Source organism: Ranitomeya imitator, chromosome 1 (genome assembly GCF_032444005.1).
Source record: "Ranitomeya imitator isolate aRanImi1 chromosome 1, aRanImi1.pri, whole genome shotgun sequence".
Lineage (NCBI taxonomy): Eukaryota > Metazoa > Chordata > Amphibia > Anura > Dendrobatidae > Ranitomeya > Ranitomeya imitator.
The window spans coordinates 157701723-158855155 of record NC_091282.1 but is presented as its reverse complement, the minus strand read 5'-3'; the positions used below and the strand labels follow the sequence as shown (position 1 = coordinate 158855155).

The following is a 1153433-nucleotide window of genomic DNA, read 5'->3' as shown; positions in this document are numbered from 1 at the left end:
TATTAGATAGATAAGAATTAATATATGTGTGTTTATGCCTCATTGGGAATCTGTCACCCCTCGAGACATATATAACCTATTAATATAGGCATACAGGTAATAGAAATGTTAAGCTTGTCCTACTTGTATGCCTCATATTAATGGTTTTGTTGTGGATAAATGTTATATTCTGTCTTTATGCTAATGATCAGACCAATAACTCAACATAAAGCACAATTTCATATGCTTTGAAGGTGGAAATGGGTCCCTTTACTTCTTGGCCAATGTGCAGCTGCACAATTCCACCAATAACATGTCTGCCTCTGTCCACCCCTAAATGTAACCATAGGAAAGATGACACTACAGCTACAAAGGTGACCGTCTGATAGCCTAGCTCGACTACCCACCTCTCCTGAAGACCCTTCCAGCTTTTTGAGACTTGGGTGGAGGACATCATCTCTGAAAATAGGGTCCCACAGCTGCACCCTATCAGTTTGAGTAGCACTCTTAGATGAGTAAATAGCCTCAGAGAAGAAGAGGGTGCGCAACCCCTCACTATGTCACTGAGGATTTTAGCATTCTCCCGTGATTACTCCGGAGTGTTTCTTGTGGTGGGATGCAGGTCTGGACAGCTGTCGTCATCCTATTAGATAGATAAGAATTAATATATGTGTGTTTATGCCCCATTGGGAATCTGTCACCCCTCGAGACATATATAACCTATTAATATGGGCATACAGGTAATAGAAATGTTAAGCTTGTCCTACCTGAATGCCTCATATTAATGGTTTTGTTGGGCAGAAATGTTATATTCTGTCTTTATGCTAGTGATCAGACCAATAACTCATCAAAAAGCACAATTTCATATGCTTTGAAGGTGGAAATTGGTCCCTTTACTTCTTGGCCAATGTGCAGCTGCACAATTCCACCAATAACATGTCTGCCTCTGTCCACCCCTGAATGTAACCATAGGAAAGATGACACTACAGCTACAAAGGTGACCGTCTGATAGTCTAGCTCGACTACCCACCTCTCCTGAAGACCCTTCCAGCTTTTTGAGACTTGGGTGGAGGACATCATCTCTGAAAATAGGGTCCCACAGCTGCACCCTATCAGTTTGAGTAGCACTCTTAGATGAGTAAATAGCCTCAGAGAATAAGAGGGTGCGCAACCCCTCACTATGTCACTGAGGATTTTAGCATTCTCCCGTGATTACTCCGGAGTGTTTCTTGTGGTGGGATGCAGGTCTGGACAGCTGTCGTCATCCTATTAGATAGATAAGAATTAATATATGTGTGTTTATGCCTCATTGGGAATCTGTCACCCCTCGAGACATATATAACCTACTAATATAGGCATAAAGGTAATAGAAATGTTAAGCTTGTCCTACTTGTATGCCTCATATTAATGGTTTTGTTGTGGAGAAATGTTATATTCTGTCTTTATGCTAATGATCAGACCAATAACTCAACATAAAGCACAATTTCATATGCTTTGAAGGTGGAAATGGGTCCTTTTACTTCTTGGCCAATGTGCAGCTGCACAATTCCACCAATAACATGTCTGCCTCTGTCCACCCCTGAATGTAACCATAGGAAAGATGACACTACAGCTACAAAGGTGACCGTCTGATAGCCTAGCTCGACTACCCACCTCTCCTGAAGACCATTCCAGCTTTTTGAGACTTGGGTGGAGGACAACATCTCTGAAAATAGGGTCCCACAGCTGCACCCCATCAGTTTGAGTAGCACTCTTAGATGAGTAAATAGCCACAGAGAAGAAGAGGGTGCGCAACCCCTCACTATGTCACTGAGGATTTTAGCATTCTACCGTGATTACTCCGGAGTGTTTCTTGTGGTGGGATGCAGGTCTGTACAGCTGTCGTCATCCTATTAGATAGATAAGAATTAATATATGTGTGTTTATGCCCCATTGGGAATCTGTCACCCCTCGAGACATATATAACCTATTAATATGGGCATACAGGTAATAGAAATGTTAAGCTTGTCCTACCTGAATGCCTCATATTAATGGTTTTGTTGGGCAGAAATGTTATATTCTGTCTTTATGCTAGTGATCAGACCAATCACTCATCAAAAAGCACAATTTCATATGCTTTGAAGGTGGAAATGGGTCCCCTTACTTCTTGGCCTATGTGCAGTTGCACAATTCCACCAATAACATGTCTGCCTCTGTCCACCCCTGAATGTAACCATAGGAAAGATGACACTACAGCTACAAAGGTGACCGTCTGATAGCCTAGCTCGACTACCCACCTCTCCTGAAGACCCTTCCAGCTTTTTGAGACTTGGGTGGAGGACATCATCTCTGAAAAAAGGGTCCCACAGCTGCACCCCATCAGTTTGAGTAGCACTCTTAGATGAGTAAATAGTCTCAGAGAAGAAGAGGGTGCGCAACCCCTCACTATGTCACTGAGGATTTTAGCATTCTCCCGTGATTACTCCGGAGTGTTTCTTGTGGTGGGATGCAGGTCTGGACAGCTGTCGTCATCCTATTAGATAGATAAGAATTAATATATGTGTGTTTATGCCTCATTGGGAATCTGTCACCCCTCGAGACATATATAACCTATTAATATAGGCATACAGGTAATAGAAATGTTAAGCTTGTCCTACTTGTATGCCTCATATTAATGGTTTTGTTGTGGAGAAATGTTATATTCTGTCTTTATGCTAATGATCAGACCAATAACTCAACATAAAGCACAATTTCATATGCTTTGAAGGTGGAAATGGGTCCCTTTACTTCTTGGCCAATGTGCAGCTGCACAATTCCACCAATAACATGTCTGCCTCTGTCCACCCCTGAATGTAACCATAGGAAAGATGACACTACAGCTACAAAGGTGACCGTCTGATAGCCTAGCTCGACTACCCACCTCTCCTGAAGACCCTTCCAGCTTTTTGAGACTTGGGTGGAGGACATCATCTCTGAAAATAGGGTCCCACAGCTGCACCCTATCAGTTTGAGTAGCACTCTTAGATGAGTAAATAGCCTCAGAGAAGAAGAGGGTGCGCAACCCCTCACTATGTCACTGAGGATTTTAGCATTCTCCCGTGATTACTCCGGAGTGTTTCTTGTGGTGGGATGCAGGTCTGGACAGCTGTCGTCATCCTATTAGATAGATAAGAATTAATATATGTGTGTTTATGCCCCATTGGGAATCTGTCACCCCTCGAGACATATATAACCTATTAATATGGGCATACAGGTAATAGAAATGTTAAGCTTGTCCTACCTGAATGCCTCATATTAATGGTTTTGTTGGGCAGAAATGTTATATTCTGTCTTTATGCTAGTGATCAGACCAATAACTCATCAAAAAGCACAATTTCATATGCTTTGAAGGTGGAAATGGGTCCCCTTACTTCTTGGCCAATGTGCAGTTGCACAATTCCACCAATAACATGTCTGCCTCTGTCCACCCCTGAATGTAACCATAGGAAAGATGACACTACAGCTACAAAGGTGACCGTCTGATAGCCTAGCTCGACTACCCACCTCTCCTGAAGACCCTTCCAGCTTTTTGAGACTTGGGTGGAGGACATCATCTCTGAAAATAGGGTCCCACAGCTGCACCCCATCAGTTTGAGTAGCACTCTTAGATGAGTAAATAGCCTCAGAGAAGAAGAGGGTGCGCAACCCTTCACTATGTCACTGAGGATTTTAGCATTCTCCCGTGATTACTCCGGAGTGTTTCTTGTGGTGGGATGCAGGTCTGGACAGCTGTCGTCATCCTATTAAATAGATAAGAATTAATATATGTGTGTTTATGCAACATTGGGAATCTGTCACCCCTCGAGACATATATAACCTATTAATATAGGCATACAGGTAATAGAAATGTTAAGCTTGTCCTACCTGAATGCCTCATATTAATGGTTTTGTTGGGACAGAAATGTTATATTCTGTCTTTATGCTAGTGATCAGACCAATAACTCATCAAAAAGCACAATTTCATATGCTTTGAAGGTGGAAATGGGTCCCCTTACTTCATGGCCAATGTGCAGTTGCACAATTCCACCAATAACATGTCTGCCTCTGTCCACCCCTGAATGTAACCTTAGGAAAGATGACACTACAGCTACAAAGGTGACTGTCTGATAGCCTAGCTCGACTACCCACCTCTCCTGAAGACCCTTCCAGCTTTTTGAGACTTGGGTGGAGGACATTATCTCTGAAAATAGGGTCCCACAGCTGCACCCCATCAGTTTGAGTAGCACTCTTAGATGAGTAAATAGCCTCAGAGAAGAAGAGGGTGCGCAACCCCTCACTATGTCACTGAGGATTTCAGCATTCTCCCGTGATTACCTTGGAGTGTTTCTTGTGGTGGGATGCAGGTCTGGACAGCTGTCGTCATCCTATTAGATAGATAAGAATTAATATATGTGTGTTTATGCCCCATTGGGAATCTGTCACCCCTCGAGACATATATAACCTATTAATATGGGCATACAGGTAATAGAAATGTTAAGCTTGTCCTACCTGAATGCCTCATATTAATGGTTTTGTTGGGCAGAAATGTTATATTCTGTCTTTATGCTAATGATCAGACCAATAACTCATCAAAAAGCACAATTTCATATGCTTTGAAGGTGGAAATGGGTCCCCTTACTTCTTGGCCAATGTGCAGTTGCACAATTCCACCAATAACATGTCTGCCTCTGTCCACCCCTAAATGTAACCATAGGAAAGATGACACTACAGCTACAAAGGTGACCGTCTGATAGCCTAGCTCGACTACCCACCTCTCCTGAAGACCCTTCCAGCTTTTTGAGACTTGGGTGGAGGACATCATCTCTGAAAATAGGGTCCCACAGCTGCACCCTATCAGTTTGAGTAGCACTCTTAGATAAGTAAATAGCCTCAGAGAAGAAGAGGGTGCGCAACCCCTCACTATGTCACTGAGGATTTTAGCATTCTCCCGTGATTACTCCGGAGTGTTTCTTGTGGTGGGATGCAGGTCTGGACAGCTGTCGTCATCCTATTAGATAGATAAGAATTAATATATGTGTGTTTATGCCTCATTGGGAACTGTCACCCCTCGAGATAAATATAACCTACTAATATAGGCATACAGGTAATAGAAATGTTAAGCTTGTCCTACCTGAATGCCTCATATTAATGGTTTTGTTGGGCAGAAATGTTATATTCTGTGTTTTTGCTAGTGATCAGACCAATAACTCATCAAAAAGCACAATTTCATATGCTTTGAAGGTGGAAATGGGTCCCCCTACTTCTTGGCCAATGTGCAGTTGCACAATTCCACCAATAACATGTCTGCCTCTGTCCACCCCTGAATGTAACCATAGGAAAGATGACACTACAGCTACAAAGGTGACCGTCTGATAGCCTAGCTCGACTACCCACCTCTCCTGAAGACCCTTCCAGCTTTTTGAGACTTGGGTGGAGGACATCATCTCTGAAAATAGGGTCCCACAGCTGCACCCCATCAGTTTGAGTAACACTCTTAGATGAGTAAATAGCCTCAGAGAAGAAGAGGGTGCGCAACCCCTCACTATGTCACTGAGGATTTTAGCATTCTCCCGTGATTACTCCGGAGTGTTTCTTGTGGTGGGATGCAGGTCTGGACAGCTGTCGTCATCCTATTAGATAGATAAGAATTAATATATGTGTGTTTATGCCTCATTGGTAATCTGTCACCCCTCGAGACATATATAACCTATTAATATAGGCATACAGGTAATAGAAATGTTAAGCTTGTCCTACTTGTATGCCTCATATTAATGGTTTTGTTGTGGAGAAATGTTATATTCTGTCTTTATGCTAATGATCAGACCAATAACTCAACATAAAGCACAATTTCATATGCTTTGAAGGTGGAAATGGGTCCCTTTACTTCTTTGCCAATGTGCAGTTGCACAATTCCACCAATAACATGTCTGCCTCTGTCCACCCCTGAATGTAACCATAGGAAAGATGACACTACAGCTACAAAGGTGACCGTCTGATAGCCTAGCTCGACTACCCACCTCTCCTGAAGACCCTTCCAGCTTTTTGAGACTTGGGTGGAGGACATCATCTCTGAAAATAGGGTCCCACAGCTGCACCCTATCAGTTTGAGTAGCACTCTTAGATGAGTAAATAGCCTCAGAGAAGAAGAGGGTGCGCAACCCCTCACTATGTCACTGAGGATTTTAGCATTCTCCCGTGATTACTCCGGAGTGTTTCTTGTGGTGGGATGCAGGTCTGGACAGCTGTCGTCATCCTATTAGATAGATAAGAATTAATATATGTGTGTTTATGCCCCATTGGGAATCTGTCACCCCTCGAGACATATATAACCTATTAATATGGGCATACAGGTAATAGAAATGTTAAGCTTGTCCTACCTGAATGCCTCATATTAATGGTTTTGTTGGGCAGAAATGTTATATTAATAATAATAATAATCTTTATTTTTATATAGCGCTAACATATTCCGCAGCGCTTTACAGTTTTGCATACATTATCATCACTGTCCCCAATGGGGCTCACAATCTATAATCCCTAACAGTATGTCTTTGGAATGTGGGAGGAAACCGGAGTACCCGGAGGAAACCCACGCAAACACGGAGAGAACATACAAACTCTTTGCAGATGTTGTCCTGGGTGGGATTAGAACCCAGGACCTCAGCGCTGCATGGCTGCAGTGCTAACCACTGCGCCACCGTGCTGCCCTATATTCTGTCTTTATGCTAGTGATCAGACCAATAACTCATCAAAAAGCACAATTTCATATGCTTTGAAGGTGGAAATGGGTCCCCTTACTTCTTGGCCAATGTGCAGTTGCACAATTCCACCAATAACATGTCTGCCTCTGTCCACCCCTGAATGTAACCATAGGAAAGATGACACTACAGCTACAAAGGTGACCGTCTGATAGCCTAGCTCGACTACCCACCTCTCCTGAAGACCCTTCCAGCTTTTTGAGACTTGGGTGGAGGACATCATCTCTGAAAATAGGGTCCCACAGCTGCACCCCATCAGTTTGAGTAGCACTCTTAGATGAGTAAATAGCCTCAGAGAAGAAGAGGGTGCGCAACCCCTCACTATGTCACTGAGGATTTTAGCATTCTCCCGTGATTACTCCGGAGTGTTTCTTGTGGTGGGATGCAGGTCTGGACAGCTGTCGTCATCCTATTAGATAGATAAGAATTAATATATGTGTGTTTATGCCTCATTGGGAATCTGTCACCCCTCGAGACATATATAACCTATTAATATAGGCATACAGGTAATAGAAATGTTAAGCTTGTCCTACTTGTATGCCTCATATTAATGGTTTTGTTGTGGAGAAATGTTATATTCTGTCTTTATGCTAATGATCAGACCAATAACTCAACATAAAGCACAATTTCATATGCTTTGAAGGTGGAAATGGGTCCCTTTTCTTCTTGGCCAATGTGCAGCTGCACAATTCCACCATTAAAATGTCTGCCTCTGTCTACCCCTGAATGTAACCATAGGAAAGATGACACTACAGCTACAAAGGTGACCGTCTGATAGTCTAGCTCGACTACCCACCTCTCCTGAAGACCCTTCCAGCTTTTTGAGACTTGGGTGGAGGACATCATCTCTGAAAATAGGGTCCCACGGCTGCACCCTATCAGTTTGAGTAGCACTCTTAGATGAGTAAATAGCCTCAGAGAAGAAGAGGGTGCGCAACCCCTCACTATGTCACTGAGGATTTCAGCATTCTCCCGTGATTACTCCGGAGTGTTTCATGTGGTGGGATGCAGGTCTGGACAGCTGTCGTCATCCTATTAGATAGATAAGAATTAATATATGTGTGTTTATGCCCCATTGGGAATCTGTCACCCCTCGAGACATATATAACCTATTAATATGGGCATACAGGTAATAGAAATGTTAAGTTTGTCCTACCTGAATGCCTCATATTAATGGTTTTGTTGGGCAGAAATGTTATATTCTGTCTTTATGCTAGTGATCAGACCAATAACTCATCAAAGAGCACAATTTCATATGCTTTGAAGGTGGAAATGGGTCCCCTTACTTCTTGGCCAATGTGCAGTTGCACAATTCCACCAATAACATGTCTGCCTCTGTCCACCCCTGAATGTAACCATAGGAAAGATGACACTACAGCTACAAAGGTGACCGTCTGATAGCCTAGCTCGACTACCCACCTCTCCTGAAGACCCTTCCAGCTTTTTGAGACTTGGGTGGAGGACATCATCTCTGAAAATAGGGTCCCACAGCTGCACCCCATCAGTTTGAGTAGCACTCTTAGATGAGTAAATAGCCTCAGCGAAGAAGAGGGTGCACAACCCCTCACTATGTCACTGAGAATATTAGCATTCTCCCGTGATTACTCCGGAGTGTTTCTTGTGGTGGGATGCAGGTCTGGACAGCTGTCGTCATCCTATTAGATAGATAAGAATTAATATATGTGTGTTTATGCAACATTGGGAATCTGTCACCCCTCGAGACATATATAACCTATTAATATAGGAATACAGGTAATAGAAATGTTAAGCTTGTCCTACCTGAATGCCTCATATTAATGGTTTTGTTGGGTAGAAATGTTATATTCTGTCTTTATGCTAGTGATCAGACCAATAACTCATCAAAAAGCACAATTTCATATGCTTTGAAGGTGGAAATGGGTCCCCTTACTTCTTGGCCATTGTGCAGTTGCACAATTCCACCAATAACATGTCTGCCTCTGTCCACCCCTGAATGTAACCATAGGAAAGATGACACTACAGCTACAAAGGTGACCGTCTGATAGCCTAGCTCGACTACCCACCTCTCCTGAAGACCCTTCCAGCTTTTTGAGACTTGGGTGGAGGACATCATCTCTGAAAATAGGGTCCCACAGCTGCACCCCATCAGTTTGAGTAGCACTCTTAGATGAGTAAATAGCCTCAGAGAAGAAGAGGGTGCGCAACCCCTCACTATGTCACTGAGGATTTTAGCATTCTCCCGTGATTACTCCGGAGTGTTTCTTGTGGTGGGATGCAGGTCTGGACAGCTGTCGTCATCCTATTAGATAGATAAGAATTAATATATGTGTGTTTATGCCTCATTGGTAATCTGTCACCCCTCGAGACATATATAACCTATTAATATAGGCATACAGGTAATAGAAATGTTAAGCTTGTCCTACTTGTATGCCTCATATTAATGGTTTTGTTGTGGAGAAATGTTATATTCTGTCTTTATGCTAATGACCAGACCAATAACTCAATATAAAGCACAATTTCATATGTTTTGAAGGTGGAAATGGGTCCCCTTACTTCTTGGCCAATGTGCAGCTGCACAATTCCACCAATAACATGTCTGCCTCTGTCCACCCCTGAATGTAACCATAGGAAAGATGATACTACAGCTACAAAGGTGACCATCTGATAGCCTAGCTCGACTACCCACCTCTCCTGAAGACCCTTCCAGCTTTTTGAGACTTGGGTGGAGGATATCATCTCTGAAAATAGGGTCCCACAGCTGCACCCTATCAGTTTGAGTAGCACTCTTAGATGAGTTAATAGCCTCAGAGAAGAAGAGGGTGCGCAACCCCTCACTATGTCACTGAGGATTTTAGCATTCTCCCGTGATTACTCCGGAGTGTTTCTTGTGGTGGGATGCAGGTCTGGACAGCTGTCGTCATCCTATTAGATAGATAAGAATTAATATATGTGTGTTTATGCCCCATTGGGAATCTGTCACCCCTCGAGACATATATAACCTATTAATATGGGCATACAGGTAATAGAAATGTTAAGCTTGTCCTACCTGAATGCCTCATATTAATGGTTTTGTTGGGCAGAAATGTTATATTAATAATAATAATAATCTTTATTTTTATATAGCGCTAACATATTCCGCAGCGCTTTACAGTTTTGCATACATTATCATCACTGTCCCCAATGGGGCTCACAATCTATAATCCCTAACAGTATGTCTTTGGAATGTGGGAGGAAACCGGAGTACCCGGAGGAAACCCACGCAAACACGGAGAGAACATACAAACTCTTTGCAGATGTTGTCCTGGGTGGGATTAGAACCCAGGACCTCAGCGCTGCATGGCTGCAGTGCTAACCACTGCGCCACCGTGCTGCCCTATATTCTGTCTTTATGCTAGTGATCAGACCAATAACTCATCAAAAAGCACAATTTCATATGCTTTGAAGGTGGAAATGGGTCCCCTTACTTCTTGGCCAATGTGCAGTTGCACAATTCCACCAATAACATGTCTGCCTCTGTCCACCCCTGAATGTAACCATAGGAAAGATGACACTACAGCTACAAAGGTGACCGTCTGATAGCCTAGCTCGACTACCCACCTCTCCTGAAGACCCTTCCAGCTTTTTGAGACTTGGGTGGAGGACATCATCTCTGAAAATAGGGTCCCACAGCTGCACCCCATCAGTTTGAGTAGCACTCTTAGATGAGTAAATAGCCTCAGAGAAGAAGAGGGTGCGCAACCCCTCACTATGTCACTGAGGATTTTAGCATTCTCCCGTGATTACTCCGGAGTGTTTCTTGTGGTGGGATGCAGGTCTGGACAGCTGTCGTCATCCTATTAGATAGATAAGAATTAATATATGTGTGTTTATGCCTCATTGGGAATCTGTCACCCCTCGAGACATATATAACCTATTAATATAGGCATACAGGTAATAGAAATGTTAAGCTTGTCCTACTTGTATGCCTCATATTAATGGTTTTGTTGTGGAGAAATGTTATATTCTGTCTTTATGCTAATGATCAGACCAATAACTCAACATAAAGCACAATTTCGTATGCTTTGAAGGTGGAAATGGGTCCCTTTTCTTCTTGGCCAATGTGCAGCTGCACAATTCCACCATTAAAATGTCTGCCTCTGTCTACCCCTGAATGTAACCATAGGAAAGATGACACTACAGCTACAAAGGTGACCGTCTGATAGTCTAGCTCGACTACCCACCTCTCCTGAAGACCCTTCCAGCTTTTTGAGACTTGGGTGGAGGACATCATCTCTGAAAATAGGGTCCCACGGCTGCACCCTATCAGTTTGAGTAGCACTCTTAGATGAGTAAATAGCCTCAGAGAAGAAGAGGGTGCGCAACCCCTCACTATGTCACTGAGGATTTTAGCATTCTCCCGTGATTACTCCGGAGTGTTTCATGTGGTGGGATGCAGGTCTGGACAGCTGTCGTCATCCTATTAGATAGATAAGAATTAATATATGTGTGTTTATGCCCCATTGGGAATCTGTCACCCCTCGAGACATATATAACCTATTAATATGGGCATACAGGTAATAGAAATGTTAAGTTTGTCCTACCTGAATGCCTCATATTAATGGTTTTGTTGGGCAGAAATGTTATATTCTGTCTTTATGCTAGTGATCAGACCAATAACTCATCAAAGAGCACAATTTCATATGCTTTGAAGGTGGAAATGGGTCCCCTTACTTCTTGGCCAATGTGCAGTTGCACAATTCCACCAATAACATGTCTGCCTCTGTCCACCCCTGAATGTAACCATAGGAAAGATGACACTACAGCTACAAAGGTGACCGTCTGATAGCCTAGCTCGACTACCCACCTCTCCTGAAGACCCTTCCAGCTTTTTGAGACTTGGGTGGAGGACATCATCTCTGAAAATAGGGTCCCACAGCTGCACCCCATCAGTTTGAGTAGCACTCTTAGATGAGTAAATAGCCTCAGCGAAGAAGAGGGTGCACAACCCCTCACTATGTCACTGAGAATATTAGCATTCTCCCGTGATTACTCCGGAGTGTTTCTTGTGGTGGGATGCAGGTCTGGACAGCTGTCGTCATCCTATTAGATAGATAAGAATTAATATATGTGTGTTTATGCAACATTGGGAATCTGTCACCCCTCGAGACATATATAACCTATTAATATAGGAATACAGGTAATAGAAATGTTAAGCTTGTCCTACCTGAATGCCTCATATTAATGGTTTTGTTGGGTAGAAATGTTATATTCTGTCTTTATGCTAGTGATCAGACCAATAACTCATCAAAAAGCACAATTTCATATGCTTTGAAGGTGGAAATGGGTCCCCTTACTTCTTGGCCATTGTGCAGTTGCACAATTCCACCAATAACATGTCTGCCTCTGTCCACCCCTGAATGTAACCATAGGAAAGATGACACTACAGCTACAAAGGTGACCGTCTGATAGCCTAGCTCGACTACCCACCTCTCCTGAAGACCCTTCCAGCTTTTTGAGACTTGGGTGGAGGACATCATCTCTGAAAATAGGGTCCCACAGCTGCACCCCATCAGTTTGAGTAGCACTCTTAGATGAGTAAATAGCCTCAGAGAAGAAGAGGGTGCGCAACCCCTCACTATGTCACTGAGGATTTTAGCATTCTCCCGTGATTACTCCGGAGTGTTTCTTGTGGTGGGATGCAGGTCTGGACAGCTGTCGTCATCCTATTAGATAGATAAGAATTAATATATGTGTGTTTATGCCTCATTGGGAATCTGTCACCCCTCGAGACATATATAACCTATTAATATAGGCATACAGGTAATAGAAATGTTAAGCTTGTCCTACTTGTATGCCTCATATTAATGGTTTTGTTGTGGAGAAATGTTATATTCTGTCTTTATGCTAATGACCAGACCAATAACTCAATATAAAGCACAATTTCATATGTTTTGAAGGTGGAAATGGGTCCCCTTACTTCTTGGCCAATGTGCAGCTGCACAATTCCACCAATAACATGTCTGCCTCTGTCCACCCCTGAATGTAACCATAGGAAAGATGATACTACAGCTACAAAGGTGACCATCTGATAGCCTAGCTCGACTACCCACCTCTCCTGAAGACCCTTCCAGCTTTTTGAGACTTGGGTGGAGGATATCATCTCTGAAAATAGGGTCCCACAGCTGCACCCTATCAGTTTGAGTAGCACTCTTAGATGAGTTAATAGCCTCAGAGAAGAAGAGGGTGCGCAACCCCTCACTATGTCACTGAGGATTTTAGCATTCTCCCGTGATTACTCCGGAGTGTTTCTTGTGGTGGGATGCAGGTCTGGACAGCTGTCGTCATCCTATTAGATAGATAAGAATTAATATATGTGTGTTTATGCCCCATTGGGAATCTGTCACCCCTCGAGACATATATAACCTATTAATATGGGCATACAGGTAATAGAAATGTTAAGCTTGTCCTACCTGAATGCCTCATATTAATGGTTTTGTTGGGCAGAAATGTTATATTCTGTCTTTATGCTAATGATCAGACCAATAACTCATCAAAAAGCACAATTTCATATGCTTTGAAGGTGGAAATGGGTCCCCTTACTTCTTGGCCAATGTGCAGTTGCACAATTCCACCAATAACATGTCTGCCTCTGTCCACCCCTAAATGTAACCATAGGAAAGATGACACTACAGCTACAAAGGTGACCGTCTGATAGCCTAGCTCGACTACCCACCTCTCCTGAAGACCCTTCCAGCTTTTTGAGACTTGGGTGGAGGACATCATCTCTGAAAATAGGGTCCCACAGCTGCACCCCATCAGTTTGAGTAGCACTCTTAGATGAGTAAATAGCCTCAGAGAAGAAGAGGGTGCGCAACCCCTCACTATGTCACTGAGGATTTTAGCATTCTACCGTGATTACTCCGGAGTGTTTCTTGTGGTGGGATGCAGGTCTGGACAGCTGTCGTCATCCTATTAGATAGATAAGAATTAATATATGTGTGTTTATGCCCCATTGGGAATCTGTCACCCCTCGAGACATATATAACCTATTAATATGGGCATACAGGTAATAGAAATGTTAAGCTTGTCCTACCTGAATGCCTCATATTAATGGTTTTGTTGGGCAGAAATGTTATATTCTGTCTTTATGCTAATGATCAGACCAATAACTCATCAAAGAGCACAATTTCATATGCTTTGAAGGTGGAAATGGGTCCCCTTACTTCTTGGCCAATGTGCAGTTGCACAATTCCACCAATAACATGTCTGCCTCTGTCCACCCCTGAATGTAACCATAGGAAAGATGACACTACAGCTACAAAGGTGACCGTCTGATAGCCTAGCTCGACTACCCACCTCTCCTGAAGACCCTTCCAGCTTTTTGAGACTTGGGTGGAGGACATCATCTCTGAAAATAGGGTCCCACAGCTGCACCCCATCAGTTTGAGTAGCACTCTTAGATGATTAAATAGCCTCAGAGAAGAAGAGGGTTTGCAACCCCTCACTATGTCACTGAGGATTTTAGCATTCTCCCGTGATTACTCCGGAGTGTTTCTTGTGGTGGGATGCAGGTCTGGACAGCTGTCGTCATCCTATTAGATAGATAAGAATTAATATATGTGTGTTTATGCCTCATTGGGAATCTGTCACCCCTTGAGACATATATAACCTATTAATATACGCATACAGGTAATAGAAATGTTAAGCTTGTCCTACTTGTATGCCTCATATTAATGGTTTTGTTGTGGAGAAATGTTATATTCTGTCTTTATGCTAATGATCAGACCAATAACTCAACATAAAGCACAATTTCATATGCTTTGAAGGTGGAAATGGGTCCCTTTACTTCTTGGCCAATGTGCAGCTGCACAATTCCACCAATAACATGTCTGCCTCTGTCCACCCCTGAATGTAACCATAGGAAAGATGACACTACAGCTACAAAGGTGACCGTCTGATAGCCTAGCTCGACTACCCACCTCTCCTGAAGACCCTTCCAGCTTTTTGAGACTTGGGTGGAGGACATCATCTCTGAAAATAGGGTCCCACAGCTGCACCCTATCAGTTTGAGTAGCACTCTTAGATGAGTAAATAGCCTCAAAGAAGAAGAGGGTGCGCAACCCCTCACTATGTCACTGAGGATTTTAGCATTCTCCCATGATTACTCCGGAGAGTTTCTTGTGGTGGGATGCAGGTCTGGACAGCTGTCGTCATCCTATTAGATAGATAAGAATTAATATATGTGTGTTTATGCCCCATTGGGAATCTGTCACCCCTCGAGACATATATAACCTATTAATATGGGCATACAGGTAATAGAAATGTTAAGTTTGTCCTACCTGAATGCCTCATATTAATGGTTTTGTTGGGCAGAAATGTTATATTCTGTCTTTATGCTAGTGATCAGACCAATAACTCATCAAAGAGCACAATTTCATATGCTTTGAAGGTGGAAATGGGTCCCCTTACTTCTTGGCCAATGTGCAGTTGCACAATTCCACCAATAACATGTCTGCCTCTGTCCACCCCTGAATGTAACCATAGGAAAGATGACACTACAGCTACAAAGGTGACCGTCTGATAGCCTAGCTCGACTACCCACCTCTCCTGAAGACCCTTCCAGCTTTTTGAGACTTGGGTGGAGGACATCATCTCTGAAAATAGGGTCCCACAGCTGCACCCCATCAGTTTGAGTAGCACTCTTAGATGAGTAAATAGCCTCAGCGAAGAAGAGGGTGCACAACCCCTCACTATGTCACTGAGGATATTAGCATTCTCCCGTGATTACACCGGAGTGTTTCTTGTGGTGGGATGCAGGTCTGGACAGCTGTCGTCATCCTATTAGATAGATAAGAATTAATATATGTGTGTTTATGCAACATTGGGAATCTGTCACCCCTCGAGACATATATAACCTATTAATATAGGAATACAGGTAATAGAAATGTTAAGCTTGTCCTACCTGAATGCCTCATATTAATGGTTTTGTTGGGTAGAAATGTTATATTCTGTCTTTATGCTAGTGATCAGACCAATAACTCATCAAAAAGCACAATTTCATATGCTTTGAAGGTGGAAATGGGTCCCCTTACTTCTTGGCCATTGTGCAGTTGCACAATTCCACCAATAACATGTCTGCCTCTGTCAACCCCTGAATGTAACCATAGGAAAGATGACACTACAGCTACAAAGGTGACCGTCTGATAGCCTAGCTCGACTACCCACCTCTCCTGAAGACCCTTCCAGCTTTTTGAGACTTGGGTGGAGGACATCATCTCTGAAAATAGGGTCCCACAGCTGCACCCCATCAGTTTGAGTAGCACTCTTAGATGAGTAAATAGCCTCAGAGAAGAAGAGGGTGCGCAACCCCTCACTATGTCACTGAGGATTTTAGCATTCTCCCGTGATTACTCCGGAGTGTTTCTTGTGGTGGGATGCAGGTCTGGACAGCTGTCGTCATCCTATTAGATAGATAAGAATTAATATATGTGTGTTTATGCCTCATTGGGAATCTGTCACCCCTCGAGACATATATAACCTATTAATATAGGCATACAGGTAATAGAAATGTTAAGCTTGTCCTACTTGTATGCCTCATATTAATGGTTTTGTTGTGGAGAAATGTTATATTCTGTCTTTATGCTAATGATCAGACCAATAACTCAACATAAAGCACAATTTCATATGCTTTGAAGGTGGAAATGGGTCCCTTTTCTTCTTGGCCAATGTGCAGCTGCACAATTCCACCATTAAAATGTCTGCCTCTGTCTACCCCTGAATGTAACCATAGGAAAGATGACACTACAGCTACAAAGGTGACCGTCTGATAGTCTAGCTCGACTACCCACCTCTCCTGAAGACCCTTCCAGCTTTTTGAGACTTGGGTGGAGGACATCATCTCTGAAAATAGGGTCCCACGGCTGCACCCTATCAGTTTGAGTAGCACTCTTAGATGAGTAAATAGCCTCAGAGAAGAAGAGGGTGCGCAACCCCTCACTATGTCACTGAGGATTTTAGCATTCTCCCGTGATTACTCCGGAGTGTTTCATGTGGTGGGATGCAGGTCTGGACAGCTGTCGTCATCCTATTAGATAGATAAGAATTAATATATGTGTGTTTATGCCCCATTGGGAATCTGTCACCCCTCGAGACATATATAACCTATTAATATGGGCATACAGGTAATAGAAATGTTAAGTTTGTCCTACCTGAATGCCTCATATTAATGGTTTTGTTGGGCAGAAATGTTATATTCTGTCTTTATGCTAGTGATCAGACCAATAACTCATCAAAGAGCACAATTTCATATGTTTTGAAGGTGGAAATGGGTCCCCTTACTTCTTGGCCAATGTGCAGTTGCACAATTCCACCAATAACATGTCTGCCTCTGTCCACCCCTGAATGTAACCATAGGAAAGATGACACTACAGCTACAAAGGTGACCGTCTGATAGCCTAGCTCGACTACCCACCTCTCCTGAAGACCCTTCCAGCTTTTTGAGACTTGGGTGGAGGACATCATCTCTGAAAATAGGGTCCCACAGCTGCACCCCATCAGTTTGAGTAGCACTCTTAGATGAGTAAATAGCCTCAGCGAAGAAGAGGGTGCACAACCCCTCACTATGTCACTGAGAATATTAGCATTCTCCCGTGATTACTCCGAAGTGTTTCTTGTGGTGGGATGCAGGTCTGGACAGCTGTCGTCATCCTATTAGATAGATAAGAATTAATATATGTGTGTTTATGCAACATTGGGAATCTGTCACCCCTCGAGACATATATAACCTATTAATATAGGAATACAGGTAATAGAAATGTTAAGCTTGTCCTACCTGAATGCCTCATATTAATGGTTTTGTTGGGTAGAAATGTTATATTCTGTCTTTATGCTAATGACCAGACCAATAACTCAATATAAAGCACAATTTCATATGTTTTGAAGGTGGAAATGGGTCCCCTTACTTCTTGGCCAATGTGCAGCTGCACAATTCCACCAATAACATGTCTGCCTCTGTCCACCCCTGAATGTAACCATAGGAAAGATGATACTACAGCTACAAAGGTGACCATCTGATAGCCTAGCTCGACTACCCACCTCTCCTGAAGACCCTTCCAGCTTTTTGAGACTTGGGTGGAGGATATCATCTCTGAAAATAGGGTCCCACAGCTGCACCCTATCAGTTTGAGTAGCACTCTTAGATGAGTTAATAGCCTCAGAGAAGAAGAGGGTGCGCAACCCCTCACTATGTCACTGAGGATTTTAGCATTCTCCCGTGATTACTCCGGAGTGTTTCTTGTGGTGGGATGCAGGTCTGGACAGCTGTCGTCATCCTATTAGAAAGATAAGAATTAATATATGTGTGTTTATGCCCCATTGGGAATCTGTCACCCCTCGAGACATATATAACCTATTAATATGGGCATACAGGTAATAGAAATGTTAAGCTTGTCCTACCTGAATGCCTCATATTAATGGTTTTGTTGGGCAGAAATGTTATATTCTGTCTTTATGCTAATGATCAGACCAATAACTCATCAAAAAGCACAATTTCATATGCTTTGAAGGTGGAAATGGGTCCCCTTACTTCTTGGCCAATGTGCAGTTGCACAATTCCACCAATAACATGTCTGCCTCTGTCCACCCCTAAATGTAACCATAGGAAAGATGACACTACAGCTACAAAGGTGACCGTCTGATAGCCTAGCTCGACTACCCACCTCTCCTGAAGACCCTTCCAGCTTTTTGAGACTTGGGTGGAGGACATCATCTCTGAAAATAGGGTCCCACAGCTGCACCCCATCAGTTTGAGTAGCACTCTTAGATGAGTAAATAGCCTCAGAGAAGAAGAGGGTGCGCAACCCCTCACTATGTCACTGAGGATTTTAGCATTCTACCGTGATTACTCCGGAGTGTTTCTTGTGGTGGGATGCAGGTCTGGACAGCTGTCGTCATCCTATTAGATAGATAAGAATTAATATATGTGTGTTTATGCCCCATTGGGAATCTGTCACCCCTCGAGACATATATAACCTATTAATATGGGCATACAGGTAATAGAAATGTTAAGCTTGTCCTACCTGAATGCCTCATATTAATGGTTTTGTTGGGCAGAAATGTTATATTCTGTCTTTATGCTAATGATCAGACCAATAACTCATCAAAGAGCACAATTTCATATGCTTTGAAGGTGGAAATGGGTCCCCTTACTTCTTGGCCAATGTGCAGTTGCACAATTCCACCAATAACATGTCTGCCTCTGTCCACCCCTGAATGTAACCATAGGAAAGATGACACTACAGCTACAAAGGTGACCGTCTGATAGCCTAGCTCGACTACCCACCTCTCCTGAAGACCCTTCCAGCTTTTTGAGACTTGGGTGGAGGACATCATCTCTGAAAATAGGGTCCCACAGCTGCACCCCATCAGTTTGAGTAGCACTCTTAGATGATTAAATAGCCTCAGAGAAGAAGAGGGTTTGCAACCCCTCACTATGTCACTGAGGATTTTAGCATTCTCCCGTGATTACTCCGGAGTGTTTCTTGTGGTGGGATGCAGGTCTGGACAGCTGTCGTCATCCTATTAGATAGATAAGAATTAATATATGTGTGTTTATGCCTCATTGGGAATCTGTCACCCCTTGAGACATATATAACCTATTAATATACGCATACAGGTAATAGAAATGTTAAGCTTGTCCTACTTGTATGCCTCATATTAATGGTTTTGTTGTGGAGAAATGTTATATTCTGTCTTTATGCTTATGATCAGACCAATAACTCAACATAAAGCACAATTTCATATGCTTTGAAGGTGGAAATGGGTCCCTTTACTTCTTGGCCAATGTGCAGCTGCACAATTCCACCAATAACATGTCTGCCTCTGTCCACCCCTGAATGTAACCATAGGAAAGATGACACTACAGCTACAAAGGTGACCGTCTGATAGCCTAGCTCGACTACCCACCTCTCCTGAAGACCCTTCCAGCTTTTTGAGACTTGGGTGGAGGACATCATCTCTGAAAATAGGGTCCCACAGCTGCACCCTATCAGTTTGAGTAGCACTCTTAGATGAGTAAATAGCCTCAAAGAAGAAGAGGGTGCGCAACCCCTCACTATGTCACTGAGGATTTTAGCATTCTCCCATGATTACTCCGGAGAGTTTCTTGTGGTGGGATGCAGGTCTGGACAGCTGTCGTCATCCTATTAGATAGATAAGAATTAATATATGTGTGTTTATGCCCCATTGGGAATCTGTCACCCCTCGAGACATATATAACCTATTAATATGGGCATACAGGTAATAGAAATGTTAAGTTTGTCCTACCTGAATGCCTCATATTAATGGTTTTGTTGGGCAGAAATGTTATATTCTGTCTTTATGCTAGTGATCAGACCAATAACTCATCAAAGAGCACAATTTCATATGCTTTGAAGGTGGAAATGGGTCCCCTTACTTCTTGGCCAATGTGCAGTTGCACAATTCCACCAATAACATGTCTGCCTCTGTCCACCCCTGAATGTAACCATAGGAAAGATGACACTACAGCTACAAAGGTGACCGTCTGATAGCCTAGCTCGACTACCCACCTCTCCTGAAGACCCTTCCAGCTTTTTGAGACTTGGGTGGAGGACATCATCTCTGAAAATAGGGTCCCACAGCTGCACCCCATCAGTTTGAGTAGCACTCTTAGATGAGTAAATAGCCTCAGCGAAGAAGAGGGTGCACAACCCCTCACTATGTCACTGAGGATATTAGCATTCTCCCGTGATTACTCCGGAGTGTTTCTTGTGGTGGGATGCAGGTCTGGACAGCTGTCGTCATCCTATTAGATAGATAAGAATTAATATATGTGTGTTTATGCAACATTGGGAATCTGTCACCCCTCGAGACATATATAACCTATTAATATAGGAATACAGGTAATAGAAATGTTAAGCTTGTCCTACCTGAATGCCTCATATTAATGGTTTTGTTGGGTAGAAATGTTATATTCTGTCTTTATGCTAGTGATCAGACCAATAACTCATCAAAAAGCACAATTTCATATGCTTTGAAGGTGGAAATGGGTCCCCTTACTTCTTGGCCATTGTGCAGTTGCACAATTCCACCAATAACATGTCTGCCTCTGTCCACCCCTGAATGTAACCATAGGAAAGATGACACTACAGCTACAAAGGTGACCGTCTGATAGCCTAGCTCGACTACCCACCTCTCCTGAAGACCCTTCCAGCTTTTTGAGACTTGGGTGGAGGACATCATCTCTGAAAATAGGGTCCCACAGCTGCACCCCATCAGTTTGAGTAGCACTCTTAGATGAGTAAATAGCCTCAGAGAAGAAGAGGGTGCGCAACCCCTCACTATGTCACTGAGGATTTTAGCATTCTCCCGTGATTACTCCGGAGTGTTTCTTGTGGTGGGATGCAGGTCTGGACAGCTGTCGTCATCCTATTAGATAGATAAGAATTAATATATGTGTGTTTATGCCTCATTGGGAATCTGTCACCCCTCGAGACATATATAACCTATTAATATAGGCATACAGGTAATAGAAATGTTAAGCTTGTCCTACTTGTATGCCTCATATTAATGGTTTTGTTGTGGAGAAATGTTATATTCTGTCTTTATGCTAATGACCAGACCAATAACTCAATATAAAGCACAATTTCATATGTTTTGAAGGTGGAAATGGGTCCCCTTACTTCTTGGCCAATGTGCAGCTGCACAATTCCACCAATAACATGTCTGCCTCTGTCCACCCCTGAATGTAACCATAGGAAAGATGATACTACAGCTACAAAGGTGACCATCTGATAGCCTAGCTCGACTACCCACCTCTCCTGAAGACCCTTCCAGCTTTTTGAGACTTGGGTGGAGGATATCATCTCTGAAAATAGGGTCCCACAGCTGCACCCTATCAGTTTGAGTAGCACTCTTAGATGAGTAAATAGCCTCAGAGAAGAAGAGGGTGCGCAACACCTCACTATGTCACTGAGGATTTTAGCATTCTCCCGTGATTACTCCGGAGTGTTTCTTGTAGTGGGATGCAGGTCTGGACAGCTGTCGTCATCCTATTAGATAGATAAGAATTAATATATGTGTGTTTATGCCCCATTGGGAATCTGTCACCCCTCGAGACATATATAACCTATTAATATGGGCATACAGGTAATAGAAATGTTAAGCTTGTCCTACCTGAATGCCTCATATTAATGGTTTTGTTGGGCAGAAATGTTATATTCTGTCTTTATGCTAATGATCAGACCAATAACTCATCAAAAAGCACAATTTCATATGCTTTGAAGGTGGAAATGGGTCCCCTTACTTCTTGGCCAATGTGCAGTTGCACAATTCCACCAATAACATGTCTGCCTCTGTCCACCCCTAAATATAACCATAGGAAAGATGACACTACAGCTACAAAGGTGACCGTCTGATAGCCTAGCTCAACTACCCACCTCTCCTGAAGACCCTTCCAGCTTTTTGAGACTTGGGTGGAGGACATCATCTCTGAAAATAGGGTCCCACAGCTGCACCCCATCAGTTTGAGTAGCACTCTTAGATGAGTAAATAGCCTCAGAGAAGAAGAGGGTGCGCAACCCCTCACTATGTCACTGAGGATTTTAGCATTCTACCGTGATTACTCCGGAGTGTTTCTCGTGGTGGGATGCAGGTCTGGACAGCTGTCGTCATCCTATTAGATAGAAAAGAATTAATATATGTGTGTTTATGCCTCATTGGGAATCTGTCACCCCTCGAGACATATATAACCTATTAATATAGGCATACAGGTAATAGAAATGTTAAGCTTGTCCTACTTGAATGCCTCATATTAATGGTTTTGTTGTGGAGAAATGTTATATTCTGTCTTTATGCTAATGATCAGACCAATAACTCAACAAAAAGCACAATTTCATATGCTTTGAAGGTGGAAATGGGTCCCTTTACTTCTTGGCCAATGTGCAGCTGCACAATTCCACCAATAACATGTCTGCCTCTGTCCACCCCTGAATGTAACCATAGGAAAGATGACACTACAGCTACAAAGGTGACCGTCTGATAGCCTAGCTCGACTACCCACCTCTCCTGAAGACCCTTCCAGCTTTTTGAGACTTGGGTGGAGGACATCATCTCTGAAAATAGGGTCCCACAGCTGCACCCCATCAGTTTGAGTAGCACTCTTAGATGATTAAATAGCCTCAGAGAAGAAGAGGGTTTGCAACCCCTCACTATGTCACTGAGGATTTTAGCATTCTCCCGTGATTACTCCGGAGTGTTTCTTGTGGTGGGATGCAGGTCTGGACAGCTGTCGTCATCCTATTAGATAGATAAGAATTAATATATGTGTGTTTATGCCTCATTGGGAATCTGTCACCCCTCGAGACATATATAACCTATTAATATACGCATACAGGTAATAGAAATGTTAAGCTTGTCCTACTTGTATGCCTCATATTAATGGTTTTGTTGTGGAGAAATGTTATATTCTGTCTTTATGCTTATGATCAGACCAATAACTCAACATAAAGCACAATTTCATATGCTTTGAAGGTGGAAATGGGTCCCTTTACTTCTTGGCCAATGTGCAGCTGCACAATTCCACCAATAACATGTCTGCCTCTGTCCACCCCTGAATGTAACCATAGGAAAGATGACACTACAGCTACAAAGGTGACCGTCTGATAGCCTAGCTCGACTACCCACCTCTCCTGAAGACCCTTCCAGCTTTTTGAGACTTGGGTGGAGGACATCATCTCTGAAAATAGGGTCCCACAGCTGCACCCTATCAGTTTGAGTAGCACTCTTAGATGAGTAAATAGCCTCAAAGAAGAAGAGGGTGCGCAACCCCTCACTATGTCACTGAGGATTTTAGCATTCTCCCATGATTACTCCGGAGAGTTTCTTGTGGTGGGATGCAGGTCTGGACAGCTGTCGTCATCCTATTAGATAGATAAGAATTAATATATGTGTGTTTATGCCCCATTGGGAATCTGTCACCCCTCGAGACATATATAACCTATTAATATGGGCATACAGGCAATAGAAATGTTAAGCTTGTCCTACCTGAATGCCTCATATTAATGCTTTTGTTGGGCAGAAATGTTATATTCTGTCTTTATGCTAGTGATCAGACCAATAACTCATTAAAAAGCACAATTTCATATGCTTTGAAGGTGGAAATGGGTCCCCTTACTTCTTGGCCAATGTGCAGTTGCACAATTCCACCAATAACATGTCTGCCTCTGTCCACCCCTGAATGTAACCATAGGAAAGATGACACTACAGCTACAAAGGTGACTGTCTGATAGCCTAGCTCGACTACCCACCTCTCCTGAAGACCCTTCCAGCTTTTTGAGACTTGGGTGGAGGACATCATCTCTGAAAATAGGGTCCCACAGCTGCACCCCATCAGTTTGAGTAGCACTCTTAGATGAGTAAATAGCCTCAGAGAAGAAGAGGGTGCCCAACCCCTCACTATGTCACTGAGGATTTTAGCATTCTCCCGTAATTACTCCGGAGTGTTTCTTGTGGTGGGATGCAGGTCTGGACAGCTGTCGTCATCCTATTAGATAGATAAGAATTAATATATGTGTGTTTATGCCTCATTGGGAATCTGTCACCCCTCGAGACATATATAACCTATTAATATAGGCATACAGGTAATATATATCACCTCCCTTCTAACCAGAATCCCTCAATGTTTGTCTGCTATTTCATCCTTCTTCTCCACTAGATTTCTAAAACTTAACATGGACAAAACAGAATTCATCATCTTTCCCCCATCTCACGCGACCCCCCCAATGAACCTATCCATTACAGTAAATGGCTGCCCACTCTCCCCAGTCCCACAAGCTCGCTGCCTCGGGGTAATCCTTGACGCTGATCTCTCCTTCAAACCACATATCCAAGCCCTTTCCACTTCCTGCCGCTTTCAACTCAAAAATATTTCACGAATCCGTTCATTCCTCAACCATGAATCTGCAAAAACCCTAGTCCATGCCCTCATCATCTCTCGCCTTGACTACTGCAACCTCCTGCTCTGTGGCCTCCCCTCTAACACTCTCGCACCCCTCCAATCTATTCTAAACTCTGCTGCCCGACTAATCCACCTGTCCCCCCGCTATTCCCCGGCCTCTCCCCTCTGTCAATCCCTTCACTGGCTCCCCATTGCCCAGAGACTCCACTACAAAACCCTTACCATGACGTACAAAGCCATCCACAACCTGTGTCCTCCATACATCTGTGACCTCGTCTCCCAGTACTTACCTACCCGCAACCTCCGATCCTCACAAGATCTCCTTCTCTACTCCCCTCTTATCTCCCCTTCTCACAATCGTATACAAGATTTCTCTCGCGTATCACCCCTACTCTGGAACCCTCTACCACAACATATCAGACTCTCACCTACCATCGAAACCTTCAAAAAGAACCTGAAGACCCACCTCTTCAGACAAGCCTACAACCTGCAGTAACCACCGATCGACCAAACCGCTGCATGACCAGCTCTACCCTCACCTACTGTATTCTCACCCATCCCTTGTAGATTGTGAGCCTTCGCGGGCAGGGTCCTCATTCCTCCTGTACCAGTTATGACTTGTATTGTTTAAGATTATTGTACTTGTTTTTATTATGTATACCCCTCCTCACATGTAAAGCGCCATGGAATAAATGGTGCTATAACAATAAATAATAATAATAATAATAATAGAAATGTTAAGCTTGTCCTACCTGAATGCCTCATATTAATGGTTTTGTTGGGCAGAAATGTTATATTCTGTCTTTATGCTAATGATCAGACCAATAACTCATCAAAAAGCACAATTTCATATGCTTTGAAGGTGGAAATGGGTCCCCTTACTTCTTGGCCAATGTGCAGTTGCACAATTCCACCAATAACATGTCTGCCTCTGTCCACCCCTGAATGTAACCATAGGAAAGATGACACTACAGCTACAAAGGTGACCGTCTGATAGCCTAGCTCGACTACCCACCTCTCCTGAAGACCCTTCCAGCTTTTTGAGACTTGGGTGGAGGATATCATCTCTGAAAATAGGGTCCCACAGCTGCACCCTATCAGTTTGAGTAGCACTCTTAGATGAGTAAATAGCCTCAGAGAAGAAGAGGGTGCGCAACCCCTCACTATGTCACTGAGGATTTTGGCATTCTCCCGTGATTACTCCGGAGTGTTTCTTGTGGTGGGATGCAGGTCTGGACAGCTGTCGTCATCCTATTAGATAGATAAGAATTAATATATGTGTGTTTATGCCCCATTGGGAATCTGTCACCCCTTGAGACATATATAACCTATTAATATGGGCATACAGGTAATAGAAATGTTAAGCTTGTCCTACCTGAATGCCTCATATTAATGGTTTTGTTGGGCAGAAATGTTATATTCTGTCTTTATGCTAATGATCAGACCAATAACTCATCAAAAAGCACAATTTCATATGCTTTGAAGGTGGAAATGGGTCCCCTTACTTCTTGGCCAATGTGCAGTTGCACAATTCCACCAATAACATGTCTGCCTCTGTCCACCCCTAAATGTAACCATAGGAAAGATGACACTACAGCTACAAAGGTGACCGTCTGATAGCCTAGCTCGACTACCCACCTCTCCTGAAGACCCTTACAGCTTTTTGAGACTTGGGTGGAGGACATCATCTCTGAAAATAGGGTCCCACAGCTGCACCCCATCAGTTTGAGTAGCACTCTTAGATGAGTAAATAGCCTCAGAGAAGAAGAGGGTGCCCAACCCCTCACTATGTCACTGAGGATTTTAGCATTCTCCCGTAATTACTCCGGAGTGTTTCTTGTGGTGGGATGCAGGTCTGGACAGCTGTCGTCATCCTATTAGATAGATAAGAATTAATATATGTGTGTTTATGCCTCATTGGGAATCTGTCACCCCTCGAGACATATATAACCTATTAATATAGGCATACAGGTAATATATATCACCTCCCTTCTAACCAGAATCCCTCAATGTTTGTCTGCTATTTCATCCTTCTTCTCCACTAGATTTCTAAAACTTAACATGGACAAAACAGAATTCATCATCTTTCCCCCATCTCACGCGACCCCCCCAATGAACCTATCCATTACAGTAAATGGCTGCCCACTCTCCCCAGTCCCACAAGCTCGCTGCCTCGGGGTAATCCTTGACGCTGATCTCTCCTTCAAACCACATATCCAAGCCCTTTCCACTTCCTGCCGCTTTCAACTCAAAAATATTTCACGAATCCGTTCATTCCTCAACCATGAATCTGCAAAAACCCTAGTCCATGCCCTTATCATCTCTCGCCTTGACTACTGCAACCTCCTGCTCTGTGGCCTCCCCTCTAACACTCTCGCACCCCTACAATCTATTCTAAACTCTGCTGCCCGACTAATCCACCTGTCCCCCCGCTATTCCCCGGCCTCTCCCCTCTGTCAATCCCTTCACTGGCTCCCCATTGCCCAGAGACTCCACTACAAAACCCTTACCATGACGTACAAAGCCATCCACAACCTGTGTCCTCCATACATCTGTGACCTCGTCTCCCAGTACTTACCTACCCGCAACCTCCGATCCTCACAAGATCTCCTTCTCTACTCCCCTCTTATCTCCCCTTCTCACAATCGTATACAAGATTTCTCTCGCGTATCACCCCTACTCTGGAACCCTCTACCACAACATATCAGACTCTCACCTACCATCGAAACCTTCAAAAAGAACCTGAAGACCCACCTCTTCAGACAAGCCTACAACCTGCAGTAACCACCGATCGACCAAACCGCTGCATGACCAGCTCTACCCTCACCTACTGTATTCTCACCCATCCCTTGTAGATTGTGAGCCTTCGCGGGCAGGGTCCTCATTCCTCCTGTACCAGTTATGACTTGTATTGTTTAAGATTATTGTACTTGTTTTTATTATGTATACCCCTCCTCACATGTAAAGCGCCATGGAATAAATGGTGCTATAACAATAAATAATAATAATAATAGAAATGTTAAGCTTGTCCTACCTGAATGCCTCATATTAATGGTTTTGTTGGGCAGAAATGTTATATTCTGTCTTTATGCTAATGATCAGACCAATAACTCATCAAAAAGCACAATTTCATATGCTTTGAAGGTGGAAATGGGTCCCCTTACTTCTTGGCCAATGTGCAGTTGCACAATTCCACCAATAACATGTCTGCCTCTGTCCACCCCTGAATGTAACCATAGGAAAGATGACACTACAGCTACAAAGGTGACCGTCTGATAGCCTAGCTCGACTACCCACCTCTCCTGAAGACCCTTCCAGCTTTTTGAGACTTGGGTGGAGGATATCATCTCTGAAAATAGGGTCCCACAGCTGCACCCTATCAGTTTGAGTAGCACTCTTAGATGAGTAAATAGCCTCAGAGAAGAAGAGGGTGCGCAACCCCTCACTATGTCACTGAGGATTTTAGCATTCTCCCGTGATTACTCCGGAGTGTTTCTTGTGGTGGGATGCAGGTCTGGACAGCTGTCGTCATCCTATTAGATAGATAAGAATTAATATATGTGTGTTTATGCCCCATTGGGAATCTGTCACCCCTCGAGACATATATAACCTATTAATATGGGCATACAGGTAATAGAAATGTTAAGCTTGTCCTACCTGAATGCCTCATATTAATGGTTTTGTTGGGCAGAAATGTTATATTCTGTCTTTATGCTAATGATCAGACCAATAACTCATCAAAAAGCACAATTTCATATGCTTTGAAGGTGGAAATGGGTCCCCTTACTTCTTGGCCAATGTGCAGTTGCACAATTCCACCAATAACATGTCTGCCTCTGTCCACCCCTAAATGTAACCATAGGAAAGATGACACTACAGCTACAAAGGTGACCGTCTGATAGCCTAGCTCGACTACCCACCTCTCCTGAAGACCCTTCCAGCTTTTTGAGACTTGGGTGGAGGACATCATCTCTGAAAATAGGGTCCCACAGCTGCACCCCATCAGTTTGAGTAGCACTCTTAGATGAGTAAATAGCCTCAGAGAAGAAGAGGGTGCGCAACCCCTCACTATGTCACTGAGGATTTTAGCATTCTACCGTGATTACTCCGGAGTGTTTCTTGTGGTGGGATGCAGGTCTGGACAGCTGTCGTCATCCTATTAGATAGATAAGAATTAATATATGTGTGTTTATGCCTCATTGGGAATCTGTCACCCCTCGAGACATATATAACCTATTAATATAGGCATACAGGTAATAGAAATGTTAAGCTTGTCCTACCTGAATGCCTCATATTAATGGTTTTGTTGGGCAGAAATGTTATATTCTGTCTTTATGCTAATGATCAGACCAATAACTCATCAAAAAGCACAATTTCATATGCTTTGAAGGTGGAAATGGGTCCCCTTACTTCTTGGCCAATGTGCAGTTGCACAATTCCACCAATAACATGTCTGCCTCTGTCCACCCCTGAATGTAACCATAGGAAAGATGACACTACAGCTACAAAGGTGACCGTCTGATAGCCTAGCTCGACTACCCACATCTCCTGAAGACCCTTCCAGCTTTTTGAGACTTGGGTGGAGGACATCATCTCTGAAAATAGGGTCCCACAGCTGCACCCCATCAGTTTGAGTAGCACTCTTAGATGAGTAAATAGCCCCAGAGAAGAAGAGGGTGCGCAACCCCTCACTATGTCACTGAGGATTTTGGCATTCTCCCGTGATTACTCCGGAGTGTTTCTTGTGGTGGGATGCAGGTCTGGACAGCTGTCGTCATCCTATTAGGTAGATAAGAATTAATATATGTGTGTTTATGCCCCATTGGGAATCTGTCACCCCTCGAGACATATATAGCCTATTAATATGGGCATACAGGTAATAGAAATGTTAAGCTTGTCCTACCTGAATGCCTCATATTAATGGTTTTGTTGGGCAGAAATGTTATATTCTGTCTTTATGCTAATGATCAGACCAATAACTCATCAAAAAGCACAATTTCATATGCTTTGAAGGTGGAAATGGGTCCCCTTACTTCTTGGCCAATGTGCAGTTGCACAATTCCACCAATAACATGTCTGCCTCTGTCCACCCCTGAATGTAACCATAGGAAAGATGACACTACAGCTACAAAGGTGACCGTCTGATAGCCTAGCTCGACTACCCACCTCTCCTGAAGACCCTTCCAGCTTTTTGAGACTTGGGTGAAGGACATCATCTCTGAAAATAGGGTCCCACAGCTGCACCCCATCAGTTTGATTAGCACTCTTAGATGAGTAAATAGCCTCAGAGAAGAAGAGGGTGCGCAACCCCTCACTATGTCACTGAGGATTTTAGCATTCTCCCGTGATTACTCCGGAGTGTTTCTTGTGGTGGGATGCAGGTCTGGACAGCTGTCGTCATCCTATTAGATAGATAAGAATTAATATATGTGTGTTTATGCCCCATTGGGAATCTGTCACCCCTCGAGACATATATAACCTATTAATATAGGCATACAGGTAATAGAAATGTTAAGCTTGTCCTACTTATATGCCTCATATTAATGGTTTTGTTGTGGAGAAATGTTATATTCTGTCTTTATGCTAATGACCAGACCAATAACTCAATATAAAGCACAATTTCATATGTTTTGAAGGTGGAAATGGGTCCCCTTACTTCTTGGCCAATGTGCAGCTGCACAATTCCACCAATAACATGTCTGCCTCTGTCCACCCCTGAATGTAACCATAGGAAAGATGATACTACAGCTACAAAGGTGACCATCTGATAGCCTAGCTCAACTACCCACCTCTCCTGAAGACCCTTCCAGCTTTTTGAGACTTGGGTGGAGGATATCATCTCTGAAAATAGGGTCCCACAGCTGCACCCTATCAGTTTGAGTAGCACTCTTAGATGAGTAAATAGCCTCAGAGAAGAAGAGGGTGCGCAACACCTCACTATGTCACTGAGGATTTTAGCATTCTCCCGTGATTACTCCGGAGTGTTTCTTGTGGTGGGATGCAGGTCTGGACAGCTGTCGTCATCCTATTAGATAGATAAGAATTAATATATGTGTGTTTATGCCTCATTGGGAATCTGTCACCCCTCGAGACATATATAACCTATTAATATACGCATACAGGTAATAGAAATGTTAAGCTTGTCCTACTTGTATGCCTCATATTAATGGTTTTGTTGTGGAGAAATGTTATATTCTGTCTTTATGCTTATGATCAGACCAATAACTCAACATAAAGCACAATTTCATATGCTTTGAAGGTGGAAATGGGTCCCTTTACTTCTTGGCCAATGTGCAGTTGCACAATTCCACCAATAACATGTCTGCCTCTGTCCACCCCTGAATGTAACCATAGGAAAGATGACACTACAGCTACAAAGGTGACTGTCTGATAGCCTAGCTCGACTACCCACCTCTCCTGAAGACCCTTCCAGCTTTTTGAGACTTGGGTGGAGGACATCATCTCTGAAAATAGGGTCCCACAGCTGCACCCCATCAGTTTGAGTAGCACTCTTAGATGAGTAAATAGCCTCAGAGAAGAAGAGGGTGCGCAACCCCTCACTATGTCACTGAGGATTTTAGCATTCTCCCGTGATTACTCCGGAGTGTTTCTTGTGGTGGGATGCAGGTCTGGACAGCTGTCGTCATCCTATTAGATAGATAAGAATTAATATATGTGTGTTTATGCCCCATTGGGAATCTGTCACCCCTCGAGACATATATAACCTATTAATATGGGCATACAGGTAATAGAAATGTTAAGCTTGTCCTACCTGAATGCCTCATATTAATGCTTTTGTTGGGCAGAAATGTTATATTCTGTCTTTATGCTAATGATCAGACCAATAACTCATCAAAAAGCACAATTTCATATGCTTTGAAGGTGGAAATGGGTCCCCTTACTTCTTGGCCAATGTGCAGTTGCACAATTCCACCAATAACATGTCTGCCTCTGTCCACCCCTAAATGTAACCATAGGAAAGATGACACTACAGCTACAAAGGTGACCGTCTGATAGCCTAGCTCGACTACCCACCTCTCCTGAAGACCCTTCCAGCTTTTTGAGACTTGGGTGGAGGACATCATCTCTGAAAATAGGGTCCCACAGCTGCACCCCATCAGTTTGAGTAGCACTCTTAGATGAGTAAATAGCCTCAGAGAAGAAGAGGGTGCCCAACCCCTCACTATGTCACTGAGGATTTTAGCATTCTCCCGTAATTACTCCGGAGTGTTTCTTGTGGTGGGATGCAGGTCTGGACAGCTGTCAGCATCCTATTAGATAGATAAGAATTAATATATGTGTGTTTATGCCTCATTGGGAATCTGTCACCCCTCGAGACATATATAACCTATTAATATAGGCATACAGGTAATATATATCACCTCCCTTCTAACCAGAATCCCTCAATGTTTGTCTGCTATTTCATCCTTCTTCTCCACTAGATTTCTAAAACTTAACATGGACAAAACAGAATTCATCATCTTTCCCCCATCTCACGCGACCCCCCCAATGAACCTATCCATTACAGTAAATGGCTGCCCACTCTCCCCAGTCCCACAAGCTCGCTGCCTCGGGGTAATCCTTGACGCTGATCTCTCCTTCAAACCACATATCCAAGCCCTTTCCACTTCCTGCCGCTTTCAACTCAAAAATATTTCACGAATCCGTTCATTCCTCAACCATGAATCTGCAAAAACCCTAGTCCATGCCCTCATCATCTCTCGCCTTGACTACTGCAACCTCCTGCTCTGTGGCCTCCCCTCTAACACTCTCGCACCCCTCCAATCTATTCTAAACTCTGCTGCCCGACTAATCCACCTGTCCCCCCGCTATTCCCCGGCCTCTCCCCTCTGTCAATCCCTTCACTGGCTCCCCATTGCCCAGAGACTCCACTACAAAACCCTTACCATGACGTACAAAGCCATCCACAACCTGTGTCCTCCATACATCTGTGACCTCGTCTCCCAGTACTTACCTACCCGCAACCTCCGATCCTCACAAGATCTCCTTCTCTACTCCCCTCTTATCTCCCCTTCTCACAATCGTATACAAGATTTCTCTCGCGTATCACCCCTACTCTGGAACCCTCTACCACAACATATCAGACTCTCACCTACCATCGAAACCTTCAAAAAGAACCTGAAGACCCACCTCTTCAGACAAGCCTACAACCTGCAGTAACCACCGATCGACCAAACCGCTGCATGACCAGCTCTACCCTCACCTACTGTATTCTCACCCATCCCTTGTAGATTGTGAGCCTTCGCGGGCAGGGTCCTCATTCCTCCTGTACCAGTTATGACTTGTATTGTTTAAGATTATTGTACTTGTTTTTATTATGTATACCCCTCCTCACATGTAAAGCGCCATAGAATAAATGGTGCTATAACAATAAATAATAATAATAATAATAATAGAAATGTTAAGCTTGTCCTACCTGAATGCCTCATATTAATGGTTTTGTTGGGCAGAAATGTTATATTCTGTCTTTATGCTAATGATCAGACCAATAACTCATCAAAAAGCACAATTTCATATGCTTTGAAGGTGGAAATGGGTCCCCTTACTTCTTGGCCAATGTGCAGTTGCACAATTCCACCAATAACATGTCTGCCTCTGTCCACCCCTGAATGTAACCATAGGAAAGATGACACTACAGCTACAAAGGTGACCGTCTGATAGCCTAGCTCGACTACCCACATCTCCTGAAGACCCTTCCAGCTTTTTGAGACTTGGGTGGAGGACATCATCTCTGAAAATAGGGTCCCACAGCTGCACCCCATCAGTTTGAGTAGCACTCTTAGATGAGTAAATAGCCTCAGAGAAGAAGAGGGTGCGCAAACCCTCACTATGTCACTGAGGATTTTGGCATTCTCCCGTGATTACTCCGGAGTGTTTCTTGTGGTGGGATGCAGGTCTGGACAGCTGTCGTCATCCTATTAGGTAGATAAGAATTAATATATGTGTGTTTATGCCCCATTGGGAATCTGTCACCCCTCGAGACATATATAGCCTATTAATATGGGCATACAGGTAATAGAAATGTTAAGCTTGTCCTACCTGAATGCCTCATATTAATGGTTTTGTTGGGCAGAAATGTTATATTCTGTCTTTATGCTAATGATCAGACCAATAACTCATCAAAAAGCACAATTTCATATGCTTTGAAGGTGGAAATGGGTCCCCTTACTTCTTGGCCAATGTGCAGTTGCACAATTCCACCAATAACATGTCTGCCTCTGTCCACCCCTGAATGTAACCATAGGAAAGATGACACTACAGCTACAAAGGTGACCGTCTGATAGCCTAGCTCGACTACCCACCTCTCCTGAAGACCCTTCCAGCTTTTTGAGACTTGGGTGAAGGACATCATCTCTGAAAATAGGGTCCCACAGCTGCACCCCATCAGTTTGATTAGCACTCTTAGATGAGTAAATAGCCTCAGAGAAGAAGAGGGTGCGCAACCCCTCACTATGTCACTGAGGATTTTAGCATTCTCCCGTGATTACTCCGGAGTGTTTCTTGTGGTGGGATGCAGGTCTGGACAGCTGTCGTCATCCTATTAGATAGATAAGAATTAATATATGTGTGTTTATGCCCCATTGGGAATCTGTCACCCCTCGAGACATATATAACCTATTAATATAGGCATACAGGTAATAGAAATGTTAAGCTTGTCCTACTTATATGCCTCATATTAATGGTTTTGTTGTGGAGAAATGTTATATTCTGTCTTTATGCTAATGATCAGACCAATAACTCAACATAAAGAACAATTTCATATGCTTTGAAAGTGGAAATGGGTCCCTTTACTTCTTGGCCAATGTGCAGCTGCACAATTCCACCAATAACATGTCTGCCTCTGTCCACCTCTGAATGTAACCATAGGAAAGATGACACTACAGCTACAAAGGTGACCGTCTGATAGCCTAGCTCGACTACCCACCTCTCCTGAGGACCCTTCCAGCTTTTTGAGACTTGGGTGGAGGACATCATCTCTGAAAATAGGGTCCCACAGCTGCACCCTATCAGTTTGAGTAGCACTCTTAGATGAGTAAATAGCCTCAGAGAAGAAGAGGGTGCGCAACCCCTCACTATGTCACTGAGGATTTTAGCATTCTCCCGTGATTACTCCGGAGTGTTTCTTGTGGTGGGATGCAGGTCTGGACAGCTGTCGTCATTATATTAGATAGATAATAATTAATATATGTGTGTTTATGCCCCATTGGGAATCTTTCACCCCTCGAGACATATATAATCTATTAATATGGGCATACAGGTAATAGAAATATTAAGCTTGTCCTACCTGAATGCCTCATATTAATGGTTTTGTTGGGCAGAAATGTTATATTCTGTCTTTATGCTAATGATCAGACCAATAACTCATCAAAATGCACAATTTCATATGCTTTGAAGGTGGAAATGGGTCCCCTTACTTCTTGGCCAATGTGCAGTTGCACAATTCCACCAATAACATGTCTGCCTCTGTCCACCCCTGAATGTAACCATAGGAAAGATGACACTACAGCTACAAAGGTGACCGTCTGATGGCCTAGCTCGACTACCCACCTCTCCTGAAGACCCTTCCAGCTTTTTGAGACTTGGGTGGAGGACATCATCTCTGAAAATAGGGTCCCACAGCTGCACCCCATCAGTTTGAGTAGCACTCTTAGATGAGTAAATAGCCTCAGAGAAGAAGAGGGTGCGCAACCCCTCACTATGTCACTGAGGATTTTAGCATTCTCCCGTGATTACTCCGGAGTGTTTCTTGTGGTGGGATGCAGGTCTGGACAGCTGTCGTCATTCTATTAGGTAGATAAGAATTAATATATGTGTGTTTATGCCCCATTGGGAATCTGTCACCCCTCGAGACATATATAGCCTATTAATATGGGCATACAGGTAATAGAAATGTTAAGCTTGTCCTACCTGAATGCCTCATATTAATGGTTTTGTTGGGCAGAAATGTTATATTCTGTCTTTATGCTAATGATCAGACCAATAACTCATCAAAAAGCACAATTTCATATGCTTTGAAGGTGGAAATGGGTCCCCTTACTTCTTGGCCAATGTGCAGTTGCACAATTCCACCAATAACATGTCTGCCTCTGTCCACCCCTGAATGTAACCATAGGAAAGATGACACTACAGCTACAAAGGTGACCGTCTGATAGCCTAGATCGACTACCCATCTCTCCTGAAGACCCTTCCAGCTTTTTGAGACTTGGGTGGAGGACATCATCTCTGAAAATAGGGTCCCACAGCTGCACCCCATCAGTTTGAGTAGCACTCTTAGATGAGTAAATAGCCTCAGAGAAGAAGAGGGTGCGCAACCCCTCACTATGTCACTGAGGATTTTAGCATTCTCCCGTGATTACTCCGGAGTGTTTCTTGTGGTGGGATGCAGGTCTGGACAGCTGTCGTCATCCTATTAGATAGATAAGAATTAATATATGTGTGTTTATGCCTCATTGGGAATCTGTCACCCCTCGAGACATATATAACCTATTAATATAGGCATACAGGGAATAGAAATGTTAAGCTTGTCCTACTTGTATGCCTCATATTAATGGTTTTGTTGTGGAGAAATGTTATATTCTGTCTTTATGCTAATGATCAGACCAATAACTCAACATAAAGCACAATTTCATATGCTTAGAAGGTGGAAATGGGTCCCTTTACTTCTTGGCCAATGTGCAGCTGCACAATTCCACCAATAACATGTCTGCCTCTGTCCACCCCTGAATGTAACCATAGGAAAGATGACACTACAGCTACAAAGGTGACCGTCTGATAGCCTAGCTCGACTACCCACCTCTCCTGAAGACCCTTCCAGCTTTTTGAGACTTGGGTGGAGGACATCATCTCTGAAAATAGGGTCCCACAGCTGCACCCTATCAGTTTGAGTAGCACTCTTAGATGAGTAAATAGCCTCAGAGAAGAAGAGGGTGCGCAACCCCTCACTATGTCACTGAGGATTTTAGCATTCTCCCGTGATTACTCCGGAGTGTTTCTTGTGGTGGGATGCAGGTCTGGACAGCTGTCGTCATCCTATTAGATAGATAAGAATTAATATATGTGTGTTTATGCCCCATTGGGAATCTGTCACCCCTCGAGACATATATAACCTATTAATATGGGCATACAGGTAATAGAAATGTTAAGCTTGTCCTACCTGAATGCCTCATATTAATGGTTTTGTTGGGCAGAAATGTTATATTCTGTCTTTATGCTAATTATCAGACCAATAACTCATCAAAAAGCACAATTTCATATGCTTTGAAGGTGGAAATGGGTCCCCTTACTTCTTGGCCAATGTGCAGTTGCACAATTCCACCAATAACATGTCTGCCTCTGTCCACCCCTGAATGTAACCATAGGAAAGATGACACTACAGCTACAAAGGTGACCGTCTGATAGCCTAGCTCGACTACCAACCTCTCCTGAAGACCCTTCCAGCTTTTTGAGACTTGGGTGGAGGACATCATCTCTGAAAATAGGGTCCCACAGCTGCACCCCATCAGTTTGAGTAGCACTCTTAGATGAGTAAATAGCCTCAGAGAAGAAGAGGGTGTGCAACCCCTCACTATGTCACTGAGGATTTTAGCATTCTCCCATGATTACTCCGGAGTGTTTCTTGTGGTGGGATGCAGGTCTGGACAGCTGTCGTCATCCTAATAGATAGATAAGAATTAATATATGTGTGTTTATGCCTCATTGGGAATCTGTCACCCCTCGAGACATATATAACCTATTAATATAGGCATACAGGTAATAGAAATGTTAAGCTTGTCCTACTTGTATGCCTCATATTAATGGTTTTGTTGGGCAGAAATGTTATATTCTGTCTTTATGCTAATGATCAGACCAATAACTCATCAAAAAGCACAATTTCATATGCTTTGAAGGTGGAAATGGGTCCACTTACTTCTTGGCCAATGTGCAGCTGCACAATTCCACCAATAACATGTGTGCCTCTGTCCACCCCTGAATGTAACCATAGGAAAGATGACACTACAGCTACAAAGGTGACCGTCTGATAGCCTAGCTCGACTACCCACCTCTCCTGAAGACCCTTCCAGCTTTTTGAGCTTTGGGTGGAGGACATCATCTCTGAAAATAGGGTCCCACAGCTGCACCCTATCAGTTTGAGTAGCACTCTTAGATGAGTAAATAGCCTCAGAGAAGAAGAGGGTGCGCAACCCCTCACTATGTCACTGAGGATTTTAGCATTCTCCCGTGATTACTCCGGAGTGTTTCTTGTGGTGGGATGCAGGTCTGGACAGCTGTCGTCATCCTATTAGATAGATAAGAATTAATATATGTGTGTTTATGCCCCATTGGGAATCTGTCACCCCTCGAGACATATATAACCTATTAATATGGGCATACAGGTAATAGAAATGTTAAGCTTGTCCTACCTGAATGCCTCATATTAATGGTTTTGTTGGGCAGAAATGTTATATTCTGTCTTTATGCTAATGATCAGACCAATAACTCATCAAAAAGCACAATTTCATATGCTTTGAAGGTGGAAATGGGTCCCCTTACTTCTTGGCCAATGTGCAGTTGCACAATTTCACCAGTAACATATCTGCCTCTGTCCACCCCTGAATGTAACCATAGGAAAGATGACACTACAGCTACAAAGGTGACCGTCTGATAGCCCAGCTCGACTACTCACCTCTCCTGAAGACCCTTCCAGCTTTTTGAGACTTGGGTGGAGGACATCATCTCTGAAAATAGGGTCCCAAAGCTGCACCCCATCAGTTTAAGTAGCACTCTTAGATGAGTAAATAGCCTCAGAGAAGAAGAGGGTGTGCAACCCCTCACTATGTCACTGAGGATTTTAGCATTCTCCCGTGATTAATCCGGAGTGTTTCTTGTGGTGGGATGCAGGTCTGGACAGCTGTCGTCATCCTATTAGATAGATAAGAATTAATATATGTGTGTTTATGCCTCATTGGGAATCTGTCACCTCTCGAGACATATATAACCTATTAATATGGGCATACAGGTAATAGAAATGTTAAGCTTGTCCTACCTGAATGCCTAATTTTAATGGTTTTGTTGTGGAGAAATGTTATATTCTGTCTTTATGCTAATGATCAGACCAATAACTTATCATAAAGCACAATTTCATATGCTTTGAAGGTGGAAATGGGTCCCCTTACTTCTTGGCCAATGTGCAGTTGCACAATTTCACCAGTAACATATCTGCCTCTGTCCACCCCTGAATGTAACCATAGGAAAGATGACACTACAGCTACAAAGGTGACCGTCTGTTAGCCCAGCTTGACTACTCACCTCTCCTGAAGACCCTTCCAGCTTTTTGAGACTTGGGTGGAGGACATCATCTCTGAAAATAGGGTCCCACAGCTGTACCCCATCAGTTTGAGTAGCACTCTTAGATGAGTGAATAGCCTCAGAGAAGAAGAGAGTGTGCAACCCCTCACTATGTCACTGAGGATTTTAGCATTCTCCCGTGATTACTCCGGAGTGGTTCTTGTGGTGGGATGCAGGTCTGGACAGCTGTCGTCATCCTATTAGATAGAAAAGAATTAATATATGTGTGTTTATGCCCCATTGGGAATCTGTCACCCCTCGAGACATATATAACCTATTAATATAGGCATACAGGTAATAGAAATGTTAAGCTTGTCCTACTTGTATGCCTCATATTAATGGTTTTGTTGTGGAGAAATGTTATATTCTGTCTTTATGCTAATGATCAGACCAATAACTCAACATAAAGCACAATTTCATATGCTTTGAAGGTGGAAATGGGTCCCTTTACTTCTTGGCCAATGTGCAGCTGCACAATTCCACCAATAACATGTCTGCCTCTGTCCACCCCTAAATGTAACCATAAGAAAGATGACACTACAGCTACAAAGGTGACCGTCTGATAGCCTAGCTCGACTACCCACCTCTCCTGAAGACCCTTCCAGCTTTTTGAGACTTGGGTGGAGGACATCATCTCTGAAAATAGGGTCCCACAGCTGCACCCTATCAGTTTGAGTAGCACTCTTAGATGAGTAAATAGCCTCAGAGAAGAAGAGGGTGCACAACCCCTCACTATGTCACTGAGGATTTTAGCATTCTCGCGTGATTACTCCGGAGTGTTTCTTGTGGTGGGATGCAGGTCTGGACAGCTGTCGTCATCCTATTAGATAGATAAGAATTAATATATGTGTGTTTATGCCTCATTGGGAATCTGTCACCCCCTAGACATATATAACCTATTAATATGGGCATACAGGTAATAGAAATGTTAAGCTTGTCCTACCTGAATGCCTCATATTAATGGTTTTGTTGTGCAGAAATGTTATATTCTGTCTTTTTGCTAATGATCAGACCAATAACTCATCATAAAGCACAATTTCATATGGTTTGAAGGTGGAAATGGGTCCCCTTACTTCTTGGCCAATGTGCAGTTGCACAATTCCACCAATAACATGTCTGCCTCTGTCCACCCCTGAATGTAACCATAGGAAAGATGACACTACAGCTACAAAGGTGACCGTCTGATAGCCTAGCTCGACTACCCACCTCTCCTGAAGACCCTTTCAGCTTTTTGAGACTTGGGTGGAGAACATCATCTCTGAAAATAGGGTCCCACAGCTGCACCCCATCAGTTTGAGTAGCACTCTTAGATGAGTAAATAGCCTCAGAGAAGAAGAGGGTGCGCAACCCCTCACTATGTCACTGAGAATTTTAGCATTCTCCTGTGATTACTCCGGAGTGTTTCTTGTGGTGGGATTTAGGTCTGGACAGCTGTCGTCATCCTATTAGATAGATAAGAATTAATATATGTGTGTTTATGCCTCATTGGGAATCTGTCACCCCCGTGACATATATAACCTATTAATATGGGCTTACAGGTAATAGAAATGTTAAGCTTGTCCTACCTGAATGCCTCATATTAATGGTTTTGTTGTGCAGAAATGTTATATTCTGTCTTTTTGCTAATGATCAGACCAATAACTCATCATAAAGCACAATTTCATATGCTTTGAAGGTGGAAATGGGTCCCCTTACTTCTTGGCCAATGTGCTGTTGCACAATTCCACCAGTAACATATCTGCCTCTGTCCACCTCTGAATGTAACCATAGGAAAGATGACACTACAGCTACAAAGGTGACCGTCTGATAGCCTAGCTCGACTACTGACCTCTCCTGAAGACCCTTCCAGCTTTTTGAGACTTGGGTGGAGGACATCATCTCTGAAAATAGGGTCCCACAGCTGCACCCCATCAGTTTGAGTAGCACTCTTAGATGAGTAAATAGCCTCAGAGAAGAAGAGGGTGCGCAACCCCTCACTATGTCACTGAGGATTTTAGCATTCTCGCGTGATTACTCCGGAGTGTTTCTTGTGGTGGGATGCAGGTCTGGACAGCTGCCGTCATCCTAATAGATAGATAAGAATTAATATATGTGTGTTTATGCCTCATTGGGAATCTGTCACCCCCGAGACATATATAAACTATTAATATGGGCATACAGGTAATAGAAATGTTAAGATTGTCCTACCTGAATGCCTCATATTAATGGTTTTGTTGTGCAGAAATGTTATATTCTGTCTTTATGCTAATGATCAGACCAATAACTCATCATAAAGCACAATTTCATATGCTTTGAAGGTGGAAATGGGTCCCCTTACTTCTTGGCCAATGTGCAGTTCCACAATTGCACCAGTAACATATCTGCCTCTGTCCACCCCTGAATGTAACCATAGGAAAGATGACACAACAGCTACATAGGTGACCGTCTGATAGCCCAGCTCGACTGCTCACCTCTCCTGAAGACCCTTCCAGCTTTTTGAGACTTGGGTGGAGGACATCATCTCTGAAAATAGGGTCCCACAGCTGCACCCCATCAGTTTGAGTAGCACTCTTAGATGAGTATATAGCCTCAGAGAAGAAGAGGGTGCGCAACCCCTCACTATGTCACTGAGGATTTTAGCATTCTCCCGTGATTACTCCGGAGTGTTTCTTGTGGTGGGATGCAGGTCTGGACAGCTGTCTTCATCCTATTAGATAGATAAGAATTAGTATATGTGTGTTTATGCCTCATTGGGAATCTGTCACCCCCCGAGACATATATAACCTATTAATATGGGCATACAGGTAATAGAAATGTTAAGCTTGTCCTACCTGAATGCCTCATATTAATGGTTTTGTTGTAGAGAAATGTTATATTCTGTCTTTATGCTAAAGATCAGACCAATAACTCATCACAAAGCACAATTTCTATTGTGAATTCTGTGGCAGAGCTCCCTCCTGTGGTCACAAGTGGTACTTCGGCTGGTTCTCTCTGTGAGCTTCCGTTGGTGGAGGAAAGTGGTACTGCGGCTTCTGAGTTTCCTTCCTCAGGTGATGTGGGGAAGTCGTTAGGTGCTGCTCTATTTAACTCCACCTAGTGCTTTGATCCTGGCCTCCAGTCAATGTTCTAGTATTGGACCTGTTTCCTCCTGGATCGTTCCTGTGGCCTGCTGCTCTGCATAGCTAAGTTCCTCTTTGCTATTTGTTTCCTGTTTTTTTCTGTCCAGATTGTCAATTTGTTTTTTTTCTGCTTGCTGGAAGCTCTGGGACGCAGAGGGTGTACCTCCGTGCCGTTAGTTCGGTACGGAGGGTCTTTTTGCCCCCTTTGCGTGGTTTTTGTAGGGTTTTGTGTTGACCGCAAAGTTACCTTTCCTATCGTCGCTCTGTTCAGAAAGTTGGGCCTCACTTTGCTAAATCTATTTCATCTCTACGTTTGTCTTTTCATCTTAACTCACAGTCATTATATGTGGGGGCTGCCTTTTCCTTTGGGGTATTTCTCTGAGGCAAGGTAGGCTTATTTTCTATCTTCAGGCTAGCTAGTTTCTCAGGCCGTGCCGAGTTGCATAGGGAGCGTTAGGCGCAATCCACGGCTGCCTTTAGTGTGGTTGGAGAGGATTAGGGATTGCGGTCAACAGAGTTCCCACGTCTCAGAGCTCGTTCTTGTTGTTTGGGTTATTGCCAGGTCACTGTATGTGCGCTGACCTCTATGTCCATTGTGGTACTGAATTACCTTTCATAACAGTACTGGAGGCCAAAAGTACTGTTTAGAAAGGATTGTAACTTCGGAGAGTAGGAGGGGTTTGTCTCTATGTAAAGTCTTGTCTAAAGTCCACTTTAAGGGAGGATATTAGCGAAGGAAATGAGGATGTCGAGTCCATATGGGTCGAAATTCATGGAGGGAAAAATGGTAACAAAATTCTCACTGGGGTCTGTTACAAACCCCCAAATATAACAGAAACCATGGAAAGTCTACTTCTAAAGCAGATAGATGAAGCTGCAACCCATAATGAGGTCCTGGTTATGGGGGACTTTAACTACCCGGATATTAACTGGGAAACAGAAACCTGTGAAACCCATAAAGGCAACAGGTTTCTGCTAATAACCAAGAAAAATTATCTTTCACAATTGGTGCAGAATCCAACCAGAGGAGCAGCACTTTTAGACCTAATACTATCTAATAGACCTGACAGAATAACAAATCTGCAGGTGGTCAGGCATCTAGGAAATAGCGACCACAATATTGTACAGTTTCACCTGTCTTTCACTAGGGGGACTTGTCAGGGAGTCACAAAAACACTGAACTTTAGGAAGGCAAAGTTTGACCAGCTTAGAGATGCCCTTAATCTGGTAGACTGGGACAACATCCTCAGAAATAAGAATACAGATAATAAATGGGAAATGTTTAAGAACATCCTAAATAGGCAGTGTAAGCGGTTTATACCTTGTGGGAATAAAAGGACTAGAAATAGGAAAAACCCAATGTGGCTAAACAAAGAAGTAAGACAGGCAATTAACAGTAAAAAGAAAGCATTTGCACTACTAAAGCAGGATGGCACCATTGAAGCTCTAAAAAACTATAGGAAGAAAAATACTTTATCTAAAAAACTAATTAAAGCTGCCAAAAAGGAAACAGAGAAGCACATTGCTAAGGAGAGTAAAACTAATCCCAAACTGTTCTTCAACTATATCAATAGTAAAAGAATATAAACTGAAAATGTAGGCCCCTTAAAAAATAGTGAGGAAAGAATGGTTGTAGATGACGAGGAAAAAGCTAACATATTAAACACCTTCTTCTCCACGGTATTCACGGTCGAAAATGAATTGCTAGGTGAAATCCCAAGAAACAATGAAAACCCTATATTAAGGGTCACCAATCTAACCCAAGAAGAGGTGCGAAACCGGCTAAATAAGATTAAAATAGATAAATCTCCGGGTCCGGATGGCATACACCCACGAGTACTAAGAGAACTAAGTAATGTAATAGATAAACCATTATTTCTTATTTTTAGGGACTCTATAGCGACAGGGTCTGTTCCGCAGGATTGGCGCATAGCAAATGTGGTGCCAATATTCAAAAAGGGCTCTAAAAGTGAACCTGGAAATTATAGGCCAGTAAGTCTAACCTCTATTGTTGGTAAAATATTTGAAGGGTTTCTGAGGGATGTTATTCTGGATTATCTCAATGAGAATAACTGTTTAACTCCATATCAGCATGGGTTTATGAGAAATCGCTCCTGTCAAACCAATCTAATCAGTTTTTATGAAGACGTAAGCTATAAGCTGGACCACGGTGAGTCATTGGACGTGGTATATCTCGATTTTTCCAAAGCATTTGATACCGTGCCGCACAAGAGGTTGGAACACAAAATGAGAATGCTTGGTCTGGGGGAAAATGTGTGTAAATGGGTTAGTAACTGGCTTAGTGATAGAAAGCAGAGGGTGGTTATAAATGGTATAGTCTCTAACTGGGTCGCTGTGACCAGTGGGGTACCGCAGGGGTCAGTATTGGGACCTGTTCTCTTCAACATATTCATTAATGATCTGGTAGAAGGTTTACACAGTAAAATATCGATATTTGCAGATGATACAAAACTATGTAAAGCAGTTAATACAAGAGAAGATAGTATTCTGCTACAGATGGATCTGGATAAGTTGGAAACTTGGGCTGAAAGGTGGCAGATGAGGTTTAACAATGATAAATGTAAGGTTATACACATGGGAAGAAGGAATCAATGTCACCATTACACACTGAATGGGAAACCACTGGGTAAATCTGACAGGGAGAAGGACTTGGGGATCCTAGTTAATGATAAACTTACCTGGAGCAGCCAGTGCCAGGCAGCAGCTGCCAAGGCAAACAGGATCATGGGGTGCATTAAAAGAGGTCTGGATACACATGATGAGAGCATTATACTGCCTCTGTACAAATTCCTAGTTAGACCGCACATGGAGTACTGTGTCCAGTTTTGGGCACCGGTGCTCAGGAAGGATATAATGGAACTAGAGAGAGTACAAAGGAGGGCAACAAAATTAATAAAGGGGATGGGAGAACTACAATACCCAGATAGATTAGCGAAATTAGGATTATTTAGTCTAGAAAAAAGACGACTGAGGGGCGATCTAATAACCATGTATAAGTATATAAGGGGACAATACAAATATCTCGCTGAAGATCTGTTTATACCAAGGAAGGTGACAGGCACAAGGGGGCATTCTTTGCGTCTGGAGGAGAGAAGGTTTTTCCACCAACATAGAAGAGGATTCTTTACTGTTAGGGCAGTGAGAATCTGGAATTGCTTGCCTGAGGAGGTGGTGATGGTGAACTCAGTCGAGGGGTTCAATAGAGGCCTGGATGTCTTCCTGGAACAGAACAATATTGTATCATACAATTAGGTTCTGTAGAAGGACGTAGATCTGGGGATTTATTATAATGGAATATAGGCTGAACTGGATGGACAAATGTCTTTTTTCGGCCTTACTAACTATGTTACTATGTTACTATGTTACTAATGATTCCCAATAGAGGGTAAAAAGAAGTTCTGAGACCATTTTTTTTTCTTTGCACTGTGTTTTGCCTTTTTTTTCCCCTAGACATTTGGGTGGTTCAGGACACAGGTGTAGCAATGGACATTAAAGGTCTGTCTTCATGTGTGGATCAGCTCACGGCAAGAGTACAAAGTATTCAAGACTTTGTGGTTCAGAATTCTATGTTAGAACCGAGAATTCCTATTCCTGATTTGTTTTTTGGAGATAGAACTAAACTTCTGAGTTTCAAAAATAATTGTAAACTATTTCTGGCTTTGAAACCTCGCTCCTCTGGTGACCCAGTTCAACAAGTTAGGATCGTTATTTCTTTTTTGCGTGGCGACCCTCAGGACTGGGCATTTTCTCTTGCGTCAGGAGATCCTGCATTAAGTAATATCGATGCATTTTTCCTGGCGCTCGGATTGCTGTACGATGAGCCTAATTCTGTGGATCAGGCAGAGAAGAATTTGCTGGCTCTGTGTCAGGGTCAGGATGAAATAGAGGTATATTGTCAGAAATTTAGAAAGTGGTCCGTACTCACTCAGTGGAATGAAGGTGCGCTCGCAGCTATTTTCAGAAAAGGTCTCTCTGAAGCACTTAAGGATGTCATGGTGGGATTTCCTATGCCTGCTGGTCTGAATGAGTCTATGTCTTTGGCCATTCAGATCGGTCGACGCTTGCGCGAGCGTAAATCTGTGCACCATTTGGCGGTATTACCTGAGCTTAAACCTGAACCTATGCAGTGCGATAGGACTTTGACCAGAGTTGAACGGCAAGAACACAGACGTCTGAATGGGCTGTGTTTCTACTGTGGTGATTCCACTCATGCTATCTCTGATTGTCCTAAGCGCACTAAGCGGTTCGCTAGGTCTGCCACCATTGGTACGGTACAGTCAAAATTTCTTCTGTCTGTTACCTTGATCTGCTCTTTGTCATCGTATTCTGTCATGGCATTTGTGGACTCAGGCGCTGCTCTGAATTTGATGGACTTGGAGTATGCTAGGCGTTGTGGGTTTTTCTTGGAGCCCTTGCAGTGTCCTATTCCATTGAGAGGAATTGATGCTACGCCTTTGGCCAAGAATAAGCCTCAGTACTGGACCCAGCTGACCATGTGCATGGCTCCTGCACATCAGGAGGTTATTCGCTTTCTGGTGTTGCATAATCTGCATGATGTGGTCGTGTTGGGGTTGCCATGGCTACAAGTCCATAATCCAGTATTAGATTGGAAATCCATGTCTGTGTCCAGCTGGGGTTGTCAGGGGGTACATGGTGATGTCCCATTTCTGACTATTTCGTCATCCACCCCTTCTGAGGTTCCTGAGTTCTTGTCTGATTACCGGGATTTATTTGATGAGCCCAAGTCCGATACCCTACCTCCGCATAGGGATTGTGATTGTGCTATCGATTTGATTCCTGGTAGTAAATTCCCAAAAGGTCGACTGTTTAATTTATCTGTGCCTGAGCACGCCGCTATGCGGAGTTATGTAAAGGAGTCTTTGGATAAGGGGCATATTCGCCCGTCATCGTCGCCATTAGGAGCAGGGTTCTTTTTTGTAGCCAAGAAGGATGGTTCACTGAGACCTTGTATAGATTACCGCCTTCTAAATAAGATCACGGTTAAATTTCAGTACCCCTTGCCATTGTTATCTGATTTGTTTGCTCGGATTAAGGGGGCTAGTTGGTTCACCAAGATAGATCTTCGTGGTGCGTATAATCTTGTGCGTATTAAACGAGGCGATGAGTGGAAAACTGCATTTAATACGCCCGAGGGCCATTTTGAGTATCTAGTAATGCCATTCGGACTTGCCAATGCTCCATCAGTGTTTCAGTCCTTAATGCATGACATCTTCCGAGAGTACCTGGATAAATTCCTGATTGTGTACTTAGATGACATTTTGATCTTCTCGGATGATTGGGAGTCTCATGTGAAGCAGGTCAGAACGGTGTTTCAGGTCCTGCGTGCTAATTCTTTGTTTGTAAAGGGATCAAAGTGTCTCTTTGGTGTTCAGAAGGTTTCATTTTTGGGGTTCATCTTTTCCCCTTCTACTATCGAGATGGACCCTGTTAAGGTCCAAGCCATCCATAATTGGACTCAGCCGACATCTCTGAAAAGTCTGCAAAAGTTCCTGGGCTTTACTAATTTTTATCGTCGCTTCATCTGCAATTTTTCTAGTATTGCTAAACCATTGACCGATTTGACCAAGAAAGGTGCTGATTTGGTCAATTGGTCTTCTGCTGCGTTGCAAGCTTTTCAAGAGTTGAAGCGTCGTTTTTCTTCTGCCCCTGTGTTGTGTCAACCAGATGTTTCGCTTCCGTTCCAGGTCGAGGTTGATGCTTCTGAGATTGGAGCAGGGGCTGTTTTGTCGCAGAGAAGTTCTGATTGCTCGGTGATGAAACCATGCGCCTTCTTTTCCAGGAAGTTTTCGCCTGCTGAGCGAAATTATGATGTGGGCAATCGAGAGTTGCTGGCCATGAAGTGGGCATTCGAGGAGTGGTGTCATTGGCTTGAAGGAGCTAAGCATCGCGTGGTGGTCTTGACTGATCATAAGAACTTGACTTATCTCGAGTCCGCCAAGCGGTTGAATCCTAGACAAGCTCGTTGGTCGTTGTTTTTTGCCCGTTTTGACTTTGTGATTTCATACCTTCCGGGCTCTAAAAATGTGAAGGCGGATGCTCTGTCTAGGAATTTTGTGCCCGACTCTCCGGGTGTATCTGAGCCGGCGGGTATCCTCAAAGAGGGAGTAATTGTGTCTGCCATCTCCCCTGATTTGCGGCGGGTGCTGCAAAAATTTCAGGCTAATAAACCTGATCGTTGCCCAGCGGAGAAACTGTTTGTCCCTGATAGGTGGACGAATAAAGTTATCTCTGAGGTTCATTGTTCGGTGTTGGCTGGTCATCCTGGAATCTTTGGTACCAGAGAGTTAGTGGCTAGATCCTTTTGGTGGCCATCTCTGTCACGGGATGTGCGTACTTTTGTGCAGTCCTGTGGGATTTGTGCTCGGGCTAAGCCATGCTGTTCTCGTGCCAGTGGGTTGCTTTTGCCCTTGCCGGTCCCGAAGAGACCTTGGACACATATCTCTATGGATTTTATTTCAGATCTTCCCGTCTCTCAAAAGATGTCAGTCATTTGGGTGGTCTGTGATCGCTTCTCTAAGATGATCCATTTGGTACCCTTGTCTAAATTGCCTTCCTCCTCTGATTTGGTGCCATTGTTTTTCCAGCATGTGGTTCGTTTACATGGCATTCCAGAGAATATCGTTTCTGACAGAGGTTCCCAGTTTGTTTCGAGGTTTTGGCGAGCCTTTTGTGGTAGGATGGGCATTGACTTGTCTTTTTCCTCGGCTTTCCATCCTCAGACTAATGGCCAGACCGAACGAACCAATCAGACCTTGGAAACATATCTGAGATGCTTTGTTTATGCTGATCAGGATGACTGGTGTTATGAGAGGCAATTCAGTACCACAATGAACATAGCGGTCAGAGCACATACAGTGATCTGTGTTATGTCTGCTAATGAAACGTGTAATGAAGGCAATCCAGAGACACAGTGTGCCTAGCGATCAGAGCGCACACAGTGATCTGACAAATACCCAAAAACAAAAGAACGAGCTCTGAGACGTGGAAACTCTGTAGACTGCACACCTGATCCTATCCTAAACACAACTAAAAGTGGCTGTGGATTGCGCCTAACCACTACCTATGCAACTCGGCACAGCCTAAGAAACTAGCTAGCCTGAAGATAGAAAAATAGGCCTGACTTGCCCCCAGAGAAATACCCCAAAGGAAAAGGCAGCCCCCCACATATAATGACTGTGAGTAAGATGAAAAGACAAAACGTAGGGATGAAATAGATTCAGCAAAGTGGGGCCCGATATTCTTAGACAGAGCGAGGACAGTAAAGCGAACTTTGCAGTCTACAAAAAACCCTAAAGCAAAACCCACGCAAAGGGGCAAAAAAGACCCACCGTGCCGGACTAACGGCACGGCGGTACACCCTTTGCGTCTCAGAGCTTCCAGCAAAACAAAAGACAAGCTGGACAGAAAAAAGGCAACAAAATAGCAAAAAAGCACTTAGCTATAAAGAGCAGCAGGTCACAGGAACAATCAGGAGAAGCTCAGATCCAACACTGGAACATTGACTAGGAGCAAGGATAGCAGCATCAGGTGGAGTTAAGTAACGAAGCAGCTAATGAGCTCACCAGAACACCTGAGGAAGGAAGCTCAGAAGCTGCAGTACCACTTGTGACCACAGGAGTGAATTCAGCCACAGAATTCACAACAGTACTCCCCCCCCCTTGAGGAGGGGTCACCGAACCCTCACCAGAGCCCCCAGGCCTACCAGGATGAGCCGCATGAAAGGCACGAACAAGATCGGGAGCATGAACATCAGAGGCAAAAACCCAGGAATTATCTTCCTGAGCATAACCCTTCCATTTAACCAGATACTGGAGTTTCCGTCTAGAAACACGAGAATCCAAAATCTTCTCCACAATATACTCCAATTCCCCCTCCACCAAAACCGGGGCAGGAGGCTCAACAGATGGAACCATAGGTGCCACGTATCTCCGCAACAATGACCTAAGGAATACATTATGTATGGAAAAGGAGTCTGGGAGGGTCAGACGAAAAGACACAGGATTGAGAACCTCAGAAATCCTATACGGACCAATAAAACGAGGTTTAAATTTAGGAGAGGAAACCTTCATAGGAATATGACGAGAAGATAACCAAACCAGATCCCCAACATGAAGTCGGGGACCCACACGGCGTCTGCGATTAGCGAAAAGTTGAGCCTTCTCCTGGGACAAGGTCAAATTGTCCACTACCTGAGTCCAGATCTGCTGCAACCTGTCCACCACAGAATCCACACCAGGACAGTCCGAAGACTCAACCTGTCCTGAAGAGAAACGAGGATGGAACCCAGAATTGCAGAAAAATGGAGAAACCAAGGTAGCCGAGCTGGCCCGATTATTAAGGGCGAACTCAGCCAACGGCAAAAAGGACACCCAATCATCCTGGTCTGCAGAAACAAAACATCTCAGATATGTTTCCAAGGTCTGATTGGTTCGTTCGGTCTGGCCATTAGTCTGAGGATGGAAAGCCGAGGAAAAGGATAGGTCAATGCCCATCCTACCACAAAAGGCTCGCCAGAACCTTGAAACAAACTGGGAACCTCTGTCAGAAACAATATTCTCAGGAATGCCATGCAACCGAACCACATGCTGAAAGAACAAAGGTACCAAATCAGAGGAGGAAGGCAATTTAGCCAAGGGCACCAGATGGACCATTTTAGAAAAGCGATCACAGACCACCCAAATGACTGACATCTTTTGAGAAACGGGAAGGTCAGAAATGAAATCCATCGAAATATGTGTCCAAGGCCTCTTTGGGACCGGCAAGGGCAAAAGCAACCCACTGGCACGAGAACAGGAGGGCTTAGCCCTAGCATAAATCCCACAGGACTGCACAAAAGTACGTACATCCCGTGACAGAGATGGCCACCAGAAGGATCTAGCCACTAACTCTCTGGTACCAAAGATTCCAGGATGACCAGCCAACACCGAACAATGAAGTTCAGAGATAAGTTTATTAGTCCACCTATCAGGGACGAACAGTTTCTCCGCTGGACAACGATCAGGTTTATTCGCCTGAAATTTTTGCAGCACCCGCCGCAAATCAGGGGAGATGGCAGACACAATGACTCCTTCCTTGAGGATACCCGCTGGCTCAGATAAACCCGGAGAGTCGGGCACAAAACTCCTAGACAGAGCATCCGCCTTCACATTTTTAGAGCCCGGAAGGTACGAAATCACAAAGTCGAAGCGGGCAAAAAATAACGACCAACGGGCCTGTCTAGGATTCAAGCGCTTGGCAGACTCGAGATAAGTCAAGTTCTTATGATCAGTCAATACCACCACGCGATGCTTAGCTCCTTCAAGCCAATGACGCCACTCCTCGAATGCCCACTTCATGGCCAGCAACTCTCGGTTGCCCACATCATAATTACGCTCAGCGGGCGAAAACTTCCTGGAAAAGAAAGCACATGGTTTCATCACTGAGCAATCAGAACCTCTCTGTGACAAAACCGCCCCTGCTCCAATCTCAGAAGCATCAACCTCGACCTGGAACGGAAGAGAAACATCTGGCTGACACAACACAGGGGCAGAACAAAAACGACGCTTCAACTCCTGAAAAGCTTCCACAGCAGCAGAAGACCAATTGACCAAATCAGCACCCTTCTTGGTCAAATCGGTCAATGGTTTGGCAATGCTAGAAAAATTACAGATGAAGCGACGATAAAAATTAGCAAAGCCCAGGAACTTTTGCAGACTTTTCAGAGATGTCGGCTGAATCCAATCCTGGATGGCTTGGACCTTAACTGGATCCATCTCGATAGTAGAAGGGGAAAAGATGAATCCCAAAAATGAAACTTTCTGCACACCGAAGAGACACTTTGATCCCTTCACAAACAAAGAGTTAGCACGCAGGACCTGAAAAACCATTCTGACCTGCTTCACATGAGACTCCCAATCATCTGAGAAGATCAAAATGTCATCCAAGTAAACAATCAGGAATTTATCCAGGTACTCACGGAAGATGTCATGCATAAAGGATTGAAACACTGATGGAGCATTGGCAAGTCCGAACGGCATCACTAGATACTCAAAATGACCCTCGGGCGTATTGAATGCAGTTTTCCATTCATCTCCTTGCCTGATTCTCACCAGATTATACGCACCACGAAGATCTATCTTAGTGAACCAACTAGCCCCCTTAATCCGAGCAAACAAGTCAGATAACAATGGCAAGGGATACTGAAATTTAACAGTGATCTTATTAAGAAGGCGGTAATCAATACACGGTCTCAGCGAACCATCCTTCTTAGCTACAAAGAAGAACCCTGCTCCCAGTGGTGATGACGATGGGCGAATATGTCCCTTCTCTAGGGATTCCTTCACATAACTGCGCGTAGCGGCGTGTTCGGGCACGGATAAATTAAATAATCGACCTTTAGGGAATTTACTACCAGGAATCAAATTGATAGCACAATCACAATCCCTATGCGGAGGTAGGGCATCGGACTTGGGCTCTTCAAATACATCCTGATAATCAGACAAGAACTCTGGGACCTCAGAAGGGGTGGATGACGAAATCGACAAAAATGGAACATCACCATGTACCCCCTGACAACCCCAGCTGGATACCGACATGGAATTCCAATCCAATACTGGATTATGGGTTTGTAGCCATGGCAACCCCAACACGACCACATCATGCAGATTATGCAACACCAGAAAGCGAATAACTTCCTGATGTGCAGGAGCCATGCACATGGTCAGCTGGGCCCAGTACTGAGGTTTATTCTTGGCCAAAGGTGTAGCATCAATTCCTCTCAATGGAATAGGACACCGCAAAGGCTCCAAGAAAAACCCACAACGTTTAGCATAATCCAAATCCATCAGATTTAGGGCAGCGCCTGAATCCACAAACGCCATGACAGAAAACGACGACAAAGAGCATATCAAGGTAATGGACAGAAGGAATTTGGACTGTACAGTACCAATGACGGCAGACCTAGCGGACCGCTTAGTGCGCTTAGGACAATCAGAAATAGCATGAGTGGAATCACCACAGTAGAAACATAGCCCATTCAGACGTCTGTATTCCTGCCGTTCCACTCTGGTCATAGTCCTATCGCACTGCATAGGCTCAGGTTTAACCTCAGGCAGTACCGCCAAATGGTGCACAGATTTACGCTTGCGCAAGCGTCTACCGATCTGAATGGCTAAAGACAAAGACTCATTCAAACCAGCAGGCATAGGAAATCCCACCATGACATCCTTAAGAGCCTCAGAGAGACCCTTTCTGAACAAAGCTGCCAGCGCAGATTCATTCCACTGAGTGAGTACTGACCATTTCCTAAATTTCTGACAATATACTTCTATATCATCCTGACCCTGGCACAAAGCCAGCAAATTTTTCTCAGCCTGATCCACTGAATTAGGCTCATCGTACAGTAATCCGAGTGCCAGGAAAAACGCATCGACACTACTCAATGCAGGGTCTCCTGGCGCAAGAGAAAATGCCCAGTCTTGAGGGTCGCCGCGCAAAAAAGAAATAATAATCAAAACCTGTTGAATAGGATTACCAGAAGAATGAGGTTTCAAGGCCAGAAATAGCTTACAATTATTTTTGAAACTTGGAAACTTAGTTCTATCTCCAAAAAACAAATCAGGAATAGGAATTCTTGGTTCTAACATAGATTTCTGATCAATTGTATCTTGAATCTTTTGTACATTTATAACGAGATTATCCATTGAAGAGCACAGACCCTGAAAATCCATGTCCACACCTGTGTCCAGAAACACCCAAATGTCTAGGGGAAAAAAAAAAAAAAAAAAAAAGTGAACACAGAGCAGAGAAAAAAAAAAAATGATGTCAGAACTTTTTCTTTCCCTCTATTGAGAATCATTAGTGGGCTCCTAGTACTGTTATGTCTGCTAATGAAAGGTGTAATGAAGGCAATCCAGAGACACAGTGTGCCTAGCGATCAGAGCGCACACAGTGATCTGACAAATACCCAAAAACAAAAGAACGAGCTCTGTAGACTGCACACCTGATCCTATCCTAAACACAACTAAAAGTGGCTGTGGATTGCGCCTAACCACTACCTATGCAACTCGGCACAGCCTAAGAAACTAGCTAGCCTGAAGATAGAAAAATAGGCCTGACTTGCCCCCAGAGAAATACCCCAAAGGAAAAGGCAGCCCCCCACATATAATGACTGTGAGTAAGATGAAAAGACAAAACGTAGGGATGAAATAGATTCAGCAAAGTGGGGCCCGATATTCTTAGACAGAGCGAGGACAGTAAAGCGAACTTTGCAGTCTACAAAAAACCCTAAAGCAAAACCCACGCAAAGGGGCAAAAAAGACCCACCGTGCCGGACTAACGGCACGGCGGTACACCCTTTGCGTCTCAGAGCTTCCAGCAAAACAAAAGACAAGCTGGACAGAAAAAAGGCAACAAAATAGCAAAAAAGCACTTAGCTATACAGAGCAGCAGGTCACAGGAACAATCAGGAGAAGCTCAGATCCAACACTGGAACATTGACTAGGAGCAAGGATAGCAGCATCAGGTGGAGTTAAGTAACGAAGCAGCTAATGAGCTCACCAGAACACCTGAGGAAGGAAGCTCAGAAGCTGCAGTACCACTTGTGACCACAGGAGTGAATTCAGCCACAGAATTCACAACAGATCTGACAATAACCCAAAATCATAGAACGAGCTCTGAGACGTGGGAACTCTGCAGACCGCAATCCCTAATCCTCTCCAAACAACACTAGAGGCAGCCGTGGATTGCGCCTAACTCTGCCTATGCAACTCGGCACAGCCTGAGAAACTAACTAGCCTGAAGATAGAAAATAAGCCTACCTTGCCTCAGAGAAATACCCCAAAGGAAAAGGCAGCCCCCCACATATAATGACTGTGAGTTAAGATGAAAAGACAAACGTAGATATGAAATAGATTCAGCAAAGTGAGGCCCGACTTTCTTAACAGAGCGAGGATAGGAAAGATAACTTTGCGGTCTACACAAAACCCTAATGAAAACCACGCTAAGGGGGCAAAAAGACCCTCCGTACCGAACTAACGGCACGGAGGTACACCCTTTGCGTCCCAGAGCTTCCAGCAACAAAATAAACAAGCTGGACAGAAAAAATAGCAAACAAATAGCAAAGAAGAACTTAGCTAAGCAGAGCAGCAGGCCACAGGAATGATCCAGGGATGAACAAGTCCAACACTGGAACATTGACAGGAAGCCAGGATCAAAGCATTAGGTGGAGTTAAGTAGAGAAGCACCTAACGACCTCACCAGATCACCTGAGGGAGGAAACTCAGAAGCCGCAGTACCATTTTCCTCCACAAATGGAAGCTCCCAGAGAGAATCAGCCGAAGTACCACTTGTGACCACAGGAGGGAGCTCTGCCACAGAATTCACAACAGACTGGGTGTCCTTTTTGCCTTTGGCTGAGTTCGCCCTTAATAATCGGGCCAGCTCGGCTACCTTGGTTTCACCGTTTTTCTGCAACTCTGGGTTCCATCCTCATTTCTCTTCAGGGCAGGTTGAGTCTTCGGACTGTCCTGGTGTGGATACTATGGTGGACAGGTTGCAGCAGATTTGGACTCATGTAGTGGACAATTTGACTTTGTCCCAGGAGAAGGCTCAACGTTTCGCTAATCGCAGACGCTGTGTGGGTCCCCGACTTCGGGTTGGGGACTTGGTTTGGTTATCTTCTCGTCATATTCCTATGAAGGTTTCCTCTCCTAAGTTTAAACCTCGTTTTATTGGTCCGTATAGGATTTCTGAGGTTCTTAATCCTGTGTCTTTTCGTCTGACCCTTCCAGATTCTTTTTCCATACATAACGTATTCCATAGGTCATTGTTGCGGAGATACGTGGCACCTATGGTTCCATCTGTTGATCCTCCTGCCCCGGTTTTGGTGGAGGGGGAGTTGGAGTATATTGTGGAGAAGATTTTGGATTCTCGTGTTTCAAGGCGGAAACTCCAGTATCTGGTTAAGTGGAAGGGTTATGCTCAGGAAGATAATTCCTGGGTCTTTGCCTCTGATGTCCATGCTCCCGATCTTGTTCGTGCCTTTCATATGGCTCATCCTGGTCGTCCTGGGAGCTCTGGTGAGGGGTCGGTGACCCCTCCTCAAGGGGGGGTACTGTTGTGAATTCTGTGGCAGAGCTCCCTCCTGTGGTCACAAGTGGTACTTCGGCTGGTTCTCTCTGTGAGCTTCCGTTGGTGGAGGAAAGTGGTACTGCGGCTTCTGAGTTTCCATCCTCAGGTGATGTGGGGAAGTCGTTAGGTGCTGCTCTATTTAACTCCACCTAGTGCTTTGATCCTGGCCTCCAGTCAATGTTCTAGTATTGGACCTGTTTCCTCCTGGATCGTTCCTGTGGCCTGCTGCTCTGCATAGCTAAGTTCCTCTTTGCTATTTGTTTGCTGTTTTTTTCTGTCCAGCTTGTCAATTTGTTTTTTTTCTGCTTGCTGGAAGCTCTGGGATGCAGAGGGTGTACCTCCGTGCCGTTAGTTCGGTACGGAGGGTCTTTTTGCCCCCTTTGCGTTGTTTTTTGTAGGGTTTTGTGTTGACCGCAAAGTTACCTTTCCTATCCTCGCTCTGTTCAGAAAGTTGGGCCTCACTTTGCTAAATCTATTTCATCTCTACGTTTGTCTTTTCATCTTAACTCACAGTCATTATATGTGGGGGCTGCCTTTTCCTTTGGGGTATTTCTCTGAGGCAAGGTAGGCTTATTTTCTATCTTCAGGCTAGCTAGTTTCTCAGGCCGTGCCGAGTTGCATAGGGAGCGTTAGGCGCAATCCACGGCTGCCTTTAGTGTGGTTGGAGAGGATTAGGGATTGCGGTCAACAGAGTTCCCACGTCTCAGAGCTCGTTCTTGTTTTTTGGGTTATTGCCAGGTCACTGTATGTGCGCTGACCTCTATGTCCATTGTGGTACTGAATTACCTTTCATAACAAATTTCATATGCTTTGAAGGTGGAAATGGGTCCCCTTACTTCTTGGCCAATGTGCAGTTGCACAATTTCACCAGTAACATATCTGCCTCTGTCCACCCCTGAATGTAACCATAGGAAAGATGACACTACAGCTACAAAGGTGACCGTCTGATAGCCTAGCTCGACTTCTCACCTCTCCTGAAGACCCTTCCAGCTTTTTGAGACTTGGGTGGAGGACATCATCTCTGAAAATAGGGTCCCACAGCTGCACCCCATCAGTTTGAGTAGCACTCTTAGATGAGTAAATAGCCTCAGAGAAGAAGAGGGTGCGCAACCCCTCACTATGTCACTGAGGATTTTAGCATTCTCGCGTGATTACTCCAGAGTGTTTCTTGTGGTGGGATGCAGGTCTGGACAGCTGTCGTCATCCTATTAGATAGATAAGAATTAATATATGTGTGTTTATGCCTCATTGGGAATCTGTCACCCCCGAGACATATATAACCTATTAATATGGGCATACAGGTAATAGAAATGTTAAGCTTGTCCTACCTGAATGCCTCATATTAATGGTTTTGTTGTGCAGAAATGTTATATTCTGTCTTTATGCTAATGATCAGACCAATAACTCATCAAAAAGCACAATTTCATATGCATTGAAGGTGGAAATGGGTCCCCTTACTTCTTGGCCAATGTGCAGTTGCACAATTCCACCAATAACATGTCTGCCTCTGTCCACCCCTGAATGTAACCATAGGAAAGATGACACTACAGCTACAAAGGTCGTATATCAGCCAGCCACATTCTGCCACTTACATTGTGTAGTGTTATACACTGGGCCTGAGTTTTGGTTCAATAATTAAATAAATAAGGCAGCACACTGCAGCGCTAGAACATACAAACTTGAAATACGAAATTTGAACTGCATTACTGCACTAGAAATATGAAAAATGAGAGCGTTTAGCGCATAAAAATGGCCAATTTTATGTGTACCTGGTAGCCACTTTACGGCATCTCTCTTATACCAGGTCCTACGCTTGCCTTACCTCGCTGAGAATAAACGTCTATATCTGAATGGGTACATGTGAAACCTCTTCCTAGACTAAAATTCTCTCTCTCTCTATGGAGGGGTATTGGACCTGCTGTAATTAAAACACCTGTGGCTAGAAGGCGGAGTGCACGATCAGAAGGCTAGAGAATACATTTCAAAAATCTGACCTGCACATCCAAACATAGACTAAGTGTGAACAGGTGCTGAACCTAGAGTCGCCAACTCGTATATAGTTAAATAAATAAGGCAGCACACTGCAGCGCTAGAACATACAAACTTGAAATACGAAATTTGAACTGCATTACTGCACTAGAAATATGAATAATGAGAGCGTTTAGCGCATAAAAATGGCCAATTTTATGTGTACCTGGTAGCCACTTTACGGCATCTCTCTTATACCAGGTCCAATACCCCTCCATAGAGAGAGAGAATGTTAGTCTAGGAAGAGGTTTCACATGTACCCATTCAGATGTAGACGTTTATTCTCAGCGAGGTAAGGCAAGCGTAGGACCTGGTATAAGAGAGATGCCGTAAAGTGGCTACCAGGTACACAAAATTGGCCATTTTTATGTGCTAAACGCTCTCATTTTTCATATTTCTAGTGCAGTAATGCAGTTCAAATTTCGTATTTCAAGTTTGTATGTTCTAGCGCTGCAGTGTGCTGCCTTATTTATTTAACTATATACGAGTTGGCGACTCTAGGTTCAGCACCTGTTCACACTTAGTCTATGTTTGGAAGTGCAGGTCAGATTTTTGAAATGTATTCTCTAGCCTTCTGATCGTGCACTCCGCCTTCTAGCCACAGGTGTTTTAATTACAGCAGGTCCAATACCCCTCCATAGAGAGAGAGAGAATTTTAGTCTAGGAAGAGGTTTCACATGTACCCATTCAGATGTAGACGTTTATTCTCAGCGAGGTAAGGCAAGCGTAGGACCTGGTATAAGAGAGATGCCGTAAAGTGGCTACCAGATACACATAAAATTGGCCATTTTTATGCGCTAAACGCTCTCATTTTTCATATTTCTAGTGCAGTAATGCAGTTCAAATTTCGTATTTCAAGTTTGTATGTTCTAGCGCTGCAGTGTGCTGCCTTATTTATTTAACTATATACGAGTTGGCGACTCTAGGTTCAGCACCTGTTCACACTTAGTCTATGTTTGGATGTGAAGGTCAGATTTTTGAAATGTATTCTCTAGCCTTCTGATCGTGCACTCCGCCTTCTAGCCACAGGTGTTTTAATTACAGCAGGTCCAATACCCCTCCATAGAGAGAGAGAATTTTAGTCTAGGAAGAGGTTTCACATGTACCCATTCAGATGTAGACGTTTATTCTCAGCGAGGTAAGGCAAGCGTAGGACCTGGTATAAGAGAGATGCCGTAAAGTGGCTACCAGGTACACATAAAATTGGCCATTTTTATGCGCTAAACGCTCTCATTTTTCATATTTCTAGTGCAGTAATGCAGTTCAAATTTCGTATTTCAAGTTTGTATGTTCTAGCACTGCAGTGTGCTGCCTTATTTATTTAACTATATACGAGTTGGCGACTCTAGGTTCAGCACCTGTTCTCACTTAGTCTATGTTTGGATGTGTAGGTCAGATTTTTGAAATGAGTTTTGGTTCAGTCTCCCCAAAAAAAAGGGAGATTTAAATTCTCAACAAGTTTATATACACCTTTTACCTTGTTCTACAGTACCATATAACGGTTGTTATTTTGCTTAGATTTTCCCAAAAATGAGGAAGTCTGGTGGAAGAGGCCGTGGTCGGTCGTTGCCAGCTGGTACTGAATAGTGGTGGTGGTGGAGCATCTCGTGGTAGTGGGAAAACCAAAATAGCACCAAAGGCTCGAGGTGTTGAGCCAGCGTCATCGTCTGGCTACACAAGGCCTCGAAGGCTCCCTTATCTGGGAGTAGGAAAACAGCTTTTAAAGGGACACTGTCACCTGGATTTGGAGGGAACAATCTTCAGCCATGGAGGCGGGGTTTTGGGGTTTTTGATTCACCCTTTCCTTACCCGCTGGCTGCATGCTGGCTGCAATAATGGATTGAAGTTCATTCTCTGTCCTCCGTAGTACATGCCTGCACATGGCAATCTTGCCTTGTGCAGGCGTGTACTATGGAGGACAGAGAATGAACTTCAATTCAATATTGCAGCCAGCATGCAGCCAACGGGTAAGGAAAGGGTGAATCAAAAACCCCCAAACCCCGCCTTCATGGCTGAAGATTGTTCCCTCCAAATCCAGGTGACAGTGTCCCTTTAAAGCCAGAGCAGCAGGAAAAAGTTTTGGCTTTTCTTGCTGACTCAGCCTCTAGCTCTTTCGCCTCCTCTTCAGAAAGTTCAAAATATAAAAGCAGCGAGTCGTCAGTGGATGCTCCCGGTCAGGATCAAGTTGCTTCCTTGTGTCCTTCACACAAACCAAAAGTGAAGGATGCGGCAGGCGACACTACAGTTTACTCCATGGAGCTCTTTACACATACAGTGCCTGGGTTAGAAAGGGAAATTGTTAACAGCCCAATACAAGATGAATCGGACATGGAGTGCACTGATGCACAGCCACAGCTAAATTATTATGCTGTTGCATTGACTCAGATCACTACATTGCCCTCGCAGTGTACTGAGCCAGAATCTGACCCTGATGAGACTATGGTACCCTGTCACGAACGCTATAGCACCTTACATGGTGACACAGAGGAAGGTGCACATGACATTGAAGAGGAGGTGATAGATGACCCAGTTGTTGACCCAGATTGGCAGCCATTGGGGGAAGAGGGTGCCGCTGCCAGTAGCTCAGAAGTGGAGGAGGATGATCCGCAGCAGCCATCTACATCGCAACAGCTTTCATCTGGCAGGCCCATATCTTGCCAAAAACGTTTGTCAAAAACAAAAACAGTTTTAGGACAGCGTGGCCATCCGGTGAAAGTAGCACAGCGTGTAATGCCTGAAAAGGTATTCCATAGTAGGAAGAGTGTAGTGTGGCAATTTTTTAACCAAGATCCGAATGATCAGTGCAAAGTTATCTGTAAGAAATGCTCAAAGACCTTTAACTGAGGGAAGAATCTCCAAAATGTAAATACAACGTGCATGCTTAGACATTTAACCAGCATGCACTTGCAAGCCTGGACTAACTACCAAACGTCCCGTGCCGTTGGTGCACCTGCACAGAATGAAGGTAGTCAGCAACACTACATTGCTTCCCTCACTGTAAGCCCATCAGTTAGGACACCACCAGCAGCAAATGTGGAGGTATCGTCGCAAGGCCAAAGCAGTCAGGGAATCACAATGTTCTTGGTAGGAAACACTGTATGTAGGCCAACATCAAGAATACCATCACCAACCCTCTCTCAATCTGCCATGTCCACCACCACCCCCGCTAGTTCCACCATATGCAGCTCTTCAGTCCAGCTCACCCTACAAGAGAGTCTCGTTAGGAAAAGAAAGTACTCATCCTCTCATCCACGTACACAGGGTTTGACCACCCATATTGCTAGACTAATCTCGTTAGAGATGATGCCCCACCGGTTGGTTGAAAGCGAATCTTTCAAAGCCCAGGATGGCCTACGCAGTACCACGCTATGACCTACCCAGTCGACACTTCTTTGCGAGAAAAGCCATCCCAGCCCTCCACCAGCATGTCAAAGACCGCATTGTCCATGCACTGAGGCAATCAGTCAGTAGAAAGGTGCACCCCACAACAGATGCATGGACGTTACGTGTCCATCTAGGGACGTTACGTGTCCATCACAGCACACTGGGTTAATGTGGTGGATGCAGGGTCCACAGGGGACAGCCATAGTGAGACAATTCTGCCTAGCCCATGGTCTAGGAAACAGTTGGCTGTAGGCGTTCGCCACCCCTCCTCCTCCTCCTCCAGAAGTGAAAGCTCAACCACAGAGCGCAGTCACACGACCACTCCATCCGCAGCTGCCAGTGTTGCACGTGAGGTGTCCCATTATCGAACAGCTAGTGGTAAGTGTCAGCAGGCTGTGTTAGAAATGAAGTGTTTGGGTGACAACAGACACACCGCGGAAGTACTGGCCGAGTACTTGCAGCAAGAAACTCAGTCATGGCTGGGCAGTGTACATCTTGAGGCAGGCAAGGTAGTCAGTGATAACGGAAGGAATTTTATGGCTGCCATTGCCCTTTCAGAACTGAAACACATACCTTGCCTGGCTCACACCTTGAAACTGGTGGTGCAGTGCTTCCTGAAAAATTATCTGGGATTACCAGCCCTGCTCCTGAAGGTGCAAAGACTTTGCTCGCACATCTGCCGGTCGCTCGTACACTCCAGCCGTATGCTGAACCATCAGCGATCGCTGAATCTTCCCCAGCACCACCTAATAATCAACATTGCAACAAGATGGAACTCTACACTGCACATGCTTCAGATGCTGTGCGAACAGAGGCGTGCTGTAATTTATTTGTGGGAGGATACACATACACGGGCAGGCAGTTGGATGGCAGACATGGAGTTGTCAGGTGTGCAGTGGTCGAAGCTACAAGACCTCTGTCAAGTCCTTCAGTGTTTTGAGGAATGCACACAGCTGGTAAGTGCAGATGACTCCATCATAAGCATGAGCATCCCACTAACGCGTCTGCTGATGCAAAGTTTGACGCACATTAAGAAGCAGGCGTCTGCAGCCGAGGAGGAGGGAAGCCTTGATGACAGTCAGCCATTGTCTGCTCAGGGAACTCTCCTGGATGAGGTGGCGGACGGAGAGGAGGAGGATGATGGGGATGAATATTTATGGGAGGAGGATGCTTCTCAGGGGGCAATAGAAACTGGTGGCGTTGCAAGGTCAGGTACAGGGTTTTTGCGGGACACAAGTGATGTTGATTTGCAAGAAAGTGCTCCTCAACCCAGCACAAGCAGTGAATTGACACCTGGAACATTGGCCCACATGGCTGAGTATGCCTTGCGTACCCTAAAAAGGGACCCCCACATTATCAAAATGATGACCAATGACAATTACTGGTTGGCCTGCCTCCTGGATCCACAATATAAAGAAAAATTACAAAATATCATGCCACATGAGAACCTTGAGCAAATAGTGGCTACCAAACAAGCAACTCTTGTAGACTGTTTTTTTCAGGCATTCCCAGCACACAGTGGCGGTGATGGTTCTCACACGATCCATAGGGGGCTACATGGCAGAGGTGTTAGAGGTGCACAAATCCGAAGTGGCGTTGGACAGAGGGGTTTTATGACCAGGTCGTGGAGTGATTCCGCAATGACCGCAGACACGACAGGTACTGCTGCATCGATTCAAAGTGACAGGAGACAGCATTTGTCTAGTATGGTTACGAACTATTTTTCCTCCCTTATCGATGTTCTCCCTCACAGGTCATTCCCCTTTTATTACTGGGCATCTAAAATAGACACCTGGCCTGAATTGGCATTATGCATTACAGGAGCTCGCTTGCCCAGCTGCTAGTGTGCTATCAGAAAGAGTCTTCAGTGCTTCCAAGCTCCTCACTTCTACTCGGCCAACAACCTGCAATAGTGACCCATTTCCTTCACCTCTCCTGCAATCTCTCTCACCAGTGGTCACCACTCACCTGACTAAAATATTTAACCTCAATCTTTCTTCAGGTACAGTATCTTTCCCTCCTCATTTAAACATGCCATTGTAACGAGGTCTACCAAGCTGGGGTACCTCTTTCAGTACCACCCCGTGTTTCAGGAGGTCCACTCTGCTTTTGATGGATTCTGAATGAAGGACGCTGGCTGGAATTCCTTGATTACGTGAGAGCATATAAAAGCTGACTGCTACTCCACGTATTTCCAGTCTAAAAGAACACACTTTATTTTCAGCACACAGAATATACAACACGGATACACAGGGCAGGCCAATAGAAAAACCAGGCCAGACATACATTACAATAGCCGCAGGGGGCCGGAGCCTACTGATATTTACTGTGGGAATTACAAAGGTGGGGGAGGACAAAGGGGAATATCGTGTCCCCTCTGCCCAGGGGCACAGCCTGTGGACTGATGCATTTCACATGGAACCTATTATACATAATATATATACATAATATATACTGCATAACATATTCTTGGTGTTGGGGGTTCTGTAACACGGCTCCCCTTTTCAGCGACGCGATCGGCATACACAGTCTGATTCTTAACGGATCGGTTTGGGGATGACCGAAGTTTATGGGGTTGGTACAAGTTCCGTTTGTCCACTTAGTCCATCGGCATTACCGTTTTGTTTGCCGGGTCCGTAGTGGATAGTGAAGTCCAGAGGTTGTAGGGCTAAACTCCACCGCAGTAATCTGGCGTTGTCTCCAGAGACCCGATTAAGACAGACTAGGGGATTATGGTCCGTTAGGAGGGAAAACTGTCGTCCATTCAAATATGGTTGTAACTTTTCTAGTGCCCATACTATTGCCAGGCACTCCTTCTCGATGGCCGCATAGCTCACTTCACGGGGCAGTAGTTTCCGACTCAGGTAAGCTACCGGGTGTTCTTGGCCATCCGGCTTAGTACTGCCCCCAATCCAAACATAGAAGTGTCTGTGTGAACAAAGAAACGTTTAGTTGGATCGGGTGCGGCCAATACAGGGGTATTGGTGAGGGCGTCCTTTAGCTGGCGGAAGGCTTCCTCACACTCTGGGGTCCAGGTTACCTGGCGGGGTTGGTTCTTACGGGTCAGATCAGTGAGGGGCTTGGCCACGCTGCTGTAATTGGAAACGAATTTCCTATAATACCCTGCTGTCCCTAGAAACGCCATGACCTGGGTTTTAGTGCGTGGGTTGGGCCATTTGGCTATGGCCTCAATCTTGGCTGGTTCTGGTCTCTGTTTCCCACTTCCCACCCAATGCCCTAAATACTGAACCTCTGCTTTGCCCACGTGACACTTGTTTGGGTTCAGGGTGATTCCGGGCTTGTGAATCCTGTCTAATACTGTCTCTAGGTGTCGCGCTGTAGATGGCGGTGTCATCCAGGTAGGCACACGCATAGTCCTGGAGACCATCCAGAAGCCGGTCAGCCAGCCTCTGGAAGGTCGCCGGGGCAGTCTTCATCCCGAATGGCATAACTCGAAACTGGAAGAAGCCAAATGGGGTGACAAATGCCAACTTGGGAATAGCATTAGGACTAAGGAGAATCTGCCAGTAGCCTTTGCATAGATCGATGGTTGTCAAATACTTTGACCCTGCCAGCCGGTCTAACAAGTCATCCACACGCGGCATGGTATACGCATCCGTCACTGTTTTCTCATTGAGCTTATGATAGTCTACGCAAAACCATGTAGTCCCATCCTTCTTGGGCACTAACACTACGGGGGATGCCCAGGGACTATCTGACTCTTCAATGACCCCTAAACGCAACATCTCTTGTCGCATCCCTTCTCATACAGACTCAGGGACGCGGAAGGGGGGTTGTCGCAGGGGGGTCTGATCCTGGGTCTCAACCTTGTGTTGTGCCAGGTGACTGTACCCGGGTTTCCCCGAAAACATCCTCTGTCGCTGCCTCAACAACTCCTCCGCTTGCTGTCTCTACCGGGGACCTAAGTCTTCACCCCAGTGTACCTGGTCCCATGTTTTAGACTGAGTCCTCTCCCCTAAGACATCAGGCAAGGGAAGTCCGGCTAAATCCTCTGCTTCAGGTGCACAGATGGCCACTACCTCTTCAGGGCACTCCCGATAGGGCTTCAGCATATTCACGTGGAACACGCGGATAACCCTGGGTTCGTCACAATCGGTGACATTATAGGTGGTGTCGGCTATTTTCCCCACTACCTGGTAGGGCCCCTGCCATGCAGCTTGGAACTTGTTCTGCCTAGTGGGCTCTAACACCAGGACCTTCTGCCCTATTTCCAAGGTGCGCTCTCTGGCCCTCCGATCGTACCATATGTGCTGGCGCCGCTGGGCCACCTGCATGTTCCCACGTACAGCCTGGGTCAGCTCCTGTAGGCGGTCCCAGAATTCCAGCACATAGGGTACAATAGGTACCCCTTCTATGATGCCCTCCCCTTCCCAGTGTTCTAGCACTAAGTCTAGGGGTCCCCTTACCCGTCTCCCGTATACCAGTTCGAATGGGGAGAACCCTGTGGATTCTTGGGGCACCTCTCGATAGGCAAACAGGAGGTGAGGCAAGAATTTCTCCCAGTCCCTGTACGTCCTGGTAAAAGTCCCAATGAGTTGTTTTAACGTCCCGTTAAAGCGTTCACACAACCCATTGGTTTGCGGGTGGTACGGGGCACTTCTAATGGACTTTACGCCGCACAGCTTCCACAGTTGGTTGGTCACCTCTGCTGTCAACTGGGTACCCTGGTCTGAGATTATCTCCTGGGGAAATCCAACCCGTGAGAAAACCTGGAGCAGGGAAGCCGCCACCGTCTCTGCCAGTATGTTAGGTAACGCAACCGCCTCTGGATATCGTGTGGCATAATCTACCACTGTCAATATATACCTTTTCCCTGACGGACTGGGTTTGGCTAACGGCCCTATCAGATCGACCGCTACTCGGCAAAATGGTTCCTCCACAATGGGGAGGGGGCGTAATTTGGCCGTGCATCGATCTCCCCTCTTGCCAATGCGCTGGCAACTGTCACAGGTCTGGCAGTATTGACAAACATCATAGGTTAACCCCGGCCAAAAGAAGTTTTGTGTCAGACGATGCCTGGTGCAACTGACGCCGAAGTGCCCGGCCAGGGGTATGTCATGAGAGATTCACAGTAACTCCTGCCTATATTTCTTGGGAACTACCAGCTGTCATTTTATAGTGGGGCTCGTCCCTGTGTGGTGCTGCTCTGTGATCCGGTAGAGGAGTCCCTGCTTCCATATAAACTGTTCCCCTTCCAGTACCCCTCTCCCCTCCTGTGCCTTCCCACGATATCCCTCCAATGAAGGATCCTCAAGTAACTCCCTCTTAAATTCATCTGGGGTGACCCAAGAAATGTGTCTGGCTATGGGAATACGTGTAGGGCTGGGATGTCTTACCTGGGCCTCCTCTGAGTGTGATTCCGCCTCCGCAGCTCGAGCTTGTCTCCGGGTGGTCACAGGATATGTCTCAGCCAGAGGGGAACCGAGAAGGCAGACAACATGGGCCCCAAGTCATTTCCCAGCAAAACGTCTGCAGGCAAATCCTCCATCAAGCCGACCTCAACAAGGCCATCCCCAACTCCCCAGTTCAGGTGAATCCTGGCAGTGGGCAGTCGATGTATGGCTCCCCCTGCTACACGGACTGCCACTGTCCGGTCCGTTTTCTCTTGTTCCCGGACGAGATGAGGCTTCACAAGGGTCAAAGTTGCTCCGGAATCTCTTAGTCCCTGCATGCGTTTCCCATTAACCCACACGACCTGTCGATGCTGTTGTCGATTATCTGCCCGGGCTGCCTGCACGGGGTCTACTTCATGCAGCACTTCCTCCATGTCTTCCACCTCTTGGTTAGTTGTAGCCCCCAATGCCGGGTCAGCTTCGCCTTGGTAGCAGTGTACAGCGGCCCGGCGGAAGGTAGCTGTTCCCGCCTTTGGCCACTGGGTATGCTGAGTCCGGTTGGGACATTGTCTTTGCAGGTGGCCCAGCTGACGGCAGGTGTGGCATCGCGCCCCAGGGGAACTGTGGTAGGCTGGGTTTCTAGCTGGTCCCCCTACAATCTTCGGTGGTTTGCGGCCCTCCAGGTCCATGGGCGGACCCCTAGTGACCATCTTTGATCCAGACAACTAAGGCCTCCTAGCGTCATGATGTTCATCGGCCAGATGAGCGGCTTCCTCAAGAGTCATTGGCCGCCTGTCCCGAAGCCATTCCTGTGTCTCGGGGTTTAGTCCATTAAAGAATCGTTCTAACAAGAAGAGCTGGAGGACGTCCTCCTTAGTGGTTGCTTGGCTCCCTTGTACCCACTGTAGCAGTGACCGCCGTAATTTACAGGCCCATTCAGCGTGGGTATCGGTTACTCGTTTTATAAGTCCGCGGAACTTTTGGTGGTATGCCTCTGGTGTCAGCGCATACCGGGCCAAGATCACTTCTTTGATCCGCTCATAGTCCATACAGTCCTCATCAGGTACCGTGCGATAGGCGTCCGCTGCCCGGCCTGTCAGCTTGCTGGTCAGAATCTGAACCCATTCCTCCGGCTTCACTTGATGAAGGGCACACTGCCGCTAAAAGTCCTGCAGAAAGCCATCAATGTCTTCCTCTGCCTCCCCCAACTGTCGGAAGGCATTATACTGGATCTTTTTGTGGCTTACTGTTGAAGGTACCTGGGTGGAGGCCATAGCACCCCCTGCTCGCTGACTCTCCTCTCTCCGCTCTGCCATCTCATCTTGGCCAGCTCCACTTTGGTCCGCTCTGCCATCTCCATCTTGGCTAGCTCTATCCTGGTCCGCTCGGTCATCTTTTCCTTCAGATCAGTACGCACATCAGCCATCACCTCTCGTATGATCTCTACTGCAGGGTTTGGGCCATAGAACGCCAGTCTGTTCTTTACCTCCCTCTGGAATTCAGTCTCCTCCACGTTCACATTGGGGGCGCTGTACTGTCGTGTTCCATGATGGCTGCTATCAAATCCGCTTGTGTTTTGTTGCTGGCGATTAACCCTCGGGCTTCCACCAGATCTTTTAATGTAGTCCTCTTAAACTTCTGGTAGTTGTCTTCCATTCATTCCTTTCCTCCTGTAGAAGGGATATCACATCCCGCTGTCTGCCACCAGTGTAACGGGGTCTACCAAGCTGGGGTACCTCTTTCAGTGCCACCCCGTGTTTCAGGAGGTCCACTCTGCTTTTGCTGGATTCTGAATGAAGGACGCTGGCTGGAATTCCTTGATTACGTGAGAGCATATAAAAGCTGACTGCTACTCCACGTATTTCCAGTCTAAAAGAACACACTTTATTTTCAGCACACAGAATATATAACACAGATACACAGGGCAGGCCAATAGAAAAAGCAGGCCAGACATACATTACAATAGCCGCAGGGGGCCGGAGCCTGCTGATATTTACTGTGGGAATTACAAAGGTGGGGGAGGACAAAGGGGAATATCGTGTTCCCTCTGCCCAGGGGCGCAGCCTGTGGACTGATGCATTTCACATGGAACCTATTATACATAATATACAGTGGGGCAAAAAAGTATTTAGTCAGTCAGCAATAGTGCAAGTTCCACCACTTAAAAAGATGAGAGGCGTCTGTAATTTACATCATAGGTAGACCTCAACTATGGGAGACAAACTGAGAAAAAAAAAATCCAGAAAATCACATTGTCTGTTTTTTTTAACATTTTATTTGCATATTATGGTGGAAAATAAGTATTTGGTCAGAAACAAAATTTCATCTCAATACTTTGTAATATATCCTTTGTTGGCAATGACAGAGGTCAAACGTTTTCTGTAAGTCTTCACAAGCTTGCCACACACTGTTGTTGGTATGTTGGCCCATTCCTCCATGCAGATCTCCTCTAGAGCAGTGATGTTTTTGGCTTTTCGCTTGGCAACACGGACTTTCAACTCCCTCCAAAGGTTTTCTATAGGGTTGAGATCTGGAGACTGGCTAGGCCACTCCAGGATCTTGAAATGCTTCTTACGAAGCCACTCCTTCGTTGCCCTGGCGGTGTGCTTTGGATCATTGTCATGTTGAAAGACCCAGCCACGTTTCATCTTCAATGCCCTTGCTGATGGAAGGAGGTTTGCACTCAAAATCTCACGATACATGGCCCCATTCATTCTTTCATGTACCCGGATCAGTCGTCCTGGCCCCTTTGCAGAGAAACAGCCCCAAAGCATGATGTTTCCACCACCATGCTTTACAGTAGGTATGGTGTTTGATGGATGCAACTCAGTATTCTTTTTCCTCCAAACACGACAAGTTGTGTTTCTACCGAACAGTTCCAGTTTGGTTTCATCAGACCATAGGACATTCTCCCAAAACTCCTCTGGATCATCCAAATGCTCTCTAGCAAACTTCAGACGGGCCCGGACATGTACTGGCTTAAGCAGTGGGACACGTCTGGCACTGCAGGATCTGAGTCCATGGTGGCGTAGTGTGTTACTTATGGTAGGCCTTGTTACATTGGTCCCAGCTCTCTGCAGTTCATTCACTAGGTCCCCCCGCGTGGTTCTGGGATTTTTGCTTACCGTTCTTGTGATCATTCTGACCCCACGGGGTGGGATTTTGCGTGGAGCCCCAGATCGAGGGAGATTATCAGTGGTCTTGTATGTCTTCCATTTTCTAATTATTGCTCCCACTGTTGATTTCTTCACTCCAAGCTGGTTGGCTATTGCAGATTCAGTCTTCCCAGCCTGGTGCAGGGCTACAATTTTGTTTCTGGTGTCCTTTGACAGCTCTTTGGTCTTCACCATAGTGGAGTTTGGAGTCAGACTGTTTGAGGGTGTGCACAGGTGTCTTTTTATACTGATAACAAGTTTAAACAGGTGCCATTACTACAGGTAATGAGTGGAGGAAAAAGGAGACTCTTAAAGAAGAAGTTACAAGTCTGTGAGAGCCAGAAATCTTGATTGTTTGTTTCTGACCAAATACTTATTTTCCACCATAATATGCAAAAAAAATGATAAAAAAACAGACAATGTGATTTTCTGGATTTTTTTTTCTCAGTTTGTCTCCCATAGTTGAGGTCTACCTATGATGTAAATTACAGACGCCTCTCATCTTTTTAAGTAGTGGAACTTGCACTATTGCTGACTGACTAAATACTTTTTTGCCCCACTGTATACTGCATAACATATTCTTGGTGTTGGGGGTTCTGTAACAGCCATCATTACCCTTTTACTTAAAAAGCCATCCCTGGACCAGATCTGCACGGCTAACTACAGACCTGTCTCAAACCTTTCCTTCATCTCTAAACTCCTGGAACGCTTGGTCCACTCCCGTCTAATCCCCTATCTCTCGGATAACTCTCTTCTTGACCCCTTACAATCTGGTTTCCGCTCTTTACACTCCATTGAAACTGCCCTCACTAAAGTCTCTAATGATCTAATAACAGCTAAATCCAAAGGTCATTGCTCTCTGCTGATTCTCCTGGATCTATCTGCTGCATTTGATACTGTGGATCACCAGCTCCTTCTCACTATGCTCCGCTCCATAGGTCTCAAGGACATAGCCCTCTCCTGGTTCTCCTCCTACCTCTCTGACCGCTCCTTCACTGTATCTTTTGCCGGCTCCTCTTCCTCTCCTCGTCCCCTTACTATTGGAGTTCCGCAAGGCTCAGACCTAGGCCCCCTCCTCTTCTCTCTTTACACGGACCCTATTGGACAAACAATCAGCAGATTTGGGTTCCAGTATCATCTCTATGCTGATGACACCCAATTATACATTTTTTCCCCCGACATCACCCCTACCCTAATTCAAAATACCAATGATTGTCTGTCTGCTGTCTCTAACATCATGTCCTCCCTCTATCTGAAACTAAATCTCTCCAAAACTGAACTACTTGTGTTTCTCCCTTCTACTAACCTCACTCTACCCAACATCAAAATTACCCTGGAGGGTTCAACCATAACTCCCAAGCAGCATGCCCGCTGTCTTGGGGTGGGGTCATATTCGACACCGAACTTTCCTTTATTCCCTATATCCGATCCCTCACTCGCTCCTGTCACCTGCATCTTAAAAACATCCTCAGAATCTGACCTTTTCTCATCTTTGAAACTGCTAAGACTCTTACTGTCGCTCTTATTCATTCTCGTCTGGACTACTGCAACTCTCTTCTGATCGGTCTCCCTCTTTCCAAACATTCTCCTCTCCAATCCATCTTGAATGCGGCAGCCAGGGTCATATTTCTGTCCAGCCGCTTCACCGATGCCTCCATCTTGTGCCAGTCATTACACTGGCTACCCATTCGCTACAGGCTCCAGTATAAACTCATCTCTCTCACCCACAAAGCTCTCCACAGTTCTGCACCGCCTTATATCTCCTCTCTCATCTCCGTCTATCGCCTTACACGTGCCCTCCGTTCTACAAATGACCTAAGACTAACATCCCCCGTAATCCGAACCTCGCACCTCCGTCTCCAAGACTTCTCTCGTGCTGCGCCAGCTCTCTGGAATGCACTTCCCCAGACGATCAGACTGATACCTAGCCCCGACCTATTCAAGCGCGCTTTAAAAACCCATCTCTTCAAACAAGCCTACCACATCAACTACTCAGTAAACTAACTTTGCCCTGCTCCCTCCTTCCAAATATTATCTGCATGTGAATCTGCACCCTACTATTCATCTGTCCCCACACCCTCCATGCACACGATAACTGCACTTGATACTTGACTATTGCACTTAAACACACGGGCTGATGACCGGATCATGCAGCTTTATATGAAAATCCCTATTTATTATAATTGCCAGACCTGAAATAACAAGCACTTTTCACCTATTGTGTCCCCCCCATTGCCTTGTAGATTGTAAGCTTGCGAGCAGGGACCTCACCCCTAATGTCACTGTTTAAATTGTCTTAACTTGTACTGAATTTATTGTCTGTACATGTCCCCGCTTAATTGTAAAGTGCCGCGGAATAGGTTGGCGCTATATAAATAAAAATTAGTAGTAGTAGTAGTAGTCGTAATGCTTTTGAGGCACGTTGCAATTTTATTCTAGAGCATTTTGCCTATTATAGTAAATCTCACTTAATATTTGCACAAGTACATTTTGGAGACAACTCGAGGAACAGTGCAAGTTGTGGATATTACTAATGTTTTATATTGTACTATGTCTTCTCTAGCAAATAGTCATCTCAACTTTTTATCCATGATGACTGATAAAGTAGAACAAAACAATTAGTCAAGCTTACTTTACTGGTAAGATAATTAGGCTACATGTTTTATTTATTTATTTTACTTGCTTATATACCGCCATTAATTCTACAGCGCTCTACAGATATTAGCATCCATGTCCCTATTGGGGCTCACAATCTAGATTCCCTATCGTTACGTATTTGAAGGGTGAAAGAAAACTGGAGAACCCAGAGGAATCCCACGCAAACACGGGGAGAAGATACAAACTCCTTGTAGATCCTACAGATAAACTAAGAGCATACTGCCCCAAAATAGATATGACATCACCAAATTAATGTTAAAATATAAACTTTATTAGTACTATCACACAATATATATTTTGTAAAACCAGTAATTGCACAATATCAGTATGATGAGGGTCAATGAATGATCAAATGAACGATTCCAGCAGAAAAGCCCACATTCAGAATATGAAGGTGCACCACAATGCGGCACAGGGATATATGGAATATATGGAATTAGTTCCATATGGACCAAAACTCAATCCTATTGTGGAATATGAACCAATTGTTCAACCCGATAAATTCCCTCCCATATTGCACATAGCCCAGTTTTTTTTCACACAAGTGCATCAATCCAAAGTGCCATCAGTACTGTTTACCCATGTGAGATCTGCTGCTGGATACGTCCACCATAAGCCCTGACGCGCGTTTCGCGTACTGAGCTACTGAGTTTATATTTTTACATTAATTTGGTGACGTCATATCTATTTTGGGGCAGTATGCTCTTAGTTTATCTGTAGGATCATAGTAGTTGGGAGTTTGCCCCTCCCCCTCCCTGTTAGTGCCATAGGCACAGGGCATAAAGAGATTTGGTATAGCAGTGTATGTATCCACAAGGTCGGTTTTTGTCAAAGATTTAAACTCATTGTAGATGTTGTCCTTGGTGGGATTTTAATCCAAGACCCCAGCACAGTACCTTATTAAAGAGAACCTGACATGTAAAAAAAAACTATTTCAGAATCAAAACACATAGCTTTAACCCCTTCACTACAGATGACCTAAATACAGTAAAAAGTAAAAAAAAATATTGAAAAATATAAAAAAGAAAGCAAAAGTTCAAATCACCCTCCCTTTAGCCCCATTGTTTTATTTTTAATCATAAAAAATACACATATTTGGGATATGGTATACTTGACAAATGTCCGATAGATCGAAATATAAAATAAATTATTCCAATTGGTAAACAGCATAACAAGAAAAAAAATCAAATGCAAGAATTTATTTTTTTGGTTGCTACAACATTGCAATAACAGGCAATCAAAACATCGCATATATTCCAAAATTGTATCAGTAAAAAGGTCAGCTCAGAGCGCAAAAAATAAGCCCTCATACAGCCCTAGATCTCGAAAAATGAGAAAGTTACAGGTCTTTTAAAATGGCAATGAAGGCAAATTATTTTTTTTTTTACAAAGATTTTTTTCACCACTTAACAACCACCGATACGCCTTTAAACGGCGGCAGTTAAGGGTACTTATTCCTCAGCGCCGCTGAGAAATAAGGTTATAGCGCCCCCCAGCATTGGAAATTCACATGATTCAGGTCGGTTTTTACCGACCCCAGTGTTGCGATCCCAGTTATTCATGGAATAACAGCGACTGCAAAAAAAAGTTTGATTTTCCATTTAATTTATCTCTCCTCTGATATGATCTAGCACATCAGAGGAGAGAGAAATGGGGTCCCTCTGCCCCCCCGGGTACCTCCGGTGTCCCTGGACCCTCCTGCATCTCCCAGTCCTGTACCCCGGCCGTTGGCATCTTCTTCCGGGAACAAACTGGTGGGCACATGTGCAGTGCAACAATAGGAAATTTTTCCTATTGGTTCATTTTCATCACAGTGATCAGAATTAAAAAAAAAAAAAAAAAAAGTAAATCAAACCCCCCTTAATCACCCAGTTAGGTAAAAATAATAAAATAAAATTAAAAATGTATTTATTTCTATTTTTCCATTAGGGTTGGGGTTGGGGCTAGGTTTGTGTTGGGGTTAGGTTATGGTTGTGGTTAGGGTTATGGTTGGGATTACATTTAGGGATGTGTTAGGGTTAAGGTTGTGGTTTGCTTTATGGTTAGGGTTGGGATTAGGGTTAGGGTTGTGTTGGGGTTAGGGTTGGAGTTAGAATTAGGGGGGTTCCACTGTTTAGGTACATCAGGGAGTCTCCAAATGCGATATGGCGCCCACTATTGATTCCAGTCAATTTTGCGTTCAAAAAGTCAAATGGTGCTCCCTCCGTGAGCCCTGCCATACGCCCAAACAGTGGTTTACCCCCACATGTGGGGTATTGGCATACTCAGGAGAAATTACACAACAAATCTTATGGTCCATTTTCTCCTGATACCCTTGTGAAAATAAAAAAAATTTGGTTCCAAAATAATTTTTTTGTGAAAAAAAGTAAAATGTTCATTTTTTTCCTTCTACATTGCTTTAGTTCTCATGAAACACCTTAAGGATTAATAAACTTGAATATGGTTTTGCTCACCTTGAGAGGTGCAGTTTTTAGAATGGTGTCACTTTTGACCATTTTCTGTTATATTGACCCCCATACTCACTTCAAATGTGAGGTGGTCCCTAAAAACTGGTTTTGTAAATTTTGTTGGAAAAATTAGAAATTTTAACCCTATTTAACATCATAACAAAAAAATGATATTTCCAAAATTGTGCTGATGTAAGTTGACATGTGGGAAATGTTATTTATTAACTATTTTGTGTGACATCACTCTTTGATTTAAGGGTACAAAAATTAAAACTTTGAAAATTGCAAAATCTACATTTTTGCTACAGGAAAGATATACCGTATATATATATCTTTGCACTGTGATAGCCAGTAGATAGAAAAATATTTAGAATTGAGAGTCCTCAGTGGTTGATACCTTTTAATGGCTAAGGCCGGGGTCACACTGGCATTGAATACGAACACGTGCTATGCGAGAAAACATCGCATAGCACTCGGACCATGGGGTAGATCCCATCACCGTTTTCTCTTGGGCGTATTCTACGTGCGACAGAAATCGCAGCATGCTGCGATTGTACGCGTATATCGGCCGAGTCTCACCAAAGCAAGTCTATGGGTGCGAGAAAAAAATCGGACACCACACGGACCATCCGTGTGACTTGCGAGAAATAGGCACACATTTTACTCATTTCAGCCCATTGAGCCATTAAATTCAATGAGGAAAAGCAGTGAGAAAAGTAAAGCCATATGCTAATCATACACATGTCATACGGATGTCATACGGATACATAGGTGCGAGAAAATCGACAATTGTGCGACTCTCGACAGGGAGACTTGGACCGATTTTCCATATGTTTAGTGTGACCCCGGCCTAACTGAAAAGATGGTAACAAACTGCAAGCTTTTGAGACTACTTAGGTCTCTTCATCAGGCAAAGACTAATACAAAATCTGAAGAATCACATACAGCTCTGGCAAAAATTGAGAGACCACCACATCAAAACCCTGTCATGGGCAGCCCATTCTCCATACCTGAACCCCATTGAAAACCTCTGTTTTAGTCACAACCCATCAAACAAAGAAGAACTGCATAGATTTTTGTGCCAGGAGCAGTGTGAAAGACTGGTGGAAAGCATGCCAAGACGCATGAAAGCTGTGATTAAAAATCATGGTTATTCCACAAAATATTGATTTCTGAACTCTTCCTGAGTTAAAACATTAGTACTCATGACTATGAACTTGTTTTCTTTCCATTATTTGAGGTCTGAAAGCAGTTTTTTTTTAATTTTGACCATTTCTCCTTTCCAGAAAAAAAAACAAAATTTATTGCTTTGAAATTATGAGACATGTTGTCGGATGTTTGCAGACTAAAATAACTATTTACATTTTACTCAAAAATATAAACTGAACATTTTGCAGTGGTCTCTTAATTTTTTCCCAGAGCTGTATTTATAGACAACACAACACAGAAATAATGCAATAGATAAGACAAGTGACATGAAGTAGAACTATCATTTTGGGAGAGGGATAAATAGTTGTGGCCATAAATATGGGAATAGTTTACAGATAAGGGATGGTTCACACTGCGTTGTGTGAACCCGTTTAACGGACTACGTTACACCGCGACATAACGCGGTGTAACATAGTCCGTTAACGCCGCCATTACTGGCAATGGCGAACGCATCGCTAGCACACGCCCAAAATGGGCGTGTGCTAGCGATGTGCCGTCACTGAGTGACGGACCCAAGAAGCGGGCTGCAGCGTTTCCTAGTCCATCACTAGTAGCGCACTGCTAGCGCAGATGGAGCTAGCAGATGCTCCATCTGCGCTAGCGCAGTGCCAAAGTTGGCACTTGCGTTAGTGCAGTCCGTTTAACGGATTTGTTGAACGGACTGCACAACGCAAGTGTGAACCTAGCCTAAGGAGTGTGAAAGTTTTATTGTCATTGGATTGAGGTCTGGTTCTGTGTTGTGATGCATCCCACAAGGTCTTAGGAGAAAATTCCTTCATTGACTTAAAAAGACATAAATCCATGCCACACATTCATTCCTGTACTGAGTGTGCCAAAGATTGTCATGAGTTGAGTTTATACTCCCAGACTCTTCTGCCTCTCTGAGATTTGAGGTTACCCCCTTAAGGACCAGGGGTATTTCCATTTTTGCATTTCCATTTTTTGCTCCCCTTCTTCCCACTGCCATAACTTTTTATTTTTCCATCAATATTCCCTTGCGTGGGCTTGTTATTTGCAGAACGAATTGTACTTTTGAATGGCACCATTGTATCATGTACTGGAAAACTGTAATTCCAAATTAAGTGAAATTGTAAAAAAAAAAAAAAGTGCAATTCCACAATTGTTTTTTGTATTTCTTTTTTACATTTTCACTCAATGCGTAAACTGACCTGCCATTATGATTCTCCAGGTCATTACAAGTTCACAGACATCAAACATGTCTAGTTTCTTTTTTAAGTAGTGAAAAAAAATCCAAAGTTTGCAAAAATAAAAAATTGTTGCCATTTTCCGAAACCCGTAGCGTCTTCATTTTTCAGGAACTGGGGTCGGGAGAGGGTTTATTTTTTGCAGGCCGATCTGACATTTTTATTGATACCATTTTGGTGTACATACGATTTTTTGATCGCCCATTATTGCATTTTATTGCAATGTTGAAATGACCCAAAAAAAAGTAATTCTGGCATTTCAATTCTTTTTCGCGCTACGCTGTTTACTGATTGGATTAATTATTTTTATATATTGATAGATCGAGCAATTCTGAACGTATCAATACCAAATATGTGTATATTTGATTTTTTTATGGTTTTATTTTGAATGAGGCAAAAGGGGGGTGATTTGAACTTTTAGAGAGTTAACATTTTTTTTATATTTTAAAAAACTTTTTTTTCTACTTGCTTTAATAGTCCCCATGGGACCCTAGAAGCTGTGATCATCCGATCACTTGTGCTAAAGAAGTGTAGCAGAAGTGCTCACTTGCTATGAACGCCGTCCAATGGGCGGTGCTCATAGCTATCCTGCTATGACAACCACAGGGGTCTCCTGCTGACCCTAGGTTGTCATGCCAACCCAATGGTGACCCGCATTCATGTCACATGGGCGCCAATGGGAGGAGGTAATGACAAGCTTCCTGCTCATGCATGTTAAATGCCACTGTCAGAGTTTGACAGTGGCATTTAACATGTTAACAGCCGCAGGTAGATCACGATTCCACCCATGGCTATTAGGGGCACAGATCAGCTGTCATGAGGGGGAAGTGTCCAATGATGGACACTGCCCATCATTGCACGTTAAGGGATTAATACCAGTAATTTCATGTCTGTGGTGCTGTGTTCAGGGATACAAAAATGTTTGGCCACAGGTGGATCCATTCTTTTTTCTCTTATTGTGTGGAGATGAGAATTCATACTTGTTATACTTGTTCTAAGCTTTTGTTCTGTCTCCCCTACATACAGATCCCCAGTTGGACATTTAATACAAATAATTAAGTACACCACAGACTGTGGAGACTTGGGTGTCGTAACCAATGCCTTCCACCCTCCCATCAATCCCGTAATGAAACACACACAGTCCTAGGTGGGTTGAACAGGTCAGTCACAGTTTATTAATTACATAAGCAGAGAAAGGCAATTACATGTCATAACGGGCAGCTCGCGCCGAGCTCCTGTCCCTGATCGACAGGTGAATAGGCCAAACGAGCGGTTACGACCTTTTCCCTCCTACGCTTCTTCCGCTGTGACTTAATAAAGATAACTATGGTTGGTTATATCTACATACGTATATACAATTTAAAAAAAAAAAAATATTGCAATAAAATTTACAAATTTACATTATTACGCCGATTAGTATCGCCATTAACCCTTAAAAGGGAGGGAGGGTGGGACAAAAGCTTCCAGGTGTCTGCCGGGAGGAAAAGAGGAAGTTCCCGGCCGAACACCTAGATTTAACCCCTGTAGGAGTGGCCGTAGGACCCCTCACTTCTAGTGACCACTGGCCGGCTGGGGGTCTCCTAATTAGTGCATCACTAAAGGGCAGTGATGCTAGGGGGGAACTGGCACTGACATCATTTTAATGTTGCTCTCTCTGTGTGCTCCACAGTCAGAGGCGCGCACCTTATTCAGTACCGCACATGCCAGACTGTGGAGACCTGGGTGTCGTAACCAGTGCCTTCTGTTGTGAATTCCGCTCTTGGGCTCCCTCCGGTGGTTGTAAGTGGCACTTTTGTGAGTTCTGCTCTTGGGCTCCCTCCGGTGGTTTTAAGTGGTATGGCTGCTCCTTGGATTTAGCAGCCTGCAGCTGCTTCCACTGATTGTCTTTCTGCTCGGCAATTTTTGCCTGGCTCTTCCCTTCAGCCAGTGCCACTTGGCAATGGTTCCTGGTTGGATTCACATCTCTTTTGGATTTCCCTGTTATCCTGACCAGTTCAGCAAAGCTAAGTCCTTGCTTGCTTTTTTCTGTCCACAGGTTGTGGACTTATCCGTTCTGTGCTTTCTATGTTTTGTCCAGCTTGTCAGTATGAATTAATTCAGTGAAGCTGGAAGCTCTGGGAAGCAGATTTACCCTCCATACCTTTAGTCAGGTGTGGAGATTTTTGTAAACTCTGTGTGGATTTTTTGTAGTTTTTTTATACTGACCGCACAGTATTCCATCCTGGCTTATCTATCTAGCTAGACTGGCCTCCTGTGCTACATCCTGGTTTCATTCTGTGTATGTCTTTTCCCTCTCCACTCACAGTCATTACTTGTGGGGGGCTATCTATCCTTTGGGGATTTTCTCTGAGGCAAGAGTTTTCCTGTTTCTATCTTTAGGGGTAGTTAATTCTCAGGCTGTGACGAGGTGCCTAGGGAGTGTCAGGAGCATACCGTCACTGCATATTACTATGTCCTCATTAATTAGGCCTCCTGCCGATACGTTTTTTGACCGTGGTAGTAATTCACTAATGCACAGTGCTCTGAAAAAGGCGATCGCAAAAGCTGCCGATATGAGTACCGCCTCATATTGAGATGTGCAGTCTGATGGGGATATAGAAATAATGTCATGCAATAGTCTTAGTGAAATGGGCCGGTGACATTCTTGGCTTGGTTGAAGCCTTTTCCAGCCTTTAATGGTTTGTTTAATGAAGAACTTAGTAACGTCTACCCATCCCAATAGTTGAAAGAAAAATGCTATTCCCAATAATTTCCATTGTGCCGAGGTCCCCGACGCCCCGCCTTCCCTCATCCGTATTAGAAAATCCGTCGTCACCTCACTTCGTGCTCGGTCGCATTTTTCAACTGGCCTACCCTGAATAAATGAGCACCACTCCTCCCAAGCCTTACCATAGACCTACCAGGTAGCTGGCAAAACGGAGGCCCGGATTAAGGGCATCAATGATTGGCCACTGTGTCCCAAAGGGACAGAGGACTCTGAATACCCTGGGGCTGCACGTTGGGATGCTGGATTCTGAAAGCCTGCCAATTGGAAAATAACAGTGAGTTAAAGACATTATCATCTGCTTCCGCCACAACTTTGGCTCTACACCAAATATTATTTACTCAACTGATCGGCCCATATCTCGATCACTGCAACCACTACAAACATTTCCCATAGGGCCGGGTCTCGCCCCCAATTTGCTCTTGTCCATTGCTCCGGCCAATCGGATTTACACCATTGGTTCTTATAAATTGCTGCAAAACCCTCTTTTTTGCTCCACCCTATTGTCAGCCCCAATTCCTTGCTTGCAGTTTCTCTAGCCATGACGCATGTGTGGCCGTTGTACGATTGCAGGAACGTCTACCATACTAGCAGATCTGCTTTTAACGTGCGAGTGAGCCTAATTCTGTGGCTGGGCAGAGAAGCGCTTTTTGTTGCCAAAGATAGTATGCGCGAGAATGTTCTGCCGACCAGCATTACGTGGCAGGCGAACGCCAGTAGACCCAATAGTGCCTGCATTTGCTGGAGGGTTACCTTGTTAACTTCACGAAAGCCTTCCAACATCTGTTGAGTTTTTTGTATTTTTTCCGTCGGTAATCGGAAAACCATAGAATTGGTGTCTATTTCAATGCCTACAAAAGGCAATACATTGCATGGTCCCTCTGTTTTTTTCGGGCGATAATGGTACACCGAATTGTCGTGAGATAGCTTTGAATTTTTCTAGCAGGACGGAGCAGAATTTAGAATTTTTGGGGCCGACAAACAAAAAATCGTCGAGGTAGTAAATTAAGGATTTGTTGCCCGTCTCGTAGCGAACTACCAGATCTAGGAAGGTACTGAATAGCTCAAAATAGTGAAAAGAGATGGAGCATCCCATGGGTAGGCACATATCGAAATAATAATGCTGGTCCACTTTGCAGCCAAGCAGGTGGAAACATTCAGGGTGCACGGGTAGTAAACGGAACGCTGATTCTATGTCAGTTTTTGCTAGCAGGGCGCCGGGTCCGGCTGCCCTGACTAGTTCCACTGCCTTATCAAACGACGCGTATGTGACGGAAGTTTCTTCTGGGGAAATGGCATCATTAACCGAATCGCCCTTGGGGTGAGACAAATGATGGATTAGACGATATTTACCGGGTTCCTTTTTTGGTATAATGTTTTTGAAGGGGAGCGACTGAAAGGGGCCTGCTATTCTACCAAGCTCGACCTCCTTTTCTATTTTTTGTCTAAGTATTTCTGGGAATTCACGAGCGGAATTTAGGTTATCCGATATGGTTGGCGTTCTTGTAAGCTTGAAGGGGATAAAAACCCATTCGTGAAGCCAGCTTGTAGCTGCTGTGCCGATTTCTTATTGGGGTAGAGATTTAGCTAGGGGGACTTCGCGGTTACGCTCACTGTGGTTCTGCCTTGTAGGTGCTTTGTATGGTTGGCGAGTGCACCTTGAAGCAGGGTGCCCCCTCTGCAAGCCGAGCAATCATATCTGAATTTGCATAATGCGTGGAAATGGCAGTTTCCCTCGTTCAATAGCCAGCAGGCCCCGGGTTGTCGCACGACCACTGAGTTTTGACCTGCGGCTGCGGAGTAATTAGTGGTCATAGCTGAAAAGGGGGGATGCTTCTGCGACACCATCAGTCGCAACCACACGTCTGTCACTTTAACTCCCCAGCCTAGATTGGGCTGTAGGGCCAGACGCCTGTGGAACTCCTCATCATACCGCCGCCGGGCTGAACCACCATGAGACTTGTACGAACTATATATCTTGTCTTGATATATAAACAATTCGGAGCAGCGTTCCAGATGTTTCTGGCCCATAATACAGCCCAATACTGCGAAGGCCTGGAGCCAATTATTCATGGTTAATGCTATTTTTGATCTACTCCTATCATAACCCCTCTCGTTAGCTTTATCTACCGTTTGTTGGTCGGCTGATAACTGCGACCATAAGTCAACATAATCGTTGTTCCAGATTTTCTGTCCAGTTTCCTGATCTATATGAGCGCCTAGCGGGCTGATCCCGCAGAAGAAGGCGTCTTTATGTAGGTTCGCAGACTGTGGTGTTGTATTGTTCACTACTTTTCCGTGATAGGTGTAGGATTAGCTCCTTTAGCGCTGAGGTTAGCTCCCTTTCCTTCAAGTTAACCCCGTAATGTAACAATTCCTCACTTCCTTTGGAACACTCACCGCTGTGTGACTCTGGAAGAGTGTACACTGATCCTGGAGGAACCCCGGCTCCCGCTGATGTTGACGGAGTGATGGAGGAACCCCGGCTCCTGCTGATGTTGACGGAGTGATGTGACAGGATGGGGAAACTATGGCTCCCGCTACAGCGATGGACTGGCCGATGCGCTGACTGGAAACCAGGAATGCGTATTCCTGGTTGTTAACCGACGTTGGAGCGCCTGACGGACTGCCGTGCGCTCGAGCCTGAATACAACCAAGTGATGGCGGATTTACGGCTCTGTCCTGTGTGACTGCATGGCAGCTATCATGGCTGGAAGCCGTGGGGGATTGTTCTCCCTAGCTGAAAGCCCTAGAGGGTGCACATGATTTAGAGGATTTGTCACGTACCCGATAACTCCTATCCGGGCTCCGCGATACTTTGGAACCCTCCGATGTGGCTGATGACAACCATCCTGAGGCGCGCGATCTGCGGTGGCTCCTATGCGAGCAGCGTCTGCGTCAGTGATGGGAGGGGCGTTTAGAGGGGTAGCGCAACGGGAGTTATCAGAGGAAGATTGGGAGGACGTGCGGCTTCTACGCCTTCGTCCGCCGCTACGATGCGGTGTAATAGGGGGTATTCTATCAGTCGTCCGAGGGGGATTATTGGCCATAGTCCGTACCGTAGTGCTGCTTAAAAGGGGCGGTGTTCGGAGGTAACTGTATTCAATCCCATTGCTGGGATAAGATGGGGCAGCGGTTAATGGGACAACTTTATTCAGTATTTGTGCTGTGGGGGGAGGTGTAAACGTTTCCGTGTTTGGTGCCATTACTGATATTTCACAGTGATCCGTGTTGTGCAGCTGTTGAGCGCTTTGATCGCTTTGGTTAGACCGAACAATGCGCTCTTCAGCTGCCTGTTACCTCTACCACCTGACCCGATACCCCCGTGCAGGCGTCAGTGCTGTGCCTGCTGAGGGTAGCATGGAGGTCAGGCCTGATGGCAAATCAGCACACTGCTCGGTTTGGTTTGACCGATCAGCGTGCTCTGTGGTCTGTGTGGGGCTACTGCCAGCCTCCAGGTTACCCCCCGCAGGCGGCATATATGGTCCCGCAGGGAAGGTAATGGAGGACAAGCCAGTGCTGGCCTCCGCATTAAAATGCGGTGACCGGAAGTGGCTGGGCAGAGCCTTCCCTGAGCTCCGAGCCCGAAGAAGCAGGAAGCCGCCAGCAGCTGCAAGGCCGCCCCATTCCCAACCTGGACCACCTTTCCCCCTGCACCGTTGGCAGAGTCACCGAAGCGGCCGGGGAATGGGGCGATGCCTCTCGCCACCTGGCGCAGCCCTCCGGCACACCGCCAGCACCTGGAGCAGGAGGGGAAAGGGGCGGCTTCTCCCACGTAATGCCAGTCGGCAGAGGGGAACCGCCGATGTTTCTCCGGTGGGTGCGGCGCTCAGCCCTACCCCGCCGCCTTTGGGAGGTCGTCTGCACGCCCGTAGCTGGGAGGCCCTCAGTCTGCTGTGATGCAGAGAGGGGCTCCAGCGTGGGAATCTGAACAGCTCCAACCTCCGGACCGCAGGGACGCAGCGCAGATCGTCCCACAGCTGGCGTGCTTGTCAGCAGCAAAGGAGAGCCGGACACACGGGGACCCGAGGGAGCAAGGGTGACGGACCTAGCCGGACCAGATAGGGGGATTGTGAGCAGGTGGTCAGGAGAGGGGACGGGGAGGTGAGCTCTGATGCCGGTAAAAAGGGCCTGAAGCCAGTGCTCACCTTCCTGTGCCGCTTTCTGAAGCAGGGCCTCAACCAGGGGATCAGACGTCACCGTAGGGACCAAACAAATAAATATTGCAATAAAATTTACAAATTTACATTATTACGCCGATTAGTATCGCCATTAACCCTTAAAAGGGAGGGAGGGTGGGACAAAAGCTTCCAGGTGTCCGCCGGGAGGAAAAGAGGAAGTTCCCGGCCGGACACCTGGATTTAACCCCTGTAGGAGTGGCCGTAGGACCCCTCCCCTCTAGTGACCACTGGCCGGCTGGGGGTCTCCTAATTAGTGCATCACTAAGGGGGAGTGATTCTAGGGGGGAACTGGCACTGACATCATTTTAATGTTGCTCTCTCTGTGTGCTCCCCAGTCAGAGGCACGCACCTTATTCAGTACCGCGCCTGCCATTAGATGTGATGATGTTGAAAGTACCTGGGATCTTGTAGTCCTGATGTGAATTGGGGATCTTTATCTTGTCCTTGGCCATTATAAATGGACAGGTTTTACATTTTTTCTGGTTGCAAGGAAAGGTTCCTGTAGATGTTGGAGAGGAAAGGGAGCATCTGGCAACGATGTTTCTTAGATATGGGGGCTGCCTAAAACACAGTAGTGGGGGGTCTGGAAAAATGGATTGTAACCGGGCATCTTTTTGTAGTAAGAATTGTAATTTCTGTGCAGCTCCCCTTAGCACCTCCAGATTTGGATTGTAGGTGACTACTAGAGGCACCCTGTATTTTCTTCTTTAGCTATGTAATGTAGGAGATGATTCCTTGATATTCTGGTGGCTCTTGTAATTTGGTTTTGAATTGTTCTTGGATGGTAGCCCTGATTCAAAAAGGTCTTTCTGAGGCGACCAAGGTGTTTGTCTCTATCCATGTGGTTGGAACATGGATACGTCACCTGACAATGCAAAGGTAAAATCAACGCCACAAATATGAACCCCACTTGACACCGCTACAGGACAAGTGGGAAGAGCTGTGCAAAGCACCAGAATTGTCACATCTAATAGATGTGCCCCTTTTCTGTGCAGCTGTGGGCTTCTATTTTTAGGCTGCAGGGGGTCAACATCTATAATTAAAAAATATGGCGTGGAGACCCCTCTATTCTTGATAACCAGCCTTGCTGAAGCTGACAGCTGAGGGTAGCAGTTAGTTTTGCCTGGCTGGTTATAGAAAATACAGGGGAACGCACGCCGGGGTTTTTTACTTTGCATTTATTTATAGGGCAGGCGGCAGGTGAGGAATACTCCCATCAGCCGCTCCTGCTGTCACTATTATTAAGCGGCAGCAGGCGTAGGGTGATGGGAGTAATAGTCCCATCAGCCGCCACCTGCTGTCATTGTTATCACTTGAATTCAACTCTCATCATTCTGCCCTGCTTGTGCTGATTGCCGGCAGAGCAGGGAAGAATGATGAAAGCTGCCTTCAGTACCTGGCGCCGGGGAAAAGCTCTTACTGTAACACTTCTTCCCTGGCACTCGTCCATGTAGTACTGATGCGGTACACGGGCGGCACATGTGTGCCGCAAGTATTATAAACAAGGAGACTGACATCTCAAGTATCGTTTTTTTCCAGTACCGGAAATATTAGGATGTGTGAAACCTGCCTTATTATTACAATACAAGAATGTTTGTTTAACGCTCATTTCTCTTTGTGTGAAATAATTTGTGAGATTCTTAATTGGTTTTGGGAATTGCATTGTTTCAATTTTTTAGCCACCTGTCTATTGCCAGTTCATAGTCCTTGGGTCTCAAGCTCCAATCCAAATGCCACCGCAGGTTAGAAATTACATTTGTGTAATTCCTTTCCACACTTTCCTTCCAGCTGGCAAATGATTGCTTATTGTATTGGTGCACCGCAGCAGAGACTTCCTTATAGTCTAAAATCGAGCGAAGTTTCTTCTCCATAGAACAGACAATCTGTGTATACTGTGCTGCAATGTTGTTCAACTCATCTGGGTCCCTTACGAGATCTGAAAATGCATTGGAATAAGGGAGGTTAATAAAAATAATTACTTTCAACAATCTTTGCATAAATCAATAGAATAGGTGAATATAAAAAGCTTTGTAATATATGTTATCGGAAAATTCTGCTTCTTTCACCACTTATAAGATACTTTTTCCTTTCCCTTGCTTCCTGAGCTCATCAATCACTCTGAAAAAAACAGCCCTACTCACTCATGTTCAACAAGAAACAGACAGCAGCCAGAACAGTGAGTTGTCAGGTTAAAGCTACTATTATATTCTCATAGTGTGAAAACATGCAGAGGGATACATAAAAAGATGGAGGTGAGCTTTCTAACAAGTCTTTCACCTCACACTATAGCTGGATTCACATTTACACTGCTCAATACTGGAGTATAATTTCCTCCATTCTCATGCTAACATAGTAACATAGTAACATAGTAAGGCCGAAAAAAGACATTTGTCCATCCAGTTCAGCCTATATTCCATCATAATAAATCCCCAGGTCTACGTCCTTCTACAGAACCTAATAATTGTATGATACAATATTGTTCTGCTCCAGGAAGACATCCAGGCGACAACTCTTTGTGTGCTAAAACTGTAATGAAAAGCATAAATCTATTTTTATTTGTATGGGAGAGATCTAAGCAGCAAGTCTCTTCCCAACAGTTGAAAAAGACAAACAGCATATTAAAAGATAAAGCCTGCAGAGAGAAACCTAATGAAAATGCAGTGTACAAGTCATAATATGGCCAAAGATATTATTTTTCATGTTCATGCGCAGGAGAATGTATTCTGAAAAGATACTTAAAAGTACATTTACCCAAGCTTTGATAAAATAGATGTGACTTTCCAAGAACTGGGTACAGCTTAATATGCTTTATCACACCCAAATTTTACCACAATTAACTCCTTGAGGCGGCGTTGTGTCATGCTGTGACGGTCTTAGGTAGAGGGACCTCAAACTGTCCCTGGAATCGGGACCCTTACTAGCCCAGTCCTGGAGGTACTCTTGTAGGTAGAGAGGCCCGAGTCTCCGACCTCACTATGCTCTTGTTAATCCCTGGTCTGTCCCCCACCCCATAAAGCCTGGGACAGAAATGTAATGTGAACAAGAAACACAACACAAAACAGGGATAACAGAAACCCTCTATCATAGAAAAGCACCAACCAACAATAGGGAGGAAGATAGCGACAGGGAAGAATAAACTAAATGGGAAACAAGGACCAGGAGATAAACACACATATACAACAGAACACCTCCTCTCCAAAACACTTAGCTTAAGCAAACAGCACAGGAAGATGAATTTCCAATAGCAATAACAAACTCCTATACAGCACAACATCTACAAAAAGCTAGGAAGCAGAGCTTTCACTGTCAGAACAGAGCAGGTCTGGCTAGATTTTATAGGAAGAGTTAACAACCAGATCAAAAGCAGCTGAAATGGAGCTGCATGTCTCTGACCAGCATAGAAAGAGTTGCTAACCTCTTCTGCACCAAAGAAAACCAAATTCTTTTAATATAGGATCCAAATACACAGGCGAAATGGACGCTCTGCAATTCACGATACGTAACAATCTTCTACCTTCAGCTCTCCTAGGTTGGCGTGACACACAGTGGCTTTCCATTTTTTCATTTTTGTTTTTTTCCCCTTCTTCCAGAGCCATAAGTTTTTTATTTTATCATCCACATAACCATATGAGGTCTTGTTTTTTGTGCAACAAGTTGTACTTTGATTGACATCATTCATTTTATCAGGTGATGCACTTCAAAGCAACAGTCTAAGTATGTACCAAATTTATAACCCAGGATGAGCCTGCATGATAAATATGACACGTGCTAAGGCTTCTTTCACACTTCTGTCGGTCGTGGTGCGTCCTAATGCAGTGAAGCGACGTACCGACGGATGTTGTGAAAATAGTGGAAAACGTGTTTAACGCATCCAGTGTTATGACAGATGCGTCGAATGAGTTCCTGCCTGAATTTTGCGGTATAAAATTCTGGAGAGAGAGATGTATTTCCCTAACTGGAAAATCCTTCCGGGCACGCTCAGAGCACAAAAACGTGATACGTCGCTCGATTCCTGCATTTCACAGTCAGCGACGGATCCTGCGCCCATAGGCTTCCATTATAGCCTAAGACAGGCTGCGCACAATGCGTCGCTGGCGATTTTCCGACGTCCAGAAAAAACGTTCCTCGGTACGTTTTCTCCGCCCAACGGACCGTTTTTTGCCGATGGATCCAGTGCACGACGGATGAAACGGATGGCCATCCATCACAATCCGTCGCTAATACAAGTCTATGAGAAAAAACAGGATCCTGCAGAATAATTTGCAGGATCCTGTTTTCTCAAAACTCGACGGATTGTGACGGGAGATGAAAGATGGAAGTGTGAAAGAGGCCTTAAAGGGTTTTTTACGATTTTGGCAAACTAGTTTCCCACCTACAGTTTTTTTTTTGTTAAATCTCTGCTGCAGTTTACAGTGTCTGTTGTTGTCTGCAGTACTGACATCACATCGATAGCGCTGCAACTGCTAACTGAGATCAGCTTCTGTGCCCGAGTTGATGGCACGAGCAGCTCAAAGCCATTAAGCTAACTGAATGACTCCAGCCAGAGACCAGAGGATTTTTGAATGCAAAAAACCTTTTAGAATGCCAGGTCTAAGTTTCCACTGTCTAAAAATTAGACAGTTTTAGGAAACCTGTCAAAGTATTTTTCAAATAAAACCTTACGTTAATTGCCATAAATAAAATATAATTTATGTTATCACTTGTTAAAAATGCCATTGACTATTTATAAGATAAATATGGGTTGGATTCTGGAGCATTCAAATGATATATTAAGTTCAGCTTGTAAGTACAGTACAGACCAAAAATTTGGACACACCTTCTCATTTAAAGATTTTTCTGTATTTTCATGACTATGAAAATTGTAAATTCACACTGAAGGCATCAGAACGATGAATTAACACATGTGGAATTATATACTTAACAAAAAAGTGTGAAACAACTGAAAATGTCTTGTCACCTTTTGCTTTGATGACTGCTTTGCACACTCTTGGCATTCTCTTGATGAGCTTCAAGAGGTAGTCACCGGAAATGGTCTTCCAACAATCTTGAAGGAGTTTTCAGAGATGCTTAGCACTTGTTGGCCCTTTTGCCTTCACTCTACAGTCCAGCTCACCCCAAACCACCTCGATTGGGTTCAGGTCTAGTGACTGTGGAGTCCAGGTCCTCTGGCGTAGCATCCCATCACTCTCCTTCTTGGTCATATAGCCCTTACACAGCCTGGAGGTGTGTTTGGGGTCATTGTCCTCTTGCAAAATAAATGATGGTCTAAACACAAACCGGATGGAATAGCATGCCGCTGCAAGAAGCTGTGGTAGCCATGCTGGTTCAGTATGCCTTTAATTTTGAATAAATCCCCAACAGAGTCACCAGCAAAGCACCCCCACACCATCACACCTCCTCCTCCTTGCTTCACGGTGGGAACCAGGCATGTAGAGTTCATCTGTTCACCTTTTCTGCGTCACACAAAGACACGGTGGTTGGAACCAAAGATCTCAAATTTGGACTCATCAGACCAAAGCACAGATTTCCACTGGTTTAATGTCCATTCCTTGTGTTCTTTAGTCCAAACAAGTCTCTTCTGCTTGTTGCCTGTCCTTAGCAGTGGTTTCCCAGCAGCTATTTTACCATGAAGGCCTGCTGCACAAAGTCTCCTCTTAACAGTTGTTGTAGAGATGTGTCTGCTGCTAGAACTCGGTGTGGCACTCTTAAAGTAATGATGGCCACTCGTTTTTCTTTACTTAGCTGCTTTTTTCTTGCCATAAAACAAATTCTAACAGTCTATTCAGTAGGACGATCAGCTGTGTATCCACCAGACTTCTGCACAACACAACTGATGGTCCCAACCTCATTTATAAGGCAAGAAATTAAACCTGACAGGGCACACCTGTGAATTGAAAACCATTCCCAGTGACTACCTCTTGAAACTCATCAAGGGAATGCCAAAAGTGCGCAAAGCAGTCATCAAAGCAAAAGGTGGCTACTTTGAAGAACCTAGAATATAAGACATAATTTCAGTTGTTTCACACTTTTTTGTTAAGTATATAATTCCACATGTGTTAATTCATAGTATTGATGCCTTCAGTGTGAATGTACAATTTTCATAGTCATGAAAATACAGAAAAATCTTTAAATGAGAAAGTGTATCCAAACTTTTGGTCTGTACTGTATATAACACCAGGAGCCCATATGTTCTGATATCTTCACTAAGACACGCTTACACATTCAATATGTGCTCAGTATTTTACATCAGTATTTGTAATAAAAAAATCAGGAGTAGAACTGTAACACCTCAGGTAACCGGTTGTTACAGTGGTATTGCTTTCCTCACGGGGAGAGTCATACCATGCTTGAAAGCGAGGAAGGATCCCTTTAACAGGTAACCAGCACATACAACACTGTTCTGACTCCAAGCCAGAAGTGGGAGCTCTTCCCTAGATACATATATATTCTGGCTTGGAGGAGGAGTTAAGCAGTCCATGAGAGGAGAGTGGAGAGAGGGGAAGAAGACAGAGAGAGTTCAGGAAGAGAGCTGGGGCTGTGAAGACAAGCAGATCTGCAGCTCCTGGAAAGGAAAGCGAGGAACGGAACTGTTTGTAGAGAGTGTGAAGGAGGAAGGAGCAAAGGCAAAGTAAAGAGCTGGAGGGAGGCTGCGAATGAGCTTCCTCCACGCTGAAGCACAGAATTCCGGTAGCCGGAAACCGAGGTTATGAGGGTAACTTCATGCCCCACAGCAGAAACCGGTGGACAGTAGATTGCAGGTCGCCTGTCCACCATTAACACCCAAAGGCACAATAACAGATAGAGCCCAGAGTCATGCTGAGAGACCCTGTAAAAAGGCTCGAGTTACCTGCCATGGGGGTAGTGTCCTACCAACAAGGGGGACAGAGAGAACATGAGGACCTTGTGTGAGGCCTAAGGCAGCAAGAAACTACAGCACAGCGCTGAAAGGAAGGCTTCTAACCCCACTTGGCTATGGGATCTCAGAATCGCTTCCAAGCGGACCATACTAGTACCTGTGAACCGGTACCCTGGACTGTGGCTGCCTTACACGAGTAAAGAGGTAAAGAGACTGCAACCTTGTGTCCTCTGTTTTCTTGCTACACCAACTTTATCTATTACTCAGGGACTGATGGGTTGGCATGACAACCAGAGGTCTCCTGCAGACCTCTATGGTTGCCACTGCCCGATTGCTATGAGCGCCGCTCAGTGGTCAGCGCTAATAGCAAGTGAGTAGTTCTGCTATGAACAGGCGATCTGATCATCACCTGTATGTAGCAGAGCCGATCGGGTTATGGCAGCCTCTAGTCTCACATGGAAACTATTGAAGCATCTCAAAAGTAAAATAAAAGTTTAAAAAAAAAAATATATATATATATACACCGTGTTCTAAATTATTATGCAAATTGGATTTAAGTGTCATAAGGATTTAATGGTTTTGTTTTTCAAATAAACTCATGGACGGTATTGTGTCTCAGGGCTCAATGGATCACTGAAATCAATCTTAAACACGTGATAGTTTTCCAGGTGATTCTAATTAAAGGAAAACTACTTAAAAATGATCTCCCACATTATTAACCTTCGTCAGGCTGCATAATTTTACAACGTAAAAGGGGGTGGAGCCGCATATTCATCACTGTAATGGGCGGCACCACGTGACCGCTCATACAGGAGAAGCTGCGGCGAGCAGAAGACGCAGCCAGGGAGCCGGGTAAGTATTTTATTAACAGCGAGGGGGGGGGGGGGAAGGGGCGCACAGGTGGTAGGAGGGGGTTGGGGACAGGGATCTTTTTTTTAAACACCAAAAAAAAAAAAAAAAAAGAATTTTCATATCTTCTCTCCAGCGAACGCTGCTGGAGAGAAGAAATGAATGGCGGCTTCAGCACCAGATGCAGGGGACAGCGCTTAACTGTAGCGCTGTCTCCTGCACGGTGCGTGTGGTACCCAGTCAGCACACGGGCGGCACACAGATGCCGCACGTGTGCCACACTGATGTGCCACGTGAGCACACGGACATGGATAATTTCGGTACCGTCTAAGACTGGCCTTAGACTATCATTTGCACCGACCATTTAGGAAAATCCGAGAAAAATGTAATTTGCATAATAATTTGGAACATGGTGTATATATAAAAGTTCAAATCACTTTTCGCCCCATTCAAAATAAAACAATTAAAAAAAATCAAACATACACATATTTGGTATCACCGTGTTCATAATCGCCCGATCTATCAAGATAAAAAAAGGATTAACCTGATCGCTAAACAGCATAGCGAGAAAAAAAATTAAACTCCAGAATTAAATTTTTTGGGTCGCCACGACATTGCATTAAAATGCAATAATGGGCAATCAAAAGATCGTACCTGTACCAAATTGGTTTATTAAAAACGTCAGCTCGGAGCACAAAAAATAGGCTCTCACCCAACTCGAGATCACGAAAAATGGACACGCTATGGGTATCGGAAAATGGCACAATTTTTTTCTTTAACAAAGTTTTTAATTTTTTTTTTCACCACTTAGATAAAAAAGAACCTAGACATGTTTGGTGTCTATGAACTCATAATGGCCTGGAGAATCATAATGGCAGGCCAGTTTTAGCATTTAGTGAACATAGTAAAACAGCAAAACAAAAAACAACTGTTGGATTGCACTTTTTTTTTAATTTTACCGCACTTGGAATTTTTTTCCCATTTTCCAGTACATGGTATGTTAAAACCAGTAGTGTTGTTCAAAAGTACAACTCGCAAAAAACAAGGCCTCACATGGCTATATTGACAGAAAAATTAAAAAGTTATAGCTCTGGGAAGAAGGGGAGCAAAAAACAAAAATGCAAGAACGAAAATACCTCCGGCCATGAAGGGGTTAAACAAGTTTTCCAAGATTTATTTTTGTTTAGCCATAGGAATATAAAAAACAAACCAATAATGACAATCCAGAAGTGCAATGCCACCTTTCCGACAACAAGACAGGAGAAGTGTATATATACAGTGTATATATACAGAATAAAGCCATGTTCACAAGTTCAGTATTTTACATAAGTATTTGTAAGCCAAAACCAGGAGTGGGTGATAAATGCAAAAGTGATTACGTGTTTCTATTATACTTTTGCTGTGATTGTTCCACTCCTGGTTTTGGCTTACAAATACTGATGTAAAATACTGACCAAATACTGAACATGTGAATGTGGCCTTAATACAAATACTGAGAATTACACCCAGTATACAGGACAGGAGAAGTGGTACTGTGCAGAGTAGCTTTTCATGTCACCGATCCTCCCAGTTAAACAACTGGGAGAGGGGTTAGTATTCGCTTCTTTGGCACATGCGACTCCGGTGTGCCAGTCCAACCTTGCCAGGAGCCCATATATTCTAGGCTCCACCACTCACACAGACTAAAACACAGATAGATACAAAGAAATACAGAGACACATATATACATACACAGACAATAGAGGACTTTCCACTAGTGATGAGCGAGTATACTCGTTGCTCCGGTGATCTCCATGTATTTGTGACTGCTCGGAGATTTAGTTTTTCTTCCCGCAGCTGCATGATTTGCAACTACTAGACAACTTGATTGTATGTGGGGATTCCCTAGCAACCAGGCAACCCCCACATGTACTCAGGCTGGCTAGCAGCTGTAAATCATTCAGCTGTGTCAACAAAAACTAAATCTCCGAGCAGTCACAAATACTCGGAGACCACCCAAGCAACGAGTATATTCGCTCATCACTACTTTCCACCAGTCCATCTTCTCTTTAGATCTTCAAACACCCGCAGAGTCCAGGACCCGTGGTAAAGCCATAGTCACTAGTGATGTGTTGTTTGCAAACGATTTGACACAAAGAGATGAGTCCCTGCTGTGAACAATGGGAGCTGAATGGCTCTCACTGGGTGTAAAAGCCCGGACTTCAACAGGTGTAACTCCTCTGACCTGAGCAAAACTCCACCCACTCATCAATTTAATCGGTTCCAATGAAGTGGGCGGAGTTTCTGTGGTTGGCGGGCGGGGTTTCGGACTCCTGAACATGCATTCAATAGGGATCCATTTAGGATCCAAAAAGAGCGGTCTCTTTTTGGTGAGCGGAGCCATGAGAGCTGGATCACCAAAAAGATCCAGACTGCCCATCACTAATGGTCACATGACTGGTCATATGATTGTGATGTCACTAAAGGTCCTGAAGCAGTCTCCACATTACAAGCTACAGTGATAAAGCTGCTACAAGTGTAGTCATTGCTGTAGACGCTGGGGGCCCCTTAGGGAGTGGGTGCCCTGGACCTGCTCCCTCCAATGCTGGCCCAGAGGACACTGTACTTTATATGATGCTACTTGTTATATGACTAATAAATTTACTTAATGAGGGTGGAGATTCCAGGTGAAGGGTGTTCCCACTATAGCAGAGATAATCAAATGTAATCAATTACCAAAAAGTGGAAAAAATGGTAATCTTCCATTTACTCAGCCTAATGTTACACAATTCTGTGAATGGCCTGAAGGTTGAAGATGCTCACTTCACCACTAGATGAATTTCACAAGAGGTGTAATTTCTAAAATGGGGTCAGTTGTGAGGATTTCTGCCGTTTTGGCATGTCAGGGCTTGTCAAATGTGACAAGGCATCCGCAATCTATTCCATCCAAAATTGCGCTTCAGAATTCAATTGGCTCTCCTTCCTTTGCCCTGCCGTGTGCCCATACAGTAGTTTTCCACCACATATGAGGTACCTCTGTACTCAGGATAAATTGCACAACAAATTGTTTGGTCCATTTTCTCCTTTTACTCTTGTGAAAATGAATAATTTGAGGCAAAACCAACATTTTTGTGGGAAAAATTGGATATTTTATTTTCACAGCCCAAGGTTATAAAATTCTGTGAAGCACCTGTGGGTTCAAGATGCTCACCTAACCTCCAGATAAGTTTTTTGAGGGGTGTAGTTTCCATAAAGGGGTCACTTTTGGGGGAGGTTTCAACTGTTTAGGCACATGAGGTGTTCTGCAAACACTACTTGGTATCTGCTATGTATTCCAGCTAATTTTGCACACTAAAAGTTGAAAGGTGCACTTTCCTTTTCAAGCCCTGCCGTGTACCCAAAGAGTAGTTTTCCACCACATATGAGATTTTCGCGCACTCAGGAGAAACTGCACAACAAATTGAATGGTCCATTCTCTCCTGTTACCCTTTTGAAAATGCTAAATTTTTAGCTAAATAAATATTCTGGTGGGAAAAAGTCACATTTTCATTTTTTACACATTGCTTAAATTCTGGTGAGGCCCCTAAAGGGTTAATAAACTTCTGGAATGTGGTTTTGAGCACTGTGGTAGTTCAACTCAGTTGGCGGTGCACAGAGGTAGAAAAACACAGGAACACTGTCTCTTTAAGTCTTCAATTGGTTTATTATAAGGCAGCATAAACCAACTAGAAGTGAAAAGTAAACAAAGCCCTTTGGGCAAAAACAGGAAAGCAACTAAGAAAACAAAATGCTGTATCAAAGTCCATGCGTTGTGGGTAACATCCCACTCTGGAGCAACAGAGGTTCAGTCTTTCCTCCACAAGCCACAAAACCACTGGAGGATCCTCTCTCCAGTCTTCCTGACCAAAGACTGCCTCTGAAGCCAAGCCATTTAAGCCCCAGACCATGTGACTCTTCCCCCATGTGACTGAGCACATGACTGTGGCATCACACAGGTCCTGTCAGCTCTGCAGGTGGAGATAAGGTGGACATTCTCGCTCTATGAATGTTCACATAAAACCAGACCATTATGCAACTTTACTTAACCCCTTAATGACCACCGATACATCTTTTAACTGACCTGAGATACAAGAGAATAGCATCCCCATACAGGTGACAATCCAGCAGTTGTCGGCTGTACACGATAGCTGACAACTTGCTGCCTCAGCCACGGTCAGTGTTGTCACCGTCCATATCTGTTTAACCCCTTAGATGCTGCTGTCAATAATGACTACATCATATAAATGTTTAAAAGAGTGTGGCTTCTCCCTCTTTATCCCCATCAGCAACCTGAGATCATGATTGTGTGGTCCTGGTGCTTGTCATGGCAATTCACGACCAAATAGTGGCCTTAGAGTCTGACGGTACCAGTGGCCTGTTCAAAAGTCAGCAAAATTTAGGTGGTAAAAATACACTTTTTCATTCTTGTCATGTCACTTTGCATTAATGCCTGAAAATCACCTGAAGGGTTAATAAACTAGTTGATGGAAAATTTTAATATGTTGAGGGGTGCCGTTTTTAAAATTATATCACTTTTGGGGTTTTTCCAATATATAGGACCCCTAAAAAAAAAAATTTGTAAATTTCCATGAAAAAAATAAAAAATTACTGCTACATTTTTAAACTTCCTAAAATGCTAACAAAATAAAATAACATTTTACAAATGGTGCTGATGTAAAGCAGACATGAGGGAAATGTTATTTATTAATGTTTTTCTGTGGTATGACTATCTGGATTAAAGGGATAATCATTCAAAGTTTGAAAATTGCAAATTTTTTTTTACATTTTTGTCAAATTTCTGATATTTTTTATAAATAAACACAAAACATAGCAACCTAAATTTACCATTATCATAATGTACAATGCGTCAAGAAAAAACAATCTCAAAATCATTGGAATTTGTCAAAGCGCTCCAGAGTTATTACCACATAAAGTGACGCTGGTCAGTTTTTTAAAATTTGGCTCCGTCACTAATTAAACCTCACAGCACGTAGTTTGCTATAGGAAATTACATTAGGTATTACATCACTGATGCCATTAAGCGTAGTCACACATATCTCCCCTCCAGAACTCTACCAGTGATTTTGTCACAGCACTCTGAGGGGTGTAGTTTTAAAATAGTGTCAATTTTGGGTATTGTCTGTCACATAGGGCCCTCAAAGTCACTTCAAAAGGGATGTGGTCCCTAAAAAATTGGTTTTGTATATTTTTTGCTGGAAAAATCGGAAATTGCGGATAAACTTTACCATTTTAACCTCCTAGCAAAAAAAATGTGTTTAAAAAATGATGATGAATACAAGTGATAAATGTTATTTATTATCTATTTATGTGGTGTAACTATTTGGTTTACGGGCATAAGAATTTAAAGGGACACTGTCACCTGAATTTGGAGGGAACAATCTTCAGCCATGGAGGCGGGGTTTTGGGGTTTTTGATTCACCCTTTCCTTACCCGCTGGCTGCATGCTGGCTGCAATATTGGATTGAAGTTCATTCTCTATCCTCCGTAGTACATGCCTGCACAAGGTATGGACTGTTTGGGCACACGTCGGGGCTCAGAAGGGAAGTAGTGACTTTTGAAATGCAGACTTTGATGGAATGGTCTGCGGACGTCTTGTTGCGTTTGCAGAGCCCCTGGTGTGCCTAAACAGTAGAAACCCCCCACAAGTGACCCCATTTTGGAAACTAGACCCCCCAAGGAACTTATCTAGATATGTGGTGAGCACTTTGAACCCCCAAGTGCTTCACAGACGTTTACAACGCAGAGCCGTGAAAATAAAAAATCATTTTTCTTTCCTCAAAAATGATGTTTTAGCAAGCAATTTTTTATTTTCTCAAGGGTAACAGGAGAAATTGGACCCCAATAATTGTTGCGCAGTTTGTCCTGAGTATGCTGGTACCCCATATGTGGGGGTAAACCACTGTTTGGGCGCACGTCGGGGCTCGGAAGTGAGGGAGCACTATTTGACCTTTTGAATACAAGATTGGCTGGAATCAATGGTGGCGCTATATTGCGTTTGGAGACCCCCTGATGTGCCTAAACAGTGGAAACCCCTCAATTCTTACTCCAACACACCCCTAACCCTTATCCCAACTGTAGTTGTAACCCTAATCACAACCATAACCCCAACACACCCCTAACCACAACCCTAACCCCAACACACCCCTAACCCTAACCACAACCCTAATTCCAACCCTAACCCTAAGGCTATGTGCCAACGTTGCGGATTCGTATGAGATTTTTCAGCACTATTTTTGAAAAATCCGCGGGTAAAAGGCACTGCGTTTTACCTGCGGATTTACCGCCAGTGTTTTTTGTGCGGATTTCACCTGCGGATTCCTATTGAGGAACAGGTGTAAAACGCTGCGGAATCCGCACAAAGAATTGACATGCTGCAGAAAATACAACGCAGCGTTTCCGCATGGTATTTTCCGCACCATGGGCACAGCGGATTTGGTTTTCCATATGTTTACATGGTACTGTAAACCTGATGGAAACTGCTGCGGATCCGCAGCCAAATCCGCACCGTGTGCACGTAGCCTAATTCTAAAGGTATGTGCACACGCTGCGGAAAACGCTGCGGATCCGCAGCAGTTTCCCATGAGTTTACAGTTCAATGTAAACCTATGGGAAACAAAAATCGCTGTACACATGCTGCAGAAAAACTGCACAGAAACGCAGTGGTTTACATTCCGCAGCATGTAACTTCTTTCTGCGGATTCCGCAGCGGTTTTACAACTGCTCCAATAGAAAATCGCAATTGTAAAACCGCAGTGAAATGCGCAGAAAAACCGTGGTAAATCTGCGATAAATCCACAGCGGTTTAGCACTGCGGATTTATCAAATCCTCTGCGGAAAAATCCGCAGAGGACCAGAATACGTGTGCACATTCCTAACCCTAACCCTACCCCTAACCCTACCCCTACCCCTAACCCTACCCCTACCCCTAACCCTACCCCTAACCCTACCCCTAACCCTACCCCTACCCCTAACCCTACTCGTACCCCTAACCCTACCCCTAACCCTAACCCTAGTTCTTACCCCAACATTAGTGGAACAAAAAAAAATTATTCTTTATTTTTTTTTATTGTCCCTACCTATGGGGGTGACAAAGGGGGGGGGGGGTCATTTACTATTTTTTTTATTTTGATCACTGAGATATAACCTATCTCAGTGATCAAAACTCACTTTGGAACGAATCTACCGGCCGGCAGATTCGGCGGGCGCACTGCACATGCGCCCGCCATTTTGGAAGATGGCGGCGCCCAGGAAAGAAGACGGACGGACCCCGGGAGGCTAGGTAAGTATAAGGGGGGGAGATCAGGGAACGGGGGGGGCGTCGGAGCACGGGCGGGTGGATCGGAACACGGGGGGGGGTGGATTGGAGCACGGGGGGGTGGATCGGAACACGGGGTGGGGGATTGGAGCACGGGGTGGGGGATCGCTGTGCGGAGGGGTGGATCGGAGCACGGGGGGGGATCTCAGTGCGGGAGGGTGGATCGGAGTGCGGGGGGTTTGATTGGAGCACGGGGGGTGTGATTGGAGCACGGGGGGAGTGGACAGGAGGACGGGGGAGCGGAGCACAGGATGGAGGGGAGCGGACCACAGATTGGGAGGCTGGGGGGGTGATCGGTGGGGTAGGGTGGGTGCACATAAGTGTTTCCAGCCATGGCCGATGATATTGCAGCATCGGCCATGGCTGGATTGTAATATTTCACCAGTTTTTTAGGTGAAATATTACAAATCGCTCTGATTGGCAGTTTCACTTTCAACAGCCAATCAGAGCGATCGTAGCCACGGGGGGGTGAAGCCACCCCCCCTGGGCTAAACTACCACTCCCCCTGTCCCTGCAGGCCGGGTGAAATGGGAGTTAACCCTTTCACCCGATCTGCAGGGACGCAATCTTTCTGTGACACAGCATATGCGTCACAGGTCGGATTGGCACCGACTTTCATGACGCATACGCTGTGTCACAGGTCGGGAAGGGGTTAAAGTTTGAAAATTGCAAAATATTCTAATTTTCATAAATTAATGCAAACAATATTGAACAAAATTTACCACTTATATGAAGTACATACAAAGTGTCATTAACCCCTTTACACCCAAGGGTGGTTTGCACGTTAATGACCGGGCCAATTTTTACAATTCTGACCACTGTCCCTTTATGAGGTTATAACTCTGGTGGAACGCTTGCATGGATCCTGGTGATTCTGACACTGTTTTCTTGAGACATATTGTACTTCATGTTAGTGGTAAAATTTCCTTGATATTACTTGAGTTTATTTGTGAAAAAAATTGAAGTTTGGCGAAAATTTCGCAATTTTCCAACTTTGAATTTTCATGCCCTTAAATCACAGAGATATGTCACACAAAATACTTAAGTAACATTTCCCACATGTGTACTTTACATCAGCACAATTTTAGAACCAACATTTTTTTTTTTGGTTAGGGAGTTATAAGGGTTAAAAGTTGACCAGCAATTTCTCATTTTTACAACACCATTTTTTTTAGGGACCACATCACATTTGAAGCCACTTTGATGAGTCTATATGATAGAAAATACCCAAGTGTGACACCATTCTAAAAACTGCACCTCTCATGGTGCACAAAACCACATTCAAGAAGTTTATTAACCCTTCCTGTGTTTCACTGAAATTATTGGAATGTTTAAAAAAAATGAACATTTAACTTTTTCTCACAAAAAATGTATTTCAGATCCAATTTGTTTTATTTTTCCAAAGGTAACAGGAGAAATTGAACCCCAAAAGTTGTTGTACAATTTGTCCTGAGTACGCTGATACCCCATATGTGGGGGTAAACCACTGTTTGGGCGCATGGCAGAGCTCAGAAGGGAAGGAGTGCCATTTGACTTTTCAATGCAAAATCGGCTGGAATTGAGATAGGACGCCATGTCTCCTTGGAGAGCCCCTGATGTGCCTAAACAGTGGAAACCCCCAAAAGTTACCCCATTTTGGAAAGTAGGTCCTCTAAGGAACTTATCTAGATGTGTGGTGAGCACTTTGACCCCCAAGTGCTTCACAGAAGTTTATGGTGTAGAGCCATAAAAATAGAAAATCTTATTTTTTTCACAAAAATTATCTTTTAGCCCCCATTTTTGTATTTTCTCAAGGGTATCTGGAGAAATTGGACCCCAAAAGTTGTTGTGCAAGTTGTCCTGAGTATGCTGATACCCCATATGTGGGGGTAAACCACTGTTTGGACGCATGGCAGAGCTTTATTTTTTCAATGCAGAATTGTATGGATTGAGATCGGACATCATGTTGCGTTTGCAGAGCCCCTGGTGTGCGTAAGCAGTGGAAACCTCCCAATTATAACTCCAACTTTAACCCCAACACACCCCTAAAGGTACCGTCACACTAAACGACGCTGCAGCGATACCGACAACGATCCGGATCGCTGCAGCGTCGCTGTTTGGTCGCTGGAGAGCTGTCACAAAGACCGCTCTCCAGCGACCAACGATGCCGGTAACCAGGGTAAACATCGGGTTACTAAGCGCAGGGCCACGCTTAGTAACCCGATGTTTACCCTGGTTACCATCGTTAAAGTAAAAAAAAACAACCACTACATACTTACCTACCGCTGTCTGTCCCCGGCACTGTGCTTTCCTGCACTGACTGTGAGCACAGCGGCCGGAAAGCACAGCGGTGACGTCACCGCTCTGCTTTCCGGCTGCCCGGCGCTCACAGCCAGAGCAGAGAAGCACAGCGCTGGGGACAGACAGCGGTAGGTAAGTATGTAGTGTTTGTTTTTTTTACTTTAACGATGGTAACCATGGTAAACATCGGGTTACTAAGCGCGGCCCTGCGCTTAGTAACCCGATGTTTACCCTGGTTACCAGCGAAGACATCGCTGAATCGGCGTCACACACGCCGATTCAGCGATGTCAGTGGGAGAGCCAGCGACGAAATAAAGTCCTGGCCTTTCTGCCCCGACCAGCGATATCACAGCAGGGGCCTGATCGCTGCTGCCTGTCACACTGGACGATATCGCTAGCCAGGACGCTGCAACGTCACGGATCGCTAGCGATATCGTCCAGTGTGACGGTACCTTAACCCTAATCCCAACCCTAACCACACCCCTAACCCGAACACACCCCTAACCCTAATCCCAACACACCCCTAACCCTAATTCCATCCATACCCCTAACCCTGACACACCCCTAATCCAACCGTAAACATAATCCAAACCCTAACCCCAACTCTAGCTCCAACCCTAACTTTATCCCCAACTCTAACTGTAGCCCCAACCATAACCCTAACTTTAGCCCCAACCCTAACCCTAACTTTAGCCCCAACCCTAACCCTAACTTTAGTCCCAACCATAACCCTAATGGGAAAATGGAAATAAATACATTTTTTAAATTTTATTATTTTTCCTTAACTATGCGGTGATAAAGGGGGGTTTGATTTTATATCGGATTTTTATGTTTGGCATTTGTCACACACTGAAAGACGCTTTTTATTGCAAAAAATATTTTTTGCGTTACCACATTCTGAGAGCTATAATTTTTCCATATTTTGGTCCACAGAGTCATGTGAGGTCTTGTTTTATGCGGGACGATTTGACGTTTTTATTGGTACCATTTTCGGGCACATGACATTTTTTGATCGCTTTTTATTCTGATTTTTGTTAGGCAGAATGAACAAAACCCAGCAATTCGTGAATTTCTTTTGGGGGGTGATTATACTGTTTCGTGTTTGGTAAAATTGATAAAGCAGTTTTATTCTTCAGGTCAGTGCGATTACAGCAATACCTCATTTATATAATTTTTTTATGTTTTGGCACTTTTATACAACAAAAAACAATTTTATAGAAAAAGTAATTATTTTTGCATCACTTTATTCTGAGAGCTATAACTTTTTTTATTTTTCTGCTGATCATGCTCTGTGGCAGCTCATTTGTTGCGGGACAAGATGACGTTTTCGGCGGTACCAAGTTTTTTATATTCGTCTTTTTGATCGCGTGTTATTCCACATTTTGTTCGGGGGTATGATGATAAAGCATTGTTTTTTGCCTCATTTTTTAATTATTTTTTTATGGTGTTCACTGAATTGGTTAACTAGTGAGACAGTTTAATAGGTCGGGTCATTATGGACACGGCGATACTAAAGATGTGTACTTTTATTGTTTTTTTATTTACATAAAAAAATGTATTTATTGGAACAATATTTTTTTATTTATTTAATTATTATTTTATTATTTTTACACATGTAAATATTTTTTTTTCATCTTTTTTACTTTGTCCCAGGGTGGGACATCATGCTATAGTGTCAGATCGCTGATCTGACACTTTGCACAGCACTGTGTCAGATCAGCGATCTGACAGGCAGTGCTGCAGGCTTGTCAGCGCAAGCAGGCGCTTGCAAGCCGCCTCCCTGCAGGACCCGGAATGCCCTCTGCGGCCATCTTGGATCCGGGGCAGGGTGGAGGCCGGAGGAGATGCTCGGAACAATGCAATCACATCGCATTGTTCCGAGGGTCTCAGGGAAGAACGCAGGATGCCCCCTCCCTGCGCGATGCTTCCCTATGCCGCCGGACTCCTGCAATCATTTTTGATAGCAGTGTTTTGGGGGGTTAATGTGCCGGAAGCGGTCCGTGACTGCTCCTAGCACATAGTGCCGGATGTCAGCTGTGATAATCAGCTGACATCCGGCCGCGATCAGCCGCGTTCCCCCCATGAGCGCGGCTGATTGCTGATGACGTACTATCCCGTCAGTGGTCATAGGGGCCCAGACCACCTCGACGGGATAGTATGTCTAATGTCAGAAAGGGGTAGCACGGTGGCGCAGTGGTTAGCACAGCAGCCTTGCAGCGCTGGAGTCCTGGGTTCAAATCCCACCAAGGACAACATCTGCAAAGAGTTTGTATGTTCTCTCCGTGTTTGCGGGGGTTTCTTCTGGGTACTCCGGTTTCCTCCCACATTTCAAAGACATACTGATAGGGAATTTAGATTGTGAGCCCCAACGGGGACAGTGATGATATTGTGTGCAATGTGTAAAGCGCTGCGGAATATGTTAGCATTATATAAAAAGATTATTATTATTTATTAAAGTGGTTAAAAAACAAACAATCTCGGAATCACTGAGATCTGTTGAAGCGTTCCAGAGTTATTGCCTCATAAAGTGACAGTGGTCAGAATTGTTGAAGGGGTTTAACCACATGTTCAGAAAAAGGAAATGTACCTTGCCATTAACAGGGCAATGTCCTTGTCTTGAACTGGTAAACCGGAAGAACAATGTAAACAAGCCATGATAATATATCAAATATTTTTTGGAAAAGATATTTCACATTTTCTTTTTTTCTATATGCACATCATAAAATATCTATTCGCAGCCACATTCTTTATATTATAGTGACTATGAAAACGCATTTTACCTAACATTTCATGGCAAATACAGACACGAGTTTCATTAAAACTAAATCAATGCATTAAAATTTATACCAACATCTGAGACACCAGCTAGGTAATGTAATGCATTACATGGAATATACCATATTCATTACCGATAATGCACGGTTAACAAAATGAAAAAAAATTAAAGAAACCTGAACAAAATTCATCCCATTTATCCATTAATCTCACCATTGCTTGTACTGATCCTTGTTGTTATCTACAATTGCAATAGTCAAATGACACACAGCAGAATGCATAAAATTTGACATTGGAAATGTCTATAACTGGATGTAGTAAAATGTACAGTGGGTACGGAAAGTATTCAGACCCCTTTAAATTTTTCACTCTGTTTCATTGCAGCCATTTGGTAAATTCAAAAAAGTTCATTTTTTCTCATTAATGTACACTCTGCACTCCATCTTGACGGAAAAAAACAGAAATGTAGTAACTTTTGCAAATTTATTAAAAAAGAAAAGCTGAAATATCACATGGTCATAAGTATTTAGACGCTTTGCTCAGTATGGAGTAGAAGCACCCTTTTGAGCTAGTACAGCCATGAGTCTTCTTGGGAATGATGCAACAAGTTTTCCACACCTGGATTTGGGGATCCTCTGCCATTCTTCCTTCCAGATTCTCTCCAGTTCTGTCAGGTTGGATGGTGAACATTAGTGGACATCCAGTTTCAGGTCTCTACAGAGATGCTCAATTGGTTTTAGGTCAGGGCCCTGGCTGGGCCAGTCAAGAAAGGTCACAGAGTTCTCCTGAAGCCATTCCTTTGTTATTTTAGCTGTGAGCTTAGGGTCATTGTCTTGTTGGAAGCTGAACCTTCAGCCAAGCCTGAGATCCAGAGCACTCTGGAAGAGGTTTTCATCCAGGATATCTATGTACTTGGCCGCATTCATGCTTCCATCAATGACAATGAGACATCCTGTCCATGCAGCTGAAAAACACCCCATAGCATGATGCTGCCACCACCATGTTTCACTGTTGGGGTTATATTGGGCAGGTGATGAGCAGTGCCTGGTTTTCTCCACATATACCTCTTAGAATTATCACCAAAAAGTTCTGTCTTCGTCTCATCAGACCAGAGAATCTTATTTCTCATAGTCTGGGAGTCCTTCATGTGTTTTTTAGCAAACTCTATGCGGGCTTTCATATGTCTTGCACTGAGGAGAGGCTTCCGTTGGTCCACTCTGAAATAAAGGTCCAACTGATGGAGGGCTGCAGTGATAGTTGACTTTGTGGAACTTTATCCTGTCTTCCTACTGCATCTCTGGAGCTCAGCCACAGTGATCTTGGGGTTCTTTACCTCTCACCAAGGCTCTTCTCCCACGATTGCTCAGTTTCGCTGGACAGCCAGGTCTAGCAAGACTTCTGGTGGTCCCAAACGTCTTCCTTTTTGTCCAAACATTTTTATTGGGGTTTTTAAGAAATTTTTAAACGGGTAGGAAATGCAAGGGAGGGGAGGGAGGGAAGGGAAGGGATATGATAATAGGAAGAGGAGAAATCCCTATAAAAAATAGGGGTGACAAGCGATCATATAGTATTACCAGTACATGCAAAACGGTTGTAGGTCTAAAACTAAAATGAAGTAAAAAATGAGCTGACATAGAAGATGCATATAAACTTAAAATTACAAAAAAAAATAAGCCCATATTTGACATAAGTGTACGAGTATGATGGCTTGTCGGTCCTGGTAAACCCTTAGGTAACCATGTGACCATGTGGGGCAATGTTCGGTTCTAAACAAAGGCTCTAAAGTGGAGATAAATCAATCTAATGTATATTTCTCAGTCAAGGTTTGGATCTGCTGTTGATGAAGAGGACAAATCCATCGAAGAGTCAGAGGAGGCCCGAGCGCGTTGGATTCCCAGTAAATTCAGAAGTTTGAAACCCTCCTTCTCAGAGGTGATAAAGAGAGATTTTGAGTTATGATGAACCATGAGAGTAGATGACCGGGACCACTGGTAGGGAACGCCGGCTTTCCGTAGACAGTATGTGATTGGAGAGAGTAGCTTCCTTTTCTGTAGGGTGTCTCGTGAAAGGTCTTTAAAAAAAGACAAGTGTCCGTAAGGTGATGAGGAAAATTCAGGATTTTTTGATATGGCAAAGAGAGCATTCCTCATCCAGCTAGGGTAGAAGGTAACTATCACGTCTCTAGATGCTTCCTGTGGAAGAGATGGTGGTCTGCGTATTCTGAAGAACTTCTCTATTAGAAATTTTTCGTTTGTTTTGGGGATTAAGTAAGAAACCATTTTTGACATATAATCTTTAAGCTGGTGGGTCTGGATAGTTTCTGGAATTCCTCTTATTTTGACATTATTCTTCCTTTTATAATCTTCGTAGTTGGCTAGGTCAGCTTTAAGGGTGTCAATTTCCTTTTGAATTTTGTTAAGTGGTTCCTGAGGGAAAGAGTAGCTTAGGGAATTTCCCAGCTCACCTCTCCTAAAAGACCCCGCCGTTTCAGAAGAATATGAGGCATTTGAGGAACTAGGTGTAACAGAGGTAGAAGATTTAGATGATTTAGATGAGTCATAACAAATCTGCAGGTGGTCGGGCATCTAGGAAATAGCGACCACAATATTGTGCAGTTTCACCTGTCTTTCACTAGGGGGACTTGTCAGGGAGTCACAAAAACATTGAACTTTAGGAAGGCAAAGTTTGAACAGCTTAGAGATGCCCTTAATCTGGTAGACTGGGACAATATCCTCAGAAATGAGAATACAGATAATAAATGGGAAATGTTTAAGAACATCCTAAATAGGCAGTGTAAGCGGTTTATACCTTGTGGGAATAAAAGGACTAGAAATAGGAAAAACCCAATGTGGCTAAACAAAGAAGTAAGACAGGCAATTAACAGTAAAAAGAAAGCATTTGCACTACTAAAGCAGGATGGCACCATTGAAGCTCTAAAAAACTATAGGGAGAAAAATACTTTATCTAAAAAACTAATTAAAGCTGCCAAAAAGGAAACAGAGAAGCACATTGCTAAGGAGAGTAAAACTAATCCCAAACTGTTCTTCAACTATATCAATAGTAAAAGAATAAAAACTGAAAATGTAGGCCCCTTAAAAAATAGTGAGGAAAGAATGGTTGTAGATGACGAGGAAAAAGCTAACATATTAAACACCTTCTTCTCCACGGTATTCACGGTGGAAAATGAAATGCTAGGTGAAATCCCAAGAAACAATGAAAACCCTATATTAAGGGTCACCAATCTAACCCAAGAAGAGGTGCGAAACCGGCTAAATAAGATTAAAATAGATAAATCTCCGGGTCCGGATGGCATACACCCACGAGTACTAAGAGAACTAAGTAATGTAATAGATAAACCATTATTTCTTATTTTTAGGGACTCTATAGCGACAGGATCTGTTCCGCAGGACTGGCGCATAGCAAATGTGGTGCCAATATTCAAAAAGGGCTCTAAAAGTGAACCTGGAAATTATAGGCCAGTAAGTCTAACCTCTATTGTTGGTAAAATATTTGAAGGGTTTCTGAGGGATGTTATTCTGGATTATCTCAATGAGAATAACTGTTTAACTCCATATCAGCATGGGTTTATGAGAAATCGCTCCTGTCAAACCAATCTAATCAGTTTTTATGAAGAGGTAAGCTATAGGCTGGACCACGGTGAGTCATTGGACGTGGTATATCTTGATTTTTCCAAAGCGTTTGATACCATGCCGCACAAGAGGTTGGTACACAAAATGAGAATGCTTGGTCTGGGGGAAAATGTGTGTAAATGGGTTAGTAACTGGCTTAGTGATAGAAAGCAGAGGGTGGTTATAAATGGTATAGTCTCTAACTGGGTCGCTGTGACCAGTGGGGTACCGCAGGGGTCAGTATTGGGACCTGTTCTCTTCAACATATTCATTAATGATCTGGTAGAAGGTTTACACAGTAAAATATCGATATTTGCAGATGATACAAAACTATGTAAAGCAGTTAATACAAGAGAAGATAGTATTCTGCTACAGATGGATCTGGATAAGTTGGAAACTTGGGCTGAAAGGTGGCAGATGAGGTTTAACAATGATAAATGTAAGGTTATACACATGGGAAGAGGGAATCAATATCACCATTACACACTGAACGGGAAACCACTGGGTAAATCTGACAGGGAGAAGGACTTGGGGATCCTAGTTAATGATAAACTTACCTGGAGCAGCCAGTGCCAGGCAGCAGCTGCCAAGGCAAACAGGATCATGGGGTGCATTAAAAGAGGTCTGGATACACATGATGAGAGCATTATACTGCCTCTGTACAAATCCCTAGTTAGACCGCACATGGAGTACTGTGTCCAGTTTTGGGCACCGGTGCTCAGGAAGGATATAATGGAACTAGAGAGAGTACAAAGGAGGGCAACAAAATTAATAAAGGGGATGGGAGAACTACAATACCCAGATAGATTAGCGAAATTAGGATTATTTAGTCTAGAAAAAAGACGACTGAGGGGCGATCTAATAACCATGTATAAGTATATAAGGGGACAATACAAATATCTCGCTGAGGATCTGTTTATACCAAGGAAGGTGACAGGCACAAGGGGGCATTCTTTGCGTCTGGAGGAGAGAAGGTTTTTCCACCAACATAGAAGAGGATTCTTTACTGTTAGGGCAGTGAGAATCTGGAATTGCTTGCCTGAGGAGGTGGTGATGGCGAACTCAGTTGAGGGGTTCAAGAGAGGCCTGGATGTCTTCCTGGAGCAGAACAATATTGTATCATACAATTATTAGGTTCTGTAGAAGGACGTAGATCTGGGTATTTATTATGATGGAATATAGGCTGAACTGGATGGACAAATGTCTTTTTTCGGCCTTACTAACTATGTTACTATGTTACTATGTTACTATGAGTCGGCGTCCCTAGTCACAGTGATTAGCATATCTTTAAAAAGGTTTTTAATAAAGATTTCAGATGCTTTGGAACTTCTTGTTTGTTTAAAATCAACAATTTTATCCTTATGGTCAGAAGTTAGGTCTCGGACGCCGTCTCCATTATCCTCGTTCCTCCCAAGGTTTATTGAAACTAGGAAAGTTTTAAGCAGATCAGAGATAAAACCCTCTGTCGGGCAGTTGTCAGAAGCTGGAATCTCTTCAATAAGAAGTAAGCTGGGAGACCCCTCCCTGTTCGGGTTTGCAGTTTGAGAATGGTTATCACTAGAAATGTCGCTTGTTGAGTTTGTAAGCGGTGTACTAGAAAGGGTAGCACTATCAAAGTCCGACTTGACGGTGATTTCAAGACATTCTTCCGAATGTACGCTCTCCAAACTCCCCATGGTACCAGGAGAACCAAGTGTTTGATTATTTATAATTTCTTCACATACGCCACCCTTCAGTGCCTTTAAAGAGAGGTCCAGACTCCTAAATTTGGATTCAATCAGCTCACTCCATGCAGAGTCCCATTTAGAAAAGATTAGTGGGTTATCATATAGGTTCAATCCTCCACTATGCTTGTCTGCAGTGGATTTGTGGGGAGGACACATAGGGTTAAAAGTATGCTGGTTAAATAGCATGGTAACGGGGGGCAGGAGGCTCACCCCCCTCCTTCACCCTACCTACATTTGTCAGCTGAGGATTTGCATCGGCTGCTATTTCCCCCTTCCGCCTGCGATCTCCTGTCTCTGGGGAAGTTCCACATCTGACTCCTGCTTTCTCCTTGGAGTCGGTGAATGTCCGGGGAGACACCTCTATCTGATCTCTCGGCACAAACTCCTGTGCGGCATGGTTAAGGCATTTTCCTTGCCTAATTCTAGTCAGCTGCTCCTTACTAGGAGCCTGTTGCAGCGGTCGCATCGGGTCTCCCTCAGCTATGGTCCACCTCCTGTCATCTTCTGACTGTTCCGTGCCCCACTGCTGCGTTTTAATGTCCCCACTTGTACTCACTGTTGCCGAGGCACGGAGGTCTCTCTTGCTCTCCAGGCTGTTCCTCTGATGCTCCCATCCTTTTCCACAGCTGGCGTCTGCTTTGTTGTCGGCGTGCAGCTGTCTGAGCCGGTCCCGCAGACTTGTCTTGGTGCTCTGCTCCCCCACCTCTATGTCTTGCCGCGGTGGTCCCGCAGCCTCCTGTATCATCGGACCTAGCTCCGGAGTGCCGCTCTTCAGCTGCCGTGGAGCGGGCGCCATCTTGCTTCCGCTCCCGGCTAGCCTAGTAGCCGCTCTGTCCCTCTGTGTTTCCTGCAGCGTCAGCTTGTGCTGGGCGCGAAGAGATCCAGGCTCTGTCTTCTGCTTCTGTGCAGCATTAATCTCCCACGTCGCTGCAACCCGCGGTCGCCGCTCATCAGCTGGGCGCAGCTCCTGTACTTGTCCCGGCGCACTGATCTTCTGGCTCAGCGGCGCGGGCGCCATCTTGGAATTCGGAGCGCTCCGGCCCCGCCGGTTCTCCGCTCCTTGTCTGGTGCTTTCGGCGGTGCTGCAGGGCAAATGCAGGACTGTGTCAGCGGCGGATGACTCGCCGTTTAAGGGCTTTTCAAGCTGCGGTGAGCCCTGAGTCTTTAGGCTGCGCTGGATGAGGGAAGGGGACTTCTTTGTCCCTACATACCCGGCCTGAGTCTTTCTGTAAGCCGTCTCTCCGTCCTTCTCAGCCCCTCTCCGGCTCCAATTTGCATTAGTCTTGCTGGGAAAATATCCCTTCTTTGCTTGGCTGGCTCCTGGCATGTTATAAATGCTACAGGAGCCCGAAAATCCACTTTAGTATGCTGAAAGTAAGCTTAATAAGGGGAATTAGCAGGAGCTGATGTGAGACACGTCTGCTCCCTTCCCCTGGCAAACCAGGCCCCCCAAACGTCTTCCTTTTAATTATGGAGGCCACTGTGCTCTTAGGAACCTTTGACCTCATGTTTGTCATTTGGTCTGACATACACTGTGAGCTGTGAGGTCTTATATACACAGGTCTGTGCCTTTCCAAATCAAGTCCTATCAGTTTAAATACAGCTGGACTCCAAAGAAGCAGTAGAACCATCTCAAGGAGGATCACAAGGAAATGGACAGCATGCGACTTAAATATAAGTGCTTGAGCAAAGGGTCAGAATACTTATGACCATGTTGCATAGTTACATAGTTACATAGTTATTAAAGTTGAAGGAAGACTATAAGTCCATCTACTTCAACCCATAGCCTAACCTAACATGCCCTAACATGTTGATCCAGAGGAAGGCAAAAGAAACCCATGTGGCAAAGAGTAAGCTCCACATTGGGGAAAAAAATTCCTTCCCGACTCCACATACGGCAATCAGACTAGTTCCCTGGATCAACGCCCTATCAAGGAATCTAGTGTATATACCCTGTAACGTTATACTTTTCAAGAAAGGCATCCAGTCCCCTCTTAAATTTAAGTAATGAATCACTCATTCCAACATCATATGGCAGAGAGTTCCATAGTCTCACTGCTCTTACAGTAAAGAATCTGCGTCTGTTATTATGCTTAAACCTTTTTTCCTCCAAACGCAGAGGATGCCCCCTTGTCCCTGTTTCAGGTCTATGATTAAAAAGATCACCTGAAAGGTCTTTGTACTGTCCCCTCAAATATTTATACATTAAAATAAGATAACCCCTTAGTCTTCGTTTTTCCAAACTAAATAGCCCCAAGTGTAATAACCTATCTTGGTATTGCAGACCCCCCAGTCCTCTAATAACCTTGGTCGCTCTTCTCTGCACCCGCTCTAGTTCAGCTATGTCTTTCTTATACACCGGAGACCAGAACTGTGCACAGTATTCTAAGTGTGGTCGAACTAGTGACTTGTATAGAGGTAAAATTATGTTCTCCTCATGAGCATCTATGCCTCTTTTAATGCATCCCATTATTAGATTTGCCTTTGTAGCAGCTGCCAGACACTGGCCACTGAATATGAGTTTGTCATCCACCCATACACCCAGGTCTTTTTCATTGACGGTTTTGCCCAGAGTTTTAGAATTAAGCACATAATTATACATCTTATTACTTCTACCCAAGTGCATGACCTTACATTTATCCCCATTAAAGCTCATTTGCCATTTATCAGCCCAAGCTTCTAGTTTACATAAATCATCCTGTAATATAAAATTGTCCTCCTCTGTATTGATTACCCTGCAGAGTTTAGTGTCATCTGCAAATATTGAAATTCTACTCTTAATGCCCCCTACAAGGTCATTAATAAATGTTAAAAAGAAGAGGGCCCAATACTGACCCCTGTGGTACCCCACTGTTAACCGCTATCCAGTCCGAGTGTGCTCCATTAATAACCACCCTTTGTTTCCTATCCCTGAGCCAGCTCTCAACCCACTTACACATATTTTCCCCTATCCCCATTATTCTCATTTTATGTATAAACCTTTTGTGTGGCACCATATCAAAAGCTTTTGAAAAGTCCATATACACTACATCCACTGTGTTCCCTTGGTCCAGTCCAGAACTTACCTCTTCATAGAAACTGATCAAATTAGTCTGACATGAACGGTCCCTAGTAAACCCGTGCTGATACTGAGTCATGAGGTTATTCCTCTTCAGATACTCCAGTATAGCATCCCTTAGTATGCCCTCCAGGATTTTACCCACAGTAGAGGTTAAGCTTACTGGCTTATAATTTCCGCGTTCAGTTTTTGTCCCCTTTTGCTACACCACACATTTGCTATACGCCAGTCCTGTTGTACAGACCCTGTTATTATGGGGTCTTTAAAGATTAAAAATAATGAACAGGCTATAGCCCTGCAAGTTAACAGCCCAGTCATGGCTCTCGTCCAGCCATGTCTCAGATATCCCCACCATGTCATAATCATGCTCCAACAACATTAGTTCCAATTTGTCCATTTTGTTGGCGAGGCTTCTGGCATTAGTATACATGCACTTGATGTTCCTCTCTGTACCTCTATTTCTTAAATTATTAACTGTTCTAACCCCACCCCCCATGCCACCGCCACCCCCAACTTCCTTATTTGTGCCCAGGTCTCTATGTGCACTATCTTCCCCTCCTATAAAATGAATACCCTCCCTGTTATGGACCTGGTGGTTAGGAGCACCCGGCACGACCTGATAGTTAAACTCACACAGGACAAGCTCTGGGATGTGGGAGCTCTGCTGACCGCAGGCCCTAATCCTATCACAACAACTAGAAATAGCCATGGAGCGCTCCTGACTCTCCCTAGACGCCTCTTCACAGCCTAAGAGCTGGCTAGCCCTAGAGATAGAAAATAAAGCCTACCTTGCCTCAGAGAAATTCCCCAAAGGAAAAGGCAGCCCCCCACATATATTGACTGTGAGTAAAGATGAAAGTCACAAACGCAGAAATGAAACAGGTTTCAGCAAAGGGAGGCTAGACTTACTAAACAGACAGAGGATAGGAAAGGTATCTTTGCGGTCAGCACAAAAAACTACAAAAGACCACGCAGAGTGTGCAAAAAGACCTCCGCACCGACTAACGGTGCGGAGATGCCACTCTGCATCCCAGAGTTTCCAGCTAGCAAGACAAAATCATGATAACCAGCTGGACAAGGAAACAATGAACAAATAATAACTATCAGGAACTTAGCTTCTGCTGGAGAAGACAGGTCACCAGAAAAATCCAAGAGCGAACTGAACCAATGCAGGAACATTGACAGCTGGCATGGAGTAACGATCTGAGTGGAGTTAAATAGAGCAGCCAACCAAAGGATAAACCACGTCACCTGTGTAAGGAACCTGAGAAGCAGCAGCTTCACTCACAGCCACCAGAGGGAGTCCATGGACAGAACACGCCGAAGTACCATTCACGACCACAGGAGGGAGTTCGACAACAGAATTCACAACAGTACCCCCCCTTGAGGAGGGGTCACCGAACCCTCACCAGAGCCCCCAGGCAGATCAGGATGAGCCAAATGAAAGGCACGAACTAGATCGGCAGCATGAACATCAGAGGCAAAAACCCAGGAATTATCTTCCTGACCATAACCCTTCCACTTGACCAGGTACTGGAGTTTCCGTCTCGAAACACGAGAATCCAAAATCTTCTCCACCACATACTCCAACTCCCCCTCGACCAACACCGGGGCAGGAGGATCAACGGAGGGAACCATAGGCGCCACGTATCTCCGCAACAACGACCTATGGAACACATTATAGATGGCAAAAGAAGTTGGAAGGTCCAAACGAAATGACACAGGATTAAGAACGTCCGAAATCTTATATGGCCCAATAAAACGAGGCTTAAACTTAGGAGAGGAAACCTTCATAGGAACATGACGAGATGACAACCAAACCAAATCCCCAACACGAAGTCGGGGACCAACACAGCGCCGGTGGTTAGCGAAACGTTGAGCCTTCTCCTGGGACAATGTCAAATTGTCCACCACATGAGTCCAAATCTGCTGCAACCTGTCCACCACCGTATCCACACCAGGACAGTCTGAAGGCTCAACCTGCCCTGAAGAGAAACGAGGATGGAAACCAGAATTACAGAAAAAAGGAGAAACTAAAGTAGCCGAGCTGGCCCGATTATTAAGAGCGAACTCAGCCAAAGGCAAGAAGGACACCCAATCATCCTGATCAGCAGAAACAAAGCATCTCAGATATGTTTCCAAAGTCTGATTAGTTCGTTCGGTTTGGCCATTAGTCTGAGGATGGAAAGCCGAAGAAAAAGACAAATCAATGCCCATCTTAGCACAAAAGGACCGCCAAAACCTCGAAACAAACTGGGAATCTCTGTCCGAGACGATGTTCTCTGGAATGCCATGCAAACGAACCACATGCTGGAAAAACAATGGCACCAAATCAGAGGAGGAAGGCAATTTAGACAAGGGTACCAAATGGACCATCTTAGAGAAGCGATCACAAACCACCCAAATGACCGACATCCTTTGAGAAACAGGGAGATCAGAAATAAAATCCATGGAAATATGCGTCCAGGGCCTCTTCGGGACCGGCAAGGGCAAAAGCAACCCACTGGCACGAGAACAGCACGGCTTAGCCCGAGCACAAGTCCCACAGGACTGCACAAAAGAGCGCACATCCCGTGACAAAGAAGGCCACCAAAAGGATCTAGCCACCAAATCTCTGGTACCAAAGATTCCAGGATGACCAGCCAACACCGAACAATTAACCTCAGAGATAACTCTACTAGTCCATCTGTCAGAGACAAACAGTTTCTCCGTAGGACAACGGTCAGGTCTATCAGCCTGAAACTTCTGCAGCACGCGCCGCAAATCAGGGGAGATGGCAGACAAAATTACCCCCTCTTTAAGAATACCCGCCGGCTCCGGAACACTCGGAGAGTCAGGCACAAAACTCATTGACAGGGCATCAGCCTTCACATTCTTAGATCCCGGAAGGTATGAAACCACAAAATCAAAACGGGAGAAAAAGAGCGACCATCGAGCCTGTCTAGGATTCAACCGTTTGGCAGACTCGAGATAAGTCAAATTCTTGTGATCCGTCAAGACCACCACGCGATGTTTAGCTCCTTCAAGCCAATGTCGCCACTCCTCGAATGCCCACTTCATGGCCAACAACTCTCGATTGCCAACATCATAATTGCGCTCAGCAGGCGAGAATTTTCTAGAAAAGAAGGCACATGGTTTCATCTCCGAGCCATCAGAACTTCTTTGCGACAAAACAGCCCCTGCTACAATCTCAGAAGCATCAACCTCGACCTGAAACGGGAGCGAAACATCTGGCTGGCACAACACAGGGGCAGAAGAAAAACGACGCTTCAACTCCTGAAAAGCCTCTACAGCCGCAGAGGACCAATTGACCACATCAGCACCTTTCTTGGTCAAATCAGTCAACGGTTTAGCAATACTAGAAAAATTAGCGATGAAGCGACGGTAAAAATTAGCAAAGCCCAGGAACTTCTGCAGGCTCTTCACAGATGTCGGCTGAGTCCAATCATAAATGGCCTGAACTTTAACAGGGTCCATCTCGATAGTAGAAGGGGAAAAAATGAAACCCAAAAATGAAACCTTCTGAACTCCAAAGAGACACTTTGACCCCTTCATAAACAAGGAATTCGCACGAAGGACCTGGAACACCATTCTGACCTGCTTCACATGAGACTCCCAATCATCCGAAAAGACCAAAATGTCATCCAAATATACAATCATGAATCTATCCAGGTACTCTCGGAAGATGTCATGCATAAAGGACTGAAACACAGATGGAGCATTAGAAAGCCCGAATGGCATAACCAGGTACTCAAAATGGCCCTCGGGCATATTAAATGCTGTTTTCCATTCATCGCCCTGTTTAATTCGCACAAGATTATACGCCCCTCGAAGATCTATCTTGGTGAACCAACTAGCCCCCTTAATCCGAGCAAACAAATCAGACAGCAGCGGCAAAGGATACTGAAATTTGACTGTGATCTTATTAAGAAGGCGGCAATCAATACAAGGTCTCAAAGAGCCATCCTTCTTGGCCACAAAAAAGAACCCTGCTCCCAATGGTGACGACGACAGGCGAATATGACCCTTCTCCAAGGATTCCCTTACATAACTCCGCATAGCGGCGTGCTCTGGCACAGATAAATTAAACAGACGGCCCTTAGGAAACTTACTACCAGGAATCAAATTAATAGCACAATCGCAATCCCTATAAGGAGGTAGGGCACCGGATTTGGGCTCTTCAAATAGATCCCGGTAATCTGATAAAAACTCAGGGACTTCAGAAGGAGTGGAAGGCGAAATTGACAACAATGGAACATCATCATGTACCCCCTGACAACCCCAGCCGGACACAGACATAGATTTCCAATCCAACACTGGATTATGGACCTGTAGCCATGGCAACCCCAAAACGACCACATCATGCAGATTATGCAACACCAAAAAGCGAATATCCTCCTGATGTGCAGGAGCCATGCACATGGTCAATTGAGTCCAGTACTGAGGCTTATTTTTGGCCAAAGGCGTAGCATCAATCCCTCTCAATGGAATAGGATACTGCAAGGGCTCCAAGAAAAAACCACAGCGCCTGGCAAACTCCAAGTCCATCAAATTCAGGGCAGCGCCTGAATCCACAAATGCCATAACAGAATAGGATGACAGAGAGCAAATCAGAGTAACGGACAAAAGAAATTTAGACTGTACCGTACCAATGGTGGCAGACCTAGCGAACCACTTAGTGCGCTTAGGACAATCGGAGATAGCATGAGTGGATTCACCACAGTAAAAACACAGCCCATTCCGACGTCTGTGTTCTTGCCGTTCAGCTCTGGTCAAAGTCCTATCACACTGCATAGGCTCAGGCCTATGCTCAGAGAATACCGCCAGATGGTGCACAGGTTTGCGCTCACGCAAGCGCCTATCAATCTGAATGGCCAAGGACATAGACTCATTCAGACCAGCAGGCGTGGGAAATCCCACCATGACATCCTTAAGGGCTTCAGAAAGACCCTTTCTGAAAATTGCCGCCAGGGCACACTCATTCCACTGAGTAAGCACAGACCACTTTCTAAACTTCTGACAGTACACCTTCGCTTCATCCTGACCCTGACACAAAGCCAGCAAGATTTTCTCTGCCTGATCCACTGAATTTGGTTCATCATAAAGCAATCCAAGCGCCAGAAAAAACGCATCAACATCACGCAATGCAGGATCTCCTGGCGCAAGGGAAAATGCCCAGTCTTGAGGGTCACCACGCAACAAAGAAATAATGATTTTTACTTGTTGAATGGGGTCACCAGAGGAGCGAGGTTTCAAAGCTAGAAACAGTTTACAATTATTTTTGAAATTCAAGAACTTAGATCTATCCCCAGAAAATAAATCAGGAATAGGAATTCTAGGCTCTAACATAGGATTCTGAACCACAAAATCTTGAATGTTTTGTACCCTTGCAGTGAGATGATCCACACAAGAGGACAGACCTTGAATGTCCATATCTACACCTGTGTCCTGAACCACCCAAAGGTTTAGGGGAAAAGAAAGACAAAACACAGCGCAAAGAAAAAAAAATGGTCTCAGAACTTCTCTTATCCCTCTATTGAGATGCATTTAATACTTTGGGCCAGCTGTACTGTTATAGACCTGGTGGTTAGGAGCACCCGGCACGACCTGATAGTTAAACTCACACAGGACAAGCTCTGGGATGTGGGAGCTCTGCTGACCGCAGGCCCTAATCCTATCACAACAACTAGAAATAGCCGTGGAGCGTTCCTGACACTCCCTAGACGCCTCTTCACAGCCTAAGAGCTAGCTAGCCCTAGAGATAGAAAATAAAGCCTACCTTGCCTCAGAGAAATTCCCCAAAGGAAAAGGCAGCCCCCCACATATATTGACTGTGAGTAAAGATGAAAGTCACAAACGCAGAAATGAAACAGGTTTCAGCAAAGGGAGGCCAGACTTACTAAACAGACAGAGGATAGGAAAGGTATCTTTGCGGTCAGCACAAAAAACTACAAAAGACCACGCAGAGTGTGCAAAAAGACCTCCGCACCGACTAACGGTGCGGAGATGCCACTCTGCATCCCAGAGCTTCCAGCTAGCAAGACAAAATCATGATAACCAGCTGGACAAGGAAACAATGAACAAATAATAACTATCAGGAACTTAGCTTCTGCTGGAGAAGACAGGTCACCAGAAAGATCCAAGAGTGAACTGAACCAATGCAGGAACATTGACAGCTGGCATGGAGTAACGATCTGAGTGGAGTTAAATAGAGCAGCCAACCAAAGGATAAACCACGTCACCTGTGTAAGGAACCTCAGAAGCAGCAGCTTCACTCACAGCCACCAGAGGGAGTCCAAGGACAGAACTCGCCGAAGTACCATTCACGACCACAGGAGGAAGTTCGACAACAGAATTCACAACACCTCCCCCCCAATTCCTAGTTTAAACACTCCTCCAACCTTCTAGCCATTTTCTCCCCAAGCACAGCTGCACCTTCCCCATTGAGGTGCAGCCCGTCCCTAGCGTAGAGCCTGTAGCCAACTGAGAAGTCGGCCCAGTTCTGCAGGAACCCAAACCCCTCCTTCCTACACCAATTCTTGAGCCACTTATTAACCTCCCTAATCTCCCGTTGCCTCTCTGGCGTGGCACATGGTACAGGCAGTATTTCGGAAAATACCACGTTGGAGGTCCTTGCTTTCAGCTTGCAGCCTAATTCCCTGAAATCATCTTTAAGGACCTTCCACCTACCTCTAACTTTGTCATTTGTGCCAATGTGCACCATGACCGCTGGGTCCTCACCAGCCCCTCCCAGTAATCTGTCCACCCGATCAGCGATGTGTCGGACTCGACCACCAGGTAGGCAGCACACCGTTCGACGATCCCTGTCTTTGTGACAGAGTGCCCTATCTGTTCCCCTAATAATTGAGTCGCCCACTACCAGCACGTGTCTGGCCTGCCCTGCTCTCATATTTCCCTCCTTACTGGAGCAGTCACTCCTCCGGACTCCTACTGGCACCCCCCTCATCTGCCAACTTAGCAAACTTATTGGGGTGTTCCAGATCAGGACTAGCCTCCCTGGCACTCTTCCCTCTACCCCGCTTCCTAACTCTCACCCAGCTTGCTACTTCATCGTCCTGCAGCTCCATCCTACCATCTCCCCCCTCATCTATCCCATTGAGTGTCTGCTCCGTGAGCAGAAGACTCCTCTCCATATTGTCTATGGATCTCAGTGTTGCCAGCTGCACATTTAGATTCAGAATCTGGGTTTCCAAATGCACAACGTGCTCACATCTCGCACAGCAGTATGCACCCTCGATCGGCTGCTCAAGGATTGCATACATGTGGCAAGACGCGCACTGGATGGCATTAACAATAGTGGAGCACATTTCCTAATGGGGATCGCACCAGACAGAAAAGTTAAATAAAAAAAATACAAAGTATTAATAAAAAACAGACAGCAATTCCTCCCTTGGAAACTCCCTGAATCCAAAGTCACTGAATCACAAGTCATACTTACCGTCGTTCACACTTTTGCCCAGCTCACACTCAGCTCGCTCACACTCGCTATGCTGAAGATTTATAGATTTTTTTTCTCTAGTTTCCTTAACAGCAATCCACCTTGCTGTTCAAATGCACTTCCAAAAAGGACTTGAGCCCCAAACAGCTGCCCCTTATAAACCCTTAATTATAAGCCCCCACACTAAGTTAACCCCTTATGAATAAAGCTACTCACAATTCATAAACTCACACCAATTCACACAGGTATTTGTTAAAGGCTTTCCAAATACCTCTTCACTGAATCACAAGTCACACTTACCGCCGTTCACACTTACGCTCAGCTCACACTCGCTATGCTGAAGATTTATAGATTTTTTTTTCTCTAGTTCCCTTAACAGCAATCCACCTTGCTGTTCAAATGCACTTCCAAAATGTGATGTTTCAGTTTTTCTTTTTTTTTTAAGTTTGCAAACATTTCTACATTTCTGTTTTTTTTCAGTCAAGATGGGGTGCAGAGTGTACATTAATGAGAAAAAAATGAACTTTTTTGAATTTACCAAATGGCTGCAATGAAACAAAGAGAGAAAAATGTTAAGGGGTATGAATACTTTCCGTACCCACTGTATAATAAGGTAATGGAGCTCCATTTTTAAAACACAATGCCCCACCTGACTTGTTAATAATCTTCCCTTAGGTGTAAATTACTGGATACAGATTTAAATGGCTCCAATAGAACTCAATAATAAATGTATATGATCACCAATGCAGATTTTGGAGACATTTACTTCTACTTTTGACAAGCAATTTACTTACCCATATGCCATGAGTAGTATTTTTTAGACTCAATCAGTTAATGTGTAATAAATATTTTGTATGTTTGGTAATTAACTCATCGTGATGATGGAGTAAAGGACCTGGGCACGAACAGCTTGGTGTGTTGCCGGATTGTCTTTTTCAAGACAGGAAGAGTGGTGGTATATAATGAGCTACTTTTAACAGAATGATAGGTTAGCGGTTGATGTACCTGGAGACATCTGAATATCGTATGATTCCAGTGGGTTGGTAAACGAGTTGTCTGGCCTTAGGTTGCAAGTCTGCCGTCACTCTATGTGATGTCAGACTTATGAATCCTCACATTGTGTGAGACAATTTACCGTACCAGTACTAGCACCCCATTTGACCCCAGATATGCAATTTGCACACTTCCGGCCACATTCCGACTAGATGTCTCTGGCCTCACTTAATACACTTACATTAAGCATGGCTGCGCACATATAGTCAGCACGTGACACACACCCGGCACCAGAGAATCCTCACAGCGTGCAGTGTTACGATTGTGTAACAACTCACATGGGAAAAAAGGTACCCGACTAAAAACTGAAACTGACCCTGACGGTTCCTGTACAGACTAGAGATGCAAGAAAAAAAGGGACTGGCAGCAATCATTCCAACCAAACTATGGACAAAGTACACCTGCAGCATATTAAATCTTTTTTTCTGTGCGCATTATTACGTAGGCCACCTATGGGTTTTTGATTGAGGTTGGATTCACGATGTTTATCTATCCCTCCTTCTTTTGCTCCTTAATGCCGTACCAGGCCCGGACGGTGCACATGTGCTCTTTTCCACATGCGTTCCATGGAGCGCTTTCCCGAAAGTGGCGCTTCACAGAAGGGGAGTGGCAAGGATTTCATGCGCTGACCAAGTCAGGGGGACAGCCTGATGCCTCATGCGTTCCAGCGTGTGGTCCAATGTCTTTCTAAAGGTAGAACCTTAAAAAAGAATTACACATAGAAAAAACACTAAACCACTAAAACAGTTGACATTTCCATCTAAAATGGCCTTCCTCAGTACTAAAATATAACAGATAAACAAATATATTTACACAAACATATACTGTAAATCATTATACATCAGTCCATAATACAAGAAAAAGGGGGCATTGTAATTCAGATTTGATCCTCCATCTGGTAAAGTTGTCTTTTTGCTCTACTCAATTGTTGCTATCTTTGGGTCTTTCCGCCACTTCAATTGTACTTACCTCTATGATATTTACTTTATGACCTAGAGTCACGCTCATGGTCTATCTCCTTGCTACTTCATTATGATGTATTGAGTATCTATTTTTCATGTCCTTTTATTTTATTACTTAGACTTATATATCCTATATGAGATCCATCTTTTTTTCCCCCTTTTTCTTGTCTTATGGACTGATGTATAATAATGTATACGTTTGTGTAATTATATATGTTTATCTGTTATATTTTAGTTCTGAGGAAGGCCATTTTAAGCCAAAACGTCAACTAGTTTAGTGGATACCCTGTTTTTTCTATATGCAATAAATATATTATTTCAGCATCGAATATTGGAGTGCCAAATTCTTTTTTACTTGTCTATGGGGTGGAACCCTATTTGAGCACCCTATAAGAGTGCCACACAGCCTTTTAATAAAGGTATAATTGTACACAGACCCCACTGTATCTGAGGGACTGATTGGATAAGCAACTTTTACCTCTACTGTCTAAACCCTTTCTATTGGTACTAGGGGATATATAAGAGTTTCCAACCCCTTTCCAGACATGCCTCCGGAAGAAGCTGATTGCGAAATGTGCGTCGCGGTGAGGGGGGATGCCTTGTTCGCCCTGTATGATATACCTCCATATGCTAGCCAAGGTAATACCTCCACTTACTTAGTTGTTTGCAATCTACCTATTTTTATGAAAAATACTGAATCAATGTGATGCTGCTTATGATGAACCCTTTGCGCCTTATATTTGCTTTGGTATATTATCTTACATGAGGTCATTAGATGTGGCTTATATACGCAGTATAAATCATTAGTTTAATTATTAATACTAAAATACATGAGATATACACTTTGTATCTATACCTCAGGACTGATCAGCAAACCCCCCTCCACTACTGGGCACGCTGTTACTAATTGTACATAGTGTTTTCTTAGTTCTTTTACATTGGTTTTATTTAATATCTAATAAAAGATTGTCTTTTAAAATAATGGTTCTCTTCGTTCGGCTCTGATGTCATGCTAGTCCGAAATTGAGTAAATTCCTGAGCAAAGATAGCCCTAACCACAAATTAGAAGGTGGCAGCTCATCAAGCGCTTCTTCACGCTTCTCCTAAAGATCTGGAGGGTAGTGCAGAGTGTAAATTACCTACAAAGGGTAGGTGTGCTGAAAAAAGGAAAGCTCTCAGAGTGAGTAAAGTCAACCACAATATACAAAATAAAGTATAAAGTACGGTTAGATCATATGCTGCCTACTTCCTAAAAAATAAACAGAAGGTAGATGCAAAGCAAAGAACAGAAACTGCAAGGAGATAAACACTAGCTGCAATTTCAGTGACTGGCTTTAAGCTATAGCAGAAAGGATGAACATCCAAAATAAACCATCATGAGCAGGGAATTCCAGCAGGGGAAAGAATATAAAGTCGCACCCAAGGGTGTTATGGCAGACAAATGAAAACACCTGTTTTAGGTGAAACAGACGGCAGCCAGAATAATAGAACCTATACACCCAGAGAAAAGATGAGTCTGCTGTGGCTCGGCAGACAGAGAAGTCTACCACACAACAACACAACAAACACAACCCCCCTGGGCCACGTGGCGCACGTCCTACGCTCCATCCGGTCAGCTCACCACAACTCCCTGGTGCTTGGCTCCTTTCCTCGACCAACCCCTGGGTCATGTGGTTTAGGTCCTGTACGCAGCCTGGTGAGATCACTGTCGTTCTGCGTTCACTTCCCTCGCAGCGGTGTGCAGTCCCCTGCGGCAGTCTGCACCAAGGGTCGTGACACTAAGCCCCACAGTGTGCTTAAACAATATTTAGCGTCCACATGTTTAGCAGGGGTATAATTCCCAAAATGGGGTCATGAGGGAGGTATTATGCTCTTCTAGCACTTAGGAGCTCTGTATATGAAGTCCGCAAACTATTCTAGAAAAATCTGTGCTCCAAGAGGCAAATAGTGCACCATCCCTCCCGAGTCTCACCATGTGGCTAAGCATTACAGCAGAAATTGTGTGTCAAATTTTGATGTCATTTTTCCTCATTTACCCTTTTGAAAATGTAAAATCTGGGGCTAAAGCTGAATTTTTGTGGTAAAAAAGTAATTATTTCTTCTTCATTGCCCAATGGCATAAAATTCTGTGACACACCCGTGGTGTTAATATGCTCACTGCACCCTTAGATAAATTCATTGAGACATGTAGTTTGTGAAATCAGATCACTCATGGGTATTCTGCTCTTCTGGCACCTCAGATGCCCCCCCCAGTTATAACAGTTATATCTGCATTATAATATGGTGCTTTTTCCCTTCTGAGTTTTGCACTGTGCCTCAAAAGTAGTTCCTGATTACATGTAGGGTATTCAGGAGAAATTGCACAACAAACTTAGAGGTCCATTGGGTATTTTTTTAGAGGCTAAAATGTAATTATTCTTTATTCACCGCCCAATGGTATAAATTTCTGTGAGGTACATGTGGTGTCAACATGCACACGGTACCCCTAGATGAATTCATTGAGAGATTTAGTTTCAAAAAATGTTGTCACTTATGGGGGGTTTCTGCTGTTCTGGAACCTTAGGAGCTCTGCAATGTGACATGGCACACTCAAATCATTTCAACAAAATCTGAACTCCAATGTGGCGCTTCTTCCCTTCTACACAGTACACTGTGCCTCAAAAGTAGTTTTCAACCACATATTTCGGTGTATCGAAATAAAAATGAGGGCTAAAAACATTTTAGTGAGAAAAATGTGAATTTTTATTTTCAATGCATTATAAACTTATGTGATGCACCTGGGGGGTTCAAGGTGCTCACCTCGCACCAAGATGCATTCCTTGAGTGGTCTAGTTTCCAAAATGGGGTCATTTGTGGGGGATTTCCACTGTTTAGGCTCATGAGTGGCTTTCCAAACAGGACATAGCATTCGCTCTAGATGCCAGCAATTTTTTAGTTTAAAAATTCAAACAGTGCTCTTCCCCTTCCGAGCCCTGCTATGCACCAAAACAGTAGTTTTTCCCCCACATATGGGGTATCGGTGTACTCAGGAGAATTTGAGCAACAAATTTTGAGGTCCATTTTGTACTGATTTTTTTTTTTTTTAAATAAAAAAAATTGGGGGCTAAAAGAAAATTTGTGTGTGAAAAATTTGATTTTTTTTTATTTTCAAGGGTCTACATTATAAACTTCTGTGAAGCACCTAGGGGTTCAAGGTGCTCACCACACATCTGGACACATTGAATAAGGGGTCTAGCTTCCAAAGTGGGGTCACTTATAGGAGGTTTCCACTGTTTAGATACAACAGGGGCTATCCAAACGTGACATGGCGTCTGCTCTTGATTCCAGCCATTTTTGTCTTCAAAACGTCAAACAGTGATCCCTCCTTTCCGAGCCCTGCCATGCGTCCAAACAGTAGTTTTCTCCACATGTGGCATACTAACGTACTCAAGAGAAATTGCAAAACATATTTTAAGGTCCATTATCTTCTGTTACTTTTGTGAAAATAAAAATTAGGACCAAAATACAATTTTAGTGAAAAAAAAGCAAAATGTTAATTTTTTTCCTTCCACATTGCATTCATTCCTGTGAAGGACCTGAAGGGTTAATACACTTCTTGGAAGCGGTTTTGAGGATTTTGAGGGGTAGTTTTTATAAAGGTGTCACTTTTGGGTATTTTGTCATATAAGACTCCCAAAGTCACTAAAAATGTGACGTGGTCCCTAAAAAATGGTTATGTAAAATTTGTTGGAAAAATAAAAAATTGCTGATCAATTTTTACCCCTTTTAACTTCCTAACAAAAAAAAATGTGTTTAAAAAATTATGCAGATGTAACCAAGACATGTGGTAAATGCTATTTATTAACTATTTTGACTTAACTCTGAGGTTTAATGGCATAATAACAAAATTGAAAATTGTGAAAGTTCTATATTTTCACCAAATTTAACATATTTTGTCAAATAAATGCAAATATCTACCAAATTTTACCACTATCATGAAGTAAAATATGTCACAAAAAACAATCTCAGAATCATTGGGATCCGTTGAAGTGTTTCAGAGCCATTACCTCTTATTATTAACTTGACATTTGTCAGAATTGAAAAAATTACCCTGGTCATTAACGTACCAAGTGGCTTGGTCCTTAAGGGGTTACATTTTTCAAGTAGATAGGGAATATTTGGGGCTCTATTAACCTGTCTGCTAAATTTTCATCAGTATTTGTTTTGTTTTTTTATAGGAAAGAGAAACTGAGTCTGTCTCATTTTTCAAACCTTTTGAGGAACAGTATCCTGACAAAAAGGGCTGTAACTAGGGTGTAGGGGCCAAAGTTACACATGGGCCTTGGTGCTTCGGCAGCGGGCAAATTGTCCCTTTTACCTACATGAGAAGGACAATACTATTAAAGACTTGTCATAATTGGGGACCTTTTAAAAGATTTTGCATTGGAGCCTATAAGCTTCAATTTAATGCAATGCAAGTACTATGGCAACAGGATGCAACAAGTTCATACTGTTTGAGGTAACGAAAAAAAATTGCATTTTAAAGAATCTAGCCTAAAGCATAAAAAATAGAAAACAACTTAGTTTCAGTTCCCCCCTCAGCCCGCATTCACAATTACATGGGATATTATTGGTCTTGAACAGCTGCATCAAAATTTTCATTTATGAATTGACAATTAGCACAGAGAACAGGCATTGAACACATTACAGATATATAACTTGCAGTGTTCAGCATGACAAAATGGGTGTGAATATTTAATGCATTATATATGGTTATGTAATGTTGCATGGGCCTCTGATATCATAAAAGCATAATTTAGCTAATTAGGAAATACAGCTATAGCTCACCAGAAAAAAACCTTTAAAAAAGTAGATAATTACTACTGAAACAGTGAGCTGGCATTGCTTTTTTATTACATTATTGTTCACTAGTGATGAGCGAGTATACTCGTTACTCGAGATTTCCTGAGCACACTCGAGTGTCCTCCGAGTTTTTTAGTGCTCGGAGATTTAGTTTTCATCGCCGCAGCTGAATGATTTACAGCTATTAGCCATCCTGAGTACATGTGGGGGTTGCCTGGTTGCTAGGGAATCCCCACGTGTAATCAAGCAGGCTAGTAGCTGTAAATCATGCAGCTGCGGCAAAAAAACTAAATCTCCGAGCACTAAAAAATACTCGGAGGACACCTGAGCGTGCTCGGGAAATCTCGAGTAACGAGTATATTCGCTCATCACTATTGTTCACTTAACTTTTTCAACAACTTTAGAAAAATGAAACTCATTTTCTCCTCTACTTTCAATGGCCAAGATAATTAAAATTACAGGTTTGAAACCACCAGCTGCAATATAGCAGGGCATATCACATGAAATACAAATGTGGACATGTGCACACTTTTATATGTTATTCCTATCAATGGACGATTAATATCTAAAGGAGGCATTTCCAAAATTGAGTTTGCATAAAAATGTCCAATATTACACCAACTAAATGAAAGGCTGTAATATGCAATTCAGAAATTAAGTTGATTTTAGAGTCTGGTACTGATTTGCTGACCATTCTGGGATTGCTATTGGAACTCATTAAGAACCAATCTAACTCTACTTCTTATTGTGTTTAGAATAATTCAAAACCAAGACCTTGAGGGATGTAACTACCTGGCTAGCAGGCTAATGTGGGTGTGAAGGGTTCTCTGCTTCAGACAATCCATACTTAGTCAATACAAAGAAACAAATAATCTGCACCACTGCACCACAATACTGTCTAATCCAATGATGGAATCACAACCGCTTGACGCTCACAAGCCCAGACGTCAGGGTGCTCAATCCCAAGGAAAATACATCGCCACAGTCCATGTGCAAAGAGTTAAATTGATGGCACTCACCGTATAATAAAAATCCAAGATTTATTGAAACATTAAAATCTTTAACAGGGGAGTAATGTGTGGGATACAAGGACGACGGCCATTTCACGTGGCTGCGCTTCTACGGGTCCCTTGTAATTCATACTTATAAGGGTTCCTTGATCAAAAGCTGATCACAAAGTGTACCTCTGCTAAAAAGCTGCTATCCATGGAGAGTGGAGAGACACAGCCGTAATTTACTCATAGGACCACCACAAGGAAACTTAAAAGGAACCTGTCATTAGATTCATGCTGTCTGATACAGTAAAACATAAATGGCTGCATTGGATCAGACAGTATCTGCTTCATGCTGCCCTTGGCTCTAATGAAAGGTTCCCTTTAAAGATGTAAGCACTAATGATGAAGTTGAAATCTGTAAACTCCCATACTAACAAATTCACATAATGACCTACCCCACTTCTTAAATCAGAACCCCAGGCCCATGGATCCAGTGTATGGACAGCGCACACCACATCAGGCATTTGCAAAGTGCTCACAATGGACACTGGGACTTCGAGGGTAACTAAACTTCTATAACACACACATTATATATATATATATAATGCTCATAAAATAAAGGAAACATTAAAATCCCGCATCCTAGATATCACTGAATGAAATATTCCAGTTGTAAATCTTTATTCATTACATAGTGGAATGTGTTAAGAGCAAGAAAACCTAAAAATGATCAATGTAAATCACAACTAATATCCCACGGAGGTCTGGAGTTGGAATGATGCTCAAAGTGAAAAATCAAATTACAGGCTGATCCAACTTCAGTGGAAATGCCTCAAGACAAGGAAATGATGCTCAGTAGTGTGTGTGGCCTCCACGTGCCTGTATGACCTCCCTACAATGCCTGGGCATGCTCCTGATGAGGCGGCGGATGGTCTCCTGAGAGATCTCCTCCCAGACCTGGACTAAAGCATCCGCCATCTCCTGGACAGTCTGAGGTGCAAAGTGACATTGGTGGATGGTGCGAGACATGATGTCCCAGGTATGTTCAATCGGATTCAGGTCTGGGGAACTGGTGGGCCAGTCCTTAGCTTCAATGCCTTCATCTTGCAGGAACTGCTGACACACTCCAGCCACATGAGGTCTGCCATTGTCCTGCATTAGGAGGAATCCATGGCCAACCTAACCAGCATGTGGTCTCACAAGGGGTCTGAGGATCTCATCTCGGTACCTAATGGCAGTCAGGCTACCTTTGGCGAGCACATGGAGGGCTGTGCGGCCCTCCAAAGAAATGCCACCCCACACAATTACTGACCCACTGCTAAACTGGTCATGCTGAAGAATATTGCAGGCAGCAGATCGCTCTCCATTGCATCTCCAGACTCTGTCACGTCTGTCACATGTGCTCAGTGTGAACCTGCTTTCATCTGTGAAGAGCACAGGACGCCAGTGGCGAATTTGCCAATCCTGGTGTTCTGTAGCAAATGCCAAGCATCCTGCACAGTGTTGGGCTGTGAGCACAACCCCCATCTGTGGGCGTCGGGCACTCAGGCCATCCTCATGGAGTCGGTTTCTACAGTTTGTGCAGACACATGCACATTTGTGGCCTGCTGGAGGTAATTTTGCAGGGCTCTGGCAGTGCTCCTCACGTTCCTCCTTGCACAAAGGCTGAGGTAGCGGTCCTGCTGCTGGGTTGTTGCCCTCCTACGGCCCCCTCCACATTTCATGATGTACTGGCCTGTCTCCAGGTAGCGCCTCCAGCTTCTGGACACTACGCTGACAGACACAGCAAACCTTCTTGCCACAGCTCGCATTAATGTGCCATCCTGGATGAGTTGCACTACCTGAGCCACTTGTGTGGGTTGTAGAGTTTGTCTCATGCTACCACGAGTGTGAAAGCACATCCAACATTCAAAAGTGTCCAAAACATGAGCCAGAAAGCATTGGTACTGAAATGTGGTATGTGGTCTCCACCTGTAGAACCACTCCTTTATTGAGGGTGTCTTGATAATTGCCAATAATTTCCATCTGTTGTCTATTCCATTTGCACAACAGCATGTGAAATTGATTGTCAAACAGTGTTGCTTCCAAAGTGGACAGTTTGATTTCACAGAAGTTTGATTTACTTGGAGTTATATTTGGAGTTATGTTCTGTTGTTTACGTGTTCCCTTTATTTTTTTGAGCAGTGTGTATATATACAGTTAGGTCCATATATACTTGGACAGAGACAACATTTTTCTAATTTTGGTTATAGACATTACCACAATGAGTTTTAAGCAAAACAATTCAGATGCAGTTGAAGTTCAGACTTTCAGCTTTCATTTGAGGGTATCAACATTAAAATTGGATGAAGGGTTTAGGAGTTTCAGCTCCTTAACATGTGCCACCCTGTTTTTAAAGGGACCAAAAGTAATTGGACAATTGACTCCAAGGCTATTTCATGGACAGGTGTGGGCAATCCCTTTGTTATGTTATTCTCAATTAAGCAGATAAAAGGCCTGGAGTTGATTTGAGGTGTGGTGCTTGCATTTGGAAAGTTTTGCTGTGAAGTAAACATGCAGTCAAAGGAGCTCTCCATGTATGTGAAACAAGCCATCATTAAGCTGTGAAAACAGAAAAAAAAAACATCTGAGAAATTGCTACAATATTAGGAGTGGCAAAATCTACAGTTTGGTACATCCTGAGAAAGAAAGAATGCACTGGAGAACTCATCAATGCAAAAAGACCTTGGCGCCCACGGAAGACAACAGTGGTGGATGATCGCAGAATAATCTCCATGGTGAAGAGAAACCCCTTCATAACAGCCAACCAAGTGAACAACACTCTCCAGGAGATAGGCGTATCAATATCCAAATCTACCATAAAGAGAAGACTGCATGAAAGTAAATACAGAGGGTTCACTGCACGATGCAGCCACTCATAAACATCAAGAATAAAAGGGCTAGACTGGACTTTGCTAAAAAAACATCTAAAAAAGCCAGCACAGTTCTGGAAGAACATTCTTTGTACAGATGAAACCAAGATCAACCTCTACCAGAATGATGGAAAGAGAAAAGTATGGTGAAGGCGTGGTACAGCTCATGATCCAAAGCATACCACATCATCTGTAAAACACAGCGGAGGCAGTGTGATGGCTTGGGCATGCATGGCTGCCAGTGGCACTGGGTCACTAGTGTTTATTGATGATGTGACACAAGACAGAAGCAGCCAAATGAATTCTGAGCTATTCAGAGATATACTGTGTGCTCAGATCCAGCCAAATGCAGCAAAACTGATTGGCCTTCGTTTCATACTACAGATGGACAATGACCCAAAACATAAAGCCAAAGCAACCCAGGAGTTTATTAAAGCAAAGAAGTGGAATATTCTTGAATGGCCAAGTCAGTCACCTGATCTCAACCCAATTGAGCACGCATTTCACTTGTTAAAGACTAAACTTCAGACAGAAAGGCCCACAAACAAACAGCAACTGAAAACCACCGCAGTGAAGGCCTGGCAGAGCATCAAAAAGAAGGAAACACAGCGTCTGGTGATGTCTGGTGATGTCCATAAGTTCAAGACTTCAGGCAGTCATTGCCAACAAAGGGTTTTTAACCAAGTGCTAAAAATGAAAATTTTATTTAAAATTATTGAATCTGTCCAATTACTTTTCGTCCTTTTAAAAACAGGATGGCACATGTTAAGGATCTGAAACTCCTAAACCCTTCATCCAATTTTAATGTGGATACCCTCAAATGAAAGCTGAAAGTCTGAACTTCAACTGCATCTGAATTGTTTTGTTTAAAATTCATTGTGGTAATGTCTATAACCAAAATTAGAAAAATGTTGTCTCTGTCCAAATATATATGGACCTAACTGTATATATATATATATATTTATATATATAGTGGGGCAAAAAAGTATTTAGTCAGTCAGCAATAGTGCAAGTTCCACCACTTAAAAAGATGAGAGGCGTCTGTAATTTACATCATAGGTAGACCTCAACTATGGGAGACAAACTGAGAAAAAAAAATCCAGAAAATCACATTGTCTGTTTTTTTAACATTTTTTTTGCATATTATGGTGGAAAATAAGTATTTGGTCAGAAACAAACAATCAAGATTTCTGGCTCTCACAGACCTGTAACTTCTTCTTTAAGAGTCTCCTCTTTCCTCCACTCATTACCTGTAGTAATGGCACCTGTTTAAACTTGTTATCAGTATAAAAAGACACCTGTGCACACCCTCAAACAGTCTGACTCCAAACTCCACTATGGTGAAGACCAAAGAGCTGTCAAAGGACACCAGAAACAAAATTGTAGCCCTGCACCAGGCTGGGAAGACTGAATCTGCAATAGCCAACCAGCTTGGAGTGAAGAAATCAACAGTGGGAGCAATAATTAGAAAATGGAAGACATACAAGACCACTGATAATCTCCCTCGATCTGGGGCTCTACGCAAAATCCCACCCCGTGGGGTCAGAATGATCACAAGAACGGTGAGCAAAAATCCCAGAACCACGTGGGGGGACCTAGTGAATGAACTGCAGAGAGCTGGGACCAATGTAACAAGGCCTACCATAAGTAACACACTACGCCACCATGGACTCAGATCCTGCAGTGCCAGACGTGTCCCACTGCTTAAGCCAGTACATGTCCGGGCCCGTCTGGAGTTTGCTAGAGAGCATTTGGATGATCCAGAGGAGTTTTGGGAGAATGTCCGATGGTCTGATGAAACCAAACTGGAACTGTTTGGTAGAAACACAACTTGTCGTGTTTGGAGGAAAAAGAATACTCAGTTGCATCCATCAAACACCATACCTACTGTAAAGCATGTTGGTGGAAACATCATGCTTTGGGGCTGTTTCTCTGCAAAGGGGCCAGGACGACTGATCCGGGTACATGAAAGAATGAATGGGGCCATTGTTATGTTTGCTAATGACAGGTGTTATGAAGGCAATTCAGAAACACAGTGTGCTTAGCGATCAGAGCGCACACAGTGATCTGACAAATACCCAAAAATACAAGAACGAGCTCTGAGACGTGGAAACTCTGTAGACTGCACACCTGATCCTATCCTAAACACAACTAAAAGCGGCTGTGGATTGCGCCTAACAACTACCTAGGCAACTCGGCACAGCCTAAGAAACTAGCTAGCCTGAAGATAGAAAAATAGGCCTGACTTGCCCCAGAGAAATTCCCCAAAGGAAAAGGCAGCCCCCCACATATAATGACTGTGAGTAAGATGAAAAGACAAAACGTAGGGATGAAATAGATTCAGCAAAGTGGGGCCCGATATTCTAGGACAGAGCGAGGACAGTAAAGCGAACTTTGCAGTCTACAAAAAACCCTAAAGCAAAACCACGCAAAGGGGGCAAAAAAAAACCACCGTGCCGAACTAACGGCACGGCGGTACACCCTTTGCGTCTCAGAGCTTCCAGCAAAACAAAAGACAAGCTGGACCGAAAAAAAGCAACAAAAAAGCAAAAGCACTTAGCTATACAGAGCAGCAGGTCACAGGAACAATCAGGAGAAGCTCAGATCCAACACTGAAACATTGACAAGGAGCAAGGATAGCAGCATCAGGTGGAGTTAAGTAATGAAGCAGTTAACGAGCTCACCAGAACACCTGAGGGAGGAAGCTCAGAAGCTGCAGTACCACTTGTGACCACAGGAGTGAATTCAGCCACAGAATTCACAACAGGCCATGTATCGTGAGATTTTGAGTGCAAACCTCCTTCCATCAGCAAGGGCATTGAAGATGAAACGTGGCTGGGTCTTTCAACATGACAATGATCCAAAGCACACCGCCAAGGCAATGAAGGAGTGGCTTCGTAAGAAGCATTTCAAGGTCCTGGAGTGGCCTAGCCAGTCTCCAGATCTCAACCCTATAGAAAACCTTTGGAGGGAGTTGAAAGTCCGTGTTGCCAAGCGAAAAGCCAAAAACATCACTGCTCTAGAGGAGATCTGCATGGAGGAATGGGCCAACATACCAACAACAGTGTGTGGCAACCTTGTGAAGACTTACAGAAAACGTTTGACCTCTGTCATTGCCAACAAAGGATATATTACAAAGTATTGAGATGAAATTTTGTTTCTGACCAAATACTTATTTTCCACCATAATATGCAAATAAAATGTTAAAAAAACAGACAATGTGATTTTCTGGATTTTTTTTTCTCAGTTTGTCTCCCATAGTTGAGGTCTACCTATGATGTAAATTGCAGACACCTCTCATCTTTTTAAGTGGGGGAACTTGCACTATTGCTGACTGACTAAATACTTTTTTGCCCCACTGTGTATATATATATATATATATATATATATATATATATATATACACAGTTAGGTCCATATATATTTGGACAGAGACAACATTTTTCTAATTTTGGTTATAGACGTTACCACAATGAATTTTAAACAAAACAATTCAGATGCAGATGAAGTTCAGACTCTCAGTTTTCATTTGAGGGTATCCACATTAAAATTGGATGAAGGGTTTAGGAGTTTCAGCTCCTTAACCTGTGCCACCCTGTTTTTAAAGGTCTTGCTTCCTCCTGGATCGTTCCTGTGGCCTGTCTGCTCAGCATAGGCTGAGTTCTGCTTGTGTTACTTTTGTTGCTATGTTTTCTGTCCAGCTTGCTTTTTTGGGTTTCCTTGCTTGCTGGGGGCTCTGGGACGCGGGGGGGGGGGGCACCTCCGTACCGTTGGTCGGTGCGGAGGGTCTTTTTGCCCCTCTGCGTGGTTGTTTGTGGGTTTTTGTGTTGGCCGCGGGGCTATCTTTCCTGTCCTCGGTCTGTTCGGTGGGTCGGGCCTCACTTTGCTGGATCTGTTTCATCTCTGTGTTTGTATTTTCATCTTTGCTCACGGTCATTATATGTGGGGGGCTGCCTTTTCCTTTGGGGAATTTCTCTGAGGCAAGGTAGGCTTATTTTTCTATCTTCAGGACTAGCTAGTTTCTCAGGCTGTGCCGAGTTGCATAGGGAGCGTTAGGCGCAATCCACGGCTACCTCTAGTGTGGTTTGATAGGTTTAGGGATTGCGGTCAGCAGAGTTCCCACGTCTCAGAGCTCGTCCTATGTTTTGTGGTTTTTGTCAGGTCACTTGTGTGCTCTGAACTTCAAGGTCCTTTGTGGTTCTGAATTACCTATTCATAACAGGGTGCATTGGGATTAGGGTTAGGTTTGAGGTTAGGCTTGAGATTAGGATTAGGGTTGTGTTGGATTTAGGGTTTTGATTAGGGTTATGGTTAGGGTTGACATTAGGGTTGTTTTGGGGTAAGGGTTGTGATTATCATTAGGGTTAGTGATTAGGATTAAGGATCGGGTTGGGATTAGGGTTAGGGGTGTGTTGGGGTTAGGGTTGGAGCTAGAATTGGGGGGTTTCCACTGTTTAGGTACATCAGGGGGTCTCCAAACACGACAGCCAATTTTGCGATCAAAAAGTCAAATGGTGCTCCCTCCCTTCTGAGCTCTGCCGTGCGCCCAAACAGTGGGTTACCCCCACATATGGGGCATCAGCGTACTCAGGATAAATTGGACAACAACTTTTGGGGTCCAATTTCTCCTGTTACCCTTGTGAAAATAAAAACTTGGGGGCTACAAAATCTTTTTTGTGGAAAAAAAAATATTTTTTTATTTTCACGACTCTGCATTCTAAACTTCTGTGAAGCACTTGGGCATTCAAAGTTCTCACCACACATCTAGATAAGTTCCTTGGGGGGTCTAGTTTCCAAAATGGGGTCACTTGTGGGGGGTTATTACTATTTAGGTACATCATGGGCTCTGCAATCGCAACATAACGCCCACAGACCATTCTATCAAAGTCTGCATTCCAAAACGGCGCTCCTTCCCTTCCGAGCTCTGCCGTGCGTCCAAACAGTGGTTTACCCCCACATATGGCACATCAGTGTACTCGGGATAAATTGGACAACAACTATTGTGGTCCAATTTCTCCTGTTACCCTTGTGAAAATAAAAACTTGGGGCTACAATATCTTTTTTGTGGAAAAAAAAATATTTTTAATTTTCACGACTCTGCATTCTAAACTTCTGTGAAGCACTTGGGCATTCAAAGTTCTCACCACACATCTAGATAAGTTCTTTGGGGGGTCTAGTTCCAAAATGGGGTCATATGTGGAGGGTTTCTACTGTTTAGGTACAACAGGGGCTCTGCAAACGCAACATAACGCCCGCAGACCATTCTATCAAAGTCTGCGTTCCAAAACGGCGCTCCTTCCTTCCGAGCTCTGCCGTGCGCCCAAACAGTGGTTTACCCCCACATATGGGGTACCAGCATACTCAGGACAAATTGGACAACAACTTTTGGGGTCCGATTTCTCTTGTTACCCTTGTGAAAATAAAAACTTGGGGGCTACAATATCTTTTTGTGGAAAAAAAATATTTTTTATTTTCACGACCCTGCATTCTAAACTTCTGTGAAGCACTTGGGCATTCAAAGTTCTCACCACACATCTAGATAAGTTCCATGGGGGGTCTAGTTTCCAAAATGGTGTCATTGTGGGGGGGTTTCCACTGTTTAGGCACATCAGGGGCTCTCCAAACGCGACATGGCGTCCGATCTCAATTCCAGACAATTCTACATTGAAAAAGTAAAACGGCGCTCCTTCACTTCCAAGCTCTGCGGTGCGCCCAAACAGTGGTTTACCCTCACATATGGGGTATCGACGTATTCAGGAGAAATTGCACAACAAATTTTGTGGTCTAATTTCTCCTGTTACCCTTGTGAAAATAAGAATTTGTGGGCGAAAAGATCATTTTTGTGTAAACAAATGCGATTTTTTATTTTCACGGCTCTACATTATAAACTTCTGTGAAGCTCTTGGGGGTTCAAAGTGCTCACCACACATCTAGATAAGTTCCTTAAGGGGTCTAGTTTCCAAAATGGTGTCACTTGTGGGGGGTTTCCACTGTTTAGGCACATCAGGGGCTCTCTAAACGTGACATGGCGTCCGATCTCAATTCCAGCCAATTCTGCATTGAAAAAGTCAAACGGCGCTCCTTCACTTCCAAGCTATGCGGTGCGCCCAAACAGTGGTTTACCCCCAAATATGGGGTATTGGCGTATTCAGGAGAAATTGCATAACAAAACTTATGGTTACATTTCTGTTTTTACACTTGTGAAAATAAAAAAAATGGTTCTGAATTAAGATGTTTGCAAAAAAAAGTTAAATGTTCATTTTTTCCTTCCACATTGTTTCAGTTCCTGTGAAGCACGTAAAGGGTTAATAAACTTCTTGACTGTGGTTTTGAGAATCTTGAGGGGTGTAGTTTTTAGAATGGTGTCACACTTGGTTATTTTCTACCATATAGACCCCTCAAAATGACTTCAAATGTGATGTGGTCCCTAAAAAAAAAAGGTGTTGTAAAAATGAGAAATTGCTGGTCAACTTTTAACCCTTATAACTCCCTAAGAAAAAAAAAATTTGTTTTCAAAATTGTGCTGATGTAAAGTAGACATGTGGGAAATGTTATTTATTAACTATTTTTTGTGACATATCTCTCTGATTTAAGGGCATAAAAATACAAAGTTTGAAAATTGCAAAATTTTAAAAATTTTCGCCATATTTCCATTTTTTTCATAAATAATCACAAGTAATATCGAAGAAATGTTACCACTAAATATGAAGTACAATATGTCACGAAAAAACAATCTCAGAATCAGCGGGATCCGTTGAAGCGTTCCAGAGTTATAACCTCATAAAGTGACAGTGGTCAGAATTGCAAAAATTGGCTCGGTCATTAAGTACCAAATTGGCTCTGTCACTAAGGGGTTAAACAGTGGGTCTCCTATACTGTTATTGCGTATGCTGTGAGTGGCAGAGCTGCCCAAAAATTGGCTGCACCCCAATACCCCTTTGAAGAGACGTACAGGAGGGCCACCTAAAAACAATATTCCCATTATTAGGAAGTGGGTCTCCCATACTGTTTGCCTATGAAGTGAAGTCAAGGGCTGCCAAAAATTTGCAGGCACTCTAATGCCCTTTTGAACAGACGTAGAGGAGGGCCTCATGAAAAAAATGTTCCCTTTATTAGGAAGTGGGTCTCCCATAGTGTTTTCCTATGCAGTGAAGCAACGGCTGCCAAAAATTTCGAGGAACACCAATGCCCCTTGGAAGACACATAGTGGTCAGAGGGCCTCCTGAAAACAATCTTCCCATTATAAGGAAGTGGGTCTCTCATAGTATTTTCCTACGCAGTGAATGCAAGGGCGGTCAAAAATATAGAGGCACTCCAATGCCCCTTTGAAAAGATGTAGAGGAGGTCTTCATGAAAAAAATGTTCCCATTATTAGGAAGTGAGTCTCCCATAGTGTTTTCCTATGCAGTGAAGCAACGGCTGCCAAAAATTTGGAGGCACTCCAATGCCCCTTGGAAGAGACATGGAGGAGGGCTTCATAAAAAATGTTCCCATTAGAAAGGAGCAGGTCTCCTATACTTGTAATGCCCATGCACTAAGTGTATGGGCTGACAAACATTTACCCCTGGGTGGTATATATGAACATACTGTATAAAGATTATTTTTTACGTGCATCATAAACACCCTTTATAAAAAAAAATATGTGGGTGTTGCATCACAGACCATGGTCACCTTAGTGATATGGTGGTGGAGGATGAGGAGAAGGAGGAGGACAACAGCAAATAGCCAAAATCAGGAAGTAACATAGTAACATAGTTAGTAAGGCCGAAAAAAGACATTTGTCCATCCAGTTCAGCCTATATTCCATCATAATAAATACCCAGATCTACGTCCTTCTACAGAACCTAATAATTGTATGATACAATATTGTTCTGCTCCAGGAAGACATCCAGGCCTCTCTTGAACCCCTCGACTGAGTTCGCCATCACCACCTCCTCAGGCAAGCAATTCCAGATTCTCACTGCCCTAACAGTAAAGAATCCTCTTCTATGTTGGTGGAAAAACCTTCTCTCCTCCAGACGCAAAGAATGCCCCCTTGTGCCCGTCACCTTCCTTGGTATAAACAGATCCTCAGCGAGATATTTGTATTGTCCCCTTATATACTTATACATGGTTATTAGATCGCCCCTCAGTCGTCTTTTTTCTAGACTAAATAATCCTAATTTCGCTAATCTATCTGGGTATTGTAGTTCTCCCATCCCCTTTATTAATTTTGTTGCCCTCCTTTGTACTCTCTCTAGTTCCATTATATCCTTCCTGAGCACCGGTGCCCAAAACTGGACACAGTACTCCATGTGCGGTCTAACTAGGGATTTGTACAGAGGCAGTATAATGCTCTCATCATGTGTATCCAGACCTCTTTTAATGCACCCCATGATCCTGTTTGCCTTGGCAGCTGCTGCCTGGCACTGGCTGCTCCAGGTAAGTTTATCATTAACTAGGATCCCCAAGTCCTTCTCCCTGTCAGATTTACCCAGTGGTTTCCCGTTCAGTGTGTAATGGTGATATTGATTCCCTCTTCCCATGTGTATAACCTTACATTTATCATTGTTAAACCTCATCTGCCACCTTTCAGCCCAAGTTTCCAACTTATCCAGATCCATCTGTAGCAGAATACTATCTTCTCTTGTATTAACTGCTTTACATAGTTTTGTATCATCTGCAAATATCGATATTTTACTGTGTAAACCTTCTACCAGATCATTAATGAATATGTTGAAGAGAACAGGTCCCAATACTGACCCCTGCGGTACCCCACTGGTCACAGCGACCCAGTTAGAGACTATACCATTTATAACCACCCTCTGCTTTCTATCACTAAGCCAGTTACTAACCCATTTACACACATTTTCCCCCAGACCAAGCATTCTCATTTTGTGTACCAACCTCTTGTGCGGTACGGTATCAAACGCTTTGGAAAAATCGAGATATACCACGTCCAATGACTCACCGTGGTCCAGCCTATAGCTTACCTCTTCATAAAAACTGATTAGATTGGTTTGACAGGAGCGATTTCTCATAAACCCATGCTGATATGGAGTTAAACAGTTATTCTCATTGAGATAATCCAGAATAACATCCCTCAGAAACCCTTCAAATATTTTACCAACAATAGAGGTTAGACTTACTGGCCTATAATTTCCAGGTTCACTTTTAGAGCCCTTTTTGAATATTGGCACCACATTTGCTATGCGCCAATCCTGCGGAACAGACCCTGTCGCTATAGAGTCCCTAAAAATAAGAAATAATGGTTTATCTATTACATTACTTAGTTCTCTTAGTACTCGTGGGTGTATGCCATCCGGACCCGGAGATTTATCTATTTTAATCTTATTTAGCCGGTTTCGCACCTCTTCTTGGGTTAGATTGGTGACCCTTAATATAGGGTTTTCATTGTTTCTTGGGATTTCACCTAGCATTTCATTTTCCACCGTGAATACCGTGGAGAAGAAGGTGTTTAATATGTTAGCTTTTTCCTCGTCATCTACAACCATTCTTTCCTCACTATTTTTTAAGGGGCCTACATTTTCAGTTTTTATTCTTTTACTATTGATATAGTTGAAGAACAGTTTGGGATTAGTTTTACTCTCCTTAGCAATGTGCTTCTCTGTTTCCTTTTTGGCAGCTTTAATTAGTTTTTTAGATAAAGTATTTTTCTCCCTATAGTTTTTTAGAGCTTCAATGGTGCCATCCTGCTTTAGTAGTGCAAATGCTTTCTTTTTACTGTTAATTGCCTGTCTTACTTCTTTGTTTAGCCACATTGGGTTTTTCCTATTTCTAGTCCTTTCATTCCCACAAGGTATAAACCGCTTACACTGCCTATTTAGGATGTTCTTAAACATTTCCCATTTATTATCTTTATTCTCATTTCTGAGGATATTGTCCCAGTCTACCAGATTAAGGGCATCTCTAAGCTGTTCAAACTTTGCCTTCCTAAAGTTCAATGTTTTTGTGACTCCCTGACAAGTCCCCCTAGTGAAAGACAGGTGAAACTGCACAATATTGTGGTCGCTATTTCCTAAATGCCCAACCACCTGCAGATTTGTTATTCTGTCAGGTCTATTAGATAGTATTAGGTCTAAAAAAAAGTGAATACCCATGTGTGGGTGTGAAGAGGTGCATGGGAATAGACCTCCCAAAAAAAAGACACTGGATTTGAGTTTATGTTACGCTGCTATCATTCGGTGGTGTTGAGAAGTCTGGCCCAATCCAGCCCTTGTTCATTTTTATAACAGTCAGCCTGTCAGCATTTTCAGTTGACAGGCGGATGCGCTTATCAGTTATAATTCCACCAGGGGCAATAAAAACCCACTCTGACAAAACGCTAGTGGCAGGGCAGTCCAGGAACTCCAAGGCATAGAGAGCCAGTTCATGCCACGTGTCCAGCTTGGATACCCAATAATTATAAGGCACAGAGGAATCATGGAGGACATTGGTACAGTGAGCAAGGTACTCCCTCAGCATCTTCCCAAACTTTGCACTCCATGTGAGAGTACCTTGCGCCTCAGGGGCTATGCGATGGGAGGGACTGAGAAGAGAAGACTTTCCCAGAGCTTTGACAGTGTTCTCCTGCCTCTGCTGGATTTGAGTTGTGTCTCTCTTGCCTGTACTCCTTGGTTGTCCAATGAACTGTGACCTTTTTAATAATTCCACAACAAGGGCATTCTGGTACTGCACCCATTTCAGTAGACCTGTCCACCTTGGGAATAAGAGATAGAAAGTTCTCCGTGTAGCATGGGTCTAGAAGTGTCACCAACCAGTAATGGACTTCCACCCAAAATTTTGGGAACGCGAAGGTCACGGGAAAGGTAGCGTAACATAAACTCACCCATGCGTGCCAGACTGCTAACAGGCAAGACTTCCGTGTCCTCCTCAAGAGGATGACTGACCATTCTTTCCTCCTCCTCCCTGTTCAGGACAGGGTCCTCTCCCCTCTGCACCAGTCTGTCTTTGTAAATTTGTTTACTGTAAACGTTATCTATAACCCTGTACATAACCCCTTTTCTCATGTACAGCACCATGGAATTAATGGCACTATATAAATAACTAAATAATAATCTGCAATGTGTTACAGAAGCTCAACCAGCAACTTTTTTGTCATCTTAATATATTGCAGTCATCATATTATACAGCACCGTGTACTTAGGCTAGGTTCACATTGCGTTAGTGGGTGTCCGCTAACGGACTCCATTACATGGAGCAATTGTCGCAATTAACGCTATTAACGGATCCATTAGCGCACTCATTGACTGCAATGTGCTAACGGATCCCTAATGCATCGCAAACATATGCCATTTTTGGCATGCGTCTGCGATGTGCCGTTAGTTTCAGACGGACCTCGAACGCTGCTTGCAGCGTTCCGGGTCCGTTCCTCGCTAGCGCAGATTGGGCATCTGCGCTAGCGGGATTGCCGAACACAATCCCTTTTTGGACATTGCGTTAGCGCAATCCGTTAGCGTATACGCTAAACGGGTTGCACTAACGCAATGTGAACCTAGCCTTGCAACTGCTCATTTTGCCATTCTACTCAGTTAATTTAATGTAGAAACAGGAAGTCTCTTGTCCCTGCATTTATCATTCCTCTCTTAGGCTATGTGCACACGTTGCGTATTTGGCTACGGATCTGCAGCAGTTTTCCATGCGTTTTACAGTAGCATGTCAACCTATGGAAAACCAAATCCACAGTGCACATGCTGCGGAAAATTCAGTGCGGAAACGCTGCAGTTTAGTTTCCGCTGCATATCAATTCTTTGTGCAGATTCCGCAACGTTTTACACCTGTTCCATAACTGGAATCCGCAGGTGTCAAAATGCATGTGAAATCCACATAAAAACCTTGGTAAATCCGCAGGTAAAAGGGCACTTAACCTGAAGATTTTGCTGAATCCGTGCGGAAACATCTGCAATAGAATCCGCAACATGTGCACATATCCTTAAACTCCTGACCCGGCTGCAAACCTCCCCCCCCCCCCCCCCCCGTCATGGACACTTGCCGTGACTTACAGTTGTGCTAAACAGGTTACATACGCGGCCAAATTTTTGCTTTTTTGCCCTTTTTTCAGAGAATCTGAATGATAACACCAAAACTTTTTCTCCACTCATGGTTAGTGGTTGAGTGAAGCCATTTATTGTCAAACTATTGTGTTTTCTCGTTTTAAATCATAACAACCCAAAACATCCAAATGAACCTGATCAAAAGTTCACATACCCTGGTGAAACATGCACAGAAGTTGCCACAAATGGGTTTGAATGGCTACTAAAGGTAACATCCTCAGCTGTGAACTGTTTGCTTGTAATCCGTGTGTGCTGAGCGAGTTCCTGGGATCCAGACAGTCTCTTGCATCTGTCATCCAGCCACTGACGTTTCTGGATTGTGAGTGATGGGGAAAGCAAAAGAATTGTCAACGGATCTACGGGAAAAGGTAGTTGAACTGTATAAAACCAGAAAGGCATACAAAAAGATATCCAAGGAATTGATAATGCCAGTCAGCAGCGTTCAATCTGTGATTAACAAATGAAAAATCAGGGGCTCTGAAAAAACAAAACCACGGTCAGATAGACCAACAAAAATGTCGTCCACAACTGCCAGTAAAATTGTTCAGGATGCAAAGAAAAACCGACAAATAACAGCCGAAACACTGGACTCTCTGAAAACTAGCGGTGTGACTGTTTCAAGATGCACAATATGGAGGAACTTGAAGAAAAATATGCTGCATGGTCGGGTCACCAGAAGAAATCCATTACTGTGCAAATGCCACAAAGTATCTCACCTACAAAATGCAAAACAGCACAAAGAGAAGCCTCAAAACATCTGGAACAAGGTAATTTGGAGTGATGAGACCAAAATTGAACTTTTTAGCCACAAACATAAATGTTACATTTGGAGAGAGGTCAACAAGGCCTATAATGAAAGGAACACCATTCCTACTGTAAAGCAGAGGTGGATCGCTGATGTTTTGGGATGCGTGAGCTATAAAAGGCACAGGAAACTTGGTCAAAGCTGAAGGAAAGATGAATATAGCATGTTATCGGCAAATACTGGAGGCAAATTTGCTCTCATCAGCCCGGAAGCTGTGCACAGGACGTACTTGGACGTTCCAACATGACAACGATCCAAAACACAAAGCCAAATTTAGTGTCATTGGCTACAGCAGACCAAAGTGAAGGTTCTGGAGTGGTCATCTCAGTCTCCTGACCTCAATATCATTGAGCCACTCTGGGGAGATCTCCAGCGCGCAGTTCATGCTAGACAGACCAAGAATTTACAGGAACTGGAGGCTTTTTGCCAAGAAGAGTGGGCAGCTTTACCATCTGAGAAAATAAAGAACCTCATCCACAACTACCAGAAAAGACTTCAAGCTGTCATTGATGCTAGAGGGGGCAATATAAAGAAGAAATGGGGTATGTGAACTTTTGATCAGGGTCATTTGGATGTTTTGGGTTGTTATTACGATTTAAAAAGAGAAAACACAGTAGTAGGTCGTTAAGGGGTTAAATATATTGTTGATCTCTATGCCAGTTTTCATTCTGTAATGCATCTCCCAAACTACCCTAAGAGACAGGGAGCAAGGAGGGGGTAAAAAGTGAGCAAGAGTGATGGAGGTGGGGGTGAGGGGTCATGCAGAGCAACAATAGGGCTATTCTCACCTGTCCCAAAGAACCAAAATCCAATCTTCTGCTCCATACAACACGTGCGCAATGTGGGAGCAGACGAGCAGGAGCTAGCCGTTTTGAGGACCGTTGTCCCAGCATTGGACCAGACAGTGTTAAGGTACTCTGGTCCGGCTATACTGATGCAAGAGGATACAGATTGCACAGTTACAGCCTGTACCCTCCATCACAGTGTGGGTGAAACAAAGCACAATTACCCCCTAATAACCTGAGCACGATACAGTTGGCAAAAAAAAATTAGAGACGTTTAGTGCCTAACGACCAAGATAGGTCTGAGACAGAACTTGCCTCCAACTGACACTACACAAAACTAAGTGAACCTGAGCCTAACAGGCGAGGTATAGTCTGTTAGGGAAGAGCCAATGTTATTTAGAATGTAATAATAGCATCATGCTCCGGTGGCAGCAGGCTGTCCTCATGGTTAGTAAGTAGGGAGGGCTGGAGCTTGAAGCTGTGAAAACACAGGAATCATGGCAGGCAAATAAAGCTGGTGGGTGCCAAAAATGCTGGCTACTTCAGCCAAAATTCAAGAGATGAAAAGGTGATTCCAGCACATCCACTCGGGTAAAATAAAATCTTTTATTACAACAGTTTAAAAATGTTTAAAATAAGAGGGGATAACCCTCCAAACCGTACACTTTCGTGGTGCACTTCAGCGCCCTTATTCATAGGATGAAGTGCGCCAGAAACGTGTAAGGCTTGGAGGGTTTCCCCTCTTATTTTAAACTGTTCTAATAAAAGATTTTATTTTACCTGAGTGATATGCTGGAATCACCCTTTCATTTCTTCTATTCCCATGATACTCTCCTGTCCCCACAATGAAGCGGTAGAGAAATATTAGTTTTGCATCACCATGATCACACTATGTACTAATCAATTCTGGAACGAGTCCACCTGAATATATAATTCACTTAATATTACTGTATTTAATTGTTCCATTCTATATGGAAATCTAAGACTTCCACAAGGTCTCCATGATATCCCATGAGAAAATTACATGATTTTATATTTATACATCAGTCAACAGAACTTGGTGCATAATAAAACTACATAGAATGGATATAAATTCCCTATACAAATAATACTTTATTAATTAAAACGACCGAGCCAACGTGGAGCGGGGGCGCCAAAACACTTCTCCCCTAGGGTGCCAACCTCCCGCAGCCAGGTAGGTGTGAGCTTAGGCGGTACACCTAGGGACTTTTAGTCTACCCCAACAGGTTTTAATTGGTTTTGAGCACTTTTTCTGTTTGTTATTTTGTCACTTTTTGGTGTAGATCTTATCTCGATCCTTTTAATTAATAAAGTATTATTTGTATAGGGAATTTATATGATATTATCAATAGCATATTGCATCAGATCCCACATGCTAGTGTGACTCCGGCCTTAGGCTACTGTGAGAGGTTTCCACGCTTAGCTGCTTCCTCATGTAGACACAGGAACACTTTGGTGGTGAAACACCTGGTTTACTGAAGTCAGCATACACCAAGGCAGGGTTCAGAAAACAAAAGCAGAGCCTTCCTGGCTTAACGGAAAACAAAACAAATAAAGTATAAAAGTCCTTTTCTCAGAAAGTTTCAACCTGCAGACACCTGGCAATGTCCTCTGCTCCTCCTTGGAGCTCTGTAAGAGTACGTCCTCTCCCAAGACACCACCCAGACTGTCTCAGATGTCCAGGTATTTAACCAGGAGCATGTGATGATCACATGATTGTGATGTCACTGCAGGCCCTGCTAGTACACATGCCGATGTCTGCTCAGCAGCAAGAGATATCATGAGCACTCTCCCACTCTGAGTGTTCACATAAAACCAGCCCATGTATGCAGCTTTCTTTAACCCTCACAACACTTAGTGTGCTGGAGGAAAAATATCCTGGTTTCGTACCACTGATGTCAACATGCGCAGTGACACATATCTCCCCTCGTACACTGTGCCAGTGTCCCTGTCATACTACGCTTCCACAATGAGATTTTGGTGCGTTTTTGATGATGTGTATCTTTGCTGTGTCAAGCGCATAGTCTTATAGTTCCTGCAAAGTGGATGTGATTTATAGAAGTCTCATTTCCACTGAGGTTCTTTTTAACGCAGCGTAAACTGAGCTGTAGTGCATTATTCCAATCCGCAGCATATCAATTTCTCTTGTGGGTACACTGAGTTTTCTGGGCTGATTTTCCCCACAGAACTTACACTGCGGAAGTTCTGCAGGTAAACACCCCACATGTTTTTAGTATGTTTCCGAGGCAGAATCACATAGAAAAAGCCTGTAATCCGCTCCTAAGTATGTCAATAAAGTTTTGTCAAAGCCAAATACCAGGAAGTTTCAAAAACAAAGCAGCTTTATTTAAAGCATGACAAACCAAAAATACTCATACCGCAGCATCAAAAATACAAAAAAAACAACAACGTATGTTCAAAAAATGCTCTCATAACAACTGCCATACATGTATGGCACATGACATAGGGTATACGTGAGTTCCGTGACCTGGAAAAAATTACCCCAACCCCCTTAAACAGATCTCTTAACAATCTAAAGAATAAACTTCTAACGTACTCAAAACAGCAGACGGAGACATATGTTGGATTTAATTGGCCACAGCAGCCATTTTATTAAATAAAAGATAACAGAACTTTTATGACAACCCAGAATAGGAGGGGCGGTCCTCGAAGCCCCAAAGTTATAAAAAACTCAGTATCCCAAAAACTCCACAATGTTCAGCCCAGGATGAGTCTTACCCCCAGCCGTAAAGCACCAGCTCAGGGAGAGATAACAACCAATCCTGGTCCACCGAACCCACCCCCATGCCAGGGGTCCATAAATCCACCTCACGCGGAATAACCGTACCGCGCCTTGTTAAATTCTCTCATGGGGTGTCCAGGACCTCTCAAGATCCCCACCCCATTGAACCACGATTTACCATTTCCACCGACTTCGAGGACCTCCACCCCCGCCAACTGCCGTGACAATACCCTGACAGCATTCACATAACAAAATAAATACATTTAGACGCCTCTTAAAACAATACTCCAAAAGCCCACATATGCCGACTTCACCCCCCCATTACCCTAACCAAAAAAGGGAGGGTGGGCGGGAGATTCCTCACTTGTCACGCAGGCACCTAAAATGGATGCCTGCGTGAGGAGCGTGCCCCTTTTTATGTGCCCCCTCCCCACAGTCCCCTAGTTCCACCCCTTATTTTCAAAAAATGCCCCTAAAGCCACCCCTCAAGTTCCCAGTTAACCCCTTACCACCGTATCCCTTCTAACTGCTCCAGCTCCCCAGGTCCCACGTAACCCCGTCATGGCGGCCTCCCTTTACGTGCCGTGGGCCCCCAGTACGGCCTTTCTTGACATAGGGTATACGTGAGTTCCGTGACCTGGAAAAAATTACCCCAACCCCCTTAAACAGATCTCTTAACAATCTAAAGAATAAACTTCTAACGTACTCAAAACAGCAGACGGAGACATATGTTGGATTTAATTGGCCACAGCAGCCATTTTATTAAATAAAAGATAACAGAACTTTTATGACAACCCAGAATAGGAGGGGCGGTCCTCGAAGCCCCAAAGTTATAAAAAACTCAGTATCCCAAAAACTCCACAATGTTCAGCCCAGGATGAGTCTTACCCCCAGCCGTAAAGCACCAGCTCAGGGATAGATAACAACCAATCCTGGTCCACCGAACCCACCCCCATGCCAGGGGTCCATAAATCCACCTCACGCGGAATAACCGTACCGCGCCTTGTTAAATTCTCTCATGGGGTGACCAGGACCTCTCAAGATCCCCACCCCATTGAACCACGATTTACCATTTCCACCGACTTCGAGGACCTCCACCCCCGCCACGAACACGAATGGCCTGACACCTTAGCCATTCATGTCCCTCCACACCTTCAAGCTTAATTCAATGCCACTACGGATAGCCAAACACCACATATCATTACCCACCGCGTTCAGGTGCACGCCATCAGCTCTCCAGTAAGCTCCTTGACCCGATTCCAAGTCCACATGTCTCACGGCCAACGCGCCATTCCTCACCATAAACCGAGATATGGCCCTGTTTATTTTAATCCGGGCCCTGTTCACCCCCTCGTGTGATCTAGCACCTCTCCATCTTTTACGGGGAATGATGTCGGACCACACCAACAACACTTTTGGAAACATGACCCAGAACCTCAGGATATCGAATTTGATATCCTTAATCAGCTCCCTACAAGACCGTTTAGCCAAATCATTCCCCCCTAAATGTATCACCACGATCTCCGGCACTCTATTCAGTCTAACAAAACGATGAAATTCAGGTAACCATTCCTTCCACACCATCCCCCTTTTACCGATCCATCGTAAAGTCACTGTCTCTCGAGAAAGACCCAACTGACGACCGTCCGGACGAACCGCAGCACGCAACGCAGCCCATACAACATACGAATGCCCCATGATCCAGACGAGCATCGGATCAGGCCCTGCAACACAGAAAGAAAGGCAACAAACAATTAACTTAACACAGCTTCTAACTCACAATAGGTTTGGGCGAACATACGACTGGAATCTTGAAGATTCCCACCTCCCAATTCTCCGAACCACATCCTCACCAAGGCCCCACCTAGCGGCCTCAGTCGCTGCCCCGATCCTGAAGGAGTGACCACTATATTGTGTTGCAGGTAAGCCCGCTGCCGCCAAACATTTCCTAAAAACAGAAATAAACTGAAAACGGGACAAGAAAGACCCATTTTCGTGCACCAAGAATGGCTCGTCTAACACCCCGCCCTTTGCCATGTACTTCTTCACGGATGCCACCGGGCACACCGGGGATCCTTCAACATTGAACAACACCACTTTGCACCCTTTCCCATACACATCCGTTTTGGAAGCCTTAATAAACACTACCACCTTATTCCCTTCGACATCCACGTTTTCTCTTAACAAAATACCTTTTTTACTAACGGACGGGCTAACCAACTCACCTAACCGAAATGCCCCAAAGAAGGCCAAAGAAAAGGCTGCACAGAACAGAACCACTTCCCATTCGGAAAAACACACCTCTTGCAACTTCCGCTCAATGGCTGAGAGCACCTCATAAGATACGGGTCGGCGACCGTCCGAAGCCTTCCAGCCTTTCTTCCAACCCCGAACAACTTGCCGAACCAAGAAGGATTTCGTTATATCCTTACCCCCCCTCCATTTAAGGTTGAAGGCTAGCCCCGCCAGAAACTTATTCAAACGTGTCACAGACCAACCTGCCTCCCAATGATGACCTAAGAACAACAACAAACCATACTCCTCCTCCATATCCTGGTCCATACTTGACATCCAGGATTCCCACAAGCTCCAAGCCTGATTATAATGAGACCAAGATGAATCCGCGAGCGATTTGGTAAATAACTCTGTTACGGCCCTCGCGGCAGGTTCCACAACTCCACTGGACAATCCCGGCCCGCGCTCTCCGCCTGTGGTGCCAAATCCCGGAAAAGCTGCCACTGAAATTCAGAAAGAGCAACAACTATTGGATCAGGCGCTGACAAGCTAACTTCAGATACAATCCATAAGTTAAACTTAAGACCCAGGAAAACCAAGTGCTGCAAGACCTTCACTACTGCAGGCGTAGCCGCTGACAACGAGTTTACCGCCGTCACCATTCCAACATGCTCACAATGAAAAGAAATCTTCAAATTCCTCAATTTGTCACCCCACAGGGCCAACGCAACTACCCTGGGGAACAAATGCAACAGTAGCCGGTTGTTTGTTAACCCCTCCTCCTTCCATTCTTCCGGCCAAGCCGCTGCTGACCAGCTACCATGAAAGAAAAGACCAAAGCCACTCATTTCAACGACATGCACCAAAATGCCCAAGGAGGTAGCATCTGCCACCGGCTGAATCCACAGAGATCTGCCATTGTACTCGTCCAGAAAATCCGCCCACATCTTCAAATCGTCCCGAAACTCTTTCTTTATCCTGATGAAATGCAAAGGGGACTTTACCCCTACTGTTGCCAAGGATAGGCGGCGGCAGAACGCTCGACCCATCGGCATGATCCTACATGCAAAGTTCAGTTTCCCTAACAACGATTGCAAACTGCGCAAATTTATCTTCTTCAAACCAATCGTATTAACCACATCTTGGCGCAACGCGGTAACCTTGTCTGCAGGTAGCCTACATTCCATTGCTACCGTGTCGATTTCAATGCCTAGGAAGCTCAACACTGTCACCGGACCAACTGTTTTATCCTCCGCCAAAGGCACCCCGAAGTTTTTTGTCACACTCTCCATTGTATGCAACAAAATCGAACAATCTGCTGATTCCGCTGGCCCTATAAACAGAAAGTCATCCAGATAGTGCGAACATGAGCGTATCCCAGACACATCTTTCACCACCCATTCTAGGAACCTGCTGAAGGCCTCAAAGTAAGCACATGAAATCGAGCAACCCATGGGAAGACAACGATCAACAAAGAAGCCGCCATCCCAAAAACAACCCAATAAATGCAAACTGTCAGGATGAACTGGCAACAAACGAAAGGCCGCTTCGATGTCGGTCTTAGCCAGCTTGGCCCCCTTTCCACATGCTCTAACCCACTCCATCGCTGAATCGAATGATAAGTACGACACCGAACTCAACTCGGGATCAATACCATCATTAACCGAAGATCCCTTCGGAAATGACAGGTGATGGATTAACCTAAATTTATTAGGTTCTTTCTTAGGGACCACGCCAAGAGGTGACACCCTCGGATTTGCAATCGGAGGGGCGACAAACGGGCCTGCCATTCTTCCCAGAGCAACTTCCTTATTCAACTTCTCCGACACGACCTCCGGGAATTGTAACGCCGATTTCAAATTTTTTCTTTTTAAACTAACATCCTGCTCAACATAAGGGATTTTGAAACCCTCCTTAAAACCGTTGCGCAATAAAACTGCAGCTGACCTATCAGGGTATCTACTTAGAAAGGCCTCCATCACGACCCACTGCACCGGAGTCACCCCTTTTGTCAGCTGAATCTCCAACTTTTTGCCTGTTACCCCTGAAACATTTTGAAGCGCTATGCACCCCCCCCGCAGGTTGAACACTCGTGCCTATATTTACACTTGCTCCCGAATCTGCATATGCCATCATTGAAGGCGAAACACAGTCCCTTCTGCAAAGCCGCCGAGTGTCCTGACTGCCCTGAACTCCCGGCGCCCCCGTGAAAAGGCTGGCTAGTCTGACCTAAACGGGACGGGACCATAACTCTCATCCACAACGCTATGTCCTTGTGATCCCACCTGATACTTGGCCTAAAAGCCTTACGCTGACGAAACTGTTCGTCATATCGTAACCAACCCTGTCCCCCATAGGTCCTGTAAGCCTCCCCTATGGCATCTAAGTAACAAAATAATGCCGAGCAATTTTCCGGGGCATTCTCCCCGATTACGCTAGCCATAATAGCGAAAGCTTGCAGCCAATTTGAAAATGATCTGGGAATCAGCCTATATCTCCGTTTCTCCTCATCTTCTTTTTTAGAGTCCTCCCTTCTAGGTCTATCCAAATTAAATCTCTCTAGGGGTAAAAGAGAAAATATTTCTATGTACTCCCCTTTCCAGATTTTTTCCCTAACCTCTTGTTTTAAATGTGCCCCTAACGGGCCCTCGAAGCAGACATAGACCTCCCCCCTAGCCACATCGTCTAGTTGCGGTACATCCTCCTTTTCCTTATCCTGCAAAGCTCCCTCACCTGGTGCATCAATTCCTGACCCAGGCCCTGGTGCTGTTCCGTCCTTCTCCCTTGATGAGCTCCCCGTGTCTGCCGCAGGACCCGCACTGCTGGATGTACCCGTAACTTCAGACAACTGTCTAGACCCCTCAAACGACCCCGTATTTCCCAACCAAGCAGCTGACGGCAAAGACCCCCTGCTAAGACCGGACCCCCACAAGCCCGCTAGCTCCCCTAAACCTCTAAGGATTAAACCCATACCCCCGCTAGCAACTCCCGAAGTAATGTCACTATTCCTAGCTTCAGGGGAAACTATGCCTGGCAAATTAAAGATAGGGAAAATGTTCTCACCTAGCTGCCTGGGTGCTGTGAGCCCAGCAGCCGAAGATCCAGCTCCCAGCCGAAGGTGTCCTGCATCCCGACCGGCTTGATCCGCGATGTTGCCCGCCGAACTCCTGGCGGCCGTATCCGTGTCCTGGCGACTCGGTGATGCCGTCGACTGCCCTGGTGCTGCGGAAAGGGAAAAGGCCGAGCCAGCATCCTGCCGCCCGATGGAAGATGTGCGGCTCCTTGCCACGGATACGTCCCCGGCACTGCGTACCGAAGCGACGGAATGTCGCCTGCCGGAATCCGGAAAATTTCCGCCACCACCAGCAGAGGACGCAGATCCAGGAAAGTTCCGGCCATCACCAGCAGAGGGCGCAGATCCAGGAAAATCCCGGCCATCACCAGCAGAGGGCGCAGCTGCAGGAAAATCCCGGCCAACACCAGCAGAGGGCGCAGAACTTGCAATATCCAGGCCACCACCAGCAGAGGGCGCTGCTGCGTTGAAGACTCCAGAGCTGTGCACTGCAGAAGGCCGCACGCTGATGCCAGGGCCAGCCGACTGCCGCCCGCATAATCCTCGGCGCTGAGGGGCCACCGCACCTGACCCCCGTCTCCTCGGCTGTCGCTGCCTCCCACGCTGAGCGGCGCCAGCGGGCATGCTGACGGCCGCCGTACCGGCTCCTGCTCCTGCCGCCCCACGTCGCCCGGACACTGAAGGAGGGGAGGAAGGATCCACCCCCCGTTGTAGGCCCGGCCGCACTGGAGGATTCCTCCCTGCGCCGCGCTGTGAGGTGGAGGGAACAGCGCTGCTTACCGGAGGGTCCGCAGAGGGGCTCCTATTTCGGCGCCGGGCCCTGGGGATGATGTCCGGGCTTAGGCGCGCCGGAGGCCTAGTCCTCCGCGGCCGGCGCCCGTCCTGCGGTGCCTGCGATGGTGCTCCCGATGTCCCCTGGAGAAGGCTGTTAACGGATGCATTCAGCCAATCTGTCCCCTGGGAGCTGGCTGCCGTCCGGAGACGCTGGAGGATCGCTTCCACGTCCATTCTGGTAAGTGTGACAGAGATTCCTCACTTGTCACGCAGGCACCTAAAATGGATGCCTGCGTGAGGAGCGTGCCCCTTTTTATGTGCCCCCTCCCCACAGTCCCCTAGTTCCACCCCTTATTTTCAAAAAATGCCCCTAAAGCCACCCCTCAAGTTCCCAGTTAACCCCTTACCACCGTATCCCTTCTAACTGCTCCAGCTCCCCAGGTCCCACGTAACCCCGTCATGGCGGCCTCCCTTTACGTGCCGTGGGCCCCCAGTACGGCCTTTCTAGTCAGAAGCAGGTGTACCCAGCAGATCATGGCTGTGTATTACTGCCAGGACTTGCCTCTAACAATCAAGGAAGGGCAGATCTCCCCCCACGGTTGTTAACCTGTTAAATGCCGCTGTCAAACTGACAGTGATATCGAACACGTGCCAGCCTGTGGGAGCTTCATTCCATGTGCCCATCTGCGCCCCTTGACATGATCGCAGCTCGCCAATGGGTTGCTATGACAGCCAGGAATCTGCTGAAGACCACCGTGCTTGTCATTACGGAGCTCCTTTGAAACACTGCCTCTGGTCGGGCTTCAAAGTAGATTGTGATTTTTACTATATACAGTGATGCTGTGGCATCGTTTTAGGCTACTTTCACACTAGCGTCGGTACAGGGCCGTCGCGTTGCGTCGGCCCGACGTACCGATGCATACTGTGCAAGCACCGCACAACAGGGGCAGCGGATGCAGTTTTTCAATGCATCCGCTGCCCCATTGTAAGGTCCGGGGAGGAGGGGATGGACCATCGACACAAAAAAAGTTACATGTAGCGTTTTTTTGTGCTGACGGTCCGCCAAAGCACGACGGATGCGACGTGTGGCAATCCGTCGCAATGCGTCGCTAATGCAAGTCAATGGAGAAAAAATGCATCCTGCAAGCACTTTTGCAGGATGCGTTTTTTCTCCAAAGCGACGCATTGCGACGGAGGCCAAACGACGCTAGTGTGAAAGTAGCCTCACATAGCACAAGCCATCAGACTATCAAAGCTGCAAGACCCCTAAGGGCACTAACCAATTATGTGAAAAGTAAAAAAACTTAAATTATGAAAAAAATTAAAAAAAACATAAAAGTTCAAATCACCCCCCTTTTGCCACATAAAAAGCAAAGATATTAAAAAAAAAAAAAACATGTGCCATTGTTGTGTTCTGAAAATTCCGATCTATCAAAATCTAAAAATAATTAACCCGATTGGTAAACACACTGAAAAAAAAAATTATATCAAAATAAAATAAAATCAATAAATACATCTGGTCCTACAAAAAATAGGCCCTCACATGGACAGAAAAATAATAGATTTAGTCAGTATTTTGCATTGTTTTTTAAAGCCAAAACTGGACGAGGCCCTAAATACAGAAAATTTCTAATGGAAAATTACATATTTTTTATGCACTTGTAATTTTGTCCTGAAACTATGAGAGCAAAATACTGATAAGATGCTCAAGGGTGAAAGAATTAAAACAGCTGCGGTGTTTGACCCTGTGAATGCTTAATGGCTATCCCAACCATATACACAGGGCTGCCACTAGGAATTTCAGGGCCCCATACTGGCAAAATTTTCAGGGCCCCTTAAGACTCCGCCCAGGCTCCACCCCAGCCCCGCCTCCACCCCTCGAACTGTCAACAGCCCCACCGCTGTCTCTTGCCAAAACTCCACTTCTCACAAATCACACATTAACAGTTCCCATTACCAAATCAAACACATAGCCAGCAGCTTTTGTTTTGGCCAAAAGGTTTTTTTAAATTTGAGACGACAACAAGGTAGACTCTTTTGGCCGAGCCCTACTCTACTCTAATCTATTAAACATTTGTTAAAATATGCAATACAATTTAGGTGTATTTTTATTTATTTTTCAATTGACCAATAATACCACATACAAGGGACAAATACCACAACACCATGACCAGACACCATATTATCACCACATAGTGACCTATAATACTATCTACAAGGAACAAATACCGCCACACCATGTGCAGACCACATATTACCACCACAGTGACTGAACAATATCACATACAAGGGACAAATACCACCGCAGCATGTCCAGACCACATATTACCATCACATGGTGACCAACTACATACAAGGAACAAATACCAACACAACATGAACAGACCACATATTACCACCACACAGTGACCGAATAATAGCACATACAAGGAACAAATACCGCTACACCATGGCCGGACAACATATTACCACCACATTGTGACTGAATAGTACAATACTGATCATTAATAAAAAAAAAAATACTATCACCATAAGTGCCATTATACACAGGAGATCTGTACTTAGTATGCAGTGTGTGTACAGGTAATACAGTGGTCGCCGATGCCATTATACACAGGAGCTCTTCATATAGTGTCAGTGTACATGTAATACAGCGATCACTAGTGACATTATACACAGGAGCTCTGTATATAGTGTATAGTGTACATGTAATACAGCGATCACTAGTGACATTATACACAGGAGCTCTGTATATAGTGTATAGTGTACAGATAATATAGTGATCACTAGTGACATTATACACAGGAGCTCTGTATATAGGGTACAGTGTACATGTAATACAGCAATCACTAGTGACATTATACAAAGGAGCTCTGTATATAGTGTATAGTGTACAGATAGTATAGTGATCACCAGTGACATTATACACAGGAGCACTGTATACAGTATACAGTGTATGGTGTCAGTGTACAGGTAACATACTCACCAGTGACGTCTCTAGCTAAAGTCCTTCATCTTTGCGTTTCTTTTTAATCCAGCGCAGACCGCTATCACTTCTTTCTGCCAGGACTCGTCTCATCTGCATAAAATAACACAGTTATCTAGAGCACCGCTTCCAGAGCACATTCCCCATTTTTTCCCTTTCTTCTACACTACACATCTGACTACAGACGTTCACCCACCATTAATATATAATTGGTTATTATGCAACCCACCATTCCAAATATAAATTATAATCCGCCACTGTGCCCCCACTATCTGTATATAGCCACTTTCCTCATTTAATATATAAATTAATTAGCACCTGTATTCTTCCAATTTATTACCAGTTACTTTATCCTCAACGAACCCACTATGTACCTCCCGCTCTAACCCTTACCCCAATTCATTATAGTTACATGCCCCTTCTGCCTCAATTCATTGCCACGTCTTCTCTCTCTCCCACCCTCTATTCATTATCAATTGATCTTCCCCACCCTCAAAATTCATTATTTGCTCTCCCCACCTTCAATACATCATTTGCTCTTCCCACCCCCAAGTTCAATTCAATTGCTGTCCACGTCCCTCACACTCACTTCATGTGCAGTCCCCATCACCCCCACTTCATCATTTAGTCCCCTATCATCATTTAGTCCCCTATCCCCCCCGTCACTTCATCTGCAGTCCCCCTTACTTCATCATTTGCAGCCCCCTATCATTTCATCATGTGCAGAACCCCCTCAAACACACTTCATCATCTGCAGTCCCTATCACTCCATCATTACCTATCCCCATCCTCCCCACATCATTTGCAATTCCCATCACCCCCACATCATTTGCAGTCCCCATCTCCCACATCATCATTTGCAGTCCCCATCACCCCCACATCATTTGCAGTCCCCATCACCCCCACATCATCATTTGCAGTCCCCCCACATCATTTGCAGTCCCCATCACCCCCCATCATCATCTGCAGTCCCCATCACCCCCACATCGTTTGCAGTCCCCCAACATCATTTGCAGTCCCCATCACCCCCACATCATCATTTGCAGTCTCCATCACCCCCACATCATTTGCAGTTCCCATCACCCCCACATCATTTGCAGTCCCCATCACCCCCACATCATTTGCAGTCCCCATCACCCCCACATCATCATTTGCAGTCCCCCAACATCATTTGCAGTCCCCATCACCCCCACATCATCATTTGCAGTCTCCATCACCCCCACATCATTTGCAGTCTCCATCACCCCCACATCATTTGCAGTTCCCATCACCCCCACATCATTTGCAGTCCCCATCACCCCCACATCATCATTTGCAGTCCCCCCACATCATTTGCAGTTGCCATCACCCCCACATCATCATTTGCAGTCCCCATCACCCCCACATCATCATTTGCAGTCCCCCAACATCATTTGCAGTCCCCATCACCCCCACATCATCATTTGCAGTCCCCCAACATCATTTGCAGTCCCCATCACCCCCACATCATCATTTGCAGTCTCCATCACCCCCACATCATTTGCAGTCCCCATCACCCCCACATCATTTGCAGTCCCCATCACCCCCACATCATCATTTGCAGTCTCCCAACATCATTTGCAGTCCCCATCACCCCCACATCATCATTTGCAGTCCCCCAACATCATTTGCAGTCCCCATCACCCCCACATCATCATTTGCAGTCTCCATCACCCCACATCATTTGCAGTCTCCATCACCCCCACATCATTTGCAGTTCCCATCACCCCCACATCATTTGCAGTCCCCATCACCCCCACATCATTTGCAGTCCCCCTCACCCCCACATCATCATTTGCAGTCCCCCAACATCATTTGCAGTCCCCATCACCCCCACATCATCATTTGCAGTCTCCATCACCCCCACATCATTTGCAGTCCCCATCACCCCCACATCATTTGCAGTCCCCATCACCCCCACATCATCATTTGCAGTCCCCCAACATCATTTGCAGTCCCCATCACCCCCACATCATCATTTGCAGTCTCCATCACCCCCACATCATTTGCAGTTCCCATCACCCCCACATCATTTGCAGTTCCCATCACCCCCACATCATTTGCAGTCCCCATCACCCCACATCATCATTTGCAGTCCCCCAACATCATTTGCAGTCCCCATCCCCCACACATCATCATTTGCAGTCCCCATAACCCCCACATCATTTGCAGTCCCCATCCCCCACACATCATCATTTGCAGTCCCCATAACCCCCACATCATTTGCAGTCCCCATCACCCCCACATCATTTGCAGTCCCCATCACCCCCACATCATTTGCAGTCCCCCAACATCATTTGCAGTCCCCATCACCCCCACATCATTTGCAGTCCCCATCACCCCCACATCATCATTTGCAGTCCCCATCATCCCCACATCATTTGCAGTTCCCATCACCCCCACATCATCATTTGCAGTCCCCCCACATCATTTGCAGTCCCCATCACCCCCACATCATCATTTGCAGTCCCCTATCCCCCCTTCACTTCATCTGCAGTCCCCCTTACTTCATTTGCAGCCCCAATCATTTCATGTGTAGTACCCCCTCAAATACACTTTATCATTTGCAGCCCCCTATTATTTCATCATGTACAGTACTCCCTAAAACACACCCCATCATCTGCAGTCTCACTCCCCCCCACCTCACCTCACCTATTAAAAAAACAAAAATGTTTTTTATACTTACCTCAGTCGTTCCCGGGGCGTCTAGTGTTGTCAGCAGTGAAGCAGCAGCTAGAATGTATGTGCTGCTGAGAGGACCTGACAGGAGCCCCTACATTCTAGCACATTCACTACTGAGACGGCTAGAATGTATGGGCTGTAGTCAGGACCTGCAGGGAGCCCATACATTCTAGCCACAGCCGAGCAGGAGCTGCGCAGCCGACTAGGTGAGACGGCCGTGCACAGCTCCAAGAAGGCTCCCGGGCCCCAGCGCCGCAGTGCACAGTATTTTACTACATGATGGGGCCCGATCAGTAGAAGCACAACAGTGGGGCCCCGGATCTGCGGGCCCCTCTGTGTACTGCTGCTGACCGGGCCCCATACAGCAGTAATGGCTGTAATGCCCTGATGGCGGCCCTGCATATACACAAATGTTTGCTTTAGAAATCTCTTTATGAAAACTACAGCAAAGAAAAAGTGAGGCTGTTACTTAAATTAAAGCACCACTTCTGCTGGTTGTTTTTTTTTTTTTTTTTGCAGCGATGAAGTGGTGCCACTAATCTAAGCTCTGTCTCTAGTACATCAGGGTGCTTGATCAAGTATCGAACAGTGTCAGGCCAGTCTCACACGTCCAGATAATTCCGGCACAGGAGAAAACGGTACCAGAGTTATCCGTGTCCGTGTGCTCACGCAGGCCATCCGTGTGGGATCCGTTTGATATCTGTGAGTACGTTTTTAGGGTCCGTGTGCTGTCTGTGTGCTGTACGTGTGCTGTATGTGTGTTCGCGTCCGTGTATTGCAACAGTTTTAACCCTATGACAGGAAAAACGTACACGGACAGTACACGGACAGCATCCGGGTGCGGTACGTGTTTACAAGGACCCATTGACTTTAATGGGTCCGTGTGATCCGTGCGCTCCCACGAACACTGACATGTCTCCGTGTTTTGCAAACGGACACACGGTCCGTGAAAACACGCTGACATGTGCAGAGACACATTTATTTTAATGTGTCTATGTGAGTCCGTGTCTCCGGTTCATGAGGAAACTGTCACCACACGTACCGGAGCCACTGACGTGTGAAACAGGCCTCAAGTATCGCGTGGGACATCATTACTCGGGTCCACGTAAGAAGCTCATTTGAATCATCTGAGCCACCCACCGCACAGAAGCGGGGTATCCTCCAAGAGCATGAGAGAGGGAGAGAGAGTTTGTCAGAAAAATGCCTGAGTTTCACATTCACATCCAATATACTCGCTACTCTAGTCGAGCATGTACTAGCGTCCGACGTGCTCGTTTCGAGTACCGAGCACTTGAGCATTTCAGTGCTCAATCAACCCTACTTAACAGCTCTTGTCTTCATCTGTTATCAGCGCGGCTCCGGCTTCTGCAGATTTTGGCCTGCCAAATCGATCCAGTGCTTGTTGGTCGTATCGAAGTCCGTGTAAGTCGATGAGAGCCAGAATGAGACCAGAACAAAGATCCATTAGACTTAGGGCTCAAACTCACTTGCGCGAAACTTCGATGTGTCTCACACGGCAATACCCGGCGCGGCTGCCTGCACCCAGATCGGAGCGTGCAGCCGCAGTGCCGGGTATTGCCATGCGAGACTCATCCAAGTTTTGCGCAAGTGAGTATGAGCCCTTACAATGAGACCTTGTGACCGTTACCTGACTACCAGTCAGTCAGAAGTTGCAGTCACAGGATGGTGACGCTCGAATAGCTGAAGATAGCGGCTGCTGACTATAATACTAGGATCAGGAAACTTACATTAGTGGCACTGTAAGACGTGTACACTGGACTTCCACATTCCTACCCCAGAAGACACCAGTTGCATCATGAGAACAATATTGTGCTGCTTTATATACCTACTAGCCGAAGAGCCCAGCATTGCCAGGGCATAGTAACTAACTGTGGTTAGTTATAACAAATTATAATGATTATATATATATATATATACATACTGTATATTTATATAAAGCTGATTGTATAGCCCTGCCCACGCTGCATAGCCACACTCACTCTAAGGGCTCCTTTTCACTTGCGAGAAATACGTGCATGTCTCGCATGTTAAAACCAAGCTCTGGCGCCGGCACTCCAGAGCGGAGCGTGCGGCTGCATAGCAACACATGGAGCTGCCTGCTCCGCCTCTGAGTGCCGGCGCCAGAGCTTGGTATTTCTTGCAAGTGAAAAGGAGCCCTAATATCCCACATCACCCGTCAGCCAGAGCCACCGGACTACTACCCCTAATATCCCACATCATCCCTTCAGCCAGAGCCACCGGACTACTGCCCCTAATATCCCACATCATCCCTTCAGCCAGAGCCACCGGACTACTACCCCTAATATCCCACATCATCCCTTCAGCCAGAGCCACCGGACTACTGCCCCTAATATCCCACATCATCCCTTCAGCCAGAGCCACCGGACTACTACCCCTAATATCCCACATCATCCCTTCAGCCAGAGCCACCGGACTACTGCCCCTAATATCCCACATCATCCCTTCAGCCAGAGCCACCGGACTACTACCCCTAATATCCCACATCATCCCTTCAGCCAGAGCCACCGGACTACTACCCCTAATATCCAATATGATCCCGTCAGAGCCACCGGACTACTACCCCTAATATCCCAAATCATCCCGTCAGAGCCAACATTGTTAGGTTGGCACTGTTACACCGATTGAAATGATACCTGGGTTGGAGAAATCCATTTTGTGTTTCTTTTTTTAATCTGTGTTTTAATTTTTAAGTTAATGAGATGCTTCATGCCAAAGAGAGTTCCTGATTCTGGGCTCCCCCTGCAGTCTGTGGCAGAGGGTGGTCTGTGTCGGCACGGTAATAAATTGTGTTATTTCCCGCTTTACAGAAGGACGATAACACCATAGAAATGATAAGAATAATAGGCCTCCATTACCACAACTGTCTACAAGGAAAACTGTTGCTCATAACAACTAATCACAGCTCAGGTTTCATGTTTTAATCAGCTCTGGTTAAATTAAAGATGCTTAGTGATTGGTTGTGAAGCGACACGGTACCTTCCCATGTCTCGGTTGTCTTTAATATTCATGTGATAAAGGGTGATTCATTTGCACATCCCAGATCCAGTAGACAGTTCCCGGTTAGAGGCTTCTTTACATGTGAATCCTCTTTTGTACAGGAAAGATATATATCTTGGTGCCGTGTTAGCCAGTGGATAGAAAAATATTTAGAATTGAGAGTCCTCAATGGTTGATACCATTTAATGGCTAACTGAAAAGATGGTAACAAATTGCAAGCTTTCGAGACTACTCAGGTCTCTTCATCAGGCACAGACTAAAACAAATTCTGAAGAATCACAAATATATATACACAACACAGAAGAAAGATAATGCAATTGATAAGACACTTGTAATCAAGGGCTTTAATTAGTTCATTAGTTCTAAAATGTATCAAATAGCCAGACTGGCTAGGGGTTTGTTAACTGCAGGGCTAGGCTTTGTTGCTGAGGGGCATTTGCTTAAAGTAAAAGCCATTGTGATTCAATTCATTTGCTACTGAAGATATAGGCCCCAATTCATAAAGACCTGTAGTTTCAGCCCAAATCGTGCTTCGTTGGACGTAAGCCCCCATGGGACCACTGATCATGGGGATGAACCCAATGTGAAAGGGCCCTCAAACTCTGCTTTAGAGCAGGGAGCTATGGTATTCATGACATATTGCTTTCCTTTCTGTAAGCCGCTGGTAGCAGAATGACATGCATTCAAAGTCCCAGCACAGGTAACGCAATTACATCACTGTGTCGCCCTGCTTACGGCGGGATGCTGACTGTGCCAACAGACTATTTTTGCCAAGAAACTCAGGAGCCATTATTACTATATGTATGGGGATCTTATGCCATTTTTACTGCATATGGGGGGTGTCTAAGGGGACATTATTGCTGTATGTGAAGAGGTTCCATTGCATTATTACAATATGGGCGTAACTAGGGAGGCATTATGAATTACTAGTGGAATACTCCGGGGGGGAAGGGGGATTATTGCTTTTAAGGTGCACACTTAAGGTACAATCTAATATATAATTGCCTAGAATACTACTTCCTGCAATTTGTGCCAACTTCCGTGGCTTTGTCCGGAGCTAATGTCCGGAGCTAATGTCCGGAGCTAATGTCCGGAGATTAATTGCCTAGAATACTACTTCCTGCAATTTGTGCCAACTTCCGTGGCTTTGTCCGGAGCTAATGTCCGGAGCTAATGTCCGGAGCTAATGTGCGGAGATAATGTCCAGAGCTAATGTCCGGAGCTAATGTCCGGAGCTAATGTCCGGAGATAAGTGACGTCAACAGTGTCCAGTGTCTGATTGGTTGCCGCCTGCTGCGAGCGACCAATCCGAAATGTGCCGTACTGTGACACACTCCGCCCGCCATTTTGGTGTGATTTTTTAATTTTTAACTCACAGCAAGTTTCTACTGCGTGGAGGCGGGCCCAGTGACGTTGCTCTTCAAGCTCCTGCCGAATTTCGTCAAAAAAATGATAATACCATTTACCAAAACTATATATATTTAGTTGTGAAGTGGTTCAGTGACATTTTCACACCAATTTTGAACTTTTGTTTGGTGTTTTCTCCATATACTGCCTATTATTCACTGACTGTTATACTGAGAGACTGCCGTTTATTAACCTCTTCTTTGCCACATTGGGTATATTGCTCTATTATTTGCCACATAAGGACATTGTCCATTATTGCCCAGCAATTTCTCTGCAATATAAACTGCCTATTTATTAATATCTGCATTCCTGCAAAGAACTATTGCCTATTATTAACTGGCTATTTTCCTACTACCTGACACTGCCTCTTATTAACCTGTTGTTTGCCACCACCACGCTTAAAGCTGTTTAGCTTAGCCAGCATGAGCTCTAATAGTAAGGATATTAATGACACAGAGCCCAAAGCTGCTGATGGCGCACGTAAGATTAGGTCTGATAGAAAGTATACTAATAATGCAGAGCAAAAAGACGCCGATGCCGCACGTAAGCGCAAACAGCGTGCTAACAAGAGTACAGAGGATAGATGCAAGCGCATGGACACTGTTAAGTATACTAATGACACAGAGTCCAAAGCTTATGATGGCGCACGTAAGATCAGGTCTGATATAAAGTATGGTAATGATGCAGAGCGAAAAGCCGCCGATGCCGGACGTAAGCGCAAACAGCGTGTTAACAAGAGTACAGAGGATAGATGCAAGTGCCTGGATACTGTTAAGTATACTAATGACACAGAGCCCAAAGCTGCTGATGGCGCACGTAAGATCAGGTCTGATATAAAGTATGATAATGATGCAGAGCGAAAAGCCGTCGATGCCGCACGTAAGCGCAAACAGCGTGTTAACAAGAGTACAGAGGATAGATGCAAGCGCCTGGATACTGTTAAGTATACTAATGACACAGAGTCCAAAGCTGCTGATGGCGCACGTAAGATCAGGTCTGATATAAAGTATGGTAATGATGCAGAGCGAAAAGCCGCCGATGCCGCACGTAAGCGCAAACAGCGTGCTAACAAGAGTACAGAGGAGAGATGCAAGCGCCTGGACACTGTTAAGTATACTAATGACACAGAGCCCAAAGCTGCTGATGGCGCACGTAACATCAGGTCTGATAATAAGTATACCAATGACGCTGAGCGAAAAGCCGCCGATGCCGCACGTAAGCACAAACAGCGTGCTAACGAGACTACAGAGGACAGACATAAGCGCCTGGACACTGTTAATGCTGCTTGCAATAAACGCATTACTAATGAGTCTTTTGAGGACAAAACTAATCGATTAAGTAATAAAGCTGCTGCTGCACGCTCTCAACGTTGCAAACATAATATTTCCACGTCCTCAGTCATAGATTCTGCCCACAATACAGCTTCTTTGTCTCCATTCATAGAATGTGTGCAGCTTGAAGCTCCTTTGACCGTTGGTAAATCTGCACGTAAGCGCAAACACTGTCCTACTTACACTCCAAATGATAAACGCCGTCGCCTGCACACTGTTAAGTCTGCTTATAAGACATGCTTCACACCTGACTCTTCTAAGGCAACAAACAAACCATTACCAAATGCAGCTGGTGCACGCCGTGAATGGCGCAAAAAAAACGCTTGCACCTCCATATTAATAAACTCTGACCACGATACACCTTCCAACTCCTCAGTGATTGAATCTGTGGACAGTGAAGATCCTCTACCAGGTCCACGCTTTATATATGTTGGCTTACAGAAACATTCCAATGCTCCGTTATCACAACCTGTACCTCAACATCCTACAGGTTTTACTAATGATGACAGTACCATAGTAGAACACTCCTGTGGTCCTATGAACTATTTATGTGAACATTGTCAAGCATTACATTTTAATGCTGAGATACCAGCAGATAAAAATTTTACTCTGTGTTGTCACAAGAGTAAAGTGCATATACCTATACCCCAATATCCCGAGGTCTTTAAACGATTGCTGACAGGGGAGAGTGAGTTCAGTAAGAATCTCATGGAAAATATTCGTAGTATTAACAGCTCATTTGCTTTCGCCTTCATGGGTGCCAATATATCCCCTCCACCTGGACATGGCTGTCATGATTCCAATGGCAGGGAATCACAAAAGGACAAGCACCAACGAGCTCTAGGGTGATGGAACCTGAGCTGACCGCGACCCTAAACCTGATCACACAAATAACAATAGCCGGGGAACGTGCCTACGTTGATCCTAGACGTCTCGCACAAGCCGAAGATCTAACTTCCCCTATTAGAAGAAACACAGACCTCTCTTGCCTCCAGAGAAATACCCCACAGAAATAGCAGCCACCCACATATAATGACGGTGAAATGAGAGGAAGGCACATACACAGTATGAAAACAGATTCAGCAAAATGATGCCCGCTAAAACTAGATAGCAGAGGATACAAAAGTAAACTGCGCGGTCAGCAAAAAACCCTTCAAAAAACCATCCTGTAATTACTTGAACTCATGTTCCAACTCATGGAACATGAGGAGCAATTACAGCCCACTAGAGCAACCAGCAGCAAAGAAAAAATTATATGCAAGCTGGACTAGACAAAAATAAAGCAAAACGTGGAACAAGAAAATCAAAAACTTAGCTTGTCCTGAAGAAAACTGAAGCCAGAAGCTGAGGTAACAAAACACTCTGATAACCTTGATAGCCGGCGGGGAAATGACAAGAAAGCCCGGTTAAATAGGAAACTCCCAAATCCTAATAGAACAGGTGGACACCAGAGACAGCAGAACACAAATCACCCAGTACCATCAGTAACCACCAGAGGGAGCCCAAAAACAGAACTCACAACAGTACCCCCCCCCTTGAGGAGGGGTCACCGAACCCTCACGAGAACCACCAGGGCGACCAGGATGAGCCCTATGAAAAGCGCGGACCAAATCATCAGCATGAACATCAGAGGCAACCACCCAAGAATTATCCTCCTGACCATAACCCTTCCACTTGACCAAATATTGGAGTTTCCGTCTGGAAACACGAGAATCCAAGATCTTCTCCACAACATACTCCAATTCTCCCTCCACCAGCACCGGAGCAGGAGGCTCAAGCGAAGGAACAACAGGTACCTCATACCTCCGCAACAACGACCGATGGAACACATTATGAATAGCAAACGATGCCGCGAGATCCAAACGAAACGACACAGGGTTAAGAATTTCCAAGATCCTATAAGGACCGATGAACCGAGGCTTGAACTTAGGAGAAGAGACCTTCATAGGAACAAAACGAGAAGACAACCACACCAAGTCCCCAACACGAAGTCGAGGACCCACGCGGCGACGGCGATTAGCAAACTGCTGAGCCTTCTCCTGGGACAACTTCAAATTGTCCACCACATGACTCCAAATCCGATGCAACCAATCCACCACCATGTCCACTCCAGGACAATCAGAAGGCTCCACCTGACCAGAGGAAAAACGAGGATGAAACCCCGAATTACAAAAGAAAGGAGAAACCAAGGTAGCAGAACTAGCCCGATTATTAAGGGCAAACTCGGCCAGCGGCAAAAAGGTAACCCAGTCATCCTGATCAGCAGAAACAAAACACCTCAAATAAGTTTCCAAGGTCTGATTAGTTCGCTCCGTCTGGCCATTCGTCTGAGGGTGGAATGCAGACGAAAAGGACAAATCAATGCCCATCTTAGCACAGAACGTCCGCCAAAATCTAGACACAAACTGGGATCCCCTGTCAGAAACGATGTTCTTCGGAATCCCATGCAAACGAACCACGTTCTGGAAAAACAGAGGGACCAACTCAGAGGAGGAAGGCAACTTAGGCAAGGGTACAAGATGAACCATTTTAGAAAAGCGGTCACACACAACCCAGATGACGGACATTTTTTGAGAGACAGGGAGATCCGAAATAAAGTCCATGGAAATGTGCGTCCAAGGCCTCTTCGGGATAGGCAAAGGTGACAACAATCCACTGGCTCGAGAACAGCAAGGCTTAGCCCGAGCACAAACCTCACAAGACTGCACAAAAGAACGAACATCCCTCGACAAGGAAGGCCACCAAAAAGACCTGGCCACCAAGTCTCTAGTACCAAATATTCCAGGATGACCTGCCAACGCAGAAGAATGGACCTCGGAGATGACTCTACTGGTCCAACTATCCGGAACAAACAGTCTCTCAGGCGGACAACGATCAGGTTTACCCGCCTGAAACTCCTGCAAAGCACGTCGCAAGTCTGGGAAGACGGCCGACAAAATCACCCCATCCCTAAGGATACCAGTGGGCTCAGAATTTCCAGGGGAGTCAGGCACAAAACTCCTAGAAAGAGCATCCACCTTCACATTCTTTGAACCTGGCAGGTATGAAACCACAAAATTGAAACGAGAGAAAAACAGTGACCAACGAGCCTGTCTAGGATTCAGACGCCTGGCAGACTCAAGGTAAATCAGATTTTTGTGATCAGTCAAGACCACCACACGATGTCTAGCACCCTCCAGCCAATGACGCCACTCCTCAAATGCCCACTTCATGGCCAAAAGTTCCCGATTACCCACATCATAATTCCGCTCAGCGGGCGAAAATTTTCTAGAAAAGAACGCACATGGCTTCATCACCGAGCAATCGGAGCTTCTCTGTGACAAAACCGCCCCCGCTCCAATCTCGGAAGCATCAACCTCAACTTGGAAAGGAAGCGAAACATCAGGCTGACGCAACACAGGAGCAGAAGAAAACCGGCGTTTAAGTTCCTGAAAGGCCTCCACAGCCGCAGGAGACCAATCAGCAACATCAGCACCCTTCTTAGTCAAATCCGTCAAAGGCTTAACAACACTAGAAAAATTAGTTATAAAACGACGATAGAAATTAGCAAAGCCCAAGAACTTCTGCAGACTCTTAAGAGATGCAGGCTGCGTCCAGTCACAAATAGCCCGAACCTTGACAGGATCCATCTCAATAGTAGAAGGGGAAAAAATATACCCCAAGAAAGAAATCTTCTGGACTCCAAAGAGACACTTTGAGCCCTTTACAAACAAGGAATTAGCCCGCAGGACCTGAAACACCTTCCTGACCTGCTGAACATGAGACTCCCAGTCATCAGAAAAAACCAAAATATCATCCAAATACACAATCATAAATTTATCCAGATATTCACGGAAAATATCGTGCATAAAGGACTGGAAGACTGAAGGAGCATTAGAAAGTCCGAAAGGCATTACCAAATACTCAAAATGGCCCTCAGGCGTATTAAATGCGGTTTTCCACTCATCACCTTGCTTTATTCGTATAAGATTATACGCACCCCGAAGATCAATCTTAGTGAACCATTTAGCCCCCTTAATGCGAGCAAACAAATCAGTCAACAAAGGCAAAGGATACTGATATTTTACGGTAATCTTATTCAAAAGACGATAATCTATACAAGGCCTCAAGGACCCATCTTTTTTGGCCACGAAAAAAAAACCTGCTCCCAAAGGGGACGAAGATGGACGGATATGTCCCTTTTCCAAGGACTCCTTAACATAATCCCGCATAGCAGTATGCTCTGGCACTGACAGATTGAACAAACGACCTTTAGGAAATTTACTACCAGGAATTAAATCTATAGCACAATCGCAATCCCTGTGAGGAGGAAGCGAACTGAGCTTAGGCTCCTCAAAAACATCCCGATAATCCGACAAAAATACAGGAACCTCAGAAGGAGTAGATGAAGCGATAGAGATCGGAGGTGCATCATCATGAACCCCCTGACATCCCCAGCTTAACACAGACATTGTTTTCCAGTCAAGGACTGGATTATGAGTTTGTAACCATGGCAGACCAAGTACTAGAACATCATGTAAATTATACAATACCAGGAAGCGAATCACCTCCTGATGAACGGGAGTCATACGCATGGTCACTTGTGTCCAGTACTGAGGTTTATTCATAGCTAAAGGTGTAGAGTCAATTCCCTTCAAAGGAATAGGGACTTCCAGAGGCTCAAGACTAAACCCACATCGCTTGGCAAATGACCAATCAATAAGACTCAGGGCAGTGCCTGAATCTACATAGGCATCGACGGAAATGGATGATAATGAGCAAATCAGAGTCACAGACAGAATGAACTTAGACTGTAACGTACTAATGGCAACAGACTTATCAACCTTTTTTGTGCGTTTAGAGCATGCTGATATAACATGAGCTGAATCACCACAATAAAAGCACAACCCATTTTTCCGCCTATAGTTTTGCCGTTCACTTCTAGACTGAACTCTATCACATTGCATTGTCTCAAGTGCCTGTTCAGAAGACACCGCCAAATGGTGCACAGGTTTGCGCTCCCGTAAACGCCGATCAATCTGAATAGCCATAGTCATAGACTCATTCAGACCCGTAGGCGCAGGGAACCCCACCATAACATCTTTAATGGCCTCAGAAAGGCCATCTCTGAACTTTGCAGCCAGGGCGCACTCATTCCACTGAGTAAGCACTGACCATTTCCGAAATTTTTGACAATATATTTCTGCTTCATCTTGCCCCTGAGAGAGAGCTAATAAAGCTTTTTCAGCCTGAATCTCCTGGTTAGGTTCCTCATAGAGCAAACCCAATGCCAGAAAAAATGCATCCACATTAAGCAACGCAGGATCCCCTGGTGCCAATGCAAATGCCCAATTTTGAGGGTCACCCCACAGGAAAGATATAATAATCTTAACCTGCTGAGCAGGGTCTCCAGAAGAGCGAGATTTCAAAGAAAGGAACAGCTTGCAATTGTTCCTAAAATTCAGAAAACTAGATCTATCTCCAGCAAAGAACTCTGGAATAGGAATTCTAGGTTCAGACATAGGAGCATGTACAACAAAATCTTGTATATTTTGAACCTTAGCAGCAAGATTATTCAAGCTGGAAGCTAAACTCTGGATGTCCATGATAAACAGCTAAGGTCAGAGCCATTCAAGGATTAAGAGGAGGAAAAAAAAAAAAAAATCAGCCAGGCTGCAATTAAGGCTAGGCAGCAACCTCAGAGGAGAGAAAAAAAAAAAAAAACTTCCTCAGACTACTTTTCCTCCTACTTCAGCCCAAACATTTTTGGCCGGCTATACTGTCATGATTCCAATGGCAGGGAATCACAAAAGGACAAGCACCAACGAGCTCTAGGGTGATGGAACCTGAGCTGACCGCGACCCTAAACCTGATCACACAAATAACAATAGCCGGGGAACGTGCCTACGTTGATCCTAGACGTCTCGCACCAGCCGAAGATCTAACTTCCCCTATTAGAAGAAACACAGACCTCTCTTGCCTCCAGAGAAATACCCCACAGAAATAGCAGCCCCCCACATATAATGACGGTGAAATGAGAGGAAGGCACATACACAGTATGAAAACAGATTCAGCAAAATGAGGCCCGCTAAAACTAGATAGCAGAGGATACAAAAGTAAACTGCGCGGTCAGCAAAAAACCCTTCAAAAAACCATCCTGTAATTACTTGAACTCATGTTCCAACTCATGGAACATGAGGAGCAATTACAGCCCACTAGAGCAACCAGCAGCAAAGAAAAAATTATATGCAAGCTGGACTAGACAAAAATAAAGCAAAACATGGAACAAGAAAATCAAAAACTTAGCTTGTCCTGAAGAAAACTGAAGCCAGAAGCTGAGGTAACAAAACACTCTGATAACCTTGATAGCCGGCGGGGAAATGACAAGAAAGCCCGGTTAAATAGGAAACTCCCAAATCCTAATAGAACAGGTGGACACCAGAGACAGCAGAACACAAATCACCCAGTACCATCAGTAACCACCAGAGGGAGCCCAAAAACAGAACTCACAACACATGGCCCTTACTGTTTCCGTATACATGGACAAATATATCATCGTACTGGAACTCTACATCCCAGTGATGATCAAGTTCCAGCTTATGCCCAACTGTATATTTTGGATACCGCTACCGCGAATGAACAACGTTTAAACTGTGAACAAAATCAAAAATGTCATCCCACTTTGATGAGTATAATTGCTCTTCAGTTAGACAATGTGAATCCCTTTGTTGCTGCCTACAAAATGTTACGAGATGTGGAACATGAAGAACATCTTAAAGCTGAAGCTAATGGCACTCTCATGCCAAATATCATCATGGCCCTTAAACAAGATCGGAATCAAGACCCTCGCCGATATAATAATCCAACTGTCAATGAAGTTGCTGTCGTATTTGAAAATGACAATGGAGAGCCACCATTTAATCGTGATATTTTAATACATTTACAACCGGACCCCAAAAATCCTTTGGCGCCAAGAACACAACAGGTCAGCATTCTACACAGTAATTTAGATGCTTTACTCTATCCTTTATTTTTCCCTTACGGAGACCAGGGCTGGCATGATGGCCTCAAGCAACAAGGGCAAAGTCCACGCAGAGTTACACAACTGCAATATTACTGCTATGTGCTGTCTGTCCGTAATCAGTTTAATCCACTCCTGAATGGTGGCAAACTCACTCAGCAGTACTTAGTGGATGCTTATGTGAAAATCGAGGCAAATCGCCTAAATTATATCCGTCAACACCAAAAGGATTTGAAAGTAGAGGATCATTGTGTACTCCAGGAACATCTCCAGAAAAAATCCATTGAGAAGGGCATCCCCATTGGAAAAACGGTCATTTTACCATCTTCGTTTGAAGGCAGTCCCAGGAATATGCAGCAGCGGTACCAGGATGCCATGGTTATTGTGACTAAATATGGTCGTCCTGATCTATTCATCACCATGACCTGTAATCCGAAATGGAATGAGATTACTGAGAATTTGGAACCTTGGCAGCGTGTGGAACATAGACCTGATTTGGTGGCACGTGTTTTCAAAATAAAACTGGAAGCACTCTTAAAATACATTAACAATGGATTATTTGGGAAAGTTTGCGCTATGGTTCATGTAATTGAATTTCAAAAACGTGGCCTTCCACACGCTCACATTTTGATTATTCTGGACAGCAACTCCAAATTAAGGACTGAGGAGGACATAGACAATACAGTGTGGGCTGAAATTCCCAATCCTACCCACTACCCTCAGCTCCATAAAATTGTTCTCCAACATATGATTCATGGTCCGTGTGGAGAACACAACCCAAATTCTCCCTGTATGGATCTGGGGAAGTGTACAAAAGGTTTCCCTAAAGATTTGCAACCAAGAACCATCATAGCTAAGGACGCCTATCCTACTTACCGCAGACACTTTGGCCCATCTTTTCAACACTATTCTAACATGATTGATAATTCGTGGGTGGTTCCATATAATCCGTTCCTGCTATTAAAATACAAGTGCCATATAAATGTCGAAGTTTGTGGTTCCATTCAGGCTGTGAAATATTTATTTAAATACGTCTACAAAGGACATGATAAAGCCAATCTTGAAATCTGCCAGACTAACATCCAACATGATGAAACACACCAATTCATGGATTCAAGATATGTCAGTGCACCAGAGGCAGCTTGGCGAATATTCTCATATCCAATGCATAAACAATCTCATAGCATCATTCGCCTTGCTGTACATCTACCGCATTCTCAGCCACTCTATTTTCATGAGGATGACTCTATTGGAAACATCAAACAAAAGCTCCATCAAAATTCTACACTTATGGCCTACTTCAAGCTTAATCAGAACGACCATCATGCTCATATTTATTTATACCGTGAAATTCCCGAAAACTATGTTTGGAAAGAAGGTTCTTGGGAAGTTAGAAAGCGAGCAGGTGGTTCTGTGATTGGACGAATGTATACTGTCAGTGTGAAAGACCAAGAACGCTACTATTTAAGATTGTTATTGTTACATGTCAAAGGTACAACCAGTTTTGACAGCATAAAAACTGTACACGGAGTCACACATGAAACCTTCAAAGATGCGGCATTAGCTCTTGGCTTACTATTTGATGATAGTCTGTGGAGAAATACATTACTTGATGCCAGTATTCTCAACATGCCAGCAGAGCTACGTGACATGTTTGCCTACATTTGTATTTTTGGTCCTCCAGCTAAACCTCGGGACTTATGGGATGAATTTAAGGAACACTTTGTAGAAGACTACTGCCATGCATACCACTCCGACACTCTGGAGTGTGTCAATTGTGAAGGCTATGCTATGACAGATGTCCAAAATGTTCTTAAAGCTCATGGCAAAACTTATATTGTTTTTAATTTGCCACGTCCAGTCAAGAAACAACACCTCCTCCCACAGTATGATAAAGATTATGAGTTATCAGCAGCTGCTGAAATGAAAGCTACTCTAAATGAGGACCAACTTTTTGCTTTTGATGCTATCACTCAAGCTTTAGAAGACACTAATTCTACAGCAAAGTGTTTTTTCCTTGATGGTCCTGGTGGCAGCGGAAAAATGTACCTATATCATCTACTCCTACATCAGCTAAGAGGACAAGGAGACATTGTGTCCCCTGCTGCCACTACTGGAATTGCCGCCAACTTGCTACAAAGTGGACGAACCATTCATTCTCTTTATGGGATTCCAATTCCTGTGAATGAAACATCTGTTTCCAGGATTAAGAATGATACCGATGCAGCAAAAGATTTGCACAGCACTAAACTCTTTATTATTGATGAGTGCACAATGCTATCCAAATATGCATTGCATGTCATTGATAGAGTTTTACGTGATGTCATGACAACAAATGTAGCTCACAAAGAAAAAACACCGTTTGGAGGTAAAGTGATTGTTTTTGGAGGCGACTTTAGACAATGTCTTCCTGTCATCCCTCATGTGACAAGAACTGATGTTGTAGAGAGCTGTATAAAATATTCACAACACTGGCAACATTTTACTCGCCTGCCACTTATTAACAACATGCGCTCCATTGATCCTCACTACAGCAGTTGGTTGCTTCAACTGGGAAATGGTGAACTATCTAATGAACATAACCTTGGAGATGATGTAATTGAAATTCCTCCAGACATGGTATGTACTGGCTCTTTAATAATTGAAATTTTTGGAGATAATCTTTGTATTGATGTGAATGACACCGAAAGTATAAATACAGCTGCATCTCATGCAATTTTATGTCCAAAAAATGAGGACGTTGAGAAAGTCAATTCCCAAGTCATGGATTTATTGATAGGTGACTATACTGAATATATCAGTGATGATTCCATCGATCCTGATGAAGCTGATGACCTCGATCAATACCCACTTGAGTTTTTGAATTCACTAACACCAACTAGTATGCCTTCACATCGGCTGAAACTTAAAATTGGCACCATTGTCATGTTATTACGTAATGTGAACACGAACAAAGGTCTCTGCAATGGTACGCGGCTCATTGTCACTGCCTTACATGCCAATATCATACTGGCTAAAGTAATTAGTGGGTCAGCAGCAGGAAATGTGGTATTCATTCCACGAATTGATTTGTGTCCATCAGAGACTGGATTACCTTTTAAATTAAGACGGAGACAATTTCCCATCAAGCCCGCATTTGCAATGACCATAAATAAATCTCAAGGCCAGACCCTCCATCGAGTTGGCATTTATCTACCAGAACCTGCTTTTGCCCATGGTCAATTGTATGTTGCTTTTTCCAGGGTGAAGCAATGTTGCAATGTGAGGGTTAAAGTGGTTAATACACCACTTCAAGGACAATTATTGGCTGATAGTACTAAAGTCTTCACACGTAATATTGTGTACAAAAATATTTTAGTTTAAACTTAATTTTCTTTTTTTTCATTATTCAGTTTTTCTAATAACATAGACAGCAATAGGCAAATTCTATGTGTAGAGATAAGGAAAAAAAAAAAAAAAAAATTAGTATAGACATAGATTTTAAGTACTTATGTAGGAAATACGTATATAACATACGTACTCATTAGCATATAGGGTTAATAACTCTATATCATATCTACATAAATTTAGAAATATGATATATCAATACATATTTTTATAGGTAAGTAGAACACACATTAAGTACAAGATGTAAGATGTGTATCATTCAAATGCCTGTATTTGGTGATAGGAACCTGTACTTGAAGCTCCAGCAGTATAGCTGCTGAGAGATTTCATTTTGTTTTTAAAAAGGGTGAGGTTTTTGTGAACAGGTAAGAGACGGGTGGGATGGCTGTTCACACACATCTCTATCTTCAGGTGTGTTCTGTACATAGAAATAGATATATAGATAGGTACATTTTTAGATAGATCGGGAAAGAATAGAGATTTTGCTTTCACATCAACATTTTTCTGCTATTTGGAGAATTTATGGTGGAAAAAAGGCTATTTCTGCACTTCCTGCCTAAGGGCTGACCCACGCCACTCTTGCTGTAAGTTGCATGCAATGTATACGGAATTTGTACTTCACTTGCGGCAGGTGCAGCACATGTGGTTTCTGCTGTTTTCGCCACAAAATCTCCACTTACCAGTGTTTTTGTTGTGGCTGCATTTAATGCAATTGCCGAAGCCGCGTTTGCTGCATTTACTGCAAGTTAACTCCAAGCTTCATCTACATTGCATGGCACTTGCTGAAAGTGTGTTGTAGGTCAGTTCTTTGGTGCCAAGTGTGGAAGTTGTATTGTTTTTAACATTACTTCTGCAAATATCAGAAACATGCAGATGTGAAAGAGGTCTGAGTATTAAGAAATAGGAATCAGTTAGTTAGGACCCATCAGTTCAAAGGCTACCGTGATGTGGTTGATGGGCATGCTTATATTAGCCCATCGGTGTACTATGAACGTTGATTTCTTAAATTTTACACTTCTGTAAAAATAAACACAAAAAATTTGGGTACACAAAAAGGCTTTTATTTCTGTTGTACCTATTAGAATTATTTAAAATGAAGGCTTAGCTAAGCCCAAGAGATGATTAAAAACGTTTCATACCAACCCATCAGATGTAAAATTACTGTGAAAATACCTGATGGGCACACAAGTATGCGCCAGTATGGGTACTAAGAGCCTTTCCACATAATAATGAAATATTTTAAAATGTCATAGAACATACCAATATACATAGTTATTGATACATATTATTTATTATTTACATTATTGTTCTTAAGCAAAGAACCGTTGTTGTGGCATTTGCCACAACACGCAAAGTTGTCGTCTGATGTCTTTCATCCCTCCCCTCATAAGCATGTTCACGGATCCTGTGTAACTGTACCTTAAATAACAAGAATTGTCAAGAGCTGGTGAGTGCAGCCATTTTTTGTTCTTTCTTACTATTATTTATTAATTGTATTATTCTTACATTTGAATAAATAAAGTATATATGGATTCTAGACTCCCGATTCTTTAGAATCGGGCTGCCATCTAGTATTAAATATTAGCTGAGCACTTCAAAAGGCATTATTACATTAAGGTAGCATTCATAGGTATTGTTACCATCAAAGGGGCACACGCAGCATTATAACTTTCTAGGACACTAATATTTTCTAGGGAGCAATTTTGCCATATAAAAGGGCACACAGGGGGTGTTGCAAGATGTAAGGCAGACAGTGGTAGGCGTTATTACGATTTTGGAGTACTAAGAAGAGTACTGTTTCTGTTCCATTGTAAGGAGATGGACAAGTGAGAAGACTTACACAAGTTAATGCCCAAGTGTCTGCAAGCAAACACTGCCATTTCTTGGTCCACGATAAAAGAAAGCAGAGAGAATTATATTAGTAGGAACTGAAGAGTGAAGTGCATGTTCCCTGAGGAAAGAGATAGGAGGAGACACCAGGTTAGGTGATATCTGTGGCAGTTCCTAATTATAAAAAGCCCAGGAGGGCAGTGAGAGAGATGAGTTGATGCCTAGACTTATAGCAGGATGGACGTGTACTGCAGCAAGGTTGGCTTATAACTGCCATTACAAGTGACCAGACCCAAGTAAAGGACCAGGTACCGAACAGAGTGAGCAAGATTGTGTTAGAGGGATATTTGTGTGATCCAAAATGTGAAGGGCCGAAGTACAGTACACAGGTGACTGGGGCTGCGCTTCATAGAACAGAAGAGGCCAGCCAGCATAACATGTGATAGAAGCGACTCACCAAGATCCAACTTCAGTGTAACATCTCTTTTTTCACCCCGTCAACACAGGACGAATGGTCAAACCACGTGAAGGTGCTCAGAGCATCAGAGCAGGGCCAAACATTTACCTTCCCACATGCTTGTTTTCCCTCAGTCTTCATTGGATTGTGAATGGCCAGTGTGTAAAGCCATATGTGCAGCGATCTGGGGTCCATAGAGTTTCGGCTACGTGAATCCAATTGGTGGTCACAATGCAGCCCGAGGCCGCGACCAATCAGCAACGGGCACAGTCCGGCCGCGAATTGGCCCCTCCCTCCTCCTCTGCAGTCAGTGCCCCCTCCCTACTCCCCCACAGTCAGCGCCCACATAGCGTTAACCAGACTGCCTTACACCGCAGCATAACGCGGCTGTGTAATATACTGCGTCAGCTCTGCAATATACTGCATCGGCTGTGCAATATACTACGTGGGCTGTGCAATATACTACGTGGCTGTGCTATATACAACGTGGCTGTGCTTTATACTATGTGGGCTGTGCAATATACTACGTGGCTGTGCAATATACTACGTTGCCTGTGCAATATACTACGTGGCTGTGCAATATACTATGTGGGCTGTGCAATATACTACGTGGGCTGTTTTTTCTTTTTAAGGGGTCCTTCTACCTACAGCTCCAGGGGACAGCCATGGGCGCGGCCTTCGTGCCGGCCTATGCTAATCTGTTCCTGGGGCTGTGGGAGAGGGACCTCTTCCTGTCGGACAGGCTGTCGTCAATGGACCGTATCCCTTTCTGGATACGATACATTGACGACATCCTTTTTGTCTGGCAGGGGACGGCCATCGACCTCGGAGAGCTAATTCAATGTCTCAACAGCAATGACCTCAATATTATTCTTACGTGTGAGTGGGATTCATCTGAAATCAGTTTCCTTGATGTGATGGTTAGGAAGGATGCATTGGGGAATGTTCATACGGACATTTTCCGTAAGGCGACCTCAACCAACACTCTACTGCACGCTTCTTCGTGCCACCCCCGTCATATGGTTTCCTCTATACCTGTGGGGCAATTCCTTCATTTACGGAGGATCTGCTCCACAGATGCAGACTTTGAGGCAAGGGCTGTTGAGCTCTCAGAGCGTTTTGCTACACGGGGCTATAGTAGACGTGTAGTGAAGAAGGCCTACCACAGGGCTAAGTACTCAACCCGTAACTCCCTACTATACAAACAACGGGAAAAGAAACCTGGGGGGGACCAATTGAGGTTCATTACCACCTATCACCCTCAAGCAGATAGGGTGAGAACAGCATTGACCAAGGCCTGGCCAATCCTACATGTAGACCCCATTATAGGGAAGTTTCTCCCAAGTAGACCACTAATAACATTTAGACGGGCAAAGAACTTAGGAGACCATCTTACTAGGAGCCACTATGTGGGTGAGGGATCGCGGACATTCCTTGATGATTTTCCAGTTGTAGGGGGTTGTACCCCATGCGGCCGTTGTGTGGCATGTCCCATTATGGAGAGGTGCAATACATTCACCAATTCTGATGGTACTAAGATCTATACCATTAAGAAAAGGATCACATGCACCTCGAGATTTATTATTTATTATGCCACTTGCCCTTGTGGCTTTATCTATATTGGGATGACCACCAGGCAGCTCAAGGTTAGAATTAGGAAGCATGTCCTGGGGATCCAGGCCGCTGCAACCCAAAGTGACACAACTACCCTAAAAACATTACCGAGGCATTTTCGGACGTATCATCAATGTGATAGTGCCCTCCTGAGAGTACGAGGTATTGATATGTTAAATATTAATATTCGTGGGGGTAACCTATTTAAACGATTGGGCCAGTTGGAAACACGCTGGATCTGGTCCCTCAACACCATGCACCCAAAGGGGTTAAATGAAAGTGTCAGCTATGCACCATTTCTTTGAGTCACCACACTGTTGTGTTAGGATGTACATCCGCATCGAGTTGTTTTTATTTCATTTTATTTATATATTGTTTTTCCTGTTTTACTTAGGGTATTCTCATGGGTCTGGGATTTTCTGCGGTCTTTATTATCTGAAAATCGTGTTGGCGTCCAATATTGGAGAAGATCACCAAATACTACACCTTGGAAGTTGACCGGGACGGACTTTGGGATTGGTTTCTGCATATTTATACATCTGTCACTTTTGGCAGCTGTATTTTGCAGCTTCATTATTATTGTTGTTGCTTAGTATATTTACTTTATGTTGTCCGTCTATTCTGTTGAATACATACCCTGTTATGTTATAGGTGGGTGTTTGTGGGCATGTATCTTTTATCTTTATCTGCTCTAGTCTCGCAGCCCTTTCATTTGGAAGGTGGCGCTATATACTGGGCTCAGTGACTGTGCCACGATATAGGTATATGCTGTGTGGGGTAGGTTTCTATGATACCACAGTCGTATACCGGCATTTGATAAAACACCTCCCCCTTCCCCTGTGTAATTGATCCATCCCAGTACCTTGTCTGTGCTCTGCCCTTTTTAAATATGGTGGCGCGGCATCTTTTTCTTTATGGAGCATACGCCGGCAGTGCCTCGTCCTGCCCAGTTCCCATTGGCTGTGCGCCGACTTCCGGTCACGTGGGGCCCCACGTACTTCCGGTCTTCGGCTGCCTGTCGTTCTGGGACCAGGCGGATATGAGGTAATGCGGGGCTGCACCGCGGCACTTAGCGCCACTATATATTTTACATGCCCTCTGCCAATATTACGCCCCTTGAGGAAGGTTTCGTACCGAAACGCGCGTCAAGGTTAACGGGCATCCCTGTGGCCAGCACCATCTTTTGAGGTAATGTGCAGCAATGCACTGTCTGTGATACTCTGAGCTGCTGCTGTAATTGTCGTAACCTGTATATGCTGGTATTAACCGGTAATAATTGTTGCAAAATGCATCCTGCTATCTGGGGACTTCTATGACAGGTTATTACCTCTGCCCAGGGCTCTGCCTGTTTTCGGGCTTGTATATATGCTGATGACATCCGGTGCCATCTTTTAGCCCTACTGTGTCTGTCTGCCTGTTTTGTATTTTTTGACGGTTGTCCGTATTTAATAAAATATTTCTATTTGATTGGATTCAGTGATTGCAGTGTGGTTCTTAGGTTTTATACTACGTGGGCTGTGCAATATACTACGTGGGCTGTGCTACATATTATGTGGCTGTGCAATATACTATGTGGGCTGTGTTATACACTACGGGGCTGTATTATACACTATGTGGGCTGTGTTATATACTGTACTACGTGGCTGTGTTATATGCTATGTGGGCTTTAATATACTACGTGAGCTGTGTTATATACTACGTGGCTGTGTTATATGCTATGTGGGCTGCTATATACTACGTGGCTGAGCTATATACTACGTGGCCGGCCGTGAACAATCAGTGACATGCGCACTCTGGCCGCGAATTGGCACGGGATTTGAACCACGCTTCACTAATTGGTCGCGCCCTGCCAGCTGAATTCTGTGTATTCATTGTATTATTCTAAAATCTTCATAAATAAACTACATATATATTCTAGAAAACCCGATGTGTTAGAATCTGGTGTCTGTGGAGGCCAGGTCATCTGGCGTAGCACCCCATCACTTTCCTTCTTGGTCAAATAGCCCTTTCAAATAGCGTTTTTAGCTTGTAGAATGCTTGCGCTTTTCTAAGCGATTTGAAGCATTGCTTGGAAAAGTAATTGACAGGTTGGTCACACTTCTCAAGCATAGTGCTTGACAAGTGTGACCAACTTTTTACTATTGATGCTGCCCGAAGAAAATCAACTCTGATCAAGGTGCCCGTTTTATGGGGCGAGTAATGGAGGAACTGCATCGTCAGTATCAGATCGAAAATTCTCGGAAGACGCCTTGTCACCCTCAGGGAAATGGAGCCTGTGAACAGTTCAATTGGAGTCTAATCCAGATGTTGAGGACACTAGAGGAAGACTGAAAAGCCTGATGACCTGAATTTGTAGCTGAGTTAGTGTTGGTGTATAATAAACGAGTACACCCCATATACCCTGCTGTTTAGCCGGCTAGGAAGGGAGATCACCGAGTTGGAGTTGGATCCAGAAGAGGACTACCCACGGACGAGGGTGTCCACCTGGATCTGAGAACATCATCACCATCTGCAAACACTACATCGCCTGGTGCAGACCAAGTTTCGGGAACTTGAGCATTCAGAGACAGCTCCTCTGTGAGGGACGGCCGGGAAACAAGTGTTGGTCCGAGATAAGCGTCCTAGGGACAAACTGGAGTATTGGTGGGAAAAAACCCAGGAGGATCAGTCAGGAAAGATCCTTCTTTGAAATTCAACCTGAAGGGGAAGAAAATGGTCCCACTCGAGTAGTTCACTGCAATATGCTATGGCCTTGTTTGTCAAAAGAACCTGACCAAATTGAAGAAGGGAAAAGTGCTCCTGAAATGTTCCCTCCGGCCATTGCGGTTTATGAAGAAGAGTTGCCTGATCTCTCGCCTGTAAATCCAAGAGAGGGACAAGTTCTTGAAGCTGAGATTCCTGAAGTTCCTTTAGTGGTTGCTCCGTTGGAAATGGATGCGTCCCCACCCTCATCTGTTTAGCCCGACTCAACTACTCCACCTTATTCGACTACTTCTTCTGATTTAAGGCGGTCTGAACGGGCCACAGCTGGAATACCCTCAACAGATACAAACAAGACCAATTTATTTGGCAAAAAATCGCACCCGCAATACTCGATCGAGTAACGAGTGTAACCAAGCACTGTGATGCTTGATAGAGTTTCGATCAGTGGCAAGCATGCTTGCTCATCACTTCTAGATACACCTCTGGCTCATACTGTATATAGGGGGCTATGTGTGGTCTCATACTAAATACACAAGGCTATATGAGGGCTCCTATTAAATAGAGAGGCTATGTAGGGGCTCTTACTATATATAGAGAGGCTATGTGGGTTCTTACAATGTATGTAGAGGGGTTATGTGAGGACTCATACTGTATTTAGGAAACTAGGTGTGAGCTCTTACAGTATATAGAGATATAGATGGGAGCTGTATATGGGCTCATATGGTTTGTAGGGGTTGTCAACATACTTAATTCTGCTAAATATTAAGTTATACAATTATTATTAATATAAAATAATAATTGTATTTAATATGTAACGTTCTCTCATGTAGCCCCTTGGGAAAATTAATGGCCCAACCCTAGGAATATAGTAACATTGTCTGTAGTGTCCTCTCCTATTTACTGGCCATTTAATGTACAGTAGCATGTCCACCTCCACATCCAACCATCCATATAATATAATCTTTTGTAATACTAGGATATATGGGTTATTACTGTTGATTTAGCACTGTTCAAATTAGTTGAAACTACTCCTTAATTACATTGTATGGTAATAATGACATTGTGGCATTTTATAAAAGTTTTAAGAGGTCAAGGTGGATAACTAGAGTCCATTTCATTTATATGGTAATGAATTGGTTGTATGACCTGCTCTGGTCTCTTTAAATAACAACTGTTGCTCCTGCTGATGATGTCACGGAATGTTGGGGTTTCTGGCTCCGCCCCCTTGCATTATGACATCACACACATTGTGTAAGGAGCTGCAGAGCCAACATTCCATTTGACAGTTGCAGACGGTGGAGAGAGAGGTAAGTCGGCTCTATGTCGTCTCTTGTTGTGTCCTTCATTCTCTTCTATCATCTATTTCACATTTATTTTTTATTCATTAAGAAGTCTTTATTCTATATAATACAAGCAGGCCCAAAACTAATAGTGAACCCCTCATATTAGGAGATGCCCAAATTTTACAGCATGTCTTCCAATAGTAAAGAGATATATAGGATGTGACGGGATTTATCTTCAAGTACAGAAATGACAATGATTTACTGATTATTATCCATCACATTTTATTGGATTCTGACTTTCTTGCTCATCAGGTCCATAGATTAGTTATAATTGAGAGAAACCCCTCAGCCATAACTGGAACATGACGACTTCTCGATTTTTAGGCCATGTATTGCTATAGAATCATCCAAATCTGGGAGACTAAAGTTATATCCTGTAAAGGGAACACATGCAACATGAAGATAACTATGTAATTGTCGGATGTTATTGAGACATATAGTAATATACAGTCCAGATCAAAAATATAAATCCAACCAATATTGCGAAATCCTTGTTCAACACTGATGTATATACATATTAGCAACATATGTAGTAAAACTATTGAAATATTCCCCACATTGGTAGGATTCATATTGTTTGATCTGTAGTATATTATTGGGCAATGCACTTCAACGGAAGTGAGGTTGTTGGATCGCACCCATTAGCTGCTACATGTGATGTCACGGAATGTGGTGGTTGTTTAGCTGTTCCTTATAATGTCTTAGAGTGATGGGATTGTTGATTCCATCCCCATAAGATGCGTCATATGATGTCACGGAATGTTATGATTGTTGGCTCCGCCCTTATTAGCTCTTATTTGTCATTTCACAGAATGTTTTGGTTGTTAGTTTGCTCCATAAGCTACTACTTGTGATGTCACGGAATGTGATGGGATTGCTGATTCCACCCCCATAAGATGCGTCATATGATGTCACGGAATGTTATGATTGTTGGCTCCGCCCTTATTAGCTCTTATTTGTCATTTCAGAGAATGTTTTGGTTGTTAGTTTGCTCCATAAGCTGCTACTTGTGATGTCACCAAATGTTTTGGTTGTTGGTTTCACCCCAATTAGCTTCTACTTGTCATGTCACTGAATGAGGATGGTAGCCCTTCAGAAGAGAATGGCTCTTGACTGCCTGTTAGCAATTGAAGGGGAACTTGTGCTGTTATAGGTGAGGAGTGCTGCTCCTAGATTTAAGATGCACATGATTCAATAAAGAAACATGGATAAAGTAAAGGAGCTGCAGCAAAATGCTAGAGATATATCCAAGGAGGGATGGAATCTCTTTTTCTCCATGGGGTCTATCAGAGTTGGGTTAAACAATTTACCTTCAACTTTTCATTTATAGGGTAATGAATTGGTTGTATGGCCTGCTCTGGTCTCTTTAAATAACAACTGCTGCTCCTGCTGATGATGTCACGGAATGTTGGGGTTTCTGGCTCCGCCCCCTTGCATTATGACATCACACACATTGTGTAAGGAGCTGCAGAGCCAACATTCCATTTGACAGTTGCAGACGGTGGAGAGAGAGGTAAGTCGGCTCTATGTCATCTCTTGTTGTGTCCTTCATTCTCTTCTATCATCTATTTCTCATTTATTTTTTATTCATTAAGGAGTCTTTATTCTATATAATATAAACAGGCCCAAAATAAATAGTGAACCCCTCATATTAGGACATGTCCAAATTTTACAGCATTTCTTCTAATAGTAAAGAGATATATAGCATGTGACGGGATTTATCTTCAAGTACAGAAATGACAATGATTTATCAATTATCCATCACATTTTATTGGATTGTGACTTTCATGCTCATCAGGTCAATAGATTAGTTATAATTGAGAGAATCCCCTCAGCCATAACTGGAACGTGACGACTTCTCGATTTTTAGGCCATGTATTGCTATAGAATCATCCAAATCTGGGAGATTAAAGTTATATTCTGTAAAGGGAACACATGCAACATGAAGATAACTATGTAATTGAACCGTAATAGACAAATTGTAGAACAGCACAGCCCAAGTGTCCAGGGAGAACTAAATGTGTACTCCAATTTTCAGCTGGTTACCCGATGGCTAATCAGAAGTGCTCACGTGATATAGAGAGTTGAATCACATACAAGTCACAGAACAAATGCGGCAGCACTCACCGATCCTGGAGTTAGAAATAGGGTTGAGCGAAACGGGTCGGCCATTTTCAGAAGTCGCCGACTTTTGGCAAAGTCGGGTTTCATGAAACCCGACCCGACCCCTGTGTGGGGTCGGCCATGAGGTCGGCGATCTTCTGAATCTGGTATCGGAATTCCGATACCGAGTTCCGATATGTTTGCAATAACGGAAATCGGTATCGGAATCAATATTTAAGTGTAAAATAAAGAATTAAAATAAAAAGTATTGCTATACTTACCCTCTGACGCGCCCTGGTACTAACCGGCAGCCTTCCTTCCTTAGAATCAGCGCGTGAAGGACCTTAGATGATGTCGCGGCTTGTGATTGGTCGCGCGACCGCCCATGTGACCGCTCACGCGACCAATCACAAGCCGCGACGTCACCGAAGGTCCTTCAAGCGCTGATTCTTAGGAAGGAAGGCTGCCAGAAAGAAGCAGGGCGCGTCCGAGGGTGAGTATATTCCTATTAGGTATATACTCACCCTTGGACACGCCCTGCTTCTTTCCGGCAGCCTTCCTTCCTAAGAATCAGCGCTTGAAGGACCTTCGGTGACGTCGTGGCTTGTGATTGGTCGCGTGAGCGGTCACATGGGTGGTCGCGCGACCAATCAGAAGCCGCGACGTCATCTAAGGTCCTTCACGCGCTGATTCTAAGGAAGGAAGGCTGCCGGTTAGTACCAGGGCGCGTCAGAGGGTAAGTATAGCAATATTTTTTATTTTAATTCTTTATTTTACACTTAAATATGGATCCCAGGGCCTGAAGGAGAGTTTCCTCTCCTTCAGACCCTGGGAACCATAGTATCCCATTGCACTGCATTGGGTTTCGTGTTTCGGCCGACCCCGACCCCGACTTTTCCATAGGATCGGCCGATTTCACTCGACCCGACTTTTGAGAAAGTCGGTTTTCGTGAAACCCCGATCCTATAAAAGTAAAAGTCGCTCAACCCTAGTTAGAAATTCCTTTATTCAGGCATGTAGTAAAACATCTTCGATAACTATGTAATTGTCGGATGCTGTTGAGACATATAGTAATATACAGTCCAGATCAAAAATATAAATCCAACCAATATTGGGAAATCCTTGTACAACATCAATGTATATACATATTAGCTCCATATGTAGTAAAACTTTTCAAATATTCCCCACATTGGTAGGATTCATATAGTTTGATCTCTAGTATATTATTGGGCAATACACTTCAATGGAAGAGAGGTTGTTGGATCGCACCCATTAGCTGCTACTTGTGATGTCACGGAATGTGGTGGTTGTTTAGCTGTTCCTTATAATGTCTTAGAGTGACGGGATTGTTGATTTCGTCCCCATAAGATGCGTCATTAGATGTCACGTAATGTTATGATTGTTGGCTCCGCCCATATTAGCTCTTATTTGTCATTTCACGAAATGTTTTGGTTGTTAGATTTGCCCCCATAAGCTAATACTTGTGTTAGCTCTTATTTGTCATTTCACGGAATGTTTTGGTTGTTAGTTTTGCCCCCATAAGCTACTACTTGTGATGTCACTGAATGAGGATGGTAGCCCTTCAGACGAGAATGGCTCTTGACAGCCTGTTAGCAATTGAAGGGGCACTTGTGCTGTTATAGGAGAGAAATGCTGCTCCTAGATTGAAGATGCACATGATTCAATAGAGAAACATGGATAAAGTAAAGGAGCTGCAGCAAAAGGCTAGAGATATATCCAAGGAAGGATGGAATCTCTTTTTCTGGATGTGGTCTATCAGAGTTGGGTTAAACAATTTACACACAACTTTGAAAATCCCATAGTGGTAGTGACAGGATTGATTGTATTGAGCTTGATTGCATGGAAATTATTAATGTGATGTGATTCTCTTTGCAGGAAATTAATTATACATTGGAGCCACTGGAAGACACAGACAGAAGAGGGGCACTGTGCATGAACAATATATGGACCCTTTGCAGCCCAATTACTCATTATAACGCACAATTTTCTTCTGCTTTGAAGGTGGAAATGGGCCAGCTCTTAGCCAATGTGCAGTTACACAAGTTGCACCAATAACATGTCTGCCCCTGTTCACCCTTGAATGGAACTATAGAATGGATGACACTACAGCTGCAGAGGTGACCGTCTGATAGCCTAGCTCGACTACCCACCTCTCCTGAAGACCCTTCCAGCTTTTTGAGACTTGGGTGGAGGACATCATCTCTGAAAATAGGGTCCCACAGCTGCACCCTATCAGTTTGAGTAGCACTCTTAGGTGAGTAAATAGCCTCAGAGAAGAAGAGGGTGCGCCACCCCTCACTATGTCACTGAGGATTTTAGCATTCTCCCGTGATTACTCCGGAGTGTTTCTTGTGGTGGGATGCAGGTCTGGACAGCTGTCGTCATCCTATTAGATAGATAAGAATTAATATATGTGTGTTTATGCCCCATTGGGAATCTGTCACCCCTCGAGACATATATAACCTATTAATATGGGCATACAGGTAATAGAAATGTTAAGCTTGTCCTACCTGAATGCCTCATATTAATGGTTTTGTTGGGCAGAAATGTTATATTCTGTCTTTATGCTAATTATCAGACCAATAACTCATCAAAAAGCACAATTTCATATGCTTTGAAGGTGGAAATGGGTCCCCTTACTTCTTGGCCAATGTGCAGCTGCACAATTCCACCAATAACATGTCTGCCTCTGTCCACCCCTGAATGTAACCATAGGAAAGATGACACTACAGCTACAAAGGTGACCGTCTGATAGCCTAGCTCGACTACCCACCTCTCCTGAAGACCCTTCCAGCTTTTTGAGACTTGGGTGGAGGACATCATCTCTGAAAATAGGGTCCCACAGCTGCACCCCATCAGTTTGAGTAGCACTCTTAGATGAGTAAATAGCCTCAGAGAAGCAGAGGGTGCGCAACCCCTCACTATGTCACTGAGGATTTTAGCATCCTCCCGTGATTACTCCGGAGTGTTTCTTGTGGTGGGATGCAGGTCTGGACAGCTGTTGTCATCCTACTAGATAGATAAGAATTAATATATGTGTGTTTATGCCTCATTGGGAATCTGTCACCCCTCGAGACATATATAACCTATTAATATAGGCATACAGGTAATAGAAATGTTAAGCTTGTCCTACTTGTATGCCTCATATTAATTTTTTTGTTGTGGAGAAATGTTATATTCTGTCTTTATGCTAATGATCAGACCAATAACTCAACATAAAGCACAATTTCATATGCTTTGAAGGTGGAAATGGGTCTCTTTACTTCTTGGCCAATGTGCAGCTGCACAATTCCACCAATAACATGTCTGCCTCTGTCCACCCCTGAATGTAACCATAGGAAAGATGACACTACAGCTACAAAGGTGACCGTCTGATAGCCTAGCTCGACTACCCACCTCTCCTGAAGACCCTTCCAGCTTTTTGAGACTTGGGTGGAGGACATAACCTCTGAAAATAGGGTCCCACAGCTGCACCCCATCAGTTTGAGTAGCACTCTTAGATGAGTAAATAGCCTCAGAGAAGAAGAGGGTGCGCAACCCCTCACTATGTCACTGAGGATTTTAGCATTCTCCCGTGATTACTCCGGAGTGTTTCTTGTGGTGGGATGCAGGTCTGGACAACTGTAGTCATCCTACTAGATAGATAAGAATTAATATATGTGTGCTTATGCCTTATTGGGAATCAGTCACCCCTCGAGACATATATAACCTATTAATATAGGCATACAGGTAATAGAAATGTTAAACTTGTCCTACTTGTATGCCTCATATTAATGGTTTTGTTGTGGAGAAATGTTATATTCTGTCTTTATGCTAATGATCAGACCAATAACTCAACATAAAGCACAATTTCATATGCTTTGAAGGTAGAAATGGGTCCCTTTACTTCTTGGCCAATGTGCAGCTGCACAATTCCACCAATAACATGTCTGCCTCTGTCCACCCCTGAATGTAACCATAGGAAAGATGACACTACAGCTACAAAGGTGACCGTCTGATAGCCTAGCTCGACTACCCACCTCTCCTGAAGACCCTTCCAGCTTTTTGAGACTTGGGTGGAGGACATCATCTCTGAAAATAGGGTCCCACAGCTGCACCCTATCAGTTTGAGTAGCACTCTTAGATGAGTAAATAGCCTCAGAGAAGAAGAGGGTGCGCAACCCCTCACTATGTCACTGAGGATTTTAGCATTCTCCCGTGATTACTCCGGAGTGTTTCTTGTGGTGGGATGCAGGTCTGGACAGCTGTCGTCATCCTATTAGATAGATAAGAATTAATATATGTGTGCTTATGCCCCATTGGGAATCTGTCACCCCTCGAGACATATATAACCTATTAATATGGGCATACAGGTAATAGAAATGTTAAGCTTGTCCTACCTGAATGCCTCATATTAATGGTTTTGTTGGGCAGAAATGTTATATTCTGTCTTTATGCTAATGATCGGACCAATAACTCATCAAAAAGCACAATTTCATAAGCTTTGAAGGTGGAAATGGGTCCCTTTACTTCTTGGCCAATGTGCAGTTGCACAATTCCACCAATAACATGTCTGCCTCTGTCCACCCCTGAATGTAACCATAGGAAAGATGACACTACAGCTACAAAGGTGACCGTCTGATAGCCTAGCTCAACTACTCACCTCTCCTGAAGACCCTTCCAGCTTTTTGAGACTTGGGTGGAGGACATCATCTCTGAAAATAGGGTCCCACAGCTGCACCCCATCAGTTTGAGTAGCACTTTTAGATGAGAAAATAGCCTCAGAGAAGAAGAGGGTGCGCAACCCCTCACTATGTCACTGAGGATTTTAGCATTCTCCCGTGATTACTCCAGAGTGTTTCTTGTGGTGGGATGCAGGTCTGGACAGCTGTCGTCATCCTATTAGATAGATAAGAATTAATTTATGTGTGTTTATGCCCCATTGGGAATCTGTCACCCCTCGAGACATATATAACCTATTAATATGGGCATACAGGTAATAGAAATGTTAAGCTTGTCCTACCTGAATGCCTCATATTAATGGTTTTGTTGGGCAGAAATGTTATATTCTGTCTTTATGCTAATGATCAGACCAATAACTCATCAAAAAGCACAATTTCATATGCTTTGAAGGTGGAAATGGGTCCCCTTACTTCTTGGCCAATGTGCAGTTGCACAATTCCACCAATAACATGTCTGCCTCTGTCCACCCCTGAATGTAACCATAGGAAAGATGACACTACAGCTACAAAGGTGACCGTCTGATAGCCTAGCTCAACTACCCACCTCTCCTGAAGACCCTTCCAGCTTTTTGAGACTTGGGTGGAGGACATCATCTCTGAAAATAGGGTCCCACAGCTGCACCCCATCAGTTTGAGTAGCACTTTTAGATGAGTAAATAGCCTCAGAGAAGAAGAGGGTGCGCAACCCCTCACTATGTCACTGAGGATTTTAGCATTCTCCCGTGATTACTCCAGAGTGTTTCTTGTGGTGGGATGCAGGTCTGGACAGCTGTCGTCATCCTATTAGATAGATAAGAATTAATTTATGTGTGTTTATGCCCCATTGGGAATCTGTCACCCCTCGAGACATATATAACCTATTAATATGGGCATACAGGTAATAGAAATGTTAAGCTTGTCCTACCTGAATGCCTCATATTAATGGTTTTGTTGGGCAGAAATGTTATATTCTGTCTTTATGCTAATGATCAGACCAATAACTCATCAAAAAGCACAATTTCATATGCTTTGAAGGTGGAAATGGGTCCCCTTACTTCTTGGCCAATGTGCAGTTGCACAATTCCACCAATAACATGTTTGCCTCTGTCCACCCCTGAATGTAACCATAGGAAAGATGACACTACAGCTACAAAGGTGACCGTCTGATAGCGTAGCTCAACTACCCACCTCTCCTGAAGACCCTTCCAGCTTTTTGACACTTGGGTGGAGGACATCATCTCTGAAAATAGGGTCCCACAGCTGCACCCCATCAGTTTGAGTAGCACTCTTAGATGAGTAAATAGCCTCAGAGAAGAAGAGGGTGCGACACCCCTCACTATGTCACTGAGCATTTTAGCATTCTCCCGTGATTACTCCGGAGGGTTTCTTGTGGTGGGATGCAGGTCTGGACAGCTGTAGTCATCCTATTAGATAGATAAGAATTAATATATGTGTGTTCATGCCCCATTGGGAATCTGTCACCCCTCGAGACATATATAACCTATTAATATGGGCGTACAGGTAATAGAAATGTTAAGCTTGTCCTACCTGAATGCCTCATATTAATGGTTTTATTGGGCAGAAGTGTTATATTCTGTCTTTATGCTAATGATCAGACCAATAACTCATCAAAAAGCACAATTTCATATGCTTTGAAGGTGGAAATGGGTCCCCTTACTTTTTGGCCAATGTGCAGTTGCACAATTCCACCAATAACATGTCTGCCTCTGTCCACCCCTGAATGTAACCATAGGAAAGATGACACTACAGCTACAAAGGTGACCGTCTGATAGCCTAGCTCGACTACCCACCTCTCCTGAAGACCCTTCCAGCTTTTTGAGATTTGGGTGGAGGACATCATCTCTGAAAATAGGGTCCCACAGCTGCACCCCATCAGTTTAAGTAGCACTCTTAGATGAGTAAATAGCCTCAGTGAAGAAGAGGGTGTGCAACCCCTCAGTATGTCACTGAGGATTTTAGCATTCTCCCGTGATTACTCCGGAGTGTTTCTTGTGGTGGGATACAGGTCTGGACAGCTGTCATCATCCTATTAGATAGATAAGAATTAATATATGTGTGTTTATGCCTCATTGGGAATCTGTCACCCCTCGAGACATATATAACCTATTAATATAGGCATACAGGTAATAGAAATGTTAAGCTTGTCCTACTTGTATGCCTCATATTAATAGTTTTGTTGTGGAGAAATGTTATATTCTGTCTTTATGCTAATGATCAGACCAATAACTCATCAAAAAGCACAATTTCATATGCTTTGAAGGTGGAAATGGGCCCCTTTACTTCTTGGCCAATGTGCAGCTGCACAATTCCACCAATAACATGTCTGCCTCTGTCCACCCCTGAATGTAACCATAGGAAAGATGACACTACAGCTACAAAGGTGACCGTCTGATAGCCTAGCTCGAATACCCACCTCTCCTGAAGACCCTTCCAGCTTTTTGAGACTTGGGTGGAGGACATCATCTCTGAAAATATGGTCCCACAGCTGCACCCTATCAGTTTGAGTAGCACTTTTAGATGTGTAAATAGCCTCAGAGAAGAAGAGGGTGCGCAACCCCTCACTATGTCACTGAGGATTTTAGCATTCTCCCGTGATTACTCCGGAGTGTTTCTTGTGGTGGGATGCAGGTCTGGACAGCTGTCGTCATCCTATTAGATAGATAAGAATTAATATATGTGTGTTTATGCCCCATTGGGAATCTGTCACCCCTCGAGACATATATAACCTATTAATATGGGCATACAGGTAATAGAAATGTTAAGCTTGTCCTACCTGAATGCCTCATATTAATGGTTTTGTTGGGCAGAAAAGTTATATTCTGTCTTTATGCTAATGATCAGACCAATAACTCATCAAAAAGCACAATTTCATATGCTTTGAAGGTGGAAATGGGTCCCCTTACTTTTTGGCCAATGTGCAGTTGCACAATTCCACCAATAACATGTCTGCTTCTGTCCACCCCTGAATGTAAACATAGGAAAGATGACACTACAGCTACAAAGGTGACCGTCTGATAGCCTAGCTCGACTACCCACCTCTCCTGAAGACCCTTCCAGCTTTTTGAGACTTGGGTGGAGGACATCATCTCTGAAAATAGGGTCCCACAGCTGCACCCCATCAGTTTGAGTAGCATTCTTAGATGAGTAAATAGCCTCAGTGAAGAAGAGGGTGTGCAACCCCTCACTATGTCACTGAGGATTTTAGCATTCTCCCGTGATTACTCCGGAGTGTTTCTTGTGGTGGGATGCAGGTCTGGACAGCTGTCGTCATCCTATTAGATAGATAAGAATTAATATATGTGTGTTTATGCCCCATTGGGAATCTGTCACCCCTCGAGACATATATAACCTATTAATATGGGCGTACAGGTACCGTATATACTCGAGTATAAGCCGAGATTTTCAGCCCATTTTTTTGGGCTGAAAGTCCCCCTCTCGGCTTATACTCGAGTCATATACCCGGGTGTCAGCAGGGGAGGGAGAGCGGGGGCTGTGTAATCATACTTACCTGCTCCCAGCGCTGTCCCTGCAGTCCCTGGCTTCTCCGGCGCTGCAGATTCTTCCTGCACTGAGCGGTCACATGGCACCGCTCATTACAGAAATGAATAGGCAGCTCCACCCCCATAGGGGAGGAGCCGCATATTCATTGCTGTAAATGATCGGTGCCATGTGACCGCTCAATTACAGGAAGAAGCTGCAGCGCCGGAGAAGCCAGGGACTGCAGGGACCGCGCCGCAGCAGGTAAGGGGAGCGCAGCGCTATAATTACCTGCTCCTTGCTCCGGTGTGGCTCCGTCTGCAGCGTCCTCTAGCAATGACGCTCAGGTTAGAGGGCGCTGTGACGTAGTCAGTGCGCGCCCTCTGCTGAGCGTCAGTGCTGGAGACGGAGCCGCAGAGGAGCAGGTAATTATTGAAAGCGCCGGCGTCCTGAGAAGAGAGGTGAGTATGTGATTTTTTTTTTTTTTATGGCAGCACCAGCAGCATTCTAAGGAGCACCTATGGGGCCATAAAGGTGCAGAGCATATAAGGGGCACAGCATTATAAGGAGCACCTATGGGGCCATAAATGTGCAGAGCATATAAGGGGCACAGCATTATAAGGAGCACCTATGGGGCCATAAAGGTGCATAGCATATATGGGGCACAGCATTATAAGGAGCACCTATGGGGCCATAAAGGTGCAGAGCATATATGGGGCACAGCATTATAAGGAGCACCTATGGGGCCATAAAGGTGCAGAGCATATATGGCACAGCATTATAAGGAGCATCTATGGGGCCATAATCAAAGGTGCAGAGCATATATGGCACAGCATTATAAGGAGCATCTATGGGGCCATAATCAAAGGTGCAGAGCATATATGGCACAGCATTATAAGGAGCATCTATGGGGCCATAATCAACGGTGCAGAGCATTCTATATAGCACAGTTGTATATGGAGCATCTATGGGGCAATAATGAACGGTATGGAGCATCTATTTTTATTTTTGAAATTCACCGGTAAATGCTGCATTTTCTACCCTAGGCTTATACTCGAGTCAATAAGTTTTCCCAGTTTTTTGTGGCAAAATTAGGGGGGTCGGCTTATACTCGGGTCGGCTTATACTCGAGTATATACGGTAATAGAAATGTTAAGCTTGTCCTACCTGAATGCCTCATATTAATGGTTTTGTTGGGCAGAAATGTTATATTCTGTCTTTATGCTAATGATCAGACCAATAACTCATCAAAAAGCACAATTTCATATGCTTTGAAGGTGGAAATGGGTCCCCTTACTTCTTGGCCATTGTGCAGTTGAACAATTCCACCAGTAACATGTCTGCCTCTGTCCACCCCTGAATGTAACCATAGGAAAGATGACACTACAGCTACAAAGGTGACCGTCTGATAGCCTAGCTCGACTACCCACCTCTCCTGAAGACCCTTCCAGCTTTTTGAGACTTGGGTGGAGGACATCATCTCTGAAAATAGGGTCCCACAGCTGCACCCCATCAGTTTGAGTAGCACTCTTAGATGAGTAAATAGCCTCAGTGAAGAAGAGGGTGTGCAACCCCTCACTATGTCACTGAGGATTTTAGCATTCTCCCGTGATTACTCCGGAGTGTTTCTTGTGGTGGGATGCAGGTCTGGACAGCTGTCGTCATCCTATTAGATAGATAAGAATTAATATATGTGTGTTTATGCCTCATTGGGAATCTGTCACCCCTCGAGACATATATAACCTATTAATATAGGCATACAGGTAATAGAAATGTTAAGCTTGTCCTACTTGTATGCCTCATATTAATAGTTTTGTTGTGGAATAATGTTATATTCTGTCTTTATGCTAATGATCAGACCAATAACTCAACATAAAGCACAATTTCATATGCTTTGAAGGTGGAAATGGGTCCCTTTACTTCTTGGCCAATGTGCAGCTGCACAATTCCACCAATAACATGTCTGCCTCTGTCCACCCCTGAATGTAACCATAGGAAAGATGACACTACAGCTACAAAGGTGACCGTCTGATAGCCTAGCTCGACTACCCACCTCTCCTGAAGACCCTTCCAGCTTTTTGAGACTTGGGTGGAGGACATCATCTCTGAAAATAGGGTCCCACAGCTGCACCCTATCAGTTTGAGTAGCACTCTTAGATGAGTAAATAGCCTCAGAGAAGAAGAGGGTGCGCAACCCCTCACTATGTCACTGAGGATTTTAGCATTCTCCCGTGATTACTCCGGAGTGTTTCTTGTGGTGGGATGCAGGTCTGGACAGCTGTCGTCATCCTATTAGATAGATAAGAATTAATATATGTGTGTTTATGCCCCATTGGGAATCTGTCACCCCTCGAGACATATATAACCTATTAATATGGGCATACAGGTAATAGAAATGTTAAGCTTGTCCTACCTGAATGCCTCATATTAATGGTTTTGTTGGGCAGAAATGTTATATTCTGTCTTTATGCTAATGATCAGACCACTAACTCATCAAAAAGCACAATTTCATATGCTTTGAAGGTGGAAATGGGTCCCCTTACTTCTTGGCCATTGTGCAGTTGAACAATTCCACCAGTAACATGTCTGCCTCTGTCCACCCCTGAATGTAACCATAGGAAAGATGACACTACAGCTACAAAGGTGACCGTCTGATAGCCTAGCTCGACTACCCACCTCTCCTGAAGACCCTTCCAGCTTTTTGAGACTTGGGTGGAGGACATCATCTCTGAAAATAGGGTCCCACAGCTGCACCCCATCAGTTTGAGTAGCACTCTTAGATGAGTAAATAACCTCAGAGAAGAAGAGGGTGCGCAACCCCTCACTATGTCACTGAGGATTTTAGCATTCTCCCGTAATTACTCCGGAGTGTTTCTTGTGGTGGGATGCAGTTCTGGACAGCTGTCGTCATCCTATTAGATAGATAAGAATTAATATATGTGTGTTTATGCCCCATTGGGAATCTGTCACCCCTCGAGACATATATAATCTATTAATATGGGCATACAGGTAATAGAAATGTTAAGCTTGTCCTACCTGAATGCCTCATATTAATGGTTTTGTTGGGCAGAAATGTTATATTCTGTCTTTATGCTAATGATCAGACCAATAACTCATCAAAAAGCACAATTTCATATGCTTTGAAGGTGGAAATGGGTCCCCTTACTTTTTGGCCAATGTGCAGTTGCACAATTCCACCAATAACATGTCTGCCTCTGTCCACCCCTGAATGTAACCATAGGAAAGATGACACTACAGCTACAAAGGTGACCGTCTGATAGCCTAGCTCGACTACCCACCTCTCCTGAAGACCCTTCCAGATTTTTGAGACTTGGGTGGAGGACATCATCTCTGAAAATAGGGTACCACAGCTGCACCCCATCAGTTTGAGTAGCACTCTTAGATGAGTAAATAGCCTCAGTGAAGAAGAGGGTGTGCAACCCCTCACTATGTCACTGAGGATTTTAGCATTCTCCCGTGATTACTCCGGAGTGTTTCTTGTGGTGGGATGCAGGTCTGGACAGCTGTCGTCATCCTATTAGATAGATAAGAATTAATATATGTGTGTTTATGCCTCATTGGGAATCTGTCACCCCTCGAGACATATATAACCTATTAATATAGGCATACAGGTAATAGAAATGTTAAGCTTGTCCTACTTGTATGCCTCATATTAATAGTTTTGTTGTGGAATAATGTTATATTCTGTCTTTATGCTAATGATCAGACCAATAACTCAACATAAAGCACAATTTCATATGCTTTGAAGGTGGAAATGGGTCCCTTTACTTCTTGGCCAATGTGCAGCTGCACAATTCCACCAATAACATGTCTGCCTCTGTCCACCCCTGAATGTAACCATAGGAAAGATGACACTACAGCTACAAAGGTGACCGTCTGATAGCCTAGCTCGACTACCCACCTCTCCTGAAGACCCTTCCAGCTTTTTGAGACTTGGGTGGAGGACATCATCTCTGAAAATAGGGTCCCACAGCTGCACCCTATCAGTTTGAGTAGCACTCTTAGATGAGTAAATAGCCTCAGAGAAGAAGAGGGTGCGCAACCCCTCACTATGTCACTGAGGATTTTAGCATTCTCCCGTGATTACTCCGGAGTGTTTCTTGTGGTGGGATGCAGGTCTGGACAGCTGTCGTCATCCTATTAGATAGATAAGAATTAATATATGTGTGTTTATGCCCCATTGGGAATCTGTCACCCCTCGAGACATATATAACCTATTAATATGGGCATACAGGTAATAGAAATGTTAAGCTTGTCCTACCTGAATGCCTCATATTAATGGTTTTGTTGGGCAGAAATGTTATATTCTGTCTTTATGCTAATGATCAGACCACTAACTCATCAAAAAGCACAATTTCATATGCTTTGAAGGTGGAAATGGGTCCCCTTACTTCTTGGCCATTGTGCAGTTGCACAATTCCACCAATAACATGTCTGCCTCTGTCCACCCCTGAATGTAACCATAGGAAAGATGACACTACAGCTACAAAGGTGACCGTCTGATAGCCTAGCTCGACTACCCACCTCTCCTGAAGACCCTTCCAGCTTTTTGAGACTTGGGTGGAGGACATCATCTCTGAAAATAGGGTCCCACAGCTGCACCCCATCAGTTTGAGTAGCACTCTTAGATGAGTAAATAGCCTCAGTGAAGAAGAGGGTGTGCAACCCCTCACTATGTCACTGAGGATTTTAGCATTCTCCCGTGATTACTCCGGAGTGTTTCTTGTGGTGGGATGCAGGTCTGGACAGCTGTCGTCATCCTATTAGATAGATAAGAATTAATATATGTGTGTTTATGCCTCATTGGGAATCTGTCACCCCTCGAGACATATATAACCTATTAATATAGGCATACAGGTAATAGAAATGTTAAGCTTGTCCTACTTGTATGCCTCATATTAATAGTTTTGTTGTGGAATAATGTTATATTCTGTCTTTATGCTAATGATCAGACCAATAACTCAACATAAAGCACAATTTCATATGCTTTGAAGGTGGAAATGGGTCCCTTTACTTCTTGGCCAATGTGCAGCTGCACAATTCCACCAATAACATGTCTGCCTCTGTCCACCCCTGAATGTAACCATAGGAAAGATGACACTACAGCTACAAAGGTGACCGTCTGATAGCCTAGCTCGACTACCCACCTCTCCTGAAGACCCTTCCAGCTTTTTGAGACTTGGGTGGAGGACATCATCTCTGAAAATAGGGTCCCACAGCTGCACCCTATCAGTTTGAGTAGCACTCTTAGATGAGTAAATAGCCTCAGAGAAGAAGAGGGTGCGCAACCCCTCACTATGTCACTGAGGATTTTAGCATTCTCCCGTGATTACTCCGGAGTGTTTCTTGTGGTGGGATGCAGGTCTGGACAGCTGTCGTCATCCTATTAGATAGATAAGAATTAATATATGTGTGTTTATGCCCCATTGGGAATCTGTCACCCCTCGAGACATATATAACCTATTAATATGGGCATACAGGTAATAGAAATGTTAAGCTTGTCCTACCTGAATGCCTCATATTAATGGTTTTGTTGGGCAGAAATGTTATATTCTGTCTTTATGCTAATGATCAGACCACTAACTCATCAAAAAGCACAATTTCATATGCTTTGAAGGTGGAAATGGGTCCCCTTACTTCTTGGCCATTGTGCAGTTGAACAATTCCACCAGTAACATGTCTGCCTCTGTCCACCCCTGAATGTAACCATAGGAAAGATGACACTACAGCTACAAAGGTGACCGTCTGATAGCCTAGCTCGACTACCCACCTCTCCTGAAGACCCTTCCAGCTTTTTGAGACTTGGGTGGAGGACATCATCTCTGAAAATAGGGTCCCACAGCTGCACCCCATCAGTTTGAGTAGCACTCTTAGATGAGTAAATAACCTCAGAGAAGAAGAGGGTGCGCAACCCCTCACTATGTCACTGAGGATTTTAGCATTCTCCCGTAATTACTCCGGAGTGTTTCTTGTGGTGGGATGCAGTTCTGGACAGCTGTCGTCATCCTATTAGATAGATAAGAATTAATATATGTGTGTTTATGCCCCATTGGGAATCTGTCACCCCTCGAGACATATATAATCTATTAATATGGGCATACAGGTAATAGAAATGTTAAGCTTGTCCTACCTGAATGCCTCATATTAATGGTTTTGTTGGGCAGAAATGTTATATTCTGTCTTTATGCTAATGATCAGACCAATAACTCATCAAAAAGCACAATTTCATATGCTTTGAAGGTGGAAATGGGTCCCCTTACTTTTTGGCCAATGTGCAGTTGCACAATTCCACCAATAACATGTCTGCCTCTGTCCACCCCTGAATGTAACCATAGGAAAGATGACACTACAGCTACAAAGGTGACCGTCTGATAGCCTAGCTCGACTACCCACCTCTCCTGAAGACCCTTCCAGATTTTTGAGACTTGGGTGGAGGACATCATCTCTGAAAATAGGGTACCACAGCTGCACCCCATCAGTTTGAGTAGCACTCTTAGATGAGTAAATAGCCTCAGTGAAGAAGAGGGTGTGCAACCCCTCACTATGTCACTGAGGATTTTAGCATTCTCCCGTGATTACTCCGGAGTGTTTCTTGTGGTGGGATGCAGGTCTGGACAGCTGTCGTCATCCTATTAGATAGATAAGAATTAATATATGTGTGTTTATGCCTCATTGGGAATCTGTCACCCCTCGAGACATATATAACCTATTAATATAGGCATACAGGTAATAGAAATGTTAAGCTTGTCCTACTTGTATGCCTCATATTAATAGTTTTGTTGTGGAATAATGTTATATTCTGTCTTTATGCTAATGATCAGACCAATAACTCAACATAAAGCACAATTTCATATGCTTTGAAGGTGGAAATGGGTCCCTTTACTTCTTGGCCAATGTGCAGCTGCACAATTCCACCAATAACATGTCTGCCTCTGTCCACCCCTGAATGTAACCATAGGAAAGATGACACTACAGCTACAAAGGTGACCGTCTGATAGCCTAGCTCGACTACCCACCTCTCCTGAAGACCCTTCCAGCTTTTTGAGACTTGGGTGGAGGACATCATCTCTGAAAATAGGGTCCCACAGCTGCACCCTATCAGTTTGAGTAGCACTCTTAGATGAGTAAATAGCCTCAGAGAAGAAGAGGGTGCGCAACCCCTCACTATGTCACTGAGGATTTTAGCATTCTCCCGTGATTACTCCGGAGTGTTTCTTGTGGTGGGATGCAGGTCTGGACAGCTGTCGTCATCCTATTAGATAGATAAGAATTAATATATGTGTGTTTATGCCCCATTGGGAATCTGTCACCCCTCGAGACATATATAACCTATTAATATGGGCATACAGGTAATAGAAATGTTAAGCTTGTCCTACCTGAATGCCTCATATTAATGGTTTTGTTGGGCAGAAATGTTATATTCTGTCTTTATGCTAATGATCAGACCACTAACTCATCAAAAAGCACAATTTCATATGCTTTGAAGGTGGAAATGGGTCCCCTTACTTCTTGGCCATTGTGCAGTTGCACAATTCCACCAATAACATGTCTGCCTCTGTCCACCCCTGAATGTAACCATAGGAAAGATGACACTACAGCTACAAAGGTGACCGTCTGATAGCCTAGCTCGACTACCCACCTCTCCTGAAGACCCTTCCAGCTTTTTGACACTTGGGTGGAGGACATCATCTCTGAAAATAGGGTCCCACAGCTGCACCCCATCAGTTTGAGTAGCACTCTTAGATGAGTAAATAGCCTCAGAGAAGAAGAGGGTGCGCAACCCCTCACTATGTCACTGAGGATTTTAGCATTCTCCCGTGATTACTCCGGAGTGTTTCTTGTGGTGGGATGCAGGTCTGGACAGCTGTCGTCATCCTATTAGATAGATAAGAATTAATATATGTGTGTTTATGCCTCATTGGGAATCTGTCACCCCTTGAGACATATATAACCTATTAATATAGGCATACAGGTAATAGAAATGTTAAGCTTGTCCTACTTGTATGCCTCATATTAATGGTTTTGTTGTGGAGAAATGTTATATTCTGTCTTTATGCTAATGATCAGACCAATAACTCATCAAAAAGCACAATTTCATATGCTTTGAAGGTGGAAATGGGTCCCCTTACTTCTTGGCCAATGTGCAGTTGCACAATTCCACCAATAACATGTCTGCCTCTGTCCACCCCTGAATGTAACCATAGGAAAAATGACACTACAGCTACAAAGGTGACCGTCTGATAGCCTAGCTCGACTACCCACCTCTCCTGAAGACCCCTCCAGCTTTTTGAGACTTGGGTGGAGGACATCATCTCTGAAAATAGGGTCCCACAGCTGCACCCAATCAGTTTGAGTAGCACTCTTAGATGAGTAAATAGCCTCAGAGAAGAAGAGGGTGCGCAACCCATCACTATGTCACTGAGGATTTTACCATTCTCCCGTGATTACTCCGGAGTGTTTCTTGTGGTGGGATGCAGGTCTGGACAGCTGTCGTCATCCTATTAGATAGATAAGAATTAATATATGTGTGTTTATGCCCCATTGGGAATCTGTCACCCCTCGAGACATATATAACCTATTAATATGGGCATACAGGTAATAGAAATGTTAAGCTTGTCCTACCTGAATGCCTCATATTAATGGTTTTGTTGGGCAGAAATGTTATATTCTGTCTTTATGCTAATGATCAGACCAATAACTCATCAAAAAGCACAATTTCATATGCTTTAAAGGTGGAAATGGGTCCCCTTACTTCTTGGCCATTGTGCAGTTGCACAATTCCACCAGTAACATGTCTGCCTCTGTCCACCCCTGAATGTAACCATAGGAAAGATAACACTACAGCTACAAAGGTGACCGTCTGATAGCCTAGCTCGACTACCCACCTCTCCTGAAGACCCTTCCAGCTTTTTGAGACTTGGGTGGAGGACATCATCTCTGAAAATAGGGTCCCACAGCTGCACCCCATCAGTTTGAGTAGCACTCTTAGATGAGTAAATAGCCTCAGAGAAGAAGAGGGTGCGCAACCCCTCACTATGTCACTGAGGATTTTAGCATTCTCCCGTAATTACTCCGGAGTGTTTCTTGTGGTGGGATGCAGTTCTGGACAGCTGTCGTCATCCTATTAGATAGATAAGAATTAATATATGTGTGTTTATGCCCCATTGGGAATCTGTCACCCCTCGAGACATATATAATCTATTAATATGGGCATACAGGTAATAGAAATGTTAAGCTTGTCCTACCTGAATGCCTCATATTAATGGTTTTGTTGGGCAGAAATGTTATATTCTGTCTTTATGCTAATGATCAGACCAATAACTCATCAAAAAGCACAATTTCATATGCTTTGAAGGTGGAAATGGGTCCCCTTATTTCTTGGCCATTGTGCAGTTGCACAATTCCACCAGTAACATGTCTGCCTCTGTCCACCCCTGAATGTAACCATAGGAAAGATGACACTACAGCTACAAAGGTGACCGTCTGATGATAGCCTAGCTCGACTACCCACCTCTCCTGAAGACCCTTCCAGCTTTTTGAGACTTGGGTGGAGGACATCATCTCTGAAAATAGGGTCCCACAGCTGCACCCCATCAGTTTGAGTAGCACTCTTAGATGAGTAAATAGCCTCAGAGAAGAAGAGGGTGCGCAACCCCTCACTATGTCACTGAGGATTTTAGCATTCTCCCGTAATTACTCCGGAGTGTTTCTTGTGGTGGGATGCAGTTCTGGACAGCTGTCGTCATCCTATTAGATAGATAAGAATTAATATATGTGTGTTTATGCCTCATTGGGAATCTGTCACCCCTCGAGACATATATAACCTATTAATATAGGCATACAGGTAATAGAAATGTTAAGCTTGTCCTACTTGTATGCCTCATATTAATAGTTTTGTTGTGGAATAATGTTATATTCTGTCTTTATGCTAATGATCAGACCAATAACTCAACATAAAGCACAATTTCATATGCTTTGAAGGTGGAAATGGGTCCCTTTACTTCTTGGCCAATGTGCAGCTGCACAATTCCACCAATAACATGTCTGCCTCTGTCCACCCCTGAATGTAACCATAGGAAAGATGACACTACAGCTACAAAGGTGACCGTCTGATAGCCTAGCTCGACTACCCACCTCTCCTGAAGACCCTTCCAGCTTTTTGAGACTTGGGTGGAGGACATCATCTCTGAAAATAGGGTCCCACAGCTGCACCCTATCAGTTTGAGTAGCACTCTTAGATGAGTAAATAGCCTCAGAGAAGAAGAGGGTGCGCAACCCCTCACTATGTCACTGAGGATTTTAGCATTCTCCCGTGATTACTCCGGAGTGTTTCTTGTGGTGGGATGCAGGTCTGGACAGCTGTCGTCATCCTATTAGATAGATAAGAATTAATATATGTGTGTTTATGCCCCATTGGGAATCTGTCACCCCTCGAGACATATATAACCTATTAATATGGGCATACAGGTAATAGAAATGTTAAGCTTGTCCTACCTGAATGCCTCATATTAATGGTTTTGTTGGGCAGAAATGTTATATTCTGTCTTTATGCTAATGATCAGACCACTAACTCATCAAAAAGCACAATTTCATATGCTTTGAAGGTGGAAATGGGTCCCCTTACTTCTTGGCCATTGTGCAGTTGCACAATTCCACCAATAACATGTCTGCCTCTGTCCACCCCTGAATGTAACCATAGGAAAGATGACACTACAGCTACAAAGGTGACCGTCTGATAGCCTAGCTCGACTACCCACCTCTCCTGAAGACCCTTCCAGCTTTTTGAGACTTGGGTGGAGGACATCATCTCTGAAAATAGGGTCCCACAGCTGCACCCCATCAGTTTGAGTAGCACTCTTACATGAGTAAATAGCCTCAGAGAAGAAGAGGGTGCGCAACCCCTCACTATGTCACTGAGGATTTTAGCATTCTCCCGTGATTACTCCGGAGTTTTTCTTGTGGTGGGATGCAGGTCTGGACAGCTGTCGTCATCCTATTAGATAGATAAGAATTAATATATGTGTGTTTATGCCTCATTGGGAATCTGTCACCCCTCGAGACATATATAACCTATTAATATAGGCATACAGGTAATAGAAATGTTAAGCTTGTCCTACTTGTATGCCTCATATTAATGGTTTTGTTGTGGAGAAATGTTATATTCTGTCTTTATGCTAATGATCAGACCAATAACTCATCAAAAAGCACAATTTCATATGCTTTGAAGGTGGAAATGGGTCCCCTTACTTCTTGGCCAATGTGCAGTTGCACAATTCCACCAATAACATGTCTGCCTCTGTCCATCCCTGAATGTAACCATAGGAAAAATGACACTACAGCTACAAAGGTGACCGTCTGATAGCCTAGCTCGACTACCCACCTCTCCTGAAGACCCCTCCAGCTTTTTGAGACTTGGGTGGAGGACATCATCTCTGAAAATAGGGTCCCACAGCTGCACCCCGTCAGTTTGAGTAGCACTCTTAGATGAGTAAATAGCCTCAGAGAAGAAGAGGGTGCGCAACCCATCACTATGTCACTGAGGATTTTAGCATTCTCCCGTGATTACTCCGGAGTGTTTCTTGTGGTGGGATGCAGGTCTGGACAGCTGTCGTCATCCTATTAGATAGATAAGAATTAATATATGTGTGTTTATGCCCCATTGGGAATCTGTCACCCCTCGAGACATATATAACCTATTAATATGGGCATACAGGTAATAGAAATGTTAAGCTTGTCCTACCTGAATGCCTCATATTAATGGTTTTGTTGGGCAGAAATGTTATATTCTGTCTTTATGCTAATGATCAGACCAATAACTCATCAAAAAGCACAATTTCATATGCTTTGAAGGTGGAAATGGGTCCCCTTACTTCTTGGCCATTGTGCAGTTGCACAATTCCACCAGTAACATGTCTGCCTCTGTCCACCCCTGAATGTAACCATAGGAAAGATGACACTACAGCTACAAAGGTGACCGTCTGATAGCCTAGCTCGACTACCCACCTCTCCTGAAGACCCTTCCAGCTTTTTGAGACTTGGGTGGAGGACATCATCTCTGAAAATAGGGTCCCACAGCTGCACACCATCAGTTTGAGTAGCACTCTTAGATGAGTAAATAGCCTCAGAGAAGAAGAGGGTGCGCAACCCCTCACTATGTCACTGAGGATTTTAGCATTCTCCCGTAATTACTCCGGAGTGTTTCTTGTGGTGGGATGCAGTTCTGGACAGCTGTCGTCATCCTATTAGATAGATAAGAATTAATATATGTGTGTTTATGCCCCATTGGGAATCTGTCACCCCTCGAGACATATATAATCTATTAATATGGGCATACAGGTAATAGAAATGTTAAGCTTGTCCTACCTGAATGCCTCATATTAATGGTTTTGTTGGGCAGAAATGTTATATTCTGTCTTTATGCTAATGATCAGACCAATAACTCATCAAAAAGCACAATTTCATATGCTTTGAAGGTGGAAATGGGTCCCCTTACTTCTTGGCCATTATGCAGTTGCACAATTCCACCAATAACATGTCTGCCTCTGTCCACCCCTGAATGTAACCATAGGAAAGATGACACTACAGCTACAAAGGTGACCGTCTGATAGCCTAGCTCGACTACCCACCTCTCCTGAAGACCCTTCCAGCTTTTTGAGACTTGGGTGGAGGACATAACCTCTGAAAATAGGGTCCCACAGCTGCACCCCATCAGTTTGAGTAGCACTCTTAGATGAGTAAATAGCCTCAGAGAAGAAGAGGGTGCGCAACCCCTCACTATGTCACTGAGGATTTTAGCATTCTCCCCGTGATTACTCCGGAGTGTTTCTTGTGGTGGGATGCAGGTCTGGACAGCTGTCGTCATCCTATTAGATAGATAAGAATTAATATATGTGTGTTTATGCCTCATTGGGAATCTGTCACCCCTCGAGACATATATAACCTATTAATATAGGCATACAGGTAATAGAAATGTTAAGCTTGTCCTACTTGTATGCCTCATATTAATGGTTTTGTTGTGGAGAAATGTTATATTCTGTCTTTATGCCAATGATCAGACCAATAACTCAACATAAAGCACAATTTCATATGCATTGAAGGTGGAAATGGGTCCCTTTACTTCTTGGCCAATGTGCAGCTGCACAATTCCACCAATAACATGTCTGCCTCTGTCCACCCCTGAATGTAACCATAGGAAAGATGACACTACAGCTACAAAGGTGACCGTCTGATAGCCTAGCTCGACTACCCACCTCTCCTGAAGACCCTTCCAGCTTTTTGAGACTTGGGTGGAGGACATCATCTCTGAAAATAGGGTCCCACAGCTGCACCCTATCAGTTTGAGTAGCACTCTTAGATGAGTAAATAGCCTCAGAGAAGAAGAGGCTGCGCAACCCCTCACTATGTCACTGAGGATTTTAGCATTCTCCCGTGATTACTCCGGAGTGTTTCTTGTGGTGGGATGCAGGTCTGGACAGCTGTCGTCATCCTATTAGATAGATAAGAATTAATATATGTGTGTTTATGCCTCTTTGGGAATCTGTCACCCCTCGAGACATATATAACCTATTAATATAGGCATACAGGTAATGGAAATGTTAAGCTTGTCCTACTTGTATGCCTCATATTAATGGTTTTGTTGTGGCGAAATGTTATATTCTGTCGTTATGCTAATGATCAGACCAATAACTCAACATAAAGCACAATTTCATATGCTTTGAAGGTGGAAATGGGTCCCCTTACTTCTTGGCCATTGTGCAGTTGCACAATTCCACCAATAACATGTCTGCCTCTGTCCACCCCTGAATGTAACCATAGGAAAGATGACACTACCGCTACAAAGGTGACTGTCTGATAGCCTAGCTCGACTACCCACCTCTCCTGAAGACCCTTCCAGCTTTTTGAGACTTGGGTGGAGGACATCATCTCTGAAAATAGGGTCCCACAGCTGCACCCCATCAGTTTGAGTAGCACTCTTAGATGAGTAAATAGCCTCAGAGAAGAAGAGGCTGTGCAACCCCTCACTATGTCACTGAGGATTTTAGCATTCTCCCGTGATTACTCCGGAGTGTTTCTTGTGGTGGGATGCAGGTCTGGACAGCTGTCGTCATCCTATTAGATAGATAAGAATTAATATATGTGTGTTTATGCCCCATTGGGAATCTGTCACCCCTCGAGACATATATAACCTATTAATATGGGCATACAGGTAATAGAAATGTTAAGCTTGTCCTACCTGAATGCCTCATATTAATGGTTTTGTTGGGCAGAAATGTTATATTCTGTCTTTATGCTAATGATCAGACCAATAACTCATCAAAAAGCACAATTTCATATGCTTAGAAGGTGGAAATGGGTCCCCTTACTTCTTGGCCAATGTGCAGTTGCACAATTCCACCAATAACATGTCTGCCTCTGTCCACCCCTGAATGTAACCATAGGAAAGATGACACTACAGCTACAAAGGTGACCGTCTGATAGCCTAGCTCAACAACCCACCTCTCCTTAAGACCCTTCCAGCTTTTTGAGACTTGGGTGGAGGACATCATCTCTGAAAATAGGGTCCCACAGCTGCACCCCATCAGTTTGAGTAGCACTCTTAGACGAGTAAATAGCCTCAGAGAAGAAGAGGGTGCGCAACCCCTCACTATGTCACTGAGGATTTTAGCATTCTCCCGTGATTACTCCGGAGTGTTTCTTGTGGTGGGATGCAGGTCTGGACAGCTGTCGTCATCCTATTAGATAGATAAGAATTAATATATGTGTGTTTATGCCTCATTGGGAATCTGTCACCCCTCGAGACATATATAACCTATTAATATAGGCATACAGGTAATAGAAATGTTAAGCTTGTCCTACTTGTATGCCTCATATTAATGGTTTTGTTGTGGAGAAATGTTATATCTGTCTTTATGCTAATGATCAGACCAATAACTCAACATAAAGCACAATTTCATATGCTTTGAAGGTGGAAATGGGTCCCTTTACTTCTTGGCCAATGTGCAGCTGCACAATTCCGCCAATAACATGTCTGCCTCTGTCCACCCCTGAATATAACCATAGGAAAGATGACACTACAGCTGCAAAGGTGACCGTCTGATAGCCTAGCTCGACTACCCACCTCTCCTGAAGACCCTTCCAGCTTTTTGAGACTTGGGTGGAGGGCATCATCTCTGAAAATAGGGTCCCACAGCTGCACCCTATCAGTTTGAGTAGCAATCTTAGATGAGTAAATAGCCTCAGAGAAGAAGAGGGTGCGCAACCCCTCACTATGTCACTGAGGATTTTAGCATTCTCCCGTGATTACTCCGGAGTGTTTCTTGTGGTGGGATGCAGTTTTGGACAGCTGTCGTCATCCTATTAGATAGATAAGAATTAATATATGTGTGTTTATGCCCCATTGGGAATCTGTCACCCCTCGAGACATATATAACTTATTAATATGGGCATACAGGTAATAGAAATGTTAAGCTTGTCCTACCTGAATGCCTCATATTAATGGTTTTGTTGGGCAGAAATGTTATATTCTGTCTTTATGCTAATGATCAGACCAATAACTCATCAAAAAGCACAATTTCATATGCTTTGAAGGTGGAAATGGGTCCCCTTACTTCTTGGCCATTGTGCAGTTGCACAATTCCACCAATAACATGTCTGCCTCTGTCCACCCCTGAATGTAACCATAGGAAAGATGACACTACAGCTGCAAAGGTGACCGTCTGATAGCCTAGCTCGACTACCCACCTCTCCTGAAGACCCTTCCAGCTGTTTGAGACTTGGGTGGAGGACATCATCTCTGAAAATAGGGTCCCACAGCTGCACCCTATCAGTTTGAGTAGCACTCTTAGATGAGTAAATAGCCTCAGAGAAGAAGAGGGTGCGCAACCCCTCACTATGTCACTGAGGATTTTAGCATTCCCCATAATTACTCCGGAGTGTTTCTTGTGGTGGGATGCAGGTCTGGACAGCTGTCGTCATCCTATTAGATAGATAAGAATTAATATATGTGTGTTTATGCCTCATTGGGAATCTGTCACCCCTCGAGACATATATAACCTATTAATATAGGCATACAGGTAATAGAAATGTTAAGCTTGTCCTACTTGTATGCCTCATATTAATGGTTTTGTTGTGGAGAAATGTTATATCTGTCTTTATGCTAATGATCAGACCAATAACTCAACATAAAGCACAATTTCATATGCTTTGAAGGTGGAAATGGGTCCCTTTACTTCTTGGCCAATGTGCAGCTGCACAATTCCACCAATAACATGTCTGCCTCTGTCCACCCCTGAATATAACCATAGGAAAGATGACACTACAGCTGCAAAGGTGACCGTCTGATAGCCTAGCTCGACTACCCACCTCTCCTGAAGACCCTTCCAGCTTTTTGAGACTTGGGTGGAGGACATCATCTCTGAAAATAGGGTCCCACAGCTGCACCCTATCAGTTTGAGTAGCAATCTTAGATGAGTAAATAGCCTCAGAGAAGAAGAGGGTGCGCAACCCCTCACTATGTCACTGAGGATTTTAGCATTCTACCGTGATTACTCTGGAGTGTTTCTTGTGGTGGGATGCAGTTCTGGACAGCTGTCGTCATCCTATTAGATAGATAAGAATTAATATATGTGTGTTTATGCCGCATTGGGAATCTGTCACCCCTCGAGACATATATAACCTATTAATATGGGCATACAGGTAATAGAAATGTTAAGCTTGTCCTACCTGAATGCCTCATATTAATGGTTTTGTTGGGCAGAAATGTTATATTCTGTCTTTATGCTAATGATCAGACCAATAACTCATCAAAAAGCACAATTTCATATGCTTTGAAGGTGGAAATGGGTCCCCTTACTTCTTGGCCATTGTGCAGTTGCACAATTCCACCAATAACATGTCTGCCTCTGTCCACCCCTGAATGTAGCCATAGGAAAGATGACACTACAGCTACAAAGGTGACCGTCTGATAGCCTAGCTCGACTACCCACCTCTCCTGAAGACCCTTCCAGCTTTTTGAGACTTGGGTGGAGGACATCATCTCTGAAAATAGGGTCCCACAGCTGCACCCTATCAGTTTGAGTAGCACTCTTAGATGAGTAAATAGCCTCAGAGAAGAATAGGGTGCGCAACCCCTCACTATGTCACTGAGGATTTTAGCATTCTCCCGTGATTACTCCGGAGTGTTTCTTGTGGTGGGATGCAGTTTTGGACAGCTGTCGTCATCCTATTAGATAGATAAGAATTAATATATGTGTGTTTATGCCCCATTGGGAATCTGTCACCCCTCGAGACATATATAACTTATTAATATGGGCATACAGGTAATAGAAATGTTAAGCTTGTCCTACCTGAATGCCTCATATTAATGGTTTTGTTGGGCAGAAATGTTATATTCTGTCTTTATGCTAATGATCAGACCAATAACTCATCAAAAAGCACAATTTCATATGCTTTGAAGGTGGAAATGGGTCCCCTTACTTCTTGGCCATTGTGCAGTTGCACAATTCCACCAATAACATGTCTGCCTCTGTCCACCCCTGAATGTAACCATAGGAAAGATGACACTACAGCTGCAAAGGTGACCGTCTGATAGCCTAGCTCGACTACCCACCTCTCCTGAAGACCCTTCCAGCTGTTTGAGACTTGGGTGGAGGACATCATCTCTGAAAATAGGGTCCCACAGCTGCACCCTATCAGTTTGAGTAGCACTCTTAGATGAGTAAATAGCCTCAGAGAAGAAGAGGGTGCGCAACCCCTCACTATGTCACTGAGGATTTTAGCATTCCCCATAATTACTCCGGAGTGTTTCTTGTGGTGGGATGCAGTTTTGGACAGCTGTCGTCATCCTATTAGATAGATAAGAATTAATATATGTGTGTTTATGCCCCATTGGGAATCTGTCACCCCTCGAGACATATATAATCTATTAATATGGGCATACAGGTAATAGAAATGTTAAGCTTGTCCTACCTGAATGCCTCATATTAATGGTTTTGTTGGGCAGAAATGTTATATTCTGTCTTTATGCTAATGATCAGACCAATAACTCATCAAAAAGCACAATTTCATATGCTTTGAAGGTGGAAATGGGTCCCCTTACTTCTTGGCCATTGTGCAGTTGCACAATTCCACCAATAACATGTCTGCCTCTGTCCACCCCTGAATGTAACCATAGGAAAGATGACACTACAGCTACAAAGGTGACCGTCTGATAGCCTAGCTCGACTACCCACCTCTCCTGAAGACCCTTCCAGCTTTTTGAGACTTGGGTGGAGGACATCATCTCTGAAAATAGGGTCCCACAGCTGCACCTCATCAGTTTGAGTAGCACTCTTAGATGAGTAAATAGCCTCAGAGAAGAAGAGGGTGCGCAACCCCTCACTATGTCACTGAGGATTTTAGCATTCTCCCGTGATTACTCCGGAGTGTTTCTTGTGGTGGGATGCAGGTCTGGACAGCTGTCGTCATCCTATTAGATAGATAAGAATTAATATATGTTTGTTTATGCCCCATTGGGAATCTGTCACCCCTCGAGACATATATAACCTATTAATATGGGCATACAGGTAATAGAAATGTTAAGCTTGTCCTACCTGAATGCCTCATATTAATGGTTTTGTTGGGCAGAAATGTTATATTCTGTCTTTATGCTAATGATCAGACCAATAACTCATCAAAAAGCACAATTTCATATGCTTTGAAGGTGGAAATGGGTCCCCTTACTTCTTGGCCAATGTGCAGTTGCACAATTCCACCAATAACATGTCTGCCTCTGTCCACCCCTGAATGTAACCATAGGAAAGATGACACTACAGCTACAAAGGTGACCGTCTGATAGCCTAGCTCGACTACCCACCTCTCCTTAAGACCCTTCCAGCTTTTTGAGACTTGGGTGGAGGACATCATCTCTGAAAATAGGGTCCCACAGCTGCACCCTATCAGTTTGAGTAGCACTCTTAGATGAGTAAATAGCCTCAGAGAAGAAGAGGGTGCGCAACCCCTCACTATGTCACTGAGGATTTTAGCATTCTCCCGTGATTACTCCGGAGTGTTTCTTGTGGTGGGATGCAGGTCTGGACAGCTGTCGTCATCCTATTAGATAGATAAGAATTAATATATGTGTGTTTATGCCCCATTGGGTATCTGTCACCCCTCGAGACATATATAACCTATTAATATAGGCATACAGGTAATAGAAATGTTAAGCTTGTCCTACTTGTATGCCTCATATTAATGGTTTTGTTGTGGAGAAATGTTATATTCTGTCTTTATGCTAATGATCAGACCAATAACTCAACATAAAGCACAATTTCATATGCTTTGAAGGTGGAAATGGGTCCCCTTACTTCTTGGCCAATGTACAGTTGCACAATTCCACCAATAACATGTCTGCCTCTGTCCACCCCTGAATGTAACCATAGGAAAGATGACACTACAGCTACAAAGGTGACCGTCTGATAGCCTAGCTCGACTACCCACCTCTCCTGAAGACCCTTCCAGCTTTTTGAGACTTGGGCGGAGGACATCATCTCTGAAAATAGGGTCCCACAGCTGCACCCCATCAGTTTGAGTAGCACTCTTAGATGAGTAAATAGCCTCAGAGAAGAAGAGGGTGCGCAACCCCTCACTATGTCACTGAGGATTTTAGCATTCTCCCGTGATTACTCCGGAGTGTTTCTTGTGGTGGGATGCAGGTCTGGACAGCTGTCGTCATCCTATTAGATAGATAAGAATTAATATATGTGTGTTTATGACCCATTGGGAATCTGTCACCCCTCGAGACATATATAACCTATTAATATGGGCATACAGGTAATAGAAATGTTAAGCTTGTCCTACCTGAATGCCTCATATTAATGGTTTTGTTGCGCAGAAATGTTATATTCTGTCTTTATGCTAATGATCAGACCAATAACTCATCAAAAAGCACAATTTCATATGCTTTGAAGGTGGAAATGGGTCCCCTTACTTCTTGGCCAATGTGCAGTTGCACAATTCCACCAATAACATGTCTGCCTCTGTCCACCCCTGAATGTAACCATAGGAAAAATGACACTACAGCTACAAAGGTGACCGTCTGATAGCCTAGCTCGACTACCCACCTTTCCTGAAGACCCTTCCAGCTTTTTGAGACTTGGGTGGAGGACATCATCTCTGAAAATAGGGTCCCACTGCTGCACCCCATCAGTTTGAGTAGCACTCTTAGATGAGTAAATAGCCTCAGAGAAGAAGAGGGTGCGCAACCCCTCACTATGTCACTGAGGATTTTAGCATTCTCCCGTGATTACTCCGGAGTGTTTCTTGTGGTGGGATGCAGGTCTGGACAGCTGTCGTCATCCTATTAGATAGATAAGAATTAATATATGTGTGTTTATGCCTCATTGGGAATCTGTCACCCCTCGAGACATATATAACCTCTTAATATAGGCATTCAGGTAATAGAAATGTTAAGCTTGTCCTACTTGTATGCCTCATATTAATGGTTTTGTTGTGGAGAAATGTTATATTCTGTCTTTATGCTAATGATCAGACCAATAACTCAACATAAAGCACAATTACATATGCTTTGAAGGTGGAAATGGGTCCCTTTACTTCTTGGCCAATGTGCAGCTGCACAATTCCACCAATAACATATCTGCCTCTGTCCACCCCTGAATGTAACCATAGGAAAGATGACACTACAGCTACAAAGGTGACCGTCTGATAGCCTAGCTCGACTACCCATCTCTCCTGAAGACCCTTCCAGCTTTTTGAGACTTGGGTGGAGGACATCATCTCTGAAAATAGGGTCCCACAGCTGCACTCCATCAGTTTGAGTAGCACTCTTAGATGAGTAAATAGCCTCAGAGAAGAAGAGGGTGCGCAACCCCTCACTATGTCACTGAGGATTTTAGCATTCTCCCGTGATTACTCCGGAGTGTTTCTTGTGGTGGGATGCAGGTCTGGACAGCTGTTGTCATCCTATTAGATAGATAAGAATTAATATATGTGTGTTTATGCCTCATTGGGAATCTGTCACCCCTCGAGACATATATAACCTATTAATATAGGCATTCAGGTAATAGAAATGTTAAGCTTGTCCTACTTGTATGCCTCATATTAATGGTTTTGTTGTGGAGAAATGTTATATTCTGTCTTTATGCTAATGATCAGACCAATAACTCAACATAAAGCACAATTTCATATGCTTTGAAGGTGGAAATGGGTCCCTTTACTTCTTGGCCAATGTGCAGCTGCACAATTCCACCAATAACATGTCTGCCTCTGTCCACCCCTGAATGTAACCATAGGAAAGATGACACTACAGCTACAAAGGTGACCGTCTGATAGCCTAGCTCGACTACCCACCTCTCCTGAAGACCCTTCCAGCTTTTTGAGACTTGGGTGGAGGACATCATCTCTGAAAATAGGGTCCCACAGCTGCACCCTATCAGTTTGAGTAGCACTCTTAGATGAGTAAATAGCCTCAGAGAAGAAGAGGGTGCGCAACCCCTCACTATGTCACTGAGGATTTTAGCATTCTACCGTGATTACTCTGGAGTGTTTCTTGTGGTGGGATGCAGGTCTGGACAGCTGTCGTCATCCTATTAGATAGATAAGAATTAATATATGTGTGTTTATGCCCCATTGGGAATCTGTCACCCCTCGAGACATATATAACCTATTAATATGGGCATACAGGTAATAGAAATGTTAAGCTTGTCCTACCTGAATGCCTCATATTAATGGTTTTGTTGGGCAGAAATGTTATATTCTGTCTTTATGCTAGTGATCAGACCAATCACTCATCAAAAAGCACAATTTCATATGCTTTGAAGGTGGAAATGGGTCCCCTTACTTCTTGGCCAATGTGCAGTTGCACAATTCCACCAATAACATGTCTGCCTCTGTCCACCCCTGAATGTAACCATAGGAAAGATGACACTACAGCTACAAAGGTGACTGTCTGATAGCCTAGCTCGACTACCCACCTCTCCTGAAGACCCTTCCAGCTTTTTGAGACTTGGGTGGAGGACATCATCTCTGAAAATAGGGTCCCACAGCTGCACCCTATCAGTTTGAGTAGCACTCTTAGATGAGTAAATAGTCTCAGAGAAGAAGAGGGTGCGCAACCCCTCACTATGTCACTGAGGATTTTAGCATTCTCCCGTGATTACTCCGGAGTGTTTCTTGTGGTGGGATGCAGGTCTGGACAGCTGTCGTCATCCTATTAGATAGATAAGAATTAATATATGTGTGTTTATGCCTCATTGGGAATCTGTCACCCCTCGAGACATATATAACCTATTAATATAGGCATACAGGTAATAGAAATGTTAAGCTTGTCCTACTTGTATGCCTCATATTAATGGTTTTGTTGTGGAGAAATGTTATATTCTGTCTTTATGCTAATGATCAGACCAATAACTCAACATAAAGCACAATTACATATGCTTTGAAGGTGGAAATGGGTCCCTTTACTTCTTGGCCAATGTGCAGCTGCACAATTCCACCAATAACATATCTGCCTCTGTCCACCCCTGAATGTAACCATAGGAAAGATGACACTACAGCTACAAAGGTGACCGTCTGATAGCCTAGCTCGACTACCCATCTCTCCTGAAGACCCTTCCAGCTTTTTGAGACTTGGGTGGAGGACATCATCTCTGAAAATAGGGTCCCACAGCTGCACTCCATCAGTTTGAGTAGCACTCTTAGATGAGTAAATAGCCTCAGAGAAGAAGAGGGTGCGCAACCCCTCACTATGTCACTGAGGATTTTAGCATTCTCCCGTGATTACTCCGGAGTGTTTCTTGTGGTGGGATGCAGGTCTGGACAGCTGTCGTCATCCTATTAGATAGATAAGAATTAATATATGTGTGTTTATGCCCCATTGGGAATCTGTCACCCCTCGAGACATATATAACCTATTAATATGGGCATACAGGTAATAGAAATGTTAAGCTTGTCCTACCTGAATGCCTCATATTAATGGTTTTGTTGGGCAGAAATGTTATATTCTGTCTTTATGCTAGTGATCAGACCAATCACTCATCAAAAAGCACAATTTCATATGCTTTGAAGGTGGAAATGGGTCCCCTTACTTCTTGGCCAATGTGCAGTTGCACAATTCCACCAATAACATGTCTGCCTCTGTCCACCCCTGAATGTAACCATAGGAAAGATGACACTACAGCTACAAAGGTGACTGTCTGATAGCCTAGCTCGACTACCCACCTCTCCTGAAGACCCTTCCAGCTTTTTGAGACTTGGGTGGAGGACATCATCTCTGAAAATAGGGTCCCACAGCTGCACCCTATCAGTTTGAGTAGCACTCTTAGATGAGTAAATAGTCTCAGAGAAGAAGAGGGTGCGCAACCCCTCACTATGTCACTGAGGATTTTAGCATTCTCCCGTGATTACTCCGGAGTGTTTCTTGTGGTGGGATGCAGGTCTGGACAGCTGTCGTCATCCTATTAGATAGATAAGAATTAATATATGTGTGTTTATGCCTCATTGGGAATCTGTCACCCCTCGAGACATATATAACCTATTAATATAGGCATACAGGTAATAGAAATGTTAAGCTTGTCCTACTTGTATGCCTCATATTAATGGTTTTGTTGTGGAGAAATGTTATATTCTGTCTTTATGCTAATGATCAGACTAATAACTCAACATAAAGCACAATTACATATGCTTTGAAGGTGGAAATGGGTCCCTTTACTTCTTGGCCAATGTGCAGCTGCACAATTCCACCAATAACATATCTGCCTCTGTCCACCCCTGAATGTAACCATAGGAAAGATGACACTACAGCTACAAAGGTGACTGTCTGATAGCCTAGCTCGACTACCCACCTCTCCTGAAGACCCTTCCAGCTTTTTGAGACTTGGGTGGAGGACATCATCTCTGAAAATACGGTCCCACAGCTGCACCCTATCAGCTTGAGTAGCAATCTTAGATGAGTAAATAGCCTCAGAGAAGAAGAGGGTGCGCAACCCCTCACTATGTCACTGAGGATTTTAGCATTCTACCGTGATTACTCCGGAGTGTTTCTTGTGGTGGGATGCAGGTCTGGACAGCTGTCGTCATCCTATTAGATAGATAAGAATTAATATATGTGTGTTTATGCCCCATTGTGAATCTGTCCCCCCTCGAGACATATATAACCTATTAATATGGGCATACAGGTAATAGAAATGTTAAGCTTGTCCTACCTGAATGCCTCATATTAATGGTTTTGTTGGGCAGAAATGTTATATTCTGTCTTTATGCTAGTGATCAGACCAATCACTCATCAAAAAGCACAATTTCATATGCTTTGAAGGTGGAAATGGGTCCCCTTACTTCTTGGCCAATGTGCAGTTGTACAATTCCACCAATAACATGTCTGCCTCTGTCCACCCCTGAATGTAACCATAGGAAAGATGACACTACAGCTACAAAGGTGACCGTCTGATAGCCTAGCTCGACTACCCACCTCTCCTGAAGACCCTTCCAGCTTTTTGAGACTTGGGTGGAGGACATCATCTCTGAAAATAGGGTCCCACAGCTGCACCCCATCAGTTTGAGTAGCACTCTTAGATGAGTAAATAGTCTCAGAGAAGAAGAGGGTGCGCAACCCCTCACTATGTCACTGAGGATTTTAGCATTCTCCCGTGATTACTCCGGAGTGTTTCTTGTGGTGGGATGCAGGTCTGGACAGCTGTCGTCATCCTATTAGATAGATAAGAATTAATATATGTGTGTTTATGCCTCATTGGGAATCTGTCACCCCTCGAGACATATATAACCTATTAATATGGGCATACAGGTAATAGAAATGTTAAGCTTGTCCTACCTGAATGCCTCATATTAATGGTTTTGTTGGGCAGAAATGTTATATTCTGTCTTTATGCTAGTGATCAGACCAATCACTCATCAAAAAGCACAATTTCATATGCTTTGAAGGTGGAAATGGGTCCCCTTACTTCTTGGCCAATGTGCAGTTGCACAATTCCACCAATAACATGTCTGCCTCTGTCCACCCCTGAATGTAACCATAGGAAAGATGACACTACAGCTACAAAGGTGACCGTCTGATAGCCTAGCTCGACTACCCACCTCTCCTGAAGACCCTTCCAGCTTTTTGAGACTTGGGTGGAGGACATCATCTCTGAAAATAGGGTCCCACAGCTGCACCCCATCAGTTTGAGTAGCACTCTTAGATGAGTAAATAGTCTCAGAGAAGAAGAGGGTGCGCAACCCCTCACTATGTCACTGAGGATTTTAGCATTCTCCCGTGATTACTCCGGAGTGTTTCGTGTGGTGGGATGCAGGTCTGGACAGCTGTCGTCATCCTATTAGATAGATAAGAATTAATATATGTGTGTTTATGCCTCATTGGGAATCTGTCACCCCTCGAGACATATATAACCTATTAATATAGGCATACAGGTAATAGAAATGTTAAGCTTGTCCTACTTGTATGCCTCATATTAATGGTTTTGTTGTGGAGAAATGTTATATTCTGTCTTTATGCTAATGATCAGACCAATAACTCAACATAAAGCACAATTACATATGCTTTGAAGGTGGAAATGGGTCCCTTTACTTCTTGGCCAATGTGCAGCTGCACAATTCCACCAATAACATATCTGCCTCTGTCCACCCCTGAATGTAACCATAGGAAAGATGACACTACAGCTACAAAGGTGACCGTCTGATAGCCTAGCTCGACTACCCATCTCTCCTGAAGACCCTTCCAGCTTTTTGAGATTTGGGTGGAGGACATCATCTCTGAAAATAGGGTCCCACAGCTGCACTCCATCAGTTTGAGTAGCACTCTTAGATGAGTAAATAGCCTCAGAGAAGAAGAGGGTGCGCAACCCCTCACTATGTCACTGAGGATTTTAGCATTCTCCCGTGATTACTCCGGAGTGTTTCTTGTGGTGGGATGCAGGTCTGGACAGCTGTCGTCATCCTATTAGATAGATAAGAATTAATATATGTGTGTTTATGCCTCATTGGGAATCTGTCACCCCTCGAGACATATATAACCTATTAATATAGGCATTCAGGTAATAGAAATGTTAAGCTTGTCCTACTTGTATGCCTCATATTAATGGTTTTGTTGTGAAGAAATGTTATATTCTGTCTTTATGCTAATGATCAGACCAATAACTCAACATAAAGCACAATTTCATATGCTTTGAATGTGGAAATGGGTCCCTTTACTTCTTGGCCAATGTGCAGCTGCACAATTCCACCAATAACATGTCTGCCTCTGTCCACCCCTGAATGTAACCATAGGAAAGATGACACTACAGCTACAAAGGTGACCGTCTGATAGCCTAGCTCGACTACCCACCTCTCCTGAAGACCCTTCCAGCTTTTTGAGACTTGGGTGGAGGACATCATCTCTGAAAATAGGGTCCCACAGCTGCACCCTATCAGTTTGAGTAGCACTCTTAGATGAGTAAATAGCCTCAGAGAAGAAGAGGGTGCGCAACCCCTCACTATGTCACTGAGGATTTTAGCATTCTACCGTGATTACTCTGGAGTGTTTCTTGTGGTGGGATGCAGGTCTGGACAGCTGTCGTCATCCTATTAGATAGATAAGAATTAATATATGTGTGTTTATGCCCCATTGGGAATCTGTCACCCCTCGAGACATATATAACCTATTAATATGGGCATACAGGTAATAGAAATGTTAAGCTTGTCCTACCTGAATGCCTCATATTAATGGTTTTGTTGGGCAGAAATGTTATATTCTGTCTTTATGCTAGTGATCAGACCAATCACTCATCAAAAAGCACAATTTCATATGCTTTGAAGGTGGAAATGGGTCCCCTTACTTCTTGGCCAATGTGCAGTTGCACAATTCCACCAATAACATGTCTGCCTCTGTCCACCCCTGAATGTAACCATAGGAAAGATGACACTACAGCTACAAAGGTGACTGTCTGATAGCCTAGCTCGACTACCCACCTCTCCTGAAGACCCTTCCAGCTTTTTGAGACTTGGGTGGAGGACATCATCTCTGAAAATAGGGTCCCACAGCTGCACCCTATCAGTTTGAGTAGCACTCTTAGATGAGTAAATAGTCTCAGAGAAGAAGAGGGTGCGCAACCCCTCACTATGTCACTGAGGATTTTAGCATTCTCCCGTGATTACTCCGGAGTGTTTCTTGTGGTGGGATGCAGGTCTGGACAGCTGTCGTCATCCTATTAGATAGATAAGAATTAATATATGTGTGTTTATGCCTCATTGGGAATCTGTCACCCCTCGAGACATATATAACCTATTAATATAGGCATACAGGTAATAGAAATGTTAAGCTTGTCCTACTTGTATGCCTCATATTAATGGTTTTGTTGTGGAGAAATGTTATATTCTGTCTTTATGCTAATGATCAGACTAATAACTCAACATAAAGCACAATTACATATGCTTTGAAGGTGGAAATGGGTCCCTTTACTTCTTGGCCAATGTGCAGCTGCACAATTCCACCAATAACATATCTGCCTCTGTCCACCCCTGAATGTAACCATAGGAAAGATGACACTACAGCTACAAAGGTGACCGTCTGATAGCCTAGCTCGACTACCCATCTCTCCTGAAGACCCTTCCAGCTTTTTGAGACTTGGGTGGAGGACATCATCTCTGAAAATAGGGTCCCACAGCTGCACCCCATCAGTTTGAGTAGCACTCTTAGATGAGTAAATAGCCTCAGAGAAGAAGAGGGTGCGCAACCCCTCACTATGTCACTGAGGATTTTAGCATTCTCCCGTGATTACTCCGGAGTGTTTCTTGTGGTGGGATGCAGGTCTGGACAGCTGTCGTCATCCTATTAGATAGATAAGAATTAATATATGTGTGTTTATGCCTCATTGGGAATCTGTCACCCCTCGAGACATATATAACCTATTAATATAGGCATTCAGGTAATAGAAATGTTAAGCTTGTCCTACCTGAATGCCTCATATTAATGGTTTTGTTGGGCAGAAATGTTATATTCTGTCTTTATGCTAGTGATCAGACCAATCACTCATCAAAAAGCACAATTTCATATGCTTTGAAGGTGGAAATGGGTCCCCTTACTTCTTGGCCAATGTGCAGCTGCACAATTCCACCAATAACATGTCTGCCTCTGTCCACCCCTGAATGTAACCATAGGAAAGATGACACTACAGCTACAAAGGTGACTGTCTGATAGCCTAGCTCGACTACCCACCTCTCCTGAAGACCCTTCCAGCTTTTTGAGACTTGGGTGGAGGACATCATCTCTGAAAATAGGGTCCCACAGCTGCACCCTATCAGTTTGAGTAGCACTCTTAGATGAGTAAATAGTCTCAGAGAAGAAGAGGGTGCGCAACCCCTCACTATGTCACTGAGGATTTTAGCATTCTCCCGTGATTACTCCGGAGTGTTTCTTGTGGTGGGATGCAGGTCTGGACAGCTGTCGTCATCCTATTAGATAGATAAGAATTAATATATGTGTGTTTATGCCTCATTGGGAATCTGTCACCCCTCGAGACATATATAACCTATTAATATAGGCATACAGGTAATAGAAATGTTAAGCTTGTCCTACTTGTATGCCTCATATTAATGGTTTTGTTGTGGAGAAATGTTATATTCTGTCTTTATGCTAATGATCAGACCAATAACTCAACATAAAGCACAATTTCATATGCTTTGAAGGTGGAAATGGGTCCCTTTACTTCTTGGCCAATGTGCAGCTGCACAATTCCACCAATAACATATCTGCCTCTGTCCACCCCTGAATGTAACCATAGGAAAGATGACACTACAGCTACAAAGGTGACCGTCTGATAGCCTAGCTCGACTACCCATCTCTCCTGAAGACCCTTCCAGCTTTTTGAGACTTGGGTGGAGGACATCATCTCTGAAAATAGGGTCCCACAGCTGCACCCCATCAGTTTGAGTAGCACTCTTAGATGAGTAAATAGCCTCAGAGAAGAAGAGGGTGCGCAACCCCTCACTATGTCACTGAGGATTTTAGCATTCTCCCTTGATTACTCCGGAGTGTTTCTTGTGGTGGGATGCAGGTCTGGACAGCTGTCGTCATCCTATTAGATAGATAAGAATTAATATATGTGTGTTTATGCCTCATTGGGAATCTGTCACCCCTCGAGACATATATAACCTATTAATATAGGTATACAGGTAAGAGAAATGTTAAGCTTGTCCTACTTGTATGCCTCATATTAATGGTATTGTTGTGGAGAAATGTTATATTCTGTCTTTATGCTAATGATCAGATCAATTACTCAACATAAAGCACAATTTCATATGCTTTGAAGGTGGAAATGGGTCCCTTTACTTCATGGCCAATGTGCAGCTGCACAATTCCACCAATAACATGTCTGCCTCTGTCCACCCCTGAATATAACCATAGGAAAGATGACACTACAGCTACAAAGGTGACCGTCTGATAGCCTAGCTCGACTACCCACCTCTCCTGAAGACCCTTCTAGCTTTTTGAGACTTGGGTGGAGGACATCATCTCTGAAAATAGGGTCCCACAGCTGCACCCTATCAGTTTGAGTAGCACTCTTAGTTGAGTAAAGAGCCTCAGCGAAGAAGAGGGTGCGCAACCCCTCACTATGTCACTGAGGATTTTAGCATTCTCCCGTGATTACTCCGGAGTGTTTCTTGTGGCGGGATGCAGGTCTGGACAGCTGTCGTCATCCTATTAGATAGATAAGAATTAATATATGTGTGTTTATGCCCCATTGGGAATCTGTCACCCCTCGAGACATATATAGCCTATTAATATGGGCATACAGGTAATAGAAATGTTAAGCTTGTCCTACCTGAATGCCTCATATTAATGGTTTTGTTGGGCAGAAATGTTATATTCTGTCTTTATGCTAATGATCAGACCAATAACTCATCAAAAAGCACAATTTCATATGCTTTGAAGGTGGAAATGGGTCCCCTTACTTCTTGGCCAATGTGCAGTTGCACAATTCCACCAATAACATGTCTGCCTCTGTCCACCCCTGAATGTAACTATAGGAAAGATGACACTACAGCTACAAAGGTGACCGCCTGATAGCCTAGCTCGACTACCCACCTCTCCTGAAGACCCTTCCAGCTTCTTGAGACTTGGGTGGAGGACATCATCTCTGAAAATAGGGTCCCACAGCTGCACCCCATCAGTTTGAGTAGCACTCTTAGATGAGTAAATAGCCTCAGAGAAGAAGAGGGTGCGCAACCCCTCACTATGTCACTGAGGATTTTAGCATTCTCCCGTGATTACTCCGGAGTGTTTCTTGTGTTGGGATGCAGGTCTGGACAGCTGTCGTCATCCTATTAGATAGATAAGAATTAATATATGTGTGTTTATGCCTCATTGGGAATCTGTCACCCCTCGAGACATATATAACCTACTAATATAGGCATAAAGGTAATAGAAATGTTAAGCTTGTCCTACTTGTATGCCTCATATTAATGGTTTTGTTGTGGAGAAATGTTATATTCTGTCTTTATGCTAATGATCAGACCAATAACTCAACATAAAGCACAATTTCATATGCTTTGAAGGTGGAAATGGGTCCTTTTACTTCTTGGCCAATGTGCAGCTGCACAATTCCACCAATAACATGTCTGCCTCTGTCCACCCCTGAATGTAACCATAGGAAAGATGACACTACAGCTACAAAGGTGACCGTCTGATAGCCTAGCTCGACTACCCACCTCTCCTGAAGACCCTTCCAGCTTTTTGAGACTTGGGTGGAGGACAACATCTCTGAAAATAGGGTCCCACAGCTGCACCCCATCAGTTTGAGTAGCACTCTTAGATGAGTAAATAGTCTCAGAGAAGAAGAGGGTGTGCAACCCCTCACTATGTCACTGAGGATTTTAGCATTCTCCCGTGATTACTCCGGAGTGTTTCTTGTGGTGGGATGCAGGTCTGGACAGCTGTCATCATCCTATTAGATAGATAAGAATTAATATATGTGTGTTTATGCCCCATTGGGAATCTGTCACCCCTCGAGACATATATAACCTATTAATATGGGCATACAGGTAATAGAAATGTTAAGCTTGTCCTACCTGAATGCCTCTTATTAATGGTTTTGTTGGGCAGAAATGTTATATTCTGTCTTTATGCTAATGATCAGACCAATAACTCATCAAAAAGCACAATTTCATATGCTTTGAAGGTGGAAATGGGTCCCCTTACTTCTTGGCCAATGTGCAGTTGCACAATTCCACCAATAATATGTCTGCCTCTGTCCACCCCTGAATGTAACCATAGGAAAGATGACACTACAGCTACAAAGGTGACCGTCTGATAGCCTAGCTCGACTACCCACCTCTCCTGAAGACCCTTCCAGCTTTTTGACACTTGGGTGGAGGACATCATCTCTGAAAATAGGGTCCCACAGCTGCACCCCATCAGTTTGAGTAGCACTCTTAGATGAGTATATAGCCTCAGAGAAGAAGAGGGTGCGCAACCCCTCACTATGTCACTGAGGATTTTAGCATTCTCCCGTGATTACTCCGGAGTGTTTCTTGTGGTGGGATGCAGGTCTGGACAGCTGTCGTCATCCTATTAGATAGATAAGAATTAATATATGTGTGCTTATGCCTCATTGGGAATCTGTCACCCCTCGAGTCATATATAACCTATTAATATAGGCATACAGGTAATAGAAATGTTAAGCTTGTCCTACTTGTATGCCTCATATTAATGGTTTTGTTGTGGATAAATGTTATATTCTGTCTTTATGCTAATGATCAGACCAATAACTCAACATAAAGCACAATTTCATATGCTTTGAAGGTGGAAATGGGTCCCTTTACTTCTTGGCCAATGTTCATCTGCACAATTCCACCAATAACATGTCTGCCTCTATCCACCCCTGAATGTAAGCATAGGAAAGATGACACTACAGCTACAAAGGTGACCGTCTGATAGCCGAGCTCGACTACCCACCTCTCCTGAAGACCCTTCCAGCTTTTTGAGACTTGGGTGGAGGACATCATCTCTGAAAATAGGGTCCCACAGCTGCACCCTATCAGTTTGAGTAGCACTCTTAGATGAGTAAATAGCCTCAGAGAAGAAGAGGGTGCGCAACCCCTCACTATGTCACTGAGGATTTTAGCATTCTCCCGTGATTACTCCGGAGTATTTCTTGTGGTGGGATGCAGGTCTGGACAGCTGTCGTCATCCTATTAGATAGATAAGAATTAATATATGTGTGTTTATGCCTCATTGGGAATCTGTCACCCCTCGAGACATATATAACCTATTAATATGGGCATACCGGTAATAGAAATGTTAAGCTTGTCCTACCTGAATGCCTCATATTAATAGTTTTGTTGGGCAGAAATGTTATATTCTGTCTTTATGGTAATGATCAGACCAATAACTCATCAAAAAGCACAATTTCATATGCTTTGAAGGTGGAAATGGGTCCCCTTACTTCTTGGCCAATGTGCAGTTGCACAATTCCACCAATAACATGTCTGCCTCTGTCCACCCCTGAATGTAACCATAGGAAAGATGACACTACAGCTACAAAGGTGACCGTCTGATAGCCTAGCTCGACTACCCACCTCTCCTGAAGACCCTTCCAGCTTTTTGAGACTTGGGTGGAGGACATCATCTCTGAAAATAGGGTCCCACAGCTGCACCCCATCAGTTTGAGTAGCACTATTAGATGAGTAAATAGCCTCAGAGAAGAAGAGTGTGCGCAACCCCTCACTACGTCACTGAGGATTTTAGCATTCTCCCGTGATTACTCCGGAGTGTTTCTTGTGGTGGGATGCAGGTCTGGACAGCTGTCGTCATCCTATTAGATAGATAAGAATTAATATATGTGTGTTTATGCCTCATTGGGAATCTGTCACCCCTCAAGACATATATAATCTATTAATATAGGCATACAGGTAATAGAAATGTTAAGCTTGTCCTACTTGTATGCCTCATATTAATGGTTTTGTTGTGGAGAAATGTTATATTCTGTCTTTATGCTAATGATCAGACCAATAACTCAACATAAAGCACAATTTCATATGCTTTGAAGGTGGAAATGGGTCCCTTTACTTCTTGGCCAATGTGCAGCTGCACAATTCCACCAATAACATGTCTGCCTCTATCCACCCCTGAATGTAAGCATAGGAAAGATGACACTACAGCTACAAAGGTGACCGTCTGATAGCCGAGCTCGACTACCCACCTCTCCTGAAGACCCTTCCAGCTTTTTGAGACTTGGGTGGAGGACATCATCTCTGAAAATAGGGTCCCACAGCTGCACCCTATCAGTTTGAGTAGCACTCTTAGATGAGTAAATAGCCTTAGAGAAGAAGAGGGTGCGCAACCCCTCACTATGTCACTGAGGATTTTAGCATTCTCCCGTGATTACTCCGGAGTGTTTCTTGTGGTGGGATGCAGGTCTGGACAGCTGTCGTCATCCTATTAGATAGATAAGAATTAATATATGTGTGTTTATGCCTCATTGGGAATCTGTCACCCCTTGAGACATATATAACCTATTAATATGGGCATACAGGTAATAGAAATGTTAAGCTTGTCCTACCTGAATGCCTCATATTAATAGTTTTGTTGGGCAGAAATGTTATATTCTGTCTTTATGCTAATGATCAGACCAATAACTCATCAAAAAGCACAATTTCATATGCTTTGAAGGTGGAAATGGGTCCCCTTACTTCTTGGCCAATGTGCAGTTGCACAATTCCACCAATAACATGTCTGCCTCTGTCCACCCCTGAATGTAACCATAGGAAAGATGACACTACAGCTACAAAGGTGACCGTCTGATAGCCTACCTCGACTACCCACCTCTCCTGAAGACCCTTCCAGCTTTTTGAGACTTGGGTGGAGGACATCATCTCTGAAAATAGGGTCCCACAGCTGCACCCTATCAGTTTGAGTAGCACTCTTAGAAGAGTAAATAGCCTCAGAGAAGAAGAGGGTGCGCAACCCCTCACTATGTCACTGAGGATTTTAGCATTCTCCCGTGATTACTCCGGAGTGTTTCTTGTGGTGGGATGCAGGTCTGGACAGCTGTCGTCATCCTATTAGATAGATAAGAATTAATATATGTGTGTTTATGCCCCATTGGGAATCTGTCACCCCTCGAGACATATATAACCTATTAATATGGGCATACAGGTAATAGAAATGTTAAGCTTGTCCTACCTGAATGCCTCATATTAATGGTTTTGTTGGGCAGAAATGTTATATTCTGTCTTTATGCTAATGATCAGACCAATAACTCATCAAAAAGCACAATTTCATATGCTTTGAAGGTGGAAATGTGTCCCCTTACTTCTTGGCCAATGTGCAGTTGCACAATTCCACCAATAACATGTCTGCCTCTGTCCACCCCTGAATGTAACCATAAGAAATATGACACTACAGCTACAAAGGTGACCGTCTGATAGCCTAGCTCGACTACCCACCTCTCCTGAAGACCCTTCCAGCTTTTTGAGACTTGGGTGGAGGACATCATCTCTGAAAATAGGGTCCCACAGCTGCACCCCATCAGTTTGAGTAGCACTATTAGATGAGTAAATAGCCTCAGAGAAGAAGAGTGTGCGCAACCCCTCACTACGTCACTGAGGATTTTAGCATTCTCCCGTGATTACTCCGGAGTGTTTCTTGTGGTGGGATGCAGGTCTGGACAGCTGTCGTCATCCTATTAGATAGATAAGAATTAATATATGTGTGTTTATGCCTCATTGGGAATCTGTCACCCCTCAAGACATATATAACCTATTAATATAGGCATACAGGTAATAGAAATGTTAAGCTTGTCCTACTTGTATGCCTCATATTAATGGTTTTGTTGTGGAGAAATGTTATATTCTGTCTTTATGCTAATGATCAGACCAATAACTCAACATAAAGCACAATTTCATATGCTTTGAAGGTGGAAATGGGTCCCTTTACTTCTTGGCCAATGTGCAGCTGCACAATTCCACCAATAACATGTCTGCCTCTATCCACCCCTGAATGTAAGCATAGGAAAGATGACACTACAGCTACAAAGGTGACCGTCTGATAGCCGAGCTCGACTACCCACCTCTCCTGAAGACCCTTCCAGCTTTTTGAGACTTGGGTAGAGGACATCATGTCTGAAAATTGGGTCCCACAGCTGCACCCTATCAGTTTGAGTAGCACTCTTAGATGAGTAAATAGCCTTAGAGAAGAAGAGGGTGCGCAACCCCTCACTATGTCACTGAGGATTTTAGCATTCTCCCGTGATTACTCCGGAGTGTTTCTTGTGGTGGGATGCAGGTCTGGACAGCTGTCGTCATCCTATTAGATAGATAACAATTAATATATGTGTGTTTATGCCTCATTGGGAATCTGTCACCCCTCGAGACATATATAACCTATTAATATGGGCATACAGGTAATAGAAATGTTAAGCTTGTCCTACCTGAATGCCTCATATTAATAGTTTTGTTGGGCAGAAATGTTATATTCTGTCTTTATGCTAATGATCAGACCAATAACTCATCAAAAAGCACAATTTCATATGCTTTGAAGGTGGAAATGGGTCCCCTTTCTTCTTGGCCAATGTGCAGTTGCACAATTCCACCAATAACATGTCTGCCTCTGTCCACCCCTGAATGTAACCATAGGAAAGATGACACTTCAGCTACAAAGGTGACCGTCTGATAGCCTACCTCGACTACCCACCTCTCCTGAAGACCCTTCCAGCTTTTTGAGACTTGGGTGGAGGACATCATCTCTGAAAATAGGGTCCCACAGCTGCACCCTATCAGTTTGAGTAGCACTCTTAGATGAGTAAATAGCCTCAGAGAAGAAGAGGGTGCGCAACCCCTCACTATGTCACTGAGGATTTTAGCATTCTCCCGTGATTACTCCGGAGTGTTTCTTGTGGTGGGATGCAGGTCTGGACAGCTGTCGTCATCCTATTAGATAGATAAGAATTAATATATGTGTGTTTATGCCCCATTGGGAATCTGTCACCCCTCGAGACATATATAACCTATTAATATGGGCATACAGGTAATAGAAATGTTAAGCTTGTCCTACCTGAATGCCTCATATTAATGGTTTTGTTGGGCAGAAATGTTATATTCTGTCTTTATGCTAATGATCAGACCAATAACTCATCAAAAAGCACAATTTCATATGCTTTGAAGGTGGAAATGGGTCCCCTTACTTCTTGGCCAATGTGCAGTTGCATAATTCCACCAATAACATGTCTGCCTCTGTCCACCCCTGAATGTAACCATAAGAAAGATGACACTACAGCAACAAAGGTGACCGTCTGATAGCCTAGCTCGACTACCCACCTCTCCTGAAGACCCTTCCAGCTTTTTGAGACTTGGGTGGAGGACATCATCTCTGAAAATAGGGTCCCACAGCTGCACCCCATCAGTTTGAGTAGCACTATTAGATGAGTAAATAGCCTCAGAGAAGAAGAGGGTGCGCAACCCCTCACTATGTCACTGAGGATTTTAGCATTCTCCCGTGATTACTCCGGAGTGTTTCTTGTGGTGGGATGCAGGTCTGGACAGCTGTCGTCATCCTATTAGATAGATAAGAATTAATATATGTGTGTTTATGCCTCATTGGGAATCTGTCACCCCTCGAGACATATATAACCTATTAATATAGGTATACAGGTAAGAGAAATGTTAAGCTTGTCCTACTTGTATGCCTCATATTAATGGTATTGTTGTGGAGAAATGTTATATTCTGTCTTTATGCTAATCATCAGACCAATAACTCAACATAAAGCACAATTTCATATGCTTTGAAGGTGGAAATGGGTCCCTTTACTTCATGGCCAATGTGCAGCTGCACAATTCCACCAATAACATGTCTGCCTCTGTCCACCCCTGAATGTAACCATAGGAAAGATGACACTACAGCTACAAAGGTGACCGTCTGATAGCCGAGCTCGACTACCCACCTCTCCTGAAGACCCTTCTAGCTTTTTGAGACTTGGGTGGAGGACATCATCTCTGAAAATAGGGTCTCACAGCTGCACCCTATCAGTTTGAGTAGCACTCTTAGTTGAGTAAAGAGCCTCAGCGAAGAAGAGGGTGCGCAACCCCTCACTATGTCACTGAGGATTTTAGCATTCTCCCGTGATTACTCCGGAGTGTTTCTTGTGGCGGGATGCAGGTCTGGACAGCTGTCGTCATCCTATTAGATAGATAAGAATTAATTTATGTGTGTTTATGCCCCATTGGGAATCTGTCACCCCTCGAGACATATATAGCCTATTAATATGGGCATACAGGTAATAGAAATGTTAAGCTTGTCCTACCTGAATGCCTCATATTAATGGTTTTGTTGGGCAGAAATGTTATATTCTGTCTTTATGCTAATGATCAGACCAATAACTCATCAAAAAGCACAATTTCATATGCTTTGAAGGTGCAAATGGGTCCCCTTACTTCTTGGCCAATGTGCAGTTGCACAATTCCACCAATAACATGTCTGCCTCTGTCCACCCCTGAATGTAACCATAGGAAAGATGACACTACAGCTACAAAGGTGACCGTCTGATAGCCTAGCTCGACTACCCACCTCTCCTGAAGACCCTTCCAGCTTCTTGAGACTTGGGTGGAGGACATCATCTCTGAAAATAGGGTCCCACAGCTGCACCCCATCAGTTTGAGTAGCACTCTTAGATGAGTAAATAGCCTCAGAGAAGAAGAGGGTGCGCAACCCCTCACTATGTCACTGAGGATTTTAGCATTCTCCCGTGATTACTCCGGAGTGTTTCTTGTGTTGGGATGCAGGTCTGGACAGCTGTCGTCATCCTATTAGATAGATAAGAATTAATATATGTGTGTTTATGCCTCATTGGGAATCTGTCACCCCTCGAGACATATATAACCTACTAATATAGGCATAAAGGTAATAGAAATGTTAAGCTTGTCCTACTTGTATGCTTCATATTAATGGTTTTGTTGTGGAGAAATGTTATATTCTGTCTTTATGCTAATGATCAGACCAATAACTCAACATAAAGCACAATTTCATATGCTTTGAAGGTGGAAATGGGTCCTTTTACTTCTTGGCCAATGTGCAGCTGCACAATTCCACCAATAACATGTCTGCCTCTGTCCACCCCTGAATGTGACCATAGGAAAGATGACACTACAGCTACAAAGGTGACCGTCTGATAGCCTAGCTCGACTACCCACCTCTCCTGAAGACCCTTCCAGCTTTTTGAGACTTGGGTGGAGGACAACATCTCTGAAAATAGGGTCCCACAGCTGCACCGCATCAGTTTGAGTAGCACTCTTAGATGAGTAAATAGCCTCAGAGAAGAAGAGGGTGCGCAACCCCTCACTATGTCACTGAGGATTTTAGCATTCTACCGTGATTACTCCGGAGTGTTTCTTGTGGTGGGATGCAGGTCTGGACAGCTGTCGTCATCCTATTAGATAGATAAGAATTAATATATGTGTGTTTATGCCCCATTGGGAATCTGTCACCCCTCGAGACATATATAACCTATTAATATGGGCATACAGGTAATAGAAATGTTAAGCTTGTCCTACCTGAATGCCTCATATTAATGGTTTTGTTGTGGAGAAATGTTATATTCTGTCTTTATGCTAGTGATCAGACCAATCACTCATCAAAAAGCACAATTTCATATACTTTGAAGGTGGAAATGGGTCCCCTTACTTCTTGGCCTATGTGCAGTTGCACAATTCCACCAATAACATGTCTGCCTCTGTCCACCCCTGAATGTAACCATAGGAAAGATGACACTACAGCTACAAAGGTGACCGTCTGATAGCCTAGCTCGACTACCCACCTCTCCTGAAGACCCTTCCAGCTTTTTGAGACTTGGGTGGAGGACATCATCTCTGGAAATAGGGTCCCACAGCTGCACCCCATCAGTTTGAGTAGCACTCTTAGATGAGTAAATAGTCTCAGAGAAGAAGAGGGTGTGCAACCCCTCACTATGTCACTGAGAATTTTAGCATTCTCCCGTGATTACTCCGGAGTGTTTCTTGTGGTGGGATGCAGGTCTGGACAGCTGTCATCATCCTATTAGATAGATAAGAATTAATATATGTGTGTTTATGCCCCATTGGGAATCTGTCACCCCTCGAGACATATATAACCTATTAATATGGGCATACAGGTAATAGAAATGTTAAGCTTGTCCTACCTGAATGCCTCATATTAATGGTTTTGTTGGGCAGAAATGTTATATTCTGTCTTTATGCTAATGATCAGACCAATAACTCATCAAAAAGCACAATTTCATATGCTTTGAAGGTGGAAATGGGTCCCCTTACTTCTTGGCCAATGTGCAGTTGCACAATTCCACCAATAATATGTCTGCCTCTGTCCACCCCTGAATGTAACCATAGGAAAGATGACACTACAGCTACAAAGGTGGCCGTCTGATAGCCTAGCTCGACTACCCACCTCTCCTGAAGACCCTTCCAGCTTTTTGACACTTGGGTGGAGGACATCATCTCTGAAAATAGGGTCCCACAGCTGCACCCCATCAGCTTGAGTAGCACTCTTAGATGAGTAAATAGCCTCAGAGAAGAAGAGGGTGCGCAACCCCTCACTATGTCACTGAGGATTTTAGCATTCTCCCGTGATTACTCCGGAGTGTTTCTTGTGGTGGGATGCAGGTCTGGACAGCTGTCGTCATCCTATTAGATAGATAAGAATTAATATATGTGTGCTTATGCCTCATTGGGAATCTGTCACCCCTCGAGTCATATATAACCTATTAATATAGGCATACAGGTAATAGAAATGTTAAGCTTGTCCTACTTGTATGCCTCATATTAATGGTTTTGTTGTGGAGAAATGTTATATTCTGTCTTTATGCTAATGATCAGACCAATAACTCAACATAAAGCACAATTTCATATGCTTTGAAGGTGGAAATGGGTCCCTTTACTTCTTGGCCAATGTGCAGCTGCACAATTCCACCAATAACATGTCTGCCTCTGTCCACCCCTGAATGTAACCATAGGAAAGATGACACTACAGCTACAAAGGTGACCGTCTGATAGCCTAGCTCGACTACCCACCTCTCCAGAAGACCCTTCCAGCTTTTTGAGACTTGGGTGGAGGACATCATCTCTGAAAATAGGGTCCCACAGCTGCACCCTATCAGATTGAGTAGCACTCTTAGATGAGTAAATAGCCTCAGAGAAGAAGAGGGTGCGCAACCCCTCACTATGTCACTGAGGATTTTAGCATTCTCCCGTGATTACTCCGGAGTGTTTCTTGTGGTGGGATGCAGGTCTGGACAGCTGTCGTCATCCTATTAGATAGATAAGAATTAATATATGTGTGTTTATGCCTCATTGGGAATCTGTCACCCCTCGAGACATATATAACCTATTAATATGGGCATACAGGTAATACAGGTAATAGAAATGTTAAGCTTGTCCTACCTAAATGCCTCATATTAATGGTTTTGTTGGGCAGAAATGTTATATTCTGTCTTTATGCTAATGATCAGACCAATAACTCATCAAAAAGCACAATTTCATATGCTTTGAAGGTGGAAATGGGTCCCCTTACTTCTTGGCCAATGTGCAGTTGCACAATTTCACCAATAACATGTCTGCCTCTGTCCACCCCTGAATGTAACCATAAGAAAGATGACACTACAGCTACAAAGGTGACCGTCTGATAGCCTAGCTCGACTACCCACCTCTCCTGAAGACCCTTCCAGATTTTTGAGACTTGGGTGGAGGACATCATCTCTGAAAATAGGGTCCCACAGCTGCACCCCATCAGTTTGAGTAGCACTATTAGATGAGTAAATAGCCTCAGAGAAGAAGAGTGTGCGCAACCCCTCACTACGTCACTGAGGATTTTAGCATTCTCCCGTGATTACTCCGGAGTGTTTCTTGTGGTGGGATGCAGGTCTGGACAGCTGTCGTCATCCTATTAGATAGATAAGAATTAATATATGTGTGTTTATGCCTCATTGGGAATCTGTCACCCCTTGAGACATATATAACCTATTAATATAGGCATACAGGTAATAGAAATGTTAAGCTTGTCCTACTTGTATGCCTCATATTAATGGTTTTGTTGTGGAGAAATGTTATATTCTGTCTTTATGCTAATGATCAGACCAATAACTCAACATAAAGCACAATTTCATATGCTTTGAAGGTGGAAATGGGTCCCTTTACTTCTTGGCCAATGTGCAGCTGCACAATTCCACCAATAACATGTCTGCCTCTATCCACCCCTGAATGTAAGCATAGGAAAGATGACACTACAGCTACAAAGGTGACCGTCTGATAGCCGAGCTCGACTACCCACCTCTCCTGAAGACCCTTCCAGCTTTTTGAGACTTGGGTGGAGGACATCATCTCTGAAAATAGGGTCCCACAGCTGCACCCTATCAGTTTGAGTAGCACTCTTAGATGAGTAAATAGCCTTAGAGAAGAAGAGGGTGCGCAACCCCTCACTATGTCACTGAGGATTTTAGCATTCTCCCGTGATTACTCCGGAGTGTTTCTTGTGGTGGGATGCAGGTCTGGACAGCTGTCGTCATCCTATTAGATAGATAAGAATTAATATATGTGTGTTTATGCCTCATTGGGAATCTGTCACCCCTCGAGACATATATAACCTATTAATATGGGCATACAGGTAATAGAAATGTTAAGCTTGTCCTACCTGAATGCCTCATATTAATAGTTTTGTTGGGCAGAAATGTTATATTCTGTCTTTATGCTAATGATCAGACCAATAACTCATCAAAAAGCACAATTTCATATGCTTTGAAGGTGGAAATGGGTCCCCTTACTTCTTGGCCAATGTGCAGTTGCACAATTCCACCAATAACATGTCTGCCTCTGTCCACCCCTGAATGTAACCATAGGAAAGATGACACTACAGCTACAAAGGTGACCGTCTGATAGCCTAACTCGACTACCCACCTCTCCTGAAGACCCTTCCAGCTTTTTGAGACTTGGGTAGAGGACATCATCTCTGAAAATAGGGTCTCACAGCTGCACCCTATCAGTTTGAGTAGCACTCTTAGAAGAGTAAATAGCCTCAGAGAAGAAGAGGGTGCGCAACCCCTCACTATGTCACTGAGGATTTTAGCATTCTCCCGTGATTACTCCGGAGTGTTTCTTGTGGTGGGATGCAGGTCTGGACAGCTGTCGTCATCCTATTAGATAGATAAGAATTAATATATGTGTGTTTATGCCCCATTGGGAATCTGTCACCCCTCGAGACATATATAACCTATTAATATGGGCATACAGGTAATAGAAATGTTAAGCTTGTCCTACCTGAATGCCTCATATTAATGGTTTTGTTGGGCAGAAATGTTATATTCTGTCTTTTTGCTAGTGATCAGACCAATAACTCATCAAAAAGCACAATTTCATATGCTTTGAAGGTGGAAATGGGTCCCCTTACTTCTTGGCCAATGTGCAGTTGCACAATTCCACCAATAACATGTCTGCCTCTGTCCACCCCTGAATGTAACCATAGGAAAGATGACACTACAGCTACAAAGGTGACCGTCTGATAGCCTAGCTCGACTACCCACCTCTCCTGAAGACCCTTCCAGCTTTTTGAGACTTGGGTGGAGGACATCATCTCTGAAAATAGGGTCCCACAGCTGCACCCCATCAGTTTGAGTAGCACTCTTAGATGAGTAAATAGCCTCAGAGAAGAAGAGGGTGCGCAACCCCTCACTATGTCACTGAGGATTTTAGCATTCTCCCGTGATTACTCCGGAGTGTTTCTTGTGGTGGGATGCAGGTCTGGACAGCTGTCGTCATCCTATTAGATAGATAAGAATTAATATATGTGTGTTTATGCCTCATTGGGAATCTGTCACCCCTCGAGACATATATAACCTATTAATATAGGCATACAGGTAATAGAAATGTTAAGCTTGTCCTACTTGTATGCCTCATATTAATGGTTTTGTTGTGGAGAAATGTTATATTCTGTCTTTATGCTAATGATCAGACCAATAACTCAACATAAAGCACAATTTCATATGCTTTGAAGGTGGAAATGGGTCCCTTTACTTCTTGGCCAATGTGCAGCTGCACAATTCCACCAATAACATGTCTGCCTCTGTCCACCCCTGAATGTAACCATAGGAAAGATGACACTACAGCTACAAAGGTGACTGTCTGATAGCCTAGCTCGAATACCCACCTCTCCTGAAGACCCTTCCAGCTTTTTGAGACTTGGGTGGAGGATATCATCTCTGAAAATTGGGGCCCCACAGCTGCACGCTATCAGTTTGAGTAGCACTCTTAGATGAGTAAATAGCCTCAGAGAAGAAGAGGGTGCGCAACCCCTCACTATGTCACTGAGGATTTTAGCATTCTCCTGTGATTACTCCGGAGTGTTTCTTGTGGTGGGATGCAGGTCTGGACAGCTGTCGTCATCCTATTAGATAGATAAGAATTAATATATGTGTGTTTATGCCTCATTGGGAATCTGTCACCCCTCGAGACATATATAACCTATTAATATAGGTATACAGGTAAGAGAAATGTTAAGCTTGTCCTACTTGTATGCCTCATATTAATGGTATTGTTGTGGAGAAATGTTATATTCTGTCTTTATGCTAATGATCAGACCAATAACTCAACATAAAGCACAATTTCATATGCTTTGAAGGTGGAAATGGGTCCCTTTACTTCATGGCCAATGTGCAGCTGCACAATTCCACCAATAACATGTCTGCCTCTGTCCACCCCTGAATGTAACCATAGGAAAGATGACACTACAGCTACAAAGGTGACCGTCTGATAGCCGAGCTCGACTACCCACCTCTCCTGAAGACCCTTCTAGCTTTTTGAGACTTGGGTGGAGGACATCATCTCTGAAAATAGGGTCCCACAGCTGCACCCTATCAGTTTGAGTAGCACTCTTAGTTGAGTAAAGAGCCTCAGCGAAGAAGAGGGTGCGCAACCCCTCACTATGTCACTGAGGATTTTAGCATTCTCCCGTGATTACTCCGGAGTGTTTCTTGTGGCGGGATGCAGGTCTGGACAGCTGTCGTCATCCTATTAGATAGATAAGAATTAATTTATGTGTGTTTATGCCCCATTGGGAATCTGTCACCCCTCGAGACATATATAGCCTATTAATATGGGCATACAGGTAATAGAAATGTTAAGCTTGTCCTACCTGAATGCCTCATATTAATGGTTTTGTTGGGCAGAAATGTTATATTCTGTCTTTATGCTAATGATCAGACCAATAACTCATCAAAAAGCACAATTTCATATGCTTTGAAGGTGGAAATGGGTCCCCTTACTTCTTGGCCAATGTGCAGTTGCACAATTCCACCAATAACATGTCTGCCTCTGTCCACCCCTGAATGTAACCATAGGAAAGATGACACTACAGCTACAAAGGTGACCGTCTGATAGCCTAGCTCGACTACCCACCTCTCCTGAAGACCCTTCCAGCTTCTTGAGACTTGGGTGGAGGACATCATCTCTGAAAATAGGGTCCCACAGCTGCACCCCATCAGTTTGAGTAGCACTCTTAGATGAGTAAATAGCCTCAGAGAAGAAGAGGGTGCGCAACCCCTCACTATGTCACTGAGGATTTTAGCATTCTCCCGTGATTACTCCGGAGTGTTTCTTGTGTTGGGATGCAGGTCTGGACAGCTGTCGTCATCCTATTAGATAGATAAGAATTAATATATGTGTGTTTATGCCTCATTGGGAATCTGTCACCCCTCGAGACATATATAACCTACTAATATAGGCATAAAGGTAATAGAAATGTTAAGCTTGTCCTACTTGTATGCCTCATATTAATGGTTTTGTTGTGGAGAAATGTTATATTCTGTCTTTATGCTAATGATCAGACCAATAACTCAACATAAAGCACAATTTCATATGCTTTGAAGGTGGAAATGGGTCCTTTTACTTCTTGGTCAATGTGCAGCTGCACAATTCCACCAATAACATGTCTGCCTCTGTCCACCCCTGAATGTAACCATAGGAAAGATGACACTACAGCTACAAAGGTGACCGTCTGATAGCCTAGCTCGACTACCCACCTCTCCTGAAGACCCTTCCAGCTTTTTGAGACTTGGGTGGAGGACAACATCTCTGAAAATAGGGTCCCACAGCTGCACCCCATCAGTTTGAGTAGCACTCTTAGATGAGTAAATAGCCTCAGAGAAGAAGAGGGTGCGCAACCCCTCACTATGTCACTGAGGATTTTAGCATTCTCCCGTGATTACTCCGGAGTGTTTCTTGTGGTGGGATGCAGGTCTGGACAGCTGTCGTCATCCTATTAGATAGATAAGAATTAATATATGTGTGTTTATGCCCCATTGGGAATCTGTCACCCCTCGAGACATATATAACCTATTAATATGGGCATACAGGTAATAGAAATGTTAAGCTTGTCCTACCTGAATGCCTCATATTAATGGTTTTGTTAGGCAGAAATGTTATATTCTGTCTTTATGCTAGTGATCAGACCAATCACTCATCAAAAAGCACAATTTCATATACTTTGAAGGTGGAAATGGGTCCCCTTACTTCTTGGCCTATGTGCAGTTGCACAATTCCACCAATAACATGTCTGCCTCTGTCCACCCCTGAATGTAACCATAGGAAAGATGACACTACAGCTACAAAGGTGACCGTCTGATAGCCTAGCTCGACTACCCACCTCTCCTGAAGACCCTTCCAGCTTTTTGAGACTTGGGTGGAGGACATCATCTCTGAAAATAGGGTCCCACAGCTGCACCCCATCAGTTTGAGTAGCACTCTTAGATGAGTAAATAGTCTCAGAGAAGAAGAGGGTGTGCAACCCCTCACTATGTCACTGAGGATTTTAGCATTCTCCCGTGATTACTCCGGAGTGTTTCTTGTGGTGGGATGCAGGTCTGGACAGCTGTCATCATCCTATTAGATAGATAAGAATTAATATATGTGTGTTTATGCCCCATTGGGAATCTGTCACCCCTCGAGACATATATAACCTATTAATATGGGCATACAGGTAATAGAAATGTTAAGCTTGTCCTACCTGAATGCCTCATATTAATGGTTTTGTTGGGCAGAAATGTTATATTCTGTCTTTATGCTAATGATCAGACCAATAACTCATCAAAAAGCACAATTTCATATGCTTTGAAGGTGGAAATGGGTCCCCTTACTTCTTGGCCAATGTGCAGTTGCACAATTCCACCAATAATATGTCTGCCTCTGTCCACCCCTGAATGTAACCATAGGAAAGATGACACTACAGCTACAAAGGTGACCGTCTGATAGCCTAGCTCGACTACCCACCTCTCCTGAAGACCCTTCCAGCTTTTTGACACTTGGGTGGAGGACATCATCTCTGAAAATAGGGTCCCACAGCTGCACCCCATCAGTTTGAGTAGCACTCTTAGATGAGTAAATAGCCTCAGAGAAGAAGAGGGTGCGCAACCCCTCACTATGTCACTGAGGATTTTAGCATTCTCCCGTGATTACTCCGGAGTGTTTCTTGTGGTGGGATGCAGGTCTGGACAGCTGTCGTCATCCTATTAGATAGATAAGAATTAATATATGTGTGCTTATGCCTCATTGGGAATCTGTCACCCCTCGAGTCATATATAACCTATTAATATAGGCATACAGGTAATAGAAATGTTAAGCTTGTCCTACTTGTATGCCTCATATTAATGGTTTTGTTGTGGAGAAATGTTATATTCTGTCTTTATGCTAATGATCAGACCAATAACTCAACATAAAGCACAATTTCATATGCTTTGAAGGTGGAAATGGGTCCCTTTACTTCTTGGCCAATGTGCAGCTGCACAATTCCACCAATAACATGTCTGCCTCTGTCCACCCCTGAATGTAACCATAGGAAAGATGACACTACAGCTACAAAGGTGACCGTCTGATAGCCTAGCTCGACTACCCACCTCTCCAGAAGACCCTTCCAGCTTTTTGAGACTTGGGTGGAGGACATCATCTCTGAAAATAGGGTCCCACAGCTGCACCCTATCAGATTGAGTAGCACTCTTAGATGAGTAAATAGCCTCAGAGAAGAAGAGGGTGCGCAACCCCTCACTATGTCACTGAGGATTTTAGCATTCTCCCGTGATTACTCCGGAGTGTTTCTTGTGGTGGGATGCAGGTCTGGACAGCTGTCGTCATCCTATTAGATAGATAAGAATTAATATATGTGTGTTTATGCCTCATTGGGAATCTGTCACCCCTCGAGACATATATAACCTATTAATATGGGCATACAGGTAATAGAAATGTTAAGCTTGTCCTACCTAAATGCCTCATATTAATGGTTTTGTTGGGCAGAAATGTTATATTCTGTCTTTATGCTAATGATCAGACCAATAACTCATCAAAAAGCACAATTTCATATGCTTTGAAGGTGGAAATGGGTCCCCTTACTTCTTGGCCAATGTGCAGTTGCACAATTCCACCAATAACATGTCTGCCTCTGTCCACCCCTGAATGTAACCATAGGAAAGATGACACTACAGCTACAAAGGTGACCGTCTGATAGCCTACCTCGACTACCCACCTCTCCTGAAGACCCTTCCAGCTTTTTGAGACTTGGGTAGAGGACATCATCTCTGAAAATAGGGTCTCACAGCTGCACCCTATCAGTTTGAGTAGCACTCTTAGAAGAGTAAATAGCCTCAGAGAAGAAGAGGGTGCGCAACCCCTCACTATGTCACTGAGGATTTTAGCATTCTCCCGTGATTACTCCGGAGTGTTTCTTGTGGTGGGATGCAGGTCTGGACAGCTGTCGTCATCCTATTAGATAGATAAGAATTAATATATGTGTGTTTATGCCCCATTGGGAATCTGTCACCCCTCGAGACATATATAACCTATTAATATGGGCATACAGGTAATAGAAATGTTAAGCTTGTCCTACCTGAATGCCTCATATTAATGGTTTTGTTGGGCAGAAATGTTATATTCTGTCTTTTTGCTAGTGATCAGACCAATAACTCATCAAAAAGCACAATTTCATATGCTTTGAAGGTGGAAATGGGTCCCCTTACTTCTTGGCCAATGTGCAGTTGCACAATTCCACCAATAACATGTCTGCCTCTGTCCACCCCTGAATGTAACCATAGGAAAGATGACACTACAGCTACAAAGGTGACCGTCTGATAGCCTAGCTCGACTACCCACCTCTCCTGAAGACCCTTCCAGCTTTTTGAGACTTGGGTGGAGGACATCATCTCTGAAAATAGGGTCCCACAGCTGCACCCCATCAGTTTGAGTAGCACTCTTAGATGAGTAAATAGCCTCAGAGAAGAAGAGGGTGCGCAACCCCTCACTATGTCACTGAGGATTTTAGCATTCTCCCGTGATTACTCCGGAGTGTTTCTTGTGGTGGGATGCAGGTCTGGACAGCTGTCGTCATCCTATTAGATAGATAAGAATTAATATATGTGTGTTTATGCCTCATTGGGAATCTGTCACCCCTCGAGACATATATAACCTATTAATATAGGCATACAGGTAATAGAAATGTTAAGCTTGTCCTACTTGTATGCCTCATATTAATGGTTTTGTTGTGGAGAAATGTTATATTCTGTCTTTATGCTAATGATCAGACCAATAACTCAACATAAAGCACAATTTCATATGCTTTGAAGGTGGAAATGGGTCCCTTTACTTCTTGGCCAATGTGCAGCTGCACAATTCCACCAATAACATGTCTGCCTCTGTCCACCCCTGAATGTAACCATAGGAAAGATGACACTACAGCTACAAAGGTGACTGTCTGATAGCCTAGCTCGAATACCCACCTCTCCTGAAGACCCTTCCAGCTTTTTGAGACTTGGGTGGAGGACATCATCTCTGAAAATTGGGGCCCCACAGCTGCACGCTATCAGTTTGAGTAGCACTCTTAGATGAGTAAATAGCCTCAGAGAAGAAGAGGGTGCGCAACCCCTCACTATGTCACTGAGGATTTTAGCATTCTCCTGTGATTACTCCGGAGTGTTTCTTGTGGTGGGATGCAGGTCTGGACAGCTGTCGTCATCCTATTAGATAGATAAGAATTAATATATGTGTGTTTATGCCCCATTGGGAATCTGTCACCCCTCGAGACATATATAACCTATTAATATGGGCATACAGGTAATAGAAATGTTAAGCTTGTCCTACCTGAATGCCTCATATTAATGGTTTTGTTGGGCAGAAATGTTATATTCTGTCTTTATGCTAGTGATCAGACCAATAACTCATCAAAAAGCACAATTTCATATGCTTTGAAGGTGGAAATGGGTCCCCTTACTTCTTGGCCAATGTGCAGTTGCATAATTCCACCAATAACATGTCTGCCTCTGTCCACCCCTGAATGTAACCATAAGAAAGATGACACTACAGCTACAAAGGTGACCGTCTGATAGCCTAGCTCGACTACCCACCTCTCCTGAAGACCCTTCCAGCTTTTTGAGACTTGGGTGGAGGACATCATCTCTGAAAATAGGGTCCCACAGCTGCACCCCATCAGTTTGAGTAGCACTATTAGATGAGTAAATAGCCTCAGAGAAGAAGAGGGTGCGCAACCCCTCACTATGTCACTGAGGATTTTAGCATTCTCCCGTGATTACTCCGGAGTGTTTCTTGTGGTGGGATGCAGGTCTGGACAGCTGTCGTCATCCTATTAGATAGATAAGAATTAATATATGTGTGTTTATGCCTCATTGGGAATCTGTCACCCCTCGAGACATATATAACCTATTAATATAGGTATACAGGTAAGAGAAATGTTAAGCTTGTCCTACTTGTATGCCTCATATTAATGGTATTGTTGTGGAGAAATGTTATATTCTGTCTTTATGCTAATGATCAGACCAATAACTCAACATAAAGCACAATTTCATATGCTTTGAAGGTGGAAATGGGTCCCTTTACTTCATGGCCAATGTGCAGCTGCACAATTCCACCAATAACATGTCTGCCTCTGTCCACCCCTGAATGTAACCATAGGAAAGATGACACTACAGCTACAAAGGTGACCGTCTGATAGCCGAGCTCGACTACCCACCTCTCCTGAAGACCCTTCTAGCTTTTTGAGACTTGGGTGGAGGACATCATCTCTGAAAATAGGGTCCCACAGCTGCACCCTATCAGTTTGAGTAGCACTCTTAGTTGAGTAAAGAGCCTCAGCGAAGAAGAGGGTGCGCAACCCCTCACTATGTCACTGAGGATTTTAGCATTCTCCCGTGATTACTCCGGAGTGTTTCTTGTGGCGGGATGCAGGTCTGGACAGCTGTCGTCATCCTATTAGATAGATAAGAATTAATTTATGTGTGTTTATGCCCCATTGGGAATCTGTCACCCCTCGAGACATATATAGCCTATTAATATGGGCATACAGGTAATAGAAATGTTAAGCTTGTCCTACCTGAATGCCTCATATTAATGGTTTTGTTGGGCAGAAATGTTATATTCTGTCTTTATGCTAATGATCAGACCAATAACTCATCAAAAAGCACAATTTCATATGCTTTGAAGGTGGAAATGGGTCCCCTTACTTCTTGGCCAATGTGCAGTTGCACAATTCCACCAATAACATGTCTGCCTCTGTCCACCCCTGAATGTAACCATAGGAAAGATGACACTACAGCTACAAAGGTGACCGTCTGATAGCCTAGCTCGACTACCCACCTCTCCTGAAGACCCTTCCAGCTTCTTGAGACTTGGGTGGAGGACATCATCTCTGAAAATAGGGTCCCACAGCTGCACCCCATCAGTTTGAGTAGCACTCTTAGATGAGTAAATAGCCTCAGAGAAGAAGAGGGTGCGCAACCCCTCACTATGTCACTGAGGATTTTAGCATTCTCCCGTGATTACTCCGGAGTGTTTCTTGTGTTGGGATGCAGGTCTGGACAGCTGTCGTCATCCTATTAGATAGATAAGAATTAATATATGTGTGTTTATGCCTCATTGGGAATCTGTCACCCCTCGAGACATATATAACCTACTAATATAGGCATAAAGGTAATAGAAATGTTAAGCTTGTCCTACTTGTATGCCTCATATTAATGGTTTTGTTGTGGAGAAATGTTATATTCTGTCTTTATGCTAATGATCAGACCAATAACTCAACATAAAGCACAATTTCATATGCTTTGAAGGTGGAAATGGGTCCTTTTACTTCTTGGTCAATGTGCAGCTGCACAATTCCACCAATAACATGTCTGCCTCTGTCCACCCCTGAATGTAACCATAGGAAAGATGACACTACAGCTACAAAGGTGACCGTCTGATAGCCTAGCTCGACTACCCACCTCTCCTGAAGACCCTTCCAGCTTTTTGAGACTTGGGTGGAGGACAACATCTCTGAAAATAGGGTCCCACAGCTGCACCCCATCAGTTTGAGTAGCACTCTTAGATGAGTAAATAGCCTCAGAGAAGAAGAGGGTGCGCAACCCCTCACTATGTCACTGAGGATTTTAGCATTCTCCCGTGATTACTCCGGAGTGTTTTTTGTGGTGGGATGCAGGTCTGGACAGCTGTCGTCATCCTATTAGATAGATAAGAATTAATATATGTGTGTTTATGCCCCATTGGGAATCTGTCACCCCTCGAGACATATATAACCTATTAATATGGGCATACAGGTAATAGAAATGTTAAGCTTGTCCTACCTGAATGCCTCATATTAATGGTTTTGTTAGGCAGAAATGTTATATTCTGTCTTTATGCTAGTGATCAGACCAATCACTCATCAAAAAGCACAATTTCATATACTTTGAAGGTGGAAATGGGTCCCCTTACTTCTTGGCCTATGTGCAGTTGCACAATTCCACCAATAACATGTCTGCCTCTGTCCACCCCTGAATGTAACCATAGGAAAGATGACACTACAGCTACAAAGGTGACCGTCTGATAGCCTAGCTCGACTACCCACCTCTCCTGAAGACCCTTCCAGCTTTTTGAGACTTGGGTGGAGGACATCATCTCTGAAAATAGGGTCCCACAGCTGCACCCCATCAGTTTGAGTAGCACTCTTAGATGAGTAAATAGTCTCAGAGAAGAAGAGGGTGTGCAACCCCTCACTATGTCACTGAGGATTTTAGCATTCTCCCGTGATTACTCCGGAGTGTTTCTTGTGGTGGGATGCAGGTCTGGACAGCTGTCATCATCCTATTAGATAGATAACAATTAATATATGTGTGTTTATGCCCCATTGGGAATCTGTCACCCCTCGAGACATATATAACCTATTAATATGGGCATACAGGTAATAGAAATGTTAAGCTTGTCCTACCTGAATGCCTCATATTAATGGTTTTGTTGGGCAGAAATGTTATATTCTGTCTTTATGCTAATGATCAGACCAATAACTCATCAAACGCACAATTTCATATGCTTTGAAGGTGGAAATGGGTCCCCTTACTTCTTGGCCAATGTGCAGTTGCACAATTCCACCAATAATATGTCTGCCTCTGTCCACCCCTGAATGTAACCATAGGAAAGATGACACTACAGCTACAAAGGTGACCGTCTGATAGCCTAGCTCGACTACCCACGTCTCCAGAAGACCCTTCCAGCTTTTTGAGACTTGGGTGGAGGACATCATCTCTGAAAATAGGGTCCCACACCTGCACCCTATCAGTTTGAGTAGCACTCTTAGATGAGTAAATAGCCTCAGAGAAGAAGAGGGTGCGCAACCCCTCACTATGTCACTGAGGATTTTAGCATTCTCCCGTGATTACTCCGGAGTGTTTCTTGTGGTGGGATGCAGGTCTGGACAGCTGTCGTCATCCTATTAGATAGATAAGAATTAATATATGTGTGCTTATGCCTCATTGGGAATCTGTCACCCCTCGAGTCATATATAACCTATTAATATAGGCATACAGGTAATAGAAATGTTAAGCTTGTCCTACTTGTATGCCTCATATTAATGGTTTTGTTGTGGAGAAATGTTATATTCTGTCTTTATGCTAATGATCAGACCAATAACTCAACATAAAGCACAATTTCATATGCTTTGAAGGTGGAAATGGGTCCCTTTACTTCTTGGCCAATGTGCAGCTGCACAATTCCACCAATAACATGTCTGCCTCTGTCCACCCCTGAATGTAACCATAGGAAAGATGACACTACAGCTACAAAGGTGACCGTCTGATAGCCTAGCTCGACTACCCACCTCTCCAGAAGACCCTTCCAGCTTTTTGAGACTTGGGTGGAGGACATCATCTCTGAAAATAGGGTCCCACAGCTGCACCCTATCAGATTGAGTAGCACTCTTAGATGAGTAAATAGCCTCAGAGAAGAAGAGGGTGCGCAACCCCTCACTATGTCACTGAGGATTTTAGCATTCTCCCGTGATTACTCCGGAGTGTTTCTTGTGGTGGGATGCAGGTCTGGACAGCTGTCGTCATCCTATTAGATAGATAAGAATTAATATATGTGTGTTTATGCCTCATTGGGAATCTGTCACCCCTCGAGACATATATAACCTATTAATATGGGCATACAGGTAATAGAAATGTTAAGCTTGTCCTACCTGAATGCCTCATATTAATGGTTTTGTTGGGCATAAATGTTATATTCTGTCTTTATGCTAATGATCAGACCAATAACTCATCAAAAAGCACAATTTCATATGCTTTGAAGGTGGAAATGGGTCCCCTTACTTCTTGGCCAATGTGCAGTTGCACAATTCCACCAATAACATGTCTGCCTCTGTCCACCCCTGAATGTAACCATAAGAAATATGACACTACAGCTACAAAGGTGACCGTCTGATAGCCTAGCTCGACTACCCACCTCTCCTGAAGACCCTTCCAGCTTTTTGAGACTTGGGTGGAGGACATCATCTCTGAAAATAGGGTCCCACAGCTGCACCCCATCAGTTTGAGTAGCACTATTAGATGAGTAAATAGCCTCAGAGAAGAAGAGTGTGCGCAACCCCTCACTACGTCACTGAGGATTTTAGCATTCTCCCGTGATTACTCCGGAGTGTTTCTTGTGGTGGGATGCAGGTCTGGACAGCTGTCGTCATCCTATTAGATAGATAAGAATTAATATATGTGTGTTTATGCCTCATTGGGAATCTGTCACCCCTCGAGACATATATAACCTATTAATATGGGCATACAGGTAATAGAAATGTTAAACTTGTCCTACCTGAATGCCTCATATTAATAGTTTTGTTGGGCAGAAATGTTATATTCTGTCTTTATGCTAATGATCAGACCAATAACTCATCAAAAAGCACAATTTCATATGCTTTGAAGGTGGAAATGGGTCCCCTTACTTCTTGGCCAATGTGCAGTTGCACAATTCCACCAATAACATGTCTGCCTCTGTCCACCCCTGAATGTAACCATAGGAAAGATGACACTACAGCTACAAAGGTGACCGTCTGATAGCCTAGCTCGACTACCCACCTCTCCTGAAGACCCTTCCAGCTTTTTGAGACTTGGGTAGAGGACATCATCTCTGAAAATAGGGTCCCACAGCTGCACCCTATCAGTTTGAGTAGCACTATTAGATGAGTAAATAGCCTTAGAGAAGAAGAGGGTGCGCAACCCCTCACTATGTCACTGAGGATTTTAGCATTCTCCCGTGATTACTCCGGAGTGTTTCTTGTGGTGGGATGCAGGTCTGGACAGCTGTCGTCATCCTATTAGATAGATAAGAATTAATATATGTGTGTTTATGCCCCATTGGGAATCTGTCACCCCTCGAGACATATATAACCTATTAATATGGGCATACAGGTAATAGAAATGTTCAGCTTGTCCTACCTGAATGCCTCATATTAATGGTTTTGTTGGGCAGAAATGTTATATTCTGTCATTATGCTAGTGATCAGACCAATCACTCATCAAAAAGCACAATTTCATATGCTTTGAAGGTGGAAATGGGTCCCCTTACTTCTTGGCCAATGTGCAGTTGCACAATTCCACCAATAACATGTCTGCCTCTGTCCACCCCTGAATGTAACCATAGGAAAGATGACACTACAGCTACAAAGGTGACCGTCTGATAGCCTAGCTCAACTACCCACCTCTCCTGAAGACCCTTCCAGCTTTTTGAGACTTGGGTGGAGGACATCATCTCTGAAAATAGGGTCCCACAGCTGCACCCCATCAGTTTCAGTAGCACTCTTAGATGAGTAAATAGTCTCAGAGAAGAAGAGGGTGCGCAACCCCTCACTATGTCACTGAGGATTTTAGCATTCTCCCGTGATTACTCCGGAGTGTTTCTTGTGGTGGGATGCAGGTCTGGACAGCTGTCGTCATCCTATTAGATAGATAAGAATTAATATATGTGTGTTTATGCCTCATTGGGAATCTGTCACCCCTCGAGACATATATAACCTATTAATATAGGCATACAGGTAATAGAAATGTTAAGCTTGTCCTACTTGTATGCCTCATATTAATGGTTTTGTTGTGGAGAAATGTTATATTCTGTCTTTATGCTAATGACCAGACCAATAACTCAACATAAAGCACAATTTCATATGCTTTGAAGGTGGAAATGGGTCCATTTACTTCTTGGCCAATGTGCAGCTGCACAATTCCACCAATAACATATCTGCCTCTGTCCACCCCTGAATGTAACCATAGGAAAGATGACACTACAGCTACAAAGGTGACCGTCTGATAGCCTAGCTCGTCTACCCATCTCTCCTGAAGACCCTTCCAGCTTTTTGAGACTTGGGTGGAGGACATCATCTCTGAAAATAGGGTCCCACAGCTGCACGCTATCAGTTTGAGTAGCACTCTTAGATGAGTAAATAGCCTCAGAGAAGAAGAGGGTGCGCAACCCCTCACTATGTCACTGAGGATTTTAGCATTCTCCCGTGATTACTCCGGAGTGTTTCTTGTGGTGGGATGCAGGTCTGGACAGCTGTCGTCATCCTATTAGATAGATAAGAATTAATATATGTGTGTTTATGCCTCATTGGGAATCTGTCACCCCTCGAGACATATATAACCTATTAATATAGGCATTCAGGTAATAGAAATGTTAAGCTTGTCCTACTTGTATGCCTCATATTAATGGTTTTGTTGTGGAGAAATGTTATATTCTGTCTTTATGCTAATGATCAGACCAATAACTCAACATAAAGCACAATTTCATATGCTTTGAAGGTGGAAATGGGTCCCTTTACTTCTTGGCCAATGTGCAGCTGCACAATTCCACCAATAACATGTCTGCCTCTGTCCACCCCTGAATGTAACCATAGGAAAGATGACACTACAGCTACAAAGGTGACCGTCTGATAGCCTAGCTCGACTACCCACCTCTCCTGAAGACCGTTCCAGCTTTTTGAGACTTGGGTGGAGGACATCATCTCTGAAAATAGGGTCCCACAGCTGCACCCCATCAGTGTGAGTAGCACTCTTAGATGAGTAAATAGTCTCAGAGAAGAAGAGGGTGCGCAACCCCTCACTATGTCACTGAGGATTTTAGCATTCTCCCGTGATTACTCCGGAGTGTTTCTTGTGGTGGGATGCAGGTCTGGACAGCTGTCGTCATCCTATTAGATAGATAAGAATTAATATATGTGTGTTTATGCCTCATTGGGAATCTGTCACCCCTCGAGACATATATAACCTATTAATATAGGCATACAGGTAATAGAAATGTTAAGCTTGTCCTACTTGTATGCCTCATATTAATGGTTTTGTTGTGGAGAAATGTTATATTCTGTCTTTATGCTAATGATCAGACCAATAACTCAACATAAAGCACAATTTCATATGCTTTGAAGGTGGAAATGGGTCCCTTTACTTCTTGGCCAATGTGCAGCTGCACAATTCCACTAATAACATATCTGCCTCTGTCCACCCCTGAATGTAACCATAGGAAAGATGACACTACAGCTACAAAGGTGACCGTCTGATAGCCTAGCTCGACTACCCATCTCTCCTGAAGACCCTTCCAGCTTTTTGAGACTTGGGTGGAGGACATCATCTCTGAAAATAGGGTCCCACAGCTGCACCCCATCAGTTTGAGTAGCACTCTTAGATGAGTAAATAGCCTCAGAGAAGAAGAGGGTGCGCAACCCCTCACTATGTCACTGAGGATTTTAGCATTCTCCCGTGATTACTCCGGAGTGTTTCTTGTGGTGGGATGCAGGTCTGGACAGCTGTCATCATCCTATTAGATAGATAAGAATTAATATATGTGTGTTTATGCCTCATTGGGAATCTGTCACCCCTCGAGACATATATAACCTACTAATATAGGCATAAAGGTAATAGAAATGTTAAGCTTGTCCTACTTGTATGCCTCATTTTAATGGTTTTGTTGTGGAGAAATGTTATATTCTGTCTTTATGCTAATGATCAGACCAATAACTCAACATAAAGCACAATTTCATATGCTTTGAAGGTGGAAATGGGTCCTTTTACTTCTTGGCCAATGTGCAGCTGCACAATTCCACCAATAACATGTCTGCCTCTGTCCACCCCTGAATGTAACCATAGGAAAGATGACACTACAGCTACAAAGGTGACCATCTGATAGCCTAGCTCGACTACCCACCTCTCCTGAAGACCCTTCCAGCTTTTTGAGACTTGGGTGGAGGACAACATCTCTGAAAATAGGGTCCCACAGCTGCACCCCATCAGTTTGAGTAGCACTCTTAGATGAGTAAATAGCCTCAGAGAAGAAGAGGGTGCGCAACCCCTCACTATGTCACTGAGGATTTTAGCATTCTCCCGTGATTACTCCGGAGTGTTTCTTGTGGTGGGATGCAGGTCTGGACAGCTGTCGTCATCCTATTAGATAGATAAGAATTAATATATGTGTGTTTATGCCCCATTGGGAATCTGTCACCCCTCGAGACATATATAACCTATTAATATGGGCATACAGGTAATAGAAATGTTATGCTTGTCCTACCTGAATGCCTCATATTAATGGTTTTGTTGGGCAGAAATGTTATATTCTGTCTTTATGCTAATGATCAGACCAATAACTCATCAAAAAGCACAATTTCATATGCTTTGAAGGTGGAAATGGGTCCCCTTACTTCTTGGCCAATGTGCAGTTGCACAATTCCACCAATAACATGTCTGCCTCTGTCCACCCCTGAATGTAACCATAGGAAAGATGACACTACAGCTACAAAGGTGACCGTCTGATAGCCTAGCTCGACCACCCACCTCTCCTGAAGACCCTTCCAGCTTTTTGAGACTTGGGTGGAGGACATCATCTCTGAAAATAGGGTCCCACAGCTGCACCCCATCAGTTTGAGTAGCACTCTTAGATGAGTAAATAGCCTCAGAGAAGAAGAGTGTGCGCAACCCCTCACTACGTCACTGAGGATTTTAGCATTCTCCCGTGATTACTCCGGAGTGTTTCTTGTGGTGGGATGCAGGTCTGGACAGCTGTCGTCATCCTATTAGATAGATAAGAATTAATATATGTGTGTTTATGCCTCATTGGGAATCTGTCACCCCTCGAGACATATATAACCTATTAATATAGGCATACAGGTAATAGAAATGTTAAGCTTGTCCTACTTGTATGCCTCATATTAATGGTTTTGTTGTGGAGAAATGTTATATTCTGTCTTTATGCTAATGATCAGACCAATAACTCAACATAAAGCACAATTTCATATGCTTTGAAGGTGGAAATGGGTCCCTTTACTTCTTGGCCAATGTGCAGCTGCACAATTCCACCAATAACATGTCTGCCTCTATCCACCCCTGAATGTAAGCATAGGAAAGATGACACTACAGCTACAAAGGTGACCGTCTGATAGCCGAGCTCGACTACCCACCTCTCCTGAAGACCCTTCCAGCTTTTTGAGACTTGGGTAGAGGACATCATCTCTGAAAATAGGGTCCCACAGCTGCACCCTATCAGTTTGAGTAGCACTCTTAGATGAGTAAATAGCCTCAGAGAAGAAGAGGGTGCGCAACCCCTCACTATGTCACTGAGGATTTTAGCATTCTCCCGTGATTACTCCGGAGTGTTTCTTGTGGTGGGATGCAGGTCTGGACAGCTGTCGTCATCCTATTAGATAGATAAGAATTAATATATGTGTGTTTATGCCCCATTGGGAATCTGTCACCCCTCGAGACATATATAACCTATTAATATGGGCATACAGGTAATAGAAATGTTATGCTTGTCCTACCTGAATGCCTCATATTAATGGTTTTGTTGGGCAGAAATGTTATATTCTGTCTTTTTGCTAGTGATCAGACCAATAACTCATCAAAAAGCACAATTTCATATGCTTTGAAGGTGGAAATGGGTCCCCTTACTTCTTGGCCAATGTGCAGTTGCACAATTCCACCAATAACATGTCTGCCTCTGTCCACCCCTGAATGTAACCATAGGAAAGATGACACTACAGCTACAAAGGTGACCGTCTGATAGCCTAGCTCGACTACCCACCTCTCCTGAAGACCCTTCCAGCTTTTTGAGACTTGGGTGGAGGACAACATCTCTGAAAATAGGGTCCCACAGCTGCACCCCATCAGTTTGAGTAGCACTCTTAGATGAGTAAATAGCCTCAGAGAAGAAGAGGGTGCGCAACCCCTCACTATGTCACTGAAGATTTTAGCATTCTCCCGTGAATACTCCGGAGTGTTTCTTGTGGTGGGATGCAGGTCTGGACAGCTGTCGTCATCCTATTAGATAGATAAGAATTAATATATGTGTGTTTATGCCCCATTGGGAATCTGTCACCCCTCAAGACATATATAACCTATTAATATGGGCATACAGGTAATAGAAATGTTAAGCTTGTCCTACCTGAATGCCTCATATTAATGGTTTTGTTGGGCAGAAATGTTATATTCTGTCTTTATGCTAATGATCAGACCAATAACTCATCAAAAAGCACAATTTCATATGCTTTGAAGGTGGAAATGGGTCCCCTTACTTCTTGGCCAATGTGCAGTTGCACAATTCCACCAATAATATGTCTGCCTCTGTCCACCCCTGAATGTAACCATAGGAAAGATGACACTACAGCTACAAAGGTGACCGTCTGATAGCCGAGCTCGACCACCCACCTCTCCTGAAGACCCTTCCAGCTTTTTGAGACTTGGGTGGAGGACATCATCTCTGAAAATAGGGTCCCACAGCTGCACCCCATCAGTTTGAGTAGCACTCTTAGATGAGTAAATAGCCTCAGAGAAGAAGAGTGTGCGCAACCCCTCACTACGTCACTGAGGATTTTAGCATTCTCCCGTGATTACTCCGGAGTGTTTCTTGTGGTGGGATGCAGGTCTGGACAGCTGTCGTCATCCTATTAGATAGATAAGAATTAATATATGTGTGTTTATGCCTCATTGGGAATCTGTCACCCCTCGAGACATATATAACCTATTAATATAGGCATACAGGTAATAGAAATGTTAAGCTTGTCCTACTTGTATGCCTCATATTAATGGTTTTGTTGTGGAGAAATGTTATATTCTGTCTTTATGCTAATGATCAGACCAATAACTCAACATAAAGCACAATTTCATATGCTTTGAAGGTGGAAATGGGTCCCTTTACTTCTTGGCCAATGTGCAGCTGCACAATTCCACCAATAACATGTCTGCCTCTATCCACCCCTGAATGTAAGCATAGGAAAGATGACACTACAGCTACAAAGGTGACCGTCTGATAGCCGAGCTCGACTACCCACCTCTCCTGAAGACCCTTCCAGCTTTTTGAGACTTGGGTAGAGGACATCATCTCTGAAAATAGGGTCCCACAGCTGCACCCTATCAGTTTGAGTAGCACTCTTAGATGAGTAAATAGCCTCAGAGAAGAAGAGGGTGCGCAACCCCTCACTATGTCACTGAGGATTTTAGCATTCTCCCGTGATTACTCCGGAGTGTTTCTTGTGGTGGGATGCAGGTCTGGACAGCTGTCGTCATCCTATTAGATAGATAAGATTTAATATATGTGTGTTTATGCCTCATTGGGAATCTGTCACCCCTCGAGACATATATAACCTATTAATATAGGCATACAGGTAATAGAAATGTTAAGCTTGTCCTACTTGTATGCCTCATATTAATGGTTTTGTTGTGGAGAAATGTTATATTCTGTCTTTATGCTAATGATCAGACCAATAACTCAACATAAAGCACAATTTCATATGCTTTGAAGGTGGAAATGGGTCCCTTTACTTCTTGGCCAATGTGCAGCTGCACAATTCCACCAATAACATGTCTGCCTCTGTCCACCCCTGAATGTAACCATAGGAAAGATGACACTACAGCTACAAAGGTGACTGTCTGATAGCCTAGCTCGACTACCCACCTCTCCTGAAGACCCTTCCAGCTTTTTGAGACTTGGGTGGAGGACATCATCTCTGAAAATAGGGTCCCACAGCTGCACCCCATCAGTTTGAGTAGCACTCTTAGATGAGTAAATAGCCTCAGAGAAGAAGAGTGTGCGCAACCCCTCACTACGTCACTGAGGATTTTAGCATTCTCCCGTGATTACTCCGGAGTGTTTCTTGTGGTGGGATGCAGGTCTGGACAGCTGTCGTCATCCTATTAGATAGATAAGAATTAATATATGTGTGTTTATGCCTCATTGGGAATCTGTCACCCCTCGAGACATATATAACCTATTAATATAGGCATACAGGTAATAGAAATGTTAAGCTTGTCCTACTTGTATGCCTCATATTAATGGTTTTGTTGTGGAGAAATGTTATATTCTGTCTTTATGCTAATGATCAGACCAATAACTCAACATAAAGCACAATTTCATATGCTTTGAAGGTGGAAATGGGTCCCTTTACTTCTTGGCCAATGTGCAGCTGCACAATTCCACCAATAACATGTCTGCCTCTATCCACCCCTGAATGTAAGCATAGGAAAGATGACACTACAGCTACAAAGGTGACCGTCTGATAGCCGAGCTCGACTACCCACCTCTCCTGAAGACCCTTCCAGCTTTTTGAGACTTGGGTAGAGGACATCATCTCTGAAAATAGGGTCCCACAGCTGCACCCTATCAGTTTGAGTAGCACTCTTAGATGAGTAAATAGCCTCAGAGAAGAAGAGGGTGCGCAACCCCTCACTATGTCACTGAGGATTTTAGCATTCTCCCGTGATTACTCCGGAGTGTTTCTTGTGGTGGGATGCAGGTCTGGACAGCTGTCGTCATCCTATTAGATAGATAAGATTTAATATATGTGTGTTTATGCCTCATTGGGAATCTGTCACCCCTCGAGACATATATAACCTATTAATATAGGCATACAGGTAATAGAAATGTTAAGCTTGTCCTACTTGTATGCCTCATATTAATGGTTTTGTTGTGGAGAAATGTTATATTCTGTCTTTATGCTAATGATCAGACCAATAACTCAACATAAAGCACAATTTCATATGCTTTGAAGGTGGAAATGGGTCCCTTTACTTCTTGGCCAATGTGCAGCTGCACAATTCCACCAATAACATGTCTGCCTCTGTCCACCCCTGAATGTAACCATAGGAAAGATGACACTACAGCTACAAAGGTGACTGTCTGATAGCCTAGCTCGACTACCCACCTCTCCTGAAGACCCTTCCAGCATTTTGAGACTTGGGTGGAGGACATCATCTCTGAAAATAGGGCCCCACAGCTGCACGCTATCAGTTTGAGTAGCACTCTTAGATGAGTAAATAGCCTCAGAGAAGAAGAGGGTGCGCAACCCCTCACTATGTCACTGAGGATTTTAGCATTCTCCTGTGATTACTCCGGAGTGTTTCTTGTGGTGGGATGCAGGTCTGGACAGCTGTCGTCATCCTATTAGATAGATAAGAATTAATATATGTGTGTTTATGCCCCATTGGGAATCTCTCACCCCTCGAGACATATATAACCTATTAATATGGGCATACAGGTAATAGAAATGTTAAGCTTGTCCTACCTGAATGCCTCATATTAATGGTTTTGTTGGGCAGAAATGTTATATTCTGTCTTTATGCTAATGATCAGACCAATAACTCATCAAAAAGCACAATTTCATATGCTTTGAAGGTGGAAATGGGTCCCCTTACTTCTTGGCCAATGTGCAGTTGCACAATTCCACCAATAATATGTCTGCCTCTGTCCACCCCTGAATGTAACCATAGGAAAGATGACACTACAGCTACAAAGGTGACCGTCTGATAGCCTAGCTCGGCCACCCACCTCTCCTGAAGACCCTTCCAGCTTTTTGAGACTTGGGTGGAGGACATCATCTCTGAAAATAGGGTCCCATAGCTGCACCCCATCAGTTTGAGTAGCACTCTTAGATGAGTAAATAGTCTCAGAGAAGAAGAGGGTGTGCAACCCCTCACTATGTCACTGAGGATTTTAGCATTCTCCCGTGATTACTCCGGAGTGTTTCTTGTGGTGGGATGCAGGTCTGGACAGCTGTCGTCATCCTATTAGATAGATAAGAATTAATATATGTGTGTTTATGCCCCATTGGGAATCTGTCACCCCTCGAGACATATATAACCTATTAATATGGGCATACAGGTAATAGAAATGTTAAGCTTGTCCTACCTGAATGCCTCATATTAATGGTTTTGTTGGGCAGAAATGTTATATTATAATAATAATAATTTTTATTTATATAGCGCCAACATATTCCACAGCGCTTTACAAATTATAGAGGGGACTTGTACATACAATAGACATTACAGCATAACAGAAATACAGTTCAAAACAGATACCAAGAGGAGTGAGGGCCCTGCTCGTAAGCTTACAAACTATGAGGAAAAGGGGAGACACGAGAGGTGGATGGTAACAATTGCTATAGTTATTCGGACCAGCCATAGTGTAAGGCTTGGGTGTTCATGTAAAGCTGCATGAACCAGTTAATTAATTTTTTTTTTTTTTTTAATATAGGCCACACAGGGATCGTTAGGTTAATGCATTGAGGCGGTAGGCCAGTCTGAACAAATGAGTTTTTAGGGCACGCTTAAAACTGTGGGGATTGGGGATTAATCGTATTATCCTAGGTAGTGCATTCCAAAGAATCGGCGCAGCACGTGTAAAGTCTTGGAGACGGGAGTGGGAGGTTCTGATTATTGAGGATGCTAACCTGAGGTCATCAGCGGAGCGGAGGGCACGGGTAGGGTGGTAGACTGAGACCAGAGAGGAGATGTAGGGTGGTGCTGAGCCATGGAGTGCTTTGTGGATGAGGGTAGTAGTTTTGTACTGGATTCTTGAGTGGATGGGTAACCAGTGTAATGACTGGCACAAGGTAGAGGCATCGGTGTAACGGTTGGTGAGGAATATGATCCTGGCAGCAGCATTCAGGACAGATTGGAGCGGGGAGAGTTTGGTAAGAGGGAGGCCGATTAGTAGAGAGTTACAATAGTCCATATTCTGTCTTTATGCAAATGATCAGACCAATAACTCATCAAAAAGCACAATTTCATATGCTTTGAAGGTGGAAATGGGTCCCCTTACTTCTTGGCCAATGTGCAGTTGCACAATTCCACCAATAATATGTCTGCCTCTGTCCACCCCTGAATGTAACCATAGGAAAGATGACACTACAGCTACAAAGGTGACCGTCTGATAGCCTAGCTCGACCACCCACCTCTCCTGAAGACCCTTCCAGCTTTTTGAGACTTGGGTGGAGGACATCATCTCTGAAAATAGGGTCCCACAGCTGCACCCCATCAGTTTGAGTAGCACTCTTAGATGAGTAAATAGCCTCAGAGAAGAAGAGTGTGCACAACCCCTCACTACGTCACTGAGGATTTTAGCATTCTCCCGTGATTACTCCGGAGTGTTTCTTGTGGTGGGATGCAGGTCTGGACAGCTGTCGTCATCCTATTAGATAGATAAGAATTAATATATGTGTGTTTATGCCTCATTGGGAATCTGTCACCCCTCGAGACATATATAACCTATTAATATAGGCATACAGGTAATAGAAATGTTAAGCTTGTCCTACTTGTATGCCTCATATTAATGGTTTTGTTGTGGAGAAATGTTATATTCTGTCTTTATGCTAATGATCAGACCAATAACTCAACATAAAGCACAATTTCATATGCTTTGAAGGTGGAAATGGGTCCCTTTACTTCTTGGCCAATGTGCAGCTGCACAATTCCACCAATAACATGTCTGCCTCTATCCACCCCTGAATGTAACCATAGGAAAGATGACACTACAGCTACAAAGGTGACCGTCTGATAGCCTAGCTCGACTACCCACCTCTCCTGAAGACCCTTCCAGCTTTTTGAGACTTGGGTGGAGGACATCATCTCTGAAAATAGGGTCCCACAGCTGCACCCCATCAGTTTGAGTAGCACTCTTAGATGAGTAAATAGCCTCAGAGAAGAAGAGGGTGCGCAACCCCTCACTATGTCACTGAGGATTTTAGCATTCTCCCGTGATTACTCCGGAGTGTTTCTTGTGGTGGGATGCAGGTCTGGACAGCTGTCGTCATCCTATTAGATAGATAAGAATTAATATATGTGTGTTTATGCCTCATTGGGAATCTGTCACCCCTCGAGACATATATAACCTATTAATATAGGCATACAGGTAATAGAAATGTTAAGCTTGTCCTACTTGTATGCCTCATATTAATGGTTTTGTTGTGGAGAAATGTTATATTCTGTCTTTATGCTAATGATCAGACCAATAACTCAACATAAAGCACAATTTCATATGCTTTGAAGGTGGAAATGGGTCCCTTTACTTCTTGGCCAATGTGCAGCTGCACAATTCCACCAATAACATGTCTGCCTCTGTCCACCCCTGAATGTAACCATAGGAAAGATGACACTACAGCTACAAAGGTGACTGTCTGATAGCCTAGCTCGACTACCCACCTCTCCTGAAGACCCTTCCAGCTTTTTGAGACTTGGGTGGAGGACATCATCTCTGAAAATAGGGCCCCACAGCTGCACGCTATCAGTTTGAGTAGCACTCTTAGATGAGTAAATAGCCTCAGAGAAGAAGAGGGTGCGCAACCCCTCACTATGTCACTGAGTATTTTAGCATTCTCCTGTGATTACTCCGGAGTGTTTCTTGTGGTGGGATGCAGGTCTGGACAGCTGTCGTCATCCTATTAGATAGATAAGAATTAATATATGTGTGTTTATGCCCCATTGGGAATCTGTCACCCCTCGAGACATATATAACCTATTAATATGGGCATACAGGTAATAGAAATGTTAAGCTTGTCCTACCTGAATGCCTCATATTAATGGTTTTGTTGGGCAGAAATGTTATATTCTGTCTTTATGCTAGTGATCAGACCAATAACTCATCAAAAAGCACAATTTCATATGCTTTGAAGGTGGAAATGGGTCCCCTTACTTCTTGGCCAATGTGCAGTTGCACAATTCCACCAATAACATGTCTGCCTCTGTCCACCCCTGAATGTAACCATAGGAAAGATGACACTACAGCTACAAAGGTGACCGTCTGATAGCCTAGCTCGACTACCCACCTCTCCTGAAGACCCTTCCAGCTTTTTGAGACTTGGGTGGAGGACATCATCTCTGAAAATAGGGTCTCACAGCTGCACCCCATCAGTTTGAGTAGCACTCTTAGATGAGTAAATAGCCTCAGAGAAGAAGAGGGTGCGCAACGCCTCACTATGTCACTGAGGATTTTAGCATTCTCCCGTGATTACTCCGGAGTGTTTCTTGTGGTGGGATGCAGGTCTGGACAGCTGTCGTCATCCTATTAGATAGATAAGAATTAATATATGTGTGTTTATGCCTCATTGGGAATCTGTCACCCCTCGAGACATATATAACCTATTAATATAGGCATACAGGTAATAGAAATGTTAAGCTTGTCCTACTTGTATGCCTCATATTAATGGTTTTGTTGTGGAGAAATGTTATATTCTGTCTTTATGCTAATGATCAGACCAATAACTCAACATAAAGCACAATTTCATATGCTTTGAAGGTGGAAATGGGTCCCTTTACTTCATGGCCAATGTGCAGCTGCACAATTCCACCAATAACATGTCTGCCTCTGTCCACCCCTGAATGTAACCATAGGAAAGATGACACTACAGCTACAAAGGTGACCGTCTGATAGCCTAGCTCGACTACCCACCTCTCCTGAAGACCCTTCCAGCTTTTTGAGACTTGGGTGGAGGACATCATCTCTGAAAATAGGGTCCCACAGCTGCACCCCATCAGTTTGAGTAGCACTATTAGATGAGTAAATAGCCTCAGAGAAGTATAGTGTGCGCAACCCCTCACTACGTCACTGAGGATTTTAGCATTCTCCCGTGATTACTCCGGAGTGTTTCTTGTGGTGGGATGCAGGTCTGGACAGCTGTCGTCATCCTATTAGATAGATAAGAATTAATATATTTGTGTTTATGCCTCATTGGGAATCTGTCACCCCTTGAGACATATATAACCTATTAATATAGGCATACAGGTAATAGAAATGTTAAGCTTGTCCTACTTGTATGCCTCATATTAATGGTTTTGTTGTGGAGATATGTTATATTCTGTCTTTATGCTAATGATCAGACCAATAACTCAACATAAAGCACAATTTCATATGCTTTGAAGGTGGAAATGGGTCCCTTTACTTCTTGGCCAATGTGCAGCTGCACAATTCCACCAATAACATGTCTGCCTCTATCCACCCCTGTATGTAAGCATAGGAAAGATGACACTACAGCTACAAAGGTGACCGTCTGATAGCCGAGCTCGACTACCCACCTCTCCTGAAGACCCTTCCAGCTTTTTGAGACTTGGGTGGAGGACATCATCTCTGAAAATAGGGTCCCACAGCTGCACCCTATCAGTTTGAGTAGCACTCTTAGATGAGTAAATAGCCTTAGAGAAGAAGAGGGTGCGCAACCCCTCACTATGTCACTGAGGATTTTAGCATTCTCCCGTGATTACTCCGGAGTGTTTCTTGTGGTGGGATGCAGGTCTGGACAGCTGTCGTTATTCTATTAGATAGATAAGAATTAATATATGTGTGTTTATGCCTCATTGGGAATCTGTCACCCCTCGAGACATATATAACCTATTAATATGGGCATACAGGTAATAGATATGTTAAGCTTGTCCTACCTGAATGCCTCATATTAATAGTTTTGTTGGGCAGAAATGTTATATTCTGTCTTTATGCTAATGATCAGACCAATAACTCATCAAAAAGCACAATTTCATATGCTTTGAAGGTGGAAATGGGTCCCCTTACTTCTTGGCCAATGTGCAGTTGCACAATTCCACCAATAACATGTCTGCCTCTGTCCACCCCTGAATGTAACCATAGGAAAGATGACACTACAGCTACAAAGGTGACCGTCTGATAGCCTACCTCGACTACCCACCTCTCCTGAAGACCCTTCCAGCTTTTTGAGACTTGGGTGGAGGACATCATCTCTGAAAATAGGGTCCCACAGCTGCACCCTATCAGTTTGAGTAGCACTCTTAGATGAGTAAATAGCCTCAGAGAAGAAGAGGGTGCGCAACCCCTCACTATGTCACTGAGGATTTTAGCATTCTCCCGTGATTACTCCGGAGTGTTTCTTGTGGTGGGATGCAGGTCTGGACAGCTGTCGTCATCCTATTAGATAGATAAGAATTAATATATGTGTGTTTATGCCTCATTGGGAATCTGTCACCCCTCGAGACATATATAACCTATTAATATAGGCATACAGGTAATAGAAATGTTAAGCTTGTCCTACTTGTATGCCTCATATTAATGGTTTTGTTGTGGAGAAATGTTATATTCTGTCTTTATGCTAATGATCAGACCAATAACTCAACATAAAGCACAATTTCATATGCTTTGAAGGTGGAAATGGGTCCCTTTACTTCTTGGCCAATGTGCAGCTGCACAATTCCACCAATAACATGTCTGCCTCTATCCACCCCTGAATGTAAGCATAGGAAAGATGACACTACAGCTACAAAGGTGACCGTCTGATAGCCTAGCTCGACTACCCACCTCTCCTGAAGACCCTTCCAGCTTTTTGAGACTTGGGTAGAGGACATCATCTCTGAAAATAGGGTCCCACAGCTGCACCCTATCAGTTTGAGTAGCACTCTTAGATGAGTAAATAGCCTCAGAGAAGAAGAGGGTGCGCAACCCCTCACTATGTCACTGAGGATTTTAGCATTCTCCCGTGATTACTCCGGAGTGTTTCTTGTGGTGGGATGCAGGTCTGGACAGCTGTCGTCATCCTATTAGATAGATAAGAATTAATATATGTGTGTTTATGCCCCATTGGGAATCTGTCACCCCTCGAGACATATATAACCTATTAATATGGGCATACAGGTAATAGAAATGTTAAGCTTGTCCTACCTGAATGCCTCATATTAATGGTTTTGTTGGGCAGAAATGTTATATTCTGTCTTTTTGCTAGTGATCAGACCAGTAACTCATCAAAAAGCACAATTTCATATGCTTTGAAGGTGGAAATGGGTCCCCTTACTTCTTGGCCAATGTGCAGTTGCACAATTCCACCAATAACATGTCTGCCTCTGTCCACCCCTGAATGTAACCATAGGAAAGATGACACTACAGCTACAAAGGTGACCGTCTGATAGCCTAGCTCGACCACCCACCTCTCCTGAAGACCCTTCCAGCTTTTTGAGACTTGGGTGGAGGACATCATCTCTGAAAATAGGGTCCCACAGCTGCACCCCATCAGTTTGAGTAGCACTCTTAGATGAGTAAATAGCCTCAGAGAAGAAGAGTGTGCACAACCCCTCACTACGTCACTGAGGATTTTAGCATTCTCCCGTGATTACTCCGGAGTGTTTCTTGTGGTGGGATGCAGGTCTGGACAGCTGTCGTCATCCTATTAGATAGATAAGAATTAATATATGTGTGTTTATGCCTCATTGGGAATCTGTCACCCCTCGAGACATATATAACCTATTAATATAGGCATACAGGTAATAGAAATGTTAAGCTTGTCCTACTTGTATGCCTCATATTAATGGTTTTGTTGTGGAGAAATGTTATATTCTGTCTTTATGCTAATGATCAGACCAATAACTCAACATAAAGCACAATTTCATATGCTTTGAAGGTGGAAATGGGTCCCTTTACTTCTTGGCCAATGTGCAGCTGCACAATTCCACCAATAACATGTCTGCCTCTATCCACCCCTGAATGTAACCATAGGAAAGATGACACTACAGCTACAAAGGTGACCGTCTGATAGCCTAGCTCGACTACCCACCTCTCCTGAAGACCCTTCCAGCTTTTTGAGACTTGGGTGGAGGACATCATCTCTGAAAATAGGGTCCCACAGCTGCACCCCATCAGTTTGAGTAGCACTCTTAGATGAGTAAATAGCCTCAGAGAAGAAGAGGGTGCGCAACCCCTCACTATGTCACTGAGGATTTTAGCATTCTCCCGTGATTACTCCGGAGTGTTTCTTGTGGTGGGATGCAGGTCTGGACAGCTGTCGTCATCCTATTAGATAGATAAGAATTAATATATGTGTGTTTATGCCTCATTGGGAATCTGTCACCCCTCGAGACATATATAACCTATTAATATAGGCATACAGGTAATAGAAATGTTAAGCTTGTCCTACTTGTATGCCTCATATTAATGGTTTTGTTGTGGAGAAATGTTATATTCTGTCTTTATGCTAATGATCAGACCAATAACTCAACATAAAGCACAATTTCATATGCTTTGAAGGTGGAAATGGGTCCCTTTACTTCTTGGCCAATGTGCAGCTGCACAATTCCACCAATAACATGTCTGCCTCTGTCCACCCCTGAATGTAACCATAGGAAAGATGACACTACAGCTACAAAGGTGACTGTCTGATAGCCTAGCTCGACTACCCACCTCTCCTGAAGACCCTTCCAGCTTTTTGAGACTTGGGTGGAGGACATCATCTCTGAAAATAGGGCCCCACAGCTGCACGCTATCAGTTTGAGTAGCACTCTTAGATGAGTAAATAGCCTCAGAGAAGAAGAGGGTGCGCAACCCCTCACTATGTCACTGAGTATTTTAGCATTCTCCTGTGATTACTCCGGAGTGTTTCTTGTGGTGGGATGCAGGTCTGGACAGCTGTCGTCATCCTATTAGATAGATAAGAATTAATATATGTGTGTTTATGCCCCATTGGGAATCTGTCACCCCTCGAGACATATATAACCTATTAATATGGGCATACAGGTAATAGAAATGTTAAGCTTGTCCTACCTGAATGCCTCATATTAATGGTTTTGTTGGGCAGAAATGTTATATTCTGTCTTTATGCTAGTGATCAGACCAATAACTCATCAAAAAGCACAATTTCATATGCTTTGAAGGTGGAAATGGGTCCCCTTACTTCTTGGCCAATGTGCAGTTGCACAATTCCACCAATAACATGTCTGCCTCTGTCCACCCCTGAATGTAACCATAGGAAAGATGACACTACAGCTACAAAGGTGACCGTCTGATAGCCTAGCTCGACTACCCACCTCTCCTGAAGACCCTTCCAGCTTTTTGAGACTTGGGTGGAGGACATCATCTCTGAAAATAGGGTCTCACAGCTGCACCCCATCAGTTTGAGTAGCACTCTTAGATGAGTAAATAGCCTCAGAGAAGAAGAGGGTGCGCAACGCCTCACTATGTCACTGAGGATTTTAGCATTCTCCCGTGATTACTCCGGAGTGTTTCTTGTGGTGGGATGCAGGTCTGGACAGCTGTCGTCATCCTATTAGATAGATAAGAATTAATATATGTGTGTTTATGCCTCATTGGGAATCTGTCACCCCTCGAGACATATATAACCTATTAATATAGGCATACAGGTAATAGAAATGTTAAGCTTGTCCTACTTGTATGCCTCATATTAATGGTTTTGTTGTGGAGAAATGTTATATTCTGTCTTTATGCTAATGATCAGACCAATAACTCAACATAAAGCACAATTTCATATGCTTTGAAGGTGGAAATGGGTCCCTTTACTTCATGGCCAATGTGCAGCTGCACAATTCCACCAATAACATGTCTGCCTCTGTCCACCCCTGAATGTAACCATAGGAAAGATGACACTACAGCTACAAAGGTGACCGTCTGATAGCCTAGCTCGACTACCCACCTCTCCTGAAGACCCTTCCAGCTTTTTGAGACTTGGGTGGAGGACATCATCTCTGAAAATAGGGTCCCACAGCTGCACCCCATCAGTTTGAGTAGCACTATTAGATGAGTAAATAGCCTCAGAGAAGTATAGTGTGCGCAACCCCTCACTACGTCACTGAGGATTTTAGCATTCTCCCGTGATTACTCCGGAGTGTTTCTTGTGGTGGGATGCAGGTCTGGACAGCTGTCGTCATCCTATTAGATAGATAAGAATTAATATATTTGTGTTTATGCCTCATTGGGAATCTGTCACCCCTTGAGACATATATAACCTATTAATATAGGCATACAGGTAATAGAAATGTTAAGCTTGTCCTACTTGTATGCCTCATATTAATGGTTTTGTTGTGGAGATATGTTATATTCTGTCTTTATGCTAATGATCAGACCAATAACTCAACATAAAGCACAATTTCATATGCTTTGAAGGTGGAAATGGGTCCCTTTACTTCTTGGCCAATGTGCAGCTGCACAATTCCACCAATAACATGTCTGCCTCTATCCACCCCTGTATGTAAGCATAGGAAAGATGACACTACAGCTACAAAGGTGACCGTCTGATAGCCGAGCTCGACTACCCACCTCTCCTGAAGACCCTTCCAGCTTTTTGAGACTTGGGTGGAGGACATCATCTCTGAAAATAGGGTCCCACAGCTGCACCCTATCAGTTTGAGTAGCACTCTTAGATGAGTAAATAGCCTTAGAGAAGAAGAGGGTGCGCAACCCCTCACTATGTCACTGAGGATTTTAGCATTCTCCCGTGATTACTCCGGAGTGTTTCTTGTGGTGGGATGCAGGTCTGGACAGCTGTCGTTATTCTATTAGATAGATAAGAATTAATATATGTGTGTTTATGCCTCATTGGGAATCTGTCACCCCTCGAGACATATATAACCTATTAATATGGGCATACAGGTAATAGATATGTTAAGCTTGTCCTACCTGAATGCCTCATATTAATAGTTTTGTTGGGCAGAAATGTTATATTCTGTCTTTATGCTAATGATCAGACCAATAACTCATCAAAAAGCACAATTTCATATGCTTTGAAGGTGGAAATGGGTCCCCTTACTTCTTGGCCAATGTGCAGTTGCACAATTCCACCAATAACATGTCTGCCTCTGTCCACCCCTGAATGTAACCATAGGAAAGATGACACTACAGCTACAAAGGTGACCGTCTGATAGCCTACCTCGACTACCCACCTCTCCTGAAGACCCTTCCAGCTTTTTGAGACTTGGGTGGAGGACATCATCTCTGAAAATAGGGTCCCACAGCTGCACCCTATCAGTTTGAGTAGCACTCTTAGATGAGTAAATAGCCTCAGAGAAGAAGAGGGTGCGCAACCCCTCACTATGTCACTGAGGATTTTAGCATTCTCCCGTGATTACTCCGGAGTGTTTCTTGTGGTGGGATGCAGGTCTGGACAGCTGTCGTCATCCTATTAGATAGATAAGAATTAATATATGTGTGTTTATGCCTCATTGGGAATCTGTCACCCCTCGAGACATATATAACCTATTAATATAGGCATACAGGTAATAGAAATGTTAAGCTTGTCCTACTTGTATGCCTCATATTAATGGTTTTGTTGTGGAGAAATGTTATATTCTGTCTTTATGCTAATGATCAGACCAATAACTCAACATAAAGCACAATTTCATATGCTTTGAAGGTGGAAATGGGTCCCTTTACTTCTTGGCCAATGTGCAGCTGCACAATTCCACCAATAACATGTCTGCCTCTATCCACCCCTGAATGTAAGCATAGGAAAGATGACACTACAGCTACAAAGGTGACCGTCTGATAGCCTAGCTCGACTACCCACCTCTCCTGAAGACCCTTCCAGCTTTTTGAGACTTGGGTAGAGGACATCATCTCTGAAAATAGGGTCCCACAGCTGCACCCTATCAGTTTGAGTAGCACTCTTAGATGAGTAAATAGCCTCAGAGAAGAAGAGGGTGCGCAACCCCTCACTATGTCACTGAGGATTTTAGCATTCTCCCGTGATTACTCCGGAGTGTTTCTTGTGGTGGGATGCAGGTCTGGACAGCTGTCGTCATCCTATTAGATAGATAAGAATTAATATATGTGTGTTTATGCCCCATTGGGAATCTGTCACCCCTCGAGACATATATAACCTATTAATATGGGCATACAGGTAATAGAAATGTTAAGCTTGTCCTACCTGAATGCCTCATATTAATGGTTTTGTTGGGCAGAAATGTTATATTCTGTCTTTTTGCTAGTGATCAGACCAGTAACTCATCAAAAAGCACAATTTCATATGCTTTGAAGGTGGAAATGGGTCCCCTTACTTCTTGGCCAATGTGCAGTTGCACAATTCCACCAATAACATGTCTGCCTCTGTCCACCCCTGAATGTAACCATAGGAAAGATGACACTACAGCTACAAAGGTGACCGTCTGATAGCCTAGCTCGACTACCCACCTCTCCTGAAGACCCTTCCAGCTTTTTGAGACTTGGGTGGAGGACATCATCTCTGAAAATAGGGTCCCACAGCTGCACCCCATCAGTTTGAGTAGCACTCTTAGATGAGTAAATAGCCTCAGAGAAGAAGAGGGTGCGCAACCCCTCACTATGTCACTGAGGATTTTAGCATTCTCCCGTGATTACTCCGGAGTGTTTCTTGTGGTGGGATGCAGGTCTGGACAGCTGTCGTCATCCTATTAGATAGATAAGAATTAATATATGTGTGTTTATGCCTCATTGGGAATCTGTCACCCCTCGAGACATATATAACCTATTAATATAGGCATACAGGTAATAGAAATGTTAAGCTTGTCCTACTTGTATGCCTCATATTAATGGTTTTGTTGTGGAGAAATGTTATATTCTGTCTTTATGCTAATGATCAGACCAATAACTCAACATAAAGCACAATTTCATATGCTTTGAAGGTGGAAATGGGTCCCTTTACTTCTTGGCCAATGTGCAGCTGCACAATTCCACCAATAACATGTCTGCCTCTGTCCACCCCTGAATGTAACCATAGGAAAGATGACACTACAGCTACAAAGGTGACTGTCTGATAGCCTAGCTCGACTACCCACCTCTCCTGAAGACCCTTCCAGCTTTTTGAGACTTGGGTGGAGGACATCATCTCTGAAAATAGGGCCCCACAGCTGCACGCTATCAGTTTGAGTAGCACTCTTAGATGAGTAAATAGCCTCAGAGAAGAAGAGGGTGCGCAACCCCTCACTATGTCACTGAGGATTTTAGCATTCTCCTGTGATTACTCCGGAGTGTTTCTTGTGGTGGGATGCAGGTCTGGACAGCTGTCGTCATCCTATTAGATAGATAAGAATTAATATATGTGTGTTTATGCCTCATTGGGAATCTGTCACCCCTTGAGACATATATAACCTATTAATATAGGCATACAGGTAATAGAAATGTTAAGCTTGTCCTACTTGTATGCCTCATATTAATGGTTTTGTTGTGGAGAAATGTTATATTCTGTCTTTATGCTAATGATCAGACCAATAACTCAACATAAAGCACAATTTCATATGCTTTGAAGGTGGAAATGGGTCCCTTTACTTCTTGGCCAATGTGCAGCTGCACAATTCCACCAATAACATGTCTGCCTCTATCCACCCCTGTATGTAAGCATAGGAAAGATGACACTACAGCTACAAAGGTGACCGTCTGATAGCCGAGCTCGACTACCCACCTCTCCTGAAGACCCTTCCAGCTTTTTGAGACTTGGGTGGAGGACATCATCTCTGAAAATAGGGTCCCACAGCTGCACCCTATCAGTTTGAGTAGCACTCTTAGATGAGTAAATAGCCTTAGAGAAGAAGAGGGTGCGCAACCCCTCACTATGTCACTGAGGATTTTAGCATTCTCCCGTGATTACTCCGGAGTGTTTCTTGTGGTGGGATGCAGGTCTGGACAGCTGTCGTCATTCTATTAGATAGATAAGAATTAATATATGTGTGTTTATGCCTCATTGGGAATCTGTCACCCCTCGAGACATATATAACCTATTAATATGGGCATACAGGTAATAGATATGTTAAGCTTGTCCTACCTGAATGCCTCATATTAATAGTTTTGTTGGGCAGAAATGTTATATTCTGTCTTTATGCTAATGATCAGACCAATAACTCATCAAAAAGCACAATTTCATATGCTTTGAAGGTGGAAATGGGTCCCCTTACTTCTTGGCCAATGTGCAGTTGCACAATTCCACCAATAACATGTCTGCCTCTGTCCACCCCTGAATGTAACCATAGGAAAGATGACACTACAGCTACAAAGGTGACCGTCTGATAGCCTACCTCGACTACCCACCTCTCCTGAAGACCCTTCCAGCTTTTTGAGACTTGGGTGGAGGACATCATCTCTGAAAATAGGGTCCCACAGCTGCACCCTATCAGGTTGAGTAGCACTCTTAGATGAGTAAATAGCCTCAGAGAAGAAGAGGGTGCGCAACCCCTCACTATGTCACTGAGGATTTTAGCATTCTCCCGTGATTACTCCGGAGTGTTTCTTGTGGTGGGATGCAGGTCTGGACAGCTGTCGTCATCCTATTAGATAGATAAGAATTAATATATGTGTGTTTATGCCTCATTGGGAATCTGTCACCCCTCGAGACATATATAACCTATTAATATAGGCATACAGGTAATAGAAATGTTAAGCTTGTCCTACTTGTATGCCTCATATTAATGGTTTTGTTGTGGAGAAATGTTATATTCTGTCTTTATGCTAATGATCAGACCAATAACTCAACATAAAGCACAATTTCATATGCTTTGAAGGTGGAAATGGGTCCCTTTACTTCTTGGCCAATGTGCAGCTGCACAATTCCACCAATAACATGTCTGCCTCTATCCACCCCTGAATGTAAGCATAGGAAAGATGACACTACAGCTACAAAGGTGACCGTCTGATAGCCTAGCTCGACTACCCACCTCTCCTGAAGACCCTTCCAGCTTTTTGAGACTTGGGTAGAGGACATCATCTCTGAAAATAGGGTCCCACAGCTGCACCCTATCAGTTTGAGTAGCACTCTTAGATGAGTAAATAGCCTCAGAGAAGAAGAGGGTGCGCAACCCCTCACTATGTCACTGAGGATTTTAGCATTCTCCCGTGATTACTCCGGAGTGTTTCTTGTGGTGGGATGCAGGTCTGGACAGCTGTCGTCATCCTATTAGATAGATAAGAATTAATATATGTGTGTTTATGCCCCATTGGGAATCTGTCACCCCTCGAGACATATATAACCTATTAATATGGGCATACAGGTAATAGAAATGTTAAGCTTGTCCTACCTGAATGCCTCATATTAATGGTTTTGTTGGGCAGAAATGTTATATTCTGTCTTTTTGCTAGTGATCAGACCAATAACTCATCAAAAAGCACAATTTCATATGCTTTGAAGGTGGAAATGGGTCCCCTTACTTCTTGGCCAATGTGCAGTTGCACAATTCCACCAATAACATGTCTGCCTCTGTCCACCCCTGAATGTAACCATAGGAAAGATGACACTACAGCTACAAAGGTGACCGTCTGATAGCCTAGCTCGACTACCCACCTCTCCTGAAGACCCTTCCAGCTTTTTGAGACTTGGGTGGAGGACATCATCTCTGAAAATAGGGTCTCACAGCTGCACCCCATCAGTTTGAGTAGCACTCTTAGATGAGTAAATAGCCTCAGAGAAGAAGAGGGTGCGCAACCCCTCACTATGTCACTGAGGATTTTAGCATTCTCCCGTGATTACTCCGGAGTGTTTCTTGTGGTGGGATGCAGGTCTGGACAGCTGTCGTCATCCTATTAGATAGATAAGAATTAATATATGTGTGTTTATGCCTCATTGGGAATCTGTCACCCCTCGAGACATATATAACCTATTAATATAGGCATACAGGTAATAGAAATGTTAAGCTTGTCCTACTTGTATGCCTCATATTAATGGTTTTGTTGTTTTAGAAATGTTATATTCTGTCTTTATGCTAATGATCAGACCAATAACTCAACATAAAGCACAATTTCATATGCTTTGAAGGTGGAAATGGGTCCCTTTACTTCATGGCCAATGTGCAGCTGCACAATTCCACCAATAACATGTCTGCCTCTGTCCACCCCTGAATGTAACCATAGGAAAGATGACACTACAGCTACAAAGGTGACCATCTGATAGCCTAGCTCGACTACCCACCTCTCCTGAAGACCCTTCCAGCTTTTTGAGACTTGGGTGGAGGACATCATCTCTGAAAATAGGGTTCCACAGCTGCACCCTATCAGTTTGAGTAGCACTCTTAGTTGAGTAAATAGCCTCAGAGAAGAAGAGGGTGCGCAACCCCTCACTATGTCACTGAGGATTTTAGCATTCTCCCGTGATTACTCCGGAGTGTTTCTTGTGGTGGGATGCAGGTCTGGACAGCTGTCGTCATCCTATTAGATAGATAAGAATTAATATATGTGTGTTTCTGCCCCATTGGGAATCTGTCACCCCTCGAGACATATATAACCTACTAATATAGGCATAAAGGTAATAGAAATGTTAAGCTTGTCCTACTTGTATGCCTCATAGTAATGGTTTTGTTGTGGAGAAATGTTATATTCTGTCTTTATGCTAATGATCAGACCAATAACTCAACATAAAGCACAATTTCATATGCTTTGAAGGTGGAAATGGGTCCTTTTACTTCTTGGCCAATGTGCAGCTGCACAATTCCACCAATAACATGTCTGCCTCTGTCCACCCCTCAATGTAACCATAGGAAAGATGACACTACAGCTACAAAGGTGACCGTCTGATAGCCTAGCTCGACTACCCACCTCTCCTGAAGACCCTTCCAGCTTTTTGAGACTTGGGTGGAGGACATCATCTCTGAAAATAGGGTCCCACAACTGCACCCCATCAGTTTGAGTAGCACTCTTAGATGAGTAAATAGCCTCAGAGAAGAAGAGGGTGCGCAACCCCTCACTATGTCACTGAGGATTTTAGCATTCTCCCGTGATTACTCCGGAGTGTTTCTTGTGGTGGGATGCAGGTCTGGACAGCTGTCGTCATCCTATTAGATAGATAAGAATTAATATATGTGTGTTTATGCCTCATTGGGAATCTGTCACCCCTCGAGACATATATAACCTATTAATATGGGCATTCAGGTAATAGAAATGTTAAGCTTGTCCTACTTGTATGCCTCATATTAATGGTTTTGTTGTGGAGAAATGTTATATTCTGTCTTTATGCTAATGATCAGACCAATAACTCAACATAAAGCACAATTTCATATGCTTTGAAGGTGGAAATGGGTCCCTTTACTTCTTGGCCAATGTGCAGCTGCACAATTCCACCAATAACATGTCTGCCTCTGTCCACCCCTGAATGTAACCATAGGAAAGATGACACTACAGCTACAAAGGTGACCGTCTGATAGCCTAGCTCGACTACCCACCTCTCCTGAAAACCCTTCCAACTTTTTGAGACTTGGGTGGAGGACATCATCTCTGAAAATAGGGTCCCACAGCTGCACCCTATCAGTTTGAGTAGCACTCTTAGATGAGTAAATAGCCTCAGAGAAGAAGAGGGTGCGCAACCCCTCACTATGTCACTGAGGATTTTAGCATTCTACCGTGATTACTCCGGAGTGTTTCTTGTGGTGGGATGCAGGTCTGGACAGCTGTCGTCATCCTATTAGATAGATAAGAATTAATATATGTGTGTTTATGCCCCATTGGGAATCTGTCACCCCTCGAGACATATATAACCTATTAATATGGGCATACAGGTAATAGAAATGTTAAGCTTGTCCTACCTGAATGCCTCATATTAATGGTTTTGTTGGGCAGAAATGTTATATTCTGTCTTTATGCTAGTGATCAGACCAATCACTCATCAAAAAGCACAATTTCATATGCTTTGAAGGTGGAAATGGGTCCCCTTACTTCTTGGCCAATGTGCAGTTGCACAATTCCACCAATAACATGTCTGCCTCTGTCCACCCCTGAATGTAACCATAGGAAAGATGACACTACAGCTACAAAGGTGACCGTCTGATAGCCTAGCTCGACTACCCACCTCTCCTGAAGACCCTTCCAGCTTTTTGAGACTTGGGTGGAGGACATCATCTCTGAAAATAGGGTCCCACAGCTGCACCCCATCAGTTTGAGTAGCACTCTTAGATGAGTAAATAGTCTCAGAGAAGAAGAGGGTGCGCAACCCCTCACTATGTCACTGAGGATTTTAGCATTCTCCCGTGATTACTCCGGAGTGTTTCTTGTGGTGGGATGCAGGTCTGGACAGCTGTCGTCATCCTATTAGATAGATAAGAATTAATATATGTGTGTTTATGACTCATTGGGAATCTGTCACCCCTCGAGACATATATAACCTATTAATATAGGCATACAGGTAATAGAAATGTTAAGCTTGTCCTACTTGTATCCCTCATATTAATGGTTTTGTTGTGGAGAAATGTTATATTCTGTCTTTATGCTAATGATCAGACCAATAACTCAACATAAAGCACAATTTCATATGCTTTGAAGGTGGAAATGGGTCCCTTTACTTCTTGGCCAATGTGCAGCTGCATAATTCCACCAATAACATATCTACCTCTGTCCACCCCTGAATGTAACCATAGGAAAGATGACACTACAGCTACAAAGGTGACCGTCTGATAGCCTAGCTCGACTACCCACCTCTCCTGAAGACCCTTCCAGCTTTTTGAGACTTGGGTGGAGGACATCATCTCTGAAAATAGGGTCCCACAGCTGCACCCTATCAGTTTGAGTAGCACTCTTAGATGAGTAAATAGCCTCAGAGAAGAAGAGGGTGCGCAACCCCTCACTATGTCACTGAGGATTTTAGCATTCTACCGTGATTACTCCGGAGTGTTTCTTGTGGTGGGATGCAGGTCTGGACAGCTGTCGTCATCCTATTAGATAGATAAGAATTAATATATGTGTGTTTATGCCCCATTGGGAATCTGTCACCCCTCGAGACATATATAACCTATTAATATGGGCATACAGGTAATAGAAATGTTAAGCTTGTCCTACCTGAATGCCTCATATTAATGGTTTTGTTGGGCAGAAATGTTATATTCTGTCTTTATGCTAGTGATCAGACCAATCACTCATCAAAAAGCACAATTTCATATGCTTTGAAGGTGGAAATGGGTCCCCTTACTTCTTGGCCAATGTGCAGTTGCACAATTCCACCAATAACATGTCTGCCTCTGTCCACCCCTGAATGTAACCATAGGAAAGATGACACTACAGCTACAAAGGTGACCGTCTGATAGCCTAGCTCGACTACCCACCTCTCCTGAAGACCCTTCCAGCTTTTTGAGACTTGGGTGGAGGACATCATCTCTGAAAATAGGGTCCCACAGCTGCACCCCATCAGTTTGAGTAGCACTCTTAGATGAGTAAATAGTCTCAGAGAAGAAGAGGGTGCGCAAACCCTCACTATGTCACTGAGGATTTTAGCATTCTCCCGTGATTACTCCGGAGTGTTTCTTGTGGTGGGATGCAGGTCTGGACAGCTGTCGTCATCCTATTAGATAGATAAGAATTAATATATGTGTGTTTATGCCTCATTGGGAATCTGTCACCCCTTGAGACATATATAACCTATTAATATAGGCATACAGGTAATAGAAATGTTAAGCTTGTCCTACTTGTATGCCTCATATTAATGGTTTTGTTGTGGAGAAATGTTATATTCTGTCTTTATGCTAATGATCAGACCAATAACTCAACATAAAGCACAATTTCATATGCTTTGAAGGTGGAAATGGGTCCCTTTACTTCTTGGCCAATGTGCAGCTGCACAATTCCACCAATAACATATCTACCTCTGTCCACCCCTGAATGTAACCATAGGAAAGATGACACTACAGCTACAAAGGTGACCGTCTGATAGCCTAGCTCGACTACCCATCTCTCCTGAAGACCCTTCCAGCTTTTTGAGACTTGAGTGGAGGACATCATCTCTGAAAATAGGGCCCCCACAGCTGCACCCCATCAGTTTGAGTAGCACTCTTAGATGAGTAAATAGCCTCAGAGAAGAAGAGGGTGCGCAACCCCTCACTATGTCACTGAGGATTTTAGCATTCTCCCGTGATTACTCCGGAGTGTTTCTTGTGGTGGGATGCAGGTCTGGACAGCTGTCGTCATCCTATTAGATAGATAAGAATTAATATATGTGTGTTTATGCCTCATTGGGAATCTGTCACCCCTCGAGACATATATAACCTATTATTATAGGTATACAGGTAAGAGAAATGTTAAGCTTGTCCTACTTGTATGCCTCATATTAATGGTATTGTTGTGGAGAAATGTTATATTCTGTCTTTATGCTAATGATCAGACCAATAACTCAACATAAAGCACAATTTCATATGCTTTGAAGGTGGAAATGGGTCCCTTTACTTCATGGCCAATGTGCAGCTGCACAATTCCACCAATAACATGTCTGCCTCTGTCCACCCCTGAATGTAACCATAGGAAAGATGACACTACAGCTACAAAGGTGACCGTCTGATAGCCTAGCTCGACTACCCACCTCTCCTGAAGACCCTTCTAGCTTTTTGAGACTTGGGTGGAGGACATCATCTCTGAAAATAGGGTCCCACAGCTGCACCCTATCAGTTTGAGTAGCACTCTTAGTTGAGTAAAGAGCCTCAGCGAAGAAGAGGGTGCGCAACCCCTCACTATGTCACTGAGGATTTTAGCATTCTCCCGTGATTACTCCGGAGTGTTTCTTGTGTTGGGATGCAGGTCTGGACAGCTGTCGTCATCCTATTAGATAGATAAGAATTAATATATGTGTGTTTATGCCCCATTGGGAATCTGTCACCCCTCGAGACATATATAACCTACTAATATAGGCATAAAGGTAATAGAAATGTTAAGCTTGTCCTACTTGTATGCCTCATATTAATGGTTTTGTTGTGGAGAAATGTTATATTCTGTCTTTATGCTAATGATCAGACCAATAACTCAACATAAAGCACAATTTCATATGCTTTGAAGGTGGAAATGGGTCCTTTTACTTCTTGGCCAATGTGCAGCTGCACAATTCCACCAATAACATGTCTGCCTCTGTCCACCCCTGAATGTAACCATAGGAAAGATGACACTACAGCTACAAAGGTGACCGTCTGATAGCCTAGCTCGACTACCCACCTCTCCTGAAGACCCTTCCAGCTTTTTGAGACTTGGGTGGAGGACAACATCTCTGAAAATAGGGTCCCACAGCTGCACCCCATCAGTTTGAGTAGCACTCTTAGATGAGTAAATAACCTCAGAGAAGAAGAGGGTGCGCAACCCCTCACTATGTCACTGAGGATTTTAGCATTCTACCGTGATTACTCCGGAGTGTTTCTTGTGGTGGGATGCAGGTCTGGACAGCTGTCGTCATCCTATTAGATAGATAAAAATTAATATATGTGTGTTTATGCCCCATTGGGAATCTGTCACCCCTCGAGACATCTATAACCTATTAATATGGGCATACAGGTAATAGAAATGTTAAGCTTGTCCTACCTGAATGCCTCATATTAATGGTTTTGTTGGGCAGAAATGTTATATTCTGTCTTTATGCTAGTGATCAGACCAATCACTCATCAAAAAGCACAATTTCATATGCTTTGAAGGTGGAAATGGGTCCCCTTACTTCTTGGCCTATGTGCAGTTGCACAATTCCACCAATAACATGTCTGCCTCTGTCCACCCCTGAATGTAACCATAGGAAAGATGACACTACAGCTACAAAGGTGACTGTCTGATAGCCTAGCTCGACTACCCACCTCTCCTGAAGACCCTTCCAGCTTTTTGAGACTTGGGTGGAGGACATCATCTCTGAAAATAGGGCCCCACAGCTGCACGCTATCAGTTTGAGTAGCACTCTTAGATGAGTAAATAGCCTCAGAGAAGAAGAGGGTGCGCAACCCCTCACTATGTCACTGAGGATTTTAGCATTCTCCTGTGATTACTCCGGAGTGTTTCTTGTGGTGGGATGCAGGTCTGGACAGCTGTCGTCATCCTATTAGATAGATAAGAATTAATATATGTGTGTTTATGCCCCATTGGGAATCTGTCACCCCTCGAGACATATGTAACCTATTAATATGGGCATACAGGTAATAGAAATGTTAAGCTTGTCCTACCTGAATGCCTCATATTAATGGTTTTGTTGGGCAGAAATGTTATATTCTGTCTTTATGCTAGTGATCAGACCAATAACTCATCAAAAAGCACAATTTCATATGCTTTGAAGGTGGAAATGGGTCCCCTTACTTCTTGGCCAATGTGCAGTTGCACAATTCCACCAATAACATGTCTGCCTCTGTCCACCCCTGAATGTAACCATAGGAAAGATGACACTACAGCTACAAAGGTGACCGTCTGATAGCCTAGCTCGACTACCCACCTCTCCTGAAGACCCTTCCAGCTTTTTGAGACTTGGGTGGAGGACATCATCTCTGAAAATAGGGTCTCACAGCTGCACCCCATCAGTTTGAGTAGCACTCTTAGATGAGTAAATAGCCTCAGAGAAGAAGAGGGTGCGCAACCCCTCACTATGTCACTGAGGATTTTAGCATTCTCCCGTGATTACTCCGGAGTGTTTCTTGTGGTGGGATGCAGGTCTGGACAGCTGTCGTCATCCTATTAGATAGATAAGAATTAATATATGTGTGTTTATGCCTCATTGGGAATCTGTCACCCCTCGAGACATATATAACCTATTAATATAGGCATACAGGTAATAGAAATGTTAAGCTTGTCCTACTTGTATGCCTCATATTAATGGTTTTGTTGTTTTAGAAATGTTATATTCTGTCTTTATGCTAATGATCAGACCAATAACTCAACATAAAGCACAATTTCATATGCTTTGAAGGTGGAAATGGGTCCCTTTACTTCATGGCCAATGTGCAGCTGCACAATTCCACCAATAACATGTCTGCCTCTGTCCACCCCTGAATGTAACCATAGGAAAGATGACACTACAGCTACAAAGGTGACCATCTGATAGCCTAGCTCGACTACCCACCTCTCCTGAAGACCCTTCCAGCTTTTTGAGACTTGGGTGGAGGACATCATCTCTGAAAATAGGGTTCCACAGCTGCACCCTATCAGTTTGAGTAGCACTCTTAGTTGAGTAAATAGCCTCAGAGAAGAAGAGGGTGCGCAACCCCTCACTATGTCACTGAGGATTTTAGCATTCTCCCGTGATTACTCCGGAGTGTTTCTTGTGGTGGGATGCAGGTCTGGACAGCTGTCGTCATCCTATTAGATAGATAAGAATTAATATATGTGTGTTTCTGCCCCATTGGGAATCTGTCACCCCTCGAGACATATATAACCTACTAATATAGGCATAAAGGTAATAGAAATGTTAAGCTTGTCCTACTTGTATGCCTCATAGTAATGGTTTTGTTGTGGAGAAATGTTATATTCTGTCTTTATGCTAATGATCAGACCAATAACTCAACATAAAGCACAATTTCATATGCTTTGAAGGTGGAAATGGGTCCTTTTACTTCTTGGCCAATGTGCAGCTGCACAATTCCACCAATAACATGTCTGCCTCTGTCCACCCCTCAATGTAACCATAGGAAAGATGACACTACAGCTACAAAGGTGACCGTCTGATAGCCTAGCTCGACTACCCACCTCTCCTGAAGACCCTTCCAGCTTTTTGAGACTTGGGTGGAGGACATCATCTCTGAAAATAGGGTCCCACAACTGCACCCCATCAGTTTGAGTAGCACTCTTAGATGAGTAAATAGCCTCAGAGAAGAAGAGGGTGCACAACCCCTCACTATGTCACTGAGGATTTTAGCATTCTCCCGTGATTACTCCGGAGTGTTTCTTGTGGTGGGATGCAGGTCTGGACAGCTGTCGTCATCCTATTAGATAGATAAGAATTAATATATGTGTGTTTATGCCTCATTGGGAATCTGTCACCCCTCGAGACATATATAACCTATTAATATGGGCATTCAGGTAATAGAAATGTTAAGCTTGTCCTACTTGTATGCCTCATATTAATGGTTTTGTTGTGGAGAAATGTTATATTCTGTCTTTATGCTAATGATCAGACCAATAACTCAACATAAAGCACAATTTCATATGCTTTGAAGGTGGAAATGGGTCCCTTTACTTCATGGCCAATGTGCAGCTGCACAATTCCACCAATAACATGTCTGCCTCTGTCCACCCCTGAATGTAACCATAGGAAAGATGACACTACAGCTACAAAGGTGACCGTCTGATAGCCTAGCTCGACTACCCACCTCTCCTGAAAACCCTTCCAACTTTTTGAGACTTGGGTGGAGGACATCATCTCTGAAAATAGGGTCCCACAGCTGCACCCTATCAGTTTGAGTAGCACTCTTAGATGAGTAAATAGCCTCAGAGAAGAAGAGGGTGCGCAACCCCTCACTATGTCACTGAGGATTTTAGCATTCTACCGTGATTACTCCGGAGTGTTTCTTGTGGTGGGATGCAGGTCTGGACAGCTGTCGTCATCCTATTAGATAGATAAGAATTAATATATGTGTGTTTATGCCCCATTGGGAATCTGTCACCCCTCGAGACATATATAACCTATTAATATGGGCATACAGGTAATAGAAATGTTAAGCTTGTCCTACCTGAATGCCTCATATTAATGGTTTTGTTGGGCAGAAATGTTATATTCTGTCTTTATGCTAGTGATCAGACCAATCACTCATCAAAAAGCACAATTTCATATGCTTTGAAGGTGGAAATGGGTCCCCTTACTTCTTGGCCAATGTGCAGTTGCACAATTCCACCAATAACATGTCTGCCTCTGTCCACCCCTGAATGTAACCATAGGAAAGATGACACTACAGCTACAAAGGTGACCGTCTGATAGCCTAGCTCGACTACCCACCTCTCCTGAAGACCCTTCCAGCTTTTTGAGACTTGGGTGGAGGACATCATCTCTGAAAATAGGGTCCCACAGCTGCACCCCATCAGTTTGAGTAGCACTCTTAGATGAGTAAATAGTCTCAGAGAAGAAGAGGGTGCGCAACCCCTCACTATGTCACTGAGGATTTTAGCATTCTCCCGTGATTACTCCGGAGTGTTTCTTGTGGTGGGATGCAGGTCTGGACAGCTGTCGTCATCCTATTAGATAGATAAGAATTAATATATGTGTGTTTATGACTCATTGGGAATCTGTCACCCCTCGAGACATATATAACCTATTAATATAGGCATACAGGTAATAGAAATGTTAAGCTTGTCCTACTTGTATCCCTCATATTAATGGTTTTGTTGTGGAGAAATGTTATATTCTGTCTTTATGCTAATGATCAGACCAATAACTCAACATAAAGCACAATTTCATATGCTTTGAAGGTGGAAATGGGTCCCTTTACTTCTTGGCCAATGTGCAGCTGCACAATTCCACCAATAACATATCTACCTCTGTCCACCCCTGAATGTAACCATAGGAAAGATGACACTACAGCTACAAAGGTGACCGTCTGATAGCCTAGCTCGACTACCCACCTCTCCTGAAGACCCTTCCAGATTTTTGAGACTTGGGTGGAGGACATCATCTCTGAAAATAGGGTCCCACAGCTGCACCCTATCAGTTTGAGTAGCACTCTTAGATGAGTAAATAGCCTCAGAGAAGAAGAGGGTGCGCAACCCCTCACTATGTCACTGAGGATTTTAGCATTCTACCGTGATTACTCCGGAGTGTTTCTTGTGGTGGGATGCAGGTCTGGACAGCTGTCGTCATCCTATTAGATAGATAAGAATTAATATATGTGTGTTTATGCCCCATTGGGAATCTGTCACCCCTCGAGACATATATAACCTATTAATATGGGCATACAGGTAATAGAAATGTTAAGCTTGTCCTACCTGAATGCCTCATATTAATGGTTTTGTTGGGCAGAAATGTTATATTCTGTCTTTATGCTAGTGATCAGACCAATCACTCATCAAAAAGCACAATTTCATATGCTTTGAAGGTGGAAATGGGTCCCCTTACTTCTTGGCCAATGTGCAGTTGCACAATTCCACCAATAACATGTCTGCCTCTGTCCACCCCTGAATGTAACCATAGGAAAGATGACACTACAGCTACAAAGGTGACCGTCTGATAGCCTAGCTCGACTACCCACCTCTCCTGAAGACCCTTCCAGCTTTTTGAGACTTGGGTGGAGGACATATTCTCTGAAAATAGGGTCCCACAGCTGCACCCCATCAGTTTGAGTAGCACTCTTAGATGAGTAAATAGTCTCAGAGAAGAAGAGGGTGCGCAAACCCTCACTATGTCACTGAGGATTTTAGCATTCTCCCGTGATTACTCCGGAGTGTTTCTTGTGGTGGGATGCAGGTCTGGACAGCTGTCGTCATCCTATTAGATAGATAAGAATTAATATATGTGTGTTTATGCCTCATTGGGAATCTGTCACCCCTTGAGACATATATAACCTATTAATATAGGCATACAGGTAATAGAAATGTTAAGCTTGTCCTACTTGTATGCCTCATATTAATGGTTTTGTTGTGGAGAAATGTTATATTCTGTCTTTATGCTAATGATCAGACCAATAACTCAACATAAAGCACAATTTCATATGCTTTGAAGGTGGAAATGGGTCCCTTTACTTCTTGGCCAATGTGCAGCTGCACAATTCCACCAATAACATATCTACCTCTGTCCACCCCTGAATGTAACCATAGGAAAGATGACACTACAGCTACAAAGGTGACCGTCTGATAGCCTAGCTCGACTACCCATCTCTCCTGAAGACCCTTCCAGCTTTTTGAGACTTGAGTGGAGGACATCATCTCTGAAAATAGGGCCCCCACAGCTGCACCCCATCAGTTTGAGTAGCACTCTTAGATGAGTAAATAGCCTCAGAGAAGAAGAGGGTGCGCAACCCCTCACTATGTCACTGAGGATTTTAGCATTCTCCCGTGATTACTCCGGAGTGTTTCTTGTGGTGGGATGCAGGTCTGGACAGCTGTCGTCATCCTATTAGATAGATAAGAATTAATATATGTGTGTTTATGCCTCATTGGGAATCTGTCACCCCTCGAGACATATATAACCTATTATTATAGGTATACAGGTAAGAGAAATGTTAAGCTTGTCCTACTTGTATGCCTCATATTAATGGTATTGTTGTGGAGAAATGTTATATTCTGTCTTTATGCTAATGATCAGACCAATAACTCAACATAAAGCACAATTTCATATGCTTTGAAGGTGGAAATGGGTCCCTTTACTTCATGGCCAATGTGTAGCTGCACAATTCCACCAATAACATGTCTGCCTCTGTCCACCCCTGAATGTAACCATAGGAAAGATGACACTACAGCTACAAAGGTGACCGTCTGATAGCCTAGCTCGACTACCCACCTCTCCTGAAGACCCTTCTAGCTTTTTGAGACTTGGGTGGAGGACATCATCTCTGAAAATAGGGTCCCACAGCTGCACCCTATCAGTTTGAGTAGCACTCTTAGTTGAGTAAAGAGCCTCAGCGAAGAAGAGGGTGCGCAACCCCTCACTATGTCACTGAGGATTTTAGCATTCTCCCGTGATTACTCCGGAGTGTTTCTTGTGTTGGGATGCAGGTCTGGACAGCTGTCGTCATCCTATTAGATAGATAAGAATTAATATATGTGTGTTTATGCCCCATTGGGAATCTGTCACCCCTCGAGACATATATAACCTACTAATATAGGCATAAAGGTAATAGAAATGTTAAGCTTGTCCTACTTGTATGCCTCATATTAATGGTTTTGTTGTGGAGAAATGTTATATTCTGTCTTTATGCTAATGATCAGACCAATAACTCAACATAAAGCACAATTTCATATGCTTTGAAGGTGGAAATGGGTCCTTTTACTTCTTGGCCAATGTGCAGCTGCACAATTCCACCAATAACATGTCTGCCTCTGTCCACCCCTGAATGTAACCATAGGAATGATGACACTACAGCTACAAAGGTGACCGTCTGATAGCCTAGCTCGACTACCCACCTCTCCTGAAGACCCTTCCAGCTTTTTGAGACTTGGGTGGAGGACAACATCTCTGAAAATAGGGTCCCACAGCTGCACCCCATCAGTTTGAGTAGCACTCTTAGATGAGTAAATAACCTCAGAGAAGAAGAGGGTGCGCAACCCCTCACTATGTCACTGAGGATTTTAGCATTCTACCGTGATTACTCCGGAGTGTTTCTTGTGGTGGGATGCAGGTCTGGACAGCTGTCGTCATCCTATTAGATAGATAAAAATTAATATATGTGTGTTTATGCCCCATTGGGAATCTGTCACCCCTCGAGACATCTATAACCTATTAATATGGGCATACAGGTAATAGAAATGTTAAGCTTGTCCTACCTGAATGCCTCATATTAATGGTTTTGTTGGGCAGAAATGTTATATTCTGTCTTTATGCTAGTGATCAGACCAATCACTCATCAAAAAGCACAATTTCATATGCTTTGAAGGTGGAAATGGGTCCCCTTACTTCTTGGCCTATGTGCAGTTGCACAATTCCACCAATAACATGTCTGCCTCTGTCCACCCCTGAATGTAACCATAGGAAAGATGACACTACAGCTACAAAGGTGACCGTCTGATAGCCTAGCTCGACTACCCACGTCTCCAGAAGACCCTTCCAGCTTTTTGAGACTTGGGTGGAGGACATCATCTCTGAAAATAGGGTCCCACACCTGCACCCTATCAGTTTGAGTAGCACTCTTAGATGAGTAAATAGCCTCAGAGAAGAAGAGGGTGCGCAACCCCTCACTATGTCACTGAGGATTTTAGCATTCTCCCGTGATTACTCCGGAGTGTTTCTTGTGGTGGGATGCAGGTCTGGACAGCTGTCGTCATCCTATTAGATAGATAAGAATTAATATATGTGTGTTTATGCCTCATTGGGAATCTGTCACCCCTCGAGACATATATAACCTATTAATATGGGCATACAGGTAATAGAAATGTTAAGCTTGTCCTACCTGAATGCCTCATATTAATGGTTTTGTTGGGCAGAAATGTTATATTCTGTCTTTATGCTAATGATCAGACCAATAACTCATCAAAAAGCACAATTTCATATGCTTTGAAGGTGGAAATGGGTCCCCTTACTTCTTGGCCAATGTGCAGTTGCACAATTCCACCAATAACATGTCTGCCTCTGTCTACCCCTGAATGTAACCATAGGAAAGATGACACTACAGCTACAAAGGTGACCGTCTGATAGCCTACCTCGACTACCCACCTCTCCTGAAGACCCTTCCAGCTTTTTGAGACTTGGGTGGAGGACATCATCTCTGAAAATAGGGTCCCACAGCTGCACCCTATCAGTTTGAGTAGCACTCTTAGATGAGTAAATAGCCTCAGAGAAGAAGAGGGTGCGCAACCCCTCACTATGTCACTGAGGATTTTAGCATTCTCCCGTGATTACTCCGGAGTGTTTCTTGTGGTGGGATGCAGGTCTGGACAGCTGTCGTCATCCTATTTGATAGATAAGAATTAATATATGTGTGTTTATGCCCCATTGGGAATCTGTCACCCCTCGAGACATATATAACCTATTAATATGGGCATACAGGTAATAGAAATGTTAAGCTTGTCCTACCTGAATGCCTCATATTAATGGTTTTGTTGGGCAGAAATGTTATATTTTGTCTTTATGCTAATGATCAGACCAATAACTCATCAAAAAGCACAATTTCATATGCTTTGAAGGTGGAAATGGGTCCCCTTACTTCTTGGCCAATGTGCAGTTGCACAATTCCACCAATAACATGTCTGCCTCTGTCCACCCCTGAATGTAACCATAAGAAAGATGACACTACAGCTACAAAGGTGACCGTCTGATAGCCTAGCTCGACTACCCACCTCTCCTGAAGACCCTTCCAGCTTTTTGAGACTTGGGTGGAGGACATCATCTCTGAAAATAGGGTCCCACAGCTTCACCCTATCAGTTTGAGTAGCACTCTTAGATGAGTAAATAGCCTTAGAGAAGAAGAGGGTGCGCAACCCCTCACTATGTCACTGAGGATTTTAGCATTCTCCCGTGATTACTCCGGAGTGTTTCTTGTGGTGGGATGCAGGTCTGGACAGCTGTCGTCATCCTATTAGATAGATAAGAATTAATATATGTGTGTTTATGCCTCATTGGGAATCTGTCACCCCTCGAGACATATATAACCTATTAATATGGGCATACAGGTAATAGAAATGTTAAGCTTGTCCTACTTGTATGCCTCATATTAATGGTTTTGTTGTTTTAGAAATGTTATATTCTGTCTTTATGCTAATGATCAGACCAATAACTCAACATAAAGCACAATTTCATATGCTTTGAAGGTGGAAATGGGTCCCTTTACTTCATGGCCAATGTGCAGCTGCACAATTCCACCAATAACATGTCTGCCTCTGTCCATCCCTGAATGTAACCATAGGAAAGATGACACTACAGCTACAAAGGTGACCATCTGATAGCCTAGCTCGACTACCCACCTCTCCTGAAGACCCTTCCAGCTTTTTGAGACTTGGGTGGAGGACATCATCTCTGAAAATAGGGTTCCACAGCTGCACCCTATCAGTTTGAGTAGCACTCTTAGTTGAGTAAATAGCCTCAGAGAAGAAGAGGGTGTGCAACCCCTCACTATGTCACTGAGGATTTTAGCATTCTCCCGTGATTACTCCGGAGTGTTTCTTGTGGTGGGATGCAGGTCTGGACAGCTGTCGTCATCCTATTAGATAGATAAGAATTAATATATGTGTGTTTCTGCCCCATTGGGAATCTGTCACCCCTCGAGACATATATAACCTACTAATATAGGCATAAAGGTAATAGAAATGTTAAGCTTGTCCTACTTGTATGCCTCATAGTAATGGTTTTGTTGTGGAGAAATGTTATATTCTGTCTTTATGCTAATGATCAGACCAATAACTCAACATAAAGCACAATTTTATATGCTTTGAAGGTGGAAATGGGTCCTTTTACTTCTTGGCCAATGTGCAGCTGCACAATTCCACCAATAACATGTCTGCCTCTGTCCACCCCTCAATGTAACCATAGGAAAGATGACACTACAGCTACAAAGGTGACCGTCTGATAGCCTAGCTCGACTACCCACCCCTCCTGAAGACCCTTCCAGCTTTTTGAGACTTGGGTGGAGGACATCATCTCTGAAAATAGGGTCCCACAACTGCACCCCATCAGTTTGAGTAGCACTCTTAGATGAGTAAATAGCCTCAGAGAAGAAGAGGGTGCGCAACCCCTCACTATGTCACTGAGGATTTTAGCATTCTCCCGTGATTACTCCGGAGTGTTTCTTGTGGTAGGATGCAGGTCTGGACAGCTGTCGTCATCCTATTAGATAGATAAGAATTAATATATGTGTGTTTATGCCTCATTGGGAATCTGTCACCCCTCGAGACATATATAACCTATTAATATGGGCATTCAGGTAATAGAAATGTTAAGCTTGTCCTACTTGTATGCCTCATATTAATGGTTTTGTTGTGGAGAAATGTTATATTCTGTCTTTATGCTAATGATCAGACCAATAACTCAACATAAAGCACAATTTCATATGCTTTGAAGGTGGAAATGGGTCCCTTTACTTCTTGGCCAATGTGCAGCTGCACAATTCCACCAATAACATGTCTGCCTCTGTCCACCCCTGAATGTAACCATAGGAAAGATGACACTACAGCTACAAAGGTGACCGTCTGATAGCCTAGCTCGACTACCCACCTCTCCTGAAAACCCTTCCAACTTTTTGAGACTTGGGTGGAGGACATCATCTCTGAAAATAGGGTCCCACAGCTGCACCCTATCAGTTTGAGTAGCACTCTTAGATGAGTAAATAGCCTCAGAGAAGAAGAGGGTGCGCAACCCCTCACTATGTCACTGAGGATTTTAGCATTCTACCGTGATTACTCCGGAGTGTTTCTTGTGGTGGGATGCAGGTCTGGACAGCTGTCGTCATCCTATTAGATAGATAAGAATTAATATATGTGTGTTTATGCCCCATTGGGAATCTGTCACCCCTCGAGACATATATAACCTATTAATATGGGCATACAGGTAATAGAAATGTTAAGCTTGTCCTACCTGAATGCCTCATATTAATGGTTTTGTTGGGCAGAAATGTTATATTCTGTCTTTATGCTAGTGATCAGACCAATCACTCATCAAAAAGCACAATTTCATATGCTTTGAAGGTGGAAATGGGTCCCCTTACTTCTTGGCCAATGTGCAGTTGCACAATTCCACCAATAACATGTCTGCCTCTGTCCACCCCTGAATGTAACCATAGGAAAGATGACACTACAGCTACAAAGGTGACCGTCTGATAGCCTAGCTCGACTACCCACCTCTCCTGAAGACCCTTCCAGCTTTTTGAGACTTGGGTGGAGGACATCATCTCTGAAAATAGGGTCCCACAGCTGCACCCCATCAGTTTGAGTAGCACTCTTAGATGAGTAAATAGTCTCAGAGAAGAAGAGGGTGCGCAACCCCTCACTATGTCACTGAGGATTTTAGCATTCTCCCGTGATTACTCCGGAGTGTTTCTTGTGGTGGGATGCAGGTCTGGACAGCTGTCGTCATCCTATTAGATAGATAAGAATTAATATATGTGTGTTTATGACTCATTGGGAATCTGTCACCCCTCGAGACATATATAACCTATTAATATAGGCATACAGGTAATAGAAATGTTAAGCTTGTCCTACTTGTATCCCTCATATTAATGGTTTTGTTGTGGAGAAATGTTATATTCTGTCTTTATGCTAATGATCAGACCAATAACTCAACATAAAGCACAATTTCATATGCTTTGAAGGTGGAAATGGGTCCCTTTACTTCTTGGCCAATGTGCAGCTGCACAATTCCACCAATAACATATCTACCTCTGTCCACCCCTGAATGTAACCATAGGAAAGATGACACTACAGCTACAAAGGTGACCGTCTGATAGCCTAGCTCGACTACCCACCTCTCCTGAAGACCCTTCCAGCTTTTTGAGACTTGGGTGGAGGACATCATCTCTGAAAATAGGGTCCCACAGCTTCACCCTATCAGTTTGAGTAGCACTCTTAGATGAGTAAATAGCCTTAGAGAAGAAGAGGGTGCGCAACCCCTCACTATGTCACTGAGGATTTTAGCATTCTCCCGTGATTACTCCGGAGTGTTTCTTGTGGTGGGATGCAGGTCTGGACAGCTGTCGTCATCCTATTAGATAGATAAGAATTAATATATGTGTGTTTATGCCTCATTGGGAATCTGTCACCCCTCGAGACATATATAACCTATTAATATGGGCATACAGGTAATAGAAATGTTAAGCTTGTCCTACTTGTATGCCTCATATTAATGGTTTTGTTGTTTTAGAAATGTTATATTCTGTCTTTATGCTAATGATCAGACCAATAACTCAACATAAAGCACAATTTCATATGCTTTGAAGGTGGAAATGGGTCCCTTTACTTCATGGCCAATGTGCAGCTGCACAATTCCACCAATAACATGTCTGCCTCTGTCCATCCCTGAATGTAACCATAGGAAAGATGACACTACAGCTACAAAGGTGACCATCTGATAGCCTAGCTCGACTACCCACCTCTCCTGAAGACCCTTCCAGCTTTTTGAGACTTGGGTGGAGGACATCATCTCTGAAAATAGGGTTCCACAGCTGCACCCTATCAGTTTGAGTAGCACTCTTAGTTGAGTAAATAGCCTCAGAGAAGAAGAGGGTGCGCAACCCCTCACTATGTCACTGAGGATTTTAGCATTCTCCCATGATTACTCCGGAGTGTTTCTTGTGGTGGGATGCAGGTCTGGACAGCTGTCGTCATCCTATTAGATAGATAAGAATTAATATATGTGTGTTTCTGCCCCATTGGGAATCTGTCACCCCTCGAGACATATATAACCTACTAATATAGGCATAAAGGTAATAGAAATGTTAAGCTTGTCCTACTTGTATGCCTCATAGTAATGGTTTTGTTGTGGAGAAATGTTATATTCTGTCTTTATGCTAATGATCAGACCAATAACTCAACATAAAGCACAATTTTATATGCTTTGAAGGTGGAAATGGGTCCTTTTACTTCTTGGCCAATGTGCAGCTGCACAATTCCACCAATAACATGTCTGCCTCTGTCCACCCCTCAATGTAACCATAGGAAAGATGACACTACAGCTACAAAGGTGACCGTCTGATAGCCTAGCTCGACTACCCACCCCTCCTGAAGACCCTTCCAGCTTTTTGAGACTTGGGTGGAGGACATCATCTCTGAAAATAGGGTCCCACAACTGCACCCCATCAGTTTGAGTAGCACTCTTAGATGAGTAAATAGCCTCAGAGAAGAAGAGGGTGCGCAACCCCTCACTATGTCACTGAGGATTTTAGCATTCTCCCGTGATTACTCCGGAGTGTTTCTTGTGGTAGGATGCAGGTCTGGACAGCTGTCGTCATCCTATTAGATAGATAAGAATTAATATATGTGTGTTTATGCCTCATTGGGAATCTGTCACCCCTCGAGACATATATAACCTATTAATATGGGCATTCAGGTAATAGAAATGTTAAGCTTGTCCTACTTGTATGCCTCATATTAATGGTTTTGTTGTGGAGAAATGTTATATTCTGTCTTTATGCTAATGATCAGACCAATAACTCAACATAAAGCACAATTTCATATGCTTTGAAGGTGGAAATGGGTCCCTTTACTTCTTGGCCAATGTGCAGCTGCACAATTCCACCAATAACATGTCTGCCTCTGTCCACCCCTGAATGTAACCATAGGAAAGATGACACTACAGCTACAAAGGTGACCGTCTGATAGCCTAGCTCGACTACCCACCTCTCCTGAAAACCCTTCCAACTTTTTGAGACTTGGGTGGAGGACATCATCTCTGAAAATAGGGTCCCACAGCTGCACCCTATCAGTTTGAGTAGCACTCTTAGATGAGTAAATAGCCTCAGAGAAGAAGAGGGTGCGCAACCCCTCACTATGTCACTGAGGATTTTAGCATTCTACCGTGATTACTCCGGAGTGTTTCTTGTGGTGGGATGCAGGTCTGGACAGCTGTCGTCATCCTATTAGATAGATAAGAATTAATATATGTGTGTTTATGCCCCATTGGGAATCTGTCACCCCTCGAGACATATATAACCTATTAATATGGGCATACAGGTAATAGAAATGTTAAGCTTGTCCTACCTGAATGCCTCATATTAATGGTTTTGTTGGGCAGAAATGTTATATTCTGTCTTTATGCTAGTGATCAGACCAATCACTCATCAAAAAGCACAATTTCATATGCTTTGAAGGTGGAAATGGGTCCCCTTACTTCTTGGCCAATGTGCAGTTGCACAATTCCACCAATAACATGTCTGCCTCTGTCCACCCCTGAATGTAACCATAGGAAAGATGACACTACAGCTACAAAGGTGACCGTCTGATAGCCTAGCTCGACTACCCACCTCTCCTGAAGACCCTTCCAGCTTTTTGAGACTTGGGTGGAGGACATCATCTCTGAAAATAGGGTCCCACAGCTGCACCCCATCAGTTTGAGTAGCACTCTTAGATGAGTAAATAGTCTCAGAGAAGAAGAGGGTGCGCAACCCCTCACTATGTCACTGAGGATTTTAGCATTCTCCCGTGATTACTCCGGAGTGTTTCTTGTGGTGGGATGCAGGTCTGGACAGCTGTCGTCATCCTATTAGATAGATAAGAATTAATATATGTGTGTTTATGACTCATTGGGAATCTGTCACCCCTCGAGACATATATAACCTATTAATATAGGCATACAGGTAATAGAAATGTTAAGCTTGTCCTACTTGTATCCCTCATATTAATGGTTTTGTTGTGGAGAAATGTTATATTCTGTCTTTATGCTAATGATCAGACCAATAACTCAACATAAAGCACAATTTCATATGCTTTGAAGGTGGAAATGGGTCCCTTTACTTCTTGGCCAATGTGCAGCTGCACAATTCCACCAATAACATATCTACCTCTGTCCACCCCTGAATGTAACCATAGGAAAGATGACACTACAGCTACAAAGGTGACCGTCTGATAGCCTAGCTCGACTACCCACCTCTCCTGAAGACCCTTCCAGCTTTTTGAGACTTGGGTGGAGGACATCATCTCTGAAAATAGGGTCCCACAGCTGCACCCTATCAGTTTGAGTAGCACTCTTAGATGAGTAAATAGACTCAGAGAAGAAGAGGGTGCGCAACCCCTCACTATGTCACTGAGGATTTTAGCATTCTACCGTGATTACTCCGGAGTGTTTCTTGTGGTGGGATGCAGGTCTGGACAGCTGTCGTCATCCTATTAGATAGATAAGAATTAATATATGTGTGTTTATGCCCCATTGGGAATCTGTCACCCCTCGAGACATATATAACCTATTAATATGGGCATACAGGTAATAGAAATGTTAAGCTTGTCCTACCTGAATGCCTCATATTAATGGTTTTGTTGGGCAGAAATGTTATATTCTGTCTTTATGCTAGTGATCAGACCAATCACTCATCAAAAAGCACAATTTCATATGCTTTGAAGGTGGAAATGGGTCCCCTTACTTCTTGGCCAATGTGCAGTTGCACAATTCCACCAATAACATGTCTGCCTCTGTCCACCCCTGAATGTAACCATAGGAAAGATGACACTACAGCTACAAAGGTGACCGTCTGATAGCCTAGCTCGACTACCCACCTCTCCTGAAGACCCTTCCAGCTTTTTGAGACTTGGGTGGAGGACATCATCTCTGAAAATAGGGTCCCACAGCTGCACCCCATCAGTTTGAGTAGCACTCTTAGATGAGTAAATAGTCTCAGAGAAGAAGAGGGTGCGCAACCCCTCACTATGTCACTGAGGATTTTAGCATTCTCCCGTGATTACTCCGGAGTGTTTCTTGTGGTGGGATGCAGGTCTGGACAGCTGTCGTCATCCTATTAGATAGATAAGAATTAATATATGTGTGTTTATGACTCATTGGGAATCTGTCACCCCTCGAGACATATATAACCTATTAATATAGGCATACAGGTAATAGAAATGTTAAGCTTGTCCTACTTGTATCCCTCATATTAATGGTTTTGTTGTGGAGAAATGTTATATTCTGTCTTTATGCTAATGATCAGACCAATAACTCAACATAAAGCACAATTTCATATGCTTTGAAGGTGGAAATGGGTCCCTTTACTTCTTGGCCAATGTGCAGCTGCACAATTCCACCAATAACATATCTACCTCTGTCCACCCCTGAATGTAACCATAGGAAAGATGACACTACAGCTACAAAGGTGACCGTCTGATAGCCTAGCTCGACTACCCACCTCTCCTGAAGACCCTTCCAGCTTTTTGAGACTTGGGTGGAGGACATCATCTCTGAAAATAGGGTCCCACAGCTGCACCCTATCAGTTTGAGTAGCACTCTTAGATGAGTAAATAGACTCAGAGAAGAAGAGGGTGCGCAACCCCTCACTATGTCACTGAGGATTTTAGCATTCTACCGTGATTACTCCGGAGTGTTTCTTGTGGTGGGATGCAGGTCTGGACAGCTGTCGTCATCCTATTAGATAGATAAGAATTAATATATGTGTGTTTATGCCCCATTGGGAATCTGTCACCCCTCGAGACATATATAACCTATTAATATGGGCATACAGGTAATAGAAATGTTAAGCTTGTCCTACCTGAATGCCTCATATTAATGGTTTTGTTGGGCAGAAATGTTATATTCTGTCTTTATGCTAGTGATCAGACCAATCACTCATCAAAAAGCACAATTTCATATGCTTTGAAGGTGGAAATGGGTCCCCTTACTTCTTGGCCAATGTGCAGTTGCACAATTCCACCAATAACATGTCTGCCTCTGTCCACCCCTGAATGTAACCATAGGAAAGATGACACTACAGCTACAAAGGTGACCGTCTGATAGCCTAGCTCGACTACCCACCTCTCCTGAAGACCCTTCCAGCTTTTTGAGACTTGGGTGGAGGACATCATCTCTGAAAATAGGGTCCCACAGCTGCACCCCATCAGTTTGAGTAGCACTCTTAGATGAGTAAATAGTCTCAGAGAAGAAGAGGGTGCGCAAACCCTCACTATGTCACTGAGGATTTTAGCATTCTCCCGTGATTACTCCGGAGTGTTTCTTGTGGTGGGATGCAGGTCTGGACAGCTGTCGTCATCCTATTAGATAGATAAGAATTAATATATGTGTGTTTATGCCTCATTGGGAATCTGTCACCCCTTGAGACATATATAACCTATTAATATAGGCATACAGGTAATAGAAATGTTAAGCTTGTCCTACTTGTATGCCTCATATTAATGGTTTTGTTGTGGAGAAATGTTATATTCTGTCTTTATGCTAATGATCAGACCAATAACTCAACATAAAGCACAATTTCATATGCTTTGAAGGTGGAAATGGGTCCCTTTACTTCTTGGCCAATGTGCAGCTGCACAATTCCACCAATAACATATCTACCTCTGTCCACCCCTGAATGTAACCATAGGAAAGATGACACTACAGCTACAAAGGTGACCGTCTGATAGCCTAGCTCGACTACCCATCTCTCCTGAAGACCCTTCCAGCTTTTTGAGACTTGAGTGGAGGACATCATCTCTGAAAATAGGGCCCCCACAGCTGCACCCCATCAGTTTGAGTAGCACTCTTAGATGAGTAAATAGCCTCAGAGAAGAAGAGGGTGCGCAACCCCTCACTATGTCACTGAGGATTTTAGCATTCTCCCGTGATTACTCCGGAGTGTTTCTTGTGGTGGGATGCAGGTCTGGACAGCTGTCGTCATCCTATTAGATAGATAAGAATTAATATATGTGTGTTTATGCCTCATTGGGAATCTGTCACCCCTCGAGACATATATAACCTATTATTATAGGTATACAGGTAAGAGAAATGTTAAGCTTGTCCTACTTGTATGCCTCATATTAATGGTATTGTTGTGGAGAAATGTTATATTCTGTCTTTATGCTAATGATCAGACCAATAACTCAACATAAAGCACAATTTCATATGCTTTGAAGGTGGAAATGGGTCCCTTTACTTCATGGCCAATGTGCAGCTGCACAATTCCACCAATAACATGTCTGCCTCTGTCCACCCCTGAATGTAACCATAGGAAAGATGACACTACAGCTACAAAGGTGACCGTCTGATAGCCTAGCTCGACTACCCACCTCTCCTGAAGACCCTTCTAGCTTTTTGAGACTTGGGTGGAGGACATCATCTCTGAAAATAGGGTCCCACAGCTGCACCCTATCAGTTTGAGTAGCACTGTTAGTTGAGTAAAGAGCCTCAGCGAAGAAGAGGGTGCGCAACCCCTCACTATGTCACTGAGGATTTTAGCATTCTCCCGTGATTACTCCGGAGTGTTTCTTGTGTTGGGATGCAGGTCTGGACAGCTGTCGTCATCCTATTAGATAGATAAGAATTAATATATGTGTGTTTATGCCCCATTGGGAATCTGTCACCCCTCGAGACATATATAACCTACTAATATAGGCATAAAGGTAATAGAAATGTTAAGCTTGTCCTACTTGTATGCCTCATATTAATGGTTTTGTTGTGGAGAAATGTTATATTCTGTCTTTATGCTAATGATCAGACCAATAACTCAACATAAAGCACAATTTCATATGCTTTGAAGGTGGAAATGGGTCCTTTTACTTCTTGGCCAATGTGCAGCTGCACAATTCCACCAATAACATGTCTGCCTCTGTCCACCCCTGAATGTAACCATAGGAAAGATGACACTACAGCTACAAAGGTGACCGTCTGATAGCCTAGCTCGACTACCCACCTCTCCTGAAGACCCTTCCAGCTTTTTGAGACTTGGGTGGAGGACAACATCTCTGAAAATAGGGTCCCACAGCTGCACCCCATCAGTTTGAGTAGCACTCTTAGATGAGTAAATAACCTCAGAGAAGAAGAGGGTGCGCAACCCCTCACTATGTCACTGAGGATTTTAGCATTCTACCGTGATTACTCCGGAGTGTTTCTTGTGGTGGGATGCAGGTCTGGACAGCTGTCGTCATCCTATTAGATAGATAAAAATTAATATATGTGTGTTTATGCCCCATTGGGAATCTGTCACCCCTCGAGACATCTATAACCTATTAATATGGGCATACAGGTAATAGAAATGTTAAGCTTGTCCTACCTGAATGCCTCATATTAATGGTTTTGTTGGGCAGAAATGTTATATTCTGTCTTTATGCTAGTGATCAGACCAATCACTCATCAAAAAGCACAATTTCATATGCTTTGAAGGTGGAAATGGGTCCCCTTACTTCTTGGCCTATGTGCAGTTGCACAATTCCACCAATAACATGTCTGCCTCTGTCCACCCCTGAATGTAACCATAGGAAAGATGACACTACAGCTACAAAGGTGACCGTCTGATAGCCTAGCTCGACTACCCACGTCTCCAGAAGACCCTTCCAGCTTTTTGAGACTTGGGTGGAGGACATCATCTCTGAAAATAGGGTCCCACACCTGCACCCTATCAGTTTGAGTAGCACTCTTAGATGAGTAAATAGCCTCAGAGAAGAAGAGGGTGCGCAACCCCTCACTATGTCACTGAGGATTTTAGCATTCTCCCGTGATTACTCCGGAGTGTTTCTTGTGGTGGGATGCAGGTCTGGACAGCTGTCGTCATCCTATTAGATAGATAAGAATTAATATATGTGTGTTTATGCCTCATTGGGAATCTGTCACCCCTCGAGACATATATAACCTATTAATATGGGCATACAGGTAATAGAAATGTTAAGCTTGTCCTACCTGAATGCCTCATATTAATGGTTTTGTTGGGCAGAAATGTTATATTCTGTCTTTATGCTAATGATCAGACCAATAACTCATCAAAAAGCACAATTTCATATGCTTTGAAGGTGGAAATGGGTCCCCTTACTTCTTGGCCAATGTGCAGTTGCACAATTCCACCAATAACATGTCTGCCTCTGTCTACCCCTGAATGTAACCATAGGAAAGATGACACTACAGCTACAAAGGTGACCGTCTGATAGCCTACCTCGACTACCCACCTCTCCTGAAGACCCTTCCAGCTTTTTGAGACTTGGGTGGAGGACATCATCTCTGAAAATAGGGTCCCACAGCTGCACCCTATCAGTTTGAGTAGCACTCTTAGATGAGTAAATAGCCTCAGAGAAGAAGAGGGTGCGCAACCCCTCACTATGTCACTGAGGATTTTAGCATTCTCCCGTGATTACTCCGGAGTGTTTCTTGTGGTGGGATGCAGGTCTGGACAGCTGTCGTCATCCTATTAGATAGATAAGAATTAATATATGTGTGTTTATGCCTCATTGGGAATCTGTCACCCCTCGAGACATATATAACCTATTAATATGGGCATACAGGTAATAGAAATGTTAAGCTTGTCCTACCTGAATGCCTCATATTAATGGTTTTGTTGGGCAGAAATGTTATATTCTGTCTTTATGCTAATGATCAGACCAATAACTCATCAAAAAGCACAATTTCATATGCTTTGAAGGTGGAAATGGGTCCCCTTACTTCTTGGCCAATGTGCAGTTGCACAATTCCACCAATAACATGTCTGCCTCTGTCTACCACTGAATGTAACCATAGGAAAGATGACACTACAGCTACAAAGGTGACCGTCTGATAGCCTACCTCGACTACCCACCTCTCCTGAAGACCCTTCCAGCTTTTTGAGACTTGGGTGGAGGACATCATCTCTGAAAATAGGGTCCCACAGCTGCACCCTATCAGTTTGAGTAGCACTCTTAGATGAGTAAATAGCCTCAGAGAAGAAGAGGGTGCGCAAACCCTCACTATGTCACTGAGGATTTTAGCATTCTCCCGTGATTACTCCGGAGTGTTTCTTGTGGTGGGATGCAGGTCTGGACAGCTGTCGTCATCCTATTAGATAGATAAGAATTAATATATGTGTGTTTATGCCCCATTGGGAATCTGTCACCCCTCGAGACATATATAACCTATTAATATGGGCATACAGGTAATAGAAATGTTAAGCTTGTCCTACCTGAATGCCTCATATTAATGGTTTTGTTGGGCAGAAATGTTATATTTTGTCTTTATGCTAATGATCAGACCAATAACTCATCAAAAAGCACAATTTCATATGCTTTGAAGGTGGAAATGGGTCCCCTTACTTCTTGGCCAATGTGCAGTTGCACAATTCCACCAATAACATGTCTGCCTCTGTCCACCCCTGAATGTAACCATAAGAAAGATGACACTACAGCTACAAAGGTGACCGTCTGATAGCCTAGCTCGACTACCCACCTCTCCTGAAGACCCTTCCAGCTTTTTGAGACTTGGGTGGAGGACATCATCTCTGAAAATAGGGTCCCACAGCTGCACCCCATCAGTTTGAGTAGCACTCTTAGATGAGTAAATAGCCTCAGAGAAGAAGAGGGTGCGCAACCCCTCACTATGTCACTGAGGATTTTAGCATTCTCCCGTGATTACTCCGGAGTGTTTCTTGTGGTGGGATGCAGGTCTGGACAGCTGTCGTCATCCTATTAGATAGATAAGAATTAATATATGTGTGTTTATGCCTCATTGGGAATCTGTCACCCCTTGAGACATATATAACCTATTAATATAGGCATACAGGTAATAGAAATGTTAAGCTTGTCCTACTTGTATGCCTCATATTAATGGTTTTGTTGTGGAGAAATGTTATATTCTGTCTTTATGCTAATGATCAGACCAATAACTCAACATAAAGCACAATTTCATATGCTTTGAAGGTGGAAATGGGTCCCTTTACTTCTTGGCCAATGTGCAGCTGCACAATTCCACCAATAACATGTCTGCCTCTATCCACCCCTGAATGTAAGCATAGGAAAGATGACACTACAGCTACAAAGGTGACCGTCTGATAGCCGAGCTCGACTACCCACCTCTCCTGAAGACCCTTCCAGCTTTTTGAGACTTGGGTGGAGGACATCATCTCTGAAAATAGGGTCCCACAGCTTCACCCTATCAGTTTGAGTAGCACTCTTAGATGAGTAAATAGCCTTAGAGAAGAAGAGGGTGCGCAACCCCTCACTATGTCACTGAGGATTTTAGCATTCTCCCGTGATTACTCCGGAGTGTTTCTTGTGGTGGGATGCAGGTCTGGACAGCTGTCGTCATCCTATTAGATAGATAAGAATTAATATATGTGTGTTTATGCCTCATTGGGAATCTGTCACCCCTCGAGACATATATAACCTATTAATATGGGCATACAGGTAATAGAAATGTTAAGCTTGTCCTACCTGAATGCCTCATATTAATAGTTTTGTTGGGCAGAAATGTTATATTCTGTCTTTATGCTAATGATCAGACCAATAACTCATCAAAAAGCACAATTTCATATGCTTTGAAGGTGGAAATGGGTCCCCTTACTTCTTGGCCAATGTGCAGTTGCACAATTCCACCAATAACATGTCTGCCTCTGTCCACCCCTGAATGTAACCATAGGAAAGATGACACTACAGCTACAAAGGTGACCGTCTGATAGCCTACCTCGACTACCCACCTCTCCTGAAGACCCTTCCAGCTTTTTGAGACTTGGGTGGAGGACATCATCTCTGAAAATAGGGTCCCACAGCTGCACCCTATCAGTTTGAGTAGCACTCTTAGATGAGTAAATATCCTCAGAGAAGAAGAGGGTGCGCAACCCCTCACTATGTCACTGAGGATTTTAGCATTCTCCCGTGATTACTCCGGAGTGTTTCTTGTGGTGGGATGCAGGTCTGGACAGCTGTCGTCATCCTATTAGATAGATAAGAATTAATATATGTGTGTTTATGCCCCATTGGGAATCTGTCACCCCTCGAGACATATATAACCTATTAATATGGGCATACAGGTAATAGAAATGTTAAGCTTGTCCTACCTGAATGCCTCATATTAATGGTTTTGTTGGGCAGAAATGTTATATTCTGTCTTTATGCTAATGATCAGACCAATAACTCATCAAAAAGCACAATTTCATATGCTTTGAAGGTGGAAATGGGTCCCCTTACTTCTTGGCCAATGTGCAGTTGCACAATTCCACCAATAACATGTCTGCCTCTGTCCACCCCTGAATGTAACCATAAGAAAGATGACACTACAGCTACAAAGGTGACCGTCTGATAGCCTAGCTCGACTACCCACCTCTCCTGAAGACCTTTCCAGCTTTTTGAGACTTGGGTGGAGGACATCATCTCTGAAAATAGGGTCCCACAGCTGCACCCTATCAGTTTGAGTAGCACTCTTAGATGAGTAAATAGCCTCAGAGAAGAAGAGGGTGCGCAACCCCTCACTATGTCACTGAGGATTTTAGCATTCTCCCGTGATTACTCCGGAGTGTTTCTTGTGGTGGGATGCAGGTCTGGACAGCTGTCGTCATCCTATTAGATAGATAAGAATTAATATATGTGTGTTTATGCCTCATTGGGAATCTGTCACCCCTCGAGACATATATAACCTATTAATATAGGCATACAGGTAATAGAAATGTTAAGCTTGTCCTACTTGTATGCCTCATATTAATGGTTTTGTTGTGGAGAAATGTTATATTCTGTCTTTATGCTAATGATCAGACCAATAACTCAACATAAAGCACAATTTCATATGCTTTGAAGGTGGAAATGGGTCCCTTTACTTCTTGGCCAATGTGCAGCTGCACAATTCCACCAATAACATGTCTGCCTCTATCCACCCCTGAATGTAAGCATAGGAAAGATGACACTACAGCTACAAAGGTGACCGTCTGATAGCCGAGCTCGACTACCCACCTCTCCTGAAGACCCTTCCAGCTTTTTGAGACTTGGGTGGAGGACATCATCTCTGAAAATAGGGTCCCACAGCTTCACCCTATCAGTTTGAGTAGCACTTTTAGATGAGTAAATAGCCTTAGAGAAGAAGAGGGTGCGCAACCCCTCACTATGTCACTGAGGATTTTAGCATTCTCCCGTGATTACTCCGGAGTGTTTCTTGTGGTGGGATGCAGGTCTGGACAGCTGTCGTCATCCTATTAGATAGATAAGAATTAATATATGTGTGTTTATGCCTCATTGGGAATCTGTCACCCCTCGAGACATATATAACCTATTAATATAGGCATACAGGTAATAGAAATGTTAAGCTTGTCCTACTTGTATGCCTCATATTAATGGTTTTGTTGTGGAGAAATGTTATATTCTGTCTTTATGCTAATGATCAGACCAATAACTCAACATAAAGCACAATTTCATATGCTTTGAAGGTGGAAATGGGTCCCTTTACTTCTTGGCCAATGTGTAGCTGCACAATTCCACCAATAACATGTCTGCCTCTGTCCACCCCTGAATGTAACCATAGGAAAGATGACACTACAGCTACAAAGGTGACTGTCTGATAGCCTAGCTCGACTACCCACCTCTCCTGAAGACCCTTCCAGCTTTTTGAGACTAGGGTGGAGGACATCATCTCTGAAAATAGGGCCCCACAGCTGCACGCTATCAGTTTGAGTAGCACTCTTAGATGAGTAAATAGCCTCAGAGAAGAAGAGGGTGCGCAACCCCTCACTATGTCACTGAGGATTTTAGCATTGTCCCGTGATTACTCCGGAGTGTTTCTTGTGGTGGGATGCAGGTCTGGACAGCTGTCGTCATCCTATTAGATAGATAAGAATTAATATATGTGTGTATATGCCCCTTTGGGAATCTGTCACCCCTCGAGACATATATAGCCTATTAATATGGGCATACAGGTAATAGAAATGTTAAGCTTGTCCTACCTGAATGCCTCATATTAATGGTTTTGTTGGGCAGAAATGTTATATTCTGTCTTTATGCTAGTGATCAGACCAATAACTCATCAAAAAGCACAATTTCATATGCTTTGAAGGTGGAAATGGGTCCCCTTCTTGGCCAATGTGCAGTTGCACAATTCCACCAATAACATGTCTGCCTCTGTCCACCCCTGAATGTAACCATAGGAAAGATGACACTACAGCTACAAAGGTGACCGTCTGTAAGCCTAGCTCGACTACCCACCTCTCCTGAAGACCCTTCCAGCTTCTTGAGACTTGGGTGGAGGACATCATCTCTGAAAATAGGGTCCCACAGCTGCACCCCATCAGTTTGAGTAGCACTCTTAGATGAGTAAATAGCCTCAGAGAAGAAGAGGGTGCGCAACCCCTCACTATGTCACTGAGGATTTTAGCATTCTCCCGTGATTACTCCGGAGTGTTTCTTGTGTTGGGATGCAGGTCTGGACAGCTGTCGTCATCCTATTAGATAGATAAGAATTAATATATGTGTGTTTATGCCTCATTGGGAATCTGTCACCCCTCGAGACATATATAACCTACTAATATAGGCATAAAGGTAATAGAAATGTTAAGCTTGTCCTACTTGTATGCCTCATACTAATGGTTTTGTTGTGGAGAAATGTTATATTCTGTCTTTATGCTAATGATCAGACCAATAACTCAACATAAAGCACAATTTCATATGCTTTGAAGGTGGAAATGGGTCCTTTTACTTCTTGGCCAATGTGCAGCTGAACAATTCCACCAATAACATGTCTGCCTCTGTCCACTCCTCAATGTAACCATAGGAAAGATGACACTACAGCTACAAAGGTGACCGTCTGATAGCCTAGCTCGACTACCCACCTCTCCTGAAGACCCTTGCAGCTTTTTGAGACTTGGGTGGAGGACATCATCTCTGAAAATAGGGTCCCACAGCTGCACCCCATCAGTTTGAGTAGCACTCTTAGATGAGTAAATAGCCTCAGAGAAGAAGAGGGTGCGCAACCCCTCACTATGTCACTGAGGATTTTAGCATTCTCCCGTGATTACTCCGGAGTGTTTCTTGTGGTGGGATGCAGGTCTGGACAGCTGTCGTCATCCTATTAGATAGATAAGAATTAATATATGTGTGTTTATGCCTCATTGGGAATCTGTCACCCCTCGAGACATATATAACCTATTAATATAGGCATTCAGGTAATAGAAATGTTAAGCTTGTCCTACTTGTATGCCTCATATTAATGGTTTTGTTGTGGAGAAATGTTATATTCTGTCTTTATGCTAATGATCAGACCAATAACTCAACATAAAGCACAATTTCATATGCTTTGAAGGTGGAAATGGGTCCCTTTACTTCTTGGCCAATGTGCAGCTGCACAATTCCACCAATAACATGTCTGCCTCTGTCCACCCCTGAATGTAACCATAGGAAAGATGACACTACAGCTACAAAGGTGACCGTCTGATAGCCTAGCTCGACTACCCACCTCTCCTGAAGACCCTTCCAGCTTTTTGAGACTTGGGTGGAGGACATCATCTCTGAAAATAGGGCCCCACAGCTGCACGCTATCAGTTTGAGTAGCGCTCTTAGATGAGTAAATAGCCTCAGAGAAGAAGAGGGTGCGCAACCCCTCACTATGTCACTGAGGATTTTAGCATTCTCCTGTGATTACTCCGGAGTGTTTCTTGTGGTGGGATGCAGGTCTGGACAGCTGTCGTCATCCTATTAGATAGATAAGAATTAATATATGTGTGTTTATGCCCCATTGGGAATCTGTCACCCCTCGAGACATATATAACCTATTAATATGGGCATACAGGTAATAGAAATGTTAAGCTTGTCCTACCTGAATGCCTCATATTAATGGTTTTGTTGTGGAGAAATGTTATATTCTGTCTTTATGCTAGTGATCAGACCAATAACTCATCAAAAAGCACAATTTCATATGCTTTGAAGGTGGAAATGGGTCCCCTTACTTCTTGGCCAATGTGCAGTTGCACAATTCCACCAATAACATGTCTGCCTCTGTCCACCCCTGAATGTAACCATAGGAAAGATGACACTACAGCTACAAAGGTGACCGTCTGATAGCCTAGCTCGACTACCCACCTCTCCTGAAGACCCTTCCAGCTTTTTGAGACTTGGGTGGAGGACATCATCTCTGAAAATAGGGTGTCACAGCTGCACCCCATCAGTTTGAGTAGCACTCTTAGATGAGTAAATAGCCTCAGAGAAGAAGAGGGTGCGCAACCCCTCACTATGTCACTGAGGATTTTAGCATTCTCACGTGATTACTCCGGAGTGTTTCTTGTGGTGGGATGCAGGTCTGGACAGCTGTCGTCATCCAATTAGATAGATAAGAATTAATATATGTGTGTTTATGCCTCATTGGGAATCTGTCACCCCTCGAGACATATATAACCTATTAATATAGGCATACAGGTAATAGAAATGTTAAGCTTGTCCTACTTGTATGCCTCATATTAATGGTTTTGTTGGGCAGAAATGTTATATTCTGTCTTTATGCTAATGATCAGACCAATAACTCAACATAAAGCACAATTTCATATGCTTTGAAGGTGGAAATGGGTCCCTTTACTTCATGGCCAATGTGCAGCTGCACAATTCCACCAATAACATGTCTGCCTCTGTCCACCCCTGAATGTAACCATAGGAAAGATGACACTACAGCTACAAAGGTGACCGTCTGATAGCCTAGCTCGACTACCCACCTCTCCTGAAGACCCTTCCAGCTTTTTGAGACTTGGGTGGAGGACATCATCTCTGAAAATAGGGTCCCACAGCTGCACCCCATCAGTTTGAGAAGCACTATTAGATGAGTAAATAGCCTCAGAGAAGAAGAGTGTGCGCAACCCCTCACTACGTCACTGAGGATTTTAGCATTCTACCGTGATTACTCCGGAGTGTTTCTTGTGGTGGGATGCAGGTCTGGACAGCTGTCGTCATCCTATTAGATAGATAAGAATTAATATATGTGTGTTTATGCCTCATTGGGAATCTGTCACCCCTTGAGACATATATAACCTATTAATATGGGCATACAGGTAATAGAAATGTTAAGCTTGTCCTACTTGTATGCCTCATATTAATGGTTTTGTTGTGGAGAAATGTTATATTCTGTCTTTATGCTAATGATCAGACCAATAACTCAACATAAAGCACAATTTCATATGCTTTGAAGGTGGAAATGGGTCCCTTTACTTCTTGGCCAATGTGCAGCTGCACAATTCCACCAATAACATGTCTGCCTCTATCCACCCCTGTATGTAAGCATAGGAAAGATGACACTACAGCTACAAAGGTGACCGTCTGATAGCCGAGCTCGACTACCCACCTCTCCTGAAGACCCTTCCAGCTTTTTGAGACTTGGGTGGAGGACATCATCTCTGAAAATAGGGTCCCACAGCTGCACCCTATCAGTTTGAGTAGCACTCTTAGATGAGTAAATAGCCTTAGAGAAGAAGAGGGTGCGCAACCGCTCACTATGTCACTGAGGATTTTAGCATTCTCCCGTGATTACTCCGGAGTGTTTCTTGTGGTGGGATGCAGGTCTGGACAGCTGTCGTCATTCTATTAGATAGATAAGAATTAATATATGTGTGTTTATGCCTCATTGGGAATCTGTCACCCCTCGAGACATATATAACCTATTAATATGGGCATACAGGTAATAGAAATGTTAAGCTTGTCCTACCTGAATGCCTCATATTAATAGTTTTGTTGGGCAGAAATGTTATATTCTGTCTTTATGCTAATGATCAGACCAATAACTCATCAAAAAGCACAATTTCATATGCTTTGAAGGTGGAAATGGGTCCCCTTACTTCTTGGCCAATGTGCAGTTGCACAATTCCACCAATAACATGTCTGCCTCTGTCCACCCCTGAATGTAACCATAGGAAAGATGACACTACAGCTACAAAGGTGACCATCTGATAGCCTACCTCGACTACCCACCTCTCCTGAAGACCCTTCCAGCTTTTTGAGACTTGGGTGGAGGACATCATCTCTGAAAATAGGGTCCCACAGCTGCACCCTATCAGTTTGAGTAGCACTCTTAGATGAGTAAATAGCCTCAGAGAAGAAGAGGGTGCGCAACCCCTCACTATGTCACTGAGGATTTTAGCATTCTCCCGTGATTACTCCGGAGTGTTTCTTGTGGTGGGATGCAGGTCTGGACAGCTGTCGTCATCCTATTAGATAGATAAGAATTAATATATGTGTGTTTATGCCTCATTGGGAATCTGTCACCCCTCGAGACATATATAACCTATTAATATAGGCATACAGGTAATAGAAATGTTAAGCTTGTCCTACTTGTATGCCTCATATTAATGGTTTTGTTGTGGAGAAATGTTATATTCTGTCTTTATGCTAATGATCAGACCAATAACTCAACATAAAGCACAATTTCATATGCTTTGAAGGTGGAAATGGGTCCCTTTACTTCTTGGCCAATGTGCAGCTGCACAATTCCACCAATAACATGTCTGCCTCTATCCACCCCTGAATGTAAGCATAGGAAAGATGACACTACAGCTACAAAGGTGACCGTCTGATAGCCTAGCTCGACTACCCACCTCTCCTGAAGACCCTTCCAGCTTTTTGAGACTTGGGTAGAGGACATCATCTCTGAAAATAGCGTCCCACAGCTGCACCCTATCAGTTTGAGTAGCACTCTTAGATGAGTAAATAGCCTCAGAGAAGAAGAGGGTGCGCAACCCCTCACTATGTCACTGAGGATTTTAGCATTCTCCCGTGATTACTCCGGAGTGTTTCTTGTGGTGGGATGCAGGTCTGGACAGCTGTCGTCATCCTATTAGATAGATAAGAATTAATATATGTGTGTTTATGCCCCATTGGGAATCTGTCACCCCTCGAGACATATATAACCTATTAATATGGGCATACAGGTAATAGAAATGTTAAGCTTGTCCTACCTGAATGCCTCATATTAATGGTTTTGTTGGGCAGAAATGTTATATTCTGTCTTTTTGCTAGTGATCAGACCAATAACTCATCAAAAAGCACAATTTCATATGCTTTGAAGGTGGAAATGGGTCCCCTTACTTCTTGGCCAATGTGCAGTTGCACAATTCCACCAATAACATGTCTGCCTCTGTCCACCCCTGAATGTAACCATAGGAAAGATGACACTACAGCTACAAAGGTGACCGTCTGATAGCCTAGCTCGACTACCCACCTCTCCTGAAGACCCTTCCAGCTTTTTGAGACTTGGGTGGAGGACATCATCTCTGAAAATAGGGTCCCACAGCTGCACCCCATCAGTTTGAGTAGCACTCTTAGATGAGTAAATAGCCTCAGAGAAGAAGAGGGTGCGCAACCCCTCACTATGTCACTGAGGATTTTAGCATTCTCCCGTGATTACTCCGGAGTGTTTCTTGTGGTGGGATGCAGGTCTGGACAGCTGTCGTCATCCTATTAGATAGATAAGAATTAATATATGTGTGTTTACGCCTCATTGGGAATCTGTCACCCCTCGAGACATATATTACCTATTAATATAGGCATACAGGTAATAGAAATGTTAAGCTTGTCCTACTTGTATGCCTCATATTAATGGTTTTGTTGTGGAGAAATGTTATATTCTGTCTTTATGCTAATAATCAGACCAATAACTCAACATAAAGCACAATTTCATATGCTTTGAAGGTGGAAATGGGTCGCTTTACTTCTTGGCCAATGTGCAGCTGCACAATTCCACCAATAACATGTCTGCCTCTGTCCACCCCTGAATGTAACCATAGGAAAGATGACACTACAGCTACAAAGGTGACTGTCTGATAGCCTAGCTCGACTACCCACCTCTCCTGAAGACCCTTCCAGCTTTTTGAGACTTGGGTGGAGGACATCATCTCTGAAAATAGGGCCCCACAGCTGCACGCTATCAGTTTGAGTAGCACTCTTAGATGAGTAAATAGCCTCAGAGAAGAAGAGGGTGCGCAACCCCTCACTATGTCACTGAGGATTTTAGCATTCTCCTGTGATTACTCCGGAGTGTTTCTTGTGGTGGGATGCAGGTCTGGACAGCTGTCGTCATCCTATTAGATAGATAAGAATTAATATATGTGTGTTTATGCCCCATTGGGAATCTGTCACCCCTCGAGACATATGTAACCTATAATATGGGCATACAGGTAATAGAAATGTTAAGCTTGTCCTACCTGAATGCCTCATATTAATGGTTTTGTTGGGCAGAAATGTTATATTCTGTCTTTATGCTAGTGATCAGACCAATAACTCATCAAAAAGCACAATTTCATATGCTTTGAAGGTGGAAATGGGTCCCCTTACTTCTTGGCCAATGTGCAGTTGCACAATTCCACCAATAACATGTCTGCCTCTGTCCACCCCTGAATGTAACCATAGGAAAGATGACACTACAGCTACAAAGGTGACCGTCTGATAGCCTAGCTCGACTACCCACCTCTCCTGAAGACCCTTCCAGCTTTTTGAGACTTGGGTGGAGGACATCATCTCTGAAAATAGGGTCCCACAGCTGCACCCCATCAGTTTGAGTAGCACTCTTAGATGAGTAAATAGCCTCAGAGAAGAAGAGGGTGCGCAACCCCTCACTATGTCACTGAGGATTTTAGCATTCTCCCGTGATTACTCCGGAGTGTTTCTTGTGGTGGGATGCAGGTCTGGACAGCTGTCGTCATCCTATTAGATAGATAAGAATTAATATATGTGTGTTTATGCCTCATTGGGAATCTGTCACCCCTCGAGACATATATAACCTATTAATATAGGCATACAGGTAATAGAAATGTTAAGCTTGTCCTACTTGTATGCCTCATATTAATGGTTTTGTTGTGGAGAAATGTTATATTCTGTCTTTATGCTAATGAGCAGACCAATAACTCAACATAAAGCACAATTTCATATGCTTTGAAGGTGGAAATGGGTCCCTTTACTTCATGGCCAATGTGCAGCTGCACAATTCCACCAATAACATGTCTGCCTCTGTCCACCCCTGAATGTAACCATAGGAAAGATGACACTACAGCTACAAAGGTGACCATCTGATAGCCTAGCTCGACTACCCACCTCTCCTGAAGACCCTTCCAGCTTTTTGAGACTTGGGTGGAGGACATCATCTCTGAAAATAGGGTTCCACAGCTGCACCCTATCAGTTTGAGTAGCATTCTTAGTTGAGTAAATAGCCTCAGAGAAGAAGAGGGTGCGCAACCCCTCACTATGTCACTGAGGATTTTAGCATTCTCCCGTGATTACTCCGGAGTGTTTCTTGTGGTGGGATGCAGGTCTGGACAGCTGTCGTCATCCTATTAGATAGATAAGAATTAATATATGTGTGTTTATGCTCCATTGGGAATCTGTCACCCCTCGAGACATATATAGCCTATTAATATGGGCATACAGGTAATAGAAATGTTAAGCTTGTCCTACCTGAATGCCTCATATTAATGGTTTTGTTGGGCAGAAATGTTATATTCTGTCTTTTTGCTAGTGATCAGACCAATAACTCATCAAAAAGCACAATTTCATATGCTTTGAAGGTGGAAATGGGTCCCCTTACTTCTTGGCCAATGTGCAGTTGCACAATTCCACCAATAACATGTCTGCCTCTGTCCACCCCTGAATGTAACCATAGGAAAGATGACACTACAGCTACAAAGGTGACCGTCTGATAGCCTAGCTCGACTACCCACCTCTCCTGAAGACCCTTCCAGCTTTTTGAGACTTGGGTGGAGGACATCATCTCTGAAAATAGGGTCCCACAGCTGCACCCCATCAGTTTGAGTAGCACTCTTAGATGAGTAAATAGCCTCAGAGAAGAAGAGGGTGCGCAACCCCTCACTATGTCACTGAGGATTTTAGCATTCTCCCGTGATTACTCCGGAGTGTTTCTTGTGGTGGAATGCAGGTCTGGACAGCTGTCGTCATCCTATTAGATAGATAAGAATTAATATATGTGTGTTTATGCCTCATTGGGAATCTGTCACCCCTCGAGACATATATTACCTATTAATATAGGCATACAGGTAATAGAAATGTTAAGCTTGTCCTACTTGTATGCCTCATATTAATGGTTTTGTTGTGGAGAAATGTTATATTCTGTCTTTATGCTAATAATCAGACCAATAACTCAACATAAAGCACAATTTCATATGCTTTGAAGGTGGAAATGGGTCCCTTTACTTCTTGGCCAATGTGCAGCTGCACAATTCCACCAATAACATGTCTGCCTCTGTCCACCCCTGAATGTAACCATAGGAAAGATGACACTACAGCTACAAAGGTGACTGTCTGATAGCCTAGCTCGACTACCCACCTCTCCTGAAGACCCTTCCAGCTTTTTGAGACTTGGGTGGAGGACATCATCTCTGAAAATAGGGCCCCACAGCTGCACGCTATCAGTTTGAGTAGCACTCTTAGATGAGTAAATAGCCTCAGAGAAGAAGAGGGTGCGCAACCCCTCACTATGTCACTGAGGATTTTAGCATTCTCCTGTGATTACTCCGGAGTGTTTCTTGTGGTGGGATGCAGGTCTGGACAGCTGTCGTCATCCTATTAGATAGATAAGAATTAATATATGTGTGTTTATGCCCCATTGGGAATCTGTCACCCCTCGAGACATATGTAACCTATAATATGGGCATACAGGTAATAGAAATGTTAAGCTTGTCCTACCTGAATGCCTCATATTAATGGTTTTGTTGGGCAGAAATGTTATATTCTGTCTTTATGCTAGTGATCAGACCAATAACTCATCAAAAAGCACAATTTCATATGCTTTGAAGGTGGAAATGGGTCCCCTTACTTCTTGGCCAATGTGCAGTTGCACAATTCCACCAATAACATGTCTGCCTCTGTCCACCCCTGAATGTAACCATAGGAAAGATGACACTACAGCTACAAAGGTGACCGTCTGATAGCCTAGCTCGACTACCCACCTCTCCTGAAGACCCTTCCAGCTTTTTGAGACTTGGGTGGAGGACATCATCTCTGAAAATAGGGTCCCACAGCTGCACCCCATCAGTTTGAGTAGCACTCTTAGATGAGTAAATAGCCTCAGAGAAGAAGAGGGTGCGCAACCCCTCACTATGTCACTGAGGATTTTAGCATTCTCCCGTGATTACTCCGGAGTGTTTCTTGTGGTGGGATGCAGGTCTGGACAGCTGTCGTCATCCTATTAGATAGATAAGAATTAATATATGTGTGTTTATGCCTCATTGGGAATCTGTCACCCCTCGAGACATATATAACCTATTAATATAGGCATACAGGTAATAGAAATGTTAAGCTTGTCCTACTTGTATGCCTCATATTAATGGTTTTGTTGTGGAGAAATGTTATATTCTGTCTTTATGCTAATGATCAGACCAATAACTCAACATAAAGCACAATTTCATATGCTTTGAAGGTGGAAATGGGTCCCTTTACTTCATGGCCAATGTGCAGCTGCACAATTCCACCAATAACATGTCTGCCTCTGTCCACCCCTGAATGTAACCATAGGAAAGATGACACTACAGCTACAAAGGTGACCATCTGATAGCCTAGCTCGACTACCCACCTCTCCTGAAGACCCTTCCAGCTTTTTGAGACTTGGGTGGAGGACATCATCTCTGAAAATAGGGTTCCACAGCTGCACCCTATCAGTTTGAGTAGCACTCTTAGTTGAGTAAATAGCCTCAGAGAAGAAGAGGGTGCGCAACCCCTCACTATGTCACTGAGGATTTTAGCATTCTCCCGTGATTACTCCGGAGTGTTTCTTGTGGTGGGATGCAGGTCTGGACAGCTGTCGTCATCCTATTAGATAGATAAGAATTAATATATGTGTGTTTATGCTCCATTGGGAATCTGTCACCCCTCGAGACATATATAGCCTATTAATATGGGCATACAGGTAATAGAAATGTTAAGCTTGTCCTACCTGAATGCCTCATATTAATGGTTTTGTTGGGCAGAAATGTTATATTCTGTCTTTTTGCTAATGATCAGACCAATAACTCATCAAAAAGCACAATTTCATATGCTTTGAAGGTGGAAATGGGTCCCCTTACTTCTTGGCCAATGTGCAGTTGCACAATTCCACCAATAATATGTCTGCCTCTGTCCACCCCTGAATGTAACCATAGGAAAGATGACACTACAGCTACAAAGGTGACCGTCTGATAGCCTAGCTCGACTACCCACCTCTCCTGAAGACCCTTCCAGCTTCTTGAGACTTAGGTGGAGGACATCATCTCTGAAAATAGGGTCCCACAGCTGCACCCCATCAGTTTGAGTAGCACTCTTAGATGAGTAAATAGCCTCAGAGAAGAAGAGGGTGCGCAACCCCTCACTATGTCACTGAGGATTTTAGCATTCTCCCGTGATTACTCCGGAGTGTTTCTTGTGTTGGGATGCAGGTCTGGACAGCTGTCGTCATCCTATTAGATAGATAAGAATTAATATATGTGTGTTTCTGCCCCATTGGGAATCTGTCACCCCTCGAGACATATATAACCTACTAATATAGGCATAAAGGTAATAGAAATGTTAAGCTTGTCCTACTTGTATGCCTCATAGTAATGGTTTTGTTGTGGAGAAATGTTATATTCTGTCTTTATGCTAATGATCAGACCAATAACTCAACATAAAGCACAATTTCATATGCTTTGAAGGTGGAAATGGGTCCTTTTACTTCTTGGCCAATGTGCAGCTGCACAATTCCACCAATAACATGTCTGCCTCTGTCCACCCCTCAATGTAACCATAGGAAAGATGACACTACAGCTACAAAGGTGACCGTCTGATAGCCTAGCTCGACTACCCACCTCTCCTGAAGACCCTTCCAGCTTTTTGAGACTTGGGTGGAGGACATCATCTCTGAAAATAAGGTCCCACAACTGCACCCCATCAGTTTGAGTAGCACTCTTAGATGAGTAAATAGCCTCAGAGAAGAAGAGGGTGCGCAACCCCTCACTATGTCACTGAGGATTTTAGCATTCTCCCGTGATTACTCCGGAGTGTTTCTTGTGGTGGGATGCAGGTCTGGACAGCTGTCGTCATCCTATTAGATAGATAAGAATTAATATATGTGTGTTTATGCCTCATTGGGAATCTGTCACCCCTCGAAACATATATAACATATTAATATGGGCATTCAGGTAATAGAAATGTTAAGCTTGTCCTACTTGTATGCCTCATATTAATGGTTTTGTTGTGGAGAAATGTTATATTCTGTCTTTATGCTAATGATCAGACCAATAACTCAACATAAAGCACAATTTCATATGCTTTGAAGGTGGAAATGGGTCCCTTTACTTCTTGGCCAATGTGCAGCTGCACAATTCCACCAATAACATGTCTGCCTCTGTCCACCCCTCAATGTAACCATAGGAAAGATGACACTACAGCTACAAAGGTGACCGTCTGATAGCCTAGCTCGACTACCCACCTCTCCTGAAGACCCTTCCAGCTTTTTGAGACTTGGGTGGAGGACATCATCTCTGAAAATAGGGTCCCACAACTGCACCCCATCAGTTTGAGTAGCACTCTTAGATGAGTAAATAGCCTCAGAGAAGAAGAGGGTGTGCAACCCCTCACTATGTCACTGAGGATTTTAGCATTCTCCCGTGATTACTCCGGAGTGTTTCTTGTGGTGGGATGCAGGTCTGGACAGCTGTCGTCATCCTATTAGATAGATAAGAATTAATATATGTGTGTTTATGCCTCATTGGGAATCTGTCACCCCTCGAGACATATATAACCTATTAATATGGGCATTCAGGTAATAGAAATGTTAAGCTTGTCCTACTTGTATGCCTCATATTAATGGTTTTGTTGTGGAGAAATGTTATATTCTGTCTTTATGCTAATGATCAGACCAATAACTCAACATAAAGCACAATTTCATATGCTTTGAAGGTGGAAATGGGTCCCTTTACTTCTTGGCCAATGTGCAGCTGCACAATTCCACCAATAACATGTCTGCCTCTGTCCACCCCTGAATGTAACCATAGGAAAGATGACACTACAGCTACAAAGGTGAACGTCTGATAGCCTAGCTCGACTACCCACCTCTCCTGAAGACCCTTCCAGCTTTTTGAGACTTGGGTGGAGGACATCATCTCTGAAAATAGGGTCCCACAACTGCACCCCATCAGTTTGAGTAGCACTCTTAGATGAGTAAATAGCCTCAGAGAAGAAGAGGGTGCGCAACCCCTCACTATGTCACTGAGGATTTTAGCATTCTCCCGTGATTACTCCGGAGTGTTTCTTGTGGTGGGATGCAGGTCTGGACAGCTGTCGTCATCCTATTAGATAGATAAGAATTAATATATGTGTGTTTATGCCTCATTGGGAATCTGTCACCCCTCGAGACATATATAACCTATTAATATGGGCATTCAGGTAATAGAAATGTTAAGCTTGTCCTACTTGTATGCCTCATATTAATGGTTTTGTTGTGGAGAAATGTTATATTCTGTCTTTATGCTAATGATCAGACCAATAACTCAACATAAAGCACAATTTCATATGCTTTGAAGGTGGAAATGGGTCCCTTTACTTCTTGGCCAATGTGCAGCTGCACAATTCCACCAATAACATGTCTGCCTCTGTCCACCCCTGAATGTAACCATAGGAAAGATGACACTACAGCTACAAAGGTGACCGTCTGATAGCCTAGCTCGACTACCCACCTCTCCTGAAAACCCTTCCAACTTTTTGAGACTAGGGTGGAGGACATCATCTCTGAAAATAGGGTCCCACAGCTGCACCCTATCAGTTTGAGTAGCACTCTTAGATGAGTAAATAGCCTCAGAGAAGAAGAGGGTGCGCAACCCCTCACTATGTCACTGAGGATTTTAGCATTCTACCGTGATTACTCCGGAGTGTTTCTTGTGGTGGGATGCAGGTCTGGACAGCTGTCGTCATCCTATTAGATAGATAAGAATTAATATATGTGTGTTTATGCCCCATTGGGAATCTGTCACCCCTCGAGACATATATAACCTATTAATATGGGCATACAGGTAATAGAAATGTTAAGCTTGTCCTACCTGAATGCCTCATATTAATGGTTTTGTTGGGCAGAAATGTTATATTCTGTCTTTATGCTAGTGATCAGACCAATCACTCATCAAAAAGCACAATTTCATATGCTTTGAAGGTGGAAATGGGTCCCCTTACTTCTTGGCCAATGTGCAGCTGCACAATTCCACCAATAACATGTCTGCCTCTGTCCACCCCTGAATGTAACCATAGGAAAGATGACACTACAGCTACAAAGGTGACCGTCTGATAGCCTAGCTCGACTACCCACCTCTCCTGAAGACCCTTCCAGCTTTTTGAGACTTGGGTGGAGGACATCATCTCTGAAAATAGGGTCCCACAGCTGCACCCCATCAGTTTGAGTAGCACTCTTAGATGAGTAAATAGCCTCAGAGAAGAAGAGGGTGCGCAACCCCTCACTATGTCACTGAGGATTTTAGCATTCTCCCGTGATTACTCCGGAGTGTTTCTTGTGGTGGGATGCAGGTCTGGACAGCTGTCGTCATCCTATTAGATAGATAAGAATTAATATATGTGTGTTTATGCCTCATTGGGAATCTGTCACCCCTCGAGACATATATAACCTATTAATATAGGTATACAGGTAAGAGAAATGTTAAGCTTGTCCTACTTGTATGCCTCATATTAATGGTATTGTTGTGGAGAAATGTTATATTCTGTCTTTATGCTAATGATCAGACCAATAACTCAACATAAAGCACAATTTCATATGCTTTGAAGGTGGAAATGGGTCCCTTTACTTCTTGGCCAATGTGCAGCTGCACAATTCCACCAATAACATGTCTGCCTCTGTCCACCCCTCAATGTAACCATAGGAAAGATGACACTACAGCTACAAAGGTGACCGTCTGATAGCCTAGCTCGACTACCCACCTCTCCTGAAGACCCTTCCAGCTTTTTGAGACTTGGGTGGAGGACATCATCTCTGAAAATAGGGTCCCACAACTGCACCCCATCAGTTTGAGTAGCACTCTTAGATGAGTAAATAGCCTCAGAGAAGAAGAGGGTGCGCAACCCCTCACTATGTCACTGAGGATTTTAGCATTCTCCCGTGATTACTCCGGAGTGTTTCTTGTGGTGGGATGCAGGTCTGGACAGCTGTCGTCATCCTATTAGATAGATAAGAATTAATATATGTGTGTTTATGCCTCATTGGGAATCTGTCACCCCTCGAGACATATATAACCTATTAATATGGGCATTCAGGTAATAGAAATGTTAAGCTTGTCCTACTTGTATGCCTCATATTAATGGTTTTGTTGTGGAGAAATGTTATATTCTGTCTTTATGCTAATGATCAGACCAATAACTCAACATAAAGCACAATTTCATATGCTTTGAAGGTGGAAATGGGTCCCTTTACTTCTTGGCCAATGTGCAGCTGCACAATTCCACCAATAACATGTCTGCCTCTGTCCACCCCTGAATGTAACCATAGGAAAGATGACACTACAGCTACAAAGGTGAACGTCTGATAGCCTAGCTCGACTACCCACCTCTCCTGAAGACCCTTCCAGCTTTTTGAGACTTGGGTGGAGGACATCATCTCTGAAAATAGGGTCCCACAACTGCACCCCATCAGTTTGAGTAGCACTCTTAGATGAGTAAATAGCCTCAGAGAAGAAGAGGGTGCGCAACCCCTCACTATGTCACTGAGGATTTTAGCATTCTCCCGTGATTACTCCGGAGTGTTTCTTGTGGTGGGATGCAGGTCTGGACAGCTGTCGTCATCCTATTAGATAGATAAGAATTAATATATGTGTGTTTATGCCTCATTGGGAATCTGTCACCCCTCGAGACATATATAACCTATTAATATGGGCATTCAGGTAATAGAAATGTTAAGCTTGTCCTACTTGTATGCCTCATATTAATGGTTTTGTTGTGGAGAAATGTTATATTCTGTCTTTATGCTAATGATCAGACCAATAACTCAACATAAAGCACAATTTCATATGCTTTGAAGGTGGAAATGGGTCCCTTTACTTCTTGGCCAATGTGCAGCTGCACAATTCCACCAATAACATGTCTGCCTCTGTCCACCCCTGAATGTAACCATAGGAAAGATGACACTACAGCTACAAAGGTGACCGTCTGATAGCCTAGCTCGACTACCCACCTCTCCTGAAAACCCTTCCAACTTTTTGAGACTAGGGTGGAGGACATCATCTCTGAAAATAGGGTCCCACAGCTGCACCCTATCAGTTTGAGTAGCACTCTTAGATGAGTAAATAGCCTCAGAGAAGAAGAGGGTGCGCAACCCCTCACTATGTCACTGAGGATTTTAGCATTCTACCGTGATTACTCCGGAGTGTTTCTTGTGGTGGGATGCAGGTCTGGACAGCTGTCGTCATCCTATTAGATAGATAAGAATTAATGTATGTGTGTTTATGCCCCATTGGGAATCTGTCACCCCTCGAGACATATATAACCTATTAATATGGGCATACAGGTAATAGAAATGTTAAGCTTGTCCTACCTGAATGCCTCATATTAATGGTTTTGTTGGGCAGAAATGTTATATTCTGTCTTTATGCTAGTGATCAGACCAATCACTCATCAAAAAGCACAATTTCATATGCTTTGAAGGTGGAAATGGGTCCCCTTACTTCTTGGCCAATGTGCAGTTGCACAATTCCACCAATAACATGTCTGCCTCTGTCCACCCCTGAATGTAACCATAGGAAAGATGACACTACAGCTACAAAGGTGACCGTCTGATAGCCTAGCTCGACTACCCACCTCTCCTGAAGACCCTTCCAGCTTTTTGAGACTTGGGTGGAGGACATCATCTCTGAAAATAGGGTCCCACAGCTGCACCCCATCAGTTTGAGTAGCACTCTTAGATGAGTAAATAGTCTCAGAGAAGAAGAGGGTGCGCAACCCCTCACTATGTCACTGAGGATTTTAGCATTCTCCCGTGATTACTCCGGAGTGTTTCTTGTGGTGGGATGCAGGTCTGGACAGCTGTCGTCATCCTATTAGATAGATAAGAATTAATATATGTGTGTTTATGACTCATTGGGAATCTGTCACCCCTCGAGACATATATAACCTATTAATATAGGCATACAGGTAATAGAAATGTTAAGCTTGTCCTACTTGTATCCCTCATATTAATGGTTTTGTTGTGGAGAAATGTTATATTCTGTCTTTATGCTAATGATCAGACCAATAACTCAACATAAAGCACAATTTCATATGCTTTGAAGGTGGAAATGGGTCCCTTTACTTCTTGGCCAATGTGCAGCTGCACAATTCCACCAATAACATATCTGCCTCTGTCCACCCCTGAATGTAACCATAGGAAAGATGACACTACAGCTACAAAGGTGACCGTCTGATAGCATAGCTCGACTACCCATCTCTCCTGAAGACCCTTCCAGCTTTTTGAGACTTGGGTGGAGGACATCATCTCTGAAAATAGGGTCCCACAGCTGCACCCCATCAGTTTGATTAGCACTCTTAGATGAGTAAATAGCCTCAGAGAAGAAGAGGGTGCGCAACCCCTCACTATGTCACTGAGGATTTTAGCATTCTCCCGTGATTACTCCGGAGTGTTTCTTGTGGTGGGATGCAGGTCTGGACAGCTGTCGTCATCCTATTAGATAGATAAGAATTAATATATGTGTGTTTATGCCTCATTGGGAATCTGTCACCCCTCGAGACATATATAACCTATTAATATAGGCATTCAGGTAATAGAAATGTTAAGCTTGTCCTACTTGTATGCCTCATATTAATGGTTTTGTTGTGGAGAAATGTTATATTCTGTCTTTATGCTAATGATCAGACCAATAACTCAACATAAAGCACAATTTCATATGCTTTGAAGGTGGAAATGGGTCCCTTTACTTCTTGGCCAATGTGCAGCTGCACAATTCCACCAATAACATGTCTGCCTCTGTCCACCCCTGAATGTAACCATAGGAAAGATGACACTACAGCTACAAAGGTGACCGTCTGATAGCCTAGCTCGACTACCCACCTCTCCTGAAGACCCTTCCAGCTTTTTGAGACTTGGGTGGAGGACATCATCTCTGAAAATAGGGTCCCACAGCTGCACCCTATCAGTTTGAGTAGCACTCTTAGATGAGTAAATAGCCTCAGAGAAGAAGAGGGTGCGCAACCCCTCACTATGTCACTGAGGATTTTAGCATTCTACCGTGATTACTCCGGAGTGTTTCTTGTGGTGGGATGCAGGTCTGGACAGCTGTCGTCATCCTATTAGATAGATAAGAATTAATATATGTGTGTTTATGCCCCATTGGGAATCTGTCACCCCTCGAGACATATATAACCTATTAATATGGGCATACAGGTAATAGAAATGTTAAGCTTGTCCTACCTGAATGCCTCATATTAATGGTTTTGTTGGGCAGAAATGTTATATTCTGTCTTTATGCTAGTGATCAGACCAATCACTCATCAAAAAGCACAATTTCATATGCTTTGAAGGTGGAAATGGGTCCCCTTACTTCTTGGCCAATGTACAGTTGCACAATTCCACCAATAACATGTCTGCCTCTGTCCACCCCTGAATGTAACCATAGGAAAGATGACACTACAGCTACAAAGGTGACCGTCTGATAGCCTAGCTCGACTACCCACCTCTCCTGAAGACCCTTCCAGCTTTTTGAGACTTGGGTGGAGGACATCATCTCTGAAAATAGGGTCCCACAGCTGCACCCCATCAGTTTGAGTAGCACTCTTAGATGAGTAAATAGCCTCAGAGAAGAAGAGGGTGCGCAACCCCTCACTATGTCACTGAGGATTTTAGCATTCTCCCGTGATTACTCCGGAGTGTTTCTTGTGGTGGGATGCAGGTCTGGACAGCTGTCGTCATCCTATTAGATAGATAAGAATTAATATATGTGTGTTTATGCCTCATTGGGAATCTGTCACCCCTTGAGACATATATAACCTATTAATATAGGCATACAGGTAATAGAAATGTTAAGCTTGTCCTACTTGTATGCCTCATATTAATGGTTTTGTTGTGGAGAAATGTTATATTCTGTCTTTACGCTAATGATCAGACCAATAACTCAACATAAAGCACAATTTCATATGCTTTGAAGGTGGAAATGGGTCCCTTTACTTCTTGGCCAATGTGCAGCTGCACAATTCCACCAATAACATATCTACCTCTGTCCACCCCTGAATGTAACCATAGGAAAGATGACACTACAGCTACAAAGGTGACCGTCTGATAGCCTAGCTCGACTACCCATCTCTCCTGAAGACCCTTCCAGCTTTTTGAGACTTGGGTGGAGGACATCATCTCTGAAAATAGGGCCCCCACAGCTGCACCCCATCAGTTTGAGTAGCACTCTTAGATGAGTAAATAGCCTCAGAGAAGAAGAGGGTGCGCAACCCCTCACTATGTCACTGAGGATTTTAGCATTCTCCCGTGATTACTCCGGAGTGTTTCTTGTGGTGGGATGCAGGTCTGGACAGCTGTCGTCATCCTATTAGATAGATAAGAATTAATATATGTGTGTTTATGCCTCATTGGGAATCTGTCACCCCTCGAGACATATATAACCTATTAATATAGGTATACAGGTAAGAGAAATGTTAAGCTTGTCCTACTTGTATGCCTCATATTAATGGTATTGTTGTGGAGAAATGTTATATTCTGTCTTTATGCTAATGATCAGACCAATAACTCAACATAAAGCACAATTTCATATGCTTTGAAGGTGGAAATGGGTCCCTTTACTTCATGGCCAATGTGCAGCTGCACAATTCCACCAATAACATGTCTGCCTCTGTCCACCCCTGAATGTAACCATAGGAAAGATGACACTACAGCTACAAAGGTGACCGTCTGATAGCCTAGCTCGACTACCCACCTCTCCTGAAGACCCTTCCAGCTTTTTGAGACTTGGGTGGAGGACATCATCTCTGAAAATAGGGTCCCACAGCTGCACCCCATTAGTTTGAGTAGCACTCTTAGATGAGTAAATAGCCTCAGAGAAGAAGAGGGTGCGCAACCCCTCACTATGTCACTGAGGATTTTAGCATTCTCCCGTGATTACTCCGGAATGTTTCTTGTGGTGGGATGCAGATCTGGACAGCTGTCGTCATCCTATTAGATAGATAAGAATCAATATATGTGTGCTTATGCCTCATTGGGAATCTGTCACCCCTCGAGTCATATATAACCAATTAATATAGGCATACAGGTAATGGAAATGTTAAGCTTGTCCTACTTGTATGCCTCATATTAATGGTTTTGTTGTGGAGAAATGTTATATTCTGTCTTTATGCTAATGATCAGACCAATAACTCAACATAAAGCACAATTTCATATGCTTTGAAGGTGGAAATGGGTCCCTTTACTTCTTGGCCAATGTGCAGCTGCACAATTCCACCAATAACATGTCTGCCTCTGTCCACCCCTGAATGTAACCATAGGAAAGATGACACTACAGCTACAAAGGTGACCGTCTGATAGCCTAGCTCGACTACCCACGTCTCCAGAAGACCCTTCCAGCTTTTTGAGACTTGGGTGGAGGACATCATCTCTGAAAATAGGGTCCCACACCTGCACCCTATCAGTTTGAGTAGCACTCTTAGATGAGTAAATAGCCTCAGAGAAGAAGAGGGTGCGCAACCCCTCACTATGTCACTGAGGATTTTAGCATTCTCCCGTGATTACTCCGGAGTGTTTCTTGTGGTGGGATGCAGGTCTGGACAGCTGTCGTCATCCTATTAGATAGATAAGAATTAATATATGTGTGTTTATGCCTCATTGGGAATCTGCCACCCCTCGAGACATATATAACCTATTAATATGGGCATACAGGTAATAGAAATGTTAAGCTTGTCCTACCTGAATGCCTCATATTAATGGTTTTGTTGGGCAGAAATGTTATGTTCTGTCTTTATGCTAATGATCAGACCAATAACTCATCAAAAAGCACAATTTCATATGCTTTGAAGGTGGAAATGGATCCCCTTACTTCTTGGCCAATGTGCAGTTGCACAATTCCACCAATAACATGTCTGCCTCTGTCCACCCCTGAATGTAACCATAGGAAAGATGACACTACAGCTACAAAGGTGACCGTCTGATAGCCTACCTCGACTACCCACCTCTCCTGAAGACCCTTCCAGCTTTTTGAGACTTGGGTGGAGGACATCATCTCTGAAAATAGGGTCCCACAGCTGCACCCCATCAGTTTGAGTAGCACTCTTAGATGAGTAAATAGCCTCAGAGAAGAAGAGGGTGCGCAACCCCTCACTATGTCACTGAGGATTTTAGCATTCTCCCGTGATTACTCCGGAGTGTTTCTTGTGGTGGGATGCAGGTCTGGACAGCTGTCGTCATCCTATTAGATAGATAAGAATTAATATATGTGTGTTTATGCCCCATTGGGAATCTGTCACCCCTCGAGACATATATAACCTATTAATATGGGCATACAGGTAATAGAAATGTTAAGCTTGTCCTACCTGAATGCCTCATATTAATGGTTTTGTTGGGCAGAAATGTTATATTCTGTCTTTATGCTAATGATCAGACCAATAACTCATCAAAAAGCACAATTTCATATGCTTTGAAGGTGGAAATGGGTCCCCTTACTTCTTGGCCAATGTGCAGTTGCACAATTCCACCAATAACATGTCTGCCTCTGTCCACCCCTGAATGTAACCATAAGAAAGATGACACTACAGCTACAAAGGTGACCGTCTGATAGCCTAGCTCGACTACCCACCTCTCCTGAAGACCCTTCCAGCTTTTTGAGACTTGGGTGGAGGACATCATCTCTGAAAATAGGGTCCCACAGCTGCACCCCATCAGTTTGAGTAGCACTCTTAGATGAGTAAATAGCCTCAGAGAAGAAGAGGGTGTGCAACCCCTCACTATGTCACTGAGGATTTTAGCATTCTCCCGTGATTACTCCGGAGTGTTTCTTGTGGTGGGATGCAGGTCTGGACAGCTGTCGTCATCCTATTAGATAGATAAGAATTAATATATGTGTGTTTATGCCTCATTGGGAATCTGTCACCCCTCGAGACATATATAACCTACTAATATAGGCATAAAGGTAATAGAAATGTTAAGCTTGTCCTACTTGTATGCCTCATATTAATGGTTTTGTTGTGGAGAAATGTTATATTCTGTCTTTATGCTAATGATCAGACCAATAACTCAACATAAAGCACAATTTCATATGCTTTGAAGGTGGAAATGGGTCCTTTTACTTCTTGGCCAATGTGCAGCTGCACAATTCCACCAATAACATGTCTGCCTCTGTCCACTCCTCAATGTAACCATAGGAAAGATGACACTACAGCTACAAAGGTGACCGTCTGATAGCCTAGCTCGACTACCCACCTCTCCTGAAGACCCTTCCAGCTTTTTGAGACTTGGGTGGAGGACATCATCTCTGAAAATAGGGTCCCACAGCTGCACCCCATCAGTTTGAGTAGCACTCTTAGATGAGTAAATAGCCTCAGAGAAGAAGAGGGTGCGCAACCCCTCACTATGTCACTGAGGATTTTAGCATTCTCCCGTGATTACTCCGGAGTGTTTCTTGTGGTGGGGTGCAGGTCTGGACAGCTGTCGTCATCCTATTAGATAGATAAGAATTAATATATGTGTGTTTATGCCTCATTGGGAATCTGTCACCCCTCGAGACATATATAACCTATTAATATAGGCATTCAGGTAATAGAAATGTTAAGCTTGTCCTACTTGTATGCCTCATATTAATGGTTTTGTTGTGGAGAAATGTTATATTCTGTCTTTATGCTAATGATCAGACCAATAACTCAATATAAAGCACAATTTCATATGCTTTGAAGGTGGAAATGGGTCCCTTTACTTCTTGGCCAATGTGCAGCTGCACAATTCCACCAATAACATGTCTGCCTCTGTCCACCCCTGAATGTAACCATAGGAAAGATGACACTACAGCTACAAAGGTGACCGTCTGATAGCCTAGCTCGACTACCCACCTCTCCTGAAGACCCTTCCAGCTTTTTGAGACTTGGGTGGAGGACATCATCTCTGAAAATAGGGTCCCACAGCTGCACCCTATCAGTTTGAGTAGCACTCTTAGATGAGTAAATAGCCTCAGAGAAGAAGAGGGTGCGCAACCCCTCACTATGTCACTGAGGATTTTAGCATTCTACCGTGATTACTCCGGAGTGTTTCTTGTGGTGGAATGCAGGTCTGGACAGCTGTCGTCATCCTATTAGATAGATAAGAATTAATATATGTGTGTTTATGCCCCATTGGGAATCTGTCACCCCTCGAGACATATATAACCTATTAATATGGGCATACAGGTAATAGAAATGTTAAGCTTGTCCTACCTGAATGCCTCATATTAATGGTTTTGTTGGGCAGAAATGTTATATTCTGTCTTTATGCTAGTGATCAGACCAATCACTCATCAAAAAGCACAATTTCATATGCTTTGAAGGTGGAAATGGGTCCCCTTACTTCTTGGCCAATGTGCAGTTGCACAATTCCACCAATAACATGTCTGCCTCTGTCCACCCCTGAATGTAACCATAGGAAAGATGACACTACAGCTACAAAGGTGACGGTCTGATAGCCTAGCTCGACTACCCACCTCTCCTGAAGACCCTTCCAGCTTTTTGAGACTTGGGTGGAGGACATCATCTCTGAAAATAGGGTCCCACAGCTGCACCCCATCAGTTTGAGTAGCACTCTTAGATGAGTAAATAGCCTCAGAGAAGAAGAGGGTGCGCAACCCCTCACTATGTCACTGAGGATTTTAGCATTCTCCCGTGATTACTCCGGAGTGTTTCTTGTGGTGGGATGCAGGTCTGGACAGCTGTCGTCATCCTATTAGATAGATAAGAATTAATATATGTGTGTTTATGCCTCATTGGGAATCTGTCACCCCTTGAGACATATATAACCTATTAATATAGGCATACAGGTAATAGAAATGTTAAGCTTGTCCTACTTGTATGCCTCATATTAATGGTTTTGTTGTGGAGAAATGTTATATTCTGTCTTTATGCTAATGAACAGACCAATAACTCAACATAAAGCACAATTTCATATGCTTTGAAGGTGGAAATGGGTCCCTTTACTTCTTGGCCAATGTGCAGCTGCACAATTCCACCAATAACATGTCTGCCTCTATCCACCCCTGAATGTAAGCATAGGAAAGATGACACTACAGCTACAAAGGTGACCGTCTGATAGCCGAGCTCGACTACCCACCTCTCCTGAAGACCCTTCCAGCTTTTTGAGACTTGGGTAGAGGACATCATCTCTGAAAATAGGGTCCCACAGCTGCACCCTATCAGTTTGAGTAGCACTCTTAGATGAGTAAATAGCCTCAGAGATGAAGAGGGTGCGCAACCCCTCACTATGTCACTGAGGATTTTAGCATTCTCCCGTGATTACTCCGGAGTGTTTCTTGTGGTGGGATGCAGGTCTGGACAGCTGTCGTCATCCTATTAGATAGATAAGAATTAATATATGTGTGTTTATGCCCCATTGGGAATCTGTCACCCCTCGAGACATATATAACCTATTAATATGGGCATACAGGTAATAGAAATGTTAAGCTTGTCCTACCTGAATGCCTCATATTAATGGTTTTGTTGGGCAGAAATGTTATATTCTGTCTTTTTGCTAGTGATCAGACCAATAACTCATCAAAAAGCACAACTTCATATGCTTAGAAGGTGGAAATGGGTCCCCTTACTTTTTGGCCAATGTGCAGTTGCACAATTCCACCAATAACATGTCTGCCTCTGTCCACCCCTGAATGTAACCATAGGAAAGATGACACTACAGCTACAAAGGTGACCGTCTGATAGCCTAGCTCGACTACCCACCTCTCCTGAAGACCCTTCCAGCTTTTTGAGACTTGGGTGGAGGACATCATCTCTGAAAATAGGGTCCCACAGCTGCACCCCATCAGTTTGAGTAGCACTCTTAGATGAGTAAATAGCCTCAGAGAAGAAGAGGGTGCGCAACCCCTCACTATGTCACTGAGGATTTGAGCATTCTCCCGTGATTACTCCGGAGTGTTTCTTGTGTTGGGATGCAGGTCTGGACAGCTGTCGTCATCCTATTAGATAGATAAGAATTAATATATGTGTGTTTATGCCTCATTGGGAATCTGCCACCCCTCGAGACATATATAACCTATTAATATGGGCATACAGGTAATAGAAATGTTAAGCTTGTCCTACCTGAATGCCTCATATTAATGGTTTTGTTGGGCAGAAATGTTATGTTCTGTCTTTATGCTAATGATCAGACCAATAACTCATCAAAAAGCACAATTTCATATGCTTTGAAGGTGGAAATGGATCCCCTTACTTCTTGGCCAATGTGCAGTTGCACAATTCCACCAATAACATGTCTGCCTCTGTCCACCCCTGAATGTAACCATAGGAAAGATGACACTACAGCTACAAACGTGACCGTCTGATAGCCTACCTCGACTACCCACCTCTCCTGAAGACCCTTCCAGCTTTTTGAGACTTGGGTGGAGGACATCATCTCTGAAAATAGGGTCCCACAGCTGCACCCCATCAGTTTGAGTAGCACTCTTAGATGAGTAAATAGCCTCAGAGAAGAAGAGGGTGCGCAACCCCTCACTATGTCACTGAGGATTTTAGCATTCTCCCGTGATTACTCCGGAGTGTTTCTTGTGGTGGGATGCAGGTCTGGACAGCTGTCGTCATCCTATTAGATAGATAAGAATTAATATATGTGTGTTTATGCCCCATTGGGAATCTGTCACCCCTCGAGACATATATAACCTATTAATATGGGCATACAGGTAATAGAAATGTTAAGCTTGTCCTACTTGTATGCCTCATATTAATGGTTTTGTTGTGGAGAAATGTTATATTCTGTCTTTATGCTAATGATCAGACCAATAACTCAATATAAAGCACAATTTCATATGCTTTGAAGGTGGAAATGGGTCCCTTTACTTCTTGGCCAATGTGCAGCTGCACAATTCCACCAATAACATGTCTGCCTCTGTCCACCCCTGAATGTAACCATAGGAAAGATGACACTACAGCTACAAAGGTGACCGTCTGATAGCCTAGCTCGACTACCCACCTCTCCTGAAGACCCTTCCAGCTTTTTGAGACTTGGGTGGAGGACATCATCTCTGAAAATAGGGTCCCACAGCTGCACCCTATCAGTTTGAGTAGCACTCTTAGATGAGTAAATAGCCTCAGAGAAGAAGAGGGTGCGCAACCCCTCACTATGTCACTGAGGATTTTAGCATTCTACCGTGATTACTCCGGAATGTTTCTTGTGGTGGAATGCAGGTCTGGACAGCTGTCGTCATCCTATTAGATAGATAAGAATTAATATATGTGTGTTTATGCCCCATTGGGAATCTGTCACCCCTCGAGACATATATAACCTATTAATATGGGCATACAGGTAATAGAAATGTTAAGCTTGTCCTACCTGAATGCCTCATATTAATGGTTTTGTTGGGCAGAAATGTTATATTCTGTCTTTATGCTAGTGATCAGACCAATCACTCATCAAAAAGCACAATTTCATATGCTTTGAAGGTGGAAATGGGTCCCCTTACTTCTTGGCCAATGTGCAGTTGCACAATTCCACCAATAACATGTCTGCCTCTGTCCACCCCTGAATGTAACCATAGGAAAGATGACACTACAGCTACAAAGGTGACGGTCTGATAGCCTAGCTCGACTACCCACCTCTCCTGAAGACCCTTCCAGCTTTTTGAGACTTGGGTGGAGGACATCATCTCTGAAAATAGGGTCCCACAGCTGCACCCCATCAGTTTGAGTAGCACTCTTAGATGAGTAAATAGCCTCAGAGAAGAAGAGGGTGCGCAACCCCTCACTATGTCACTGAGGATTTTAGCATTCTCCCGTGATTACTCCGGAGTGTTTCTTGTGGTGGGATGCAGGTCTGGACAGCTGTCGTCATCCTATTAGATAGATAAGAATTAATATATGTGTGTTTATGCCTCATTGGGAATCTGTCACCCCTTGAGACATATATAACCTATTAATATAGGCATACAGGTAATAGAAATGTTAAGCTTGTCCTACTTGTATGCCTCATATTAATGGTTTTGTTGTGGAGAAATGTTATATTCTGTCTTTATGCTAATGAACAGACCAATAACTCAACATAAAGCACAATTTCATATGCTTTGAAGGTGGAAATGGGTCCCTTTACTTCTTGGCCAATGTGCAGCTGCACAATTCCACCAATAACATGTCTGCCTCTATCCACCCCTGAATGTAAGCATAGGAAAGATGACACTACAGCTACAAAGGTGACCGTCTGATAGCCGAGCTCGACTACCCACCTCTCCTGAAGACCCTTCCAGCTTTTTGAGACTTGGGTAGAGGACATCATCTCTGAAAATAGGGTCCCACAGCTGCACCCTATCAGTTTGAGTAGCACTCTTAGATGAGTAAATAGCCTCAGAGAAGAAGAGGGTGCGCAACCCCTCACTATGTCACTGAGGATTTTAGCATTCTCCCGTGATTACTCCGGAGTGTTTCTTGTGGTGGGATGCAGGTCTGGACAGCTGTTGTCATCCTATTAGATAGATAAGAATTAATATATGTGTGTTTATGCCCCATTGGGAATCTGTCACCCCTCGAGACATATATAACCTATTAATATGGGCATACAGGTAATAGAAATGTTAAGCTTGTCCTACCTGAATGCCTCATATTAATGGTTTTGTTGGGCAGAAATGTTATATTCTGTCTTTTTGCTAGTGATCAGACCAATAACTCATCAAAAAGCACAATTTCATATGCTTAGAAGGTGGAAATGGGTCCCCTTACTTCTTGGCCAATGTGCAGTTGCACAATTCCACCAATAACATGTCTGCCTCTGTCCACCCCTGAATGTAACCATAGGAAAGATGACACTACAGCTACAAAGGTGACCGTCTGATAGCCTAGCTCGACTACCCACCTCTCCTGAAGACCCTTCCAGCTTTTTGAGACTTGGGTGGAGGACATCATCTCTGAAAATAGGGTCCCACAGCTGCACCCCATCAGTTTGAGTAGCACTCTTAGATGAGTAAATAGCCTCAGAGAAGAAGAGGGTGCGCAACCCCTCACTATGTCACTGAGGATTTTAGCATTCTCCCGTGATTACTCCGGAGTGTTTCTTGTGTTGGGATGCAGGTCTGGACAGCTGTCGTCATCCTATTAGATAGATAAGAATTAATATATGTGTGTTTATGCCTCATTGGGAATCTGTCACCCCTCGAGACATATATAACCTACTAATATAGGCATAAAGGTAATAGAAATGTTAAGCTTGTCCTACTTGTATGCCTCATATTAATGGTTTTGTTGTGGAGAAATGTTATATTCTGTCTTTATGCTAATGATCAGACCAATAACTCAACATAAAGCACAATTTCATATGCTTTGAAGGTGGAAATGGGTCCTTTTACTTCTTGGCCAATGTGCAGCTGCACAATTCCACCAATAACATGTCTGCCTCTGTCCACTCCTCAATGTAACCATAGGAAAGATGACACTACAGCTACAAAGGTGACCGTCTGATAGCCTAGCTCGACTACCCACCTCTCCTGAAGACCCTTCCAGCTTTTTGAGACTTGGGTGGAGGACATCATCTCTGAAAATAGGGTCCCACAGCTGCACCCCATCAGTTTGAGTAGCACTCTTAGATGAGTAAATAGCCTCAGAGAAGAAGAGGGTTGCCAACCCCTCACTATGTCACTGAGGATTTTAGCATTCTCCCGTGATTACTCCGGAGTGTTTCTTGTGGTGGGATGCAGGTCTGGACAGCTGTCGTCATCCTATTAGATAGATAAGAATTAATATATGTGTGTTTATGCCTCATTGGGAATCTGTCACCCCTCGAGACATATATAACCTATTAATATAGGCATTCAGGTAATAGAAATGTTAAGCTTGTCCTACTTGTATGCCTCATATTAATGGTTTTGTTGTGGAGAAATGTTATATTCTGTCTTTATGCTAATGATCAGACCAATAACTCAACATAAAGCACAATTTCATATGCTTTGAAGGTGGAAATGGGTCCCTTTACTTCTTGGCCAATGTGCAGCTGCACAATTCCACCAATAACATGTCTGCCTCTGTCCACCCCTGAATGTAACCATAGGAAAGATGACACTACAGCTACAAAGGTGACCGTCTGATAGCCTAGCTCGACTACCCACCTCTCCTGAAGACCCTTCCAGCTTTTTGAGACTTGGGTGGAGGACATCATCTCTGAAAATAGGGTCCCACAGCTGCACCCTATCAGTTTGAGTAGCACTCTTAGATGAGTAAATAGCCTCAGAGAAGAAGAGGGTGCGCAACCCCTCACTATGTCACTGAGGATTTTAGCATTCTACCGTGATTACTCCGGAGTGTTTCTTGTGGTGGGATGCAGGTCTGGACAGCTGTCGTCATCCTATTAGATAGATAAGAATTAATATATGTGTGTTTATGCCCCATTGGGAATCTGTCACCCCTCGAGACATATATAACCTATTAATATGGGCATACAGGTAATAGAAATGTTAAGCTTGTCCTACCTGAATGCCTCATATTAATGGTTTTGTTGGGCAGAAATGTTATATTCTGTCTTTATGCTAGTGATCAGACCAATCACTCATCAAAAAGCACAATTTCATATGCTTTGAAGGTGGAAATGGGTCCCCTTACTTCTTGGCCAATGTGCAGTTGCACAATTCCACCAATAACATGTCTGCCTCTGTCCACCCCTGAATGTAACCATAGGAAAGATGACACTACAGCTACAAAGGTGACCGTCTGATAGCCTAGCTCGACTACCCACCTCTCCTGAAGACCCTTCCAGCTTTTTGAGACTTGGGTGGAGGACATCATCTCTGAAAATAGGGTCCCACAGCTGCACCCCATCAGTTTGAGTAGCACTCTTAGATGAGTAAATAGTCTCAGAGAAGAAGAGGGTGCGCAACCCCTCACTATGTCACTGAGGATTTTAGCATTCTCCCGTGATTACTCCGGAGTGTTTCTTGTGGTGGGATGCAGGTCTGGACAGCTGTCGTCATCCTATTAGATAGATAAGAATTAATATATGTGTGTTTATGCCTCATTGGGAATCTGTCACCCCTCGAGACATATATAACCTATTAATATAGGCATACAGGTAATAGAAATGTTAAGCTTGTCCTACTTGTATGCCTCATATTAATGGTTTTGTTGTGGAGAAATGTTATATTCTGTCTTTATGCTAATGATCAGACCAATAACTCAACATAAAGCACAATTTCATATGCTTTGAAGGAGGAAATGGGTCCCTTTACTTCTTGGCCAATGTGCAGCTGCACAATTCCACCAATAACATATCTGCCTCTGTCCACCCCTGAATGTAACCATAGGAAAGATGACACTACAGCTACAAAGGTGACCGTCTGATAGCCTAGCTCGACTACCCATCTCTCCTGAAGACCCTTCCAGCTTTTTGAGACTTGGGTGGAGGACATCATCTCTGAAAAAAGGGTCCCACAGCTGCACCCCATCAGTTTGAGTAGCACTCTTAGATGAGTAAATAGCCTCAGAGAAGAAGAGGGTGCGCAACCCCTCACTATGTCACTGAGGATTTTAGCATTCTCCCGTGATTACTCTGGAGTGTTTCTTGTGGTGGGATGCAGGTCTGGACAGCTGTCGTCATCCTATTAGATAGATAAGAATTAATATATGTGTGTTTATGCCCCATTGGGAATCTGTCACCCCTCGAGACAAATATAACCTATTAATATGGGCATACAGGTAATAGAAATGTTAAGCTTGTCCTACCTGAATGCCTCATATTAATGGTTTTGTTGGGCAGAAATGTTATATTCTGTCTTTATGCTAATGATCAGACCAATAACTAATCAAAAAGCACAATTTCATATGCTTTGAAGGTGGAAATGGGTCCCCTTACTTCTTGGCCAATGTGCAGTTGCACAATTCCACCAATAACATGTCTGCCTCTGTCCACCCCTGAATGTAACCATAAGAAAGATGACACTACAGCTACAAAGGTGACCGTCTGATAGCCTAGCTCGACTACCCACCTCTTCTGAAGATCCTTCCAGCTTTTTGAGACTTGGGTGGAGGACATCATCTCTGAAAATAGGGTCTCACAGCTGCACCCCATCAGTTTGAGTAGCACTATTAGATGAGTAAATAGCCTCAGAGAAGAAGAGTGTGCGCAACCCCTCACTACGTCACTGAGGATTTTAGCATTCTCCCGTGATTACTCCGGAGTGTTTCTTGTGGTGGGATGCAGGTCTGGACAGCTGTCGTCATCCTATTAGATAGATAAGAATTAATATATGTGTGTTTATGCCTCATTGGGAATCTGTCACCCCTCGAGACATATATAACCTATTAATATAGGCATACAGGTAATAGAAATGTTAAGCTTGTCCTACTTGTATGCCTCATATTAATGGTTTTGTTGTGGAGAAATGTTATATTCTGTCTTTATGCTAATGATCAGACCAATAACTCAACATAAAGCACAATTTCATATGCTTTGAAGGTGGAAATGGGTCCCTTTACTTCTTGGCCAATGTGCAGCTGCACAATTCCACCAATAACATGTCTGCCTCTATCCACCCATGAATGTAAGCATAGGAAAGATGACACTACAGCTACAAAGGTGACCGTCTGATAGCCGAGCTCGACTACCCACCTCTCCTGAAGACCCTTCCAGCTTTTTGAGACTTGGGTAGAGGACATCATCTCTGAAAATAGGGTCCCACAGCTGCACCCTATCAGTTTGAGTAGCACTCTTAGATGAGTAAATAGCCTCAGAGAAGAAGAGGGTGCGCAACCCCTCACTATGTCACTGAGGATTTTAGCATTCTCCCGTGATTACTCCGGAGTGTTTCTTGTGGTGGGATGCAGGTCTGGACAGCTGTCGTCATCCTATTAGATAGATAAGAATTAATATATGTGTGTTTATGCCCCATTGGGAATCTGTCACCCCTCGAGACATATATAACCTATTAATATGGGCATACAGGTAATAGAAATGTTAAGCTTGTCCTACCTGAATGCCTCATATTAATGGTTTTGTTGGGCAAAAATGTTATATTCTGTCTTTATGCTAGTGATCAGACCAATAACTCATCAAAAAGCACAATTTCATATGCTTTGAAGGTGGAAATGGGTCCCCTTACTTCTTGGCCAATGTGCAGTTGCACAATTCCACCAATAACATGTCTGCCTCTGTCCACCCCTGAATGTAACCATAGGAAAGATGACACTACAGCTACAAAGGTGACCGTCTGATAGCCTAGCTCGACTACCCACCTCTCCTGAAGACCCTTCCAGCTTTTTGAGACTTGGGTGGAGGACATCATCTCTGAAAATAGGGTCCCACAGCTGCACCCCATCAGTTTGAGTAGCACTCTTAGATGAGTAAATAGCCTCAGAGAAGAAGAGGGTGCGCAACCCCTCACTATGTCACTGAGGATTTTAGCATTCTCCCGTGATTACTCCGGAGTGTTTCTTGTGGTGGGATGCAGGTCTGGACAGCTGTCGTCATCCTATTAGATAGATAAGAATTAATATATGTGTGTTTATGCCTCATTGGGAATCTGTCACCTCTCGAGACATATATAACCTATTAATATAGGCATACAGGTAATAGAAATGTTAAGCTTGTCCTACTTGTATGCCTCATATTAATGGTTTTGTTGTGGAGAAATGTTATATTCTGTCTTTATGCTAATGATCAGACCAATAACTCAACATAAAGCACAATTTCATATGCTTTGAAGGTGGAAATGGGTCCCTTTACTTCTTGGCCAATGTGCAGCTGCACAATTCCACCAATAACATGTCTGCCTCTGTCCACCCCTGAATGTAACCATAGGAAAGATGACACTACAGCTACAAAGGTGACCGTCTGATAGCCTAGCTCGACTACCCACCTCTCCTGAAGACCCTTCCAGCTTTTTGAGACTTGGGTGGAGGACATCATCTCTGAAAATAGGGTCCCACAGCTGCACCCTATCAGTTTGAGTAGCACTCTTAGATGAGTAAATAGCCTCAGAGAAGAAGAGGGTGCGCAACCCCTCACTATGTCACTGAGGATTTTAGCATTCTACCGTGATTACTCCGGAGTGTTTCTTGTGGTGGGATGCAGGTCTGGACAGCTGTCGTCATCCTATTAGATAGATAAGAATTAATATATGTGTGTTTATGCCCCATTGGGAATCTGTCACCCCTCGAGACATATATAACCTATTAATATGGGCATACAGGTAATAGAAATGTTAAGCTTGTCCTACCTGAATGCCTCATATTAATGGTTTTGTTGGGCAGAAATGTTATATTCTGTCTTTATGCTAGTGATCAGACCAATCACTCATCAAAAAGCACAATTTCATATGCTTTGAAGGTGGAAATGGGTCCCCTTACTTCTTGGCCAATGTGCAGTTGCACAATTCCACCAATAACATGTCTGCCTCTGTCCACCCCTGAATGTAACCATAGGAAAGATGACACTACAGCTACAAAGGTGACCGTCTGATAGCCTAGCTCGACTACCCACCTCTCCTGAAGACCCTTCCAGCTTTTTGAGACTTGGGTGGAGGACATCATCTCTGAAAATAGGGTCCCACAGCTGCACCCCATCAGTTTGAGTAGCACTCTTAGATGAGTAAATAGTCTCAGAGAAGAAGAGGGTGCGCAACCCCTCACTATGTCACTGAGGATTTTAGCATTCTCCCGTGATTACTCCGGAGTGTTTCTTGTGGTGGGATGCAGGTCTGGACAGCTGTCGTCATCCTATTAGATAGATAAGAATTAATATATGTGTGTTTATGCCTCATTGGGAATCTGTCACCCCTCGAGACATATATAACCTATTAATATAGGTATACAGGTAATAGAAATGTTAAGCTTGTCCTACTTGTATGCCTCATATTAATGGTTTTGTTGTGGAGAAATGTTATATTCTGTCTTTATGCTAATGATCAGACCAATAACTCAACATAAAGCACAATTTCATATGCTTTGAAGGTGGAAATGGGTCCCTTTACTTCATGGCCAATGTGCAGCTGCACAATTCCACCAATAACATGTCTGCCTCTGTCCACTCCTGAATGTAACCATAGGAAAGATGACACTACAGCTACAAAGGTGACCGTCTGATAGCCTAGCTCGACTACCCACCTCTCCTGAAGACCCTTCCAGCTTTTTGAGACTTGGGTGGAGGACATCATCTCTGAAAATAGGGTCCCACAGCTGCACCCTATCAGTTTGAGTAGCACTCTTAGTTGAGTAAAGAGCCTCAGAGAAGAAGAGGGTGCGCAACCCCTCACTATGTCACTGAGGATTTTAGCATTCTCCCGTGATTACTCCGGAGTGTTTCTTGTGGCGGGATGCAGGTCTGGACAGCTGTCGTCATCCTATTAGATAGATGAGAATTAATATATGTGTGTTTATGCCTCATTGGGAATCTGTCACCCCTCGAGACATATATAGCCTATTAATATGGGCATACAGGTAATATAAATGTTAAGCTTGTCCTACCTGAATGCCTCATATTAATAGTTTTGTTGGGCAGAAATGTTATATTCTGTCTTTATGCTAATGATCAGACCAATAACTCATCAAAAAGCACAATTTCATATGCTTTGAATGTGGAAATGGGTCCCCTTACTTCTTGGCCAATGTGCAGTTGCACAATTCCACCAATATCATGTCTGCCTCTGTCCACCCCTGAATGTAACCATAGGAAAGATGACACTACAGCTACAAAGGTGACCGTCTGATAGCCTAGCTCGACTACCCACCTCTCCTGAAGACCCTTCCAGCTTCTTGAGACTTGGGTGGAGGACATCATCTCTGAAAATAGGGTCCCACAGCTGCACCCCATCAGTTTGAGTAGCACTCTTAGATGAGTAAATAGCCTCATAGAAGAAGAGGGTGCGCAACCCCTCACTATGTCACTGAGGATTTTAGCATTCTCCCGTGATTACTCCGGAGTGTTTCTTGTGGTGGGATGCAGGTCTGGACAGCTGTCGTCATCCTATTAGATAGATAAGAATTAATATATGTGTGTTTATGCCTCATTGGGAATCTGTCACCCCTCGAGACATATATAACCTACTAATATAGGCATAAAGGTAATAGAAATGTTAAGCTTGTCCTACTTGTATGCCTCATATTAATGGTTTTGTTGTGGAGAAATGTTATATTCTGTCTTTATGCTAATGATCAGACCAATAACTCAACATAAAGCACAATTTCATATGCTTTGAAGGTGGAAATGGGTCCTTTTACTTCTTGGCCAATGTGCAGCTGCACAATTCCACCAATAACATGTCTGCCTCTGTCCACCCCTGAATGTAACCATAGGAAAGATGACAATACAGCTACAAAGGTGACCGTCTGATAGCCTAGCTCGACTACCCACCTCTCCTGAAGACCCTTCCAGCTTTTTTAGACTTGGGTGGAGGACATCATCTCTGAAAATAGGGTCCCACAGCTGCACCCCATCAGTTTGAGTAGCACTATTAGATGAGTAAATAGCCTCAGAGAAGAAGAGGGTGCGCAACCCCTCACTATGTCACTGAGGATTTTAGCATTCTCCCGTGATTACTCCGGAGTGTTTCTTGTGGTGGGATGCAGGTCTGGACAGCTGTCGTCATCCTATTAGATAGATAAGAATTAATATATGTGTGTTTATGCCCCATTGGGAATCTGTCACCCCTCGAGACATATATAACCTATTAATATGGGCATACAGGTAATAGAAATGTTAAGCTTGTCCTACCTGAATGCCTCATATTAATGGTTTTGTTGGGCAGAAATGTTATATTCTGTCTTTATGCTAATGATCAGACCAATAACTCATCAAAAAGCACAATTTCATATGCTTTGAAGGTGGAAATGGGTCCCCTTACTTCTTGGCCAATGTGCAGTTGCACAATTCCACCAATAACATGTCTGCCTCTGTCCACCCCTGAATGTAACCATAAGAAAGATGACACTACAGCTACAAAGGTGACCGTCTGATAGCCTAGCTCGACTACCCACCTCTCCTGAAGACCCTTCCAGCTTTTTGAGACTTGGGTGGAGGACATCATCTCTGAAAATAGGGTCCCACAGCTGCACCCCATCAGTTTGAGTAGCACTATTAGATGAGTAAATAGCCTCAGAGAAGAAGAGGGTGCGCAACCCCTCACTATGTCACTGAGGATTTTAGCATTCTCCCGTGATTACTCCGGAGTGTTTCTTGTGGTGGGATGCAGGTCTGGACAGCTGTCGTCATCCTATTAGATAGATAAGAATTAATATATGTGTGTTTATGCCTCATTGGGAATCTGTCACCCCTCGAGACATATATAACCTATTAATATAGGTATACAGGTAAGAGAAATGTTAAGCTTGTCCTACTTGTATGCCTCATATTAATGGTTTTGTTGGGCAGAAATGTTATATTCTGTCTTTATGCTAATGATCAGACCAATAACTCATCAAAAAGCACAATTTTATATGCTTTGAAGGTGGAAATGGGTCCCCTTACTTCTTGGCCAATGTGCAGTTGCACAATTCCACCAATAACATGTCTGCCTCTGTCCACCCCTGAATGTAACCATAGGAAAGATGACACTACAGCTACAAAGGTGACCGTCTGATAGCCTAGCTCGACTACCCACCTCTCCTGAAGACCCTTCCAGCTTCTTGAGACTTGGGTGGAGGACATCATCTCTGAAAATAGGGTCCCACAGCTGCACTCTATCAGTTTGAGTAGCACTCTTAGATGAGTAAATAGCCTCAGAGAACAAGAGGGTGCGCAACCCCTCACTATGTCACTGAGGATTTTAGCATTCTCCCGTGATTACTCCGGAGTGTTAATTGTGTTGGGATGCAGGTCTGGACAGCTGTCGTCATCCTATTAGATAGATAAGAATTAATATATGTGTGTTTATGCCTCATTGGGAATCTGTCACCCCTCGAGACATATATAACCTACTAATATAGGCATAAAGGTAATAGAAATGTTAAGCTTGTCCTACTTGTATGCCTCATATTAATGGTTTTGTTGTGGAGAAATGTTATATTCTGTCTTTATGCTAATGATCAGACCAATAACTCAACATAAAGCACAATTTCATATGCTTTGAAGGTGGAAATGGGTCCCTTTACTTCTTGGCCAATGTGCAGCTGCACAATTCCACCAATAACATGTCTGCCTCTATCCACCCATGAATGTAAGCATAGGAAAGATGACACTACAGCTACAAAGGTGACCGTCTGATAGCCGAGCTCGACTACCCACCTCTCCTGAAGACCCTTCCAGCTTTTTGAGACTTGGGTAGAGGACATCATCTCTGAAAATAGGGTCCCACAGCTGCACCCTATCAGTTTGAGTAGCACTCTTAGATGAGTAAATAGCCTCAGAGAAGAAGAGGGTGCGCAACCCCTCACTATGTCACTGAGGATTTTAGCATTCTCCCGTGATTACTCCGGAGTGTTTCTTGTGGTGGGATGCAGGTCTGGACAGCTGTCGTCATCCTATTAGATAGATAAGAATTAATATATGTGTGTTTATGCCCCATTGGGAATCTGTCACCCCTCGAGACATATATAACCTATTAATATGGGCATACAGGTAATAGAAATGTTAAGCTTGTCCTACCTGAATGCCTCATATTAATGGTTTTGTTGGGCAAAAATGTTATATTCTGTCTTTATGCCAGTGATCAGACCAATAACTCATCAAAAAGCACAATTTCATATGCTTTGAAGGTGGAAATGGGTCCCCTTACTTCTTGGCCAATGTGCAGTTGCACAATTCCACCAATAACATGTCTGCCTCTGTCCACCCCTGAATGTAACCATAGGAAAGATGACACTACAGCTACAAAGGTGACCGTCTGATAGCCTAGCTCGACTACCCACCTCTCCTGAAGACCCTTCCAACTTTTTGAGACTTGGGTGGAGGACAACATCTCTGAAAATAGGGTCCCACAGCTGCACCCCATCAGTTTGAGTAGCACTCTTAGATGAGTAAATAGCCTCAGAGAAGAAGAGGGTGCGCAACCCCTCACTATGTCACTGAGGATTTTAGCATTCTACCGTGATTACTCCGGAGTGTTTCTTGTGGTGGGATGCAGGTCTGGACAGCTGTCGTCATCCTATTAGATAGATAAGAATTAATATATGTGTGTTTATGCCCCATTGGGAATCTGTCACCCCTCGAGACATATATAACCTATTAATATGGGCATACAGGTAATAGAAATGTTAAGCTTGTCCTACCTGAATGCCTCATATTAATGGTTTTGTTGGGCAGAAATGTTATATTCTGTCTTTATGCTAGTGATCAGACCAATCACTCATCAAAAAGCACAATTTCATATGCTTTGAAGGTGGAAATGGGTCCCCTTACTTCTTGGCCTATGTGCAGTTGCACAATTCCACCAATAACATGTCTGCCTCTGTCCACCCCTGAATGTAACCATAGGAAAGATGACACTACAGCTACAAAGGTGACCGTCTGATAGCCTAGCTCGACTACCCACCTCTCCTGAAGACCCTTCCACCTTTTTGAGACTTGGGTGGAGGACATCATCTCTGAAAATAGGGTCCCACAGCTGCACCCCATCAGTTTGAGTAGCACTCTTAGATGAGTAAATAGTCTCAGAGAAGAAGAGGGTGTGCAACCCCTCACTATGTCACTGAGGATTTTAGCATTCTCCCGTGATTACTCCGGAGTGTTTCTTGTGGTGGGATGCAGGTCTGGACAGCTGTCATCATCCTATTAGATAGATAAGAATTAATATATGTGTGTTTATGCCCCATTGGGAATCTGTCACCCCTCGAGACATATATAACCTATTAATATGGGCATACAGGTAATAGAAATGTTAAGCTTGTCCTACCTGAATGCCTCATATTAATGGTTTTGTTGGGCAGAAATGTTATATTCTGTCTTTATGCTAATGATCAGACCAATAACTCATCAAAAAGCACAATTTCATATGCTTTGAAGGTGGAAATGGGTCCCCTTACTTTTTGGCCAATGTGCAGTTGCACAATTCCACCAATAATATGTCTGCCTCTGTCCACCCCTGAATGTAACCATAGGAAAGATGACACTACAGCTACAAAGGTGACCGTCTGATAGCCTAGCTCGACTACCCACCTCTCCTGAAGACCCTTCCAGCTTTTTGACACTTGGGTGGAGGACATCATCTCTGAAAATAGGGTCCCACAGCTGCACCCCATCAGTTTGAGTAGCACTCTTAGATGAGTAAATAGCCTCAGAGAAGAAGAGGGTGCGCAACCCCTCACTATGTCACTGAGGGTTTTAGCATTCTCCCGTGATTACTCCGGAGTGTTTCTTGTGGTGGGATGCAGGTCTGGACAGCTGTCGTCATCCTATTAGATAGATAAGAATTAATATATGTGTGCTTATGCCTCATTGGGAATCTGTCACCCCTCGAGTCATATATAACCTATTAATATAGGCATACAGGTAATAGAAATGTTAAGCTTGTCCTACTTGTATGCCTCATATTAATGGTTTTGTTGTGGAGAAATGTTATATTCTGTCTTTATGCTAATGATCAGACCAATAACTCAACATAAAGCACAATTTCATATGCTTTGAAGGTGGAAATGGGTCCCTTTACTTCTTGGCCAATGTGCAGCTGCACAATTCCACCAATAACATGTCTGCCTCTGTCCACCCCTGAATGTAACCATAGGAAAGATGACACTACAGCTACAAAGGTGACCGTCTGATAGCCTAGCTCGACTACCCACCTCTCCAGAAGACCCTTCCAGCTTTTTGAGACTTGGGTGGAGGACATCATCTCTGAAAATAGGGTCCCACAGCTGCACCCCATCAGTTTGAGTAGCACTATTAGATGAGTAAATAGCCTCAGAGAAGAAGAGTGTGCGCAACCCCTCACTACGTCACTGAGGATTTTAGCATTCTCCCGTGATTACTCCGGAGTGTTTCTTGTGGTGGGATGCAGGTCTGGACAGCTGTCGTCATCCTATTAGATAGATAAGAATTAATATATGTGTGTTTATGCCTCATTGGGAATCTGTCACCCCTTGAGACATATATAACCTATTAATATAGGCATACAGGTAATAGAAATGTTAAGCTTGTCCTACTTGTATGCCTCATATTAATGGTTTTGTTGTGGAGAAATGTTATATTCTGTCTTTATGCTAATGATCAGACCAATAACTCAACATAAAGCACAATTTCATATGCTTTGAAGGTGGAAATGGGTCCCTTTACTTCTTGGCCAATGTGCAGCTGCACAATTCCACCAATAACATGTCTGCCTCTATCCACCCCTGAATGTAAGCATAGGAAAGATGACACTACAGCTACAAAGGTGACCGTCTGATAGCCGAGCTCGACTACCCACCTCTCCTGAAGACCCTTCCAGCTTTTTGAGACTTGGGTGGAGGACATCATCTCTGAAAATAGGGTCCCACAGCTGCACCCTATCAGTTTGAGTATCACTCTTAGATGAGTAAATAGCCTTAGAGAAGAAGAGGGTGCGCAACCCCTCACTATGTCACTGAGGATTTTAGCATTCTCCCGTGATTACTCCGGAGTGTTTCTTGTGGTGGGATGCAGGTCTGGACAGCTGTCGTCATCCTATTAGATAGATAAGAATTAATATATGTGTGTTTATGCCTCATTGGGAATCTGTCACCCCTCGAGACATATATAACCTATTAATATGGGCATACAGGTAATAGAAATGTTAAGCTTGTCCTACCTGAATGCCTCATATTAATAGTTTTGTTGGGCAGAAATGTTATATTCTGTCTTTATGCTAATGATCAGACCAATAACTCATCAAAAAGCACAATTTCATATGCTTTGAAGGTGGAAATGGGTCCCCTTACTTCTTGGCCAATGTGCAGTTGCACAATTCCACCAATAACATGTCTGCCTCTGTCCACCCCTGAATGTAACCATAGGAAAGATGACACTACAGCTACAAAGGTGACCGTCTGATAGCCTACCTCGACTACCCACCTCTCCTGAAGACTCTTCCAGCTTTTTGAGACTTGGGTGGAGGACATCATCTCTGAAAATAGGGTCCCACAGCTGCACCCTATCAGTTTGAGTAGCACTCTTAGAAGAGTAAATAGCCTCAGAGAAGAAGAGGGTGCGCAACCCCTCACTATGTCACTGAGGATTTTAGCATTCTCCCGTGATTACTCCGGAGTGTTTCTTGTGGTGGGATGCAGGTCTGGACAGCTGTCGTCATCCTATTAGATAGATAAGAATTAATATATGTGTGTTTATGCCCCATTGGGAATCTGTCACCCCTCGAGACATATATAACCTATTAATATGGGCATACAGGTAATAGAAATGTTAAGCTTGTCCTACCTGAATGCCTCATATTAATGGTTTTGTTGTGGAGAAATGTTATATTCTGTCTTTATGCTAATGATCAGACCAATAACTCATCAAAAAGCACAATTTCATATGCTTTGAAGGTGGAAATGGGTCCCCTTACTTCTTGGCCAATGTGCAGTTGCACAATTCCACCAATAACATGTCTGCCTCTGTCCACCCCTGAATGTAACCATAAGAAATATGACACTACAGCTACAAAGGTGACCGTCTGATAGCCTAGCTCGACTACCCACCTCTCCTGAAGACCCTTCCAGCTTTTTGAGACTTGGGTGGAGGACATCATCTCTGAAAATAGGGTCCCACAGCTGCACCCCATCAGTTTGAGTAGCACTATTAGATGAGTAAATAGCCTCAGAGAAGAAGAGTGTGCGCAACCCCTCACTACGTCACTGAGGATTTTAGCATTCTCCCGTGATTACTCCGGAGTGTTTCTTGTGGTGGGATGCAGGTCTGGACAGCTGTCGTCATCCTATTAGATAGATAAGAATTAATATATGTGTGTTTATGCCTCATTGGGAATCTGTCACCCCTCAAGACATATATAACCTATTAATATAGGCATACAGGTAATAGAAATGTTAAGCTTGTCCTACTTGTATGCCTCATATTAATGGTTTTGTTGTGGAGAAATGTTATATTCTGTCTTTATGCTAATGATCAGACCAATAACTCAACATAAAGCACAATTTCATATGCTTTGAAGGTGGAAATGGGTCCCTTTACTTCTTGGCCAATGTGCAGCTGCACAATTCCACCAATAACATGTCTGCCTCTATCCACCCCTGAATGTAAGCATAGGAAAGATGAAACTACAGCTACAAAGGTGACCGTCTGATAGCCGAGCTCGACTACCCACCTCTCCTGAAGACCCTTCCAGCTTTTTGAGACTTGGGTGGAGGACATCATCTCTGAAAATTGGGTCCCACAGCTGCACCCTATCAGTTTGAGTAGCACTCTTAGATGAGTAAATAGCCTCAGAGAAGAAGAGGGTGCGCAACCCCTCACTATGTCACTGAGGATTTTAGCATTCTCCCGTGATTACTCCGGAGTGTTTCTTGTGGTGGGATGCAGGTCTGGACAGCTGTCGTCATCCTATTACATAGATAAGAATTAATATATGTGTGTTTATGCCCCATTGGGAATCTGTCACCCCTCGAGACATATATAACCTATTAATATGGGCATACAGGTAATAGAAATGTTAAGCTTGTCCTACCTGAATGCCTCATATTAATGGTTTTGTTGGGCAGAAATGTTATATTCTGTCTTTTTGCTAGTGATCAGACCAATAACTCATCAAAAAGCACAATTTCATATGCTTTGAAGGTGGAAATGGGTCCCCTTACTTCTTGGCCAATGTGCAGTTGCACAATTCCACCAATAACATGTCTGCCTCTGTCCACCCCTGAATGTAACCATAGGAAAGATGACACTACAGCTACAAAGGTGACCGTCTGATAGCCTAGCTCGACTACCCACCTCTCCTGAAGACCCTTCCAGCTTTTTGAGACTTGGGTGGAGGACATCATCTCTGAAAATAGGGTCCCACAGCTGCACCCCATCAGTTTGAGTAGCACTCTTAGATGAGTAAATAGCCTCAGAGAAGAAGAGGGTGCGCAACCCCTCACTATGTCACTGAGGATTTTAGCATTCTCCCGTGATTACTCCGGAGTGTTTCTTGTGGTGGGATGCAGGTCTGGACAGCTGTCGTCATCCTATTAGATAGATAAGAATTAATATATGTGTGTTTATGCCTCATTGGGAATCTGTCACCCCTCGAGACATATATAACCTATTAATATAGGCATACAGGTAATAAAAATGTTAAGCTTGTCCTACTTGTATGCCTCATATTAATGGTTTTGTTGTGGAGAAATGTTATATTCTGTCTTTATGCTAATGATCAGACCAATAACTCAACATAAAGCACAATTTCATATGCTTTGAAGGTGGAAATGGGTCCCTTTACTTCTTGGCCAATGTGCAGCTGCACAATTCCACCAATAACATGTCTGCCTCTGTCCACCCCTGAATGTAACCATAGGAAAGATGACACTACAGCTACAAAGGTGACTGTCTGATAGCCTAGCTCGAATACCCACCTCTCCTGAAGACCCTTCCAGCTTTTTGAGACTTGGGTGGAGGACATCATCTCTGAAAATAGGGCCCCACAGCTGCACGCTATCAGTTTGAGTAGCACTCTTAGATGAGTAAATAGCCTCAGAGAAGAAGAGGGTGCGCAACCCCTCACTATGTCACTGAGGATTTTAGCATTCTCCTGTGATTACTCCGGAGTGTTTCTTGTGGTGGGATGCAGGTCTGGACAGCTGTCGTCATCCTATTAGATAGATAAGAATTAATATATGTGTGTTTATGCCCCATTGGGAATCTGTCACCCCTCGAGACATATATAACCTATTAATATGGGCATACAGGTAATAGAAATGTTAAGCTTGTCCTACCTGAATGCCTCATATTAATGGTTTTGTTGGGCAGAAATGTTATATTCTGTCTTTATGCTAGTGATCAGACCAATAACTCATCAAAAAGCACAATTTCATATGCTTTGAAGGTGGAAATGGGTCCCCTTACTTCTTGGCCAATGTGCAGTTGCACAATTCCACCAATAACATGTCTGCCTCTGTCCACCCCTGAATGTAACCATAGGAAAGATGACACTACAGCTACAAAGGTGACCGTCTGATAGCCTAGCTCGACTACCCACCTCTACTGAAGACCCTTCCAGCTTTTTGAGACTTGGGTGGAGGACATCATCTCTGAAAATAGGGTCTCACAGCTGCACCCCATCAGTTTGAGTAGCTCTCTTAGATGAGTAAATAGCCTCAGAGAAGAAGAGGGTGCGCAACCCCTCACTATGTCACTGAGGATTTTAGCATTCTCCCGTGATTACTCCGGAGTGTTTCTTGTGGTGGGATGCAGGTCTGGACAGCTGTCGTCATCCTATTAGATAGATAAGAATTAATATATGTGTGTTTATGCCTCATTGGGAATCTGTCACCCCTCGAGACATATATAACCTATTAATATAGGCATACAGGTAATAGAAATGTTAAGCTTGTCCTACTTGTATGCCTCATATTAATGGTTTTGTTGTGGAGAAATGTTATATTCTGTCTTTATGCTAATGATCAGACCAATAACTCAACATAAAGCACAATTTCATATGCTTTGAAGGTGGAAATGGGTCCCTTTACTTCATGGCCAATGTGCAGCTGCACAATTCCACCAATAACATGTCTGCCTCTGTCCACCCCTGAATGTAACCATAGGAAAGATGACACTACAGCTACAAAGGTGACCGTCTGATAGCCTAGCTCGACTACCCATCTCTCCTGAAGACCCTTCCAGCTTTTTGAGACTTGGGTGGAGGACATCATCTCTGAAAATAGGGTCCCACAGCTGCACCCCATCAGTTTGAGTAGCACTATTAGATGAGTAAATAGCCTCAGAGAAGAAGAGTGTGCGCAACCCCTCACTACATCACTGAGGATTTTAGCATTCTCCCGTGATTACTCCGGAGTGTTTCTTGTGGTGGGATGCAGGTCTGGACAGCTGTCGTCATCCTATTAGATAGATAAGAATTAATATATGTGTGTTTATGCCTCATTGGGAATCTGTCACCCCTTGAGACATATATAACCTATTAATATAGGCATACAGGTAATAGAAATGTTAAGCTTGTCCTACTTGTATGCCTCATATTAATGGTTTTGTTGTGGAGAAATGTTATATTCTGTCTTTATGCTAATGATCAGACCAATAACTCAACATAAAGCACAATTTCATATGCTTTGAAAGTGGAAATGGGTCCCTTTACTTCTTGGCCAATGTGCAGCTGCACAATTCCACCAATAACATGTCTGCCTCTATCCACCCCTGAATGTAAGCATAGGAAAGATGACACTACAGCTACAAAGGTGACCGTCTGATAGCCGAGCTCGACTACCCACCTCTCCTGAAGACCCTTCCAGCTTTTTGAGACTTGGGTGGAGGACATCATCTCTGAAAATAGGGTCCCACAGCTGCACCCTATCAGTTTGAGTAGCACTCTTAGATGAGTAAATAGCCTTAGAGAAGAAGAGGGTGCGCAACCCCTCACTATGTCACTGAGGATTTTAGCATTCTCCCGTGATTACTCCGGAGTGTTTCTTGTGGTGGGATGCAGGTCTGGACAGCTGTCGTCATCCTATTAGATAGATAAGAATTAATATATGTGTGTTTATGCCCCATTGGGAATCTGTCACCCCTCGAGACATATATAACCTATTAATATGGGCATACAGGTAATAGAAATGTTAAGCTTGTCCTACCTGAATGCCTCATATTAATGGTTTTGTTGGGCAGAAATGTTATATTCTGTCTTTATGCTAATGATCAGACCAATAACTCATCAAAAAGCACAATTTCATATGCTTTGAAGGTGGAAATGGGTCCCTTTACTTCTTGGCCAATGTGCAGCTGCACAATTCCACCAATAACATGTCTGCCTCTGTCCACCCCTGAATGTAACCATAAGAAAGATGACACTACAGCTACAAAGGTGACCGTCTGATAGCCTAGCTCGACTACCCACCTCTCCTGAAGACCCTTCCAGCTTTTTGAGACTTGGGTAGAGGACATCATCTCTGAAAATAGGGTCCCACAGCTGCACCCTATCAGTTTGAGTAGCACTATTAGATGAGTAAATAGCCTCAGAGAAGAAGAGGGTGCGCAACCCCTCACTATGTCACTGAGGATTTTAGCATTCTCCCGTGATTACTCCGGAGTGTTTCTTGTGGTGGGATGCAGGTCTGGACAGCTGTCGTCATCCTATTAGATAGATAAGAATTAATATATGTGTGTTTCTGCCCCATTGGGAATCTGTCACCCCTCGAGACATATATAACCTATTAATATGGGCATACAGGTAATAGAAATGTTCAGCTTGTCCTACCTGAATGCCTCATATTAATGGTTTTGTTGGGCAGAAATGTTATATTCTGTCATTATGCTAGTGATCAGACCAATCACTCATCAAAAAGCACAATTTCATATGCTTTGAAGGTGGAAATGGGTCCCCTTACTTCTTGGCCAATGTGCAGTTGCACAATTCCACCAATAACATGTCTGCCTCTGTCCACCCCTGAATGTAACCATAGGAAAGATGACACTACAGCTACAAAGGTGACCGTCTGATAGCCTAGCTCGACTACCCACCTCTCCTGAAGACCCTTCCAGCTTTTTGAGACTTGGGTGGAGGACATCATCTCTGAAAATAGGGTCCCACAGCTGCACCCCATCAGTTTCAGTAGCACTCTTAGATGAGTAAATAGTCTCAGAGAAGAAGAGGGTGCGCAACCCCTCACTATGTCACTGAGGATTTTAGCATTCTCCCGTGATTACTCCGGAGTGTTTCTTGTGGTGGGATGCAGGTCTGGACAGCTGTCGTCATCCTATTAGATAGATAAGAATTAATATATGTGTGTGTTAGGGGTCGAGTTCCCGCTTCTGCACTGGGGGAATCTCGAGCCACTTCCGCTGCGGTCTCCCATTCTTGTCCAGCCGCAGTGGAGCCTGCTCAGCAAGGACGTCGGTCCCAGCGTCTTGCTCATTCTCACTCTGTTCAGAGAGTTAGTGCTGCTTCTCCAGTCTCTGCCATTAAAGTCAGTACTGGTCAGCAGCGAGCGGACTTCTCTGGGACTAAGTCCTTGTCTGCATGTACTGAGCATGCCCAGCGTAAGGTCTCCCGTTGGAGATCGAGGGTCATGTGCTCAGGCTCTGCAGCACATTCCATTGGTCCTCTTGGCAGGTCCTAGAAGGGCAAAAGTGCTGTGGCCACTTCCTGTGCTGCTCCTATATAAACTGCGCATGACCGCACGGCCATGCGCTAGTATTGTCTTGTTATTATGTGTGTGTGTAGATGGATGTATGTCGAAGGATGAAAGCTCCTAAATATCCCTCCCTAGTGTTGTTGACTGTTCGCGGATGATGGTAGCTATCTAGCGCCCGACTTGCCATCTACACGATACACACATCTCAGCGTCCTATAGCTGTGCCTGCCAGTACGGCGCCGTGCGCTTGCCTTGCGCTTTCCATACCCGAGTCTGGGTGGTTAGTGGCGTCCGTTAGTGCGGCATCGCTCGCACTCTTGTGCACATATTTGTCCTAAGGTTCTCTACACACCCAGTTGCGGTGTTACGCCAGCAAGGGTCTAATCGGGCTTCAATCCCTTCTGGGGTTAAGTCCGCTGACCACTTGCTCGCGCTCTAGTGCGGTACTGCGGTCCTGTGAGTTAACAGGATCGCTTTCTTCACGCTGGGTGAGGTTTAACCCACGCGTGTATACTTTAGTGTACCGCCATATTGTCTGCCAATTACTAGCAGCAGGTCTCCACCTGCACGGTGGACCCCGGACTGCGAACGCACCTTTATCATCTGTCTTGGTGCGTTCCGCCAGTCCTAACAGAATACTAGCGTCAGGGTCTGGCTAGTAAAATGGCGGACGACCAGCGTTTACAGCGGTACATCCAGCAGCTGGAGGGAAGGTTGGCGGCTCTTGAGCGTACAACCTCAGCTGTGGATGTCACTGCTGTAGCTGTGCAGGCTGCAAGTGTAGCCGCAGCCAGTTTGTCCACTGCCACCCCTGCTCCGACTTTATCCCGTCTCCCACTACCTGACAAGTTTGCTGGAGAGAGCAAACATTGTCGTGGATTCGTGAGCCAGTGCTCTATCCATCTCGAGCTCCTGGCTGCACGTTTTCCTACAGAGCGGGCTAAGGTGGGATTTATTGTCTCGCTGTTGTCGGGCAGGGCGTTGGAGTGGGCTACGCCGCTGTGGGAGCGTGATGATCATGTGGTGCAGAGTGCTCCGTTGTTTCTGGGCACGCTGAAAAAGGTCTTTCTAGGACCTCAACTCACCCATGATACAGCGCTCCAACTACTGGCATTAACTCAGGGTGAGTCCTTGGTCAGCCATGTTTCCGTCCGATTCCGTACTTTAGCTTCCGAGCTGGAGTGGTCGGATAAAGCCCTTATCCCCATATTCTGGAGGGGCCTGGCTGATCATGTTAAGGACGCTCTGGCCACTAGGGAGATTCCTGCCACACTGGAGGAGTTAATATCTATTTCTACTCGTATAGACCTCCGTTTTAACGAGCGGAGGTTGGAACGAGCCCAGTGTAGGCAGAGGTTTCGGCTGGCTCCTACCTTCGCCAAACCTTTGAAATCTCCAGTCCAGGCATCTGAGTCACATGAGACCTTGGAGGTGACACGAGCGGGATCCAAGTCTCAGTCCGCTCGTGCACATAAGGTTCGTCATGTTTGCCAGCAGTCAGGACGTCTTGCCTCCAAGAGTCCTCAGCGGTCGGGGAAACGTCAGCGTCTAGTGGCAGTTGGAGGAGGTACACTAGACACGGCGACGTTTGCCTCAAAGTTGTCCTTCAAGGGGACAATTACCATAGGCCCATCCACTCTCACGGTCGAGCTATGCTTGGACTCTGGGGCAGAGGGTAACTTTATGTCCTCCGCCTTTGCCCAGCGTCACGCAATACCCTTGGTGATGCTCGCCCAGCCAGTGACCGTTCGAGTGGTAAATGGGTCAACACTACCTTCACAGATTACCCACCAAACCATTCCTTTCACCCTATCTGTGTCTCCATCACATCAGGAGATAATCTCCCTATTAGTCATTCCTGAGGGAATTGATGAGGTCCTGTTGGGGATGCCATGGCTTCGCTACCATTCTCCTCATATTGAGTGGTCCTCTGGGAGAATTTTGGGATGGAGTAAATCCTGTGAGGGTAGATGTCAGAGGGAGTGCGTTCAGGTTGCTACTACACAGGTACCCGCAGATCTTTCCTCTCTCCCCAAGCACTATTGGTCCCATGCAGACGTGTTCTCCAAAAGAGCTGCGGAGACCCTTCCGCCTCACCGCCCCTATGACTGTCCTATTGACCTCTTGCCTGGTGCTGAGCCTCCCCGGGGTCGAGTCTACCCGTTATCTCTCCCGGAGACGGAGGCAATGTCCCAGTATATTCAGGAGAATCTGGCAAGAGGATTCATTAGGAAGTCAGTGTCACCGGCAGGGGCTGGGTTCTTCTTCGTACAGAAGAAGACTGGAGACTTACGTCCATGCATAGACTACAGGGGTCTTAACGCAATTACCGTTAAGAACAAGTACCCATTACCCCTGATATCTGAGCTCTTTGATAGGCTACGGGGAGCAAAGGTATTTACAAAGTTAGATCTGCGGGGTGCTTACAACCTGATTCGCATCCGTGAGGGGGATGAATGGAAGACGGCTTTTAACACCAGGGATGGGCACTATGAATATCTAGTGATGCCCTTTGGGCTCTGTAATGCCCCAGCCGTTTTCCAAGACTTTGTGAACGACATCTTTCGGGATATGCTCACCACCTCGGTCGTAGTCTATCTGGATGACATTCTCATCTACTCTCCAGATATAGACTCCCATCGGAGAGATGTTCGCAAAGTCTTCGACCTCTTACGGGCAAACTCCCTCTACGCTAAGTTGGAGAAGTGTGTGTTTGAGCAGGAGTCCTTGCCTTTCCTTGGATATATCATTTCTGCCCAGGGTTTGGCTATGGATCCTGCCAAGCTACAGGCTGTAATGGACTGGCAGGAACCCCATTCTCTTAAAGCGGTGCAGCGCTTTATGGGGTTCATTAATTATTATCGCCAGTTCATTCCACACTTCTCAACTTTGGTAGCTCCCTTGGTCGCCCTCACCAAGAAGGGAGCAAATCCCAAGTTGTGGTCAGAGGAGGTCTCCAAGGCCTTTCTCTCGATTAAGTCACACTTCGCTAGCGCTCCCATCCTACATCGCCCCGATGTAGATAAACCATTCATCTTGGAGGTGGATGCCTCATCCGTTGGTGCTGGAGCAGTCCTTTTCCAAAAGGATGCTCAAGGTCGGAAGCATCCTTGCTTCTTCTTCTCCAAGACCTTCACACCAGCGGAGAGGAATTATTCCATCGGGGACAGGGAGTTGCTAGCCATGAAGTTGGCTTTTTCAGAGTGGAGACACCTCTTGGAGGGAGCTCGCTTTCCCTTCCAAGTCTTCACTGACCACAAGAACTTGGTGTATATACAGACGGCCCAGCGGCTGAATTCTCGGCAGGCTAGATGGTCCCTGTTCTTCTCCCGGTTCCATTTTACTCTCCATTTTCTCTCCGGGGAGAAGAACGTTCGTGCCGACGCTCTCTCCCGCTCCGTAGTGTCATCTGAGGAGGAGGAGGAGGAGCCTCGGCTTATTGTCCCTTCTGAGAGCCTGAGAACTGTAGCTCCGGTTTCGCTAGAGTCTGTGCCCCCGGGCAAGACTTTCGTGCCAGCTAACTTGCGACCGGAGGTTCTCTCTTGGGCTCACTCCTCCAGAGTGGGGGGGCATTTTGGGACCAAGAGGACATCAGAGCTTTTGGCGAGAACATACTGGTGGCCGCATATGGCCCGAGATGTCAGGGACTACATTCAGGCGTGCGTTTCTTGCGCCCAGAATCGGTCTCCTCGGCAACGGCCTGCTGGGTTGCTTTACCCTCTACCGGTGGCAGACAGGCCCTGGGAGATGGTCGGAATGGACTTTGTGGTGGGTCTACCCAAGTCGCGTGGCTGCTCCATTATTTGGGTTGTCACTGACCATTTCTCTAAGATGGTGCATTTGGTGCCGCTTCCTCGGTTACCCTCAGCACGGGCCTTGGCGGTGTTGTTCGTTAAACACGTTTTCCGTTTGCATGGTATGCCTGATAAAATTGTCAGCGATCGGGGTCCCCAGTTCGCATCTCGGTTTTGGAGAGAGCTCTGCCGTTTACTCAGCATAGAGTTAAACCTCTCCTCTGCTTACCATCCCGAGACGAATGGGTTGGTGGAGAGAACCAACCAGACTCTGGTGACATATTTGCGACATTTCGTCTCTGCTAGGCAGGATGACTGGGCATCTTTGCTACCTTGGGCGGAATTTGCCCTGAACAACGCCGTAGCCGATTCCACTGGTCAAACTCCTTTTCTCCTTAATTACGGCCAGCATCCGCGTGTCCCTGTGCCCATGCCCGTGTCCTCCACCGATTCTAGGGTGGCAGACTGGGCGGTGGAGGCACGTGACATCTGGGACCGCACACAGGATGCTATCCGGGCCTCCAAGGAGAGAATGAGGGTTTCGGCTGATACACACCGGCGCCCCGCTCCGGTCTTTGCTCCCGGCGACTTAGTGTGGCTCTCCGCCCGTAACATCAGGCTGCGAGTTGAGTCCACTAAGTTTGCTCCTCGCTACATTGGCCCGTTTAAAGTTCTGGAACAGGTCAACCCTGTGGTTTACCGTTTGGCCATTCCTCCACGCCTTGGTATCACCGATACCTTTCACGTTTCCCTCTTAAAGCCCGTTCGCTTGTCTCGGTTTTCTGAGTCATCTGCTGGGACATCGGGTTCATCCACGGATGAATTTGAGGTGAATGCTATTGTGGGAAGCAAGGTGGTACGTGGCAAAAAATTTTATTTGGTGGATTGGAAGGGTCATGGTCCAGAGGATAGAACCTGGGAGCCTGTGGAGCACATTCGGGCTCCGCAGCTCATTGCTGCCTTTGAACGTAGCGAGGCCCAAGGAGGGGGGGGCCCTAGGAGGGGGGGTAATGTTAGGGGTCGAGTTCCCGCTTCTGCACTGGGGGAATCTCGAGCCACTTCCGCTGCGGTCTCCCATTCTTGTCCAGCCGCAGTGGAGCCTGCTCAGCAAGGACGTCGGTCCCAGCGTCTTGCTCATTCTCACTCTGTTCAGAGAGTTAGTGCTGCTTCTCCAGTCTCTGCCATTAAAGTCAGTACTGGTCAGCAGCGAGCGGACTTCTCTGGGACTAAGTCCTTGTCTGCATGTACTGAGCATGCCCAGCGTAAGGTCTCCCGTTGGAGATCGAGGGTCATGTGCTCAGGCTCTGCAGCACATTCCATTGGTCCTCTTGGCAGGTCCTAGAAGGGCAAAAGTGCTGTGGCCACTTCCTGTGCTGCTCCTATATAAACTGCGCATGACCGCACGGCCATGCGCTAGTATTGTCTTGTTATTATGTGTGTGTGTAGATGGATGTATGTCGAAGGATGAAAGCTCCTAAATATCCCTCCCTAGTGTTGTTGACTGTTCGCGGATGATGGTAGCTATCTAGCGCCCGACTTGCCATCTACACGATACACACATCTCAGCGTCCTATAGCTGTGCCTGCCAGTACGGCGCCGTGCGCTTGCCTTGCGCTTTCCATACCCGAGTCTGGGTGGTTAGTGGCGTCCGTTAGTGCGGCATCGCTCGCACTCTTGTGCACATATTTGTCCTAAGGTTCTCTACACACCCAGTTGCGGTGTTACGCCAGCAAGGGTCTAATCGGGCTTCAATCCCTTCTGGGGTTAAGTCCGCTGACCACTTGCTCGCGCTCTAGTGCGGTACTGCGGTCCTGTGAGTTAACAGGATCGCTTTCTTCACGCTGGGTGAGGTTTAACCCACGCGTGTATACTTTAGTGTACCGCCATATTGTCTGCCAATTACTAGCAGCAGGTCTCCACCTGCACGGTGGACCCCGGACTGCGAACGCACCTTTATCATCTGTCTTGGTGCGTTCCGCCAGTCCTAACAGTGTGTTTATGCCTCATTGGGAATCTGTCACCCCTCGAGACATATATAACCTATTAATATAGGCATACAGGTAATAGAAATGTTAAGCTTGTCCTACTTGTATGCCTCATATTAATGGTTTTGTTGTGGAGAAATGTTATATTCTGTCTTTATGCTAATGATCAGACCAATAACTCAACATAAAGCACAATTTCATATGCTTTGAAGGTGGAAATGGGTCCCTTTACTTCTTGGCCAATGTGCAGCTGCACAATTCCACCAATAACATATCTGCCTCTGTCCACCCCTGAATGTAACCATAGGAAAGATGACACTACAGCTACAAAGGTGACCGTCTGATAGCCTAGCTCGACTACCCATCTCTCCTGAAGACCCTTCCAGCTTTTTGAGACTTGGGTGGAGGACATCATCTCTGAAAATAGGGTCCCACAGCTGCACCCCATCAGTTTGAGTAGCACTCTTAGATGAGTAAATAGCCTCAGAGAAGAAGAGGGTGCGCAACCCCTCACTATGTCACTGAGGATTTTAGCATTCTCCCGTGATTACTCCGGAGTGTTTCTTGTGGTGGGATGCAGGTCTGGACAGCTGTCGTCATCCTATTAGATAGATAAGAATTAATATATGTGTGTTTATGCCTCATTGGGAATCTGTCACCCCTCGAGACATATATAACCTACTAATATAGGCATAAAGGTAATAGAAATGTTAAGGTTGTCCTACTTGTATGCCTCATTTTAATGGTTTTGTTGTGGAGAAATGTTATATTCTGTCTTTATGCTAATGATCAGACCAATAACTCAACATAAAGCACAATTTCATATGCTTTGAAGGTGGAAATGGGTCCTTTTACTTCTTGGCCAATGTGCAGCTGCACAATTCCACCAATAACATGTCTGCCTCTGTCCACCCCTGAATGTAACCATAGGAAAGATGACACTACAGCTACAAAGGTGACCATCTGATAGCCTAGCTCGACTACCCACCTCTCCTGAAGACCCTTCCAGCTTTTTGAGACTTGGGTGGAGGACAACATCTCTGGAAATAGGGTCCCACAGCTGCACCCCATCAGTTTGAGTAGCACTCTTAGATGAGTAAATAGCCTCAGAGAAGAAGAGGGTGCGCAACCCCTCACTATGTCACTGAGGATTTTAGCATTCTCCCGTGATTACTCCGGAGTGTTTCTTGTGGTGGGATGCAGGTCTGGACAGCTGTCGTCATCCTATTAGATAGATAAGAATTAATATATGTGTGTTTATGCCCCATTGGGAATCTGTCACCCCTCGAGACATATATAACCTATTAATATGGGCATACAGGTAATAGAAATGTTAAGCTTGTCCTACCTGAATGCCTCATATTAATGGTTTTGTTGGGCAGAAATGTTATATTCTGTCTTTATGCTAATGATCAGACCAATAACTCATCAAAAAGCACAATTTCATATGCTTTGAAGGTGGAAATGGGTCCCCTTACTTCTTGGCCAATGTGCAGTTGCACAATTCCACCAATAATATGTCTGCCTCTGTCCACCCCTGAATGTAACCATAGGAAAGATGACACTACAGCTACAAAGGTGACCGTCTGATAGCCTAGCTCGACCACCCACCTCTCCTGAAGACCCTTCCAGCTTTTTGAGACTTGGGTGGAGGACATCATCTCTGAAAATAGGGTCCCACAGCTGCACCCCATCAGTTTGAGTAGCACTCTTAGATGAGTAAATAGCCTCAGAGAAGAAGAGTGTGCGCAACCCCTCACTACGTCACTGAGGATTTTAGCATTCTCCCGTGATTACTCCGGAGTGTTTCTTGTGGTGGGATGCAGGTCTGGACAGCTGTCGTCATCCTATTAGATAGATAAGAATTAATATATGTTTGTTTATGCCTCATTGGGAATCTGTCACCCCTCGAGACATATATAACCTATTAATATAGGCATACAGGTAATAGAAATGTTAAGCTTGTCCTACTTGTATGCCTCATATTAATGGTTTTGTTGTGGAGAAATGTTATATTCTGTCTTTATGCTAATGATCAGACCAATAACTCAACATAAAGCACAATTTCATATGCTTTGAAGGTGGAAATGGGTCCCTTTACTTCTTGGCCAATGTGCAGCTGCACAATTCCACCAATAACATGTCTGCCTCTATCCACCCCTGAATGTAAGCATAGGAAAGATGACACTACAGCTACAAAGGTGACCGTCTGATAGCCGAGCTCGACTACCCACCTCTCCTGAAGACCCTTCCAGCTTTTTGAGACTTGGGTAGAGGACATCATCTCTGAAAATAGGGTCACACAGCTGCACCCTATCAGTTTGAGTAGCACTCTTAGATGAGTAAATAGCCTCAGAGAAGAAGAGGGTGCGCAACCCCTCACTATGTCACTGAGGATTTTAGCATTCTCCCGTGATTACTCCGAAGTGTTTCTTGTGGTGGGATGCAGGTCTGGACAGCTGTCGTCATCCTATTAGATAGATAAGAATTAATATATATGTGTTTATGCCCCATTGGGAATCTGTCACCCCTCGAGACATATATAACCTATTAATATGGGCATACAAGTAATAGAAATGTTAAGCTTGTCCTACCTGAATGCCTCATATTAATGGTTTTGTTGGGCAGAAATGTTATATTCTGTCTTTTTGCTAGTGATCAGACCAATAGCTCATCAAAAAGCACAATTTCATATGCTTTGAAGGTGGAAATGGGTCCCTTTACTTCTTGGCCAATGTGCAGCTGCACAATTCCACCAATAACATGTCTGCCTCTGTCCACCCCTGAATGTAACCATAGGAAAGATGACACTACAGCTACAAAGGTGACTGTCTGATAGCCTAGCTCGACTACCCACCTCTCCTGAAGACCCTTCCAGCTTTTTGAGACTTGGGTGGAGGACATCATCTCTGAAAATAGGGCCCCACAGCTGCACGCTATCAGTTTGAGTAGCACTCTTAGATGAGTAAATAGCCTCAGAGAAGAAGAGGGTGCGCAACCCCTCACTATGTCACTGAGGATTTTAGCATTCTCCTGTGATTACTCCGGAGTGTTTCTTGTGGTGGGATGCAGGTCTGGACAGCTGTCGTCATCCTATTAGATAGATAAGAATTAATATATGTGTGTTTATGCCCCATTGGGAATCTGTCACCCCTCGAGACATATATAACCTATTAATATGGGCATACAGGTAATAGAAATGTTAAGCTTGTCCTACCTGAATGCCTCATATTAATGGTTTTGTTGGGCAGAAATGTTATATTCTGTCTTTATGCTAATGATCAGACCAATAACTCATCAAAAAGCACAATTTTATATGCTTTGAAGGTGGAAATGGGTCGCCTTACTTCTTGGCCAATGTGCAGTTGCACAATTCCACCAATAATATGTCTGCCTCTGTCCACCCCTGAATGTAACCATAGGAAAGATGACACTACAGCTACAAAGGTGACCGTCTGATAGCCTAGCTCGACCACCCACCTCTCCTGAAGACCCTTCCAGCTTTTTGAGACTTGGGTGGAGGACATCATCTCTGAAAATAGGGTCCCATAGCTGCACCCCATCAGTTTGAGTAGCACTCTTAGATGAGTAAATAGCCTCAGAGAAGAAGAGGGTGCGCAACCCCTGACTATGTCACTGAGGATTTTAGCATTCTCCCGTGATTACTCCGGAGTGTTTCTTGTGGTGGGATGCAGGTCTGGACAGCTGTCGTCATCCTATTAGATAGATAAGAATTAATATATGTGTGTTTATGCCTCATTGGGAATCTGTCACCCCTCGAGACATATATAACCTATTAATATAGGCATACAGGTAATAGAAATGTTAAGCTTGTCCTACTTGTATGCCTCATATTAATGGTTTTGTTGTGGAGAAATGTTATATTCTGTCTTTATGCTAATGATCAGACCAATAACTCAACATAAAGCACAATTTCATATGCTTTGAAGGTGGAAATGGGTCCCTTTACTTCTTGGCCAATGTGCAGCTGCACAATTCCACCAATAACATGTCTGCCTCTGTCCACCCCTGAATGTAACCATAGGAAAGATGACACTACAGCTACAAAGGTGACTGTCTGATAGCCTAGCTCGACTACCCACCTCTCCTGAAGACCCTTCCAGCTTTTTGAGACTTGGGTGGAGGACATCATCTCTGAAAATAGGGCCCCACAGCTGCACGCTATCAGTTTGAGTAGCACTCTTAGATGAGTAAATAGCCTCAGAGAAGAAGAGGGTGCGCAACCCCTCACTATGTCACTGAGGATTTTAGCATTCTCCTGTGATTACTCCGGAGTGTTTCTTGTGGTGGGATGCAGGTCTAGACAGCTGTCGTCATCCTATTAGATAGATAAGAATTAATATATGTGTGTTTATGCCCCATTGGGAATCTGTCACCCCTCGAGACATATATAACCTATTAATATGGGCATACAGGTAATAGAAATGTTAAGCTTGTCCTACCTGAATGCCTCATATTAATGGTTTTGTTGGGCAGAAATGTTATATTCTGTCTTTATGCTAGTGATCAGACCAATAACTCATCAAAAAGCACAATTTCATATGCTTTGAAGGTGGAAATGGGTCCCCTTACTTCTTGGCCAATGTGCAGCTGCACAATTCCACCAATAACATGTCTGCCTCTATCCACCCCTGAATGTAAGCATAGGAAAGATGACACTACAGCTACAAAGGTGACCGTCTGATAGCCGAGCTCGACTACCCACCTCTCCTGAAGACCCTTCCAGCTTTTTGAGACTTGGGTGGAGGACATCATCTCTGAAAATAGGGCCCCACAGCTGCACGCTATCAGTTTGAGTAGCACTCTTAGATGAGTAAATAGCCTCAGAGAAGAAGAGGGTGCGCAACCCCTCACTATGTCACTGAGGATTTTAGCATTCTCCCGTGATTACTCCGGAGTGTTTCTTGTGGTGGGATGCAGGTCTGGACAGCTGTCGTCATCCTATTAGATAGATAAGAATTAATATATGTGTGTTTATGCCCCATTGGGAATCTGTCACCCCTCGAGACATATATAACCTATTAATATGGGCATACAGGTAATAGAAATGTTAAGCTTGTCCTACCTGAATGCCTCATATTAATGGTTTTGTTGGGCAGAAATGTTATATTCTGTCTTTTTGCTAGTGATCAGACCAATAACTCATCAAAAAGCACAATTTCATATGCTTAGAAGGTGGAAATGGGTCCCCTTACTTCTTGGCCAATGTGCAGTTGCACAATTCCACCAATAACATGTCTGCCTCTGTCCACCCCTGAATGTAACCATAGGAAAGATGACACTACAGCTACAAAGGTGACCGTCTGATAGCCTAGCTCGACTACCCACCTCTCCTGAAGACCCTTCCAGCTTTTTGAGACTTGGGTGGAGGACATCATCTCTGAAAATAGGGTCCCACAGCTGCACCCCATCAGTTTGAGTAGCACTCTTAGATGAGTAAATAGCCTCAGAGAAGAAGAGGGTGCGCAACCCCTGACTATGTCACTGAGGATTTTAGCATTCTCCCGTGATTACTCCGGAGTGTTTCTTGTGGTGGGATGCAGGTCTGGACAGCTGTCGTCATCCTATTAGATAGATAAGAATTAATATATGTGTGTTTATGCCTCATTGGGAATCTGTCACCCCTCGAGACATATATAACCTATTAATATAGGCATACAGGTAATAGAAATGTTAAGCTTGTCCTACTTGTATGCCTCATATTAATGGTTTTGTTGTGGAGAAATGTTATATTCTGTCTTTATGCTAATGATCAGACCAATAACTCAACATAAAGCACAATTTCATATGCTTTGAAGGTGGAAATGGGTCCCTTTACTTCTTGGCCAATGTGCAGCTGCACAATTCCACCAATAACATGTCTGCCTCTGTCCACCCCTGAATGTAACCATAGGAAAGATGACACTACAGCTACAAAGGTGACTGTTTGATAGCCTAGCTCGACTACCCACCTCTCCTGAAGACCCTTCCAGCTTTTTGAGACTTGGGTGGAGGACATCATCTCTGAAAATAGGGCCCCACAGCTGCACGCTATCAGTTTGAGTAGCACTCTTAGATGAGTAAATAGCCTCAGAGAAGAAGAGGGTGCGCAACCCCTCACTATGTCACTGAGGATTTTAGCATTCTCCTGTGATTACTCCGGAGTGTTTCTTGTGGTGGGATGCAGGTCTGGACAGCTGTCGTCATCCTATTAGATAGATAAGAATTAATATATGTGTGTTTGTGCCCCATTGGGAATCTGTCACCCCTCGAGACATATATAACCTATTAATATGGGCATACAGGTAATAGAAATGTTAAGCTTGTCCTACCTGAATGCCTCATATTAATGGTTTTGTTGGGCAGAAATGTTATATTCTGTCTTTATGCTAGTGATCAGACCAATAACTCATCAAAAAGCACAATTTCATATGCTTTGAAGGTGGAAATGGGTCCCCTTACTTCTTGGCCAATGTGCAGTTGCACAATTCCACCAATAACATGTCTGCCTCTGTCCACCCCTGAATGTAACCATAGGAAAGATGACACTACAGCTACAAAGGTGACCGTCTGATAGCCTAGCTCGACTACCCACCTCTCCTGAAGACCCTTCCAGCTTTTTGAGACTTGGGTGGAGGACATCATCTCTGAAAATAGGGTCTCACAGCTGCACCCCATCAGTTTGAGTAGCACTCTTAGATGAGTAAATAGCCTCAGAGAAGAAGAGGGTGCGCAACCCCTCACTATGTCACTGAGGATTTTAGCATTCTCCCGTGATTACTCCGGAGTGTTTCTTGTGGTGGGATGCAGGTCTGGACAGCTGTCGTCATCCTATTAGATAGATAAGAATTAATATATGTGTGTTTATGCCTCATTGGGAATCTGTCACCCCTCGAGACATATATAACCTATTAATATAGGCATACAGGTAATAGAAATGTTAAGCTTGTCCTACTTGTATGCCTCATATTAATGGTTTTGTTGTGGAGAAATGTTATATTCTGTCTTTATGCTAATGATCAGACCAATAACTCAACATAAAGCACAATTTCATATGCTTTGAAGGTGGAAATGGGTCCCTTTACTTCATGGCCAATGTGCAGCTGCACAATTCCACCAATAACATGTCTGCCTCTGTCCACCCCTGAATGTAACCATAGGAAAGATGACACTACAGCTACAAAGGTGACCGTCTGATAGCCTAGCTCGACTACCCACCTCTCCTGAAGACCCTTCCAGCTTTTTGAGACTTGGGTGGAGGACATCATCTCTGAAAATAGGGTCCCACAGCTGCACCCCATCAGTTTGAGTAGCACTATTAGATGAGTAAATAGCCTCAGAGAAGAAGAGTGTGCGCAACCCCTCACTACGTCACTGAGGATTTTAGCATTCTCCCGTGATTACTCCGGAGTGTTTCTTGTGGTGGGATGCAGGTCTGGACAGCTGTCGTCATCCTATTAGATAGATAAGAATTAATATATGTGTGTTTATGCCTCATTGGGAATCTGTCACCCCTTGAGACATATATAACCTATTAATATAGGCATACAGGTAATAGAAATGTTAAGCTTGTCCTACTTGTATGCCTCATATTAATGGTTTTGTTGTGGAGAAATGTTATATTCTGTCTTTATGCTAATGATCAGACCAATAACTCAACATAAAGCACAATTTCATATGCTTTGAAGGTGGAAATGGGTCCCTTTACTTCTTGGCCAATGTGCAGCTGCACAATTCCACCAATAACATGTCTGCCTCTATCCACCCCTGTATGTAAGCATAGGAAAGATGACACTACAGCTACAAAGGTGACCGTCTGATAGCCGAGCTCGACTACCCACCTCTCCTGAAGACCCTTCCAGCTTTTTGAGACTTGGGTGGAGGACATCATCTCTGAAAATAGGGTCCCACAGCTGCACCCTATCAGTTTGAGTAGCACTCTTAGATGAGTAAATAGCCTTAGAGAAGAAGAGGGTGCGCAACCCCTCACTATGTCACTGAGGATTTTAGCATTCTCCCGTGATTACTCCGGAGTGTTTCTTGTGGTGGGATGCAGGTCTGGACAGCTGTCGTCATTCTATTAGATAGATAAGAATTAATATATGTGTGTTTATGCCTCATTGCGAATCTGTCACCCCTCGAGACATATATAACCTATTAATATGGGCATACAGGTAATAGAAATGTTAAGCTTGTCCTACCTGAATGCCTCATATTAATAGTTTTGTTGGGCAGAAATGTTATATTCTGTCTTTATGCTAATGATCAGACCAATAACTCATCATAAAACACAATTTCATATGCTTTGAAGGTGGAAATGGGTCCCCTTACTTCTTGGCCAATGTGCAGTTGCACAATTCCACCAATAACATGTCTGCCTCTGTCCACCCCTGAATGTAACCATAGGAAAGATGACACTACAGCTACAAAGGTGACCGTCTGATAGCCTACCTCGACTACCCACCTCTCCTGAAGACCCTTCCAGCTTTTTGAGACTTGGGTGGAGGACATCATCTCTGAAAATAGGGTCCCACAGCTGCACCCTATCAGTTTGAGTAGCACTCTTAGATGAGTAAATAGCCTCAGAGAAGGAGAGGGTGCGCAACCCCTCACTATGTCACTGAGGATTTTAGCATTCTCCCGTGATTACTCCGGAGTGTTTCTTGTGGTGGGATGCAGGTCTGGACAGCTGTCGTCATCCTATTAGATAGATAAGAATTAATATATGTGTGTTTATGCCTCATTGGGAATCTGTCACCCCTCGAGACATATATAACCTATTAATATAGGCATACAGGTAATAGAAATGTTAAGCTTGTCCTACTTGTATGCCTCATATTAATGGTTTTGTTGTGGAGAAATGTTATATTCTGTCTTTATGCTAATGATCAGACCAATAACTCAACATAAAGCACAATTTCATATGCTTTGAAGGTGGAAATGGGTCCCTTTACTTCTTGGCCAATGTGCAGCTGCACAATTCCACCAATAACATGTCTGCCGCTATCCACCCCTGAATGTAAGCATAGGAAAGATGACACTACAGCTACAAAGGTGACCGTCTGATAGCCTAGCTCGACTACCCACCTCTCCTGAAGACCCTTCCAGCTTTTTGAGACTTGGGTAGAGGACATCATCTCTGAAAATAGGGTCCCACAGCTGCACCCTATCAGTTTGAGTAGCACTCTTAGATGAGTAAATAGCCTCAGAGAAGAAGAGGGTGCGCAACCCCTCACTATGTCACTGAGGATTTTAGCATTCTCCCGTGATTACTCCGGAGTGTTTCTTGTGGTGGGATGCAGGTCTGGACAGCTGTCGTCATCCTATTAGATAGATAAGAATTAATATATGTGTGTTTATGCCCCATTGGGAATCTGTCACCCCTCGAGACATATATAACCTATTAATATGGGCATACAGGTAATAGAAATGTTAAGCTTGTCCTACCTGAATGCCTCATATTAATGGTTTTGTTGGGCAGAAATCTTATATTCTGTCTTTATGCTAGTGATCAGACCAATAACTCATCAAAAAGCACAATTTCATATGCTTTGAAGGTGGAAATGGGTCCCCTTACTTCTTGGCCAATGTGCAGTTGCACAATTCCACCAATAACATGTCTGCCTCTGTCCACCCCTGAATGTAACCATAGGAAAGATGACACTACAGCTACAAAGGTGACCGTCTGATAGCCTAGCTCGACTACCCACCTCTCCTGAAGACCCTTCCAGCTTCATGAGACTTAGGTGGAGGACATCATCTCTGAAAATAGGGTCCCACAGCTGCACCCCATCAGTTTGAGTAGCACTCTTAGATGAGTAAATAGCCTCAGAGAAGAAGAGGGTGCGCAACCCCTCACTATGTCACTGAGGATTTTAGCATTCTCCCGTGATTACTCCGGAGTGTTTCTTGTGTTGGGATGCAGGTCTGGACAGCTGTCGTCATCCTATTAGATAGATAAGAATTAATATATGTGTGTTTCTGCCCCATTGGGAATCTGTCACCCCTCGAGACATATATAACCTACTAATATAGGCATAAAGGTAATAGAAATGTTAAGCTTGTCCTACTTGTATGCCTCATATTAATGGTTTTGTTGTGGAGAAATGTTATATTCTGTCTTTATGCTAATGATCAGACCAATAACTCAACATAAAGCACAATTTCATATGCTTTGAAGGTGGAAATGGGTCCCTTTACTTCTTGGCCAATGTGCAGCTGCACAATTCCACCAATAACATGTCTGCCTCTGTCCACCCCTGAATGTAACCATAGGAAAGATGACACTACAGCTACAAAGGTGACCGTCTGATAGCCTAGCTCGACTACCCACCTCTTCTGAAGACCCTTCCAACTTTTTGAGACTTGGGTGGAGGACATCATCTCTGAAAATAGGGTCCCACAGCTGCACCCTATCAGTTTGAGTAGCACTCTTAGATGAGTAAATAGCCTCAGAGAAGAAGAGGGTGAGCAACCCATCACTATGTCACTGAGGATTTTAGCATTCTACCGTGATTACTCCGGAGTGTTTCTTGTGGTGGGATGCAGGTCTGGACAGCTGTCGTCATCCTATTAGATAGATAAGAATTAATATATGTGTGTTTATGCCCCATTGGGAATCTGTCACCCCTCGAGACATATATAACCTATTAATATGGGCATACAGGTAATAGAAATGTTAAGCTTGTCCTACCTGAATGCCTCATATTATTGGTTTTGTTGGGCAGAAATGTTATATTCTGTCTTTATGCTAGTGATCAGACCAATCACTCATCAAAAAGCACAATTTCATATGCTTTGAAGGTGGAAATGGGTCCCCTTACTTCTTGGCCAATGTGCAGTTGCACAATTCCACCAATAACATGTCTGCCTCTGTCCACCCCTGAATGTAACCATAGGAAAGATGACACTACAGCTACAAAGGTGACCGTCTGATAGCCTAGCTCGACTACCCACCTCTCCTGAAGACCCTTCCAGCTTTTTGAGACTTGGGTGGAGGACATCATCTCTGAAAATGGGGTCCCACAGCTGCACCCCATCAGTTTGAGTAGCACTCTTAGATGAGTAAATAGTCTCAGAGAAGAAGAGGGTGCGCAACCCCTCACTATGTCACTGAGGATTTTAGCATTCTCCCGTGATTACTCCGGAGTGTTTCTTGTGGTGGGATGCAGGTCTGGACAGCTGTCGTCATCCTATTAGATAGATAAGAATTAATATATGTGTGTTTATGACTCATTGGGAATCTGTCACCCCTCGAGACATATATAACCTATTAATATAGGCATACAGGTAATAGAAATGTTAAGCTTGTCCTACTTGTATCCCTCATATTAATGGTTTTGTTGTGGAGAAATGTTATATTCTGTCTTTATGCTAATGATCAGACCAATAACTCAACATAAAGCACAATTTCATATGCTTTGAAGGTGGAAATGGGTCCCTTTACTTCTTGGCCAATGTGCAGCTGCACAATTCCACCAATAACATATCTGCCTCTGTCCACCCCTGAATGTAACCATAGGAAAGATGACACTACAGCTACAAAGGTGACCGTCTGATAGCCTAGCTCGACTACCCATCTCTCCTGAAGACCCTTCCAGCTTTTTGAGACTTGGGTGGAGGACATTATCTCTGAAAATAGGGTCCCACAGCTGCACCCCATCAGTTTGATTAGCACTCTTAGATGAGTAAATAGCCTCAGAGAAGAAGAGGGTGCGCAACCCCTCACTATGTCACTGAGGATTTTAGCATTCTCCCGTGATTACTCCGGAGTGTTTCTTGTGGTGGGATGCAGGTCTGGACAGCTGTCGTCATCCTATTAGATAGATAAGAATTAATATATGTGTGTTTATGCCTCATTGGGAATCTGTCACCCCTCGAGACATATATAACCTATTAATATAGGCATTCAGGTAATAGAAATGTTAAGCTTGTCCTACTTGTATGCCTCATATTAATGGTTTTGTTGTGGAGAAATGTTATATTCTGTCTTTATGCTAATGATCAGACCAATAACTCAACATAAAGCACAATTTCATATGCTTTGAAGGTGGAAATGGGTCCCTTTACTTCTTGGCCAATGTGCAGCTGCACAATTCCACCAATAACATGTCTGCCTCTGTCCACCCCTGAATGTAACCATAGGAAAGATGACACTACAGCTACAAAGGTGACCGTCTGATAGCCTAGCTCGACTACCCACCTCTCCTGAAGACCCTTCCAGCTTTTTGAGACTTGGGTGGAGGACATCATCTCTGAAAATAGGGTCCCACAGCTGCACCCTATCAGTTTGAGTAGCACTCTTAGATGAGTAAATAGCCTCAGAGAAGAAGAGGGTGCGCAACCCCTCACTATGTCACTGAGGATTTTAGCATTCTACCGTGATTACTCCGGAGTGTTTCTTGTGGTGGGATGCAGGTCTGGACAGCTGTCGTCATCCTATTAGATAGATAAGAATTAATATATGTGTGTTTATGCCCCATTGGGAATCTGTCACCCCTCGAGACATATATAACCTATTAATATGGGCATACAGGTAATAGAAATGTTAAGCTTTTCCTACCTGAATGCCTCATATTAATGGTTTTGTTGGGCAGAAATCTTATATTCTGTCTTTATGCTAGTGATCAGACCAATCACTCATCAAAAAGCACAATTTCATATGCTTTGAAGGTGGAAATGGGTCCCCTTACTTCTTGGCCAATGTGCAGTTGCACAATTCCACCAATAACATGTCTGCCTCTGTCCACCCCTGAATGTAACCATAGGAAAGATGACACTACAGCTACAAAGGTGACCGTCTGATAGCCTAGCTCGACTACCCACCTCTCCTGAAGACCCTTCCAGCTTTTTGAGACTTGGGTGGAGGACATCATCTCTGAAAATAGGGTCCCACAGCTGCACCCCATCAGTTTGAGTAGCACTCTTAGATGAGTAAATAGTCTCAGAGAAGAAGAGGGTGCGCAACCCCTCACTATGTCACTGAGGATTTTAGCATTCTCCCGTGATTACTCCGGAGTGTTTCTTGTGGTGGGATGCAGGTCTGGACAGCTGTCGTCATCCTATTAGATAGATAAGAATTAATATATGTGTGTTTATGCCTCATTGGGAATCTGTCACCCCTTGAGACATATATAACCTATTAATATAGGCATACAGGTAATAGAAATGTTAAGCTTGTCCTACTTGTATGCCTCATATTAATGGTTTTGTTGTGGAGAAATGTTATATTCTGTCTTTATGCTAATGATCAGACCAATAACTCAACATAAAGCACAATTTCATATGCTTTGAAGGTGGAAATGGGTCCCTTTACTTCTTGGCCAATGTGCAGCTGCACAATTCCACCAATAACATATCTACCTCTGTCCACCCCTGAATGTAACCATAGGAAAGATGACACTACAGCTACAAAGGTGACCGTCTGATAGCCTAGCTCGACTACCCATCTCTCCTGAAGACCCTTCCAGCTTTTTGAGACTTGGGTGGAGGACATCATCTCTGAAAATAGGGTCCCACAGCTGCACCCCATCAGTTTGAGTAGCACTCTTAGATGAGTAAATAGCCTCAGAGAAGAAGAGGGTGCGCAACCCCTCACTATGTCACTGAGGATTTTAGCATTCTCCCGTGATTACTCCGGAGTGTTTCTTGTGGTGGGATGCAGGTCTGGACAGCTGTCGTCATCCTATTAGATAGATAAGAATTAACATATGTGTGTTTATGCCTCATTGGGAATCTGTCACCCCTCGAGACATATATAACCTATTAATATAGGTATACAGGTAAGAGAAATGTTAAGCTTGTCCTACTTGTATGCCTCATATTAATGGTATTGTTGGGGAGAAATGTTATATTCTGTCTTTATGCTAATGATCAGACCAATAACTCAACATAAAGCACAATTTCATATGCTTTGAAGGTGGAAATGGGTCCCTTTACTTCATGGCCAATGTGCAGCTGCACAATTCCACCAATAACATGTCTGCCTCTGTCCACCCCTGAATGTAACCATAGGAAAGATGACACTACAGCTACAAAGGTGACCGTCTGATAGCCTAGCTCGACTACCCACCTCTCCTGAAGACCCTTCTAGCTTTTTGAGACTTGGGTGGAGGACATCATCTCTGAAAATAGGGTCCCACAGCTGCACCCTATCAGTTTGAGTAGCACTCTTAGTTGTGTAAAGAGCCTCAGCGAAGAAGAGGGTGCGCAACCCCTCACTATGTCACTGAGGATTTTAGCATTCTCCCGTGATTACTCCGGAGTGTTTCTTGTGTTGGGATGCAGGTCTGGACAGCTGTCGTCATCCTATTAGATAGATAAGAATTAATATATGTGTGTTTATGCCCCATTGGGAATCTGTCACCCCTCGAGACATATATAACCTACTAATATAGGCATAAAGGTAATAGAAATGTTAAGCTTGTCCTACTTGTATGCCTCATATTAATGGTTTTGTTGTGGAGAAATGTTATATTCTGTCTTTAAGCTAATGATCAGACCAATAACTCAACATAAAGCACAATTTCATATGCTTTGAAGGTGGAAATGGGTCCCTTTACTTCTTGGCCAATGTGCAGCTGCACAATTCCACCAATAACATGTCTGCCTCTGTCCACCCCTGAATGTAACCATAGGAAAGATGACACTACAGCTACAAAGGTGACCGTCTGATAGCCTAGCTCGACTACCCACCTCTCCTGAAGACCCTTCCAGCTTTTTGAGACTTGGGTGGAGGACATCATCTCTGAAAATAGGGTCCCACAGCTGCACCCTATCAGTTTGAGTAGCACTCTTAGATGAGTAAATAGCCTCAGAGAAGAAGAGGGTGCGCAACCCCTCACTATGTCACTGAGGATTTTAGCATTCTACCGTGATTACTCCGGAGTGTTTCTTGTGGTGGGATGCAGGTCTGGACAGCTGTCTTCATCCTATTAGATAGATAAGAATTAATATATGTGTGTTTATGCCCCATTGGGAATCTGTCACCCCTCGAGACATATATAACCTATTAATATTGGCATACAGGTAATAGAAATGTTAAGCTTTTCCTACCTGAATGCCTCATATTAATGGTTTTGTTGGGCAGAAATCTTATATTCTGTCTTTATGCTAGTGATCAGACCAATCACTCATCAAAAAGCACAATTTCATATGCTTTGAAGGTGGAAATGGGTCCCCTTACTTCTTGGCCAATGTGCAGTTGCACAATTCCACCAATAACATGTCTGCCTCTGTCCACCCCTGAATGTAACCATAGGAAAGATGACACTACAGCTACAAAGGTGACCGTCTGATAGCCTAGCTCGACTACCCACCTCTCCTGAAGACCCTTCCAGCTTTTTGAGACTTGGGTGGAGGACATCATCTCTGAAAATAGGGTCCCACAGCTGCACCCCATCAGTTTGAGTAGCACTCTTAGATGAGTAAATAGTCTCAGAGAAGAAGAGGGTGCGCAACCCCTCACTATGTCACTGAGGATTTTAGCATTCTCCCGTGATTACTCCGGAGTGTTTCTTGTGGTGGGATGCAGGTCTGGACAGCTGTCGTCATCCTATTAGATAGATAAGAATTAATATATGTGTGTTTATGCCTCATTGGGAATCTGTCACCCCTTGAGACATATATAACCTATTAATATAGGCATACAGGTAATAGAAATGTTAAGCTTGTCCTACTTGTATGCCTCATATTAATGGTTTTGTTGTGGAGAAATGTTATATTCTGTCTTTATGCTAATGATCAGACCAATAACTCAACATAAAGCACAATTTCATATGCTTTGAAGGTGGAAATGGGTCCCTTTACTTCTTGGCCAATGTGCAGCTGCACAATTCCACCAATAACATATCTACCTCTGTCCACCCCTGAATGTAACCATAGGAAAGATGACACTACAGCTACAAAGGTGACCGTCTGATAGCCTAGCTCGACTACCCATCTCTCCTGAAGACCCTTCCAGCTTTTTGAGACTTGGGTGGAGGACATCATCTCTGAAAATAGGGTCCCACAGCTGCACCCCATCAGTTTGAGTAGCACTCTTAGATGAGTAAATAGCCTCAGAGAAGAAGAGGGTGCGCAACCCCTCACTATGTCACTGAGGATTTTAGCATTCTCCCGTGATTACTCCGGAGTGTTTCTTGTGGTGGGATGCAGGTCTGGACAGCTGTCGTCATCCTATTAGATAGATAAGAATTAATATATGTGTGTTTATGCCTCATTGGGAATCTGTCACCCCTCGAGACATATATAACCTATTAATATAGGTATACAGGTAAGAGAAATGTTAAGCTTGTCCTACTTGTATGCCTCATATTAATGGTATTGTTGTGGAGAAATGTTATATTCTGTCTTTATGCTAATGATCAGACCAATAACTCAACATAAAGCACAATTTCATATGCTTTGAAGGTGGAAATGGGTCCCTTTACTTCATGGCCAATGTGCAGCTGCACAATTCCACCAATAACATGTCTGCCTCTGTCCACCCCTGAATGTAACCATAGGAAAGATGACACTACAGCTACAAAGGTGACCGTCTGATAGCCTAGCTCGACTACCCACCTCTCCTGAAGACCCTTCTAGCTTTTTGAGACTTGGGTGGAGGACATCATCTCTGAAAATAGGGTCCCACAGCTGCACCCTATCAGTTTGAGTAGCACTCTTAGTTGTGTAAAGAGCCTCAGCGAAGAAGAGGGTGCGCAACCCCTCACTATGTCACTGAGGATTTTAGCATTCTCCCGTGATTACTCCGGAGTGTTTCTTGTGTTGGGATGCAGGTCTGGACAGCTGTCGTCATCCTATTAGATAGATAAGAATTAATATATGTGTGTTTATGCCCCATTGGGAATCTGTCACCCCTCGAGACATATATAACCTACTAATATAGGCATAAAGGTAATAGAAATGTTAAGCTTGTCCTACTTGTATGCCTCATATTAATGGTTTTGTTGTGGAGAAATGTTATATTCTGTCTTTATGCTAATGATCAGACCAATAACTCAACATAAAGCACAATTTCATATGCTTTGAAGGTGGAAATGGGTCCTTTTACTTCTTGGCCAATGTGCAGCTGCACAATTCCACCAATAACATGTCTGCCTCTGTCCACCCCTGAATGTAACCATAGGAAAGATGACACTACAGCTACAAAGGTGACCGTCTGATAGCCTAGCTCGACTACCCACCTCTCCTGAAGACCCTTCCAGCTTTTTGAGACTTGGGTGGAGGACATCATCTCTGAAAATAGGGTCCCACAGCTGCACCCCATCAGTTTGAGTAGCACTCTTAGATGAGTAAATAACCTCAGAGAAGAAGAGGGTGCGCAACCCCTCACTATGTCACTGAGGATTTTAGCATTCTACCGTGATTACTCCGGAGTGTTTCTTGTGGTGGGATGCAGGTCTGGACAGCTGTCGTCATCCTATTAGATAGATAAAAATTAATATATGTGTGTTTATGCCCCATTGGGAATCTGTCACCCCTCGAGACATATATAACCTATTAATATGGGCATACAGGTAATAGAAATGTTAAGCTTATCCTACCTGAATGCCTCACATTAATGGTTTTGTTGGGCAGAAATGTTATATTCTGTCTTTATGCTAATGATCAGACCAATAACTCAACATAAAGCACAATTTCATATGCTTTGAAGGTGGAAATGGGTCCCTTTACTTCTTGGCCAATGTGCAGCTGCACAATTCCACCAATAACATGTCTGCCTCTGTCCACCCCTGAATGTAACCATAGGAAAGATGACACTACAGCTACAAAGGTGACCGTCTGATAGCCTACCTCGACTACCCACCTCTCCTGAAGACCCTTCCAGCTTTTTGAGACTTGGGTGGAGGACATCATCTCTGAAAATAGGGTCCCACAGCTGCACCCTATCAGTTTGAGTAGCACTCTTAGATGAGTAAATAGCCTCAGAGAAGAAGAGGGTGCGCAACCCCTCACTATGTCACTGAGGATTTTAGCATTCTCCCGTGATTACTCCGGAGTGTTTCTTGTGGTGGGATGCAGGTCTGGACAGCTGTCGTCATCCTATTAGATAGATAAGAATTAATATATGTGTGTTTATGCCCCATTGGGAATCTGTCACCCCTCGAGACATATATAACCTACTAATATAGGCATAAAGGTAATAGAAATGTTAAGCTTGTCCTACCTGAATGCCTCATATTAATGGTTTTGTTGGGCCGAAATGTTATATTCTGTCTTTATGCTAATGATCAGACCAATAACTCATCAAAAAGCACAATTTCATATGCTTTGAAGGTGGAAATGGGTCCCCTTACTTCTTGGCCAATGTGCAGTTGCACAATTCCACCAATAACATGTCTGCCTCTGTCCACCCCTGAATGTAACCATAAGAAAGATGACACTACAGCTACAAAGGTGACCGTCTGATAGCCTAGCTCGACTACCCACCTCTCCTGAAGACCCTTCCAGCTTTTTGAGACTTGGGTGGAGGACATCATCTCTGAAAATAGGGTCCCACAGCTGCACCCCATCAGTTTGAGTAGCACTCTTAGATGAGTAAATAGCCTCAGAGAAGAAGAGGGTGCGCAACCCCTCACTATGTCACTGAGGATTTTAGCATTCTCCCGTGATTACTCCAGAGTGTTTCTTGTGGTGGGATGCAGGTCTGGACAGCTGTCGTCATCCTATTAGATAGATAAGAATTAATATATGTGTGTTTATGCCTCATTGGGAATCTGTCACCCCTTGAGACATATATAACCTATTAATATAGGCATACAGGTAATAGAAATGTTAAGCTTGTCCTACTTGTATGCCTCATATTAATGGTTTTGTTGTGGAGAAATGTTATATTCTGTCTTTATGCTAATGATCAGACCAATAACTCAACATAAAGCACAATTTCATATGCTTTGAAGGTGGAAATGGGTCCCTTTACTTCTTGGCCAATGTGCAGCTGCACAATTCCACCAATAACATGTCTGCCTCTATCCACCCCTGAATGTAAGCATAGGAAAGATGACACTACAGCTACAAAGGTGACCGTCTGATAGCCGAGCTCGACTACCCACCTCTCCTGAAGACCCTTCCAGCTTTTTGAGACTTGGGTGGAGGACATCATCTCTGAAAATAGGGTCCCACAGCTTCACCCTATCAGTTTGAGTAGCACTCTTAGATGAGTAAATAGCCTTAGAGAAGAAGAGGGTGCGCAACCCCTCACTATGTCACTGAGGATTTTAGCATTCTCCCGTGATTACTCCGGAGTGTTTCTTGTGGTGGGATGCAGGTCTGGACAGCTGTCGTCATCCTATTAGATAGATAAGAATTAATATATGTGTGTTTATGCCTCATTGGGAATCTGTCACCCCTCGAGACATATATAACCTATTAATATGGGCATACAGGTAATAGAAATGTTAAGCTTGTCCTACCTGAATGCCTCATATTAATAGTTTTGTTGGGCAGAAATGTTATATTCTGTCTTTATGCTAATGATCAGACCAATAACTCATCAAAAAGCACAATTTCATATGCTTTGAAGGTGGAAATGGGTCCCCTTACTTCTTGGCCAATGTGCAGTTGCACAATTCCACCAATAACATGTCTGCCTCTGTCCACCCCTGAATGTAACCATAGGAAAGATGACACTACAGCTACAAAGGTGACCGTCTGATAGTCTACCTCGACTACCCACCTCTCCTGAAGACCCTTCCAGCTTTTTGAGACTTGGGTGGAGGACATCATCTCTGAAAATAGGGTCCCACAGCTGCACCCCATCAGTTTGAGTAGCACTCTTAGATGAGTAAATAGCCTCAGAGAAGAAAAGGGTGCGCAACCCCTCACTATGTCACTGAGGATTTTAGCATTCTCCCGTGATTACTCCGGAGTGTTTCTTGTGGTGGGATGCAGGTCTGGACAGCTGTCGTCATCCTATTAGATAGATAAGAATTAATATATGTGTGTTTATGCCCCATTGGGAATCTGTCACCCCTCGAGACATATATAACCTATTAATATGGGCATACAGGTAATAGAAATGTTAAGCTTGTCCTACCTGAATGCCTCATATTAATGGTTTTGTTGAGCAGAAATGTTATATTCTGTCTTTATGCTAATGATCAGACCAATAACTCATCAAAAAGCACAATTTCATATGCTTTGAAGGTGGAAATGGGTCCCCTTACTTCTTGGCCAATGTACAGTTGCACAATTCCACCAATAACATGTCTGCCTCTGTCCACCCCTGAATGTAACCATAAGAAAGATGACACTACAGCTACAAAGGTGACCGTCTGATAGCCTAGCTCGACTACCCACCTCTCCTGAAGACCTTTCCAGCTTTTTGAGACTTGGGTGGAGGACATCATCTCTGAAAATAGGGTCCCACAGCTGCACCCCATCAGTTTGAGTAGCACTATTAGATGAGTAAATAGCCTCAGAGAAGAAGAGTGTGCGCAACCCCTCACTACGTCACTGAGGATTTTAGCATTCTCCCGTGATTACTCCGGAGTGTTTCTTGTGGTGGGATGCAGGTCTGGACAGCTGTCGTCATCCTATTAGATAGATAAGAATTAATATATGTGTGTTTATGCCTCATTGGGAATCTGTCACCCCTCGAGACATATATAACCTATTAATATAGGCATACAGGTAATAGAAATGTTAAGCTTGTCCTACTTGTATGCCTCATATTAATGGTTTTGTTGTGGAGAAATGTTATATTCTGTCTTTATGCTAATGATCAGACCAATAACGCAACATAAAGCACAATTTCATATGCTTTGAAGGTGGAAATGGGTCCCTTTACTTCTTGGCCAATGTGCAGCTGCACAATTCCACCAATAACATGTCTGCCTCTATCCACCCCTGAATGTAAGCATAGGAAAGATGACACTACAGCTACAAAGGTGACCGTCTGATAGCCGAGCTCGACTACCCACCTCTCCTGAAGACCCTTCCAGCTTTTTGAGACTTGGGTGGAGGACATCATCTCTGAAAATAGGGTCCCACAGCTGCACCCCATCAGTTTGAGTAGCACTCTTAGATGAGTAAATAGCCTCAGAGAAGAAGAGGGTGCGCAACCCCTCACTATGTCACTGAGGATTTTAGCATTCTCCCGTGATTACTCCGGAGTGTTTCTTGTGGTGGGATGCAGGTCTGGACAGCTGTCGTCATCCTATTAGATAGATAAGAATTAATATATGTGTGTTTATGCCTCATTGGGAATCTGTCACCCCTCGAGACATATATAACCTATTAATATAGGCATACAGGTAATAGAAATGTTAAGCTTGTCCTACTTGTATGCCTCATATTAATGGTTTTGTTGTGGAGAAATGTTATATTCTGTCTTTATGCTAATGATCAGACCAATAACTCAACATAAAGCACAATTTCATATGCTTTGAAGGTGGAAATGGGTCCCTTTACTTCTTGGCCAATGTGCAGCTGCACAATTCCACCAATAACATGTCTGCCTCTGTCCACCCCTGAATGTAACCATAGGAAAGATGACACTACAGCTACAAAGGTGACTGTCTGATAGCCTAGCTCGACTACCCACCTCTCCTGAAGACCCTTCCAGCTTTTTGAGACTTGGGTGGAGGACATCATCTCTGAAAATAGGGCCCCACAGCTGCACGCTATCAGTTTGAGTAGCACTCTTAGATGAGTAAATAGCCTCAGAGAAGAAGAGGGTGCGCAACCCCTCACTATGTCACTGAGGATTTTAGCATTCTCCCGTGATTACTCCGGAGTGTTTCTTGTGGTGGGATGCAGGTCTGGACAGCTGTCGTCATCCTATTAGATAGATAAGAATTAATATATGTGTGTTTATGCCCCTTTGGGAATCTGTCACCCCTCGAGACATATATAGCCTATTAATATGGGCATACAGGTAATAGAAATGTTAAGCTTGTCCTACCTGAATGCCTCATATTAATGGTTTTGTTGGGCAGAAATGTTATATTCTGTCTTTATGCTAGTGATCAGACCAATCACTCATCAAAAAGCACAATTTCATATGCTTTGAAGGTGGAAATGGGTCCCCTTACTTCTTGGCCAATGTGCAGTTGCACAATTCCACCAATAACATGTCTGCCTCTGTCCACCCCTGAATGTAACCATAGGAAAGATGACACTACAGCTACAAAGGTGACCGTCTGATAGCCTAGCTCGACTACCCACCTCTCCTGAAGACCCTTCCAGCTTTTTGAGACTTGGGTGGAGGACATCATCTCTGAAAATAGGGTCCCACAGCTGCACCCCATCAGTTTGAGTAGCACTCTTAGATGAGTAAATAGCCTCAGAGAAGAAGAGGGTGCGCAACCCCTCACTATGTCACTGAGGATTTTAGCATTCTCCCGTGATTACTCCGGAGTGTTTCTTGTGGTGGGATGCAGGTCTGGACAGCTGTCGTCATCCTATTAGATAGATAAGAATTAATATATGTGTGTTTATGCCTCATTGGGAATCTGTCACCCCTCGAGACATATATAACCTATTAATATAGGCATACAGGTAATAGAAATGTTAAGCTTGTCCTACTTGTATGCCTCATATTAATGGTTTTGTTGTGGAGAAATGTTATATTCTGTCTTTATGCTAATGATCAGACCAATAACTCAACATAAAGCACAATTTCATATGCTTTGAAGGTGGAAATGGGTCCCTTTACTTCTTGGCCAATGTGCAGCTGCACAATTCCACCAATAACATGTCTGCCTCTATCCACCCCTGAATGTAAGCATAGGAAAGATGACACTACAGCTACAAAGGTGACCGTCTGATAGCCGAGCTCGACTACCCACCTCTCCTGAAGACCCTTCCAGCTTTTTGAGACTTGGGTAGAGGACATCATCTCTGAAAATAGGGTCCCACAGCTGCACCCTATCAGTTTGAGTAGCACTCTTAGATGAGTAAATAGCCTCAGAGAAGAAGAGGGTGCGCAACCCCTCACTATGTCACTGAGGATTTTAGCATTCTCCCGTGATTACTCCGGAGTGTTTCTTGTGGTGGGATGCAGGTCTGGACAGCTGTCGTCATCCTATTAGATAGATAAGAATTAATATATGTGTGTTTATGCCCCATTGGGAATCTGTCACCCCTCGAGACATATATAACCTATTAATATGGGCATACAGGTAATAGAAATGTTAAGCTTGTCCTACCTGAATGCCTCATATTAATGGTTTTGTTGGGCAGAAATGTTATATTCTGTCTTTTTGCTAGTGATCAGACCAATAACTCATCAAAAAGCACAATTTCATATGCTTTGAAGGTGGAAATGGGTCCCCTTACTTCTTGGCCAATGTGCAGTTGCACAATTCCACCAATAACATGTCTGCCTCTGTCCACCCCTGAATGTAACCATAGGAAAGATGACACTACAGCTACAAAGGTGACCGTCTGATAGCCTAGCTCGACTACCCACCTCTCCTGAAGACCCTTCCAGCTTTTTGAGACTTGGGTGGAGGACATCATCTCTGAAAATAGGGTCCCACAGCTGCACCCCATCAGTTTGAGTAGCACTCTTAGATGAGTAAATAGCCTCAGAGAAGAAGAGGGTGCGCAACCCCTCACTATGTCACTGAGGATTTTAGCATTCTCCCGTGATTACTCCGGAGTGTTTCTTGTGTTGGGATGCAGGTCTGGACAGCTGTCGTCATCCTATTAGATAGATAAGAATTAATATATGTGTGTTTATGCCTCATTGGGAATCTGTCACCCCTCGAGACATATATAACCTACTAATATAGGCATAAAGGTAATAGAAATGTTAAGCTTGTCCTACTTGTATGCCTCATATTAATGGTTTTGTTGTGGAGAAATGTTATATTCTGTCTTTATGCTAATGATCAGACCAATAACTCAACATAAAGCACAATTTCATATGCTTTGAAGGTGGAAATGGGTCCTTTTACTTCTTGGCCAATGTGCAGCTGCACAATTCCACCAATAACATGTCTGCCTCTGTCCACTCCTCAATGTAACCATAGGAAAGATGACACTACAGCTACAAAGGTGACCGTCTGATAGCCTAGCTCGACTACCCACCTCTCCTGAAGACCCTTCCAGCTTTTTGAGACTTGGGTGGAGGACATCATCTCTGAAAATAGGGTCCCACAGCTGCACCCCATCAGTTTGAGTAGCACTCTTAGATGAGTAAATAGCCTCAGAGAAGAAGAGGGTTGCCAACCCCTCACTATGTCACTGAGGATTTTAGCATTCTCCCGTGATTACTCCGGAGTGTTTCTTGTGGTGGGATGCAGGTCAGGACAGCTGTCGTCATCCTATTAGATAGATAAGAATTAATATATGTGTGTTTATGCCTCATTGGGAATCTGTCACCCCTCGAGACATATATAACCTATTAATATAGGCATTCAGGTAATAGAAATGTTAAGCTTGTCCTACTTGTATGCCTCATATTAATGGTTTTGTTGTGGAGAAATGTTATATTCTGTCTTTATGCTAATGATCAGACCAATAACTCAACATAAAGCACAATTTCATATGCTTTGAAGGTGGAAATGGGTCCCTTTACTTCTTGGCCAATGTGCAGCTGCACAATTCCACCAATAACATGTCTGCCTCTGTCCACTCTTCAATGTAACCATAGGAAAGATGACACTACAGCTACAAAGGTGACCGTCTGATAGCCTAGCTCGACTACCCACCTCTCCTGAAGACCCTTCCAGCTTTTTGAGACTTGGGTGGAGGACATCATCTCTGAAAATAGGGTCCCACAGCTGCACCCCATCAGTTTGAGTAGCACTCTTAGATGAGTAAATAGCCTCAGAGAAGAAGAGGGTTGCCAACCCCTCACTATGTCACTGAGGATTTTAGCATTCTCCCGTGATTACTCCGGAGTGTTTCTTGTGGTGGGATGCAGGTCTGGACAGCTGTCGTCATCCTATTAGATAGATAAGAATTAATATATGTGTGTTTATGCCTCATTGGGAATCTGTCACCCCTCGAGACATATATAACCTATTAATATAGGCATTCAGGTAATAGAAATGTTAAGCTTGTCCTACTTGTATGCCTCATATTAATGGTTTTGTTGTGGAGAAATGTTATATTCTGTCTTTATGCTAATGATCAGACCAATAACTTAACATAAAGCACAATTTCATATGCTTTGAAGGTGGAAATGGGTCCCTTTACTTCTTGGCCAATGTGCAGCTGCACAATTCCACCAATAACATGTCTGCCTCTATCCACCCCTGAATGTAAGCATAGGAAAGATGACACTACAGCTACAAAGGTGACCGTCTGATAGCCGAGCTCGACTACCCACCTCTCCTGAAGACCCTTCCAGCTTTTTGAGACTTGGGTAGAGGACATCATCTCTGAAAATAGGGTCCCACAGCTGCACCCTATCAGTTTGAGTAGCACTCTTAGATGAGTAAATAGCCTCAGAGAAGAAGAGGGTGCGCAACCCCTCACTATGTCACTGAGGATTTTAGCATTCTCCCGTGATTACTCCGGAGTGTTTCTTGTGGTGGGATGCAGGTCTGGACAGCTGTCGTCATCCTATTAGATAGATAAGAATTAATATATGTGTGTTTATGCCCCATTGGGAATCTGTCACCCCTCGAGACATATATAACCTATTAATATGGGCATACAGGTAATAGAAATGTTAAGCTTGTCCTACCTGAATGCCTCATATTAATGGTTTTGTTGGGCAGAAATGTTATATTCTGTCTTTTTGCTAGTGATCAGACCAATAACTCATCAAAAAGCACAATTTCATATGCTTTGAAGGTGGAAATGGGTCCCCTTACTTCTTGGCCAATGTGCAGTTGCACAATTCCACCAATAACATGTCTGCCTCTGTCCACCCCTGAATGTAACCATAGGAAAGATGACACTACAGCTACAAAGGTGACCGTCTGATAGCCTAGCTCGACTACCCACCTCTCCTGAAGACCCTTCCAGCTTTTTGAGACTTGGGTGGAGGACATCATCTCTGAAAATAGGGTCCCACAGCTGCACCCCATCAGTTTGAGTAGCACTCTTAGATGAGTAAATAGCCTCAGAGAAGAAGAGGGTGCGCAACCCCTCACTATGTCACTGAGGATTTTAGCATTCTCCCGTGATTACTCCGGAGTGTTTCTTGTGTTGGGATGCAGGTCTGGACAGCTGTCGTCATCCTATTAGATAGATAAGAATTAATATATGTGTGTTTATGCCTCATTGGGAATCTGTCACCCCTCGAGACATATATAACCTACTAATATAGGCATAAAGGTAATAGAAATGTTAAGCTTGTCCTACTTGTATGCCTCATATTAATGGTTTTGTTGTGGAGAAATGTTATATTCTGTCTTTATGCTAATGATCAGACCAATAACTCAACATAAAGCACAATTTCATATGCTTTGAAGGTGGAAATGGGTCCTTTTACTTCTTGGCCAATGTGCAGCTGCACAATTCCACCAATAACATGTCTGCCTCTGTCCACTCCTCAATGTAACCATAGGAAAGATGACACTACAGCTACAAAGGTGACCGTCTGATAGCCTAGCTCGACTACCCACCTCTCCTGAAGACCCTTCCAGCTTTTTGAGACTTGGGTGGAGGACATCATCTCTGAAAATAGGGTCCCACAGCTGCACCCCATCAGTTTGAGTAGCACTCTTAGATGAGTAAATAGCCTCAGAGAAGAAGAGGATTGCCAACCCCTCACTATGTCACTGAGGATTTTAGCATTCTCCCGTGATTACTCCGGAGTGTTTCTTGTGGTGGGATGCAGGTCTGGACAGCTGTCGTCATCCTATTAGATAGATAAGAATTAATATATGTGTGTTTATGCCTCATTGGGAATCTGTCACCCCTCGAGACATATATAACCTATTAATATAGGCATTCAGGTAATAGAAATGTTAAGCTTGTCCTACTTGTATGCCTCATATTAATGGTTTTGTTGTGGAGAAATGTTATATTCTGTCTTTATGCTAATGATCAGACCAATAACTCAACATAAAGCACAATTTCATATGCTTTGAAGGTGGAAATGGGTCCCTTTACTTCTTGGCCAATGTGCAGCTGCACAATTCCACCAATAACATGTCTGCCTCTGTCCACTCCTCAATGTAACCATAGGAAAGATGACACTACAGCTACAAAGGTGACCGTCTGATAGCCTAGCTCGACTACCCACCTCTCCTGAAGACCCTTCCAGCTTTTTGAGACTTGGGTGGAGGACATCATCTCTGAAAATAGGGTCCCACAGCTGCACCCCATCAGTTTGAGTAGCACTCTTAGATGAGTAAATAGCCTCAGAGAAGAAGAGGGTGCGCAACCCCTCACTATGTCACTGAGGATTTTAGCATTCTACCGTGATTACTCCGGAGTGTTTCTTGTGGTGGGATACAGGTCTGGACAGCTGTCGTCATCCTATTAGATAGATAAGAATTAATATATGTGTGTTTATGCCCCATTGGGAATCTGTCACCCCTCGAGACATATATAACCTATTAATATGGGCATACAGGTAATAGAAATGTTAAGCTTGTCCTACCTGAATGCCTCATATTAATGGTTTTGTTGGGCAGAAATGTTATATTCTGTCTTTATGCTAGTGATCAGACCAATCACTCATCAAAAAGCACAATTTCATATGCTTTGAAGGTGGAAATGGGTCCCCTTACTTCTTGGCCAATGTGCAGTTGCACAATTCCACCAATAACATGTCTGCCTCTGTCCACCCCTGAATGTAACCATAGGAAAGATGACACTACAGCTACAAAGGTGACCGTCTGATAGCCTAGCTCGACTACCCACCTCTCCTGAAGACCCTTCCAGCTTTTTGAGACTTGGGTGGAGGACATCATCTCTGAAAATAGGGTCCCACAGCTGCACCCCATCAGTTTGAGTAGCACTCTTAGATGAGTAAATAGTCTCAGAGAAGAAGAGGGTGCGCAACCCCTCACTATGTCACTGAGGATTTTAGCATTCTCCCGTGATTACTCCGGAGTGTTTCTTGTGGTGGGATGCAGGTCTGGACAGCTGTCGTCATCCTATTAGATAGATAAGAATTAATATATGTGTGTTTATGCCTCATTGGGAATCTGTCACCCCTCGAGACATATATAACCTATTAATATAGGCATACAGGTAATAGAAATGTTAAGCTTGTCCTACTTGTATGCCTCATATTAATGGTTTTGTTGTGGAGAAATGTTATATTCTGTCTTTATGCTAATGATCAGACCAATAACTCAACATAAAGCACAATTTCATATGCTTTGAAGGTGGAAATGGGTCCCTTTACTTCTTGGCCAATGTGCAGCTGCACAATTCCACCAATAACATATCTGCCTCTGTCCACCCCTGAATGTAACCATAGGAAAGATGACACTACAGCTACAAAGGTGACCGTCTGATAGCCTAGCTCGACTACCCACCTCTCCTGAAGACCCTTCCAGCTTTTTGAGACTTGGGTGGAGGACATCATCTCTGAAAATAGGGTCCCACAGCTGCACCCCATCAGTTTGAGTAGCACTATTAGATGAGTAAATAGCCTCAGAGAAGAAGAGTGTGCGCAACCCCTCACTACGTCACTGAGGATTTTAGCATTCTCCCGTGATTACTCCGGAGTGTTTCTTGTGGTGGGATGCAGGTCTGGACAGCTGTCGTCATCCTATTAGATAGATAAGAATTAATATATGTGTGTTTATGCCTCATTGGGAATCTGTCACCCCTCGAGACATATATAACCTATTAATATAGGCATACAGGTAATAGAAATGTTAAGCTTGTCCTACTTGTATGCCTCATATTAATGGTTTTGTTGTGGAGAAATGTTATATTCTGTCTTTATGCTAATGATCAGACCAATAACTCAACATAAAGCACAATTTCATATGCTTTGAAGGTGGAAATGGGTCCCTTTACTTCTTGGCCAATGTGCAGCTGCACAATTCCAACAATAACATGTCTGCCTCTATCCACCCCTGAATGTAAGCATAGGAAAGATGACACTACAGCTACAAAGGTGACCGTCTGATAGCCGAGCTCGACTACCCACCTCTCCTGAAGACCCTTCCAGCTTTTTGAGACTTGGGTAGAGGACATCATCTCTGAAAATAGGGTCCCACAGCTGCACCCTATCAGTTTGAGTAGCACTCTTAGATGAGTAAATAGCCTCAGAGAAGAAGAGGGTGCGCAACCCCTCACTATGTCACTGAGGATTTTAGCATTCTCCCGTGATTACTCCGGAGTGTTTCTTGTGGTGGGATGCAGGTCTGGACAGCTGTCGTCATCCTATTAGATAGATAAGAATTAATATATGTGTGTTTATGCCCCATTGGGAATCTGTCACCCCTCGAGACATATATAACCTATTAATATGGGCATACAGGTAATAGAAATGTTAAGCTTGTCCTACCTGAATGCCTCATATTAATGGTTTTGTTGGGCAGAAATGTTATATTCTGTCTTTATGCTAGTGATCAGACCAATAACTCATCAAAAAGCACAATTTCATATGCTTTGAAGGTGGAAATGGGTCCCCTTACTTCTTGGCCAATGTGCAGTTGCACAATTCCACCAATAACATGTCTGCCTCTGTCCACCCCTGAATGTAACCATAGGAAAGATGACACTACAGCTACAAAGGTGACCGTCTGATAGCCTAGCTCGACTACCCACCTCTCCTGAAGACCCTTCCAGCTTTTTGAGACTTGGGTGGAGGACATCATCTCTGAAAATAGGGTCCCACAGCTGCACCCCATCAGTTTGAGTAGCACTCTTAGATGAGTAAATAGCCTCAGAGAAGAAGAGGGTTGCCAACCCCTCACTATGTCACTGAGGATTTTAGCATTCTCCCGTGATTACTCCGGAGTGTTTCTTGTGGTGGGATGCAGGTCTGGACAGCTGTCGTCATCCTATTAGATAGATAAGAATTAATATATGTGTGTTTATGCCTCATTGGGAATCTGTCACCTCTCAAGACATATATAACCTATTAATATAGGCATACAGGTAATAGAAATGTTAAGCTTGTCCTACTTGTATGCCTCATATTAATGGTTTTGTTGTGGAGAAATGTTATATTCTGTCTTTATGCTAATGATCAGACCAATAACTCAACATAAAGCACAATTTCATATGCTTTGAAGGTGGAAATGGGTCCCTTTACTTCTTGGCCAATGTGCAGCTGCACAATTCCACCAATAACATGTCTGCCTCTGTCCACCCCTGAATGTAACCATAGGAAAGATGACACTACAGCTACAAAGGTGACCGTCTGATAGCCTAGCTCGACTACCCACCTCTCCTGAAGACCCTTCCAGCTTTTTGAGACTTGGGTGGAGGACATCATCTCTGAAAATAGGGTCCCACAGCTGCACCCCATCAGTTTGAGTAGCACTCTTAGATGAGTAAATAGCCTCAGAGAAGAAGAGGGTGCGCAACCCCTCACTATGTCACTGAGGATTTTAGCATTCTCCCGTGATTACTCTGGAGTGTTTCTTGTGGTGGGATGCAGGTCTGGACAGCTGTCGTCATCCTATTAGATAGATAAGAATTAATATATGTGTGTTTATGCCCCATTGGGAATCTGTCACCCCTCGAGACAAATATAACCTATTAATATGGGCATACAGGTAATAGAAATGTTAAGCTTGTCCTACCTGAATGCCTCATATTAATGGTTTTGTTGGGCAGAAATGTTATATTCTGTCTTTATGCTAATAATCAGACCAATAACTCATCAAAAAGCACAATTTCATATGCTTTGAAGGTGGAAATGGGTCCCCTTACTTCTTGGCCAATGTGCAGTTGCACAATTCCACCAATAACATGTCTGCCTCTGTCCACCCCTGAATGTAACCATAAGAAAGATGACACTACAGCTACAAAGGTGACCGTCTGATAGCCTAGCTCGACTACCCACCTCTCCTGAAGACCCTTCCAGCTTTTTGAGACTTGGGTGGAGGACATCATCTCTGAAAATAGGGTCCCACAGCTGCACCCCATCAGTTTGAGTAGCACTATTAGATGAGTAAATAGCCTCAGAGAAGAAGAGTGTGCGCAACCCCTCACTACGTCACTGAGGATTTTAGCATTCTCCCGTGATTACTCCGGAGTGTTTCTTGTGGTGGGATGCAGGTCTGGACAGCTGTCGTCATCCTATTAGATAGATAAGAATTAATATATGTGTGTTTATGCCTCATTGGGAATCTGTCACCCCTCGAGACATATATAACCTATTAATATAGGCATACAGGTAATAGAAATGTTAAGCTTGTCCTACTTGTATGCCTCATATTAATGGTTTTGTTGTGGAGAAATGTTATATTCTGTCTTTATGCTAATGATCAGACCAATAACTCAACATAAAGCACAATTTCATATGCTTTGAAGGTGGAAATGGGTCCCTTTACTTCTTGGCCAATGTGCAGCTGCACAATTCCACCAATAACATGTCTGCCTCTATCCACCCATGAATGTAAGCATAGGAAAGATGACACTACAGCTACAAAGGTGACCGTCTGATAGCCGAGCTCGACTACCCACCTCTCCTGAAGACCCTTCCAGCTTTTTGAGACTTGGGTAGAGGACATCATCTCTGAAAATAGGGTCCCACAGCTGCACCCTATCAGTTTGAGTAGCACTCTTAGATGAGTAAATAGCCTCAGAGAAGAAGAGGGTGCGCAACCCCTCACTATGTCACTGAGGATTTTAGCATTCTCCCGTGATTACTCCGGAGTGTTTCTTGTGGTGGGATGCAGGTCTGGACAGCTGTCGTCATCCTATTAGATAGATAAGAATTAATATATGTGTGTTTATGCCCCATTGGGAATCTGTCACCCCTCGAGACATATATAACCTATTAATATGGGCATACAGGTAATAGAAATGTTAAGCTTGTCCTACCTGAATGCCTCATATTAATGGTTTTGTTGGGCAGAAATGTTATATTCTGTCTTTATGCTAGTGATCAGACCAATAACTCATCAAAAAGCACAATTTCATATGCTTTGAAGGTGGAAATGGGTCCCCTTACTTCTTGGCCAATGTGCAGTTGCACAATTCCACCAATAACATGTCTGCCTCTGTCCACCCCTGAATGTAACCATAGGAAAGATGACACTACAGCTACAAAGGTGACCGTCTGATAGCCTAGCTCGACTACCCACCTCTCCTGAAGACCCTTCCAGCTTTTTGAGACTTGGGTGGAGGACATCATCTCTGAAAATAGGGTCCCACAGCTGCACCCCATCAGTTTGAGTAGCACTCTTAGATGAGTAAATAGCCTCAGAGAAGAAGAGGGTGCGCAACCCCTCACTATGTCACTGAGGATTTTAGCATTCTCCCGTGATTACTCCGGAGTGTTTCTTGTGGTGGGATGCAGGTCTGGACAGCTGTCGTCATCCTATTAGATAGATAAGAATTAATATATGTGTGTTTATGCCTCATTGGGAATCTGTCACCTCTCGAGACATATATAACCTATTAATATAGGCATACAGGTAATAGAAATGTTAAGCTTGTCCTACTTGTATGCCTCATATTAATGGTTTTGTTGTGGAGAAATGTTATATTCTGTCTTTATGCTAATGATCAGACCAATAACTCAACATAAAGCACAATTTCATATGCTTTGAAGGTGGAAATGGGTCCCTTTACTTCTTGGCCAATGTGCAGCTGCACAATTCCACCAATAACATGTCTGCCTCTGTCCACCCCTGAATGTAACCATAGGAAAGATGACACTACAGCTACAAAGGTGACTGTCTGATAGCCTAGCTCGACTACCCACCTCTCCTGAAGACCCTTCCAGCTTTTTGAGACTTGGGTGGAGGACATCATCTCTGAAAATAGGGCCCCACAGCTGCACGCTATCAGTTTCAGTAGCACTCTTAGATGAGTAAATAGCCTCAGAGAAGAAGAGGGTGCGCAACCCCTCACTATGTCACTGAGGATTTTAGCATTCTCCCGTGATTACTCCGGAGTGTTTCTTGTGGTGGGATGCAGGTCTGGACAGCTGTCGTCATCCTATTAGATAGATAAGAATTAATATATGTGTGTTTATGCCTCATTGGGAATCTGTCACCTCTCGAGACATATATAACCTATTAATATAGGCATACAGGTAATAGAAATGTTAAGCTTGTCCTACTTGTATGCCTCATATTAATGGTTTTGTTGTGGAGAAATGTTATATTCTGTCTTTATGCTAATGATCAGACCAATAACGCAACATAAAGCACAATTTCATATGCTTTGAAGGTGGAAATGGGTCCCTTTACTTCTTGGCCAATGTGCAGCTGCACAATTCCACCAATAACATGTCTGCCTCTATCCACCCCTGAATGTAAGCATAGGAAAGATGACACTACAACTACAAAGGTGACCGTCTGATAGCCGAGCTCGACTACCCACCTCTCCTGAAGACCCTTCCAGCTTTTTGAGACTTGGGTGGAGGACATCATCTCTGAAAATAGGGTCCCACAGCTGCACCCCATCAGTTTGAGTAGCACTCTTAGATGAGTAAATAGCCTCAGAGAAGAAGAGGGTGCGCAACCCCTCACTATGTCACTGAGGATTTTAGCATTCTCCCGTGATTACTCCGGAGTGTTTCTTGTGGTGGGATGCAGGTCTGGACAGCTGTCGTCATCCTATTAGATAGATAAGAATTAATATATGTGTGTTTATGCCTCATTGGGAATCTGTCACCCCTCGAGACATATATAACCTATTAATATAGGCATACAGGTAATAGAAATGTTAAGCTTGTCCTACTTGTATGCCTCATATTAATGGTTTTGTTGTGGAGAAATGTTATATTCTGTCTTTATGCTAATGATCAGACCAATAACTCAACATAAAGCACAATTTCATATGCTTTGAAGGTGGAAATGGGTCCCTTTACTTCTTGGCCAATGTGCAGCTGCACAATTCCACCAATAACATGTCTGCCTCTGTCCACCCCTGAATGTAACCATAGGAAAGATGACACTACAGCTACAAAGGTGACTGTCTGATAGCCTAGCTCGACTACCCACCTCTCCTGAAGACCCTTCCAGCTTTTTGAGACTTGGGTGGAGGACATCATCTCTGAAAATAGGGCCCCACAGCTGCACGCTATCAGTTTGAGTAGCACTCTTAGATGAGTAAATAGCCTCAGAGAAGAAGAGGGTGCGCAACCCCTCACTATGTCACTGAGGATTTTAGCATTCTCCCGTGATTACTCCGGAGTGTTTCTTGTGGTGGGATGCAGGTCTGGACAGCTGTCGTCATCCTATTAGATAGATAAGAATTAATATATGTGTGTTTATGCCCCTTTGGGAATCTGTCACCCCTCGAGACATATATAGCCTATTAATATGGGCATACAGGTAATAGAAATGTTAAGCTTGTCCTACCTGAATGCCTCATATTAATGGTTTTGTTGGGCAGAAATGTTATATTCTGTCTTTATGCTAGTGATCAGACCAATCACTCATCAAAAAGCACAATTTCATATGCTTTGAAGGTGGAAATGGGTCCCCTTACTTCTTGGCCAATGTGCAGTTGCACAATTCCACCAATAACATGTCTGCCTCTGTCCACCCCTGAATGTAACCATAGGAAAGATGACACTACAGCTACAAAGGTGACCGTCTGATAGCCTAGCTCGACTACCCACCTCTCCTGAAGACCCTTCCAGCTTTTTGAGACTTGGGTGGACGACATCATCTCTGAAAATAGGGTCCCACAGCTGCACCCCATCAGTTTGAGTAGCACTCTTAGATGAGTAAATAGCGTCAGAGAAGAAGAGGGTGCGCAACCCCTCACTATGTCACTGAGGATTTTAGCATTCTCCCGTGATTACTCCGGAGTGTTTCTTGTGGTGGGATGCAGGTCTGGACAGCTGTCGTCATCCTATTAGATAGATAAGAATTAATATATGTGTGTTTATGCCTCATTGGGAATCTGTCACCCCTTGAGACATATATAACCTATTAATATAGGCATACAGGTAATAGAAATGTTAAGCTTGTCCTACCTGAATGCCTCATATTAATGGTTTTGTTGGGCAGAAATGTTATATTCTGTCTTTATGCTAATGATCAGACCAATAACTCATCAAAAAGCACAATTTCATATGCTTTGAAGGTGGAAATGGGTCCCCTTACTTCTTGGCCAATGTGCAGTTGCACAATTCCACCAATAACATGTCTGCCTCTGTCCACCCCTGAATGTAACCATAAGAAAGATGACACTACAGCTACAAAGGTGACCGTCTGATAGCCTAGCTCGACTACCCACCTCTCCTGAAGACCTTTCCAGCTTTTTGAGACTTGGGTGGAGGACATCATCTCTGAAAATAGGGTCCCACAGCTGCACCCCATCAGTTTTAGTAGCACTATTAGATGAGTAAATAGCTTCAGAGAAGAAGAGTGTGCGCAACCCCTCACTACGTCACTGAGGATTTTAGCATTCTCCCGTGATTACTCCGGAGTGTTTCTTGTGGTGGGATGCAGGTCTGGACAGCTGTCGTCATCCTATTAGATAGATAAGAATTAATATATGTGTGTTTATGCCTCATTGGGAATCTGTCACCCCTCGAGACATATATAACCTATTAATATAGGCATACAGGTAATAGAAATGTTAAGCTTGTCCTACTTGTATGCCTCATATTAATGGTTTTGTTGTGGAGAAATGTTATATTCTGTCTTTATGCTAATGATCAGACCAATAACTCAACATAAAGCACAATTTCATATGCTTTGAAGGTGGAAATGGGTCCCTTTACTTCTTGGCCAATGTGCAGCTGCACAATTCCACCAATAACATGTCTGCCTCTATCCACCCCTGAATGTAAGCATAGGAAAGATGACACTACAGCTACAAAGGTGACCGTCTGATAGCCGAGCTCGACTACCCACCTCTCCTGAAGACCCTTCCAGCTTTTTGAGACTTGGGTAGAGGACATCATCTCTGAAAATAGGGTCCCACAGCTGCACCCTATCAGTTTGAGTAGCACTCTTAGATGAGTAAATAGCCTCAGAGAAGAAGAGGGTGCGCAACCCCTCACTATGTCACTGAGGATTTTAGCATTCTCCCGTGATTACTCCGGAGTGTTTCTTGTGGTGGGATGCAGGTCTGGACAGCTGTCGTCATCCTATTAGATAGATAAGAATTAATATATGTGTGTTTATGCCCCATTGGGAATCTGTCACCCCTCGAGACATATATAACCTAATAATATGGGCATACAGGTAATAGAAATGTTAAGCTTGTCCTACCTGAATGCCTCATATTAATGGTTTTGTTGGGCAGAAATGTTATATTCTGTCTTTTTGCTAGTGATCAGACCAATAACTCATCAAAAAGCACAATTTCATATGCTTTGAAGGTGGAAATGGGTCCCCTTACTTCTTGGCCAATGTGCAGTTGCACAATTCCACCAATAACATGTCTGCCTCTGTCCACCCCTGAATGTAACCATAGGAAAGATGACACTACAGCTACAAAGGTGACCGTCTGATAGCCTAGCTCGACTACCCACCTCTCCTGAAGACCCTTCCAGCTTTTTGAGACTTGGGTGGAGGACATCATCTCTGAAAATAGGGTCCCACAGCTGCACCCCATCAGTTTGAGTAGCACTCTTAGATGAGTAAATAGCCTCAGAGAAGAAGAGGGTGCGCAACCCCTCACTATGTCACTGAGGATTTTAGCATTCTCCCGTGATTACTCCGGAGTGTTTCTTGTGTTGGGATGCAGGTCTGGACAGCTGTCGTCATCCTATTAGATAGATAAGAATTAATATATGTGTGTTTATGCCTCATTGGGAATCTGTCACCCCTCGAGACATATATAACCTACTAATATAGGCATAAAGGTAATAGAAATGTTAAGCTTGTCCTACTTGTATGCCTCATATTAATGGTTTTGTTGTGGAGAAATGTTATATTCTGTCTTTATGCTAATGATCAGACCAATAACTCAACATAAAGCACAATTTCATATGCTTTGAAGGTGGAAATGGGTCCTTTTACTTCTTGGCCAATGTGCAGCTGCACAATTCCACCAATAACATGTCTGCCTCTGTCCACTCCTCAATGTAACCATAGGAAAGATGACACTACAGCTACAAAGGTGACCGTCTGATAGCCTAGCTCGACTACCCACCTCTCCTGAAGACCCTTCCAGCTTTTTGAGACTTGGGTGGAGGACATCATCTCTGAAAATAGGGTCCCACAGCTGCACCCCATCAGTTTGAGTAGCACTCTTAGATGAGTAAATAGCCTCAGAGAAGAAGAGGGTTGCCAACCCCTCACTATGTCACTGAGGATTTTAGCATTCTCCCGTGATTACTCCGGAGTGTTTCTTGTGGTGGGATGCAGGTCAGGACAGCTGTCGTCATCCTATTAGATAGATAAGAATTAATATATGTGTGTTTATGCCTCATTGGGAATCTGTCACCCCTCGAGACATATATAACCTATTAATATAGGCATTCAGGTAATAGAAATGTTAAGCTTGTCCTACTTGTATGCCTCATATTAATGGTTTTGTTGTGGAGAAATGTTATATTCTGTCTTTATGCTAATGATCAGACCAATAACTCAACATAAAGCACAATTTCATATGCTTTGAAGGTGGAAATGGGTCCCTTTACTTCTTGGCCAATGTGCAGCTGCACAATTCCACCAATAACATGTCTGCCTCTGTCCACTCCTCAATGTAACCATAGGAAAGATGACACTACAGCTACAAAGGTGACCGTCTGATAGCCTAGCTCGACTACCCACCTCTCCTGAAGACCCTTCCAGCTTTTTGAGACTTGGGTGGAGGACATCATCTCTGAAAATAGGGTCCCACAGCTGCACCCCATCAGTTTGAGTAGCACTCTTAGATGAGTAAATAGCCTCAGAGAAGAAGAGGGTTGCCAACCCCTCACTATGTCACTGAGGATTTTAGCATTCTCCCGTGATTACTCCGGAGTGTTTCTTGTGGTGGGATGCAGGTCTGGACAGCTGTCGTCATCCTATTAGATAGATAAGAATTAATATATGTGTGTTTATGCCTCATTGGGAATCTGTCACCCCTCGAGACATATATAACCTATTAATATAGGCATTCAGGTAATAGAAATGTTAAGCTTGTCCTACTTGTATGCCTCATATTAATGGTTTTGTTGTGGAGAAATGTTATATTCTGTCTTTATGCTAATGATCAGACCAATAACTTAACATAAAGCACAATTTCATATGCTTTGAAGGTGGAAATGGGTCCCTTTACTTCTTGGCCAATGTGCAGCTGCACAATTCCACCAATAACATGTCTGCCTCTATCCACCCCTGAATGTAAGCATAGGAAAGATGACACTACAGCTACAAAGGTGACCGTCTGATAGCCTAGCTCGACTACCCACCTCTCCTGAAGACCCTTCCAGCTTTTTGAGACTTGGGTGGAGGACATCATCTCTGAAAATAGGGTCCCACAGCTGCACCCCATCAGTTTGAGTAGCACTCTTAGATGAGTAAATAGCCTCAGAGAAGAAGAGGGTGCGCAACCCCTCACTATGTCACTGAGGATTTTAGCATTCTCCCGTGATTACTCCGGAGTGTTTCTTGTGTTGGGATGCAGGTCTGGACAGCTGTCGTCATCCTATTAGATAGATAAGAATTAATATATGTGTGTTTATGCCTCATTGGGAATCTGTCACCCCTCGAGACATATATAACCTACTAATATAGGCATAAAGGTAATAGAAATGTTAAGCTTGTCCTACTTGTATGCCTCATATTAATGGTTTTGTTGTGGAGAAATGTTATATTCTGTCTTTATGCTAATGATCAGACCAATAACTCAACATAAAGCACAATTTCATATGCTTTGAAGGTGGAAATGGGTCCTTTTACTTCTTGGCCAATGTGCAGCTGCACAATTCCACCAATAACATGTCTGCCTCTGTCCACTCCTCAATGTAACCATAGGAAAGATGACACTACAGCTACAAAGGTGACCGTCTGATAGCCTAGCTCGACTACCCACCTCTCCTGAAGACCCTTCCAGCTTTTTGAGACTTGGGTGGAGGACATCATCTCTGAAAATAGGGTCCCACAGCTGCACCCCATCAGTTTGAGTAGCACTCTTAGATGAGTAAATAGCCTCAGAGAAGAAGAGGATTGCCAACCCCTCACTATGTCACTGAGGATTTTAGCATTCTCCCGTGATTACTCCGGAGTGTTTCTTGTGGTGGGATGCAGGTCTGGACAGCTGTCGTCATCCTATTAGATAGATAAGAATTAATATATGTGTGTTTATGCCTCATTGGGAATCTGTCACCCCTCGAGACATATATAACCTATTAATATAGGCATTCAGGTAATAGAAATGTTAAGCTTGTCCTACTTGTATGCCTCATATTAATGGTTTTGTTGTGGAGAAATGTTATATTCTGTCTTTATGCTAATGATCAGACCAATAACTCAACATAAAGCATAATTTCATATGCTTTGAAGGTGGAAATGGGTCCCTTTACTTCTTGGCCAATGTGCAGCTGCACAATTCCACCAATAACATGTCTGCCTCTGTCCACTCCTCAATGTAACCATAGGAAAGATGACACTACAGCTACAAAGGTGACCGTCTGATAGCCTAGCTCGACTACCCACCTCTCCTGAAGACCCTTCCAGCTTTTTGAGACTTGGGTGGAGGACATCATCTCTGAAAATAGGGTCCCACAGCTGCACCCCATCAGTTTGAGTAGCACTCTTAGATGAGTAAATAGCCTCAGAGAAGAAGAGGGTGCGCAACCCCTCACTATGTCACTGAGGATTTTAGCATTCTACCGTGATTACTCCGGAGTGTTTCTTGTGGTGGGATACAGGTCTGGACAGCTGTCGTCATCCTATTAGATAGATAAGAATTAATATATGTGTGTTTATGCCCCATTGGGAATCTGTCACCCCTCGAGACATATATAACCTATTAATATGGGCATACAGGTAATAGAAATGTTAAGCTTGTCCTACCTGAATGCCTCATATTAATGGTTTTGTTGGGCAGAAATGTTATATTCTGTCTTTATGCTAGTGATCAGACCAATCACTCATCAAAAAGCACAATTTCATATGCTTTGAAGGTGGAAATGGGTCCCCTTACTTCTTGGCCAATGTGCAGTTGCACAATTCCACCAATAACATGTCTGCCTCTGTCCACCCCTGAATGTAACCATAGGAAAGATGACACTACAGCTACAAAGGTGACCGTCTGATAGCCTAGCTCGACTACCCACCTCTCCTGAAGACCCTTCCAGCTTTTTGAGACTTGGGTGGAGGACATCATCTCTGAAAATAGGGTCCCACAGCTGCACCCCATCAGTTTGAGTAGCACTCTTAGATGAGTAAATAGTCTCAGAGAAGAAGAGGGTGCGCAACCCCTCACTATGTCACTGAGGATTTTAGCATTCTCCCGTGATTACTCCGGAGTGTTTCTTGTGGTGGGATGCAGGTCTGGACAGCTGTCGTCATCCTATTAGATAGATAAGAATTAATATATGTGTGTTTATGCCTCATTGGGAATCTGTCACCCCTCGAGACATATATAACCTATTAATATAGGCATACAGGTAATAGAAATGTTAAGCTTGTCCTACTTGTATGCCTCATATTAATGGTTTTGTTGTGGAGAAATGTTATATTCTGTCTTTATGCTAATGATCAGACCAATAACTCAACATAAAGCACAATTTCATATGCTTTGAAGGTGGAAATGGGTCCCTTTACTTCTTGGCCAATGTGCAGCTGCACAATTCCACCAATAACATATCTGCCTCTGTCCACCCCTGAATGTAACCATAGGAAAGATGACACTACAGCTACAAAGGTGACCGTCTGATAGCCTAGCTCGACTACCCATCTCTCCTGAAGACCCTTCCAGCTTTTTGAGACTTGGGTGGAGGACATCATCTCTGAAAATAGGGTCCCACAGCTGCACCCCATCAGTTTGAGTAGCACTCTTAGATGAGTAAATAGCCTCAGAGAAGAAGAGGGTGCGCAACCCCTCACTATGTCACTGATGATTTTAGCATTCTCCCGTGATTACTCCGGAGTGTTTCTTGTGGTGGGATGCAGGTCTGGACAGCTGTCGTCATCCTATTAGATAGATAAGAATTAATATATGTGTGTTTATGCCTCATTGGGAATCTGTCACCCCTCGAGACATATATAACCTATTAATATAGGCATTCAGGTAATAGAAATGTTAAGCTTGTCCTACTTGTATGCCTCATATTAATGGTTTTGTTGTGGAGAAATGTTATATTCTGTCTTTATGCTAATGATCAGACCAATAACTCAACATAAAGCACAATTTCATATGCTTTGAAGGTGGAAATGGGTCCCTTTACTTCTTGGCCAATGTGCAGCTGCACAATTCCACCAATAACATGTCTGCCTCTGTCCACCCCTGAATGTAACCATAGGAAAGATGACACTACAGCTACAAAGGTGACCGTCTGACAGCCTAGCTCGACTACCCACCTCTCCTGAAGACCCTTCCAGCTTTTTGAGACTTGGGTGGAGGACATCATCTCTGAAAATAGGGTCCCACAGCTGCACCCTATCAGTTTGAGTAGCACTCTTAGATGAGTAAATAGCCTCAGAGAAGAAGAGGGTGCGCAACCCCTCACTATGTCACTGAGGATTTTAGCATTCTACCGTGATTACTCCGGAGTGTTTCTTGTGGTGGGATGCAGGTCTGGACAGCTGTCGTCATCCTATTAGATAGATAAGAATTAATATATGTGTGTTTATGCCCCATTGGGAATCTGTCACCCCTCGAGACATATATAACCTATTAATATGGGCATACAGGTAATAGAAATGTTAAGCTTGTCCTACCTGAATGCCTCATATTAATGGTTTTGTTGGGCAGAAATGTTATATTCTGTCTTTATGCTAGTGATCAGACCAATCACTCATCAAAAAGCACAATTTCATATGCTTTGAAGGTGGAAATGGGTCCCCTTACTTCTTGGCCAATGTGCAGTTGCACAATTCCACCAATAACATGTCTGCCTCTGTCCACCCCTGAATGTAACCATAGGAAAGATGACACTACAGCTACAAAGGTGACCGTCTGATAGCCTAGCTCGACTACCCACCTCTCCTGAAGACCCTTCCAGCTTTTTGAGACTTGGGTGGAGGACATCATCTCTGAAAATAGGGTCCCACAGCTGCACCCCATCAGTTTGAGTAGCACTATTAGATGAGTAAATAGCCTCAGAGAAGAAGAGTGTGCGCAACCCCTCACTACGTCACTGAGGATTTTAGCATTCTCCCGTGATTACTCCGGAGTGTTTCTTGTGGTGGGATGCAGGTCTGGACAGCTGTCGTCATCCTATTAGATAGATAAGAATTAATATATGTGTGTTTATGCCTCATTGGGAATCTGTCACCCCTCGAGACATATATAACCTATTAATATAGGCATACAGGTAATAGAAATGTTAAGCTTGTCCTACTTGTATGCCTCATATTAATGGTTTTGTTGTGGAGAAATGTTATATTCTGTCTTTATGCTAATGATCAGACCAATAACTCAACATAAAGCACAATTTCATATGCTTTGAAGGTGGAAATGGGTCCCTTTACTTCTTGGCCAATGTGCAGCTGCACAATTCCAACAATAACATGTCTGCCTCTATCCACCCCTGAATGTAAGCATAGGAAAGATGACACTACAGCTACAAAGGTGACCGTCTGATAGCCGAGCTCGACTACCCACCTCTCCTGAAGACCCTTCCAGCTTTTTGAGACTTGGGTAGAGGACATCATCTCTGAAAATAGGGTCCCACAGCTGCACCCTATCAGTTTGAGTAGCACTCTTAGATGAGTAAATAGCCTCAGAGAAGAAGAGGGTGCGCAACCCCTCACTATGTCACTGAGGATTTTAGCATTCTCCCGTGATTACTCCGGAGTGTTTCTTGTGGTGGGATGCAGGTCTGGACAGCTGTCGTCATCCTATTAGATAGATAAGAATTAATATATGTGTGTTTATGCCCCATTGGGAATCTGTCACCCCTCGAGACATATATAACCTATTAATATGGGCATACAGGTAATAGAAATGTTAAGCTTGTCCTACCTGAATGCCTCATATTAATGGTTTTGTTGGGCAGAAATGTTATATTCTGTCTTTATGCTAGTGATCAGACCAATAACTCATCAAAAAGCACAATTTCATATGCTTTGAAGGTGGAAATGGGTCCCCTTACTTCTTGGCCAATGTGCAGTTGCACAATTCCACCAATAACATGTCTGCCTCTGTCCACCCCTGAATGTAACCATAGGAAAGATGACACTACAGCTACAAAGGTGACCGTCTGATAGCCTAGCTCGACTACCCACCTCTCCTGAAGACCCTTCCAGCTTTTTGAGACTTGGGTGGAGGACATCATCTCTGAAAATAGGGTCCCACAGCTGCACCCCATCAGTTTGAGTAGCACTCTTAGATGAGTAAATAGCCTCAGAGAAGAAGAGGGTTGCCAACCCCTCACTATGTCACTGAGGATTTTAGCATTCTCCCGTGATTACTCCGGAGTGTTTCTTGTGGTGGGATGCAGGTCTGGACAGCTGTCGTCATCCTATTAGATAGATAAGAATTAATATATGTGTGTTTATGCCTCATTGGGAATCTGTCACCTCTCAAGACATATATAACCTATTAATATAGGCATACAGGTAATAGAAATGTTAAGCTTGTCCTACTTGTATGCCTCATATTAATGGTTTTGTTGTGGAGAAATGTTATATTCTGTCTTTATGCTAATGATCAGACCAATAACTCAACATAAAGCACAATTTCATATGCTTTGAAGGTGGAAATGGGTCCCTTTACTTCTTGGCCAATGTGCAGCTGCACAATTCCACCAATAACATGTCTGCCTCTGTCCACCCCTGAATGTAACCATAGGAAAGATGACACTACAGCTACAAAGGTGACCTTCTGATAGCCTACCTCGACTACCCACCTCTCCTGAAGACCCTTCCAGCTTTTTGAGACTTGGGTGGAGGACATCATCTCTGAAAATAGGGTCCCACAGCTGCACCCCATCAGTTTGAGTAGCACTCTTAGATGAGTAAATAGCCTCAGAGAAGAAGAGGGTGCGCAACCCCTCACTATGTCACTGAGGATTTTAGCATTCTCCCGTGATTACTCTGGAGTGTTTCTTGTGGTGGGATGCAGGTCTGGACAGCTGTCGTCATCCTATTAGATAGATAAGAATTAATATATGTGTGTTTATGCCCCATTGGGAATCTGTCACCCCTCGAGACAAATATAACCTATTAATATGGGCATACAGGTAATAGAAATGTTAAGCTTGTCCTACCTGAATGCCTCATATTAATGGTTTTGTTGGGCAGAAATGTTATATTCTGTCTTTATGCTAATAATCAGACCAATAACTCATCAAAAAGCACAATTTCATATGCTTTGAAGGTGGAAATGGGTCCCCTTACTTCTTGGCCAATGTGCAGTTGCACAATTCCACCAATAACATGTCTGCCTCTGTCCACCCCTGAATGTAACCATAAGAAAGATGACACTACAGCTACAAAGGTGACCGTCTGATAGCCTAGCTCGACTACCCACCTCTCCTGAAGACCCTTCCAGCTTTTTGAGACTTGGGTGGAGGACATCATCTCTGAAAATAGGGTCCCACAGCTGCACCCCATCAGTTTGAGTAGCACTATTAGATGAGTAAATAGCCTCAGAGAAGAAGAGTGTGCGCAACCCCTCACTACGTCACTGAGGATTTTAGCATTCTCCCGTGATTACTCCGGAGTGTTTCTTGTGGTGGGATGCAGGTCTGGACAGCTGTCGTCATCCTATTAGATAGATAAGAATTAATATATGTGTGTTTATGCCTCATTGGGAATCTGTCACCCCTCGAGACATATATAACCTATTAATATAGGCATACAGGTAATAGAAATGTTAAGCTTGTCCTACTTGTATGCCTCATATTAATGGTTTTGTTGTGGAGAAATGTTATATTCTGTCTTTATGCTAATGATCAGACCAATAACTCAACATAAAGCACAATTTCATATGCTTTGAAGGTGGAAATGGGTCCCTTTACTTCTTGGCCAATGTGCAGCTGCACAATTCCACCAATAACATGTCTGCCTCTATCCACCCATGAATGTAAGCATAGGAAAGATGACACTACAGCTACAAAGGTGACCGTCTGATAGCCGAGCTCGACTACCCACCTCTCCTGAAGACCCTTCCAGCTTTTTGAGACTTGGGTAGAGGACATCATCTCTGAAAATAGGGTCCCACAGCTGCACCCTATCAGTTTGAGTAGCACTCTTAGATGAGTAAATAGCCTCAGAGAAGAAGAGGGTGCGCAACCCCTCACTATGTCACTGAGGATTTTAGCATTCTCCCGTGATTACTCCGGAGTGTTTCTTGTGGTGGGATGCAGGTCTGGACAGCTGTCGTCATCCTATTAGATAGATAAGAATTAATATATGTGTGTTTATGCCCCATTGGGAATCTGTCACCCCTCGAGACATATATAACCTATTAATATGGGCATACAGGTAATAGAAATGTTAAGCTTGTCCTACCTGAATGCCTCATATTAATGGTTTTGTTGGGCAGAAATGTTATATTCTGTCTTTATGCTAGTGATCAGACCAATAACTCATCAAAAAGCACAATTTCATATGCTTTGAAGGTGGAAATGGGTCCCCTTACTTCTTGGCCAATGTGCAGTTGCACAATTCCACCAATAACATGTCTGCCTCTGTCCACCCCTGAATGTAACCATAGGAAAGATGACACTACAGCTACAAAGGTGACCGTCTGATAGCCTAGCTCGACTACCCACCTCTCCTGAAGACCCTTCCAGCTTTTTGAGACTTGGGTGGAGGACATCATCTCTGAAAATAGGGTCCCACAGCTGCACCCCATCAGTTTGAGTAGCACTCTTAGATGAGTAAATAGCCTCAGAGAAGAAGAGGGTGCGCAACCCCTCACTATGTCACTGAGGATTTTAGCATTCTCCCGTGATTACTCCGGAGTGTTTCTTGTGGTGGGATGCAGGTCTGGACAGCTGTCGTCATCCTATTAGATAGATAAGAATTAATATATGTGTGTTTATGCCTCATTGGGAATCTGTCACCTCTCGAGACATATATAACCTATTAATATAGGCATACAGGTAATAGAAATGTTAAGCTTGTCCTACTTGTATGCCTCATATTAATGGTTTTGTTGTGGAGAAATGTTATATTCTGTCTTTATGCTAATGATCAGACCAATAACTCAACATAAAGCACAATTTCATATGCTTTGAAGGTGGAAATGGGTCCCTTTACTTCTTGGCCAATGTGCAGCTGCACAATTCCACCAATAACATGTCTGCCTCTGTCCACCCCTGAATGTAACCATAGGAAAGATGACACTACAGCTACAAAGGTGACTGTCTGATAGCCTAGCTCGACTACCCACCTCTCCTGAAGACCCTTCCAGCTTTTTGAGACTTGGGTGGAGGACATCATCTCTGAAAATAGGGCCCCACAGCTGCACGCTATCAGTTTCAGTAGCACTCTTAGATGAGTAAATAGCCTCAGAGAAGAAGAGGGTGCGCAACCCCTCACTATGTCACTGAGGATTTTAGCATTCTCTCGTGATTACTCCGGAGTGTTTCTTGTGGTGGGATGCAGGTCTGGACAGCTGTCGTCATCCTATTAGATAGATAAGAATTAATATATGTGTGTTTATGCCCCTTTGGGAATCTGTCACCCCTCGAGACATATATAGCCTATTAATATGGGCATACAGGTAATAGAAATGTTAAGCTTGTCCTACCTGAATGCCTCATATTAATGGTTTTGTTGGGCAGAAATGTTATATTCTGTCTTTATGCTAATGATCAGACCAATAACTCATCAAAAAGCACAATTTCATATGCTTTGAAGGTGGAAATGGGTCCCCTTACTTCTTGGCCAATGTGCAGTTGCACAATTCCACCAATAACATGTCTGCCTCTGTCCACCCCTGAATGTAACCATAGGAAAGATGACACTACAGCTACAAAGGTGACCGTCTGATAGCCTAGCTCGACTACCCACCTCTCCTGAAGACCCTTCCAGCTTCTTGAGACTTGGGTGGAGGACATCATCTCTGAAAATAGGGTCCCACAGCTGCACCCCATCAGTTTGAGTAGCACTCTTAGATGAGTAAATAGCCTCAGAGAAGAAGAGGGTGCGCAACCCCTCACTATGTCACTGAGGATTTTAGCATTCTCCCGTGATTACTCCGGAGTGTTTCTTGTGTTGGGATGCAGGTCTGGACAGCTGTCGTCATCCTATTAGATAGATAAGAATTAATATATGTGTGTTTATGCCTCATTGGGAATCTGTCACCCCTCGAGACATATATAACCTATTAATATAGGCATACAGGTAATAGAAATGTTAAGCTTGTCCTACTTGTATGCCTCATATTAATGGTTTTGTTGTGGAGAAATGTTATATTCTGTCTTTATGCTAATGATCAGACCAATAACTCAACATAAAGCACAATTTCATATGCTTTGAAGGTGGAAATGGGTCCCTTTACTTCTTGGCCAATGTGCAGCTGCACAATTCCACCAATAACATATCTACCTCTGTCCACCCCTGAATGTAACCATAGGAAAGATGACACTACAGCTACAAAGGTGACCGTCTGATAGCCTAGCTCGACTACCCACCTCTCCTGAAGACCCTTCCAGCTTCTTGAGACTTGGGTGGAGGACATCATCTCTGAAAATAGGGTCCCACAGCTGCACCCTATCAGTTTGAGTAGCACTCTTAGATGAGTAAATAGCCTCAGAGAAGAAGAGGGTGCGCAACCCCTCACTATGTCACTGAGGATTTTAGCATTCTACCGTGATTACTCCGGAGTGTTTCTTGTGGTGGGATGCAGGTCTGGACAGCTGTCGTCATCCTATTAGATAAATAAGAATTAATATATGTGTGTTTATGCCCCATTGGGAATCTGTCACCCCTCGAGACATATATAACCTATTAATATGGGCATACAGGTAATAGAAATGTTAAGCTTGTCCTACATGAATGCCTCATATTAATGGTTTTGTTGGGCAGAAATGTTATATTCTGTCTTTATGCTAGTGATCAGACCAATCACTCATCAAAAAGCACAATTTCATATGCTTTGAAGGTGGAAATGGGTCCCCTTACTTCTTGGCCAATGTGCAGTTGCACAATTCCACCAATAACATGTCTGCCTCTGTCCACCCCTGAATGTAACCATAGGAAAGATGACACTACAGCTACAAAGGTGACCGTCTGATAGCCTAGCTCGACTACCCACCTCTCCTGAAGACCCTTCCAGCTTTTTGAGACTTGGGTGGAGGACATCATCTCTGAAAATAGGGTCCCACAGCTGCACCCCATCAGTTTGAGTAGCACTCTTAGATGAGTAAATAGTCTCAGAGAAGAAGAGGGTGCGCAACCCCTCACTATGTCACTGAGGATTTTAGCATTCTCCCGTGATTACTCCGGAGTGTTTCTTGTGGTGGGATGCAGGTCTGGACAGCTGTCGTCATCCTATTAGATAGATAAGAATTAATATATGTGTGTTTATGCCTCATTGGGAATCTGTCACCCCTCGAGACATATATAACCTATTAATATAGGTATACAGGTAATAGAAATGTTAAGCTTGTCCTACTTGTATGCCTCATATTAATGGTTTTGTTGTGGAGAAATGTTATATTCTGTCTTTATGCTAATGATCAGACCAATAACTCAACATAAAGCACAATTTCATATGCTTTGAAGGTGGAAATGGGTCCCTTTACTTCATGGCCAATGTGCAGCTGCACAATTCCACCAATAACATGTCTGCCTCTGTCCACCCCTGAATGTAACCATAGGAAAGATGACACTACAGCTACAAAGGTGACCGTCTGATAGCCTAGCTCGACTACCCACCTCTCCTGAAGACCCTTCCAGCTTTTTGAGACTTGGGTGGAGGACATCATCTCTGAAAATAGGGTCCCATAGCTGCACCCCATCAGTTTGAGTAGCACTCTTAGATGAGTAAATAGCCTCAGAGAAGAAGAGGGTGCGCAACCCCTCACTATGTCACTGAGGATTTTAGCATTCTCCCGTGATTACTCCGGAGTGTTTCTTGTGTTGGGATGCAGGTCTGGACAGCTGTCGTCATCCTATTAGAAAGATAAGAATTAATATATGTGTGTTTATGCCTCATTGGGAATCTGTCACCCCTCGAGACATATATAACCTATTAATATAGGCATACAGGTAATAGAAATGTTAAGCTTGTCCTACTTGTATGCCTCATATTAATGGTTTTGTTGTGGAGAAATGTTATATTCTGTCTTTATGCTAATGATCAGACCAATAACTCAACATAAAGCACAATTTCATATGCTTTGAAGGTGGAAATGGGTCCCTTTACTTCTTGGCCAATGTGCAGCTGCACAATTCCACCAATAACATATCTACCTCTGTCCACCCCTGAATGTAACCATAGGAAAGATGACACTACAGCTACAAAGGTGACCGTCTGATAGCCTAGCTCGACTACCCACCTCTCCTGAAGACCCTTCCAGCTTCTTGAGACTTGGGTGGAGGACATCATCTCTGAAAATAGGGTCCCACAGCTGCACCCTATCAGTTTGAGTAGCACTCTTAGATGAGTAAATAGCCTCAGAGAAGAAGAGGGTGCGCAACCCCTCACTATGTCACTGAGGATTTTAGCATTCTACCGTGATTACTCCGGAGTGTTTCTTGTGGTGGGATGCAGGTCTGGACAGCTGTCGTCATCCTATTAGATAGATAAGAATTAATATATGTGTGTTTATGCCCCATTGGGAATCTGTCACCCCTCGAGACATATATAACCTATTAATATGGGCATACAGGTAATAGAAATGTTAAGCTTGTCCTACCTGAATGCCTCATATTAATGGTTTTGTTGTGGAGAAATGTTATATTCTGTCTTTATGCTAGTGATCAGACCAATCACTCATCAAAAAGCACAATTTCATATGCTTTGAAGGTGGAAATGGGTCCCCTTACTTCTTGGCCAATGTGCAGTTGCACAATTCCACCAATAACATGTCTGCCTCTGTCCACCCCTGAATGTAACCATAGGAAAGATGACACTACAGCTACAAAGGTGACCGTCTGATAGCCTAGCTCGACTACCCACCTCTCCTGAAGACCCTTCCAGCTTTTTGAGACTTGGGTGGAGGACATCATCTCTGAAAATAGGGTCCCACAGCTGCACCCCATCAGTTTGAGTAGCACTCTTAGATGAGTAAATAGTCTCAGAGAAGAAGAGGGTGCGCAACCCCTCACTATGTCACTGAGGATTTTAGCATTCTCCCGTGATTACTCCGGAGTGTTTCTTGTGGTGGGATGCAGGTCTGGACAGCTGTCGTCATCCTATTAGATAGATAAGAATTAATATATGTGTGTTTATGCCTCATTGGGAATCTGTCACCCCTCGAGACATATATAACCTATTAATATAGGTATACAGGTAATAGAAATGTTAAGCTTGTCCTACTTGTATGCCTCATATTAATGGTTTTGTTGTGGAGAAATGTTATATTCTGTCTTTATGCTAATGATCAGACCAATAACTCAACATAAAGCACAATTTCATATGCTTTGAAGGTGGAAATGGGTCCCTTTCCTTCATGGCCAATGTGCAGCTGCACAATTCCACCAATAACATGTCTGCCTCTGTCCACCCCTGAATGTAACCATAGGAAAGATGACACTACAGCTACAAAGGTGACCGTCTGATAGCCTAGCTCGACTACCCACCTCTCCTGAAGACCCTTCCAGCTTTTTGAGACTTGGGTGGAGGACATCATCTCTGAAAATAGGGTCCCACAGCTGCACCCCATCAGTTTGAGTAGCACTCTTAGTTGAGTAAAGAGCCTCAGAGAAGAAGAGGGTGCGCAACGCCTCACTATGTCACTGAGGATTTTAGCATTCTCCCGTGATTACTCCGGAGTGTTTCTTGTGGCGGGATGCAGGTCTGGACAGCTGTCGTCATCCTATTAGATAGATAAGAATTAATATATGTGTGTTTATGCCCCATTGGGAATCTGTCACCCCTCGAGACATATATAGCCTATTAATATGGGCATACAGGTAATAGAAATGTTAAGCTTGTCCTACCTGAATGCCTCATATTAATGGTTTTGTTGGGCAGAAATGTTATATTCTGTCTTTATGCTAATGATCAGACCAATAACTCATCAAAAAGCACAATTTCATATGCTTTGAATGTGGAAATGGGTCCCCTTACTTCTTGGCCAAAGTGCAGTTGCACAATTCCACCAATAACATGTCTGCCTCTGTCCACCCCTGAATGTAACCATAGGAAAGATGACACTACAGCTACAAAGGTGACCGTCTGATAGCCTAGCTCGACTACCCACCTCTCCTGAAGACCCTTCCAGCTTCTTGAGACTTGGGTGGAGGACATCATCTCTGAAAATAGGGTCCCACAGCTGCACCCCATCAGTTTGAGTAGCACTCTTAGATGAGTAAATAGCCTCAGAGAAGAAGAGGGTGCGCAACCCCTCACTATGTCACTGAGGATTTTAGCATTCTCCCGTGATTACTCCGGAGTGTTTCTTGTGTTGGGATGCAGGTCTGGACAGCTGTCGTCATCCTATTAGAAAGATAAGAATTAATATATGTGTGTTTATGCCTCATTGGGAATCTGTCACCCCTCGAGACATATATAACCTACTAATATAGGCATAAAGGTAATAGAAATGTTAAGCTTGTCCTACTTGTATGCCTCATATTAATGGTTTTGTTGTGGAGAAATGTTATATTCTGTCTTTATGCTAATGATCAGACCAATAACTCAACATAAAGCACAATTTCATATGCTTTGAAGGTGGAAATGGGTCCTTTTACTTCTTGGCCAATGTGCAGCTGCACAATTCCACCAATAACATGTCTGCCTCTGTCCACCCCTGAATGTAACCATAGGAAAGATGACAATACAGCTACAAAGGTGACCGTCTGATAGCCTAGCTCGACTACCCACCTCTCCTGAAGACCCTTCCAGCTTTTTGAGACTTGGGTGGAGGACAACATCTCTGAAAATAGGGTCCCACAGCTGCACCCCATCAGTTTGAGTAGCACTCTTAGATGAGTAAATAGCCTCAGAGAAGAAGAGGGTGCGCAACCCCTCACTATGTCACTGAGGATTTTAGCATTCTATCGTGATTACTCCGGAGTGTTTCTTGTGGTGGGATGCAGGTCTGGACAGCTGTCGTCATCCTATTAGATAGATAAGAATTAATATATGTGTGTTTATGCCTCATTGGGAATCTGTCACCCCTCGAGACATATATAACCTATTAATATAGGCATACAGGTAATAGAAATGTTAAGCTTGTCCTACTTGTATGCCTCATATTAATGGTTTTGTTGTGGAGAAATGTTATATTCTGTCTTTATGCTAATGATCAGACCAATAACTCAACATAAAGCACAATTTCATATGCTTTGAAGGTGGAAATGGGTCCCTTTACTTCTTGGCCAATGTGCAGCTGCACAATTCCACCAATAACATGTCTGCCTCTGTCCACCCCTGAATGTAACCATAGGAAAGATGACACTACAGCTACAAAGGTGACCGTCTGATAGCCTAGCTCGACTACCCACCTCTCCTGAAGACCCTTCCAGCTTTTTGAGACTTGGGTGGAGGACATCATCTCTGAAAATAGGGTCCCACAGCTGCACCCTATCAGTTTGAGTAGCACTCTTAGATGAGTAAATAGCCTCAGAGAAGAAGAGGGTGCGCAACAACTCACTATGTCACTGAGGATTTTAGCATTCTCCCGTGATTACTCCGGAGTGTTTCTTGTGGTGGGATGCAGGTCTGGACAGCTGTCGTCATCCTATTAGATAGATAAGAATTAATATATGTGTGTTTATGCCCCATTGGGAATCTGTCACCCCTCGAGACATATATAACCTATTAATATGGGCATACAGGTAATAGAAATGTTAAGCTTGTCCTACCTGAATGTCTCATATTAATGGTTTTGTTGGGCAGAAATGTTATATTCTGTCTTTATGCTAGTGATCAGACCAATAACTCATCAAAAAGCACAATTTCATATGCTTTGAAGGTGGAAATGGGTCCCCTTACTTCTTGGCCAATGTGCAGTTGCACAATTCCACCAATAACATGTCTGCCTCTGTCCACCCCTGAATGTAACCATAGGAAAGATGACACTACAGCTACAAAGGTGACCGTCTGATAGCCTAGCTCGACTACCCACCTCTCCTGAAGACCCTTCCAGCTTTTTGAGACTTGGGTGGAGGACATCATCTCTGAAAATAGGGTCCCACAGTTGCACCCCATCAGTTTGAGTAGCACTCTTAGATGAGTAAATAGCCTCAGAGAAGAAGAGGGTGCGCAACCCCTCACTATGTCACTGAGGATTTTAGCATTCTCCTGTGATTACTCCGGAGTGTTTCTTGTGGTGGGATGCAGGTCTGGACAGCTGTCGTCATCCTATTAGATAGATAAGAATTAATATATGTGTGTTTATGCCTCATTGGGAATCTGTCACCCCTCGAGACATATATAACCTATTAATATAGGCATACAGGTAATAGAAATGTTAAGCTTGTCCTACTTGTATGCCTCATATTAATGGTTTTGTTGTGGAGAAATGTTATATTCTGTCTTTATGCTAATGATCAGACCAATAACTCAACATAAAGCACAATTTCATATGCTTTGAAGGTGGAAATGGGTCCCTTTACTTCTTGGCCAATGTGCAGCTGCACAATTCCACCATTAAAATGTCTGCCTCTGTCCACCCCTGAATGTAACCATAGGAAAGATGACACTACAGCTACAAAGGTGACCGTCTGATAGCCTAGCTCGACTACCCACCTCTCCTGAAGACCCTTCCAGCTTTTTGAGACTTGGGTGGAGGACATCATCTTTGAAAATAGGGTCCCACGGCTGCACCCTATCAGTTTGAGTAGCACTCTTAGATGAGTAAATAGCCTCAGAGAAGAAGAGGGTGCGCAACCCCTCACTATGTCACTGAGGATTTTAGCATTCTCCCGTGATTACTCCGGAGTGTTTCATGTGGTGGGATGCAGGTCTGGACAGCTGTCATCATCCTATTAGATAGATAAGAATTAATATATGTGTGTTTATGCCCCATTGGGAATCTGTCACCCCTCGAGACATATATAACCTATTAATATGGGCATACAGGTAATAGAAATGTTAAGCTTGTCCTACCTGAATGCCTCATATTAATGGTTTTGTTGGGCAGAAATGTTATATTCTGTCTTTATGCTAGTGATCAGACCAATAACTCATCAAAGAGCACAATTTCATATGCTTTGAAGGTGGAAATGGGTCCCCTTACTTCTTGGCCAATGTGCAGTTGCACAATTCCACCAATAACATGTCTGCCTCTGTCCACCCCTGAATGTAACCATAGGAAAGATGACACTACAGCTACAAAGGTGACCGTCTGATAGTCTAGCTCGACTACCCACCTCTCCTGAAGACCCTTCCAGCTTTTTGAGACTTGGGTGGAGGACATTATCTCTGAAAATAGGGTCCCACAGCTGCACCCCATCAGTTTGAGTAGCACTTTTAGATGAGTATATAGCCTCAGAGAAGAAGAGGGTGCACAACCCCTCACTATGTCACTGAGGATTTTAGCATTCTCCCGTGATTACTCCGGAGTGTTTCTTGTGGTGGGATGCAGGTCTGGACAGCTGTCGTCATCCTATTAGATATATAAGAATTAATATATGTGTGTTTATGCAACATTGGGAATCTGTCACCCCTTGAGACATATATAACCTATTAATATAGGCATACAGGTAATAGAAATGTTAAGCTTGTCCTACCTGAATGCCTCATATTAATGGTTTTGTTGGGCAGAAATGTTATATTCTGTCTTTATGCTAGTGATCAGACCAATAACTCATCAAAAAGCACAATTTCATGTGCTTTGAAGGTGGAAATGGGCCCCCCACTTCTTGGCCATTGTGCAGTTGCACAATTCCACCAATAACATGTCTGCCTCTGTCCACCCCTGAATGTAACCATAGGAAAGATGACACTACAGCTACAAAGGTGACTGTCTGATAGCCTAGCTCGACTACCCACCTCTCCTGAAGACCCTTCCAGCTTTTTGAGACTTGGGTGGAGGACATCATCTCTGAAAATAGGGTCCCACAGCTCCACCCTATCAGTTTGAGTAGCACTCTTAGATGAGTAAATAGCCTCAGAGAAGAAGAGGGTGCGCAACCCCTCACTATGTCACTGAGGATTTTAGCATTCTCCCGTGATTACTCCGGAGTGTTTCTTGTGGTGGGATGCAGGTCTGGACAGCTGTCGTCATCCTATTAGATAGATAAGAATAAATATATGTGTGTTTATGCCCCATTGGGAATCTGTCACCCCTCGAGACATATATAACCTATTAATATGGGCATAAAGGTAATAGAAATGTTAAGCTTGTCCTACCTGAATGCCTCATATTAATGGTTTTGTTGGGCAGAAATGTTATATTCTGTCTTTATGCTAATGATCAGACCAATAACTCATCAAAAAGCACAATTTCATATGCTTTGAAGGTGGAAATGGGTCCCCTTACTTCTTGGCCAATGTGCAGTTGCACAATTCCACCAATAACATGTCTGCCTCTGTCCACCCCTAAATGTAACCATAGGAAAGATGACACTACAGCTACAAAGGTGACCGTCTGATAGCCTAGCTCGACTACCCACCTCTCCTGAAGACCCTTCCAGCTTTTTGAGACTTGGGTGGAGGACATCATCTCTGAAAATAGGGTCCCACAGCTGCACCCTATCAGTTTGAGTAGCACTCTTAGATGAGTAAATAGCCTCAGAGAAGAAGAGGGTGCGCAACCCCTCACTATGTCACTGAGGATTTTAGCATTCTCCCGTGATTACTCCGGAGTGTTTCTTGTGGTGAGATGCAGGTCTGGACAGCTGTCGTCATCCTATTAGATAGATAAGAATTAATATATGTGTGTTTATGCCTCATTGGGAATCTGTCACCCCTCGAGATATATATAACCTACTAATATAGGCATACAGGTAATAGAAATGTTAAGCTTGTCCTACCTGAATGCCTCATATTAATGGTTTTGTTGGGCAGAAATGTTATATTCTGTCTTTATGCTAGTGATCAGACCAATAACTCATCAAAAAGCACAATTTCATATGCTTTGAAGGTGGAAATGGGTCCCCCTACTTCTTGGCCAATGTGCAGTTGCACAATTCCACCAATAACATGTCTGCCTCTGTCCACCCCTGAATGTAACCATAGGAAAGATGACACTACAGCTACAAAGGTGACCGTCTGATAGCCTAGCTCGACTACCCACCTCTCCTGAAGACCCTTCCAGCTTTTTGAGACTTGGGTGGAGGACATCATCTCTGAAAATAGGGTCCCACAGCTGCACCCCATCAGTTTGAGTAACACTCTTAGATGAGTAAATAGCCTCAGAAAAGAAGAGGGTGCGCAACCCCTCACTATGTCACTGAGGATTTTAGCATTCTCCCGTGATTACTCCGGAGTGTTTCTTGTGGTGGGATGCAGGTCTGGACAGCTGTCGTCATCCTATTAGATAGATAAGAATTAATATATGTGTGTTTATGCCTCATTGGGAATCTGTAACCCCTCGAGACATATATAACCTATTAATATAGGCATACAGGTAATAGAAATGTTAAGCTTGTCCTACTTGTATGCCTCATATTAATGGTTTTGTTGTGGAGAAATGTTATATTCTGTCTTTATGCTAATGATCAGACCAATAACTCAACATAAAGCACAATTTCATATGCTTTGAAGGTGGAAATGGGTCCCTTTACTTCTTTGCCAATGTGCAGTTGCACAATTCCACCAATAACATGTCTGCCTCTGTCCACCCCTGAATGTAACCATAGGAAAGATGAAACTACAGCTACAAAGGTGACCGTCTGATAGCCTAGCTCGACTACCCACCTCTCCTGAAGACCCTTCCAGCTTTTTGAGACTTGGGTGGAGGACATCATCTCTGAAAATAGGGTCCCACAGCTGCACCCTATCAGTTTGAGTAGCACTCTTAGATGAGTAAATAGCCTCAGAGAAGAAGAGGGTGCGCAACCCCTCACTATGTCACTGAGGATTTTAGCATTCTCCCGTGATTACTCCGGAGTGTTTCTTGTGGTGGGATGCAGGTCTGGACAGCTGTCGTCATCCTATTAGATAGATAAGAATTAATATATGTGTGTTTATGCCCCATTGGGAATCTGTCACCCCTCGAGACATATATAACCTATTAATATGGGCATACAGGTAATAGAAATGTTAAGCTTGTCCTACCTGAATGCCTCATATTAATGGTTTTGTTGGGCAGAAATGTTATATTAATAATAATAATAATAATAATCTTTATTTTTATATAGCGCTAACATATTCCGCAGCGCTTTACAGTTTTGCACACATTATCATCACTGTCCCCAATGGGGCTCACAATCTATAATCCCTAACAGTATGTCTTTGGAATGTGGGAGGAAACCGGAGTACCCGGAGGAAACCCACGCAAACACGGAGAGAACATACAAACTCTTTGCAGATGTTGTCCTGGGTGGGATTAGAACCCAGGACCCCAGCGCTGCATGTCTGCAGTGCTAACCACTGCGCCACCGTGCTGCCCTATATTCTGTCTTTATGCTAGTGATCAGACCAATAACTCATCAAAAAGCACAATTTCATATGCTTTGAAGGTGGAAATGGGTCCCCTTACTTCTTGGCCAATGTGCAGTTGCACAATTCCACCAATAACATGTCTGCCTCTGTCCACCCCTGAATGTAACCATAGGAAAGATGACACTACAGCTACAAAGGTGACCGTCTGATAGCCTAGCTCGACTACCCACCTCTCCTGAAGACCCTTCCAGCTTTTTGAGACTTGGGTGGAGGACATCATCTCTGAAAATAGGGTCCCACAGCTGCACCCCATCAGTTTGAGTAGCACTCTTAGATGAGTAAATAGCCTCAGCGAAGAAGAGGGTGCACAACCCCTCACTATGTCACTGAGGATTTTAGCATTCTCCCGTGATTACTCCGGAGTGTTTCTTGTGGTGGGATGCAGGTCTGGACAGCTGTCGTCATCCTATTAGATAGATAAGAATTAATATATGTGTGTTTATGCAACATTGGGAATCTGTCACCCCTCGAGACATATATAACCTATTAATATAGGAATACAGGTAATAGAAATGTTAAGCTTGTCCTACCTGAATGCCTCATATTAATGGTTTTGTTGGGTAGAAATGTTATATTCTGTCTTTATGCTAGTGATCAGACCAATAACTCATCAAAAAGCACAATTTCATATGCTTTGAAGGTGGAAATGGGTCCCCTTACTTCTTGGCCATTGTGCAGTTGCACAATTCCACCAATAACATGTCTGCCTCTGTCCACCCCTGAATGTAACCATAGGAAAGATGACACTACAGCTACAAAGGTGACCGTCTGATAGTCTAGCTCGACTACCCACCTCTCCTGAAGACCCTTCTAGCTTTTTGAGACTTGGGTGGAGGACATTATCTCTGAAAATAGGGTCCCACAGCTGCACCCCATCAGTTTGAGTAGCACTCTTAGATGAGTAAATAGCCTCAGAGAAGAAGAGGGTGCACAACCCCTAACTATGTCACTGAGGATTTTAGCATTCTCCCGTGATTACTCCGGAGTGTTTCTTGTGGTGGGATGCAGGTCTGGACAGCTGTCGTCATCCTATTAGATAGATAAGAATTAATATATGTGTGTTTATGCAACATTGGGAATCTGTCACCCCTCGAGACATATATAACCTATTAATATAGGCATACAGGTAATAGAAATGTTAAGCTTGTCCTACCTGAATGCCTCATATTAATGGTTTTGTTGGGCAGAAATGTTATATTCTGTCTTTATGCTAGTGATCAGACCAATAACTCATCAAAAAGCACAATTTCATATGCTTTGAAGGTGGAAATGGGCCCCCCACTTCTTGGCCATTGTGCAGTTGCACAATTCCACCAATAACATGTCTGCCTCTGTCCACCCCTGAATGTAACCATAGGAAAGATGACACTACAGCTACAAAGGTGACTGTCTGATAGCCTAGCTCGACTACCCACCTCTCCTGATGACCCTTCCAGCTTTTTGAGACTTGGGTGGAGGACATCATCTCTGAAAATAGGGTCCCACAGCTGCACCCCATCAGTTTGAGTAGCACTCTTAGATGAGTAAATAGCCTCAGAGAAGAAGAGGGTGCGCAACCCCTCACTATGTCACTGAGGATTTCATCATTCTCCCGTGATTACTCCGGAGTGTTTCTTGTGGTGGGATGCAGGTCTGGACAGCTGTCGTCATCCTATTAGATAGATAAGAATTAATATATGTGTGTTTATGCCTCATTGGGAATCTGTCACCCCTCGAGACATATATAACCTATTAATATAGGCATACAGGTAATAGAAATGTTAAGCTTGTCCTACTTGTATGCCTCATATTAATGGTTTTGTTGTGGAGAAATGTTATATTCTGTCTTTATGCTAATGATCAGACCAATAACTCAACATAAAGCACAATTTCATATGCTTTGAAGGTGGAAATGGGTCCCTTTATTTCTTGGCCAATGTGCAGCTGCACAATTCCACCAATAACATGTCTGCCTCTGTCCACCCCTGAATGTAACCATAGGAAAGATGATACTACAGCTACAAAGGTGACCGTCTGATAGCCTAGCTCGACTACCCACCTCTCCTGAAGACCCTGCTAGCTTTTTGAGACTTGGGTGGAGGATATCATCTCTGAAAATAGGGTCCCACAGCTCCACCCTATCAGTTTGAGTAGCACTCTTAGATGAGTAAATAGCCTCAGAGAAGAAGAGGGTGCGCAACCCCTCACTATGTCACTGAGGATTTTAGCATTCTCCCGTGATTACTCCGGAGTGTTTCTTGTGGTGGGATGCAGGTCTGGACAGCTGTCGTCATCCTATTTGATAGATAAGAATTAATATATGTGTGTTTATGCCCCATTGGGAATCTGTCACCCCTCGAGACATATATAACCTATTAATATGGGCATACAGGTAATAGAAATGTTAAGCTTGTCCTACTTGTATGCCTCATATTAATGGTTTTGTTGGGCAGAAATGTTATATTCTGTCTTTATGCTAATGATCAGACCAATAACTCATCAAAAAGCACAATTTCATATGCTTTGAAGGTGGAAATGGGTCCCCTTACTTCTTGGCCAATGTGCAGTTGCACAATTCTACCAATAACATGTCTGCCTCTGTCCACCCCTAAATGTAACCATAGGAAAGATGACACTACAGCTACAAAGGTGACCGTCTGATAGCCTAGCTCGACTACCCACCTCTCCTGAAGACCCTTCCAGCTTTTTGAAACTTGGGTGGAGGACATCATCTCTGAAAATAGGGTCCCACAGCTGCAACCTATCAGTTTGAGTAGCACTCTTAGATGAGTAAATAGCCTCAGAGAAGAAGAGGGTGCGCAACCCCTCACTATGTCACTGAGGATTTTAGCATTCTCCCGTGATTACTCCGGAGTGTTTCTTGTGGTGGGATGCAGGTCTGGACAGCTGTCGTCATCCTATTAGATAGATAAGAATTAATATATGTGTGTTTATGCCCCATTGGGAATCTGTCACCCCTCGAGACATATATAACCTATTAATATGGGCATACAGGTAATAGAAATGTTAAGCTTGTCCTACCTGAATGCCTCATATTAATGGTTTTGTTGGGCAGAAATGTTATATTAATAATAATAATAATAATATTTATTTTAATATAGCGCTAACATATTCCGCAGCGCTTTACAGTTTTGCACACATTATCATCACTGTCCCCAATGGGGCTCACAATCTATAATCCCTAACAGTATGTCTTTGGAATGTGGGAGGAAACCAGAGTACCCGGAGGAAACCCACGCAAACACGGAGAGAACATACAAACTCTTTGCAGATGTTGTCCTGGGTGGGATTAGAACCCAGGACCCCAGCGCTGCATGGCTGCAGTGCTAACCACTGCGCCACCGTGCTGCCCTATATTCTGTCTTTATGCTAGTGATCAGACCAATAACTCATCAAAAAGCACAATTTCATATGCTTTGAAGGTGGAAATGGGTCCCCTTACTTCCTGGCCAATGTGCAGTTGCACAATTCCACCAATAACATGTCTGCCTCTGTCCACCCCTGAATGTAACCATAGGAAAGATGACACTACAGCTACAAAGGTGACCGTCTGATAGCCTAGCTCGACTACCCACCTCTCCTCAAGACCCTTCCAGCTTTTTGAGACTTGGGTGGAGGACATCATCTCTGAAAATAGGGTCCCACAGCTGCACCCCATCAGTTTGAGTAGCACTCTTAGATGAGTAAATAGCCTCAGCGAAGAAGAGGGTGCACAACCCCTCACTATGTCACTGAGGATTTTAGCATTCTCCCGTGATTACTCCGGAGTGTTTCTTGTGGTGGGATGCAGGTCTGGACAGCTGTCGTCATCCTATTAGATAGATAAGAATTAATATATGTGTGTTTATGCAACATTGGGAATCTGTCACCCCTCGAGACATATATAACCTATTAATATAGGAATACAGGTAATAGAAATGTTAAGCTTGTCCTACCTGAATGCCTCATATCAATGGTTTTGTTGGGTAGAAATGTTATATTCTGTCTTTATGCTAGTGATCAGACCAATAACTCATCAAAAAGCACAATTTCATATGCTTTGAAGGTGGAAATGGGTCCCCTTACTTCTTGGCCATTGTGCAGTTGCACAATTCCACCAATAACATGTCTGCCTCTGTCCACCCCTGAATGTAACCATAGGAAAGATGACACTACAGCTACAAAGGTGACCGTCTGATAGCCTAGCTCGACTACCCACCTCTCCTGAAGACCCTTCCAGCTTTTTGAGAATTGGGTGGAGGACATCATCTCTGAAAATAGGGTCCCACAGCTGCACCCCATCAGTTTGAGTAGCACTCTTAGATAAGTAAATAGCCTCAGAGAAGAAGAGGGTGCGCAACCCCTCACTATGTCACTGAGGATTTTAGCATTCTCCCGTGATTACTCCGGAGTGTTTCTTGTGGTGGGATGCAGGTCTGGACAGCTGTCGTCATCCTATTAGATAGATAAGAATTAATATATGTGTGTTTATGCCTCATTGGGAATCTGTCACCCCTCGAGACATATATAACCTATTAATATAGGCATACAGGTAATAGAAATGTTAAGCTTGTCCTACTTGTATGCCTCATATTAATGGTTTTGTTGTGGAGAAATGATATATTCTGTCTTTATGCTAATGATCAGACCAATAACTCAACAAAAAGCACAATTTCATATGCTTTGAAGGTGGAAATGGGTCCCTTTACTTCTTGGCCAATGTGCAGCTGCACAATTCCACCAATAACATGTCTGCCTCTGTCCACCCCTGAATGTAACCATAGGAAAGATGACACTACAGCTACAAAGGTGACCATCTGATAGCCTAGCTCGACTACCCACCTCTCCTGAAGACCCTTCCAGCTTTTTGAGACTTGGGTGGAGGACATCATCTCTGAAAATAGGGTCCCACAGCTGCACCCTACCAGTTTGAGTAGCACTCTTAGATGAGTAAATAGCCTCAGAGAAGAAGAGGGTGCGCAACCCCTCACTATGTCACTGAGGATTTTAGCATTCTCCCGTGATTACTCCGGAGTGTTTCTTGTGGTGGGATGCAGGTCTGGACAGCTGTCGTCATCCTATTAGATAGATAAGAATTAATATATGTGTGTTTATGCCCCATTGGGAATCTGTCACCCCTCGAGACATATATAACCTATTAATATGGGCATACAGGTAATAGAAATGTTAAGCTTGTCCTACCTGAATGCCTCATATTAATGGTTTTGTTGGGCAGAAATGTTATATTCTGTCTTTATGCTAGTGATCAGACCAATAACTCATCAAAAAGCACAATTTCATATGTTTTGAAGGTGGAAATGGGTCCCCTTACTTCTTGGCCAATGTGCAGTTGCACAATTCCACCAATAACATGTCTGCCTCTGTCCACCCCTGAATGTAACCTTAGGAAATATGACACTACAGCTACAAAGGTGACCGTCTGATAGCCTAGCTCGACTACCCACCTCTCCTGAAGACCCTTCCAGCTTTTTGAGACTTGGGTGGAGGACATCATCTCTGAAAATAGGATCCCACAGCTGCACCTCATCAGTTTGAGTAGCACTCTTACATGAGTAAATAACCTCAGAGAAGAAGAGGGTGCGCAACCCCTCACTATGTCACTGAGGATTTTAGAACTCTCCCGTGATTACTCCGGAGTGTTTCTTGTGGTGGGATGCAGGTCTGGACAGCTATCGTCATCCTATTAGATAGATGAGAATTAATATATGTGTGTTTATGCCCCATTGGGAATCTGTCACCCCTCGAAACATATATAACCTATTAATATGGGCATACAGGTAATAGAAATGTTAAGCTTGTCCTACCTGAATGCCTCATATTAATGGTTTTGTTGGGCAGAAATGTTATATTCTGTCTTTATGCTAATGATCAGACCAATAACTCATCAAAGAGCACAATTTCATATGCTTTGAAGGTGGAAATGGGTCCCCTTACTTCTTGGCCAATGTGCAGTTGCACAATTCCACCAATAACATGTCTGCCTCTGTCCACCCCTGATTGTAACCATAGGAAAGATGACACTACAGCTACAAAGGTGACCGTCTGATAGCCTAGCTCGACTACCCACCTCTCCTGAAGACCTTTCCAGCTTTTTAAAACTTGGGTGGAGGACATCATCTCTGAAAATAGGGTCCCACAGCTGCACCCTATCAGTTTGAGTAGCACTCTTAGATGAGTAAATAGCCTCAGAGAAGAAGAGGATGCGCAACCCCTCACTATGTCACTGAGGATTTTAGCATTCTCCCATGATTACTCCGTAGAGTTTCTTGTGGTGGGATGCAGGTCTGGACAGCTGTCGTCATCCTATTAGATAGATAAGAATTAATATATGTGTGTTTATGCCCCATTGGGAATCTGTCAACCCTCGAGACATATATAACCTATTAATATGGGCATACAGGCAATAGAAATGTTAAGCTTGTCCTACCTGAATGCCTCATATTAATGGTTTTGTTGGGCAGAAATGTTATATTCTGTCTTTATGCTAGTGATCAGACCAATAACTCATTAAAAAGCACAATTTCATATGCTTTGAAGGTGGAAATGGGTCCCCTTACTTCTTGGCCAATGTGCAGTTGCACAATTCCACCAATAACATGTCTGCCTCTGTCCACCGCTGAATGTAACCATAGGAAAGATGACACTACAGCTACAAAGGTGACTGTCTGATAGCCTAGCTCGACTACCCACCTCTCCTGAAGACCCTTCCAGCTTTTTGAGACTTGGGTGGAGGACATCATCTCTGAAAATAGGGTCCCACAGCTGCACCCCATCAGTTTGAGTAGCACTCTTAGATGAGTAAATAGCCTCAGAGAAGAAGAGGGTGCCCAACCCCTCACTATGTCACTGAGGATTTTAGCATTCTCCCGTAATTACTCCGGAGTGTTTCTTGTGGTGGGATGCAGGTCTGGACAGCTGTCGTCATCCTATTAGATAGATAAGAATTAATATATGTGTGTTTATGCCTCATTGGGAATCTATCACCCCTCGAGACATATATAACCTATTAATATAGGCATACAGGTAATAGAAATGTTAAGCTTGTCCTACTTGTATGCCTCATATTAATGGTTTTGTTGTGGAGAAATGTTATATTCTGTCTTTATGCTAATGATCAGACCAATAACTCAACATAAAGCACAATTTCTTATGCTTTGAAGGTGGAAATGGGTCCCTTTACTTCTTGGCCAATGTGCAGCTGCACAATTCCACCAATAACATGTGTGCCTCTGTCCACCCCTGAATGTAACCATAGGAAAGATGACACTACAGCTACAAAGGTGACCGTCTGATAGCCTAGCTCGACTACCCACCTCTCCTGAAGACCCTTCCAGCTTTTTGAGACTTGGGTGGAGGACATCATCTCTGAAAATAGGGTCCCACAGCTGCACCCTATCAGTTTGAGTAGCACTCTTAGATGAGTAAATAGCCTCAGATGAGAAGAGGGTGCGCAAACCCTCACTATGTCACTGAGGATTTTAGCATTCTCCCGTGATTACTCCGGAGTGTTTCTTGTGGTGGGATGCAGGTCTGGACAGCTGTCGTCATCCTATTAGATAGATAAGAATTAATATATGTGTGTTTATGCCCCATTGGGAATCTGTCACCCCTCGAGACATATATAACCTATTAATATGGGCATACAGGTAATAGAAATGTTAAGCTTGTCCTACCTGAATGCCTCATATTAATGGTTTTGTTGGGCAGAAATGTTATATTCTATCTTTATGCTAATGATCAGACCAATAACTCATCAAAAAGCACAATTTCATATGCTTTGAAGGTGGAAATGGGTCTCCTTACTTCTTGGCCAATGTGCAGTTGCACAATTCCACCAATAACATGTCTGCCTCTGTCCACCCCTGAATGTAACCATAGGAAAGATGACACTACAGCTACAAAGGTGACCGTCTGATAGCCTAGCTCGACTACCCACCTCTCCTGAAGACCCTTCCAGCTTTTTGAGACTTGGGTGGAGGACATATTCTCTGAAAATAGGGTCCCACAGCTGCACCCCATCAGTTTGAGTAGCACTCTTAGATGAGTAAATAGCCTCAGAGAAGAAGAGGGTGCGCAACCCCTCACTATGTCACTGAGGATTTTAGCATTCTCCCGTGATTACTCCGGAGTGTTTCTTGTGGTGGGATGCAGGTCTGGACAGCTGTCGTCATCCTATTAGATAGATAAGAATTAATATATGTGTGTTTATGCCCCATTGGGAATCTGTCACCCCTCGAGACATATATAACCTATTAATATAGGCATACAGGTAATAGAAATGTTAAGCTTGTCCTACTTTTATGCCTCACATTAATGGTTTTGTTGTGGAGAAATGTTATATTCTGTCTTTATGCTAATGATCAGACCAATAACTCAACATAAAGCACAATTTCATATGCTTTGAAAGTGGAAATGGGTCCCTTTACTTCTTGGCCAATGTGCAGCTGCACAATTCCACCAATAACATGTCTGCCTCTGTCCACGCCTGAATGTAACCATAGGAAAGATGACATTACAGCTACAAAGGTGACCGTCTGATAGCCTAGCTCGACTACCCACCTCTCCTGAGGACCCTTCCAGCTTTTTGAGACTTGGGTGGAGGACATCATCTCTGAAAATAGGGTCCCACAGCTGCACCCCATCAGTTTGAGTAGCACTCTTAGATGAGTAAATAGCCTCAGAGAAGAAGAGGGTGCGCAACCCCTCACTATGTCACTGAGGATTTTAGCATTCTCCCGTGATTACTCCGGAGTGTTTCTTGTGGTGGGATGCAGGTCTGGACAGCTGTCGTCATCCTATTAGATAGATAAGAATTAATATATGTGTGTTTATGCCTCATTGCGAATCTGTCACCCCTCGAGACATATATAACCTATTAATATGGGCATACAGGTAATAGAAATGTTAAGCTTGTCCTACTTGTATGCCTCATATTAACGGTTTTGTTGCGGAGAAATGTTATATTCTGTCTTTATGCTAATGATCAGACCAATAACTCAACATAAAGCACAATTTCATATGCTTTGAAGGTGGAAATGGGTCCCTTTACTTCTTGGCCAATGTGCAGCTGCACAATTCCACCAATAACATGTGTGCCTCTGTCCACCCCTGAATGTAACCATAGGAAAGATGACACTACAGCTACAAAGGTGACCGTCTGATAGCCTAGCTCGACTACCCACCTCTCCTGAAGACCCTTCCAGCTTTTTGAGACTTGGGTGGAGGACATCATCTCTGAAAATAGGGTCCCACAGCTGCACCCTATCAGTTTGAGTAGCACTCTTAGACGAGTAAATAGCCTCAGATGAGAAGAGGGTGTGCAACCCCTCACTATGTCACTGAGGATTTTAGCATTCTCCCGTGATTACTCCGGAGTGTTTCTTGTGGTGGGATGCAGGTCTGGACAGCTGTCGTCATCCTATTAGATAGATAAGAATTAATATATGTGTGTTTATGCCCCATTGGGAATCTGTCACCCCTCGAGACATATATAACCTATTAATATGGGCATACAGGTAATAGAAATGTTAAGCTTGTCCTACCTGAATGCCTCATATTAATGGTTTTGTTGGGCAGAAATGTTATATTCTGTCTTTATGCTAATGATCAGACCAATAACTCATCAAAAAGCACAATTTCATATGCTTTGAAGGTGGAAATGGGTCTCCTTACTTCTTGGCCAATGTGCAGTTGCACAATTCCACCAATAACATGTCTGCCTCTGTCCACCCCTGAATGTAACCATAGGAAAGATGACACTACAGCTACAAAGGTGACCGTCTGATAGCCTAGCTCGACTACCCACCTCTCCTGAAGACCCTTCCAGCTTTTTGAGACTTGGGTGGAGGACATCATCTCTGAAAATAGGGTCCCACAGCTGCACCCCATCAGTTTGAGTAGCACTCTTAGATGAGTAAATAGCCTCAGAGAAGAAGAGGGTGCGCAACCCCTCACTATGTCACTGAGGATTTTAGCATTCTCCCGTGATTACTCCGGAGTGTTTCTTGTGGTGGGATGCAGGTCTGGACAGCTGTCGTCATCCTATTAGATAGATAAGAATTAATATATGTGTGTTTATGCCCCATTGGGAATCTGTCACCCCTCGAGACATATATAACCTATTAATATAGGCATACAGGTAATAGAAATGTTAAGCTTGTCCTACTTGTATGCCTCACATTAATGGTTTTGTTGTGGAGAAATGTTATATTCTGTCTTTATGCTAATGATCAGACCAATAACTCAACATAAAGCACAATTTCATATGCTTTGAAAGTGGAAATGGGTCCCTTTACTTCTTGGCCAATGTGCAGCTGCACAATTCCACCAATAACATGTCTGCCTCTGTCCACGCCTGAATGTAACCATAGGAAAGATGACACTACAGCTACAAAGGTGACCGTCTGATAGCCTAGCTCGACTACCCACCTCTCCTGAGGACCCTTCCAGCTTTTTGAGACTTGGGTGGAGGACATCATCTCTGAAAATAGGGTCCCACAGCTGCACCCCATCAGTTTGAGTAGCACTCTTAGATGAGTAAATAGCCTCAGAGAAGAAGAGGGTGCGCAACCCCTCACTATGTCACTGAGGATTTTAGCATTCTCCCGTGATTACTCCGGAGTGTTTCTTGTGGTGGGATGCAGGTCTGGACAGCTGTCGTCATCCTATTAGATAGATATGAATTAATATATGTGTGTTTATGCCTCATTGGGAATCTATCACCCCTCGAGACATATATAACCTATTAATATAGGCATACAGGTAATAGAAATGTTAAGCTTGTCCTACTTGTATGCCTCATATTAATGGTTTTGTTGTGGAGAAATGTTATATTCTGTCTTTATGCTAATGATCAGACCAATAACTCAACATAAAGCACAATTTCTTATGCTTTGAAGGTGGAAATGGGTCCCTTTACTTCTTGGCCAATGTGCAGCTGCACAATTCCACCAATAACATGTGTGCCTCTGTCCACCCCTGAATGTAACCATAGGAAAGATGACACTACAGCTACAAAGGTGACCGTCTGATAGCCTAGCTCGACTACCCACCTCTCCTGAAGACCCTTCCAGCTTTTTGAGACTTGGGTGGAGGACATCATCTCTGAAAATAGGGTCCCACAGCTGCACCCTATCAGTTTGAGTAGCACTCTTAGATGAGTAAATAGCCTCAGATGAGAAGAGGGTGCGCAAACCCTCACTATGTCACTGAGGATTTTAGCATTCTCCCGTGATTACTCCGGAGTGTTTCTTGTGGTGGGATGCAGGTCTGGACAGCTGTCGTCATCCTATTAGATAGATAAGAATTAATATATGTGTGTTTATGCCCCATTGGGAATCTGTCACCCCTCGAGACATATATAACCTATTAATATGGGCATACAGGTAATAGAAATGTTAAGCTTGTCCTACCTGAATGCCTCATATTAATGGTTTTGTTGGGCAGAAATGTTATATTCTATCTTTATGCTAATGATCAGACCAATAACTCATCAAAAAGCACAATTTCATATGCTTTGAAGGTGGAAATGGGTCTCCTTACTTCTTGGCCAATGTGCAGTTGCACAATTCCACCAATAACATGTCTGCCTCTGTCCACCCCTGAATGTAACCATAGGAAAGATGACACTACAGCTACAAAGGTGACCGTCTGATAGCCTAGCTCGACTACCCACCTCTCCTGAAGACCCTTCCAGCTTTTTGAGACTTGGGTGGAGGACATATTCTCTGAAAATAGGGTCCCACAGCTGCACCCCATCAGTTTGAGTAGCACTCTTAGATGAGTAAATAGCCTCAGAGAAGAAGAGGGTGCGCAACCCCTCACTATGTCACTGAGGATTTTAGCATTCTCCCGTGATTACTCCGGAGTGTTTCTTGTGGTGGGATGCAGGTCTGGACAGCTGTCGTCATCCTATTAGATAGATAAGAATTAATATATGTGTGTTTATGCCCCATTGGGAATCTGTCACCCCTCGAGACATATATAACCTATTAATATAGGCATACAGCTAATAGAAATGTTAAGCTTGTCCTACTTTTATGCCTCACATTAATGGTTTTGTTGTGGAGAAATGTTATATTCTGTCTTTATGCTAATGATCAGACCAATAACTCAACATAAAGCACAATTTCATATGCTTTGAAAGTGGAAATGGGTCCCTTTACTTCTTGGCCAATGTGCAGCTGCACAATTCCACCAATAACATGTCTGCCTCTGTCCACGCCTGAATGTAACCATAGGAAAGATGACACTACAGCTACAAAGGTGACCGTCTGATAGCCTAGCTCGACTACCCACCTCTCCTGAGGACCCTTCCAGCTTTTTGAGACTTGGGTGGAGGACATCATCTCTGAAAATAGGGTCCCACAGCTGCACCCCATCAGTTTGAGTAGCACTCTTAGATGAGTAAATAGCCTCAGAGAAGAAGAGGGTGCGCAACCCCTCACTATGTCACTGAGGATTTTAGCATTCTCCCGTGATTACTCCGGAGTGTTTCTTGTGGTGGGATGCAGGTCTGGACAGCTGTCGTCATCCTATTAGATAGATAAGAATTAATATATGTGTGTTTATGCCTCATTGCGAATCTGTCACCCCTCGAGACATATATAACCTATTAATATGGGCATACAGGTAATAGAAATGTTAAGCTTGTCCTACTTGTATGCCTCATATTAACGGTTTTGTTGCGGAGAAATGTTATATTCTGTCTTTATGCTAATGATCAGACCAATAACTCAACATAAAGCACAATTTCATATGCTTTGAAGGTGGAAATGGGTCCCTTTACTTCTTGGCCAATGTGCAGCTGCACAATTCCACCAATAACATGTGTGCCTCTGTCCACCCCTGAATGTAACCATAGGAAAGATGACACTACAGCTACAAAGGTGACCGTCTGATAGCCTAGCTCGACTACCCACCTCTCCTGAAGACCCTTCCAGCTTTTTGAGACTTGGGTGGAGGACATCATCTCTGAAAATAGGGTCCCACAGCTGCACCCTATCAGTTTGAGTAGCACTCTTAGACGAGTAAATAGCCTCAGATGAGAAGAGGGTGTGCAACCCCTCACTATGTCACTGAGGATTTTAGCATTCTCCCGTGATTACTCCGGAGTGTTTCTTGTGGTGGGATGCAGGTCTGGACAGCTGTCGTCATCCTATTAGATAGATAAGAATTAATATATGTGTGTTTATGCACCATTGGGAATCTGTCACCCCTCGAGACATATATAACCTATTAATATGGGCATACAGGTAATAGAAATGTTAAGCTTGTCCTACCTGAATGCCTCATATTAATGGTTTTGTTGGGCAGAAATGTTATATTCTGTCTTTATGCTAATGATCAGACCAATAACTCATCAAAAAGCACAATTTCATATGCTTTGAAGGTGGAAATGAGTCTCCTTACTTCTTGGCCAATGTGCAGTTGCACAATTCCACCAATAACATGTCTGCCTCTGTCCACCCCTGAATGTAACCATAGGAAAGATGACACTACAGCTACAAAGGTGACCGTCTGATAGCCTAGCTCGACTACCCACCTCTCCTGAGGACCCTTCCAGCTTTTTGAGACTTGGGTGGAGGACATCATCTCTGAAAATAGGGTCCCACAGCTGCACCCTATCAGTTTGAGTAGCACTCTTAGATGAGTAAATAGCCTCAGAGAAGAAGAGGGTGCGCAACCCCTCACTATGTCACTGAGGATTTTAGCATTCTCCCGTGATTACTCCGGAGTGTTTCTTGTGGTGGGATGCAGGTCTGGACAGCTGTCGTCATTATATTAGATAGATAATAATTAATATATGTGTGTTTATGCCCCATTGGGAATCTTTCACCCCTCGAGACATATATAATCTATTAATGTGGGCATACAGGTAATAGAAATATTAAGCTTGTCCTACCTGAATGCCTCATATTAATGGTTTTGTTGGGCAGAAATGTTATATTCTGTCTTTATGCTAATGATCAGACCAATAACATATCAAAAAGCACAATTTCATATGCTTTGAAGGTGGAAATGGGTCCCCTTACTTCTTGGTCAATGTGCAGCTGCACAATTCCACCAATAACATGTCTGCCTCTGTCCACCCCTAAATGTAACCATAGGAAAGATGACACTACAGCTACAAAGGTGACCGTCTGATAGCCTAGCTCGACTACCCACATCTCCTGAAGACACTTCCAGCTTTTTGAGACTTGGGTGGAGGACATCATCTCTGAAAATAGGGTCCCACAGCTGCACCCCATCAGTTTGAGTAGCACTCTTAGATGAGTAAATAGCCTCAGAGAAGAAGAGGGTGCGCAACCCCTCACTATGTCACTGAGGATTTTAGCATTCTCCCGTGATTACTCCGGAGTGTTTCTTGTGGTGGGATGCAGGTCTGGACAGCTGTCGTCATCCTATTAGATAGATAAGAATTAATATACAGGTCCTTCTCAAAAAATTAGCATATAGTGTTAAATTTCATTATTTACCATAATGTAATGATTACAATTAAACTTTGATATATTATAGATTCATTATCCACCAACTGAAATTTGTCAGGTCTTTTATTGTTTTAATACTGATGATTTTGGCATACAACTCCTGATAACCCAAAAAACCTGTCTCAATAAATTAGCATATTTCACCCATCCAATCAAATAAAAGTGTTTTTTAATAACAAACAAAAAAACCAACAAATAATAATGTTCAGTTATGCACTCAATACTTGGTCGGGAATCCTTTGGCAGAAATGACTGCTTCAATGCGGCGTGGCATGGAGGCAATCAGCCTGTGACACTGCTGAGATGTTATGGAGGCCCAGGATGCTTCAATAGCGGCCTTAAGCTCATCCAGAGTGTTGGGTCTTGCGTCTCTCAACTTTCTCTTCACAATATCCCACAGATTCTCTATGGGGTTCAGGTCAGGAGAGTTGGCAGGCCAATTGAGCACAGTAATACCATGGTCAGTAAACCATTTACCAGTGGTTTTGGAACTGTGAGCAGGTGCCAGGTCGTGCTGAAAAATGAAATCTTCATCTCCATAAAGCATTTCAGCCGATGGAAGCATGAAGTGCTCCAAAATCTCCTGATAGCTAGCTGCATTGACCCTGCCCTTGATGAAACACAGTGGACCAACACCAGCAGCTGACATGGCACCCCACACCATCACTGACTGTGGGTACTTGACACTGGACTTCAGGCATTTTGGCATTTCCTTCTCCCCAGTCTTCCTCCAGACTCTGGCACCTTGATTTCCGAATGACATGCAAAATTTGCTTTCATCAGAAAAAAGTACTTGGGACCACTTAGCAACAGTCCAGTGCTGCTTCTCTGTAGCTCAAAAGTGGCTTTACCTGGGGAATGCGGCACCTGTAGCCCATTTCCTGCACACGCCTGTGCACGGTGGCTCTGGATGTTTCCACACCAGACTCAGTCCACTGCTTCCTCAGGTTCCCCAAGGTCTGGAATCGGTTCTTCTCCACAATCTTCCTCAGGGTCCGGTCTCCTCTTCTCGTTGTACAGCGTTTTCTGCCACATTGTTTCCTTCCAACAGACTTACCATTGAGGTGCCTTGATACAGCACTCTGGGAACAGCCTATTTGTTGAGAAATTTCTTTCTGGGTCTTACCCTCTTGCTTGAGGGTGTCAATGATGGCCTTCTTGACATCTGTCAGGTCGCTAGTCTTACCCATGATGGGGGTTTTGAGTAATGAACCAGGCAGGGAGTTTATAAAAGCCTCAGGTATCTTTTGCATGTGTTTAGAGTTAATTAGTTGATTCAGAAGATTAGGGTAATAGGTCGTTTAGAGAACCTTTTCTTGATATGCTAATTTATTGAGACAGGTTTTTTGGGTTATCAGGAGTTGTATGCCAAAATCATCAGTATTAAAACAATAAAAGACCTGACAAATTTCAGTTGGTGGATAATGAATCTATAATATATGAAAGTTTAATTGTAATCATTACATTATGGTAAATAATCAAATTTAACACTATATGCTAATTTTTTGAGAAGGACCTGTATGTGTGTTTAAGCCTCATTGCGAATCTGTCACCCCTCGAGACATATATAACCTATTAATATAGGCATACAGGTAATAGAAATGTTAAGCTTGTCCTACCTGAATGCCTCATATTAATGGTTTTGTTGCGGAGAAATGTTATATTCTGTCTTTATGCTAATGATCAGACCAATAACTCAACATAAAACACAATTTCATATGCTTTGAAGGTGGAAATGGGTCCCTTTACTTCTTGGCCAATGTGCAGCTGCACAATTCCACCAATAACATGTCTGCCTCTGTCCACCCCTGAATGTAACCATAGGAAAGATGACACTACAGCTACAAAGGTGACCGTCTGATAGCCTAGCTCGACTACCCACCTCTCCTGAAGACCCTTCCAGCTTCTTGAGACTTGGGTGGAGGACATCATCTCTGAAAATAGGGTCCCACAGCTGCACCCTATCAGTTTGAGTGGCACTCTTAGATGAGTAAATAGCCTCAGAGAAGAAGAGGGTGTGCAACCCCTCACTATGTCACTGAGGATTTTAGCATTCTCCCGTGATTACTCCGGAGTGTTTCTTGTGGTGGGATGCAGGTCTGGACAGCTGTCGTCATCCTATTAGGTAGATAAGAATTAATATATGTGTGTTTATGCCTCATTGGGAATCTGTCACCCCACGAGACATATATAGCCTATTAATATGGGCATACAGGTAATATAAATGTTAAGCTTGTCCTACCTGAATGCCTCATATTAATGGTTTTGTTGGGCAGAAATGTTATATTCTGTCTTTATGCTAATGATCAGACCAATAACTCATCAAAAAGCACAATTTCATATGCTTTGAAGGTGGAAATGGGTCCCCTTACTTCTTGGCCAATGTGCAGTTGCACAATTCCACCAATAACATGTCTGCCTCTGTCCACCCCTGAATGTAACCATAGGAAAGATGACACTACAGCTACAAAGGTGACCGTCTGATAGCCTAGCTCGACTACCCACCTCTCCTGAAGACCCTTCCAGCTTTTTGAGACTTGGGTGGAGGACATCATCTCTGAAAATAGGGTCCCACAGCTGCACCCCATCAGTTTGAGTAGCACTCTTAGATGAGTAAATAGCCTCAGAGAAGAAGAGGGTGCGCAACCCCTCACTATGTCACTGAGGATTTTAGCATTCTCCCGTGATTACTCCGGAGTGTTTCTTGTGGTGGGATGCAGGTCTGGACAGCTGTCGTCATCCTATTAGGTAGATAAGAATTAATATATGTGTGTTTATGCCCCATTGGGAATCTGTCACCCCTCGAGACATATATAGCCTATTAATATGGGCATACAGGTAATAGAAATGTTAAGCTTGTCCTACCTGAATGCCTCATATTAATTGTTTTGTTGGGCAGAAATGTTATATTCTGTCTTTATGCTAGTGATCAGACCAATAACTCATCAAAAAGCACAATTTCATATGCTTTGAAGGTGGAAATGGGTCCCCTTACTTCTTGGCCAATGTGCAGTTGCACAATTCCACCAATAACATGTCTGCCTCTGTCCACCGCTGAATGTAACCATAGGAAAGATGACACTACAGCTACAAAGGTGACCGTCTGATAGCCTAGCTCGACTACCCACCTCTCCTGAAGACCCTTCCAGCTTTTTGAGACTTGGGTGGAGGACATCATCTCTGAAAATAGGGTCCCACAGCTGCACCCCATCAGTTTGATTAGCACTCTTAGATGAGTAAATAGCCTCAGAGAAGAAGAGGGTGCGCAACCCCTCACTATGTCACTGAGGATTTTAGCATTCTCCCGTGATTACTCCGGAGTGTTTCTTGTGGTGGGATGCAGGTCTGGACAGCTGTCGTCATCCTATTAGATAGATAAGAATTAATATATGTGTGTTTATGCCTCATTGGGAATCTGTCACCCCTCGAGACATATATAACCTATTAATATAGGCATACAAGTAATAGAAATGTTAAGCTTGTCCTACTTCTATGCCTCATATTAATGGTTTTGTTGTGGAGAAATGTTATATTCTGTCTTTATGCTAATGATCAGACCAATAACTCAACATAAAGCACAATTTCATATGCTTTGAAGGTGGAAATGGGTCCCTTTACTTCTTGGCCAATGTGCAGTTGCACAATTCCACCAATAACATGTCTGCCTCTGTCCATCCCTGAATGTAACCATAAGAAAGATGACACTACAGCTACAAAGGTGACCGTCTGATAGCCTAGCTCGACTACCCACCTCTCCTGAAGACCCTTCCAGCTTTTTGAGACTTGGGTGGAGGACATCATCTCTGAAAATAGGGTCCCACAGCTGCACCCTATCAGTTTGAGTTGCACTCTTAGACGAGTAAATAGCCTCAGAGAAGAAGAGGGTGCGCAACCCCTCACTATGTCACTGAGGATTTTAGCATTCTCCCGTGATTACTCCGGAGTGTTTCTTGTGGTGGGATGCAGGTCTGGACAGCTGTCGTCATCCTATTAGGTAGATAAGAATTAATATATGTGTGTTTATGCCCCATTGGGAATCTGTCACCCCTCGAGACATATATAACCTATTAATATGGGCATACAGGTAATAGAAATGTTAAGCTTGTCCTACCTGAATGCCTCATATTAATGGTTTTGTTGGGCAGAAATGTTATATTCTGTCTTTATGCTAATGATCAGACCAATAACTCATCAAAAAGCACAATTTCATATGCTTTGAAGGTGGAAATGGGTCTCCTTACTTCTTGGCCAATGTGCAGTTGCACATTTGCACCAATAACATGTCTGCCTCTGTCCACCCCTGAATGTAACCATAGGAAAGATAACACTACAGCTACAAAGGTGACCGTCTGATAGCCTAGCTCGACTACCCACCTCTCCTGAAGACCCTTCCAGCTTTTTGAGACTTGGGTGGAGGACATCATCTCTGAAAATAGGGTCCCACAGCTGCACCCCATCAGTTTGAGTAGCACTCTTAGATGAGTAAATAGCCTCAGAGAAGAAGAGGGTGCGCAACCCCTCACTATGTCACTGAGGATTTTAGCATTCTCCCGTGATTACTCCGGAGTGTTTCTTGTGGTGGGATGCAGGTCTGGACAGCTGTCGTCATCCTATTAGATAGATAAGAATTAATATATGTGTGTTTATGCCCCATTGGGAATCTTTCACCCCTCGAGACATATATAATCTATTAATATGGGCATACAGGTAATAGAAATATTAAGCTTGTCCTACCTGAATGCCTCATATTAATGGTTTTGTTGGGCAGAAATGTTATATTCTGTCTTTATGCTAATGATCAGACCAATAACTCATCAAAAAGCACAATTTCATATGCTTTGAAGGTGGAAATGGGTCCCCTTACTTCTTGGCCAATGTGCAGTTGCACAATTCCACCAATAACATGTCTGCCTCTGTCCACCCCTAAATGTAACCATAGGAAAGATGACACTACAGCTACAAAGGTGACCGTCTGATAGCCTAGCTCGACTACCCACATCTCCTGAAGACACTTCCAGCTTTTTGAGACTTGGGTGGAGGACATCATCTCTGAAAATAGGGTCCCACAGCTGCACCCCATCAGTTTGAGTAGCACTCTTAGATGAGTAAATAGCCTCAGAGAAGAAGAGGGTGCGCAACCCCTCACTATGTCACTGAGGATTTTAGCATTCTCCCGTGATTACTCCGGAGTGTTTCTTGTGGTGGGATGCAGGTCTGGACAGCTGTCGTCATTATATTAGAAAGATAATAATTAATATATGTGTGTTTATGCCCCATTGGGAATCTTTCACCCCTCGAGACATATATAATCTATTAATATGGGCATACAGGTAATAGAAATATTAAGCTTGTCCTACCTGAATGCCTCATATTAATGGTTTTGTTGGGCAGAAATGTTATATTCTGTCTTTATGCTAATGATCAGACCAATAACATATCAAAAAGCACAATTTCATATGCTTTGAAGGTGGAAATGGGTCCCCTTACTTCTTGGCCAATGTGCAGCTGCACAATTCCACCAATAACATGTCTGCCTCTGTCCACCCCTGAATGTAACCATAGGAAAGATGACACTACAGCTACAAAGGTGACCGTCTGATAGCCTAGCTCGACTACCCACCTCTCCTGAGGACCCTTCCAGCTTTTTGAGACTTGGGTGGAGGACATCATCTCTGAAAATAGGGTCCCACAGCTGCACCCTATCAGTTTGAGTAGCACTCTTAGATGAGTAAATAGCCTCAGAGAAGAAGAGGGTGCGCAACCCCTCACTATGTCACTGAGGATTTTAGCATTCTCCCGTGATTACTCCGGAGTGTTTCTTGTGGTGGGATGCAGGTCTGGACAGCTGTCGTCATTATATTAGATAGATAATAATTAATATATGTGTGTTTATGCCCCATTGGGAATCTTTCACCCCTCGAGACATATATAATCTATTAATATGGGCAAACAGGTAATAGAAATATTAAGCTTGTCCTACCTGAATGCCTCATATTAATGGTTTTGTTGGGCAGAAATGTTATATTCTGTCTTTATGCTAATGATCAGACCAATAACATATCAAAAAGCACAATTTCATATGCTTTGAAGGTGGAAATGGGTCCCCTTACTTCTTGGCCAATGTGCAGCTGCACAATTCCACCAATAACATGTCTGCCTCTGTCCACCCCTAAATGTAACCATAGGAAAGATGACACTACAGCTACAAAGGTGACCGTCTGATAGCCTAGCTCGACTACCCACATCTCCTGAAGACACTTCCAGCTTTTTGAGACTTGGGTGGAGGACATCATCTCTGAAAATAGGGTCCCACAGCTGCACCCCATCAGTTTGAGTAGCACTCTTAGATGAGTAAATAGCCTCAGAGAAGAAGAGGGTGTGCAACCCCTCACTATGTCACTGAGGATTTTAGCATTCTCCCGTGATTACTCCGGAGTGTTTCTTGTGGTGGGATGCAGGTCTGGACAGCTGTCGTCATCCTATTAGGTAGATAAGAATTAATATATGTGTGTTTATGCCTCATTGGGAATCTGTCACCCCACGAGACATATATAGCCTATTAATATGGGCATACAGGTAATAGAAATGTTAAGCTTGTCCTACCTGAATGCCTCATATTAATGGTTTTGTTGGGCAGAAATGTTATATTCTGTCTTTATGCTAATGATCAGACCAATAACTCATCAAAAAGCACAATTTCATATGCTTTGAAGGTGGAAATGGGTCCCCTTACTTCTTGGCCAATGTGCAGTTGCACTATTCCACCAATAACATGTCTGCCTCTGTCCACCCCTGAATGTAACCATAGGAAAGATGACACTACAGCTACAAAGGTGACCGTCTGATAGCCTAGCTCGACTACCCACCTCTCCTGAAGACCCTTCCAGCTTTTTGAGACTTGGGTGGAGGACATCATCTCTGAAAATAGGGTCCCACAGCTGCACCCCATCAGTTTGAGTAGCACTCTTAGATGAGTAAATAGCCTCAGAGAAGAAGAGGGTGCGCAACCCCTCACTATGTCACTGAGGATTTTAGCATTCTCCCGTGATTACTCCGGAGTGTTTCTTGTGGTGGGATGCAGGTCTGGACAGCTGTCGTCATCCTATTAGGTAGATAAGAATTAATATATGTGTGTTTATGCCCCATTGGGAATCTGTCACCCCTCGAGACATATATAGCCTATTAATATGGGCATACAGGTAATAGAAATGTTAAGCTTGTCCTACTTGTATGCCTCATATTAATGGTTTTGTTGCGGAGAAATGTTATATTCTGTCTTTATGCTAATGATCAGACCAATAACTCAACATAAAGCACAATTTCATATGCTTTGAAGGTGGAAATGGGTCCCTTTACTTCTTGGCCAATGTGCAGCTGCACAATTCCACCAATAACATGTCTGCCTCTGTCCACCCCTGAATGTAACCATAGGAAAGATGACACTACAGCTACAAAGGTGACCGTCTGATAGCCTAGCTCGACTACCCACCTCTCCTGAAGACCCTTCCAGCTTTTTGAGACTTGGGTGGAGGACATCATCTCTGAAAATAGGGTCCCACAGCTGCACCCTATCAGTTTGAGTAGCACTCTTAGATTAGTAAATAGCCTCAGAGAAGAAGAGGGTGCGCAACCCCTCACTATGTCACTGAGGATTTTAGCATTCTCCCGTGATTACTCCGGAGTGTTTCTTGTGGTGGGATGCAGGTCTGGACAGCTGTCGTCATCCTATTAGGTAGATAAGAATTAATATATGTGTGTTTATGCCTCATTGGGAATCTGTCACCCCACGAGACATATATAGCCTATTAATATGGGCATACAGGTAATAGAAATGTTAAGCTTGTCCTACCTGAATGCCTCATATTAATGGTTTTGTTGGGCAGAAATGTTATATTCTGTCTTTATGCTAATGATAAGACCAATAACTCATCAAAAAGCACAATTTCATATGCTTTGAAGGTGGAAATGGGTCCCCTTACTTCATGGCCAATGTGCAGTTGCACAATTCCACCAATAACATGTCTGCCTCTGTCCACCCCTGAATGTAACCATAGGAAAGATGACACTACAGCTACAAAGGTGACCGTCTGATAGCCTAGCTCGACTACCCACCTCTCCTGAAGACCCTTCCAGCTTTTTGAGACTTGGGTGGAGGACATCATCTCTGAAAATAGGGTCCCACAGCTGCACCCCATCAGTTTGAGTAGCACTCTTAGATGAGTAAATAGCCTCAGAGAAGAAGAGGGTGCGCAACCCCTCACTATGTCACTGAGGATTTTAGCATTCTCCCGTGATTACTCCGGAGTGTTTCTTGTGGTGGGATGCAGGTCTGGACAGCTGTCGTCATCCTATTAGGTAGATAAGAATTAATATATGTGTGTTTATGCCCCATTGGGAATCTGTCACCCCTCGAGACATATATAGCCTATTAATATGGGCATACAGGTAATAGAAATGTTAAGCTTGTCTTACCTGAATGCCTCATATTAATGGTTTTGTTGGGCAGAAATGTTATATACTGTCTTTATGCTAATGATCAGACCAATAACTCATCAAAAAGCACAATTTCATATGCTTTGAAGGTGGAAATGGGTCCCCTTACTTCTTGGCCAAAGTGCAGTTGCACAATTCCACCAATAACATGTCTGCCTCTGTCCACCCCTGAATGTAACCATAGGAAAGATGACACTACAGCTACAAAGGTGACCGTCTGATAGCCTAGCTCGACTACCCACCTCTCCTGAAGACCCTTCCAGCTTCTTGAGACTTGGGTGGAGGACATCATCTCTGAAAATAGGGTCCCACAGCTGCACCCCATCAGTTTGATTAGCACTCTTAGATGAGTAAATAGCCTCAGAGAAGAAGAGGGTGCGCAACCCCTCACTATGTCACTGAGGATTTTAGCATTCTCCCGTGATTACTCCGGAGTGTTTCTTGTGGTGGGATGCAGGTCTGGACAGCTGTCGTCATCCTATTAGATAGATAAGAATTAATATATGTGTGTTTATGCCTCATTGGGAATCTGTCACCCCTCGAGACATATATAACCTATTAATATGGGCATACAGGTAATAGAAATGTTAAGCTTGTCCTACCTGAATGCCTCATATTAATGGTTTTGTTGGGCAGAAATGTTATATTCTGTCTTTATGCTAATGATCAGACCAATAACTCATCAAAAAGCACAATTTCATATGCTTTGAAGGTGGAAATGGGTCTCCTTACTTCTTGGCCAATGTGCAGTTGCACAATTCCACCAATAACATGTCTGCCTCTGTCCACCCCTGAATGTAACCATAGGAAAGATGACACTACAGCTACAAAGGTGACCGTCTGATAGCCTAGCTCGACTACCCACCTCTCCTGAAGACCCTTCCAGCTTTTTGAGACTTGGGTGGAGGACATCATCTCTGAAAATAGGGTCCCACAGCTGCACCCCATCAGTTTGAGTAGCACTCTTAGATGAGTAAATAGCCTCAGAGAAGAAGAGGGTGCGCAACCCCTCACTATGTCACTGAGGATTTTAGCATTCTCCCGTGATTACTCCGGAGTGTTTCTTGTGGTGGGATGCAGGTCTGGACAGCTGTCGTCATCCTATTAGATAGATAAGAATTAATATATGTGTGTTTATGCCCCATTGGGAATCTGTCACCCCTCGAGACATATATAACCTATTAATATAGGCATACAGGTAATAGAAATGTTAAGCTTGTCCTACTTGTATGCCTCATATTAATGGTTTTGTTGTGGAGAAATGTTATATTCTGTCTTTATGCTAATGATCAGACCAATAACTCAACATAAAGCACAATTTCATATGCTTTGAAAGTGGAAATGGGTCCCTTTACTTCTTGGCCAATGTGCGGCTGCACAATTCCACCAATAACATGTCTGCCTCTGTCCACCCCTGAATGTAACCATAGGAAAGATGACACTACAGCTACAAAGGTGACCGTCTGATAGCCTAGCTCGACTACCCACCTCTCCTGAGGACCCTTCCAGCTTTTTGAGACTTGGGTGGAGGACATCATCTCTGAAAATAGGGTACCACAGCTGCACCCTATCAGTTTGAGTAGCACTCTTAGATGAGTAAATAGCCTCAGAGAAGAAGAGGGTGCGCAACCCCTCACTATGTCACTGAGGATTTTAGCATTCTCCCGTGATTACTCCGGAGTGTTTCTTGTGGTGGGATGCAGGTCTGGACAGCTGTCGTCATTATATTAGATAGATAATAATTAAAATATGTGTGTTTATGCCCCATTGGGAATCTTTCACCCCTCGAGACATATATAATCTATTAATATGGGCATACAGGTAATAGAAATATTAAGCTTGTCCTACCTGAATGCCTCATATTAATGGTTTTGTTGGGCAGAAATGTTATATTCTGTCTTTATGCTAATGATCAGACCAATAACTCATTAAAAGCACAATTTCATATGCTTTGAAGGTGGAAATGGGTCCCCTTACTTCTTGGCCAATGTGCAGTTGCACAATTCCACCAATAACATGTCTGCCTCTGTCCACCCCTGAATGTAACCATAGGAAAGATGACACTACAGCTACAAAGGTGACCGTCTGATAGCCTAGCTCGACTACCCACCTCTCCTGAAGACCCTTCCAGCTTTTTGAGACTTGGGTGGAGGACATCATCTCTGAAAATAGGGTCCCACAGCTGCACCCCATCAGTTTGAGTAGCACTCTTAGATGAGTAAATAGCCTCAGAGAAGAAGAGGGTGCGCAACCCCTCACTATGTCACTGAGGATTTTAGCATTCTCCCGTGATTACTCCGGAGTGTTTCTTGTGGTGGGATGCAGGTCTGGACAGCTGTCGTCATTCTATTAGGTAGATAAGAATTAATATATGTTTTTATGCCCCATTGGGAATCTGTCACCCCTCGAGACATATATAGCCTATTAATATGGGCATACAGGTAATAGAAATGTTAAGCTTGTCCTACCTGAATGCCTCATATTAATGGTTTTGTTGGGCAGAAATGTTATATTCTGTCTTTATGCTAATGATCAGACCAATAACTCATCAAAAAGCACAATTTCATATGCTTTGAAGGTGGAAATGGGTCCCCTTACTTCTTGGCCAATGTGCAGTTGCACAATTCCACCAATAACATGTCTGCCTCTGTCCACCCCTGAATGTAACCATAGGAAAGATGACACTACAGCTACAAAGGTGACCGTCTGATAGCCTAGCTCGACTACCCACCTCTCCTGAAGACCCTTCCAGCTTTTTGAGACTTGGGTGGAGGACATCATCTCTGAAAATAGGGTCCCACAGCTGCACCCCATCAGTTTGAGTAGCACTCTTAGATGAGTAAATAGCCTCAGAGAAGAAGAGGGTGCGCAACCCCTCACTATGTCACTGAGGATTTTAGCATTCTCCCGTGATTACTCCGGAGTGTTTCTTGTGGTGGGATGCAGGTCTGGACAGCTGTCGTCATCCTATTAGATAGATAAGAATTAATATATGTGTGTTTATGCCTCATTGGGAATCTGTCACCCCTCGAGACATATATAACCTATTAATATAGGCATACAGGTAATAGAAATGTTAAGCTTGTCCTACTTGTATGCCTCATATTAATGGTTTTGTTGTGGAGAAATGTTATATTCTGTCTTTATGCTAATGATCAGACCAATAACTCAACATAAAGCACAATTTCATATGCTTAGAAGGTGGAAATGGGTCCCTTTACTTCTTGGCCAATGTGCAGCTGCACAATTCCACCAATAACATGTCTGCCTCTGTCCACCCCTGAATGTAACCATAGGAAAGATGACACTACAGCTACAAAGGTGACCGTCTGATAGCCTAGCTCGACTACCCACCTCTCCTGAAGACCCTTCCAGCTTTTTGAGACTTGGGTGGAGGACATCATGTCTGAAAATAGGGTCCCACAGCTGCACCCTAGTAGTTTGAGTAGCACTCTTAGATGAGTAAATAGCCTCAGAGAAGAAGAGGGTGCGCAACCCCTCACTATGTCACTGAGGATTTTAGCATTCTCCCGTGATTACTCCGGAGTGTTTCTTGTGGTGGGATGCAGGTCTGGACAGCTGTCGTCATCCTATTAGATAGATAAGAATTAATATATGTGTGTTTATGCCCCATTGGGAATCTGTCACCCCTCGAGACATATATAACCTATTAATATGGGCATACAGGTAATAGAAATGTTAAGCTTGTCCTACCTGAATGCCTCATATTAATGGTTTTGTTGGGCAGAAATGTTATATTCTGTCTTTATGCTAATTATCAGACCAATAACTCATCAAAAAGCACAATTTCATATGCTTTGAAGGTGGAAATGGGTCCCCTTACTTCTTGGCCAATGTGCAGTTGCACAATTCCACCAATAACATGTCTGCCTCTGTCCACCCCTGAATGTAACCATAGGAAAGATGACACTACAGCTACAAAGGTGACCGTCTGATAGCCTAGCTCGACTACCAACCTCTCCTGAAGACCCTTCCAGCTTTTTGAGACTTGGGTGGAGGACATCATCTCTGAAAATAGGGTCCCACAGCTGCACCCCATCAGTTTGAGTAGCACTCTTAGATGAGTAAATAGCCTCAGAGAAGAAGAGGGTGCGCAACCCCTCACTATGTCACTGAGGATTTTAGCATTCTCCCGTGATTACTCCGGAGTGTTTCTTGTGGTGGGATGCAGGTCTGGACAGCTGTCGTCATCCTATTAGATAGATAAGAATTAATATATGTGTGTTTATGCCCCATTGGGAATCTGTCACCCCTCGAGACATATATAACCTATTAATATAGGCATACAGGTAATAGAAATGTTAAGCTTGTCCTACTTGTATGCCTCATATTAATGGTTTTGTTGTGGAGAAATGTTATATTCTTAGATGAGTAAATAGCCTCAGAGAAGAAGAGGGTGTGCAACCCCTCACTATGTCACTGAGGATTTTAGCATTCTCCCATGATTACTCCGGAGTGTTTCTTGTGGTGGGATGCAGGTCTGGACAGCTGTCGTCATCCTATTAGATAGATAAGAATTAATATATGTGTGTTTATGCCTCATTGGGAATCTGTCACCCCTCGAGACATATATAACCTATTAATATAGGCATACAGGTAATAGAAATGTTAAGCTTGTCCTACTTGTATGCCTCATATTAATGGTTTTGTTGGGCAGAAATGTTATATTCTGTCTTTATGCTAATGATCAGACCAATAACTCATCAAAAAGCACAATTTCATATGCTTTGAAGGTGGAAATGGGTCCCCTTACTTCTTGGCCAATGTGCAGTTGCACAATTTCACCAGTAACATATCTGCCTCTGTCCACCCCTGAATGTAACCATAGGAAAGATGACACTACAGCTACAAAGGTGACCGTCTGATAGCCCAGCTCGACTACTCACCTCTCCTGAAGACCCTTCCAGCTTTTTGAGGACATCATCTCTGAAAATAGGGTCCCACAGCTGCACCCCATCAGTTTGAGTAGCACTCTTAGATGAGTGAATAGCCTCAGAGAAGAAGAGGGTGCGCAACCCCTCACTATGTCACTGAGGATTTTAGCATTCTTCCGTGATTACTGCGGAGTGGTTCTTGTGGTGGGATGCAGGTCTGGACAGCTGTCGTCATCCTATTAGATAGAAAAGAATTAGTATATGTGTGTTTATGCCTCATTGGGAATCTGTCACCCCCCGAGACATATATAACCTATAAATATGGGCATACAGGTAATAGAAATGTTAAGCTTGTCCTACCTGAATGCCTCATATTAATGGTTTTGTTGTGGAGAAATGTTATATTCTGTCTTTATGCTAATGATCAGACCAATAACTCATCATAAAGCACAATTTCATATGCTTTGAAGGTGGAAATGGGTCCCCTTACTTCTTGGCCAATGTGCAGTTGCACAATTTCACCAGTAACATATTTGCCTCTGTCCACCCCTGAATGTAACCATAGGAAAGATGAAACTACAGCTACAAAGGTGACCGTCTGATAGCCTAGCTCGACTACCCACCTCTCCTGAAGACCCTTTCAGCTTTTTGAGACTTGGGTGGAGGACATCATCTCTGAAAATAGGGTCCCACAGCTGCACCCCATCAGTTTGAGTAGCACTCTTAGATGAGTAAATAGCCTCAGAGAAGAAAAGGGTGCGCAACCCCTCACTATGTCACTGAGGATTTTAGCATTCTCGCGTGATTACTCCGGAGTGTTTCTTGTGGTGGGATGCAGGTCTGGACAGCTGTCGTCATCCTATTAGATAGATAAGAATTAATATATGTGTGTTTATGCCCCATTGGGAATCTGTCACGCCTCGAGACATATATAACCTATTAATATAGGCATACAGGTAATAGAAATGTTAAGCTTGTCCTACTTGTATGCCTCATATTAATGGTTTTGTTGTGGAGAAATGTTATATTCTGTCTTTATGCTAATGATCAGACCAATAACTCAACATAAAGCACAATTTCATATGCTTTGAAGGTGGAAATGGGACCCTTTACTTCTTGGCCAATGTGCAGCTGCACAATTCAACCAATAACATGTCTGCCTCTGTCCACCCCTGAATGTAACCATAGGAAAGATGACACTACAGCTACAAAGGTGACCATCTGATAGCCTAGCTCGACTACCCACCTCTCCTGAAGACCCTTCCAGCTTTTTGAGACTTGGGTGGAGGACATCATCTCTGAAAATAGGGTCCAACAGCTGCATCCTATCAGTTTGAGTAGCACTCTTAGATGAGTAAATAGCCTCAGAGAAGAAGAGGGTACACAACCCCTCACTATGTCACTGAGGATTGTAGCATTCTCGCGTGATTACTCCGGAGTGTTTCTTGTGGTGGGATGCAGGTCTGGACAGCTGTCGTCATCCTATTAGATAGATAAGAATTAATATATGTGTGTTTATGCCTCATTGGGAATCTGTCACCCCCTAGACATATATAACCTATTAATATGGGCATACAGGTAATAGAAATGTTAAGCTTGTCCTACCTGAATGCCTCATATTAATGGTTTTGTTGGGCAGAAATGTTATATTCTGTCTTTATGCTAATGATCAGACCAATAACTCATCAAAAAGCACAATTTCATATGCTTTGAAGGTGGAAATGGGTCCCCTTACTTCTTGGCCAATGTGCAGTTGCACAATTTCACCAATAACATGTCTGCCTCTGTCCACCCCTGAATGTAACCATAGGAAAGATGACACTACAGCTACAAAGGTGACCGTCTGATAGCCTAGCTCGACTACCCACCTCTCCTGAAGACCCTTCCAGCTTTTTGAGACTTTGGTGGAGGACATCATCTCTGAAAATAGGGTCCCACAGCTGCACCCCATCAGTTTGAGTAGCACTCTTAGATGAGTGAATAGTCTCAGAGAAGAAGAGGGTGCGCAACCCCTCACGATGTCACTGAGGATTTTAGCATTCTCCCGTGATTACTCCGGAGTGGTTCTTGTGGTGGGATGCAGGTCTGGACAGCTGTCGTCATCCTATTAGATAGAAAAGAATTAGTATATGTGTGTTTATGCCTCATTGGGAATCTGTCACCCCACGAGACATATATAACCTATTAATATGGGCATACAGGTAATAGAAATGTTAAGCTTGTCCTACCTGAATGCCTAATATTAATGGTTTTGTTGTGGAGAAATGTTATATTCTGTCTTTATGCTAATGATCAGACCAATAACTCATCAAAAAGCACAATTTCATATGCTTTGAAGGTGGAAATGGGTCCCCTTACTTCTTGGCCAATGTGCAGTTGCACAATTCCACCAATAACATGTCTGCCGCTGTCCACCCCTGAATGTAACCATAGGAAAGATGACACTACAGCTACAAAGGTGACCGTCTGATAGCCTAGCTCGACTACCCACCTCTCCTGAAGACCCTTCCAGCTTTTTGAGACTTGGGTGGAGGACATCATCTCTGAAAATAGGGTCCCACAGCTGCACCCCATCAGTTTGAGTAGCACTCTTAGATGAGTAAATAGCCTCAGAGAAGAAGAGGGTGCGCAACCCCTCACTATGTCACTGAGGATTTTAGCATTCTCCCGTGATTACTCCGGAGTGTTTCTTGTGGTGGGATGCAGGTCTGGACAGCTGTCGTCATCCTATTAGATAGATAAGAATTAATATATGTGTGTTTATGCCTCATTGGGAATCTGTCACCCCTCGAGACATATATAACCTATTAATATAGGCATACAGGTAATAGAAATGTTAAGCTTGTCCTACTTGTATGCCTCATATTAATGGTTTTGTTGTGGAGAAATGTTATATTCTGTCTTTATGCTAATGATCAGACCAATAACTCAACATAAAGCACAATTTCATATGCTTAGAAGGTGGAAATGGGTCCCTTTACTTCTTGGCCAATGTGCAGCTGCACAATTCCACCAATAACATGTCTGCCTCTGTCCACCCCTGAATGTAACCATAGGAAAGATGACACTACAGCTACAAAGGTGACCGTCTGATAGCCTAGCTCGACTACCCACCTCTCCTGAAGACCCTTCCAGCTTTTTGAGACTTGGGTGGAGGACATCATCTCTGAAAATAGGGTCCCACAGCTGCACCCTAGTAGTTTGAGTAGCACTCTTAGATGAGTAAATAGCCTCAGAGAAGAAGAGGGTGCGCAACCCCTCACTATGTCACTGAGGATTTTAGCATTCTCCCGTGATTACTCCGGAGTGTTTCTTGTGGTGGGATGCAGGTCTGGACAGCTGTCGTCATCCTATTAGATAGATAAGAATTAATATATGTGTGTTTATGCCCCATTGGGAATCTGTCACCCCTCGAGACATATATAACCTATTAATATGGGCATACAGGTAATAGAAATGTTAAGCTTGTCCTACCTGAATGCCTCATATTAATGGTTTTGTTGGGCAGAAATGTTATATTCTGTCTTTATGCTAATTATCAGACCAATAACTCATCAAAAAGCACAATTTCATATGCTTTGAAGGTGGAAATGGGTATCCTTACTTCTTGGCCAATGTGCAGTTGCACAATTCCACCAATAACATGTCTGCCTCTGTCCACCCCTGAATGTAACCATAGGAAAGATGACACTACAGCTACAAAGGTGACCGTCTGATAGCCTAGCTCGACTACCAACCTCTCCTGAAGACCCTTCCAGCTTTTTGAGACTTGGGTGGAGGACATCATCTCTGAAAATAGGGTCCCACAGCTGCACCCCATCAGTTTGAGTAGCACTCTTAGATGAGTAAATAGCCTCAGAGAAGAAGAGGGTGTGCAACCCCTCACTATGTCACTGAGGATTTTAGCATTCTCCCATGATTACTCCGGAGTGTTTCTTGTGGTGGGATGCAGGTCTGGACAGCTGTCGTCATCCTATTAGATAGATAAGAATTAATATATGTGTGTTTATGCCTCATTGGGAATCTGTCACCCCTCGAGACATATATAACCTATTAATATAGGCATACAGGTAATAGAAATGTTAAGCTTGTCCTACTTGTATGCCTCATATTAATGGTTTTGTTGGGCAGAAATGTTATATTCTGTCTTTATGCTAATGACCAGACCAATAACTCATCAAAAAGCACAATTTCATATGCTTTGAAGGTGGAAATGGGTCCCCTTACTTCTTGGCCAATGTGCAGTTGCACAATTTCACCAGTAACATATCTGCCTCTGTCCACCCCTGAATGTAACCATAGGAAAGATGACACTACAGCTACAAAGGTGACCGTCTGATAGCCCAGCTCGACTACTCACCTCTCCTGAAGACCCTTCCAGCTTTTTGAGGACATCATCTCTGAAAATAGGGTCCCACAGCTGCACCCCATCAGTTTGAGTAGCACTCTTAGATGAGTGAATAGCCTCAGAGAAGAAGAGGGTGCGCAACCCCTCACTATGTCACTGAGGATTTTAGCATTCTTCCGTGATTACTGCGGAGTGGTTCTTGTGGTGGGATGCAGGTCTGGACAGCTGTCGTCATCCTATTAGATAGAAAAGAATTAGTATATGTGTGTTTATGCCATATTTGGGAATCTGTCACCCCCCGAGACATATATAACCTATTAATATGGGCATACAGGTAATAGAAATGTTAAGCTTGTCCTACCTGAATGCCTCATATTAATGGTTTTGTTGTGGAGAAATGTTATATTCTGTCTTTATGCTAATGATCAGACCAATAACTCATCATAAAGCACAATTTCATATGCTTTGAAGGTGGAAATGGGTCCCCTTACTTCTTGGCCAATGTGCAGTTGCACAATTTCACCAGTAACATATCTGCCTCTGTCCACCCCTGAATGTAACCATAGGAACGATGAAACTACAGCTACAAAGGTGACCGTCTGATAGCCTAGCTCGACTACCCACCTCTCCTGAAGACCCTTTCAGCTTTTTGAGACTTGGGTGGAGGACATCATCTCTGAAAATAGGGTCCCACAGCTGCACCCCATCAGTTTGAGTAGCACTCTTAGATGAGTAAATAGCCTCAGAGAAGAAAAGGGTGCGCAACCCCTCACTATGTCACTGAGGATTTTAGCATTCTCGCGTGATTACTCCGGAGTGTTTCTTGTGGTGGGATGCAGGTCTAGACAGCTGTCGTCATCCTATTAGATAGATAAGAATTAATATATGTGTGTTTATGCCCCATTGGGAATCTGTCACGCCTCGAGACATATATAACCTATTAATATAGGCATACAGGTAATAGAAATGTTAAGCTTGTCCTACTTGTATGCCTCATATTAATGGTTTTGTTGTGGAGAAATGTTATATTCTGTCTTTATGCTAATGATCAGACCAATAACTCAACATAAAGCACAATTTCATATGCTTTGAAGGTGGAAATGGGTCCCTTTACTTCTTGGCCAATGTGCAGCTGCACAATTCCACCAATAACATGTCTGCCTCTGTCCACCCCTGAATGTAACCATAGGAAAGATGACACTACAGCTACAAAGGTGACCGTCTGATAGCCTAGCTCGACTACCCACCTCTCCTGAAGACCCTTCCAGCTTTTTGAGACTTGGGTGGAGGACATCATCTCTGAAAATAGGGTCCCACAGCTGCATCCTATCAGTTTGAGTAGCACTCTTAGATGAGTAAATAGCCTCAGAGAAGAAGAGGGTGCACAACCCCTCACTATGTCACTGAGGATTGTAGCATTCTCGCGTGATTACTCCGGAGTGTTTCTTGTGGTGGGATGCAGGTCTGGACAGCTGTCGTCATCCTATTAGATAGATAAGAATTAATATATGTGTGTTTATGCCTCATTGGGAATCTGTCACCCCCTAGACATATATAACCTATTAATATGGGCATACAGGTAATAGAAATGTTAAGCTTGTCCTACCTGAATGCCTCATATTAATGGTTTTGTTGGGCAGAAATGTTATATTCTGTCTTTATGCTAATGATCAGACCAATAACTCATCAAAAAGCACAATTTCATATGCTTTGAAGGTGGAAATGGGTCCCCTTACTTCTTGGCCAATGTGCAGTTGCACAATTTCACCAATAACATGTCTGCCTCTGTCCACCCCTGAATGTAACCATAGGAAAGATGACACTACAGCTACAAAGGTGACCGTCTGATAGCCTAGCTCGACTACCCACCTCTCCTGAAGACCCTTCCAGCTTTTTGAGACTTTGGTGGAGGACATCATCTCTGAAAATAGGGTCCCACAGCTGCACCCCATCAGTTTGAGTAGCACTCTTAGATGAGTGAATAGTCTCAGAGAAGAAGAGGGTGCGCAACCCCTCACGATGTCACTGAGGATTTTAGCATTCTCCCGTGATTACTCCGGAGTGGTTCTTGTGGTGGGATGCAGGTCTGGACAGCTGTCGTCATCCTATTAGATAGAAAAGAATTAGTATATGTGTGTTTATGCCTCATTGGGAATCTGTCACCCCACGAGACATATATAACCTATTAATATGGGCATACAGGTAATAGAAATGTTAAGCTTGTCCTACCTGAATGCCTAATATTAATGGTTTTGTTGTGGAGAAATGTTATATTCTGTCTTTATGCTAATGATCAGACCAATAACTCATCATAAAGCACAATTTCATATGCTTTGAAGGTGGAAATGGGTCCCCTTACTTCTTGGCCAATGTGCTGTTGTACAATTCCACCAGTAACATATCTGCCTCTGTCCACCCCTGAATATAACCATAGGAAAGATGACACTATAGCTACAAAGGTGACCGTCTGATAGCCTATCTCGACTACTGACCTCTCCTGAAGACCCTTCCAGCTTTTTGAGACTTGGGTGGAGGACATCATCTCTGAAAATAGGGTCCCACAGCTGCACCCCATCAGTTTGAGTAGCACTCTTAGATGAGTAAATAGCCTCAGAGAAGAAGAGGGTGCGCAACCCCTCACTATGTCACTGAGGATTTTAGCATTCTCGCGTGATTACTCCGGAGTGTTTCTTGTGGTGGGATGCAGGTCTGGACAGCTGCCGTCATCCTCATACATAGATAAGAATTAATATATGTGTGTTTATGCCTCATTGGGAATCTGTCACCCCCGAGACATATATAAACTATTAATATGGGCATACAGGTAATAGAAATGTTAAGCTTGCCCTACCTGAATGCCTCATATTAATGGTTTTGTTGTGCAGAAATGTTATATTCTGTCTTTATGCTAAAGATCAGACCAATAACTCATCACAAAGCACAATTTCTGTTGTGAATTCTGTGGCAGAGCTCCCTCCTGTGGTCACAAGTGGTACTTCGGCTGGTTCTCTCTGTGAGCTTCCGTTGGTGGAGGAAAGTGGTACTGCGGCTTCTGAGTTTCCTTCCTCAGGTGATGTGGGGAAGTCGTTATGTGCTGCTCTATTTAACTCCACCTAGTGCTTTGATCCTGGCCTCCAGTCAATGTTCTAGTATTGGACCCTTTTCCTCCTGGATCGTTCCTGTGGCCTGCTGCTCTGCATAGCTAAGTTCCTCTTTGCTATTTGTTTGCTGTTTTTTTCTGTCCAGCTTGTCAATTTGTTTTTTTTCTGCTTGCTGGAAGCTCTGGGACGCAGAGGGTGTACCTCCGTGCCGTTAGTTCGGTACAGAGGGTTTTTTTGCCCCCTTTGCGTGGTTTTTTTAGGGTTTTGTGTTGACCGCAAAGTTACCTTTCCTATCCTCGCTCTGTTCAGAAAGTTGGGCCTCACTTTGCTAAATCTATTTCATCTCTACGTTTGTCTTTTCATCTTAACTCACAGTCATTATATGTGGGGGCTGCCTTTTCCTTTGGGGTATTTCTCTGAGGCAAGGTAGGCTTATTTTCTATCTTCAGGCTAGCTAGTTTCTCAGGCTGTGCCGAGTTGTATAGGGAGCGTTAGGCGCAATCCACGGCTGCCTTTAGTGTGGTTGGAGAGGATTAGGGATTGCGGTCAACAGAGTTCCCACGTCTCAGAGCTCGTTCTTGTTTTTTGGGTTATTGCCAGGTCACTGTATGTGCGCTGACCTCTATGTCCATTGTGGTACTGAATTACCTTTCATAACAGTACTGGAGGCCAAAAGTACTGTTTAGAAAGGATCGTAACTTCGGAGAGGAGGAGGGGTTTGTCTCTATGTAAAGTCTTGTCTAAAGTCCACTTTAAGGGAGGATATTAGCGAAGAAAATGAGGATGTCGAGTCCATATGGGTCGAAATTCATGGAGGGAAAAATGGTAACAAAATTCTCATTGGGGTCTGTTACAAACCCCCAAATATAACAGAAACCATGGAAAGTCTACTTCTAAAGCAGATAGATGAAGCTGCAACCCATAATGAGGTCCTGGTTATGGGGGACTTTAACTACCCGGATATTAACTGGGAAACAGAAACCTGTGAAACCCATAAAGGCAACAGGTTTCTGCTAATAACCAAGAAAAATTATCTTTCACAATTGGTGCAGAATCCAACCAGAGGAGCAGCACTTTTAGACCTAATACTATCTAATAGACCTGACAGAATAACAAATCTGCAGGTGGTCGGGCATCTAGGAAATAGCGACCACAATATTGTACAGTTTCACCTGTCTTTCACTAGGGGGACTTGTCAGGGAGTCACAAAAACACTGAACTTTAGGAAGGCAAAGTTTGACCAGCTTAGAGATGCCCTTAATCTGGTAGACTGGGACAACATCCTCAGAAATAAGAATACAGATAATAAATGGGAAATGTTTAAGAACATCCTAAATAGGCAGTGTAAGCGGTTTATACCTTGTGGGAATAAAAGGACTAGAAATAGGAAAAACCCAATGTGGCTAAACAAAGAAGTAAGACAGGCAATTAACAGTAAAAAGAAAGCATTTGCACTACTAAAGCAGGATGGCACCATTGAAGCTCTAAAAAACTATAGGAAGAAAAATACTTTATCTAAAAAACTAATTAAAGCTGCCAAAAAGGAAACAGAGAAGCACATTGCTAAGGAGAGTAAAACTAATCCCAAACTGTTCTTCAACTATATCAATAGTAAAAGAATATAAACTGAAAATGTAGGCCCCTTAAAAAATAGTGAGGAAAGAATGGTTGTAGATGACGAGGAAAAAGCTAACATATTAAACACCTTCTTCTCCACGGTATTCACGGTGGAAAATGAATTGCTAGGTGAAATCCCAAGAAACAATGAAAACCCTATATTAAGGGTCACCAATCTAACCCAAGAAGAGGTGCGAAACCGGCTAAATAAGATTAAAATAGATAAATCTCCGGGTCCGGATGGCATACACCCACGAGTACTAAGAGAACTAAGTAATGTAATAGATAAACCATTATTTCTTATTTTTAGGGACTCTATAGCGACAGGGTCTGTTCCGCAGGATTGGCGCATAGCAAATGTGGTGCCAATATTCAAAAAGGGCTCTAAAAGTGAACCTGGAAATTATAGGCCAGTAAGTCTAACCTCTATTGTTGGTAAAATATTTGAAGGGTTTCTGAGGGATGTTATTCTGGATTATCTCAATGAGAATAACTGTTTAACTCCATATCAGCATGGGTTTATGAGAAATCGCTCCTGTCAAACCAATCTAATCAGTTTTTATGAAGAGGTAAGCTATAGGCTGGACCACGGTGAGTCATTGGACGTGGTATATCTCGATTTTTCCAAAGCGTTTGATACCGTGCCGCACAAGAGGTTGGTACACAAAATGAGAATGCTTGGTCTGGGGGAAATTGTGTGTAAATGGGTTAGTAACTGGCTTAGTGATAGAAAGCAGAGGGTGGTTATAAATGGTATAGTCTCTAACTGGGTCGCTGTGACCAGTGGGGTACCGCAGGGGTCAGTATTGGGACCTGTTCTCTTCAACATATTCATTAATGATCTGGTAGAAGGTTTACACAGTAAAATATCGATATTTGCAGATGATACAAAACTATGTAAAGCAGTTAATACAAGAGAAGATAGTATTCTGCTACAGATGGATCTGGATAAGTTGGAAACTTGGGCTGAAAGGTGGCAGATGAGGTTTAACAATGATAAATGTAAGGTTATACACATGGGAAGAAGGAATCAATGTCACCATTACACACTGAATGGGAAACCACTGGGTAAATCTGACAGGGAGAAGGACTTGGGGATCCTAGTTAATGATAAACTTACCTGGAGCAGCCAGTGCCAGGCAGCAGCTGCCAAGGCAAACAGGATCATGGGGTGCATTAAAAGAGGTCTGGATACACATGATGAGAGCATTATACTGCCTCTGTACAAATCCCTAGTTAGACCGCACATGGAGTACTGTGTCCAGTTTTGGGCACCGGTGCTCAGGAAGGATATAATGGAACTAGAGAGAGTACAAAGGAGGGCAACAAAATTAATAAAGGGGATGGGAGAACTACAATACCCAGATAGATTAGCGAAATTAGGATTATTTAGTCTAGAAAAAAGACGACTGAGGGGCGATCTAATAACCATGTATAAGTATATAAGGGGACAATACAAATATCTCGCTGAGGATCTGTTTATACCAAGGAAGGTGACGGGCACAAGGGGGCATTCTTTGCGTCTGGAGGAGAGAAGGTTTTTCCACCAACATAGAAGAGGATTCTTTACTGTTAGGGCAGTGAGAATCTGGAATTGCTTGCCTGAGGAGGTGGTGATGGCGAACTCAGTCGAGGGGTTCAAGAGAGGCCTGGATGTCTTCCTGGAGCAGAACAATATTGTATCATACAATTAGGTTCTGTAGAAGGACGTAGATCTGGGGATTTATTATGATGGAATATAGGCTGAACTGGATGGACAAATGTCTTTTTTCGGCCTTACTAACTATGTTACTATGTTACTATGTTACTAATGATCCCCAATAGAGGGAAAAAAGAAGTTCTGAGACCATTTTTTTTTCTTTGCACTGTGTTTTGCCTTTTTTTTCCCCTAGACATTTGGGTGGTTCAGGACACAGGTGTAGCAATGGACATTAAAGGTCTGTCTTCATGTGTGGATCAACTCACGGCAAGAGTACAAAGTATTCAAGACTTTGTGGTTCAGAATTCTATGTTAGAACCGAGAATTCCTATTCCTGATTTGTTTTTTGGAGATAGAACTAAACTTCTGAGTTTCAAAAATAATTGTAAACTATTTCTGGCTTTGAAACCTCGCTCCTCTGGTGACCCAGTTCAACAAGTTAGGATCGTTATTTCTTTTTTGCGTGGCGACCCTCAGGACTGGGCATTTTCTCTTGCGTCAGGAGATCCTGCATTAAGTAATATCGATGCATTTTTCCTGGCGCTCGGATTGCTGTACGATGAGCCTAATTCTGTGGATCAGGCAGAAAAGAATTTGCTGGCTCTGTGTCAGGGTCAGGATGAAATAGAGGTATATTGTCAGAAATTTAGAAAGTGGTCCGTACTCACTCAGTGGAATGAAGGTGCGCTCGCAGCTATTTTCAGAAAAGGTCTCTCTGAAGCCCTTAAGGATGTCATGGTGGGATTTCCTATGCCTGCTGGTCTGAATGAGTCTATGTCTTTGGCCATTCATATCGGTCGACGCTTGCGCGAGCGTAAATCTGTGCACCATTTGGCGGTATTACCTGAGCTTAAACCTGAGCCTATGCAGTGCGATAGGACTTTGACCAGAGTTGAACGGCAAGAACACAGACGTCTGAATGGGCTGTGTTTCTACTGTGGTGATTCCACTCATGCTATCTCTGATTGTCCTAAGCGCACTAAGCAGTTCGCTAGGTCTGCCACCATTGGTACGGTACAGTCAAAATTTCTTCTGTCTGTTACCTTGATCTGCTCTTTGTCATCGTATTCTGTCATGGCATTTGTGGACTCAGGCGCTGCTCTGAATTTGATGGACTTGGAGTATGCTAGGCGTTGTGGGTTTTTCTTGGAGCCCTTGCAGTGTCCTATTCCATTGAGAGGAATTGATGCTACGCCTTTGGCCAAGAATAAGCCTCAGTACTGGACCCAGCTGACCATGTGCATGGCTCCTGCACATCAGGAGGTTATTCGCTTTCTGGTGTTGCATAATCTGCATGATGTGGTCGTGTTGGGGTTGCCATGGCTACAAGTCCATAATCCAGTATTAGATTGGAAATCCATGTCTGTGTCCAGCTGGGGTTGTCAGGGGGTACATGGTGATGTCCCATTTCTGACTATTTCGTCATCCACCCCTTCTGAGGTTCCTGAGTTCTTGTCTGATTACCGGGATTTATTTGATGAGCCCAAGTCCGATACCCTACCTCCGCATAGGGATTGTGATTGTGCTATCGATTTGATTCCTGGTAGTAAATTCCCAAAAGGTCGACTGTTTAATTTATCTGTGCCTGAGCACGCCGCTATGCGGAGTTATGTAAAGGAGTCTTTGGATAAGGGGCATATTCGCCCGTCATCGTCGCCATTAGGAGCAGGGTTCTTTTTTGTAGCCAAGAAGGATGGTTCACTGAGACCTTGTATAGATTACCGCCTTCTAAATAAGATCACGGTTAAATTTCAGTACCCCTTGCCATTGTTATCTGATTTGTTTGCTCGGATTAAGGGGGCTAGTTGGTTCACCAAGATAGATCTTCGTGGTGCGTATAATCTTGTGCGTATTAAACGAGGCGATGAGTGGAAAACTGCATTTAATACGCCCGAGGGCCATTTTGAGTATCTAGTAATGCCATTCGGACTTGCCAATGCTCCATCAGTGTTTCAGTCCTTAATGCATGACATCTTCCGAGAGTACCTGGATAAATTCCTGATTGTGTACTTAGATGACATTTTGATCTTCTCGGATGATTGGGAGTCTCATGTGAAGCAGGTCAGAACGGTGTTTCAGGTCCTGCGTGCTAATTCTTTGTAAAGGGATCAAAGTGTCTCTTTGGTGTTCAGAAGGTTTCATTTTTGGGGTTCATCTTTTCCCCTTCTACTATCGAGATGGACCCTGTTAAGGTCCAAGCCATCCATAATTGGACTCAGCCGACATCTCTGAAAAGTCTGCAAAAGTTCCTGGGCTTTACTAATTTTTATCGTCGCTTCATCTGCAATTTTTCTAGTATTGCTAAACCATTGACCGATGTGACCAAGAAAGGTGCTGATTTGGTCAATTGGTCTTCTGCTGCGTTGCAAGCTTTTCAAGAGTTGAAGCGTCGTTTTTCTTCTGCCCCTGTGTTGTGTCAACCAGATGTTTCGCTTCCGTTCCAGGTCGAGGTTGATGCTTCTGAGATTGGAGCAGGGGCTGTTTTGTCGCAGAGAAGTTCTGATTGCTCGGTGATGAAACCATGTGCCTTCTTTTCCAGGAAGTTTTCGCCTGCTGAGCGAAATTATGATGTGGGCAATCGAGAGTTGCTGGCCATGAAGTGGGCATTCGAGGAGTGGTGTCATTGGCTTGAAGGAGCTAAGCATCGCGTGGTGGTCTTGACTGATCATAAGAACTTGACTTATCTCGAGTCCGCCAAGCGGTTGAATCCTAGACAAGCTCGTTGGTCGTTGTTTTTTGCCCGTTTTGACTTTGTGATTTCATACCTTCCGGGCTCTAAAAATGTGAAGGCGGATGCTCTGTCTAGGAATTTTGTGCCCGACTCTCCGGGTGTATCTGAGCCGGCGGGTATCCTCAAAGAGGGAGTAATTGTGTCTGCCATCTCCCCTGATTTGCGGCGGGTGCTGCAAAAATTTCAGGCTAATAAACCTGATCGTTGCCCAGCGGAGAAACTGTTTGTCCCTGATAGGTGGACGAATAAAGTTATCTCTGAGGTTCATTGTTCGGTGTTGGCTGGTCATCCTGGAATCTTTGGTACCAGAGAGTTAGTGCCTAGATCCTTTTGGTGGCCATCTCTGTCGCGGGATGTGCGTACTTTTGTGCAGTCCTGTGGGATTTGTGCTCGGGCTAAGCCATGCTGTTCTCGTGCCAGTGGGTTGCTTTTGCCCTTGCCGGTCCCGAAGAGGCCTTGGACACATATCTCTATGGATTTTATTTCAGATCTTCCCGTCTCTCAAAAGATGTCAGTCATTTGGGTGGTCTGTGATCGCTTCTCTAAGATGGTCCATTTGGTACCCTTGTCTAAATTGCCTTCCTCCTCTGATTTGGTGCCATTGTTTTTCTAGCATGTGGTTCGTTTACATGGCATTCCAGAGAATATCGTTTCTGACAGAGGTTCCCAGTTTGTTTCGAGGTTTTGGCGAGCCTTTTGTGGTAGGATGGGCATTGACTTGTCTTTTTCCTCGGCTTTCCATCCTCAGACTAATGGCCAGACCGAACGAACCAATCAGACCTTGGAAACATATCTGAGATGCTTTGTTTATGCTGATCAGGATGACTGGTGTTATGAGAGGCAATTCAGTACCACAATGAACATAGCGGTCAGAGCACATACAGTGATCTGTGTTATGTCTGCTAATGAAAGGTGTAATGAAGGCAATCCAGAGACACAGTGTGCCTAGCGATCAGAGCGCACACAGTGATCTGACAAATACCCAAAAACAAAAGAACGAGCTCTGAGACGTGGAAACTCTGTAGACTGCACACCTGATACTATCCTAAACACAACTAAAAGTGGCTGTGGATTGCGCCTAACCACTACCTATGCAACTCGGCACAGCCTAAGAAACTAGCTAGCCTGAAGATAGAAAAATAGGCCTGACTTGCCCCCAGAGAAATACCCCAAAGGAAAAGGCAGCCCCCCACATATAATGACTGTGAGTAAGATGAAAAGACAAAACGTAGGGATGAAATAGATTCAGCAAAGTGGGGCCCGATATTCTTAGACAGAGCGAGGACAGTAAAGCGAACTTTGCAGTCTACAAAAAACCCTAAAGCAAAACCCACGCAAAGGGGCAAAAAAGACCCACCGTGCCGGACTAACGGCACGGCGGTACACCCTTTGCGTCTCAGAGCTTCCAGCAAAACAAAAGACAAGCTGGACAGAAAAAAGGCAACAAAATAGCAAAAAAGCACTTAGCTATAAAGAGCAGCAGGTCACAGGAACAATCAGGAGAAGCTCAGATCCAACACTGGAACATTGACTAGGAGCAAGGATAGCAGCATCAGGTGGAGTTAAGTAACGAAGCAGCTAATGAGCTCACCAGAACACCTGAGGAAGGAAGCTCAGAAGCTGCAGTACCACTTGTGACCACAGGAGTGAATTCAGCCACAGAATTCACAACAGTACCCCCCCCCTTGAGGAGGGGTCACCAAACCCTCACCAGAGCCCCCAGGCCTACCAGGATGAGCCGCATGAAAGGCACGAACAAGATCGGGAGCATGAACATCAGAGGCAAAAACCCAGGAATTATCTTCCTGAGCATAACCCTTCCATTTAACCAGATACTGGAGTTTCCGTCTAGAAACACGAGAATCCAAAATCTTCTCCACAATATACTCCAATTCCCCCTCCACCAAAACCGGGGCAGGAGGCTCAACAGATGGAACCATAGGTGCCACGTATCTCCGCAACAATGACCTAAGGAATACATTATGTATGGAAAAGGAGTCTGGGAGGGTCAGACGAAAAGACACAGGATTGAGAACCTCAGAAATCCTATACGGACCAATAAAACGAGGTTTAAATTTAGGAGAGGAAACCTTCATAGGAATATGACGAGAAGATAACCAAACCAGATCCCCAACACGAAGTCGGGGACCCACACGGCGTCTGCGATTAGCGAAAAGTTGAGCCTTCTCCTGGGACAAGGTCAAATTGTCCACTACCTGAGTCCAGATCTGCTGCAACCTGTCCACCACAGAATCCACACCAGGACAGTCCGAAGACTCAACCTGTCCTGAAGAGAAACGAGGATGGAACCCAGAATTGCAGAAAAATGGAGAAACCAAGGTAGCCGAGCTGGCCCGATTATTAAGGGCGAACTCAGCCAACGGCAAAAAGGACACCCAATCATCCTGGTCTGCAGAAACAAAACATCTCAGATATGTTTCCAAGGTCTGATTGGTTCGTTCGGTCTGGCCATTAGTCTGAGGATGGAAAGCCGAGGAAAAGGATAGGTCAATGCCCATCCTACCACAAAAGGCTCGCCAGAACCTTGAAACAAACTGGGAACCTCTGTCAGAAACAATATTCTCAGGAATGCCATGCAACCGAACCACATGCTGAAAGAACAAAGGTACCAAATCAGAGGAGGAAGGCAATTTAGCCAAGGGCACCAGATGGACCATTTTAGAAAAGCGATCACAGACCACCCAAATGACTGACATCTTTTGAGAAACGGGAAGGTCAGAAATGAAATCCATCGAAATATGTGTCCAAGGCCTCTTTGGGACCGGCAAGGGCAAAAGCAACCCACTGGCACGAGAACAGGAGGGCTTAGCCCTAGCACAAATCCCACAGGACTGCACAAAAGTACGTACATCCCGTGACAGAGATGGCCACCAGAAGGATCTAGCCACTAACTCTCTGGTACCAAAGATTCCAGGATGACCAGCCAACACCGAACAATGAAGTTCAGAGATAAGTTTATTAGTCCACCTATCAGGGACGAACAGTTTCTCCGCTGGACAACGATCAGGTTTATTCGCCTGAAATTTTTGCAGCACCCGCCGCAAATCAGGGGAGATGGCAGACACAATGACTCCTTCCTTGAGGATACCCGCTGGCTCAGATAAACCCGGAGAGTCGGGCACAAAACTCCTAGACAGAGCATCCGCCTTCACATTTTTAGAGCCCGGAAGGTACGAAATCACAAAGTCGAAGCGGGCAAAAAATAACGACCAACGGGCCTGTCTAGGATTCAAGCGCTTGGCAGACTCGAGATAAGTCAAGTTCTTATGATCAGTCAATACCACCACGCGATGCTTAGCTCCTTCAAGCCAATGACGCCACTCCTCGAATGCCCACTTCATGGCCAGCAACTCTCGGTTGCCCACATCATAATTACGCTCAGCGGGCGAAAACTTCCTGGAAAAGAAAGCACATGGTTTCATCACTGAGCAATCAGAACCTCTCTGTGACAAAACCGCCCCTGCTCCAATCTCAGAAGCATCAACCTCGACCTGGAACGGAAGAGAAACATCTGGCTGACACAACACAGGGGCAGAACAAAAACGACGCTTCAACTCCTGAAAAGCTTCCACAGCAGCAGAAGACCAATTGACCAAATCAGCACCCTTCTTGGTCAAATCGGTCAATGGTTTGGCAATGCTAGAAAAATTACAGATGAAGCGACGATAAAAATTAGCAAAGCCCAGGAACTTTTGCAGACTTTTCAGAGATGTCGGCTGAATCCAATCCTGGATGGCTTGGACCTTAACTGGATCCATCTCGATAGTAGAAGGGGAAAAGATGAATCCCAAAAATGAAACTTTCTGCACACCGAAGAGACACTTTGATCCCTTCACAAACAAAGAGTTAGCACGCAGGACCTGAAAAACCATTCTGACCTGCTTCACATGAGACTCCCAATCATCTGAGAAGATCAAAATGTCATCCAAGTAAACAATCAGTAATTTATCCAGGTACTCACGGAAGATGTCATGCATAAAGGATTGAAACACTGATGGAGCATTGGCAAGTCCGAACGGCATCACTAGATACTCAAAATGACCCTCGGGCGTATTGAATGCAGTTTTCCATTCATCTCCTTGCCTGATTCTCACCAGATTATACGCACCACGAAGATCTATCTTAGTGAACCAACTAGCCCCCTTAATCCGAGCAAACAAGTCAGATAACAATGGCAAGGGATACTGAAATTTAACAGTGATCTTATTAAGAAGGCGGTAATCAATACACGGTCTCAGCGAACCATCCTTCTTAGCTACAAAGAAGAACCCTGCTCCCAGTGGTGATGACGATGGGCGAATATGTCCCTTCTCTAGGGATTCCTTCACATAACTGCGCGTAGCGGCGTGTTCGGGCACGGATAAATTAAATAATCGACCTTTAGGGAATTTACTACCAGGAATCAAATTGATAGCACAATCACAATCCCTATGCGGAGGTAGGGCATCGGACTTGGGCTCTTCAAATACATCCTGATAATCAGACAAGAACTCTGGGACCTCAGAAGGGGTGGATGACGAAATCGACAAAAATGGAACATCACCATGTACCCCCTGACAACCCCAGCTGGATACCGACATGGAATTCCAATCCAATACTGGATTATGGGTTTGTAGCCATGGCAACCCCAACACGACCACATCATGCAGATTATGCAACACCAGAAAGCGAATAACTTCCTGATGTGCAGGAGCCATGCACATGGTCAGCTGGGCCCAGTACTGAGGTTTATTCTTGGCCAAAGGTGTAGCATCAATTCCTCTCAATGGAATAGGACACCGCAAAGGCTCCAAGAAAAACCCACAACGTTTAGCATAATCCAAATCCATCAGATTTAGGGCAGCGCCTGAATCCACAAACGCCATGACAGAAAACGACGACAAAGAGCATATCAAGGTAATGGACAGAAGGAATTTGGACTGTACAGTACCAATGACGGCAGACCTAGCGGACCGCTTAGTGCGCTTAGGACAATCAGAAATAGCATGAGTGGAATCACCACAGTAGAAACATAGCCCATTCAGACGTCTGTATTCCTGCCGTTCCACTCTGGTCATAGTCCTATCGCACTGCATAGGCTCAGGTTTAACCTCAGGCAATACCGCCAAATGGTGCACAGATTTACGCTCGCGCAAGCGTCTACCGATCTGAATGGCTAAAGACAAAGACTCATTCAAACCAGCAGGCATAGGAAATCCCACCATGACATCCTTAAGAGCCTCAGAGAGACCCTTTCTGAACAAAGCTGCCAGCGCAGATTCATTCCACTGAGTGAGTACTGACCATTTCCTAAATTTCTGACAATATACTTCTATATCATCCTGACCCTGGCACAAAGCCAGCAAATTTTTCTCAGCCTGATCCACTGAATTAGGCTCATCGTACAGTAATCCGAGTGCCAGGAAAAACGCATCGACACTACTCAATGCAGGGTCTCCTGGCGCAAGAGAAAATGCCCAGTCTTGAGGGTCGCCGCGCAAAAAAGAAATAATAATCAAAACCTGTTGAATAGGATTACCAGAAGAATGAGGTTTCAAGGCCAGAAATAGCTTACAATTATTTTTGAAACTTGGAAACTTAGTTCTATCTCCAAAAAACAAATCAGGAATAGGAATTCTTGGTTCTAACATAGATTTCTGATCAATAGTATCTTGAATCTTTTGTACATTTATAACGAGATTATCCATTGAAGAGCACAGACCCTGAAAATCCATGTCCACACCTGTGTCCAGAAACACCCAAATGTCTAGGGGAAAAAAAAAAAAAAAAAAAAAGTGAACACAGAGCAGAGAAAAAAAAAAAAATGATGTCAGAACTTTTTCTTTCCCTCTATTGAGAATCATTAGTGGGCTCCTAGTACTGTTATGTCTGCTAATGAAAGGTGTAATGAAGGCAATCCAGAGACACAGTGTGCCTAGCGATCAGAGCGCACACAGTGATCTGACAAATACCCAAAAACAAAAGAACGAGCTCTGAGACGTGGAAACTCTGTAGACTGCACACCTGATCCTATCCTAAACACAACTAAAAGTGGCTGTGGATTGCGCCTAACCACTACCTATGCAACTCGGCACAGCCTAAGAAACTAGCTAGCCTGAAGATAGAAAAATAGGCCTGACTTGCCCCCAGAGAAATACCCCAAAGGAAAAGGCAGCCCCCCACATATAATGACTGTGAGTAAGATGAAAAGACAAAACGTAGGGATGAAATAGATTCAGCAAAGTGGGGCCCGATATTCTTAGACAGAGCGAGGACAGTAAAGCGAACTTTGCAGTCTACAAAAAACCCTAAAGCAAAACCCACGCAAAGGGGCAAAAAAGACCCACCGTGCCGGACTAACGGCACGGCGGTACACCCTTTGCGTCTCAGAGCTTCCAGCAAAACAAAAGACAAGCTGGACAGAAAAAAGGCAACAAAATAGCAAAAAAGCACTTAGCTATACAGAGCAGCAGGTCACAGGAACAATCAGGAGAAGCTCAGATCCAACACTGGAACATTGACTAGGAGCAAGGATAGCAGCATCAGGTGGAGTTAAGTAACGAAGCAGCTAATGAGCTCACCAGAACACCTGAGGAAGGAAGCTCAGAAGCTGCAGTACCACTTGTGACCACAGGAGTGAATTCAGCCACAGAATTCACAACAGATCTGACAATAACCCAAAATCATAGAACGAGCTCTGAGACGTGGGAACTCTGCAGACCGCAATCCCTAATCCTCTCCAAACAACACTAGAGGCAGCCGTGGATTGCGCCTAACTCTGCCTATGCAACTCGGCACAGCCTGAGAAACTAACTAGCCTGAAGATAGAAAATAAGCCTACCTTGCCTCAGAGAAATACCCCAAAGGAAAAGGCAGCCCCCCACATATAATGACTGTGAGTTAAGATGAAAAGACAAACGTAGATATGAAATAGATTCAGCAAAGTGAGGCCCGACTTTCTTAACAGAGCGAGGATAGGAAAGATAACTTTGCGGTCTACACAAAACCCTAAAGAAAACCACGCAAAGGGGGCAAAAAGACCCTCCGTACCGAACTAACGGCACGGAGGTACACCCTTTGCGTCCCAGAGCTTCCAGCAACAAAATAAACAAGCTGGACAGAAAAAATAGCAAACAAATAGCAAAGAAGAACTTAGCTAAGCAGAGCAGCAGGCCACAGGAATGATCCAGGGATGAACAAGTCCAACACTGGAACATTGACAGGAAGCCAGGATCAAAGCATTAGGTGGAGTTAAGTAGAGAAGCACCTAACGACCTCACCAGATCATCTGAGGGAGGAAACTCAGAAGCCGCAGTACCATTTTCCTCCACAAACGGAAGCTCCCAGAGAGAATCAGCCGAAGTACCACTTGTGACCACAGGAGGGAGCTCTGCCACAGAATTCACAACAGACTGGGTGTCCTTTTTGCCTTTGGCTGAGTTCGCCCTTAATAATCGGGCCAGCTCGGCTACCTTGGTTTCACCGTTTTTCTGCAACTCTGGGTTCCATCCTCATTTCTCTTCAGGGCAGGTTGAGTCTTCGGACTGTCCTGGTGTGGATACTATGGTGGACAGGTTGCAGCAGATTTGGACTCATGTAGTGGACAATTTGACTTTGTCCCAGGAGAAGGCTCAACGTTTCGCTAATCGCAGACGCTGTGTGGGTCCCCGACTTCGGGTTGGGGACTTGGTTTGGTTATCTTCTCGTCATATTCCTATGAAGGTTTCCTCTCCTAAGTTTAAACCTCGTTTTATTGGTCCGTATAGGATTTCTGAGGTTCTTAATCCTGTGTCTTTTCGTCTGACCCTTCCAGATTCTTTTTCCATACATAACGTATTCCATAGGTCATTGTTGCGGAGATACGTGGCACCTATGGTTCCATCTGTTGATCCTCCTGCCCCGGTTTTGGTGTAGGGGGAGTTGGAGTATATTGTGGAGAAGATTTTGGATTCTCGTGTTTCAAGGCGGAAACTCCAGTATCTGGTTAAGTGGAAGGGTTATGCTCAGGAAGATAATTCCTGGGTCTTTGCCTCTGATGTCCATGCTCCCGATCTTGTTCGTGCCTTTCATATGGCTCATCCTGGTCGTCCTGGGAGCTCTGGTGAGGGGTCGGTGACCCCTCGTCAAGGGGGGGTACTGTTGTGAATTCTGTGGCAGAGCTCCCTCCTGTGGTCACAAGTGGTACTTCGGCTGGTTCTCTCTGTGAGCTTCCGTTGGTGGAGGAAAGTGGTACTGCGGCTTCTGAGTTTCCTTCCTCAGGTGATGTGGGGAAGTCGTTAGGTGCTGCTCTATTTAACTCCACCTAGTGCTTTGATCCTGGCCTCCAGTCAATGTTCTAGTATTGGACCTGTTTCCTCCTGGATCGTTCCTGTGGCCTGCTGCTCTGCATAGCTAAGTTCCTCTTTGCTATTTGTTTGCTGTTTTTTTCTGTCCAGCTTGTCAATTTGTTTTTTTTCTGCTTGCTGAAAGCTCTGGGATGCAGAGGGTGTACCTCCGTGCCGTTAGTTCGGTACGGAGGGTCTTTTTGCCCCCTTTGCGTTGTTTTTTGTAGGGTTTTGTGTTGACCGCAAAGTTACCTTTCCTATCCTCGCTCTGTTCAGAAAGTTGGGCCTCACTTTGCTAAATCTATTTCATCTCTACGTTTGTCTTTTCATCTTAACTCACAGTCATTATATGTGGGGGCTGCCTTTTCCTTTGGGGTATTTCTCTGAGGCAAGGTAGGCTTATTTTCTATCTTCAGGCTAGCTAGTTTCTCAGGCCGTGCCGAGTTGCATAGGGAGCGTTAGGCGCAATCCACGGCTGCCTTTAGTGTGGTTGGAGAGGATTAGGGATTGCGGTCAACAGAGTTCCCACGTCTCAGAGCTCGTTCTTGTTTTTTGGGTTATTGCCAGGTCACTGTATGTGCGCTGACCTCTATGTCCATTGTGGTACTGAATTACCTTTCATAACAAATTTTATATGCTTTGAAGGTGGAAATGGGTCCCCTTACTTCTTGGCCAATGTGCAGTTGCACAATTTCACCAGTAACATATCTGCCTCTGTCCACCCCTGAATGTAACCATAGGAAAGATGACACTAAAGCTACAAAGGTGACCGTCTGATAGCCTAGCTCGACTTCTCACCTCTCCTGAAGACCCTTCCAGCTTTTTGAGACTTGGGTGGAGGACATCATCTCTGAAAATAGGGTCCCACAGCTGCACCCCATCAGTTTGAGTAGCACTCTTAGATGAGTAAATAGCCTCAGAGAAGAAGAGGGTGCGCAACCCCTCACTATGTCACTGAGGATTTTAGCATTCTCGCGTGATTACTCCAGAGTGTTTCTTGTGGTGGGATGCAGGTCTGGACAGCTGTCGTCATCCTATTAGATAGATAAGAATTAATATATGTGTGTTTATGCCTCATTGGGAATCTGTCACCCCCGAGACATATATAACCTATTAATATGGGCATACAGGTAATAGAAATGTTAAGCTTGTCCTACCTGAATGCCTCATATTAATGGTTTTGTTGTGCAGAAATGTTATATTCTGTCTTTTTGCTAATGATCAGACCAATAACTCATCATAAAGCACAATTTCATATGCTTCGAAGGTGGAAATGGGTCCCCTTACTTCTTGGCCAATGCGCAGTTGAACAATTCCCCCAATAACATGTCTGCCTCTGTCCACCCCTGAAAGTAACCATAGGAAAGATGACACTACAGCTACAAAGGTGGCCATGTGATAGCCTAGCTCGACTACCCACCTCTCCTGAAGACCCTTCCAGCTTTTTGAGACTTGGGTGGAGGACATCATCTCGGAAAATAGTATCTTGAGGTGTTTTTTTGGTGGGTAATAAAAAATGTTTCTTGTGTTTTCCAATGATGATGGGAATAGCGGTTGCACTGAGTATGTGGCACGCTGTTTTGGGAGTTGAGTTCCTGATAGTTTTGGTTACCTGACTGTGGAACTTCCCATCTGAGGGAAAAAAACAAAACATCATCTCTAAAAATAGGGGCCCACAGCTGCACCCCATCAGTTTGAGTAGCACTCTTAGATGAGTAAATAGCCTCAGAGAAGAAGAGGGTGCGCAACCCCTCACTATGTCACTGAGGATTTTAGCATTCTCCCGTGATTACTCTGGAGTGTTTCTTGTGGTGGGATGCAGGTCTGGACAGCTGCCGTAATCCTATTAGATAGATAAGAATTAATATATGTGTGTTTATGCCTCATTGGGAATCTGTCACCCCCCGAGACATATATAACCTATTAATATTGGCATACAGGTAATAGAAATGTTAAGCTTGTCACACTTGTATGCATCATATTAATGGTTTTGTTGTGGAGAAATATTATATTCTGTCTTTATGCTAATGATCAGACCAATAACTCATCATAAATGCTTTGAAGGCGGAAATGGGTCCCCTTAAAACTTGGTAAATGTGCAGTTGCACAATTCCACCAATAACATGTCTGCCTCTGTCCACCCCTGAATGTAATCATAGGAAAGATGACACTACAGCTACAAAGGTGACTGTCTGATAGCCCAGCTCGACTACCCACCTCTCCTGAAGACCCTTCCAGCTTTTTGAGACTTGGGTGGCGGACATCATCTCTGAAAATAGACTCCCACAGCTGCACCTCATGAGTTTGAGTAGCACTCTTGGATGAGTAAATAGCCTCAGAGAAGAAGAGGGTGCGCAACCCCTCACTATGTCACTGAGGATTTTAGCATTCTCCCGTGATTACTCCGGAGTGTTTCTTGTGGTGGGATGCAGGTCTGGACAGCTGTCGTCATCCTATTAGATAGATAAGAATTAATATATGTGTGTTTATGCCTCATTGGGAATCTGTCACCCCCGAAACATATATAACCTATTAATATGGGCATACAGGTTATAGAAATGTTAAGCTTGTCCTACCTGAAGGCCTTATATTAATGGTTTTGTTGTGCAGAAATGTTATATTCTGTCTTTTTGCTAATGATCAGACCAATAACTCATCATAAAGCACAATTTTATATGCTTTGAAGGTGGAAATGGGTCCCCTTACTTCTTGGCCAATGTGCAGTTGCACAATTCCTCCAATAACATGTCTGCCTCTGTCCACCCCTGAATGTAACCATAGGAAAGATGACAGTACAGCTACAAACATGACCGTCTGATAGCCTAGCTCGACTACCCACCTCTCCTGAAGACCCTTCCAGCTTTTTGAGACTTGGGTGGAGGACATCATCTCTGAAAATAGGGTCCCACAGCTGCACCCCATCAGTTTGAGTTGCACTCTTAGATGACTAAATAGCCTCAGAGAAGAAGAGGGTGCGCAACCCCTCACTATGTCACTGAGGATTTTAGCATTCTCCCGTGATTACTCCGGAGTGTTTCTTGTGGTGGGATGCAGGTCTGGACAGCTGTCGTCATCCTATTAGATAGATAAGAATTAGTAAATGTGTGTTTATGCCTCATTGGGAATCTGTCACACCCAGAGACATATATAACCTATTAATATGGGCATACAGGTAATAGAAATGTTAAGCTTGTTCTACCTGAATGCCTCATATTAATGGTTTTGTTGTGGAGAAATGTTATATTCTGTCTTTATGCTAATGATCAGACCAATAACTCATCATAAAGCACAATATCATATGCTTTCAAGGTGGAAATGGGTCCCCTTACTTCTTGGCCAATGTGCAGTTGCACAATTCAACCAGTAACATGTCTGCCTCTGGCCACCCCTGAATGTAACCATAGGAAAGATGACACTACAGCTACAAAGGTGACCGTCTGATAGCCTAGCTCGACTACCCACCTCTCCTGAAGTGAACACCCTTCCAGCATTTTGACACTTGGGTGGAGGACATCATCTCTGAAAATAGTATTTTGAGGTGTTTTTTTGGTGGGTATTAAACATTTTTTCTTGTGTTTTACAATGATGATGGAAATAGCGGTTGCACTGAGTATGTGGCATGCTGTTTTGGGAGTTGAGTCCCTTATAGTTTTGTTTACCTAACTGTGGAACTTCCCATCTGAGGGGAAAAAAAAAAAATCATCTCTGAAAATAGGGGCCCACAGCTGCACCCCCATCAGTTTGAGTAGCCCTCTTAGATGAGTAAATAGCCTCAGAGAAGAAGAGGGTGCGCAACCCCTCACTATGTCACTGAGGATTTTAGCATTCTCCCGTGATTACTCCGGAGTGTTTCTTGTAGTGGGATGCAGGTCTGGACAGCTGTCGTCATCCTATTAGATAGATAAGACTTAATATATGTGTGTTTATGCCTCATTGGGAATCTGTCACCCCCCCCCCCAAAACTTATATAACCTATTAATATGGGCATACAGGTAATAGAAATGTTAAGCTTGTCCTACTTGTATGCCTCATATTAATGGTTTTGTTGTGCAGAAATGTTATATTCTGTCCTTATGCTAATGATCAGACCAATAGCTCATCATAAATGATTTGAAAGTGGAAATGGGTCCCCTTACATCTTGGACAATGTGCAGTTGCACAATTCCACCAATAACATGTCTGCCTCTGTCCACCCCTGAATGTAATCATAGGAAAGATGACACTACAGCTACAAAGGTGACCGTCTGATAGCCTAGCTCGACTACCCACCTCTCCTGAAGACCCTTCCAGCTTTTTGAGTCTTGGGTGGAGGACATCATCTCTGAAAATAGGGTCCCACAGCTGCACCCCATCAGTTTGAGTAGCACTCTTAGATGAGTAAATAGCCTCAGAGAAGAAGAGGGTGCGCATCCCCTCACTATGTCACTGAGGATTTTAGCATTCTCCCGTGATTACTCTGGAGTGTTTCTTGTGGTGGGATGCAGGTCTGGACAGCTGCCGTCATCCTATTAGATAGATAAGAATTAATATATATGTGTTTATGCCTCATTGGGAATCTGTCACCCCCCGAGACATATATAACCTATTAATATTGGCATACAGGTAATAGAAATGTTAAGCTTGTCCTACCTGAAGGCCTTATATTAATGGTTTTGTTGTGCAGAAATGTTATATTCTGTCTTTATGCTAATGATCAGACCAATAACTCATCATAAAGCACAATTTTATATGCTTTGAAGGTGGAAATGGGTCCCCTTACTTCTTGGCCAATGTGCAGTTGCACAATTCCCCCAATAACATGTCTGCCTCTGTCCACCCCTGAATGTAACCATAGGAAAGATGACACTACAGCTACAAACATGACCGTCTGATAGCCTAGCTCGACTACCCACCTCTCCTGAAGACCCTTCCAGCTTTTTGAGACTTGGGTGGAGGACACCATCTCTGAAAATAGGGTCCCACAGCTGCACCCCATCAGTTTGAGTAGCACTCTTAGATGACTAAATAGCCTCAGAGAAGAAGAGGGTGCGCAACCCCTCACTATGTCACTGAGGATTTTAGCATTCTCCCGTGATTACTCCGGAGTGTTTCGTGTGGTGGGTACCAGGTCTGGACAGCTGTCGTCATCCTATTAGATAGATAAGAATTAATATATGTGTGTTTATGCCTCATTGGTAATCTGTCACCCCCGAAACATATATAACCTATTAATATGGGCATACAGGTAATAGAAACGTTAAGCTTGTCCTACCTGAATGCCTCATATTAATGGTTTTGTTGTGGAGAAATGTTATATTCTGTCTTTATGCTAATGATCAGACCAATAACTCATCATAAATGCATTGAAGGTGGAAATGGGTCCCCTTAATTCTTGGCCAATGTGCAGTTGCACAATTCCACCAATAACATGTCTGCCTCTGTCCACCCCTGGTTGTAACCATAGGAAAGATGACACTACAGCTACAAAGATGACCGTCTGATAGCCTAGCTCGACTACCCACCTCTCCTGAAGACCCTTCCAGCTTTTTGAGACTTGGGTGGAGGACATCATCTCTGAAAATAGGGTCCCACAGCTGCACCCCATCAGTTTGAGTAACACTCTTAGATGAGTAAATAGCCTCAGAGAAGAAGAGGGTGCGCAACCCCTCATTATGTCACTGAGGATTTTAGCATTCTCCCGTGATTACTCCGGAGTGTTTCTTGTGGTGGGATGCAGGTCTGGACAGCTGTCGTCATTCTATTAGATAGATAAGTATTAATATATGTGTGTTTATGCCCCATTGGGAATCTGTCACCCCTCGAGACATATATAACCTATTAATATGGGCATACAGGTAATAGAAATGTTAAGCTTGTCCTACCTGAATGCCTCATATTAATGGTTTTGTTGGGCAGAAATGTTATATTCTGTCTTTATGCTAATGATCAGACCAATAACTCATCAAACAGCACAATTTCATATGCATTGACGGTGGAAATGGGTCCCCTTACTTCTTGGCCAATGTGCAGTTGCACAATTCCACCAATAACATGTCTGCCTCTGTCCACCCCTGAATGTAACCATAGGAAAGATGACACTACAGCTACAAAGGTCATATATCAGCCAGCCACATTCTGCCACTTACATTGTGTAGTGTTATACACTGGGCCTGAGTTTTGGTTCAATAATTAAATAAATAAGGCAGCACACTGCAGCGCTAGAACATACAAACTTGAAATACGAAATTTGAACTGCATTACTGCACTAGAAATATGAAAAATGAGAGCGTTTAGCGCATAAAAATGGCCAATTTTATGTGTACCTGGTAGCCACTTTACGGCATCTCTCTTATACCAGGTCCTACGCTTGCCTTACCTCGCTGAGAATAAACGTCTACATCTGAATGGGTACATGTGAAACCTCTTCCTAGACTAAAATTCTCTCTCTCTCTATGGAGGGGTATTGGACCTGCTGTAATTAAAACACCTGTGGCTAGAAGGCGGAGTGCACGATCAGAAGGCTAGAGAATACATTTCAAAAATCTGACCTGCACATCCAAACATAGACTAAGTGTGAACAGGTGCTGAACCTAGAGTCGCCAACTCGTATATAGTTAAATAAATAAGGCAGCACACTGCAGCGCTAGAACATACAAACTTGAAATACGAAATTTGAACTGCATTACTGCACTAGAAATATGAATAATGAGAGCGTTTAGCGCATAAAAATGGCCAATTTTATGTGTACCTGGTAGCCACTTTACGGCATCTCTCTTATACCAGGTCCAATACCCCTCCATAGAGAGAGAGAATTTTAGTCTAGGAAGAGGTTTCACATGTACCCATTCAGATGTAGACGTTTATTCTCAGCGAGGTAAGGCAAGCGTAGGACCTGGTATAAGAGAGATGCCGTAAAGTGGCTACCAGGTACACATAAAATTGGCCATTTTTATGCGCTAAACGCTCTCATTTTTCATATTTCTAGTGCAGTAATGCAGTTCAAATTTCGTATTTCAAGTTTGTATGTTCTAGCGCTGCAGTGTGCTGCCTTATTTATTTAACTATATACGAGTTGGCGACTCTAGGTTCAGCACCTGTTCACACTTAGTCTATGTTTGGATGTGAAGGTCAGATTTTTGAAATGTATTCTCTAGCCTTCTGATCGTGCACTCCGCCTTCTAGCCACAGGTGTTTTAATTACAGCAGGTCCAATACCCCTCCATAGAGAGAGAGAATTTTAGTCTAGGAAGAGGTTTCACATGTACCCATTCAGATGTAGACGTTTATTCTCAGCGAGGTAAGGCAAGCGTAGGACCTGGTATAAGAGAGATGCCGTAAAGTGGCTACCAGGTACACATAAAATTGGCCATTTTTATGCGCTAAACGCTCTCATTTTTCATATTTCAAGTGCAGTAATGCAGTTCAAATTTCGTATTTCAAGTTTGTATGTTCTAGCACTGCAGTGTGCTGCCTTATTTATTTAACTATATACGAGTTGGCGACTCTAGGTTCAGCACCTGTTCTCTCTTAGTCTATGTTTGGATGTGCAGGTCAGATTTTTGAAATGAGTTTTGGTTCAGTCTCCCCAAAAAAAAGGAGATTTAAATTCTCAACAAGTTTATATACACCTTTTACCTTGTTCTACAGTACCATATAACGGTTGTTATTTTGGTTAGATTTTCCCAAAAATGAGGAAGTCTGGTGGAAGAGGCCGTGGTCGGTCGTTGCCAGCTGGTACTGAATAGTGGTGGTGGTGGAGCATCTCGTGGTAGTGGGAAAACCAAAATAGCACCAAAGGCTCGAGGTGTTGAGCCAGCGTCATCGTCTGGCTACACAAGGCCTCGAAGGCTCCCTTATCTGGGAGTAGGAAAACAGCTTTTAAAGGGACACTGTCACCTGGATTTGGAGGGAACAATCTTCAGCCATGGAGGCGGGGTTTTGGGGTTTTTGATTCACCCTTTCCTTACCCGCTGGCTGCATGCTGGCTGCAATAATGGATTGAAGTTCATTCTCTGTCCTCCGTAGTACATGCCTGCACATGGCAATCTTGCCTTGTGCAGGCGTGTACTATGGAGGACAGAGAATGAACTTCAATTCAATATTGCAGCCAGCATGCAGCCAACGGGTAAGGAAAGGGTGAATCAAAAAACCCCAAACCCCGCCTCCATGGCTGAAGATTGTTCCCTCCAAATCCAGGTGACAGTGTCCCTTTAAAGCCAGAGCAGCAGGAAAAAGTTTTGGCTTTCCTTGTTGACTCAGCCTCTAGCTCTTTCGCCTCCTCTTCAGAAAGTTCAAAATATAAAAGCAGCGAGTCGTCAGTGGATGCTCCCGGTCAGGATCAAGTTGCTTCCTTGTGTCCTTCACACAAACCAAAAGTGAAGGATGCGGCAGGCGACACTACAGTTTACTCCATGGAGCTCTTTACACATACAGTGCCTGGGTTAGAAAGGGAAATTGTTAACAGCCCAATACAAGATGAATCGGACATGGAGTGCACTGATGCACAGCCACAGCTAGATTATTATGCTGTTGCATTGACTCAGATCACTACATTGCCCTCGCAGTGTACTGAGCCAGAATCTGACCCTGATGAGACTATGGTACCCTGTCACGAACGCTATAGCACCTTACATGGTGACACAGAGGAAGGTGCACATGACATTGAAGAGGAGGTGATAGATGACCCAGTTGTTGACCCAGATTGGCAGCCATTGGGGGAAGAGGGTGCCGCTGCCAGTAGCTCAGAAGTGGAGGAGGATGATCCGCAGCAGCCATCTACATCGTAACAGCTTTCATCTGGCAGGCCCATATCTTGCCAAAAACGTTTGTCAAAAACAAAAACAGTTTTAGGACAGCGTGGCCATCCGGTGAAAGTAGCACAGCGTGTAATGCCTGAAAAGGTATTCCATAGTAGGAAGAGTGTAGTGTGGCAATTTTTTAACCAAGATCCGAATGATCAGTGCAAAGTTATCTGTAAGAAATGCTCAAAGACCTTTAACTGAGGGAAGAATCTCCAAAATGTAAATACAACGTGCATGCTTAGACATTTAACCAGCATGCACTTGCAAGCCTGGACTAACTACCAAACGTCCCGTGCCGTTGGTGCACCTGCACAGAATGAAGGTAGTCAGCAACACTACATTGCTTCCCTCACTGTAAGCCCATCAGTTAGGACACCACCAGCAGCAAATGTGGAGGTATCGTCGCAAGGCCAAAGCAGTCAGGGAATCACAATGTTCTTGGTAGGAAACACTGTATGTAGGCCAACATCAAGAATACCATCACCAACCCTCTCTCAATCTGCCATGTCCACCACCACCCCCGCTAGTTCCACCATATGCAGCTCTTCAGTCCAGCTCACCCTACAAGAGAGTCTCGTTAGGAAAAGAAAGTACTCATCCTCTCATCCACGTACACAGGGTTTGACCACCCATATTGCTAGACTAATCTCGTTAGAGATGATGCCCCACCGGTTGGTTGAAAGCGAATCTTTCAAAGCCCAGGATGGCCTACGCAGTACCACGCTATGACCTACCCAGTCGACACTTCTTTGCGAGAAAAGCCATCCCAGCCCTCCAACAGCATGTCAAAGACCGCATTGTCCATGCACTGAGGCAATCAGTCAGTAGAAAGGTGCACCCCACAACAGATGCATGGACATTACGTGTCCATCTAGGGACGTTACGTGTCCATCACAGCACACTGGGTTAATGTGGTGGATGCAGGGTCCACAGGGGACAGCCATAGTGAGACAATTCTGCCTAGCCCATGGTCTAGGAAACAGTTGGCTGTAGGCGTTCGCCACCCCTCCTCCTCCTCCTCCAGAAGTGAAAGCTCAACCACAGAGCGCAGTCACACGACCACTCCATCCGCAGCTGCCAGTGTTGCACATGAGGTGTCCCATTATCGAACAGCTAGTGGTAAGTGTCAGCAGGCTGTGTTAGAAATGAAGTGTTTGGGCGACAACAGACACACCGCGGAAGTACTGGCCGAGTACTTGCAGCAAGAAACTCAGTCATGGCTGGGCAGTGTACATCTTGAGGCAGGCAAGGTAGTCAGTGATAACGGAAGGAATTTTATGGCTGCCATTGCCCTTTCAGAACTGAAACACATACCTTGCCTGGCTCACACCTTGAAACTGGTGGTGCAGTGCTTCCTGAAAAATTATCTGGGATTACCAGCCCTGCTCCTGAAGGTGCAAAGACTTTGCTCGCACATCTGCCGGTCGCTCGTACACTCCAGCCGTATGCTGAACCATCAGCGATCGCTGAATCTTCCCCAGCACCACCTAATAATCAACGTTGCAACAAGGTGGAACTCTACACTGCACATGCTTCAGATGCTGTGCGAACAGAGGCGTGCTGTAATTTATTTGTGGGAGGATACACATACACGGGCAGGCAGTTGGATGGCAGACATGGAGTTGTCAGGTGTGCAGTGGTCGAAGCTACAAGACCTCTGTCAAGTCCTTCAGTGTTTTGAGGAATGCACACAGCTGGTAAGTGCAGATGACTCCATCATAAGCATGAGCATCCCACTAACGCGTCTGCTGATGCAAAGTTTGACGCACATTAAGGAGCAGGCGTCTGCAGCCGAGGTGGAGGGAAGCCTTGATGACAGTCAGCCATTGTCTGCTCAGGGAACTCTCCTGGATGAGGTGGCGGACGGAGAGGAGGAGGATGATGGGGATGAATATTTATGGGAGGAGGATGCTTCTCAGGGGGCAATAGAAACTGGTGACGTTGCAAGGTCAGGTACAGGGTTTTTGCGGGACACAAGTGATGTTGATTTGCAAGAAAGTGCTCCTCAACCCAGCACAAGCAGTGAATTGACACCTGGAACATTGGCCCACATGGCTGAGTATGCCTTGCGTACCCTAAAAAGGGACCCCCACATTATCAAAATGATGACCAATGACAATTACTGGTTGGCCTGCCTCCTGGATCCACAATATAAAGAAAAATTACAAAATATCATGCCACATGAGAACCTTGAGCAAATATTGGCTACCAAACAAGCAACTCTTGTAGACTGTTTGTTTCAGGCATTCCCAGCACACAGTGGCGGTGATGGTTCTCACACGATCCATAGGGGGCTACATGGCAGAGGTGTTAGAGGTGCACAAATCCGAAGTGGCGTTGGACAGAGGGGTTTTATGACCAGGTCGTGGAGTGATTCCGCAATGACCGCAGACACGACAGGTACTGCTGCATCGATTCAAAGTGACAGGAGACAGCTTTTGTCTAGTATGGTTACGAACTATTTTTCCTCCCTTATCGATGTTCTCCCTCACAGGTCATTCCCCTTTTATTACTGGGCATCTAAAATAGACACCTGGCCTGAATTGGCAGAATATGCATTACAGGAGCTCGCTTGCCCAGCTGCTAGTGTGCTATCAGAAAGAGTCTTCAGTGCTTCCAAGCTCCTCACTTCTACTTGGCCAACAACCTGCAATAGTGACCCATTTCCTTCACCTCTCCTGCAATCTCTCTCACCAGTGGTCACCACTCACCTGACTAAAATATTTAACCTCAATCTTTCTTCAGGTACAGTATCTTTCCCTCCTCATTTAAACATGCCATTGTAACGAGGTCTACCAAGCTGGGGTACCTCTTTCAGTACCACCCCGTGTTTCAGGAGGTCCACTCTGCTTTTGATGGATTCTGAATGAAGGACGCTGGCTGGAATTCCTTGATTACGTGAGAGCATATAAAAGCTGACTGCTACTCCACGTATTTCCAGTCTAAAAGAACACACTTTATTTTCAGCACACAGAATATATAACACGGATACACAGGGCAGGCCAATAGAAAAACCAGGCCAGACATACATTACAATAGCCGCAGGGGGCCGGAGCCTACTGATATTTACTGTGGGAATTACAAAGGTGGGGGAGGACAAAGGGGAATATCGTGTCCCCTCTGCCCAGGGGCACAGCCTGTGGACTGATGCATTTCACATGGAACCTATTATACATAATATATATACATAATATATACTGCATAACATATTCTTGGTGTTGGGGGTTCTGTAACACGGCTCCCCTTTTCAGCGACGCGATCGGCATACACAGTCTGATTCTTAACGGATCGGTTTGGGGATGACCGAAGTTTATGGGGTTGGTACAAGTTCCGTTTGTCGACTTAGTCCATCGGCATTACCGTTTTGTTTGCCGGGTCCATAGTGGATAGTGAAGTCCAGAGGTTGTAGGGCTAAACTCCACCGCAGTAATCTGGCGTTGCCTCCAGAGATCCGATTAAGCCAGACTAGGGGATTATGGTCCGTTAGGAGGGAAAACTGTCGTCCATACAAATATGGTTGTAACTTTTTTAGTGCCCATACTATTGCCAGGCACTCCTTCTCGATGGCCGCATAGCTCACTTCACGGGGCAGTAGTTTCCGACTCAGGTAAGCTACCGGGTGTTCTTGGCCATCCGGCTTAGTACTGCCCCCAATCCAAACATAGAAGTGTCTGTGTGAACAAAGAAACGTTTAGTTGGATCGGGTGCGGCCAATACAGGGGTATTAGTGAGGGCGTCCTTTAGCTGGCGGAAGGCTTCCTCACACTCTGGGGTCCAGGTTACCTGGCGGGGTTGGTTCTTACGGGTCAGATCAGTGAGGGGCTTGGCCACGCTGCTGTAATTGGAAACGAATTTCCTATAATATCCCGCTGTCCCTAGAAACGCCATGACCTGGGTTTTAGTGCGTGGGTTGGGCCATTTGGCTATGGCCTCAATCTTGGCTGGTTCTGGTCTCTGTTTCCCACTTCCCACCCAATGCCCTAAATACTGAACCTCTGCTTTGCCCACGTGACACTTGTTTGGGTTCAGGGTGATTCCGGGCTTGTGAATCCTGTCTAATACTGTCTCTAGGTGTCGCGCTGTAGATGGTGGTGTCATCCAGGTAGGCACACGCATAGTCCTGGAGACCATCCAGAAGCCGGTCAGCCAGCCTCTGGAAGGTCGCCGGGGCAGTCTTCATCCCGAATGGCATAACTCGAAACTGGAATAAGCCAAATGGGGTGACAAATGCCAACTTGGGAATAGCATTAGGACTAAGGGGAATCTGCCAGTAGCCTTTGCATAGATCGATGGTGGTCAAATACTTTGACCCTGCCAGCCGGTCTAACAAGTCATCCACACGCGGCATGGTATACGCATCCGTCACTGTTTTCTCATTGAGCTTATGATAGTCTACGCAAAACCATGTAGTCCCATCCTTCTTGGGCACTAACACTACGGGGGATGCCCAGGGACTATCTGACTCTTCAATGACCCCTAAACGCAACATCTCTTGTCGCATCCCTTCTCATACAGACTCAGGGACGCGGAAGGGGGGTTGTCGCAGGGGGGTCTGATCCTGGGTCTCAACCTTGTGTTGTGCCAGGTGACTGTACCCGGGTTTCCCCGAAAACATCCTCTGTCGCTGCCTCAACAACTCCTCCGCTTGCTGTCTCTACCGGGGACCTAAGTCTTCACCCCAGTGTACCTGGTCCCATGTTTTAGACTGAGTCCTCTCCCCTAAGACATCAGGCAAGGGAAGTCCGGCTAAATCCTCTGCTTCAGGTGCACAGATGGCCACTACCTCTTCAGGGCACTCCCGATAGGGCTTCAGCATATTCACGTGGAACATGCGGATAACCCTGGGTTCGTCACAATCGGTGACATTATAGGTGGTGTCGGCTATTTTCCCCACTACCTGGTAGGGCCCCTGCCATGCAGCTTGGAACTTGTTCTGCCTAGTGGGCTCTAACACCAGGACCTTCTGCCCTATTTCCAAGGTGCGCTCTCTGGCCCTCCGATCGTACCATATGTGCTGGCGCCGCTGGGCCACCTGCATGTTCCCACGTACAGCCTGGGTCAGCTCCTGTAGGCGGTCCCAGAATTCCAGCACATAGGGTACAATAGGTACCCCTTCTATGATGCCCTCCCCTTCCCAGTGTTCTAGCACTAAGTCTAGGGGTCCCCTTACCCGTCTCCCGTATACCAGTTCGAATGGGGAGAACCCTGTGGATTCTTGGGGCACCTCTCGATAGGCAAACAGGAGGTGAGGCAAGAATTTCTCCCAGTCCCTGTACGTCCTGGTAAAAGTCCCAATGAGTTGTTTTAACGTCCCGTTAAAGCGTTCACACAACCCATTGGTTTGCGGGTGGTACGGGGCACTTCTAATGGACTTTACGCCGCACAGCTTCCACAGTTGGTTGGTCACCTCTGCTGTCAACTGGGTACCCTGGTCTGAGATTATCTCCCGGGGAAATCCAACCCGTGAGAAAACCTGGAGCAGGGAAGCCGCCACCGTCTCTGCCAGTATGTTAGGTAACGCAACCGCCTCTGGATATCGTGTGGCATAATCTACCACTGTCAATATATACCTTTTTCCTGACGGACTGGGTTTGGCTAACGGCCCTATTAGATCGACCGCTACTCGGCAAAATGGTTCCTCCACAATGGGGAGGGGGCGTAATTTGGCCGTGCATCGATCTCCCCTCTTGCCAATGCGCTGGCAACTGTCACAGGTCTGGCAGTATTGACAACATCATAGGTTAACCCCGGTCAAAAGAAGTTTTGTGTCAGACGATGTCTGGTGCAACTGACGCCGAAGTGCCCGGCCAGGGGTATGTCATGAGAGATTCACAGTAACTCCTGCCTATATTTCTTGGGAACTACCAGCTGTCATTTTATAGTGGGGCTCGTCCCTGTGTGGTGCTGCTCTGTGATCCGGTAGAGGAGTCCCTGCTTCCATATAAACTGTTCCCCTTCCAGTACACCTCTCCCCTCCTGTGCCTTCCCACGATATCCCTCCAATGAAGGATCCTCAAGTAACTCCCTCTTAAATTCATCTGGGGTGACCCAAGAAATGTGTCTGGCTATGGGAATACGTGTAGGGCTGGGATGTCTTACCTGGGCCTCCTCTGAGTGTGATTCCGCCTCCGCAGCTCGAGCTTGTCTCCGGGTGGTCACAGGATATGTCTCAGCCAGAGGGGCAACCGAGAAGGCAGACAACATGGGCCCCAAGTCATTTCCCAGCAAAACGTCTGCAGGCAAATCCTCCATCAAGCCGACCTCAACAAGGCCATCCCCAACTCCCCAGTTCAGGTGAATCCTGGCAGTGGGCAGTCGATGTATGGCTCCCCCTGCTACACGGACTGCCACTGTCCGGTCCGTTTTCTCTTGTTCCCGGACGAGATGAGGCTTCACAAGGGTCAAAGTTGCTCCGGAATCTCTTAGTCCCTGCATGCGTTTCCCATTAACCCACACGACCTGTCGATGCTGTTGTCGATTATCTGCCCGGGCTGCCTGCACGGGGTCTACTTCATGCAGCACTTCCTCCATGTCTTCCACCTCTTGGTTAGTTGTAGCCCCCAATGCCGGGTCAGCTTCGCCTTGGTAGCAGTGTACAGCGGCCCGGCGGAAGGTAGCTGTTCCCGCCTTTGGCCACTGGGTATGCTGAGTCCGGTTGGGACATTGTCTTTGCAGGTGGCCCAGCTGACGGCAGGTGTGGCATCGCGCCCCAGGGGAACTGTGGTAGGCCGGGTTTCTAACTGGTCCCCCTACAATCTTCGGTGGTTTGGGGCCCTCCAGGTCCATGGGCGGACCCCTAGTGACCATCTTTGATCCAGACAACTAAGGCCTCCTAGCGTCATGATGTTCATCGGCCAGACGAGCGGCTTCCTCAAGAGTCATTGGCCGCCTGTCCCAAAGCCATTCCTGTGTCTCGGGGTTTAGTCCATTAAAGAATCGTTCTAACAAGAAGAGCTGGAGGACGTCCTCCTTAGTGGTTGCTTGGCTCCCTTGTACCCACTGTAGCAGTGACCGCCGTAATTTACAGGCCCATTCAGCGTGGGTATCGGTTACTCGTTTTATAAGTCCGCGGAACTTTTGGTGGTATGCCTCTGGTGTCAGCGCATACCGGGCCAAGATCACTTCTTTGATCCGCTCATAGTCCATACAGTCCTCATCAGGCACCGTGCGATAGGCGTCCGCTGCCCGGCCTGTCAGCTTGCTGGTCAGAATCTGAACCCATTCCTCCGGTTCACTTGATGAAGGGCACACTGCCGCTAAAAGTCCTGCAGAAAGCCATCAATGTCTTCCTCTGCCTCCCCCAACTGTCGGAAGGCATTATACTGGATCTTTTTGTGGCTTACTGTTGAAGGTACCTGGGTGGAGGCCATAGCACCCCCTGCTCGCTGACTCTCCTCTCTCCGCTCTGCCATCTCCATCTTGGCCAGCTCCACTTTGGTCCGCTCTGCCATCTCCATCTTGGCTAGCTCTATCCTGGTCCGCTCGGTCATCTTTTCCTTCAGATCAGTACGCACATCAGCCATCACCTCTCGTATGATCTCTACTGCAGGGTTTGGGCCATAGAACACCAGTCTGTTCTTTACCTCCCTCTGGAATTCAGTCTCCTCCACGTTCACATTGGGGGCGCTGTACTGTCGTGTTCCATGATGGCTGCTATCAAATCCGCTTGTGTTTTGTTGCTGGCGATTAACCCTCGGGCTTCCACCAGATCTTTTAATGTAGTCCTCTTAAACTTCTGGTAGTTGTCTTCCATTCATTCCTTTCCTCCTGTAGAAGGGATATCACATCCCGCTGTCTGCCACCAGTGTAACGGGGTCTACCAAGCTGGGGTACCTCTTTCAGTGCCACCCCGTGTTTCAGGAGGTCCACTCTGCTTTTGCTGGATTCTGAATGAAGGACGCTGGCTGGAATTCCTTGATTACGTGAGAGCATATAAAAGCTGACTGCTACTCCACGTATTTCCAGTCTAAAAGAACACACTTTATTTTCAGCACACAGAATATATAACACAGATACACAGGGCAGGCCAATAGAAAAAACAGGCCAGACATACATTACAATAGCCGCAGGGGGCCGGAGCCTGCTGATATTTACTGTGGGAATTACAAAGGTGGGGGAGGACAAAGGGGAATATCGTGTTCCCTCTGCCCAGGGGCGCAGCCTGTGGACTGATGCATTTCACATGGAACCTATTATACATAATATATACTGCATAACATATTCTTGGTGTTGGGGGTTCTGTAACAGCCATCATTACCCTTTTACTTAAAAAGCCATCCCTGGACCAGATCTGCACGGCTAACTACAGACCTGTCTCAAACCTTTCCTTCATCTCTAAACTCCTGGAACGCTTGGTCCACTCCCGTCTAATCCCCTATCTCTCGGATAACTCTCTTCTTGACCCCTTACAATCTGGTTTCCGCTCTTTACACTCCATTGATACTGCCCTCACTAAAGTCTCTAATGATCTAATAACAGCTAAATCCAAAGGTCATTGCTCTCTGCTGATTCTCCTGGATCTATCTGCTGCATTTGATACTGTGGATCACCAGCTCCTTCTCACTATGCTCCGCTCCATAGGTCTCAAGGACATAGCCCTCTCCTGGTTCTCCTCCTACCTCTCTGACCGCTCCTTCACTGTATCTTTTGCCGGCTCCTCTTCCTCTCCTCGTCCCCTTACTATTGGAGTTCCGCAAGGCTCAGACCTAGGCCCCCTCCTCTTCTCTCTTTACACGGACCCTATTGGACAAACAATCAGCAGATTTGGGTTCCAGTATCATCTCTATGCTGATGACACCCAATTATACATTTTTTCCCCCGACATCACCCCTACCCTAATTCAAAATACCAATGATTGTCTGTCTGCTGTCTCTAACATCATGTCCTCCCTCTATCTGAAACTAAATCTCTCCAAAACTGAACTACTTGTGTTTCTCCCTTCTACTAACCTCACTCTACCCAACATCAAAATTACCCTGGAGGGTTCAACCATAACTCCCAAGCAGCATGCCCGCTGTCTTGGGGTGGGGTCATATTCGACACCGAACTTTCCTTTATTCCCTATATCCGATCCCTCACTCGCTCCTGTCACCTGCATCTTAAAAACATCCTCAGAATCTGACCTTTTCTCATCTTTGAAACTGCTAAGACTCTTACTGTCGCTCTTATTCATTCTCGTCTGGACTACTGCAACTCTCTTCTGATCGGTCTCCCTCTTTCCAAACATTCTCCTCTCCAATCCATCTTGAATGCGGCAGCCAGGGTCATATTTCTGTCCAGCCGCTTCACCGATGCCTCCATCTTGTGCCAGTCATTACACTGGCTACCCATTCGCTACAGGCTCCAGTATAAACTCATCTCTCTCACCCACAAAGCTCTCCACAGTTCTGCACCGCCTTATATCTCCTCTCTCATCTCCGTCTATCGCCTTACACGTGCCCTCCGTTCTACAAATGACCTAAGACTAACATCCCCCATAATCCGAACCTCGCACCTCCGTCTCCAAGACTTCTCTCGTGCTGCGCCAGCTCTCTGGAATGCACTTCCCCAGACGATCAGACTGATACCTAGCCCCGACCTATTCAAGCGCGCTTTAAAAACCCATCTCTTCAAACAAGCCTACCACATCAACTACTCAGTAAACTAACTTTGCCCTGCTCCCTCCTTCCAAATATTATCTGCATGTGAATCTGCACCCTACTATTCATCTGTCCCCACACCCTCCATGCACACGATAACTGCACTTGATACTTGACTATTGCACTTAAACACACGGGCTGATGACCGGATCATGCAGCTTTATATGAAAATCCCTATTTATTATAATTGCCAGACCTGAAATAACAAGCACTTTTCACCTATTGTGTCCCCCCCATTGCCTTGTAGATTGTAAGCTTGCGAGCAGGGACCTCACCCCTAATGTCACTGTTTAAATTGTCTTAACTTGTACTGAATTTATTGTCTGTACATGTCCCCGCTTAATTGTAAAGTGCCGCGGAATAGGTTGGCGCTATATAAATAAAAATTAGTAGTAGTAGTAGTCGTAATGCTTTTGAGGCACGTTGCAATTTTATTCTAGAGCATTTTGCCTATTATAGTAAATCTCACTTAATATTTGCACAAGTACATTTTGGAGACAACTCGAGGAACAGTGCAAGTTGTGGATATTACTAATGTTTTATATTGTACTATGTCTTCTCTAGCAAATAGTCATCTCAACTTTTTATCCATGATGACTGATAAAGTAGAACAAAACAATTAGTCAAGCTTACTTTACTGGTAAGATAATTAGGCTACATGCTTTATTTATTTATTTTACTTGCTTATATACCGCCATTAATTCTACAGCGCTCTACAGATATTAGCATCCATGTCCCTATTGGGGCTCACAATCTAGATTCCCTATCGTTACGTATTTGAAGGGTGAAAGAAAACTGGAGAACCCAGAGGAATCCCACGCAAACACGGGGAGAAGATACAAACTCCTTGTAGATCCTACAGATAAACTAAGAGCATACTGCCCCAAAATAGATATGACATCACCAAATTAATGTTAAAATATAAACTTTATTAGTACTATCACACAATATATATTTTGTAAAACCAGTAATTGCACAATATCAGTATGATGAGGGTCAATGAATGATCAAATGAACGATTCCAGCAGAAAAGCCCACATTCAGAATATGAAGGTGCACCACAATGCGGCACAGGGATATATGGAATATATGGAATTAGTTCCATATGGACCAAAACTCAATCCTATTGTGGAATATGAACCAATTGTTCAACCCGATAAATTCCCTCCCATATTGCACATAGCCCAGTTTTTTTCACACAAGTGCATCAATCCAAAGTGCCATCAGTACTGTTTACCCATGTGAGATCTGCTGCTGGATACGTCCACCATAAGCCCTGACGCGCGTTTCGCGTACTGAGCTACTGAGTTTATATTTTTACATTAATTTGGTGACGTCATATCTATTTTGGGGCAGTATGCTCTTAGTTTATCTGTAGGATCATAGTAGTTGGGAGTTTGCCCCTCCCCCTCCCTGTTAGTGCCATAGGCACAGGGCATAAAGAGATTTGGTATAGCAGTGTATGTATCCACAAGGTCGGTTTTTGTCAAAGATTTAAACTCATTGTAGATGTTGTCCTTGGTGGGATTTTAATCCAAGACCCCAGCACAGAATCAAAACACATAGCTTTAACCCCTTCACTACAGATGACCTAAAAACAGTAAAAAGTAAAAAAAAATATTGAAAAATATAAAAAGGAAACAGCAAAAGTTCAAATCACCCTCCCTTTAGCCCCATTGTTTTATTTTTAATCATAAAAAATACACATATTTGGGATATGGTATACTTGACAAATGTCCGATAGATCGAAATATAAAATAAATTATTCCAATTGGTAAACAGCATAACAAGAAAAAAAATCAAATGCAAGAATTTATTTTTTTGGTTGCTACAACATTGCAATAACAGGCAATCAAAACATCGCATATATTCCAAAATTGTATCAGTAAAAAGGTCAGCTCAGAGCGCAAAAAATAAGCCCTCATACAGCCCTAGATCTCGAAAAATGAGAAAGTTACAGGTCTTTTAAAATGGCAATGAAGGCAAATTATTATTTTTTTTACAAAGATTTTTTTCACCACTTAACAACCACCGATACGCCTTTAAACAGCGGCAGTTAAGGGTACTTATTCCTCAGCGCTGCTGAGAAATAAGGTTATAGCGCCCCCCAGCATTGGAAATTCACATGATTCAGGTCGGTTTTTACCGACCCCAGTGTTGCGATCCCAGTTATTCATGGAATAACAGCGACTGCAAAAAAAAGTTTGATTTTCCATTTAATTTATCTCTCCTCTGATATGATCTAGCACATCAGAGGAGAGAGAAATGGGGTCCCTCTGCCCCCCCGGGTACCTCCGGTGTCCCTGGACCCTCCTGCATCTCCCAGTCCTGTACCCCGGCCGTTGGCATCTTCTTCCGGGAACAAACTGGTGGGCACATGTGCAGTGCAACAATAGGACATTTTTCCTATTGGTTCATTTTCATCACAGTGATCAGAATTAAAAAAAAAAAAAAAAAGTAAATCAAACCCCCCTTAATCACCCAGTTAGGTAAAAATAATAAAATAAAATTAAAAATGTATTTATTTCTATTTTTCCATTAGGGTTGGGGTTGGGGCTAGGTTTGTGTTGGGGTTAGGTTATGGTTGTGGTTAGGGTTATGGTTGGGATTACATTTAGGGATGTGTTAGGGATGTGTTAGAATACGCCGTTTTCTCTTGGGCGTATTCTACGTGCGACAGAAATCGCAGCATGCTGCGATTGTACGCGTATATCGGCCGAGTCTCACCAAAGCAAGTCTATGGGTGCGAGAAAAAAATCGGACACCACACGGACCATCCGTGTGACTTGCGAGAAATAGGCACACATTTTACTCATTTCAGCCCATTGAGCCATTAAATTCAATGAGGAAAAGCAGTGAGAAAAGTAAAGCCATATGCTAATCATACACATGTCATACGGATGTCATACGGATACATAGGTGCGAGAAAATCGACAATTGTGCGACTCTCGACAGGGAGACTTGGACCGATTTTCCATATGTTTAGTGTGACCCCGGCCTAACTGAAAAGATGGTAACAAACTGCAAGCTTTTGAGACTACTTAGGTCTCTTCATCAGGCAAAGACTAATACAAAATCTGAAGAATCACATACAGCTCTGGCAAAAATTGAGAGACCACCACATCAAAACCCTGTCATGGGCAGCCCATTCTCCATACCTGAACCCCATTGAAAACCTCTGTTTTAGTCACAACCCATCAAACAAAGAAGAACTGCATAGATTTTTGTGCCAGGAGCAGTGTGAAAGACTGGTGGAAAGCATGCCAAGACGCATGAAAGCTGTGATTAAAAATCATGGGTATTCCACAAAATATTGATTTCTGAACTCTTCCTGAGTTAAAACATTAGTACTCATGACTATGAACTTGTTTTCTTTCCATTATTTGAGGTCTGAAAGCAGTTTTTTTTTTAATTTTGACCATTTCTCCTTTCCAGAAAAAAAAAAAAATTTATTGCTTTGAAATTATGAGACATGTTGTCAGATGTTTGCAGACTAAAATAACTATTTACATTTTACTCAAAAATATAAACTGAACATTTTGCAGTGGTCTCTTAATTTTTTCCCAGAGCTGTATTTATAGACAACACAACACAGAAATAATGCAATAGATAAGACAAGTGACATGAAGTAGAACTATCATTTTGGGAGAGGGATAAATAGTTGTGGCCATAAATATGGGAATAGTTTACAGATAAGGGATGGTTCACACTGCGTTGTGTGAACCCGTTTAACGGACTACGTTACACCGCGACATAACGCGGTGTAACGTAGTCCGTTAACGCCGCCATTACTGGCAATGGCGAACGCATCGCTAGCACACGCCCACAATGGGCGTGTGCTAGCGATGTGCCGTCACTGAGTGACGGACCCAAGAAGCGGGCTGCAGCGTTTCCTAGTCCATCACTAGTAGCGCACTGCTAGCGCAGATGGAGCTAGCAGATGCTCCATCTGCGCTAGCGCAGTGCCAAAGTTGGCACTTGCGTTAGTGCAGTCCGTTTAACGGATTTGTTGAACGGACTGCACAACGCAAGTGTGAACCTAGCCTAAGGAGTGTGAAAGTTTTATTGTCCTTGGATTGAGGTCTGGTTCTGTGTTGTGATGCATCCCACAAGGTCTTAGGAGAAAATTCCTTCATTGACTTAAAAAGACATAAATCCATGCCACACATTCATTCCTGTACTGAGTGTGCCAAAGATTGTCATGAGTTGAGTTTATACTCCCAGACTCTTCTGCCTCTCTGAGATTTGAGGTTACCCCCTTAAGGACCAGGGGTATTTCCATTTTTGCATTTCCATTTTTTGCTCCCCTTCTTCCCACTGCCATAACTTTTTATTTTTCCATCAATATTCCCTTGCGAGGGCTTGTTATTTGCAGAACGAATTGTACTTTTGAATGGCACCATTGTATCATGTACTGGAAAACTGTAATTCCAAATTAAGTGAAATTGTAAAAAAAAAAAAAATGCAATTCCACAATTGTTTTTTGTATTTCTTTTTTACATTTTCACTCAATGCGTAAACTGACCTGCCATTATGATTCTCCAGGTCATTACAAGTTCACAGACATCAAACATGTCTAGTTTCTTTTTTAAGTAGTGAAAAAAAATCCAAAGTTTGCAAAAATAAAAAATTGTTGCCATTTTCCGAAACCCGTAGCGTCTTCATTTTTCAGGAACTGGGGTCGGGAGAGGGTTTATTTTTTGCAGGCCGATCTGACATTTTTATTGATACCATTTTGGTGTACATACGATTTTTTGATCGCCCATTATTGCATTTTATTGCAATGTTGAAATGACCAAAAAAAAAGTAATTCTGGCATTTCAATTCTTTTTCGCGCTACGCTGTTTACTGATTGGATTAATTATTTTTATATATTGATAGATCGAGCAATTCTGAACGTATCAATACCAAATATGTGTACAAAAGCTTCCAGGTGTCCGCCGGGAGGAAAAGAGGAAGTTCCCGGCCGAACACCTAGATTTAACCCCTGTAGGAGTGGCCGTAGGACCCCTCACTTCTAGTGACCACTGGCCGGCTGGGGGTCTCCTAATTAGTGCATCACTAAAGGGCAGTGATGCTAGGGGGGAACTGGCACTGACATCATTTTAATGTTGCTCTCTCTGTGTGCTCCACAGTCAGAGGCGCGCACCTTATTCAGTACCGCACATGCCAGACTGTGGAGACCTGGGTGTCGTAACCAGTGCCTTCTGTTGTGAATTCCGCTCTTGGGCTCCCTCCGGTGGTTGTAAGTGGCACTTTTGTGAGTTCTGCTCTTGGGCTCCCTCCGGTGGTTTTAAGTGGTATGGCTGCTCCTTGGATTTAGCAGCCTGCAGCTGCTTCCACTGATTGTCTTTCTGCTCGGCTATTTTTGCCTGGCTCTTCCCTTCAGCCAGTGCCACTTGGCAATGGTTCCTGGTTGGATTCACATCTCTTTTGGATTTCCCTGTTATCCTGACCAGTTCAGCAAAGCTAAGTCCTTGCTTGCTCTTTTCTGTCCACAGGTTGTGGACTTATCCGTTCTGTGCTTTCTATGTTTTGTCCAGCTTGTCAGTATGAATTAATTCAGTGAAGCTGGAAGCTCTGGGAAGCAGATTTACCCTCCATACCTTTAGTCAGGTGTGGAGATTTTTGTAAACTCTGTGTGGATTTTTTGTAGTTTTTTTATACTGACCGCACAGTATTCCATCCTGGCCTATCTATCTAGCTAGACTGGCCTCCTGTGCTACATCCTGGTTTCATTCTGTGTATGTCTTTTCCCTCTCCACTCACAGTCATTACTTGTGGGGGGCTATCTATCCTTTGGGGATTTTCTTTGAGGCAAGAGTTTTCCTGTTTCTATCTTTAGGGGTAGTTAATTCTCAGGCTGTGACGAGGTGCCTAGGGAGTGTCAGGAGCATCCCACGGCTACTTCTAGTGTTGTGTTGAGCTTAGGGACTGCGGTCAGTACAGGTACCACTTCCTTCAGAGCTCGTCCCATGTTGCTCCTAAACCACCAGTTCATAACAGCCTTCCCCCCTCCCATCAGTCCCATAATGAAACACACACAGTCCTAGGTGGGTTGAACAGGTCGGTCAGTTTATTAATTACATAAGCAGAGAAAGGCAATTACATGTCATAACAGGCAGCTCGCACCGAGCTCCTGTCCCTGATCGACAGGTGAATAGGCCAAACGAGCGGTTACGACCTTTGCCCTCCTCCGCTTCTTCCGCCACAGAGGATCCCGTGTATTACCTACGCGGGACTCCGACCCCACCCATCAACCTTGGGGCCTGTTCAACCCCATCCTGTATACCAGACAGAAAAATATCGAGGCCAATGTCCGTCAGGTGAACTTCGTCCATTCTTAATAGTGTCGTGTTATCCCTTTGTAGCTGGTGGTGACGAATCACGATACCACCTTTTCCTCTCACAAATTTTCCAATCCGAGCATTGAATTTCCTTCTTGTTCGCTCTATGGCTTTTCTATCTCTTGCTCCACACCAGACGGCGCGTGGTATTATATCCGACCACACTAGTATTATGTTCTTGAATAGACAGCTGAACCGTTCCATATCCGTTGTCATCCATTTGTACAGCTCGAACACTTTTTGTTTGCCTAGGTCATTGCCGCCCGTGTGTAAAACCATTATCACCGGGCGTCCGGCCCTCCTTGCAATGCCAACCATCTCTTTAAACACCTGTTTCCACTGGAGGCCTCTGATACCCCTCCAGTTAATATCTATGCCCGGGAGGCCGAGAATTGTTCCTCCCAGCCGCAGTCTGGCCCTCTTTTCGGCCCAGTAGACCTAGGAATGTCCTACAACCCAAACTTCCACCCAGGTAAGAGACAACACATGTTAATTCAGCAAGTCAGGTCTTATGTATCTGGTAAAGCATGCGGATTTCCAACTACCCATTCTCTGCACTCCGGCCTCTGACACTCCTGCCCTAGCTGCCTCTGTGGCTGCCCCAATCCGGAACGAATGTGTTCCATACGCCTTTGGATTTGCGACATTTTTTCCAAGCATAACTTGAACATTGCCTGAAATTGGTACTTGGTCAGAGGGGACCTGTCTGTATGAGCGAAGAAAAATCTACTTGCGTGTCTTATTACAGTGTATCTTTTAACGATTTTTAGCAGGCAAACTGGGCCATCTGTAGAGTTAACCAGGACCCATGTACCCCTACCGGTGGGATCACATTTGGATTTTCTCACCCGAATGAACAGACCGTCACTGCATATTACTATGTCCTCATTAATTAGGCCTCCTGCCGATACGTTTTTTGACCGTGGTAGTAATTCACTAATGCACAGTGCTCTGGAAAAGGCGATCGCAAAAGCTGCCGATATGAGTACCGCCTCATATTGAGATGTGCAGTCTGATGGGGATATAGAAATAATGTCATGCAATAGTCTTAGTGAAATGAGCCGGTGACATTTTTGGCTTGGTTGAAGCCTTTTCCAGCCTTTAATGGTTTGTTTAATGAAGAACTTAGTAACGTCTACCCATCCCAATAGTTGAAAGAAAAATGCTATTCCCGATAATTTCCATTGTGCCGAGGTCCCCGACGCCCCGCCTTCCCTCATCCGTATTAGAAAATCCGTCGTCACCTCACTTCGTGCTCGGTCGCATTTTTCAACTGGCCTACCCTGAATAAATGAGCACCACTCCTCCCAAGCCTTACCATAGACCTACCAGGTAGCTGGCAAAACGGAGGCCCGGATTAAGGGCATCAATGATTGGCCACTGTGTCCCAAACGGACAGAGGACTCTGAATACCCTGGGGCTGCGCGTTGGGATGCTGGATTCTGAAAGCCTGCCAATTGGAAAATAACAGTGAGTTAAAGACATTATCATCTGCTTCCGCCACAACTTTGGCTCTACACCAAATATTATTTTCTAGGCATAGCAGCGCTAGCCGACGTAAGAGAGCGAGTATGGGCAAGGATGAGGAAGAAATGTGATTTAGACTCCTTGCTGTTTTCGCATTCTTTGCTTGGAAACGAATGTTCATGTTACTCAACTGATCGGCCTATATCTCGATCACTGCAACCACTACAAACATTTCCCATAGGGCCGGGTCTCGCCCCCAATTTGCTCTTGTCCATTGCTCCGGCCAATCGGATTTACACCATTGGTTCTTATAAATTGCTGCAAAACCCTCTTTTTTGCTCCACCCTATTGTCAGCCCTAATTCCTTGCTTGCAGTTTCTCTAGCCATGACGCATGTGTGGCCGTTGTACGATTGCAGGAACGTCTACCATACTAGCAGATCTGCTTTTAACGTGCGAGTGAGCCTAATTCTGTGGCTGGGCAGAGAAGCGCTTTTTGTTGCCAAAGATAGTATGCGCGAGAATGTTCTGCCGACCAGCATTACGTGGCAGGCGAACGCCAGTAGACCCAATAGTGCCTGCATTTGCTGGAGGGTTACCTTGTTAACTTCACGAAAGCCTTCCAACATCTGTTGAGTTTTTTGTATTTTTTCCGTCGGTAATCGGAAAACCATAGAATTGGTGTCTATTTCGATGCCTACAAAAGGCAATACATTGCATGGTCCCTCTGTTTTTTTCGGGCGATAATGGTACACCGAATTGTCGTGAGATAGCTTTGAATTTTTCTAGCAGGACGGAGCAGAATTTTGAATTTTTGGGGCCGACAAACAAAAAATCGTCGAGGTAGTAAATTAAGGATTTGCTGCCCGTCTCGTAGCGAACTACCCGATCTAGGAAGGTACTGAATAGCTCAAAATAGTGAAAAGAGATGGAGCATCCCATGGGTAGGCACATATCGAAATAATAATGCAGGTCCACTTTGCAGCCAAGCAGGTGGAAACATTCAGGGTGCACGGGTAGTAAACGGAACGCTGATTCTATGTCAGTTTTTGCTAGCAGGGCGCCGGGTCCGGCTGCCCTGACTAGTTCCACTGCCTTATCAAACGACGCATATGTGACGGAAGTTTCTTCTGGGGAAATGGCATCATTAACCGAATCGCCCTTGGGGTGAGACAAATGATGGATTAGACGATATTTACCGGGTTCCTTTTTTGGTATAATGTTTTTGAAGGGGAGCGACTGAAAGGGGCCTGCTATTCTACCAAGCTCGACCTCCTTTTCTATTTTTTGTCTAAGTATTTCTGGGAATTCACGAGCGGATTTTAGGTTATCCGATATGGTTGGCGTTCTTGTAAGCTTGAAGGGGATAAAAACCCATCCGTGAAGCCAGCTTGTAGCTGCTGTGCCGATTTCTTATTGGGGTAGAGATTTAGCTAGGGGGACTTCGCGGTTACGCTCACTGTGGTTCTGCCTTGTAGGTGCTTTGTATGGTTGGCGAGTAGTGTTGAGCATTCCGATACCGCAAGTATCGGGTATCGGCCGATACTTGCGGTATCGGAATTCCGATACCGAGATCCGATATTTTTGTGATATCGGGTATCGGTATCGGAAGTGTAAAATAAAGAATTAAAATAAAAAATATTGTTATATTCACCTCTCCGGCGGCCCCTGGACATCAGCGGGAGGATCCGGCGTCCGGCACGGCTTCTTTCTTCAAAATGCGCGCCTTTAGGACCTGTGGTATGACGTCCCGGCTTCTGATTGGTCGCGTGCCGCCCATGTGACCGCCACGCGACCAATCAGAAGCCGCGACGTCATTCCTCAGCTAAAGTCCTAGAATGAGCGCCTTTTAGGACCTGAGGAATGACGTCGCGGCTTCTGATTGGTCGCGTGGCGGTCACATGGGCGGCACGCGACCAATCAGAAGCCGGGACGTCATTCCACAGGTCCTAAAGGCGCGCATTTTGAAGAAAGAAGCCGTGCCGGACGCCGGATCCTCCCGCTGATGTCCAGGGGCCGCCGGAGAGGTGAATATAACAATATTTTTTATTTTAATTCTTTATTTTACACTTTAATATGGATCCCAGGGCCTGAAGGAGAGTTTCCTCTCCTTCAGACCCTGGGATCCATGAGGATACATTCCGATACTTGATGTCCCATTGACTTGTATTGGTATCGGATATCGGTATCGGCGATATCCGATACTTTTCGGGTATCGGCCGATACTATCCGATACCGATACTTTCAAGTATCGGACGGTATCGCTCAACACTATTGGCGAGTGCACCTTGAAGCAGGGTGCCCCCTCTGCAAGCCGAGCAATCATATCTGAATTTGCATAATGCGTGGAAATGGCAGTTTCCCTCGTTCAATAGCCAGCAGGCCCCGGGTTGTCACACGACCACTGAGTTTTGACCTGCGGCTGCGGAGTAATTAGTGGTCATAGCTGAAAAGGGGGGATGCTTCTGCGACACCATCAGTCGCAACCACACGTCTGTCACTTTAACTCCCCAGCCTAGATTGGGCTGTAGGGCCAGACGCCTGTGGAACTCCTCATCATACCGCCGCCGGGCTGAACCACCATGAGACTTGTACGAACTATATATCTTGTCTTGATATATAAACAATTCGGAGCAGCGTTCCAGATGTTTCTGGCCCATAATACAGCCCAATACTGCGAAGGCCTGGAGCCAATTATTCATGGTTAATGCTATTTTTGATCTACTCCTATCATAACCCCTCTCGTTAGCTTTATCTACCGTTTGTTGGTCGGCTGATAACTGCGACCATAAGTCAACATAATCGTTGTTCCAGATTTTCTGTCCAGTTTCCTGATCTATATGAGCGCCTAGCGGGCTGATCCCGCAGAAGAAGGCGTCTTTATGTAGGTTCGCAGACTGTGGTGTTGTATTGTTCACTACTTTTCCGTGATAGGTGTAGGATTAGCTCCTTTAGCACTGAGGTTAGCTCCCTTTCCTTCAAGTTAACCCCGTAATGTAACAATTCCTCACTTCCTTTGGAACACTCACCGCTGTGTGACTCTGGAAGAGTGTACACTGATCCTGGAGGAACCCCGGCTCCCGCTGATGTTGACGGAGTGATGGAGGAACCCCGGCTCCTGCTGATGTTGACGGAGTGATGTGACAGGATGGGGAAACTATGGCTCCCGCTACAGCGATGGACTGGCCGATGCGCTGACTGGAAACCAGGAATGCGTATTCCTGGTTGTTAACCGACGTTGGAGCGCCTGACGGACTGCCGTGCGCTCGAGCCTGAATACAACCAAGTGATGGCGGATTTACGGCTCTGTCCTGTGTGACTGCATGGCAGCTATCATGGCTGGAAGCCGTGGGGGATTGTTCTCCCTAGCTGAAAGCCCTAGAGGGTGCACATGATTTAGAGGATTTGTCACGTACCCGATAACTCCTATCCGGGCTCCGCGATACTTTGGAACCCTCCGATGTGGCTGATGACAACCATCCTGAGGCGCGCGATCTGCGGTGGCTCCTATGCGAGCAGCGTCTGCGTCAGTGATGGGAGGGGCGTTTAGAGGGGTAGCGCAACGGGAGTTATCAGAGGAAGATTGGGAGGACGTGCGGCTTCTACGCCTTCGTCCGCCGCTACGATGCGGTGTAATGGGGGGTATTCTATCAGTCGTCCGAGGGGGATTATTGGCCATAGTCCGTACCGTAGTGCTGCTTAAAAGGGGCGGTGTTCGGAGGTAACTGTATTCAATCCCATTGCTGGGATAAGATGGGGCAGCGGTTAATGGGACAACTTTATTCAGTATTTGGGCTGTGGGGGGAGGTGTAAACGTTTCCGTGTTTGGTGCCATTACTGATATTTCACAGTGATCCGTGTTGTGCAGCTGTTGAGCGCTTTGATCGCTTTGGTTAGACCGAACAATGCGCTCTTCAGCTGCCCTGTTACCTCTACCACCTGACCCGATACCCCCGTGCAGGCGTCAGTGCTGTGCCTGCTGAGGGTAGCATGGAGGTCAGGCCTGATGGCAAACCAGCACACTGCTCGGTCTGGTTTGACCGATCAGCGTGCTCTGTGGTCTGTGTGGGGCTACTGCCAGCCTCCAGGTTACCCCCCGCAGGCGGCATATATGGTCCCGCAGGGAAGGTAATGGAGGACAAGCCAGTGCTGGCCTCCGCATTAAAATGCGGTGACCGGAAGTGGATGGGCAGAGCCTTCCCTGAGCTCCGAGCCCGAAGAAGCAGGAAGCCGCCAGCAGCTGCAAGGCCGTCCCATTCCCAACCTGGACCACCTTTCCCCCTGCACCGTTGGCAGAGTCACCGAAGCGGCCGGGGAATGGGGCGATGCCTCTCGCCACCTGGCGCAGCCCTCCGGCACACCGCCAGCACCTGGAGCAGGAGGGGAAAGGGGCGGCTTCTCCCACGTAATGCCAGTCGGCAGAGGGGAACCGCCGATGTTTCTCCGGTGGGTGCGCCGCCTTTGGGAGGTCGTCTGCACGCCCGTAGCTGGGAGGCCCTCAGTCTGCTGTGATGCAGAGAGGGGCTCCAGCATGGGAATCTGAACAGCTCCAACCTCCGGACCGCAGGGACGCAGCGCAGATCGTCCCACAGCTGGCGTGCTTGTCAGCAGCAATAGAGAGACGGACACACGGGGACCCGAGGGCGCAAGGGTGACGGACCTAGCCGGACCAGATAGGGGGATTGTGAGCAGGTGGTCAGGAGAGGGGACAGGGAGGTGAGCTCTGATGCCGGTAAAAAGGGCCTGAAGCCAGTGCTCACCTTCCTGTGCCGCTTTCTGAAACAGGGCCTCAACCAGGGGATCAGACGTCACCGTAGGGACCAAACAAATAAATATTGCAATAAAATTTACAAATTTACATTATTACGCCGATTAGTATCGCCATTAACCCTTAAAAGGGAGGGAGGGTGGGACAAAAGCTTCCAGGTGTCCGCCGGGAGGAAAAGAGGAAGTTCCCGGCCGGACACCTGGATTTAACCCCTGTAGGAGTGGCCGTAGGACCCCTCCCCTCTAGTGACCACTGGCCGGCTGGGGGTCTCCTAATTAGTGCATCACTAAGGGGGAGTGATTCTAGGGGGGAACTGGCACGGACATCATTTTAATGTTGCTCTCTCTGTGTGCTCCCCAGTCAGAGGCACGCACCTTATTCAGTACCGTGCCTGCCATTAGATGTGATGATGTTGAAAGTACCTGGGATCTTGTAGTCCTGATGTGAATTGGGGATCTTTATCTTGTCCTTGGCCATTATAAATGGACAGGTTTTACATTTTTTCTGGTTGCAAGGAAAGGTTCCTGTAGATGTTGGAGAGGAAAGGGAGCATCTGGCAATGATGTTTCTTAGATATGGGGGCTGCCTAAAACACAGTAGTGGGGGGTCTGGAAAAATGGATTGTAATCGGGCATCTTTTTGTAGTAAAAATTGTAATTTCTGTGCAGCTCCCCTTAGCACCTCCAGATTTGGATTGTAGGTGACTACTAGAGGCACCCTGTATTTTCTTCTTTAGCTATGTAATGTAGGAGATGATTCCTTGATATTCTGGTGGCTCTTGTAATTTGGTTTTGAATTGTTCTTGGATGGTAGCCCTGATTCAAAAAGGTCTTTCTGAGGCGACCAAGGTGTTTGTCTCTATCCATGTGGTTGGAACATGGATACGTCACCTGACAATGCAAAGGTAAAATCAACGCCACAAATATGAACCCCACTTGACACCGCTACAGGACAAGTGGGAAGAGCTGTGCAAAGCACCAGAATTGTCACATCTAATAGATGTGCCCCTTTTCTGTGCAGCTGTGGGCTTCTATTTTTAGGCTGCAGGGGGTCAACATCTATAATTAAAAAATATGGCGTGGAGACCCCTCTATTCTTGATAACCAGCCTTGCTGAAGCTGACAGCTGAGGGTAGCAGTTAGTTTTGCCTGGCTGGTTATAGAAAATACAGGGGAACGCACGCCGGGGTTTTTTACTTTGCATTTATTTATAGGGCAGGCGGCAGGTGAGGAATACTCCCATCAGCCGCTCCTGCTGTCACTATTATTAAGCGGCAGCAGGCGTAGGGTGATGGGAGTAATAGTCCCATCAGCCGCCACCTGCTGTCATTGTTATCACTTGAATTCAACTCTCATCATTCTGCCCTGCTTGTGCTGATTGCCGGCAGAGCAGGGAAGAATGATGAAAGCTGCCTTCAGTACCTGGCGCCGGGGAAAAGCTCTTACTGTAACACTTCTTCCCTGGCACTCGTCCATGTAGTACTGATGCGGTACACGGGCGGCACATGTGTGCCGCAAGTATTATAAACAAGGAGACTGACATCTCAAGTATCGTTTTTTTCCAGTACCGGAAATATTAGGATGTGTGAAACCTGCCTTATTATTACAATACAAGAATGTTTGTTTAACGCTCATTTCTCTTTGTGTGAAATAATTTGTGAGATTCTTAATTGGTTTTGGGAATTGCATTGTTTCAATTTTTTAGCCACCTGTCTATTGCCAGTTCATAGTCCTTGGGTCTCAAGCTCCAATCCAAATGCCACCGCAGGTTAGAAATTACATTTGTGTAATTCCTTTCCACACTTTCCTTCCAGCTGGCAAATGATTGCTTATTGTATTGGTGCACCGCAGCAGAGACTTCCTTATAGTCTAAAATCGAGCGAAGTTTCTTCTCCATAGAACAGACAATCTGTGTATACTGTGCTGCAATGTTGTTCAACTCATCTGGGTCCCTTACGAGATCTGAAAATGCATTGGAATAAGGGAGGTTAATAAAAATAATTACTTTCAACAATCTTTGCATAAATCAATAGAATAGGTGAATATAAAAAGCTTTGTAATATATATTATCGGAAAATTCTGCTTCTTTCACCACTTATAAGATACTTTTTCCTTTCCCTTGCTTCCTGAGCTCATCAATCACTCTGAAAAAAACAGCCCTACTCACTCATGTTCAACAAGAAACAGACAGCAGCCAGAACAGTGAGTTGTCAGGTTACAGCTACTATTATATTCTCATAGTGTGAAAACATGCAGAGGGATACATAAAAAGATGGAGGTGAGCTTTCTAACAAGTCTTTCACCTCACACTATAGCTGGATTCACATTTACACTGCTCAATACTGGAGTATAATTTCCTCCATTCTCATGCTAACATAGTAACATAGTAACATAGTAAGGCCGAAAAAAGACATTTGTCCATCCAGTTCAGCCTATATTCCATCATAATAAATCCCAAGGTCTACGTCCTTCTACAGAACCTAATAATTGTATGATACAATATTGTTCTGCTCCAGGAAGACATCCAGGCGACAACTCTTTGTGTGCTAAAACTGTAATGAAAAGCATAAATCTATTTTTATTTGTATGGGAGAGATCTAAGCAGCAAGTCTCTTCCCAAAAGTTGAAAAAGACAAACAGCATATTAAAAGATAAAGCCTGCAGAGAGAAACCTAATGAAAATTTAGTGTACAAGTCATAAAATGGCCAAAGATATTATTTTTCATGTTCATGCGCAGGAGAATGTATTCTGAAAAGATACTTAAAAGTACATTTACCCAAGCTTTGATAAAATAGATGTGACTTTCCAAGAACTGGGTACAGCTTAATATGCTTTATCACACCCAAATTTTACCACAATTAACTCCTTGAGGCGGCGTTGTGTCATGCTGTGACGGTCTTAGGTAGAGGGACCTCAAACTGTCCCTGGAATCGGGACCCTTACTAGCCCAGTCCTGGAGGTACTCTTGTAGGTAGAGAGGCCCGAGTCTCCGACCTCACTATGCTCTTGTTAATCCCTGGTCTGTCCCCCACCCCATAAAGCCTGGGACAGAAATGTAATGTGAACAAGAAACACAACACAAAACAGGGATAACAGAAACCCTCTATCATAGAAAAGCACCAACCAACAATAGGGAGGAAGATAGCGACAGGGAAGAATAAACTAAATGGGAAACAAGGACCAGGAGATAAACACACACATACAACAGAACACCTCCTCTCCAAAACACTTAGCTTAAGCAAACAGCACAGGAAGATGAATTTCCAATAGCAATAACAAACTCCTATACAGCACAACATCTACAAAAAGCTAGGAAGCAGAGCTTTCACTGTCAGAACAGAGCAGGTCTGGCTAGATTTTATAGGAAGAGTTAACAACCAGATCAAAAGCAGCTGAAATGGAGCTGCATGTCTCTGACCAGCATAGAAAGAGTTGCTAACCTCTTCTGCACCAAAGAAAACCAAATTCTTTTAATATAGGATCCAAATACACAGGCGAAATGGACGCTCTGCAATTCACGATACGTAACAATCTTCTACCTTCAGCTCTCCTAGGTTGGCGTGACACACAGCGGCTTTCCATTTTTCCATTTTTGTTTTTTTCCCCTTCTTCCAGAGCCATAAGTTTTTTATTTTATCATCCACATAACCATATGAGGTCTTGTTTTTTGTGCAACAAGTTGTACTTTGATTGACATCATTCATTTTATCAGGTGATGCACTTCAAAGCAACAGTCTAAGTATGTACCAAATTTATAACCCAGGATGAGCCTGCATGATAAATATGACACGTGCTAAGGCTTCTTTCACACTTCTGTCGGTCGTGGTGCGTCCTAATGCAGTGAAGCGACGTACCGACGGATGTTGTGAAAATAGTGGAAAACGTGTTTAACGCATCCAGTGTTATGACAGATGCGTCGAATGAGTTCCTGCCTGAATTTTCCGGTATAAAATTCTGGAGAGAGAGATGTATTTCCCTGACTGGAAAATCCTTCCGGGCACGCTCAGAGCACAAAAACGTGATACGTCGCTCGATTCCTGCATTTCACAGTCAGCGACGGATCCTGCGCCCATAGGCTTCCATTATAGCCTAAGACAGGCTGCGCACGATGCGTCGCTGGCGATTTTCCGACGTCCAGAAAAAACGTTCCTCGGTACGTTTTCTCCGCCCAACGGACCGTTTTTTGCCGATGGATCCAGTGCACGACGAATGAAACGGATGGCCATCCATCACAATCCGTCGCTAATACAAGTCTATGAGAAAAAACAGGATCCTGCAGAATAATTTGCAGGATCCTGTTTTCTCAAAACTCGACGGATTGTGACGGGAGATGAAAGATGGAAGTGTGAAAGAGGCCTTAAAGGGTTTTTTACGATTTTGGCAAACTAGTTTCCCACCTACAGTTTTTTTTTTGTTAAATCTCTGCTGCAGTTTACAGTGTCTGTTGTTGTCTGCAGTACTGACATCACATCGATAGCGCTGCAACTGCTAACTGAGATCAGCTTCTGTGCCCGAGTTGATGGCACGAGCAGCTCAAAGCCATTAAGCTAACTGAATGACTCCAGCCAGAGACCAGAGGATTTTTGAATGCAAAAAACCTTTTAGAATGCCAGGTCTAAGTTTCCACTGTCTAAAAATTAGACAGTTTTAGGAAACCTGTCAAAGTATTTTTCAAATAAAACCTTACGTTAATTGCCATAAATAAAATATAATTTATGTTATCACTTGTTAAAAATGCCATTGACTATTTATAAACTAAATATGGGTTGGATTCTGGAGCATTCAAATGATATATTAAGTTCAGCTTGTAAGTACAGTACAGACCAAAAATTTGGACACACCTTCTCATTTAAAGATTTTTCTGTATTTTCATGACTATGAAAATTGTAAATTCACACTGAAGGCATCAGAACGATGAATTAACACATGTGGAATTATATACTTAACAAAAAAGTGTGAAACAACTGAAAATGTCTTGTCACCTTTTGCTTTGATGACTGCTTTGCACACTCTTGGCATTCTCTTGATGAGCTTCAAGAGGTAGTCACCGGAAATGGTCTTCCAACAATCTTGAAGGAGTTTTCAGAGATGCTTAGCACTTGTTGGCCCTTTTGCCTTCACTCTACAGTCCAGCTCACCCCAAACCATCTCGATTGGGTTCAGGTCTAGTGACTGTGGAGTCCAGGTCCTCTGGCGTAGCATCCCATCACTCTCCTTCTTGGTCATATAGCCCTTACACAGCCTGGAGGTGTGTTTGGGGTCATTGTCCTCTTGCAAAATAAATGATGGTCTAAACACAAACCGGATGGAATAGCATGCCGCTGCAAGAAGCTGTGGTAGCCATGCTGGTTCAGTATGCCTTTAATTTTGAATAAATCCCCAACAGAGTCACCAGCAAAGCACCCCCACACCATCACACCTCCTCCTCCTTGCTTCACGGTGGGAACCAGGCATGTAGAGTTCATCCGTTCACCTTTTCTGCGTCACACAAAGACACGGTGGTTGGAACCAAAGATCTCAAATTTGGACTCATCAGACCAAAGCACAGATTTCCACTGGTTTAATGTCCATTCCTTCTTTAGTCCAAACAAGTCTCTTCTGCTTGTTGCCTGTCCTTAGCAGTGGTTTCCCAGCAGCTATTTTACCATGAAGGCCTGCTGCACAAAGTCTCCTCTTAACAGTTGTTGTAGAGATGTGTCTGCTGCTAGAACTCGGTGTGGCACTCTTAAAGTAATGATGGCCACTCGTTTTTCTTTACTTAGCTGCTTTTTTCTTGCCATAAAACAAATTCTAACAGTCTATTCAGTAGGACGATCAGCTGTGTATCCACCAGACTTCTGCACAACACAACTGATGGTCCCAACCTCATTTATAAGGCAAGAAATTAAACCTGACAGGGCACACCTGTGAATTGAAAACCATTCCCAGTGACTACCTCTTGAAACTCATCAAGGGAATGCCAAAAGTGCGCAAAGCAGTCATCAAAGCAAAAGGTGGCTACTTTGAAGAACCTAGAATATAAGACATAATTTCAGTTGTTTCACACTTTTTTGTTAAGTATATAATTCCACATGTGTTAATTCATAGTATTGATGCCTTCAGTGTGAATGTACAATTTTCATAGTCATGAAAATACAGAAAAATCTTTAAATGAGAAAGTGTATCCAAACTTTTGGTCTGTACTGTATATAACACCAGGAGCCCATATGTTCTGATATCTTCACTAAGACACGCTTACACATTCAATATATGCTCAGTATTTTACATCAGTATTTGTAATAAAAAAATCAGGAGTAGAACTGTAACACCTCAGGTAACTGGTTGTTACAGTGGTATTGCTTTCCTCACGTGGAGAGTCATACCATGCTTGAAAGTGAGGAAGGATCCCTTTAACAGGTAACCAGCACATACAACACTGTTCTGACTCCAAGCCAGAAGTGGGAGCTCTTCCCTAGATACATATATATTCTGGCTTGGAGGAGGAGTTAAGCAGTCCATGAGAGGAGAGTGGAGAGAGGGGAAGAAGACAGAGAGAGTTCAGGAAGAGAGCTGGGGCTGTGAAGACAAGCAGATCTGCAGCTCCTGGAAAGGAAAGCGAGGAACGGAACTGTTTGTAGAGAGTGTAAAGGAGGAAGGAGCAAAGGCAAAGTAAAGAGCTGGAGGGAGGCTGCGAATGAGCTTCCTCCACGCTGAAGCACAGAATTCCGGTAGCCGGAAACCGAGGTTATGAGGGTAACTTCATGCCCCACAGCAGAAACCGGTGGACAGTAGATTGCAGGTCGCCTGTCCACCATTAACACCCAAAGGCACAATAACAGATAGAGCCCAGAGTCATGCTGAGAGACCCTGTAAAAAGGCTCGAGTTACCTGCCATGGGGGTAGTGTCCTACCAACAAGGGGGACAGAGAGAACATGAGGACCTTGTGTGAGGCCTAAGGCAGCAAGAAACTACAGCACAGCGCTGAAAGGAAGGCTTCTAACCCCACTTGGCTATGGGATCTCAGAATCGCTTCCAAGCGGACCATACTAGTACCTATGAACCGGTACCCTGGACTGTGGCTGCCTTACACGAGTAAAGAGGTAAAGAGACTGCAACCTTGTGTCCTCTGTTTTCTTGCTACACCAACTTTATCTATTACTCAGGGACTGATGGGTTGGCATGACAACCAGAGGTCTCCTGCAGACCTCTATGGTTGCCACTGCCCGATTGCTATGAGCGCCGCTCAGTGGTCAGCGCTAATAGCAAGTGAGTAGTTCTGCTATGAACAGGCAATCTGATCATCACCTGTATGTAGCAGAGCCGATCGGGTTATGGCAGCCTCTAGTCTCACATGGAAACTATTGAAGCATCTCAAAAGTAAAAAAAAAAAGTTTAAAAAAAAATATATATATATATATATACACCGTGTTCTAAATTATTATGCAAATTGGATTTAAGTGTCATAAGGATTTAATGGTATTGTTTTTCAAATAAACTCATGGACGGTATTGTGTCTCAGGGCTCAATGGATCACTGAAATCAATCTTAAACACGTGATAGTTTTCCAGGTGATTCTAATTAAAGGAAAACTACTTAAAAATGATCTCCCACATTATTAACCTCGTCAGGCTGCATAATTTTACAACGTAAAAGGGGGTGGAGCCGCATATTCATCACTGTAATGGGCGGCACCACGTGACCGCTCATACAGGAGAAGCTGCGGCGAGCAGAAGACGCAGCCAGGGAGCCGGGTAAGTATTTTATTAACAGCGAGGGGGGGGGGGGGGAAGGGGCGCACAGGTGGTAGGAGGGGGTTGGGGACAGGGATCTTTTTTTTAAACACCAAAAAAAAAAAAAGAATTTTCATATCTTCTCTCCAGCGAACGCTGCTGGAGAGAAGAAATGAATGGCGGCTTCAGCACCAGATGCAGGGGACAGCGCTTAACTGTAGCGCTGTCTCCTGCACGGTGCGTGTGGTACCCAGTCGGCACACGGGTGGCACACAGATGCCGCACGTGTGCCACACTGATGTGCCACGTGAGCACACGGACATGGATAATTTCGGTACCGTCTAAGACTGGCCTTAGACTGTCATTTGCACCGACCATTTAGGAAAATCCGAGAAAAATGTAATTTGCATAATAATTTGGAACATGGTGTATATATAAAAGTTCAAATCACTTTTCGCCCCATTCAAAATAAAACAATTAAAAAAAATCAAACATACACATATTTGGTATCACCGTGTTCATAATCGCCCGATCTATCAAGATAAAAAAAGGATTAACCTGATCGCTAAACAGCATAGCGAGAAAAAAAATTAAACTCCAGAATTAAATTTTTTGGGTCGCCACGACATTGCATTAAAATGCAATAATGGGCAATCAAAAGATCGTACCTGTACCAAATTGGTTTATTAAAAACGTCAGCTCGGAGCACAAAAAATAGGCTCTCACCCAACTCGAGATCACGAAAAATGGACACGCTATGGGTATCGGAAAATGGCACAATTTTTTTTCTTTAACAAAGTTTTTAATTTTTTTTTTCACCACTTAGATAAAAAAGAACCTAGACATGTTTGGTGTCTATGAACTCATAATGGCCTGGAGAATCATAATGGCAGGCCAGTTTTAGCATTTAGTGAACATAGTAAAACAGCAAAACAAAAAACAACTGTTGGATTGCACTTTTTTTTTAATTTTACCGCACTTGGAATTTTTTTCCCATTTTCCAGTACATGGTATGTTAAAACCAGTAGTGTTGTTCAAAAGTACAACTCGCAAAAAACAAGGCCTCACATGGCTATATTGACAGAAAAATTAAAAAGTTATAACTCTGGGAAGAAGGGGAGCAAAAAACAAAAATGCAAGAACGAAAATACCTCCGGCCATGAAGGGGTTAAACAAGTTTTCCAAGATTTATTTTTGTTTAGCCATAGGAATATAAAAAACAAACCAATAATGACAATCCAGAAGTGCAATGCCACCTTTCCGACAACAAGACAGGAGAAGTGTATATATACAGAATAAAGCCATGTTCACAAGTTCAGTATTTTACATAAGTATTTGTAAGCCAAAACCAGGAGTGGGTGATAAATGCAAAAGTGATTACGTGTTTCTATTATACTTTTGCTCTGATTGTTCCACTCCTGGTTTTGGCTTACAAATACTGATGTAAAATACTGACCAAATACTGAACATGTGAATGTGGCCTTAATACAAATACTGAGAATTACACCCAGTATACAGGACAGGAGAAGTGGTACTGTGCAGAGTAGCTTTTCATGTCACCGATCCTCCCAGTTAAACAACTGGGAGAGGGGTTAGTATTCGCTTCTTTGGCACATGCGACTCCGGTGTGCCAGTCCAACCTTGCCAGGAGCCCATATATTCTAGGCTCCACCACTCACACAGACTAAAACACAGATAGATACAAAGAAATACAGAGACACATATATACATACACAGACAATAGAGGACTTTCCACTAGTGATGAGCGAGTATACTCGTTGCTCCGGTGATCTCCATGTATTTGTGACTGCTCGGAGATTTAGTTTTTCTTCCCGCAGCTGCATGATTTGCAACTACTAGACAACTTGATTGTATGTGGGGATTCCCTAGCAACCAGGCAACCCCCACATGTACTCAGGCTGGCTAGCAGCTGTAAATCATTCAGCTGTGTCAACAAAAACTAAATCTCCGAGCAGTCACAAATACTCGGAGACCACCCAAGCAACGAGTATATTCGCTCATCACTACTTTCCACCAGTCCATCTTCTCTTTAGATCTTCAAACACCCGCAGAGTCCAGGACCCGTGGTAAAGCCATAGTCACTAGTGATGTGTTGTTTGCAAACGATTTGACACAAAGAGATGAGTCCCTGCTGTGAACAATGGGAGCTGAATGGCTCTCACTGGGTGTAAAAGCCCGGACTTCAACAGGTGTAACTCCTCTGACCTGAGCAAAACTCCACCCACTCATCAATTTAATCGGTTCCAATGAAGTGGGCGGAGTTTCTGTGGTTGGCGGGCGGGGTTTCGGACTCCTGAACATGCATTCAATAGGGATCCATTTAGGATCCAAAAAGAGCGGTCTCTTTTTGGTGAGCGGAGCCATGAGAGCTGGATCACCAAAAAGATCCAGACTGCCCATCACTAATGGTCACATGACTGGTCATATGATTGTGATGTCACTAAAGGTCCTGAAGCAGTCTCCACATTACAAGCTACAGTGATAAAGCTGCTACAAGTGTAGTCATTGCTGTAGACGCTGGGGGCCCCTTAGGGAGTGGGTGCCCTGGACCTGCTCCCTCCAATGCTGGCCCAGAGGACACTGTACTTTATATGATGCTACTTGTTATATGACTAATAAATTTACTTAATGAGGGTGGAGATTCCAGGTGAAGGGTGTTCCCACTATAGCAGAGATAATCAAATGTAATCAATTACCAAAAAGTGGAAAAAATGGTAATCTTCAATTTACTCAGCCTAATGTTACACAATTCTGTGAATGGCCTGAAGGTTGAAGATGCTCACTTCACCACTAGATGAATTTCACAAGAGGTGTAATTTCTAAAATGGGGTCAGTTGTGAGGATTTCTGCCGTTTTGGCATGTCAGGGCTTGTCAAATGTGACAAGGCATCCGCAATCTATTCCATCCAAAATTGCGCTTCAGAATTCAATTGGCTCTCCTTCCTTTGCCCTGCCGTGTGCCCATACAGTAGTTTTCCACCACATATGAGGTACCTCTGTACTCAGGATAAATTGCACAACAAATTGTTTGGTCCATTTTCTCCTTTTACTCTTGTGAAAATGAATAATTTGAGGCAAAACCAACATTTTTGTGGGAAAAATTGGATATTTTATTTTCACAGCCCAAGGTTATAAAATTCTGTGAAGCACCTGTGGGTTCAAGATGCTCACCTAACCTCCAGATAAGTTTTTTGAGGGGTGTAGTTTCCATAAAGGGGTCACTTTTGGGGGAGGTTTCAACTGTTTAGGCACATGAGGTGTTCTGCAAACACTACTTGGTATCTGCTATGTATTCCAGCTAATTTTGCACTCTAAAAGTTGAAAGGTGCACTTTCCTTTTCAAGCCCTGCCGTGTACCCAAAGAGTAGTTTTCCACCACATATGAGATTTTCGCGCACTCAGGAGAAACTGCACAACAAATTGAATGGTCCATTCTCTCCTGTTACCCTTTTGAAAATGCTAAATTTTTAGCTAAATAAATATTCTGGTGGGAAAAAGTCACATTTTCATTTTTTACACATTGCTTAAATTCTGGTGAGGCCCCTAAAGGGTTAATAAACTTCTGGAATGTGGTTTTGAGCACTGTGGTAGTTCAACTCAGTTGGCGGTGCACAGAGGTAGAAAAACACAGGAACACTGTCTCTTTAAGTCTTCAATTGGTTTATTATAAGGCAGCATAAACCAACTAGAAGTGAAAAGTAAACAAAGCCCTTTGGGCAAAAACAGGAAAGCAACTAAGAAAACAAAATGCTGTATCAAAGTCCATGCGTTGTGGGTAACATCCCACTCTGGAGCAACAGAGGTTCAGTCTTTCCTCCACAAGCCACAAAACCACTGGAGGATCCTCTCTCCAGTCTTCCTGACCAAAGACTGCCTCTGAAGCCAAGCCATTTAAGCCCCAGACCATGTGACTCTTCCCCCATGTGACTGAGCACATGACTGTGGCATCACACAGGTCCTGTCAGCTCTGCAGGTGGAGATAAGGTGGACATTCTCGCTCTATGAATGTTCACATAAAACCAGACCATTATGCAACTTTACTTAACCCCTTAATGACCACCGATACATCTTTTAACTGACCTGAGATACAAGAGAATAGCATCCCCATACAGGTGACAATCCAGCAGTTGTCGGCTGTACACGATAGCTGACAACTTGCTGCCTCAGCCACGGTCAGTGTTGTCACAGTCCATATCTGTTTAACCCCTTAGATGCTGCTGTCAATAATGACTACATCATATAAATGTTTAAAAGAGTGTGGCTTCTCCCTCTTTATCCCCATCAGCAACCTGAGATCATGATTGTGTGGTCCTGGTGCTTGTCATGGCAATTCACGACCAAATAGTGGCCTTAGAGTCTGACGGTACCAGTGGCCTGTTCAAAAGTCAGCAAAATTTAGGTGGTAAAAATACACTTTTTCATTCTTGTCATGTCACTTTGCATTAATGCCTGAAAATCACCTGAAGGGTTAATAAACTAGTTGATGGAAAATTTTAATATGTTGAGGGGTGCCATTTTTAAAATTATATCACTTTTGGGGTTTTTCCAATATATAGGACCCCTAAAAAAAAAATTTGTAAATTTCCATGAAAAAAATAAAAAATTACTGCTACATTTTTAAACTTCCTAAAATGCTAACAAAATAAAATAACATTTTACAAATGGTGCTGATGTAAAGCAGACATGAGGGAAATGTTATTTATTAATGTTTTTCTGTGGAATGACTATCTGGATTAAAGGGATAATCATTCAAAGTTTGAAAATTGCAAATTTTTTTTTACATTTTTGTCAAATTTCTGATATTTTTTATAAATAAACACAAAACATAGCAACCTAAATTTACCATTATCATAATGTACAATGCGTCAAGAAAAAACAATCTCAAAATCATTGGAATTTGTCAAAGCGCTCCAGAGTTATTACCACATAAAGTGACGCTGGTCAGATTTTTAAAATTTGGCTCCGTCACTAATTAAACCTCACAGCACGTAGTGTGCTATAGGAAATTACATTAGGTATTACATCACTGATGCCATTAAGCGTAGTCACACATATCTCCCCTCCAGAACTCTACCAGTGATTTTGTCACAGCACTCTGAGGGGTGTAGTTTTAAAATAGTGTCAATTTTGGGTATTGTCTGTCACATAGGGCCCTCAAAGTCACTTCAAAAGGGATGTGGTCCCTAAAAAATTGGTTTTGTATATTTTTTGCTGGAAAAATCGGAAATTGCGGATAAACTTTACCATTTTAACCTCCTAGCAAAAAAAATGTGTTTAAAAAATGATGATGAATACAAGTGATAAATGTTATTTATTATCTATTTATGTGGTGTAACTATTTGGTTTACGGGCATAAGAATTTAAAGGGACACTGTCACCTGAATTTGGAGGGAACAATCTTCAGCCATGGAGGCGGGGTTTTGGGGTTTTTGATTCACCCTTTCCTTACCCGCTGGCTGCATGCTGGCTGCAATATTGGATTGAAGTTCATTCTCTGTCCTCCGTAGTACATGCCTGCAAAAGGTAATCTTGCCTTGCGCAGGCGTGTACTATGGAGGACAGAGAATGAACTTCAATCCAATATTGCAGCCAGCATGCAGCCAGCGGGTAAGGAAAGGGTGAATCAAAAACCCCAAAACCCCGCCTCCATGGCTGAAGATTGTTCCCTCCAAATTCAGGTGACAGTGTCCCTTTAACCCCTTCATGACCCAGCCTATTTTGACCTTAAAGACCTTGCCGTTTTTTGCAATTCTGACCAGTGTCCCTTTATGAGGTAATAACTCAGGAACGCTTCAATGGATCCTAGCGGTTCTGAGATTTTTTTTCGTGACATATTGGGCTTCGTGTTAGTGGTAAATTTAGGTCATTAATTCTGTGTTTATTTGTGATAAAAACAGAAATTTGGCAAAAATTTTGAAAATTTCGCAATTTTCACATTTTGAATTTTTATTCTGTTAAACCAGAGAGTTATGTGACACAAAATAGTTAATAAATAACATTTCCAACACATCTACTTTACATCAGCACAATTTTGGAAACAAAATTTTTTTTTGCTAGGAAGTTATAAGGGTTAAAATTTGACCAGCGATTTCTCATTTTTACAACGAAATTTACAAAACCATTTTTTTTAGGGACCACCTCACATTTGAAGTCAGTTTGAGGGGTCTATATGGCTGAAAATACCCAAAAGTGACACCATTCTAAAAACTGCACCCCTCAAGGTGCACAAAACCACATTCAAGAAGTTTATTAACCCTTCAGGTGCTTTACAGCAGCAGAAGCAACATGGAAGGAAAAAATGAACATTTAACTTTTTAGTCACAAAAATGATTTTTCAGCAACAATTTTTTTTTTCCCAATGGTAAAAGGAGAAACTGAACAACGAAAGTTGTTGTCCAATTTGTCCTGAGTACGCTGATACCGCATATGTGGGGGTAAACCACTGTTTGGGCGCACGGCAGGGCTTGAAAGGGAAGGAGCGCCATTTGACTTTTTGAATGAAAAATTGGCTGCACTCTTTAGCGGACACCATGTCACGTTTGGAGAGACCCTGTGTGCCTAAACATTGGAGCTCCCCCACAAGTGACCCCATTTTGGAAACTAGACGCCCCAAGGAACTTATCTAGATACATAGTGAGCCCTTTAAACCCCCAGGTGCTTCACAAATTGATCCGTAAAAATGGAAAAGTACTTTTTTTTCACATAAAAATTATTTTAGCCTCAATTTTTTCATTTTCACATGGACAACAGGATAAAATGGATCCTAAAATTTGTTGGGCAATTTCTCCTGAGTACACCGATACCTCACATGTGGGGGTAAACCACTGTTTGGGCACATGGTTAGGCTCAGAAGGGAAGGAGCGCCATTTGACTTTTTGAATGAAAAATTATCTCCATCGTTAGCGGACACCATGTCGCGTTTGGAGAGACCCTGTGTGCCTAAACATTGGAGCTCCCCCACAAGTGACCCCATTTTGGAAACTGGACCCCCCAAGGAACTTATCTAGATGCCTAGTGAGCCCTTTAAACCCCCAGGTGCTTCACAAATTGATCCATAAAAATGAAAAAGTACTTTTTTTCACAAAAAATTTCTTTTCGCCTCAATTTTTTCATTTTCACATGGGCAATAGGATAAAATGGATCCTAAAATTTGTTGAGCAATTTCTCCCGAGTACGCCGATACCTCATATGTGGGGGTAAACCACTGTTTGGGCACACGGCAGGGCTCGGAAGGGAAGGCGCGCCTTTTGACTTTTTGAATGGAAAATTAGCTCCAATTGTTAGCGGACACCATGTCGCGTTTGGAGAGCCCCTGTGTACCTAAACATTGGAGCTCCCCCACAAGTGACCCCATTTTGGAAACTAGACCCCCAAAGGAACTAATCTAGATGTGTGGTGAGCACTTTGAACCCTCAAGTGCTTCACAGAAGTTTATAACGCAGAGCAATGAAAATAAAAAAAAAAATTATTTTCTCAAAAATGATTTTTAGCCCGCAATTTTTTATTTTCCCAAGGGTAACAGGAGAAATTTGACCCCAAAAGTTGTTGTCCAGTTTCTCCTGAGTACGCTGATACCCCATATGTGGGGGTAAACCACTGTTTAGGCACATGCTGGGGCTCGGAAGTGAAGTAGTGACGTTTTGAAATGCAGACTTTGATGGAATGCTCTGCGGGCGTCACGTTGCGTTTGCAGAGCCCCTGATGTGGCTAAACAGTAGAAACCCCCCACAAGTGACCCCATTTTGGAAACTAGACCCCCCAAGGAACTTATCTAGATATGTGGTGAGCACTTTCAACCCCCAAGTGCTTTACAGAAGTTTATAACGCAGAGCCGTGAAAATAATAAATACGTTTTCTTTCCTCAAAAATAATTTTTTAGCCCAGAATTTTTTATTTTCCCAAGGGTTACAGGAGAAATTGGACCACAAAAGTTGTTGTCCAGTTTCTCCTGAGTACGCTGATACCCCATGTGTGGGGGTAAACCACTGTTTGGGCACACGTCGGGGCTCAGAAGGGAAGTAGTGACTTTTGAAATGCAGACTTTGATGGAATGGTCTGCGGACGTCTTGTTGCGTTTGCAGAGCCCCTGGTGTGCCTAAACAGTAGAAACCCCCCACAAGTGACCCCATTTTGGAAACTAGACCCCCCAAGGAACTTATCTAGATATGTGGTGAGCACTTTGAACCCCCAAGTGCTTCACAGACGTTTACAACGCAGAGCCGTGAAAATAAAAAATCATTTTTCTTTCCTCAAAAATGATGTTTTAGCAAGCAATTTTTTATTTTCTCAAGGGTAACAGGAGAAATTGGACCCCAATAATTGTTGCGCAGTTTGTCCTGAGTATGCTGGTACCCCATATGTGGGGGTAAACCACTGTTTGGGCGCACGTCGGGGCTCGGAAGTGAGGGAGCACCATTTGACCTTTTGAATACAAGATTGGCTGGAATCAATGGTGGCGCCATATTGCGTTTGGAGCCCCTGATGTGCCTAAACAGTGGAAACCCCTCAATTCTTACTCCAACACACCCCTAACCCTTATCCCAACTGTAGTTGTAACCCTAATCACAACCATAACCCCAACACACCCCTAACCACAACCCTAACGCCAACACACCCCTAACCCTAACCACAACCCTAATTCCAACCCTAACCCTAAGGCTATGTGCCAACGTTGCGGATTCGTATGAGATTTTTCAGCACTATTTTTGAAAAATCCGCGGGTAAAAGGCACTGCGTTTTACCTGCGGATTTACCGCGGATTGCCAGTGTTTTTTGTGCGGATTTCACCTGCGGATTCCTATTGAGGAACAGGTGTAAAACGCTGCGGAATCCGCACAAAGAATTGACATGCTGCGGAAAATACAACGCAGCATTTCCGCGTGGTATTTTCCGAACCATGGGCACAGCGGATTTGGTTTTCCATATGTTTACATGGTACTGTAAACCTGATGGAAACTGCTGCGGATCCGCAGCCAAATCCGCACCGTGTGCACATAGCCTAATTCTAAAGGTATGTGCACACGCTGCGGAAAACGCTGCGGATCCGCAGCAGTTTCCCATGAGTTTACAGTTCAATGTAAACCTATGGGAAACAAAAATCGCTGTACACATGCTGCAGAAAAACTGCACAGAAACGCAGTGGTTTACATTCCGCAGCATGTCACTTCTTTCTGCGGATTCCGCAGCGGTTTTACAACTGCTCCAATAGAAAATCGCAATCGTAAAACCGCAGTGAAATGCGCAGAAAAACCGTGGTAAATCTGCGATAAATCCACAGCGGTTTAGCACTGCGGATTTATCAAATCCTCTGCGGAAAAATCCGCAGAGGACCAGAATACGTGTGCACATTCCTAACCCTAACCCTACCCCTAACCCTACCCCTACCCCTAACCCTAACCCTACCCCTAACCCTATCCCTAACCCTACCCCTACCCCTAACCCTACCCCTAACCCTACCCCTAACCCTACCCCTACCCCTACCCCTACCCCTAATCGTACCCCTAACCCTACCCCTAACCCTACCCCTAACCCTAGTTCTTACCCCAACATTAGTGGAAAAAAAAAAAATTATTCTTTATTTTTTTTTATTGTCCCTACCTATGGGGGTGACAAAGGGGGGGGGGTCATTTACTATTTTTTTTATTTTGATCACTGAGATATAACCTATCTCAGTGATCAAAACTCACTTTGGAACGAAGATGGCGGCGCCCAGGAAAGAAGACGGACGGACCCCGAGAGGCTAGGTAAGTATAAGGGGGGGAGATCAGGGAACGGGGGGGGGGCGTCGGAGCACGGGGGGGTGGATCGGAACACGGGGGGGTGGATTGGAGCACGGGGGGGTGGATCGGAACACGGGGTGGGGGATTGGAGCACGGGATGGTGGATCGGAGTGCGGGGGGGTTTGATTGGAGCACGGGGGGTGTGATTGGAGCACGGGGGGAGTGGACAGGAGGACGGGGGAGCGGAGCACAGGATGGAGGGGAGCGGACCACAGATTGGGGGGCTGGGGGGGCGATCGGTGGGGTGGGGTGGGTGCACATAAGTGTTTCCAGCCATGGCCGATGATATTGCAGCATCGGCCATGGCTGGATTGTAATATTTCACCAGTTTTTTAGGTGAAATATTACAAATCGCTCTGATTGGCAGTTTCACTTTCAACAGCCAATCAGAGCGATCGTAGCCACGGGGGGGGTGAAGCCACCCCCCCTGGGCTAAACTACCACTCCCCCTGTCCCTGCAGGCCGGGTGAAATGGGAGTTAACCCTTTCACCCGATCTGCAGGGACGCAATCTTTCTGTGACACAGCATATGCGTCACAGGTCGGATTGGCACCGACTTTCATGACGCATACGCTGTGTCACAGGTCGGGAAGGGGTTAAAGTTTGAAAATTGCAAAATATTCTAATTTTCATAAATTAATGCAAACAATATTGAATAAAATTTACCACTTATATAAAGTACATACAAAGTGTCATTAACCCCTTTACACCCAAGGGTGGTTTGCACGTTAATGACCGGGCCAATTTTTACAATTCTGACCACTGTCCCTTTATGAGGTTATAACTCTGGTGGAACGCTTGCATGGATCCTGGTGATTCTGACACTGTTTTCTTGATACATATTGTACTTCATGTTAGTGGTAAAATTTCCTTGATATTACTTGAGTTTATTTGTGAAAAAAATTGAAGTTTGGCGAAAATTTCGCAATTTTCCAACTTTGAATTTTCATGCCCTTAAATCACAGAGATATGTCACACAAAATACTTATGTAACATTTCCCACATGTGTACTTTACATCAGCACAATTTTAGAACCAACATTTTTTTTTTGGTTAGGGAGTTATAAGGGTTAAAAGTTGACCAGCAATTTCTCATTTTTACAACACCATTTTTTTTAGGGACCACATCACATTTGAAGCCACTTTGATGAGTCTATATGATAGAAAATACCCAAGTGTGACACCATTCTAAAAACTGCACCTCTCATGGTGCACAAAACCACATTCAAGAAGTTTATTAACCCTTCCTGTGTTTCACTGAAATTATTGGAATGTTTAAAAAAAATGAACATTTAACTTTTTCTCACAAAAAATGTATTTCAGATCCAATTTGTTTTATTTTTCCAAAGGTAACAGGAGAAATTGAACCCCAAAAGTTGTTGTACAATTTGTCCTGAGTACGCTGATACCCCATATGTGGGGGTAAACCACTGTTTGGGCGCATGGCAGAGCTCAGAAGGGAAGGAGTGCCATTTGACTTTTCAATGCAAAATCGGCTGGAATTGAGATAGGACGCCATGTCTCCTTGGAGAGCCCCTGATGTGCCTAAACAGTGGAAACCCCCAAAAGTTACCCCATTTTGGAAAGTAGGTCCTCTAAGGAACTTATCTAGATGTGTGGTGAGCACTTTGACCCCCAAGTGCTTCACAGAAGTTTATGGTGTAGAGCCATAAAAATAGAAATTATCTTTTAGCCCCCATTTTTGTATTTTCTCAAGGGTATCTGGAGAAATTGGACCCCAAAAGTTGTTGTGCAAGTTGTCCTGAGTATGCTGATACCCCATATGTGGGGGTAAACCACTGTTTGGACGCATGGCAGAGCTTTATTTTTTCAATGCAGAATTGTATGGATTGAGATCGGACATCATGTTGCGTTTGCAGAGCCCCTGGTGTGCGTAAGCAGTGGAAACCTCCCAATTATAACTCCAACTTTAACCCCAACACACCCCTAAAGGTACCATCACACTAAACGACGCTGCAGCGATACCGACAACGATCCGGATCGCTGCAGCGTCGCTGTTTGGTCGCTGGAGAGCTGTCACAAAGACCGCTCTCCAGCGACCAACGATGCCGGTAACCAGGGTAAACATCGGGTTACTAAGCGCAGGGCCGCGCTTAGTAACCCGATGTTTACCCTGGTTACCATCGTTAAAGTAAAAAAAAACAACCGCTACATACTTACCTACCGCTGTCTGTCCCCGGCACTGTGCTTTCCTGCACTGACTGTGAGCACAGCGGCCGGAAAGCACAGCGGTGACGTCACCGCTCTGCTTTCCGGCTGCCCGGCGCTCACAGCCAGAGCAGAGAAGCACAGCGCTGGGGACAGACAGCGGTAGGTAAGTATGTAGTGTTTGTTTTTTTTACTTTAACGATGGTAACCATGGTAAACATCGGGTTACTAAGCGCGGCCCTGCGCTTAGTAACCCGATGTTTACCCTGGTTACCAGCGAAGACATCGCTGAATCGGCGTCACACACGCCGATTCAGCGATGTCAGTGGGAGAGCCAGCGACGAAATAAAGTCCTGGCCTTTCTGCCCCGACCAGCGATATCACAGCAGGGGCCTGATCGCTGCTGCCTGTCACACTGGACGATATCGCTAGCCAGGACGCTGCAACGTCACGGATCGCTAGCGATATCGTCCAGTGTGACGGTACCTTAACCCTAATCCCAACCCTAACCACACCCCTAACCCGAACACACCCCTAACCCTAATCCCAACACACCCCTAACCCTAATTCCATCCATACCCCTAACCCTGACACACCCCTAATCCAACCGTAAACATAATCCAAACCCTAACCCCAACTCTAGCTCCAACCCTAACTTTATCCCCAACTCTAACTGTAGCCCCAACCATAACCCTAACTTTAGCCCCAACCCTAACCCTAACTTTAGTCCCAACCATAACCCTAATGGGAAAATGGAAATAAATACATTTTTTAAATTTTATTATTTTTCCTTAACTATGCGGTGATAAAGGGGGGTTTGATTTTATATCGGATTTTTATGTTTGGCATTTGTCACACACTGAAAGACGCTTTTTATTGCAAAAAATATTTTTTGCGTTGCCACATTCTGAGAGCTATAATTTTTCCATATTTTGGTCCACAGAGTCATGTGAGGTCTTGTTTTATGCGGGACGATTTGACGTTTTTATTGGTACCATTTTCGGGCACATGACATTTTTGATCGCTTTTTATTCTGATTTTTGTTAGGCAGAATGAACAAAACCCAGCAATTCGTGAATTTCTTTTGGGGGGTGATTATACTGTTTCGTGTTTGGTAAAATTGATAAAGCAGTTTTATTCTTCAGGTCAGTGCGATTACAGCAATACCTCATTTATATAATTTTTTTATGTTTTGGCACTTTTATACAACAAAAAATAATTTTATAGAAAAAGTAATTATTTTTGCATCGCTTTATTCTGAGAGCTATAACTTTTTTTATTTTTCTGCTGATCATGCTCTGTGGCAGCTCATTTGTTGCGGGACAAGATGACGTTTTCGGCGGTACCAAGTTTTTTATATTCGTCTTTTTGATCGCGTGTTATTCCACATTTTGTTCGGGGGTATGATGATAAAGCATTGTTTTTTGCCTCATTTTTTAATTATTTTTTTTATGGTGTTCACTGAATTGGTTAACTAGTGAGACAGTTTAATAGGTCGGGTCATTATGGACACGGCGATACTAAAGATGTGTACTTTTATTGTTTTTTTATTTACATAAAAAAATGTATTTATTGGAACAATATTTTTTTATTTATTTAATTATTATTTTATTATTTTTACACATGTAAATATTTTTTTTTAATCTTTTTTACTTTGTCCCAGTACTATCCCGTCAGTGGTCATAGGGGCCCAGACCACCTCGACGGGATAGTATGTCTAATGTCAGAAAGGGGCAGCACGGTGGCGCAGTGGTTAGCACAGCAGCCTTGCAGCGCTGGAGTCCTGGGTTCAAATCCCACCAAGGACAACATCTGCAAAGAGTTTGTATGTTCTCTCCGTGTTTGCGGGGGTTTCCTCTGGGTACTCCGGTTTCCTCCCACATTTCAAAGACATACTGATAGGGAATTTAGATTGTGAGCCCCAACGGGGACAGTGATGATATTGTGTGCAATGTGTAAAGCGCTGCGGAATATGTTAGCGTTATATAAAAAGATTATTATTATTTATTAAAGGGGTTAAAAAACAATCTCGGAATCACTGGGATCTGTTGAAGCGTTCCAGAGTTATTGCCTCATAAAGTGACAGTGGTCAGAATTGTTGAAGGGGTTTAACCACATGTTCAGAAAAAGGAAATGTACCTTGCCATTAACAGGGCAATGTCCTTGTCTTGAACTGGTAAACCGGAAGAACAATGTAAACAAGCCATGATAATATATCAAATATTTTTTGGAAAAGATATTTCACATTTTCTTTTTTTCTATATGCACATCATAAAATATCTATTCGCAGCCACATTCTTTATATTATAGTGACTATGAAAACGCATTTTACCTAACATTTCATGGCAAATACAGACACGAGTTTCATTAAAACTAAATCAATGCATTAAAATTTATACCAACATCTGAGACACCAGCTAGGTAATGTAATGCATTACATGGAATATACCATATTCATTACCGATAATGCACGGTTAACAAAATGAAAAAAAATTAAAGAAACCTGAACAAAATTCATCCCATTTATCCATTAATCTCACCATTGCTTGTACTGATCCTTGTTGTTATCTACAATTGCAATAGTCAAATGACACACAGCAGAATGCATAAAATTTGACATTGGAAATGTCTATAACTGGATGTAGTAAAATGTACAGTGGGTACGGAAAGTATTCAGACCCCTTTAAATTTTTCACTCTGTTTCATTGCAGCCATTTGGTAAATTCAAAAAAGTTCATTTTTTCTCATTAATGTACACTCTGCACTCCATCTTGACGAAAAAAAACAGAAATGTAGTAACTTTTGCAAATTTATTAAAAAAGAAAAGCTGAAATATCACATGGTCATAAGTATTTAGACGCTTTGCTCAGTATGGAGTAGAAGCACCCTTTTGAGCTAGTACAGCCATGAGTCTTCTTGGGAATGATGCAACAAGTTTTCCACACCTGGATTTGGGGATCCTCTGCCATTCTTCCTTCCAGATCCTCTCCAGTTCCGTCAGGTTGGATGGTGAACATTAGTGGACATCCAGTTTCAGGTCTCTACAGAAATGCTCAATTGGTTTTAGGTCAAGGCCCTGGCTGGGCCAGTCAAGAAAGGTCACAGAGTTCTCCTGAAGCCATTCCTTTGTTATTTTAGCTGTGAGCTTAGGGTCATTGTCTTGTTGGAAGGTGAACCTTCAGCCAAGCCTGAGATCCAGAGCACTCTGGAAGAGGTTTTCATCCAGGATATCTATGTACTTGGCCGCATTCATGCTTCCATCAATGACAATGAGACATCCTGTCCATGCAGCTGAAAAACACCCCATAGCATGATGCTGCCACCACCATGTTTCACTGTTGGGGTTATATTGGGCAGGTGATGAGCAGTGCCTGGTTTTCTCCACATATACCTCTTAGAATTATCACCAAAAAGTTCTGTCTTCGTCTCATCAGACCAGAGAATCTTATTTCTCATAGTCTGGGAGTCCTTCATGTGTTTTTTAGCAAACTCTATGCGGGCTTTCATATGTCTTGCACTGAGGAGAGGCTTCCGTTGGTCCACTCTGAAATAAAGGTCCAACTGATGGAGGGCTGCAGTGATAGTTGACTTTGTGGAACTTTATCCTGTCTTCCTACTGCATCTCTGGAGCTCAGCCACAGTGATCTTGGGGTTCTTTACCTCTCACCAAGGCTCTTCTCCCACGATTGCTCAGTTTCGCTGGACAGCCAGGTCTAGCAAGACTTCTGGTGGTCCCAAACGTCTTCCTTTTTGTCCAAACATTTTTATTGGGGTTTTTAAGAAATTTTTAAACGGGTAGGAAATGCAAGGGAGGGGAGGGAGGGAAGGGATATGATAATAGGAAGAGGAGAAATCCCTATAAAAAATAGGGGTGACAAGCGATCATATAGTATTACCAGTACATGCAAAACGGTTGTAGGTCTAAAACTAAAATGAAGTAAAAAATGAGCTGACATAGAAGATGCATATAAACTTAAAATTACAAAAAAAAATAAGCCCATATTTGACATAAGTGTACGAGTATGATGGCTTGTCGGTCCTGGTAAACCCTTAGGTAACCATGTGACCATGTGGGGCAATGTTCGGTTCTAAACAAAGGCTCTAAAGTGGAGATAAATCAATCTAATGTATATTTCTCAGTCAAGGTTTGGATCTGCTGTTGATGAAGAGGACAAATCCATCGAAGAGTCAGAGGAGGCCCGAGCGCGTTGGATTCCCAGTAAATTCAGAAGTTTGAAACCCTCCTTCTCAGAGGTGATAAAGAGAGATTTTGAGTTATGATGAACCATGAGAGTAGATGACCGGGACCACTGGTAGGGAACGCCGGCTTTCCGTAGACAGTATGTGATTGGAGAGAGTAGCTTCCTTTTCTGTAGGGTGTCTCGTGAAAGGTCTTTAAAAAAAGACAAGTGTCCGTAAGGTGATGAGGAAAATTCAGGATTTTTTGATATGGCAAAGAGAGCATTCCTCATCCAGCTAGGGTAGAAGGTAACTATCACGTCTCTAGATGCTTCCTGTGGAAGAGATGGTGGTCTGCGTATTCTGAAGAACTTCTCTATTAGAAATTTTTCGTTTGTTTTGGGGATTAAGTAAGAAACCATTTTTGATATATAATCTTTAAGCTGGTGGGTCTGGATAGTTTCTGGAATTCCTCTTATTTTGACATTATTCTTCCTTTTATAATCTTCGTAGTTGGCTAGGTCAGCTTTAAGGGTGTCAATTTCCTTTTGAATTTTGTTAAGTGGTTCCTGAGGGAAAGAGTAGCTTAGGGAATTTCCCAGCTCACCTCTCCCAAAAGACCCCGCCGTTTCAGAAGAATATGAGGCATTTGAGGAACTAGGTGTAACAGAGGTAGAAGATTTAGATGAGTCGGCGTCCCTAGTCACAGTGATTAGCGTATCTTTAAAAAGGTTTTTAATAAAGATTTCAGATGCTTTGGAACTTCTTGTTTGTTTAAAATCAACAATTTTATCCTTATGGTCAGAAGTTAGGTCTCGGACGCCGTCTCCATTATCCTCATTCCTCCCAAGGTTTATTGAAACTAGGAAAGTTTTAAGCAGATCAGAGATAAAACCCTCTGTCGGGCAGTTGTCAGAAGCTGGAATCTCTTCAATAATCCTAATACTCCACAGAGAACCACAGTCCATTTATCCCATAAACAATACCTTTATTAAATATACAGAATCTATAAAAAATAAATAAAACAACGGACAAAATACATTGGGACCAGTAGGGGCTAGTGAGAAACCTGTACGGCAGTAAGAAACAGAGCTATAGGGTACTCCCCACCGTGTCAGCACATCATATCACATATTATATACTCCAATGAGTGATGTACATAAATACACAGAGCAGAACACTGGTGGTTAACACTAAGGCCAGAAACAATATATCAATAAAAAAGTGCAAGTGCACATGTAGCAGGAAGATTTCGCTGCATACTGGCCACAAACCAGCATATAATAGAAAGGTATTTACCTGATGTTTGCTGGCCGGGGTTGGCTTAGGTCCCCCACCGGCCAGCAAACATCAGGTAAATACCTTTCTATTATATGCTGGTTTGTGGCCAGTATGCAGCGAAATCTTCCTGCTACATGTGCACTTGCACTTTTTTATTGATATATTGTTTCTGGCCTTAGTGTTAACCACCAGTGTTCTGCTCTGTGTATTTATGTACATCACTCATTGGAGTATATAATATGTGATATGATGTGCTGACACGGTGGGGAGTACCCTATAGCTCTGTTTCTTACTGCCGTACAGGTTTCTCACTAGCCCCTACTGGTCCCAATGTATTTTGTCCGTTGTTTTATTTATTTTTTATAGATTCTGTATATTTAATAAAGGTATTGTTTATGGGATAAATGGACTGTGGTTCTCTGTGGAGTATTAGGATTTCTGTTTACAGTTGTCCCCTTTATTTAGTCCTAAATATGCACACATGAGATATGGTTCTAGTAAATTTGGCATCTGTTTACTGTTAATCTGTGTGTAATATGTATGTCACAACTTTACTATAATCTCTTCAATAAGAAGTAAGCTGGGAGACCCCTCCCTGTTCGGGTTTGCAGTTTGAGAATGGTTATCACTAGAAATGTCGCTTGTTGAGTTTGTAAGCGGTGTACTAGAAAGGGTAGCACTATCAAAGTCCGACTTGACGGTGATTTCAAGACATTCTTCCGAATGTACGCTCTCCAAACTCCCCATGGTACCAGGAGAACCAAGTGTTTGATTATTTATAATTTCTTCACATACGCCACCCTTCAGTGCCTTTAAAGAGAGGTCCAGACTCCTAAATTTGGATTCAATCAGCTCACTCCATGCAGAGTCCCATTTAGAAAAGATTAGTGGGTTATCATATACAGTGGGGCAAAAAAGTATTTAGTCAGTCAGCAATAGTGCAAGTTCCACCACTTAAAAAGATGAGAGGCGTCTGTAATTTACATCATAGGTAGACCTCAACTATGGGAGACAAACTGAGAAAAAAAAAATCCAGAAAATCACATTGTCTGTTTTTTTAACAATTTATTTGCATATTATGGTGGAAAATAAGTATTTGGTCAGAAACAAAATTTCATCTCAATACTTTGTAATATATCCTTTGTTGGCAATGACAGAGGTCAAATGTTTTCTGTAAGTCTTCACAAGGTTGCCACACACTGTTGTTGGTATGTTGGCCCATTCCTCCATGCAGATCTCCTCTAGAGCAGTGATGTTTTTGGCTTTTCGCTTGGCAACACGGACTTTCAACTCCCTCCAAAGGTTTTCTATAGGGTTGAGATCTGGAGACTGGCTAGGCCACTCCAGGACCTTGAAATGCTTCTTACGAAGCCACTCCTTCGTTGCCCTGGTGGTGTGCTTTGGATCATTGTCATGTTGAAAGACCCAGCCACGTTTCATCTTCAATGCCCTTGCTGATGAAAGGAGGTTTGCACTCAAAATCTCACGATACATGGCCCCATTCATTCTTTCATGTACCCGGATCAGTCGTCCTGGCCCCTTTGCAGAGAAACAGCCCCAAAGCATGATGTTTCCACCACCATGCTTTACAGTAGGTATGGTGTTTGATGGATGCAACTCAGTATTCTTTTTCCTCCAAACACGACAAGTTGTGTTTCTACCAAACAGTTCCAGTTTGGTTTCATCAGACCATAGGACATTCTCCCAAAACTCCTCTGGATCATCCAAATGCTCTCTAGCAAACTTCAGACGGGCCCGGACATGTACTGGCTTAAGCAGTGGGACACGTCTGGCACTGCAGGATCTGAGTCCATGGTGGCGTAGTGTGTTAATTATGGTAGGCCTTGTTACATTGGTCCCAGCTCTCTGCAGTTCATTCACTAGGTCCCGCCGCGTGGTTCTGGGATTTTTGCTCACCGTTCTTGTGATCATTCTGACCCGACGGGGTGGGATTTTGCGTGGAGCCCCAGATCGAGGGAGATTATCAGTGGTCTTGTATGTCTTCCATTTTCTAATTATTGCTCCCACTGTTGATTTCTTCACTCCAAGCTGGTTGGCTATTGCAGATTCAGTCTTCCCAGCCTGGTGCAGGGCTACAATTTTGTTTCTGGTGTCCTTTGACAGCTCTTTGGTCTTCACCATAGTGGAGTTTGGAGTCAGACTGTTTGAGGGTGTGCACAGGTGTCTTTTTATACTGATGACAAGTTTAAACAGGTGCCATTACTACAGGTAATGAGTGGAAGAAAGAGGAGACTCTTAAAGAAGAAGTTACAGGTCTGTGAGAGCCAGAAATCTTGATTGTTTGTTTCTGACCAAATACTTATTTTCCACCATAATATGCAAATAAATTGTTAAAAAAAACAGACAATGTGATTTTCTGGAATTTTTTTCTCAGTTTGTCTCCCATAGTTGAGGTCTACCTATGATGTAAATTACAGACACCTCTCATCTTTTTAAGTTGTGGAACTTGCACTATTGCAGACTGACTAAATTCTTTTTTGCCCCACTGTAGGTTCAATCCTCCACTATGCTTGTCTGCAGTGGATTTGTGGGGAGGACACATAGAGTTAAAAGTATGCTGGTTAAATAGCATGGTAACGGGGGGCAGGAGGCTCACCCCCCTCCTTCACCCTACCTACATTTGTCAGCTGAGGATTTGCATCGGCTGCTATTTCCCCCTTCCGCCTGCGATCTCCTGTCTCTGGGGAAGTTCCACATCTGACTCCTGCTTTCTCCTTGGAGTCGGTGAATGTCCGGGGAGACACCTCTATCTGATCTCTCGGCACAAACTCCTGTGCGGCATGGTTAAGGCATTTTCCTTGCCTAATTCTAGTCAGCTGCTCCTTACTAGGAGCCTGTTGCAGCGGTCGCATCAGGTCTCCCTCAGCTATGGTCCACCTCCTGTCATCTTCTGACTGTTCCGTGCCCCACTGCTGCGTTTTAATGTCCCCACTTGTACTCACTGTTGCCGAGGCACGGAGGTCTCTCTTGCTCTCCAGTCTGTTCCTCTGATGCTCCCATCCTTTTCCACAGCTGGCGTCTGCTTTGTTGTCGGCGTGCAGCTGTCTGAGCCGGTCCCGCAGACTTGTCTTGCTGCTCTGCTCCCCCACCTCTATGTCTTGCCGCGGTGGTCCCGCAGCCTCCTGTATCATCGGACCTAGCTCCGGAGTGCCGCTCTTCAGCTGCCGTGGAGCGGGCGCCATCTTGCTTCCGCTCCCGGCTAGCCTAGTAGCCGCTCTGTCCCTCTGTGTTTCCTGCAGCGTCAGCTTGTGCTGGGCGCGAGGAGATCCAGGCTCTGTCTTCTGCTTCTGTGCAGCATTAATCTCCCACGTCGCTGCAACCCGCGGTCGCCGCTCATCAGCTGGGCGCAGCTCCTGTACTTGTCCCGGCGCACTGATCTTCTGGCTCAGCGGCGCGGGCGCCATCTTGGAATTCGGAGCGCTCCGGCTCCGCCGGTTCTCCGCTCCTTGTCTGGTGCTTTCGGCGGTGCTGCAGGGCAAATGCAGGACTGTGTCAGCGGCGGATGACTCGCCGTTTAAGGGCTTTTCAAGCTGCGGTGAGCCCTGAGTCTTTAGGCTGCGCTGGATGAGGGAAGGGGACTTCTTTGTCCCTACATACCCGGCCTGAGTCTTTCTGTAAGCCGTTTCTCCGTCCTTCTCAGCCCCTCTCCGGCTCCAATTTGCATTAGTCTTGCTGGGAAAAAATCCCTTCTTTGCTTGGCTGGCTCCTGGCATGTTATAAATGCTACAGGAGCCCGAAAATCCACTTTAGTATGCTGAAAGTAAGCTTAATAAGGGGAATTAGCAGGAGCTGATGTGAGACACGTCTGCTCCCTTCCCCTGGCAAACCACGCCCCCCAAACGTCTTCCTTTTAATTATGGAGGCCACTGTGCTCTTAGGAACCTTTGACCTCATGTTTGTCATTTGGTCTGACATACACTGTGAGCTGTGAGGTCTTATATACACAGGTCTGTGCCTTTCCAAATCAAGTCCTATCAGTTTAAATACAGCTGGACTCCAAAGAAGCAGTAGAACCATCTCAAGGAGGATCACAAGGAAATGGACAGCATGTGACTTAAATATAAGTGCTTGAGCAAAGGGTCAGAATACTTATGACCATGTTGCATAGTTACATAGTTACATAGTTATTAAGGTTGAAGGAAGACTATAAGTCCATCTAGTTCAACCCATAGCCTAACCTAACATGCCCTAACATGTTGATCCAGAGGAAGGCAAAAAAAAACCATGTGGCAAAGAGTAAGCTCCACATTGGGGAAAAAAATTCCTTCCCGACTCCACATACGGCAATCAGACTAGTTCCCTGGATCAACGCCCTATCAAGGAATCTAGTGTATATACCCTGTAACGTTATACTTTTCAAGAAAGGCATCCAGTCCCCTCTTAAATTTAAGTAATGAATCACTCATTACAACATCATATGGCAGAGAGTTCCATAGTCTCACTGCTCTTACAGTAAAGAATCTGCGTCTGTTATTATGCTTAAACCTTTTTTCCTCCAAACGCAGAGGATGCCCCCTTGTCCCTGTTTCAGATCTATGATTAAAAAGATCACCAGAAAGGTCTTTGTACTGTCCCCTCAAATATTTATACATTAAAATAAGATAACCCCTTAGTCTTCGTTTTTCCAAACTAAATAGCCCCAAGTGTAATAACCTATCTTCGTATTGCAGACCCCCCAGTCCTCTAATAACCTTGGTCGCTCTTCTCTGCACCCGCTCTAGTTCAGCTATGTCTTTCTTATACACCGGAGACCAGAACTGTGCACAGTATTCTAAGTGTGGTCGAACTAGTGACTTGTATAGAGGTAAAATTATGTTCTCCTCATGAGCATCTATGCCTCTTTTAATGCATCCCATTATTAGATTTGCCTTTGTAGCAGCTGCCAGACACTGGCCACTGAATATGAGTTTGTCATCCACCCATACACCCAGGTCTTTTTCATTGACGGTTTTGCCCAGAGTTTTAGAATTAAGCACATAATTATACATCTTATTACTTCTACCCAAGTGCATGACCTTACATTTATCCCCATTAAAGCTCATTTGCCATTTATCAGCCCAAGCTTCTAGTTTACATAAATCATCCTGTAATATAAAATTGTCCTCCTCTGTATTGATTACCCTGCAGAGTTTAGTGTCATCTGCAAATATTGAAATTCTACTCTTAATGCCCCCTACAAGGTCATTAATAAATATGTTAAAAAGAAGAGGGCCCAATACTGACCCCTGTGGTACCCCACTGTTAACCGCTATCCAGTCCGAGTGTGCTCCATTAATAACCACCCTTTGTTTCCTATCCCTGAGCCAGCTCTCAACCCACTTACACATATTTTCCCCTATCCCCATTATTCTCATTTTATGTATAAACCTTTTGTGTGGCACCATATCAAAAGCTTTTGAAAAGTCCAATCCAGAACTTACCTCTTCATAGAAACTGATCAAATTAGTCTGACATGAACGGTCCCTAGTAAACCCGTGCTGATACTGAGTCATGAGGTTATTCCTCTTCAGATACTCCAGTATAGCATCCCTTAGTATGCCCTCCAGGATTTTACCCACAGTAGAGGTTAAGCTTACTGGCTTATAATTTCCGAGTTCAGTTTTTGTCCCCTTTTGCTACACCACACATTTGCTATACGCCAGTCCTGTTGTACAGACCCTGTTATTATGGGGTCTTTAAAGATTAAAAATAATGAACAGGCTATAGCCCTGCAAGTTAACAGCCCAGTCATGGCTCTCGTCCAGCCATGTCTCAGATATCCCCACCATGTCATAATCATGCTCCAACAACATTAGTTCCAATTTGTCCATTTTGTTGGCGAGGCTTCTGGCATTAGTATACATGCACTTGATGTTCCTCTCTGTACCTCTATTTCTTAAATTATTAACTGTTCTAACCCCACCCCCCATGCCACCGCCACCCCCAACTTCCTTATTTGTGCCCAGGTCTCTATGTGCACTATCTTCCCCTCCTATAAAATGAATACCCTCCCTGTTATGGACCTGGTGGTTAGGAGCACCCGGCACGACCTGATAGTTAAACTCACACAGGACAAGCTCTGGGATGTGGGAGCTCTGCTGACCGCAGGCCCTAATCCTATCACAACAACTAGAAATAGCCGTGGAGCGCTCCTGACTCTCCCTAGACGCCTCTTCACAGCCTAAGAGCTGGCTAGCCCTAGAGATAGAAAATAAAGCCTACCTTGCCTCAGAGAAATTCCCCAAAGGAAAAGGCAGCCCCCCACATATATTGACTGTGAGTAAAGATGAAAGTCACAAACGCAGAAATGAAACAGGTTTCAGCAAAGGGAGGCTAGACTTACTAAACAGACAGAGGATAGGAAAGGTATCTTTGCGGTCAGCACAAAAAACTACAAAAGACCACGCAGAGTGTGCAAAAAGACCTCCGCACCGACTAACGGTGCGGAGATGCCACTCTGCATCCCAGAGTTTCCAGCTAGCAAGACAAAATCATGATAACCAGCTGGACAAGGAAACAATGAACAAATAATAACTATCAGGAACTTAGCTTCTGCTGGAGAAGACAGGTCACCAGAAAAATCCAAGAGCGAACTGAACCAATGCAGGAACATTGACAGCTGGCATGGAGTAACGATCTGAGTGGAGTTAAATAGAGCAGCCAACCAAAGGATAAACCACGTCACCTGTGTAAGGAACCTGAGAAGCAGCAGCTTCACTCACAGCCACCAGAGGGAGTCCATGGACAGAACACGCCGAAGTACCATTCACGACCACAGGAGGGAGTTCGACAACAGAATTCACAACAGTACCCCCCCTTGAGGAGGGGTCACCGAACCCTCACCAGAGCCCCCAGGCAGATCAGGATGAGCCAAATGAAAGGCACGAACTAGATCGGCAGCATGAACATCAGAGGCAAAAACCCAGGAATTATCTTCCTGACCATAACCCTTCCACTTGACCAGGTACTGGAGTTTCCGTCTCGAAACACGAGAATCCAAAATCTTCTCCACCACATACTCCAACTCCCCCTCGACCAACACCGGGGCAGGAGGATCAACGGAGGGAACCATAGGCGCCACGTATCTCCGCAACAACGACCTATGGAACACATTATAGATGGCAAAAGAAGTTGGAAGGTCCAAACAAAATGACACAGGATTAAGAACGTCCGAAATCTTATATGGCCCAATGAAACGAGGCTTAAACTTAGGAGAGGAAACCTTCATAGGAACATGACGAGATGACAACCAAACCAAATCCCCAACACGAAGTCGGGGACCAACACAGCGCCGGTGGTTAGCGAAACGTTGAGCCTTCTCCTGGGACAATGTCAAATTGTCCACCACATGAGTCCAAATCTGCTGCAACCTGTCCACCACCGTATCCACACCAGGACAGTCCGAAGGCTCAACCTGCCCTGAAGAGAAACGAGGATGGAAACCAGAATTACAGAAAAAAGGAGAAACTAAAGTAGCCGAGCTGGCCCGATTATTAAGAGCGAACTCAGCCAAAGGCAAGAAGGACACCCAATCATCCTGATCAGCAGAAACAAAGCATCTCAGATATGTTTCCAAAGTCTGATTAGTTCGTTCGGTTTGGCCATTAGTCTGAGGATGGAAAGCCGAAGAAAAAGACAAATCAATGCCCATCTTAGCACAAAAGGACCGCCAAAACCTCGAAACAAACTGGGAATCTCTGTCCGAGACGATGTTCTCTGGAATGCTATGCAAACGAACCACATGCTGGAAAAACAATGGCACCAAATCAAAGGAGGAAGGCAATTTAGACAAGGGTACCAAATGGACCATCTTAGAGAAGCGATCACAAACCACCCAAATGACCGACATCCTTTGAGAAACAGGGAGATCAGAAATATAATCCATGGAAATATGCGTCCAGGGCCTCTTCGGGACCGGCAAGGGCAAAAGCAACCCACTGGCACGAGAACAGCAAGGCTTAGCCCGAGCACAAGTCCCACAGGACTGCACAAAAGAGCGCACATCCCGTGACAAAGAAGGCCACCAAAAGGATCTAGCCACCAAATCTCTGGTACCAAAGATTCCAGGATGACCAGCCAACACCGAACAATTAACCTCAGAGATAACTCTACTAGTCCATCTATCAGAGACAAACAGTTTCTCCGTAGGACAACGGTCAGGTCTATCAGCCTGAAACTTCTGCAGCACGCGCCGCAAATCAGGGGAGATGGCAGACAAAATTACCCCCTCTTTAAGAATACCCGCCAGCTCCGGAACACTCGGAGAGTCAGGCACAAAACTCATTGACAGGGCATCAGCCTTCACATTCTTAGATCCCGGAAGGTATGAAACCACAAAATCAAAACGGGAGAAAAAGAGCGACCATCGAACCTGTCTAGGATTCAACCGTTTGGCAGACTCGAGATAAGTTAAATTCTTGTGATCCGTCAAGACCACCACGCGATGTTTAGCTCCTTCAAGCCAATGTCGCCACTCCTCGAATGCCCACTTCATGGCCAACAACTCTCGATTGCCAACATCATAATTGCGCTCAGCAGGCGAGAATTTTCTAGAAAAGAAGGCACATGGTTTCATCTCCGAGCCATCAGAACTTCTTTGCGACAAAACAGCCCCTGCTCCAATCTCAGAAGCATCAACCTCGACCTGAAACGGGAGCGAAACATCTGGCTGGCACAACACAGGGGCAGAAGAAAAACGACGCTTCAACTCCTGAAAAGCCTCTACAGCCGCAGAGGACCAGTTGACCACATCAGCACCTTTCTTGGTCAAATCAGTCAACGGTTTAGCAATACTAGAAAAATTAGCGATGAAGCGACGGTAAAAATTAGCAAAGCCCAGGAACTTCTGCAGGCTCTTCACAGATGTCGGCTGAGTCCAATCATAAATGGCCTGAACTTTAACAGGGTCCATCTCGATAGTAGAAGGGGAAAAAATGAAACCCAAAAATGAAACCTTCTGAACTCCAAAGAGACACTTTGACCCCTTCATAAACAAGGAATTCGCACGAAGGACCTGGAACACCATTCTGACCTGCTTCACATGAGACTCCCAATCATCCGAAAAGACCAAAATGTCATCCAAATATACAATCATGAATCTATCCAGGTACTCTCGGAAGATGTCATGCATAAAGGACTGAAACACAGATGGAGCATTAGAAAGCCCGAATGGCATAACCAGGTACTCAAAATGGCCCTCGGGCATATTAAATGCTGTTTTCCATTCATCGCCCTGTTTAATTCGCACAAGATTATACGCCCCTTGAAGATCTATCTTGGTGAACCAACTAGCCCCCTTAATCCGAGCAAACAAATCAGACAGCAGCGGCAAAGGATACTGAAATTTGACTGTGATCTTATTAAGAAGGCGGCAATCAATACAAGGTCTCAAAGAGCCATCCTTCTTGGCCACAAAAAAGAACCCTGCTCCCAATGGTGACGACGACAGGCGAATATGACCCTTCTCCAAGGATTCCCTTACATAACTCCGCATAGCGGCGTGCTCTGGCACAGATAAATTAAACAGACGGCCCTTAGGAAACTTACTACCAGGAATCAAATTAATAGCACAATCGCAATCCCTATGAGGAGGTAGGGCACCGGATTTGGGCTCTTCAAATAGATCCCGGTAATCTGATAAAAACTCAGGGACTTCAGAAGGAGTGGAAGGCGAAATTGACAACAATGGAACATCATCATGTACCCCCTGACAACCCCAGCCGGACACAGACATAGATTTCCAATCCAACACTGGATTATGGACCTGTAGCCATGGCAACCCCAAAATGACCACATCATGCAGATTATACAACACCAAAAAGCGAATATCCTCCTGATGTGCAGGAGCCATGCACATGGTCAATTGAGTCCAGTACTGAGGCTTATTCTTGGCCAAAGGCGTAGCATCAATCCCTCTCAATGGAATAGGATACTGCAAGGGCTCCAAGAAAAAACCACAGCGCCTGGCAAACTCCAAGTCCATCAAATTCAGAGCAGCGCCTGAATCCACAAATGCCATAACAGAATAGGATGACAGAGAGCAAATCAGAGTAACGGACAAAAGAAATTTAGACTGTACCATACCAATGGTGGCAGACCTAGTGAACCACTTAGTGCGCTTAGGACAATCGGAGATAGCATGAGTGGATTCACCACAGTAAAAACACAGCCCATTCCGACGTCTGTGTTCTTGCCGTTCAGCTCTGGTCAAAGTCCTATCACACTGCATAGGCTCAGGCCTATGCTCAGAGAATACCGCCAGATGGCGCACAGCTTTGCGCTCACGCAAGCGCCTATCGATCTGAATGGCCAAGGACATAGACTCATTCAGACCAGCAGGCGTGGGAAATCCCACCATGACATCCTTAAGGGCTTCAGAAAGACCCTTTCTGAAAATTGCCGCCAGGGCACACTCATTCCACTGAGTAAGCACAGACCACTTTCTAAACTTCTGACAGTACACCTTCGCTTCATCCTGACCCTGACACAAAGCCAGCAAGATTTTCTCTGCCTGATCCACTGAATTTGGTTCATCATAAAGCAATCCAAGCGTCAGAAAAAACGCATCAACATCACGCAATGCAGGATCTCCTGGCGCAAGGGAAAATGCCCAGTCTTGAGGGTCACCACGCAACAAAGAAATAATGATTTTTACTTGTTGAATGGGGTCACCAGAGGAGCGGGGTTTCAAAGCTAGAAACAGTTTACAATTATTTTTGAAATTCAAGAACTTAGATCTATCCCCAGAAAATAAATCAGGAATAGGAATTCTAGGCTCTAACATAGGATTCTGAACCACAAAATCTTGAATGTTTTGTACCCTTGCAGTGAGATGATCCACACAAGAGGACAGACCTTGAATGTCCATATCTACACCTGTGTCCTGAACCACCCAAAGGTTTAGGGGAAAAGACAAAACACAGCGCAGAGAAAAAAAAATGGTCTCAGAACTTCTCTTATCCCTCTATTGAGATGCATTTAATACTTTGGGCCAGCTGTACTGTTATAGACCTGGTGGTTAGGAGCACCCGGCACGACCTGATAGTTAAACTCACACAGGACAAGCTCTGGGATGTGGGAGCTCTGCTGACCGCAGGCCCTAATCCTATCACAACAACTAGAAATAGCCGTGGAGCGTTCCTGACACTCCCTAGACGCCTCTTCACAGCCTAAGAGCTAGCTAGCCCTAGAGATAGAAAATAAAGCCTACCTTGCCTCAGAGAAATTCCCCAAAGGAAAAGGCAGCCCCCCACATATATTGACTGTGAGTAAAGATGAAAGTCACAAACGCAGAAATGAAACAGGTTTCAGCAAAGGGAGGCCAGACTTACTAAACAGACAGAGGATAGGAAAGGTATCTTTGCGGTCAGCACAAAAAACTACAAAAGACCACGCAGAGTGTGCAAAAAGACCTCCGCACCGACTAACGGTGCGGAGATGCCACTCTGCATCCCAGAGCTTCCAGCTAGCAAGACAAAATCATGATAACCAGCTGGACAAGGAAACAATGAACAAATAATAACTATCAGGAACTTAGCTTCTGCTGGAGAAGACAGGTCACCAGAAAGATCCAAGAGTGAACTGAACCAATGCAGGAACATTGACAGCTGGCATGGAGTAACGATCTGAGTGGAGTTAAATAGAGCAGCCAACCAAAGGATAAACCACGTCACCTGTGTAAGGAACCTCAGAAGCAGCAGCTTCACTCACAGCCACCAGAGGGAGTCCAAGGACAGAACTCGCCGAAGTACCATTCACGACCACAGGAGGAAGTTCGACAACAGAATTCACAACACGTCCCCCCCAATTCCTAGTTTAAACACTCCTCCAACCTTCTAGCCATTTTCTCCCCAAGCACAGCTGCACCTTCCCCATTGAGGTGCAGCCCGTCCCTAGCGTAGAGCCTGTAGCCAACTGAGAAGTCGGCCCAGTTCTGCAGGAACCCAAACCCCTCCTTCCTACACCAATTCTTGAGCCACTTATTAACCTCCCTAATCTCCCGTTGCCTCTCTGGCGTGGCACATGGTACAGGCAGTATTTCGGAAAATACCACGTTGGAGGTCCTTGCTTTCAGCTTGCAGCCTAATTCCCTGAAATCATCTTTAAGGACCTTCCACCTACCTCTAACTTTGTCATTTGTGCCAATGTGCACCATGACCGCTGGGTCCTCACCAGCCCTTCCCAGTATTCTGTCCACCCGATCAGCGATGTGTCGGACTCGAGCACCAGGTAGGCAGCACACCGTTCGACGATCCCTGTCTTTGTGACAGAGTGCCCTATCTGTTCCCCTAATAATTGAGTCGCCCACTACCAGCACGTGTCTGGCCTGCCCTGCTCTCATATTTCCCTCCTTACTGGAGCAGTCACTCCTCCGGACTCCTACTGGCACCCCCCTCATCTGCCAACTTAGCAAACTTATTGGGGTGTTCCAGATCAGGACTAGCCTCGCTGGCACTCTTCCCTCTACCCCGCTTCCTAACTCTCACCCAGCTTGCTACTTCATCGTCCTGCAGCTCCATCCTACCATCTCCCCCCTCATCTATCCCATTGAGTGTCTGCTCCGTGAGCAGAAGACTCCTCTCCATATTGTCTATGGATCTCAGTGTTGCCAGCTGCACATTTAGATTCAGAATCTGGGTTTCCAAATGCACAACGTGCTCACATCTCGCACAGCAGTATGCACCCTCGATCGGCTGCTCAAGGATTGCATACATGTGGCAAGACGCGCACTGGATGGCATTAACAATAGTGGAGCACATTTCCTAATGGGGATCGCACCAGACAGAAAAGTTAAATAAAAAAAATACAAAGTATTAATAAAAAACAGACAGCAATTCCTCCCTTGGAAACTCCCTGAATCCAAAGTCACTGAATCACAAGTCATACTTACCGTCGTTCACACTTTTGCTCAGCTCACACTCAGCTCGCTCACACTCGCTATGCTGAAGATTTATAGATTTTTTTTCTCTAGTTTCCTTAACAGCAATCCACCTTGCTGTTCAAATGCACTTCCAAAAAGGACTTGAGCCCCAAACAGCTGCTCTTATAAACCCTTAATTATAAGCCCCCACACTAAGTTAACCCCTTATGAATAAAGCTACTCACAATTCATAAACTCACACCAATTTACACAGGTATTTGTTAAAGGCTTTCCAAATACCTCTTCACTGAATCACAAGTCACACTTACCGCCGTTCACACTTACGCTCAGCTCACACTCGCTATGCTGAAGATTTATAGATTCTCTAGTTCCCTTAACAGCAATCCACCTTGCTGTTCAAATGCACTTCCAAAATGTGATATTTCAGTTTTTCTTTTTTTTTTTAAGTTTGCAAACATTTCTACATTTCTGTTTTTTTTCAGTCAAGATGGGGTGCAGAGTGTACATTAATGAGAAAAAAATGAACTTTTTTGAATTTACCAAATGGCTGCAATGAAACAAAGAGAGAAAAATGTTAAGGGGTATGAATACTTTCCGTACCCACTGTATAATAAGGTAATGGAGCTCCATTTTTAAAACACAATGCCCCACCTGACTTGTTAATAATCTTCCCTTAGGTGTAAATTACTGGATACAGATTTAAATGGCTCCAATAGAACTCAATAATAAATGTATATGATCACCAATGCAGATTTTGGAGACATTTACTTCTACTTTTGACAAGCAATTTACTTACCCATATGCCATGAGTAGTATTTTTTAGACTCAACCAGTTAATGTGTAATAAATATTTTGTATGTTTGGTAATTAACTCATCGTGATGATGGAGTAAAGGACCTGGGCACGAACAGCTTGGTGTGTTGCCGGATTGTCTTTTTCAAGACAGGAAGAGTGGTGGTATATAATGAGCTACTTTTAACAGAATGATAGGTTAGCGGTTGATGTACCTGGAGACATCTGAATATCGTATGATTCCAGTGGGTTGGTAAACGAGTTGTCTGGCCTTAGGTTGCAAGTCTGCCGTCACTCTATGTGATGTCAGACTTATGAATCCTCACATTGCGTGAGACAATTTACCGTACCAGTACTAGCACCCCATTTGACCCCAGATATGCAATTTGCACACTTCCGGCCACATTCCGACTAGATGTCTCTGGCCTCACTTAATACACTTACATTAAGCATGGCTGCGCACATATAGTCAGCACGTGACACACACCCGGCACCAGAGAATCCTCACAGCGTGCAGTGTTACGATTGTGTAACAACTCACATGGGAAAAAAGGTACCCGACTAAAAACTGAAACTGACCCTGACGGTTCCTGTACAGACTAGAGATGCAAGAAAAAAAGGGACTGGCAGCAATCATTCCAACCAAACTATGGACAAAGTACACCTGCAGCATATTAAATCTTTTTTTCTGTGCGCATTATTACGTAGGCCACCTATGGGTTTTTGATTGAGGTTGGATTCACGATGTTTATCTATCCCTCCTTCTTTTGCTCCTTAATGCCGTACCAGGTCCGGACGGTGCACATGTGCTCTTTTCCACATGCGTTCCATGGAGCGCTTTCCCGAAAGTGGCGCTTCACAGAAGGGGAGTGGCAAGGATTTCATGCGCTGACCAAGTCAGGGGGACAGCCTGATGCCTCATTCGTTCCAGCGTGCGGTCCAATGTCTTTCTAAAGGTAGAACCTTAAAAAAGAATTACACATAGAAAAAACACTAAACCACTAAAACAGTTGACATTTCCATCTAAAATGGCCTTCCTCAGTACTAAAATATAACAGATAAACAAATATATTTACACAAACATATACTGTAAATCATAATACATCAGTCCATAATACAAGAAAAAGGGGGGATTGTAATTCAGATTTGATCCTCCATCTGGTAAAGTTGTCTTTTTGCTCTACTCAATTGTTGCTATCTTTGGGTCTTTCCGCCACTTCAATTGTACTTACCTCTATGATATTTACTTTATGACCTAGAGTCACGCTCATGGTCTATCTCCTTGCTACTTCATTATGATCTATTGAGTATCTATTTTTCATGTCCTTTTATTTTATTACTTAGACTTCTTATATATCCTATATGAGATCCATCTTTTTTTCCCCCTTTTTCTTGTCTTATGGACTGATGTATAATAATGTATACGTTTGTGTAATTATATATGTTTATCTGTTATATTTTAGTTCTGAGGAAGGCCATTTTAAGCCAAAACGTCAACTAGTTTAGTGGATACCCTGTTTTTTCTATATGCAATAAATATATTATTTCAGCATCGAATATTGGAGTGCCAAATTCTTTTTTACTTGTCTATGGGGTGGAACCCTATTTGAGCACCCTATAAGAGTGCCACACAGCCTTTTAATAAAGGTATAATTGTACACAGACCCCACTGTATCTGAGGGACTGATTGGATAAGCAACTTTTACCTCTACTGTCTAAACCCTTTCTATTGGTACTAGGGGATATATAAGAGTTTCCAACCCCTTTCCAGACATGCCTCCGGAAGAAGCTGATTGCGAAATGTGCGTCGCGGTGAGGGGGGATGCCTTGTTCGCCCTGTATGATATACCTCCATATGCTAGCCAAGGTAATACCTCCACTTACTTAGTTGTTTGCAATCTACCTATTTTTATGAAAAATACTGAATCAATGTGATGCTGCTTATGATGAACCCTTTGCGCCTTATATTTGCTTTGGTATATTATCTTACATGAGGTCATTAGATGTGGCTTATATACGCAGTATAAATCATTAGTTTAATTATTAATACTAAAATACATGAGATATACACTTTGTATCTATACCTCAGGACTGATCAGCAAACCCCCCTCCACTACTGGGCACGCTGTTACTAATTGTACATAGTGTTTTCTTAGTTCTTTTACATTGGTTTTATTTAATATCTAATAAAAGATTGTCTTTTAAAATAATGGTTCTCTTCGTTCGGCTCTGATGTCATGCTAGTCCGAAATTGAGTAAATTCCTGAGCAAAGATAGCCCTAACCACAAATTAGAAGGTGGCAGCTCATCAAGCGCTTCTTCACGCTTCTCCTAAAGATCTGGAGGGTAGTGCAGAGTGTAAATTACCTACAAAGGGTAGGTGTGCTGAAAAAAGGAAAGCTCTCAGAGTGAGTAAAGTCAACCACAATATACAAAATAAAGTATAAAGTACGGTTAGATCATATGCTGCCTACTTCCTAAAAAATAAACAGAAGGTAGATGCAAAGCAAAGAACAGAAACTGCAAGGAGATAAACACTAGCTGCAATTTCAGTGACTGGCTTTAAGCTATAGCAGAAAGGATGAACATCCAAAATAAACCATCATGAGCAGGGAATTCCAGCAGGGGAAAGAATATAAAGTCGCACCCAAGGGTGTTATGGCAGACAAATGAAAACACCTGTTTTAGGTGAAACAGACGGCAGCCAGAATAATAGAACCTATACACCCAGAGAAAAGATGAGTCTGCTGTGGCTCGGCAGACAGAGAAGTCTACCACACAACAACACAACAAACACAACCCCCCTGGGCCACGTGGCGCATGTCCTACGCTCCATCCGGTCAGCTCACCACAACTCCCTGGTGCTTGGCTCCTTTCCTCGACCAACCCCTGGGTCATGTGGTTTAGGTCCTGTACGCAGCCTGGTGAGATCACTGTCGTTCTGCGTTCACTTCCCTCGCAGCGGTGTGCAGTCCCCTGCGGCAGTCTGCACCAAGGGTCGTGACACTAAGCCCCACAGTGTGCTTAAACAATATTTAGCGTCCACATGTTTAGCAGGGGTATAATTCCCAAAATGGGGTCATGAGGGAGGTATTATGCTCTTCTAGCACTTAGGAGCTCTGTATATGAAGTCCGCAAACTATTCTAGAAAAATCTGTGCTCCAAGAGGCAAATAGTGCACCATCCCTCCCGAGTCTCACCATGTGGCTAAGCATTACAGCAGAAATTGTGTGTCAAATTTTGATGTCATTTTTCCTCATTTACCCTTTTGAAAATGTAAAATCTGGGGCTAAAGCTGAATTTTTGTGGTAAAAAAGTAATTATTTCTTCTTCATTGCCCAATGGCATAAAATTCTGTGACACACCCGTGGTGTTAATATGCTCACTGCACCCTTAGATAAATTCATTGAGACATGTAGTTTGTGAAATCAGATCACAACAGATATAACAGTTATATCTGCATTATAATATGGTGCTTTTTCCCTTCTGAGTTTTGCACTGTGCCTCAAAAGTAGTTCCTGATTACATGTAGGGTATTCAGGAGAAATTGCACAACAAACTTAGAGGTCCATTGGGTATTTTTTTAGAGGCTAAAATGTAATTATTCTTTATTCACCGCCCAATGGTATAAATTTCTGTGAGGTACATGTGGTGTCAACATGCACACGGTACCCCTAGATGAATTCATTGAGAGATTTAGTTTCAAAAAATGTTGTCACTTATGGGGGGTTTCTGCTGTTCTGGAACCTTAGGAGCTCTGCAATGTGACATGGCACACTCAAATCATTTCAACAAAATCTGAACTCCAATGTGGCGCTTCTTCCCTTCTACACAGTACACTGTGCCTCAAAAGTAGTTTTCAACCACATATTTCGGTGTATCGAAATAAAAATGAGGGTTAAAAACATTTTAGTGAGAAAAATGTGAATTTTTATTTTCAATGCATTATAAACTTATGTGATGCACCTGGGGGGTTCAAGGTGCTCACCTCGCACCAAGATGCATTCCTTGAGTGGTCTAGTTTCCAAAATGGGGTCATTTGTGGGGGATTTCCACTGTTTAGGCTCATGAGTGGCTTTCCAAACAGGACATAGCATTCGCTCTAGATGCCAGCAATTTTTTAGTTTAAAAATTCAAACAGTGCTCTTCCCCTTCCGAGCCCTGCTATGCACCAAAACAGTAGTTTTTCCCCCACATATGGGGTATCGGTGTACTCAGGAGAATTTGAGCAACAAATTTTGAGGTCCATTTTGTACTGATTTTTTTTTTTTTTTAAATAAAAAAAATTGGGGGCTAAAAGAAAATTTGTGTGTGAAAAATTTGATTTTTTTTTATTTTCAAGGGTCTACATTATAAACTTCTGTGAAGCACCTAGGGGTTCAAGGTGCTCACCACACATCTGGACACATTGAATAAGGGGTCTAGCTTCCAAAGTGGGGTCACTTACAGGAGGTTTCCACTGTTTAGATACATCAGGGGCTATCCAAACGTGACATGGCGTCTGCTCTTGATTCCAGCCATTTTTGTCTTCAAAACGTCAAACAGTGATCCCTCCTTTCCGAGCCCTGCCATGCGTCCAAACAGTAGTTTTCTCCACATGTGGCATACTAACGTACTCAAGAGAAATTGCAAAACATATTTTAAGGTCCATTATCTTCTGTTACTTTTGTGAAAATAAAAATTAGGACCAAAATACAATTTTAGTGAAAAAAAAGCAAAATGTTAATTTTTTTCCTTCCACATTGCATTCATTCCTGTGAAGGACCTGAAGGGTTAATACACTTCTTGGAAGCGGTTTTGAGGATTTTGAGGGGTAGTTTTTATAAAGGTGTCACTTTTGGGTATTTTGTCATATAAGACTCCCAAAGTCACTAAAAATGTGACGTGGTCCCTAAAAAATGGTTATGTAAAATTTGTTGGAAAAATAAAAAATTGCTGATCAATTTTTACCCCTTTTAACTTCCTAACAAAAAAAAATGTGTTTAAAAAATTATGCAGATGTAACCAAGACATGTGGTAAATGCTATTTATTAACTATTTTGACTTAACTCTGAGGTTTAATGGCATAATAACAAAATTGAAAATTGTGAAAGTTCTATATTTTCACCAAATTTAACATATTTTGTCAAATAAATGCAGATATCTACCAAATTTTACCACTATCATGAAGTAAAATATGTCACAAAAAACAATCTCAGAATCATTGGGATCCGTTGAAGTGTTTCAGAGCCATTACCTCTTATTATTAACTTGACATTTGTCAGAATTGAAAAAATTACCCTGGTCATTAACGTACCAAGTGGCTTGGTCCTTAAGGGGTTACATTTTTCAAGTAGATAGGGAATATTTGGGGCTCTATTAACCTGTCTGCTAAATTTTCATCAGTATTTGTTTTGTTTTTTTATAGGAAAGAGAAACTGAGTCTGTCTCATTTTCCAAACCTTTTGAGGAACAGTATCCTGACAAAAAGGGCTGTAACTAGGGTGTAGGGGCCAAAGTTACACATGGGCCTTGGTGCTTCGGCAGCGGGCAAATTGTCCCTTTTACCTACATGAGAAGGACAATACTATTAAAGACTTGTCATAATTGGGGACCTTTTAAAAGATTTTGCATTGGAGCCTATAAGCTTCAATTTAATGCAATGCAAGTACTATGGCAACAGGATGCAACAAGTTCATACTGTTTGAGGTAACGAAAAAAAATTGCATTTTAAAGAATCTAGCCTAAAGCATAAAAAATAGAAAACAACTTAGTTTCAGTTCCCCCCTCAGCCCGCATTCACAATTACATGGGATATTATTGGTCTTGAACAGCTGCATCAAAATTTTCATTTATGAATTGACAATTAGCACAGAGAACAGGCATTGAACACATTACAGATATATAACTTGCAGTGTTCAGCATGACAAAATGGGTGTGAATATTTAATGCATTATATATGGTTATGTAATGTTGCATGGGCCTCTGATATCATAAAAGCATAATTTAGCTAATTAGGAAATACAGCTATAGCTCACCAGAAAAAAACCTTTAAAAAAGTAGATAATTACTACTGAAACAGTGAGCTGGCATTGCTTTTTTATTACATTATTGTTCACTAGTGATGAGCGAGTATACTCGTTACTCGAGATTTCCTGAGCACACTCGAGTGTCCTCCGAGTTTTTTAGTGCTCGGAGATTTAGTTTTCATCGCCGCAGCTGAATGATTTACAGCTATTAGCCATCCTGAGTACATGTGGGGGTTGCCTGGTTGCTAGGGAATCCCCACGTGTAATCAAGCAGGCTAGTAGCTGTAAATCATGCAGCTGCGGTAAAAAAACTAAATCTCCGAGCACTAAAAAATACTCGGAGGACACCCGAGCGTGCTCGGGAAATCTCGAGTAACGAGTATATTCGCTCATCACTATTGTTCACTTAACTTTTTCAACAACTTTAGAAAAATGAAACTCATTTTCTCCTCTACTTTCAATGGCCAAGATAATTAAAATTACAGGTTTGAAACCACCAGCTGCAATATAGCAGGGCATATCACATGAAATACAAATGTGGACATGTGCACACTTTTATATGTTATTCCTATCAATGGACGATTAATATCTAAAGGAGGCATTTCCAAAATTGAGTTTGCATAAAAATGTCCAATATTACACCAACTAAATGAAAGGCTGTAATATGCAATTCAGAAATTAAGTTGATTTTAGAGTCTGGTACTGATTTGCTGACCATTCTGGGATTGCTATTGGAACTCATTAAGAACCAATCTAACTCTACTTCTTATTGTGTTTAGAATAATTCAAAACCAAGACCTTGAGGGATGTAACTACCTGGCTAGCAGGCTAATGTGGGTGTGAAGGGTTCTCTGCTTCAGACAATCCATACTTAGTCAATACAAAGAAACAAATAATCTGCACCACTGCACCACAATACTGTCTAATCCAATGATGGAATCACAACCGCTTGACGCTCACAAGCCCAGACGTCAGGGTGCTCAATCCCAAGGAAAATACATCGCCACAGTCCATGTGCAAAGAGTTAAATTGATGGCACTCACCGTATAATAAAAATCCAAGATTTATTGAAACATTAAAATCTTTAACAGGGGAGTAATGTGTGGGATACAAGGACGACGGCCATTTCACGTGGCTGCGCTTCTACGGGTCCCTTGTAATCCATACTTATAAGGGTTCCTTGATCAAAAGCTGATCACAAAGTGTACCTCTGCTAAAAAGCTGCTATCCATGGAGAGTGGAGAGACACAGCCGTAATTTACTCATAGGACCACCACAAGGAAACTTAAAAGGAACCTGTCATTAGATTCATGCTGTCTGATACAGTAAAACATAAATGGCTGCATTGGATCAGACAGTATCTGCTTCATGCTGCCCTTGGCTCTAATGAAAGGTTCCCTTTAAAGATGTAAGCACTAATGATGAAGTTGAAACCTGTAAACTCCCATACTAACAAATTCACATAATGACCTACCCCACTTCTTAAATCAGAACCCCAGGCCCATGGATCCAGTGTGTGGACAGCGCACACCACATCAGGCATTTGCAAAGTGCTCACAATGGACACTGGGACTTCGAGGGTAACTAAACTTCTATAACACACACATTATATATATATATACTGCTCATAAAATAAAGGAAACATTAAAATCCCGCATCCTAGATATCACTGAATGAAATATTCCAGTTGTAAATCTTTATTCATTACATAGTGGAATGTGTTAAGAACAAGAAAATCTAAAAATGATCAATGTAAATCACAACTAATATCCCACGGAGGTCTGGAGTTGGAATGATGCTCAAAGTGAAAAATCAAATTACAGGCTGATCCAACTTCAGTGGAAATGCCTCAAGACAAGGAAATGATGCTCAGTAGTGTGTGTGGCCTCCACGTGCCTGTATGACCTCCCTACAATGCCTGGGCATGCTCCTGATGAGGCGGCGGATGGTCTCCTGAGAGATCTCCTCCCAGACCTGGACTAAAGCATCCGCCAACTCCTGGACAGTCTGTGGTGCAAAGTGACATTGGTGGATGGTGCGAGACATGATGTCCCAGGTATGTTCAATCGGATTCAGGTCTGGGGAACTGGTGGGCCAGTCCTTAGCTTCAATGCCTTCATCTTGCAGGAACTGCTGACACACTCCAGCCACATGAGGTCTGCCATTGTCCTGCATTAGGAGGAATCCATGGCCAACCTAACCAGCATGTGGTCTCACAAGGGGTCTGAGGATCTCATCTCGGTACCTAATGGCAGTCAGGCTACCTTTGGCGAGCACATGGAGGGCTGTGCGGCCCTCCAAAGAAATGCCACCCCACACAATTACTGACCCACTGCTAAACCGGTCATGCTGAAGAATATTGCAGGCAGCAGATCGCTCTCCATTGCATCTCCAGACTCTGTCACGTCTGTCACATGTGCTCAGTGTGAACCTGCTTTCATCTGTGAAGAGCACAGGACGCCAGTGGCGAATTTGCCAATCCTGGTGTTCTGTAGCAAATGCCAAGCATCCTGCACAGTGTTGGGCTGTGAGCACAACCCCCATCTGTGGGCGTCGGGCACTCAGGCCATCCTCATGGAGTCAGTTTCTACAGTTTGTGCAGACACATGCACATTTGTGGCCTGCTGGAGGTAATTTTGCAGGGCTCTGGCAGTGCTCCTCACGTTCCTCCTTGCACAAAGGCTGAGGTAGCGGTCCTGCTGCTGGGTTGTTGCCCTCCTACGGCCCCCTCCACATTTCATGATGTACTGGCCTGTCTCCAGGTAGCGCCTCCAGCTTCTGGACACTACGCTGACAGACACAGCAAACTTTCTTGCCACAGCTCGCATTAATGTGCCATCCTGGATGAGTTGCACTACCTGAGCCACTTGTGTGGGTTGTAGAGTTTGTCTCATGCTACCACGAGTGTGAAAGCACATCCAACATTCAAAAGTGTCCAAAACATGAGCCAGAAAGCATTGGTACTGAAATGTGGTATGTGGTCTCCACCTGTAGAACCACTCCTTTATTGAGGGTGTCTTGATAATTGCCAATAATTTCCATCTGTTGTCTATTCCATTTGCACAACAGCATGTGAAATTGATTGTCAAACAGTGTTGCTTCCAAAGTGGACAGTTTGATTTCACAGAAGTTTGATTTACTTGGAGTTATATTTGGAGTTATGTTCTGTTGTTTACGTGTTCCCTTTATTTTTTTGAGCAGTGTGTATATATACAGTTAGGTCCATATATACTTGGACAGAGACAACATTTTTCTAATTTTGGTTATAGACATTACCACAATGAGTTTTAAGCAAAACAATTCAGATGCAGTTGAAGTTCAGACTTTCAGCTTTCATTTGAGGGTATCCACATTAATATTGGATGAAGGGTTTAGGAGTTTCAGCTCCTTAACATGTGCCACCCTGTTTTTAAAGGGACCAAAAGTAATTGGACAATTGACTCCAAGGCTATTTGATGGACAGGTGTGGGCAATCCCTTTGTTATGTTATTCTCAATTAAGCAGATAAAAGGCCTGGAGTTGATTTGAGGTGTGGTGCTTGCATTTGGAAAGTTTTGCTGTGAAGTAAACATGCAATCAAAGGAGCTCTCCATGTATGTGAAACAAGCCATCATTAAGCTGTGAAAACAGAAAAAAAAAACATCTGAGAAATTGCTACAATATTAGGAGTGGCAAAATCTACAGTTTGGTACATCCTGAGAAAGAAAGAATGCACTGGAGAACTCATCAATGCAAAAAAACCTTGGCGCCCACGGAAGACAACAGTGGTGGATGATCGCAGAATAATCTCCATGGTGAAGAGAAACCCCTTCATAACAGCCAACCAAGTGAACAACACTCTCCAGGAGATAGGCGTATCAATATCCAAATCTACCATAAAGAGAAGACTGCATGAAAGTAAATACAGAGGGTTCACTGCACGATGCAGCCACTCATAAACATCAAGAATAAAAGGGCTAGACTGGACTTTGCTAAAAAAACATCTAAAAAAGCCAGCACAGTTCTGGAAGAACATTCTTTGTACAGATGAAACCAAGATCAACCTCTACCAGAATGATGGAAAGAGAAAAGTATGGTGAAGGCGTGGTACAGCTCATGATCCAAAGCATACCACATCATCTGTAAAACACGGCGGAGGCAGTGTGATGGCTTGGGCATGCATGGCTGCCAGTGGCACTGGGTCACTAGTGTTTATTGATGATGTGACACAAGACAGAAGCAGCCGAATGAATTCTGAGCTATTCAGAGATATACTGTGTGCTCAGATCCAGCCAAATGCAGCAAAACTGATTGGCCTTTGTTTCATACTACAGATGGACAATGACCCAAAACATAAAGCCAAAGCAACCCAGGAGTTTATTAAAGCAAAGAAGTGGAATATTCTTGAATGGCCAAGTCAGTCACCTGATCTCAACCCAATTGAGCATGCATTTCACTTGTTAAAGACTAAACTTCAGACAGAAAGGCCCACAAACAAACAGCAACTGAAAACCACCGCAGTGAAGGCCTGGCAGAGCATCAAAAAGAAGGAAACACAGCGTCTGGTGATGTCTGGTGATGTCCATAAGTTCAAGACTTCAGGCAGTCATTGCCAACAAAGGGTTTTTAACCAAGTGCTAAAAATGAAAATTTTATTTAAAATTATTGAATCTGTCCAATTACTTATCGTCCTTTTAAAAACAGGATGGCACATGTTAAGGATCTGAAACTCCTAAACCCTTCATCCAATTTTAATGTGGATACCCTCAAATGAAAGCTGAAAGTCTGAACTTCAACTGCATCTGAATTGTTTTGTTTAAAATTCATTGTGGTAATGTCTATAACCAAAATTAGAAAAATGTTGTCTCTGTCCAAATATATATGGACCTAACTGTATATATATATATATATATTTATATATATATAGTGGGGCAAAAAAGTATTTAGTCAGTCAGCAATAGTGCAAGTTCCACCACTTAAAAAGATGAGAGGCGTCTGTAATTTACATCATAGGTAGACCTCAACTATGGGAGACAAACTGAGAAAAAAAAATCCAGAAAATCACATTGTCTGTTTTTTTAACATTTTTTTTGCATATTATGGTGGAAAATAAGTATTTGGTCAGAAACAAACAATCAAGATTTCTGGCTCTCACAGACCTGTAACTTCTTCTTTAAGAGTCTCCTCTTTCCTCCACTCATTACCTGTAGTAATGGCACCTGTTTAAACTTATCAGTATAAAAAGACACCTGTGCACACCCTCAAACAGTCTGACTCCAAACTCCACTATGGTGAAGACCAAAGAGCTGTCAAAGGACACCAGAAACAAAATTGTAGCCCTGCACCAGGCTGGGAAGACTGAATCTGCAATAGCCAACCAGCTTGGAGTGAAGAAATCAACAGTGGGAGCAATAATTAGAAAATGGAAGACATACAAGACCACTGATAATCTCCCTCGATCTGGGGCTCCACGCAAAATCCCACCCCGTGGGGTCAGAATGATCACAAGAACGGTGAGCAAAAATCCCAGAACCACGTGGGGGGACCTAGTGAATGAACTGCAGAGAGCTGGGACCAATGTAACAAGGCCTACCATAAGTAACACACTACGCCACCATGGACTCAGATCCTGCAGTGCCAGACGTGTCCCACTGCTTAAGCCAGTACATGTCCGGGCCCGTCTGAAGTTTGCTAGAGAGCATTTGGATGATCCAGAGGAGTTTTGGGAGAATGTCCGATGGTCTGATGAAACCAAACTGGAACTGTTTGGTAGAAACACAACTTGTCGTGTTTGGAGGAAAAAGAATACTCAGTTGCATCCATCAAACACCATACCTACTGTAAAGCATGTTGGTGGAAACATCATGCTTTGGGGCTGTTTCTCTGCAAAGGGGCCAGGACGACTGATCCGGGTACATGAAAGAATGAATGGGGCCATGTATCGTGAGATTTTGAGTGCAAACCTCCTTCCATCAGCAAGGGCATTGAAGATGAAACGTGGCTGGGTCTTTCAACATGACAATGATCCAAAGCACACCGCCAAGGCAACGAAGGAGTGGCTTCGTAAGAAGCATTTCAAGGTCCTGGAGTGGCCTAGCCAGTCTCCAGATCTCAACCCTATAGAAAACCTTTGGAGGGAGTTGAAAGTCCGTGTTGCCAAGCGAAAAGCCAAAAACATCACTGCTCTAGAGGAGATCTGCATGGAGGAATGGGCCAACATACCAACAACAGTGTGTGGCAACCTTGTGAAGACTTACAGAAAACGTTTGACCTCTGTCATTGCCAACAAAGGATATATTACAAAGTATTGAGATGAAATTTTGTTTCTGACCAAATACTTATTTTCCACCATAATATGCAAATAAAATGTTAAAAAAACAGACAATGTGATTTTCTGGATTTTTTTTTCTCAGTTTGTCTCCCATAGTTGAGGTCTACCTATGATGTAAATTGCAGACACCTCTCATCTTTTTAAGTGGTGGAACTTGCACTATTGCTGACTGACTAAATACTTTTTTGCCCCACTGTGTATATATATATATATATATATATATATATACACAGTTAGGTCCATATATATTTGGACAGTGACAACATTTTTCTAATTTTGGTTATAGACGTTACCACAATGAATTTTAAACAAAACAATTCAGATGCAGATGAAGTTCAGACTCTCAGTTTTCATTTGAGGGTATCCACATTAAAATTGGATGAAGGGTTTAGGAGTTTCAGCTCCTTAACCTGTGCCACCCTGTTTTTAAAGGGACCAAAAGTAATTGGATAGATTCAATAATTTTGAATAAAATGTTCATTTTTAGTACTTGATTGAAAACTCTTTGTTGGCAAGGACTGCCTGAAGTCTTAAACTCATGGACAACATCAGAAGCTGAGTTTCCTCCTTTTTGATGCTCTGCCAGGCCTTCACTGCGGTGGTTTTCAGTTGCTGTATGTTTGTGGGCCTTTCTGTCTGAAGTTTAGTCTTTAACAAGTGAAAAGCATGCTCAATTGGGTTGAGATCAGGTGACAGACTTGGCCATTCAAGAATATTCCACTTCTTTGCTTTAATAAACTCCTGGGTTACTTTTTGCATTATGTTTTGGGTCATTGTCCATCTGTAGTATGAAACAACAACCAATCAGTTTGGCTGCATTTGGCTGGATCTGAGCACACAGTATGGCTCTGAATACCTCAGAATTCATTCAGCTGCTTCTGTCCTGTGTCACATCATCAATAAACACTAGTGACCCAGTGCCACTGGCAGCCATGCATGCCCAAGCCATCACACTGCCTCCGCCGTGTTTTACAGATGATGTGGTATGCTTTGGATCATGAGCTGTACCACGCCTTCACCATACTTTTCTCTTTCCATTATTCTCGCAGAGGTTGATCTTGGTTTCATCTGTCCAAAGAATGTTCTTCCAGCACTGTTCTGGCTTTTTTAGATTTTTTTTTTAGCAAAGTCCAGTCTAGCCTTCTTATTCTTGATGCTTATGAGTGGCTGCATCGTGCAGTGAACCCTCTGTATTTACTTTCATGCAGTCTTCTCTTTATGGTAGATTTGGATATTGATACGCCTACCTCCTGGAGAGTGTTGTTCACTTGGTTGGCTGTTGTGAAGGGGTTTCTCTTCACCATGGAGATTATTCTGCGATCATCCACCACTGTTGTCCTCCGTGGGTGCCCTGGTCTTTTTGCATTGATGAGTTCACCAGTGCTTTCTTTCTTTCTCAGGATGAACCAAACTGTAGATTTTGCCACTCCTAATATTGCAGCAATTTCTCGGATGGGTTTTTTCTGTTTTCGCAGCTTAAGGATGGCTTGTTTCACCTGCATGGAGAGCTCCTTTGACCGCATGTTTACTTCACAGCAAAACCTTCCAAATGCAAGCACTACACCTCAAATCAACTCCAGGCCTTTTATCTGCTTAATTGAGAATGATATAATGAAAGGATTTCCCACACCTGTCCATGAAATATCCTTGGAGTCAATTGTCCAATTACTTTTGGTCCCTTTAAAAACAGGGTGGCACATGTTAAGGAGCTGAAACTCCTAAACCCTTCATTCAATTTTAATGTAGATAAACTCAAATGAAAGCTGGAAGTCTGAAATTCAGCTGCATCTGAATTGTTTTGGTTAAAATTCATTGTGGTAATGTCTATAACAAAAATTTGAAAAATGTTGTCTTTGTCCAAATATATATGGACCTAGCTGTATATATAATGCTCAATTCATATATAAATGAAGATGAATGAGGGTCCGGATCCCGATAACTTTACCAAATGCTCAGTAAACCACCCAAGAAGTGCACAGCTTAAGTGACAGGAGCTCGCAGCTCCTGTCTGCATGCGCACACACAGCAGATTCAGATGTGAGCTTTTGTTTTTTGTTCCCTGAGCTGCCCACCTATCAAAGTGAGGGGGAGGAGTTAAAGTGATCAGTAAAGTAATCAGGACTTTGACCCCCACTGATTGGCTGGCAAAAAAAGGCACACAAATATAAAAAAAACTTATAACAGTTTAGTTACTCTTTAAATATTAATTAACTTCTTTTAGTAATGGTTAGAGTTCAACTCAATGAACATCCACAAATTAGCCCAATTAAGCAGACATTGAAGCCACCCTTAAAGGAAATTTTCCACCAGCTTTTGGCTCCCTCATTTGCGAGCAGCATAATCTAGGGTTAGACACCCTAATTACAGTGATATATGACTTACTGGGCTGCATGCCACAGTTTTGATAAAATCCTTGTTTAATCTGCTGCAGATCTATCAGTTCTCTTGAATGCTGAGCTATGTATAACCCCGCCCACACCACTTTCTACCTATGCACAGTATATATAGAAAACTGCCAATCAGTGGTTGGGGCGGGGTTATACAGAGCTAATAAATATGGAGGACTACATGGCAGCAGGTTTAGTAGTCCCCTAGTAATAATCTCCTGCTGGTAAAAATGTTTTTCTAAACAATAAAGCAAGCAGCCCAGTAACTGACAGATCGCTGGAATCGGGGTCTCTGGCTCTGCATTATGCTGGCAAAAATCTGGTGACAGATTCCTTTTAAATGGTGCTAAACTGCAGTACAATCTTCTTAGGACAACAATGAAGAAGCACCTTTATTGTGCTGATCAGATCACAAATAAGATTTTTTTTTTAAACCCCTTTCCAACACATGTCGTAATTGTACGCTCATGTCGGACTCCCCCTGTCCCCCTTCAGCAATGGAGCATTCACCTTTCCGGGCCCATAGCAGCTGATTTTTACAGTTGACATGTGCCCGCAACAGCCGTGGGTGGAATTGCGATCCACCTGCGGATATTAACTAGTTAAATGCCGGTGTCAATCTCTGATAGCGGCATTTAACTTGCACTTACAGGAAGCGCATCGCTAATCCTGCCCATCGGTAACCACATCACATGATTGCGGATCACCAAATGGTCGGCATGACAAACAAACATCTGCATGTGGCCTCTATGGTTGTCATTGCCAGATTGCTATTAGCGCCACCCCATGGTTGCCGCTCATAGCAAGTGAGCATTTCTGCTACACACAGTTGATCTGATCATCGCCTATGTGTAGCAGAGGTGAAGGAAGTATTGCAGCTTCTAGTCTCCCATGGAGACTATTGAAGCATGCAAAAAGAAAAAAAAATGTTTTTAAAAATATTAAAAAAAATAAAAATATATAAATGTTCAAATCAACCTTTTTTCAGCCCATTCAAAAGAAAACAAAAAAAAAATCAAATATACACATATTTGGTATCGCTGCATTCAGAATCGCCCAATCTATCAATATAAAAAAAGAATTAGCCCGATCGCTAAAAGGGCGTAATTAAAAAAAAATTTAAAACGTCAGAATTGCGTTTTTTTTTTGTTGCCACTACATTGCAATAAAATGCAATAATGGGCGATTAAAAGACCGCATCTGCACCAAAATGGTATCAAAAACGTCGGCTGGGTGTGTAAATAATAAGCCCTCACCCAACCTGAGATCACAACAAAATGGAGATGCTACAGATCTCAGAAAATATAGGTGAAGGGTGCACTCTAGCTGTAAAAGACTAATAATAAACCGGGTGCAATGCCAAGTCCACTAATATATATGACCAAAGAAAAAAAGAGAAAGTAGAATGGACTAATGCAGGCCTGCACAACCATATAATGTAGAAAAATAGCAAAAACGTTTTATTAAACACCACAAAAACAACATAAAAACACTTAAAAATACAACAATGTATACTACACCCCTGTACATCCTAATGAATATGCAGCAAATATACATGGAATATACATATTCTGGCCAATATGAAAACACAACCCCACCCAGGGGACTTCCCCTGACGAAGCCGCTGCGGCGGCGATACGCGTGGGGCTCTCTCCTCACACCCCCTGTGAGTGTGAGTGTAGTCTTTAACAAGTGAAATGCATGCTCAATTTGGTTGAGAGCAGGTGACTGACTTGGCCATTCAAGAATATTCCACTTCTTTGCTTTAATAAACTCCTGGGTTGCTTTGGCTTTATGTTTTGGGTCATTGTCCATCTGTAGTATGAAACGATGACCAATCAGTTTGGCTGTATTTGGCTGGATCTGAGCACACCGTATGTCTCTGAATACCTCAGAATTCATTCGGCTGCTTCTGTCCTGTGTCACATCATCAATAAACACTAGTGACCCAGTGCCACTGGCAGCCATGCATGCCCAAGCCATCACACTGCCTCCGCCGTGTTTTACAGATGATGTGGTATGCTTTGGATCATGAACTGTACCACGCCTTCGCCATACTTTTCTCTTTCCATCATTCTGGTAGAGGTTGATCTTGGTTTCATCTGTCCAAAGAAAGTTCTTCCAGAACTTTGCTGACTTTTTTAGATGTTTTTTAGCATAGTCCAGTCTAGCCTTTTTATTCTTGAATCTTTTGAGTGGCTGCATCGTGCAGTGAACCCTCTGTATTTACTTTCATGCAGTCTTCTCTTTATGGTAGATTAGAATATTGATACGCCGACCTCCTGGAGAGTGTTGTTCACTTGGTTGGCTGTTGTGAAGGGGTTTCTCTTCACCATGGAGATTATTCTGCGATCATCCACCACTGTTGTCTTCCGTGGGCGCCCAGGTCTTTTTGCATTGATGAGTTCACCAGTGCTTTCTTTCTTTCTCAGGATGTACCAAACTGTAGATTTTGCCACTCCTAATATTGTAGCAATTTCTCGGATGGGTTTTTTCTGTTTTCGCAGCTTAAGGATGGCTTGTTTCACCTGCATGGAGAGCTCCTTTGACCACATGTTTACTTCACAGCAAAATCTTCCAAATGCAAGCACCACACCTCAAATCAACTCCAGGCCTTTTATCTGCTTAATTGAGAATGACATAACAAAGGGATTTCCCACACCATTCCATGAAATAGCTTTGGATTCAATTGTCCAATTACTTTCGGTCCCTTTAAAAACAGGGTGGCGCATGTTAAGGAGCTGAAACTCCTAAACCCTTCATCCAATTTTAATGTGGATACCCTCAAATGAAAGCTGAAAGTCTGAACTTCAACTGCATCTGAATTGTTTTGTTTAAAATTCATTGTGGTAATGTCTATAACCAAAATTAGAAAAATGTTGTCTCTGTCCAAATATATATGGACCTAACTGTATATATATATATATACACATATATATATATACATATAATATATATATATATATATATATATATATATATATATATATATATATATATATATATAGTAATAGACATGACAGGATCATTGATATACAATTACCCTCATGAATCCACATATTCCCTGCAATCGCAAACATCAACAACATGCAATTACAGTGCAGTTACAACAATTATGCATCAAGATTTGCTGTGGTGAAACAGTAATTATATGACATTGGGGGTTTCTAAAAAGGTTTTCATCGGGAACAAGTAATAAACCTGTTTACTTCCTTCCACTATTTATGTAATTAGTAGTGGGCTAATAAAATGCATACTAATTCATATAATGATTGAAATAATCATTGATAAACATGCATCTCACATAATTATAGGCAGTGTAAATACTCAATGAATGGAATCATCTGCTCCTTTGCATAACCCTCCTTTACATTAAAAAAATAAATATTTTAAATGTATTTCTGAGATGTTGCAAATCATCAGATTGGTCGAAATGTGTTAAAATAATAAAACAACCATGACTTACCAATTCAATCATCCATTGCTCCAGTGCCACCGCTATGGTGCGGCGGTGATGCCATCTCTATCAATCAGAAGACTGCTGATTAACTGGACAGGTACAGACCCCCCAGAACAGAGGGGCTGCAGCATTTTTTTTCAGCAATGTGTGGCTCTCTAAATACACTGTGTGCAGAATTATTAGGCAAGCGAGTCTTTTGAACATATTATTTTTATACAGATTTTCCAACTCCAACCTATATAAACTTGAATTTTTATTGAATAAAGCAGATAATGTGATGGGTATTTGTGTAATGAGGAAGGGTGCGGCCTAAGGATACAACACCCTTTATCAAGGTGTGCAAAATTATTAGGGAGCTTGTTTTTTTTTCCAGGCAATATAAGCCAAAAGAGATTTAACTGAAAATAAAAAGTCAAAAATTGTCACAAGTCTTACAGAGGGATGCAGCACTCTCTGGATTGTTATTGTATTGGGGCGTGATCACAGCACCGTCAGAAAGTTTCTTTCAAATAGTCAACATGGTCACAAGATCATGTGGAGAAAAAATATGTATGATAACTGCCAAAGATTTGAGAAGAATCAAAAGTGATGAGGCCAGGAACTCATTATCTTCCTGTGCTATCATATTCCAGAACTGCAACCTCACTGGGGTGCCCAGAAGTACAAGGTGTTCAGTACTTACAGACATGGCCGAGGTAAGGAAGGACAAAACCCAACCACCACTGAAGAAGAAGCAGAAAGAGAAACTTCAAGACAGGGACAAAAAAATGTCTGAAGACAGATTTTTCAGAGGTTTTATGGATTGATGTGATGAAAGCAACTCTTGACAGACCTGATGGATGGGCGTGTGGCTGGACCAGTAACGGTCACAGAACTCCACCACGACACAAGCAACATGGAAGTGGGGTGGTGTTATTATTAAATATAAGCATTTTGGACCTTTTTGGTTGAAGATGGACTCAAAATCAACTTCCAAACCTACTGCCAGTTTTTAGAAGACACTTTCTTCAAGCAGTGGTACAAGAAATGTCTACATATTTCAAGAAAAAGATGTTTTTTTGCATAGGACACTGCTCCATTGCTTGCATTGAAGTTCTCCACTTCTTGGCTGCCTTCCTCACCTGACCTAAATCCTATTGAGAACTTTTGGGCCCTTCTTAAATGAAAGATTTGCGTTGAAGAAAAACAGTACACCTCTCTGACCAGAGTCTGGGAGGCTGTGCTTGGTATTGCCCAAAATGTTGATCGTCAACAGATTATGGAACTGACAAACTCCATGGATGGAAAACTTATGAATGTAATTGAAAAGAATGGGGGCTATCTCTGCCAAGTTGTGCAAAAATACCGAGTATTATTAAGGTGCTTATGCCAGATTTCTTAATGCATTGCCTTAAAATATGTAGAGACCGTGTAGTAAGTCAATAAATAGTAACACATCTAATAAACATAGGGTACTTAGTTGAATTTTTTTTTACCAAAAAAAGCATAAGACCCACCCGACTGCAGTGTGCCTACACATTATTTTTATCCTAGGTTATATTTGTTTGTTAATGGCCATAGTGTACATGTTCAACTGCATATCACACTTGGGGCTCGAACAGGCGATTGTAGTTTCGGTCAGAGAGTGATATGACAAAACATTGGATTGCACTTGGACCAATGTTGTTCAATAAGGCCGTACACATTTCCTCGGACCAATTGGTTTCTGATTCTCGAATCACACTCAGCCATTCATGGTTATGAGTCTGTAGGGGATGGGAAATGTTTTTGTTGTTCCCTCTTCTCCCCAACCCCTTTAAGAATGCAAATATTGTACATTATTAATGTGTTCGTACACGGTGGTACTGCTGCACATAAAGTGTATTACCACCGTGTACAAGAGCGTTGCTATACCATCCGTATATTGCTCTGTATATTTATGTAATGCCATTGTTTGCCATGCACATAGAGTTTATAGGGAAAGTTTGTCCCTGGGCCCAGTATAGTGATAGGGGCGTAGTGCCCATAGTTGGCCATTAGAGGGGGGCACTGTAGGCTATAGCTAGAGTAGGAGGGGGCACAGTGGAATAAGAATAGTTAAGCTTCCTGGTTTTAGTCAGTCGGGGCCTGGGTGCCCGTGCAGCTCACTGGGCTGCTTGGCCAGGAGTCACTGAGCCCCGAAAAGTTAAGAAAAGAGCCCAGCATAGAACAGCTACACTAAGGATTCCTCTAGGAGGAAAGGAGCACGGCAATGCTGCAGATGCAGCTAAAGGAATCTGTCCCCACAGAGAGAGAAATAAAAGAGTTTGTTCAGGCGGGCAGCACAAGCTTGATGTGGCAGATCTTTGCCTGGGCGGCAGTTCTTAGAACCGGGGCAAAGCGGTGTAAGGCTAAGTTAACACTTGCGTTGTGCAGTCCGTTCAACACATCCGTTAAACGGACTGCACTAGCGCAAGTGCAGATGTTTGCACAGCGCAGATGGAGCATCTGCTAGCTCCATCTGCGCTAGCAGTGCGCTAGCAGTGACGGACCCGGAAACGCTGCAGCCCGCGTCTCGGGTCCGTCACTCGATGGCACATCGCTAGCACACACCCATTGTGGTCGTGCGCTAGCGATGCGTCCGCCATTGAAAGTAATGGCGGCATTAACGGACTACGTTACACCGCGTTATGCCGCGGTGTAACGTAGTCCGTTAAACGGGTCACACTAACGCAGTGTGAACCAAGCCTTAGACTCCCCCATGTGAGGCAAGAAGGTATGGACAGAGCAGGGACAGAAAAGAAGGTGTGATACCCGAAGAGCCTGCATTTGAGCAAGCTGTGCAGAGTAAACAAGTTGATATTGAAGTTAAGCCGGAGTGTGTGAGGAATACATCCCGGTACCGGGCAAGTCCAGATGGTGCAGTCAGCACCGAGGTAATATAGCAGAGAGAGGTGAACTTTTATGAGGAAGGGACCAGGGAGTGATCCAAGGATTGCTATCGGCCATGACTACCTCCCTGGCTCCCCCTTCCTTCAAGTCCACGGAAAATAAAAAAAAAAAACAATTTTCATGGACTGACAAAACAGACAAGATTGAGCCATTTTTTTTTTCAATTCTCCACGTTCAAGCTTAATATTCAAGAAAATTGGATCATACTCTGATCAAACTTTGATCAGAGTGTGAATAGAGTGTGATTAGCATAATCAGACCAATCTTTTCAGAAGAGAGAAAAACTGTCATGTGACCATAGCCTTCTGCTAAGGGCTCGCTCACACGAGAGATGATTCTCTCTATGAGAGAATCAGATTTATTATCATAATCACACTATGCTCAAAGTCTGATCTGAATTTGATCAAAGTGTCATTCTACTGTGATCCAATTCTCTAGTGCGGAAAAGACAGAGAACTTAATTTCTCCATTTTCTTCATTGTCTGTGTCTGCGAAACTTGGACTGCACTTGGATGACATATGAGTGCAGTTCCATCTTTTAACCCCTTCATGACCTTTGGGATTTTTCATTTTTCCGTGTTCGTTTTTCACTCCCCTCCTTCCCAGAGCCATAACTTTTTTATTTTTCCGTCAATTTGGCCATGTGAGGGCTTATTTTTTGCGGGACGAGTTGTACTTTTATACGACATCATTGGTTTTAGCATGTTGTGTACTAGAAAACGGGAAAAAAATTCCAAGTGCGGTGAAATTGCAAAAAAAGTGCAATCCCACACTTGTTTTTTGTTTGGCTTTTTTGCTAGGTTCACTAAATGCTAAAACTGACCTGCCATTATGATTCTCCAGGTCAGTAATGATAATAATAATAATAATAATTTTTATTTATATAGCGCCAACATATTCCGCAGCGCCTTACAAATTATAGAGGGGACTTGTACAGACAATAGACATTACAGCATAACAGAAATACAGTTCAAAACAGATACCAGGAGGAGTGAGGGCCCTGCTCGCAAGCTTACAAACTATGAGGAAAAGGGGAGACACGAGAGGTGGATGGTAACAATTGCTTTAGTTATTCGGACCAGCTATAGTGTAAGGCTCAGGTGTTCATGTAAAGCTGCATGAACCAGTTAACTGCCTAAGTATGTAGCAGTACAGACACAGAGGGCTATTAACTGCATAAAGTGTATGAGAACATGATGCGATGAACCTGATTGTTTTTTTTTTTTTATAAATAGGCCACACAGGGATCGTTAGGTTAATGCATTGAGGCGGTAGGCCAATCTGAACAAATGAGTTTTAGGGTACGCTTAAAACTGTGGGGATTGGGGATTAATCGTATTAACCTAGGTAGTGCATTCCAAAGAATCGGCGCAGCACGTGTAAAGTCTTGGAGACGGGAGTGGGAGGTTCTGATTATTGAGGATGCTAACCTGAGGTCATTAGCGGAGCGGAGGGCACGGGTAGGGTGGTAGACTGATACCAGGGAGGAGATGTAGGGTGGTGCTGAGCCATGGAGTGCTTTGTGGATGAGGGTAGTAGTTTTGTACTGGATTCTGGAGTGGATGGGTAGCCAGTGTAATGACTGGCACAAGGTAGAGGCATCGGTGTAACGGTTGGTGAGGAATATGATCCTGGCAGCAGCATTCAGGACAAATTGGAGCGGGGAGAGTTTGGTAAGAGGGAGGCCGATTAGTAAAGAGTTACAATAGTCCAGACGAGAATGAATAAGTGAAACAGTAAGAGTTTTTGCAGAGTCGAAAGTAAGAAAAGGGCGAATTCTAGAAATGTTTTTGAGATGCAGGTAAGAAGAGCGAGCCAGTGATCGGATGTGGGGGGTGAATGAAAGGTCAGAATCAAGGATGACCCCAAGGCAGCGGGCATGTTGCTTTGGAGTAATGGTGGAACCGCACACGGAGATGGCAATGTCAGGCAAAGGTAGGTTAGTAGAGGGAGAGAACACGAGGAGTTCAGTTTTTGACAGGTTAAGTTTCAGATAGAGGGAGGACATGATGTTAGAGACAGCGGTAAGACAATCACTGGTGTTTTCTAAAAAGGTCGGTGTGATATCAGGAGAAGAAGTGTATAATTGGGTGTCGTCAGCATAGAGATGGTACTGGAAACCAAATCTACTGATTGTTTGTCCAATAGGGGCAGTATACAACGAGAAGAGGAGGGGGCCTAGGACTGATCCTTGAGGAACCCCAACAGTAAGGGGAAGGTGAGAGGAGGAGGAACGAGTTCATAGACACCAAACATGACTAGGTTATTTTTTATCTAAGTGGTGAAAAAAAATTCCAAACTTTGCTAAAAAAAAAAAAAAAAATGCGCCATTTTTTGATACTCGTAGTGTCTCCATTTTTCGTGATCTGGGGTCGGTTGAGGGCTTATTTTTTGCGTGCCGAGATGACGTTTTTAATGATAGCATTTTGGTGCAGATACGTTCTTTTAATCGCCCGTTATTACATTTTAATGCAATGGCGCAGCGACCTAAAAAACGTAATTCTGGCGTTTCAAATTTTTTTCTCGCCACGCCGTTTAGCGATCAGGTTAATGCTTTTTTTTAATTGATAGATCAGGCGATTCTGAGCGCGGCGATACCAAATATGCGTAGATTTGATTTTTTTTTTATTGATTTATTTTGATTGGGGCGAAAGGGGGGTGATTTAAACTTTTATATTTTTTTTATTTTTTTCACATTTTTTTTAACTTTTTTTTTTTACTTTTGCCATGCTTCAATAGCCTTCATGGGAGGCTAGAAGCAGGCACAACGCGATTGGCTCTGCTACATAGCAGCGATCTGCTGATCGCTGCTATGTAGCAGAAATGGAGGTGTGCTGTGAGCGCCGACCACAGGGTGGCGCTCACAGCTACCGGAGATCAGTAACGATAGAGGTCTCTAGGACCTCTATGGTTACCATCCTGATGCATCGCCGACCCCTGATCATGTGACGGGGGTCGGCGATGACGTCATTTCCGGTCGCCCGGCCGGAAGCGGTAGTTAAATGCCGCTGTCTGCGTTTGACAGCGGCATTTAACTAGTTAATAGGTGCGGGCAGATCGCGATTCTGCCCGCGCCTATTACGGGCACATGTCAGCTGTTCAAAACAGCTGACATGTCCCGGCTTTGATGCGGGCTCACCGCGGAGCCCTGCATCAAAGCAGGGAATCTGACCTCGGAAGTACTATCCCGGCCGAGGTCAGAAAGGGGTTAATCACAAACATAGACTTGAATGAGTGTGTCTGATCTGATTTGCGGAGCCACTTCCAACATTCTGCGATTTTTTCCACAGACCAATTAGGTCTGTAGGTAAAAATGCAGATTTGCACTGCCCCATAGTATAATAATGGTCCGACTGCTATGTGATAAAACATTGGATATCACTTTTTCGAGTTGTACGCTTGTGTGAGTGAGCCCTAACATGTAATAATCTTTATTTTTTATTTTTTATATAGCGCTAACATATTCCGCAGCGCTTTTACATTTTGCACACATTATCATCACTGTCCCTGATGGGGCTCACAATCTAAATTCCCTATCAGTATGTCTTTAGAATGTGGGAGGAAACCGGAGAACCCGGAGGAAACCCATGCAAACACGGAGAGAACATACAAACTCTTTGCAGATGTTGTCTTTGGTGGGGTTTGAACCCAGGACTCCAGCGCTGCAAGGCTGCAGTGCTAACCACTGCGCCACCGTGCTGCCCGTGTGCTGGGATGTGTTTTTTATTTTATTTTTATATTTTTACCTTGCAAACAAATTCAATTCCTGTGCAAACAGCCAACAATCTCATTCATAAACTATAATGTGTGTAGGGTATTACTAGAGGCAGAAATGTACAAAGGTATTGGACAGTGCTACCATATATAAGAACTGTATATATTATTGATAATAGATATTAGATTACTTATATTAAATATGCACTGTAAAGCGCATTTTGGATAAAAAAAATTCACTCAAATTCTGGGTGCTGTATGGAACTATTTCAGCTCTATGGCACTATTTCCTAATGATTTGAATGTGGATGTGATGATGATAAAAGTAGGCAGTTGATATCCTAATGGAGCATTTCACATATAACCATTTTTGTAGCTCGTAAAGCTTAGGTATTATCGTACTCTATACTCCTACATAACGGTGTTCTCTTTCTTTCTTTCTGACTCATTCACAGAAAAAGAGAATACAATTTTGAAATGGTATTCAGGATCCTTAGAGTACAACGAATCTTGTAACAGCCCAATTTTAAGAAATGAATAGGAAATTAAATTACTGTTATTTCTCGGTCATTAAAGCTGAATACGCAATTTTAGAGGCATTTGTTTTTGCACCAGCAATTACATTGGAAACTTGGAGCACTACATTTTTTAAATTCATTAAATCAGGGCACAGATTGATGTAAAATGGAACATTTGTAATAATTTTACCATTAATCTTTTTTTAAAAAAATGATGTAGTAGAAAGTTAAACACAGAGACCCTGTGCCTGTACATAGCTTGAATATATTCTCTTTATTTCTAAATGAAATAACTAGAAAAACACAACTAATGGGAATTAAATGAATAGGACTGATACACAATACCTGTTGGCCGTGCAGGTGTCCCGGCAGGTATCAGTAGATGTGACGTCTAGTGATGAGTGAGCGTGCTCGGCATTGCTTGTTACTCGATTGAGCATTAGGGTGCTCGGGCACACTCGTTACTCGGCCGAGTATCGGGGGCTCTCGAGTGCAATGCTCGAGTCTCTGTCCCACATGTTTTGTGGCTGTAAAGGTATGTGCCCACGATCCGGAGTTGCTGCACGTTAACACTAGGACTACTGGTATAGTCAGTTTGACTACTTACTTGCATTAGTTCTAGTCAGGGTTCACGAGTCCAGTAGTCCTAGTGTTAATGCTGCGTACTTGTGCAGCGTCAAACCCACAGCAGCCAACTGTGACAGCATAGTGCAAGGGATTTCAAGAAATCCCATGTTCACTATGCCTCCACAAATGCCAGCAGATCACCCACCGACACTGACATGCGGCGCATCTCTCCAGACTGCAGCATTTCAATTTCTCTTGCAAGAGAAATTTCACCAATAGACTGTATTGAACGCGGTGAATCCACATGGTTCAGTGAAAACATGCTGATTCACCTGCCTTCAATAGAAGGCAGCGCTTTGGACGCAGTGAACATACGCTAAGTCAAAAGCACTGCTAGTTCCAGATTGTGGGCATCTGGCCTTAGACAGCCAATCAACATGCAGGGATTGCCTGCCATATACAGAAATGTAGTAGCCATGTTGGCTACTGGCAATATTGTGATTGGCCGTCCAGAACACATCATCGGGTCTATTTAAGACCCAGGGACCCGATGCTCAGCCCACTGACCTGTAAAATCAGAGGATAAAATTAATATCCACTGATTCCCCCGCCCATTTCTTGGCGGCAAGATTAGTTATTTAAAAACAAATAAACATACACAAATTCCTTTATTTAACCCCTTAGCGACCGCCGATACGCCTTTTAACGGCGGCCGCTAAGGGTACTTAAACCACAGCGCCGTTAATTAACGGCGCTGTGGAAAAAGTCAATAGCGCCCCCCAGAGGCCGATTTTCTCCGGGATCTCGGCTGCCGGGGGTAGCCGAGACCCCAGACAACATGATTCGGGGGGTTTTTAACCCACCCCGCATTTGCGATCGCCGGTAATTAACCGCTTACCGGCGATCGCAAAAAAAAAACAAAAACACGATCTCTTTTTAAATTCTCTGTCCTCCGATGTGATCGCACATCGGAGGACAGAGAAAAGGGGTCCCAGGTGGCCCCCCAATACTCACCTAGCTCCCCCGATGCTCCTCGTGTCTCCCGGTGGGCGCCGCCATCTTCAAAATGGCGGGCGCATGCGCAGTGCGCCCGCCGGCCGACACTGGGAGAATCTTTGGGGTCTCGGCTGCCGGGGGTAGCCGAGACCCCAAAGAGCATGTTCGGGGTCGGTATTACCGACCCCTGTTTTGCGATCGCCGGTAATTAACTGTTTACCGGCGACCGCAAAAAAAAAAAAAAAAAAAGTAAAGTGTAATTCTCTGTCCTCTGATGTGATCGCACATCAGAGGACAGAGAAATAGGGGGATTCGGGGACCCTAGCATGCTCACCTAGGTCCCTGGATCCTCTTGCTGCTCCTCCTGGCCGCCGGCAGAAGAAAATGGCGGGCGCATGCCCAGTGCGCCCGCCATCTGTCTCCATCTGCCGGCCGGCAGGAGAACAGCAGTTGGGGCTAAAATTAGGGTTAGGGTTAGGGGTAGGGTTAGGGGTAGGGTTAGGGTTAGGGGTAGGGTTAGGGGTAGGGTTAGGGTTAGGGGTAGGGTTAGGGGTAGGGTTAGGGGTAGGGTTAGGGGTAGGGTTAGGGTTAGGGGTAGGGTTAGGGGTAGGGTTAGGGGTAGGGTTAGGGCTAGGGTTAGGGCTAGGGTTAGGGCTAGGGTTGGGGCTAAATTTAGGGTTAGGGTTGGGGCTAAATTTAGGGTTAGGGTTGGGGCTAAATTTAGGGTTAGGCTTCTTTCACACTTACGTCGGTACGGGGCCGTCGCAATGCGTCGGCTCGACATACCGACACACGTTGTGAAAATTGTGCACAACGTGGACAGCAGCTGTAGTTTTTCAACGCATCCGCTGCCCAATCTATGTCCTGGGGAGGAGGGGGCGGAGTTACGGCCACGCATGCGCGGTCAGAAATGGCGGATGCGACGTACAAAAAAACGTTTCATTGAACTTTTTTTGTGCCGACGCTCCGCTAAAACACAACTGATCCAGTGCACGACGGACGCGACGTGTGGCCATCCGTCACGATCCGTCGGCAATACAAGTCTATGGGCAAAAAACGCATCCTGCGGGCACATTTGCAGGATCCGTTTCTTGTCCAAAACGACGGATTGCGACGGAATGCCAAACGACACAAGTGTGAAAGTAGCCTTAGGGCTAGGGTTAGGGCTGGGGCTAAAGTTAGGGCTAGGGTTGGGGCTAAAGTTAGGGTTAGAGCTGGGATTAGGGTTAGGGTTTGGATTAGGGTTGGTATTAGGGTTAGGGTTGGCATTAGGGTTACGCTTGGGATTAGGGTTAGGTTTGGGATTAGGGTTAAGGTTGTGATTAGGGGTGTATTGGGATTAGGGTTAGGTTTGAGGTTAGGGTTGAGATTAGGATTAGGGGTGTGTTGGATTTAGGGTTTTGATTAGGGTTATGGTTAGGGTTGACATTAGGGTTGTTTTGGGGTAAGGGTTGTGATTATGGTTAGGGTTAGTGATTAGGATTATGGATCAGGTTGGGATTAGGGTTAGGGGTGTGTTGGGGTTAGGGTTGGAGCTAGAATTGGGGGGTTTCCACTGTTTAGGTACATCAGGGGGTCTCCAAACACGACAGCCAATTTTGCGCTCAAAAAGTCAAATGGTGCTCCCTCCCTTCTGAGCTCTGCCGTGCGCCCAAACAGTGGGTTACCCCCACATATGGGGCATCAGCGTACTCGGGATAAATTGGACAACAACTTCTGGGGTCCAATTTCTCTTGTTACCCTTGTGAAAATAAAAACTTGGGGGCTACAATATCTTTTTTGTGAAAAAAAAAATATTTTTTATTTTCATGACTCTGCATTCTAAACTTCTGTGAAGCACTTGGGCATTCAAAGTTCTCACCACACATCTAGATAAGTTCCTTGGGGGGTCTAGTTTCCAAAATGGGGTCACTTGTGGGGGGTTACTACAGTTTAGGTACATCAGGGGCTCTGCAATCGCAACATAACGCCCGCAGACCATTCTATCAAAGTCTGCATTCCAAAACGGCGCTCCTTCCTTCCGAGCTCTGCCGTGCGCCCAAACAGTGGTTTACCCCCACATATGGGGTACCAGCATACTCAGGACAAATTGGACAATAACTTTTGGGGTCCAATTTCTCTTGTTACCCTTGTGAAAATAAAAACTTGGGGGCTAAAAAATCTTTTTTGTGAAAAAAAATTTTTTTTTTATTTTCACGGCTCTGCATTATAAACTTCTGTGAAGCACTTGGGCATTCAAGGTTCTCACCACACATCTAGATAAGTTCCATGGGGGGTCTAGTTTCCAAAATGGGGTCACTTGTGGGGGATTTCTACTGTTTAGGCATATCAGGGGCTCTCCAAACGCGACATGGCGTCCGATCTCAATTCCAGCCAATTCTACATTGAAAAAGTAAAACGGCACTCTTTCTCTTCCAAGCTCTGCGGTGCGCCCAAACAGTGGTTTACCCCCACATATTGGGTATCGACGTACTCAGGAGAAATTGCACAACAACTTTTGTGGTCTAATTTCTCCTGTTACCCTTGTGAAAATAAAAATTTGTGGGCAAAAAGATCATTTTTGTAGAAAAAATGCGATTTTTTTTTTCACGGCTCTACATTATAAACTTCTGTGAAGCACATGGGGGTTCAAAGTGCTCACCACACATCTAGATATGTTCCTTAAGGGGTCTAGTTTCCAAAATGGGGTCACTTGTGGGGGGTTTCCACTGTTTAGGCACATCAGAGGCTCTCTAAACGTGACATGGCGTCCGATCTCAATTCCAGCCAATTCTACATTGAAAAAGTAAAACGGCGCTCCTTCACTTCCAAGCTCTGCGGTGCGCCCAAACAGTGGTTTACCCTCACATATGGGGTATCGACGTATTCAGGAGAAATCGCACAACAACTTTTGTGGTCTAATTTCTCCTGTTACCCTTGTGAAAATAAGAATTTGTGGGCGAAAAGATCATTTTTGTGTAAACAAAAGCGATTTTTTATTTTCACGGCTCTACGTTATAAACTTCTGTGAAGCACTTGGGGGTTCAAAGTGCTCACCACACATCTAGATAAGTTCCTTAAGGGGTCTAGTTTCCAAAATGGTGTCACTTGTGGGGAGTTTCCACTGTTTAGGCACATCAGGGGCTCTCTAAACGTGACATGGCGTCCGATCTCAATTCCAGCCAATTCTGCATTGAAAAAGTCAAACGGCGCTCCTTCACTTCTAAGTTCTGCGGTGCGCCCTAACAGTGGTTTACCCCCACATATGGGGTATTGGCGTATTCAGGAGAAATTGCATAACAAAATTTATGGTTACATTTCTGTTTTTACACTTGTGAAAATAAAAAAAATGGTTCTGAATTAAGATGTTTGCAAAAAAAAGTTAAATGTTCATTTTTTCCTTCCACATTTTTTCAGTTCCTGTGAAGCACGTAAAGGGTTAATAAACTTCTTGAATGTGGTTTTGAGAACCTTGAGGGGTGTAGTTTTTAGAATGGTGTCACACTTCATTATTTTCTATCATATAGACCCCTCAAAATGACTTCAAATGTGATGTGGTCCCTAAAAAAAAATGGTGTTGTAAAAATGAGAAATTGCTGGTCAACTTTTAACCCTTATAACTCCCTAACAAAAAAAATTTTGTTTCCAAAATTGTGCTGATGTAAAGTAGACATGTGGGAAATGTTATTTATTAACTATTTTTCGTGACATATCTCTCTGATTTAAGGACATAAAAATACAAAGTTTGAAAATTGCAAAATTTTAAAAATTTTCGCCATATTTCCGTTTTTTTCATAAATAATCGCAAGTAATATCGAAGAAATGTTACCACTAACATGAAGTACAATATGTCACGAAAAACAATCTCAGAATCAGCGGGATCCGTTGAAGCGTTCCAGAGTTATAACCTCATAAAGTGACAGTGGTCAGAATTGCAAAAATTGGCCTGGTCATTAAGTACCAAATTGGCTCTGTCACTAAGGGGTTAAAAAAAAAACATTCCCCGACAATTCCCCTAATGTACCTGTTTATTAGAAAGTAAAGGTCCTTTGCAGATCTGACATAGTCCACGACACCACTATCACTGCACCAACATCCGCAGCATGTGGGGCATAAGAACTCCGATAACCTGCAGCTGGGAACTTCAGTAGCCCTAAAGTCTCACTTAAAGGGAACCTGTCACCCCGTTTTTTCAGATTGAGCTATAAATACTGTTAAATAGGGCCTGTGCTGTGCGTTACTATAGTGTATGTAGTGTACTGTTGTGAATTCTGTGGCAGAGTTCACTCCTGTAGTCACAAGTGGTACTTCGGCTGATTCTCTCTGGGAGCTTCCGTTTGTGGAGGAAAGTGGTACTGCAGCTTCTGAGTTTCCTCCCTCAGGTGATCTGGTGAGGTCGTTAGCTGCTTCTCTACTTAACTCCACCTGATGCTTTGATCCATGCTTCCTGTCAATGTTCCAGTGTTGGACTTGTGTTTCTCTAGATCATTCCTGTGGCCTGCTGCTCTGCATAGCTAAGTGCTTCTTTGCTATTTGTTGCTATTTTTTCTGTCCAGCTTGTCTATTTGTTTTGCTGGAAGCTCTGGGACGCAAAGGGTGTACCTCCGTGCCGTTGGTTCGGAGGGTCTTTTTGCCCCCTTTGCGTGGTTTTCTTTAGGGTTTTGTGTAAACCGCAAAGTTATCTTTCCTATCCTCGTTCTGTCTAGAATATTGGGCCTCACTTTGCTGAATCTGTTTCATCCCTACGTTTGTCTTTTCATCTTACTCACAGTCATTATATGTGGGGGGCTGCCTTTTCCTTTGGGGTATTTCTCTGAGGCAAGGTAGGCTTATTTTTCTATCTTCAGGCTAGTTAGTTTCTCAGGCTGTGCCGAGTTGCATAGGGAGCGTTAGGCGCAATCCACAGCTGCCTCTAGTTGTGTTTGGAGAGGATCAGGAATTGCGGTCTACAGAGTTTCCACGTCTCAGAGCTCGTTCTATTATTTTGGGTTATTGTCAGATCACTGTATGTGCTCTGATCGCTATGTACATTGTGTTACTGAATTGCCTATCATAACAGTACAGGAAGCCCAAAGTACTAATGATTCTCAATAGAGGGAAAAAAGAAGTTCTGAGACCATTTTTTTTCCTTTGCACTGTGATTTGTCTTTTTTTTCCCCTAGACATTTGGGTGGTTCAGGACACAGGTGTTACAATGGACATTAAAGGTCTGTCTTCATGTGTAGATCAGCTCACGGCAAGAGTTCAAGATATTCAAAATTTTGTGGTTCAGAATTCTTTGTTAGAACCGAGAATTCCTATTCCAGATTTGTTTTTTGGAGATAGAACTAAATTTCTGAGTTTCAAGAATAATTGTAAACTGTTTCTGGCTTTGAAACCTCGCTCCTCTGGTGACCCAGTGCAATAGGTTAGGATCGTCATTTCTTTTTTGCGTGGTGACCCTCAGGACTGGGCATTTTCTCTTGCGTCAGGAGATCCTGCATTGAGTGATATCGATGCGTTTTTCCTGGCGCTTGGATTGCTGTACGATGAGCCTAATTCAGTAGATCAGGCAGAAAAAAATTTGCTGGCTCTTTGTCAGGCTCAGGATGAGATAGAGCTATATTGCCAGAAATTTAGAAAATGGTCCGTGCTCACTCAATGGAATGAATCTGCGCTTGCAGCCATTTTCAGAAAGTGTCTCTCTGAAGCCATTAAGGATGTCATGGTGGGATTTCCTATGCCCGCTGGTTTGAATGAGTCTATGTCTTTGGCCATTCAGATCGGTCGACGCTTGCGTGAGCGTAAATCTGTGTACCATTTGGCGGTATTACCTGAGATTAAACCTGAGCCTATGCAGTGCGATAGGACTATGACCAGAGTTGAACGGCAAGAACACAGACGTCTGAATGGGCTGTGTTTCTACTGTGGTGATTCCACTCATGCTATCTCTGATTGTCCTAAGTGCACTAAGCGGTTCGCTAGGTCTGCCGCCATTGGTACTGTACAGTCAAAATTTCTTCTGTCCGTTACCTTGATATGCTCCTTGTCGTCGTATTCTGTCATGGCGTTTGTGGATTCAGGCGCTGCCCTGAATTTGATGGACTTGGATTATGCTAAACGTTGTGGGTTTTTATTGGAGCCCTTGCAGTGTCCTATTCCATTGAGAGGAATTGATGCTACACCTTTGGCCAAGAATAAGCCTCAATACTGGACCCAGCTGACCATGTGCATGGCTCCTGCACATCAGGAGGTTATTCGCTTTCTGGTGTTGCATAATCTGCATGATGTGGTCGTGTTGGGGTTGCCATGGCTACAAGCCCATAATCCAGTATTGGATTGGAATTCCATGTTGGTGTCCAGCTGGGGTTGTCAGGGGGTACATGGTGATGTTCCATTTCTGTCAATTTCGTCATCCACCCCTTCTGAGGTTCCAGAGTTCTTGTCTGATTACCGGGATGTATTTGATGAGCCCAAGTCCGATGCCCTGCCTCCGCATAGGGATTGTGATTGTGCTATCAATTTGATTCCTGGTAGTAAATTCCCAAAAGGTCGACTGTTTAATTTATCCGTGCCTGAGCACACCGCTATGCGCAGTTATGTGAAGGAATCCCTGGAGAAGGGGCATATTCGCCCGTCATCGTCGCCATTAGGAGCAGGGTTCTTTTTTGTAGCCAAGAAGGTTGGTTCACTAAGATAGATCTTCGTGGTGCGTATAATCTGGTGAGAATCAGGCAAGGCGATGAATGGAAAACTGCATTTAATACGCCCGAGGGTCATTTTGAGTATCTAGTGATGCCATTCGGACTTGCCAATGCTCCATCAGTGTTTCAGTCCTTTATGCATGACATCTTCCGAGAGTACCTGGATAAATTCCTGATTGTGTACTTGGATGACATTTTGATCTTCTCGGATGATTGGGAGTCTCATGTGAAGCAGGTCAGAACGGTTTTTCAGGTCCTGCGTGCTAATTCTTTGTTTGTGAAGGGATCAAAGTGTCTCTTTGGTGTGCAGAAGGTTTCATTTTTGGGGTTCATCTTTTCCCCTTCTACTATCGAGATGGATCCGGTTAAGGCCAAGCCATCCATGATTGGACTCAGCCGACATCTCTGAAAAGTCTGCAAAAGTTCCTGGGCTTTGCTAATTTTTATCGTCGCTTCATCTGCAATTTTTCTAGTGTTGCCAAACCATTGACCAATTTGACCAAGAAGGGTGCTGATTTGGTCAGTTGGTCTTCTGCTGCTGTGGAGGCTTTTCAAGAGTTGAAGCGTCGTTTTTCTTCTGCCCCTGTGTTGTGTCAACCAGATGTTTCTCTTCCGTTCCAGGTCGAGGTTGATGCTTCTGAGATTGGAGCAGGGGCTGTTTTGTCACAGAGAGGTTCTGGTTGCTCAGTGATGAAACCATGCGCTTTCTTTTCCAGGAAGTTTTCGCCTGCTGAGCGAAATTATGATGTGGGCAACCGAGAGTTGCTGGCCATGAAGTGGGCATTCGAGGAGTGGCGTCATTGGCTTGAAGGAGCTAAGCATCGCGTGGTGGTATTGACTGATCATAAGAACTTGACTTATCTCGAGTCTGCCAAGCGCTTGAATCCTAGACAAGCTCGTTGGTCGTTGTTTTTTGCCCGTTTTGACTTTGTGATTTCGTACCTTCCGGGCTCTAAAAATGTGAAGGCGGATGCTCTGTCTAGGAGTTTTGTGCCCGACTCTCCGGGTTTATCTGAGCCGGCGGGTATCCTCAAGGAAGGAGTAATTGTGTCTGCCATTTCCCCTGATTTGCGGCGGGTGCTGCAAAAATTTCAGGCTAATAAACCTGATCGTTGCCCAGCGGAGAAACTGTTTGTCCCTGATAGGTGGACGAATAGAGTTATCTCTGAACTTCATTGTTGGCTGGTCATCCTGGAATCTTTGGTACCAGAGAGTTAGTGGCTAGATCCTTTTGGTGGCTCTCTCTGTCGCGGGATGTGCGTACTTTTGTGCAGTCCTGTGGGATTTGTGCTCGGGCTAAGCCCTGCTGTTCTCGTGCCAGTGGGTTGCTTTTGCCCTTGCCAGTCCCGAAGAGGCCTTGGACACATATCTCTATGGATTTTATTTCTGACCTTCCCGTTTCTCAAAAGATGTCAGTCATTTGGTTGGTCTGTGATCGCTTTTCTAAGATGGTCCATCTGGTACCTTTGTCTAAATTGCCTTCCTCCTCTGATTTGGTGCCTTTGTTCTTCCAGCATGTGGTTCGTTTGCATGGCATTCCAGAGAATATTGTTTCTGACAGAGGTTCCCAGTTTGTTTCGAGGTTTTGGCGAGCCTTTTGTGGTAGGATGGGCATTGACTTGTCTTTTTCCTCGGCTTTCCATCCTCAGACTAATGGCCAGACCGAACGAACCAATCAGACCTTGGAAACATATCTGAGATGCTTTGTTTCTGCTGATCAGGATGACTGGGTGTCCTTTTTGCCTTTGGCTGAGTTCGCCCTTAATAATCGGGCCAGCTCGGCTACCTTGGTTTCGCCGTTTTTCTGCAATTCTGGGTTCCATCCTCGTTTCTCTTCAGGACAGGTTGAGTCTTCGGACTGTCCTGGTGTGGATACTGAGGTGGACAGGTTGCAGCAGATTTGGACTCAGGTAGTGGACAATTTGACCTTGTCCCAGGAGAAGGCTCAACTTTTCGCTAATCGCAGACGCCGTGTGGGTCCCCGACTTCGTGTTGGGGATCTGGTTTGGTTATCTTCTCGTCATATTCCTATGAAGGTTTCCTCTCCTAAGTTTAAACCTCGTTTTATTGGTCCGTATAGGATTTCTGAGGTTCTTAATCCTGTGTCTTTTCGTCTGACCCTTCCAGATTCTTTTTCCATACATAACGTATTCCATAGGTCATTGTTGCGGAGATACGTGGCACCTATGGTCCCATCTGTTGAGCCTCCTGCCCCGGTTTTGGTGGAGGGGGAATTGGAGTATATTGTGGAGAAGATTTTGGATTCTCGTGTTTCAAGACGGAAACTCCAGTATCTGGTTAAGTAGAAGGGTTATGCTCAGGAAGATAATTCCTGGGTTTTTGCCTCTGATGTCCATGCTCCCGATCTTGTTCGTGCCCTTCATGTGGCTCATCCTGGTCGGCCTGGGGGCTCTGGTGAGGGTTTGGTGACCCCTCCTCAAGGGGGGGGTACTGTTGTGAATTCTGTGGCAGAGTTCACTCCTGTGGTCACAAGTGGTACTTCGGCTGATTCTCTCTGGGAGCTTCCGTTTGTGGAGGAAAGTGGTACTGCAGCTTCTGAGTTTCCTCCCTCAGGTGATCTGGTGAGGTCGTTAGCTGCTTCTCTACTTAACTCCACCTGATGCTTTGATCCATGCTTCCTGTCAATGTTCCAGTGTTGGACTTGTGTTTCTCTGGATCATTCCTGTGGCCTGCTGCTCTGCATAGCTAAGTGCTTCTTTGCTATTTGTTGCTATTTTTTCTGTCCAGCTTGTCTATTTGTTTTGCTGGAAGCTCTGGGACGCAAAGGGTGTACCTCCGTGCCGTTGGTTCGGTGCGGAGGGTCTTTTTGCCCCCTTTGCGTGGTTTTCTTTAGGGCTTTGTGTAAACCGCAAAGTTATCTTTCCTATCCTCGTTCTGTCTAGAATATCGGGCCTCACTTTGCTGAATCTATTTCATCCCTACGTTTGTCTTTTCATCTTACTCACAGTCATTGGGGGGGGGGCTGCCTTTTCCTTTGGGGTATTTCTCTGAGGCAAGGTAGGCTTATTTTTCTATCTTCAGGCTAGTTAGTTTCTCAGGCTGTGCCGAGCTGCATAGGGAGCGTTAGGCACAATCCACAGCTGCCTCTAGTTGTGTTTGGAGAGGATCAGGAATTGCGGTCTACAGAGTTTCCACGTCTCAGAGCTCGTTCTATTATTTTGGGTTATTGTCAGATCACTGTATGTGCTCTGATCGCTATGTACATTGTGTTACTGAATTGCCTATCATAACAGTGTACCCTGATTCAACACCTATGCTGAGAAATACATTACCAAAGTCGCCGTTTTCGCCTGTCAATCAGGCTGGTCAGGTCGGGTGGGCGTGGTGACATCGCTCTTTTCTTCCCCAGCTTTCCGTTGGTGGCGTAGTGGTGTGCGCATGTCCAAGTTCCGAATTCCCTGCGCGCACGTGAAGACACAGCGCGCGATCTGCGCTGTCATCCCTTTCATCGGTGGGGGCGGCCATCTTCCTGGGGCCGCGCGTGCGCAGATAGAGTGCTCTGCTGCACGGGGCTCCAGGAAAATGGCCGCGGGATGCCGCGCGTGCGCAGAAGAGATCGCGGCGGCCATTTTCCCAAAGCCGAGATGCAAACTCGGCCCTATTTAACAGTATTTATAGCTCAATCTGAAAAAACGGGGTGACAGGTTCCCTTTAAAGGCTTTCAAAAGGTTTCTGGGCCTCACAGCTCCCAGGAGACCCAGTGGCTGTGAACTCTGGAAACCTTAACCCCTTTATCCACAAGGGTGGTTTGCACGTTAATGACCGGGCCAATTTTTACATTTCTGACCACTGTCCCTTTATGAGGTTATAACTCTGGAACGCTTCAACGGATCCTGATGATTCTGACACTGTTTTCTCGTGACATATTGTACTTCATGATAGTGGTAAAATTTCTTTGATATTACCTGCATTTATTTGTGAAAAAAAATGGAAATTTGGAGAAAATTTAGAACATTTTGCAATTTTTCAACTTTGAATTTTTATGCTCTTAAATCACAGAGATATATCACACAAAATACTTTTTTGTTAGGGAGTTATAAGGGTTAAAAGTTGACCAGCAATTTCTCGTTTTTACAACACCATTTTTTTTTAGGGGACATCATATTTGAAGTCATTTTGAGGGGTCTATATGATAGAAAATAAAGTGTGACACCATTCTAAAAACTGCACCCCTCAAGGTGCTCAAAACCACATTCAAGAAGTTTATTAACCCTTCAGGTGTTTCACAGGAATTTTTGGAATGTTTAAAAAAAAAATGAACATTTAACTTTTTTTCACAACAAATTTACTTCAGCTCCAATTTGTTTTATTCTACCAAGGTTAACAGGAGAAAATGGACCCCAAAAGTTGTTGTGCAATTTGTCCTGAGTATGCTGATACCCAGAGCCGTATTTGCCACTAGGCACGCGAGGGCACGTGCCTAGGGTGGCGACATTGCGGGGGGCAGCACCTGAGCAAGGTGTTTTTTTTTTTTTTTAATAAGTCCCGGGTCAAAAACGCGACCGACGGCCCCGCCCCCCCGCCTCCGAGTCCCCCCCACCTCCGAGTCCCCCCACCTCCAAGTCTCCGAGTCCCCCCGCCTCTGAGTCCCACCCACCCTCCTTGAAGACGATACTCACCTGCTCCAGCGATGCCTGGTCTCAGCATCTGTAGCGCGTCCCGAGTGAGCGGTCATGTGGTACCGCTAATTAAGGTAATGAATATGCGCATATTCATGACCTTAATTAGCGGTACCACATGACCGCTCACTCAGGAAGAAGGCGCAGTGGCGGGACAGAGCCGGAGCCGGAGGGATGTCGGCGCGGCGTGTGGGACAGGCAGCTGACAGGTGAGTATGAGGGACGGGGGGCGGGATGGGGGGGGAATTATGAGCCATGCATAGGGAGGGAGGGGGGGAATTATGAGCCATCAGCCATGCATAGGGAGGGAGGGGGGGAATTATGAGCCATCAGCCATGCATAGGGAGGGAGGGGGGGAATTATGAGCCATCAGTCATGCATAGGGAGGGAGGGGGGGGGAATTATGAGCCATCAGCCATGCATAGGGAGGGAGGGGGGGAATTATGAGCCATCAACCATGCATACAGGGGGGGATTATGAGCCATCAGCCATGCATACAGGGGGGGGATTATGAGCCATCAGCCATGCATACAGGGGGGGGGGGATTATGAGCCATCAGCCATGCATACGGGGGGGGGGAAATTATGAGCCATCAGCCATGCATACAGGGGGGGGATTATGAGCCATCAGCCATGCATACAGGGGGGGGGGGGGGGAATTATGAGCCACCAGCCATGCATAGGGAGGGAGGGGGGGAATTATGAGCCACCAGCCATGCATAGGGAAAGAGGGGGGGAATTATGAGCCATCAGCCATGCATAGGGAGGGGGGGGGGAATTATGAGCCATCAGCCATGCATAGGGAGGGGGGATTATGAGCCATCAGCCATGCATAGGGAGGGAGGGGGGGGGGGAATTATGAGCCATCAGCCATGCATAAGGAGGGAGGGGGGAATTATGAGCCATCAGCCATGCATAGGGAGGAGGGGGGAATTATGAGCCATCAGCCATGCATAGGGGGGGGGAATTATGAGCCATCAGCCATGCATAGGGAGGGAGGGGGGGGAATTATGAGCCATCAGCCATGCATAGGGAGGGAGGGGGGAATTATGAGCCATCAGCCATGCATAGGGAGGGAGGGGGGGGAATTATGAGCCATCAGCCATGCATAGGGAGGGAGGCAGGGAATTATGAGCCATCAGCCATGCATACAGGGGGGGATTATGAGCCATCAGCCATGCATACAGGGGGGGATTATGAGCCATCAGCCATGCATACAGGGGGGGGATTATGAGCCATCAGCCATGCATACAGGGGGGGAATTATGAGCCATGCATACAGGAGGAGGGGGGGATATGAGCCATGGCCATTATACAATATGGAGCATCATGTGGGGCCATTATAAAGTATGGAGCATCATGTGAGGTCATTATACAGTATTGAGCATTATGTGCGGTCATTATACAGTATGGAGCATCATGTGCGGTCATTATACAGTTTGGAGCATCATGTGCGGTCATTATACAGTATTGAGCATCATGTGAGGTCATTATACAGTATGGAGCATCATGTGCGGTCATTATATAGTATTGAGCATCATGTGAGGTCATTATACAGTATGGAGCGTCATATGAGGTCATTATACAGTATGGAGCATCATGTGCGGTCATTATACAGTATGAAGCATCATGTGCGGTCATTATACAGTATTGAGCATCATGTGAGGTCATTATACAGTATTGAGCATCATGTACGGTCATTATACAGTATGGAGCATCATGTGCGGTCATTATACAGTATGAAGCATCATGTGTGGTCATTATACAGTATTGAGCATCATGTGAGGTCATTATACAGTATTGAGCATCATGTGCGGTCATTATACAGTATGGAGCATCATGTGCGGTCATTATACAGTATGGAGCATCATGTGCAGTCATACAGTATGGAGCATCATGTGAGGTCATTATACAGTATGGAGCATCATGTGCGGTCATTATACAGTATTGAGCATCATGTGCGGTCATTATACAGTATTGAGCATCATGTGGGGCCATTATAAAGTATGGAGCATCATGTGCGGTCATTATACAGTATGGACCATCATGTAACATAGTAACATAGTAACATAGTTAGTAAGGCCAAAAAAGACATTTGTCCATCCAGTTCAGCCTATATTCCATCATAATAAATAAATACCCAGATCTACGTCCTTCTACAGAACCTAATAATTGTATGATACAATATTGTTCTGCTCCAGGAAGACATCCAGGCCTCTCTTGAACCCCTCGACTGAGTTCGCCATCACCACCTCCTCAGGCAAGCAATTCCAGATTCTCACTGCCCTAACAGTAAAGAAACCTCTTCTATGTTGGTGGAAAAACCTTCTCTCCTCCAGACGCAAAGAATGCCCCCTTGTGCCCGTCACCTTCCTTGGTATAAACAGATCCTCAGCGAGATATTTGTATTGTCCCCTTATATACTTATACATGGTTATTAGATCGCCCCTCAGTCGTCTTTTTTCTAGACTAAATAATCCTAATTTCGCTAATCTATCTGGGTATTGTAGTTCTCCCATCCCCTTTATTAATTTTGTTGCCCTCCTTTGTACTCTCTCTAGTTCCATTATATCCTTCCTGAGCACCGGTGCCCAAAACTGGACACAGTACTCCATGTGCGGTCTAACTAGGGATTTGTACAGAGGCAGTATAATGCTCTCATCATGTGTATCCAGACCTCTTTTAATGCACCCCATGATCCTGTTTGCCTTGGCAGCTGCTGCCTGGCACTGGCTGCTCCAGGTAAGTTTATCATTAACTAGGATCCCCAAGTCCTTCTCCCTGTCAGATTTACCCAGTGGTTTCCCGTTCAGTGTGTAATGGTGATATTGATTCCCTCTTCCCATGTGTATAACCTTACATTTATCATTGTTAAACCTCATCTGCCACCTTTCAGCCCAAGTTTCCATGTTTAATTTCCAAGTTTAATGTGCGGTCATTATACAGTATGGAGCATCATGTGTGGTCATTATACAGTATGGAGCATCACGTGAGGTCATTATACAGTATGGAGCATCATGTGCGGTCATTATACAGTATTGAGCATCATGGGCCATTATAAAGTATGGAGCATCATGTATGGCCATTATACAGTATTGAGCATCATGTGCGGCCATTATACAGTATGGAGCATCATGTGTGGCCGTTATACAGTATGGAGCACTGTGTGGCCGTTATACAGTATGGAGCATCATGTAGGGCCATTATACAGTATGTGGAGCACTGCGTAGCCATTATACAGTATGGAGCACTGCGTGGCCATATTTTTTTGGTTTTAGTTATTGTATATGAAACAGTGTGATCAGCAGTGCTAAATGGGTGTGGTTGGGACTTGGATATGGGTGTGATTAGTTGTGAAATGGGTGTGGTCAGAGGCGTGGCCTAAAATTTGCCACGGCGCACTGCGTGCGCCGCAACCTTTACACCTTTTTCCCTTCTTCAAAAGTTGGGAGGTATGGTACCGCATTTCCCAGATCACAGCAAGTACCGCAAAGCCCATAGGGAATGAATGAATGAAACCAAACGCAATGTTGCCGTAAGTGATCCGTTACGTGGCAGATGCAGAAAAACTGCCCGATCTGCTGCAAAAGGCGACTTTCACAACAGCGATTCTTGCCAAAGTCACTGCGGATAGTGTCATACTCACCAATGGGGGAGGCAGCACTAAGAGTGCCTAGGGCAGCAGAAACTCTAAATACTGCCCTGCTGATACCCAATATGTGGGGGTAAACCACAGTTTGGGCGCATGGCAGAGCTCAGAAGGGAAGGAGTACCGTTTGACTTTTCAATGCAAAATTGACTGGAATTGAGATGGGACACCATGTCGCGTTTGGAGAGCCCCTAATGTGCCTAAACATTGAAACCCCCCCACAAGTAAAACCATTTTGGAAAGTAGACCCCCTAAGGAACTTATCTAGATGTGTTGTGAGAGCTTTGAACCCCCAAGTGTTTCACTACAGTTTATAACGCAGAGCCGTGAAAATAAAAATTCTTTTTTTTTCACAAAAATTATTTTTTAGCCCCCAGTTTTGCATTTTCCCAAGGGTAATAGGAGAAATTGGACCCCAAAAGTTGTCCAATTTGTCCTGAGTACGCTGATACCCCATATGTTGGGGTAAACCCCTGTTTGGGCGCATGGGTGAGCTCGGTAGCGAAGGAGCACGGTTTTACTTTTTCAATGCAGAATTGGCTGGAATTGAGATCAGATGCCATGTCGCGTTTGGAGAGCCCTTGATGTGCCTAAACAGTGGAAACCCCCAATTCTAACTGAAACCCTAACTCAAACACACCCCTAACCCTAATCCCAACTCTAAACATAACCCTACCTACACCCCTAACCTGAACATGCCACTAACCCTAATCCCAACCACACCCCTAACCCCCAACCACACCCCTAACTCCAACACACCCCTAATACTAATCCAAACCATAACCCTAACCACACCCCTAATCCACCCCTAACCCTAATCCCAACCATAAATGTAATCCAAACCCTAACCCTAACTTTAGCCCCAACCCTAAATTTAGCACCAACCCTAACTTTAGCCCCAACACTAACTGTAGCCCTAACCCCAACCCTAACCCTAGCCCCAACCCTAACCCTAGTCCTAACCTTAGCCCCAACCCTAGCCCTAACCCTAGCCCCAACCCTAGCCCAAACCCTAACCCTAGCCCCAACCCCACCCAACTCTAGACCTAGCCCCAACCCTAACCCTAGCCTTAGCCCGAAAATGGAAATACATTTTTATAATTTTATTATTTTTATGATTGGCAGCCGACACACACTAAAAGATGCTTTTTATTGCTAAAAAATATTTTTGCGTCTCCACGTTTTGAGAGCTATAATTTTTCCATATTTTGGTCCACAGAGTCATGTGAGGTGTTGCTTTTTGCGGGACGAGGTGACGTTTTTATTGGTACCATTTTTGGGCATGTGACATTTTTTGATCACTTTTTATTCCGATTTTTGTAATTCAGAATGACCAAAAACAAGCTATTCAAGAATTTCTTTTGGGGGGCGTTTATACCGTTCCGCGTTTCGTAAAATTGATAAAGCAGTTTTATTCTTATTTATATCATTTTTTATGTTTTGGCGCTTTTATACGATAAAAACTATTTTATATAAAAAATAATTATTTTTGCATCGCTTTAGTCTGAGGATTCTAACTTTTTTATTTTTTTGCTGATGATGCAGTATGGTGGCTCATTTTTTGCGGGACAAGATGACGTTTTCAGCGGTACCATGGTTATTTATATCCGTATTTTTGATCGCGTGTTATTCCACTTTTTGTTTGGCGGTATGATAATAAAGCGTTGTTTTTTGCCTCGTTTTTTTTTTTACGGTGTTCACTGAAGGGGTTAACTAGCAGGACAGTTTTATAGGTGGGGTTGTTACGGACGTGGCAATACTAAATATGTGTACTTTTATTGTTTTTTTTATTTAGATAAAGAAATGTTTTTTACGGGAACAATTTTTTTTTTCCTTATTTAGGAATTTTTTTTTTACACATCTGAATATTTTTTTTTACTTTACAACATTGCCCCGGGGAAGGGGGGGGGCGCATCATGTTATAAGGTCAGATCGCTGATCTGACACTTTGCAGAGCACTGTGTCAGATCAGCGAACTGACATGCAGGGCTGCAGGCTTATCAGCGCTTGTTCTGAGCAGGGGCTGGTAAGCCACCTCCCTGCAGGACCCGAATGTAGCCACGCGGCCATTTTGGATCCAGGGCCTGCAGGGAGAAGGAGGTAGGAGACCCTCGGGGCAACGCGAACACATCAAGCAGCTCCGAGGGTCTCAGGGAAGCACGCAGGTAGCCCCCTCCCTGCGCGATGCTTTCCTATACCGCCCGAACACTGCGATCATGTTTGATCGCGGTGTTCCGGGGGTTCATGTGCCGGGGGCGGTCCATGACCGCTCCTGGCACATAGTGTCGGATGTCAGCTGACACCCGGCTGCGATCGGCCGTGCTCCCCCCATGAGTGCGGCTGATCGCATATGACGTACTATCCCGTCAGTGGTCATACGGGCCCACCCCACCTCGACGGGATAGTATGTCATATGTCAGAAAGGGGTTCAGAGTTCACAGCCACTGGGTCTCCTGGCAGCTGTGAGGCCCATAAACCTTAAGGGAGACTTTAAGGTTACTGGAGTTCCTGGATGTAGGTTACCAGAGTTCACAGCCACCAGGTCCAAGGTGTCCCAGCAGCTGAGAACTTCATTAACCTTAAAGTCTCCAGGCTGTGTGCATACGTTGCGTTTTACTGTGTTTTGCTGCATTTATATTGCATTTTTTACCTGCCTTTTTGTACAGCAATGAATGCTGTTTAAAGCTAGTTGGAAAAAAAAAAGAAAAAAGGCTTTGTTAAAGCGATAGATAGAGGGATGGATAGATAGATATATTGTGAAAAAAATGGAACAGCACAATACGAACTGGTGGGTGCTCAAGAAAGGCTCAGTGTGAGCCAAATCGTCATCATGCTATGTGGGTTTTAATAAGGTCCACCTTTTTTTCACCTTGAAATCTATGGAGTGCTGCCTTCCTTTTTTTACATATAGATAGATAGATAGATAGATAGCCGGCAGATATTTGGCAGCTTAATAGGAATAAATAAATAAATAAAAATGATGTGGGGTGACCCCTATTTTTATTAACCAGCCAAGGCAAAGCAGACAGCTGTGGGTTGATATTATCAGGCTGGGTAGGACCATTGGTATTTGCCACTTCCCCAGCCTAAAAATATCAGCCCTCATCCGTCCGATAACTGGCACATCACATTAGATGTGCCAACTCTGTCACCCTGTCTCAGCTCGTCCCAAATGCCCTAGTGGGGTATCAATTGGAGTAACACGATTAGAAGTTTATATCAGCATCTGGCGCCGACACCAAGCCCTGGGGATAGTAAGCAGCAACTTACAAGATGTGCGTTGGGGTTTGTTTCTATCACCTGGTGATCTTTACCTCCTATCATTTGTAAAGGAGCAATGTTTTTTATATCAATATAACACTGTACTGGCATACTGGATAATGGGTGTTATATATATATATATACATTGTGACAATCACTTGGTATTTTACTATACACTCTATTGACCAGCATTGTGTAATTTTGAGTATCCCATCCTCTTTATAGTAGGATGTGGATCTGTATACTTGTGATTTTTTGCTCCATAGTTATCATCCTTCCCCAGGGTTCCAGGTTCTCTGTCATTCTAAGGCCGGCGTCACACTTGGCGTAAGACAATACGGTCCGTATATTACGGCCGTAATACGCTGAAAAGTCCCCCAAAAAGTGGTCCGTAGCTCCTCCGTAGGCAGGGTGTGTCAGCGTATTTTGCGCATGGCATCCTCCGTATGTAATCCGTATGGCATCCGTACTGCGTGTTTTTCTCGCAGGCTTGCAAAACCAACATACGGCTATACAAGGGATCCATGTGTAAAAAAAAAAAAAAAACATATATACTGTATATATATATATATATATATATATATATATATATGTCAGTAGACACATATATGTATATATATTAATATTTCATACAGCGCTAGATAGCTTTAAAGCCGGTAATTCAATTGCCGGCTTTTGCTATCTCCTTCCTAAAACCCGACATGATATGAGACCTGGTTTATATACAGTAAACCATCTCATATCACCTTTTTTTTGCATATTCCACACTACTAATGTTAGTAGTGTGTATATGCAAAATTTGGCCGTTCTAGCTATTAAATTAAAGGGTTAAATGGCGGAAAAAATTGGCGTGGGCTCCCGCGCAATTTTCACCGCCAGAGTAGTAAAGCCAGTGACTGAGGGCAGACATTAATAGCCTGGAGAGGGTCCATGGTTATTGGCCCCCCCCCTGGCTAAAAACACCTGCCCCCAGCCACCCCAGAAAAGGCACATCTGGAAGATGCGCCTATTCTGGCACTTGGCCACTCTCTTCCCATTCCCTTTTAGCGGTGGGATATGGGGTAATGAAGGGTTAATGCCACCTTGCTATTGTAAGGTGACATTAAGCCAAATTATTAATGGAGAGGCGTCAATTATGACACCTATCCATTATTAATCCAATAGTAGTAAAGGGTTAAAAAATACACAAACACATTATTAAAAATTATTTTAATGAAATAAAAACAAAGGTTGTTGTAATTTTTTATTCTACGCTCAATCCAATCACTGAAGACCCTCGATCTGTAACAAAAAAAATAAATAAACCAACAATATACATACCTTCCGCAGATCTGTAACGTCCAACGATGTAAATCCATCTGAAGGGGTTAAAATATTTTGCAGCAAGGAGCTCTGCTAATGCAGCGTTGTTCCTTGCTGCAAAACCCCGGAGAATGAAGGTAAAGTAGGTCAATGACCTATATTTACCTTCATTTGCGGTGAGGCGCCCTCTGCTGGTTGTCCCTAGATCGTGGGAACTTTCCTAGAAAGCTCCCAGGCTCGAGTTCATACCAGCAGAGGGCGCCTCTTATGAACTCGTGGCCAAGTGCCACATCTTACAGATGTGCCTTTTCTGGGGTGGCTGGGGGCAGGTGTTTTTAGCTGGGGGGGGGGGGGGGGCAATAACCATGGACCCTCTCCAGGCTATTAATATCTGCCCTCAGTCACTGGCTTTACTACTCTGGTGGAGAAAATTGCGCGGGAGCCCACGCCAATTTTTTCCGCCATTTAACCCTTTAATTTAATAGCTAGAACGGCCAAATTTTGCATATACACACTACTAACATTAGTAGTGCGAAATATGCAAAAAAAAAGGTGATATGAGATGGTTTACTGTATGTAAACCATGTCTCATATCATGTCGGGTTTAGGAAGGAGATAGCAAAAGCCGGCAATTGAATTACCGGCTTTAAAGCTATCTAGCGCTGTATGAAGTAATAATATATATACATATATGTGTCTCACTGACATATATATATATATATATATATATATATATATACCTATTCTATGTGTACACATTTATTCTACCTATTCTACTGTAAGCTGTCAGTGTGATTTTACTGTACACCGCAACTGAATTACCGGCTTTTCTCTCTAACACCGCTGCGTATTTCTCGCAAGTCACACTGCTGGTCCGTGTGTAATCCGTATTTTTGGGGCTTTCATAGACTTTCATTGGCGTTTTTTTGCGCAATACGGTGACAAACGCAGCATGCTGCGATTTTCTACGGCCGTAGAAAGCCGTATAATACTGATCAGTAAAATACGGCAGATAGGAGCAGGGGCATAGAGAATAATTGTGCCGTTTGTTTGGCGAGTTTTACGGACGTATTTTCTGCACTCATACGTCCGTAAAACTCGCAAGTGTGACGGCGGCCTATTTGTCTTCTTTCATGTTTTCTATGTCATTTTACTGTTCATAATTAATAAAGTATGTTCACATATTTCCTTTAAATGCTCCTTTGTCTCTGATTGCATTAAATGAGTAACGACTAGTCTAGGGAAAATAACATCCCATCGACTAGTCAAAGGACTAATTTGCATAAGAAAAGCAGAGCTTATAAATACATTTTTAACATGTTTAGGTGATTAACAGCATAAAGAGCTGGTGGGTTGGAGGGCATGGGAGATCTGACAGGTTTTATTTAGAGGTGTGCTCTCAAATACAAAAAAAAAGTTCTCTATCTATGGGATAGTGGAAAACTTTATGATCCCTGGGTGTCCAACTTCCGTCCCTACTAATCCTGAGAAGTGGGACTCGGAGGAGCCCCGGCTTAATGGAACAGTGGTTGGTCATGTGTTCCACTTCTCCATTTATTCTGAAAGGGAACCTGTTACCAATTTTTTTCTCTTATAAGCTTTTCCCTCCACAAATTATGTGAATGGGAATCCTGCAACCGCTTTATGTCCTGAGATATGCCCCTATCCAACTCTGGAAAAAAAGTGTTTTATACTTGTCCAACGTTGCATGTAAATTGCACAATCCGGTCTGATGGCTGTCTCCAGATTGCAATCAGCATGCTCGGTTCCTTAAAAAGCCACCTGCTCTAACTGCATGAAAGTGGATGTCTCTACATCATCCAATAGAAAGAAGGCTAGGAGACAAAAAGCGCAATAGGGTCTTATCTGATGGTACTGAGAAAATAGAAATGTGAGACCACTCACCTGATAAGGTTGCAGACTGTCAACATAAGAAAGGCATATGCAACAGTTGCTGCAGGACACCAGTCAGAAATACCACAGGAAAAACGATGTGCAAAAGGTGGTGTCATTCAGTTGTGCTGCTGATAAAAGCTCGATGGCTGAGATAAAATCAAAGAAATGTAATAGTACACATTTTACAAGTCAACGCGTTTCAAGGTTCTGCATGACCTCTTTGTCAGGACAAAAAGCCTATGGTGGCTGTCAGAAATGTTCATCTTATATGCAGTGATTCTTTGAAAAAAAAAAAGCGCCAAACCGATTACATGACTGAGTAGAGTTCAAGCGGTTAATCCGGATCTATGTGAATATTTGGCATATGTAACACATGCTAAACATTTTATTAAAACAACCATCACATAAATTGAAATATTGGTAAAAAATAATAAAAAATGGGACATAGGGCAAAACCTGCCATGTATAAAAATAAGAAAAAATATCTGAGGAGAACAATACCAGAGGGAGATTGAACTAGATCTGAATGATTGATTTCATTAGTAGAAAAACCAGGGAGTAGAGCAGTGCGCCACTACACCAATATCTAATTGTAGAAATCCTGAAAAAGGAAAAAGAATCTGTTTGTCAAAATAGGATCATGATTAAATCCATGAAACGGAAAGACTGTATTGATGTAAATGCAGAGAAAATGCTAATTCCCAACCATTTAGTATGTTTCTGACATCTGATACTATAGGAAAAAACTAAGGGGTGGAGAAAAAGTTAAAAGAAAAGGTGGGGAGGGCAAAAGATGCTCCAGGCAGGTCTATTATTTTGGAGATTGGCTCTTTAAGGAGTAACCTTGCAGAATACATTGACAGTATTATGCATCCCCATGTTACTAATCTTCCTAGCTACCTGAGAGACTCCTCCTTCTTATATCCTGACCACTCTGGATGTAGCATCCTTATATTCTAATATTTCCCATGACATTGGGTTTTTGTGTTTCAAAAATTTCTAACTGCTGATCAAAAAACACCGCAACAAAAAGAATTTGTTCTAGAAGGTCTATCTTTTATATTGAATAATAATTTTGTTATGTTCTTGAAAGAATTTTACCACCAAACCTAAGGGACTGCAATGGGATCTAACGTTGCGTCCACTTACGCTAACCTTTTTATGGGTATTTTTGAGTTTTTATACATTACGAAAGACCCCTACACGAAGAGTATAATTTTATACAAAAGATACATAGATGACCTCTTCTTGATATGGGATAATTCCCATTGCAATATTGAAACCCTCAACCTACTGTCTCCTTCCCCACCATCCTGTAGAATGTAAGCCCGCAAGGGCAGGGTCCTCGCCCTTCTGTATCAGTCTGTCATTGTTAGTTTGTTTACTGAAAGTGATATCTGTGATATCTGTAACATGCATGTAACCCCTTCTCATGTAAAGCACCATGGAATCAATGGTGCTATATAAATAAACAATAATAATAAAAATGATTTAAAGCAAAATTGACAAGCAAAATATAGAATATTTAGATTTATCTGTTTTTATTTGTGAAAACCACATTTGTACAAAAACCTTTTTTAAAAAGGTTGATGCAAACAGCTAAATTCATTATAAAAGTAGACATTATTCCAAATGGTTAAAGAATATTCCCCCAAAACAGTTCAGAAGAATAAGGAAAAATTGCACCTTGGAATCCTATATCAATCAGATATTATTAAGCAGAAATTTATAGGAAAAAATCTCCAAAAAAACTCACTAAACGAGCTTTCAATAACTAAAAAAAAAACTTACCTTTATTACGATTCTCTCTTCAAAAAATCAGAAATTAAGAAAAATACAAAATTTGAATTCAACTTCATCACCACTTTTAATAGCCAACATGAAAACATCAGAAAGTGTCTTCAGGATCATTGGAATATTCTGCTCAATGATCCCATTCTTGGGAAATCATTACCAGAAACTTTGAAACGCGTTGACTTGTAAAACCTGTACTATGAAATTCCTTTGATTTTATCTTGGCCATCAAGCTTTTATCAGCAGCGCAACTGAATGACACCACCTTTTGCACATTGTTTTTCCTGTTCTACATCATCCACACAGAGAACGATGTCTTGCGCCTGCACAGTGGAATAACTGCCTGTTCAATAAAGCATACCTTTGCACGTCTCCAATTCCATTGCACAGGCGCTAGGCTTCTGGCACCATGTGGCCGACGTCGAGACATCATCCACTTACATGCAGATAGAAGAGGCATTTAAAGGAACCGAAGCTATGTATGAGGGGACCAGGATGGCGCTGATCTCAATCTGGAGACACCCATTGGACAAGAACATGCAATTTACATGCAGGACAAGTATAAAACACTTCTTCTGAGGAATGCAGGGGCATGTCTGAGGATATAAAGAAGCTACAGGAACCCTATTCACATGATCTTAAAGGTGATAGGCATAGTTTATAAACTAAAAAACTGGTGATTGGTTCTTTTAATGGAAGATTGCCAAGCGCAGGGCTCAGCTGATGTTCGGCACTTCAATTAGAATGGAGATGCAGTGTGCATATGTGACCCCCACCTCATTTGGTGGGGATCAAGGATAGGAAATAACTTTTAAACTTCAGAACACCCCTTTAAATTAGACTATAGCAGGATTGAGAGCTAATGGAAGAAAAAGTGATAGTACTAAATGGAAGAAAATTGGCCTATATTAATCTTTTATTGTTATTGACATCAGTTGTAGCTAGTTCAGATTAGTGGGGTTCACACTGGCCGAGACCTATTCTGGCATAGGTATGACAATATGCTTGAACGCAATTTTAAGCTCAGCTGCTTTATTTTAAAGACAACTGGTCGTCTGATTCATGCTACTGAAACCACGGCAGCATGTCTCAGAACGGTCTCCATTATTGCCGCAGTCTATGTTTTACTCTGGGTTGCTGCGGCGTTACAGAGAAAACATTTTGTAAAAATTGCCAGGGACTTTGGGTTTCAGATGACTAGGCCGAGGCAGCTCACTGCGGTTGTCCCAATCCTGTTCCTCTAGACTGACAGTACTCTTCCTTTGCCCTCTCATAGGGTGAAATTGGTCAGGCAAGGAAGAAGTTGCCAGGGACCGCCGGACCGGCCTCTTGGGCAAGTCCTAGGCGAAGCTTAGTCTCCGACCAGCTCTACAGAGTATGTTTTCTATGTAACGCCGCAGCATTTCAGAGTAAAACCATAGACTGCTGGAATAATGCAGACAGTGTCTGATTTATTCTGCCTGTGGTTGTGGGTAGCAGGAATCAGATGACTAGTTCCCTTTAATAAAAGCAGCAGAGTTATACATTGCATTCTATGGTCATACTTATGCCAGAATAGGGCTCTGTCAGTGTGACTCCACTTGTCTTAAGCCACAACTGACATCACTAACCATAAAAGATGAATGTGGGCCAATTTTCTCCATATAATGCAATCACTTTTCTCTTCTTCTGATTTAATACTTTTTACTTTGTAGTTGCAAAATCAAGCCTCATACATAGAGTAAATCTCTGCCTTTGTGTATTCTTTGTGTGCCGCTGTAAGGTGCCCATTTTGTAGAACACACCCTCTTTACATGGCATAATGCATTGGTGCTTCATGATTTCAGTCACTTAAAGAGAATATGTCAGCAGGTTTTTGCTATTTAATCCGAGGACAGAATGAGGCAGGGGTTAAAACACAGACTTCAACGATGTGTCACATGTCTGGCTGTGTGGCATTGTTAACTTAGACTGCAGGTTTTATTACCTTCTGATTATCATTGCTTGGACTACAGAAGCGCATGAACCTTGGCTCGACTCCGCCCCCTTCTGTAATAAGCAGCTCACAGTCTATTGACATTATACATACAGAGCCTGGTTTGGGCAGAGTTAACTTTCTCAGCTCTGCTGCATTGCTAAATCTAAAATCTTTGATTGTGTCACAATCGCTACACCCAGTAAACTAAGTGATACATTGATGGATTTAGGATCTCTTTGTCTACAACAGGCTTCTCACAGATGAGGTTGCATCAACCTGCTGAAAGATTCTCTTTAAAGGGCTAGTTCTGCTCTGCTCAATTCCATGTTGAAAGAAGAGCGTTTATAAAGTCATAAATGATAATTAAAGGGGTTGTCCAATTTTTCACCATTAACCTTCTTCTGCCCCCTAAACTTGAAAACTGAAGTTTTTCTAAAAACATCTCTGTACTTATCCTACCCCATTCCCATTGTGTAGGTAGAGGTCCCACCTGCTTATTTTGCCCAGCCTTATTGTGATGTAACCTCAGGTCCTGGTTGAAATGGTACAGTTAGGTCATTGAAGAGGGACAATACATCAAAAGTTACAGGTGTGGACTTCTACTGCCCTGTGAAAACAGCTTCTCAAATTACTTCATTATGACATTCTATCTGAATCTAGGAAGAAGAACCCATAGCATGAAACACCACAGAAGCCAAGGCAAAACTGACAAGCAGGATCACATGACTTCTACCTTTGCAAAAGGAACAAGATAACTAATAAATGCATTTAGCAAATGTAGCAAGGGCAAAAAACGACAACTGGTAAAATGTAGTAGCTAGTAGACAACCCCTTTAAAGGGAATCAGTTGAAAGGTAGGTGGACAATGGCTATCGTGTTTGTACTCCTGAAGATATCAATTGCGTTTTGTATTTTAATGTGAATAATGTCTTGCGTCTTTTGTAAATATTGTGTCATGCAAATGGTATTGTATTGTGATGTTTGCCTGTGTAATGTAATGTTTTATAGGGAAGTTCTGACCAGCAACAAACTGCAGGGTCAGAAAAAGTTAATAATTGGGACTAGCCCATAGTGGGAAGGGCTAGGGTTAGGGAAAGTGATTGTTTGCTGCTAGGAAGACAGATAGAGTCTGGAGTGAAAAATGAGGGAACAAAAAAGTCCAATCTGAGCAGTGCCGCATTTGAAGGTGACCCTGAATGAAAGGAGACTGAAGGGAAGGGATAGCGATATCCTAAGGATAAGTGACAGAAAAACAGAGTGGCCTTCCGGAGATGGGTTCTAGGAGAGGACGCCTAGCCATAAGACTTTGGGCTTGTAACTCCAAAAGGTAAAAGGCCTAAACAAGACTGAGAGACTGGGAATAGTGAAGGGTTCCAAGAGGGAGTTCCAAGGAGCCAGTAGTGGAAGAAATAGGATGCGGAATCGCTGAACAACTAAAGGACACTTGTTTATCAGGACTATAGCATTAAAGCGGGGTTAAAGGGAATCTGTCACCCCTAAATCGAGGGTGAGGTAAGCCCACCGGCTTATCGAGGGTGAGGTAAGCCCACCGGCTTCAGGGGCTTATCTACAGCCTTCTGTAATGCTGTAGATAAGCCCCCGATGTATCCTAAAAGATGAGAAAAAGAGGTTATATTATACTCACCCAGGGGCGGTCCCGCTGCTGGTTCGGGTCCGGCGCCTCCCATCTTCATCAGATGATGTCCTCTTCTGGTCTTCACGGTGTGGCTCCCGTTCAGGCGTACTTTGTCTGCCCTGTTGAGGGCAGAGCAAAGTACTGCAGTGCGCAGGTGCTGGGCCTCGCTAACCTTTCCCGGCGCCTGCGCACTGCAGTATTTTGCTCTGCCCTCAACAGGGCAGACAAAGTACGCCTGCGCCGGAGCCGCAGCCTGAAGACAAGAAGAGGACGTCATCTGATGAAGATGGGAGGTGCCGGACCCGGACCAGCAGCGGGACCGCCCATGGGTGAGTATAATCTAACCTCTTTTTCTCATCTTTTAGGATACATCGGGGGCTTATCTACAGCATTACAGAATGCTGTAGATAAGCCCCTGATGCTGGTGGGCTTACCTCACCCTCGATTTTGGGGGTGACAGATTTCCTTTAAGGCGAAGTAGGGAGAAACAGTGGCTATAGAAAGCCCTGGCGAATACTACAGAGGAAGGATGCTGTATGGAAGATGCTTCATACCGTCAAAGAAATGTCCATAAGACTTTGTACTTGCCATCCCTTGTATATAATCATTCTCAAGTTGCCGTTCAGTAAAGAGTTTATTTTTGAATGGTGGTCTACCTCACTGAGCTGTGAAACATCTGATCCTGGCAAACCTGCAACAACGGTTACATGCGGCCTGCATGGATGTAACGCCCTCACTGCACAAGTCTGAACACCCAGCCAGGACCCCGACTTTCATGTAACGTGCCGGTGCTATCCAGACAAGTGCTTCGCCTGCGTATACCGCCTCGTGCCATGTTACACAGTCACCAGGGTTTTTGACACCTAGTCTGAGAGCAGTATAACATATAAACAGAGACCCCGATTCCAGTGATGTCTCACTTACTGGGCTGCTTGCTGCAGTTTTGATAAAATTACACTTTTATTAGCAGGAAATCATCACTAGATGACTCGTAAACCTGCTGCCATGTAGTCCTTCTTATTCATATTCATGAGCTCTGTATAACCCCGCCCTAACCACTGTGGCAGCTTTCTGCTTACGCACAGTGAACCCAGAAACAGCGATGTGGTGGGGCTACGCAGAGCTCAGCATTCAGAGAACTGCTAGATCAGCAGAAGACAAAACTGTAGTTTTATCAAAACTGCAGCAAGTAGCCCAGTTAGTGAAAAATCAGTGGAATGTAGGTCTCTGCCCCTACATTATACTTTTCTCAAATAGTACAGCAAAAATCTCATAACAGATTTCCTTTAAAGACTGACAATTGTACAACATATACTGTTATGGTCTAAAAAACCTTAATGCAAAAAGTGCTTAAAACAAACAGTAGTAGATCTTTAATCAGAATACACTAAACTACTGGACAGCACAAAAAAATATGGTACCTGATGGGTAATAGAAACGAAGAAAGGATTCAGCAGACTTAGTTATTAGTCCATAGTATGTAAGAGAAAAGCTTTACTTTAAGCCCCTCGCCTCCTCCCACCTCCCACTAATGACTGGGGCTTGTGTACACAGCAGTTGTAAATCATTGGTGAGGGGGCGGATAGATGCAGGGGCTAAGGACACTTTTGAATACATCTGACTCATAACTACACTGTAGGAATTAAGGTTCTAAAAAACTGTTCTAGTAGGAACAAAGTCTGACCAACCAATCTTCTCTCCTTTGTTTTTCGCGTTTCTAGGCAATGGATGGTATATGAAAACAACGAGACTAGCTGCATTCGCCAACTAATGCATTTCAAATACCAATAACAAAACATTACAAAGAATATACTGAAAAATGATCTTACCAAACAGCTGTGGAGGAATAGAATCACCGTCTGAGTATGCAATGTACTTCCAGCCATTTTCCCGCAGCATATAGGTTGAAGCATTTGCATCAGAACCATGAAATTGACTCAGCGCCCAGTTTGGTCGTAACTCAGACCTTGAAAATATATCAGTCTTTGATCCTGCATATGATAATGGCAACAGAGAGAAGCCGCTTACATTTTGAGGTGGAGAAATTCCAGCAATCTCTAAACAAGAAAGAAAGAAAAACGTACGCACAAATATTACAATGAAAAAAACAGTTAAAGGGGTGGTCCAGTACCTAGAATGTATGTTCGAAATATCTATCTTTACACCCTAACCACTTTTGTAATTATCGTTATTACTGTACACAACACCCTACCCTTTCCTATCTTTCTAATCCCTAAATATGTTTTTTTTCTAATATATTTCTTGTGTTGTGTCGTTTGAGGAGTCTCAAACAAAACGTCACAGTAAGCTGGGGCTGCAGTCACTTCTCTGCAGCATCTATCACCCCTCCTGAAACAGGACACCATTAGGGGCAGGGCAAGCGTCACCACCGGGCGCACCTGGCCAAGCGCCGGGGCTCTGAGCAGGCGAGGGCCCACTTGCCATCCGGGACACCGGCGCAATATGGGGGCCCGATGCCTGTGCAACTTGCTACGGGCCCCGGTACTTGCGATGCTCACCTCTCCCTTTTCCACTGCTGCAGCGGCTCCCACATCTTCTGACTTTGATGTTCAGGTCAGAGGGCGCAATGATGTCATGCGTGAGCGCTCTCTTCCTGAGCAGTCAGAGTGCAGAAAGCCAGAAGACTCCGACACTGAGGAGTCCGGAGCAGAGCAGCAGTCAGCGAGGAAAGGTGAGTATTTTTTACTTTTTGGGGGGCATCTTATGTGGCCAATTATATATGGAGTAGTAAATGAGGCCAATTACATATGGAGCATCTTATGTGGCCAATTATATATTAGCATCTTATGGGGCCAATTACATATGGAGCATTATATGGGGCCAATTACATATGGAGCATCTTTTGGGGGCAATTACATATGGAGCATCTTACGGGGGCAATTACATATGGAGCACATCATGGGGCCAATTACATATGGAGCATCTTATCAGACCAATTACATATGGAGAATTATATGGGGACCATTATATTTGGATCATCTTATGGGGCCTGTTACAGAACCCCCCAGCACCAAGAATGTTATGCAGTATATGTATGTATAATAGTTTCCATGTAACATAGTAACATAGTAACATAGTTAGTAAGGCAGAAAAAAGACATTTGTCCATCCAGTTCAGCCTATATTCCATCATAATAAATCCCCAGATCTACGTCCTTCTACAGAACCTAATTGTATGATACAATATTGTTCTGCTCCAGGAAGACATCCAGGCCTCTCTTGAACCCCTCGACTGAGTTCGCCATCACCACCTCCTCAGGCAAGCAATTCCAGATTCTCACTGCCCTAACAGTAAAGAATCCTCTTCTATGTTGGTGGAAAAACCTTCTCTCCTCCAGACGCAAAGAATGCCCCCTTGTGCCCGTCACCTTCCTTGGTATAAACAGATCCTCAGCGAGATATTTGTATTGTCCCCTTATATACTTATACATGGTTATTAGATCGCCCCTCAGTCGTCTTTTTTCTAGACTAAATAATCCTAATTTCGCTAATCTATCTGGGTATTGTAGTTCTCCCATCCCCTTTATTAATTTTGTTGCCCTCCTTTGTACTCTCTCTAGTTCCATTATATCCTTCCTGAGCACCGGTGCCCAAAACTGGACACAGTAAATGCATCAGTCCACAGGCTGCGCCCCTGGACAAGATATTCTCTTTCTGACCTCCCCCCACCTTTGTAATTCCCACAGTAAATAGCGGCAGGCTCCGGCCCCCTGCGGCTATTGTAATGTATGTCTGGCCTGCTGTTTTCCTATTGGCCAGCCCTGTGTATCTGTGTTATATATTCTGTGTGCTGTAAATAAAGGGTGCTCTTAGACTGGAAATACGTGGAGAAGCAGTCAGCTTTTATATGCTCTCATGTAATCAAGAAATTCCTGCCAGCGTCCTTCATTCAGAATCCAGCAAAATCAGAGTGGACCTCTTGAAACACGGGGTGGTACTGAAAAAGGTACCCCAGCTTGGTAGACTGTTATGGCTGGCAATCAGGCAACACAGCGTGCAGTAATCAGCGCACATACAGAGATCTGGCAATAACCCAAAACAATAGGACGAGCTCTGAGACGTGGAATCTCTGTAGACTGCAGTACCTGATCTATCCTCACACAACTGGAAGCAGCAGTGGATTGCGCCTATCAACTACCTATGCAACTCGGCACTGCCTGAGGAGCTGACTAGCCTGAAGATAGAAATACAAGCCTGACTTACCTCAGAGAAATACCCCAAAGGAATAGGCAGCCCCCACATATAATGACTGTTAGCAAGATGAAAAGACAAACGTAGGAATGAAATAGATTCAGCAAAGTGAGGCCCGATATTCTAGACAGAGCGAGGATAGCAAAGAGAACTATGCAGTCTACAAAAAACCCTAAAACGAAAACCACGCAAAGGGGCAAAAAGACCCACCGTGCCGAACTAACAGCACGGCGGTGCACCCCTTTGCTTCTCAGAGCTTCCAGCAAAAGATAATAACAAGCTGGACAGAAAAAACAGAAAACAAACTAGAAGCACTTATCTAGCAGAGCAGCAGGCCCAAGGAAAGATGCAGTAGCTCAGATCCAACACTGGAACATTGACAAGGAGCAAGGAAGACAGACTCAGGTGGAGCTAAATAGCAAGGCAGCCAACGAGCTCACCAAAACACCTGAGGGAGGAAGCCCAGAGACTGCAATACCACTTGTGACCACAGAAGTGAACTCAGCCACAGAATTCACAACAGTACCCCCCCCTTGAGGAGGGGTCACCGAACCCTCACCAGAACCCCCAGGCCGACCAGGATGAGCCACATGAAAGGCACGAACAAGATCTGGGGCATGGACATCAGAGGCAAAAACCCAGGAATTATCTTCCTGAGCATAACCCTTCCATTTGACCAGATACTGGAGTTTCCGTCTAGAGACACGAGAATCCAAAATCTTCTCCACAATATACTCCAATTCCCCCTCCACCAAAACAGGGGCAGGAGGCTCCACAGATGGAACCATAGGTGCCACGTATCTCCTCAACAACGACCTATGGAATACATTATGTATGGAAAAGGAGTCTGGGAGGGTCAGACGAAAAGACACCGGATTGAGAATCTCAGAAATCCTATACGGACCAATAAAACGAGGTTTAAATTTAGGAGAGGAAACCTTCATAGGTATATGACGAGAAGATAACCAAACCAGATCCCCAACACGAAGTCGGGGTCCCACACGGCGTCTGCGATTAGCGAAAAGCTGAGCCTTCTCCTGGGACAAGGTCAAATTGTCCACTACCTGAGTCCAGATCTGCTGCAACCTGTCCACCACATAATCCACACCAGGACAGTCCGAAGACTCAACCTGTCCTGAAGAGAAACGAGGATGGAACCCAGAATTGCAGAAAAATGGAGAGACCAAGGTAGCCGAGCTGGCCCGATTATTAAGGGCGAACTCAGCCAACGGCAAAAATGACACCCAATCATCCTGGTCAGCGGAAACAAAACATCTCAGATATGTTTCCAAGGTCTGATTGGTTCGTTCGGTCTGGCCATTAGTCTGAGGATGGAAGGCCGAGGATAAAGATAGGTCAATGCCCATCCTACCACAAAAGGCTCGCCAGAACCTCGAGACAAACTGGGAACCTCTGTCAGAAACAATATTCTCAGGAATGCCATGTAAACGAACCACATGCTGGAAGAACAAAGGCACCAAATCAGAGGAGGAAGGCAATTTAACCAAGGGCACCAGATGGACCATTTTAGAAAAGCGATCACAGACCACCCAAATGACAGACATCTTTTGAGAAACGGGAAGGTCAGAAATGAAATCCATCGAAATATGTGTCCAAGGCCTCTTCGGGACCGGCAAGGGCAAAAGCAACCCACTGGCACGTGAACAGCAGGGCTTAGCCCTAGCACAAATTCCACAGGACTGCACAAAAGCACGCACATCCCGTGACAGAGATGGCCACCAGAAGGATCTAGCAACCAACTCCCTGGTACCAAAGATTCCTGGATGACCGGCCAGCACCGAACAATGAAGTTCAGAGATAACTTTACTAGTCCACCTATCAGGGACGAACAGTTTCTCGGCCGGACAACGATCAGGTTTATTAGCCTGAAATTTCTGCAACACTCTCCGCAAATCAGGGGAGATGGCAGACACAATGACTCCTTCCTTGAGGATACTCGCCGGCTCAGATAACCCCGGAGAGTCGGGCACAAAACTCCTAGACAGAGCATCCGCCTTCACATTTTTAGAGCCCGGAAGGTATGAAATCGCAAAATCAAAACGAGCAAAAAATAACGACCAACGGGCCTGTCTAGGATTCAAGCGCTTGGCAGACTCAAGATAAGTAAGGTTCTTATGATCAGTCAAAACCACCACGCGATGCTTAGCACCCTCAAGCCAATGACGCCACTCCTCGAATGCCCACTTCATGGCCAGCAACTCTCGGTTGCCCACATCATAATTACGCTCAGCAGCAGAAAATTTCCTGGAAAAGAAAGCACATGGTTTGAACACTGAGCAACCAGAACCTCTCTGTGACAAAACCGCCCCTGCACCAATCTCAGAAGCATCAACCTCGACCTGGAACGGAAGAGAAACATCAGGTTGACACAACACAGGGGCACAGCAAAAACGACGCTTCAACTCCTGAAAAGCTTCCACGGCAGCAGAAGACCAATTAACCAAATCAGCACCCTTCTTGGTCAAATCGGTCAATGGTCTGGCAATACTAGAAAAATTACAGATGAAGCGACGATAAAAATTAGCAAAGCCCAGGAATTTCTGCAAACTTTTTAGAGATGTCGGCTGAGTCCAATCCTGGATGGCCTGAACCTTAACCGGATCCATCTCGATAGTAGAAGGGGAAAAGATGAACCCCAAAAATGAAACTTTCTGCACACCGAAGAGACACTTTGATCCCTTCACGAACAAGGAATTAGCACGCAGTACCTGGAAAACCATTCTGACTTGCTTCACATGAGACTCCCAATCATCTGAGAAGATCAAAATGTCATCCAAGTAAACAATCAAGAATTTATCCAGATACTCACGGAAAATGTCATGCATAAAAGACTGAAAAACAGATGGAGCATTGGCAAGTCCGAACGGCATCACCAGATACTCAAAATGACCCTCGGGCGTATTAAATGCCGTTTTCCATTCATCTCCCTGCCTGATTCTCACCAGATTATACGCACCACGAAGATCAATCTTAGTAAACCAACTAGCCCCCTTAATCCGAGCAAACAAGTCAGAAATCAATGGCAAGGGATACTGAAACTTAACAGTGATCTTATTAAGAAGGCGGTAATCAATACACGGTCTTAGCGAACCATCCTTCTTGGCTACAAAAAAGAACCCTGCTCCCAATGGTGACGACGATGGGCGAATATGTCCCTTCTCCAGGGACTCCTTCACATAACTGCGCATAGCGGTGTGTTCAGGTACGGACAAATTAAATAAACGACCCTTAGGGAATTTACTACCAGGAATCAAATCGATAGCACAATCACAATTCCTATGCGGAGGAAGGGCATCAGACTTGGACTCTTCAAATACATCCTGAAAGTCCGACAAGAACTCTGGGATGTCAGAAGGAATGGATGACGAAATAGACAAAAATGGAACATCACCATGTACTCCCTGACAACCCCAGCTGGTTACCGACATAGAGTTCCAATCCAATACTGGATTATGGGTTTGTAGCCATGGCAACCCCAACACGACCACATCATGCAAATTATGCAGTACCAAAAAGCGAATAACTTCCTGATGTGCAGGAGCCATGCACATGGTCAGCTGGGCCCAGTACTGAGGCTTATTCTTGGCCAGAGGTGTAGCATCAATTCCTCTCAACGGAATAGGACACCGCAAAGGCTCCAAGAAAAATCCACAACGTTTAGCATAATCCAAATCCATCAGATTCAGGGCAGCGCCTGAATCCACAAACGCCATGACAGAATATGATGACAAAGAGCACATTAAGGTAATGGACAAAAGGAATTTGGACTGTACAGTACCAATAACGGCAGAGCTATCGAACCGCCTAGTGCGTTTAGGACAATTAGAAATAGCATGAGTAGAATCACCACAATAGAAACACAGTCTGTTCAGACGTCTGTGTTCGTGCCGTTCTACTTTAGTCATAGTCCTGTCGCACTGCATAGGCTCAGGCTTACTCTCAGACAATACCGCCAGATGGTGCACAGATTTACGCTCGCGCAAGCGACGACCGATCTGAATGGCCAAGGACATAGACTCATTCAAACCAGCAGGCATAGGAAATCCCACCATTACATCCTTAAGAGCTTCAGAGAGACCCTTTCTGAACAAAGCCGCTAGTGCAGATTCATTCCACAGAGTGAGTACTGACCATTTTCTAAATTTCTGACAATATACTTCTACATCATCCTGACCCTGGCATAAAGCCAGCAGATTTTTCTCAGCTTGATCCACTGAATTAGGCTCATCGTAAAGCAATCCCAGCGCCTGGAAAAATGCATCAACATTACTCAATGCAGAATCTCCTGGTGCAAGAGAAAACGCCCAGTCCTGTGGGTCGCCGCGCAAAAAAAGAAATAATAATCAAAACCTGTTGAATAGGATTACCAGAAGAATGAGGTTTCAAGGCCAAAAATAGCTCACAATTATTTCTGAAGCTCAGGAACTTAGTTCTGTCACCAAAAAACAAATCAGGAATCGGAATTCTTGGTTCTAGCATCGATTTCTGATCAATAGTATCTTGAATCTTTTGTACATTTACAACGAGATTATCCATTGAGGAGCACAGAGCCTGAATATCCATGTCCACAGCTGTGTCCTGAAGCACTCTAATGTCTAGGGGAAAAAAAAGACTGAAGACAGAGCTAAGAAAAAAAAATGATGTCAGGATTTCTTTTTTCCCTCTATTGGAAATCATTGAATGGCTCCTTGTACTGTTATGGCTGGCAATCAGGCAACACAGCGTGCAGTAATCAGCGCACATACAGAGATCTGGCAATAACCCAAAACAATAGGACGAGCTCTGAGACGTGGAATCTCTGTAGACTGCAGTACCTGATCTATCCTCACACAACTGGAAGCAGCAGTGGATTGCGCCTATCAACTACCTATGCAACTCGGCACTGCCTGAGGAGCTGACTAGCCTGAAGATAGAAATACAAGCCTGACTTACCTCAGAGAAATACCCCAAAGGAATAGGCAGCCCCCACATATAATGACTGTTAGCAAGATGAAAAGACAAACGTAGGAATGAAATAGATTCAGCAAAGTGAGGCCCGATATTCTAGACAGAGCGAGGATAGCAAAGAGAACTATGCAGTCTACAAAAAACCCTAAAACGAAAACCACGCAAAGGGGCAAAAAGACCCACCGTGCCGAACTAACAGCACGGCGGTGCACCCCTTTGCTTCTCAGAGCTTCCAGCAAAAGATAATAACAAGCTGGACAGAAAAAACAGAAAACAAACTAGAAGCACTTATCTAGCAGAGCAGCAGGCCCAAGGAAAGATGCAGTAGCTCAGATCCAACACTGGAACATTGACAAGGAGCAAGGAAGACAGACTCAGGTGGAGCTAAATAGCAAGGCAGCCAACGAGCTCACCAAAACACCTGAGGGAGGAAGCCCAGAGACTGCAATACCACTTGTGACCACAGAAGTGAACTCAGCCACAGAATTCACAACAGTAGACCCCGTTACAGGGCCAATTATATATGAGCACTATATGGTGCCCATTATATACTGGAGCAATAGATGGTGTCCATCAAATACTGTATGGAGCATTATATGGGACCTATTCTGTATAAAGCATTATATGGGGCCTATTCTGTATGGAGAAATATATGGGGCCCATCATATACTGCATAGAGCATTATGTGGGGCTCATTATACTGTATGGAGTATTATATGGGGATCATTATAATGTATGGAGCAATATATGGGGATCATTATTCTGCATGGAGCACTATGTGGTGCCCATAATACTGCATGGAGCAACATATGGGGCTCATTATTCTGCATGGAGCACTATGTGGTGCCCATAATACTATATGGTACAATATATGGGGCTCATTATTCTGTATGGAGCACTATTTGGTGCCCATAATACTGTATGGAGCAATATATGGGGCTCGTTGTTCTGTATTGAGTGCTATGTGGTGCCCATAATAATGTATGGAAGAATATATGTGCTCATTATTCTGTATGGAGCACTATGTGGTGCCCATAATACTGCTTGGAGCAATTTATGGGGCTCATGATTCTGTATGGAGCACTATGTGGTGCCCAAAATACTGTAGGACTATACTGTCCGGTTCCTGAGCTATTGATATTACTCATGTAGTGTAAGAAGTGAAATCTTTGTGTGGCGCCCCAGGGTCCTGGTCGTCACAGTGGCATTGCTTTCCTCCCGGGGAGAGTGATGCAACATTCGAAGGCAAGGAAGGATAACTGCATCCAGGTACCACAAACATGCAACACATTCATACTCCAGGCCACCAGGGGGAGCTTTTGATCCTATTTACTAGGTGACTCCATATATATATATATATATATATATATATATATATATATATATATAATATATAATTGCCTAGAATACTACATCCTGCAATTTGTGCCAACTTCCGTGGCTTTGTCCGGAGCTAATGTCCGGAGCTAATGTCCGGAGCTAATGTCCGGAGATTAATTGCCTAGAATACTACTTCCTGCAATTTGTGCCAACTTCCGTGGCTTTGTCCGGAGCTAATGTCCGGAGCTAATGTCCGGAGCTAATGTCCGGAGATAAGTGACGTCAACAGTGTCCAGTGTCTGATTGGTTGCCGCCTGCTGCGAGCGACCAATCAGAAACGTGCCGTACTGTGACACACTCCGCCCGCCATTTTGGTGTGATTTTTGAATTTTTACCTCACAGCAAGTTTCTACTGCGTGGAGACGGGCCCAGTGACGTTGCTCTTCAAGCTCCTGCCGAATTTCGTCAAAAAAATGATAATACCATTTACCAAAACTATATATATTTAGTTGTGAAGTGGTTCAGTGACATTTTCACACCAATTTTGAACTTTTGTTTGGTGTTTTCTCCATATACTGCCTATTATTTTTGTTCTTTCTTACTATTATTTATTAATTGTATTATTCTTACATTTGAATAAATAAAGTATATATGGATTCTAGACTCCCGATTCTTTAGAATCGGGCTGCCATCTAGTATACATATATATATATATAACTGGTAGTCTGTAGGGAAAGTTAGAAAGTTCCAGACAGCCATCTGACGATGATAGAGGGTTCACGGAGCTGTGCATGCCCTAAGAGCTGCAGCTTCCAGAAAGAGACATTTTGAAAGCAGAATTGATTGCAGTGAGCATGAAGGAAAGCAAAGCACAGAAGAGGATACCAAAAGGGGACCAGGCTGCCTCCTTCTGAGGCGCAGATAACCGGTAGCCAGACCACCGAGGTAGTAAGGACCTTTATGCCTTTCTTCAGAGACCAGCAGGACAGCTAATTGCATGTTACCTGTCCGCACCTACACCCAGGAGGCACGGTGACACCCCACAGAGCTGGGTTATCTAAGATACCCTATAAACAGGCTCAAGTCACCAGTCATACGGGTTTTGTCCTATCCTATATGGGGGACAGAGAGAGAGAGAAACACCACATCTGTGAGGACCTTACGAGAGGCTTAGCAGTAAGGGGCTACACCACTACAGTGCAAGGGAAGAATATTGATTTCAACCTGGACAAGGGGACTATGGACTTGCCTCCAAACCGGCCAGACCCTGCCTTCCCTGTGATCTGGTGCCCTGGACTGTGGCTGCTGAAGACTTCAGTAAACAAGGTAAAGAGACTGCAAACCTGTGTCCTCGTTCTTCTCTGCACCTCACACCATACCACCATATACACACCGGGAGCCCTGGGGATATACTTCACCGTCTAGCTGCCATAACATCACCCCAGCGGACCCCTTATAGCAGTGTCTGTCACCCTGACTGAATATTACAGGGGGCGTCACAAATATAAAGTTTATCCCTTTTAAAGACCTTTCCCTTTTACATGGGCGCCCAGGGCCACGGACCGGGTTACAGCCACCGTGACATCCCCTGTGAACCACTGGACCCGGTACCGAGTACCCCTAGCCCCTGGGGAGACTCATTTGTCATTAAACTATACCTATATTTATCTGCCGTATCTGTGCATCATGAATTGTGGTATGTGTTAAAGGGGCCCACTGAGACTCTTTCGCCCTGGGCCCACAGAAACCTGGAGCCCTGATTAAGGGGCAGCGCTGCAGTTTCTTACTTCAGTTTCTTGCATCGCCGCCACCTCTGAAGATTGTCAGACGGTAGTATATTTCAGGGTCTCATCACCCAGCATCTTTGATGAGTGGTGGTAGTGTGTTATGTATCCAGAGTGTGTGTCCAGTGTCAGGGTGTGATTTATGATCACTTTATAGCCTATAACAGAGGTTGAGTGCTGAGGTCAGCAGCTGCAGTGCTGGGATTGCCCAGGAGTGGTACCTGGTGGCTACTTGCAGCGCGAGCCTAACTCTACCATCAGGAGCACTAGCAAAAACAATATAGCCGATTAGACACGTTCATCCTGGGTAAGCCTGGCATGTGGCACAGTAAGTCCACGATCCACGTGTGTGACAGCGTGAAAAGCTGCATGTAGCTGCCAGGTACCACTCCAATGCAGTCCTAAGTACTGAAGCAGCTGACCCCAGGGTCAGGATAGCAGACACAGATATGGACTCTGAGTCACTGTCAGGACCTGATACGGACCCTGTTCAGACAGTGCAGATTCTGGGTCACCAGACAGGAAGGGACTCGGATACAGAAACAGGGTCCAACTGTATGGACACTGGAACACTAACCAGGAAGACACGGATGCTGGTTCAAGTACATTCGGAACAGTTATAGGTTCGGTTGCTGCTGGAGTGGCCTCAGGTTTAGGTTCCACAGAAGCAGTGTCAGGGTTCAGGTACAGGTGCAGCTTTAGGCTCAGGTACCTTAGGGAGCAGTGTCAAAGTTAAGCTACCGCCAGTGCGGCCACAGAGTCAGGTACCACAGCGAGTGGTGTCAGGGTTCACATACCGCGAGTGCGGCTTCAGGCACAGGGCGGTGTCAGGGTTCAGGTACCATGGGGGAGGCTTCAGGCTCAGGTACTGCCGAAGACGTGTCAGCTTTCAGGTGCCGCTTCAAAGCACAGGTACCGTCACAGTGGCTTCTGGATTCAGGACTACACAAGACCAGAAAAATGAACAGGCTCAAACTAAACACAATATGGGATATAGGGTCTTGGCAACTCACTAGTTGCACAAAGCTATAGAATACCAACAGGAGCACTACCAACAGGGAGGAAATGTTTGAGGATGTAATGGTACCTGAGAACTTAGGAGGCAGCGATCATGCTATCATCAAATTTTGGATTACAAGAGGAGGAAGACCAACAAAGACTCAACCTTTAAGGTTGGACTTCAGAAAGGCATATTTAACACTTGTTAAAAAAGAAATGTATATTAACTGGAAAGAGAGGCATATCTAAAGAAGAATGTAATGCTGTTTGCAGGGAATGCAAATCTAGTATTTAAGTGAGGCTTGCAAGGGAGACCAAAAGCAATAAAAAAGGATTTTGGGGGTATGTCAAAAACAAAATCAAAGTCAAAGATGCTTTAGGATTTTTACAGGATGAAAAAGGTGAAGTGGTCAAAAAAGATGTTGAGAAGGCCGATCTTTTAAAATAATATTTTGCATCTGTATTATCTAAGAAAGCATTTGTAACATCAACTGATCTTCACGGTGCTATTGAAGGAATAAAAGAATCCACACTCTCTATAAACAGAAAGATGGTGGGGGAACACTTAGCTAATTTAAATCTCCTGGTCCAGATGCATGACATCCTAGGGTACTGAAAGCGTTAGCAGAGGAAACATCAGAACAAGTAGCCAGTATCTTAGAAAATCCTGGAGAACAGGAGAAGTCCCAGAAGATTGGAGAAAGGCAAATGTTGTGCCTATCTTCAAAAAAGGAAATAAGATGGAGCCAGATAATTACAGGCCAGTGAGCCTTACTTCTATACAAGGAAAGATCTTTGAACAAATTACTAAACAGCATGTATGCAAGTACTTGGATAAGAATACAGTAACTAACCAAAGCCAGTATCGGTTTGTAGCAAACAAGTCATGCCAGAAAAATCAAATTTTATTCTATGATGGAATTACTGACTGGGTGGATCAGGGAAATGTATTACAGATAGTATATCTCGAATTCAGCAAAGCATTTGATGAAGTATCTCATACTATCCTTTTTGAAAGAAATAACCAACTAAGGGATTGACAAGGCTACTGTTAGGTGGATTCATAACTGGCTCAGTGATCATACTCAAAGATTGGTAATAAATGGTTACATATCCAATTGGAAGAGTGTTTCAAGTGGGGTACAACAAGGCTCTGTCATTGTCCCAGTGTTGTTCATCATTTTTATAAATTATCTACACGAGGGAACTGAAGGTAAACTAATCAAATTTGCAGATGATGCAAAGTTATAAGGGAGAGCTAACACTAGAGAAAACAGAGAAAGGATTCACAGGGATCTAGATAAGCTTGAACCATGGTCAGTGACTAATAGACTGGTATTTAACAGGGAGAAATGCAAGACTATACATCTAGGCAAGAAAAATTACATCTATAGAATGGGAGTAATAGAACTAAGTAACAGCACGTGTGAAAAAGACTTGGGTATACTAATAGATCACAGACTGCACATGAGTCAATGTGTGATGCACCAGCAAAAAAGGCAAACAGTTCTAGGATTTATTAAGAGAAGCATAAAGGCTAGACCATGTGAAGTAATTATCTCCCTGTACTCCTCCTTGGTCAAGCCTCATATGGAATACTGTGACCTGTTCTGGGCACCACATTTTTAAAAAAGACATTGAAAAACTGTAACCAGTTCAGAGAAGAGCTACCATGATGGTGAGCATACTGCAAAGTATGTTCTACAAAGAACGGTTAAAAGATCTGGGAATGTTTAGCTTGCAAAAAAGAAGGTTAAGAGGAGACTTAACAAACAGCTGTCTACAAATATTTGTAGAGAGATCTTCCTTATTCACAATTATACATGGAAACACGAGAAGCAATGGAATGAAAGTGAATATACAGAGATAGAGAAGATACAGTTAAGATATTAGAAATTTTTTTTTTGAATGACGTGCTTTACCAAAAAGCTCTATCTTGGTCTCATCGATCTGTGCACAAGACAATTTCCCAGAAGGATTTTGAATACTCATGTACATTTTGGCAAACTGCAGTCTAGCTTTTTTATGGCACTGTGTCAACAGCAGGGTTGTCCTGGGTCTCATGCCATAGCATTTCCTTTCATTAACATGTCGATGGATAGTTCACACTGACAATGATGCACCCTAAGCCTGCAGGACAGCTGGAATTTCTTTGGAACTTGATTGAGATTGTTTATCTGCAATCTGGGCTATCCTGTGTTGCAATCATTCATCAATTTTTCTCTGCCATCTACCTCCAGGGAGATTAGATGCAGTGCCATGCGTTGTAAACTTCTTTATTATGTTGCAAACCGAGGACGAAGGAACATCAAAATCTCTGGAGATGGACTTGTAACCATAAAATTGTTGTTCTTTTCAACAATTTCGGTCCTCAGACAGTTATCCCTGTTGTGAATTCAGCTTTTGGGCTCCCTCCGGTGGTTGTAGAGGGTAATTCAGTTGTGCCTGGACTGCAAGAGTGGACATGTGTATCTACTAATTGCAAAACTGACTGGGGTATATAGCTTTGCAGGACTCTTTAGTCAGTGCCAGTTGTTCATTGTTTTTGCAGGATTCACTTCCCTGCTGGTCTTTCCAGTTCGCTGTGCTTTTCTACAAAGATAATTCCAGGCTTTGTTTTTGCTGTCCACCTGCTGTGGACTTTATAGTTCTGTGCATATTCATGTTTTTGTCTTGTCCAGTTTTGTCTGTGAAGGATTTTTTGCAGCCTAGCAATTTCTCTGGAGATGCAGATATACCCCCATGTCTTTAGTCAGATGTGGTGATTTGTATCTTCTGTGGTGGATATTTTCTAGTGTTTTAATACTGACCGCATAGTACTCTGTTCTATTCTTTCTTTTTAGCTAGTATGGCCTCCTATGCTAAAATCTGATTTCATATCTGCGTATGTAATTTCCCTCTCCTCTCACAGTCAATATTTGTGGGGGGCTATCTATCCTTTGGGGATTTTCTCTGAGGCAAGATAGGTTTCCTGTTTATGTCTTTAGGGGTAGTTAGATCTTAGGCTGTGTTGAGGGGTCTAGGGAGTGTTAGGTACCCCCCACGGCTACTTCTAGTTGCGCTGCTAGGTTCAGGGTCTGAGGTCAGTACAGGGACCACCTTCTCCAGAGTCCGTCTCATGCTGCTCCTAGGCCACCAGATCATAACATATCCCCTCCTCTTTCTGTTCTCCATGCTTACTGTGGCACTCACAGACACACAATGCAAAAATTGAGTAATCTTCTCCACTTTTTATCTGGGTTCAGGTGTGATTTTCATATTGCCCACATCAGTTACTTGCCACAGGTGAGTTTGAACAAGCATCATATGCTTGAAACAAAAGTTTTTTACCCACAATTTTCGAAAGGTGCCAACAATTTTGTCCAGCCCATTTTTGAGGTTTTGGATTAATTTATAGTTGGTTGTAAATGTATTCACCCCCTTGATTTTTTATCTATTTTGTAACATTACAACCTGTGTTTGAATATTTTTGTAATCTGATTTGTGTGTGATGCATCAGCACTAAGCAGTCAAAGTTGGAGAAGAGAAGTGAGAAAAATAAAGGAATACTTTAAATTTATGGATTCAAATAACTGAAAATTGGCATGTGTATATTAATTCACCCCTTTTGCGATTAAGCCCTTTAAAATTTTTGGTGCAAACAATTACCTTCATAACTCACATGCTTAGTGAAAAGAAGTCCACCTGTGTGCAATTTAAGTATCACATGGTCTGTCAGTATATACACACCTTTTATGAAAGGCCACAGAGGCTGCAACACCATTAAGAAGCATTTCAATGTCCTAGAATGGCTTAGCCAGTCTCCAGATCTGAACCCAATAAAAAATCTTTGGGAGGGAGCTGAAACTCAATGTTACCCACTGACAGCTCCGAAACCTGAAAGATTGGGAGAAGATCTGCATAGAGGAGTGGGCCAAAATCCCTGCTATATTGTGTGCAAACTTGTTCAAGAACTACAGGAAAGGTTGGACCTCTATAATTGCAAACAAAGGTTTCTGTACCAAACATTAAGCTCTGTTTTTCTATTGCATCAAATACTTATTTCATGCAATAAAAAGCAATATAATTATTTAAATTTCGTACAATGTGATTTTCTGACTTTTATTTTTAGATTCTGTCTCTCAGAGATAAAGTGTACCTACAATAAAAAGATAGAAAAAAATAGATATACAGCTCTGGCAAAAATTAAGAGACCACTGCAAAATTTTCAGTTTGTCTGATTTTTCTCTTTAAAGGTATATTTTTGAGTAAAATGTAAATTGTTCTTTTATTCTATAAACTACAGACAACATGTCTCCGAAGTTCCAAGCAATACATTTTGTATTTATTTCCTGAAAATAAGAAATGGTGAAAATAACAAAAAAACGCAGTGCTTACAGACCTCAAATAATGCAAAAAAAAACAAGTTCATTTAGAAACAACAATACTAAGGTTTTAACTCAGGAAGAGCTCAGAAATCAATATTTTGTGGAATAACCATGATTTTTAATCACAGTTTTCATGCGTCTTGGCATGCTTTCCACCAGTCTTTCACACTGCTTTTGGGTAACCTTATGCCATTCCTGGTACAAAAATGTAAGCAGTTATTTGTTTGATGGCTTGTGACTATCCATCTTCCTCTTGATTACATTCCAAAGGTTTTCAATGGGGTTCAGGTCTGGACACTGGGCTGGTCATGATAAGGATTTGATGTGGTGGTCCTTCATCCACACCTTGATTGATCTAGCTGTGTGGCATGGCACATTGTCCTGCTAGAAAAACCAGTCCTCAGCGTTAAGGAACATTGCCTGAGCAGAAAGAATTAACTGTTTTTCCAAGATAACCTTGTATGCGACTTGATTCATACGTCCTTCACAAAGATTAACCTGCCTAATTCCAGCCTTGCTGAAGCATCCCCAGATCATCACCGATCCTCCACCAAATTTGACAGTGGGTTCAAGACACTGTGGCATGTACGCCTCTCCAGGTCTCCGTCTAACCATTAGACGACCAGGTGTTGGGCAAAGCTCAAAATTAGACTCATCAGAGTAGATTACCTTACTCCAGTCCTCTATGGTCCAATCCTTATGGTATTTGCAAACTTCAGCCTGGCTCTCCTTTGCTTCTCATTAATGAAAGGCTTTTTTCTAGCTTTACATGACTTGAGCCCTGCCTCTAGGAGCCTGTTACAAACTGTTCTTGCCATGCACTTCACCCCAGGTGCCATTTGCCATTCTTTTTGTAGGTCACTAAATGTCACCCTGCAGTTGATGAGTGACATTCGAATAAGATGACAGTCAGTGGAGAGTCGTTTTCGCCCTCTGACGGTCTGTAGCTTTGTTGTCCCCAATGTCTGCTGCTTGACCTTGTTGTAATGGACTGCCATCTTAGAAATGTTAAGGATTGAGGCAACATGATGCTCACTGTATCCCTCTGCTAGTAAAGCCAGAATTTAGGCCTTTTCTTCACTCAAGACTTTTCTTTTTAACTCCTTTGGCATGGTTAAAAGTTATTTTTTCATTCCTATTACTTTTGGGATATTACTAGCACTTGTTTTGCCATCCAGCTTGTGCTACTTCAAGAGGATTGTGAACCCCACAGCAGTGTTTTTTATACTTTCCTTAGTTAAATAAGATTTGGTTCAGGTGATCATCTAATCAGAAGCACATTAAGTAGAATGAGGTGTCCTGTGGTTGGAATTCTACTGACACTGGAATGGAATGGCTGTCAGACATGTAGAGAACCTGATTTTTATAAAACTGTGCAGTGGTCGCTTAATTTTTGCCAGAGCTGTATATACATACATACATGTATATAGTAGCAAAACCAAATAAGCTAGGATTAAATCCTAGCTCTAAAGGATATAATTAGATCACCTGGATATTCCAGGCTAGCTGTTTTCCTTAGTCAGTCAGCTCAGGGAATCTAACCAAACTGGATGTGTCTTGGAGTTGAAGAGAGAGACAGGACAGAATCCCTATCTGAGAAGAGTCTGCACGGAAGAGAACCACAAGTATCAGTGGTTGCTATTAACAATAGCTGTTTTGTTTGACTGAGCTGGGGCTATCTCAGCCGTGTATGAGTAGCCAGGGTCTATTCTGTTTAGTTAGTGCCTGGACAAGGCTAGGGATTTATGTTTATGAGATTGATTTGGTGCCCCCTGTGGAAAGCAATAAAAACTGCACATTTGGACCAAACCTGCATTGCCTCTGTCAATGCTGCCTAATACCTACCAGAGAGAGCGAATCCATAATTTTGTTGTATATATATATATATATATATATATATATATATATATATACTAGCTGAAGAGCCCGGCGTTGCCTGGGCATAGTGTTGTGAATTCTGCTCTTGGGCTCCTTCCGGTGGTAATGAGTGGTAGTGCTGCGGTAGTTGGATCGCAGCATTTATCAGGTGTATCTATTTTTTACAATTTGGGCTGGGCTATATAGCCTTGCTTTATCCTTTAACCCCTCTGTGACCTTAGACGTACTATCCCGTCGAGGTGCCCTGGGCTTATCTGACCCTGGACGGGATAGTACGTCATAGCCGATCGGCCGCGCTCACGGGGGGAGCGCGGCCGATCGCGGCCGGGTGTCAGCTGCTTATCGCAGCTGACATCCGGCACTATGTGCCAGGAGCGGTCACGGACCGCCCCCGGCACATTAACCCCTGGCACACCGCGATCAAAGATGATCGCGATGTGCCGGCGGTGCAGGGAAGCACCGCGCAGGGAGGGGGCTCCCTGCGGGCTTCCCTGAGCCCCCCGCAGCAACGCGATGTGATCGCGTTGCTGCGAGGGTCTCCTCACCTCCCTCCCTGCTCGAGCCCCGGATCCAAGATGGCCGCGGATCCGGGTCCTGCAGGGAGGGAGGTGGCTTCACAGAGCCTGCTCAGAGCAGGCACTGTGAAGGCTGCAGCGCTGCATGTCAGATCAGTGATCTGACAGAGTGCTGTGCAAACTGTCAGATCACTGATCTGTGATGTCCCCCCCTGGGACAAAGTAAAAAAGTAAAAAAAAAAATTTCCAAATGTGTAAAAAAAATAAAAAAAAATATTCCAAAATAATGAAAAAAAAAAAAATATTATTCCCATAAATACATTTCTTCATCTAAATAAAAAAAAAAAAACAATAAAAGTACACATATTTAGTATCGCCGCGTCCGTAACGACCCGACCTATAAAACTGTCCCACTAGTTAACCCCTTCAGTAAACACCGTAAGAAAAAAAAAAAAAAAACGAGGCAAAAAACAACGCTTTATTATCATACCGCCGAACAAAAAGTGGAATAACACGCGGTCAAAAGGACAGATATAAATAACCATGGTACCGCTGAAAACGTCATATTATCCCGCAAAAAAAGAGCCGCCATACAGCATCATCAGCAAAAAAATAAAAAAGTTATAGTCCTGAGAATAAAGCGATGCAAAAATAATTATTTTTTCTGTAAAATAGTTTTTATCGTATAAAAGCACCAAACCATAAAAAAATGATATAAATGAGGTATCGCTGTAATCGTACTGACCCGAAGAATAAAACTGCTTTATCAATTTTACCAAACGCGGAACGGTATAAACGCCTCCCCCAATAGAAATTCATGAATAGCTGGCTTTTGGTCATTCTTCCTCACAAAAATCGGAATAAAAAGCGATAAAAAAATGTCACGTGCCCAAAAATGTTTTCAATAAAAACGTCAACTCGTCCCGCAAAAAACAAGACCTCACATGACTCTGTGGACCAAAATATGGAAAAATTATAGCTCTCAAAATGTGGTATTGCAAAAAATATTTTTTGCAATAAAAAGGGTCTTTCAGTGTGTGACGGCTGCCAATCATAAAAATCCGCTAAAAAAACTCACTATAAAAGTAAATCAAACCCCCCTTCATCACCCCCTTAGTTAGGGAAAAATAAAAAAAAATGTATTTATTTCCATTTTCCCATTAGGGCTAGGGTTAGGGCTAGGGTTAGGGCTAGGGCTAGGGTTAGGGCTAGGGTTAGGGCTAGGGTTAGGGCTAGGGCTAGGGTTAGGGCTAGGGTTAGGGCTAGGGTTAGGGTTAGGGTTAGGGCTAAGGTTAGGGCTAGGGTTAGGGCTAGGGTTAGGGCTAGGGCTAGGGTTAGGGCTAGGGTTAGGGCTAGGGTTAGGGTTAGGGCTAGGGTTAGGGCTAGGGTTAGGGCTAGGGTTAGGGCTAGGGTTAGGGTTAGGGCTAGGGTTAGGGTTAGGGTTAGGGTTGGGGCTACAGTTAGGGTTGGGGCTAAAGTTAGGGTTGGGGTTTAGATTACATTTACAGTTGGGAATAGGGTTGGGATTAGGGTTAGGGGTGTGTCAGGGTTAGAGGTGTGGTTAGGGTTACCGTTGGAATTAGGGTTAGGGGTGTGTTTAGATTAGGGTTTCAGTTATAATTGGGGGGTTTCCACTGTTTCGGCACATCAGGGGCTCTCCAAACACGACATGGCGTCCGATCTCAATTCCAGCCAATTCTGCGTTGAAAAAGTAAAACAGTGCTCCTTCCCTTCCGAGCTCTCCTGTGTGCCCAAACAGGGGTTTACCCCAACATATGGGGTATCAGCGTACTCAGGACAAATTGGACAACAACTTTTGTGGACCAATTTCTCCTGTTACCCTTGGGAAAATACAAAACTGGGGGCTAAAAAATAATTTTTGTGGGAAAACAAAAAGATTTTTTATTTTCACGGCTCTGCGTTATAAACTGTAGTGAAACACTTGGGGGTTCAAAGTTCTCACAACACATCTAGATAAGTTCATTGAGGGGTCTAGTTTCCAATATGGGGTCACTTGTGGGGGGTTTCTACTGTTTAGGTACATTAGGGGCTCTGCAAACGCAATGTGACGCCTGCAGACCAATCCATCTAAGTCTGCATTCCAAATGATGCTCCTTCCCTTCCGAGCCCTCCCATGCGCCCAAACGGTGGTTCCCCCCCACATATCGGGTATCAGCGTACTCAGGACAAATTGGACAACAACATTTAGGGTCCAATTTCTCCTGCTAACCTTGGAAAAATACAAAACTGGGGGCTAAAATATAATTTTTGTGGAAAAAAAAATATTTTTTATTTGCATGGCTCTGCGTTATAAACTGTAGTGAAATACTTGGGGGTTCAAAGCTCTCACAACACATCAAGATGAGTTCCTTAGGGGGTCTACTTTCCAAAATGGTGTCACTTGTGGGGGGTTTCTACTGTTTAGGTACATTAGGGGCTCTGCAAACGCAATGTGACGCCTGCAGACCATTCCATCTAAGTCTGCATTCCAAATGGCGCTCCTTCCCTTCCGAACCCTCCCATGCGCCCAAACGGTGGTTTCCCCCCACATATGGGGTATCAGCGTACTCAGGACAAATTGGACAACAACTTTTGAGGTCCAATTTCTCCTGTTACCCTAGGGAAAATACAAAACTGGGGGCTAAAAAATAATTTTTGTGGGAAAAAAATTTTGTTTTATTTTTATGGCTCTGCATTATAAACTTCTGTGAAGCCCTTGGTGGATCAAAGTGCTCACCACACATCCAGATAAGTTCCTTAGGGGGTCTACTTTCCAAAATGGTGTCACTTGTGGGGGGTTTCAATGTTTAGGCACATCAGTGGCTCTCCAAACGCAACATGGCGTCCCATCTCAATTCCTGTCAATTTTGCATTGAAAAGTCAAACGGCGCTCCTTCCCTTCCGAGCTCTCCCATGCGCCCAAACAGTGGTTTACTGCCACATATGGGGTATCAGCGTACTCGGGACAAATTGGACAACAACTTTTGAGGTCCAATTTCTTCTCTTACCCTTGGAAAAATAAAAAATTGGGGGCAAAAATATAATTTTTGTGAAAAAATATGATTTTTTATTTTTACGGTTCTGCATTATAAACTTCTGTGAAGCACTTGGTGGGTCAAAGTGCTCACCACACCTCTAGATAAGTTCCTTAGGGGGTCTACTTTCCAAAATGGTGTCACTTGTGGGGGGTTTCAATGTTTAGGCACATCAGTGGCTCTCCAAACGCAACATGGCGTCCCATCTCAATTTCTGTCAATTTTGCATTGAAAAGTCAAACTGCGCTCCTTCCCTTCCGAGCTCTCCCATGCGCCCAAACAGTGGTTTACTGCCACATATGGGGTATCAGCGTACTCAGGACAAATTGGACAACAACTTTTGAGGTCCAATTTCTTCTCTTACCCTTGGAAAAATAAAAAATTGGGGGCAAAAATATAATTTTTGTGAAAAAATATGATTTTTTATTTTTACGGTTCTGCATTATAAACTTCTGTGAAGCACTTGGTGGGTCAAAGTGCTCACCACACATCCAGATAAGTTCCTTAGGGGGTCTACTTTCCAAAATGGTGTCACTTGTGGGGGGTTTCAATGTTTAGGCACATCAGTGGCTCTCCAAACGCAACATGGCGTCCCATCTCAATTCCTGTCAATTTTGCATTGAAAAGTCAAACTGCGCTCCTTCCCTTCCGAGCTCTCCCATGCGCCCAAACAGTGGTTTACTGCCACATATGGGGTATCAGCGTACTCAGGACAAATTGGACAACAACTTTTTGGGTCCAATTTCTCCTGTTACCCTTGGTAAAATAAAACAAATTGGAGCTGAAGTAAATTTTTTGTGTAAAAAAGTTAAATGTTCATTTTTATTTAAACATTCCAAAAATTCCTATTAAACACCTGAAGGGTTAATAAACTTCTTGAATGTGGTTTTGAGCACCTTGAGGGGTGCAGTTTTTAGAATGGTGTCACACTTGGGCATTTTCTATCATATAGACCCCTCAAAATGACTTCAAATGAGACGTGGTCCCTAAAAAAAAATGGTGTTGTAAAAATGAGAAATTGCTGGTCAACTTTTAACCCTTATAACTCCCTAACAAAAAAAAAAATTGGTTCCAAAATTATGCTGATGTAAAGGAGACATGTGGGAAATGTTACTTATTAAGTATTTTGTGTGACATATCTCTGTGATTTAATTGCATAAAAATTCAAAGTTTGAAAATTGCGAAATTTTCAAAATTTTCGCCAAATTTCCGTTTTTTTCACAAATAAATGCAGGTACTATCAAAGAAATTTTACCACTATCATGAAGTACAATATGTCACGAGAAAACAATGTCAGAATCACCAGGATCCGTTGAAGCGTTTCGGAGTTATAACCTCATAAAGGGACAGTGGTCAGAATTGTAAAAATTGGCCTGGTCATTAACGTGCAAACCACCCTTGGGGGTAAAGGGGTTAATCAGTGCCAGTTGTCCATTGTTTTTGGAGGATTCACTTCCCTTCTGGTCTCTCCTGTTTGCTGTGCTTTTCTACAAAGATAAGTCCTAGCTTTGTTTTTGCTGTCCACCTGCTGTGGACCTTATAGTTCTGTGCATATTCATGTTTTGTCTTGTCCAGCTTTATCTGTGAAGGATTTTTTTGCAGCCAAGCTGTGTCTCTGGAGATGCAGATATACCCTCCATGTCTTTAGTCAGATGTGGTGATTTGTATTTTATGTGGTGGATATTTTCTAGTGTTTTAATACTGACCGCATAGTACTCTGTTCTATTCTTTCTTTTTAGCTAGTATGGCCTCCTATGCTAAATTCTGATTTCATGTCTGCGTATGTTATTTCCCTCTCCTCTCACAGTCAATATTTGTGGGGGGCTATCTATCCTTTGGGGATTTTCTCTGAGGCAAGATAGGTTTCCTGTTTCTGTCTTTAGGGGAAGTTAGCTCTGAGGCTGTGTCGAGGGGTCTAGGGAGTGTTAGGTACCCCCCACGGCTACTTCTAGCTGCGCTGCTAGGTTCAGGGTTTGCGGTCAGTACAGGGACCACCTTCTCCAGAGTCCGTCTCATGCTGCTCCTAGGTCACCAGAACATAACAGTACAACTGGACCAACAATGAGTTAATTGCATCTCAATAGAAGCCTGTTTTGTATTTTACTCCCTCTTAATCTCTGGGTGGCTACGGAATCTAGTATTAACATGAATGTTCAGGAGTTAGTTTCTCAGGTGGATCAGCTTGCTGATAGGGTACAGGGTATTTCAGATTATATTGTTCAGACTCCTGCCTTAGAACCTAAGATTCCCACTCCTGATTTATTCTTTGGTGACAGATCCAAATTTTTGAGTTTCAAAAATAGCAGTAAACTGTTTTTTGCATTGAGACCCCGGTCTTCTGGTGATCCAATTCAGCAGGTTAAAATCATCATATCTCTGCTGCATGGTGACCCACAGGATTGGGCATTTTCCCTGGAAACTGGCAATCCTGCTTTGCTTAATGTTGATTCTTTCTTTCAAGCATTGGGGTTGTTGTATGATGAGCCTAATTCTGTGGATCAGGCTGAGAAAATCTTGTTGGCCATGTGTCAAGGTCAAGAAGCGGCAGAATCGTATTGCCAGAAATTTAGAAAATGGTCTGTACTGACTAAATGGAATGAGGATGCCTTGGTGGCAATTTTCAGAAAGGGTCTTTCTGAATCCGTTAAAGATGTTATGGTGGGGTTCCCCACGCCTGCTGGTCTGAGTGATTCTATGTCTCTGGCCATTTAGATTGATCGGCGCTTGCGCGAGCGCAGAGTTGTGCACACTGTGGCGTTGTCCTCTGAGCGGAGCCCTGAGCCTATGCAGTGTGATAGGATTTTGTCTAGAGCTGAACGTCAAAGATTCAGGCGTCAGAATAGGTTGTGTTTTTACTACGGCGATTCTGCTCATGTTATTTCTGATTGCCCTAAGCGTACAAAGAGAATCGCTAGTTCTGTTACCATCAGTACTATACAACCTAAATTTCTGTTATCTGTGACCTTGATCTGCTCATTATCATCATTTTCTGTCATGGCATTTGTGGATTCAGGCGCCGCTCTGAACTTAATGGACTTAGAATTTGCCAGACGTTGTGGTTTCACCTTGCAGCCTTTGCAGAACCCTATTCCTTTAAGGGGAATTGATGCTACACCGTTGGCTAAAAATAAACCTCAGTTTTGGACACAGCTGACCATGCGCATGGCGCTAGCCCATCAGGAAGATTGTCGTTTTCTGGTGTTGCATAATTTGCATGATGATATTGTGCTGGGTTTTCCATGGTTACAGCTACATAATCCGGTGTTAGATTGGAGATCTATGTCTGTGTCTAGTTGGGGTTGTCAGGGGGTTCATGGTTATGTTCCTTTGATGTCAATTTCCTTTTCCCCCTCTTCTGAAATGCCTGAGTTTTTGTCAGATTTCCAGGATGTATTCGATGAGCCCAAATCCAGTTCCCTTCCACCGCATAGGGACTGTGATTGTGCTATTGACTTGATTCCAGGTTGTAAGTTCCTTAAGGGCCGACTTTTCAACCTGTCTGTGCCAGAACATGTCGCCATGCGGAGCTATATTAAGGAGTCTTTGGAGAAGGGGCATATTTGGCCATCTTCTTCACCGTTGGGAGCGGGGTTCTTTTTTGTTGCCAAGAAGGATGGCTCCTTGAGACCCTGTATTGATTATCGCCTCTTGAATAAGATCACGGTCAAATTTCAATACCCTTTGCCTTTGCTTACTGATTTGTTTGCTAGGATTAAGGGGGCTAGCTGGTTTACTAAGATTGACCTTCGAGGGGCATATAATCTTATTCGTATTAAGCAAGGTGACGAATGGAAAACTGCATTTAATATGCCCGAAGGCCATTTTGAATACCTTGTGATGCTATTCGGACTCTCTAATGCCCCATCTGTGTTCCAATCCTTCATGCATGATATCTTTCGGAATTATCTTGATAAATTCATGGTTGTATATTTGGATGATATTTTGATTTTTTCCAATGATTGGGAGTCTCATGTGAAACAGGTCAGGATGGTATTTCAGATCCTCCGTAATAATGCTTTATTTGTGAAGGGGTCAAAGTGCCTCTTTGGAGTGCAGAAGGTTTCTTTTTTGGGTTTCATTTTTTCTCCCTCATCTATAGAAATGGATCCGTTTAAGGTTCAGGCCATTCATGATTGGATTCAGCCCACATCTGTGAAGAGCCTTCAGAAATTCTTGGGCTTTGCTAATTTTTATCGTCGTTTCATTGCCAACTTCTCCAGTGTGGTTAAACCTCTGACCGATTTGACGAAGAAAGGCGCTGATGTGACGAATTGGTCCTCCGTGGCTGTTTCTGCCTTTCAGGAGCTTAAACGCCGATTTACTTCTGCCCCTGTGTTGCGTCAGCCGGATGTTTCTCTTCCATTTCAGGTTGAGGTTGACGTGTCTGAGATTGGGGCAGGGGCCGTTTTGTCGCAGAGGAATTCTGATGGTTCCTTGATGAAACCATGTGCCTTCTTTTCTCGGAAGTTTTCGCCTGCGGAACGCAATTATGATGCCGGCAATCGGGAGTTGTTGGCTATGAAGTGGGCATTTGAGGAGTGGCGACATTGGCTTGAGGGGGCCAAGCACCGTATTGTGGTCCTGACCGATCATAAGAATCTGATTTTCCTCGAGTCTGCCAAACGGCTGAATCCTAGACAGGCTCGATGGTCCCTGTTTTTCTCCCATTTTGATTTTGTGGTCTCATACATTCCTGGTACTAAGAATGTTAAGGCGGATGCCCTCTCTAGGAGTTTTTTTCCTGATTCCCCTGGGGTTCTTGAGCCGGTCGGCATTCTGAAGGAAGGGGTGATTCTTTCTGCCATCTCCCCTGATTTACGACGGGTTCTTCAGGAATTTCAGGCTAATAAACCTGACCGATGTCCAGTGGGGAAACTGTTTGTTCTTGATAGATGGACTAGTAAAGTGATTTCTGAGGTTCATTGTTCTGTGTTGGCTGGCCATCCTGGGATTTTTGGTACCAGAGATTTGGTTGGTAGTTCCTTTTGGTGGCCTTCTTTGTCGCGGTATGTGCGTTCTTTTGTACAGTCCTGTGGGATTTGTGCGCGGGCTAAGCCTTGCTGTTCCCGCGCTAGTGGGTTGCTTCTGCCTTTGCCGGTCCCTGAGAGACCTTGGACGCATATTTCTATGGATTTTATTTCAGAGCTTCCGGTTTCCCAGAGGATGTCTGTTATCTGGGTGGTTTGTGACCGGTTTTCTAAGATGGTTCATTTGGTACCTTTGCCTAAATTGCCTTCCTCTTCTGATTTGGTTCCGTTGTTTTTTCAGCATGTGGTTTGTTTGCATGGCATTCCGGAGAATATTGTGTCCGATAGAGGTTCCCAGTTTGTTTCTAGGTTTTGGCGGGCCTTTTGTGCTAGGCTGGGCATTGATTTGTCTTTTTCTTCCTCATTTCATCCTCAGACAAATGGCCAAACCGAGCGAACTAATCAGACTTTGGAAACTTATTTGAGATGCTTTGTGTCTACTGATCAGGATGATTGGGTGGCTTTCTTGCCATTGGCCGAGTTTGCCCTTAATAATCGCGCTAGTTCTGCTACCTTGGTTTCGCCTTTTTTTTGTAATTTTGGTTTTCATCCTCGTTTTTCTTCAGGGCAGGTTGAGCCTTCTGATTGTCCTGGTGTGGATTCTGTGGTTGACAGGCTGCAGCAGATTTGGGCTCATGTGGTGGACAATTTGGTGTTGTCTCAGGAGGAGGCTCAGCGTTTTGCTAACCGTCGTCGGTGTGTTAGTTCCCGGCTTCAGGTTGGGGATTTGGTCTGGTTGTCTTCCCGTCATGTTCCTATGAAGGTTTCTTCCCCTAAGTTCAAGCCTTGGTTTATTGGTCCTTATAGGATTTCTGAGATTATCAATCCAGTGTCTTTTCGTTTGGCCCATCCAGCCCCTTTTTCCATCCATAATGTGTTCCATAGATCTTTGTTGCGGAAGTATGTGGTGCCCGTTGTTCCCTCTGTTGATCCTCCGGCCCCGGTGTTGATTGATGGGGAGTTGGAATATATGGTTGAGAAGATTTTGGATTCTCGTTTTTCGAGGCGGAAGCTTCAGTATCTGGTCAAATGGAAGGGTTATGGCCAGGAGGATAATTCTTGGGTTGTTGCCTCCGATGTTCATGCTGACGATTTGGTTCGTGCCTTTCATTTGGCTCGTCCTGATTGGCCTGGGGGCTCTGGTGAGGGTTCGGTGACCCCTCCTCAAGGTGGGGGGTACTGTTGTGAATTCTGCTCTTGGGCTCCCTCCGGTGGTTATGAGTGGTAGTGCTGCGGTAGTTGGATCGCAGCATTTATCAGGTGTATCTATTTTTTGCAATTTGGGCTGGGCTATATAGCCTTGCTTTATCCTTTAATCAGTGCCAGTTGTCCATTGTTTTTGGAGGATTCACTTCCCTTCTGGTCTCTCCTGTTTGCTGTGCTTTTCTTCAAAGATAAGTCCTGGCTTTGTTTTTGCTGTCCACCTGCTGTGGACCTTATAGTTCTGTGCATATTCATGTTTTGTCTTGTCCAGCTTTGTCTGTGAAGAATTTTTTGCAGCCAAGCTGTGTCTCTGGAGATGCAGATATACCCTTCATGTCTTTAGTCAGATGTGGTGATTTGTATTTTCTGTGGTGGATATTTTCTAGTGTTTTAATACTGACCGCATAGTACTCTGTTCTATTCTTTCTTTTTAGCTAGTATGGCCTCCTATGCTAAATTCTGATTTCATGTCTGCGTATGTTATTTCCCTCTCCCCTCACAGTCAATATTTGTGGGGGGCTATCTATCCTTTGGGGATTTTCTCTGAGGCAAGATAGGTTTCCTGTTTCTGTCTTTAGGGGAAGTTAGCTCTGAGGCTGTGTCGAGGGGTCTAGGGAGTGTTAGGTACCCCCCACTGCGCTGCTAGGTTCAGGGTTTGCGGTCAGTACAGGGACCACCTTCTCCAGAGTCCGTCTCATGCTGCTCCTAGGTCACCAGAACATAACAGCATAGTAAATATCTGTGGTTAGTTATAGCACCTCACGTCTCTTATTTTCCCATCATGCCTCTCATTTTCTCTCTTACACCTCTCATTTTCTCCCTTACACCTCTCATTTTCCCCCTCACTCCTCTCATTCCGCCCTAACACTTGTCATTTCGACCTCACATCTGTCATTTTCCGATCACGCCACTATTTTCCCTCACTCCTCTCATTTTGCACTCACCCCTTTTCATTTTCACCTCAAACCCCTCATTTTCACCTCAGTATATACATGTTTGTTATGTCCCTTACATATAGAATACACCTGTATGTCTTCTCTTGTATATAGTATATAACTGTATGCCATCTCCCCTGTAAATAGTATATACCTGCTGTATGTCATCTCCTCCTGTATATTGTATATACCCATGTGTCATCTCCTCCTGTATATATTATATACCTGTATGTCATCTATATACTATATACCTGTATGTCATCTCCTCCTATATATAGTATATACCTGTATGTCATCTCCTGTATATAGTATATACCTGTATGTCATCTCCCCTGTATATAGTATATACCTGCTGTATGTCCTCTCCTCCTCTATACCTATGTGTCATCTCCTCTTTTATATAGTATATACCTGTATGTCATCTCCTCCTGTATATAGTATATACGTGTGTCATCTCCTCCTGTATATAGTATGTACCTGTAAGTCATCTCATCCTGTATATACAGTCATGGCCAAAAGTATTAACACCCCTGCAATTCTGTCAAATAATACTCAGTTTCTTCCTGAAAATGATTGCAATCACAAATTCTTTGGTATTATTATCTTAATTTAATTTGTCTTAAATGAAAAAACACAAAAAGAATTGTCCTAAAGCCAAATTGGATATAATTCCACACCAAACATAAAAAAGGGGGTGGACAAAAGTATTGGCACCGTTCGAAAAATCATGTGATGCGTCTCTAATTTGTGTAATTAACAGCATCTGTAACTTACCTGTGGCACCTAACAGCTGTTGGCAATAACTAAATCACACTTGCAGCCAGTTGACATGGATTAAAGTTGACTCAACCTCTGTCCTGTGTCCTTGTGTGTACCACATTGAGCATGGAAAAAAGAAAAAAGACCAAAGAACTGTCTGAGGACTTGAGAAACCAAATTGTGAGGAAGCATGAGCAATCTCAAGGCTACAAGTCCATCTCCAAAGACATGAATGTTCCTGTGTCTACCGTGCGCAGTGTCATCAAGAAGTTTAAAGCCCATGGCACTGTGGCTAACCTCCCTAGATGTGGACGGAAAAGAAAAATTGACAAGAGATTTCAACGCAAGATTGTGCGGATGTTGGATAAAGAAACTCGACTAACATCTATACAAGTTCAAGCTGCCCTGCAGTCTGAGGGTACAACAATGTCAACCCGCACTATCCGTCGGCGTCTGAATGAAAAGGGACTGTATGGTAGGAGACCCAGGAAGACCCCACTTCTTACCCCGAGACAAAAAAAAAGCCAGGCTGGAGTTTGCCAAAACTTACCTGAAAAAGCCTAAAACATTTTGGAAGAATATTCTCTGGACAGATGAGACAAAAATAGAGCTTTTTGGGCAAAGGCATCACCATAGAGTTTACAGGAGAAAAAAAGAGGCATTCAAAGAAAAGAACACGGTCCCTACAGTCAAACATGGCGGAGGTTCCCTGATGTTTTGGGGTTGCTTTGCTGCCTCTGGCACTGGACTGCTTGACTGTGTGCATGGCATTATGAAGTCTGAAGATTACCAACAAATTTTGCAGCATAATGAAGGGCCCAGTGTGAGAAAGCTGGATCTCCCTCAGAGGTCATGGGTCTTCCAGCAGGACAATGACCCAAAACGCACTTCAAAAAGCACTAGAAAATGGTTTGAGAGAAAGCACTGGAGACTTCTAAGGTGGCCAGCAATGAGTCCAGACCTGAATCCCATAGAACACCTGTGGAGAGATCTAAAAATGGCAGTTTGGCGAAGGCACCCTTCAAATATCAGGGACCTGAAGCAGTTTGCCAAAGAAGAATGGACTAAAATTCCAGCAGAGCATTGTAATTAACTCATTGATGGTTACCGGAAGCGGTTGGTCACAGTTATTTTGGCTAAAGGTTGTGCAACCAAGTATTAGGCTGAGGGTGCCAATACTTTTGTCTGGCCCATTTTTGGAGTTGTGTGTGAAATGATCAATGTTTTGCTTTTTGCTTCATTCTCTTTTGTGTTTTTCCATTTAAGACAAATTAAATGAAGATAATAATACCAAAGAATTTGTGATTGCAATCATTTTCAGGAAGAAACTGAGTATTATCTGACAGAATTGCAGGGGTGTTAATACTTTTGGCCATGACTGTAGTATATACCTGTGTAAAGTATATACAGTGGGGCAAAAAAGTATTTAGTCAGTCAGCAATAGTGCAAGTTCCACCACTTAAAAAGATGAGAGGCGTCTGTAATTTACATCATAGGTAGACCTCAACTATGGGAGACAAACTGAGAAAAAAAAATCCAGAAAATCACATTGTCTGTTTTTTTAACATTTTATTTGCATATTATGGTGTAAAATAAGTATTTGGTCAGAAACAAAATTTCATCTCAATACTTTGTAATATATCCTTTGCTGGCAATGACAGAGGTCAAACGTTTTCTGTAAGTCTTCACAAGGTTGCCACACACTGTTGTTGGTATGTTGGCCCATTCCTCCATGCAGATCTCCTCTAGAGCAGTGATGTTTTTGGCTTTTCGCTTGGCAACACGGACTTTCAACTCCCTCCAAAGGTTTTCTATAGGGTTGAGATCTGGAGACTGGCTAGGCCACTCCAGGACCATGAAATGCTTCTTACGAAGCCACTCCTTCGTTGCCCTGGCGGTGTGCTTTGGATCATTGTCATGTTGAAAGACCCAGCCACGTTTCATCTTCAATGCCCTTGCTGATGGAAGGAGGTTTGCACTCAAAATCTCACGATACATGGCCCCATTCATTCTTTCATGTACCCGGATCAGTCGTCCTGGCCCCTTTGCAGAGAAACAGCCCCAAAGCATGATGTTTCCACCACCATGCTTTTCAGTAGGTATGGTGTTTGATGGATGCAACTCAGTATTCTTTTTCCTCCAAACACGACAAGTTGTGTTTCTACCAAACAGTTCCAGTTTGGTTTCATCAGACCATAGGACATTCTCCCAAAACTTCTCTGGATCATCCAAATGCTCTCTAGCAAACTTCAGACGGGCCCGGACATGTACTGGCTTAAGCAGTGGGACACGTCTGGCACTGCAGGATCTGAGTCCATGGTGGCGTAGTGTGTTACTTATGGTAGGCCTTGTTACATTGGTCCCAGCTCTCTGCAGTTCATTCACTAGGTCCCCCCGCGTGGTTCTGGGATTTTTGCTCACCGTTCTTGTGATCATTCTGACCCCCCGGGGTGGGATTTTGCGTGGAGCCCCAGATCGAGGGAGATTATCAGTGGTCTTGTATGTCTTCCATTTTCTAATTATTGCTCCCACTGTTGATTTCTTCACTCCAAGCTGGTTGGCTATTGCAGATTCAGTCTTCCCAACCTGGTGCAGGGCTACAATTTTGTTTCTGGTGTCCTTTGACAGCTCTTTGGTCTTCACCATAGTGGAGTTTGGAGTCAGACTGTTTGAGGGTGTGCACAGGTGTCTTTTTATACTGATAAGTTTAAACAGGTGCCATTACTACAGGTAATGAGTGGAGGAAAGAGGAGATTCTTAAAGAAGAAGTTACAGGTCTGTGAGAGCCAGAAATCTTGATTGTTTGTTTCTGACCAAATACTTATTTTCCACCATAAAATGCAAAAAAAAAATGATAAAAAAAACAGACAATGTGATTTTCTGGAATTTTTTTTCTCAGTTTGTCTCCCATAGTTGAGGTCTACCTATGATGTAAATTACAGACGCCTCTCATCTTTTTAAGTGGTGGAACTTGCACTATTGCTGACTGACTAAATACTTTTTTGCCCCACTGTACCTGTGTGTCATCTGCTCCTGTATATAGTATATACCTGTGTGTCATCTGCTCCTGTATATAGTATATACCTGTGTGTCATCTCCTCCTGTATATAGTATATACCTGTGTGTCATCTCCTCCTGTATATAGTATATACCTGTGTGTCATCTCTCCTGTATATAGTACTAAATTGGCAGCCTGATAAATCCCCAGCCAACAGGAAGCCCTCCTCCCTGGCAGTATATATTAGCTCACACATACACATAATAGACAGGTCATGTGACTGACAGCTGCCGTATTTCCTATATGGTAGATTTGTTGCTCTTGTAGTTTGTCTGCTTATTAATCAGATTTTTATTTTTGAAGGATAATACCAGACTTGTGTGTGTTTTAGGGCGAGTTTCATGTGTCAAGTTGTGTGTGTTGAGTTGCATGTGGCGACATGCGTGTAGCAACTTTTTGTGTGTCGAGTTGCATGCGACAGGTTAGTGTAGCAAGTCGTGTGCAGCAAGTTTTGCGCGTGGCGAGTTTTGCGCGTGGCGAGTTTTATGCATGGTGCGTTTTGAGTATGTGCAAGTTTTGAGTGAGGCAACTTTTGCATGTGTTGCAACTTTTGTGCATGTAGCAATTTTTCCGCGTGTGCAAGTTTTTCGTGTGGCGAGTTTTCCATGAGGTGAGTTTTGCACATGTGGCGAGTTTTGCATGAGCCTAGTTTTGCATGTGGCGAGTTTTGAGCGGCGACTTTTGTGTTTCGACTTTTATGTGGCGAGGTTGGTGTATGTGTGGTGAAATGTGTGCTAAGGGTGGTATATGCGTTCAAGCACGTGGTAGTTTGTGGCGCCTTTTGTGTGTGTGTTCATATCCCCGTGTGTGGTGAGTATCCCATGTCAGGGCCCCACCTTAGCATCTGTACGGTATATACTCTTTGGCGCCATCGCTCTCACTCTTTAAGTCCCCCTTGTTCACATCTGGCATCTGTCAATTTGCCTCCAACACTTTTCCTTTCACTTTTTCCCCATTATGTAGATAGGGGCAAAATTGTTTGGTGAATTGGAAAGCGCGGAGTTAAAATTTCACAACATAGCCTATGACGCTCTCAGGGTCCAGACGTGTGAGTGTGCAAAATTTTGTGGCTGTAGCTGCGATGCCTCCAACACTTTTCCTTTCACTTTTTCCCCATTATGTAGACAGGGGCAAAATTGGGGAATTGGAAAGTGCGGGGTTAAAATTTCGCTTCACAACATAGCCTATGACGCTCACGGGGTCTAGACGTGTGAGTGTGCAAAATTTTGTGGCTGTAGCTGCGACAGTGCAGATGCCAATCCCGGACATACACACATACACAAATACACATTCAGCTTTATATATTAGATACAACAAATATTGGGCCATTTATATGGATACACCTAAATAAAAAGGGAATGGTTGGTGATATCAGCTTCCTGTTTGTGGCACATTGGTATATGGGAGGGGGACAACTTTTCAAGTTAGGTGGTGACCATGGCGGCCATTTTGAAGTCGGTCATTTTGGATCCAACTTTACTTTTTTCAATGGGAAGAGGGTCATGTGACACATCAAACTTATTGAGAATTTCACAAGAAAACCAATGGTGTGCTTGGTTTTAACATAACTTTATTTTTTCCATGAGTTATTTACACGTTTCTCTTTCTTTACAGCCATTGACATGTCGCAGAGGTTAACATGTGAGGAGCTGATAGAAATTGTGTTGATGTCTCGTGAACGCAGTATCCGGGTCATTGCAGCAGATTTCAATGCAAGGCACCCTGTGAGACCACCCATCTTGCATGCTACAGTTAGCAAACTGCTTGCCAAATTTCGTGAAACAGGTTCCAGGGTCCAGTTGCCACAGAGGTACTGCATTTCAGTCAGAGGTGTGGTTCCCTAACTCTTTGGTAAGGAGGGGACACCGCACAGAACACTAACACTTGCATCCATCACTAGACCTCTCCAGGCCAGGGAGGGATTAGGTAAAGGGTGTGGGTAGAGAAAGTGAACAAGGGGAGGAGAGAGTAAGTAGGTTAGTTAGTCTGTGGGGAAGAAGAGAGAGCAGACGAGAGAGGGAGTTGGAGCAGGGGACTAGAGCTGATAGGAGCTCGTCCCAGGATGAGAGAGAGAAGGGAGGGAAGCTCTCAGAAGGAAGGAAGGGGTACTAAGGGCACAGGAAGTGTGGAAACCACCCGTGGGGTCTGGATCCACGCTGACCATCGCCAGGTGGAGGGACCAGGCCACAGTAGGGGAACTGGCCCCTGATCTAGTGGAGGAACTACAAGTCCCAGCTAGGAACCCAGAGGCTGTTGTGTCTGCAAGGGCAACAGCCACATGCACATCTATTTTCCTGAAAAGTAGGCACAGAGGGTCAAGGGGACAGTGAAGACGTTGCCCGACAGAATCCACGACTACCGGCTTGGGACACTGACTGTGAAGCGCAGGGCAGGAGAGGCAAGAGCCAGGGCAGCGAGTCGGCCAGGAAAGGCACATACTAAGGGGGTTCTGGACAAGTGCCCCAAGTTACTGGAGAGTTGGCTGGACCACTAACCCGAAGAACACAGCACCCGGCTGGATACCGTACTCGAACTGTGAGCAAAACATGAAGACTGCACCTTGCTTTGTCCTCTCTCTTTATTGCGCCATTTACCCTGCACTAAATCCACCATCACCATCTTTAACATCATACGTGCCCTCGGACTTAGCTCTACCTTTGGAGAGCTGTGCCAACTATGCTGCATCACCATCAGCCCCAGCGGTCTCCTTAAGCAGCATCAGCTATCCCTAGCCGAGTACCACAGGTGGAGTCATGAACAATTCCCCTATCCCCTAAAAACATTCCATCATCTTCCTTTTACTGCACGCCCAGGGCCACGGACCGGGTCACCGCTGCCGTGACCACCCCTTTAAGAACCGTCCAACCCGATTCCAAGTACTCCACGGCCCTAGTGGGTGTCGTAGTTCAGTGTTGGATTTGCCAAAATGTGGAAGCAAGAAAACTGTCACTAATTAAGAAACATCAGTGGCTGTCCTAGCTTCATTCAGCAAGAGACCACAGTGTAGCACTTGCCGCATGTCACTGGAGGGTGGCATCAGTCAAACATCCCTTTGATGGATATTAGCTACTCACAAATGGCACCCTTACAAAATCCAGCGGCTGTAGCATCTCAACGAAGATGACCTAGATCAGCGCGCTGAATATGCAGAATGGGCAAAACAAAAATTGGAACAGGACCCTCAGTTTACACAATTGTCAATTGTCTATGCTGTGAAGATACGAGATGTGCAGCATCTGAAACAATGGATACTGGAAGCCTGTGCTAGCATTTCTTCTGCGGTATTGCTATCAGTGTGTCATGAGTGGGGGAAGAGGTTAGCATTGACAATCCAACACAATGGGCCGCAATTTGAACACATTTTATAAGTGGTCATAAACTTGTAAATAACTAATGAAATAATAAAGTTATGTTAAAACCAAGCACACCATTGTTTTTCTTGTGAAATTCTCAATAAGTTTGATGTGTCACATGACCCTTTTCCCATTGGAAAAAATAAAGTTGGATCCAAAATGGCCAACTTCAAAATGGCCACCATGGTCACCACCCATCTTGAAAAGTTTTCCCCCTCCCACATACTAATGTGCCACAAACAGGAAGTTAATATAGTGAGGGGTTGACTCAATCGGCTGCACAAAGTAAACATGGCCTTTCTGGCAAAACAAAAAGATAATGTATAGCAAAGTCCATATGTCTTCAGCTCCACCTGCAGCCACGTTTGGAGTCGCTCCTCTCCAAATCACAACACAGAGAAAAATAACAGTGGCTATACATCTAACATCCCAGTCACACCCATGAGATGGAGATATGGTGAGTAGGCATCCCGCCCATCTCTTGCCTACTCACCTATAAACCCATCCCATAAAATGGCTGATTAACTCCTTCATCACATAGCATTCTGTAAAGAAACTTATGGGTTTCTAGATCATGGAAGAAAACAATCTTTGTGACACATATCTCCCGTCATATACCGTGCCAGTGACCCTGTCACATATTCCCTCCCCCTGCCCAAAGCCAAGGGTTTTGGCACCTTCAGACACCAAACAAGTGATTCGGGAGAGAGGATCTGCGTTACCATGTAACTTCTCTGACCTATGCTCTATGTGGAAACTGAACTATTGAAGGGCTAAGAATCACCTAGTCACCCGGGCATTCTTACCCTTCTTTCCTCTCAACCATCTCAAAGAGGCATGGTCTGACACTAGTTTGAAATTTTGTCCCAGCAGGTAATATGTGCTCAGTGTGCACCTGCTGTCACCCGTGAAGAGAACAGGGCTTTAATGTCGAATCTGCCAACCTTGGTGTTCTCTAGCAAATGTCAATCGCCCGGCATGGTGTTGGGCTGTAAGTGCAACACCTACTTGTGGACATCAGGTTCTCATACCACCTTCGTGGAGTCTATTTCTGACAGTTTGAGTAGACACATGGATGCTAGTGGCCTGCTAGAGGTCATTTTGTAGGGCTCCGACACTGTTCTTCCTTGCACAAAGGAAGTGGTAGCGGTCCTGCTGCTAGGTGTTGCCCTCCTACGGCCTTTTGCACATCTCCTGGTGTACTGGCCTGTTCCCTGGTATGTGTTCCATGCTGTGGACACAGTGCTGACAGACTAAGCTACCCTTTTTGCCACAGCTTGCATTGATGTGCCAACCTGGATGAGCCACACTACCTGAACAACTTCTGTGGGTTGTTGTTATGCTGTGCTATCAGGCAACACAGTGTGCAGTAATCAGCGCACATACAGTGATATGGCAATAACCCAAAAACAATAGAACAAGCTCTGAGACGTGGAATCTCTGCAGACTGCAATACCTGAACCCATCCTCACACAACCAAAAGCAGCAGTGGATTGCGCCCAACACTACCTATGCAACTCGGCACTGCCTGAGGAGCTGACTAGCCTGAAGATAGAAATACAAGCCTGACTTGCCTCAGAGAAATACCCCAAAGGAACAGGCAGCCCCCCACACACAATGACTGTTAGCAAGATGAAAAGACAAAACGCAGGAATGAAACAGACTCAGCAAAGTGAGGCCCGATATTCTAGACAGAGCGAGGACAGCAAAGAGAACCATGCAGTCTACAAAAAACCCTAAAGCAGAACCACGCAAAGGGGGGCAAAAAGACCCACCGTGCCGAACTAACGGCACGGCGGTGCACCCTTTGCGTCTCAGAGCTTCCAGCAAAAGCGAATAGCACAGCTGGACAGAAAAAACGGAAACAAAAACAAAGTAACACTTATCTAGCAGAGCAGCAGGCCACAGGAAAGATGCAGTAGCTCAGATCCAACACTGGAACATTGACAAGGAGCAAGGAAGACAGACTCAGGTGGAGTTAAATAGCAAGGCAGCCAACGAGCTCACCAAAACACCTGAGGGAGGAAGCCCAGAGGCTGCAATACCACTTGTGACCACAGGAGTGAATTCAGCCACAGAATTCACAACAGGTTGTAGACTCCACCTCATGATACATCTCAGGATGTCTGCTCCTGCCATCTGCCCACAAAGACCAATTTCTCCATACAATACTTTAAAAAGAATAGTGCAGATTTCAAGCATATGGGAAAATTAGCAGCATTTAGAGGTGATATCTGATTATTTCTTACTTTACCTACCAAGCATGGTGGGGTACAGGTCCACAAGAGAGACAATATTTGATATTCTCTTTCCAGATTGGATGTTGGGTCCCATAATTAGAAGAGGTACATGAGAGCTTCCTTCATACATGCTCATCTTATAAAACTGCCTATGTTCCATTGCAAGTTCCCCATGGTCTGATGTAAACAACACATATGTTGTATTTAGAAGTCCAGTATCCATCAGTGCTGAAATGATTTCACCTAATGAAGACAAAAAAAGGTGTGAAAATTATTAACTGAAAATACATAATTATTGTATGTATACATGTGTAGGACTGGTGGGGCTGATGGTTTGGTCCCCGACACTCTAAAGGGTTCTAAGTACGGTAGCTCCAATTGTTAGCGGTCACCATGTCGCATTTGGAGAGCCCCTGTGTGCCTAAACATTTGAACTCCCCCACAAGTGACACCATTTTGGAAACTAGACCCCCCAAGGAACTCATCTAGATGTGTGATGAGCACTTTGAACCCCCAAATAAAAAATATTTTTTCTTTCCTCAAAAATTATTTTTTAGCCCACAATTTTTTATTTTCACAAGGGTAACAGGAGAAATTGGACCCCAAAAGTTGTTGTCCAGTTTGTCCTGAGTACGCTCATACCCTATATGTGGGGGTAAACCACTGTTTTGGTGCATGGCAGAGCTCAGAAGGGAAGTACTGACTTTTTGAAATGCAGACTTTGATGGAATGGTCTGCGCTGTCATGTTACGTTTGCAGAGCCCCTGATGTGCCTAAACAGTAGAAACCCCCACAAGTGACCGCATTTTGGAAACTAGACCCCCCAAGGAACTTATCTAGATTTGCGGTGAGCACTTTGAACCCCCAAGTGCTTCGCAGAATTTTATAACGCAGAGCCGTGAAAATAAAAAATCTTTTTTTTCCCCCACAAAAATTAATTTTTTAGCCCCCATTTTTTTCCAAGGGTAACAGGAGAAATTAGACCCCCAAAATTGTTGTACAATTTTTCCTGAGTACTCTTATGCCCCATATGTTTGGGTAAACCACTCTTTGGGCACACGTCGGGGCTCGGAAGGGAGGGAGCACCATTTGACTTTTTGAATGCAAGGTTGGCTGGAATCAATGGTGGCGCCATGTCGTGATTGGAGACCCCCTGCTGTGCCTAAACAATGGAAACCCCTCAATTCTAACTCCAACACTAACCCCAACACACCCCTAATTCTAATCCCAACTCTAACCATAACCATAATCACAACCCTAACCCCAACACACTCCTAACCACAACCCTAACCCCAACACACCCCTAACCCTAATCCCAACCCTAACCCCAACACACAACCAACCCTAATCCCAACCCTAACCACAAGCCTAACCCTAACCTCAACACACACCTAACCCTAATTTTAACCCTAACCCAAATTCCAACCCTAACTCTAGTTCCAGCCCTAACCCTAAGACTATGTGCCCATGTTTGTTATGATCAGGTGGCCTTGGAGCAGCATGAAAACTTTCTCTGGAGTAGGTGGTAACTATACAGACCGCAAACCATGATCTTAACACCGCAACTAGAAGTAGCCGTGGGGTGTGCCTAACAAAACCTAGACACCTCGACACAGCCGGAGAACTAAATACCCCTAAAGATGGAAATAGGAAAACTATCTTGCCTCAGAGTAGACCCCCAAAGGATAGGCAGCCCCCCCACAAATAATGACTGTGAGTTGGAGAGGAAAAGACACACGCAGGCAGAAAACAGGCTCAGCAAAGGAGGCCACTTCTAGCTAAATAGAAAAGGACAGGACAGGATACTAAGCGGTCAGCATAAAAATACTACAAAAAAATCCACAGCAGAAAATACAAAACTCCACCACCTAACTAAAGATGTGGAGAGTATAACTGCAACTCCAGAGAATCCAACCAGACTGAGAAAAACAACTGACACAGTCTAAGCTGGAGCAAATAGAAACAAAAGATCAGCACTGAAAATAAGCACACAGCAAGTGTGCTTCAGAAAAAGAAACAGACACTTATCTTTGCTGAACTGGCAGCTAAGCAGGTGAGGCCAGGCAGAGATCCAATACTTCCAAAGAAACATTGACAACTGGCAAGGGCTAATGAAACCTGCACACTTAAATATCCCAGTCAGAACAGCAATTAGCAGATACACCTGGCCAGGACTGTGACTCAGAGACAACTGCATTCCCACCTACCACCACTGGAGGGAACCCAAGAGCAGAATTCACAACACACGTTGCAGATTCGTGTGTGGATTTTTCCGCACCGTTTTTGAAAAATCTGCAGGTAAAACGCACTGCATTTTACTTGCGGATTTACTGCGGATTTCCTGTGTTTTTTTGTGCGGATTTCACCTGCGGATTCCTATTGAGGAACAGGTGTAAAACGTTGCGGAATCCGCACAAAGAATTGACATGTTGCGGAAAATACAAAGCAGCGTTTCCGCACGGTATATTCTGCACCATGTGCACAGCAGATTTGGTTTTCCATAGGTTTACATGGTACTGTAAACGTGATGGAAAACTGCCACGAATCCGCAGCGGATTGGCCGCACCGTGTGCACATAGCCTAATTCTAACCCTAATTGCAACCCTAGCCGTTACCCTAACCCTAGTGGAAAAATTATATATATATATATTATTATTGTCCCTACCTATGGGGGTGATAAAGGGGGGGTTCATTTACTATTTTTTTTATTTTGATCAATGTGATAGGTTATATCACAGTGATCAAAATGTACCTGTAACGAATCTGCTGTCCGGCAGATTCGGCGGGCGCACTGCGCATGCGCCCGCCATTTTGGAAGATGGCGGCGCCCATCGAGGATGCCGGACAGACACCGGGAGGGTCCCCGGGACCAGCGGTATGGGGGGGATTGGACAGCGAGGGGGGCACCGGAGCGGAGTGGAGAGGAAAGCAGCGGAGCACAAAACGGAGGGGAGGAAAGACTGACAGCGGCGGCAGATCGCAGCTGTCAGTCGGTGGGGGTCAGATCGCATTCTCGAGCCATGGCCGATGATATTGCAGCATCGGCCATGGCTGGATTGTAATATTTCACCAAATTTCATAGGTGAAATATTACAAATTGCTCTGAGTGGCTGTTGAAAGTGCAACAGTCAATCAGAGCGATCATAGCCACGTGGGGGCAAAGCCACCCCCTGGGCTAAAGTACCACTCCCCTGTCCCTGCAGATCGGGGGAAATTGGAGTTAACCCTTTCACCCGATCTGCATGGACACGATCCCTCCATGACGCCTATGTGACATCACAGGTCGGGAAGGGGTTAATGATCAGTATTGTAATATTCAGTCGCTATGTCATAATATGTGGTCTGGTCATAGTGTAGTGGTTTTTATCCCTGTATGTGGTATTATTCGGTCCCTATGAGGTCTGGTCACGGTGTAGCGGCATTTTTTTCTTGTATATGGTATAATTCGGTCACTATGTTGTGGTAATATATGGTCTGGGCATGGTGTGGTGTTATTTCTCCCTTCTATGTGGAATTATTTTGTTGCTATATGCTGGTAACATGTAGTTCAGTTATAGTGTGGCGGTATTTCCCAGTTGTACAGTATGTTGTATTCAGTCACTATGTGGTGGTAATATGTAGTCCAGTCACGGTGTGGCCGTATTTCTCCCTTGTATGTGGAATTATTTGGTTGCTATATGCTGGTAAAATGTAGTTCAGTCATGGTATGGTGGTATTTCTCCCTTGTATGTGGTATTGTTGGTGTTGCTATAGTGGATTGTGTTGTGTATGGCGTCATTTGTTCTCACTGATGATATTAATTAGGGGAAGATTCTTTATTTCAATTAGTGATTAAATACTTGGAACAGGATGCACTTACAGGGGTTCTCCAGTGAAAACAAGTACCGTAATCACCTCTCCACAGGATAAGTGATAACTTATTGATTGCAGGGGTCTGACTGCTGGGACCCACACTGATTTTCAGAATGTGGAGCTTTTATTCCCATTAGATTGGAGTGGCTCGACCACTGATCCATTAATTCCCTCAGTGGCTGGACTTGTTTTTTTCTGGAAGGCCCAAAGAGAATGAATGGAGCTGTGGCCACCTGCCGCTGCATTATAAAAAGGGGATAAAAGTGTCCTGTCAGGGATAACAGTTCCCCATTCTTCCGATCATTGTGGTTTCCAATGGTTTGACTCAAACGATCAATAAGTTATCAGCTATCCTCTGGAGCCCTTGGATCGTTGTTTTTGAACCATAGAACCCTTTAGTTCAAACTACGGTAACTGTGCATCCCATATAATTGCAGGAGACGCCTGTGTTTTACAGTCGAAGCTCCACTATAACGGGGATAACGGCTAACATGTACTTGCTTATAGCTGTAGGGTGGGCCCCCAGACTCAATTCCTCCTGTTGGACCCAGATACCCTAGTCCAACACTGAATACAATGATGGGTCACTAGGCTCACCTCTTCTGCAAGGTAGTAAAGACATATAGAGTACGGTACATATTCACTACATATACAGTATACCCACCACTACTATTATGTTATATGGCCCAATTTAAAAGGTAATAATAAACCAAATAAAAATAAGTAATAAAGGCACATAAACACACAACATACAGGAACACATACAAATACCCTCACCTGAATGTAGATGTATACAGGTATACTCACTTATACACAGTCAATACATATACGGTACATGCACACATGAGCACATTTACTAAGGTGTAGGCATATATACAGATATACTACTACATAAATTGAGTGCCTAGTGGAATATACAGCCCTTATTAGCAGCCTATTTCTTCATTACAGAAGCAGTAGTGTCGCTTATTATTATTATTATTTATTTATATAGCACCATTAATTCCATGGTGCTGTACATGAGAAAGGAGTTACATACAGGGTTATAGATATCGATTACAGTAAGCAGGTTTACAGTGACAGACTGGTACAGAGGGGAGAGGACCCTGTCCTTAGGGACTTACATTCTATGGGATAATGGGGAGAGACAGAAGGTAGGGGCGAGGCGGCGGCTCTGGCGATGGTGAGGCGGCAGAATGGTTATTGCAGGCTGTAGGCTTTCTTGAAGAGATGGGTTTTCAGGGGAAGTAGACTGGGGAAGTAGAATTTGAACGACACTTGTTTGGTTCCATGAATGATGGATATAAAGGATTTTTTGCATATGTACGGTACATATTTACAAAACAGCCTCAGAGGGTATAGAACTAGGAAAAGAAGTATACTTTGCATGGAATCAAACTTAAATAAACCCTCATTACACTGATTTAACAACATTGCATCAATTTTCTCATAAGCCTTTTAAGTGCATCTCAAGAGGAAGATAAAAATTAAAGAATTGCCATCTGCAATGAATTTAGCACTGTAAGTGATGGAAGGACACTTTTGTTTCTACGCATTCATCCTATTAATTCTCATAACTAATAACTCAGTCCTGCCTTGAATTCTAATGATTCCATCTGACCCAAACAACACATATGTTAATATATTGGTATTGCTGTACAATATATTTTGAGTTCTCCATTATAGTGAGACATTAAATGCAGAATGTGCAGGTAGTATAACTGAAGTCCTTTTATTCTTTGTGGTGGGGTTCCTTGTGCTTCTGATCACCACTACACTTATCTGAAAATGGCCACCAGATTCTCAGGATACCCCATACACACTAAGGCCACGATCACACATTCGGTATTTGGTCACTAGTTGAAATTAGTATTTTTAAGCCAAGACAAGGAGTGGGTGAAAAATGTAGAAGTGGTGCACGTGTTTTTATCATACTTTTCCTGTGATTGTTCTACTCCTAATTTTGATTTACAAATATTGGAGGTATAATCCGGATAATGAATGTGTGAACGTGGCCTAAGGGAAATTTATTAAGCTACATGCAGCAGAATTCTGTGGATATTTGCACCAAAATATTAGAATATATGTGTCTTATCAAAAAAGGAAACGTTTTCTAACCTGCGAAATTGTGCGGCAAAAAGTTAGCCAGAATTGTGCTGTGCACTTCTTGTACAAAGTAAGCCAACTAAAAAGTGATGTAAACTTGGAACACACAATGACAAAACACTCCAGATTTATTAAAGGGGCATTTCGTGAATAGTGCTGTTCACATACTCACTGTACCTATAATTCAGTGTGACGCTGGAGCTGCTCCTCACTGCTCCCCCTCCCTTCTGTGATGTTACGTCACAGATCAGGGGAGGCCTGCTTCCTTCTAGTAGTTGCCATCCCCTGATAATTTCTGCTCCTTTTCAGTCCTAGATAAGAGGGTGTGGTCTTTTATCTAAACTAGGACTGTAGAGATGGAGATATTATCAGGGAGCTGGCAGCTACTAGCAGGGAGAAGGTCACACCTCCACCACGCCCCATCATTTCAGACTGTAGACAAGGAAACATTATCTCTAGCAGCCAGTAGCAGGCCATGCCCCCTAAATTGTAAAGTAACATCCCAGAAGGGAAGGGGAGAACTAAGGAGCAGCTCAATTGAACTAAAGGCACTGTAAGTATGGGAAACCACACTATTTAGATTATCTTTATAGTTTATGAAGACATGGCCATTAGAATATATTTTTTTTTATCTCCCTGGAGTACCGCTTTAACCTTTTAGTGTCGCAGCCAATTTTTAAAATTTATAACTATCAGGGGACGCAACTCCACTGCCTCCAATCATCAGGACAATTATGCAATTGACTGACAAAGGATGGACGAGGCCACGGCCGTTTTCCCTACTAGGCCAGATATCTGAGAACTCCCAGTTCGGTGTATTCACCTCTGATTCTAATGCATGGAATATATACATATACCTCAATACAATCATTGCCAACTCCACAATAACAATAGGAATTAGCTGCCACCACAAATCATTTTTACAAGCTGATTGAATACCTGTTGAGTTGGAGTATTGCTTTAGAGGTGGGGTTTAAAGACCAAGAGGAACAGAGCTATTAAATTTTATATATTTAATCCAGAAAAGTAGGCAGTGTTTATAAAAAAAATATACAAAGAGGTTACAAAATGGAAACAAAACAATATGGTATATACAGTGGGGAAAATAAGTATTTTGCAAGTTTTCCCACCTACAAAGAATGGAGAGGTCTGTAGTATTTATCATAGATACACTTCTAAAAGTCTAAAATGAAAAAAAAAAGAAAATCACATTGTATGATTTTTAAATAATTAAATTGCATTTTATTGCATGAAATAAGTATTTGATGACCTACCAACCAGCAAGAATTCTGGCTCTCACAGACCTTTTTCTTTTTTTCTTTAAGAAGCCCTCCTTTTGTGCACTTACCTGTTTGAACTCCTTACCTGTATAAAAGACACCTGCCCACTCACTCAATCAATCACACGCCTAAGACCAAAGAGATATCTAAGGACAGCAGGGACAAAATTGTAGACCTGCACAAGGCTGGGATTGGCTACAGGAAAATAGGCAAGCAGCTTGATGAGAAGGCAACAACTGTTGGCACAATTATTAGAAAATGGAAGAAACACAAGACGGCTGTCAATCCTCCTCAATCTGGGGCTCCATGCAAGATCTCGCCTCGTGGTGTAAGGATAATTCTGAGAAAGATCAGGACTCTACCCAGAACTGCATGGGAGGACCGGGTCAATGACCTGAAAACAGCTGGGACCACAGTTTCAAATATTACCTTTAGTAACAGACTATGCCGTCATGGACCAAAATCCTGCAAAGCATGCAAGGTCCCCTGCTAACGCCAGCACATGTCCAGGCCTGTTTGAAGTTGGCCAATGACCATCTGCAGGTACCAGAGGAGGTTAGATAAAGTTGAATCACCTAGGAACAATATAAAACTATAAAAGATTTTTTAAAAAACAATAAAATTAATATATATATTAATAGTAGTGATTGCCCTAGGTGTTAAAACAAGAAAGAAAAGTGGAAACCACTCATGACCAGAAACAAACCCTAACACCAGTATTATGATGCACCAGGGAGACCAAACTGGATTATAAAATACAGTAATATCTTTATTAACTAATAGTAGCAATACAGATACAAATAATGATTTTTAAAATAAAACAGACTGTAAGTGCCACCAATGGGCATGTGCAAGCTAATGATTCCCCTTTAAGGAATATAGGCAATTCCCGGAAATTCTTGTGTCATTGTGCCAGAAAAAAATGTAAAAATATATTGTAGCGTTTCCCTTACTTCGGGTCTTGGGGGACACTCGCTTGGCATGGGAATAATGCAAACAGGCTCAGTTTTCTTACAAAACACAATCTCTTAGGTTTATTTCACATCCACATAAACAACATCTTCAGGAACTTGACAACAGCATGAACACCGTCTGTACATATTCAGCTTTATCACAGTACCTCACTGATCCCGATCAGCATAACACACGGTTTTCAGACAGTTACCCGTTGGCAACCTACACGGGTTCCTGGACACCTCTTGGCCTCAGAGGTTCCCCCGACACAATGTCTTTCTCTTTCTTTCACTCTGACCCCCATCAGTACAACACGGAGCTCCATCCATTACACAGTCGGGTCTGTGCGAGGTCCAGAACCCCCCACCATGTGCTCTTCAGGGAGATGACACTCCCAACACATGGGCTCTCCAGGACCTTCCAGCACAGACTTTTCAGGTCCACACTCAGAGCCCCTGTGACCAGACCTCAGTCACATTATATGGTTGTAACCACTCCCCTAGATGGGAGTGTGTGTGGCTAGTTTGATCCTCCCTCTCTCAGAACTAGCCCTGCCAGCCTCCCTAGTTAAACAACACAATTTACTTGTAGGACTACAGGTCCCAGAACATCCGTACTGCAGGCTGACAGTTCAGAGTGCCTTCCTCTGCGACACACATAACGGCCATTCACACCAATGCCAGACCTTGACTCATCACCACACTTATATCTGCGATTGCCATGCATTCCTATGGCATCCCTACGGCTCTGGGAAGCCCATACAGCGCCCCCTACCTGTAACAGAGGTGACTAGACCACTAATATATATATAACAAATATAAAAATAAAAAGTATATATAAAAACAATATATAAACAATGTATATAGCAATGGGTGAAGGTCACACAAAAAAGCCGTGCAAAATTGCAGCAAGTAATATAAAGTGCTTAAGTGTGGAAATAGGATCAGGGAGGAATCCTCACATGTGCATAGGGAAATCCCTGAGAGCTGTGCAAAGCTGCAGAATCACAAAGTGCAATGTGTTGAAAAAGTGACTCAGGAAAAAAAAATATCATCGGAAGATACTATTAGAGCATTACCTTTGGGTGCCTCATTGCCTGTAAACGCACACACACCCGACGCGCGTTTCGGAAATCACTTCCCCTGATATATTTTTAAACTTTTTTTTGGCACAATGACACAAGAATTTCAGGGAATTGCCTATATTCCTTAAAGGGGAATCATTACCTTGCACATGCCCATTGGTGGCACTTATATGAATTGTGTTTATGGGTTTACTTTTATTATACACACTGTCCTGATTCGCACAACAGTCTGTTTTATTTAAAAAAAAAAAATCTGTATTGCTACTGTTAGTTAATGAAGATATTATTTTATAATCCAGTTTGGTCTCCCTGGTGCATCCATAATAGTGGTGTTTGGGTTTGTTTCAGGTACCAGAGGAGGCACGGGGGAACGTCATGTGGTCAGATGAGACCAAAAAAGAACTTTTTGATATCAGCTCCACTCACCATGTTTGGAGGAAGAAGGGTAAGTACAACCACAAGAATACTGTCCCAACTATGAAGCATGGTGTGGGAAACATCATACTCTGGGGGTGCTTTCTGAAAAAGGGACAGGATGACTGCACAGTATTGAAGGGAGGAAAGATGGGGTCATATATTTGGAGATTTTGCCCAACAATCTCCTTCCCTCAGTAAAAGCATTGAAGATGGGTCATGGCTGGATCTTCCAGCATGACAATGACCCAAAACACACAACCAAGGCAACTAAAGAGTGGCTCCGTAAGAAGCATTTCAAGGTCCTGAAGCAGCATTGCCAGTTTCCAGACCTGAACCCAATAAACAATCTTTGGAGGGATATGAAACTCAATGTTGCCCAGCGACATCCCCGAAACCTGAAAGATCTGGAGAAGACGTGTATGGAGGAGTGGGTCAAAATCCCTGCTGCAGTGTGTGCAAACTTGGTCAAGAACTATAGGAAACATCTGACCACTGTAATTGCCAACAAAGGTTTCTGTACCAAATATTAAGTTCTGTTTTTCTATTGTATCAAATACTTATTTGATGCAATAAAATGCAAATTAATTATGTAAAAATCATATAATGTTACTTTCTGGATTGTTTAAGATACTGTTGAAGTGTACTTACGATAAAAATTATAGCCCTCTGCATTATTTGCAGGTGGAAAAATTACCAAAATCGGCAGTGTATCAAATGCTATATTACCCACTGTACAATCACATATAATACAAATGGATAAGAAAAGAAAAGTACTAAACCAGTGTCATGGAAATGGCTCAGAAACATAGCATGGGGGGGGGGTCATGGGATGTGCTAGGTCTTTAGAAGATTATGAGATCCCCAACTTTCACAATATCTTTGCTCCTGGGGGTACCAAGAGAGAGATATCGTTGTAATGCTTCCTCTAAAGATCATACCTTTCTGTAGAATTAAAACATAGAATGGATAGCACTATCAATCTGACGTATACTAAGTTGGAGATATTAGCCTTACGGTGAAGTGAGTGAATGCATTATGTTCACCAGTTCCTCACAAAGCCGAATATATATCTCCCACAAATATTGTATCAATGCAAACCTCAACATTCAGAATTGGCCACTGGCTCCAGAGTGTTTGAAATAATTCATTTGAACAGAGGAAGCCCCTGGAACTGAAAGTGTACTTCCCCACCTCTTAGTATATGAATCCTAGACTGGGTGGATGGGTTTCAGCATATCCCCTGCTGTAATTATCTGTTCATGGCAGGAGGTCCTACTTCAATGGAGGTTGAAATGTCAGCTCTTTTTCACTTCCCTACTTATAATAATTGATCCCCTTATGTTCAATGAGCGTGATATATCCCCTCTCTGGAGAGGTTTTTATGCATTTGACAATTTTTCTCTAGGAGAATAATAAACCATTTACCTTTCTATACTTTTATTGTCATATTCCAGGAGCTAAAAACTTTTTCATTTTGTTAGCAACATAGTTGAATGATGGCTTTTTTTTTCAAAATGTGATGTGTGTTTTTTATGCCTTTTCCTAATTTAATGGGTTTTTGGTGCAGATTTGAAGCAGCATTTTTAATGCATCTTTTAAAGGATAGAAAATCATTGACTTTGCAATTAAAAATGCAACTGCATTACAGGGGAAAAATGCACCAAAGAATACAAAGTTCAACAGTAGGCAGGAGTTTTCTCTGTTGGAACGGTTTTGGTGCTTTTTTTCTTTAAAATTCCTGAAAAATAATTAACGTGTAAAATATAAGTAGAAAAAACCTGCATTGGCTTTTTTAATGCAGAATCAAATATTTTCTCCTTCGCCTCATTGGGGGACACAGACCGTGGGTGTATGCTGCTGCCAATAGGAGGCTGACACTAAGTGATACAAAAAAAGTTCGCTCCTCCCCTGCAGTATACACCCTCCTGCTGGCTCTCAGCTAAGGCCTCTTTCACACTTCAGTTATTTGGCGTCAGTCACTACCGACATAGTGACGGATTGACGGATCCGTCACAATTGTTGTAAAAACGGTTCTAACGGATCCGTTTTTTTGACGGATCCGTTACTTGGGGGTTGTCTGGGAAAAGTATCTTCTTTTTGGAGCATGCGCAATTGAAAAAACGGATTGGGGCGACGGATCCGCCGAAAAAACGGTTGCGGCTGATCCGTCACCCATAGGCGCCCATTCTATGGAACGGCGGACGCGACGGATACGTCGCGATCCGCCATTTCGGCGTTGACAAAAAACGTTTCAATGTCCGTCTATTTTCAGAAAACGTCCGCCAAATTTCGACGGATCCGTCGCATGGCGGATGGAACGGACGACCATCCGTCACAATCCGTCACTAATGCAAGTCTATGGGAAAATAACGGATCCGTCAAAAAAAATTGACGGATCCGTTATTTGAGAAAAATGGCGGTTTTAGACTGACGCCAAATAACTGAAGTGTGAAAGAGGCCTAACCAGTTCTTGCTTAGTGTCTGTAGGAGGCACATGGGTCTGTTTCAGACCCCAACGTTTTTATTTTATTGTTTACTTTTCTGTAAATTTTTATTTTTTAATTAACGGAGTGAAGGGGGCGATGGTTCCTTTCAAGGTTCCGATCTCCCCCGAACCATCAACAGGCGAGCACGGCGAGTATACCTCCCCGTACCCTTTCCTGCGACGTGGGAAGCCATGCCTGAGCTCACTTCAGGGGCGACGGTTCCTTCACGGTCCCGATCTCCCCACACCAGCAGCAGGCGAGCACATGGAGTGTCGCCTCCATGTATCCTCTCCTGGAGCCAGGCCTAATGCCGGACAACTGACCCTGTCCACCCGGACTGAACTCCGTGGCTGTACAGAGGCCCCTCTCTATGGCGTCCGAGCAGCCCCCACTGTCCCACCACTGTGAAAGCGGATGGCACAAGGAGGCGGACGGTTCCTCTCCTGTGTGTATCAGCCGGTCAGCTGAGAGCTCCCTGAGTCCCTGCACTCGGCCCGCACAGCAGCACACCACATAATGGCTGCTCTGTGCACAGGACCTGTGATGAGGTCACAGGATGGGAGGAGTCAGGGGTCACATGATCGGGAGGAGGACCTCCGTGTACCTCCGTGTACAGGACTTTGCTGGTTGCCATGGCGCCGGAGGAGGGTAAGGCAGCGTATGTGTGAGGTCAGGAGCCGAGGTGTTTATAGTGTGGATGTAGCAGAGCCGTGTGTGTACGAGGTGTATGGATCAGGGCAGCGTGTGAAAGGTGTATGGAGCGGAGTCGTGTGTGTAAGGCCGGAGTCACACATGCGAGAAACACGTCCGTGTCTCGCATGTGAACAGCAAGCTCTGGCGCCGGCACTTCGGAGCGGAGCGTGCGGCTCCATGTGTTCCTATGCGGCCGCACGCTCCTCTCCGAAGTGCCGGCGCCAGAGCTTGCTGTTCACATGCGAGACACGGACGTGTTTCTCGCATGTGTGACTCCGGCCTAAGAGGTGTACGGAGCCGTGTGCATGAGGTGTACGGAGCGCAGCCGCGGGTGTACGAGGTGTACGGAGCCGTGTGCATGAGGTGTACGGAGCGCAGCCGCGGGTGTACGAGGTGTACGGAGCCGTGTGCATGAGGTGTACGGAGCGCAGCCGCGGGTGTACGAGGTGTACGGAGCCGTGTGCATGAGGTGTACGGAGCGCAGCCGCGGGTGTACGAGGTGTACGGAGCACATCCGCGTGTGTACGAGCTGTACGGAGCGGAGCAGCATGTGAAAGGTGTACGGAGCAGAGTCGTGTGTAAGAGGTGTACGGAGCCGTGTGTACGAGGTGTACGGAGCACAGCCGCATGTGTACGAGGTGTACGGAGCGGAGCGGCATGTGAAAGGTGTACGGAGCGGAGCCGTGTGTACGAGGTGTATGGAGCACAGCCGCGTGTGTACGAGGTGTACGGAGCACAGCCGCGTGTGTACGAGGTGTACGGAGCACAGCCGCGTGTGTACGAGGTGTACGGAGCGGAGCAGCATGTGAAAGGTGTACGGAGCAGAGTCGTGTGTAAGAGGTGTACGGAGCCGTGTGTATGAGGTGTACGGAGCACAGCCGCATGTGTATGAGGTGTACGGAGCACAGCCGCATGTGTGCGAGGTGTACGGAGCATTGTCGTGTGTATGAGGTGTACGTAGTGGAGTCGTGTGTAAGAGGTGTACGGAGCCGTGTGTACGAGGTGTACGGAGCACAGCCGCGTGTGTACGAGGTGTACGGAGCACAGCCGCGTGTGTACGAGGTGTACGGAGCACAGCCGCGTGTGTACGAGGTGTACGGAGCACAGCCGCGTGTGTACGAGGTGTACGGAGCACAGCCGCGTGTGTACGAGGTGTACGGAGCACAGCCGCGTGTGTACGAGGTGTACGGAGCACAGCCGCGTGTGTACGAGGTGTACGGAGCACAGCCGCGTGTGTACGAGGTGTACGGCGCGGAGCAGCATGTGAAAGGTGTACGGAGCAGAGTCGTGTGTAAGAGGTGTACGGAGCCGTGTGTACGAGGTGTACGGAGCGGAGCAGCATGTGAAAGGTGTACGGAGCGGAGCCGTGTGTACGAGGTGTATGGAGCATAGCCGCATGTGTACGAGGTGTACGGAGCACAGCCGCGTGTGTACGAGGTGTACGGAGCACAGCCGCGTGTGTACGAGGTGTACGGAGCGGAGCAGCATGTGAAAGTTGTACGGAGCAGAGTCGTGTGTAAGAGGTGTACGGAGCCGTGTGTACGAGGTGTACGGAGCACAGCCGCATGTGTACGAGGTGTACGGAGCACAGCCGCATGTGTACGAGGTGTACGGAGCGTAGTCGTGTGTATGAGGTGTACGTAGTGGAGTCGTGTATAAGAGGTGTACGGAGCCGTGTGTACGAGGTGTACGGAGCACAGCCGCGTGTGTACGAGGTGTACGGAGCACAGCCGCATGTGTACGAGGTGTACGGAGCACAGCTGCGTGTGTACGAGGTGTACGGAGCACAGCCGCGTGTGTACGAGGTGTACGGAGCGGAGCAGCATGTGAAAGGTGTACAGAGCGGAGTCGTGTGTACGAGGTGTACGGAGCACAGCCGCGTGTGTACGAGGTGTACGGAGCACAGCCGCGTGTGTACGAGGTGTACGGAGCGGAGCAGCGTGTGAAAGGTGTATGGAGCGGAGTCGTGTGTAAGAGGTGTGCGGATGAGAGCAGAGTGTGAAAGGTGTATGGAGTGGAGCCACGTGTGTACGAGGTGAACAGAGCAGAGCCACGTGTGTACGAGGTGTACGGAGCAGAGCCATGTGTGTACAAGGTGTGCGGAGCAGCGTGTGCAATGTGTATAGAGCGGAGCCGTGTGTGTACGAGGTGTACGGAGTAGTGCCGTGTGTGTATGAGGTGTACGGAGTAGTGCCGTGTGTGCACAAGATGTATGGAGAGGAGCCGTATGTGTATGAGGTGTACGCAGCGGAGCTGTGTGTGTGCAAGGTATACGGAGCGGAGCAGTGTGTGCAATTTGTATAAAGCGGAGCCGTGTGTGTACGAGGTGTATGGAGAGGAGCCGTATGTGTATGAGGTGTACGCAGTGGAGCCGTGTGTGTGCAAGGTATACGGAGCGGAGCAGCTTGTGCAATGTGTATGGAGCGGAGTGGTGTGTGTATGAGGTGTACGGAGCGGAGCCGTGTATGAGGTGTATGGAGCGGAGCTGAATGTGTACGAAGTGTACGGAGCGGAGCCGTGTGTGTATGAGATGTATGGAGTGGAGCCGTGTGAACGGAGCAGAGCCGTGTGTGCAAAGTGTACGGAGCGCAGCCGCGTGTGTAGGAGTAGCTATGTGTGGCCATTATACGGTACGAAGTATCATGTGCGGCCAATATACAGTATGGAGCATCATGTGCGGTCATTATACAGTATGGAGCATCATGTGCGGTCATTATACAGTATGGAGCATCATGTGCGGTCATTATACAGTATGGAGCATCATGTGCGGTCATTGTACAGTATGGAGCATCATGTGGGGCCATTATACAGTATGGAGCATTATGTGCGGTCATTATACAGTATGGAGCATCATGTGCGGTCATTATACAGTATGGAGCATTATGTGCGGTCATTATACACTATGGAGCATCATGTGCGGTCATTATACAGTATGGAGCATCATGTGTGGCCATTATACAGTATGGAGCATCATGTGCGGTCATTATACAGTATGGAGCATCATGTGGGGCCATTATACAGTATGGAGCATTATGTGCGGTCATTATACAGTATGGAGCATCATGTGCGGTCATTATACAGTATGGAGCAATATGTGCGGTCATTATACACTATGGAGCATCATGTGCGGTCATTATACAGTATGGAGCATCATGTGTGGCCATTATACAGTATGTAGCATCATGTGCGGTCATTATACAGTATGGAGCATCATGTGCAGTCATTATACAGTATGGAGCATCATGTGCGGCTATTATACAGTATGGAGCATCATGTGCGGCTATTATACAGTATGGGGCATCATATGTGGCCATTATACAGTATTGAGCATCATGTGGGGTCATTATACAGTATTGAGCATCATGTGGGGTCATTATACAGTATTGAGCATCATGTGGGGTCATTATACAGTATTGAGCATCATGTGGGGTCATTATACAGTGTTGAGCATCATGTGGGGTCATTATACAGTATTGAGCATCATGTGTGGCCATTATACAGTATTGAGCATCATGTGGGGTCGTTATACAGTATGGAGCACTGTGTGGCCATATTTTTTTGTTTATAATTATTCTTTCTGAACAGTGTGATCAGCAGTGCTAAATGGGTGTGGTTGAGACGTGGATATGGGTGGGACTAGTTAATGAGTGTGGTCAGAGGCGTGGCCTAAAATTTGCCGCAAACTTTATCCCTCTTTCCCAGCTTCAAAAGTTGGGAGGTATGGGTAACGCTCTGGATGGCTGCAAAAATTTAGTCCCCGGCTTCAGCCGATTTGTAGGCCGCATCCTGGAAGTCTTGCCTAGAACGACCCACTGGTATCGTCCGCCAGCTACAGAAATTTAGACCCCGGCTTGGGCCTATTCAACATCGTGTCTGTGACTCCGCCCCCCGAATTGGCGCTTCTCGCTCTCTGCGAGATTTTATCAACTCTGCAGCTCCCAGGTGGCCATCTTGGTCCACCCGGCCAGCTCACACTGGGGTGACAGTATTTTTGCATTAAAGGGGCACATCGACTCTACAACAGTACCCGGGTAAGGAAGTACCTGGTCTTAAAGGCGCATGACCAGTATTCCCTGATCTTAAAGGTGCATGACCAGTATTCCTTGGTCTTAAAGGCGCATGACCAGTATTCCCTGGTCTTAAAGGCGCATGACCAGTATTCCCTGGTCTTAAAGGTGCACGACCAGTATTCTCTAGTCTTAAAGGCGCATGACCAGTATTCCCTGGTCTTAAAGGCGCATGACCAGTATTCTCTGGTCTTAAAGGTGCATGACCAGTATTCTCTGGTCTTAAAGGCGCATGACCAGTATTCCCTGGTCTTAAAGGCGCATGACCAGTATTCTCTGGTCTTAAAGGCGCATGACCAGTATTCTCTGGTCTTAAAGGCGCAGGACCAGTATTCTCTGTTCTTAAAGGCGCAGGACCAGTATTCCCTGGTCTTAAAGGCGCAGGACCAGTATTCTCTGTTTTTAAAGGCGCAGGACCAGTATTCCCTGGTCTTAAAGGTGCATGACCAGTATTCCCTGGTCTTAAAGGCGCTTGATCAGTCCGAGGAGCCCTCCGCCGCCGACCCCAGCTTTATCCTCTAGTTCCCCTCAGTGGACTTCTTCACTGATCAATCCATGGTTCTCTGACCAAGAGATTGAATCCCTCTGTGTATCCTCTGTGTTTGGAGTGCTCGCAGGACCAATATACATGGTCCCTATCCTACATGGGAGACGTCGGCTAGAAGGGGCCGCAAGTATTCTAGAAACGTGCAGGCGTCTAGAAACATACAGGCATCTAGAAAACGGAAGTTTTTCGTTTCCTGCTCCCTCACAAAAGATTGGATGACAACAAGGCTCTGAATATGGATTGGATATTGCCTGAGCTTGCCAGAGCTTCAGAGACTAAACTCCCTCGAGAGCATTTGTCATTCAATTCGGATAAGCGATTCACTGGACAGAAGCCTCTACGTGGGATGCCATGCCTGGCCTGTTTTTTAAGGGCGACGGGTCCTTTAAAGGGCACCGATCTCCCCACACTATCAACAGACAAGCACACGGAGTGTCGTCTCCATGTTTCCTCTTCTGCATCCAGGCCTAACGCCAGACAACCTGTCCTGTCCACCTGGAGACCTGAACTCTGTGGACATACAGAGGCACCCTTTTTGGCGTACGAGCACCCCCCTCTGCATCACCACTATTTAGTGGATGATGCAAGAAGGTGGACAATTACTCTCCACTTCCCTGTTAAGAGGTTGATGGATCGAGGGTTCCTAATTTTTATCTCTGCACCGTGAAAAGAGGAGATGGCAAGAGACTATGACCTGCTGGATGCAGCCGCACATTCTGCCATGGGGCAGATTAACCGGGTAGAATCTCCTGTGGTATACCTACCAGTATCCCTACCTGATGGGTCATCAATTAAAAATACCACGGACTGTCAGATAGCAAATCTGGTTTGTTCCGTCTTGCGGCTTCTAGTCCAGCGCTCTATCCTCCATAGCGGCCGCATGGATTGCTAGAGCAATGGTCTCCTGGCTGGAGACCTTAACTACCTTGATTCACACCAGCAACAACTGGCCAATCAAATCCTTTGAGCGGGAGACTGACAAAGGATTGTATAAGGATTGTCCAGCACAGTCTAGATCTAAGGGATCTTGGTTCCAAACAGGGGAACGAAAAGTAAGATCGACCCTGGACCTCAAACTTCTAACAACCTTTGACATGGTCCTCCTTCTTTGGATGGAGTTCCTCCGCTCAGCCATTACTTCAACAGAAAAAGGTGCAGTTTCCGGCATCCATCGACATTCGGGTTGCTTGCCCACTGCAAAAATTCCTTCGCCTTTCCATTTGTCAACAGCATTTTCAAGTCACAACCTTGTCCTTCGGCCTTGCTTCCGCACCCAGAGTGTTCGCTCGGGTCATGGCGGATGTCATGTTTCTCTTGCACTCTAGAGGCGTGCTCGTCCTGCCCTGTTTGGTCCGTCTAGCCGCCCTTCCAGGACTACGCTGAGTCATCTATATCTCTTGCGATACCTTCTCTCCTGGGTTGGCAGCTACACTTAGACAAGTTCTCCTCATTTCCAGCCCAGCAGATATCCTTTTTGAGGATGATCCTGCACACTTCTAGAAGGATGGTAATTCTTCCTCGAGACAAAGTCATGGCCCTTCAACAGGGAGCTCGCGCAAGGAGAGTTCTGAGAACTTGATTACTCACCCCCTCATTTCATTCGATTTGCTAAGAGAGTTCTGAGGAAAAATGGTGACGACAATGGAAGCGGTTTCCTTCGCTCTGCTCGTTTTCAGCAAGTCAAACAGACTTTCAGACAATAGTCTCTGAGCTCCTTCTTCATCCAGGGCCTTTCTCCCGGTTCATTGGTTATTAGCAACTACCAATGCCAGTCTTCTTCTCCCCATCATTGTTCTGGAGATCCGAACGGTAGTCTTACAGCAGGTCCACTGCCTTCTGGCGGGTCACCCTATCCAAATTCAATTGGATAATGCCACGGCGGTGCCTTACGTCAGTCATCTAGCTGGTACCCACGGTCAGGCGCCATGACCGAGGTACCTCACTTTCTCTGATGGGCCGAAGTCTATTATTCGGTGATCTCGGCAGTATATATCCCAGAAGTAGAACTCTGAACGGCAAACAAATTCAGCCGTCAGGGTTCCGCCTCAAGTCAGTGGGAATTTCACCCCGAAGTCTTCCATCAGATCTGTCCTTACTGGAGCTCTCAAGTTGTAGGTGGGATGACATCCAGACTGAAGGCCACTGTACTCGAGTTCGTGGTTCGGCCTCGAGATCCAAGAGCCATCGCTCTCCATGCTCTGGTTCTGCCGTGGTACCAGTTTCCATAACTCCCCTTCCACTGCTTCCGAAAGCCTTTCGGAAGCAGAAAGGGGCCCCAGTGATCCTCAGAGATCCGCACGGACCATGTCCGTTTTTTGTTTGCGGAGCTAGTATCTTCTCGCCTTATCGCAGCACAACTGCAAGTAGGGACTTTCTCACAGGGAGTATTCACACGTAGTTCTTCCCTATCGCATACCGTTAGATCATTGGGACCTTATTATTCCTAGGAGCCTTACAGTAGGCTCCTTTTTCATCCGGGCAGACTTTATTATCAGGGAAAGTCGTCCCGTTCTCCTCTGCGATATTCTCACTCTGACGAGTCTTCGGAGCTAGCTTCTCTGCTCTTTCAGACTTTTTTCCCTTATTACCTTCGAGGCAAGGTTGTCCTCAGGCCATCTCCATCCCTTGTTACCAAGGTGGTACTGTATTACCACTGTTATGAGGGCATAGTTCTTCCCTCATCTCTTTTGGCTCCAGTCCACAAAATGGAATAAGATCCCCCATATTCTGGACGAAGTGACTGCTCTGAGTAGGTACGTCTTGAGGACGGCGTCCTTCTGAAGGTTGGACGTTTTATTTGGGCTTCCTGACGGTAGAGGAAGGCTTCCTGACATTTTCAGGAAGGGTTTAGCCGTTTCATCGACCATGATAACATGGTGAATTCTTTTCACCATCCAGGAGTCCTTCCGTGCTAGATGTCAGCCTATCTCCCTGTCTATCAAGGGTTCTAGTCACCAGGCGTCAGCAAGGCACGCCTGCAAGCTTGCGGATTCGTCCAGTCCGCATGCATTCTTGAAGCACTATAATTCCCACACTTCCACAGATGTGAGTCTGGGCAGGCGGACTCTGCAGGCCGCGGTGGCGCACTTGTAAGTAGCAGTTACACAGGGCCTGATCTATTGTTGTCCCCACCCAGGGACTGCTTTGGGACGTCCCACGGTCTGTGTCCCCCAATGAGGCGAAGGAGAAATAGGGATTTTTGTGTACTCACCGTAAAATCCTTTTCTCCGAGCCAATCATTGGGGGACACAGCTCCCACCCTGTTATTAGCTTATGCTTGTTTTTTAGAATATGACATGCTATACGCTCATATATTGTTATTGATCTCCTACTGCTTTTGCACCGAACTGGTTAGCTGAGAGCCAGCAGGAGGGTGTATACTGCAGGGGAGGAGCTAACTTTTTTTGTATCACTTAGTGTCAGCCTCCTATTGGCAGCAGCATACACCCACGGTCTGTGTCCCCCAATGAATGGCTCAGAGAAAAGGATTTTACGGTGAGTACACAAAAATCCCTATTTCTCTACTAACAAATAAAGAGGAAAATGCATTAAAAAAAGCAGAAGTTCAATAAACAGTGAAGACCTATTGTGTAGTTTCGTGTGGACACATGCAGAAAAAACTCAGCAATTAAGCTACATGTGAACACAGCCTTACAAACAAACTTGCCGTGGTGCTCTATGTTTGACATTGTTGCATTATGCAGACTTATTTTTTGTGTGACAAACTGTAATTGTTTTTGGTACTATTTGGTGGTACAAGCGACGTTTTGATCGCTGTTTGAGAAGCAAAATATAGTTATTAAGGTTGAAGGAAGACTATAAGTCCATCTAGTTCAACCCATAGCCTAACCTAACATGCCCTAACATGTTGATCGGGAGGAAGGCAAAAAAAAACATGTGGCAAAGAGTAAGCTCCACACTGGGGAAAAAAATTCCTTCCCGACTACACATGCGGCAATCAGACTAGTTCCCTGGATCAACGCCCTATCAAGGAATCTAGTGTATATACCCAGTAACATTATACTTTTCCAGAAATGTATCCAGTCCACTCTTAAATTTTAGTAATGAATCACTCATTACAACATCATACGGCAGAGAGTTCCATAGTCTCACTGCTCTTACAGTAAAGAATCCGCGTCTGTTATTATGCTTAAACCTTTTTTCCTCCAAACGTAGAGGATGTCCCCTTGTCCCGGTTTCAGGTCTATGATTAAAAAGATCATCAGAAAGGTCTTTGTACTTTCCCCTCATATATTTATACATTAAAATAAGATCACCCCTTAGTCTTCGTTTTTCCAAACTAAATAGCCCCAAGTGTAATAACCTATCTTGGTATTGCAGACCCCCCAGTCCTCTAATAACCTTGGTCGCTCTTCTCTGTACCCGCTGTAGTTCAGCTATGTCTTTCTTATACACCGGAGACCAGAACTGTGCACAGTATTCTAAGTGTGGTCGAACTAGTGACTTGTATAGAGGTAAAATTTTGTTCTCCTCATGAGCATCTATGCCTCTTTTAATGCATCCCATTATTTTATTTGCCTTTGTAGCAGCTGCCTGACACTGGCCACTGAATATGAGTTTGTCATCCACCCATACACCCAGGTCTTTTTCATTGACGGTTTTGCCCAGAGTTTTAGAATTAAGCACATAATTATACATCTTATTACTTCTACCCAAGTGCATGACCTTACATTTATCCCCATTAAAGCTCATTTGCCATTTATCAGCCCAAGCTTCTAGTTTACATAAATCATCCTGTAATATAAAATTGTCCTCCTCTGTATTGATTACCCTGCAGAGTTTAGTGTCATCTGCAAATGAAAGAAAAACTGCAATTCTATAATTTGTATTTTATTAAACACTGCACCATTAGGCATAATTGTCATGTTACCCAGTTTATACCTTTTTATGTTATGTTTTATGTTATGTTGCCCAGCACTGATCTCCACCGACACGGAGCGGTCACTCAACACTCCTGCCAGGGATTCAACTGCTATCTGTCAACAGAGAAGCACTTCAGCACTCGTCTTCCAAGCTGTTCTACTGACAAGGCGAGACTACTGGCATAGTAACATAGTAACATAGTTAGTAAGGCCGAAAAAAGACATTTGTCCATCCAGTTCAGCCTATATTCCATCATAATAAATCCCCAGATCTACGTCCTTCTACAGAACCTAATTGTATGATACAATATTGTTCTGCTCCAGGAAGACATCCAGGCCTCTCTTGAACCCCTCGACTGAGTTCGCCATCACCACCTCCTCAGGCAAGCAATTCCAGATTCTCACTGCCGTAACAGTAAAGAATCCTCTTCTATGTTGGTGGAAAAACCTTCTCTCCTCCAGACGCAAAGAATGCCCCCTTGTGCCCGTCACCTTCCTTGGTATAAACAGATCCTCAGCGAGATATTTGTATTGTCCCCTTATATACTTATACATGGTTATTAGATCGCCCCTCAGTCGTCTTTTTTCTAGACTAAATAATCCTAATTTCGCTAATCTATCTGGGTATTGTAGTTCTCCCATCCCCTTTATTAATTTTGTTGCCCTCCTTTGTACTCTCTCTAGTTCCATTATATCCTTCCTGAGCACCGGTGCCCAAAACTGGACACAGTACTCCATGTGCGGTCTAACTAGGGATTTGTACAGAGGCAGTATAATGCTCTCATCATGTGTATCGCATCTTGCTTATTGATAACTGGCTCCCAGTGGCGTATCTGGGGGGGCAGCCGGGGCATGTGCCCCGGGCCCAGCCGGCAGGGGGACGCAGTCGGGCCGCCTAATTCGGCGGTCCGCAGTGTCTCCCCCAGCGGCTGCATTCTGCCGCCCCCGGTCTGGGAGTCGGCTGTTCTCTGTGCCGACTGTCAAGCTGACAGCCGGCACATAGAAGCTGCAGAGCGCCATCTCCCACCATGTGCGGAGATGGAGGGGGTCCCCTGCAGGGTGGCTGCGGCGGGCAGGGAGAAATCCCTGCAGCTCCGCTGCCTACAAGAGAAAACAGCAGCGGAGCTGCAGCGATCTGTCTTCCTGCTTCCTGCCCGCGCTTCCTCTCACACAGACGCGCCACTGGATGATGTCATCATTCAGCGGCCGGCTGTGTCAGAGGAAGGCGATGGAGATGCTGCGGCAGAGCGCGAGGAGAGGTGAGAGGGGTGTGTGTGTGTCTGTGTCTGTGTGTGTGTGTCACGCTGCAGGGGAATGTGCAGAGAAGTAAATGTGTGTGTGTAGGGGGAGGAGAGGGCAAGGATGCGGCTGACGGGGAGAGGACAATGTTGGGGATGGTGGGGGAGGAGAGGGCAATGATGGGGCTGACGCGGAGAGGCCAATGATGGGGATGGTGGGGAGGAGAGGGCAATGATGGGGCTGATGGGGAGAGGGCAATGATGGGGATGGTGGGGAGGAGAGGGCAATGATGGGGCTGACGAGGAGAAAGCAAGGATGGGGATGGTGGTGGAGGAGGAAATGATGGAAGTGGTGGAATGGGCAAGGATGGGGATGGTGGTGGAGGAGGAAATGTTGGAAGTGGTGGAATGGGCAAGGATGGGGATGGTGGGGGAGGAGGAAATGATGGAAGTGGTGGAATGGGCAAGGATGGGGATGGTGGGGCAGGAGGAAATGATGGATGTGGTGGAATGGGCAAGGATGGGGATGGTGGTGGAGGAGGAAATGATGGAAGTGGTGGAATGGGCAAGGATGGGGATGGAGGAAATGATGGATGTGGTGGAAAGGGCAATGATGGGATTGCTGGGGAGGAAATGCTGGAGGTGGTGAAATGGGCAATGATGGGCATGACGAAGAAGGCGATGGCAATGATGGAGGTGGTGAAGAGAGCAATGATGGGGTGGGGTAGAGGACAATAATGTGTATGGACAATTTGAGTGGGGATAGGGGGATTTATTATGTGTGGGGAGAATTGGGGATGGGGGAACTTACTATGTGTGGGGTGAGATTTGGAGTGGGGTGGGGGATTTAATGTGTGTGGGAGATTTGAGGACACAAAATGAAGAGCAATGGGGGGCATATATGAGGAAACAGTACAGGGAATTGGCATGTATGAGGAAACAGTATGGGGGAATGAGGGCATGTACGAGGAAACAGTATGGGGGAATTGGGGGCATGTATGAGGAAACAGTACGAGGGAATTGGGGGCATGTTTGAGGAAACAGTATGGGGGAATTGGGGGCATGTGTGAGGAAACAGTATGAAGGAATGGCGGGCATGTATGAGGAAACAGTATGAGGGAATGGCGGGCATGTATGAGGAAACAATATGGGAGAATGAGGGCACAGTATGAGTAGCGATGTGAAATGTATGTGGACAGAGTACGGGGAGTGAGGGTGATGGGATGTGTGCAGACACAGTATGGGGAGTTAGGTGAGCAGGTAGTATAGAAAGTGAGGGGGTAAATATATGAGGAGACAGTATGGTGAACAGGGGGATGTGAGAGGAAACAGTATAAGGAGGGAGGGGAATAGTGTGAGGAGACAGTATGGGGGGACAAAAGTGAGTGGGCACAGAATAGAAACTGAATAGTGGGGGCGTAGCATGGGGGACAGTGTAAGGGCACAGCCAGGAGCAGACAGTATACCAAGGAGGGGGAGTGTGATGAGAGAGTACAGTATAGAGACTGAGCACTATATGGGGACACAGTATGAGAGGACAGTGTGAAGAGGGGGCTGGTATGGAAAGGAAGGTCAGTGTGAAGAGCATAAACTATAAGAGGGACAGTGTGGGGGTCATATTTTGTGCAGACAATATAGTGAGGGGCAATTTTTTTTATTCAGGAGCATTATAATGACACTTGTATCTTTAAGGGTGTCATGTGGAGATTTTTTGCAAAAGAGCGGAGGAGATGGAAGTCTGTAGAGACGACTGTGGATGAGAAAACTCATCATGGGGTCTGGACAAGATGAAGAAAAGAAGAACGGCTCCAGAGGCGACGTCATCTATAAGGTACCTGGATGTAAATGCTCTGCATTTACTCTGCAGGTTCCAGTAGTCGTCACATTGACACTTCACTCATATGTGATTTTCATACTTGTGATCCTGTGACAACGAGCTTCTCTTCCTGCTTTTTTCAGTTTTTCACTGATCATTGAGAGCATTAGGGAGGGGAGCTCGTGGGTCCATGACTAAGTGTGCAAATCGCATATGTCCTTGGGGGGGGGGGTGCCAAAATGAATTCTTGCCCCAGGTGCCAGAAACCCCAGATACACCTCTGCCGGCTCCCCCCAGTTAGGCAGCAGGGATCAATCAGTATGAGGTCACAGTCCTGCTCTGCCCACAAAGCAGAGAAAAAAAAGTCGCCCTGTTGACGTCACGTCAGCAGAAGTCGCTGAATTACCGGCAAGAGGGGTCACTGACCGCTCCATGCCAGCGGAAAGCAGTGCCAGGCACATAAGGCAGGTCGGTCGCAACCACCTACCTGTTAGTGCTTAGGCACATTTTTATTTTTTGCAAAGTCCTTTAATGAAGAATCACAAGGTTGCATTAATTTTCCAATATAGCAATAGTAGTATGACGCAAACATGCGTTGAGGAGAGCACTAGTTGAAGTGGTAACTAATGTTAGTGCATAAATGGGCATCACTTACCCATTATAGCATCCGTCTCTGCACACATTGCATAATAGTAAGCTCTTATATCACGGATCTCTTGGCTTGTGAAGCTGCCAGTGCAGTTTTTCGTATAAGATGAATAGTAATCCACTGGATGCATGGCTTTTAATGGCAACCATTTAGGAATAGAAACATCCTTATAGGAAACCTATGTTAGGCAAACAGATGATACTTAGTATATAATTTGCTTTTTAATACTTTCACAGACAAAATGTTATTAACATTAAACGAAGTTGTTAAAAAAGAAATAAATGTAACATTTATATTTACTATTTAGGGTTATAACCCATTGTTTCTTTCTATCGCAGTTTATTTCCAGATTTTACCATTTTCACCTGCTCTATCGAGAAATCTATAATTATTATTATGCACTAGATGGTGGACCGATTTTAATGCATCGGATATTCTACAAGCGGGATTTAAATCCCGCGCCAATATCGCTGATTGGTCGCGCTCGGCCGGCCACGATCAATTAGCAAAGTGTGGTTCAAATCCCGCGCCAATTCGCGACCGGACTGCGCCTGTCGCTGATTGGTCGCGGCCGGCAGGGCGCGATCAATCAGTGAATCAGTGAAGCGGTGTTTAAATCCCGCTTCAATATCGCTGATTGGTCGCGACTGCCCGGGCATGACCAATTAGCGAAGCGTGCTTCAAATCCCTCGCCATTTTGCAGCCGGACTGCAACTGTCGCTGATTCGTCGCGGCTGGCCAGGAGCGACCAATCAGCGAAGCAGGGTTTAAATCCCGCACCAATATCGCTGATTGGTCGCGGCTGGCTAGGCGTGACCAGTCACCAAAGCAGTGTTTAAGTCCCACACCAATATCGCTGACTGGTCTCAGCCGGCTGGGCGCAACCAATCACCGAAGTGGTGTTTAAATCCCTCGCCAATATCGGCGACAGGCGCAGTCCGGCCGTGAATTGGCAGGGATTTGAACCATGCTTCGCCGATTGGTCGCGCCCGGCTTGTGCGAGCAATCAGCGATATTGGCGCAGGATTTGAACCACGCTTCAGCAATGCGGGATTTCCGTTACAAACAAACAGACAGAATTAGACGATTATACAGTAGACTAGATGATAGCCCGATTCTAACGCATCGGGTATTCTAGAATATGTATGTAGTTTATTCATGATTTTCTGAGTAAAATATATACATTATCAGTGAAGCGGTGTTTAAATCCCGCGCCAATATCACTGATTGGTCGTGTCCAGCTGTGTCGCGACCAATCAGCGCAACGGGGTTTAAATCCCGAGCCAATATTGCTGATTGGTTGTGGGCGGTGATCAGCGAAGCGTGGTTCAAATCCCGCGCCAATTCGCAGCCGGACTGCGCCTGTCACTGATTGGTCTCGCCCGCTGTCCGTGACCAATCAGCAATGCAGGATTTCCGTTACAGACAAACAGACAGAATTAGACGATTACCGTATATACTCGAGTATAAGCCGACCCGAGTATAAGCCGACTCCCCTAATTTTGCCACAAAAAACTGGGAAAACTTATTGACTTGAGTATAAGCCCAGGGTGGAAAATGCAGCAGCTACCGGTGAATTTCAAAAATAAAAATAGATGCTCCATACCGTTCATTATGGCCCCATAGCTGTGCCATATAAAACTGTGCCATATAGAATGCTCTTCACCGTTCATTATGGCCCCATAGATGCTCCACATAAAACTGTGCCATATAGAATGCTCTGCACCATTCATTATGGCCCCATAGATGCACCGTTCATTATTGCCCCATAGATGTACCATAGAAAGGTGTGCCATATAGTGCTCTGCACTGTTCATTTTTGCCCCATATCTGTGCCATATAGTGCTCTGCACCGTTCATTATTGCCCCATAGCTGTGCCATATAGTGCTCTGCACCGTTCATTATTGCCCCATAGCTGTGCCATATAGTGCTCTGCACCGTTCATTATTGCCCCATAGCTGTGCCATATAGTGCTCTGCACCGTTCATTCTTGCCCCATATATGCTCCTTATAAAGCTGTGCACCGTTCATTCTTACCCCATATATGCTCCTTATAAAGCTGTGCACCGTTCATTCTTGCCCCATATATGCTCCTTATAAAGCTCTGGCATTGCTGCTGCTGCTGCTGCAATAATAAAAAAAAAAAAGCCATACTCACCTCTCTTGATTGCAACTCCCGGCGTCTCATTCCGGCGTCTCGCCCTGGCGTCTCTCTGCACTGACTGTTCAGGTAGAGGGCGGCGCGCACACTATATGCGTCATCGCGCCCTCTGACCTGCACAGTCAGAGCGCAGAGACACCAGGAAGACAGAGCGGCGCCGGGAAGATGGAGCGACGCCCGGCGTGTGGAACGCGGACAGGTGAATATAAAATACTCACCTAGTCCCGGCGCTCCTGACGCTGCCCCTGCCTGTCACACTGTCTCCGGGTGCCGCAGCTCTTCCTGTCAGTGGTCACTGGCACCGCTCAGACTCAGAGGAATGAATATGTGGCTCCACCCCTATGGGAGTGGAGTCCATATTCATTTCTCTAATGAGCGGTCCCATGTGACCGCTGACAGGAAGAGCTGCGGCACCCGGAGACAGTGTGACAGGCAGGGGCAGCATCAGGAGTGCCAGGACTAGGTAAGTATGCCTCAGCGCCCTCTCCCCCTCACCCGCCGACCCTGCCGCCCACCGTGACTCGAGTATAAGCCGAGAGGGGCACTTTCAGCCCAAAAATTTGGGCTGAAAATCTCGGCTTATACTCGAGTATATACGGTATATAGTAGATACCCGATGCGCTAGAATCGGGCCACCATCTAGTTTTCATATATACATTGGTGCTTACATTTATGTTTTAACCCATTGGACACACTGCCATTGTTTTTCTCCTGTCTTTATTTTAAGAGTCAAAACTGTATTAGTCATCTATCACTGTATGACAGCTTGTTTTCTACAGGATGACTTATAGTTTTCAAAGACACCATTTATTTTACCATATGATAAACTTAAAAATGGGGAAACATTTTATTCTCTCCCTTACACACTGTCCTCCATGTTGTCCTCTCCCTCACAAACTGTCCTCCATGTTATTTTCTCCCTCACAGACTGTCCTCCATGTTTTTTTCTCCCTCACAGACTGTCCTCCATGTTATTCTCTCCCTCACAGACTGTCCTCCATGTTATTCTCTCCCTCGCAGACTGTCCTTCATGTTATTCTCTCCCTCACAGACTGTCCTCCATGTTATTCTCTCCCTCACACACTGTCCTTCATGTTATTCTCTCCCTCACAGACTGTCCTTCATGTTATTCTCGTTCTAGTATATGTATGTAGTTTATTTATGAAAGCTGATTGGTCAAGGCCGGCCGGGTGTGACCAATCAGCGACGCGGGATTTCAGTTACAGACAAACAGACCCTTAGACAATTATATATATACATTATTATAATCTAAACACAAACAAATCAAATTTATGAGTGATCCACTGCAGACCTTGTTAATAATGTATGACCCTGAATTAACAAATATAAAGACTCACTCAGACATCTGGGCAAAATCGGTCCAAGCGCGGACCCCTAATAGACGGTACACGGACTGGAGGCAGCTCTCCTGACCCAATTGTGACACCCTCATAGAAATATATTGGATCGGGAGATCCATGGACAGTTGGTACATTAGCAGTCCAAGATCGGACCAAGATGCAAGGCTGTCTGAATGAGCCCCAAGGGAGAAAATAGGGTTCACCTCCACTAGATAGTCTGCATGTCAATCTGAGTAGCAAGGTGCCACATCGTGCCTGAAAATACAATGTGAATCAAAGCAAAAAATAACCAGACACAAATGAGCGTGCACACCTATTTCAATACTCAGATCAAGATAACAATAATAAAATATATAGCTTTATTTGTACGATAGGAAACACAAATCATCAAACAATAAAAACAATTAAAAACAAATATACATCATGGCAGTCAACCCGCACCCCTCAATATTATACGGTGACAACCTGTCAGTTTTCATAACCGTGTGTTGAATCAACAGTACAAAACTGGTAATTAATAATAAGCTATGACAGAATCACAAATCAATAAATTACAATAGTTTGTGAGAGGTAAGGTTTCTCCTTGTGGAGAGTGACATACCAGCTCTGGCTTGTCAATGTAAGGAGGTTTATTCGCCGTGCAATGCTCCTCTGGGAAATTTAATATGCAAACTGCCTCTTCAGAAAAAAAAGAGGACTTGAAATCTATAGCGCCACCTATTGGAAGTAGCAATCCTATAAGTCACAATCAACCCTTTAACGAGTCTTGCAATATGACTTAGGATACGAGCCAAATCAGTATCTCAATTCGCAGACACGGTGTTTTGGGCTGTAGGCCAATGAGAATAATTCATGACTAATGATTTATAGCAACAGTGACCAAACATCAAATCTGACCTATTCATGTCCAGAATGTGACCCAGTCATCCCTTATAATCAGGGCAGGCGTTAGCGGCAGGCAGACCAGGCAGCTGCCTAGGGCTCCCGCTCCCCCAGGGGCCCCCAACCAGTCGCCTGCCGCCAGCGCCAACGACCCCCTGCCAGCGCTAACTGCCCCCCCACCGCCGCATTGAACTATACCGGCGTCATAGACACTCATACAGTTTGAAGCAATGATGGAGGAGAGAGCGTCAGCTGACGCCCCCTTTCTCATCATTCCCCTCTGCCTCTGACAGTTCGGGTGTGCGATGACATCACTTCATCGTGTGCCTGCTGTGTGCCAGGCAGACTACAGCTGCTGAGACCGGAGCTGAGCCTGGAGCACCGGGAGCAGCGCTGCGCAGGAGGAGAGGATTGTGTGTGGGGGGTTTTTGTAATATGTCAATGAGTGATTACTGGACTGTGGGGCCATTCTTGGGAAGGGTCGGCTACATTATATTCTATGAGGAGGGCTGTATTATATTCTATGGGGGAGGGCATATTATATTCTATGGGGTTGGCTGTGTTATATTCTATGGGGGGTTGTATTAGATTTAGATTCTATGGCGGAGGGCTGTATTATATTCTATGGGGGGCTGTATTCGATTCTATAGAGGAGGGCTGTATTATATTCTTTGGGGGCTGCATTAAATTCTATGGGGGAGGGCTGTATTATATTCTATGAGGGGCTGTATTAGATTCTATGGAGAGGGCTGTATTATATTCTATGGGGGAGGGCTGTATTATATTCTGTGGGGGAGGGCTGCATTATATTCTATGGGGAGGGCTGTATTATATTCTATGGGGGGCTGTGTTATACTCCCTGGGGGGCTACATTATGTTTTATGGGGAGGCTATATTATATTCTCTGGGGAGGATGGCTGTATTATATTCTATGGGGTGTATTATACTAAACAAGAAAAATTCTACATATTTATCGAGTGACTGGATTGTTTATGCGGGAACAAAAATCATTGTTCACAGCAGCACATCGCCGGTGTAAACTGTAGCTGTGCTGCTGATAACATGATACTGTATGGGGACAGATTGATCTAAAAGTGATTGTTCTGTTCCCATCATTCTTTCTCAGTTGGTGTAAAGAGGCCTGGAAACAAGGGAATGACTTCAATATTGTCGATCACACTCGTTTAGTGGCCTGAACTCAGCCCATGTAAATACAACTGTAATGCTTCTGTGTGATGTGCAATATGTCAGCATATGGAACCCCATTTTAAACTTTTGCCTAGGGCCCCACTTTGCCTAAAACTGGCCCTGCCTCTAATAATAGGTTAGATGTCAGTAAACTGAGTTTAGAATTGCATGGTATGGAGGTCACAGAACACAACAAAAATTGCACATCAAAAAATCTATTCAAGCTTCATGGCAAGTGGAAAAAAAGGGCCAGAAATGTCCATTTAAAGTGAGTGCTTTTCAATTCTGACAGGAGGAAAGTCCAAGGATATAAATAGGAATGAGCTAGTGAGCTGAAGAAAAAAGTTCATAGGCATATATACCTGAAGACACACGGGAAGCACCAAGAAACTGCCATGGTGGGCAGTACCTGAAGAAAGAGGGGTGGGTGGGAAAGGCCACGCATATCGCTGTCTTAGGACAGCTTCATCAGGAAAAAGAGTCTTTAAGACAGTAATAAAGCCACAATTGCTCTGTTGTCTCAAAAATAGTAAACTACAAACCTAAGACATTAACGTCAAGCAAAAAAATGTGCACTGGGATATTTATGGCAAGGGTTTACATGGACAAGCAGAAGCCTTACATCACCAAGCACAATGCTAAGCAACTGATTAAATAGTGCAACATAAGGCATCAATGGATTGTGAAGCAGTGGAAACATGTTGTGCAGAGTGACAATTCACACTTCTTTGTCTGCCAGTTTGATAGACAAGTGTCATGCTGGGTGAGGGAGAAGCAAGGTACCCAACAACAGGGATAGGGAGGGAAAGCCCAAACACTAGGGAAGGGGGGAGTGGAGACCCCTAGGCAGATCTAACAACACACTGTCTTGCCTGATATCCCTAAATAGGTTTCACACCTATTGTGGAGCAGGAACCTAATCCCTGACTGACCCTAGCCATAGGTGAATCACAAGTCAGCCCCCACTACAACTAAAGACAGAGGGAGTGGACAAACAAGGAGATAAACTTAGCTTGAGAAGACCACTGAGATATCATGCCAGCAATCCTCCAAGAGTACTCCAAGAAGACACTAGCCGACTGTTAGTACTTCCAAGAAGACAGAGGGAAAGTGAGCTAACACCAGCACCTTACTTAAGAGACTGAAGCTATTTAAACCTTAAGCAAGGGTGTGTTCATTAGCAGCAGAAGGTGCAGGTAAATGTTGGGTCCTAGAGGGAGAAGGATATTACTCCATAACAGATGCAAAAATCAAGAAGTTGCTTGTAGAGTTAATCGCAATGACTTTCTACAGCCGGATCCAGGATGACTGTCTGCCACAACTGACACACCCGTGACAATGAGTCTGGGTTTGGCGAATGCCCTGAGAGTTATACCTGGATGACTGCATTGTACCAACTATGGAGGAAGGATAATGCTAACGGTTTTTCAGGCATTTGCCTGGCTGCCTTAGATCCAGCAAAGGAAAATCTTAATGCTTTAGTATACTGTGACATTTTGGAGAATTTTATGCTTCCAAATTTGGGAGTACTATTTGGGCATGGTTGTGTGAATTTGGTGTGGAAGAGATTCACTGGCCTGCTCAGAACACAACCTCATCCAACATGTTTAGAATTAAAGAACTGAGAGCCAGGCTTTTTCCTCGGTCATCAGTGTCTGACCTATAAAATGCTCTTTTGGATAAATAAGCAAAAAATTGCACAACATTCAAAATCTTTTAGAAAGTCTTCTGAGAAGAATGGAAGCTGTTACAGCTGCAAAGAAGGGACAAACTTCAAATTAATGAGTGAGATGTCATAAAAACTCTGGAAGGTGTAAGGTTGTAACAATCATGCCGGCGTTCCTGCATGGTTCCCCTTCCACCTCTATGCAGGGACACCAACATAGTCACCACCTCAGCGACGCAGCGTGGTCTCCGTTGTGTCTCCTTGCTACCTGTGCACTTTCTGGCAGTGCGCCTAGTGCTCATGAGCTCCTGCTCATGCGATGGGAGGCACCTTGTATAAAAGGCACCCTCCCCAATCGTGAGGTGTCTAAGCAACACTGATTCATGAGTGAGTTAGTTTGGAATTAGTGAGTTGTTAGGTCCTGTGGTCATGTGTGGCCATGTCCTGACCCTGAACCCCTTTGTCCATGTGTGGTCAGTGCCCAAACCTATCCTAGTACCCAGAGTTGTCTGGACTTATACCAGTCTCCGAATCCAGCCCTGTCTGTGATTCCGTGTCAGTATCTGTCCTGCCCAAGAAGTAGTCTGAACAGAGCCCAAGTCCAGTCCATGTCTGCGTACCTCAGCTGCTGCAGTACTGGGAATTGCCTAGGAATGGCACCTGCCGACTACCTTCACCTCAAGACTGACTCCACCATCAGGACCTCCAGTGAATACCAGGTAGCTGCTTAGCTATGCCCCTCCTAGGTAAGCTTGGTCCCGTGGCACAGTGGATCCCTGAACGACACGTGCCACCTGAACCCCATGGCCTTTCATACTCAAAGCTATATCAAGAGTTGTTTTGCCAGTGTGAGCAACAGGAAAAAGAATTTGTTCCACCTACAAGGCTGGATGTCCAATTGGAAGCCATGACTTTCACAGCAGCAGCCGAAGTTGCAGTCCCTGTGGCAGTGTCTACTCAACCTACAACTTATGCTCCTAGAAAAGAGCCCATCCGGTCTGATCTCCCACAGTCAGTACGATGGGGATCCGACGCAGTGCATGCAGCATTTTTAATTTTTTGCTCAGCAGTTTCACTCCAATTGGGTCAAGGTGGGATTCCCTATGTCCTACCTAGCAGGAGATGCCCTACCGTGGCTCAACCCCTTATGAGACACAGGGGATCCTAGGGCCTGTAGGCCTTCCTGGTGGTCTTCTGAAAGGTTTTCTGTGAGCAGGGTCTCAAATCTTCTTCAAAATCTTCCCTTCCTAGCTTCTAAGAGCAGACCAGAGAGGTGATTGAGAAAGCAGTCATGTCTGGACCTGTCCTTCCAGAGACCACCTGTTCCCCAGCCTCATGAGGCAGCTGCCTGTAAGGAATTCATGGAGGTCAAAAGTGTTTGACAGGCTGAGCATCAGCCAGAACTCTGTCATGTGAGAGGATTGCGGTATTGATGCAGTTGTGTGGATTATCCCGACTGTTTTTGTCCTGAGAAGTCTGTAAAACTACAAAGCCTTGAGCCAATGGGAGAGGCTGCCATTGGCGAGAGTTTTCTCTCTCCACCTATGACTATGATTGTATCTGTGGCAAGTGAAGACCTCTAGGGACCATTGTCAGATTCCCTCCCAAAAGCTCCAGTATCTGATGAGGGTGTTGTCTGACGAAGGACAAGTCTTGCTCAAAAACAGTCGAGTCGTTTCTGAACAACTATAGCTCCATAGCATTGCAAACGGAGAAGATAATCTTCCATTTGCTGTCTGGTTTATTTCATCCACTTCTCTTAGATTGTCTGGAGCTGAGAACTCAAGTGCCCGTTCTAGTCTGAAGGTTCCGAGAGGTGCTAAGTTGGAGACCGTCAAGTCTCAAGTGGTGTCTGGTCCCTACACATCCAGTTCAGCAATCAGTGTCACCATTTTCTCCACCCGCTGTGTGCTGGAGGCGCCGAAGAAAGGAAAGAGGAGGCGGTGTCCCCACAAAGTCTCAAAGCTTGGTCCAATGATCTGTTCTCAGGAATTTTCCCGCCTCGTGGACGTATATTCTGGGAGACCAGGCTGAAGATGGACCCAGAGAAGGTATCTTGGGAGGTGACTAAAAACATTGATTTATTAATGAGTTAGATTGGAACTAATGAGTTGTTAGGTGCCCTGTTCCATGCGTGGCCAGGTCCTGATCTAGAACCTCTGGTCCATGAGTGGCCAGGCCCAAATCCAAATCCCTGGTCCATGCATGGCCAGTGCCTGAATCTTCTCCCCTGGCCCATGTGTGGCAAGTATATAAATCCTGAAATTGCATCCGGCAGTATCCCAACTCTGAAGCTGCTCTTGTGGAACATGAACCTGTTCCCGAGATTCGTGTGTCTGAACATGTATCTATCCTTCTACTCCTAGTTGTTCGGACTGTTATACCAGTCTCCGAATCCAGCTCTGTCTGTGACTCTGTCAGTATCTGTCCTGCCCAAGAAGCAGTCTGAATGGAGTCCGAGTCCCGTCAGTGTCTGCATACCTGACCCTTGGGGTCAGCAGCTGCAGTAACGGTGACTGCCTAGGAATGATACATGACAGGTACCAGCAGCTCAAGCCTGACCCACCATCAGGAGCTCCAGTGAACACCAGATAGCAGCTTAGTTACGTCCCTCCTACGTGAGCTTGGCCTCGTGGCACAGTGGGTCCATGAAGCACATCTGCCACCTGCGTGACAAAAGCTATAGGTTTTCAAATACTCTGGCCATTTACAGTAGTGCTTGAAAGTTTGTGAACCCTTCAGAATGTTCCATATTTCTGCATAAATTTGACCAAAAACTACATCAGATTTTCTAAAAGGAGATAAAGAAAACCAAACTAAACAAATGAGTTAAAAAATTAGAATTGTCATATTTTTAAATGAGGCAAAACCAAAATACAAGGGCAAGCACACCAGTTAGTATAAGAGTATGTTTCCACGTTCCATAAAGGCAGCGCTTTGGATGCAGCAGATACCAGCCCCGTCCAAAGCTGGCCTTTGTATGCGCGGTGATTCCGCATGTGTTCATTGAACAATTGCCAGGACACAACAACAAAACGCCATGACTTTATTTATGATGTGTTTTAGACACTTTCTAGGCTTTGTTAAGGTTTAAGTTTGCTTGGAAGGGATTTGGCTTTGCGGAAAGAGACAAGATTGCCCCCAAATAAATATGCCCAAATTTTTGCTCAACACATTGAACACATATACATAGGACGATGCTATTTATCTTGCGGAGACTGAGCGTCTCCACAAGATAAATAGATATGCTGCGGTCTAAAAAGACGCGCTGTATGTGCGTATACGCAGGTCTGCCACCTGCGTCTTTGAACGCAGAGTGGAGATGGGTTTTCATAAAATCGCATCCACTATGCTGTAACATCTGTACGCAGCATCCAATCCGCAGCAAATACTGAATGTGGAAACATACCCTTAGTGTAATAAGTAGGCGCACATGTACTTTGTGACCATTAACAGATAAATATAACGTAAAATAAAAACATAATGAATAGGCACACTGCAGTAAGTAGATAAATACTGACACATGCAAAAAACATAGGGTCCTTAGCTGTCATTTTTTTTAAATAAAGAAAAATAAAAAAAAGTCTTCCCAACGCGCCATGGTATACCCAATCAGGATGGTCACTAGGTACAGGTGCTTCTCACAAAATTAGAATATCATCAAAAAGTTAATTTATTTCAGTTCTTCAATGCAAAAAGAGAAACTCATACATTATATAGAGTCATTACATACAGAATGATCAATTTCTAGTGTTTATTTTTGTTAATGTTGATGATTATGGCTTACAGCCAATGAAAACCCAAAAGTCATTGTCTCAGTAAAGGAAGATTCAGAGGCTGAAGTGGTCAAGTGGGACAATATTTTCATGCCACATGCCCAGTTATACAGCAGGGGAACAGTAAGGGAAGATTCTAAAACACCAGAGAAGAGGACGATAGATATAGATTTTTTTCTATGATGCAGTTGAAATGTGCTTTACATGTACTGTACATATCCATTGAATGATGAAAAACTTACTTTTTGAAGCCAGTAGGGGGAAGTTAAAAAAGTTGATGAGCCAAAATTCTCTCCCATGTTTACAGTAGGATATGGATGAGGCAAGTTTAAGCCTAAGTACAGAAAGAATGGTTGTGAAGAGTTTCCTGCCTGTTTTTTTAACCAACTGGTGGCTAGATCTGCATTTTTCCAGTCTTCTTTCATTATGCGAGTTTGAGTCTTATTGGCAATAAGAGAAGCCATGGGTCTACCTTCTTGTCTGAGGAGAAATGGCACATCCCTGGTCCAGGCTTCCACACGATTACTGAAAGTAGAGAGAATTGGTATTATACACTGCCTCCGTTGTAAAATGTGATTCCTATATCTGTTATGAATAGTTGTGATCTCTGAATAGTAGTTAAACCACAGGACCAATCACTAACTTACACTGCTATTATACTACTCTATTATCAAATCTACACTTTGTAAAAAAAAGGAATTTTAATTAAAAGCTAATAGGACACTAAAGGTCACTGTGCCAAAAGTCTTACTTTCGAGGATATTGTTCTGTTTAGCTTTGATACCTAGGTACTAAGCTACAAAAATGTTATTAGACCTGATAAACTGTACAAAAAAATAAGTCAATCAGATAAGCAACCAATTGTATGCAAAATATACTTTGTCTAGCACTGTTGACAAACAAATCCTCCCAAAAAAATAGTGCAAAAAGACGGTATAAAATTAATTATTTTATTGAAAATAAAGTAAATATATATTTAATTATAAAAATTATTCAATATCACAGCTGATGGAAGCACATACAATAATAAGTATAAAGGTATAAGAACATATAACTAATGTATAATTGTTGCCAGGCAATGCAGAAAATATATAAAACGTTATAGGTAGCAAAACACTAAGCCCTCAAGAACATATATTAAGAATAAAATATTCGATAAATTTATATATGTATATATCTCCACAGCAGCACAAAATTATTATTACCCAAAAATAGATATATAAAACAAAGTGCATAAGTGCTGTGCAAAAACATCAGACATATAGCAATGAGGAATAAGTATATCCAGAAAATTCAATTAAAGTGCCACAAAAATAGAAAAAAATAAATAAATATATGAAGATTTATATAAGAAAAGATTTTTTGGACATAAAATGCAATAGCATGTGCAATGTTGCAAAATCTAGAAAACCGCAAAACGATGCTAAAGTGCAAAAGGTGCTGAAAGCTATTCCATTGAAGGGAGATATATAAAATGTAACACAATCACTGTTACTTGTTGCATCACAGAGACCATCTATGTACGGTACTCCAAGGGGCTATATAAAGTGTTAAAATGCTAAGTGTGATAAAACTACAAGTGTCTGGCAAATAATAAAGTCACAAATATGTATAGTCACTCATACCTAAATGCTCCTCGTTCCCTACGTACGTTTCGGCGTTTAGCCTTCTTCCGGGGGCGTGTACAATTTGGCCCAGGGCGTGCGTATTTATCTCAAAATTGACCAATAAGATACCGGACATTGCATGCTGGGCGATTACAAGCGGCGCGTGCGCAGACGCCAAGCCACCGAACACATCCGCCCAGCGTCACCAGGGCAACGCGCACCGGACAGAGAAAATAAGGGTGAATATACTATAAAAATATAAAAAATATACTATAAAAATCTCAAAAGGTGCCTTTACAGCAAGATGCAGCAAAACGCCAGGACTTTATGATGTGTTTTAGACACTTTCTATGCTTTGTTGGGGTTTAAGTTTGCTTGGAAGGGATTTGGCTTTGCAGAAAGAGACAACATTGCCCCCAAATAAATATGCCAAAATATTTGCTCAATTTTTTTTTTTTTACACAAAAGAAGCCCACTAATAGATGGTGCTAACTTAGGCTAGAGAGACTAATGAGGCATCAGATTTATCAAGCATGAACCCCTATGATTTATCTGGTTCACGTTAAGACTGACTAGTCTAAGGCCCTGATTCATCAGTGTGTCTCTGTTTTCTGGTGATCTTTGTGTAAAATTCATGAAAATGGATGGTGCCCAAAAAATATGTATTTTGTTTATTTCTTAAAAATTTCAAATTTTTTTTTTTTTAAATAAGACAGATTGGCCCCTACGCATCTATGACAAATATTCCACATGAAGCCTCAAGTCACCAAAGAATAAAATACCAACCAAGTATAGTATCGTGTTATAACACTTCCTGTGCTACAAAATGGCCTAATGATTTCATCATAAAACCTAAAGGTCAAAATGTATCTATCCTTCCAATTAATGCAATCATCTGTATGACCCCTTGAGATAATGACCGTCTTCTTGTTTGTATGGAGTCCATCATTTGTGCAGTGGTCTAACAAGTAATCTATATCATTTGATTGCCTTGAATAAAATCCACAGGACTTTGAAATAGGTTGAAAGCTTTGTGTTCAGATATCATTTGAGTTACTTTTTATAATAACTATGCCTTTAGCTATGCTTTTAAGCTGCAATTTTCGAAAGGAACATAAAGTTTGTGCACTTGAACTGACTGATGCATCTTGCATTGTGCATCTTGTCTCGACAAGGATGACTGTACCTACATTAGAGAAAAATAAACCGGTTCTGTGAGTCAGGTCAGAAATGCCAACTTGATTTTTTATTTATTTTCTGGACAATTAGGAAAATTCAGACAGACAACATTTTTTTCAGACACATTGGAAAACTATAATAAATTAATAGATTTTAGCAGTGATATAACAGAGCTCCAGTGGTGCAATCGGCTAGTATGTGGTACTTACACAGCAGTACAATACAAAGCATTGCCAAGGTTGTGAGTTTAAGCCTCGCCTAAAGCATAATATTTTATGGGCAGAATGGTAGCTCAGAGGTCAGCACTGTAGCCTTGCTTGGGTGCTGGGTTCAAATACTGCTAAGAGCAGAATCATCACGCCCCCTGAAGAAGCAAGACGAAACACGTGTAGAGTTGATGGACACTGGACCTGGTGCGTACATGTTACCTGCGCATTTTTCCACTAAAAGGTTATTTCTAAGATCATTAGCATAGCCTGAATGCAAACTTTCATCTAGCAGCAACAATATTGTGTCTTACATGTCACATGCATGATAAACAGGCCTATTTTCTGTGTCCCTCTTTTATCACGCATCCTTGCTTTTTAGATTTTCTTTATACATGGTGGTAGATCAGCTCAATCGGTTGCACAAGGAGGTAGACAGCGGAACACAGTCTTTTTAAGACTCTCACTGGTTTATTAGCAGTGCTTCGTAAGGCAGTGCAGAGTTCTCAAAATAAAACAAGGCCTTCCCCGCTTAAGGAAAAACAAAGCAATACATACAGCATAGTCTGTGTGGTTGCGGGGATCCGCACACTCAGGAAAAACAAACATATACAGGTTCAGCTTCCTTGTTAGGACATCTAGCACTGGAGTTCCACTCTCTAGGCCTATTGAACACTGAATGCCTCTAGAGGCTAACTATTTAAACCCCAGACCACACCCTGGGGTGGAGATAAGGTGGACAACCTCCCACCCGCTCGATGGTTGTCCACAAAAACCCAGCCCTTAAAATGGCCAATTAACCCCTCTCAACACATCGTGTGCTGGAGCAAACTTCTGGGTTTCAATTCACTAAAGCCAATAGCCTCAGAGAAACGTATCCTTCCTCTAGCACCTTGCCAGTGACTCTGTCACAATATATAGAGAAAATTATACATTTTAATGGATTCTAAGTGTTCGTTCCTTTTTCTTTATACTATACACTCCCTGACAGAAGTTATGTCGCTTATCCATGCTATGTAAATAAAAGCTTATAACCTGACGTTAAATTCATCCATTGGTTGTATAAATTATTCTTTTGAAAGCTGAAACCCTACGAAATGTGGTTTAGGTTAAGAAAATAAATTGGCATCAATGCAGAAATATTGATCAGTTAATGGACACAGAATGGTCAGATTTTGGCAAGACAAAAGTTTTGTCGCCTGGTCATATAATGCACCCAATCCTAGTTTACATCCTCACATGTGCTCAGTAAATGATCGATTAATTACTGTGTGTGTATGAAAAGAAAGCCAGCACCCCAGACCTTCACTTGAACTGCAACTTGAGCTCTGACAACATGCCAAAAATCCACCCTGCGACCAAAGCCTGGATTATCAAGAGACCTTATTAAGGTTGAAGGAAGACTTTAAGTCCATCTAGTTCAACCCATAGCCTAAACTAATATGCCCTAACATGTTGATCCAGAGGAAGGCAAAAAAAACATATGGCAAAGAGTAAGCTCCACAATGGGGAAAAAAATTCCTTCCCGACTCCAAGTACGGCAATCAGACTAGTTCCCTGGATCAACGCCCTATCAAGGAATCTAGTATATATAACCTGTAACATTATACTTTTCAAGAAAGGTATCCAGTCCCCTCTTAAATTTTAGTAATGAATTACTCATTACAACATCATACGGCAGAGAGTTCCATAGTCTCACTGCTCTTACAGTAAAGAATCCGCGTCTGTTATTATGCTTAAACCTTCTTTCCTCCCGACGTAGAGGATGCCCCCTTGTCCTTGTCTCAGGTCTATGATTAAAAAGATCATCAGAAAGGTCATTGTACAGTTCCCTCATATATTTAACCTTACATTCATCATTGTTAAACCGCATCTGCCACCCTCGGCCCAAGTTTCCAAATTATTCAGATCCATCTGAAGCAGAACACCATCTTCTCTTTTATTGACTGCTTTACATAGTTTTGTATCATCTGCAAATATCGATATTTTACTGTGTAAACCTTCTACCAGATCGTTAATAAATATCTTGAAAAGAATAGGTCCTAACACCGACCCCTGTGGTACCCCACTGGTCACAGCAACCCAAATAGATAAATTATACTATTTATAACCACCATCTGCTTTCTATCACTTAGCCAGTTACTTACCCATTTACACGCATTTTCCCCCAGACCCAGCATTCTCATTTTGTGTACCAACCTCTTGTGCGGCACGGTATCAAACGCTTTGGAAAAATCAAGATATACCACGTCCAATGACTAACCTTGGTTCAGTCTATAGCTTACCTCTTCATAAAAACTGATTAGATTGGTTTGAGAGCAGAGATTCCTCATAAACCCATGCTGATATGGAGTTAAACAGTTATTCTCATTGAGATAATCCAGAATAACATCCCTCAGAAACCCTTCAGATATTTTACCAACTCTACTTTGAACCATGTTCCATTCAGACTATTGCTTCTTGGCCAGTGTAAAGGTTCCTAATGAGGCTGATCAGAAGGTTCTGCGCACCCATATACAGGTGCTTCTCACAAAATTAGAATATCATCATTTATTTCAGTTCTTCAATACAAAAAGTGAAACTCATTATATAGAGTTATTACAGAGTGATCTATTTCAAGTGTTTATTTCGGTTACTGTTGATGATTATGGCTTACAACCAATGAAAACCCAAAAGTCATTATCTCAGTAAATAAGAATAATTAACAAAACAAAACCCTGCAAAGGCTTCCTAAGGCCATGTTCACACGTTGTGGTTTTTACCGCGGATCCGCAGCGTTTTTGACGCTGCGGATCTGCAGCAGTTTTCCATGCGGTATACAGTACCATGTAAACTATGGAAAACCAAATCAGCTGTGCACATGCTGCAGAAAAAATCGCGCGGAAACGCAGCATTGTTTTTTTTCGCAGCATGTCAATTCTTTGTGCGGAACTGCAGCGTTTCTGCACCCATTGACTTGCATTGAGTCGGGCACTTCCGCAGCAAAACCGCAGATGTAAAAAAGATCTGCGGTTTAGCTGAGGAAGAAACGCTGCAGTTCGGGAGGGGGAAAAGTGTGGGCGGAGTGTGGGCCGTGACTGTGTGTGAGCGGGGTCTGCGAGCTCTCTGTGCTGGGTCTGCGGGCTGTCCGGGTGGTCTGCGGCCCGTTCGTGTGGTTTGCGGCCTGTCCGGGAGGTCTGCGGCCTGTCCGGGAGGTCTGCGGCCTGTCCGGGAGGTCTGCGGCCTGTCCGGGAGGTCTGCGGCCTGTCCAGGTGTGTGTGGCACTGTGAGTGTGTGTGCGCAGGCATCGTCCAATGGGACTACAAGTCCCATCCGGCTATGCCTGCTACAGTGACAGTGATTGACACATTAGCCAATGATGGGACAGTAGTAGTCCCATCATCCGGCTAATGTGTTGAATGTATAAAAAAACACACAAACATACAACATACATACAACATATTACATACATGTGCAGTGCCCCAGGGTCCTGGTCATTGCAGTAATGCCGTTCTCCTCTAGGGGGGAGTGATGTTACGTTTGGGGGCAATAAGGGAGATCTCTTTACCAGGTAACACAAACATACAACACATTTCATACTCCAGTCCACCAGGGGGAGCTATGCTCCTATTTATTAGGGCACTCTTCACACGGAGGTAAAATCGGTGGCCTGGAGAGGAAGTTAGGCAGTTGCTGGCTGAGCTTTGCTCAGGTAGTTGGTCCCTGACAGGGGTGGGAGCCTGTAAGAGGCCTGGACCGAGGGTTACGGAGCTAAGTGCGGCAGTTCCTAAGAAAGGACATGAAAGAGAACTGTATTGTAGAGAGGGTGAAGAAGTCATAGCAAAGGAGTGGATATTAGAAGGAGTGCTGCCCTGCACAGGCTGCCTCCTTCTGAGGCGCAGGATCCCGGTAGCCGGAACACCGAGGGAGCAACAGTCCTTAATGCTTTGCTCCAGAGACCGGCTGGACAGCTAATTTCATGTTACTGATCCGCCCCACACCCAGGAGGCAAGGTGGCACCCACGAGAGGCCGGGGCATGATAGAGTCCCTGTAAAAAGCCTCAAGCCACCGGTCATACGGGTTTGTCCTATCCATCCGGGGCCAGAGAGAGAGAGATAACATCGATAACATCTACAGCAATAAGGTACTACAAAACCCAGGCGCCAGAAGAAGGCTACTGATTTCTACCTGAATAAGGGGACTCTGGATTTGCCTCCAAACCAGCTGGACTCTGCCTGCCCTGTGGTCTGGTACCCAGGACTGTGGATGCTGAAGCCTTCAGTAAAAGGTAAAGAGACTGCAACCTTGTGTCCTCGTTCTTCACTGCGCCTCTCACCATCCACAATCTACACACTGGGAAGCCCTGGGGACATATTTCACCTGTGGGAAGGTATACCATCTAGCCGCCATAACATCACCCCAGCGGACCCCCCTTAAAGCAGCGTCAGTCACCCTGACCGAATACCACAGGTGGCGTCACGAACATTCCCTTTAAAGACCTTTCCCCCTTTAACTCGGACCTCCCGAGGGCCACGGACCGGGTCAGCCACCGTGACATCCCCACTGTGAACCGACGGACCCGGTACCGAGTTCCCCTAGCCCTTGGGGGCACTCCACATGCATACTACATACATACATACATGCATGCATACTACATACATACATGCATACTACATACATACTACATACAACATACATACAACATGCAACATACGACATGCATGCAACATACATACAGCATACTACATACATACAACATACTACATGCATACAACATATATGCAACATACATACAACATGTAACATACTACATACATGCAACATACATACAACATACTACATACATACAACATACATACAACATGCAACATACTACATATATACAGCATACTACGTGCATACAACATACTACATACATGCATACAACATACTACATACATACAACATACTACATGCATGCATACAACATACTACATACATGCAACATAAATACAACATGCAACATACTACATACAGGGGTTGGACCAAATATAGGAAACACCTGGAAACATCAACAAAAGTTAGTTTAATCTGGTGTAGGTCCACCTTTTGCGGCGATTACAGCCTCAATTCTCCGAAGTATGGATTCATACAATGTGTGAATTGTTTCCAAAGGAATTTTAGCCCATTCTGCAGTTAAAACACCCTCTAGTTCTTTGAGCGACAATGGCGGCGGAAATCGACGTCTAACTTGAATCTCTAAAATCGACCATAAATGCTCATTAATGTTGAGGTCTGGGGATTGTGGGGGCCAGATGGGATGCTCAACTTCATTAGAATGTTCCTCGTGCCATGCTTTAACGATTCTAGCTGTATGAATTGGTGCATTATCATCCTGAAAGATGGCGTTCCCCTCCGGGAACAGTGCTTGAACCATTGGATGCACATGGTCGCCTAAATAATCTCGGCTGTTAATTCTTCCATGAAGGGATATCATTGGCCCGGCGGATCTCCATAAAATAGCACCTCAGATCATCACATAACCTCCACCATGTTTTACGGTTGGGAGAAGGCAGTCTGGATGGAATGCTTCTTTCGGCGAACTCCAAACGTACACTCGGCCGGAGGTCGGAAATAGGGTAAACGATGATTCGTCTGAAAATATCACGTTTCCACTGCTCGAGGGACCAATTCTGGAGGTTTCTACACCACTAAACGCTTGGAAACATTTGTCATTGAGCGCAACGGTTTTCTAATTGCAGCTCTTCCGTGGAATCCAGATTTGTGCAGCTCCCGACGAACAGTTTTCGTGGAAACTGGGTTCTGTGGGTGTTCATTGAGCTCAGCAGTGATTTTCGGAGCCGTGGTCTTGCGATCCTCTCTCACAATTCGCTTTAAAGTCCGACGGTCTCTCTCAGTCGACTTCAACTTTCGGCCGGACCTGTGCTTTGCTGAGGACATTTTTCCTTCTCTTTCAAATGTAGTCATTACATTGCAGACAGTACCTCTCGACACGCCAAGCATTCAAGCACTTTCTGTTACACTAGGGCCTGCCATACAAGCACCAACAATTTGGCCTCTTTGAAAATCCGAGAGGTCTGCCATTGGATCAGGTTCTCATCAATGTTCTTACAATTCGGCAAAACAAACAGTTAATTTACATACACAAATCACATAACACAAATAATCAACTACAAAACATTACCATATGTCACGGTTTGCATGTTTATAACATGTTCGAAAGTTACGATGCTAAAACGTTAGGTGTTTCCATTGTTTTGTCCAACCCCTGTACATACAACATACATGCAACATACTACATACATGCAACATACTACATACATACAACATACTACATACATGCAACATACATACAACATGCAACGTAGTACATACATGCAACGTACTACATACATGCAACATACTACATACATACAACATACTACATACAACATCTAAACATACAGTACATTAAACATAGAGTACATACTCACCATCACTTGTCACTTTGATCCCCGAAGCCAGTGTCACCTGTAAAAAATATTAAAATAATAAACAAACAATATACTCCCTGATCCACATAAATCCAATTAAAGCGAGTGTCCCACGACGATCTCCCGTGGAGAGCAGCAGCATCAGCTGATGAGACCACTCTCCAGGAATACAATGACGGAAGGTATCCTTCCGCACTGTATTTCTCCGTCACTAAAAAATAGTCCTAAGTCTCACTTGTGGCACTGCTGTGTGAGAAAGTTCCCACGCAGCAATGCCATAAAGTGAGACCAATGAACTCAGGAGCCATTGTCTCATGCAAGTGTGTCACTGAAGGTCTATAGAGAAGTGACATCACCCGATGTCACTGTTCTATAGGGGAGATCGCTGTGGGACACTCGTTATTAATTGGACTACGGCAGACAGGTAGTATACGGTTGGTTTATTTTTTTTATTTTTTTGCAGGCGATCGAGTATGGTAAGTATGGTTCAATTAAGAAAATTAAAATACTTTTTTCTGGCTGTGTCTTTATTTAAATATTTTTTTAACTCTTTCACTACTGTAGGATTAATAATGGATAGGCGTCTTATTGACGCCTCTTCATTATTAATCCGGCTTACAATAGCAAGGTGACATTAACCCCTTATTACCCCATAACCCACCGCTACTTGGGAGTGGGAAAAGAGGGGCTAAGTGCTGGAATTGGCGCATCTCACATATGCGCCATTTCTGGGGCGGCTGGGGGCTGGTATTGTAGCCGGGGGGCCAATATCCATGGCCACTCTCTAGGCTATGAATATCAGCCCGCAGCTGTCTGCATAGCCTTTCTGGCTATAAAATATAGGAGGACCCCACGTAATTTTTTTTGGGTGGGGGGTCCCCCTATTTTAATAGCCAGTAAAGGCTATGCAGACAGCTGCGGGCTGATATTCATAGCCTGGGAGGGGCCATAGGTATTACCCCCTTCCCAGGCTACAAATATTGGTCCCCGGCTGTTGGCTTTCCCCCTGTGGTGCAGAATATTGCGCAGGAGCCCACGCCATTTTTTTCCGTTTTTTTTAATTAAACGTTCAGTAAGAAACATAGGCCTTGCTATTATATATCTATAGATATATCCATAGATAAATCTATATATCTATACATGGTTAACTATGGATATATGTATAGATATATCTATAGATATAACTATGGATATATCTATAGATATAACTATGGCTATATCAATCTATAGATATATTTATAGATAAATATATCTGTAGATAAATAGATATATCTATCCATATATCTATCTATCTATCTATCTATCTGGCTACTTTCACACATCAGGCTTTTGCAGTCAGGCACAATCCGGCGAGTTTAAAAAAAACGGATCCGTGGCTTTTTTCCCGCCGGATCTGTTTTTTTTCTCATAGTTATATTAGCGCCGGATTGAGCCTGATGGCCACACGTTTCATCCGTTTTTTTGCCGGATCCGTCAGAACAGCAGTTTCTAGCGGACGGAGAAAACGTACAGAAAAACGTTTTTTCTGTCCGGCGAAAAAACGCCAGCGACGGATGCGGCGAAAAACATATGAAACTGAGATGTGAAATGATGAATCCGGCCTCCGAATCCAGTTTTTCATGCATTTTTCCGTTGAAGTACCGGTGTACCGTTTTTTTTTTGTTCAATAATACATCTTTATTTAGCTTTCAAAAATGCATACAAAAACGCATTAAAAAACTGCATAAAAAACCACATCAAAACCGCGCAAAAAAACGCATCAAAAACGCATCTGCGTTTTCTGCCAAGAGCTGCGGATTTAGTGCAGAAAAATCCGCAGGCAAATCTGCAAAGTGTGCACATACCCTAAGTGTTTAAAAAGGACCCTTAGTCTGTTTCAGTAGGCTCCACAATCATGGTGAAGACTACTGACTTGACAGATGTCCAGAAGGCAGTCATTGACACACTCCACAAGGAGGGTAAGACACAAAAGGTAATTGCTAAAGAAGCTGGCTGTTCACAGAGTGCTGCATCCAAGCATGTTAATGGAAAGTTGAGTGGAAAGAAAACGTGTGGTAGAAAAAGGTGCACAAGCAACTGGGATAACCGCAGCCTTGAAAGGATTGTTAAGAAAATGCCATTCAAAAATTTGGGGGAGATTCACAAGGAGTGGACTGCTGCTGGAGTCACTGCTTCAAGAGCCACCACACACACAAGTATCTAGGATATGGGCTACAAGTGTCCATTCCTTGTTTCAAGCCACTCATGACCAAGAGACAACGCCAAAAGCGTCTTACCTGGGCCAAGGAGAAAAAGAACTGGACTGTTGCATAGTGGTCCAAAGTGTTGTTTTCAGATGAAAGTAAATTTTGAATTTCATTTGGAAATCAAGGTCCCAGAGTCTGGAGGAAGAGTAGAGAGGCCACAATCCAAGCTGCTTGAGGTCTAGTGTGAAGTTTCCACAATCAGTGATGGTTTGGGGAGCCATGTCATCTGTTGGTGTAGGTCCACTGTGTTTTATCAAGACCAAAGTCAGCGCAGTCGTCTACCAGGAAATATTTGAGCAATTCATGCTTCCCTCTGCCAACAAGCTTTTTGGAGATGGAAATATTCTCCAGCAGGACTTGGCACCTGTCTACACTGCCAAAAGTACCAATACCTGGTTTAAAAACAACAGTATCCACTCAGCAAATACCCATCAAAAACAACTACTACTATTGGCACTAGACATTGAACAGGCGTTTAACTCACTATCATGGCCTTATCTATTCTCTGTCCTCACAAGATTTGGTTTTCCATCTCAATTTATCTCATGTATTTGCCTTCTTTACGATAACCCAATGGCATACCTAAAACCCCAATAATACACCCAACTCCGGTTAAAATACAACAAGGTACAAGACAGGGCTGCCCACTGTCCCCGGCCCTTTTTGCACTAGCTATAGAACCACTTGCAGAAGCCATTAGAAAAAATCCGAATATAACAGGTCCCTCAGATCTAGATGACCAATATAAAGTCAGTCTGTTCGCAGATGATCTTCTTTTAACTGTTACCAACCCCCACACCACTCTTCCTAATTTATTTTCTTTGCCTCATGATTTTGAAACTATTTCTGGTCTCAAGATAAATGTAGATAAATCTGAAGCCCTTTTTCTAAATACTCCTAAGGAAACACAAGACAGTATAGTTTCCCACTTTAATTTCATAAAAAAGGATAACTACTTGACATATTTAGGTATCAATTTAACATCAAACAGATCAACTCTTTATAAGTGGAACTACACTCCTCTCTTCCAGAATTTTCAAGCTGATCTTACCAAATGGTCTTCCACTAATTTATCTTGGCTAGGAAGAATCCACTCAATTAAAATGGTCTCTCTACCTCGTTTCCAATACCTTCTTCGATCCCTACCAATAGCTATACCAACTATAAAACTTCCTAAGATACATATGGTAATTTAGTATTTAGCTATATTTGGCAGAGAAAAAAAAAGTAGAATTCTACGAAAAACCATGTTTTTTCATAGAAAATTAGGAGGTGTCTCATTGCCAAATTTTGCTCTGTATTATAGGTCTGCACAAATAGCCCAATTAACAAGCACCTGCTCATATATCAATAAACCAAGAAGGGTACTTCTAGAATCATCCCTTATCAAACCATTCTCATTACCTGGATTAATGTGGACAATGGAAAAACTCCCAAAAGGCATTAATAGTATAGCACCCTTTACAGCCCACTCCTTGCTACTCTGGAGAAAAGCTAGATTTAAATTTGGACTACAGTCAGCTTCCTCTCCTATGACTAATCTTTTTTTTAATCCAATGTTTACCCCTGGTTTAAACCCACACCTCTTCTCATGGTGGATCTTAAAGGGATTTTTTACACTAAAACATTTGTGTTCACCATTTAATATATTATTGGATAGACAGAGGAGTTTATTCAGAAATATGAACTTCCGGTAAGAGAATTCTTACGAATGAACCAAATATTCCATTTTGCTAAAAAACTTATACCAAATAAAAACCCTCTTACCATCTCCAGTTTTGAACAAAAACGTATCAATGATCCTATGGGAAGAGGTACATTTTATTTGATATATTCAATTATTAATCATATTCATGATGAGAAAAAATTGAATTACATGATAAACTGGGAGAGGGACCTGGGTTTTGAATTATCTATAGAAGACTGAAGATATTGCTGTGACACATTATCTAAAGGTAGTCATCAATCATCTCTGGTGGAGACCTCGTTAAGGTTCTCCATAGGACATATTTTGTTCCATCTAAACTACGTAGCATATATCCACATGTATCTGCTTTATGCTTCCGAGGTTGTAACCAACAAGGGGATATGATGCATATATGGTGGACGTGTCCCATGGTATTAGATCTCTGGCAAAAAGTAAAATTCCTAGTAGATCAAATGATTGGCACAAGAATCCAGCAGTTTTCCTACTGGGGGCAAGACACCCCTTACTCCATAAGGGTATGCACAAACTAGTAAACCTTCTCTTTATGGCTACCAAAATTCATATAGCTGCTAAATGGAAATCACCCTCGCTATCTATATCAGTTGTTAAAGAAAGAATGAATAATATTATGCTATCTGAACGTATTGAAGGAACCAGAGGTGATACTTGGGATCTCTTTTTCAAACTTTGGAGTCCTTGGATGGATTTGGAGCAAAATGTCCAATTGGATCGAGCATTACGCCTCTCTCCATAATTCTTCCTATAATATGGTACATTTAGATTGATACAATCTTCAAGGATATGTTATGGCTATTTTATATGCTGTGGAATTTTCGTTTGTCTCTTTCCTATTGTTCTATCCTTCCCCAGTCTTTGTCTGGTTCCCCTTTATGTTAATTGCATTATTATTATTATTACAACTCATTGAAGTTCCCCTGCGAGGGAATAATATTATCTTTCTTTTTCTTTTATGAAAACAATGTATTAAGTTTAAATTATTTAAATATAACTTTATTGAAATTAAAAACAACAGTATCACTGTGCTGGATTGGCAAGCAAACTCACCTGACCTGAGAGAATCTATGTGGTATTGTCTAGAGGAAGATGAGAGACACAAGACCCAACAATACAGATGAGCTGAAGGCTGCAAGCAAAGCAACCTGGGCTTCCATAACACCTCAGCAGTGCCACAGGCTGATCGCCTCCATGACACATTGATGCAGTAATTGATGCAAAGGGTGCCCCGACCAAGTATTGAGTGCATTTACTGAACATACATTTCAGTAGGCCAACATTTCGGTTTTTAAAATCATTTTTCAAGCTGGTGTTATAAAGTATTCTGGTTTACTGAGATAATGACTTTTGGGTTTTTATTGGCTATAAGTCATAAAATCTATATATATCGTCCTCTTCTCTGGTGTTTTAGAATCTTCCTTTACTGTTCCCCTGCTGTATAACTGGGCATGTGGCATGAAAATATTGTCCCACTTGACCACTTCAGCCTCTGAATCTTCCTTTACGGAGATAATGACTTTTGGGTTTTCGTTGGCTGTAAGCCATAATCATCAACATTAAAAGAAATAATCACTTGAAATAGATCACTCTGTTTGTAATGACTCTATATAATATATGAGTTTCACTTTTTGTACTGAAGAACTGAAATAAATTAACTTTTTGATGATATTCTAATTTTGTGAGAAGCACCTGTACAGTATATGGGTGTGCAGAACCATCTGATGAACCTCATTAGGAACCTTTACATTGACCAAGAAGCTTATTTGCAGGTAAATAGTGTTAGTTGATGTGGCAGGTTCCCTTTAGGCTTTAAATAATTTATCTATAATTGGCTAGCTCACCTCAGTGAATGAGATCCACTTCTGTAGTCTTGTTTACCAAACTTCTGAGTAGCATATCCTTTTTGTTTTACAATGTCCATCCATGTTGGGTAATCTCGATCTAGACACTTGTAGTTATTCCAGGAGTCTATCAAGTGGGGGAATAGACCACTCCATATAGCTAGAATGAAGCAGAGGTAATAATTGATATACTTATCAACAGCAATTAGATTATTGGTAAAATTATATTTTCAGACTCACAAAAAGAAAAACTAAAACAACAAAAGCAGAAAAATTGGTTGAAAACGTATGCCCGGCAGCAGCTTTACATGACTATTCCTAATGCACTCTAGTCAAATTGTCTCAGTTTCTTCGCAAGCACCGTGGTTGGAAGACAGATGATTCCTGATGCCTGCATCAATGACACTGTTATCCAAAAATCCACTTGTTAGTGTAAGATTGGTACTTTAGGTAAAGACTGCACATTATTTGAGGTGAAGTACAGTCCGGAAATGTATTAATTGGTGGGACTACATTGACAGTAGACATTATCCTTCCAGTAGACGGGCATGGCACCAGGAGATGGAACAGGATCCTTGATGCAAACAACTGGCTAAGACGATGGTGCAGACAACAAGGATTCAGATTCCTGGACCACGGTGTGAATTACTGGTACGATGGACTCCTCGCCAGAGACGGACTACACCTCAACAAACCTGGGAAACACACATTCGCCAGAAGACTCGCTACACTCATCAGGAGGGCGTTAAACTAGAAGAAGAGGGGACGGGAAGAAAAACATTAGACTTGAACAAAGAAGACCCAGGAAAACATACTCAGATGGGAGGTAAGAACATTTCTAAAACAATCCACAGCGAGGAGATTGGAACAAAACAAAATCCTCTAAACTGCATGCTCGCAAACGCCAGAAGCCTGACAAACAAGATGGAAGAACTAGAAGCAGAAATATCTACAGGTAACTTTGACATAGTGGGAATAACCGAGACATGGTTAGATGAAAGCTATGACTGGGCAGTTAACTTACAGGGTTACAGTCTGTTTAGAAAGGATCGTAAAAATCGGAGAGGAGGAGGGGTTTGTCTCTATGTAAAGTCTTGTCTAAAGTCCACTTTAAGGGAGGATATTAGCGAAGGAAATGAGGATGTCGAGTCCATATGGGTCGAAATTCATGGAGGGAAAAATGGTAACAAAATTCTCATTGGGGTCTGTTACAAACCCCCAAATATAACAGAAACCATGGAAAGTCTACTTCTAAAGCAGATAGATGAAGCTGCAACCCATAATGAGGTCCTGGTTATGGGGGACTTTAACTACCCGGATATTAACTGGGAAACAGAAACCTGTGAAACCCATAAAGGCAACAGGTTTCTGCTAATAACCAAGAAAAATTATCTTTCACAATTGGTGCAGAATCCAACCAGAGGAGCAGCACTTTTAGACCTAATACTATCTAATAGACCTGACAGAATAACAAATCTGCAGGTGGTTGGGCATCTAGGAAATAGCGACCACAATATTGTGCAGTTTCACCTGTCTTTCACTAGGGGGACTTGTCAGGGAGTCACAAAAACACTGAACTTTAGGAAGGCAAAGTTTGACCAGCTTAGAGATGCCCTTAATCTGGTAGACTGGGACAATATCCTCAGAAATAAGAATACAGATAATAAATGGGAAATGTTTAAGAACATCCTAAATAGGCAGTGTAAGCAGTTTATATCTTGTGGGAATAAAAGGACTAGAAATAGGAAAAACCCAATGTGGCTAAACAAAGAAGACAGGCAATTAACAGTAAAAAGAAAGCATTTGCACTACTAAAGCAGGATGGCACCATTGAAGCTCTAAAAAACTATAGGAACAAAAATACTTTATCTAAAAAACTAATTAAAGCTGCCAAAAAGGAAACAGAGAAGCACATTGCTAAGGAGAGTAAAACTAATCCCAAACTGTTCTTCAACTATATCAATAGTAAAAGAATAAAAACTGAAAATGTAGGCCCCTTAAAAAATAGGGAGGAAAGAATGGTTGTAGATGACGAGGAAAAAGCTACCATATTAAACACCTTCTTCTCCACGGTATTCACGGTGGAAAATGAAATGCTAGGTGAAATCCCAAGAAACAATGAAAACCCTATATTAAGGGTCACCAATCTAACCCAAGAAGAGGTGCGAAACCGGCTAAATAAGATTAAAATAGATAAATCTCCGGGTCCGGATGGCATACACCCACGAGTACTAAGAGAACTAAGTAATGTAATAGATAAACCATTATTTCTTATTTTTAGGGACTCTATAGCGACAGGGTCTGTTCCACAGGACTGGCGCATAGCAAATGTGGTGCCAATATTCAAAAAGGGCTCTAAAAGTGAACCTGGAAATTATAGGCCAGTAAGTCTAACCTCTATTGTTGGTAAAATATTTGAAGGGTTTCTGAGGGATGTTATTCTGGATTATCTCAATGAGAATAACTGTTTAACTCCATATCAGCATGGGTTTATGAGAAATCGCTCCTGTCAAACCAATCTAATCAGTTTTTATGAAGAGGTAAGCTATAGGCTGGATCACGGTGAGTCATTGGACGTGGTATATCTCGATTTTTCCAAAGCGTTTGATACCGTGCCGCACAAGAGGTTGGTACACAAAATGAGAATGCTTGGTCTGGGGGAAAATGTGTGTAAATGGGTTAGTAACTGGCTTAGTGATAGAAAGCAGAGGGTGGTTATAAATGGTATAGTCTCTAACTGGGTCGCTGTGACCAGTGGGGTACCGCAGGGGTCAGTATTGGGACCTGTTCTCTTCAACATATTCATTAATGATCTGGTAGAAGGTTTACACAGTAAAATATCGATATTTGCAGATGATACAAAACTATGTAAATGGGTTAGTAACTGGCTTAGTGATAGAAAGCAGAGGGTGGTTATAAATGGTATAGTCTCTAACTGGGTCGCTGTGACCAGTGGGGTACCGCAGGGGTCAGTATTGGGACCTGTTCTCTTCAACATATTCATTAATGATCTGGTAGAAGGTTTACACAGTAAAATATCGATATTTGCAGATGATACAAAACTATGTAAAGCAGTTAATACAAGAGAAGATAGTATTCTGCTACAGATGGATCTGGATAAGTTGGAAACTTGGGCTGAAAGGTGGCAGATGAGGTTTAACAATGATAAATGTAAGGTTATACACATGGGAAGAAGGAATCAATGTCACCATTACACACTGAATGGGAAACCACTGGGTAAATCTGACAGGGAGAAGGACTTGGGGATCCTAGTTAATGATAAACTTACCTGGAGCAGCCAGTGCCAGGCAGCAGCTGCCAAGGCAAACAGGATCATGGGGTGCATTAAAAGAGGTCTGGATACTCATGATGAGAGCATTATACTGCCTCTGTACAAATCCCTAGTTAGACCGCACATGGAGTACTGTGTCCAGTTTTGGGCACCGGTGCTCAGGAAGGATATAATGGAACTAGAGAGAGTACAAAGGAGGGCAACAAAATTAATAAAGGGGATGGGAGAACTACAATACCCAGATAGATTAGCGAAATTAGGATTATTTAGTCTAGAAAAAAGACGACTGAGGGGCGATCTAATAACCATGTATAAGTATATAAGGGGACAATACAAATATCTCGCTGAGGATCTGTTTATACCAACGAAGGTGACGGGCACAAGGGGGCATTCTTTGCGTCTGGAGGAGAGAAGGTTTTTCCACCAACATAGAAGAGGATTCTTTACTGTTAGGGCAGTGAGAATCTGGAATTGCTTGCCTGAGGAGGTGGTGATGGCAAACTCAGTCGAGGGGTTCAAGAGAGGCCTGGATGTCTTCCTGGAGCAGAACAATATTGTATCATACAATTAGGTTCTGTAGAAGGACGTAGATCTGGGGATTTATTATGATGGAATATAGGCTGAACTGGATGGACAAATGTCTTTTTTCGGCATTACTATGTTACTATGACAGTATGTAGGTATTCTAAATAATTTTACTTATAGAGCATCCACCAACATGAATTGTCATAATTCAATCTATATTGGTGCATGTTATATCATAGATATTGGATGAAATAGATAATATCTTTGTGCCATCTAAGGTCTGATTCACATATTTGTGTTTTGCAGTCTGAGTATTGAACGCACTGTACAGACCACCTCTAGTTCTCCTGACCAAAACTCAATAGAATCATAGGGATATAGTAGGCTGTCTTGTTTGGGCCAGAAGACCTGTGGACAGTCCATGCACTGTGGTCCCGTGCTCAAACCACAAAACGTGTAAATCTGGCCTATGTCAGTAGACCAAAACTGTCAAACTAGGAGTCCTTAGCACTAAATCCTATAGCCTACATTCCTGCTATTAAATGCAAACTTAAGAAGGCAAATGGAAAGTAGATTTTGAAAAGACATTGATTTTTTGGGCAATAAAATTACAGTTCATATGTAGAATGTCATGTCGTTTACTATTTAGATACAGCAATGGTTAATTCTTCTGTTTTCCATTAGGTCCATGACATCATGTGATTAAAAACAGACTAGCTGAATTCTTCTAAGCTCTATGTATGTAAACTCTGAAAGTTGCAAACATTGAACTAGAATACTTTTGTCATTTTTGGGCATAAAAGTATTTCCATTGATTTATTTAGCTAAAACAGTACCACAATAAAAAAAATTTCTTGTACATCATAAGATCTACTGTATGTAGAAACACGGGATTTTGCAGTACTGTAGAATTGTAGTTCTAATTCTGACTAATGCAGGGAAAAAAGACCAAGTATATAATAATAATAATTTTTGATGCACTCATCCGCAATATTTGACGCCTCAAAAAATGCAACATGTTGCGTTCGCCGGAAACCGCCGCATACTGCGAAACGACGCATGTGTACGCAAGCAAAAACATGTCCATGAGTACACAATGTAAAAGATATGTACGCATGACGAATGCGGATCTATGTGGATCATACGCACAGAAACGCTAATGTGAACCCGGCCTAACCTGGAAAAATAATCCCATCGTTACAGGGGTGTGACTTCATTAGAGATTACATTTTAAAGGGAACCTGTCACCCCCAAAATCGATGGTGAGGTAAGCTCACCGTCATCAGGGGCTTATCTACAGCATTCTGTAATGCTGTAGATAAGCCGCCGATGTTACCTGAAAGAGGAGAAAAAGAGGTTAGATTATACTCACCCAGGGGCGGTCCTGCTCCGATGGGTGTCTCAGGTCCGCAACAGCGCCTCCCATCTTCATTCCATGACGTCCTCTTCTGGTCTTCACGCCGCGGCTCCGGCGCAGGCGTACTTTGTCTGCCCTATACAGAGAGGCCCGGCACCTGCGCACTGCAGTACTTTGCTCTGCCCTCAACAAGGCAGACAAAGTACGCCTGCGCCAGAGCTGCGGCGTGAAGACCAGAAGAGGACATCATGGAATGAAGATGGGAGACGCCGGAGCGGACCTGACACACCCATTTGACCGGACTGCAGCGGGATTCGCCCCTGGGTGAGTATAATCTAACCTCTTTTTCTCTTCTTTCAGGTTACATCGGGCGCTTATCTACAGTATTACAGAATGCTGTAGATAAGCCCCTGATGACGGTGAGCTTACCTCACCATCGATTTTGGGGGTGACAGGTTCCCTTTAAATTTTCTTCATTGTTTTTCAGTGCCTTTCCAGCTTTAATAAAATTTCAGACACATTTTCCATTATTTGGTGTGCACGATGTTTTTTTATGCAACTCTTCTTTACTCTTCCCCCATAGCAACCACTGATACTTGTGGTGTATATATATATATATATACATATATATATATATATATATATATCTTCAACTCCTCAACACTAAGATTGCACCTCAATTTATGAAAGAATGTAAACGTTTAAAAAACGACTCCGTGTATTCAATGTCAAGTATGAGAACCACTTGCATAAATGAGGTTATTAATGGTTCCGGTGACTAACTCTTGAAGCTCATCAAGAGAATGCCAAGAGTGTGCAAAGCAGTCATCAAAGCAAAAGGTGGCTACTTTGAAGAACCTAGAATATAAGACATATTTTCTGTTGTTTCACACTTTTTTGTTAAGTATATAATTCCACATGTGTTAATTCATAGTTTTGATGCCTTCAGTGTGAATGTACAATTTTTATAGTCATGAAAATACAGAAAAATCTTTAAATGAGAAGGGGTATCCAAGCTTTTGGTCTGTACTGTATAAAATAACAACATAGAAATATTCATCACTGGTGAAATACTGGATGAAAGATATGTGTCACTGAGGATGTTAGCATCAAATGAACCCAGAAGTATGCTCCAGCAAGTTATATGCTGAGAGGGGTTAATCAGCCATAATATTGCTGTTTTTTTTTGGTGAACAGCTGAAGAGTGGGTGGGTGTCTGTTCACCATATTTCCACCCGAAGGTATGGTCCAGAAGGTAAATGTGGAGCCAGGGCCGCCATCAGGGCATGACGGCCGTGACTGGCGTATGGGGCCCGGTGAGCAGAGGGGGCCCGCATCGGGCCCCCTCTTATCTGCTCACCGGGCCCTTACCGGCAGCCGCAGGCTAACCGGGCCCTTAGCGCCGACGCTGCAGCTGTTTAAAGCTATTGACGTGCGGGCGCGGGCCCGCACGTCAATAGTTAACAGCCGCGGCGCCGCCAGCCAATCTGAGGCTGGCAGGCGCTGACGTCAGCCGCAGCGTGCGTGCATGTCGCCGGCGTCTGACATCATTGTCAGTCGCCGGCGAGTGCATGCACGCTGCAGCTGCGTGGAGACTTCGCCCGCCGCAGGAGCGCGGCAGGTAAGAAGAACTTCTTTTTTTTTTTTTTAGAGCAGCGATCCGGGGGCCCAAGGAAGAACGCTGGACAGAGATGGGGCAGAGTGCTGGGAAGAGATGGGGCAGAGTGCTGGGAAGAGATGGGGCAGAGTGCTGGGCAGAGTGCTGGACAGAGATGGGGCAGAGTGCTGGACAGAGATGGGGCAGAGTGCTAGACAGAGATGGGGCAGAGTGCTGGGAAGAGATGGGGCAGAGTGCTGGGAAGAGATGGGGCAGAGTGCTGGGCAGAGTGCTGGACAGAGATGGGGCAGAGTGCTGGACAGAGATGGGGCAGAGTGCTAGACAGAGATGGGGCAGAGTGCAGGGAAGAGATGGGGCAGAGTGCTGGGCAGAGTGCTGGACAGAGATGGGGCAGAGTGCTGGACAGAGATGGGGCAGAGTGCTGGACAGAGATGGGGCAGAGTGCTGGACAGAGATGGGGCAGAGTGCTGGACAGAGATGGGGCAGAGTGCTGGGCAGAGTGCTGGGAAGAGATGGGGCAGAGTGCTGTGCAGAGTGCTGGACAGAGATGGGGCAGAGTGCTGGACAGAGATGGGGCAGAGTGCTGGACAGAGATGGGGCAGAGTGCTGGACAGAGATGGGGCAGAGTGCTGGACAGAGATGGGGCAGAGTGCTGGACAGAGATGGGGCAGAGTGCTGGACAGAGATGGGGCAGAGTGCTGGGCAGAGATGGGGCAGAGTGCTGGGCAGAGTGCTGGGAAGAGATGGGGCAGAGTGCTGGGAAGAGATGGGGCAGAGTGCTGGGCAGAGTGCTGGACAGAGATGGGGCAGAGTGCTGGACAGAGATGGGGCAGAGTGCTGGACAGAGATGGGGCAGAGTGCTGGACAGAGATGGGGCAGAGTGCTGGACAGAGATGGGGCAGAGTGCTGGACAGAGATGGGGCAGAGTGCTGGACAGAGATGGGGCAGCGTGCTGGACAGAGATGGGGCAGAGTGCTGGACAGAGATGGGGCAGAGTGCTGGGAAGAGATGGGGCAGAGTGCTGGGCAGAGATGGGGCAGAGTGCTGGGCAGAGTGCTGGGAAGAGATGGGGCAGAGTGCTGGACAGAGATGGGGCAGAGTGCTGGACAGAGATGGGGCAGAGGGCTGGACAGAGATGGGGCAGAGGGCTGGACAGAGATGGGGCAGAGCGCTGGACAGAGATGGGGCAGAGCGCTGGACAGAGATGGGGCAGAGCGCTGGACAGAGATGGGGCAGAGCGCTGGACAGAGATGGGGCAGAGCGCTGGACAGAGATGGGGCAGAGCGCTGGACAGAGATGGGGCAGAGCGCTGGACAGAGATGGGGCAGAGCGCTGGACAGAGATGGGGCAGAGCGCTGGACAGAGATGGGGCAGAGCGCTGGACAGAGATGGGGCAGAGCGCTGGACAGAGATGGGGCAGAGCGCTGCGCAGAGATGGGGCAGAGCGCTGCGCAGAGATGGGGCAGAGTGCTGCGCAGAGATGGGGCAGAGTGCTGGGCAGAGATGGGGCAGAGTGCTGGGAAGAGATGGGGCAGAGTGCTGGGCAGAGATGGGGCAGAGTGCTGGGAAGAGATGGGGCAGAGTGCTGGGAAGAGATGGGGCAGAGTGCTGGGCAGAGATGGGGCAGAGTGCTGGACAGAGATGGGGCAGAGTGCTGGACAGAGATGGGGCAGAGTGCTGGGCAGAGTGCTGGGAAGAGATGGGGCAGAGTGCTGGGCAGAGATGGGGCAGAGTGCTGGGCAGAGTGCTGGGAAGAGATGGGGCAGAGCGCTGGACAGAGATGGGGCAGAGCGCTGGACAGAGATGGGGCAGAGCGCTGGACAGAGATGGGGCAGAGCACTGGACAGAGATGGGGCAGAGCGCTGGACAGAGATGGGGCAGAGCGCTGGACAGAGATGGGGCAGAGCGCTGGACAGAGATGGGGCAGAGCGCTGGACAGAGATGGGGCAGAGCGCTGGACAGAGATGGGGCAGAGCGCTGGACAGAGATGGGGCAGAGCGCTGGACAGAGATGGGGCAGAGCGCTGGACAGAGATGGGGCAGGATTGGACACAGATGGGGCAGAGTGCTGAACACAGATGGGGCAGAGTGCTGAACACAGATGGGGCAGAGTGCTGGACACAGATGGGGCAGGATTGGAAACAGATGGGGCAGAGTGCTGGACACAGATGGGGCAGAGTGCTGGACACAGATGGGGCAGGATTGGAAACAGATGGGGCAGAATGGAGACAGATGGGGCAGGATTGGAGACAGATGGGGCAGGATGGATACGATGGAGACAGATGGGGCAGGATGTGGAGATCATATGGGGCAGAATGGATACTCATGAGGGCAGGATGGGAGAACATATGGCTGGAGCCTGCAATGAGACACACGGGGGCTAGGATGGCGAATATTGTCATAGGGGCTAATTAAGGGATATTATTATTGCAGTGATGTATTTATTTTATTTTTTGAGTATACTGTTTTAAATGGGGGGAGGTCCTGTTACTGTGCAGAGTGATACTATGTCACCTTCTTTATGTGGTGTAATGTAGAGGCTGTGAAAATTAAGTAATGTATTCTGCAAGTGGAACTCGAGATAACTGTGTTATTTCCTGCAGAGACGAGTCCTGGCTTGAAGAAATGATGGCTGTCTGTGCTGGATGAAAGATGAAGGACTTCACCTAGAGACGTCACTGGTGAGTCAGTGTTAACTATACACTGACACTATACACTGTATACTATATACAGAGCTCCTGTGTATAATGTCACCGGTGATCACTGTATTACCTGTACACAGACACTGCTTACTAATTACAGATCTCCTGTGTATAATGGCACTGATGGTGATAGTATTGTGGTTGTTTTTTTTTTTATTACTGATCAGTATTGTAGTATTCAGTCACTATGTGGTGGTAATATGCGGTCTGGTCATGGTGTTGTGGTATTTGTTCCTTGTATTTTATATTATTCGATCACTGTGGTGGTAATATGTCATCTGGTCATAGTGTTGTGGTATTTGTTCCTTGTATGTAGTATTATAGGTCATTTTAAAAATTGAAAAATAAATAAAAATATACCTAAATTGTATTGCATATTTTAACAAATATTTAGTAGGTTACAGTACAGTAGGGCCCGGCCAAAAGTGTCTACCGTGTTCTGGTGGCGGCTTAAAAAATCTTTTGGCCAAAACAAAAGCTGCCGGCTATATGTGTGATCTGGTGATGGGAACTGTTAATGTGTGATAGGTGAGAAGTGGAGATTTTCCAAGAGAGAGCGGTGGGACTGTGGACAGTTCGAGGGGTGGAGCCTGGAGGCGGGGCTGGGGTGGAGCCTGGGCGGAGTCTCAAGGGGGCCCCGAAAATTTTGCCAGTATGGGGCCCCAAAATTTCTAGTGGCAGCCCTGTGTGGAGCCTTTAGACTCAGTGTTCTGTCTAGTGCTCTGTTTGTCTAGAGATGAGATCTCCAGAGCTGTGGTTGTGTTAAAGAGACGTGAACCTTGTTTTTTTTATTCCTGATTGGGTACACCCCACAGCCACACAGACTGTACTGTATAATATTTTGTTTTTCCCATTATGCCAGAAGGACTGTGTATGTTTTACGCAATGTTGGACTGGTTTATGCAGGACGTTTTTTCATAAACCAATGGAAAACTTAAAAGGAACTTGTCAGCAGTTTTGGCCAATATAAGATACGGCCACTGCCTTTCAGGGCTTATCTATAGCATTCTAAAATGCTGGAGATAAGCCCCTGGTCTGACCTAAAAGATAAGAAAAATAAGTTTTATTGTACTCACCCAGGGGGGCAGTCCGGTGTGGTCCGGTCCGATGGGTGTCGCAGATCCGGGTCTGGCGCCTCCCATCTTCTTGCGATGCTGCCCTCCTGTTGCTTCGTCGCTCCCCGGCATCGCGCTCCTGCGCAGGCGTACTTATCTGACCTGTTGAGGGCAGACAAAAGTACTGCCGTGTGCAGGCACTGGGAAAGGTCAGAGAGGCCCAGCGCGTGCACACTGCAGTACTTTGCCCTCAACAGGGCAGATAAGTGCGCCTGTGGAGGAGCCTGTGAAGCAAGCAGGAGGGCAGCGTCGCAAGAAGATGGCAGGCACCGGACCCGAACGTGCGACACACATCGGAACGGACCGCACCTGACCCCGGGTGAGAATAGTAAAACTTATTTTTCTTATCTATTAGGTCGGACCGGGGGCTTATCTACAGCATTATAGAATTATGTATATAAGCCCTGAAAGGCAGTGGCCGCATCTTATATCGGCCAAAACTGCTGACAGGTTCCCTTTAAATGGAACATGTTCCTGTGACTGCCTCTGAGTAGCTGAGTGGGAAGATATACCACAGTAGATATTTTCTCTCAGCATTTAAATATGTCCCCAAATCTCATTTTACAGAATCTGATACTGAAAGACAAACGAATATTCATAAAAAGTTTGGCTAAGTATTAGATTAATAGAGATTTAAATTAAATATTATTTTCTGTTGTATGTTTTGCACAGGAAGCAGAAAATACATAAAGCAGAAGAATTCATTACCAACACAAGGTCAATAAAATGGTTTGTACACGATAAAATAAACCGCTCTGCTATGGTCTATTTTGTGACATACCTGCTCGTGAGGGACAGCAAATTGGAGAATTTGTATAGGCATTCAGAAACACGGCCCCATGCCGTTTCAGAAAGTCTAAGTTAGGAAGATCCACCAGGCGATTTTCGGGAGCAATTGTTAGTCGTCCATCCTGCACAGGAAAATATTGTCACATAGAGATTTTAATAAGCCATCCTGATGTGACGAACATTAGACGCAGCTCCACGAGAAATGTTCAGTACTGGTACTGTATATTTAGGTGCTTTTTAGTGATGGGCGAGCACTAAAATGCTCGAGTGCTCGTTGCTTGGGTCGGGCAGATTGGAAAACTCGGCCAGAACAACAAGCCCAATGTGGTCTATGGGAGACCCGAGTATTTTTACCGCGATTCCCCAGGGGTCCTTTTAAGGTCTAAAAAAGTCTGAAAATGATGGAATGACACAGGAACATCATGGGGATCGCCCCTGGAAGCATTCCTGACTCCAAGTTCACAGCTGTAAACATTTTTTCCGAGATTCATGCCATTTTTCCCGGTGCAACAAAAAAACACACTAAAGCGAAACCAAAACAGATTTTGCTGGGAAATATGTCAGGCACATCCAATGCAGGTTAATGACTTGCCTGTAAGGCCAAATATTTAACCCCAGACTGAAAATTTCCTCCCCCACTTACGCTTCGTTCAGACGCAGCGTTTTGAAGCGTTTTTCAAATTTAACATTGCTTTCAACCACTACAAATGCATTCATTGGGAAATGTCATTTTAACATTTAACATCCCTAGCTGGCCATGTGGTGTGTGACACATAAGGAGACCCATCTTGTTTCTTTTATGAAGGAGGGACATTTAAAGTCACAGAGCCTATTTTTACAGGTGCATCAGGCGGCATTAATCTTCTTAAAGGGCCATTATTAACCCCTTTCTGACCTCGGACGGGATAGTACGTCAGAGGTCAGAACCCCCGCTTTGATGTGGGCTTCGGCGGGGAGCCCGCATCAAAGCCGGGACATGTCAGCTGTTTTGAACAGCTGACATGTGCCTGCAATAGCGGCGGGTGAAATCATGATTCACCCGCCACTATTAACTAGTTAAATGCCGCTGCCAAACGCTGACAGCGGCATTTAACCGGCGCTTCCGGCCGCGTGGCCGGAAATAAGCGCATCGCTGACCCCCGTCACATGATCGGGGGTCAGCGATGCTTCTGCATAGTAACCATAGAGGTCCTTGAGACCTCTATGGTTACTCATCCCCGGTAGCTGTGAGCGCCACCCTGTGGTCGGCGCTCATATCAAACCTGCATTTCTGCTGCATAGCAGCGATCTAATGATCACTGCTATGTAGCAGTGCCGATCGAGTTGTGCCAGCTTCTAGCCTCCTATGGAGGCTATTGAAGCATGGCAAAAGTAAAAAAAAAGTAAAAAAAAAATGTGAAAAAATATATATATAAAAGTTTAAATCACCCCCTTTTGCCCCATTCAAAATAAATCAATAAAAAAAAAAAATCAAACCTACACATATTTGGTATCACCGCACTCAGAATCGCCCGATCTATCAATAAAAAAATCATTAACCTGATCGCTAAACAGCGTAGTGATAAAAAAAATTTGAAACGTCAGAATTACTTTTTTTGGTTGCTGCGACATTGCATTAAAATGCAATAACGGGTGATCAAAAGAACGTATCTGCACCGAAATGACATCATTAAAAATGCCAGCTCGGCACGCAAAAGATAAGCCCTCAACCGACCCCAGGTCATGAAAAATGGAGACGCTATGGGTATCGGAAAATGGCGCAAATTTTTTTTATTTTTGTTTAGCAAAGTTTGAAGTTTTTTTTTCACCACTTAGATAAAAAAATAACCAAGTCATCTCAGGTGTCTATGAACTCGTAATGACCTGCAGAATCATAATGGCAGGTCAGTTTTATCATTTAGTGAACCTAGCAAAAAAGCCAAACAAAAAACTATTGTGGGACTGTACTTTTGTTTGCAATTTCACCGCATTTGGAATTTTTTTCCCGTTTTCTAGTACACGACATACTAAAACCAATGAAGTCGTTCAAAAGTACAAATTGTTTCGCAAAAACTAAGCCCTCACATGGCCATATTGACGAAAAATAAAAAAGTTATGGCTCTGGGAAGGAGGGAAGCAAAAAACGAACACGGAAAATCCCAAGGTCATGAAGGGGTTAAATAGTGGGTCTCCTAAGCTGTTGTAGCCTATGCTGTGAGTGGATGGGCTGCCAAGAATTAAGATGCATCACAATACCCCTGTCATAAGATGTCCAGGGGGACTCCTGAAAAAGTGTTGCATTGAATTCAAGGCCTGCCCTGCTACCAATTCATATGCACCCCAATAAATCTTTGAACCCACATAGTGGATGGGCCCATGAAAATCCACTTCAGAATATGCATTTTGTACTCCCTTACTCCTTTGTTTTATACATTGGCAGGAAGGCGAGCCCTGCTGCATAGTCATATGTACCCCATTATGCCTTGGAACCCACATACTGGATGGGCCCATGAAAATCCACTTCACAATATGCATTTTGTACATTGGCAGCATGGCCAGCCCTGCTGCATAGTCATATGCACCCCATTACACCTTGGTACCCACATACTGGATGGGCCCATGAAAATCCACTTCACAATATGCATTTTGGACTCCGTACTCCTTTGTTTTACAGATTGGCAGCATGGCCAGCCCTGCTGCATAGTCATATGCACCCCATTAGGCCTTGGAACCCACATACTGGATAGGCCCATGAAAATCCACTTGTATTTTTTTTAATGGTATGATGGTTCCCTCTTTGCAGAATTATTTACAGGAGAATTTGGCAATTTTATTTGCCATGTTTTTAACACTAAGGTTCAGATACAGATTTAAATAAGGCTAATACTTGCAATACAACACAATTTTATTGCAAACTACAAAATTAAAGGAATACCATGATTGAATAGTGTGAATGTGTACACTTTTGTATATGTTAACATACAAAGGTTAATAAGTACATATAAGGATTAAATACATATAGTGATTACGTATATATGAAGATTAACTACATACAGTATACTTACATCATCCACAATAGACTTTTAAACATCATCCGTCTGGAATATCAGAGAAGCAAGACCAAGACAGAGAACCGCTGGGAGATTACCTACACTGCATGGGCGTCCCCAATTATGCAGGTATCAGCAAACTGTACATGTACAGGTACCCCAGTTTTGGCATCTGTCTTAGTCAAGTTTCTCTGGTCTTATAAAGTGATTTACACTATGTAGTAACTCTAGTTTCACCCAGACCTTCAAAAGGCCAGCTTTCAAGGTTGTATGAAACTGAGATATCATGGACTCATCAGGGGCCATAAACCGCTAGAAAATAAAAGCCACAAGGATTTAGATCAAACCACCACAGGCAGAGTTTCAGTAAACCTTAATGTTTTACAATGACAAACAGCAAACACATAGAGGCTTAGAACTGTTTGTGAAGTAAATAAACATTTCTCAAGATTGTGTCACTATGAGCATTGTCTGTTACATCTGTAAATGTTTTACAAGAAATGCAGTTATGTGAATGTCTGCATGCATTCAGTATTTTAATCTGGATTCCAAATCGCCATTAGTATATTCGCCATTTGTACATTTTAGGCAGCCAAAGTTATCGCTCTCAAGGAGAGAAACTAATATAGTCGACAAAGAAATATTTGTAATGAACTACTGAGCCAAACTAACAGCATTGCTTTATAAAATTTATATGAAGTGTATTGTGTCCAATGTGAGCAACCAGGCCACACAAAAAGGAGCTTTTCAAGTGAGCTCTTTAAGGCACACATATGTTATGAAGTGTTTGCCAACAAGGATGTGGTTTCACCAATGGGGAGTACCTTTTTTACTATTGCCATCACAGCCCCCCTTGCTCTAAATTCTGTGGCCTATAAAAGTACAGAACACGTTTACCCAGGTCATGTCGTCGGAGAGAAGGAAGAGACATTGCAGGAAACAGAGTTAAGAAGTAGGCCCAATGTAGGGGTGTAGGTCTCTGAGACTTGTAATGGAGGGCATGAGCTGACAAAATTCCCCAATGTGGGATCCTTTTTTTAATAAATAAAATAGTGCCATCACAGCCCCCTTGCCCAAAATTCACCATACAGAGCATGTTCACCCTGGTGATCTAGTAGCAGGTAAAGGACACCTTGCAGAAGACAGAGTTAAGAAGTAGGCCCAATGTAATGTAATGCCCAATTCCCCAATGTGGGGTCCTGTTTTTACTAAATAAAATAGTGCCATCACAGCCCCCTTGCCCAAAATTCACCATAAAGAGCCCGTTCATCCTGGTGATCTAGTGGCAAGTAAAGAAGAGATAATGCAGGAGACAGAGTTAAGAAGTAGGCCCAATGTAATGTAATGCTCAATTCCCCAATGTGGGGTCCTGTTTTTACTAAATAAAATAGTGCATGAGAATACACCTCCCCAAAAGAGAGAATGTATTTGAGGTTATGATTCGCTCTTTCAGTATTATAATAGTCAGCCTGTCAGCATTTTCATTTGACAGCTGGATGCTCTTATCTGTTATAATTCCACCAGTGGCACTAAAAACCCGCTCTGACAAAATGCTAGCATCATGGCAGGCCAGGACCTCCAAGGTGTAGAAAGCCAGTTCATGCCACGTGTCCAGCTTTAACACCCAATAATTAAAAAGCACAGAGGAATCAAGGAGGACGTTTGAACGATCTGCAAGGTACTCCCTCACCATCTTCCCAAACATTGCACTTCTTGTGACAGCACCCCTTGCCTTTGTGCCGTCACGATGGGACGGTCTGAGAAAACTGTCCCAGAACTTTGCCATTGTTCCCCTGCCTGAACTGGATTGTACTTCTCTCTCTCTCTCTCGCTTGGACTCCTTGGTTGTACAACAAACTATGATGTCTGCTGCCAGCGCTCTCACATGAGAATTTTCTAAGTAATTCCGCTACAAGGGTCCTCTGGTACCGCAACATTTTAGTACACCTCTCTGCCTCTGGCAGAAGAGATTGAAAGTTCTCCTTGTAGTGTGGGTCTAGAAGTGTCACCAACCAGTAATGAATGTCACCCAAAATTTTTATAATAAGAGGGTCACGTGAAACGCAGCGCAACATAAAGTCAGCCATGCGTGCCAGACTGCTAACAGACAAGACTTCCATGTCCTCACCAACAGGATGACTGACCATGCTGTCCTCCTCCCTGTCCTCAGGCCATCCCAGCTGAACAGACGGTATGACAGCTGTGTTTGTAGTACCGTCTATAGCGCATGAAAGTAGCTCCTGTCCCTCCTCATTGCCTACCAATCCACGTTGGGAAGACATGAGGCTGGGCTGAGTGTAATCCCCCTGTATGGTTCCTTGCTCTATGTCCTCGTGCTCTGCCTGCAATGCATCCTCTTTAATTGTGAGCAGAGAGGTTTTCAGAATGCTGAGAAGCGGGATGGTGATGCTAATTATGGCATCATCGCCACTCACCATCTTGGTGCAGTCCTCATAGTTTTGGAGGATGGTACATATGTCGGACATCCATGTCCACTCCTGAGGTCTTATGTGTGGAGTCTGAACTGAATATCGACGGCCTTATTGATGCTGGTAGTCAGCAACTGCCCTCTTTTCCAACATATGCAGCGTAGAGTTCCAGCGCATGGGGACATCACACACCAGCCGGTGAGCTGGAAGCTGCAAACGCTGCTGAAGCACGGCAAGGGCGGCTGAAGCTGTAGCTGACTTTCTAAAATGGGCAGACGGCGTACTTTCACGAGCAGATCCGGCAGCTCCAGGTAGCTTTTCAGAAAATGTTGAACCACGAGGTTAACCACAAAGGCCAAGCAAGGTACGTTTGTGAGTGCACCTTGCTGCAGAGCCGCCACCAGGTTACGGCCATTGTCACACACGACCATGCCTGGCTGTAGTTTCAGTGGTGTCATCCAAACATCTGACTGCTCTTTCAGCACTGTCCACAACTCTTCTGCATTGTGCAGTTTGTCACCTGTGCAGATTAGCTTCAGCACAGCCTGTTGCCGCTTGGCTGAGGCAGTGCTGCAGTGCTTCCAGCTTCTGACTGATGTGTTGATTTCAGAGATGGAGGATGAAGAGGAGGAGGATGAGGTGCAGGAGCTGTAGACTGTGGGGGCAACCCTGATTGACGTAGGGCCAGCAATCCTCAGCGTGGGGAGGATGTGTTCCATCCCAAGGTACGACTGGGTCCCGGCTTCCACTATGTTAACCCAGGGTTCCGTCAGTGAGATGTACCGTCCCTGCCCACAAGCACTTGTCCATGTGTCCGTGGTTAGGTGGACTTTCCCTATAACAGCATTTTTGTGGGCACAGGTAATGTTGTGGGACACATGCTGGTGTAATGTGGGTACGGCACACCGGGAGAAATAGTGACGACTGGGGACCGAGTACCTTGGGACGGCCACCTTCATCAGGTTGTGGAAAGCTTTGGTCTCAACGAGCCTAAAAGGCAGCATTTCTAGCGCAAGCAGAAGAGAAATATTAGAATATAGGACTGTGGCCTGTGGGGCGTTGGCTTGGTATTTCCGCTTGCGTTCCAAAGACTGGGTTATAGACAAACTGAAGGCTGTGCTGGGACAAAGACGTGGACTGGCTTGATGATGGTGCTGTTTGACTGTGGGCCACAACAGGTGCAGGGCTAGAGGCATCTTCACATGCACGGTGTACTGGGGATTGGCTTTTACGCAAAACAGTGGAAGAAGTGGTGTGACCTGCAGACAGTAGTCCTTGAGCCTGGGGTTCGGCCCACAAAGTCGGGTGCTTTGCTGCCATGTGCCTGATCATGTTGGAGGTGGTCAGGCTGGTTGTTTTGCTACCCCTGCTGATGCAGACATGGCAGGTGCTGCAAATGGCCTGTTTGGGGTTATCGGCAGAGTCTTTAAAAAATAACCAGACTCGAGAAGATCTAACAGTTGGAATGGCTACTTCCCTCATGTTGGTGTTACGGGGAACGGATGCACGCCTTCTGTCTGTGGCCACCACACTGCTTCTTCCTGCCTGTTGGGGTGATATGCCTCATTCCACATGTGTGCTGCTGCGCTCGCTCTGCATGTCCTCCTGCCAGGTTGGGTCAGGCACATAGTCATCCACCACCTCATCTTCCACATCCGCACCCTGCTCCTCCTCCTGACTTTCTGGCAATTGTGTCTCATCATAGTCCACCTCTTCTGACACTTTCCCACCATCGCCTTCATGTGACCGAGGCTGGTCAAAGCTTTGGGCATCTCTACATGCGATGTCATCTATCCCCACTTCAAGTTGACTGGCCGAGAGTTTGGAATCTTGAAATGGAAAACTGAACAGCTCTTCAGAGTGTCCAAGTGTGGGATAAGTTGTCTCAGGGCACTCGGCATGGTGGGAGGAAGGAAAATCAGGGTGAGGAATATCAGGGCCACATTCATTCAGACTTCACCGTGTGGAAGACATGGTGGTGGTGGCTAAGTGACTGGAAGCATTATCTGCTATCCAACCAACAACCGTTTTATACTGCTCTGGCTTCAATAGTGGTGTGCTGCGGTCCCCTAGAAACTGGGACAGGAAGGTCGACCGAGAAGATGTCGGTCTTTGTTGTTTCCCACTTTCACCTTGTCCACTGCATGCACCATCATCACGTCCACTTCCCCGTCTCTTACCTTGCCCATTTTAAATGGACTATTTACAGCACTATTTCAAATGCGCAACACAAATATATTTATTAGTAGCGAAATAATATCTGATCAGTATGCCTGCAAATCTACGATTTTTTTAAACCCAAACACGAGGCAGGCCTTAGCCTGACATAACAGACTGTATTCAATTTTTGAGGGCTTTTTTGTGAAGTTAACTTATGCAAAAAAGTGCTGTATATAAGTAGAGTAACAGACAGCAAAAAAAGTGGTCCAGCGGCCTACAATGCCCAAACTTGGAGCACGCAGATATAGGAGGGCTGTCACGTAAAAGCCACACTGGCAAATATGTGGCCTGTGTATATTTTTTTATGCTAAATAGTGCTGTATATAATTAGAATAACAGACAGCAAAAAAAGTGGTCCTTCGGCCTACAATGACCAAACTTGGAGCACACAGATATATGAGGGCTGTCACAGAAATACCACATTGGCAAATATGCGGCCTTTTTATATTTTTTAATGCAAAATAGTGCTGTATATAATTACAGTAACACACAACAAAAAAAGTGGTCCTCCGGCCTACAATGCCCAAACTTGGAGCACACAGATATATGAGGGCTGTCACGAAAATACCACACTGGCAAATATGTGGCCTTTTTATATTTTTTTATGCTAAATAGTGCTGTATATAATTAGAGTATCAGACAGCAAAAAAGTGGTATACCGACCTACAATGACCACACTTGGAGCATGCAGATATACAGTATGAGGGCTGTCACGGAAATACCACACTGGCAAATATGTGGCCTGCTTTTTTTTATTTTTTTAAATGCCAAATAGTGCTGTATATAATTAGAGTAACACACAACAAAAATAGTGACAAAACGGCCTAAAATGCCAAAACTTGGAGCTCGCAGATATATGAGGTCTTTTTTGATTAATTTAAAACACCCCCCAAAAAAATGTCACAAGGCTAGCACACACAACTATGCTACGTATGCCTGAGAAACTATGATTTTTAAACAGGCCTCAGTCTGACAGAACACACTGTATTTTTTTTTTTTTTGGGGGGGTGAATTTTAGGGAAAAAAAATGCAACTAGGTATATAGTAAAGAAGCTGCAGCAGCAGACAGTTATGGAGCTTTGGGAGGTATGCAGTGGAAGCTATGTTCGCAGGTACAGTGCCTGCCGGCCTTGCACTGATGTGGATATGCTGTGCCCTGCCTACCTAGCGCTGCAATATTGGGACCCACGAATTAGCCCTAAAAAGGACTGTTGGTTTCTCAGGAGTTGTGGATTTAAGAGTTGCAGACCTACACTAACTATAAAAACCACGATTCTGACCCTATCTCGGCAGCAGCACTCCCTACTCTCGCTGAATTCGGAGCAGAATGCGGCGAGCAGGGCGGTGCCAGGTCTCTTATACTTGGGATGATGCTGTGCGGCCAAACCAATCACTGCACGAATCAGAACAAAGATGGCTGCGGCGTTTCATGGCCTGGCAGACAATTCCTGCAGCGTGATTGGGTCTCTAAAGTCTGCCAAAAATGCTGGGTGGAGACACCAGTTACCGTTGAATAATCCCGGAAATGCTCGATGCTTGCCGAGTACACCGAGCATAGTAATACTCGGATGAGTAACAAGCAGTGACGAGCACATTTGCTCATCACTAGTGCTTTTCATTCTAGCCACAGGTTTCTATATATTTTCTCTATGATTGCTAGTATAGTGGTCAGGGTGTTCCTGGTGTGATGTAAAAGTGCAGAACAAATCAGCTCTCTCCCTAACAGCAGAGATAATGCAGCTGTATCCCTCTCCTCAATGTCTATTACTGTCAGCTACTGCCGCAGCCTCTACCCCACCCTGAAACGTCATCAGTGACATCCGTTTCAAGGGATGGGCTAGTCCCTGCTCTACTAACCATACATCTGTTATCATGTATGCTCAACACAAGCTCCCTTACCACTGTGCACAGAGACAGTGCACTCCCTCTAGTGAGAAGTGATGATCTGGTAAGAGAGCACTGTCAGTGTGCATTAATGCGGCGAGCAGGGAGCACCCCTGTCTCTGAAACAGATGTCACATTTGTGGGAAGGGTTGATCTCTACTCCGTATAGCACCTCAGCTCTTCTCAGCTCCACCTATATTGGCAGCACTGCCGGCGTTAGCGGCAGGCAGACCAGGCAGCTGCCTAGAGCCCGTGAGTCAGGGAGGCACGCCTGCCGCCAGCGTCGACACCCCCCAGCCGCCACATTGAACTTTACCGGCGCCTATTGCCGGCACAGTTCAAAGCAATGATGGAGGAGTGTCAGATGACGCTCCCTCTCCCATCGTTCCCCTCTGCCTCTGACACTGCACGTGCGCGATGACATCACTTCATCGCGCATCCACTGTGTACTGGCAGTGCAGCATTTGAGACCGTAGCCGAGCCTGGAGCAGCGTGGGGCACGAGGAGAGGTGAGGATTGTTTTTTTATTTTTTCAATATATCAGTGAGTACTGGACTGCTGTGTCGCCATTCCGGGGGGAGAGAGGGCGCTGTATTATATTCTGTGGTTGGCTTTATTATATTGTGTGGGGCTGTATTATATTCTGTGGGGGACTGTACTAAATTCTATTGGGGGGGCTGTATTATATTTTATGGGGACGTGGCTGTATTATATTCTAGGGGGCTGTATTATATTCTATGGGGGCTGAATTATGGTCTATGGGGAGGTGGGCTGTATTATATTCTATGTGGGCTGCATTATGTTCTAGGGGGTTGTATTATATTCTATGGGGAAGTGGGCTGTATTATATTCTAGGGGGGCTGTGTTATATTCTAGGAGGGGCTGTATTATATTCTGTGAAGGCTGTATTATATTCTAGGGGGGCTGTATTATATTCTGTGGGGGGGCTGTATTATATTCTAGGGGGCTGTATTATATTCTATTGGGGGTTGTATTATATTCTATTGGGGGCTACATTATATTCTATAGGGGGGCTGTATTATATTCTATGGGGAGGTGTGCTGTGTTATATTCTATGTGGGTCTACATTATATTATATGGGGGCTGTATTATATTCTATGGGGGGTAAATTATATTCTATGGGTGGCTGTATTATATTCCATGGGGAGCTGAATTATATTCTATAGGGAGGTGTGCTGTATTATATTCTATGTGGGTCTACATTATATTATATGGGGGGCTGTATTATATTCCATGGGAGTGGGCTGTATTATATTCTATGGGGGGTAAATTATATTCTATGTGGGTCTGCATTATATACTATGGGGGCTGTATTATATTCTATGGGTCGCGGGCTGTATTATATTCTACGGTGGGCTGCATTATATTTTATGGGGATTCATTATACTCTGAGGGGGCTACATTATACAGGTCCTTCTCAAAAAATTAGCATATAGTGTTAAATTTCATTATTTACCATAATGTAATGATTACAATTAAACTTTCATATATTATAGATTCATTATCCACCAACTGAAATTTGTCAGGTCTTTTATTGTTTTAATACTGATGATTTTGGCATACAACTCCTGATAACCCAAAAAACCTGTCTCAATAAATTAGCATATTTCACCCATCCAATCAAATAAAAGTGTTTTTTAATAACAAACAAAAAAACCATCAAATAATAATGTTCAGTTATGCACTCAATACTTGGTCGGGAATCCTTTGGCAGAAATGACTGCTTCAATGCGGCGTGGCATGGAGGCAATCAGCCTGTGACACTGCTGAGATGTTATGGAGGCCCAGGATGCTTCAATAGCGGCCTTAAGCTCATCCAGAGTGTTGGGTCTTGCGTCTCTCAACTTTCTCTTCACAATATCCCACAGATTCTCTATGGGGTTCAGGTCAGGAGAGTTGGCAGGCCAATTGAGCACAGTAATACCATGGTCAGTAAACCATTTACCAGTGGTTTTGGCACTGTGAGCAGGTGCCAGGTCGTGCTGAAAAATGAAATCTTCATCTCCATAAAGCATTTCAGCCGATGGAAGCATGAAGTGCTCCAAAATCTCCTGATAGCTAGCTGCATTGACCCTGCCCTTGATGAAACACAGTGGACCAACACCAGCAGCTGACATGGCACCCCACACCATCACTGACTGTGGGTACTTGACACTGGACTTCAGGCATTTTGGCATTTCCTTCTCCCCAGTCTTCCTCCAGACTCTGGCACCTTGATTTCCGAATGACATGCAAAATTTGCTTTCATCAGAAAAAAGTACTTGGGACCACTTAGCAACAGTCCAGTGCTGCTTCTCTATAGCCCAGGTCAGGCGCCTCTGCCGCTGTTTATGGTTCAAAAGTGGCTTTACCTGGGGAATGCGGCACCTGTAGCCCATTTCCTGCACACGCCTGTGCACGGTGGCTCTGGATGTTTCCACACCAGACTCAGTCCACTGCTTCCTCAGGTTCCCCAAGGTCTGGAATCGGTCCTTCTCCACAATCTTCCTCAGGGTCCGGTCTTCTCTTCTCGTTGTACAGCGTTTTCTGCCACATTGTTTCCTTCCAACAGACTTACCATTGAGGTGCCTTGATACAGCACTCTGGGAACAGCCTATTTGTTGAGAAATTTCTTTCTGGGTCTTACCCTCTTGCTTGAGGGTGTCAATGATGGCCTTCTTGACATCTGTCAGGTCGCTAGTCTTACCCATGATGTGGGTTTTGAGTAATGAACCAGGCAGGGAGTTTATAAAAGCCTCAGGTATCTTTTGCATGTGTTTAGAGTTAATTAGTTGATTCAGAAGATTAGGGTAATAGGTCTTTTAGAGAACCTTTTCTTGATATGCTAATTTATTGAGACAGGTTTTTTGGGTTATCAGGAGTTGTATGCCAAAATCATCAGTATTAAAACAATAAAAGACCTGACAAATTTCAGTTGGTGGATAATGAATCTATAATATATGAAAGTTTAATTGTAATCATTACATTATGGTAAATAATGAAATTTAACACTATATGCTAATTTTTTGAGAAGGACCTGTATTCTATGGGGAGATGCGCTATATTTTATTTTTTGGGGGGCTACATTATATTCTATGGGAGGCTGTATTGTATTCTATGAGGGAGGATTGCATCATACTTTATGAGGGGCTACATTATTATTATTATAGCACCATTTATTCCATGGCGCTCTATATGTGAGAAGGGGTATGCATAATAAAAAACAAGTGCAATAATCTTAATCAATACAAGTCACGACTGGTACAGTAGGAGAGAGGACCCTGTCTGTGAGGCCTCACAATCTACAAGGGATGAGTGAGAATACAGTAGGTGAGGGTAGAGCTGGTTGTGCACCGGTTTGGTCTATCGGTGAATACTGCAGGTTTTAGGCTTGTTGGAAGAGGTAGGTCTTTAGGTTCTTTTTGAAGGTTTCCATGGTAGGCGAGAGTCTGATATGTTGGAGTAGAGTTCCAGAGTATGGGAGATGTGCGGGAGATATCTTGTATGCGATTGTGGGAAGAGGAGATAAGAGGGAAATATAGAAGAAGATCTTGTGAGGATCGGAGGTTGCATGCAGGTACTTACCTGCCAGGAGACGACGTCACATATGTATGGAGGTGACAGGGTGTGTATGGTTTTGTATGCCATGGTTAGGGTTTTGAACTGGAGTATCTTGGGGCAATGGGGAGGAAGTGTAGGGATTGACAGAGGGGAGAGGCCGGAGAATAGTGGGGAGACAGGTGGTTTAGTCGGGCAGCAGAGTTTAGAATAGATTGGAGGGGTGCGAGAGTGTTAGGCTGGAGTCACACTCAGCGTAAGACAATACGGTCCGTATATTACGGCCGTAATACGCTGAAAAGTCCCCAAAATAGTGTTCCTTAGCTCCTCCGTAGGCAGGGTGTTTCAGCGTTTTTTGCGCATGGCATCCTCCGTATGTAATCCGTATGGCATCCGTACTGCGTGTTTTTCTCGCAGGCTTGCAAAACCGACATACGGCTATACAAGGGATCCATGTGTAAAAAAAACCAAAAACATATATACTGTCTATATATATATATATATATATATATATCTATATATATAATTGCCTAGAATACTACTTCCTGCAATTTGTGCCAACTTCCGTGGCTTTGTCCGGAGCTAATGTCCGGAGCTAATGTCCAGAGCTAATGACCGGAGCTAATGTCCGGAGATTAATTGCCTAGAATACTACTTCCTGCAATTTGTGCCAACTTCCGTGGCTTTGTCCGGAGCTAATGTCCGGAGCTAATGTCCGGAGCTAATGTGCGGAGATAATGTCCGGAGCTAATGTCCGGAGATAAGTGACGTCAACAGTGTCCAGTGTCTGATTGGTTGCCGCCTGCTGCGAGCGACCAATCAGAAACGTGCCGTACTGTGACACACTCCGCCCGCCATTTTGGTGTGATTTTTGAATTTTTACCTCACAGCAAGTTTCTACTGCGTGGAGGCGGGCCCAGTGACGTTGCTCTTCAAGCTCCTGCCGAATTTCGTCAAAAAAATGATAATACCATTTACCAAAACTATATATATTTAGTTGTGAAGTGGTTCAGTGACATTTTCACACCAATTTTGAACTTTTGTTTGGTGTTTTCTCCATATACTGCCTATTATTTTTGTTCTTTCTTACTATTATTTATTAATTGTATTATTCTTACATTTGAATAAATAAAGTATATATGGATTCTAGACTCCCGATTCTTTAGAATCGGGCTGCCATCTAGTATATATATATATATATATATATATATATATACAGTGGGGCAAAAAAGTATTTAGTCAGTCAGCAATAGTGCAAGTTCCACCACTTAAAAAGATGAGAGGCGTCTGTAATTTACATCATAGGTAGACCTCAACTATGGGAGACAAACTGAGAAAAAAAAATCCAGAAAATCACATTGTCTGTTTTTTTAACATTTTATTTGCATATTATGGTGGAAAATAAGTATTTGGTCAGAAACAAAATTTCATCTCAATACTTTGTAATATATCCTTTGTTGGCAATGACAGAGGTCAAATGTTTTCTGTAAGTCTTCACAAGGTTGCCACACACTGTTGTTGGTATGTTGGCCCATTCCTCCATGCAGATCTCCTCTAGAGCAGTGATGTTTTTGGCTTTTCGCTTGGCAACACGGACTTTCAACTCCTTCCAAAGGTTTTCTATGGGGTTGAGATCTGGAGACTGGCTAGGCCACTCCAGGACCTTGAAATGCTTCTTACGAAGCCACTCCTTCATTGCCCTGGCGGTGTACTTTGGATCATTGTCATGTTGAAAGACCCAGCCACGTTTCATCTTCAATGCCCTTGCTGATGGAAGGAGGTTTGCACTCAAAATCTCACGATACATGGCCCCATTCATTCTTTCATGTACCCGGATCAGTCGTCCTGGCCCCTTTGCAGAGAAACAGCCCCAAAGCATGATGTTTCCACCACCATGCTTTACAGTAGGTATGGTGTTTGATGGATGCAACTCAGTATTCTTTTTCCTCTAAACACGACAAGTTGTGTTTCTACCAAACAGTTCCAGTTTGGTTTCATCAGACCATAGGACATTCTCCCAAAACTCCTCTGGATCATCCAAATGCTCTCTAGCAAACTTCAGACGGGCCCGGACATGTACTGGCTTAAGCAGTGGGACACGTCTGGCACTGCAGGATCTGAGTCCATGGTGGCGTAGTGTGTTACTTATGGTAGGCCTTGTTACATTGGTCCCAGCTCTCTGCAGTTCATTCACTAGGTCCCCCCGCGTGGTTCTGGGATTTTTGCTCACCGTTCTTGTGATCATTCTGACCCCACGGGGTGGGATTTTGCGTGGAGCCCCAGATCGAGGGAGATTATCAGTGGTCTTGTATGTCTTCCATTTTCTAATTATTGCTCCCACTGTTGATTTCTTCACTCCAAGCTGGTTGGCTATTGCAGATTCAGTCTTCCCAGCCTGGTGCAGGGCTACAATTTTGTTTCTGGTGTCCTTTGACAGCTCTTTGGTCTTCACCATAGTGGAGTTTGGAGTCAGACTGTTTGAGGGTGTGCACAGGTGTCTTTTTATACTGATAACAAGTTTAAACAGGTGCCATTACTACAGGTAATGAGTGGAGGAAAGAGGAGACTCTTAAAGAAGAAGTTACAGGTCTGTGAGAGCCAGAAATCTTGATTGTTTGTTTCTGACCAAATACTTATTTTCCACCATAATATGCAAATAAAATGTTAAAAAAAACAGACAATGTGATTTTCTGGATTTTTTTTTCTCAGTTTGTCTCCCATAGTTGACGTCTACCTATGATGTAAATTACAGACGCCTCTCATCTTTTTAAGTGGTGGAACTTGCACTATTGCTGACTGACTAAATACTTTTTTGCCCCACTGTATATATGTATGTCAGTAGACACATATGTATATATATTATTACTTCATACAGCGCTAGATAGCTTTAAAGCCGGTAATTCAATTACCGGCTTTTGCTATCTCCTTCCTAAACCCGACATGATATGAGACATGGTTTACATACAGTAAACCATCTCATATCACCATTTTTTTTGCATATTCCACACTACTAATGTTAGTAGTGTGTATATGCAAAATTTGGCCGTTCTAGCTATTAAATTAAATTAGCCTCTCCAGGCTAATATTATCTGCCCTCAGTCACTGGCTTTACTACTCTGGCGGAGAAAATTGCGCGGGAGCCCACGCCAATTTTTTCCGCCATTTAACCCTTTAATTTAATAGCTAGAACGGCCAAATTTTGCATATACACACTACTAACATTAGTAGTGTGGAATATGAAAAAAAAATGGTGATATGAGATGGTTTACTGTATGTAAACCATGTCTCATATCATGTCGGGTTTAGGAAGGAGATAGCAAAAGCCGGTAATTGAATTACCGGCTTTAAAGCTATCTAGCGCTGTATGAAGTAATTATATACATATATGTGTCTCACTGACATATATATATATATATATATATATATATATATACCTATTCTATGTGTACACATTTATTCTACCTATTCTACTGTAAGCTGTCAGTGTGATATTACTGTACACCGCACTGAATTGCTGGCTTTTCTCTCTAACACCGCTGCGTATTTCTCGCAAGTCACACTGCTGGTCCGTGTGTAATCTGTATTTTTGGGGCTTCCATAGACTTTATTGGCGTTTTTTTGCGCAATACGGTGACAAACGCAGCATGCTGCGATTTTCTACGGCCGTAGAAAGCCGTATAATACTGATCAGTAAAATATGGCAGATAGGAGCAGGAGCATAGAGAATAATTGTGCCTTTGTTTGGCGAGTTTTACGGACGTATTTTCTGAGCTCTTACGTCCGTAAAACTCGCTAGTGTGACTCCAGCCTTAGAGTGGAGGCCACAGGGCAGGAGGTTACAGTAGTCGAGGCGGGAGATGATGAGGGCATGGACTAGGGTTTCTGCCGTTTCTTGGTACGGATCCGGGAAATATTTTTGAGTTCTATACTATATGAGGGGGTTACATTGTATTCTATGGGGGGCTGCATTATATTCTGTGGGAGGTAGATTATATTTTATGGTGGCTTCATTATACTCTGAGGGGGCTACATTATATGATATGGGGGGCTCCATTAAACTATATGAGGAGGGCTACATTGTATTCTATGGAGGGGCTACATTATACTATATAAGGGGGCTGCATTATATTCTATGGGGGGCTGCATTATACTCTATTAGGTGGGCTGCATTATATTTTATGGGGGATTACATTATATTGTATGGTGGGCTGCATTATACTCTTGTGGGGGCTATATTATACTCTGTGGGATGGCTGCATTATACTCAGTGGGGTGGCTGTATTATGCTCTATAGGGTGGCTGCCTTATACTGTATCAAGGACTATGGAGAGTACATTATACTATATGAAGAACTATAGGGTGCATTATACTATGGGAAGTGAATTGTACTACATGGATAACTGGCGGTGCATTATACTATATGGAGCACTATGAGGAGTGTATTATACTATATTGAGGATTGAGCAGTGTATTTTAATATATGGAGGACTATGAGGAGTGTATTGTACTATATGGAGGAGTGAGAAGTGTATTTTAATATATGGAGTATTATAGGGAGTGTATTATATATATGGAGGACTATGAGGAGTGTATTATACTATATAGAGGACTATAGGGAATGTATTATACTATATGGAGGCCTAGGGGGAATGTATTTTACTATATAGAGGCCTATGGGGAATGTATTATACTTCATGGAGGACTATAGGGAGTGTATTCTACTATAATGATGACTATGGGGAGTGTATTATACTATATATAGGAATATGGGGAGTGTATTATATTATATGGAGGACTATGGGGTGTGCATTTTACAATATGGAGGACTATGGGGTGTATTATACTAAACAAGCAAAATGCTGCATATTCATCAAGTGATTAGATTGTTTATGCCGGAACAGAAATCTTTGTTCTCAGCAGCACATTGCCATTGTAAACTGTAGATGTGCTGCTGATAACATGAGGACAGATTGATCTAATAGTGATTGTTCTATTCCCATCATTCTTTCTCAGTTGGTGTAAAGAGGCCAGGAAACAAAAGTCGAACAACTTCAATATTGTCGATCACACTTGTTCAGCGCATGTAAATACAACAGAAATGCTTCTGTGTGATGTGCAATATGTTAGCATTTGGGGCCCCATTTTAAACTTTTGCCTAGGGCCCCACTTTGCCTAAAACTGGCCCTGATTAGCAGCATTGTTTCAAGCTGCCTTGAAAACTGCAAAAATAGCAACATTTTTGAGCAGCTCTACATTTCTCACATGGATGATGTGCATGTACATGTTCTATTTGTGTTCTTCACGGATAGAACACATATCTATTGTAAGTCTTTGGGGCTGTTAACATGTCACTATTTTTTTGCAAATCAAATTATCCCCCCCAAAAATCATGGACAGCTAACACTGCCTGCTATCAGGGTCGGCAGACCAGGGCACCTACGGCTGCTATGGGGCCTATAACCATAAGTCAGGGGGTCCCGGCGCCAACACTGCCCCCCAGTGCATGCTGCATTCAACTGTATCGGCATCATAGATGCCAAGACCTGTATCTGATTCTCCCACACCCTCTCTCCCCCCATTTCCTCTTGGTCCTGTTATCTGGAGTCGGACTCACTGCAGTTCTATTATGCATATCTGCAGATCCACTTTATCCTGGGTTTGGTTGACTCATGGTTAATCCATATTTGGGGTAGGCTCATATTCATCTGTGCCTTTGCACTGACTTTATATATGGCAACTTGCTAGCTATTGCGTTACACCCCACTATTGATATACCCCATGTTTTTGGTATATCTTTTGCATATGTTTCTGACTCCAACAGGGTTTAAATCTGCCTGGGCGTTGCTCTATATTACATGTGCTGTAGTCATTTACTCTGGACAAATTTGGGGACGCCCTTATTTTGTCTTAAAACATAGGATTAAGACCTGTATCTGATTACATATATGTTTTAAGCTTTACCTGTTATAATTATTTGGGTACATATATGTGGTCGTGTTTTTTGTATTACAGCACAAATTGAGTAATTTTCTTGCTTATTGTAGCTTGCCGTATCCAGATTTATAGCAGCATATAGAGGAGCATCATTTTGTTACACCTAAATGGGGAAGGGTGTTTTGTTGTCATGTTTTTAATTGGTTTTATATTGATGTTTGTGTCCTTGTGTTTATACAATAAAATTGTAACTTTTTTCTTCATCTTGTAGCAGGTATGCACATATTTATGCATTGGCTTGAAACAGCATGTGCGCGATGATGTCACTTCATTCTGTACCCGCTGGGTGTTAGGCACACGGCAGTGCAGCTACTGATACTGGAGCAGAACCAGAATCAGCGTTGGAACGAGGAAGAGAGGTGAGTATTGTGTTTCTATATATTATATACTGTAATATATATATATATATATATATATATATATATATATATGTATATATATATATATATATATATATATATCAGTGAGTCCTTGTGGCCATGAGACTGTAGGACTGTGGGGCCGGTTTATATTCTATGGTGGGGGGCTACATTATATTCCATGTGGGGCTGCATTATACTCTATGAGGGTCTACATTATATTCTTTGGGGGGCTGCATTATACCCTATGAGGGGGCTACATTACATTCTATGGGGGGGCTGCATTATGTTCTATGAGGTTGGATACATTATATTCTATGAGGGCTGCATTATATTCCGAGGGGGCTACCCCAACCCCTGCTACATAATTAAGATGTGTACTACCTTATATTATACCCTGATATTAGCGTGTTTTACCGCACAATTGGTGGTCTTGTATTTATTTCTATGTAGCTACATAGTGGGCGCCAAGAATAATTTTCTCTGGTAGGCCCAAAGTGCTCCAGTCTGACGCTGCATCCATGTCAGAATCCCTCCCTTTGATGTGGGCTCCGGCGCTGAGCCCACATCTTTCCTAGCATGTCAGCTGTTTTGAACAGATGACATGTGCCTCTAACAGCCGTGGGTCTATCGCAATTCCACCCGCGGCTGTTAGAGGCACATGTCAGCTGTTAACCTCTGACAGTGGCATTTAATTCGCGCTTCCGATAAGTGCGCCGGAAATCCTGCCCATCGGTGACCCCATCATGTGATTGATCGCGGGTCACCGATGGGTTGGTATGACATCCAGAGGTCTCCAGCAGATCTATAGTTGTCAGTGCCCGGTGGTAGGCGCACATAGCAAGTGAGCATTTCTGCTACATACAGGCAATCTGATCATCGCCTCTATGTAGCAAAGCTGATCAGACAACTGCAGCTTCTAGTCTCCCATGCAGACTATTCAAGAATGAAAAAAGTATAAAAAAAGTTTTTAAAAAGATAAAAAATTAAAAAAAAAAATATATAAAGTTCAGATCACCCCCCTTTCGACCCATTCAAAATAAAACAGTAATAAAATCAAATCAAACAATAACATGTTTGGTATCGCCAAGATCAGAATCGCCCGATCTAGCAATACAAAAAAAAACAATTAATCCGATCGGTAAACGGCGTAACGAGTAAAAAATTCAATACGCCAGAATTACGTTTTTTCGCTCAACACTGCATTGCAATAACGGGAGATCAAATGATTCTATCTACACCAAAATGGTATCAATAAAAACGACAGCTAGGTGTGCAAAACATAATCCCTCACCAGCCCCAAATCACAAAAAATTGAGATGCTACAGGTCTCGGAAAATGGCGCCATTTTTTATTTTTTTACCAAAGTTTGGATTTTTTTCATCAAGTAAATAAAATAGAACCTATACATGTTTGGTGTCTATGAACTCATAATGACCTGAAGAATCATAATGGCAGGCCAGTTTTAGCATTTAGTGAACATGGCAAAAAAAAAGTGTGGAATTGCACTTTTTGCAATTTCAGCACACTTGGAATGTTTTTCCTGTTTTAGAGTACACATTATGTTAAAACCAAAGATGTTGTTCAAAAGTACAACTTGTCCCCGCAAAAACAAGCCCTCACATGGCCATTTTGACCGAAAAATAAAAAAAAAAGTTATGGCTCTAGGAAGAAGGGGAGCAAAAAATGAAAAAGCAAAAAAGAAAATACCTCCAGTTGTTAAGGGGTTAAGAGAACAACATGACCATAATTTGGAGGAGAATTGGTGCAAATTTGTAGAAATTGCCTAAGTGCTCACTCACACTGCGTATGTTCTCAGGCGAATGATGCTCGGCTCAAACTCTGTCATCTGCGATCTTACTCGATTGCATGAGATAATCAGAGCACAGATGCGGCGAAGACGGAGAATGTAATTTCTCCATTATCTCTGTGAGCGTACAGCGGACTGCACTCGGATGACATCCGAATGCAATCTGATGTTTCACATGGACCCATATAATTGTATGGGTGCGCGTGATCTAAATATCGGAGCCACTCGCAGTATACTGTGAATTTTTTCTCACACCGCATCGTCATGAGCAAAAAAACGCCGATCTGCCCTGCCCCATAGTATAACACTGGGCAGACTTCTATGAATAAAACATCGGAGAGCACTCGGCTGTGTTATATACCAGTGTGAGCGTACCTTAAAAGTTAATATGTGGTTGTTGCTCATAGCAATCAATCACTTTGCAGCACTACATGAAAATAATTCTGTACATGCTGGTGCTAAATTTCTGCAGATGGGACAATCTAGGGATTATTCTGTTTTTCATATTTGGAGTTGGGAAGGAGTTTTCATTTTGCACGTGACTGGACCAATTGCTCTGATTATTGTGTTTTTGTTGCTTTTTTTTATGTTTTGATGCAGATTTGAAGTAGATTTTTTAATGCAGAAAAATTGCGTTTATTTATGAAAGCACGCACATAAAAAAAGCATCAAAACACTATGTATGAACAAGCCTAAAACACAGATTTTCAGACAAAACAAATAGCGAAAAAATGCAGCGTTTATGCTAATTGTGAACATGGCTTTATAACTAAGAAAGTATAGGAAATAAGTATAAAGCTAGTCAAGGTAGTAGGCCGGGGTCACACTTACTGTATGGAAAATCGGTCTGAGCCTCCCTGCTGGAAGTCACACAAGTGTTCTCCATATGGTAATCCGTGTGTAATGCATTTGCAATGCGATGATGCGATTTTCTTGCACCTACAGGTGCATCTCACAAAAATAGAATATCATCAAAAAGTTAATTTATTTCAGTTCTTCAATACAAAAAGTGAAACTCATATTATATAGAGTGATTACAAACAGATTGATGTGTTTAGTAATTAGAATACTTTATAACAGCAGCTTGAAAAAATTATTTTAACATCTGAAATGTTGGCTTAATGAAATGCATTTTCAGTAAATGCACTCAATATTTGGTCGGGGCTCCTTTTGCATCAATTACTGCATCAATGCGGCGTGGAATGGAGGCGATCAGCCTGTGCTGAGGTGTTATGGAAGCCCAGGTTGCTTAAATAGCAGCCTTCAGCTCATCTGCATTGTTGGGTCTGGTGTCTCATCTTCCTCTTGACAATACCCCATAGATTCTCTGGCCAATCAAGCACAGTGATGCTGTTGTTTTTAAACCAGGTATTGGTACTTTTGGCAGTGTGGACAGGTGCCAAAGTCCTTCTGGATAATGAAATTTCCATCTCCAAAAAGCTTGTCAGAAGAGGGAATCATGAGTGCTCTAAAATTTCCTGGCAGATAGCTGCATTGACTTTGGTCTTGATAAAACACAGTGGACCTACACCAGCAGATGACATGGCTCCCCAAACCATCACTGATTGTGGAAACTTCACACTAGACCTCAAGCAGCTTGGATTGTGGCCTCTCCACTTCCTCCAGACTCTGGGACCTTGATTTCCAAGGTCTAGTGTGAAGCATCCATAATCAATGATAGTTTTGGGAGCTATGTCATCTGCTGGTGTAGGTCCACTGTGTTTTATCAAGACCAAAGTCAGCGGAGCCGTCTACCAGGGAATGTTAGAGCACTTCATGCTTCCCTCTGCCGACAAGATTTTTGAAGATGGAAATTTCATTCTCCAGCAGGACTTGGCACCTTTCCGCACTGCCAAATGTACCAACCCCTGCTTTAGAAACAACAGTATCACTGTGCTTGATTGGCCAGCAAACTCACCTGACCTTAACCCCATAGAGAATCTATCGGGAATTGTCAAGAGGAACATGAGAGACACCAGACCGAACAATGCAGACGAGCTGAAGGCTGCCATCAAAGCAACCTGGGCTTCCATAACACCTCAGCAGTGCCACAGGCTGATCGCCTCCATGCCACGCCGCATTGATGCAGTAATTGATGCAAAAGGAACCTCGACCAAGTATTGAGTGCATTTACTGAACATATATTTCAGTAGGCCAATATTTTGGATGTTAAAATCATTTTTTTAAGCTGGTGTTATAAAGTATTCTAATTTACTGAGATAATGACTTTTGGGTTTTCAGTGGCTGTAAGCCATAATCATCAACAATAACAGAAATAAACACTTGAAATAGATCACTCTGTTTGTAATGAATCTATATGAGTTTCACTTTTTCTATTGAAGAACTGAAATAAACGAACTTTTTGATGATATTCTAATTTTGTGAGATGCACCTGTATGTATCCATATGACATCCGTATGGCTTTACATTTCTCACTGCTTTTCCCCATTGAATTTTATTGCTCAATGGGCTGAAATGAGGAACATGTGTGCATATTTCTCGCAAGCTACACTGATGGTCCGTGTGGTGTGCGAGTTTTTCTTGCACCGATAGGTTTGCATTGGCGAGACTCGGCCGATATACGCGTACATTCGCAGCATGCCGTGATTTCACTCGCACACTGAATACGCATGAGAAAAAAATATGGTGATGTGAGCTGCCCCATAGATTAACACTGGTCCGAGTGCTGTGCAATGTTTTCTCACGGTAGTGTGACCACGCTCTTAGACTTAAATCAGTGTTGCCTTACAGAAACATATAAAGACCATTGCTCTGTTACTATATGGATGGAAATAACTGTTGACCCTTTTAATCCACAGATACCTCAGTAAATGTTGCAGAACTGCAAGTTTCATTTTCTTTGCACTACTGTTCTTCTTGTTAAGTAAGACTTGTGATTGTGATTTGGAGCTGAATCAATGATGGGATGGACTTCAAGAATGATAAGTTAACCTCTTAGTTATGTTAAAGAATGCCCATTTATTTCTTATTTGCTACCTATTGCTTATCTAAATTAGTGATTCGTTTGCAGTTGGTTCTGGCAGATAGTAGAGACTGGCCTCTACAGCACTGGCAATGTCATTATCACCTCTTTGCAGTGACATTACAAGATTTAATTATGAAATATAGACAGGACACTCCTCAACATTTAAATTGTAACACCAAAAAGGAAAAGTCATGGAATTACAGAAATCACAGGATGGATAGACATGTCAATGATTGACAACTGATGGGAAAAAAATGGGAAACATTTTTTAAAAAACATTTTGATTCATTCATTATTGAATATGAGCGCCAATTACAGAATTAACACACCGTATGTTTCAGACAGATAAAACGCAGCGGACCATAAGACGCACCTAGGTTTTAGAGGAGGAAATTAGGAAAAAAAAATTTGAAGCAAAAAATGTGGTCAATTCTGTATTTAATATCTCCTATCCTGGTAAATATGATCCTCTCATCCCCATCCTGGTATGCATGGCCCCATCCTTATTCTGGTATGATTGGCCCCATCGCAGTCCTGGTATGCATGGCCCCATCCTTATTCTGGTATGATTGGCCCCATCCCAGTCCTGGTATGCATGGTCCCATTCTTATTCTGATATGATTGATTGGCCCCATCCCATTCCTGGTATGATTGATTGATGCCATCCAGTTTCTGGTATGATTGATTGACCCCATCCAGTTCCTGGAATGATTGACCCCATCCAGTTCCTGGTATGATTGACCCCATCCAGTTCCTGGTATGATTGATTGGCCCTATCCAGTTCCTGGCATACATGGCCCCATCAGAAAAGATTAGAAAAACAAACCTTTACACTTAGCTTCCTCTGCTCCCTCGCAGTCGCAGCGTTCTGCTCCGGTGCCAGCAGCTGATTAACGCTTGTAAGCAGCGCACTGCAGGGACATCAAGCATTTCACATGCTGTTGTGCAAATGGAATAGACAGGTTGAAATTATTGGCAATTATCAAGACACACTCAATGAAGGAGTGGTTTTGCAGGTGGGGACCACAGACCACATCTCAGTACCAATGTTTTCTGGCTGTTTTGGTCACTTTTGAATGTTGGTTGTGTTTTCACACTTGTGGTGGCATGAGACAGACTCTACAACCCACACAATTGGCTCAGGTAGTGCAGCTCATCCTGGATGGCACATCAATGCAAGCTGTGGCAAGAAGGTTTGCTGTGTCTGTCAGCGTAGTGTCCAAAGGCTGGAGGCACTACCAGGAGACAGGCCAGTACATCAGGAGATGTGGAGTAGGCCATAGGAGGGCAACAACCCAGCAGCAGGACCGCTACCTCAGCATTTGTGCAAGGAGGAACAGGAGGAGCACTGCCAGAGCCCTGCAAAATGACCTCCAGAAGGCCACAAATGTGCATGTGTCTGCACAAATGGTTAGAAACTGACTCCATGAGGATGGCCTGAGTGCCCGACGTCCACAGATGGGGGTTGTGCTCACAGCCCAACACCGTGCAGGACACTTCGCATTTGCCACAGAACACCAGGATTCTCAAATTCGCCACTGGCTCACTGTGCTCTTCACACATGAAAGCAGGTTCACACTGAGCACATGTGACAGACGTGACAGAGTCTGGAGACGCCGTGGAGAGCGATCTGCTGCCTGCGATATCCTTCAGCATGACCGGTTTGGCAGTGGGTCAGTAATGGTGTGGGATGGCATTACTTTGGAGGGCCGCAAAGCCCTCCAGTGCTCGACAGGTACTCTAGTGCTATGTACACTATGTGGTTGAGGGACCCATTCCATGAGGAATGCATACCTCCCATTGGTGACATGGGCAATGGGAAGTATCCTTGACAGGGAACTGTTCTATTTTCCAGGACTATTAAGGGTACAGATATCCATAAATACACATTCCCCCACTGAAAAATTCTAACCTTAGTCTAGGAATTATTATATTATAATGAATGGCATAGAGGAGTTATGGGTAAACACACAGATTATCTGTTAACCCCTTTCTGCCATCGGACGGAATAGTACGTCCGATAGCAGAACCCCCGCTTTGATGCGGGCTCCAGCGGTGAGCGGCATTTAACAAGCGGAATTCCGTCCGGAAATGCGTGCACCGCTGACCACCGTCACGTGATCGGGGGTCAGCGGTGCCTCGGCATAACAACCAGATGTCTCCTGGAGACCTCTATGGTTGTTGATGCCAGATTGCTGTGAGCGCCAACCACTTTTTTTTGCAATTTCACCGCACTCTGAATTTTTTTCCCATTTTCTAGTACACGACATGGTAAAACCAATGGTGTCGTTCAAAAGTACAACTCGCCCCGCAAAAAATAAGCCCTCACATGGCCATATTGACGAAAAATAAAAAAGTTATGCCTCTAGGAAGGAGGGGAGCGAAAAACGACACCGCAAAACTTAAAAAAGCACCCTTTAAGGGATCGGAACAATGCAATCTGTGCGAAGTCTTTGAAAAACCTTATCTATGATGGCGCTGGAGCGTCTTAAAATAAATACACAGTTATTAAGTAAAAATATGCGGCGGTGTTTATTTGGTTTAATTCCCTAAGAGATTATGGAGAGAAACTGTGACATGGGCAGTGGACGCTAGAAAATGCAATCCGATACAGGTATATAATTATAGTACGACTGATGCCACATCCAAAATGGCGCAGGAGCGTCTGTGATGCAGAACTGCGCATGCGCGAGTTGTAAACTTGCCACACAAAGCTAATGATTGGCCGGCCGCCTTAGTGGTTGCAATGAGGCGCTGGAACATGCACAATGGGTGTTTTGTATAATGTATTATGGCATTTTCAGCGTCCTCTTTGAGGTGATTAACATCATGAACTGGGTGAGATAATAAGGACATTATGTACACAGATACACTTATTTATGTATAATGATTGATTAAGTAACTCTGAAGGTGGTGTATTAAATATTTGAAGCACTTTTTTTCACAAAGCACTTCGTATAATGTATTATGATACGTATTTCTAGCTAAAGAAAATTAGAATTCATGTGTTAATTATTGCACTTTATGAAGAAAATATGATTAATTGAAGATTGGTAAATTATGTGCACACATACCTGTGTGGGAGTCACTGCTTGAAAAAGGCTCAGTGTGAGCTGAAACGTTGCCATGCTATGTGGGAGACGCGTAGTGTAAAAATCACAGCAGGAGCCGACAAGATAGAATAGATGGATTATATACAGGAAATACAAATAGAATAGGTAGATATACAGATGTCTATGGCAAATACAATTAGTACAGTGTGTGTGCAGCTTGCTGTACATGTATTTAATTAATAAAAGATAATTTTTCTGAAGAAATGGAGTAATTTTCGCAACCAGCAGAGGGAAAGCCGACGGCTGGGGGGCGATGTTTATAGCCTGGGAAGAGGCTATTATTATCAGCTCACAACTGTATACTTAGCTTTTACTGGCTATTAAAAGGGGGGACCACCCCAAAAAATGACATAGGGTCCCCCTATAATTAGTAACCAGCAAAGGTTATACAGACAGCTGCGGGCTGATATTAATCAGCCTAGGAATAGGCCATGGATACTGGCACCCTCCAGGCTAGAAACACCAGCTTTCAGCTGCCTGAGAAAAGGCGCATCGCTAAGATGTGCCAATTCTGGCACTCTTCCCACTTGCCCTGTAGCGATGGCAAGTGGGGTGATAGTCGGGGGGTTGATGTCACCTTTGTATTGTCAGGTGACATCAAGCCCTGAGGTTAGGAATGGAGATTAAGAAGCCTTTTACTATCCCCATAGTCACATTGCATGAACACATACAACCAGAAAAAAGTCCTTTAATTGAAAGAATGTCACAGATTCCTTTAATAAATCTTAATTAAACCATACTTACAACCTCGCCCATTCCACCGACACCCTTGTCATCTGCAAAAGAGTTAACAATAAAAAAACAACAATATTTCTCACCTTTCCACCGAGATGCTGCTAATCCATTTGTCCTAGAACAGGTCTAGCTCTGCTACATCTAGATAGCAGGCTGCATGGTTGCATGATGCAACCATACAGCTTGCCATCCAGCAGAGACACTGAGCATCGTCAGCGTGAGCGCGGTGGGGAATTTTCGTAAAATTGAACAGCAGTCACATGCACCCCTAGGCTTGCATTGGCGAGTCTCAGTGACAATCACAGCATGCTGCGATTTTACACGCATACCGAATACGGCTGAGAAAATAAACGTAGATGTGAGCTGCCCCATAGATCAACACTGGGCTGAGTGCTATACAATGTTTTCTCACATAGCACTCAGCCATATTCTATGGTAGTGGGGCCTAAGGGTATGTTCCTACGGTCAGTAAACACTGCGGGTTGGACGCTGGGTACCTCTGTCTGTCCAGACCGCAGCATGTCAATTTATCTTGTGGAGACGCGAGTCTCTGCAAGATACCGTATATACTCGAGTATAAGCCGAGATTTTCAGCCCAAATTTTTGAAAGTGCCCCTCTCGGCTTATACTCGAGTCACGGTAGCGGTGGGGTCGGCGGGTGAGGGCGCTGAGCTATACTTACCAAGTCCCAGCGATCCTGAAGCTCCCCCTGCCGTCCCACGGTGTTCTGTGCTGCAGCTTCTTCCCCTCTTCAGCGGTCACATGGCACCGCTCATTACAGAAATGAATAGGCGGCTCCACCTCCCATAGGGGTGTAGCCGCCTATTCATTTCTCTAATCAGCGGTGCCGGTGACCGCTGACAGGAAGAGGCTGCAGCACAGAAGACGGGGAGGAAGGCGGGGAGCGCCAGGATCGCTAGGACTAGGTAAGTATGGCATATTTACCTGTCCACGTTCCAGCCGCCGGGCGTCGCTCCATCTTCCCGGCGCCTCCATCTTCCCGGCGTCTGCGCTCTGACTGTTCAGGCAGAGGGCGCGATGACGCATATAGTGTGCGCGGCGTCCTCTGCCTGATCAGTCAGAGCAGAGTCGCCGGGAAGATGGAGGCGCCGGGACCGGACGCTGGGAGCTGCAATCAAGAGAGGTGAGTATGTGTTTTTTTTTTTTTTTTTTTATTGCAGCAGCACAGATTTATGTGGAGCATCTATGGCGCAGTATGAACGGTGCAGAGCACTATATGGGGCATCTGTGCAGCATCTATGGGGCAATATGAACGGTGCAGAGCACTGTATGGGGCATCTGTGCAGCATCTATGGGGCAATATGAACGGTGCAGAGCACTGTATGGGGCATCTGTGCAGCATCTATGGGGCAATATGAACGGTGCAGAGCACTGTATGGGGCATCTGTGCAGCATCTATGGGGCAATTTGAACGGTGCAGAGCACTGTATGGGGCATCTGTGCAGCATCTATGGGGCAATATGAACGGTGCAGAGCACTGTATGGGGCACAGATATTGGGCAAAAATGAACGGTGCAGAGCATATATGGGGCACAGATATGGGGCAATATGAACGGTGCAGAGCACTATATGGCACAGCTATGGGGAAATAATGATCTATTTTTATTTTTGAAATTCACCGGTAGCTGCTGCATTTTCCACCCTAGGCTTATACTCGAGTCAATAAGTTTTCCCAGTTTTTTGTGGCAAAATTAGGGGGGTCGGCTTATACTCGGGTCGGCTTATACTCGAGTATATACGGTAAATCTCACCCATACAATGTACTGAACGCGGTGATTCCACATGATTCAGTGAACACATGCGGAATCACCTGCGTTCAAAAGCCGGTAGCGCTTTGGACACAGCGGACATGTGCTGCGTCCAAAGCGCTGCCAATCACTGACCGTGTGCACTCGGCCTAAATGTCTATATTTCTGCATGTAGCACTCATACTCCATCTTGTATCCATCTTGTGATTTCCATAATGCCATGACTTTTCCTTCTTACTGCTGCAATTTTAATTTTGAGGTGGGTATGTAATTAGGTAATTTCCCAACTAGAATTTGTTAAAGGGATGTTTTTGGACTAACTTATTGACACCTGGCACCCCCAGGGATCAGCTGTTATCTGTGCTGACGGCTGACAGATGTACACAGCATATGGAGCGGAGCACATTGTTTAGCAGCCGCTCCTGAGTACTGCAGATCAGCCTCTATTTGATTGCATAGGAGATAACGTGCAGCACCCAGGAGCAATAGGAAAGCTCGATTGACTGAAATATAATGAGGCCCATCAGGTTACTTTCATAGTGTTCATCATTTTGCTGTAAAAAAAATCTTTGATATTTTTCTAGTTTTTTTATGGCATCTGCTATGGATCCTCTAATCCAGATGTGAACCTATCATTATACTGCTCGTTTTTGCACATATGCTTCTAGTTTTTTTGTTTTTTTTTAAACTGTTTCAAAGACTGCGTTTTCCATCTAGACCAGGCTTAAAGTTTCACCACTTTATATAACTTTGAAATCAACCTGAAAAGTTCTTCAGACGTTTACACTACAAGTTGCATAATTTAGTTCACTATTTTGTTGGGAACAAGATGTATCATGTAGGAGCAGAAAATGAACAGTGAGGCATTTCTTCTTGACAAGTGGCAATACATCACAGCTAAAAGAGTCACCAGATTAGAAGAAAGAAGTATGTGAATATTAACTCCATAACAGGTACTTACAAAGGCGTCACTCATCACCACGACCGCATTGTATCTGACGCTGCTGTCACGGATTGGAGGTATCGGATTCACATCAACAGCTGGCAGGAAAAACAGAAAGGAAAGGAATTCTGTACATTTCCAAAACGGAGAAGACATGTCCATTTACAAATACTGTCCAGTAGAGAGAAGTAATGGCTCCTCTGGAAGTCGAAGAGGAGAACAGTTCTAGAGTTTGTTTTTGCTTCAACACATACGTAACTAGAAGGGAAGTGTTTTAAAAGTTCCCACTTCCTGCCATGTGAGCTGCAGTCAGACCTCTCACCCGTCTTCTTACAATTCTATCAAGGTTATTGCCAACTGTTCTTGCGCTAGCTTTAATTTTCACTGGGGAAATGCTGACGGACATATCGCTGCATCTAAAAGACACATAGAAATCACACCCAAATAACCCACAATAGTGTAGTGTGCATGCCAGCTGGCGCTCTATAACATGTAACCCCAATGTGGTGAGTCAGCAGCGATTTTCAATGGGTTTTTTTTATGTTTTCCTTTCTATATGAGCTTCAGCATTTGCAATTAGTTTAGACGCGGTATGTGCTGCATAGACATAACCATTCTTCAGCAACCCTGAATACATGTTTATGAAATACAATTATAAAAGTTATTAATGGCAAAGGATATTAGTAGAATATGTATATTAGGGCAGGGCAGCTTTAGTGGTATATTTATGCCACTAACGTGACATTTTTGGCAAAGCAGCGGATGTGTGTAGCAGGCAAAAGGCCATTTCTATACCTTTTTTGCTATGTTCACACTGGTTGTTTTTGCTGCGTTTTTTACTCTAATTTTCAGGTGCTTTTTACAGTACCAGCAAAGCCTATGAGATTTCAGAAATCTCATACACACACATTGGCTTTTGGCCATCATTATTTTTTTGGCCATCATTATTTTGTGCTTTGCATGTTTTTTTGGACATAGAGCATGTCACTTTTTTCAGCATTTTTTCAGCAGTTTTTAGTGTTTTTCACTTATTGACTTGAATGGGTGGTGTTAGGGCGGGCGGAATGCACCAATTATAAGGATTGTATAAGGTGTGTTCGCAGCCCGGGGTCCACAGTGCAGAGATGGAACCTGCTGCTGAGTAATGATGGACTATATGGCGGTATAATGTGGATACACACAAGGGTTAGCTTCACCCGGTATGAAGGAAGCGAAAACTGTTGCACCACAGGGCCGCGGTACTGCACAAAGAGCGCAAGCGAAGTCACAGAACTCTGTCCCAAGACTCAAAGAAAGAGTTCCTCTAGACCTCTTGCGCTCGACACCGCTACTGGGGTGTCAGAGATTAATAGAACTAATAATTTACTGCACAAGAGTGCGTGCAGTGCCGCTCTGGCGGACACCACTAACCACCCAGACTTGGGCCAGGAACGCGCTCTATTAGCGCACGGTGCCGCACTGGCGGTCATTGCAATCAGATGCTGTATTGTGTGCTAGCTGTGCAGGATAGCACTGTCAGGCGCTAGGTAGCTTCCACCATTCGCAAACAGTCAACAGCACTAGGGATGGGAATGATTCGGAGCTTTCATCCATTGACTGGCATACATCCACACACAACACACGTTAAAAAGTTTATTTTAGCGCATGGCCATGCAAACCTTTAACAGCGGAAGCTCTCTGGGACCTTCCTAGTGGTCCAATAGGAGATGCTACTGGACCTGGGCATGTGACCCTCGACCTCCAATGAGAGGTCGTCCCTTGGGCATGCTCAGAAGAAGGAAAGCAGGACTTAGTCCCAGGGACGCCTGCTCGCCGCTGATCAGTACTGGTTACAATGGCTGAGCCTGGAAGGACAGCAGTAACCAACCGCACAGTATCAGCTTGAGCCAGACGCTGGGACCGACGTCTCTGTTGAGCAGGCTCCACTGTGGCTGGAGGAGAATGGGAGACTCCAGCGGAGATGGTTCGAGATTCCCCCTGTGCAGCGGCGGGAACTCGACATCTAACATTACCCCCCTCATTGGGCATCGCTACGCTCGAAGGCAGCAATGAGCTGCGGAGCCCGAATGTGCTCAACAGGCTCCCAGGACCTGTCCTCTGGGCCATGACCCTTCCAATCCACCAAATAGAATTTTTTGCCACGTACCACCTTACACCCCATGATCGTGTTCACCTCGTAATCGTCCGTGGACGAGCCCGATGTCCCGGCAGATGACTCGGAAAACTGGGTCATGTGGACAGGCTTTAAGAGGGACACATGAAAGGTGTCGGTGATGCTAGGCGTGGAGGAAGGACCAGACGGTAGACCACAGGATTAACCTGTTCCAGGACCTTGAAGGGGCTTAGGTAGTGAGGTGCAAACTTAGTGGACTCAACTCGCAGCCTGATGTTAGGGGCAGAGAGCCACACTAAATGCCCAGGAGCAAAGGTCGGAGCGGGGTGCCGATGTGCATTGGTGGAGACCCTCATTCTCTCCTTGGAGGTCCAGACCGCATCCTGTGTGCGGTCCCAAATGTCACGTACCTCCACAGCCCAGTCTGCCACCCTGGAGTTGGCGGAAGACACGGCATGGGTACAGAAACCCACGGATGCTGGCCGTAATTAAGGAGGAATGGGGTCTGACCAGTGAAGTCGGCTACGGCGTTGTTCAGCGCAAACTCTGCCCACAGTAGCAAGGATACCCAGTCATCCTGCCTGGCCGAGACAAAATATCGCAGGTATGTGACCAGAGTCTGGTTGGCCCTCTCTACCAACCCATTCCTCTCAGGATGGCATGCTGAAGAGAGATGCAGCTCGCTGCCGAGAAGACGACAAAGCTTCTCCAGAACCGAGACGCAAACTGGGGACCCCGGTCACTGACAATTTTGTCTGGCATAACATGTAGGCAGAAAACGTGCTTTATAAACAACGCCACCAAGGCCCGTGCAGAAGGAAGCCATGGAAGAGGCACCAAGTGCACCATTTTGGAAAAATGGTCGGTGACTACCCAAATAATGGTGTAGGTACGGGACTTGGGTAAGCCCACCACAAAGTCCATCCCGACCGTTTCCCAGGGCCTGTCCACCACCGGCAGGGGATAAAGTAGCCCAGCAGGCCGTTGTTGGGGAGACTTATTCTTGGCGCAGGAGACACACACCCGAATATAGTCTCTGACATCATGGGCCATATGCGGCCACCAGTATGTCCTCGCCAGAAGCTCAGATGTCCTCTTGGTCCTAAAATGTCCACCCATCCTGGACGAGTGAGCCCAAGAGAGAACCTCCGATCGCAAATTAGATGGCAATTGGGCACAGACTCTAGCGAAACCGGGGCCACGATCCTCAGGCTCTCCGAAGGGACAATTAGCCGAGGCTCCTCCTCCTGCTCAACTGATGACACTACGGAGCGGGAGAGAGCATCGGCACGGATGTTCTTCTCCCCGGAAAGATAGTGGAGGGTGAAGTGGAAGCGGGAAAAGAACAACAACCATCTAGCCTGGCGAGAGTTTAGCCGCTGGGCAGTCTGTAAATAAACCACATTTTTGTGGTCGGTATACACTTGGAAGGGAAAACGAGCCCCCTCCAGGTGTCTCCACTCTGAGAAGGCCAACTTCATAGCTAGCAACTCCCTGTACCCGATGGAATAATTCCTCTCCGCTGGTATGAAAGTCTTGGAGAAAAAGAAGCAAGGATGCTTCCGACCTTGAGCATCCTTTTGAAAGAGGACTGCTCCAGCACCAACGGATGAGGCATCCACCTCCATAATAAGTGTTTTATCTACATCGGGGCGATGTAAGATTGGAGCGTTAGCAAAATGAGACTTAATAGAGAGGAAAGCCTTGGAGACCTCTTCGACCACAATTTGGGATTTGCTCCCTTTTTGGTGAGGCCTACCAAGGGAGCTACCAAAGTTCAGAAGTGGGGAATGAACTGGCGATAATAGTTAATGAACCCCATAAAGCGCTGCACCGCCTTGAGAGAATGGGGTTCCTGCCAGTCCATCACAGCCTGTAGCTTGGCAGGATCCATAGCCAATCTCTGGGTGGAGATGATATAGCCAAGGAAAGGCAAGGACTCCTGCTCAAACACACACTTCTCCAACTTGGCATAGAGGGAGTTTGCCCGTAGGAGTTCGAAGACTTTGCAAACATCTCTCCGGTGGGAATCTAAATCTGGAGAGTAGATGAGAATATCATCCAGATAGACTACAACCGGGGTGGTGAGCATATCCCGGGGAGGCTTTGCACCAGGCAAGAGGTAAATAGGACAGTCATAGGGGTGGTGGGGCGGAAGGGTCTCTGCAGCCCTCTTGGTGAACACGTCCGCATGGGGCCAATAGCGCTTGGGGAGAGAGGAAAGATCTGCGGGTACTTCAGTAGTAGCAACCTGAACGCACTCCCTCAGACATCTACCCTCACAAGATTCACTCCATCCCAGAATTCTCCCTGAGGACCACTCAATATGAAGAGTGGTAGCGTAGCCATGGTATCCCTAACAGGACCTCATCAATTTCCTCGGGAATGACTGGCAGGGAGATAATCTCCTGATGGGATGGATATCTGGATAAGGTAAATGGGATGGTCTGGTGTGTTATCTGTGAGGGCAGTGTCGACCCATTTACCACTCGTACGATCACAGGTTTGGCGAGCATCACCAGGGGTATTGCGTGCCATTGGGTGAAAGCAGATGACATAAAATAGCCCTCCGCTCCAGAATCCACGCAAAGCTCTACTGTAAAAGTGGATGGGCCTATGGTAATTGCCCCATTGAAGGACAGTTTGCAGGAAAACGTCGCTGTGTCTAGTGTACCTCATCATACAACCACTAGACGCTGACATTTTCCCGACCGCTGGGAACATCTGGAGTCAAGATGTCCTGACTGCCGGCAGACATGACAGACCTTGTGCGCATGAGCGGTCCGGAAATTAGATCCCGCTCGTGACACCTCCATGGCCTCATGTGGCTCGGACGCTTGGACCAGAAATTCCAGAGGTTTGGAGAAGATGGGAGCCAGCCAAAACCTCTGCCTACACTGGGCTCACTCCAACCTTTGCTAATTAAAACGGAGGTCTACAGGTCCTTCTCAAAAAATTAGCATATAGTGTTAAATTTCATTATTTACCATAAGGTAATGATTACAATTAAACTTTCATATATTATAGATTCATTATCCACCAACTGAAATTTGTCAGGTCTTTTATTGTTTTAATACTGATGATTTTGGCATACAACTCCTGATAACCCAAAAAACCTGTCTCAATAAATTAGCATATCAACAAAAGGTTCTCTAAACGACCTATTACCCTAATCTTCTGAATCAACTAATTAACTCTAAACACATGCAAAAGATACCTGAGGCTTTTATAAACTCCCTGCCTGGTTCATTACTCAAAACCCCCATCATGGGTAAGACTAGCGACCTGACAGATGTCAAGAAGGCCATCCTCAAGCAAGAGGGTAAGACCCAGAAAGAAATTTCTCAACAAATAGGCTGTTCCCAGAGTGCTGTATCAAGGCACCTCAATGGTAAGTCTGTTGGAAGGAAACAATGTGGCATAAAACGCTGTACAACGAGAAATGGAGACCGGACCCTGAAGAAGATTGTGGAGAAGGACCGATTCCAGACCTTGGGGAACCTGAGGAAGCAGTGGACTGAGTCTGGTGTGGAAACATCCAGAGCCACCGTGCACAGGCGTGTGCAGGAAATGGGCTACAGGTGCCGCATTCCCCAGGTAAAGCCACTTTTGAACCATAAACAGCGGCAGAGGCGCCTGACCTGGGCTACAGAGAAGCAGCACTGGACTGTTGCTAAGTGGTCCCAAGTACTTTTTTCTGATGAAAGCAAATTTTGCATGTCATTCGGAAATCAAGGTGCCAGAGTCTGGAGGAAGACTGGGGAGAAGGAAATGCCAAAATGCCTGAAGTCCAGTGTCAAGTACCCACAGTCAGTGATGGTGTGGGGTGCCATGTCAGCTGCTGGTGTTGGTCCACTGTTTCATCAAGGGCAGGGTCAATGCAGCTAGCTATCAGGAGATTTTGGAGCACTTCATGCTTCCATCGGCTGAAATGCTTTATGGAGATGAAGATTTCATTTTTCAGCACGACCTGGCACCTGCTCACAGTGCCAAAACCACTGGTAAATGGTTTACTGACCATGGTATTACTGTGCTCAATTGGCCTGCCAACTCTCCTGACCTGAACCCCATAGAGAATCTGTGGGATATTGTGAAGAGAAAGTTGAGAGACGCAAGACCCAACACTCTGGATGAGCTTAAGGCCGCTATTGAAGCATGCTGGGCCTCCATAACATCTCAGCAGTGTCACAGGCTGATTGCCTCCATGCCACGCCGCATTGAAGCAGTCATTTCTGCCAAAGGATTCCCGACCAAGTATTGAGTGCATAACTGAACATTATTATTTGATGGTTTTTTTGTTTGTTATTAAAAAACACTTTTATTTGATTGGATGGGTGAAATATGCTAATTTATTGAGACAGGTTTTTTGGGTTATCAGGAGTTGTATGCCAAAATCATCAGTATTAAAACAATAAAAGACCTGACAAATTTCAGTTGGTGGATAATGAATCTATAATATATGAAAGTTTAATTGTAATCATTACATTATGGTAAATAATGAAATTTAACACTATATGCTAATTTTTTGAGAAGGACCTGTATGTTAGTTAATACAGCTATTAGCTCCTCCAGTGTGGCGGGAATCTTCCCAGTGGCCAAAGCGTCCTTCACATGATTAGCCAGCCCCCTCCAAAATACAGGGATGAGGGCTTTAAGTGGATGGAAAGATGGCTGCCCAAGGATGAGCCCTGTGTCAGTGCCAGCAGTTGGAGCGCTGTATCATGGGTGACTTGAGGTCCCAAAAAGACCTGTTTCAGAGTGCTCAGGAACCGCGGAGCATTCTGCACCACACGATCGTCATGCTCCAATGCCCTGCTCGACGAGAGAGAAATAATGAATCCCACTTTAGCCCGCTCTGAGGGGAAGCATGCAGCCAGGAGCTCAAGGTGTATCGCACACTGGTTCACGAATCCCCTGCATGACTTGCTATCGCCAGAGTACTTATCTTGGAGTGGGAGGCGGGATAAAGTCGGAACAGGGGTGGCAGTGGACAAACTAGCTGCAGCCAAGATAGCAGCCTGAACAGCTACTGCGGTAACATCCACAGCCGAGGTTGTACACTCGAGAGCCACCATCCTGCCATCCAGCTGCTGGATATACAGTATATATATATATATATATATATATGTATATATATATATATATCCTACTATATAATTGTCTAAGGGTCACTTCCGTCTGTCTGTCTCGGATATTCATTGGTCACGGCTTCTGTCTGTCATGGAATTCAAGTCGCTGATTGGTCGTGGCAAAATGCCCACGACCAATCAGTGACGGCCACAGTCCGGCGGCAATATGGCCGCTCTTTCCTCCCCGCAGTCAGTTCCCGCTCCATACTCCCCTCCAGTCATCCCTCACACAGGGTTAATGCCAGCATTACCGGAGTGCGTTACACAGCTATTAACCCTGTGTGACCAAGTTTTTAATGTTACAAATAATAATAATAATAAAAAAAAAACCACGTTATTCTCACCCTCCGACGTCGCGTCCTGTCCTTCGGGAGGTTCCGGTGCTAACGATGCTATGGGAGAAGGACCTGCCATGACATCACGGTCATGTAACCGCGACGTCATCACAGGTCCTGCGCGAGAAGGACCTTCCATGACGTCACGGTCATGTGACCGCGACGTCATCACAAGGCCTGCGCGAGAAGGACCTGCCATGACGTCATGGTCATGTGACCGCGACGTCATCACAGGTCCTGCGCTCATAGTCATACCAAACCTGGGACCGGAAGCTGCCGCGTGCACTGTACACAGGAGCCAGGACTAAGGTGAGTATATGTTTATTTTTTATTTTATGTCACTGACCAGTATACTACATTACTGGGCAATATACTACATGGCTGACCAATATACTACGTGGCTGTGCAATATACTACGTTGCTGGGCAATATACTACGTAGCAGGGCAATATACTACGTAGCTGGGCAATATACTGCGTGGACATGCATATTCTAGAATACCCGATGCGTTAGAATCGGGCCACCTAGTGTATATATATATATATATATATATATATATATATATATATATATATAATTTTTTTTTTAATAGGTTACAGTAGAGCCAAGAGTCTGCCTTGTCATGGTGGCGGCTTAAAAAAATATTTTGGCCAGAACTAAAGCTGCTGGCTATGCATGTGATATGGTGTTTCATGTGAACTGTTGATATCTGATTGGTGAGGACGTGGTGTGATTGTTGAGCTTTTCCAAGAGTGGGTGCTGGGACTATGGAAGGTATGAGGGGTGGAGGTGAAGCTGGAGTGGAGCCTGGGCAGAGTCTCAAGGGGGCCCGAAAATTTTACCAGTATGGGGTCCTGAAATTAGCGCCAGAGCCCACACCTTTCCAGGCACACGTCAGCTGATATGTGCTCGCAACAGCCGTGGGTGGAATTCGTAATCCACCCACTGCTGTTAACTAGTTAAATGCGGATGTCAACCTCTGACAGCAGCATTTAACTCGCGCTTCTGGCAAACACGCCAGAAATCCCGACCATCGGTGACCCAGTCACATGATCGCGGATCAACGATGGGTTGACATGACAACAAGAGGTCTCATAGCAAGTGAGCATTTCTGCTACATACAGGCAATCTGTTTATATCCATGTCCTACTACAGCCCGCTCCCTGTCCTGCTACAGCCCGCTCTGTCCTACTACGGCCCGCTCCCTGTCCTACACCCACTCTGTCCTACTACGGCCCGCTCCCTGTCCTACCCCCACCCTGTCCTACTACGGCCCGCTCCCTGTCCTACACCCACTCTGTCCTACTACGGCCCGCTCCCTGTCCTACACCCACTCTGTCCTACTACGGCCCGCTCCCTGTCCTACACCCACTCTGTCCTACTACGGCCCGCTCCCTGTCCTACACCCACCCTGTCCTACTACGGCCCGCTCCCTGTCCTACACCCACTCTGTCCTACTACGGCCCGCTCCCTGTCCTACACCCACTCTGTCCTACTACGGCCCGCTCCCTGTCCTACACCCACCCTGTCCTACTACGGCCCGCTCCCTGTCCTACACCCACCCTGTCTTACACCCATGTCCTACTATGGCCCGCACCCTGTCCTACACCCACCCTGTCCTACTATGGCCCGCTCCCTGTCCTACACGCATGTCCTACTATGGCCCGCTCCCTGTCCTACACCCATGTCCTACTATGGCCCGCACCCTGTCCTACACCCACCCTGTCCTACTACGGCCCGCTCCCTGTCCTACACCCATGTCCTACTATGGCCCGCACCCTGTCCTACACCCACCCTGTCCTACTACGGCCCGCTCCCTGTCCTACACCCACCCTGTCCTACTACGGCCCGCTCCCTGTCCTACACCCACCCTGTCCTACTACGGCCCGCTCCCTGTCCTACACCCACTCTGTCCTACTACGGCCCGCTCCCTGTCCTACTACGGCCCGCTCCCTGTCCTACTACGGCCCGCACCCTGTCCTACTACGGCCCGCACCCTGTCCCAAACGCTCCCTGTACTACAACCCCCTTCCTGTCCTGTAGCCCGCTCTCTGTCCTATAGCCCGCTCTGTGTCCTGTGCCACCTCATGTTGCACAAGCCACATCATACACAGAACCCCAATCCCTGCAATAGTTTCCTCCTCCCATGTACGTGTTTGATCACATGATAACAGTTTCCAAAGGTCCTCCAGCCGTGTAGTCGCCATGTGTCTCTTCCGGTGAATGTGATTGGTCACAGTGTCTTACGTCATCACAGGTCCTTTATCCACCCTGGATGTGACACACGGCAGCGGGGCAGCCTGTGCTGTGACTGCGGTACGTACCTGACGGTGTAGTGTCTGCAGTGAGTACGAGCTGAGCGCGACCTGTGGTGAAATGTGTCACCTCCGCTGGCAGGAATAGCTGGTGGCCGGCGGTGCGGCGACCGGTTCTCTGCTGAGAGCCTTCTGTCAGCTCTCCATAGAAATGTATTTCCATATAAACTCCGCCCACAATATTGGCCATAGACACTGTAGTAACAGCCAAAGCCCCACATATGTGTCCCAACCACAGTATCTCCAAATACCAGTATCAGCCAGGGAGCACCCCCATACCCAGTGCTAGCCCAGAGTACCCCCATATACCAGTGTCAGCCAGAGAGCACCCCCATATACAGTGCTAGCCCAGACTACCCCCATATACCAGTGTCAGCCAGAGAGCACCCCCATACACAGTGCTAGCCCAGAGTACCCCATATACCAGTGTCAGCCAGAGAGCACACCCATACCCAGTGCTAGCCCAGACTACCCCCATATACCAGTGTCAGCCAGAGAGCACACCCATACACAGTGCTAGCCCAGAGTACCCCATATACCAGTGTCAGCCAGAGAGCACCCCCATACCCAGTGCTAGCCCAGAGTACCCCATATACCAGTGTCAGCCAGAGAGCACACCCATACACAGTGCTAGCCCAGAGTACCCCATATACCAGTGTCAGCCAGAGAGCACCCCCATATACAGTGCTAGCCCAGAGTACCCCATATACCAGTGTCAGCCAGAGAGCACCCCCATATACAGTGCTAGCCCAGAGTACCCCATATACCAGTGTCAGCCAGAGAGCACACCCATATACAGTGCTAACCCAGAGTACCCCATATACCAGTGTCAGCCAGAGAGCACACCCATACACAGTGCTAGCCCAGAGTACCCCATATACCAGTGTCAGCCAGAGAGCACCCCCATACCCAGTGCTAACCCAGAGTACCCCATATACCAGTGTCAGCCAGAGAGCACACCCATATACAGTGCTAGCCCAGAGTACCCCATATACCAGTGTCAGCCAGAGAGCACACCCATATACAGTGCTAGCCCAGAGTACCCCCATATACCAGTGTCAGCCAGAGAGCACCCCCATACCCAGTGCTAACCCAGAGTACCCCATATACCAGTGTCAGCCAGAGAGCACACCCATATACAGTGCTAGCCCAGAGTACCCCATATACCAGTGTCAGCCAGAGAGCACACCCATATACAGTGCTAGCCCAGAGTACCCCATATACCAGTGTCAGCCAGAGAGCACACCCATATACAGTGCTAGCCCAGAGTACCCCCATATACCAGTGTCAGCCAGAGAGCACCCCCATACCCAGTGCTAACCCAGAGTACCCCATATACCAGTGTCAGCCAGAGAGCACACCCATACACAGTGCTAGCCCAGAGTACCCCATATACCAGTGTCAGCCAGAGAGCACCCCCATATACAGTGCTAGCCCAGAGTACCCCATATACCAGTGTCAGCCAGAGAGCACACCCATATACAGTGCTAACCCAGAGTACCCCATATACCAGTGTCAGCCAGAGAGCACCCCCATATACAGTGCTAGCCCAGAGTACCCCATATACCAGTGTCAGCCAGAGAGCACCCCCATATACAGTGCTAGCCCAGAGTACCCCATATACCAGTGTCAGCCAGAGAGCACACCCATATACAGTGCTAACCCAGAGTACCCCATATACCAGTGTCAGCCAGAGAGCACACCCATACACAGTGCTAGCCCAGAGTACCCCATATACCAGTGTCAGCCAGAGAGCACCCCCATACCCAGTGCTAACCCAGAGTACCCCATATACCAGTGTCAGCCAGAGAGCACACCCATATACAGTGCTAGCCCAGAGTACCCCATATACCAGTGTCAGCCAGAGAGCACACCCATATACAGTGCTAGCCCAGAGTACCCCCATATACCAGTGTCAGCCAGAGAGCACCCCCATACCCAGTGCTAACCCAGAGTACCCCATATACCAGTGTCAGCCAGAGAGCACACCCATATACAGTGCTAGCCCAGAGTACCCCATATACCAGTGTCAGCCAGAGAGCACACCCATATACAGTGCTAGCCCAGAGTACCCCATATACCAGTGTCAGCCAGAGAGCACCCCCATATACAGTGCTAGCCCAGAGTACCCCATATACCAGTGTCAGCCAGAGAGCACCCCCATACCCAGTGCTAGCCCAGAGTACCCCATATACCAGTGTCAGCCAGAGAGCACACCCATACACAGTGCTAGCCCAGAGTACCCCATATACCAGTGTCAGCCAGAGAGCACCCCCATATACAGTGCTAGCCCAGAGTACCCCATATACCAGTGTCAGCCAGAGAGCACACCCATATACAGTGCTAACCCAGAGTACCCCATATACCAGTGTCAGCCAGAGAGCACCCCCATATACAGTGCTAGCCCAGAGTACCCCATATACCAGTGTCAGCCAGAGAGCACCCCCATATACAGTGCTAGCCCAGAGTACCCCATATACCAGTGTCAGCCAGAGAGCACACCCATATACAGTGCTAACCCAGAGTACCCCATATACCAGTGTCAGCCAGAGAGCACACCCATACACAGTGCTAGCCCAGAGTACCCCATATACCAGTGTCAGCCAGAGAGCACCCCCATACCCAGTGCTAACCCAGAGTACCCCATATACCAGTGTCAGCCAGAGAGCACACCCATATACAGTGCTAGCCCAGAGTACCCCATATACCAGTGTCAGCCAGAGAGCACACCCATATACAGTGCTAGCCCAGAGTACCCCCATATACCAGTGTCAGCCAGAGAGCACCCCCATACCCAGTGCTAACCCAGAGTACCCCATATACCAGTGTCAGCCAGAGAGCACACCCATATACAGTGCTAGCCCAGAGTACCCCATATACCAGTGTCAGCCAGAGAGCACACCCATATACAGTGCTAGCCCAGAGTACCCCCATATACCAGTGTCAGCCAGAGAGCACCCCCATATACAGTGCTAACCCAGAGTACCCCATATACCAGTGTCAGCCAGAGAGCACACCCATACACAGTGCTAGCCCAGAGTACCCCCATATACCAGTGTCAGCCAGAGAGCACACCCATATACAGTGCTAGCCCAGAGTACCCCATATACCAGTGTCAGCCAGAGAGCACACCCATATACAGTGCTAACCCAGAGTACCCCATATACCAGTGTCAGCCAGAGAGCACCCCCATATACAGTGCTAGCCCAGAGTACCCCCATATACCAGTGTCAGCCAGAGAGCACCCCCATATACAGTGCTAGCCCAGAGTACCCCGTATACCAGTGTCAGCCAGAGAGCACCCCCATATACAGTGCTAGCCCAGAGTACCCCATATACCAGTGTCAGCCAGAGAGCACACCCATATACAGTGCTAACCCAGAGTACCCCATATACCAGTGTCAGCCAGAGAGCACACCCATACACAGTGCTAGCCCAGAGTACCCCCATATACCAGTGTCAGCCAGAGAGCACACCCATATACAGTGCTAGCCCAGACTACCCCCATATACTAGTGTCAGCCAGAGAGCACCCCCATACACAGTGCTAGCCCAGACTACCCCCATATACTAGTGTCAGCCAGAGAGCACCCCCATACACAGTGCTAGCCAAGAGTACCCCCATATACCAGTGTCAGCCAGAGAGCACACCCATACACAGTGCTAACCCAGAGTACCCCATATACCAGTGTCAGCCAGAGAGCACACCCATATACAGTGCTAACCCAGAGTACCCCATATACCAGTGTCAGCCAGAGAGCACACCCATACACAGTGCTAGCCCAGAGTACCCCCATATACCAGTGTCAGCCAGAGAGCACACCCATATACAGTGCTAGCCCAGACTACCCCCATATACTAGTGTCAGCCAGAGAGCACCCCCATACACAGTGCTAGCCCAGACTACCCCCATATACTAGTGTCAGCCAGAGAGCACACCCATACACAGTGCTAACCCAACTACCCCCATATACCAGTGTCAGCCAGAGAGCACACCCATACACAGTGCTAACCCAGACTACCCCCATATACCAGTGTCAGCCAGAGAGCACCCCCATACACAGTGCTAGCCCAACTACCCCCATATACCAGTGTCAGCCAGAGAGAACACCCATACACAGTGCTAACCCAGAGTACCCCCATATACCAGTGTCAGCCAGAGAGCACACCCATACACAGTGCTAGCCCAACTACCCCCATATACCAGTGTCAGCCAGAGAGCACACCCATACACAGTGCTAACCCAGAGTACCCCATATACCAGTGTCAGCCAGAGAGCACACCCATACACAGTGCTAACCCAACTACCCCCATATACCAGTGTCAGCCAGAGAGCACACCCATACACAGTGCTAACCCAGAGTACCCCCATATACCAGTGTCAGCCAGAGAGCACACCCATACACAGTGCTAACCCAGAGTACCCCCATATACCAGTGTCAGCCAGAGAGCACCCCCATACACAGTGCTAGCCCAACTACCCCCATATACCAGTGTCAGCCAGAGAGAACACCCATACACAGTGCTAACCCAGAGTACCCCTATATACCAGTGTCAGCCAGAGAGCACACACATACACAGTGCTAGCCCAACTACCCCCATATACCAGTGTCAGCCAGAGAGAACACCCATACACAGTGCTAGCCCAGACTACCCCAAATACCAGTGTCAGCCAGAGAGCACACCCATACCCAGTGCTAGCCCAGACTACCCCCATGTACCAGTGTCAGCCAGAGAACACACCCATACACAGTGCTAGCCCAGACTACCCCCATATACCAGTGTCAGCCAGAGAGCACACCCATACACAGTGCTAGCCCAGACTACACCCATATATCAGTGTCAGCCAGAGAGCACACCCATACACAATGCTAGCCCAGACTACCCCCGTATACCAGTGTCAGCCGGAGAGCACACCCATACCCAGTGCTAGCCCAGACTACCCCCATATACCAGGGTTAGCCAGAGAGCACACACATACACAGTGCTAGCCCAGACTACCCCCATATACCAGTGTCAGCCAGAGAGCACAGCCATACAGAGTAGTAGCCCAGATTACCCCCATATACCAGTGTCAGCCAGAGAGCACACACATACACAGTGCTAGCCCAGACTACCCCCATATACCAGTGTCAGCCAGAGAGCACAGCCATACACAGTGCTAGCCCCGAGTACCCCCATATATCAGTGTCAGCCAGAGAGCACACCCATACACAGTGCTAGCCCAGACTACCCACGTATACCAGTGTCAGCCAGAGAGCACAGCCATACACAGTGCTAGTCCAGAGTACCCCCATATACCAGTGTCAGCCAGAGAACACACCCATTTACAGTGCTAGCCCAGACTACCCCCATATACCAGTGTCAGCCAGAGAGCACACCCATACACAGTAGTAGCCCAGACTACCCCCATATACCAGTGTCAGCCAGAGAGCACACCCATACCCAATGCTAGCCCAGACTACCCCATATACCAGTGTCAGCCAGAGAGCACACCCATACACAGTGCTAGCCCAGACTACCTCCATATACCAGTGTCAGCCAGAGAGCACACCCATACACAGTGCCAGCCCAGACTACCCCCATATACTAGTCAGCCAGAGAACACACCCATATACACTGCTAGCCCAGAGTACACCCATATACAGTGCTATCCCAGAGTACCCCAATATATCAGCGTCAGCCAGAGAACACACCCATATACACTGCTAGCCCAGAGCACACCCATATTCAGTGCTAACCCAGAGTACTCCCATATATCAGTGCCAGCCAGAGAACACACCCATGTACAGTGCTAGCCCAGACTACCCCCATATACCAGTGTCAGCCAGAGAGCTCACCCATACACAGTGCTAGCCCAGAGTACCCCCATATACCAGTGTCAGCCAGAGAGCACACCCATACACAGTGCTAGCCCAGAGTACCCCCATATACCAGTGTCAGCCAGAGAGCACACCTGTCACGCCATTAACGGCGATAATGGGGCAGGACGGCGTACTGGGACCCGCACCTGTTTCTGCCACTATAATGGGGCCCTGGCTTTCCCTCATCTCAGGGGTACCTATGATGGTTAGGAGACCTGAGCCACCAGCGTATCCCTGTCTCCTGTGCAGACCCTATCAGTGGCCCCCTCACCCCCCAAGGGAGGTGGACTGCACCAGTATAACAATACAACAAATAACAGGGTATACAGACAAGGTAACTAAAAGTCTCAAACTCACCAAATGCTCACACAACCACAGAGGTAACACAGAGAAGGGAAGAGAAGGAATAAACTAGGAAGGAAAACAGGTTTAACATGCAACCAAAACAGCAGACACCAATCTCTGTAAATAAACCTCCAACACCAATACTACGCTCCTTCAACCTCCAAGCCAGGCAGTAGAACTGGTCACTGACAATAGCTGAAGTCAGGACTGAGTCTATATTGAGGATCAGATTACAAAATCCGCTTCAGCTGAGAGACCCAGCTCTCAGCAATAAGGTTAACTCCTGCACTGCTGGCACAAAGCAGTCAGGTCAGAATACAGGTGAAGAGCTTCTGTTCACTGTGTGTGAACGAGGCCCGGAGCGCTGCGGTTCTCTGGAACCTCTCTGTCGCGGTAGCCCCGTGACAACACCCATACACAGTGCTAGCCCAGACTACCACCATATACCAGTGTCAGCCAGAGAGCACACCCATACCCAGTGCTAGCCCGGAGTTCCCCCATATACCAGTGTTAGCCAGAGAACACACCCATGTACAGTGCTAGCCCAAACTACACCCATGTATCAGTGTCAGCCAGAGAGCACCCCCATACACAGTGCTAGCCCAGACTACCCCCATATACCAGTGTCAGCCAGAGAGCACACCCATACACAGTGCTAGCCCAGAGTACCCCCATATACCAGGGTCAGCCAGAGAGCACACCCATACACAGTGCTAGACAAGAGTACCCCCATATATTCGTGCCAGCCAGAGAACACACCCATATGCACGGCTAGCCACAGAATACCCCCATATATCCGTGTCAGCCAGAGAACACACCCATATACAGTGCTAGCCAAACTACCCTCATGTATTAGTGCCAGTCAGAGAGTACAAGCATATACAGTGCTAGCACAGAGCACCCCCATATGCCAGTGTCAGCCAGAGAGCACACCCTTATACATTGCTAGCACGAGTACCCCGATATGCCACTGTCAACCAGAGAGAACCCCCATATTCACTGCTAGCAGCGAGTACCCCCATATACCAGTGTCAGCCAGAGAGTACACCCATATACAAGTGCTTCTCACAAAATGTAGAATGTCATCAAAAAGTAAATTTATTTCATTTCTTCAATACAAAAAGTGAAACTCATATATTATATAGAGTCATTACAAACAGAGTGATCTATTTCAAGGGTTTATTTCTGTTAATGTTGATGATTATGGCTTACAACCAATGAAAACACAAAAGTCATTATTTCAATAATATAATAATATTTCAATAAATTGGAATTCACAATAAAAAACACCCGCAAAGGCTTCTTAAGCATTTAAAAAGGTCCCTTAGTCTGTTTTAGTAGGCTCCACAATCATGGGGAAGACTGATTTGACAGATATCTAGAAGGCAGCCACAAAATGTTGTTGCTAAAGAAGCTGGCTGTTCACAGAGAATAGTATCCAAGCATATTAATAGGAGGTTGAGTGGAAGGGACAAGTGTGGTAGAATAAGGTGCACAATCAACCAGGATAACAGAAGCCTTGAAAGGATTGTTAAGAAAGGGCCATTCAAAAATTTGGGGGAGGTTCACAAGGAGTGGACAGCTCTGGAGTCATTGCTTCAAGAGCCACCACACCCAGACGCATCTAATTTTGTGACAAGCACCTGTACAGTACTAGCACAGAATAGCGCCATATACCAGTGTCAGCCAGAGAGCACACCCATATACACTGCTAGCACTGAATACCGTCATATACCAGTGTCAGTCAGAGAGCACACCCATATACATTGCTAACACAGAGTACACCCATATACAGTGCTAGCACAGAGTACCGCCATATACCAGTGTCAGTCAGAGAGTACATACATATACAATGCTAGCACAGAGTACTGCCATATACCAGTGTCAGCCAGATAACACACCCATATACAGTGCTAGCCACAGAATACCCCGATATGCCAGTGTCGGCCAGAGAGCACACCCATTTACAGTGCTAGCACAGAGTACCGCCATATGTTAGTGTCCACAAGAGAATACTCCCATATACAGTGTCAGCCAGAGTTATATAGTAATGTCCTCATCCTGATTGCCATCATATAGTAATGTCCTCCATCTTTTATTAATTGAAGTGCAGCAGGGTTGGTGCAGTGCGACATATAGGCAGGGACCACGGGAATGTTCAAAGCAAATGTCTTTAATGTCCAAAAAAACTCGCACAAAGGAATAATGTCCTTCGGATCGCAGCCGGGTTTCCGTAAACACAGTCCAGAACTCAGAACCCGTTGCCGTGGACAATGACCCCACCGTGTCGTTTGGGTGCGTCAGCTCCACACAGACCTGAGTTGTACAGAGCCACGTGCTCTGCAACTTGCAAACTCCAAACTGACACACCCAACCCTTTGCTGTAGGGTTTTTAAATGAAACCTGTGGTCATGGGCCACTTGTAAGACCCAGCTGGAGGGAACGAACTGCACCACTACCATCCTGTAGTTTGGTCCAAAAATAAAAGCCCATACCGAGTTTTCTTAAATCTGCCTTGGGCAAATAGCTTGTCCAAGACTAAACTTACTTTTATTAATATGCTTCTATGCGCATCCTGGGGGACACATAGCGACCCTCGCATATAACACCTGTCACTGCCTCACGTAATGTATAAGATCATTATCACCAATCAACGCTGCGGTTCCCACGCTTTCAGGTGACAGCGTGAGCCCCCACAGTTGTGACCAAAAAGTTTACCTCCGATCACAGTCATCGGCAGTTGGGAAGACTACTCCCATAAGCCAGTGCCTGCTGTCACTAATAACAGTGAGAGCAGGCATCACTGAAGTGTGTGTTCATCAGCCTGTGCTATAAATAACATTTTTTTTTTAAATGTCGTAAGTTCCCCTGTATTTTTGATAACCAGACAGGCAACACTGAAAGCTGCGGGCTGCAACCCTCAGCTGTCAGCTTTAGCAAGGCTGGTTATCAAGAATAGAGGGGTCCACCAGAAGGTCTCTCAAGATATTGTTAGAACTTTGCTTGCTCCGCCCTACCTCATGTAGTTCTTCTCTTAGTTCGATGCACTCTGCGACCAACATCTGGTCAGAATTATGCCCTACTCATTTCCCATTCGTATATCATTATGTATCGCTTCAGGCCCTGGAATGTGCTATTTTTTTAAACGAGTAGTTTTTTTATTGGAATTTTCAAAGCATAACAGAAACAAACAGTTAACAAACAATAACAAAAAAGAAGGGGTCAGATTAGTCATGGGGGATGGGGAGAAGGATGGGGTGAAAGAGGGGGGGGAGTATGCAGCGTTACAACTTATCCAGTGTAATACTCAGAGTGTACAATTAGGACTCCCGGTAAGGAAGCAAGGAGTGCGAAACAAAAAAATTCTCAGAGGGAATCAGGGAAGGACATCCACCGTGTTATAATTAGAGGAGATCCAAGGGTCCCACCAATTCAGGGTCGTAGTTCTCTGTTTCAGATCATGCGCAAGCATAATCTCATATGCACAATGTAGATTCAAACGAGATATTGTCTCAGAAAGAGTAGGGAGGGCCGGAGACCTCCAGTGTGCCGCTATTGTCTGACGCGCCGCTATGAGAGTATTGGTTATGATGGGTCTCAGAGTTAGGGGGAAAGAGTCCAAGTCTAGGCCTAACAAAGCTAGAGGGGGTGCTAAATCCAGGGGCAGAGGGGATTCCACCTCAACCCAAAACCGGTTGACGCCATGGCAGGTCTACCGCATATGTATCTCTGAACCTAGGTCAGAACATCCCTTCCAGAAGAGAGGGGAGGGGGAGGAACCCGGGCCTCCAAATCTAGCAATCCGTGCTGGGGTCAAATACCAGTTGAACATGAGTTTTTTCGATTGCTCCAGATGGTTAATACATCGAGTAAAGTGTGCAGCATGTCCGGATGCTGTTTGCCACTGTTCTAGAGGTGCAAAGAAGGCAAGTCTGGATTCCCATCTGAGCATGTATGGGAGTTTAACAGCGGATCGCAGGGCGAGAAGGGCTTTGTATATGATAGACACCCCGCGACGGGTGTGACCGAATTGGTTAAAAAGAGCTTGTAACGGGAGACTGATCTCTGTGAGATCGCATTCTGGGATAACCACCGTGCGGAGGAAATGTCGGAGACGAAAATAAGAAAACAAAGACGAGGGAGGGAGAGTTTGGCTGCTAGGGTATTATAGGGTAGAAGCTGGTCCTGATCCAAAAGGTCACTGAGTAAGGATGTGGCTCCGTCCCCCCATGCTGCAAGGGAAATCTCCCCCATAAGAGTTTCTACAGCTCGCAGGGAGATCTGCCTGTAAAGGAAAGGGAAATGCGATTTGCTGAGTTTATGCCAGATCGAGAGGAGTCCCTGCATAGTGCGAAGAGTATTGGGCGGGGAGGAGTAGCGAAGGAGATTTATTTCCAAAAGAAGTCTGGTCGCTCCACGGGGAGCATAACAAGACTCGATTTGTAGCCAGAGCGAGGAAGGAGACTCCACCCACCAAATCCTCGCTATGTCTAAGACAATTGATGAGTAATATGCTGCGATGTCAGGCACTCCGAAGCCGCCCTCAGTATATGAGAGGGTCAGTGTGGACATGGCGACGCGATGAGGTTTGTTGCTCCAAATGAATCGACCCAGAACCGATTGGAAAAGGTTTAAGTACTTTTTGGGGAATGGGAGGGGTATGCAGCGGAGAAGGTATAGGATCTTGGGGAGGAGCATCATTTTGACAGTTTGGATCCGGGCGATCCATGATAATTGGTAGGTAGAGTATTCGCACAGATCGAGCGTATAGTTGAGAGCAAGGAGTCACAGTTAGTTCTGAGAATATTTGTAAGAGAGGTAATGTGGATCCCAAGGTAGCGGAAGCAGTCTGAGGACCAAATGAAGGGGAATTGTGTGGAAAGCAAATGTTGAGTGGAGGAGGAGAGGTTGATTGGGAAAATCGAGGATTTGGTGAGGTTGAGCTTATAGAAAGAGACATTAGAAAAGTCAGAGAGTACAGAAACGACAGCTGGAATGGAATGTGCTATTGATGGATTATCTCTGTCTGCCTGGAGGGGGTGCGGGGTGCTCCGGGTGAGTGAGTGACTTATTCAATGCCGATGGCATGATCCCATTCTCAGATCTGGCTGCCCGCTATTCTTTACCTGGCAGATGTTCCTTTCAATATTTTCAACTGCGCAGTCCTTTAAGGCGCAGTGGCTTGTTTGGGGCGCCCGCTTTTCCCTCGGGAGAGGAGACTCCAGCTCAGATTCTTCAGGCCAAATACCCTGATTCCGCATGGTATTTCAATTATTTACAAATCCCTTCTGTCCTATGATATAGCAGATAAACTCCCCTTTATGTCTTCTTGGGAGACTGCTCCCTTTGAAGACTGGTATTTCGCTATATTACACCCATCCAAATTCTCCTCATGTATCGCTCACCCTGAGCAGAGTTAAAAAAAATTCATCTTCAATGGTACTTTACACCTGTCAAATTAGCTAAGTTTCACCTCTCTCCTTCTTCCCGGTGTTTGAAAAATTGCAATCTTAATGGTTCGTTAGCTCATGTCTGGTGGGATTGTCCTTGCATTGCATTGGCGTCAGGTTGAGCTCATCCTAGCAGAGGTTACCCTTCTTCCCTTCCATTTAACCAGTCCTCTTGCAGTACTGGGTATCTCCCTTCTGAATTTCCCTCGGCCCCTTCAGCCCATAATCTCTAACATCCTTGTGGCAGTGTGGCTCTGCATTACAAAATATTGGAAATCCCCTACTGTTCCATCTAGAGCTGAACTAATTGTGAGGGTTAATCTACATTATTGCTACGAATCAATCACAGCTGACTGTCTCCCTACAAAAAAAAAGGTTTTCGCAAGGTGGGACCCTTGGATCTCATCTTCCTTTGTGTCAGTGCCTGACTCACTCCTCCCTCCCCCTGCCAGTTAGGTGCGATGTCTAGTTATGGTATTGCTTTTATTAGGCCGGCGTCACACTACCGTGTTTTACGGACGTAAGAGAGGTGCTGAAAATACGGATTGCATACGGTACAATGCTTCTCTATGCCCCAGCTCCTATCAGCCGTATTTTACTGATCCGTATTATACGGTCTTCTACGGCCGTAGAAAATCGCAGAATGCTGCGTTTGTCACCGTATTGCGCAAATAATACGCCAATAAAAGTCTATGGGGGCGAGAAAAATGCGGATTACACACGGACTGTTGTGAATTCTGTGGCAGAGCTCCCTCCTGTGGTCACGGGTGGTACTTCGGCTGATTCTCTCTGGGAGCTTCCGTTTGTGGAGGAAAGTGGTACTGCGGCTTCTGAGTTTCCTCCCTCAGGTGATCTGGTGAGGTCGTTAGGTGCTTCTCTACTTAACTCCACCTAATGCTTTGATCCATGCTTCCTGTCAATGTTCCAGTGTTGGACTTGTTTTTCCCTGGATCATTCCTGTGGCCTGCTGCTCTGCATAGCTAAGTTCTTCTTTGCTATTTGTTTGCTATTTTTTCTGTCCAGCTTGTCTATTTGTTTTGCTGGAAGCTCTGGGACGCAAAGGGTGTACGTCCGTGCCGTTAGTTCGGTACGGAGGGTCTTTTTGCCCCCTTTGCGTGGTTTTCTTTAGGATTTTGTGTAGACCGCAAAGTTATCTTTCCTATCCTCGCTCTGTTAAGAAAGTCGGGCCTCACTTTGCTGAATCTATTTCATCCCTACGTGTGTCTTTTCATCTTAACTCACAGTCATTATATGTGGGGGCTGCCTTTTCCTTTGGGGTATTTCTCTGAGGCAAGGTAGGCTTATTTTCTATCTTCAGGCTAGTTAGTTTCTCAGGCTGTGCCGAGTTCCATAGGGAGCGTTAGGCGCAATCCACGGCTGCCTCTAGTGTTGTTTGGAGAGGATTAGGGATTGCGGTCTGCAGAGTTCCCACGTCTCAGAGCTCGTTCTATTATTTTGTGTTATTGTCAGATCACTGTATGTGCTCTGACCGCTATGTCCATTGTGATACTGAATTGCCTATCACAACAGTACAGGAAGCCAAAAGTGCTAATGATTCTCAATAGAGGGAAAAAAGAAGTTCTGAGACCATTTTTTTTTCTTTGCACTGTGTTTTGCCTTTTTTTTCCCCTAGACATTTGGGTGGTTCAGGACACAGGTGTAGCAATGGACATTAAAGGTCTGTCTTCATGTGTGGATCAGCTCACGGCAAGAGTTCAAAATATTCAAGATTTTATGGTTCAGAATTCTTTGTTAGAACCGAGAATTCCTATTCCAGATTTGTTTTTTGGAGATAGAACTAAATTTCTGAGTTTCAAAAATAATTGTAAACTATTTCTGGCTTTGAAACCTCGCTCCTCTGGTGACACAGTTCAACAGGTTAGGATCGTCATTTCTTTTTTGCGTGGCGACCCTCAGGACTGGGCATTTTCTCTTGCGTCAGGAGATCCTGCATTAAGTAATATCGATGCGTTTTTCCTGGCGCTTGGATTGCTGTACGATGAGCCTAATTCAGTGGATCAGGCAGAAAAAAATTTGCTGGCTCTTTGTCAGGCTCAGGATGAGATAGAGGTATATTGCCAGAAATTTAGAAAGTGGTCCGTGCTCACTCAATGGAATGAATCTGCGCTGGCAGCTATATTCAGAAAGGGTCTCTCTGAAGCCCTTAAGGATGTCATGGTGGGATTTCCTATGCCTGCTGGTTTGAATGAGTCTATGTCTTTGGCCATTCAGATCGGTCGACGCTTGCGTGAGCGTAAATCTGTGCACCATTTGGCGGTATTACCTGAGATTAAACCTGAGCCTATGCAGTGCGATAGGACTATGACCAGAGTTGAACGGCAAGAACACAGACGTCTGAATGGGCTGTGTTTCTACTGTGGTGATTCCACTCATGCTATCTCTGATTGTCCTAGGCGCACTAAGCGGTTCGCTAGGTTTGCCACCATTGGTACAGTACAGTCAAAATTTCTTCTGTCCGTTACCTTGATCTGCTCTTTGTCATCGTATTCTGTCATGGCGTTTGTGGATTCAGGCGCTGCCCTGAATTTGATGGACTTGGAATATGCTAAGCGTTGTGGGTTTTTCTTGGAGCCCTTGTAGTGTCCTATTCCATTGAGAGGAATTGATGCTACGCCTTTGGCCAAGAATAAGCCTCAATACTGGACCCAGCTGACCATGTGCATGGCTCCTGCACATCAGGAGGTTATTCGCTTTCTGGTGTTGCATAATCTGCATGATGTGGTCGTGTTGGGGTTGCCATGGCTACAAGCCCATAATCCAGTATTGGATTGGAAATCCATGTCGGTGTCCAGCTGGGGTTGTCAGGGGGTACATGGTGATGTTCCATTTCTGTCAATTTCGTCATCCACCCCTTCTGAGGTTCCAGAGTTCTTGTCTGATTACCGGGATGTATTTGATGAGCCCAAGTCCGATGCCCTACCTCCGCATAGGGATTGTGATTGTGCTATCAATTTGATTCCTGGCAGTAAATTCCCAAAAGGTCGACTGTTTAATTTATCCGTGCCTGAGCACACCGCTATGCGCAGTTATGTGAAGGAATCCCTGGAGAAGGGGCATATTCGCCCGTCATCGTCGCCATTAGGAGCACGGTTCTTTTTTGTAGCCAAGAAGGATGGTTCGCTGAGACCTTGTATAGATTACCGCCTTCTTAATAAGATCTCTGTTAAATTTCAGTACCCCTTGCCATTGTTATCTGATTTGTTTGCTCGGATTAAGGGGGCTAGTTGGTTCACCAAGATTGATCTTCGTGGCGCGTATAATCTGGTGCGAATCAAGCGAGGCGATGAATGGAAAACTGCATTTAATACGCCCGAGGGTCATTTTGAGTATCTAGTGATGCCATTCGGACTTGCCAATGCTCCATCAGTGTTTCAGTCCTTTATGCATGACATCTTCCGAGAGTACCTGGATAAATTCCTGATTGTGTACTTGGATGACATTTTGATCTTCTCGGATGATTGGGAGTCTCATGTGAAGCAGGTCAGAACGGTTTTTCAGGTCTTGCGTGCTAATTCTTTGTTTGTGAAGGGATCAAAGTGTCTCTTTGGTGTGCAGAAGGTTTCATTTTTGGGGTTCATCTTTTCCCCTTCTACACTATCGAGATGGATCCTGTTAAGGTCCAAGCCATCCATGATTGGACTCAGCCGACATCTCTGAAAAGTCTGCAAAAGTTGCTGGGCTTTGCTAATTTTTATCGTCGCTTCATCTGCAATTTTTCTAGTATTGCCAAACCATTGACCGATTTGACCAAGAAGGGTGCTGATTTGGTCAATTGGTCTTCTGCTGCTGTGGAAGCTTTTCAAGAGTTGAAGCGTCGTTTTTCTTCTGCCCCTGTGTTGTGTCAACCAGATGTTTCTCTTCCGTTCCAGGTCGAGGTTGATGCTTCTGAGATTGGAGCAGGGGCTGTTTTGTCGCAGAGAGGTTCTGATTGCTCAGTGATGAAACCATGCGCTTTTTTTTCCAGGAAGTTTTCGCCTGCTGAGTGAAATTATGATGTGGGCAACCGAGAGTTGCTGGCCATGAAGTGGGCATTCGAGGAGTGGCGTCATTGGCTTGAAGGAGCTAAGCATCGCGTGGTGGTATTGACTGATCATAAGAACTTGACTTATCTCGAGTCTGCTAAGCGTTTGAATCCTAGACAGGCTCGTTGGTCGCTGTTTTTTGCCCATTTTGACTTTGTGATTTCGTACCTTCCGGGCTCTAAAAATGTGAAGGCGGATGCTCTGTCTAGGAGTTTTGTGCCCGACTCTCCGGGTTTATCTGAGCCGGCGGGTATCCTCAAGGAAGGAGTAATTGTGTCTGCCATCTCCCCTGATTTGCGGCGGGTGCTGCAAAAATTTCAGGCTAATAAACCTGATCGTTGTCCAGCGGAGAAACTGTTTGTCCCGGATAGGTGGACGAATAAAGTTATCTCTGAGGTTCATTGTTCGGTGTTGGCTGGTCATCCTGGAATCCTTGGTACCAGAGAGTAAGTGGCTAGATCCTTTTGGTGGCCATCTCTGTCGCGGGATGTGCGTACTTTTGTGCAGTCCTGTGGGATTTGTGCTCGGGCTAAGCCCTGCTGTTCTCGTGCCAGTGGGTTGCTTTTGCCCTTGCCGGTCCCGAAGAGGCCTTGGACACATATCTCTATGGATTTTATTTCAGATCTTCCCGTTTCTCAAAAGATGTCAGTCATTTGGGTGGTCTGTGATCGCTTTTCTAAGATGGTCCATCTGGTACCCTTGTCTAAATTGCCTTCCTCCTCTGATTTGGTGCCATTGTTCTTCCAGCATGTGGTTCGTTTGCATGGCATTCCAGAGAATATCGTTTCTGACAGAGGTTCCCAGTTTGTTTCGAGGTTTTGGCGAGCCTTTTGTGGTAGGATGGGCATTGACTTGTCTTTTTCCTCGGCTTTCCATCCTCAGACTAATGGCCAGACCGAACGAACCAATCAGACCTTGGAAACCTATCTGAGATGCTTTGTTTCTGCCGATCAGGATGACTGGGTGTCCTTTTTGCCTTTGGCTGAGTTTGCCCTTAATAATCGGGCCAGCTCGGCTACCTTGGTTTCTCCATTTTTCTGCAATTCTGGGTTCCATCCTCGTTTCTCTTCAGGACAGGTTGAGTCTTCGGACTGTCCTGGTGTGGATACTGTGGTGGACAGGTTGCAGCAGATTTGGACTCATGTAGTGGACAATTTGACCTTGTCCCAGGAGAAGGCTCAACGTTTCGCTAATCGCAGACGCCGTGTGGGTCCCCGACTTCGTGTTGGGGATCTGGTTTGGTTATCTTCTCGTCATATTCCTATGAAGGTTTCCTCTCCTAAGTTTAAACCTCGTTTCATTGGTCCGTATAGGATTTCTGAGGTTCTTAATCCTGTGTCTTTTCGTCTGACCCTCCCAGATTCTTTTCTCTGATCGCCCATGACGGCACCACGGAGAGAGGGGATCCACCCACCAAGGACAGGAAACCTACGGATAAAAAGGCGGTACCACTCTCCTGCATCAGTTGGTTTCCTGTCCTTGATGGGAGACCTACGGACTTACCAGTCAGCGTTGGAATTCCGGGGCCAACCAGTCCGATTCAGGCAGCTGGGGTCCCTCTGCCTCGGCTGGCGTGGTGACCCGAGACACCACCGCTGGGGGCTAGTGGGCCTCAAGGGTGCGTGGAGGAGGTGACAAGGAGTTCGCGGTCACCTCCTCAGGTAAGATGCAGCAGCGGCAACATCCAGGCGGGTCCCTCTGTGGTTGCGGGAGGTGCGGCGTGGCCCTCCCCTAGCACGCGTCAGCCTGCACACTGCAACGCCATCGGGCTTGCAGAGCCACGCAATAAGGGTCTGCATAGGACCGGGGGTGCCGGTCAGCAGCGCCATATCTGTGCTCCGGGCGCCATCTTGGAAAGTCGGCGCATGCCCGGAGCTGCGCTGGTCTCGCGAGACGCCGGGGCGCCGCGGAAGCGACTGCGCAGGCGTCGGCGTTCGGCGCTCCTCGCCGTAGTCTGGACGCTCCATAGATCTCGACATGATGCTTAGGCGTTCTACAAGACGCAGGAGCGTCTGCGCAGACGCCAGCGTTTCAGCGCTCCTCGTGCCGGCCGGGCGCTCCTGCGCAGGCGCCGGGGGAAAAAAAAAAAAAAAAAGAGGAGCGGCGGGAAAGTTTAAATGGGAGGATTTATTTCCCCCCAGTGGCTCTGCAGTATATTGGCAGGAGCCTCAGGAGCAGTCGTGTCAGCGCCAGCGTAGCAAGTATGAGCGACCCGGCATCTCCCTTGCCTGAATCACCTCCACCTATAGCATCGCCGCAGCAGCAAAAAAGGCGACAGCAGAAAGGACACCAGCAAAGAACGCCAAAGGTCTCAACACAGCAAGGAGTCCAGCACGGCGTCGGGGAAAAAGCCAGAGGCTGAGAATTCCCAACCGGTATTTATGGGTCCTGGAGGTGGTAAGTTGATCTTCGTGAAAGTTAGAGACAGTGAGATTATTATTTGTCTCTTTTAGGGGAGGAAAAGCGTAGGTAAAACCAAGCACAAGGTCTGTGCCATCTGTAAAGAGGATCTTCCACTCACCTGGGAGAAGCAGCTATGTAATTCCTGCATACAGCAGACGGTATCAGAAAGCCTGTCCGGGTTTGCAACAGATCTTAAAAACCTGATTAAAGAGCAGGTGGAAGACACCTTTAAATCCCTTAAAAGGGGAATAAAACGGAGAAGGACCAGACACAGGTCCCCGTCCCCAGTCTCTAAATCTGACAGCGATAGTGCGAGTTCGGTATCCTCCGACTCCTCCTCCGCATCTTCGTCATCCACTTCTTCCTCAGGAGGTCACAATTGTTTCCCATTAGAGGACACTGATGGCCTCATAAAGGCAGTGAGGAGTACTATGGGGTTAGTAGACTCCCACCCTAAAAAATCAGCACAAGACATTATGTTTGGGGGCTTAGAACAAAAAAAGAGAAGAGCTTTTCCGCTTAATGAAACAATTGCAGCGTTAATCAAAAAGGAATGGAAAAAACCCATGAAAAAGACTCTCCTAACTCCCAAAAGGAAATACCCCTTTGAGGATGAATCCTGCTCCTTTTGGGAAAAGCCCCCAAATTAGATGTAGCAATAGCGAAAGCATCAAAGAAATTCGCCCTCCCGTTTGAGGACATGGGGGTCCTAAAAGACCCTATGGACAAGAAGGCGGATGCCTTCCTCAAGGGCTCTTGGGAGTCAGCGGGAGGAGGCCTGAAACCGGCAGTGGCAGCAGCATGCACATCTCGCTCCCTAATGATCTGGTTGAATCAACTAGAGGGTCAATTAAAGGGGAAAACTTCCCGAGACTTGATGCTGAAGACATTACCCGTAATAAGGGGAGCTGCGGCCTTTCTGGCTGACGCCTCGGCAGACTCTATAATATTAGCTGCCAGGTCGGCAGTATTTGCTAATGCAGCCAGGCGTGCCCTCTGGCTTAAGAATTGGCCTGGCGATCTACAAACAAAAACAAAATTGTGTACTATCCCCTGCGAAGGGGAGTTTTTGTTCGGTTCCACATTAGATGATATCTTGGAAAAAGCAGGGGACAAGAAAAAGTCCTTTCCCTCACTAGGTCTCCCCTCTTACAGGAAGCCCTTTCGGAACAAGAGGTTTTTTCATAAGAACCCTGGGAGAGGCCAGGGAAAGTGGGAGGATAAGAGGAACAAGAACAAGGGGTTCATCTTTAACAAAAACCCCAGCGATACCAAGAAGCCTTCTCAATGAAGGTTCGCCCCAGGTGCGAGGGAGATTATCTCTCTTTCTCCCAGCCTGGAAAAAGATTACCTCCAGTCAATGGATTCTAAACATCATAGAATCAGGTCTGAGGCTGACATTCAAAAAATGCCCCCGTCCCTCTTTTACGATGACATCTATAAGATCTTCGGCAGAAGAACAGCTGGCACTGGAAAACGAGGTCATTGGGCTAGTAAAAAAGGGAGTACTCCTGGAGGTTCCCCCACAAGAAAGAGGGCAAGGGTACTATTCCCCTCTATTCCTGAGGAAGAAACCAGACGGTTCCTTCAGGACCATTATAAATCTAAAAAAACTAAACGATTACTTGGAGGTTCAAGCATTCAAGATGGAAACGATAAAATCATCTATCAAAATGTTGTTTCCCCAATGCTTCATGGTGGTCCTGGATCTAAAGGACGCATATTATCACGTCCCAATACACAAGGATCACCAGAGGTTCCTCAGGATGGCAGTTCACATCGAGGGAGTCCTAAATCACTTCCAATTTTCAGCTCTACCATTTGGCCTTGCCATAGCCCCGAGGGTTTTCACAAAGCTGATAGCAGAGGTAATGGCTCACCTCAGGGAAGAAAATACCCTAATCGTTCCATATCTGGACGATTTCTTGGTGATAGGCTCCTCCCCGCAACATTGCGAGGATCAACTGGCAATAGTAATGCATTCTTTAAAGGAATTGGGTTGGCTAATAAACATAGAGAAATCCAGACTAATGCCTTCTCAGGTCCAGGAGTACCTAGGTCTCACTCTAGACTCCAAAAAGATGGAGTGTCGGCTCCCAGAGAACAAGATACAAAAACTAAAAAGTTTAGTATCAAGAACCCAATCTCTCCCCTCCATAACTCTCCGTCAGGCCATGTCCCTCTTAGGCTCCATGACCTCTTGCATTCCAGCGGTCCAGTGGGCCCAATTACATTCAAGAGTCCTTCAATGGCAGATATTATCGGAGCAAATCCATCTAGGAGGGCATTTAGACGGGCAGTTGACTCTATCTCCTCGCACCAATCACTCTCTAACATGGTGGAAATCGCAGGAAAATCTTTCCCAGGGAGTCCCATGGGTAATTCAGGTCTCGAAAGTCCTGACTACAGACGCAAGCCCTTCAGGGTGGGGGGTCCATCTGGGCGACCTAGTAGCCCAGGGCATTTGGTCTCCATCTCTTGTAAACAAATCCTCCAACATGAAGGAACTCCTTGCAGTAAAATTTGGCCTTCAAGAATTCTTGGGGGTCCTTCACTCTCACCATGTAAGAGTAATGTCGGACAACCGGGTGGTAGTATCTTACCTAAATCACCAGGGGGGTACGCGTTCCAAAAATCTAATGGAAGTGACCGACTTAATCCTGCAAATAGCCGAGAGCAACCTCTTATCCCTAACAAGCCTACACATAAGGGGAGTAGACAATTACAAAGCAGACTTCCTCAGCCGGTCCAGCCTAAAACAGGGGGAATGGGAACTAAATCGGTTAATATTCACCCAGATCACAGAAAGATGGGGTGTTCCCAAAATAGATCTCTTTGCGAGCCATCTAAACAAAAAAGTAGCCTCCTTTTGCTCCCTATCTCCTCTGGGGAACCCAGTAGCTGTGGACGCTTTCCTGATATCTTGGGGTCACCATCTTGTCTATGCCTTCCCTCCTCTTATTCTGATTCCAGCAGTGCTGAGGAAGATTCGGGAGGACGGGGCGCTGGTCATCTTAATTGCCCCGTTCTGGCCGAAGAGACCTTGGTTCTCATGGATGAGGAAGATGTCAATATCCGACCCTTGGGTATTACCAGACCTTCAGGATCTATTGTCGCAGGGCCCAGTCTGTCATCCACGAGTCAAGAACTTGCACTTGACAGCTTAGCTCTTGAAAGGAAATTATTAGAGAGCAGAGGGTTCTCTCCGGGGCTAATCTCAACTCTGTTACAAAGTAGGAAGCCGGTTACAACAAAACAATACGGCAAGGTATGGAAAAAATTTCTGTCTTCACGGGTAAGAATAGGGAAAGAAATTCCCCTTACTTCCATACTAGAATTCCTACAAAATGGGTTGGAGATGGGGTTGGCCACTAGTACTCTAAAAGTTCATGTGGCAGCTTTGGGAGCCCTATTCAATTTTGACTTGGCTTCAAACAGATGGGTCTCTAGATTTATCAGGGCAGCAGGAAGATCGAGGCCTCTTCCAGTAAAAGTTGTTCCTCAATGGGACTTAAACTTGGTCCTTAAAGCCCTGACTAGTACTCCATTTGAACCATTACGCGAAGCTTCACTGAAAAATCTATCTCTAAAAACTGCTCTGTTAGTCGCCCTCACTTCTGCCCGTAGGGTTAGCGACTTACAGGCTCTCTCAGCTAATCCTCCCTACACACAATTTCTAGAGGATAGAGTCATTTTAAAAACAGACCCAGCATATCTACCGAAAGTGGCTTCAAAATTTCACAGGTCCCAAGAGATATCTCTCCCCTCCTTCTGTCCCAACCCTAAAAATAAGGAGGAACAAACATTACATACACTAGATGTAAAAAGGTGTCTCTTACATTACATAGAAGCCACTAGAGAGAGTAGGGAGGATTCCTCTCTGTTTGTGTGTTTCCAGGGTTCCCGGAAGGGGAAAAAAGCATCCAAAGCCACCATAGCAAGATGGATCACGGACGCCATCAGTCTCTCATACTCGGCAAGTGGGATGTCCGTTCCCGGGGAGAATAAGGCTCACTCAACAAGGGCAGTGGCAACTTCCTGGGCGGAGAAGGCCGAAGCTTCCATAGACCAGATATGTAGAGCTGCTACCTGGTCTTCACCATCCACATTCTATAGGCACTATAGATTGGACCTAATCTCCTCTTCAGACCTTACTTTCGGTAAAAGGGTTCTGGAGGCGGTGGTCCCTCCCTGAATGTACTATCTATGCAATTCTCTCCGTGGTGCCGTCATGGGCGATCAGAGAAAAATATAGTTCTTACCGATAACGGTATTTCTCTGAGCCCATGACGGCACCCGTACATTCCCTCCCTTCACTTATGGGTGTGCACATCAAATTATTTATAGTCTTTAAAGGGAACCTGTCACCCCGTTTTTTGAGATTGAGCTATAAATACTGTTAAATAGGGCCTGCGCTGTGTGTTACTATAGTGTATGTAGTGTACCCTGATTCCCCATGTATGCTGAGAAATACATTACCAAAGTCGCCGTTTTCGCCTGTCAATCAGGCTGGTCTGGTCAGGTGGGCGTGTTCACAGCGCTCTTTTCTTCCCCAGCTTTCCGTTGGTGGCGTAGTGGTGTGCGCATGTCCAGAGTTCCGACTTCCCTGCGCCCACGTGGAGACACAGCGCGCGATCTGCGCTGTAATCCCTTGCATCGGTGGGGGCGGCCATCTTCCTGTGGCCGCGCGTGCGCAGATGGAGTACTCTGCTGCACGGGGCTTCAGGAAAATGGCCGCGGGCAGCCGCGCGTGCGCATTAGAGATCGCGGCGGCCATTTTCCCAAAGCCGAGTTTGCATCTCGGCTTTGGGAAAATTGCCGCCGCGATCTCTAATGCGCACGCGCGGCTGCCCGCGGCCATTTTCCTGAAGCCCCGTGCAGCAGAGCACTCCATCTGCGCACGCGCGGCCCCAGGAAGATGGCCGCCCCCACCGATGCAAGGGATTACAGCGCAGATCGCGCGCTGTGTCTTCACGTGGGCGCAGGGAAGTCGGAACTCTGGACATGCGCACACCACTACGCCACCAACGGAAAGCTGGGGAAGAAAAGAGCGCTGTGAACACGCCCACCTGACCAGACCAGCCTGATTGACAGGCGAAAACGGCGACTTTGGTAATGTATTTCTCAGCATACATGGGGAATCGGGGTACACTACATACACTATAGTAACGCACAGCGCAGGCCCTATTTAACAGTATTTATAGCTCAATCTCAAAAAACGGGGTGACAGGTTCCCTTTAAACACGCGGTATCTCGTTATGATAAACAGTTAAAATTTCCAAATGTTTTAGTAGTCTCCCATCGTTCTCTATGTAAAACAACTGATGCAGGAGAGTGGTACCGCCTTTTTATCCGTAGGTTTCCTGTCCTTGGTGGGCGGATCCCCTCTCTCCGTGGTGCCGTCATGGGCACAGAGAAATACCGTTATCGGTAAAAACTATTTTTTTTCCATACATAACGTATTCCATAGGTCATTGTTGCGGAGATACGTGGTACCTATGGTTCCATCTGTTGACCCTCCTGCCCCGGTTTTGGTGGAGGGGGAATTGGAGTATATTGTGGAGAAGATTTTGGATTCTCGTGTTTCAAGACGGAAACTCCAGTATCTGGTTAAATGGAAGGGTTATGCTCAGGAAGATAATTCCTGGGTTTTTACCTCTGATGTCCATGCTCCCGATCTTGTTCGTGCCTTTCATGTGGCTCATCCTGGTCGGCCTGGGGGCTCTGGTGAGGGTTCGGTGACCCCTCCACAAGGGGGGGATACTGTTGTGAATTCTGTGGCAGAGCTCCCTCCTGTGGTCACGGGTGGTACTTCGGCTGATTCTCTCTGGGAGCTTCCGTTTGTGGAGGAAAGTGGTACTGCGGCTTCTGAGTTTCCTCCCTCAGGTGATCTGGTGAGGTCGTTAGGTGCTTCTCTACTTAACTCCACCTAATGCTTTGATCCATGCTTCCTGTCAATGTTCCAGTGTTGGACTTGTTTTTCCCTGGATCATTCCTGTGGCCTGCTGCTCTGCATAGCTAAGTTCTTCTTTGCTATTTGTTTGCTATTTTTTCTGTCCAGCTTGTCTATTTGTTTTGCTGGAAGCTCTGGGACGCAAAGGGTGTACGTCCGTGCCGTTAGTTCGGTACGGAGGGTCTTTTTGCCCCCTTTGCGTGGTTTTCTTTAGGATTTTGTGTAGACCGCAAAGTTATCTTTCCTATCCTCGCTCTGTTAAGAAAGTCGGGCCTCACTTTGCTGAATCTATTTCATCCCTACGTGTGTCTTTTCATCTTAACTCACAGCCATTATATGTGGGGGGCTGCCTTTTCCTTTGGGGTATTTCTCTGAGGCAAGGTAGGCTTATTTTCTATCTTCAGGCTAGTTAGTTTCTCAGGCTGTGCCGAGTTGCATAAGGAGCGTTAGGCGCAATCCACGGCTGCCTCTAGTGTTGTTTGGAGAGGATTAGGGATTGCGGTCTGCAGAGTTCCCACGTCTCAGAGCTCGTTCTATTATTTGGGGTTATTGTCAGATCACTGTATGTGCTCTGACCGCTATGTCCATTGTGATACTGAATTGCCTATCACAACAACGGACCATGCGTGTGACTTGCGAGAAATACGCAGCGGTGTTAGAGAGAAAAGCCGGCAATTCAGTGCGGTGTACAGTAAAATCACACTGACAGCTTACAATAGAATAGGTAGAATAAATGTGTACACATAGAATATATATAGACAGTACATATGTTTTTATGTTTTTTGGAGCACATGGATCCATTGTATGTCCGTATATCAGTTTTGCAAGCCTGCGAGAAAATCTCGCAGTACGGATGCCATACGGATTACATACGGAGGATGCCATGCGCAAAATACGCTGACACACCCTGCCTATGGATGAGATACGGACCACTATTCAATCATCCCTCTGCAGTAGGTTGTCTTTGCGGACCTTTTGTTAACTGTAAATGGTGATTACCTTCCCACTGTTCCCCCTCCCCTTTTGTCTTACTTGTTATTGTAAACCCTTTTTATTCAATAACAATTTGAATGGTTAAAAAAAAGAATAGAGGGGTCCCACACCGGTTTTTAAATTATTTAAATAAACAATGTAAAACAAATGGCGTGACAACCAGCCAAGCTAAAGCAGATAGCTGGGGGTTGCTATTAGGCTGGTTAAGGCCCATGGATGTTCCCCTTTCCCCAGCATAAAAATAGCAGTTTGCAGACGCCCTGAAAAGGCGCATTGATTAAATGCTCCAATTCTGGTGCTTTGCCTGGCTCTTACAACTTGCCATTTGGCAGTAGTAAGTGGGCTTAATATTTGCAGGGTTGATGTCACCTTTGTATTGTCAGGTGACATCAAGTCCACGGATTAGTAATGGAGTGGCGTCTATAAGACACCTATCCATTACTAATCCTATAGTTCTATGGTAAATAAACACACAGCAAGTATAAAGTCTATTAATTGAAATAAAAAAAATACCATTTCACTTTTTATTTAAAAATAATTATACTCCCCTAACATCCATTCTACTGAAGCCATAGTCTCGTTTAAAAAAAAAGACACTAATAAACAACAATACTTGCCTCACGCCCATTCCATTGAAGCCATCGTCTCCTGTAAAAAACAACCATATCCTCACCTGTGTCATGTTTTATCCTATGCCGTAATCCATTTATGTGATAAATAGTTCTCAATGTGTACGGTGCCAAGGTGCGATCGTCCAGGCTGCAAACCACTGGAGAATAAGCTGCTGTGAGCACAGCGTCAGTGACTAGCGGTGAGAATTTCTCATGGTGAACTCACTGATCTCAGTGCTGCAACTTTTTCTCACTGTGCTAGTGGTGAACTCACTGAGGTCACTCCAGTACATTGGCCCAGCTGGGAACGTAGCCTCAGTGACCTTCGGTAACCTCGATGACTTCACATCTAGTCACTGAGGCTGCTCTCGCAGCAGCTCATTCTCCAGTGATTTTCATCATGAGCGTTCCCTGGCACTGTCCAGGTTGAAAACTATATTTCACAGATGGATTACACCGTGGGACAGAACGTCGGACAGGTGAGGGATATGATTGTTTTATATTTTTGTCGTTTTACAGGAGACGAGGGCTTCAATGGAATGGGCGTTAGGTAAGTATAACTGTGTTTGTTATTTTTAAATAAAAAAGTAAAAGTGTGTTTTTTTATTTAAAATAAAAAAAACCTTTATTCTGGCTTTGCGTTTATTTACAATATAACTATAGAATTAGTAATGGAGAGGTGTGTTATAGACGCCTCTCCATTACTAACCCATTGGCTTAATGTCACCAGACAATACAAAGGTGACATCATCCCCACAAATATTAACCCCTTTCAGGATAGTACGTCCGAGGTCAGACCCTCCGCTTTGATGCGGGCTTCGGCAGTGAGCCCGCATCAAAGCCGGGACATGTCAGCTGTTTTGAACAGCTGACATGTGCCTGCAAAAGCGGCGGCGGGTGAAATCGCGATTCACCTGCCGCTATTAACTAGTTAAATGCTGCTTTCAAACGCTGACAGCGGCATTTAACCGGTGCTTCTGGCCATCTGGCCGGAAATGAGCGCATCGCTGACCCCCGTAACATGATCGGGGGTCAGCGATGCTTTTGCATAGTAACCATAGAGGTCCTTGAGACCTCTATGGTTACTGATCCCGGCTAGCTGTGAGCGCCACCCTGTGGTCGGCGCTCATAGCACACCTGCATTTCTGCTGCATAGCAGCGATCTGATGATCAGATTCGCCCAATCTATCAATAAAAAAAAAGATTAACCTGATCGCTAAATGGCGTAGTGAGAAAAAAATTCGAAACCCCAGAGCTACGTTTTTTTGGTCGCCGCAACATTGCATTAAAATGCAATAACGGGCGATCAAAAGAACGTATCTGCACCAAAATGGTATCATTAAAAACGCCAGCTCGGCACGCAAAAAATAAGCCCTCAACCGACCCCAGATCATGAAAAATGGAGACGCTACGGGTATCGGAAAATGGGCAATTTTTTTTTTATTTTTAGCAAAGTTTGGAATTTTTTTTCACCACTTAGATAAAAAATAACCTAGACATGTAAGGTGTCTATGAACTCGTAATGACCTGGAGAATCATAATCGAAGGTCCGTTTTAGCATTTAGTGAACCTAGCAAAAAAGCCAAACAAAAACAAGTGTGATATTGCACTTTTTTTTGCAATTTTACCGCACTTGGAATTTTTTTTCCCATTTTCTAGTACATGACATGCTAAAACCAATGTTGTCGTTCCAAAGTACAACTTGTTTAGCAAAAAATAAGCCCTCACATGGCCATATTGTTGGAAAAATAAAAAAGTTATGGCTCTGGGAAGGAGGGGAGCGAAAAACAAACACGGAAAAATGGAAAATCCCAAGATCATGAAGGGGTTAACACCATTTGCCACCCCCACAGGGCAAGTGGGCAGAGCAGGGCAAAGCATCAAAATTGGTGCATCTAATAGACACGCCTTTTCTGAGCTTGGTAAGGCCTCCTGGTTTTTTACATTATTTAAGGTTTTTAAATTATTTATTTAAAAAAACATTGTTGGAACTAGTGAGGAGCAAGTATAGTCGTTACTCGAGATTTCCCGAGCATGCTCGGGTGTCCTCCGAGTATTTGTAAGTGCTCGGATATTTAGTTTTCCTTGCAGCAGCTGAATGATTTACATCTGTTAGCCTGATGGATTACATGTGGGGATTCACTAGCAACCAGGCAACCCCCACATGTACTTATGCTGGCTAGTAGCTGTAAATCATTCACCTGTGGCGATGAAATCTCCGAGCACTTACAAATACTCGGAGGACACCCGAGCATGCTCGGGAAATCTCGAGTAACGAGTATATTCGCTCATCACTAGTGGGAACCCTTCTAGTCTTGATAACCAGCCATGCTAAAGGTGACAATGAAGGGTTTCAAGCACACAGTTGTCAGTTTTGCCTGCTTGATTATCAAAAATACAGGGGAACCCACATCATTTAAAAATTTTTTTATAGCGCTGACGCCAGCTGATGAATACTCCCATCAGCCAATGCCTGCTCTCGCTGTTATCAGCGACAACAGGCTTAGGCTGATGGGAGTAGTGGAGTAGTAGTCGCTCTGACCTACCGTAATGATCTTACCGCTGATCAGAGGAGCAGTATTTGCCACCCTGTCATGGCCATGACAGCGTGGCAATCACTGGATGTTCGGGCCCACCCATTCATCTGTACCGTTCTGGTACCCGAGGCAAACTTTTTTTTAACTGTTCGGCCGATCCCGCCAGACCTAAACATCCTGAGATTTGCCCATCACTAACAGTATTGTCTTCATTCTGGTCCCATCATATAGTAATGCCTCCATCCTTGTCCCCTTGTAGTTATGTCTACATTTAACAATATCCCACTTTCTGTTATTCTTTACACACACACAAAAAATCCTTCTCACCTGATCTCACTCCCTTGGTGAACAGTGTACTTTTCCTCCTCCATAACCGGGGCAGCGCATGGCAGTAACGTCATGCGCGGCTTCAACGGAGATATCGATGTCATTTGCCGGCCTCTGATTGGCCGGTGGCTGGTACTGGTAATGAGGTGCAGAGAGCCAATCTCTGCAATTATCGCAATACATTTCAATTGAATGCATGTTCCAAGAGTGTTTTAAGACGTGTTTTAAGAAAAACAGCCCCAAACTGCCGAGAGATCAGTGCACGGTTGTTTATTTGTAAGTGATTCATTTAATCTCCTGTTTGTATGAGAGATGGATGTCTTGGTAGAATTTATTGATTGCTCCCTCATTTTTGGGATGGATTTCCAAGTGAGAAAAGAAATGGTGGAGATGTAACAGGAAAAGTCATGTCGCTGCTTATGTGAATCCATCGGATTGCACTTTCAAAGGGGCTGTGGAAAATAAAATCAGGAACCAGTTGTCTTTGCAGCGCAGTGTGATCTTTGTCCCTGGTCTTAGGTGTGTGAGCCAGCTATACATGGCAAAGGAGAAAACAAGGAACATGAGATGGGATACTGCTTGTAAGCCTCTGTTCACATCTGCACCACAACACTACATGACCTGTCATATGGCTGGTCTCATTGACTTATAATGTGATTGCATGGAGATTTCCATCATTTTAATGGCAAGAATAGTACAATGATAGTTTAAATTTGCTGGTGGGAAGCCAGACCTATAAAGGTGCATTCAGTTCAGGAAAACTAGGGTCTCGAGCTGGTGACCCGCTGTATGAGGTTCATAGGTCACTTGGAAAGGTATTGTCTTCATGAAGCTGCTAGACCCACACTGTTCATCATTTTGTCTGTTAGATTTTGTCCTTCTAGAATAGCATCCTATTTTTAGTGTAGACCATGGCAGGTATGAATTTTAGATGACTATAACACCAGTCTTGTTCCTCTGTATAGCCTTAGTTACCATGTCCAGTAAAGAAGTGAAGGCTGCACTGAAGAGCGCCAGAGAGTCCATCAGGAATAAGGACTACAAGGAGGCACTGAAGCACTGTAAGGTAAGAGGCATTGCATGCTCCTCTCCTTAGACAATTATAGGGGTTAGGCGTTGTGCCGTTTTTTTACTACGTGTAGAGTGTTTTTTTGCTGGACAGCACATTTACTCATAAGACCTTACAAAAAGGAATGAGCCAACAAGACTGTGTTCTCACAGTGTGAATATGCTGCAATTTACAATACCGTTCCAAAGTTTAGGGTCACTTAGAAATTTCCTTATTTTTGTAAAGAAAAACACTTTGTTTTCCAATGAAGCTAACATTATATGATTCAGAAATACACTCTATACATTGTTAATGTGGTAAATGACTATTCTAGCTGCAAACGTCTGGTTTGTAATGCAATATCTTCATAGGTGTATAGAGGCCCATTTCCAACAACCATCACTCCAGTGTTCTTATGGTACTTTGTGTTTGGTAACTGTGTAAGAAGGCTAATACATGGTTAGAATACCATTGAAAACCCTTGGGCAAGTGTTACGGAACCACTCAGCACCCAGAATATGTTGTGCAGTTATATGTATGTATAGGTTCCATGTGAGATGCATGTCCCTAATGCATCAGCCCACAGGCTGCGCCCCTGGGCAGAGGGGACACGATATTCCCCTTTTGTCCTCCCCCCACCTTTGTAATTCCCACAGTAAATATCGGCAGGCTCCGGCCACCTGCGGCTATTGTAATGTATGTCTGGCCTGCCGCTTTTCTATTGGCCTGCCCTCTGTATCTGTGTGATATATTCTGTGTCCTGTGAGTAAAGTGTTGTCAGACTGGAAATACGTGGAGAAGCAGTGATCTTTTATATGCACCCATGTAACCAAGCAATTCCAGCCTGCGTCCCTCATTCAGACTCTAGCCAAAGTAGAGTGGACCTCCTGAAACACGGGGTGATACTGAAAGAGGTACCCCAGCTTGGTAGACCCCGTTATAGCAAGTATGTTAGCACAGCTGAAAACAGTTTGGCTGATTAGAGAACCTATAAACCTGACCTTCCTTTGAGCTAGTTGAGAATCAGGAGCATTACATTTGTTGGTTTCATTAAACTCTCAAAATGGCCAGAAAAAAAGAACTAAGAACTTTCATGTGAAACTCGACAGTCTATTCTTAGAAATGAAGGCTATTCCATGCGAGAAATTGGCAAGAAACTGAAGATTTCCTACAACGGTGTGTACTACTCCCTTCAGGAGAGCACACACAGGTTCTAACCAGAGTGGAAAGAGAAGTGGGAGACCCCGCTGCAAAGCTGAGCAACAAGACAAGTACATTAGAGTCTGTAGTTTGAGAAATTGACACCTCACAGGTCCTCATCTGGCAGCTTCATTAAATAGTACACGCAAAACGCCAGTGTCAACGTCTACAGTGAAGACGTGACTCTGGGATGCTGGCAGAGGCAAAGAAAAAGCCATATCTGAGACTGGCTAATAAAAGGAAAAGATTAATATGGGCAAAAGAACACAGACATTGGACAGAGGATGATTCGGAAAAAGTGTTATGGACAGTCGAATCCAAGTTTGAGATGTTTGGATCACACAGAAAAACATTTGTGAGACGCAGAACAATTGAAAAGATGCTGGAAGAGTACCTGACACCATCTGTCAAGCATGGTGGAGGTACAGTAATGTGATGGTCTGGGGTTGCTTTGGTGCTGGTAAAGTGGGAGATTTGTACAAGGTAAAAGGGATATTGAATGAAGGCTATCACTCCATTTTGCAGTGCCATCCTTACCCTGTGGACAGCACTTGATTGGAGCCAGTTTCATCCTACAACAGGACAATGACCCAAAGCACACCTCCAAATTATACAAGAACTATTTAGAGAAGAAGGAGGCGGCTGGTATTCTATCTATAGTGGAGTGGCCAGCGCAGTCACCAGATCTCAACTCCAGTGAGCTGTTGTGGGAGCAGCTTGACCGTATGATACGCAAAAAGTGCCCATCAAGCCAAACCAACTTGTGGGAGGAGCTTCTGGAAGCATGGGGGGAAATTTATCCAGATTACCACAGCAAATTAACTGCTAGAATGCCAAAGGTCTGCAATGCTGTAATTGGCTGCAAAGGGAGCATTCTTTGACAAAAGTAAAGTTGGAAGGAGAAAATTATTATTTCAAATAAAAATCTTTTTTTCGAACCCTGGCAATGTCTGGACTAGATTTTCAAATCATTTGGCAACTCATTTGATTAATAAAAGTATGAGTGTTCATGGAAAGCAAAAAATTGTCTGGGTGACCCTAAACTTTTGAACGGTAGTGTATGTTGTGGGTTTTTTGTTTGTAACATGTAGGAAGTTAGAACTAGCCACAGATGACAGTAATTTGCATTTTTTGTTGCTTTATTCCATTTATAGGCTGCTTTGAAGCTAGAGAAAAATAACTACAATGCCTGGGTTTTCATTGGATTGGCAGCGTCTGAGCTGGAGCAACCAGACCAGGCCCAGGCTGCCTACAAGAAGGCTGCAGAGATTGAACCAGAACAGTTGTTGGCCTGGCAGGTAGAGTATGGGATTGTTGTGGAGAACATCAATAAAGAAAAAAAATAATCATTCACTGACAGGACAGGAGAGCCAAACAGGTTGATGGTAGTTGCCATGGACAAGTTTGTCTACGAGCTTAAAGAGGTTGTCCTCCTTTGATAACATTTATCTTCTTATTTATATGTACAGTATGTAATTATGGCCAAAAAGTCATTTTTGTAATTGGGTTTCCTTAAAAATGTTGCATTTTTGCCTTCTATAGCCTCTGTGTTGCACTGTATATTGCTGGCTGTAGTATGAGTTTAAGGAGTTATCAGGGAATGTTTCATTTTTTCTCATTGGGCTAAGAACTGACAGGCAAGTAGCTGAAAACTCTCTGTCTATTCTGCCCAGCGGCAATTTCTGCCCACTCAGAGACGCTTCTGCCAGCAATTCTGCAGCTTCTGGTGATGTCTTGTCGACAGAGCAGCTGCTTCACTACCGCTCTGCTCTGATCATAAAGTGCGATGTTATGCTGATTGACAGCTGGTTCACTGCTGCCTAACTGCGGGCCGTCAATCAGCATGACGTCAGCAGTCACGCCCAGTCAACAGATCAGCCCGGAATAGCTGCTTTCTTGACATAAGGTCAAATGAAGCAACTGAATCGAAAGCAGGAGTGTCCCTGAACGGCAGAAATTGCTGCTGGGCACAGCAGGCAGGTACTTAGTAACCACTTGCCTGTCAGTTCTTATCCCCATGAGAACAAAATAGTCCCAGATAACCCCCTTAACTGAGAATCCGCTATGACTGTCAATATTACGACAAAATGGCAACATTATCCAGAATCAAACATTTTTTTTTCCATTTTATCACTTCACCATAAGTATAGTGAGACAGCAGCATTTCATTCCCAAATGAAAGATGGGTCTTTGTCGATTGTAGGTGCTGCAGCCATTCTTTCACTATATGGATATCGACTGGGGATCTTTTTTTTTTTACATTCCTGCATCCCAATATATTCCATAAATAAGACCATAAGGCTGATGCTGCCCCAATTGTTTGTTCGCTATGACGGCCTGACAGGAAGTTTGTAACTCATTCATCGGTCTTATTCTGGGATCCTTTCGCTGATTTCTGGCCAGAGACCACATCAAAGTTGGAGTTCCAAGGAAGCAAAGAACCAACCAGTGCAGCATTGTTAGTGAAACCCATTTACAGAAATGAATTATAGATGCAGTTGAGTTATAAATGTCTGCAAATATGTACAACCCCTTCCATTTCTTCATTTATTATCAGACCCCTTTATATCAGTTTTCAATATGCTCCTAGTTTCTGAGATGTATGAATCCCCCACTGCAGCGACGTAGCCTCCGTAGTATCCCTTAATTCCAATCTCTCATACTCCAGCTATGTGATTCACTCCCCCTTCCTTTTCAGTATGCCCTTCCCTTACTCTCATACTATACGGCCTGCCCTCCACCTCCACATTGTGATCTGCAGTTTGCTGCTCTTTAGCCTCTTCATGCTGCTTTGTGTAGCACCAAGAGAAGGAGGATGAGAGCGGAGAGAACCCACACAGCCAAGAGGAGAGTGCTATGGGCACACACATTGGTTTTTTGTGTTATCAGTATTTTGTGCTTTGCTGCGTTTTTTGGACATAGAGCATGTCACTTCTTTCAGCGTTTTTGCTGCGTTTTTTCACCCATTGACTTGAATTGGGGGTTGAAAAAAACGCAGCAAAAACGCAGGTATCATTATTTGCTGCATTTTTGCTGCTGAAAATCCAAGGACATTAGCATGGACAAAGAGAAAAAAAATGCACCAAATACACAACAAAAAACACACCTAAACCTGCGTTTTTGACGCAACTTCTTTCCTGCCAAGAAGATCAGGTTTTGCTGCAGAAAAAAAAGCTGCAAAAACGCCCTGTGTGAACTTACCCTAAAAGTGGCCATAGGTATCACTATAGTCTGCTTCATACAACATATTCCCAAATTTAAACCATTCAACTTTCTAGTTTCTGTGTGACCCTGGTTTAGGATTCCATTTCTGCTTCAAGAATAATCGGTAGCTTGTACATGTCCCTTCGAAATTGTGAAGTGCTGCAAAATATGCTGACGCCATAGAAATAAAAAAATTAGGTTAAAATTTTGAGGCCGAGGATCTGATGGACATTTCCATAGTAATGAATCTCCGGATGTGGAGTTTAATTGTTGGCTCGCAGCTCTTGGGGAGGCAGCAGTATTAACTAAGCAAACCTAATGTTGCTGGGAATGATTTCATCTGTCCGATAGTGTTTGCCTTTAATACTTTCTCAGATCTACGGTACTTGCTGGGTTTGGAGTGTGCTGATAGCATGGCCCTGTATCACACTTTTCACTTGAGTTTTCAGGCATCGTATCCTAAGATTAGCACATAGATTTGGTATGTTTTACTACTGATCCTTTGTTATTTTTATTTTTTCCCATTTTTCTAATTCCACCTTCTCACACAAATGACATGTACTCCCATACTATCATTATAGGTTATGCAGCGCATGAAAATCAAAGCGTGAGCAAAGTGCAAATTCTCCCTAGTGAATTGTTCTGACCTTCCTAGGTGCACATAGCACAGGCGGAAAGCCTCGGAGATAGAGAATGTAATAACAGATAATGTGCAGGAACCATTACGCTCCATAATCACAGTCATTTATATATTGATTATTACAGCTATTACGTTGTTTTATCTCTATCCTCCGACAGAAGTGTTATTCTGCTAATTGTGTAATTACTTTTAGGAAGCGAACACAATATTACTATGGTAAGATTTCCGCAGAAAACCTTGGTATGGTAGAACCCATAAGCATGTGATTGAACTACCAGCTATATATTTTTTTTACAATTTTGTTGGCTTTTCCGTAGGGGTTGGTAAACCTATATGAGAAGGTCAACCAAAAAGATTTTAAAGACGATCTGCCGAATGTATATCTGAAATTGTTGGAACTTTACAAAAGGTAACTATTGATAAGCCTTTGTTTCATTATGCTTCTTGTTTTATCACAGTCTCTAAGATATTGATATGATATTGCTGATGTTGATGTGGTCTGGCTGTACGACTTTAGGGACCCTCACAGAAGCTCAGAACAAAGGGTCTTCAGCCTTTTTGAACACCACTTCTACCTAGGCACTGTATAGGCGGGGGGGGGAGGGAGAACAAAAAAGACGATCTCAAAGTCCATAGTATAGTGAACACAAATTAACTTTATTAAATAGGTTTAACAGGCATGAATAAGCGTGGGTAAAGGACATGTGGACAAACACACAACTATGTATATAAGGAACACATTGGACAATATGATCTGATGGTATCCCATATGGCTAACCTAACATATACCATCCTTTGTAGATGCCGGTACAATCCTAAAAAAGGGGAACATGGGAGGCAACCTGCAATGTGGTGTCAGGGTGAGCACCTGGTGAGGAAAAATTCATATACCTATATGTGTATACAAATCAGCACTGCAGTTAGGCAGTAAACTCGGAGTATCTCATTGCCTGAAGAGGCTCACCAGCAGGGGCTCATATGATCCCCGCTCCCACCCAACGCACGTTTCTGAAAAACACCTTCGTCAGGGTGCATATCAGGTATCATACACGTAGGGTTTAACAAGTATGGTACTGTGGTAAACCGCGGGTCAGAAGTTGCGATACGTCGCTGTGTTACGACGACGCCCGCTGGCATCCGCATCACAGAGCAGGCGACGTCAGAAACACATGGGGCCCCACGTGATCCAGCATCGGATGCCCAGCGAGGGGTCATCTGAAGGCAATTGTCTATTCTGTGAAGATACCAGATGTGCAGCATCTGAAACAACGGATACTGGAAGCCTGTGCTAGCATTTCTTCTGCGGTGTTGCTATCAGTGTGTCAAGAGTGGGAGAAGAGGGTTGCATTGACAATCCAACACAATGGGCAGCACTTTGAACACATTTTATAAGTGGTCATAAATTTGTAAATCACTCATGACAGAATAAGGTTACATTAAAACCAAGCACTCCATTGTTTTTTTTGTCAAATTCTCAATAAGTTTGATGTGTCACTTGACCCCCTTCCCATTAAAAAAAATAAAGTTGGATCCAAAATGGCCGACTTCAAAATGGCCGCCATGGTCATCACCCATTTTGAAAAGCTTTCCCCCTCCCATATATTAATGTGACACAAACAGGAAGTTGATATCACCAACCATTCCCATTTTATTTAGGTGTATCCATATAAATGGCCCACCCTGTATATTACACTAAGTGCTGGAAACTACAGGAAATGACAGTACATATAGAATAGCAACATCTGGAATATATCATAAACCAAACAATGATTAGTATCATGCGTGTATCTAACATATTACACATATATATAGGAATTAATGTCCACCTGATACAGATCAGATATATTTATCCTACATATAATGGATAGTGGATAAATAGACATGTATACAGTACAGACCAAAAGTTTGGACACACCTTCTCATTTAAAGATTTTTCTGTACTTTCATGACTATGAAAATTGTAAATTCACCCTGAAGGCATCAAAACTATGAATTAACACATGTGGAATTATATACCGTATATACTCGAGTATAAGCTGAGATTTTCAGCCCACTTTTTTGGGCTGAAAGTCCCCCTCTCGGCTTATACTCGAGTCATACCCAGGGGTCGGCAGGGGAGAGGGAGCGGGGGCTGTCTAATTATACTCACCTACTCCTGGCGCGGTCCCTGCACGTCTTTTCCCTGGTGCTGACAGCTTCTGCCTGTACTGAGCGGTCACATGGTACCGCTCATTACAGTAATTACTATGTGGCTCCACCTCCCATAGAGGTGGAGCCGCATAGTCATTACTGTAATGAGCTGTAACGGTGACCGCTTAGTACAGGAAGAAGCTGCCGGGGAAGCAGGGACTGCACAGCGCCAGGAGCAGGTGAGTATAATGGGGAGGGGGAGCGCTGCGCGATATTCACCACCTCCCAGTTCCGGGCGCTGCTCCGTCTTCAGCGTCTTCTGCAGTGAACCTGTCATACCGGCCTCCTCTGATGCTGCGGCCGCTTCTCCTATCAGTCCCGCTCTCTCCATTTCTCCTCGCCGCTCTCAGTGTCGCGCCGGTTCCCCGCGTCCTCTTCCTGCTGCTCGGGGATTTCGGCGTGGGGTGCGCGCTCCTCTTCCCTCCCGTCCTGTACCTGCTCCACACATGCGCCTTAGGACGCGGGCGTGCACTTCTTCCTCCAGTTAACCTTTTCAGACCCTCCCTGCTCCTGTCTCCTCCAATCAGGTACTTCTTTGGGCTATATCAGGCCTCGCCTCCATAATGGAGGTGCCTGATTGTTGTGTGCAGTTTGTACCTTCGTTTGGCCCTGTCTGGTTCAGATCCTTTTCTGCTCCGGTCTGGTCCGTTTTCTCAGGCTCATTCTCCTCCCGTCTTCCCTCCGTTTTCCCAGCCTGTCTCCCTTGGTTCGTCCCTTCCTCCCCTCTCCCTTTTACTTTCATTCCCAGGATTTCTCCTCCACTTCCGTCCTTCCCTTCTGTCCTTTCCAGAGCCGTCCCCCTTGGTGCCAGCTGTTGCGGTATTGTTCCCCTCGGGCCTGCTCCCCAACTATCCCTGTATAGGGGTTGTCATCGCGGGTTCGCTCGCCCCTGGGTGTATCAGTACTGTGACCCAGAGAGTCCACTCTCTGTCCGGTTCTTCCGTCCTCACGGTCACTATTGGACTGCGCTCTCATTATTCATCAGAGTGCAGTCAGATTGTCTCAGTCTTCCGTTCTCACGGTCACTATAGGACTGCGCTCAGATTACATCAGAGTGCAGTCAGATTGTCACAGTACAATCAGGCCATGGACCCCGCTGGTGCCTCCGCAGCAACCCAGAAGGAGTTGTTGTTCTTACGGGAGAATCAGACCCGTATTATGTCTGTTATGAAGTCTATGGACTCTCGTTTAACCGCCCTACAGACTTCGGATCCTGGTAACGCCCCTCTGCTGGTGGGACTCCAGCAGGAGCTCGCACAGCAGCGAGATACCCAGTCCCATATTCTTACTTACATGGCGTCGGTTGACGACCGCCTTCACTCTCTTCAGTCTGCCGCCGCTGCTTCTGCCTCTCATCGAGATCCTGTACCCCTTCCTCCTCCTCGTTTGGGAAAGCCCCCTCGATACAGCGGCGATCCCAAATTGTGTCGGGGTTTTTTGAACCAGTGCCGTCTACACTTCGAGCTCCTACCCCAGCAATATCCCTCTGATCGTGCTAAGGTGGCCTTTATTGTGTCCCATCTCGAGGGAGAAGCTCTGTCCTGGGTTAACCCCTTATGGGAGCGGGATGACTCGGTAGTTGCCAGTATACAGATTTTTCTGGACACATTTCGTAAGGTCTTTGATGAGCCAGGTCGGGTGGCATCTACCACTGAATCCCTCTTTAATCTTCAACAGGGGAACCTTACTGTTGGACAATACGCCATCCGTTTCCGGACACTTTCTTCTGAGCTTGGGTGGAATAACGAGGCACTGGTAGGGGCTTTTTGGAGAGGGCTCTCGTCCAAGATTAAGGATGAGCTCGCAGGTCGGGATACCCCTACTATCCTGGAGGACCTTATATCCCTGGCCACACGTATTGATTTACGTTTCCAGGAGCGCTCTCGAGAATTAGTCAGGGAGAGGAGATCCTTTAGGACTAATTGGGTGCCTGGTTCCTCCTCGGTCAAGTCCTCTGCTTCTTCCGCTCCTGAACCTATGCAGGTGGATCGGAGGTTAGGTTGTCGGAGCAGCGTCGCAGGGAGAGGTTGGCGCAGGGCTTGTGTCTTTATTGCGGAGGGGTAAATCATTTCTTGCGTTCCTGTCCGGAGAGGCCGGGAAACTCCTCCACCTAGGCCAGGTAAGAGAGGCCTTCCTAGGTGATTCAAATTCCTCTCTACCCCTAACTATTTCAGCTTTGATTTCTGTAGGTCTTGAGCGTAGGTCTGTGGAGGCGTATGTGGACTCGGGTGCCGCTGGTAATTTCATTCGGCAGGAGGAGGTGAACAAATTTCGGATACCTGTGGTTACTCTTGAGACTCCGCGTTTTATTTCTGCAGTGGATGGCAGACCCCTACCTGTTTCCATCAAGATGGTCACTCTCGAGTTGGTCATGCAGATTGGAGCTCTACACCAGGAGAAGATAGCATTTTATGTTCTGCCTAATCTTTCTCACGCTCTGCTCTTGGGTCTACCCTGGCTTAGGTCGCACGAGCTAGTTCTTGATTGGCGCTCTGGAGAGATACTCCGCTGGGGTCATGGTTGTCATGAACGTTGTCTGCTCTCCGTCTACCGTCCAGGTCTTCCCCAAGCACCCGTCAATCTTCCTAGTCTTCCCTCTGCCTATCTCTCGTTTGCCGATGTCTTTGATAAAAAGGAGGCGGAGTCTCTTCCTCCACACTGAGCCTATGACTGCCCTATCAAGTTAATTCCTGGATCTACCCTTCCCAAGGGAAGAACCTATCCGTTATCTCCGGCAGAGACCTTAGCCATGTCAGAATACATCCGACAGAATTTAGCCAAGGGTTTCATCCGGAAGTCCTCTTCTCCAGCTGGAGCCGGTTTTTTCTTCGTTCGGAAGAAAGATGGATCCCTTCGGCCATGTATAGACTACCGAGGTCTGAATGCCATCACAGTCAAGAATAGGTATCCCCTACCGCTGATTCCTGAACTCTTCGACCGACTGAGAAGAGCCCGAATTTTCTCCAAACTAGATTTACGCGGAGCCTATAATTTGATCCGAATTCGCGCTGGAGACGAGTGGAAGACTGCCTTCAACACCCGGGATGGCCACTATGAATACCTGGTCATGCCCTTTGGTCTCTGTAACGCTCCAGCGGTCTTCCAGGAATTTGTGAATGAGATCTTCTGTGATCTACTGTATTCTTGTGTGGTGGTGTATCTTGACGACATCCTTATTTTTTCACCCGACTTGTCCTCTCACAGAAGAAGTGTTCGTCTGTTTCTACAGTGTCTTTGGGAGAATCGCCTCTACGCAAAGATTGAGAAGTGTTTGTTTGAACAGACTTCTTTGCCTTTCTTGGGATATATTATTTCTGACATGGGGTTGGAGATGGATCCTGAGAAACTATCTGCTGTACTTAAGTGGCCTCATCCTATTGAAGGCCATCCAACGATTTTTGGGCTTCGCTAACTACTATAGACAATTCATTCCGCATTTCTCTTCTGTGACCAAGCCTCTCACCGCTCTTACCCGGAAAGGAGCGGTTCACAATGTTTGGCCTCCGGAGGCAGAAGACGCCTTTCTCTCCCTAAAAAGGGCCTTCACATCTGCTCCTGTTCTTCATCGGCCTGTGGCTAGCAGGCCTTTCATCCTTGAAGTGGATGCCTCCTCTTCGGGTGCTGGGGCAACTCTCTCCCAAAGATCTCTCTCCGGTCGTCTGGTTCCTTGTGGGTTCTTCTCGAAGTCATTTTCGCCCGCGGAATGCAATTATTCAATTGGAGATCGAGAATTACTAGCTATAAAGATGGCTCTACAGGAGTGGCGTTATCTCTTGGAAGGGGCCATTCATCCCTTTAAAATTTTCACAGACCACAAAAACTTGGCTTACATTCAATCCGCCCAAAGACTTAATTCCAGACAGGCCAGATGGTCTTTGTTCTTTTCTCGTTTTGATTTTAAGCTTCATTTTCGACCCGGAGATAAGAATTCTAAAGCGGATGCACTTTCCCGATCCTTGCAATCTCCCGAGACAGAAGAAGGTCCTTCACATATTATTGATCCTGCCAAAATCATCATGGTGGCTCCCTCTAACCTCCTCTCTGTTCCCCCTGGCAGAACTTTTGTCCCGTGTGACAAGAGAACAGAGGTATTGCATTGGGGACATTCTTCCAAAGTTGCTGGACATGTCGGCACCAAGAAGACTCTCGCTCTTCTCTCCCGGTACTATTGGTGGCCGTCTCTCCGACAAGATACTTCGGATTTTGTGGCCTCCTGCACGACTTGTGCTAAAAACAAAGTACCTAGAGGGCTACCTTCCGGTCTCCTGCATCTGTTACCCGTTCCCGAGGCCCCTTGGCAACAAATAGCTATGGATTTCGTTACAGATTTGCCTCGTTCCTCTGGATGCACAACCATCCTGGTGGTGGTGGATCGGTTCTCCAAGATGGCCCATTTCGTTCCATTGCCTGGATTACCCTCGGCTCCAGAATTGGCAAGAATTTTCATCCATCAGATCTTCAGATTACATGGACTTCCTCAGCGAATTGTGTCGGATCGAGGGGTCCAATTTACCTCCAAGTTCTGGAGAGCACTTTGTAAGCTCTTGGGCATTTTGCTGGATTTCTCCTCCGCCTATCATCCTCAGACCAACGGGCAAGTGGAACGGATAAATCAAATCTTGACCTCCTACCTCCGCAATTTTACCAACGCTCATCATGATGACTGGGTAACTCTTCTTCCTTGGGCTGAGTTTGCCCATAATAATCATCCTAGTGGGGCAACTTCTAAATCTCCATTCTTTGTGGTTTCTGGTCTGAACCCGGGAATACCTCTTCCTATGTCTTCCCCTTCTGGAGTGCCTGCAGCAGACGCCTTTTCTTCTGAATTTTCCCAAATTTGGAGAGAGACCAAGGAGGCTCTCGTTCGGACTGCAGCCCAGATGAAGAGACACGCCGACAAAAGGAGGAGGGATCTTCCACCGTATCATCCTGGTGACAAGGTCTGGCTTTCGACTAAACACATTCGCTTGAAGATTCCTTCCTACAAGTTGGGTCCTCGATACATCGGTCCCTTCGAGATTTTGGGACGTATTAACAACATGGCCTATAGATTGAGATTGCCGGCTTCTCTCCGAGTCCCTAACGTCTTCCATGTCTCGCTCTTGAAACCTCTCATTCTTAATCGATTCTCTCCTGCACCCATGGACTCCCCTCAGCCCTTTAGCATTGACAATGATTTTGAAGTAAAGGATATTCTGGCCATGAAGAGGGTTAGAGGAAGGGTCTTCTATCTTATTGATTGGAAGGGGTTTGGTCCTGAGGAGAGGTCGTGGGAGCCTAGGGAGAACGTTAATGCTCCACGGATTATGAGAAGATTCACAGCCAGTCTCGGAGGGGGGAGTCTTAGGAGGGGGGGTACTGTCATACCGGCCTCCTCTGATGCTGCGGCCGCTTCTCCTATCAGTCCCGCTCTCTCCATTTCTCCTCGCCGCTCTGTGTCGCGTCGGTTCCCCGCGTCCTCTTCCTGCTGCTCGGGGATTTCGGCGTGGGGTGCGCGCTCCTCTTCCCTCCCGTCCTGTACCTGCTCCACACATGCGCCTTAGGACGTGGGCGTGCACTTCTTCCTCCAGTTAACCTTTTCGGACCCTCCCTGCTCCTGTCTCCTCCAATCAGGTACTTCTTTGGGCTATATCAGGCCTCGCCTCCATAATGGAGGTGCCTGATTGTTGTGTGCAGTTTGTACCTTCGTTTGGCCCTGTCTGGTTCAGATCCTTTTCTGCTCCGGTCTGGTCCGTCTTCTCAGGCTCATTCTCCTCCTGTCTTCCCTCCGTTTTCCCAGCCTGTCTCCCTTGGTTCGTCCCTTCCTCCCCTCTCCCTTTTACTTTCATTCCCAGGATTTCTCCTCCACTTCCGTCCTTCCCTTCTGTCCTTTCCAGAGCCGTCCCTCTTGGTGCCAGCTGTTGCGGTATTGTTCCCCTCGGGCCTGCTCCCCAACTATCCCTGTATAGGGGTTGTCATCGCGGGTTCGCTCGCCCCTGGGTGTATCAGTACCGTGACCCAGAGGGTCCACTCTCTGTCCGGTTCTTCCGTCCTCACGGTCACTATTGGACTGCGCTCAGATTTCATCAGAGTGCAGTCAGATTGTCTCAGTCTTCCGTTCTCACGGTCACTATAGGACTGCGCTCAGATTACATCAGAGTGCAGTCAGATTGTCACAGAACCTCAGGTCAGAGGGCGCGATGACGTGGTTAGTGCGTGCCCTCTGCCTGAACGTCAGTACAGAAGACGCTGAAGATGGATCGGCGCCGGAACTAGGAGCAGGTGAATATTGAAAGTGTCGTGGGCCTGAGCGATGGAGAGGTGAGTATGTGTTTTTTTTTTTTTTTTTTTAATTGCAGTAACAGCAAATAGGGCAATTGTCTGTATGGAGCATCTATGGGGCCATAACGTTTGTGCAGCACTATATGAGGCAAGTGTCTGTATGGGGCCATAACGTTTGTGCAGCACTATATGAGGCAAGTGTCTGTATGGAGCATCTTATGGGGCCATGATCAACGTTTGTGCAGCACTGCATGGGGCAAATATCTTTATGGAGCATCTTATGGGGCCATAATTAACGTTTGTGCAGCATTATACGGGGCAAGTGTCTGTATGAGGCCTTAACATTTGTGCAGCACTATATGGGGCAAGTGACTGTATGGGGCCATAACGTATGTGCAGCACTTTATGGGGCAAGTGTCTGTATGGGTCCATAACGTTTGTGCAGCACTATATGGGGCAAGTGTCTGTATGGGGCCATAACGTTTGTGCAGCACTATATGGGGCAAGTGTCTGTATGGGGTCATGATCAACATTTGTGCAGCACTATATGGGGAAAATATCTTTATGGAGCATCTTATGGGGCCATAATCAACATTTGTGCAGCATTATATTGGGCAAATATGTCTATGGAGCATCTTATGGGGCCATTATTAAGCTTTATGTAGGATTACATGGGGCATATTTTAATATGGAGCATTATATGTGGCTCCTGATTCAATATGGATATTCAAAAGCACTTAATCTACTGATGTCTCAATTAATTTAACTTTTATTGGTATCTATTTTTACTTTTGACATTTACCGGTAGCTGCTGCATTTCCCACCCTAGGCTTATACTCGAGTCATTAAGTTTTCCCAGTTTTTGTGGCAAAATTAAGGGGGTCGGCTTATACTTGGGTCGGCTTATACTCGAGTAAATATGGTACTTAACAAAAAAATGTGAAACAACTGAAAATTTGTCTTATATTCTAGGTTCTTTGAAGTAGCCACCTTTTGCTTTGATGACTGCTTTGCACTCTCTTGATATATATAATATAAGATATATTTTCAGATGTTTCACACTTTTTTGTTAAGTGTATATTTCCATATGTGTTAATTCACGGTTTTGATGTGTTCAGTGTGAATTTACAATTTTCATAGTTATGAAAATACAGAAAAATCTTTAAATGAGAAAGAGTGTCCAAACTTTTGGTCTGTACTGTATATCCAGCAGCTCGATGGCAGGATGGTGGCTCTTGAGCGCAACCTCGGCTGTGGATGTTACCGCAGTAGCTGTTCAGGCTGCTATCTTGGCTGCAGCTAGTTTGTCCACTGCCACCCCTGTTCCGAAAATGCCCTTCTCGGCTTATACTCGAGTCATTGTCCCAGGGGTTCGTCGGGGGAGCGGCAGCTGTCCATCATACTCACCTCTTCCCCGCGCATCTCTGCACGTCCCTGCTTTTCCGGCGCCCGCACCTCTTCCTGTGTTCAGTGGTCACATGGTACCGCTCATTAAAGTAATGAATATGGACAAGACTCCACTCCCATAGGGGTGGAGCGCATATTCATTAATTTAATGAGTGGTACCAGTGACCGCTGAACACAGGAACAAGCTGCTAGCGTCAGAGACCATCGCATCGGAGAAGCAGGGACCGCGACGGTAGGGTGAGTATAACGGGGCAAGGTGAGCATTGAGATATTCACCTGTCCCCGTTCCACCGCTGTGCGCCGCTGTGTCTTCCGTGTCATCTGGCTGTGATAATCAGGTCAGAGGGCGCGATGGTTGAACGGGGACAGGTGAATATTGCAAGTGATGGTGTCCTCGCCTGCTCAGGACAAAAGGTGAGAGTACGTCATTTTTTTTTTAATCGCAGCATATGGGGCAAATGTTCCTATGGAGCATCGTATGGGGCCATAATCAACCTTTATGCAGCATTATATGGGGCACATTTTCAATGGATCATCTTATGGGGCCATAATCAACCATTGTGCAGCATTATATGGGGCATATTTTTGTATGAAGCATCTTATGGGGCCCATCATCAACATTATGAAGCATTATATGGGGCATATTTTATAATGGAACATCTTATGGGGCCATCATGAACTTTATGGAGCATTATATGGGGCGTATTTTGTATGGAGCATCTTATGGGGCCCCTAATGAACTGTATGTAGCATTATATGGGGCTCCTAATACAATATGGATATTCAAAAACATTTAACCTACTGATGTCTTAATTAATGTTACTTTTATTGGAATCTATTTTTATTTTTGAAATTTATCAGTAGCTGCTGCATTTCCCACCCTAGGCTTATACTCGAGTCAATAAGTTTTCCCGTTTTTGTGTGGCAAAATTAGGGGTCTCGGCTTTTACTCGAGTATATACGGTATACATATATAAAGGTTGTCAAATATATGCCATTTAAAGCAAAAGATATACCCCAATATATGAGAGGAATGAAAATATAAAATCTGAATATGGCTAACAATAGAGTTTTTTAAGTATCTTCATGGAAAAACCATATATATATATATATATATATATATATTCTCGTGAGCCACACCTTAAGAACACACCGAGGGACGCATGGTGGTTGCTCGGAACAATGAAATAGATCCTAAAATATTGAAAGATGATAATAACAAATATAAAAACAATTAATTTAAATTAAGAGCACATGCACCCAATACAGAGCACATGCACCCAATACAGCAGGGTGGCGATCACAGAAAAGGGGCGAAACTAAGATCTTCGTTAAGTCCCTGTGGATGGAGCGTTTGTAGGGTTCAAATCCACCTAGACTTCACCTGGGCAAGGTGATGGGATAGCTTGGCACCGCAAATTCCGATATCCAATGTGTCTATACCTCAGACCCGTAGTAATTTACTATTACATTGATGGAATACTTTGAAGTGGCGTGGTAACTGGTAACGCCTTCCATGTGGATGTGTCCGTGTGGTCACTTGCGGCCTGAATGTCAAGCACGTGTTCCCTTACACAAACTTTTAATTGGCGCGACGTAAGGCCGATCTAGATTAAGCTACACAGACAGGTGGCATAATAAATTACATAGCGAGACGTGCATGTAATTGATTTTTTGATCAAGTGACCACACGGACACCTCCACATTGAAGACATTACCATGTTGCTTCAAACCATTCCATCAATGTATAGTAAATTACTACTCGTCAGAGGTATAACGTCCTATAAAAAAAAAAAATTATGTTTAAAAAATGGTGCAGATGTAAAGTAGACATGTGTGACATGGTATATATTAATTATTTTGGGTGACATAACTCTGGTTTAAGGGCATAAAAATTAAAAATTTGAAAGTTGCTACATTTTTGCCAAATTTCCATTTTTTTCATAAAGAAAACACAAGTTAAAATCGAACAAATTTTACCACTATCATGAAGTATAATTTGTCATGAAAAAGCAGTCCTAGAATCAGTGGGATATGTTGAAGCTTTCCATAGTTATTACCTCATAAAGTGACAAATGAGGCTCGGTTATTAACATATAAAGTCGCTCATTCCTTAAAGTGAACCTGTCAGCAGGATTGTGCTGATGCCTTGAATATTATATCTATAGCTTGGGGGGAAAAACCCTTTTATGATACTCACTTGCGGGGTGGTGTGGTACGAGGGGTGTGGCTCTTCTTGGTCCGGCGTCTCCCTTCTTCATGTGATGCCTTCCTTCTTGCTTAGTGTGGATGACTCGTCCCTGCGTCATCGACACAGTCTCCCCGGCATCGCGCTCCTGCGCAGGTATACTTCTCTGCACTGTTGAGGGCATAGAAAAGTACTGCAGTGCGCAGGCGCCAGGAAATGTCAAAGAGCCCCGGCGCATGCGCACTGCAGTACTAGTCAGGGCATAAAATTATGCCAGTCAGGAGTTCGCTTCTGGGGAGACTGTGTGGATGATGTAGGGACACATCATCCATATAAAGCAAGAAGGAGGACGGTATCACAAGAAGGGAGGCGCCGGACCAAGAAGATCGACACTCCCCTGACCGGGCTGCCTCACATGTGAAGTGCTCTTTTTCTTATCTTTCAGGTCGGGTTGGGGCAGATACGCAGCATACACCTGAAAGGAGGTGGTCTTCTCTTATATCGTCAGACCTGGTTTGCTTTAAAGGGTTAGAGAGAACCTGTCATCACAATTATGCATATTAAAGTAAAGGCAAGGCCAGGCCATAATTGCTCTGTTATACATATACTGGTTGTTCTTTAATCTTTATTTGAAGTTTGGGTGCAATAAGCTTTCGGTGCATAGGGAAGGGAGTGGGGGTAGGGTCTTCAGCTGTGCCCCAGCCCCTCCACCCACGCTGGTGTTTGAATCTGCCTCCTTTTTTAAAGTTGGCGCTGTCCTCATGCTCGTGCCACCTCTTCATTTTACTGAAGATTGCCTTGAGGTCAATCTGCACATGTGCCACCACCCAAGCTTCAATTGCAAGTGAAAAAAACACCAGGATGCGGATTTCTTCCCACAAGGTTTCTATTGAATCTGTATAACTGCGCCATTATGCCATTAAGCCATTTAACGTACTTTAACATGCAAATCGTGATGACAGGTTCTATTTAAGCTTTCTGTGACTTATTACAGTACGTATTGGTCATGATATAACAGCTCCTGTAATAAAGCTCCGCTCCGTCATTTGCCTTAATGATGGTGATTCAGTTGTGGCGCTTATACATTGACCTTTAGGGGAGGAAGCAGTTGTGAGCACATTGTGGCCGCTATTAGCATGGTGGAACAAGTTATTTCTGTCTGTACTCTTTCTGTGTAATGATTTAAAAGCTCTCGCCCCAATTTCTGTGCCATCTTGCTTAATATGATGTGGTGTTTAGTTGACTGTTTTTCTACTTTTCATAAGTAGAGGGCATTTATTATAAAAGGAAATATCCTGAAAGTGCATCGAAAGTGATGTAGGATGATGTGATAATAGGGCCTTGTCAGACAATAGTTGGATGAAACGGTCATTTACATTGCAGTAAGCTCTTGAATAACGGAAGCTTATTTGAGTTTAATGCATACTTGTCCTTTTACACGGTAGAAAAGCATAGTCTTAGTGACGTCAACCCTCACAACAAACGAAACATACTTCTGGAGCAAATATCAGTCAGGTGTGTCCAGGAATTGGCGATTCTCATGCTTTGTAACTTGTCATTCACTCTTCTTGAGAGGTTGGTTCCTCTTCATCAGCGTTCTGCCAGGACAATAGGTGCTGTACCTTCCCAACATGAAATGCTCCTGCCATTGTCCAGTGGCTTGCCTTCTTCAAACTGAAAGTCTGTCTCTTTGAAACACATGTATGCAGTTCATCAGACAGAAGAGTAGGAGCAGATAGATGAAACCATCCCCACTTTATGTAAACTGTCTCAGTGTCTTACAATTGAGAACCAGCAATAGCCATTAAGTTAGACATTAAGAAGATGCCTAGTGGCTGGCACTCTGGATTGATTTTTTTTCTGGGGGTGGTGGAGGAGGATTAAGAAACCATAATTTCTTAATTAATATTTTACAGATTGTCTTTTTAGTGTATTAACTCTTAGATAAAGTGAGGTTGCCTGAAAGTACAGTGACCATTAAGTTACATTGGACTTAATGTTTTATCATCCAGTATCAATATTGCATCTAAATATTCACTGACAGCCAGGATCCATAATAATCAGAACCTTTTTTGAGGCAACATTTTTGGAAACAAATGACATAATATTTTTTAACCTTATTTGTTTTGCACTAATCTCTTATTACCAGAATCATCATCCTCCAATCTGTAGTGATGGAAGTGCACATCTGAATAAAACATCACAAGAATTGCTTCTCTATATGACGAATGCTTCATTACTTCCTTCTAACATTGATATACCAGGGCATATTCAGCATTTTTTATTGTTATGTGCACATATATATATGTAAGGTTATACACATGGGAAGAAGGAATCAATATCACCATTACACACTGAATGGGAAACCACTGGGTAAATCTGACAGGGAGAAGGACTTGGGGATCCTAGTTAATGATAAACTTACCTGGAGCAGCCAGTGCCAGGCAACAGCTGCCAAGGCAAACAGGATCATGGGGTGCATTAAAAGAGGTCTGGATACACATGATGAGAGCATTATACTGCCTCTGTACAAATCCCTAGTTAGACCGCACATGGAGTACTGTGTCCAGTTTTGGGCACCGGTGCTCAGGAAGGATATAATGGAACTAGAGAGAGTACAAAGGAGGGCAACAAAATTAATAAAGGGGATGGGAGAACTACAATACCCAGATAGATTAGCGAAATTAGGATTATTTAGTCTAGAAAAAAGACGACTGAGGGGCGATCTAATAACCATGTATAAATATATAAGGGGACAATACAAATATCTCGCTGAGGATCTGTTTATACCAAGGAAGGTGACAGGCACAAGGGGGCATTCTTTGCGTCTGGAGGAGAGAAGGATTTTCCACCAACATAGAAGAGGATTCTTTACTGTTAGGGCAGTGAGAATCTGGAATTGCTTGTCTGAGGAGGTGGTGATGGCGAACTCAGTCGAGGGGTTCAAGAGAGGCCTGGATGTCTTCCTGGAGCAGAACAATATTGTATCATACAATTATTAGGTTCTGTAGAAGGACGTAGATCTGGGGATTTATTATGATGGAATATAGGCTGAACTGGATGGACAAATGTCTTTTTTCGGCCTTACTAACTATGTTACTATGTTACTATGTTACTATGTATGTTACTATGCATATAACATAGTATATGCCGTGGGTGAAAATAAGTATTTGATCCCTTGCTGATTTTGTAAGCTTGCCCACTGACAAAGACATGAACAGTTTATAATTTTAAGGGTAGGGTAATTTTAACATTGAGAGATAGAATATCAAAAATAAAATCCAGAAAATCACATTGTATAAATTATATAAATTTATTTGCATTTTGCAGTGAGAAATAAGTATTTGATCCCTCTGGCAAACAAGACGTAATACTTGGTGGCAAAACCCTTGTAGATAACCACAGCAGTCAGCTGTTTTATGTAGTTGATGATGAAGTTTGAGCACATGGCAGGATGAATTTTGATCCACTCCTCTTTGCAGATCATCTCTAAGTCATTAAGATTTTGAGGCTGTCGCTTGGCAACTCAGAGCTTCAACTCCCTCCATAAGTTTTCTATGGGATTAAGGTCTGGAGACTGCCTAGGCCTCTCCATGACCTTAATGTGCTTCTTTTTGAGCCACTCCTTTGTTGCCATGGCTATATGTTTTGGGCCATTGTCTTGCTGGAAGACCCAGCCACGACCCATTTTTAATGTCATGTCGGAGGGAAGGAGGTTGTCACTCAGATTTAACGGTACATGACTCCGTCCATTCTCCCATTGATGTGGTGAAGTAGTCCTGTGCCCTCATCAGAGAAACAACCTGAAAACATAATGTTTCCACCTCCATACTGGACAGTGGGGACGGTGTTGTTTGGGTCATAGGCAGCATTTCTTCTCCTCCAAGCAGTTGAGTTAATGCCAAAGACCTCAATTTTTGTCTCATCTGACCACGGCACCTTCTCCAAATCACTCACAGAATCATCCAGGTGTTCATTGGTAAACTTCAGATGGACCTACACCTGTGCCTTCTTATGCAGGGGGACCTTGCAGGCACTGCAGGATTTTAAACCTTTATGGCGTAATGTGCTAGCAATGGTTTTCTTGGTGACTGTGGTCCCAGCTGCTTTGAGATCATTAACAAATTCCCCCCTATAGTTTTAGGCTGATTTCTCACCTTCCTCATGATCAAGGATACCCCACGAGGTGAGATTTTGCTTGGTGCCCCAGATCAATGTCGATTGACAGTCATTTTGTATTTCTTCCATTTTCTTACTATTGCACCAACAGTTGTCTCCTTCTCACCCAGCTTCTTACTTATGGTTTTGTAGCCTATTCCAGCTTTGTGCAGGTCTATGATCTTGTCCCTGACAGCCTTTGGTCTTGTCCATGTTGTAGAGGTTAGAGCCGTGATGGCGAACCTTTGACATGCGTGTCAGCACTGACACACGTAGCCATTTTTGTTGACACGCAGCCGCATACAGAGAAGTATTGGGTTGCATGCCAAGAAGAACGTTTCATCCTCGGCTCCTGCATGACCTTGTGCAGCAGCCAAGGATAGAGATGGGCGAAACCCAACAGTAAAGTTCGGCATCCGTACTGAACAGCTACTGTTCGGGCACGGACATCGAACACGGAAAAAATCTTACGGTGCTAGCAGGGATGTCACCGAGGTCACGGCAGTTCAGCCCGGCTGGGAACGGAGCCTCACTGAATGGAGGTAACCTCGATGACGTCACCACTGGTCTCTGAGGCTATTTTTTTTATTATTTACAGCGCAGGAGCGGCTGATGAATACTCCCATCTGCTGCTCCTGCTCTCACTGTTATTTGCGGCAGTACGTGTCGGATGATGAGATCAGTAGTCCCCTCAGCTGACACCAGTGACTGGAGGTAAACTTTATACGTCCGATCACAGCTGATCGGAGATCAAAAGACAGGGTGGGAACCGCGGCTCTCTGAGTGACGGGGATGATTTCACCGCCGGTCAGAAGCGGTGTTTGCCACGCTGTCATGCACATGACAGCGTGGCAAACACTTCATGTTCGGGCTCACATTCAAGTGAATGGAGTCCGGGTACTGTTCTGGTACTCGAACCTGAACTTTTTTAAATGTTCACCCGGACTCGAACATCCAGGGGTCCGCCCATCTTTAGCCGAGGATGAAACATTTGCTGTAGTGTAGTGTAAATACTCTGTGCCGAAGGTCTGTAGGCCAAAACAACAGAACTCCGGCACAGAGCGTCTAGTTCTGAGACTTCCATTAGGTCGGTAGGGGATCTTTGACGTCAATTCCGGCTGGCGGAGCAGCGGAATGCCACGGGGGGACGCATCTCTGGGGCCATCTCTCGCCATTACCAGCAACCACATAACCACAGCAACCATCATCGAATCTACTGTTCTGGGGTGTCATGGATTTCTAATTAACCATCATTACTGAGATAAGTGATGAGGAGGCTGGGAGAGACAAGGGCCTGTGCTATGGGTGCCATTTTCTGCTATTAGAAATAGTGGCAGCCATCTTAATTTGCATAAGAAACGCCATCTTGCAGCGTAGTGCAGACTCTATTTCACCACTATTACTGGTGTGCACCCTTATTAACCCCTATTTTTGCTTATTAACCCTGTCCTTTCCTAAAAGACAGTTACATGTGCCATCTTGTGGTCAGTTAGGCTAGTTAACCCCTAATTGCCTGCAGGGCTAACAGGCTATCTATAATTCTATCTTCTGTCACTGCCCCCCTAATGGAGAACCACAAAAAATATTTTAAAAAAAAAGGTTAAGTAAAGGAAGTTTAACACAGCTTAAATAATATCAAGACCAACAAACGAAACCGACTGACGGATGAAGACAGAAGTCACTAAGCAGGTAAGCTAAATAATTAGCTTTTGGTTTTTTAAATACAGTTATATATTTACAATTATACATTTTTATTATTTAAACTATAAATATCTCAAAATTCTGTTGTTTTTTTCTTGAAGTGACACGCCACCCGAGTTATGCTCGGTTATTTTTCGAATTAACACACCAAGCTCAAAAGGCTGCCCATCACTGCGTTAGAGTCTGACTGATTAATTGAGTCTGTGGACAGTAGTCTTCTATAAAGGTGACTATGTAAGACAGCTGTCATTAATGCAGGTAACAAGTTGATTAGGAGCGTCTATCTGGTCTGTAGGAGCCAGAACTCTTAATGGTTGGTAGGGGATCAAATACTTATTTCTCACTGCTAAATGCTAATAAATTGATATAATTTTTAAAATTTGATTTTCTGGATTTTATTTTTGATATTCTATCTCTCAATGTTAAAACTAGCCTTCCCTTAAAATTATAGACTGTTCAGGTCTTTGTCAGTGGTCAAACTTACAAAATCAGCAAGGGATCAAATACTTATTTCCCCCACTGTACACACTGCATATCAATATTAGAAGGAAGCAATGCCGCCCTTGTAACATTCGTCACATAGGTAAGTAATTTGTATTGAGATGTGCATTTCCATTACTATAGATAGTAGGATGGCCAGTCTTATATAGATATTTAATTGGTTATTTGGCCAATTGATATTCTGTAAACCATTGTAATCCTTACTTCATTTTCCAGTTCTGACAAGCAAAAGTGGAGTGAAGTTTGTAAAAAGTTAGTGGAGCTATATCAGCAGGAGAAGAAATGTGTGCAGGTGAGCTTATATTTTACATTCAGTATTACAATTTTTTGGAATATACGATAGTTGACAACTCTGAGGTCTCCTAACGCTGTGTGTAACCCCTTTCAGCCGCTTTAATGCAAACACAGCCTCGGTAATGTCAGTATGGTGACCTCTACATATCTGTATGTGGATAAACACATGATAACCAGTGGTAACCAAAAGCCTGTTAGATATCACTCCGCACTGTCAGACTTTTTATGCTTTTTTAAAATTATAGCAAAATATTTTAAAAATGATCAGTTTTCCAGAGATGACTTATGTGCTGGTGTTTCCACACAGGTGGTATACAGTGGCATGTAAAAGTTTGGGCACAACTGGTCAAAATTATTGTTATTGTGAAGAGTTAAGCAAGGTGAAGATGAAATGAACCCTAAAAGGCCTAAAGTTACAGATGACACATTTCCTTTCGTATATTATGCACAAAAATATCTTTATTGTCCTCTTTTTAATTTTTAAAATGACAAAAAGGATAATGGGCCAATGCAAAAGTTTAGGCTTCCTGCATGGTTAGTACCTAGTAGCACCCCCTTTTTAAAATATCACATCTTATAAATGCTTTTTGTAGCCAGCCAAGAGTCTTTCAATTCTTGTCTAAGGAATTTTCATCCTTGTTTCCTTGGAAAATTCTTTCAGTTCGGTGAGATTCCTGGGTCGTCTTAGGCTACTTTCACACTAGCGTTAACTGCAAACCGTCACAAAAACGTCTTTTTCCTGAAAAAACGGATTTGTCAAAAAACTGCAAAACGTATGCAACGCATACAGCATTTCGACGGATCCGTCGCAAATCCGATAAACGGTTCAGTTGAAATGCTGGATGCGTTGCATACGTTGCATACGTTTTTACCATCCGTTGCATCCGTTTTTACGACGGATCCGTTTTTAAAATGGGAGGCACCAAAATTTGATTGGCTACTGGAAACTAAGGGAAATCTATATACTGACTGTATTTACAGCCCATCTTTGAGGGTTTTAGTTTAGTGGCAAGGATGGATGGTGTAATTGGGAGGATTTCGAGTTTGGTTACTGAAGTTATATTTGAGACGAATCGCCTGGATATCATAGTGCGGGAGAAGGAGGCGGCAGCAGAAAGACGGAGGATGCAACGGAGAGTGCGACGATTCTGGATACATCCAATCAATGAGCTGCGGATGACCAGGGGTGTCCAGTCCACTCTCTATCTGGAGTTGCGGTGCAACCCACAGAAATTCTACAATTATGTACGGATGAGAATGGAACATTTCGATTATTTGGTTGGAAAACTAGAGGAGGTCATCCAAAGGCAGGACACAAGAATGAGGCTTGCCATCACACCGGCGGAGCGGCTCCTGGTGACACTGCGGTAAGCATCTTTTTTTTTATGTGATTGCTCATATTGAATGTTATTACATGCTGCAGAGAAAACTGTGCTGACACATTGCGCAGCATTTTCTGCAGCATGTAATTTTATGGTTTGTTTGAGGCCATTCCACTGCTTTTTTTATCTTGTGTCATTGGTCATATTGAATGTTATTACATGCTGCAGAAAAAACTGCGCTGACACATTGCGCAGCATTTTCTGCAGCATGTAATTTTATGGTTTGTTTGAGGCCATTCCACTGGGTTTTTTTTGGTTGATGGTCTGTGCAATTTTTTTTTTTAACATTTTTTTTCTTTCTTTTTTTTTCTGCAGCTTCCTAGCTACGGGTGAGTCTTTGACTTCACTCCATTTCCAATTCAGGCTGGGGATTTCCACTATTGGCGGAATTGTGAAGGACACATGTCGTGCGATTTGGGACACTTTACAGCCGGAGTATATCCCACAACCAACAATGGAAATCTGGTTGAGAAGTTCCGAACATTTTGAGAGAAATTGCAATTTCCCAAATTGTGTTGGTGCCGTGGACGGCAAACACATACGGATTGCTAAACCGGCAGGAACAGGATCAGAGTACTATAACTATAAAAAATACTTCTCCATTGTACTCATGGCTATTGCTGACGCCAACTGCCGATTCCTTGCTGTGGACATAGGAGCGTATGGCCGGTCCAACGACTCACAAGTGTTTAAAAACTCTCCGATGGGTTTTGCTGCCTGTATGGAGATACATACAATTTCCCGCCAGCAAGACCGCTCCCAGGAACAAGTGAACCAGCCATGCCATATGTGTGTGTAGGTGATGAAGCCTTTCAACTGTCGCCGCACCTACTGAAACCATACAGCAGCCGTGAATTACACCGTACCAAGCGGGTATTTCATTACCGTCTTACCAGAGCAAGAAGAGTGGTAGAGTGCTCTTTCCGTATATTGACGGCAAAGTGGAGAGTTCTGCTGACGGCAATAAAACTGGAAACAAAAACTGTAGACGATGTTGTCAAGGCATGTGTGGTGCTCCATAATTTTGTTATTTCAAAGGAGCCTGTTACTTTGGATGACGAAGAATTGGAGACATCCTTGTGGGATTACCGCAGTGCCTCTGTTCGCTCCACCAGTTCCGTTACAATGATGAGGGACCAGTTTGCGGATTATTTTTTGTCACCTGTTGGGCGGATTCCATGGCAAGACATCATTGTGTGACATGTTTTTCTTGGTTTTTGTTGTTTGTCAAAATTGTTTTTGTAGCAACCCCCCCCCAAAAAAAAACAAGAACACAAAGTGTGGTTTGCTTGCTAATATAAAACCATTTTGTTATACCTTGAAAACGTCTGGTGTTTCTTTTCACTTAACCTTTAATATTTACCTTAATGAATCAACACACACACAGTAGATTGTAAACCAGAAATATTTTTATTTCAAAAAAATAAATTTTTTTTGGTAATTTTCCAAAAAAATTTTGTTTTTGGTAATTTTCAAAAACATTTTTTTTTTTTTGGCAAAAAAGAATTTTTGAGTAACAAGGAAATTACAGTTTCACAGGTCTTGGTAGTGTCGGGTGGAGTAACTATGGGAGGAGGGGCTGGAAGGTTGGACCACGTTGGTAGGTGGGATTGGGGAAACCCTACCTGTTTGGTCTGCAGTGGAAGGGGGGTGAAAAGCAGGAGGCTGACCCAGAGGGGGGTTGTGTTGGGGTAGGTGGAAAACTTCCTGGGGAAGGAAAGCTGGGCAAAGACGAAGAAAACACGGGTGAATACATTTGGGTTCTGGGCCGGGTTGGGTATTGGTACTGATGTGGATATTGGGACTGATGTGGATATTGGGACTGGCGGTGATATTGTGGGGCATGGTGTTGAAATTGGGACGGGGATGTGTGGGGAGGTGTGGGGGTAGATTGTGGTTCATTGATGACCTTCAGAAGAGCGTTATGGCAGCTATTCATTACCCGCATCTGCTGATCAAAAGAAAGCTTTTCCATGCTCCTGAGCATGGACTGAAAAAAAAGATTTGCTGGAGCTTGACTTACATCTAAATGCAGCCTATCCAAGCGACTGCTGATTTCATGGTGGTTTACTTTTCACTCATGCGCGATTGCACCATGCTGAAACCAGCAGTCACTTGTTCTCCCAAAATTTTAAATGAATTTTGGAAGCCTGCATTTAGATGCAAGAACTCAGGAGCATAGCTCCTTTCCTGACCCCTCTGACGCTGACGCCACGAACCTAACGGTGGTGTAGAGGTGGCAGGGTCAGAGGGGTGGGGTAAAGGGAACGCTATCTGTTGACCATCAGATGCGAATAAGGAAGGCTGCGCTCCACTGGTAGAGGTGGATGAAGTGGAGGGGACAGAGGGGTGAGAGGTGTGGGGCCTACCGACGTGGTCCCCGGTGGCGGACTCAGGAGGGATCGCTTCAGAGGGCGCAGAGGTAGATGCAGGCGCACGGTGGCTGGAGAAGGTGCTGTGAAAGAAAAAAAAAAATTAATATATTGATATGAAAAAGCCCGGACTGAAAGAAAAGTTTTGTGATTAGACAGGTTCTTACTGTGATGTTGAATACTTACACTCTACTCAGCATGGTTTGCCTCAGGAAGGAGAGGGCAGGGCCGTATCTGTACCTCCTCCTCTTCCTTCCTGCTGAGCCACTCCGGGCCTGCATCTCCTCGTTAAATTCTCTTTTAAAACGATCCCTCAGTGACCGCCACCGCTTCCTAACCTTGCCACCTGTGAAGACAGGAATGAAGAAAAAAAAAAAAAGGTAAATACAATACATTACATTCAGCTCTAAACATCACTGAAAAGTGAATACTTACATAGTTTGCTCTGCTGCTGTGGAAGAAGGTCCTCCCACCTCGGAAAGATATTCCGGCATACTTCCAACCAGAGCCGACGGGTGACACTGGTATCAGCATGCCTGCGGTCAGCCATGTTCCACAGCGGCTCCCGCTCTCGGACCTCCTCGATGAGGGCTTCAATCTCTATGTCAGAGTCCTCTGCGGGAGCACGCTGTGAAGCCTGTGAGAAAAAAAAATATATAAGAAAAAAATAAAAATTAGTACCCTGAAAAAAAAAATGACCAATCGACCCCCCCCCCCCCCCCCCAAAAAAAAAAAGCAACTTACTGATGGCCGACCGCGGCGATGAGTCCGCCGACTCTGGGAGTGCCTGGGAGAACCTTCATGGTGTTCAGCAACAGCAGCAGCAGCAGGAGACTGAAATAGAGGATAAAAAAAATTAGTTTGAATGTATGTATATGTTTTCTTGGTTCCGTTGTATTTGAAAATCTGTTTCATGTATGGTGCTGGTGTATGGTGTGAAGCAAGTGATTCACAACTACTTACACTTGGTTCCTCCTCCACTTGTATATCTCCACCCGTCTCGGTCCCTTCTGACAGCTCCTCATCGGATTCTGTTTCCTGTGTAAACATAATAAATGCATGTAGTGAATAAAATTTATGAAAATTAAAAAAAAAAAAAAAAAAATTTTGGGTTATTTGCTTACCGATACACGCTGTTGCTGTGGAGGAGGGCTGCCAGAAGAGGACATTGTGTTCCGGTAACCTGTGGACCTGGTGGCTGTGGACCTGGTGCCTGTGGACCTGGTGGCTGTGGACCTGGTGGCTGTGGACCTGGTGGGTCTGTAAGTTAAAAGACACTTGCAATCTGCTCTACACATTGAAGTAGCAGATTTGGGGTCTTCAACACTTACTTTCAATAATTTGACGATGCGGTCCTGGTGGCTGTGGTCTGGTGGCTTTGTCCTGGTGCTTGTGGACCTGGTGGCTGTGGACCTGGTGCCTGTGGTCCCTACTCTATCTGCAATATAATAAGTATAATGGATTTATAGTTAGACCACCCCAGAACTAGGTAATGTTCAGCAATAAACACCCTGTTAAATTGTGTAAAATAGGTGAACACCCAAACCCAAAAACAGGTGCACGTTATACCATTCTTTTCCATGTCCCCAAAAAAAAAAAAAAATGTAAAAATGTGAGACACCTTTAAAAATATTTTTAAGTTTAACTAAAAAAAAAAAAAAAATTACCTCCCCCAAAAAACCTTTTAAAGGATAACCTTTAGTAAAAAATGAACCCTCAACCAACTCTGTATTGCATGTGTAACCATTGGTACATACACCTGTTTTAAATTTACCTTTATGAAATTATACTACGGACAATTTTTTAATAAACATTTTATTAATATTTTTTTTTTTTTAATCACAATGGAGCAGAAATGCTCTTTATTTTAAATACAAGTACATCAACTGGGAATGGTTTCAACAGTAAATTAATAAAATTAAAACTTTTTTTAAAAAAAAGCACTCACACATTCTATTAACAAGCTGCAGACCACTAGGCTTTGCAATAATACATCCAATAAAAAAAAAAAAACCCACATGCTGAACAAACCACTATACTAAAGGTACCGTCACACTGAACGATATCGCTAGCGATCCGTGACATTGCAGCGTCCTGGCTAGCGATATACTTCAGTTTGACACACAGCAGCGATCAGAATCCTGCTGTGATGTCGTTGGTCACTGCAGAAAGTCCAGCACTTTATTTCGTCACTGGACTTCCTGCAGACATCGCTGAATCGCCGTGTGTGACGCCAATTTAGCGATGTGTTCGCTGGTAACTAGGGTAAACATCGGGTTACTAAGTGCAGGGCCACACTTAGTAACCCGATGTTTACCCTGGTTACCAGTGTAAAAGAAAAAAAAAAAAAACAAAACCTTCATGCTTACCTTCCGCTGTCTGTCCTCGGCGCTGTGCTTTCCTGCCCTCACTGTGAGCACAGCGGCCGGAAAGCAGAGCGGTGACGTCACCGCTCTGCTTTCCGACCACTGTGCTCACAGCCAGAGCAGAGAAGCAGAGCGCCGGGGACAGACAGCGGAAGGTAAGTATGAAGCGTTTGGTTTTTTTACATTTAGGATGGTAACCATGGTAAACATCGGGTTACTAAGCGCGGCCCTGCGCTTAGTAACCCGATGTTTACCCTGGTTACCCGGGGACTTCGGGATCGTTGGTCGCTGGAGAGCTGTCTGTGTGACAGCTCTCCAGCGACCAAACAGCAACGCTGCAGCGATCCGGATCGTTGTCGGTACCGCTGCAGCATCACTCAGTGTGACGATACCTTTAGTAAATACATCAAAAATCAACATTAACCAATATGGCATTGACAAATGCACATGCAACCAACAAGACGCACACAAACATACCTGCAAGCAGAGTCATAACGCAAGCATAACACATGAACAGGCATAATATTGACGAAGGCATAATAAGGTGCAGGCACATGAACACATACATACAAAAGCACACAGCAGTACAAAAATACACACACACACACACACACACACGGCCATCAGTCCTCCGGCTGGAGCTTGATGTCTTCACAGTGGCAGGCCTCAGGGTGGATCTGGACTGTAGCAGGGCACTGGCTGTTGCAGGACGACGGCAGGCCTCAGGTTGGATTCAGGTTTTAAAAGCTCTTGCTGTAGTCAGTACGGCATACACAAATGCGCACACACACACACACAAAAATGGCAATATACTCACACTGTTGGAGTGTGTCTGGTCCTTGCTGCCAGGCTGGGGTCTTGGTGTCCGGCTGGGGTCTTGCTGCCAGGCTGGGGTCTTGGTGTCCAGCTGGGGTCTTGCTGCCAGGCTGGGCTCTTGGTGTCCGGCTGGGCTCTTGGTGTCCGGCTGGCTGGAGGCTTCTTCTTGTCTCTGGGTCTTGCTGGCATATGTGGGGGTTGAAGGCCCAGACCAGGTTTATATAGATTTGGGGATGTCTGGCCATTTAGATAAAAAATCCTGTTTCTGAGCATGCTCAATAGAAAAAAACATATTGCAGCGCTGCATTGCGTCGTACGACGTGTCTCGAAGCATCCGTCGCTCATTGACTTTCATTCTAGCAAAAGACGCATGCCGACGGATGCGCCGAGACACGTTTTATTGTTGGAGCCAAAAAATGTTACAATCTACGTTTTTCCAGACGACGTGTCGCCTCTTTTCGACGCATCCGTCGAAAGACGTATACCGACGAATGCCAATTCGTCGCAATGCGTCGCCAATACAAGTCTATGGGGAAAAAACGCATGCAGCAAAATATTTTGTAGCATGCGTTTTTTCGGCAAAACGACGCATTTTAACGTATTGCAGTTAACGCTAGTGTGAAAGTAGCCTTACTTGCGCTGATATTTTGAGGTCTTGCCACGGATATTCAATGATGTTCAGATTAAGGGACTGTGAGGGCCATTGTAAAACATTCAGCTTGCGTCTTTTGAGGTAGTGTATTGTGGATTTTGATGTGTGCTTAGGATCATTATCCATTTGTATAATCCATCCTCTTTTCACCTTCAGCTTTTTTTACAGATGGTGTTAGGTTTGCATCAAGAATTTGTTGAAATTTAATTGAATCCATTTTTCCCTCTACCAGTGAATTTTCCCTGAGCCATTGGCTTCAACATAACCCCAAAGCATGATTGATCAGCCCACATGCTTAATGGTTGGCGAGATGTTCTTTTCCTAAAATTCTGTGCCCCTTTTTTCTCCATACATTGATCATTGTGGCCAAAGAGTTCTATTTTAATCTCATCGGTCCACAGGACTTGTTTCCAAAAAGCATAATTCTTGTTTTGATGTTCTTTTGCATACTTAAAACACTGAAATTTTTGGTGAGGATGCAGGATAGGTTTTCTTCTATTGAATCTTCCATGAAGGCCATATTTGTGCAGGTGTCTCGGAACAGTAGCACAATGTACCACAACTCCAAAGTCTGCTAAATCTTTCTTTTGCAGTCAAGTGGGGGTTCTGATTTACCTCTCTAGCAATCCTACGAGCAGACTCTCACTGAAATTTTTCTTGGTCTCCCAAGCCTTTTCTTGACCTCCACTGTTTTTATTAACTTCCATTTCTTAATTACATTTCAAACTGAGGAAAGAGCAACTTGAAAACACCTTTCTATCTTGTTACTGCCTTCTCCTGCTTTCTGGGCCTCCATCATTTTCATTTTCAGAGTGCTAGGCAGCTCCATAGAAGAACCCATGGCTGCTATTTTTTGGCACAAGGTTAGAGAAGGCTGGGTTTTTATAAAGCTGGGAAATCTGTATCCCTTGGGCTTCCCTAACAATGATGGTGAGCAAGCCATAACACCAACAGGCTAATTTTAGGTCTAAAATTTTGGGCAAAGTTTCCTGAGCACACAAATCTAAAAGGGTGCCCAAACATTTGCATCGGCTCATTTTCCTTTTTGTGATTTTTAAAATATAAAAGATGAGTATATAAACTTTATACATATGCCATATATACTCATGTATAAGTCGACCTGAGTATAAGCCGAGGCACCTAAAAAATGTGCTGAAAACTCGGCTTATACACGAGTATATACGGTATGTATATATATTTAGACTATGAAAAGCTGGTATCTCCCAGTGAAGCATCTAACAGGTGGAAAATATTCCCATTGTCCCTTTTTAACCCATCGGTGTTTCAATATATCAGGCAGCACATACATGGCAACAGTTGATCAAGATGAAGGAAGATGAAGACATCAAAAAGGATGAACTCTACCAACTATGGAAAAAGATGACTGAGCTGCTCGGAGAGGAGACTGAAGTCCAGGACAGTGAGACCCAGCAGCTGGTAAATGATATTGCTGATGCTTTACTTATTTTGCTAGATTATACAGATACTGTATACACATATATGCACTTCACTTTTACAATACACCATTAGGCCCCTTCAGGGACTATAGCCAGGAGCTTTCCCTGCACCTGCAGTTGCTCCTCTAAGGATCCCACCATTTAGAAACGTTGCTCTCTGTCAGTGGTACCTTCATTGCTTGTCATAGCTAAAAAGGTCCACAATCTGATATAATGTGTCTTTACGCTACACTTTGCATTTTGTTTTTATTTTTTTCTATTCCTAGGGACTTTTTGACTTCTTGCACGTCTGGTAGATAAGAGAGCTTAATAAATATTAAAGGGAACCTGTCAGCAGGACTGTGCACAGTAACCTACAGACAGTGTCAGATTGGCGCCATTATACTGACTAAAAGGATACCTTGGTTTATGAAATCTGTCTTGTGGTTGTTGTTTAATCTTTATTTTTAGTTTTCAGTTAATGATATGCTCGTGCTTTGGGGCGGCCTGTTCACTTCAAGTATTAAGTTTAAATTTTTACATGGTTCTAAGATGATCGCAACTTATCACCTATCCAAAGGATGGGAGATTTGTAGCTGAACTCCAGGGGTCCCATCGTTTCCCACCCTTCCCCCACTCTCGTTCAGTGAACTCCAGTAGTTAAATCAAACAGGTTGTCCAATGAAAACTAATTATCACCTATCCAGACAATAGCTAATAACTTTGTGATCGGTGGTGGTCCGACTACTAGGACCCGCAAAGATCAGCATAATTGGGAAATCTTTATCTGTGACAGAACTTTGATTGCCCTTACAATTAGGAGCAGACCGCATGCCTGACCGCCACTCCTTTCATTCTCTGTGGGGCTTCCAAAAAAGAGATTCGTGCTCACTTGCCCCACGGGGAATGAATGGAGCCGCGGTTCAGGATGCGCGCTGCCAATCTATTCTGATGGGAATAAGGGCTTCATTCTGCTGATTGGTGGATCCCTACTGATCATCAGATTATCACTTATCCTAGAGATATGAGAACTTTTCACCGGAGCATCCTGATAGAATTACATTTGAAACCCAGATAAATTAGAGTCTAGCATTAACCTTCCTTAGAGTTGCAGGTCTGTGTACTAGAGAATATTCACTTTACTGAGCAGACAGTGTTCTTGTTGTGCATAGGTTACTATAATGACTATTTATCCTGTACGGCTGGAACATTAACATGTGAATCTACTGTCTTGTCATCTTCATAATATGTAACCTCTCTGCTTCCATTACAGCTATTACATGCGTTTGATAAGGCCCTCTCCTGTCTGGAGGAGATACCTGCAGAAGAACACAAGGAGATCTGTCAGCGGTACATTCTTTGCTTGTCCAAGGTAAGCAGCCTACAACTCATATATTGTGCCTTTATAGCAGCATTGTCTTTATAGGTCCAATATTCATACAGCAAAGCCTATTCACTAACCAGGGCACATACACTGCACCAACAAGTTACCCATAACAAGAATTTCTATATCATGCCCCACAGTAGGAAACCTGAACTAATAAATCCGTACCCAATCTGTAGTCACTGCAGGATCAGTAGCTGAGGACCGGAGGCCCCGACCTATTATTTAGCTAAAGGTGCATAGTCTGTTTCCTTCCATAACTTTCCTCTTGTGAAAATAAATGTGAAAATAAAAATACATAATTTCATGTTATTCTGTCACAATAAGACGTGTGTCTATGCCCCCTCTGCTGGTTGTGGTGTGAATTGCAGGCTGTCCAGGGTTTTGCGTGTATATCATGATATTGTTTTGAAGCCCTAATTAACTAAGAAAAAGGCAATGGCCGACACATCTGCGTTCTTCTGTACAGTACAAGGATTGTTGTAATTTCACATTAGTTCATGTCCCCAGTGAGGCTACAATCTAATTTACCATTCACTCATAAACTAGGGCCAATTCCACGGCAATTCTGATTTGGAATTTTCACACTAATGGATTATTGGGGAAGGAAAATCTTTAGAATATTCGTGTAGCCGAGATTTCAAATCTGTCATCTGCAGCAAATGTGCAAAAATATAGCTATGCTATGGAAATCCTCAGGAAAATCCTCACAATTTTTTTCTGTTATATATGAATATATCCTAAATTGGCAGGGGCGGACATACCAGTAATACAACCTGTTCAACAGCACAGGAGCCCAAAATTAAAGGGCAACACCTCCAAAATAAGAGAGATTGTGCATTTTGATGAATTATTGGGATACAAAGGACCCATGTGTGGTTCTTGCACAGCGACCCTCCTCTGTCTGTATCCGCTAATGCTAAAAGTTTGGTGCACAAAATGTTTTGTTCCCTTCCAGGTTTGTCATGAGGGGGTATATTTAGTGTACTGCAATGTGCAAAATCACTAACTTGCCTTGTATATCTTTAGCTGCCCCATGAAGAGTCGAAATTGAAGGAGATCTGTGACAGCACGGCCACCACATACCCGTCTTTCAGTTTTCCCCTAGAAGTACTTAGCATGCATTACATCAAGTCTGGTGAGTATTCTGGTCTTAAGGCTTGAAGTCTGACCTTTCTGATTGCTGCAGCCATTCACTGGCTGTATCAGAGTGATTGGCTGCAGTGGTCACATGATCCTATGTCACTAGTGTAACATCAATGAGTATTTTAACTCATTCTGAGCCCCCTAAAAATAATTTGTAAGTTGACCACCTCTTTAAAGAAGCTCTCCCATCAAAATTTGTATCCTCCTAATTTTGTCTTTCTACCCAGGTAATTCTTCTCTGCTCTATGTAGAAACAGGAAGTCTCTTGTCCCTGCAAAAATCATTCCCCTCTTCAACTCCTAATCCAGCTGCTCCCACCTCTACCTGTCAGGGACTTTTGCAGTGACTCATGACCCAGGGAAAATTGACCTCCTGTTTCTACATAGATCATTGAAGGGTTCAGCTAGTCAGTTTTTTAATCACGTGACGTCATAGACCTAATGGAAAAGAGAATAATTAGCTGGGTGGAAGGGCAAAATGAGCAATTGTAAGTATACAGTGCCGTATGATATAATGATTGCAATATATTAAGAGGATAGAAATGTTACTATGTAAGCACAGTGTTCTGCTACCTCGAATTACAACCATAGGTGGGATCTGCTCGCATGTGTCTGATCCCCTCCACATTTCAGTGTTTGCAGGAGACGGGAAGATAAAGTTTAGGATAACATTACTTTACCATTGTGACTGCAATGGGATACTGATATGTGCACAGTGTCACTGAGGACGGCTGGCATGGCAGATTATGACTTTCTAACTGCTATGAAAACTGAAATGAGTCCCCTCTTTAGAGTGCAATGGAAAATCCCGTGAATAAATGCAACTTTGCCATTGTATTTTAGGGTTCGTTTTTACGGCGATCATTATATGGTAAAAATTATTTGATAGCATGATTGTTTAGGTCAATGCGATTATGCAGATATCAAATTTGTATTGATTTTTCTTTAGAAAGCTGCCATCACACTATCAGTATTTGGTCAGTATTTTACATCAGTATCTGTAAGGCAAAACCAGGAGTGGGTGATAAATGCAGAAGTGGTGATGTGTTTCTATTATATTTTTCCTCTAATTGTTCCACTCCTGGTTTTGGCTACAAATACTGATGTAAAATACTGACCACATACTGCTAGTGTGACGACAGCCTAATAACGTTGAAAACAAATTCAGAAGTTTGTGAAAAAAAATGGTTTGTTTCCATTTTCAGAGACCTGTAACATTTTCTTATTTTTCTGTCGATGGAGCAGTGTGGGATATTTTGATAGCTTTTTATTACATTATTTTTAGGGAGATAAGGTGATTACAAAAATATAATTCTGGCATTTTATGGCGTTTCTCATAGGTGTTAAAGGTGTTATCTGGTGTAAAATGACAAGTCTGCAGTCACTCTGTGTGACTGCAGACTGCAGACTTGTGAATCTTGTCAGGGCACGCACTGTACGCTATGAAGATTCGCCGGTGCCCACGTCGGGAATGATTATCACGTAACCACAAGTATCCGATATGATGAACTGTTTCCGCTTTGCTCAGTACAAATGTATTGTGCAGTGTTGGAAACCGTTTAGTAGGGTTCTGTCCAGGAGTATGCAAATCACATACTTGCGGTCACGTGATCGTAGTTTCCGGCACCGGCAAATATACTCCAAGAATTCACATGTCTGCAGTCTCATGGAGTGACTGCAGACTTACTTTTTTAGAGCGGACAGCCCCTTTAATGAATTCCTTACCGACATATGACGCACTGGTATGTGATATGCTGATGTCCTAACTGTGAAGTGGGCTCAGGAATCGAGTCCACACCCATGCCTGCAGACAATGGCTGTAATATTCAGGGGGTGCACTGTTCTAGCACACCTGCAACATGGTCATGGGGCACAGATGGGTTGCCGTGACTGCCTGGGGTTTGTAGAAGACCTCTCTTTCCTGTCATGATGGTACTCCTGCGAAAAGCAGCTTGTAGTTAAAATTAATGGAGTCATTGAAAAGTATAACTCGTCCTGCAAAGAGCAAGCCCTCATATGGCTTTGATGGAAAAATAAAAAAAAAGTTATGGCTTGGGAAAGAAGGAGAGGAAGAACCAAAGCGCAGAAACGAAAATTCAGCATTTCGGGAAGAGCATTCATTTTATATCTTGATACACTGGACTTCTGCTGTGATATCAGATTTATTAACATTTTTTTTAATGAGGGGGGTAGGAAAGGGGTGGAATTTCAATTTTTTATTACATTTTAGGTTAAGCATTGACCAGTACCTGCTTTGCGGATGGGTCTTTTCCTGCTTTTAGGTTCTTCTAGGCTGTTCGTTGTTTCTGTTGCTGTGAAAGCTAGATTCTTGGGATTTGGGAAAGTTTTCCCTGGATCAGGTGGGTTAAATCCCTGCATGTGTTGCGGCTGTCAAGCCGCCGTGAGACATGCAGCAGCAGGGACTCCAACATATTTTTCGAGCACGCCGAAGACAATCTACTAGCACCCGAGTATACTCGGATAACTCCTTATCTGAGCACATTCGCTCATCATCAATAAGAAGGAAATTATACACCTGGACCTCCTGTCAGCAGTTTGCCCTGTGCTTAAAGACACACCTGATTCAGAACATGAAGATCTGGATTCTGATGGAGACTTTCACACTAGTCCCATTCACAGTTCGAATTAAATGAATTAGTCATTGACTTGGACCTTCGTAAACAATTTGAAGAACTTTTAGGCTGTAGACTAAAGGAAAAGAACCTTTAGCTCCTGGTACCTGTTTTTTATGGTACAGAAGCAGAGAAAAGGAATCCTTCCATACTTTTCTCAAGACTGCGCTCTAGTGTATTGCAGCAATGTTCCTGGGCTGATGGAAAAATTTAACACTGAGAACAAAGTGAGCGAGTGGAGACTGTATTGATTCATTCAAAAAAGGTCTGAAAGCGGTGCTACTGCACAATGGCAGCAAGTATGCTTCAGTGCCTGTAGGGCATTCTGTGCACTTGATGGAAAGCTATGAGAAGTTAGACTTTATTCTGAAGAAACATAACAGCGAGGATCAAGGATGGTCAATATGTGATCTGTAAGTTCTTTCTTTGCTCCTTGGGCAGCAAGGAAGATGTATGAAGTACCCCTATTTTTTGTGTGAATCGGACAGCTGGAAAGGACTCATCACTGGAGCCAAAAAAAGTTGGCCAACAAGAACATCTTTGCAACCTGGACTTTAGTGGAAAGTTCAGTTGATCCCACTAAAATTCTCTTGTCACCACCCCACATTAAAGGGAACCTGTCCCCCCCCAGGCTTTTGTAACTAAAAGAGCCATCTTGTGCAGCACTAATGCTGCATTGTGACAAGGTGGCTCTTTTAGTTCTTGTTCGTTGCACTACAGAAATAATCACTTTTGAATTTGGTCCCTCATACCTGTAAAATCGCCAGGGAGGCAGGTCTTTCCCCCCTCATCCAAACGCCTCCCTGCCGTCACTCTGCGAGAAGGGCACCGCCTCCTTGGCGTTATTCAGTTGTCCAGGCGCCTGCGCGGTCATATTCTGCCTCGGGAATGCGCATTCGCCCTGCCCAACAACTGACATCACTTGATGTCTTGTTTACTGCGCCTGCGTGCACGCGCGGCCCGAGATCCCATGGGTGCACGCAGGCACAGTAAACAAGACATCAGTGACAGCAGGGAGGCGTTTGGATGAGGGGGGAAAGACCTGCCTCCCTGGAGATTTCACAGGTATGAGGGACCAAATTCAAAAGTGATTCTGCAGTGCAACAAGCAATAACTAAAAGAGCCACCTGGATCTAATATGCCAGTTCCAGTCACAGAGGAAATCTGCAATCATATAAATGTATTTATAGGCTGAAATATCCAAAAAAGTCTGTGAAATAAATGAAAAATGTATAAATCTATAAAATGCAATAAAAAATAAATTAGTAAAACAAAGTGTAAAAAGAACACAAAGACTGTTCAAGCTGCTGTTTATAGACCATCATCCAAACCCCCACATCCTCAAGACACATCTATATATATATATATCTATATCTATCTATCTATTAATTCTTAAAAGGGGAACACAATTTTAAATATATTTTAGTGGTCTTTTGTGGTCAAAAATTAAAAAATGTGAACATCAGAAACATACTTACTTGTTTTCTTTTTCCCCACGTTGTTGGCAACAAGATAAATAAATAGAAAAAAGACTCGAAAATCAGACCAGACGTATCATGAAAAATAGAGGCACAAATTATGTGAATAACTGAACAGAAAAATAATTTAGTTAACTCAAAAATGCATATTAAAAGCCCTAAGATTTGCGTGTTCATGAACAAGGGAACCACTGCTACAGCTGGTACATGTTTTTGTCATTTTTACAGTACACAACATGTTATTTCTGGATAATTAGAAGATCCATTTGTCTAATTCTGTTTATCCCTTGTGCATATTTACAGATTCCCAAATTTATGGAGAATACAAATAGTGTATTTAATAATGCAGACATATCAAGAGTGAAGACAGCTCCTCTTTATGATATTTAGGTATTAGATTTTGGAGGGTTTTAAAATCTACATCACAGTATTTGTCAGCTTTTTAGGCGCTCTGTTGAACGGATTCTCCCATCTCACGCCATTATAGTATATCTACTGCTGGGAATCACATAAGTCCCCAGGACAGGGGTCCATCACAAGCAAGTCGTCAGAATTGGGGAGGAGGGCTAGTGAGATCAGCACTCCCCTTTCATTTGTATGGGAGTTGTGAAATTTTTAAAGGATTAAAATTAATTTGAAGAATTAAGATTTTGGTGCGGATGACCCAAAGGTGTGCAGGAAAAACAGAATAAGAAATACAGTTATTCTCTGCTGCGGATCTTGTTGCATCTCAGCCTCCTGTAGGGGTTTTTGGTATCTTCTGACCTCTTCTGCTAATCTGAGGCTGTAGCAAGCAGTCACATGAGCTGCAATATCATCACAGGAGAGGCTTTGACACTGACATGGAAACCCTGCTAGGGTCTAAAAGATCGGCTGCGAATGTCAGTATAAAGACGCTGCTGAAATCCACAGAGAAATCTGCAGCAAAAGTTTCCCATGTGGTTGCACCCTTGAATGGATTTTCCAAGATTACAAAAATATGGCTATGTTTTTCCCAAAACAGCTCCACCTTTGTGTACAGGTTGTTTCTAGTATTGCAGCTTAGCTCCTTAGAAGTGAATGGTGCGAAACTACACAACCCGTAGTCCGCGGTGGCACCGAATGCAGCCAAGTTTTTCTGTTCCTGGACAATTCCTTTCATGTTAGATCTGATTGCAGAGCGGGATCTTCCTTGTAGCATTCTTACATGAGTACAGCCACATCATTCATCAGGACGTATGTTTTCTGATATGGAAATAGCACATATGCAGTTCTTGCGGTTTTATACTATAATATCCATAAAAAGCAGGTGCATTATATTTTCTACTTCCCAAGAATGACATGTACAAGGCGTACTGCTGTAGAGCCAGGAGTAATTACAGTGAATTCAGAGGCAGGTAATTATACCTCTCCACTGCTGATTGCCCACTATTTATATTTCATTATAGGGACTCAAAGATCCAGATACACAGCCATTCACAAAAGTGCCTTGTGCTTCCTGGAGCTGGATTCAGACAATCGGCCCAACTCCTTTTATTAAGAGATCTAAAATCACAATAAGCAGCATTTTTATTAGTGAAAAGAATGAAGAGCATGGGAGCAAATGTCTCTAACCGGTAACACGAAGCATATTCTCTTCATCAGATTGTCGTTCTACTCAAAACAATTCGTACAATAAGTACTGAGTATAATGGATTTCTAGTCTGTACCATTGGGAGACACACAAGATGGGCTTGGGTATAGATTCCACCATGACTGGGACGCTGGGCAAAACAGAGTTAACTGACTCACTAAACCATTTTAGCTTAAGGTCCATGCAAGGCAGACCTTCCTAGATTTGAACCCCTTGCCTGCTCTTATTATTTTAGTTTATTTCCATAGTATATGCTTACACTGAGTTTTTTTTGGGGGGGGGGTTTGCAGGAGTTAAAAAAAAACATGATTTTTCAAGCAGAAACTGCTTCAAGAAACTTTCCTTTTTTGGAGAGTTTTTTCTTTTCTGGAAGTATTTTTTGTGATCCTGTTTTGGAAGAATTTTCTTTTCCTGATTAATTTTTTTTTGTAGAGTTCTGATTGGAAAGTGCCTAGATTGGAGATGTTGCCTTCAGGATCTACTTCAAAGAACTGAAATAATTTATAATTGGCACACTCCAGAAATGTGATGCAAAGGGGAATATTTAATGTACATACAATAATTACAAACGTTTCGGTCCACGTGGACCTTCATCAGTGTACTAAGTATATAGCTGAGGTGGTGTGAACCATATAGAGGGCCCCAATAAGAGTTTAGCTTGCATCAACTGAATAGTGTTGAGAAAAAGACATTAGAGGATGTCGCAGTCCAGCAGTTGTAGGGAAACGCGCAATGGACTACGTGCAGCTACGCAGTGTCCACCGCACAGGGGCCGCATAGCAGCTGCGTGATGTGCCGCTAGCTGAGGGCACCTGGGGGGAGCGGGGGCCCTAGGCAGCCGCCTGTCCCTAACGCCGGCCCTGCATGCAGGGGCCCCCCAGAGCCTCAGTGTACCGTACCGTAAATGGGCCCCCCTGTCTCACCAGGGCCCCGGCACTTGCCCGGGTGCGCCCGGTGTTGACACCGGCCCTGACTTAACCCCTTTCTGACCTCGGACGGTATAGTACGTCCGAGGTCAGATCCCTTGCTTTGATGCGGGCTCCGGCGGTGAGCCCGCACCAAAGCCGGGACATGTCAGCTGTTTTCAACAGCTGACATGTGCCCGTAATAGGCGCGGGCAGAATCGCGATCTGCCCGCACCTATTAACTAGTTAAATGCCGCTGTCAAACGCAGACAGCGGCATTTAACTACCGCATCCGGCCGGGCGGCCGGAAATGACGTCATCGCCGACCCCCGTCACATGATCGGGGGTCGGCGATGCGTCTCCATTGTAACCATAGAGGTCCTTGAGACCTCTATGGTTACTGATCGCCGGTGGCTGTGAGCGCCACCCTGTGGTCGGCTTTCACAGCACACCTCTATTTCTGCTACATAGCAGCGATCAGCAGATCGCTGCTATGTAGCAGAGGCGATCAAGTTGTGCCTGCTTCTAGCCTCCCATGGAGGCTATTGAAGCATGGCAAAAGTTAAAAAAAAAAGTTGAAAAAAATGTTAAAAAAATAAAAAAAATCTAAAAGTTTAAATCACCCCCCTTTCGCCCCAATCAAAATAAATCAATAAAAAAATATAAAATCTACGCATATTTGGTATCGCCGCGCTCAGAATCGCCCGATCTATCAACTAAAAAAAAGCATTAACCTGATCGCTAAACAGCGTAGCGGGAAAAAAATTCAAAATGCCAGAATTACGTTTTTTTGGTCGCCGCGACATTGCATTAAAATGCAATAACAGGCGATCAAAAGAACTTATCTGCCCCAAAATGCTATCATTAAAAACCTCATCTTGGCATGCAAAAAATAAGCCCTCAACTGACCCCAGATCACGCGAAAAATGGAGACGCTACTAGTATCGGAAAATGGCGCAATTTTTTTTTTTTTTTTTTTAGCAAAGTTTGGAATTTTTTTTCACCACTTAGGTAAAAAATAACCTAGTCATGTTAGGTGTCTATGAACTCGTACTGACCTGGAGAATCATAATGTCAGGTCGTTTTTAGCATTTAGTGAACCTAGCAAAAAAGCCAAGTGTGGGACTGCACTTTTTTTGCAATTTCACCGCACTTGGAATTTTTTCCCCGTTTTCTAGTACACGACATGCTAAAACCAATGATGTCGTTCAAAAGTACAACTCGTCCCGCAAAAAATAAGCCCTCACATGGCCAAATTGACGGAAAAATAAAAAAGTTATGGCTCTGGGAAGGAGGGGAGTGAAAAACGAATACGGAAAAACGAAAAATCCCAAGGTCATGAAGGGGTTAAACAACAGAATATAACTCCAAGTAAATCAAACTTCTGTGAAATCGAACTGTCCACTTAGGAAGCAACACTGTTCAATTTCACTTGCTGTTGTGCAAATAGAATAGACAACAGATGGAAATTATTAGCAATTATCGAGACACTCAATAAAGGAGTGGTTCTGCAGGTAGGGACCACAGACCACATCTCAGTACCAATGTTTTCTGGTTGATGTTTTGGTCACTTTTGAATGTTGGTTGTGCTTTCACACTCGTGGTAGCATGAGACAGATTCTACAACCCACACAAGTGGCTCAGGTAGTGCAGCTCATCCAGGATGGCACATCAATGCAGGCTATGGCAAGAAGGTTTGCTGTGTCTGTCAGCGTAGTGTCCAGAGGCACTACCAGGAGACAGACCAGTACAGACGTGTAGGGGGCCGTAGGAGGGCAACAACCCTGCAGCAGGACCCCTACCTCACCCTTTGTTCAAGGAGGAACAGGAGGAGCACTGCCAGAGCCCTGCAAAATCACCTCCAGCAGGCCACAAATGTGCATGTGTCTGCACAAATGGTTAGAAACCGACTCCATGAGGATAGTCTGAGTGCCCGATGTCCACAGATGGGGGTTGTGCTCACAGCCCAACACCGTGCAGGACGTTTGGCATTTGCCACAGAACACCAGGATTCGCCACTGGCGCCCTGTGCTCTTCACAGATGAAAGCAGGTTCACACTGAGCACATGTGACAGACGTGACAGAGGCTGGAGACGCCGTGGAGAGCGATCTGCTGCCTGCAGATCCTTCAGCATGATCGGTTTGGCAGTGGGTCAGTAATGGTGTGGGGTGGCATTTCATTGGAGGGCCGCACAGCCCTCCATGTGCTCGCCAGAGGTAGCCTGACTGCCTTTAGGTATCGAGATGAGATCCTCAGACCCCTTTTAAGACCATATGCTGGTGCTGTTGGCCCTGGCTTCCTCCTAATGCAGGACAATGCCTGACCTCGTGGCAGGAGTGTGTCAGCAGTTATTGCAAGATGAAGGCATTGAAGCTATAGACTGGCCCGCCCGTTCCCCAGACCTGAATCCGATTGCACACATCTGGGACATCATGTCTCGCACTATCCACCAACGTCACGTTGCACCACAGACTGTCCAGGAGTTCGCGGATGCTTTAGTCCAGGTCTGGGAGGAGATCCCTCAGGAGACCATATGCCGCCTCATCAGGAGCATGCCCAGGCGTTACTGTAGGGAGGTCATACAGGCACTTGGAGGCCACACACTCTATTGAGTATCATTTCCTTGTCTTGAGACATTTCCACTGAAGTTGGATCAGTCTGTAACTTCATTTTCCACTTTTGAGCATCATTCCAACTCCAGACCTCCGTGGGATATTAGTTGCTATTCACGTTGATAACTTTTAGGTTTTATTGTTCTCAACACATTCCACTATGTAATAAATAAAGAAGGCTGTGTGCACACGTTGCGTTTTTATTGCACGTTTTTTCACTATAAAAACGCATAAAAAACGCATACATTATGCATCCCATCATTTAGAATGCATTCTGAAATTTTTGTGCACATGATGCATTTTTTTCCTGGGAACCAGGGACTGCACCGCGCCTGGAGCAGTTGAGTATAACGGGGAGGGAAGCGCAGCGCAGCGCTGCGCGATTTTCACCTGCTCCTTGTTCCGGCGCCGCTCCATCTTCAGCGTCTTCTGCAGTGACGCTCAGGTCAGAGGGCGCGATGACGTGGTTAGTGCACGCCCTCTGCCTGAACGTCCGTGCAGAAGACGCTGAAGATGGAGCGGCGCCGGAACAAAGTCAGGTGAATATTGAAAGTGCAGCACTATATGGGGCAAGTATCTGTATAGAGCATCTTATGGGGCCATAACGTTTGTGCAGCACTATATGGGGCAAATGTCTGTATGGAGTATCTTATGGGGCCATAACATTTGTGCAGCATTGTATGGGGCAAATATCTATATGGAGTATCTTATGGGGCCATAATTAACGTTTGTGCAGCATTATATGGGGCAAATGTCTGTATGGAGTATCTTATGGGGCCATAACGTTTGTGCAGCACTATATGGGGCAAATATCTTTATGGAGCATCTTATGGGGCCATAATCAACATTTGTGCAGCATTACAGTATATTGGGCAAATGTGTCTATGGAGCATCTTATGGGGCCATTATTAACCTTTTATGCAGGATTATATGGGGCATATTTTAATATGGAGCATCTTATGGGGCAATCATAAACTTTGTGGAGCATTATATGGGGCTTCTGAGTCAATATGGATATTCGAAAACATTGAACCTACTGATGTCTCAATTAATTTTACTTTTATTGTTATCTATTTTTACTTCTGAAATTTACCGATAGCTGCTGCATTTCCCACCCTAGGCTTATACTCGAGTCATTAAGTTTTCCCAGTTTTTTGTGGCAAAATTAGGGGAGTCGGCTTATACTCGGGTCAGCTTATACTCGAGTCGATACGGTACTTAACAAAAAGTGTGAAACAACTGAAAATATGTCTTATATTCTAGGTTCTTCAAAGTAGCCACCTTTTGCTTTGATGACTGCTTTGCACACTCTTGGCATTCTCTTGATGAGCTTCAAGAGGTAGTCACCGGGAATGGTCTTCCAACAATCTTGAAGGAGTTCCCAGAGATGCTTAGCACTTGTTGGCCCTTTTGCCTTCAATCTGCAGTCCAGCTCACCCCAAACCATCTCGATTGGGTTCAGATCTGGTGACTGTGGAGGCCAGGTCATCTGGCGTAGCACCCCATCACTCGCCTTCTTGGTCAAATAGCCCTTACACAGCCTGGAGGTGTGTTTGGGGTCATTGTCCTCTTGAAAAATAAATGATGGTCCAACTAAACGCAAACCGGATGGAATAGCATGCCGCTGCAAGATGCTGTGGTAGCCATGCTGGTTCTGTATGCCTTCAATTTTGAATAAATCTTCAACAGTGTCACCAGCACAGCACCCCCACATCCCCACACCATCACACCTCCTCCTCCATGCTTCACGGTGGAAGCCAGGCATGTAGAGTCCATCCGTTCACCTTTTCTGCGTCACACAAAGACACTGTGGTTGGAACCAAAGATCTCAAATTTGGACTCATCAGACCGAAGCACAGATTTCCACTTGTCTAATGTCCATTCCTTGTGCTCTTTAGCCCAAACAAGTCTCTTCTGCTTGTTGCCTGTCCATAGCAGTGGTTTCCTAGCAGCTATTTAACCATGAAGGCCTGCTGCACAAAGTCTCCTCTTAACAGTTGTTGTAGAGATGTGTCTGCTGCTAGAACTCTGTGTGGCATTGACCTGGTCTCTAATCTGAGCTGCTGTTAACCTGCGAATTCTGAGGCTGGTGACTTGGATAAACTTATCCTCAGAAGCAGAGGTGACTCTTGGTCTTCCTTTCCTGGGGCGGTCCTCATGTGAGCCAGTTTCTTTGTAGCGCTTGATGGTTTTTGCCACTGCACTTGGGGACACTTTCAAAGTTTTACCAATTTTTCGGACTGACTGGCCTTATTTCTTAAAGTAATGATGGCCACTCGTTTTTCTTTACTTAGCTGCTTTTTTCTTGCCAATCCATAATACTAATTCTAACAGTCTATTCAGTAGGACTATCCGCTCTGTATCCACCAGTCAGACTTCTGCACAACACAACTGATGGTCCCAACCCCATTTATAAGGCAAGAAATCCCACTTATTAAACCTGACAGGGCACACCTGTGAAGTGAAAACCATTCCCGGTGACTACCTCTTGAAGCTCATCAACAGAATGCCAAGAGTGTGCAAAGAAGTCATCAAAGCACAAGGTGGCTACTTTTAAGAACCTAGAATATAAGACATAATTTCAGTTGTTTCACACTTTTTTGTTAAGTATATAATTCCACATGTGTTAATTCATGGTTTTGATGCCTTCAATGTGAATGTATAATCTTCATAGTCATGAAAATACAGAAAAATCTTTAAATCATCTCTCACCCACAAAGCTCTCCACAGTTCTGCACCGCCTTATATCTCCTCTCTCATCTCCGTCTATCGCCCTACACGTGTCCTCCGTTCTACAAATGACCTAAGACTAACATCCCCCGTAATCCGAACCTCTCCAAGACTTCTCTCGTGCTGCGCCAGCTCTCTGGAATGCACTTCCCAAGACGATCAGACTGATACCTAGCCCCGACCTATTCAAGCACGCTTTAAAAACCCATCTCATCAAACAAGCCTACCACATCAACTACTCAGTAAACTAACTTTGTCCTGTTCCCTCCTTCCAAATATTATCTGCATGTGAATCTGCACCCTACTATTCATCTGTCTCCACACCCTCCATGCACATCATAACTGCACTTGATACTTGACTATTGCACTTAAACACACGGGCTGATGACCGGATCATGCAGCTTTATATGAAAATCCCTATTTATTATAATTGCCAGACCTGAAATAACAAGCACTTTTCACCTATTGTGTCCCCCCCATTTCCTTGTTCACATCTCGGCTTCAGGAAAATAGCCGCCACGATCTCCATCTGCGCACGCGCGGCATCCCGCGGCCATTTTCCTGAAGCCCCGGGAAGCCGAGCAGTACCATCTGCGCACGCGCGGCCTCACAAAGATGGCCGCGCCCACCGATAAACGGCTGAATAGCGCAGATCGCGCTCTTTTCCTTCAGCTGTGCAGTGGATTCGCCTGTTGGGCATGCGCAAACCACTACACCACCAACGGAAAGATATGCAAGATCTGGGGGAAGAAACAGCGATGTCACCACGCCCATCTGACCAGACCAGCCTGATTGACAGGCGAAAACGGCGACTTTGGTAAGGTATTTCGGCAGCATAGGTGGGGAATCAGGGTACACAAAATACACTATTGTAACGCACAGCTCAGGCCCTATTTAACAGTATTTTTTATCTCATACTGAAAAAATGGGGTGACAGGTTCCCTATAATGTACCCTGTCTGTTTTATTATTTTAATGATTGAAGAATAAAGAAGGGGTTTTTTTTTATAACGACGAGTACTTGAATAAGTTTTTTTTTTTTTTCAACTTGAATAGGTTTTTATTTTATTTATTTTATTTCCTTAACAACAGAAGTGACATGGCCACTTGTTTTTGACAAAGTGACTTTTAATTTTCATTGTTTCAATTAGTTGTACTGTATTTTGGGAAGTAAAGCAAAAAAGAACCAATTTTGAAAATAGTTTTTTAATTTTTATGAATGGTGTTCACAGTGCTGCAATACCAATGATGCATTCTGTTTTGGGTACATGTTGTATATTGTGTACATGTTGTATATTGGGTACATGTTGTATCTATGACAAGCATGGACAGAACACGCACATTTAGATCAGGCCTAAAACGGTGTTTAGGTGAACAGGTGGCGCTATAGAGTTTAAGTCCTCTTTTTCTCAGAAGAGGCAATTTGCATATTAGGTGAATTTAGATCACTTTAAGGGTGTGCTGCAGTTTTCAGGCTTAAAATGCTTCAGGTAATTCTCCTTTTCACTGACGTTTTGTAAACCTGAAGTGTCTTTTTGAGATGTTTCTCGAGCACTTTTTCAATGTTTTTTTTTACCTCTGGCATTTTTCTTAAACCTTATTGGGGTGCTTTTTTTACTAGATGTTATTTTTTACTGGATGTTATTTTTTACTGGATGTTATTTTTTAACTCCATTCAACAAAAAAGAAACCACTAGTAGTTTATCAAGTAAAGACACTATCTCTGTAAACGACTTTCTGTTCATATATTCAGGCTTTTTGAGAGTCTAAAATCACTTCAGGTTTCCAAAGACGCCAAGTAGCTAAAAGGAGAGAACTGACCTTTCTTCAGGGGTCTTTTACTCTGGAGATGCTCTATATTTTATCATAGAAGACAATGGGAAAGCTGAAAAGACATCTAAGCATCTTTTGAGTGTTTTGTCTGTAGCTGTAAATCATTCAGCTGCCGCGATGAAAACTAAATCTCCGAGCAGTCATAAATACTCAGGTCACCTGAGCGTGCTCGGGAAAACCCGAGCATCGAGTATACTCGCTCATCACTAGTGGTGACCATGGCAGCCATTTTGAACTCGGCCATTTTGAATCCAACTTTATTTTTTCGAATGGGAAGAGGGTCATGTGACATATCAGACTTATTGACAATTTCACATGAAAAACAATGGTGTGCTTGGTTTTAGCGTAACTTTATTCTTGCATGAGTTATTTTACAAGTTTATGACCACTTATAAAATGTGTTCAAAGTGTTGCCCATTGTGTTGGATTGTCAATGCAACCCTCTTTTCCCACTGACACACTGATAGCAACACCGCAGAAGAAATGCTAGCACAGACTTCCAGTATCCATTGTTCCAGATGCTTTGGTCATCTGAAGGCAATTGTCTATGCTGTGAAGATACGAGATGTGCAGCATCTGAAACAACGGATACTGGAAGCCTGTGCTAGCATTTCTTATGCGGTGCTGCAACGCTCATCACTAGTCACCACCCATCTTGAAAAGTTTCCCCCCTCCCATATACTAATGTGCCACAAACAGGAAGTTGATATCCCCAACCACTCCCATTTTATTTAGGTGTATCCATATAAATGGCCCACCCTGTACATTGACCTCAATAAATGAAATGGCATTATTAATAACTAACGATGATTTATTTCTGTTGCTGTATTGCAGGGGATGTCAGTGAAGAAGCAGCCACGTGTTACAATAAGCTAGTTGAAATGGAGCCATGCAATGGTCCAGGTCTCATTGGAATAGGAGTTAAAGCTCTACATGATAAAAAGTACGACATGGCAGCTGAAATCCTTTCCCGAGGTAGTGTAGCATTTCTATTTTAAGTGTGTCACATAATGTACAGTGAATTTTATAACTTGTATCTACTAAAAAAGCTACAACACATCCTGAAAATAAGCAAAATCCATATGGTTAATGGTTTTGACTCGGAATGCAGCAACACAAACTTTTCTTTTGGTCTATAAAAAATGTTTTTATTGTGCAAAAATGTAAAAAAAATATGCAAAGGTTCTTTTAGGTTACCGTATTTGTGTTTAACTGTAGAGTAAAAATTACCTCTTATTTATATCCCATGGTTTGCAGTGGATAAAAAGAAAACAAAGACAATTGCAATTTTTTTTAAATTCCCATTCATAGAATAGGAAAATTTTCAAATTGCTTGTACCATAGAATGATACCACTAAATTATATAACTGCAAAAGACAGACCTTACACAACTATTGTAAAAAAAAAAAAAGAGATGAAAAAAAAAATGGCTTCTGGATTGCGATAATTTAAGACCTTGAAGGGGTTGTCCATTGATAACTTGCTGACCACTGGTATCTGCACTGATAAGCCAGATCAGAGAATTTTTATCTTTGACGGGGTACTTTGAACCACATAACAAAATGACGTAAGAGGCCAGATACCCGACTACCTCCTCTCCATTTATTTTCTATGGGCCAGCTGAAAGAGCCAAGTGCAGCGCTCCGCAGCCCCATAGGAAATGAATGGAGTGGTGATATCTACTGTTGCTCACTTCTATTGGGGATATAAGTTCTCCCTTTTGCAGATCAGTGTGGGTCAGACCTACACTGATTTATGACTTATCAATTGTTTTCACTGAAAAAACCCTTTATGTTCCAAAATAGGGCAGTATTACTAAAAAAGTAATTTGGAAATTTGTTTTAGATCTTGTAGTCTGACAGTAATAGATATAGTGGGTGAAATAAGAATTGAAAACGTAGGTAACAAAATATCAAATCCACACAGGCAATGAAATCAAACCATGTCCATAAATTAAGTTATGTGTAATAATGAGAAATGAGACAGGGAAGAAGTATTGAAAACGTGAAGAAAGACAGGTGCAAAAGGCCATGGAAAGTCTAAGCTAATCCAGCTAAAATCTTTCAGTAGTTAGAAAACAATCCTGACACTTAGTGAAAAATAATATCAGCAGGTTCAACTGATGGCCTATAAAACAGTGTCTCATTGCCAAGGTGCCACACAAGAAACATCTCTTCTTGGGTAAAACCATTGAGCTGTCTCAAGACTTTTGCAACCTTATTGTTGCAAAATATACTGATGGCACTGGTTACAGAAGAATTTCTAAACTACTGAAGGTTCCAGTGAGCACTGTTGTGACCATACTCCGAAAGTGGAAAGATGATCATCTCGCCATAAGCCGGTCAGGACCAGGTGCTCCCCACAAGATTTCAGACACATGAGTTAAAATAATTATCACAAGAGTTGTCGGAGAACCAAGGACCACTTATGGAAAGCTACAATAAGACCCAAATTAGCAGGTACAATTGTTTCAAATAAAACTATAAGTAATGCACTCAACCTCTATGGCCTGTATGCACGCTCACCACACAAGACTCCATTGCGAAGCAAAAAGCATGTTCACTTAGAATGGGCGAAAATCACACCTGAGCAATGCATGCGACTAGTTTCTCCATACACCAGGCTTCTTGAAGCTGTCTTCACCAACAAATGCTTTCGTCCAAGTATTAAGTAAATTTTAGTGAGTGTGGTCAATACTTTTTTCCTGTGTCATTTCTCATTATTACACATAGTTTAATTTATGGACATCTATGGATTGATTTCATTGCCTGTGGTGACGTGTTCAATACTTATTTCACCCGCTCTATCTGGTAAATAGTGGTGCCAGTCAAAAAACAGGAAAAAACGAGAAAAACAATGCTTTGCTGCAGTCCTTAGCTGTACCGCGTGTCCTGCTCTCCGACTACACAGATCACATAGCGTTTTAGGTGTAAGTAAAGGCAGTCTCGCTGGGCATTCCTACATAACAAAACCAGGCCTTGTGTTCATGGAAAAATGATGGCTCTTGAAAGGCAGAAGTAAAAAAAAATGAAAATAAAAAAACGTAAACTGACCCCAGTGGAAAGCCGTGTAGAGAAACAATTGGATGACATGAGCACGCACATTAAATATGTAAGCGTGTACTGAACATGTGATACCGCCTCACCAACACCGGAGCTACCGCCTCACCAACACCGGAGCTACCGCCTCACCAACACCGGAGCTCCTGCAACCCTCAACCTACTGTCTCCTTCCCCATAATCCTGTAGAATGTAAGCCTGCAAGGGCAGGGTCCTCGCCCCTCTGTATCAGTCCGTCATTGTTAGTTTGTTTACTGTAAGTGATATCTGTAACTTGTATGTAACCCCTTCTCATGTACAGCACCATGGAATCAATGGTGCTATATAAATAAATAATAATAATATACATACTATGATGAATCATGTCTTGTGCTTCTCCAGGAGTCCATGGGGTGAGCTCCTGTCCCAGTGCATGGTACTTTCTTGCACAAGCTCAGCTGAAGATACACAAACATGAAAAGGCTGCTTTATCCTGTGAACAAGGTGGGGAGCATTTATTAGTGTCTACATCACACATATTCTTTATATTATCCACTAATTTAATCTAATCCTTTTTTCAGCCATTAAAGTTCTGTCCCAGGATAATTTATCTCATGTGGATACTCAACAGAAGGATCGTGCTCTTGGGTTGAAGGCACAGGCTTTGCTGCAATGCACAGATGCCGATCACTCTGACGAGATACTGAAAATCCTGGAGCAGGTATAAATAAATGTTCTATGTGTCCCATGCATGCAGTCACCTCTGATGCTGACATTGAATGGAAATGTTCTTCTGGCATGTCGAGCCCTATGTGAAGTGCATGTGAGCAGGACATGTCCTGGATATCAGCAAGAATGTCCTATTCAGAGTCATTGACGATAAAGAGAGTAAAATGAGCCTACCGATTGACTGCAGCGGTTACCTAGTTGTAGAATCAATGTCACTGCTGCAGCTCAGTCATCAAAGAGCAGCGGGGCAGCAGAGAGGCTTCGGAGTGGCAAGGGATGGAATAGGTAAGTACTATTTATTTTTATTTGTGGGGTGTTTTATATATTTTGTTACGCATAAGTTGTTTTTTTTAATGAAGCTGGACAAGCACTTCACAAGATTTGCCACTTTTATATAAGAAAAGATTAAGTCTCCCAAGGATGGGATATGACGTTAATCCTGTATGCGATCCATTTACTCCAGATTGTATGAATGTCTCTTTGGGCTTGTTAGTATTCATCAGTCATAGTTAGACAAGTGTATGAAAAATCGTCCACTTTTTACCCTGAAAACTTAGACGATTTTCACCTGTAATGTCGCTATGTGCCATCCTTGTGTTCGTTTTTTTTTTTACATTGGGTGGCACTCATTTTTCTACCTCAACATTTTAAAAAGTACCGTATATAGCAAACAGTGTGCACCAAAGCATGTACCCAACTAATCACATATGAGCATGAGGGTGATACATCATGTATGGAAGAACAGTGCAAACAAAGGAGCCCCGACCAAGTATTGACTGCATTTAATGAACATACATTTCAGTAGGCCAACATTTCCGATTTTAACATCATTATTTCATGCTGGTGCTATAAAGTATTCTAATTTACTGAGATAATGACTTTTGGGTTTTCATTGGCTGTAAGCCATAATCATCAACATTAACAGCAATAAACACTTGAAATAGATCACTCTGTTTGTAATGACTCTATGTCATACATGAGTTTCACTTTTTGTATTGAAGAACTGCAATAAATTAACTTTTTGATGATATTCTGTGAGAAGCACCTGTATACATTAGTATCAGTCAGCACAGATAGCGTGTGACCGGAAATCTGTAATTAGATCAAATGGTCAAACCACTTGTATCAGATTTGGTCTATGTACGTTATTGTTACCGTAATCAAATGCTGGTCCTTCACTTGCCTTGTAGGAGAATGGAGACTGGAAGTCCTCAATCCCCAAAGTCTTTCATATTTATGCATGGCATTTATTTGGCTGGGAGGTGGTAAATGCCAGATTGTCCACTACTTATATCCGTTGGATAGGTCATCAATATAAGATCAGCTCTGGGTCCAACACCCAGAGCTGCCATTGATTAGCTAATGATTGATGATCAATATAAAAGCAGTGGACAAGCCCTATAAATACCGTAGGAGGTTCAGTTTATGTTTCTAGGTAATAACTGAGTAATCTTTTTATAGATTTCCAATATAGATGATGATCTGGTTCTTACTTCCCTGAAAAGCCAGGTATATTTAAAGAAGGGATCTTTAGAAGAAGCATCGAAGGTATGTTTACGTACAAACTGATTCTATATATGTGCACTGAAAATATTTAAAGTGTAACTAAACTTTTACTGCTAATGACGTCAGAGACGGCAACTCCTACCGGAATAACTGTTGGTAAAGACACATGCTCCTCACATCAGTTTTAATAGCGATTATTCCTGCACAGTCCATTCTATGGCTGCAGCAATACTTACTGTATTCTTCGGACTATAAGATGCACCAGACTATAAGACGTACATAGGTTTTAGAGGAGGAAGATAGAAAAAAAATAGAAGCAAAAAAAATGTAGTCATGATTCACTGTTATGGGTGGGGGGGGGGGGGGGTTGGGCAGAGCTGCTGCTGACTAAAGGAGTAATATCCCCATCCTGGTGTATGTATATGTTCCCATCCTGGTATATGTGCCCCTTATCTTGATATATATTTCCCCATCTAGGTATATGTGGCCCCACATCCCCATCCTTGTATACATACCCCCCAATCCTGGTATAGATGGCCCCCCATCCCTGGTATACATTGGCCCCCTCATCCTGGTATACATGCCCCCTCCCATCCTGGTATACATGCCCCCTCCCGTCCTGGTATACATGCCCCCTCCCATCCTGGTATACTTTGCCCCCCTCATCCTGGTATACATGCCCCCTCCAATCCTAGTATACATTGCCCCCTCATCCTGGTATACATGCCTTCTCCCATCCTGGTATACATGCCCCCTCCCATCCTGGTATACATTGCCCCCCTCATCCTGGTATACATGCCCCCCTCATCCTGGTATACATGCCCCCTCCCATCCTGGTATACATTGCCCCCCTCATCCTGGTATACATGCCTCCTCATCCTGGTATACATGCCCCCTCCCATCCTGATATACATGCCCCCTCCCATCCTGGTATACATGCCCCCTCCCATCCTGGTATACATGCCCCCTCATCCTGGTATACATGCCCCCTTCCATCCTTGTATACATTGCCCCCCTCATCTTGATATACATGCCCCCTCCCATCCTGGTATACATGCCCCCTCTCATCCTGGTATACATGCCCCCTCCCATCCTGGTATGCATGCCCCCCCCTCATACTGGTATACATGCCCCCTCCTATACATGCCCCCTCCCATCCTGGTATACATGCCTCCTCCCATCCTGGTATAGATGCCCCCTCCCATCCTGGTATACATGCCCCCTCCCATCCTGGTATACATGCCCCCTCCCATCCTGGTATACATGCCCCTTCCCATTTTGGTCTACATGGCCTCCATCCAGAGATGCTCAATTGGGTTTAGGTCAGGGCTCTGGCTGGGCCAGTCAAGAATGGTCACAGAGTTGTTCTGAATCCACTCCTTTGTTATTTTAGCTGTGTGCTTAAGGTCATTGTCTTGTTGGAAGGTGAAGTTCTTAGGAATTAACCAATGAATGCTCATAAGATACATCTGATTTACACAAATCCAGAGAAAATGATTAATTCCTAAAGCGTTTATTTTGCTTATAAAGACCCATATTTCTCTATCGCCTATCATTGGGGGACACAGGAACCATGGGTGTATGCTGCTGCCACTAGAAGGCTGACACTATGCAAATAAAAAAGTTAGCTCCTCCTCTGCAGTGTACACCCCACCGACTGGCATTATACTCTTCAGTTTTAGCTTAGTGTCAATAGGAGGTGGACTCGGGTCTTTCATTAGACCCTTATGTACCTCAATGTGCGTCGTTTTCTTTCTGGTTTTCCAGAGGGATACAGGGTGAACACACCTGTAATCCCACAAAACGAACTATGAGCACGGCGTGTACTGCAACCCCGTATCCTCATAGATCCCTCAGCAGGACCAAGATCCTAGCACACAAGCGTGCTCAGAAGTCTGGTCCTAGCTCCGTCCCCCAGAGCCTGTCGGTTGCGGAGACGAGGACGTCCATCATAGCTCCCTGGACGTCTCATTCCTCTTCAGGTTAGTAAAGGCGTGGGATGTTTGAGGTGAGTATTTTCCCCATCCCATCCCAGATCATTCAAGGGGGGCGCAGATGTAGGGGGCCCTTTTCAGCAGCGGCCTTTGCGTTAAGGGGCCCCTCTGGAGCTGCGCTGCTCAATTTTTTATTTTACTAAGGGCATCCCAGGATACCTGGTCGTCGTTTGCAGGCAGCCGCACGGCCCAGAATCGCTGTATCGCGCGGCGGACTTTGCAGGCAGCCGCGCTTCTTCCTTCCCTGGCAGCTGCGGCCGCTCTGCCATCTATTCCGGCACAGCGGCCTTTGCAGGCTGCCGCGCCGCTTCATACCCCTGCGGCCGCACTGCTCCGGCGCCGCGGTTTTCACGGCGGCCGCACTACCTTCTGTTCCAGCGCGACAGCCCTGGCAGGCTGCCACGCCACTTCTTACATGCGGTGCACTGCTCCAGCGCCGCGTTTTTTCTCCGGACTCCGCCCACTTCCGCTTTTCATCTAGCGGGCTTTTCTCCCGCCTGACAATCTCTCTCCTGTACTCTCCGCCCACCGGCGCCATCTTGGTGCTCCTGGACGCACGGCCAACTCCGCCCTCCCCACTACACCGCTGCTCCGCCCCTTCCAGAGCGCGCATTCTGGCATCCTTCTCAGCGGTCACCATCTGCGGTTCCACTACTCGGATTGCGGTAGGAGCTCACATTGCCTTCCTGCCTAAAGGGCTACTTCTCTCCGGAGGTCCACCCGCAAGCCGGACCGCTTCCTCCACCAGGAATCTGTTTTCGCCTGCCGTGAGTAGCTCTGCATTGCAGACTGACACTCCCCCTGTCCCCTAACCCTCTGGCATTTTCTTCAGGGACCCTTCAAAATATCTACCTCTAAGGGAGGCCGCTCTCGTTTTCTTACTTCTTCCTCTAATTCTTCTGCCTTAGTCAAATACTTTGCATGTTCGTCTTGTAACTGCAAACTTCCCTCAGGCCAGTCCTCTCCACTCTGTCAGGCCTGCAGCAACCCGATTGTTCCCACCGCCCAGGATCCCCCGGCCGCTCCGCTTGAGAGTGATACCCCCACCCCAGGCGCGGCATCCTCTCTGTCACAATCGGTAGCGGATCTAACACGTGTGTCTCAAACTCTGGTGTCTGTACTTGATCGATTACCCCTGCAGACTTCCGCAGTAGCCAGCGGGTCGCAGGAGCCTCCGTCCGAGCCCTCCATTATAAGCCGCAAAAGGTCCAGACAGGAACGCCGGTCTGAGTCCTCTTCTCGTTCCATCTCACACCACGGTCCCTCACTGCGGTCAGCTTCACCCTGGTCCTCCTCCCCTGAGTCAGGCGAGGCGTTCTCTGATGCGCCTTCGGAGGATATTTCGGAGCTGGATTCTAACCAAATCGCTAGCATGAGGGATATGGTTCAGAACCTCATTTGAGCAATAAATCAGACCTGTGGCATCAAGGATTCCTCTACGGAACCCGCAGATCAGGCGGATTTGTTTTGACGGTCTAAACCACCTTCCAAGTTTTTCGCTCCTCACCCTGAATTCGAGGAGATCATGACCAGAGAAAGAGAGAATCCAACCAGACGTTTTCAGAGGGAAAAGCGCCTTGGAATTTTATATCCTTTTTCCCCAGAACTTACCTCCAATTGGACTGTTTCTCCCTCAGTGGATCCTCCAGTTTCCAGGCTGTCCACCAACACGGTCCTTCCACTGTCCAGCGGAGCATCTCTGAATGATTCTAACGATAGACTCATAGAATCCTTTGCGAAGTCAGCCTTTGAAGCGGCTGCAGCTACTCTATGCCCGGCTTTTGCTTCCACTTGGGTTTCAAAAGCCATATCCAAATTGGCCAAACAACTCCATCTGGGCATCCTGGACGGGGCTCCACCCGGACAGCTGGTGGAGTTTGCCAACCAGATTTCTCATGCAGGTGAATATCTGGTCTCCGCCTCCCTGGATGCTGCGTCTTGTGCGGCTCAGGCGTCCAGCAATGCTGTTGCCATCCACCGGACCGTTTGGCTCAAGGCCTGGCAGGCGGATTTGTCTTCTAAAAAGTCCCTTACCAGCCTGCCTTTTCAAGGTTCACGTCTCTTTGGTTCTAAGCTGGACCAAATCATTAAGAACGCCACTGGGGGCACAAGTTCTCTTCTTCCCCAGTCTAAACCTCATCATCCTCCTCCTAGACGGCAATTTCGGTCCTTTCGGCCTTTTCGTCGCTTCGTGGCGTCAAACTCCTTTTCCCAGCAGCAGCAGAGGCCACAGGCATGTCAAGAGAAGAAGACGGTATCCTTTAGACCCACTCCTTCCTGGCGTTCCCGCTACTCCCAGGGTAAATCTTCCAGGTCTAGGACTGGAAGATCCACCTCGGCATGACTCACAGCAAGACCCCAGCCCACTTCCCAGGCTGGGCAGCCATCTCCTCTTCTTCAGGGACGTCTAGATCTCCTCATTAGAGGACGCATGGGTCAGGGAAGTTGTATCCTCGGGATACGAAATAGAGTTCGTTTCACGACCCCGGGTTTGAATCCCGACCTCCAAGAGACCCCGCTCTAGTTCCGGGTTTCTTCGCAGCCATCGCTTCTCTGCTAAAAGCCAAGGTAATCGTTCCCGTCCCAGACAAAGAACGGTTCACAGGTTTCTATTCCAATCTTTTTGTGGTACCGAAAAAAGACGGCAAGGTTCGTCCCATTCTGGATCTCAAATTGCTGAACAAGAGAGTTCGTCTGAGACACTTCAGGATGGAATCCCTTCGTTCAGTAATTGCTTCCATGGAGGCTCAAGAATTTCTGTGTTCCATAGATATTCAGGACGCCTACCTCCATGTCCCGATATTCCCGGGACATCACCGATTCCTGCTCTTTGCGTTGCTCCAGGACCATTTTTAGTTCGTCGCCCTGCCTTTCGGTCTCACAACCGCTCCCAGGGTTTTCACGAAGATCATGGCGGCGCTGATAGCCATCTTGAGGGTCAGGGGACTGGTACTTTTTCCATACCTCGACGACATCCTCATCAAGGCTCCATCCTTTTCTCAGGCTCACGAGAGCCTGTCCATCATCCTCGACACTCTAGCCCGTTTCGGTTGGCTTGTCAACAGGAAGAAATCCTATCTTGTTCCTTCCCAGCTCCTCGTTTTTCTGGGCATGCTCTTCGACACTCGTCAGACCAAAGTCTTCCTTCCCGAAGACAAGAGCTACATCCTTCGTCGTGACGTACGCTTGCTCCAGGGTCTTTTCGATCGGCCATGAAGGTTTTGGGGAGGATGGTAGCAACATTGGAAGCAATTCCCTTCGCCCAATTTCACTCATTACCTCTTCAGCAGGCCATCCTGTCACAGTGGGACAGGTCTGTCTTCTCCCTGGATCGTCCGATCTGACTCTCTCCCCGGGTCAAACGGTCCCTCAACTGGTGGCTGACTTCACCTCTCATCTCCCAGGGCAGGTCCTTCCTTCCAGTTTACTGGCAGGTGGTGACGATGGACGCCAGCCTGCTCGGCTGGGGCGTGGTGTTTCGCCAACTAACTGTTCAGGAGCAGGATTCTTCTCTGCCGATCATCGTCCTCGAGATTCGGGCCATCTTTCTCTCCCTTCGTCACTGGGAAAGGATTCTCAGGGGTCTACCTATCCGAATTCAGACGGACAATGCCACAGCGGTGGCATATGTCAACCATCAGGGGGGGACTCGGCGCTCCTTGGCCGAGGTATCCAAGATCCTCCTCTAGGCAGAGGCAACGGTTCCGGTGATATCCGTGGTGCATAACCCCGGCGTTGACAATTGGGCCGCCGACTTCCGCAGCCGCGAGTGTCTTGAGGCAGGGGAATGGTCCTTGCATCAGGAGGTCTTCCATCAGATTTGTCTTCGATGGGGGACTCCTGACGTGGACCTCACGGTGTCCCGAATGAACAGGAAGGTTCCTCGGTTCGTCTCCAGGTCTCGTGACCCTCTCGCAGTGGGCGTCGACGCTCTGGCCATTCCTTGGTCGCAGTTCGTGCTCCCCTATCTGTCCCCACCCCTTCCCTTGCTTCCCAAGCTGTTGAAAAAGATCAAAGCGGAAGGGGTGACGGTCATTCTGATCGCCCCGGATTGGCCCAGGAGATCTTGGTTTGCGGAGATCGTCAATCTTCTCGCGTACGCCCCCTGGTGCCTTCCAGACAGAACCAAACTGCTGTCTCGGGGTCCGATCTGCCACCCGAATTCTCGGTCGCTCAGTTTAACGGCGTGGCTGTTGAGACCGCAGTTCTGAGAGCGTACGGCCTTTCAGACCGGGTGATTCACACTATGATCCAGGCTAGGAAGCCTTCGTCTTCCAGGATCTTCTATCATACCTGGAAGGCTTACTCCCATTGGTGTGAGTCCAACCGCGTTTCACCTATGTCCTTTTCCCTGCCTTCCATTTTGGCCTTCCTTCAGGCAGGACTGGATTCGGGCCTTGCTCTTAGTTCCCTAAAGGGCCAGGTTTCTGCGCTCTCCATCCTTTTTCAGAAGACGTTATCTTCTCGGCCACAGGTTAAGACCTTCCTTCAAGGAGTAGCCCACGCTGTCCCTCCATACAGGGCCCCTGTGGATTCATGGGATTTAAATCTTGTGCTGGATGTTCTGAGGGGTTCCCCCTTTGAGCCTCTCAGGGAGGTTTCCCTGTCAGTTCTATCTTGGAAGGTGGCCTTTCGTGTGGCCATCACTTCGATCCCCCGCGTTTCCGTGTTAGCGGCCCTTTCATGCCGACCTCCGTTCTTGGTTATCCACCAGGACAAGGTGGTCCTCAGGCCTCCGCCTTCCTTCCTTCCTTCCTAAGGTGGTTTCCACCTTCCGCCTCAACGAGGACATCGTTCTACCTTCCTTTTGTCCAGCTCCGGCTCATCCTCTGGAGCGATCGTTGAACAAGCTGGACCTCGTCAGGGCAGTGAGGATCTACCTGGCTAGAACGGCCTATTTCCAGAAGACGGATTCTCTTTTCATCATTCCTGATGGCACGCGTAGAGGCCTGCCGGCTTCCAAGGCGATTATTGCTCGCTGGATCAGAATCGCAATTTTGGAGGCTTATCAGCTCATGAACAGATTGCCCCCTCCTGGGATAAAGGCTCTCTCTACCCGGGCAGTCGGCGCTTCCTGGGCGGTACACCACAGGGCTTCCGCCCTACAGCTTTGCAAAGCGGCAACCTGGTCTTCCATCCACACGTTCGCCAAATTTTACAAGGTCCATACCTATGCTTCGGCGGACGCCAGCCTAGGCAGAAGGACCTTGCAGGTGGCAGTGGTGAGTACTCTGACCTGATGGAAGTCTGTTTTTTCCCACTCCAGGGACTGCTTTGGGACGTCCCATGCTTCCTGTGTCCCCCAATGAGAGGCGATAGAGAAAACAGGATTTTTGGTTGCTTTCCGTAAAATCTGTTTCTCGGAGCCTCCATTGGGTGACACAGCACCCTCCCATGTTATTCTGTTTCTGTTGTTCTGTGTTCTATGACTGTTCTCATGTTTACAGTTCTCATGTTTATGGTTATGTTTCAACCTTATTGTTTTTCTCACTAACTGAAGTGCATAATGCCAGTCGGTGGGGTGTACACTGCAGGGGAGGAGCTAATTTTTTTTGTGCATAGTGTCAGCCTCCTAGTGGCAGCAGCATACACCCATGGTTCCTATGTCCCCCAATGGAGGCTCAGAGAAACAGATTTTACGGTAAGCAACCAAAAATCCAGTTTTTTTAGCTCTGAAAGTAGACGCAGTGTGAACATACCCTAAAGTTGTTTTCTGGGGCTTTTAATTTGGGATCTAGGTAAACAGGGAAGGGAAGCTACATTTCAATGGAAATATACATAGTTTTGATGTGCACTTTCTCCTTTATTCTGGGATGGAGGGTCACCAATAATACATTAATGTCCTGCTCTGTCCTTATTCACATTGAGGTAGGCTGATACAAGGTGAGGTTTTAATACTGGAGATAGGATAGGACCAGCCTGACTTAGGTTCACCTTGTCGCAGTGGGATGGCTTCTACGGTTTTTGATCAAAATAGTGTTAACCGAGTACTCCATGTTATTTACATGTACTGTTACTATTACCTTACTATAGAGTATATGCTCATTTTGTTTTTTTCTTGGCTTTTGTCTGTGAAATATCCATGGTGTGGTTGTGCTCTTAAGGCACCTTCACACTGGCCAACTTAACAACGATATCGCTAGCGATCCGTGACGTTGCAGCATCCTGGATAGCGATATCGTTGTGTTTGACACGCAGCAGCGATCTGGATCCTGCTGTGACATCGTTGGTCGGAGCAGAAAGGCCAGAACTTTATTTCGTCGCTGGATCTCCCGCAGACATCGCTGAATCGGCGTGTGTGACGCCGATTCAGCGATGTCTTCACTGGTAACCAGGGTAAACATCGGGTTACTAAGCGCAGGGCTGCGCTTAGTAACCCGATGTTTACCCTGGTTAACAGTGTAAATGTAAAAAAAAACACTACATACTTACATTCCGGTGTCCGTCCCCCGGTGTTCTGCTTCCCTGCACTGTGAGCGCCGGTCGGCTGTAAAGCACAGCGGTGACGTCACCGCTCTGCTTTACGGCTGGCGCTCACACAGTGCAGGGAAGCAGAACGCCAGGGGACAGACACCGGAATGTAAGTATGTAGTGTTTGTTTTTTTTTACATTTACACTGGTAACCAGGGTAAACATCGGGTTACTAAGCGCGGCCCTGCGCTTAGTAATCCGATGTTTACCCTGGTTACCCGGGAACTTCGGCATCGTTGGTCGCTGGAGAGCTATCTGTGTGACAGCTCTCCAGCGACCACATAGCGACGCTGCAGCAATCGGCATCGTTGTCTAGATCGCTGCAGCGTCGCTAAATGTGACGGTACCTTTACACATGGCCCTTATAGCAGCTTATGCTCGGGCTCATATCTTTGGTTTTGTGGCCTTGGTGACGGCCAGATGTAAACAGTGCATGACAGCACAGCTCCAATTAATGTGTAGTCGCTATTCCCAGGACTGCAGATCAGTTTAATCTTTTTTGTTCCTGATACTATTTGTATTTAGCCCATCACATATGTTGATTCTGTGTTTTAAGCATTTTCCCTATTTTATCAGGTCTGTAGAAAACTTCAAAAGACACATCATGAATTTGCAGAAACATATTTTTTGGAGGGCCAGCTCCATTACACTCAAAAGAACTACACCGAGGCTGATAAAAGGTAATCTGGTGTACCATGGTTGTGGCAAGAGAGCAGAAGCACTAAAGTTCTTGTCATCTTTCTCTGTGAAGGGGCTATTTGCACATTTCATTTTCAGGGGACCATTGCACTGCCTAGAAGTCTATGCTGATGTGACACTCCCTACAAGAAGAAACTCTTCTCCTTAGACCCCCCCCTTTCAGATGCCTCTCACCCAGCCAGATCAGTGCTTTGCACTAATTGGGGGCAAGAACCTTCAAACACGTCTGCAAATAGAGTTTCTTGGTAGGATATAATTCCAGACTCTTCAGGCAAGGGTCTTTAACCCATTCCTGACCTTGCAATTTTCCAATCTTTCGTTTTTGTTTTTTCCCTCTAACAGGCTCCCATCAGAGGCTTTTAAAGCCACATACTGGCTGATTAAATCAGTCATCATGTGCGAGCCCACATCAAAGGCAAGGACACGTCCTTTGAGGAAAAAAGCTCATGAAGGGTATAAAGGGAATCTGTCAGCAGGATTTTGCACTCCAAACTATTTACATGTGCACGTATCTCTTTCAAAGGCAAGTCCCTCAATACCTTTACATGACCAGTCTGTTCCTTTATCACTTAGAAATCAACATTTGATTTCATATGCAAATGAGGCTGAAGAGCTATTTGTAGATCTGAAGCCTCTGTCACTCCAGCTCTATTCCCTGCCCATTGCCGCCTCCTCCTGCTCGACTGATTGCGTTATTGCCTGAAGTCACACAGCATAGAGGCCATCAGTCAATAAGAGGGAGGCAGCTCTGAGCGGGGAATAGAGCTGGAGTGACAGAGTCTTCAGATCTACAAATAGCTCTTCAGCCTCATTTGTATATCAAATCAAATGCTGATTTCTCAGTAACAGAGGAAGGGACCAGCCATGGAAAGGTATTGCTGGACTTGACTTTGAAATTCTGGTGACACATTTACTTTAAAAGATTAATAATGACTTTTAGGACTGCTAAACGAATGGATTACTGAAAAACTGAATAATCACTAGGACAGACTTTACAAGTTACAATTCCAAGAGGCTGTTCCACTGTGATTTCACTTTAGTGATATGTCCCAAACAGAGTGATGGATGCTTTTGACATTTTTCCATTTCAGTTTCCATCATGCCATTGAGAAGAATCCAGAGAATGCAAACTACTATTTCTGCCTTGGTTTAACTTATTGGTTTATGAGTGAAGAAAGCAAACGAGATAAAACTAAGGCCGTGACACAGTTTTTAAAGGTATTGAGTTATATTCATGTCTTTCATTATAGGATTACTGGTTTACGTGTAGCGTCCCGATGCCTGGGGCTCTGGGCACATTCTTCTGTTGTCCTTACACTGTCAGATGTATTAGTGTTCTCTGGCAAGGGTACAGACCGCTTCCTTGCCCTCTAAATGACAGCTACTTTAATGGCTTGTCTGGTCTTTTAGATGACATGATCACCTTAGGCCGCCATGGTAGTTGGAAGAGGCTGGGCCTCCCCTTGTGAGCCCATAAATACCCCGTGAAGTGATAGTGGGGTGCAGATGAGTTACCATGACACACACAGGCTGAAAAAGCCTGTCATTGGCACGCCAAAGGGAGCATGGAATGACGTGCCCCCTGCCGGAGCGTCTTAAATCCCACTGTCAGAGATTAACGGCGGCATTTAACAGTTTGACAGCCACTGGCGGAGCACCATTCCACCCCCAGCTGTGAAGGGCACATGATAGCTGATTATATCAAAGTCAAGGACACAACATAGGACCTAAATACACGTCATATATCGTGAAGGGGATAATGTCCTTATGAATGTATTCCATATGTGCTTAGGAACAAATCCTGCCTCGTTAAGGCATAAAACCCACATACAAGGGAGTTTTCTACTGACCCTTAAAATATAAGACATAAAAGTCCTGGAGTTTTTGTTTTACTTTCTTGGCTATTCATTATTTGTCCTCCTGCCTTCAGGTCACAAGACTATTTTATAGTGCACATTAAATGACCAGACAGCTGGGCTTCACTAAATTGCTGAGGGTCTGACTGCAAGGCCCCACTGATCCTGGGAACAGGGCTCTGCAGATTCTTTTCTGAATGAAGTGAAAAAAGCTTGCACCCCTCCGAGCCATTCATTCTCTATGTGACTGTTGGGAAAAATAGTCCTATCAACATGGAATGGAGTGCAGGTATGCTTGACATTAGCACCATTCAGACAGGGCTCTGAGAACAAGATCGGTGGGGGCCCAGCGGTTATATTCCAGCAATCAGCAGTTATCCCCTATCTTATTGGGACAACCCCAATATTAATTTTACAGTGCTGACATCATTGGTCATGGTGACTTGCATGTGGAGTGAACCTTTCTTTTGTGCTTTGGAAAGTCGACTGACATGAGAGGAGTTGATGTCCAGGAAGAGAAGGTGCATAACGTGAATACTGCCACCAAAAATATAATTTTATAGTCCACATTAGTAAAAAAAAAATAAAAATCTGTTGCGGATATTGTCCCAGATTGGCAACAAGTTCTTTTATTTTTTTTTCTACGGAATGAACAATTTACATTGTGAAGGGTAAAATGCACAGAAAGAATTGACATCTGCACCGCAAGTCAGCTTACAAGTTAATTTTTGTAGTTTATGAATGAGATTTAGTCAAGGGAATCTGTCAGCAGGTATTTGCTATGTAATCTGAGAGCAACATAAGGTAAGGGAAGATACACTGATTTCAGTAATGTGTCACTTATTAGGCTGTGTGCTGTTGTTTCAGTGCAATCAAGTGTTTTATCAACAGGAGATTATCACTGCCTGGACAACAGCCTGTGTGTTGTAAAATACTTACGGCCAGCGTCTTCAGCTGTTTTCGGTGCCGCTCCAGTCGTCTTCTGCACCACGTGACCGGAGTTGTGGCTGGCCAGATTGCTCCAGTTTATGTTGGGCGGAACCGAAGTCACTTCACAGTGTTAGTCTATGAGACTATAGTAAAAGAGAGAGTGACCGTTAGCAGTGACTTCTGGCCAGTCAGAGGTGCCTTCACAACATGACGATGAGGGACCGGAGCGGCACCTGAACCAATAGAAATGGCAACCAGTATGTATTTTACTACACATCTGCAAAATGCATTACTGGCACCACTCCAGTGGCGAAATAAAAAATTCCCCAGAATGATATCTTACAACAAGTCAGTCCTATTATCTAAGAGGCCTATTTAATGAGGATGTGGTTTGATCTGGTGACAGTTCTGCTTTTAATCACTTTTCTATTAAAAGTGTATATATAAATGTATGTAATTCCCATCCTATTGCAATCCAATCCTATAATCCTAGCACAATTTTCAGGTTTTTTTTGTATTCCTTATTCTTTTTGTTCTCATGTGCAGGCTGCCAAACTGGACCCCTACATGCCAAAAGTGTTCTGTTATTTGGGTCATTACTATCGAGAAGTAGCCGGTGACAAGACCAGGGCTCGTGGTTGCTATAAGAAAGCGTTTGACCTGGATGAGAATGATGGAGAATCAGGAGCAGAAGCGGTGGATCTAAGTATGGAGCTGAATGACATGGTAATCTAGCACCTTTTGAGTATGATGATGAGGGTTTCTTGCACTGCTAGACCTTTTACGCATAGCTTTGTGAGCAAAAACTGCACAGAAAAAAAAATCTAAAAAGAAAAGTGAAAATAAATAAAATTAAGTTTATCCAATTCTTTTCCCACCTACTAGAACAGGAGTGAGGAACTTTTTTTCAGCCAAGGGCCATTTGGATGTTTATACCATCAACTTGAAAATAATCCTTCTGTAATTGCTCAGACATTTAATTAGCTAACTCCTAATGTAATGGCTGGAGCTGCTTCTTTTCGGTGAGGCTTGTGATGTTAGGTGGTTTGGATGATGTTGCTACTCGTAATTGCTTTTCCAGATTTGTGTCGGCCTGGATCGCAGGAGACTCTTTGCAATAAGTGTTTTTGTAAAGAACTCGCAGCAGTAGGCTGTACCCACCACACATGAATATTACATTGCAGGTCTCCTGACAGTGGGAAATTCATCAGTGCTCACGTTACATTTATAGAACTCATGCACTACGAGATCTATAGTATACATCAAATAGGAGACACCAAGACTGCTGTATATGCATCACATAGGAGTCACCGAGATTGCTTTATACACACCACATAAAAGACAGACAGAGCTGTATACATCACATGGGAGACACTAAGACTGCTGTACATACATCACATAGGAGACACCAATACTGTTTTAAATACATCAGAGGAGACATGGGAAATGCATCATATACATCACAAGAGACATAGAGCTGCTGTATATACATCACAGGAGACATGGGTCTGCAGTATAGACATCAGTGGAAACATGGGGCTCTGGTATAGATATCACAAGAGACTTGTAGCTGCTGTATATACATCACAGGAGACATGGGACTGTGGTATAGACATCAAAGAAGAAGACATGGGGCTGCGGCATAGGCCTAAACAGAAGACATGGGGCTAAGGCATAAACATCACAGGAGACACTGGACTGTGATATAGACATCACAGGAGACATGGGGCTACAGTATATACATCACAGAAGACATGGGTCTGCGGTGTATACATCACAGGAGACATGGGGCTGCAGTATATACATCACAGTAGACATGGGGCTGCGGTATATTCATCACAGAAGATATGGGGCAGCTCCATATATATCACAGTAGACATAGGGCTGCGTCATATTCATCACGGGAGACATGGGGTTGCGTCAGATTCATCACAGGAGACATGGGGCTGCAGTATAGACATGACAGGAGACATGGAACTGCGGCATACACATCACAGGAGACATGGGACTGCGGCATACACATCACAGGAGACATGGGACTGCGGCATACGCATCACAGGAGACATGGGGCTGCGGCATACGCATCACAGGAGACATGGGACTGCGGCATACACATCACAGGAGACATGGGACTGCGGCATACGCATCACAGGAGACATGGGGCTGCAGTATATACATCACAGGAGACATGGGACTGCGGCATACGCATCACAGGAGACATGGGGCTGCAGTATATACATCACAGGAGACATGGGACTGCGGCATACGCATCACAGGAGACATGGGGCTGCAGTATATACATCACAGGAGACATGGGACTGCGGCATACACATCACAGGAGACATGGGGCTGCGGCATACACATCACAGGAGACATGGGGCTGCAGTATATACATCACAGGAGACATGGGACTGTGGCATACACATCACAGGAGACATGGGGCTGCAGTATATACATCACACGAGACATGGGACTGCAGTATATACATCACAGGAGACATGGGACTGTGGCATACACATCACAGGAGACATGGGATTGCGGCATAGACATCACAGGAGACATGGGACTGCGGCATACACATCACAGGAGACATGGGGCTGCAGTATATACATCACAGGAGACATGGGACTGTGGCATACACATCACAGGAGACATGGGACTGCGGTATATACATCACAGGAGACATGGGACTGCGGCATACACATCACAGGAGACATGGGACTACGGCATATACATCACAGGAGACATGGGACTGCGGTATATACATCACAGGAGACATGGGACTGTGGCATACACATCACAGGAGACATGGGGCTGCAGTATATACATCACAGGAGACATGGGACTGCGGCATACACATCACAGGAGACATGGGACTACGGCATATACATCACAGGAGACATGGGGCTGCGGCATACACATCACAGGAGACATGGGGCTGCAGTATATACATCACAGGAGACATGGGACTGTGGCATACACATCACAGGAGACATGGGGCTGCAGTATATACATCACAGGAGACATGGGACTGTGGCATACACATCACAGGAGACATGGGATTGCGGCATAGACATCACAGGAGACATGGGGCTGCAGTATATACATCACACGAGACATGGGACTGCAGTATATACATCACATGAGACATGGGAGTGCGGCATACACTTCACAGGAGACATGGGATTGCGGCATAGACATCACAGGAGACATGGGGCTGCAGTATATACATCACACGAGACATGGGGCTGCAGTATATACATCACACGAGACATGGGGCTGCAGTATATACATCACACGAAACATGGGACTGCGGCATACACTTCACAGGAGACATGGGATTGCGGCATAGACATCACAGGAGACATGGGGCTGCGGCATAGACATCACAGGAGACATGGGACTGCGGCATACACATCACAGGAGACATGGGGCTGCAGTATATACATCACAGGAGACATGGGACTGTGGCATACACATCACAGAAGACATGGGGCTGCAGTATATACATCACAAGAGACATGGGACTGTGGCATACACATCACAGGAGACATGGGATTGCGGCATAGACATCACAGGAGACATGGGGCTGCAGTATATACATCACAGGAGACATGGGACTGCGGCATACACTTCACAGGAGACATGGGATTGCGGCATAGACATCACAGGAGACATGGGACTGCGGCATAGACATCACAGGAGACATGGGACTGCGGCATACACATCACAGGAGACATGGGGCTGCAGTATATACATCACAGGAGACATGGGACTGTGGCATACACATCACAGGAGACATGGGATTGCGGCATAGACATCACAGGAGACATGGGGCTGCAGTATATACATCACACGAGACATGGGACTGCGGCATACACTTCACAGGAGACATGGGGCTGCAGTATATACATCACACGAGACATGGGACTGCGGCATACACTTCACAGGAGACATGGGGCTGCAGTATATACATCACAGGAGACATGGGACTGCGGCATAGACATCACAGGAGACATGGGGCTGCAGTATATACATCACACGAGACATGGGACTGCGGCATACACATCACAGTAGACATGAGGCTGCAGTATATACATCACAAGAGGCACTGGGGCTCCGCTGCTGTCTTTTTTGTGAGCACATAGCGCTCTTAAGTTTGCCCACAAAGTACATCCTGACGCTGGCACTGGTCAGTGCGATAACATAATCTTTCATTACACGCGCTGCAGCGTTCAGTAGTGAACACTGTGTGCTCACAGAGCAGGGAGAGATTAAAGAGCCTGCAGCTGTCAAGATGCTGTCGCTGGCCCGAGCATTGTAGTTCCAGTGATTCTGCCCAGGTATCTGAGAAAAGTTTATTGTGGGGCAGAAACGGCCCCAGTGCCTGAGTTCCCCACCGCTGTACTAGAATGTTCTCTCCAAAGAGTCCTAATACATAGTAACCAGACCTTAAAACATTGCTTAAATCTTCATAATCATGAATTGATATCTTTTCTAGGATACGGCATTAGCCATTTTGTCAAGTGTAACGGAAAAAGCAAGCGCAGGAACAGCAAAGTGGGCTTGGCTGCGGAGAGGCCTGTTCTACCTAAGAGTCGGTCAGCACTCCAAAGCTGTGTCTGAGTAAGTGAGCCTTACCTGCCATCTCACAGCCGGGCCTGCCATCTCACAGCCGGGCCTGTCATCTCACAGCCGGGCCTGTCTTCTCACAGCCGGGCCTGTCATCTAACAGCCGGGCCTGTCATCTAACAGCCGGGCCTACCATGTCACAGCCAGGCCTGCCATGTCACAGCCGGGCCTGTCATCTCACAGCCGGGCCTGTCATCTCACAGCCGGGCCTGTCATCTCACAGCCGGGCCTGCCATCTCACAGCCGGGCCTGCCATCTCACAGCCGGGCCTGTCATCTCACAGCCGGGCCTGTCTTCTCACAGCCGGGCCTGTCTTCTCACAGCTGGGCCTGTCTTCTCACAGCCGGGCCTGCGATCTCACAGCCGGGCCTGTCTTCTCACAGCCGGGCCTGTCTTCTCACAGCCGGGCCTGTCTTCTCACAGCCGGGCCTGTCTTCTCACAGCTGGGTCTGCCATCTCACAGCCGGGCCTGCCATCTCACAGCCGGGCCTGCCATGTCACAGCTGGGCCTGCCATCTCACAGCCGGGCCTGTCTTCTCACAGCCGGGCCTGTCTTCTCACAGCTGGGCCTGCCATCTCACAGCTGGGCCTGCCATCTCACAGCCGGGCCTGCCATGTCACAGCTGGGCCTGCCATCTCACAGCCGGGCCTGTCTTCTCACAGCCGGGCCTGTCTTCTCACAGCTGGGCCTGCCATCTCACAGCCGGGCCTGCCATCTCACAGCCGGGCCTGTCTTCTCACAGCCGGGCCTGTCATCTCACAGCCGGGCCTGTCATCTCACAGCCAGGCCTGCCATGTCACAACCGGGCCTGCCATGTCACAGCCGGGCCTGTCATCTCACAGCCCGGCCTACCATGTCACAGCCAGGCCTGTCATCTCACAGCCGGGCCTGTCTTCTCACAGCCGGGCCTACCTTGTCACAGCCGGGCCTGCCATGTCACAGCCGGGCCTGCCATGCCACAGCCGGGCCTGCCATGCCACAGCCGGGCCTGCCATGCTACAGCCGGGCCTGCCATGTCACAGCCGGGCCTGCCATGTCGCATCCGGGCCTGCCATGTCGCAGCCGGGCCTGCCATGTCACAGCCGGGCCTGCCATGTCACAGCCGGGCCTGCCATGTCACAGCCGGGCCTGCCATGTCACAGCCGGGCCTGCCATGTCACAGCCGGGCCTGCCATGTCACAGCCGGGCCTGCCATGTCACAGCCGGGCCTGCCATGTCACAGCCGGGCCTGCCATGTCACAGCCGGGCCTGCCATGTCACAGCCGTGCCTGTCATGTCACAGCCGTGCCTGCCATGTCACAGCCGTGCCTGCCATGTCACAGCCGGACCTGCCATGACACAGCCGGGCCTGCCATGACACAGCCGGGCCTGCCATGTCACACCCGGGCCCGCCATGTCACAGCCGGACCTGCCATGACACAGCCGGGCCTGCCATGACACAGCCGGGCCTGCCATGTCACACCCGGGCCCGCCATGTCACAGCCGGGCCAGCCATGTCACAGCCGGGCCTGCCATCTCACAGCCAGGCCTGCCATCTCACAGCTGGGCCTGCCATCTGTATACTGACATCTTTGGTGCCCTAAGATGTGCTACTATGACTTAGGGAGAGTACAGGTGTATAGACCAGGCTCCATACATGGTAGTTACTGACTGTATGATACAGCCGTCACCTTCCTCTAACAGCAGCAATCAGTGCTGTTTAACCTCTTAAACGTTGCTATCAACCAATGATAGTTGCATTTAAGTTGTGCAATCCCAGTGGGGTGTTTTTACAGACATACAATGCCCTCTTTCTCCCGAGATGGGATTGCTGGACCGGCACCGATCGGCTGATCAGGGAACACAAAATCCCTGACAAGGAGCTTTTGTCTCTGTTACAAGATGGCACTGCAGGACGGGTGCTGACTGCTGCACCATTCATTCTCTTCGGGGCTGCTGGAAGAAGCTAAGTGCTTGTCCGCCCCATAGGGAAGGAATGGAGTGATGGTCGGGCGTGCTCGTTCTGCTGATGGGTGCTGGTCACAGCAGAGGGACACCCACTAATCAGTAAGTTATCATTTACTTTGTGAATAGGAGATTACTTGTGTTAAAGGAGTTTTCTGCATAACTAATAAAAACAATACAAACTAAAGCCTACCATTATAGACCAGTCACTCTCTATTCAGTTAACACCTGAACTTTATTGGTGAAACCTCCATTGTTATGAATTCTGTTGAATTTTTGGCGGTCATATTTTTCCCAAATCTTATGGCCTTGATGCAGAAAAACGGCAGGGGCTATTGATTGCATCCACAGTTTCCTTTCACTCCCTGACCTCACAGCTTGCTCGATCTCCACAAGTGGTTTCCAGGCTCGTTGTCACATGAGTCTGTAATGGGGTTACTTACGAAGTTCTGTCCTGTAGGATGGAGCACTAATTGCCGTGCCCTTTGTTTCCTGCACTTAGTATGGGTTCCTCATAAATCCTGCGTTCTCTGGTCCGTATACGGGGCATTTACAATTTGGCATTACATTTTTATTGAAATATTTTGAATTGTGTTTGTCTAAAATCCCTTTTCTCATTTATTGTTTATTTTGGTAATGATTCAGCTTGCACGCTGCTTTGAGAGCCGACCCCAAGGACCCCAACTGCTGGGAGTGTTTAGGAGAAGCATATCTGAGTAGAGGGGGCTATTCTACCGCTCTGAAATCCTTCATGAAAGCCAGCGAACTGAATCCAGATTCAATGTACAGTGCATACAAAATCGCATCCATCAAGCAGCTCCTGGGCACGTATACAGATGCGGTGACCGAGTACCAGCATATCGTACAGAAGTCTGGAGAATATGTGCCAGCGCTGAAAGGTAGTGTCCTCTCATTACCAAACAGGGAGGAGCCAATGTATGGAAACATTGCATAGGCGTCCATGAATCCTGACTATAATGCACTAATCACACTGAGCGTTGTACTGTCACTGTAATGCTACGTCCACATTTGCGTTGTTGGGCGCAGCGTCGTCGATGCAACCCACAACGCACATACACAACGCAGCGTTTTTTGACACATGCGTTGTCATAAAATAGTAAAGTTCAGGAATTTTGGCGCAGGGAAAACGCTACAAGTAGCGTCCGCGCCCTGTCTGGTGCGTCAAAATGACGCATGCGTCGTAAAACGCATTCCGGCGCATGTCCATGCGCCCCCCATGTTAAAGATAGGGGCGCATGACGCATGCGTCGGTATCCGTCGACGACGTTGCGCCCAACAACGCAAATGTGAACGTAGCATAACCAGTGGTGGTTGATGGGAATTGCTCTTTAGATCTAATTAATTAATAACTTAGAGGAGTTGTTTTGATTTTTTTTTTCTATCTAGCCCTATTTTTTTCTAAAAATTAAAAGGCTATGGCATCACATATAAAAAAAAAAAAAGTAAAATAAAAGGTTTCCCTCCTTACTTCACCCATTGAGCTGACAGTCACTGCATTTATATATGGGCTTCCCACATATAGACCTGAGCATTGCTCTGCCCTATTGCTGTGGCAGCAGCACTTAGCGCTGGTTTTGCCACCATTGTCCTGCTTCGGTAAGGCAATGTCTCCTGCCCTTGAAGCAAGAAGGAGGAATTACACCCTCTAGGAACATTCTGCAGGAATTCCTATAAATTCCACAATGGATAATGCAAATTATCTAATCATCTGGAGCCATTGGGCATTGCTGCTGCTGAATTATCCTCTTCCCATCCATGACAAACATGTAATATATGGACATTTCATTTGATCTTAAGATATATGTATATATTTATAATGATCTCTTAGTTTCTAACCGATTTTCCTGATCAGAGGCAAGAACGTGGCTATAATTGGTTACTTGGGTAGTGCAGATAGAGAATATGTCATCAGCTGTGGTCTATTCCGACAGAGTTTACATCTGGCTTCCACTGGGGCTGCTTAGTGATGGGGATGCCAGCTGTCGGACCCCCACCTATCTGATATTGATGACCTATCCTAAGTTATCATACACCCCTTTGAGGCCAATTCCACTCATCTGTTGAACATGTGCTGTGCTCGTATTGCTATCCCCACTCTGGCCTCCAGGGCGTCAGACCTGAGCTGTTTCATTGTCATATGTGAGGCCATTAACTCAAGTCAGGAGAACCAGCAGTCAGGTCGGGTATTGCGAGCACTGTCCGTGCTTAATGGCTGTGTGAAACTGACCTAAGCATAAGAACAAAATGTGACAATATGTATCTAACACTGGTGCCTTGGATCTACATCGATTGCGCAGGTTTCACACAATGTATTTTTGTTGATCCATGAACCATCAAATTAAGAGAATAGATACTGACATGATGGCACACCATGATTTTATGAATGGACTATTTCCCAATATTAAGGTCATTTCTCTTCATCTCAGTCATGATGTTAGCTTCATATGTCTTGCAGGGCTCGGTGAATGTCACCTAATGCTTGCTAAAGGGGCACTTGCTGATTTCCTAGATGGCAAAGCTGTAGATCTTATCGGAAAGGGTCTTGAGTATTTGACAAGGTCAGTGCTAAACACTAATGTCTATGTTTTATGCAATGTGCATAATAATGATTGCATCTGTCATCTCTACTTTTACCTATAAACATATTAAACCATATGTAATGCATGGCTTACATGTGATTGCTGCTTATTTTTAGAAATGAGCTAACAGATTTTTAGGACCCTGGTCCAGTGGGCAGGTCAGTATTCGATGGCGCCTGTACGTGAGCCCTGTAAGCCGTCTCCTACCCGCCAGCATCCTCGGCTTCTCTTTTGATTGGCCAGCTTGTGGCGACGTTATTATTTAGTGTGATACACACTTGACGTCGCACCAGGCCGGCTAATTAGAGCCGCCGATATCTGCAGGTAGGAGGCCGCTCACAGGGCTCCTGTCCAGCAGTCACAGAATACTCACCAGCCAGCTGGACCAGGATCCTGCAAATGTATTTACCATACTCATTTTCCATAAAAATAACCTTATTTTTCTTTTATAAATTCTAGAGCAGTCCAGCAGCGTCCTGACCTTTTATGCCTGTGGAAACTACTTGGAGATTCTTGCTCCTGCTTGCATCTAGTCTCCCCAGCCAAAGTCAGAGTTCATGTCATGGGTGCCATTGTAGGACAGAATACAGATCAGAAGCTACTGAATAAATCCGAGATCTTAGGACTTGGGGGAAGGTAGGAACTAAGTACTTAATTGTTAACACAGAATCTGTATGTAAATAAATTAAAAGCTGTTCTACTATACTAGATGGTGGCCCGATTCTAACGCATCGTGTATTCTAGAATATGCATGTCCACGTAGTATATTGCCCAGCCACGTAGTATATTGCACAGCCATGTAGTATATTGCCCAGCCACGTAGTATATTGCCCAGCCATGTAGTATATTGCCCAGCCACGTAGTATGTTGCCCAGCCATGTAGTATATTGCCCAGCCATGTAGTATATTGCCCAGCCACGTAGTATATTGCCCAGCCATGTAGTATATTGCCCAGCCACGTAGTATATTGCCCAGCCACGTAGTATATTGCCCAGCCACGTAGTATATTGCCCAGCCACGTATTATATTGCCCAGCCACGTAGTATATTGCCCAGTCACGTAGTATATTGCCCAGTCACATAGTATATTGCCCAGCCACGTAGTATATTGCACAGCATACAAAAAAACAGCCGCACTCAAGTCTTGGTTTCAACGTAGAAAGTTCTTTTGTTTTTATCCAAGTGCACAGGCACCACCACCAAATAATTTTTAGAGAGAACAAAACAAGTGATTGTGGACAACACGGTAACACATTTTATTGCACAGCGACGGAGTATACAGCACAGAGCCATGTAGTATACCGACTTAAAATAAAAAATAAACATATACTCACCCTCCGTTGAAGTCCTGGCCCTGTGTGCGGTGCACGCGGCAGCTTCCGGTCCCAGGGTTGGTATGGACGCAGGACCTGTGATGACGTCGCGGTCACATGACCGTGACATCATGGCAGGTCCTTGTCACATACCATCCTTGCCACCAGAACCTGCCGCTTGCATGAAGCGATTACCGGAGCGTCGCGAGGAGCGGGAAAGACGCCGGAATGTGAGTATATGATGATTTTTTATTTTTTTATTATTTTTAACATTAGATCTTTTTACTATTGAGGCTGCATAGGCTGCATCAATAGTAAAAAAGTTGGTAACACAGGGTTAATAGCAGCATTAATGGAGTGTGTTACACTGCGGCATAACGCGGTCCGTTAGCGCTACCATTAACCCTGTGTGAGCGCTGACTGGAGGGGAGTACGGAGCGGGCACTGACTGCGGGGAGGAAGAAGCGGCCATGTTTCCGCCGGACTGCGCCCGTCGCTGATAGGTTGTGGCAATGGTCGTGGGCGTTTTGCCACGACCAATCAGCGACTTGGATTCCATGACAGACAGAGGCCGCGACCAATGAATATCCGTGACAGAAAGAAAGACAGAAGGACAGACGGAAGTGACCCTTAGACAATTATATATTAGATTGCTACTCATATGGCAAATCATATGCCAGAAGGACAGGTTTAGTGCATAGAAGTCTATGGATACATTTGGTGTGTACTCTAGAAATGGTCTGCACCTATTCTTATCAGGGGTTTCATTGTTTCTACAAATATACTTTTCAATCATTTTCAATATAATTTCGGCAAGTTTGTAAATACATAGAGGATTGAGATACTGAGTTGGCATAACCCTGTACCTTACTCTCTGCAGGTGTTATGGTCGGGCACTGAAGCTTCAGCCGTCTGCAAACATATGGTGTGATCTTGGCATCAATTATTTCTACCAGGCACAGCACTCCATGATTTCTGATCACGCAGGAAGTAACTCGAGTGATTTATTGGAAAAGTCAGTGCAGGTAATGTGTGATGCTTAGGGTAATCCCACCACTGAAATCTGTATAGCCTAAGTACAGATACATTGTGTAGATGATGTTATCATCAGTTCCATAAAATTTGTCAATTTTCAATGAGGATTCTGTGCTGAAAATTCACAGCACAATATACCACAATTAGTGATGAGCGAGTGTGCTGTTACTCGAGGTTTTTGAGCATGCTCGAGTGTTCTCCGAGTATCTTGGGCGTGCTCGTAGATTGTTTGTGTCGCCGCAGCTGCATGAGTTGTGGCTGCTAGACAGCCTGAATACATGTAGGGATTCCCTAACAAACAGGCAATCCCTGCATGTGTTTAGGCTGTCTAGCTGCTGCAAATCATGCAGCTGCGGGGACTCACACATAATCTACTAGCAGGCCCAAATACTCGGAGAACACCCGACCATGCACGGAAATCTCAAGTAACGAGCACACTCGCTCATCACTAACCACAATACATGAGAGTAGAGTTTGGAAAACCCCTTTTACATGCACTGGAAAGAGTTGGTTCAGACAAAAGATCATATGATGGATTAAAAAAATCTGCAATCTGCTCTATTCTGCCGCAGGTCTTTTTTCGTTTACATTTTATCCATTGTTTCATATAACATAATTGAATTTTAGGCCATGTTCACACAGTGCGTTTTTTTCTGCGGAACCGCAGCGTTTTTGCCGCTGCGGTTCCGCAGCTGTTTTCCATGCAGGGTACAGTGTACTGTACCCTATGGAAAACAGGAACCACTGTGCACATGATGCGGGAATCGGGAAAAAAAGCCGCGCTGAATAGCCGCGGTAAAAAAGAAGTACCATGTCACTTCTTTTTTCGGAGCCGCAGCGGTTCTGCACCCATTGACCTCCATTGTGAGGTCAAACCCGCAGTAAAACCCGCAGATGAAAAAAATATCTGCGGGTTTTACTGCGGTTTGTGGTGCCGAACCGCTGCAGCAGGAAGTGCGGGGAAGCGGGCGGAAGTGCGTGGGCGGAGTGTGGCTGCCCCCCCGTGCTCCGATCCCGCCCCCCCGTGCTCCAATCCCACCGCCCCGTGCTCCGATGCCCCCCCCCAGTGCTCCGATGCCCCCCCGTGCCCTAATCTCCCCCCCTTATACTTACCCGGTGTCCGTCCGGCCGTCTTCTCCCTGGGCACCGCCATCTTGCAAAATGGCGGGCGCATGCGCAGTGCGCCCGCCGAATCTGCCGGCCGGCAGATTCGTTCCAAAGTGCATTTTGATCACTGAGATATAACCTATCTCAGTGATCAAAATAAAAAAAAATAGTAAATGACACCCCCCCCCCCCCCCTTTGTCACCCCCATAGGTAGGGACAATAAAAAAAAATTAAGAATTTTTTTTTTTTCCCCACTAAGGTTAGAATAGGGTTAGGGGTAGGGGTAGGGTTAGGGGTAGGGTTAGGGTATTTTCAGCCATTTTAACTGCATAGAAAACTGCATTAAAAAAAAGGATCAAAAAAGGACAAAAAAAGGACCAAAAAAAGGACCTGCATTTTCTGCCAAGAGCTGCAGTTTTTTAAAAAACAGTCCTGAAAAAAAAAGGATGGAAATCAGGAACGTGTGAACATACCCTTAGTGTGTTCTTTGTTTATCTGTAGCAACACAGATTTATAATGCAGAGCTGAAAGCACAGTTCTGCCAACAGTTACTGGAAATGGTGAAGAAGCTTTTTAACAGTTAGGCTGATTACCTGCCCTAAAGCATTACAGGACGTTTTTCCTGCATTACTGTACGGTGGTGGTTGTGCAGATCAGAAGCAGACTACCAGCGCAGGCATGTGGAACCATTACAGGGGTTATCCAGTTAGGCATCGGAGAGCCGACGGTCAATCTGCGTGACATCGCCAGTCACACCCCATCAACAGAGCAGAGCAGAAGATAAGCCTCTGCTCTGTCGACGTCATGTCAGCGGAGGCGGGAAGACATCAGCGCTGGGCAGATTAGGAACGAACCGCCTGATAGTTCACGTTGAAGAGGTTGTCCCTCACAAGATCAGGGATCCAGAGCCGATGTTGATTGTTACTTACACAATTATTATATAGTGCAGCTTGAATTGTCCATCAGTCCTGCAGCAGTCCTGGGTAGTGATATGGAAAATTGGAAAAAGTAGCACCAATTTAGGAAAAAGCACAAACAAATGTATTACTGTGCTAAAGTGTTATTAGTTTATTTTTATCAGTGAATAAAAATTTGGTGTGACTATCTATTGCTTTCAAAATAGCATCAGCTATTTGATATACACTTGCATCAAGCCAGGGATTTAGCAGAATTTTTGTCAGGTGTATGACTAACCAGCTATACCAAACAAGTCTAGCGGTTAGGATTCCTGGTTCTCACCCAGGCGGCCCGGGTTCGACTCCCGGTATGGGAAAGTACCCTTTATAGGCTGAACTGGATGGCTATAGGCTGAACTGGATGGACAAATGTCTTTTTTCGGCCTTACTAACTATGTTACTATGTAAGTGATCATCATTTTCATATGTAGGTTGAAATAAAGTCATTAACAGAAAGAGCTGTTTAGGAGGCTTAAAATTGTGTGAGGAACAGCCAAACTGCTATAAAGTGAGGCATTGTATGACAGTTTTGTGTCACATGCCACACACCATGGCAAGTCTGAGAACAGCAACAAGACACAAGGTAGTTATACTGCATCAGCAAGGTGTCTCCAAGGCAAAGGTTTCAAAGAAGACTGGGATTTCAAGATGTGCTGTTCAAACTCTTATTAGGAATGCGCTAATAGCTTCAGATAACTCCTTATCTGAATAGCTATAGCACTTATTGAATAGCTGCATCGGGAACCCGGATGCCTGGAGCGCTCCCAATAATCAGCTGTTTGGAGCCGCAGCTGCATGTGTCGCGGCTATGTGACAGTTGCAACACATTAATGGAGAGCCTGTTTGTTGGGCTCTCCATGCATGTGTTGTGACTGCCACACAGCTGTGACATATGCAGCTGCGGTGTTGAACAGCTGATTATCGAGAGTGCTCCAGGTGTCCGGGTTCCCGATGCAGCTATTCGGTAAGGGCTATAGCTATTCGGATAAGGAGTTATACGAAGCTATTCTCTCATCCCTACACGTTACCGTATGCTTATTTCCCTTTGAAATAGAAAGATGTCCAGCAGTGGCATCAACTCAGAACTGACAGTGACAGCAATCGGTGGGACCCAGCTAGACTCTGGTCAGAATTTTTCTACATTTAGGAACTGTGGACAAAAAACATATCTTCAACCTGGAAACAAGACCAAGTGACCAAACTATGCACAAAAACATAGGAAATGGGTGCAGAAAAATGGCAGCTAATGCACTGGACTGATGAGTGGAAATATGATATATTTGGCTATAAAAAAAAATTAGTTTGCTCACAAAGGGCTGGAGAGCGGTACAATACTGATTGTCCTCGGGCAGCAGTGAAGCATGGTGGAAGTTTCTTGCATGTTTGGGGCTGCATTTCAGTAAAGTAAGTTGGGGATTTGAACAGGATTAATGGTGTCCTTAATGCTGGGAAATATTTTTAGGTCTTTAAAATTCAAATCTCTCTTAGTCCCAAAGTGTGTTTGTTGGGCTATGTAGGAGACATTGGAAATTCATCCCCACTACAGCTGGCTATAGCTAACCTACTCTGACATTTTCATCAGTGCAAAATCTGTGCCCCTGTGTGGAACTTTATGGCATGGCTTAACACCCTTATATCATCTGGCAAAATGCCACGTGTTGGATAGAGTGGTACAAAGCACCACTGGAGTGATGAATCACGCTTCTCTGGCATCTGATGGACAAGTCTACATTTAGACACTGTCAGGAAAACCTTACCTGCCTGACTGTATTGTGCCAACTGGAAAGTTTGGTGGAGGCAGGATAATGCTATGAAGTTGATTTTTAGGGGTTGGCTTAGGTCCCTCAATACAAGTGAAAGGAAATCTTACTGGTTCGGCATACCAACACATTTTGGACAATTGAAGCTTCCAATGTTGTGGGAACAGTTTGGGGAACTATTTTTCTCTCTCGCTTCATTGGGGGACACAGGAAATCATGGGTGTATGCTGATGCCACTAGGAGGTAGACACTATGCAAAAAAAAGGTTAGCACCAGGATGACTATGTCCTGTGCACAAAGCAAGGTCCATAAGGAAATGGTTGGGATAGTCTGGTGTGCAGGAAACTGACTAGCCACGCAGAGCCCTGATCTCAGCCGATCTAACACTTCTGAGATCAACTGGAGCAGAGATTGTGAGCCCGGCCTCTCCTGAACATCAATGTCTGACCTCACAAATGCTCTTCTGGACAAATGGGCACAAATTCCCACAGATACAATCTCCAAAATCTTGTAGTAAGCATTCCTAGAAGAACCTAAGCTCTAATGCCTGTGAATGTAGGACAGGATGTTATAAAAGTTCCTGTTGGTAGAATGGACCCAATATTTTTGTCCACATAGCGTGTATATACAGTTTATATATGTAGACAGTCTTGTACAACATGCTCGCCATTATACTGAACGTAACTTGGCAAGACATTTTTAGAATCTTTTTACATAACATTCATGTGATGCTCATGGTTTATAGCATACCTTCAACCGGTCGGGTGCACCTGAACCACATGTTTATTACTGTGAAAAAGGGATTTATAAGTGTAACAGCACAAAAGCTACTAGTGAGATACGCCTTATCAGTATTTTATGCCAGGGCTGTATGACATTTCTACTTTGTTAATTTGCCTTGCAGGCTTTTTTTGGTCTGTTAATGGTTTCTGCACCGTGATTTTCCCACTAGGGCAGCTATGTATTCTGCGTCACACCACACACATATTGTGATGAAAGTGGTTTGCCAGCTTATGCTTTTATATTTTCCATCTGTCGATGGGTTAACAACAGCCGACACACAGCTTGGTGACATATTGAACATAAAAGTTCTGTCTTTTACTATTTCATTACAATAAAACAACTGCTGTTTTAGGATAAATGACATTTGAGCTAGAATGATTGACGTCTTCCCAATTTTATGTGACAAGTTTGCTGAAACCCTATTTAAGCATTTAGTCATCTTCTGTGACTTTCTAAAATGTTGAGTTTTCTAACCCTAACAATACAAGTCATTTGTCTAACTACATATATTTTCTATCTCCTGGCATTCAGTGCATTAAGAAGGCGATCATGATGGACAGCAGTAATCACCAGTACTGGAACGCACTCGGTGTTATTTCTTGCTCCAATGGTGAGATTCCTTCCTTCCTTCCATCCATCCCAGTAATTACAAGCTTCTGACATCATAGCGACTGTCTTGCATCAGATACTGTGTTTGTCTCCCAAATGAATCCAAGAGAGGCTTCTGCGACCTAGAGGTGCTTTGCGTTCTGCAGATATGTAACCCTACCCATAGTCATCAGAAAAGCATATTAAAGCCCCGAGATTACTATCAAAAATCTATGTCAACCTCCTAAACTCTAAAATCAATACTAAACCCATGTTTCTCCATTCTTGGGAGGTTGAACTCGGAATTCCTCTATCATCTCAGGACATACAGAGAATTTGTTCCAACTCCCATGGCTTTTCTAGATGCATCGTACTCCAAGAATCTGCTTATAAAATACTATCACGTTGGTATTATTGTTGTGAATTCTGCTTTTGGGCTCCCTCAGGTGGTTGTAGATGGTAATGCAGTTGTGCCTGGACTGCAGGATTGGACAGGTGTATCTGCTAATTGCAAAGCTGACTGGGGTATTTAGCTTTGCAGGACTCATTAATCCCTGCCAGTTGTCAATGTACTAACTGCCAGTAATGGTTCTCTCCTGGCCTCTCCTGCCTGCTGCCATTTCAGCTAAAGATAAGTGTCTTATTCTTTTTCTTAGGCTCACAGGCTGTGTGTCTATTTTTCAGTGCTGTTCATAGTTTCTATTTTGTTCCAGCTTCGACTGTCCTGTTGTTTTCTCAGTGTGGTTGGATTCGCTGGAGTTGCAGATATACTCTCCACACCTTTAGTTAGGTGGTGTAGTTTTTGTATTTTTCTGCGGTGGATTTTGTAGATTTTGTGCTGACCGCTCCGTATCCTGTACTATACTTTCCTATCTAGGTAGAAGTGGCCTCCTTTGCTAAATCTGTTTTCCGCCTGCGTGTGTCTTTTCCTCTCCTACTCACCGTCATTATTTGTGGGGGGCTGCCTATACTTTGGGGGTCTACTCTGGGGCAAGTCAGTTTTCCTATTTTCCATCTTTAGGGAAATTTAGTCCTCCGGCTGTGTCGAGGTGTCTAGGTTGTATAGGTACACCCCACAGCTACTTCTAGTGTCTGTGATAAGTTCAGGGTTAGCGGTCTGTATAGTTACCACTACTCCAGCGAAGGTCTTTTCATGTTGTTCCAAGGCCGCCTGATCATAACAGTACAACTGGCCAACAATGAGTTAATTGCATCTCAGAAGAAGGGAGGAAAGGTTTTGAGCCATTTTTTTTTTCCTTAGCCTGTTTTGTCTTTTCCTCCCTCTTAAACTCTGGGTGGCTGAGGAACCTAGTACTAACATGAATGTTCAGGAGTTAGCTTCTCGTGTGGATCAGCTTGCTGCTAGGGTAAAGGGTATTTCAGATTATATTGTTCAGACTCCTGCTTTAGAACCTAAGATTCCCAATCCTGATTTATTTTTTTTCGTGACAGATCCAAATTTTTGAGTTTCAAAAATAACTGTAAACTGTTTTTTGTATTGAGACCCCGGTCCTCTGGTGATCCCATTCAGCAGGTTAAAATCATCATATCCCTGCTGCGTGGTGACCCACAGGATTGGGCATTTTCACTGGAATCTGGCAATCCTGCTTTGCTTAATGTTGATTCTGGGGTTATTGTATGATGAGCCTAATTCTGTGGATCAAGCTGAGAAGACCTTGTTGGCCCTATCTCAGGGGCAAGAGGCGGCTGAATTGTATTGTCAGAAATTCAGAAAATGGTCTGTGCTGACTAAATGGAATGATGATGCTTTGGCGGCAATTTTCAGAAAGGGTCTTTCTGAATCCGTTAAGGATGTTATGGTGGGGTTTCCCACACCCTCCAATCTGAGTGATTCTATGTCTTTGGCCATTCAGATTGACCGGCGCTTGCGGGAGCGCAGGGCTGTGCGTGATATGGCATTATCTTCAGCACAAGGTCCTGAGCCTATGCAGTGTGATAGGATTCAGTTTAAAACGGAACGACAAGGTTTCAGACGTCTCAATAGGTTGTGTTTTTATTGTGGCGACGCTTCTCATGTCATTTCTGTCTGCCCTAAGTGGACAAAAAGGGTCGCCAGTTCATTTACCATCAGTACTGTACAACCTAAATTTCTGCTATCTGTGTCCTTGATCTGTTCATTGTCGTAATTTTCTGTCATGGCGTTTGTGGATTCAGGCGCCGCCTTGAATTTGATGGACTTTGATTTTGCTAGGCGCTGTGGTTTTCCCTTGCAGCCTTTGCAGAATCCTATTCCTTTAAGGGGCATTGATGCTACACCCTTGGCTAAAAATAAGCCCCAGTTTTGGATACAGGTGACCATGCGCATGGCGCCAGCCCACCAGGAAGATTGTCGATTTCTGGTGTTGCATAATTTGCATGATGCTGTCGTGCTGGGTTTCCCGTGGTTGCAGGTCCATAATCCTGTTTTGGATTGGAAATCCATGTCTGTGACTAGTTGGGGTTGTCAGGGGGTTCATAATGATGTTCCTCTGATGTCAATCGCCCCTTCTTCCTCTTCTGAAATTCCGGAGTTTTTGTCTGATTTTCAGGACGTATTCGATGAGCCTAAGTCCAGTTTCCTTCCACCTCATAGGGACTGCGATTGTGCTATTGATTTGATTCCAGGCTGTAAGTTTCCTAAGGGTCGACTTTTCAACCTTTCTGTACCTGAACATACCGCCATGCGGAGTTATATTAAGGAGTCTTTGGAGAAGGGGCATATTCGTCCATCCTCTTCACCGTTGGGAGCGGGGTTCTTTTTTATTGCTAAGAAAGATGGATCTTTGAGACCCTGTATTGATTATCGCCTCTTAAATAAGATCACGGTCAAGTTTCAATACCCCTTGCCTTTGCTTTCTGATTTGTTTGCTAGGATTAAGGGAGCTAGTTGGTTTACTAAGATTGACCTTCGGGGGGCTTATAATCTTGTTCGTATAAAGCAGGGTGATGAATGGAAAACTGCGTTTAACACGCCCGAAGGCCATTTTGAATACCTTGTGATGCCATTCGGACTCTCTAATGCTCCATCTGTTTTTCAGTCCTTCATGCATGATATCTTCCGGAGTTATCTTGATAAATTCTTGATCATATATTTGGACGATATTTTGATTTTTTCCGATGATTGGGAGTCTCATGTGCAGCAGGTCAGGATGGTATTTCAGATCCTTCGTGACAATGCCTTGTTTGTGAATGGGTCTAAGTGTCTTTTTGGGGTGCAGAAGGTTTCCTTTTTGTGCTTTATTTTTTCTCCCTCATCTATAGAGATGGATCCTGTTAAGGTTCAGGCCATTCATGATTGGATTCAGCCCACATCCGTGAAGAGCCTTCAGAAATTTTTGGGTTTTGCTAATTTTTATCGCCGTTTCATTGCTAATTTTTCCAGCGTGGTTAAACCCTAAAACTGATTTGACTAAGAAGGGCGCTGATGTGGCGAATTGGTCCTCTGCGGCTGTCTCTGCCTTTCAAGAACTTAAACGTCGTTTTTCTTCTGCTCCAGTGTTGCGCCAGCCGGATGTTTCTCTTCCGTTTCAGGTTGAGGTTGACGCTTCTGAGATTGGGGCAGGGGCCGTTTTGTCTCAGAGGGATCCTGTTGGTTCCTTGATAAAACGTGTGCCTTCTTTTCCCGTAAGTTTTCGCCTGCGGAACGCAATTATGACGTCGGCAATCGGGAGTTGTTGGCTTTGAAGTGGGCGTTTGAGGAGTGACGACATTGGCTTGAGGGAGCTAAGCACCGTATTGTGGTCTTGACCGACCATAAGAATTTGATTTACCTCGAGTCTGCCAAACGGTTGAACCCTAGACAGGCTCGATGGTCCTTGTTTTTTCTCGTTTTGATTTTGTGGTCTCGTACCTTCCTGGTACTAAGAATGTTAAGGCTGATGCCCTCTCTAGGAGTTTTTTGCCTGATTCTCCTGAGGTCTTGGAACCAGTCGGTATTTTGAAAGAAGGGGTGGTCCTTTCTGCCATTTCTCCTGATTTACGACGGGTTCTTCAGAAATTTCAGGCTGACAAACCTGACCGTTGTCCTGTGGGGAAACTGTTTGTTCCTGACAGATGGACTAGTAGAGTGATTTCTGAGGTTCATTGTTCTGTGTTGGCTGGTCATCCTGGTATTTTTGGTACCAGAGACTTGGTTGGTAGGTCCTTTTGGTGGCCTTCTTTGTCGCGTGATGTGCGGTCTTTTGTGCAGTCCTGTGGGACTTGTGCGCGGGCCAAGCCTTGTTGCTCCCGTGCTAGTGGGTTGCTTTTGCCATTGCCGGTCCCTGAGAGGCCCTGGACGCATATTTCTATGGATTTTATTTCCGATCTTCCTGTTTCCCAAAGGATGTCGGTTATCTGGGTTGTTTGTGACCGATTCTCTAAGATGGTTCATTTGGTGCCTTTGCCTAAATTGCCTTCTTCTTCTGATTTGGTTCCGTTGTTTTTTCAGCATGTGGTCCGTTTGCATGGTATTCCGGAGAATATTGTGTCCGACAGAGGTTCCCAGTTTGTTTCTAGGTTTTGGCGGGCCTTTTGTGTCAAGCTGGGCATTGATTTGTCTTTTTCTTCTGCATTTCATCCTCAGACAAATGGCCAGACTGAGCGAACTAATCAGACCTTGGAGACCTATTTGAGATGCTTTGTGTCTGCTGATCAGGATGATTGGGTGGCTTTCTTGCCATTGGCGCCGAGTTTGCCCTTAATAATCGGGCTAGTTCGGCTACTTTGGTTTCGCCTTTTTTTTGTAATTTTGGTTTTCATCCTCGTTTTTCTTCTGGGCAGGTTGAGCCTTCTGACCTTCCTGGTGTGGATTCTGTGGTCGACAGGTTGCAGCAGATTTGGGCTCATGTGGTGGACAATTTGGTGCTGCCTCAGGAGGAGGGTCAACGTTTTTCTAACCGTCGTCGGTGTGTTGGTTCCCGGCTTCGGGTTGGGGATCTGGTTTGGTTATCTTCCCGTTATGTTCCTATGAAGGTTTCTTCCCCTAAGTTTAAGCCTTGGTTTATTGGTCCTTATAGGATTTCTGAGATTATTAATCCGGTGTCCTTTCGCCTGGCTCTTCCGGCCTCTTTTGCTATTCATAATGTCTTCCATAGATCTTTGTTGCGGAAATATGTGGAGCCCGTTGTTCCCTCTGTTGATCCTCCGGCCCCTGTGTTGGTCGATGGGGAGTTGGAATATGTTGTTGAGAAGATTTTGGATTCTCGTTTTTCGAGGCGGGAGCTTCAGTACCTTGTCAAATGGAAGGGTTATGGCCAGGAGGATAATTCTTGGGTTTCTGCCTCTGATGTCCATGCCGCTGATTTGGTTCGTACCTTTCATCGGGCTCATCCTGATCGGCCTGGGGGCTCTGGTGAGGGTTCGGTGACCCCTCCTCAAGGGGAGGGTACTGTTGTGAATTCTGCTTTTGGGCTCCCTCCGGTGGTTGTAGATGGTAATGCAGTTGTGCCTGGACTGCAGGATTGGACAGGTGTATCTGCTAATTGCAAAGCTGACTGGGGTATTTAGCTTTGCAGGACTCATTAATCCCTGCCAGTTGTCAATGTACTATTGCCAGTAATGGTTCTCTCCTGGCTTCTCCTGCCTGCTGCCATTTCAGCTAAAGATAAGTGTCTTATTCTTTTTCTTAGGCTCACAGGCTGTGTGTCTATTTTTCAGTGCTGTTCATAGTTTCTATTTTGTTCCAGCTTCGACTGTCCTGTTGTTTTCTCAGTCTGGTTTGGATTCGCTGGAGTTGCAGATATACTCTCCACACCTTTAGTTAGGTGGTGGAGTTTTTGTATTTTTCTGCGGTGGATATTTTGTAGATTTTGTGCTGACCGCTCCGTATCCTGTACTATACTTTCCTATCTAGGTAGAAGTGGCCTCCTTTGCTAAATCTGTTTTCTGCCTGCGTGTGTCTTTTCCTCTCCTACTCACCGTCATTATTTGTGGGGGGCTGCCTATACTTTGGGGGTCTACTCTGAGGCAAGTCAGTTTTCCTATTTTCCATCTTTAGGGAAATTTAGTCCTCCGGCTGTGTCGAGGTGTCTAGGTCGTATAGGTACACCCCACGGCTACTTCTAGTGTCTGTGATAAGTTCAGGGTTAGCGGTCTGTATAGTTACCACTACTCCAGCGAAGGTCTTTTCATGTTGTTCCAAGGCCGTCTGATCATAACATATTATACCCCGGAGAGACTTTTTAATTTAGGCCTTGCTGATTCTCCAATGTGCTGGAGATGTAAGCCTTCTAGAGGTACACTAAACCACATTTTTTGGTCTTGTCAGAAACTTCAGTTCTTCTGGCATCAAATCAATGAATCTATGAGAGCCATAGGAGTTTTGAAATCGGACCTCACTGCCCCAGAAGTCCTTTTGTCTCTTCCCACACCAAATTTTAAACCTGAAACATGATCTCCCACCTCTACTGCTGGGAGCAGCAAAACATCTGATTACCTTAAAATGGAAGCAAACAACCCCCCACCATCCCTGGAGAATTGGATTGAGAAGGTTAGGGATATTTTTCGACTGGAAGAATTGACAAGCTGGGAAACGCTCTCTCACGACCATTTCCTAAAGATCTGGTCTCCTTGGTCCAACTGAATTGGAAAAAATTAGATCATTATCTGACTTCAATTTTTCTTTTGTATACTACAGAGTCTCCCTCCCCTATTTCAGCTTCAGTAAACAAACTTATTATTTCTATTTTGATGTCAACATTTTTCTTATAATTTGAAATTCAGCTGCAAATTGGTACGCATATGCTGGTCTTATGCCAACGCTGAACTACAAGTGACACCTGTTCCGTCGTTCCGTTTGGTTCTCTCGTTACATGGGTTATCTATAAACGCATAACCTCATTTGTACTACAAACATTTGCTCCTTATAAGTCATGTTGTGATGAGTGTTATATGTTTCTTTTGTTAAAACTATAAATAAAGAATTGAAAAGAAAATAGAAAAGCACATTAAACTACAGCTGAAGTGCATTTGATTGAACACTTGACAGTCATATTAAGGTTTGGGGATCCACTTTTTCTTTTTTTTAACCAATTGTATTAAATTAGGTTACTTTGAATTTTCAGATATCAACAAGGCTCTTGCTCAGCACGCTTTCATCAAATCAATCCAGTGTCAGCAAAATGTGAGTCTTTGCTTTTCAATTTTAACATGAAGTTATGTGACATGTATTTGTATGTGTCTTCTCCCGTTCTTGGCAATGTTCCGGTCACACGACTAATCAGCATAGTCTGCTCTCAGTTTCTTCTTTATGCTAGTTAGTTGCTTTCTTTGCTTTCCCAATAGACATCTCATAGACTAAAGGCCCCTTCACATTAAGCGACGCTGCAGCGATACCGACAACGATCCGGATCGCTGCAGCGTCGCTGTTTGGTCGCTGGAGAGCTGTCACACAGACAGCTCTCCAGCGAACAACGATCCCGAAGTCCCCGGGTAACCAGGGTAAACATCGGGTTACTAAGCGCAGGGCCGCGCTTAGTAACCCGATGTTTACCCTGGTTACCAGCGTAAAAGTAAAAAAAAAAAATCCATACTTACCTACCGCTGTCTGTCCCCGGCGCTGTGCTTTCCTGCACTGGCTGTGAGCGCCGGCCAGCCGGAAAGCACAGCGGTGACGTCACCGCTCTGCTTTCCGGCCGCTGTGCTCACAGTCAGTGCTCTGCACTCCTCCTGCACTGGCTGTGAGCACAGCGGCCGGAAAGCGGAGCGATGACGTCACCGCTCTGCTTTCCGGCTGACCGACGCTCACAGCCAGTACAGGAGGAGTGCAGAGCACAGCGCCGGGGACAGACAGCGGTAGGTAAGTATGTAGTGTTTGTTTTTTTTTCCTTTTACGCTGGTAACCAGGGTAAACATCGGGTTACTAAGCGCGGCCCTGCGCTTAGTTACCCGATGTTTACCCTGGTTACCAGTGAAGACATCGCTGGATCGGTGTCACACACGCCGATCCAGCGATGTCCGCGGGAGATCCAGCGACGAAATAAAGTTCTGGACTTTGTTCAGCGACCAACGATCTCCCAGCAGGGGCCTGATCGTTGGTCGCTGTCACACATAACGATTTCCTTAACGATATCGTTGCTACGTCACAAAAAGCAACGATATCGTTAACGATATCGTTATGTGTGAAGGTACCTTTACACTGCTAAAGCAACTCCTTGCCTTAAAGAAAAAAAACATAAAAAGCAGGCACCACCCATGTAGTAGGGAAAAATAGGAGCTAAACATTTCTAAAGAAAGCAAGTATATCAACACACACAAAAATAAAGAGGTAAGGTGTGCAGGACCTGCTATATAGTGTGGGTCATGTACTCTGAATAACGCCTGATATCATTTATTAGTTGAATCAGTACAAACACGGTAATCCTTGTGGCAAAAAAAATGCTTTACAAATATTTTGAAAATTGCAGAAAACGAAATACAAGTGTGTAAAGTACCAAGTGCCAAGAAAATCTGCAGTAAATGAAGGTCCAAGAGAATAAAACAAATAAAGTTTACCAATATATAATAATAAATGAATATGTAAATAATACGAAAGTGAATGCTACAAAGGAAAATAAGGAAAATAAGGAGGTATGTGTAACCCTGCCCATACAGAAGGCGCTGCATGAGCCAACTAAGCTGATTGCAGTCACGTAATCTAGAAGAGGATTGAAACGTACTTGGAAATGGGAGAAGACATACATATTGATAAGGGATTAGCGATTAAATATTTTTCTTTTTCTGGTAGTTCCTCTTTAAGTATTTGTTTTAATCTTTTGCAGAATGCCATTGCTTGGACTAATCTTGGTGCTTTATATTTGCTGAATGAAAACATTGAGGTAAGTTATACTATATATACATATTCAAACAAAAGACTACAGCAGCACTAAGATGTATGCAAGTATTGAATACACGAAACATGGCTGGCATTACTGCAGTATAGGATATACTTATAAAAATATACCGCAGGTACTTCGCACATAAATTGGCCGATTTATGAGAGCCCACCAACCATGACAAGTCAACCTTTCTTTGATAGGACCCTAACCTAATATTTATGAAACACGCCTATCCGGGGCTAAAATCCTACCAATTTAAAAGGCAGGTAGGATCCGGCATTGATTAAAGCCTAATATGCAAACAAAAGAATGTGAACGCTAAATGTATGCAAACATTGAATGCATGAAATTTGGATTGAATTACTGCTGCATGGAATATACTTATAAAAATGAAGGAACTTAGAGCATAAATTGGCCAATTCATGTGAGCTCATCAACTACGACAAGGTGACGTTTCTTTGATGGGACCCTTGGGTTTTGTAAAACCAGCCTAAGGCCTCGTTCAGATGGCCAATTTTTTTCACGAATGAGAAAATCGGACCTATTATTCTGATCAGAGTTTCATCAGATTGTGGTATGAGTGTCATCCGATTTTCTTGTAAGTGGAGACATTAAAAAAAACAACGTCTCCACCTTCTCCATTCTGAGAGTTCGTGAATATTGTACTGCATTCAGATGTCAGTGGTGCATGGACCACTCCTCGGTCTGAGTAAAAAAATCAGACATGTGAATGGTCCCTTTGAATATCATGGGTATGAGTGCTCTCTGTAAAAAACACGGGTAGCACTCGTACGCAAAAATCGTACGTGTCAGTGAGACTTTAGGCTGATGGGAGGAGTACTTTGTTAGAAAAGGAGGGAGTCATAACCACAGTAGCGTTCTACTAAAGACTGGCGTATATATATTATCTCTACCATCTTATATGGGCAATGGAGGCATCTAGACTGAAAAAAGTTGTCAGCCTGAAATAAATGCCCCTGCAAAGCTTAGATTACTTAATTCGGCTTCTGCAGGCTCATATACTACAATAGCGAGAGCTGAGGACATGGTCAGGGCCCTTACGTATCAGACATTTATGGTCAGAAACAACACAGGGCCTGCTGTTTAATAGGCATTTCAGAAATGAATGAACCAGAAACACATGGGCTACTTGCACATTGAACAAGTCTGTAGGAACAAGTTCACACACCACCAAGAAACTTGAAGACACAAAAGAGCACAGTGAGGTCAAAAATACTCTGTTGTAAAAAAAATCTATAATTGTTCTCTTGTTTCTACAAGACTGTGGAGTCCACCACTCCTTTGTGGGTCATTTGCACTTAAGCTGTTCCATCCAGCATGTCCACATGGATATTCCCTCTCTGAACCCTGCTTATACAGGTACTATACAGATGATAGGGTTTTTAAATACATCAGATAGGGATTATATACATTAGGTAGGACTGCTCTATATGGGTATACCTTGACGATTGGTGGAGCAGCTTAGTATACATTTTTTTGCAAAAAAACGTATCAACTAAATATCCTGTTTTTTTTCCATCTTTTGACTAGCATTTGCTTTTTACTGTGATTTTTTTTTTACAACAGAGTATTTTTTTTTTACCTCACTGTGCTCTATTGTGATTTCAGAAATTAATGTATACTGATAACCTGCAGGACTGCACTGCTCTTTTATCTGTATATTTTAATTTAAAGAGGACCTTACACTGATTTTTTTTTTTTATTTGAGCGGAGTCCGTCCTCTAATCACTACTGTTCGACTGATTCTGGAACAGTTTTTCGTCTGTGCCTCTCCGTTACAAAATTATGCCTCTGGTAATCATACAAATTTTTCCTTCAAGCAACTGTGCGTATACCACAGAACTCTTCGATGAGCAACGCCGTGATTTGATTGGCCAGAGTCAGAGGGAAAAAACAAAATTCCTAACAAAGAAGTTCTGTGCGACACACCCAGCTGGTTGAAGGAAAAAGTTGTATCGTCACTACCAGGGGGCATAACTTTGGAGGGGAGGGCCATAGAAGAAAAATAAAAACTGTTCCACAATCAGTGAAGCAATGCCAATTGGAGGAAGGACTCAGATTAAAAAGGTCATCTTTAAAGGGAACTTGTCACCCCCCCAGGGCGTTTAAGTAAAAGAGCCACCTTCAGCAGCACAAAGGCTGCATTCTGTGAAGGTGGCTCTTATGTTTCTGATCCCTAGTGACACTGAAATATTGACTTTTATAAATTGCGCCCCATACCCTTATTGAGTCCCAGTGGTGTGGTGTCTCCCCCTGTTTCATGCGCCCCCCAGCCATCCATCATCCCCCTCTTGAGTCTGTGCGCCGCCTCCTGTGTTGCTGTTACATGCCCGGTGCCTGCCCCTATCTCCCTCCTCCACTTTCTCTTTCCTCCCTCGGCAGCGTCTGATGAGCTGAGCTCCCCACACGCAGTTCACTGGCAGGTCAGCTCATCAGAAGAAGTGACAAGTTCCCTTTAATGTACTTTTACAGAAAGCTGAAGAATTATACTGAGTTGTGTAAAAAAAACATTATTGTGATGTTATATGTCTAGTAATTGTCTAATAGAAAAACCTTTAAACCCTTTAGTTAACCCACAGCACTAACTTTTATTTAGTGTAATTTGTATGCAGTTCTCTTTTCCTCATGTTATTACTATGTGAAAGGGGAATGCCGACTTGTAATGGCACAATATAGGTCCACACACTCAGACCTCACCCGAGTGTGACTTCTGCATAGGAATCCATGAAGCTGTCAGTGCTCAGGTCTGGAGAGCTGCCGGATAGTCCGCGCACTGCGTTTTGATTTTGCTCTGATTTACACTTCCATCTAACTGCTCCTTACGTGGGTTTTGTCAATGTGGATATGAAGTTACCTATACTGATGATGGTGCTACAGGGGTTGTTCGAAATAAATATTTTTTTATCCATAGTGTTTCATCTTTTGAAAATATAAAACTCTGCAATACTTTATAGAGCCGCCTGTCTGCCGCTGCTGCAGTCTATATTGACAGACTGTAATAGGAGCGTCATGGCTATAATATACGTGAACACTGAAGACACAGCTCAGCAGCTCATGCCCTGGATTATCATAAGAGCCACTGAGACCTTTGATTGGCTGCAGCGGTCTTGTATAGTATCGTTGCAACATCCCTGATGCATCCCCTCGGCAAAGACTAGAGCAGACCTGGAACTGTAGTGCGGCAAGAGGAGTATAGCCTGAGTTCATTTTCAACAGTTCCAACCCTATGGACTAAAAAAAAGTTTCCCAGACAACCTCTTTAATAGCTAAAAAAAGCTGTTACAAATGCTATAAAACCAAAGACATGGAGATCTTGTGCTGTCTGCAAATCAGCAGAATGGTGCTGCAGTTTCCAGTTTACCTGGGTATTTTGGACACTGCCTGCCACCTAGTGATATGTACACACCAGTGCAATGTTGTCTTCAGTTCACTGTTCCTCAGGTTTCTGTAAAACATGCAATGTGTCCTTCTATTTCACAGCTGAGCCATCAAGCTTTCAAAGTAGCCCAGTCCCTGGACCCATGTTACGTGAGATCCTGGATTGGTCAGGTGAGCTCAGATTAACGCGATATCTCCTGACTTCAGATCAAATCACCAGGTGAAGGAGGTTCCTCACACAGCGGTGTATGAAGATAGGCATCAGTTTTTAGCCAAAGCCAAAAGTGGTTTTAAAAGCAACGAGAAATATAAAAGATTGATTTTACGTCTCCTATCTGCTCGATCTACTACTATCTTATACTAAAAGAAAATTGCATCAAGGGCGTTTTTACTAAATACACTTGGACATATTTAGGTTGCTAAATATCCCAACTTGATCCAAAAACTGTCTTTTGCGTCTTGCACTATATTTATGATGTGTTTTAGATGCCTATTGCACTTTGTTCGACAATGAGTGTGGTTTACTGGAAAGGGGCATGGCCTAACATGACACCATGCGCCAAAATGTCTGGTGCAAACTAAGCCAACTAATAGGTGGTAGAAACTTTGACTAACTACAGTCTTAAATGTAGGCGACAAGTTTGCTAAATGGCGTGAACTACTCTTATACATTTGGCTAATTTTAAGACTCATCCATCAAGACTGGTGTTTTGTCTGCCAGTCTTGATGAACACAGCGCAGGAATTAGATTCACCCAATTTATTAAGGGGTGAGTGTGTGCCTCTTAATGAATTTTGCACGTTTTTAACTGACTTGCACCGCCACCAGAAATGAACTCCGTTCAAGGACTGGCTTACATTTCTGTAGTAATTGTGTTAGGGTGTTTGAAACGGGCTCAGCAGCTAAGGCTAGGTTCACATTGCGTTAGTGGGTATCCGCTAACGGAATCCGTTACATAGCGCCACTAACGCAATGTAACGGATCCGTTAGCGCACCCATTGACCACAATGTATGTAACGCATCCCTAACGCATGCCATTTTTGGCATGCGTTAGCGATGTTCCGTTATTTTGTGATGGACCTCGAACACTGTCTGCAGCGTTTTTGGGTCCGTTCTCGCTAGCGCAGATCGGGTATCCCTTTTTGGACATTGCGTTAACGCAGTCCGTTAGCGTATGCACTAAATGGACTGCACTAACGCAATGTGAACCTAGCCTAAGCCTGCTTCACACAGAGCATACACATGCTGTATTACATAGCTGGCATCTGCTGTGTACACCAGTGGCCATCACTACCGCCGACCCATGCCAATAATAAGAGCCGGCTTCCCGCTGAAAGTCCATGTGCCTGTCATGTTATTTCTCCTGCGATGTCTAACTCTTTTTCACAGGTCAAAATAAAGAAATGTAAGGGACAAAAACAAACATATTTGGTATCGCTGTGCCTGTACAAGTCCGATTTATCAAAACGTAAACTAGTTTTGATCCGTTCACTAAATGTGTTAAAAAAATGTGAAACTCTAAAATTGCATTTTTTTAAGTTTCTGTACCTCCCACAAAAAGCAATAAAATTCGATCAAAATATAGTAAAAAAAAAAACAAATGGTATAAATTAAATTAAAAAAATTCCTCACACAGCTACGTTGATGGGAAAATAAAAAAGTTATGCGTCTCAGAAAATTGCAACACAAACCATTTTTTTACACAGTTCATTTTTTTTTTAAAGTCATGAAATAGTAAAATAACTGTACATGTTTGGTATCTCTGTAATTGTCTGACCCGGAGAGTCATATCAGGACATTTTTATTGCTCAGTTGACATCTTAAAAATCAAACCCCCAAAACACTAGCGGTATTACCATTTAACCGCACTTCTAAAGTAAAGGAAAATAACAAAAAATTTTGGAGGTAAAATGAATGGTGTCATTGAAAAGTACAACTTGTCCCACGATAAACAAGCATTCACCTGTCTATTTCAGCAAAGGAATAAAAATGTTATGGCAATTTGAAAACAGAAAGGAAATACCGTAATTACAATTCAAAAACAAAAATTGTCTTTGTCCTTAAGGGGTTAATAATATGCTCCATTCTGTGTAAAATCACCCTATATAGTGCAGTGCATTCCTGCGTGGCTGATGCAGCATGGATATGGTAGACTCTATTAAATGACGTGCCCCTTGTTTCATTTGCGCCTTATTCTTTTTTTAATTGATGCCATCTTAAAAGTCTTATTCAATGTGTTGGCCTGCTTTTTTAATACTCGTCAATATAGGCAGAGATTGGGGGTTTTCAGATGTTTTTGGCTGATTCATCAATTGAGACTCTTTATATAGTTGTAACATTTTTGCGCAAATGTAGATCCAGTCACCCCCTAAAGTAATTTTTATGTTCGACTGAAATTTTTGCTTCATTTTAACGGAACATATGACTTTTTGCATTCAAAAGTTGCAAGCAAGGTTAAAGACCAAAATAAAAAGTGTTTTGGATTTTACGCAAATTTCATGAACTCATGTGCGCCATTTTGAAGAATTGGGTTCAAAATATGTTAATGAATGCCACAATCCAAAAAAGAGAGACATGATTAACCCCCTCACGACATATGATGTACTGTTATATTATATGTCATATACCTGCCTTTGATGCAGGCTCGCACGTCGAGCCCACATCTTTCCTGACAAATGATAGCTGTGGCTGGAGCGAAGCTCTGCCCGTGACTGTTAACATCCTAAATGCCACTGTCAGTCTCTGTCATCGTCATTTAACGTGCACTGGCAAGGGATGCATCTTTCCACGCTCCTATTGCCGCACCCGTGGCATGATCGTGGGGCGCCGATGGATTACTATGATGTCAGGGGATCTGCTGAAGACCTTCCATGCTTGTCATGATGATTTTTTGGTAGCGGTCATTCATAGGAGATTGTTATTTTAGCTTTACATAGCAGTGCTGATGCTGCTATGTATAGCACAAGAGGTCAGATGATAGCGGCTTCAAGTCCACTAAGGTGACTATTAAATATAGTGAAAAAACGTGTAAAAAAAATACAAAAAATAAAAAAAATCATAAAAGTACAAACTAACCACCTTTTGACTTATTAAAAAAACAATTAAATAAAAATACAAAATATACATATTTGGTATCGCTGTGTTCGTAGATGTCTGATCTATTAAAATAGATATAATATATATAAAAAATTAATACAATCGGTAAATATGGTGGGATGGCTTTAATGCTTTTTTTATTAAAATAGTGTTTACTACCGTAAGTACTCTGAACATGTACTATTTACTCATTTACTTCTTGTAGGGTGTTTGTTTTTGTTTCTTCGTCGGGTTTTGTCTGTGATATGGCCGGAGTGTGAACGTGTTCTTTCACTCTGCACATATACCAGTTTATAGTCTTGCTCAGGTTTTTGGTGTTGCTTACTTACAAACTGAAGAGTATCAAGCTGCAGTCACCATTCCTTCATGGCTTGGTGTCTGCACAGCTGTAGTGGTAATTTACAATCTGGAAGTTTCCTTCTTATTTTAGTCACTGTATCATAATTTGATGCAGGTAAGAGTCCCAAAATAACCCGAAATGTCCATGAATTTATTGAACGCGAGTATGCGTGTGGGATTCATATTCTCTGACTGTACAATTATCGGTCTTCCCCTTAGGCACTGATTGCAGAAACTGTTGGAAGCTATGAAACGATGGATCTCTTCAGGCATACAACGGAGCTTAGTATGAATGTAAGTTCAATGGTTTCTCCCTCCAAGATTTTAAAGTCTTATCCCTAATCTATAGGCTGCACTCATCTTTTTCCAGTAATCCCATAGATGATGAATGGAAGTTTCCTCCATCATGGTCTAGAGGCCTGATCTCAGGATTACCGGTGGGTCCCTGGTGTCAGACCATCAGCAATCAGTAAATTATCTGCTATCCCATGGATAGTGGATAACTTAATATTTTAGGAAAAAACTGGGAAAACTTAATGACTCGAGTATAAGCCTAGGGTGGAAAATGCAGCAGCTACCGGTAAATTTCAAAAATAAAAATAGATACCAATAAAAGTAAAATTAATTGAGACATCAGTAGGTTAAGTGTTTTTGAATATCCATATTGGATCAGGAGCCCCATATAATGCTCCATACAGTTTATGATGTGCTCCATAAGATGCTCCATATTAAAATATGCCCCATATAATTCTGCACAAATGTTGATTATGGCCCCATAAGATGCTCCATAGACACGTTTGCCCCGTATAATGCTCCACAAATGCTGATTATGGCCCCATAAGATGCTCCACACAGATATTTGCCCCATATAATGCTGCACATGGCCCATACAGATATTTGCCCCATATAATGCTGCACATGGCCCCATAAGATGCTCCATACAGATATTTGCCCCATATAATGCTGCACATGGCCCCATAAGATGCCCTATATAGATATTTGCCCCATATAATGCTGCACATGGCCCCATAAGATGCTCCATACAGATATTTGCCCCATATAATGCTGCACATGGCCCCATAAGATGCCCCATACAGACATTTGCCCCATATAACGTTGCACATGGCCCCATAAGATGCCCCATACAGATATTTGCCCCATATATTGCTGCACATGGCCCCATAAGATGCCCCATACAGATATTTGCCCCATATAATGCTGCACATGGCCCCATTAGATGCTCCATACAGATATTTGCCCCATATAATGCTGCACATGGCCCCATAAGATGCTCCATACAGATATCTGCCCCATATGCTGTTGCTGCGATTAAAAAAAAAAAAATTACATACTCACCTCTCAGGCCCACGGCACTTGCTATATTCACCTGCTCCCCGTTCCACCACCGACCGTCGCTGTGTCTTCCCCGTCCTCTGCACTGACTGTTCAGGCCGAGGGCGGCGTGCACACTAATCGCGTCATCGCGCCCTCTGACCTGAGCGTCACTGCAGAGGACGGGGAAGACGCAACGGCTGCCGTCGGTTGAATGGCGAGCAGGTGAATATTGCGCACTGCGTTATACTCACCTGCTCCTGGCGCGGTCCCTGCCCATCTGTTCCCTGGCGCCGGCAGCTTCTTCCTGTAGTGAGCGGTCACATTGTGCCGCTCATTACAGTAATGAATATGCGGCTCCACCCCTATGGGAGTGGAGTGGGGAAAAATTACCATAAGTGTTTTTTCTGTACTGCTGGTGGAATTCCACGGAAAGGATCCAGGATACATAGGATAGAAGAAATGTGGTTTATTATCTATGCTTTTCTACGCTATCCAACTTCTTCCTCAGGATATAACCACAGTGAAGATACATTGACAAACAGCTTTATAGGAAACGTTGGCATTTGAATAAGAGCGCCAAAAGGGCACATGTGTCAAAGTTCATCCTTAGTCCGTTGCATACAGAATTCAGTAAAATTATATATAAAAAAAGCAAAATAAAGTTAACAGAAATAAAATTTTAAAAGCAACAATTATGGAGTTTCTTACACATAAATTATCATTATCACAAAATGTGACCACAGACTTATGAATCCGCAATGCACGCGATGTGAAGATTTTCCGGGGCTTTCAGCAAGACTGGTCATGTGACTGCAAGCATGCTATATGCACACTTCTGCCCACATTCCAACTAGACGTGCGTAGCCTCGCTCAGTACAAGTGAATTGAGCGAGGCTGCACATGTCTAGTCGGAATGTGGCCAGTAGTATGCATATCACATACTTGAAATCACATGACCACTCTGTCTGACCGTCGGCACCGTAGAATCTTTAATGTGCACGCTGCGCGGATTCACAAGTCTTCAGTCATATAGAGTGACTGCAGACTTTTGTGATAAAACGGGACCATCCCTTTACCTATAGTTCAATGGGGCTCTTCACAGAGAAGCCAGAGCGGTTTATTACCACCTCTGTATTACCGATCACCATAAATATATGGCGCTCAGCGATACCAGGTGCCCTGTGTGAACCAGAACTGCAAATTCTTCACAGACCTTCTGTAGATCAGCTCTATATAAGAACCAAGACTAAGGCTATGTGCACACGTTCAGGATTTTTCGCGTTTTTTTCGGCCGTTTTCCGCTGGAAAAATGCTTAAAAACGCATACATAAGCATCCCATCATTTTTAATGCATTCTGCAATTTTTGTGCACATGATGCTTTTTTTCCGCGAAAAAAACGCATCATGTTCATTAATTTTGCAGATTTTTCGCGTTTTTGCTGCTGTTTTATGCATTGGGAAGCTCTGGAAAAAAATGCACAAAAAATGCGCAAAAAACGTGAAAAAAACGCATGCGTATTTCCTGCAGAAAAAGTCCGGTTTTGTTCAGGAAAATTCTGCAGAAAATCCTGACGTGTGCACATAGCCTGTAGGTTCTGCTGTGACGTCCGCTATGTCATCGCCAGCTACAGACAAAAGTGAGTATACATTCTCTATTTCCTTTAACATAGTCAGAGGAGTGGAGTAAAACCTGCTTGTCTCATGATGGCCACTGCAGGATGACTATTTGTTCAGTGTTGTTGTATATTTTATTTAACCCCTTAGCGACCGCCGATACGCCTTTTAACGGCGGCCGCTAAGGGTACTTAAATCACAGCGCAGTTAATTAACGGCGCTGTGGAAAAAGTAAATAGCGCCCCCCAGAGTCGGATTTTCTCCGGGGTCTCGGCTGCCGGGGGTAGCCGAGACCCCAGAGAACATGATTCTAGGGGTTTTTAACCTACCCCGCATTTGCGATCGCCGGTAATTAACCGTTTACCGGCGATCGCAAAAAAAAAACGCGATCTCTTTTTAATTTCTCTATCCTCCGATGTGATCGCACATCGGAGGATAGAGAAAAGGGGTCCCAGGTAGCCCCCCAATACTTACCTATCTCCCCCGATGCTCCTCGTGGCTCCCGGTGGGCGCCGCCATCTTGAAAATGGCGGGCGCATGCGCAGTGCGCCCGCCGGCCGGCCTCGCGAGAGTCTTTGGGGTCTCGGCTGCCGGGGGTAGCCGAGACCCCAAAGAGCATGATCGGGGGTCGGTTTTAGCGACCCCTGTTTTGCGATCGCCGGCAATTAACTGTTTACCGGCGACCGCAAAAAAAAAAAAAAAAGCTAAGTGTAACTCTCTGTCCTCTGATGTGATCGCACATCAGAGGACAGAGAAATAGGGGGATTCGGGGACCCTATCATACTCACCTGTGTCCCTGGATCCTCCTGCTGCTCCTCCTGGCCGCCGGCATCTTCTGGGCAAAAGAAAATGGCGGGCGCATCTGCCGGCCGGCAGGAGAAGAGCAGTTGGGGCTAAAATTAGGGTTAGGGGTAGGGTTAGGGGTAGGGTTAGGGCTAGGGTTAGGGCTAGGGGTAGGGTTAGGGCTAGGGTTAGGGGTAGGGTTAGGGCTAGCGGTAGGGCTAGGGTTAGGGCTAAATTTAGGGTTAGGGTTGGGGCTAAATTTAGAGTTAGGGTTGGCGCTAAATTTAGGGTTAGGCTTCTTTCACACTTACGTCAGTACGGGGCCGTCGCAATGCATCGGCCAGACATACCGACGCACGTTGTCAAAATTGTGCACAACGTGGGCAGCGGATGTAGTTTTTCAACGCATCCGCTGCCCAATCTATGTCCTGGGGAGGAGGGGGCGGAGTTACGGCCACGCATGCGCGGTCAGAAATGGCGGATGAGACGTACAAATAAACGTTACATTGAACGTTTTTTTGTGCTGACGGTCCGCCAAAACACTGATCCAGTGCACTACGGACGCGACGTGTGGGCATCCGTCACGATCCGTCGGCAATACAAGTCTATGGGCAAAAAACGCATCCTGCGGGCACATTTGCAGGATCCGTTTCTTGTCCAAAATGACGGATTGCGACGGATGCCAAACGACTCAAGTGTGAAAGTAGCCTTGTAAGAGGGTGAACTGTAGTCCCACTGAGAAGGCACTAGGACCCTGTGGTTTTTGCCTGTTGCAGCAGAGGACGGACCGTGCAAAACTCCCGGAGACAATGTGTGCTGGGGGGTGGGTTCTAGTGTCTCGTGTGTAAAGTGAAACTAGGAAGTGAGAGCTGAGAAAGAAAAGGCGGGAAGCAAAGGCAGAAGCTGCTGTGAGATCTTAAAAAGAGACTGTGTGTGGATTTACTGCAAGTGTTTTTGGAGGAAAAGAAGCTTTTGAGAGACTTTTTGTTGCTAACGTTCTCCTGGAGAAGAGCTAACCTTTTATTTAACTCTGTGAGAGACTTGTGTTGCTAACGTTTCCTGGAGAGGAGCTAACCCTTTATCTAAGAAAAGACTGAGACTTTACTAAGAACCCAGTGCGAATTTGGAAGTCTGTGGATTCCCTGTGCATTGAGTGGAGAAACAAGTCTGGACAGACTGCTGATACAGAGACGGACGGATTGTCGTGGAAGCATTCCTAGGAGCTACAGAAGCAGAGACAACATCGTGAGACCACTAACTAAGTCCCCGGCGTTTGGGCTCGGCATCGGCCGACAAGACAAGAGGAGCTTGCTGTAACTTATTGGCGCTGAAGATATGGACTGGCTGCAGCCTGTGCGGATTACTGCCTGAGAGGAAATCCATCTCAGGATACGGTACCATAGTTATAGGTACCCGGGTATCTCTGCTCAGTGTTAAATTGTTACTTTAGAGGTGTATCTTATATTAGAGTTGTGTAAGTTATACTCAGTGTGCCGTTCCAGGGCCTCCCCTTGATAACACTACATTCAATTTACACTTGTTCCTGTTTTTAGTTGCCTGTTAGGTAAATTTCTTACTAGTCTGTTGTAGTATACAGTTCTCAGGAGACCTTGGAGTGGCACAGTGATTTCAGCTGCTGCTGAGCTAGTGTATCTTTGGGGTGCATCTGCCTTAATATTCTCCATATTACCTTGATTATTTTGCCTTTGAGTAAATACCGTTGGAGATTTCTGCCTTGGTCTTGGTTTGTGACTCACTGGATCTTATTCGGACCTCTGGTCATTACATTTTTGGCGTAGTCGGCAGGATCCAGTGTTTGTCATGGACGAGGGCGAGGGTGGAAATGACCCCGCTGTATCCGCATCCTCCTCGGGGGTTGGGGTTCCCCTGGCAGCCGCGGCGACTCCGGGAGGGTATGTGCCTGTAGGAGCTTTACTTCAGCACATTCCGAAATACGATGGGCGCAATATGGCGTTGCAAGATTGGGCTGAGAGAATCCGGAGTATTCTGCGCATGTGTAATTTGACCCCCGCGTTACGCGCTGAGCTGGCATTAAATGCACTGGAGGGTGATATTAGGCGTATGGTGATGGTGCGCCCAGAATCAGAGAGGGATACATTAGAAAAGATTTTGGAACTGTTAGAGGGGAGTTTGGGGGGCCGAGCGCGTGTGGCCCAGCTTCGGTCCCTATTCTTTAATCGTCCCCAGAGAGAGTGTGAGTCCCTGATGCAGTACACTAATATTTTGCAAGAGATGTTGAATGAGATGCAGCGACTAGACCCGGGGGCCATGGGGGCGTTCCGGGAGGTAGACCGCTTGCTCCGGGACCAATTCATCACCGGTTTAGCCAATAGACTTCTCCGGGACAAACTGTTGGAAATGGCCCGGGTTGCACCAGAGTTATCTTTCTGGCAGATTTACCGAGCTGCAGTGGAAAGGGAAGAGAAATCAGCCTATGTTCCCGAGGGGTCAGTGAACAGTGCCCAGCTGGAGGAAGGTGGGTCATCAGGGTCGGGGGGAGAGGGGGTGGTAAGCGTGGTACAAGCTTTGCGTGCTGAGGTGAAGGAGTTGAAGCTGAAATTGTCTCAACTGACAGTTGATCCCGCCTCTACCCCCTCACGGGAACCTCCTGCCCCGCCCCCTGGAACGGTGACCCCGCAAATGGCCAGGTCGTCCTATCAGAATGAGTCAAGCCCTCGCCCACGAGGAACAATCACCTGCTGGAAGTGTGGCCGCCAGGGACACATCTCGCGTTACTGCCGGGCGCTTACAGCCCCAGAAACCCCGTCGCCGGCTTTAAACTTCCGGCCGCTGCCATGAGAGGGCAAGCAGCAGCGGCCCCACCCACACAAAGCCCTCGACGGAATGAACAAGATTTGTTTGCATGTAGTCCAGTGATAGAAGCAGAGTTTGAAGGGCGGAAGATGAGGTGCTTGGTTGACACGGGATCCGAATGTACTATAATGCCTCTAGAAGTATATGAGATATACTTCAGTCGACTAGTGATTCCAGAGGATGGCCGAGTGATACGACTGACCGCCGCAAATAATGGTCAATTGTCAGTCAAAGGGATCGTGTGGATGCAACTAAAAATGTTTGGTCAAGAGCTGGGGCAGAAAGGGGTAGTACTGGTGGATCACCCCCCTAGAAGAGGGATGGAAGTGACGCTCGGAATGAACGTGCTGCGAGATTTGAATCACCAGATGTATGCCAGTGAAGGACCCCGATACTGGGCCCGTGCGACAAGACACCGACCCACACAGAGAATTCTACACCGTCTAGTGCTGAGTTGCAACTTGCTGAAAAGTGCGGTCCCAGGTGGCCGGGTGGGCCGGGTGTGAGTGACTTCGAGGGCCCCGATCCTGCTGGGACCCAGACAAGAGGAACTCTTAATGCTGCCTGTGGGAGCTGCACAGAGATTGAATGGGCTTGAAGTGCTACTTGAGCCCGCCCGAGAGGGTTCCTCATTTGCCAAGGTACATGTGGCCCGGTCTTTGGCGATTGTGAAGAATGGACGAGTGCCGGTCCGATGCATCAATGTTTTAGATGAAGCTGTTGCAATTCCCGCTGGGACCATACTGGCTGAACTGTTCGTGCCGGCAGAGAAGGTGCCGGAAAATGCAGGGTTCGAATTGCGACCAGACCAACAGTCATCCTGGACATTCGCGGTCGAGGTAGGCCGGACTGAACCTCCTACGGAGGAATGGAATGTTCATTTGATCATGGAGCAGATGGGAGTGGATCGGGAGAAGCTGACCCCCGTGCAGTTGGAGCAGTTGGAGAGAGTTTTGTGGGAATATCAAGAGACCTTTTCCCGACATGGAGAGGACTTCGGGTGTACCCAGACGATTGAGCATGAGATTCCAACGGGGGATACTCCACCCATTAGAGAAAGATATCGTCAAATTCCTCCGGCGCTCTATCAAGAGGTGAAGAGCATGGTGGCCAGTATGCTGGACAACCAAGTGATCCGAGAGAGCCGGAGTCCCTGGACGGCCCCTGTAGTCTTGGTCCGCAAGAAGGATGGGACACTCCGATTTTGTGTGGACTATCGGAAATTGAATGCCCACACCGTACGGGACGCATATCCTTTACCCCGTATTGAAGAATCCCTGTCGGCCCTGGGTCGGGCCAAGTATTTCTCAACGTTGGATTTGGCAAGCGGGTACTGGCAGGTCCCAATGGCTGAAAAAGATCGGGCCAAGACGGCGTTTGTCTTGCCAATGGGGCTCTTTGAGTTCAACCGGATGCCCTTTGGCCTCGCTACCGCCCTGGGAACCTTCCAACGCCTGATGGAACATTGCTTGGGCGATCTAAATTTTGAATCAGTCCTGATATATCTAGACGACATTGTGGTGTTCGGAACCTCATTTGAAGATCATCTGGAGAAGCTGCGTCAAGTTCTCCGGCGGCTCAAGAGCTACGGCCTGAAAATAAAGCCAAAAAAATGTCAACTGTTACGAAACCAGATTGAATATTTGGGGCATCTGGTGACCCCAGACGGGGTACTACCTTTGGCCAGTAAGATTAAGGCGGTACAAGAGTGGCCACCTCCTTGTGACCTGCGAGAAGTGCGGGCCTTCCTGGGCCTAGCAGGATACTATCGGCGGTTTGTGCCTAAATTCTCACAAGTGGTGAGTCCCTTGAATGAACTTTTGAGAGGGACAGCGCTGGGTCCTCGAAATCGCCCCATTCCATGGGGGCCCCTACAGAAAAAGGCATTTGATGGAGTGAAAACCGCCCTAACGAGTGCCCCATTGCTGGCTTACGCCCGGTTTGACACCCCTTTTTTGTTGTATACCGATGGTAGTCTTCATGGGTTGGGGGCAGTACTAGCACAGGTGCAGGACGGCCGAGAACAAGTGATTTCTTATGGCAGCAGATCTTTAAGAGACTCCGAGCGAAATCCGGCTAACTACAGCTCATTCCGGCTGGAATTGCTGGCCCTGGTGTGGGCAATGACAGAACGCTTCGCCGAGTATCTAACAGGAGCTGAGGTGCTAGTCATGACAGATAACAACCCGCTAGCTCACTTAGAGAATGCAAAACTGGGGGCGTTGGAGCAGCGTTGGGTCTCCAGACTGGCCAAGTTCAATTACCGCATTAAATTTCGCTCTGGTCGAGAGAACGGCAATGCAGATGCATTGTCAAGAGTGCCCCTTGGGTCATCCGGGGAATATGTTGACGAACAACTTGAGGATACTGAAACTCCAGCTTTGGGGCAAATACCTATCTTCCAAAGTGTGGTACACTCAAGTGGGGTGGCCACCGGGATGCCCTGTGTCCTGGGTAAAACACCCTCAGATTGGACAAGAGTCCAGGATGAGTGTCCGGACGTTGCACTTGTGCGCCGTTGGGTACAAAACAAGGCCTGGCCCAGTGCACAGGACAAGGCTCAGTTGTCCATGGAAGGAATGAAACTCCTTCGACAATGGGATAAATTGTGTGTGGAACAAGGTCTTTTGTATCGTAAGGTGTACCTGCCATCGGAGCTGCAGCATCGGTACCAACTGATAATTCCTGTGGGGATGGGGCCAGTGGTCGCTCGTGAGGCGCATGAGAAGGGGGCCCATTTTGGAAGTGAAAAGACACTTCAGTGGTTGCAGCGAGTCCTCTACTGCCCTGAGTTGGGAGGGATGGTGGCCGACGTGTGTCGGCAGTGCCGAATTTGTGGGCTCAACAAAAGCCCTGAGCAGTGGGCTCCCACACAGTCTATTAAGACTTCAGCTCCACTGGAACTACTCATGATTGACTACGTGTTGATAGGGTACTCTACGTCAGGGTACTCCTATTGCCTGGTGATGACAGATCACTTTACCAAGTATGCTGTAGCGGTGCCGACAAGAGATCAGACGGCCAAGTCGGCGGCTGAGGCAGTGTGCCGACATTTCTTCCAAGTGTTCGGGTGTCCGCAGAGAATACATTCAGATCAAGGGGCCTGCTTTCAGGGGACGCTGATGAAAGAGTTGCACCAGCTCTATGGTATCGAGCAGTCGAGAACAACGCCTTACCACCCTCAGGGTAACGGGGCGTGTGAGCGTTTTAATCGGACCCTGTTGCAAATGTTGAGGTCCTTAGAGAGTCAGCAACAGACATGCTGGCCTGAGTATCTCCCCGAATTGATGTGGGCTTACAATAACAGGGTGCACAGTACTACTGGTTACTCACCACACATGTTGATGTTTGGTAGACCTGGCCGAGACATTGAGGATTTGAACATGCCAGATCCCTCCTCCGCCCCCCTTCGGACTGCATCCGAGTGGGTACGAAAGCATCGGCGGCGGTTGAGGGTGGTGCATCAGGTGGTGGGCGACCGCCTTCACCAGGTGGTCCATAAGGACACGCGACCTGTACAAACAGCTGTTCTCTCCGGGAGACAGAGTGTTGGTGAGGACAAAACGACGGTCAGGAAAGCTGAGTGACCGATGGGAGGCGATACCGTATCTGATAAAAAAAACAGGTGAACCCTGAGATTCCAGTGTACGAGGTCGAACCGGTGGGGACAGGGGGGCCAACCCGTAATTTGCATCATAACATGTTACAGCGGTGCTGGTTTGAAGATTCGGCGCCTACCCCCCTAGAGCCAGAGGCCATGTTTCAAGGGGCGGAAGCTCTGAATGATCTTGAGTTTGATGGTGTGCTTACTCCTGCGCCTGCTTATTTGCTCCCTGTGACCGATCTGGCCTCGGGTGATGAGAATGTTGGGGATATGGAGGATGTTGTTGAGGAGAGTGCATCAGGTCAACTGCTTGGTCCTGACGCTGTATCACAGGACATCGAGCCGCAGGAGGTGACAACTCCACTTACGCCCACTAACACGACCACGGAAGAGACTCTAGCTCCCTCTAAGGTCGCACCTGTTGATGTAGGACTCAGGAGAACTACACGATCTACGTCAGGAATACCGCCTCAGCGATATGCTCAAGATGAATTTGAGTGGTAAGGTATGTCGAGGACGCCAACCTCTAGTGGGGTGGCATGTAAGAGGGTGAACTGTAGTCCCACTGAGAGGGCACTAGGACCCTGTGGTTTTTGCCTGTTGCAGCAGAGGACGGACCGTGCAAAACTCCCGGAGACAATGTGTGCTGGGGGGTGGGGTCTAGTGTCTCGTGTGTAAAGTGAAACTAGGAAGTGAGAGCTGAGAAAGAAAAGGGGGAAGCAAAGGCAGAAGCTGCTGTGAGATCTTAAAAAGAGACTGTGTGTGGATTTACTGCAAGTGTTTTTGGAGGAAAAGAAGCTTTTGAGAGACTTTTTGTTGCTAACGTTCTCCTGGAGAAGAGCTAACCTTTTATTTAACTCTGTGAGAGACTTGTGTTGCTAACGTTTCCTGGAGAGGAGCTAACCCTTTATCTAAGAAAAGACTGAGACTTTACTAAGAACCCAGTGCGAATTTGGAAGTCTGTGGATTCCCTGTGCATTGAGTGGAGAAACAAGTCTGGACAGACTGCTGATACAGAGACGGACGGATTGTCGTGGAAGCATTCCTAGGAGCTACAGAAGCAGAGACAACATCGCGAGACCACTAACTAAGTCCCCGGCGTTTGGGCTCGGCATCGGCCGACAAGACAAGAGGAGCTTGCTGTAACTTATTGGCGCTGAAGATATGGACTGGCTGCAGCCTGTGCGGATTCCTGCCTGAGAGGAAATCCATCTCAGGATACGGTACCATAGTTATAGATACCCGGGTATCTCTGCTCAGAGTGTTAAATTGTTACTTTAGAGGTGTATCTTATATTAGAGTTGTGTAAGTTATACTCAGTGTGCCGTTCCAGGGCCTCCCCTTGATAACACTACATTCAATTTACACTTGTTCCTGTTTTTAGTTGCCTGTTAGGTAAATTTCTTACTAGTCTGTTGTAGTATACAGTTCTCAGGAGACCTTGGAGTGGCACAGTGATTTCAGCTGCTGCTGAGCTAGTGTATCTTTGGGGTGCATCTGCCTTAATATTCTCCATATTACCTTGATTATTTTGCCTTTGAGTAAATACCGTTGGAGATTTCTGCCTTGGTCTTGGTTTGTGACTCACTGGATCTTATTCGGACCTCTGGTCATTACAGCCTTAGGGCTAGGGTTAGGGTTGGGGTTAAAGTTAGGGTTAGAGTTGGGATTAGGGTTAGGGTTTGGATTAGGGTTGGTATTAGGGTTAGGGTTGGCATTAGGGTTACGCTTGGGATTAGGGTTAGGTTTGGGATTAGGGTTAAGGTTAGGGTAGAATTGGGGGGTTTCCACTGTTACGGTACATCAGGGGGTCTCCAAACACGACAGCCAATTTTGCGCTCAAAAAGTCAAATGGTGCTCCCTCCCTTCTGAGCTCTGCCGTGCGCCCAAACAGTGGGTTACCCCCACATATTTGGCATCAGCATACTCGGGATAAATTGGACAACAACTTCTGGGGTCCAATTTCTCTTGTTACCCTTGTGAAAATAAAAACTTGGGGGCTACAAAATCCTTTTTGTGGAAAAATATATATATATATTTATTTTTATGACTCTGCATTATAAACTTCTGTGAAGCACTTGGGCATTCAAAGTTCTCACCACACATCTATATAAGTTCCTTGGGGGGGTCTAGTTTCTAAAACGGGGTCACTTGTGGGGGGTTACTACTGTTTAGGTACATCAGGGGCTCTGCAAACGCAACATAACGCCCACAGACCATTCTATCTAAGTCTGGATTCCAAAACGGCGCCCCTTCCCTTCCGATCTCTGCCGTGCGCCCAAACAGTAGTTTACCCCCACATATGGGGCATCAGCTTACTCAGGATAAATTGGACAACAACTTTAGTGGTCCAATTTCTCCTGTTACCCTTGTGAAAATAAAAATTTGGGGGCTACAATATCTTTTTTGTGGAAAAAAAAAATATTTTTTATTTTCACGACTCTGCATTCTAAACTTCTGTGAAGCACTTGGGCGTTCAAAGTTCTCACGACACATCTAGATAAGTTCCATGGGGGGTCTAGTTTCCAAAATGGGGTCACTTGTGGAGGGTTTCTACTGGTTAGGTACATCAGGGGCTCTGCAAACGCAACATAATACCCACAGACCATTCTATCAAAGTCTGCATTCCAAAACGGCGCTCCTTCCTTCCGAGCTCTGCCGTGCGCCCAAACAGTGGTTTACCCCCACATATGGGGAACCAGCATACTCAGGACAAATTGGACAACAACTTTTGGGGTCCAATTTCTCTTGTTACCCTTGTGAAAATAAAAACTTGGGGGCTAAAAAATCTTTTTTGTGGAAAAAAAAAATATTTTTTATTTTCACGACTCTGCATTCTAAACTTCTGTGAAGCACTTGGGCATTCAAAGTTCTCACCACACATCTAGATAAGTTCCATGGGGGGTCTAGTTTCCAAAATGGGGTCACTTGTGGGGGATTTCTACTGTTTAGGCACATCAGGGGCTCTCCAAACGCGACATGGCGTCCAATCTCAATTCCAGCCAATTCTACATTGAAAAAGTAAAGCGGCACTCCTTCTCTTCCAAGCTCTGCGGTGCGCCCAAACAGTGGTTTACCCCCACATATTGGGTATCAGCGTACTCAGGAGAAATTGCACAACAACTTTTGTGGTCTAATTTCTCCTGTTACCCTTGTGAAAATAAAAATTTGTGGGCAAAAAGATCATTTTTGTAGAAAAATGCGATTTTTTTTTTCACGGCTCTACATTATAAACTTCTGTGAAGCACATGGGGGTTCAAAGTGCTCACCACACATCTAGATAAGTTCCTTAAGGGGTCTAGTTTCCAAAATGGGGTCACTTGTGGGGGATTTCTACTGTTTAGGCACATCAGGGGCTCTCCAAACGCGACATGGCGTCCAATCTCAATTCCAACCAATTCTACATTGAAAAAGTAAAACGGCGCTCCTTCACTTCCAAGCTCTGCGGTGCGCCCAAACAGTGGTTTACCCTCACATATGGGGTATCGACGTATTCAGGAGAAATCGCACAACAACTTTTGTGGTCTAATTTCTCTTGTTACCCTTGTGAAAATAAGAATTTGTGGGCGAAAAGATCATTTTTGTGTAAACAAAACGATTTTTTATTTTCACGGCTCTACGTTATAAACTTCTGTGAAGCACTTGGGGGTTCAAAGTGCTCACCACACATCTAGATAAGTTCCTTAAGGGGTCTAGTTTCCAAAATGGTGTCACTTGTGGGGGGTTTCCACTGTTTAGGCACATCAGGGGCTCTCTAAACGTGACATGGTGTCCGATCTCAATTCCAGCCAATTCTGCATTGAAAAAGTCAAACGGCGCTCCTTCACTTCTAAGTTCTGCGGTGCGCCCAAAAAGTGGTTTACCCCCACATATGGGGTATTGGCGTATTCAGGAGAAATTGCATAACAACATTTATGGTTACATTTCTGTTTTTACACTTGTGAAAATAAAAAAAATGGTTCTGAATTAAAATGTTTGCAAAAAAAAGTTAAATGTTCATTTTTTCCTTCCACATTGTTTCAGTTCCTGTGAAGCACGTAAAGGGTTAATAAACTTCTTGAGTGTGGTTTTGAGAACCTTGAGGGGTGTAGTTTTTAGAATGGTGTCACACTTCATTATTTTCTATCATATAGACCCCTCAAAATGACTTCACATGTGATGTGGTCCCTAAAAAAAATGGTGTTGTAAAAATGAGAAATTGCTGGTCAACTTTTAACCCTTATAACTCCCTAACAAAAAAAAAAATTGTTTCCAAAATTGTGCTGATGTAAAGTAGACATGTGGGAAATGTTATTTATTAACTATTTTTCGTGACGTATCTCTCTGATTTAAGGGCATAAAAATACAAAGTTTGAAAATTGCAAAATTTAAAAAATTTTCGCCATATTTCCGTTTTTTTCATAAATAATCGCAAGTAATATCGAAGAAATGTTACCACTAACATGAAGTACAATATGTCACGAAAAAACAATCTCAGAATCAGCGGGATCCATTGAAGCGTTCCAGAGTTATAACCTCATAAAGTGACAGTGGTCAGAATTGCAAAAATTGGCCCGGTCATTAAGTACCAAATTGGCTCTGTCACTAAGGGGTTAATGCATTATGGTTATATCACATTTGATATTAAAGTGTGCATATCTCCAATTCTAGCTAGCTGTGCATCGGGACTTATAAAAAAAACAGTATACCAACTCTGAAAACCATTAATTATTGTTTTATTTGTCTTCTTTAGACCGAGGGAGCAAAAGGATATGCTCACTGGGTCTGTATGACCCTCCTGGATAAAAGCAATAGGAACACAGAGCTGTACCGCTATAACATTGTCCAGATGAATGCTATCACTACGGCTCATCTAGCACTGAGCAAATACACAGGTAACGTGTCCCTGAAATCTCACTCCGGTTCATGTTATTGTATTTCAGGGGTATTTTCTGGTAACTTATGTAGAAATGATTTGACTAAAAAAAATATCGACATTTGTAACAGAAGCGTTACCTTACGTAATACATTGTGTTCTGTCCTTAGAGCGAATACAAAGTGATTCAACCGCATTTGGGATGCTGGGATATTTAAATGAACATCTAAAATTAAAGAGACAAGCAAAGGAGGCTTACGAGAGGTAATGTTGGCAATTACGGTACCTTTTTGTGTAGTGCATAAGTTGCGTTTTTTAGAAACACATTAATAAACTGCCCCTTCAACTGATACACAGCTAAAAACGAATCTATTGCAGTGGCCAAAGGTTTTTAGAATAGGAATTGTTTTTTGTGGAGCTTGTAGTTGATGTTGGAGGCAGGCTGTGATCATGTATGAGAACAGGGCAGCCTGCATGTCCTTTTTTCAGTGGTGCCCATACCAGTTAGGGCTCCAGCCATGATTTCTTCATGTAGGACTTTGCTGCTCCTGGTAATATAAACTCTAGTTTATGTATTGGCTATCTAGGAGGTAATGAGACTCATACTTAGTATTCACTGCTGAACCTTTTCACTTTCGGATTTCTGCATTAAAACTGGTTTTAGTTGGTGGTCTGATGCCAAGATCTGATGGTCTTGGCGTTGAGGTCCACCGGAAAATGAGACCACCTTCACTTAAGATCTTTGACTCTCCAAATGTTATAGTAGGTTTTAAATGCTTGAAAGTCTGAACAGTTCTGTCTGTTTAATACGAATAAACAACAAGTAAGGAAATGTGTGAAGATGAACACGAGGCCCAATTATATTTCCTTTAGTGTATGTGGCACTTTATGTTCGGATTGGATCACAGTAGGATTGCTGACTGGCCTGCAATTCTTGGACAGTGTTTAAAAAATAAAAGCACCTTTTTTTCCTCTATCCGTAGAAAAAATGATTGATGCATCTGTGATTTTTTTTTTAAAGCTGGAGGAACTTGTACAAATTATTTTGAGTTTAGGTTCAGCATTTCACAGTGAAACTAGCTAGTATGAGAATTATGGGCTGCAGACGGATGTCACTTAAAATTTTGAAGAGGTTGTCCACTACTCACACAACCCCTTCTCAATCCTCATGCTTCCCCTTTGTAAAATAACAACGTTAATACTCCCCTCTGGTGCTGTTCCAGCTGTGTCGGCACTGGTTCTCCCGGGGATCACATAACATTTTTATGTCATGCAACCCCTGCGGCCAATCAGCACTGTCTTCACACTCCTCGTCATCAGCCAAGTCGCATACATTCAGAGGAAATGAGAGCTGTTACTCTTTTGTTTCCTTGAGATGTATGTCTGTAGGCGAGGAGAATGTAGCCAGCACTGATTGGCCGCAGGGATCATGTGGCATATCAATGTTATACGATTCTTAGGAGAGCCAGTGCTGACACCACTGAATTAGAACCAATAGAACTGCATCGGAGGTGAGTATTAAGTGTTATTATTTTACAAACAGGAAACATGAGGATTGAGAAGGGTTTTTTTGTGTAGTGGACAATCCTGTTAATTATTTATTATAGCTTTCCAATGCATCAGTAAAAAATATAGGCTGTCTGTGATTTTTTTCATAAGCTGTCTTGAAAAATCAAGTTGGCAACCGTTGTGCACGATTAGCTTCTCCATTAGAAGCTATCTGATTTCTTTTTTTATGGGAAAAATAATTTGGTAAGACTATTTTTCTTGTAAAAAATTGATGAGCGCTTTGTCAGAACCTCATGGACCCATTATAAGTCAGTGGGTCCGTAAGGCAAAAATGGCAACTACAGAGATCATGTGAACAGAGTCTTAGAAAATGACTACTATCTATATTTCTAGTGTTATCTACATGGGATGCAATTACTTCTGCACTTTCAAGATGTTTGTGTGATAGGTTCATGTTTCTCCATTTTGTCTTCATAGAGCAATGTCCATTCTACGAGATACAGAAGACAAAGACCATTATAATTCTGCACTTCGACATTACGGACGGTCACTTTGGTAAATTATTTTTGTGATCATTGTCTCAAAAGTACAATAATAGAGCAGCTCAGCCAGATCCTAATAATGTGGTATGATGATTAGTAAAATAAGGGCTACAGGGTGTATTACAGATTTAGAGGCCAGACGTATACTGGCCACCAACAGTCTTATAGAAATTTTGTAGAGACTCTGTTCTCTTCTGTTTACAACTGGCATATGACATGTAATGGTATGTATAATGGAGCAGCATGATGCTTGTTTGACCACAGCTCGCTTTATTCGCTACCCAACTACGAGAGATACCAGAGCGCATCACTCCGACAGGACCATAGAGAATAAATAGAGTGGTGTCGGACATGCACCCTGCTAATCCATAGTTATGGGGATTAAAGTGCCCCTTTCTCACAATCTGTGGGTGACCTATGGAAATGCGATAACTTATCATATACACATACTATGATGATCGGTGGGGTTCCCAGCGGTTGGACTTATTGACCTCATTATTTATCCTGTGAGTAGATGAACACTTCTTCCTACCAGAATGGCCTTATAGAAGTTTCTCACAGATTTGATTTCAAGATGAGAATGTTAACTCAACTTTCTATGCAATCTGTGTCATTTATTTTATTTTTATGTTTTTGAGCACAAAAAATATCACCAAAAGTTACATGTTATATTGTGTGGCTTACTTTTGCCATATAGATTGGAAAATCTTCCGGTATATATGTCATACCTATTCTTAGCCTCGTGATTTCTCAGAGTTCCCTCTTTTTAATTTTTAAACAATTTTCCCTAAATATTATTTTGTGCAGGTTACTCATTGTTATAATAGGAACCCAAGGACAACACATAGAAATGTATTTGTAAAGGCTGCACATTTAGAGTAAAAGAATTAAGATTTTACCAAAATTAGGCATGTACAGAGCCACATTAAGTAGAGGAAATGGTTGAATAAATGTATAATAATAAATAGGATACCTTCTATATAAGAAGTTTGGAACGAAAGGAAAGTTAAACAGTTTTAATATTCCTCAGTCAACAGATGAGGTGAAATCATGGAGTAAAAAGTGTTTTTAATTTTGACATTTGTATTTGAAGCAAACTTGAATGATGAGATGACAATGACCCTTCTGTTCTTCAGTGCTGTAGGTCAGTATGATGAAGCCATTAAAGCCTACAGTTCTACGCCTCTGACAGCGCTTGATGACCTCACTGGATTGGCTCTTGCTTACTTCAAGAAAGGACTTCTACAAGAAAGTATGAAAGGTAAATGTAAATCTTTGTGTGATATGCAATAAAGCCCTTTAAAGAGATCTCTCACCAAATTTTTCATGCTGAACTGGATACCGGATATAATAGTGGCTGCAGAGAAGATTAACCCCTTAGTGACATAGCCAATTTGGTACTTAATGACCGAGCCAATTTTTGCAATTCTGACCACTGTCACTTTATGAGGTTATAACTCTGGAACGCTTCAACGGATCCTGCTGATTCTGAGATATTTTTTTCGTGACATATTGCACTTCATGTTAGTGGTAAAATTTCTTCGATATTACTTGCGATTATTTATGAAAAAAAATGGAAATATGGCGAAAATTTTTAAAATTTTGCAATTTTCAAACTTTGTATTTTTATGCCCTTAAATCAGACAGATATGTCACAAAAAATAGTTAATAAATAACATTTCCCACATGTCTACTTTACATCAGCACAATTTTGGAAACAAATTTTTTTTTTGTTAGGGAGTTATAAGGGTTAAAAGTTGACCAGCAATTTCCCAATTTTACAACACCTTTTTTGAGGGGTCTATATGATAGAAAATAACGAAGTGTGACACCATTCTAAAAATTACACCCCTCAAGGTTCTCAAAACCACATTCAAGAAGTTTATTAACCCTTTACGTGCTTCACAGGAACTGAAACGATGTGGAAGGAAAAAATGAACATTTAACTTTTTTTGCAAACATTTTAATTCAGAACCATTTTTTTTATTTTATAAGTGTAAAAACAGAAATGTAACCATAAATTTTGTTATGCAATTTCTCCTGAATACGCCAATACCCCATATGTGGGGGTAAACCACTGTTTGGGCGCACCGCAGAGCTTGGAAGTGAAGGAGCGCCGTTTGACTTTTTCAATGTAAAATTGGCTGGAATTGAGATCGGACGCCATGTCACGTTTAGAGAGCCCCTGATGTTCCTAAACAGGGGAAACCCCCCACAAGTGACACCATTTTGGAAACTAGACCCCTTAAGGAACTTATCTAGATGTGTGGTGAGCATTTTGAACCCCCATGTGCTTCACAGAAGTTTATAACGTTGAGCCGTGAAAATAAAAAATCGCATTTTTGCTACAAAAATGATCTTTTTGCCCCCAAATTTTTATTTTCACAAGGGTAACAGGAGAAATTAGACCACAAAAGTGGTAGTGCAATTTCTCCTGAGTACGTCGATACCCAATATGTGGGGGTAAACCACTGTTTAGGCGCACCGCAGAGCTTGGAAGAGAAGGAGTGCAGTTTTACTTTTTCAATGTAGAATTGTCTGGAATTGAGATCGGACGCCATGTCGCGTTTGGAGAGCCCCTGATGTGCCTAAACAGTGGAAACCCCCCACAAGTGACACCATTTTGGAAACTAGACCCCCCATGGAACTTATCTAGATGTGTGGTGAGAACTTTGAATGCCCAAGTGCTTCACAGAAGTTTACAATGCAGAGTCGTGAAAATAAAAAATATTTTTTTTCCACAAAAAAGATATTGTAGCCCCCAAGTTTTTATTTTCACAAGGGTAACAGGAGAAATTGGACCGCAATAGTTGTCCAATTTATCCCGAGTACACTGATGTGCCATATGTGGGGGTAAACCACTGTTTGGGCGCACGGCAGAGCTCGGAAGGGAAGGAGCGCTGTTTTGGAATGCAGACTTAGATAGAATGGTCTGTGGGCGTTATGTTGCGTTTGTAGAGCCCCTGATGTACCTGTTATGGACCTGGTGGTTAGGAGCACCCGGCACGACCTGATAGTTAAACTGACACAGGACAAGCTCTGGGATGTGGGAGCTCTGCTGACCGCAACCCCTAATCCTATCACAACAAATAGAAATAGCCGTGGAGCGTTCCTGACTCTCCCTAGACTCCTCTTCACAGCCTAAGAGCTAGCTAGCCCTAGAGATAGAAAATAAAGCCTACCTTGCCTCAGAGAAATTCCCCAAAGGAAAAGGCAGCCCCCCACATATATTGACTGTGAGTAAAGATGAAAGCCACAAACGCAGAAATGAAACAGGTTTCAGCAAAGGGAGGCCAGACTTACTAAACAGACAGAGGATAGGAAAGGTATCTTTGCGGTCAGCACAAAAAACTACAAAAGACCACGCAGAGTGTGCAAAAAGACCTCCGCACCGACTAACGGTGTGGAGATGCCACTCTGCATCCCAGAGCTTCCAGCTAGTAAGGCAAAATCATGATATTCAGCTGGACAAGGCAACAATGAACAAATAATAACTGGCAGGAACTTAGCTTCTGCTGGAGTAGACAGGTCACCAGAAAGATCCAAGAGCGAACTGAACAAATGCAGGAACATTGACAGCTGGCATGGAGTAACGATCTGAGTGGAGTTAAATAGAGCAGCCAACCAAAGGATAAATCACGTCACCTGTGGAAGGAGCCTCAGAAGCAGCAGCTCCACTCACAGCCACCAGAGGGAGTCCATGGACAGAACTCGCCGAAGTACCATTCACGACCACAGGAGGGAGTTCGACTACAGAATTCACAACAGTATCCCCCCCCTTGAGGAGGGGTCACCGAACCCTCACCAGAGCCCCCAGGCCGATCAGGATGAGCCAAATGAAAGGCACGAACTAGATCGGCAGCATGAACATCAGAGGCAAAAACCCAGGAATTATCTTCCTGACCATAACCCTTCCACTTGACCAGGTACTGGAGTTTCCGTCTCGAAACACGAGAATCCAAAATCTTCTCCACCACATACTCCAACTCCCCATCGACCAACACCGGGGCAGGAGGATCAACGGAGGGAACCATAGCTGCCACGTATCTCCGCAACAACGACCTATGGAATACATTATGGATGGCAAAAGAAGCTGGAAGGTCCAAACGAAATGACACAGGATTAAGAACTTCAGAAATCTTATATGGCCCAATAAAACGAGGCTTAAACTTAGGAGAGGAAACCTTCATAGGAACATGACGAGATGACAACCAAACCAAATCCCCAACACGAAGTCGGGGACCAACACAGCGCCGGCGGTTAGCGAAACGTTGAGCCTTCTCCTGGGACAATGTCAAATTGTCCACCACATGAGTTTAAATCTGCTGTAACCTGTCCACCACCGTATCCACACCAGGACTGTCCGAAGGCTCAACCTGCCCTGAAGAGAAACGAGGATGGAAACCAGAATTACAGAAAAAAGGAGAAACCAAAGTAGCCGAGCTGGCCCGATTATTAAGGGCGAACTCAGCCAAAGGCAAGAAGGACACCCAATCATCCTGATCAGCAGAAACAAAGCATCTCAGATATGTTTCCAAAGTCTGATTAGTTCGTTCGGTTTGGCCATTAGTCTGAGGATGGAAAGCCGAAGAAAAAGACAAATCAATGCCCATCTTAGCACAAAAGGACCGCCAAAACCTCGAAACAAACTGGGAACCTCTGTCCGAGACGATGTTCTCCGGAATGCCATGCAAACGAACCACATGCTGGAAAAACAATGGCACCAAATCAGAGGAGGAAAGCAATTTAGACAAGGGTACCAAATGGACCATCTTAGAGAAGCGATCACAAACCACCCAAATGACCGACATCCTTTGAGAAACAGGGAGATCAGAAATAAAATCCATGGAAATATGCGTCCAGGGCCTCTTCGGGACCGGCAAGGGCAAAAGCAACCCACTGGCACGAGAACAGCAGGGCTTAGCCCGAGCACAAGTCCCACAGGACTGCACAAAAGAACGCACATCCCGTGACAAAGAAGGCCACCAAAAGGATCTAGCCACCAAATCTCTGGTACCAAAGAATCCAGGATGACCAGCCAACACCGAATAATGAACCTCAGAGATAACCCTACTAGTCCATCTATCAGGGACAAACAGTTTCTCCGTTGGACAACGGTCAGGTCTATCAGCCTGAAACTTCTGCAGCACGCGCCGCAAATCAGGGGAGATGGCAGACAAAATTACCCCCTCTTTAAGAATACCCGCCGGCTCCGGAACACCCGGAGAGTCAGGCACAAAACTCCTTGACAGGGCATCAGCCTTCACATTCTTAGATCCCGGAAGGTATGAAACCACAAAATCAAAACGGGAGAAAAAGAGCGACCATCGAGCCTGTCTAGGATTCAACCGTTTGGCAGACTCGAGATAAGTCAAATTCTTGTGATCCGTCAAGACCACCACGCGATGTTTAGCTCCTTCAAGCCAATGTCGCCACTCCTCGAATGCCCACTTCATGGCCAACAACTCTCGATTGCCAACATCATAATTGCGTTCAGCAGGCGAGAATTTTCTAGAAAAGAAGGCACATGGTTTCATCACCGAGCCATCAGAACTTCTTTGCGACAAAACAGCCCCTGCTCCAATCTCAGAAGCATCAACCTCGACCTGAAACGGGAGCGAAACATCTGGCTGGCACAACACAGGGGCAGAAGAAAAACGACGCTTCAACTCCTGAAAAGCCTCTACAGCTGCAGAGGACCAATTGACCACATCAGCACCTTTCTTGGTCAAATCAGTCAATGGTTTAGCAATACTAGAAAAATTAGCGATGAAGCGATGGTAAAAATTAGCAAAGCCCAGGAACTTCTGCAGGCTCTTCACAGATGTCGGCTGAGTACAATCATAAATGGCCTGAACTTTAACAGGGTCCATCTCGATAGTAGAAGGGGAAAAAATGAAACCCAAAAATGAAACCTTCTGAACTCCAAAGAGACACTTTGACCCCTTCATAAACAAGGAATTCGCACGAAGGACCTGGAACACCATTCTGACCTGCTTCACATGAGACTCCCAATCATCCGAAAAGACCAAAATGTCATCCAAATATATAATCATGAATCTATAGATGTCATGCATAAAGGACTGAAACACAGATGGAGCATTAGAAAGCCCGAATGGCATAACCAGGTACTCAAAATGGCCCTCGGGCGTATTAAATGCTGTTTTCCATTCATCGCCCTGTTTAATTCGCACAAGATTATACGCCCCTCGAAGATCTATCTTGGTGAACCAATTAGCCCCCTTAATCCGAGCAAACAAATCAGACAGCAGCGGCAAAGGATACTGAAATTTGACTGTGATCTTATTGAGAAGGCGGTAATCAATACAAGGTCTCAAAGAGCCTTCCTTCTTGGCCACAAAAAAGAACCCTGCTCCCAATGGTGACGACGACGGGCGAATATGACCCTTCTCCAAGGATTCCTTTATATAGCTCCGCATAGCGGCGTGCTCTGGCACAGATAAATTAAACAGTCGGCCCTTAGGAAACTTACTACCAGGAACCAAATTAATAGCACAATCGCAATCCCTATGAGGAGGTAGGGCACCGGATTTGGGCTCTTCAAATACATCCCGGTAATCTGATAAAAACTCAGGGACCTCAGAAGAAGTGGAAGGCGAAATTGACAACAATGGAACATCACCATGTACCCCCTGACAACCCCAGCCGGACACAGACATAGATCTCCAATCCAACACTGGATTATGGACCTGTAGCCATGGCAACCCCAAAACGACCACATCATGCAGATTATGCAACACCAAAAAGCGAATATCCTTCTGATGTGCAGGAGCCATGCACATGGTCAATTGGGTCCAGTACTGAGGCTTATTCTTGGCCAAAGGCGTAGCATCAATTCCTCTCAATGGAATAGGATGCTGCAAGGGCTCCAAGAAAAAACCAGAGCGCCTGGCAAACTCCAAGTCCATCAAATTCAGGGCAGCGCCTGAATCCACAAATGCCATAACAGAATAGGACGACAGAGAGCAAATCAGAGTAACGGACAAAAGAAATTTAGACTGTACCGTACCAATGGTGGCAGACCTAGCGAACCGCTTAGTGCGCTTAGGACAATCGGAGATAGCATGAGTGGATTCACCACAGTAAAAACACAGCCCATTCCAACGTCTGTGTTCTTGCCGTTCAGCTCTGGTCAAAGTCCTATCACACTGCATAGGCTCAGGCCTATGCTCAGAGAATACCGCCAGATGGTGCACAGCTTTGCGCTCACGCAAGCGCTGATCGATCTGAATGGCCAAGGACATAGACTCATTCAGACCAGCAGGGGTGGGAAATCCCACCATGACATCCTTAAGGGCTTCAGAAAGACCCTTTCTGAAAATTGCCGCCAGGGCACACTCATTCCACTGAGTAAGCACAGACCACTTTCCAAACTTCTGACAGTACACCTCCGCTTCATCCTGACCCTGACACAAAGCCAGCAAGATTTTCTCTGCCTGATCCACTGAATTTGGTTCATTATAAAGCAATCCAAGCGCCAGAAAAAACGCATCAACATCACGCAATGCAGGATCTCCTGGCGCAAGGGAAAATGCCCAGTCTTGAGGGTCACCACGCAACAAAGAAATAATGATTTTTACTTGTTGAACGGGGTCACCAGAGGAGCGGGGTTTCAAAGCTAGAAACAGTTTACAATTATTTTTGAAATTCAAGAACTTAGATCTATCCCTAGAAAATAAATCAGGAATAGGAATTCTAGGCTCTAACATCGGATTCTGAACCACAAAATCTTGAATGTTTTGTACCCTTGCAGTGAGATGATCCACACAAGAGGACAGACCTTGAATGTCCATATCTACACCTGTGTCCTGAACCACCCAAAGGTTTAGGGGAAAAGAAAGACAAAACACAGTGCAAAGAAAAAAAATGGTCTCAGAACTTCTCTTATCCCTCTATTGAGATGCATTAATACTTTGGGCCAGCTGTACTGTTATGGACCTGGTGGTTAGGAGCACCCGGCACGACCTGATAGTTAAACTGACACAGGACAAGCTCTGGGATGTGGGAGCTCTGCTGACCGCAACCCCTAATCCTATCACAACTAGAAATAGCCGTGGAGCGTTCCTGACTCTCCCTAGACGCCTCTTCACAGCCTAAGAGCTAGCTAGCCCTAGAGATAGAAAATAAAGCCTACCTTGCCTCAGAGAAATTCCCCAAAGGAAAAGGCAGCCCCCCACATATATTGACTGTGAGTAAAGATGAAAGTCACAAACGCAGAAATGAAACAGGTTTCAGCAAAGGGAGGCCAGACTTACTAAACAGACAGAGAATAGGAAAGGTATCTTTGCGGTCAGCACAAAAAACTACAAAAGACCACGCAGAGTGTGCAAAAAGACCTCCGCACCGACTAACCGTGCGGAGATGCCACTCTGCATCCCAGAGCTTCCAGCTAGCAAGACAAAATCATGATATCCAGCTGGACAAGGCAACAATGAACAAATAATAACTGGCAGGAACTTAGCTTCTGCTGGAGTAGACAGGTCACCAGAAAGATCCAAGAGCGAACTGAACAAATGCAGGAACATTGACAGCTGGCATGGAGTAATGATCTGAGTGGAGTTAAATAGAGCAGCCAACCAAAGGATAAATCACGTCACCTGTGGAAGGAACCTCAGAAGCAGCAGCTCCACTCACAGCCACCAGAGGGAGTCCATGGACAGAACTCACCGAAGTATCATTCACGACCACAGGAGGGAGTTCGACAACAGAATTCACAACATGTACCTAAACAGTAGTAACCCCCCACAAGTGACCCCATTTTGGAAACTAGACCCCCCAAGGAACTTATCTAGATGTGTGGTGAGAACTTTGAATGCCCAGGTGCTTCACAGAAGTTTAGAATTCAGAGTCGTGAAAATAAAAAAATATTTTTTTTTCCACAAAAAAGATTTTGTAGCCCCCAAGTTTTTATTTTCACAAGGGTAACAGGAGAAATTGGACCCCAAAAGTTGTTGTCCAATTTATCCCGAGTACGCTGATGCCCCATATGTGGGGGTAACCCACTGTTTGGGCGCACGGCAGAGCTCAGAAGGGAGGGAGCACCATTTGACTTTTTGAGCGCAAAATTGGCTGTCGTGTTTGGAGACCCCCTGATGTACCTAAACAGTGGAAACCCCCCAATTCTAGCTCCAACCCTAACCCCAACACACCCCTAACCCGATCCATAATCCTAATCACTAACCCTAACGATAATCACAACCCTTACCCCAAAACAACCCTAATGTCAACCCTAACCATAACCCTAATCAAAACCCTAAATCCAGCACACCCCTAATCCTAATCTCAACCCTAACCTCAAACTAACCCTATTCCCAATACACCCCTAATCACAACCCTAACCTTAACCCTAATCCCAAACCTAACCCTAATCCCAAGCGTAACCCTAATTACAACCCTAACCCTAATACCAACTCTAATCCAAACCCTAACCCCAAATCTAACCTTAACTTTAGCCCCAACCCTAGCCCTAACTTTAGCCCCAACCCTAACCCTAGCCCTAAGGCTACTTTCACACTTGCGTCATTTGGCATCCGTCGCAATCCGTCGTTTTGAACAAAAAACGGATCCTCCAAATGTGCCCGCAGGATGCGTTTTTTTGCCCATAGACTTGTATTGCCGACGGATCGTGACAGATGGCCACACGTCGCGTCCGTCGTGCACTGGATCAGTTTTGTTTTGGCGTACCGTCGGCACAAAAAACGTTCAATGTAACTTTTTTTGTACGTCGCGTCCGCCATTTCTGACCGCGCATGCGTGGCCGTAACTCCGCCCCCTCCTCCCCAGGACATAGATTGGGCAGCGGATGCGTTGAAAAACTACATCCGCTGCCCACGTTGTGCACAATTTTCACAACGTGCGTCGGTATGTCGGGCCGACGCATTGCGACGGCCCCGTACCGACGTAAGTGTGAAAGAACCCTAACCCTAAATTTAGCCCCAACCCTAGCCCTAACCCTAGCCCTAACCCTAGCTCTAACCCTAGCCCTAACCCTAGCCCTAACCCTAACCCTAGTCCTAACTCTAGCCCTAGACCTAACACTAACCCTAATTTTAGCCCCAACTGCTCTTCTCCTGTCGGCCGGCAGATGGCGATAGATGGCGGGCGCCATGCGCATGCGCCCGCCATTTTCTTTTGCCCAGAAGACGCCGGCGGCCAGGAGGAGCAGCAGGAGGATCCAGGGACACCGGTAAGTATAATAGGGTCCCCGAATCCCCCTATTTCTCTGTCCTCTGATGTGCGATCACATCAGAGGACAGAGAATTACACTTTGATTTTTTTTTTTTTTTTTGCGGTCGCCGGTAAACAGTTAATTACCGGCGATCGCAAAACAGGGGTCGGTAAAACCGACCCCGATCATGTTCTTTGGGGTCTCGGCTATCCACCGGCAGCCGAGACCCCAAAGATTCTCCCGGTGCCGGCCGGCGGGCGCACTGCGCATGCGCCCGCCATTTTGAAGATGGCGGCGCCCACCGGGAGCCACGAGGAGCATCGGGGGAGATAGGTGAGTATCGGGGGGCTACCTGGGACCCCTTTTCTCTGTCCTCTGATGTGCGATCACATCGGAGGACAGAGAAATTAAAAAGAGATCGCGTTTTTTTTTTTTTTGCGATCACCGGTTAATGGTTAATTACCGGCGATTGCAAATGCGGGGTCGGTTAAAACCCCCCCGAATCATGTTCTCTGGGGTCTCGGCTACCCCAGGCAGCCGAGACCTCGGAGAAAATCCGACTCTGGGGGGCGCTATTCACTTTTTCCACAGCGCCGTTAATTAACGGCGCTGTGCTTTAAGTACCCTTAGCGGCCGCCGTTAAAAGGCGTATCGGCGGTCGCTAAGGGGTTAAACACTTTTTTTTTTTTTAAATGTTGCCGTTCTGTTGCAGCGATATTAGCAATCAAAGTATTTGGCACCTATTGAGTTAACTTTTTTATTAAATCTAGTCACACAGATTTTAATGGTGGCGTGTACTTTTTCTCTTTGTATGATGCTGACCAATCATAAGCACAGAGCAATACTCAAAGGGAAGAAGAACAACCCCCCCCCCCCAACATAGTTTAGGTTTCTCAGTGTGTGAGATTTAATGCTACTGCCCTGATATCCTGATGCAACCTCCTGCATGAGTCAGTGTGGGGGAGGGGCAGTGCAGCTGACTTTAGCTGTGTCACATTGCAAACCCTTCTGTCAACTCTCCTAATTACTGAGTGTGTCAATAATAATTACAGTTATGTCTGCTGTGCTCAAGCAACTTGTTTGCAGTGAAATCAGGGATGCATTACGACTCACTCATGTCTCACCTGCCTGTTTTGAATTATTTTTGGGTGAGATGTAATGGCAACCTGCTCTGTTATCACTGCAGAGTGATTACAAGTTTAGCACAGCAGACACAAGTGTGATACTGACACTCTGGGTATGTGCACACGTTTAGGTTTTTTCACGTTTTTTTCACGTTTTTTCGCTATAAAAACGCATTAAAAACGCATACACATGCATTCCTATCATTTAGAATGCATTCTCCAATTTTTGTGCACATGATGCGTTTTTCTCTATCGCCTCTCATTGTTTTATTGCCGATTTCCGTACAGCTGCTTGTTGTGATCTTTAAACATCTTTTTTTATGCCATTGTGCCATCATTAGATCCCTTAATATGATTGCCTATTAGTTATATGTTTAACCCTGCTGTTCTGTTGGTCAAAAATGACCGACTTTGAACTTCAATATTCTTTAAAATATTCAAGATGCGGCTCTGAAACCCGTGGCCGACCGACCCATCCTCATTTAAGTCAATCAACCACAAGTTTCAGAACCGCATCTTGAACACCCCAAAAAATACCAAAGTTCAAAATAGGTCTCCCCAGACCGAACAGAACAGCAGGGTTAACCGTGGTGGTTTTCTTATGTATTATTAGTGTACAAAACAGCCTTGTCTACTGCCAAGACCGAGCAGGAAAAAGCGCACATCCTCACCGCCATGGCAGTAATAGAGTACAGACAGGGGAACATGGATTCCTGCAAAACACTCCTGTTTAAATGGTAAGAGGTCACTGACCGAAAGTTGTTTGTTTCTGTTAACAGATCATTATAGATTTCTGCCGCTGCAGACCGGGTCTTATACATGTTGATTATTATATACATGTATCCATCACTGCAGACAGGGTCTTATACATGTCGATTAATATATATATGTGTGTCCATCACTGCAGACAGGGTCTTGTACATGTCGATTAATATATATATGTGTGTCCATCACTGCAGACATGGTCTTGTACATGTCGATTAATATATATATGTGTGTCCATCACTGCAGACAGGGTCTTATACATGTCGATTAATATATATATGTGTGTCCATCACTGCAGACAGGGTCTTGTACATGTCGATTAATATATATATATGTGTCCATCACTGCAGACAGGGTCTTATACATGTCGATTAATACTATATATATATGTGTGTCCATCACTGCAGACAGGGTCTTATACATGTCGATTAATATACCGTATATATGTGTGTCCATCACTGCAGACAGGGTCTTGTACATGTCGATTAATATATATATATATATATATACATATATATATATATATATGTGTCCATCACTGCAGACAGGGTCTTTTACGAGGGGCGATCCAAAAGTAATGATAATCAATGTCGATTAATATATATATGTGTCCATCACTGCAGACAGGGTCTTATACATGTCGATTAATATATATATATATATGTGTCCATCACTGCAGACAGGGTCTTTTACGAGGGGCGATCCAAAAGTAATGATAATCAATGTCGATTAATATATATATGTGTCCATCACTGCAGACAGGGTCTTGTACATGTCGATTAATATATATATGTGTCCATCACTGCAGACAGGGTCTTATACATGTCGATTAATATATATATATATATATGTGTCCATCACTGCAGACAGGGTCTTTTACGAGGGGCGATCCAAAAGTAATGATAATCAATGTCGATTAATATATATATGTGTCCATCACTGCAGACACGGTCTTATACATGTCGATTAATATATATATGTGTCCATCACTGCAGATAGGGTCTTATACATGCCCATTATTATATATGTGTCATCACTGCAGACCGGGTCCTATATGTGGTGATTATTATTTATGTGTCCATCCCTGCAGACCAGGTCTTATACATGCCCATTATTATATATATGTCCATCCCTGCAGACCAGGTCTTAGGCTACGTTCACATTGGCGTTCCGCCAATGTGCGTCGCTGTTGCGCCGGCGAAGCAGCGGCGACGCGCCCCTATGTTTAACATAGGGGACGCGTGCGTTTTTTGGGTGGCGTTTTTCGACACTTGCGTCGTTTTCGACGCTAGCGTCGGACGCAAGAAAATGCAACAAGTTGCATTTTCTGTGCGTCCGATTTTGGTCAAAAAACGACGCACGCGTCGCAAAACGCGCGCATTTTTGCGTGCGTTTGCGCGCGTTTTTGCGTGCGTCGCGCGTTGCGTCGCCGACGCAGGGCGGCGCAACGCTAGTGTGAACGTAGCCTTATACATGCCCATTATTATATATATGTCCATCCCTGCAGACCAGGTCTTATACATGCCCATTATTATATACCGTATATGTCCATCCCTGCAGACCAGGTCTTATACATGCCCATTATTATCATTATTATATATGTGTCCATCATTGCAGACCGGGTTTTATATATGCCCATTATTATATATGTGTCCATCATTGCAGACCGGGTTTTATATATGCCCTTTATATATATTTCTATCACAGCAGACTGGGTCTTATACATGCCCATTATTATATATTTTTCTACCACTCTGCACATAATGTTATACATGACAATTATTACAGATTTTCAATTTTCTGGTCTCTTTTCCAGTTATACTAATATACTATTGTCTAATCCTTTGTGTCAGTTCTCATGGGTTTTTGACTATATTCAAAGTCCCGTAATTGTCCAGCAGACCAAAAGTATTTTCTGTTAATAACTATATTTTGTATACCGTATATACTCGAGTATAAGCCGAGAATTTCAGCCCATTTTTTTAGGCTGAAATTGCCCTTCTTGGCTTATACTCGAGTCATACCCAGGGGTCGGCAGGGGAGGGGGAGCAGCAGCTGTGTAATCATACTCACCTGCTCCTGGCGCAGTCCCTGCACGTTCCTGGTTCTCCGGGCGCTGACAGCTTCTTCCTGTAGTGAGCGGTCACATGGTACCGCTCATTACAGTAATGAGTATCGACCCCACTCCACTCCCATAGGGGTGGAGCCGCATATTCATTACTGTAATGAGTGGTACCATGTGACCGATCACTACAGGAAGAAGCTGCCGGCGCCCGGACAACCAGGGACATCCAGGGACCGCGCCAGGAGCAGGTGATTATAACGCAGTGCGCGATATTCACCTGCTCACCGTTCCACCACCGCCGGCCGCTGCTCCGTCTTCCTCTGCAGTGACGCTCAGGTCAGAGGGCGCGATGATGCGATTAGTGTGCGCGCCCCCTCTGCCTGAACAGTCAGTGCAGAGGACGGAGAAGACGCAGCGGCGGCCGGCGGTGGTGGAACAGGGAGCAGGTGAATATAGCAAATGCCAGGGGCCTGAGCGACGAGGGGTGAGTATGTCATTTTTTTTTTTTTTTTTATCGCAGCAACAGCATATGGGGCAAATGTTTACATGGAGCATCTTATGGAGCCATAATCAATGTGCAGCTTTATATGGGGCAAATGTCTACATGGAGCATCTTATGGGACATAATCAATGTTTGTGCAGCTTTACATGGGGCAAATATCTTTATGGAGCATCTTATGGGGCCATAATCAGCATTTGTGCAGCATTATATGGGGCAAATGTCTGTATGGAGCATCTTATGTGGCCATAATCCGCATTTGTGCAGCATTATATGGGGCAAATGTCTGTATGGAGCATCTTATGGGGCCATAATCAGCATTTGTGTAGCATTATATGGGGCAAATGTCTGTATGGAGCATCTTATGTGGCCATAATCCGCATTTGTGCAGCACTATATGGGGCAAATGTCTGTATGGAGCATCTTATGGGGCCATAATCAACATTTGTGCAGCATTATATGGGGCATATTTTAATATGGAGCATCTTATGGGGCCATCATTAACCTTTGTGCAGCATTATATGGGGCATATTTTAATATGGAGCATCTTATAGGGCCATCATTAATTTTTGTGCAGCATTATATGCGGTATATTTTAATATGGAGCATCTTATGGGGCCCATCAAACCTTATGGAGCATTATACGGGGCAAACGTATCTATGGAGCATCTTATGGGGCCATAATCAACATTTGTGCAGAATTATATGGGGCATATTTTAATATGGAGCATCTTATGGAGCCCATCATAAACTGTATGGAGCATTATATGGGGCTCCTGATTCAATATGGATATTCAAAAACACTTAACCTACTTATGTCTCAATTAATGTTACTTTTATTGGTGTCTATTTTTACTTTTGACATTTACCGGTAGCTGCTGCATTCTCCACCCTAGGCTTATACTCGAGTCATTAAGTTTTCCCTGTTTTTTGTGGCAAAAATAGGGGTCTCGGCTTATACTCTGGTCAGCTTATACTCAAGTATATACGGAAGTACCTGACTGTTCTGGTTTCATCTTTGCTGTCCTGTTACTGGCAGCCCTAATTCCATGTTGGTCTCCACATGGTGTGTGAACTTCCTTCCCCTATAGGTGTCAGCATGTGTCCTTTGATGTGTTTAATATGGGCTGTCTGACTCCATTCAATATAAAAGCCAGCTATTTTCTTTGTCTCTGCGTCAGCCTAAACAGAGAAGGAGGCTGGTTTAGTTATTGGAATAAGTTAGCCATCCCCTCAGCTACCATGTTGACACACAAAAGAGGGGAACTCGATTTCTGTGCTCAAGCCACCATGGGGTAGAGCTGCATGGACCAGAATTATTATATTATTAAGTGTTATTACTGAATTTCTCTCTCAATGCTCCATGAGAGAAGCAGGAGGTGAGGCTAGTCCGCATGTATGTAAAGTATGCGATGACCACTGAAACTGGCACGAAGTGGAATCCTAACAGTTTGTATATTTCTCTTTTTTATGATTCGACATGTTGCAATGCTTGCCAAAAATGTACTCTAACCTTGAAAACCCCTTTAAAATCTACTAGAATGGACATATCCCTCTACAGACGATTCTTATGCAACTCTTGTTTATTGAGACGCAGATCGTTCATTCTCTATTTCGCACAGATCATTCTCATTATTAGCCACATATGTAGGGGCCACTGTCATCTGGTTTACAGATATGTGCATTTTCTGTTTTGTCAGCTCTTTAGCATAGGAGAAAGAAATCCGCTTTGTTGTTCTTAGACCGGAGGCTGGGGAATCACAGAACGGAGGCTGGCAGAGGGGCCAGGGAAATCACACACCAAAGGCAGATGGAGGAGCTAGGGAATCATATACCGGAGGCAGGCAGAAGGTCCAGGGAATCACAGACCAGAGGCAGGCAGAGGTGCTGGGGAATCATACATCGGAACGTCCATGGAATCATAGACCAGAGGCAGACTGAGGGGCCGGGGAATCATAGACCGGAGGCAGACTGAGGGGCTGGGGAATCATAGACCGGAGGCAGAGGGAGGGGCCGGGAATCTCAGACCAGAGGCAGGCGGAAGGTCCAGGGAATCACAGACCAGAGGCAGACTGAGGGCCCGGGGAATCATAGACCGGAGGCAGACTGAGGGGCCAGGGAATCACAGACCGGATACAGGCAGAGGGGCTGTGGAATCATAGAATGGAGGCAGGCGGAGGGGCTGGGAAATCATAGAATGGAGGCAGGCGGAGCTGCTGGGGAATCATAGAATGGAGGTAGGTGGAGGGGCTTGGGAATCATAGACCGGAGGCAGACTGAGGGGCCGGGGAATCATAGACCGGAGGCAGACTGAGGGGCTGGGGAATCACAGACCAGAGGCAGAGGGAGGTGATGGGGAATCACAGACCGGAGGCAGACTGGGGGGCCGGGGAATCATAGACCGGAGGCAGACTGGGGGGCTGGGGAATCATAGACCGGAGGCAGAGGGAGGGGCCGGGGAATCTCAGACCAGAGGCAGGCGGAAGGTCCAGGGAATGGAGGCAGGCGGAGGGGCTGGGAAATCATAGAATGGAGGCAGGCGGAGCTGCTGGGGAATCATAGAATGGAGGTAGGTGGAGGGGCTTGGGAATCATAGACCGGAGGCAGACTGAGGGGCCGGGGAATCATAGACCGGAGGCAGACTGAGGGGCTGGGGAATCACAGACCAGAGGCAGAGGGAGGTGACGGGGAATCACAGACCGGAGGCAGGCAGAAGGTCCAGGGAATCACAGATAAAAGGCAGACTGAGGGCCAGGGGAATCATAGACTGGAGGCAGACTGAGGGGCTGGGGAATCACAGACCGGATACAGGCAGAGGGGCTGTGGAATCATAGAATGGAGGCAGGCGGAGGGGCTGGTAAATCATAGAATGGAGGCAGGCGGAGGGGCAGGGGAATCATAGAATGGAGGCATGACAGAAAAAAGACTCGCACATCCAAACTAGTGTGAATAGGTGCATACCAGGAGCAGCTACCTCCATACATAAATATACAAAAAAGGTTGCACTCTATCGTGCAAAAGCATGTCTAATATGAAATATATGAAATATGAATAGCAAAATGGCTTTTGAACATTAGGAAAATATTTAAGAGACGCTTTGCACAGAATTTGATATAATCAAATAGTGTGAGCCCATCAACCAATCGTCAAGGTGGTCTCATAAAACTGATGGGTCCCTGATCTCCCTGTCCAAATGTGAACACTTACCGAAGGCCAATGTCTGTATGCCTGGGTGAATGTGGACACCTCTGTTCAGCAAAGCCTACATATGGGTTGACCGGGACCAATGGAGGCAGGCGGAGGGGCAGGGGAATCATAGAATGGAGGCAGGCAGAGGGGTTGGGAAATCATAGAATGGAGGCAGGCAGAGGGGCTGGGGAATCATAGAATGGAGGCAGGGGGAGGGGCCGGGGAATTACAGACCGGAGGCAGGTGGAAGGGATGGGGAATCATAGACCGGAAGCAGGCAGAGGGGCCAGGGAACTACTGACCGAAGGCAGGCGGAGGGGCCAGGAAATTACTAACCGGAGGCAGGCGGAGGGGCCAGGGAATTACTGACCGGAGGCAGGTGGAGAGGCCAGGGAATTACAGAGTGAAGGTAGGAAGAGGGGCCGGGGAATCACAGACCGGAGGCAGGTGGAGGGGCCGGGGAATCACAGACCGAAGGCAGGCAGCGGGGCCGAGGAATCACAGAGCGGAGGAAGGTGGAGGAACCACGGAATCACAGAACGGATTTCTTCACCAAAGGCAACAGTGTAATGAGTATTACAGCGCCATTACAGCCATGTCTCTACTTTACATTATAAAATCGTGCTGATGGGTTCTCTTTGATACATATCTTATGATAATTGATTTTTTTTAATTTCTGTCCTGTTTAGCAGAGTGTCCTGTAATGTTTTATGATTTGCTGCTTGTTTTTTTTTTTTTTACAGCTCTGTATTAAAGGAACCCAGCATTGAAAGTCTGCACGCCCTGTGTGCTTTGGGCCTAGCTAAGCGTGACGTTACTCTAGCAACGGCTGCTCTTAACGAGCTTCTCAAGCATGTAAAAATGAATGATAATGTCTATGAGAGGTGCCTTATTATATCGGCTATATATGCTTTACAAGGGAGGAATCCTGCAGTACAGAGACAGGCCTGCAAAGCTATACACAGGTTAGTATGTGATAAAGATGCTACATCATAGCTCTTAATGGCTATAGGGCAGCTTTAATGAAAAGCGCAGAATTATCAGTAATACTAAATAATTTTGGCTCCATTCTTTCTAATTTTCATTTGTAGCCATTTATACAGCACTGTATCTGTAGGCAGCCAGTAATAATTGAAGATCTCCATTCTCTGGTTTAGATCTGGCCGCGTCACCCACATGCTGATAGTCTGAATATGCCCACTCTGACCACATAAGGCCGGCCACTGGGAGGAATTCGGGGCCCACTGCACCAGCACAAGGTCTGGCTCTGTGGATTTCATCCCGGGACCTACCAGCAGTCATGTAGCCTCCCCAGAACATTACTGATCCACCACCAAACCCATCGTGTGTCTGTCACTCACTGTGATCAGTCTCTCATCGATGAGGAGAACAGGGTACTAATGGTCGACCTGCAAGTTCTGGGTTTCTTTTTTGAATGTTAATCAAAAGACCAATTGTCTGGGACCACCACATGCAAAACCATTCACTTGTTGGGGTTATCTTGCTGTTCCTCTCCAGTGACCTGTTATCACTTTTATTTACTTGAAGCATGTGAACTTGATTCACAATCACTTACGCTTCGTAACTGGATCGACGATCGATGTCTCTGGGTTTAGACCAGTTTCACACATCCGAGTTTCATGATCTGTGTAGGATTTCCTGGAAGCTACGGATCTCCTGACGCAAACTCAAAAGTCTCATAAAAATAAATGAGGATGTTGAGTGCTGGTGAGGAGACCCACAGCCAGTCCAGGAATTTCAGCAGAAAATGGGACACAGCACCCCAGTGGAAGGTGCTCAAGTAGGGTCCTACCCCTTATACCTTGGTGCACTCTTTTAGAAGAAAATACCTTATAACTGTAATTATACTTACCTCTACAATCATGTTGTAAAAAGGAACACCAAAAATCAGAATTGACGCAATTGCTTTTTCTTTCCTACCATTTCACCACATTTGCAATTTTTTTCCTGCTTTCCGGTATATTATGTGGTAATGTGAATGGTGCCATTCAAAACTACAACACATCACACCAATACAAGCCCTCATTTGACTATGCAGATGTAAAAGTAAAAGAGTTAGGAAGATGGAGAGGAAAATACAAAACCGCTAAAATGAAAAAATGTCTGCAACCTTAAGTGGCTTTTAAGTACCATGCCCCAATTTGTGGACAGTCTTCCCAGGAATAAATGCAGCCCAATCGCATAATAAATAAATTAATTGCCTGTTCTGTAGAACATTGTATATTCATTACAGCATGGAAGAAAACTGTAACAGTATAACTATATGATATATTTGAGCAGAAGGTTGGCACTCCGTTTTCCTCGTTTTAACACTTTATTGGAAATCCATGTGTACAAAAGACATACGGTAGTTTGGTCCTCAATACATTTTACGCGTTTCGGAATATCATTCCTCAATCATAGACATCTATGGCTAAAGTGATATTTCGAAATGCATAAGATGTATTGAAGATCGAGCTATGTCTTTTGTGCACATGGATTTCCAATAAAGTGATGAACCAAAGAAAACGGAGTGCCGACCTTCTGCTGATTTACTTCTTTGCCTGCTCAGGCTGTCGTGCTCCCAAGATGCAAGTGGTGCTGGCCTGATGAGCTGTGATTTTCTGTGTTTTTTTTTTTATATAATACATTGTATTAAAGATTTAGGCAGGTGTAGAAAAAAATGCTGCTAAGTAAGAATGTTTTCAAAAATAAAATCAAGTGATGGTATTGCATTATGGATAAGTATTTGCCTGGTTTTCTCAGCATTGAGGACCCATTAGTCCTGATCAAATCCCCATCTCCATTGCTGAGATGCAGCCCCAGATTTGCAATAAACTTCCACCATGCTTCACTGTTTCCTGCAGACATTCATTATTATACTGCTCTTCAGCCAACAAACTGCATTCTGTTACGCTCAAACATTTCATTTTGGGATTCATCAGTCCAGAGCACCTGCCCAAATGAGTTTGCACATCAGTTCCTATATTTACTTGCATAGTTAAGGGGGTTGTCCTGTCCAAACCGATAAGTCTACATTGATTCTGTGTGACTGCAAACTTATGAATCCCCCCCAGAGCACGCATTGTGTGCTGCGAGGATTCGCCAGTTTCAGACTTGGGACAGGAGGGTATGTATGAGTTATACATACTCTCGGTTAGTGGATATGGCCTCGCTCTTCATATCCTTGTATGCAGCGAGGCTGCTCCCTCTAGTCAGCCACGAATAAGACAGGGTGCGGAATCGCTCCATGCAAGTCTATGGAGCAAGGCCACGCCCACTGCCTGGGAGTATGTATAACTCATACATACTTTCTTTTCTGGTCCCGGGTCTGAACCCGGCGATCCCCCACAACTCACGTTCGTTAGTGCCCTTTGTTGGGGAGGTGGAATTAATAACTCTGAAGTCACACAGAGTAAGTGCAGACTTATTGATTTGGACCAGACAACCCCTCTAAGTTGCTTGGCTTTGTATTCATGTCGAAGGTATACTTTTTTGGCTTCAATTCTTCCATGAACACCATTTCTGCCCAGACTTCTCAGATCAGTAGATGGGTATAACTGAATCCCACTGGTTGCTGCCATTTCTGAGCTGATGACACTGCTGGACATTTTCTGATTTTAAAGGGAAGTTATCATGATGCGTTGTTTATCTTTTGCACTAAACCACTGCATCTATGGTTTTTAAGGAGTTTGCTCACTACTTTAGCATTGATGACTTATCATTAGGATAGGTCATCAATATATGATTGGTCGGCACTCGGCACTCCCACCGATGACTTGCTACTGATGTCGGCGGCCACCGGCCAGTAATACTCCCTTGTGGAGCAGGCTGTCTTCTGATAGTGGCCGAGACAGGGTACTCATATCCACCTCCTGTTCAAATCAACAGGATGCAGATGTGTAGTTCCCAGCGGCGGCCATGATCAGAAGATGACCAGCTCCACAAGAGAGTATTTGGGGCCGACACCAATGACAGCTGATCGGCGGGGATTAGTGATGAGCGAGTGTACTCGTTGCTTGGGTTTTCCCGAGCACGCTCGGGTGACCTCCGAGTATTTATGACTGCTCTGAGATTTAGTTTTCATCGTGGCAGCTGAATGATTTACAGCTACTAGCCTGCTTCATTATATGTGGGAATTCCCAGGCAACCCCCACATGTACTCAGCCTGGCTAGTAGCTGTAAATCATTCAGCTGCCGCGATGAAAACTAAATCTCCGAGCAGTCATAAATACTCGGAGGTCACCCGAGCAACGAGTACACTCGCTCATCACTAGCAGGAATGCCAGGTTTTGGGCCCAGACCAATCAGACTTGATTACCTTTCCTAAGGTTAGGTCATCAATACTAAAGTAGTTAACAACCTCTTTAACGTTATCCACTTATTGGTGCTTTATAAAAATAGCTTGAACAGCACATCTTTAGTCTGATTTGAAATCTTTTGCTTGGTAGACTCCTTGTGTCTTGCCGTGGTGTATGTAAGACCTGTGACATGAAACGTCTTCCAGCTTTGTAGCAGAGTCTGGTTGTTCTTCAGGTGTTTCCATATCAGTTAATGACTGTGTTTCAACCTCCATATTAAAATGATGATCAGTATCGCCTGTTTGGTATAATTGGTTACACCAACACCTTACTATGATCCTACAAAATCCCTGACTTTGTGAACGTGTACCTAGATGAACTAATGCTGTTTTGGAGACAAAGGGCGGTCACACCAAATATTCATGTGACTTAGATTTCTCTTTTATTTATGCACTTTGCATTTTGTTAATTGATAAAAAAATAACCTGTTAACACCTCCATTTTTGAAAGCATCCTTACTTTGCATCGTTTTTCCACACCTGCATAAAGTTTTCACCGTTCTGTATAGTATACCATTATGGTATGAATTCTGGTATGTTATCTTTCTTTTATTGCTAATTGTGGAATTCACTATTGCCTGGCTGGAAAATGAAATATTTGTTTCTTTGTCTCCTACCTGCCATGTAATCTTCATGTTTCTTATTATTAGCCATCCAGGGAATCCCGAGTTGTGGTGTCTTTTATCGAGGATCGTGCCCTTGTATGCTCCCAGGAATGCTAGGGTAAGATTTTATCCGTTTTTCCAACCCGGCTTCAGTTTTGTAGGCTTTATACGCCACTGTCACTAGACTAAGATTACTTGTATCCTCAAGGAAATAGCAATTCTAGTACATTATTTAGCTCATCCTTCTAAAATTGTTCTTGGAAACATTTTTTAACTGGAAATTAAACCATTACCTTGGATGTAAGACCACCGGATATTAACCATTCTGCTTGTCAATTGTGCGTCGTCTTGCACAGTATGACGGTGTCCATTCAGTTTCTCTTTGAAACCTGTTCAATCCCGATGTGCAGTAATATTTATTTTTATTCAGCATTAATCCAGATTCTAGTTATTCTTATATATAAAGGCTATTGACAGTCTTAAAAAAATCTTGCAAATGTAACTTTGAAAAAAGAGTGAAGTTTTCCCAGTGGTAATTATACTTCTACTTAGTCTTATTGTCTAATTGATGAGTTATGCTTTATGTAAGATGGCCCCCAAAGCATGCCCCCCGATCATCCTGTATAAACCTGCCCTCATAAGGCCAATAACAAGAAAGTGGCAAGGCTGCATAGAGACATTTTGCTGCACCACTGACTGATTGTAATCATTGAGTGGCAGAAACAATCCACACGATTGCATGTAAATCATTGTATCCCCTTGGACTGCAGCTGTAACTTGCTAAAGCCTGTAAAGCCATGTTGCATTTAATGAGTTAAGTTTTGCCTCCTGTTTTTTTAATAAGTCCATGTTCAGATATCACAGATATTGCTGCTGATTAACTATGAAATCTGTGTGCATTCCTTATTCAATTTATTTGATTGGGGTTTCTGTCATCCAATTTACATACCCTGGAAAAGATATAAAATAATTTATTAAAAATTATAACCATTCACATTTTTCCCACAGATTCTGGATAAAGAAACAAATGCATATTGACCCCATTGTGGGGATCTACAGTATGTTAAATCCATGACACATCCAAGTCAGAAATCCAAGTGTTAACCCCCGATCTCTGTTGTTAAAACTTCTTGTAAATTACATAGTGTGTTTACCTTACAGTGCGCCTCCATCTGGGGTGGTGCTACTAACGGAAGTTCCTAGACGCTAACTTTATACTTTCCAGCTGCCGGTAGCAGTTTGTGACCAAACACTGAAATGAGCCGGAAGTCACTTTTCAATGCAAGTTTATGACCGCCTCGTACTGGCACTCATAGACTTTCATTGAGAGCTTGTGACCATTGCCTCTGACTTCCGACCATTCAGAAGCTGCGGTCATAAGATGGCAGCGCATGACCGGAGCAGTGATGGGAACAGCTGAAGACATTGGGTTGTGAGGATATTTCTACGGACAGCGATTTAAATAAAGATAAAAAACACTAGACTGGTGCTTTAACCCGTGAACGTATTCGATGATTGTGATACTTTATTTTTCCAAGACACTGTCCTAGATTCCGGATGACATCCATATTTATTGTACTCTTTGTAGGGTGGAGCTGCTGCCGGCATTGTTGCACATTCACTGAATCTGAGCCAAGCAAAGGTAAAACACCTATAGGGTTTCATTAGGAAATATTTCACAAATCTTGGACAGCAGCAACTTACCCCAGTGTTTTTCTCCTTAGACTTCACTATTGTACACGACAGTGAATGAATTAGCTGCTGGTTGTCTGACAACTGACAACACGAAGCAGAATGCTCTGAAGACAGCGCAAAGGGCTGCACATTTCTTTCCAGGTATTCCGATAGATATATTTACTCATCTCGTTAAAGGTTTTTCCGATTTAGTAAAGTGATGATATACTACTATGATAAGCCATTATGTACTGATCAGTGGAGATAAAATCTCTAGGATCCCCATCCATCCATGTTCCCTGCATCTCCTCCTAAGTGTTCCCTGCTTAGCAGCTCTCCCAACCACCCGGGTGTGCCATAGCCTAACACCAGTCTCACTACACACTGGATTACGGCCTTCAGCAGTAGAGAAGTGCTCCACTCCTGGAACTTAAACCCTTTAGATGCCTCAAAAAAATAGCAACCATGATATTCAAGTGGTTAGATACACACCATGTCCTTCTGTCACTGCTGACCCCACTACCTTGGGATGTCAATGAGTGGTCATAGCAGGAGTCTTCCATGTTAGTTCTCCTTGAGCCTAACAAGAGCGTGCTGACAGGACAATACACTGCAATTCAGAAGTATTTTAGTTTATTGTACCCGCAAGAAAGCGATCACATATTCAAGCCCCTAGTGGGGCTGAGAACGGTAAAAATAGTGGGAAAATTTGACATTTATGTACTTGAACAAGTTAATCATTTCCCCCCCACCTTCGACATTTCTGCTGAAGACTAAATATGTTTAATTCTTTAAGATCCATCATGCCCCTTATCACTTTTCATCCTCTCAATAAATTGGTGCCTAGAACTGAACCGCGTATTCCAGATGTGGTAACACTAGCGCTATGTAACGTGGTAATATTACATCTCTGTACCGGGGTTCATACGTCGTTTTAAAGGCACGGATGATTGACCTCGTGGAGACCAAAACATCCAACACCGCGGAGACACCATCACGTGTTTCTCAACGCAGTGATCCAGAACACTGCCCCCAAATATGCAAATGCATGTAGAGGAGCTGCGGAGACACCATCACGTGTTTCTCAACACAGACAGTGAATAACCAGGCCTTTCCCCAGGGAGGAACAACCAAGGGAAGGGCAGCATCCAATAGAGGAAAACATCAAATAAAGGAAAACCACCTATTCCAAGCATGGTATCCATGCACAGACAGCTGTTTCGGGGTTTTTGTCCCTCATCAGTGTGGAGTAGGAAACTGGCTATCAGGAGCAGTGCCTAGTAGAACGTCTATAAAGGCATGGATGATTGACCTCGTGGAGACCAAAACATCCAACACCGCGGAGACACCATCACGTGTTTCTCAACGCAGTGATCCAGAACACTGCCCCCAAATATGCAAATGCATGTAGAGGAGCTGCGGAGACACCATCACGTGTTTCTCAACGCAGACAGTGAATAGCCAGGCCTTTCACCGGGAAGGAGCAACCAAGGGAAGGGCAGCATCCAATAAAGGAAAACATCCAATAAAGGAAAACCACCTATGCCAAGCATGGTATCCATCCACAGACAGCTGTTTCGGGGTTTTTGTCCCTCATCAGTGTGGAGTAGGAAACTGGCTATCAGGAGCAGTGCCTAGTAGAACGTCTATAAAGGCACGGATGATTGACCTCGTGGAGACCAAAACATCCAACACCGCGGAGACACCATCACGTGTTTCTCAACGCAGTGATCCAGAACACTGCCCCCAAATATGCAAATGCATGTAGAGGAGCTGCGGAGACACCATCACGTGTTTCTCAACGCAGACAGTGAATAGCCAGGCCTTTCACCGGGAAGGAACAACCAAGGGAAGGGCAACCACCTATGCCAAGGTCAATCATCCGTGCCTTTATAGACGTTCTTGTTCCTTCCCGGTGAAAGGCCTGGCTATTCACTGTCTGCGTTGAGAAACACGTGATGGTGTCTCCGCAGCTCCTCTACATGCATTTGCATATTTGGGGGCAGTGTTCTGGATCACTGCGTTGAGAAACACGTGATGGTGTCTCCGCGGTGTTGGATGTTTTGGTCTCCACGAGGTCAATCATCTGTGCCTTTATGGACTTTCTACTAGGCACTGCTCCTAATAGCCAGTTTCCTACTCCACACTGATGAGGGACAAAAACCCCAAAACAGCTGTCTGTGGATGGATACCATGCTTGGCATAGGTGGTTTTCCTTTATTGGATGTTTTCCTTTATTGGATGCTGCCCTTCCCTTGGTTGTTCCTTCCCGGTGAAAGGCCTGGCTTTTCACTGTCTGCGTTGAGAAACAAGTGATGGTGTCTCCGCAGCTCCTCTACATACGTCGTTTTATACATGACACTGACATATCCTGCTGGCCTTAGAAGCAGCTGACGGACATTGTTCTGCTATTTAGTCTAGAATCTACAGGTACACCCATATCCTTCTGTACAAGTGACTCTCATAGTTGGAATCCCCCTAGAACTCTGCTTATTATTAGTGGCCTGGTGCATAACTTCACATGTCTCCACATACCTCATCTGTCCAGTGGATGCCCAAACTCTGTTTGTCCATTACAGCTTTATGTATGAAGATGTTCCATAGACTACACTGTACTACGTAGTGTTTCCATTTTTTGAGATCGCACTAAACGTATTAATCCCATCTATATAATTTATAAATAATAGCGGATCCAGCACTGTACCTTGTGGTACACCACTTCTAACCAGAGACCGTTCAGAGCTCTAACCAGTCTTCTTCAGCGGCCTCATCAGACAGACCACAATGACGACTGGACCTCCCCATCTGAAGGGCGCAAATTAAAAATAACTCTCATCCTTCTTTTTTGTGTGACCTGAAGCCACAATTAGTGTGAAACGTGTCATTTATGTTGCTAAACTAAATTATTTCTCCAACCATAGAAAGGCTTGTGCCAAATCTGATCACTTCTATAAAAATGGCCTTTACCTCACCAGCAGCTAGGAGGCTCCTCTCTGGATGAGCAACACTGGTTTAACCCCTTAATGACCGCCAATACGTCTTTTAACTGACCTGAGATATAAGAGAATAGCCTCCCCATACAGATGACAATCCAGCATCTGTCGGTTGTACACTATAGCTGACAACTTGCTGTACCAGCCACGATCAGTATTTGCACCATCTAAATCTGTTTAACCCCTTAGATGCTGCTGTCAATAGTGACTACATCATTATAAATGGTTAACAGAGTGTGGGGGCTTCTTCTTTGTCACAATTGGTGCCCTCAGATCATGATTTTGTGGTCCTGGTGTTTGCGATGGCAATTCATGACCAAATAGTGGCCTTAGAGTCTGACGGCTGTAGTAATCTGTTCAGAAGTTAGCAACACTTAGGTGGTAAAAATACACATTTTCATTTCTGTCATACCACTTTGCATTAATTCCTGTAAAGCACCTGAAGGGTTAATAAACTACCTGACAGCAGTTTTCAATATGTTTAGGGGTGCTGTTTTTAAAATGGTATCACGTTTGTGGGTTTCCCAATATATGGGACCCCTAAAGTCACTTCAAACATGGATAAGTCCCTAAAAAAAGAAATTTTGTAAATTTCTTTGAAAAAATGAAAAATTGCTGCTACATTTTTAAACCTCCTAAAATGCTAACAAAATAAAATAACATTTTACAAATGGTGCTGATGTAAAGCAGAATGTGGGAAATGTTATTTATTAATGGTTTGCTGTTGTATGACTATCTGGATTAAAGGGATAATCATTCAAATTTAGAAAATTGCTAATTTTTTAACATTTTTCTCAAATTTTTGATATTTTTTATAAATAAACACAAAAAATGTTGAACAAAATTTACCATTATCATAAAGTATAATGTGTCATGAAAAAACAATCTCAAAATCACTGGGATTTGTTGAAGCATTGCAGAGTTATTACCACATAAAGTGACACTGGTCAGATTTCAAAAATTTGGCTCCATCACTAAGGGGTTAAACTATTAACATGTAAACCTATTTATCCCATATGGTGAATGCAAAAAATAATGTTATCATTTCTGTTTTTCAGTGCATCGCCCCCCAAAAAAAATCATATGTTCACCAAAATGGTACCATTAAAAAAAATGTCCTCACACAACCTCATCAACCAAAAAAATAGAGTTTATATATTGATGCAAACTACAAGTTTATTTCTTTTTTTTTAATTTTTATAGTTGTAGTAGTAATGATTTTCTATACATTATATAGTTGATGACAAGTGTGTGGGGAAGGGGTTAATTATATGGAAGCATTTGTTTCCTTAATACTGTCATTTCCAGAATAGTTGAGGCCACATACACAGCTTGAGGAAATCCATTCTCATGTGCAGCGCCCTCTAGAGTTGTGTTCTGGACAGCGCATTAGTTACAGTGCTTGTCACTTGTGAAATATAAATGTAATTAGAATGTGTTCTTCCATTTGTACTTGTTTTATTACTTCTTCACTAAAGCAGCTTTTATGTATTCTCCCTTCCCTAAATAAAATTGGTTGTAATATCACTGCATCAGTTAACTAGAGTCATTGGGAAAGAAAAGCTATGATAGTAGATATGAACACATTTAGGGAGCGTATATTTTTTTGACACTTCCGCCATCACTTTTGTCACCAACTTGTTCGCTCCAAGCCTAGAAGAGTTGGTGCTGTTTTTAACCTGTCACCAGAAAAACCTCTATTACCCTGCAGATATGTGGTTAATCTCCAGGTTAATAGCGTTACTAACCTGCTTGGTGTTGGCACTTAGCCCTGTGTATACAGAGCGGCGGCTGTATCCGGGCCCTGACTCTGCATTGGGGCTGGCTGTCAGTCAGTGCCGAGGGTTATTGACCACACACCGCCCCAATGACTGAAACCCAAAATCTTTCAGGGGTAATAAAGTTCATTTTCTTCCGGCAGTGTTCGGTTAAGTGCAGATGCCGGGTAGGTTAATAACACTATTAGCCTGCAGATTAACCCCATATCTGCAGTTTGAGAGCATTATTATATGACAGGTTCCCTTTAAAAATCTTGTTTCATTTTTGCATCAATTAATTTGACTAAAACTGAAGGTTTTGTAATGAAAGTTATAATATTAACATAACTGAAGTTTTGGGAATTTCCCCAGAATTCATGATAGAATCTTAAATGTAAAATTGACCAGCATGCTCTAAAAAATAATTAATTGGTATTTATTACATTCTTGAAAAATAAATGATTTAAATTTGCGCTAGGGTATATCCTGTAAGACTGCCAGTTAAACTGATGAACTTGCTGGCATGAACCCAGCGGAGAGGAGAATAAACCCATTTTAGATTAAAATCCACCCTTAGGCTATGTGCACACGTAGGAAATGTGGTGCAGAATTTTCTGCACTAAATCTGCATCTCCTGGCAGAATCCGCAGGTGCGTTTTTTATGCGTTTTTTATGCAGTTTTAGTGCGTTTTTTGTGCGGAATTGATGTGGATTTTGTGCAGTTTTTACCACTGTGGATTTCTATTATGGAGGGGTGCAGAAACGCTGCAGAAACACACAACAGAAGTGACGTGCACTTCTTTGAAATCTGCAGCGTTTCTGCGCTGATTTTTCTGCACCATGTGCACAGCTTTTTTTTCCACATTGATTTACATTGTACTGTACATCACAGTGCAGATCTGCAGCGTTTCTGCAGCAGAAAAATCCGCTGCAGTTCTGCACTAGTTCTGCACTAAATTTGCATCGTGTGCACATACCCTTACTAATTAATATTTTTTCTATTACTTATCTACCACCATGAGCTGAACTAGTATCTCACTAGTTCAAAAATACTTGGCAGGTGAAATCTAGATGAAATATCAATGAAATATAAATGAGAAAAGAAAAATAAAATGAAGTAAATGAATCAGTGGGACCACACTCGTTCTGGTAAAAACGAGTACCTGTTGTCCCGTGATTTCTTTAAGAACGCTAGTGTCTTTGATGCCCACTTGTAGTCCTTTCGTAATATGGAATCGATGGATTATATGTGAAGACCAAGTATCCTGGGACGCTGTCCCGGCTGGTGACAAGCATCTCTCAGGAACCTCAACCCGCGTGAAGCGGAAGCCGAGTACCGCTAAGAATGCCAGTAGGTGCACTGTGAGAACAGGACCTTGCGTGACATCACGGTCACGTGATGGTTCATGTGACTGGCTATGGACAGCGCGGTGGACCAATCTTCCTACGCGTTTTGGGATTCACGGATTCCTTTGCCCTCTACTTAAATTTATTACATTCATTTTGCTCTAATAGTCATGAGAAGCATTAAATATATATGTGCTGCATGTTTTTCAGGTATTTTTTTAGTTCTTACTAAGGGTTGTGCGCTACTAAGTTTGTTTTTAAATTACCGTATATCTTAATGGATCTGATGTTCCCGAGTCATGTGCCGTGCATCATGCATTTTTCCCTGCTCAGGTCATAATAAGCGATATCACACACAAAGGCAGGCTACGTCCATCTTTCTTACAGGACACTATTTAAAGAGGTTGACCAATCATAAGCAGGCAGCATCATGCAGGGGAGAAAAGAGCACGCCCTTGTTTCTTGACTGATCTTTGCAGCAGAAAGCTGAATTATGAATCATTACAAACCCTTGCATATGTCATCTCACAGCTGTCAGTGTGTGGGGAGGATGAAAGCTGGTAGCTCTGTGAGATGAGATGTGGAAGTGTTTGTAATCATACATAACTCAGCTCTGCTGTATTTTTATACAGTAGCTGCAGCGATCAGTCAGGAAAGGAGGTTGTGTTCTTTTCTCTCCTGCATGATGCTGCCTGCTTATGATTGCTCAACCTCATGCAGGGGAAGAAGTACACGCCCCGGAGGCTAATCTCTGATAATACCCAGTTGAGCTATAACATAAATTTTAACTTGGACTGTACAAGCTAATATCTCTGCACCTGAGCGGAGAAATTAACAAATAAAAACTACATTTTATTCAACTTTGCAGGCACTATTCCAGGAGGTGGCCAGTGTAACATGCCCAAACTGATGAATGTTCCTCTTTAAACCATGCATGCACTTTAGACTGTCCATGTATGTGACTTGTCTTATGATATCCCGTATATTTGTGGAAGTCCTGAGCAGGGAAAAAAAAAAACATATGCTTAATGTATGACTCGTGATCAGGCACACCCCTTGAAGAGCAGACCAAGCCTCTTATGACCTGTATTGGGAATAATGATCTGAGAGGATATGATTAATAAAGTGTATTAAAACTGTACATTGGGATACGGACCAATTTAAAAAAAATTACAACTTAGTTTTGGACAACTCATTTAAAATTTCATTTTCTTTTATATTTGAAAATTTAAGTAATTGCTACTTTAAAATGATTTTGATGTATTTAATGTTCAGATAATCCTGCAGTATGGGCTGGGTTAATGGCTGCCTTTCAAATGGAAAATGCTGCTTCCTACGTTACTAAGAAATCTGCCAAAGGCATTGAGTGTGGCGTAATGTTTGCAGCATCTGTGAAATCTAAAAGTAAGTACCCACTCCTACAGGTGAATAACTCTGGCCAGTTGTGGTGGACATATGGGGAATCAGACTAGATTGTGGACTTAACATCTAGCAGCTTCCATGGCTAGTTTTCAAGGTTAGAAAATACACAGCACAGGACTGACTTCTGCTGTAGTTATAATAACACTGACATTATGTTCTGTGTATCTATGGTATATAAGGAGAGAATTCCTCAACGGCTTTATGCTATCTAAAATATGTTTCATCTTAGCTCAGTCATATATATATCTGAACCTTTCATCATTGGCATCTGTGTCATGTGATTTCCAGTCTGACCACCAGTCCAATACAGTTTTTGCTGTGTAAACAAGAAAATGAGTCTCTAACACCCAGTGAACTACAGCCCTCTCCCCATCTAACTCTGCCCTCCTGTTTCCAAATTTCTGCCTTCTATGAGACAGCAGTGATGTACAAGTCCATAAAGTGAATACTGTGTGCAGTATGTCCAGTATATTGCTATGTGATGCAGCTGCAGACTGTCTCTCCTGCATCCTGCTTGTAAGTGCTGTCAGGGGGAAACCCATCACAAGCAGGAGGCGAGAGAGCGAGGCCTCAGATGTATCAGTGTGAATTAGGGGGCAGCAGTTCTCTGCTACTGATCTATCACTCAAAGTCTATGAGTAAAGCAAGTGTGATGGGACCACAATGTGGAAATCCACAGGTATCATGGGAAATGTAATTTGATTACGGGAACAATATTAGGGGGAATAAAGAGCAAGGATGATGGACAACCCAGAAATAAAATACAAAATAACACAGCTAAAACAGGACTTACTGATCGTCCAACCACTGTTCCAACCCCCACATCTGCTGGAAAAACTAGAGTACAGCACTCAGCTTTTTCTGGCAGTCCCATAGAGAATGAATGGAGCACTGAAATGCTTTGCTCACTTCACACAAAGGAAGTTCCAACTATCAAAGTGTAAAATGATTAAACCCATAAGATAAACGTCGATTCATTAAGGTGTTTACGCCAGAATTAGGGCATAAAACGTTTTAATAAGTCGCAATATTTTATGGAAGTTGCACAAAACTATTTCTAGTTTTAGCAAAATACGCCAGTATGGATGAGAGCTACGGCCGCCCACCAAATTACTAAAAAGTTAGTTTAGTGGAGTAATATACTTTTGAAATGTGCTCCAGTCTCAAATACATTTCAGGCAGAGGTGCAGGCCCCCAAAATACCAGATTGGTGGGGAGTTTTTGCCACACTCAATAAAAATGTTATATGTGCCACAAAATGTTAATTATGAAAACCACAGTTTGCTATGCAAAATACAGTCTCTAATATAACCCCATCAATGGAAAAAATGGGAAGTTTGGTTTTTTTTATAATGGTGACACAAGCCAATATTTTTCTTAACAAACCTTTATCATCACCTTCATTGCATGGACCCGAGGGGTCATCTTCCCAGGTTATTTTTACCTCACAATGAACACCGTGGAAATTAAACCCCCAACAATGGCCATTTTTTAGGTCTGTATATTGTAAAATGAACGCTGTCATTGAAAATTAAATCTCGTCCCTCAAGAAAACAAGCCCTCATGGCCATATAGACAGAAAAATAAAAAGAAGGGATGGAAAAAATGAATTGAGGGGTTCAAGATAATTTTACAGATATTTTTGCCATTGTAGGTATTACAATGTTTAATAAACTAGTAGTTTTGGATCCGTCACCTGTCTCTTGTGTCCGTCCTGTGGAAAATCTGACCCTCCGACATAGGAATTAAATAACACAGATGTAAATGAAATGTAAACCTTGTCAATGCAGATAATCCTAAAAGTCTGTACCAGAAAAATAGAGCGCTGACAGCTATAAGGATGTATTAACCCCCTAGTGACTGGCTGTGCACGGAGCTTGATGCAGCTCAGATCCTACTCATGTTATATAGCTAGCACCCTGCGCGACATAATTGGAGGGCGCCAATCGATTGCCATGACACTTGGAGACCTTCTGAAGACCCCCGTGACTGCCATGTTAGAACTCTTATGAAGCCTAACCTGTAACTGAGCTTCAGAGGAGATCCCAACTATATAATAAACGGCATCCAGTGTGTGGTAATAGTTTCTTTTATGATTATATTTCAGTCTTTAACTTAAGAATATGTTCATAGAGTCAATATTCAAATTCAGGGAATTCATCATAATCAAGCTTGAGGAAAGGGACATGCACCCGAAATGTCGCCACAGGTGGAGACCTCGGATCGTCAGACAGCATCTCTGCCTCCTCATGCCTGCTGATGGCCGGGGCAGTTGGACTGTTCGCATCGAAGGTTGTGTCCTTTCACCTCTATGGTGATTATGATGAATGTCAATTCGCTGAATTTGTCTATTGGCTCGGTGAACATATTCTGAAGTTAATGTAAAACATTAAAATCTAATCATAAAGGAAGCTATTATAACAGACTGGATGTGGTTTATGCCATTTATTACATAGTTTTTATTTTTACCAATGGAGAGGAACGACAGGTTCAAGTTCCTTCCAGGGACAAATTAAAGATGGAAAAAAAACCATTCAAAAATATTTTTTTGAAAAATCCTAAAGTTTAAATCACCATCCTTTTACTCCAAAAGTAAATAGTGACATGAAAAAATAAAAATTACATTTGGTATTGCAAGGTTGCATAATTTCCCAAACCAATAAAGTATTTATCCCATTAGATGCATGGTCAAACAAAAAAAAATTAAAAAAAACAGACTTTTCATTTTCCGGTCGCTTCAATTCACCCACCAAAATGCAATAAAAATGTATAAAATCATACTGTGTGCTCCAAAATGGTATTGATAAAACTATAGTTCTGTATGCAAAAAAAAACAAGCCCTGACTCCGCTCTATTAGCAGAAAAATAAAAAAAAGTTACGACTCTCAGAAAATGGTGGCACAAAACAATTTTTTTTTTTGCACAGTTCTGAATTTGAATTTTATATAATCAAAACACTAGTTAGGTATCGCTGTGATCATACTGACCTGGAGAAACATGTTGCCAGGTCAACGATGTGAAAACAAAACCCTAAAATCAATGATGGATTTTATTTTTTTTTGTTTGTTTTCTATTTCGCGGCACCTGGAATTTTATTCCAAGACATTATATAGCAAGAATACAACTAATCTTGCAAAAAACAAGCTCTCATGCAATACAGCTGTGAAAGTGGGAAAGTAAAAATGAAAGCTTAAAAATAAAAAAATGACCGATTCTCATGGCTTATTCATAACAGAATGTGGGATCTAAGTGTATGTGGGGTTAAAAATCTCAGGTCAGCAGAGAAGGAGCCTTGATGTCAGTACTCATGGGTGGTCCCAGAAGCGAGGAGGCATGAATAAAGGGATTTAGAAAGAATGAGCAAACTCCGTTTGAATGTTTTTAACGCTAATATTTCATTACTGTCTCTTTATAATCAGGAGTTTGTGAAAGAAGTGAATTTTGTGCATCACCATTTATTTCCACACATTATATGTATATTTTCCAAATGTACAGGTGAAGGTAAACTCCCTACTAGCTATGCCCAAGCCCTGGAAAGCTGGTCAACGTGTCAAGCCATCTCCTCACTGAAGGATCAGGATAAGATGTCTGAGGCCGAGGCGCTCTGCACCAAGGTAAAAGTGTATTATTACATAGTTGTGTGTCAGCGGGGTCTTTGCTGGATCCAATATCAGACAGTTCTGATCTATCTAAGGGCCTCCTAGTATCTGGGCAGGTCTGCTCTCCTATTAGCCAAATGGCAGAAAGTATTGTGTTATTTTGGCTACTAGAATCAGTCAGGGAATACACCAGACACAGAGAACACGACTGCAGTGACCTGAGTTCTGTGATTTACAGATGGCTTCTATGCATCTATTTACACACTGGCCGATCAATGTCGGGAGGGTAGGGACAAGTGGAGGAGCTCTCCCCATGAGAAACTAAGGGACTGATTCATCAAACAGTTTGCACCAGAAACCTGACGTAAAAAAAATAGTATATGTTGCAAAAATTTGCAAATGGCCTAGTTGCTCAAAAATGTTGTGACTTTTGCATTTTGCTTTATACAAAATGGGCAGTACTTAGCAGAGAAAGGGTGCGACGAATTCATAATAATTTCCCCCACAGAAGTGTCATGAGTTACGACTCAAATATACTCCAGTCCATGACTGTGGTATATTTCTGACCCTGATACAGAACAGCTGAAGGATGCAATGAAAGAGCGTCACGTCTCTTAATGAGCCTTCATCAAAACTGCGACATCGGCGTAAAGTATATGGCCCCGATTCAACATTATCCTTGCGCCCTTTTTCAAGAGTAAAAATGACTCTTACAGTAACTCTTAGGTTTGTACTTTATTTATTCACTATTTAATATACGTCTTTTTTGAACAGTTAGCCTTACCCGGTTTTATCTTTTTTTGTGGTTTTCCATATTCAGCTGCTTTGTCTTAATTTGTCATTTGTAAACTTTCAAAATGTCGCAAAATGTTGAAAATTGTTCTCAGGTACCCGACTGGATTACAAAATGTTAGTAAAACAGGATGATACCGCGCTAAAGGGAAATGTCTGTGCTGAGGAATCTATATACCTATAGGTGGAGTTTACAAAAGTTGCCCCTATTAATAAACTCCCCGCTGAGTCACTGCTACATGTGATGGGAAAAAGTGGAAGGATAAGTGCACTGTGATAAATACTATGCTGAGCACAACGTGGTACCAGAGGTGTTGGCACTAACCAATACGAGTCTGACTCACCGAGGTCTGATGATAGACGTAGTGCCAGAGGTACCAAGGATCCGAGCGCCTGGAAAGTGAGTCCAGCACATGAGACGCTGCTCCTGAGGAACAGGTACCGGGCGAGGAAGCCACCGCCAGGTGGCAGCAGCCAAACAGGAAGGCGGTGAGTCGGCGTGGAAACCAGGAATGCCCTGGCCGGTGGCGTCCCTGGAGACAGTGAAGCATCAGGAACCCTGATGAAGAAGGACTGCGTTCCTTCGAAACGCGTCGGTTGTCTGCTTGGTCCCAGTGCTGCTCCACACTTTTTGTGACGTCACACAGTGAGCGCTCCGGTCAGCCATTTTTTTTTTTTCCTGTTTTGCTTCACTGTCTCCAGGGACGCCACCGGCCGGGGCGTTCCTGGTTTTCATGCCGACTAACCGCCTTCCTGTTTGGCTGCTGCCACCTGGCGGTGGCTTCCTCACCCGGTACCTGTTCCTCAGGAGCAGCGTCTCATGTGCTGGACTCACTTTCCTGGCGCTCGGATCCTTGGTACCTCTGGCACTACGTCTATCATCAGACCTCGGTGAGTCAGACTCGTATTGGTTAGTGCCAACACCTCTGGTACCACATTGTGCTCAGCACAGTATTTATCACAGTGCACTTATCCTTCCACTTTTTCCCATCACATGTAGCAGTGACTCAGCGGGGAGTTTATTAATAGGGGCAACTTTTGTATACTCCACCTATTGGTATATAGATTCCTCAGCACAGACATTTCCCTTTAGCGCGGTATCATCCTGTTTTACTAATATTGTTTACTTACATTGACAGCCCTGGCATCTGGCTGTTTTGATACCAGCAGCAAAGGGTATCTTTTCTATTGGTAGCGCTGGTGTTTTCCTTTGTTGGATTACAAAATGTGTCTAATTTTATTTTTGCACAGATGAAGACTAAAGTGTAACATTTTAAAAGACTATGTGAATTTTTACAAAAAATTTGCAAATTGTCTCTTCAGAGAGAAAGAGAACTAGAACTAGTGCCACCTATTGGAAGTAGCAATCCTAACAGTCAATGTCGACCCTTTACCGAGCCTTGTCACATGAGCCAAACCAGAATCTCAATTTGCAGACACTGTGTTTCGGGCTACTGCCCCTCGTCAGTGCAAAGTGGAGATCTGGTTTGGCTGATTGAGAGGCGTCTGACCGGGATCCAAGAAGTATCGTTTCTCCTTGTGGAGAGTGACATGATAAGCATGTCGAGGTGAGGAGACTTAAAGGGACTCGGTAAAGGGTCAACATTGACTGTTAGGATTACTACTTCCAATAGGTGGCACTAGAGTTCTAGTTCTCTTCCTCTCTGAAGAGACAATTTGCATATTTCCCAGAGGAGCATTGCGGCTTTAAAGGGACTCTGTTACCTGAATTTGGAGGGAACAATCTTCAGCCATAGGGGTGGGGTTTTCGGGTGTTGGATTCACCCTTTCCTTACCCGCTGGCTGCATGCTGGCTGCAATATTGGATTGAAGTTCATTCTCTGTCCTTCGTAGTACATGCCTGTACAAGGCAATCTTGGCTTGCGCAGGCGTGTACTATGGAGGACAGAGAATGAACTTCAATCCAATATTATGCTCCAGCATGCAGCCAGCGGGTAAGGAAAGGGTGAATCAAACAGCCGAAAACCCCGCCCCTATGGCTGAAGATTGTTCCCTCCAAATTCAGGTAACAGAGTCCCTTTAAAGCCGCAATGCTCCTCTGGGAAATATGCAAATTGTCTCTTCAGAGAGGAAGAGAACTAGAACTCTAGTGCCACCTATTGGAAGTAGTAATCCTAACAGTCAATGTTGACCCTTTACCGAGCCTTGTCACATGACTTAGGATAATAGCCAAACCAGAATCTCAATTTGCAGATACTGTGTTACGGGGTACTGCCCCTCGTCAGTGCAAAGTGGAGATCTAGTTTGGCTGATTGAGAGGCGTCTGATCGGGATCCAAGAAGTATCGTTTCTCCTTCCAATAGGTGGCACTAGAGTTCTAGTTCTCTTCCTCTCTGAAGAGACAATTTGCATATTTCCCAGAGGAGCATTGCGGCTTTAAGTCTCCTCACCTCGACATGCTTATTATGTCACTCTCCACAAGGAGAAACGATACAAAAAATGTAAAAGACAAAATAAAAAAACACCACTGATTTTGTCCAAACTTCATCAACGGACATTTATGACTTTGAAGAATTTACTGTAAAAAAGAGGCAACAACGACCACTAGTCAATAAAGAAATGTCACTTAAAGAGATACATAGGCCCCAATATATAACAATATACAATCTTTGTGTTTTATTTGAAAGGGATCCTGTTGCATATTTTATAGTTTGTTATTCAATCCAAAAGTGAGGCACAATTTTACTAGTGACCTATCACAATACACAGGCTCCAAAGGATACTATGCAACTTTCCACTCGCTCGCAATTAGTTTTGTCTGGCGAAGGTCTAGTGTTGATGGCCAAAGCGTTACAAATCTTTATTGTGTACTGCACAGTAAAATTTGTCTTCCTTTATAAAGGAGTGCCATGTTACTTACCTATTGTTACAGGGTGGGGGGTCAAAATGACGCGAATGCATGAGATTTTCCAAGGTGCCAATGGTGATGTCGCTCCTGCAAATCATCTTAATCAAGCATGGAAGGGCATGCTTTCAAGATGGGAGGCAGGACTAGCCCAGGGAAATCAATGTCTCACTGAACTAGTCCCGAGTCAGTTACATAATGCAAGGACAGAATCAAGCTTAATTTTAAATGTATAGAGAGATTGCAAAGAAAGGGGGCTGTGAGAATGCAGACGTCACATGGCATAGAGACACAGTAGCCATGCCTGGAGTGGGAGGGCCATGTCAGTTTGTGGCCAGACATAAATAAGGTGCATAAAGGCACATATAACAAGTAGTGTTCATCAGTACCCGTTCTGAATCAATATATATATATATATATATTTACATTTCGCGATTTTAAAATGAAAATGTTTGTTTACTTATGGAATTGTGAATTTTTCAGGGACTACAAACCTGCCCCGACCAAGCATCCTTATTTCTGCTGTTAAGACAAGTTCAGTTCAAGCAGCTGCTGCAGTCCCAGACTTCAGTACCTGAAGCTGTTCTGGAGGAGCTGAAGAAGACTGTGATGTCTAATCCAAATTCACTGACAGCCTGGCATGTAAGTCTCATGAAATTCAGCTTTGTGCCCAGCAGATGGCTGCCACGATACGTTTTTTGTTCTGTGCAGTTTTTACTTATGCCTTTAGGTGTTCCATGTCTTATGCGGTGCTCAGCATAAATGAGAGCACCGCTTTTGAAAAGTAAGATTTTAATCAATATCTTTCTCAACACAAGAGCAATTTCCAAAACGTTGACAAGGCTGAGTTTCATAGAACATTTTTTAACCCATAACATGAAAGCTAGGTTAATAGTATAACATTCATCACAAAATCTTCAGTTTTACTCAAATTAGTTGATGCAAAAATGAGTACACCCCACATCAAAAACTACTACATCTAGTATTTTGTTGGACCTCCATGATTTTTTAGGACAGATCCAAGTCTTCTAAGCACAGAATGAACAAGTTGATGATATATTGCAGCATCGGTCTATTTCCATTCTTCAAGAACAAACTCTTCTAGAGTCTGCATGGTGATTGGCAAGTGATGCTCAACTTGTCTCTCCAGAATTCCACCTAGGTGTTCGATTGGGTTCAGATCAGGAAACACTTGGTTACTGAATCACTTTCACCCTGTTTTTCAATAATGCAACAGTGGCCTTACATGTGCACTGTGCAAAATATATCTGGCACTCCGTGAGTGGACTAAAATCTTCAAATTTATTTCAGGAACATAAATATAGGCAGGACAGCTCAGTCCGCAAAACCAACGTGCTGCAACCAATAGATTAAGACCTTCTGGTCGAAATGCGTTGGTTTTGTTGACTGAGCTGTCCTGTCTATATTATTGTTCCTGAAATAAATTTGAAGATTTCAGTCCACTTACGGAGTGCCAGATATCTTTTCACCGTTAACGTTGTACAAGCTCATACCCGTGCACCTGTTGGAAGATTATACTGCAAGACTGATGAGCTAGAATCCCCATTCTCTGTATGGCCTTACATTTTTGTTTTGAATCATTGTCATTTTGGAAAAGTGCATGTCTATCAAGGGCACTGAGTGATGCTACCATCTTTTCTTTCCATATAGCTCCCTGACACCAGCAGCACTCATGCAACCCCACATAAGGACACTGCCACCATCATGTCTCACTGTAGGCACCATGAATTTTTCTTTATACGCCTGACCTTTGCACCACCATACAGTTTTGAAGCCATCATTTTCATAAATGTTTATCTTGTTGTCATCGCACCAGAGTATAGAGTCCCAGTAACCTTCATATTTTTTAACTAATATTTCCTTTGTGGAACCACACCCATTCAGGCCATTCCTCTGCAGGGAACACCATGTTATGTAACGGGAAACACTCAGCCCGTTTTCCTTTTTATTTCTTTAGCTAACTACAGTAAACCCCATGCATGTTGATTTTCTTCAACCCTTCTCATCAGAAGACTCTGCTGTTTAGGTGTTAAATTCTGTGGTCATCTCTGTGAGATGGCTGCAGTTCAGTCTTTGTTAAATGTTTGTATCACTTTTGCTACAGTATTCTGACTGATAAGTAAATCTTTGCTTATCTTTGTGCAGTCTTTACATTTTTTGTGTAAAAAAATTATTTTCTTTCGCATGCCTTGTGACATTTCTCTTCCATGTTGTGCCATTGCTGACAGCATGAAATGGGAAGCTGCTTTCTTTAAGTAATGCCCTTTTATAGTCAACTGTCCTGATTGACACCTGTCTAATGAATAATTAGAGTTATCTGTTATTGAATTCTTGTTTAATTAAAATTTAGGTTTGCTCTTTAATAATAATAATAATAATAATAATAATTATATATAGCGCCAACATATTCCTCAGGGCTTTGCAATTAAGCGGGGATATGTACAAGCAATAAAGACATCGCACATAGTTCAACAGTTATAGGAGGAGTGAGGGTCCTGCTCGCAAGCTTACAATGAATAAGAAAATACGAAGGACACAATAGGTAGAAAGTGCTTGTTGTGTATGGCCCAGTTATCATTATAGTAAATAGGGCATTTGAAATAACCCTGCGTTGGCTGGTTATCAGCCATCATCTTTGTAGGTACAGTTACCAAGTGCTATTGGGTGCTTGTGGGATTGAAACAAATGAGTAGGAGAGACCAATTTATAAGGAAAATTTAGAAAGAGGGAATGGGACAGTTAGATTAGTGAATTGGAGTGATAGGACTGACAAATGTTATGCGTTTTTAAAACACACTTAAAAATGTGGGGTTAGTTATTAGTCAGATTGTTTCGGGATAGTGCATTCCAGAAAACTAGTGCAGCACAAGAAAAATCTTGGAGATAGAATTGGTCCCTTTGAATTATGGAGTGGGTAGCGTGATATACTTTCATTAGGGTGTTCTCATTTTTGCAGCATGGCCTTGAGTTGAAATGAAATTTTTGGGGTGTGCAAAATAGCAAATATTATTTACAATTAATGGCCCACATTTGCATGAGTATCTTGTAGTATGGTATTCCATAGAAAATGTTGATTCTAAAATGGAACTAATGGTTTTTTGAGAAATATGTTTGGATGCACTCATTTATGCTGAGCACTGTATAATGTTCATGTTACCTTTTTTGAGACATTTTGGTGCCAGTATCACATTAAAATACTTATTAGGATATTTGGACACTATCATTATGAAATAATAAGTTTTACTAATCAAGTAGGCTCGTGATATTTTGTGTGTCTAACAAAATTGGCATAAGTCTGCAAAATAATATGGCAGGGCTTGCTCACTTTCTGCTATGTGGCTTCAGTCTCCTGGCAGCAGGTAGGTTCTTACCATTTATTGAACAACCCTCCACATGAGCTTCAGGAACTCCATCTTCCTGGATAATGGGGAACAAATGAAAAAAATATTGGAGCCTCAGATATTAGGTTTGATTTTTAGGTATTTTCGATCCTCTGAATCCGAATATGTCATGCATTTTTTGTAGCAGCGCTACTTTTTGAGATAATGTACAGATGCCTACACATGAATTTGAGATTTTTTTCCTCAACAGGGTTATTAATTATAGAATCAAAGATGGTATGTGACAAATATTTGAATACTTAGTGTAACGCTCGCACACTGACTTGGTGACGTGAGCGTGGGATTGTGGCCCCATTGTGCCACAAACCAGACAACCCTGGAAGGGGCGTGACTAATCAGCTTCCTTGGTGTTCACTAGAGCCTCTTATGGTGAGGTCAGGCTTGTGTGGCAGGCAGCTGCCAGGTACCACTCTAGGGCGGTGTCTGGCTGTAGCAGCTGATCCACTGAGGGACAAAACACTAGTGACAGGTGCTAGCAAGTACGGACGAGCACGACTGGTACTCAAGCGTGCACGGTTGGCACTCTGGCGGGCACGGCTGGCACTCAGGCAAGCGGGCACAGCTGGCAGGCGGGCACGGCAGGCACTCGGGCAGCCAGGCGGGCACATCTAGCACTCTGGCAGGCGGGCAGAGCAAAACCGCAGGAGGCGGAGCAGAGAAGAACCGCTAGGTGCGTAGCAGAGCAGAACCGCAAAGTGCGCAACAGAGCAGAACTGCAAGGTGCGCAGCAAAGCAGAACCGCAAGGTGCACAGCAAAGAGCAGAGCCGCAGGATGTGGAGCAAAGAGCAGAGCCGCAGGGTGTGGAGTAAAGAGCAGAAGGAGTGAACACAAGGAAACACAGCAGGATAGGAAAGGCTACAGACAGGGATACAAGTACAGGTATAGGACCAAGGAATCAGACCAGGGTATGCAGCCCCCTGGCAAGGCAGAAACGAGAGACACAGGATACAGGTACAGGCCAGGGTACGAAGCCTCGTTAGAGGCAGAAACGAGAGATACAGCAAGACAGGACCTGGCAACTCAGCAGCAAGACACTAACTGAGAAAGTGTGTTGCTCAGGCATCCCCCTAGGGGTAGGGATGCCTTTAGTACCTGATACCTCTTGCCATGGGTATATTCTTTTGCATTGCCAATAGCAGCGCTGTTAGCAAAGTGACATGCGTCACTGAGGAATTCTATTAAAAAGAATTTGTTTCATTTCATTGCAATTTGAGCACCAAGTTCCTTATTTGCTTGTGAACTAGTTGGAACCCTAATTGATCACCTCGTCTCCAAACCAGGGAGTGCCGTATATTTCTACAATACACCTATAAACAGTAGTGATGATGACAGTGATTTTGAAAGAAACTCATCAGGGCTACAAGTTTTTAATTAGCCATAGCTAAATGACCACATTAGAGAGCTAAATCTCCCCAAGAAATCAGCAGAATTGTTGATGTCTACACTCATAGAGGAATTTATTACATCTGGAAACAAAACACATACTATCGCAACATATAAAAGGATTTAGTACCATTCTTCTCGGAGGAACATTATTTGGTTTATTGCAACAATGTTCAAGGCTTGCTAATAAAAATAGGCATATCACATTATCGACCAAGCGAATGGCGGCTGTTCATAGACCATCCTAAGCTGAGCCTAAAATGTGTGATCAATCCCAATAGGTCACTCAACTAACATGACTGAAGAGCAAAACACAGTTGCTCTGGTCCTACAGAAAGTATCTTACCACAGCCACCAGTGGTCAGTCTGTGTGGATCTAAAAATAGTCAATATTCTCCTGGGACAGCAGAGTGGATACACTAAGTAACCCTGTTTTATCTGTTTCTGGGATAGTAGATAAAAAATGAGCCCTGGGTGATAGAACAGTGGCCTCTAAGCGATCACATGGTAGTAGGAGAGAAGAATGTAATTGCAGGAGCATTGGTTGACAGGAATAAGATCATTTTACCACCACTGCACATCAAATTAGGTTTAATGAAGCAGTTTGTAAAGGCTTGAACAAAGAGGGAAGAGATGCTTTGACTACATCTGCAGAAAATTTCCTACGCTGACTACGGAAAAGCTAAAGGCGGGTTTTTTTGATGGTCCTCAAACTAGATGACTCATGACATGACTGATCTAAACTTCAAAGATTCATTGAACGATGCTGAGGCAGATGCATTCTCTTCTTCCGCTAGGTTTGTAGAGTATTATCACACAGTTTGCGGAGATAAGTCCTCGTGTTCGATGGGTCGTAGGCATACAGTATATATAGGATATAGCACATCTCATTAACTAGAGCTGATGGAAGAAAAATAAAGGCAGATTTAGGATCAGCGACACAAACTGACCTTAAAACAGGTTAAATATCTCAGGTTCCAATTTCTTGTTTCACAGTATCAGTTTCTTCAATAAAATCACAATTGTCACAATTTACCTCATATCACAGATCTCACCGAGTTTTCGTCTTTGGCTTTATATGTAAAGTCCTCCATCACATCAGAGGAAAGTCAGTGGGACCAGTGACCATATAATATACTAGCTGAAGAGCCCGGCATTGCCTGGGCATAGTAAATATCTGTGGTTAGTTATGGCACCTCACTTCTCTTATTTTCCCATCACGCCTCTCATTTTCCCAATCACATCTTTCATTTTCCCCCTCACATCTCTCATTTTCTCCCTCACACCTCTCATTTTCTCCCTCACTCCTCTCATTCCCCCCTAACACTTGTCATTTCGACCTCACATCTGTCATTTTCCGATCACTCCACTATTTTCCCTCGCTCCTCTCATTTTGCACTCACACCTTTTCATTTTCACCTCACACCCCTCATTTTCACCTCAGTATATACATGTTTGCATCTCCCTTATATATAGTATACACCTGTATGTCATCTCCTGTATATAGTATATACCTGTATGTCATCTCCCCTGTATATAGTATATACCTGCTGTGTGTCATCTCCCCTGTATATAGTATATACCTGTATGTCATCTTCTATATATAGTATATACCTGTATGTCATCTCCTTCTATATATAGTATATACCTGTATGTCATCTCCTGTATATAGTATATATCTGTGTCATCTCCTCCTGTATATAGTATATACCTGTATGTCATCTTCTATATATAGCATATACCTGTATGTCATCTCCTCCTGTATATAGTACATACTTGTAGGTCATCTGCTCCTGTATATAGTATATACCTGTGTGTCATCTCCTCCTGTATATAGTTTATACCTGTATGTCATCTCCTCCTGTATATAGTATGTACCTGCATGTCATCTCCTCCTCTATATAGTATATACCTGTATGTCATCTCTCCTGTATATAGTATATATCTGTGTGTCATCTCCTCCTGTATATAGTATATACCTGTGTGTCATCTCCTCCTGTATATAGTATGTACCTGTATGTCATCTCCTCCTCTATATAGTATATACCTGTATGTCATCTCTCCTGTATATAGTATATATCTGTGTGTCATCTCCTCCTGTATATAGTATATACCTGTGTGTCATCTCTTCCTGTATATAGTATATACGTGTGTCATCTCCTCCTGTATATAGTATATACCTGTGTGTCATCTCCTCCTGTATATAGTATATACCTGTGTGTCATCTCCTCCTGTATATAGTATATACTTGTGTGTCATCTCCTCTTGTATTAGACCTCGTTCACACGTTATTTGGTCAGTATTTTTACCTCAGTATTTGTAAGCTAAATTGGCAGCCTGATAAATCCCCAGCCAACAGGAAGCCCTCCCCCTGGCAGTATATATTAGCTCACACATACACATAATAGACAGGTCATGTGACTGACAGCTGCCATATTTCCTATATGGTACATTTGTTGCTCTTGTAGTTTGTCTGCTTATTAATCAGATTTTTATTTTTGAAGGATAATACCAGACTTGTGTGTGTTTTAGGGCGAGTTTCATGTGTCAAGTTGTGTGTGTTGAGTTGTGTGTGGCGACATGCATGTAGCGACTTTTGTGAGATGAGTTTTGTGTGGCAACATGCGTGTAGCAACTTTTTGTGTGTCGAGTTGCATGTGACAGGTTAGTGTAGCAAGTTGTGTGCAGCAAGTTTTGCGCATGGCGAGTTTTGCGCGTGGTGAGTTTTATGTCTGGTGCCTTTTAAGTATGTGCAAGTTTTGTGTGAGGCAACTTTTGCATGTGTTGCAAATTTTGTGCATGTGGCAATTTTTCCGCGTGTGCAAGTTTTGAGTGTGGCGAGTTTTCCATGAGGTGAGTTTTGCACTTGTGGCGAGTTTTGCGTGAGCCTAGTTTTTGCCTGTGGTGAGTTTTGCGCGTGGCGAGTTTTGAGCGGCGACTTTTGTGTTTCGACTTTTATGTGGCGAGGTTGGTGTATGTGTGATGAAATGTGTGCTGAGGGTGGTATATGTGTTCAAGCACGTGGTAGTGTGTGGCGCATTTTGTGTGTGTGTTCATATCCCCATGTGTGGTGAGTATCTCATATCAGGGCCCCACCTTAGCAACTGTACGGTATATACTCTTTTGCGCCATCGCTCTCATTCTTTAAGTCCCCCTTGTTCACATCTGGCAGCTGTCAATTTGCCTCCAACACTTCTCCTTTCACTTTTCCCCATTATGTAGATAGGGGAAAAATAGTTTGGTGAATTGCAAAGCGCGGAGTTAAAATTTCACCTCACAACATAGCCTATGACGCTCTCAGGGTCCAGACGTGTGACTGTGCAAAATTTTGTGGCTGTAGCTGCGACGCCTCCAACACTTTTCCTTTCACTTTTTTCCCCATTATGTAGATAGGGGCAAAATTGTTTGGTGAATTGGAAAGCGAGGGGTTAAAATTTCACCTCACAACGTAGCCTATGACGCTCTCAGGGTCCAGACGTGTGACTGTGCAAAATTTTGTTGCTGTAGCTGCAACGCCTCCAACACTTTTCCTTTCACTTTTTCCCCATTATGTAGATAGGGGCAAAATTGTTTGGTGAATTGGAACGCGCGGGGTTAAAATTTCGCCTCACAATATAGCCTATGACGCTCTCGGGGTCCAGACGTGTGATGTTATGAATAGGTAATTCAGAACCACAATGGACCTTGAAGTTCAGAGCACACAAAGTGACCTGACAATAACCCAAAAAGATAGGACGAGCTCTGAGACGTGGGAACTCTGCTGACCGCAATCCCTAATCCTAACAAACCACACTAGAGGTAGCCGTGGATTGCGCCTAACGCTCCCTATGCAACTCGGCACAGCCTGAGAAACTAGCTAGCCCTGAAGATAGAAAAATAAGCCTACCTTGCCTCAGAGAAATTCCTCAAAGGAAAAGGTAGCCCCCCACATATAATGACTGTGAGTTAAGATGAAAATACAAACACAGAGATTAAATAGATTTAGCAAAGTGAGGCCCGACTTACTGAATAGACCGAGGATAGGAAAGATAGCTTTGCGGTCAACACAAAAACCTACAAACAGCCACGCAGAGGGGCAAAAAAGACCCTCCGCACCGACTAACGGTACGGAGGTGCTCCCTCTGCGTCTCAGAGCTTCCAGCAAGCAAGAAAAACCAATATAGCAAGCTGGACAGAAAATATAGCAAACAAAAGTAACACAAGCAGAACTTAGCTTATGCTGAGCAGACAGGCCACAGGAACGATCCAGGAGGAAGCAAGACCAATACTAGAACATTGACTGGAGGCCAGGATCAAAGCACTAGGTGGAGTTAAATAGAGCAGCACCTAACGACTTAACCTCATCACCTGAGGAAGGAAACTCAGAAGCCGCAGTACCACTCACATCCACCAACGGAAGCCCATAGACAGAATCAGCCGAAGTACCACTTGTGACCACAGGAGGGAGCTCGACCACAGAATTCACAACAGTACCCCCCCCTTGAGGAGGGGTCACCGAACCCTCACCAGAGCCCCCAGGCCGACCAGGATGAGCCATATGAAAGGCGCGAACAAGATCGGCAGCATGGACATCAGAGGCAAAGACCCAGGAATTATCTTCCTGACCATAACCCTTCTACTTAACCAGATACTGGAGTTTCCTTCTCGAAACACGAGAATCCAAAATCTTCTCCACTATATACTCCAAATCCGCTGCAACCTGTCCACCACAGTATCCACACCAGGACAGTCCGAAGACTCAACCTGCCCTGAAGAGAAACGAGGATGGAACCCAGAATTGCAGAAAAACGGCGAAACCAAGGTAGCCGAGCTGGCCCGATTATTAAGGGTGAACTCCGCCAACGGCAAAAAGGACACCCAATCATCCTGATCAGCAGAAACAAAACATCTCAGATATGTTTCCAAGGTCTGATTGGTTCGTTCAGTCTGGCCATTTGTCTGAGGATGGAAAGCCGAGGAAAAAGACAAATCAATGCCCATCCTAGCACAAAAGGCTCGCCAAAACCTCGAAACAAACTGGGAACCTCTGTCAGAAACGATGTTCTCTGGAATGCCATGTAAACGAACCACATGCTGGAAGAACAATGGCACCAAATCAGAGGAGGAAGGTAATTTAGACAAGGGTACCAAATGGATCATCTTAGAGAAGCGATCACAAACTACCCAAATGACCGACATTTTTTGAGAGACGGGGAGATCCGAAATAAAATCCATAGAGATATGTGTCCAAGGCCTCTTCGGGACCGGCAAGGGCAAAAGCAACCCACTGGCACGAGAACAGCAGGGCTTAGCCCGAGCACAAATCCCACAGGACTGCACAAAAGAACGCACATCCCGCGACAGAGACGGCCACCAAAAGGATCTAGCCACTAAATCTCTGGTACCAAAGATTCCAGGATGACCAGTGTAAGATTGCACTTACTTGCGGGTTGGGGAATACTCGCTTGGCAGCGACAAAAGACACAGCAATACGTTTTCTCCTCAACTGGGTTTATTACTCCATAAACCCCAGTGGCAGAAAACACAAAACAACAATCTTCATATCACGGCAAATCAAAGTAACAACGTTCACAGCGTCACTCGGTTCCACCAGGATGGTGACCATACACTCTTGGTCGAGTCCAATATTCTGGCTCGCTCTGGAGCCAAACACACAGTCTGGTATTATCTGCTCGTCAGTGCTGCAGGTTTTCCACTGGCAGTACCACACGGGACCTGTTTCTGGCTCTGCAGATCCCTGTCCTCACCTCGTGCTCTTCAGGGCTTAGCACACCCAACACCGAGGTTTCTCTCAGGACCTTGCACCTGTACCATCCAGGTCTGCACACTCAGACCACACAGGACCCCTCTGCAGTGTCCAGCCAGGACACATGGAAGTCTGTCCACACTTGCAGACTCCCAAGACTCACTACCATGTGCTACACACACCTACTTTTCATAGGTGTAACCACACCCAGGTACCTGTCATATGGCCAGTCAGGTGAGCGTGACATCACCACAGGTCCTTCAACACAATTATGTCTCCAAGTGCATCCCGAAGTGCACATGCAGCGCCCCCTGGCTGCAACATTGGTCACTGCATCACATACCTCCCCCCTTTGTTCAACCCTATTGGGGTGGACACATGACATAAACCCGGGGATCCGATAGCGGGAACCCACGTCACCTTTGATAGGCCTCCTCCGCCCCCAGCGGTCAGTTTGTCGGCCCTGCGCTTCAACCCTTGAGTCACCATCCGTTTGTGTCAGCAGAGCCTTTTTGGTCAACCCACTTACAGTTGAGCTGACTGTCTGGTCTGAGTCCGACCCTCCGCTACTACGTCTGCTAGCAGGTCTCCCACCTCGGTCACTCAGCCCTGAGTTAACAGAGGAGTCACTCCTTTGGACTCTTTCATCAGGCCTCTTTCTGTAACCTCTCCGCTGGCCATTTCTTCTATTGTCTTTATGTCCTCTGTTCGCTTCATCTTGAGGACCTTCAGCCCTTAGCGAACCTCTTCGCCTCTCTAACTCGTGAGATGATGCTGGCGGCCATCTGTTTTGCATTTTCTGCAGCTCTTTATTGATCTGCTCCCTCTCACGTCTTAGCTGCTCGATTTCTTTTAGGTACGCCACGCGATACCCAAGGAGCATCCGGATATTCTCAAGACTTTCTACGGACCCGAGAACAAGGAATGGAACCATCCCATCTTCACCCAGATCCTGGGCCTCGTCATCAGCCAGAATCCTCAGTCTCTTCACACCGGATTTATTCACTATCTCCTGCATCACTCTCCCAAGTCTTCCGACGATTTTCCCCACCAAACTTCCGGGTACCAGGATGACTTCCACAAAGCCTAGCCGTTTTTGAGCTTCTTTCGCAAGCTCCAAACGTCGAGCAGCTTCCTCATTTCTCAACAGGATCATCCGTTTCGTGTGGAGACATTGTAGGTGCATATCCCTCAGGATAGCCACCCGCTTCATTGTGACTTCTTTAGTCGACAAAATCACCAACTGTTCTGTCTCTGGTGCCCAGTGCACACTACATGCTTCCACTGCCTTTTTAAAAGCCTCATGCGCACCCTCACTGGCACATGCACTCCGCACGTCCTCGGGTATCTCCACAACACACTTGAAGAACGAGGTCTCATTTTCTTCATGAACAGATGGCTCCTGGTTTACCTTCGGAACTTCCATCAAGACATCGGTCACGACCGGGCAACTGTCTTGTTCTGCCTTTACCGCGAGCTCTTCCTCAGTTTTACCCTTCTCAACAACCTTTGCCAAGATGGGTATCGGCAGCTCCGCCTTGTTATCACTCGGGGATGACTGCTGTACGTCTCGGACCCGTAACTTCTCCTCTGACAGAAGACTTCTTACTGCTTCTCGGAGCACTACCACATCTTCGCCTAAGGCCTTATTCTCACTGTGCCACACTGTCAGGTGACCTCTGAGCTCAGAGACCTCCTTCTCCAGCTCATCCAACCTGTGCTCCGCCATTTGTCTCAGGGCCTTTTCTTGTTCGAGAGACTCTTTGAACAGCTCTCTCTCGCTTCTCCCATCCTCCGGATTGGTGGAGCATGCATCACTTGAGGAGGTATCTAACTCAGGCACCACTTCTTTGGTGGCCTCCTCCACTTCTGCACCCTCAGACTTTGCACTGTCAGCGTCAACCCTCTCTGGGGTCTCAGCGGTGACATCCTTAGGTTCGTCCCGTTCCCCTGGGACTTTAAAGTACTCCAGACACTTCAAGTCCTCAGCACCAGATTTTCTGGAGCCTTTACCCTCTTCCGTCACATCTTCACAAGGTGCAACTGGTTCAGCCCCTTTGCCTTTTCTACGTCTCCGGCGACCGGAGGAAGACATGCCAGCGGTACCTGAGTCAGCCTTCCTGCACTCTTTTCCACTGGTGTCATCATCTGAATGGAAGTCACCACCACCCAATTGGTCTTCCTGGAACCGACAGTCCCCACTTAAACAGGTCACAATTTCTGGCATGGCTGTCACTGCCATCCTGTCTTCACCCTGTGGAGCCCTGTCGTTCCCCTGTGTCAGTATTTCTGATACCGGTACATCATACTCAGTTGTAGCACTTGTTACTGGCCATGTCATGTCACAGTCACCCTTGGAGTCTGTGTCACACCCCACAATAAGGCGACCCCCCAAGTCACACTCTAACTGGGTGTCAGCTCCACTCTGTTTAACCACCACATCCTTATCTACCAGTTCATTACCAGTCACACTGTCGCACACTTCAGGTGACGTCAGGTCAGTAAGTTCGGCAGACGCACGGTTTCCTCTGGTCGCCCTTATACCTGACCCATCAGTGTTGGGAGGTGTTTCTGCCAATGTTGTCTCACCAAGTTGGGCCCGTTCACCATTTTCTTTGGGCATGTCCAGCTTAGGTCTGTCCACACTAGGGGGCGCATTCACAACATTACTACCTCCCATACACATAATTTCCACAAACACTTCACCTTTTTCCCACCAGTCCCACAGTGCTTCCAAATCTTGTCCTATTACCATAGGACACGGCAAGTTCGGGACTACAGCCACCTCATGGTATGTGGAAACATCAGCTGCGACAATGTAGAGAGTGTCTACCTGAAGACCTTTAGCGTCCCCACTTATGCCACTTATTTTCGCCTTTGTCCCAGGTGACACAGAACTTCCTGGAAGGGTTCTCAGCAAAGATGCTTCCCTCCCCGGGTCTAACAACCCCCGCACACGCTCTCCATCCAGCCAAAAAGGACACAGTCGTGACTCGTCACTGATCGCCTCCCCTTTTTTTGGTTCCGCCCCCTTTTGGGCAAGTGCTCTGTTTTTTGACACCACCCCTGTTCGGGTTACAGCCCCCTTTTGGGATTCCACCCCTTTTTGGGCTAATACCCCTATCTGGGTTACCGCCCCTTTTTGGGACTCCACCCCCTTTTGGGCAACCATCCCCGTTTGGGTCCCCGCCCACTTTAAGGGACACTCCCTTCCCTGGGGTACACTCTGTGGACTTCCCCACGGCACTCAGGCCCCAGTTCGCACAGTACACCACTTAGTCTCTGGGCCTGTACTGGCCCTTTAAGAGTCTGCACAATCTGGGAAAGGGGGAAAGAAAAAAAAATTTTTTTTTTTTTTTTTTTTTATATGTCACTTCACCAGCTCCTACTGGTACTGCCACAGCTCCCGCTGCAAACACATATAACCGAAACCTCCGGCTGCCGACGACAAGCCACTGCCACTGCAGCTCCAGCTGCTGTGCAACCTCTTGCTGCAATTGCAGCTATGCTCCACAAGGCTCTGCACGGCTCCACCGCAAACTTCGTGGACCCGCCGATCCACAGCTAGCCGCTTGTCACCTTCGTGGACCCGCCGATCCACAGCCAGATGCTTGTCACCTTCGTAACCCCGCCGAGTTACAGGCTAGACGCCATCTTCGTGGCCACGCCGAGCAACAGCAATTAACACTGAACGTGCGTCCTGGATCGTTGCCCGCATTCGAAGCACCAGATGTAAGATTGCACTTACTTGCGGGTTGGGGAATACTGGCTTGGCAGCGACAAAAGACACAGCAATACGTTTTCTCCTCATAAACTCAACTGGGTTTATTACTCCATAAACCCCAGTGGCAGAAAACACAAAACAACAATCTTCATATCACGGCAAATCAAAGTAACAACGTTCACAGCGTCACTTGGTTCCACCAGGATGGTGACCATATACTCTTGGTCGAGTCCAATATTCCGGCTCGCTCTGGAGCCAAACACACAGTCTGGTATTACCTGCTCGTCAGTGCTGCAGGTTTTCCACTGGCAGTACCACACGGGACCTGTTTCTGGCTCTGCAGATCCCTGTCCTCACCTCGTGCTCTTCAGGGCTTAGCACACCCAACACCGAGGTTTCTCTCAGGACCTTGCACCTGTACCATCCAGGTCTGCACACTCAGACCACACAGGACCCCTCTGCAGTGTCCAGCCAGGACACATGGAAGTCTGTCCACACTTGCAGACTCCCAAGACTCACTACCATGTGCTACACACACCTACTTTTCATAGGTGTAACCACACCCAGGTACCTGTCATATGGCCAGTCAGGTGAGCGTGACATCACCACAGGTCCTTCAACACAATTATGTCTCCAAGTGCATCCCGAAGTGCACATGCAGCGCCCCCTGGCTGCAACATTGGTCACTGCATCACACCAGCCAACACCGAACAATGAACCTCAGAGATAACTTTATTCGTCCACCTATCAGGGACAAATAGTTTCTCCGCTGGGCAACGATCAGGTTTATTAGCCTGAAATTTTTGCAGCACCCGCCGCAAATCTGGGGAGATGGCAGACACAATTACTCCCTCTTTGAGAATACCCGCCGGCTCAGGCAAACCCGGAGAGTCGGGCACAAAACTCCTAGACAGGGCATCCGCCTTCACATTTTTAGAGCCCGAAAGGTACGAAACCACAAAGTCAAAACGGGAGAAAAACAGCGACCAACGAGCCTGTCTAGAATTCAACCGTTTGGCAGACTCGAGATAAGTCAAGTTCTTGTGATCAGTCAAGACCACCACGCGATGCTTAGCTCCTTCAAGCCAATGACGCCACTCCTCGAATGCCCACTTCATGGCCAGCAACTCTCGATTGCCAACATCATAATTTCGCTCAGCAGGCGAAAACTTCCTGGAAAAGAAGGCGCATGGCTTCATCACCAAGCAATCAGAACCTCTTTGCGACAAAACAGCCCCCGCTCCAATTTCAGAAGCATCAACCTCGACCTGGAACGGAAGTGAAACATCTGGTTGACACAACACAGGGGCAGAAGAAAAACGACGCTTTAACTCTTGAAAAGCTTCCACAGCAGCAGAAGACCAATTGACCACATCAGCACCCTTCTTCGTCAAATCGGTCAATGGTTTAGCAATACTAGAAAAATTACAGATGAAGCGACGATAAAAATTAGCAAAGCCAAGGAACTTTTGCAGACTCTTCAGAGATGTCGGCTGAGTCCAATCATAAATGGCCTGGACCTTAACAGGGTCCATCTCGATAGTAGAAGGGGAAAAAATGAACCCCAAAAATGAAACCTTCTGAACACCAAAGAGACACTTTGATCCCTTCACAAACAAAGAATTAGCACGCAGGACCTGGAACACCATTCTGACCTGCTTCACATGAGACTCCCAATCATCCGAGAAGACCAAAATATCATCCAAGTATACAATCAGGAATTTATCCAGGTACTCTCGGAAGATGTCATGCAAAAAGGACTGAAATACTGATGGAGCATTGGCAAGTCCGAATGGCATAACTAGGTACTCAAAATGGCCCTCGGGCGTATTAAATGCAGTTTTCCATTCATCGCCCCGTTTAATACGCACAAGATTATATGCAGCACGAAGATCTATCTTGGTGAACTAACTAGCCCCCTTAATCCGAGCAAACAAATCAGATAGCAGCGGCAAGGGGTACTGAAATTTGACCGTGATTTTATTTAGAAGGCGGTAATCAATACAAGGTCTCAGCGAACCATCCTTCTTGGCCACAAAAAAGAACCCTGCTCCCAATGGCGATGACGACGGGCGAATATGACCCTTCTCCAAGGATTCTTTTACGTAACTCCGCATAGCGGTGTGCTCAGGTACAGATAAATTAAACAGTCGACCCTTAGGAAACTTACTACCAGGAATCAACTCGATAGCACAATCACAATCCCTATGCTGAGGTAGGGCATTGGACTTGGGCTCATCGAATACATCCCGGTAATCAGACAAGAACTCTGGGACCTCAGAAGGGGTGGATGATGAGATAGACAGAAATGGAACATCACCATGTACCCCCTGACAACCCCAGCTGGACACAGACATTGATTTCCAATCTAATACTGGGTTATGTACTTGTAGCCATGGCAACCCCAACACGACCACATCATGCAGATTATGCAACACCAGAAAGCGAATATCCTCCTGGTGCGCAGGAGCCATGCACATGGTCAGCTGGGTCCAATACTGAGGCTTATTCTTGGCCAAAGGCGTAGCATCAATTCCTCTCAATGGAATAAGACACTGCAAGGGCTCCAAGACAAACCCACAGCGCCTAGCAAACTCTAAGTCCATCAAATTCAGGGCAGCGGCTGAATCCACAAATGCCATGACAGAATAGGAAGACAAAGAGCAGATCAAAGTAACGGACAAAAGAAATTTCGACTGTACCGTACCAATGGTGGCAGACTTAGCGAACCGCTTAGTGCGCTTAGGACAATCGGAGATAGCATGAGTGGAATCACCACAGTAGAAACACAGCCCATTCTGACGTCTGTGTTCTTGCCTTTCAGCTCTGGTCAAAGTCCTATCGCACTGAATAGGCTCAGGTTCATGCTCTGATAATACCCCCAAATGGTGCACAGATTTACGCTCACGCAAGCGTCGACCGATCTGAATGGCCAAAGACATAGACTCATTCAGACCAGCAGGCATAGGAAATCCCACCATGACATCCTTAAGGGCTTCAGAGAGACCCTTTCTGAAAATAGGTGCCAGCGCACATTCATTCCATTGAGTGAGCACGGACCACTTTCTAAACTTCTGACAATAAATCTCTATCTCATCCTGACCCTGACACAGAGCCAGCAAATTTTTCTCTGCCTGATCCACTGAATTAGGTTCATCGTACAGTAATCCGAGCGCCAGAAAAAACGCATCAATATTACATAATGCAGGATCTCCTGGCGCAAGGGAAAATGCCCAGTCTTGAGGGTCGCCACGTAATAAAGAAATAATGATCTTAACTTGTTGAACTGGGTCACCAGAGGAGCGAGGTTTCAATGCCAGAAACAGTTTGCAATTATTTTTGAAACTCAGAAATTTAGCTCTATCTCCAGAGAACAAATCAGGAATAGGAATTCTTGGTTCTAACATAGATTTCTGAGCCACAAAGTCTTGAATATTTTGTACTCTTGCAGTGAGATGATCCACACATGAAGACAGACCTTTAATGTCCATCACTACACCTGTGTCCTGAACCACCCAAATGTCTAGGGGAAAAAAAAGGCAAAACACAGTGCAAAGAAAAAAAAATGGTCTCAGAACTTCTTTTTTCCCTCTATTGAGAAGCATAGTACTTTGGGCCTCCAGTACTGTTATGAATAGGTAATTCAGAACCACAATGGACCTTGAAGTTCAGAGCACACAAAGTGACCTGACAATAACCCAAAAACATAGGACGAGCTCTGAGACGTGGGAACTCTGCTGACCGCAATCCCTAATCCTAACAAACCACACTAGAGGTAGCCGTGGATTGCGCCTAACGCTCCCTATGCAACTCGGCACAGCCTGAGAAACTAGCTAGCCCTGAAGATAGAAAAATAAGCCTACCTTGCCTCAGAGAAATTCCTCAAAGGAAAAGGTAGCCCCCCACATATAATGACTGTGAGTTAAGATGAAAATACAAACACAGAGATGAAATAGATTTAGCAAAGTGAGGCCCGACTTACTGAATAGACCGAGGATAGGAAAGATAGCTTTGCGGTCAACACAAAAACCTACAAACAGCCACGCAGAGGGGCAAAAAGACCCTCCGCACCGACTAACGGTACGGAGGTGCTCCCTCTGCGTCTCAGAGCTTCCAGCAAGCAAGAAAAACCAATATAGCAAGCTGGACAGAAAATATAGCAAACAAAAGTAACACAAGCAGAACTTAGCTTATGCTGAGCAGACAGGCCACAGGAACGATCCAGGAGGAAGCAAGACCAATACTAGAACATTGACTGGAGGCCAGGATCAAAGCACTAGGTGGAGTTAAATAGAGCAGCACCTAACGACTTAACCTCATCACCTGAGGAAGGAAACTCAGAAGCCGCAGTACCACTCACATCCACCAACGGAAGCCCATAGACAGAATCAGCCGAAGTACCACTTGTGACCACAGGAGGGAGCTCGACCACAGAATTCACAACAGTGTGACTGTGCAAAATTTTGTGGCTGTAGCTGCGACGGTGCAGATGCCAATCCCGGACATACACACACACACACACACACACACACACACATTCAGTTTTATATAGTAGATGTTCGGGCCTCCCAACTCTCCCTCAGTATATGCTTGCGGGAAGCGATAAATTGCCACGTGCAGTGACGTCACTATCAGCGCTGTGATGAGTGTGGTCACCTGAAAAGGGGTTGTGCACTACTGGAGGTCCTTCTTATCGCAAAAGTCTACCAAAATAAAAATGTTTTAAATGCATATTTCCCTCCCGGACCAGAGCTGCTCCTCTGGTTTAGGCGCACAGATGGTTATTTGAACACATGAACGCAGTTTACGTGATCAGCAGCTGCTGATTGATGGCACCCTTGTCTATTCCATCATGATCAACTTCGGAGGCAAAGTGCTGGTCTGACCAACGTGAGGAATAGTGATGAGCGAACGTGCAGGGATAAGGTGTTATCCGAGCCTGCGCGTGTGCAAACTGAGTGCAAATATGTTTGAGTCCCTGCGGCTGCATGTCTGGCGGCTGTTTGACACATTGTCGAACAGCCGTGAGACATGCAGCCGTGGGGACTCAAACATATTTTTCAAACATGTCAAAGACTCTCAGCACTCAAGCATGCTCGGATAGGACCTTATGCAAGCACGTTTGCTCATCACTGCACTGTGAGGATGCATTTTGTTTTGTTGTGCAGACTGCTGCTAAATTGGGAAGGTGTTGTTGAGTAGTGGTAGATAATCCCAATAAATCTAGCACATCACACAGATCAGCTGCCCCATCTTGATTTCTTTCATTTCTACTGTGAAGCTTATATGACAAGTGAACGTAAAAAATATAATCATGGCTGACTTTATGTCCAATACAACGTGCAGATGAATCTTAATAGGTTTTAGGTACTTGACTTGATTACTTGCGCTTTAGCATATAATTGATCAGATAAGATGTATATCCACTTTTTGTAGGCTACGTATTGTCATCTATTTATCTTTGGGTTTCAAAATTACAATCACCGGTAATTTGTAAAGGAAAATTGTATTTAGCCTCTGCTAGAAAAACTTTGCTCTCGGTGATTCATTTTGCTACCTACATGGTTTTGCACAGCTGTTGTATGAAGGAAAACGTTATTTCTTAGCAATTCTATCAGCAACATCATAAATCACTACTATTGTGTTATAGTTAAATAATAGCCGTGACTCAGAAATCTCAGGTCGTGAAAGAAATAGCCGCTTACTCAGAGATGTGTATTTAAGATTTACAAATTAGATATAGTTTAGAAGTAGATATTAAAGGGTATTTATCTATCTATATAGAGCAGTGATGGCGAACCTTTTAGAGACCGAGTGCCCAAACTGCAATTGCAATCCAAAACCCACTTATTTATCACAAAGTGCCAACACTGCAAGTTAACCTGAATACTGAGGTTTTAGATTAGAAAAAGAACTTGGACTTTATACAGTCTGTAGCAAAGAGCTTGTAAGCGCTGCACTCCAAGCCTAAGATACTGGCCACCGATTGCAGTGGAGGTCTGTTCTTGAGAATGGAGAGGATTTTGAATCAAAAGTAAAATTACAAACTTGTTTGTTTTTACAACCTCTTTGGTATTAAAGCCCTTTATTATGATGAAAATAACCCTTTACACCAGGTATGTAAAACTTAAATACACCAAGTGCCAAAGTTAAAAGCTTGCACAAAGTCACTGGCCAACCTTGATATTTGTTAAAAAAAAAGTCTACAATTGAGGAAGTTTTTCCTTATCAAATAAAACGATAAACTTTTGGTATTATAGTGGAATAATACAGTATAATATGTTATGTGAGAGCAGTTAAAAGCATATAACCCAAAGGCATAATTTAAATATATAACAGATACTGTATAATGGCCCCACATAGTGAGCCAAACTGTATAATGTGCCCACATAGTGCTCCATACTATATAAAGGCCCCACATGGTGCTCCGTACTTGTTTAATGGCCCCACATGGTGCTCCATACAGTATAATAGCCCCACATGATGCTCCAAACTGTATAGTGGCCCCACATGATGCTCCATACTGTATAATGGCCCCACATGATGCCCCATACTGTATAATGGCCCCACATAGTGCTCCACACTATATAGTATGAAGCACTATGTGGGCACATTATACAAAGGCCCCAAATGGTGCTCCATACTTTAATGGCCCCACATGGTGCTCCATACAGTATGATAGCCCCACATGATGCTCCAAACTGTATAGTGGCCCCACATGATGCTCCATACTGCATAATGGCCCCACATGTTGCTCCATACAGTATAATGGCCCCACATGATGCTCCATACAGTATAATGGCCCCACATGATGCCCCATACTGTATAATGGCCCTACATAGTGCTCCATACTGTATAATGGCACCACACAGGGCTCCACACATTATATGCCCACATAGTGCTCCATGCTGTATAGTGGCCCCACATGATGCTCCACACTGTATTATGGCCCCACATAGTGCTCCATATTGTATAATGGCCCAATATAGTGCTCCATTCTGTATAATGGCCCCAAATAGTGCTCCATACTGTATAATAGCGACACATAGTTCTCCACGCTGTATAATGGCCCCGCATCATGCTCCATCTATACTGTTTAATGGCCCCACATAGTGCTTCATACTGTATAATGGCCCAACATTATGCTCAATACTGTATAATGGTCCCACATGATGCTTCATACTGTATAACAACCCCACATGATGCTCCATATTGTATAATGAGCTCACTTGATACTCCATATTGTATAATGGCCCCACATGATGCTTCATATTGTATAATGGCCCCACATGATGTTTCATACTGTATAACAACCCAACATGATGCTCCATATTGTATAATGGCCCCACATGATGCTCCATATTGTATATTGGCCCCACATGATGCTTCATACTGTATAACAACCCCACATGATGCTCCATATTGTATAATGGCCTCACACGATGCTCCATATTGTATAATGGCCCCACATGATGCTCCATATTGTATAATGGGCCCACATGATGCTCCATATTGTATAATGGCCTCACATGATGCTACATATTGTATAATGACCCCACATGACGCTCCATATTGTATAATGGCCCCACATGATGCTTCATACTGAATAACGACCCCACACGATGGTCAGTACTGTATAATGGCCATACATGATGCTCCATATAGTATAGTGGCCACACATGATTCTTCACACTGTATAATGACCCCACATGATGCTCCATACTGTATAATGACCCTACATGATGCTCCATACTGTATAATGGCCTCACATTAAAAAAATTACTACTCGCCTTTGCTTGTTCCAACTCTGATCTGGTCTCTTCACATATCACAATCCTACCTGTGGGCACATGCGCCATCTCCTCAGCAATAGCGCCACCACTCTCTTCAGCCCACTCGCCATCCCCCTACTCAGCATGTGCGCTGACTAATGGGATGGTGTACGGTGTGATGTGATGGCGTTCAGCATGATGGGACGGTGCACGTGTAGAGGAGAGTGGCCGCGGCGCTAGTGATGAGGGAGATGGCGAGTGGGCTGAGGAGAGTGATGACCTTGTTTTGAGGAGATGGCACACTTGCCCAACAGGAGGTCTCTGTGGCCCCCTCTGGCACGCGTGCCATAGGTTCACCACCACTGATATAGAGAAACCATCATTTTAATTTATATCTGTCAAAAGTAGACATGAAAATAAGAAACTTTTTAATATATCTTATCAGAGGAAGTTGCATCTTTCTCCTCCTGGACTGATTTTTTCACTCTCAATTCATAGTTAATATCTCTAAAACTAGATGGTAGCCCGATTCTAACGCATTGGGTATTCTAGAATATGCATGTCCTCGTAGTATATTGCCCAGCCACGTAGTATATTGCCCAGTCACGTACTATATTGCCCAGCTACGTAGTATATTGCCCAGTGACGTAGTACATTGCCCAGTCACGTACTATATTGCCCAGCTACGTAGTATATTGCTCAGTGACGTAGTATATTGTCCAGCCACATAGTATATTGCCCAGTCACGTAGTATATTGCCCAGCCACGTAGTATATTGCCCAGCCATGTAGTATATTGCCCAGTCACGTAGTATATTGCCCAGTCACGTAGTATATTGCCCAGTCACGTAGTATATTGCCCAGCCACGTAGTATATTGCCCAGCCACGTAGTATATTGCCCAGCCACGTAGTATATTGCCCAGTGACGTAGTATATTGCCCAGCTACGTAGTATATTGCCCAGTGACGTAGTATATTGCCCAGCCACATAGTATATTGCCCAGCCACGTAGTATATTGCCCAGTCACGTAGTATATTGCCCAGTCACGTAGTATATTGCCCAGTCACGTAGTATATTGCCCAGTGACGTAGTATATTGCCCAGCCACGTAGTATATTGCCCAGCCACGTATTATATTGCACAGTGACGTAGTATACAGCACAGACACGTAGTATACTGCCCAGTCACGTAGTATATTGGCCAGTCACGTAGTATATTGCCCAGCCACATAGTATATTGCCCAGCCACGTATGTAACAGGTTAAAAAAGACTTAAAATAAAAAATAAACATATACTCACCTTCTGAAGGCCCCTTGTAGTCCTGGCGCCTGTGTGCGGTGCAGCTTCCGGTCCCAGGGTTGGTATGAGCGCAGGACCTGTGATGACGTCGCGGTCACATGACCGTGACGTCATGGCAGGTCCTTCTCGCATAGCATCCTTGGCACCGAAACCTGCCGCTTGCACTGCCGAGGACAGGGTGCGACGTCGGAGGGTGAGAATAACGGTTTCTTTTTATTGTTATTATTATTTGTAGCATTAGATCTTTTTACTATTGATGCTGCATGCGCAGCATCAATAGTAAAAAGATGGTCACACAGGGTTAATAGCTGCGTTAATGGAGTGCGTTACACCACGGTCCTTTAACGCTGGCATTAACCCTGTGTGAGGGCTGACTGGAGAGGAGTATGGAGTATGGCACTGACTGCGGGGAGGAAGGAGCGGCCATTTTGCCGGCGGACTGTGCCCGTTGCTGATTGGTCGTGGCAATGGTCGTGGGCGTTTTGCCACGACCAATCAGCGACTTGGATTTCCATGACAGACAGAGGCCGCGACCAATGAATATCCGTGACAGACAGACAGAAGGACAGTCAGAAAGACGGAAGTGACTCTTAGACATATATAGTAGATCTGTCTTCAGTGAATGCAGATATCCCCATTACCGAGATTGGAGAAGACAGTTGGTTTTAACCCCTTAGCGACCGCCGATACGCCTTTTAACGGTGGCCGCTAAGGGTACTTAAACCACAGCGCCGTTAATTAACGGCGCTGTGGAAAAAGTCAAAAGCGCCCCCCAGAGGCCGATTTTCTCCGGGGTCTCGGCTGCCGGGGGTAGCCGAGACCCCAGAGAACATGATTCGGGGGGTTTTTAACCCACCCCACATTTGCGATCGCCGGTAATTAACCGTTTACCGGCGATCGCAAAAAAAACAAAAAAAACGCGATCTCTTTTTAATTTCTCTGTCCTCCGATGTGATCGCACATCGGAGGACAGAGAAAAGGGGTCCCAGGTGGCCCCCCAATACTCATCTAGCTCCCCCGATGCTCCTCGTGTCTCCCTGTGGGCGCCGCCATCTTCAAAATGGCGGGCGCATGCGCAGTGCGCCCGCCGGCCGGCACCGGGAGAATCTTTGGGGTCTCGGCTGCCGAGGGTAGCCGAGACCCCAAAGAGCATGATCGGGGTCGGTATTACCGACCCCTGTTTTGCGATCGCCGGTAATTAACTGTTTAAAAAAAAAAAAAAAAAAGTAAAGTGTAATTCTCTGTCCTCTGATGTGATCGCACATCAGAGGACAGAGAAATAGGGGGATTCGGAGACCCTAGCATACTCACCTAGGTCCCTGGATCCTCTTGCTGCTCCTCCTGGCCGCCGGCAGAAGAAAATGGTGGGCGCATGCCCAGTGCGCCCGCCATCTGTCTCCATCTGCCGGCCGGCAGGAGAACAGCAGTTGGGGCTAAAATTAGGGTTAGGGGTAGGGTTACGGTTAGGGGTAGGGTTAGGGGTAGGGTTAGGGGTAGGGTTAGGGCTAGGGTTAGGGCTAGGGTTGGGGCTAAATTTAGGGTTAGGGTTGGGGCTAAATTTAGGGTTAGGCTTCTTTCACACTTACGTCGGTACGGGGCCGTCGCAATGCGTCGGCCCGACATACCGACGCACGTTGTGAAAATTGTGCACAACGTGGGCAGCAGCTGTAGTTTTTCAACGCATCCGCTGCCCAATCTATGTCCTGGGGAGGAGGGGGCGGAGTTACGGCCACGCATGTGCGGTCAGAAATGGCGGATGCGACGTACAAAAAAACGTTTCATTGAACCTTTTTTTGTGCCGACGCTCCGCCAAAACACAACTGATCCAGTGCACGACGGACGCGACGTGTGGCCATCCGTCACGATCCGTCGGCAATACAAGTCTATGGGCAAAAAACGCATCCTGCGGGCACATTTGCAGGATCCGTTTCTTGTCCAAAACGACGGATTAGGGTTAGGGTTTGGATTAGGGTTGGTATTAGGGTTAGGGTTGGCATTAGGGTTACGCTTGGGATTAGGGTTAGGTTTGGGATTAGGGTTAAGGTTAGGGTTGTGATTAGGGGTGTATTGGGATTAGGGTTAGGTTTGAGGTTAGGGTTGAGATTAGGATTAGGGGTGTGTTGGATTTAGGGTTTTGATTAGGGTTATGGTTAGGGTTGACATTAGGGTTGTTTTGGGGTAAGGGTTGTGATTATGGTTAGGGTTAGTGATTAGGATTATGGATCAGGTTGGGATTAGGGTTGGGGGGGTGTGTTGGGGTTAGGGTTGGAGCTAGAATTGGGGGGTTTCCACTGTTTAGGTACATCAGGGGGTCTCCAAACACGACAGACAATTTTGCGCTCAAAAAGTCAAATGGTGCTCCCTCCCTTCTGAGCTCTGCCGTGCGCCCAAACAGTGGGTTACCCCCACATATGGGGCATCAGCGTACTCGGGATAAATTGGACAACAACTTCTGGGGTCCAATTTCTCTTGTTACCCTTGTGAAAATAAAAACTTGGGGGCTACAAAACTTCTGTGAAGCACTTGGGCATTCAAAGTTCTCACCACACATCTAGATAAGTTCCTTGGGGGGTCTAGTTTCCAAAATGGGGTCACTTGTGGGGGGTTACTACAGTTTAGGTACATCAGGGGCTCTGCAATCGCAACATAATGCCCACAGACCATTCTATCAAAGTCTGCATTCCAAAAAGGCGCTCCTTCCCTTCCGAGCTCTGCCGTGCGGCCAAACAGTGGTTTACCCCCACATATGGCGCATCAGCGTACTCGGGATAAATTGGACAACAACTATTGCAGTCCAATTTCTCCTGTTACCCTTGTGAAAATAAAAACTTGGGGGCTACAATATCTTTTTTGTGGAAAAAAAAAATATTTTTTATTTTCACGGCTCTGCATTATAAACTTCTGTGAAGCACTTGGGCATTCAAGGTTCTCACCACACATCTAGATAAGTTCCATGGGGGGTCTAGTTTCCAAAATGGTGTCACTTGTGGGGGGTTTCCACTGTTTAGGCACATCAGGGGCTCTCCAAACGCGACATGGCGTCCGATCTCAATTCCAGCCAATTCTACATTGAAAAAGTAAAACGGCGCTCCTTCACTTCCAAGCTCTGCGGTGCGCCCAAACAGTGGTTTACCCTCACATATGGGGTATCGACGTATTCAGGAGAAATTGCACAACAACTTTTGTGGTCTAATTTCTCCTGTTACCCTTGTGAAAATAAGAATTTGTGGGCGAAAAGATCATTTTTGTGTAAACAAAAGCGATTTTTTATTTTCACGGCTCTACGTTATAAACTTCTGTGAAGCACTTGGGGGTTCAAAGTGCTCACCACACATCTAGATAAGTTCCTTAAGGGGTCTAGTTTCCAAAATGGTGTCACTTGTGGGGAGTTTCCACTGTTTAGGCACATCAGGGGCTCTCTAAACGTGACATGGCGTCCGATCTCAATTCCAGCCAATTCTGCATTGAAAAAGTCAAACGGCGCTCCTTCACTTCTAAGTTCTGCGGTGCGCCCTAACAGTGGTTTACCCCCACATATGGGGTATTGGCGTATTCAGGAGAAATTGCATAACAAAATTTATGGTTACATTTCTGTTTTTACACTTGTGAAAATAAAAAAAATGGTTCTGAATTAAGATGTTTGCAAAAAAAAGTTAAATGTTCATTTTTTCCTTCCACATTGTTTCAGTTCCTGTGAAGCACGTAAAGGGTTAATAAACTTCTTGAATGTGGTTTTGAGAACCTTGAGGGGTGTAGTTTTTAGAATGGTGTCACACTTCATTATTTTCTATCATATAGACCCCTCAAAATGACTTCAAATGTGATGTGGTCCCTAAAAAAAAATGGTGTTGTAAAAATGAGAAATTGCTGGTCAACTTTTAACCCTTATAACTCCCTAACAAAAAAAAATTTTGTTTCCAAAATTGTGCTGATGTAAAGTAGACATGTGGGAAATGTTATTTATTAACTATTTTTCGTGACATATCTCTCTGATTTAAGGGCATAAAAATACAAAGTTTGAAAATTGCAAAATTTTAAAAATTTTCGCCATATTTCCGTTTTTTTCATAAATAATCGCAAGTAATATCGAAGAAATGTTACCACTAACATGAAGTACAATATGTCACGAAAAAACAATCTCAGAATCAGCGGGATCCGTTGAAGCGTTCCAGAGTTATAACCTCATAAAGTGACAGTGGTCAGAATTGCAAAAATTGGCCTGGTCATTAAGTACCAAATTGGCTCTGTCACTAAGGGGTTAAAATTCTATGGAGAGGGAGGAGCTAGAGGCCGACACTGACATTCCGCTGCAAGTTCTCCTGAAATTACACTTGCAATTCTCCATAGAACTTTATGAGCACCAATTGTCATCTCCTAACTCAGCAATGGGAAAACCTGCGATCCCTGAGTAAAGATTTTACTCATGAATTGATCATTTTGAGAGTGATCAGTCCTAGAGATGAAAGAAACAAGATATATTACAGGAAAGGAGGTGAGCGGGGAGAGGACAACAGCCGTTTCGCGCCCACACCGGCGCTTCTACGGGTCCACGCTGGAGTAGGGACACGCCAGGAGAGATAGGAGCTTAAGCACCGCCCCCCCCTGACGTACATCCCCCTCAGCGCAGGCAGAAATCAGGTGCACATGGGAAGGTAAGGAAATATACAAACATATTAAAAACAGTAACAGGACATGAAAACCATGATGTTAAATTTGTACACCTCGAGTTACAAAATAAACCTGGAGAATAAACATTTAAACATATTATAGCTGAGTTACATAAGGACGAAGTCACACGTAGCGTTTTTTCAACATGAAAAGATGAGCTTTTAACGCTGTCCTGACAAACAACCAGTGTCTCCTTATTAATCCTAATAATGCGAAAAAGAAGTCAATCTGCCAAAGGAAGGAGGGAGAGTGGACAATGAGAACCGAAAATTCAAATTCACAATTGTCTTTGGCTAAACCAATAATTTACAAAATGTCATATCATATCATAGGAATACCGCCATGTCTATTTTTTCATTCAGACCCTCCGGTCCCGTAGCCTTTGTTCTCATTATCCATCTGGCTTCACGCTGTAGCAATAATTTTTGCCAGTCACCACCTTGTTTCGGTGGAAAAACTCTTTCGATCCCTGCAAATGTTAAAACGTTGGGATCACCTGCGTGACATTCTTTAACATGTTGGATCAGTCTGGGAACACCTTTCCCTGAATAAATCGATCTCTGATGTTCCCTAAAACGTGTGATCAATTTTCTGATGGTCTTGCCTATATAGAATCTTCTACATGGACAGAAAATAACGTATACTACGTAGTCTGTCCTGCAGGTGATCAATTGACGGACGTAATGTGTACAGGGACCGATACTCAAAACAGGGGTCTGAATATGAAAACGACAATAGCGGCACTGCCCACACCTGTGATTCCCTTTCGGTGTCATCTGCTCTAGCCATGTATCTTTTCGTTCCGAAATACGGTTTCGAACTAAAACATCTCTGATCCTTCTCCCCCGTCTGTTAGCAATAAGAGGGCCCTCAACCGCAATGTCAGCTAATTCTTTATCCCCCTCCAGTATGTGCCAATGTTTCCTTATTATGGATCTGATGTCTCTATCCATGGGACCATACTGGAAACAGAAATTGAACCGTCTGGGAGTAATTTTAACGGAGTCCATAGAGTGCGTACGGGTATTAACCCGTCTCAAAGCATCCCCAAGAATCTCTTCTGGGTACCCTCTATCTCTGAACCTCTGACACAGCTCTTTAGACTGTTCTTCAAACCCTCTAGTTGTGTTATTAATTCTTTTGGTCCTCAGTAATTGACTATATGGTAGTGACCTTTTCACATGGTGTGGATGGAAGCTATCATGGTGTAACAATGAGTTAATGGCGGTTGGTTTACGGTATACCGAAGTACACAATTTTCCTCCCTGGATGTAAACATCAACATCCAGAAACTCCAATTTGTCACCGCCGAAATTAGAAGTGAAAGACATGCCCATGGTATTGCTGGTGTTTAGGAGTTCAACAAATTGATTAAACTCATTCTCAGATCCGTCCCAAATCAAAAATATATAATCTATATACCGTAAATATGTTCTTATATGTTTCAAAAAAACATTAATATTCGAGTATATATAATCCTCCTCAAACACTGCCATATACAGATTAGCAAACGTACATGCAGCCGGGGTCCCCATGGCAGTCCCGGTGATCTGCCTATACCACGTATCGAGAAAAGTGAAAGTGTTATGGGTCAGAATATATCGAAGACTTTCACAAATAAAATTTTATTTATGAATTTAATCAATTTGTTGAACTCCTAAACACCAGCAATACCATGGGCATGTCTTTCACTTCTAATTTCGGCGGTGACAAATTGGAGTTTCTGGATGTTGATGTTTACATCCAGGGAGGAAAATTGTGTACTTCGGTATACCGTAAACCAACCGCCATTAACTCATTGTTACACCATGATAGCTTCCATCCACACCATGTGAAAAGGTCACTACCATATAGTCAATTACTGAGGACCAAAAGAATTAATAACACAACTAGAGGGTTTGAAGAACAGTCTAAAGAGCTGTGTCAGAGGTTCAGAGATAGAGGGTACCCAGAAGAGATTCTTGGGGATGCTTTGAGACGGGTTAATACCCGTACGCACTCTATGGACTCCGTTAAAATTACTCCCAGACGGTTCAATTTCTGTTTCCAGTATGGTCCCATGGATAGAGACATCAGATCCATAATAAGGAAACATTGGCACATACTGGAGGGGGATAAAGAATTAGCTGACATTGCGGTTGAGGGCCCTCTTATTGCTAACAGACGGGGGAGAAGGATCAGAGATGTTTTAGTTCGAAACCGTATTTCGGAACGAAAAGATACATGGCTAGAGCAGATGACACTGAAAGGGAATCACAGGTGTGGGCAGTGCCGCTATTGTCGTTTTCATATTCAGACCCCTGTTTTGAGTATCGGTCCCTGTACACATTACGTCCGTCAATTGATCACCTGCAGGACAGACTACGTAGTATACGTTATTTTCTGTCCATGTAGAAGATTCTATATAGGCAAGACCATCAGAAAATTGTTCACACGTTTTAGGGAACATCAGAGATCGATTTATTCAGGGAAAGGTGTTCCCAGACTGATCCAACATGTTAAAGAATGTCACGCAGGTGATCCCAACGTTTTAACATTTGCAGGGATCGAAAGAGTTTTTCCACCGAAACAAGGTGGTGACTGGCAAAAATTATTGCTACAGCGTGAAGCCAGATGGATAATGAGAACAAAGGCTTCGGGACCGGCGGGTCTGAATGAAAAAATAGACATGGCGGTATTCCTATGATATGATATGACATTTTGTAAATTATTGGTTTAGCCAAAGACAATTGTGAATTTGAATTTTCGGTTCTCATTGTCCACTCTCCCTCCTTCCTCTGGCAGATTGACTTCTTTTTCGCATTATTAGGATTAATAAGGAGACACTGGTTGTTTGTCAGGACCAGCGTTAAAAGCTCATCTTTTCATGTTGAAAAAACGCTACGTGTGACTTCGTCCTTATGTAACTCAGCTATAATATGTTTAAATGTTTATTCTCCAGGTTTATTTTGTAACTCGAGGTGTACAAATTTAACATCATGGTTTTCATGTCCTGTTACTGTTTTTAATATGTTTGTATATTTCCTTACCTTCCCATGTGCACCTGATTTCTGCCTGCGCTGAGGGGGATGTACGTCAGGGGGGGGCGGTGCTTAAGCTCCTATCTCTCCTGGCGTGTCCCTACTCCAACGTGGACCCGTAGAAGCGCCGGTGTGGGCGCGAAACGGCTGTTGTCCTCTCCCCGCTCACCACCTTTCCTCTCCTCTCCCCCGTGCCGTGAAGACGGTTTCACTGATGCTTAATTAAAGGACTCATATCCGCTTCACAGGACTGGTGAGTGTTGCCGCGTCTTTTCTTTCTTTTTGATGTTCATATTGAAATACCTTTGTGGTTCAGACGTGAGCACCTCACCATATATTTGGAGCTCAGGAACTCTGTCTGTGATTCCATGTGGATTTCTTGTTATCGGGCTGTGCTGCTCTTTTTCTTTTTCTTTTTTCTTTTTTTGATTGAAGATATATTACAAAGTTACTTATTTTTACTTGTACTATTGATTTATGAGAAAAATTAAAATGACAATCACTCTTTAAATGTCTTTTCACTTGTCATTGAGATGCACCCAAATATATTATTGGTGAAGTTGCACAATCTGTGCCCCAACACAACAAAATGACTATTAATGTCTATAGAAAAACCTCATAGGAATTTAAGAGTAAAACTCCATTTACTTACAGATCTCTCACCAATCATACCAATCTTACAGATTATAAGATTGATTTATTAATGCTAATCTGCTGCTTCAATGACCGCCAATTGACAACATATTTGTTGGGTGTTTAGTAGCCTGTTTTGAGAGGCCATCACACTTCAGATGCGCACAGAACATTCTGTATTAGATATCGCTAAGTGATAGGCTGCCATTGTTCTCAGCAGCGCAGGTCCTGTGTACCAAAGGTGATTGCTAAAATTGGTGGTGTTTTGTTAACACCCAACGAATGAGTGTATTCCTCGTTCTTCAAGCGATCATCTGCCTGTTTACACTGCATGGCTAGCAGGAAACCAGTATTCCTAGGAGATAGTGATGAGCGAATATACTCAATATTTGAGATTTCTCGAGCACGCTCGGGTGTCCTCCGTGTATTTTTTAGTGCTCGGAGATTTAGCTTTCTTCACCGCAGCTGAATGATTTACATCTGTTAGCCAGCTTAATTATATGTGGGGATTCCCTAGCAACCAGGCAACCCCCACATGTACTTATGCTGGCTAACAGATGTAAATCATTCAGCTGCGGGAAGAAAACTAAATCTCTGAGCGCTAATAAATACTCGGAGGATCCCCGAGCATGCTCGAGAAATCTCCAGTACCGAGTATATTCGCTCATCACTTCTAGGAGATATCGTTCACAATAATCATGTTGTATGCACCTTAACCCATGTCCCCCAACAGATGTTCTCATCTTCTTCATCTCTTGTAAGTCTCCTAAAATAAAACCGTCCTATTCTCTATAATGGAGTTGTCTGTCAGATATCTGTCTACAACCTACAGTCTCGGTGTTTGGCTTACAGATAAAACAGGCAAGATCAATTTTCTGGCAGATTTGACAAAGTTCAATCAGATGAAATGGCCAATTACACATAACAGTTTTGGTCTAATTGGTCACAAATTTGTCGTCTTTATAAATGCATTTTTAAGGCCCGTACACATTAGCCTATTATCTGGCGAACCTGCCTGTATAGACTAGTTTGACTGGCGGCCCGATGTGTATGGGGGTGTCGGGGGAAATGCCGAAGGGGCTTGTCCAACTTCAGACAGCCAATCACATTGTTCTACCAGAGATAAGACGCTGACCGATGTGTCAGGCAGTGGCTTTCTCAAAGAAAATGCTAGAGCGCTCGGTTGAGCAAGCACTCCTGTGTATAGTTATTATTATTAAGGTTGAAGGAAGACTTTAAGTCCATCTAGTTCAACCCATAGCCTAACCTAACATGCCCTAACATGTATGGGAGAGTCAGCTGAGTGCGCTGTTGGCCAAGCAATCACCCGACAACCATCTAATACGTCTGGCCATCTTTAAGCCTAATGCATGAGTCCTCTGCTATACCTCTGTGGGCCTCTGATTTCATACTGAGACATATCAAGCTTATATTTTCCGTATGAATCTGGAAGAAAATCCTTTAATGCTCCATGAGATGCTATATGAATGGGTTGTGGTTTTCCATCGAAGAATAGTTATGTATATTTGAAACCGTCCAGAGGCTGCTTAGAATCACACCTAGACTTCATACAAGGGAGGACGTATAGCGTTTGTGCTGTGCTCTGTGCGTCAGAACACAATATATATTGATGACATTTTGTCAGGACATGCCAATGCGGTTAGACTAATAGTTGGTGGTATGCTGGAATTTGCCTTTATACTGATTTGTTATAGTTTTACTATTAACATTGTATCGATTCATGCATTATTTTTCTGTTTTTCAGTGGTTAGCTGATGTTTACCAGGCTCAGGGAATGATGGTGGATGCAGAGATGTGCTACAGGAAGGGGTTACACCTGGCATCCCAACAAGGAAATTGGAGTGGGAAACTCTCAAGTCTACTACGATTATCCCTTCTTGCACTTAAAGTCTGTATGGTACGTATGTTATACACAATATTTCATGTATTTAGTCTGGCCTGTTTTCTGAGCTATCATATTACCTATATATTATCCTGCCGTCTTATCCAAAAAAATCACCTTAATATCTCATCATAAGTCAGTGATGTAGTCACTCTGGCAGCCACTGAGCTCAAATGTCTTGATTTATGATGAGCTCAGAGAGATTGAGACGTGGCTGAGACACTCGCTCCTGTGATAAAACAAACATGCATGGAAATGTGTTGCCTCACAAAGCCGCAGCTGCGCGGGCTCCTGCTGTATTGTCTGTATACTCACTTATGCTTCCCCCATGGCCACGAGCTGTGGTAAGTGCCAACCATGAACTGGAGCAACTCTGCAGGGTCGGACACAGCCATTACACAGTACATAGCACAGGCACATTTATAAGATTATCTCAGCACAGGAATTTTTTTTTTTACATTTAATTGTGGAAGTTATTACGATTCCATGGTTTATTGATTAAAATGTACTTTGATCTTGGGACTTCTTTAACACACACAGAACAGTACTGCATTGTAGACTATGACCATAAGCCACTCTGTTTAATAGACTACTAATCCGATTAGAAATGGGAGAATCGATTTGCAGACGTTCGGTCCATCGGCCAAGTCAGTATTCTTTAACCGCTGGATGGAAGGCCTGTGAATCTCCTTGCCTCCCAGCTTTCCTGGCTCTTCTATTGATTTGCTGGGTTGGTGGGATGTCATCATTGGAGCATGCCAGTCTAATCAAAAGAAGAACTGTGAATGCCGAGTGGTAAGATTTCAATAAATTGTTTTGAATGTTTGCTCCATTTAGGCTCAGGTTCCTGATACTCGCTGGCCAGCACTCCTGCAAGAGGCCACAAGTGAAGTTTTGAAGATGACCTCCTGTCCATTGGCCATTCTTCTTCAAGGAATCCTACAGTTCAGCACAAAAGGATCACGGTGAGATGCAGTAATCTCTTTTTATTCTAATATATATGTCATGGACTTCATAGCTGTATATTCTCAGGCATTATATCTAAGACAATTCAGGTCCATTACGATCTGCACCATAATTCTAATTTCAGTTTATTATGTATTTCCTACTTCTTTTATAGCACCAACTTGTTCTGCAGCGCTGTACAGCGATTGTGACTATTCACATCAGTCCATGTCCCCAATGGGGCACACAACCTAAAGTCCTTTATCAAGCAAACACATTTTAAGTATGGTTCTAGAGTTTGGGAGGAAACTATGGAACTTGGAGAAAAGTCTCACAAAGTCAGAGAGAAAATACAAACTCTATTCTAGGAACAAGGTCATCTGACCTACCATGGCTATTGAAAATCCAACTTTTTTTTAAGAAAGGTAAAAAAACACAGATATTGGGTATTCAGAAAACAGAAATTACCTTAAAATGTGATTAACAGGTTATTAAGTGTAAAACAAAATAATAAAAAAAAACAGTGCCTAAAATAGTTTTTTTTTTTACTATATCCATGTCACAGAAAACGAATATACGTGTACCGTATATCGTAATTTACCATATTTTTCAGACTATAGGATGCACTCCTGTTTTAAACAGCAAAAGTAGCAAAATCGAGTGTCCTACTAATTAACAATTTTCTGTTGATGTGAAGAATTGAAGGGATAAATAGCACTAATTTTAATACATATACACAGCTCTCTGAAACAAAACCTCAGATACAGATACCATTGCCATGAAAGACAGTCCCATCCGGATTACACAGGACTAATGGGGTAAATACCCTGAGATACTTCCTCAAATATAAGTAACCAAAGGACATGAAGTATAACAACTCAAAAAATACATATTAAAATTTGATATTTATTAGTGCAAATAAAGCAACACTAAAATTTGTTAGAAACAAAAATCCAGCTATATAGTCAAAACAGTTACATAATACAGAAATATTTGAGTATTGAAAAATGGGTGCAATAAAAACAGTGTTGCACCATGGATATAGAAAAGGGGGGGTATGAAGACCTGGTAACACAAAGTAATAGCTGCCAATAGGGTAAGGTAAAATGCCCAATGCTAAATAGATCCCCTAGCAGCTATGTGGGATGAGAACGTAACATCAAGTGAAGGGTAAATACCCTATAGTTCAGCGACCCCAAGGTAGTCAAAATATAGGAGGACTAGTCCCATATCCACATCTTACCCTTTTCCTTCTCCATGGTTCACAACACGCGCCCCTATGCACGTTTCGCCCACAGCTTCGTCGGGGGGCCCGACTCATCTCTGCTACATCAACACGCACGCATGTCTGCTACATCAACACGCACGCATGTCTGCTGCATCAAACCGCACTCATCTCTTCTACATTGGCATGCACTCAATCTCTGCTACATCAACACGCACGCATGTCTGATACATCAACACACATGCATGTCTGCTACATCAATCCGCACACATCTCTTCTACATTGGCACACACTCAATCTCTGCTACATAAACACGCACGCATCTCTGCTACATCAATACACATCCAGCATTTTTACATCAATACAAACTCACAGCTCTGCTACATCAACATGCACCATCTCTTCTACATAGGTGCGCACTCATCTCGGCTACATCAACACGCACGCATCTCTGCTACATCAATACACATACAGCTTTTTTTTTACATCAACACAACCTCACAGCACTGCTACATCTCACACACTCTGTACACACAAACCTGTGACTGATCACATGCGCAGCTAGTCAGGTCCTGCATTGTGCTTGCACCCTTAGTGATGTGCAGGTCCTGCTAGCTTTCTCTCCTGTCCTGCACCCATCAGACTGATCACTGTTGGGCAGGAGGAGAGAGAGCTGAGCCGCTGCATAGTTTTCTCCGTGATAGGGAGAGGTGCTGGGTGTTATCGCCAAGCCAGAGTCCTGCCCTGACAGGCAGGGTCTCCGGTGTGTCACTTCATTCACCCTTTCTGTGGTCAGTTCTTCCCTTCCCCATGCTTCCAGCCACTCCTCTAGCCATGTCCTTAGCGCGCGCGTGCGTGCACTCCCGCCTTCTTAAAGGGTCAGCGTGTGCACTTGCTATTTCCTCCCCAGCCAATGGCTGTGGGACATTGTGTATACATTGCTTCCCCACTGGGGAGGTGCCTGAGCAACCTTCCTGTTTTGCAGTCTCAGTTGTGTAAGGCTGAATACCTGTCGCTACTGCACTCCGCTGCAAATCTTCCCTGCTGCACTCTGATGCGGATCCTGCCTGCTGCACTCTGGTACAAACTCTGTCTGCTGCTTCTAAATCAAACTCTGCCTGCTGCTCCCTCCAGTCTGTCCTCTGGGTCCAGCTGCTCCCTCCAGTCTGTCCTGGAGTGGCACCTGGCGTTTATTGGGAGCCAAGTCTAACCTCACCATCAGAGGCTCTAGTGAACATTCAGGTGATCACTTAATCACGCCCCTCCAGGCTCTCCATGGTCCGTGGCACAGTGGGTCCACCAACCACCTCTGTGACATTGGGTCAGCATTCCTCTTCGATGAAAGGAAGCTGCCTGTAAGGCACCCTTTTTTTTTACCAAGATTTTTTGTTACTAAAAACTGTGCATTACCGGTTGAAAAATTGAGGCAAAGTACAACTAACAGTGGAAAAGAACAATACTATTTATCTCACATCAAGATGGCCTCAGATTGCCATATCAGTCAAACACTAAAATAGGCGCTGAAGTGAGGCAAAAAAAATGGCATCTCAGGAAGGGGGTAAGACTTTGTTGCTGCTGATTTTTTCCTCCGATTTGATAATGCTGCTTTGCATAAATATTAGTTGACATCCTGGCACCTTTTGTCGCTGCTAATGTAGGCTGAAATACTATTCTAGATAGTGAAATGTCATATCCACTAGTTGGCCCTGCTATGACCCCACTGCGCAGCCCACGCTGGGGTCGCCTGTCTCTCTTGAAGTTGGCGTCAGTATGTGATGCGCTTGGAAATTAATCTTGGCACGGTCTGTGTAACTGACAGTAAATCCATGGCTCTTGGCGCAACATTTCTATATTGTCTATGATCCCATTACTTTGTATTACAGAGAACCTGTCGCCACCTTTATGTTCCCCTCTCTCATGGCATCGGAAGTTGGTGACAGACACGCTGATTTCTGTGCTCTGGCAATTATTATCTCTGTCCTGTTGGATGTGGAGGAAGTCAAATGCACCAGATACAGGTCTTCTAAGGAGGAGGTGTCTCATATCAGTCTACTCATCTGTGAAGGGAAAAAGAGCAGTGTGGTTTAGTCAAGTAGTTACTTTGATAATCCCTGTCAGAATGGCTGTGTAATGAAAGTGTTCAACACCTTGCCTGATTGACAGCTTCTAAGTGACCTTTCTCCCTGCTGCTGCTGAGTTCTCTCAAAGCTCAGCACAAGCTGCAGCTGGGTGGCTGGAGATTGAATACGCTTTCACTAATGATTATTTCACTCTGGGCTCATCTTATTTTCAGGATTATTCAGCCATTATGACATGGCTTTTCAAAGTAAGTACACCAGCCTAATTAGGTGTAAGAAATACATTTTGCATTGTGAAATCTGCTGACAGATCCACTTTAAAGTAATCCCATTCACCCAAGGAGAACCACACTTGACTAAGTGTTTATGCCCCTTCCTTTCACCGAGGGTCTCAGCACTTGGACCCAATCAAATTGTTTTACATGGTTTACTATGACATGTCAAAGTTTTTGGAAGGTGCGTATGTTTCCACACCCTCTCTAGTGCTTGTATGTGGGTATGATTATATGGCACTGATTTAGCACAAGCTTTATATCCCTATCATGGACTGTATATTATAGTCCTCCCCAATTTCTCCTGCCTAGTTAGTAGCATTTCTCTTAGAGTCCAGTCATATTGTCCTATGTAAAGTCTATCGGTATCCCTGCGGCCATAGATTTCCTGTTTTGTGCTACCGTATGGCACTGATAAACCATGTAAATGATATAAACTGGTATAAAGTAAATAATAAATGAGATAATGATAAAATGATTTGAGCTGTAAGAGGTGGTCGCCTTCCTATTATTCTTATAGGCAGTTTAATGGCTCTGTTTCCATATTAATGATCCGTGCTTAGAGAGTTTGTAAGCAGTGATTTATTGTAACCGGCTAATGTGCAGATATTCTTATTAATTCTGAACTAATGCATATTGCCTGTGACTAAATTATTCTCTGAACAAAATCATAGTTCCACAACGTACTGTTTCCTTTATTAAATTTCTCCTTGATTTCCAGCGAATTGTGGTCTTTGGTAGGAGATGTTGAGTGGTGGGACTGAGGTGTAGCTTCGATTGGGACACTCGGCAACCTTTAGAACGAGGGTCCCTTAGTTTCTTATAGGATGTAATAATGACTGCAGAGTGGAATAAAACATTTTTGTTTTTTATTTGTTGTTGTTTTTTATTTTTTATTTAGTCTCTTGCGGAGATACGGTATTAGCAATCAAAGTATTTGACACCTAATAAGTTAACATCCACTTGAACTTAAAAAAAGTTATCAGACAGTTTTCACTGGTGGCATATACTTCTTCTCCTATATGATGCTGACCAATCATAAGCATCACTTAAAGGAAAGATAAATAGGCACCCACAATAGCTTATAGCAAGTTTCTCAGATTGAGAGATATAATGATACAGTCCTGATCTCCTGGCCTAACCTCCTGCATGAGTCAGTATCAGGGAAGGGGCAGTGCAGCTGAGTTCAGCTGTGTCACATCACACAGCTTCTATCAGTTCACATTATTACTTAGTGTGTCAGTAATCACACTTATGTGTGCTGTGCTCATGTAATTTGTACTCCCTGTTCAGTAAGATCAAGCCTGTCATTACATCTCACAGCCTGCCTGTTCTTTGCTCCTCCTGTGTAAGATGTAATGGCAGCCTGCTGTTTTCTCACTGAATAGTGATTACAAAATGCCCGGAGCACAACAGACATATAGTCATGGCCGAAAGTTTTGGCACCTTTTAACTTGTTCTAGAAAATGGAAGTATTTCACCCTGAAATTTATTGGAATTACACATGTTTTGTTATATACACGTTTATTTCCTGTGTGTATTGGAACAACACAAAAGAAAACAGAGGGGAAAAACAGGCAAGTTGGACATCATTCACACAAAGCCCCATGAACCAGACACAGTTGTTGCAACTGGAATTTTTGAACACTCTTCTTTTGTAAACTGCTCTAGGTCTTTTCAATTTTTCTTTGGCGTCTACGTCCTAGGGAGATTAACTACCATGCCATGGGTTGTAAACTTCATTATGTTGCGCACTATGGACAAAGGAATATCAAGATCTCTGGAGATGGACTAGTAAGCTTGAGATTGTTGATATTGTTCAACTATTTTGATTTTCAAGTCCCCAGACAGTTGTCTTGCGTGGCACACACAAACACATAATGCAAAGATTGAGTCAACTTCTTTCCTTTTTATCTGGTTTCAGGTGTGATTTTCAAATTGTCCATAAGGTTATTTGCCACAGGTTTTGTGTGAAATTATGTCTAATTTGCCTTTTTTTCTCTTTTTTTGTGGTGTTCCAATGCACACAAAATAAATAAACATGTATAGCAAAACATGTGTAATTGCAATAATTTTCTGGGAGAAATACTTCATTTTCTGAAACCATTTCAACGGTGCCAACACTTTCAGCTATGACTGTAAGTGTGACTACTGACACATTTTTGGACATGCAGCTTGGAGGAGGGCAGTGCAGCAAAGGTGACAATGTATGTGAGGAGGAGAGCTGATAGGGGTTTGTAATGTGATACAGCTAAACTCAGCTGTGCTGTCCCTCCCCCATAAGGACATTACCTGCAATGCGTTAGTCATCAGTGTTTTTGAATCATGCAGAAGGTTAAACTAGGAGATCAGGGCTTACATCTCCTACACCAAGGCATCTTCTCTAAGCTATTGTGGTGAGTGTTCTTCTTTCTTTTGAGTGTTGCTGCCTGCTTGTGATTGGTCAGCATTAGTGATGAGCAATTGTGCTCGGATAAGGGCTTAGCTGAGCATGCTCGGGTGCTAACATAGTATCTTGAGCATTCTTGAAAAATATATTCGAGACCCCACGGCTGGATGCATGGAGTGCCTGTTTAATAGGCCAGCCGAGAGGCATGCAGCCGTGGGGACTAGAACATAGTTTTTGAGCATGCCCAAGATAAATCGATTAGCACCCGAACATGCTTAGATAACCCTTTATCCAAGCACGTTCGCTCATCACTAGTCAGCATCATACAGGGAGAAGAAGTACAGAACCCAATGAAACCTGTCTGACTGTACTCGCTTGGATTTTAAAAAAAAAAAACCCAATTACAAATATCTTTGATACAAGAAATGTTATCTCATTAGATGCCAAATACTTTGCTGATATTCCCCCAACTGAGAGGCAAAATTAATTTTAAAAAAATGTTTTATTCTGTTCTGCAAATTCTGTGTCCAGGTCAACATGAAAACTTTGGTGAAAGTTCTTCTTTAAACCTGTGTCATTACAGAAGGAGGAGGTTGTACCGCATGTACAGTGTTACTTAGGCTAGGTTCACATTTGCGGCTGCGTTTTGTACGCAACCGCAAACGCATGGCAAAACGCATGATAGCGCTGTGTTTTTTATCCGCATCAACTTACGCATGACGAATAAAAATGCGCAATGTTTGCATGCGTTCGCGAAGTTTATGCGCATGCGTTGTTATAAAAAAAAATTTCAAGGATAATTTCATTGACACAAGCCAAATGGGGGTGGCTCATAGTGTTGCTGTATATAGATCCTTGTGCAAACGCATCTCCTTGTGTTCCTATACGTTCCCATAGACTGTAATGCGTTGTTTTGACGCACTCCTTCAGCAAACGTCTGCATGTGTATGTCGGCGGAAATTTGCCGCTAAACAAATTCTAACATGGTGCATCAGCCACGCCCCTCCGCACACCGTGAAAATACGCATGCATAAGCAAACGCGGGCGAACACATGTAAACGCATGCACCTGCGTCTGCAATGTTAAAGATATGAGATCAAGACACATGTGGATGTATGCGTCAGAAACGCTACGGACACAACCGCAAATGTGACACCGATGACATGTGAGTCATCTTCATTCTGCAAGGTGCGATGGCGGGGTCAGAGTAAATGATAGGTCAGACTGGGATATAGTGCGAAAGGTGAAGGGTTACTTGCAGAACAGCTACACAAAGCTTGTATTGAAGTCATATTAATGCAGTTCCTTTCTATCAGTTCACCTGAAATATCGGAAACCTGAACTTGTATAGGAAGATGGTGACAAACACCATTCCAAGCTTAAGTCTTGGTTTTAATTTCCCTAAGGAAATAAAGCATCTAGGGTTGTTAATCTATTACCACCAATATTTTTCATGGGCTGCCCATGTTTATCAGCTGGAAAATCCATTAACATTTACTTTACAACGTCCAGGTCTGCAGGTAAAAAAAAAATACATAAAGATAAACTAAAATGTCAGATAACCGGCTCGTATAAATGCATCTAATCCTAAGGGAAAGATGGCTGCACTCCAATTCAGCTCATGGATAGGTTTAGATGATTACTTGGGCATAGTATAATGACTAGTTCATGCATCATGGCATACAGGATTTATTATGCGCTCATCTTACAAAGCCCACAGCCTGACCGTGCACACGTGGTTAACATGCTTCACTAGATGCAAGGATTTCTCTGCTGGGGCTAAATCTGTGTCTTGTACCTATTCTGTCTCCTGTGGAGGCTCCTCACGTAGAATATGTGCACATATGATGTTTCTATAGAGAAAATGATATGTGGTTTTATTACAGGTATTTAAAGATAAAAAAAAATCTGATGTATGATCTAGTCATCCTGATGTCTGAACACTGGCGAAGGTTGTAACAGAATCATGGTCTGGAATCAGTACAAAATGTCAAAAGCATCAGATGCCGGACTCCCAAAAACCCAGCGATCAGCTGATTGAAGGGTGTGGAGGGCACCGCTCTGTACAATGTGTAGGGGCAGTGACTGGTACTGCAAGCGGTGCTGATCACTTGTATGGGAGAGACATACAGGACCATTTACGAGCCCTGCATACCTTACCAAGCTGTGGCACTTAGGGTGCGCTGCGGCCCTTGGCATTAGCTGACCATTGGGGTGCGAGAATCTTCGCACAACCTCTCCGGTGCCCTTTTATCTCCATCTTCTTGCCACTTCCTGTGAAGTCCTGTCTGTACCTCCTGACTTCTGGCTGCCACATCCATGTGGATCTGCACACAAGATATCATGTATGGGCTTGTTGCTCGTCTACTGTAAAGACTGAGCGCGCACAGTTCAACCACAGAAAAGATACCAGAAACAGGGGTACAGGAAGAGCGGTACAACAATTCTGCTTGTGCTCGATGGCCAAAATTGGAGAGAAAAGCCTAACGGTTCCTAAATAATGAAAAAGGTATGTGGGTGTTTAAAGGAAGACAAGTTAGGTGGTGTAACCTCAGACACAGGAAGTAGCAAACCCCTTTCATTCCCAGAACATGTTTGTAATTCCAAAAATAATGCAGGATTTTCATGTTGTTCTATAGTAGCTGAGTCATTGACTTGGGATTTCCAGGACTATATTTTGCTTCTGATTGAATTTACTTAAATGATTAACCAGTAAATATTAGTCTATGGGTTGCCATGTTTTTTTGTCTTGAGTTGTTAAAAATAAAAACCAACACTATTTCGTAGTCATACACATTGGATCTCCCAAAGGGGTGGTCTACCAGCTTTCCCTAAACGACTCGTTTGCTTTTAACAAACCATTTAAGCACCATGTTTGGATGTCATCGGGCTTTCCCAGATATCACCTCGTTGTACCTTGTGATCTAGTCGGCACGTCCAAGCTATGACAAGTGCTGACCACCAGTGTTTGAGCAGATAATTCAGGTAACAATCAATATGGCTGCACTTCTTGTCGAATGTCTGCCTCAACAAAACAGAGAAACGGAAAATGGGACTGTTTAGAAGGAAACCTTTTAATAACTGTTGGCTATAACTCGAATTTGTGAATTGCTAACACAGGACAAGCTTCACATTTTGGATGGAAATATTGTTTAAGAATCTCTTTTTACATAGGATTTTTTATATTTTAAGCAAAATACAACCTCAGACATGTATATGATCCCGGGTCCTAGCACAGGGTGTTTTATCTTTCTGTGGAGCTCTACAATGAATGAATGTTTAGAGATGAGATTGTGTTGAGAACAGTTAGGATTTGGCGTGATCTCCTCGAGTGTTTAGTACCCAACCCAGAGCCGGCCATCTGTGATCTCATCCTGGCAGAGCTATGGATGTACTGCAGCAAGTCAGATTTTTCTCTCACAATTTTCTCTTGCCTACAAAAAATATATATGTCTTAAGATGTCTTTCTCATCATAATTTATGAAAGAATATCCTGTATATTAAGACATTTTGAGGAAGAGAACACAGAGGCCTGGAGGGTCTAAAATTCTGTTTATACCTTTGAAAGCCTTGATTTCTAATTTACGCTTGCATAGCTTGTACATAAGACATGAAGAAATCTGGATCTTGTTAAGACATATCACCATCTTGCATAGAATGAATTTTGGTGTGCATTATATAAATTTTATGCAGATTTCTAAACATGTGCTAGAAATATATCTTAAACCCCATAGATATTCTATAGCCTGCATCTGTGTCTTGTCAGCAGCAGTCGTTGCTGAGCTCCGATGGCTGTTTTAAACCATTTAAATGTTGGTGTCAATCAGAGGCATTTAACCCTTGTCAGGCTGCATAATTTTACAACCTTAACAGGCTGCATAGGTACAATTGTACCTTCACATATACCTCCACTGTGGGAAGACTTTACTTGGTTTCAGAAACTAAAGTTCATTCAGCTACAAATGTTATGCTGATATCTATTGTTCAGTGTTGTTACTGGTCACTTATGTTGCTGTCAATTAAGTTAATTCAAACTGGGAGTGGCTTCTACTTGTCTTCCTGCCTCCCTCCTCTCATTAGCCATTTTGCTGTTCATCTCATTGCTGTGAGCACACATTTCTAGGCTTGTGAAGTCTTCAATTTCTTGGAAACGAAGGTAGGAAAGTCTCACAGCATCTAACAGCCAGTTATACCTTTATTCTCATTATGTGGGGACAGAACAGTCAAATTGTCTTTCAGCCTGGACTTGGCTTACATATATTTTGTATGAAACTTATCACTATAGGTATAATTTTTATACGAAAAATGGATAATAATTAGTATCTACATATTGTTTTACGATGTTTTATTTATATTCAGCACAAAATACGAAGCCAAAATTCATCTAGCAAGTCATCATGAGTGATAGTAATGCTGGATCTAGTTTCCGCCATAATCCAAGAAAACGTGTTTGCAGGTTAGTATAATTTTGTGAAAAGCCAATAATGTAGTATTTCGGAAAATTATTTATTTTACATTTTTTCATATTTACAGATTTACGTCTGACGAAATAATGCGAATGCTAGAAGAATCTGATTCTGAGCATGAGGATGAACCATATGTTCCATCTGATGATGAAAACTATGTACCACAAGTGGATGTTACTGAAGAAGATTCAGACATTGAACAAGAAATGGTCATAGAGCATGAAAATGAATACGAATCAGACGAAAGTGTTGAGGATGATTCTGTGCCTCAAAGTGCAGGCGACATTTGGACTGCTAAGGATGAAACTCAGTGGTGCAGTAATCCACTGCCAAATGCACAAACAAAATCTCGTAATGTCCTACGACAAAGAGGTGGCCCTGCAGCAATCAGCAACCTATATACAGCAAAAGAGCTATTCAAGTCCATCATGACTCCCGAGATGTGTGACATCATATTACGGGAAACGAATCGAAAGGCCAAGAGAGTTTGTGATGCTTACAACAACGAACTGGTACAACGTTTTCCTGATTCTTCCAAACGGCCACCACAAAAAACATTCAAGCAATTTACTGAAACTGAACTTCATGCATTTTTGGGCATACTGATTGCTGCTGGTGTGCACAGAGCCAACAAAGAGAATCTGGAGGAAATGTGGAATGTTGCTGCTCTGCCTCTTATACGTGCAGCCATGTCTCGTGACCGCTTCAAGATGATACTCAGATTTATCAGGTTTGACAACGAAAATACACGTGCAGAACGTGTGCAAACAGATAAAGCTGCACCAATACGGGACATCTGGACAATGCTGAACAGTAATCTGGAGAGAGCCTACAAGCCATATCATTGTATCACCGTCGACGAGCAATTATTTCCATTTAGAGGTCATACTAAATTTACCCAGTATATACCTTCAAAACCAGCTAAATATGGCATAAAGATTTTCTGGGCTTGTGACTCATCAAATGCCTACCCTTTACAAGGTCAGCTCTACACTGGGAAACCAACTGATGGTCCTCGACAAGTAAACATTGGAGAACGAACAGTATTGGACCTAGTGAGCTCGTATAAAGGCTCTGGAAGAAATGTCACCACCGATAACTTCTTTACAACCATGGAACTAGCTAAGGTATTGAACTCCTGGAACATGACACTAGTTGGTACAGTGAGAAAAAACAAAAGGTTCCTACCTAACAACATGCAGCCTGCCAAAGAAAGGCCTGTATACTCGACAAATTTTGCCTACAATCATGATGCAACAGTCTGTTCATATGTACCAAAGAAGAACAAATCAGTCGTGCTTCTATCATCTATGCACATGACGGGAGAAGTTGAAGAGACACTAGCAGCCAAGCCAGAGATAATAAAATACTACAACATAACAAAAGGTGGCGTTGATGTTATGGATAAAATGTTGGGAGAGTACACTGTGAAACGACGAACATCACGTTGGACTTTGGCATTTTTCTACAATATGATTGATGTCAGTGGGTTAGCATCCTACATCATCTACAGAGAACACAATCCAAGCTTCAGGGCAAAGGATCAACGAAGAAAGTTCCTGAAAGATCTCGCAAATCAGCTGTGTATGATTGCAATTGAAGATCGTAGTACAAACAAAATGATAATGAGAAACCATTTTCTTCGAGGTGCAGTAGAAATGGTGCTTGGACGATGCATTGTGGTAGCATCGCAGCCAGCAGCTGGCCCCAAAATACCTCATGGTAGTCGTGGACCCTCCCCTGTTGTTGGTAGTTGCTATGTCTGCAGAGACCTGAGGCGAAAACAACGCAAGACTAGAAAGTCTTGTGTGGTTTGTGTGAAACCCATTTGCGATGAACACTCTGTAGCAAAGCCAACATGCATTACTTGCAAAGAAAATCAATAAAAAAAAGTTTCTTACATTTTCTTTTATAATGTAAATGAACAGTTTTTTACTTGTTTATAATAGTTAAATAGCATTATCATTAAAAAAAAATGTATGCTTTTTCCCTTGCATTATCTTCATTCAAAATATATGAGGTACATTTGTACCTATGCAGCTTGTTATGGATGCAAAAAGATCTCGACCCCTTATCTCGGAAGCGGGTGGAGATATTTTATTGAAATTTGGCCAATATATTCTGGACCAAAAATGTAGAGATGTCACGAAATTTCAGCCCTCTACGTCTTTTCGAAAAAAAGTTATTGCAATTTTAAAACGGAATAGTTACAATTGTACCTATTCAGCCGGATAAGGGTTAAAGGAAATTTAGCATAAGGTAATCTGAGAGCAGCATAATGTAGGGGCAGAGACACTGATTTCAGTGACGAGTCACTTACTGGGCTGTTTGCTGTAGTTTTAATAAAATCACTGCTTTGTCAGCAGAAGTTTATCACTAGAGGACTAGTAAACCTGCTACAAGGTGGTCCAACCACACACCCCCCCCCCCCCCCCACCACTGATTGGCAGCTTTCTACTTATGAACCCTGTACACAGAAAGCTTCCAATCAGTGGTGTGGGCGGGGTTATACAGGGCTCAGCATTCAGAGAACTGCAGCAAAGAAAACATTTCTTAAAGGGAACCTGTCACCCCATTTTTGGCCTATAAGCTAAGGCCACCGGCATCAGGGGCTTATCTAGAGTATTCCATAATGCTGTAGATAAGCCCCCGATGTAACCTGAAAGGTAAGAAAAACAAGTTAGATCATACTCACCCAGGGGTGGTCCGGTGCGGTCTGGCCTGATTGGCGTCGCGGTCCGGGGTCTCCCATCATCATACGATGACGTCCACATCATCATCGCATGAAGATGGGAGGCCCCGGACCGCGACGCCCATCGGACAGGACCGAACCGGGACCGCCCCTGGGTGAGTATGATCTAACTTGTTTTTCTTATCTTTCAGGTTACATCGGGGGCTTATCTACAGCTTTACTGAATGCTGTAGATAAGCCCCTGATGGCGGTGGCCGCATCTTATAGGCGAAAAATGGGGTGACAGGTTCCCTTTAATCAAAACTGTTATACCCAGAAAAGTGAGACATCGCTGAAATTAGGGTCTCTATCTCTACACGTTGCTGCTTCCAGATGGTGTCGATGGAACCGGTCGCCAGGGCTCATGCACATAGGCCATCTGCCACTTGTGACAAAATTGTGGGGCACCTATAGTTTACCATGGCATCCAAAGGGGCCCATTGAAGACCCCCTTCACTGCCATCTTGATACACCTGTAAGGAACCCATTGACATGAAAAAAAAATATTTTTTTTTAAATACATTCAAATCACCCCACTTCTCTGCCATTAAAAATAAAGACCTTAAAGAAATAACAAAAATAAGCATATTTTCTATTGGCACAGCCATAAAATTGCAGTCTATTAAAATATAAAATTAATTAACCTCATTGGTAAAATCCATAAAGAGAAAAAAAAATCTAAAGATTTGTGATTTATACTGCACCTCCCGAATAAAATGCAATAAAAATCAATCAAAATGTGTTATGTGCAATAGATTTGGATCAATAAAAAGAATCAGCTCACCAAGCAAACAAACAAGCTCTCACACAGCTCAATCAAAGGAAAAATGTTCACTTTCAGGGAACTTTGAAAATGGTGATTTTTTTGTTTACATTTTTTTTTTCCAACTCTTAAATTAAAAAAAAAACTTTGCAAATGTGGTATCTACATAATCATACTGGCCCGGAGAATCATGTTTTTAGGTCCTCTTTAGCACAAATAGAATGCCGTAATAACAAAACCCCAAAAGCCAGAAATAAAAAATAGAAAAAATCCACCATTTTGTCCCATTTGGAATTTTTTTTTCCTGTTTTCCAGTACATTATTAAATTAATGGTGTCATTGAAAATTACAACTCGTCCCACTCTTGGAAGACAGGAGATTAAATCGAAAATGCAAAAAATAAAATTGTCTGCAGAGACAAGGGGTTATTCATATATGTAGATTAAATAAGGCACATTTCAGCTGCGTTGTGCAGAGGTTATTGCATCAATATCTGTACCAATGTGGCTTACAATCAAAATCCCCAGCAGTGCACACAGACTAAAGGTAGCCATTAGTGATGAGCGAGTGTACTCATTGCTTGGGTGATCGCTGAGTATTTGTAACTTCTCGGAGATTTAGTTTTCATTGCCTCATCTGCATGATTTACAGCTACTAGACAGCTTGAATACATGTGAGGATTCCCTATCAACCAGGCAACCCCCGCATGTACTCAGGCTGGCTAGCAGCTGTGTCAACAAAAACTGAATCTCCGAGCAGTTACAAATACTCAGAGATCACCCGGGCAACTAGTATACTCGCTCATCACTAGTAGCCATACATGTTAGACCAAAACTTGCCGGATGAGACAAGCATCTAAGGTGTATGACTGTGTCCTTACATCCCCCCAGATATCAGAGGCTTGTTAGTTTTCAGCTTGCCTAATATTTTTTGTTTTCATGGAAGATGAGCTGCCGCAAGAGATATCTGGCAGCAGCTTTATAACAGCTGATTACTGTTATATTGGTGTAAATTAGGAATTAAGATCCCCTCTGATTGCCACTGATTGTCCCATGCCCACTGTTCTACCCCAACTGTAAGACCACTGCCCGGAGGAGGGGTTGAATGGAGCGGTGGCTGCACTTGGGTCCTGCCACTTCGGCCTACAATAGTCAAGTGCAGCCTTGTTCTTGTGGCTGGGGTGGAACAGGTGATACAGGACTCGTATTCTGGTTATTGGTGGGTGTCCAATGGGTCAGATCCAGACCACTGTAGCAGTTATCACCTATTTACTACATATACAAAAGAGCAAACATGGAGGAGGTACTTAGGGGACAATTGAAAGGAAAATGTTTTATCCATCCACCTAGATGGTGAATAAAACTCCACTTTTTTTTCTTTATCTTGGATTCCTTAAAAGCATTTTTGGTCTTTTGTATACACTGAGGTCTTTCTTGGCTACTGTCACCACTAACTGAAGACTGCTCTGCTTTCTCTTGTTTGCTGTTTAGTGGGTAGGGGATATTTTGTGTAAATTGGAATACCCCTTTAAAGGATGGAGTTTTTTTTATTTAGTTTAGTTACATGTGATTCTTTATTTCTGTTGCATGATAAACAACAAATGTTTTTTATCCTGCAGGAAAACCAGGCAGCTTTTGGAGAAAGTGGTTTACCGTGCAGTGTGCAGTGAGTCTGTCGCCTCCGTTGCCCGCTGGTATCTCTTAAGACATCTACATGCCAAAAATGATGATCAGTTGATAGAAGTAAGTCTGTATTCTGGGTTTAGTGATTGATTGCTACAGTCATGTCTATTTCTAAAAACATTAATTAGTAGTGTCACTCTAACATGTCATGATCAAGTTACCATCTACAAGCTCATACAGGCGTCTGACAACTGCTTATTGTGCGGCACAGATGACTTAATCGCTGCTAACTTATGTCACCTCCTATGAATGATCGTTACCCAAAGATAATTTCCTAGTTATTAACCTATATATGAGATGTTCTATTTATTGGTGGAATAAGGCAGCCTAAAACCACAAGGGGCTGACGAATCACCCTTTTCTGGGTGCTCATGCATAGGCTTAGTGGGTAACCTCTTAAATCATGGCACAGTGACATTGGTGAACATATCACATGCAAATGACAGTCCAGCGCCAATTATATACATCTTAAGAAAGTTATTGTGCCACGATGCTTAACTGCTTTGTGTAAAGTACTGCTTTGTCAGTGTGTACTGATGCCAGTATGCGCTGCCCCTAAATAGATTCCGCACAACCACCCACATACCGCCCATGAAGTCACAACAAATTACAGGTTATCAGGAACGCACTGATTGCAGCTCAATAATTCAGCTCCTTTTTGTAATGAGTTCTCGGCTTTCCAACAGAATTCTTTATTTCCCCATAGTTGTTATAGAACATAGCTCTATAAGGACAATGATATAATAAAGCGATAATAGAAACACAAGTATTGGTTAAGACAAGCTCGTTCCTTCCGGGCCACTTTATACACCTTGGACTGGTTCACTGTCAGCACTTTTTTTGTTCTAAAGCGGAGCTACAATATTTTTTAATCAGATACTGAGGGTTTCCTACAAATTGTGTTCTGTCCAGGGTGTCCCCTGTGAGCTAAACAGAACTTGCTATTTCCTTCACTGATACATTGTAGCAAACTATTCCAAGAGGAGGGAGATTAGTGCTCCTGCTGTCACATATCGCTCTCTAACAGATTGTTCTGACGGAACACCATTTGGTCGCTTTTGGTTGTAAAGAAAAATGTTCCCAACCACTCACCGCTAATGAGAACATGGAGAGAAACTAGAATGCAAAGTTTAGTAGAAAGTAGTAGAACTTATGTCACTTTTAACCCTGAACCTGGTAACAAACAGTGAGGCTTTCTTGTTATTTTTCTCTCTCTATGTTGTTAAAGCAACTTGCTCTACTATACATACCGCCATTGCCTTGCTGTAGTTAAAACTGATAAAATCTTCAATACTCACCAACCCTTGCTGCAGCACTGGCTCTCCGCTGCAGTGGTAATGTCATGACTGCTCCATATATGACTGTCGCAGCCACCATTGGGCTAAGCAGTTGGTGCCATCTCCATCGGTATTACCTCTGAGCCCAGTGATTAGCTGCAGCATTTATGTGCGCTGTGGTTGTGACATCACTGCAGCTTGTAAACCATCACCAGGAGCAGCAGCAAGTCGTCACTGGAACAAGGGGTTGTCACTACAGCTAATTTTATTATTTTTAATAGACTTGAGCAAACAGACATGTAGGACCCACCTTCCAACATCTTGTGAGGAGCACATACAACGTTGTGCCCGGCCTACTAATCAGAAGAGGGTGTGTAAATGCCGGCAGTCGGAGGAGGATCCCAGAGCTCTGGTCCAGCTAATCTTTTTGCTCAACTCAAATTTTTCTGTACAGCAAACCGATGGGATTAAGTAATTTATAGTTAAGAACCCCCTTAAGTATAAGATATGCAGGGAGATAGCAGGAGTAATATCTGAGATACTGTACCAGCAGGACAACAACTTAAGGAAGGCCCAACCCTAGGTGAATGGAAACGTTGGCTATTTAAAACTACAGTATTTGGTTTGAAAAGATCTGCCGTATTCTGCAAAAAAAATCGGGTGATTAATGTGGCATATAACTATGAGTCTGAGCTATTAAAAAACAAAGAAACAGTTGTATTTATAAGATAGGATTGTGTGTCATTTCTTTCTGTTCTGCTCATGGCCGTGGCAGGTGTGGTATGTACTGTATATTGTATGGCATTTATATTTCTGTTTTTTATGATTACATGATTGATAAAAATAGCTTTTTTTGCATGTGATGTTTCATAAAATACCTTCCATCATATTTAATTGCACATTGTTTTGGTTTTTGATAAGGTACTTTTAGAAAATGCCAAAAGCCATGGAGATGAGAGAATTCTTGATCTCTACAAGCAACTATCCAAATGTTCCTAGACCTATGAAGAGATTACAGATTCCTGGACTCCATCATGTCTACTAGAATGTAACCGGGTTATTTCTGAAATACCAAATCATTGCCTAATAAACCTTACAGCATCCAGTGCCCAAATGATATTCTGCGCTTGATTTTGACTTAGACTTGGGTTATTTTTGGTCAGGTACATTGTGTATACAGATATGCTGATCTTTCTACATATATTTGGACCTAGATACACATGATGTTGCCTTTTTCACCTGCTGTCAAAACTGTGCAAGTAAGCGCTACTATGCAAATCGTATAGCTTAGATGACGTCATGTGACATGCCTCAATTTCCAATGGTACATGCTCTGTATGAGTACAAGCAGCTGATATCGGTATGAAGAAAATGTCTCTACAAGCACATTGGATACATACTTGAAAGAATTGGAAAAATCCATGCTCCCCTCTTCCAAAGATACCCAATTACTTTATGACCGGAGTTTTTCTTCAGAGTATTTCTGCACAGGTACCATAGATTCAGGTATCATAGATCAGTCTATGCATGATGAAGAGACCGGAGTAGTCTCGAAAGCTTGAAATTTACCATCTTTTCAGTTAGCCATTAAAAGGTATCAACCACTGAGGACTGTCAACTCTAAATATTTTTCAGGTACCATAGAGCAGCTTCTAGTCAGTAGTGCATTATTTCTAATATACCCAACATTCCTTCATTTTTTTAAATACTTAACCCCCCTTAACACTCCATGGCAGATATCAGCCACGGAATGAGACAAGGGCAGATGTTGGCTGTGTTACAGTGCTGGTATCTGTCGGTGCTGTCAATCATGGCATTTAAACACTGCAATTGAGCTTGGGCGTCCATGTGGGTGCCTTCGGCTCACCTGCGACACTATTGCTGAATGCTGATGGGTGGTCATGTGAGAAGTTGGTCTGCAGAAAGCGCCCATCGTAGGGGATACAGCAGTATAAAGTACAAGCTGTAAAACGACTTCTAAGTTCAACGTCCTCGTGGGGACAGAAAAAAAAGTTCAAAGGAAAGTTGGCCAGACCAGCTCGCCACACGAAAAGCTGAAAAAATACCGTAGATCATGAGTAAATGGCAAAAAAAAGCCAATTTATTGTTATTTTTTTATAAAGTTAAGAAAGAAAAACTTTTGTGACACAATAATAATACTGATATGAAGAATCATGTTCAAGGTCATTTTTGCTGCACTATTAGTGCCGTAAAAAGTAAACTCTAAAAAACAATTTCAATGTACTAGGAGGTTTTTTTTTATACATTTCTTATATGCTACTAGCTGAAGATCCCGGCGTTGCCTGGGCATAGTAAATATCTGTGGTTATAACAAATCACTTGGCACTCAGAGGGTCTTTTTGCAAGATGAAATTGAACATTTCGTTTATTTGTGCATCCAGTTCAAAGATTTAAACGTTTTCGGTCAAATCACAAGACCTTCATCAGAAATATCTTTAACAAAACTATTTAGAATTGAGAGTCCTCAGTGGTTGATATACCTTTTAATGGCTAACTGAAAAGATGGTAACAAATTGTAAGCTTTCCAGACTACATACGTCTCTTCATCAGGCAAAGACTAAAACAAATTCTGAAGAATCACATTCATGCACAACATAGTATAGAAAACAAAAAAGGGGGGAAAAAAAACCATGGATAAGCCAGGTGACATGAAGCAGAATTACCATGGGTGATAAACAGTTACGTCCATAAATATTGGGCCAATTCTTAGATAAGGATTGTTTTATTGTCCTGTGATTAGGGTATCTGTTGTGATGACCCTTCATGGTCTGAGGGGCAAGTTCCTTAGTTGATGTAAAAAGACATAAATCCGTGTGACACATTCATTCCGTCAGTGAGCGTGTCAAAGGTCGTCATCAGTTTATATTCCCATAAAATGATAAACCTTTGCACTCAACTTAATGCTCAGGTGAACTTTATTGTAGTACTTAAACGTTTCGGTCCACAATATACAGGACCTTCATCAGTAACTTACAAAGTGAAATGAATATATACATAAATACAGTGCAGTGAAAAAATATATACAAAAATTATACCAAATCCTGCCAGTATATAATGTAACTGAGCCATAGTAAAATAGGGTCATATGAAGAACATATGTTCTTAGACAGAATGTCATGCAGACCGATAGAAATAACATCTGGCATCAATGCGTATTGAGAGCAAGGTGAAAGAAAAATACAAAATGGAAGAGACATACCGTACTAGTGGGTAAATGAAGGGATAGGGAATGGAACCAACTAATCCCAAAAATGGAGCACAGGTTGCGCCTAAATGAAGAATTGTGAGGGGTGTTACATAGAAGCCACCACATCTGACAGCCCACGCTACTATGAAGGGAAGCCATACCTGAAGTGACCCTGAGTAAAGCACCCACAAGGCTAAGGGAAGGGAAAAAGATGTATTATAAACATCTAAAAGATAACCACATGGCCGGGAGAGTATAAGTATATATGTATATATATTGTATATTACCTGCGGGATGAAGACAGAGAGTGCCCCGGATAGACGCGGTGTCCCCCGCTAGTCTGGGATAAGGTCGGCAAATACGCGCTCAAATAGACAGGAGGCGAGTCCCGGAAGATGACGCGCACGAATCAGAGCGCAGAAATGTGGGCGGAAGTGACGCCGTGTAATGAGCACCAGGCGCGTCTCCTAGGAACAGAGTGTGACGCCGGTCATCAGTCCGTAAGTGTGAGGGAGTGCAGCCTAGGGAGCCCGCCCCACGGAACCGGGGAACGGCATAAATGGTTCCTGTGGGAGATGCAGCGCTATATAGGAGGAAAACAGGGGGGAGGACCTATAGTAGAATGACGTGGCCGGAGTGGGTGTACACATACATAGAAAGCACATGCTGACAAGTGAAGCACATAGTGTCTCCGTGCTCTATGGCAAAACAAATGTGCAGTGGGTATAATCCAGTGGAACGGAGTCCGGGCGGTGATGTGACAGCAGAGGCAGTATAGCAGAGGTATACTTCAATAAAGACGACTCTAAAATGGAAAAAAGATAGTTAGGACCAGGAAAATAGGCACATCTATATTACAAATACTGAACCAATGAACAATGGTAACAAGCCTAAGTGGAATACTAATGACACCAGGGATAACCCCGAAGGGCTAAGCCAAGTGACATGTGGCTACTATGTAAACTGATGACACTGATGTGCCGAGCACATAAAGAGACCTACGTAACCATATATAAAAAATATACACATATAACCTTACCTAGATGCCCATGTGATAATAGGACAAAAAATGCATGTATCTACTTGAGGTATAAGAATGTATGGGTAAGGCGAATCACATATTCAAATGTGGACAGATGAAATCCTGGTCAAAGACAAAAGGGGGGGGGGGGGGGGGGCTCCCGACTATAAAAAGGCTGCCAGGTCATAGACCCTATTGAGGCCCTTGGGGTATAGGGTGTCCAGAGTGTGAATCCAAAAGGCCTCTCTGCGTTTTAGATGAGAAATTCTATTTCCACCCCGTCTGGGCATGGGGACATGCTCAATGACCTGGAATTTGAGTTGTGAGACGGTGTGGCCCTTATCACTAAAATGTGCGAGAGGCCTTTTGGATTCACACTCTGGACACCCTATACCCCAAGGGCCTCAATAGGGACTATGACCTGGCAGCCTTTTTATAGTCGGGAGCCCCCCCCCCCCCCCCCCTTTTGTCTTTGACCAGGACTTCATTTGTCCACATTTGAATATGTGATTCGCCTTACCCATACATTCTTATACCTCAAGTAGATACAGGCATTTTTTGTCCTATTATCATATGGGCATCTAGGTAAGGTTATATGTGTATATTTTTTATATATGGTTACGTAGGTCTCTTTATGTGCTCGGCACATCAGTGTCATCAGTTTACATAGTAGCCACATGTCACTTGGCTTAGCCCTTCGGGGTTATCCCTGGTGTCATTAGTATTCCACTTAGGCTTGTTACCATTGTTCATTGGTTCAGTATTTGTAATATAGATGTGCCTATTTTCCTGGTCCTAACTATCTTTTTTCCATTTTAGAGTCGTCTTTATTGAAGTATACCTCTGCTATACTGCCTCTGCTGTCACATCACCGCCCGGACTCCGTTCCACTGGATTATACCCACTGCACATTTGTTTTGCCGTAGAGCACGGAGACACTATGTGCTTCACTTGTCAGCATGTGCTTTCTATGTATGTGTACACCCACTCCGGCCACGTCATTCTACTATAGGTCCTCCCCCCTGTTTTCCTCCTGTATAGCGCTGCATCTCCCACAGGAACCATTTATGCCGTTCCCCGGTTCCGTGGGGCGGGCTCCCTAGGCTGCACTCCCTCACACTTACGGACTGATGACCGGCGTCACACTCTGTTCCTAGGAGACGCGCCTGATGCTCATTACACGGCGTCACTTCCGCCCACATTTCTGCGCTCTCTGATTCGTGCGCGTCATCTTCCGGGACTCGCCTCCTGTCTATTTGAGCGCGTATTTGCCGACCTTATCCCAGACTAGCGGGGGACACCGCGTCTATCCGGGGCACTCTCTGTCTTCATCCCGCAGGTAATATACAATGTATATACATATATACTTATACTCTCCCGGCCATGTGGTTATCTTTTAGATGTTTATAATACATCTTTTTCCCTTCCCTTAGCCTTGTGGGTGCTTTACTCAGGGTCACTTCAGGTATGGTTTCCCTTCATAGTAGCGTGGGCTGTCAGATGTGGTGGCTTCTATGTAACACCCCTCACAATTCTTCATTTAGGCGCAACCTGTGCTCCATTTTTGGGATTAGTTGGTTCCATTCCCTATCCCTTCATTTACCCACTAGTACGGTATGTCTCTTCCATTTTGTATTTTTCTTTCACCTTGCTCTCAATACGCATTGATGCCAGATGTTATTTCTCTCGGTCTGCATGACATTCTGTCTAAGAACATATGTTCTTCATATGACCCTATTTTACTATGGCTCAGTTACATTATATACTGGCAGGATTTGGTATAATTTTTGTATATATTTTGTATATATTTTTTCACTGCACTGTATTTATGTATATATTCATTTCACTTTGTAGTTACTGATGAAGGTCCTGTATATTGTGGACCGAAACGTTTAAGTACTACAATAAAGTTCACCTGAGCATTAAGTTGAGTGCAAAGGTTTATCATTTTATGTTCTACCTAGGTGTGGGAACCTACCTTTTGCACCACTTCTAATTGTGCACGCGCTATTTCTATTCAGTTTATATTCCCAGACTCTTCTGTCTCTCTGAGATTTGAAGTTACCTTTTAATACAAGTAATTTCATGTCCATAATGTTATGATTTGGGAGACAGAAATGTATTGCCACAGGTAGATCCATTCTTTTTTCTCTTTTTGTGTGTCGGTGAGAGTTCATCCTTGTTCTCAGTTTCTGCCCTGTCTCACCCACATACAGACCCCCAGTTGGACATTTAGTACAAATAATTAGGTACACCACATTAGAAGTGACGCAGCTGAAAGTACCTGGTATCTTGTAGTCCTCATGTGAATTGGGGAACTTTATCTTGTCTGTGGTCATTATAAATGGACAGGTTTTACATTTTTTCTGGTTGCAAGGAAAGGTACCTGCAGCTGTTGGAGAGGACAGTGAGCTCTTGACAATGATGCTTCTTAGATTTGGGGGCTGCCTAAAACACAGTAGTGGGGGGTCTGGAAAAATGGATTGTAAGCGGGGATCTTTTTGCAGTAAAGGTTGTAATTTCCGTGCAGCTCCCCTTAGCACCTCCAGATTTTGATTGTAGGTAACTACTAGAGGTACCCGGTTATTTTCTTCTTTAGCTTCGTAATGTAGCAGGTGATTCCTTGATATTCTGGTGGCTCTTGTGATCTGATTTTCAATTGTTCTTGGATGGTAGCCCTGGTTCAAAAAGGTCTTTCTGAGGCGACCCAGGTGTTCATCCCTGTCCATTGGGTTGGAACATACACGATTGTATCTGATGGCTTGGCTGTAGACAATAGAGTTTTTTATGTGATGGAAACAGGCCCATTTAAGGTATGTTGGGCGGTCGATTGGCTTCTGATACAGGGATGTCTCTATTTTATTGTTCTGCAGCTTAATGATGGTGTCCAAAAAGTTAATTTCAGTGCAGGAGTAGTTGAGTGCCAAGTTGATGGTAGGATGAAATTGATTAAACTGATCATGGAACGTCTTTAGCTGTGGCTCAGACTCTGTCCAGATGATTAAAATGTCATCAATGTAGCGGTAGTACGCCAGAGGCCTGATGGGACATGAGGACAAAAAGTCGCTTTCCAGCTTGGCCATGAAAAGATTTGCATACTGTGGGGCCATTTTACTTCTCATTGCTGTGCCAGTCTCCTGTAGATAGATCTTCTTGTCAAACTCAAAGTAATTGTGGGTGAGGATGAATTTTATAAGTTTCACCACAGAATTTGCATCAGTCCCTGCGTTTTCCTGGAAGAATTTGCAGACATTTAATCCATCCTGGTGTGGGATATTGGAGTACAAAGATTCCACATCCATGGTGGCCAGGAAGGTTCCTTCTGGTAGAGGACCTATTGCTGATAGTTTATTCAATAGGTCAGTTGTGTCCTGAATGAAGCTGAATATTTTTCTATCCACTGGCTAACACGGTACCAAGATATATTTCTTTAACAAAACAGAAATACAGGCAAAAATCACATACAGTTTAGCGACAGAATTTGAATGATGCACAATAAGAATCAAACAACAGAACCATGATAATTCTATTCAAAATCAAATCCATCACGTGATATAAAAGAAGTGACAACCGTGGCGGTCAGAGAAAATCCAGGTTGGTGTTCTTTCAAGAAGTGGAGCTGGGGAAATTTCATTTTCAAGCCAATCTCACACAGTCGGAGAGGCAATCTCTTGAACAGTTATCATCTGACAAATCACTGGTTATAAAACCGGCAGATAAAGGTGGGGCTACTGTGATCATGGATAAATCTGATTATTTAGAGGAGGTGTTTAGACAGCTTAATGACAATGCAATCTATAACAAAATACCATACAATCCTCTTAGTCGGATAGCCCAAAAAATTAAACAAGTCTTGGATGTTCATCTCCAAGCAGGTACCATTGATAGTAAAATGAGGGATTTTCTCACTAAAACGGATCCCATCACTCCAATATTTTACATATTACCCAAGATACATAAAAGATTGGTCAAACCACCGGGCCGGCCCATTGTTTCCCTGACAGACTCCATCTTATCACCACTAGCTATTGTGTTAGAAAAAATTCTTACACCATTGGACAAATCCACCCAGTCCTTCCTGCTAGACACCAATGATTTAATCATTTCATCAGAGTCATAGTACAGTCATGGCCAAAAGTATTGACACCCCTGCAATTCTTTCAGATAATACTCATTTTCTTCCTGAAAATGATTGCAAACACAAATTCTTTGGTATTATTATCTTCATTTAATTTGTCTTAAATGAAAAAAACACAAAAGAGAATGAAGCAAAAAGCAAAACATTGATCATTTCATACAAAACTCCAAAAATGGGCCAGACAAAAGTATTGGCACCCTCAGCCTAATACTTGGTTGCACAACCTTTCGCCAAAATAACTGCGACCAACCACTTCCGGTAACCATCAATGAGTTTCTTACAATGCTCTGCTGGAATTTTAGACCATTCTTATTTGGCAAACTGCTCCAGGTCCCTGATATTTGAAGGGCGCCTTCTCCAAACTGCCATTTTTAGATCTCTCCACAGGTGTTCTATGGGATTCAGGTCTGGACTCATTGCTGGCCACCTTAGAAGTCTCCAGTGCTTTCAAACCATTTTCTAGTGCTTTTTGAAGTGTGTTTTGGGTCATTGTCCTGCTGGAAGACCCATGACCTCTGAGGGAGACCCAGCTTTCTCCCACTGGGCCCTACATTATACTGCAAAATTTGTTGGTAGTCTTCAGACTTCATAGTGACATGCACACGGTCAAGCAGTCCAGTGCCAGAGGCAGCAAAGCAACCCCAAAACATCAGGGAACCTCCGCTATGTTTGACTGTAGGGACCGTGTTCTTTTCTTTGAATTCCTCTTTTTTTCTCCTGTAAACTCTATGTTGATGCTTTTGCCCAAAATGCTCTACTTTTGTCTCATCTGACCAGAGAACATTCTTCCAAAACGTTTTAGGCTTTTTCAGGTAAGTTTTGGCAAACTCCAGCCTGGCTTTTTTATGTCTCGGGGTAAGAAGTGGGGTCTTCCTGGGTCTCCTACCATACAGTCCCTTTTCATTCAGATGCCGACGGATAGTACGGGTTGACACTGTTGTACCCTCGGACTGCAGGGCAGCTTGAACTTGTTTGGATGTTAGTCGAGGTTCTTTATCCAACATCCGCACAATCTTGCGTTGAAATCTCTTGTCAATTTTTCTTTTCCGTCCACATCTAGGGAGGGTAGCCACAGTGCCATGGGCTTTAAACTTCTTGATGACACTGCGCACAGTAGACACAGGAACATTCAGGTCTTTGGAGATGGACTTGTAGCCTTGAGATTGCTCATGCTTCCTCACAATTTGGTTTCTCAAGTCCTCAGACAGTTCTTTGGTCTTCTTTCTTTTCTCCATGCTCAATGTGGTGCACACAAGGACACAGAACAGAGGTTGTCAACTTTAATCCAGGTCAACTGGCTGCAAGTGTGATTTAGTTATTGCCAACACCTGTTAGGTGCCACTGGTAAGTTACAGGTGCTATTAATTACACAAATTAGAAAAGCATCACATGATTTTTCGAACAGTGCCAATACATTTGTCCACCTCCTTTTTTATGTTTGGTGTGGAATTATATCCAATTTGGCTTTAGGACAATTCTTTTTGTGTTTTTTCATTTAAGACAAATTAAATGAAAATAATAATACCAAATAATTTGTGTTTGCAATCGTTTTCAGGAAGAAAATGAGTATTATCTGACAGAATTGCAGGGGTGTCAATACTTTTGGCCATGACTGTATATACCTGTGTGTCATCTCCTCCTGTATATCTATAATATAACGCTGGGAGCGTCACTCTGTCCGAAGCCTTTATAGACTGCGCAGGCGCGACGCTCCTATCGTTACATTATAGAGTGTCAGGGAAAAAAAATGGCGCCGGAAGGCGCGGACTGCCGGGAGCAGGGGGTCGGGAGCAGGGAGACACCGTGCACATATTTGCGCCCTGATTATGCTGTGGCACTTCATGCCACAGCAATTTGTTACTTACGCCATTCCTTTCCGCCCATTTTCTTCGTCCTCCTGCTGCCGGAATCAGCCCCTGCGCTGCCGGAAAGCGCGGACTGCGCAGGCGCCGATTCCGGCAGCAGGACCAAGAAAATGGCGGCGGAAAGGAATCAGGTGGCGTAAGTAACAAATTGCTGTGGCATGAAGTGCCACAGCTTCATGCCACAGCAATTTGTTACTTACGCCATTCCTTTCCGCCCATTTTCTTCGTCCTCCTGCTGCCGGAATCGGCGCCTGCGCAACCCGTGCTTTCCGGCGCCATTTTCTTGAAGACACTGCAGTGCGCAGGTGCCGATTCCGGCAGCAGGACAAAGGAATCAGGTGGCGTAAGTAACAAATTGCTGTGGCATGAAGTGCCATAGCTTCATGCCACAGCAATTTGTTACTTACGCCATTCCTTTCCGCCCATTTTCTTCGTCCTCCTGCTGCCGGAATCGGCGCCTGCGCTTTCCGGCGCCGTTTTCTTGAACACACACTGCAGTGTGTCTTCAAGAAAATGGCGCCGGAAAGCGCGGACTGCGCAGGCGCCGATTCCGCCAGCAGGAGGACCAAGAAAATGGTGTCGGAAAGGAATCAGGTGGCGCAAGTAACAAATTGTTGTGGCATGAGGCTCTGGCACTTCATGCCACAGCTATTTGTTACTTACGCCACCTGATACGGGGCATATATGATGGGGCATCTTATGGAGCAGCGTATGGGGCATATGGATGGGAGCAGCAAATGACAGAACGGGGGCGCAGGATGGGAGCAGCACATGACAGAATAGGGCAGCACATGACAGAACGGGGGCGCAGGATGGGAGCAGCACATGACAGAACGGGGGCGCAGGATGGGAGCAGCACATGACAGGATGGGGGCGGAGGATAGGAGCAGCAAATGACAGAATGGAGGCGCAGGATGGGAGCAGCACATGACAGAACGGGGGCACAGGATGGGCGCAACACATGACAGAACGGGGGGGCAGGATGGGAACAGCACATGACAGAATGGGGGCGCAGGATGGAGCAGCACATGTCAGAATGGGGCGCAGGATGGGTGCAGCACATACCAGGATGGAGACCATATACGAATATAAATGCTCGCCACCCGGGCGTAGAACGGGTTCAATAGCTAGTAGTATATACCTGTGTGTCATCTCCCCTGTATATAGTATATACCTGTGTGTCTGTGTGCAGCAAGTTTTGCGCATGCTGAATTTTGCGCGTGGCGTGTTTTATGTGTGGTGCATTTTGAGTATGTGCAAGTTTTGTGTGAGGTAACCTTTGCATGTCTTGCAACTTTTGTGCATGTGGCAATTTTTCCGCATGTGCAAGTTTTGCGTGTGGCGAGTTTTCCATGAGGTGAGTTTTGCACGTGTGGCGAGTTTTGCGTGAGCCTAGTTTTGCATGTGGCGAGTTTTGAGCGGTGACTTTTGTGTTTCGACTTTTATGTGGCGAGGTTGGTGTATGTGTGGTGAAATGTGTGCTGAGGGTGGTATATGTGTTCAAGCACGTGGTAGTGTGTGGCGCTTTTTGTGTGTGTGTGTTCATATCCCCGTGTGTGGTGAGTATCCCATGTCGGGGCCCCACCTTAGCAACTGTATTGTATATACTCTTTGGCGCCATCGCTCTCATTCTTTAAGTCCCCCTTGTTCACATCTGGTAGCTGTCAATTTGCCTCCAACACTTTTCCTTTCACTTTTTCCCCATTATGTAGATAGGGGCAAAATTGCTTGGTGAATTGGAACGCGCAGGGTTAAAATTTTGCCTCACAACATAGCCTATGACGCTCTCGGGGTCCACACGTGTGACTGCAAAATTTTGTGGCTGTAGCTGCGACGGTGCAGATGCCAATCCCAGACATACATACACACACACATTCAGCTTTATATATTAGATATAAAATGAATGATCCCTTTCAAAATAACAACTCATCCCACAAAAAAATAAGCTCTCATACGTCTTTGTCAACAGTTATGGCTCTTTAAGAAAGAGGGGGAGGGCTAAAATTAAGACACTATTTTTTGCAGCCATTTTTTGCTCTAATTTTATTTCCACTGCTTCCCTGAATAATTAGTTGTTTTTATTTGTTTGGATTTGTTTTTGTTTTTTTAACAGTCATAAGGTTCCAAAGATAAGGGCATTTTTACTTAGTGTTAATTTTTACGGTCTTTATCTAGGGTACAGGGTAATAATGCAGAGCACCCTAAAAACACAGACTGTAACAATACTAAGTAAAATGGCTGGAACCATATGGTGGATTAAAAAAATAAAAGGTGGCATACTCAAGGGAGTAGTGGGTATAAAATAACAGCAGAAAATGGCCACTTTTTACCTAGTGACAGGTTCTCTTTAAAAGGAATGTGTCACTACTATTTTCCACCAAACCCCGAAGAGCCTAACGAAGGGGAAGAGATCCTGATGCCAGTAATGTGTCACTTATTCGGCTGCTTGCTGTAGTTTTGATAAAAGCACAGTTTTACTTGCAGGAAATTATCACTAGAGAACTAGTAAACCTGCCGCCATGTAGTCCTCTATATTCAGGAGCTCTTTATAACCGTGCCCCATGACTGATTGGCATCTTTCTGTGTATACTGTGCATAGGCAGAAAGATGCCAATCAGTGGTGTGGGCGGGTTATACAGAGCTCATCATCATTCAGAAAGCTGCTAGATCTGCAGCAGATAAACAATGATTTTATCAAAACTGTAACAAGCAGCCAAGTAAGTGACACATCAATGGAATCAGGACATCGTGCTCTGCTTAGATGGGGTAGCAAAAATCTGGTGACAGATTATCTTTCCAAAATGGGCCTATATGATTACACATGCATCACATGTGCATCCTCCATTACCCACCTGAGGTATTCTGCTTTCAAGAGAACCCCAATTTTATGAAGGAAACTCCTTGTTCTATAAACCCTACGAATGAGATGAATCGGTGATAGTCTCGGCGATTCACACGGGGGCAACCTGGGAATGCGTGTCAACAACTCCCTCCATTGTTCTTCAGAAATTGGGCCCATCTGCTTCACTCTTACATTTAACTGATGTATAGTAGAAATTCAACCACGTGAGTGTTTGGCAGAGTCTATTGTATCTAGGATAAATTGATTCTGTATGTCCATTATTGCCATACTTGATTGGTGCAATATGCATGCCTTAGTTTTATGTGTTAGTAGAAGAGGTAATGACGCAGCTTGATCTCAGGCTGGAGTTTGTAAAACTTTTAAAACACCCCATCTTCGAGCAGATGATCTCTCATTTGCACTCCCTCTCTCATCCCAACCTCGAAAGTGAACTAATTTGCAGAGCTCCAACAACTGCGGATTACGCCAAATTGTAGAAAATGTAGTGCAACCAGAAATTCTCAAAAGCGTTATCACGTTGTATGACAGATTCCCTTTAAAGAGAACCTGTCAACAACACGACTCTTCATGTTGAAGTCAAGGCACGGCTATAATGGTGCAATTATACAGATTAAATCGATTCTAGTGATGAGCGAGTGTGCTTGTTACTCGAGATGCTCAAGTGCTTTCCAAGTATTTTGGGCGTGCTCGTAGATTATGTGTGTGTCTCCGCAGCTGCATGATTTGTGGCTATTAGATAACCTGAACACATGCAGGGATTGCCTGTTTGTTAGGGAATCCTCACATGTATTCGGGCTGTCTAGCTGCCTCAAACCATGCAGCTGCGGGGATACAAACATAATATACGAGCACGCCCAAGATACTTGGAGAACACCTGAGCATGCTCGGAAATCTCGAGCACACTCGCTCATCACTAATAGATGCCTTTAGTGAAGAAATCCACATCTCGCCTCTTCTTTAATCAACATTTGAAGTTTGGATGTAATAAACTTACAGTGCATAGGGGCAGGACTGTGAGTAGGGTCTTCAGCTCCTACCCTGGCCCCTATGCCTACCTCTGGTGTCTGTATCTCCTGTTTTAAAGTTTGCACTGGCGCTGTGTGCAGTTGCGCAGATTGATCTCTCAGCGGTCTTAAGTAAACTGGTGCTGGTGGCGGGGTATGTGCAGATCTAGATCTCTGCTAAATAACGAGCTGAGACCTCAATCTGTGCATGGACCACCACCAGTGCCATTTTACTGAGGACTGCTGGTAGATCAATATGTGCAAGCGCCGCCCGTTGCGAGGATGGCATCGGCATGAATTTTAAACAGGAGGTAAATACAGTCACCAGAAGCAGGCGGAGTGGCCAGAGCAGGTCCCGAGGACTCTACCCACAGTGCCGCCTCTATACACGTAAGCTTATTACACCCAAACTTCAAATTAAAGAGCAACCAGGATGTGGATTTCGTCACTAAACGTATCTGTGCCTTTACTTTAACAGGCAAAATCGTGATGACAGGTTCTATTTAAGGGGTTAATGGAGTTCAAACAAATAAAAGCAAAATTTCACATACACGTTTTAATCTGCGGTGCTCTTCATCATGGCATGACTGGCTGAGAACCGCAGAGCTCGAGACGACTTTTGATGCTTAATATATTTCGGAACAATAGAGAGAGGCTGTATTCAAGGGATGAGAGTGGTGGATATTCTCACTCATGCTTTTCACCAGAAAAAAGTTACTTTTTACACTTCATATCAGGTACATGGTCAAAATGTCAAATTAGCCCTTCAAGACACAAGGAAACATCAACCTATGAGGAATACGTCATTATTAGTAATGAGCGAATAGACTCGTTACTCGAGTTTTCCGAGCATGCTCGGGTGGTCTCCGAGTATCTTGGGCGTGCTCGTATATTATGTTTGAGTACCCGCAGCTGCATGATTTGCAGCTACTAGACAGCCTGAATACATGTGGGGATTCCCTAACAAACAGGCAATCCCTGGATGTGTTCAGGTTGTCTAACAGCCGCAAATCATGCAACTGTGGGGACTCAAACATAAAACACGAGCACGCCCAAGACACTTGGAGACCACCCAAGCATGCTCGGAAAACTCGAGTAACGAGCACACTCGCTCATCACTAGTCATAAACTCTTTCTTTAACCATTGGCATAATTGCATTTTTGTATATTATACAAAGGAATTGAATGCGCTTGGATTTCTACACAAAGCCACCTTCCGCTGACGATTATGAGTCACATTGTCCTATTTACTACACCCAGTACAGGCAGAGCACGCACTTTTCAGCTACTGCCACCTCTATAGTAATAACATGGCGCCTTGCAAGTCTCTTAATTTGTATTACTTTAAATCACACCACGTACAGCAAAATTAAGGCTGGTGACTCAAATCCTGTACTGGAAAAAACAGCTTTATTTTTATACCAACAAAGATAATTAGTGCAGTATTCACATTTACTTATAAAAAAAACCTAAAGTGCAGGAAAGAGAAGAAATTCAATATAATATGTACGGCTATAAGAACAGATCAACAGATTAATGGGTAAAACATTGTACATAGTGCAGCTGTGTGGTGTCTAGAAGGCCACAGTCCTTTCTTTTACCCCTACACTCGTCCTTCATATAGTTATTATGTGCAGGAGAGACCTTCACTCTCTGTTGAAATGTGACAAAGCCAATAGGCCAGAATCAAGTCCATCAGGAGGAAGAAGGAGAAATATTGTCTGTGTGAGTCAGATGAGGCTTCAGTCACAGATTTAAAGGGATTGTCTTATGAAAAAAACACCTTTCAATGTGCCCTATTATGCTGTAAGTGCTTCTTAAAGGGGAAGGAGAGAGGTGATGATCAAGATTCCTTCTGTTAGCTAGAATTCACAGAAGTTTTATAAAAGCTACTTATTTATCCATATTTCTCATATTATCTGAATGGCCAGCCAATTGAATGGCCACCGTGTAATTCTACCAGAAGTGGCCGGGGAAATGCTTAGCTGGGTACAGCTTCCCATAGGAAAATCAGCTGTTCTCCCATCGACAATGAGAAACCCTTTAAGAATATACATCATACTGTGCCATCAACAGATCAGTAAAAACATGTCCAGAGTTTAAAAAAAAAAAAACATAACTAAAAAAAGATCTATTATGGCTGAAGTGCCCCATTCTTTGTACTTTATTGTTTTTTTTAATAGACATCATAAAAAAGTATATGGCTGCAAATGTCACCCTTGAGATTGCAGGTAGGGTCATCTTCTGTTATATGGGCCCATAGGTTTCTGTCCAGTAAATTATTGTGGAGCCGCACATTCAATCCACTTCAATTCCACATTTGCCATTGATTGGTTTGCTAAAAAAACGTGGTAAAAAGCCACTATGGAGAATAGACGTGAAGCTGTGATGGGCGGCAGCTTCTTTTGATACATTATTTCATGATCATTATGATGCTTACACGCATTGTTTTATATTTTACAGATTTCAGTCCATCTTCATTACATTCCAATTATTTCACAATAATGAGCATGTAACTCTGCCAAAAGATTTTGCAATTTTTTTTTTTTACAGGGAGAAATACTAAGTAAAGAAGAAAGTTTACATAAAATACAGCTGACACATCAAATAGTAAGTGCACCAGGGTGAGGCACCGATCATATGGCAGGCACCTGTAATCAGCCCAGCAGGAGTTAATATCGGTAAGGTCTAAGGCTATGTTCACACTTTGCGTTGGCCTTCTGCGGGTTCTCCCGCAGCGGATTTGATAAATCTGCAGGGCAAAACAACTGCGGTTCTCCCTGCAGATTTATCGCGGTTTGTTCCGCGTTTTCCGCTGCGGGTTTCCGCCTATACTATTGATACTGCATATGCAGCAATATGCAGTATCAATAGTAATGTTAAAAATAATAAAAATTGGTTATACTCACCCTCTGACGTCCCGATCTCCTCGACGCTGCACCCGGCGGTCCGGTTCCAAAGATGCTGTGCGAGAAGGACCCTTCGTGACGTCATGGTCATGTGACCGCGACGTCACCGCAGGTCCTGGTCGCACAGCAACTCTGACTGGACGGCCGCGTGCAGCGCTGAAGACTTCAGAGGGTGAGTATAACATGATTTTTTATTTTTTAACCCCAAATATGGTTCCCAGGGCCTGGAGGAGAGTCTCCTCTCCTCCACCCCGGGTAAGAACCGCACATGATCCGCTTACTTCCCGCAACGTGGGCACAGCCCCATGCGGGAAGTAAGCGGTTCAATGTATTCCTATGGGTGCAGAATCGCAGCGATTCTGCACAAAGAAGTGACATGCTGCGGGTTATAAACCGCTGCGTTCCCGCGCGGTTTTTCCCGCAGCATATGCACAGCGGTTTGCGGTTTCCATAGGGTTTACATGTTACTGTAAACGCTATGGAAACTGCTGCGGACCCGCAGCATCAAAATCGCGGCGGTTCCGCGGTAAAAACCGCAAAGTGTGAATATAGCCTTACACATCTTTCAGCTCCACTATTTTCCGTCTTATTTGCTTGATGTCTTTTTGGAACTTTCTACTTTCCAGTTTCACTTTTGTCTCTTGGATTTGCTGAAGAGAATTTAGAGATTCCTGTATTGCCTGAAATCCTGAAAATGAAACAAAAATTGGTGTAAGGAACAGAAAAAGTAAAAAAAAAACACAATCAGAATTCTCATCCTTTAAAGGGAACCTGTCACCCCGGTTTTTCAGTACGAGATAAAAATACTGTTAAATAGGGCCTGAGCTGTGCGTTACTATAGTGTATTTTGTGTACCCTGATTCCACCCCTAAGCTGCCGAAATAACTTACCAAAGTCGCCGTTTTCGCCTGTCAATCAGGCTGGTCAGGTCAGATGGGCGTGGCGACATCACTGTATCTTCCCCCAGATCTTGCATGTATTTCCGTTGGTGGCATAGTGGTTTGCGCATGCCCATCTTCTGAATCCACTGGGCAGGAGAAGAAAAAACGCACGATCGGCGCTATTTCCCTGGTGATCTGTGGGGGCGGCCATCTTCCTGAGGCCGCGCGTGCGCATATGGAGTCCTCTGCTGCCCAGGGCTTCAGGAAAATGGCCGTGGGATGCCGCGCGTGCGCAGATGGAGATCGCAGCGGCCATTTTCCTGAAGCCGAGTTCGCATCTCAACTTCAGGAAAATGGCCGTCGCGATCTCCATCTGCGCACGCGCGGCATCCCGCGGCCATTTTCCTGAAGCCCTGGGCAGCAGAGGACTCCATATGCGCACGCACGGCCTCAGGAAGATGGCCGCCCCCACAGATCACCAGGGAAATAGTGCCGATCGCGCGTTTTTTCTTCTCCTGCCCAGTGGATTCAGAAGATGGGCATGCGCAAACCACTACACCACCAACGGAAATACATGCAAGATCTGGGAGAAGATACAGCGATGTCACCATGCCCCTCTGACCTGACCAGCCTGATTGACAGGCGAAAACGGCGACTTTGGTAAGTTATTTAGGCAGCTTAGGGGTGGAATCAGGGTACACAAAATACACTATAGTAACGCACAGCTCAGGCCCTATTTAACAGTATTTTTATCTCGTACTGAAAAACCGGGGTGACAGGTTCCCTTTAATGGGATTGTCTGGTGGATTTTAAAGAGCACCTTTCACTGGATTTTAAAAATGAAACTGAGTCCTTCCTTCAATTGCCGCTGCTCCACTAATACTGGAAAAGTTTTTCTTCTGTGCCCCTCTGTTCCAAACGTATGCCCTTTCCATAATAATGGGGCACATTTTCCATTTACCGTATGTAACTAGGCGTATGCCACGTAAGTTCCCTATGGGTGCAGCATCAGGGGGGAAAAAAGTAAACTACTGCAGAGAAGTTCTTTGGTATACAACCCAGTATGTTGAAGAGAATATTAGTATTTTTGTTTCCAGGGAGTATAACTTTGAAACAGAGGGGCACAAAAGAAAACTGTTTTCCAAAATCAGTGGAGACCATGAGACAGGTACTTAATTTAATTTAAACAAAAAAATTAAGTGAAAGGACCTCTTTAACAAATGTGTTGGGGACATGATTTTGTGGCACTTACTAACAGGAGTGTACATAGAAATTATGGGGCCCCATGGCAGTAGTTCATTTTGGGCCCATTTCCCCCAAAAAAAGAAAAATGTATATTTGGCAGGGTCCCAGGAAAGCATATCTCACAACTTTGCAGCCCTTACAAAGTCATTTTTCTTCTATATAGTCCTCCATACAGTATTAGAGGTACCATATACCGTATATACTCGAGTATAAGCGGAGTTTTTCAGCATATTTTTTGTGTCAAAAACGCCCCTCCTTTTTCTGAAAAGGAGAAATGGTCAAAATAAAAAAAATTAAAAAACAGTGCTTTCAGACCTCAAAAAATGCAAAGAAGACAAGTTCATAGTCATTTAGAAACAACAATACTAATGTTTTAACTCAGGAAGAGTTCAGAAATCAATATTTTGTGGAATAACCATGATTTGTAATCACAGCTTTCATGCGTCTTGGCATTCTTTCCACCAGTCTTTCACACTGCTTCTGGCTCAAAAAGTTAAGCAGTTCTTCTTTGTGTGATGGCTTGTGACTATCCATCATCCTCCTGATTACATTCCAGAGGTTTTCAATGGGGTTCATGTCTGGAGATTGGGCTGCCCATGACAGTATTTTGATGTGGCGGTCTCTTAATTTTTGCCACAGCTGTAGTATAATGGGCCCCACATACAGTTGTGCTCAAAAGTTTACATTTTTGTTTTCTTGGCTTTTTTTTAGGGAATTTTAATAATAACACCAAAACTTTTTCTCCACTCATGGTTAGTGGTTAGGTGAAGCCATTTATTGTCAAACTACTGTGTTTTCTCTTTTTAAACCATAATGATAACCCAAAACATCCAAATGACCCTGATCAAAAGTTCACATACCTTGGGGATTTTGGCCTGATAACATGCACAGAAGTTGACACAAATGGGTTTGAATGGCTACTAAAGGTAACATCCTCACCTGTGACCTGTTTGCTTGTAATCAGTGTGTCTGCATAAAAGCAGAGTAAATGTCTGGGATCCAGACAGACTCTTGCATCTTTCATCCAGCCACTGGCATTTCTGGATTGTGAGTCATGGGGAAAGCAAAAGAATTGTCAACGGATCTACGGGAAAAGGTAGTTGAACTGTATAAAACAGGAAAAGGATACAAAAAGATATCCAAGGAAATGATAATGCCAGTCAGCAGCGTTCAAACTGTGATTAACAAATGGATAATCAGGGTCTTTGTAAAAACAAAACCTCGGTCAGGTAGACCAACAAGAATGTCGTCCACAACTGCCAGGAAAATTGTTCGGATGCAAAGAAAAACCCACAACATCAGCTGAAATACAGGACTCTCTGAAAACTAGCGGTGTGGCTGTTTGAAGATGCACAATAAAGAGGCACTTGAAGAAAAATGGGCTGCATGGTCGAGTCGCCAGAAGAAAGCCATTACTGCGCAAATGCCACAAAGTATCTCGTCTACAATACGCAAAACAGCACAGAGACAAGCCTCAAATCTTCTGGAGCAAGGTAATTTGGCGTGATGAGTAGAGTTGAGAAAATTTGTTCGGGTTCCCGGATCGCGTCGGCTAATCAGCTGTTCGGTGCCGCAGCTGCATGTGTCTCGGCTGTGTGACAGCCACACCACATGCATGGAGAGACCAACAAACAGGCTCTCCATGCATTTTCTGTGACTGCGACACAGCCGAACAAATTCGCTCAACTCTAGTGATGAAACCAAAATTGAACTTTTTGGCCACAACCGTAGAGGTTACATTTGGAGAGAGGTCAACAAGGCCAATAATGAAAAGAACACCATTCCTACTGTAAAACATGGAGATGGATCGCTGATTTTTTGGGGGATGTGTGAGCTACAAAGGCACAGGAAACTTGGTAAAAGTTGAAGGAAAGATGAATGCAGCACATTATCAGCAAATACAGGAGGCAAATTTGCACTTATCAGCCCAGGAGCTGCGCATGGGATGTACTTGGACATTCCAACATGACAACAATCCAAAACACAAGGATAAGTTGACCTGTCATTAGCTGTAGTAGAGCAAAGTGAAGGTACTGGAGTGGCCATCTCAGTCTCCTGACCTCAATATCATTGAGCCACTCTGGGAGATCTCAAGTGCTCAGTTCATGCTAGACAGCCCAGGAATTTATAGGAACTGGAGGCTTTTTGCCAAGAAGAGTGGGCAGCTTTACCATCTGAGAAAATAAAAACCTCATCCACAACTACCACAAAATACTCAAAGCTGTCATTAATGTTAGAGGGGGCAATACAAGGTATTAAAAAATGGGGTATGTGAACTTTTGATCGGGTCATTTGGATGTTTTGGGTTGTCATTGTGATTTAAAATGAGAAAACACAGTAGTTTGACAATAAATGGCTTCACCCGACCACTAACCATGAGTGGAGAAAAAGTTTTGGTGTTATTATTCATATTCTCTGAAAAAAGGCCAAGAAAGCAAAAGTTCTGCCTGGGTATGTAAACTTTTGAGCACAACTGTAGTGCTCCATACAGTATAATGGGTCCCATATAGTACTCCATAAAATATAATGGGCACCACATAGTCCTCAATTCAGTATTATGGGCCCCACATAGTGCTCCATACAACATAATGGGCCTCATATATTGCTCTATTCAGTATATTGGGCCCCACATAGTGCTCCATACAGTATAATAGGCCCCTCACAGTGCTCCATACAGTATAGTGGACCCTTTATATTGCTCCATGTAGTATAATGGGCCCCACATAGTGCTCCATTCAGTATAATGGACTCTATGTATTGCTTATTTCAGTATAATAGGCCCAACATACTGCTACACAGTATAATGGTATATATTGCTGCATACAGTATAATGTGCATCTTATATTGCTCCATACTGTATAATGGGCCCCATACAGTGCTCCATACAATATAATAGGCCCTATATAGTCCTTCATACAGTATTATAGGCACCACATAGTCCTCCCTACAGTATTATTGGCAACACATAGTCCTCCATACAGTATTATGGGCAAAGCATAGTCCTCCATACAGAATAATTGAACCTATGTTTTGCTCCATACAGTATAATGGACCCTATACATTGTTCAATTCAGTATAATGGGCCCCATACAGTGCTCCATACAGTATACTGGGCCCATATAGTAGTCCATACAGCATCTTCTGACTATCTGCACTGTTCGCCACAGAGGGTATGCTGTAGTGGTTATATCAGGGACAAAAGCAGAAAGAAAGCGAGTGTTCAAAATATAAGCCTAGGTAAGAAAATGGGATAAACAAAGTAGCCCAACAGGTGCAATGGATCAGAGCAACCAGGCCTTAGCTGAAATAAATTACTGGCAGCCAGAGGCTGTCTGCTGGGGTTTACATAGAAAGGAGCTGGTGGCTCCTAGTAGAGAGATAATCACATACCAGCTCACTGCAGGAAACACAGGTGGACAGGAAGGAGACAACTAGCCTCAGCAATCTTAAAGCTAAACTTCAACACACTGCTGACGTCCATCAATTACCGCAGTATTGTTGTGGCACCGTCTAGCGAACAGTGCAAAACTATGTTCAGACATGGATGTGACAGATGGATTCAGGTGACACTAATGTGTATTGGGGTCCTGGACTACTAATAGGTCAGATGTTGATTCACCGTGTCCGATTTCAGACTGCTAATTGCTGTATTCTCTTGACAATGAGCCTCTGGCATACATCTAATGTGTATGGCTGGCTTTAGTCACTTGCTAGGCTGGGAGCTGTGTACTTTGGACAACTGCAGGATTAACGTTGCTTAATGGTATCCTTTTTGTAGCCATAAACTCTTAATTTCTGTATAAACAGTCTTTACTATATATAATGGCAGAGTGCATAGTAGGATAATCGATTAAATAATTACTGGTATACAGTACAGACCAAAAGTTTGGACACACCTCATTTAAATATTTTTCAGTATTTTCATAACTATGAAAATTGTAAATTCACACTGAAGGCATCAAAACTATGAATTAGCACATGTGGAATGGTATACTTAACAAAAAAGTGTGAAACAACTGAAATTATGTCTTATATTCTAGGTTCTTCAAAGTAGCCACCTTTTGCTATGATGACTTCTTTGCACACTCTTGGCATTCTCTTGATTTGCTTCAAGAGGTAGTCACTGGAAATGGTCTTCCAACAATCTTGAAGGAGTTCCCAGAGATGCTTAGCACTTGTTGGCCCTTTTGCCTTCACTCTGCGGTCCAGCTCACCCCAAACCATCTCGATTGGGTTCAGGTCTGGTGACTGTGGAGGCCAGGTCATCTGGCGTAGCACCCCATCACTCTCCTTGGTCAAATTGCCCTTATGCAGCCTGGAGGTGTTTGAGGTCATTGTCCTGTTGAAAAATAAATGATGGTCCAACTAAATACAAACCGGATGGAATAGCATGCCGCTGCAAGATGCTGTGGTAGCCATGCTAGTTCAGTATGCCTTCAATTTTGAATAAATCCCCAACAGTGTCACCAGCAAAGCACCCCCACACCATCACACCTCCTCCTCCATGCTTCACGGTGGGAACCAGGCATGTAGAGTCCATCCGTTCACCTTTTCTGCGTCACACAAAGACACGGTGGTTGGAACCAAAGATCTCAAATTTGGACTCATCAAACCAAAACACAGATTTCCACTGGTCTAATGTCCATTGCTTGTGTTTTTTAGCCCAAACAAGTCTCTTCTGCTTGTTGCCTGTCCTTAGCAGTGGTTTCCTAGCAGCTATTTTACCATGAAGGCCTGCTGCACAAGTCTCCTCTTAACAGTTGTTGTAGAGATATGTCTGCTGATAGAACTCTGTGTGACATTGACCTGGTCTCTAATCTGAGCTGCTGTTAACCTGCGATTTCTGAGGCTGGTAACTCGGATAAACTTATCCTCAGAAGCAAAGGCAACTCATGGTCTTCCTTTACTGGGGCGGTCCTCATGTGAGCCAGTTTCTTTCTAGCGCTTGATGGTTTTTGCCACTGCACTTGGGGACACTTTCAAGGTTTTCCCAATTTTTCGGACTGACTGACCTTCATGTCTTAAAGTAATGATGGCCACTCATTTTTCTTTACTTAGCTGCTTTTTTCTTGCCATAAAACAAATTCTAACAGTTTATTCAGTAGGACTATCAGCTGTGTATCCACCAGACTTCTGCACAACACAACTGATGGTCCCAACCCCATTTGTAAGGCAAGAAATCCCACTTATTAAACCTGACAGGGCACACCTGTGAAGTGAAAACCATTCCCGGTGACTACCTCTTGAAGCTCATCAAGAGAATGCCAAGAGTGTGCAAAGTAGTCATCAAAGCAAAAGGTGGCTACTTTGAAGAACCTAGAATATAAGACATATTTTCAGTTGTTTCACACTTTTTTTTGTTAAGTATATAATTCCACATGTGTTAATTCATAGTGTTGATGCCTTCAGTGTGAATGTACAATTTTCATAGTCATGAAAATACAGCAAAATCTTTAAATGAGAAGGTGTGTCCAAACTTTTGGTCTGTACTGTATATTCTTGATATTTCCCTTTTATGTGAGAATCTTTTAGTTGTGTCCCTCTAATTGACTGACTTTACATTAATATCATAGGCATAAGAGCATTTTCTTCACTTTTTACCAAATCGTGTAATCATAGCGCTCCTGCCTCAGTTTCTCGGTGGCACTTCAGCTCTACTTACAGCACTTAGAGAGAGCACATCTCACCACCTCCCACACACTCATTGAAATGCATGTTAGATATTCACATAAACTTGAGTGGATTTTTCTTAATTAAAAGCTAATGAGTGTGCAATGTTGTGGTAGGTCTTGAGTGAGCTGGAAGCTGTTATACCAGGGGAATGACAATGACTTGCCTGCTCTGTATTCACTTTTCATGTTCTCAATCTCATCCCACATTTGGCTTTCCAGTTTTGTGATTCTGGTGGCCATCTTTTCCTCTGCGTTCCTCAGCTTGCTGAACTTCGCTTCTAGTCTTTGTGCCTTGTCGGTGTTGTCTACTTTCACAGTCAAGTGATGTACATTGTCCTGGAGTTTCTTTTCTGTAGTGTCCTAAGAAAGCATAACTCCATTATACATTGCTGTCTTTCTTAAAAATGGAGGACCATGATATCAGCTATAAAACAGAGACATGGCTGTATGGGGTGCAGAGGTAGCGGGCTCATCGGCGATTGGCACCAGACTTCACTCTGGACTCAAGGAGTTTTAATTCCTGCCTCTGCTGAATCAGATCTACGTTAAAACAAATGCCGTGACCTCATTTTCTTGATATGCCTTCATTTATTATTTTCAACATTTTGGCACCTCTGACCGATACATTAAATCAGCAGCGGCCATAACCAATGGCAGTGATAATGCACTTACTGAAATATTAATTTTTCTAGCACATTATAAATTATGCAATTTTAATTCACTAAAATACATCAGTGTTCAAAACGGCGTTTAACATATTTATCAGGATGGTTCAATGACCAGAACTAGCAGTACAGCAATGGAAACTCTTGATCCGGGGCTGGTAAACTGAAACGACTAACCTTACGTGGATGGTAGTCCATGATTTATTTAATGTTTGTTTTTTTTTAATTATGTTGGAAAGGTTAATCTTAATGATGAAAATGATCAGCTATAAAACGAGAAGGGATAAATGTTGGTCCACCATCAATCTCTTCCTCAGAATTAATGGGGGTCCCAAAGAGCAACAAAGACCACTTTAACCGTCCATACTAGGTACAATATAGAACACCTCCTGTAAGTTGCCAGTAAGAGATCCAGCAGTCAGACTTGTTCCTTCGGCACACCTCATAGATGCTCGATCAGACTTAGATCTGGGGGTTTTAGATCTCAGTCAACACCATAAACTCTTTAGCATGTTTCCGAATTAGGAACCACTATGCAGTACTGCTGCCATGAAGTGGTATATTTGGTCTGCAGCAATGATTAGGTGGGTGGTATGTGACAAAGCAACGTTCTCATAAATGCCAAGAGCGTTGCCCAAAGCACTGGCTATGCCAGTCTTTCCCATGGTGTTCAACATCATGACATCTTTTCAATTGTTAAGTGACGTAGACTTCATTCAACAGACGTCGCCTGTTTTTCCTGCTCCATAGTCCAGTATTGATTTGCACGTGCTTCTTGTAAATGCTTTTGGTAGTTGACAGAGGTCTTCATACATCTCCCAGTTGTCTGCAACTATGCCGCCCTCTTACCAACAATGCGTGATGCATCTTAAGTGCCATTCATAGAGCTTAATGGAAGTTAGTGTGGAGGCCAAAGTTCATAAGAGACAACATTGTGGATGCAATATTTTATAGGAGAGGAAAGTGTGGGTCCATGTAACTTAGAGAAGCTCTCCTCCCATCAAAGTTTTTAACCTATTACTAATAATAAGAAGAATTTTATTTATATAGCGCCAACATATTCCACAGCGCTTTACAATTATAGAAGGGATTTGTACAGACAATAGACAATACATCATAACAATAATCACAGTTCAAAACAGATACCAAGAGGAATGAGGGCCATGCTCGCAAGCAGGTGGATGGTAACAATTGCTTTCGTTGTTCAGACCAGCCATAGTGTAAGGATCGGGTGTTCATGTAAAGCTGCATGAACAGTTAACAGCCTAAGTATGTAACAGTACAGACAGGGCTATTAAATGCATAAAGTGTATGAGAACATGATGAGAGGAACCTGATTATGGTTTAAGTTTATTGAATGGGCCACCCAGGGATAGTTGGGTTAATGCGTTGAGGAGGTAGGCCAGTCTGAACAAATGCGTTTTTAGGGCACGCTTAAAACTGTAGTGATTAATCGTATTAACCTGGGTAGTGCATTCCAAAGAATTGGCGCAGCACGTGAAAAGTCTTTGAGACGGGAGAGGGAGGTTCTTATTGTTGAGGATGTTAACCTCAGGTCATTAGCAGAATGGAGAGCACGGGTAGGGTGGTAGGCTGAGCCCAGGGAGGAGATGTAGGGTGGTGTTGAGCCATGGAGTGCTCTTTGTGGATGAGGGTAATAGTTTTGTATTGGATCCTGGAGTGGATGGGTAACCAGTGTAATGACTGGCACAAGGTAGAAGCATCGGTGTAACAGTTGGTGAGGAGTATGATCCTGGCTGCAGCATTCAGGTCAGATTGGAGAGGAGATTGTTTGGTAAGAGGGAGGCCGATTAGTAGAGAGTTACAATAGTCCAGACGAGAATGAATAAGTGAAACAGTAAGAGTTTTTGCAGAGTCGAAAGTAAGAAAAGGGCGAATTCTAGAAATGTTTTTGAGATGCAGATAAGAAGAGAGAGCCAGTGATCGGATGTGGGGGGTGAATGAAAGCTCGGAATCTAGTATGACCCCAAGGCAGTGGGCATGTTGCTTGGGAGTAATGGTGGAACCACACTCGGAAATGGCAATGTCAGGCAAAGGTAGGTTAGTAGAGGGAGAGAACACGAGGAGTTCAGTTTTTAACAAGTTCAGTTTCAGATAGAGGGAGGACATAATGTTAGAGACAGCGGTAAGACAATCACTGGTATATTGCAATCATCATTATATAGCACTGTGTACTTACAATTGATCATTTTGCCTTTCTACCCAACTAATCCTTCTCTTTTCTCTACTTTATATAGAAACAGGAAGTCTCTTGTCCCTGCATTTATCATTTCCCTCTTCAACTCCTGACCCAGCTGCTCTGCTCTGCTGACACGTCAGGTTAGGTATCAAATTACACTTTATTGTGTCGATATATCACAGTGCTGTGTTAAAGCCCCCATTACATATTAGATATTTGGACAAACAGTTCATAGAGTCGTTAGAATAGTTATCTATCAGACACTATCTATAATACTGTAGTTATGTGATATGTGTGGCCAGCCTTAGCTATGTTAAAGGGAACTGAACATGTTGCACATGCATGTGAGTCCAGTGGGCGGTCCTACTCGGTGATTGACAGCTATCCCTACATGCACACTCATACAGGGAAGACAGTCAATCACAGAGTAGGACCGCCCACTAGGCTCATCCATATAGACACCAAGGATTTCAATGAATAAAATGTTGTACTGAAACTGTTACCACAAAAATGTCTATCAATCTGATCAGCTCCTCTGCTCTATAACATCCAGCCTGCAGATCAGATACCATATAAAACATGATGAGCTCCCTTTAAGTTAAAGTTTGCTATAAATGTGATCAATTTAAAATCATTTGTATGCATAACTATATAAAGGGCAACTATAAGCTGTAAAGAAAAAAAAATGGAGGGATCCGTGGTATACAACTCACCATTCTTTCTCGCAGAACATTAATGAGTTGTTGTATTTGCTGGGTCTGCTCATCAGCTGTTCTTTCTAGCTGGGATTCAGCCCACTTGCGTTGATTTTGCATTTGCCCTTGAATCTCTTCTAGGAAACCACCAAGCCTGTGAACAAACATTGCTTATAATAAGTTATTATTAAAAATTCTTAGAAGTTTGAGGCTGACAACCTAAGGTCCAGAGAAATTCACTGCAGTGGCTAAGGCCTCTTTCACACTTCCCTCTTTTCAGATCCGTTACAATCCGTCGATTTTTGAGAATGCAGGATCCTGCATTTTCCCATAGACTTGCATTAGTGACGGATTGTGACGGATGGCCATCCGTTTCATCCGTCGTGCACTGGATCCGTCATAAAATAGCGGTCCGTCGTGCAGAGAAAACATTCATTGTAAGGTTTTTTGTGCACGTCGGAAAATCGGTCAGCGACGCATCCTGCTCTGCCCGTCGTCGGCTACAATGGAAGCCTATGGACGCAGGATCCGTCGCTGACCGTCACACACAGGAATCCAGCGACGGATCCAGTTTTTCCCTTCTGAGCATGTCCAGAAGGATTTTCTAGTCCTGGAAAATATGTCTCTCTCTCTCTCTCTCTCTCTAAAATATAGTATCAAGTAAAGGGGTTCACAATCTGGGATAGCACCTATTTAATTAGCATAGTCAATAGACTGATCACTAAGGTCCTGCTTCATCAAAGCTTTTGTGAGTTTTGGCATTTTCATGCTAGTTTTGTCCAGCTTCGTCAAAATGAGTGGCAGGACGGGGGTGCAGCAGGGGTATGACGCCAAAGGTCATCTAAATCCTGACGAGATGTGCCGCACTTTACATCAGAAATCTTACTCCTGCTTTTGACTGCGGTAAGATTTGTGGTGAGGTGCACACCAATTATCAGACACTTGTCCTGACTAACAAAGAGGCGTACACTTATTCATCGGCACTCACCCCAATGTAGCAGTGAAGACGTGAAACTTTAATGGAGAAAATAAATCAATATTACATCCATCAGGACATAAGGTAAGCAGGAGGGTGCGGTAATGGAGCTTGTCGAAGCACATCACGTGCGAAACGGCCGTCTTCCAAGCTCCATTACCGCACCCTCCTGCTTACCTTATGTCCTGATGGATGTAATATTGATTTATTTTCTCCATTAAAGTTTCACGTCTTCACTGCTACATTGGGGTGAGTGCCGCAGATTTTTTCTTTACCGCTCATATGAACTCTTCGTTCTTTATTATCGTGCAGAGCACCACTACCCCCAGCATGCGTGACACCTGGCAACTTGGGATTCCGTTCTAAGTCCTGATTATATTATGTCGCTCTAGTGCCATCCATTTCTATTCATTTTCTATGATTGATTGTACACTTATTCATATCTGACTGCACCCCACGTCAAGACATGCGATTTTCACATTTATGCATCATGACCTAAGTGTGCCCCTGATTGAACCCCTCAGCAAGCAGCTGTATTTTGTGGGAAAACCTGGCAAGCAGTGTTTGATTTTGCTGCAGCGCCACCACAGACGAAATGAGGCATTACACAATCTTTATTAAAAGCAATGGCCTATGTGAGTAAAGCAGGAGAAGACTTGGCCTCCAGAGAAGGGGCTGCTCGTTGTAACCACTTTGCTCTAGTCAAGATATAATGATACTGATCCGGGGATGCAATTGAGTCAGAATTACCTAATATGGTATATGAGAATTGTTTTAAAGGGATTGTCTGGTTAAACAATGGATAGGAAAGGTGACTTGTTGATCGCTGGGCGTCTAACTGCTGAGACCCCCATCGATTGGCAGAATGGGGAGCAGCAGTGCAAATGTTCAGCTGTAACACCATCCATTTCCTATGGGGCCCTATGCCGAGCACTGTGTTTGACTTTTTCCAGCAGTCCCATAGAGAATGAATAGAGCTGTGGCAGGGCCTCCCGACCTTGTAATGAGGATAAAGTTTCCCCAATCTGCCGACTGATGTACAGTAGCTTCCAAGCAATGATAGATGGATGATAACTTGTTTTATCTGGACTACCTTTTTAAGACCCTGGCAAATTTTAGTTTTGTAGTGGAATTAAAGTTGCACAGTTTGGTGAAATCCTCCTTCTGCAAAAATGTGCAAGTATTTCCAATTGTATCCTGTTCTCTATTTTTTTCTAAATAGTCTGAAAACCTATTTTTATTTAACGCAGTGGGGACTCCTGAATGGTCTTAATTTGCAATGACTGATTTTTCTCGATCTTGCAACATGTATCAGCTGTTAGGTTCGCTTTAATAGCAATAAGTGATCAAGATGCTCTAAAAACTGGAACGTTCTGCTTTTGTATTCTGTATTGATTGAGTATCTAAATGTTGTGCCAGGCTGATCATTACACTAAAGCATTTACTTCTACACAGGGCTGCATTAATGTAATTAAAATACATACTTGAAATCCAGGAGCTGGATCTCATGGCGTTGTTCTCCCTGGGCACTCTTCACTTTGTTGCTCTGTTCAGAAATAGTAGTTTCCATTCTTCTTATTAGCTGCATCACCTAATAATAAAAATTCATCAGACAGCAGTCTATCAGTTAGTGCATTAAATATGGACCATTTACATGTATCACTCAGAAGAAGAAAATAAAACTTCCTGTAGCAAACATGTGCTTGAACATGTCAGATACTACAGGAGTGCGCAACCTGCAGCCCGGGAACCACATGCGGCCAGCGATGCCCCTCAACAATCTCTTCACAGACATGATAGTGTGGTCACGTGTATATTTCATGACATGGAGAAGACATGTAATGCATAGAACCATAGTGATAGGTATTTACAAATGGGGTCTTGTGTGGCCATTTCTGGGACAGCCATATTTTGTCAGAATGGGTGAGTCCTGACTCTGGTAGCACAGAAACGAATGGATGAGGTGGAGATGTGGCCATACAGACCGCTCCTTTATCCATTGTAGTGTGTTGGAGAAGGGAAACTGGTCTGGCATGTACTAAAATAGAGAGAGCTAAAAGCATGCTCGCCTTCTTTCTGAGCTGCAAAATAAATCCATGAGAAGGGTACCTCCAGCTTTCTGTTAGGCCAGTCTCACACGTCCAGATAATTCCGGTACTGGAAAAATCGATACCGGAATTATCCGTGTCTGTGTGTCCGTGTGCTTACGTTGAACATCAGTGTGGCACACGTGCGGCAGCCGTGTGCCGCCCGTGTGCCGACTGAGGACCACACGGACCGTGCAGGAGACAGCGCTAGAGTTAAGCGCTGTCCCCTGCGTGCAGTGCTGAAGCCGGTATTCATCCCTTCTTCCCAGCAGCGTTCGCTGGAAAGAAGGAATGAATAATCTTTTTTTTTTATTTTTGTTTTTAAAATAAAGTTACCGGTAGTCTGCCCCCTCCCATCCCCTGTGCGCCGCCCCTCCACCCCCCCCGCTGGCATTAAAATACTTACCCAGCTCCCTCGGCACTTACATTCTCTCGGCGTCGCTGCTTGTCCTGTATGAGCGGTCACGTGGTGCCGCACATTACAGTGATGAATATGCGTCTCCACCTCCCATAGAGGTGGAGCCGCATATTCATTACTGTAATAAGCGGCACTACGTGACCGCTCATACAGGACAAGCAGCGACGCTGAGAGGATGTAAGCGCCGAGGGAGCTGGTTAAATATTTTAATGCCAGCGGGGGGCGCACAGGGGGTGAGAGGGGGCAGATTACCGGCAACTTTATTTAAAAAAAAAAAAAAGATTATTCATTCCTTCTTTCCAGCAAACGCTGCTGGAGAGAAGAAATTAATGGGGCTTCAGCACCACACGCCCCCCGCTTACAGTAGCGCTGTCTCCTGCACGGCACACGGACTGCACACGGTCAGCATCCGTGTGCGGTATGTGTTTTACACGGACCCATTGACTTTAATGTGCAGAGACACATTGATTTTAATGTGTCTACGTGAGTCAGTGTCTCCGGTACGTGAGGAAACTGTCACCTCACATACCGGAGCCACTGACGTGTGAAACCGGCCTTAGGTGGATGCCCTAAAAATGGAGCCAGCACCTGCTAAATATTTAAAGTGAACCTGTCAGCAGGATTGTGCACAGTAACCTACAGACACCGTCAGGTCGGCACCATTATACTGATTAGGCCGGCGTCACACTGGCGTATTGCATCTGATGCGATATGCTAATGACACTCAGCTCCTGCTCGCGTCTAAGGTGGTCAGCAATGAGTCCAGACCTGAATCCCATAGATCTCCTGTGGAGAGATCTAAAAATGGCAGTTTGGAGAAGGCACCCTTCAAATATCAGGGACCTGGAGTAGTTTGCCAAAGAAGAATGGTCTAAAATTCCAGCAGAGCATTGTAAGCATCTCATTGATGGTTACCGGAAGCGGTTGGTCGCAGTTATTTTGGGTAAAGGTTGTGCAACCAAGTATTAGGCTGAGGGTGCCAATACTTTTGTCTGGCCCATTTTTGGAGTTTGGTGTGAAATGATCAATGTTTTGCTTTTTGCTTCATTCTCTTTTGTGTTTTTTCATTTAAGACAAATTAAATGAAGATAATAATACCAAATAATTTGTGTTTGCAATCATTTTCAGGAAGAAACTGAGTATTATCTGACAGAATTGCAGGGGTGTCAATACGTTTGGCCAAAACTGTAATTTCAATATGCAGTAAGGCTATGTGCACACGTATTGTGGTCTACTGCGGATTTTTCCGCAGCAGATTTCATAAATCCGCAGTGGAAAACCGCTGCGGATTTATTGCGGATTTACCTCGGTTTCTCTGCGGTTTTCACAGCGGTTTTCACAGCGGTTTTACAACTGCGGATTTCTATTGGAGCAGTTGTAAAACCGCTGCGGAATCCGCAGAAAGAAGTGACATGCTGCGGAATGTAAACCACTGCGTTTCTGCGCGTTTTTTTCCGCAGCATGGGCACAGCGTTTTTTGTTTCCCATAGGTTTACATTGTACTGTAAACTCATGGGAAACTGCTGCGGACCCGCGGCAAAATCTGCATCATGTGCACATACCCTAAATGGCTCTGAAGGTAATACTTGAGTAAAATTGGGGTCTTTGGGATTGATCTGACAATATGGCACACGGATCAAAAAAGTCCTCAATTAAACGTCAATTTTTGTCATATATTTTCTGTGTTAGAACACGCGCATCATTGCCTAAGGGGCGGGCATGTTCACATGTCCTTTATTATTTTTTGTTGACTGCTTGTCTGAAAAAAAAAAGCTGAGTTTTATTTGTGAATTAAAATCGACTATTCAGCTGTCAACTGGTTTGTAAAAAAAATATATATATATATAGCACATGGATCCTGTAGTAAAAGAAGCATGGAAGACTTTCTTAAGAGCATGCAAGAAAAACAAATACCACACTGATAATAAAAATGGACGTATGGAGCGATAACAGAGGAAAAGTGATCCAATTTTTCTGATACGCGCAAAAAAAAAAGCCCTGATATCTATCAGAATGAATTATTTATATTGCATTTAATTTTTCATTTGACTCCACCTGTGGTAAATGTGACCATGTTGTTCAATAGAAACGTTGTACAAAGTCATTTCTATAAATTGATGCTGCCCAATCATTAACTTATATACTATATAAAGAAAACATGTATTTCTCTGGAACAAAACATCTTATTGCAGATATGAAAGTATCATTTTATTCAGCTTCCTATGACCTACATACCCATATAGATGGCTTAGGAGGAATGATCCTACTGACAGATTCCATTTAAGCAGCTATCAAAAAAAAGTTCTAAAAATAATAAAAAAGTCTATTTAATCTTTGCAATGGCTCCATCCTTTTATTTGCACACCCATTGAAATATATAGGTGAGTCTCATATGAAAAATGTGAATTGTCTCATCAGAGAGGAAGATGACTTGAACTCTAGGGCCACTATTTGGAAGTAGCAATCCTAAGGGTATGTGCACACGATGCGGATTTTGCTGTGGACCCACAGCAGTTTCATGCGTTTACAGTTCAATGTAAACCTATGGGAAACCAAAAACGCTGTGCACATGCTGCAGAAAAAAACGAGCGGAAACACAACGGTTTACATTCCGCAGCATGTCACTTCTTTCTGCGGATTCCGCAGCGGTTTTACAACTGCTCCTATGGAAAACCGCAGTGAAAACCACAGAGAAACCGCGGTAAATCCGCGATAAATCCGCAGCGGTTTTCCACTGCAGATTTATCAAATCCGCTGCAGAAAAATCCGCAGTGGACCTAGAATACGTGTGCACATAGCCTAAAGGTTAATATCAACCCTTTACCAATCCTTGTCACATGATTTAGATTACAAGCAAAACCAGAATCTCAGTTTGCAGTGTTTCAGAGTATTGCACCTTATCAGTGTAAAGTATGAGATCTGATTCAGACTGGGGAGCAGCAACACCCCGAAACACAGTGTCTGCAAATTGAGATTCTGGTTTGACTTATATCCTAAGTCAAGTGGCCCTAGAAACGTAAGCCCCAACAGGGCCAAGGAACAAGTGGCTGAACGCTATATGAAAGCACCCTAAGCATAATCAGATGAGACTTAGCGCCTGCTCTGACCACACTGAGTAATGTTGGTGTGTGTGTGGTCCGTGTGCACTGTTTTGCATACAGACAGCGCTTAGACCAAAAATACTTTCAGGTGATCTTAACAGAACTCAAATGTTGATGTCTCACTAAGGGTATGTGCACATGTAGAATGGTCCACTGTGGATTTTTCCGCAGCGGATTTGATAAATCCGCAGGGCAAGAACTGCGCATTTTTCCTGCGGATTTAGTGCAGATTTACTGCGTTTTTTGTGCGGATTCCACTGCGGTTTTACAACTGCGTTTTTTTTATTATGGAGCAGGTGTAAAGCCGCTGCGGATTCCGCACAAAGAATTGACATGCTGCGGAATGTTTCCGCACGTTTTTTTCCGCAGCATGTGCAGTGCGGATTGCGTTTCCCATAGGTTTACATTGTACTGTAAACTCATGGGAAACAGCTGCAGGTCAAACAGCTGCAGACCTGCAGCTGCGGAAACGCTGCGGATCCGCAGCAAAATCCGCAGCGTGTGCACATACATAAATATAGGCTTTAAAGGGATCCTGTCATGTTCTCTGATGCTATTAACCTGTAGATATAGAGTTATCATATTACCCTATATTAGCATTACAATGCTGTCCGAGCCACCTAACGGGAGCCCACACCAATTTTTTCCGGGATTTAACCCTTTAATTTAATAGCTAGAGACCCCAAATTTGACACAAAGACACTTCTCACATTACTAATGAGGAATATGTAATAAAAGAAGGGATATGAAATGGTTTACTGTATGTAAACATGTCTCATATCCTGTCGGGTTTTTGAAGGAGATAGGAAAAGCCGGCAATTGAATTACCGGCTTTTCTGCCATCTAGAGCTGAATTAAATATAAATAAATATATATATATACAGTTAGGTCCATATATATTTGGACAGAGACAACATTATTCTAATTTTGGTTATAGACATTACCACAATGAATTTTAAAGAAAGCAATTCAGATGCAGTTGAAGTTCAGACTTTCAGCTTTCATTTGAGGGTATCCACATTAAAAATGGATGAAGGGTTTAGGAGTTTCAGCTCCTTAACATGTGCCACCCTGTTTTTAAAGGGGCCAAAAGTAATTGGACAGATTCAATAATTTTAAATAAAATGTTTATTTTTAGTTCTTGGTTGAAAACCCTTTGTTGGCAATGACTGCCTGAAGTCTTGAACTCATGGACATCACCAGACGCTGTGTTTCCTCCTTTTTGATGCTCTGCCAGGCCTTCACTGCGGTGGTTTTCAGTTGCTGTTTGTTTGAGGGCCTTTCTGTCTGAAGTTTAGTCTTTAACAAGTGAAATGCATACTCAATTGGGTTGAGATCAGGTGACTGACTTGGCCATTCAAGAATATTCCACTTCTTTGCTTTAATAAACTCCTGGGTTGCTTTGGCTTTATGTTTTGGGTCATTGTCCATCTGTAGTATGAAATGACGACCAATCATTTTGGCTGCATTTGGCTGGATCTGAGCACACAGTATGGCTCTGAATACCTTAGAATTCATTCGGCTGCTTCTGTCCTGTGTCACATCATCAATAAACATTAGTGACCCAGTGCCACTGGCAGCCATGCATGCCCAAGCCATCACACTGCCTCCGCCGTGTTTTACAGATGATGTGGTATGCTTTGGATCATGAGCTGTACCACGCCTTCGCCATACTTTTCTCTTTCCATCATTCTGGTAGAGGTTGATCTTGGTTTCATCTGTCCAAAGAATGTTCTTCCAGAACTGTGCTGGCTTTTTTAGATGTTTTTTAGCAAAGTCCAGTCTATCCTTTTTATTCTTGATGCTTATGAGTGGCTGCACCGTGCAGTGAACCCTCCGTATTTACTTTCATGCAGTCTTCTCTTTATGGTAGGTTTGGATATTGATACGCCTACCTCCTGTAGAGTGTTGTTCACTTGATTGGCTGTTGTGAAGGGGTTTCTCTTAAACATGGAGATTATTCTGCGATCATCCACCACTGTTGTCTTCCGTGGGCGCCCAGGTCTTTTTGCATTGATGAGTTCACCAGTGCTTGCTTTCTTTCACAGGATGTATCAAACTGTAGATTTTGCCACTCCTAATATTGTAGAAATTTCACGTATGTGTTTTTTATGGTTTCGCAACTTAAGGATTCCAAAGACATACTGATAGGGAATTTAGATTGTGAGCCCTATCGGGGACAGTGATGATAATGTGTGCAAAATGTAAAGCGCTGCGGAATATGTTAGCGCTATATAAAAATAAAGATTATTATTATTATTATTATTATTATAAGGATGTCTTGTTTCACCTGCATGGAGAGCTCCTTTGACCTCATGTTTACTTCACAGCAAAACCTTCCAAATGCAAGCACCACACCTAAAATCAACTCCAGGCCTTTTATCTGCTTAATTCAGAATGACATAACGAAGGGATTGCCCACACCTGTCCATGAAATAGCCTTGGAGTCAATTGTCCAATTACTTTTGGTCCCTTTAAAAACAGGGTGGCACATGTCAAGGTGCTGAAACTCCTAAACCCTTCATCCAATTTTAATGTGGATACCCTCAAATGAAAGCTGAAAGTCTGAACTTCATCTGCATCTGAATTGTTTTGTTTAAAATTCATTGTGGTAATGTCTATAGCCAAAATTAGAGAAATGTTGTCTCTGTCCAAATATATATGGACCTAACTGTATATACGTCTGACATATATGTATATATATATATATATATATATATATATATATATATATTATGTGTACACATTTATTCTACCTATTCTATTCTGTCAGTGTGATTTTACTGTACACCGCGCTGAATTTCCGGCTTTTCTATAGAACACCGCTGCGTATTTCTCACAAGTCACACGCACGGTCCGTGTGTAATCCGTAATTTTCTCACCCCCATAAACTTTCATTGGCGTATTTTTTGCGCAATACGCTGACAAATGCAGCATGCTGTGATTTTGTACACCCGTAACATACCGTATATTACGGATGCGTAATATACGACAGATAGGAACTGCCCCATAGAGAATCATTGGGCCGTGTGCAATGCGTATTTTCTGGACGTATTTTCTGCGCTCATACATCCGTAAAGCTCGCTAGTGTGACGCCGGCCTCACCCTGCAGTGTAACCCTATATCTTTTGCAGGTAAATAGCGTTTACATGACGTCTTCCCTTTAAGAGAACTTTTGCTTCTGATGCATCGGCAACTCAAACTTTTTATTTTTCATGTTACAGGTAATTCCCTAATTGGCTTTTGCTTGACATGTAGTGAATCACTGCTCCAATGTGAAGCACATTCATCAAGATTTATTTTTATCATTCCTCGTCTCCCAAATGTTTGATTGTTACAGTATTTTAGGAAATGTAATTATGGCTTTAATGGCCTTTAAGGAATGACACATTGCTGTTGCACTGCCAGCTGACATCCACACTGTGTAGGAGATAAGAGATAGGGTTTAGATGGTTTATTATGTGCAGGCTACAGACTGAGATTTATAAAACCGGCAAAGAAAAGGAAGGCATGTGTAAAGAAGAGATATCTTGTGATTGGTTGCTATATATATTTTTGGGTTCATAATTGTATATATTTTTACTATATTAAATATATACGATGTGTATATGTGTATGTATATATATATATACTAGATGGTGGCCCGATTCTAATGCATCGGGTATTCTAGAATATGCATGTATGTATATAGCAGCCACATAGTATATAGCACAGGCCACGTAGTATATAGGAGCCATGTAGTATATAGCAGACAAATACTACGTGGCCTGTGCTATATACTATGTGGCTGCTATATACATACATATTGTAGAATACCCGATGCGTTAATACAGGCCACGCAATATATAACAGTGGCCACGCAATATATAACACAGCCACATACTATATAACACAGCCCACGCAGTATATAGCAGCCACGCAGTATATAACACAGGCAACATAGTATATAACACAGGCCACGCAGTATATAACACTGGCCATGTAATATATAGCACAGCTTACGCAGTATATAGCAGCCACGTAGTATATAACACTGCCTACGCATTATATAGCAGCCATGTAGTATATAACACAGCCCACGCAGTATATAGCAGCCACGTAGTATATCACACAGCCCATATAGTATATAACACTGCCTATGTAGTATATAGCAGCCACGCGGTATCTAACACAGCCCACGTAGTATACAGCAGTGTGGGCACCATATCCCTGTTAAAAAAATAATTAAAATAAAAAATAGTTATATACTCACCTCTGGGATCCACCGAAGCTCCAGCGATACGCACGCGGCTGCCGCCATCTTCCGTTCCCAGGATGCATTGCGAAATTACCCAGATGACTTAGCGGTCTCACGAGACTGCTAAGTCTTCTGGGTAATTTCGCAATGCATCGCCGGGAATGGAAGATGGCGGCCGGCGCGAGCGGCTTGGCGGACTACGGAGGGTGAGAATAGCAGGTTTTTTGTTTTTTTTATTATTTTTAACATTACATTTTTATACTATTGATGCTGCATAGGCAGCATCAATAGTAAAAAGTTGGGGACACACAGGGTTAATAGCAGCGGTTACGGAGTGCGTTACCCGCGGCATAACGTGGTCCGTTACCGCCGGCATTAACCCTGTGTGAGCGGTGACTGGAAGGGAGTATGCGGGCGCCAGGCACTGACTGCGGGGAGTAAGGAGCGGCCATTTTCTTCCGGACTGTGCCCGTCGCTGATTGGTCGTGGCTGTTTTTGTGAAAAAAAGTTAAATGTTCGTTTTAATTTAAACATTCCAAAAATTCCTGTGAAACACCTGAAGGGTTAATAAACTTCTTGAATGTGGTTTTGAGCACCTTCAGGGGGTGCAGTTTTTAGAATGGTGTCACACTTGGGTATTTTCTATCATATAGACCCCTCAAAATGACTTCAAACGTTATGTGGTCCATAAATAAAATGATGTTGTAAAAATGAGAAATTGCTGGTCAACTTTGAACGCTTATTGGTCCCAAAATTGTTGCTGATCTAAAGTACATGTGGGAAATGTTACCTATTAAGTATTTTGTGTGACATATCTCTGTGATTTAAAGGCATAAAAATTCAAAGTTGGAAAATTGCGAAATTTTCAAAATGTTCATTTTTTCACAAATAAATGCAGGTAATATCAAAGAAATTTTACCACTATCGTGAAGTACAATATGTCACAAGAAAACAGTGTCAGAATCATCAAGATCCGTTGAAGCGTTCCAGAGTTATAACCTCATAAAAGGACAGTGGTCAGAATTGTAAAAATTGGCCCTGTCATTAACGTGCAAACCACCCTTGGGGGTAAAGGGGTTAAATGAGCCTTGGAGTCCCTACGCTACTATTTGCTCGGGCGTCAGTTTCGGTTGGTAATGGACCATTCACCCCTCATCTGGATGAGAAATGCAAAAGAGAGAAATGCCCCAGTCACCAGATGGTTCTTGTCCCTACAAAACTTCAGCTTCTCAGTGGAACATCGGGCGGGGAAATCACAGGGAAATGCAGATGCCCTGTCTCGGGCCCCCTGTATGGTGACAAATGTTCAACCCTACAAGTTTGAACAGAGTGGGGGCATGTGAGGCAGTGACCGGTGTCATATGTGAGGGTCACTATGTGTCCCCCATGATGTACTCAGAAGCTTATTAGATCCGCTGTAGTGCCCTGTGCTCACAGCAGGTTCCCTGTGAGCCACAAGGCAGAATAAAAGTGAGTGTAAACTTGGTCAAGTTATTTGACCCAGAAATTATTCAGGAAAACCAGGTATGGGCTTTTATTTTTTTAAACGGACTGCAGGAAGGTAGTGGGACCGGTCCGTTTCCTCCAGCCCAGATCTTATAAGTGGCCCTTGGCCACAAACTCTAGAAGAAAGAAAAAAAAACCCTGCAAGAGAGTTTGGGTGTGTCAGTCTGGTCTGGGAATCAGACCTAGCAGGAGGCTTATGTGGAGCTCTTTCCGAGTGGAGCAACACAGGCCAGGCAGAGTCTAAAAAGCCTGACACCCCAGCGTACACGGATGGGTAATACCTTTACAGCAACGGATTGTGGACTGTTTTTATTTTTCCCAACTGCGTACCGAAGGACTTGTTTACTTATTTTTCTGATTGTGAGTTCGCTGTAAAATAAACCATACTTTATTTTAAACTTTTATCTGGGTCACTGCCTTCTCACTGCAAAGCAAGGACATCAAAACACAAAAAAGCACAGTAAAACCAAAAACACTCTGTTGCAAAAAAAAAATCACAGTGGACAGCAAGTGCTGGTAAAAAGATGGAAAAAACAGGGTATTTGGTTGATACGTTTTTTGCAAAAAAATATATATTAAGCCGCTCTACCAAACGTCAAGGTATACCCGTATCAGACAAAAGGAAAAAAAGACAATGCACTCACCGGTCCTTGACCGGACCCGTAGAAGTGCAGTCGCACGAAACGGCCGTCGTCCGCTATTCCACGTTCTCCTGTAAGTTCCTGCACATGTTCTGATTAAAAGGCACATGATTTTCAAGGACCGGTGAGTGCATTGTCTTTTTTTTTTCTTTTTTTTTTTGCTGGATTTCGTATGTTCCTATATCACTGCACCCGGTGTCCGTGCAACATTCCAGACCCAGCAGCGGCACATAGCAGTGTGGTTTAAAAAGTGCATAGGAGAGCAGTGCCGTGTCTTTTCTATTGTTTTTTGTGATACCTGTATCAGAGTAGTCCTAGCTAATGTATGTAATCCCTATCTGATGTATTTAATACCTGGCCATATGTACAATACCTGTATGAGCAGGATTCAGAAAACGAATATCCATGTGGACACGCTGGACAGAACGGCTCCTGTGCGCAAAGCTCAAAAAAAGAGGGGTGGAGGCCTCCCCAGTCTTGTGGACACAAGAAAACAATTATGTGAAACCAGAACACATGAGCTGCGCGCACAGTGAACAAGCCCGAGGCAAAACAGCCACGACCAATCAGCGCCGGCCACAGTCCGGCGCCAACATGGTCGCTCCTTCCTCCCCGCAGTCAGTGCCCGCTCCATTATCCCCTCCAATCAGCGCTCACACAGAGTTAATGGCAGTGCTAATGGACCACGTTATGCCGCGGTGTAACACACTCCATTAACGCTGCTATTAACCCTGTGTGACCAAATGTTTACTATTGATGCTGCCTATGCAGGGACCGGAAGCTGCCGCGTGCACCGCACACAGGGCCAGGACTTCAACGGGCTTTCGGAGGGTGAGTATATGTTTATTTTTTATTTTAAGTCTGTATACTACGTGGCTCTGTGCTGTATACTCCATCGCTGTGCAATATACTACGTGGCTGGGCAATATACTACGTGGCTGGGAAATATACTACGTGGCTGGGAAATATACTACGTGGCTGTGCAATATACTACGTGGCTGGGCAATATACTATGTGGCTGGGCAATATACTATGTGGACATGCATATTCTAGAATACCCGATGCGTTAGAATTGGGCCACCATCTAGTATATATATATATATATATATATATATATATATATATATATATATATACTGTATTATATGGTACAGACCGAAAGTTTGGATACATCTTCTCATTTAAAGATTTTTATGTATTTTCATGAGTATGAAAATAGTACATTCACACTGAAGGCATCAAAACTATGAATTAACACATGTGAAATTACAGTATATACTTAACAAAAAAGTGTGAAACAACTGAAATCATGTCTTATATTCTAGGCTCTTCAAAGTAGCCACCTTTTGATTTGATGACTGCTTTGCACACTCTTGGCATTCTCTTGATGAGCTTCAAGAGGTAGTCAACGGGAATGGTTTTCACTTCACAGGTATGCCCTGTCAGGTTTAATAAGTGGGATTTCTTGCCTTATAAATCTGGTTGGGACCATCAGTTGTGTTTTGCAGAAGTCTGGTGGATACATAGCTGATAGTCCTACTGAATAGACTGTTAGAATTTGTATTATGGCAAGAAAAAAACAGCTACCGTATATACTTGAGTATAAGCCAACCCGAGTATAAGCCGACCCCCCTAATTTTGCCACAAAAAACAGCGAAAACTTATTGACTCGAGTATAAGCCTAGGGTGGAAAATGCAGCAGCTACTGGTGAATTTCAAAAATAAAAATAGATGCTCCACACCGTTCATTATGGCCCCATAGCTGTGCCATATAGTGCTCTGCACCGTTCATTATTGCCCCATAGCTGTGCCATGTAGTACTCTGCACCGTTCATTATTGCCCCATAGATGTACCATAGAAAGGTGTGCCATATAATGCTCTGCACCGTTCATTATTGCCCCATAGCTGTGCCATATAGTGCTCTGCACCGTTCATTATTGCCCCATAGCTGTGCCATATAGTGCTCTGCACAGTTCATTATTGCCCCATAGCTGTGCCATATAGTGCTCTTCACCGTTCATTCTTGCCCATTAACTGTGCCATATAGTGCTCTGCACCGTTCATTTTTGGGCCATAGCTGTGCCATATAGTGCTCTGCACAGTTCATTATTGCCCCATAGCTGTGCCATATAGTGCTCTGCACCGTTCATTCTTGCCCCATAGCTGTGCCATATAGTGCTCTGCACCGTTCATTCTTGCCCCATAGCTGTGCCATATAGTGCTCTGCACCGTTCATTCTTGCCCCATAGCTGTGCCATATAGTGCTCTGCACCATTCATTCTTGCCCCATAGCTGTGCCATATAGTGCTCTGCACCGTTCATTATTGCCCCATAGCTGTGCCATATAGTGCTCTGCACCGTTTATTCTTGCCCCATAGCTGTGCCATATAGTGCTCTGCACCATTCATTCTTGCCCCATAGCTGTGCCATATAGTGCTCTGCACTGTTCATTTTTGCCCCATAGCTGTGCCATATAGTGCTCTGCACCGTTCATTCTTGCCCCATAGCTGTGCCATATAGTGCTCTGCGCCGTTCATTATTGCCCCATAGCTGTGCCATATAGTGCTCTGCACCATTCATTCTTGCCCCATAGCTGTGCCATATAGTGCTCTGCACCATTCATTCTTGCCCCATAGCTGTGCCATATAGTGCTCTGCACCGTTCATTCTTGCCCCATAGCTGTGCCATATAGTGCTCTGGACCGTTCATTCTTGCCCCATAGCTGTGCCATATAGTGCTCTGCACCGTTCATTTTTGCCCCATAGCTGTGCCATGTAGTGCTCTGCACCGTTCATTATTGCCCCATAGCTGTGCCATATAGTGCTCTGCACCATTCATTCTTGCCCCATAGCTGTGCCATATAGTGCTCTGCGCCGTTCATTATTGCCCCATAGCTGTGCCATATAGTGCTCTGCACCATTCATTCTTGCCCCATAGCTGTGCCATATAGTGCTCTGCACCGTTCATTATTGCCCCATAGCTGTGCCATGTAGTGCTCTGCACCGTTCATTATTGCCCCATAGCTGTGCCATATAGTGCTCTGCACCATTCATTCTTGCCCCATAGCTATGCCATATAGTGCTCTCCACCGTTCATTTTTGCCCCATAGATGCTCCGTATAAAGCTGTGCCATTGCTGCTGCTGCAATAATAAAAAAGAAAATGCCATACTCACCTCTCTTGCTTGCAGCTCCCCAGCGTCCCGTCCCGGCGTCTCTCTGCACTGACTGATCCGGCAGAGGGTGGCGTGCACACTATATGCGTCATCGCGCACTCTGACCTGAACAGTCAGTGCAAGAGGACGCGAAGACAGAGCGGCGCCCGGCGTGTGGAACGCGGACAGGTGAATATAAAATACTCACCTAGTCCCGCCGCTCCTGACGCTGCCCCTGCCTGTCACACTGTCTTCGGGTGCCGCAGCTCTTCCTGTCAGCGGTCACTGGTAACGCTCAGAGGAATGAATATGCGGCTCCACCCCTATGGGAGTGGAGTCCATATTCATTTCTCTAATGAGCGGTCCCACGTGACCGCTGAACAGGGGAAGAGCTGCGGCACCCGGAGACCGTGGGACGGGCAGGGGGAGCGTCAGGAGCGCCGGGACTAGGTGAGTATGCCTCAGCGCCCTCTCCCCCTCACCCGCCGACCACCGTGACTCGAGTATAAGCCGAGAGGGGCACTTTCAGCCCAACAATTTGGGCTGAAAATCTCGGCTTATACTCGAGTATATACGGTAAGTAAAGAAAAGCGAGTTGACATCATTACTTCAAGAAATGAAGGTCAGTCAGTCCGAAAAATTTGGAAAACTTTGAAAGTGTCCCCAAGTGCAGTGGCAAAAACCATCAAGCGCTACAAAGAAACTGGCTCACATGAGGACCGCCCCAGGAAAGGAAGACCAAGAGTCACCTGCTTCTGAGGAAGTTTATCCGAGTCACCAGCCTCAGAAATCGCAGGTTAACAGCAGCTCAGATTAGAGACCAGGTCAATGCCACACAGAGTTCTAGCAGCAGACACATATCAACAACAACTGTTAAGAGGAGACTTCGTGCAGCAGACCTTCATGGTAAAATAGCTGCTAGGAAACCACTGCTAAAACCAGGCAATAAGCAGAAGAGACTTGTTTGGGCTAAAGAACACAAGGAATGGACATTAGACCAGTGGAAATCTGTGATTTGGTCTGATGAGTCCAAATTTGAGATCTTTGGTTCCAACCACTGTGTCTTTGTGCGACGCAGAAAAGGTGAACGGATGGACTCTACATGCATGGTTCCCACCGTGAAGCATGGAGGAGGAGGTGTGATGGTGTGGGGGTGCTTTGCTGGTGACACTGTTGGGGATTTATTCAAAATTGAAGGCATTCTGAACCAGCATGGCTACCACAGCATCTTGCAGCGGCATGCTGTTCCATCCGGTTTGCGTTCAGTTAGACCATCATTTATTTTTCAACAGGACAATGACCCCAAACACACTTCCAGGCTGTGAAGGCGCTATTTGACCAAGAAGGAGAGTGATGGGGTGCTACGCCAGATGACCTGGCCTCCACAGTCACCAGACCTGAACCCAATCGAGATGCTTTGGGGTGAGCTGGACCGTAGAGTGAAGGCAAAAGGGCCAACAAATGCTAAGTATCTCTGGGAACTCCTTCAAGATTGTTGGAAGACCATTCCCGGTGACTACCTCTTGAAGCTCATCCATAGAATGCCAAGAGTGTGCAAATATGCAAATTGCCTCTTCTGAGAAAAAGAGGACTTAAACTCTATAGCGCCACCTGTTGGATGTAGCGATCCTACAAGTCACAATCAACCCTTTAACGAGTCGTGCAATATGACTTAGGATAAAAGCCAAACCAATATCTCAATTCGCAGACACGGTGTTTCGGGCTGTTGGCCCTCGTCAGTGCGAAGCATGAGAACTGATTTGGCTAGGTGAGAGGTTCTCAACTGGGGTCTAAGGGGTAATGTTTCTCCTTATGGAGAGTGACATACCAACTGGCTTGTCAAGGTAAGGAGGCTTATTCGCCGTGCAATGCTCCTCTGGGAAATTAAATATGCAAATTGCCTCTTCTGAGAAAAAGAGGACTTAAACTCTATAGCGCCACCTGTTGGAAGTAGCAATCCTACAAGTCATAATCAACCCTTTAACGAGTCGTGCAATATGACTTAGGATAAAAGCCAAATCAGTATCAGTAAAAGTGTGCAAAGGAGTCATCAAAGCAAAAGGTGGCTACTTTGAAGAACCTAGAATATAAGACATAATTTCAGTTGTTTCACACTGTCTCGTTAAGTATATAATTCCACATGTGTTAATTCATAGTTTTGATGCCTTTAGTGTGAATGTACAATTTTCATAGTCATGAAAATACAGAAAAATCTTTGAATGAGAAGGTAAGGTATGTCCAAACTTTTGGTCTGCACTGTGTGTGTATATATATATATATATATATATATATATATATATATATATATAAAATTCTGTAATGGAACGTTGTTCCAGGGAACTAGTCTGATCGCTATATGTGCAGTCTAGAATCAATTTTTCCCCTAATATTAGGTTATGAGCATCTGCCTCATGGGGTTTTTGTCTTCTGGATCGGCATGTTACACGTTGAACTCAATAGACTATGTCTACCTACTGTACAATCTTAGAAAACTATGAATCTATGAATGGCACCACGAAAAGAGGTGACTGCCTGCTGCTTGGCCATCAGCATTTAAAGAGAACTCTTCACCAGTTTGAGCATATTAAACTGGCCACAACATGTAGTAGTGGGTGCATAGCTGAATAAAACATATCTTATTTTTCAATTCTTCTTTGTTCAAGTTATAAATTATAGATAGCAAAATTATGTATATCAAAACTAGAGTCAGATCCCAAAATATCTTGGAAAAACAGCAAAAATTAGTGAACTTAAAACTTAACATTTAATGTAACCATTAAAATCCATGACACAATATTTAAAATCAGACACCCAGCAAATACAGCATACACAACGAAATGAAGGGGCTGATTGTTGGTAAAGAGACCGCCAGTAACACTAGCAATAATAGTACAGTTTAGACATACACAATTAGATAGATGAGTACCACTGATGATCCTGTGAATTATGTCAAATTAGGGGGTCCATAAAAAAAACAGAACAATCTCACCAATCTGGTCGAAGATGCTAACTTGAAAATTGTACCCTCCTAAATGTCACTGGATAGGAATCCTTGAAAACATTTCATGTTATTCAATAAGCCATTTCTAGACAGGACCAAATCCAACGTGTTTCTTCATGAATGGAATCATCAGAGGATATGGCAGTCAAGAAATGGAGTGCCTAGCCATCTGTGGCACTCTCTAAGAGCCTCGTATAAAGTTCTAAGTGTAAATTATGTTAAGACCAACTGGATAATATTAGAGATGCTTCTCTGGGGTCATGTGCTTTATCTCCTGAAAGACAATGACCAATCATAAGCAGAAGGCGTCATACAGGAAAAAAAAACATGTCCAACTACCAGCCATGATCGCTCCAGCTACTGTGTAGTATAGAGAATAGGTAAGTTTGATTACAAACACTTTCAGATCTCATCTCATGACAGTCAGTGTGGATGGAGAGAGAATACATCAGAGCCGAGTATGATTATAAACACTTCCAGATTTCCTCTTAGGACTGTATCATTCTGGGTGATAGGCAAACGTGACAAAGCTGTGAGAGGAAAGCTGCAGTTGCAGATGTGTTTGTAGGCCATGTGCACATGTACAGTATTTTTCGCGTTTTTTCGCTATAAAAACGCGAAAAAAACGCTTACATATGCCTCCTATTATTTACAATGTATTCCGCATTTCTTGTGCAAATGTTGTCTTTTTTTCCGCGAAAAAAATCGCATTGCGGGAAAAAAAGCAACATGTTCATTAAATTTGCGGAATTGCAGTGACTCTGCACACCTAGGAATGCATTGATCTGCTTACTTTCCGCATGGGGCTGTGCACACCATGCGGAAAGTAAGCAGATTATGTGCGGTTGATACCCAGGGTGGAGGAGAGGAGACTTTCCTCCACGGACTGGGCACCGTATAATTGGTTAAAAAAAAAAGAATTAAAATAAAAAACAGTGATATACTCACCTTCGATGTCTTCCTGCCTCTCAGCGGTGCACGCTGCCGCTTCCGTTCCTATAGATGCTCTGTGTGAAGGACCTGCGATGACGTCGTGGTCTTGTGATTGGTCGCGTGACCGCTCACGTGACCGCGATGTCATGGAAGGTCCTGCACACACACACCATCTATAGGAACGGACACCGCTGAGGAGATCGGCTGTCTGCGGGTGAGTATAACCATTTTTTTAATTTTATTTTATTATTTTTTAACATTCTATCCTTTACTATTGATGCTGCATAGGCAGCATCTATAGTAAAAAGTTGGTCACACTTGTCAAACACTATGTTTTACAAGTGTGACCAACCTGTCAGTCAGTTTTCCAAGCGATGCTACAGATCGCTTGGAAAACTTTAGCATTCTGCAAGCTAATTATGCTTGCAAAATGCTAAGAAAACCGGGAAAAAAACGCAAAAAAAAAAAATGCGGATTTCTTGCAGAAAATTTCCGGTTTTCTTCAGGAAATTTCTGCAAGAAATCCTGACGTGTGCACATACCCTCAATAGCGCTCAACCATATTATATTATCTTTCCCTCATACTGACTGCTGCGAGACAAGATCTGGAAGTGTTTGTAATCACACTCAGCTCTGATCTAAACTAAATAGTAGCTGCTGAGATCAGCAATCAGCACTGAGAGGAGGGTGTTTTCTTCCTGCTTGACACCTCCTGCTTATGATTGGTCAATATCATGCTGGGGAAAAACACTCACCCCCATAGAGAAATATTTGATAACACACAGTATGGCTTAACATAAATTATAACCTAAACTATACGAGTTAATATCTTCGCAACGGAAATGAGAAAGTAAAAATATAGTCTATGTTTTATTGAGCTCTGCAGCCACTATTCCAAGATGTAGCCAGTTTAACGGGATACAACTGATGAAAGATCCTTCTTAAACACCTAAAATGGGGAAATGTGAATGTATTCTGAAGTGATTGTATCAAGTTTTACGTAATCACCTATTAATAGGATAGCAGATATATCAGTGGTTGCAGGGAACCAACTATTCCTGAGAATGGAGATTTCTATGTATAGCCCCATCAAATTGAAGCAGAGCTGGAGCCTGCACACCACAGCTGCACTCATTCTTAATGAGATTTACATAGCCGTCAGTCCAATACAGAAAAAATGGAGCAGCGGTGCGTATACTCAGCCTCCGCTCCATTTAGAGTGCCCAACATTAAGAAAAATATTTAGAATTGCGAGTCCTCAGTGGTTGATACAACCACAACCACTGAGGACTCTCGATTCTAAATATTTTTCTATCTACTGGCTAACACGGTACCAAGATATACAGTGGGGCAAAAAAGTATTTAGTCAGTCAGCAATAGTGCAAGTTCCACCACTTAAAAAGATGAGAGGCGTCTGTAATTTACATCATAGGTAGACCTCAACTATGGGAGACAAACTGAGAAAAAAAAATCCAGAAAATCACATTGTCTGTTTTTTTAACATTTTATTTGCATATTATGGTGGAAAATAAGTATTTGGTCAGAAACAAAATTTCATCTCAATACTTTGTAATATATCCTTTGTTGGCAATGACAGAGGTCAAACGTTTTCTGTAAGTCTTCACAAGGTTGCCACACACTGTCGTTGGTATGTTGGCCCATTCCTCCATGCAGATCTCCTCTAGAGCAGTGATGTTTTTGGCTTTTCGCTTGGCAACACGGACTTTCAACTCCCTCCAAAGGTTTTCTATAGGGTTGAGATCTCGAGACTGGCTAGGCCACTCCAGGACCTTGAAATGCTTCTTACGAAGCCACTCCTTCGATGCCTTGGCGGTGTGCTTTGGATCATTGTCATGTTGAAAGACCCAGCCACGTTTCATCTTCAATGCCCTTGCTGATGGAAGGAGGTTTGCACTCAAAATCTCACGATACATGGCCCCATTCATTCTTTCATGTACCCGGATCAGTCGTCCTGGCCCCTTTGCAGAGAAACAGCCCCAAAGCATGATGTTTCCACCACCATGCTTTACAGTAGGTATGCTGTTTGAAGGATGCAACTCAGTATTCTTTTTCCTCCAAACACGACAAGTTGTGTTTCTACCAAACAGTTCCAGTTTTGTTTCATCAGACCATAGGACATTCTCCCAAAACTCCTCTGGATCATCCAAATGCTCTCTAGCAAACTTCAGACGGGCCCGGACATGTACTGGCTTAAGCAGTGGGACACGTCTGGCACTGCAGGATCTGAGTCTATGGTGGCGTAGTGTGTTACTTATGGTAGGCCTTGTTACATTGGTCCCAGCTCTCTGCAGTTCATTCACTAGGTCCCCCCGCGTGGTTCTGGGATTTTTGCTCACCGTTCTTGTGATCATTCTGACCCCACAGGGTGGGATTTTGCGTGGAGCCCCAGATCGAGGGAGATTATCAGTGGTCTTGTAGGTCTTCCATTTTCTAATTATTGCTCCCACTGTTGATTTCTTCACTCCAAGCTGGTTGGCTATTGCAGATTCAGTCTTCCCAGCCTGGTGCAGGGCTACAATTTTGTTTCTGGTGTCCTTTGACAGCTCTTTGGTCTTCACCATAGTGGAGTTTGGAGTCAGACTGTTTAAGGGTGTGCACAGGTGTCTTTTTATACTGATAACAAGTTTAAACAGGTGCCATTACTACAGGTAATGAGTGGAGGAAAGAGGAGACTCTTAAAGAAGAAGTTACAGGTCTGTGAGAGCCAGAAATCTTGATTGTTTGTTTCTGACCAAATACTTATTTTCCACCATAATATGCAAATAAAATGTTAAAAAAACAGACAATGTGAATTTCTGGATTTTTTTTTCTCAGTTTGTCTCCCATAGTTGAGGTCTACCTATGATGTAAATTACAGACGCCTCTCATCTTTTTAAGTGGTGGAACTTGCACTATTGCTGACTGACTAAATACTTTTTTGCCCCACTGTATATCTTTCCTGTATCAATATTAAGAAAAGATGCATTTAACAAATGAGCCATGGTATTTGAATACATAAACATAATAGTTAAGTTATCATTATAAATAAGATGGACAGGGTATATGTTTCTGTCTCTTTGCAGATTGATTGATCCAAGACACTTTGGAACCATTATTGCCCATAAACTCTTGCTTGACCCAGTTAACTCCGTTTCAAAGCCCTACTACCAAGTATTCAGAAATTGCTTTACTTAGTTGACTCATTGGATGCCTATATTAGATGGATTAAAGGGTTGATGTCTGCTTCCTGATTTCTCGCTCTTGCTGCCATCCTGTCTAGTAAAAGTCTTCATCTTGCAGATCTACTTTGTTTGACATATCCTGGCTGACAGCTTGATGGGATTTGACATATTTCCCTTCTGTTAGATATTTAGCCTTGGCAGCAATTATGCTTTTTAGGTGCCTGAAAATGGGCAGATGTCCATCTTGGAGAATATCTTCATTTAATTCCCAGGCTGCCTCTGTGATATATGCATCCTAACAGAAATGCATCACATCATTTTAGGTAATAGCCAGATTAAAAAAAACAACACTTTAATAATAGGACATATTTATTGTAAATCCAATATATAAGATGGTGCTACATCTGCAGTATACATATGCCAGCTGTTAATATTGCACTATGGATTATTACTGCTTTCATGCATTTGTCCTTATGCGTTAGCTGTTTATTTGCATTTGTTATACAGTATAGACTGTAAAGGAAAATAAAAGCATACTTGCTAATGCTACTGAAATGTCCAGGAGGCTCCCGAAAAATCTCAGAGAAATCTCTTGCACTCCAGACAGTGTTTCCTTAAAGGGTAACTATAATTTCAAAAGATTTTTTAAGATTTTATAGAGACTGCAAAGTGCTGCCGATTAGGGTAGGTCCGGGTCCTGAGACCCCTATCCATAGCTCAAAACACTGCTGTGAAAGTCGCAGCTCCTGAATAGGTTTGCACACAGATCAGTGTATGGGCTCAATAGTAAGTTTGTGTCACTATTCCTCTGCTCAGAGTGTCTGAGACTCAGTGATGGACAACTTTGTCATATTATCCTTCCCAGGGGCGTGCTGAGCTGTCAGTGCTTTGATTGACAGCTTGGTGGACCTATCTGAAACTGGTAGGTGCAGAGATTTCCACAAGTGCTCCCTGTTCTTGCTAATTGCCCTGCTATTTAAGTGAGCTGTCTGGTCAAGATCACTGCCAGCCAGAGTGAGTTCTAAGCTTGTGCTCTCTGGTGTGTGTTCGCCTTATCTCTGTGCTGTAAGTTCTGATCGTCTGCTGCTGACCTTTGGGCTGTGTTCTGACTACCCGTTTGTTATTTTCCCTTTGCATCTTATATTCTGCTGCTGACCTTTGAACTGTGTTCAGACTACCCGTTTGTTATTGCCCCTTTACATCTGATATTCTGCTGCTGATCTTTGGACCATGTTCTGACTACTCGTTTGCTGACTGCCCATTTGCTTATCCTCTATTTCTCTGGTATTCTAACCCTGGCATGTGACCTGACTTACAACTTCATATTTTGCCTTGGTTTACTACATGCTCTTTTCGTATTGACCCTGGAACATCTGACTTCGCTGACTCATGGCTTGGCCTTGGGTTGTGACTAGCGTCACATTTTGACTGGCCGCAAAAGTACTTTTTTTTCTCCACCAATGGATTCCATTCATTCACTCTGTGATCAGGTGGTGAATCTGACCAGCGTCGGACTGGGGTGTCTGGGGCCCACCAGAGGAATAGACTCTAGGGGCCCACCCTACAGCTATATGCAAATATCTGTCATTATAGTGGAGCATCGGCTGTAAAACACCGGCGGCTGCTGCACATCTACCGTGTGCCCCAATAACTGGGATGTATAATTACGGTAGTTTACATTAATGGGGTTCTTGGTTAAAACAAGTTATCACTGATCCATGGGCTCCACAGGATAGGTGATCGCTTAGATCCGACCATTAGAAACTGCACTGATCGGAAGAATGGGGAACTTTTATCCCTGACAGGACACTTTTATCACTATTTTAAAATGCAGCGGCAGGTGGGATTTCTGACCGCAGCTCCATTCATTCTCTTTGGGGCTTCCAGAAAAAAACAAGTGCAGCCACTGAGGGAATGAATGGATCAGTGATCTAGTCGGACATGCCACTCCAGTCTAATGGGGATAAAAAGTTCCACATTTTGCTGAATGGGTCCAAGCAGTCAGACCCCCACCAATCAATACGTTATCACTTATCTTGTGGAGAGGTGATTACTTTTTTTCCACAGGAAACCCCCTGTAAGTGCATCTCCGCTGCTGTGTACAAAGCATTTTAAAACTCTAATGGAAATAAAGAATCTTCTCCTAATTAATATCAGAGAGAACAAATGACCGCCATACACAACACAATCCACTATACCAAGACCAATACCACCACATACAGGAAGGAATACCACCACACCATGACCAGACCACACCACATAGTGACCGAATAATACTACATACAAGGGACAAATACCACCGCACCATGTCAAGACCACATATTACCACCATTTGGTGACCAAATAGCACATACAAGGGACAAATACCACAACACCATTTCCAGACCACATATTACCACCACATAGTGACTGAATACTACAATACTGATCAGTAATTAAAAAAAAAAAAAAAAAAACACAATACCATCACCATAAGTGCCAGTATTCACAGGAGATCTGTACTTAGTATGCAGTGTCTGTGTACAGGTAATACAGAGATCACTGGTGGTATTATACACAGGAGCTCTGTATATAATGTATAGGTAATACAGTGATCACTGGTGACATTGTACACAGGACCTCTGTATATAGTATACAGTGTATAGTGTCAGTGTATAGGTAACACTGACTCACCAGTGACGTCTCTAGGTGAAGTCCTTCATCTTTCATCCAGCACAGGCCACCATCATTTATTCCAGCCAGGACTTGTTTCCACAGGAAATAACAGTTATCTCGAGCTCCGCTTGCAGAACACATTACTTAATTTTTCACAACTTCTACATTACACCACATGGAGAAAAAAAAGGCGATATAGTGTCACTCTGTATAGTAACAGGACCGCCATCCCCCCCATTTAAAACAGTATACTCAAAAAACAAAATAAATACATCACTGCAGTAATAATATCCCTTAATTAGCCCCTATGGTAATAATATCCCCCATCCTGGCCCCGTTTATCTCATTCCTGGCTCCAGCCATATGTTCTCGCATCCTGCCCTCATGAGTATCCATTCTACCCCATAAGATCTCCCCATCCTGCCCCATCTGTCTCAATCGTATCCATCCTGCCCCATGATCCAATCCTGCCCCATGTCTTTCATTCTGCCCCGTGTCTCCAATCATGCCCCGTATCTACATTCTGCCCATGCCTCCAGTCCTGCCCCCAGTGTGTCCAGCATATTACCCCCAGTGTGTCCAGCAATCTGCCCCAGTATGTCCAGCATTGCCCCCAAATAGTGTGTCCAGCAATCTTCCCCAGTATGTCAAGCATATTGCCCCAGTGTGTCCAGCATTTCCCCCAGACAGTGTGTCCAGCAATCTGCCCCAGTATGTCCAGCATATTGCCCCAGTGTCCAGCATTGCACCAGACAGTGTGTCCAGCAATCTGCCCCAGTGTGTCCAGCAATCTGCCCCAGTGTCTCCAGCATATTACCCCCAGTGTGTCCAGCAATCTGCCCCAGTATGTCCAGCATTGCCCCAGTGTGTCCAGCATTGCCCCAGTGTGTCCAGCAATCTGCCCCAGTGTCTCCAGCATATTACCCCCAGTGTGTCCAGCAATCTGCCCCAGTATGTCCAGCATTGCCCCAGTATGTCTAGCATTGCTTCAGTGTGTCCAGCATTGCCCCAGTGTGTCCAGCAATCTGCCCCAGTGTGTCCAGCATATTACCCCCAGTGTGTCCAGCAATCTGCCCCAGTGTGTCCAGCATTGTCCCAGTGTGTCCAGCATTGCCCCAGTGTCCAGCAATCTGCCCGAGTGTGTCCAGCATTGCCCCAGTGTGTCCAGCATTGCCCCAGTGTGTCCAGCATTGCCCCAGTGTGTTCAGCAATCTGCCCCAGTATGTTCAGCACTGCCCCCAGTGTGTCCAGCAATCTGCCCCAGTGTGTCCAGCATTGCCCCAGTGTGTCCAGCATTGCCCCAGTGTGTCCAGCATTGCCCCAGTTTGTCCAGCATTGCCCCAGTGTGTCCAGCACTGCCCCCAGTGTGTCCAGCAATCTGCCCCCAGTGTGTCCAGCAATCTGCCCCCAGTGTGTTAAGCATTGCCCCAGTATGTCCAGCACTGCCCCCAGTGTGTCCAGCACTACCCCCAGTGTGTCCAGCAATCTGTCCCACTGGGGCAGTAAGGTCCTTACTGACTGGCTGCAATCAACAAAAATGTGACGTCCCTCAGCTCCTCAGCATCCGATCATAGTAGTGCAGACAGTGTGTGCCTGTGCTGCTTGGGCAGGAGGACAGACGACCAATCACAGCACAGCTCATTGAGGTGTGCTATGACCTGTGTGACTGTGAGGTCACACAAAGAAAACTAATGCTGATTGGCTGCTCCTGCCTGCATCTGTCAGCCAATCAGCATTAGAACATCCTTAGTCCAGACTCCAGAGTTTTAATGAAGAAGAGGTGGAGTCGAGGGCGGGCAAAGTAACAAGAAACAGGTCGGTGATGACCCGTGCTGCAGACTCAGTGCAGTGCGTGCGTCCCTGTCTTCTCCTCTCTGACTCACACAGTCAGTCAGCTGTTTTCTCCGACTATGCTGTGTGCTGGCTGAAGTCAGTGAGGTCGACACTCGCACCACGCTGCGCACGGGCCGCTCATATCAAGAGCACAGACTCGGTGTCGCCGTCGGCAGCAGTGCGAGATGATCATCATGTGAAGGAGCGAGCAGCTGCCGCGCGGCTGCTTGCACAGCAGCACTTCACATTCTTCCGTACAGCCTGTGCGCCGGGGCCGGGCCGCTGGCTATAGAATAAATAAACTGTGCACCGCATGCAGGGCAGGGACAAATGAAGGAGGAAGGAGCTGAAGGCAGGGGCTGGGGGCGGGGCCCACCGGAGGATTCTCCGGTGTCCCGGTGCCCCAGTCCGAGCCTGAATCTGACCCAGATGGTTAAGGATCTGGCAAGGGAACACCAAAAACTAGAATCTTCACAGTCTCAGCTGCAGGGTCATTTTTCTAGAACTACGGATGCTTCCCAAAGCTCTCCACCATCAACTGTAGCAATGATTCCTGTACCTTCTGACATGCAGTTGGTCTTTCCTGAACCTGTAGTGACACTTCCTGAAAAAATTTTTTGGGTAGAAGGATCAGTTTAGGGTGCTTAGAGAGAGCTGCAATATACATAGTAACATAGTAACATAGTTAGTAAGGCCGAAAAAAGACATTTGTCCATCCAGTTCAGCCTATATTCCATCATAATAAATCCCCAGATCTACGTCTATTTTTTACCTTATGACCCCGGTCTTCAAGGGATGAGTCCCAGTGGGTGGGAATAATTATGTCCCTATTATGAGGGAGTCCTCAGACTTGGGCATTCTCTTTGTTCCCACTAGCCTCAGAATGGTCTTCCGTTGAAACCTTTTTCAACCAATAATATCAGGATTGGGATGGGACCATGCATACCAGGACTGGGATGGGCTAATCATACCAGGATAAGGATGGGGCCATGCATACCAGGACTAGGATGGGGCCAATAATACCAGGATAAGGATGGGGCCATGTATACCAGAAATGGGATTGAGGCCAATCATACCGGGTTAAGGATGGGGCCCTGTATACCAGGATAGGGATGGGACCATGCATACTTGGATGAGATGGGGACCCTGCATACCAGTTTAGGGATGAGGGTGAGCATTCCTACCAGGCTAGGGATGAGGAGGCCTGCATACCAAGATGAGGATGAGGGCCATGCATATCAAGATAGGGATAAGGGGCACATGCATACCAGGATAAGAATGAGGGAGCCATGCATACCAGGATGGGGATGAGGGAGCCATGTATAGCAGAATAGGGATGAGGAGCCATGTGTATCAGGATGGGGATGAGGGGACCATATTTACCAGGATAGGAGATATTAAGTACAGAATTGACCACATTTTTTCCTCATTTCCTCCTCTAAAACCTAGGTGTGTCTTATGGTCCGGTGCGTCTTTTAGTCTGAAAAATACGGTAATCAGTTCTATAACACAGACCGTTTTCTATGGATCTGCTACTTTTGTTCATACATTAGTTTTACATCATTATTATCAATGATCTGTCAATAATTTAATAAGTTAATTTACCTATTAGAGAATATGCTTCAAAAATTAAGGGTTTTCAAAGCTTCATATTCATTGTTAGCGTGTAATTAGTTTTTACATTTCCAGACACTCAAGGCATATGCTGCACAGAGTGACACTTCCCACAGACAGTGTGGGGGCTGAACTTGGCATCACCTTTCAACACGAGGAACATCTTAAAGCTCCTATTTTTATTTTACTATTACCAGTTTATGTGCAATACCTTATATTACATAGTAGATAGTAGATGGAGGTGACTCAATCTTAAGGTGATCTGCCTGTGTTCTGTATGTATCACACATCTACAGTAACTGTGCTGGATCCATTCAAATACTAAAATTCAATATTTCATTTTATAGAAGGTAGCAAAGTTTTGGAGAATCACACCCACAGAAACATAAAGGCTATACATATAAGTATACAATAGTGTACCGCTAGTATTGGTAAATCACCTGACCCCTATGGGGCTTGTGAGACGTGGGGGTCCCATTACAGATGCAGTTGAAAGCAATGTGAAAGCAATGATATAATAGGAAGCCGTCAACTCCTTCCTCTGTGTCTGAGCTCTGACATCTCAGCATAGTGAGCACGATTATACTATTTGGAGGACCATATGGAGGCCATTATAATATTTGGAGGGCTATGTGGGGGGCAGTATACTATTTGAAGGGCTATGTGGGGACAATTATACTGTTTGAAGGACCATTATACTGTTTCGAGGGCTATGTGAAGGTAATTATACTGCTTGGAGGGTTATGTGGGGGCAATGGGATCTGGGCCTTCAGCTTCTATGTTCCCTGTAATAGCAGCATAGCCTGCCTTTACTGCATGTTCTGTTCTTCATCAGTCTGTAATCATCTTGCGTAAAGTTTTATATACACTACTCATTTGGAAATGCATGTGTAGAATATAGCATTTAGGAATAATGTAGAAATGCTATAAGTTACATAATACAGGAAATCCTGAAGATTTCTATGATTATTTTTATACATCTCTGTAACTGCAAACTGTAAATGGAGGTAATGTATGACGGATTTGGCCATGTGATCAAGGTAGATGGTAATGTCTTGGCTCTCTATGTACATTTTAGTTACCCGATGATCAAACACCTTAGTAAAGTGAATACATTTGGACAGTAATATGGACATAATTGTCTATCACTCACTTATGCGTGATAATTAAAGTGGACCTGTTGTCAGGTCAAAAGTGACTGGTTTTGCTCTTATTTTGTTAATTGATCCCCTTTGTATTCCGCTTTATGTTATTTTTAAATCCACCATATGGTCCCAGAGATTTGGGCCTTTTTATTCAGTGATAATATTTATGGCCTTTACCAAAGGGGCAGTGCTCGCAAGGTAATAATGCAGAATAGCCTAAAAGCACCCCCCCTCCAAGGATCCTGATGTGCCACATCCCCTTGGTAAACATTGTAACATATCGCACTAAATAAAAAAGCCCTAAATAATGAAGCCATATGGAGAGATAAAAAATGGAAAACTTAAGGGAGCAGCAGGAATAAAATAGTAGTAAAAACTGGCCCCTCGTCACCCTGTGACAGACCCTCATTAATTAGTGTATTGAATGCAGTAAATTCTGACTATAGAAATAGCATTGTGTCGCTCAGATGCTTCCGACACATCAACCTCACAAACTGACAGTTCACTTGATGCCTAATATTTCCTATCCCTTGGCAGGTGCCAATATAATGTGATAATCAATGTAATCTGTCAGTGGGCTTTTTTTGTTTTTACATTTTTGTTTTTTTATCACATTCTTCCAAGAGGATTTGTTTCTTTCAGAATGAGATGTAGATATGAATGACACAATTCATCTTTCTATAACATGTAATGGAAAACAGGAAAACACTTGTACTGTGAAATGTCAAATAATTCCCAATTCCACCATAGTCTTTAACAGCATTCATTGTGCAGTAATAATCATCTGCCAGCTTGATTCTCCAGGTTAGTATGTTTACAGCAATGCCAAATTGTATGTTTTTTTTCTTTTTTTTCCTTTTTAATTTTATTGAAGTGGTGAAAAAATTTTTTTTTCTGTTATGTGTTTTTTTTTTTTTAGTATAACAATGTGACATTTTTATTAGTATCATTTTCGACTAAATATAATGCTTTGAACACATTTTTCGCAAGGGGATCATCAACCAAAAATGGAAATTCTGGGATTTTGGTTTCCTTTATGGCATTTACCGTACAGATTAAAATATTTTATATTTTGATAGCTTTCACCTCTGTTCTACTCTGATTCCTGATTTGCATTTTTATGTATTTTTCAATACCTTTAAAACCTTTTCCTTTTAGTCTTCATATATTGCCGGATCGCTTGTTCTATATATTCCAATAGCACAGTATTGCAGTATATAGGAAAAAAAATCATGGTCTCCAATGAAGTCCAACTTGTGGTGGGCTTACAGGAATACCAACATGGTAGCAATATGGGCCTTCCCTGACTGCCACCTTAAAAGGAATCAACCAAGGTATCATTTTATGCAGGATAACGGCACCGACCTGACACTGTCTGTAGATTACTATGCACAATCCTGCTGACAGGTTCCCTTTAAATGCCGCAATCAGAGATTGACAATGGCAATACAGAGGTTAAATAGCAGCAATCAGAGCAAGCTCCAGTCACTACTGATAGCAACAGATGTTACCTGTAAAACATGTCCATTCCATACACCTACGCTGGGCGTGAACGTCACAATTAAGGAGGGGGTTAAACTTATCTGTGATTAATGTATATACATAATAATATAGCCTACATGCATTTTTCAGCATTCTCTGTTGTGTTGACTGAATTAAGATGAGATAAAACACACCCACTCACAATGTGATTAGTAATACCGCTATTTACTGAAAAGAAAAACCGACATGACAATTGCTTTTGTTTACTAAGCACTTAAATGCACAAAGTAAAAAGATTACACAAAGAACATAGTAATGCAAAATCCGACTGTAGGCACAACATAGCTACTGGACAAATAGTTCTACCAACAGCCAAACCCTGCCTTTCTCACTAATAAGCTGCTTGCCATGGCCCAAATGGCTTTCTACTGAGCAAAGAAGCTAATCTTGTAGTGCTTTTTAATTTTTATGGATCTCAGGGATGAAATTTATTTTAGAGAAAACCTACAGATATCACCCATAGCATAATTATACACTGACATTTTTAATTGGTTGCTATCAACATCCCCAATTCTCATCTGCAGTTTTACACCAGAAAAATTATGGAACCACAGAAAAGACTGCAGGTAACATTATAAGAAAATATGGTATGGTATATCATTCATTTATTATGATGAATGTCATAGAGAATGAGCAAGATGGTGTGATTAGCATTGTTGCATGGAGCACCAGAGGTCTAGGTTTGAGTCTAACCATAGACATCATCTTCTCAGAACATAGGCATAACAGCAAAAAGTCCGAAAAGAGAATATATTGCAGCCCAAAATTAATTGTAATCATTCAAAAAATGACATACGATTAAATAAATACCAGATACATTAAAAGCAAGTTGTTGCTATAAAGTACGGGGACATATTAAATGTGTAAACCAACAAGTCTAGTGCAAGCCATAATGTAATATTATGGAAATGACAAAAAAGACTCGCACATCCAAACTAGTGTGAATAGGTACATACCAGGAGCAGCTACCTCCATACATAAATATACAAAAAAGGTTGCACTCTATTGTGCAAAAGCATGTCTAATCTGAAATATATGAAATATGAATAGCAAAATGGCTTTTGAACATTAGGAAAATATTTAAGAGACGCTTTGCACAGAATTTGATATAATCAAATAGTGTGAGCCCATCAACCGTCGTCAAGGTGGTCTCATAACTGATGGGTCCCTGACCCCCCTGTCCAAATCTGAACACTTACCAAAGGTCAATGTCTGTATGCCTGGGTGAATATGGACACCTCTGTTCAGCAAAGCCTACATATATGGGTTGGCCGGGACCAAGTGTGATGAGATGCAATTAAAAACCACATGGTGATGGGAGGAGTGCTGAGTCAGTCAGCTAACATAGAAATGACAAAAAAAAGAAATGACAAAAAAAAAAAAAAAAAAAGGATGTGCGAGTCTTTTTTTGTCATTTCTATGGTAGCTGACTGACTCAGCACTCCTCCCATCACCATGTGGTTTTTAATTGCATCTCATCACACTTGGTCCCGGCCAACCCATATATGTAGGCTTTGCTGAACAGAGGTGTCCACATTCACCCAGGCATACAGATATTGACCTTCGGTAAGTGTTCACATTTGGACAGGGGGGTCAGGGACCCATCAGTTATGAGACCACCTTGACGACGGTTGATGGGCTCACACTATTTGATTATATCAAATTCTGTGCAAAGCGTCTCTTAAATATTTTCCTAATGTTCAAAAGCCATTTTGCTATTCATATTTCATATATTTCAGATTAGACATGATTTTGCACAATAGAGTGCAACCTTTTTTGTATATATAGTAATATTATGGAAGACATTGAATGCCGAATAGTATGTGAGGATAGAGCCGTTGGAAGTTTTGATCTCCCCGAGGTCATTCATCCTTATGTTTATAGTCCTTTTACTAGGCACTGCTCCTAATAGCCAGTTTCCTACTCCACACTGATGAGGGGCAAATACCCCGAAACAGCTGTCTGTGGATGGATACCATGTTTTGGCATAGGTGGTTTTCCTTTTGGATGCTGCCCTTCCCGTGGTTGTTCCTTCCCGGTGAAAGACCTGGCTATTTATTGCTTGCGTTGAGAAACACGTGATGGTGTCTCTGCGGCTTTCTACATGCATTTGCATATTTCCCATAAGGGATGGGGGCAGTGTTCTGGATCACTGCGTTGAGAAACACGTGATGGTGTCTCCGCGGTGTTGGAAGTTTTGATCTCCCCAAGGTCATTCATCCTTATGTTTATAGTCCTTTTACTAGGCACTGCTCCTAATAGCCAGTTTCCTACTCCACACTGATGAGGGGCAAATACCCCAAAACAGCTGTCTGTGGATGGATACTATGTTGAAGGCATAGGTGGTTTTCCTTTTGGATGCTGCCCTTCCCATGGTTGTTCCTTCCCGGTGAAAGACCTGGCTATTTATTGCTTGTGTTGAGAAACACGTGATGGTGTCTCTGTGGCTTTTCTACAATGATTTGATGTTAGACATAATGCTGATGATACTCTGATTTCTAACCTTTAGGTCAAGTTCCTTCATATGAGCCTCCAATGCTGCAGTGACATTGTGAATCTCCTTCTCTTGTGCATGCAGTTCCTGCTTAGTTGTCATGATGTCACCTGATAATTTTGTTATACTGGCATCACACCTGAAATGAAAGAAAAAGGAATTTTTTTTGGTTCTTATTGTTCATGTCATACACCAAAATCTGTCCTGTATGGCTGCATGCCCACGATCAGGAATAGCAGCGTTTTGAACGCAGCATACTTTCACTGCATCCAAAACTCTGTGTTTACATTGCAAGCATAGTGGATGGGATTTCTATAAATCCCATACCCACTGTGCTTTTATTTAACGCTGCATAAATTCACCCATGGTGTGGGTTTACGAGCCACAGCATTTCAATTTCTGTTGATTTTCAACAATAGAATGTCATTATATGATTTACCTCATGTACCTAAACACAAGTGCGGTATAAAGAAAACAGCAATTATACATTGTGTCCTAAACCCTACTATTCATGATCATGGGCTCAAAGTCGTATCAGGTTCTGATTTTTAGATCTCTATTATTTACTCCTAATGGGGTCAGCCAAAAAAGTCATTTGTACCAAACTGGTGATTTGACAATTACTGATTTAAAGAGGCACCAGAGTATATAAAAGCCTAATAAGTGACCATTAAAGCTGACCCATGACATACTTTGTTCTGAAAATGTAATAATGTCCTTAAAAATAATGCATTTGCTCCCCACATGTGTCATTACTATAACTGGCAACTCATTTTTGTTATGCTGAATCTGCTGTACCTTTGGTATCCTGGTTCAGAAATTCCAAGACAGGGAACTTTTTGCTCTATCCAAATTTTATTTTTAGGATGTTTGTGATTGCAAACTCGGCTTTGTGAAAATGGCCGCCGCGATCTCTTCTGCGCACGCGCGGCATCCCGCGGCCATTTTCCTGAAGCCCCGTGCAGCAGAGCACTCCATCTGCGCACGCGCGGCCCCAGGAAGAAGGCCGCCCCCACCGATGACAGGGGGTAATAGCGCAGATCGCGCGCTGCTTCTTCACGTGCGCGCAGTGGATTCGTCACTGCGACATGCGCACACCACTACGCCACCAACGGAAAGCTGGGGAAGAAAAGAGCGATGTCACCATGCCCACCCGACCTGACCAGTCTGATTGACAGGCGAAAACGGCGACTTTGGTAATGTATTTCTCAGCATAGGTGGGGAATCAGGGTACACTACATACACTATAGTAACGCACAGCGCAGGCCCTATTTAACAGTATTTATATCTCAATATGAAAAAACGGGGTGACAGGTTCCCTTTAATGTTGATGATTATGGCTTACAGCCAATGAAAACCCAAAATTCATTATCTCAGTAAATTAGAATAATTCACAAAAAACACCCGCAAAGGCTTCCTAAGCACTTAAAACGTTCCCTTAGTCTGTTTTTGTAGGCTCCACAATCATGGGGAAGACTACTGACTTGTCAGATGTCCAGAAGGCAGTCATTGACACACTCCACAAGGAGGGTAAGCCACAAAAGGTCATTGGTAAAGAAGCTGGCTGTTCACAGAATGCTGCATCCAAGCATATTAATGGAAAGTTGAGTGGAAGGAAAATGTGTGCTAGAAAAAGGTGCACAAGCAACCGGGATAACTGCAGCTTAAAAGCATTTTTAAGAATAGGCCATTCAAAAATGTTGGGGAGATTCACAATTAGTGAACTGCTGCTGGATCCATTGCTTCAAGAGCCATCACACACAGATGTATCCAGGACATGGGCTACAAGTGTCGAATTCATTGTGTCAAGCCACTCATGACCAATAGACAACTCCAGAAGCATCTTAGCTGTACCAAGGAGAAAAAGAACTGGACTGTTGCTCAGTGGTCCAAGGTGTTGTTTTCAGATGAAAATACATTTTGCATTTCATTTGGAAATCAAGGTCTCAGAGTCTGGATGAAGAACTGAGAGGCCACAATCCAAGCTGTTTGAGGTCTAGTGTGATGTTTTCACAATCAGTGATGGTTTTGGGAGCCATCTACCAGGAAATTTTCGAGCATTTCATGCTTCCCTCTGCCGACAAGCTTTTGGAGTTGTACATTTCATCCTCCAGCAGGACTTGGCACCTGTCCACACTGACAAAAGTACCAATACCTGGTTTAAATACAACAGTATCACTGTGCTTGATTGGCCAGCAAACTCGCCTGACCTTAACCCCATAGAGAATCAATGGAATGGAGTCAAGAGGAAGATGAGAGACTCCAGACCCAACAATGCTGATGAGCTGAAGGCTGCTATCAAAGCAACATGGGCTTCCATAACACCTCAGCACTGCCACAGGCTCATAACCTCCATGCCACGCCGCATTGATGCAGTAATTGATGTAAAAGGAGCCCCAAAGTAGTATTGAGTGCATTTACTGAACATACATTTCAGTAGGCCAATATTTCGGATTTGAAAATAATTTTTCAAGCTGCTGTTATAAAGTATTCTAATTTACTGAGATAATAACTTTGGGGCTTTCATTGGCTGTAAGTCATAATCATCAACATTAACAGAAATAAACACTTGAAATAGATCACTCTGTTTGCAAAGACTCTCTATAATATATGAGTTTCACGTTTTGTATTGAAGAACTGAAATAAATTAACTTTTTGATGATATTCTTTTTTTTGTGAGAAGCACCTGTATTTGGAACTGCATAACTAAATGTGGGCCCCACCAATGAGACCTGCATTTAGTTGCCTGATCACAGATAGTCAGCGGAGTTGTCAGCTGTCATTGGAGTGGTTGTCGGTATTCCTATACAAATTGTCAGGGCTCTGTTCTCAAGATAGATGTAGGTCCCATTGTTGGGACCCACATTCTATCCTGAGGATATGCCATCCATGTAAGAGATGGAAATATCCTGTAAAATTCAATATATGCAAAAATATAATTTATTGTTAATCTATCTTTTGGATTATTTTGATAGGTCATTATAACTGTCATTGCAACATGCACTAAAACAGAATTTACAGAATTAATTCTAACAAGAAGATAGGATATACTGTAGAATGCAGATACACTACCATTCAAAAGTTTAGGGTCACCAGACAATTTTGTGTTTTCCATGATAACTCATACTTTTATTAATCAAATGATTTGCCAAATGAATTGAAAATCTAGTCCAGATCCAGACATTGACAAGGTTCGAAAAAAAGATTTTTATTTGAAATAATAATTTTCTCCTTCAAACTTTGCTTTCGTCAAAGAATGCTCCCTTTGCAGCAATTACAGCATTGCAGACCTTTGGCATTCTAGCAGTTAATTTGCTGAGGTAATCTGGAGAAATTTCACCCCATGCTTCCAGAAGCCCCTCCCACAAGTTGGTTTGGCTTGATGGGCACTTTTTGCGTACCATACGGTCAAGCTGCTCCCACAGCAGCTCAATAGGGTTGAGATCTTGTGACTGCGCTGGCCACTCCATTACAGAAAGAATACAGCTGCCTGCTTTTTCTCTAAATAGTTCTTGCATAATTTGGAGATCTGCTTTGGGTCATTGTCCTGTTGTAGGATGAAATTGGCTCCAATCAAGCGCTGTTCCCAGGGTATGGCATGGCATTGCAAAATGGAGTGATAACCTTTCTTATTCAAAATCCCTTTTACCTTGTAGAAATCTCCCACTTTACCAGCACCAAAGCAACCCCAGACCATCATATTACCTCCACCATGCTTGGTAGGTGGCGTCAGGCACTCTTCCAGCATCTTTTCAGTTGTTCTGCGTCTCACAAATGTTCTTCTGTGTGATCCAAACACCTCAAACTTGGATTTGTCTGTCCATAACACTTTTTTCCAAACTTCCTCTGTTCAATGTCTGTGTTCTTTTACCCATATTAATCTTTTCCTTTTCTTTGCCAGTCTCAGATATGGCTTTTTCTTTGCCACTCTGCCCTGAAGGCCAGCATCCCAGAGTCGCCTCTTCACTGTAGACATTGACACTGGCATTTTGCATGTACTATTTAATGAAGCTGCCAGTTGAGGACCTGTGAGGCGTCGATTTTCCAAACTACAGACTCTAATGTACATGTCTTGTTGCTCAGTTGTGCAGCATGGCCTCCCACTTCTCTTTCTACTCTGGTTAGAGCCTGTTTGTGGTCTCCTCTGAAGGGAGTAGTACACACTGTTATAGGAAATCTTTAGGTTCTTGGCAATTTCTCACATGAATAGCCTTCATTTCTAAGAACGAAAATAGACTGTCGATTTTCACATGAAAGTTCTTTTTTTCTAGCCATTTTGAGAGTTTAATTGAACCAACAAATGTGATTCTCCAGATTCTCAACTAGCTCAAAGGAAGGTCAGGTTTATAGGTTCTCTAATCAGCCAAACTGTTTTCAGCTGTGCTAACATCCTTGCACAAGGGTTTTCAAGGGTATTCTAACCATCCATTAGCCCTGTTACACAGTTAGCAAACACAAAGTACCATAAGAACACAAGAGTGATAGTTGTTGGAAATGGGCCTCTATACACCTATGAAGATATTGCATTACAAACCAGATGTTTGCAGCTAGAATAGTCATTTACCAAGTTAACAATGTATAGAGTGTATTTCTGAATCATTTAATGTTAGCTTCATTGGAAAAAAACTGTGCTTTTCTTTCAACAATTAGGGAATTTCTAAGTGACCCTAAACTTTTGAACGGTAGTGTATATATCTGACAATTCCAAAATGAGACTATACCTTTAATAAAGGAAAAAGCCACATTAGAAATAAATTTAGAATACATCTTCACAGTTTATGGAATACCAATGGTTAATGTAAAGATTGTGCTATGTCATGCCATACATTGAAAAGCCACTTTAAATCTTGTATTTTTAAGATTTGACAGTAATTATTCAGTATAAAACTACTTTAATTCCTGGCCGTATTTGATAAGTAATGTCCAGCCTGACAATAATTAATACAGTATTCTCATATAAGTAAAATGCGGTGTCAGCAGTTCCTGGGTCTGGCTCCTGATTCAATATTTTATTTAATAAAAAAACAGCATTTCACTTTTTATTAGCACTTCATCCTATCAGATTTTCAGTTTAACTTGCACGAATAGTTACCGTATATGGGTACAGGGGCTAGCCAGGAAGTTAAATGTGATAAAATAATTATTGTATAGGACAATATATGTAGACCTAAGTTTATTTGCTACTTCAGGCCTGGTATGAACTTGAATTGATCTTGATGTAAAATGTAATTAGTATAGCGGAATTAGCAACATTGTCCCAAATTCTCTCATATATTTTATGGCAAAGAGAATAAAGAGTACAATGGCTCGTGAAAGTATTCACCCCCCCCCCCCCCTTGCTTTTTACCTATTTTTTTTTATTACAAGCTGTGTTGTTTAAATATTTTTGTAACCCGATTTGTGTGTGATGCATCAGAGCTAAATCATCTAAGTTGGTGAAGTGAAGTGAGAAAAATATAGGCATAAATGAAATTTATGGCATCAAATAACTAAAAATTGGCACGTGTACATGTATATTCACCCCTTTTGTGATGAAGACCCTAAACATTTATGTAGCAAGCAATTACCTTCATAAGTCACATTCTTAGGGAAAGGAAGTCTACCTGTGTGCAATTAAAGTGACACATGGTCTATCAATATATAGTATTCACCTAATTTCTGCCTTGTCTTTGTTTGTTCCTCAGCGCTGCCTGAAGCCTAAGCCTCTACGGTGGCTCCTGGATCCTGCTCCGAGTGCCCACCTTAATTCTAGTAACCCCAGGACCTATCCCTCACTTGCGTAAACACCTGGTTACCCTGCGCCCAGTGACTCGTCATGAATCTGTGAGCTGCTACCCTCTGTGCATTCCTGGTCCTTGCTCCTACGAGCCACCCTCTCGGTACCAGCATTCGTGGTATTTGGGATCCCTGGGCTTGCCCCTAACGATCCATGTATAGGGGTCGGATCACTAGGTTCAGCTCACCCAGGGGAGGTTCAATATCACAGCCCTGGGGGTCCACTCTAGGGCTCTCTCCTCCCAAATGCGTTACACTTATATAGTGGAAATACATAAATAAAAGGTAAGACTGTTTCAATTATGTATGAATAAGCAAAAAAAATTGTTTATCGATACGAACAAGTTGAAGTTGAAATGATCTCTAAAAGGCCTAAAGTTAAAGATAACGCATTTCCTTTATAGTTTAGCCTAACAGTAATTTTTTTTTACCAGTGTGCCCAAAGTTTTACATGCCACTGTACATATTATGTTGAACTGAATGGCTAGAAAGTGATATTGGTGTCCAAAAAATAAATCTTTGTGGATTATTTTAACAGAGTATTGATATAATTTGCATAAAAGTCCTCTTTCTCATCACTAGCACACCGCAATTCTGATTTTAAAAATATATTTTCTTCTCCAAAAAAGTGGCCTGTTCTAGAAAGCTGCTAAATTTCATTACATCATAGGCACTGAACTATGTAGATATGGAAATTATAGACACTGACCTTGCCACACGTCCTCGCAGATCCCCAATCCCAGCTAGATGCTTCCTGTCCAGGCTCTGTACAGCAAAGCTTGTTCCTGAGCTGACTGTATCTCTTGTTCTTATCTCATTTTCCAAAATCTACAACAATGAGAAAATATATTCATTGTTATTATTATCTAGTGGGTGCAGCAAAACATCAAGTGTAAGGTCCTATTCAATTATTGGCAACCCTCCCTGCATGACCACACACAGAACAATCAATCAATTAGCAGAACCGCCCATAAGTATGTACTCGTAAGGATAGAAAAAACAGGGATTTAAATTAATAAAATAAAAATTTTACTGGATACCTGACCTCAAAATCCATCAGCATAGCTCCTCTTGCTGCACACCATGCTGCCCATAGATAGAGCTGAATATATAAACATAACAGATTCCCTTTAAGGGTTCGTTCTCATCTGCGCATTAATCAGACGAGTGCAATCTCACAAAAAAATCGGATTGCACTCTGACTAATGTCATGCAATGATTCTATGCAAGTCAATGGGTGCGAGAAAAAATTGCGAGATTCACGGCCCATGCGTGTGCCATCCGATTGTTCCAAAGGAAACCAGACAGAGACAGGTTCTAATAAGTCAGTCAAACAGTAACATTTTAGATAATGAACTGCTCATATAATATACAGCTCTGGCAAAAATTAAGAGACCATTGCAAAATATTCAGTTTGTCTGATTTTTCTCTTCATAGGTATATTTTTGAGTAAAATGTAAATTGTTCTTTTAGGCTATAAACTTCTGACATGTCTCCAAATTTCCAGGCAATAAATTTTGTATTTATTTTCTCAAAAGGAGAAATGGTCAAAATAAAAAAACAAACAAACAGTGCTTTCCGACCTCAACTAATTCAAAGAAAACAAGTTCATAATCATTTAGCAACAACAATACTAATGTTTTAACTCAGGAAGAGTTCAGAAATAAATATTTTGTGGAATAACCATGATTTTTAATCACAGCTTTCATGCATCTTGGCATGCTTTCCACCAGTCTTTCACACTGCTTCTGGCTCAAAAAGTTAAGCAGTTCTTCTTTGTTTGATGGCGTGAGACTATCCATCGTCCTCCTGATTACATTCCAGAGGTTTTCAATGGGGTTCAGGTCTGGAGATTGGGCTGCCCATGACAGGGTTTTGGTGTGGTGGTCTCTTAATTTTTGCCAGAGCTGTATTTTTCACCAAAGGATCATTTGCTCAAATTTCCTGAACTCATAAACATTGTAAGAAATAAAAAAAGGGTTTTTCAGTGAGCAAAATTTAAAAATATAAAACAGAAATCCCAGTTTAAAAAAAGTACTATAAAACTATACTATTATCCAGCCCACATACTGAAAGCTTCTTAAAACAAACAAACAAACAAACAAACAAACAAACGGAAAACGATGTCCTAATTGCTGTTTTGTTAATCTTACCTAAAACAATAAATAACAAAGTGATTTAGTGATTTACACTAAAAACAAGCCTTAATGCAGTTTTGTATAAAAATAAAATAAAAGTTGGGGCTCTCACAATATGATGAACAAAAAAGGGATTTTCTTGATAAAAATTAGAAAAATATTACAAAGTCAAACATGTGACTCTCAGAATATGGTAAAGAAGTGAAGGACAGCATCCAATCCAGGTGAAGTATCAAAAATTCTTTATTGTGCCAAATGCAACAATTCAACCATAAAGGTCTTTTTCAAGCATGCTTGAAAAAGACCTTTATGGTTGAAACGTTGCATTTGGCACAATAAAGAATTTTTGATACTTCACCTGGATTGGATGCTGTCCTTCACTTCTTTTTTGGTATGTATCTCTTCCATTGGGTCCAGTGGAATTAGGACGTGCATGCCCATATCTGTTGTGCTGTCGGCTATTTTCTAAACTCAGAATATGGTGTCAGGACTCCCAGGTAATACTGCTGCGGGGAGAGCTGCACACAGCAGCAAGGGAGCTAAGCAAAGCGCCGGGAACAAACCAGGTAACAACCAGGATCTGAACCATGTGACAGAGTAGGGGCTGGTCGGGGGTGGAGCCAGATGCCGGGGTGCAGAAGAGAGATAAACACAGGAGAGTAGTCAAACAAGCTAAGATTGGAGCCAGGAGATCACGAGATACCAAAGGGGTGAGACAGGGGATTGTCGGAAGAGAAGCCAGAGATCAGAAATTCAAAAGAACGAACAAGCAGAGTACAGCACGGAGAGCAAGCAAAACAATTGCAAACAGGGCACACACTCCAGGGGTCAGGCACACAGACTAGACGAACCTATAGCTGACAGGTAATCCTAGTTTGGAGTGAGTATAAATACCCCTCCCAGATCCAAAGGAAGGCCAGCAAAATTATCCCTGAGAGAACAGGACATTAACCATGTCCTAACCATGACAATGATAATCTAAGAGCAATTTTTCTTTTTAGAGAATGTATTTATTGTACAAAATAAAGTCATAGAGATTTGATAATGCCACAATCGTGCCGACCCATAGAGTATAGTTAACACTTTATTTGTCTGGCAACAGTGGCGAATAGTGTAAAATGTAGAATGCAAAAATCAGTAGTAGGATTGCTATTTTTGTTTAAATTTCTTTCTATAAAGCATTAATAAAAGATTAATAAGAAGCTATTTGTACCCCAAATGATGTCACTAACAAAAGCAACTCATCCTGAAAAAAAAACAAACGTCCATACTATCATGTTGCGAAAAACTGAAAAAAATTATGACTCCTGGAATGTAGCACCAAAAAAATTGAAAAAGAAAATGGTTTGTCATGACGGCAAAATTGTCTGTGTTGCCAAAGCTTAAGGTAAGCCTCATTGTACAAAGCAAATGTAGGGCTCACTTTAATTTTGCATATCAGGAATTTCAGAATTATTTATGCTCATTCTATTTTTCACCTCAATATCTCTGCTCAGCTGCTTGATTATTTGTATGACAGTCTGCATGTGATTTTCAAGCAAGCGTTGGGCCATCACATCCCAGTGTTGGCCACGGTTTCCTCGCAGCATGGATACATCTTCTTTTATCTTGAAGGCTTGATCTAGGAGAATAGTAGTGGACTTTTCTTGATTAAATAATCTATCTTCTAATACCTCTACCTGATGTCCTGAAATTGTTGGCAAAAATGATTGGCCCCTAAAAAATAAGGAATATTAAAAGTTAAACATGTATCATATAATGAGAATATAAATATCAAATTTGAATCAAACGGTCAGTTAAAGTGAAGCTGCCCTCAGAACATGGCCTATTAAGTCAAGGTATTTCATAATATGCCTGTAAGTCACATTAGGTTATGTTCATACGAGGCAGATTTGCAGCAGCTTTTGCCACTGTTTCTTGCAGATCAATGGATTTTTTATGCCATGGAAAGTGACCTCTTGAGGTGCATTTTTTAAATCTGCAACATGCCAGTTCCTCTTGAGTTAAATATGTGTTTTAATTGCAAATTTTCACCAAAAAATGAATGAAATGAGGAAGATTCACAGAATACAAATGCATGCTATCCTCACATTACTTTATTAATAAAGTTTTGTCATAGCTAAGTAAGAGGGTATATCCAAAATAAGGTTAAAACTGCTTGTTTAAAAAAAATGCAATAAAAATACAATAACAAAATGCAAGTAACCTTAATCATCTAATTGTTTCAGAAATGCTGCAAAAAAAAATTGTCAGCGTCAAAAAAGACACCAAATTATTATTGTGGCAACGTAGCCTAAAACTCGTACCATTTTTAGCTAGAGAGAAAGGAATGTTGTGTAATGAAAGAAAGAAAGAATGGCTTTTCCTGGGTGACGCAACTTGAAGGATACTGTGTAAGGTACAATTCTTGTGGCTATTTCATTGGGATATTTTTAACAATGCTGATATAATTATGTTTTTGTTATTATTTTGCACTAAAGTTGTTTATGTATGCGGTGGACATAACATGTATATGTACTCTCTTGTTTGCTGGAATGGTATCTCTCCGAAACTGTATTACAACTGTATATCACTCCATTGGTGGGAGCAAAGTGTTCCTAAATTATTGCTGTTCATTAGGTATAGGTTTATAAAGTCCTATTTAGTAATGGGGAAGCAGAGAGTTTATCAAATGTCACAGAACGATTTTCAGGTTGTGATATAATAAATGGATTAAGTTAAATAGTGTGTTTAAGGTTTACAAGCATAAAATAGCATTATAAACATAAAGTAGGAAAAAGGGTCAAAGAACAAAGTGTTTTACAACCTCACCGCTGTCTAACAAAGAAATGTTCAGCTAAAATCCACAATACTTGCAAGAAAAGATTTAGTGTGAATAAATGATAAATATACAAATGTACTTTCTGCTATTCTCTTTTGTTTGAGCACAAAGGTCAGTTGCTTCCAGGTAAGGATATGCAATTTTAAATTTTCTAAGATTCAGCAAATTGGATACGTTTCCTATTTGATCTCCCCACACGCTGAAATGGTGTATATATACTAACTGCCAAATATTAAGCAAGTCATATAGTACTTAAACACTTGTGTCTGTGTATCTTTAGTGAACTTTGTGCAGACTTGCTGTGCCATGCAAAGTGTGTTACTTCACTCTGACATTTCTTGATGCCAAAACCCGGGAGGCATACATTTTTTATTTTTTTATTGTTTTTATAGATGGATCTAGGTACCCCTAAGAAAGATTATACAGGACTGTATATGCTGTTATCAAGGTAAAAATTCAAAAATCACTCCCTCCTGAATGATTAGCTCATAAACTGGAGTTGATGGTTCTCATTGATGTGTGCAAGCTGCCCAAAGGTAAGATTGCTAATGTGTACACCGAACTTTGATATTACTTTGATATTACCCATGATTACGGGTTAGCTAGAAAACTAGAGACTGTGTTGGTTGTTTTGGGAAACCAATCAAGAATGCTAACCCTGTGTTCAAATCCTTCTCACTGGTTGGACCCAGGTTTCAAGAATACAGCAGCAAGGTTTGTGAGGTTTGAGTCATTTGTGCTTGATATAAGCTAAGTAAAACAGTGAATATGCCTTCTCAGTATACACCCTGGCTAGACTACCCATTTCAGAGACTGCAAAGGTGGGTAGTTATGAATATGTACTGGCATGAATTAATCTCTTGTGTCTGTTAAACTTAAAGGAAATAATACATGGGTGCACGCCAGTCACTGCAAGAAAGTTCCCAATATAGAGATGATAACAGACCGCTGTGATTCATTACACCGTCAATTGCTACTGTACCTCCGAACTTTGCTTTGCTGGAGATAGAAACCTGAGTGGTTTCTCCTAAAACCGGACTTTTATTGCCTGACACTGATGCACTCCAGACTACCTTGGCAGATGACTGAACAAGCTTTACTTCATTCTCATTAGTACTTAGGCACCAAGTTTACTGAGTGAGAAAAACAGCCTGGCCATCCTTTACTAGATTTTCTGCTCTACAACTGAAATAACAAATGTACAGGCCCCCATACCTTTATCGACAAAGTCAGCCAACCGTCAACATGGAGGCCTCCCAATTACATGAGGGACTAGTCAAACATCTACTTTGAACTACATTGGGACCTAACCAACCATCTAAATGGGGGGCCTCCCAACTACATAGAGGCCTCCAAACACTCGCTAGACAGTTGATGCTGGGGGAAATAAGTTGAGCAGTTTGAATTCAATCACCTGACCCTTTTGTTCTCTGAAGAACAGAAATGCCAGAAATCAGTCAAGTTGATCATTCATGTGAATAGCGTATTCAGGAGCAAAAGCTGTTGAATGAATGAGTTGTGGGCTGACAGCTATTGAAGGTGTATGGGAGGATTTAATTGCATCCCTGTGTGTAAATACTGTAAGGTAGGAGGACTAGAGCTCCTGTCAAAGCTGCTATACCCCAGCTGCTCTATAATTACCATCCAGATTAAACATTTATCTGTATGTAACAATTATTACAATGGCCATTTATTTGCCTTCACTTTACAAAAGGTGGAACATCCATTGGAAATCTAAAACAGGATGATGTAGATTTGAAAGGCCATAGCATGCCCCAATTTTGCAGTGGAAACCTCTACTCCATGCATACGAGGTTTTGTAACCCAATATATTGTACTGTTCATTGCTGTAGAAATTTTAGTTTGCTACAGACCATCAAATTTTGCCATGGAAAAGGTTTTATTTCACATCCATCTGCAAACTAGAAAATTGCTCTATCTCTGTTATATAATGTTGTTGCTTTTTCAGTGTCGCTGGGAACACATTTTTTTTAGCCATAAATACTTTTAAATTAAAAAAATAGAGGCATACTCACCTGGGGCAAGTCGTCATCAGAGACACATCATTGGACGCACTCGTAATGTGACCATTCCGGCAATAATAGGATTTGGTGGTCATGTGACTTTAAATAGAAATTCTGAGCCTCCAGACTGGCCTGCACCGGATCTATGGGGCTGATTTATCTTTATGCCTCTGTTTTTATAGTAAAAAATCCTATTTCCCACAACCCTTTAAAGATGAATAGTGCAATTGTGCAACATCTGGAATAACACAGGTTCTCGCCTCCTGATCTATATCTAAACAATTGGCTTTTAGATTACTGTTTCTGCTTTGCTGCATAAAGAATACACATTTTATCTATCACGTTAAGTTAAATAAATGTGTTGTTCATCAGGGCCGCGCAAGCTGTGATTGAGCTAATGAGAATGTAAATTAATTGCGCTGAGTCTTTAGACTAGCTGAGCTAGAGGAGGTGATAGAAAAATGCAATTATCGCAATAAGCGAAAATAGGATTATTGCACTCACAGTTGAGACCAACACCTGTGCATACATAGAAGTTTGCTACTAGAAAAGTTAATTAAGCTGTCATAGACACATAAAGTGGTGCGTTGTGATAAACTATTGGACTGCAAAGGGCCCAAATACTGTCCTTGTCCTTTTCAGTCTGTGCCTGCTACTGTGAGGAATAACATTATTTTTGGCTGTTATATGACTTGCATACTGCATTTGTATCAGTTTTTCCCTCTGCAGACACTATTTCTAATTGTCAGATGTCTTTGAGCTGGTGGGTGAAGACTTACTGCTATAATGTCTACCCCATACTGTATCCTGAGGCTCCAGTCTATAAGTCCCCGGCGTGTGGGCCCGGCTTCGGCCGACAAGACGCGGAGATTTGTTTTTCTATAGCTGTTTTGGCGCCGAAGATCTTGGGACTGGCTGCAGCCGATGCAAGTTATATGCCTGATACACCAAAGAAGACTACCTTCACATAAGGGCCAGTATTAAAAAATAACTTTTATTAATAAACAATGCTATTAAAAAATGACATTGGTGAGGAAAGACACCTACAACACAGGACAAAAGGTGGATAGTCCAGAAAGGCTCCACAAAGCAAAGTCCAGACAAATGTTCATGTGCAAGTACTCATGTACCCATAAATAACAACATATATAGTATATAATAATAAATGTTAGGCATTTAAGTACAACATAGATGGTATAGTTACCAAAGATAGGAGCGCTCCTGGGGACCCACCACACCCGACGCGCGTTTCGCTTGAAATGCTTCGTCTGGGGGTGGTTAGGTGCCAGCTGATGTTCATATTTAAATGATAACGGACCAATAGGAAGAGTGCCGCACTCAAAATCACTCATTACACACACTTGTGGACGCATGCGCAGGTGCGACAATAAGGCGCGGACACACTGGAGTGTCGACTGACACAAAGGACCGAAGCTGCAGTGAAAGGATAATCGCTACCAAAATACCATGAACAAACTGCAACACAGCGGCCGCGACGGGACCCAGCAGGACCGGAAGTGACGATATGGTCCGGCGCAACATCTGGTGCGTCCTCAGTAATCATAGCAACCGCTGATGAAAGGAAGTCATGGCGCTATGATTAACACCCACACACTGCCATCACATCCACCACATAGCTACATACACACAGCAAGACCGGAAATGATGGCACAGCCAGACATAGCATACCGGTGCGTCCACCAGTGGCCATGGAAACCGCCGAAGAAGGAAAATAGCAGCTCTGTGTACATAGGAAAAACTCCAATAAAACCATGCGACATACGCATAAAAGCACCCCACGCAAAAAATGCAGCAACAGTGGTCATAACAGACGCAGAAAGAAATGTACCAAAGAGGCACAGGGCCAGATATATATATATAAAGTGCATAATTAAAACGAGGAAAAGTCAGACGTATGTGGCTTAAAAAAGACGCCAGAAAAAGTGCGAAGTGAATAAGTGCACAGTGAAAGCGTATAACCTACAAGAGGGAATAAATATTATATATTAAGAAACATACATACATATACAAATACATACATATGCGGATATAAAAGACAAAATACATATATAAAATAGCAGCACAATATACTTTTAACATCAAATTAGTGCAAATATGTATGAAGAAAATCAAGAAGTGATAATACAACAAATACATGAATAATTGCACATGAAGCACAGAATGTATACAGGCGCCTATCCAAAGCCGAATCGGAAAGATAAAGCAGCATCCATACAGGCATCTCCACATGAAAAACCCTAAAGGACCAAAGGAAAAAACAACAATAAGAATAAACATAATAAGGACAATAAAAACAGCTAAAACCTAAAATTAAAATCAAATCCGAAGAACAGCACTGAACGTAAAAAAAGTAACACCGCGACATCAAGTATCGATGGAACAGGAGATAGTGAGCAAGATAAAGGTAAGTACACCTGCATCCATCCATCCAGTTAGGCATGGAGAAAAGGGGGATATTAGCTAGGAAGAAATGAGGAGAAACTGTTGTGTTCATTAAGGCCCAATGGTCAAATGGTGTCTAACTTAAAAATCCACCTGGCTTCTTTCTGGGCTAACATCTTCTTCCAATTGCCTCCTCTAGGTCCAATAAACACACGATTTTTTAATAGCATTGTTTATTAATAAAAATTATTTTTTAATACTGGCCCTTATGTGAAGGTAGTCTTCTTTGGTGTATCTATATATTGTTCTTCATGGCCATACATTGGGGATACTATTAGGTGTGAGCATGCCCAGGGCAAGATCTCCCGTTGGAGATCGAGGGTCACATGCTCAGGTACTGCAGCACATCCCATTGGTCCTTTTGGCAGGTCCTGAAAGGGCAAAACTTCTGTAGCTGTTTCCTGTGCTGCAACTATATAAACTGCGCATGACCGCACAGCCATGCGCTAGTATTGTCTTGATAATATGTGTGTGTGTTGTGAGTGAAAGTCGCTCTTTAAAATACCCTCCCTATTGGATGACTGTTCGCGGAAGGTGTATGTTTGCTATCTAGCGCCCGACTTATCCAACAGCACGTTACACACATAACAGCGTCTAGTTGCTGTGACCGCCTGTACGGCGCCGTGCGCTTCCTCTGCGCTTTCCTTACCCAAGCCTGGGTGGTTAGTGGCGTCCATCAGGGCGGCACTGCATGCACTCTCGTGCCTTTATATACTATTTTTATAGTTTCCTTACACACCCAGTTGCGGTGTTGTGCCAGCAAGTGGTCTAATCGGACTTCAATCCTGTGTTGGGGTTGTGTTCGCTGACTTCTTGCTCGCGTTCTATGTGCGGTACCGCGGTCCTGTGACTCAACAGGATCGCTTCCTTCACGCAGGGTGAAGTTAACCCGTGCGTGTATACTTATAGTACCGCCATATAGTCCGTCTTACTAGCAGCAGGGTTTTTACCTGCACGGTGGACCTCGGACTGCGAATGCACCTAGTTTCATATCTTCTATACTTGGTGTGTTCCGCCAGTCCTTAACAGGTGTCTAACTTAAAAATCCACCTGGCTTCTTTCTGGGCTAACATCTTCTTCCAATTGCCTCCTCTAGGTCCAATAAACACACGATTTTTTAATAGCATTGTTTATTAATAAAAGTTATTTTTTAATACTGGCCCTTATGTGAAGGTAGTCTTCTTTGGTGTATCTATATATTGTTCTTCATGGCCATACATTGGGGATACTATTAGGTGTTTGCTTATTGTTTTTTGACTCTAGGTCAGAGCTTTATCCCGAGTTTCCATATATTTTAGAAGCAGAGATGCCTCTAGGACGGTACAGGCTCAAAACGTTTTTGGTGATGGAAACACCCAGACACAGGAACCGGTACAAAAGACTGCACTGAAAAAAACGTTTAAAAATTTGTTAAACCGCCGCACTCGGATTTGGTGGAATAAGATGTCGTTGGATAATTATATATTGAAGAATATTGTTCCAAGAGGTTTGAGGGTTCAAATTTTTCCTTCATTTCCTGTTAACGATAGTGCCTTCAGAACTCGCTGGGAGGAAGCTTGTCATACTTGCTCCCTGACTTTTATGTCTATTTTGATAGATATTAACACCAAATCTATCAATGAGTTAAGTCTAGAAATTGATGAGATTTTTAAGAAACTTCAGAAGGAATGTTCCCAGGAAGAATTTGACTCATTTAGGAAAGATGTAGACGCATCCTGTGATGAGTGGGAGAGAGTGATTTCTTCCAGTAAGAATAAAAAGTTCCTAAGAGACCTCCAGGATAAGAATGAGAATAAGGTCTATAAATGGAGTCATTCAAATACTCAAGATAGGGGATCTACATCAGAAGTGGCCAGTACTTCCAGTACTGGCACATCAGTATCATCCTCTAACGTGGGTGAACAGAACCATATGCGGTTCAGTCAAAGGAGGAAGGAGGATCGTTCCCGCAGGTACAATACCAGGAGGAGACTCCAGACCAACCCTGATGACGAGGACGAAATGCCACAAAGGAATTTGATGAAGGTAATTACATAGTAACATAGTAACATAGTTAGTAAGGCCGAAAAAAGACATTTGTCCATCCAGTTCAGCCTATATTCCATCATAATAAATACCCAGATCTACGTCCTTCTACAGAACCTAATAATTGTATGATACAATATTGTTCTGCTCCAGGAAGACATCCAGGCCTCTCTTGAACCCCTCGACTGAGTTCGCCATCACCACCTCCTCAGGCAAGCAATTCCAGATTCTCACTGCCCTAACAGTAAAGAATCCTCTTCTATGTTGGTGGAAAAACCTTCTCTCCTCCAGACGCAAAGAATGCCCCCTTGTGCCCGTCACCTTCCTTGGTATAAACAGATCCTCAGCGAGATATTTGTATTGTCCCCTTATATACTTATACATGGTTATTAGATCGCCCCTCAGTCGTCTTTTTTCTAGACTAAATAATCCTAATTTCGCTAATCTATCTGGGTATTGTAGTTCTCCCATCCCCTTTATTAATTTTGTTGCCCTCCTTTGTACTCTCTCTAGTTCCATTATATCCTTCCTGAGCACCGGTGCCCAAAACTGGACACAGTACTCCATGTGCGGTCTAACTAGGGATTTGTACAGAGGCAGTATAATGCTCTCATCATGTGTATCCAGACCTCTTTTAATGCACCCCATGATCCTGTTTGCCTTGGCAGCTGCTGCCTGGCACTGGCTGCTCCAGGTAAGTTTATCATTAACTAGGATCCCCAAGTCCTTCTCCCTGTCAGATTTACCCAGTGGTTTCCCGTTCAGTGTGTAATGGTGATATTGATTCCCTCTTCCCATGTGTATAACCTTACATTTATCATTGTTAAACCTCATCTGCCACCTTTCAGCCCAAGTTTCCAACTTATCCAGATCCATCTGTAGCAGAATACTATCTTCTCTTGTATTAACTGCTTTACATAGTTTTGTATCATCTGCAAATATCGATATTTTACTGTGTAAACCTTCTACCAGATCATTAATGAATATGTTGAAGAGAACAGGTCCCAATACTGACCCCTGCGGTACCCCACTGGTCACAGCGACCCAGTTAGAGACTATACCATTTATAACCACCCTCTGCTTTCTATCACTAAGCCAGTTACTAACCCATTTACACACATTTTCCCCCAGACCAAGCATTCTCATTTTGTGTACCAACCTCTTGTGCGGCACGGTATCAAACGCTTTGGAAAAATCGAGATATACCACGTCCAATGACTCACCGTGGTCCAGTCTATAGCTTACCTCTTCATAAAAACTGATTAGATTGGTTTGACAGGAGCGATTTCTCATAAACCCATGCTGATATGGAGTTAAACAGTTATTCTCATTGAGATAATCCAGAATAACATCCCTCAGAAACCCTTCAAATATTTTACCAACAATAGAGGTTAGACTTACTGGCCTATAATTTCCAGGTTCACTTTTAGAGCCCTTTTTGAATATTGGCACCACATTTGCTATGCGCCAGTCCTGCGGAACAGACCCCGTCGCTATAGAGTCACTAAAAATAAGAAATAATGGTTTATCTATTACATTACTTAGTTCTCTTAGTACTCGTGGGTGTATGCTATCCGGACCCGGAGATTTATCTATTTTAATCTTATTTAGCCGGTTTCGCACCTCTTCTTGGGTTAGATTGGTGACCCTTAATATAGGGTTTTCATTGTTTCTTGGGATTTCACCTAGTATTTCATTTTCCACCGTGAATACCGTGGAGAAGAAGGTGTTTAATATGTTAGCTTTTTCCTCGTCATCTACAACCATTCTTTCCTCACTATTTTTTAAGGGGCCTACATTTTCAGTTTTTATTCTTTTACTATTGATATAGTTGAAGAACAGTTTGGGATTAGTTTTACTCTCCTTAGCAATGTGCTTCTCTGTTTCCTTTTTGGCAGCTTTAATTAGTTTTTTAGATAAAGTATTTTTCTCCCTATAGTTTTTTAGAGCTTCAATGGTGCCATCCTGCTTTAGTAGTGCAAATGCTTTCTTTTTACTGTTAATTGCCTGTCTTACTTCTTTGTTTAGCCACATTGGGTTTTTCCTATTTCTAGTCCTTTTATTCCCACAAGGTATAAACCGCTTACACTGCCTATTTAGGATGTTCTTAAACATTTCCCATTTATTATCTGTATTCTCATTTCTGAGGATATTGTCCCAGTCTACCAGATTAAGGGCATCTCTAAGCTGTTCAAACTTTGCCTTCCTAAAGTTCAATGTTTTTGTGACTCCCTGACAAGTCCCCCTAGTGAAAGACAGGTGAAACTGCACAATATTGTGGTCGCTATTTCCTAAATGCCCAACCACCTTTCTGATATTAACCTTTCTGATATTGTGCTTACTGATGCACAGGTAGCAGTATTAAACAAGGGCCTTACTTTCTCTCCATCCTCTGCTCCTGACCATTTTTCTATACTTAAAGATCTTCAACTTTTTGCATGTAGGCTATTCTTTAAAAGGCTGTATTACCAACAACCATCTGTCGAATTGTCTCCCCTAGAAACAGAAGCGGAAGTACTCCAGGTTTTAGAGGAGTTAGCTTCAGAAGCCGATGCCTCCAAACAATACCCTAAATACCTCCTTCCCAAATCCAAAAGGTTTCCACAAACAAGTTCGGTACCGGCTATTGACTTTTTTGTTCAGTTGGTTATGAAGGATATCGAAATGATACCTGAAACCATCAGTAGGGATAATCTTAGTCTGGAGGAAAGACGAGCCTTGAAAGAACTAAAGGACTTGAAGGAGGTAATTATTAAGTCTTCGGATAAAGGTGGGAATATTGTTGTGTGGTCTGTGAAGGCCTACGAGAGGGAAATGATGAGGCAGTTGAAAAATTCTTCATGCTATAAGAAACTTACGTTCAATCACCTATCCAAATACAGGCAGGAGTTATTTGACCTTCTTGAACAAGCGGTATCTAATGGTATTTTGACCTCCAAACAACGAGATGGTCTTTGGAATGAGGATCCAACAGTGGCAAGCATCTATCTTCTACCGAAGATTCACAAAGACCCGGTCACACCTCCAGGTAGGCCCATAGTCTCTGGGGTCAATGGACTATGTGACCCCATTTCCAAGTTTATTGACTTTCATTTAAAATCATTGGTGGAAACATTACCATCCTTTCTTAAAGACACGACTGATGTCTTGAAGAAATTGGATGGATTACAGCTAGAGGAAAACATGGCTTTGGTCACCTGTGATGTCGAGTCATTGTACACCTCGATTCGGCACCAGGATGGCCTGGAAGCAGTTTCCTTCTTTCTACGCAACAGTGACATGGATTTGGACTTATGTAATTTTTTGGTTAAAGCTTTGGATTTTGTTCTTATTTTTTTTCTTATTTCGGGATTCCTTTTTTCTTCAGTTACAGGGTACTGCAATGGGGGGCGTCCTGTGCGCCCCCATAAGCTAATTTGTTTTTAGGATTATGAGAACGTGATGTATTTCTTACCGACCCACACCCTCTGAGTCAGGGAGTGGTGTCATGGTGGAGATACATCGACGATATTCTTATGGTGTGGCAGGGGACTGAAAACGAGTTGGAACAATTCATTGGGGTTTTAAACTCTAATGTCAAAAACATCAAGCTGACATATAAGTATGAAACCTGGAGAATTGAATTTTTAGATGTTTCCATCATGATTGGAAGTGATGGGATTATCCATACTGATTTATTCCGTAAGGCTACATCTACTAACTCTCTCCTACATTCCTCCTCACAGCATCCACGACATTTGATTAAAAATATTCCAACTGGCCAATTTTTACGTGCGAGGAGAATTTGTTCCAATGATCAGCTCTTTGAGAATCAGGCTAAGGATTTGTGCACGCGATTTTTGGATCGTGGTTATGGAAAAAAGACTATCTGTCGTTCCTACCAACGGGCATATAATAAACAAAGGAGTACCTTATTACAGAAGAGAAAAGTGGATAAAGAACAAAATGAGGTACGCTGCATTTTGGACTACAATTCTAGGAGTGATGAAGTCCGTGAGGTTATTTCTAGACACTGGTCGGTGTTACTTACCGATAGAACTATCGCCAAATGTGTGGGGTTTAATCCATCTATTACCTGCAGACGTTCACCTAATCTTAGGGACCAGCTGGTGCATAGTTATCATAAAGGATCGGGCCCTAAGTACATTTTTGGTGCTAAAGGCCCTGAATGGGGATGCTCCAGCTGTGGCAAGTGTGTTGCTTGTAGCAACATTGTAACAACTTCTGAATTCTGTAATTGAAAGGGTGACAGACTGTATCGGATAACACATACTATCACGTGTACAACCAAGGCCGTTATCTACCATGCCACCTGCCCGTGTGGCCTTATCTATGTTGGTATGACCACACGGGAGTTCCGCAGATGGGTACGTGAACATGTGTTAGATATTGTGGCGGCGTCAACTGAATCTGATCCCCTTAAACTTGAACCAATTCCATGGCATTTTAAAGCTGTTCATGGCTGTGATCCAAAAGGATTATATGTTAAGGGCATTGATCGTGTGTTTATTGGACCTAGAGGAGGCAATTGGAAGAAGATGTTAGCCCAGAAAGAAGCCAGGTGGATTTTTAAGTTAGACACCTGTTAAGGACTGGCGGAACGCACCAAGTATAGAAGATATGAAACTAGGTGCGTTCGCAGTCCGAGGTCCACCGTGCAGGTAAAAATCCTGCTGCTAGTAAGACGGACTATATGGCGGTACTATAAGTATACACGCACGGGTTAACTTCACCCTGCGTGAAGGAAGCGATCCTGTTGAGTCACAGGACCGCGGTACCGCACATAGAACGCGAGCAAGAAGTCAGCGAACACAACCCCAACACAGGATTGAAGTCCGATTAGACCACTTGCTGGCACAACACCGCAACTGGGTGTGTAAGGAAACTATAAAAATAGTATATAAAGGCACGAGAGTGCATGCAGTGCCGCCCTGATGGACGCCACTAACCACCCAGGCTTGGGTAAGGAAAGCGCAGAGGAAGCGCACGGCGCCGTACAGGCGGTCACAGCAACTAGACGCTGTTATATGTGTAACGTGCTGTTGGATAAGTCGGGCGCTAGATAGCAAACATACACCTTCCGCGAACAGTCATCCAATAGGGAGGGTATTTTAAAGAGCGACTTTCACTCACAACACACACACATATTATCAAGACAATACTAGCGCATGGCTGTGCGGTCATGCGCAGTTTATATAGTTGCAGCACAGGAAACAGCTACAGAAGTTTTGCCCTTTCAGGACCTGCCAAAAGGACCAATGGGATGTGCTGCAGTACCTGAGCATGTGACCCTCGATCTCCAACGGGAGATCTTGCCCTGGGCATGCTCAGTGTGTGCAAATAAGGACTTAGTCCCAGGGAAGCCCGCTCGCCGCAGATCAGTGCAGGGTACAACAGGAGAGCCGGAAAAGGCAGCAGTAACCCTTTGCACAGAATCAGTCCCAGCGAGACGCTGGGAGCGACGCCTCTGCTGAGCAGAGCCCACTGCGGCCGAAGCAGAATGGGAGACCGCAGCAGACACGGATCGAGATTCCCCCTGTGCAGCAGAGGAAACTCGACTCCTAACAGATACCATTTCACCATTGGGCCTTAATGAACACAACAGTTTCTCCTCATTTCTTCCTAGCTAATATCCCCCTTTCCTCCATGCCTAATTGGATGGATGGATGCAGGTGTGCTTACCTTTATCTTGCTCTCTATCTCCTGTTCCATCGATACTTGATGTCGCGGTGTTACTTTTTTTACTTTTTTTACTTTTTTTACGTTCAGTGCTGTTCTTCGGATTTGATTTTAATTTTAGGTTTTAGCTGTTTTTATTGTCCTTATTATGTTTATTCTTATTGTTGTTTTTTCCTTTGGTCCTTTAGGGTTTTTCATGTGGAGATGCCTGTATGGATGCTGCTTTATCTTTCCGATTCGGCTTTGGATAGGCGCCTGTATACATTCTGTGCTTCATGTGCAATTATTCATGTACTTGTTGTATTATCACTTATTGATTTTCTTCATACATATTTGCACTAATTTGATGTTAAAAGTATATTGTGCTGCTATTTTATATATGTATTTTGTCTTTTATATCCGCATATGTATGTATTTGTATATGTATGTATATTTCTTAATATATAATATTTATTCCCTCTTGTAGGTTATACGCTTTCACTGTGCACTTATTCACTTCGCACTTTTTCTGGCGTCTTTTTTTAAGCCACATACGTCGGACTTTTCCTCGTTTTAATTATGCACTTTATATATATATCTGGCCCTGTGCCTCTTTGGTACATTTCTTTCTGCGTCTGTTATGATCACTGTTGCTGCATTTTTTGCGTGGGGTGCTTTTATGCGTATGTCGCATGGTTTTATTGGAGTTTTTCCTATGTACACAGAGCTGCTATTTTCCTTCTTCGGCGGTTTCCATGGCCACTGGTGGACGCACCGGTATGCTATGTCTGGCTGTGCCGTTGTTACGACCGCTGCGCATACTTACCCGGCTTCTCCCATCCCTCGGCACACTCGCGATCCTGTCCAGCGCCGCTCTGCTTCCTCCTTCACTGGCTCACGGCGTCCGGTCTCTCTGCGCATGCGCGGTCGCGTCTCCTCCATCGCAGAGCCTTCTGGGAGGTCGCGACCCGGTGGCTCCGCCCCAACATGGCGGCACCCATCGGGTATTTCTTCCCGGCGTCTCCCTAGGTAAGACGCCTTTGCTTTGTAGGTGCACTGTCTGCCGTCAGTGTCCCTATGTCCTAGGCTCCCTTATTCCAGTCTCGTTTCCCTGCTTAGTCTTCGCTTTGTTTCAGTGCTGTGTCCTGCCAAGTTCCGTCTTCCTGCTGTGTCCCGCCAAGTTCCGTGTACCTGCTGTGTCCTGCCAAGTTCCGTGTACCTGCTGTGTCCTACCAAGTTCCGTCTTCCTGCTGTGTCCCGCCAAGTTCCGTGTACCTGCTGTGTCCTGCCAAGTTTCGTCTTCCTGCTGTGTCCTGCCAAGTTCCGTCTTCCTGCTGTGTCCCGCCAAGTTCCGTGTACCTGCTGTGTCCTGCCAAGTTCCGTGTACCTGCTGTGTCCTACCAAGTTCCGTCTTCCAGCTGTGTCCTGCCTAGTACCGTGTTCCTGCTGTGTCCTACCAAGTTCCGTGTTCCTGCTGTCTCCTGCCAAGGTCCGTGTTCCTGCTGTGTCCTTCCAAGTCCTGTGGTCCTGCCTTGTCCTACATCGTCTGTGTTCCTGTCATTATCAGTTAAGTCCTGTTTTCTATTATTCCCCGTCACTCTAATAGCTCTGTAGTCTCCATCTTATCTTGGGTCGTCCCTTTGGCTCTAGCTGTTGTGTCTCCTTTCCCTCGAGGTCCTGCTCCTAACACTCCCTGTATAGGGGGTGATTCCATCTGGTCCGCTCGACCCCGGGGGCTCTAGAGTCACGACCCAGAGGGTCCACTCTCGGATTTCTGTCCGAATCCCTACAGTAAGCAAAGGCCATGGATCCCGCTGGGGCCTCTGCTGCGCAAAAAGAGCTACTCTTTTTGCGGGAGAATCAGTCCCGTATAATGTCCTTTTTGAAAGCTATGGATTCTCGCTTGGCTTCGCTCCTGCCCTCTGATCCTGGCAACGCCGCTCTACTCGTTGGCTTACAGCAAGAGTTAGCTCAGCAGCGTGACACCCAAGCCCATATACTTAGTTATACAGGTCCTTCTCAAAAAATTAGCATATAGTGTTAAATTTCATTATTTACCATAATGTAATGATTACAATTAAACTTTCATATATTATAGATTCATTATCCACCAACTGAAATTTGTCAGGTCTTTTATTGTTTTAATACTGATGATTTTGGCATACAACTCCTGATAACCCAAAAAACCTGTCTCAATAAATTAGCATATTTCACCCATCCAATCACATAAAAGTGTTTTTTAATAACAAACAAAAAAAATAACAAATAATAATGTTCAGTTATGCACTCAATACTTGGTCGGGAATCCTTTGGCAGAAATGACTGCTTCAATGCGGCGTGGCATGGAGGCAATCAGCCTGTGACACTGCTGAGATGTTATGGAGGCCCAGGATGCTTCAATAGCGGCCTTAAGCTCATCCAGAGTGTTGGGTCTTGCGTCTCTCAACTTTCTCTTCACAATATCCCACAGATTCTCTATGGGGTTCAGGTCAGGAGAGTTGCCAGGCCAATTGAGCACAGTAATACCATGGTCAGTAAACCATTTACCAGTGGTTTTGGCACTGTGAGCAGGTGCCAGGTCGTGCTGAAAAATGAAATCTTCATCTCCATAAAGCATTTCAGCCGATGGAAGCATGAAGTGCTCCAAAATCTCCTGATAGCTAGCTGCATTGACCCTGCCCTTGATGAAACACAGTGGACCAACACCAGCAGCTGACATGGCACCCCACACCATCACTGACTGTGGGTACTTGACACTGGACTTCAGGCATTTTGGCATTTCCTTCTCCCCAGTCTTCCTCCAGACTCTGGCACCTTGATTTCCGAATGACATGCAAAATTTGCTTTCATCAGAAAAAAGTACTTGGGACCACTTAGTAACCTTCCAGTGCTGCTTCTCTGTAGCCCAGGTCAGGCGCCTCTGCCGCTGTTTATGGTTCAAAAGTGGCTTTACCTGGGGAATGCGGCACCTGTAGCCCATTTCCTGCACACGCCTGTGCACGGTGGCTCTGGATGTTTCCACACCAGACTCAGTCCACTGCTTCCTCAGGTTCCCCAAGGTCTGGAATCGGTTCTTCTCCACAATCTTCCTCAGGGTCCGGTCTCCTCTTCTCGTTGTACAGCGTTTTCTGCCACATTGTTTCCTTCCAACAGACTTACCATTGAGGTGCCTTGATACAGCACTCTGGGAACAGCCTATTTGTTGAGAAATTTCTTTCTGGGTCTTACCCTCTTGCTTGAGGGTGTCAATGATGGCCTTCTTGACATCTGTCAGGTCGCTAGTCTTACCCATGATGGGGGTTTTGAGTAATGAACCAGGCAGGGAGTTTATAAAAGCCTCAGGTATCTTTTGCATGTGTTTAGAGTTAATTAGTTGATTCAGAAGATTAGGGTAATAGGTCGTTTAGAGAACCTTTTCTTGATATGCTAATTTATTGAGACAGGTTTTTTGGGTTATCAGGAGTTGTATGCCAAAATCATCAGTATTAAAACAATAAAAGACCTGACAAATTTCAGTTGGTGGATAATGAATCTATAATATATGAAAGTTTAATTGTAATCATTACATTATGGTAAATAATGAAATTTAACACTATATGCTAATTTTTTGAGAAGGACCTGTATGTCTTCAATAGACAATCGGTTGCTTTCTATCCAGACAGCCGCTTCTACATCTGCTCCTGCTTCCCACCCTCCACCCCGCTTGCTTAAACCGCCTCGGTACAATGGGGATCCTAAATCCTGCCGAGGATTTTTAAACCAATGCCGTCTTCACTTTGAGCTTCTGCCCCAGCATTACCCAACGGATCGGTCCAAGGTTGCTTTTCTCATTTCCCATCTGGAGGGTGACGCCTTGACATGGGTTAATCCACTCTGGGAGCGAGACGATCCCCTAGTCTCCCGGTTGTCTGAATTTTTGGAGACTTTCCGTCTTGTCTTTGACGAACCTGGACGTCTGGTCTCTACTACTGAAGCTCTATTTTCTCTCCATCAGGGATCGCTTTTCGTAGGCCAGTACGCTATTCAGTTCCACACCCTTTCCTCTGACTTGGGCTGGAACAATGAGGCGTTGGTGGGTGCTTTCTGGCGGGATCTCTCTGGGCGCATAAAAGATGAGTTAGCTGGTCGGGACACCCCTACAGTTTTGGAGGAATTAATTTCCTTAGCTACCCGTATTGACCTTCGGTTCCAAGAACGCACCCGCGAGCGGAGATCTCTTCGTCCTTCTCCTGCCACTCGTAAGCCACTCAGCCCTCAGCCTAGAACTTCCTCTCAGGCGTCCGCACCGGAACCTATGCAAGTGGACTGTCTTAAGATGTCCGAACAACGTCGTAAAGAGAGGCGCACTCAAGGGTTATGTTTTTACTGCGGGAGTGCTGCTCATTTATCGCGTTCTTGCCCTGAACGTCCGGAAAACTCCTCCGCCTAGGTCAGGTAAGAGAGGCCTCCCTAGGTGTGTGTGATCCCTCTCAACCCCTTACTTTGTCCGTTCTTTTGCATATTGCGGGCAAGGGCATTTCTCTGGATGCTTATGTGGATTCGGGCGCTGCAGGGAATTTTATCAGGTTGGAAGAGGTTTTGAAATTCTCCGTTCCAGTCAAAACTTTAGAGGCTCCTGTGATTCTTGCATCTGTGGATGGTAAACCTTTACAGGAGACCATTACTCAAGTAACACTTGAGGTGGAACTTCAGGTTGGGGCTCTGCACAAGGAGAGAATTGCATTTTATGTTTTAGCGGGTCTGTCTCATCCTATGCTCTTAGGTCTTCCTTGGTTACGGAACCACGAGCCCATTTTAGATTGGCGCAATGGTAATATCTTGCGCTGGGGTGAGCTTTGTCGGGAACGTTGTCTGCTGCCGGTGCGTCCTGTGGGATCTTCCTCTAATTCTTCTCCTTCCTCTTCTTTTCCCACCTTACCCTGTGTCTACAGCGCTTTTTCTGATGTCTTCAACAAGAAGGAGGCTGAGGGTCTTCCGCCTCACCGTCTCTATGATTGTCCTATAGATCTCGTGCCTGGAACTAACCCGCCCAGGGGCAGAATCTATCCTCTCTCTCCTGCTGAGACTCAAGCTATGTCTGAGTACACCCAAGAAAATCTTGCTAAAGGATTCATTCGCAAGTCTTCTTCTCCGGCCGGAGCAGGGTTTTTTTTCGTGAAGAAGAAAGACGGTTCTCTCCGTCCCTGCATTGATTATCGAGGCCTAAACAACATCACGGTGAAGAACAAATATCCTCTGCCACTCATTCCGGAACTCTTCGACCGTCTTCGGGGTGCGCAAATTTTTACCAAGTTAGATCTACGTGGTGCATACAATCTGGTTCGTATTCGTGCAGGCGATGAGTGGAAGACTGCCTTCAATACTCGTGACGGTCACTACGAATACTTGGTTATGCCGTTTGGTCTCTGCAACGCCCCCGCGGTTTTTCAGGAATTTGTGAACGATGTATTTCGGGATCTTCTCTACTCCTCAGTCGTAGTTTACCTTGACGACATTCTCATCTTTTCTCCGGATCTCTCCACTCACAGGCGAGATGTCCGTCGTGTTCTGCAAAGGCTAAGAGAGAATCATCTGTTCGCTAAGATTGAGAAGTGCGTCTTTGAACAATCTTCTCTTCCCTTCCTTGGATATATTGTCTCAAGATCTGGCTTAGAGATGGATCCAGAGAAGGTTTCTGCTGTCCTGAATTGGCCTCGTCCTCTTGGAACAAAAGCAATCCAACGTTTTCTTGGTTTTGCCAACTACTATAGACAATTTATTCCTCATTTTTCTTCCATGACCAAGCCTATCTCTGCCCTAGTTCGCAAGGGAGTCAACTCCAGTCTTTGGACCCCTGAGGCTGAAGAGTCCTTTCTGTCTCTTAAACAAAGTTTCACTACGGCCCCTGTGCTTCATCGTCCTGATGCTAATAGACCGTTTGTCCTTGAGGTCGACGCATCCTCTATTGGAGCTGGAGCTGTACTTTTGCAAAGATCCTCGTCCGGACGTTTGGTGACCTGTGGTTTTTTTTCTAAAACCTTTTCCGCTCCTGAGCGTAACTACTCTATAGGAGATAAATAACTTTTGGCTATCAAGCTTGCCTTGGAGGAATGGCGTTATCTCCTTGAGGGGTCTCTTCATCCATTCACCATTTACACAGACCACAAGAATCTGGCCTATATTCAGTCTGCCCAAAGACTAAATCCACGACAAGCCAGATGGTCTTTATTCTTCGGACGATTTGAATTTGAACTTCATTTCCGACCCGGAAATAAGAATGTCAAAGCAGATGCTCTTTCGAGATCCTTTCAGCCTCAGGACATTGAGGATTCTCCGGCTCACATCATTGATCCTGCGAAGATCGTCACTCTTGCTCCTTTAAGAGTGATTTTAACTCCTCCTGGCCAGACTCTTGTGGCTAATCAAGACAAGGAGAGAGTTTTACGTTGGGGTCACTCCTCCAAAATTGCAGGACATGTAGGAGTCAAGAAGACACTTTCTCTTATCTCTCGGCATTACTGGTGGCCATCTCTCCGACAAGACGTCACCAAATTCATCGCTTCTTGTCCTTCTTGTGCAAAAAATAAAGTCCCTAGGCAGCTTCCTTCCGGTCTCCTGCATCCTCTGCCTGTGCCTTCCGTTCCTTGGAGTCATATAGCTATGGACTTCATCACTGATCTACCTTGTTCCTCGAATTGCTCTGTCATCTTGGTTGTTGTAGATCGGTTCTCTAAGATGGCTCACTTCATCGCATTGCCTGGTCTGCCTTCCGCTCCTGAGTTGGCTAAGATCTGTTTACACCAAGTCTTCCGTCTTCATGGTTTTCCACATCATATCGTCTCAGACCGTGGAGTACAATTTACCTCACGTTTTTGGAGAGCTCTCTGCAGTCTATTAAAGGTTAACTTGGACTTCTCTTCCGCCTATCACCCTCAGTCCAACGGACAAGTGGAGCGAGTTAATCAAGTCCTGACTACATATCTGCGACATTTCTCCAATGCACACCAAGATGACTGGGTCTCTCTTCTCCCCTGGGCCGAATTCTCATATAACAATCTTCCCAGCGAGTCTTCCTCCAAAACTCCCTTTTTTGTGGTCTATGGTCAACATCCGAACATTCCTCTTCCTGTTTCTCTTTCCTCGGGGGTACCGGCAGCGGATTTCTTGTCCCGGGAATTCTCTACGATTTGGAATGAGACCAAAGTGGCTCTTGAGAGAGCTAGCCTTAATATGAAAAAGTTTGCTGACAAGAGGCGTTTGGATGCTCCGCCATATTCTCCGGGTGATAAAGTTTGGCTTTCCTCTCGCTATATCAAGCTCAAAATTCCCTCTTGCAAACTGGGTCCCCGCTATATTGGTCCTTTTCCTATCTTGAGTCGCATTAATGATGTTTCTTATAAGTTGAAGCTGCCTGCCTCTTTGCGCATTCCCAATGCCTTCCATGTGTCTCTTCTCAAGCCTGCAGTCTTTAATCGTTTTCACTCCGCTACCTCTTCCTCTCCTCAGCTCTGTACTTCTGATGGAATCTTTAATGTTAAAGACATTCTTGCCAAAAAGGTAGTTAGGGGTAAAACCTTTTTTTTGATTGATTGGGAGGGATTTGGCCCTGAGGAGAGGTCCTGGGAGCCCCGAGAGAACATCAATGCTCCCCTTATCATGAAAAGATTCCTTTCTAGCCTTAAAAAGAGGGGGATTAAGGAGGGGGGTACTGTTACGACCGCTGCGCATACTTACCCGGCTTCTCCCATCCCTCGGCGCACTCGCAATCCTGTCCAGCGCCGCTCTGCTTCCTCCTTCACTGGCTCACGGCGTCCGGTCTCTCTGCGCATGCGCGGTCGCGTCTCCTCCATCGCAGAGCCTTCTGGGAGGTCGCGACCCGGTGGCTCCGCCCCAACATGGCGGCGCCCATCGGGTATTTCTTCCCGGCGTCTCCCTAGGTAAGACGCCTTTGCTTTGTAGGTGCACTGTCTGCCGTCAGTGTCCCTATGTCCTAGGCTCCCTTATTCCAGTCTCGTTTCCCTGCTTAGTCTTCGCTTTGTTTCAGTGCTGTGTCCTGCCAAGTTCCGTCTTCCTGCTGTGTCCCGCCAAGTTCCGTGTACCTGCTGTGTCCTGCCAAGTTCCGTGTACCTGCTGTGTCCTACCAAGTTCCGTCTTCCTGCTGTGTCCCGCCAAGTTCCGTGTACCTGCTGTGTCCTGCCAAGTTTCGTCTTCCTGCTGTGTCCTGCCAAGTTCCGTCTTCCTGCTGTGTCCCGCCAAGTTCCGTGTACCTGCTGTGTCCTGCCAAGTTCCGTGTACCTGCTGTGTCCTACCAAGTTCCGTCTTCCAGCTGTGTCCTGCCTAGTACCGTGTTCCTGCTGTGTCCTACCAAGTTCCGTGTTCCTGCTGTCTCCTGCCAAGGTCCATGTTCCTGCTGTGTCCTTCCAAGTTCCGTGTTCCTGCCGTCTCCTGCCAAGTCCTGTGGTCCTGCCTTGTCCTACATCGTCTGTGTTCCTGTCATTATCAGTTAAGTCCTGTTTTCTATTATTCCCCGCCACTCTAATAGCTCTGTAGTCTCCATCTTATCTTGGGTCGTCCCTTTGGCTCTAGCTGTTGTGTCTCCATTCCCCCGAGGTCCTGCTCCTAACACTCCCTGTATAGGGGGTGATTCCATCTGGTCCGCTCGACCCCGGGGGCTCTAGAGTCACGACCCAGAGGGTCCACTCTCGGATTTCTGTCCGAATCCCTACAGCCGTCATTTCCGGTCTTGCTGTGTGTATGTAGCTATGTGGTGGATGTGATGGCAGTGTGTGGGTGTTAATCATAGCGCCATGACTTCCTTTCATCAGCGGTTGCTATGATTACTGAGGACGCACCGGATGTTGCGCCGGACCATATCGTCACTTCCGGTCCTGCTGGGTCCCGTCGCGGCCGCTGTGTTGCGGTTTGTTCACGGTATTTTGGTAGCGATTATCCTTTCACTGCAGCTTCGGTCCTTTGTGTCAGTCGACACTCCAGTGTGTCGGCGCCTTATTGTCGCACCTGCGCATGCGTCCACAAGTGTGTGTAATGAGTGATTTTGAGTGCGGCACTCTCCCTATTGGTCCGTTATCATTTAAATATGAACATCAGCTGGCACCTAACCACCCCCAGACGAAGCATTTCAAGCGAAACGCGCGTCGGGTGTGGTGGGTCCCCAGGAGCGCTCCTATCTGGCCCTTATGTGAAGGTAGTCTTCTTTGGTGTATCAGGCATATAACTTGCATCGGCTGCAGCCAGTCCCAAGATCTTCGGCGCCAAAACAGCTATAGAAAAACAAATCTCCGCGTCTTGTCGGCCGAAGCCGGGCCCACACGCCGGGGACTTATAGACTGGAGCCTCAGGATACAGTATGGGGTAGACATTATAGCAGTAAGTCTTCACCCACCAGCTCAAAGACATCTGACAATTAGAAATAGTGTCTGCAGAGGGAAAAACTGATACAAATGCAGTATGCAAGTCATATAACAGCCAAAAATAATGTTATTCCTCACAGTAGCAGGCACAGACTGAAAAGGACAAGGACAGTATTTGGGCCCTTTGCAGTCCAATAGTTTATCACAACGCACCACTTTATGTGTCTATGACAGCTTAATTAACTTTTCTAGTACCCACCTTTTGTCCTGTGTTGTAGGTGTCTTTCCTCACCAATGTCATTTTTTAATAGCATTGTTTATTAATAAAAGTTATTTTTTAATACTGGCCCTTATGTGAAGGTAGTCTTCTTTGGTGTATCTATATATTGTTCTTCATGGCCATACATTGGGGATACTATTAGGTGTTTGCTTAAGTTATATGCCTGAGTAGAAGCTTCCCTCAGGTTAACTGTACCATAATACTAGATACCCCGATATCCTTAGATTAAGTGTTTTAGAGCTCATGTTATATCTATAGATATTGTATTGTGGGTTTTGATTTATTTATACTCAATGTGCCATCCCAGGGGGTCCCATAATACCATCTCAGCCGATTTACACCTGTTTTTTAGTACCTGATTTGATCTTTGTACAAGTAAATTTGTTCTATATCTCAGTGTAACACACTCAAAAAGGGAACCTTGGGATTGGCACATTGATTTCAGCTTCGTCTGAGTGAGTGTATTCAAAAAGGGGATTTCAGTCTGTTTCTTTCAAATACTAAATCCCACCCCTACTGTTATTTTAGTAAAGAGAATATTGAGATTTCTGCGTCAATCTGTTTGTGACCCACTGGATCTTATTAGGACCTCTGGTCATTATATCATTGTCATGCTGGAAGACCCAGTCTCCATCAATCTTCAATGCTCCCCCTGAGGGAAGGAGGTTGTTGGCCAAAATCTCACGATATATGACTTCATCCATCCTCCCTTCAATATAGTGCGGTCATACTGACCTCTTTACAGAAAAGCACCCCCAAAGTTTTATTTTTATGTTCCCCCACCATGCTTCGTGCTTGGGATGGTCTTCTATGGGTTGAACTCATCCTTTTACTTCCTCCAAACATGGCAAGTGTAGTTGATACCAAAAGGTTCTATTTTGGTCTCATCTGAACACATGACCTTCTCTCATGCCTCCTCTGGATCATCTAGACAGTCATTGGTGAACTTCAAACGGGCCTGGACATGTGCTGGCATGAGCAGGGTGACCTTGTATGCCTTGCAGCATTTTAATCCATGATGGCGTATTGTATTTCTAATGGTAATGTTTGAGACTTTGGTTCCAGCTCTCTTCAGGTCATTGACCAGGTCCTCCCATGTAGTTCTTTGCTGATTCCTGATCTTTCTTAGAATCATCCTTACCCCACGAGGCGAGATCCAGCATGGAGCCCCAGACAGAGGCAGATTGACAGTCATCTTGTGTTTCTTCCATTTTCTAATAATTGTGCCAACAGTTGCCTTCTCACCAAGCTGCTTACCTATTGTCCTGTAGCCCATCCCTGCCTTGTGCAGTTATACAATTTTGTCTCTGCATTCCTTAGACAGCACTTTGGTCCTGGCCATGGTGGAGAGGTTGGAGCGTGATTGATTGTGTGGACAGGTGTCTCTTATACAAGCAATAAGTTGAAAGAGGTGCAAATAATACAGGTAATGAGTGCAGAGTAGAAATAACAGGTCTGGGAGAGCCAGAATTCTTGCTGGTTGATAGGTGATCAAATACTTATTTCAAGCAATAAAATGCAGTTTAATAATTTAAAAATTATACAATGTGATTTTCTGGCTTTTTTTTAGATTATGTTTCTCACTGTTGAAGTGTAGCTACGATAAAAATTACAGACCTCTCCATTCTTTGTAGGTGGGAAAACTTGCAAATTTGGCAGTGTATCAAGTACTTATTTCACCACTGTAGGTGGTTGTGGAAAGGAGGGGGCAACCCCATATCAAGGCCATGGGTTGCCGTTGGTTCTTATGGTAACTGGATGTCAAAGAATGACATCTGATAAGTATGGTGGCTTGGGAGCCCCTGCCATAAGCCAAGTCCTAACGGGCCTCCTATCAGTGTAAAACTGACAGGTAAAATATGCTGTAATGCATGGATATTGCAGCACATTAGGCTGGTTTCACATTTGCGTTTTTTTTTTTTGCGTTTTTGCGCAAAAAAACGCAAAAAAAGCATGCGTTTTTTCCCCTATACTTAACATTAAAAACGCATTCTTTTTTTTGCATGCGTTTTGACGCGTTTTTGCAACGCATGAGTTTTTTCTCTACATGCGTTGTGTTGCAGAAATGCAACATGTAGTAATTTTAGCGGCATTTTTTTGCCGCCAAAAAATGCATGCGTTTTTTTGCGGCAAAAAAACCCTATTGATGTCTATGTAAACGCATGCGGTTTTATAGAAAAACACAAGATTACACACTGATAAGCCACCCCCAAACCCTAACCCTAAGGGTTAGGGTTAGGATCCCTAGGGTTAGGGATAGGGTTAGGGTTAGAGTTTGGGTTAGGGTTAGAGTTTGTGTTTTAGGGTTAGGGTTAGAGTTTGTGTTAGAGTTTGTGTTAGAGTTTGTGTTAGAGTTTGGGTTAGGGTTAGAGTTTTTGTTTTAGGGTTAGGGTTAGAGTTTGGGTTAGGGTTAGAGTTTGTGTTAGAGTTTGTGTTAGAGTTTGTGTTAGAGTTTGTGTTAGAGTTTGTGTTAGGGTTAGGGTTAGAGTTTGTGTTAGAGTTTGTGTTAGGGTTAGGGTTAGAGTTTGTGTTAGAGTTTGTGTTAGGGTTAGAGTTTGGGTTAGGGTTAGAGTTTGTGTTTTAGGGTTAGGGTTAGGGTTAGGATCCCGAGGGTTACTAGGGATCCTAACCCTAACCCTAGGTATTTCTGTTTATAGTGGGTTTTCTAGTTGATTTTGATGTACCAGGTACACATAAAATTGGCCATTTTTATGCGCTAAACGCTCTAATTTTTCATATTTCTAGTGCAGTAATGCAGTTCAATTTTCGTGTTTCATATTTGCATGTTTCAGCGCTACAGTGTGCTGCCTTATTTACTTAACTATATACGAGTTGGCGACTCTAGGTTCAGCACCTGTTCACACTGAGTCTATGTTTGGATGTGCCGGTCAGGTTTTTGAAATGTATTCTCTAGCCTTCTGATCGTGCACTCCGCCTCTTAGCCACAGGTGTTTTAATTACAGCAGGTCCAATACCCCTCCACAGAGAGAGAGAATTTTAGTCTAGGAAGAGGTTTCACAAGTACCCATTCAGATGGAGACATTTATTCTCAGCGAGGTAAGGCAAGTGTAGGACCTGGTATAAGAGAGATGCCGTAAAGGGGCTACCAGGTACACATAAAATTGGCCATTTTTATGCGCCAAACGCTCTCATTTTTCATATTTCTAGTGCAGTAATGCAGTTCAATTTTCGTGTTTCATATTTGCATGTTTCAGCGCTACAGTGTGCTGCCTTATTTACTTAACTATATACGAGTTGGCGACTCTAGGTTCAGCACCTGTTCACACTGAGTCTATGTTTGGATGTGCCGGTCAGGTTTTTGAAATGTATTCTCTAGCCTTCTGATCGTGCACTCCGCCTCTTAGCCACAGGTGTTTTAATTACAGCAGTCCAATACCCCTCCACAGAGAGAGAGAATTTTAGTCTAGGAAGAGGTTTCACAAGTACCCATTCAGATGGAGACATTTATTCTCAGCGAGGTAAGGCAAGTGTAGGACCTGGTATAATAGAGATGCCGTAAAGGGGCTACCAGGTACACATAAAATTGGCCATTTTTATGCGCTAAACGCTCTCATTTTTCATATTTCTAGTGCAGTAATACAGTTCAATTTTCGTGTTTCATATTTGCATGTTTCAGCGCTACAGTGTGCTGCCTTATTTACTTAACTATATACGAGTTGGCGACTCTAGGTTCAGCACCTGTTCACACTGAGTCTATGTTTGGATGTGTCGGTCAGGTTTTTGAAATGATTTTGATGATTGGCAGCTGTCACACACTTCTCATCATGCGTTTCAAAAACGCAAACGCAGGAAAAAACGCTTGTAAACGCGTCAAAACGCCGCGTTTGCGCTAAAACATGCAAAAATGCATGCGCCTAAAAAACGCAGCGTTTAAGCGCGTTTTTGCACCAAATGCATTTGCGTTTAAAACGCTGCAGATCAAAACGCAAGTGTGAAACCAGCCTTAGACCAACAATTTGCATATATATTGTTCAAGTCTCAGAGCAGATCTAGATTTCTCTTTTGTCCGTTAACTTTGCATTTTGTCTATTGATAAAAATAAACTGATGGCACTTCTATGTTTTAAAGGGCCACTGTCACCCCCCTCCAGCCGTTATAAACTAAAAGAGCAACCTTGTGCAGCAGTAATGCTGCATTCTAACAAGGTGGCTCTTTTCGTTTTGTGTTCATGTATTACTAAAATAAAGCGTTTTGAAACTTTTCAAAAATACCTGTCTTTGTCCATGGAGGCGGGTCTGAAGCCTCCTCTGTGAAGCGCCTAACTGCAGTCACTCATCTCTTCTGGGGCGATGGTCGCCGCCCTCTGCGCCATTTATAACGGCTAGAGGGGGTGACAGTGGCCCTTTGCAGCATTTTCCCACATCTGCCTAAAACTTTTGCACAGTACTGTATAATGAAGACCTAGGTAATGAAACTATATTATGCATACCACAAACTTGTCACTGTGAAGCCCAAAGTCATATTCAACTTCTCCAACATATTAATATTATTATATAGTAATTATTACTAAGTATAATAATTGTTCAGAGGTAAAATTTGTAATCTCTTTGCCATAGCGCCATAATGAATATTTCCTTGGAAAATGTCTAGAAGCACTTTTACCTGTCAGGATAGGGGACAAGCTGCACAGTGTTTTCTCTTGACATTTTACTTCTGCTGTACCGTTCTCTAAAGAAAACAAATATAGAAATTACAAATTCCTCTTTACACCAAAATCTGTGATTACAATGAGAAAAGAACTGCACAATCAGCATTGTCCCTCTCCATTCCTCATAACACCCAGAAAAAGCTCTAACGTGCTCTCCAGAAATAATTACACATTAAGTATTAATTATCAGGTCCCAGGAGGAGATTATAGCACATCTCCAGTATGCATGCGAGCACAAGATAGTGTTCAGGGAATGCAGGTTAATGCTCGGAGCAACAAGATCTATCTACCTATCTATCTCTCTATCTATCTATCTATCTATCTATCTATCTATCTATCTATCTATCTATCTATCTATCTATCTATCTATCTAAGAGGCGTAGCTAGGGTTTGGGTTCACGGGGGACGAAGCTTCTGAGTGGGCCCCTAACCAGGTAACCTTGATTACAACTGAGCGACGCACACTAACAGTGTAGGAGAACCTCAGCAGATGACCTCGCTGTTGCTGAAAAGAATCTCTATACAAAGACCAATATTGATATTACCGCCATATGGTCAGTGGTAAATACCAGCACTACAGAACATATAATAGATCAAAGTACAGTTACAGATGGTGACTTACAGTTGACGTTCTTTCTTATGGAGTTGTTCACTTTTCCAGTCTTTTCCATCTGGCCCAGACCGACACAACTTTTTCTACCCAGGACTCGTCTGCAGAGAATACAACAAAGACACATTTCACTTCTCATATTTTCAGCACATCACCATCTATTCCCAACCTGCACAAACTCCTCATCCTATTGGTACCCCAATGCTGAGCCGCTGCTGCCGTATGTGTCCCTATTCCTGCACCTGCTGTGTGGTTCTCTGTGCCCTCTAACTTCTAAAGCAACTCTCTATAATATAGAAATGCCAGATGCAAGTGCTCTAGAAAACCGTGCCCACATTTTTCCCCCTAGAACTAGAAAGTAATAATGCCCTGTGTGCCCCTTTGACAGTCACAGTAACCTGAGTTACCCTATAGCAATAAGTGCCCACTTTACATTTAATAATGTTCCAAGTCTCCCCCCTGTACAGCTCCCCTATACACAGTATGATTCTCTCTTATATATAACATGATGACTCCTCACTGTAATTTACCCCCGCACAGTATACTGACCCCTTAGTAGCCCCCAAAGTGCTTGATGGTGATGGCCCCAACACTGTGTGATGGCCCCCTAGATAGCCTCTATATAGTATAAAGTGCCAGAATATACATAGTATACTGTAATGCTCTCCCCATAGGCCTGTATAGTATAATGCACTCCCCATAGGCCTGTATAGTATAATGCACTCCCTATAGCCCTGTATAGTATAACTCACTCTCCATAGGCCTGTATAGTATAATACACTCCCTACAGGCCTGTATAGTATAATGCATTCCCCATAGGCAGCTTGTATAGTATAATGCACCCTCGTAGGCAGCCAGTATAGTATAATGTTCTCCCCATAGGCCTGTATAGTATAATGCACCCCCATAGGCCTGTATAGTATAATGCACTCCCCATAGGCTTGTATAGTATAATGCACTCCCCATAGGCCTGTATAGTATAATGCATTCCCCATAGTCCTGTATGGTATAATGCACTCCCCATCAGCCTGTATAGTATAATGCACTTCCCATAGTCAGCCTGTATAGCATAATGCACCCCCACAGGCAGCCATTATAGTATAATGCACCCACATTAGGCAGCCAGTATAGTATAATGCACCCCGATAAAAAAAATCCAATACTCACCTCTCTTCCTCCTTGTTGTTCCCGCATTGCTGTGAGCGCCTGCACATCCTCGTACAGGGGGCCGAGTACTGACGTCATCGCGACCCCCTGTCAGTGTCAGCATCAGTGATGTCAGACGCTAACAGGGGGATGATGGGAGAGGGAGCGTAACACTCCTTCATCAATGCGGTCAGATATATCGGCATCTAGCCGATACAGTTGACCCTGAGATGACAAGCGGGGGGGGGGGGGGGGGCGGCCCATTGCTGGCACAGGGTCCCCCATCACCTCCTCATGGGCCCCATACATATAATTTAGCAATCTTCAATTCATCATAATTCCATTATAAAGTGCATTATTTAACATAAATTCCAACTTTCTATATTTCACTTCATTGTGCTGTGATTTCATATTTTAATTTATCATATAAAGTGCTTTGTGCAAACAAATATTATTAAACATGTAATGTTTAAAAATATTTGTTTGCACAAAGCACTGATGAATTGAAGATTGTTAAATTATATGTATATACTAGCTGAAGAGCCCGGCGTTGCCTGGGCATAGTAAATATCTGTGGTTAGTTATAGCACCTCACTTCTCTTATTTTCCCATCACGCCTCTCATTTTCCCAATCACATCTTTCATTTTCCCCCTCACACCTCTCATTTTCCCCCTCACATCTCTCATTTTCCCTCTCACATCTCTCATTTTCTCCCTCACACCTCTCATTTTCCCCCTCACACCTCTCATTTTCCCCCTCACTCCTCTCATTCCCCCCTAACACTTGTCATTTCGACCTCATATCTGTCATTTTCCGATGACTCCACTATTTTCCCTCACTCCTCTCATTTTGCACTCACACCTCTCATTTTCACCTCAGTATATTCATGTTTGTCATCTTCCTTATTTATAGTATACACCTGTATGTCATCTCCTGTATATAGTATATACCTGTATGTCATCTCCCCTGTATATAGTATATACCTGGTGTGTGTAATCTCCCCTGTATATAGTATATACCTGTATGTCATCTCCTCCTATATATAGTATATACCTGTATGTCATCTCCTTCCATATATAGTATATACCTGTATGTCATCTCCTCCTGTGTATAGTATATACCTGTGTGTCATCTCCCCTGTATATAGTATATATCTGTGTGTCATCTCCTCCTGTATATAGTATATACCTGTATGTCATCTTCTATATATAGCATATACCTGCATGTCATCTCCTCCTGTATATAGTATATACCTATAGGTCATCTGCTCCTGTATATAGTATATACCTGTGTGTCATCTCCTCCTGTATTAGACCTCGTTTACACGTTATTTGCTCAGTATTTTTACCTCAGTATTTGTAAGCTAAATTGGCAGCCTGATAAATCCCCAGCCAACAGGAAGCCCTCCCCCTGGCAGTATATATTAGCTCACACATACACATAATAGACAGGTCATGTGACTGTCAGCTGCCGTATTTCCTATATGGTACATTTGTTGCTCTTGTAGTTTGTCTGCTTATTAATCAGATTTTTATTTTTGAAGGATAATACCAGACTTGTGTGTGTTTAAGGGCGAGTTTCGTTTGTCAAGTTGTGTGTGTTGAGTTGCGTGTGGCATCATACATGCAGCGACTTTTGTGAAATGAGTTTTGTGTGGTAACATGCGTGTAGCAACTTTTTGTGTGTCGAGTTGCATGTGACAGGTTAGTGTTGCAAGTTGTGTACAGCAAGTTTTGCGCATGGCGAGTTTTGCGCGTGGCGAGTTTTATGTGTGGTGCGTTTTGAGCATGTGCAAGTTTTGTGTGAGGCAACTTTTGCATGTGTTGCAACTTTTGTGCATGTTGCAATTTTTCCGCGTGTGCAATTTTTCCACCTGTGTGTGGTGAGTATCCCATGTCGGGGCCCCACCTTAGACACTTTACTGTATATACTCTTTGGCGCCATCGCTCCTACTCTTTAAGTCCCCCTTGTTCACATCTGGCAGCTGTCAATTTGCCTCCAACAAATTTCCTTTCACTTTTTCCCCATTACGTAGATAGGGGCAAAATTGTTTGGTGAATTAGAAAGCGGGGGTTAAAATGTCACCTCACAACATAGCCTATGACGCTCTCAGGGTCCAGACGTGTGACTGTGCAAAATTTTGTGGCTGTAGCTGCGACGCCTTCAACACTTTTCCTTTCACTTTTTCCCCATTATGTAGATAGGGGCAAAATTGTTTGGTGAATTGGAACACGCGGGGTTAAAATTTCGCCTCAAAACATAAATATCCTATAGAAGGATTGGCTACACATATGGCACTTCCCAAATTCAAATGCACCTATACATTAACGGAAGCTGATGCCAAAATTCAAATATTTAAATAGAAATCTCTTTATTCAATACATAAAATTAAAAACATATCACACTAGAGATACATATGCATACAAAACAGTACCGCCATATAGAGGTGACCAATAACAGGAGTATATACACAATTTCCAAATATATATGGTTGTTAGTTTAAGCTGACACCGAGGCACATATCAAGAGCCCTTGCGCAAACAGTATCAAAGTCCAGGCGAGATCCGTTATAGTGTAACGGGGGTATAGAAAGTATTAAGTACCATACTCATGGCTACATACCTAATCTCAATCCCCTTAAAGTATTCACTTAGCCCAAGTAAGTGAATAAGGGTTAATACATAACCTGTATATGCGGCACCTTCCCCGACGCGCGTTTCACGTTCCGCTTCTTCTAAGGGGGTCTTATTCACTTACTTGGGCTGGCCTTTGAGGCTTATGTGAGGCAATTATGTATATAGATGTTCACTTGAGATAGCTATGTACATTGGTCCTACTATTGGCGTTATTCCTTGAACGTTGTAAACTTTAAGGGGATTGAGATTAGGTATGTAGCCATGAGTATGGTACTTAATACTTTCTATAAATCCCCACTATAACGGATCTATAAACACTATAACGGATCTCGCCTGGACTTTGATACTGTTTGTGCAAGGGCTCTTGATATGTGCCTCGGTGTCAGCTTAAACTAACAACCATATATATTTGGAAATTGTGTATATACTCCTGTTATTGGTCACCTCTATATGGCGGTACTGTTTTGTATGCATATGTATCTCTAGTGTGATATGTTTTTAATTTTATGTATTGAATAAAGAGATTTCTATTTAAATATTTGAATTTTGGCATCAGCTTCCGTTAATGTATAGGCGCCTCAAAACATAGCCTATGACACTCTCGGGGTCCAGACGTGTGACTGTGCAAAATTTTGTGGCTGTAGCTGCGACGGTGCAGATGCCAATCCCGGACATACATACATACATACACACACACATTCAGCTTTATATATTAGATAGCCACCTGTGAGTGGAAGTCACTGTTTGAAAAAGGCTCAAGGTGAGCCAAAACGTTGCCATGCTATGTGGGTCTGAATAAAACCACATTTTTTCATCTAAAAACCTATGGATTGCTGCCTTCCTTTTTCTATTTATCTGGATTTGGGCAAGTGTTGGATGCTGTGCCAAGGAGGCTTTGCACCCACCTACTGGTATTGTGCTGTTCCATTTTTTCTATCTATCTAATATCTATCTATATATTATCTATCATCTAAACAAAACAATATAGCAGCACTCTGTAAGCGCTAAGATGAAAGCAAACATTGAATATATGAAATTTGGACTGAATTACTGCTGCATGTAATATACTTATAAATATGAAGGTACCGTACTTAGTGCTTAAATTGGCCAATTTATGAGCGCCCCCATTCTTTGATGGGCCCTAACCTAATATTTATCAGACATTCCTCTACCAGGCTAAAAGCCTACCAATTTAAAGCACTAATTAAAAACAGCCTTAGGGCTCATGCAGACAAGCACTTAAATCAGATATGTACTGTCTGATTTTTAATGGAATAGCACAAGGACAACACACTGACACATGTTATTAAATAAAGCTGTTCACATGAACTATTTTTTACTCAGTCCTACCATCTATGAGAAAAAAAATAGCACCATGCACTACTTTCTTCCGAGTCTCGAATGAGAGTCACTCATTCAAGTCTATGGGAGCATAATAAAGAATCAGATCCTCATGGACATTTTTTAGCGTAAATATTTGAAAACGGATTGTACACTCACATCACATGGGTGTCACACTAACCTAAAAAAAGGACACATGAATGGCACACCGATGAAAATTAGAAAAAAATGTCCAAGTTTTCTAGATGAAACTTTGATGATTTCTTAGTCACTTGTCTACAGGAGCCCTTCGGCTGAAATAGAAGCAGCCAGTATGTGTCTGTCTGTCTGTCTATCTATCATCTACTGTATCTGTCTATCTATCTATTTATCTATTATTGTGTTGGGACAGACTATAGTAGCATGTAAATGGCAAGATTTATATATATATATACAGTGTATATATATATATATATATATATATATAGTTGTATATTCTTCTCGTGTTTGTATTAACTTCTTCCCATCCTCCAAAATTTCACTGATAGGATAATCAGGTTCCTATGAAATTGGCTGTAGTGTGTATTTTTTAGATAAGGAATTTAGTTTGTGCGCCCACTGGGGATAGAAGCTGATGTGAATTATGTAAATCGGTGTACAAATAAAATTTTTAAAGCTCTCTGCTTAGAAATATAAACAATAAAAACATTTTTATATTTATTTTCTGGTTTCGATTAGTCCAAATTGATCCAAAAAATTCAATTCAGACTGAACTGTTTCTACATTAATTGAAAGTCCCTAGAAATGTCATTATTAAGCTCCTATGTCTTTTTAGACCCCAACGTATAATAGTCAGACCGAAGGAACATGTTTACAAAGCAATAAAAGATTATGCACTGTCCTAAGCCTGCCGCTCCCCAGTCCTGCCGCTCCCCAGTGCTGCCGCTCCCCAGTCCTGCCGCTCCCCAGTCCTGCCGCTCACTAGTCCTACCACTCATTAGTCCTGCTGCCGCAGCTGCACGGCCAGTCTGCTGGTCTTTGCTTTGGATCTCCATGCCACATGAGACCCAGTCAGCGCTGGAAGACACAAAGACTGGAGGCCAGAAGATCCCAAGCAAAGAACAGAGAACCAGGCGGGGAGCTGGCGCAGCAGGACTTGTGATGGGTGGGCCTAGGGCAGGTGAGAATAATCTTTTAATATTTTGTAATAACTTTCTGGCCCTTAAAAGATGCCAGCAAAATGGCGGAGAGCTGGATTTCTATGAACTGTATTATGAAAAACCTGAATTCTGGCAAACCTAAAATTTTCTTGATATTAGTGACAAATTCAATTTGCTCATCTCTAATTTTGACACAATTTGGAGCACAGTGTTTAATTAAAGCCACAGCCTTTTCATCTAAGTCACACCCCTTAACAATCAAACTGCAAGAAGTATCCTAAAAACCGGATGCGACATTACATGCCGGTCCCAAACAAACTGGTGAATCTGCACTGTTATCTAGCAAAAGTGGCGCATGAAGAATCCGGATCTTCTGACTGGCATGCCATCATCTCAGTACGAAGCAAAGTAAATGGAGTAATTCAACAGAAAACAAGAAAATGGGAGTCCAAGGCCTAGACCTAGCACCAATGTAGTATTTTAGGTTTGTAGTTACTAAATGAATAATATAAAGTCATTAGGACAAGCAGCATTTTACCTCAGCTCCTGCGCTCAGCTCAGTTTGTGGTGACCCTGCCTTATCTCACAATGTGCAACAACGTTCCCTGGAGACAACAAAGTAACCAAACTTGTTCTATGGAGGAAACTTTCTCTAATCTCTTACACAAGTACAGCAACCAGCAATCCACAACACAGATATGGAGGCCGGAGAAATAGCACCACGTCCTCACATATAAGTCTAATATGGAGATCACATACACATTACCTTTATTTGTGTGCAGGTGACAGTCCTGACATGACCCAGCAGGACCAGGCTTCCCTCACCCCAGCCTCAGCTTTCATAGCCCTCTCAGTAGTCTGCTGTCAGCTTGTGTTTACTGCAGTTACCAGGCTACAGGAATGGCAGCCACACAATAGAGCAGTCTATAGGACCGCAGTAAGTGTTGAGTGTCTGCACTTATATACTGACACCACTAGGACCTTACTGAATATTTTATTTATGCTAAAGCTTAATGTAAAACTTTAATTAGGTTCCTTAGATTTCAAGGTGATGTAGTAAAGAATTTTTTGTCATATAAAAGGAACGTGTAACTTGATTTATGTTTCCCAGACTACGGAAAGCATGAATCAGATCCCGCACAATTGCAGCCAGGTATATTTTTCTCTACACTATCAGGATCGCATTAGTATCTGAGACCTGGGCAGGTAAATACTGTTACCCTTTTTTGCCGTGTTAATTATTGAATTTTGGGGTGAATTTCTCTTTCTGTGGCTTTGCTGTTCATTTTACAGTTGTAACTCGCAAGAATGAGGACCCTTGTCGTGGGTTGCAAGTTTGTGTATTTTGGAAAAAATATGGACCAATAGCTCATGAATTATTTTTTTTTGCACGTTATATTTTTATTTAGGGTGCAGCCAAGCACATTAATTTTGGCCTTGTAAACTAGGGTGTCTGTCGCCATGGGGTGCACTTAGATAGTACTGGGCAGTCTTCCTTATCTAATAGTATGTGCTTCACTAATAGGCTGGAAGCCAGACGCTATGCACTACCTGTGTGTGACCAGCGCTCTATACAAGCCTCTTTTGTGCACAATTTTAACATTACACAATCACCCCCTCTCATGAATTGGTAGGTTGTGAATGGTTGTCTCATCAGTATTTTGCACATATGTTGCCTCCATCTTTATTAAGTGTGTTTGCTGCACCCTGATAGTGCATACGTTTCTGAGGCATGGGCAGGTAAATACTGTTGCCCATTTTTGCTGTGTTAATTCCTGAATTTTGGGGGACAATTGAATTCCTCTTACTATGGCTTTGCTTTTAATATATTTTTTAAAACTAACAGGGAAATATCATTACATAAGAAGTGATTCCTACTAGGATAATAAAACAATCAGTCATTTTATTGAATAGCAACATATCAAAACAATTAAAAAGACAGGGCAAAAAAGCCTCCAATGAAGAGGGGAGAAACGCAGCTGAAATGTTGTACAGGTAAAAAGATAAAGGGATAGGAGAGTAATAGGTAGGGCTAATCCTATATCCTGTTTATACCAAGGAAGGTGACGGTCACAAGGCGGTGGCACAGTGGTTAGCACTGCAGCCTTGCAACGCTGGGGTCCTGGGTTCTAATCCCACCCAGGACAACATCTGCAAAAAGTTTGTATGTTCTCTCCGTGTTTGCCTGGGTTTCCTCCGGGTACTCCCGTTTCCTCCCACATTCCAAAGACATACTGATAGGGAATTTAGATTGTGAGCCCCATTGGGGACAGTGATGATAATGTGTGCAAACTGTAAAGCGCTGCGGAATGTGTTAGCGCTATATAAAAATAAAGATTATTTTTATTAATATCATTCTCTGCGTCTGGAGGAGAGAAGGTTTTTCCACCAACATAGAGGAGGATTCTTTACTGTTAGCGCAGTGAGAATCTGGAATTCTTTGCCTGAGGAGGTGGTAATGGCGAACTCAGTTGAGGGGTTCAAGAGAGGCCTGGATGTCTTCCTGGAGTGTTACAATATTGTATCTTACAGTTATTAGGTTCTTTAGAAGCACATACTTCTGGGGATATTTTTTGACAGAATATAGGCTGAACTGGATGGACAAATGTCTTTTTTCGGCCTTGCTAACTATGTTACTATGTTGCTATAGAGGTAGGAAAAAAGTCAAGAAAGATGAGTGAAAACTGAACTAGCAGCAAAGGCCAAAGAGTCTGAAAAAATGCTCCACATACAGGGGAACAAATTCCACCAGTTTGCTAGGAAGCTGATATACCGAGAGCAACATTATATATTACATGCAAAATCCCTACAATCGTGTAGCCAGGCTCTGATTCATGCTGCCTGTGGTTTGGGTAGCATGATTCAAATGACAAGTTCCCTTTAAAAGGTGTCTGCTCGTAAGATCAACCCACTTAAGCCGTCTATATGGGCACGCCGGTCATAGGAAGCTGAATAAAATGATACCTTGATATCTGTGATCAGATGTCTTATTCCCTAAGGAATCTACATTTTTCTTAATATGTAAAATAGCTGTTAAGATCTATGGGCCGGACATAGATCTCCCCAAGAATCTGCCTCCAGAGTTTATTTTGAATAAAAGGGGGAGTTACCAATGTGAGACATTTAGATCAGGAGAGCAGACTGTCAGTCCTTACATCTCTCATAGTGGTAATGCCCACTTTCATATAATTCCTTTAAAATAATCTCTGGAGGCAGAGAGGATTCTCAGGGAGATCAGTGTTCGGCCCATAGATCTTAACAGCTCCTTTATATATTAAGAAATGTGCCACAGGATGGGAACTGTTATGATCTGGTGGTTTAGGAGCAACATGGAATGAGCTCTGAAGGAAGTGGTATCTGTACTGACCGCAGTCCCTAAGCTCAACACAACACTAGAAGTAGCCGTGGGATGCTCCTAACACTCCCTAGGCACCTCGTCACAGCCTGAGAACTAACTACCCCTAAAGATAGAAACAGGAAAACTATCTTGCCTCAGAGAAAATCCCCAAAGGATAGATAGCCCCCCACAAGTAATGACTGTGAGTGGAGAGGGAAAAGACATACACAGAATGAAACTAGGATGAGCATAGGAGGCCAGTCTAGCTAGATAGATAGGACAGGATGGAATACTGTGCGGTCAGTATAAAACACTACAAAAAATCCACACAGAGTTTACAAAAATCTCCACACCTGACTAAAGGTATGGAGGGTAAATCTGCTTCCCAGAGCTTCCAGCAACACAGAATTAATTCATACTGACAAGCTGGACAAACATAGAAAGCACAGAACGGATAAGTCCACAACCTGTGGACAGAAAAGAGCAAGCAAGGACTTAGCTTTGCTGAACTGGTCAGGATAACAGGGAAATCCAAAGAGATGTGAATCCAACCAGGAACCATTGACAAGTGGCACAAGCTGAAGGAAAGAGCCAGGCTAAATAGCCGAGCAGAAAAGACAATCAGTGGAAGCAGCTGCGGACAGCTAAATCCAAGGAGCAGCCATTCCACTTAAAATCACCGGAGGGAGCCCAAGAGCAGAACTCACAAAAGTGCCACTTACAACTACCGGAGGGAGCCCAAGAGCGGAATTCACAACAGTACCCCCCCCCTTGAGGAGGGGTCACCGAACCCTCACCAGAGCCCCCAGGCCGATCAGGACGAGCCAAGTGAAAAGCACAAACCAAATCGGTGGCATGGACATCGGAGGCAACAACCCAAGAATTATCCTCCTGGCCATAACACTTCCACTTGACAAGATACTGAAGCCTCCGCCTCGAAAAACGAGAATCCAAAATTTTCTCAACCTCATATTCCAACTCTCCCTCAACCAACACCGGGGCAGGAGGATCAACTGAGGGAACAACGGGCACCACATATCTCCGCAACAAAGATCTATGGAAAACATTATGAATGGCAAAAGAGGCTGGAAGAGCCAAACGAAGACACCGGATAAATAATTTCAGAAATTTTATAAGGACTAATAAACCGAGGCTTAAACTTAGGGGAAGAAACCTTCATAGGAACATGACGAGAAGACAACCAAACCAAATCCCCCACACGAAGCCGGGGACCAACACACCGACGGCGGTTAGCAAAACGTTGAGCCCTTTCCTGAGACAACGTCAAATTGTCCACCACATGAGTCCAAATCTGCTGCAGCCTGTCCACCACAGAATCCACACCAGGACAATCAGAGGGGCTCAACCTGCCCAGAAGAAAAACGAGGATGAAAACCAAAATTACAAAAGAAAGGTGAAACCAAAGTAGCCGAACTAGCCCGATTATTAAGGGCAAACTCGGCCAACGGTAAGAAAGCCACCCAATCATCCTGATCAGCAGACACAAAGCATCTCAAATAGGTCTCCAAGGTCTGATTAGTTCGCTCAGTTTGGCCATTAGTCTGAGGATGAAACGCCGAAGAAAAAGACAAATCAATGCCCATCCTAGCACAAAAGGCCCGCCAAAACCTAGAGACAAACTGAGAACCTCTGTCAGACACAATATTCTCCGGAATGCCATGCAAACGAACCACATGCTGAAAAAACAATGGAACCAAATCTGAGGATGAAGGCAACTTAGGCAAAGGTAATAGATGGACCATTTTAGAGAAATGGTCACAAACAACCCAGATAACAGACATCTTCTGGGAAACAGGAAGATCCGAAATAAAATCCATGGAAATATGCGTCCAGGGCCTCTCAGGGACCGGCAAAGGCAAAAGCAACCCACTAGCGCGGGAACAGCAAGGCTTGGCTCGGGCGCAAGTCCCACAGGACTGCACAAAAGCACGCATATCGCGCGACAAGGAAGGCCACCAAAAGGACCTAGCAACCAAATCTCTGGTACCAAAAATCCCAGGATGACCAGCCAACACTGAACAATGAACCTCAGAAATCACCTTACTTGTCCATCCATCAGGAACAAACAGCTTCCCCACTGGACAGCGGTCAGGCCTATCAGCCTGAAATTCCCGAAGCACCCGCCGCAAATCAGGGGAGATGACAGAAAGAATCACCCCTTCCTTAAGAATGCCAACCGGCTCAAGGATTCCAGGAGAATCAGGCGAAAAACTCCTAGAGAGGGCATCAGCCTTAACATTCTTAGATCCCGGAAGATACGAGACCACAAAATCAAAACGGGAGAAAAACAGGGACCATCGAGCCTGTCTAGGATTCAGCCGCTTGGCCGACTCGAGGTAAATCAGATTCTTATGATAAGTCAAGACCACAACGCGGTGCTTAGCTCCCTCAAGCCAATGTCGCCACTCCTCAAACGCCCACTTCATAGCCAACAACTCCCGATTGCCGACATCATAATTGCGTTCCGCAGGTGAAAACTTTCTGGAAAAAAAAGCACACGGTTTCATCAAAGAACCATCAGAATCCCTCTGAGACAAAACGGCCCCTGCCCCAATCTCAGAAGCGTCAACCTCAACCTGAAAAGGAAGAGAAACATCCGGCTGAAGCAACACAGGGGCAGAAGTAAATCGGCGTTTAAGCTCCAGAAAGGCCTCAACAGCCGCAGAGGACCAATTCGTCACATCAGCGCCTTTCTTCGTCAAATCAGTAAGGGGCTTAACCACACTGGAAAAGTTGGCAATGAAACGGCGATAGAAATTAGCAAAGCCCAAAAATTTTTGAAGGCTCTTCACAGATGTGGGTTGAATCCAGTCATGAATAGCTTGGACCTTAACAGGATCCATTTCCATAGACGAGGGAGAAAAAATAAAACCCAAAAAAGAGACCTTCTGAACTCCGAATAGGCATTTAGACCCCTTCACAAATAAAGCATTATCACGGAGGATCTGGAACACCATCCTGACCTGCTTCACATGAGACTCCCAATCATCGGAAAAAATCAAAATATCATCCAAATATACAACCATGAATTTATCAAGATAATTGTGGAAAATATCATTCATGAAGGATTGGAACACAGATGGAGCATTAGAGAGCCCGAATGGCATCACAAGGTACTCAAAATGGCCTTCGGGCGTATTAAATGCAGTTTTCCATTCGTCACCCTGTTTAATACGAACAAGGTTATATGCCCCTCGGAGGTCAATCTTAGTAAACCAACTAGCCCCCTTAATCTGAGCAAACAAATCAGAAAGCAAAGGCAAGGGGTATTGGAATTTGACCGTGATCTTATTAAGAAGACGATAATCTATACAGGGTCTCAAGGAGCCATCCTTCTTAGCAACAAAAAAGAAACCCGCTCCCAATGGTGACGAAGACGGCCGAATATGCCCTTTCTCCAAAGATTCCTTAACATAGCTCCGCATGGCGGCATGCTCTGGCACAGACAGATTGAAAAGTCGGCCCTTAGGGAACTTACAACCAGGAATCAAGTTAATAGCACAATCACAGTCCCTATGTGGAGGAAGGGAACTGGACTTGGGCTCATCAAATACATCCTGGAAATCCGACAAAAACTCAGGGACCTCAGAAGAGGGGGAAGAGGAAATTGACATCAAAGGAACGTCACTATGTACCCCTTGACAACCCCAACTAGTCACAGACATAGTTTTCCAATCCAGCACCGGATTATGTTCCTGTAACCATGGAAAACCCAGTACAACAACATCATGCATGTTATGCAACACCAGAAAACGGCAATTTTCCTGATGTGCAGGAGCCATGTACATGGTCATCTGCGTCCAGTACTGAGGTTTATCCTTGGCCAATGGAGTAGCATCAATGCCCCCCAAAGGAATAGGGCTCTGCAAAGGCTGCAAGGAAAAACCACAGCGCCTGGCGAATTCTAAGTCCATTAAGTTCAGGGCAGCACCTGAATCCACAAATGCCATGACAGAAAAGGACGACAATGAGCAAATCAGGGTCACAGATAAAAGAAATTTAGGCTGTACAGTACTAATGGTAACAGACCTAGCGACCCTCCTAGTTCGTTTAGGGCAATCAGAAATAACATGAGCAGAATCACCACAATAAAAACACAGCCTATTCTGACGTCTGAATTCCTGCCGTTCTGTTCTAGTCAAAATCCTATCACATTGCATAGGTTTCAGGACTCTGCTCAGAGGACACTGCCATATGGTGCATAGCTTTGCGCTCGCACAAACGCCGATCAATCTGAATGGCTAGAGACATAGATTCGCTCAAACCAGTAGGTGTAGGGAAGCCCACCATAACATCTTTAAGGGCTTCAGAAAGACCTTTTCTGAAAATAGCAGCCAGAGCATCCTCTGTCATGATCCCAATGGCAGGGGATCACAAAAAGGACAAGCACAGATACAAACAAGCTCTAGGGCGATGGAACCTGAGCTGACCGCGACCCTGAACCTAACACACAAATAAAAGTAGCCGGGGAACGTGCCTACGATGATCCTAGACGTCTCGCTCCAGCCGAAGATCTAACTTCCCCTATCAGAAGAAACACAGACCTCTCTTGCCTCCAGAGAAATACCCCACAGCAAATAGCAGCCCCCCACATATAATGACGGTGAAATGAGAGGAAAGCACATACGTAGTATGAAAACAGTTTCAGCAAAATGAGGCCCGCTAAAGCTAGATAGCAGAGGATACAAAAGTGAACTGCGCGGTCAGCGAAAAACCCTTCAAAAAACCATCCTGAAATTACTTGAACTCATGTGCCAACTCATGGTACATGAAAAGCAATTTCAGCCCACTAGAGCAACCAGCAGCAGAGAATCACATATCTGCAGGCTGGACTAAAAACCAAATAAAGCAAAACACAAAACAGGAAAATCCAAACTTAGCTTGTCCAGAAGGTTCTAGGAGCAGGGAGCAGAGGTAACAAGACACACTGGATACATTGATAACCGGCGAGGAAATGCCAGCAAAGCCAGGTTAAATAGGAAACTCCCATATGCTGATGGAACAGGTGGAACCCAGAAACCCAGGAAAGACAAGTCACCCAGTACCATCAGTAACCACCAGAGGGAGCCCAAAAACAGAACTCACAACAGTACCCCCCCCTTGAGGAGGGGTCACCGAACCCTCACGAGAACCACCAGGGCGACCAGGATGAGCCCTATGAAAAGCGCGAACCAAATCATCAGCATGAACATCCGAGGCAACCACCCAAGAATTATCCTCCTGACCATAACCCTTCCACTTGACCAAATACTGGAGTTTCCGTCTGGAAACACGAGAATCCAAGATCTTCTCCACAACATACTCCAATTCCCCCTCCACCAGCACTGGAGCAGGAGGCTCAAGAGAAGGAACAACAGGTACCTCATACTTCCGCAACAACGACCGATGAAACACATTATGAATAGCAAACGATGCCGGGAGATCCAAACGAAACGACACAGGGTTAAGAATTTCCAAGATCCTATAGGGACCGATGAACCGAGGCTTGAACTTAGGAGAAGAGACCTTCATAGGAACAAAACGAGAAGACAACCACACCAAGTCACCAACAAGAAGTCGAGGACCCACGCGGCGACGGCGATTAGCAAACTGCTGAGCCTTCTCCTGGGACAACTTCAAATTGTCCACCACATGACTCCAAATCCGATGCAACCTATCCACCACCATGTCCACTCCAGGACAATCAGAAGGTTCCACCTGACCAGAGGAAAAACGAGGATGAAACCCCGAATTACAAAAGAAAGGAGAAACCAAGGTAGCAGAACTAGCCCGATTATTAAGGGCAAACTCGGCCAGCGGCAAAAAGGTAACCCAGTCATCCTGATCAGCAGAAACAAAACACCTTAAATAAGTTTCCAAGGTCTGATTAGTTCGTTCAGTCTGGCCATTCGTCTGAGGATGGAATGCAGACGAAAAGGACAAATCAATGCCCATCTTAGCACAGAAAGTCCGCCAAAATCTAGACACAAACTGGGATCCCCTGTCAGAAACGATGTTCTCAGGAATCCCATGCAAACGAACCACATTCTGAAAAAACAGAGGGACCAACTCAGAGGAGGAAGGCAACTTAGGCAAGGGTACCAGATGAACCATTTTAGAAAAGCGATCACACACAACCCAGATGACGGACATTTTTTGAGAGACAGGGAGATCCGAAATAAAGTCCATGGAAATGTGCGTCCAAGGCCTCTTCGGGATAGGCAAAGGTGACAACAATCCACTGGCCCGAGAACAGCAAGGCTTAGCCCGAGCACAAACCTCACAAGACTGCACAAAAGAACGCACATCCCTCGACAAGGAAGGCCACCAAAAAGACCTGGCCACCAAGTCTCTAGTACCAAATATTCCAGGATGACCTGCCAACGCAGAAGAATGGACCTCGGAGATGACTCTACTGGTCCAATTATCCGGAACAAACAGTCTCTCAGGCGGACAACGATCAGGTTTAGCCACCTGAAACTCCTGCAAAGCACGTCGCAAGTCTGGGGAGACAGCAGACAAAATCACCCCATCCCTAAGGATACCAGAGGGCTCAGAATTTCCAAGGGAGTCAGGCACAAAACTCCTAGAAAGAGCATCCGCCTTCACATTCTTTGAACCTGGCAGGTATGAAACCACAAAATTGAAACGAGAGAAAAACAGTGACCAACGAGCCTGTCTAGGATTCAGACGCCTGGCAGACTCAAGGTAAATCAAATTTTTGTGATCAGTCAAGACCACCACACGATGTCTAGCACCCTCTAGCCAATGACGCCACTCCTCAAATGCCCACTTCATGGCCAAAAGTTCCCGATTACCAACATCATAATTCCGCTCAGCCGGCGAAAACTTTCTAGAAAAAAACGCGCATGGCTTCATCACTGAGCCATCGGAGCTTCTCTGTGACAAAACCGCCCCCGCTCCAATCTCGGAAGCATCAACCTCAACCTGAAAAGGGAGCGAAACATCTGGCTGACGCAACACAGGAGCAGAAGAAAACCGGCGCTTAAGTTCCTGAAAGGCCTCCACAGCCGCAGGAGACCAATTAGCAACATCAGCACCCTTCTTAGTCAAATCCGTCAAAGGCTTAACAACACTAGAAAAATTAGTTATAAAACGACGATAGAAATTAGCAAAGCCCAAGAACTTCTGTAGACTCTTAAGAGATGTAGGCTGCGTCCAGTCACAAATAGCCTGAACCTTGACGGGATCCATCTCAATAGTAGAAGGGGAAAAAATATACCCCAAGAAAGAACTCTTCTGGACTCCAAAGAGACACTTTGAGCCTTTTACAAACAAGGAATTGGCCCGCAGGACCTGAAACACCTTCCTGACCTGCTGAACATGAGACTCCCAGTCATCAGAAAAAACCAAAATATCATCCAAATACACAATCATAAATTTATCCAGATATTCACGGAAAATATCGTGCATAAAGGACTGGAAGACTGAAGGAGCATTAGAAAGTCCAAAAGGCATTACCAAATACTCAAAATGGCCCTCAGGCGTATTAAATGCGGTTTTCCACTCATCACCTTGCTTTATTCGTATAAGATTATACGCACCCCGAAGATCAATCTTAGTGAACCATTTAGCCCCCTTAATGCGAGCAAACAAATCAGTCAACAATGGCAAAGGATACTGATATTTTACCGTAATCTTATTCAAAAGACGATAATCTATACAAGGCCTCAAGGAACCATCTTTCTTGGCCACGAAAAAAAAACCTGCTCCCAAAGGGGACAAAGATGGACGGATATGTCCCTTTTCCAAGGACTCCTTTACATAATCCCGCATAGCAGTATGCTCTGGCACTGACAGATTGAACAAACGACCGTTAGGAAACTTACTGCCCGGAATTAAATTTATAGCACAATTGCAATCCCTGTGAGGAGGAAGCGAACTGAGCTTAGGCTCCTCAAAAACATCCCGATAGTCAGACAAAAACACAGGAATCTCAGAAGGAGTAGATGAAGCGATAGAAATCGGAGGTGCATCATCATGAACCCCCTGACAACCCCAGCTTAACACAGACATTGATTTCCAGTCAAGGACTGGATTATGAGATTGTAACCATGGCAGACCAAGTACTAGAACATCATGCAAATTATACAGTACCAGGAAGCGAATCACCTCCTGATGAACGGGAGTCATACGCATGGTCACTTGTGTCCAGTACTGAGGTTTATTCATAGCCAAAGGTGTAGAGTCAATTCCCTTCAAAGGAATAGGGACTTCCAGAGGCTCCAGACTAAACCCACAGCGATTGGCAAATGACCAATCCATAAGACTCAGGGCAGCGCCTGAATCCACATAGGCATCGACGGAAATGGATGATAATGAACAAATCAGAGTCACAGACAGAATGAACTTAGACTGTAAAGTACTAATGGCAACAGACTTATCAACCTTTTTTGTGCGTTTAGAGCATGCTGATATAACATGAGCTGAATCACCACAATAAAAGCACAACCCTTTTTTCCGCCTATACTTTTGCCGTTCACTTCTGGACTGAATTCTATCACATTGCATTATCTCAGGTGACGGTTCAGACGACACCGCCAAATGATGCACAGGTTTGCGCTCCCGTAAACGCCGATCAATCTGAACAGCCATAGTCATAGACTCATTCAGACCAGCAGGCGCAGGGAACCCCACCATAACATCTTTAATGGCCTCAGAAAGGCCATCTCTAAACTTTGCAGCCAGAGCGCACTCATTCCACTGAGTAAGTACCGACCACTTCCGAAATTTTTGACAATAAATTTCTGCTTCATCTTGCCCCTGAGAGAGGGCCAACAAAGCTTTTTCAGCCTGAATCTCTTGGTTAGGTTCCTCATAGAGCAAACCCAATGCCAGAAAAAACGCATCTGCATTAAGCAACGCAGGGTCCCCTGGTGCCAATGCAAATGCCCAATCCTGAGGGTCACCCCGCAGGAAAGATATAATTATCTTGACTTGCTGAGCAGGGTCTCCAGAGGAGCGAGATTTCAAAGAAAGAAACAACTTGCAATTGTTCCTAAAATTCAGAAAACGAGATCTATCTCCAGAAAAAAACTCTGGGACAGGAATTCTAGGTTCAGACATAGGAGCATGTACAACAAAATCCTGTATATTTTGAACCTTAGTGGCAAGATTATTCAGGCTGGAAGCCAAACTCTGGACGTCCATGATAAACAGCTGAGATCAGAGCCATTCAAAGATTAAGAGGAGGAGGAAGTAGCCAGGCTGCAATAAGGCTAGGCAGCAAACTCTGAGGGAAAGGAAAAAAAAAAAAAAAACTTCCTCAGACTACTTATCCTCCTACTTCAGCCAATACAATTAACACTTTGTGGGCCGGTTATACTGTCATGATCCCAATGGCAGGGGATCACAAAAAGGACAAGCACAGATACAAACAAGCTCTAGGGCGATGGAACCTGAGCTGACCGCGACCCTGAACCTAACACACAAATAAAAGTAGCCGGGGAACGTGCCTACGATGATCCTAGACGTCTCGCTCCAGCCGAAGATCTAACTTCCCCTATCAGAAGAAACACAGACCTCTCTTGCCTCCAGAGAAATACCCCACAGCAAATAGCAGCCCCCCACATATAATGACGGTGAAATGAGAGGAAAGCACATACGTAGTATGAAAACAGTTTCAGCAAAATGAGGCCCGCTAAAGCTAGATAGCAGAGGATACAAAAGTGAACTGCGCGGTCAGCGAAAAACCCTTCAAAAAACCATCCTGAAATTACTTGAACTCATGTGCCAACTCATGGTACATGAAAAGCAATTTCAGCCCACTAGAGCAACCAGCAGCAGAGAATCACATATCTGCAGGCTGGACTAAAAACCAAATAAAGCAAAACACAAAACAGGAAAATCCAAACTTAGCTTGTCCAGAAGGTTCTAGGAGCAGGGAGCAGAGGTAACAAGACACACTGGATACATTGATAACCGGCGAGGAAATGCCAGCAAAGCCAGGTTAAATAGGAAACTCCCATATGCTGATGGAACAGGTGGAACCCAGAAACCCAGGAAAGACAAGTCACCCAGTACCATCAGTAACCACCAGAGGGAGCCCAAAAACAGAACTCACAACAATCCTCATTCCACATAGTGAGCACAGACCATTTCCTAAATTTCTGGCAGTATAATTCTGCCGCTTCCTGACCTTGACACAAGGCCAACAGGGTTTTTTCTGCATGATCCACAGAATTAGGTTCGTCATACAATAATCCGAGTGCTTGAAAAAATGCGTCTACATTCAGCAATGCCGGATCCCCTGATTCAAGGGAGAATGCCCAGTCCTGAGGGTCACCACGCTGCAAGGATATGATGATTTTAACTTGCTGAATGGGATCACCAGAAGAACGGGGTTTCAAAGCAAAAAACAATTTGCAGTTATTTTTAAAGTTCAAAAACTTGGATCTGTCTCCAAAAAACAAATCAGGAGTAGGAATTCTAGGCTCCAAAGCCGGAGTCTGGACAACATAATCTTGGAAACTCTGTACTCTTGCTGCAAGTTGATCCACACGAGAAAACAAACCCTGAACATCCATGCCAGAGCATAAATCCTGAACCACCCAGAGATCAAGAGGAAAAAAAAGACAAAAGAGAGCACAGAAAAAAAATGGCTCAGAATTTTTTCCTTCTTTTGAGATGCATTTAATTCATTTTTGGCCACTTGTACTGTTATGATCTGGTGGTTTAGGAGCAACATGGAACGAGCTCTGAAGGAAGTGGTATCTGTACTGACCGCAGTCCCTAAGCTCAACACAACACTAGAAGTAGCCGTGGGATGCTCCTAACACTCCCTAGGCACCTCGTCACAGCCTGAGAACTAACTACCCCTAAAGATAGAAACAGGAAAACTATCTTGCCTCAGAGAAAATCCCCAAAGGATAGATAGCCCCCCACAAGTAATGACTGTGAGTGGAGAGGGAAAAGACATACACAGAATGAAACTAGGATGAGCATAGGAGGCCAGTCTAGCTAGATAGATAGGACAGGATGGAATACTGTGCGGTCAGTGTAAAACACTACAAAAAATCCACACAGAGTTTACAAAAATCTCCACAACTGACTAAAGGTATGGAGGGTAAATCTGCTTCCCAGAGCTTCCAGCAACACAGAATTAATTCATACTGACAAGCTGGACAAACATAGAAAGCACAGAACGGATAAGTCCACAACCTGTGGACAGAAAAGAGCAAGCAAGGACTTAGCTTTGCTGAACTGGTCAGGATAACAGGGAAATCCAAAGAGATGTGAATCCAACCAGGAACCATTGACAAGTGGCACAAGCTGAAGGAAAGAGCCAGGCTAAATAGCCGAGCAGAAAATACAATCAGTGGAAGCAGCTGCGGACAGCTAAATCCAAGGAGCAGCCATTCCACTTAAAACCACCGGAGGGAGCCCAAGATCAGAACTCACAAAAGTGCCACTTACAACTACCAGAGGGAGCCCAAGAGCGGAATTCACAACAGTGCTCCCCCCCCCTTGAGGAGGGGTCACCGAACCCTCACCAGAGCCCCCAGGCCGATCAGGACGAGCCAAGTGAAAAGCACAAACCAAATCGGTGGCAGAACTCACAAAAGTGCCACTTACAACCACCGGAGGGAGCCCAAGAGGGGAATTCACAACAGGGAACCCTGGGAACCACCTCCTCCTACCTGTCAGTTTGTAGGGCTTCAGGCCAGTAGCTATTAACCACTGACTTGCCTAATGGACCAGAGTCCTGCTTATCAATTTTCTCATCTCTAGTACATATCGCAACAGGGCCGGCGTCAGCACCTGGCACACCCGGGCAATTGCCGGGGCCCTGAGCAGGCAGGGGGTTCACTTGCCATCGGGTACACTGGCGCGCTATGGTGCCGGCCCCCACGAGTGGACCCCCCGCCTGCTCCGGGCCCCAGCACTTGCGATACTTACCTCTCCCGGTTCCAGCACTGCAGCGTCTTCCATCCTCTGACTGTGACGTTCAGGTCAGAGTCGCGATGACATCACCAGTGCATGTCCTCTGCCTGAGCAGTCGCAGCACAGAGGGCAGGAAGATGCCAATGGTGAGGAGTCCAGAGCAGAGCAGCATCAAGCAACGAGAGGTGAGTATTTCATTTTTTTTTTTTTAAATTGGAGCAATATATGGGGACCATCAGAAGGGGCCCATATATGGAGCATTATATGGGGCTAATTCTATATGGAATATCTTAAGGGGCCAATAATATAGGGAGCATCTTATGAAGCCAATTCTATAGGGAGCATTATATGGGGCCAATTTAATATGGAACATCTTATGTGGCCAATTCAATATGGAGCAGTATATGGGGCCAATTACATATGAAGCATTTTGTGGGACTAATTATATATGGAGCATTTTATATGGCCAATTATATATGGAGCATCTTATGGGGCCAATTATTTTTGGAGCATTATATGGGACCCATTCTGTAAGGAGTATTATTATTACTGTATGGGGCCGATCATATACTGTATGTATGAATTATATGTGGCTCACTATACTGTATGGAGCATTATATGGGGTCAATTCCGTGTGGAGCAATATATGCGGCTCATTCTGTATGGAGTACTCTGTGGTGCTGTTGTGAATTCTGTTGTTGAACTCCCTCCTGTGGTCATGAATGGCACTTCGGCGAGTTCTGTCCATGGACTCCCTCTGGTGGCTGTGAGTGGAGCTGCTTCTGAGGTTCCTTCCACAGGTGACGTGATTTATCCTTTGGTTGGCTGCTCTATTTAACTCCACTCAGATCGTTACTCCATGCCAGCTGTCAATGTTCCTGCATTTGTTCAGTTCGCTCTTGGATCTTTCTGGTGACCTGTCTACTCCAGCAGAAGCTAAGTTCCTGCCAGTTATTATTTGTTCATTGTTGCCTTGTCCAGCTGGATATTATGATTTTGCCTTACTAGCTGGAAGCTCTGGGATGCAGAGTGGCATCTCCGCACCGTTAGTCGGTGCGGAGGTCTTTTTGCACACTCTGCGTGGTCTTTTGTAGTTTTTTGTGCTGACCGCAAAGATACCTTTCCTATCCTCTGTCTGTTTAGTAAGTCTGGCCTCCCTTTGCTGAAACCTGTTTCATTTCTGCGTTTGTGACTTTCATCTTTACTCACAGTCAATATATGTGGGGGACTGCCTTTTCCTTTGGGGAATTTCTCTGAGGCAAGGTAGGCTTTATTTTCTATCTCTAGGGCTAGCTAGCTCTTAGGCTGTGAAGAGGCGTCTAGGGAGAGTCAGGAACACTCCACGGCTATTTCTAGTTGTTGTGATAGGATTAGGGGTTGCGGTCAGCAGAGCTCCCACATCCCAGAGCTTGTCCTGTGTCAGTTTAACTATCAGGTCGTGCCAGGTGCTCCTAACCACCAGGTCCATAACAGGTGCCCATTATACTGTATGGAGCAGTATATGAGGCTCATTATTCTGTATGGAGCATAATATTGGGCTCATTATTCTGTTTGGAGCAATATATGGGGCTCATTATTCTGTATATAGAACTATGTGATGCCAATTATACTTTATGGAGCACTATATGGGGCCATTATACTGTATGGGGCAATATATGGGGCTCATTATTCTGTATAGAGGACTATACTGTCCGGTTTCTGAGCTAATGTAGAATGTACAATAGATATCACTCATGTAATGTAAGAAGTGAAATCTTTGGCATTGTACTATGCCTATATTTCTCTGCCGTATCTGTGCATTATGAATTGTGGTATGTGTTAAAGATGCCCACCGGGACTCTTTCGCCCAGGGTCCATGAAAACCTGGAGCCGGCCCTGTATCGCACAGATCACATTGAGTGAGTTTATCTGGCAGCGATGAATGGTCCTCTGTGTGTACTACAAACCTTAGGATGCAGTGTGACAATCAGACTGCTCTTTAGTCACCTGCATTAGACAGGGACTGGAATAAATTAAGTTTGCTAAGGTGATCTGGGTCTATGGTGATGGTGAAAAGCATGTTTATAATTGGTTGGTAGTAAGAACAAAGTAGAAGAAGCAGTAAAGCCATCTCTGCACCAAGACTCAATTGTAAGCCCTCTTTCTCTTGCAGACTGCTATCTTTAATGGGATTGATAGCCCTCTTGATGTTATCTACCTGCTGGATGATGAAATATTTCCTTTTTTTAACATATAGGTACACCATAACTAAAATGAGAAAAACTGTAGATGTTTTTATTATTTTAATTTTAGCAAAAATTCACAATAAAATCAAATGTAAAACTGGTTTCAATTTTGTTTAGCACTGATGATATTGTATACACTGAAGTTTTGGATGTTTGGGATAGATGGGTGGTTTTATTTGGGTTTGTAGTTTAGGTTGATGTTCAGTTGATTCTTTAGTTGTACTATGGCTAATACAGTAACTGGCATAGATGCCTCCATGTTCTCTCTAAGGTAGCACCAATCGTCCTTGACTACAGGGAACCTGTTGTAAGGATTTTAAACCTCAAACTCATGACATGTATCTAAATGTGCTTTAATGCTGCTGAGTAAATCATTTACCTTTCATGTAGAAATCTGTTTGCTGATTTATAGAAATTAATAGTTGAAATTGTATATTAATGATTTGTAAGTGCAGTGAGGTGAGTCCTGCACTTACAGCTTTACTGCCCTTTCTCTCCTCTACTCCATCGGCTGGTTGCCTCCTGTCTCTGACTGCCGACTCATTCATTTTTCTGTGACCTGTCAATCATAGAAAGGAAGCAGCAAGTGGGGAATAGGGAGAGAGGCAGGAGAGCTGTATCTGCAGCGCCCACCCCACTGCACTTACAAATCATTAGCATATAATTTCAGCAATGGATTTACACTTGAGATGTAAAGGTTTACTTTGCATGCCATGAGTTTGGGGTATAAAATGCTGAAACCAGGCTCTCTTTAACAAATTTGTCTAAATTGATATGTACTAAAAATAAAGGTCAACCTATGCAAGATTTCTGGTGCAACCTTATCAGTAAATGTGGGCCATTATCTTTAGTTCTTAGTCTCTGAGTCATTTCAAGGAGAAATAAATCTTTTACTTGCAATTATTCTTTTTCCATTCATGAACATGTGGACTTTGCTTTTTGTACACATTGTCCCACTTAGTTCCATCACAAAGATCTCTGGTGACTAGTGTTGAGCGATACCGTCCGATACTTGAAAGTATCGGTATCGGATAGTATCGGCCGATACCCGAAAAGTATCGGATATCGCCGATACCGATATCCGATACCAATACAAGTCAATGGGACACCAAGTATCGGAAAGTATCCTCATGGTTCCCAGGGTCTGAAGGAGAGGAAACTCTCCTTCAGGCCCTGGGATCCATATCAATGTGTAAAATAAAGAATTAAAATAAAAAATATTGATATGCTCACCTCTCTGGCGGCCCCTGGACATCACGCTGGTAACCGGCCGGCTTCTTTGTTTAAAATGAGCGCCTTTAGGACCTGCGAATGACGTCGCGGATTCTGATTGGTCGCGTGCCGCTCATGTGACCGCCACGCGACCAATCAGAAGCCGCGACGTCATTCGCAGGTCCTCAATTCCTAGAATTAGGAGTTTAGTGAATGAGAATGACGTCGCGGCTTCTGATTGGTCGCGTGGCGGTCACATGGGCGGTACGCGACCAATCAGAATCCGCGACGTCATTCGCAGGTCCTAAAGGCGCTCATTTTAAACAAAGAAGCCGGCCGGTTACCAGCGTGATGTCCAGGGGCCGCCAGAGAGGTGAGCATATCAATATTTTTTATTTTAATTCTTTATTTTACACATCCCTATGGATCCGATACCGATACCCGATACCACAAAAGTATCGGATCTCGGTATCGGAATTCCGATACCGCAAGTATCGGCCGATACCCGATACTTACGGTATCGGAATGCTCAACACTACTGGTGACACATAAAGCCCAAATTTACAAACATGCAAATCGCAGTTTAAGTGGTCCCAGACTCCAATCAGGCATGCTATCCCATAATCTCTTGTGCTCTTAACTCAGTGAATATTATTGTTCTCATAAGGCTCATGAAGCCTTTTTTTAAAACTGTACCTGGAAACTGAAAAAACTATTGCACAGATGAATAGGTTAATCTCATTGGTTAATATTCTTCTGTTAGGAAGTTAGGATAAACCTTTACCCTTGTCTTTGGTTTTGAACAAATTCCTGAATACAAAATGTTGAATTCCATTCTATTTTTAAAACTTTGATATATTTCTACTAATAAAAAGAAAATTCTCAAAGGTTGTCATTCACATCACTGATTTTAAAGACGCACTCCCGTCAAAATTTTTATCCTCTCGATATATTACAGTCATCATATTATATAGCACTGTGTACTTACAATTGCTCATTCTGTCCTAATACCAAGCTAATTCTTCTCTTTTCCATTACAGTAGGTCTATAACAACGTGTGATTAAAAACTGACTAACTGAATAATAAATAATAATAATAATCCTTTTAAGCTCTGTGCAGAAACAGGAAGTCAAATTTCCCTGTATGACTCATAGGTCCCTGCAAAAGTCCCTGATAGGGGGGAGGAGTGGAGTGATAAATGCAGGCACAAGAGACTTCCTGTTTCTAGGTAGAAAGGCAAAATGAGCAATTGTAAGTACACAGAACTATATAATATGATGAAACATATTAAGAGAATAAAAAGTTTGATTGGAGGAGGAGTGCTTCTTTAATATTAGTCCTTATACAATGACACATATAGAGATTAGAGGGTCCTATAGCAAAAACTGAAATAAAGACTTCTTCTCATGGTGGTTGACCCAGGGGCCCCATAGCAGCCATGTGGCCTGCCACTGTGGCAGGTACTTTCATGACCTCATTTACTTTTCTTTCTTCTCCTTGCAGCAAAGTTAAAGGGGTTTATTGGAACATTGCAGTAATTCAGCATTAGCTTTAATACGATGAAATATATGATTTCTAATATCCTCACTTTTTGCACCCTACTACAGTGTATATTACTTGACCTTCCCGGGATGGGATTTTATTACTTCCCCTGATATGTTGACCACTATTCTTCCACTTCTTGTTCAGTTGTCTCCGAAGTTCAGGACTGATAGCAAATTGATTGACTGGCACTGAAAGGACTTAAAATCAATGAGTCAGCATAAGGGAGTAAATCATGCACTGGCTGAGAAGCAGCCCAATACAAGAGATGAAATGTAGTGCAAGCATCCACAATCTGTAGAAGCAAAAATGGCCTGAAGCAGTGAAGAGTGATAAGCTAAAAAATCGAAAAAAAAGTATGAGAAGGCAATTGTGGGGCATGTACCAGTCCGAAAATATGATTTTTAAAACATCGATATCAGAAAACCACTTTAAAAGGAGACAAATAAGAGAAGATAAAGAAAAAAAGAAGGAATAGGAAGATAGTGAACGGAGTGGTATACTCTCATAGCTCTATTGATTGCTTTTGTAAAAGATTTTATTTTGCAATTTCAATTAACGAAAGCAAGAGCATAGAAACCAACAATTGAGTAGGCGTCATCATAAAATTGTGCAGCAAGAATTAGGATGATTGGTTTACGAATAGAATGCCTTACAATATGAAGTTTTGCAGTAATGAGTTACATCTTTTAGTGATGCATTCACACCTACCCACACGCAAAACTCATGAAATCATGGAATATTAGAGATGGAAGGGACCTCCAGGCTCATCATGTCCAACCCCCTATGCAGAATTTACTAAACCATCTCAGACAGATGTCTGTCCAGCCTTTGTTTGAAGATGTCCATTGAAGGAGAACTCACTGTAACACAGGTACTATGATGTAGAGACACAGAGCAAAGGGTAACGGGAATACAATTACTTATTTAATAGGTACAGGAATACTCTTCTCACAGAGTGTAAAGGAAATAGCAAGGTGAAAGCTGGGGGTACAAAGGGGAAAATAACTCAAGATGGCAGTTTATAAATGTCAATTGCACTTAGCGTAACTCTGATGTCCTTGTCTCTTCCTGGTTTGAATGGCTGGCTGCCGAATGAGGCTTTGATGCATTCTTCCACTTCTCTGCCTAACAAATTGGTCTCTCTTCTGGCGGCAATGGGCGGTCACAGGTCTGACCCCCTGAGCCCCTAGTCTATTATGCTGTGGCGCAGCAGGGAGTAACTCACTGCGGTCCTCCACTCGGCGTACATCCCTCTGCATGCCCGATGAGTTCTGAGAGTCCTTGCTGTACCCGGCCGTAATCGCTGCATCTCTCTAGCCATGGCCCAGCGTCGGTTCTCACTAACTCCTCTATTTGGCGGGAAGCCCCCTTTCTTTTCCTGATCAAACACTCTTATACTCTACTGGATCACCACGCCCCTTCTACACAGGTCAGGTGTCTGCTCCGTCCTCAATCTCCTTCCCCCTGCAACAGTAGGCTCAGCCCCAGCTCTGGACCCTGTGCCTTGTCCGCACCCACAGCCCAGTCTTCTCCTCTACATCCCCATTCTCCTTTCACTCGCCATTCCACTGGCGAGAGCTCTTCCACCAAGCATTCATGTTTCTTAACCTCTTGGATGATTCGTTGCCAGATGAATTGATCTTGCCCATAACAAGTGTGGAGGCACTCCAGCCATTGTTCACACTGATCAGCGTAACCTGGTTGATTGATCGAAGGTGGGAGCTACATTGGTTTAATGGGGCCACCATCCCCATGGCTTCCAACATTGGTAACTTGGTGCCCACCTCTCGGGGAGTTCCAGGCAGCGAAGTGTGGGGGCCTGGGGGCGAGGCTGGCACCCCTTCTTCTCCATCGAAGTCTAGAACTGTTGAAGTGGGTGCCTCGGTAGCTTCCGGTGATTTTTCTCCATCCCCAGGTCTTTTGGACAGGCAGGGCCACAACATGCTACAGTGAACCACCCTGGTGGGTGCTCCCTCTGTCTGTTCAGGCTGAATTTCATACATCGGTCCATCAGAACTGACTTGTCGTGTCACTCGATGCGGTGTATTTTCCCATCGACTTTCCAGCTTTCCCTGGGGCTGTCTCAACACCTGTCATTCAGACGCCTCTCCGATCTGTCCACTGTGGTCACTCTCCAATGAGCGGACCTCTTCTTTCCACTCTGTCCTACGGGGTGGGTATTCCTCTCCAAGGACCGACTCCTCCAGGTACAGCATTATCTCCAGTTCCATGACTGTTTGAGGAGTAGGCGAATCTTCGTCGTTGGCTGCCTCGTGTGGGGCAACTCCTTTACATGTGTCCTATTTTTCCCCAGTGCCTTGTCTGCACCCACAGCCCAGTCTTCTCCTCTACACCCCCATTCTCCTTTAACTTGCCATTTCACAGGCGAAAGCTCTTCCACCAAGTGTTCGCATTTCTTAACTTCTTGGATGATTCATTGCCAGATAAATTGATCTTGCCCATAAAAAGCAAGGGGCACTCCAGCCGTTGTTCACTCTGATCGGCATAACCTGGGTTGATTGATGGGAAGTGGGGAGCTACTTTGGTTCAATGGGCTCGCCGTACCCGTGGCTTCCAACTTTTATAACTCGGCGCCCACCTCTTTGGGAGTAGCAGGCAGCAAAGTGTGGGGGTCTGGGGGCGAGGCTGACACCCCTTCTTATCCGTCGAAGTCCAGAACCATCGTAGTGGGTGCCTCAGTAGCTTCCGGTGATTCTTCTCCATCCCCAGGTCCTTTGGACAGGCAGGGCCACAACATGCTACAAAGAACCACCCGGGTGGGTGCTCCCTCTGTTTGTTCAGGCTGAATTTTATACACCGGCCCATCAGAGCTGACTTGTCGTGTCACTTGATACGGTATCTGTTCCAATCAACTTTCCAGCTTTCTCTGGGGCCATCCCAACACCAGTCCTTCAGACGCTTCACTGACCTGTCCTTTGTGGTCACTCTGCAACAGGCGGACCTCCTCTTTCCACTCTGTCCTATGGGAGCAGGCATTCCACTCCAAGGACCGACTCCTCCAGGCAGAGCATTCTCTCCAGTGGACATGACTGTTGGAGGAGTAGGCAAATCTTCGTCGTTGGCAGTCTCATGTTGGGGACATCCTTGATATGTGTCCTATTTTTCCACAAGTCCAACACTCAATTCTGAGCCTGTCTGGTGGGTGCCTGTTGTGAATTCTATTATCGAACTCCCTCCTGTGGTCATGAATGGTACTTCGGCGAGTTCTATCCATGGACTCCCTCTGGTGGCTGTGAGTGGAGCTGCTACTTCTGAGGTTCCTTCCATAGGTGACGTAGTTTATTCTTTGGCTGGCTGTTCTATTTAACTCCACTCAGATCGTTACTCCATGCCAGCTGTCAATGTTCTTGTACTGGTTCAGTTCACTCTTGGATCTTTCTGGTGACCTGTCTACTCCAGCAGAAGCTAAGTCCCTGCTAGTTAATTATTTGTTCATTGTTTCCTTGTCCAGCTAGCTATCATGATTTTGCCTTGCTAGCTGGAAGCTCTGGGATGCAGAGTGGCACCTTCGCACTGTGAGTCGGTGCGGAGGTCTTTTTGCACACTCTGCGTGGTTTTTTTGTAGTTTTTTGTGCTGACCGCAAAGATACCTTTCCTATCCTCTGTCTGTTTAATAAGTCTGGCCTCCCTTTGCTGAAACCTGTTTCATTTCTGTGTTTGTGACTTTCATCTTAACTCACAGTCAATATATGTGGGGGGCTGCCTTTTCCTTTGGGGAATTTCTCTGAGGCAAGGTAGGCTTTATTTTCTATCTCTAGGGCTAGCTAGCTCTTAGGCTGTGAAGAGGCGTCTAGGCAGAGTTAGGTACGCTCCACGGCTATTTCTAGTTGTGTGATAGGATTAGGGGTTGCGGTCAGCAGAGCTCCCACTTCCCAGAGCTTGTCCTGTGTGAGTTTAACCATCAGGTCGTTCCAGGTGCTCCTAACCACCAGGTCCATAACAGTACAGCTGGCCCAAAGTATTAATGCATCTCAATAGAGGGATAAGAGAAGTTCTGAGACCATTTTTTTCTCTGCAGTGTGTTTTGTCTTTCTTTTCCCCTTAACCATTCAAGGTCTGTCCTCTTGTGTGGATCATCTCACTGCAAGGGTACAAAACATTCAAGATTTTGTGGTTCAGAATCCGATGTTAGAGCCTAGAATTCCAATTCCTGATTTGTTTTCTGGTGATTATAAACTGTTTCTGGCTTTGAAACCCCGCTCCTCTGGTGACCCCGTTCAACAAGTAAAAATTATTATTTCTTTGTTGCGTGGTGACCCTCAAGACTGGGCATTTTCCCTTGCGCCAGGAGATCCTGCATTGCGTGATGTAGATGCGTTTTTTCTGGCGCTTGGATTGCTTTATGATGAACCAAATTCAGTGGATCAGGCAGAGAAAATCTTGCTGGCTTTGTGTCAGGGTCAGGATGAAGCGGAGGTGTATTGTCAGAAGTTTAGAAAGTGGTCTGTGCTTACTCAGTGGAATGAATGTGCCCTGGCGGCAAATTTTCAGAAAGGGTCTTTCTGAAGCCCTTAAGGATGTCATGGTGGGATATCCCACGCCTGCTGGTCTGAATGAGTATATGTCCTTGGCCATTCAGATCGATCGGCGCTTGCGTGAGCGCAAAGCTGTTCACCATTTGGCGATATTCTCTGAGCATAGGCCTGAGCCTATGCAATGTGATAGGACTTTGACCAGAGCTGAACGGCAAGAACACAGATGTCAGAATGGGCTGTGTTTTTATTGTGGTGATTCCACTCTCCGATTGCTATCTCCGATTGTCCTAAGCGCACTAAGCGGTTCGCTAGGTCTGCCACCATTGGTACGGTACAGTCTAAATTTCTTTTGTCCGTTACTCTGATTTGCTCTTTGTCGTCCTATTCTGTTATGGCATTTGTGGATTCAGGCGCTGCCCTGAATTTGATGGACTTGGAGTTTGCCAGGCGCTGTGGTTTTTTCTTGGAGCCCTTGCAGTATCCTATTCCATTGAGAGGAATTGATGCTACGCCTTTGGCCAAGAATAAGCCTCAGTACTGGACTCAATTGACCATGTGCATGGCTCCTGCACATCAGGAGGATATTTGCTTTTTGGCGTTACATAATCTGCATGATGTGGTCGTTTTGGGGTTGCCATGGCTACAGGTCCATAATCCAGTATTGGATTGGAAATCTATGTCTGTGTCCGGCTGGGGTTGTCAGGGGGTACATGGTGATGTTCCATTGCTATCAATTTCACCTTCCACTCCTTCTGAAGTCCCTGAGTTTTTGTCAGATTACCGGGATGTATTTGATGAGCCCAAATCCAGTGCCCTAACTCCTCATAGGGATTGCGATTGTGCTATTAATTTGATTCTGGGTAGTAAGTTTCCTAAGGGCCGACTGTTTAATTTATCTGTGCCAGAGCACGCCACTATGCGGAGTTATATAAAGGAATCCTTGGAGAAAGGTCATATTCGCCCGTCGTCATCACCATTGGGAGCAGGGTTCTTTTTTGTGGCCAAGAAGGATGGTTCTTTGAGACTTTGTATTGATTACTGCCTTCTTAACCCCTTCCCGACCTTTGACGCATACGCTGCATCATGAAAGTCGGTGCCATTCCGACCCATGACGCAGCATATGCGTCATGGAAAAATCACGTCCCTGCAGATCGGGTGAAAGGGTTAACTCCCATTTCACCCGATCTGCAGGGACAGGGGGAGTGGTAGTTTAGCCCAGGGGGGGTGGCTTCACCCCCTCGTGGCTACGATCGCTCTGATTGGCTGTTGAAAGTGAAACTGCCAATCAGAGCGATTTGTAATATTTCACCTAAAAAAAAGGTGAAATATTACAATCCAGCCATGGCCGATGCTGCAATATCATCGGCCATGGCTGGACACACTAACGTGCACCCACCCCACTCCTCCGATCGCGCCCCCAGCCCCCCGATCTGTGGTCTGCTCCCCTTGGTCCTGTGCTCCGCTCCCCCGTCCGCCTGCCCGCTCCCCCCGTGCTCCAATCACACCCCCCGTGCTCCAATCAAACCCCCCCGCACTCCGATCCCCCCCGCACAGCGATCCCCCCCCCGCACAGCGATTCCCTCCCCCGTGCTCCGATCCACCCGCCCGCACAGCGATCCCCCACTCCGTGCTCCAATCCACCCCCCCCCGTGTTCCGATCCCCCCCCCGTGCTCCGACGCCCCCCCCCCCCGTGCCCTGATCCCCCCCCCTTATACTTACCTGGCCTCCCGGGGACCGTCCGTCTTCTTTCCTGGGCGCCGCCATCTTCCATCTTCCGGCCGGCAGATTCGTTCCAGAGTGAATTTTGATCACTGAGATATAACCTATCTCAGTGATCAAAATAAAAAAAAAAAGTAAATGACCCCCCCCCCCCTTTGTCACCCCCATAGGTAGGGACAATAAAAAAAATATTTTTTTTTTATTTCCACTAAGGTTGGGGTAAGAACTAGGGTTAGGGTTAGGGGTAGGGTTAGGGTTAGGGGTAGGGTTAGGGGTAGGGTTAGGGTTTCGGTATGTGCACACGTATTCTGGTCCTCTGCGGATTTTTCCGCTGCGGATTTGATAAATCCGCAGTGCTAAACCGCTGTGGATTTATGGCGGATTTAGCATGTTTTTTCTGCGCATTTCAATGCGGTTTTACAACTGCGATTTTCTATTTGAGCAGTTGTAAAACCGCTGCGGAATCCGCAGAAAGAAGTGACATGCTGCGGAATGTAAACCGCTGCGTTTCCGTGCAGTTTTTCTGCAGCATGTGTACAGCGATTTTTGTTTCCCATAGGTTTACATTGAACTGTAAACTCATGGGAAACTGCTGCGGATCCGCAGCGTTTTCCGCAGCGTGTGCACATACCTTTAGAATTAGGCTATGTGCACACGGTGCGGATTGGCCGCTGCGGATCCGCAGCAGTGTTCCATCAGGTTTACAGTACCATGTAAACATATGGAAAGCCAAATCCGCTGTGCCCATGGTGCGGAAAATACCGCGCGGGAACGCTGCGTTGTATTTTCCGCAGCATGTCAATTCTTTGTGCGGATTCCGCAGCGTTTTACACCTGTTCCTCAATAGGAATCCGCAGGTGAAATCCGGACAAAAAACACTGGAAATCCGCGGTAAATCCGCAGGTAAAACGCAGTGCCTTTTACCCGCGGATTTTTCAAAAATGGTGCTGAAAAATCTCATACAAATCCGCAACGTTGGCACATAGCCTTAGGGCTAGGGTTGGGTTGGAATTAGGGTTGTGGTTAGGGTTAGGGGTGTGTTGGGGTTACGGGTGTGTTGGGGTTAGGGTTGTGAATAGGGTTACGGCTACAGTTGGGATAAGGGTTAGGGGTGTGTTGGAGTTTGAATTGAGGGGTTCCACTGTTTAGGCACATCAGGGGGTCTCCAAACGCAACATGGCGCCACCATTGATTCCAGCCAATCTTGTATTCAAAAAGTCAAATGGTGCTCCCTCACTTCCGAGCCCCGACGTGCACCCAAACAGTGGTTTACCCCCACATATGGGGTACCAGCATACTCAGGACAAACTGCGCAACAATTACTGGGGTCCAATTTCTCCTGTTACCCTTGTGAAAATAAAGAAATGCTTGCTAAAACATCATTCTTGAGGAAAGAAAAATGATTTTTTATTTTCACGGCTCTGCGTTGTAAACGTCTGTGAAGCACTTGGGGGTTCAAAGTGCTCACCACATATCTAGATAAGTTCCTTGGGGGGTCTAGTTTCTAAAATGGGGTCACTTGTGGGGGGTTTCTACTGTTTAGGCACACCAGGGGCTCTGCAAACGCAATGTGACGCCCGCAGACCATTCCATCAAAGTCTGCATTTCAAAAGTCACTACTTCCCTTCTGAGCCCCGACGTGTGCCCAAACAGTGGTTTACCCCCACACATGGGGTATCAGCGTACTCAGGAGAAACTGGACAACAACTTTTGGTGTCCAATTTCTCCTGTAACCCTTGGGAAAATAAAAAATTCTGGGCTAAATAATTATTTTTGAGGAAAGAAAACGTATTTATTATTTTCACGGCTCTGCATTATAAACTTCTATGAAGCACTTGGGGGTTCAAAGTGCTCACCACACATCTAGATAAGTTCCTTTTGGGGTCTAGTTTCCAAAATGGGGTCACTTGTGGGGGGTTTCTACTGTTTAGGCACATCAGGGGCTCTGCAAACGCAACGTGACGCCCGCAGACCATTCCATCAAAGTCTGCATTTCAAAACGTCACTACTTCAATTCCGAGCCCCGGCATGTGCCCAAACAGTAGTTTACCCCCACATATGGGGTATCACCGTACTCAGGAGAAACTGGACAACAAATATTGGGGTCAAATTTCTCCTGTTACCCTTGGGAAAATTAAAAAATTCTGGGCTAAATAATTATTTTTGAGGAAAGAAAACGTATTTATTATTTTCACGGCTCTGCATTATAAACTTCTATGAAGCACTTGGGGGTTCAAAGTGCTCACCACACATCTAGATAAGTTCCTTTCAGGGTCTAGTTTCCAAAATGGGGTCACTTGTGGGGGGTTTCTACTGTTAAGCCACATCAGGGGCTCTGCAAACGCAACGTGACGCCCACAGAGCATTCCATCAAAGTCTGCATTTCAAAATGTCACTACTTCACTTCCGAGCCCCGGCATGTGCCCAAACAGTGGTTTACCCCCACATATGGGGTATCAGCGTACTCAGGAGAAACTGGACAACAACTTTTGGGGTCAAATTTCTCCTGTTACCCTTGGGAAAATAAAAAATTGCAGGCTAAAAGATCATTTTTGAGAAAATAATTTTTTATTTTTATTTTCGTGGCTCTGCGTTATAAACTTCTGTGAAGCACTTGGGGGTTCAAAGTCCTCACCACACATCTAGATTAGTTCCTTTGGGGGTCTAGTTTCCAAAATGGGGTCATTTCTGGGGGATCTCCAATGTTTAGGCACACAGGGGCTCTCCAAACGTGACATGGTGTCCGCTAATGATTGGAGCTAATTTTCCATTTAAAAAGCCAAATGGCGTGCCATCCCTTCCGAGCCCTGCCGTGCACCCAAACAGTGGTTTACCCCCACATATGGGGTATCAGCGTACTCAGGACAAACTGGACAACAATATTTGGGGTCCAATTTCTCCTATTATCCTTGGCAAAATAGGAAATTCCAGGCTAAAAAATCATTTTTGAGGAAAGAAAAATTATTTTTTATTTTCATGGCTCTGCGTTATAAACTTCTGTGAAGCACCTGGGGGTTTAAAGTGTTCAATATGCATCTAGATAAGTTCCTTGGGGGGTCTAGTTTCCAAAATGGGGTCACTTGTGGGGGGAGCTCCAATGCATAGGCACACAGGGGCTCTCCAAATGCGACATGGTGTCCGCTAACAATTGGAGCTAATTTTCCATTCAAAAAGTCAAATGGCGCGCCTTCCCTTCCGAGCCCTGCCGTGTGCCCAAACAGTGGTTTACCCCCACATATGAGGTATCGGCGCACTCGGGAGAAATTGCCCAACACATTTTAGGATCCATTTTATCCTGTTGCCCATGTGAAAATGAAAAAAATTGAGGCTAAAAGAATTTTTTTGTGAAAAAAAAGTACTTTTTCATTTTTTACGGATCAATTTGTGAAGCACCTGGGGGTTCAAAGTGCTCACTATGCATCTAGATAAGTTCCTTGGGGCGTCTAGTTTCCAAAATGGGGTCACTTGTGGGGGAGTGCCAATGTTTAGGCACACAGGAGCTCTCCAAACGCGACACGGTGTCCGCTAACGATGGAAATAATTTTTCATTCAAAAAGTCAAATGGCGCTCCTTCCCTTCCGAGCCTTACCATGTGCCCAAACAGTGGTTTACCCCCACATATGAGGTATCGGCGTACTCAGGAGAAATTGCCCAACACATTTTAGGATCCATTTTATCCTGTTGCCCATGTGAAAATGAAAAAATTGAGGCTAAAAGAATTTTTTTGTGAAAAAAAAGTACTTTTTCATTTTTACGGATCAATTTGTGAAGCACCTGGGGGTTCAAAGTGCTCACTATGCATCTAGATAAGTTCCTTGGGGCGTCTAGTTTCCAAAATGGGGTCACTTGTGGGGGAGCTCCAATTTTTAGGCACACGGGGGCTCTCCAAACGTGACATGGTGTCCGCTAAAGAGTGGAGCCAATTTTTGATTCAAAAAGTCAAATGGCGCTCCCTCCCTTCCAAGCCCTGCCGTGCGCCAAAACAGTGGTTTACCCCCACATTTGAGGTATCAGCGTACTCAGGACAAATTGGACAACAACTTTCGTGGTTCAGTTTCTCCTTTTACCATTGGGAAAATAAAAAAAATGTTACTAAAAGATAATTTTTGTGACTAAAAAGTTAAATGTTCATTTTTTCCTTCCATGTTGCTTCTGCTGCTGTGAAGCACCTGAAGGGTTAATAAACTTCTTGAATGTGGTTTTGAGTACCTTGAGGGGTGCAGTTTTTAGAATGGTGTCACTTTTGGGTATTTTCAGCCATATAGACCCCTCAAACTGACTTCAAATGTGAGGTGGTCCCTAAAAAAAATTGTTTTGTAAATTTCGTTGTAAAAATGACAAATCGCTGGTCAAATTTTAACCCTTATAACTTCCTAACAAAAAAAAATTTTGTTTCCAAAATTGTGCTGATGTAAAGTAAACATGTGGGAAATGTTATTTATTAACTATTTTGTGTCACATATCTCTCTGGTTTAACAGAATAAAAATTCAAAATGTGAAAATTGCGAAATTTTCAAAATATTCGCCAAATTTCCGTTTTTATCACAAATAAACGCAGAATTTATTGACCTAAATTTACCACTAACATGAAGCCCAATATGTCACGAAAAAACAATCTCAGAACCGCTAGGATCCGTTGAAGCGTTCCTGAGTTATTACCTCATAAAGGGACACTGGTCAGAATTGCAAAAAACGGCAAGGTCTTTAAGGTCAAAATAGGCTGGGTCATGAAGGGGTTAATAAGATTACAGTCAAATTTCAGTACCCTTTGCCGCTGTTGTTTGATTTGTTTGCTCGGATTAAGGGGGCTAGTTGGTTCACCAAGATAGATCTTCGAGGGGCGTATAATCTTGTGCGAATTAAACAGGGCGATGAATGGAAAACAGCATTTAATACGCCCGAGGGCCATTTTGAGTACCTGGTTATGCCATTCGGGCTTTCTAATGCTCCATCTGTGTTTCAGTCCTTTATGCATGACATCTTCCGAAAGTACCTGGATAGATTCATGATTGTATATTTGGATGATATTTTGGTCTTTTCGGATGATTGGGAGTCTCATGTGAAGCAGGTCAGAATGGTGTTCCAGGTCCTTCGTGCGAATTCCTTGTTTGTGAAGGGGTCAAAATGTCTCTTTGGAGTTCAGAAGGTTTTATTTTTGGATTTCATTTTTCCCCTTCTACTATCGAGATGGACCCTGTTAAAGTTCAGGCCATTTATGATTGGACTCAGCCGACATCTGTGAAGAGCCTGCAGAAGTTCCTGGGCTTTGCTAATTTTTACCGTCGCTTCATCGCTAATTTTTCTAGTGTTGCTAAACCGTTGACTGACTTGACCAAGAAAGGTGCTGATGTGGTCAATTGGTCCTCTGCGGCTGTAGAGGCTTTTCAGGAGTTGAAGCGTCGTTTTTCTTCTGCCCCTGTGTTGTGTCAGCCAGATGTTTCGCTCCCGTTTCAGGTCGAGGTTGATGCTTCTGAGATTGGAGCAGGGGCCGTTTTGTCGCAAAGAAGTTCTGATGGCTCGGTGATGAAACCATGTGCCTTCTTTTCTAGAAAATTCTCGCCTGCTGAGCGCAATTATGATGTTGGCAATCGAGAGTTGTTGGCCATGAAGTGGGCATTCGAGGAGTGGCGACATTGGCTTGAAGGAGCCAAGCATCGCGTGGTGGTCTTGACGGATCACAAGAATTTGACTTATCTCGAGTCTGCCAAACGGATGAATCCTAGACAGGCTCGATGGTCGCGGTCTTTCTCCCGTTTTGATTTTGTGGTTTCGTACCTTCTGGGCTCTAAGAATGTGAAGGCTGATGCCCTGTCAAGGAGTTTTGTGCCTGACTCTCCGGGTGTTCCTGAGCCGGCGGGTATTCTCAAAGAGGGGGTAATTTTGTCTGCCATCTCCCCTGCGGGTGCTGCAGAAGTTTCAGGCTGATAGACCTGACCGTTGTCCAGCGGAGAAACTGTTTGTCCCTGATAGATGGACTAGTAGAGTTATCTCTGAGGTTCATTGTTCGGTGTTGGCTGGTCATCCTGGAATCTTTGGTACCAGAGATTTGGTGGCTAGATCCTTTTGGTGGCCTTCTTTGTCACGGGATGTGCGTTTTTTTTGTGCAGTCCTGTGGGACTTGTGCTCGGGCTAAGCCCTGCTGTTCTCGTGCCAGTGGGTTGCTTTTGCCCTTGCCGGTCCCGAAGAGGCCCTGGACGCATATTTCTATGGATTTTATTTCAGATCTCCCTGTCTCTCAAAGGATGTCGGTCATTTGGGTGGTTTGTGATCGCTTCTCTAAGATGGTCCATTTGGTACCCTTGTCTAAATTGCCTTCCTCCTCTGATTTGGTGCCGTTGTTTTTCCAGCATGTGGTTCGTTTGCATGGCATTCCGGAGAACATCGTCTCGGACAGAGGTTCCCCGTTTGTTTCGAGGTTTTGGCGGTCCTTTTGTGCTAAGATGGGCATTGATTTGTCTTTTTCTTCGGCTTTCCATCCTCAGACAAATGGCCAAACAGAACGAACTAATCAGACTTTGGAAACATATCTGAGATGCTTTGTTTCTGCTGATCAGGATGATTGGGTGTCCTTCTTGCCTTTGGCTGAGTTCGCCCTTAATAATCGGGCCAGCTCGGCTACTTTGGTTTCGCCTTTTTTCTGTAATTCTGGTTTCCATCCTCGTTTCTCTTCAGGGCAGGTTGAGCCTTCGGACTGTCCGGGTGTGGATACTGTGGTGGACAGGTTGCAGCAGATTTGGACTCATGTGGTGGACAATTTGACATTGTCCCAGGAGAAGGCTCAACGTTTCGCTAACCGCCGGCGCTGTCTTGGTCCCCGACTTCGTGTTGGGGATTTGGTTTGGTTGTCATCTCGTTATGTTCCTATGAAGGTTTCCTCTCCTAAGTTTAAGCCTCGTTTCATTGGTCCGTATAAGATTTCTGAAGTTCTCAATCCTGTGTCATTTCGTTTGGCCCTTCCAGCTTCTTTTGCCATCCATACTGTGTTCCATAGGTCGTTATTGCGGAGATACGTGGCGCCTATGGTTCCTTCCGTTGATCCTCCTGCCCCGGTGTTGGTCGAGGGGGAGTTGGAGTATGTGGTGGAGAAGATTTTGGATTCTCGTATTTCGAGACGGAAACTCCAGTACTTGGTCAAGTGGAAGGGTTATGGTCAGGAAGAAAATTCCTGGGTTTTTGCCTCTGATGTTCATGCTGCCGATCTGGTTCGTGCCTTTCATTTGGCTCGTCCTGATCGGCCTGGAGGCTCTGGTGAGGGTTCGATGACCCCTCCTCAAGGGGGGGGGGGTACTGTTGTGAATTCTGTTATCGAACTCCCTCCTGTGGTCATGAATGGTACTTCGGCGAGTTCTGTCCATGGACTCCCTCTGGTGGCTGTGAGTGGAGCTGCTGCTTCTGAGGTTCCTTCCACAGGTGACTTAGTTTATTCTTTGGCTGGCTGCTCTATTTAACTCCACTTAGATCGTTACTCCATGCTAGCTGTCAATGTTCTTGTACTGGTTCAGTTCGCTCTTGGATCTTTCTGGTGACCTGTCTACTCCAGCAGAAGCTAAGTCCCTGCTAGTTAATTATTTGTTCATTGTTTCCTTGTCCAGCTAGCTATCATGATTTTGCCTTGCTAGCTGGAAGCTCTGGGATGCAGAGTGGCACCTCCGCACCGTGAGTCGGTGCGGAGGTCTTTTTGCACACTCTGCGTGGTTTTTTTGTAGTTTTTTGTGCTGACCGCAAAGATACCTTTCCTATCCTCTGTCTGTTTAATAAGTCTGGCCTCCCTTTGCTGAAACCTGTTTCATTTCTGTGTTTGTGACTTTCATCTTAACTCACAGTCAATATATGTGGGGGGCTGCCTTTTCCTTTGGGGAATTTCTCTGAGGCAAGGTAGGCTTTATTTTCTTTCTCTAGGGCTAGTTAGCTCTTAGGCTGTGAAGAGGCGTCTAGGCAGAGTTAGGTACGCTCCACGGCTATTTCTAGTTGTGTGATAGGATTAGTGGTTGCGGTCAGCAGAGCTCTCACTTCCCAGAGCTTGTCCTGTGTGAGTTTAACCATCGGGTCGTTCCGGGTGCTCCTAACCACCAGGTCCATAACAGGTGCCTCAGTCTGCATCACTGTCCTCCAGGAGAGGCATATCCCCTCTGATTAGGATTAGATTGTGGGGTTGCTGCTTGAGTCTTGCTTATGCTCCACATCTCTCCTCTAATTCCTCTCAATTCCTGCCGTAAGTCACCCCGGGCTATGGGATTCGATTCCAGGGTAGCAACAAGGGTTTCTTTTATGCTCCATAGTTCTGCTCTATTTTCTCTCATTTCCTACCAAAATTCACGTGCCCAGTCTGTAGGGCTCGTGGAATCTATGCCTTCGGGACTTTCTTCTCTCCTCCTTTGTCTTTCAGGCTCCGAGCTGTGTCCCGTTAATAGCAAGCCAAATCCGAACAGTCTGCTCAGGACTAGTCTGACAAATATAGATACTCACTTATTAGCAAAGCCAGCTCATATATTTACTAAAACTTAACGTTTAATACACATACATAAAACCAAATGACAAGAAATATAGTGCTCAAAATTACCAGTGCGCTAAAAAAATGGTACAATCTCACCCAGTTGTCTCCTGCTTCTCACAGATTCCATGCAGGACCGGGTAAGTAAGACCAGAATGAAGAGAGGAGGGGGGAGAGGAGGTGGAGGGGTTTTCCCTGTCATGCCCTCTGCAATTTACTCCCGCCCTGACAAGGGCAGTACCCATGTATGGAACTACTTTGTGGTGCCCATGATACATGTAGCCTCCCTGGATAATGTGTCTTCCCTTCCCAACGCATTTCCTCCCCTGTTCAGGGGGTTCATCAGGGGAAGTTGTCCAGGCCAAATGAGGACCCCTGCAGTGGCAGACCGGACCTCCTGTCCCCCAGCCACGGAGCCCACTAGCTTAGCGGCTGCCGTGGGAGGGACCGTCTTTGGCTGGCACAGCCTTGGGCATAGTGTCCTGTGTTTCCACACCTGTAGAAAATTGTATCCCATTCTGCACTGGGTTGACTCGCTCCTTGGCGGGGTTCGACGGAAGGGCGAGAACTAAAATCACTCCTATCTCTCAACGTTTCTCGGGCCCCATGGGAGGGCTCTTCTGAGGCTGGACCATTCATCCCGCATTTCCTGTATTTCCCTCTGGATCTCTGGGGCTCACTCTGGCTCGGCTGCGGGCAGGGTGGGTACCTCATTGCTCTGGACCATCCCTGCTAGGGCCGCTACCCTCTGCCTTGTTCTCGCACAAGCGCCTCTGCCCCTACTTCTAGGAAGGTCATACGTGGGCTATTACACATGCGTTCTTGCACAGCCTGTTTGAGTCAGGCGTCCCTGAGGCCTGACACAAACTGATCTCTCAATATCATATCATGGTCCCCACATCATCCCGCTTAGTAATATGTGCGTTCACCTCTTACAACGCATTTATATACTGCGTCACGGTCTCTCCCTCCTGCTGAATGCAGTGAAACAGTTGCATTCACACCTCCCCAACATCAGTGGGTTCACCATGCATTTTCTCTAGGAACTGCACCCAGGGCCGGTTTTAGACAAAGTGGGGCCATAGGCAAAAATTTAAAGTGGGGGCCCCAAATGATAACATTGCACTGTGACCCCCATATTTAGGGGCCTTATATCGGCCAATGGGTCTGCCACTATTAGTTGTATGCAGGGGCGTTGCTAGGGTCAGAAAAGATTGGGGGCCCAAGACAAAGAGTTGCCCCCAACCCCCTCTTAATTTTTTTTCAACTCTTCAGATAAAACAGTGCTAACTCTCTGAGAACAGATAATGTAGTAGATGTCACCTGCAGTCCTATGTAACACAACAGGTAGACATAGCGTTTCAGACTAAGACTATGTTCACATGCAGCATTTTTTTCAGTAGCCAAAACCTTTTCTATTAGCATTAAAAATGTTGCGTTCAAAACACCTGTTTTTCAGCTTGTTTTGTGGTGTTCTTCACACTTTTTTCAGCTTTTTTTTGGAGTGAGGATGTTTGTTTTGTCTAGAGTATGTTTAAGGCCACGTTCACATGTTGAGTGTTTGGTCAGTATTTCACATCAGCATATGTAAGCCAAAACCAGGAGGGTGAGAACTACAGAAGTAGTGACGTGTTTCTCAGGCTATGTGAACACGTTGCGGATTTTGCTGCGGATCTGCAGCAGTTTTCCATGCGTTTACAGTACCATGTAAACGTCTGGAAAACAAAATCCGCAGTACACATGCTGTGGAAAATACCGCGCGGAAACGCTGCGTTGTATTTTCTGCAGCATGTCAATTCTTTGAGCGGATTCCACAGCGTTTTACACCTGCTCCATAATAGGAATCCGCAGGTGTAAAAACGCTGTTGAAAACTGCACAAAAACCGCGGTAATTCCACGATAAATCTTCGGTAAATCTGCAGGTAAAGCTGAGGGGATTTAAAAAGTGCTACAGTTCTGAAATCCAGTCAGAAAACAAACAAGCGCCTGCGGGAGATTTCGGAAATCTCCTATGTTTTGCTGGCACTTTATAAAGCAGCTTTTCGCCATGTTCATATGCAGAAGTTTTGCAGCTTTTTCTTCTGCAAATAAGAAGTTTACAGCATTTTACAGCACAAGCAAAAACTGAGATTTTCAGAAATCTCCTGCACACCCTTTTATTTCCCCTGACAGAATTTCACAACTGCAGCCTTTTTTAAATCTGCAGCGTGTCGCTTTCAGCAATTTTTTTCACCCGTAGAAAGCAATGAAAAAGTTTAAAACATGCTGCAAATGTTGCAATGTTGTTTTTTGCTGCGTTTTTTTGTGAATAACACTAACTTTATTAAACATGTACTGTAGACAAAATGCTTATTGTAAAAAAAACAAACAGCAAATGCTCTAAGGGTGTGTGTCCACATTCCGTAAACGCTGCGGGTCGGCTGCTGTGTACTTGCGCAGCGTCGAACCCGCAGCGGCCACATGTTACAGTATAGTGGATGGGATTTCAAGAAATTCCATCTCTACTATGCGTGCACTGACACCCGCACCTCACCTGCGGAGACGGAAATGCGGCGCTTCTGTCCAGACCCCAGCATGCCAATTTATCTGGCGTAGACACGAGTCTCCACAAGAGAAATCTCACCCGTGCAATGTATAGGACGCGGTGATTCCGCACAGATCAATGAACACACGTGGAAACACCTGTGTTCAAAAGATGGCAGCACTTTGGACACAGCACATGTCCACTGCGTCCAAGGTGCTGCCATTTCCGGATCCTCTGCACATACCCTAAAAAATGGGTGTTTTGAAAGCAGTGTTTTTACTGCCAAGAGAGTAGGCTTTGGCTGCAAAAAAAAAAATGCACCCAAAACGCTGATTCCTATGCACACCTGTACTATATATGTGTATGGTTTACCCTTATTATTTCACATGGGAATTCATTTATTTCTATATAATAAATACCCTGATTCAGCAGACAATATTCCTGCCTTGTGTCATCCAGACTGTAGTGACAGCAGGTCGCACTTTCAGATTACAAGCAGTGACTGTGGTCAGAGCCAATGGCTGCTGTATGTGACTGTGAAACCTGATCCTACAGCAAACAGCACAGAGCTCTGGGAGCACATGAGTAAATCACAGCACTGAGGGGGTCTCAAGGGGGGGTTTGGGAGAGACGCCACTGCCGTACACCCTCTGGGCACTTCATAAAGGAGCTGCAGAGGTAGGGGGCCCCCTTTCTAGGTGGGGGCCCCAGGCGTCTGCCTGGTCTGCCTGTGCCAAACGCCGGCCCTGACTGCACCACCTTGTCCAGAGTATCCCTCTCATGTCGGGGTAGAACATAGCAGAGTACTGGGCCTCACCATCCAGGGACAGTAATACCATCTCAGATTGCATTGCAGGGATCAAGGGGTGCATCCGCAACATGCTCTTAACCCTCTCAGTCAGTCCCACAACATCATATTACTCCCCATGATTTTTGGTAGTTTGCTGAGCGTGGCCCCTAGTGGCCAGTTAGACCTTGGGGCACTCATGATGGATTGATCTGCAGCGTCTGTGTCCAAACACTGCATCCTGCCAACTACACCAAATGTAACACAAGTACTAGGATGCAGTTGTAAAGGGGTGACAGAAGCTGTCATGAGCATCTCCCCCTAGTGTCCATATGTGTACGGTTACGTTGAAGTAATGTGAACGATGCTTACATGTAATTTAATAATAGTATTGTATATATGTGATATTGCATAAGGCTTTACATCTAGTGTTTGCTATTGTTACAAGAATAGGGGAATATGTGGGGACGAGGTAAGAGGATAGCTGTAGAATAGGATAGTATTGGATATAGTTTATTGGGGCATAATAGAGGTAGGGACTAGGCAGAGCTGAGTGTGCCTTTTACCTTTTCCAAGAGAAACCGGAGGGGGGAATGATAGAAGATGGTGGACCTAGGGGCACGAGAGCTGCAGAAGGGAAGGGAGCGTCTTCAGGACGAGAGTTGCTAGAGAATGCAGGGAGAGCTTAGGAAATGACAAAGAGCAAAGTGTAACGGGAATTCAATTACTTATTTAATAGCTACAGGGATAACCTCCTCGCAGGGATAACCTCCTCGCAGGGAGTAACAGGGAATAAACAGGGTGAAAGCTGAGGGTTACAAAGGGAAAAATAACTCAAGATGGCAGTTTATAAATGTCAATTCCACTTAGCGTAACTCAGATGTCATTCTTTCTTCCTAGTTTGAATGGCTGTCTGTCGGCTGAGGCCAGTGCTGTGTTCTTCCGGCTTCCCCGAGTAACAAGTCGGTTTCTCTTCTGGCGGCAGGTCCGAGAGTCCTTGCTGTACCCGGCCGTAATCACTGCCATGTGGCCTCTCTCTACCCACAGCCCAGCACCGGTCCTCATTAACTCCTCTCTCTAGCAGGCAGCTCCCTCTCTTTTCCTGCGCAAACCCTCTTATACTCTCCTGGCTCACCACGCTCCGTCTACACAGGTCAAGGGTCTGCTCCATCCTCAGTCTCCTTCCCCCGTGCAACAGTAGGTCCGGCTCCAGAAGTTTCAGACATGGTGCCTTGTCCGCACCCACAGCCCAGTGTTCTCCTCTACATCACCACCTCTTGTGGCAGTCTGTTCCACTCATTGATCACCCTCACTGTCAAAAAGTTTTTTTCTATTATCTAATCTGTATCTTCTCCCTTTTAGTTTCATTCCATTGCTTCTTTTGGTTCCATGCGCAAATGAGAATAAGGATGATCCTTCTACACTGTGACATGCCTTCAGATATTTGTAGAAAGCCATTAAGTCTCCTCTTAGCCTTCTTTTTGCAATGTAAATATTCCCAGATCCTTTAACCGTTTCTTGTGGGACATACTTAGCAGTCCACTCACCGTCTTGATAGCTCTTCTCTGAACGTGCTCCAGTCTTTCAATGTCTTTTGTTAAATGTGGTGCCCAGAACTGGACACAGTGTTTCAGATATAGTCTGACTGAGGAGGAGCAGAGGGGGATAATTGCTTCACGTGATTTAGACTCTATGCTTCCCTTAATACATCTTAAAACTGTGTTTGCCTTTTTTCGGCTGTATCACACTGTTAACTCATGTGCAGTCTGTGATCTATTAGTATACGAAAGTATTTTTCACACATGCTGTTGCATAGTTCTATTCCTCCCATCCTGTAGATGTAATGTTCATTTTTCTAGACAAGATGTAGAATCTTGCATTTCTCCCTGTTAAATACTATTCTATTATGATATTAAATTAGCTCTTTTCTCTAAATCTTGTGCTATAGGGATGAGTTTCCATTACATTGGTTACCATTAGTATTACCCCATTCCTATTAACTATATGTTTTGAGCACAAATTCTTTCTAATACTATATTTTGATTTGTATTGACAGTTTGGTGGCTGTTGTTTTGTATTTGCTGCTGAATCTCTTGTGCACTTTAGCACCACTGATTACTTATTTATTTTATTGTTTAACAAACTATTCTATTAGTCACTGCTAATTGGTCACGTTTATCGAGATCCTTCTGAATCCTTTCCCTGTCTTTTCTAGTGTTAGCCATCCCTACTAGCTTTGCATTGTCTGTAAATTTGATTAGTTTACCTTTAGTTCCCTTATCTAGATCATTTATAAAAATGTTGAGCAAGACTGGGACCATGACAGAGCCTTGTGGTCCACTTGAAACACTCTTCCAATTGGATGTGCAACCATTTATCACCATTCTACGATCACTGAGACAATTATGAATCCACCTAACCATAGCTAGTATTAGATACTGTATCAAATGCTTTGCTGAAGTCGAAATATACTATATCTACCGCATTTCCCTGATCAACCCAGTCATTGATTCCTTCATAGTAGGAAATTAGGTTAGTCTGGTATGACTTATTGGCAACAAACTCATGCTGGCTCTTACTGTATTCTTATCCAAGTACTTGCAAATTTGCTGTTTAATGATTTGTTCATAGATCTTTCCCATTATAGAAGTTAGGCTCACTGGCCTATAATTTCCTGGCTCCATCTTCTTTCCTTTCTTTATGATAGGGACAACATTTGACCTTCTCCAAACTTCTGAGACTTCTCCTGTTCTCCAGGATTTTTCAATGATTCTGGCTAGTGGTTCTGCAATTTTCTCTGCTAACTCTTTCATTAAACAGCTCACATAGAAAAAACCCAGAAAAAATACATACCATGAGATACAGCCTTCCCAAAACCCTGTCTGATGACAAATGCACACTAAGGCTACGTTCACATTAGCGTCGCGTCGCCGTTGCGTCGGCGACGCAGCGGCGACGCAGCGGCGACGCGCCCCTATGTTTAACATAGGGGACGCGTGCGTTGTTTTGGTGGCGTTTTTCGCCACGTGCGTCGTTTCCGACGCTAGCGTCGGACGCAAGAAAACGCTACATGTAGCATTTTCTGTGCGTCCGACTTTCGTCAAAAACGACGCACGCGTCGCAAAACGCGCGCGTTTTTGCGCGCGTTTGCGCGCGTTTTTCCGTGCATCGCCGCTGCGTCGCCGACGCAACGGCGACGCGACGCTAATGTGAACGTAGCCTTAGCAGGATGCAGCAGGCCTCTACTGATAAAGGCTAGGGGCGGCACAGGTGCAAACTACTTGATAAAAACAGCCACCCCCACACCAACCAAACATTGCAGGGGTTGGCTGCCTAGTGGAAAAAATGCACATTGATATAACTCACATAGGACGCCAGTCACACTGATAAGTGTGGTGCACAGTGTCTGGTATGCAACCTATTAATGACTCCCCTTGTATTAACAGGCGGGCTGCCCAGCACTAGAATATACAGCACACAGTGCAGACGCCCCAGAAAACCTAACCAACAAAAAGAGGCATGGCCACATCCTGCAAAAAAGGATATCATATAGTGCAAAAAATGTATGCATATGATAAACACATACACTATATGAGGTATTGGTTTAATATTTTGGCCAAAATAAAGTAAGTGACGACGTTGGGTTGCGGGCTTACTTTATTTTGGCCAAAATATTAAACTTTCAGAAGTCCAATTTTAAAACCTGAGTCTTCCTTCTCTTGTAATCCAAAATTTGAGTATAGTATGATCGCTGCCTCCTAAATTCCCAGCCACCTTTATTTCCTCAACCATTTTCTCACTGGTGGTAAGAATTGGGTCCAAGATTGCAGATCCTCTTGCTCTCTCTTCTACCTTTTGAAAGACAAAGTGGTCAGCAAGAAAAGATAAGAATTTTCTGGATCTATTGATTTTGCCTATTTTTTTAAGAACAGAGACATCTGATGTAAAAAGAGTTCATCTATATTGATGCAGCCTCTACCTTCTTCCCCACCAGCACTAACTGGACATAGGTTGAAGCTTTATTATTGGTCCATTCAGACTAGCTGCTATTACACTAGTCAGGGATTATGTGACTCATATAAGATTTTATTATAAGGTTGCATGAGTTTACCAATCAAAGCAATAGGGCCAGCGTAAGGGTATTGGTAGACGTATGCCGTGGTGGTAATTTTGCATGTACAAAATAAAACAGACTTAAACAAAATTTTGTTATGTGTGCCAAATATTAGAGCATCCAGGTAGCATATTTGATCAATATTTGACTTTTGGGAAATCAAAATGGGTACTCAGACATAAGAGCACGAAATATCAAGACAAACTTATTGGCAAGACCACTCTGCATGTAGGAGAGTGCCTTGTTCAGGCTAATAATGGAAGTATAAGTCACTATTATATATTATTAGGGCCTGATTCATAAAGCTGTTTTTATACAATTTTCTGGTGCAAAATATTTTCCAATGTTGTAAGATTTTTGCTCAATTCAAAATTGGCCAAAAATATTACCACTTTTGATGTTTTAATACATTTCTAGCCAGCTTTCTCAAAATGAGCTGAGCAAATTCATCAAAATGTGCAACAAAAATAAGAACACAAAAGGCCATCATTTAATAAACAATGTGTATTCGTCTTAAGGTACCGTCACACATAATGATATCGTTAACGATATCGTTGCTTTTTGTGACGTAGCAACGATATCGATAACTAAATCGTTCTGTGTGACAGCGACCAACGATCAGGCCCCTGCTGGGAGATCGTTGGTCGCTGGGGAAAGTCCAGCACTTTATTTTGTCGCTGGATCTCCCGCTGACATCGCTGAATTGGCGTGTGTGACGCCGATTCAGCGATGTCTTCACTGTTAACCAGGGTAAACATCGGGTTACTAAGCACAGGGCCGCGCTTAGTAACCCGATGTTTACCCTTGTTACCGTTGTAAATGTAAAAAAACAAACACTACATACTTACATTCCCGGTGTCTGGTCATGTCCCTCGCCTTCAGCTTCCCGCACTGACTGGTGAGCGCCGGCCAGCAGTAAAGCACAGCACAGCGGTGACGTCATCGCTGTACTTTACGGCCGGCGCTCTGTCAGTGCTGGAAGCTGAAGGCGAGGGACCTGACCAGACACCGGGAATGTAAGTATGTACTTTTTGTTTTTTTACATCTACAACGGTAACCAGGGTAAACATCGGGTTACTAAGCGTGGCCCTGCGCTTAGTAACCCGATATTTACCCTGGTTACCCGGGGACTTCGGGATCATTGGTCGCTGGAGAGCTGTCTGTGTGACAGCTCTCCAGCGACCAAACAGTGACGCTGCAGCGATCGACATCGTTGTCGGTATCGCTGCAGCGTCGCTTAGTGTGACGGTACCTTTACTCTCTTTTCTGTCAATTATTGATATGAAGTTGATTTGACCTAGATTGTTTTTGAGATGCTCTAAGATATATCATGCTGTAGTGATAAAAGGTTCTACGGTACTTCTTTTTTAAAACACTAGCCTTAATGTATTGGGTTTAAAATACTTTTACCTGAGCAAGAATGTAATAGACTTTATGCAATAACTTATCTGGCAACTCATCACAGTAAAATCCTCCAACTGGCCAATCTCTCTGGGCTTTGTCAAGTGGTTTTTGTCACTGGACTGTAGAAGATTGTATAGGCTAGTAAATTGATTGGATAAATTCAAGGTGGATCTTTAGAAGTAGAACTGGTAAGGGGAACCTGTAAGAATCGAATCCAAATTCTAAGTTAATTAAGTGTGGTAATATGTAAAAACTCCTTTAAAGAAAACAGCAGATTTAGCCCCGATTAAATGCAGCCCGAAAATGGAGCCAAAATATATCTTCAAGATAGGATGTCGGACTCTTCTTGACTATCATCATTACTTTTTGTTGTTTAAATTGTCCACTTCTTTTAATATCCTCTTATATTGGCCATTATCGAAATTTCAAGTTCTTTTCCTCTTCGTTTTAGAAATCATGGTAACTTAAAGCTGTTTCAAACTTTCAGTGTTTGGAAAATGTAAAATAAGTTTTGTCAATGGAACCTGATTGTCACAGGAATACATGTGGCCAGGGGCTCTTTCCCTGTGCCTAACGCTAGGCGCGTCCGAGATATCCCTCCTCCCCGGCACACTACAGATGGTGAAGATATGCCTTGCTGAACTCTTGAATCAGCCCTATATCTGTCCCTCTTGCCCACCCAGGGAAGTAGAGAGTAATAGTGTATTCATATGCACAAACCAGACTACCAAAGGAGGACAATGAGGGATCAGTGAAATACTAAAGATACAAATATGCACTCAGAGACAACAGAGATGTATACCGAGGAGAAAATGAAGGAAAACCAAATAGAAGAGGATTAAGATTTGCACACAGCCAAAACACCAAGCAACATTCCAATCGCCTCTAACAACAACCGACTCCTCCACTCCACACCAGGCAGTACAAGACTAATATTGGCAATCCAGATTGCCAGAGGCGAGTTTATATAGGAGAGGAGGGGCCAACAGCTGAGATCATCCAAGCAGGAAGGCTTCAGAGAATCTAAGCTGAACAGTTTAAATGTAATTACACTGTAGCGTAACATAAAAAGTGAAAAAAAATGAGTTTTAAGAAAACAGGATACTACAAGTATTCAACAAATTTAGAAAGATCTTCCAGAACATAGGGACACTCCCCTCATATATGTAGTGAGTGTTCATTTGTGAACCAACAAGAGTAGAGCAAACAGATGAGATACAATATCCTCTGAATAAAGTTAGACAAGGGCTATAAAGAAAACCACAGAATCAATTATGGCTGATAAATGATGGTGAACAAATCATGCAAAAAAAATAATAATATGAGCACAGGTCCTCTCATATAAGAATGACCAAACATAAAAATGTGTAATAAAAAAGTAACAAATTATAAGTTGATATAAATATGAAAAAAAAATATTTTTTAATATGATAAACTAGTGGTACGCTACTAATTTATGGATTATGTAATCCAATGTGCAAGGATTTCAAATTAGAAGAATGTAGATGTTGAAAAAACAATACAGAAATCCAGGTGCAATAATCAAAATGATTATGAGGTCATGTTGGGTGGGAGACCCGTATGCATTCTAACAAAAATAGAAAATGGCCAAGATGTTAGGAATACATATTAAGCATATTTACCAATATAAGGTATGGGTTATGCCTGCCTGACCGAACGTGTGTCGCTACCACATGTAGCTTCGCCAGGGAAAGTCAAAGTCATGTCAAGTTTAAAGGGAATCTGTCACCCCAAAATTCACCTATAAGCCAAGGCCATTCTGCAATGCTATAGATAAGCCCCCGATGTCACCTGAATGATAAGAAAAACAGGTTATATTATACTCACCCAGGGGCAGTCCCGATGCAGTCCGGTCCGATGGGTGTCGCGGTCCGGGTCCAGCGCCTCCTATCTTCATACGATGACGTCCTCTTCTTTGCTTCCTGCTGCGGCTCCTGCGCAGGCGCACTTTATCTGCCCTGTTGAGGGCAGTGTAAAGTACTGCAGTGCGCAGGCGACGGGCCTCTCTGACCTTTCCTGATGCCTGTGCACTTACTGATCTCCCAGTGATCGCCAGCACTTGCGGGCGGCGTTCACTGAGCATTATGCCTAATTAGGCAAGGTAGTTGCGCATGCGTGCAATAACAATATGCGTTCCACAGGGACTGGAAGTTGGTGATTTGCATTTCAACTACCAGATATAACCAGTCCGTGTGTGATTGTGAATGGGCACCATCACAGCTGAGGTTCAGAGACGAGGCGGAAGAGAGTAAACCATACAGGCACAGTAAAGTTGATCCAGAAAACATGGGTATGATATATATCCCCAGCTAAGAAATGGGAAAATGAGAATCAATCGACATTGTATATGATGAGAATGAAAACCATACAAATGAATAAAAGAATAAAGATCAGTAAATATTCTATGTAATCACATGCAGGAGAATTATGAATATATGAAGTCAATACGGAATGTATACGATAATGCTCACCTGGGCAAAAAATAATTAGAATGCACTCATCCCATCTCATCCAGGATATACGTGTATTGGAGGCTGCTTTTTGGTTATTGTGGATGTTGAGTCATTGTATATTAATATCACACACTATCATGGCATCACATCTATTAGTCATTTTTTGGAGCATTCCAGCAATGGTGATCGTGCAAATGACTCCTCAGTTTGCTTAAATTTGTTCTTACAATTATTTCATTTTTGATTTTTGTTTTTGCCTTCAAGTTTTGGGTACAGCGATGGGTGCACGTTGTGCCTCCTCCTTTGCCAATCTCTTCCCGTCAACTGTTTTCTCGTGACATATTGTACTTCATGATAGCATTAAAATTTCTTTGATATGATTAGCGTTTATTTGTGAAAAAAACTGAAATTTGCCGCAAATGTTGAAAATTTTGCAGTTTTCAAACTTTTAATTTTTATGCCCTTAAATCGGATAGTCAAATTGCACAAAATAGTTAAATAACATTTCCCACAGGTCTACTTTACATCACCACAATTTTGGAAACATAATTTTAGGAAGTTATAAGGGTTAAAAGTTGACCAGCAATTTCTCATTTTTACAACAAGTTTGCAAAACAATTTTTTTTAGGGACCACCTCACACTTGAAGTGACTTTGAGGGGCCTATATGACAGAAGACACCCAAAACAACACCATTCCAAAATCTGCAGCCCTCAAGGTACTCAAAACCACATTCAAGAAGTTTATTAACCCTTCAGGTGCTTCACAGGATTTTTTGGAATGTGGAAAAAAAAATAAACATTTACTTTTCTTTTACAAAAAAATGTCTTGTAGACCTTTTTTTTTTTTTACTTTTGCAAGAGTAACAGGAGAAAATGGACCATACATTTTATTGTACAATTTCTCCTGAGCATGTCGATACCCTATATATTGGGAAAATCTACTGTTTGGGCACATGGCAAGGCTCTGAAGGGACTTTTAAATGTAAAATTTGATGGAATAATTAGCGTACGTCATGTCGCATTTGAAGAGCCCCTGATGTGCCTACACAGTGGAAACCCCCCACAAGTGACACCATTATTGAAACTAGACCCCTTATGGAACTTATCTAGATGGTTACTAAGCACCTTGAACCCCAGGTGCTTCATTGAAGTTTATAGCATAGAGCCGTGGAAATAAAAAAATTTACATTTTTCCCAAGTAAATCTTTTTTAGCTCCATTTTTGCATTTTCATAAGGGTGACAGGAGAAATTGCTCCATACATTTTGTTGTGCAACTTCTCCTGAGCATGCCGATACCCCATATGTGGGGAAAATCTATTGTTTGGGCACACGGCAGGGCTTGGGAAGGAGCGCCATTGTACTTTTTTAATGCAAATTTTATGGAATAATTAGCGGACGCCATGTCCCGTTTGAAGAGCCCCTGATGTACCTAAACAGTGGGACCTCCCCACAAGTGACACCATTTTGGAAACTAGACCCCTTTGGGACCTTAGCTAGATGTGGATTGAGCACCATGAACCCCCAGGTGCTTCACAGAAGTTTATAACGTTAAGCCGTGAAAATAAAAAAATCTAATTTTTCCCACAAAAATCTTTTTTAGCTACAAATTTTGTATTTTCACAAGAGCAAAAGAAGAAAATGGACCCCAGAGTTTGTTGTGCAATTTCTCCTGAGTTCACCAATACCCCATATGTAATTGAAAACTACTTTTGAGGCACAGTGCAAAGCTCAGAAGGGAAGTATCGCCATATTACAGTGCAGATGTACCCCCATAATGGACCCCATTTTGGAAATTATAACCCTTTGGGAATTTATCTACAGATATAGTCACAATTTTGACTCCATGGGTGTTTTCCAGAAACAGGTAGCAGTGGTGTCACGCTGCTGCTATGCAGGTAGAAGCAGCTCCACTAGATGGCAATAGAGTGGAGGGAGGAGTGCATACAGCAGGAGCTGACCTGCAGCGCAGCAGCGAGGCCACCACCAGGTGGCAGCGGAATAGTAAAACAAGCCAGGTAGATATTATTCTGTATCACAGTACAAAAGGAATAACTAAGCACAGAGTCAGAAACAAGCCAAATGGGTCAATACTGGTCAGGAGCAGATATGTCAAAGACAAGAAATGAAACAGCAGGTCAGAGTCCAAGCCGAAGCCAGGTACCAGAGAATCCAAACATGAAAGGGGAACACACAGTCGGGATGGGAAGAGGGGAATAAACAGACACGGGTACAGTCAGCAAGCAGCTGGACGAATCGGGGTATGCAGAGTCAGCTACACACGCCGTAGGCAGAAACTATAACTGACACCGCCTGCAGGACTCAGCGGCGCTAAATAGCAAACCTTAACCCAGAATGAGGCAGAGCAAAGTTAAACCTCGACATGATCATCCCGGGAAAAGGCAGATAGTACTCAAAACCCAGACTAGTTCAAATGACAAATGGATGTTGCTGAGTGAAAATTGCAAACTGTTGTTGTAATGACCAGTACTCTGTAGTGACCAGTATGCTGTAGTGACCAGTACATTATGCCCAGCTCATGCTTCTGAAGACATGCACCTGTAAATTAGGTGGGCTCTCATCACTACAGAAATTCCAAACATGCGGGCTCTAAATGTTGTTTAGGCTCACTGGGGCTCAGAAGGGAGGGGAGCATTTGTATTTTGGAGGAGAGAATTTGCCATTTCGCTTTTCCAGGGCCTTTGTGCTACCAGTAATGTGGAAGCCCCCTATATTTCCATTAACAGATGACAGATCTGAGTGGGGACATGCTTTTTTTTTGTGGATTGAGTGGTAGCTTTTATTGGGAACATTTTACATAACATTTGGGATCACAGTTATCCGGCACTCAATTCTGACCACTTACTTTGGGTTTTCCATCTAAATCTCTGAGTGACATGATTCAGATGAAACCCCCCATGGATCCATTCATTATAGTTAGGCAGCAGAGCTACTCTGGACTCCATCTGGCTTCTGTTCTGTGACTACCTTTTTTTCAGAAGTACACAAAACTGTGGCCGACGGCACTTTTATGCAATCCTAAAAAGGCGGACACCGCTGGATCACAGGTCCTATGGCGCCCACAGTGCCTCCATCTGCCTCATTATAGGGAATCTTCCGCCACAGGTTCTGTCTGAATCACATGTTTCAGAAATTTACACATAAACCCCGGTGTAAGCGCTCAGTGCAGATCTAGGATAAATGTGCGCCAAACCTTACTGCGATCTTTGGGAGGCAGAAAGAAAAAATCAATGGTACGTGAAGAATTGGTTTTATTTATTTTTTATGCCATTCCTCGTGAGGTATAAGTGATTAGGTTTCTTTATTCTCCGGGTCAGTGCGATTACAGCGATACCAGATTTATATTGGGTTTTTATGTTTGGCTGCTGTCACACACTAAAAGATGCTTTTTATTGCGAAAACTAGTTTTTGCATCACCATATTTTGAGAGCTATAATTTTTTCATATTTTGGCTGACAGTCATTTGAGGGCTTGTTTTTTGAGCTGACATTTTTATTGGTACCATGTTCGGGCACATGACATTTCTTGATCGCTTTCTATTCCGATTTTTGGGAGACAGAATGAACAAAAAACAGCAATTTGGGAATTGCTTCTTTTTTTTATATCATTCTGCATTTGGTAAAATTGGTAAGGCAGCTTTATTGTTTGGGTCAGTACGATTACAGTGATACCTCATTTATATCATTTTTTAAATATTTTGGCGCTTTTACACAGTAAAAACTATTTTATAGAAAAAAATAATTATTTTTGCATCACTTTATTCTGAGAGCTATAACTTTTTTATTTTTCAGTTGATGCAGCTGTATGGCATCTTGTTTTTTGCGGGACAAGATGACGTATTCAGCGGTACCATTTTTATTTACATCGTTTTTTTTATCGCATTTTATTGCACTTTTTGATTGCCGGAATAATGATAAAGCATTGTCTTTTGCTGCGTTTTTTATTTATTTTTATACTGTGTTCACTGTAGGGCATAACTAGTGTGACAGTTTTATAGAGCGGGTCGTTACAGAAGCAGCGATAACAAATATGTGAACTTTTATTGTTTGTTTGTTTTTATTTACATAAATAAATGTATTTATTGGTAAAATGTGTATTTTTTTTCTTTATTTGGGGATTTAGAAAATATATATTTTTACACATTATATTTTTAACCATATTACATTGTACCAGTATGGGACATCACTATATAGTGTCAGATCACTGATCTGACATTGCACAGCAGAGTGTCAGATCAAGATCTGACAGGCAGGGAAGGAGGCATGCCGGCACCTGCTCTCATGAGATGCTGACAAGCCACATCCCTGCAGGACCCGGAAGGATCCCGTGGCCATCTTGATGTCAGGGGTCTCCATGGAGACTGTTATGACCTGGTGGTCAGGACAATAATGGACCTGGTGGTTAAGAGCACACGGAATAACCTGATAGTTACTGATAATAAGGACGAGCTCTGGGACGTGGGAACTCTGCTGACCGCAATCCCTAAACCTATCAAACACACTAGAAATAGCCGTGGATTGCGCCTAACGCTCCCTATGCAACTCGGCACAGCCTAAGAAACTAGCTAGCCCTGAAGATAGAAAAATAAAGCCTACCTTGCCTCAGAGAAATTCCCCAAAGGAAAAGGCAGCCCCCCACATATAATGACTGTGAGTAAAGATGAAAATACAAACACAGAGATTAAATAGATTTAGCAAAGTGAGGCCCGACTTACTGAACAGACCGAGGATAGGAAAGGTTACTTTGCGGTCAGCACAAAAACCTACAAAAAGACCACGCAGAGGGCGCAAAAAGACCCTCCGCACCGACTCACGGTGCGGAGGCGCTCCCTCTGCGTCCCAGAGCTTCCAGCAAGCAAGACAACAAATTAAATAGCAAGCTGGACAGAAAAATAGCAAACCAAAGAAATACAAGCTGGAACTTAGCTTCTGATGGGAAGACAGGTCACAAGAACGATCCAGGAGTGAACTAGACCAATACTGGAACATTGACAGGTGGCATGGAACAAAGATCTAAGTGGAGTTAAATAGAGCAGCAGCTAACGAATTAACCTCGTCACCTGTGAAACTTAGAAACACCCACCAGAGGAAGTCCATGGACAGAACCAGCCGAAGTACCATTCATGACCACAGGAGGGAGCCCGACAACAGAATTCACAACAGTACCCCCCCATTGAGGAGGGGTCACCGAACCCTAACCAGAGCCCCCAGGCCGACCAGGATGAGCCAAATGAAAGGCACGAACCAGATCGGCAGCATGAACATCAGAGGCAAAAACCCAGGAATTATCTTCCTGACCATAACCCTTCCACTTGACCAGGTACTGGAGTTTCCGTCTCGAAACACGAGAATCCAAAATCTTCTCCACCACATACTCCAACTCCCCCTCAACTAACACCGGGGCAGGAGGATCAACGGATGGAACCACAGGCACCACGTATCTCCGCAATAACGACCTATGGAACACATTATGGATGGCAAAAGAAGCAGGAAGGGCCAAACAAAATGACACAGGATTGATAACCTCAGAAATCTTATACGGACCAATGAAACGAGGCTTAAACTTAGGGGAGGAAACCTTCATAGGAATATAACGAGACGACAACCAAACCAAATCCCCAACACGAAGTCAGGGACCCACACAGCGCCGGCGGTTAGCGAAACGTTGAGCCTTCTCCTGGGACAATGTCAAATTGTCCACCACATGAGTCCAAATCTGCTGCAACCTATCCACCACAGTATCTACACCAGGACAGTCTGAAGACTCAACCTGCACTGAAGAGAAACGAGGATGGAAACCAGAATTGCAGAAAAACGCAAAACCAAAGTAGCCGAGCTGGCCCGATTATTAAGGGCGAACTCAGCCAACGGCAAAAAGGACACCCAATCATCCTGATCAGCAGAAACAAAGCATCTCAGATATGTTTCCAAAGTTTGATTAGTTCGTTCGGTTTGGCCATTTGTCTGAGGATGGAAAGCCGAGGAAAAAGACAAATCAATGCCCATCCTAGCACAAAAGGATCGCCAAAACCTTGAAACAAACTGGGAACCTCTGTCAGAAACGATGTTCTCCGGGATACCATGTAAACGAACCACATGCTGGAAAAATAATGGCACCAAATCAGAGGAGGAAGGCAATTTAGACAAAGGTACCAAATGGACCATCTTAGAGAAGCGATCACAAACCAACCAAATGACCGACATCTTTTGAGAGACGGGGAGATCCGAAATAAAATCCATAGAAATATGCGTCCAGGGCCTTTTCGGGACCGGCAAGGGCAAAAGCAACCCACTGGCACGAGAACAGCAGGGCTTAGCCCGAGCACAAGTCCCACAGGACTGCACAAAGGAACGCACATCCCGCGACAAAGACGGCCACCAAAAGGATCTAGCCACTAAATCTCTGGTACCAAAGATTCCAGGATGACCAGCCAACACCGAACAATGAACCTCAGAGATAACTTTATTCGTCCACCTATCAGGGACAAACAGTTTCTCCGCTGGGCAACGATCAGGTTTATTATCCTGAAATTTTTGCAGCACCCGCCGCAAATCAGGGGAGATGGCAGACACAATTACTCCCTCTTTGAGAATACCCCCCGGCTCAGACAAACCCGGAGAGTCGGGCACAAAACTCCTAGACAGGGCATCCGCCTTCACATTTTTAGAGCCCGGAAGGTACGAAACCACAAAGTCAAAATGGGAGAAAAACAGTGACCAACGAGCCTGTCTAGGATTCAACCGTTTGGCAGATTCAAGATAAGTCAAGTTCTTGTGATCAGTCAAGACCACCACGCGATGCTTAGCTCCTTCAAGCCAATGACGCCACTCCTCGAATGCCCACTTCATGGCCAGCAACTCTCGATTGCCAACATCATAATTTCGCTCAGCAGGCGAAAACTTCCTGGAAAAGAAGGCGCATGGCTTCATCACTGAGCAATCAGAACCTCTTTGCGACAAAACAGCCCCCGCTCCAATTTCAGAAGCATCAACCTCGACCTGGAACGAAACATCTGGTTGACACAACACAGGGGCAGAAGAAAAACGACGCTTTAACTCTTGAAAAGCTTCCACAGCAGCAGAAGACCAATTGACCACATCAGCACCCTTCTTGGTCAAATCGGTCAATGGTTTAGCAATACTAGAAAAGCGATCACAAACCACCCAAATGACCGACATCTTTTGAGAGACGGGGAGATCCGAAATAAAATCCATAGAAATATGCGTCCAGGGCCTCTTCGGGACCGGCAAGGGCAAAAGCAACCCACTGGCACAAGAACAGCAGGGCTTAGCCCGAGCACAAGTCCCACAGGACTGCACAAAAGAACGCACATCCCGTGACAAAGACGGCCACCAGAAGGATCTAGCCACCAAATCTCTGGTACCAAAGATTCCAGGATGACCAGCCAACACTGAACAATGAATCTCAGAGATAACTCTACTAGTCCATCTATCAGGGACAAACAGTTTCTCCGCTGGGCAACGGTCAGGTCTATCAGCCTGAAATTTTTGCAGCACCCGCCGCAAATCAGGGGAGATGGCAGACAAAATGACCCCCTCTTTGAGAATACCCGCCGGCTCAGGAACACCCGGAGAGTCAGGCACAAAACTCCTTGACAGGGCATCAGCCTTCACATTCTTAGAGCCCGGAAGGTACAAAACCACAAAATCAAAACGGGAGAAAAATAACGACCATCAAGCCTGTCTCGGATTCAACCGTTTGGCAGACTCAAGATAAGTCAAATTCTTGTGATCTGTCAAGACCACCACGCGATGCTTAGCTCCTTCCAGCCAATGACGCCACTCCTCGAATGCCCACTTCATGGCCAACAATTCACGATTACCAACATCATAGTTACGCTCAGCAGGCGAAAACTTTCTAGAAAAGAAAGCACATGGCTTCATCACCGAGCCATTAGGACTTCTCTGCGACAAAACAGCCCCTGCTCCAATCTCAGAAGCATCAACCTCAACCTGAAACGGAAGCGAAACATCTGGCTGGCACAACACAGGGGCAGAAGAAAAACGACGCTTCAACTCCTGAAAAGCCTCTACAGCCGCAGAAGACCAATTGACCACATCAGCACCCTTCTTGGTTAAATCAGTCAACGGTTTAGCAACAGTAGAATAATTAGCGATGAAGCGCCGATAAAAATTAGCAAAGCCCAGGAACTTTTGCAGGCTCTTCACAGATGTCGGCTGAGTCCAATCGTAAATGGCCTGGACTTTAACAGGGTCCATCTCGATAGTAGAAGGGGAAAAAATGAACCCCAAAAATGAAACCTTCTGAACTCCAAAGAGACACTTTGACCCCTTCACAAACAAGGAATTCGCACGAAGGACCTGGAACACCATTCTGACCTGCTTCACATGAGACTCCCAATCATCCGAAAAGACCAAAATATCATCCAAATACACAATCAGGAATTTATCCAGGTACTCTCGGAAGATGTCATGCATAAAGGACTGAAATACTGATGGAGCATTGGAAAGCCCGAATGGCATAACCAGGTACTCAAAATGGCCCTCGGGCGTATTAAATGCTGTTTTCCATTCATCGCCTTGTTTAATACGCACAAGATTATACGCCCCTTAAAGATCTATCTTGGTGAACCAACTAGCCCCTTTAATACGAGCAAACAAATCAGACAGCAACGGCAAAGGATACTGAAATTTGACTGTAATTTTATTAAGAAGGCGGTAATCAATACAAGGTCTCAAAGAACCATCCTTCTTGGCCACAAAAATGAACCCTGCTCCTAACAGTGATGACGACGGGCGAATATGGCCTTTCTCCAAGGATTCCTTTATATAACTCCGCATAGCAGCGTGTTCTGGCACAGATAAATTGAACAATCGGCCCTTAGGAAACTTACTACCAGGAATCAAATAAATTGCACAATCGCAATCCCTATGAGGAGGTAGGGCACTGGCTTTGGGCTCATCAAATACATCCCGATAATCCGACAAAAACTCTGGAACTTCAGAAGGAGTGGAAGACGAAATAGACAAAAATGGAACATCACCATGTACCCCCTGGCAACCCCAGCTGGACACAGACATAGATTTCCAGTCCATTACTGGATTATGAACCTGTAGCCATGGCAACCCCAAAACGACCACATCATGCAGATTATGCAACACCAGAAAGCGGATATCCTCCTGATGTGCAGGAGCCATGCACATGGTCAATTGGGTCCAATAATGAGGCTTATTCTTGGCCAAAGGCGTAGCATCAATTCCTCTCAATGGAATAGGATACTGCAAGGGCTCCAAGAAAAAACCACAGCGCCTAGCATACTCCAAGTCCATCAAATTCAGGGCAGCGCCTGAATCCACAAATGCCATAACAGAATAGGATGACAAGGAGCAAATCAGAGTAACAGACAATAGAAATTTAGACTGTACCGTACCAATGGTGGCAGACCTAGCGAACCGCTTAGTGCACTTAGGACAATCGGAGATGGCATGAGTGGAATCACCACAGTAAAAACATAGCCCATTCCGACGTCTGTGTTCTTGCCGTTCAGCTCTGGTCAAAGTCCTATCACATTGCATAGGCTCAGGCCCATGCTCAGATAGTACCGCCAAATGGTGCACAGCTTTACGCTCACGCAAGCGTCGATCGATCTGAATGGCCAAGGACATAGACTCATTCAGACCAACAGGCATGGGAAACCCCACCATGCCATCCTTAAGGGCTTCAGAGAGACCCTTTCTGAAGATTGCTGCCAGGGCACATTCATTCCACTGAGAGAGCACAGACCACTTTCTAAACTTCTGACAATATATCTCCGCTTCATCCTGACCCTGACACAGAGCCAGCAAGATTTTCTCTGCCTGATCCACTGAATTAGGTTCGTCATAAAGCAATCCAAGCGCCAGGAAAAACGCATCAACATCACGCAATGCCGGATCTCCTGGCGCAAGGGAAAATGCCCAGTCTTGAGGGTCACCACGTAACAAAGAAATAATGATCTTTACTTGTTGAACAGGGTCACCTGAGGAGCGAGGTTTCAAGGCAAGAAACAATTTACAATTATTTTTGAAATTCAAGAACTTAGATCTATCACCAAAAAACAAATCAGGAATTGGAATCCTAGGCTCTGACATCGGATTCTGAACCACAAAATCTTGAATGTTTTGTATCCTTGTAGTGAGATTATCCATCCAAGAGGACAGACCTTGAATGTCCATGTTTACACCAGTGTCCTGAACCACCCAGCGGTAAAGGGGAAAATTGTTGTGAATTCTGTGGTCGAGCTCCCTCCTGTGGTCACAAGTGGTACTTCGGCTGATTCTGTCTATGGGCTTCCGTTGGTGGATGTGAGTGGTACTGCGGCTTCTGAGTTTCCTTCCTCAGGTGATGAGGTTAAGTCGTTAGTCGCTGCTCTATTTAACTCCACCTAGTGCTTTGATCCTGGCCTCTAGTCAATGTTCTAGTATTGGTCTTGCTTCCTCCTGGATCGTTCCTGTGGCCAGTCTATCCTGCATAAGCTAAGTTTTGCTTGTGTTGTTTTTGTTTGCTATTTTTTCTGTCCAGCTTGCTATATTGGTTTTTCTTGCTTGCTGGAAGCTCTGGGACGCAGAGGGAGCACCTCCGTACCGTTAGTCGGTGCGGAGGGTCTTTTTGCCCCCTCTGCGTGGTTGTTTGTAGGTTTTTGTGTTGACCGCAAAGCTATCTTTCCTATCCTCGGTCTATTCAGTAAGTCAGGCCTCACTTTGCTAAATCTATTTCATCTCTGTGTTTGTATTTTCATCTTAACTCACAGTCATTATATGTGGGGGGCTGCCATTTCCTTTGGGGAATTTCTCTGAGGCAAGGTAGGCTTATTTTTCTATCTTCAGGGCTAGTTAGTTTCTCAGGCTGTGCCGAGTTGCATAGGGAGCGTTAGGCGCAATCCACGGCTACCTCTAGTGTGGTATGATAGGATTAGGGATTGCGGTCAGCAGAGTTTCCACGTCTCAGAGCTCGTCCTATGTTAGTAACTATCAGGTCATTTTGTGTGCTCTTAACCACTAGGTCCATTGTGGTTCTGAATTACCTATTCATAACAGTACTGGAGGCCCAAAGTACTAATGCTTCTCAATAGAGGGAAAAAAGAAGTTCTGAGACCATTTTTTTTTTCTTTGCACTGTGTTTTGCCTTTTTTTTCCCCTAGACATTTGGGTGGTTCAGGACACAGGTGTAGTGATGGACATTAAAGGTCTGTTTTCTTGTGTGGATCATCTCACTGCAAGAGTACAAAATATTCAAGACTTTGTGGCTCAGAATTCTATGTTAGAACCAAGAATTCCTATTCCTGATTTGTTTTCTGGAGATAGAGCTAAATTTCTGAGTTTCAAAAATAATTGCAAACTGTTTCTGGCTTTGAAACCTCGCTCCTCTGGTGACCCAGTTCAACAAGTTAAGATCATTATTTCGTTATTACGTGGCGACCCGCAAGACTGGGCATTTTCCCTTGCGCCAGGAGATCCTGCATTATGTAATATTGATGCGTTTTTTCTGGCGCTCGGATTACTGTACGATGAACCTAATTCAGTGGATCAGGCAGAGAAAAATTTGCTGGCTCTGTGTCAGGGTCAGGATGAGATAGAGATTTATTGTCAGAAGTTTAGAAAGTGGTCCGTGCTCACTCAATGGAATGAATGTGCGCTGGCAGCTATTTTCAGAAAGGGTCTCTCTGAAGCCCTGAAGGATGTCATGGTGGGATTTCCTATGCCTGCTGGTCTGAATGAGTCTATGTCTTTGGCCATTCAGATCGGTCGACGCTTGCGTGAGCGTAAATCTGTGCACCATTTGGCGGTATTATCTGAGCATAAACCTGAGCCTATGCAGTGTGATAGGACTTTGACCAGAGCTGAAAGGCAAGAAAACAGACGTCAGAATGGGCTGTGTTTCTACTGTGGTGATTCCACTCATGCTATCTCCGATTGTCCTAAGCGCACTAAGCGGTTCGCTAAGTCTGCCACCATTGGTACGGTACAGTCGAAATTTCTTTTGTCCGTTACTTTGATCTGCTCTTTGTCTTCCTATTCTGTCATGGCATTTGTGGATTCAGGCGCTGCCCTGAATTTGATGGACTTGGAGTTTGCTAGGCGCTGTGGGTTTGTCTTGGAGCCCTTGTAGTGTCTTATTCCATTGAGAGGAATTGATGCTACGCCTTTGGCCAAGAATAAGCCTCAGTATTGGACCCAGCTGACCATGTGCATGGCTTCTGCGCACCAGGAGGATATTCGCTTTCTGGTGTTGCATAATCTGCATGATGTGGTCGTGTTGGAGTTGCCATGGCTACAAGTCCATAACCCAGTATTAGATTGGAAATCAATGTCTGTGTCCAGCTGGGGTTGTCAGGGGGTACATGGTGATGTTCCATTTCGGTCTATCTCATCATCCACCCCTTCTGAGGTCCCAGAGTTCTTGTCTGATTACCGGGATGTATTCGATGAGCCCAAGTCCAATGCCCTACCTCCGCATAGGGATTGTGATTGTGCTATCGAGTTGATTCCTGGTAGTAAGTTTCCTAAGGGTCGACTGTTTAATTTATCTGTACCTGAGCACGCCGCTATGCGGAGTTACGTAAAAGAATCCTTGGAGAAGGGTCATATTCGCCCGTCATCATCGCCATTGGGAGCAGGGTTTTTTTTTGTGGCCAAGAAGGATGGTTCGCTGAGACCTTGTATTGATTACCGCCTTCTAAATAAAATCACGGTCAAATTTCAGTACCCCTTGCCGCTGCTATCTGATTTGCTTGCTCGGATTAATGGGGCTAGTTGGTTCACCAAGATAGATCTTCGTGGTGCATATAATCTTGTGCGTATTAAACGGGGCGATGAATGGAAAACTACATTTAATACGCCCGAGGGCCATTTTGAGTACCTAGTTATGCCATTCGGACTTGCCAATGCTCCATCAGTATTTCAGTCCTTTTTGCATGACATCTTCCGAGAGTACCTGGATAAATTCCTGATTGTATACTTGGATGATATTTTGGTCTTCTCGGATGATTGGGAGTCTCATGTGAAGCAGGTCAGAATGGTGTTCCAGGTCCTGCGTGCTAATTCTTTGTTTGTGAAGGGATCAAAGTGTCTCTTTGGTGTTCAGAAGGTTTCATTTTTGGGGTTCATTTTTTCCCCTTCTACTATCGAGATGGACCCTGTTAAGGTCCAGGCCATTTATGATTGGACTCAGCTGACATCTCGGAAGAGTCTGCAAAAGTTCCTGGGTTTTGCTAATTTTTATCGTCGCTTCATCTGTAATTTTTCTAGTATTGCTAAACCATTGACCGATTTGACCAAGAAGGGTGCTGATGTGGTCAATTGGTCTTCTGCTGCTGTGGAAGCTTTTCAAGAGTTAAAGCGTCGTTTTTCTTCTGCCCCTGTGTTGTGTCAACCAGATGTTTCGTTCCAGGTCGAGGTTGATGCTTCTGAAATTGGAGTGGGGGCTGTTTTGTCGCAAAGAGGTTCTGATTGCTCAGTGATGAAGCCATGCGCCTTCTTTTCCAGGAAGTTTTCGCCTGCTGAGCGAAATTATGATGTTGGCAATCGAGAGTTGCTGGCCATGAAGTGGGCATTCGAGGAGTGGCGTCATTGGCTTGAAGGAGCTAAGCATCGCGTGGTGGTCTTGACTGATCACAAGAACTTGACTTATCTTGAGTCTGCCAAACGGTTGAATCCTAGACAGGCTCGTTGGTCACTGTTTTTCTCCCATTTTGACTTTGTGGTTTCGTACCTTCCGGGCTCTAAAAATGTGAAGGCGGATGCCCTGTCTAGGAGTTTTGTGCCCGACTCTCCGGGTTTCTCTGAGCCGGCGGGTATTCTCAAAGAGGGAGTAATTGTGTCTGCCATCTCCCCTGATTTGCGGCGGGTGCTGCAAAAATTTCAGGCTAATAAACCTGATCGTTGCCCAGCGGATAAACTGTTTGTCCCTGATAGGTGGACGAATAAAGTTATCTCTGAGGTTCATTGTTCGGTGTTGGCTGGTCATCCTGGAATCTTTGGTACCAGAGATTTAGTGGCTAGATCCTTTTGGTGGCCGTCTTTGTCGCGGGATGTGCCTTCTTTTGTGCAGTCCTGTGGGATTTGTGATCGGGCTAAGCCCTGCTGTTCTCGTGCCAGTGGGTTGCTTTTGCCCTTGCCGGTCCCGAAGAGGCCTTGGACACATATCTCTATGGATTTTATTTCGGATCTCCCCGTCTATCAAAAAATGTCAGTCATTTGGGTGGTTTGTGATCGCTTCTCTAAGATGGTCCATTTGGTACCCTTGTCTAAATTGCCTTCCTCCTCTGATTTGGTGCCATTGTTCTTCCAGCATGTGGTTTGTTTGCATGGCATTCCTGAGAACATCGTTTCTGACAGAGGTTCCCAGTTTGTTTCGAGGTTTCGGCTAGCCTTTTGTGCCAGGATGGGCATTGATTTGTCTTTTTCCTGGGCTTTCCATCCTCAGACAAATGGCCAGACTGAACGAACCAATCAGACCTTGGAAACATATCTGAGATGCTTTGTTTCTGCTGATCAGGATGATTGGGTGTCCTTTTTGCCGTTGGCTGAGTTCGCCCTTAATAATCGGGCCAGCTCGGCTACCTTGGTTTCGCCGTTTTTCTGCAATTCTGGGTTCCATCCTCGTTTCTCTTCAGGGCAGGTTGAGTCTTCGGACTGTCCTGGTGTGGATACTGTGGTGGACAGGTTGCAGCAGATTTGGACTCATGTAGTGGACAATTTGACCTTGTCCCAGGAGAAGGCTCAACGTTTCGCTAATCGCAGACGCTGTGTGGGTCCCCGACTTCGTGTTGGGGATTTGGTTTGGTTGTCATCTCGTTATATTCCTATGAAGGTTTCCTCTCCTAAGTTTAAGCCTCGTTTCATTGGTCCGTATAGGATTTCTGAGGTTCTTAATCCTGTGTCTTTTCGTTTGACCCTTCCAGATTCTTTTTCCATCCATAACGTATTCCATAGGTCATTGTTGCGGAGATACGTGGCACCTATGGTTCCATCTGTTGATCCTCCTGCCCCGGTTTTGGTGGAGGGGGAGTTGGAGTATATAGTGGAGAAGATTTTGGATTCTCGTGTTTCAAGACGGAAACTCCAGTATCTGGTTAAGTCGAAGGGTTATGGTCAGGAAGATAATTCCTGGGTCTTTGCCTCTGATGTCCATGCTGCCGATCTTGTTCGTGCCTTTCATATGGCTCATCCTGGTCGGCCTGGGGGCTCTGGTGAGGGTTCGGTGACCCCTCCTCAAGGGGGGGGTACTGTTGTGAATTCTGTGGTCGAGCTCCCTCCTGTGGTCACAAGTGGTACTTCGGCTGATTCTGTCTATGGGCTTCCGTTGGTGGATGTGAGTGGTACTGCGGCTTCTGCGTTTCCTTCCTCAGGTGATGAGGTTAAGTCGTTAGTCGCTGCTCTATTTAACTCCACCTAGTGCTTTGATCCTGGCCTCCAGTCAATGTTCTAGTATTGGTCTTGCTTCCTCCTGGATCGTTCCTGTGGCCAGTCTATCCTGCATAAGCTAAGTTTTGCTTGTGTTGTTTTTGTTTGCTATTTTTTCTGTCCAGCTTGCTATATTGGTTTTTCTTGCTTGCTGGAAGCTCTGGGACGCAGAGGGAGCACCTTCGTACCGTTAGTCGGTGCGGAGGGTCTTTTTGCCCCCTCTGCGTGGTTGTTTGTAGGTTTTTGTGTTGACCGCAAAGCTATCTTTCCTATCCTCGGTCTATTCAGTAAGTCAGGCCTCACTTTGCTAAATCTGTTTCATCTCTGTGTTTGTATTTTCATCTTTACTCACAGTCATTATATGTGGGGGGCTGCCATTTCCTTTGGGGAATTTCTCTGAGGCAAGGTAGGCTTATTTTTCTATCTTCAGGGCTAGTTAGTTTCTCAGGCTGTGCCGAGTTGCATAGGGAGCGTTAGGCGCAATCCACGGCTACCTCTAGTGTGGTATGATAGGATTAGGGATTGCGGTCAGCAGAGTTTCCACGTCTCAGAGCTCGTCCTATGTTAGTAACTATCAGGTCAGTTTGTGTGCTCTTAACCACTAGGTCCATTGTGGTTCTGAATTACCTATTCATAACAGAAAATAGAGACAAAACACACTGCAAAGAAAAAAAAAATGGTCTCAGAACTTCTCTTATCCCTCTATTGAGATGCATTAGTACTTTGGGCCACCTGTACTGTTATGACCTGGTGGTCAGGACAATAATGGACCTGGTGGTTAAGAGCACACGAAATAACCTGATAGTTACTGATAATAAGGACAAGCTCTGGGACGTGGGAACTCTGCTGACCGCAATCCCTAAACCTATCAAACACACTAGAAATAGCCGTGGATTGCGCCTAACGCTCCCTATGCAACTCGGCACAGCCTAAGAAACTAGCTAGCCCTGAAGATAGAAAAATAAAGCCTACCTTGTCTCAGAGAAATTCCCCAAAGGAAAAGGCAGCCCCCCACATATAATGACTGTGAGTAAAGATGAAAATACAAACACAGAGATGAAATAGATTTAGCAAAGTGAGGCCCGACTTACTGAACAGACCGAGGATAGGAAAGGTTACTTTGCGGTCAGCACAAAAACCTACAAAAAGATCACGCAGAGGGCGCAAAAAGACCCTCCGCACCGACTCACGGTGCGGAGGCGCTCCCTCTGCGTCCCAGAGCTTCCAGCAAGCAAGACAACAAATTAAATAGCAAGCTGGACAGAAAAATAGCAATCCAAAGAAATACAAGCTGGAACTTAGCTTCTGATGGGAAGACAGGTCACAAGAACGATCCAGGAGTGAACTAGACCAATACTGGAACATTGACAGGTGGCATGGAACAAAGATCTAAGTGGAGTTAAATAGAGCAGCAGCTAACGAATTAACCTCGTCACCTGTGAAACTCAGAAACACCCACCAGAGGAAGTCCATGGACAGAACCAGCCGAAGTACCATTCATGACCACAGGAGGGAGCCCGACAACAGAATTCACAACAGGAGACCATCAGAACAATGCAATCGCATCGTGTTGTTCTGAGTGAAGCGTGCAGGGAGCCCCCTCCCTGCGCTATGCTTCTCTATGCTGACAGCGGCATCAGAAGGGTTTAATGCCCACTATCAGTGCTAGCACCGATCGTGGGCATAGCTGCGGGGTGTCAGCTGTCACATACAGTCACATTCAGCTGACACCTGCACACAATCACCACTGCGCTCACCGTGAAGCCGTGGTGATCGCGGTGCCATACTACTACTGCTCTGAGCACAAATGCACCACCCGCAGAGCAGTACTAGTACGGCCCATGTCCTGAAGGGGTTAATATTCACCTTACCATATTTCTTATTCTACAGTTGAGTATTTGGACCTCAGACTTTCTCGCCAGGGTGACACACTCTGCATAGATCTCTTCAGTAAGGCCACAGCAACCAATAACCTATTGGACTATCAAAGCTTTCATCCTTGTCATCTTAAACAAAGTATACCAACTGGGCAATTTTCAAAATTTCGACAAAATTGCTTTCTACCACAGGATTTCCGGACTCAAGCTAAAGAACTCACTGCCCATTTTCATGCCAGGGGATATTCCAGGTCTGTAATTTCACATGCCTATCAAAAAATAGGGGTTACAACACGTGACGCTCTATTTCAGCCTTTCCCTCGAGCAGTTGATGATCGACTGAGATTGATTGCAATATTCCACAACCAGTGGGACCATGTCAAAAGATTGTTTAATGTGCATTGGAAGATTCACAAAACGGACGCGCGTATCTCCAATCTACTTCTGGAACATCTGGCACTTACTGCCAGACGGGTTCCTAACCTTCATGACTTGCTCATGAGGAGTCATTTTGTTAGACCTACTAACAGAGCCCATTCTGGATATCGACTTCAAGGTTCTTATCCCTGTGGTGATTGTAATATTTGTGGCTTTGTCGAACATAATACCTCTTTTTCTAATCCTGCTGATCAATCCGTACATGTAAAACACACAACATTATTTACACCCTTGTGTGCCCCTGCCCCAAAGTTTATCTTGGACAAACATCCCAGGAAATGTGTAGACGCATACAACAGCAGATTTCTAATATCAATTTGGCGAAAGAAGACCTGACCAAAGGCAAAACTCTATCCTCAGTTGCCTCACATTTTCTCCAGGTCCATACTGGTGAAATCCATGGATTACGGGTCGTGGGCCTTCAAAAAATCCTGTGTAACATACGCAGGAGTGATCGCCAGGGTGAACTACTCAGGTTGAAATCCAGATGGATATACAAACTTGATTCTGTCACTCCGTTGGGCATGAATGAGGAATTACTTTTCGCAGGCTTCCTCATGATATAACTTTCCCCCTTCCCTCGTTTTTTTCCATTGCCGTAACTTGCCGACCTTGCTGCGGAAATGACATGGCCCTAGTGGACGCCGCATTCCCTCACCCAACAGTTTCATTTGTCCTAGTTCACATGTTGCTCCCATGGTCTCTATCTCAGTTGTTTGACTGGGGGAGTATTGTGGCCAATGGCTGCCGCACTCCATTGCTCAGCAACAGTGGCGTAACTACAAAGTTATGGGCCCCGGTGCGAACTTTCAAATGGGGCCCCCCACCATGCCAAAATATTTTCCACCCAAATTCACATTTTCCCTATTAATATTGCACACTATAGCTTTATTGCAAAGTTGTATAGTGTGACCTCAGTTGCATAACTATCCAGTGCCCCATCCTGGCATATATTTGTCCCCCGTACTGCCATTGTTATGTAATGTATAAAAGAAAATAAACCATTATACTCATCAGGGGTTAACATGGAAGTCATGGGGATCCATATGAGAACTATAATGTACTCCTTATAGTATAATACACTCCCCATAGTCCCCCATATAGTATTGTACACTCCTCAGTCCTCCATATAGCATAATACACTCTTCGTAGTGCTCCATATAGTATAATACACTGCTCAGTCCTCCATATAGTATAATACACCCCTCATAGTCTTCCATATAGTATAATACACTCCTCAGTCCTCCATTTAGTATTATACACTCCACATAGTCCTCCATATATTAAAATACACTGCTCAGTCCTCCATATAGTATAATCCACTGCTCATAGTGCTCCATATAGTATAATGCACCCCTCATAGTCCTCCATATAGTATAATACACTCCTCAGTCCCCCATTTAGTATTATACACTCCACATAGTCCTCCATATATTAAAATACACTGCTCAGTCCTCCATATAGTATAATACACTCCTCATAGTGCTCCATATAGTATAATGAACCCCTCATAGTCCTCCATATAGTATAATACACTCCTCAGTCCTCTATTTAGTATTATACACTCCACATAGTCCTCCATATATTAAAATACACTGCTCAGTCCTCCATATAGTATAATATACTCCTCATAGTGCTCCATATAGTATAATGCACCGCCATCGTCATCCATGTTGTACAATTCACTTCCCATAGTATGATGGACCATAGTTCTTCATATAGTATAATATATTCCCCATAGTCCTCGATTCAGTATAATGCAGCCCACATATAGTATAATACAGCCACCCCACAGAGTATACTGCAGCCCGGCCATACAATACAATGTAACCCCCATAGAATATAATGCAGCCCCCCTCACAGTATAATGCAGCCCCTCATACAGGGGCAGTGAGAAAGACATGAGCAAATGGTGACTAGGGGGCAGGGGACAAGGACACAAGGGGAGTAGGGGAGACAGGCACAATAGTAATATAGGGGGGCTAGGGAGCAAGGAAGACAGGCACAAGGGGACACTTGGGGGCTAGGGGGCAGGGGAGAAGGTTAAAAGGGGACTAGTGGGCAAGGGAGACTGACACAAGGGGACAAGGGAGACTGGCACAAGGGGACACACAGGGACTAGTTGGCCATGGAGACTTAGAAGGGGACACACAGGGACTAATGGGCAAGGAAGACTGGCACACGGGGACAAGGGACACAAGCATAAGGGGACAAGGGAGACAGGCGCAAGGCGACACACAGGGACTAGTTGGCAAGGGACACTGACACACGGCTACACACGGGGACAAGGGATAGAAGCACAAGGGGACTCATAAGGACTAAGAGGAAGGGGAGAAGGGCACAATGGGACACACGGGGACTAGGGTGCAATGGAGACAGGCACAAGAGGACACAAGGGGACTCCGAGGGCAGAGTAGATAGGGACGCAAGGGGACAGAGGAAGATGGGGGGGGGAAACTTGGGAGGAGGGAAGAAGGGGGCACAGGGATTACAAGGACAGGGTAGATGGAGAACACACGGTGAGAAAGGTGACAGGGGAGACTTGAGAGCAGGGCAGACGAGTCACACGGGGACAAGGGGCAGGGAATGCATGGGGGGTGCAGGAGGACTCAGGGCATGGGAGATGAGGAGCATTGGGAGACCAGGGGAGGAGGAACAAGGTGTGTACGGGGAGCCCAGAGGAGCACCATGACCTGAACCTGGGGACCTACTAAGACATGGGGCACGGGACAGCAGGGAGGAAACGGGGCTGGTGTCACAGGGGGCCAGGGACGCTGGGGGCCGAGACGGCGACACACGGGCAGCAGACACACCTCACTTCCGCCGGTCCTGTACACCTCCATGTTCATCCCCGGATCCTCCATATGGCTGAGCCGCTGCGGCATCCCCCTCCTGGGCGGCTTGGTCCACGTGCCCCCCACTAGCTCCGGCACTACCTGTTCCCGGTCCCAGCAGCCGCCTCAGGCTTTGCCAATATGGCGGCCACCATCACCAGAACCTGCAGAGCTGAATCCTGACATTGCAGCTTCTGAATTCTCACAACGCATGCACTGCACACTACTAGGATTCTCCCTTGCCGGTGGACGGTCATGTCAGCACAAGTATGCGATTTATATACCTCTGGCCACATTCCAACTAGACATGCCCGGCCTCGCTCAGTTCATTTTCACTGACGGAGGCTACACATGTCTAGTCAGCATGTGACCGCACGTATGTAAATCGCCAGCACGACAGAATCCTGACAGCGTGCAGGGCGCACTGTGAGAAGTCAGAAGTCTGCAGTCACAAAGAATGACTGCAGACTCATTACAAACCTGGACAACCCCTTTAAAGCTCCTAACATAAATAAAAACATGAGAGTTAGTCAGTATCACAAATAACATTTACATCCAGGTACCTTATAGATGACGTCGTCTCTGGAGCCATTCTTCTTTTCTTCATCTTGTCCAGATCCCATGATGAGTTTTCTCATCCACAGCCGTCTCTGCAGACTTCCATCTTTTCCGCTCTTTTGCAGAAAGTCTCCACAAGATGCTCTTAAAGATACAAGTGTCATTATAATGCTCTGGAATAAAAAATTGCCCCTCACTATATTGTCTGCACAAAATATGACCCCCACACTGTCCTTCTTATGGTACATACTCTTCACACTGACCTCTCCTTTCTATACCGGCCCCCTCTTCACACTGTCCACTCACACTGTGTCCCCCCTATAGGGCCCAGTATTTATACTCCATATTTATACTCCATCCTCCCACCCTGTGTGCATGGCTCCCCCATCCTTCTCCCCTGCGTTCACGGCTCCCCCATCCTTCTCCCCTGCGTGCTGGGCTCCCCCATCCTTCTCCCCTGCGTTCACGGCTCCCCCATCATTCTCCCCTGCGTTCACGGCTCCCCCATCCTTCTCCCCTGCGTTCACGGCTCCCCCATCCTTCTCCCATGCATTCATGGCTCCCCCATCCTTCTCCCCTGTGTGCTGGGCTCCCCCATCCTTCTCCCCTGCGTTCACGGCTCCCCCATCCTTCTCCCCTGCGTTCACGGCTCCCCCATCCTTCTCCCCTGCGTTCACGGCTCCCCATCCTTCTCCCCTGCGTGCTGGGCTCCCCCATCCTTCTCCCCTGCGTTCACGGCTCCCCCATCCTTCTCCCCTGTGTTCACGGCTCCCCCATCCTTCTCCCCTGCGTTCACGGCTCCCCCATCCTTCTCCCCTGCGTTCACGGCTCCCCCATCATTCTCCCCTGCGTTCACGGCTCCCCATCCTTCTCCCCTGCGTTCACGGCTCCCCCATCCTTCTCCCCTGTGTTCACGGCTCCCCCATCCTTCTCCCCTGCGTTCACGGCTCCCCCATCCTTCTCCCCTGCGTTCACGGCTCCCCCATCATTCTCCCCTGCGTTCACGGCTCCCCCATCCTTCTCCCCTGCGTTCACGGCTCCCCATCCTTCTCCCCTGCGTTCACGGCTCCCCCATCCTTCTCCCCTGCGTTCACGGCTCCCCCATCCTTCTCCCCTGCGTTCACGGCTCCCCCATCCTTCTCCCCTGCGTTCACGGCTCCCCCATCCTTCTCCCCTGCGTTCATGGATCCCCCATCCTTCTCCCCTGCGTTCACGGCTCCCCATCCTTCTCCCCTGCGTTCACGGCTCCCCCATCCTTCTCCCCTGCGTTCACGGCTCCCCCATCATTCTCCCCTGCGTTCACGGCTCCCCCATCCTTCTCCCCTGCGTTCACGGCTCCCCATCCTTCTCCCCTGCGTTCACGGCTCCCCCATTCTTCTCCCCTGCGTTCACGGCTCCCCATCCTTCTCCCCTGCGTTCACGGCTCCCCCATTCTTCTCCCCTGCGTTCACGGCTCCCCCATCCTTCTCCCCTGCGTGCATGCCTCCCCTATCCTCCCACCCTGCATGCATGGCTCCCCATCCTTTTTCCTTGTGTGCATGGCTCCCCATCCTTTTTCCCTGTGTGCATGGCTCCCCGTCCTTTTTCCCTGTCATACTTACCTCTTACCGCGCAGCACAGAACAGAACTTCCTTCCTGGCATCTCTTCTGCAGCGTCTTCCTTCCTGTCTTCAGCGGTCACATGATAGCGCTAATTAAGGTCATGAATATGCGCATATTCATGATCTTAAATTAGCGGTGCCATGTGACCGCTGAAGACAGGACGCGCTGCCGGCGCTGAGATGCAGTTGCAGCCACCGCTGGAGGAAGGTGAGTATTACGTCTTCAGGGAGGGGGAGCGGGAAGGAGGGAGGAGGGGGGGCGGGAAGGAGGGAGGTGGGAAGGAGGGAGGGAGGAGGGGGGGTGGGAAGGAGGGAGGAGGGGGGGCGGGCACTTGACCCCAGAGTTTTATAAAAAAAAAAAAAACTAGCAGCGCAAATCCAGTTCTGCCGCCCTCTCTTCTGCCGCTAGTAGCGTCCCTGGCCGCACTGCAGGGGCCCCCCAGAGCTGCACCGGTTGAACCGGCGGTATGTCCGCCCATGAACATGGTGTCGGCCGGTGCCTCTGATCTGCCGGGGGGAGGGCCCCTGACCAGCCCGGGCCCCGTCGCAATGGCGACCGCTGCGACCGCGGTAGTTACGCCACTGCTCAGCAACCATATTCATCCCAGCTCATACAGTATTTTGTCATCTTTAATTTTTTCTATTGATGTTCTTTATCTCATCATTATATTTATTTATTTTTTTCATCTCCGTATATTTACATAATGCAGTGATGGATATTCTGAGCACCGCTTGGCTTTTTGTAATGTGTAGTTTATACTTTTCATATAAGGAAAATGATTTTGATCACTTCAATATGCCTTAATCTAATAAATATAGAGCCTGAGCTCACATAATTTTTGAACTTGTATCTTACTTCATACAGCAGTTGCTATTCTGAAGCCTGAGTCATGATCTATGTTGTACTCATTATAACCTTTTAACCTTTTCTATATCGCTATTAGCTATATTTACATATTTGTATATGGACTTTATTTGTATTTTGATCATATACAATAATGCATGTCTTTTGTCTAAATCCTCTCGTTCTATACTTACCTCTTTTATTATTTTTCTTATCTCGCATGAGCATAATTCTAATTCTTTTTCTTTTTTGCTCAGAACAGCATTATTGTATACATTCCGTATTGACTTTATAAATTCCTAATTCTCCTGCATGTGATTACATACAATGTTTACTGATCTTTATTATTTTATTCGTTTGTATGGATTTCATTCTCATCTTATACAATGTCTATTGATTCTCATTTTTCCATTTCTTAGCTGGGGTTATATATCATACCCATGTTTTATGGATCACCTTTACTGTGTCTGTACGATTTACTCTTTTCGCACCTCTTCTCTGAACCTCAGCTGTGACGGTGCCCATTTACAATCGCACATGGACTGGTTATATCCAGTAGGTGAAATGCAAATCACCAATTTCCGGTCCCTGTGGAATGCATATTATTATTGCACGCATGCGCAACTACCCTGACTGACTCGGCATGACACTCTGTGAACGCCACCCGCAGGTGTTGGCGATCACTGGGAGATCAGTAAGTGCACTTACTAGTATTTAAACCTGACATGACTTTGACTTCCCCTGACAAAGCTACATGTGGTAGCGACACGCATTGGGTCAGGCAGGCACAACCGATACCTTATATTGGTATTGCTTAATATATATTCCTATTATCTTAGCCATTTTCTATTTTTGCTAGAATGCATACAGGTCTCCCATCCACCGTGACCTCATATTCATTATGACCTATCGTTCTCTATTGTTTTTTCAACATCTATATTCTTCTCAATTGAAATCCTTGCGCATTGGATTTTATAATCCATAAATTAGTAGAGTACCATTAGTTTATCATATTAAAAGACATTTTTTCCATATATGTATCAGCTTATAATTTACTTTTTTATTACACTTATTTTTTTATGTTTTGTTCATTCTTATATGAGAATCTTTGTTCATATTATTATTTTTTGCATGATTTGTTCACCATCATTTATCAGCCATAATTGAATCTGTGGCTTATTTATAGCCCCTGTCGAACTTTATTCACAGGATATTATTCCTCATTGTGCCTGCCTACGATTTGCACATGTCTTTTGGTCTTTTGTATGCATGTTTTTAATGTTTTTAAATTATTTGTTGTCACTTATGTTCTCAATAAAGCCTTTTTATTTATCATACTTGGTGTGTGCACTTCTGTATTGTGCTACTTTTTTTTCTCCTTCCTATCATATGGTTTGGAGCAATTAGTTGCACCCCATTTCCCTCTCATTATTGTCTGCGATGCCCACTCTACTGCCTTGTCATCACATGTGTCACACTGTGACAAGTGATGAGCGAATATACTTGGTAATTGAAATTTCCCGAGCACGCTCAGGTGTCCTCCAAGTATTTGTAAGTACTCAGAGATTTAGTTTTCAGAGCCGCAGCTGAATGATTTACATCTGTTAGCCAGCATAAGTACATGTGGGGGTTGCCTGGTTGCAAGGGAATCCCCACATGTACTTATGCTGGCTAACAGGTGTAAATCATTCTGCTGCCGCACTGAAAACTAAATCTCCGAGTACTTACTAATACTCAGAGGAGACCTGAGCATGCTCGAGAAATCTCAAGTACCGAGTATATTCGCTCATCACTAACTATGACGTCATAACTAGAGATGAGCGAACCCGAACTGTAAAGTTAGGAGTTCGTATCGGACACCTAGAAACTGGTGCTGAACTCCGAACACAGACTTCTAACACCCTTGTGCCAATGGCCCTAGCAGCCTGGTGCAGTGTGCCCTATCAGCCTGGTGAAAAGTGCCCTAACAGCCTGATGCAGAGTGTGCTAACAGCCTGGTGCAGAGTGCACTAACAGCCTAGTGCGGAGTGTGTTAACAACCTGGTGCAGAGTGCCCTAACAGTCTGATGAAGGTCTCAGCAGTTGGCCTTGGAGACTAGTAGTCCACCTCCCCCGTCCTTAATGGTGTCACCTGGATCTGGGTGTTTATAACTCCCAACTTTCTGTTGGAAGTTGCGGGTGTTATTTCCTATTTGCACTTCTCTGTTGAAGCTTGGAGCTGTAGCAGTCCGCTAGCATCCTCTTGGACTTTGGAGGGCATTGGCATTTCTCTCTGAGTCTACTCAAGCTAAGTGCCCCCTGGTTTCATTTATCCTTACTGTCTTTAGTGTTAGTGGGATTGACTTGTCCTTCCCGGTGCAGGGCTTATTGCCAGGGCCACACAGGGACTAGGTATTCCTGCTTGACGATAGGTGCGGAACCTATATAGGGACAGTAGGACAGACAGGGTGACATTAGATCAGTCTAAGGGTCTCCACTTCCCCCTTCCCTAGTGTTTGGTTTCCCTTCCCTTATCCCTTTGTGTTGCACTTATTCTGTCCTACACTGTGCGTGACAGGTACGGAGTGCGCTAGCAGCCTGGTGCAGAGTGCCCTATATGCCTGGTGCACAGTGCCCAAACAGCCTAGAGCACAGTGTCATAAGAGCCTGGAGCTCATTCCCCTAATAGCCTTGTGCAGCATGCCATAACAGTCTAACAGTAATTTCTCTCTAGAAAACAAAAAAACAAAACACGAAAGCAGTGTTGGCTAACATCCTCTTCCACCTACACCTCCACATCAACCTCCACCGCCTCATCCACTTGGACCTCAGCCAGCTGGTTTAAAATTATGTTGTTTTTTTAATGTTATTTTAAGTCATTTTCCTATCCACATTTGTTTTAATTGCAATTGTCCTGCTCTTATCTCTGTTTTATTTCCTTTTTCAACCCCGAGCCCTTACTATGCCCATTTTACAGCCATTTTACATCAGAAAAGTTTTGGTCCCAATTGGCTTCTATGCGGCTCGGGGGTCAGGTTCTGGTATCCAGTCCAATCTTTAGACTACAGTCTGATCGAACCCAATGAATTTGAGCATCCATGGATCCGCTTATCCCTAGTTATGACATATTATCCCCTAGCAAGTGGAAGTGGAGCGCCCTCAGACGCAGGGACGCAGGTTACTCGGTACTGGTCCTCTGCTGGCTCAGTTCTGGGGATGTCACGGTGGCTGGACCCGGTCCGTGACTCTGCTAAGGGGCGTCCAATGAAAGGTGATACGAGTCTGTCAAAGTTTTGTGACGCCACCTGTGGTGTTCGGTCAGGGTGACCGATGCTGCTTGGGGCCCACTGGGGTGATGTGATGGCAGCTAGATGGTATACCTTCCCACAGGTGAAGTATGTCCCCAGGGCTTCCCAGTAAGGTGGATAGTGATGGTGTGAGGTGCAGACAATAACGAGGACACAGGGTTGCAGTCTCTTTACCTCTTTACTGGTGACTTCGGAATCCTCAATCCAGAGCACAGTTAACAGGGCTGTCTGAGACCGGCCAGTTCAAAGGCACATCCAGAGTTCCCTTCGCAGGTGGAAATCGTTGCCTACCACTAGCGCCTGTGTGTTGTAGTGCTTCCCTGCTGAGCATTCGGGATAGTCCTCACAACTCCTGTTCTCGTTCTTTCTAGTTCTTTCTATTCTCCGTCCCCCAGGTTTTTTATGGCTAGGACGCACCCGTTTGACGGGTTCGCTCGGAGCTCTTCCGGGACTCTAGAGACGCCCCTCTCAACGCGTTGCCCCCTATGTCTGCTTAGGTGATGTAAGGTAGACAGCCAACCTATAATTAACTGTCCTGCGGTATTTGAAGTAAGGCATAAAGTCAGTTACTTCCTCGGTGTTCCGGGCACCGGCTACGCGCCTCAGTAGGATGTTGCCGTTCTCTGGGCACGACTCCTACTGGCTCTCCTTTGTGCTTGATCTCGTTTCTCACTGTCCACAATATCCTTCGCTTCGCGTCCTTTCTTAGGATACCGCCGCAAGGTAGTGCAGGCGCGGTTCCGTAACGTTCTGCCTTGTCGCTAGGTACCTGCCAGGTTCCCACGCCTGACAGGGACCCCCCTGAATCTTCCCCGCAACACCCCCTGCCACGGGATGTTGCCTGGACAAAACCCAGTCAGCTTCTCTCTAACTTCCTATCCAACCCCTAGTGTTACCAGTGTGAGGAGTGGCCTAATAAATAAAACCTTTTGCTCCCCCTAGTGGCCGGAGTGTGAAGTGTAATGTGTGCTGGTGATACCTGGTCAGATGAACTCCTTTAGTGCCATCAGACGTACCATCACTCCCCTTAGTGGCAGAGCGACGTTACTGCAACGACCAGGTCTCTGGGGCGCTGCACAAGTGGTGCCCAGGATTAGCAGATGCTAAACACAGAAGGGAAGACTGCGCTGGTCGGGCTGCCTCAAAGGATTGGACCTCGGACCAGGGTGTCTCAAATCTTTTTGCTTAATGTTTTAACTCAACTTTTTCAACAGCACTAATTCCACTCATACCAGTCATTAAAAATGTTTTGAACTATTTCTAAATGTCATTTATAGAAACCTATGTTTAGGCTATGTGCACACGTTCAGGATTTTTTGCGTTTTTTCGGCGGTTTTCCGCTATAAAAACGCGATAAAACCACTAAAAAACGCTTACATTAAGCATCCTATAATTTGAATGCAATCCGCAATTTTTGTGCACATGTTGAATTTTTTCCGCGGCAGAATCGCATTCCAGAAAAAAATGCAGCATGATCATTTTTTGTGCGGAATTACGGGGATTCGGCACACATAGGGCTATGGGCTATGCCCACCATACGGGAAGTAAGCGGATCATATACCATATACCTACATATACATTTACCAACATAGAAGAGGATTCTTTACTGTTAGGGCAGTGAGAATCTGGAATTGCTTGCCTGAGGAGGTGGTGATGGCGAACTCAGTCGAGGGGTTCAAGAGAGGCCTGGATGTCTTCCTGGAGCAGAACAATATTGTATCATACAATTAGGTTCTGTAGAAGGACGTAGATCTGGGGATTTATTATGATGGAATATAGGCTGAACTGGATGGACAAATGTCTTTTTTCGGCCTTACTAACTATGTTACTATGTTACTATGATACCTGTAAAAAAGAAAGAATTAAAATAAAAAATCATGATATTCTCACCTTCCAGCATCTCCCGAAGCCTTCCTGCTCCTCACAGTGCTTCCATTCCCAGTAATGCCTCGCGGCAATGACCTGTGATAATGTAACGGTCTCGCGTGATGCTACGTCATCTGGGGTCATTGCCGCGAGGCATTACTGGGAACGGGAGCCGCCGGAAGGTGAGAATATCACTATTGTTTATCTTTTTTTATTATTTTTAACATTAGATCTTTTACTATTGATGCTGCATAGACAGCATCAATAGTAAAAAGTTGGTCACAATTGTCAAACACTATGGTTGACAAGTGTGACCAACCTGTCAATCAGTTTTCCAAGCGATGCTACAGATTGCTTGGAAAACGCTAGCTTTCTGCAAGCTAATTATGCTTGCAAAATGCTAGTGTTTAGCGGGAAAATGCATGCCAATTCCGCATGCGTTTTACCCACGGCAGGAAGTTGCGTAATTGAAGCAGAAATTTCTGCTGCAATTCCGGACGTGTGCACATAGCCTAAAAACTGCTATTAAAAGTTATTTTCTGTTCTGTTGAATTATGTTTACCTAACTTGGCACCCATTAATTGCAAGGATATACTAGTTACCCTAATTTTACATCAAGTGTACTGTTGGGGCTTCATCAGATTACCTAATATATGAAAAAAAACTTCAACAATGGATTTTGTATCTGTGTATAAACATCATAGCCAAACTACAGCAGGTTCTTACTACACATTGTGGGTACTATTACTCATCAGCGTGAGGTCTCCAAGGCACCAATATTAAGCTTAACCGCATTCTGACATTGGGCGTAATAGTACGCCGATGTCGGATGGCCCCTGTTTGATGCAGGCAAAAGTACATATACATCTGACATGTGCCCGCAACAGCCACGGGTGGAATCGTGATCCACCTGCAGCTGGTAACTAGTTGAATGCCACTGTCAATCTCTCACAGCGGCATTTAACTCGCACTTACCGAAAGCATGTCACTAAACCCGCCCATCGGTGACCCCATCACATGATTGCGGGTCACCGATGGATTGGCTTGACAGCCAGGGGTCTCCAGCAGACCTCTATGGTTGTCATTGCCGGAATACTATGAGTGCTGTCCAGTGGTTGACGCTCATAGCAAGTGAGCATTTCTGCTACACACAGGCAATCTGATCATCGCCTGTGTGTAGTAGAGGCAATCAGACAACTGCAGCTTCTAGTCTCCCATGGTGACTATTGAAGCATGCAAAAAGTTTTTTAAAAAAAGGTTTTTAAAAATATTAAAAAAATAAAAGTAAAAAAAGTAAAAAGTAAAAATAAAATAAAATCACCTCCCTTTCGCCCCATTCAAAATAAAACAATTTAAATAAATCAATTATACACATGTTTGGTATCGCCACTTTCAGAATCGCCCGATCTATCAATGTAAAAAAAGAATTAACCTGATTCTTAAATGGTGTAATGAGAAAAAAAAGTCAAAACGTCAGAATTACTTTTTTTTTGGTCGCCGCAACATTGCATTAAAATGCAATAACGGGCGATCAAAAGATCATATTGGCACCAAAATGGTATCATTTGTTATCAATGTTAGCTCAGCACGCAAAAAATAAGCCTTTACCCAACTCCAGATCATGAAAGATGGAGACACTATGGGTATCGGAAAATGGCGCTTTTTTTTTTTTAAACTTTGGAATTCTTTTTCATCATTTTGATAAAAAATAACCTAGACATGTTTGGTGTCTATGAACTTGTAATGTCCTGGAGAATCATATTAGCAGGTCAGTTTTAGAATTTAGTGAACATGGTAAAAATAATAACACTGTGGGATTGCACTTTTTTTTGCAATTTCACCGCACTTGGAATTTTTTTCCGTTTTCCAGTACACTATATTTCAAAACCAATGGTGTCAATCAAAAGCGCAACTCATCCCGCAAAAAAAAGCCCTCACATTTTGACAGAAAAATAAAAAAGTTATGGCTCCGGGAAGAAGGGGAACAAAAAACGAAAATTTAAAAACAAAAATACCTCTGGTCGATAAGGGGCTAAGCAGCCCAGCTATATGACTCCTATGAAAAGTAATGTAATGTAAAAAAATGACGAGAGTTTTTTTTCATTTTTTATGGCTTTAATTTTAGAAGGGATTTATTTTTTAACTACTTCACCCCCGGCAATTTTCTGGTTTTTTTTTTGTTTGTTTTTTTCTTTATTTTTTTCCTCCTCTTATACCAAGAAGCTATATCTTTCTTATATTTCCATCAATAAAGTTTTAACCCTGCTGTTTTGTTCGCATTTACTATACACTTGTAGTGTTCCGGGTCACTATGACCCGGCTTATTAAACCTTGATTTTAGACACTCTAACTCCATTTTTTTTATACTTTTTGCTTACTAGACTGTTTGTGAACATGTTTGGTAGTAAAAAAAAAAAGAAAAATGAACTAGAAATCTTTTTTTTTTGTTTTTATTCTGAAAAAACAGATCCATCCAATGAGCAAAACGAAAATAGAAAAATACACATATTTTGTAAAAAAAAAAAAAAACAACAATCAAATCAAACATTTTGTGATAAAAATTAAAGATAATAAACATTACAATGTGTTAGGAGTTGAGTTTCCTCTGCTGCACAGGGGGAATCTCGATCCGTCTCCGCTGCGGTCTCCCATTCTCCTCCAGCCGCAGTGGAGTCTGCTCAGCAGGGACGTCGATCCCAGCGTCTCGCTCAGTCTGACTCTGTGCGAAGAGTTACTGCTGCTTTTCCTGCTTCTGCCATTGAAGCAAGTGCTGGGCAGCGGCGGGTGGACGTTTCTGGATCTAAGTCCTTATTTGCACACACTGAGCATGCCCAGGGCAAGATCTCCTGTTGGAGATCGAGGGTCACATGCTCAGGTACTGCAGCACATCCCATTGGTCCTTTTGGCAGGTCCTGAAAGGGCAAAACTTCTGTAGCTGTTTCCTGTGCTGCAGCTATATAAACTGCGCATGACCGCACGGCCATGCGCTAGTATTGTCTTGTAAATATGTGTGTGTGTTGTGAGTGAAAGTCGCTCTTTAAATACCCTCCCTATTGAATGTCTGTTCGCGGAAGGTGTATGTTTGCTATCTAGCGCCCGACTTATCCAACAGCACGTAACACACATTACAGCTACCAGTTGCTGTGTCCGCCTGTACGGTGCCGTGCGCTTGCTCTGCGCTTTCCTGACCCAAGCCTGGGTGGTTAGTGGCGTCCGTCTGTGCGGCACCGCACGCACTCTTGTGCCTTTATATTATTATTTAGTTTCCTTACACACCCAGTTGCGGTGTTGTGCCAGCAAGTGTCTAATCGGACTTCAATCCTAGTTGGGGTTGAGTTCGCTAACTTATTGCTCGCGCTCTATGTGCGGTACCGCGGTCCTGTGACGCAACAGGATCGCTTCCTTCACGCAGGGTGCAGTTAACCCGTGCGTGTATACTTGTAGTACCGGCATATAGTCCGTCTTACTAGCAGCAGGGTTTTTACCTGCACGGTGGACCTCGGACTGCGAACGCACCTAGTTCCATTTCATCTTGTACTTGGTGCGTTCCGCCAGTCCTAACACAATGTGAATATATTTACATGATCATATAAATTTACGGATTCTTGCATGAAAAACAATACACATGATTTTTGCATAGAAATGTTTTACAGCCAGAACATGTTATACTCGTCTTGTTGTCACAAGTAGAAGGGCAATAGCTGCATCTTTTTCTTTTGATGCCGGAAGAGGCCATGGGGGTAGAAGCACACAGCTGCTCTCCAAAGAAACTGAAAGGTAACATGTCTGGGCTAGCATATGTGTACTGATAAGAGCAGAGAAGATAAGAACCCTTCTGAAAACAAGCAGATAAGCCAGGAAGACAGACTTACTTAGCAAAAAAAAATTATTTGCAAGACTTTACAGCTCAGCTTTACAAAAAAAACGTCTTAGACAGCGCGTTCTGAGCAGTCCGTTCTGCGCATAATATACACGTGTAGTGCACACCTAGTGATCTCTCCGGATGCACTCTACATTTTAGAATAGACTGCGCACCAAAAATAATCAATATAAAGCCATTTTTATGGTGCGCAGATCTCAATGCATACCCCCGGTAGAGCGCGTGTACGACACCATTGAAATAATTTAGGAAATAAATCAATTGATATACAATAGTAGATGCAATAAATAGACCCAACTGAGGTTATAACTCCTTTATTTCACTGAAAATATGGCCTCACAGCTGTAAAAAACGATGTCGGGTTACTATGACCCGAACACAAGTGTAACTTTTTGCGTGTAGCAAAAAGTAACCAAAAAAAAAAAATACTCATAGGTAGGTCCCCCCAAATGAGGAAAAGTCAAGGAGTCTCAAGTTTTATAGACTTACAGAAAAAAATCTACAGGGCCGCAAAAAGTCTGTTCGGGTCACTATGACCCGAACAGAACAGCAGGGTTAAAAGGGCTTGTTTTTTTATTGGACGAGTTGTACTTTTGAATGAGACCTTTCATTTTAATGTACTGGAAAGCAATGAGAAATTGCAAAAAAAAGTAAAATTCCACAATTTTCTTTTTCCATTTACCATGGTCACTATATGGTAAAACTGACCAGGCAATCTGATTATCTAGGTTCGTGCAAATATGCAGATACCAAATATGTATAGTTTTTTTTTTATTTAAGTGATGCCAAAAATTCAGAAATTTGTAAGAAAAAAGTTTGCTTTTGTCGCCATTTTCCAAGTCCTTTAATGTTTTTATTTTTCAGGCTATAGACCTGGGTGAGGGCGTTTTTTTTCCCACTACACAATTTACCAATCTATATTTTGATAGATCGGACTTTTATGAACAGAGCGATAGCAAATATGTGTATTTTCTTTTAAATTGCTTTATTGTTAATGTTGTCCCATTAACAATAAAGCAATTTAAAAGAAAATACACATATCACAAGAGGGGTGATTTCAACTTTTTAATTCTTTATTTTTTTCATTTTTTTTAAAATGTAATTTACGGTACATATTATTACATCACCAATGCTATGTATAGGTAAAATCATGATCTCCTATGAACACCAGCTAAACACTGGCTTCACCGGAGGAATGTTATTACAGGCACAAGGGTCTTCAGCAGACCCTCTGCTGTCATGACAACCCATCGGCACCCCACAATCACGTCACGGCCACGCCAATGAGAGCGTGGAATGACTCACCCCCTACCGGCGCATTTTAAATGATGCTGTCAGCAATTGATTCAACAGGTTTGATTCAACAGGATTCAACAGGTTAACAGCCACAGGCGGAGCTCTGCTCCACCTGCAGCTGTAAAAGACACCTAATGGCTGATTATAGCTTTTTTGCCCTTTACGTCCCACTGCCCCTTCCAAGATAACTGTCAACTGGACCATAATTCACTTAGGCTAGGTTGACATTGCGTTAGTGCAGTCCGTTCAACGCATACGTTAAATGGACTGCGTTAACGCAAGTGCTGAAAAAGATCGTGTTTATGCGATCGCGCTAGCGCAGATGCTCTATCTGTGCTAGCGGTGACGGACCCAAAAATGCTGCAGACTGCGTCCGAGGGTCCATCACAGAATGACGGCACATCGCTAACGCATGCCGATTATAACATGCGTTAGCGATGCGCTACATAATGGCAGTTAATGGGTGCTCTAATGCATCCATTACATAGCGTTAGTGCCGCTATGTAACGAATCCCGTCAGCGCATTGCCATTAACGCAATGTGAACCCAGCCTTAAAGAAGCTCTCCTCCTCCCATCAAGGTTTTTATATAGTGTAGTGCTCATATTATATAGTACTGTGTACTTACAATTGCTCATTTTGCCTTTCTACCCAATTCATTCTTGTATTTTCCATTAGGTCTATGACATCACGTGATTAAAAACAGACTAGCTGGATCCTTTTAAGCCAAGCCTACACTCCAGACTGCAGTAGGGACAAAATGTGAGTATATCAGAAACTGTTTTCTTTCATCTTATCAAAACTAATGCTGAATTACTTCAATATTCCAGTAAACCCCTTTAACTTTGCTGCAAGGAGGAGAGAGGACAGCAAATGAGTTCATGAAAGTACCTACTATAGTGGCAGGCTTTATTTCAGTTTTTGATATAGGACCCTCTAATCTCTATATGTGCCCTTCTATGAGAACTTATATATAGAAATGTGCATTTACAATTGCTAATTTTACCCATCTACCCAGTTAATTCTTCTCTTTTCTGTTAGGTCTATGACATCAACTGATTAAAACCAGACTAGCTGAATCATTCTAAGGCAAGCATGCACAACATAGGGCCCGCTCCCTTCTTCCCGTATTCAAATGTATTTGTGTGTTTCAGGTGCGTATACATTTGAACACTAAAGCTCTGAGACTGGGGCAGAGAACTGGGGCTGCTGAAATCATCACAGTGCTGCTGGG

General features: G+C 44.1%; 4 protein-coding genes across 6 annotated transcripts; 2 read left to right on the top strand and 2 right to left on the bottom strand.

The window, feature by feature from the left end:
- Positions 1-494075: 494075 nt before the first annotated feature.
- ARSK (arylsulfatase family member K) lies at positions 494076-719498 on the bottom strand. 2 transcript variants are annotated; one of them, XM_069751943.1, is made up of 8 exons: positions 719242-719498; positions 688387-688516; positions 676998-677157; positions 661985-662267; positions 650714-650885; positions 624654-624878; positions 586813-587040; positions 494076-494469 (listed from the first exon to the last, which is right to left on the bottom strand). In XM_069751943.1, exons 1-8 carry the CDS (start codon positions 719383-719385, stop codon positions 494201-494203), a joined length of 1611 nt encoding a protein of 536 aa, XP_069608044.1. In that variant the 5' UTR covers positions 719386-719498; the 3' UTR covers positions 494076-494200. The 2 variants fall into 2 exon arrangements, with proteins under 2 accessions (XP_069608044.1, XP_069608053.1); XM_069751952.1 differs by having other exon boundaries at positions 586813-586974.
- Positions 719499-729061: 9563 nt separating this feature from the next.
- Positions 729062-966193, top strand: SKIC3 (SKI3 subunit of superkiller complex). The gene is made up of 41 exons (XM_069751930.1): positions 729062-729116; positions 758606-758706; positions 761043-761186; positions 764050-764141; positions 782355-782430; positions 791317-791457; positions 792730-792828; positions 793870-793978; positions 808623-808763; positions 811229-811330; positions 811408-811547; positions 813017-813103; positions 822103-822206; positions 823317-823443; positions 825558-825737; positions 829513-829637; positions 832234-832487; positions 834065-834167; positions 834648-834824; positions 836381-836525; positions 841673-841751; positions 848773-848831; positions 850468-850524; positions 854026-854094; positions 857578-857652; positions 872262-872403; positions 872555-872648; positions 874371-874448; positions 875572-875696; positions 886362-886485; positions 893010-893231; positions 897277-897349; positions 898820-898873; positions 898956-899067; positions 906278-906406; positions 909920-910038; positions 914165-914323; positions 947114-947266; positions 948089-948216; positions 963739-963862; positions 966001-966193. Exons 2-41 carry the CDS (start codon positions 758617-758619, stop codon positions 966076-966078), a joined length of 4689 nt encoding a protein of 1562 aa, XP_069608031.1. The 5' UTR covers positions 729062-729116; positions 758606-758616; the 3' UTR covers positions 966079-966193.
- LOC138657657 (piggyBac transposable element-derived protein 4-like) lies at positions 958474-960613 on the top strand. Its single transcript, XM_069745378.1, has 2 exons — positions 958474-958616; positions 958694-960613. Exons 1-2 carry the CDS (start codon positions 958558-958560, stop codon positions 960510-960512), a joined length of 1878 nt encoding a protein of 625 aa, XP_069601479.1. The 5' UTR covers positions 958474-958557; the 3' UTR covers positions 960513-960613.
- Positions 966194-980571: 14378 nt separating the features above from the next.
- FAM81B (family with sequence similarity 81 member B) lies at positions 980572-1072924 on the bottom strand. Of its 2 annotated transcripts, none has more exons than XM_069751909.1 (9): positions 1072807-1072924; positions 1065122-1065187; positions 1037356-1037593; positions 1034449-1034567; positions 1027974-1028103; positions 995906-996012; positions 993464-993599; positions 990050-990245; positions 980572-982775 (listed from the first exon to the last, which is right to left on the bottom strand). In XM_069751909.1, exons 2-9 carry the CDS (start codon positions 1065163-1065165, stop codon positions 982642-982644), a joined length of 1104 nt encoding a protein of 367 aa, XP_069608010.1. In that variant the 5' UTR covers positions 1065166-1065187; positions 1072807-1072924; the 3' UTR covers positions 980572-982641. The 2 variants fall into 2 exon arrangements, with proteins under 2 accessions (XP_069608010.1, XP_069608019.1); XM_069751918.1 differs by lacking the exon at positions 1072807-1072924 and adding an exon at positions 1072579-1072620.
- Between the last annotated feature and the right edge of the window lie 80509 nt (positions 1072925-1153433).

What these genes read in the sequence shown, in the direction of transcription:
- SKIC3 (XM_069751930.1), top strand. Translation starts at nt 758,617, where the DNA reads ATGTCCAGTAAAGAAGTGAAGGCTGCACTGAAGAGCGCCAGAGAGTCC. An exon ending in CAATCCAGTGTCAGCAAAAT is followed by an intron (nt 848,832 to 850,467) that starts GTGAGTCTTTGC and finishes AATCTTTTGCAG; the next exon opens with AATGCCATTGCTTGGACTAA. An exon ending in ATTCACTGACAGCCTGGCAT is followed by an intron (nt 914,324 to 947,113) that starts GTAAGTCTCATG and finishes TCTGTTTTTCAG; the next exon opens with TGGTTAGCTGATGTTTACCA.
- LOC138657657 (XM_069745378.1), top strand. Translation starts at nt 958,558, where the DNA reads ATGAGTGATAGTAATGCTGGATCTAGTTTCCGCCATAATCCAAGAAAA. An exon ending in CCAAGAAAACGTGTTTGCAG is followed by an intron (nt 958,617 to 958,693) that starts GTTAGTATAATT and finishes TCATATTTACAG; the next exon opens with ATTTACGTCTGACGAAATAA.
- FAM81B (XM_069751909.1), bottom strand. Translation starts at nt 1,065,165, where the DNA reads ATGTCAAGAGAAAACACTGTGCAGCTTGTCCCCTATCCTGACAG. An exon ending in AGCTGAGCAGAGATATTGAG is followed by an intron (nt 1,034,568 to 1,037,355) that starts GTGAAAAATAGA and finishes TCATTGTTGTAG; the next exon opens with ATTTTGGAAAATGAGATAAG. An exon ending in ATCCAGCTCCTGGATTTCAA is followed by an intron (nt 993,600 to 995,905) that starts GTATGTATTTTA and finishes GTTTGTTCACAG; the next exon opens with GCTTGGTGGTTTCCTAGAAG.
- ARSK (XM_069751943.1), bottom strand. Translation starts at nt 719,385, where the DNA reads ATGGACATGTCTTCTCCGTTTTGGAAATGTACAGAATTCCTTTCCTTT. An exon ending in TGGTGATGAGTGACGCCTTT is followed by an intron (nt 688,517 to 719,241) that starts GTAAGTACCTGT and finishes TTTCCTGTGCAG; the next exon opens with GATGGACGACTAACAATTGC. An exon ending in TTGCTGTCCCTCACGAGCAG is followed by an intron (nt 677,158 to 688,386) that starts GTATGTCACAAA and finishes GCTTCATTCTAG; the next exon opens with CTATATGGAGTGGTCTATTC.